The 942,518-nt window shown below is 38.3% G+C and overlaps 8 protein-coding genes, 2 long non-coding RNA genes and 1 pseudogene across 19 annotated transcripts; 7 read left to right on the forward strand and 4 right to left on the reverse strand.

The window, feature by feature from the left end:
* The first annotated feature begins 44,142 nt into the window (after nt 1-44,142).
* LOC122408482 (uncharacterized) lies at nt 44,143-45,861 on the forward strand. The gene is made up of 2 exons (XM_043415275.1): nt 44,143-44,357; nt 44,565-45,861. The coding sequence occupies exons 1-2, from the start codon at nt 44,143-44,145 to the stop codon at nt 45,859-45,861; spliced, it is 1,512 nt and encodes a 503-aa protein (XP_043271210.1).
* A 171-nt stretch (nt 45,862-46,032) lies between these two features.
* On the forward strand, nt 46,033-48,096 carry LOC122408483 (uncharacterized). The gene is made up of 2 exons (XM_043415276.1): nt 46,033-46,357; nt 46,502-48,096. The coding sequence occupies exons 1-2, from the start codon at nt 46,033-46,035 to the stop codon at nt 48,094-48,096; spliced, it is 1,920 nt and encodes a 639-aa protein (XP_043271211.1).
* A 15,335-nt stretch (nt 48,097-63,431) lies between these two features.
* On the forward strand, nt 63,432-69,959 carry LOC122407545 (uncharacterized). Its single transcript, XM_043413844.1, has 10 exons — nt 63,432-63,589; nt 63,858-63,927; nt 64,406-64,477; nt 66,747-66,809; nt 66,904-67,107; nt 67,431-67,755; nt 67,843-67,987; nt 68,078-68,160; nt 68,235-68,279; nt 68,362-69,959. The coding sequence occupies exons 3-8, from the start codon at nt 64,418-64,420 to the stop codon at nt 68,148-68,150; spliced, it is 870 nt and encodes a 289-aa protein (XP_043269779.1). The 5' UTR covers nt 63,432-63,589; nt 63,858-63,927; nt 64,406-64,417; the 3' UTR covers nt 68,151-68,160; nt 68,235-68,279; nt 68,362-69,959.
* A 32,098-nt stretch (nt 69,960-102,057) lies between these two features.
* On the forward strand, nt 102,058-104,522 carry LOC122407589 (uncharacterized). Its single transcript, XM_043413910.1, has 5 exons — nt 102,058-102,240; nt 102,422-102,598; nt 103,481-103,618; nt 103,701-104,040; nt 104,139-104,522. The coding sequence occupies exons 4-5, from the start codon at nt 103,710-103,712 to the stop codon at nt 104,354-104,356; spliced, it is 549 nt and encodes a 182-aa protein (XP_043269845.1). The 5' UTR covers nt 102,058-102,240; nt 102,422-102,598; nt 103,481-103,618; nt 103,701-103,709; the 3' UTR covers nt 104,357-104,522.
* Nucleotides 104,523-139,989: 35,467 nt separating this feature from the next.
* On the forward strand, nt 139,990-141,204 carry LOC122408484 (uncharacterized). The gene has a single exon (XM_043415277.1). The coding sequence runs from the start codon at nt 139,990-139,992 to the stop codon at nt 141,202-141,204; it is 1,215 nt and encodes a 404-aa protein (XP_043271212.1).
* Nucleotides 141,205-213,452: 72,248 nt separating this feature from the next.
* On the reverse strand, nt 213,453-214,895 carry LOC122408486 (golgin subfamily A member 6-like protein 1). Its single transcript, XM_043415278.1, has one exon. The coding sequence runs from the start codon at nt 214,893-214,895 to the stop codon at nt 213,453-213,455; it is 1,443 nt and encodes a 480-aa protein (XP_043271213.1).
* A 20,094-nt stretch (nt 214,896-234,989) lies between these two features.
* LOC122408487 (trichohyalin-like) lies at nt 234,990-235,994 on the reverse strand. Its single transcript, XM_043415279.1, has one exon. The coding sequence runs from the start codon at nt 235,992-235,994 to the stop codon at nt 234,990-234,992; it is 1,005 nt and encodes a 334-aa protein (XP_043271214.1).
* A 691-nt stretch (nt 235,995-236,685) lies between these two features.
* LOC122408488 (putative nuclease HARBI1) lies at nt 236,686-239,287 on the reverse strand (annotated as a pseudogene).
* A 127,847-nt stretch (nt 239,288-367,134) lies between these two features.
* On the forward strand, nt 367,135-941,160 carry LOC122407486 (estradiol 17-beta-dehydrogenase 11-like). Of its 10 annotated transcripts, none has more exons than XM_043413732.1 (8): nt 367,135-367,210; nt 380,795-381,205; nt 458,893-459,017; nt 649,112-649,222; nt 771,949-772,110; nt 873,419-873,501; nt 873,644-873,760; nt 940,805-941,160. In XM_043413732.1, the coding sequence occupies exons 2-8, from the start codon at nt 380,977-380,979 to the stop codon at nt 940,995-940,997; spliced, it is 1,020 nt and encodes a 339-aa protein (XP_043269667.1). In that variant the 5' UTR covers nt 367,135-367,210; nt 380,795-380,976; the 3' UTR covers nt 940,998-941,160. The 10 variants fall into 10 exon arrangements, with proteins under 10 accessions (XP_043269667.1, XP_043269668.1, XP_043269670.1 ...); XM_043413733.1 differs by having other exon boundaries at nt 367,172-367,210; nt 380,756-381,205; XM_043413735.1 differs by having other exon boundaries at nt 367,196-367,210; nt 380,751-381,205.
* Nucleotides 523,493-524,271, forward strand: LOC122407488 (uncharacterized). Its single transcript, XR_006260213.1, has 3 exons — nt 523,493-523,664; nt 523,767-523,863; nt 523,982-524,271. It is a non-coding gene; the product is annotated as an uncharacterized lncRNA (long non-coding RNA).
* On the reverse strand, nt 905,350-905,755 carry LOC122407487 (uncharacterized). Its single transcript, XR_006260212.1, has 3 exons — nt 905,654-905,755; nt 905,472-905,530; nt 905,350-905,398 (listed from the first exon to the last, which is right to left on the reverse strand). It is a non-coding gene; the product is annotated as an uncharacterized lncRNA (long non-coding RNA).
* Nucleotides 941,161-942,518: the final 1,358 nt, after the last annotated feature.

A 942,518-nucleotide genomic window follows, 5' to 3' on the forward strand; every position in this document is an offset into this window, starting at 1 on the left:
TACACGAAATCTTCTTGCAAAACCTTATCAATTGCAACCATTCGAAGTTAATAGAATTTTAGAATATTTCAGTACACCACTGAAACGTAGTGTATTAAGTATTAAGTATTAAGTTAGGAACGTTTTTCAAACCACCTACGAAAACTTGGGTGAACGTGGCATCCGACTTTGTACAAATTGATTTTTTTTAAATCATAAGTTTCACCCTCATTTCGTTAGTAATAAGTCAAAACCATTGAAAGAATAAAGCATTTCATTCCCGAAAAAGCATTTGTTTTCTAACGAATTCTCATGATTAGGTTAGTAGTAGACAACGGAGAAAAGTTTTTCGTTAATAGTAGAATTCCATAAAAAAAAATTATGAAACCAACTGTAAATAATTTCAACAGAACAATTCGATAAAAATTTCACAAACCTTGAAAAAATATTACATTAAAAATAATATAAATCTGTAATTATTTTGTAGAGTAAAAAAAATGCAAATAAAACATGAAAAATAAAAAACCGAAATATCGAGCTTGAAAACATTTTGAAAAACGATGCCCCGTTCTTCTTATCTTATTCTAACAACTGAATCAATTTAAAAAAAAATTCCATCTCAGTTACTTAGAGCAATAAAATTTATGATATCAATCGGAGGACAATGTCAATTTGTGAGGAACTTCAAAATTTAACATTATGAATTTGTACTAAAAAACTTTTAAATCCAAAACAAATCACATGAAAGTTGAAATTATTTGTTACTCTATGGTGACAGAGACTTATAAGAAAATCGATTCTTCTCAAACTTTCAGGATCTTGTGGTATTATCAACAAAATTCAACATCGATTGGATCAATACAAATTATATTTAAATATGTGTTAAAAGTACTTGTCCGGTTCATTACTTTTCATCAATATAGTCGTAATACTAAAAAATTTTCTTTCAAATATCATGTAACTTGCTATTAATGAGCTCAAGAATAAAAATCAATAGAGTGTGGAATGTGAAATTGAAACATTGGTGATTTATCGAAGAATACTCTGCCATATGAGCTGGAATAAATAAAATTTTCGTAAATGATGTTTTTCTCATTTTTTTAAACCAATACATCCGGACGCCATATAATGACAAATAATTATAGTCAAAAATTTAAACCATGGACGTTTGTTTTGTGTCCAATGTTTGAAATTCGATTCAAAACTCTCATTAACGCTGAAAATACCGCATAATCGGTATAGTCCAGTCAGCTCAGCATAAATTCTATTCAAGAAAACCTACAGGTTAGCCAATTTTTTTATAGGTTGTTTGGACCTACAGGAATATAGCCCTGAGTTTTCGAACCAATCCGACTTGCACTTTTGCAATAAAAAATTATTGAAAACAAAAAAAACGATTTTTTTGAGTTGGTGCTCAGGGAACGCATCTGATCGTAAAATTTAACACATGAAAGTTGTTCGGCATAACGTCCTCTATAAAAAAGGTCTTATATAAAAATGCGCTATCATTGTTAATTAAGCAGTTAATTGAAAATAAAGACAAAAAATCACAACTTTGTTTTTGCTGCTACAATCGTTTGTTTGTATCGTTATCGGTTTGAAATTCACCAAGAGACTCGGTAGAGTCTCGGGATAAGTACATTGACAGCCCTGTCGTCTGCTGGCCTGAGGCTCTCGCCGAGACTATCTTTTCTCTGAATAAAACGATTCGCGGTGGTGGGGGTAAAACTGGCATGTAATTTTCTAGAATTGCGGAGCTCAAGAGATGTATTGTTAAGCAAAAATTAGTTTGGAGGCTAATTTTCAAAATCACTTTCGAATGAACCCGAAACCAACACAATCAGTAGCGTAATTGCTGAGAAAGAACTTTGCACAGGCTCAAGATTATGCAAAAGTTACTAACACATTTAGAAATTTGACGTGTCTGTATATAATACCATCAAAGGCCTCATGTCTCTGGGGCTAACTTCGCGGCGGTGTCGTGGACTGACGTCACATGCCAGCACCTCCACCTCGTCGCTATATAGATACCAAAGATATTATGAAAAAGGGCTATGTTGTTTTGACAATGCGAAGTTCGAGATGTGTGCATCGTGTGCTGGATAAATTCGCGGTAGTCGGTTAATTGTGTTATCCTTTCCTATCGTGAATTGTTTCTAAACATAGATTTATTTGAATGAATAATTGGTTGAATGTTAATGAATTCCAATAAATTTTTAAAAACTTTTATTAAATAAAAATGTCGTCTAATCCAATATATTTCTGTCATATTCTCTTACATTTAGTTTGGCCATGCCCTCCAGTCCCTTTTTTCCACCTATTTAGCTTACAGTGTATCCATACCAATTTCTGTTCATTCTCTGGACTATATGTATATTATGCTAGCTCGGGTTATAAACTTAAAACAGTTTACGCGTACAAGTGCATGCATTGTATCTATACGATGAACTGCACAAATTCATTTTCAACATTACACACAAGCTTGGCGTGCATGGTTTTCAATCGGAAGCTCGGGAAGAGACAATTGTTCAAATTTACTATGAAAATAATAATTGATTAGAATTGTATGAACGAGTGGGAAAAAAACCGATCCCCCAATAAAATAAGAGGGGCCCTGTTATATAATGATTTGGTAAACAATACAGATGGGTGAAATTTGTGGATAAAATTGAACAATTAAACGAACGGATAAAGAAATGAAATCAATCAATCCCTTTATATGCCTTTATCTTGTACGGATAGATACGGCCATTCTTTCATGCCCATACGCATTTTAATTTATCCACGCGTCACTTTCACTCGTTTGTCCGTATACTCTTTTTTTTACCAAATGGGCAGATGATTGGATGAATTACACAAGTATTGAAATGGATGAACAAAGAAGTAAGCTGTGTAAACATTGATTTGAGAAAAGAAAACGCGTTGAATACGAAACATTTGGAGTAATGAATTTATCAGTCAAACTAGTCAAGAATAGATATTTTTCTTTGTGTACACAGCGCGGGATCTCACGTCGAACTACTCAATAAAATAGTTGGATGGAAAAGGGATGGCAAATTAAAAAACAATTACATGAGAGGATCATCAAGTTTTCTTCAAATATATGGACGGATGAGGCATTCCTTCGCCGAGCTTCCGATTGACAACCATGCACACCAAGCCTGTGTGTAATGTTGAAAATGAATTTGTGCAGTTCATCGTATAGATACAATGCATGCACTTGTACGCGTAAACTGTTTTAAGTTTATAACCCGAGCTAGCATAAAAACAGATGATAATCTCTTACTAATTGCAGAATCATTCGAGAAACCTTTGTTGCTCTGTGACGTTTGCTGGAAAATTTTTCTGAATAAGTGAGGGATTAGGGCTAAAAGTGTACACGAATGAATTCCACAAGAACCTTAATTCATTCACTGTACTTGGCTACGTTAGAAAATGATCTCATTTTTTTTATTTCCAAAATTCAGAATTCCTACAGAAAACATAATTCATTCACTGAATATGTTACAATAGATCTCATATTTTTTCACAGTTAAACATTTTTTAAAATTTATTTATTGACAATGCGAATATAGAAAATCATTTAAAACGACGGTCACGACCTTTTAATACTTGGCGTGCCTTTTTTACTTTTTGAAGTTTTAATATTTACTGATTTCACTTCTTTTTGCGAGACGTGACAACTATATAGGAATCGTATTTCATTCACTATATTTGTCAACTTCAGAAAACGATCTCATTTTTTTTTATATTTTGAAGTTTTTTATTGATAATGCAAATATAGAAAATTATTGGAAACTACGGTCGCGACCTTTTAATAATTGGCGTTCTTTTTTTACTTTGCCAATTATTTTTTTTTCTAATTTAGCTTATTTTTAGAGGCGTGACAATATTTACTTAAGAAAAAAAATACATTCCTCGTCTTCGACGAAAATTTTTAAAACGATTTGTTTCGAGTTGAGTGCTTTTCTCTATGTGCCAAAAGCAATCGACACAGCCAATTTTTCTATGTAGACGGACAAAAACTGTGCGGTTATGTTCATGTGAGTTGAAACCTTTTACAAGCAATAATGGTGACGATTTTGATTATCCATTCAGCAAATCGAATTTTCCAATGAAAGATTGGGAAATTCCTATGCAATGGGATGATATTTTCATTTTCTATTCCTTTTTTTGAAAAGCTCCACTTGTTTACTTGGAAAAATGATTTTTGAAACTATCTTCTTTTCATTCATGGATTCCATGTTGACATGGATACTGTCAATGGTTTGCAATGTCCAAGGAGATGTTTCCATGGTATTCAATGTCTAAGACCACAGCTTTATGGTTATTGGTGTCCAGTGATATTTTTTCATGGTCTTCTGTAACGTCTGAACCTGCCTCGTCAATGCAAACTATTAAATCGCAGATCTAGATATCGATAACTATGAGGAAATATATCGTAAACCATTGCACCGTTTACCTAAATATCGGGAAATATAAAATTGTCGAATATATATTGAAAAATACGAAGGCATCCACCTAGAAATCGAAAACTATAGAGCCGACGACCTAGATATCGAAAACCTTAGAAAAACTCACCACACTATCGGAAACTATGGAGCCATTGGCTTTCATATCGGGAACCATGGACAAATTCACCTTAAGATCGGAAACTATGGAGCTATCGACCGGGATAGTGAAAACTATGAAGTCGTCAACCTAGTCCACGAAAACAATGGGAAAACATACCTGGACATTGAAAACTACGGAGCCGTTGATCTAGACCTCGAAAAGCATGAAAAAACATACCAGGACGACGAAAGCTATGGAGAAATATACCTAGCCATCGAAAACCATGGAGCTGTCGACGTAGACATCGAAAACAATGGAACCGTCGACCTAGACCATGAAAACTATGGAGAACCATAACCAAACATCGAAAACTATGGAATTGTTGACCTAGCATCAAAAGCCATGACGGAATATACCTGGACCACGAAAACCATGAAGGAACATACGTAGGCATTTAAAACTATGAAGCAATATACCTGGACATCCAAAACCATGGAGGAATATACCTAGACATTGAAAAATATGTAGACACATACCTAGACATCGAAAAGTATGGAGTCATCGACCTAGATCACGGAAATGATGAAGAAATATACCTAGAGAACAAAAACTATGGAAACTCAGACCTAGCCATCGAAAACTGTGGAACCATCAACTTAGACCACGAAAACCATGAAGAAACATACCCAAACATCTAAAACATGGAGGAATATACCTGAACCACGAAAACCATGATGAAACATGCCTAGACATTGAAAACCATGGAGGAATATACCTGGACGACGAAAAACATGGAGGAATATACCTGGACCACGAAAACCATGAAGGAACATGGTTTTCGTGGTCCTTCATACTTGGTCATTGAAAACTGTGGAGCCGTCGACCTCGACTGCGAAAACCATGAAGAAACATACCTAGACCACGAAAACCATGGAAGAATCTACGTAGACCACGAAAACCATAGAAAAACATATCCATACATCGAAAACCATGGAGGAATATACCTGGACCACGAAAACCATGTAGGAACATATCCAGACATCGAAAACCATGAAGGAATATACCTAGACATCAAAACCCATGGAGGAATTATCCTAGACCACGAAAACCATGAAGAAACATGCCTAGACATTGAAAACCATGGAGGAATATACCTAGACATCGAAACCCATGGAGGAATTATCCTCGACCACGAAAACCCGAGAGTAACATACCTGCACATCGGAAACTGTGGAACCGTCGACCTCGACTACGAACACCATGAAGAAACATACCTAGACCACGAAAACCATGGAGGAATCTACCTACACCGAGACAACCATGGAGGAATATACCTGGATGACGAAAATCATGAAGGAACATGCCTAGACATTGAAAACCATGAAGAACCGTACCTAGACCACGAAAACCATGGAGAAACATATCCATACATCGAAAACCATGGAGGAATATACCTGGACCACGAAAACCATGAAGGAACACGTCTAGACATTGAAAACCATGAAGGAATATACCTAGACATCAAAACCCATGGAGAAATTATCCTAGACCACGAAAATCATGGAGAAACATACCTAGACATCGAAAACTGTGGAACCGTCGACCTCGACCGCGAAAACCATGAAGAGACATACTTAGGCCACGAAAACCATGGAGAAATATACCTTAGACATCAAGAACTATGGAGAAATACACCTGGACATTAAAAACTATGGAGAAATACACCTGCACATCAGAAACCATAGAGGAATATACCTAGACATCGAAACCCATAGAGGAATTATCCGAGACCACGAAAACCATGGAGAAACATACCTGGACATCGAAACCTGTGGAGCCGTCAACCTCGATCGCGAAAACCATGGAGGAATATATCTGGACATAAAAAACTATGGGGTCGTCCACCTAGAAATCGAAATTCGCGATAGAATGTACCTAAACCTAGTCCTCCAAAACCCATGATCTATCGCTCTAGACATCCTCGAAAAATCCAGCGGCGTCAACCAGAATTTTATATTTTTTTATTTTTATTATTTATTATTTAATGTTATTCGTATTATTCAATTTTTTTGTTTTATTATATTATTATCATTTTATATTATATATATTATATATTGTATAATATAATATATATATTATATTATATATTAATTATAATAAAATATTTATTATAATAATATTTTATTATTAATTAATATTAATAAATAAAATATATATTATATAATAATTATATACATATTTTATGCGCAAACCAGGAGTTGGTATTGCCCCCGCTGTGCGCCCATTCTCTGTCTCTCTCGCTCGGCGACGCAGAAGGAGAGGGGGTAGCCGCGTTCAGCGTAGTGCGTGACGTAGAGTGTGACAAAAGTAAGAAATCGTGCAAAGGACGTAAGTCCAAATGTAAATAAGCGTAACTTACGCCCCTCTGTCTCTAAGAAAATGAAAATCCCGAAATGATGGATTTTAAATCACTAACGTTACATACCTCAGGATCTACTGGACGGATTTACTTGCAACAAAGACCAATGGAAAGAGAAAAATCGAAAAAAAATCGTCACAAATTTTCAAGTTCTTTTATGAAATGGTTTATTTGTGAGAGCCATTTGAAAATTCTGTGACGTCATAAAACCGGCATATTCGCGTATATAAGAGTAGCGGTAGGGCTCGCGCTGGCTTTTCTTTTGCGCTGCAGTTTTTCCTTTTAATACTTGACGTCGAGCCGCTACCGCGTCTCTTGATTGTGTATTTCTATTTCCTCTTCGAACAACAATAACTGTTGTTCGATCTGATCGCTTGGTTATACACCCGAGTTTGAAAAAAATCTTTGTGCCAAGTAAATGCATAGATATTTACTTGAGTTGTTACATGAAGAATTTTGAAGTTTATTTCAATAAGCCATTGGGTGATTTGTTCCTCGTAATATCAAAAATTGTATCTTGAAAATGCAATAGGCACCTCAAGTTTAACAACATGATAAAGCTACACATATATTGAGTATTTCCACACCATGTTTGCGATTAGCATTACGGGTTGGAAAATTCATGTTCGCAAGTCTTTACTTGACCATTTTTGGATGCGATTAAATCAAGAGACTCGGCAGAGTCTCGGGACAAGTACATTGACAGCCCTGTCGTCTGCTTGCCCGAGGCTCGCCGAGTTATACTTTCTCTGAATAAAACGATTGGCGGTGGAGGGGGTAAAACTGGCATGTCATTTTCTAAAATTGCAGAGCTCAGGAGATTTTTTATAAATCAAAAATTGGTTTGGAGACTAATTTTCAAAATCCCTTTCGAATGAGCACGAAACCAACACGATCAGTAGCGTGAATGCTGAGAAAAAACTTTGCACAGGCTCAAGATTATGCAAAAGTTACTAACTCATTTAAGGATTTGCCGTGTCTGTACAGAACACCATCAAAGGCCTCTTGATGCCAGCTATAACCCATTTCTATGGAAGCTCGAGTCCCGGGATCCCGGCTACAGAAATAATGAGTTGTGATTGGTCAGGATACTCGCTGTACCGTTCCAGTGGAATAAAGTTTATGAATATATACCTATATATACAATCCCATCAGTCAGCTGTCAGCGTTTGATGTTATAATAATCGGATTTCCGACATTACGAAGTTCGGCGTGAAAAAAAAATATTTTTCATCTAATCAAGAGTTCAATATGTATTTATTTTATTCAAAGTAGTGGTATGTGGTGTCATACATGCAGTGTATTACGAAAACCAGATATATAGTGACTTTGGCGTGATATGTTCATGCAACCATCTGTCAGTTTTTGATGGCATGATCAAATTAATAGCAACAGCGATCTAAATGATAAAATTTCGGAGAAACAGTGCGAGCTGTATTCAAAATTCTTATATGACTATAAAAAAAAATGTTATGTAAGTTTTGTGAAAACCATGTGGGTTAGTTTACGCTCATCGCAATCGGTTCGCGAGTGTTTGTTATATAGAACATATATTAGTATTGGGAAATTTCTCCTTGTACAAATTCTTTGATTTTACGTTTATTTATGACATAATTTTGTTGCAATCCTGATTTTGGTTCTTCAAAAATTTTCAACGGGAGTTATGTGAGAAAAATCAACTCAAAAAAATTTCATCTAATTTACGTGCAGCATTAAAATGTATTATATCAATTCGAGGCCAAGTATTTTCTAATGAATTGAAATAAGTTACCACTTGAATTACGTGCAGCACTAAAATTTGTGATATCAATCGGTGGACAAGTATTTTATTAGTAACTTCAAAGTTGAACATTATGGAATTGTTCTAAGAAGCTTTTAAATCCAAAAATATCATATGCAAGTTAATCATTTCTTGCTCTATGGTGGCAGAGACTTATAAGAAAATCGATTCTTTTCAGACTTTCAGGAGCTTCTGATATTATTCACAATATTCGACGTCGATTGGATCGTTACAAATTATGTTTAAATATGAGTTAAAAGTACTTGTCCGGCCCATCACTTTCCATTAGAATTGTTTATTCAAATAAAAATCAGGGCTTTTCTAGAACTGATGGAGCACAAATATTCATGCAGAGGGAATTTAGAGAGTTATCTTCAAGTAATTTTCCCTCAAGTGCACTAATTTAATAAGAATGGAAACGAATTGTCCTGTACTATACAAGGGATGTATTTGTGCATCGATAAATAAAAAACATTATGCACATTAAATATGTTCAAGTTTACAAAAATAACTCCCCAGTTTGTATTGGAATGACGGCAATTTTTACTTCTCACTTCTTCCAGCGAACGAATTTCATTCGGTATAACTAACCTATACTATTATTAAGAACATTAAACTAATAATAAATCGCATTTCAATACATTTTTAACCGGATTCTGCCGTACAATTTCGTTTTTTTATGATTGATTTTTATTTCAATAAATAGTGATAGGCCGGACAAGTACTTTTAACTCATATTTAAACATAATTTGTAACGATCCAATCGACGTCGAATATTGTGAATAATATCAGAAGCTCCTGAAAGTCTGAAAAGAATCGATTTTCTTATAAGTCTCTGCCACCATAGAGCAAGAAATGATTAACTTGCATATGATATTTTTGGATTTAAAAGCTTCTTAGAACAATTCCATAATGTTCAACTTTGAAGTTATTAATAAAATACTTGTCCACCGATTGATATCACAAATTTTAGGGCTGCACGTAATTCAAGTGGTAACTTATTTCAATTCATTAGAAAATACTTGGCCTCGAATTGATATAATACATTTTAATGCTGCACGTAAATAAGATGAATTTTTTTTCAATTGATTTAGCTGTTCGAATCAAATAAGAAGAAAGAGGCATCGGTTTCTAAGTTTTTTTTATGGATGGAGTTATCAGCAAACAGGACACCATCAATGTACTTGTCCCAACCTTTTTTTCCCTAGTATTTTACTTCAAAAAGTAAAAAAGGCACGCCAAGTATTAAAAGGTCGTGACCGTCGTTTTAAATGATTTTCTATATTCGCATTGGCAATAAATAAATTTTAAAAAATGTTTAACTGTGAAAAAATATGAGATCTATTGTAACATATACAGTGAATGAATTACGTTTCCTGTAGGAATTCTGAATTTTGGAAATAAAAAAAAAATGAGATCATTTTCTAACGTAGCCAAGTACAGTGAATGAATTAAGGTTCTTGTGGAATTCATTCGTGTACACTTTTAGCCCTAATCCCTCACTTATTCAGAAAAATTTTCCAGCAAACGTCACAGAGCAACAAAGGTTTCTCGAATGATTCTGCAATTAGTAAGAGATTATCATCTGTTTTTATGCTAGCTCGGGTTATAAACTTAAAACAGTTTACGCGTACAAGTGCATGCATTGTATCTATACGATGAACTGCACAAATTCATTTTCAACATTACACACAAGCTTGGCGTGCATGGTTTTCAATCGGAAGCTCGGGAAGAGACAATTGTTCAAATTTACTATGAAAACAATAATTAACCCTAGAACGCATGACTGTGGTGTGAGCACACCCCACGCGAACTTCAAACTACGCTCCCGTCCTAACAAGCGACATTATCGACTGATTATCGACGGATTTTTTTATATATAAATTCAATTGAAATTAGTTTTATCGTACATCATTCCTTTCGTTATAAAAAAACGAAGAAAATAGTGTAGGATAAAGTCAGTTTAGCATCGTAGGACCGGATTTATAAGCAGAAAAAGAGTGGGGTGCGTTCAAACCCCGGTCATGAGGTTGAGGGTATGAAAAAAGGTACATGAGGTGTAGGGTTAATTAGAATTGTATGAACGAGTGTGAAAAAAACCGATCCCCCAATAAAATAAGAGGGGCCCTGTTATATAATGATTTGGTAAACAATACAGATGGGTGAAATTTGTGGATAAAATTGAACAATTAAACGAACGGATAAAGAAATGAAATCAGTCAATCCCTTTATATGCCTTTATCTTGTACGGATAGATACGGCCATTCTTTCATGCCCATACGCATTTTAATTTATCCACGCGTCACTTTCACTCGTTTGTCCGTACACTCTTTTTTTACCAAATGGGCAGATGATTGGATGAATTACACAAGTATTGAAATGGATGAACAAAGAAGTAAGCTGTGTAAACATTGATTTGAGAAAAGAAAACGCGTTGAATACGAAACATTTGGAGTAATGAATTTATCAGTCAAACTAGTCAAGAATAGATATTTTTCTTTGTGTACACAGCGCAGGATCTCACGTCGAACTACTCAATAAAATAGTTGGATGGAAAAGGGATGGCAAATTAAAAAACAATTACATGAGAGGATCATCAAGTTTTCTTCAAATATATGGACGGATGAGGCATTCCTTCGCCGAGCTTCCGATTGAAAACCATGCACGCCAAGCTTGTGTGTAATGTTGAAAATGAATTTGTGCAGTTCATCGTATAGATACAATGCATGCACTTGTACGCGTAAACTGTTTTAAGTTTATAACCCGAGCTAGCATAAAAACAGATGATAATCTCTTAATAATTGCAGAATCATTCGAGAAACCTTTGTTGCTCTGTGACGTTTGCTGGAAAATTTTTCTGAATAAGTGAGGGATTAGGGCTAAAAGTGTACACGAATGAATTCCACAAGAACCTTAATTCATTCACTGTACTTGGCTACGTTAGAAAATGATCTCATTTTTTTTTATTTCCAAAATTCAGAATTCCTACAGGAAACGTAATTCATTCACTGTATATGTTACAATAGATCTCATATTTTTTCACAGTTAAACATTTTTTAAAATTTATTTATTGCCAATGCGAATATAGAAAATCATTTAAAACGACGGTCACGACCTTTTAATACTTGGCGTGCCTTTTTTACTTTTTGAAGTTTTAATATTTACTGATTTCACTTCTTTTTGCGAGACGTGACAACTATATAGGAATCGTATTTCATTCACTATATTTGTCAACTTCAGAAAACGATCTCATTTTATTTTTATATTTTGAAGTTTTTTATTGATAATGCAAATATAGAAAATTATTGGAAACTACGGTCGCGACCTTTTAATAATTGGCGTTCTTTTTTTACTTTGTCAATTATTTTTTTTTCTAACTTAGCTTATTTTTTAGAGGCGTGACAATATTTACTTAAGAAAAAAAAATACATTCCTCGTCTTCGACGAAAATTTTTAAAACGATTTGTTTCAAGTTGAGTGCTTTTCTCTATGTGCCAAAAGCAATCGACACAGCCAATTTTTCTATGTAGACGGACGAAAACTGTGCGGTTATGTTCATGTGAGTTGAAACTTTTTACAAGCAATAATGGTGACGATTTTGATTATCCATTCAGCAAATCGAATTTTCCAACGAAAGATTGGGAAATTCCTATGCAATGGGATGATATTTTCATTTTCTATTCCTTTTTTTGAAAAGCTCCACTTGTTTACTTGGAAAAATGATTTTTGAAACTATCTTCTTCTCATTCATGGATTCCATGTTGACATGGATACTGTCAATGGTTTGCAATGTCCAAGGAGATGTTTCCATGGTATTCAATGTCTAAGACCACAGCTTTATAGCTATTGGTGTCCAGTGATATTTTTTCATGGTCTTCTGTAACGTCTGAACCTGCCTCGTCAATGTAAACTATTAAATCGCAGATCTAGATATCGATAACTATGAGGAAATATATCGTAAACCATTGCACCGTTTACCTAAATATCGGGAAATATAAAATTGTCGAATATATATTGAAAAATACGAAGGCATCCACCTAGACATCGAAAACCCTATAGTCGCCAAACTAGACTTCGAAAACTATAGAGCCGACGACCTAGATATCGAAAACCTTAGAAAAACTCACCACACTATCGGAAACTATGGAGCCATTGACTTTCATATCGGGAACCATGGACAAATTCACCTTAACATCGGAAACTATGGAGCTATCGACCGGGATAGTGAAAACTATGAAGTCGTCAACCTAGTCCACGAAAACAATGGGAAAACATACCTGGACATTGAAAACTACGGAGCCGTTGATCTAGACCTCGAAAAACATGAAAAAACATACCAGCACGACGAAAGCCATGGAGAAATATACCTAGCCATCGAAAACCATGGAACTGTCGACGTAGACATCAAAAACAATGGAACCGTCGACCTAGACCATGAAAACCATGGAGAACCATAACCAAACATCGAAAACTATGGAATTGTTGACCTAGCATCAAAAGCCATGCCGGAATATACCTGGACCACGAAAACCATGAAGGAACATGGTTTTCGTGGTCCTTCATACTTGGTCATTGAAAACTGTGGAGCCGTCGACCTCGACTGCGAAAACCATGAAGAAACATACCTAGACCACGAAAACCATGGAAGAATCTACGTAGACCACGAAAACCATAGAAAAACATATCCAGACATCGAAAACCCTGGAGGAATATACCTGAACCACGAAAACCATGGAGGAATCTACCTAGACCACGAAAACTATGGAGGAATGTACCTAGACCACGAAAACCATGGAGAAACATATCCATACATCGAAAACCATGGAGGAATGTACCTGGACCACTAAAACCTTGAAGGAACATGTCCAGACATTCAAAACCATGAAGGAATATACCTAGACATCAAAACCCATGGAGGAATTATCCTAGACCACGAAAATCATGGAGAAACATACCTAGACATCGAAAACTGTGGAACCGTCGACCTCGACCGCGAAAACCATGAAGAGACATACTTAGACCACGAAAACCATGGAGAAATATACCTTAGACATCAAGAACTATGGAGAAATACACCTGGACATTAAAAACTATGGAGAAATACACCTGCACATCAGAAACCATAGAGGAATATACCTAGACATCGAAACCCATAGAGGAATTATCCGAGACCATGAAAACCATGGAGAAACATACCTGGACATCGAAACCTGTGGAGCCGTCAACCTCGATCGCGAAAACCATGGAGGAATATACCTAGACATCAAGAACTATAGAGAAATACACGTGGACATGAAAAACTATGGAGAAATACACTCGCACATCAGAAACCATGGAGGAATATACCTAGACATCGAAATCCATGGAGGAATTATCCGAAACCATGAAAACCATGAAGAAACATACCTGGACATCGAAAACTAAGGAGCCGTCGACCCAGACCTCGATAACCATGAAAAAACATACCTAGACGACGAAAGCCATGGAGGAATATATCTGGACATAAAAAACTATGGGGTCGTCCACCTAGAAATCGAAAATCGCGATAGAATGTACCTAAACCTAGTCCTCCAAAACCCATGAGCTATCGCCCTAGACATCCTCGAAAAATCCAGCGGCGTCGACCAGAATTTTATATTTTTTTATTTTTATTATTTATTATTTGATGTTATTCGTATTATTCAATTTTTTTATTTTATTATATTATTATCATTTTATATTATATATTGTATAATATAATATATATATTATATTACATATTAATTATAATAAAATATTTAATATAATAATATTTTATTATTAATTAATATTAATCAATAAAATATATATTATATAATTATATACATATTTTATGCGCAAACCAGGAACTGGTATTGCCCCCGCTGTGCGCCCATTCTCTGTCTCTCTCGCTCGGCGACGCAGAAGGAGAGGGGGTAGCCGCGTTCAGCGTAGTACGTGACGTAGATTGTGACAAAAGTAAGAAATCGTGCAAAGGACGTAAGTCCAAATGTAAACAAGCGTAACTTACGCCCCTCTGTCTCTAAGAAAATGAAAATCCCGAAATGATGGATTTCAAATCACTAACGTTACATATCTCAGGATCTACTGGACGGATTTACTTGCAATAAAGACCAATGGAAAGAGAAAAATCGAAAAAAAATCGTCACAAATTTTCAAGTTCTTTTATGAAATGGTTTATTTGTGAGAGCCATTTGAAAATTCTGTGACGTCATAAAACCGGCATATTCGCGTATATAAGAGTAGCGGCAGGGCTCGCGCTGGCTTTTCTTTTGCGCTGCAGTTTTTCCTTTTAATACTTGGCGTCGAGCCGCTACCGCGTCTCTTGATCTGCGTATAACCATGGAGACATACAAAATTACTCCATTTTGCTTACTGCTTCAATATACACCATGACTTTCACTTTTTTTCTTAAATGTGTAATAATAACTTTCAAAAATGTGGCGCAGGAAATTCTAAAATGTTTTTCCCCATACTATCAAATTTTGTATTACTGGTATGCAGCGAGTACCTGTAAACTTTAATATTTCTGTAAAGCGGTCGGTGTGTAAGGCGCTCTTGCCGACCCGGCTTGAACGCCGCCACGCGTCGGTTCGAGCTACCTTATTTTTTAAAAAGAGCAGGAATGAACGAGATGAGAGACGAGGATTGTTGATAAGATAACAAAATGAATTTATTAAGCAATAATTTTGGTGTTTTTACAAAAATGATACGCGTCTTTAATTTTTATTTTTATTTGTCCCCGTTGTTTGACCGAATCAGGCGAGAGAAGACTCGAAAGACCCGGAAAAACGGAGCGTTTTTCTGTATGAAAATTTCGATTGAATCTTCAAACTTGTTTTCGTTTTTATTTGTAGAATGAAGAACGCCCTATGATTTATCGTGCCCCCTGCTTATTCTATTTCGTTTCCTTTCCGCTTTGCATGAGATTTTTCAGACAAAAAATGAAATTCGCAACATTAATGATTGACAACCGATGTCCTGGATTCCTAACCGCTGAGCCTGAATTTTTACGCTTCCTGATAATTCAAGAGTGTTGTACGCTTTTCATTTTACAATTTTTCAATTTATGATCGCTTGGATGCTATATATACCGCAGCCTCTTGAATTAATGCTTTTATTCGCTTGTTACTTGTTATATTTTATTATAATTTGTTCAAATGATTTATTTCGACTTCGGTGTCGTACAATGGCCCAAACGGACAATGGATTGTTAAATTCGTCAATTAATAATGGATTCTAATGCTAATTAATTCGTTCGACCCAACCAAATCGGATAAATTACAAAACAATCTTGAATTTAATAATAATCAATCATAAAATCATTTATTTATCGCCTCTATTCTGAATAAATCCAGAAAATGCTAGGTGGAAAGCTTGTGCTTGACGACGGACCTCAAACGTCGCCGAATGGCGTCAATGCCCAAAGACAAAAGACAGGTTAGGATGTGAACCCCAGACCACGGGCTCGATACGTCGCCGAGTCTCGCCAATGCCCCGTGCAACGAAAATTCGGAAATTTTAGGTTAAGTAAAGTGGACCCTGGACTACGGGATCGATACGTCGCCGAGTCTCACCAATACCCCAGGCATCCAAAGGAATAGTAGGAAAAAGGATTTTTAGGTTGTATTAGAATAGAGTGTATTTTTCTATTTGAGTCTGGTCTAGTTCTTCTAGGAGATCCGAGTTGGTTCTAGAGGTAGGGTGAACTGCCTGCCGAATGAGCCGTGCACCGACTCTTATAGCCCGTTCCCCACTCTAAAATCTCTCAAACGCCGAATTTCCCTGTTTCGGACGTGTTCTGCGCATTCTTCTGTAACGGGCTTCTCTATTGGCTGGATGCCATATTTCGCGTCTTGTTATTGGCTGATCGCTATTTTGCCCGATGCGCCGAATTCCGCTTCTAATGATTTTTAGCTTTGCGTGACTTTTAAATAATAAAATTTTAACGAAGATTGCCATTATTTAATTATTTGCATGATTTGGCTTCATTGTTTTATTTAATATCATTAATTTCAATTTTATTCGGAAAATCAGGAAAAGTCACATTCGGGTTCCTATAGCCCATGAACGCTTAGCCCCGCGCATGCGCTGTAATCAAGCATCTCGCTCTATTTGAAATTGTACAAATTTTTTAGAAGATTTTACCTTTTCTTTGATTTTCTTCGATAGCGGCTATTTTTCCCGACATTTTGGGCCTAATTACGCTCATAATGATAAATAAAAAGTTTGAAAACAATTAGAATAAGAAAAATATAATTTAGTTTGATTTCTCGTCAAGTGGCGCTGTTCAGAGCGTTGCCCGCCGGCTCGCTCGGGCCTTTGTGTCAGTAGCCAAGATGGCCGCCGATTGGGACGCACGCCTGTCCATCGCTCTGCGATGTTTTTAGTTCGCGTAATATTCGAGTCGTTTGAGCGAGTTCGGGTCGCTCCGCGGGCGTTACGTTTCAATACATCAAAAAATTTGAAGTTCTGTTCGTTCCCTGGCTGATTGCGATACCGTATCGTTTAGTACATTTTTAACCGAAAAGTTGCGGTATCGATACCGATTCGACAGAAAACAGTAGTGATACCGTGACAAAACGGTATACATACCTATATTCGGTATCGATACGGAAACTTTTCGGTATGACTACCGATTTAGATCCCACGCCGCTTCGGTATCGATACCAGACATTTCCGGTATACATCCCGATTTGAAACCCACGAAGTTTTCGTATCGATTTCAAAAATTTTCAGTATACATCCCGAGTTGGAACCCCCGTAGCTATAGTATCGATAACGAACAGAAAAAAAGCTCAAAAAAACAACATCATCCGAGGGAGACTCGAGTCCGGGACCTTCGGAGTTTGAGTCTGGTGCGCTATCTACTACGCTACCAGAAATCTTGTATTCAAGAAACAACGAGACTTCTATATAAATTCTGAATCATGGTTTATATATGAGTTCCGTTAATCTTTGTACATAAAATGTTTGGTAGCGTAGTAGATAGCGCACCAGACTCAAACTCCGAAGGTCCCGGGTTCGAGTCATCCCTCGGATAATGTGGTTTTTTCATCTTGTACATGCAACAGCGCTAGTCTTTGCGTGGGTTCCAAATCGGGAACGTTTACCAAAAATTTCTGAAATCAATACATAGCTAAGTGGATTCCAAATCGGGATGTATACCGAAAAATTCTGTTATCGATACCAAAGCTTCGTGGGTTCCAAATCGGGTATGTATATCGAAAATTTTTGGTATCGATACGAAAGCTGCGTGGGTTCCAAATCGGTAGCAATACCGAAAAATTTGGTTTTAATACGGTAGTCATACCGAAAAGTTTCGGTCGAAAAAGAACCAAACGATACGATACCGGATACCGAAATGTTATGGTATCGCGATCAGCCAGGGTTTTTCAGTACGCTGTCTTTTTACTTTTAGTTTTGGAATGATTAATTTAATGAATTTGTGGTAAGAAAATTTAGCTGAATAAACCACAGTGGATACTTGCAAACTATGAAAATTCTGTGTATTGACATGTGCAGCAAGTATAATCACTTCCTATTATTTGATTTGGAATGTGAATCGAAAAAATAGATAATAAAAATAACTCAAAATGCTACAAAAAGTCACCAATGGCTCATTTATGAATGACATAAGAATTTATGGTTTCAGAATGCAATGCATATATAGAAAAATAAGCAACTCTATTGGTTTTGAAACGTTTTATACTTTTTCTTTCTCCGATTGAATCTTTGTGTCTACATAGAGACTGAAAATTTTATGCATCGAAATGTGTGCGACAACTTTCTATCTTTGGGTATCGTAATGTGAATAGAAAAGAATTCTTCAAAAAGTTATTGAAAGCACATTTTTTAATGAAATAAAAATTTATAGCCTCGGAATGCAATATATTTTTCTTAAAAAGGCCCATTCTGGTGGACTTAGTGGGCATTATATGTTTTTCTCTCTCTCTCTCTCTCTCCGGTAAATTTTGGGGAAAATCAACGAATACATTTGTTTCATTCAAAATGATTTCATCAAAAAAATTGAAAGCAACATTTCTAAATAAGGCGAAAGAACTTCACGAAGATGGAAAAAATTCGTAAACTTTACGAAAAATGATTTAAATCTCACAAAATGGAGGAAACATTCAAAATCGTTGAAAAATTATGGAGATCACCACGAACATTTGAATAATATAAAAATTGTTATGAAATGGACAGAACTTGACTAAAATCATTGGAGAAATTAATTTTAAAAATCACAATAAAAATATTTAAAACTTTAAACCACCTTATTGAAAATTTTTGATATCGTTTAGAACTTCACAGAAAAACGATTTGATATAAAACCGAAAAATTTCTCTTGGGAAAAAAAATTTGGACTAGTAGATCGATGATCGCCCGTTTTCGCATTATACCACAAAAAATGTAAACAAAAATTCTCAAACCTCACAATGAAAATGATTTTAAACCGTGAAAAAATATTCGAATCCACTACAATCCTACAGCATTAGTGAATAATATTATCCACTAATATACCGATTATGCGGTATTTTCAATGTTAATGAGAGTTTTGAATCGAATTTCAAACATTGGACATATGAAACAAACGTCCATGGTTTGAATTGTTGACTATAATTATTTATTTGTGGTTATACGGCGTTCGGATTTATTCGTTTAAAAAAATGAGAAAATCATTATTTACGAAAATTTTATTTATTTCAGCATATATGGCAGAGTATTCCTTGATAGATCAACTAATGTTTCAATTTCGTATTCCACACTCTATTGATTTTTGTTCTTGAGCTCATTGATTGCAAGTTACATGAGATTTAAAAAAGAATTTTTTACTATTACGACTATACTGGAAATATTGAAATCCTTCACTACTAATAGTCAATTAATTTTTTTTTGATTTTACAAAATAAATGAGCAAGGAGGTACACTATGTTCCATTAATGCCTGGACCTGTCATAATGCAACTTGAACGGTCGGTAACAATTGACAGGTCCAGGCATTAAGGAGGGTGGCTACGTTCGTCAAATTGATAAGAAATTGATCAAATTTGGTGATAATGTTCTTCAACATCAAGTGCGAAGACACAATTTTTTTCAAAATTTTCTTCTGCTTAGTTATCGAGTAATTACGGATTAAAGCAGATTTCTTATGCCCGGAATGTATACCTATATATATGGAAACGCTATGCTTATACACTTGAACTTTAGTGATCAATTACTCGATAACTGTACAGAAGAAAAATCTTAAAAAATTTGTATTGTCAAATTTGGCCCTAAAGAATATGTTCACCAAATTTTATTAAATTCTTATCATTTTGAAATTTTTAATGAATTTAACATGGTTTAGCATGGCAACATTGTATCGTCGGTAGCCACCCTCCTTAATGCATGGTAACGTACAAGAATATATCGATGTGTCGAGCACTTTTGTCTTGTATATGAATATTTTTTAAGAGATAGCTTTAATCGAATTTTCAATTTTCTGATCACAGGATATATAGTTCTTATTTTTATTTTTCGAACTTAGCGTGATTGTGGTTATTTTAGCTTAATTTGATTGACAAAACAAGTTTGCAGAACTTTTGAGAAAAAAAGACGTGATATAAAACCTCCAAAATTCCTAGGGTAAAAAAAAGTTGGGACAAGTACATTGATGGTCCCTTGTTTCCCGACCATATCACGAAAAATGTAAAAAAATCCATAAAAAAAATTATGAAACCAACTGTAAATAATTTCAACAGAACAATTCGAAAAAAATTTCACAAATCCTGAAAAAACATCACATTGAAAAAAAAATACGAATCTGTAATTATTTTGTAAAGTGAAAAAAATTCAAATAAAACATGAGAAATAAAAAACGGAAATATTCTAACAACGAAATCAATCGAATAAAAAATTCGATCTAAATTACTTGCAGCATCAAGAGACTCGGTAGAGTCTCGCGACAAGTACATTGACAGCCCTGTCGTCCGCTGGCCCGAGGCTCTCGCCGAGTATACTTTCTCTGAATAAAACGATTCGCCGTGGTGGGGGTAAAATTGGCAAGTGATTTTTTTGTATTACCAAAGTTATGAGTCATCTGAGGCTTTGAAAATTGAATTTTCAGCTAATTAAGAAATTCTCTTTCGATTGCGCCCAAAATCAACACGATCGGTGCCGTAATTGCTGAGAAAAAACTTTGCACAGGCTCAAGATTATGCAATAGTTACTGACCCATCATGAGATCGACGTATACGTATACGCGTTTTGACGTAGTTAGTGGTAGTAGAGTTGTTGCCTCTACGCATTTTGATTGGCTCAACGATGTCGGCTCCTCCAGCTGCTAGGCCGACCGCGGGTGGGGCTCAAGCGTTAGAAGGCCTAAAATAGCGAACAGGCATTCGGTATATCAAGAGACTCGGTAGAGTCTCGGGACAAGTACATTGACAGCCCTGTCGTCTGCTGGCCCGAGGCTCTCGCCGAGTCTATACTTTCTCTGAATAAAACGATTCGCGGTGGTGGGGGTAAAATTGGCATGTGATTTTATTGAATTACGCAGCTCAGGAGCCATTTAGCAACTTGAAAATTGAAGTTTAAGCCAATTGAGTAATTCTCTTTCGATTCCGCCCTAAATCAGCATGATCAGTGATGTAATTGCTGAGAAAAAACTTTGCACGGGCTCAAGATTATGCAAAAGTTACCAACACATTCAAGAATTTATGCGTCTGTATTTATAAACACCATCAAAGGCACTTTGATGCTCTCGAGTTTCTGATTCGTTGGATCTGACGACATCCATTTTTAGACGTTGTGATTGGTTGTTGAAATTAGTTGTTGATCATTGGAAATCTGACGTCAACTTCAGAACGTAGCACACGGCGCAGCACAGCTGGTAACAGCAGTCATAAATTCGACCGATATCAAGAGACTCGGTAGAGTCTCGGGACAAGTACATTGACAGCCCTGTCGTCTGCTGACCTGAGGTTCTCGCCGAGACTATACTTTCTCTGAATAAAACGATTCGCGGTAGTGGGGGTAAAATTCGCTTGTGATTTTCTTAAATTACGAAACTCATGAGTTATGTACGGCTTTGAAAATTGAACTTTTAGCTAATTAAGAAGTTCTCTGTCGAATGGACCCAAAATCAGCATGATCAGTGTCGTAATTTCTGAGAAAAAACTTTGCACGGGCTTAAGATTATGCAAAAGTTACTAACACATTTAGGATTTGACGCATCTGTATACGCGTACTCCACCCGCTACAAACATAGGCCCCTTGGCCCCCATGATCACCAATCCCTGGTGAGAGAAATTTTGCTGCAACCAATGAAGGGTGAGAGAATTTTTGGGCCAATGACATTCAATAAAAAGAGCAAGGAAGTTTGACGGAAAGCTGAGGAGCTCGAGATGAACTCGAAATCACTCGAAAGTCACCAGCCGAAGTTTCACGGCGTATTGACGTTTGGGGTTATGATGTTAGGAAGTGCGTGTGGGAAAATAAAAATAATTTTCGCGTTATTTAACAAAGTGTATACTAATATTTATTTTGTTAAAACTTGTGGTATACTAAACCGGTATAAAAGCGGCCGCGTAAATGTAGACTGTGATCTGTGTGTGAAAATGAAAAATATAAAAAAATGCGCGATGCTTATGCCAACGAAACTTTTCGATATTTCATTATTTCGTTCGATAATTGGAAATAAGTGTCAACTGAGATAATCTTTCAATTAAACCAGAGTGCGCGGAATATTGTCAAGTGTAAATATATCGTCGGTTGCGTGATTATATATCATGTGTAATAATGTAGGTTACCTAGGGAAAAAAAGGTTAGGACAAGTACATTGATGGTCTCTTGTTTCTGGATGACATAGAAAAAAGATTTAGAACCAGGAAAAAAATTCTATAAAAATAATAAACGAAAAATTGAAAAGTTCAAAAAAATTCAACAAAAATAAAAAACAATCGAAAAAATTCTGTAAAGAAAAATAAAAAAATTTCAAAAAAATTCATAAATATTGAAGACATTGAAAAATGTACTATCCAAGTTACATGTAGTATATAAATGTATGATATCAATTGGAGGCCAAGTTTTTATTGATAATTTGGAATATTTATCCAACAAATTGGAAACTTTAATGAAATTCATGATAATTATTTTCACGAAAAAAGTTAATGAAAAAAAAGTCATAACGGAAGTTACGTGCAGTACTAAAATGTATTATATCAATTCGAGATCAAGTATTTATCAGTTATTCGAAATATAATCTCCGGCGACAAATGAGCGTTGAGAATCCTTGTCGGGCTCACAACGTTTTATCAAAATTACTAAAAAATTAATGGAAATAAAATCATTAAAAATGCACATGAAAGTCATTCGTTACTTCAACAAGGTACACACTTTAAAGAATCGATTCCCCTCCGACTTTCAGGATCCCCTGGAAGTCGGGGGACCTGAACACAACATTCAACTTCGATTGGATCGGTACAAATTATGTTCAAATACGTCTTAAACGTACTTGTCCGGCCCATCACTTTTTATTCAAATTGCTCATTCGAAAACAAATCAGGGCTGTTCTATAATGACAAATATAATAAAATGCATAGAAATAAAAATAAGAACTCCAATTAATTTGAACTTGATTGTTCGCAAGTTCGTATAGCAATATCCACTTCTCATTTTCTTCAGTGAACCAATGAAAATGAGAAATAATCAGGTGCATTACTAGAAATTTTCGAACCTACTCAGCCATGCAATGTTTTTTTTCTATAGTCATGTACACATTTTGATAAATATCACTAGTCGAGTACGACACGTGGATTCCTGGAATTTGGAGAAAAATGATTTTGTTGTGAATTATGACTCCATATAATATAAATAGATTAATCAACTTCATCTTTCATTTTCGTTTCATTTTGACAAGAGCGATTCGAAGGAAAATTATTTTCTCGGGAATTACTGTTCCTTAATATTAACACATGCATTAACTTCGTTTTTGATTTGTTTTCGAATGAGCAATTTGAATAAAAAGTGATGGGCCGGACAAGTACGTTTAAGACGTATTTGAACATAATTTGTACCGATCCAATCGAAGTTGAATGTTGTGAATAATACCGGGGGATCCTGAAAATCGCAGGGGAATCGATTTTTAAAGTCTGTACCTTCTTGATGTAACGAATGACTTTCATGTGAATTTTTAACGATTTTTATATGTTCAGGTTAAAAAAATGGGTTGATATCGTTCTTATTTATCGAAAGAAAGGTTCTACGATTTTTTATTTCCATTAATTTTTTAGTAATTTCGATGAAACGTTCTGAGCCCGACGAGGATTCTCAACACTCATTTGTCGCCGGAGATTATATTTCAAATTATTGATAAATACTTGGCCTCGAATAGATATAATCAATTTTAGTACTACACGTAACTTCCGTTATGACTTTTTTTTCACGAACTTCTTTTTTCTCGAAAATAATTATTATGAATGATTAGTGGCTCCTATGCATAAAACGTCAATTTTGCAATGAAAGTTTCCAACAATTTGTTCGATAAATATTCCAAATTATCAATAAAAACTTGGCCTCCAATTGATATCATACATTTTTATACTGCATGAAACTTGGATAGTACATTTTTCAATTTGCTCAATATTTATGAATTTTTTTGAAAATTTTTTATTTTCCTTTATAGAATTTTTTTCGATTATTTCTTATTTCTGTTGAATTTTTTTGAACTTTTAAATTTTTCCTTTTTTACATCTATAGAATTTTTTTCCTGATTTTGAATATTTTTTCTATGTTATCCAGAAACAAGGGACCATCAATGTACTTGTCCCAACCTTTTTTCCCTCGGGGTCTATATATGCGTTATACAGAATGCCTGTTCGCCATTTTAGGCCTTCTAACTTTTGAGCACGGTCTTACATACAGGTCTGGAAACTCGGCCAGATTTCGAGGGTTTCTTATGAAGAAATTTTTTTACTATATTGACCTCTAGAGGCGCAGCTATCTTATAGACCACGATGGCGATGGACGGTGCGGGGTGCGGGGGCAATGGAGGTGTTGAACAAAGACAGCACTAGTAACCGCAATCCCACATCTGCCTATATCCGTCACACCTAACCCCAATGTTTGAAACGTGATGCTGGTTCATTTTTATTTAAAATCTGTTGACAGTACTATTCATTCTTTCCAATCTTGTGATAATTTAATTCAATTTTAAAATGCTTTTTCACAAGAGCTTACTAGTTGAATCAATATACAATAACGTAAAAAGTTTAAATAAGTTTTTGAATAGATATTTTTTTGCAATTTATTGGCCGATGCAGTACGTTAATATTTATGGTTAAATAAATAACAATACACAATCAATTACAGTGAGATCTACTTTATTTATAAAAGATTACGTGCTTTCTCGATCCCCGCGGCTTAAGTATTAGTTAGTTTTGACACTTTTTTTTACAACGAAGTTTTTTTTCAATTTTTGATTTTCCTGGTGAGCATTTTGTCTCATTCGTAGTCTAATATAATAAATAATAGCGTAGGAAAGGATTTCGGAAGCATGTTCTTTACATGGAAAAGTAAAAGTATATGTATCGAACACTTCATCGAGAGTTAGATCGAAAGCATCAATTCGGGAACAATACTTTGCAAATGTAGCTTCAACATGCCGAATAAGGTTGAAAAAGTGGTGATTAGCGTGTATCAAATTTCCACGTGATTTCATGGAAACCAATTGTGACACCGAAGATGAAAAGCTGGTCTTCATCTTCACAGCTTCTTCACAAGTTATACACGAGTTGTATTTCTTGAGTACCTGTTTGCATAAGTAGCCTAAAAAGTGTGAACATGCAAAAAGTATTGGTGTGCTATTCAACGTGAATCCCTGGCCCCAGAGCAGAATGCGATGAAACTTCATTACAATTATAGCAACAACAGATTTCTCTTTATAGATCTCTCTGAATATCACAATAGCTGTAAAGTTGCAAACATTTAACGAAGTTTCTCCGTAATATAATCAGTATGATATAACCTGTCGTGAAAAAAATGATCGAGTGATAAAAAGCCATGCTATGTGGGGATTAGAGCCATGCAAATGAACAATTTTGTTAATAAATTCTGCTTAGAGTGAAGATTGAAAATAAAACCTGTAACATAATAGATTATGCAATCTAAAACAGGTGACAGGGCATAATCATGCTGGGACATTGGTTAAAGGATGTCATCCGTTTCCCAATCGTCGTATTGCAATATGCTATCGAGCTTTCTTTGAATTTTTTCGACGTATTCAGCCATCTTTCCTTGTTTTCGACCACCGTTGATCGCTTTCAACTCTCTTATTGATATTAAAGTTGGGCATGAACTGGTTGTCACGGAACAGTTTCCGTATTTAGGTGGTTTAATAATGCTATATACTCATAAAAACTTATAGAGTTGGAGAAAGGTGGGACAATTGGGATGATCATTGGATCCAGCACACTGCCGTACAGTGCCGAAAATTTTCTAAACAAAAAAAAATGCAACAAATTAATACATTGAATATTTTCGTTACTCAATGGCCACGGTATTAGAAAAAGTCCACGATATGAGAAGAGAAATTGCCTCCAAATTATCCTGATTGATTTTTCCAGTTAACAGATACTCGAAATTGTATTTTTCAACGAGATATCGGCACATATCCATTGTCGATCGAAGCGTAATCCATAATGCTCGTGATGTTTGAGGAGTGAGAAATTCTCCCTCAGTGATGTCTTCTTTTTTTTTTTACCAAGGAGTTGCGGAAATCCTTTTTACGGATTCCATGTACTCTTACGGACTCCATGGGTATGTGGGACTCCCAAAAAAATAGGCCTACCCACTAAAACCGCCACCTCCTTGTTGTCCTTCCCCCCAGCCAGGGAGTATGTTGATATTACTTCTGACTGGGGGTTCTGTCTGTGTTCATTCGTCCGTTCTTTCCCACCGTTATCGTAACGTCGCGTCCCTCCGTCTGCTCAGTCATCCGTCAAGCAGCCGTCCGCGTTCTTACGTCGCAGTATCGTTTCCGTGTAGGTGGCGACTAAGCACCACCATTCAGGTTCGTGCAGCATCACCCCGACGATGTTCTCCGGGGTAATACTGCCAACTGTTATTTCCAGTGCTTGTCTCTGTCTCGTCCAGCGGTCACACACGAAAAACGTGTGCTCCGCGTCGTCTCGTTCGTGTCCACAGTAGTTACAGTCAGGTGTCCGTACTCTGTTCATTCTGTGGAGGTACCGTCGGAAGTAACCGTGCCCCGTCAAGAGCTGGGTAACGTAACAATTCACGTCCCCGAACTTCCTTCCGAGCCACGGCCTCAGGTCCCGTATAAGTCGTCTCGTCCAGTTACCATCGTTGCCGTTTGTCCACCGTCCTTGCCAAGTGTCTATCGTCCTTTCGCGCTCGGCAATTGCCGCGTTCTTCCGTCCTATGTATGCGCTACTCCCGTAGATCCTCTTACGCTCAAACGCAAGAAGATCCACGGGAATTACGCCCGCCACCACCAGAACAGCTTGTGCAGAGACTGTCCGGTAGGAGCAAGCGATTCGCAGCGCTCCTTGTCGCTGTACCATCGTCATCGTCTTGCAGTACTTCTTTGTCTTCAGGGAGTCTGCCCAGATCTCCGCGCCGTACAGGAGGATCGAGTGAGCTGTCGCCATTAACAGTCGCCGTTTCCCCGGTCTCGATCCCATCGTGTTTGCCATCAGGCGGCTCAAGGATGCTATCCTCTCTGCCGCCCTCTGGGCCGTCTTCTGTATGTGAGGCCAGAAGGTCATCTTCGTATCAAGGGTTACCCCAAGGTACTTGACTTCCCCCTTGGTCTCCGTCTCGTGTGCCCCCACTCTCATGGGCAGTATCGTCTGTATACGTCTTCTCGTAAGAAGCGTCAGTTCCGTCTTTTCCGTTGCGAGTTGCAGTCCGTGGTCTGTCATCCAACGTCCAACTCGTCTCATGGTCTGGTTCAACTTCAACTGTGCTAGTTCCGGAGATCGCTCTGTAATCACCGCCGCTACGTCATCAGCGTAGGTGACGAGGATCACTCCGAGCGGCATCTCCAGCCGAAGCAAGCTGTCGTATAAGCCATTCCAGAAGTCAGGTCCCAGTATCGACCCCTGGACAACCCCAGCGGTGACCTGTCTCGTTACCTGTCCTTCGATCTTTCGTACGTTATACGTCTGTTTTTCAGGTAATCCTCCACAACCCGAGCCAAGTAAGGTGGGATCCCAAAGTTGCTTTTCAGCGCCTCTACGATATCCACTCACCTGGCCGAGTTGAAAGCATTCCTGATGTCCAGTGTCGCCAGCAGCACGATCGGTCGGGCTGCGTGGCAGTGTCTGTCCAGTTCCAGGAAAGAGTCAACCACCTTTTGGATTGCTCCAATCGTCGATCGACCCCTCCTAAAACCGAACTGCAGGTCGGAGAGACCCCCTCCGGCTTGCATCGTGTCCGTCAGTCTCGGTCTCAGTAATTGTTCGTAGAGTTTACCTGTCGTGTCAAGTAAACTCAACGGTCGGTAGGCCGAGGGCGTGTTAGGGTCGCCCTTACCTTTCGGGATAAGGACGAGCCTCGCCTGTTTCGACCGTAGGCGAGCCACGAGCCGGAGGATCTCAGCCGGTACTCCGTCTGGTCCCGGCGCCTTACCAGTCTTCATCGCCTTCGTTGCTCTGGTGAGCTCCTCAGCGACAAAGACGGGGGGCGCCGACACGTCAGCGTCGTCCGTACCGGGTGCGTCGGAAACAATCCGTCAACAATCCGTCCTGCTGTTTCGGCGTCTTTGAGTTCTGGTGGAACTCGGGCCCCTAGTTTGCCAGTCACAATCTTGTAACCGGTTCCCCAGGGATCTTCGTTCAGCTCCTTGCAGAGCTTCCTCCAACATCGCGTCTTGCTGTCCCGTATTGCCTTCGTTAGCGTCTTCCGTGCTGTTTTGTATATGGCCTGAAGGTTTTCCCTTTCGGGTCCGCCCCCAGCCCTCGTCACTCGTCGCCGATTTGCCAGGCAATTCCTGCGCAATTCGGCGATCTCGTCCGTCCACCAGTATTGTGGTCGTCTTTTCTGTATCTGTCATCGTTTCGGCATTGTGCTGTTGCACAAGCCGTCTATTAGTTTGGCCGTCTCGTCCGTCAGTCTCTCCGCCCTTTGCTGGCTAGTCAGCTCGGGGGGAATTTTCGTCATCGGAGCTGGTGTTGTCATCAACTCCTCAGAAAATTTTCGTCCGTCCAGTTTGTCAAGGTTCTACCGCGGGGGTTGGTGGATTCTCGTTCGTCTCGTTTCTGTCCGTCCTGCCACTTCGAAGGTGATGTACTGGTGATCGCTGGCTGTATAGTCCTCGATCACCCGCCACCCCCTCAGCCGTGACAGGATTCCGTCCGACGTCAGCGTCACGTCCGGGATGGAGTCTCCGAACCCTGGTCGTCTGTACGTCGGCGTGTGTCCCGTATTTACCACTGCTAAGTCCAGTCTTGCGGCCATCTCCAGCAGTAGTCGTCCGCGTCGATTCGTTTCCGTCATTCCCCACTCGATTGCCCTCGCGTTGAAGTCCCCCGCGACGATGACGTCCCCGGGCAGGTCCCTGATACCGTCTTCTAGCAGTGCCACCTTCCTCTCGAACTCGGCCGCGGTGCAGTTGGGTGTCAAGTAGACGCTGACATAAGTGACAGCGCCGACTCTAGCCCAGACGTAATCGTCCCCGACACCGCGGTTAGAGACTCGGGATTGGGTGGCACCCCTTACCCAGATAGCTGTGGTCTCTGTCTCATTCGTAATGTACGTCTGAGTCGTCCTTCTCCTGTATGGTCACACAGGATCAGGATGTCCGTGTCGTGTTCGTCTGCTATCTGTGGTACCGCCGTGGAACCGCCGGAACCTGCCGGTTCCGGCGAGGTGCGCCACGTCCTTGTGCCCGGCCTCGGAGCACAGTGGACAGACCGGTTTATTTTTGCAGTCCGTCGCGAGATGTCCGGATGCGCCGCACTTGCGGCAGCATTTCGCCCTGTCTTTGCCTTTGCATTCGGCCTTAACGTGGCCGAAGCCCAGGCACCTGTAACATTTCGTCACCGTCGGTCGTTTTCGAACGCGGCAATGTACCCAGCCAATTCCGATCCGGCCGCGCCGAAGCAGCGCATCGGCTTCCCGCGAATCGAGTTCGCAGACCGCCATGTACTGCTCAGCGCGGTTCGGACCGAAAATGTGTACCCGAAAGTCCGCGTCTCGTCCTGTCTCTCGCCTAAGCGCGTCCATCACATCGTCCGGGGTCGCCACACAGTCCAGATCCATGATCTCCAATTGAACCTTGGAGGTCATAGCCCTGACATTGCCCGCTTCCCCAATCACGTCTTGGATCTGTCGTCCAAACTGTTCGCGTCCGTCTGGTTTGTCTGCTTCTACTTGTAATTTCAGCAGACACAGTCCGTTCTTCGTCTTCCTCATAGTCGTCACCTGCACGTGACTCTCCTTTGGGTCGATCGTCGTCCGTATTTTTCGTACTATGTCCGAGTACGTCGTGTCTGTGCCCGGTTTGACTAGGACAGCCAGTCCCCTTTTCCGGGGGGCCGGTCCGTTCCGGTCAGGTCGGGTTTTTGCGTCCGTCTTCTTTTTTGTTTTGTCCTTGTCTTTCTTTGTAACGGTCTGCCAGTCTGTCGGCGGTCCCATCGTCGGAGGCCTCTTTTGGGAGGACTCTGGCGTGGATCCGGTCGACGAGCGTTTACGTTTCGTTCGTGGTGTCTCATCGTTACTGTTCGTTCCTGTAGTAGTCTCGTTACTGTCTACAAGACGTCCGTTTGAAGCCGCTTCCACGTGCATGTGCAGCGCAATGTCTGCGGTCTCAAGGATCGTCTTGATTCCCGTCTTTACCGTCATGTTCATGTTCTTTTGTATGTTCGCTGCTTCGGCCACTTTCGTCGCCGTCTCGTGTATGAGCCGGAGCAGTTCGGTAAGGTCTCGTTTGTTGTTTGGTGTCATGGCTTTTTGTCTCGTCGTCAGTGTTGCGTTGTCCACGGCAGAGGCATAGCTTGCCGCGCTGCTGCCGCTAGACACGCTGTCTGTCCTCTGTCGTCTCGGTAGATTCAGTAAGGTCTTGTTCGTCCCGTTATTCCGTGTAGTCCTCCTCGTCACCGTGCACAAGGTGCGGCCCTCAGAATCCATGCCGCTGCCCGTGGCCACCGGGGCTTTCACCCGATCGGAACCCGGGGTGGATTCCCCCTGAGAAGAAGTTACCACCTGAGGTATTTCATTGTTTTTATTGTGCATGTCCATTTCTTGTCTGTCCCATCGTGCTACAGGTCCCTCGTGGTCGCGACTCTACGAACCGCGCTGGGACAACGCGCGGCCCCTGAGCCCCCCCCCCCCCCCACCCTGTGTGTTTAGTGTTCCCCCCTGTAGAGTGTGCATGGATGTGAATGCCCATAATGACAAACCGGGCTTCTTTCACGGAGAGAGCCCGTTTATAGGGATCCCCTTCATTTGCTTTCGGGCGACTCCGTTTATAGGAGTCCCCGGACATTGGCTTTTCGGTAGGACCCGTTTATAGGGTCCCCGAGCATTCACGTCCCCGGTTTGTCGGAAGGCGTGTGCGTGTGAGTGTTTGTGTAGAGTTTGTGTGTGGGCGTGTGTGTGTGTGTGTGTGTGTGTGTGTGTGACCAGAGCCCTGTTAGCCGTATGCAAAAGCACACGTTGCCCGCCCTGCACGTGAGAAATCTCGGACGTAGGGTTGGATTTTGCAGAGCAGTGATGTCTCCTTTAATAAAAGCCGATTCCCATTTATCCAACCATTCTAATGAACCTTCAAGTACCTGCAAAGTTGAAAATTAATATAAGCAATCAAACGGCATCCTTTCATATATCAGTTTATATGACATGTACAGATTAGACCCTTAAGTTTTTATGGTACCTTGAAATCAGCAGAGTCCGGCTTGAGCGCATTGTTTGGACTTTTACGATTGAGTGCGTCAAACATGTCGTTGCACTGTTTACAAAATGCTATTGTTTGCTCACATCCCATAAACTCTTGGTACTTATGTTTCAAATAAAACTCCAAACCTTGAGCAACGGAGTTGCTGAATATCTACGACAACATTAAAAATAAAAAATGAATGATATACGTAAACATTTTTCAACTTTTTTATTCATAAACGCACCTGAGTTGCCAGCTTGACGCGCATTTTTGAGGTATTATCCAATTCAATGTGTCTGCTCGTAATTTTTGGACAAACTCGAACATTTGCAGAATGGTTTTTCTCGATATTAAACAAAGTTTCGAAATACCTCCAACGAATGTTTTCGACTGACGAGTTTAACTACAAATTAACGTTAATAATTATTTCTCCACTCTTTAAATAGCTTCGAAGATTTTGCGTCGGATGTCGGTCAGTGTTTTGTTTTAAATATCAACTAAGAAACCATATCAATTTTGAATAATTTACGGATGCCATGAAATTTTGAGAAAATTCTAATAAAAAATATAATCCACATCTTACTCTTAGTTCCTTCCTGTTGTACAGTCGATTTCGGATATTTTTTATAACGTGGCAGGTGTCTGAAAAGGCGAACACTTTTCGTTTCGGATCTAAAGGATGAGGAAACCAAGTTTTGGTTTTTTGCTTAGAGCCATCGATGCCCAAAGAAGTCCACATCTTTGAATTTGTAGCAGCACCATCTGCTATTACTCCATGTATCTTAGCCCCAGTTTGTTCAATGTATGAAATAGCTCTCACGACAATTTTGGCAAGCTCTTCTCCTTTCACGGAATTTTTCGATGCGTACACTGCGATCGGTTGAGTGTACGAGTCAGCAAGGGGCTGAAACATTATCACAAGGCAGCCTATTCGGTCATATCTGTAGACTGATTTCCATCATCTCCCAAATCTGTTAATCTCGTGTAGGTTAAATTCTTTGCACAAACTCCTACAGATTTGCGGAGATTTATTTCGTCGAGCAGCAATAGTCTATGACATTGAAGTGGAGTTTTCGAGGCAAAATGGTGTTTTAAAAGTTTTGCAAAATTTTCATCAAGACCACACTTCGTGTTGATTAACGAAAAGTAATTTCGTACAGTCCTCGTGCACGGGAGTGGTAGAATGTTGTTTCGATGCAAAAATTCATAATATGATGGTGATCGAATGTTCATGAGCATACATAACATGATCCAGTTTTCTGTATAACGATAACCTTTTGCGTCTTTTTTATTTGCCATCGAGACGATTTCTTTCAAAGCTAATCTTTGTGGTTTTGTCATTTCCAATTCGGCACATTTTTTATCTGAAGAGGCTTGTTCTACACTCGCTATGCGTGCTTTTTGTTCTTTCAAACACCCCCGCATTATTTTGAGTCGATTATGAGCTTGAATTTTTCGACGATTTTCACGCTTCATTTTTAATTGCATAGCCAATATCTTTCCTTGATCGACGACGTTCAAAGCTCCTTTTATTCTTCTGATATTTGAAGGATTGTTCAATCGTTTTGTCCGTTGGAGTATGTTTTTTCTTGATATCATACAAGAATCGCATCTTTTTTTGATGGATATCACAGAGCAATCTTTACTTCGCCATTTCATGCCAGCATCCGAATATCCTCCATTGGCTAATATGAGTTGCTTGTTGAGGTCACCAATCCCGTTACAAACGTTCATGTTTTTGAATTTTCGTAGTACATCTGGAAGCTCTTCTTTTTTTTTAAGACTTTGTCTAATTTTTCTGAGTTGACAGGGATTCCATATTCGAATTAATAAAGGGTTCCATCTTCATCAAGTGTCACATGTTTTTGCGTCACTAGGTAGGGCCGAATGCTATCGCGAGGAATCAGTGTCGTGTATGAGAACACCATGCGGTATCCACCTCCAATAAGTACACGTCGAAAGCTCCATGGGTCTGATACTAACCCCGACATCCCGGTGCTTGAGTCCATACATACTTTTGAAATTTTTTTTTTTTAAATTCAGGTGGATATAGGAAAATTGTAAAATTTCTGGGTTGAAAAACACTTGTAGGTTTGTCAAAAAGAAGATTCTTGATACAGATGTTTTTGAAATTATGAACAACATCTTTAAATAAAAAATTTTTTCTCACCTTTACTGTTTACAAGTGATGGAATCGGACCAGCGGGTTTACGGATTTGTAATGTTTTACTACAGATTGTCAATGACTCGGTAACTGAAGGCGACAATTCCATATCTGTTTCTAAAAAGTCCAATTTAACAAATCAAAACAGATGCAATTAAATAATTCAGTTTTAGTACCAAACAATCTTTTAGAGCTTCTTCAGATAACCATTCAATGCTACTACATATTAGCAAATAGAACAAAATTAATTATACAGGGTGTCCCATTTTAATCTTACACCTGACTTTTCTCGGAAAATATTGCTCGGATCAAATATTGTGTGGAACAAAACTTTTAGGGGTTGAAGGGGGGCGTTTGATAAAAATTGGTTTGTGGATCCAAAATTCAAAATGGCGGCGTTAGAATGGCCGACATGTTTTTTTCGAATGGAAACATAACTTTTTTTCATCACCAAAAAATTTTTCAGCGCAAAACCAACAACTTTTGTTGGAAAAATTTTTTGATTAAGTTCATATTTTTTAAGTGAGAACATCATTTTCAACTATTTTAGAGGTATCCAGGATGTACTGCGAAGAGATCTTTAACGTACCAAGTGCAAGTGCGTTTGCGTGTAAGGAGCATATCAACGATTTCGTTGGGACTGAAATCAGCCATTGTTGCTAATTTTCAGAATTTTCCTCTAATTTAAGAACTTTTAAAAATTTCGAGAATCAAGAATTTTTCTCTGATTTCAGAACCTTTACAAATTTTCGATTTCGTCTCTTGCTAATGGCTGCGGAGTCAGAAGATAAACGTTTCAATCAATTTTTCATCGTTAGGTCTCTGCGGTAGAGACGAACCGCAGAGACCTAATTCTTGTGAGCTCGTACCTATGGGCATAAAGGCCCCTCTTTTTAAAAAAAGTTGAAAAATAAAATGAAAATAAAAAACACACAGACATGCACCTCCACGTATGCACGCATATGCAGACGCACACGCAAACGCACTTGCACTTGGTACGTTAAAGATCTCTTCGCGGTGCATCCTGGATACCTCTAAAATAGTTGAAAATGATGTTCTCACTTAAAAAATATGAACTTAATCAAAAAATTTTTCCAACAAAAGTTGTTGGTTTTGCGCTGAAAAATTTTTTGGTGATGAAAAAAAGTTATGTTTCCATTCGAAAAAAAACATGTCGGCCATTCTAACGCCGCTATTTTGAATTTTGGATCCACAAACCAATTTTTATCAAACGTCCCCCTTCAACCCCTAAAAGTTTTGTTCCACACAATATTTGATCCGAGCAATATTTTCCGAGAAAAGTCAGGTGTAAGATTAAAATGGGACACCCTAAATCGGTCCAAAATACATAAAAAATAATGCTGTAATTTTTTCATATTTTTAAAACAATGCTTAACCCTCGACCATGGGGGTTGAAGTTTTTCGTTTAAAATACATGGAATTTTTTTGCGATTGTGGTCACGATTTTACTGTGGGCCTGAATACGTTTGGAAAATCTTGAAATTTTCAGAAATTACTTCACAAGCATGTTGCTTCACGAAAAAAATTTCCAATATTCCTATCCTCAAAATGTTGTATAGCATCACCATACTAACCCATTAATGCGCAAAACGACAATTTTGGACACACAATTTCAAGTACGCAGTTTTAACTGAGGAAGAAAAGAAAAATTTTCCAAAATCTGATATAGGGGGTTTTTGAGGGTGCTCTTTTAGAATCTGGCATTTATTTTGTAAAATTAAATCAAAATCTTCAGTATTAGCATTTTGAATTAGATAGTCAACAGTTTTTGACGTTTTTTTTCCTTTAAATCGATTTCCGTTACTGTTGCTGTACTCAAATAATCATACTATCGCCAGCAAAAGTGTTCTCAGTGACTGACCTTTCTAGAACACTGGTGATGGACACTTTTTTCACACTTGATTTTTGCAAAATGGCGGTTTATGCAAAACAGCATGATGAAAATTTGCATGATTTTTTTTCTCGAAAGTCTCAACATAACAAAGAAATGTTCCAGAACGAAAAGTATGGAGAATCGTCTAAAGAATACGTGTGATTTTTTCAAAATTTATCTAGCTATTTTTATATTCGTCAATTTCGATGTTTTGTAAAATTTTAAAAGCTCTGAAAAGATTCACACGCATTCTTAGGATGATTCTCAAACAATTTTGTTATATAACATTTTTTTTAAAGTTAAAACTTTTTGAGAACAAAATTATAAACCTATATATTATGCGATGGAAAATAATTTTTTTTTCAAAAAGTTTCAACTTTACAAAAAAATTTGATATAACAAAAATTGTTGAGAATCATCCAAAAAATACGTGTGACTATTTTCAGAATTTTGAAATTTTTTCCAAAAATTGTCAAAATTAAAAAATACAAAAATAGCTAGAAAATTCTTGATAAAAATCAGACGTATTCTTTAGATGATGCTCAATACTTTTTGTTCTGTAACATTTCTTTGTTTCGTTGAGACTTTCGAGAAAAAAAATCACGCGAATTTACATCATGCTGTTTTGCATAAACCGCCATTTTGCAAAAATCAAGTGTGAAAAAAGTGTCCATCACCAGTGTTCTAGAAAGGTCAGTCACTGAGAACACTTGCTGGCGATGATATGGTTATTTGAGTGCAGCAACAGTAACGAAAATCGATTTGAAGGAAAAAAAACGTCAAAAATTATTGACTTTCCAATTCAAAATGCAAATACTGAAGATTTTGATTTAATTTTACAAAATAAATGCCAGAAAGAGCACCCTCAAAAACCCCTTGTATCAGATTTTGAAGAATTTTTCTTTTCTTCCTCAGTTAGAACTGCTTACTTGAAATTGTGTGTCCAAAATGATCGTTTTGCGCTTTAATGGGTTAATATGGTGATGCTATACAACATTTTGAGGGTAGGAGTATTGGAAATTTTTTCCGTGTAGCAACATGCTTGTGAAATAATTTCTGAAAATTTCTAGATTTTCCAAACGGATTGAGGCCCACGTAAAATCGTGACCACAAACGCAGAAAAATTCCATGTATTATAAACGAAAAACTTCAACGGTCGAGGGTTAAGCATTGATTCAAAAATCTGAAAAAATTACAGCATTACTTTTTATGTGTTCCGAAATAAATTTTGACCCCAAATATAACGACCACCCTAATATACACACATACAAACACACGGATATATTTTATTTCGAACTTAAATTTTACTTTGACGGAATTGAAGTGAAAATTCTCCGTTATGATCAATTTAATCTTTTTAATGGAAAAAAAATCCACCAATGCAAAAAGAAAAAAATATTGATTGCCTCAGTTTCGATTTGCCAATAGAAATTTTGTAATCAAGCACTTTCGAATAATCTGTCATGCGTTTACAGATTATGCGTTTATACTGCCTTTCTATACTTTTGTAGTCCCTTGCTCTCTTTCGTCATTCCTGTTTTGGGTTATTTTATTATATTCTCCAATAATAAACATCGACAAGTCTGATGATACAATCAGAGAGAGATAGAGAGAGAGAGAAAGAGAGAGCTGATGAGAAAGAGCGGAGGCATGGACTTTTTTTCTAATGTTTCAGAATCCCGACTGATCTCTATATAGTCCTGTCTCTAGATATATATAGAAAAAATCTCTAACCTTTCTAAATATTTTATCCCACCAATCCGAATGTTGTTGACAATTTTCGATTTGTCTCCATTACATATAACACTGTTGGATTCCTCGGCCTTTATTTCTCTTTTTTTTTCACTTTTTTCTCACTACTTTTACCAAAACATTGTTCTGCATTTATCTATTTTCTACAGAACCGGAAAAATTGGAACAGTGTCGGTGAACTATCAAATTGACGATCTTTATAACCTCATCATCTATCAGCATAAACAACACACCATACGTTATATACGTCATGAAAATATATAGGTATATACTTCTATTATGGTACCAGAAAAACAATATATAGGTATATAAAATGTATTATGGCACTAGATTTGTCACTAAATAAAACAAATAAACATCAAAAATGTGTGCGAAAATCTGAGACCCTTTTTTGATGCAATTAAAAAATAAATAATTAATATCTCTTAAACGCGTTAAGCTACAGAGTTCGAAGAGGTCGCAATCGGAAGAAAAAAAAATAAAAAATATGTCAACTTATAATCTTCTCCGGCATGCTATAATTAATTAATTATTGAAGAAATAAATTTTGAAATTTTTCGAAAACAATTGGAAACGCTGTCGCTCGGGTAAAGAGTCTCTGGCAGCAACTCGTCGTATATATAAATGTACTTGTCTCAGAGTCGCTGCCGCGACTCTAGATCGAATTTTTGATTCAATTGATGTCGGTGCGTTGTTAGAATAAGATAAGATGAATGGGGCATCGTTTTTCAAAATGTATTCAAGCGCGATATTTCAGTTTTTTATTTCTCATGTTTTATTTGAATTTTTTTCACTTTACAAAATAATTACAGATTCGTATTTTTTTTCAATGTGATGTTTTTTCAAGATTTGTGAAATTTTTTTCGAATTGTTCTGTTGAACTTTTTTTACAGTTGGTTTCATAATTTTTTTTATGGATTTTTTTTACATTTTTCGTGATATAAATATTTTAGTATAACTTTCAACCCATCATTTACGTGGAAAAAATCAGTCAGATACATTTTGTATCTAAGATTTATTATATTTTTAAGCATTTTCAATTTACTTTTTGTAACAAAATTATATAAAATGAAACCATTAGAGGTCATTTTAGCAAAACATTTCAGTCTTTGGAACTACGGTAAAACCATAACTGATGGAGCATCAGCCATTGAAGCTGCCAAAGCATGGCTTCTTATATCAAACCGAATTCCACACTGTCCATCATGCAAAAAATGTATGAACGCCGAATGCAACAATGACTACAAATTAGGATTTCGATGGTGTTGTAGACGCAAAAATTGCAACGTAATGAAATCGCTCTGAAAAAAAAAATTTTTCGAGCATAGTAACGTATCACATTATAAAACGTTGCTATTGCTTTTTCATTTCTTCCGAAAAGATAAAGTTTCACAGGCAGCCCAAGATGTTGGTGTCATAAAAAAAACAGCCATCCAGGTCTACATTACCTTCGTGAAGTCTGTGAAGTAGCCGAAGCTTATGATAGAGAACCGATCGGTGCAGAAAATGACATCATAGAAGTAGACGAAACTCACTTATTTACGAATAAATATCACAGAGATCGGTTATTGAAAAGACAGACCTCTGTTATCGAGCGAAATGTAAAACAAAAATCTTACATAATATCAGACCAACACAAATCTTATACAGGCATACACTTGCGATTGGGAATGGCAGGAAATTTTTCAGTGAATCAGCCGTGAATTTGTTGCGGATACCGTTGACATTCCAGTACACCCTAGTCTGGGACATCCTACATCGGACTCCAAACTAGTAAGGTGCAACATACACACCAATACAATCGAACGACAATGGCTCCAATTAACACGTCACTGTCGTTCATGCCGAAGCCATCAGCGACTGCGATGGTATATGGGTGAATACATGCACAGACAAAATATTCTGCGCTATTTGCCCAGTCCTGCCGCTCAATTTCGTCGATTCCTACGCGATATTCATCGTGTTTATCCTGGTCCAGGGAAACTTGGCATTCGGATTTTCAATTGCCGATGTAGACCAAATTGCACAGGTAATGACAAAGCAAACATGTGAAAAACTCGTAAACGAAAAAAAAGAATTCATCTTTAATTGCGTACGGACCTACGAAATACCGTTCTAAGAGAAAGCCCGAAAATACTTTTTATGACTTGAAATATTTGCCTGAGAAACAAAATAATAGCAAGTAACGAAAAAAGGTCTAGCTTCTAATTTGAACGGATAAAAAATCCCCAGGTAACAACATGGATATCTTCAATAGAAAAAAAAATTGAGAATGAAATAGAATTGAATATGAAAAACAATAAAAATAAAAAAAAATAAAATAAAATAAAAAAAAAAAAACAAAAAAAAACAATGAAAAGCGTTTTTCGTAATGTAATGACGAAAGATAACAATTGAAGTTCGAAAAAAAAGAAAAAGTTTTAAAAAATGGATTGAAAAATTTCTTTTCAAATAAAAAAAGAGATGTGCGCGCGCGTGTGTGTGTATGTGTGTGTTTGGTCATTTTCAATATACACCAATTTACATTGCCCCGAAGGGTACACCTCAACCGTCTAATCTTATTTATTTTTTTCATATTTCCTTACATTTAGTTTGGCCGTGCCCTCGAAACCCTTACAGTTTATCCATACTAGTTTTCTGTTCATTCTGTGGACTATATGTGTGTTGTGTATTTCTATTTTCTCTCATTGAGTTTATCAACATAGTTTGAAGATTTATCACAATAACTCTTGTTCAATCTGATTGGTTGTTTCTACACCTGAGTTTGAAAAAAATCTTTTTGCCAAGTACATGCATAGATATTAACTTGAGTTGTTACATGATGAATTTGGAAATTTATTTCAATGAGTCATTGGGTGCTTTGTTCCTCGTGGTATCAAAATTTGTATCTTGGTAATGCAACGGACACCTCAAGTTTAACAACATGATTCAGCGACAAATATATTGAGTATTTCCACACCATGTTTGCAATTGGCATTATGCGTTAAAAAATTCATGTTCGCAAGTCTACACTTCATCATTTTTGGATGCGAACAAATATTTTATCTACGTATAACCATGGAGACATACAAATGCGACATATTATCATTTCAATATTCTCAGCATTACTATAGGATGTTCCATATTATAGGAAATTCCATACTATAGGAAATTCCATACTATAGGAAATTATAGGAAATTCCATATTCAGTATAGGATGGTTCCTATACTGAATATGGAATTTCTTCGCTGAAAGAAATGAGAGGTAAGAATTGCTTTCATTTTGCAATGTAAGCTGGGAAGTTATCTTGAATGCTTGAAAATTTGTATCGTGCAAAGTATATTTTTTTATTTTATGGTTGCACAATGAAATCCCTCGTAAAATACGGGGAAATTCGATTGGATTTTTTTCACAATTTATTCAATTGCCTAAAAATATATGTGTCAACTCTCTCTGAATTCATACTTGTAGTTCATCAATTCTAGGAGAGCCCTGATTTTTTTATGAATGAGCAATTTCAATAGAAAGTGATGGGCCGGACAAGTACTTTTAACACGTATTTAAAAATAATTTGTACCAATCCAATCGACGTCGAATGTAGTGAATCATACCTTTGATGTGATATTTTGGATTAGCCATTTTCTCAAAAAGTCATGGGCAGGAAGATTTTAGTTTCCTTATAAGTTTCTACTGTCGAATAGTAACTCAGTCAGGACTTCACCGTTCCTTGGGCCGGAAGAGTATTCTCAACTCGAAATTAACCACAGTTTTATATGTGATGGTTATAAAAAAAATGGGCGGCATTGTTCTTCTATATAATTGTTTAAAAGCAAGATTTTGTAACTTTTATGGTTTTCGATCTTTTAGTAATTTAGCTAAAACGTTCTGAGGCAGACGAGTATTCTCAACGCCCATTAGAAAATGATTTCACAACGGCTAAAATTCAATAATTTAGTTGACTATTCAGTAAGTTAAAACTTTCGTAATTTTTTTCTTTGTAATTTTTTGTTATTATAACTTTTTGTGTTTGCATTTTTTTGTGTTTTTGTTTTTCTTTTGTTTATCATTTGATTATTTGTATTTTTTAATCTTCTTTAAATATACTACGTTCGTATTTTTTCGGTTCTTAATGCAATGTACTTTTCACTTTTGCACTTATTTGACAACGTTCAGTTCGTTTGAGCGGAACGTTTTGAGATTACGTATTTGCATATCACAGATTCGAGGTTATTCATCAATGCATTTGAGATGGTCATTTGAGACGTAATTTTTGTGAATTATTTTGTAATAATTATTTGGAAGGAAGCGTGTTTTTACGAGGGTCGATATTCTTTTGAATGATAACGGAGAAGGTTTCTCATAAAGTGTATGATGAGTTTGGTTTTTGGATAGTTTTTTTAGAAGCAGACTTTTACTTCGACAATACCTTTTTCAATTTCAAGAAACAATGTATGATTTTATTTATTGAGGGTTCAATCATTTTTTCTTGAGCTGCTATGACGAGCTTGTAGTTTTTTTATAGGTGTTCAATTTTTTTTGAGCATAGTTTTTCATACGTTGTAATGAATCTAGAGTCGCGGCAGCGACTCTGAGACAAGTACATTTATGTTATGACGAGTCGCTGCCAGAGAGTCTTTACAGGAGCGATAGCGTTTCCCATTGTTTTCGAAAACTTTCAAAATTTGTTTCTTTAATAATTAAATAATTAAAGTACTTCAGAGAATACTATAACTAGTAAGGCTATACCAGTTCTAACTCAGGGATCTCAGGGGGAGCGGGGACGGGGGAGCGCGGGGACCGTTGCGGGGCTGCATGGTATGTGGAGGGGGAAGGTTCTCGGACAGCGAAGGTGCGGCGGCACTTTGAAGAGACAAAAAATTTAGGACAAAAGATTTTTTGCTACTAATTTATGTTTCCCGTGTATCAGATTGCACTGGACGGAATTTTCTTTTGAAAGTGCTCTTTCCAAAAATGATCTCAATTATAGGACTCCGTGACTAAAGATGTTTGCATGTTACACTAATGGCAAATTTATGTGTCCTGTGTTACATATTTTTATATTCCTGTGGTGGCGCAAGTTCGGACGAGATTTCTTTTTTCAAAACCAGTTCTAATGCTCTCAGGGGGGTGTGAGGACGGAGGAGCACGTTGCGGGGGTTGCATGGTGTGTGGAGGTTCTCAGGGTAACGAAGAGGGGGAGAGGGGATGCAGCAGTCCTGTTTGCGGCATTGCATACACAAAGCATATTTCGAGGAATAAAAAAAACTCGTAGATGCCCCCCTCGAATGACTGATTTATGTTTCCTGCGGAATTCTAAGAAAAGTCAGTTGAGAAGAAAAGTGCTCTCAATTATTGGAATCCGTGACGAAGGAGACCCCTAATGAGAAATTGATGTGTCCTCTATTACATATTTTTACATTCGTGAGATGGCGATGAGATTTCTTTAAAAATGCACCTGCCCTTCCCTCCAACTTTTAACTTGAGAGATGTTTAGAAGAATGTTTTCCGAGAAAAAAAATGTTCACATTGGACTAGAAATCTTTACAGAGATGCACTCGCCCAATGACAGATTTATGTGTCCGGTGTTGAACATTTTTTAACCTGCAGAGGTATTTCTCAAAAAGGCGCAAGAAGGGATTTTTGAAGTCAACCGCACTTCCTCGATTAGATCCTGGGTACCACATTCGAGTTTCCAGAAAAGTCAAGATTTTTCCTCCCCCCTACTCATCCCCACCTTAGAAACGAAAAAAACGCGTATATAAAATGAAACAATTTTGAGGAAGGTCCAGACTCTGTTGAGACGACGTAACAGTTACATTTCGAGTCAAATTCCGTTCAGCGCATCATGTCTCTCACCGCCGACATCGCTACCGAGCATTTGCTGCGTATGCAAGCAACTCTCCTGCGGACGTTGGAGCAATTTTTGGTGTGGGAACACCAATGTGATACCCTCATCGAATCGTTGGAGAAGCAAGTCTGATCGAAACGACCACGACTGGGATATCACCACTCGGTCACTTCGCAAACCTTGCGTCTCGAATGTTTGAAGCAGGCAACACGCCAACGCTTCATATATTGGGGCGGAGGATTAAATGATCATGGATTAACATGGCGTGAAATTGACAGTGCATTTGAGAATCGCTTGTCAACCGGCGCTGTGATTAATCGTGATCATATCGACCCACGAAAGTTTCTATTGGATGCCTATGAGCTTGTTGAAGACCAAGTGCAGGCTCATATTCGCAAATATGATAGTATAAAAGTGAACAATTCGTTTAACGGAGAGTTTACCGTGGGCGATAAGCGGGCGAATAAAAGTGTTAACACGGAAAATGTTGAACTGTTCACAACATCGGACTTGAATGAGTGGTATCGAAAGCGAGTTGTGGAGCCGACCCTGAGATCGCTCGAGGAGTTCCAGAAGAGTGACAATGGCTAGACATTAACATCAATAACAAATTTAACTGTGAACATCAACAAGTACAATGCTTTGCGGACGGGATGTCACGTTTCATTGGCGAAACGTATACAGTTGAAAAGAGCGGTGGTAACTGTGAAAACGGCGGATAATGCGTGTTTTGGATGGGCCATGACTGCTGCACTTTATCCAGCAGAAAAAAACACCGATCGCACATCCTCTTACCCGCATTATTCAACGATATTCAACTTCCAAGGCATCAACTTCCCTATGACGTTGGACCAGATTGGGAAATTTGAGAAGATGAATAATCTCTCAATCAATGTCTATAGCGAGAAGGAGGAAGTCATTTTACAAGTCCGCGTGAGCAAGGAGAAGAAAGAGCAACACTTCAGCTTGCTTTACATCGAAGACGTATCGGGATGTGTAATTGGACACTTCGCATGGATCAAGAATTTATCCCGGCTTGTCAACTCACAACTCAATTCTGATGGGCACAAGAAATACATCTGTGATCGGTAAGTGTTCAGTAATACCGATCATCGGGATCGGCGGGACGCACTCGGGCCACACGCGCGGGGTGGTTAGCGTAAAGCTTCGGTCTATGCACTCATCGGAGATTGTCTCAATAAAAGCTCACATTTTGTCAAAGTTAATGCCTACTCTCCCTTCATTTACACCTCCTCACATCTCACTTTCTCATCTGCAAGGTCTTCCACTTGCAGACCCGGAATTTCTCTCACCAGGGTCCATCGATTTAATTCTCGGGGCAGACATCTATGGGCAACTCATTCGGGAGCAGATCAAACGGGGGCCTCAGGGCACACCGATTGCACAGAATACGGTTTTATGGACTCTTCTCAACATTCAGCCGGGCTGGTTCATCACGCTGCAGTGGATCACGGGTATCAGGAGCTTCAGGATCTCCTCACACAGTTTTGGGTACAGGAAGAAGTCCCGGGCTCGGGCGAATCGCACCTTACTCCTGACGAGCAGGAATGTGAGACTCAGTTCTTGACGACACACAAGCGGCACTCAGACGGGCGGTACGTCGTCAGATTGCCGGTTAAATCCACATCAGGGACGTTGGGCGGGTTTTTTCAAACAGCCTGTCTCCATCGACTACAATGCAAACTCAATCGGGATTCAAACTACAAGGGCCTTTACGACACGTTTCTCGGGGAATATGAATTATTGGGGCACATGACTCGAGTTGCGGGCAACCACGCCCCTCTCCGGCCCATTTACTACTTGCCACACCACGGGGTGCTCACCACAAAGTTACGTATTGTATTCAACGGGACGTGCAATACAGATTCGGGGATTTCGCTTAACGACATTCTGCACACGGGCGCGAAGCTGCAGCGGGATATTTCAGACGTTCTTTTGTGGGTCAGACGACATCGTTTCGTCTTCGCGACCGACATCGTTAAGATGTTCCGGCAAATTCGGGTTCACGAAAGTGATTGGGACTTACAACGCATTTTATGGGTGAACAAGGACGGGCGGGTCGTTCCATTCCACCTCACCACGGTTACTTACGGTACTCGATCAGCACCATTTCTCGCGGGACGGGCCCTGGATCAACTGGTTAAAGACGAGGGCGGGAAATATCCCGAAGCTGTTGTCCCTTTTACAAAGGGGCGATATGTGGACGATATTTACGGCGGTGCTGACCAGCTCGCAGATCTCATCACGCAAGCGGAGCAACTCATTGGGATTTGTACAGCGGGCTGCTTTCCTCTGGCCAAATGGCAGAGCAATCATCTGAAGCTTCTTACTGCGGTAGGGGCGACCTCATCAACGGAAAACGCTCGGGTATTTGAAGAATGTGAGACTAAAGTCCTTGGCCTCGCATGGATTCCTCACACTGACGTGTTCAAATTCACGGTTCACAAGTACACAGCTGGGGAAGGGATCACGAAACGCATCATTCTCTCGGAAATCGCACAATTATACGATCCTCTGGGTTTTCTCTCACCGGTAACGATTCGAGCCAAAGTTCTCTTACAAAGGCTTTAGTTAGAAAAATTAAATTGGGACGACCTCGTGTTAACGGAAGTTCGCAAATCCTGGGTCGCGTTTCGGCAGGAATTATCGCATCTCGGGCCGGTTTCGGTACCGCGGTGGCTCAACATCGCGCCGGGTACATAGGTCGAACTACACGGGTTTTCGGACGCATCTCAACTAGCAATGGGGGCAGCTGTGTACGTTCGGGTTTCGGGCACGGGTAATCAAACAACGGTCTCACTAGTCTGCGCTAAGACTAAGGTCGCACCGATCAAACGGCTCACAATTCCTCGGTTGGAGCTCGCAGCAGCGGTGCTGCTTGCTAAACTTACACACCACGTGCAAAACGTACTGGGCCTTGATGACTCACGGGTATACCTATGGACGGACTCAATGGTAACGCTCACTTGGGTCACTTCTCATTCTTCACGGTGGAAGGACTTTGTTCGGAATCGGATATCCCTGGCACAGGAGCTCGTGCCAAAGGCCCAATGGAGATTCACACCGGGTCGGGACAATCCAGCGGATTGCGCATCACGGGGGCTAACCATCTCACAACTCGCGCGACATTCATCATGGTGGGACGGGCCTCACTGGTTAGCAAAAGACTCATTCCATTGACCAACTCAACGCATTGGGACGGGGGACGCAGCGGCGCTCGAAGAGCGGCCAGGTCTTACACTCTCACTCGCAACATCACCCTCACCGGTTTACGATCTCATCTTGAAATACTCATTTTTCACACGGTTGTTGCGGATCACCTCATGGCCCTTCAAGGCGATTACAAACCTGAAAAGACCGGGCGACGGTACATCGGGTTCAGCCAACATCACACCTGGAGACCTGGAAAACTCACGGCTTTATTGGGTGATGAAAGACATTCAGGGAGCATACTTCACTTCAGAGCTCAAAACTCTCACATCGGGCTACACTCTCCCGAAATCGCATCCGATCACGCGATTAACGGGCTTCATAGATCATCAAGGCATTCTCAGGGAGGGAGGACGGCTGAAGCTCTCAGCCTCACAACCTGATAGCAAACACTCAGTCATTCTCCCTTGGGACTCACCAATTACGGCACTTCTCATCGCTGATGCCCACGAGCGTACTCTTCACGGCGGGACTCAACTCACTTTGGCTTATCTATGGCAGAGCTGCTGGATCATCGGCGGACGTGGGCCAGTACGCTCATACATTTTGCGCTGCGTGCGGTGCGCGCGCTTCCGGGCGCTCAAGGCACAGCAACTAATGGGTCAGTTACCAATCTCACGGGTTACGCCGGCAAGGCCGTTTCTCTTCTTGGGGGTCGACTACGTGGGGCCAGTTTCACTCAAAAGCTGGCGCGGGCGTGGGAGCAAATGTCACAAAGGCTGGTTGTGCATTTTCGTTTGTTTCGCTACCTCCGCTATGCACCTTGAGGTTGTTACAGATTTAACCACGGACGGGTTCCTCGCAGCACTTAGACGGTTCACGGGCAGACGCGGAATTCCGCACACGATCCACAGTGATTGCGGAACCAACTTTCAGGGTGCAGCAGCGGAGCTACGACAATTATTCAAGACGGGTACACGGGAATCCGAACACATTCAGCACACTGGGGCAACTGACGGGATTAAATGGGTGTTCAACCCACCGGGGGTACCTCATATGGGCGGGAAATGGGAGGCCGCAGTAAAATCGGTCAAGTATCATCTCCGGCGGACGATTGGGGATGCCAGTCTCACGTTTGAAGAATTTACGACTCTTCTCACACAAATTGAGGGCATACTCAACTCGCGGCTGTTGGAGCCTCTGTCGGATGACCCGGATTCGGTTCTCACCCCTGGGCATTTTCTCATCGGGGACACACTCACCTCTATTCCTGAGCCATCATTACGGGATGTGCCTCAAGGTCGCCTCACACGGTGGCAATGGCTCCAAGAACGGGTTCAATACTACTGGAAGCATTGGTCATCGGGTTACCTGCAACGACAGCAGGCTATATCAAAATGGCATCATCCGAGTCACGACATCCGGGTCGGGTCTATGATTCTACTCATGAACGAAAACACGTCACCCACAAAGTGGCCACGGGCACGGGTCACACAACTACATCCGGGAAAGGACGGGCTCATACGGGTGGTTGCTCTCAAAACGGCGACGACCACACTCACACGGCCTATCACCAAACTGGCACTCTTGCCAGTGCCTCAACCGGGATCAATCGACAGCACTGCTGCCGATGGCGGGCGGAATGTTCAGGATTGAGCGAGGCCTTGACGGTAGCGCGAGATTATTCGGGCCGGCAGGGTCCCAGCTGTGTCTTGGGCAACCGTGGATCGTGTCAACTGTACCGGGCATCCAGCTCTCGTAGCAATTCTCCACCCGTAGCAAGTCTATTTTGTCTCAAGTGTGGATCGTGTCAACTGTACCCAAAGCCAGCTCTAATCCGTGCGAACCCGACATTTCCCCGTAGCTCGCTTATCCCCACTCTTCGCTCTAACGAACCGAACAAGTCCCCACCGTGTCAACCGAGCCGGGCATCTCTCCACCGTAGCAAGTCTCTAAGTGTGTCAACTGTACCCCGTCTCAAGTGTACAGCGTACCAGCTCGGCGTTACCCCTACGCTCGCGTATCCCCACTCGACACCGCTTTTCGAACGCACAGACCAGGAAAGTCGCGACTGTGTCAACTGTACCCTGTGTCAAGTATATCTCGTAGCAGTTCTACGTTTCCCCAACGCACGCTCGCGTATCCCTACTTCTCACCCCCTAGACTGTTCAAACGGGGTCGCCTGTACAAATGAAGCACCGCAGCAGCGAGAACATTTCTCCATGTACCGATAACTGATTGCGCTAGTTCTCTACTTTACCAATCTATTTCTATTCAAAACTTTATGGAATAAACCTTATAATGGCTTAATTCACAATGCTAATTTCTTATATCGGATCATGCAATTAAATGCGTTTCGAATATATATTATAATTATTAAGCGAAACAATATTGCTATGAAATAGTTTTGCTATTAAAAGCTGTACGCGCATAGCATAACTTTGCTCTCTCTTCACGCATTCATCCGTACATTATTTCAAATCTTCCATTCGAAATATTCCACCACAATAATATATTAGGGTGATTCAGAGAAAAGATTTTTTTTTCTCAAAATCGTAAGCAATATGTTGATAATTTTCAACGACTTGAAATTGTTTTTCCTATTTCAGCGAAAAATGATGATAAAAGAAGTATTAGATTTTTCGGTGTTGCAACAAAAATAGTAAGTACTCGGTCAAGAGTTTATTCCCTCAAATTTTAAGTTGGGAGGAAAAATTTTTTATTCCATCTAATCTCAGCTTTTCTAATTTTTTTTATTAAATTTCTCATAAACATCTTGATATAAAAAAACGATCCTACTCGTGTCGCAGATTGATATATTAGCATTTCATGAAAATATTATTTTCTCAATGACTTTATCATCTGATTTGTTTCCCACCAGTAGAGCTCTCATATATTTTTGCCGTAAACTGTGACATTCGAAGTTTGTATATCAACTATAAAATATTAGTGTCAAGTGAAAAAATAACATGTACAAATTTTTTTAACACATCATTACTTGCGACTTTCAGAAAAACAATATCGACTTTTCTTTTATCATTCTAATATGTATTGTGACCGAAATTTCCTTCAACCTGGTACTTGATGTCACAAAATCTCTCTCTCTCTCTATTTCGCCGATTTAATTTTTCGAAAAATAATTTCGTGGGCGCCAGTCGCAAAGCGACTCGACCAAAAAGAGAGAAAGATGATTTACCAGCGTAGTTCAGCGGGAAGGGGTGGGTAAATTGAAAGTCATTCCAATATTTACAGTTGAGATTTATTCCTTACGGGATTACATTTACCGCGGCGGAGAATTATTCTAATTTTCAATGTACGGGAGGATCGCGAAACACGAGGGGAAAAAGTCACGAACTCACACTCACCCTTACTCTCTGATCGGGAAAACTATACACATCACAAAATTCTATCGAGCCCGTCCTTTCTGTCGCGGTCAGAAAATTTACTATTGTTGGAAATTACGATATTAAAGGAACTCGGGATATCAGAAAAATCACCAAGCCCCCGTTATTCGGTTACTTGGCCGGGCTGTTCTTCCGTCGCACGCGTACGCGCTCCCGATCCACTCGTACTTTCTCACTCACTCTCGCACCAAGGTTCCCGACCTTTTCCCCACGGTTACTTCCGAAATGTTGACGACACGACTCGTGAGAATTTTCGTACGCGGCCACGCGAATTAACTGTTTTCTTTTAAGCAACGAATCAATATGAAAGGAAACCCACTTCGCGATAATGGAACGCAGGCACCGGAAAAATTAAGCAAACTAAAGCTTCTATATCAGCGCGGCGAAATCGTCGCCGTGGCCACAATTTGTCGAGCCAAAATCAAATAGACGGGATCTGTTACAAAATAATTCTTCCCGTTAACAATAACTATGGTTTTTGTCAAACAGACAACAATATTCGGGATTAATATTTACGAGAGCTCACTGAACCAAACGAACAATGAAAAGGGGTACGACTCACGGTATTACACTCTCGGGATCACACGTCCTGCTCGCTCGATATCCTACGAAATTCTGCCGAAAGCGATCGATACTCGTTACGCGGTGTCACTCCTCTCTCTCCCCTCTTGCTTCGATCTTTTCTCGCCCTACATCAGGTGCGACACATCAATCTTTCTAGTCGGGCGTTAGACGGGGCCCCAAATTTCACGGGATAAATTGTTTGATGATATTATTTCGATGATAATAACCCCTAGCCCGAATATGCGATGACTATGAATTTACGTAACGGGAAGAGAGAGAATAACTTCTTTAGATTTGTGACTCGGGTATCGCGAATGAGATTCAATTTCAACAAAAAAGGTCAAACGCCCCTCTTAACGGGACTCCCCTGAAATCTTCACTTCGATTCTTTTCTCGAAATCTCGAGAATATTCGACGCAGGTATTATGCTGGTGTGAGTGTCCACGCTGTCCGGGACTTCGCGTACGAGCCCCGCTCGAAGTACGCCGATGTTTAGAGCCTCGTTTCTCTGCCCTCCCCTCTGGCTTCACTCGGACTATCCGACGGGAGTGATCTCGGGCGGGAAAATCGATGTTAATGCTCCATCAATTGAAATATTCCGAAGTAACAACGTTGAGTTCTTCCCCTCTGGCTTCTCTCTCGCTCTCAGCCCCTTTCTCTCCAATGTTGCTTTCCAAGAAAAATTAAAATAAACCGCATGGTAATAAATTATTATTTTCCCTGTCATTTTCTGTCTTTCAAAAGTTCTACGTGGTCGATGCGTGGCCGCGACAACGAGCGAGGAGGACGGGATGCCGGCTCGACAATTCTCCGTCTCACGAACATGTCATTTGTGACGATAATGTAAAATAAAATCGTCACAGTATATTAGACAACTAAACACCCTTAAAAATTCCTTGATAGATAATTTAAAAATATTTCGATGAAAACAACTGTAAGCCAATTGAACAAACAGGCTTTTAAAGTGTACAATTCGAACTTAATTTTACTTTTTTATTTGTGTCTGGGCAATATATTTCTATTGAAAAAGACATCAAGAGCTTTCCTTCGCAGGTTTCATAACTCTCTCAATTACGTTACTGTGTTAAAAAAAAAATCAAACGAGAGTTCTTCAAAAGCGAAATTGAGGCTCCTGGGTCCAATAAGCGCTTTAATGAAGTGGCGGAATCATGATGAACCGGAATAGAAATTGACAAAGCAAAATTAAACGCAAATAGCGTAATTCAAAAGTCTGTATGTTACATTGACTAACGATTGTCTCTCGTCTGCCGAAACAACTTTGAGTGTGCCTGATTCTTTTCGCCAAGGTTGTATACATGCAAGGGAATGATGTGGCGGCTAGTTGTCGAGTGACGACTCAACAAAAATTAATGACCAAAATTCCCGTATTACAGGGCATCATTATTTCGGAATGATAATTTATAAGATTATGTCTTACTATGAATCGTACCGATTATTTATTTATCCTCAGTCTTCAAAATCGAATTGACGATTCGATTCGCAGATTATCATATTTCTTTATTATGCTAATTCCCAAAAAAAACTAGGTATTCCGAATGGCGGTGTCATTTTCTTATTGGGTTACCTAGCTTGCCAATAGCTAAGTATCACCGTATCACTTGCTGATTCGTTTGATAGGCACACTTGGGGCGTTCAGCAGGTACGTGCGAAAATGATTATCATATCCAACTCAAGTATCTTATCTTTCAAACGGCTTCTTCCAATTTATTTATAAATGTCTAGCAGTTACAATTTTTTTTATTGTCTAGTCGAGACAATCCAATCGATATAGAGGAACTTTCATCCTTATAATATATTCGATTTCTCTTGTTTACCGATTTTCATAAATCTTTGGTTCGAACGTTTATTTTATATCAAATACAACTTTTCCCGTTGACATATCCTCGGGGTGCGCTCAGCGATTTTTTCCCCGTTCCCATATTTTTTCACAGTGGAGATCTTTCATTTTTTATCAGAATGACATTACTTGAAACTTTGTTTTGAGATATTTACGCGCATTCGATTTACTAATGCCTCAATGCTCTCAAAACAGTGATGATCAAGGACGCTTAGCGCGCTTATGACTTAAGCCGTGTGAATTTTATTTCTAAGCGTCTTCTCCAAAAACAGGTGCAATATTTGAAAAGTGTTGTGCTCTAAACGGTAAGTGATCATATGACATTACTCTATCCTCCAATCCAATAAAAATTTTATAGCACATCATACAAACATAGAAAAAAGATTTAGAACCAGGAAAAAAATTCTATAAAAATAATAAACGAAAAATTGAAAAGTTCAAAAAAATTCAACAAAAATAAAAAAACAATCGAAAAAATTCTGTAAAGAAAAATAAAAAAATTTCAAAAAAATTCATAAATATTGAAGACATTGAAAAATGTACTATCCAAGTTACATGTAGTATAAAAATGTATGATATCAATTGGAGGCCAAGTTTTTATTGATAATTTGGAATATTTATCCAACAAATTGGAAACTTTAATGAAATTCATGATAATTATTTGCATGAAAAAAGTTAATGAAAAAAAAGTCATAACGGAAGTTACGTGCAGTACTAAAATGTATTATATCAATTCGAGGTCAAGTATTTATCAGTTATTCGAAATACAATCTCCGGCGACAAATGAGCGTTGAGAATTCTTGTCGGGCTCACAACGTTTTATCAAAATTACTAAAAAATTAATGGAAATAAAATCATTAAAAATTCACATGAAAGTCATTCGTTACTTCAACAAGGTACACACTTTAAAGAATCGATTCCCCTCCGACTTTCAGGATCCCCTGGTATTATTCACAACATTCAACTTCGATTGGATCGGTACAAATTATGTTCAAATACGTCTTAAACGTACTTGTTCGGCCCATCACTTTTTATTCAAATTGCTCATTCGAAAACAAATTAAAAACGAAGTTAATGCATGTGTTAATATTAAGGAACAGTAATTCCCGAGAAAATAATTTTCCTTCGAATCGCTCTTGTCAAAATGAAACGAAAATGAAAGATGAAGTTGATTAATCTATTTATATTATATGGAGTCATAATTCACAACAAAATCATTTTTCTACAAATTCCAGGAATCCACGTGTCGTACTCGACTAGTGATATTTATCAAAATGTGTACGTGACTATAGAAAAAAAAACATTGCATGGCTGAGTAGGTTCGAAAATTTCTAGTAATGCGCCTGATTATTTCTCATTTTCATTGGTTCTTACCGAATGGTATGTGTTCACTGAAGAAAATGAGAAGTGGATATTGCTATACGAACTTGCGAACAATCAAGTTCAAATTACTTGGAGATATTATTTTTATTTTTATCCATTTTATTATATTTGTCATTATAGAACAGCCCTGATTTGTTTTCGAATGAGCAATTTGAATAAAAAGTGATGGGCCGGACAAGTACGTTTAAGACGTATTTGAACATAATTTGTACCGATCCAATCGAAGTTGAATGTTGTGAATAATACCAGGGGATCCTGAAAGTCGGAGGGGAATCGATTCTTTAAAGTGTGTACCTTGTTGAAGTAACGAATGACTTTCATGTGAATTTTTAATGATTTTATTTCCATTAATTTTTTAGTAATTTTGATAAAACGTTGTGAGCCCGACAAGGATTCTCAACGCTCATTTGTCGCCGGAGATTGTATTTCGAATAACTGATAAATACTTGATCTCGAATTGATATAATACATTTTAGTACTGCACGTAACTTCCGTTATGACTTTTTTTTCATTAACTTTTTTCGTGAAAATAATTATCATGAATTTCATTAAAGTTTCCAATTTGTTGGATAAATATTCCAAATTAGCAATAAAAACTTGGCCTCCAATTGATATCATACATTTTTATACTACATGTAACTTGGATAGTACATTTTTCAATGTCTTCAATATTTATGAATTTTTTTGAAATTTTTTTATTTTTCTTTACAGAGTTTTTTCGATTGTTTTTTTATTTTTGTTGAATTTTTTTGAACTTTTCAATTTTTCGTTTATTATTTTTATAGAATTTTTTTCCTGGTTCTAAATCTTTTTTCTATGTCATCCAGAAACAAGAGACCATCAATGTACTTGTCCCAACCTTTTTTCCCCTAGGGGAAGTTTATGGTTTGATATCACGCCTTTTTTCTCAAAAGTTCCTCATTTATGTTATGACGGTTATAGGATTTTAGTATAAATTTCTATGAATTATTTGCTTAGTACATTTTTATAGATTCCATTCTCATACGAACATTTTTTATGGGATAATCTTTTTCATGAAATTATCAGCAAATAAGGGACCATCAATGTACTTTTCCCAATCTTATTTTCCCTAGGTATGATGTTCGGATTATAAAGTTGGTTTCCACCATAAAAGACCAATTTTTCGTAAAAATTGTAGTGAAAATATTTCGTCACAAGTCTGCTCTTGAACTTTGGCGATTTTTTTCCTTATACTCTAATATGTTATGCCTATTAGGAACTCAACAGCATGGAGGAATCCGGGATGAGGCCCGCGAAATGAATTTCGGTTTATAATGTTTGTTTCCACGTAAAAGACCAATTTTTCTTCAAAATTGTACTGAAAATATTTCGGCACTGGTTTGGTCTTGGACATTGGTGATTTTTCTCCTTGTCTTCTAATATGTTTTGTCTATTGGGAATCCAAGAGCATGAAGAAATGCGTGTTGTGGGCCATAATACGATTTTCGGCTTATAACGTTGGTTTCCACGAAATAAGATCTATTTTTCGTTAAAATTGTACTGGAAATATTTTGTCACAGGTCTGTCTTTGGACTTTGGCGATTTTTTTCCTTGTACTCTAATATGTTTCGTCTATTTGGAACCCAAGAGCATGGGGAAAAGTGTGTTGCGGGCCGAGATATGATTTTCGGCCTATAATGTTGGTTTCCACGAAAAACAAAAAATTTCTCGTCAACATTATACAGAAAATATTCCGTCACAGGTCTGTCCATGGAGTTGGGCTATTTTTTTTCTTCTACTCTAATTTGCTATGCTTATTGGGAACCCAAGAGAATGGTAGAAAGCGGGTTGGGGGCCGAGATATGATTTTCGGCTTATAACGTTGGTTTCCACGAAAAAGGACCTATTTTTCGTCAAAATTGTACTGGAATATTTCGGCACTGGTTTCTTCTTCCACGTTGGTGATTTTCCCCTTTATCTTCTAATATATTTTGTGTAATAGGAACCCAAGAGAGTGAAGAAATGCGTCTCGTGGGCTGTAATATGATTTTCGGCTTATAACGTTGGTTTCCGCGACAAAAGATCTATTTTTCGTCAAAATTGTACTGAAAATATTTCGTCACCTGTCTGTCCTTGGCCTTTGGCGATTTTTTCCAAGTCTTCATACCAAGAAAGAACTGATGTAAAGATTTCCTTAATAGAACAGATTTTATTTATCCCTTTTCTTCAAAATTCAAATGAAAGATAGATCAAATTCAAGACACGAAAAATCCAACAGATTTGCCCACTTTAAATGTCGCTTTTGCATTCTGAATCTAGAGATTTGATTTCATCCAAAACGTGCCCTCAATGAAATATATTTCCAAAGTTTGTAAGTGGCCGCTGAGGTCTAATTATCCACAGTTTGATAGTTGCTGAAATAAAGTACCCGAAAACTTCTAACATTTATTATGCCAGAACTCAAAGCAGCAAAAAAAACTAAGCGAACTTAATTCAACAAAGCAACAGAATTCAAAAACGTTTAAGGTACCTGCATTGGTTTTGGAGAAAAACCATTTCAGGACAATTCAGAAATTAATTTAGAAATTCGAAAACTCACAATGGAGTAGAAAAAGAAAAATTGAGGTATCTAGAAATGCGGAAGACTTTTGTGATGAATTTTCTAGATTACATGATACGGTTGGAGGAAATGATTTGAATGATTGGCACACATGCTGCAACACAGAAATATCAAAGTTTTGAAAAGGAACACTTAAAAACTTGCCGAACCAAGTTCCATTACATATTACCATAATCAAAGATAAGGGGTGATCCGTCGCATATATATTTATCCACAGAAATTTCAGAGTTCGCAGGTATCTGCTGCGGTTCAATGTATCTGCGCAATGAGCTTCGAAGACAGCAATTTCAAATCTATCCATAAATGAGCAACTGAAGACTTTTATAATCAATTTTTTACTTCATATAGATGTTACAGTTAGAGTCAAAATGTAAAATGAATGGCACAGTATTTGAATTGTATAGTTTGCAGATTTTTGCAGTATTTTAATGATCCGAATCTACAGCATTATAATGAAAAGTTGTCAAAAGTCATGATGTTACATTAAAATGACATAGCGCACATTGCATTCAGCAATTCTGTAAGTTTCTGGGGATGTTGGTAGGCATCATATTTGATCGCATCCAAAACTGAGCAACAGTAGACTTATCGGAATGAATTTTTTTTATAATAATTCCATATTTGTAGTTTGCAAAGTGGAAATACTCAACATACATGTCATTCTATAAGTTTTGTTATCAAAATTTGTGTTTGCATACCGCATTCCTAAGATACGACTTTTCATATCATTAGCAAAAAAAGCATCCAAAGGCTTTCTGGAAAAGTTTCCAAATTTATCACTCGACAGACCTAATGGGAAAAGAATAACTACACACTATACCAAGACCAGATTTTTTTTTGAAAATCTGATTTACAAAATGTGCAATTCAAGATCATGGTTAGAAACCTCTCGAATCATATTACCACAATCATCATGAAGGAGTAGAAAATCATAGAACACATATTAGGGAACGAATTAAGAATATGAATCGATCCGCTGCAAACTGAGTGGGTGAAAACAAGGATCGGAGAGGGCAGAGCCAAACTGAATATCAAGCAAAATATGGGGATGTTTAAAAATAATCACGACACAAGAAATAAATTAGAAAATATTTATTCAATTAAAGTTTCTAATATCGTTCTAACAGTTGCGTGTATTTTTGTTCCATTTATTCGTATATATAACCTATGTACACATGATATATAACCACGCCACACTGACAATATATTCGCACTCGACAATATTTCTCGTACTCTGGTTTAATTGAAGGATTATTTCAGTTAACACTTATTTCCAATCGAACGAAATAATGAAATCTTGAAAAGTTTTGTTGACATATATGCATCGCGCATTTTTTATATTCTTTTTCACACACACATCACAGACTACATTTACGCGGCCGCTTTGATACCGGTTTAATATATCACAAATAACAAAATAAATAGTAATATGCACTTCTTTAGATGACGAAAATTATTTTTTTATTGATCCCGCACGCACTTCGTAATGTCGAAACTCTGTTCATACGATCAAAAACTCACACATGGTTTGTACATATATATATATGTATATCGGTCGAATTTATGACTGCTGATACCAGCTGTGCTGCGCCGTGTGCTACGTTCTGAAGTTGACGTTAGATTTCCAATCATCAACAACTAATTTCAACAACCAATCACAACGTCTAAAAATGGATGTCGTCAGATCCAACGAATCAGAAACTCGAGAGCATCAAAGTGCCTTTGATGGTGTTTATAAATACAGACGCATAAATTCTTGAATGTGTTGGTAACTTTTGCATAATCTTGAACCCGTGCAAAGTTTTTTCTCAGCAATTACAACACCGATCATGCTGTTTTAGGGCGGAATCGAAAGAGAATTACTCAATTGGCTTAAACTTCAATTTTCAAGTTGCTAAATGGCTCCTGAGCTTCGTAATTCAATAAAATCACGTGCCAATTTTACCCCCACCACGGCGAATCGTTTTATTCAGAGAAAGTATAGTCTCGGCGAGAGTCTCGGGCCAGCAGACGACAGGGCTGTCAATGTACTTGTCCCGAGACTCTACCGAGTCTCTTGATATACAGAATGCCTGTTCGCTATTTTAGGCCTTCTTCTAACTCTTGAGCTCCACCCGCGGTCGGCCTAGCAGCTGGAGGAGCCGACATCGTTGAGCCAATCAGAATGCGTAGAGGCACAACTCTACTACCACTAACTATGTCAAAACGCGTATACGTATACGTCGAACTCGTAATGTGTCAGTAACTTTTGCATAATCTTGAGCCCGTGCAAAGTTTTTTCTCAGCAAATACGCCACCGAGAATGCTGATTTTGGGCTCATTCGACAGAGAACTTCTTAATTAGCTTAAAGTTCAATTTTCAAAGCCGTACATAACTCATGAGCTTCGCTATTAAAGAAAATCACATGCCAATTTTACCCCCACCACCGCGAATCGTTTTATTCAGAGAAAGTATAGTCTCGGCGAGAGCCTCGGGCCAGCAGACGACAGGGCTGTCAATGTACTTGTCCCGAGACTCTACCGAGTCTCTTGATATTCAATCAGACGACTTTCTTTCTCCACGTCTTCCTGAACGAAAGCTCTATCAGCACGTCTTATTCTGTTGCAACGAACTTCACAACGAATTGTTTGAAGATTTTTAATCGAATTGTCAACAATAGTTAGCATATAATAACACTGAATGATTCTCTATTCGTCACTCCGGTACTACAATTGTTCGCAATATCGTGTTACTGTAATATAATCGGAAATAGCAATTCCTTCAAAAATTGTTCGTATACATTGACAGAGGAGAAACAATTTTTATATCATGCATTCAATTGGATTTGGTCTTTTTTATCCAATTAAATCCGTTTGGTATTGTATATCTGACTAAGCGAGTGATAGCAGATTTATATTAAAAAATTCATATACATTAGTGTGATTAAAAAAAATTGATATTTTTTATTTTCATTCTTCAACTTCAAGGTTCTTTAGCCCGAAATTGAATAGTGGCCCATGCCATTTCCGTACTGTTCTCGCAATCACACGAGAAAAAATCAAGTTCCTATTCAAATTTAATAACATAGGCTGACTATTAAGAAATATCTGAGTTAATACCCTATCATGAATTTTTGTTATTGATCAATTGAACAGGAAGTATACTTCTTGAGTGGATTTTTTCTTTAAATCTACTTAGGAAAAAATAGTAAAAGCTCTTTGTACTTTATGTTTCATTCACAATATTTATTATTAAGATGGTAGTATAATTTTTCCCACGGCATAGAACTTTTGAATAGAAAATAAATTATCATTGAAATGTAAAAAAGTAGGTAATTATATAAATTATTAAAGTATATTTCATGATTGGGCATAGATATTTTACACTAGGGAAACAATAATAACGACAAAAAATACTTAGATATGAAATTGACATATTTTTCAACGGTTATGGTCGTTCTGAGAAATTACAATAGTTATTAAAACCTTGACGTTTTTTTATGATTGTGAATCGAACACAAAAATAATTTTTGCTACGTTTCCATTTTATGCTATACCGCCTATTTTGGCAACGCTTCTTTCATAAACGAGGTATCGATTTTTCCCTATCATTCACATATGAGAACATTTTTGCGGTTATGAAAAGTGAGCGTGTAGTGAACATACTTTCGCTTAACGTAAAAGTACTAATCCGTCTCTAACGTACCCATTTATTTCGATCCCCGTTTGTATTCTTCTCTTGCAAGTGTTTTGCGGTTGAGCACCGAATTTATTGAAAAAAATTTAAACAGGTAGCAGCAGTAGTAAGCAATAAAAATGCGCCCGTGTTTACAAGCCCCGTGAAGACCATAAACACATTCTGTTTCACTCGCTCCCGTATTACGGTGCTTAGTCTGTTTATATCCATCTTTTTTGACACCCCATTCAGCTAGGCGTACGCAAAAATAATAACAAGAAAAATGTATCACCAGTTCAAATGTTATTTTCCATCCCAAGTATTCTGTCTCTGACCACCGCATCGAGCGTAACGAGTCTTCCGAGTTTTCTTTTGTGCATACATACTTATATCTACATTTTTTTACATTTAATATTGAATTAGTTTTATCCATTTCGTTATATTGTTTCGTTAAGTTGTTTTTTGTATTGAGTTTAGTTTATGAATATTTTTAGTGTTTTAAGTTACATATTTTTAGTGTCTTTGTAGTGTATAAGTGGGTGTGTGCAGTGAAAATAACGAGGACGCTTTTGCGATATTTTATATACTATACTATATCGACGCTTTTGAATCATTGTGAGTATTATTGTCTACGAATTTCTCGACGAATCTGCCCCAAATAGGAAACAAATCGATTTTTCGTTACTTCGTTTGACTTGAGTTTCCACTTTTTATTAGTAATTATTAAAAAACACATTAACTTACGCGAAATGTCTCGTAGATTTTTCCAATCAATTCACCGGAATCGTCCGTGTGACTTCAAAAGTAATCTCATTTCATTAAGTCGCACCGATTACATATTTAGCATGAAAATCGGAAGAGAAATGTTGAACGTCTATTGTTTTTTTGCGGTACTTAAGGGATCATCACAGTGTAAAATTTAAAAAAATATCGATTTTTTGGTCTCATTTTAAAATACATACATATGTGCATGTTCTCACAAAACTTTTAATTAGAACCAAATTGTTATGATCGTTACGATCTTTCTTTGAAAGAAGTATCGTGGCGGCGTGAGGCAGCGCATGGGCGGACCTTCAATGCGCTTTTCTCGAAATGCCCCCCTTTTGAAAACGGTGCTCACTCACTGGGACAAATTTCCAGCTATCACTTTGAAATGCATGCTAAATATTTTTTATATCATTATTTATATTACTATGGAAGCCTTTTTTTTAAATCTGCATATTTTTTTACACGGAAAACTTGAAAAAATCACAGACTACATTCGGTATTTTTTTTTCAAACCGCCGCCGCCATTTGTCCAAATTAAAAAAAAAATCCTCCATAGGAACACGGCGAGTTCCTTACAGATTAATAACCAATTTGATATTTTTCCTTCCGATGCATACTGCGGTTACAAGTGTGGGCACCAATTGTCTCCATATATTCAACACGCTATTTTCAATAAATAATAATGCGTAGAGTAAATAATAATAATAATGAGTAAAAATTTATAAGAATGAATTACAAATTTTTTCTGTATTGTTGATTAGTGGTATTATTCCAAAAAAAAGAATAATCCTGGTCCGTTTGACTGATCATACTGTGATGATTCCTTCAAGGTTATCGGTTCTTCATAGGAAAATTGCTTTCCGATATATTTTTAGTACCATTATATTGCAGATGATTAGAGTACCTGGTCAGAGATCAAATACAGCTCGGTATTTGTATGGAGGCTACGCATACTACAGGAAAGGTAATACATCGCTTTATCGGTGTGCTTTTCGTAGTGGAGCAAACAATTGTTCAGGGAGCATTATTGTTCAGGAAGATGGGCGTGTAATAGAAAAACAGGGACACAGTCACACTGCTGATCTCCAAGAACAAGAAAGAACAGAGATGATCTCGGTGATGAGACGTATGGCGTGCGAAACGCATACTCAATTGAAAGAGATTTTTGACACTGTGTGTTTAGACCCAAGGTACTTAGTGTATACTAAAAAATTGTACGATGGAAACGATGTAATACTATGAATATCAAACCGAAAAAAATAGAAAAGATTACAAATATGAAAACATGTAATGCATTGTAGATTTGCAAGGGCTTCGCTAGAAGTGACTTACGAGTCATTGAGATCGACTCTGAACCATGCCAGATCAGGAAGTCTTCCAGCAGTTCCGGAGAGTGCAACTGCATTTGCAATTGCCCTCGCGAATTACGAACCGCTTCGAAACATATACCGAGGTTGGACGGCAACTTCCCGCAGCAAGGTTGCAATTTACTTTGCCTCAGATTTGATGCTCGCCGAACTCGATAAAGCTCATGAAGCTCATATCGATGGCACATTTAAGGTAACTCAATAACAATATATAGTTGGACCATTGATCCTATAGATACTTTCACAAGTATGTTCATAAAGGAGGCTGCAGTTTGAGCTACGTAAATTCTCGAATTACCTGTGATACAATGCAATGAAAAATATATATGAAGTATTTCACGCCATTTTATATAACCTTTGACCCCGACCATTTTCAATTTTTCTCGTGTTTTTTAAAATAAAATAGGACCCTATAAAAGAAGCATTCACGTCGATTTTTAGATTTTTATCTGTTCTCTGTCAAGAGTTACAATTTTAACAAAAATTAATTAATATATCTACAGACACCATCATATTTTTTTTGTGATTTGAAGAGCACTTTTATTTCGAGTTATAAAAAATGTTTATTACTAATGTCAACGTTCTTTTTGTTTCTGAAGTAAAAAAACACTTTTTTCAAAAGATGTATGCCATTATTATTTTTCTCAAAAGGTTGCCTAAAATATAATGTTTTAAAATTCTGTTATTTAAGACTAGTTTCATCGTAGGCATATTTTTCCTTGTATTTTTTTCAAATCAACGATACTTTCTATTAGAAGGTTTTCATTATTACAAACGCGATTAATGGTTTTAACAAAATAAATGTTTTAAATTCTATCCAAAATATGTTTCTGTATATGTATTTTCAATTAACACGAAAATTGAGTCGAAAAAACCACTTTTGAGTAAAACTTTATTATTTTTAACTAATAATTGTATTCTTTTTGTAAATTAAAGCTTACAAAGGAATGCCTCATGATACCTCATATGTATACTGAAACGTGTTTATTTTTCTTATTTCTTAATTTAATTGATTCGGGACACGATAGAGGGTGTAAATTAGTAGAGACCTTGTTTGAATGTTAGATTCCATGAAATCACAATCGTTTTATTCAGAGTTCATCTACAATGTTGATGGGACAATAAAGAAATTGCAAACAAATTGTGTGTGTGTTGATTCATTTAAAGTGAAGTCTGGGCTGTTCGTGTTTGTTCGTGGTATGTGTGCCATGTTTAGTTTATTGGTATACAATTGATCCGCAGTGCGTCGCGTTGATAGTCGGCTTTGTCGATATCGACGTCTGCTAGTTTGTGTTTCGCCCGCGTGTCTCCAGTGGCGCCCCACTCGCAAGATCTCGTGACAGCTGGTCGGAGTGCGTATTTAACAATATGGCGGCTCTTTATGGTTTCGAATGCATGAATATATGTTCGCGTGTCGAGCTACCAAATTTATAAATTTTGTGATCGCAACTTTTACAATGATGTTTTTGTTCGCGGGTGTCTTTTAAACAATTATATGTAGTGTTTTGTCTCGCTCTCGGTTTGTGTATCGGGATAGTGAGCAGTGATACCTGTGCCAAGTGTCTCCGTGTATATCTCCCGTGTTTACTCCCTTTTGAATTTAATTACTCCTTATTAGTTTGCGTATCCGTTAATCCAGAAACTCTTTCCCTTTAATTTTGTGCGAGCGCTCGGCAGAATTTTCCTTGTTTGTCTCCCGAATCCTCAATTTTCCTTTGAGGTTATGCGACGCTGCTCCATTCCCTACTTTTGAGCCAGGCACGGGACAGCGTCCTTAACTATAGTTGATAATTGTATTTTAATTTTTATTAATTCTTTTTTTGAACTCCCCTGGCAGGTGTCAAGGGACTGCGGATATGTGTGCAAGAGTTCTGGAGCGACAGAGTCACAGCGAGGCTCAAGGTTATGTAAGTATCCCTGCTCACTCCCTATAAAGTAGATTAATTTCTCCTACGAGTTAATCGGACTCAGACGGAGTGCAGGAGCTTCTTCGCTCTGTCTCAGAAGAATCTGACACAGTCGTGCTCATGCGAGAATGGCTCTAATTCACTCTTCGCTGGGTCTAGCCTAGTCAGGAACCCCCGGACTCAGCCTATTCACAGAAGCTTGTCGCTCAGTCTTGGAGAGATCCTTGACTGTCGTGCTTTAGCGTGACAAAGTCTGGGTTTTCCGGCCTGGCTCTTGCCCTGGCGATGAGGGGGATACTACTTGTCAGAGTGACAAGTTGAGAGCTATTGATCAGTTTATCGCTGTTCCTTATATTCCCTTTGATAGCTTGCTCTACTTGTGAGTAAGATTTGTTTAAATTCGCCCTCTTACAACTAGTTTGTTAACTAAATAAATTGTTAATATTATTATTATTAATATTGTTTATTTTGTTCACAGGTTTACTGGTAGATGGCGCCGGTTGAGCCAGTTGGGGCTTCGGCACAGAGTGTGCCGTTACAATACATTACAGTGAGTCAAAAATCAACTTTATTTTTTTGGATCCGACACAGAAAAATGATTTTCTAGGCATAGAAAGTACTCACCAAAAATGAACTCTTAATATTAAGGAGAGATCCTTATTTATTATTTCATCTATAATCGATTATTCAGCTAATCCCCCCCCCCCCCACATATTTTCGTAGAAAATTAAACGCTCTACGAAGAAGGTCTAAAACAAGTTTGTTTTAGAGGGTCGACAGAGCAAAATAGAAACATGTAAGAATTTAGAATTAAACATCTTGCAGGCACTATCTATAGAATCCTGGAGCCTTTCCGACTTTGCATGGATTTTCTCTTATATATATTGTAACGAAACGCTCTTGCCGACCTGGCCTGAACGCCGCCACGCGTCGGTTCGAGCAACCTTAATAATAAGGAGCAGGTATGAAGGAAACGCGGACACCGTTAATTTTGTGAAAATAATAAAATAATCGATTTTATTCAATTTTGATCGATATTTAACAAAAATAAAGAAGATTTAGCACTTTGGCTCGCGGAAAATAAAATTTGTATTTTGATTTTAATATTGTCTTGCTTTGTTTAATCGGATCTGGCGAGAAAAAGACCCGAAAGACCCGAAAACGTTGCAAATTCTCTGTCTGAGATAATTTTTAATTTCTCAATTTTCGGAATTTAATTGTACAAAATTAACAAAGAAACAAAAAAAAATTTGTTTTTATTCTAATTAACGCTTTTGTCTTGTATTTTCGACACGCCTTAACCCTAAAAATTCGCTATAAATGCAAAGTTTAATTTTCCCGATGTCCTGTTACGCTTGTTTTCTCTAAAAAAGAAATATAAATGAATCCAAGAGGATCTCTTCGCTTTTACAATTTTGAATTTCTTTTTACTCGATATAAAATCAATTTTCAACTATCGTTTCTTGGATTATTTTCTAAATGGGTCTAGATCTCCCTACCAGGACCACCTCGGACAATGTTTTTCAAACGTGAATTTAATTTTTGATAATAAGATGAATTTTTAATTCTCCTCAACAATACGAAAGAAATAAAACGTTAAAAGGTAGGATGCAAACCACGGGCTATGGGATAGAAACGTCACCGAATCTCTCCGAGAGTCCGTGCATTTACAGGGTAGAGGTAACCCTCCGTCCACGTGTTATGGGATCGAGACGTCACCGAGTCGATCCGAGAACTCCGTGCAACGGAAAGCCGGAAATTTTTTAGAGGTTAGGTGTGGACCCTGGATTATGGGATCGAGACGTCGCCGAGTCGCTCCGAGAATCCAGGCATCCAAGGAAATAGGCAATTCACCGTCCACGGGCTATGGGATCGAGACGTCACCGAGTCGATCCGAGAGTCCGCGCTACGGGAACCCCAAAAATTTTGAGGATAGGTGTAGTATTGCTGAGGCTGATGTACTGAGAGAGGTCCGAGTTGATTCTTTAGCCAGGGAGAACTGTCTTTCGAATGAGTCGCGCAGCGCTTCTTATACCCCGTTCCCCACCATAAAATTCTCGAGCGCCGAGAATCTCAGTTTTCGACCGGTTCTGCGCATCAACTTGTTACGTCCTCTCCGATTGGCCCGTTGCCATGATTCGCGATCTCCCGTTGGTCGAGCGGGCTAGCATACGATGCGCAGACTACCGCTTTTTATGATTTACAGCTTATTCCGATGTTAAACAATAAAAACTTCAATTTGATCAATTATTACTCAATTTCTTCTTTAATTTGGCATTGTTATTTGTTTTAATATGATTCGTAAAATTATAATCGCTAAAAGTCACGTACGCGTCCTATAGCCCATCAACGCTCTGCCCGCGCATGCGTCGTAGTCGCTTTTTACATTTTTCATTGTGATCAGTTTTTATGTTATTAATTTGACTTGTGATCATTTTTCTTCAATTCGTGTTATTTTTCTGAAAATTTTGATCGTAATTACGTGCTCGGGCGACTTAAAATAATAAAAATCAAAAAGAATTAATTTCCGAAAATATAGCGCGGCGAAGTTCAGAGCGACGCCGGTAGCCCCGCTCGGGCTCATGCCTACCGGCCTAAGATGGCCGCCACCTGTCAACAACGACGAGCGTGGTCGCCGCGATGTTTTGTCCGCCATCTAAAGATCGCGGAGTTTCGTTCGTTTCGACGGGCTCGGGCCGTCGCGCGTGTGTTTCGCTACAATATATTAAATATATTTTATCTACGGAAATTTTGAAATTTCAAAGTGACTCATATCACAGTCACCTTGATTTTTATGGACTGTTAACATTTTTTTGCAGGTGGTACCTAATCGCCCGACAATGATGCAGCTATTAACGATTCACGTTCGGTACGCAGATAGTGTAAGTTCGATAGAAAACAATAATACTTTCAGACCTCGAAAACTCTCTTTCGATGATTGAATTGTCAACTGTTTGATTTGATCTCATTATTTAGGGTTTTGCTGCCGTTCACGTCTTGTGTGAAGAACGCACCATAGAAATGTATACGAACGTGTGGGAAAAAATATTCGAATTGGCTCCGAATCTGCAAGTCAATTTAGAGACGATCATTTCTGATTTTGAGCAGGCTCTGTTAACATCGATTCAGAGATGTTTACCCACAACAAATATACGAGGCTGCTGGTTCCACTTCACCCAGGTAATATGTCAGAGAATGTCATAAGGGTATCTGTAACGTAAGAGTTATCTAATGCGTGAAGTATTGACGATGAAAAATCGGCGATAAAAGTAATGAAGATGCTTTAAAATTTATTTACTGTACATTCCGGTTAATTTACTATTTCAAAGAATTGGAGGAATTAATTAATTTCTTGGTGAATAACCGTGATTTATCTATCATCCACGCTCAACTGCAATGAGGAAAATAGAAAATCATGGCATAGTCGTAACTGGATTACCGTATCCTTAGCTGTATTTATAGTGATGTTTCTGACTTCAGTTCTTGTCCCTTTTTTTGCGTAGGCTGTTTATCGAAAATGGCGGCAGCTCCGACCGGTAATCACGGTCCCCGAGGGAATTTTATGGATGGCGATGAGTCTTCCATTGATTCTCACAGAAAGATTCAATGAAGGACTCAATATAATCGAGCAAGCAGCAAATCAAATTGCGTACGAATATCCGTTTGTAGACCGTTTTGTACGTTATTTGCAGCACCAGTGGGCCCCCCGAGCTCATATTTTGAATGTCGCGGACAGCCCAATCCGCACGAATAATATTGCCGAAAATTATAACCGCCACGTTACTGCACGCTTAGGGGGTCCACATGGCCAAGTGTGGAAATTTTGCGGTATGTTTTGTTGATATGTTATAGTGAAAATATCGTGCACGCTTTTGGGAGGAAAAGGTTAATGATCAATAAAATTTCTAACCACAGATAATCTCCGCAAGTTCATTGAGACGAATGACAAAGATTTAGATAGGAGAAGAAACGGTTTAAATCCCCGGCGACGAGAACGAAACGTTCAACATCTAGAAGATGCACGCATTCTAGCTGCGCAAGAGAAGCTCGCTTCTGGAAGGTTTGTTACGTGCAACGATGTAATGTGTTGTATTTTTTCTCATAGATGTAATGTCTTTTGTCTTTTTCTTATTCATTCCATTAATTCCAGATACAGCATGAATGATTTCATAATGACAGCAGTGGAACACCGACGGCGCGGTTTTATCCGCAATAATAACTAGCATCTAAGATGTAAGAAAATGAACACTAAATTGATATTTTATCGGGTTGATAGCTCCGGTCCTAAACTGATACGATATTTCCAGTGCACGGAGACCCTGATCCGGAACCGGTCAACGAAGATATCGCAGGTGCGTACTGAGAACAATGGCGATCCGGTTTTCAAAACGAATATATAACATGAGAAAAGAGTTATGCTAACTATTTTTATAGGTCAAGTCGAGGTTGAAGTCCCGTTGGAAATATATCAACAGCCCAGAGACGAAGCGGTTCATGATCAGCCACGAGGTGAAGTTATTCAGGAACAACCGAGAGAGGAAGTGATTGAAGAGGAAGAGAGGAGTGAGAGGAATTTAGAGCAACCACACTATGAGGAGCCACCGGTTTACGAAGAGATTGGAATACATGCACGGCAACACGTGGCAGGCCCATCTCACGACGAAACTATAACATTTGCACTTTCATCTTGCCGTGCATGTATGGTAGCTCCTCCAGTGATGGCGTTCATCCCATGCGGGCATCTCGCATTCTGCGAAAGATGCTATGACGCAATGGTACGAATAAATCAGCAAAATGAAATGAGCTTTATTAACATTTTAATTATTAACGTAGAGGAGTACGCTCGGCCCGCACAAACATGCCCGGTTTGCCGTAGCCCCTACACGACTGCATTAAAAATTTATTATTAATAGACAGGAGCATCTTGTCTGGTAGACCTTTGGCCTCGTTAAAGATCATGAGGTCAAAAATAAAAAACGGGGAAAGACAGGTAATAGAACAAAAAATAAGGGATTCCATATATGTTTAAGTATGCGAAGTTTGGTTAAAAAGGGATAATGGAATTATTAAATGACAAATAATCGTTGGCTGTGAGCAACGACTGAATATTTTGCAAATTTGCCCTCATAGGTAATCCGTAAGAAGATGAAAACTAGTCAGTCCCACAGAGTGTGATATGAAAGGGAATAGAATTTAAAAAAAAATAAGAGTCTAAACCAACAAATTTTAATCCCTCATGGCTGTGTTGTTGTCCTTAGTTTGAAATGATATTCATTTTATAAAATGAAATGTTTAATGTCATAATGAATTACAAAAATGTGAGTTGAACAATGTTGACTGAAAAACAAATTAATCTATTTTAACGAAAGCGCCGAAACAGAAGAAGAGCCTTTTATTGTCGAAGGATATGCATGTCATGAAATCACTACCGTGTGAAAAAACCCTTAAACGGATCGAAAAACATTGTTTACATTTACATAATAATTAATAGTTAATTAACATAAGTTTATAGGACAGAAGCAAGAAAGCAACGTTGGACGAGAAAACGAAAAATTGTTATGGACGAAAAGATTCATGACGCGATACGCTAACGGTATTGATGGAAAATGTTCTTGTTATTAAGGGGAAATGTTCGACCTCATAAAAAAATTGTTGACTTTTATACGGAGATATTTACGAACAATGTTATTTATTTGTAAAAAGTTTTCACAAACATCATTGATTAAAAAATGTAGGCAAAAAAACGTGTATGACAATGAACGAGAGAAATGGAGTATATTGGAATGAAAAAATCTCTATATCACTTAGAAAAAAAATATGGGAACGGGGAAAAAATCGCTGAGCGCACCCCGAGGATATGTCAACGGGAAAAGTTGTATTTGATATAAAATAAACGTTCGAACCAAAGATTTATGAAAATCGGTAAACAAGAGAAATCGAATCAAGAGACTCGGTAGAGTCTCGGGACAAGTACATTGACAGCCCTGTCGTCTGCTGGCCCGAGGCTCTCGCCGAGACTATATCAAGAGACTCGGTAGAGTCTCGGGACAAGTACATTGACAGCCTTGTCGTCTGCTGGCCCGAAGCTCTCGCCGAGACTATACTTTCTCTGAATAAAACGATTCGCGGTGGTGGGGGTAAAATTGGCATGTGATTTTCTTTAATTGCGAAGCCTATGAGTTATGTACGACTTTGTAAATTGAACTTTCAGCTAATTGAGAAATTCTCTATCGAATGAGCCCAAAATCAGCATTATTGGTGGCGTAATTGCTGAGAAAAAACTTTGCACGGGCTCAAGATTATGCAAAAGTTACCAACACATTCAAAAATTTATGTGTCTGTATATTATAGTATAACACCATCAAAGGCACTTTGATGCTATCGAGTTTCTGATTGGTTGGATCTGACGACATCCATTTTTAGACGTTGTGATTGGTTGTTGAAATTAGTTGTTGATGATTGGAAATCTGACGTCAACTTCATAACGTAGCACACGACGCAGCACAGCTGGTAACAGCAGTCATAAATTCGATCGATATACATATATATATACAAACCGTGTGTCAGTTTTTGATCGCATGAACAGAGTTTCGACATTACGAAGTGCGTGCGGGATCAATAAAAAAATAATTTTCGTCATCTAAAGAAGTGCATATAACTATTTATTTTGTTAAAATTTATGATATATTAAACCGGTATCAAAGCGGCCGCGTAAATGTAGTCTGTGATGTGTGTGTGAAAAAGAATATAAAAAATGCGCGATGCATATGTCAACGAAACTTTTCAAGATTTCATTATTTCGTTCGATTGGAAATAAGTGTTGACTGAAATAATCCTTCAATTAAACCAGATTACAAAATATTGTCCAGTGCGAATATATCGTCACTGGCGTGGTTATATATCATGTGTAAATAGGTTATACATACGAATAAATAGAACAAAAACACGGAACTGTTAGAATGATATTAGAAACTTTACTTGAATAAATGTTTTCTAATTTATTTCTTGTGTCAACATTATATATATACATTCCCATATTTTGCTTGATATTCAGTTTGGCTCTGCCCTCTCCGATCCTTGTTTCCACCCCATCAGTTTGCAGCGGATCGATTCATATTATTAATTCGTTCCCTAATATGTGTCCTATGATTTTCTACTCCTTCTTCATGATGATTGTGGTAACATGATTCGAGAGGTTTCTAACCATAATCTTGAATTGCACATTTTGTAAATCAGATTTTCAAAAAATTTTCTGGTCTTGGTATACTGGGTAGTTATTCTTTTCCCATTAGGTCTGTCGAGTGATAAATTTGGAAACTAACTACAAATATGGAATTATTATAAAAAAAATTCATTCCGATAAGTCTACAGTTGCTCAGTTTTGGATGTGATCAAATATAATGCCTACCAACATCCCCAGAAACTTACAGAATTTCTGAATGCAATGTGCGCTATGTCATTTTAATGGGACATCATGACTTTTGACAATGCTGTAGATTCGGATCATTGAAATACAGCGAAAATCTGCAAACTATACAATTTATATACTGTGCCATTCATTTTACATTTTGACTCTAACCGTAACATATATATGAAGTAAAAAATTGATTATAAAAGTCTTCAGTTGCTCATTTATGGATAGATTTGAAATTGCTGTCTTCGAAGCTCATTGCGCAGATACATTGAACCGCAGCAGATACCTGCGAACTCTGAAATTTCTGTGGATAGATATATATGCTACGGATCACCCCTTATCTTTGATTATGGTAATATGTAATGGAACTTGGTTCAGCAAGTTTTAAGGTGTTTCTTTTCAAATAGTATTGAAAATGTATTACTGTGGTATGGAGCGAAAACCTTCAAACTTTCATATTTTTGTGGTGCAGCATGTGTGCCAATACGGCGGTATGGAGCGAATACCTGCAAACTTTCATATGTTTGTGTCGCAGCATGTGTGCCCATCATTTAAATTTTTTACTCCAACCGTAACATATAATCTCAAAAATTCATCCCAAAAGTCTTCAGCTTTACTAATTAACTTAATTTTCCTTTTTCTAAATTCTATGCTGAATTTCTGAATTTCTAAATTTATTTCTAAATTATCCTGAAATTAAATTGTTTACCTCCACAACCAATGCAGGTACCTTAAACGTCTTTGAATTCCGTTGCTCTGTTGAATTAAGTACGCTCAGTTTTTTTTGCTTCTTTGAGTTCTAACATAATAAATGTTTCCAGGTGCCTTTTTTCGGCAACTATCAAACTGTAGATAATTGGATCGCAGCGGCCACTTGCAAACTTTGGAAATATATTTCGTCGGGGGTACGTTTTGGAAGACACGAAAATGTCTAGATGCAGAATGCAAAAGCGACATTTAAAAATGGCCAATTCTGTTGGATTTGTTGAGTCTTGAATTTGATCTATCTTTCCTCTTTTCCTTTCTTTTTTCTAACGTTATAAGCTGAAAATCACATCTCGGGCCGCAACACGCATTGCTCCATGCTCTTGAGTTCCCAATGGACGAAACATATTAGAAGACAAGGAGAAAAATCACCAAAGTCCAAGAACAAACCTCTATCGAAATAGTTCCAATACAATTTTTACGAAAAATAGGTCTATTTTCGTGGAAACCAAAGTTACAAGCCGAAAAACATATCTCGGCCTCCAACCTGCTTTCCACCGTGCTCTTGGGTTCCTAATTGACAAAACATATTAGAGTACATGGAAAAAAATCCTCAAAGTCCAAGGACAGACCTGTGACGAAATATTTTCAGTACTATTTTGACGAAAAATAGGTCTTTTTTCGTGAAAACCAACGTTATAAGCTGAAAATCATAAATAATTCGTAGAAATTTAAACTAAAATCCTATAGTCAACTGAACATAAATAAGGAACTTTAGAGAAAAAATACGTGATATCAAACCATAAACTTCCCCTAGGAAAAAAAAGGTTGGGACAAGTACATTGATGGTCCCTCGTTTGCTAATAAATCCATCCATAAAAAAACTTTAAAAAAAATTTTCTTTAAAAATTGTCAAAAAAATTATTTTATAAAAAAAAATACAGTACAATTCGAAAAAAATTTCACAAATCTAGAAAAAACATTATGTTTAAAAAAAAAATATTCTGTATCTATTTTTTAAAGTTCAAAAAAATCAAATAACAAGTAAAATATAAAAAACCGAAAAATCGCGTTTGAAATCATTATGCAAACCGATGCCTCATCCTTCTTATTTGATTCGAACAGCTAAATCAATTGAAAAAAATTCCATCTAATTTACGTGCAGCATTAAAATTTATTATATCAATTCGAGGCCAAGTATTTTCTAATGAATTGAAAAAAGTTACCACTTGAATTACGTACAGCACTAAAATTTATGATATCAATCAGTGGACAAGTATTTTATTAGTAACTCCAAATTTTGACATTATTAAAATGTTCTAAGAAGCTTTTAAATCCAAAAAAAATTACATGAAAGCTAGTCATTCGTTACTCTATGGTGGCAAAGACTTATAAGAAAATCGATTTTTCTCAGACTTTCAGGATCCTTTGGTATTATTCACAAAATTCAACGTCGATTGGATCGATACAAATTATGTTTAAATATGTGTTAAAAGTACTTGTCCGGCCCATCACTATTCATTCAATAAAAAATCAATCATAAAAAAATGAAATTGTACGGCAGAATCTGGTTAAAAATTTGTTGAAATGCGATTCATTATTAGTTTAATGCTTTTAATAATAGTAGAGGTTAGTTCTTAGTCCGTATGGAATTCGTTCGCTGGAAGAATAAGTAGGAAGTAAAAATTGACATCATTGAATATAAACTGGAGAGTTATTTTGGAAGCTTGAACATATATATTATGTACAATTTGTTTCATTTATCGATGCAGAATAAAATCCCTTGTATATTGCAGAATAATTTGTTTCCGTTTTTTATTAAATTAGTGCAACTAAGTAAAAATTACGTGAAGATAATTCTCTCAATTCCCTCTGCATGAATACTTGTGACTTGTGAACCATCAGTTCTAGACAAGCCCTGATTTTTATTTGGATAAACAATTTAAACGGAAAGTGATGGGCCGGACAAGTACTTTTAACACATATTTAAACATAATTTGTATCGATCCAATCGACGTTGAATTTTGTGAATAATACCAAAGGATCCTGAAAGTCTGAGAAAAATCGATTTTCTTATAAGTCTTTGCCACCATAGAGTAACGAATGACTAGCTTTCATGTAATTTTTTTTGGATTTAAAAGCTTCTTAGAACATTTTAATAATGTCAAAATTTGGAGTTACTAATAAAATACTTGTCCACTGATTGATATCATAAATTTTAGTGCTGGTATTATTCACACAATTCAACGTCGATTGGATCGATACAAATTATGTTTAAATAAGTGTTAAAAGTACTTGTCCGGCCCATCACTTTCCGTTTAAATTGTTTATCCAAATAAAAATCAGGGCTTGTCTCGAACTGATGGTTCACAAGTCACAAGTATTCATGCAGAGGGAATTGAGACAATTATCTTCAAGTAATTTTTACTTAGTTGCACTAATTTAATAAAAAACGGAAACAAATTATTCCGCAATATACAAGGGATTTTATTCTGCATCGATAAATGAAACAAATTGTACATAATATATATGTTCAAGCTTCCAAAATAACTGTCCAGTTTATATTTAATGATGTCAATTTTTACTTCCTACTTATTCTTCCAGCGAACGAATTCCATACGGAATAAGAACTAACCTATACTATTATTAAAAGCATTAAACTAATAATGAATCGCATTTCAACAAATTTTTAACCAGATTCTGCCGTACAATTTCATTTTTTTATGATTGATTTTTTATTAAATGAATAGTGATGGGCCGGACAAGTACTTTTAACACTTATTTAAACATAATTTGTATCGATCCAATCGACGTTGAATTGTGTGAATAATACCAAAGGATCCTGAAAGTCTGAGAAAAATCGATTTTCGTATAAGTCTTTGCCACCATAGAGTAACGAATGACTAGCTTTCATGTGATTTTTTTTGGATTTAAAAGCTTTTTAGAACAATTTAATAACGTCAAAATTTGGAGTTACTAATAAAATACTTGTCCACTGATTGATATCATAAATTTTAGTGCTGCACGTAACTCAAGTGGTAACTTTTTCAATTCATTAGAAAATACTTGGCCTCGAATTGATATAATAAATTTTAATGCTGCACATAAATTAGATGGAATTTTTTTCAATTGATTTAGCTGTTCGAATCAAATAAGAAGAATGAGGCATCGATTTCCAAGTTTTTTTTTATGGATGGAATTATCAGCAAACACGATACCATCAATGTACTTGTCCCAACCTTTTTTTCCCTAGGTATATTATAAGGATGAAAGTTCCTCTATATCGATTGGATTGTCTCGACTAGACAATAAAAAAAATTGTAACTGCTAGACATTTATAAATAAATTGGAAGAAGCCGTTTGAAAGATAAGATACTTGAGTTGGATATGATAATCATTTTCGCACGTACCTGCTGAACGCCCCAAGTGTGCCTATCAAACGAATCAGCAAGTGATACGGTGATACTTAGCTATTGGCAAGCTAGGTAACCCAATAAGAAAATGACACCGCCATTCGGAATACCTAGTTTTTTTTGGGAATTAGCATAATAAAGAAATATGATAATCTGCGAATCGAATCGTCAATTCGATTTTGAAAACTGAGGATAAATAAATAATCGGTACGATTCATAGTAAGACATAATCTTATAAATTATCATTCCGAAATAATGATGCCCTGTAATACGGGAATTTTGGTCATTAATTTTTGTTGAGTCGTCACTCGACAACTAGCCGCCACATCATTCCCTTGCATGTATACAACCTTGGCGAAAAGAATCAGGCACACTCAAAGTTTTTTCGGCAGACGAGAGACAATCGTTAGTCAATGTAACATACAGACTTTTGAATTACGCTATTTGCGTTTAATTTTGCTTTGTCAATTTCTATTCCGGTTCATCATGATTCCGCCACTTCATTAAAGCGCTTATTGGACCCAGGAGCCTCAATTTCGCTTTTGAAGAACTCTCGTTTGATTTTTTTTTTAACACAGTAACGTAATTGAGAGAGTTATGAAACCTGCGAAGGAAAGCTCTTGATGTCTTTTTCAATAGAAATATATTGCCCAGACACAAATAAAAAAGTAAAATTAAGTTCGAATTGTACACTTTAAAAGCCTGTTTGTTCAATTGACTTACAGTTGTTTTCATCGAAATATTTTTAAATTATCTATCAAGGAATTTTTAAGGGTGTTTAGTTGTCTAATATACATATTAGAATGATAAAAGAAAAGTCGATATTTTTTTTCTGAAAGTCGCAAGTAATGATGTGTTAAAAAAATTTGTACATGTTATTTTTTCACTTGACACTAATATTTTATCAAGAGACGCGGTAGCGGCTCGACGCCAAATATAGTTGATATACAAACTTCGAATGTCACAGTTTACGGCAAAAATATATGAGAGCTCTACTGGTGGGAAAAAAATCAGATGATAAAGTCATTGAGAAAATAATATTTTCATGAAATGCTAATATATCAATCTGTGACACGAGTAGGATCGTTTTTTTATATCAAAATGTTTATGAGAAATTTAATAAAAAAAATTAGAAAAGCTGAGATTAGATGGAATAAAAAATTTTTCCTCCCAACTTAAAATTTGAGGGAATAAACTCTTGACCGAGTACTTACTATTTTTGTTGCAACACCGAAAAATCTAATATTTCTTTTATCATAATTTTTCACTGAAATAGAAAAAACAATTTCAAGTCGTTGAAAATTATCAACATATTGCTTACGATTTTGAGAAAAAAAAATCTTTTCTCTGAATCACCCTAATATATTATTGTGGTGGAATATTTCGAATGAAAGATTTGAAATAATGTACGGATGAATGCGTGAAGAGAGAGCAAAGTTATGCTATGCGTGTACAGCTTTTAATAGCAAAACTATTTCATAGCAATATTGTTTCGCTTAATAATTATAATATATATTCGAAACACTTTCAATTGCATGATCCGATATAAGAAATTAGCATTGTGAATTAAGCCATTATAAGGTTTATTCCATAAATTTGTGAATAGAAATAGATTGGTAAAGTAGAGAACTAGCGCAATCAGTTATCGGTACATGGAGAAATGTTCTCGCTGCTGCGGTGCTTCATTTGTACAGGCGACCCCGTTTGAAAAGTCTGGGGGGTGAGAAGTGGGGATACGCGAGCGTGCGTTGGGGAAACGTAGAACTGCTACGAGATAGACTTGACACAGGGTGCAGTTGACACAGTCGTGACTTTCCTGGTCTGTGCGTTCGAAAAGCGGTGTCGAGTGGGGATACGCGAGCGTAGGGGTAACGCCGAGCTGGTACGCTGTACACTTGAGACGGGGTACAGTTGACACACTTGGAGACTTGCTACGGTGGAGAGATGCCCGGCTCGGTTGACACGGTGGGGACTTGTTCGGTTCATTAGAGCGAAGAGTGGGGATAAGCGAGCTACGGGGAAATGTCGGGTTCACACGGATTAGAGCTGGCTTTGGGTACAGTTGACACGATCCACACTTGAGACAAAATAGACTTGCTACGGGTGGAGAATTGCTACGAGAGCTGGATGCCCGGTACAGTTGACACGATCCACGGTTGCCCGAGACACAGCTGAGACCCTGCCATTCGGGCCGGGCTCTCGCGCTCCGCCGCTGGTGTCGCCATTTCGCGGGTTCGTACATTTTGGGCGCGTGCAATTAGAGCAGCCGGGCGCTCGTTTCACGCGCTCCCGGGGGCGTCGCCACCTTCTGGGCAGCAATTAGCACGGGACCGGGGAAGCACACCGCGCATGTGCGCGGGGCTTCTTCATCGATCTCTATAATTGATTCCTCAGTCTTGATTCAGTCGCTGAAGCGTGCAATCGCGTATAATCACTGCATCTCACCTTCTCGCCATTTCGGCATCAAATTCGGGTTTTCTCTCCATTTTTTGGTTCAACTCACTACACGGACTCTGCTCGTCCAACGGAACATCCTCTCGGACTCATTCTTAACGGTATATCTCTCAAAATCATCGGGTTCCATCTCACGCGCACGCTTCGGTCGTCCATCTTGTTCGTCTCGCACGTGGTCGACGAACACCGGGTCAACTCACATTCATATCATCGGGCTACTCGCCGGGCTCTTTCTCAACCATTATCGGGACTCATTGTACGGTATCATCGGGAGTTTTCTCACGAATAAATCTACTTATAATTTTCTCTATTCTCCGCCGCATTTATTATTTGCCACCTACACCAGACTCCTTGTACAAACTGTAAGTATTTTTAATATACAACTGTATACATTTCTTTACGATTATCAAGAGACTCGATAGAGTCTCGAGACAAGTACATTGACAGCCCTGTCGTCTGCTGGCCCGAGCTCGCCGAGACTATATTATCTCTGAATAAACCGATTCGCGGTGGTGGGGGTAAAACTGGCATGTGATTTTCTAGAATTGCGGAGCCCAGGAGATTTGTTGTAAAGCGAAAATCAGTTTGGAGACTAATTTTCAAAATCCCTTTCGAATGAGCCCAAAGACAATGTGATCGGTGCCGTAATTGCTGAGAAAAAACTTTGCACAGGCCTAAGATTATGCAAAAGTTACTAACACACTTATGTACTGGAGGTATCAAGAGACGCGGTAGCGGCTCGACGCCAAGTATTAAAAGGAAAAAGCTCCAGCGCAAAAGAAAAGCCAGCGCTAGCCCTGCCGCTACTCTTATATACGCGAATATGCCGGTTTTATGACGTCACAGAATTTTCAAATGGCTCTCACAAATAAACCATTTCATAAAAGGACTTGAAAATTTGTGACGATTTTTTTTCGATTTTTCTCTTGCCATTGGTCTTTGTTGCAAGTAAATCCGTCCAGTAGATCCTGAGATATGTAACGTTAGTGATTTAAAATCCATCATTTCGGGATTTTCATTTTCTTAGAGACAAAGGGGCGTAAGTTACGCTTGTTTACATTTGGACTTACGTCCTTTGCACGATTTCTTACTTTTGTCACACTCTACGTCACGTACTAGGCTGAACGCGGCTACCCCCTCTCCTTCTGCGTTGCCGAGCGAGAGAGACAGAGAATGGGCGCACAGCGGGGGCAATACCAGCTCCTGGTTTGCGCATAAAATATGTATATAATTATATAATATATATTTTATTTATTAATATTAATTAATAATAAAATATTATTATAATAAATATTTTAATATAATTAATATATAATATATATTGTAACGCAATTTTCCCCGCGAGGGTACGATTGGTCCCTTCTCGGCTCACCCGTCTCGTCGGCTCGCACGACTCTCCGGCCACGAGAGTGAATTGGGCGCCAGGTACGAAGTACCGTCGATTACTCGACTTTAATTTTATTCACTCTCTACGATGGTAACGCCAACAGATCACGATACTCAGAGTGCGCGAGAGACACGAGTGACCGAGGACGGTCCGGCTACTCAGCTCAAACTGAGATACAGAAGGTAGAGGGGGGAATCCTTGGGGAAAAGTAGCAATCAGGAACGCAAAATAACATAATCGACACAAGATAGTAATTTGACAAACTATTCACAATTTATTCAACTCCGTGACGACGCGTAAAGTTACAAGAGAAACATTAATGGGGATTGCCGTACACAATCGAGAACAAAATAATAAAATACGAGATTCGGTAAATTTTAAGGATCGGATCTAGTTCAAACGATATAATACAAGTGACGGGTAGAATCTGGATAATGAAATTGATAGAACTGATCTGTCGCTTCGCATATTCGCACGCCTCACAATCGTTATTCGACACCCACGAATTGAGTGTCCCAGGTAAATGCCGTTGACAAGTAAACAGCCGCTAAGGCCGTAGGTAAAGCGCAGGTATAGTTCATCAGCCGCGAGGGCTGGAGGTACGATTAATCAGCCACAAGGGCTGTAGGTAAAAGGTAACCGGTAACAAGTACCGTAGGTAATGCGCAGGTAAAGTTCATCAGCCGCGAGGGCTGGAGGTACGATTAATCAGTCGCAGGGACTGTAGGTAAAGTTAATCAGTCGCGAGGACTGTAGGTACAATTAACCAGTCGCGAGGACTGTAGGTAAAATTCATCAGTCGCGAAGACTGGAGGTAAAATTAATCAGTCGCGAAGACCGTAGGTAAAGCGTAGGTACGAGGTAAACGGCGGCAAAGGCCGAAGGTAAAGTACTAGTGTGAGAAAATGCGAGCGACAAGGTAATGACGGACTAATAAATAATTTAAGTAATAGTTAACGTAATAAAAGAATAGGGTATCGGAAAACGGTAATACGCTGCACGTCGGTTAAACTACGAGAGCACAATAATACGCGATACAGAAGAAAGGAATGGAATATAATAATAAACGAAGACGCTACTAACCGCCGTATAGTCCGTAGCGCGACAACAAGTACGAGAGAGAAAGCACGAAAACCTCGCGCGACCGGGCGCGCTCGCTAGAGCCCTCGGCGCGTGCAAGGAGAGAGAGACAGAGGTACTCGAAATATATTGCGCGTTATATTCAGCGCCTTCACAAAACGAAAACTCAAAGGATATAATTCTAATAACGACAATTTTACGGAATTGAATGCACGAAATTATTGAACCAACTTGAAGGAATCGATTTGCCTAGTTGAGCGTTCCTTTATCAAAATTCGAGACCCGGGAAGTATCGGCCGCAATCTCGCACGATACTTCGACTCGTAAGTCTCTCGAAACGCCATATAAATCTGAACTAAAACTCGGAACTAGATTCCGAAAAGAAAAACATGAAAGCTCAACAAGACAAACGATTCGGGGAGATAAAGAACGGACTTACCGAGGGATCCAACTCGCCGCACAAAGGAAAGGCACGATGATTTTCGCCAGAACGCAGACTCGCCAGTACGGTGCTCGGAACTAGACTAATTGTGCGTGCGAGCGGTCCTCGGTGTTCGGCGCTCTCCCCACCACTCGGACCCAGCACCGCAGCGCTCACACGCCGGGCGCGAACTAGCGTTCGGCCTCCCGGCTCGCGTATTCGCGGTAAATTCAAAAGTGAAGCGCGTACGGAAATTACTTTCCGCACCGCTTTTACGCTATTCTTAATTGCACGATGTTCCTCGCTGCTCTCGCCTCTTCCGCCCACGTGAAACGCTCCTCCCGACTAAATGGCTGTGATCCGAGCGCCTTTCCTCTTGGGGATCCGGCGGGCATCTCTGAAAAGGCAGAGGGGAGGCCTCCCTCATGACTCCAGACGTCATGAAGTCACGGTGGGCCCACGACGATAAGCCACCAGGCAATTGCAGCACCTCTCCTCCAGGAAACTCCCCCGAATCCCACCGACCGAGGCGCCGTATTGCACGGACCGTGGCGCCCGAATTCACAGCTGTGCGGACGGTGCAACTCTCGGTTGCTACGGCGGGAGAGGCACGGGCGGCGTTCAACGGATGGCCTATGCCAGCGTGTCCTCTCAGCCGTCCGCAGGTCGAGAGTGATGTTCGAAGCTCGACGACGACGTGAGAAGAGCGCTCCCCGCGGGCGAAATCGGTTTGAACAGCGAGGTAGTGCGGGAGGTATAAATTAGCGATGCGCTCGGTCCAACGTGGCGGAGGCAGGGCCAAACCTCGGAAACTACAGTAGATTTCTGAAATATCGTAATCAAGGTAACTCACGAAAACTGAACTCTTTCTCTCTCTTCCCAACACGGGCCGGGAATAGGTAAAACAAAAGGTAATTGTCGCGCAACAGATAATAGGCGCGAATTCTTAAAATAAATCTTAACATTACGTAGCGGTGAGTCTCGTTCCGAACAGCGCCCGACGAGTCGCAGTGGCGTCAAAATGGGCCGCAAACCCGGTCCACTGGTCGACACGGTTCGTACGAGTGGCGGGGCAAAATGTCACGTCACAAACCTCCACCCCAGAATTTGCTTGTCTCGGTGATGGGTGACACTCGACGATGTCGGCGATGGGTGGTGGGCGATGTTGTGCTTCCTTCGGGTGACTTCTCTCGGTGCCCACTCGCACGAACGTGTCTCCCGGCTTCCCGAATGGGCCAAGTGCGTTCGATCTGAAACAAAGTTGGCTCCCTCGGCTCGTTCTCCACGGAGCCCAGATTTCAACCGTCCTCCACGCCTTATGCGTGCTCCATCTCCACCTTAATTTGGTTCAATACGACAAAGAAAAAGAAGGAACTCAATACGTTCTCGGACTCCAGCAAAAGGCTGAGCCCCAAGAACAAAACGGAACATAAGTCCACAGAGGCTCTACTAAAATCTCAACTCCACTTAGCTTGACTCGAAGCAAACTCTACTCCGAATATCGCGGAACTGCTCCGCGAGAACAGACACTGACATGTATAAGGTGTACCACGCAATAACAACACTAACTCGATCGTTTTCGAAATTTTTAATAAGCCATTCTCAATGTAAGGCGTACACCATCCGGTAATGCAATCCGGTTTACTTAAACAAAGGTATGGCACTCTTGGCAGGTAACAGGCTCACGACGTGAAACGCCTAAGTAAAGAAGGTAAAACAAAACGCAGGTAACTTAATTAGAGCCCGAGGGCTCAGTCTATAAGACTGTAATAACGTCGCTAGGAAAACAAAACAAAAGGAAACAAAAAGAAAGCTGACTCCGCCTGCCAAAGAACTGGAAAAGAACTATCTGAACAACTTTGAGAAAAGGAAAGAAAAGGAAAAAAAAATATGTAGAATGGTTGGGTGCAGGTTCGAGTGACGCGGTTAGGTGCTGAACGCTGGTTGGGGGGTAATGTCGAGGTACGGGGAGTGAGGTAACAGGTCAACGACGCTAGGTAGTGGCGACAGGTACTGAGGTAAGACGCGTCGGAGGGACATGCGAAGCTGTGGAATGTAAAGCTCACTAGAAAGAACAGTTAAGCACAGAGCAAACAAGCGGGCAGGGTGGCGACAAAGGTAGGCTCGGGAGTGTGAAGGAGGAAGTGAAGTGAGGACACAAAAGGTTGGGGTGTGTCAATGCTATTGAGACACTGGCTCGGTCAATTCACGTAGGGCTTGAGGTCCTGCACGTGAATTTTCCCACTCCAGGTTCCTTCCAAATTCGACAGCTCCATGACCACCGGGGAAATTTTTCTCCGAATGACGAAGGGGCCATGGAATTTGGTGGCTAGTTTAGCTGCCACGTGTTGAGTCGCAGATGACAAGACATGTTGCTTTTTTTAACACTAAGTCGTCTACCCGATAATCGCGGTCGCGGTGTTTGCGATTGTAATAAAGAGCTTGTCGTTCCTGAGCCTCGGTAATCGCGATTCGGGCGAGTCGGCGCACCGTTTCCAATTCTTTCATGCGTTCGACCCAGGATTGGGGTGTGTGCGATTCGGTCCCCGGCCCTTCCGGGAGTAAACAAGGCGGAGGTTTCGGTTCGCGCCCGTAATTCAAGTAGGCCGGGCTCGCCTGAATGGACGTATGATAAGCGGTATTATACGCAAAACAGAGGGCAGGTAAGTGTACGTCCCACTCGCGATGGTCCGGACCGAGGTGTGAAACTATCATACTCTTGATGACTCTATTAACCCGTTCGACGGGATTTGCCTGGGGGTGATACGGGGCGATAGTCTGGTGTCGGACGCCTAGCCGTTCGGTTAGCGCTCGGATATCACGGTTGACGAATTCGGTTCCGTTATCTGTGAGGAAAATGCGAGGGTGACCCCAGCGGCACGCGATTTCGTTTTCGACAGCCTCCGCGATTTTCTTACCGGTAGCTTTCCGGGGAGGGACTATTTCGATCCATTTCGTGAACAAGTCCTGGAGGACGAGGACGTAGGTAAAACCGCTTTTACTGGTAGGTAAGGGGCCCATGACGTCTCCGGCAACTATATCCCACGGCTGCTCTAGAATTCGTTTTCCCATAAGACCGACGGGAGTGGCTTGCTCTACCTTACACCGCTGGCACACGGCGCACCTACGAACGTACTTGACAACATCGCGGAACATATTCGGCCAGTAATACCGAAGACTGAGACGGTGGAATGTTTTTTCAACGCCCAAGTGACCGGCTTGCGGAACATCGTGGGAGTTGAACAACGCTTGTTGCCGACGTTCGAACGGTAATACGAGTTTCCACGCCTCCAAGTCAACGACCTCGAGGGCTGGAAATCGTGGGGGACGATGGTGGTAAAGACGATCGTTTTCGCAACGCCAATCAGGATGTTGGTCCGGCGCTCGGCGGACGGCGCGGAATTTGCGGTTGTACCACCGGTCTTGACTTTCGGGGGGAGGTAGAAGCAGGGCACACGAATCCTCGGGGATGCGGGAAAGGGCGTCAGGCACATGATGCAACGCGCCTTTCCGATGAATAATCTGATAGTTATACTCCTGGAGCTCCAGGGCCCAGCGTCCTAAACGACCGGAGGGATTTTTGAGATTATGCAACCATCGTAGGCTGGAGTGGTCGGTTATCACGGTAAAATAATAACCTTCCAGGTAGCAGCGGAATTTCCGTACCGCCCAAATAACGGCGAGGCATTCCTGTTCGGTGGTCGTATAATTCCTTTCGGCGGCGATCAGCGCGCGACTCGCATAGGCGATTACGTGCTCCACGCCGTCGACGGTCTGTGTTAAGACGGCGCCCAAGCCTACGCTACTGGCGTCGGTTTGCAGAACGAAAGGTAACTCAAAATCGGGGCAACTTAAGGTAGGTGAGGTAGATAGACGCTCGCGAATCTCTCGGAAGGCTTCGCGCTGAGGGGCTTCCCAGGACCAGATGGCTGTCTTCTTCAATAGGGACGTGAGCGGGTTGGCTAGCGTCGCGAAAGCCGGGATGAATCGACGATACCACGATGCCATGCCGAGAAAACGACGAAGTTGTTTGATATTTCGCGGTGCCGGGTAATTGACTACGGGCGCGACTTTCTCCGGGTCGATTTGTAGACCGTCGCGATTCACTAAGAAGCCGAGGTATTTAACTTCCGACCGACAGAACTCACTTTTATCGGGGTTGATGGTTAAACCCGCGTTTCGAATTTTGGTCAACACGCGGCGTAGCCATTCAAGGTGTTCTTCGAAAGTGGCCGTCACGATAATTATGTCGTCGAGGTAGACATAAACGTGGGGTTGCATTTCAGGACCGATAAGGCGGTCGAGCAACCGTTGGAATGTGGCCGGCGCGTTGGTTAATCCAAACGGCATGCGACGAAATTGGAACAAACCCATTCCCGGGACGGTAAAAGCTGTGATTTCGCGACTTTTCTCTGCTAGCGGGATTTGAAAATACGCCTGGCTGAGGTCGAGGGTGGTAATATAATTTGCTTGCCGCAGCCGATCTAAAATGCTATTCATCAAGGGTATCGGGTACGCGTCCTTTTTAGTCACTTCGTTGACCTTTCGAAAGTCAAGACAGAATCGCAACTTCCCGTTGGGCTTTTTGACCATGACTATGGGGCTAGACCAATCACTGACGGACGGTTCTATAATTTCGTCCGCGAGCATCTCTCGAACCGCCTCGTGAATCGCCTTCTCGATGGCTGGTGAGACGGCGTAGTAACGCTGTTTGATCGCGGTATGCCCTCCCACGTCAATGTGGTGTTCTGTCAGAGAAGTGCAGCCTGGTTTTTCGGGAGGTTTCGGTATTTCCTGGCTCACGAGAGTTTTTAGGGTAGTGTCTTGGTCGGGTGTGAGAATCTGTAGCCCGCCGCAAAGGTAATGGACTGTAGATGGGCTCATTTGGGCTTCGAAGGCGTGTACGCGTTGAGGTTCGAGCCAACTGAACCATTTTCCGCTCGCGAAGTCGCCAACCCAGTGGGCCGCGCGCATGAAGTCGAGGCCCAAGATACAAGGTAACACCAAGGCAGGTAACAGGTACGCGGTCAAACGGAAAGGGCGACCGTTTAGGTAAATGACGGGGTTGACGACCTCACTCGCGATGGCTTTTTGACCGCCAGCCATCTCCACGCCGCGAGGGCGGCAGCGCTCCCTCGGGATGCCCAGGTTGTCGACCCATTGGATCGCGAGGGGGCCGAAAAACGTGCGACTTGAACCGGAATCGAACAGGGCTCTCACCGGGTGGCCTTGGAGCGTGAACGTCACGAAAAACGCGGTGGGGCTTTCTTCCGTTTGGACGGTACCGCCCCGGATAGCTTCGGCGTCCCGTGGCGAGGTATTAGGTAAAACGGGAGGCAACGCGTCCTTCGAATGCGAGGAGGTACGAGGTAATTCGCGAGGTAGCTCGTCACTCGAATGCGAGCAGGTACAAGGTAATTCGCGAGGTAGCTCGTCACTCGAATGCGAGCAGGTACAAGGTAATTCGCGAGGTAGCTCGTCACTTGAATGCGAGCAGGTACAAGGTACTTCGCGCGACGCAGCAGGTAATTCACGAGATGGCTCGTCCTCCGGATGCGGGAAGGTACAAGGTAATTCGCGAGACGCGGCAGGTAATTCGCGAGGCAAACTGACGATTTCGGCGGGTTCCACTAAAATATGTCCCGGACCCGCCTTCAGCGGTTTCCCGCACACGAGCATTCGGTTGATTTTTGGCCTCGGCGCCCGCAGCGGTAACAAAATACGACTCGAGCTTCTCCGCATGCATTAAACCGGTGTCCGGGTTTTCCGCAATTCCAGCAATTAGGTGATCGCGGTTGGGCTGCGGCGTTGCTCGGGGCAGGGTTGTTTCCGCCAGGAGAAGGCATCGCATCGAGGAACGGGTTTAACGAGCGTAGTGGTTCCGCGGTAGCGTTGAGTTTCGGCGCGGTTCCGGTAGTCGCGTTGGATACGGTCTTACGTCGTCTTCGGGGAGGATTCGGGGCTTGTTGCGCGGCGTTTACGCTCTCGAGTACCGGGGTCGTGTTAGAGTCGTTTGACTCGTTCGATTCGGAGGGCCCTTCGCCAGACGTTTCGTTCCCGCCGTCTAGCTCTGGCCACGTTTCTACCGCCGCGCATAATTTGCGGCCGGGGTTGTTGGCGAAGGTTTTAGAGCCGCGATAGGCCAGTTCCGGACACAGAGACTGGTTCGGAGCTGGTGGGGCGCGATAGGTGCGCGAGACGGCAAAACTTTTCTCTACCCGGACGGCGATATGCTCGAACGAATCGAAGTCAAACAGATCGTCTCGGTGGATGGCTATATGGAGTCGCGGAATCAAATTACGGTGCGCGTACTGGACCTGCTCTGACTCGCTCCAGGGAGGTTGGAGACGATTAAATAATCCCCGAAGGCATGTTAGGTAGTCCGCGACTGGCTCGTCTAATCCTTGGGTCCTACGCATAATTTCTTCCCGAAGCGCATATTGGTAGTCGGGGTCCCCGAAACGCAAACGACAAGCGGACGCGAATTCCGCCCAGGTTTTCCAGCGATCGTGGTCGTTTCGGAACCACTGAAGGGCGACCCCATTTAGGAAGAAGGGAATGCAGCGGATTAAGTCGGTGTCTGATACCGGTACGAGTGCGCGGCCCTCCGAGATACGCGTGAGAAAAGTGTCGACATCTTCCCCCCGTTTCCCCGAGAAAGAGATGTTCCATTTTCTCATCAGGTGTAATACCGCGGACGGAGAGATCGGTGCACGCGAGTGAGAATACTCCGAAGTTAAACGCGGAGGTGGCTCATATACTGACCTGGGTTCGTGAACCGTTGGGGTGGCATAATGGTGAGGGGGTCCTCGTCCGCCTTGGAACTGTTCACTGGTACCCGTTCGTGGATCGTGGCCAGGGTGGATTCCGGGCTGGTTCGGGCCTCTAGAGCGATCGGTGCGTGGGCGGGCGCCCGTTGGCATGGGCGGCGTATTCGTGGGGAGTCCCGTCCACGGTTGATGGTTTAGGGGGCCGGGACCGAGATTCGGGCCGTGGTGGAGTAACCTCGACCAGGTCTCCGGGTGGCCGGGTTGTTCCGGCCCGCGTGGAGGTTCGAACGGTCCGCCACTCGCTCCCATGGCCGTCAGGACCGGCCCTTGGAAACTGCCCGTGATTCGGGTGGTGTCCCCGGGCCAGGCATAGGACAAGCTCGATCCGTCCTCGGGTGGCCAGGTATGCCCCATACCGGAGTCATATCCAGCCGCGCCGCAGACGGGCGGGGCGTCACGTACTCGCGGGTCGACCTCGAATGTCCCCTTTTCGCCCCCCTCAGCGCCCGCGGGCGGAGGGGAAGAGGTACGTTGCGGGCCCTCACCGAATTTCGGTGAACCGTCCCGGTTCCCTTCCGGCATGACGGCACGCAACCGGGTGTACGCGGTACGAAACGGCTAAGCGCGAGTCGGAACGACGCAGCGATTTTCGACGCGGATCGGTTCCGGGTCGGATACGAAGGAAACTGAGACTGCGCGAGCTCGCGAAACCTCCAGGTAATTAAGTCGCCAACTAAAACGAAAGGTATTTCCGACACAGATAACGGGGCCAATAGATCTCCCGAGATACACCGCGTCGCGAGTTCGCGACTTCGAGTTTGCGCCGCAGGATCGACCGATTAAGTGAGGCAAATAACGGAAGAGCAAGGTAAGAGTTTGACTTCGAAAGGTAATAGGCGCGGGGTTGAATCCGAAGGTAACTCGAATTTGGACGAATCCAGATTCGGCAGGTAATAGGTAAGGATTCAACTCCGCGAGGTAACTGGTAAGAATTTGAATCCGATGAACAGGTAAGGATTCAAATTCCTAAGGTAATATATACGAAATCAAACTCGTCGCGTTGGAGAAAACCGGAGCAACCGTAAATTAAAGACGAATTGGTGGAGGCGGAAAGCGACGCGTAATTCGTCAGGTACAAGGTAAACAGATCTTATAGATGCGGGGCTTGCTCGAATTCCCGGTACTTCCGCCAAACGCCAAACCAACAGACTCGTGAAAGGGAGTCACGGCTCAACTCGGACGGCAATGCGCGGTACGTTAGAGCCAAGGTAAATTAAATGTCCCGAAATAAATACCGGAGCGCGAAGATAAGTCGATTATTCGAAAGGCGGTTAATAATACGAGTACACGGGTTAACGATCGGGATCGATTAGCGATTGAACCGTTCACTGACGCGGATACTCGAAGAATGGCGCTTGTCGGCTGAGTCGACCAGGTGGCTCCCCCCTCGCTCGGTGTCGGTGATAAGTGGGGATAATCCGTGAATCGTCCGATTTCCAAAAAAATTATTTTTCGCAGTTCGACACGGTCGACGTAAATACTGGATTAACGTTTTTGCGAGGGATGACGGATCACCGCGATAATATCCCGTTACTGACACAGCTCACGCGTGGATGATTTTGAGTCCTCTAAACGGAACAATAGAGGCACTGTTTACATGGTTGGGCGGGGCTAACTGCCGATCTCGTACGTTCAGGCGGCACGAGTTCTTGGTATCGGGCTTATGCCCTCGTTCGCGATGCGAGTGTTGACTTTCCGGGGGCTAACTGCCAACAACGTAGGCTTCTACACTACGCATTAGAAACGTTGGTCTTATGCCCTCTTACGCGAGGCGACAGTACGGGGCAACCGGTCGAGTCAAATCCAAAACAGTTCGACCAAGCCAATATGTTCACCGATGACACAAGGGATTAGGAGAGGTAAATGATATAGTACACAAGCACCAGAAATACGCAGAATTTCTTACGACTAGGAAACACGATATTTAAACAAAGCACAGGTTAAGCGGCACAATAGAGGTACTGAGGCAGAAGCGGTGAGAGAAAAAAAATGTAAATAAGGCGAGAAGTTAATACGGCTGGTAGCGTACCAGGTCAATACAAAGTGCGTACAAAAGAAATCGCAATAATACTTTGTCAGAAAACTATATCGTAGTCACACGAGAGGTAAAAGGGAAAAACAAATTTTATTTGGTCACACCACAATAACAACGCCTCTGTTCTCGGGAGTGTCCGCTAAACACAATAATACGAAATATTCCGAGAAGTCAGAATAAGAAACAAAAGATCAAAATCTCTCAAGATCTCCCAGCACGTCGAGGTCTCTATATCGCAAAAAAAATGTTTCCAAACTCAACGCCAAAATAGATCGAAATTTCTCGACGCGGGCTAAACGGATCCACGGCGTAATGGTTACCGAAAAATATATCGCAGCGAAAAACGCGAAACACGAAATACGGAATCAAAATTCAACATTACAACATTCTGGATTCTAATAAATTACTACTTTTCGGGCCCCACGTTGGGCGCCATTTGTAACGCAATTTTCCCCGCGAGGGTACGATTGGTCCCTTCTCGGCTCACCCGTCTCGTCGGCTCGCACGACTCTCCGGCCACGAGAGTGAATTGGGCGCCAGGTACGAAGTACCGTCGATTACTCGACTTTAATTTTATTCACTCTCTACGATGGTAACGCCAACAGATCACGATACTCAGAGTGCGCGAGAGACACGAGTGACCGAGGACGGTCCGGCTACTCAGCTCAAACTGAGATACAGAAGGTAGAGGGGGGAATCCTTGGGGAAAAGTAGCAATCAGGAACGCAAAATAACATAATCGACACAAGATAGTAATTTGACAAACTATTCACAATTTATTCAACTCCGTGACGACGCGTAAAGTTACAAGAGAAACATTAATGGGGATTGCCGTACACAATCGAGAACAAAATAATAAAATACGAGATTCGGTAAATTTTAAGGATCGGATCTAGTTCAAACGATATAATACAAGTGACGGGTAGAATCTGGATAATGAAATTGATAGAACTGATCTGTCGCTTCGCATATTCGCACGCCTCACAATCGTTATTCGACACCCACGAATTGAGTGTCCCAGGTAAATGCCGTTGACAAGTAAACAGCCGCTAAGGCCGTAGGTAAAGCGCAGGTATAGTTCATCAGCCGCGAGGGCTGGAGGTACGATTAATCAGCCACAAGGGCTGTAGGTAAAAGGTAACCGGTAACAAGTACCGTAGGTAATGCGCAGGTAAAGTTCATCAGCCGCGAGGGCTGGAGGTACGATTAATCAGTCGCAGGGACTGTAGGTAAAGTTAATCAGTCGCGAGGACTGTAGGTACAATTAACCAGTCGCGAGGACTGTAGGTAAAATTCATCAGTCGCGAAGACTGGAGGTAAAATTAATCAGTCGCGAAGACCGTAGGTAAAGCGTAGGTACGAGGTAAACGGCGGCAAAGGCCGAAGGTAAAGTACTAGTGTGAGAAAATGCGAGCGACAAGGTAATGACGGACTAATAAATAATTTAAGTAATAGTTAACGTAATAAAAGAATAGGGTATCGGAAAACGGTAATACGCTGCACGTCGGTTAAACTACGAGAGCACAATAATACGCGATACAGAAGAAAGGAATGGAATATAATAATAAACGAAGACGCTACTAACCGCCGTATAGTCCGTAGCGCGACAACAAGTACGAGAGAGAAAGCACGAAAACCTCGCGCGACCGGGCGCGCTCGCTAGAGCCCTCGGCGCGTGCAAGGAGAGAGAGACAGAGGTACTCGAAATATATTGCGCGTTATATTCAGCGCCTTCACAAAACGAAAACTCAAAGGATATAATTCTAATAACGACAATTTTACGGAATTGAATGCACGAAATTATTGAACCAACTTGAAGGAATCGATTTGCCTAGTTGAGCGTTCCTTTATCAAAATTCGAGACCCGGGAAGTATCGGCCGCAATCTCGCACGATACTTCGACTCGTAAGTCTCTCGAAACGCCATATAAATCTGAACTAAAACTCGGAACTAGATTCCGAAAAGAAAAACATGAAAGCTCAACAAGACAAACGATTCGGGGAGATAAAGAACGGACTTACCGAGGGATCCAACTCGCCGCACAAAGGAAAGGCACGATGATTTTCGCCAGAACGCAGACTCGCCAGTACGGTGCTCGGAACTAGACTAATTGTGCGTGCGAGCGGTCCTCGGTGTTCGGCGCTCTCCCCACCACTCGGACCCAGCACCGCAGCGCTCACACGCCGGGCGCGAACTAGCGTTCGGCCTCCCGGCTCGCGTATTCGCGGTAAATTCAAAAGTGAAGCGCGTACGGAAATTACTTTCCGCACCGCTTTTACGCTATTCTTAATTGCACGATGTTCCTCGCTGCTCTCGCCTCTTCCGCCCACGTGAAACGCTCCTCCCGACTAAATGGCTGTGATCCGAGCGCCTTTCCTCTTGGGGATCCGGCGGGCATCTCTGAAAAGGCAGAGGGGAGGCCTCCCTCATGACTCCAGACGTCATGAAGTCACGGTGGGCCCACGACGATAAGCCACCAGGCAATTGCAGCACCTCTCCTCCAGGAAACTCCCCCGAATCCCACCGACCGAGGCGCCGTATTGCACGGACCGTGGCGCCCGAATTCACAGCTGTGCGGACGGTGCAACTCCGGCGGGAACTACGGCGGGAGAGGCACGGGCGGCGTTCAACGGATGGCCTATGCCAGCGTGTCCTCTCAGCCGTCCGCAGGTCGAGAGTGATGTTCGAAGCTCGACGACGACGTGAGAAGAGCGCTCCCCGCGGGCGAAATCGGTTTGAACAGCGAGGTAGTGCGGGAGGTATAAATTAGCGATGCGCTCGGTCCAACGTGGCGGAGGCAGGGCCAAACCTCGGAAACTACAGTAGATTTCTGAAATATCGTAATCAAGGTAACTCACGAAAACTGAACTCTTTCTCTCTCTTCCCAACACGGGCCGGGAATAGGTAAAACAAAAGGTAATTGTCGCGCAACAGATAATAGGCGCGAATTCTTAAAATAAATCTTAACATTACGTAGCGGTGAGTCTCGTTCCGAACAGCGCCCGACGAGTCGCAGTGGCGTCAAAATGGGCCGCAAACCCGGTCCACTGGTCGACACGGTTCGTACGAGTGGCGGGGCAAAATGTCACGTAACAACGAATGTATGTACCGAGGTCTAAAACCCAGCGATTATATAACGTTGCTGTAGAAAACGGGCATTTTATAAAATTATTGTGCAAATTTCAACAGCGCGCGCGACCGGAAATACAAAACATGCGCGTGCGCGAGAGCGAGTTCGCGACGTGTGTATCACTGCGCGCGCTAGCCTATATCTATATATATAATAGCGGATAACAAAGGAACAACAATTATAATAAAGCGGTATACGATTCAGTAACCTGCTTGCATGACCGTTTGGCGCGACAAGCGACAAGTAAGAGCTAAGCGGGTGATCTTAAAAACTAAATAATTAACGAATCCATAAAAAAATACAGAATCGTTCACGGTCAAAAACACATATCACAACTAAACAACAAGAGCGATCGTGTCAAAATAAAACACATATATATTTATTACCTCTTATCAATATACATTAGTGAATACTGCTCCGAATACGAAAAGCAGCACGCAACCTGCCGGGACAGCCATCTTCCAGCATCGACCCACATGCTCTCCACGTGGCTGCGATCCGGAAATGGATGAACAACACGGTCGTAATAAATAAATAATCTACTTCATAACGTCTCCTAAATTATAAAATAATAGTGGATATTTAGCGTGAAAGCCATAATAAATTAATAAAGCACCCGGTAATAAATATTAAGAGAACTTTTGGAGTTTACTCCGCTTTTCTTTCTCTCTATGACGTTAGCATTCTGTCTTCCCGACTCTGTAGTCTCTTGTCAATAATCTCAGATAGCCACAAGCTATACATTTGTATCTATTGTAAATGAGTTAAAGTCAAGACATATCGAAGGCACGATTTATAATTTTAACTATAATCAGACGAGCCCAAATATGGCAGAAATTAATATAGATTTAAGCAAAACGAATAGTGACTCCATAAATGAAATCATCTTTGGATCTCAAAATTTTGAGCCGCTTCAATCTATGAGGCGGAAGAAAAGAAAAAACGTTCCCATGGAGGCCGGACTCCCAAGCCCGGAAAAAGTACCAGGAACGTTTCCAGTCGCTCATCCATCTAGCGAACCGGCCCCAAAGAGAAAAAGAGAGTATCTTCGGAGTTTCAAGGAAAGGAAGAACAGGTATACAGAAAAGGCTGAGGAACCCTATGTAGTTTTAATCTCCCAACTTACAAGCCCCTATGTCTCAAATACCCCAGAAAACATGGTCAATAGCAAACCGAATGACAAAGAAAATAACTTAAAGGATCCCCGTCATCAAAAAGGAATCGGAGCGATCCACCCCATGATCGTAGGCAAAAAGCTAAAAAACTGGAGTAAATCCATAAAAGAGATAAAAAGAAAAGGCAGAAATCTCGTCTCGATTAAATTACACTCCTACCAAGAAGCTAATAAACTGATTGACGCCCAAGAATCGCTATTACCCGATTCCTGGAAAGCTTACATACCCGATAGTAAAATCTCAAGGTTAGGAGTAGCTAGTGATATCGACCCTACACTAACAGAAACAGAAATCTTAGAGGGCATAGAATGGCTCAGCCAACCTACACGAATTCTAAAAATAGAAAGAATCATGAAAGTCTCAAAAGATAGTAACAATAGAATAAACTTGACTCCCACTAACTCAGTAAAAATTAGTTTTGAGGGGAATGCACTACCAGAAAAAATAATTAGCTACAAAACAAGAGTAACAATATCCCCTTTTGAGCAGCAAATAAGAAGATGCTCAAACTGTCAACGGTTTGGGCATTTATCAAAGCAATGCCGAGGCTCTCAAAGGTGCACTTTTTGCAGTGGCAATCACCATCAAACGGAGTGCAAGAGCACAAAACCAATCTGTGCCAACTGTGGCGAATCCCACCCAGCTAACGATACCAAATGTATAACTTACATAAAATTAAAAATCACCAACAAACTTAAAGCGCTACTTAATATTGACAGAGAAGAAGCTCTAGAAATTATTAAGAAAAATCGCCTAGATAACTTATACCGCTTGGAATCGTGGCTCCAAAAAAGAACAGAAAGTCAGCCCCTTTTGACGAGAAACGAATGGTTCATAACACCTCGAATCACGAAAGAATTTGCAAGCAAATTCCCTTCTTTGGAAGAAGGGGAAAGAAGCACTGAGTACAAAAAGAAAACTAAATTTCATCAAAACAGTTCGTACATAACACGAAGGAAAATTCCAAAGAAAAACAATCACTCAATCAAACACAATTCCTATCAGGACTCTTCTAACAATAGCATTGGCAATTTTTCAGGCGAAGAGAAAGAGGAAACCCTCGACCGCTCGACAAACGAAAAACAAAAAAAGGTCACCGTCCCAGAAAAGCGAGCTCCTGAAGAATTCTCACCATGGGATGTCCTGCCAACTCATCAACCCGATGAAACCTTCAATGTGGCTAACCCATCTTGTACGTCTAGCCCCAATGCCTCCCAAAGCAAAATTACTAACAATAAAAAACAATCCAATTCTAAAGCTCATACATCTTCAGAACAAAGTAACAATACCACAAAGATATCTCAAAAAGCATTCAATTGATTTACAGACTTTGTGTGAATACCTCTGGCCAAAATATTCTAAACCAGACCCGCTAAAATGTATTTTATTTTAAAAAGTAAATAATTGTTCCCACAAAATGGCTCAAAAAAACATAACAATCGCCCAATGGAATTGTAGAGGCCTGAGAGGTAAAGCACACGAAATCCCAGCACTTACTAATAATAAAGATATCCTAATTCTCTCCGAAACTTGGCTACACCCCAACATCCCATTTAAAATCCCTGGTTTTCATATCGTTAGAAAAGATCGTCCTATTGGTATGTTTGGTGGAGGAGTAGCCATAGGCATTAGACAAAACCTTAACTTCGAATTACTCCCACTCGATAAGTATAACTGGCAACAGAACGGACTAGAATCAATTGCTATTGAACTCAAACTCCAAAACAATGATAAAATTATAATTACAAGCAGCTATAAACCACCACAAATAAATCTCTCACAGAAAACCTGGAGCACCTTCCTTGAAAACATCCTTTCCCTTAACAAAAAGTGTAACAAATTTCTAATAGGAGGAGACTTCAATGCAAAGTCTTCCTCGTGGGGAAGCAGAGTCAATAACTCGAGTGGAAAAATACTGGATAGAATAATCAGCAACTTTGACCTAGTCCCTCTAAATAACAACTCTCCTACGTACCTTCACGGAAATACGAACTGGGACGTGCTAGATATTTCTCTTGCAAGCGCCAGTCTGACCCCCTTTTGCCAATGGAAAGTACTGGATGAAAACCTAGGAAGCGATCACCAGGTAATAGAAATTGAAATCTTTGGACACAATATATCTAATAAAAATCGTAGACCGTCTATAGTAACAAAAAAAGTCGATTGGGAAAAATTTACGAAATCCCTGAATGAATTAACCCCAGTAGGCCCCATAACGAATAAAAATCTCTTTGATAAGTACAAAGATATGTATAACGCGATCATCCAAAGTCTGAACGAAAATGGAGCTATCCATAGCGAAACTATATCTCATATCAACCCATGTAGATACCAGAAAAAAATTTGGTGGTCCCAAGAATGTGACAAAGCCATAGCTCAAAGAAGGGAAGCCTTTAAAAAATATAAGAAGAACATGAACCGAGAAAACTTGGAGTCATGGATTCGAAAAGACGAAGAGACAAAAAAATTCCTTAAAAAAACCAAGAGAGAATCTTTTAAAGATTTTGCATCTAGCATCAACATGAACACGCCGATAAAAAAAGTCTGGGACATTGTGAGGAGCTTTAGCGGTTTTCATAATTCATCCCCTCAGTTAACAAATAGCGAGTCAGGGCATAAAAAGACAGAAGAAATTGAAAAATGTATAAATAAAATTGCTCCCCCATCTGCCTTTATACCACCGAATATTAACCTAGTTGAAAGAAGCACTTCCAAAAATGTTTGGCACCCTTGTTCATACAAGGAACTAGAAATCATTATTAAAAATCTGAAGCCAAGATCAGCAGCTGGCAAAGACCGAATAAACAATAAGATGATCAAAGCGTTTCCACGCAAAATGATTGAACTCTTGAGAAAGATGTTTAATAAAATCATGTATAGCGGATTAGTACCGGCCGATTGGAACTTTTACGAGGTATGTCTAATAGCTAAACCCAAAGGAGGCTTCAGGCCGATCTCGTTAGCATCGTGTTTGTTAAAAATATTCGAAAGGTTCATTAAGAACAGGCTAGAATATCTTTTGGAAACTGACTTCGCTATACCTAACACCCAATACGGATTCAGGAAGACTCGCTCTTGCCTAGATAATATACTAATCCTTAACACTGACATTATCAATACCTTTGCAAAAAGAGAAAATGTAGTGGCCATATTTTTGGATTTGGAAGGGGCATACGATAAGGTGATCCCTAATGTACTCATAGCAAATTTGAGCGAACTAAAAATTCCGGCATATATAATAAGACTAATAGCGAACCTCATCGCTAAACGAAAAGTCGACTTCTATGAAAACGGATCCCTCCTAGAATGCAGAAATGTGGATCGAGGCCTTCCGCAGGGTTCGGTTCTAAGCCCAATACTATTCAACGTTTACTTGAGGGAAATAAACAAAAACATAGGGAGTGAATGCACGTCACTCCAATATGCGGATGATATTATAATCTACTCAAGAGAAAAGAACGTTGATGAAGGAATCAAAAAGTTAGAAACGGCGACCGAAACTTTGTTAATATGGCTGAAAAATCTTGGGCTAAACGTAAGTATAGCCAAAAGTAAATTCATTATTTTTAGTAAGAAAAAAATTAATCTAGAAGAAAAATCCATTAAAATCAGTGGAACTCGAATCAGGAACAATAAAAATGCCACATTCTTGGGAGTGCGCATGGACACCAAACTCAATTGGAAAGCTTTTATCCAGGAAACAAAAAACAAAGCGCAAAAAGGGATCAACATAATAAAATCACTAGCGACCAAATCATGGGGGGCCCACCCCTCCACCCTCCTAACCGTATATAGAGGACTGATCAGAGCCCGGCTAGAGTGGGCGATAACGTGCTCTAGCTCGGCGGCTCCCTCATACTTTCAGCCACTCATCACCTCGCAATACGCCGCTCTCCGTAATATACTAGGATGCTTCCGCTCAACCCCGACAAATATACTCCTAGACCTGGCAAAAGATCAGTCCCTAGTAAGCAGAGCCCAGATACTAACAATAAGATACCTCGCCAAGACATACTCTTATAGAAAGCACCCTTTGATCCCAAAATTAAAATTCTCAGAGAGAGTCCTCAACCAAAGAGGTAACGCTCCCCCTGAATGCCTTCGCTCCATGACATACAAAATGTGGACGAAATATAAAGACACATTAGCCCTTATAAAAAGAACGGATATCATCCCTTGCTTCGAAACGCCGCTTCTTCCTCAACTCACAGCCATCGAGCCGGTCTTAGATATTGGCAAAAAAATCTTACCTGAAAACAAAATAAAGTCAAATCTGATCTTTAACAAAGAAATAAAAAAAATCTTAGACGGAAACCACAAAAACTTTATCTCAGTTTACACAGACGGCTCAAAAATGGAAGATGCCGATTTTGTTGGATATGCATACCTCATTCCCGAACTCAACTCTAGCGGCAGTTTTAAAACATCTAAATCGGCAAACATTTTTGAAGCAGAAGCCAGTGCAATCATAGAAGCTCTAAAATTTTTAAAAAATAAAATAACACACAGAAACATACTTATAATAACAGACTCTCTTAGCGTTCTTATGGCCCTTGATGACGCAGGGATCAACGCAAAAATGCATCCTCTTTGCCTTGAAATAAAATCTCTCTTTTCCCGAATGACTTTAGGAAAGAGGAATATAAAATTCATCTGGTGCCCCTCACACCGAGGAATTCTCGGCAATGAAAAAGTAGATAATCTAGCAAAAAAAGCAACAACTGAAGGATTATACAGAGAGTATACCATAACAGCAAAATCCACAGCCCAAAACATACAGACAATTATAGAGGCAGAAGAACAAACAAATTTAACAATCTCGTTTGTTAATAAAGGTTTAATATATAATAAACTACGTAAAGCACATACAAAATCGAGAACTCCATGGTGGAAGGGTCTCAACCTACAGCGAAATGCCATATCCCTCATAAATAGGATCCGATCAGGACACTTAGGTACCAGAGAGCATTTATGCAGAATGGGCTTAGCGGACTCTGAGATGTGTCCATGCGGCCCCTTCATTCAAGACATTAACCACGTTTTCTGGGCATGTGATCTTCTCAGAGCAAGCACTTCAATTCTGTATTCTACCTTGAGATCACTAAAACAGTTTCCACCCTATGAAGTACGAAGCCTAGCCTTTTCGAGCTCCGAAGATATCCTCAATGCTCTAGTAAAATTTACACAAGAAATTAAAGAAATCATAGACTTAATGTATTAATACCACAAGCTTTTCTTTATCACTGGATTTAGAAAATTTAACCATCTTGGATGCAAAATTTGACAGACGAGTCAATACTATGGAGTCACTAGACGGAGAGAAAAAAATAAAAATAAAAATAAAAATAGACAACAAAAAAAAATAAATAAATAAATAAATAAAATAAAATAGAATAAAATATATAAAATAAAAACAAAAATAAATAAATAAATAAATATAGGCGGAAGGCAGAATGGGGGATAGAACTATGGAGTGACGAAGTTTATTCCGGTTAACCTTGACTTAATTTGCAAACAAATATACGGAACAGCGAAAAAAAAAAAAAAAAAAAAAACAATAAGTAAATAAATAAATAAATAACTAAATTAAAAAACTAAAAGAAACTAACCGAATGGATAAAAACCCACGTACTCAAACAGGAGTCAAAAAAAAAAAAAAAAACAAACAAACACCCAGGATCCCTAACCACAAACATACATAATCGAACATTGGCCGATGCGGTTGATACCAGTGGCCAGGCTAGCCTCACGGATTTGGTGCGTGAGTCTAGCCAAACGGAAAAAGAAGAAGAAGAAGAACCTGCTTGCATGCGCTCGCGAACGCATATACGACGAATCATCTAATATTGAAAATATCGAGCTGGCGGTCCGTGTTAATACAAGTGCGTGTGTTATTATATTATATACTTTGATCGATCATCGCGTGTCCATATATTCGTGAAAAGAGTGCGCGAATTTATTTTATTTCGTGTGAATGCAAAATAAAAATGTCGTCCGCCGCGGCCAGCAGTAACGACGACGGCAATAATACGACGACGACAACGACGGGGACGACGGATAACAATAAGGAAAACGTTTCACCTCATAATCCGAACATTAATAAGGGCGATAATAAGTTGCAAGACAGTAGTGATGATATATGGTATTGCCGCATAAAATATCTATCCGGCAATAATGCAGAAAAAATTGTCAAGTTGTCGGAAATATTGAGGAGGAAACATAACAAATGGATCAAGTGCACGAATGAGTATTTGAAAGCGTTCATCGGGAATCCGAACGCGATCGAAACCCTGCGCGTAAAAAGTAAAAAGATGAACGATTATGCTGGACTTAACTGTTATGAAAAAATAAGTATCGTCGCTTACGGTGGTAAGTATAAAAAGATGTAATACAATAATTTGCGTGGTACACGCACGCACGCACACACCCTGTAAATGTTATTTTTATTTATTGCGTTTGCTTTTTTGGGTTTGTTTGTTTTTTGGGTTTGTGAATGGAGAAACGGAGGATGCTTGTAGCGAAGAAAGAACTGCAGCAACGCTGGGACGTGGCCGTCGCATAATGAAGAAGATAAGTTATGACGATTCACCGAATGTATTGTAAACCCCGGCTCAAGGAAGCAGCAGCAGCAGCAGGACTGTACCGGTAAAAACAGTAAGAGCAAAGATAGAAACGGAGGAGAAGAACGAGGAACAGGAGCACATCAAAGACACGGTAAGAAATGTCATGCGCATGAAAGAACCAAAGTTCAATAAAATACATGCCGGCGGGAGAATAATATATATGAGAATAACAAGTTTACGCAGAAATGCTAACGATTGTTGGTGCTGCGAGAGAAAAAATGTTGAAAAAAGAATATTAAATAAGCCGGAGAAACAAAGATAATGTCGCAGCGTTGAATATATCACATGAAAGTATACTCTGTCGTTTTTGACATAATTATTTTACCGGTGTATTGCATCTTAACGATATGGTATAAACGATGAAAAGAGCAAATCGCACAGCGGAAGCATTGAATATGGGGGGTTACAAGAATTATTGTATGATGAGAAATTTATGAATAAAGGAATATATAAGACATAATTATATTATACCGGTGTATTTCATCTTATCGATATGGTAGAAAAAAGCAAATTGCGCAGCGGAAGCATTGAATATATGGGGGGTTACAAGAATTATTGTACGATGAGAAATTTATGAAAAAAGGAATATAAGACAATTATTTTATACCGGTGCATTTCATCTTATCGATATGGTAGAAAAAAGCAAATTGCACAGTGGAAGCATTGAATATATGGGGGGTTACAAGAATTATTGTACGATGAAGAAATTTATGAAAAAAGGAATATAAGATATAATTATTTTATACCGGTGCATTTCATCTTATTGATATGGTAGAAAAAAGCAAATTGCACAGCGGAAGCATTGAATATATGGGGGGTTACAAGAATTATTGTACGATGAAGAAATTTATGAAAAAAGGAATATAAGACAATTATTTTATACCGGTGTATTTCATCTTATCGATATGGTAGAAAAAAGCAAATTGCACAGTGGAAGCATTGAATATATGGGAGGTTACAAGAATTATTGTACGATGAGAAATTTATGAAAAAAGGAATATAAGATATAATTATTTTATACCGGTGCATTTCATCTTATCGATATGGTAGAAAAAAGCAAATTGCACAGCGGAAGCATTGAATATATGGGGGGTTACAAGAATTATTGTACGATGAAGAAATTTATGAAAAAAGGAATATAAGACATAATTATTTTATACCGTCGTATTTCATCTTATCGATATGGTAGAAAAAAGCAAATTGCACAGTGGACGCATTGAATATATGGGGGGTTACAAGAATTATTGCACGATGGAAAATTTATTAAAAAGGAATATAAGCAAAATATAAATGATGGATAACAAGCAGAGTGCGCATACAAGTTAATCAAGTTGGATAAACATATTGTAACGAGCTTCTAAATGATGAATATCTAACGTGAGATGCCTATATACGCACGTAGTACTATTTCCCCTTGTTATATCTCTGTACAACGCGCCTCATATCTCCCGCATTGTCTACCGCGACAGCTCTGTATAGCTCCGTGTAACACACGTATTATTGCACCGGTAAAATCAAATCGTGCTCCAACCCATCCGAATAACGGTTTGTGTTACATTTATGCGTAATATGTAGTAGTAAATTTGTACCGCCCGAGAGTATAGGGGAAAACATCACAAGTATATTATAGACGAAGAAATAAAAAGGTAAATAATAACCTCGGGTGATGAATATGATTACGACACGACAACTGCTCGACTAAACTCACCTCGCGCGGCCTTCCCTTTCACAGCAAATAAGACAAGATGAACGTTGAATCCCCAGCACAGCGGAAATGTTCACGGATAAAATTTATTGCGAAATAATGACCAATTGGTATTTATATAGATACAGCAACGGTCCCAACCGACGAGACAACGGGATAAACGACGAGTGTTTACGAAGAACATTGAACAGGACGATACCGGTATTACCGATGAAACATCCAAACCGTCGCGTTCTGCCAAGATTCCGTGAAAATTGGCTGCTGCTCCTCCTCCCAAGAGGAATGAAAAAGTATTGAACGTAAGTTATATACTGCAAACAACACTTGTAAATTATTATCATCATTGTAAAATATAACTGGATGGATAGCTCGACCAACAATTAGATCTGTTTGGAATTTCCGTACTTCGTTATGCAATGAAAATCGGAAAAAATTCAACAACATTTCCAAAGCTGTGAACAACAATTATCAATAGTAATATTGCCCAAGAATTGATGACAAATTGTTTAAACAATTCATTATTATTCAATAATTTTGCGGTGACCTATTGTTTTTTTTAACAATCAAATGTGCGCATTTGTCCGAATGCTCATGAATTTATTAAGAATTTTCGTGGATTTTTGAGATTTCTTGAAAAGAGATTGAAAAAATTTTTTTTAAATTTGAATTTTGGATATTTATTGCAAGACATATTTACCATCACTTTAGATGAGTCTCAAGATTACTCTGGATCAAAAATATACAAATATAGAGCCACTTGAAAAATTTAAGAAAGGTAATTTCAAAAATCAACGGAAATTCTGAAAAATATCGTGAGCGTTCGGAGAAATCCGCACATTCTATGAGTTGAAAATAAACTTAGGGTTCACCGTAAAATTGTTAAAAAATTATTTATTCTAACAATTTATTAACAACTGTTGGACAATATTAATATTGATAATGGTAATTCGCGCAACTTTCCAAATGTTGCAGAATTTTTTCAGATTTTTATTGCATCATCACCAAGTACGGAAATTCCGATGGGATACAATTTATCGGCTGCTGGGCTATCCCCATCCGGTGTGATACCTTGAATGACGATCGCGCGAATATTGAGAAATAATTACACGTATAACGAACAAGAGTTTAAACACGTTTAACAGCGCGCGCTGTACACACACCTGCTTATTATATATTCACAGGAGGAATTGGACCTCCGGTATCAAGAAATCGCGAAAGATGCGGTATCGTATACGAAAGAGCAAATCTTAGAAGTTACTCTCGAATACAAGGCGGAAGCTGAACGTTACAGAAAACGTTGTGAGAGATTTAACGATCTTGTAAGTTGTTTATTCTTATTAGTCTGTCAAATGTTTGTCGCTTATATTAACCTAATGACGACTGTGGAATATTTTTTATCAGATCAATCGCATGGAGAATAGCGGACCGAATTGGAAGGAGATCAATCGAGTTATAGAAAATATTTGGAACGATGTACCCGAAGATAATACCGCTACCAGGAGGATTAAGGAATTACCAAAAGAAGCGGATGACGATACCACGGAAATAGAAAATGTTAAGTGGGATTATCGGTACGCAACGGAGGCGACCGTGGCGAACACGCCGAATGGAAGAATCATAGCTCTGACAAAGGCGTTCTGGCCGAACGAAGAAATACGGGCCAAGTTGGTTATAAAGAAAAGGACAAATACCGATGCGGACGCGGTGGAAATAAGTGAACAAGATGTAATATCGATTAAAAGTAAGTGGTGTGCGGGACTGAAAGTATTATCACTTGTTTAATAAAAATGCGTGAATCAGAGAAATGTTCGATTAACCGGTAAAAAATTTCATTCGCAGATACGGCCGAGGCGATGGACGGCATCAGATGTTTCGATATGGAAAAAAAATTTGACCTCCGCTACTACAAATCCGTAATATCGAATTCAATTAAATGTTTGCGAAATCGTCAAAAGAAGACTAAAACACGAACCAGAGATGAATGCAGGCAATACAGGAACGAAAACCTGGCTAACGGAACCGACGATGACGATGACTCGGGAAGCGAAGGAGAATGAACGAAATAAAGTACGACAACATAATTTTGAACGAGAAAACCCAAGATCGTTCCAAAAACGGGATACATAATTAAAAACATTTTCTACCGGTTTTTCTCTCGATACAATACGAAAAAATTCCATTGCTACTCCATTTCGTTCAATCTCGCATCGCGGTTGTTCAACTAATATTCTGATAGCAGTATAAAAATGTATGATATCAATTGGAGGCCAAGTTTTTTTTGATAATTTGGAATATTTATCGAACAAACTGGAAACTTTAATGAAATTCATGATAATTATTTTCAAGAAAGAAGTTAATGAAAAAAAGTCATAACGGAAGTTACGTGCAGTTCTAAAATGTATTATATCAATTCGAGGTCAAGTATTTATCAGTTATTCGAAATATAATCTCCGGCGACCAATGAGCGTTGAGAATCCTTGTCGGGCTCACAACGTTTTATCAAAATTACTAAAAAAATAATGAAAATAAAATCATTAAAAATTCACATGAAAGTCATTCGTTACTTCAACAAGGTACACACTTTAAAGAATCGATTCCCCTCCGACTTTCACGATCTCCTGGTATTATTCACAACATTCAACTTCGATTGGATCGGTACAAATTATGTTCAAATACGTCTTAAACGTACTTGTCCGGCCCATCACTTTTTATTCAAATTGCTCATTCGAAAACAAATTAGGGCTGTTCTATAATGACAAATATAATAAAATGGATAGAAATAAAAATAATATCTCCAAGTAATTTGAACTTGATTGTTCGCAAGTTCGTATAGCAATATCCACTTCTGATTTTCTTCAGTGAACACATACCATTCGGTAAGAACCAATGAAAATGAGAAATAATCAGGCACATTACTAGAAATTTTCGAACCTACTCAGCCATGAAATGTTTTTTTTTCTATAGTCACGTACACATTTTGATAAATATCACTAGTCGAGTACGACACGTGGATTCCTGGAATTTGGAGAAAAATGATTTTGTTGTGAATTATGACTCCATATAATATAAATAGATTAATCAACTTCATCTTTCATTTTCGTTTCATTTTGACAAGAGTGATTCGAAGAAAAATTATTTTCTCGGGAATTACTGTTCGTTAATATTAACACATGCATTAACTTCGTTTTTGATTTGTTTTCGAATGAGCAATTTGAATAAAAAGTGATGGGCCGGACAAGTACGTTTAAGACGTATTTGAACATAATTTGTACCGATCCAATCGAAGTTGAATGTTGTGAATAATACCAGGAGATCGTGAAAGTCGGAGGGGAATCGATTCTTTAAAGTGTGTACCTTGTTGAAGTAACGAATGACTTTCATGTGAATTTTTAATGATTTTATTTTCATTATTTTTTTAGTAATTTTGATAAAACGTTGTGAGCCCGACAAGGATTCTCAACGCTCATTGGTCGCCGGAGATTATATTTCGAATAACTGATAAATACTTGACCTCGAATTGATATAATACATTTTAGAACTGCACGTAACTTCCGTTATGACTTTTTTTCATTAACTTCTTTCTTGAAAATAATTATCATGAATTTCATTAAAGTTTCCAGTTTGTTCGATAAATATTCCAAATTATCAAAAAAAACTTGGCCTCCAATTGATATCATACATTTTTATACTGCATGTAACTTGGATAGTACATTTTTCAAGGTCTTCAATATTCATGAGTTTTTTTGAAATTTTTTTATTTTTCTTTACAGAATTTTTTTCGATTGTTTTTTATTGTTGAATTTTTTTGAACTTTTCAATTTTTCGTTTATTATTTCTATAGAATTTTTTTCCTGGTTCTGAGTCTTTTTTCTATGTCATCCAGAAACAAGAGACCATCAATGTACTTGTCCCAACCTTTTTTTCCCTAGGGGAAGTTTATGGTTTGATATCACGCCTTTTTTCTCAAAAGTTCCTCATTTATGTTATGACGGTTATAGGATTTTAGTATAAATTTCTATGAATTATTTGCTTAGTATATTTTTATAGATTCCATTCTCATACGAACAATTTTTATGGGATAATCTTTTTCATGAAATTATCAGCAAGTAAGGGACCATAAATGTACTTTTCCCAATCTTATTTTCCCTCGGTATGATGTTCGGCTTATAAAGTCGGTTTCCACCATAAAAGACCAATTTTTCGTAAAAATTGTAGTGAAAATATTTCGTCACAAGACTGCCCTTGAACTTTGGCGATTTTTATCCTCATACTCTAATATGTTATGCCTATTAGGAACTCAACAGCATGGAGGAATCCGGGATGATAGGCCCGGGAAATGAATTTCGGTTTATAATGTTAGTTTCCACGTAAAAGACCAATTTTTCTTCAAAATTGTACTGAAAATATTTCGGCACTGGTTTGGTCTTGGACTTTGGTGATTTTTCTCCTTGTCTTCTAATATGTTTTATCTATTGGAAACCCAAGTGCATGAAGAAATGCGTGTTGTGGGCCGTAATATGATTTTCGGCTTATAACGTTGGTTTCCACGAAATAAGATCTATTTTTCGTCAAAATTGTACTGGAAATATTTCGTCACCGGTCTGTCCTTGGCCTTTGGCGATTTTTTCCAAGTCTTCATACCAAGTAACGACTGACGTAAAGATTTCCTTAATAGAACAGATTTCATTTATCCCTTTTCTTCAAAATTCAAATGAAAGATAGATCAAATTCAAGACACGAAAAATCCAACAGATTTGCCCACTTTGAATGTCGCTTTTGCATTCTGAATCTAGAGATTTCATTTCATCCAAAATGTGCCCCCAATGAAATATATTTCCAAAGTTTGCAAGTGGCAGCTGAGATCCAATTATCCACAGTTTGATAGTTGCTGAAAAAAAGTACCCGAAAACGTCTAACATTTATTATGCCAGAACTCAAAGCAGCAAAAAAAACTAAGCGAACTTAATTCAACAGAGCAACAAAATTCAAAGACGTTTAAGGTACCTGCATTGGTTTTGGAGGAAAACCATTTCAGGACAATTCAGAAATGAATTTAGAAATTCGAAAACTCCCAATGGAGTAGAAAAAGGAAAATTGAAGTGTTTAGAAAAGCGGAAGACTTTTGTGATAAATTTTCTAGATTACATGATACGGTTGGAGTAAATGATTTGAATGATTGGCACACATGCTGCAACACAGAAATATCAAAGTTTGGAAGTATTCGCTGTATATCAGTCATACAAACTTCAATACTATTTGAAAAGGAACACTTAAAACCTTGCCGAACCAAGTTCCATTACATATTACCATAATCAAAGATAAGGGGTGATCCGTCGCATATATATTTATCCACAGAAATTTCAGAGTCAATGTATTCGCAATGCGCAAAGCGCAATGAGCTTCGAAGACAGCAATTTTAGATCTATCCATAAATGACCAACTGAAGACTTTTATAATCAATTTTTCACTTCATATATATGTTAGAGTTAGAGTCAAAATGTAAAATGAATGGCACAGTATTTAAATTGTATAGTTTGCAGATTTTTGCAGTATTTCAGTGATCCGAATTTACAGCATTATAATGAAAAGTTGTCAAAAGTCATGATGTTACATTAAAATGGCATAGCGCACATTGCATTCAGCAATTCTGTAAGTTTCTGGGGATGTTGGTAGGCATTATATTTGATCGCATCCAAAACTGAGCAACAGTAGACTTATTCGAATGAATTTTTTTTATAATAATTCCATATTTGTAGTTTGCAAAGTGGAAATACTCAACATACATGTCATTCCATAAGTTTTGTTATCAAAATTTGTGTTTGCATACAGCATTCCCAAGATACGACTTTTCATATCATCAGCAAAATAAGCATCCAAAGACTTTTTGGAAGAAGTTTCAAAATTTATTACTCGACAGACCAGGTGGAAAAAGTATAACAACACTTATATCAACACCAGAAACTGTTTTAAGAATCTGATATACAAAATGTGCGATTGATGATCATAGTCGGAAACCACTTGAATCATGTTACCACAATCAGCATGAAGAAATAGTAGAAAATTATAGGACACATATTAGGCAACCAATTAATACTATGTATCGATCCGCTGCAAACCGATGGAGTCAAAACAAGGATCGGAAAGAGCAGAGCCAAACTCAATAGGAAGCAAAATGTGGGAATATTCAAAAATACCGATGACACAAGAAATAAATTAGAAAACATTTATTCGATTGGAGTTTCTTACATTATATATACTAACAGTTCCGTGTGTTCTTGTTTTATTAATTATCAACCATAATATTTCAGATCGCAAAAAGAAAATTTGACGTTATAGGCTGACGAACATTTTTTCTTACAACTTCCAGACCTATTTTTGATAAACTGATTTGCCTTATTTATATTATTCACTAACTATGCGAACGTTTGCTACATTTGTCCCACACTTCGTAACGTCAAACCCCGGCCGGTTCGTTACCACACAGCTATCAAAGGGAACTCGTATATATGACCTACATTATTACACATGATATGTAATCACGCAACTGATGATATATTTACACTGGACAATATTCCGCGAACTCTGGTTTAATTGAAAGATTATCTCAGTTGACACTTATTTTCCAATCGAACGAAATAATGAAATCTTGAAAAGCTTCGTTGACATATATGAATCGCGCATTTTTTTATATGTTTTATTTGCACACACAGATCACAGTCTACATTTACGCGGCCGCTTTTATACCGGTTTAGTATACCACGAGTTTTAACAAAATATACATTAACCAATTTTCACTAACCATTTTCATTTATTAATTAGAGTCCGCACACAACAGCACTTTGGGGATCATAACCTCACCTGTCAAAATGACGTTCAGTACGAAAACAAGTCTCGGGTGGTTTCGGATGTGCGTATCGATGTATTGATATCATATAACCTATTTACAAATGATATATGATAAACTTATTTTCAGTCAAAGGAATTAATGAAATCTTAAAAAGTTTCGTCGACATGCACCGCGTATTTTTTTATTTTATTCTTTTTCACACACAGATCACAGACTACATTTACGCGACTGCTTTTATACCGGTTTAGTTTAGCATTCCACAGGTTTTAGTACTATGCACTTCGTTAGATGACGAAAGTTTTGTTTATTTATCCCACACGCATTTCATGATGTCAAAACTCCGTTTGTTTATACGATGATCGAAAACTGACGCGTGGTTTATATATATATATATATATATATAATATAATATCCATGGAGTCTGAGCGCGGTCGGGGTACGACTCAAAAGTTAGAAGGCCTAAAATGGTGAACAGGCATTCTGTATAACGCATATATAGATATACAGAATGCCTGTTCGCTATTTTAGGCCTTCTAACTATTGAGTCTTACCCCGACCGCGCTCAGACTCCGTGAATATTATATTATATATATATATATATAAACCATGTGCTATTTTAGGCCTTCTAACACTTGAGCCTCACCCGCGGTCGGCCTAGCAGCTGGAGGAGCCGACATCGTTGAGCCAATCAGAATGCGTAGAGGCAACAACTCTACTACCACTAACTACGTCAAAACGCGTATACGTATACGTCGAACTCGTGATGTGTCAGTAACTTTTGCATAATCTTGAGCCCGTGCAAAGTTTTTTCTCAGCAATTACGCCACCGATCGTGTTGATTTTGGGCGCAATCGAAAGAGAATTTCTTAATTAGCTGAAAGTTCAATTTTCAAAGCCTCAGATGACTCATAACTTCGGTAATTCAAAAAAATCACTTGCCAATTTTACCCCCACCACGGCGAATCGTTTTATTCAGAGAAAGTATACTCGGCGAGAGCCTCGGGCCAGCAGACGACAGGGCTGTCAATGTACTTGTCCCGAGACTCTACCGAGTCTCTTGATTTATTCTCAGTTAGTTTGATTTCAACATTTCGGGAAAAAATTATTACTTTCAAAGAATGTCGTTTCAACAAAAAAGTACCAATGTTTAATATGCAGGCGCGCATTAGATTGTTGAAAATTACAAAGCGACAAACTAAAGTAATGATATGAGGTGAATAACTTGGATTATATACTGTCGTCGATTACTAATACACGCATAATACACCGCCGTTGTAACACACGAATTGAAGGACTCTCGAATACAGCGCGTCGTAACGTCTTATTTGTACTAAGATTTCAACGCGCTGCAAGCATTTTACCGAATTGATATTCGTTTGGTATCGCCACCGCATAATTATTATATATTCATTTTGATTTTCATCAATTACCGGTTTACGAGAGCGACGAATGCGTGATATTTTGTATTAACTTAGATATGTAAGAAAAAAACATTGTTGTAAATTGGATGTAAAAATATGTAACCTTGTGGAAAAATAATTCATCACGGGTCCGGGTTAAAGGTTGGAACTTGAGAAAATCTTAAGTATCAAGATTCCGAAATTCTGGCTAGTCATACGAGCTGGAATTTCAAAATTTTCAGCCTTTCGATTTTCTCAATTCCAAACCTTGACCAGGCCCCAGTTACGACACTCAATTTTTGAGTTTCCGACACGCAATAACGAAGCCCTGCAGGTACGGTTTCGACACTCAGATTTTGGGTCTCCGACACCGAACAGGGGATCCCTGCAGATTCGGTTTCGACACGCAAATTTTGGGTTTCCGACACCGAACAGGGGATCCCTGCAGGTTCGGTTTCGACACGCAAATTCTGGGTTTCCGACACCCAACAGCGGAGCGTCGGAGGTTCGGTTTCGACACGCTAATTCTGGGTCTCCGACACCGAACAGGGGATCCCTGCTGGTTCGGTTTCGACACTCAAATTTTGGGTCTCCGACACCGAACAGGGGATCCCTGCAGATTCGGTTTCGACACGCAAATTTTGGGTTTCCGACACCGAACAGGGGATCCCTGCAGGTTCGGTTTCGACACGCAAATTCTGGGTTTCCGACACCCAACGGCGGAGCGTCGGAGGTTCGGTTTCGACACGCAAATTCTGGGTTTCCGACACCCAACGGCGGAGCGTCGGAGGTTCGGTTTCGACACGCAAATTCTGGGTTTCCGACACCCAACGGCGGAGCGTCGGAGGTTCGGTCTCGACACGCAAATTCTGGGTGTCTGACACCCAAACGACGAGCCGCACCAACTCAAGTGTTGACACTACACATTTGGGTGTTCGACACTTAAGTCCTGTGGCCCGATGAAAAATGTACTTAAGTTTCGACACTGGAATTTTCGGTTCTTTGGGTTCGGTGTTAAACACTCGAAAATCCGGTCCTTAAAAGCTCGAAAACAACCCAACCGTCCGGTGTCACGTCTGCTCAGGGCTCGGCGAGAGCCTCGGGCCAGCAGACGACAGGGCTGTCAATGTACTTGTCCCGAGACTCTACCGAGTCTCTTGATTTCTATTATTTATTTGTTCAAGCATGACAATCACTGTTAATTTGATAACTTATTTTCACAGATCTATTACTTTATTATATTAAACTCTTATTTAATAGTAACAATTAGATACATGATAGATTTGATTAAATTTATCTTTATTGGATTAGTTACATTGATCGCTTCATAAACATTAGACCCCTAGGAAAAAAAGGTTGGGACAAGTACATTGATGATCCCTCGTTTGCTGATAATTCCATCCATGAAAAAAACTTTAAAACAAAATTTTTATAAAAAATGGGAAAAAAAATTCTTTTATAAAAAAAAAACAGAACAATTCGAAAAAAATTTCACAAATCTTGAAAAAGCATTATCTTTAAAAAAAACTGAACTGTATCTATTTTTTAAAGTGATAAAAGAATCAAATAACAAGTAAAAAATAAAAACCGAAAAATCGCGCTTGAAATCATTTTGGAAACCGATGCCTCATTCTTCTTATTTGATTCGAAGGGCTAAATCAATTAAAAAAAAATCCATCTAATTTACGTGCAGCATTAAAATTTATTATATCAATTCGAGGCCAAGTATTTTCTAATAAATTGAAAAAAGTTACCATTTGAGTTACGTGCAGCACTAAAATTTATGATATCAATCGAAGGACAACTAATTTATGAGTAACTCCAAATTTCAACATTATGGAACTGTTTTAAGAAGCTTTTAAATCCAAAAAAATCACATGCAAGCTAGTCATTTCTTACTCTATGGTGGCAGAGACAATCGATTTTTTTCAGACTTTCAGGAGCTACTGATATTATTCACAATATTCGACGTCGATTGGATCGATAGAAATTATGTTTAAATATGAGTTAAAAGTACTTGTCCGGCCCATCACTTTCCATTAAACTTATTATATTTAAATAAAAATCAGGGCTTTTTTAGAACTGTTGGAGCACAAATATTCATGCAGAGGGAATTTAGAGAATTATCTTCAAGTAATTTTCTCTTAATTGCACTAATTTAATAAGAATGGAAACAAATTGTCCTGTAATATACAAAAGATGTTATTGTGCATCGATAAATAAAAAACATTTTGCACATTAAATATGTTGAAGCTTCCAAAATAACTCCCCAGTTTGTATTGCCATGACGGCAGTTTTTACTTCTCACTTCTTCCAGCGAACGAATTTCATTCGGCATAACTAACCTAAATCGCATTTCAATAAATTTTTAACCGCATTCTCCCGTACAGTTTCGTTTTTTTATGATTGATTTTTATTTGATTTAAATGAAAAGTGATGGGCCGGACAAGTACTTTTAACTCATATTTAAACATAATTTCTATCGATCCAATCGACGTCGAATATTGTGAATAATATCAGTAGCTCGTGAAAGTCTGAAAAAAATCGATTGTCTCTGCCACCATAGAGTAAGAAATGACTAGCTTGCATGTGATTTTTTTGGATTTAAAAGCTTCTTAAAACAGTTCCATAATGTTGAAATTTGGAGTTACTCATAAATTACTTGTCCTTCGATTGATATCATAAATTTTAGTGCTGCACGTAACTCAAATGGTAACTTTTTTCAATTTATTAGAAAATACTTGGCCTCGAATTGATATAATAAATTTTAATGCTGCAGGTAAATTAGATGGATTTTTTTTTAATTGATTTAGCCCTTCGAATCAAATAAGAAGAATGAGGCATCGGTTTCCAAAATGATTTCAAGCGCGATTTTTCGGTTTTTATTTTTTACTTGTTATTTGATTCTTTTAACACTTTAAAATATAGATACAGTTCAGTTTTTTTTTTAAATATAATGCTTTTTCAAGATTTGTGAAATTTTTTTCGAATTGTTCTGTTTTTTTTTTTATAAAATAATTTTTTTGCCCATTTTTTATAAAAATTTTGTTTTAAAGTTTTTTTCATGGATGGAATTATCAGCAAACGAGGGATCATCAATGTACTTGTCCCAACCTTTTTTTTCCTAGGGGAAGTTTATGGTTTGATATCACGTCTTTTTTCTCAAAATTTCCTTATTTATGTTCAGTTGACTATAGGATTTTAGTTTAAATTTCTATGAATTATTTATGATTTTCGTCTTATAACGTTGGTTTTCACGAAAAAAGACCTATTTTTCGTCAAAATTGTACTGGACATATTTCGTCACAGGTCTGTCCTCGGACTTCGGCGATTTTTTCCCTTGTACTCTAATATGTTTTGTCAATTAGGAACCCAACAGCACGGCCGCAAGCGGGTTGGAGGCCGGGATATGATTTTCGACTTATAGCGTAGGATTCCACGAAAAAAGACCTATTTTTCGTAAAAATTGAACTGGAAATATTTCGTCACAGGTCTGTTCTTGGACTTTGGCGATTTTTTTCCTTGTACTCTAATATGTTTTGTCAATCAGGAACACAAGAGCACGGTCGAAAGCGGGTTGGAGGCCGGGATATGATTTTCGGCTTATAACGTTGGGTTCCACTAAAAAAGACTTATTTTTCGTAAAAATTGAACTGGAAATATTTCGTCACAGGTTTGTTCTTGGACTTTGGCGATTTTTTTCCTTGTACCTTAATATGTTTTGTCAATTAGGAACCAAAGAGCACGATGGAAAGCGGGTTGGAGGCCGAGATATGATTTTCGGCTTATAACGTTGGTTTCTACGAAAAAAGACATATTTTTCATCCAAATTGTACTGAAAATATTTCGTCACAGGTCTCTCCTTGGACTTTGGCGATTTTTTTCCTTGTACTCTAATATGTTTTGTCAATTAGGAACCAAAGAGCACGGTGAAAAGCAGGTTGTAGGTCGTGATATGATTTTCGGCTTATAACGTTGGTTTCCACGAAAAAAGACCTAAATTTCGTCAAAATTGTACTGGAAATATTTCGATAGAGGTTTGTTCTTGGACTTTGGTGATTTTTCTCCTTGTCTTCTAATATGTTTTGTCCATTGGAAACTCAAGAGCATGTAGCAATGCGTGTTGCGGGCTGAGATATGATTTCCGGCTTATAACGTTAGTGAAAAGAAAGGAAAAGAGAAAAGATAGATCAAATTCAAGACACAACGAATACAACAGAATTGGCCATTTTTAAATGTCGTTTTTGAATTCTGAATCTAGACATTTTCGTGTCATCCAAAACATGCCCCTGATGAAATATATTTCCAAAGTTTGCAAGTGGCCGCGGAGATCCAATTATCTACAGTTTGATAGTTGCAGAAAAAAGGCACCCGGAAACATTTATTATGTCAGAATTCAAAGAAGTAAAAAAAACTGAGCGTACTTGATTCAACAGAGCAACGGAATTCAAAGACGTTTAAGGTACCTGCATTGCTTGTGCAGGAAAACAATTTCATTTCAGGATAATTTAGAAATAAATTAGGAAATTCAGAAATTTAGCATAGAATTTAGAAAAAGGAAAATTAAGATATAGTAAAGCTGAAAACTTTTGTGATGAATTTGTGAAATTACATGTTACGGTTGGAGTAAAAAATTTAAATAATTGGCACACATGCTGCGACACAAAAATATCAAAGTTTGAAGGTATTTGCTCCATACCGCAGTAATACAAACTTTAATACTATTTGAAAAGAAATACTTTAAAACTTGCTGAACAAAGTTCCATTACATATTACCATAATGATAGGGGGTGATACTTATTAGCACATATACCTATCCACAGAAATTTCCAAATTCGCAGGTATCTGCTGCAATTCAATGTATCTGCGCAATGAGTTTGGAAGACAGCAATTTCAAATCCATCCATAAATGAGCAACTGAAGACTTTTGTAATGAATTTTTCACTTCATATTTATGTTACGGTGGGAGTCAAAAAATAAAATGAATGGCACAGTATATAAATTTTATAGTTTGCAGATTTTTGCTGTATTTCAATGATCCAAATCTATAGTATTAGAGTGGAAAGTTGTTAGAAGTCATGATGTTACATTAAAATGACATAGCGCACATAAGATTCAGAAATTCTGTAGGTTTCCATGATGTTGGCAGGTATTATACTTAATCGCATCGAAAACTGAGCAACTGTACACTTATCGTAATAAATGTTTATCACCAATAATTCCACATTTGCAGTTTGCAGAATAGGAATACTCAACATACACGTCATTTCATAAGTATTGTTGTCAATATTTGTGTTTGCCTACCGCATTCCGAAGATTCAACTTTTCATATTATCAGCAAAAAAAGCATCCAAAGACTTTTTGGAACAAGTTTCAAAATTTATTACTCGACAGACCAGGTGGAAAAAGAATAACTACACTTATATCAAGACCAGAAACTGTTGAGAGAATCTGTTGTACAAAATGTGCGATTGATGATCATAATTGGAAACCTCTTGAATCACGTTACCACAATCAGCATGAAGAAATAGTAGAAAATCATAGGACACATATTAGGCAACCAATTAATAATATGCATCGATCCGCTGCAAACCGATGGAGTCAAAACAAGGATCGGAAAGAGCAGAGCCATAGTTAAAAAGAAAAAAGACAGCGCAATTGAAAGAGAACAGAAATCAAAATTGTTTCATGTATCTGTGCATTAGTTTCTGAAGACAGTAATTTCAGATCTATTCAGAAATAAGTAGGTGAAGACTTTAGTAATGAATATCTTCGTTAATATATTCCAGTCGGAACCAAAAAGTTAAAAGATTGGCATACCTGCTATTTCACAGAAATATCAAAGTTCATAGGTACTTGCTACGTACTAGTTATACAGACTTTGGTGCTATAGGGAAAAACACTTCAAAATTAATGAACCACATTTTTGAAACTTATTATGACACATTCAAAAAAAAAGTGACAGATACGATGCATGTTGAAGTAAGCAAAATGCTGTAATTTTGTATGTCTCCATGGTTATCCGCAGACAAAATATTTGATCACATCCAAAAATGATCAGGTGTAGACTTACAGACATGAATTTTTCAACCCACAATGCCAATCGCAAACATGGTCTGGAAATATTCAATATACATGTCACTTCATCACTTTGTCGAACTTTAGAGGTGTTCATTGCATTTCGAAGATACAAATTTTGATATCTTGAAAATTAAGCACCCAATGACTTATTGAAATAAATTTCCAAATTTATCATGTAACAACTCAAGTGAATATATGTATGCATTTACATGGCCCAAAGATTTTTCAAAACTTGGGTGTATGAACAATAGGGTGATTCGTTTTGAGCGAACATTTTTTTTTCTTTACTCCCGCAGCCAAATATTATTCTTTATGCTGAAAAAAAGACCCTGTCCAAAGGGGAGCTCTGAATTTTAATTCTAAGTACTTTTTTTTCAATTTTGAAGATTTCCTATTTAACATACACGTAAATTTTTATTTTTATTTCTTTAATTTTCATAACTCTGCGGCATTTGATGGTATCATCACACCCACAAATAGGTTTTCTTCAGAATTGAACGCTCTAAAAAAGTCCCCATTGCAGCGAAAGCGTAACTCACACTGGTGAGTAATTGCGCTTTGCTAAACCTGATTTTTTCCTGATATTATCATGAGATTAGCCATTATCTCGTTAAGAACGAGAGCTACAGAAAAAATGTGAATAATGAACTTTTAGGAAATTTAATTTCCTACAAAAAAGGTCTTATAAATGTAAGCGATACAATTGATAGTTTGAGAGATATTACATATTTAGAAAAATAATTTGCTGAAAATCGATAAAATTGCTAGGTTTATGGCTTCACAAATTCGTCATCAGAAATTATACGATTTTCAATGATCACAATGATCAATTTTAACCTTTTTATATTAATTTGAAATTCAACTAGACAATGACTAATTGGTGATCTATTACTTGTTCAATCGGTAAAAATCCTGTTGCACGGTTTATTGCAAGTAGCTTGATATTTCAAAGAAAATATGTGTTACATGCTATTCTCTTTTTATCAGAGGTGTAACGTTTATTTTTCTCGAAAAATCAAGGGTGTCCGAGTGAACCGTGTAACCATTTTGCAGCCATTTCTCTCGCACTTACGCAAGTGATAAATCACCTTGAAACTTACTTAGTGAATTGATAACGACACAAATTGACAAAATTTTCGTTTTTTATAGTAATTAAAATTGGGTTTCAGAAAATAAAATTATTTTGGATAGCAATGCTAGGTTATTTACTCTGTAACTCAACTGAATTTAAAATTCAAAACGAAGGTGTATTGAAATGATTAAATGATTCTTCATATAAAAAGCTTGGTAATAAATAAACAATTATTGAATGAAAAAATTCTTATTAATGTCATATTACGTTTTCCAATAATTATAAAAATATTATTTATGAAAAAATAAATAATTTTTTTTCAGTGTTTTGATGATTTAAAAGACATAAAACTAGCAATTTTATCGATTCTTAGCAAATTATTTTTCTAAATGTTGAATATCTCTCAAACTATCAATTGTATCGCTTACATTTATAAGACCTTTTTTGTAGGAAATTAAATTTCCTAAAAGTTCATTATTCACATTTTTTCTGTAGCTCTCGTTCTTAACGAGATCATGGCTAATCTCATGATAATATCAGGAAAAAATCAGGTTTAGCAAAGCGCAATTACTCACCAGTGTGAGTTACGCTTTCGCTGCAATGGGGACTTTTTTAGAGCGTTCAATTCTGAAGAAAACCTATTTGTGGGTGTGATGATACCATCAAATGCCGCAGAGTTATGAAAATTAAAGAAATAAAAATAAAAATTTACGTGTATGTTAAATAGGAAATCTTCAAAATTGAAAAAAAAAGTACTTAGAATTAAAATTCAGAGCTCCCCTTTGGACAGGGTCTTTTTTTCAGCATAAAGAATAATATTTGGCTGCGGGAGTAAAGAAAAAAAAATGTTCGCTCAAAACGAATCACCCTAATGAACAAGCAATCATGAAGGCTTTTTGTTATAAATATTTCAAATTATCTTGTTGAAATTAATATAAAAAAATAGAAATACGAATATCTCTCGTATTGTCTGGAGAACAAATAGAAATTGGTATGACAATACACTGTAAGCTAAGGAGGTGGAAAAAAGGGACCGGTGAACACAGCCAAACTAAATGAAAGAAATTATGACAACAATACATTGAATTACTTGACCAAAGTTTTTTAAAATTTATTTGAATTCGTTTACACACAATAATCCACCTCTTTCTTTAATGTAATTATACAACATAGAATTTCTGTTTGGAAAGAACGTTTTAGAGGTTATAATGAACGAACGTTTTTTTTCTCATTGTTATTATTATTATCCAACACTAATTAGTCACGTCATTAATAATATCGATTCATCCTTCCACTTTTCAATAACCACTTTTATTTTTCTACACTCTGCACGCAACAGCACTCCGGCGGTCATAACCTCAAACGTCAACATGACGCGAAATCTCGCAAATTTGCTATCTATGTATATATTACGATATCGAAGTAGAACAGATAATTCTTAATTTTCACGACACATTATTCACGTTTTCACTTCTCAACATTTTACTCACTCTCAGTACACTGTATGAGATCCATAATCCACTTTTGAGGTTTTATTTATTATAGATATTATTGTCGTGAATTGGGCTCGAAACTTATTGAAACTTCTTTTATGAAAAAAATAAAATTGATTATATCCACTGCTATTTCCAATAATGTTTTATTTATTTACACGAAATTTGCAAATCTTGCACCGTTGATCCACGGGGCTACGATCGCAATCACTTTATAATAACATAACAGACGATAACAGACGGTATACAAGAAAACATTGAGGACTATCAGAAACTTTCTCATCGGCGATTGGTCGAGACGAATAGATTCTCACCGGTGATTGGTTATGATGGGCATCAAGAAGCCCTTGTATGTATCGGTCTGAACCCATATACGGATACGTCAGCTGCGTAAATGTGTTGGTACTTTTTGCATAATCTTGAGCCCGTGCAAAGTTTTTTCTCAGCAATGACGCCACCGATCATGCTGATTTTGGGCGCAATCGAAAGAGAATTTCTTAATTAGCTGAAAGTTCAATTTTCAAATTGCGACATAACTCCTGAGCTTCGCAATTCAAGAATATGACATGTCGATTTTACTCCCACCACCGCGAATCGTTTTATTCAGAGATAATATAGTCTCGGCGAGAGCCTCGGGCCAGCAGACGACAGGGCTGTCAATGTACTTGTCCCGAGACTCTGCCGAGTCTCTTGATTATTTGAATCATACAAACGACTTTATTACGAAATTACTTTTTTCAAACATATTATTTTCTTGCAATAAATTCATCATTATTTTACTCCTAAAAATATTTTTATTAAAATAGATTCGATTAAATTTGTATTCATTAGATTAATTACATTTATCACATCATAAATATTAGATTATTTGAATAGACAAAACATCAATATGAAATTATTTTTTTTGCACAAAATTATTTCTTTGCAAAATTCATCATTACTTTACTTCTAAAGATATCTTTATTTAGGGGAACATGGGGCAAAGTGGCCACCCACTTTTTTGGGGCATTTATGAATTCTGGGGCAAAGAGGCCATTCACGGAATTCCGATTTCTGGCGGGGCACAGGGTCAGTGAGAATTCTATGTTTTTTGAGAAATTGATAGCTATTTGAGACAGAGGGTGAGAATCATTTTGCGAATTACTGATAAATGTCTATTTTATTTTGATTGACAAAAATCGCACTTATAATGGACTTTATCTTCATCAACACCTGCACACAAGGTGTGCGCCCATTTTAGGCATGTTTCGCAGCGAATTCAGTCTTCGGAGGAATGCGAATAAAGTTGATCGCAGAAAATACAAGCAACGTCCGCCGCAGACAAGAATTTTTCTTTTTTGATGATCTCTTTTTTCTTACTCACTAGATTTGCGCGATACAACGGACTCGTGATAATGGCACGGTTTTCCCACGATTTGCCCGATAAGAACGGGCTTTTGCCACTGGTAATGGCAAAATTTATCGAAGTATTCTGACTAATTTTTTTTTCATCCCATCGAAGGAGGGTTCCTACTATGCCTCGTTTATTTTCGTTTTATCGCATCCTTCAATTTTCCATGCGAGAACAGTCAATTCCAACGTCTATTTAACCAAAAGTGACAATTATCGATTTTCATCGCATTTCAGAGGGTGGCCACTTTGCCCCAAAATTTTTTTTTTTTCAAAATTCGAGCAATAAGGAGGTGGAACCAGTTTGGGGACATAAAAATAAGTAAATGACCATGTGCTACCCGACAAAACCCGTTAAATTCCTTAAGTGGGCCACTTTGCCCTATGCTCCCCTATATGAAATTTATTTAATTTGCATTCATTGAATTAATAATTGTACTGAAAAAAATTATTTCGTATTGAAGTCGTTTTTATGATTCAAATAATCTAATGTTCATGATGCGATCAATGTAATTAATCTAATGAATACAAATTTAATCAAATCTGTCATGCATCTAATTGTTACTATTTAATAAGAGTTTAACATAATGAAATAATAGATCTGTGAAAATATGTTATAAAATTAACAGTGATTGCCAGGCTTCAAAAAATAAATAATCGAAATAATACTTTGATTTAATAAATGAACGCATGTTTTCAAATTCAATAATTTTTTCTCTCAGTGTGTATTTCGGCAGTCAATAACACATTTCTCTTGTTATCAAGAGAATTGGCAGAGTCTTCGAACGTGTACACTGACAGCTATGTCTTGTTTTTATAATATATTACAGAAAAAAACATACTACTTACCTCATGTTAATAATAATTCCAAATTTTATACAATGATATGCACACACTGTCCGGTACACTTGTATATATTTAAGTTAGAACGCAAACACACAGAAAGAAACGTGGACAATGATAATAAATACTATTAGACAGCACGGCAGAGAGACTCGAAGTGCGATAACTTGCGGTTCGGAATTTTCACGAGCTCGCTTGCTTATACCGCAAAAGTAATTCAAATCAATTCGATTAGGAGTAGGGAGATTTTCGTAAATTAATCTTTGTCGAGGGTGATGTACTCGCTGTTACATTAAGCTGTATACATTACTGATGTATACAATGTATATCGGGCATTCCATATAAGATGTCCCAGCGCAATGAACTTGCATTTTCGATTTCGTTGCAATTAGGATATGTTTTAGTACCTATTAAGAGACACTCCTGTTCTTTTTTTTTTTAATTCTTTGGTCAGTAGTTTCTGAGTTATCCATTTTTTCAAATTCAAATTTTTGTTTTTTCAATTGTCCACAATATTCTGAAAAATTGAGCGATTTGGACGTTTTAATTGTTTAATTATTCGTTTCAGGATGTAGTTTTAGTATAAAAATTGAAAGAAGTCTTTCCTGGTATCGTCTTCATTTTTTATGTTTGAATTGAAACTCCGTTCTAAAGCATGTGCGGATACTTCGAATTTTTTTATCTAAAAAAAACTTAACTCAATTTGAAAATGTTTAGACCTAGTCCCATCGTGGGCCAATTATTTTTACTATTTTATCCGTATTTTTCATATTCTTAAAAATTCTTTATTTCATTGAAACTATTGTGAAAAGTGTTATGAAGGTATCGCACGAGGTTATTGGAGAAAGAATAAATTGCTGTGATCAATTTTTTATTAAAAATACAAATATTTACAAACTCTTTCTCTGTCGTTGACATAGTATATGTAGTTTTTCTTCACCGGTGGCTAAAAATAGCTTCACTTTGATGGATTTATCTCCGTCTGTTTTCGAATAGAAGATATTAACAAATATTGATTATGAAAAATACAAATACTCTGCAATGCTGATATATACGAGTAAACTGAGTAACGAGAATTCGAAAATTGTATTGAGTATAATTCCAAACGGAGAGAAATTTATTACAGTGAAGAGATTTTCAGTGTCCAATAAAAGAAAAAAATACATATATGCTATTTGAACGTCAGAAAGAATTGATAAACGTTTGTATTTTGATTAAGAAAATAAAGAATTTTTGAAGATTTGCAAAATACGGAAAAAAACACTAAATATAGTTCGCCCACGATGAGACCAGGCCTAAAAATTTGGAATTGAGTCAATATTTTGTTGTGATTAAAGAAAAATGAAAAAGCAGCTACACATGCTTAATAACAGAATTTGAACTCAAAATTGGATAAAAAAACGATGACTCCTTGAGAAAAGATTTTTTTCCATTTTTTTAACATTTTGCAAAGAAAGATCAAATAAACGTCCAAATTGATCGATTTTGGAAATATTATGGACGATTGAGAAAAAAAATCGTTAAACTAGAGAAAAATCGATCCCAGCAGCTGTCGACCAGAAAAATAAAACAACAGAAACCACAGAAGTGTTTCTTAATAATTGCAGATGCAAATTCATGTTCATAGGTAAATCTGATATGGAATGCCTCATACTTTTAAACGGTCTCAAAAAGGAGGAGAAATATATTCGAAATTGAATCTCGTTATCGAGAACGTTGGAATCTTTGACAGTGCTAAACGTTGCTGGGATATTCCGTATACGCAACAAAGTAATTGCCAACTATCTTCATCACGAAGTTTTCGAAAATGGGTTTCATTGCCGACGGTCTGGTATTATTCCCTATAACATTGTATTGAAAATGTATACAAAACCGAAAGCAAATAGAAGTGTGGCCGTTGACCAGTTTAAAATCAGTGGACGTATTTAAATGAATGGCCGACCATAAGGTAATTTAGAATTAATACTACGTGGACAACTGACATTCCCATATGCATAATTCCATATCAAATTGACTAATGGTCGGAATCAATCCCTTCCAAATTGGCTGATTTTTTGTCCGAAGATTCCTTTTATTTATGAAAGAAGGACCTGCCAAAGAGAGAGAATTGAAATTTTTTTTTCAAAGGTTATGCAAAATTCATAACTTTACAATTTTACGAATTTTTCAAGTTTATTTTTTTGAGTACTACGACAATCATTGTAGTGACAAAAATGGGTTTGGGTCTATTTCAAAGGGCGTATTTGGGGCTATGAAAAAAAATATATTGTGCAAAAAATGTTCAGAAAATGATAAATTGGCAAAAATTTTCAACTTCGGAAAATCGTAAAAGTTAAAGTTCTATATTACATTTTTTTTCTTCCTTTTATTGATTCAAAAATATCGTTTATTTTTAAATGCATTAGCGGTTAAAAGTTTCCGGACAGCAATTCTAAAAAGTCCTCGCGATCTTTTTTGTACCATCTAGATATTTGGATGCAGGAAAACGCATTTTAAAAAAGAGACATTCACATTCATTTTGGTTTGTTTGAAAAGTCGACTTTTTTTTCAGGTACAACGTCATTTTGAGAACGTTCCTTTTTTAGAATTATTTTTGTTTTTGTTTTCAAGAGGACTGCTTTTGAGAGAAAAATGTTTGTCCTCAAATCTGTTTTCGAAGGTACAAGCTTGAGCTTTAAGGTTGATCCTCTGCGACAGCTCCAACCAAAAGTTATGTACTGTCTGCATATTAAAAGGCTTGATAATTCGTTCGGATCGTAATCAATAACTTTGTAAAGACCCTATATACGTACTCGGTGCCAGCAGATATAGTACAAATATCATTTGCTTTCGTAAAATTTATTCTAAAAGTATTTTTGATCCGACATCGTGAGTAAATTTTTTGACGGAACTATCCAGGTTACGCTTCAACACACAGAAAAGGTTGTCTATACAGACGACATTCGCTTGGTCGCTTGCAAAATATATCGTATGCAGCCTAAACCTTCGTACTTCTCGAGGCTATATCTGTCAAACTAGATGGTCAATCACCTTGATTTTTTTTCACAATATCTGTGATATCCTGCTCTAGCTCCTCCTCGTTTTTTATAAACTTCCTAATTTTAGTACTAGCGGTAGAATTAATAATGTGCCGTTTGTTTATGCATGGTCCATATGTTACGTGTTAATTGAGTCAACTTCAATTACATATATCTCGGGTTCGGGATGGTGAAACTTGTTAAAATTTTATAGAGGTGTTGTTCATATGTTAAACAATACGTATGCCAAATTTAAATAATTTCCTAATTTAACTGTCTCGTGGAGGAACCACCTTAATGTTGTTTTTGAAAAAGTTTGATATGATTTTTTTCACAAAATCATCTTGTTTTTAACAAAAAAGACAAATTTTGAAAATTGTCGTCTACCGCGACAACTATTGGATTTCACGGGATTTTTTTGCAAATTGTTTTTTACTCATTTACAATATTGTTACAAGTTCTTCGTTCCTCGACGTTCCATTTCAACGAAACTCCGTTGAAAATATTGAGACAATATTGTGGGTTGAGGCAATGTTTTTTTGTGACTACCTTGTCTCATTTTTAAATTTATTTTGAAAGTTGCTAAAAGTTCTTCGTTTCTTGACGTTCTATTTTTACAGAACACAATTATAATTTATGAAACGAAATTGATCAATGGAATAAGAACAAACACACTGTTTCCATCACACTCATTTTCATCTGAAATGAGAAAAAAATCTGATAACGAAAATAGCTGAGATTAAAATTTGAGTCAAAATCCACGACTAAATTCTTCGATGGAGATATTAATGGGATCAGCTCATTCTAAAGCTAGAACAGTATTTTCAGTGCCACCAAAAGACATTTTCCTATCTCAACCGTAAGCGATTTTGAGCCTCGGAAGCGACGTCGGCATTCCCCATAATATGCCGATATGGCGAACTCGTCATAAGGAAAATGTCATTTGGCAGCACGAAAAACTATGTTAGATCGCCTCGAACTGCTATAGTTTTATTGGATACACATTATATCTATTTTTCTTTTGCCAAAAGAGCAAAAGAGTTGTGATTTTTCTCACTTCCAGGTGTGTATCCTTAAACAATAAGAGTACCATGAAGTTATTGTATAAATGAGAAACCATAAACTTCCCCTAGGAAAAAAAAGGTTGGGACAAGTACATTGACGGCCCTCGTTTGCTGATAATTCCATCCATAAAAAAACTTCAAAAAAATACAGAACAATTCGAAAAAAATTTCACAAATCTTGAAAAAACATTATGTTTAAAAAAAAACTATTCTGTATCTATTTTTTTAAGTGTCAAAAGTATCAAATAACAAGTCAAAAATAAAAAACCGAAAAATCGCGCTTGAAATCATATTAGAAACCGATGCCTCATTCTTCTTATTTGATATTCGAACAGCTAAATCAATTTAAAAAAATTCCATCTAATTTACGTGCAGCATTAAAATTTATGATATCAATCGAAGGACAATTAATTTCTAATCAATTGAAAAAAGTTACCATTTGAGTTACGTGCAGCACTAAAATTTATGATATCAATCGAAGGACAAGTAATTTATGAGTAACTCCAAATTTTTACATTATTAAATTGATCTAAGAAGCTTTTAAATCCAAAAAAACCACATGCAAGCTAATCATTTTTTACTCTATGGAGGCAGAGGCTTATAAGAAAATCGATTCTTTTCAGACTTTCAGGAGCTGCTGATATTATTCACAATATACAACGTCGATTGGATTGATACAAATTATGTTTAAATATGAGTTAAAAGTACTTGTCCGGCCCATCACTATTCATTCAAATAAAAATCAATCATAAACAAACGAAATTGTACGGCAGCATCCGATTAAAAATTTATCGAAATGCGATTTATTATTAGTTTAATGTTTTTAATAATTGTATAGGTTAGTTATGTTGAATGAAATTCGTTCGCTGGAAGAAGTGAGAAATAAAAATTACCGTCATTGGAATACAAACTGAGGAGTAATTTTGGAAGCTGGAACATATTTAATGGGCAAAATGTTTTTTATTTATCGATGCACATAAACATCCCTTGTATATGGCAGGACAATTCGTTCACATTCTTATTAAATTAGTGCAATTAAGAGAAAATTACTCGAAGATAACTCTCTAAATTCCCTCTGCATGAATATTTGTGCTCCATCAGTTGTAAAAAAGCCCTGATTTTTATTTGAATAAACAATTTAAATGGAAAGTGATGGGCCGGACAAGTACTTTTAACTCATATTTAAACATAATTTGTATCAATCCAATCGACGTTGTATATTGTGAATAATATCAGCAACTCCTGAAAGTCTGAAAAGAATCGATTTTCTTATAAGCCTCTGCCTCCATAGAGTAAGAAATAACTAGCTTGCATGTGATTTTTTTGGATTTAAAAGCTTCTTAAAACAGTTCCATAGTGTTGAAATTTGGAGTTACTCATAAATTACTTGTCCTTCGATTGATATCATAAATTTTAGTGCTGCACGTAACTCAAATGGTAACTTTTTTCAATTGATTAGAAATTAATTGTCCTTCGATTGATATCATAAATTTTAATGCTGCACGTAAATTAGATGGAATTTTTTTAAATTGATTTAGCTGTTCGAATATCAAATAAGAAGAATGAGGCATCGGTTTCTAATATGATTTCAAGCGCGATTTTTCGGTTTTTTATTTTTTACTTGTTATTTGATACTTTTGACACTTAAAAAAATAGATACAGAATAGTTTTTTTTTAAACATAATGTTTTTTCAAGATTTGTGAAATTTTTTTCGAATTGTTCTGTATTTTTTTGAAGTTTTTTTTATGGATGGAATTATCAGCAAACGAGGGCCGTCAATGTACTTGTCCCAACCTTTTTTTTCCTAGGGGAAGTTTATGGTTTGATATCACGTCTTTTTTCTCAAAAGTTCCTTATTTATGTTCAGTTGACTATAGGATTTTAGTTTGAATTTCTATGGATTATTTATGATTTTCGGCTTATAACGCTGGTTTCCACGAAAAAGGACCTATTTTGCGTCAAAATTTTACTGGAAATATTTCGTCACAGGTCTGTTCTTGGACTTTGGCGCTTTTTTTCCTTGTACCCTAATATGTTTTGTCAATTAGGAACCAAAGAGCACGATGGAAAGCGGGTTGGAGGCCGAGATATGATTTTCGGCTTATAACGTTGGTTTCTACGAAAAAAGACCTATTTTTCGTTCAAATTGTACCGAAAATATTTCGTCACAGGTCTGTCCTTGGACTTTGGCAATTTTTTTCTTCGTACTCTAATGTTTTTTCAATTAAGAACTAAAGAGCACGGTCGAAAGCGGGTTGGAGGCCGGGATATGATTTTCGGCTTATCACGTTGGTTTCCACGAAAAAAGACCTAAATTCCGTCAAAATTGTACTGAAAATATTTCGTCACAGATCTGTTCTTCGACTTTGGCGATTTTTCCCCTTGTCTTCTAATATGTTTTCTCCATTGGGAACTCAAGAGCATGTAGCAATGCGTATTGCGAGCTGAGATATGATTTCGGGCTTATAACGTTAGAAAAAAGAAAGGAACAGAGGAAAGATAGATCAAATTCGAGACACAATAAATACAACAGAATTGGCCATTTTTAAATGTCGTTTGTGCATTCTGAATCTAGACATTTTCATGTCATCCAAAACGTGCCCCCCATGAAATATATTTCCAAAGTTTGCAAGTGACCGCTGAAATCCAATTATCTACAGGTTGATAGTTGCAGAAAAAAGGCACCCGGAAACATTTATTATGTCAGAACTCAAAGAAGCAAAAAAAATGAGCGTACTTAATTCAACAGAGCAACGGAAATCAAAGACGTTTAAGGTACCTGCATTGGTTGTGGAGGAAAACAATTTCATTTCAGGATAATTTAAAAATAAATTTAGAAATTCAGAAATTTAGCATGGAATTTAAAAAAAGGATAATTAAGTTAAATAGTAAAGCTGAAAACTTTTGTGATGAATTTTTGAAATTACATGTTACGGTTGAAGTAAAAAATTAAAATGATTGGCACACATGCTGCGACACAAAAATATCAAAGTTTGAAGGTATTCGCTCCATACCGAAGTAATACAAACTTCAATACTATTTGAAAAGAAACACTTTAAAACTTGCTGAATCAAGTTCCATTATATATTACCATAATCAAAGATATCTGCTGCGATTCTATGTATCTGCGCAATGAGTTTGGAAAACAGCAATTTCAAATCCATCCATAAATGAGCAACTGAAGACTTTTCTAATGAATTTTTCACTTCATAATTATATTACAGTGAGAGTCAAAAAGTAAAATGAATGGTACAGTATATAAATTTTATAGTTTGCAGATTTTTGCTGTATTTCAATGATCCAAATTTATAGTATTATTCGCTCTGTGCACGTGGGCGGAGCAAAAAATCTAATACTACTGCACTAATAGTATTAGTGTATTCATGCATACTGCCAGCGCCACCATAACGGAGACTCCGGCGTTTTTGGGGGAATACGTATACACAACACACGCTCACTTTCAAAGTAGTATGTGTACGCGCACAGAGCGAATAGAGAAAAGTTGTTAAAAGTCATGATGTTACATTAAAATGACATAGCGCACATAACATTCAGAAATTCTGTAGGTTTCCATGATGTTGGCAGGTATTATACTTAATCGGATCCAAAATTGAGCAACTGTAGACTTATCGTAATGAATCCTTTCACTAATAATTCCACATTTGCAGTTTGTAGAATAGGAATACTCAACATACACGTTATTTCATAAGTATTGTTGTCAAAATTTGTGTTTGCCTACCGCATTCCGAAGATTCAACTTTTCATACTATCAGCAAAAAAAGCATCCAAATACTTTTTGGAACAAGTTTCAAAATTTATTACTCGACAGACCAGGTGGAAAAAGTAAAACTACACTTATATCAACACCAGAAACTGTTTTGAGAATCTGATATACAAAATGTGCGATTGATGATCATAGTCGGAAACCACTTGAATCACGTTATCACAATCAGCATGAAGAAATAGTAGAAAATTAATGGACACATATTGTAACGTAACGCTCTTGCCGACCCGGCCTGAACGCCGCCACGCGTCGGTTCGAGCTACCTTAATTTTAAAAGGAGCAGGTATGAACGAGACGAGAGACGAGAATTGTGTTGATAAGATAACAAAAAGAATTTATTAAACAATACTTGTGTGTTTTTACAAAATGATACGCGTTTTTATTTTTAATCTTTGTTTGTCCGCGTTGTTTGACCAAGTCAGGCGAGAGAAGACTCGAAAGACCCGGAAAAACGGAGCGTTTTTCTGTATGAAATTCGATTGAATTTTCAAATTCGTTTTCGTTTTTGTTTATACAATAAAGAACGCTTTATGGTCTGTCATGCCCCCTGCTTATTCTATTTCCTTTCCTTCCCGCTTGCATGAGATTTTTCAGACAACAAAAAACAAACAAAATAATGAAATTCGCAACACTAATAATTGACAACCGATGTCCTGTAATCCTATACCGCTTGAACCTGGATTTTTACGCTTCCTAGTAATTCAAGAGTGTTGTACCCTTTAGTTTTTACAATTTCTCGCTTTTGACGCTATACAAACTCTAGTCTTACCGCTGCCTCTTGAATTAACGCTTTTATTCGCTTGTTATTTGTTTTTATTGATTATAATTTGATCGGATGATTTATTTTGACTTTGATGTCGTATGATAGTTTAAATGGGCTGTGGATTATTGAATTATTCAATTTTAATGCTAATTTCTTCGTTCGACCCAACCAAATCGGATCAATTATAAAACAATTTTGAATTTAAGAATAATTAATCATAAAATCATTTATTTATCGCCTCTATTCTAAATAAACCCAAAAAAACACGAGGTGGAAAGTTTGTACTTGACCACGGGCCTCAAACGTCGCCGAATGGCGCCAATGCTCAAAAACACAAGACAGGTTAGGATGTGAACCCCAGACCACGGGCTCGATACGTCGCCGAGTCTCGCCAATGTCCTGAGCATTCACTTAGGTTAGGAAATTTTGCCCACGGACCACGGGATCGATACGTCACCGAGTCTCACCAATGCCCCGTGCAGCGAAAATTCGGAAATTGTAGGTTAAGTGGAATGGACCCTGGACTACGGGATCGATACGTCGCCGAGTCTCACCAATACCCCAGGCATCCAAAGGAATAGTAGGAAAGAGGATTTTTAGGTTTTACCAGAATAGAGTGTATTTTGCTATTTGATGTTAGGCGAGCTCTTCTAGGAGATCCGAGTTGGTTCTAGAGGTAGGGTGAACTGCCTCTCGAATGAGCCGTGCGCCCACTCTTATACCCCGTTCCCCATTCTAAATTCTCTCAAACGCCGAATTTCTCTATTTCGGACGCGTTCTGCGCATTCCTTTGTAACGGGCTTCACAATTGGCCCGCTGCCTTAATTCGCGCCTTGTTATTGGCTGATCGCTATTTTGCCCGATGCGCCGAATTTCGCTTTGATTAATTTTCAGCTCAGCATGATTTTAAAATAATGAAATTACAATGTCAATTGTTGTTGTTTAATTATTTGAGTTATTTGGCTTCATTGTTTCATTTAATATCATTTAATTTAATTTTATTTGAAAAATCACAAAAAGTCACGTTCGGGTTCCTATAGCCCATGATGCTTAGCCCCGCGCATGCGCTGTGATCAGGCATCTCGCTCTATTTGAAATAACACAAATTTTCTACAAGCTTTAATCTTTTCTCTATTTTTCTTTGATAGCGGCTATTTTTCCCGACATTTTGAGCCTAATTACGCTCATATTGATAAATAAAAAGTTTGAAAACAATTAGAATAAAGAAATTATGATTTAGTTTGATTTCTTGTCAAGTGGCGCTGTTCGGAGCGTTGCCCGCCGGCTCGCTCGGGCCTTTGTGCCAGTCGCCAACATGGCCGCCGGTTGGGACGCACGCCCGTCATCGCGCCGCGATGTTTTTCGCACGCGTAGTATTAGATAGTTCGAGCGGGCTCGGGCCGCTACGCGAGTGTTACGTCTCAATATTAAGCAACGAATTAATAATATGTATCGATCCGCTGCAAACCAATGGAATCAAAACAAGGATCGGAAAGACCAGAGCCAAACTCAATAGGAAGCAAAATATGGGAATATTCAAAAATAATGATGACACAAGAAATAAATTAGAAAACATTTATTCGATTGGAGTTTCTCACATTATATATACTAACAGTTCCGTGTGTTCTTGTTTTATTAAATATCAACCATAATATTTCAGATCACAAAAAGAAAATTTGACGTTATAGGTTGACGAACATTTTTTCTTACAATGTTTCAGACCTATTTTTGGTAAACTGATTTACCTTATTTATATTATTCACTAACTATGCGAACGTTTGTTACATTTGTCCAGCACTTCGTAACGTCAAACCCCGGCCGGTTCGTTACCACACAGCTATCAAAGGGAACTCGTATATATGACCTACATTATTATACATGATATGTAATCACGCAACTGATGATATATTTACACTGGACAATATTCCGCGAACTCTGGTTTAATTGAAAGATTATCTTAGTTGACACTCATTTCCAATCGAACGAAATAATGAAATCTTGAAAAGTTTCGTTGACATATGCATCGCGCATTTTTTTATATTTTTTATTTGCACACACAGAGTCTACATTTACGCGGCCGCTTTTATACCGGTTTAGTATACCACAAGTTTTAACAAAATAAATATTAACCACTTTTCACTAACCATTTTCATTTATTAATTAGAGTCCGCACACAACAGCACTTTGGGGATCATAACCTCACCTGTCAAAATGACGTTCAGTATGAAAACAAGTCTCGGGTGATTTCGGATCTGCGTATCGATGTATTGATATCTTATAACCTATTCACAAATGATATAAATGATAAACTTATTTTCAGTCAAACGAATTAATGAAATCTTAAAAAGTTTCGTCGACTTGCACCGCGTATTTTTTTATTTTATCAAGAGACTCGGTAGAGTCTCGGGACAAGTACATTGACAGCCCTGTCGTCTGCTGGCCCGAGGCTCTCGCCGAGACTATACTTTCTCTGAATAAAACGATTCGCGGTGGTGGGGATAAAATTGGCATGTGATTTTCTTTAATTGCGAAGCTCATGAGTTATGTACGGCTTTGAAAATTGAACTTTAATCTAATTAAGAAGTTCTCTGTCGAATGAGCCCAAAATCAGCATTCTCGGTGGCGTATTTGCTGAGAAAAATCTTTGCACGGGCTCAAGATTATGCAAAAGTTACTGACACATGACGAGTTCGACGTATACGTATACGCGTTTTGACGTAGTTAGTGGTAGTAGAGTTGTGCCTCTACGCATTCTGATTGGCTCAACGATGTCGGCTCCTCCAGCTGCTAGGCCGACCGCGGGTGGGGCTCAAGAGTTAGAAGGCCTAAAATAGCGAACAGGCATTCTGTATATCTATTATGACGATAACTCCTTACCTGTCACTCGGGCGGAGGGGGGACTGCGAGGAGGGGGGGGGGGGGGGGGGGGGGCAAAAATAAATAAAAGCGATGGTACACAAGAAATGAAGAAGGGAGAACAAAATGTGGCTTTATTTCGCGGAACAAGAATCACTGGGCGCCAGTTAATTTTTATATAAAAAAAAGTAACAAAAAGTATAATTCGTAACAAGCTCTCGATTTTTATCGAAGAAGGAAACAAAGAAATAATATAATCCGTAACAATCTCTCCGAGAGAGACAAAAAAGAGAAAAACAAAGGGGGGGGGGGGGGGGTCGGCTACGAGACTCGAAATCGTCGGGTCGATGGGCGCCTGTCGCTCAGGCGTCTTACAATACCCGTGAACTGCCGGAAACAATGGACACTCACGATAGCCCGCGCGGGGCTGATAACCGGGGGGGGGGGGGAAACGGGCCGCTGCCCACGCACGGTTCAATACACTATTCTTCACCACCACAGCACTTTTCGGATCGCGACAGATAATCGGGCGAAACCGGGGCGAAGCGAACTGAATTGCGCTCAAACGAGCCCAGCGGCTCGGAGAATAATCCGGGGAAACAGGCGCACGGCTTTGGCGAGTGCGTAAAGAGCCGGGAGGAAAGATGGCCGTCGGCCACGTGCTCCTTTCGTCGCGGCTTCACAGAGAACGAAAACGACTTACTTGCGATGTTAATCTCCTCGTACGGAACAATACTCCGTGTCTCGCACTCTACTCAATAATCCCAAAATCGTGGAAAGTCCGGGGAAAGTCTTGGTCGTTGTAATGAGGATTCGCTGCTTATTAACTGGGTCGAATTGCCGGGTTAAGTCGCTCAGAGCCACGGTACGCACGCCGAGTCGTGAAGAAGTGAAGCCTCATGCCGGCTTCCGCGATCTTCTTCCTGCTTGCGCAACATCGGTCGATAATTGATCGATGCGCGCGTCGATGGGGGGTCCAATGGCGATGACTCATCTCGCGCACCTCGATGTGGTCGGAGGCGAGGGGGAGAGGCGGGGCGGTGAACGGGGCTGGGAAGTCGGGACTCGATTGGCTGCTGGCGTGTGACGTCACGATTCGTGATTGATTCTCGATCCTCGTGAGGCGCTCTATGACGGGTCGCTGAGGGCTAGCGCCGCCGTGGCCGGTGATGTAACTCGGTTGTCAACTTCGGCTCGAGCTCTGTTTACGCCGTGAAATGTCCGACGAGGAAATACGGGCGACGTCAGTGTCCACGTGAAAGTGCATTCTCGGTGTTCGTGAGTGCGGGTGGGTGCCCAAACTTTCGAGGGCGAGCGAGCCTAGACGCCGGAGGCCCATAGAACCGGCGGAGAAGTGGACGACGCCGTGAAGACCTCGGTTGGTGTTGACAGTTGGAGGTTATGGGACCTCCGACTTGGCGATGTTGCTCTTCGTAGTGCCTTGACGGGGCTCCAGGCTGGGTAAGGGGTTCGCCCCCTTACCCGAGGTGAGTTGTTTCAATTTCCCGTTGTTTTTCGATGGCCAGCGAGGGGGGTGCGTGATATCGCGAGGCGGGAAGGGACTACTGGGAGCGGGGGCTGGGTCTGTGCGAGGGTCGTTTCAGGGACGGTAGTGAGGGGAGTTCTGGGGCTGGTGTGGGAAGGCTTCTGGGCCTGGGTTCTTGGTGCGGGGTTACCGTTGACTAGTGGCTCGGAGACTTATTTCCCTTGGTGTATCCGCAGGTGCTGCGTCATCTTACTCCGGGGGAGTGCTGTGCTGCGTCGAAGGCTTGGTGCGCTGGGCTCTTCTGGTGCTGGTGACGGTGTGCGCCGACTAGGGTTAAACTTAGGGCTACTGCGAGGACTCTTAAGGAGTCAGAAGACAAAAAACGGGGCCCGTTGGCAGTATAGGGGCTAGGCCGGTTCTAAGCCAGGGATCTCAGGGGGGTGCGGGAACGGGGGAGCGCGGGGTCTGCAGCGGGGGGTAGGGTCTGCAGCGGGCGAGGGGTCTGTAGAGGGGACCGTCAGGAGAGAGATGGAAGATGAATGTGAGAGAGATGGGAAAAATGATCCGCAGTGGTGGTGGCAGGGTCTGTAGTGGGGGAGATTGTAGAGGGATCACCAAGCGGGGGTGAAGAAGAGAGATGAATGAATGGGTGTAAAAGAGAAGGAAAATGGGAGTTGGGGAAATATTGTTTTTTAATATTGCATACGCTTGACAAAATTTATCAAAAACTAGAATTTTATTACAATAAATTTCCATGGAATGAACGTATGCTTTAGTAAATTAATTAAATATATAGATTGAAAATACTATTTACTCTATTTTAACATTATAATACAATTTACAGATAAACATATATTTTTTTTTTAACTCTATGTCGCTCCATTTCCTGGAACACAAAGAAAAACCCAAATTCTTAATTTTCTGTTTTTTTTTCATTGCGAAAAAAAGGGTAATGATCAAAACTACTCACCATTATTTTTTACACACTCCGCATGTATTATACGCGATGAAGAGTGTGAGCGGCCGATCACAGTTGTAACACCAGAGGTCTCCCAAGACCTCGTAGGGCCCGACGTGGTGTTCAAAGTGGGCCACAGCACGCCCATAGGTTTCCGGGTCCCGTATGAAACAATCGACACAAATGCGATTCTGCATACGGTCTGCATAATAAGATTTTATTCTGCAGACCCGGTCTGACGGTACCATGGCCAACGCCGTCGGTCGTGACAGCAGCCGTTGAGTCGATTCCCCTTCATCGACGGAGGAATCTGACTCGAAACCATCGTCAGGTGGATTACCCTCCGCCGGCTCGATCTCGTCGAACTCCACGTCCTGACCGTAATATTGAAAGTCGCGCTCCATTTCATCGAGCATGTCGAGGACTTCATCGTCCTCAACATTGTCTTCGAGTTCAATATCATCACCACCACCACCACCATGATATGCGAAATCGTCATCCTCATCCGGCATATCGTTTATGTCGTTATTGGCAATTCCGACATCGTCGTCATCATCGTTGGAGATGTCAATAACCATCACATCGTGTCCTTCATCACGCACATGATAATTTACAGGATTGTTGTCCTCACAAACTTCGACACTGTCTTCCGAAATGTCAACAACCATCACATCATCTACTTCACGCACTGCACTATCGTTATCCATGAGATCAACGATCTCCACAGCACTTTCAAATGATTTTGCGCTCTGAGACATTTTTTTTTTCTCGTGGAAAAAAAAATGAAAATTTGTAGCAATGAGACGGGTGAAGTCTTCGAAGGTTTTTCGCGGAGTGATTATTTTGCCATAAGGGAAATGCCCTTTTTAAAACGTTTACAGGAGAAAAAGGTGGGGGGGGAATATTGGCACAATAGGGTGAAATTTTCAAGCCTTGCCACTTCCGTAGGCTACATCTTCTAGGAGACGTGGAGCGACTTTTCCCATTGTAAAATCGTATTCGATTACGATTGAGAAAGCATTTGAAAAAAAAAAAAAATGTCCAACTAGAAATTTTTACTCAATGAGAGGGTGCTCACCCACATCCTTTCCCTTGACCTATTATTCACGTAGACTGATGTGGCAAAAGTAAAGGCAAACTAATTTCCATTTTCACGAAATTTTCATTTTTATGCTACCATAATATGAGAACAGGTGACTACGTGAAAAGAGCGGCCACAACATTTCTTCGCAGTAACATGAAAGAAAAAAATTTGAATCAGTTAATCTCAATGTCTTCTAGGAGACGTGGAGCGACTTTTCACATTGTAAAATCGTATTCGAACACAATTTGAAACATAGTGTTTGGAAAAAAGTCCAGCTAGAAATTTTTACTCAACGGGAGGGTGCTCACCCACATCCTTCCCCTTTGACTTATTGTTCATGTAGACTGATGTAACGAAAGTATAAACCTGCTAATTTCCATTTCCATTAAATTTTCTATCTTACACTCCCACAATGCTGACTATATGAATAAAAAAAAAAAAAAAAAGCTGTCACATTTTTTTCAAAACATTTTTTTTCACAGTGACATAAAAGAAAAAAATTCAACAGACTTGCATTTCTAGCACCACATTTTTCTCCCCTCCGCCTTGTTAACAAAAAAAGAAAAAATTGTTGACTTCACGGGGAAAAAAAAGCAGCAACATTTCTTCGTGATAACAAAGGAAGAAAAAAAAATTTGAAACTAATAGATTTACATCGCTATGTCTGCATCTTCCCATTCATATTTTAAACTCTCACCTTATTAAGAAAAAATGGCTTCGTGGAAAAAAAATAAAGTAGCAACATTTTCAATGTTTTTTCATGCTAACATAGAAAGAAAATATTCAAATAAGTTTACATCAATACTCTCACATTTTTTTTTTTTCCCCCCACATTCATGCACCCCACCTACCATCAAAATGTGCATCGCATTAATCGTAAATATATAAGAGAGATGATCATGATTTTGTTAGCAACATTTTCAAAGTTTTCACACTTTGCGACGGATCGTCTTCGAGTCAACAACGTAGTTTATACTTTTTCGTTTTCAACAACCATGGCTCAAACCAACGGTATCGATATTGAAAGACTGTTACGTGAACAAGTAGCTTCCATAAAGTCGGTGGAAGAATATAATTATTGGGAAAAACAATGTCTCGAATTTATTGAATCGTTGGAAGAGCAAGTTTCACCGAATAAACGCCCTCGATTGAGCACGGGACATCAGCACTCTGTAACTGCGAGAATAATACGCTTGCAAGGGTTACTGGAAGTCACACGTTCACAGTTTCAACATACCGGCGCAGGACTAAACGATCGAGGATTAGTCTGGAAAGAAATTGATTCGGCGTTCGCAAATCACGTAGTGACTGGCGCCGTAATCAATCGAAATTACATTGTACCACGCCAGTTCTTGAAGGATGCATACGAATTGGTTGAAAAGCGAGTGAAAGACTGTATAGTAAAATTTAATAGCGTTAAAGTTAATACGGAGTTCAATGCCGAGTTTGCTACGGGTGATCAGCGTGCTCATAAAAGTATCAATACGGCTAATGTGGAACTTTTTCAAACGTCGAATGTAAAAGAGTGGTATGAAGAGCGAGTGATGGAGCCCACTTTGGCATCACTCGATGAGTTTCAAGAATGTGATAGTGGATGGACATTGGTTTCAATCACCAATCTCACTGTAAATATTAATAAATATAATCCAATGTGTGCGGGATATCACATTCGATTGCCGCGAAAAATAATGTTGAAGAGAGCCGTTGTCAACGTTAAATCAAATGACAACGCATGTTTTGCATGGGCTGTGGTTGCCGCTCTCCACCCAGCTGAACAGCATGCTGATCGTCAAAGTTCGTATCCCCACTACTCGACGATTCTGAATCTTCAGGACATTGACTTTCCGATGACACTGAATCAAATAAAAAAATTTGAACAATTGAACGATGTCTCGATAAATGTGTATGGTATAACGAAAAGTGGTATTGCACCTCTTTACATTACCAAGTGGAAAAGACGGAGACACGTCAATTTGTTGTACATTGAAAACGAGGAAGGGGACAGAATTGGCCACTTTACACTGATTAAAGATCTATCCCGCTTAGTGAGCAGCCAACTGAGCAGCAAGAATCATAAAAAATATATTTGTGATCGGTAAGTAAATTTCTATACTCATATGTGCAACATTTTTTTTTTTTCCCCCCTCAAAAATATATTCATGATCATTTTACAGGTGTTTGCAGTATTTTTCAATGGAGAGCAAGCTACGAGCTCATGAGGTGGATTGTGGCAAGATGAATGATTGTGCTATACGATTACCGGCGGAAAACGATAAATGGTTGGAATTCACAAACCATAATCGGAAGGAGCGCCTACCATTCATCGTTTATGCTGACCTGGAGTGCATATTAGAGAAGACTGGTGAGAGAGAAAGAGAGATGAATAGGCAGCACCATCATAAAGTTTTTAGTATAGGCTTTTACGTTAGCTGTTCATACGACTCATCATTATCGGGATATTATTCACGTCGTAGTGAAGATTGTATTGGGTGGTTCGTTGAACAGTTGAAAGAATTGGCACTCCGCGTGGAAAAAATTTTACTAACGAATGTCCCGATGAAGGAATTATCGCCAGCGGAATGGAAAAAATTTCGAGAGGACGTAAATTGTCATATTTGTGAAAAACCCTTTGTTGAGAAAGAACAACGTGTACGCGATCATTGCCATCTAACGGGGCAGTTTCGAGGTCCGGCTCATGGCAATTGCAATTTAAATTACAAAAATTCATTTTTCATTCCAATTGTTTTTCACAATCTATCGGGCTACGACGCGCATTTCATAATAAAGGAGGTGGCCACAGCGTTTGAGGGGAAAATCGATTTACTCCCTTTAACAAAAGAAAAATACATTTCTTTTTCAAAAACAGTTAAATCATCGTCACATGACTATAGGAAACAGATAAGACTCCGTTTCATTGATTCATTCAAATTTATGAGTTCGAGTCTTGATAAATTAGCATCGCTCCTATTGATTGACCAACTTAAAGTTTTAAAATCACAATTTTCAAATATTTCACACGATGATTTCACTCTTTTGACGAGAAAAGGAGTTTTCCCGTATGAATACATAGACTGTTTTGAAAAATTAAATGATACAGAGCTTCCACCTCGGGATGCTTTTTACAGTTCTTTAGCAGACACAACAATTTCTGAAAGTGAATATCAACATGCACAAACAGTTTGGGAGCGATTTTCAATTCAAACGCTGGGGGAATATAGCGATCTTTATTTGAAAACGGATGTCCTTTTACTGGCAGACATTTTTGAAAATTTCCGAGTTAGTTCTCAACAAAGTTATGGGCTTGACCCAGCATATTATTTCACTCTCCCGGGGTACACCTGGGATGCTATGCTTAAATTTACTGGAATAAAATTTGAACTACTCACCGACATTGATATGGTATTGTTTATTGAGAGAGGTATACGCGGGGGTTTAAGTCAATGTTCGAGGAGATATGCACGTGCAAATAACAAGTACATGGAATCTTTCGATCCATCACAAGCTTCCACATACCTTATGTACTATGATGTAAATAATCTGTATGGAAGTGCAATGAAAACGCCATTACCGTATCGAGATTTTGAGTTTCTCGAAGACATCTCGAACTTTGATATAAACTCTCCAGATCCGACAAAAGGTTATATACTTGAAGTTGATTTGGAGTATCCGGCGCACTTGCATGACAAACACAAAGACTTGCCTTTTTGTCCTGAACATGGAAAACCACCGGGTAAGAAACAAGAAAAGTTACTTGCAACCGTTTTCGATAAAGAGCGCTATGTTATCCATTATCGAACTCTACAACACTGTCTAAGTCATGGGCTCATACTCAAGAAAATACATAGGATATTGCAATTTGCTGAAGCTCCATGGCTGGCAGGCTACATTGATCTGAACACACAATTGCGAACGCGTGCAACGAATGATTTTGACAAAAATATGTATAAACTAATGAATAATGCAGTTTTCGGTAAAACGATGGAAGATGTGCGCGAACGTAAAAATGTTTCATTGTTAACAGAGTGGGATGGTAGATATGGAGCGGAAGCGATGATTGCAAAACCGAATTTCCACAGTCGCAGTATCTTTGCTGAAGACTTGATAGCCGTTGAATTGCGTAAGCTTGAGTTGAAATTTGACAAACCAATATACGTAGGCATGTCAATTCTCGATATATCGAAAACATGGCTGTATACGTTTCATCATGAGTTTATGACTCCAAAGTATGGGGATAAATGTTCAGTAATGTATACAGATACAGATAGTTTGATATATGAAATTGAGTGTGATGACGTTTATCGAGATATGCGAGAAAATCTCTCCAAATTTGATACGAGTGACTATCCCATTGACAATGCTTACCATATTCCGCTTGTCAATAAAAAGGTTCCGGGTCTCATGAAGGACGAGAATAATGGATCCATTATGACGGAGTTTGTGGGGCTCAGGTCAAAAATGTATGCCACGCGTGTCGAGGGTAAAAAAGATGTAAAGAAGGTTAAGGGTGTGAAGAGCAATGTTGTTGCGAAAACAATAAACTTTGACGATTTTGTAAAATGTTTAAACGAAGAGACTGAAGTGACACGTTGCCAATCAGCAATTCGTTCAACATTACATCAGGTATATACCATCTCAGAAACAAAAATTGCCCTGAGCCCACATGATGACAAGCGTTATATTATACCGGGGACGGTGGAGACATTGCCGTGGGGTCACTACAAGATCCCCATGTACTCAAACATTTCCGATGAAGAGATGCAGATTTAATATCTGTCAAAAATTTGATATAGTTGAAATGTAAATATGTATGTAAGCGTGAGAGAGAGAGAGAGAGAGAGAGAGAATATTTTTGTTCAATATTGTACATTTTTGTGTCGAATAAAAAGAACCAGGTCTACAAGCCCCTTTTTTTTCATTCTACCTGCTTTTCTAAACTCAGACCTCTACAATATAAGGCTTGACCATACGAGTCTCGAGAATTGGAGGGGTATGCTATAGAAAGAAAAAAAAACAGCAAGTCCTTTTTTTCACATTTTTTTTTATTTTTTCATTTTTACACATCATCCTTATTTATCCAACTATTGTGCGCGTCATCAAAACCTAACCATTTAACAAGCAACTGACTACCACGTTTTTTCAATACTTTTTCTACAAGATATATATCAGGATATTTAACAGGAAGTAGCTCTTGTTCGTAGAAACTGCCTGCAATAGGCTCCTCTTGATAATCTTTTATATTATATGTGACTGGATTGGTTTTTCTCACTTGATATATTGTGAAAATTTCCGTTGTCCAGTTTGGAGTATAACCTTTCTCAAATACATTCTTAAATTTACTTATACGCACTTTATCTCCAATTTTTAATTTAGCTCGCTTCTTTCCCACTGCAGTTTGATTGAAAACATTACGCAATAGTTGTTTCTCATTCGTTGCGTCAACATCTTTCGGTTTCATTCTAATCGTATGATGTATAGTATTATTATATTTTGTAATTAACATATCAAGAATATCGATCCATTTCCAGTTTCCGCGAAAACTAAATTGAATCCACATTTTATTCTTAAGTGTACGATTGAAGCGCTCACAAATTGATGCTTTCAAGTTGCTAAATGTAGAATACAAGTGTATATTATACTTTTTCATCAGAGCCTTAAAGTTCGTATTATAAAATTCTTTTCCTCGATCGACGTGAAGATTTTTCGGTATGCGTCCTTTGCTGAGAATCGTCTCCATTGCAGCACTCACATCTTTTCCACTTTTACTCTTCAACGGTGCAGCCCAGGCGAATTTGGAGAATATATCGATGACGGTGAGGAGAAATTTATACTTGGAGTTGTGTTGTTCATATGCAGACATATCTACAAGATCAGCTTGCCAAGTCTCATCCAGGCCACGTATATCCACATGTCGACGTGGATAATTCCGCCGAGCTGGCTTATGCAGTTCTTCAACCACCGCAAGCTTCTTTTCACTCATTTTTTTTTCTTCTCCCCCACGGTCCTCATCAATTGCTGAAGATAAGAGTCTGGAGGACTTTTCACTGACTTATCATTAGATGATCTCGTAAAAGCTTCATATCATCATGAAGTTCTGAGATTTCTCTCTTTATATTATCAATTTTTTCACGGAGATAGGCGAGCTCGGTTCTCACACGCTTTTCTGCAGCCGCCACATTCGATTCGCACTTTTGATTCGTTGTATGAGTCACACTATGAGTTATAGAATGAATGTGTTTACTGAATGCTTCGAGTGTTACAACATCTCGAGCATTTACTGGCTCGCCAACGTTGCTCAGTCGTTTTCGGTCCAAGTCGTAATGACCGTCTGATGTAATTTTGAATCCAGCACCTGGTTTACCCGGAGGACCTGCACCACGTCTACTCAACTTTCGACCAAACACATCGACGCTCATGTTGGGAATGTGGATGAAAGCAAGCCGTCACGCGTTAATAAATGATTTCAGCTTCACGCAACTCCTCGATAATCGATATAATTTCATTATAATGTGATGAATTTCCAGCAGCTTGCGATGCGAGCAATAAGCGAAGACGATCCACCAGTTCATTCGGATCATCCCAATGAACATAGTCGACAGAGGTATGCTTTCGTGCTACCTTATACTGAGGCAGAGCACCGCCCTTCTTATCATTGCTACCGAGCATTTGGGATATATAATTTTTAAATTTACTACTTTTATCCTGACGTACTGCACCCGTGCGTTTATAAAATTTTTTATGAGCATTCGTTGTGATGACAATTTTCTGATATTTCTCCAAGTCATTTGGTGTTACATATTTGAGTTCAGGCTCTTTTTTAAACAACAGTTCCACCAAGCCAATACTTTTGGGATACTTTTCATCTCCAACCACTATATGATCGAGTTCGAAATGAATTGGTGAATCACCAATCATTAATCTGTTTTGAGCGAGATTTCGTACTCCATACGCGCCATCCAATCTTGTTTTGTTATTACTACGCAGTAAGCCCAGATATTCACGTATCAAATTATCAACATCTCCAGATGATTCTAAATTATCATCATCATCATCATTATTATCTTCATGAATATCATTATCACTATTTTTAGTTAAGGGTATACCAACATTCTCATCAGTAATTGCATCATGCCAAATATCATCTTTGAAAGAAATATCTTGCTGCATGCTATTTTCTCCAAAATTTGGAGCCTCCTCTTCCTCCTCCTCCTCCCTTTTAACATTTACACGTTCATTCTTAATTTTAGGTTTTTTCGTATATGAAACTAGTTCTTCTAACGGTTCAACAATCGGTTTAAACACATCTTGCATTTTCTGCTGAGCACTATCACGTCCACTTTTCAACATTCGATGTTTTCGTCTGATTGCATCACTCGCCTTGGCAAGTTCACTCAATACAGCCGTCTCCTTTAAAAGTTCTTTGCGCTTCATGTTGACACGAGTAAGTCAGACTTTAGACTGTCTTGTAAAATCCAGGGGAACAATTATTTATCATCATCATCATCATCATCATCATCATCATCATCATCATCATCATCGACAGTGAGGAAAGAATCAAACCCCCTTCTATATCTTCCAGCATTCAATTCACTGTCCTTGTCAATCGTGATGAACCCATACTTGTCCGATTTCCAACACTTGACATACATTTTTTTGAAACTTGCATAAGTCATATCCGTATTGACATGATCATTATATACATGTTTGAGGTTCATATCATCTTGCTTGAATAGCACTATAAAATTTGCATTGTCTCGCACGAGATGTTTCGGAATACGAGTATACATCTGACAGAGATAAAAACTATCCACAATCTCGTGTCTTCCCATGGAAAAAAATGCTCTCACATTGTCCTGTTTCTCACACGCTATATCGTCAAAGATGAATATGGAGTTTGGGCGAGCTTCACTAGGTGCCACAACTTGTTCATGCTCGTTAAATTGAAAAAATTCCACTCCTTCCACAGGTTTAAGCATTTTCTCGAGCAATCGGTATTTTGGCTGCTTCAACGATTTCGAGTATAGATATATATTCTCAAATCTCAAACCATTTGGATGTATTAGGAGCGTGAGTAAGGCATTCGTTTTTCCACAATTCGAGGGGCCACAAAATACGGCTCGAATGCTGTTAGGTAGTAAGTTTCCATGACGCTTTTTCACACTACCCGCTCCAACAATAAATTCATCGAAATTTATTATGGGGAGTTGACCGCTCGAAACTTGTTTCTTCGACTTCATCTCGCATGCGACTGATTGAAAAAATCATATAAATGCAACTTTATAATGTTGGAATAGTCAGTCGAGTTATGACCACTGCAGAGTGATGATTGTACATGATAAACCTGGTAAAGGTTTGGTAAACAGTATAATCAACAATCCCCCGTGGAACTACATCTACCGGGCTATCAATATTGTGGACCTGGTACGAAATTGATTAAACGTCTTGCTCGTGGTGATCCTGGTATAAACCCGCTGGACGCTGCTTGTAAAGAACACGATATCGCATATTCGAAAAATCGTGAAAACTTGGAAGCACGATATCTGGCGGATAAAATTTTGGCTGAACAAGCCTGGCAACGTGTAACCTCGAAAGACGCAAGTCTTGGTGAAAGAGCAAGTGCTTGGGCCGTGACAAACATTATAAAGGCGAAAAAGAAATTTGGTCTAGGTATGAAACGAGTGACGAAAAAGACCAAAAAAAAATGTTTGTCTGAAAAAGATCATCAGTGCTGCAAAGAAAGCCATGATTCGTAATGGTGACCCCCGTGAAATCGTCATGTCAGCATTGAAAGGTGCGCGTGCCAGTGTTAAAGGTGTTAAAGTACGCACGCCTCGGGTTCTACCTGTACCTCGCAAAATCGGCGGTTTATTGCCCTTCCTCGTACCCATCTTTGCCGGCCTTAGCGCAGTTGGTGCACTGTCTGGTGGAAGTGCTGCAATAGTCAAAGCTGTAAATGCTGCTCAAGCGGCTAAAAAGGAATTGGAGGAAAGTAAACGTCACAATAGAACACTCGAGGCCATCGCTTTGGGTAAAGGTTTACATCTGAAACCATACAAACAGGGTTTGGGTCTTTACCTCGGGTCAAAAAACGTATAATCACGCTACCACATCAACCGCTCACCGACATCGATCTGTTAAAGTATGCGAGAGCCATGAAAATTCGTAACTTTCGCGGCATTTTCATGCGTGACACTTTACCTGAAAATGGACCACTCAAGCAAGAATCAGCAATCGTGAATTTGGATGAAAATGTGGGCCCTGGGACACACTGGGTTGCATATAAAAAGACTGGTCAACGAGTCATATACTTTGACAGCTTTGGCAATCTCCCACCTCCACCCGAACTCATGAGATACTTCAATATTGGTAGCGTGAAATACAATTATAAAAAGTATCAGGAATATGATACAATAATATGTGGACATTTATGTTTGAAATTTTTGTGTGGGCAACTAAATCGGCGAGACAATTATGCACTATATAAATGAGGACTATGGAGCTGCGTATTTAGTTCTAAATCTGCGAGCATCATGGATGATAGTTTGACGATCACCATTACTGGATCATCCTCCATACTCGAGGCACAATTTTTTCCACCCATCGAACTATCGCCCGACAAAAATTATACTCTTGGACTCGTCGAGCTGCTCACATTCAATTCGATTCCAAATATCGACATTGGTTGCAATGAATTTCATGTTGGAAATCATGTGGTGACCATTCCCAGGGGTAGCTATGAAATTGAAGATATTGAAAAATATTTGAAAATTGAGTTGGCATCTAAAAACATACAAATTCAGCTTAAACCGAATAATTATACGCTACGCAGTGAAATTGAGTGCAATCAATCGATTGATTTTACATCCAAAAATTCGATTGGACCTTTGCTGGGTTTTACGTCGCGTCGATTGGAGCTCAATAAAAGACATGTGTCTGATCTACCCGTGTCCATTCTCAAAGTGAACGCCATTCGAGTCGAGTGTAACATAACAACTGGTGCATACATCAACGAGCGAAAAGTTCATACAATTCACGAATTTTTCCCATCTGTACCGGCCGGCTATAAAATCATCGAAGTACCGTCGAGCGTCATTTATCTACTAATCACAACTCGTCGCATTGACAATATACAACTTCGTATTGTCGATCAAGACGGAGATTTGATCAATTTTCGCGGTGAAGTCATCACCATAAGACTTCATATAAAATCTCAATGGGCATAATTTACAATCATCGTATTGGCAATATTAATAAGCCAACATGGGATCGCGAAACCAGTCGTCGATCAACGCTCAAAGAGCTAACACCTCAAAACCTTCTACTATTGAAGAGTTTGGGTCTCAAAATTCGTGGAGTTCGCGTGTGAGAAATTATCTGCTTTGCTCGTTGTGCATCTGCTGCCTGCAATGGAGGAAGAAATCGTAAACATCCAGACACCCATCATGTTTGATGAATCCATCATACATCATGAGGTTCATGCACATCAACCATACGCGTCGTCAACATACAACAATAGTGATGAAATACGTATTTCAATCCAGCATCAAGATTTATCAATTCTACCGAGTAAAAGTTCAATTCACATTTGCGGCAAACTGACAATGCCGGATGGTACAGTGTTAGTTGCAACGAATTTCGTTAACAATGCCATTTGTCATTTATTCGAGGAAGTGCGATATGAACTGAACGCCGTTGAAATCGATCGTAATAAGAATGTGGGAATCACATCTCTTATGAAAGGATATACATCTCATTCGTCGGCGAGAAGTACAATGCTTGAGAACACCGGTTGGGTCGAAGTCGATGAGACGAAACCGATTGTGGACGCAGCAGGCAACTTTGACGTATGCATACCACTGAGCATGCTGCTGGGATTTGCTGAAGATTATCGAAAAATGGTGGTGAATGCAAAGCACGAATTGATTTTGACTAGATCACGTTCCGATGATAATGCAATAGTTCAACCAGCCGCTGAAGATTATAAAATTACACTACGAAAAATTGAATGGCTCGTTCCATACGTCACCGTGGCGGATAAACGGAAAATTCATCGCCAAAGATACTCCAATTCCAATGAGTTTTCGTACGTGGGAATTGTATGAATATCCAATGTTACCGGCGACATCGAAACACGTGTGGTCAGTCAAGACATCAACGCAGCTGGAAAAACCTCGATATGTGATCCTGGCATTCCAAACAGGACGAAAGAATAATAGGAGGCAAAATGCGAGTAATTTTGATCACTGCAACGTTACTGATGTAAAATTATACTTGAATTCACAATGTTATCCTTATGGTAATCTGAATTTGAATATAGAACAAAATCAGTATGCAGTACTGTACGATATGTATACAAACTTTCAACCGATGTACTACAATGAGGAGGCCGAACCATGGCTTACAAAAGCGGATTTTCTCAAATTTGCATCTCTCATTGTGATTGACTGCTCGAAACAGAACGATTCTCTCAAGTCTGGACCTGTTGATGTGCGCCTCGAATTTGAAACAAGCACAAATATTCCAGCACAAACATGCGCATACTGCCTCATTCTACACGATCGCATCGTTGAATACAATCCTGTGAGTGGTGGGGTGAGAAAATTGGTATAAAACCGCACCATCAACTTTTTCGGCCAACAGTCATCATGGATTTTGTCATCGATCTACAAGGCTTCAAAGGACCCATAAATGAGTTTATACTCAAAGAAATTTCAATCATTCGTGCGGACGTAAAGAATGCTGAACCTCTCACACTTTTCTTTGCACCACCGTATGCATGGGATTCTCTGCCGACAAAGTATAAAACGACAAACAAATGGCTGGAACGTAATTTTCATGGATTATCATGGGATTTTGGGGTAATACCATACGATGCGGCAAGAGGAATAATTCAAACTATCTTACGCGGCGCTCCTACCATCTTCGTAAAAGGCTGCGAAAAGTCTTTATGGCTAACGAACTTTTTGGATCTGCCAACGGAGATTGTCGATTTGGAGACTTTGGACTGCCCATCGTTGAAAAAACTGCCGAAAAGTTCATCGAAATGCGATCACCACCGCCACACCAACGAATTGAAATTCAATTGTGCAACGAAGAATGTAAAATCTTTGCAAAGCTGGTTATAAGTATATCATGCATTATGTAATAGAGGGATCTTTGAATAAACAAAAAAAAAAACATTTTTTTCCATATACGTGTTATTTTATTTATATAATATTCCTCCTCCTACTCCTTCAACATAATATACATTTCATTGACGATTCAAATTTTTTTTGTTGAGAAATATTAACAATCTCTTTGAGAAAACTCAATTGCGTTCCAATCACCACCGAGGTATTTCATGTAGAGTTGTCCACAATGAGCTGTTTCCAGAAGTTTCTCGAATACCGTTGGATTCTGGTCGAATGCCTTGACAACTCGAGGCGGCAGGAATATGGTGAATTGATTCCCGATTTCGGCAACGTACCGTTTTCCCCATTTGGTATTTGCTGTCCTCACGTCCGAGACGAGATATTCCTCGTTGACTTGCAGCTCTTTCAGCTTCTTGGAAGGAAGATACTCTGACTTGGTGATGATTTTGTTGATTGCGGCGAACTCCATTATGGATGTAGTTTTTTTGAGATTTTTCTTCAAAGAGCAAGTCTTGACTCAACTTTACGAAGATGTGGAATGATGATTTTTTCTTCTGGACTCTGCTATTTGTAGTTTTTCCATCTATCCCTACCCCAAAACTGAATCATCCGCTACTACACATTTTTTTTCCACGTTGAAAAACAGGTTCAAACTTGATCAACGCTCGCATCGATGCAGCCTCCCCCGACTCTCCCTCGGCTCATCCGTTTTTGACTTCACCAAGGTTGTAAACACCTGCATACTTGTTCAAACACGTTCAGAGCATTTCTTACAATTTCGACGGAGAGGTGCTGGACCGTCAATATGGTCATCCATTGATGATGCATTCCAATGTTTAATGCAATAACGTAATGATACAATTTCACTATCAGATTTATAATGTTCTGGCAAACGATCCCACAGAACATCCGTAAAGTCACTGAAATATTTCTTGAACGTTGATGGTGATATAATTAGAAGTTCTTCTGTCGTAATTTCACGAGGATTTCTTAAATGATAAATTGCATAAATTATTCACTAGTTGCTCCATGATCAAACATTTTTCGCACTCTCGACGTAGTGGTCCTAGATTATCAATATGAGTCCGTTCCCATGGTGGATTAAAATGATCGTGACAATATTGATAAGACTGAACCTCACTATCACTTTGCAAATGTTCAGGTAATCGCTCCCATAATGACGGAATGAATTTACTATAATATTTTATGAGCAGAACCTTAGGAATCGATTCGAGTTCGTTCTTAGTCAGCATCCAATGTTCTTTCAACGGATGGATTGCATACATACTCGCGCATCTATCCATCTTGAGATTAACTTGTGAAATGATTTTTATTTTTTCCTTCCAAGTCTTTTTAAAAATTTACACACACCCACTTCCATTTTAACAACTAGTTTATATATACTTGTCAAAAAAAAATGTTTATCTGTAAATTGTATTATAATGTTCAAATAGAGTAAATTGCATTTTCAATCTATATATTAAATCAATTTTCTAATGTATACGTTCACTCCATGGAAATTTATTGTAATAAAATTCTAGTTTTTGATAAATTTTGTCAAGCGTATGCAATATTAAAAACAATATTTCCCCAACTCCCATTTTCCTTCTCTTTTACACCCATTCATTCATCTCTCTTCTTCACCCCCGCTTGGTGATCCCTCTACAAACTCCCCCACTACAGACCCTGCCACCACCACTGCGGATCATTTTTCCCATCTCTCTCACATTCATCTTCCATCTCTCTCCTGACGGTCCCCTCTACAGACCCCTCGCCCGCTGCAGACCCTACCCCCCGCTGCAGACCCCGCGCTCCCCCGTTCCCGCACCCCCCTGAGATCCCTGGCTTAGAACCGGCCTAGCCCCTATACTGCTGGCCTAGGCTACGAGGGAGAGAAAAGTGCTGCGGTGGGACACCTCCACGACTGCGGTGACGGAGTGACCACAACGTCACACTATATATGCGTTATACAGAATGCCTGTTCGCCATTTTAGGCCTTCTAACTTTTGAGTCTTACCCCGACCGCGCTCAGACTCCGTGAATATTATATATTGTAACGAATTTTTCCCGGGGAGGTACGATTCGTCCCTTCCCGGCTCACTTACATCGCCTCGCGCTACTCTCCGGCTGCGAGAACGGACTCGGCGCCAGGTACAAAGTACTGCCGAATGAATCGACTTGAATTTCGTCGGATCTCGCGATGGTAACGTCATGCAAAATTAGAGCGCAGAGAGCACGAGGGAAACAAGTGACCGAGGACGGTCCTGCTACTCAGCTCAGCTGAGGTACAAAAGGTAGAGGGGGGGATCCTTGGGAAAGAGTAACAATTCATAACGCAACAAAAAAAAGGTAGCCGACACAAAACAAATAATTCAGAAAAAGTTTCACAATTTATTCGAAAGCTCGATGAATAAACCAGAATACAGCGAGAGATACATTAGAAAGAGAGTGGATGCGATATAAAACAAAACCGGGGGGGAAAGTAATTTGCTAACGAGTCCGAGCGTACAACGGTTATGTCTTGCGCCACGACGATGGAAATTCGCGGACGGCGGGCGCGAATCCGCCGGGTGAGAACGATTAGCGATTCGCCCCGCGATCTCACAGGTGCCGTAGATAGACGACAAACGATGCTCTGACATGGCAGGTAACAGGTAGCCAGCAACCCGACAAGCGGGGCTGGAGGCAATAGGCAAAAGATAACCCACGTCAGAACGAACGGTGTCGCAGGTAATGCAAGGCAAAAGGTAGCGGCACCCGCTCGACCGGGGGGGGGGGGGGTTAGAGAATAAAATAATAGAAAAATTAACATCGAGATAGTATGAGAACGGATTGAAATTTAGGGCGTAACGCCGCTCGCAAAAATGTATCGGAAAGTGACTAAAGTACGACACGCAGTAGACATCGTAGCGTGAAGGCTCAGGCAAAAGAAAGAATCGAGAAATATTCAATGCAAAAGATAAAAGGTACTGCCGTATAAACGACGCGCGACCACGCGAGCAAGAGAGACGGAACGAAAACAAAGGCGCGAGCGAACAGGCCGGCGAGAGCCTCAGCGCGTGCAGGGAGAGAGAGAGAGAGAACAACGTTACTGCGTGGAAGGTTCCAGCGCTTAATACTACATTACATCAGACTTGAACTCGAGATTTCCGAAATATTTGAGCGGAAAATAACTTAATCAATTAACGCGAAGACCAAATGAAAGGGGAGTTCGGTAGTCAAGTCGAGCCACGCAAAACTGCCGTACGAAAGAATAGGCGCAGGAAGTATCGGCCACAATCTCGCTCGATACTCTGGCCCCGAGCCAGACTACAACGGCCAAAAAGAAAACTCTACAAAAACCGGGACTGTATCCCGAAACTCAAAATGACTCGATCTGACTAGCGAACTCGATGGAGAAAGAGAAGTGGACTTACCGAGGAACACGCTCGCCGCACCAGAACCAAGAACTCGACTTCGGGAGGGCTCGATTGCAGACTCGCCGGAACGGTGTTCGGAAAAAGACTAATGGGGCGTGCGAGCGGTCCTCGCGATTCGGCGTTGTCCCCACCACGAGGCCCAGGTACTGCAGCGCTCCCGCGCTAGGCGCGAACCCGAGCGCGAACTCTGGGCTCGCGCTTTCGCGCGGGATTTTCAAACGAGGAGTGCGTCAGAGCCATAATTGCTGCTACGCTTGTTGCACGATCGGATCAAATACTTACTCCTCCACTGCTCTCACCTTTCCCGCTCACTCGAAACACTCCTCCCTACAAGATGACCGTGATCCGGGTGTCTTTCCTCTTGGGGATCCGGCGGGCAGCTCCGGAAGGCTGAGGGGAGGCCTCCCTCACGATTCCTGATGTCTAGGATGCGTGGTGGGCCCACAAAACAACCACCAGGTAAAACAGCACCTCACCTCCGGAAAACTCCCCCAGATCCCACCTGACGAGGCGCCGGTTCACGCGGACTTTGACACCCGAATCTACGGTAGTGCGGGCAGTGCAACTCGGGGTTGCTACGGCGGGAAATACACGGGCGGCGTTCATAAAATGGCCAATGCCAGCGTGTTCTTTCAACCGCCCGCAGATCGAGATTGGTTTTCGGTGCTCGTAGACGGTGTGGGAAGAAGGGTTCTTGCGAGCGAGATCGGCTCGAACAGCCGGGAAGCAAGCCGACTAGTATTCATTGCTAGGCCCCGGTGGCAGCGACAACACCAACTCGTTCCAATATCGAACTCCACTGTCAAAACGCAACGTCATTATTACTCAAAATAGGCAAACTAAAATTCTCTCTCCACCCTGCACTCGGAGGTAAAAGGTAGTCACAGAAGGTAAGTATCGCTCGGTCGGTAATATAGGCGCATTCTAAGCTAAACTTAAGAGCTACGTGGTGCTGAGTCTCACTCCGAACATCGCCCGACGAGTCGAGGGGCGTCAAAAGGGGCCGAAAACCCGGTCCACTGGTCGACAACGTCCGTACGAGTGGCGGGGCAGAAATGTCACGTCACAATATATATATATAAACCATGTGTCAGTTTTCGATCATCGTATAAACAAACGGAGTTTTGACATTATGGAATGCGTGTGGGATAAATAAAGAAAACTTTCGTCATCTAACGAAGTGCATAGTACTAAAACCTGTGGAACGCTGAACTAAACCGGTATAAAAGCAGTCGCGTAAATGTAGTCTGTGATCTGTCGTGTGTAAAAAAGAATAAAATAAAAAAATACGCGGTGCATGTCGACGAAACTTTTTAAGATTTCATTAATTCGTTTGACTGAAAATAAGTTTATCATTTATATCATTTGTAAATAGGTTATATGATATCAATACATCGATACGCACATCCGAAACCACCCGAGACTTGTTTTCATACTGAACGTCATTTTGACAGATGAGGTTATGATCCCCAAAGTGCTGTTGTGTGCGGACTCTAATTAATAAATGAAAATGGTTAGTGAAAAGTGGTTAATATTTATTTTGTTAAAACTTGTGGTATACTAAATTGCTATAAAAGCGGCCGCGTAAATGTAGACTGTGATCTGTGTGTGCACATAAAAAATATAAAAAATGCGCGATGCATATGTCAACGAAACTTTTCAAGATTTCATTATTTCATTCGATTGGAAATAAGTGTCAACTGAGATAATCTTTCAATTAAACCAGAGTACGCAGAATATTGTTCAGTGTAAATATATCGTCAGTTGCGTGATTATATATCATGTGTAATTATGTAGGTTATGTATACGAGTTCCCTTTGATAGCTGTGTGGTAACGAACCGGCCGGGGTTTGACGTTACGAAGTGCGGGACATATGTAACAAACGTTCGCATAGTTAATGAACCATCTATAAAAAAAACTTAAAAAAAAATGTTTCTAACAAATTGTCAAAAAAATTATTTTATAAAAAATATACAGAACAATTCGAAAAACATTTCACAAATCTTGGAAAAACATTATCTTTAAAAAAAATCTAATCGGTATCTATTTTTTAAAGTGTCAAAAGTATCAAATATCAAGTAAAAAATAAAAAACCGAAAAATCGTGCTTGAAATCATTTTGGAAACCGATGCCTCATTCTTCTTATTTGATTCGAACAGCTAAATCAATTGAAAAAAATTGCATCTAATTTACGTGCAGCATTAAAATTTATTATATCAATTCGTGGCCAAGTATTTTCTAATAAATTGAAACAAGTTACCATTTGAGTTGCGTGCAGCATTAAAATTTATGATATCAATCGATAGACAAGTATTTTATTAGTAACTCCAAATTTTGACATTATTAAATTCTACTAAGAAGCTTTTAAATCCAAAAAAAATCACATGAAAGCTAGTCATTTGTTACTCTATGGTGGCAGAGACTTATAAGAAAATCGATTTTTCTCAGACTTTCAGGATCCTTTGGTATTATTCACAAAATTCAACGTCGATTGGATCGATACAAATTATGTTTAAATATGTGTTAAAAGTACTTGTCCGGCCCATCACTATTCATTCAAATAAAAATCAATCATAAAAAAACGAAATTGCACGGCAGAATCCGGTTGAAAATTTATTGAAATGCGATTTATTATTAGTTTAATGTTCTTACCAAAAAATAATATAGGTTTAGTTATGCCGAATAAAATTCGTTCGCTGGAAGAAGTGAGAAGTAAAAATTGCCGTTATTACAATACAAACTGGGGAGTTTTTTTGGAAGCTTGAACATATTTAATGTGTAAAATGTTTTTTATTTATCGATACACAATATCATCTCTTGTATATTACAGGACAATTCGTTTCCATTCTTATTAAATTAGCGCAATTAAAGGAAAATTATTTGGATTAACAATTTAAACGGAAAGTGATGGGCCGGACAAGTACTTTTAACACATATTTAAACATAATTTGTATCGATCCAATCGACGTTGAATTTTGTGAATAATACCAAAGGATCCTGAAAGTCTGAGAAAAATCGATTTTCTTATAAGTCTTTGCCACCATAGAGTAACGAATGACTAGCTTTCATGTAATTTTTTTTGGATTTAAAAGCTTCTTAGAACATTTTAATAATGTCAAAATTTGGAGTTACTAATAAAATACTTGTCTATCGATTGATATCATAAATTTTAATGCTGCACGTAATTCAAGTGGTAACTTTTTTCAATTCATTAGAAAATACTTGGCCTCGAATTAATATAATAAATTTTAATGCCGCACGTAAATTAGATGGAATTTTTTTCAGTTGATTTAGCTGTTCGAATCTAATAAGAAGAATGAGGCATCGGTTTCCAAGTTTTTTTTTATGGATGGAATTATCAGCAAACACGATACCATCAATGTACTTGTCCCAACCTTTTTTTCCCTAGGGGAAGTTTTTTCGATATCTCTGTTATTGAAGAAGTTATGGGCGTTCATAAAAAAATTGTACGAAATTTTGTAAAATTTATTGTGATCAGATAAGTTAGGGAAAAAATCTTAAAAAATTAGGAACGACTTCTTTCAGTAGTTGCAAAATAATAGAAAATTTTCAGCAAAATCAAAAATGGTCGGGGTCACGGTTTGGTATGGAATGACCCATTTATTTGACAAAGTTTTGATCATTTGAACCAAACGTTTTTCATACATTACCAAGATTTACCAGATTCAATTATTTTCATTCATTACGTTTGAAATGGTTTTTTTATAACCTTTAGTAATAAATTACTCATTTGAAACAAATTTCGAGAGAATGGATCGAACAACTTCTTATAAATCATCATGCATTTGTGTTTTGAAGTACATGAGTGTCACATGGGGTTTCACTGAGACTACTGTCCAGGTGACATAAAAGATGAATGTGCACTGTGAACTTGAAAAATTTTTACAGGATATGGGAAAACCGAAATCTTCATGTTAGGTAACGATTATCTCCCACCAGAGTGTACTTGCGAAACGACATTTATTGAAAAAATTTTTAATTAAAATTATTCCCTGTCTCGTCGTAAGAGATATCGAAAAAAAGGGAACAAACATTTTTTAATCAAATTACGGTTAATTTATTTGAAAATTCAAAAAATTGCAACGAATTATAAATTTCAATGTTGAGGTTAAGTCGTTAAATAACGACAGGATTTCAACGACTAAGGCACTCGAATCTTGTTTTCAGATAACGCGATATTGATAGATTGGAATAATGAAATCCAACATAAGGGGATCACCCTGTGTGGCAGTCGGATTTTGTGGGATTTTTTCACGATTTTTTTGTGGCACAGAAAAAAAATATAAACTTTTGAAATTTGAAGGGTTTATTCAATGATATTTCAACTTTATGGTGGAATCTTTTAACTCTGATATCTCTGGTAGATTCGGTGTAAAGCTACTCCACAGGAACCCATATATTTCCTCATAGTCTCCATGATTTCGGGGGATCGGTTTATCTGAGATCAAAAAACCAAGGAGCGTTTTGATTTGTAAAGCAGTGGTTATCACCTGAATTAAAATCATACAGAAATATGAAAAATTGAAGGATTTGTCCGTTTTGAAATACCTGATTTAAATTTTCCAAAATGTTGCATAGCTCAATAATCCTTCAATTTTTATATTTCTGTATGATTTTAGTTCAGGCGATAGCCACTGCATTACAAATCAAAAAGTTCATTGGTTTTTTTGATCGCAGATAAACGGAACCTCCGGAATCGTGGAGACCATGCAGATGGTTTCCTTTGAAGTAGTTTTACACCGAATTAACCCGAAATATCAGAGTTAAAAAATTCTACCATAGAGTTGAATACCATTGGATGAACCTTTCAAATTTCAAAAGTCTATATTTTTTATCCTTGCCGCAAAAAAAAAACGCGGAAAAACCCCAAAAAATGCAGCTTCCACGGGGGGGTGACCCCCTTAAGCCGAATCAGTTTTTTAGAAAATAAAAATTCTTTTATTGAACATGCAAGTTGGTTTAGGTGTATTCATGCACACTAGGGTGGTCGGTATTTGGGATCAAAATTTATTTTACCGTTTCCGCCCCCTAAATCGGTTCGAAATACATAAAAAGTAATGCTGTAATTTTTTCATATTTTTAAAACAATGCCTAACCCTCGACCACGGGGGTTGAAGTTTTTCGTTATAATAAATGGATTTTTTTTGCGTTTGTGGTCATGATTTTACTGTGGGCCTCAATACGTTTGGAATATCTTGAAATTTTCAGAAATTACTTCACAAGCATGTTGCTACACGGAAAAAATTTCCAATACTCCTACCCTCAAAATGTTGTATAGCATCACCATACTAACCCATTAATGCGCAAAACGACAATTTTGGACACACAATTTCAAGTACGTAATTTTAACTGAGGGACCAAAAAATAATTTTCCAAAATCTGATATAGGGGGTTTTTGGGGGTGCTCTTTTAGAATCAGGCATTTATTTTGTAAATTTAAATCAAAATCTTCATTATTTTTGCGTTTTCAATTGAAAAGTCAAGAATTTTTGACGTATTTTTCCTTTAAATCGATTTCCGTTACTGTTGCTGTACTCAAATAATCATATTATCGCCAGCAAAAGTGTTCTCAATGACTGACCTTTCCTGAACACTGGTGATGAACACTTTTATGATGAATTTATATGATGATTATTGATAAAAAGAAACTTTAACTATAAGATGCTGTCGTAGTCTGTTCAAATCCAGTTCAGTCAATGGTTCTGAACAATGTCTGGAGCATTTCAGTATAACTTTTCGAAGAGTTCTTAGTCTTTAGGATTTTGTGAAATTTACTACATTTTCATTGTCGATAAAAGGATACTTTAATCAAGAGACGCGGTAGCGGCTCGACGCCAAGTATTAAAAGGAAAAACTGCAGGGCAAAAGAAAAGCCAGCGCGAGCCCTGCCGCTACTCTTATATACGCGAATATGCCGGTTTTATGACGTCACAGAATTTTCAAACGGCTCTCATAAACAAACCATTTTATGAAAGAACTTGAAAATTGGTGATGATTTTTTTTCGATTTTTCCCTTTCCATTGGTCTTTGTTGCAAGTAAATCCGTCCAGTCGATCCTGAGATATGTAACGTTAGTGATTTAAAATCCATTATTTCGGGAACTTTAAATTCTTAGAGACAGACGGGCGTAAGTTAAGCATGTTTACGTTTGGACTTACGTCCTTTGCACGATTTCTTACGTTTTGTCACACGCTACGTCACGCACTACGCTGAATGCGGCTACCTCCGCTCATTCTGCGTCGTCGAGCGAGAGAGGCAGAGAATGGGCGCACAACGGGGGCAATACCAGCTCCTGGTTTGCGCATAAAATATGTATATATTTATATAATAAATATTTTATTTATTAATATTATATTATACAATATATAATATAAAATGATGAAAATATAATAAAATAAAAAAATTAAATAATACGAATAAAATTAAATAATAAACGATACAAATAAAAAAATATAAAATTCTGGTCGACGCCGTTGGTACGCAGGTATATTCCTCCATGGTTTTCGATGTATGGATATGTTTCTCCATGGTTTTCTCGGTGTAGGTAGATTCCTCCATGGTTTTCGTGGTCTAGGTATGTTTCTTCACGGTGTTCGTAGTCGAGGTCGACGGAACCACAGTTTTCGATGTCCAGGTATGTTTCTCTCAGGTTTTCGTGGTCGAGGATAATTCCTCCATGGGTTTCGATGTCTAGATATTGAGACGTAACACTCGCGTAGCGGCCCGAGCCCGCTCGAACTATCTAATACTACGCGTGCGAAAAACATCGCGGCGCGATGACGGGCGTGCGTCCCAACCGGCGGCCATGTTGGCGACTGGCACAAAGGCCCGAGCGAGCCGGCGGGCAACGCTCCGAACAGCGCCACTTGGCAAGAAATCAAACTAAATCATAATTTCTTTATTCTAATTGTTTTCAAACTTTTTATTTATCAATATGAGCGTAATTAGGCTCAAAATGTCGGGAAAAATAGCCGCTATCAAAGAAAAATAGAGAAAAGATTAAAGCTTGTAGAAAATTTGTGTTATTTCAAATAGAGCGAGATGCCTGATCACAGCGCATGCGCGGGGCTAAGCATCATGGGCTATAGGAACCCGAACGTGACTTTTTGTGATTTTTCAAATAAAATTAAATTAAATGATATTAAATGAAACAATGAAGCCAAATAACTCAAATAATTAAACAACAACAATTGACATTGTAATTTCATTATTTTAAAATCATGCTGAGCTGAAAATTAATCAAAGCGAAATTCGGCGCATCGGGCAAAATAGCGATCAGCCAATAGCAAGGCTCGAAATATGGCAGCGAGCCAATAGAGAAGCCCGTTACAAAAGAATGCGCAGAACGCGTCCGAAATAGAGAAATTCGGCGTTTGATAAATTTATGGTGGGGAAACGGGTATAAGAGTCGGTGCACGGCTCATTCGAGAGGCAGTTCACCCTACCTCTAGAACCAACTCGGATCTCCTAGAAGAGCTCTCCTAACATCAAATAGCAAAATACACTCTATTCTAGTAAAACCTAAAAATCCTTTTTCCTACTATTCCTTTGGATGCCTGGGGTATTGGTGAGACTCGGCGACGTATCGATCCCGTAGTCCAGGGTCCATTCCACATAACCTATAATTTCCGAATTTTCGCTGCACGGGACATTGGTGAGACTCGGTGACGTATCGATCCCGTGGTCCGTGGGCAAAATTACCTAACCTAGTGAATGCTCAGGACATTGGCGAGACTCGGCGACGTATCGAGCCCGTGGTCTGGGGTTCACATCCTAACCTGTCTTGTGTTTTGAGCATTGGCGCCATTCGGCGACGTTTGAGGCCCGTGGTCAAGCACAAACTTTCCACCTCACATTTTTTTTGGGTTTATTGAGAATAGAGGCGATAAATAAATGATTTTATGATTAATTATTCTTAAATTCAAAATTGTTTTATAATTGATCCGATTTGGTTGGGTCGAACGAAGTAATTAGCGTTAGAATTCAATAATTCAATAATCTACAGTTCATTTGAGCCATTGTCAGACTTCAAAGTCAAAATAAATCATCTCAACAAATTATAATAACAAACGAATAAAAAGCGTTAATTCAAGAGGCAGCGGTAAGACTAGAGTTTGTATAGCGTCCAAGCGATCACAAATGGAGAAATTGTAATAAAGAAAAGCGTACAACACTCTTGAATTACTAGGAAGCGTAAAAATCCAGGTTCAAGCGGTATAGGACTACAGGACATCGGTTGTCAATTATTAGCGTTGCGAATTTCATAATTTTGTTTGTTTTTTGTTGTCTAAAAAAAAAAATCTCATGCAAGCGGAAAGGAAAGGAATCAGAATAAGCAGGGGCATGATAAACCATAAAGCGTTCTTTATTGTATAAACAAAAACGAAAACAAATTTGAAAATTCAATCGAATTTCATACAGAAAAACGCTCCGTTTTTCCGGGTCTTTCGAGTCTTCTCTCGCCTGACTTGGTCAAACAACGCGGACAAACAAAGATTAAAAATAAAAACGCGTATCATTTTGTAAAAACACACAAGTATTATTTAATAAATTCTTTTTGTTATCTTATCAACACAATTCTCGTCTCTCGTCTCGTTCATACCTGCTCCTTTTAAAAATTAAGGTAGCTCGAACCGACGCGTGGCGGCGTTCAGGCTGGGTCGGCAAGAGCGTTACGTTACAATATATTCCTCCATAGTTTTCAATGTCTAGGCATGTTTCTTCATGGTTTTCGTGGTCGAGGTCGACGGCTCCACAGTTTTCGATGTCCAAGTATGCTTCTCCATGGTTTTCGTGGTCTAGGTAGATTCCTCCATGGTTTTCGTGGTCTAGGTATGTTTCTTCATGGCTTTCGCAGTCGAGGTCGACGGCTCCACAGTTTTCAATGTCTAAGCATGTTTCTTCATAGTTTTCGTGGTCTAGGATAATTCCTCCATGGGTTTTGATGTCTAGGTATATTCGTCCATGGTTTTCGATGTATGGATATGTTTCTCCATGGTTTTCGTGGTCCAGGTAGATTCCTCCATGGTTTTCGCAGTCGAGGTTGAGGGCTCCACAGTTTTCGATGTCCAGGTATGTTTCTCTCGGGTTTTCGTGGTCTAGGATAATTCCTCCATGGGTTTCGATGTCTAGGTATATTCCTCCATGGTTTTCAATGTCTAGGCATGTTTCTTCATGGTTTTCGCGGTCGAGGTCGACGGCTCCATAGTTTTCAATGACCAAGTATGAAGGACCACAAAAACCATGTTCCTTCATGGTTTACGTGGTCCAGGTATATTCCATGGTTTTCAATGTCTAGGCATGTTCCATAATGGTTTTCGCGGTTCAGGTATATTCCTACATGGTTTTCGATGGCTGGATATGTTTTTCCATGGTTTTCGTGATCTAGGTAGATTCCTCCATGGTTTTCGATGTCTACGTGGACAGCTCCATACTTTTCATTTGCTGGGTATACTTCTCCTTGGCTTTCGTCGTCTAGTATGTTTCTACATAGTTTTCTATGTCCAGGTGTATTATTCCATGATTTTTAATGTCTAGATATGTCCCTCCATAGTTTTCGTTTTTTTTCATCGTTTTCGTGGGCGAGGTCGACGGCTCCATAGTTATCGATGTCTGGGTATGTTTCTCCATGGTTTTCGTTGTCTAAATTGATGGTTCCACAGTTTTCGATGGCTAGGTCTGAGTTTACATAGTTTTTGTTCTCTAGGTATATTTCTTCATCATTTCTGTGATCTAGGTCGATGACTCCATACTTTTCGATGTCTAGGTATGTGTCTACATATTTTTCTATGTCTAGGTATATTCCTCCATGGTTTCGGATGTCCAGATATATTTCTTCATAGTTTTCTTCTAGGTATGTTCCTTCATGGTTTTCGTGGTCCAGGTGTATTCCGTCATGGCTTTTGATGCTAGGTCAACAATTCCACAGTTTTCGATGTTTGGTTATGGTTCTCCATGGTTTTCATGGTCTAGGTCGACGGCTCCATTGTTTTCGATGTCTACGTCGACAGCTCCATGGTTTTCGATGGCTAGGTATATTTCTCCATGGCTTTCGTCGTCCTGGTATGTTTTTTCATGCTTTTCGAGGTCTAGATCAACGGCTCCGTAGTTTTCAATGTCCAGGTATGTTTTCCCATTGTTTTCGTGGACTAGGTTTACGACTTCATAGGTTTCACTATCCCGGTCGATAGCTCCATAGTTTCCGATGTTGAGGTGAATTTGTCCATGGTTCCCGATATGAAAATCAACTGCTCCATAGTTTCCGATAGTGCGGTGAGTTTTTCTAAAGTTTTCGATATCTAGGTCGATGGCTCTATTGTTTTGGACGTCTAATTGGATGCCTTCGTATTTTTCAATATATATTCGACAATTTTATATTTCCCCATATTTAGGTAAACGGTGCAATGGTTTACGATGTATTTCCTCATAGTTATCAATATCTAGATCTGCGATTTAATAGTTTACATTGACGAGGCAGGTTCACACGTTACAGAAGACCATGAAAAAATATCACTGGACACCGATAATCATAAAGCTGTGGTCTTAGACATTGAATACCATGGAAACATCTCGTTGGACATTGCAAACCATTGACAGTATCCATGTCAACATGGAATCCATGAATGAGAAAAAGATAGTTTCAAAAATCATTTTTCCACGTAAACAAATGGAGCTTTTCAAAAAAAGCAATAGAAAATTAAAATATCATCCCATTGCATAGGAATTTCCCAGTCTTTCATTGGAAAATTGAATTTACTGAATGGATAATCAAAATCGTCGCCATTATTGCTTGTAAAAGGTTTCAACTCACGTGAACATAACCGCACAGTTTTCGTCCGTCTACACAGAAAAATTGGCTGTACAATAGTGTTGATTGCTTTTGTCACATAGAAAAAAGCACTCAACTTGAAACATTTCGTTTTAAAAATTTTCGTTAAAAACGAGGAATGTATTTTTTTTCCTAATCAAATATTGTCCCACCTCTTAAAAATAAGTGAATTCAGAAAAAAAATAATTGAAAAAGTAAAAAAGGAACGCCAAGTATTAAAAGGTTGCGACCGTAGTTTCCAATGATTTTCTATATTTGCATTATCAATAAAAAACTTGAAAATATAAAAAAAATATATCCTATATAGCTGTCACGTCTCTCAAAAAGCAGTGAAATCAGTAAATATTAAAACTTCAAAAAGTAAAAAAGGCACGCCAAGTATTAAAAGGTCGCGACCGTAGTTTTAAAAATGATTTTCTATTTTTGCATTGTCAATAAAAAAATATGAAAAAATTATTAACTATGAAAAAATATGAGATCTATTGTAACATATACAGTAAATGAATTACGTTTCCTGTAGGAATTCAGAATTTTGGAAATAAAAAAAAAATGAGATCATTTTCTAACGTAGCCAAGTAAAGTGAATGAATTAAGGTTCCTGTGGAATTCATTCGTGTACATTTTTAGCCCTAATCACTCACTTCTACAGGAAAATTTTCCAGCAAGCGTCACAGAGCAACAAAGGTTTCTAGAATGATTCTGCAATTATTAAGAAATTATCATCTGCTTTTATGCTAGCTCAGGTTATAAACTTCAAACATTTTACACAATATGATACAAGAACCTTTTATAAAGAAAAGCGCAAATACGTGTACAAGTGCATGCGTTGTATTTATGCGATGTACTGCACAAATTCATTGTCAATATTACACACAAACTTGGCGTGCATGGTTTTCAGAGTACAACACCATCATGTAGTTGAAGTTTTTTTTATCTACAATAAAATAAATTCAAAAGTTACACGATGCGCTGAAGACTAGAACTCTTCAAAAAACTATACAGAAACACTTAAGGATATTTGGTACAGGCGATACAATGTTGCCATCTAAACCATGCTAAAAACATAAAAAAATTCAAAATTGTCAGAATTTTATAAAATTTGGTAAAGACATTTTTTAGTGCCAAATTTGACAATATAAATTTTTTAAGATTTTACTTCTGTACAGTTATCGAGTAATTGATTACTAAAGTTCACATGTATAAGAATAGCGTTTCCATATACTTATATATATATATATATATACATTCCGGGCATAAGAAATCTGCTTTAATGCAAAATTACTGGATAACTAAGCAGAAGAAAATTTTGAAAAAAATTGTGTTTTCGTACTTGATGTTGAAGAACATTAACACCAAATTTGATCAATTTCTAATTATTTAGACTTTTGTACCAAACATCCTTAAGTCGTTATTCAGAACCATTGAACAAATTGGAGCTTGTCAGAGTACGACAACAATTTACAATTTAAAATATTTTTCGTCAACAACTTTGAGAATGGAACATGATAAAGTAAACTTATTGGAAATTTAACATCTCCTCGTGGCTCAAATCAATGAGGAAAAGAACAAGCCTTTCTCATAAATAATGAAAAGTTACGGAAAAAGAAAACATCGAGAGAAGTGACCGCTTTAATGACAGTTTGTACGCTAACCTCCAAGAAAGAAGTCGTTCAAGAAATCATTGTTATTCGTTTGAAATTGAATTCGAAGAATTTTTTTTAGTCTCAACGACCGGCTGACCGGGCGATATTACCAGCCCCGAAATAGGTCATTACGAATAAGCTTTTTCAATCGATGCTATCAACTTTCTCCAATTGGTTTAAGAAAACTTCAACCCGTCCAAAGCTTACGGACAAATCTCATATTACATACCACTGCAGCAAGCTGGAAGGAAGAACAAAACCAATTGTTAGCGCAATTCATTCTTAACTATAAATAGTCCTTGGTCAGAGATTATGACGTTCTGATTTCAAAATAATTTCAAACCCATAAAAAAAACTTTAAACAAAATTTTTTTTTAATTGTAAAAAAATTATTTCATAAAAAAAAATACAGAACAATTCGAAAAAAAATTCACAAATCTTGAAAAAACATTGTATTAAAAAAAAAACTAATCTCTATATATTTTTTAAAGTGTCAAAAGCATTAAATAACAAGTAAAACTTAAAAAACCGAAACATTTCGCTTGAAATAATTTTGAAAATCGATGCCTCATTCTTCTTATTTGATTCGAACAGCTAAATCAATTGAAAAAAATTCCATCTAATTTACGTGCAGCATTAAAATTTATTATATCAATTCGAGGCCAAGTATTTTCTAATGAATTGAAAAAAGTTACCACTTGAGTTACGTGCAGCATTAAAATTTATGATATCAAACGAAGGACAAGTAATTTATGAGTAACTCCAAATTTCACCATTATGGAATTGTTCTAAGAAGCTTTTAAATCCAAAAAAATCACATGCAAGCTAGCCATTTCTTACTCTATGGTGGCAGAGACTTATAAGAAAATCGATTCTCTTCAGGCTTTCAGGAGCTTCTGATATTATTCACAACATTCGACGTCGATTGGATCGATACAAATTATGTTTAAATATGAGTTAAAAGTACTTGTCCGGCCCATCACTATTCATACAAATAAAAATCAATCATCAAAAAAATGAAATTGAACGGCAGAATCAGGTAAAAAATTTAATGAAATGCGATTTAGTATTAGTTTAATGTTCTTAATAATAGTATAGGTTAGTTATGCCGAATGAAATTCGTTCGCTGGAAAAAATGAGAAGTAAAAATTGCCGTCATAGGAATACAAACTGGGGAGTTATTTTGGAAACTTGAACATATTTGATGGGCAAAATGTTTTTTATTTATCAATGCACATAAACATCCCTTGTATATGGCAGGGCAATTCGTTTCCATTCTTATTAAATTAGTGCAATTAAGGGAAAATTACTTGAAGATAAGTCTCTAAATTCCCTCTTCATGAATATTTGTGCTCCATCAGTTCTTGAAAACCCCTGATTTTTATTTGAATAAACAATTTTAATGGAAAGTGATGGGCCGGACAAGTACTTTTAACTCATATTTAAACATAATTTGTATCGATCCAATCGACGTCGAATGTTGTGAATAATATCAGAAGCTCCTGAAAGCCTGAAGAGAATCGATTTTCTTATAAGTCTCTGCCACCATAGAGTAAGAAATGGCTAGCTTGCATGTGATTTTTTTGGATTTAAAAGCTTCTTAGAACAATTCCATAATGTTGAAATTTGGAGTTACTCATAAATTACTTGTCCTTCGTTTGATATCATAAATTTTAATGCTGCACGTAACTCAAGTGGTAACTTTTTTCAATTCATTAGAAAATACTTGGCCTCGAATTGATATAAGAAATTTTAATGCTGCACGTAAATTAGATGGAATTTTTTTCAATTGATTTAGCTGTTCGAATCAAATAAGAAGAATGAGGCATCGATTTTCAAAATTATTTCAAGCGAAATGTTTCGGTTTTTTAAGTTTTACTTGTTATTTAATGCTTTTGACACTTTAAAAAATATATAGAGATTAGTTTTTTTTTAATACAATGTTTTTTCAAGATTTGTGAATTTTTTTTCGAATTGTTCTGTATTTTTTTTTTATGAAATAATTTTTTTACAATTAAAAAAAAATTTTGTTTAAAGTTTTTTTTATGGGTGGAATTATCAGCAAACGAGGGACTATCAATGTACTTGTCCCAACCTTTTTTTCCCTAGGGGAAGTTTATGGTTTGATATCACGTCTTTTTTCTCAAAAGATCCTTATTTATGTTCAGATGACAATAAGATTTTAGTTTTAATATCTATGAATTGTTTATAATTTTCGGCCTATAACGTTGGTTTTCACGAAAAAAGACCTATTTTTCGTCGAAATTGTACTGAAAATATTTCGATAGAGGTTTATTCTTGGACTTTGGTGATTTTTCTCCTTGTCTTTTAATCTGTTTCGTCCATTGGGAACTCAAGAGCATGGAGCAATGCGTGTTGCGGGCCGAGATATGATTTTCGGCTGATAACGTTGGGAAAAAGAAAGGAAAAGAGGAAAGATAGATCAAATTCAAGACACAACAAATCCAACAGAATTGGCCCTTTTTAAATGTTACTTTTGCATTCTGAATCTAGACATTTTCGTGTCATTCAAAACGTGTCCCCGATGAAATATATTTCCAAAGTTTGCAAGTGGCCGCTGAGATCCAATTATCTAGAGTTTGATAGTTGCTGAAAAAAGGCACCCGGAAACATTTATTATGTCAGAACTCAAAGAAGCAAAAAAAACTGAGCTTACTTAATTCAACAGAGCAACGGAATTCAAAGACGTTTAAGGTATCTGCATTGGTTTTGGAGAAAAACAATTTCAGGAGAATTCAGGAATGAATTTAAAAGTTTAAAAACTCAGAATAAAATGGACAACGGAAAATTTAGGAATTTAGAAAAGCTGAAGACGTTTGTGATGAATTTTTGAGATTACATGTTACGGTTGGAGTAAAAAATTTAAATGATTGGCACACATGTTGCGACACAAAAATATGAAAGTTTGGAGGTATTTGCTTCATACCGCAGTAATACAAACTTCAATAGTATTTAAAAAGAAATACTTCAAAACTTGCTAAACCAAGTTCTATTACTCATTCTCATAATCAAAGATAGGGGGTGATACTTAACACACATATTTATGCACAGAAATTTCAGAGTTCGCAGGTATCTGCTGCGGTTCAATGTATCTGCGCAATGAGCTTCGAAGACAGCAATTTTAAATCTATCCATAAATGAGCAACTGAAGACTTCTGTGATGAGTTTTTTACTTCATAATATATGTTACAATTAGTTTTAAAAAGTAAAATGAGTGGCACAGTATATCAATTTTATAATTCACAGATTTTTGCTGTATTTCAATAATCCAAATCTATAGTATTATAGAGAAAAGTTGGCAAAAGTCATGATGTTACGTTGAAATGACATAGCGAACATTGTGTTCAGAAATTCTGTATGTTCCCATGGATGTTAGCAGGCATTATATTTGATCGCATCCAAAACGGAGCAACTGTAGACTTAGCGTAATGGATCTTTTCGCTAATAATTCCATATTTGTAGTTTGCAAAGTGGGAATACTCAACATACATGTCATTTCATAAGTATTGTTGTCAAAATTTGTATTTGCCTACTGCATTCCAAAGATTCGACTTTTCATATGATCCGCAAACAAAGCATCCAAAGACTTTTTGGAATAAGTTTCAAAATTTGTTACTCAACAGACCAGGTGGAAAAAGAATAACTACACTTATATCAAGACCAGAAACTGTTTTGAGAATCTGATGTACAAAATGTGAGATTGATGATCATAGCTGGAAACCTCTTGAATCACGTTACCACAATCAGCATGAAGAAATAGTAGAAAATCATAGGACACATATTAGGCAATTAATTAATGATATGTATCGATCCGCTGCAAACCGATGGAGTGAAAACAAGGATCGGAGAGGGCAGAGCCAAACTGAATATGAAGCAAAATATGGGAAACATGAGAAATAAATTAGAAAACATTTATTCAATTAAAGTTTACAACATCATTCTAACAGTTCTGTGTGTTTTTGTTGTATTTATTCATATATATAATCTGACGCCTTCATATATATAACCTAGCCTACTGACGATATATTTACACTGCACAATATTTCTCGCACTCTGATTTAATTGAAAGATTATTTTAGTTAACGCTTATTTCCAGTCGAACAAAATAATGAAATCTTGAAAAGTTTTCGTTGACATATGCATCGCGCATTTTTTATATCCTTTTTCGCACACATATCACAGACTACATTTACGCGGCCGCTTTGATACTGGTTTAGTATATCACAAAATTTAACGAAATAAATAGTAATATGCACTTCGTTAGATGACGAAAATTATTTTTAGTTATCCCGCACGCACTTCATAACATCATAACCCCAAACGTCAACATGACGTGAAACTTCGGCTGGTGACTTTCGAGCTCTCGGCATGTGACGTCAGTCCGCGACACCGCCGCGAAGTTAGACCGAGGGACATGAGGCCTTTGATGGTATTATATACAGACATGTCAAATTTCTAAATGTGTTAGTAACTTTTGCATAATCTTGAGCCTGTGCAAAGTTTTTTCTCAGCAGTTACGCTACTGATCGTGTTGGTTTCGGGCTCATTCGAAAGAGATTTTGAAATTTAGTCTCCAAACTAATTTTCGCTTAACAAAACATCTCTTGAGCTTCGCAATTCTAGAAAATGACATGCCAGTTTTACCCCCACCACCGCGAATCGTTTTATTCAGAGAAAAGATAGTCTCGGCGAGAGCCTCAGGCCAGCAGACGACAGGGCTGTCAATGTACTTGTCCCGAGACTCTACCGAGTCTCTTGATCAAAACAAAACTGGAAATTCAAATCTGAAATCGAAAATGGGTCGAAAAAATCGAGAAAACTTTTTTGTTCATCCCCTCTATCTTTACGAATATGAACCGGATCTCAAAAAAATATTTGCTTTTTTTAGTCGAAATCTACTGAACAAATTACAATAAATCTTTCACCTGATCAAACATTTCAATTCAATATGTGATTCGACCAAAAAAACTGATCAGTAACGGCTATCATTTAAACTGATCGCCTGATGGAAAGAAAAACTAATAAATCACGTAAGTATAAGTATACTGAATTTGTCAGTTTTGAAATCGTGTTTTATTCAATGTTGTTTCGATTTTTCACCAATCAATCGCTAGGAGTCTAATTTTTTTTTATCGAGACTGTAATGGTCAATAGAATTCATAAATATTTAGCGCTAATTGATTCAGGAATAAAACGTCATACAAAAAAGCATTCGTTTTGAAGGTAGCTGATTGTTAGAGCAAGAGAGAATTTTCCCACGATAAACAGATAGTTATTAGGCGACAGAGCTGTCTGGCACTACTTCTGTTGTCGGTTACGGCTTTATATTCCTCATTCATTCGAAGAAATTAGTGAATTATCTATCAGTTCTCAAAAAGTTTGATCAACCGACCGCAAAAAATAATTTTTAAATAGCATCGACACCCAAAAACGATTAATAAAAATACATTCAAACCTCTGCACTAAAATTAGTGTTGCAGTATACAGCTGCAGTGAACGAATTTTTATTTTTTTTTTGCAATGAATAAATGAACAATCAATACTATTTAATAAAAATTATAATTGAATAGATTTATATAAAACTTTTATCCTTTGACTCGTATGGAGAATGGAGACTTTAAAACAGATTTCTACCGTTCAACCACCCTGAAGACAGCGAAGCGCTTTGCTGCACTGCATTAGATGATGGGCGGTAACAACACCGACTAGGCTCAGCGCTGCAGCTTTTGACGCCACCGAATGCACACACCGTGCTAGTACTGTGCATAGTATCAGCAACATCTATACTCGCACTATGTGACACCGTGGGGTTACTCGTTTTTGGACTGCACAAATTTCTTTCTGGGTGTGTGTAAAACGTAGACGTTATCGGAAACTGATTTTTTCGTAATTGCAGTCAAACGTGACGAAATTTTATTAAAACCATGATTCCGTGGAACACTTATACTTTCTATTGTGAAAGCAAAAAAAAAATGTTCACTTCGTGATTTTTCAGAAAAAAAACAGGAAAATATCAGAAAATGCCTTGAGCATGATCTAAAAAATTTGTTGTAAATTAAAAATTTTGGGATTTTTTTTTTTTATTATGCACCAACGAATCCTGTTGGAGCTCCGAGAAAAAAAAAATATCGGTATTTTTTGCATCACCCTAGTGTAAACCCTGTGCGTACAACCCAGACGTTATCGGACTTCTGATTTTTTCGTAATTGCAGTCATTATTTTTTCATACCATACTGTTGTACGGTGTAGAAAGTAGAAGAAGAGTTCAGACATGAGCGAAAATGACCGAGCGCGCGGAAGTGGTCGGTGCTGGTGGAACAGCAGACGTGGGGAAGGCGCTCAGCACGCTTGTATTACTAGTCCAGTCACCTTAGCATAAGTTCTATTCAAGAGACCTAGAGGTTAGCCAATTTTTTTATAGGTTGTTTGGACCTACAGGAATATAGCCCTGAGTTTTCGAACAAATCCGACTTGCACTTTTGCAATAAAAAATTATTGAAAAAAAAAAATCGATTTTTTTGAGTTGGTGCTCAGGGAACGCATCTGATCGAAAAACTTAACACATGAAAGTTGTTCGGCATAACGTCCTCTATAAAAAAGGTCTTATACAAAAATGCGCTATCATTGTTAATTAAGCAGTTAATTGCCAATAAAGACAAAAAATCACAACTTTGTTTTTGCTGCTACAATCGTTTGTTTGTAGAGTAATCGGTTTGAAATTCATACAAGATGTAGGGAATTCAATGCCCAAGAGAATGGTGCCAGATTTATTAACCTGTGAGATATAGTTTAGCAACAATTTGCGATCTTCGAAAAAACTTTGACATCTCATAGAATTTGACGATGAAGGCCGACAGTGTAGAAAAAAATCGAGGAGCTTCGTGTCACCGTGCACAAACTTTTTGGAAAAAATAAATCGTTTTTGTTGATAATAAATAGTGTTTTTTGACGTTTTAAAAATTTTGCTTATAAACAAATAGCAATTCTGGACAAAGTTAAAAAGATATTCGGAAAAATCTTGGACCATTCGATGCGTTTTTGGAAAACGAACAATTTTTAAAAAAAAAAGTCGCAATATCTCTATTACAGACCGAGATATGAATATTTTTATATTTTTGCAAATATCTGTTGTTGATATTGAGATTTTTGTAAAAATCAAATTCGATAGCCTTCCGTAGGGTTCCGGCTATGAGATTCGATAAAATACTAACCTCCAACAGGGATTTTGTCATCACGGTTATCCGTGTAATCGACTCGACGGCGCGCGGCCGAGAGCGCGGCGACGGCCGCTCGCCCGGGCGCGGCGGTGGGGGTACCCCCTCGCGCTCCGCAGCCCCGCTCGAGCGACTTAGTTAACAAATTTGATAATTCCCCTTAGAATGGTCGTAGAACGATGTATTTTTTTTTTATTTTGCGTGATTTTTTCTCGCGAACACGATGGTACCATTAAAAATCATGTCCGTCCCATAGGAGAGCCGCCACGATCGATTTTAAAAATTCCACATATAACCATGCTTTAAATTCAATTTACCGTTAATGGGAGCACTATTCAAGCAGCTGGTCAGAGTATAATGATGGCTATGGTGATCTTACGAATTATCAGGAATTCCAATATATGTGTTTTACAAAATCGAGTCTTAAAAATACATTCAATTTAAGTTCTCTTCCCCCAACTGCTCAGGCTTGTAATGAACATTCGCTTCGCACATTTCTACAAGTTTGCCAATGGCAAGGCGAATGTTCAAAGGACCCGATGCAGTGGGGGTGGAAAAAACTAGACATATTTTAGAACCAATCACATGTAGGAAAGATCCCATTCCGTCGAATTTGTTGGAAATCATTTCTTGCTCGTGCGATAAGAGTGGCTGTACATCTTATTGTACGTGCAGGAAATTAGGATTAAAATATACGGTATTATGTAAAAAATGTAACGGCATGAGTTGTGCGAATACTGCCGAACACGAAATAATATTAAGCGATGATGAGGATGGAGAAGAAAATTTCTATTATGAAGAAGCGATCGACGATGAAATAGAAATTGACTTGCCCGTTGTAACGGTGCCAATAAATGTAAAAGTATCCAATAGCGACGATGAGTATGAACCTGACGAGAAAAAAATCAAAACGATGTGAACAACTATTCTTTCTTAATTTTTTTTCATTCAAATAAATAAACGAATTGTAATGAATGAAACAATGTTGAAGAAAATATTTATTCATGATACCCTATCCCATTAACGGTAAATTGAATTTAAAGCATGGTTATATGTGGAATTTTTAAAATCGATCGTGGCGGCTCTCCTATGGGACGGACATGATTTTTAATGGTACCATCGTGTTCGCGAGAAAAAATCACGCAAAATAAAAAAAAAATACATCGTTCTACGACCATTCTAAAGGGAATTATCAAATTTGTTAACTAAGTCGCTCGAGCGGGGCTGCGGAGCGCGAGGGGGTACCCCCACTGCCGCGCCCGGGCGAGCGGCCGTCACAGCGCTCTCGGCCGCGCGCCGTCGAGTAGATTACACGGATAACCGTGATGACAAAATCCCTGTTGGAGGTCAGTATTTTATCGAATCTCATAGCCGGAACCCTACGGAAGGCTATCGAATTTGATTTTTGCAAAAATCTCAATATCAACAACAGATATTTGCAAAAATATAAAAATATTCATATCTCGGTCTGTAATAGAGATATTGCGACTTTTTTTTTTTTAAATTGTTCGTTTTCCAAAAACGCATCGAATGGTCCAAGATTTTTCCGAATATCTTTTTAACTTTGTCCAGAATTGCTATTTGTTTATAAGCAAAATTTTTAAAACGTCAAAAAACACTATTTATTATCAACAAAAACGATTTATTTTTTCCAAAAAGTTTGTGCACGGTGACACGAAGCTCCTCGATTTTTTTCTACACTGTCGGCCTTCATCGCCAAATTCTATGAGATGTCAAAGTTTTTTCGAAGATCGCAAATTGTTGCTAAACTATATCTCACAGGTTAATAAATCTGGCACCATTCTCTTGGGCATTGAATTCCCTACATCTTGTATGAATTTCAAACCGATTACTCTACAAACAAACGATTGTAGCAGCAAAAACAAAGTTGTGATTTTTTGTCTTTATTGGCAATTAACTGCTTAATTAACAATGATAGCGCATTTTTGTATAAGACCTTTTTTATAGAGGACGTTATGCCGAACAACTTTCATGTGTTAAGTTTTTCGATCAGATGCGTTCCCTGAGCACCAACTCAAAAAAATCGATTTTTTTTTTTTCAATAATTTTTTATTGCAAAAGTGCAAGTCGGATTTGTTCGAAAACTCAGGGCTATATTCCTGTAGGTCCAAACAACCTATAAAAAAATTGGCTAACCTCTAGGTCTCTTGAATAGAACTTCGTAAAATATGGCCTAAGGTGACTGGACTATACTGAATATTCGCCTTCCCACGGCAGCCGTACGACCCCCGCCATTCTCGCTTCTACCGCGCGCTCGGCCGCAGGCGTTGAAGCTTCTCCCTTCGACCGCAGCGTTGCGCAGGGAAGAAGCGTTTCCCGTACGCGCATTGTCCTCCGGGAGTGCATATATTGCCGGAGCTGCTACGTGACGCGGCCGTCTACAAAGTCGGCCATGTACCCTTATACCGGTATAGGATGAACGTGTTCTATCACACCATTCCCCATGCTGGTATATAATGCGCAAGTCTCTTCGATTTGCCAACTTTTGAAAATTAATAATTTTCGTGTATCTTGGAGAAAATTTTTTTTCAAGTAACTTATGGAAAAATCCAAAAAGTTTGATTTAAAAAAAAATTTCCATAATTTCATAATGTAAAATATTTTATATTTTCGAGTAATAACATTTATCGCATAATCAAACAAGCAGTTATCATAATTTTCGATCACAATGAATATTAACATCAAATAATAAGTTGTTGGTTAATCAATAAATAAACAATAAACAAATACTTCTCTGTAACGGCACAGTCCAGACCACCCTTCTATTATTAGGTATTACACCCACGTAATGCTGGTAGAAAAAACTCTACATATTATTGAAATCTCATATTAAAATAAAACGCTAAATGTTGTTTGAATCTCACGCTAGAATGATGTTACAACGTACCGTTATAATGCTGTTGAGATCTAACGTCAAAACTCCGTCAAAACGTAACGTTAGAATACTGTTCAACTGTAATACTAGATTGACGCCACGACCTAACGCTAGAATGCTGTTGGAATCCCAACGCCACGTTTGCTTTAGAAACGCGCCACGCTGTAGCGTTACTCGTTAATGCCAAACGAATATGAAAATGGCGAAGTAGATGGCGCACTAGTCGCGTTACAGCGTAACGCCATACGCCACAGGCTAACGCGTTTCTGGCGTTCATCTGACGTTAGAACTTTGTGAACGCCACGTTTGGTTATCGGGGTTGATGCAGCAAGCAAAATGGAGTAATTTGACATGTCTCTATGTTTATACGCAGATTAAATATTTGAACGCATCCAAAAATGATCAAGTATAGACTTGCAAACATGAATTTTTCAACCCATAATGCCAATCGCAAACATGACGTGGAAATACTCAATATATACATGTCGCTTAATCATGTAGTCAAACTTGAGGTGTCCATTCCATTTCCAAGATACAAATTTTAATATTACGAGGAACAAATCACCCAATGGCTTATTAAAATAAACTTCAAAATTTATCATGTAACAACTCAAGTAAATATCTATGCATTTACTAGGCACAAAGATTTTTTTCAAACTGGGGTGTATAAATAAGCGATCAGATCGAACAAGAGTTATTGTCATATATATATAGCCTTTATTTTCCCTTACGGGTTACAGCTTGACTCCCACTTCCATTACAAAATTTCACATTTCCTTATTCTACTTATTCTACTCGGTCTTAATCTAATCGCACGCACGCTTCGCTCCGTTTCTTGAGAAAGAGAGAGAGACACACCACATACACTCCCTCACACATTCCTCCAACCTCTTGCACTTCGCCCGCCTCTCCCAACCTCCGTTTCCGCTGCACCTTTCTACTCCCTCCCTTTTACCCCCTCCACTCCTCAATCTTTTTCATCCACTCTTCCCCCTGTACATCCCCTCCCAACACCTCTCCCCTCATACTCTGCCATCCCTCTTCCGCCCCCCATCCCGTACATTCCTCCATCACTTGCTCCCAAGTTTCTCTCCTACTCGCACATACCCTGCAATATCTCCTATCACTTTCCTCCCAGTACTTCCCCCCTCTCATTTCGTCCCCTAGCCTGAACCTTGCTACCCTCCCCCATCTCTCCTCGCTTCATCCCTTTCTTAAGTACCCCGGCACCCCTCTTTCCTTAACAAATTTGTAGTCCCTATTGCTTCTTGACTTTATTATTTCCTCCCATCTCCCCTCTTCCTGCCTTTCTCTCTCTGCCCTCACTATATCCTCCCCCCTCATCTCCCCCCACCTCCAACTTCTCTCCACCTCCTCCTCATTCCATCCCATCCTTAAGTAAAACTCCCCCCTTTCCTTTTCCCACCCTCCTGCTTCCCTCCTTCTGCCTACCCTTCCCTTCATTTCCTCTCTACATCTTCTCGCTAATTCCCCCCCCTACCCCGTCTCCAACCTCCTCTCGTAACCCTAGGCTCTCATCCCTGCTCTTAACTCCAGCTTATCTCTTTGTAATTCCTCCCTTACCATATACCCCGCCACCTTTCTCGACACCCCCAGCACCCATCTTAAAAATCTTTCCTGCAGCCTATCAACTATCTCCCTACCCTTCCACCCCCATATCTCTACTCCATAACAAACTACTAACCACACTAATTTGTCAAACAGCCAAATTCTCCTTCCCCAATCGTCACCAAACCTTCTTTTCCCTATCCCCCAAACCTTCCCCATTATCTTCGCCGCCTTCATCACCCTCTCCTCTACGTACTCATCCTGACTTCCATTCGCCCTCACCACGTAACCCAGGTACGTGTACCTACTTACCTCTTCAATCCTTTCTCCCCCCCATTGTCATACCGCCTTCCTTTTTCTTCCCCCTCCCACTCTGCACCTTCGTTTTATCCGTATTCACCTCCAGCCCTTTCTCTTCTATGTATCTCTCCAGCGTCCTCATCATCCCCTTCATTTCATCTTCGTCCTTCGCCAACAATACCACGTCATCCGCATACGCCAGAGAGTACACTTTCCCCCCACCCCTTAGCTTCAACCCTCCCCACCTCCCTTTCTCTAGCTCCTCGTTTAAATCAGCCATCAGCAGTGTGAACAGCTGCGGACTCAGAGGACACCCCTGCCTCACCCCTTTCTCCGTCCAAAACTTTTTCCCTTTCTCCTCTCCCACCTTCACCCTCGCATACGTCTCCTTCATTACCTCCTCACACCTCTCCGTTAGCCCCTCCCTCACCCCTCTCTTCCTCATACTCTCCACCAACTTCGTCCTATCTACCGAGTCGAAAGCCGCCTTCAAATCCACGAACAACAACACCAACTTCCCCCTCCTTTCCGTTATTTCCCTATTTATCACATAATTCAGCACGTACACGTTGTCCATCGTTCCCATACCTTCCCTGAAACCTGCCTGACTGCTTGGCATCATACCTTTCTCCTCCACCTCCTTCCTCAATCTTTCTGCCAGCACCCCTACGTATACCTTGTACGCCGTCTACGTTAACGTTACCCTCCTGTATTCCTCCACCCTCTTCCCTTCCCCCTTCTTTACCACTGGCACCACTATCCCTTCCTTCCAACCTTCCGGCCACCCCTCCCCTTTCCACACCTTTTCACACATCCTCTTCAAACTATTCACCACCCTCTCCCCCCCGTACTTCCACTCCTCGTTCAACTTCTTTTGTCCTTCAACTTCCTTATTGCCTTCTTCACCTCTTCCGTTGTTATCTCCCTTTCCTCCCCTTCCTCTCCTTCCCTTCTTCTTTCCACCCATCTCACTTTTCTTTCTGTTACCCCTCCCAGCCCTTCTCTGAAGTATCTATCCCATTCCTCCCTCCTTATCTTTTTATTCACCCCCTTTCTCTTCTTCCTTCCCCTATTTACCACCTCCCATACCTGACCTTCCGTCCTTATCCCTACTATCTCTCTTTCCCATCTTTCTCTCTCCTTCTTTTTCTTTTCTTCGCATATTCTCCTGAACTACCTCTTCTCTTGTCTGTACCTTTCCTCTTCCCTGCCCTCCCTCTTCCACCTCTCCAATTCCCTCCTCGCCTCCTCCTTCGCCCTTCCGCATTCCTCATCCCACCAACCCCCCCCTCCTCTCCTCTACTCTCTCTTCCTCTGACTTCCTCATCGCTCTCTTTATTCTCTCCCTCATTTCCTTCCATCCCTCTTCCATGCTCTCCGTCTCCCACTCCCACCTCCCAAACTCCTCTTGAAACTTTTCCACTCTCCTCTCCGTCTACACTCCTCTCCCCTCCTTCCTCTTCCCCTCCTTTTTCCTTCCCCCGCCTTTTCTCCCCTCCCTCCCCTTCAGCCATACTACGACCGACATGTGGTCCGAGTCCACTCTGCTCACCACCTCCATTCTCTTAACTCTTTCCCATACTTCCTCCCCCACTATCACGTAATCAATTACCGACTTACCCCTTCCCCCCACAAACGTCCACTCACCCTCCCTATCGTCCTCCACACTTCCATTCATTATCCTCCATCCTCTCTACTTCACAAACTTACCCCATTCTTTCCCTTCCTTCGTCTCTATCCCATCTTTTGACCTCCTCACCGTTTCCCTCTCCCCTACTTCCCATCCTTTCCCCCCTCCGCCTCCTTTGCCGGTTCTCACATTCATATCACCCCCTATCACCACCCTCTCACCCCCAGCTCTTTCCATCCACTGGCCCATCCTCTCCTTTTTCCTCTCCAAGTCCCCGTTTACGTAAACCCCCACTATCATCCACCACTCCACCCCGAACTTCACCCTTCTCACCAACCACCCTTCCTCCCCCACTTCTAACTCCCCCTCTTCGTCTTCTAACTCCTCCTTCACACCCAGCGCCATCCCTCCTTGCGCTCTACCCCTTCGCCCCCCTCTTTTCGCTCCCTGTATCACCCACCTAAAGCCCCTCTTCCACCTCTCCCTTATCCAGAGATCGGAAAAAAAAAAATTACCATTTTTTATTTTCGAATTGATTTTAAATTGTTATGGAAACAAAATTGAAATCCTAATTTCCAAGAAAATCAATCATTCGTTGAAAACTATTTCTAGTTACCTGAAAAATGAAAAATTTAAATAAACTTATTTCTAATTACTTAAAAAATTCGAAATTGTACATTAATTTTTTCTAATTACCGGAAAAATTAAAAATTAGAAAATAATAATTTTCTTATTTTTTAAAAAATAAAAATTAAAGAATAATATTTGTCCAATTATGCAAAAAAAAAATCGAAGTGCAATATTTCTCTAATTATCTGGAAAAGAAAAAATTAGCGAATAATATTTTACTAATTACGCAAGAATAAAAAAATTGGAGAAAAATATTCCTCTAATTAATCGAAAAAAATGAAAAATTCCAAGAAAATATCTTTCAATTACCTGAAATGAGAAAGATTAAAGAAACATATTTTTCTTATTATCAAAAGAATAAAAAATAATGTCAGTCCAAAAGGCCCCAAGTTTTTATTAGCAATAATGTTTGTGATATTTTTTTTACATATCGAGGAAACTAACGAGAAATCCTTTCATATTACCATTTTTTTTTTACAAAGCACGAAAAATCTTTCTATCTTATCATTTTTTTAAATACAAAATCACCAGAATTTCTTCAACGAATTTGAATTCGAGTTTGAGAGAAGGAATTCTGATTCCAAAACTACGATATGATTTAGGAATTGCTGAAAATAGAAGTGATTCATTACGTTTCAGCATTGCACATTTTGGCATGGTTTTATTTTAGAGATTGACCAGTGTTTTCTGACCCAATCATTTTTCATGAACTTTGATAAGGTGCATTCCGATGTATGCAAAAAGGTCTCGAGACAATTTTTAATAAACGATTAAGTACTCATTAACATAAATAAAGGGACCTGGTTGCACAATTCGGTTATTGTTGGCTTTATGATTCATCTATTGCTATTTGTGTTGGCCCTCATCAAAACACGTAATTCGAAATTGTCATCATTGAGCCTGTTGTATTTTGGCAGATCGAACATTGTTGCGTAGCTGAAAAGTCGTTCGACGGGGGCGGACGATGGTAAAGGCGTATTAAATTTGATGAAAATTTCTTTAATAACCGGATAGATATTTAGCAGTTCCATATCAGATCTAGTCTCGCTCAAAAATTTTTGAAAAACTGCTTCTCGATCGTCAACTCCGAACGTGCGATTTTCGGCTATCGACGTGGTTGATATATCGGAGGAAAAATCGGAAAACCCATCAAGATCTACTTCCATTTGTTCTGTATCGCGTGTTTCGGTAGCTGTGCTGGTCATTAGCGACTCTTTTATTGCCGAAAACACGTTTTCTTGTGCCGTTAGGCTTAAACAGTGCAACCACTTCAGTTTGAAGGCTGGGTGTGAAGCCGCAGCGACAGCACTGACGCGACCTTCATTGATGACATCGAAAATATTTTTGAAGCGTCTGGTAAAATTGTCTATTAGTGCAGTCACCAGCTTGTCGCACCATTGCAACTGACCGATGCAGTTTTTAAGTTTGTTTTTAACGGAAATTAATGTTGGGAGTAAATAACCGTAATAACAATGTTTTTCTCCTTGTAGTCGGTCAAGGGCTTCCGCTATTGGACGATTACATCGTATATACTCCTCCATGAACCTATAAATGAATCATTCACTCATTGTAGAAAAATCATTCACTCCCTTGCACCTAATTTCTAACTATTCTTGAAAGTTGTGTTTCCGCACAGGTATCTCCGAAATATTTCATCTCCAGGTTACATTAATATAAAAGCGAAAATCGATACTAATTATTGCTATCATATAAAAACAATATGCAAACAGGTACAAATGAAAAAATTTGCAATACGTAATTGTCAATTCAAAGGATACGCCAAAAATTGGAGAATGATGGAAAATGAATAATTTCAAGCGTGTTTTGAAGAAGTGGAACAGTCTTGATTATAAAGAGAATCAACAATGTTGCATAACAACTTCCGGTAAACAAAAAAATGTTACCGCTCTTTTTATAACCAAAATTGGTGTTCAAAAATTCTTTCGACAGATTATTTTAATATAAACTAATTCAAGAATTCTAAAAATACTACAGATTTTCAACTTCTTAAGCATGTGATAAAATTATCACTTTGTCATTATTTTTTTTCAAGTACGTTCATGCGTAACAAAAGAAGTATAAAGCACAAAAAAGTAAGCCTTAAGTGGAGATTAAAAAAAAATGGGCGATTATAACATGGTATTTACCGAACCGTTTCGAATATTCTGAATTTGTTTTCGAAGAGAAATTTTCGAGAATGGGGGACAAACTAGTAACTAAAAATTGAACAATAAATAAACTTTTGGAAAAATATAACAGCGACTCCAAAAAGAAAGCTCTCATAGTATTTTATACGTTCAAAGTAATGGAAGCATGAAATGTCTTCTTACCTAAAATCCGTATCTCGAAATGAAATGTGGAGATCGATTTCATTTGGAACGCGAATGAGCTTGTCTTTCAAACTAAGAATTTGCGTTAAGGCGTCAAATAGGGAGTTCCACCTAGTCGCTATCGGTCGTTTTACTGACTGCCCAAGGTACTAGGTCAATTTCTCGCATTGTTTCGGTGACGACAACTTCCAAAAACCATTGCATCGTTCAATCATTTCGTCATAACTGACTCGCAGATTAGGCGATGATTTTATTGCGGCGAGTGCATCGGTTGTTGCGACGAGATTGAGGGTATGACTAGCGCAACGAAAATGTTGCGGTAAAACACTGGTAGTTTCGTTGCCACCTGATAAAACATCTTCGATTTGAGTGTGATCCGTGTCGAAATCGGACTCATCGTTTATAGTCGTTGCTATACCATCTAAAAGTATACAACAATAGTGATGTAGATATTTTGGCTTCCTCTAAAACTTCTCTTTTTTGATACCTGACGCGAAGACTGCCGCGTCGCTTAATCGCATTCATTAGTTAACCAGCGATTGTTTTTGGTAGCAATTTTTGCCCGCAGTGTTTGAAAAATAATAAAAAAAGGAACGTTTTTTTTATATTTGATTATACTATACAACTTTTTATCATATAACTTTTCATTGCAATCGATATAACGTTTGATCATTGAATCATCAATAAGCGAAATGTAAACAAAAAATTGAACTCAATTTGTATACATATAAATAGTGTACTATATCAAGAGACTCGGTAGAGTCTCGGGACAAGTACATTGACAGCCCTGTCGTCTGCTGGCCCGAGCTCGCCGAGACTATCTTTTCTCTGAATAAAACGATTCGCGGTGGTGGGGGTAAAATTGGCATGTCATTTTGTTCAATTACGAAATTCCTGAGTCATCTGAGGCTTTGAAAATTGAACTGGAGATTAATTAATAAATTCTCTTTCGATTCCACCCACAATCAGCATGATCGGTGGCGTAATTGCTGAGAAAAAACTTTGCACAGGCTCAAGATTATGCAAAAGTTACCAACACATTCTAGAATTTATGCGTCTATATTTACAACACAATCAAAGGCACTTTGATGCTCTCGAGTTTCTGATTGGTTGGATCTGACGACATCCATTTTTAAACGTTGCCATTGGTTGTTGAAATTAGTTGTTGATGATTGGAAATCTGACGTCAACTTCAGAACGTAGCACACGGCGCAGCACAGCTGGTAACAGCAGTCATAAATTCGACCGATATACATATATATATGTACAAACCATGTGTCAGTTTTTGATCGTATGAACAGAGGTTCGACATTACGAAGTGCGTGCGGGATCAATAAAAAAATAATTTTCGTCATCTAAAGAAGTGCATATTAATATTTATTTTGTTATTTGTGATATATTAAACCGGTATCAAAGCGGCCGCGTAAATGTAGTCTGTGATGTGTGTGTGAAAAAGAATATAAAAAATGCGTGATGCATATATGTCAACGAAACTTTTCAAGATTTCATTATTTCGTTCGATTGGAAATAAGTGTTCACTGAAATAATCCTTCAATTAAACCAGAGTACGAGAAATATTGTCCAGTGCGAATATATTGTCAGTGGCGTGGTTATATATCATGTGTACATAGGTTATATATACGAATAAATAGAACAAAAATACACGCAACTGTTAGAATGATATTAGAAACTTTAATTGAATAAATGTTTTCTAATTTATTTCTTGTGTCGTCATTATTTTTAAACATCCCCATATTTTGCTTGATATTCAGTTTGGCTCTGCCCTCTCCGATCCTTGTTTCCACCCCATCAGTTTGCAGCGGATCGATTCATATTATTAATTAACTCCCGACTGCCCGCAGGGCCAAAAGACGGGAGTTATGCGTTTCACTGCGATCAGTGGGTGGGGGGATATTCCTTTGTCGCCAGTTTTCTCGAAAACGGTGATAGTTGTCTTAACCAATTTTGTGCTTGTCCTTCTGTGAGTGGCAGAGAGTGTTCTAAAGCAAATTTAATCAAAATCTATTGAATCCTTTCATTTTTGAAAATCTATTGATCGCCTTTCATTCAGCTCTCAGCTATTAGCGATCCGCACTACCGATGGCGGCGCTCGTGTCCCACGGAAATATGGCGCTATTGAAGTGCAATTTTGACAACAATTATGCATGATTTTTATTAGTTTTTTTCCTAAATTATTTCTGGAATTAACGACACAAATGCAAAAAAAATGCACCACTGATTTGTTACTCTTCCAATTTTTTTTTTCTATTACTCAACCCATGAATCGAGACGTCTGCTGTTTGTTGTGGACACTGCATGTGAAACGGAGAATGCACGCTGATGCGAAGCTAATAAACAAATTGGGAAACTTGACAAAAGAAAGACTTATTGTGTGCAGGACACTGAATTGTCGGATATTCAGCTCACAGTGATGTTAAAACATTGTGTCACATTTTTGGACATTTTTTCTTGAAGTACATGTTCAACATATACAGTACTTATTAGGACAGTTAATCATTCATTTTTTTCTTAGTACAACGTGTACAATTAATACGACGATCGAAAAAAAAAATCGACAATTTCATTAACTTTTTTTCATTCAATAAGACTGATTTGATAGTATTCTACAAAAAAAACCAAAAAATAACGATTGATAGGCAAAAATAAAGGAAGAAAACTCCCGACTGCAAAAATTATATAGTGTATTGAAAAATATAGTGAAAACGAGAAAATATCATGTAAAATAATAATAAAAATTATTGGGACTGAGAAATCGTAGTGAACTTTAAAAAGTATGAAATAACAAATGTTTTAGTAAATAAAAATTATTGGGACTGAGAAATCGTAGTGAACTTTGAAAATTATGAAATAATAGATGTTTTAGTAATAAAAAAAATGAGTGTTCGAAAAAACAACTTTGTTAAAAAAAATGTTTGAAAAAAAGGTTTAAAAAAAATTTATGTTATAAAAAAACATTTAAAAAACTCCCGACTGAAAAATTGTATAGCGTATTTAAAATAAAACGAAGTCGAGAAAAAAATGAATGTTAGAAAAAAACAATATTGTAAAAAAAGGATATGCGTTTCCAGAAAATGATTTTTTCTTAAGAAAGTTGCAGTAAACTTTGAAAAGACTTAAATAAAAATAGATTAATAATAAGATAGATAAGAAACCATTTAATACAACTCCCTCGAGATTCGATTTTTATGGTTAATATCGATTGATGGTAGTTGAGTCATTTATATATGAAAATAAAAATTTTAGTAATTGTCGAAGTTGAATGATTGTACAAAGAATGAAGGTGATAATAAAACAAAAAAATTTTACACACAAACAACTAAAATATGTTATAATCATAATGGAGTTTAATATTTGTCGGGAGATGTCTCTAACTCTTACTCAATGATTTGATTAGAGACTTCTTCCGACAAATATTAAACTCCATTATGATTATAACATATTTTAGTTGTTTGTGTGTAAAATTTTTTGTTTTATTATCACCTTCATTCTTTGTACAATCATTCAACTTCGACAATTACTATATTAAAATTTTTATTTTCATATGTAAATGACTTAACTACCATCAATCGATATTAACCATAAAAATCGAATCTCGAGGGAGTTGTATTAAATGGTTTCTTATCTATCTTATTATTAATCTATTTTTATTTAAGTCTTTTCAAAGTTTACTGCAACTTTCTTAAGAAAAAATCATTTTCTGGAAACGCATATCCTTTTTTTACAATATTGTTTTTTTCTAACATTCATTTTTTTCTCGACTTCATTTTTCGTTCCCTAATATGTGTCCTATGATTTTCTACTCCTTCATGATGATTGTGGTAACATGATTCGAGAGGTTTCTAACCATGATCTTGAATTACACATTTTGTAAATCAGATTTTCAAAAAAACATCTGGTCTTGGTATAGTGTGTAGTTATTCTTTTCCCATTAGGTCTGACGAGTGATAAATTTGGAAACTTTTCCAGAAAGCCTATGGATGCTTTTTTTGCTGATGATATGAAAAGTCGTATCTTAGGAATGCGGTATGCAAACACAAATTTTGATAACAAAACTTATAGAATGACATGTATGTTGAGTATTTCCACTTTGCAAACTACAAATATGGAATTATTATAAAAAAAATTCATTCCGATAAGTCTACTGTTGCTCAGTTTTGGATGCGATCAAATATGATGCCTACCAACATCCCCAGAAACTTACAGAATTGCTGAATGCAATGTGCGCTATGTCATTTTAATGTAACATCATGACTTTTGACAACTTTTCATTATAATGCTGTAGATTCGGATCATTAAAATACTGCAAAAATCTGCAAACTATACAATTTAAATACTGTGCCATTCATTTTACATTTTGACTCTAACTGTAACATCTATATGAAGTAAAAAATTGATTATAAAAGTCTTCAGTTGCTCATTTATGGATAGATTTGAAATTGCTGTCTTCGAAGCTCATTGCGCAGATACATTGAACCGCAGCAGATACCTGCGAACTCTGAAATTTCTGTGGATAAATATATATGCGACGGATCACCCCTTATCTTTGATTATGGTAATATGTAAGGTAAATGCAAGTTTTTAAGTGTTCCTTTTCAAATAGTATTGAAGTTTGTATGACTGATATACAGCGAATACTACCAAACTTTGATATTTCTGTGTTGCAGCATGTGTGCCAATCATTCAAATCATTTACTCCAACCGTATCATGTAATCTAGAAAATTCATCACAAAAGTCTTCCGCTTTTCTAAATACTTCAATTTTCCTTTTTCTACTCCATTGTGAGTTTTCGAATTTCTAAATTCATTTCTGAATTGTCCTGAAATGGTTTTCCTCCAAAACCAATGCAGGTACCTTAAACGTCTTTGAATTCTGTTGCTCTGTTGAATTAAGTTCGCTTAGTTTTTTTTGCTGCTTTGAGTTCTGGCATAATAAATGTTAGAAGTTTTCGGGTACTTTTTTTCAGCAACTATCAAACTGTGGATAATTGGACCTCAGCGGCCACTTGCAAACTTTGGAAATATATTTCATTGAGGGCACGTTTTGGATGAAATGAAATCTCTAGATTCAGAATGCAAAAGCGACATTTAAAGTGGGCAAATCTGTTGGATTTTTCGTGTTATGAATTTGATCTATCTTTCATTTGAATTTTGAAGAACAGGGATAAATAAAATCTGTTCTATTAAGGAAATCTTTACATCAGTTCTTTCTTGGTATGAAGACTTGGAAAAAATCGCGAAAGGCCAAGGACAGACAGGAGACGAAATATTTCCAGTACAATTTTGACGAAAAATAGATCTTTTGTCGCGGAAACCAACGTTATAAGCCGAAAATCATACTACAGCCCACGAGACGCATTTCTTCACTCTCTTGGGTTCCTATTATACAAAACATATTAGAAGATAAGGGGGAAAATCACCAACGTGGAAAAACAAACCAGTGCCGAAATATTTCCAGTACAATTTTGACGAAAAATAGGTCCTTTTTCGTGGAAACCAACGTTATAAGCTGAAAATCATATCTCGGCCCCCAACCCGCTTTCTACCATTCTCTTGGGTTCCCAATAAGCATAGCATATTAGAGCCAAAGTGCAAAGACAGACCTGTGACGAAATATTTCCAGTACAATTTTGACGAAAAATAGATCTTATTTCGTGGAAACCAACGTTATAAGCCGAAAATCATATTATGGCCCACAACACGTATTTCTTCATGCTCTTGGATTCCCAATAGACAAAACATATTAGAAGACAAGGAGAAAAATCACCAAAGTCCAAGACCAAACCAGTGCCGAAATATTTTCAGTACAATTTTGAAGAAAAATTGGTCTTTTACGTGGAAACCAACATTATAAACCGAAATTCATTTCTCGGGCCTCATCCCGGATTCCTCCATGCTGTTGAGTTCCTAATAGGCATAACATATTAGAGTATGAGGAAAAAAATCGCCAAAGTTCAAGGGCAGACTTGTGACGAAATATTTTCACTAAAATTTTTACGAAAAATTGGTTTTTTATGGTGGAAACCAACTTTATAAGCCGAACATCATACACAGGGAAAATAAGATTGGGAAAAGTACATTGATGGTCCCTTACTTGCTGATAATTTCATGAAAAAGATTATCCCATAAAAAATGTTCGTATGAGAATGGAATCTATAAAAATGTACTAAGCAATTAATTCATAGAAATTTATACTAAAATCCTATAACCGTCATAACATAAATGAGGAACTTTTGAGAAAAAAGGCGTGATATCAAACCATAAACTTCCTCTAGGGGAAAAAAGGTTGGGACAAGTACATTGATGGTCTCTTGTTTCTGGATGACATAGAAAAAAGATTCAGAACCAGGAAAAAAATTCTATAGAAATAATAAACGAAAAATTGAAAACTTCAAAAAAATTCAACAAAAATAAAAAACAATCGAAAAAATTCTGTAAAGAAAAATAAAAAATTTTCAAAAAAATTCATAAATATTGGACAAATTGAAAAATAAACTATCCAAGTTACATGCAGTATAAAAATGTATGATATCAATTGGAGGCCAAGTTTTTATTGATAATTTGAAATATTTATCGAACAAATCGCAAACTTTAATTGAAATTCATGATAATTATTTTCAAGAAAAAAGTTAATGAAAAAAAAGTCATAACGGAAGTTACGTGCAGTACTAAAATGAATTATATCAATTCGAGGTCAAGTATTTATCAGTTATTCGAAATATAATCTCCGGCGACAAATGAGCGTTGAGAATCCTTGTCGGGCTCACAACGTTTTATCAAAATTACTAAAAAATTAATGGAAATAAAATCATTAAAAATTCACATGAAAGTCATTCGTTACTTCAACAAGATACACACTGTAAAGAATCGATTCCCCTCCGACTTTCAGGATCCCCTGGTATTATTCACAACATTCAACTTCGATTGGATCGGTACAAATTATGTTCAAATACGTCTTAAACGTACTTGTCCGGCCCATCACTTTTTATTCAAATTGCTCATTCGAAAACAAATTAGGGCTGTTCTATAATGACAAATATAATAAAATGGATAGAAATAAAAATAATATCTCCAAGTAATTTGAACTTGATTGTTCGCAAGTTCGTATAGCAATATCCACTTCTGATTTTCTTCAGTGAACACATACCATTCGGTAAGAACCAATGAAAATGAGAAATAATCAGGCGCATTACTAGAAATTTTCGAACCTACTCAGCCATGCTATGTTTTTTTTTCTATAGTCACGTACACATTTTGATAAATATCACTAGTCGAGTACGACACGTGGATTCCTGGAATTTGAAGAAAAATGATTTTGTTGTGAATTATGACTCCATATAATATAAATAGATTAATCAACTTCATCTTTCATTTTCGTTTCATTTTGACAAGAGCGATTCGAAGGAAAATTATTTTCTCGGGTAATAGTATAGGTTAGTTATACCGAATGGAATTAGTTCGCTGGAAGAAGTGAGAAGTAAAAATTGCCGTCATTGTAATACAAACTGGAGAGTTATTTTGGAAGCTTGAACATATTTAATATGCAAAATATTTTTTATTTGTCGATGCACAATAACATCCCTTGTATATTACAGGATAATTCGTTTCCATTCTTATTAAATTAGGGCAATTAAGGGAAAATTACTTGAAGATAACTCTAAATTTCCTCTGCATGAATATTTGCGCTCCATCAGTTCTAGAAAAGCCCTGATTTTTATTTGAATAAACAATTTTAATGGAAAGTGATGGGCCGGACAAGTACGTTTAAGACGTATTTGAACATAATTTGTACCGATCCAATCGAAGTTGAATGTTGTGAATAATACCAGGGGATCCTGAAAGTCGGAGGGGAATCGATTCTTTACAGTGTGTATCTTGTTGAAGTAACGAATGACTTTCATGTGAATTTTTAATGATTTTATTTCCATTAATTTTTTAGTAATTTTGATAAAACGTTGTGAGCCCGACAAGGATTCTCAACGCTCATTTGTCGCCGGAGATTATACCTAGGGAAAAAAAAGGTTGGGACAAGTACATTGATGGTCCCTCGTTTACTGATAATTCCACCCATAAAAAAAACTTTAAACAAATTTTTTTTTTAATTGTAAAAAAAATTATTTCATAAAAAAAAAAAAATACAGAACAATTCGAAAAAAGTTTTACAGATCTTGAAAAAACGTTATATTAAAGAAAAACTAATCTGCATCTATTTTTTAAAGTGTCAAAAGAATCGAATAACAAGTAAAAAATAATAAACCGAAAAATCGCCCTTGAAATCATTTTGGAAACCGATGCCTCATTCTTCTTATTTGATTCGAACAGCTAAATCAATTGAAAAAAATCCCATCTAATTTACGTGCAACATTAAAATTTATTATATCAATTCGAGGCCAAGTATTTTCTAATGAATTGAAAAAAATTACCCCTTGAATTACGTGCAGCACTAAAATTTATTAGTAACTCCAAATTTTTACATTATTGAATTGTTCTAAGAAGCTTTCAAATCCAAAAGAATCACATGCAAGCTAGTCATTTCTTACTCTATGGTGGCAGAGACTTAAAAGAAAATCGATTCTTCTCAGACTTTCAGGATCCTCTGGTATTATTCACAAAATTCGACGTCGATTGGATCCATACAAATTATGTTTAAATATGTGTTAAAAGTACTTGTCCGGCCCATCACTTTCCATTCAAATTGTTTATCCAAATAAAAATCAGGGCTTGCCTAGAACTGATGAGTCACAAGTATTCATGCAGAGGGAATTGAGAGAATTATCTTCAAGTAATTTTTACTTAATTGCACTAATTTAATAAAAAACGGAAACAAATTATTCCGCAATATAGAAGGGATATTATTGTGCATTGATAAATGAAAAAAATTGTACATAATGTATATGTTCAAGCTTCCAAAATAACTCTGCAGTTTACATTCGATGACGGCAATTTTTACTTCCTTCTTATTCTTCCAGCGAACGAGTTCCATTCGGAATAAGAACTAACCTATACTATTATTAAGAACATTAAATTAATAATGAATCGTATTTCAACAAACTTTTAACGAGATTCTGCCGTGCCATTTCGTTTTTTTATGATTGATTCTTTATTGAATGAATAGTGATGGGCCGGACAAGTACTTTTAACACATATTTAAACATAATTTGTATGGATCCAATCGACGTCGAATTTTGTGAATAATACCAGAGGATCCTGAAAGTCTGAGAAGAATCGATTTTCTTATAAGTCTCTGCCACCATAGAGTAAGAAATGACTAGCTTGCATGTGATTCTTTTGGATTTGAAAGCTTCTTAGAACAATTCAATAATGTAAAAATTTGGAGTTACTAATAAAATACTTGTCCACCGATTGATATCATAAATTTTAGTGCTGCACGTAATTCAAGGGGTAATTTTTTTCAATTCATTAGAAAACACTTGGCCTCGAATTGATATAATAAATTTTAATGTTGCACGTAAATTAGATGGGATTTTTTTCAATTGATTTAGCTGTTCGAATCAAATAAGAAGAATGAGGCATCGGTTTCCAAAATGATTTCAAGGGCGATTTTTCGGTTTATTATTTTTTACTTGTTATTCGATTCTTTTGACACTTTAAAAAATAGATGCAGATTAGTTTTTCTTTAATATAACGTTTTTTCAAGATCTGTAAAATTTTTTTCGAATTGTTCTGTATTTTTTTTTATGAAATAATTTTTTTTACAATTAAAAAAAAAATTTGTTTAAAGTTTTTTTTATGGGTGGAATTATCAGTAAACGAGGGACCATCAATGTACTTGTCCCAACCTTTTTTTTCCCTAGGGGAAGTTTATGGTTTGATATCACGTCTTTTTTCTCAAAAGATCCTTATTTATGTTCAGATGACTATAAGATTGCAGTTTAAATTTCTATTAATTGTTTAAAATTTCCGGCGTATAACGTTGGTTTTCACGAAAAAAGACCTATTTTTCGTCGAAATTGTACTGAAAATATTTCGATAGAGGTTTATTCTTGGACTTCGGTGATTTTTCCCCTTGTCTTCTAATATGTTTCGTCCATTGGGAACTCAAGAGCATGGAGCAATGCGTGTTGCGAGCCGAGATATGATTTTCGGCTGATAACGTTAGGAAAAAGAAAGGAAAAGAGGAAAGATAGATCAAATTCAAGACACAACAAATCCAACAGAATTGGCCCTTTTTAAATGTTGCTTTTGCATTCTGAATCTAGACATTTTCGTGTCATTCAAAACGTGTCCCCGATGAAATATATTTCCAAAGTTTGCAAGTGGCCGCTGAAATCCAATTATCTACAGTTTGATAGTTGCTGAAAAAAGGCACCCGGAAACATTTATTATGTCAGAACTCAAAGAAGCAAAAAAAACTGAGCTTACTTAATTCAACAGAGCAACGGAATTCAAAGACGTTTAAGGTATCTGCATTGGTTTTGGAGAAAAACAATTTCAGGAGAATTCAGGAATGAATTTAAAAGTTTAAAAACTCAGAATAAAATAGAAAACGGAAAATTTAGGAATTTAGAAAAGCTGAAGACGTTTGTGATGAATTTTTGAGATTACATGTTACGGTTGGAGTAAAAAATTTAAATGATTGGCACACATGCTGCGACACAAAAATTTGAAAGTTTGGAGGTATTCGCTTCATACCGCAGTAATACAAACTTCAATAGTATTTAAAAAGAAATACTTTAAGACTTGCTAAACCAAGTTCTATTACTCATTCTCATAATCAAAGATAGGGGGTGATGCTTAACACACATATTTATGCACAGAAATTTCAGAGGTCGCAGGTATCTGCTGCGATTCAATGTATCTGCGCAATAAATTTTGAAGACAGCAATTTAAAATCTATCCATAAATGAGCAACTGAAGACTTCTGTGATGAGTGTTTACTTCATATATATGTTACAGTTAGTTTTAAAAAATAAAATGAGTGGCACAGTATATCAATTTTATAATTCGCAGATTTTTGCTGTATTTCAATAATCCAAATCTATAGTATTATAGAAAAAAGTTGGCAAAAGTCATGATGTTACGTTGAAATGACATAGCGAACATTGTATTCAGAAATTCTGTATGTTCCCATGGATGTTAGCAGGCATCTAGAGTCGCGGCAGCGACTCTGAGACAAGTACATTTATAACAACAACATGACATGACGAGTTGCTGTCAGAGACTCTTTACCGGAGCGATAGCGTTTCCAATTGTTTTCGAAAATTTTCAAAATTTGTTTCTTTAATAATTAATTAACTATAGTATTCCAGAGAATATTATAAGTTAACGTATTTTTTATTTTTTTTTTTCTTTCGATCGCGACCTTTTCGAACTCTGTAGTTTAACACGTTGAAGAGATATTAATTATTTATTTTTTAATAGCATCAAAAAATGGGTCGGATTTTCGCACACATTTTTGATGTTTATTTGTTTTTTTTTAGTGACAAATCTGGTGCCATAATACATTTTATATACCTATATATTTTTTTCTGGTGCCATAATACAAGTATATACTTATATATATTTCGTGATATGACGTATGGTGTGTTGTTAAATGAATGAGGTTATAAAGATCGCGTTTGACAGTTCTCTGTAGTACAAGTATATATCTATATATTTCCGTGATGTAAAAGAAAGATCGCGAATGTAACAGTTTTCACCGACTATTCACCGACTATTTAAAAGCAGGACAATGTTTAGTGAAAATGGTGAAAAAAGTAAAGATGAAAAAAAGCGAAATAGAGGTCGAAATCCAAGATTGTGTTTTCAACAGTTAAAGTTTCATACGCAGAAGACTGCCAGTCAGAAGACCGAAATAAAATTTTGGTTCCTTCCGGATAGAGATTTCTTGAGTTGGTCCGTATTCTGAATTTTTGGATCAACAAAAATTTTTGGATCCGCAAAGAAAATGAAGAAAGATAGAGTGCGGGTGAGTATACTTGCAGGCTCCGGTGACAATGCTTTTAAGTAAGTAGAATAATTTTTCAATATAATAGTAATTTTCTGATTACAGAATCTTTTATCTCCAGTGCTAATGAAATGTGGAAGCGGTCTGTTGCTGTTCCTTTTCATTTTTGGTTGTGAAGACTGTCGCAATGGTCCAAGTCCACGGGTTCCTAAAGTGTCAGAATTTGTTATGGACCAGCAAAAATTTTGTTGTCTGAGATAAAGGTATCAAAATTTGATCCTCAATCAGAATTTAAACCACAAGTTAATAGTAGAGATGACGATGAAATTGCAATCAACAGCGTTAAAGTTTCATACTAGAAGACTGCCAGTCAGAAGACCGAGATAAAATTTTGGTTCCTTTCGGATAGAGATTTCTTGAGGTTTGGATCAACGTTGATCTGCAAAGAAAATGAAGAAAGATCAAGTGCGGGTGAGTATACTTGCAGGCTCCGGTGACAATGCTTTTGAGTAAGTAGAATAATTTTTCAATATAATAGTAATTTTCTGATTACAGAATCTTTTATCTCCAGTGCTAATGAAATGTGGAAGCGGTCTGTTCCTGTTCCTTTTCATTTTTGGTTTTGAAGATTGTCGCAATGGTCCAAGCGTAGAGGTTCCTAAAGTGTCAGAACTTGTTACGGACCAGCAAATCTGAGATAAAGGTATCAAAATTTGATCCTCAATCAGAATATAAACCACAAGCCCTATAAACTCGTTCAGTTTAATAGTATAGATGAAGATGAAATTGCAATAAAAATTTTTTTTTATTACAGTGGAAGCGGTGTTTCCTGATAAAACTCTTTTGATTCAAATGGACACGGTGTGATTTTTCCATGACCTCAGTTTGGTTGGTCAACACGGTTTTACAGTCTCAAGCGTTCCATGAAAATATATGGCTCAAAGTCTTGATTGTCCAGATTTCGTGATCTCAAGTGATTGATATGGAGGTATTCCTTGAGCCAAGGGCTTCAAATGAGTGGATACTGGGAATGAGATTCTTGGGTCAGACTCGTTGGGAATATGTTAGAACTTTTCAGTTCTGGAAGGTGCGATACTACAGAGAATGAAATTTCGATTCAGGTATATTTATATGCATTTTTTTGTAGTTTTCTATCAAATTGAATGAGAAATGAAGTCATCATTATGTGATTAATTGTATTCTATTTCAGTTAAAAAAAAAAATATTTCTGGATTTTCGCTGTGAGAATTCCGTCCAAACTGCTTGGTCATTTTTCGTGTTGCTCTTGCCAAGACACAACCATTGATTCAAGTGTTTATCAAGGTAAGTCAGTATCCAAGTTTAACGCTACGAATTAGTCGATGATGGAAATTATTGCAATCATGGTTTGAAACACTTATATATATTGTAACGTAACGCTCTAGCCGACCCGGCCTGAACGCCGCCACGCGTCGGTTCGAGCTACCTTAATTTTAAAAGGAGCAGGTATGAACGAGACGAGAAACAAGAATTGTTGATAAGATAACAAAGATGAATTTATTAAACAATACTATTATGTTTTTACAAAATGATACGCGTTTTTAATTTTAATCTTTGTTTGTCCGCGTTGTTTGACCAAGTCAGGCGAGAGAAGACTCGAAAGACCCGGAAAAACGGAGCGTTTTACTGTGTGAAATTTCGATTGAATTTTCAAATTTGTTTTTGTTTTTGTTTATACAATAAAGAACGCTTTATGGTTTATCGTGTCCCTGCTTATTCTATTGCCTCTCCTTTTGCTTGCATGAAATTTTTCAAAAAAACAAACAAAAAAAATAATGAAATTTGCAAACACTACCGATTGACAAACGATGTCCTGTAATCCTAACCACTTGAGCCTGAGTCCTTACGCTTGCTGATAATTCAAGAGTGTTGAGCGCTTTTGTTTTTACAATTTCTTATGTTTCTTGATCGCTTTTGACGCTATACAAACTCTAGTCTCACCGCTGCCTCTTGAATTAACGCTTTTATCCGCTTGTTATTTGTTTTTATTCGTTATAACCGATTATAATTTGATCAGATGATTTATCTTGACTTTGGAGTCGTACAATGGTTCAAATGGGATGCGGATTATTGATTTATTCAATTCTAATGCTAATTAATTCGTTCGACCCAACCAAATCGGATAAATTATGAAACAATTTTGAATTTAATAATAATTAATCATAAAATCATTTATTTATCGCCTCTATTCTCAATAAACCCAAAAATGCTAGGTGGAAAGTTTGTGCTTGACCACGGGCCTCAAACGTCGCCGAATGGCGCCAATGCTCAAAAACACAAGACAGGTTAGGATGTGAACCCCAGACCACGGGCTCGATACGTCGCCGAGTCTCGCCAATGTCCTGAGTATTCACTAGGTTAGGTAATTTTGCCCACGGACCACGGGATCGATACGTCACCGAGTCTCACCAATGCCCCGTGCAGCGAAATTCGGAAATTATAGGTTATGTGGAATGGACCCTGGACTACGGGATCGATACGTCGCCGAGTCTCACCAATACCCCAGGCATCCAAAGGAATAATAGGAAAAAGGATTTTAGGTTATATCAGAATAGAGTGTATTTTTCTCTTTGAGTCTACTAGTTCTTCTAGGAGATCCGAGTTGGTTCTAGAGGTAGGGTGAACTGCCTGCCGAATGAGCCGTGCACCGACTCTTATACCCGTTTCCCCACCATAAATTTATCAAACGCCGAATTTCTCAGTTTCGGACGCGTTCTGCGCATTCTTTTGTAACGGGCTTCCCTATTGGCTCGCTGCCTTAATTCGCGCCTTGCTATTGGCTGATCGCTATTTTGCCCGATGCGCCGAATTCCGCTTTGATTAATTTTCCACTCTACACGACTTAAAAATAATGAAATTTCAATGCCAATTCTTATTGTTTAATTATTTAAGCGATTTGGCTTCATTGTTTTATTTAATATTATTAATTTTAATTGTATCCGAAAAATCGCAAAAAGTCACGTTTGGGTCCTATAGCCCATCGACGCTTATGCCTGCGCATGCGCTGTGAGCTCGTGTTTCTCATTATTTGAAATTACACAAATTTTCTACAAGCTTTAATCTTTTCTCTATTTTTCTTTGATAGCAGCTATTTTTCCCGACATTTTGAGTCTAATTACGCTCATATTGATAAATAAAAAGTTTGAAAACAATTAGAATAAGGAAATTATGATTTAGTTTGATTTCTTGTCAAGTGGCGCTGTTCGGAGCGTTGCCCGCCGGCTCGCTCGGGACTTTGTGCCAGTCGCCAACATGGCCGCCGGTTGGGACGCACGCCCGTCATCGCGCCGCGATGTTTTTCGCACGCGTAGTATAAGATAGTTCGAGCGGGCTCGGGCCGCTACGCGAGTGTTACGTCTCAATATATATATATATATTTACGTTTTTTGCAGTTTTCCTCGTTGTTGCTGATAAGAAGTTAAGGACTTGTGGCTTGGTTCATCGTGTTTTTCAGAAACGAGTTTGCTTAATGTATTTTGGTAAAAAATATGGTCCATTTTGAAATTTGCTCTGACTCGTTAATTCAGAAGTCAATGGGGTTGGAGAAGAAATTTATGAGGGCGTTGATGGAATTCTTGATAATTTAGAAAATGGCGCTGAATTTGTAACCGCATAACAGACTATTCGAAAGTATTGATGATTTTTAATCGAACAAAGTAAAATTTAAATTGGAAATAAAATATGCGCGCGCATGTTTGTTTGGCTGTATAGTACTTAAAACAACTTTAATGTATAATAAAATGATTTTTCAAAAAAACTAATTCTGTGTAAGTTAGATTTTCAATATCGCGTTATCTGGAATTTTTATTAGCCGTAATTTGATATATTTTTCTCTTTCAATGAGGCAGGGAATTTTTTAAAAAATTTCCAAGGTAGGGAAACTAAAAATCTATTTTATTAATTAAAAATTTTTCCGAATACACTGATAGGTAATAATTATAATGCAGGAAATTCTATATTCACTTGTGCACAGACTTATGTCGGTCTTTCTCGTGTTACTACCTTAGACGGACTACATTTAATCAATTTCGATCCCCATTCTGTAAAAGCAGATGAGTTAGCTATAAGGGATATACAATCGTCTCAGACAGAAGTTTCGTACAGATCTTGTCCTCATAAAGTTTGCCAAACAATGGGCTCCCAAAATTCCAGATTTTGTTTGGGCTATATCCAAAAATGTTATGGAGTGTCAATCAGCGGCAAGTGAATGGAAAAATATGAGCTCCTGGTCTATTAACGGATTAACCAATACGGATGGTGTTTCGTGTTATGCTAATTCTATTATACAATGTATTTTCAATTGCAAACCTCTTAGGGAAGAATTTTTCAGAACTTCGGAGGAGAAAGAAAATCCTATACCTCTTTTACTTCGGTCTTATGTGGAAAGAAATAAATCAGTGAGTTCATGCGTTGTAAGAGAATATGTAGGAGAATCGTTTATTCAAAAAAAAACAGCACGACGTTTCTGAATTTTTCATGGGAATCTGCAAAAAATCTGATTTACTTCAAAATGCTGTAGAACATAAATTGATTATTAACGCTCTCAGACCGAGACCTATTTCGCGTTGACGGAAAATGATTCCCTTCATGATTTTATCTCAAAATACTTTCTAGTTTACGAATCCATTGTGACATTTCGGTTTTTTTGTTGGGAAATATGAATGTTTGAATGTTCGCTGCGCGCAGCACCAGGTCCTTGGGGAGCAAAATCAGGATAATTTACGAATGAATCTAGCACCGAATACCTTAAATACATCATATTAGCTTCCCTTTGAAAGGAAATAACGTTTGGAGTACGAAAAAAAAATGTATACCCACTTTTCTTTTGCGATAACTAAAGCACCTTTTCACACAACGCCAACTCAACATGAAACGCCGACTTCATATTGATATTTCGATGAGTTAAAGCAGTTTATCTCTTGGTTTAGGAGTATCTAAGGTGCAATCTAACCTTGCTTGATGGAAATAGGCAGTTAGAACCCCGACCTTACTGACCGATGCAGTTTTATTGGGCCTGGAAGCGCTTGTTGCGTAGAAGCAACATACGGTCCGAGAGGGTTAAAGTTCGATGTAAAGCTTGTCAATATACGACCACAGATGAACAAGCAAATAATATACTAGTTTTGAGCTTTCCGCGTGTTAAAAAAGCTTTTACTTTACAGGAATTAATCGAACATAGTTTGTCTCAGTGGAATCGGATTGAAGGTCATCAGTGCAATGCTTGTGGCGGAATGGGAACACTCTTAACAAAAACTTCGCTATCAACTGTTCAAGGCGTTTTGATTCTTCAACTTTTAATATTATCTATAAATGAAAAAACTATGAAACTTTCAAAGATTGATTTTAGTATTAAAGGTATTCCATCCGCTGTAGTTACTGTTTGCGGCGAAAAATATAAAGTCAATAGTGCTATTTTCCATCATGATCGAACAGTATTTGAAGGGCATTATACGAACATGTTAAGATCTGGTACGTCATGGGTTTTTGCTGATGATGCTAAGGTCGAAAAAAGAAGTTGGCCGAGAAACGCCAAGAATAGTTATGTGTATTTCTTGGAACGAACAAAAAAATAAATTAACGATAATAGTTGTGTCGTAACATGTCCTGTGAATTTTTTTCAAGTTCACAGTGCACAAAAAGTAGTCAAATCAAACCGTGAAAACAGCATGAGTGCTGTAAAAAAATTGGAGAATAAAAATCAGGGCTCTTTTAGATCTGATGGATCATATGTATGCCTACAGAGGGAATTGAGAAAATTATCTCCAAGAGATTTTAACTTAATTGCATTCAATTTTTCTGTAATATACAAGAGATATTATTGTGTATTGATGAAAAAATACCCTTCGGACGATAAAAATTGTCAAGCTTCCAAATTAACTCTCCAGTTTATATTGAAATGACGGCAATTTTTACTTCACATTTCCTTCTTCAACCGAATTTTATTTGTTATAGCAACTAACCTATTCAATTACTGAAGATATTCAACTGATAATAAATCACATTTTAATAAATTTTCGAGAGGATTCGTCTGTATAATCTCGTTTTTTTTTATTATCACATACACAATTGCACTTTGTTAAAATCAACATAAAAACATGAGTGAATTGTTGCGAAGAAATAGTTGCCGCCGAGCATATATGAGATGATGTTCGAATTCAGGTGGGCGTGTAACGGCAGCGTTAATACTAGTTCCATAAAAATAATACATTAATTAAGGTCTAGTTTGATTCTTATTTGAATGAGCAATTTGAATGAAAAGTGATGGGCCGGACAAGTACTTTTAGCACATATTTAAACATAATTTGTACCGATACGAAATCGACATCGAATATTGTGAATACCAAGGGATCCTGAAAGTCTGAGAAGAATCGATTTTCTTCTAAGTATCTGTCACCATAGAGTAACAAATGACTTTTACCTTTGATGCGATTTTTTGGTAATTTTTTGATTCACTAGAACTTTTTCAAGTTCCGGATGCTTCCCGTAGGAATGAATTTCTCACGTTCTATTTGAATTTTTTTTTTTCCTTTACAATATAATTACGGATTTGTATTTCTTCTAAATATAATATTTTTTTCACTATTTGTGAAAGCTTTTCTTAATTGTGTTGTTGAAATTATTTACAGTTGGTTTCATAATTTTTTTTACATACCATTATGTTTTTAATTTTTTTCATTCGCCATCCGATGTACTCGTCACTTGCATTTATTTGACAACATTTTGTTCATTTGACCACCAAACGTTTTTCATACATTACCAGGATTTAGCAGATTCATTTTTTTTATTCATTACGCTTGAAATGGTTTTTTTATAACCTTTAGTAATGAATTGCTCATTTGAAGCAAGTTTTAGAACTTTCTCAAGTTCCGGATACTTCCCGTAAGAATGAATTTTTCACGTTCTATTTGATTTTTTTTTTCCTTTACAAAATAATTCCAGATTTTTATTTTTTTTAATATAATGTTTTTTCATGATTTGTGAAAGCTTTTCTTAATTGTTTTATTCAAACACAGTTGGTTTCGTAATTTTTTTTACATACCATTATGTTAAAAATTTTGTTTATTCGTCATCCGATGTACTCGTCCCTTTTGCATTTATTTGACAACCTTTTGTTCCTTTGAACCAAATGTTTTTCATACATTACCAAGATTTAACAGATTCATTTTTTTTATTCATTACGTTTGAAATAGTTTTTTTTTATAACCTTTAGTAATGAATTGCTCATTATTGAAGCAAGTTTCCAGAGAATAGATCGAACAACTTCTTATAAATCATCGAGCATTTATTTTTTGGACTACACGAGTAACACGTCGGGTTTCACTCATCAGTCGAGGTTACATAAAACATAAATGTTTATATTTGATCGCATCCAAAACTGAGCAACTGTAGACCTAGCGTAATGAATTTTTTCACTAATAATTCCACATTTGTAGTTTGCAAAGTGGGAATACTCAACATACATGTCATTTCATAAGTATTGTTGTCAAAATTTGTGTTTGCCTATTGCATTCCAAAGATTCGACTTTTCATATGATCAGCAAACAAAGCATCCAAAGACTTTTTGGAATAAGTTTCAAAAGTTGTTACTCGACAGACCAGGTGGAAAAAGAATAACTACACTTATATCAAAACCAGAAACTGTTTTGAGAATCTGATGTTCAAAATGTGAGATTGATGATCATAGCCGGAAACCTCTTGAATCACGTTACCATACAATCAGCATGAAGAAATAGTAGAAAATCATAGGACACATATTAGGCAATTAATTAATGATATGTATCGATCCGCTGCAAACCGATGGAGTGAAAACAAGGATCGGAGAGGGCAGAGCCAAATTGAATATGAAGCAAAATATGGGAAACATGAGAAATAAATTAGAAAAAATTTATTCAATGAAAGTTTACAACATCATTCTAACAGTTTTGTGTGTTTTTGTTATATTTATTCATATATATAATCTGACGCCTTCATATATATAACCTAGCCTACTGACGATATATTTACACCGGACAATATTTCTCGCACTCTGATTTAATTGAAAGATTATTTTAGTTAACGCTTATTTCCAGTCGAACAAAATCATGAAATCTTGAAAAGTTTTCGTTGACATATCCATTGCGCATTTTTTATATCCTTTTTCGCACACATATCACAGACTACATTTACGCGGCCGCTTTGATACTGGTTTAGTATATCATAAAATTTAACGAAATAAATAGTAATATGCACTTCGTTAGATGACGAAAATTATTTTTAGTTATTCCGCACGCACTTCATAACATCATAACCCGAAACGTCAACATGACGTGAAACTTCGGCTGGTGACTTTCGAGCTCTCGGCATGTGACGTCAGTCCGCGACACCGCCGCGAAGTTAGACCGAGGGACATGAGGCCTTTGATGGTATTATATACAGACATGTCAAATTTCTAAATGTGTTAGTAACTTTTGCATAATCTTGAGCCTGTGCAAAGTTTTTTCTCAGCAATTACGCTACTGATCGTGTTGGTTTCGGGCTCATTCGAAAGAGATTTTGAAATTTAGTCTCCAAACTAATTTTCGCTTAACAAAACATCTCTTGAGCTCCGCATTTCTAGAAAATGACATGCCAGTTTTACCCCCACCACCGCGAATCGTTTTATTCAGAGAAAAGATAGTCTCGGCGAGAGCCTCAGGCCAGCAGACGACAGGGCTGTCAATGTACTTGTCCCGAGACTCTACCGAGTCTCTTGATTTCGAATAACTGATAAATACTTGACCTCGAATTGATATAATTCATTTTAGTACTGCACGTAACTTCCGTTATGACTTTTTTTTCATTAACTTTTTTCTTGAAAATAATTATCATGAATTTCAATTAAAGTTTGCGATTTGTTCGATAAATATTTCAAATTATCAATAAAAACTTGGCCTCCAATTGATATCATACATTTTTATACTGCATGTAACTTGGATAGTTTATTTTTCAATTTGTCCAATATTTATGAATTTTTTTGAAAATTTTTTATTTTTTTTTACAGAATTTTTTCGATTGTTTTTTATTTTTGTTGAATTTTTTTGAAGATTTCAATTTTTCGTTTATTATTTTTAGTATTACCATGAAAGAAGGAGTCACCAAATTTTAGACCAAACTCACGAAACGCTTTTACAAAGTTGGACCCATTATCGGTTATGGTAGCAATAACTTGCATGTCATCAATACCGTATGATGAGTGGACATCTTTTATCATTCGGGCCACTTTATCGTACGAATGATCTCCTATGAACCTTCGACATGCTATGGCATGTGATTTTCTTTCAAATGTTAAATCATCAATCTGAAATTCAAATAAATGTCCATAACTTCTTGAATTTCTGATTAATTTCGCAACAAAATATTATGTATTTGATTATTATTATCCAAAACCGAAAACAGAATTGAGGTTAATGAATAAAGCTTGAAGATTGCGTCATACTTCGTTTCAAACTTTAATCTTATTCACGAGTAAAAAAATGTGCAATGGCTCGTCTTTCCAAAACATAGAATGTACACGATTCTGTATTTCGCGACACCAATGTATCGGTAGATAAAAGCCTAATTTCTATCAACGGGACTATTGTTTATAGTATTTTGATAAATATACTAGGGAGATTCACGATTGATCTTAAGTTTTTATGCTAATGCTGAGGGGGTATTCCCATGAAATACGTAAAAAAGCACGTATTTATAATTTTGTTTTTCACGTATGCCATTTAATTATGTCATGTAACTTTTTACATGTGAAAATTACATACTTTGACTTAGTGAAAACAAAAATCATTTTTTCATCATTTCCTAGGGCATCAAAGATACCACGTACAAATTTTTCTTTATTGTCGGTGATAACTTCATTTTGTCGTGTTTGAAAAAAGCGTTATTGTAGAGGCATGAGTGAATAATATAACATTATGTAGAAAACAATACACAAAATTATTTTTTTTTCTTTCTCTTCTCTTGAAATGAACACGAGCACATTTTGTAACTAGCCGTGAAATTTTTATTATTTGAAGTTCATCAACATATATTAAAATTAATTCGATGAATTAACATAATTGCGCAACATTATCTAGGTGAAGGGGAAATTCAGATATTTTGATAATTTTCGTAGTCAAGGAGTTCTCTTATATCTACTCTAAAAGTGGCGCAGAAAAAACGCAGTAAAAAAACTAAAAATGTAGATCAAATAAATGTTGAAAGTTGCAATTTACCCAATGCACGGTCATGCCCAAAAAGCGACGAGTTCGAGATGACCAAACGTCGGCGGTCGTACATACGTTCATTGTCGTCGATAATTCTTCGGTTATCTTCATGACATTTTCGTCGAACGTATTTTTGATTCTTCGACCGATGGTCCGAGCGGACAAATGCTTGAGTGCTATACCATTTTTTTTAACATTCATGTCTATGGTAAAAAAAACATGTAAATATATCCAATAGTATTTATCAAAAAATGTGATTTTAAAACAACATATATTTTGTTTTGTAGTTGTTTTCTGTGCGATTTCGCGACATCAGAATATTAGCTAATGCAACATTAAATTAGGCGGTCGCATAGTATAGACAACGTAATCATCTTAATACTCTACCAATATAAAAAAATTACCATCGAATATTTTCCTGAAACCCGGCGCCTCAACAGTGTTGAGTGGTATCAAACTTTCCAGCAGGAAATAAATTACATTTTCCTCGAATTTCGATTGGGAAAACGTGCAATAGCTTCTGCAGTCTTTATCGTTACCATCATTTTTTTTTCTGTGCCTTTGCTAGTACATAGTTTTTATAGTCTTTCAGCTTTGGTTTATGAAGTCTCTGAAATAGTCAAAATCGACAATAGCAAAGAGTTTTTTCTCCTACCCACACGTTTGATCACGTAGAATTTAACAAATTTCATTTCAAAATATTATAATTGAACAAGCTGACATAACATCAGTCTTCAATAGTACAATTAAAACAAGCACAACGAAAATCTATTGTTCATTTACTAATCCCTGACAATTAAACAAGTAATTTTTGAATGGATTACTTATTTACCTTAATGTGTGAACTATAATTGGACGGAATCTTCAAGGAACCACTGATGACTTTATGTGTTTTAAAATCTGTTTTGCAGAGCTGACAAACGGCTAATATATTGCCATCTAGGCTTGACTCGTCTAAAACAGGGGAAAAATATGTTCCATCCAAATATGCCCGACGATTACATTCGATTAAGATCTCGTGCTTCATTTGCTGAGTATTCTTAATCCCGCCTATTATCAGTCCATTTGATTCACGATTACATGAAGGTCCCGCTTCAGCAGGATTGTTCTGGCTCGAGGACACTTCGTGACTAGATTCATCAGAGCTCGTTGACATTTTCTCGGTAATTCTTTAAATTGACCTAATAAAATGATCAATCAATCATACCGATAATTATTTTAGTCGTGGATAATTATTCGATTTACTCATCATAAACAAAATTTATTTTTACGGATTTCAACTTGATTTAGATGTAATCAATATATTCCTCATCGCTTAAGTTTCGTTGGAAAGAATAATACACATATATTGAAGATCATTTAATAGATCACATTTTGTAGAATATATATAAGGAATTCAAACTATTTTTACATTCCACCCCTTTGGACTCGTACAAATTTTTAATATTATTTTCTGTACCAAAAAAAAGCGAACGCGCATTTTTAGTTTTTACGATTCAAAAATGTTTTGGTTTTTCTGCAACCAGTCGGCTTTGATTTTAGGCTCTACTATTTTGGATCCAGGCCACAAAAAAACATTCCTGATTTTAAATAAAGAAATTTATTTATGCAATCTTTAAATGATTGTTTACATACTTCAACATCTGTTAAGAACATTTTAACCCCCTGATCTATTTGATTTGTTTGATTTTTCAGGGAATTGTAGAAAATTGATTTTTAAAAATCGACACTTCATATATCAAAAGAAGAAATAGAACAAACGATTTCCTTACCATCAAACAAGACTTGAGAGTTATCGAAAACATGATACCAAGGAAAAAACATTTCTTGCTTAAAATTGAAATAATGAATTTAAGTAATATTTTAGTAAGTTTCTGCAACAAAAGTACATTTTAATACAAAAATGTTGACTCGCTCATTCATTTAATTTCTGGAGAAGTGGTTAATGCTTGAAAAAAGATTGGGAGTTTTTTCAAAAATTCGTTTCCAATGAACGTGTTGAGATAATGATTTCAAAAAAATCAGGTAGGCTGCTTTCAATAAGCGCTCAAAAAGAAAAAAAAATCACACAATAAAAAATTCCAATTTCAAACGTGGCTCATTGGGCATAGCATTTTATGTGTAAATACCAAAAAAAACCCTTTATTTTCCCTTACGGGTTACAGCTTAACTCCCACTTCCATTACAAAATCTCACATTTCCTTATTCTACTTAATCTACTTATTCTACTCGGTCTTAATTTAATCGCACGCACGCTTCGCTCCGTTCCTTGAGAAAGAGAGAGAGAGACACACCACATACACTCCCTCACACATTCCTCCAACCTCTTGCACTTCTCCCGCCTCTCCCGACCTCCGTTTCCGCTGCACCTTTCTACTCCCTCCCTTTTACCCCCTCCACTCCTCAATCTTTTTCATCCACTCTTCCCCTTGCCCATCCCCTCCCAACACCTCCCCCCTCATACTCTGCCATCCCTCTTCCGCCCCCCATCCCGTACATTCCTCCATCACATGCTCCCAAGTTTCTCTCCTACTCGCACATACCCTGCAATTTCTCCTATCACTTTCCTCCCAGTACTTCCCCCCTCTCATCTCGTCCCCTAGCCTGAACCTTGCTACCCTCCCCCATCTCTCCTCGCTCCATCCCTTTCTTAAGTACCCCGGCACCCCTCTTTCCTTAACAAATTTGTAATCCCTGTTGCTTCTTGACTTTACTATTTCCTCCCATCTCCCCACTTCCTGCCTTTCTCTCTCTGCCCTCACTATATCCTCCCCCTCATCTCACCCCACCTCCATCTTCTCTCCACCTCCTCCTCATTCCATCCCATCCTTAAGTAAAACTCCCCCCTTTCCTTTTCCCACCCTCCTACTTCCCTCCTACTACCTACCCTTCCCTTCATTTCCTCTCTACATCTTCTCGCTAATTCCCCCCCCTTCCCCGTCTCCAACCTCCTCTCGTATCCCCAGGCTCTCATCCTTGCTCTTAACTCCAGCTTATCTCTTTGTAATTCCTCCCTTACCATATACCCCGCCACCTTTCTCGACACCCCCAGCACCCATCTTAAAAATCTTTCCTGCAGCCTCTCAACTATCTCCCTACCCTTCCACCCCCATATCTCTACTCCATAACAAACTACTGACCACACTAATTTGTCAAACAGCCAAATTCTCCTTCCCCAATCGTCACCAAACCTTCTTTTCCCTATCCCCCAAACCTTCCCCATTATCTTCGCCGCCTTCATCACCCTCTCCTCTACGTGCTCCTCCTGACTTCCATTCGCCCTCACCACGTAACCCAGGTACGTGTACCTACTTACCTCTTCAATCCTTTCTCCCCCCCCATTGCCATACCACCTTCCTTTTTCTTCCCCCTCCCACTCTGCACCTCATCACCTTCGTTTTTCCCGTGTTCACCTCCAGCCCTTTCTCTTCTATATATCTCTCCAGCGTCCTCATCATCCCCTTCATTTCATCTTCGTCCTTCGCCAACAATACCACGTCATCCGCATACGCCAGAGAGTACACTTTCCCCCCACCCCTTAGCTTCACCCCTCCCCACCTCCCTTTCTCTAGCTCCTCGTCCAAATCTGCCATCAGCAGAGTGAACAGCTGTGGACTCAGAGGACACCCCTGCCTCACCCCTTTCTCCGTCCAAAACTTTTCCCCTTTCTCCTCTCCCACCTTCACCCTCGCATACGTCTCCTTCATCACCTCCTCACACCTCTCCGTTAGCCCCTCCCTCACCCCTCTCTTCCTCATACTCTCCACCAACTTCGTCCTATCTACCGACAAGGAAAGGTACTTTAGTGTCCGCCTCTGATTTTGATAATTTTTTACTATGTTATAGTCCATCCAAAAATAAGAGACACGTATTTTTTTTTATCGGCCGAAAGTTATTTTTAAGGGGTGAAATCAACCCTCAAAGTTCGGCATGTTTTGCGTCTGGTAGAGTGTGTAGCGTAGAGGGTAACTAAGGCGAAAGAAAAGACCACGAGGCAGGAAAAACAATTATATTAATTCTGTCGTTATTACTAGTTCTTAATTGCCAGAAGGCAAGAGACAAAGGAAAAAGGTGGCTGGTGCGCGCCAAAACCCCACGCTAACTAACTGCCACAGCTGTGGCGGCCCAGAAAGGCGAGAAACTCTCCGTGGCGAAATGTCTTGGTTCTCCGCACAGCCCTGGCGGCGTGAGCGAGGCTACCGACTCGCGCGAGCCTGTGTTCCCACAGTACTCCCCCCCGAGCGGAGGCGTTACAAATTTGACGTGTTTTCTTCCGGGATACGTTTTAAACGTCTTTTCCGGTACCGTTGACGTTGCTGCTGGTGTGTCTCCATGAATGTCCGTTTCGTTGTTGATAATGTAAGCTGGTTTCAACCGTTCAGTAGAAACGTTAATGTTTTTGTTCTTTACTTTGATCGTGAAAACGTAGTCACTGATCCGTTCCACAACCTCGTAGGGCCCTGAATATGGAGGCTCGAGCGGTTTTCTCACGGCGTCTTCGCGTAAAAAGACGTGAGAACACGTGTACAAGTCTTGATGAACGAAGAGGCTTTTCTTCGAATGATGAGCAGTTGGCGTTGCACGTAGTTGTTGCATGTGTTCTCTGAATTTCTCTACAAAGATTTGCGGATTAACGGGCATATCTTGATTCGTGAAAAACTCTCCTGGGACCCTCATGTGGTACCGTAGACGAGTTCTGCCGCTGAAGCTTTTAAATCTTCTTTGAAACATGTACGGAGTCCATACAGGACCGTAGGAAGTCGCTCGACCCAGTTTGACGAATCTTGGCACATTAATGACGCTTTTAATGATCGGTGCCAGCGCTCGATCAATCCGTTAGCGGCTGGATGATAGGCCGTAGTTCTTCTTTTCTTTGCTCCGATAAGAGATGCGAGAGCATGGAACAATTTCGACTCGAATTGCGAACCCTGATCGCTCGTGATTGTTAGAGGGGGGCCAAAACGCGCAATCCAATTCGTGTAAAACGCTGTTGCCACAGAATCGGCTGAAATTTCGCGCAATGGCACTGCTTCCGGCCAGCGAGAAAATCTGTCGATCATTGTGAGGATGTATCGATACCCTTGTGATGGTGGTAGCGGTCCTACGATGTCCAACTGAACATGGTCAAAACGATGGTCCGGCATTTCGAATTTTCCGGGGGCATTTCTGGTATGGCGTTGGATTTTTGCTTTTTGGCACGGAATGCACGTACGAGCCCATTGTAGCACATCTTTTCGCATACCAGGCCAAACGAATTTCTCTTTTATAAGTTTGCTGGTAGTTCTCCCACTGGGATGCGATAATCCGTGTACAGCATCGAAAATTCGTTTCCGTAAAGATTTGTGAACGAAAGGTCGCAGATTTCCTGTCGACGTATCACAATACAGTGATTGTTTGTCATTCAAATCGAGTTTTTGCAGTTTCAATGACGTTGCCGAGCTTAGAAGTTGCTCCAATTCTTCGTCTCTCTCTTGTTCTGATTGGAGCTCATGTGTGGTGACGATAACAGGCATTGCGATTTCGTTGAGGCGAGAGAAAGCGTCGGCTACTACGTTTTCCGATCCAGGAACGTATACGATTTGTGTTGAATATTGTGCGATTAGATCAAGATGTCGCAATTGCCTCGGTGAAGCCTTTTCTGGGCGCTGCGAAAAAGCGAATGTAAGGGGCTTATGGTCGGTCTTGATAACCACCCTTCGTCCTTCGAGCATGTGTTTGAAATAAACCACTGCGCTGTAAATTGCGGTCAATTCCCGATCGTACGTACTGTACCGTGTTTCTGGTTTACTCAATTTCCTCGAGAAAAAACCCAGCGGTCGCCAGTTTTCGTTTTCTTGCTGCTCGAGAACTGCGCCAATTGCCAAATCAGAAGCGTCGCAGGTGAGCGTAAGTGGCGCATTTTCTGCTGGATGCAATAATAAGGTTGAATGAGCGAGACTGTCCTTGCACTCTTGAAAAGCTCGATCTGTTCTTTCTGTCCAAACTATCGGTCTTTCATCGTTCTTTTTTGATTCAGTCAGGTACTCGTTTAACGGTGCCTGGGTCTGTGCTGCTTTAGGAATGAATCGGCGATAAAAGTTGACGACGCCCAGAAATCTTCTTAACTCGACGATCGTTTCGGGTTTTTTATAGTCCAGCACCGCCTGCACTCGATCCGCAGGAGGTTTTGATCCGTCTTTATTGATGGTGTAACCAAGAAAAATTACTTCCGGTGCTCCTAATACGCATTTTGCTGGATTGAGAGTTAGACCGTGATCAGAAAGACGTTTGAGAACAGCTCGTAGGTGCTCCTCGTGTTCGCGCTCGTCTCGTGAGGCGATTAATATGTCGTCTATATAACAATAAACGAATTCCAGTCCGCGTAACACTGTGTCAATGAAACGCTGGAATGTTTGAGCTGCATTACATAAGCCAAAGGGCATAACGAGAAACTCGAAGGATCCGAACGGCGTCGTAACGGCAGTCTTCTGTATGTCCTCCTCCGCCATGGGAATCTGGTGATACGCACGGACGATATCTAGTGTTGAAAAAATTGTTTTATTGTGTAACATGTTTGTGAAATCTTCGATTCGAGCTATCGGATACCGATCTGGAACTGTCTTTGCATTTAATTGACGGTAGTCGCCACAAGGTCTCCATGCCCCAGATTTTTTCGGTACTAGATGCAGTGGGCTTTGCCACGGGCTATTTGACGGACGAATCCAACCTTGCTCAAGCATGTAATTGAATTCGTTTTTTGCCGCCGTGAGCTTTTCGCCTGAAAGACGGCGAGGACGAGCGGCTACGGGCGTTCCTTCAGTTACAATGTGATGTACAACCGAGTGTTTAATGGAAGATCGTAATTTAGACGGAGTGACAACGTCGAGGAAATCAGAAAAAATGTTTTTGAATTTTGAGTCTTTGTCGACGGCGGACACGCCGTATCCGTTTGTTTGGCAGATATCCCCTTCTGTAGTTAAACCAGTGGTATTGTCGATTAGTCGTTTCCTTTTTAAATCAATGAGGAGATCGTAATGTACGAGAAAATCAGCTCCGATTAGTGCGCTGGAAGTGTCGGCAATAATGAAATTCCATTTGAAAACTCGACGAATTCCGAAATCAGGCTCAATTAATTTAGTTCCGAAAGTCTTAATTGCTGAGTTGTTCGCTGCATATAGCGTGGTAACAGAATTTTTGCAGTGCCCTTTAATAAGCTTACGAGGGATAACTGATACGTCGGATCCCGAATCTATTAGGAATTTGGTACCTGTTTTTCTATCGATGAGATGCAGCCGGAACTTGAGGGGAATGCCGTCGCTGACCGCGCTGATTGACGGCGGCACTTTTAGTTTTTTGGTGCTGTTTCGACTCTTGGTTGGAAAGTACAGGGCGCTTGACACTTTTGCGCTTCTGATCCAAACGTCGGTGGTAATAGCACATCTTCGCGTTTCGTGAACGACTCGTTGATCTTGAACGGGATCTTCCCTGATCTTGGTTCGGCTTAGCATTATTGTTGAGCTCGAAATGTTGCTTAAACAACGTCGTTAACTCTGCGAGTCCTCGCTCGACTTGCGAGATTCTCGTGTCGTCGTTGGGCGCTCGGTAGCTCGACGGATTCTTGACTGCGTTGACCTCAAACATTTCGGTATTCGATCGTGACGAGACTTCCATCATCTTGTCTGCATAAGCAGCTACCTTAGTCAAATCGACGTCGTCATTGACAGAGAGAATGCTTGCTATATTGGGAGGCAAACGCTGTAGCCACAACGTACGCAGAGCTTCTGTTGAAATAGCATCGTTCGAGAGCGTTCTCATCTCACGGAGCAACTGCGATGGTTTTTTAGTGCCCAACTCGATTTCTGTCAACAATCTGTTTAATTGTCTTTGTTTAGAATCTGAGAATCTTTCGATTATAGCATTTTTTAAAGCGAGGTACTTATCCGTTTCCGGCGGTGTGTCGATGACATCGGATACTTGTTGTAATATTTCTGTGTCCACCTTTCCGATTACTGTGTAGTACTTTGTCGTGTCCGCTGTTATGCGATTCATGTGGAATTGAGCGTCCACTTGAGCGAACCATAGGCGTGGATCGCGGATCCAAAAAGGTGGAAGCTTGACGCTTCGAACATCCATTATTTCGGGTCTTGGAGGAACTACATCGACGCCGAAATCGATGAGTGAATCGTTTCCCAGATTCGGATTTTGCGGAGGTTGATTTCCCGTTTGGGACGAGGTGGAAACTGTCCCTTGCTCGTCCGTGGACGTGCGACTCGGCGAACGCGTCAACGGCATTTTTGGTTTTTCGTTTTTTGTAATAATACGGGGTCACCAATTGTAGCGTAGAGGGTAACTAAGGCGAAAGAAAAGACCACGAGGCAGGAAAAACAATTATATTAATTCTGTCGTTATTACTAGTTCTTAATTGCCAGAAGGCAAGAGACAAAGGAAAAAGGTGGCTGGTGCGCGCCAAAACCCCACGCTAACTAACTGCCACAGCTGTGGCGGCCCAGAAAGGCGAGAAACTCTCCGTGGCGAAATGTCTTGGTTCTCCGCACAGCCGTGGCGGCGTGAGCGAGGCTACCGACTCGCGCGAGCCTGTGTTCCCACAAGTGTTTCATATAGAAGCACTCAACCGATCGAAACGAAACCAATTGCAAAATGTTCGGCTTGTCAAATAACCCATATGACATGTCCAACTTCTTATGCACCCTTACGGCAAAGGGGTGAACCACCCCCGAATATTCAGAATTTTTTCGTTTAACAAAAATTTACTATCCGATTTTAATAAAGCAAACGCCATTTTGCAGAGCAAAAAAAAATAAAATCGACGTGTTTTCGGGTTTTCCTCAGATCAAAAAAATTAAGGGGGTAAAACACCCTTAAAATGTCAAATTTTGTTTTGAGCACTGGCCCCTTCTAATTTTAGTATTCTTTTCATAGAATATAGCTTATCAAAAAATAAGAAACACGTATTCTTTTTTATCGGCCGAAAGTTATTTTTAAGGGGTGAAATCAACCCCCAAAGTTGCTTATGTTTGGCATCTGGTAGAGTGTTTCATATGGAAGCACTCAACCGATCGAAACAAAACCCATTGCAAAATGTTCTGCATGTCAAATAACCTATATGACATGTCCAACTTCTTATGCACCCTTACTGCAAAGGGGTGAACCACCCCCGAATATTCAGAATTTTTTCGTATAATAAAAACTTACAATCCGATTTTAATAAAAAAAATGCCATTTTGCAGAGCAAAAAAAATAAAATGGACGTGTTTTTTGGTTTTCCTCGGATCAAAAAAATGAAGGGGGTAAACCAGTCCTAAAATCTTGAATTTCACTTTGCGCATCGAAATGTTGACATTCAATTCATATGGTTCCTTTATCATTGCGTATCGACTTATATGTTGAATAATATTTATTTCACATATTCATTGGCTGACATCATAATCGTATAGAGAATCGAATACTTTGACATGTGTTACGTGAGAAGTGTTAGTTTTCGTTCTACAGGTTCTACTATGACATCTTTAAACGGTTCTTGAAAATCTAATGTCGTATCTTCCACGATTTCTAACCGATTGAACTCTGCCATAGAAGCCTTCAGAATTCTCGATCGGTTGAGTGCTTCCATATGAAACACTCTACCAGATGCAAAACATGCCCAACTTTGGGGGTTGATTTCACCCCTTAAAAATAACTTTCGGCCGATAAAAAAAAATACGTGTTTCTTATTTTTTGATAAGCTACATTCTATGAAAAGAATACTAAAATTGGAAGGGGCCAGTGCTCAAAACAAAATTTGACATTTTAAGGGTGTTTTACCCCCTTAATTTTTTTGATCTGAGGAAAACCCGAAAACACGTCGATTTTATTTTTTTTTGCTCTGCAAAATGGCGTTTGTTTTATTAAAATCGGATAGTAAATTTTTGTTAAACGAAAAAATTCTGAATATTCGGGGGTGGTTCACCCCTTTGCCGTAAGGGTGCATAAGAAGTTGGACATGTCATATGGGTTATTTGACAAGCCGAACATTTTGCAATTGGTTTCGTTTCGATCGGTTGAGTGCTTCTATATGAAACACTCTACCAGACGCAAAACATGCCGAACTTTGAGGGTTGATTTCACCCCTTAAAAATAACTTTCGGCCGATAAAAAAAAATACGTGTCTGTTATTTTTGGATGGACTATAAGATAGAAAAAAATTATCAAAATCGGAGGCGGACACTAAAGTACCTTTCCTTGCGAGTCGAAAGCCGCCTTCAAATCCACGAACAACAACACCAACTTCCCCCTCCTTTCCGTTATTTCCCTATTTATCATATAATTCAGCACGTACACGTTGTCCATCGTTCCCATACCTTCCCTGAAACCTGCCTGACTGCATGGCATCATACCTTTCTCCTCCACCTCCTTCCTCAATCTTTCTGCCAGCATCCCTACGCATACCTTGTATGCCGTCTGCGTTAACGTTACCCCCCTGTATTCCTCCACCCTCTTCCCTTCCCCTTTCTTTACCACTGGCACCACTATCCCTTCCTTCCAACCTTCTGGCCACCCCTCACTTTTCCACACCTTTTCACACATCCTCTTCAGACTATTCACCACCCTCTCCCCCCCGTACTTCCACACCTCGTTCGGGATCCCATCCTCCCCCACCGCCTTTTTGTCCTTCAACTTCCTTATTGCCTTCTTCACCTCTTCCGTTGTTATCTCCCCTTCCTCCCCTTCCTCTCCTTCCCTTCTTCTTTCCACCCATCTCACTATTCTTTCTGTTACCCCTCCCAGCCCTTCTCTGAAGTATCTATCCCATTCCTCCCTCCTTATCTTTTTATTCACCCCCTTTCTCTTCTTCCTTCCCCTATTTACCACCTCCCATACCTGACCTTCCGTCCTTATCCCTTCTATCTCTCTTTCCCATCTTTCCCTCTCCTTCTTTTTCTTTTCTTCGCACATTCTCCTGAACTTCCTCTTCTCTTGCCTGTACCTTTCCTCTTCCCTGCCCTCCCTCTTCCACCTCTCCAATTCCCTCCTCACCTCCTCCTTCGCCCTTCTGCATTCGTCATCCCACCAACCCCCCCTCCTCTCCTCTACTCTCTCTTCCTCTGACTTCCTCATCGCTCTCTTTATTCTCTCCCTCATTTCCTCCCATCCCTCTTCCACGCTCTCCGTCTCCCACTCCCACCTCCCAAACTCCTCTTGAAACTTTTCCACTCCCCTCTCCGTCCACACTCCTCTCCCCTCCTTCCCCTTCCCCTCCTTTTTCCTTCCCCCGCCTTTTCTCCCCTCCCTCCCCTTCAGCCATACTACGACCGGCATGTGGTCCGAGTCCACCCTGCTTACCACCTCCATTCTCTTAACTCTTTCCCATACTTCCTCCCCCACTATCACGTAATCAATCACCGACTTACCCCTTCCCCCCACAAACGTCCACTCACCCTCCCTATCGCCCTCCACACTTCCATTCACTACCCTCCATCCTCTCTCCTTCACAAACTTACACCATTCTTTCCCTTCCTTCGTCTCTATCTCATCTTTTGACCTCCTCACCGTTTCCCTCTCCCCTACTTCCCATCTTTCCCCCCCTCCGCCTCCTTTGCCGGTTCTCACATTCATATCACCCCCTATCACCACCCTCTCCCCCCCAGCTCTTTCCATCCACTGGCCCATCCTCTCCTTTTTCCTCTCCAAGTCCCCGTTTACATATACCCCCACTATCATCCACAAATACCAAAAAAAAAAAAAACCCAATATATGTAAATACCGAATCAAATATGACTTATCGAATGATCTTTAATATATATGTGCTGTAAAAATTTAGGAAGGTATTGTGACGAAACACTTTTCGAATGACCCGAAAGCGAACCTAACCCCAAAAAACATCGCGATCCGGCGCGATGTTTTGACCGAGCGCGTACAACGACCGGTGAAACGCGTCACTGCTGGCCGGTGGCGGCCGTACTGGTGGGCAATACAAAGGCCCGAAACAAGCGGCGGAGAGCGACACTAGCGGCGCCGCGTATTAAAAACTCGAACTATCATATTTTTTTGTTTTGTTAATTAAAATTCAAGGCGATCTTGGAAAATATTGTAATTAGGCTCAAATGAAGCGGAAAATTATAATGAATCGAAGAAAAATAATTGCGACATAAAATTTTGTAGTAATATCCTGAAAATAATAAAATAAAAATGTGCTTTACTGCGCATGCGTAGATCGAATGTTCTCGTCGAACCAGCTGCGACCCAAACGACAATTTTTCGACCACATTAAATTTTTTGAAATTAAATTTTGTTATGAGATAAAACATTTGTAAAAATTTTTAAATAATTAATTGAGTAAATTTTTGATTTTTTCAATGTAAAATAATTCTGAAAAACATAAAAGTGGTATTTCGCGCATCATATGATAATTCTCTCGGCCAATGGCGAGGCATGAATCATGGCAACGAGCCAATAGCAAGGCCCGTTTCATTAGAATTCGCAGAACACGTCCGAAAACCGAAAATTCGGCGTTTGATAATTTTATGATGAGGAAACGGGTATAAGAAGCGCTGCGCGACTGATTCAGGGAGCAGCCCTTCCTCAAAATTCTGACTCGGAACAAAAAGGCTGATCTCAAACATTCTTCCTGATTTTGGCAAGCAACCTAACATATCCTAATTTTTCCTGGATGCCTGGAATCTCGGAGCGATTCGGCGACGTTTCAATCCCAGAGTCCAGGGTCCGCACCTAACCTCTAAACTTTCCAAATTTCCGTTGCACGGGATCTCGGAGCGATTCGGTGACGTTTCAATCCCAGAACCCATGGACGGTAAATTACTTAACCTTGCAGATGCTCAGGATCTCGGAGCGATTTGGTGACGTTTCAATCCCAGAACCTGGGGTTTGTTCCTTAACTTAACCTATTTTTATTTTCTCTTGCTTGCTAGAATCAGGAATGGTTTTTTTTTGTAAATTAACTTGTGAATTTGTAAATTCTGTAAATTTTCTTGATTACAATTTTTTAAATTCAAACTTGATACAACTGAGCCCGAGTCAGATTTCATTTTTATTTTTGTAAACTTTGTAAATTCTGTAACATCATCGATAATTCAAGAGGTCGCGGTACGAATTTGAGATTATATCGCTTCAAATTAATAATAATAATAATAATAATAATAATTTTTTTTATTGTATAAAATCAAAAAACTTTGAATTATCGAAACCTTTTTACTTTTTATTTTGAAAATAAGCGAAAAACGCGTAAATTGAAAATTGTTCAAATTCGAAACGGCGAGTGAAAAAAAATTTCTCACAATTGGCGAACGCAAGCACAATAATAAATCAAAAAAACCAATGATCCTGTAAAATTGATCAAAATTGAATAAATCGGAATTGTTAAATTCTTCAAAATCGAAATTCCGCGTTCTCACGTTTCTTTCATACCTGCTCCTTTTCTATTAAGGTAGCTCGAACCGACGCGTGGCGGCGTTCAAGCCCGGGGCCGACAAGAGCGTTACGTAACAGTATATTTATTTGAGTCGAAAAATCGGTTAAAACAATTATAATCTAAAGAAAATTATCTACTCCGAAATTTGCATATGAAAAATTCTGTTTCCATAATTGTTTTTAAACATCATTCGCTATAGAATACAACATAAAAGCTAAAGCGAAAGTAAAGTAAATGAAGTTGTGCTGTACACGATCCTCTAAAAGCAAATTCGAAAATTGAAAATTTTTTCGTAAGCCAGAATAATGTAGCGGAGACCGGGGCAAAACGGGAAATATTGAACTTTTCAGAAGTTTGGGAAGCTCTGTCTATTTTTTACTTCCAAAAACTAAGAAATGTACTGAAATTCTTTTTAATTTTCAACAAAAAAAAATTCTAAGGCAAAACGGGGACCCCTCAAAAACTCATGAATTTTTTTTTTAATATGATTTTAATTCAATGTACCTTGGGTGCATTTTGCACCCGTAACCGAGTGCTTCCGATTTACCGCTGTAAGCTTTGAAAGCTATCTCAGCGCTTACAGCGCTCAAACGTAAGTCGAGAGCACGATGTGAGCGCTCTCAGCGCTCACAACGCTAACTCGAACGCACTTCGAGCGCGCTCAGCGCTCACAACGCTTACTTGAACGCACTTCGAGCGCTTTCAGCGCTTACCGCGGTAACTCGAACGCACTTCCAGCGCTGTAAGCGCTATTCGTTGCGCCTTGGTGGCGCAATGGGAAAACTTTAAACGTGGCCAAGAGGATTTTAAAAATGGTGCGTCACCATAAAAGAAAATCGAATCACTATAAAAGGAATAAAATTGCAATGGCAAACAAAAAAATTTCTCTCATTTTCCGGGTATCCCGTTTTGTCCCGGTATCCCCTATATAAAAAAAAAATTTCAACATTTGAGTTTTCAAGTAAACGATCCTAGAAAGAATGAATATTCAATTCCCAATTTCACTCGAAAATTTCGGGGTAAAAATCATTTTCCTCCATAGAATGTTTTTATCAATTATCCTTTGGAACATTTGATTACGTTCCATCAATCTCATTGTTTCCTACAGTTTTCTTCATAACTATTCATTTGTGAAAGTCTTGGATTTTATTACTAGTGCTTGAAGACGCTATGAAATTCCCGGAACAAAAATGTAGCCAGGTAGTTGTTATAACTACAAAAATTATACCATAATAATAATTAAAACTATTTCGGGTTTGAAGTCAGTGACGGAGGTGAATGGATTTAACGCAAAAGAAAAAATCTCTATTCCCAATCTCAATCCGAGAAATGCTCTGCAAAAAAATTGAAAGAATAGATAGAAGCATAAATTTTAATGAAATAAAGAAGTAACATTTTTGTAGAGAATGGGAAAAAAAATTCTACCAATTTTGGAGTAACGAGATTTTTTTCTCGGGCACGCATGGAATGGTTTCGCTAATATTCCACTGTAATGGTTTATTGAAATATTTTACCTCAATTTCCCTTAAAAATAGTTGCGTCCAATGACCTTGCTTTGCTTTTGAAACAAAACGACAACTGAATATCACGATCAGCAGTCAAGCTGGACGGCAATCCTCACGCCAGCCGTACGTGGCGCTGCAATCACCGTCACGGTTATGGAATTACGAATATCAAGAGACTCGGTAGAGTCTCGGGACAAGTACATTGACAGTCCTGTCGTCTGCTGGCCCGAGACTCTCGCCGAGACTATACTTTCTCTGAATAAAACGATTCGCCGTGGTGGGGGTAAAATTGGCATGTGATTTTATTGAATTACGAAGCTCAGGAGCCATTTAGCAACTTGAAAATTGAAGTTTAAGCCAATTGAGTAATTCTCTTTCGATTCCGCCCTAAATCAGCATGATCGGTGTTGTAATTGCTGAGAAAAAACTTCGCACGGGCTCAAGATTATGCAAAAGTTACCAACACATTCAAGAATTTATGCGTCTGTATTTATAAACACCATCAAAGGCACTTTGATGCTCTCGAGTTTCTGATTCGTTGGATCTGACGACATCCATTTTTAGACGTTGTGATTGGTTGTTGAAATTAGTTGTTGATGATTGGAAATCTGACGTCAACTTTAGAACGTAGCACACGGCGCGCAGCACAGCTGGTAACAGCAGTCATAAATTTGACCGATATACATATATATATGTGGGTTATTCCATGTCAATTCAACGACGTTGTGACGGTGACCCTCTTCGATTTTTTTTATTTTTTAATATGTTTTTATACATGTTCAAAGAAGTCTTCAGCTAAATTTTTAGCTCGTTATCTCCACCCATTCCGAAGTTATCAACTTTTGCTTAAAAAAATGTATATCTCTGACTATAATTATTATAATGGCACTTAATGCGGGTCATTTTTTTAAATTTTCAACCCTCTTTCTAAATAAAAATTAGAAAATGGAAAAATAATTTTTTTTCATGCTTTTTCGGCTATTTTGAGCTATTTTTAGTCAAAAAATTGATTTTTCGTTCAATGCGACACTTTCGATTTTTTTCAAAAAAATTTACGAAATTCTATGTTAAAATACAAAATTTTTGAGCCTTATTGCAACATGGGCTTCAAATAACTTGTAGTAGAAAAAAATTAAAAACATTTTTTTTTTCTGTAATTTCGATTTATTTTCTTTCTAGGATCATATAATTTCTCCAACTAGTCTCAAAATACACAACATTAGTCTTCTTCAAGCATTCTCAGTGTAAATATAATATTTTGGACGAAAATGTATAAGTTAAGTAATTTTTTGCAAATTATCGTATTTTTTAAAAATAAAATTCAAATATATCAAACGTATAATTCGTACTTTAAGATCCCCTACGATATTATCGATAGACTCGGTACAGTTTCGGGACAAGTACATTGACGGCCCTGTCGTCGGCTGGTCCGAGGCTGGCCGAAATTACTTTCTCTGATTTGATATTTGCAGAGTTTATGGCCGTTTCCTCCGACGCGTCTCTAGAGGTCGCTACGCTGAAGCAATCTTCACTATGTTTGACTGGTCACCACCGCTTCAGCGGTGGCGCTTTAGCTGTCGTTACGGCTCGGTGGCAACTTCTAGCATGTTTGTTTCGGACTTTGATAGGTGTCGTCTTATTTGCATAACCTCTTATTGCCGAACTCGTACAATAGGAGATTCTCTTTTTTGTCAAATTTGATTTATTTCCAACACTATGTCTTCATTGACATTTTTCGATCGGTGTTGTAACCCTCTGAAGCTTAAAAATCACGTAAAAAGAAATAATTTACTTCATGTAACTGCCCACTTACGACATAAGTGGAATTTACATCACCAAAGTCGATTATGTTCATCCTGTTTGAAAAAAGTACGAAACATGAATGCCCCAAGTGTTAATAAGTGCAGTGAAATCAGTGTTGAGGCTATTGATTGTACTGATAGAAACAACCGACAAAAAAATTTGATCGCTAGTCAAACTACTGAAGATACTGAGTCTATTGGTGAACGTCATTCTACCGAAATTGAAGTTGACGATCATGAATTAAGGATGGATACATCAAACGATGAAATCGTTAATCCGTTAAATACTCAACCTGATGTTTCCAAAGTTTCTCTCAACAATAATCGAGAACTTCTTGTTTATGATTCTTTTATTCCTGATATCGTTTCTGATAACATTGCTGATTTAGGTAGTCAAAGTAATGTTTCAGATGACACTAATATTTGTACTCCAACAGGTATAATATTTTTTCATATCTTACACGTATAAACTGTAGTTTTTTTTATTGATTCAATTTATTTTCAATTCTTATTGACGAAGGAACTTGATTACAACATTTTTAATTTTTTTTTTTTTTTTTTTTTTTAGAATTTTCATCAGATCGTGAACAATGTTTATCACAGCAAACAAGTTCTTTAAGTCTTCAGACTAAACTACCAGTAGTGAACAAAGCCTTAATGTTACTTGATGAATCTCCGATTCCAACTAAGAAAGCCGAAGACATTTCTTATTTGAGTAAAAAAGCTAATGATACAGGGTTTAAATTGAAAAGAAAATTTGGCGTTCCTATGAATTCTGATTTTGCCACTGTCTCAAGTATGGATGACGCTTGCGATATAATTGAAAGATTATATGTGAAATTCCATGACAAAAATACAACTTGGGCTGAAAAAATTCAAATTTTAACCCTTATGCCTTCCACGTGGGACAATAATAAAATTGTGAGAGTTATGGATGCGACAGACTATATGGTTCGAACGGCAAAAAAACTTCTTGCAAGGGATGGAATTTTATCGAAACCTGGTCCAAGTTATGGTAGTTATTTTTATGTTTCTACGATTAAAATTAATTAATTGTTATTAAAAGATAATTATTATTCATCTATATTTCTGTTCAGGTCACCCACTTTCCAATGACATTAAATCAGTCGTTCTTGCATTTTATAATGAAGACGAAGTGAGTTCACCTATGCCGGGTATGAAGGATTGTATTTCTGTTCGTAATGAGGAGGGGCAGAAAATAAAAGTGCAAAAACGTCTTATACTGTCGAATTTAAAAGAATTATTTCAATTATTTCGACATCGGTATCCAAACTTGAAAATCGGATTTTCAGTGTTTGCCAATTTACGGCCGTTGCACTGTACTTTACCGGGTGGAAATGGTACACACACTGTATGTGTTTGTACTATACATCAAAACGTGAAGCTAATGATGTTAGGTTGGTAAAATTTATTATTTATTTCTATTGAATTATTTTTTCAATTTCAAATTTTTAACATTTTCAGGAGGAAAACTATCGTTATTAACTAGAAACCAGGAATCGACTTTACAAACCTATGACGACTGTTTGAAAATGATATTGTGTCCAAACCCCACTCCATCATGTCACTTGGGTAATTGCAACCATTGCCCGCGAATTGATGTATTAAGAGATTTATTAACAGAGATAATGGAAAGAAACGACATTGACGATATTAATTATAGTCAATGGATAACAACTCCACGAGCAAGCTTGGAAAAATTTACACGTAATTCTTCAGAATTCATAGACGATTTTTGTACAAAAATTCGATCTCTTGCAACTCATAATTTTATTGCAAAAGAGCAATCTGGTTATTTACGAACTCTGAAAGACTCTTTACCAAATAATGAATTCATTGTAATATGTGATTTCGCGGAGAATTACGCATTCGTTGTTCAGAATGCGGCTCCTGGCTTCCATTGGAACAACGATCAAGTTACTATCTATCCAGTGGTAATCTATTACAAGTCAAACAGCGAGCTTGTTCACAGAAGTTTGGTCATTATTTCAGATGCAATGAGTCACGATTCTGTTGCTGTTCGAGTATTTACAGAAATTACCGTTGATTACATTAAAACTCTTTCAGAATCTGTGTCGAAAATTCATTATTTCTCAGATGGAGCGCCACAACAGTTCAAAAATTATAAGAACTTTATTAATTTATATGATCATGAACAAGATTATGGAATAAGAGCAGAGTGGAACTTATTTGCTACTGCCCATGGTAAAGGGCTTTGTGATGGTGTAGGTGGCATCGTAAAAAGGATGGCTGCTAGAGCAAGTCTTCAGTTACCGTTTGATCAGCAAATCACAACGACACAAGAGTTTTATGAATGGGCTTCTCAACCAAATAATTTACCAAATATTGAAGTTAAGTTTTCGTCTAAAACTGAATATGAATCAATGGAGAAAAAATTGTTGGATCGTTTTAGTAGTACAAAAGCCATACCCGATACACAGCAAATTCATTCAGCCATACCAAGTACGGATAAAACGATTAATGTAAAAAGATTTTCTAGATCAACAGTCATAAAAACGCATAAAGTAATCAAATTGATAAGAAATAAAAGAACAAGTCTGTAAGGGAATTAATTAAGATGTAAGAGTAATGTTGTGTATTTTGTGACTAGTTGGAGAAATTATATGATCCTAGAAAGAAAATAAATCGAAATTACAGGAAAAAAAAATGTTTTTAATTTTTTTCTACTAGAAGTTATTTGAAGCCTATGTTGCAATAAGGCTCAAAAATTTTGTATTTTAACATAGAATTTCGTGAATTTTTTTGAAAAAAATCGAAAGTGTCGCATTGAACGAAAAATCAATTTTTTGACTAAAAATAGCTCAAAATAGCCGAAAAAGCATGAAAAAAAATTATTTTTCCATTTTCTAATTTTTATTTAGAAAGAGGGTTGAAAATTTAAAAAAATGACCCGCATTAAGTGCCATTATAATAATTATAGTCAGAGATATACATTTTTTTAAGCAAAAGTTGATAACTTCGGAATGGGTGGAGATAACGAGCTAAAAATTTAGCTGAAGACTTCTTTGAACATGTATAAAAACATATTAAAAAATAAAAAAAATCGAAGAGGGTCACCGTCACAACGTCGTTGAATTGACATGGAATGACCCATGTACAAACCATGTGTCAGTTTTTGATCGTATAAACAGAGTTTCGACATTACGAAGTGCGTGCGGGATCAATAAAAAAATAATTTTCGTCATCTAAAGAAGTGCATATTACTATTTATTTTGTTATTTGTGATATATTAAACCGGTATCAAAGCGGCCGGGTAAATGTAGTCTGTGATGTGTGTGTGAAAAAGGATATGAAAAATGCGCGATGCATATATGTCAACGAAACTTTTCAAGATTTCATTATTACGTTCGATTGGAAATAAGTGTTAACTGAAATAATCCTTCAATTAAACCAGAGTACGAGAAATATTGTCCAATGCGAATAAATTGTCAGTGGCGTGGTTATATATCATGTGTACATAGGTTATATATACGAATAAATAGAACAAAAATACACGCAACTGTTAGAATGATATTAGAAACTTTAATTGAATAAATATTTTCTAATTTATTTCTTGTGTCGTCATTATTTTTAAACATCCCCATATTTTGCTTGATATTCAGTTTGGCTCTGCCCTCTCCGATCCTTGTTTTCACCCGCTCAGTTTGCAGCGGATCGATTCATATTATTAATTCGTTCCCTAATATGTGTTCTATGATTTTCTACTCCTTCATAATGATTGTGGTAACATGATTCGAGAGGTTTCTAAACATGATCTGGAATTGCACATTTTGTAAATCAGATTTTCAAAAAAAAATCTGGTCTTGGTATAGTGTGTAGTTATTCTTTTCCCATTAGGTCTGTCGAGTGATAAATTTGGAAACTTTTCCAGAAAGCCTTTGGATGCTTTTTTTGCTAATGATATGAAAAGTCGTATCTTAGGAATGCGGTATGCAAACACAAATTTTGATAACAAAACTTATAGAATGACATGTATGTTGAGTATTTCCACTTTGCAAACTACAAATATGGAATTATTATAAAAAAAATTCATTCCGATAAGTCTACTGTTGCTCAGTTTTGGATGCGATCAAATATGATGCCTACCAACATCCCCAGAAACTTACAGAATTGCTGAATGCAATGTGTGCTATGTCATTTTAATGTAACATCATGACTTTTGACAACTTTTCATTATAATGCTGTAGATTCTGATCATTAAAATACTGCAAAAATCTGCAAACTATACAATTTAAATACTGTGCCATTCATTTTACATTTTGAGTCTAACTGTAACATCTATATTATGAAGTAAAAAATTGATTATAAAAGTCTTCAGTTGCTCATTTATGGGTAGATTTAAAATTGCTGTCTTCGAAGCTCATTGCGCAGATACATTGAACCGCAGCAGATACCTGCGAACTCTGAAATTTCTGTGGATAAATATATTGTGACGGATCACCCCTTATCTTTGATTATGGTAATATGTAATGGAACTTGGTTCGGCAAGTTTTTAAGTGTTCCTTTTCAAATAGTATTGAAGTTTGTATGACTGATATACAGCGAATACTTCCAAACTTTGATATTTCTGTGTTGCAGCATGTGTGCCAATCATTCAAATCATTTCCTCCAACCGTATCATGTAATCTAGAAAATTCATCACAAAAGTCTTCCACATTTCTAGATACTTCAATTTTCCTTTTTCTACTCCATTGTGAGTTTTCGAATTTCTAAATTAATTTCTGAATTGTCCTGAAATGGTTTTTCTCCAAAACCAATGCAGGTACCTTAAACGTCTTTGAATTCTGTGGCTTTGTTGAATTAAGTTCGCTTAGTTTTTTTTGCTGCTTTGAGTTCTGGCATAATAAACTAGGAAAAAAAAGGTTGGGACAAGTACATTGATGGTCCCTCGTTTGTTGATAATTCCATCCATGAAAAAAACTTTAAAACAAAATTTTTATAAAAAATGGGCAAAAAAATTATTTTATAAAAAAAATACAGAACAATTCGAAAAAAATTTCACAAATCTTGAAAAAGCATTATCTTTAAAAAAAACTAAACTGTATCTCTTTTTTAAAGTAATAAAAGAATCAAATAACAAGTCAAAAATAAAAACCGAAAAATCGCGCTTGAAATCATTTTGGAAACCGATGCCTCATTCTTCTTATTTGATTCGAAGGGCTAAATCAACTAAAAAAAATTCCATCTAATTTACGTGCAGCATTAAAATTTATTATATCAATTCGAGGCCAAGTATTTTCTAATAAATTGAAAAAAGTTACCATTTGAGTTACGTGCAGCACTAAAATTTATGATATCAATCGAAGGACAAGTAATTTATGAGTAACTCCAAATTTCAACATTATGGAACTGTTTTAAGAAGCTTTTAAATCCAAAAAAATCACATGCAAGCTAGTCATTTCTTACTCTATGATGGCAGAGACAATCGATTTTTTTCAGACTTTCAGGAGCTACTGATATTATTCACAATATTCGACGTCGATTGGATCGATGGAAATTATGTTTAAATATAAGTTAAAAGTACTTGTCCGGCCCATCACTTTCCATTAAACTTATTATATTTAAATAAAAATCAGGGCTTTTTTAGAACTGTTGGAGCACAAATATTTATGCAGAGGGAATTTAGAGAGTTATCTTCAAGTAATTTTCTCTTAATTGCACTAATTTAATAAGAATGGAAACAAATTGTCCTGTAATATACAAAAGATGTTATTGTGCATCGATAAATAAAAAACATTTTGCACATTAAATATGTTGAAGCTTCCAAAATAACTCCCCAGTTTGTATTGCTATGACGGCAGTGTTTACTTCTCACTTCTTCCAGCGAACGAATTTCATTCGGCATAACTAACCTAAATCGCATTTCAATAAATTTTTAACCGGATTCTCCCGTACAGTTTCGTTTTTTTATGATTGATTTTTATTTGATTTAAATGAAAAGTGATGGGCCGGACAAGTACTTTTAACTTATATTTAAACATAATTTCTATCGATCCAATCGACGTCGAATATTGTGAATAATATCAGTAGCTCCTGAAAGTCTGAAAAAAATCGATTGTCTCTGCCATCATAGAGTAAGAAATGACTAGCTTGCATGTGATTTTTTTGGATTTAAAAGCTTCTTAAAACAGTTCCATAATGTTGAAATTTGGAGTTACTCATAAATTACTTGTCCTTCGATTGATATCATAAATTTTAGTGCTGCACGTAACTCAAATGGTAACTTTTTTCAATTTATTAGAAAATACTTGGCCTCGAATTGATATAATAAATTTTAATGCTGCACGTAAATTAGATGGAATTTTTTTTAGTTGATTTAGCCCTTCGAATCAAATAAGAAGAATGAGGCATCGGTTTCCAAAATGATTTCAAGCGCGATTTTTCGGTTTTTATTTTTGACTTGTTATTTGATTCTTTTATTACTTTAAAAAAGAGATACAGTTTAGTTTTTTTTAAAGATAATGCTTTTTCAAGATTTGTGAAATTTTTTTCGAATTGTTCTGTATTTTTTTTATAAAATAATTTTTTTGCCCATTTTTTATAAAAATTTTGTTTTAAAGTTTTTTTCATGGATGGAATTATCAACAAACGAGGGACCATCAATGTACTTGTCCCAACCTTTTTTTTCCTAGGGGAAGTTTATGGTTTGATATCACGTCTTTTTTCTCAAAAGTTCCTTATTTATGTTCAGTTGACTATAGGATTTTAGTTTAAATTTCTATGAATTATTAATGATTTTCGGCTTATAGCGTAGGTTTCCACGAAAAAAGACCTATTTTTCGTAAAAATTGAACTGAAAATATTTCGTCACAGGTCTCTCCTTGGACTTTGGCGATTTTTTTCCTTGTACTCTAATATGTTTTGTCAATTAGGAACCAAAGAGTACGGTGAAAAGCAGGTTGTAGGTCGTGATATGATTTTCGGCTTATAACGTTGGTTTCCACGAAAAAAGACCTAAATTTCGTCAAATTTGAACTGGAAATATTTCGATAGAGGTTTGTTCTTGGACTTTGGTGATTTTTCTCCTTGTCTTCTAATATGTTTTGTCCATTGGAAACTCAAGAGCATGTAGCAATGCGTGTTGCGGGCTGAGATATGATTTCCGGCTTATAACGTTAGTGAAAAGAAAGGAAAAGAGAAAAGATAGATCAAATTCAAGACACAACGAATACAACAGAATTGGCCATTTTTAAATGTCGTTTTGGCATTCTGAATCTAGACATTTTCGTGTCATCCAAAACATGCCCCCGATGAAATATATTTCCAAAGTTTGCAAGTGGTCGCGGAGATCCAATTATCTACAGTTTGATAGTTGCAGAAAAAAGGCACCCGGAAACATTTATTATGTCAGAATTCAAAGAAGTAAAAAAAACTGAGCGTACTTGATTCAACAGAGCAACGGAATTCAAAGACGTTTAAGGTACCTGCATTGCTTGTGGAGGAAAACAATTTCATTTCAGGATAATTTAGAAATAAATTAGGAAATTCAGAAATTTAGCATAGAATTTAGAAAAAGGAAAATTAAGATAATTAGTAAAGCTGAAAACTTTTGTGATGAATTTTTGAAATTACATGTTACGGGTGGAGTAAAAAATTTAAATGATTGGCACACATGCTGCGACACAAAAATATCAAAGTTTGAAGGTATTCGCTCCATACTGCAGTAATACAAACTTCAATACTATTTGAAAGGAAACACTTTAAAACTTGCTGAACAAAGTTCCATTACATATTACCATAATCAAAGATAGGGGGTGATACTTAGCACATATACTTATCCACAGAAATTTCCAAATTCGCAGGTATCGGCTGCAATTCAATGTATCTGCGCAATGAGTTTGGAAGACAGCAGTTTCAAATCCATCCATAAATGAGCAACTGAAGACTTTTGTAATGAATTTTTCACTTCATATTTATGTTACGGTGGGAGTCAAAAAATAAAATGAATGGCACAGTATATAAATTTTATCGTTTGCAGATTTTTGCTGTATTTCAATGATCCAAATCTATAGTATTAGAGTGGAAAGTTGTTAGCAGTCATGATGTTACATTAAAATCACATAGCGCACATAACATTCAGAAATTCTGTAGGTTTCCATGATGTTGGCAGGTATTATACTTAGTCGCATCGAAAACTGAGCAACTGTACACTTATCGTAATGAATGTTTTCACCAATAATTCCACATTTGCAGTTTGCAGAATAGGAATACTCAACATACACGTCATTTCATAAGTATTGTTGTCAATATTTGTGTTTGCCTGCCGCATTCCGACGATTCAAATTTTCATATTATCAGCAAAAAAAGCATCCCAAGACTTTTTGGAACAAGTTTCAAAATTTATTACTCGACAGACCAGGTGGAAAAAGAATAACTACACTTATATCAAGACCAGAAACTGTTGAGAGAATCTGTTGTACAAAATGTGCGATTGATGATCATAATTGGAAACCTTTTGAATCACGTTACCACAATCAGCATGAAGAAATAGTAGAAAATCATAGGACACATATTAGGCAACCAATTAATAATATGCATCGATCCGCTGCAAACCGATGGAGTCAAAACAAGGATCGGAAAGAGCAGAGCCATAGTTAAAAAGAAAAAAGACAGCGCAATTGAAAGAGAACAGAAATCAAAATTGTTTCATGTATCTGTGCATTAGTTTCTGAAGACAGTAATTTCAGATCTATTCAGAAATAAGTAGGTGAAGACTTTAGTAATGAATATCTTCGTTAATATATTCCAGTCGGAACCAAAAAGCTAAAAGATTGGCATACCTGCTATTTCACAGAAATATCAAAGTTCATAGGTACTTGCTACGTACCAGTTATACAGACTTTGGTGCTATAGGGAAAAACACTTCAAAATTACATGAACCACATTTTTGAAACTTATTATGACACATTCAAAGAAAAAGTGACAGATACGATGCATGTTGAAGCAAGCAAAATGCTGTAATTTTGTATGTCTCCATGGTTATCCGCAGACAAAATATTTGATCACATCCAAAAATGATCAGGTGTAGACTTACAGACATGAATTTTTCAACCTACAAAGCCAATCGCAAACATGGTCTGGAAATATTCAATATACATGTCGCTTCATCACGTTGTCGAACTTTAGAGGTGTTCATTGCATTTCGAAGATACAAATTTTGATAACATGAAAATTAAGCACCCAATGACTTATTGAAATAAATTTCCAAATTTATCATGTAACAACTCAAGTGAATATATCTATACATTATTACATGGCTCAAAGATTTTTCAAAACTTGGGTGTATGAACAAGCAATTATGAAGGCTTTTTGTTATAAATATTTCAAATTATCTTGTTGAAATTAATATAAAAAAAATAGAAATATGAATATCTCTCGTATTGTCTGGAGAACAAATAGAAATTGGTATGACAATACACTGTAAGCTAAGGAGGTGGAAAAAAGGGACCGGTGAACACAGCCAAACTAAATGAAAGAAATTATGACAACAACACATTGAATTACTTGACCAAAGTTTTTTAAAATTTATTTGAATTCGTTTACACACAACCATCCACCTCTTTCTTTAATGTAATTACATAACATAGAATTTCTGTTTGGAAAGAACGTTTTAGAGGTTATAATGAACGAACGTTTTTTTTCTCATTGTTATTATTATTATTATTCAACACTAATTAGTCACGTCATTAATAATATCGATTCCTTCCACTTTTCAATAACCACTTTTATTTTTCTACACTCTGCACGCAACAGCACTCCGGCGGTCATAACCTCAAACGTCAACATGACGCGAAATCTCGCAAATTTGCTATCTATGTATATATTACGATATCGAAGTAGAACAGATAATTCTTAATTTTCACGACACACATTATTCACGTTTTCACTTCTCAATATTTTACTCACTCTCAGTACACTGTATGAGATCAATTAATCCACTTTTGAGGTTTTATTTATTATAGATATTATTGTCGTGAATTGGGCTCGAAACTTATTGAAACTTCTTTTATGAAAAAAATAAAATTGATTATATCCACTGCTATTTCCAATAATGTTTTATTTATTTAAACGAAATTTGCAAATCTTGCACCGTTGATCCACGGGGCTACGATCGCAATCACTTTATAATAACATAACAGACGATAACAGACGGTATACAAGAAAACATTGAGGACTATCAGAAACTTTCTCATCGGCGATTGGTCGAGACGGATAGATTCTCACCGGTGATTGGTTATGATGGGCATCAAGAAGCCCTTGTATGTATCGGTCTGAACCCATATACGGATACATCAGCTGCGTAAATGTGTTGGTACTTTTTGCATAATCTTGAGCCCGTGCAAAGTTTTTTCTCAGCAAATACGCCACCGAGAATGCTGATTTTGGGCTCGTGCGACAGAGAACTTCTTAATTAGCTTAAAGTTCAATTTTCAAAGCCGTACATAACTCATGAGCTTCGCTATTAAAGAAAATCACATGCCAATTTTACCCCCACCACCGCGAATCGTTTTATTCAGAGAAAGTATAGTCTCGGCGAGAGCCTCGGGCCAGCAGACGACAGGGCTGTCAATGTACTTGTCCCGAGACTCTACCGAGTCTCTTGATGTTAGAAGTTTTCGGGTACTTTTTTTCAGCAACTATCAAACTGTGGATAATTAGACCTCAGCGGCCTCTTACAAACTTTGGAAATATATTTGATTGAGGGCACGTTTTGGATGAAATGAAATCTCTAGATTCAGAATGCAAAAGCGACATTTAAAGTGGGCAAATCTGTTGGATTTTTCGTGTCTTGAATTTGATCTATCTTTCATTTGAATTTTGAAGAAAAGGGATAAATTAAATCTGTTTTATTAAGGAAATCTTTACATCAGTTCTTTCTTGGTATGAAGACTTGGAATAAATCGCCAAAGGCCAAGGACAGACAGGTGACGAAATATTTTCAGTACAATTTTGACGAAAAATAGATCTTTTGTCGCAGAAACCAACGTTATAAGCCGAAAATCATATTACAACCCACGAGACGCATTTCTTCACTCTCTTGGGTTCCTATTACACAAAACATATTAGAAGATAAGGGGGAAAATCACCAACGTGGAAGAAGAAACCAGTGCCGAAATATTTCCAGTACAATTTTGACGAAAAATAGGTCCTTTTTCGTGGAAACCAAAGTTATAAGCCGAAATTCATTTCGCGGGCCTCATCCCAGATTCCTCCATGCTGTTGAGTTCCTAATAGGCATAACATATTAGAGTATAAGGAAAAAAATCGCCAAAGTTCAAGAGCAGACTTGTGACGAAATATTTTCACTACAATTTTTACGAAAAAATGGTCTTTTATGGTGGAAACCAACTTTATAATCCGAACATCATACCTAGGGAAAATAAGATTGGGAAAAGTACATTGATGGTCCCTTATTTGCTGATAATTTCATGAAAAAGATTATACCATAAAAAATGTTCGTATGAGAATGGAATCTATAAAAATGTACTAAGCAAATAATTCATAGAAATTTATACTAAAATCCTATAACCGTCATAACATAAATGAGGAACTTTTGAGAAAAAAGGCGTGATATCAAACCATAAACTCCCCCTAGGGGAAAAAAGGTTGGGACAAGTACATTGATGGTCTCTTGTTTCTGGATGACATAGAAAAAAGATTTAGAACCAGGAAAAAAATTCTATAAAAATAATAAACGAAAAATTGAAAAGTTCAAAAAAATTCAACAAAAATAAAAAACAATCGAAAAAATTCTGTAAAGAAAAATTAAAAAATTTCAAAAAAATTCATAAATATTGAAGACATTGAAAAATGTACTATCCAAGTTACATGTAGTATAAAAATGTATGATATCAATTGGAGGCCAAGTTTTTATTGATAATTTGGAATATTTATCCAACAAATTGGAAACTTTAATGAAATTCATGATAATTAGTTTCACGAAAAAAGTTAATGAAAAAAAAGTCATAACAGAAGTTACGTGCAGTACTAAAATGTATTATATCAATTCGAGGTCAAGTATTTATCAGTTATTCGAAATATAATCTCCGGCGACAAATGAGCGTTGAGAATCCTTGTCGGGCTCACAACGTTTTATCAAAATTACTAAAAAATTAATGGAAATAAAATCATTAAAAATTCACATGAAAGTCATTCGTTACTTCAACAAGGTACACACTTTAAAGAATCGATTCCCCTCCGACTTTCAGGATCCCCTGGTATTATTCACAACATTCAACTTCGATTGGATCGGTACAAATTATGTTCAAATACGTCTTAAACGTACTTGTCCGGCCCATCACTTTTTATTCAAATTGCTCATTCGAAAACAAATCAGGGCTGTTCTATAATGACAAATATAATAAAATGGATAAAAATAAAAATAACATCTCCAAGTAATTTGAACTTGATTGTTCGCAAGTTCGTATAGCAATATCCACTTCTCATTTTCTTCAGTGAACACATACCATTCGGTAAGAACCAATGAAAATGAGAAATAATCAGGCACATTACAAGAAATTTTCGAACCTACTCAGCCATGCAATGTTTTTTTTTCTATAGTCACGTACACATTTTGATAAATATCACTAGTCGAGTACGACACGTGGATTCCTGGAATTTGTAGAAAAATGATTTTGTTGTGAATTATGACTCCATATAATATAAATAGATTAATCAACTTCATCTTTCATTTTCGTTTCATTTTGACAAGAGCGATTCGAAGGAAAATTATTTTCTCGGGAATTACTGTTCCTTAATATTAACACATGCATTAACTTCGTTTTTGATTTGTTTTCGAATGAGCAATTTGAATAAAAAGTGATGGGCCGGACAAGTACGTTTAAGACGTATTTGAACATAATTTGTACCGATCCAATCGAAGTTGATTGTTGTGAATAATACCAAGGGATCCTGAAAGTCGGAGGGGAATCGATTCTTTAAAGTGTGTACCTTGTTGAAGTAACGAATGACTTTCATGTGAATTTTTAATGATTTTATTTCCATTAATTTTTTAGTAATTTTGATAAAACGCTGTGAGCCCGACAAGGATTCTCAACGCTCATTTGTCGCCGGAGATTATATTTCGAATAACCGATAAATACTTGATCTCGAATTGATATAATACATTTTAGTACTGCACGTAACTTCTGTTATGACTTTTTTTTCATTAACTTTTTTCGTGAAAATAATTATCATGAATTTCATTAAAGTTTCCAATTTGTTGGATAAATAATCCAAATTATCAATAAAAACTTGGCCTCCAATTGATATCATACATTTTTATACTACATGTAACTTGGATAGTACATTTTTCAATGTCTTCAATATTTATGAATTTTTTTGAACTTTTCAATTTTTCGTTTATTATTTTTATAGAATTTTTTTCCTGGTTCTAAATCTTTTTTCTATGTTTATATTATATTGATATATATTATGGTAAACCCTTTCGGGTTATTATATTTATTTATTCATTATTCAATAATATTTTGAATTATTATCCTATCATGGATTAACGATTAAATGTTATTGTTATGCGTAAAATTTTCACAAGAAACGTGAAAGAAATTTCAAGTAAACTTAGATTTGAGACAGCTTTACGAGTGTTTGGTTATGAGAAAAAAAAATTCTGAGCACGTATAAAATACTTTGATTAATAATTGTTTATTAGATAATCTTACCTTGAGTTAGCTCAAAAATAATTATGTTGCATTGACCTTGCTTCTACTTTGACGTGTTGCTTGGGTCACCCTATACGAGAGTATTTTACAAATATAAATCATTCAACTATTAAAAATTGAATGAAAAATTATTGCTCACAGCTCCAATGATTGAAATCTCCAACCAAAGATATGGATTGAATAAGATGTTCGCTTCCAATAGTTATTATAAGTGAATTTATTCTGAGACAAAACAACCATTGAATATCGTGATGAGCACTCAAGCTAAACGGTGATTGTCGCGCCAGCTGCATGAGGCGCTGCACTCACCGCCGCGGATCTTCCAAAACCCATATTCACTGAGGCGCACGCTTACAAATACCACATGATTTGTAAAGTTAGAAAATGTTTGCAACTCTTTTATAAAGTTTTGATATTTTTCGTAATAATTTTATTTTCAAAATATTACATTTCGTGAAAAAATTATGAATTTCATTTTGTTTATATTTTCATCAACTTTGGAAAAAAATCGAAATGTGGAAAAAATATTCCTGAAATTTATTATGTTTATGATATGAAACGAAATATCTTTCATAAAATTTTGATTTTTTTATGCAATTAAAAAAATATTGTCCATTCCCATTCCATTTCCTATTTTTTCATTATTCATTGTCCAATTTTCCGTTTTTTCGGTTAATTAAAGGAATATTTTCCTCTAATTTTGATTTTTTTGAATATTTAGAAAAGTATTTTACTCCAATTTTTTCTTTTCCGGGTAATTAGGAAAATATTTCCCTTCAATTTTTTATTTTTTGAATAATTAGAAAAATATTTGCCTTCAATTTTTTATTCTTGATTAATTAAAAATAATATTTCTACAATTTTTAATTTTCCAAGTAATTGGTATTACTTTTTTTTATATTTTCCATTTTTTTGATAATTAGTAATATTTTTTTTAATAATATATTTGTTTTCCCAATTTTTAATTTCTTCGTTGGCATTATTCAATTTCGAGGTAATAGATAATATTCCCTAACGAATTGTTAATTTTTCAATTGATTGAGATTTTCGAAAATATAATAATTATTTTCCAAAAAATTAGTTATATTACCCAGAACTACTCGCAAAAATATTATTTTTGCCGATCTCTGCCCTTATCGCACCCCACCCCTCCACCGTTACCCATGTTTCCGACATAACTATCACATCCCATTGTGTTATACCCTCCCAAAACTCCTCATCCTTATTCATTACTCCCGCTACATTCCAAAACCCCACTTTATATACCGCTTCTGTTTTTCCTTTGCGCTCCGTATTCCCCCTTCCTCTCATTTCTTCTCTTCCCTCCTCTCCGCCCCTTCCCCTTGCCCTTTTCCCGCCCTGTCCGTGCATCTCCCCTCGTCCTCGTTCCACACCAGGTCCTTTCCCTCCACCCACATCCTCATATATCCTACCCTTACCCTTTTTCCCTTTCTCCTCTCCTCGTTCGCCTGCCCTTCCACCAGCCATTTTATTCTCCTCTCCTCTTTCGTCAAATCATCTTCTATCCTTTCTCTATTCCTTTTCAACTTCACCTTTGCCCTCATTATTTCTATCTTCTTCTCCCTTCCCTCCAATCTGACTAGCACCATTCCCCTCCCTCCCTCGTCCACCCTCCCTATTCTTCTATTCTCTTTCCTGCCTCCTTCCACCCCTAAATTCTCCCATATCTTCTCAATTTCTCTCTCCCACTCTTCCCCTTCCGCCATCTTCACCCCTCTAATCACTATGTTGTTTCTCCTTTCCTCCCTCTCCCTCCTCTCCAACTCTCTTTCTACCTCCCTCACTCTCCTTCCAATCCCCTCCCCTCCCTCTCCCCCCGTTCCTCTTTCCTTCTTCAGCTCTACCACTCTACGCCCCAACTTCTCAATTTTCATTTTAAACATTTCCCTCTCTTCTCCCCACTGCCTTCTCATCTCATCGTGTTCCTTTCTCACCTCATCCGCCCACCTGTCGACCTTGCTCTCTATCCTCCCGCACTCCTCCCTTAACTCCTGCTTTAACAACTCCTTCATCATTTCCCCCACCCTTCTTACTATCTCGTCCGCGTCCCCTCCCTCTCTCTTCGGCGACCTGACCACTTTTCTACTTCTTTTGAACACTTCCTCCTCTCCTCCGTCTTCCCTTCTCGCCGTACCCTCCTCCCTTTCCCTCTTCTTCCTGTCCCCTGCCAGAATCGCCTCCATAATATTCCCTACACTGCCAGATCTAGCTCTCTCCTCCAGGCTCCTTACCCTCCCCACCCCTTCCCCCACTCCTTTCTTCCCCTGCTCACTTATCTCCCTGTACTCCATTATTGTTCCCCTTTACTCTCTCGCCCTCACTTTCTCTTAATTCTCACTTTCCTATCTTGCCTATCCCGCTCCTATCGCCACTTTCCTTCTTTCGCACGCTCCTACCTTGGCTGCATTCCAAAACCTGCTGGCAGCGCTGTGAGCACTCAGTACTGCGTTCCAAAACTACTTACAGCGCGCTGCGGCAGCATTTCGAAAAACTCTGACGTCACGAATTTTGTCGTCACTTCCTGCTGCGGCTGCTGCCGAAAAATAGGTGAGGCAGGAACAGTACAAGATGGCGGCCACTCTCGAGGAGGAAGAATTTTTGCTGATCGACTGCGATACTAATAATGAGTATAAAATTTATCTCTCCCCCGAAAACGCAAAAAAGGCTGAAATGGGTAAGTGAAATAACTTCTACGGCGTATTATAACGTGCACGGCAAACGGTTAATTTTCAGAAGAAAACAATTTATACCATAACGTAACCTCAAAATGCATAAATGCTATTTCACTGGTCAAAATTCAGGAAATGATTATTTCTTACAGTACATTATGATTTAATACTCCTATTTTTTTTTACAGATCCTCAGTTCGCATACAAACTTTTGGAAAGTGCAAGGAAAAATAACTTCGAAACGAACACGTTGAAGGAAAAGCAGGGTAATAATCATATTTGATACCTATTTCATAGATTTCATCATAGAGTTTCAGCTGCATATCTTTGTTTTAGCTGCAATAATCCCAGGCTGTAATGCGGTGGTGCAGTCTTTGATTTCTCCTGCAATTAAGCAAACTCCAGTCTCTTCTGCGAAGCTGCAGTCTTTGATTTCTCCTGCGATGAAGCAAACTTCAGTTTCTTCTACGATGCTACATTCTTCGGCTTCTTCAGCGATGAAGCGTGCTCCAGTCTCTTCTTCGATGCAGTATTGTTCGGTTTCTCCTGCAATGAATCAAACTCCAGTCTTTTCTGAGATGCTGCATAATTCAGTTTCGCCTGCGATGAAGAGAACTTCAAGAGAATCTGCTGCTATACCGTCTGCACTGCACGCTCCAGTATCGGCTGTAGAGAAAATTAATCCTAACGAAAACGGTAAGAATTGGAATAAATAGTTTACGTACACCCAAAATGTTGAAAATGGATTGAACAATACCTATACGCTATAAAATAATGTACGACTATTTCCAGATCAACATGTGTGGTCAAAGGCGGAAACATTGTTACTGATATCGCTGTATAAGGAACATTTATCAACATTTGAGAGTTCTAAAATTCCCGTAAAGCAATGTTGGAAGATCCTATCCCAACATCTTCATGATGCCGGATACACTATTTCACCTGTCAAATGTGGAACAAAAATACAATCATTAAAGAGATCTTATAAACAGGTGACAGACCACAACAAAAAATCGGGCAACAATCGCAAGAACTGGCAATAAGTCTGATAAAAAAAACGAAAATTTGATCAACGCAGTCTTGCAAAATGTAATATTAATTACTAGCTACTATTCAGACTTTTTTGAGGTTGAAAACACTTTAAATGTAACTGTAGAATAAGTGTTACAAAAAACGAAACTGTGATAAACGCGGAGTCATGCAAAGTGTAATATTAATTACCGGCTACTATTCAGTTCTTTTTGAAGCTGTAAACTTAGTGAAGGGAGTTAAAAACAACGAAAAAGAAACATGATTAGTGCCAATTCTTGAAACGCGTCATTCAAATGACTCGTAATTAAATGAATTACTTGTTCTTTCTAAAAGTCGTGTGATTTACGTGTGAAAAATTATAAAATAAACATGTTTGAAAAAAAAAATTCGCATTATGGAAATACTTACCTTCCCGGACTTCATTAAACTTTACGGGTGATTGAAAAGCCTGAATTTAGCCCACTATAAATATGCAATGTAAACGCAATCAAGTACAACGTCCTTTATTGTATAAAAATTCAAGTACACTTATTTCGATATTAAGTTTTTCAATAAACAACAATAAAACAAAATATATACATACAAACATAAAGGTAATTATTTATTACTACCAAGTCTTTTATTCTCGAGGACGCAAGTAAAACTTTAAAAACTAACAAACGTTATGTTGATTTTGAATATAATACACGATAGCATTACGCTTATCAATGCCTTGCTGCCGTACCGCTTCCGGCATAATACCAATATCTCCAAGTACTTCCTCTTGCTGTGCCAAAATTGGAATATCGATAATGTCATTTTGGATCAAGCAAATATTGTGCAAAATACAGCATGAACTGATATATTTCGGAATTAAATCGGTTCTCCTCATAGGCAATGTGTCTAATAGGCTGCGAAATCGACCTTTTAGCAGTCCAATTGTTCGCTCCACCATCATTCTCGATTGTGTTAACCGAGTATTGTACTCTATTTGAGCGTCTGTTAAATGACCATTATTTTTGAACGGAACCATAATATGTTTTTGAACACTATATGCGGTATCACCTAAAATGTGGCTGTCTTCAGGGAAATTTCTCGGAGTACACATTTTTTCAAACTCAGACAGCCTGAACACCCGCATATCGTGCACAGATCCAACCTGTCCTGTATGAATGTGAGTAAGCCGTAGCTCGTGGTCACATATAATCTGGAAAAAAAATCAATGTAAGTATCTTGTTTGATATATCTCAAAATGCTTAAAAGATAAAAATATTAAGAATTGAACTTCAATACCTGCAATTGCATAGAATGGTAACCTTTTCTATTTATATAGGCCTCTGGATTCTGTTTTGGCGCAGCAATTTTGATGTGAGTACCATCTATGGCTCCAATGACTTTGGGAAAATGAAATCTGTTTTCTACATGAGTCCAGATCTCTTCAGCTCGTGCTCTATCTGGCCATGAAATGAAAGTGTTGAGGTGTGAATACAGAGCGTCAACAACTGCATGTACTGATCTTCATGCTGTAGCTGTCCCTACATCAAAGCGATCAGCAACGCACCTGTAATAATAATCATTAATAGAACGACAGTTTCATATATTCGGATGATGTAAATAAAAAGGTTATTTCACACATTTTAGTTGAATCAACATGTGTTGGCATACATATTCCTCTTTACTCTAAACTGATACGGCTAACTAAGATAACTAAATTTATAAAGTACGCACTACTATTTTAATGATCAACATGCTGACAAGTAAACATCTCATTGAGGGTATGCGAAAAATAATTATCATTTACTAATAAAAATATCACTATGTTTCAAGGAAGTAATACTACTGAGCTTAGTATACCTGTATGAATTTGGGGTTGCCATCATCCACACAGCCAACAGCAACGTCTTTTCCGGTCTATTAGCTGGTCTACCAGTTCAGTGTACATTCTTCGCTAACTCATTCCCCAATAACTCCAACAAAAATTGAAATGTGGTCCGGGAAAGACTGAAATTATAATGTCAAATTTGATTATTATCATACAATCCGAATCGATAAAAGAAAATACTTCAGTGTTAAATATATGTTGCAAATATATTACCTTAGGGATAGAGAATACTGAAAAATACAAGAAAAAATATATGTACATAAAACATATATTTTTTTAGAAAATGAAAGCTTTTTAGGATAAAATCAAATTAGATAGGATCTTAAGAAAGTAGAAACAGATTTACAATGATTGTCAATCTGCGGAATGTTCATAGTAAGAACCAATAAACAAGATTAGGTATACAGTGGATTAGGAATTGACAATATCTCTTAAAAAAAAACCCTTCCACTACAGGAATTAATAGTTGTATTAATTTCTCAAACCAAGAAATTTGCTTAAACAAATATAAATTTTACTATAAACTTACCGAAAATGGTTTTTAAAATCTCTGTCACCGTATTGCCAAACAACATTTTCCACATAATTCTTGCATCGAATTTTAGCTGTACGCTGATGATCATTCTCAAGTGCAATTTCTACAATATTTTCGATTTCAGAGTCACTTGATTCATCACTTGATTCATTCAGCTCGGATAATAATACTCCAATAATGGCTAAAACTTTGCGTTCCGTCACCTTCATTTTTATGTTATACAATTCGTTTGTCTGGCGGTGTCGACCGGGAGTACTGTGAGTGACTGCGAGTAACGTTTTGAGCGTTCCAAAACTTTTGCAGTAAACCGCAATGGCAGCACGTTTTTTGTTTTGGAACGCTCCTCGCAGTATGCTTCAGCGACAGCACGCCACAGCGCTGCCAGCAGGTTTTGGAATGCAGCCCTTATCTTCCTTACCTCACTCTTTCCCTTGTCTTCCTACCTTACCTACCTGTTCCTCTCACCTACTTCCACCGTTCTCCGCTTGTCACTGTCTTACCTTTCCTCGTATTCTTTCTGCTAACTGCACTCTTCACTCTCTACCTAATTCACTCCTTAGCACTGTAACCTCTAACTTTTCACGCCCCCCTTTTTATCCCTGTTTTTTACTTCTCCCCAACTTACCCCCGTCACCCCTTTGCCGTCTCTTCTCTCGCCGCGGCTCTTACCCCCCTTTCCACTCTCACCTTTTCTCCCGCACAGCCCCTTTTTGCGGCCTTTCCCTTTATTTCCCGCACCTTACTATTCCCCACTGCTTCCCACTGTCACCGGAAACGGAAGTCCAACAAGAGTTATTGTCATAAATCTTCAAACTATGTTGATGAACTCAAGGAGAGGAAATAGAAATACACAACACACATATAGTCCACAGAATGAACAGAAATTGGTGTGGATAAACTGTAAGCTGAAGAGGTGAAAAAAAGGGACTCCGGAGGGCACGGCCAAACTAAATTTAAGGAAATATGACAAAAATACATTGAATAAGACATTTTTTTTTGATAAAAGTTTTAAAAAATTTATTGGATTTTATTTACATTCAACCAATTATTCATTTAAAAAAATCTATGTTTAGAAAGAATTCACGGTAAAAAAGAATGACACAATTAACTGATTACCACGAATTTATCAAGCACACGATACACACATCCCGAACTTCGCATTGTCAAAACAACATCACCCTTTTTCATAATATCTCGGTTATCTATGTAGCGACGAGGTGGAGGTGCTGGCATGTGACGTCAGTCCGCGACACCGCCGTGAAGTTAGACCCAAGGACATGAGGCCTTTGATGGTATTATATACAGATACGTCGAATTTATAAATGTGTTAGTAGCTTTTGCATAATCTTGAGCCTGTGCAAAGTTTTTTCTCAGCAATTACGCTACTGATCGTAATGGTTTCGGGCTCATTCGAAAGGGATTTTGAAAATTAGTCTCCAAACTAATTTTCGCTTAACAAAATATCTCTTGAGCTCCGCAATTCTGGAAAATGACATGCCAGTTTTACGCCCACCACCGCTAATCGTTTTATTCAGAGAAAAGATAGTCTCGGCGAGAGCCTCAGGCCAGCAGACGACAGGGCTGTCAATGTACTTGTCCCGAGACTCTACCGTGTCTCTTGATGTGTAATTATTTTGTGAAGTGAAAAAAAAATCAAATAAAACGTGAGAAATGAAAAATCGCGCTTGAAAACAATTTGGGAACCGAAGCCTCATCTTGTTTTAACATCGAAATCAATTGGAATAAATTTTCATTTAAGTGACGTGCAGTATTAAAATTTATGATATCAATTCGAGGACAAGTATTTAAAGGTAATTCGGAATATTCATTCCTATGGGAACTATCAGGAAATTGAGAAAGATCTAATAAATCAAAAACATTACTATCTGCGTTACGTTGTTACGTCCCGAGAGGGAGGGTTAGGTGGGGACGCACAGTCACCGATTTAGAGAGGCAGGTTATACTTTTGAGTACCGCTGCCGGTGAGACTTCCTTGGGACTAGTGCGGCGCCCGAGGACACACGTTATATTTTCAGGTATGCGTGACCTGTGTGTTGAGGTTGTGCTCGCGAATTGGAAGGGTTTTCCAATTCTGAAGCGGTGTCGAAGGCTTTTCAAATAAGTGCTGGTCACAATATTTTGTTTACTACAAAATATGCCAATGAGTTTATTGATAAACTTATACACTTATTTACACTGTTAGAGTTGGTAAAATTATTACTTGTATGAGTTAGTGATTTGACTGACGAGTTTAAGTTTATGAGATTGGGCTTCAGTCTTAATGTTGTGAAGGTTTGCTGCTAACTGAATAACAACTAAGATTCTTAGCCTAGTTAGAGTTCGAGAGGAGGATGTGTTTTTTGGGGGTAGGATGCTGTAGAGGGGGTTTGTTCTCTGTGGTTTTTTAGTTTGGATTGGGTAAAAAGTATTGTCTGATTTGATGATTGGATTTGAATATGGGGGAGACTTTTCCGGAGATACGATTGGAGGAAAAGTCGCTCGAGATTTCTTAGAATTAGGGAAAGTGTGTTGAGCGGAGTTCTGAGATGTGCACGTGTTATCCTTGAGATACGAGCATCTGTTTTCGGGACTCGTGGGAAACACGAGTTTCGAAACGTGGTTCTGGAATTTCCTGTGGATTTAGGAAATGTTGCATTGATAATAAATTCAAGGATAGGAAATCGGTCTTGGAGTGTTTACTTATGGTTTTCCGCGCTCGTCTTGTAGGATTTTTATGGCGCCGGAACATCGGGGAGAGTCTAGGGCGCGCGTTGTGAGTGTTTAAAGAATGGATAGTTGAGGAAAAAAATATGTGCGAGCGCCGAGTGTCTCGCAGGATGTATTTGTTATGGATGGTCTGGATACGCTCTGTGTTCAAGAGACTCGGTAGAGTCTCGGGACAAGTACATTGACAGTCCTGTCGTCTGCTGGCCTGAGGCTCTCGCCGAGACTATACTTTCTCTGAATAAAACGATTCGCGGTGGTGGGGGTAAAATTGGCATGTCATTTTCTTTAATTGCGAAGCTCATGAGTTATGTACGGCTTTGAAAATTGAACTTTTAGCTAATTAAATATATTCTTAGATAAGAACTATGTATCGACAAATGATGATAAAGGTTAGAAATATACTTGTGATAGCGATTGAGTTGAAGAGAAAAAGTGAGGGGCGTTTAGCGTAATGCTAGGACGTAACACCTCTCTCCTTTAGATTGAGCGTCTCGTTCAATTAGATTAATTAAAATTTAATCGTGAGAGTTTATGAGGGATTGGTAATCATCGTTTGTCGATTTACACTGGAGTTAGCTTTATTGAGCTAAATTCTTAAATCTTAAGATTACAATGTTGTTGTGACATTTATTTTATTGTCGTTATACGTTTTTACTAATAGGCGTTTTAAGAAGATTTGTTCGTTATTATTTATTTCCTATATGTAGTGATTAAGATATTCGTTGAGTTTCGACCAGTTGTTCTGGCTAATTTTCATAATTTTCATTTGATATGTTGTAAAATAACGAATTAAGGTATGTATTGTGTTACAATATATGTTACAATATCTTAATCAATAATTTTGAGGTGTTGTTTATTATTACATAGATTTTGTGTCTTCAAGATTATTGTTAATTCTTTTTATTGTCCTTATGTGTAATGTATATATATATATATTCTAGTTTAACATTGGTATAATTTTCCTGAGTTTCAGAGTTCGATGGGGGTATTCGAGGTGGGCCCCATTTTCTTTGGGTCCGGGGAGGGGTTGCTTTTCATTTCATTTTAGCGTAGGAGTGGGGTATGGGACTAAGGGTTTGTTTCAGTGTCGGTGGGGAATAGGGGTACGACTACGTTTTGGTGTCTTGACCAATAAGCGATGGCGATAATTTTGTGTCTAAGGGTGGGTGTAACCTTTTCGTAAATAATTAAAGCGTGGTTCGAGTAATTTTTCACACAATTTTTCGAACTCTCACCGAGTAACGGGTCCTTTAGTTTCCTTAACACGATTTTGTATCCAGAAGGGAAAAAAAAGAAAAAATGGCATGCAAAAGGAAATTTATGCAAATGATCGAGGTTAGTATGTTTGTTTTCATTTTGCTTTCACTTGCATTTATCTTTTGGTTCATACTAATTTGTTGTGTTCTTTTTTTTGTTTTTATAGTCTTCCGGAATCCTCTTTATTGGGGATTTCAAGCATCGGAGAGTTGAGAAACTCCAAATCCGGAAGGAGAATGAATACTTGGAGGATGCGAACATCTTTGACGTTTATTGTATTCGATGGTTGATGGAGGGCTGCATGGGGACGATCCACCCGGAGGAGGATTGGAACCATCCAGCGTGGATGGATCCTCGCGGGATCTATGCTGCGTACGATCCCGATTAAGGGAGAATATTATATTGTTGATTTTATGTTTTTTTTTCTGCCTTCGAGTTTATGTAGTGGAGGATTTTCTGGGCCTTCCTCCTCTTAATGGGGAGGAAGGAATAAATTTACAAAAACAGTATTTCTGTTTTTTCCCTTTTTTATAAAAAAAAAATCCTGTCCTCGTTATTTTTAAGTTATCGTTGTTCGTCCTCATTGGTTTTTATCTGGTTGTTGGTCGTCATTGGCTTTGCCTAGTCGTTTTTTCGTCGTTGGTTCTGCCTAGTCCCTTTTGCATCGGTGGTTTTGTCGTTGATATTTTCGTTCGTTTTTGATTATTTGTCGTGTATCGTCGTTGGATTTCGTCGATATAGTCTTCGTTTTTCGCTCGTCGTTGGGTTTGTCTGCTGTCGAAGGAGGACGAGCGAGAGAGAAAGAAAAGAAAAAGAGAGAAAAAGAAAAGGGAGTATGTTTTTATTAACTGGTTCATCCTACTTTGGAATAGAATTAAAAAAGGTAATTTCTCCTTGTTAAATATGATAATAGAGAACAAAAGAAATTTGGGGATAGAGAGTCAAAAGTTAGAATTTATTTGAAATGTTTAGTTTAGTTAAAGTATTTGATTATTTTTTTTTTTAATGTTTTAACTGGGTTATTTTCATAATAATAAAAAAAAATGTTAAATTAGTATATTCGCTTTTCTGTTTGCTCGCGTTATACTTGTTCGTTACCCTGCTTTATGCTGGGGTGGGTGCGCGGCTGCCAGATTGGCGTTGCCGTGTTTTCCGCATGGGGTGGGGGACAGTTAGGGTATACCTGCGGCTTCGGGGCCTTGGTCGGTTCGTTCGGAGCTGCGGTGCTGACACCTTCTAAGGGTTTCTCTCCATATCCATCCTTTTCTAGTTCGTCGTTTCCCTTTTTTATGCTTTCAGGTTTTCTGGCTAGGTGGAGGAGGAGGTTAGTGACCGAGTCCCAAATCGAGCCTATGAACCATACGCTCCAACCGTATATAGAATGGAGTGCGTAACCATGCACTAGTGTGTCGATTACAAATTTTATGATTTTCAGAGTGACCCACATGCCAAGCAGTGTTGCACTGAATGTGCCCACTGTATTGAAAAATGAGTAGACTTTTCCGCAAGCTCATTCAACTGACTCCTTGATGAATTTGTCATTAATCGAGTGGGTTATTGTAATGCCCTGGTCAGCTGCGGTCCGACCTGTCGCACCACGAGCTAATGTGTTCAGTACGGCATTGCGTTTGACTGGAAACATTATGCTGGTTCGCAGGTTGTCGGGGTCGCGGGGTGAGTAGATTCCGCTCTCTGCGAGGTGTGCGGGGGTAATGAAGGTCCATGACGGTTGCGTCATAGCCGTGATTTCTTCCGGCGCTGCGGCCGGTGCCAATTGGGGTAAAGATTGGTACCAATTATTATTAATGCGGTACATAGGTGAAAGAAAAGAATTACATTCGATTTGATGTCCCCTTTTTGTGATAATTCGAGTTCTGGGCATCATAAACAGAGATTCATTTCCTCTTTTGATAGGGAGTTCTTGATAACACTCTTCTGTTTTTCTGGTAGCTACATTGACCGGTACGCATTTCGCTATTCGGATTACCTCTCCCGCGACGTGCGCTACTCGGTTCATTCATGTAGTGATATGCAAATTCGGCTGGTGCGAGAGATGCGAAGCCTAACGTATTACGCAAGACTCGTTTTTCTATTTCGCACTCTTGTCTGATAACGTTATTATAAAGGCTTGTCACGTTCCGCGTGCCACGCTAATACGCGGGTCGTGACGACGGCCTCCTCCGACAACTCGCGACTTGCCAACGGAGCGTCCTTGGGTGACCTCTGTGCGGTGCCTCGTGTCGCCGAGGGCCGGATGTCGTCGGAATTCACGCGGTCAGCATCGCCTGATCGCGAGCTCCGAGGGCCGTGTCCGCGTGGACGAGCGAAATGCTGAGACGGTGAGAATCCCCGTCGCAACGATCGCTCTCGAGCTATCGTCGCAGTGGCGAGGATTCTCACGAGTTAGTTCCGTTCGCTCTTGAATGACTCTCGGTCGTCCACGTGGATAACTCCGTAATTCAGCCAGCTCGCGGCGGGGTAGTAAAACCTGTAATATTGGTGAACCACACAGAGAACCATAAGTCTGTTTTTCGTCAATCAACGCGTAGTGAGCAACGCACGGCCTCTTGCCTCACGGACGTTCCCTTAGTGGTTATTGTTATCAAATCGTTTGTCAAGTGTGAGTGAGCGCGAGCAGGAGCGACGGCGGAAGGATTGTTTCCGCCGGTAATGTAAGTCAAATTCCTTCAACCATTGTAATCTCCGCAACTGATATCATTGTGATTATTGTATCTTTATATTGTACCTTCAAATTATCCGTTCTTTTAAAATTCATTAAAACCCCTCTTTTGTTCCAAATTGCGTAGTTTAATTTCATTTCGAACCTTCGAGCGATCCTGTCGATCTCCCCGGGGCCCGTACGGGACCGAATAGGCGTACCTGACCATCCTAAATTGCTTAACCTGAAAATAAATACGTCAGAGAAAATCCTGCAGCCTCTCTGCAGGTTGGTGGCAGCGTGATTACTTGAATTGCTCTTACCCCCTTATTCGTCCCCCCTTCTAGACGTAACAAATTGGTGGCAGCGGTGGGATAATCGTTGCCTATACCACGCTCTCCGTGGTTGACTGGTTCGCTCAAAGGTTTAATATTGTAACTGTTTTGTATCGTTTATCTATTTCGTTTGTTGTTCCGTTGTTTATCAAACTTTCCTTCGTTCGAGGTTCTCGTCTTTGTGTTCGCGAATAGACTCACCATGGACGGTCGCGAAAATCGGGAAGATCATACGCTCAATAATAGTGTACTCAATTTCTCTCCCGCGGAAGTTTCGATCGTGCTCGGTGGGTGCACCTAACGAATAAATTAGCCTCCATCCCAGATTTTGATGGAGTCACTCCGCCTCTCGGGGATTTCCTGCAGAATGTCCAGAATGCCGGCACGTTCGTCGCCGATGGTCAGATTCCCGAATTTACCACGGGGGTTCTGAGTCGTTTGCACGGCCAGGCGCGGGCGTGTGTACAGGGTATGACGTTCAGGACCGTACCCGAACTGATTACGGCCTTGCGCGAAGGGTTAGCCCCATATCGGAGTTTAAATTCATACTTAGATAGGATTTATGAGATTCGGCTCCGGCCAGAGGAAAATCCACGCAGTTTATATCTTCGAATTCAGGTGCTAATGAGTATAGCTCGCGCCGCCTGGAAGGAGGAGGGTCGTCCGGAATTAGGCGCCGACGGCAACGATACTATCGCGGTTTGGGGCTTCGCGGCGTTCAGGCGTGCGTTGCCTGACAGGCTAAGCGAGATGATCTTTGTCAAGGGCGCTGCAACGTTAAAGGAGGCTCTCTCGGTGGTCGAAAGATATATGGCGGAGGTACCTAGTGCTAGTCCACATCCCAATCCGGTAGACGAAATAAAACCAACGTCCTCTATCGGCGAGGTCCTGGCTCTCATGGCCAAGGGCGCCGCTAAAACTGATTCGCGCCCTGCGTCTCCCGACCCGTCGAATGATAGGTATCGCGACAGCGAACGCTCGTCGCGTCGCTCAGAAAGATCTGAAAGATTGGAAAGACGGTCGGAGAGGGAGGAGCGCCCCGAGCGTTCCTCAAGAGCGGAAAGGCGTCCAGAATGGGAGGAGCGCCCTGAACGTTCCTCGAGGCCCGAAAGATCCGAGCGCCCGGAGCGTCCGGAGAGCCCGCGACCAACGAGTATTCTCAAGCGTCAGGACGAGGGGCCTCGACCCCGTTCCCCGTCGCCTCGTAGAGGGTGTCCGAAACGGTATTGCTGTATGAGTGGATCGGGTTGCGGATGCTGCCCATGGTCTAGGACTCCTGATTATTATCGTAAGGGTGGGGGGTGTAATTTGCGTTACTGCTGCGCGTACGCGTACGGCTGCAAGTGTTGCCCCTGGTCCACCCCTGCGACTCGTTACAACCGCGAACACCAGCGCTCGTTTTCTCCCGAGTCGCGTTCCACCAATCGCGGTCCATCTCTACTGGCTCCCGAGTCTTTAAACTCGCAGGGGGCTCGTCGGCGGGAGCTGGCGAGCCCGCCCCCGTCGCCGGTACCGAACGACCGCCGGTCGGTGAGATTTCAGGACGAAAGGCGCTAAGAACGAAGACCCCTCCCACGTCGATTTCTGAGCTTAAAATCGCTTTATCGGAAGTCGAGGAGGAAGTGGAAACTCCGGTAGTAAAATTGAAAGCTCCGGAGCTTATCAACGGAACAGACGATTTTTTTTTCTATTCCGGGTCGGGTTTAAACTTTATCAAGGTTAAGGCGCTTCACGCCCATGTACCCTTTGACGTGTCTCAGTCGTGCGAATTTACTGGCCCGTCGGGTGAGAAATCGAAGTCTCTGGGAACAGTCACTCTGACAATCAATGATCGTCCGCATACTTTCCATGTGGTGAAGGAATTCGTCACAAAAAGCAACGGTCTGCTTGGTAGACCGTTTCTGTGGAAAGAAAGAGCGGAATTGTCTTTCCATCATCGTTCCCTGGCGCTGGACAGTGATCCGGTGCGACCCCGACCATTTTTAACGGCCGATAAAGAAGCGCGAAAGCCATCAAACAGGAACGTCTGTTTGATAAAAGCACGTACGCGTCATCCCATTGCATTCGAGGTAACGAATCCCGAAATGAAAGAGGGATATTTGCCGCGAATCGAGACCGAACCCGGACTGTACATTGGCGATGCGCTGGTATCGCAGAAACACGGAATAAGTCATGTGCTCGCGATAAACACCTTAGATCGCGATGTTGAAATCGAAGTTTCGCCTCAGGAACTGTTACCGTTCGAGCTGTACAGGGGCGATGTACTCTCGGGGAGTGAGTCGTCTGATGATGATTCATCTCCCCCGATCGATCGCACCTCGGCAATCATGAAGGCTTTGCGTCTGGATGCTTTGAACGAAGTGGAGCGAAAGTGCGTTCAGCGTATCGTCGAGGAGAATCCGACGAGATTTAAACTCCCCGGCGATAAATTGCCCTGCACTAGCCTCGTAGCTCACAGGATCCCGACGGAAAATGATTTGCCGGTTAACACCCGCCAATATCGATTTCCTTCCATTCATCGAGATGAAGTTCAATCGCAGATTGATAAGAAACTCGATAACGGAATAATCGTGCCTTCGCAGTCCCCCTACAATTCTCCGGTTTGGATTGTGCCGAAGAAGCCCGACTCTCAGGGTCGGCCGAGGATGCGAATGGTGATCGATTTCAGAAAATTGAATGAGAAGACAATTTCGGATGCATACCCACTGCCCAATATACTGGATATATTGGACCTGTTAGGGGAGGCCCAATACTTCTCAACCTTCGACCTGGCGAGTGGATTTCAGTAAATTCCGATGGATGAACGGGACAGCGCAAAGACCGCCTTCTCCACGCGAATGGTCACTACGAATACGTTCGTATGCCGGAGGGCTTGAAAAACGCCCCGGCAACCTTCCAGCGATTAATGGATACGGTGCTGCGAGGTCTACAGGGTGTCGAACTATTCGTCTACCTGGATGACATCGCGGTGTTCGCCAAGTCACTGGAGGAGCATGAAACGAAAGTTCGTCGGCTGATGAACCGTTTGGAGATGGCCAATCTCGTGTTAGAACCGGATAAGTGCGAATTCCTGAGGAAAGAAGTATGTTATCTCGGTCATATCATCGGTCGAGACGGGTTGCGCCCGGATCCCCGCAAAATCGAAGCGGTTAAATATTTTCCTGTGCCAACTACCGCCAAAAACATCAGGCAATTTTTGGGACTCGCGGGATACTACCGGCGATTTATTCGTAACTTCTCCGGCGTCGCAAAACCGCTTTCTGACCTTTTAAAAAAGGGAGTTAAATTCGACTGGGGACCGGAGCAACGGAAGAGCTTCAAAATATTGAGAAAAGCTCTCTGTAGCGAACCTATTCTCCAATATCCTGATTTCGACCGTACCTTTGCACTCACCACGGACGCGTCGGACTACGCGGTCGGGGCCGTGTTAAGCCAAGAGCATAACGGCTTTGACTTGCCAGTGGCCTATTTCTCTCGCGTGCTCCTTCCGGCCGAGGTAAATTATGGTACGACGGAGAAAGAGTGTCTTGCGGTCATCAAAACTCTGGACCATTTTCAGCCGTATTTGTACGGACGGAAGTTCAGGCTTGTATCTGACCATGAGCCCCTTACATGGATCGGTTCTATGAACGACCCAGGTAAGAGGTTGGTCAGGTGGAGGCTGGCTCTCCAGAACTATAATTACACGTTCGAATACAAGCCCAGGAAGCTGAACGTGAACGCGGATGCCCTTTCTCGGAACCCTGTTAAGCAGGTTTTTTCATCAACAGACTCGGATTCAAGCGAATCGGCGGAAAACGGTAAGCCGACAATAGTACTCCCTATAGAGTGCGGGAGACGGGAGCCGAACCCCGATCGCCCCGCGCTCTGGAACTCGGAGCGTCACAACACTGTGGTCCAGAGTCCCGTAGCTAGTCGCACCCGACGGCAAACCGCCGGGGCCGGCTCAGCGAATATCCCAAACTACGCCGAGTCATCGGACTCTAGCGTGAGGGAGGGTAGGCGGCGCGTGCCACGCTCGAGTCGCAACCCCCCAACTCTCTCCCTTCCTCCGAAAACGATTCTAAAGAGGCCAGCAAGGTCGCTAGTACCGGAGTCTGCGGGTATATCACCCAATACGACTGGGCCGGCGGTAGTTAATACCCCGGGTACCAGTCGCCCCGCGCTCGGGAATTTGGTGTTGCTCGATGCGCCTGCGAGTGAATCGGAAGACAGTACTCCGGACGAAGTGCTACTCCCAAATCCGCACCAGCCCGGGTCTCTCCAGGCTACGTTCGAACGGTTCGACGAATCCTTACGGGTTCTCGAGGAAAAATTCAATAGTTCGTCCGCCTGCGCTGGTTGCGTAGAAGTTACTCTCCCTGATCACGTGTCTGACGGAGCTGAGGTCGATGAGGTGACCCAAGGAGTTCTCTCTGAGATGGATCCTATCCAGGGGAGAGACGATCGGGTTTTGTCTCAGCGGCTGGAGAAGCTATCCCAGCGTTTCCGTGAAGTGCCGGAGAGCGAACTGTTGCATAGGCTCAGCCTGCCGGAATCGCGTGCGTGCGAGCGAGATAGCGAGGCTGACGACGAGAGTGACAACATGGAAAACCCTGTGGCGGCCTCCACGCTACTGCACGAGTCCGTCATAGAAAGAGACAGACGTCGCTCCGACTCGTCCCCTCGTCCCCCGCGTGCATCAGCTGAAGGAGCTCACCAGCCTATGTCTCCCCCCCCCCCCTTTAGCGCCCCCGCGCCGGCGCTCCGCCGGTCAACCAAGCTGTCGCCTGTCGCAGAGAAGGAGGAAGGCGAGAAGCAAGGCACGTCCCAGTCGCCCGGCTCACCACGTGGTCGTGCGTTGCCAAGCAATGCTGACGTCACGAGTGATGCTAAGAGCACGGGGGTCGCATGCGAGCCGCTGCTAGACCCGTGCTTGGATATATGGGACGCTCCGACGCCTAAAGTCCCCTTTTCGCCAGAAACCGAGACTCGCTCTAACATAGTTGGAAACCGCGAGAATCTCACGTATAAAACTGATAACTATGTACACTTTACCTCCTCCGATGGCGAGTTGGTTACTCCGGTCGGTAGGCTTCTGCTTGACCTTGGACTGATCGACCCATTCGTCTTGAAGGAGAAAAATCTGTCGGTCGGTCAGGTCGCTTTAACGCGATCCGGACGGCGCCGGGTTTTCAGTGTCGTAGTCAAAACCAAATATTACGATCGCACCGATCCGGAAAAGATATGGTGCGGGCTTAAGAGTCTGGAGCAAGAACTCTCACGACTAAAACTGTCATCTTTCCGAATCTCCAGGCATGGCGATTTTACCGACGATCTGGCACCCGAGAAGTTTGTCTCGATGATTCATTCTTTATTCGCAAACAAGGGTATGGACATCGCGATTTGCTACGGTAAAACTCAGGTACCCGGCCCGGAATTAAGGGAGGGAATAATCCGGAAAGCTCATGCGAACCTTATATGATATGATATGATAAAGTTTATTATGCCGCGGAACACAATCCAATGGGCAAAAAGCACAAAAAAACAGGAAATTGAACATAAATTGCCAGAAAAGGCTACAAGCGATGAGAAAACAGAATAATAACGCGTAAAGTATACAAGTGAAGTGTGGTAGAAGCGATACAATCCAGATTATGATATAACTAAAAGTAGAACTAGAACTAATACTAAAAACTATAAACTACAAACTAAGATAGAGAAATAGGTAATGAAGGAAAAGTGAAGCGATACACAAAGAAAATCAGATAGAGAAAAAGTGTACGCTAAAAAGCACAGCGGCAGAGAACGAGATCAGGTCAAAAAGAAAGGGGAAAAGTGAAAAGTAAATAGTGTCTGAAGAAGAGCAGAGGGGTATTGAACAAAAATAAGTGAACAAAATTAGTGCAAGCCATCTAATTCAAAAAGGTAGGAGTAGAGCAAAGATTTAAAAGAGGAGAAGGAGCTCTCAGAAGAAATGTGGGAGGGAAGAGAATGCCAGAAGTAAATTGAGGAAAGAGTGAAGGAGTTGCGATAGGTAGAGGTTCGATGATGAGGGACAAGAAAGGTATCTGGGAGACGATTACGGGGGGGACGAGACGAAGGAAGCGCACGAGGGAATAGCTCACGAATATAATTCGGAGTATTATTACGGAGAATATTGAATGTAAAGATACCCAAGAAAAGGAGCCTCCTCGACCTGACAGAAAGCCAACCCAAGCGTCGGCGGAAAGGTGTGATATGTTCGTCTCGACGGAGGTTGAAGATGAAGCGAATCGCAGCATTCATGAGTTTCTGGAGTCTGTCATTCTGCTCATTGGTCAAGTCATTGTAGACGAGACAACAATAATCGAGGATAGGGAAGATCAAAGATTGAACAGCAATGATTTTAACAGGCGGTAATAGAGCCCTCCTGTGATAGCTCAATTTATAGAGAGAGAAGTTAACCTTACGAGATATCTCCGAGATATGATCATGCCAGGAAAGGCCAGCAGACATGATGACACCCAGATTTTTGGCTGCTTTAACATAAGGGAGAATTTCGCCATTTACAGCAATAGGAGGAAGCGAGTTATAATCAAGCTGATTAATGTAGGTGCTACTGCCAAGGATGAGAATTTGAGTCTTTGAGAGATTTAGCTTCAGACCATTGGAGTCGGCGTACTTGGCAATAACACCCACATCATAGGTGATTTTGGTGAGAGCAGAAGTGAGATCAGAAGGAGAGCATGAGAGGTAAATCTGTGTGTCATCGGCATAGACCATATGCTGACAGTAACGGAGATCTCTGGAGATATCATTTAAATATAAACCAAATAAGAGCGGACCAAGGACGGATCCTTGGGGTACTCCAGAAGTAGTTTTGATAAAAGAAGAGCAGTTATTATTGTCTTTTATGACCGCTTGAGAACGATCAGACAAGTAAGAGAAGATCCAACATAGAGCGTCAAGAGAAAAGCCTAGACGACGTAGCTTGAGTAAAAGATTTAGGTGAGGAACCGTGTCAAAGGCTTTACTAAAGTCGAAAAGAACAAGAATAGTCAGTTTTCTTTCATCAACCGCCCTCCGAACATCTGAGCAAATGCGCAGGAAAGCGGTCTGGGTGGAAAAACCTTTACGAAAGCCAGACTGACGTTCATCAAGAATAGAATGACGGTGGAGATATGAAGTGATCTAACCGAGGGCGATTTTTTCGATTATCTTAGAGAGTTCGCATAAGTTAGCAATGGGCCGGCAGTCAGATTCAGAACGAGGAGGATTAACCTTTAGTAGAGGGCGAATAAAAGCACGCTTCCAAGGTGAAGGGAAGTGTCGGGTGGAAAAGGAGCAGTTGAAAAGAGATGCAAGAAGGTCAGAGTGTTGAGGAATAGATTTATGTAAGGAGAATAGAGAAATACCATCAGGGCCCTCTGTAAGAGAGGTGCGAGAAGAATTAATGATTGAAGAGATATCGGAAGAGGACACAGTGGAAAAGAAAAATTCAGGGTGAGTGGGGGTGACAGGAGTGACAGCATTAATGAAAGATGTGAATTCACAGGGAGGAGAATGACTCGAGATAGAGGCAAAAAAAGAATTGAACTGATTAGGAGAGAAATAGGAAAATGGAGAAGAGGGGGAGGCTCTAACAAGGCCAAGAGAGGAGAGTTCTCTCCATAGAACCGAGGGATTGGAGGCAGTCGACAATCTGTGTTGATAGTAATTATTTTCGGCCACTCTCAAATCGGCAGTGAGTTCGTCTCTGAACTGGCGATAAATTGCGAGAGCAAGAATAGAGCCGGATCTCTTACACGCTTATAAAGAATGCTACGTTGTTTGATTCGAGCCTTGAGAAGGTCAGTGACCCATGGGACAGGACATTTACGGACAACGAAAGAGCGATAAGGAGCAAGTAGATTAAGCGTAGCTGCGAGAGAACGCTGAAAAGCAAGTAGAGAGAAGTCAAGTTCTGAGGGAGAGGACGGTTCAGCAGATAAGGCCTGTTCTGATTCAATAAAAGAGGTCAGAGTAAGCCGAAAAAGAGAATCATCGAGGTGTTTAACAAGTCTGCGTGTAATTATGTGAGAAGAAATCGGGGAAACAGGAAACGAGTACGACAGAGTGAGAAGGTCATGCCCGGCAATAAACGGGGAGTCGGATTTTGAAAAGGAGACTACTTTATTTAGATCATCAATAATAAAAACGTCAAGCAGAGAGTCAGAGTGAGAGGTGTGATAGGTCGGGCCAGAGTCAAGAATAGTCAAAGAAAGAGAACTGACAAAATCACGTAGGTAAGACGCCTCAAAGCTCGAGCCAATCAAATTACAATTGAGATCGCCGCATATAATAAAGTTTTCATAGGCAAAAGAGAAGCGAGAGAAAACATTGCCAAAATTGTTAAATAAATGTCCCTTGGGGCGGCGATAAATACAAGAGAAAAGCAAGGTATCTCCCGATGGTGCACGTATATCGAATATGATAAATTCAGGTGAGTTTAGGTCGAGACCATCAGATTTAGCTAGAATTTTGACTCTAAGAGAATTATGGAAGTAGCAAGCAACGCCGCCTCCCTTCTTTAAGGATCTGTCATTACGGAAAAGCGAATAATTATCGATTTTCACGAGGTCATCAGAGATTAAGGGATGGAGCCAAGATTCAGAGATCGCTATGATGTGAAAAGATGAATCAGAAAAACGAGATCGAACGTCGTCAATGTGACCAAGTAGAGAATTTGCGTTAAAAGATGCAACAGTAATGTGGGAGGAGACGTTTTTGCTAGTAGCCGCTTTAGAAGGAAGCTGACAACAAGAGGTAAGCGAGGGTAGTCAGTAAAACTGAGAGAGATCAGAGTCAGAGTACAATTTGAACACCTGAGAATCATTCAATTTACGAGCATTAATACAGTTTGACGAGGCCCAAATGGCTTCAAGGCCGAGCTCCTTACGTTTAGATTTAACAAGGCGCAAGAGTTTATAAATATTAGATGGAAGACACGCGTTAATGAAGAGATTTGAAGAAAGATTCAGACCAAAAATATCTTTCACGCTCAGGTCCTTTAAATCACGCTTTTTAGATAGAACATGATTTCTAATTAACTGCGACTTAAACGTAATTACAAAAGAAGCGCGAGAGGGTGAAGACGGCGATTTAGTGGATGTAGGGGCACCAATAGTATTAACAGATTTCCTCAGAAGCTTGCGGACTTCGAAAACTTCACTCATAAGTTCAGACATAGAAAGAGCTTCGAAGACTTTACGAATAATATCTCGCGGGTGATCGGTGAGAGATGCAGGAATGCCGGAGATAATAACCTCCAATAGAGATTTGTTTTCAACGGGATCAGAGTCATTTGGCGGAGTCGAACGTTGTTGTTGTTGTAGAGAGATATTTTGGGCTCTAAGAGAAGCACATTCAGCTTTAACAGTAGCTAAGTCCGACTCTAGAATAGAGACTTTGTTGACAAGGCCATCATGAGAAGCAGAGAGGGTGTTGAAATCATGTCTGAGCTCAGAGACATTATCGCTTACAGAGGAAAGAGTGGTTTTGATTGATTCCAAGTAGTAAGGCTACGTCGGTTCTGGCTCAAATGGGGGCGAGGGGGGAGCGGTGTGCGGGGAAGCGCCAGGGCCAGAGGGGGGCAGCGAAGGGGGAAGCCGGGCGCCGTAGGGCCGTGTGTGTGTGTCGCACACATTCTCGCGGCCCTTGAAAAAGAAGGAGAGATAGAGCCGATGGTGAGTGTGAGAGAGATGGAATGAGAAAAATCGTGTGTGACATTTAATTAATTTATGACCAGTGCGTTACGGATTTGTCTTCGCCTCGGATGCAGATAAGGAAGGGGTGGGGGGGGGGGGCATAACGAAGGGTCTGCCGTTGGAGAGAGAGGTGTGAGAGAGATAGAATGACCGTAGAGAGCAAAAGCATGAGAGAGACGGAGTGAACGAGAAAAAATATTCTCTAAGAGTTTTGAACTCTGGGTGTATGTCGAGATGAAAACATTCAGAAGGGTCTGCAGCTCAAGAGCAAAATTATTCTACAATAATTCTATAAGAGGTCTGAAGATTTTTTCGACATTTTTCTATAAGAGGTCTGTCCGCTCAAGATTTTCAAAATTTAGTTATTTTTTGATATCCGATAGTTGCCGAGTGTAGGAGAGAGATGGGTGGTTTCAATAGGCTGAAATAGACTTTACTCATTTAGATTGAATTTATTGTATATTTTACAGAAAAACAAATTCTATAAAAAAGTTTATGCGTTTTATTCATAATGTCTGCTTTCCGATCGATGCTGATACTGAAACAGATCAAGGTAAAAGTTTGAATAAGAATTTTCAAATCTATGCAAAAATTTTGCTCATCAATGAGGTACTTACCCCTTATTCAATCTAGATCACAGTCTGGACAGATATTCTGCGTCACCACCTGGTAGAGACGAGTCCTACAGTCCTGACAACTCGATGCAGAGGCAATATTCCAATACTCTGTTCTATGCTTTCGCACCGCTGTGAGCTTCTCGAACATTTCACCTCCAGCCCCGAGAACACAGATACCACACAATTTTTCGCCACGTTCGGTGCGGTAATATACCGAGACAATGCACACTCTCGATTTTTCACTCAAATTCAGTTTTTCTTCTTCAGTGAATGTACACCACACTTTTTCATATACATCATGTGTTGAATCACATTCACTGACTGTAGTAACCACCGATTCGTTTTGCGACATTGTTTTCTTCAAATAACCGAAGGGAGCGGAGTCTCGAACAGAAATGAAAATGATTTGAAAAACCTCTTGTTCCAAATTCGGTGTTGCATCCCCTCTTTTCAAGTTTTTCCCCAAAAACGCACTTTTCTCAGAGATGACCCCCGAGCAGAAATAGTAAAAAAATTATCTCTACAAGCAACGTTAAAATCTACTCTCACGCTTTCTTGCAGACGAAAAAAAAGATGGCCGCGAGTACAATTTATGATCTGAGATGCTGTAGTGAACTCGAAAATTCTGAGAAGTCCTTTTTCCTTCCATCATATCTCTCCCTCCCTTCCATATTTAAATCTAAATGACCAAAAACGACTTCCGTCGATGCTTCCGAAAAGGGCTGAATCTTTGGCTTGACTAGTAAGTAAGTATCGAACCCCGAAAGAGTCAACACGACGAGATAACTTGAGAATGACTCTATCGTAAAACTCGACATCAACGCATCATGTCTCTGGTCACCGACGTTGCTACAGAGCAATTGCTGCGTATGCAAGCAACGCTTCTTCGGACGTTGGAGCAATATTTGGTGTGGGAACACCAGTGTGATACACTTATCGAATCGTTAGAGGCGCAAGTTCGATTGAAGCAATCACGACTGGGATGGCACCACGCAATCACTTCGCAAATCTTACGTCTCGAATGTTTGAAGCAGGTAACACGTCAACGCTTCATACATTGGGGCGGCGGAGTATCTAATGATTGTGGATTAATATGGCGAGAAATCGAGAGCGCATTCGGAAATCGCTTGTCAACCGGGGCTGTAATTAATCGTGATCACATCGACCCACGGAAGTTCTTACTGGATGCATTTGAACTTGTTGAAAAACAAGTGAGTGCTCATATACGCAAGTATAGCAGCATTAAAGTGAACACTTCGTTCAACGGAGAGTTCAGCGTGAGTGATAAGCGGGCGAATAAAAGTATCAACACGGGAAATGTTGAACTTTTTACAACATCGGATCTGAGAGAGTGGTATCAGAAGCGAGTCGTGGAGCCAACTCTGAAATCGCTCGAGGAGTTCCAGGAGAGTGACAGTGGCTGGACCCTAACATCAATAACCAATCTAACAGTGAACATCAACAAGTACAATGCTTTGCGTGCGGGATGTCACATTCCATTGGCGAAACGCATACTCTTGAAGAAAGCAGTCGTGAATGTGAAATCACGAGATAATGCGTGTTTCGGATGGGCAATGACTGCTGCACTTCATCCAGCAGAACAAAACAGTGATCGCATATCTTCATATCCACATTATTCGACGATATTTAATCTCCAAGGCATCAACTTTCCGATGACGTTGGATCAAATTGGGAGATTTGAAAAATTAAATAATCTCTCAATCAATGTGTTGTAACAAGATTTTCCCGGGAAGGTACGATCTGTCCCTTCTCGGCTCACTCACCTCGCCTCGCGCTGCTCTCCGGCTACGAGAATGAACTGGGCGCCAGGTACCAAGTACCGTCGAATTAATCGACTTGATTTTCGTCAATTCTCGTGATGGTAACGCAACGCAAAATTAAAGTCTAGAGTGCACGAGGGGAGCGAGTGACCGAGGACGGTCCGACTACTCAGCTCATCTGAGATACAAAAGGTAGAGGGGGGGATCCTTGGGGCCAAAGTAGCGGTCACGAAACACAAAAGAAATAGCCCACAACAAAATATAACATTCGAAACAGTATGCGTCATTTATTCACAATTTTTAGCGGAAAACAAATTATACAGGAGAGAAATACAAGATCGCCAATTAATGTTCAACAAAATAATATTTTAGGAAACGATAGTTTAGGTTCGCCAGTTAAATGGAACAAGATAATAATTTGGAGAAATAGTAATTTTAATTCGCCGTCGCGTTGGCCCTGTTCACAAGTAGGTAACTAAACGTCGCCAACGACCTACCCGAGTTCGCAAGGTAACTACAGGCAATAGGTAATAGGTAATAGGTAACTGCTATGGCGGAAATTGTAACGCATTGGTCACTAAGGCAGGGTAGGCAACAAAGTGACCACGGCGAGACAATTCCAGGTAGATTACGCGGGTGTCGTAAGTAGCGCGAAGGCAAAAGGTAATCGACACCTGGTAATTTACTACCCAATAGTTTATCCGCGAGCTAACCTACCATACGGCGACAGAAATCACAAAAGATAGAAGTCCGCGATTTTGGGACAATGCACGGACGCAACGCGAACGACAAAAGATAGGCGAAATTATGATCGACGACGGAGAATAACGCAATTTTACAATCGAGTACTTCAAAAGAGGTAACAGAAAATACGTCGATCGTGAGACAAGCAATAACGCAATAGCAGGTACGAAAGAATGCGCAATATAAAAGAAACGGGAGAAAAATACTGAAAAATAATGCCTTGAATAACCGCCGTACATCCCGAACGCGACAATGAGAAAGAGAGAGACACAACGAAAACATCGCGCGGCTAGCGCGCTCGCTAGGGCTCTCGACAGGTGCAGGGAGAGAGAGACAAAAGAGAACTCAAACTGTACTGCGCGTAATATTCAGCGCTTTATCAAAACTCGAACGAATAATCGTTCAGACTACCTTCGAAATCAGATAATAATGCATTGAACCAGATTAAGAGTGAATCCTCTGATAGAGTTGAGCGTCTCAATAAACTACACGAAAAATAATGGAGATTGGGAAGTAGCGGCCGCAATCTCGCTCGCTACTTCGCCACACGGGTCTCCCTTAAAGAAAAGGCCACCAGGCAACAAAACTCAAAGAAAACCGGAACTAAATTCCGAAACAATACGCTCAATTCTACCAAAGAACCCGGGGAGGAAGAGTAGTGGGCTTACCGAGGAAATCACTCGTCGCACCCGCAGAAAAGACAAAAGAGACCTAGATGACTGCAGACTCGGGCTTCTGACTCGCCGGTGAGGTGATCGGAACAAGACTAATTGTGCGAACGAGTGGTCCTCAATATTCAGCGCCATCCCCACCACTAGGCCCGCGAACCGCAGCGCTCACACGCTAGGCGCGAGCCAGAGCATAGGCTCGTAGTTCACGCTTTCGCGGGACTTCAAATTAAGAAGCGCCACGTCGGTAATTTGCCTCCCTGTTGCTCTTACCTCTCCCGTCCGTTTGAAACATTCCTCCCGACTTAATTGCCGTGATTCGAGTGCCTTTCCTCTTGGGGATCCGGCGGGCAGCTCTGAAGGACCGAGGGGAGGCCTCCCTCATGACTTCGGACGTCTAGAAGTCATGGTGGGCCCACGACAAAAACCACCAGGCAAAACAGCACCTTGGCTCCAGAAAACTCCCCCGAATCCCACCTGACGAGGCGCCGTATCGCACGGACCGTGGCACCCGAATTTACGATGTAGCGGACGGTGTAACTCTCGGTTACTGCAGCGGGAGAGGCACGGGCGGCGTTCAACGAATGGCCTATGCCAGCGTGTCCTCTCAGCCGTCCACTGGTCGAGAATGATGCTCGTAACTCGAAGACGGTGTGGGAGGGTGTTTCTCGCGAACGAGATCGGGTCGAACAACAGCAAAGCATCGTCACAATAAAAGACGGTTCGCACCCAGTCGCGAAGGCGACACCAAATATCCCAAAACGACAATGAAATTTTACTTTAAATAAACATCAGATTAAATCCAAAAATAGACAACGAAATTCTCTGTAAATAAACGTCAGATTAAACTCAAAAATAGACAACGAAATTCTCTCTCGTCCTGCCACGTAGGTAACAGGTAGCTAAAACTAACTAAAATCTCTCAAATCGGTAATGTAGGCGGTTTTTCGAACTTAATACAATAATTACGCAATAATGAGTCCGGCTCCGACCAATACCCGACGAGTCGAAAAGTCGTGGAAAATGGGCCGTAAACCCGGTCCACTGGTCGACACAATTCGTACGAGTGGCGGGGCAAAATGTCACGTCACAGTGTATAGCGAGAAGAAGGATGTGATTCTGCCAGTGCGGGTGAGCAAGGAGAAGAAAGAGCGACATGTCAACTTGCTTTACGTCGAAGACGTGTCAGAATGTGGAATTGGACACTTTGCTTACATCAAGAATTTATCTCGGCTCGTCAGCTCACAACTCAATACTAATGAGCACCGGAAATACGTTTGCGATCGGTAAGTAAATTGTTATACGAGTGTACTTCTTTTCCCCTTTATAATTGTGACAAAATATTAAAAAGAATTAGAATATTAAAACAATTGACTCCGCAAGAGTGGAAAAAATTTCGGGAAGACAAAGAGTGTCATATTTGCGAGAAACCTTTTGTCGAGGGTGATGAGCGTGTTCGCGATCATTGCCATCTAACAGGCCAATTCAGAGGTCCGGCTCATTCAAATTGTAATTTAAACTATCAAAATTCGTTTTTCATGCCAATAATTTTTCATAATTTATCCGGTTATGACGCGCATTTCATCATAAAAGAAGTTGCAACTGCGTTCGCGGGGAAAATCGATTTGCTTCCGATAACAAAAGAAAAGTACATCTCCTTCTCGAAAACGGTTCAAACAGGCAAAGACACGCGGAAAAATATAAAATTACGTTTCATCGACTCTTTCAGATTTCTCAATACGAGTCTCGATAAATTAGCATCATTTTTAACTGCCGACAAACTCGTAACGTTAAAATCACAATTTCAAGATGTAGACCATTTTCATTTATTAACGCGGAAAGGTGTCTTCCCGTACGAGTATATTGATAGCTTTGAAAAGTTGAATGAAACGGAGCTTCCACCGCGGGAAGCATTTCACAGCTCTTTAACTGATTCAACAGTCTCCGAAAAGGAGTATGCACATGCGAAAAATGTATGGGAACGATTTTCAACGCGAACGCTCGGTGAATACAGCGATTTATACTTGAAGACTGACGTATTACTATTAGCCGATATCTTTGAGAATTTCCGCGATACTTGTCTAAAAAGTTATGGTCTTGACCCTGCGTTTTACTACACTCTCCCCGGATATACCTGGGATGCCATGATGAAATATACCAAAGTAAAGTTTGAATTGCTCACAGACATTGATATGGTATTGTTCGTGGAGAGAGGTATTCGAGGTGGTCTTAGTCAATGCTCCAAAAGACATGCCCGTGCCAATAACAAGTACATGAACTCGTATGATCCATCTATTCCATCGTCATACTTGATGTATTTCGATGTGAACAATTTGTATGGATGGGCAATGAGTCAACCACTGCCTTATGCAGATTTCGAATGGATTGAAGACATTGCAAACTTCAACATCGAGTCTCATCCACTTGACTCTGAAATTGGTTATATACTGGAGGTTGATTTGGAATATCCAAAACACTTGCACGATGCACATAGTGATTTGCCATTTTGTCCAACGCATGATAAACCTCCGGGCTCGAAGCAAGAGAAGCTTCTTGCAACGGTGAATGCAAAAAAACGATATGTCATACATTATCGTGCATTGCAGCAGTGTTTAAAACATGGTTTGAAAATCTCGAAAATCCACAGAGTCTTGAAGTTTAAGCAACCTTCCTGGCTCAAAACATACATTGATTTGAATACACAATTTCGTACACCTGCGTAAAATGAGTTTGAAAAAAATCTATTCATATTAATGAATAATGCTGTGTTTGGAAATACCATGGAGGATGTTCGTAGTCACGTCCAAGTTAAACTGTTAACGCAATGGGCAGGTCGATATGGAGCAGAGGCTATGATCGCTAAACCTAACTTTCACAGTCGAAGTATTTTTGCGGAAAATTTAATCGCTGTAGAGTTGCGAAATCTCCAAGTCATGTTTAACAAACCGATATATGTTGGCATGTCCATTTTAGATATTTCAAAAACTTGTTTATATGAATTCCATCACGAGTTCATGATGCCGACGTATCAGAATAAATGTAAAGTCATGTATACAGATACTGATAGTTTAATTTACCATATTGAGTGTGAAGATGCATATGAGGACATGAAATGTAATCTCGACAAATATGATACTAGTGACTATCCCCCAGACAACGTCTATGGCATACCGCTTGTGAACAAAAAGGTCCCGGGTCTCATGAAGGATGAGAACAATGGGGCCATAATGACTGAATTCGTTGGATTGAGATCGAAAATGTATGCGACGCGAGTTGAGGGCAAGAACGATGTTAAAAAAGCTAAAGGAGTCAAGAGTGATGTTGTTGCGAGAACCATAACATTCGACGATTATGTGAAATGCCTCGGTGAGCAGATTGAAATGAAGCGTTGTCAATCTTCAATTCGCTCAACATTACATAATGTCTATACGATCACGGAGACGAAAATCGCTCTAAGTCCACACGATGACAAGCGATACATTATACCTGAAACGGTAGACACGTTGCCATGGGGCCATTACAGTATTCCCGAATTTTCAGAAGCTATGGAGGCATTGTGAATGTGTGCTTACGAGTGTTGGAGATTAAGAGTATATTGAAGGCGAAAAAAAAAATTGTGAGAGTGAGGACATTTATACGAAATAAGAAAATTCTGTAAGAGAGGAATTTTCCTCAAAAACTTGTACATTTGTAATTGATGTAAAATAAAATTTTTTGTGAATCTCTGTCATTCTTTTTCCTTCGAATCTGCTGTTCGTGGGGGAAAGGTCGTTAAAATAAACCAGACTTTGAATTTTTCATCTTTATTGTTCACAAATCATCCTTACTTATCCAACTATTGTGTGTATTGTCGAAACCTAGCCATTTCACAAACAACTGACTGCCACGCTTCTTCAACACTTTTTCAATTAGATACATGTCAGGATTTTTTGTTCGAAGCAGCTCATGCTCGTAGAAACCACCTGCGATGGGCTCCTCTTGATAATCTTTTATATTATAAGTAACTGGATTAGTTTTTCTCACTCGATATAATGTAAAAATTTCCGTTGTCCAATTTGACGTATAACCTTTCTCAAATACATTCTTAAATTTACTTATGCGTACTTTATCGCCAATTTTGAATTTTGCTGGTTTCTCCCCATCCACAGTTCTATTATATACGTTATGCAATAGTTGCGCCTCATTCGCAGCGTTCACATCTTTCGGTTTCATCTTTATCGTATGATACTGTGTAGCATTATATTTCTCAATTAAGGTTTCGAGAATATCAATCCATTTCCAGCTTCCGCGAAAACTAAATTGAATCCATATTTTATTCTTGAGTGTACGATTGAAGCGCTCACAAATTGATGCTTTCAAGTTGCTAAATGTTGAATACAAATGTATATTATACTTTTTCATCAGGGCCTTAAAGTCCGTATTGTAAAATTCTTTTCCTCGATCGACGTGAAGATTTTTGGGTATGCGTCCTTTGCTGAGAATTGATTCCATTGCAGCGGTGACATCTTTTCCACTCTTACTCTTCAATGGTGCGGCCCAGGCGAATTTGGAGAATATATCGATGACGGTGAGGAGAAATTTATACTTGGAGTTGTGTTGTGCATATGCAGACATATCGACAAGATCAGCTTGCCAAGTCTCATCCAGACCGCGTATATCCACTCGTCGACGTGGGTAATTTCGTCGAGCTTGCTTGTGTAGCTCCTCTACCACCGCGGCACGCTCATTCTCTCGCAACTTTTCACTTTTTAAGCTCCGCGATTGCATTTTCCAAATCTTTCATCTCCTTCAACAGGATGGTAAGATCATCTTTTATTTGCTCCGCGATTGTACTTTCCAAATTTTTCATCTCCTTGCGTAGAGTGGCAAGATCATCTTTTACACGCTTCTCTAGAGCAGCCACATTCGATTCGCACCTTTGATTCGTTATATGAGTCACACTATGAGTTATAGAATGAATGTGTTTACTTAATGCACTGAGTGTTACAACATCTCTGGCATTTATTGGGTCGCCAACGTTTTCCAATCGTTTTCGTTCCAAATCGCAATGACCGTCTGATGTAATTTTGAATCCAGCACCTGGTTTACCCGGAGGACCTGCACCACGTCTACTCAACTTTCGTCCAAACACATCGACGCTCATGTTGGGAATGTGGATGAAAGCAAGCCCTCACATGTTAATAAATGATTTCAGCTTCACGCAATTCCTCGATAATCGATATGATTTCATTCGAATGTGATGAGTTTCCAGCAGCTTGCGATGCGAGCAATAAACGAAGACGATCCACTAGTTCATTCGGATCATCCCAATAAACATAGTCGATAGAAGTATGCTTTTGTGCTACCTTGTACTGGGGCAGAGCACCACCCTTCTTATCGTTGCTACGCAGCATGTGGGATATATAATTTTTGAATTTACTATTTTTATCCTGACGTACTGCACCCGTGCGTTTATAAAATTTTTTATGAGCATTCGTTGTAATGACAATTTTCTGATATTTCCCCAAGTCATTTGGAGTTATATATTTGATTTCGGGCTCTTTTTTAAACAACAGCTCCACCAAGCCAATACTTTTGGGATACTTTTCATCTCCAACCACTATATGATCGAGTTCGAAATGAATCGGTGAATCACCAATCATTAATCTGTTTTGAGCGAGATTTCGTACTCCATACAAGCCATCTAATCTTGTTTTGTTATTACTACGCAGTAGACCCAAATATTCACGTATCAAATTATCAACATCTTCAGATGATTCCAAATTATCGTCATCATCATCATGATTATCATTATTTTTAGTTACGGGTACATCGACATTCTCATCAGTAATTGCATCATGCCAAATATCGTCTTTGAAAGAAATATCTTGCTGCATGCTATTTTCTCCGAAATTTGGAGACTCCTCCTTCTCCTCCTCCTCCTCCTCCTTCTTAACATTCATACGTTCACTCTTAATTTTCGGTTTTTTCGTATACGAAACTAGCTCCTCTAATGGTTCGACAATCGGTTTAAACACATCTTGCATTCTCTGCTGAGCACTATCACGTCCACTTTTCAACATTTGATGTTTCCGTCTGATTGCATCACTTGCCTTGGCAAGTTCACTCAATACAGCCTTCTCCCTTAAATACGTGCTCTTCATGTTGACTTATGCAAGTCAGACTCTAGACTGTCTTTAAAACTGAAAGAACAATCATTTATCATCGACGGTGAGGAAGGAATCAAATCCTCTTCTATATCTTCCAGCATTCAATTCACTCTCCTTGTCAATCGTGATGAATCCATACTTGTCCGACTTCCAACACTTTATACACATGTTTTTGAAGCACGCATAAGTCATATCAGTATTCACATGGTCATTATACACATGTTTTAGATTCATATCGTCTTGCTTGAATAGTACAACAAAATTTGCATTATCTCTCACAAGATGTTTCGGAATACGGAATAACATGCGCATACTGTCTCATTCTACACGATCGCATCGTTGAATACAATCCTGTGAGTGGTGGGGTGAAAAAATTGGTATAAAGTCATGGTGATGATTTTACTAATCGTCAGTCGAGATGGACTTTATCGTTGATCTCCAGGGTTTTAAGGGCTCACGCAATGAATTTATCCCGAAAGAAATATCAATTATTCGAGCCAACGACAAAATTTATAAACCTCTAACGCTGTTCTTCAAATCACCATGTACTTGGGACGCGCTACCCGGTCGATATAAAATAACAAACAAATGGTTGGAACGAAATGTTCACGGGATTTCATGGGACTATGAGGGTCTACCATACAAAACAGCGAAAATAATCATTCAAACAATCTTACAACGAGCTCGTGCTATATACGTGAAAGGGAGCGAAAAGTCTTTGTGGCTGAAGAATTTCTTGGATCTGTCATCGGAAATTATCGATATGGAGACTCTGGACTGCCCATCGTTGCAGAAGTTGCCGAAAAGTCGCCTCGATTGTCCTCACCATCACCATAACAATCCGAAATACAATTGTGTGAATGCGAATGTGAAATCGCTCAGAAGTTGGTTATATGTATATCTAGCATTGTGTGAACGAGGGATTTTCAAATAAACAAAACATTTCTACGATGAGACTTTTTCCATATTTTTATTGCAAGCCCTCCTCCTCCTCCTCCTTCTCCTCCTCTTCCTCCTTCTCCTCCTCCTCCTCCTTCTCCTCCTCCTCCTCCAATTAGTCTACAATATTTCATATTATTATTACTATTATTAGTATGATTTTTCAATAATGATCACAATTATACATTTTTTTCTCTTCACGAAGATTTTGGAATATGTTTGAACAAAATTTTACTCCACTTGTCGGCAAACGTTTCCATGTAGAGTTCTCTCGCTTGAGCCGCCTCCAACAGCTTTTTGAATTCATCCTCGTCTTGGTCGAAAGCCTCGGAAAGTCTCCCCGGTAGAAAAACCATGAATTGACCTCCGATATTGGCGATGTATCGTTTTCCAAATTTCGTTTTCACCGATCGAATATGATGAATTGGATGATCAGTCCCGACCTCAAGTTCAATCAGCTTCTTCGTTGGTATGTTGTTTTCCAGCGTGGCAACTTTGTTCAAAGATGTAAACTCCATTTTTGAAGAGTGATTTTTTTTCTCGTCTGCTCTCGAACTAATGCAGCAGCTGACTGACGACGACGTTGCTCTCGATTTCTCTTGAATTTTTAGGGTTATTCCCCCTTTACCTCATGCATGTCCTCCCTCTCCCGACATTTTCTACAATTTTTCCGTAGAGGGGCCGGAGCATCAATGTGATCTTCCATCGAAGACGTATTCCAATGATCATGGCATCGACGCAACGATTGAATTTCAACGTCGGATTTGTAGTAATATGGAAAACGCTCCCACAAAACATACGTAAAGTCACTGAAATATTTCTTGAACGTTGATGGTGATATAATGAGGAGTTCTTCCGCCGTCATTTCACGAGGGCTCCGTATACAATAAATTGCATAAATATTCACTAGTTGTTCCATGATCCAACATTTTTCACACTCTCGACGTATTGGTCCTAGAGCATCAATATGAGTCGACAACCACGGTGGATTAAAATGATCGTGACAATATTGATAAGACTGAACTTCACTATCACTCTTCAAATGTTCAGGTAATCGATCCCATAGCGATGGAATGAATTTACCATAATATTTTATGAGCAGAATCTTAGGAATTGATTCGAGTTCATTTTTAGTCAGCATCCAATGTTCTTTCAACGGATGGATCGCATACATACTCGCACATCTATCCATCTTGAGAATACTTTTCATACTGAAGTCTTGAAAAAAAAAAAAAACAACAAAATGTCGAAAAAATCTTGAGACCTCTTATAGAATTATTGTAGAATAATTTTGCTGCAGACCCTTCCCTATCCGGCCCGCACATGAGCGATGACGAATCAATGGCATTTCAAACTGAATGTTTTCATCTCGACATACACCCAGAGTTCAAAACTCTTAGAGAATATTTTTTCTCGTTCACTCCGTCTCTCTCATGCTTTTGCTCTCTACGGTCATTCTATCTCTCTCACACCTCTCTCTCCAACTGCAGACCCTTCGTTATGCCCCCCCCCCCCTCCCCTCCCTTATCTGCATCCGAGGCGAAGACAAATCCGTAACGCACTGGTCATAAATTAACACGATTTTTCTCATTCCATCTCTCTCACACTCACCATCGGCTCTATCTCTCCTTCTTTTTCAAGGGCCGCGAGAATGTGTGCGACACACACACACGGCCCTACGGCGCCCGGCTTCCCCCTTCGCTGCCCCCCTCTGGCCCTGGCGCTTCCCCGCACACCGCTCCCCCCTCGCCCCCATTTGAGCCAGAACCGGCGTAGCCTTACTACTATTCCAGATGAGAATTTGTAGTGGAACAATACGTTCTGATTTGAGTCAAGGTAGAAGCATTAAGCTGGTGGATCTGTTGCATATGATCATTTAGAGAGACAAGGGGCACTTGCTGTGTCGGGGGAGCAGTGGTATCGTGCGTAGCGACATCAACAGAATTATAGGGCCCAGTATCCGTGATTCTTGAGTTTTTTGGGGAACAAAGGAAGCAGAAAAATGAGACTCCAGCAAGGATGTCAGAAGCAGAGATATTAAATTTCTCAGTAACACAGCGGCCATGAAAAATTTGTTTACAATTTCCGGAGCAGCTAAATGAGTCCGCAGCTGAGAGAAATTTATTGCAGGAGCCACAGCGATTCGTCATGATGAAAAAGGTGAACAAAAATTGTCAAAAAAGTTCCCAGAATGAGACAAAGTCAGAAAGGTAAAAACCAATTTGAAGATAGGAGAGTTGAACAGGATGGTTTGAAGATCGAAGAGAGGCGAAAGGACGAGAAAAACTCTCTCTCGTCTCAAGAATAAGTGAAATAGTAGGGGAACTAAGTCACTGGATGGCAACTATACAGGGCCAAGATCAGTGATTGTAAGTAGGTATGTATGTATATAGACGTTGTGTTGTGTGATGTTATGTTATGATATAGCAGGTACGAAGGTAGAAATTGAGAAATTGGATGGTACGTCACCCGGTCCGAGATTAAGAGTGAGAGGCTCAGCAGTGTCGATGATGTAGATCGAGATTGGTGATAGAGAGCGATGAGTACGATGGCAGTATAGGTGAGGTGTTTACAGAAAGAGCCACCAGTAAATAATAGCTCGAGATGTCTCAGTGTCAGGCGAATCAACAGAACACAAGCGTGGAAGAGACGGAGATAGCAGCAATATGATGAGCACGCAGGCAGAGACCGTAACGGCAGTGATTTAAACTCAGAATTCGATGAAAAGTCGATGAAGCCAGAGTGGTAGTAGAGTGTGTTGTGACGGTGATGCGTGTTGGTGTGAGTGAGAGACGCATGCGCAGAGAAGGTCGGCGGATTGCTGAGCGTCCAAAGTGACAGTTAGAAAGTCAGATGACAAATAAAAATGCGAAAAACTGCAGAATGCACCGGGGTAACGATTGAATCGAAAAGCCCAATCGATGCAAAGCAGTAAAGAGCGTGCTTCGTACCTGCAACAAAACGCCCGGAGGCAGAATACAGCAGAATCGAGCCAAAAAGGTAGGAGCCGAAGTGAAACACGTCCAGTTCTACTTACAGAGAGAGAGAGGGGGGGGGGGGACAAGGGTGTGACCAAGACCTATAGACGGATTCGCCAGCGCTTCTATTGGCCCACCCTTAAAAACGAGGTGCAGAATTTCGTTCGTTGCTGCAAGGGCTGCCAGGAACAAAAACTTGTGCGCGTGAAAACTCGCGAGCCGATGCTAATCACGGATACGCCCGTAGATACATTCGACAAAGTGTCCCTCGACACTGTAGGCCCATTGCCTGTTACCCCCCGTGGAAACAGACATATATTAACTATGCAGTGTGGATTGTCGAAGTATATAATGGCTGAGGCGATTCCCGATTTAAAAGCGTCGACCATTGCCGAGGCGCTGGTCCGTCGGATATTCAATGTCCATGGGGCTCCGCTAGCAATCCTCACGGACCGTGGTGCGTCGTTTATGAGTAGTTTATTGCACGACATTTCACGCATCTACAAAATAGCCCATATAACGACGTCGGGCTATCGTCCTCAGACTAATGGCTCTTTGGAACGTAGTCATATCGTTCTAACGGAGTATATTAAACACTATGTGAATAACTGCGAGGAATGGGATCGGTACCTGGGATATGCCGAATTCTCGTACAATACCAGCGTGCATGAGGCGACCAATTTTACGCCGTACGAGGTGGTACACGGGAAAATTGCTAGGCAGCCTAGCGAATTCCCGTCGGGCGAAAACTTGGCAACGTATAACGCGTTTGTGTCCGACCTCATAAAACGATTGAGTGAGATCCGCGAAATCGCGGGTAATAATCTAAACTGGGCCAAAGAACGCGCTAAGGGCTACTATGATCGTAAGAGTCATCCTTTCATGGGTAGAGTCGGTGACTCAGTCTATGTCCTAAAAGAACCGAAAAAGGGAAAGTTCGATAAACAATATCATGGCCCTTATACTATCAAATCCATTACCGACAAACATAATGTTATCCTCGAGACAACCACTGGCGAGCGATTCGCGAAGCATGTCGATAAAGTAAAAGTCGCATACGTTTAATCGAACCTATGTCGCTGGTCGTTGTGCCGAGGGATGTATGTGATAAGGTTAATGCATGAAAACTCCCTTTAAATAACAGTGTAAAGATGGTAGGACTAGTGTGCCTGTTGCTTCTCTCCGTCGGAGTATTATCTCTCGAGTCGTCACCTGAGAGGCTATACCAGATCAACAAATTCGACAGTAATGCGGGCCTGTATTACGAACATGTGGGGCCTATGCAGTTGCAACGTGCAGACTGGCGAATCACCCTCCACATAGATTACTTCAAATTCATATCGGCAGTCCCGAATGAACGTGCGAACATCGATAAGGTCGACGAGGAATGTCAACGCTATAACAGTCGCTTCGGATGTGAGCAGCTGCTTCGAAAAGCTTACATACTGGCGCGCCAAAACCGTGCTCATGACGTAGTCGCTGAGCTCTGGGCGATCACCGGGCGACAAGATTTACGCGTCGCTACCCCGTCACTGAAATCGATTAAAAGACGTGCCGTTCCGTTTGGATTTGTTGGGAGCATTAGTAAGTCTCTCTTCGGTACCGCGACGGAGGACGATGCAGCGTATCTCTCCAGCCAGATTGATCGGCTGTTCGAGGATCAAAAGCGGATCATGCACCTCCTCAATAAACAAATGCACATAGTCGAGTCCAAGCTACAGGAATTGCATAAAGAGCACGTCGCGAAAGTTCAGCGCGTGAGAGACGTATATCGGTTCGTAGCAGAGATGCATACGGAGCTGCGCGAACTCGCGAATGTAACCACCATCGCGCATTACAATCTTACGATAATTAATTACGGGAATCGTGTTATTAATCAAATCGAAAATTACATCCGCGCGGGTGAAAAATATATCTCGATCATCGGTTCCGCGATCAATGGTCGGTTCGACCCTAGCGCGATTTCGAGAGCTCAGCTCCTCGATATCGCACACGAAGCTCAAATGCACAGCGGCGGATTGGAGTTTCCGTATCCGATCTCGTACTTGCGACCGGAAAATCTCGTGCATTTGGCGCGCGTGGATGTGTTGTCTCAAGAATCCCGAGCAATAATCATTGTCCACATACCACTTTTGGACCACTCGGTATACGATCTCTACCGCATTATGCCGTGGCCGGTGCCCCAACGTTTTCAGAACGGTAGTGGCTCCGCAAGCGTAGCCCCCGCTTCCCCCTACATCGCTCTTGCCAGAGACCGTCGAACTTTCTTCCTCGCAGAAAGGGAATACGTGGGGCAATGCAAGACGAGCGGGGAGCGTCGACTTTGTTCGGGAGGAATTCCGGTGTATGACGTCACGGCGGACGTATGCGAGCTCCGAATGCTCCTAAGTCCATCTCGGGAGACTCTGCGTATGTGTGATATCCGCCTGCATAGCAGCCCCCTCGAATATTGGAGTTATTTACCAACGCACGGTGGCTGGCTATTCTCCATTACCAATACTATCAAACTCCGTATCGCCTATCTACACGGTCCCATACAGGAAATCCCGATGAGCGGAATGGGGATACTACAGCTGGAAACGAACTGTGTGGGGACTACACCGACGACGACGCTCTCTAGCCTACGTACATACACCAGTAAAGATATATATTACTATGAGCCGGGCATCACGTTGAATATCTCGTCGGTCGCCCCCACGTTAAACCAGCACAGCTTCGTTCCCAGCCTCGGACCGTCGCTTACGTTGAGCGATAAGGAGAGCGCCGCGAGCGGTAACCTGATCCAGGGAGATAAGGCGGGAGAGTCCCTGCTCGCCGTGGAGAAAAAATTGAAGACTATCGGTCTGCATAAGAGAGAGAAAGAAAAACAGCAGTTTCTCACTCTCACGAGCTTCTTTAGCCAGGCTGGCCTGCTGGCCTTATTCATCATGTATATTACAAGGAGCTGGCTGTCCTTCTTGCTCTTAGGGGCATGGAAGTGGGTGAGCTGCCGTAGGAAGAAACCGTCGTCAAGGGCAACACGTGTCTTCCAGCCAGCGCCAAATCTTAGCCTCTCTGCACGTGTTGACGACCAGGACGGGGGGGGGGGGGGGCAGCTCGACGCCAAACACTCGAGCCGAGCTTCACAATAGCCTGCCCTGTATACTATATACCCCTCCCCGCCACGTCCCTCGGCAAGAACTGTGCGCCTAGCCCAGCGAAGAAAGACTCAGTTCCAATGTCGCTTGTGCATCCATGCTGACCAGTTTCGTACTTCGTATCCTCGTTTACTCCGAAATACCGGAAATAACCAAATAATAAAAACGCGGAACACATTCGTGCAAGTAAAACTCTCGTGTGAAAATATAGTGTGTGCCGTGCTAAATAGAACTCTCGCGTTAAAAAAAAAAAAAAAAAAACATGCAATCCATCGTTGAGCGCTATGTACGTCGTCATGAGTGCCCAGTGTGCTCCCTTTCGATAGAGCAGTGCTCCGACCTGTATGCGTGCCTCCACGCGTTTCGCCGTCAACGTTCCCGCGATGGGTTACCCGGGTGGTGTCCCCTGTGCGACGCAGCCGGCGACGACCATCATCTCTTCGGCTGCTTCCGTAGATTTCGATTGTCTGTGTTCCTGGAAGCTAAACATCGCCCTGAGGTGCGAAAGCACGCAGGGATCTACCAGGAAAAGGATTACGAGGACGCCACGGCGGTGGTGGACGCAATACCCGCGGCGCGGCAATATGTCATCACAAATCCACCTACGGCGACTCCTGAATCAGCGCCAGCGGGGCCCCCGCACGCAGGAACGTCAGCCCGGCGGTTAACGCCCGGCGTGGAGATGCGGCTGGAGGGGACGAGGGTAACGCCGATCGGCCCTACCGGTCCTCCGGCTCCGATACAATGCCCGGTGTGCGGGAAACTTCGCGGGTGCCCAGGGGTGGCCGCATGCCTGGAATCCAGCATTGCCCGGGTATCCCGGAGGAGGGGCAAGGTGTCCTGCCCCCTGTCCGGCGTCTACGTCCAAGGGGACGCCTACGCGAAGCACGCCGGCGGTTGTCTCCCCCGGTGGGAAAAAAGGGGTCAAGCCACGCAGTCGGCACCCCAAGGCTCGCGCGTGCCACCACTACCACGTGCGAGCGAGACCGCTCGCTCATCGTCCCGAGTCGCCGCCGCTCCATCTAAGCACGCCGCATCGCCGTCGGTAACACCGCGACCAGCAGTAGCGGTGGCCGAGGCTCCTCCACGCGCCGTGTCTTCGATGCGCGAACAGTCGGCGATACTCCGAGCCACGGTGGCCGCTCAACAGACATCGGAGGCAGTACCCCCACCCTCGGTTGGCGCGCCCACCGCGGCACCGACACGCATGGAGCAGCTGGGCGAGCTGCTCCTCAACGCTATGGCCAACGAAGACGGGCCGAGCGCGGCCGACCTCGGGCAGCTGACGGCCGTACTTCTCCGGAAGATGAGAATGGGGAAGTAACCGGCGCGCTCTCTCTCTCTCACTCCTCCTTTCTCTTGGGCTATATACTACCTACTGTCGCGTCACTAATAAGTTAGTAAAATGGGTTTTTTTTTGGGGGTCATCGGGTTTAGTTTAATCCCCTTCTTCTTCTAATTCTCTTTCTCCTCGAAGTACATTATTAATTATTAATTTTCGTATTATTCTTTCGCATTATTATCCAGTAGTATTAACGGACATAATTTCTCCTTTTTTTTTGGAACAAAATACAAATAAATATTTTTATTGGTAAATGTTACTCCACTAAGGCCAGGTTTCGACGTGGACGCCGAAAAACCCCTAGGGGGGGTGGGTGTCACGTCCCGCGTGCCACGCTAATACGTGGGTCGTGACGACGGCCTCCTCCGACAACTCGCGACTTGCCAACGGAGCGTCCTTGGGTGACCTCTGTGCGGTGCCTCGTGTCGCCGCGGGCCGGATGTCGTCGGAATTCACGCGGTCAGCATCGCCTGATCGCGAGCTCCGAGGGCCGTGTCCGCGTGGACGAGCGAAATGCTGAGACGGTGAGAATCCCCGTCGCAACGATCGCTCTCGAGCTATCGTCGCAGTGGCGAGGATTCTCACGAGTTAGTTTCGTTTGCTCTTGAATGACTCTCGGTCGTCCACGTGGATAACTCCGTAATTCAGCCAGCTCGCGGCGGGGTAGTAAAACCTGTAATATTGGTGAACCGCACAGAGAACCATAAGTCTGTTTTTCGTCAATCAACGCGTAGTGAGCAACGCACGGCCTCTTGCCTCACGGACGTTCCCTTAGTGGTTATTGTTATCAAATCGTTTGTCAAGTGTGAGTGAGCGTGAGCAGGAGCGACGGCGGAAGGATTATTTCCGCCGGTAATGTAAGTCAAATTCCTTCAACCATTGTAATCTCCGCAACTGATATCATTGTGATTATTGTATCTTTATATTGTACCTTCAAATTATCCGTTCTTTTAAAATTCATTAAAACCCCTCTTTTGTTCCAAATTGCGTAGTTTAATTTCATTTCGAATCTTCGAGCGATCCTGTCGATCTCCCCGGGGCCCGTACGGGACCGAATAGGCGTACCTGACCATCCTAAATTGCTTAACCTGAAAATAAATACGTTAGAGAAAATCCTGCAGCCTCTCTGCAGGTTGGTGGCAGCGTGATTACTTGAATTGCTCTTACCCCCTTGTTCGTCCGCCCTTCTGGACGTAACAGCTAGTTATTTGGTTACCGAAATGCTTTACGACGTATACGAATTTTGAGTTCATGTAAGCGAATATGTCCATGTTCATTACCGATATATGTTTTGTTGTGAAAACGTCACCATTTACTTGTTCGAGTATGAAAAGTTTGGGGTGTTCAGTTCTAATGAGTTTATAGCCACATACGAATGTTTGTCCTCTTATTGCCAAAGCGAATGTTATGTCGGTAGAAGTGATCGAAAAGATTTCTTCTCCGTTCGGGGAGCCTTTGGTGTCCTTTATTCTTTCGGCTTTACCTTCGTATATTATTTCGTAGTTGTTAAATCCGCAATGTTCGTTTGGTAAGGGGTCCCAATGGGTATAACCGCCTTCCCAGTCGAGGCATCTTCCCGACGTGTGTTTACAGCGATTACCCGATCGTAAAATAATTTCGTTCAGATCGAGGCTCACTTCGGCTGTGTATTCGTAAATACCTAACGTAGCCAAGTACAGTGAATGAATTAAGGTTCTTGTGGAATTCATTCGTGTACACTTTTAGCCCTAATCCCTCACTTATTCATAAAAATTTTCCAGCAAACGTCACAGAGCAACAAAGGTTTCTCGAATGATTCTGCAATTATTAAGAGATTATCATCTGTTTTTATGCTAGCACGGGTTATAAACTTAAAACAGTTTACGCGTACAAGTGCATGCATTGTATCTATACGATGAACTGCACAAATTCATTTTCAACATTACACACAAGCTTGGCGTGCATGGTTTTCAATCGGAAGCTCGGGAAGAGACAATTGTTTAAATTTACTATGAAAACAATAATTAATTAGAATTGTATGAACGAGTGTGAAAAAAACCGATCCCCCAATAAAATAAGAGGGGCCCTGTTATATAATGATTTGGTAAACAATACAGATGGGTGAAATTTATGGATAAAATTGAACAATTAAACGAACGGATAAAGAAATGAAATCAATCAATCCCTTTATATGCCTTTATCTTGTACGGATAGATACGGCCATTCTTTCATGCCCATACGCATTTTAATTTATCGACGCGTCACTTTCACTCGTTTGTCCGTACACTCTTTTTTTTACCAAATGGGCAGATGATTGGATGAATTACACAAGTATTGAAATGGATGAACAAAGAAGTAAGCTGTGTAAACATTGATTTGAGAAAAGAAAACGCGTTGAATACGAAACTTTTGGAGTAATGAATTTATCAGTCAAACTGGTCAAGAATAGATATTTTTCTTTGTGTACACAGCGCGAGATCTTACGTCGAACTACTCAATAAAATAGTTGGATGGAAAAGGGATGGCAAATTAAAAAACAATTACATGAGAGGATCATCAAGTTTTCTTCAAATATATGGACGGATGAGGCATTCCTTCGCCGAGCTTCCGATTGAAAACCATGCACGCCAAGCTTGTGTGTAATGTTGAAAATGAATTTGTGCAGTTCATCGTATAGATACAATGCATGCACTTGTACGCGTAAACTGTTTTAAGTTTATAACCCGTGCTAGCATAAAAACAGATGATAATCTCTTAATAATTGCAGAATCATTCGAGAAACCTTTGTTGCTCTGTGACGTTTGCTGGAAAATTTTTATGAATAAGTGAGGGATTAGGGCTAAAAGTGTACACGAATGAATTCCACAAGAACCTTAATTCATTCACTGTACTTGGCTACGTTAGAAAATGATCTCATTTTTTTTTTATTTCCAAAATTCAGAATTCCTACAGGAAACGTAATTCATTCACTGTATATGTTACAATAGATCTCATATTTTTTCACAGTTAAACATTTTTTAAAATTTATTTATTGACAATGCGAATATAGAAAATCATTTAAAACGACGGTCACGACCTTTTAATACTTGGCGTGCCTTTTTTACTTTTTGAAGTTTTAATATTTACTGATTTCACTTCTTTTTGCGAGACGTGACAACTATATAGGAATCGTCTTTCATTCACTATATTTGTCAACTTCAGAAAACGATCTCATTTTTTTTTCTATTTTGAAGTTTTTTATTGATAATACAAATATAGAAAATTATTGGAAACTACGGTCGCGACCTTTTAATAATTGGCGTTCTTTTTTTACTTTGTCAATTATTTTTTTTTCTAATTTAGCTTATTTTTTAGAGGCGTGACAATATTTACTTAAGAAAAAAAATACATTCATCGTCTTCGACGAAAATTTTTAAAACGATTTGTTTCAAGTTGAGTGCTTTTCTCTATGTGCCAAAAGCAATCGACACAGCCAATTTTTCTATATAGACGGACGAAAACTGTGCGGTTATGTTCATGTGAGTTGAAACCTTTTACAAGCAATAATGGTGACGATTTTGATTATCCATTCAGCAAATCGAATTTTCCAATGAAAGATTGGGAAATTCCTATGCAATGGGATGATATTTTCATTTCCTATTCCTTTTTTTGAAAAGTTCCCCTTGTTTACTTGGAAAAATGATTTTTGAAACTATCTTCTTTTCATTCATGGATTCCATGTTGACATGGATACTGTCAATGGTTTGCAATGTCCAAGGAGATGTTTCCATGGTATTCAATGTCTAAGACCACAGCTTTATGGTTATTGGTGTCCAGTGATATTTTTTTAATGGTCTTCTGTAACGTCTGAACCTGCCTCGTCAATGCAAACTATTAAATCGCAGATCTAGATATCGATAACTATGAGGAAATATATCGTAAACCATTGCACCGTTTACCTAAATATCGGGAAATATAAAATTGGCGAATATATATTGAAAAATACGAAGGCATCCACCTAGACATCGAAAACCCTATAGTCGCCAAACTAGACATCGTAAACTATAGAGCCGACGACCTAGATATCGAAAAGCTTAGAAAAACTCACCACTCTATCGGAAACTATGGAGCCATTGACTTTCATATCGGGAACCATTGACAAATTCACCTTAACATCGGAAACTATGGAGCTATCGACCAGGATAGTGAAAACTATGAAGTCGTCAACCTAGTCCACGAAAACAATGGGAAAACATACCTGGACATTGAAAACTACGGAGCCGTTGATCTAGACCTCGAAAAGCATGAAGAAACATACCAAGGCGACGAAAGCCATGGAGAAATATACCTAGCCATCGAAAACCATGGAGCTGTCGATGTAGACATCGAAAACAATGGAACCGTCGACCTAGACCATGAAAACCATGGAGAACCATAACCAAACATCGAAAACTATGGAATTGTTGACCTAGCATCAAAAGCCATGACGGAATATACCTGGACCACGAAAACCATGAAGGAACATACGTAGACATTTAAAACTATGAAGAAATATACCTGGACATCCAAACCCATGGAGGAATATACCTAGACATTGAAAAATATATAGACACATACCTAGACATCGAAAAGTATGGAGTCATCGACCTAGATCACGGAAATGATGAAGAAATATACCTAGAAAACAAAAACTATGGAAACTCAGACCTAGCCATCGAAAACTGTGGAACCATCAATTTAGACCACGAAAACCATGGAGAAACATACCCAGACATCGAAAAACATGGAGGAATATACCTGAACCACGAAAACCATGATGAAACATGCCTAGACATTGAAAACCATGGAGGAATATACCTGGACGACGAAAAACATGGAGGAATATACCTGGACCACGAAAACCATGGAAGAATCTACGTAGACCACGAAAACCATAGAAAAACATATCCATACATCGAAAACCATGGAGGAATATACCTGGACCACGAAAACCACGTAGGAACATATCCAGACATCGAAAACCATGAAGGCATATACTTAGACATCAAAACCCATGGAAGAATTATCCTAGACCACGAAAACCATGAAGAAACATGCCTAGACATTGAAAACCATGGAGGAATATACCTAGACATCGAAACCCATGGAGGAATTATCCTCGACCACGAAAACCCGAGAGAAACATACCTGAACATCGAAAACTGTGGAGCCGTCGACCTCAACTGCGAAAACCATGAAGAAACATACCCAGACCACGAAAACCATGAAGAAACATATCCATACATTGAAAACCATGGAGAAATATACCTGGACCACGAAAACCATGTAGGAACATATCCAGACATCGAAAACCATGAAGGAATATACCTAGACATCAAAACCCATGGAGGAATTATCCTAGATCACGAAAACCATGGAGAAGCATACTTGGGCATCGAAAACTGTGGAGCCGTCGACCTCGACCCCGAAAACCATGATAAAACATGCCTAGACATTGAAAACCATGGAGGAATATACCTAGACATCAAAACCCATGGAGGAATTATCCTCGACCACGAAAACCCGAGAGAAACATACCTGAACATCGAAAACTGTGGAGCCGTCGACCTCGACTGCGAAAATCATGAAGAAACATACCCAGACCACGAAAACCATGGAGAAACAAATCCAGCCATCGAAAACCATGGAGGAATATACCTGAACCACGAAAACCATGATGAAACATGCCTAAACATTGAAAACCATGGAGGAATATACCTGGACGACGAAAAACATGGAGGAATATGCCTGGACCACGAAAACCATGTAGGAACATATCCAGACATCGAAAACCATGAAGGAATATACCTAGACATCAAAACCCATGGAGGAATTATCCTAGACCACGAAAACCATGAAGAAACATGCCTAGACATTGAAAACCATGGAGGAATTATCCGAGACCACGAAAACCATGGAGAAACATACCTGGACATCGAAACCTGTGGAGCCGTCAACCTCGATCGCGAAAACCATGGAGGAATATATCTGGACATAAAAAACTATGGGGTCGTCCACCTAGAAATCGAAATTCGCGATAGAATGTACCTAAACCTAGTCCTCCAAAACCCATGATCTATCGCCCTAGACATCCTCGAAAAATCCAGCGGCGTCGACCAGAATTTTATATTTTTTTATTTTTATTATTTATTATTTAATGTTATTCGTATTATTCAATTTTTTTGTTTTCTTATATTATTATCATTTTATATTATATATTGTATAATATAATATATATATTATATTATATATTAATTATAATAAAATATTTATTATAATAATATTTTATTATTAATTAATATTAATAAATAAAATATATATTATATAATTATATACATATTTTATGCGCAAACCAGGAGCTGGTATTGCCCCCGCTGTGCGCCCATTCTCTGTCTCTCTCGCTCGGCGACGCAGAAGGAGAGGGGGTAGCCGCGTTCAGCGCAGTGCGTGACGTAGAGTGTGACAAAAGTAAGAAATCGTGCAAAGGACGTAAGTCCAAATGTAAACAAGCGTAACTTACGCCCCTCTGTCTCTAAGAAAATGAAAATCCCGAAATGATGGATTTTAAATCACTAACGTTACATATCTCAGGATCTACTGGACGGATTTACTTGCAACAAAAACCAATGGAAAGAGAAAAATCGAAAAAAAATCGTCACAAATTTTCAAGTTCTTTTATGAAATGGTTTATTTGTGAGAACCATTTGAAAATTCTGTGACGTCATAAAACCGGCATATTCGCGTATATAAGAGTAGCGGCAGGGCTCGCGCTGGCTTTTCTTTTGCGCTGCAATTTTTCCTTTTAATACTTGGCGTCGAGCCGCTACCGCGTCTCTTGATATATCGACGCTGCTTACGAAAAGTAGCATGTTTCAGATTTCTAACGAAAACAAGCATGTTCCATATTACTACGAAAACTAGCATGTTTCGATTTTCACCACGAAAACTACCATATTTCGGTGTTCACTGCGAAAACTAACACATTTCGTTATTCACTGAGAAAACTAACACGTATCGGTTTTCACTACAAAAACTAACAGATTTTCGATATTTACGGTGAAAACTATAGCATATTTCGGCTTTCACCTCGAAAACTTGCACGTTTCGATAACACTGGTATTGTTTCCAATTTTTTCTGCATACTTTTTTTGATCATATTGCAATTTTTTTGAAGAATTTTTTTTTACTGAAAATTAATGGAATATTTTTTGCTTGCAATTTTATAGTTTCATACATTTATTGAATGTAGTAGTAGTATTGTATATCAAGAGACTCGGTAGAGTCTCGGGACAAGTACATTGACAGCCCTGTCGTCTGCTGGCCCGAGGCTCTCGCCGAGACTATACTTTCTTTGAATAAAACGATTCGCGGTGGTGGGGGTAAAATTTGCATGTGATTTTCTTTAATTGCGAAGCCTATGAGTTATGTACAACTTTGAAAATTGAACTTTCAGCTAATTGAGAAATTCTCTATCGAATGAGCCCAAAATCAGCATTATTGGTGGCGTAATTGCTGAGAAAAAACTTTGCACGGGCTCAAGATTATGCAAAAGTTACCAACGCATTCAGAAATTTATGTGTCTGTATATTATATTATAACACCATCAAAGACACTTTGATGCTATGGAGTTTCTGATTGGTTGGATCTGACGACATCCATTTTTAGACGTTGTGATTGGTTGCTGAAATTAGTTGTGATGATTGAAAATTTGACGTCAACTTCATAACGTAGCATATGGCGCAGCACAGCTGGTAACAGCAGTCATAAATTCAATCGATATACATATATATATGTACTAGGGTGGCCCTTAATATGGGTGAAAAAAAAAATTGATCGCGCCGCCCCCCAAAACGGTTCCAAATGATAAAAAAAAAATCTACGCAAAGCCGTAGCTATGTCCGGTAAGAGGAAGACGTGCCTGTAAGCATGAACTTGGATTTAAATATCAATTTTTCTGCATGATTTAGTAATTTTTTAAAATGTTGTATTTCAGTGAAAAATGGTCGTATAGAGGTCTAAAAAAATGCATTTTGAAGCTTCAGGTTTCTATTTTCAAGATCTTATGACGAAAAAAATGCAGAGCAACATGTTGTGCGCAATTTTGAGAAAAAGTGCGAGAAAAAAACAGCAAATTTTTATGCTTTTTTATCAATCCCACAAGCGTAGATTTATTTTTTTCAACTAAGCCATGGTATGGACCGGATAGATAGTTTATTAAGCTTCAATTTGCTTTTTTAAAAACTTCGGTAGGACCATTTTTTGCTGAGATGTTGAACTTTGAATTAAGAAGAACTCTTTTGTCTTTGATCGACGATATCTCAGCAACCAATGGTCGCACAGGAAATTCAAGGGCAGTTCTGAAATAAATGTCCTACAAGATTCCGTTGCGATCTTGGAGGTGAAATTTTCTTTTCATCCTTGTCGTGAATTTAAAAAAATAGGAAAAAATGTATTTTATGGTTTTTTAGAAAGTCAATAGCCAAATTTCAAATAATCATGAAATGACTGATGTTGAGTATGCCATTTACAGCTGAATATACCCCCCAAAACCCTGCCGAAGTTACATTTCGATCTAACCAATCGTTTCTTCGTGGCAACCGATCAAACATTAATCAAATTTGAGGGTCACGTTTTTTACGTTAAACGAGTCATGATCATGACAAAAATGAAAAATGAAAAATTTCCAAGTTTTTTCTACATTTTTCCCATAAATAAGGTTGAAATATACAAAAAAAAAATTCCGAAAGTTTTTGATGAAAATTGATTGTTTTTCTTAAGGCTTCCAACATTGAGAGCTTCTGAAAAACCATAAATTACCTTTTTTTTCCTATTTTTTTAAATTCACGACAAGGATGGAATAAAAAATGGATCTTCAAGATTGCAACGGAACCTTGTAGGACATTATTCCAATTTTCAGAACTGCCCTTGAATTTCCTGTGCGACCATTGGTTGCTGAGATATCGTCGATCAAAGACAAAAGAGTTTTTCATTCAAAGTTCAACATCTCAGCAAAAAATGGTCCTACTCAAGTTTTAAAAAAAGCAAATTGAAGCCTAATAAACCAGCTATCCGGTCCATACCATGGCTTAGTTGAAAAAAATAAATCTACGCTTGTGGGATTGATAAAAAAGTATAAAAATTTGCTGTTTTTTTCTCGCACTTTTTCTCAAAATTGCGCACAACATGTAGCTCTGCATTTTTTTCGTCATAAGATCTTGAAAATAGAAACCTGAAGCTTCAAAATGCATTTTTTTAGACCTCTATACGACCATTTTTCACTGAAATACAACATTTTAAAAAATTACTAAATCATGCAGAAAAATTGATATTTAAATCCAAGTTCATGCTTACAGGCACGTCTTCCTCTTACCGGACATAGCTACGGCTTTGCGTAGATTTTTTTTTTATCATTTGGAACCGTTTTGGGGGGCGGCGCGATCAATTTTTTTTTTCACCCATATTAAGGGCCACCCTAATATGTACAAACCATGTGTCAGTTTTTGATCGCATGAACACAGTTTCGACATTACGAAGTGCGTGCGGGATAAATAAAAAAATAATTTTCGTCATCTAAAGAAGTGCATATTACTATTTATTTTGTTAAAATTTGTGATATATTAAACCGGTATCAAAGCGGCCGCGTACATGTAGTCTGTGATGTGTGTGTGAAAAAGAATATAAAAAATGCGTGATGCATATGTCAACGAAACTTTTCAAGATTTCATTATTTCGTTCGATTGGAAATAAGTGTTGACTGAAATAATCCTTCAATTAAACCAGATTATGAGAAATATTGTCCAGTGCGAATATATCGTCACTGGCGTGATTATATATCATGTGTAAATAGGTTATACATACGAATAAATAGAACAAAAACACACGGAATTGTTAGAATGATATTAGAAACTTTACTTGAATAAATGTTTTCTAATTTATTTCTTGTGTCATCATTATTTTTAAACATCCCCATATTTTGCTTGATATTCAGTTTGGCTCTGCCCTCTCCGATCCTTGTTTTCACCCCATCAATTTGCAGCCGATCGATACATATTATTAATTCGTTCCCTAATATGTGTCCTATGATTTTCTACTCCTTCTTCATGATGATTGTGGTAACATGATTCGAGAGGTTTGTAACCATAATCTTGAATTACACATTTTGTAAATCAGATTTTCAAAAAAATTTCTGGTCTTGGTATACTGGGTTGAAACGAAACAAATGTCTACCAGCCGCTTCGCGGGTTCGGGGATGCCGACTTTTAATTCTTATTTGTTGTGCTGGCCGTCTGATCTGGGGTTATTGACCGGCTCAGCTGTGTGGATCTTCGGACCGGCAGATAAGAAGGAGAGAGAGAGATAGGAATACAACCTCAGGAGCGCGTCGGCTGCCGTGTTTACATACGGCGCGTACTGTCGCACTTTTTCATCATCGGTTAGGATGAGGACTCGATGTTTTGGTAGTCTGGAGGTGGGGACTTGGGAATTCCCTTGATTGTGTGATAGTCAGGCGCTGTGCTGAGAGACACGACAATAAAGGAATTCTTCGAACGATTTATGTGTCAAAGGATAGTCGAACGCAATGTCGAGAGACTTTTAACACATAACTCGGTTTTTTCGGATCTATCGGGTGGCTCACGAGTGGCGTTAGGATAATGCTTGATTTAATGTGTTTCGAAATGATGAAGTGGGTGCTGCGTTTAGAATGGTATGGGCTATACCGAGGACTTAGTATACTAATGAGGTATGGGCTGTACCGAGACTTATAAACTACGTGGCATGGGCTTTGCCGAGAACTTATATCTAAGAGTGGCCTGGGCTGTGCCAAGGAGTTTAGATATCTATGGCAAGTGATAGTCGGACGCTATGCCGAGAGACACTTGTCACGGAGATCTTAGGGTGATTTCGTTCCCGAGTGATAGTCGAACGCTATGCCGAGAGACACTCGTTTCCGAGATCGAGGAGAATATCGTGATAGCTGGACGCTGTGCCAGGAGACACGACATTCGAGGTAGGATGGGCTTTCCTAAGGAAGCGTGATAGCTGGACGCTATGCCAGGAGACACGCCGAGAGTGTATTATAGGATTGGAGTTTTTGGATCAAATGATAGGTAATTGGCCACGGAGGTGTCGCCTTATATAGTGTCCACTCCGTGGTGCGGCGGGGCACGCGGCGCGGGGTTTCCCTCGCCGTGGTGGGGCGTCGGACTCGACTGTTCTTACGCACACGGGCGCTTGCCGTGTGCGTGTAACGTGTATCGTTACAGGGTAGTTATTCTTTTCCCATTAGGTCTGTCGAGTGATAAATTTGGAAACTTGTTCCAGAAAGCCTTTGGATGCTTTTTTTGCTGATGATATGAAAAGTTGTATCTTCGGAATGCGGTGTGCAAACACAAATTTTGATAACAAAACTTATGGAATGACATGTATGTTGAGTATTTCCACTTTGCAAACTACAGATATGGAATTATTATAAAAAAAATTCATTCCGATAAGTCTACAGTTGCTCAGTTTTGGATGTGATCAAATATAATGCCTACCAACATCCCCAGAAACTTACAGAATTTCTGAATGCAATGTGCGCTATGTCATTTTAATGCAACATCATGACTTTTGACAACTTTTCATTATAATGCTGTAGATTCGGATCATTGAAATACTGCAAAAATCTGCAAACTATACAATTTAAATACTGTGCCATTCATTTTACATTTTGACTGTAACTGTAACATCTATATGAAGTAAAAAATTGATTATAAAAGTCTTCAGTTGCTCATTTATGAATAGAATTGAAATTGCTGTCTTCGAAGCTCATTGCGCAGATACATTGAACCGCAGCAGATACCTGCGAACTCTGAAATTTCTGTGGATAAATATATATGCTACGGATCACCCCTTATCTTTGATTATGGTAATATGTAATGGAACTTGGTTCAGCAAGTTTTTAAGTGTTTCTTTTCAAATAGTATTGAAGTTTGTATGACTGATATACAACGAATACCTCTAACCTTTGATATTTCTGTGTTGCAGCATGTGTGCCAATCATTCAAATCATTTACTCCAACCGTATCATGTAATCTAGAAAATTCATTACAAAAGTCTTCAGCTTTTCTAAATACTTCAATGTTCCTTTTTCTATACCTTTCTGAGTTTTCGAAATTCTAAATTCATTTCTAAATTGTCCTGAAATGGTTTTCCTTCAAAACCAATGCAGGTACGTTAAACGTCTTTGAATTCTGTTGCTCTGTTGAATAAAGTTCGTTTAGTTTTTTTTGCTGCTTTGAGTTCTGGCATAATAAATGTTAGAAGTTTACGGGTACTTTTTTTCAGCAACTATCAAACTGTGGATAATTGAACCTCAGCAGCCGCTTACAAACTTTGGAAATATATTTCATTGGGGGCACGTTTTGCATGAGACGAAATCTCTAGATTCAGAATGCAAAAGCGACATTTAAAGTGGGCAAATCTGTTGGATATTTCGTGTCTTGAATTTGATCTATCTTTCATTTGAATTTTGAAGAAAAGGGATAAATAAAATCTGTTCTATTAAGGAAATCTTTACGTCAGTTCTTTCTTGGTATGAAGACTTGGAAAAAATCGCCAAAGGCCAAAGACAGACAGGTGACGAAATATTTCCAGTACAATTTTGACGAAAAATAGATCTTTTTTCACGGAAACCAACGTTATAAGCCGAAAATCACATTACAGCCCACGAAACGCATTTCTTCACACTCTTGGGTTCCTAATACACAAAACAGATTAGAAAACAAGGGGGAATATCAGCGACGTGCAAGAACAAACCAGTGCCGAAATATTTCCAGTATAATTTTGACGAAAAATCGGTCTTTTTTCGGGGAAAACAATGTTATAAGCCGAAAATCATATCTCGGCCTCCAACCCACTTTCCACCGTGCTCTTAGATTCCTAATAGACAAAACATATTAGGAGACAAGGGGAAAAATCACCGAAGTCCAAGAACAAACCTGTGCCGAAATATTTTCAGTAAAATTTTGACGAAAAATAGGTCCTTTTTCGTGGAAACCAACGTTATAAGCCGAAAATCATATCTCGGCCCTCAACCCGCTTTCTACCAATCTCTTGGGTTCCCAATAAGCATAGCATATTAGAGTAGAAGAAAAAAAATCGCCCAAATCCATGGACAGACCTGTGACGGAATATTTTCTGTACAATGTTGACGAGAAATTTGTTGTTTTTCGTGGAAACCAACGTTATAGGCCGAAAATCATATTACGGCCCACAACACGCATTTCTTCATGCTCTTGGGTTCCCAATAGACAAAACATATTAGAAGACAAGGAGAAAAATCACCAAAGTCCAAGACCGAACCAGTGCCTAAATATTTTCAGTACAATTTTGAAGAAAAATTGGTCTTTTACGTGGAAACCAACATTATAAACCGAAATTAATTTCTCGGGCCTCATCCCGGATTCCTCCATGCTGTTGAGTTCCTAATAGGCATAACATATTAGAGTATAAGAGAAAAAATCGCCAAAGTTCAAGGGCAGACTTGTGACGAAATATTTTCACTACAATTTTTACGAAAAATTGGTTTTCTATGGTGGAAACCAACTTTATAAGCCGAACATCATACCTAGGGAAAATAAGGTTGTGAAAAGTACATTGATGGTCCCTTATTTGCTGATAATTTCATGAAAAAGGTTATCCCATAAAAAAATGTTCGTATTAGAATGGAATCTATAAAAATGTACTAAGCAAATAATTCATAGAAATTTAAACTAAAATCCTATAACCGTCTTAACATAAATGAGGAACTTTTGAGAAAAAAGGCGTAATATCAAACCATAAACTTCCCCTTGGGAAAAAAAGGTTGGGACAAGTACATTGATGGTCCCTTGTTTCTGGATGACATAGAAAAAAGATTCAGAACTAGGAAAAAAATTCTGTAAAGAAAAATAAAAATTTTCAAAAAAATTCATAAATATTGAACAAATTGAAAAATGTACTATCCAATTTACATGCAGCATAAAAATGTATGATATCAATTAGAGGCCAAGTTTTTATTGATAATTTGGAATATTTATTGAACAAATCGGAAACTTCCCCTCTGATTTTCAGGATCCCCTGGTATTATTCACAACATTCAACTTCGATTGGATCGGTACAAATTATGTTCAAATACGTCTTAAACGTACTTGTCCGGCCCATCACTTTTTATTCAAATTGCTCATTCGAAAACAAATCAAAAACAAAGTTAATACATGTGTTCATATTAAGGAACAGTAATACCCGAGAAAATAATTTTCCTTCGAATCGCTCTTGTCAAAATGAAACGAAAATGATAGATAAAGTTGATTAATCTATTTATATCATATGAAGTCAGAATTCACAACAAAATAATTTTTTTCCAAATTCCAGGAATCCACGTGTCGTACTCGACTAGTGATATTTATCAAAATGTGTACGTGACTATAGAAAAAAAAAACATTGCATGGCTGAGTAGGATCGAAAATTTCTAGTAATGCGCCTGATTATTTCTCATTTTCATTGGTTCTTACCGAATGGTATGTGTTCACTGAAGAAAATGAGAAGTGGATATTGCTATACGAACTTGCGAACAATCAAGTTCAAATTACTTGGAGATATTATTTTTATTTCTATCGATTTTATTATATTTGTCATTTTAGAGCAGCCCTGATTTGTTTTCGAATGAGCAATTTGAATAAAAAGTGATGGGCCGGACAAGTACGTTTAAGACGTATTTGAACATAATTTGTACCGATCCAATCGAAGTTGAATGTTGTGAATAATACCAGGGGATCCTGAAAATCGGAGGGGAAGTTTCCGATTTGTTCAATAAATATTCCAAATTATCAATAAAAACTTGGCCTGTAATTGATATCATACATTTTTATGCTGCATGTAACTTGGATAGTACATTTTTCAATTTATTCAATATTTATGAATTTTTTTGAAAATTTTTATTTTTCTTTACAGAATTTTTTTCCTGTTAAATATTAGTATTATGTATTGAATGTAGTAGTAATAGTAGTATTATGTAGTTTTATATGTTTTGGTGGTTGAATTCTCGCTGGCCGGGTTTATGAGAAAGCAGAAACAGTTTCAGTATACAAACAACAATGACAACTTTTTTCTTTTTTGCTACTTTCCCAAAATCTCATATATTTCGAGGTATGCCAACCAATTATTTTAACGATTATTTCCACTGTACATATACTTTTAGTAAGGAATGCACGACTTTGCCAAAATTTTACGATAGTACTATTTTTCGACGAAACTCAAAAGGCTTGTTTGCAGTCCAAGAAGATATCCATCTAGCACAAACATTAGGATCATATGCCTACGCCTCTATTTTTCCACCAAAGTTAAAAAAAGTAGAAACATTTTTATCTGTACATGAGTATGGTACCTATGAATTTAGGTGCATTTTACAAGCTTTCTATGATCACCGAAAAAGTGGTTGTGGCAATTTGCCCCCCCCCCCCCCCCCGCCCCTGCCAAACCCCCACGATCCAGGTCAATACGAATTGTATACGTTCCTAAAATTATTAAATTCGTAATGTCGATGCAGGGCAATCAAATTGAACGAAATGCAGAGAGAAATTTTGAAATAGCGAATAAAGAGGAAAATCGAGTGGAGCAGATTTACCCTTTCGCAGTCTTGTGATGACTTTAACATGCCAGAAAATCTTGACTCGAAACTATTATAATATTTTGAATCAGATAAACATGTAAAACAGAAAGAAACTACCCACCGTACGAGAATTTAAACAAAAGGTATTTCGCCCCGTTAAGATTACCATTTTGCAAAAATGTGAAAACACGGAAACTTTATTTTCATGTTTTTATCGAAATAGAACCCGTTTCATTGCATAATTTCATTCCTTTTCATTGTGACTTGAGAAATATAAGAATGTAAAGGTAGTTTACCCTCTGTTTTTTTTTCGTACACATGGTGAACTTTTTATCACTTTAGATAAGAAACATTTTGGTTTTGGTTCTATCGAAATCGGTTGAGTGCTTGTTAATGAAACTGCAAAATCACCCCTTGACATGCGTTACTTTTAGGGTGGTTTTACCCCTTATAACCGTTTTTCCGCCGATAAAAAAAAATACGGGTTTCATACTTCCCAGTTCTCTTTCACATATAGCAGTTTCAAGAAAATCGGAGAGGAACACTAAAGTGATATTTAAATATTTTTACGTATTATAAAAGGAAGCGATCATTTTTTTATTTATCACCAATGATTAACATCGTTGAAAATTTCAATTCAGAATCGAATTCTCCAACGGTAGAAAAACCGCTGGGTTCTCGCTTCAACGAGTGGTTGAATAAAGTAGTAATTTTTATTTGTTATAAAAAAACCATCATTTTTCCACCACTGAGCTGTTGAAATAGACCAACAATGATTATTACTTATAAAATGAGCGAAAGTTTTTACATTCATCTCTAACGATTTCCGTCGTTGAAAATTTCGATTTATAATCGAATTCTCCAGCGGTATAAAAATTGCTGGGCTCTCGCTTCGGTAAGCGGTCGAAATGAACAAACAATTTTCTCTATTTGTAAGAAATACAATCGTTTTTTATTTATTTACAATAATTTTCATTATGGACCATTTTGATTTGAACTCAAACTCTCCAGCGGTAAAAAAACCATCGCTGGGTTCACACTCCAAAAAGCGATTCCAATATGATACCAATTTTCATTGTTTTTCATATACAAGAATCATTCCCATTATCAGTCACTTCAATGCGAGCTGAACTGTAACATTGAAATCGATCGAATCGAATTGGTCGATTTTTTTCAGATTTTTACCTCACTACGAAAGATTTCAAATGGGTACCAAAACTTTTCTTGGCTGACAATGAGATTGTACGGGCGATACATCCTTAAAACTTTCCATTTGTTCTTTATAAAACTCCCAAAAAGATTATTATAACATCTCTAAATATCAGATCGATAATTTGAGGAATACTCCAGTTTTCGCGATGATATCCGAAACATGCTTGCTTTTGCAGTGAAAGCCGAAACATGTTAGTTTTCGTAGTGAAAGCCGTAACATGCTACTTTTCGTGGTGAAATTGAAAACGTACTAATTTTCGCTGTGAAATTGAAAACGTGTTAGTTTTCGTGGCGAAAACCTGAACATTATAGTTTTCGTAAGAAATTTGAATCGTTCTAGTTTTCGTAAGCAGCATCGATATATATCTGGCCTGTGACGACTACGTTTTCCCAGGTACCGTAAGGGTCTAAGTATGACGTTCCTTGGCAAGACCCGTGTCTGTGGACGCTACCTGCCATTGTAACTGATCTAGGGTTGGTGGAGTTCATTGCCAAGTTGCCAAACACGACATTGTACGCTTGATACGTATTCGATCTATGAATGCTAAGGTATTCTTCCGATGAAGTTTCTTTTATGAACTCTACTATTCCGTATTCTACGTCTGAGCTATGTGAAAATGCACCATAATGCCTTACTGTTCTATGAATTTCTATTTTGCACTGTCGTACTTTAATTTGTGAGAACTGAACCCTTTGCAGAAGCTGAATTTTCGATGTAGTGATTATCGGTTTATGAATCGGAATATCGCATTCCTTGATGTCCAAGAGTGATAATGTTGTTATGTTCATGGCCGGTGCTCCGCAATCGTATGCAATTAAGGCGTGACCCGCCTGCCATGAGGTAGTTAGAAGAGCGATGGTCAAAAACATCTTGAATGCAGCATCCATGATCCTGAAACGGTTCCGATTTTATGAATCCCGAGAAGTTTTGAATGATACTTAATGTGCTATTTTTGCTCTATCACAATGAATGATTTTCCTCTTTTTGTTTTCGAGCTCGATTTCGATATCATTTTGTTCTGGGAAGGTGCGTGTTATTAGATAAGGACCTTTATAGTTATCATCGAATTTTCCGATCTTTGGGTTTTTTGCTAAATAAATTTTCTCGCCAACATTGAATTTTACTTGATGAATATTCCTATCGTAATAGGTTTTCGATTTTTGTTTTGCGGTTTCTAAATTATTTCGCGCTAATTTTCGTACTTTTTGTAATTGGGTCGCGAGGTTTTTCACATGATCGTCGAATGTAATGAAATCGTCCATTTGTGTAAATTGAGACGGAAGACGAGGTTCTTTGCCAAAGACTAAACGGTATGGTGAAAATTTTGTGCCTTCGTATATGGTCGCGTTGTATGAAAGTGTGGCTCGCTTAAGCCATTTATGCCAGTCTTTTTTATTGGTATAGTGCTTCAGGTAATCCGTGAGTACCTGATGGCTTCGTTCAAGAGACCCGTTTGACTCTGGGTGGAAGGCTGTAGTTTTGATTTGTTTAATTTTAAAAATTTTCGTCAACTGTTTCATAACGCGGCCAATAAACGCTGCTCCTTGGTCTGTCAGAATTATTTTTGGGCACGTGAAAACACATATGAATTCTATTACCAGTCCGTCTACGATTTCGTTTGCTGTGGCGCTCATGAGCGGAATTGCGAAGGAGAATTTCGACAGGTTATCTTGAATGGTGAGGATAAAACGATGACCTAGGGTTGATACCGGTGTTATCGGTCCGACTATGTCCATTGCGATCTTATCGAATACGTCGATCGGGGTGTCGGTAATGACCTGTGACGTGGCAATTCTGCTCGTCACTTAAAAATGTATAATTCCTCAAACATGGCTCAGGGGAAGGCGTTTTTCGACGTTGTCAGAATTCCTCTCGAACGAATATTCCTCAAAAGTCTCAAGCGATAAAGAAACCAAAATTATGAATTTTATTTTATATTCTTTTTTTTTGTTTCACATTTAAACATTTTATGGGCGAGCGACGAGTTTCGTAAAATCAAGGAAGAAGCGAGAGCAGAGAAATTGGGCAGTTCAAATATAGAAGATCGTCCGTCATTTCATCGTAGATCTCGTTGGTCATCGAGTACGAGATTCAAAACATCGAGCGGTGGGACGCTAACTCAAAGCCCTCACCCCGAACCGTCGAACTCGCGGTGCGTCTATCAGCACCGAGATCCAACATCGATATTGTCAACAACGAATTCTCGAACGTCGACAATTTGAAATAATGAGGGCGAAATTATTCACGAAGATTCTCGAAGAACCCGTTAACAGCTCGATCAAACGAGGAGGCTAAGGGTGGGGGGTTAGGTCCCATACTACCGCGTTATAGAAATTTCGAATCGATCTCGTGACTCGAAATCCGGACCACAACGAGGAAGGACGCATTCTCTTGAGCCTCATCTTTTGCCTTCGAGAAGCCAACGCCCCGAAATCGAATCGTAATTCCGAAGATAATTGCCGGAGTTACAATTTCTGAAACCATTGCGGTGAGCTGTTGCCTCGTTCATAATTTTGTCTCGTTTTTGTATTATTTTGCGCGCAAGTTAAAATCGGTGAAATATCGGAAAATTGAACGATATCGAATGGTTACTTTGTCGCACGAGTGAATTGAATTCTAACGTCCTTTTTGATTTATTTGGTCATCAATAGTAAATTTCTTATCGTTGCGGAATTAATAGAATTGCCGAGAGGAATTCGTTAAATTAAAGATTTACATCCGGATCAGAGTCCTAGGTTAAGAATTATCGTAATTTCGTGTTCTATCACCGAGAACCAGTGTATCGTCATTTCGTAGGCTACGCCTTAATTTCGTATTGTCAATTGTGAGATATTATCGTTTGAATTATATTCGAGAACAGATATTCACCAGAAGTGACAGTTGTTAATCAAATATTATATGACGGAATTATCAACCGAAAAATTTGGGAAATTTATAATATTATCTTTGTTTCTTATTTTGTTTTCTAATAAATTGCATTTGTAATCCCAGCTCTGCATTCCCGTAATTATTTTCCTCTAGAAGGCTCACGCCCCTCTACCGAGAATATCTGAAGCTAGTCCGGTCAATTCTCGAGCCTATTTCTTTTGTTTAAGATCTATAAAAATTTGTCGAGGAGAATACCTCGGCTGGCGCCCAATAGCAAAGGAATTGGGATAATTTGTCGCTTACCTGGGAAAAAGCGTTACAGACCATAGATTGTTTCGTTTTTATTCGAACCAATTTTCTCCTTTGACAACTTTCGCATTGCCTTACGTAGTCGTCTACTTGTTTTTTTTAGATTGTCCCAAAAATATCTTCGACGGATTCTATTATATGTTTTGGTGACGCCTTTATGACCTGCTACCGGGGAGTCATGGCACTCTCTTATTATTTCTAATCTGTGTTCTTGAGGTGGAGTTGTAATCTCGTCTTTACATATTTTTATTTGAATTTTTGAATGTGCGAAAATTTCGCGTATAAGATTTTTTATTTTGATCCAAGTTGAAGGATCGAAATTATTTCTTCTTTGGGAAACTGCTGCTGAATTCATTTTTAATTCTTCCATCTTGATTTTAAGATTTTTTAATGATTTTGTAAAATTTTCTAGAGTGATGGATGATGAATCATTTTCTTGAATGACTAAGCCAAATGTCTTTTTATTTTTAGTACCTGAAACTAGTACTTGACCTACTTCCAGTTTGTTCGGGGGCGATAAAGTGAGGAAGCCCAGTTCGATTAATCTCTTGCTAATTTCGCTCGACACCGTACCATCTGCTGAGATGAAACATACAGGGTGTCCCATTTTAATCTTACACCTGACTTTTCTCGGAAAATATTGCTCGGATCAAATATTGTGTGCAACAAAACTTTTAGGGGTTGAAGGGGGACGTTTGATAAAAATTGGTTTGTGGATCCAAAATTCAAAATGGCGGCGTTAGAATGGCCGACATGTTTTTTTCGAATGGAAACATAACTTTTTTTCATCACCAAAAAATTTTTCAGCGCAAAACCAACAACTTTTGTTGAAAAAATTTTTCGATTCAGTTCATATTTTTTAAGTGAGAACATCATTTTCAATTATTTTAGAGGTATCCAGGATGCACCGCGAAGAGATCTTTAACGTACCAAGTGCAAGTGCGTTTGCGTGTGCGTTTGCATATGCGTGCATACGTGGAGGTGCATGTGTGTGTGTTTTTTATTTTCATTTTATTTTTCAACTTTTTTTAAAAAGAGGGGCATGCAATGCCTTTATGCCCATAGGTACGAGCTCACAAGGATTAGGTCTCTGCGGTTCGTCACTACCGCAGTATTTTCGGACTCCAAACCCTCCTTGTGAGTGTACTCTGATCCCTCCCTAGAGATGTTCAAAGATCCCTCCATTCGTGTTTAAACATGCCTGAACTCTTCTCTCAAAACCATCAACTGTGCGTAGGAGAACATCTCTCGGGATCGCACGGCAGGCAGCTCTTATCCGCTCCTCCATGTTCTCTCGTGTTGTTGGAGCTTGACGGTAGACAGCGCCTTTTAACCCTCTCGGACCGTATGTTGCTCCTACGCAACACGCGCTTCCAGGCCCAATAAAACTGCATCGGTCAGTAAGGTCGGGGTTCTAACTGCGTATTTCCATCAAGCAAGGTTAGATTGCACCTTAGATACTCCTAAACCAAGAGATAAACTGCTTTAACTCATCGAAATATCAATATGAAGTCGGCGTTTCATGTTGAGTTGGCGTTGTGTGAAAAGGTGCTTTAGTTATCGCAAAAGAAAAGTGGGTATAAATTTTTTTTTCGTACTCCAAACGTTATTTCCTTTCAAAGGGAAGCTAATATGATGTATTTAAGGTATTCGGTGCTAGATTCATTCGTAAATTTTCCTGATTTTGCTCCCCAAGGACCTGGTGCTGCGCGCAGCGAACATTCAAAAATTCATATTTCCCAACAAAAAAACCGAAATGTCACAATGGATTCGGAAACTAGAAAGTATTTTGAGATAAAATTATGAAGGGAATCATTTTCCGTCAACACGAAATAGGTCTCGGTCTGAGAGGGTTAAGTACCCCCACAAAAAGAAATCAGGAGACGTAAGATCTGGTGACCTTGGAGGCCAATTTACAGGACCGTCTCGACCAATCCACCGTTGACCAAATGTTGTATCCAGATGATTTCGAACAACATGAGCACAGTGAGCGGGTGCACCGTCTTGCTGAAACCACATCTGTTGACGTGTTTCCAAATCCAGATCTTCTAGCAAAAGAGGCAGTTCATTTTGTAGAAAATCAAGGTAACGGACAGAGTTCACATTTCCCTCGAAAAAATGGGGACCTATTAATTGCCCGTTCACAATACCACACCAAACGTTCAAACTCCATCGATGCTGGTGATCGATCTGTCTCAACCAATGTGGATTCTGATCAGACCAATACCGAAAGTTCCATCGGTTCACTTGACCACGGTTGTTGAAAGTGGATTCATCACTGAACATAACGTATCGAAAAAAGTCCCTGGATCGCTCGATTTGTCTCAACGCCCACCGACAAAACGCCACCCTTCGCAACGGATCTGGATTAGGAGTGTCTTGGTGGAATTGTAGTCGGTACGGGTGAAGTTTCGCACCTCTCAATACACGGTGCACTGTCGATTTGGGAAACCCCAGTCGTTCCGAGATCACTTTGGCACTCAAATGAGGATCAATTGTTATAATGGCTAAAATAGCCATGTTTCGGGCTTCATGCAATCCACCAAAATTATTGACGTTTGGGAAATGTCGACGGTGGCGGATCATCCGACCTGCCCTCGCTCGCTGCTCAAGGGTTCGGATTGTCTGCCGTGATGGGTGACGACGATCAGGATATTCACGTCGATACAAATTTTCAGCTCGGAAGTAATTGCCCCGACACCTCCCTAAAATAAAGAGCATATCAACGATTTCGTTTGGACTGAAATCAGCCATTGTTGCTAATTTTCAGAATTTTCCTCTAATTTAAGAACTTTTAAAAATTTCGAGAATCAAGAATTTTTCTCTGATTTCAGAACCTTTACAAATTTTCGATTTCGTCTCTTGCTAATGGCTGCGGAGTCAGAAGATAAACGTTTCAATTAATTTTTCATCCGTGGGCGATCACAATGACTTCTAAAATAAAAAATTCTTCTCTGATTTACAACTCAAAAGTAGGCGTATGTCTCGCTTACGTGAACTTATCTTTAAGCGTAAGCCTCGCTTGCGTGTACTTATCTTTAAGCGTAAGCCTCGCTTACGATTAAAGGTAAGTTCACTTTGTAAGAGATTAAAGAAAACATCATTGGTAGTACTGACGTAGTCTGACTTTGCGTAGTTCTCTTACTTTAGAGTTTTAAATCAGAGAAGAATTTTTTATTTTAGAAGTCATTGTGATCGCCCACGGATGAAAAATTGATTGAAACGTTTATCTTCTGACTCCGCAGCCATTAGCAAGAGACGAAATCGAAAATTTGTAAAGGTTCTGAAATCAGAGAAAAATTCTTGATTCTCGAAATTTTTAAAAGTTCTTAAATTAGAGGAAAACTCTGAAAATTAGCAACAATGGCTGATTTCAGTCCCAACGAAATCGTTTATATGCTCCTTACACGCAAACGCACTTGCACTTGGTACGTTAAAGATCTCTTGGCGGTACATTCTAGATACCTCTAAAATAGTTGAAAATGATGTTCTTACTTGAAAAATATGAACTTAATCAAAAAAATTTTTCAACAAAAGTTTTTGGTTTTGCGCTGAAAAATTTTTTGGTGATGAAAAAAAGTTATGTTTCCATTCGAAAAAAACATGTCGGCCATTCTAACGCCGCCATTTTGAATTTTGGATCCACAAACCAATTTTTATCATACGTCCCCCTTCAACCCCTAAAAGTTTTGTTCCACACAATATTTGATCCGAGCAATATTTTCCGAGAAAAGTCAGGTGTAAGATTAAAATGGGACACCCTGTATATAGTTGTCTTTGACCATTTCTAAATTGTGATTTGTTTCGATAATATTGACGGTGTCGATTTCTGTGCCGTTATCGTTCACGATATTTGGGGTGCCTCCCGCTGGAGGGGGAGTTTCACTCGGAGGTTGTGTGACGATATTTACGGTCGGTGTAAGGGGTTCGTGCCCTTGGGGGTTTGTCGGTACTTCGTCCTCGTGCAATAATTCAAAATTGTTTTCGTTGTGGAGGCTCAGCGGCCTTTCGTTTTCGGACGACGATTCTTTGTCGTTTTCGTTTTCCGGGGATATGCAAATTTCGTCTTCGATGACTGTGTCACTACGTTTAAGAATTTTATGAATTTTGTCCGTACGTTTTTGTTTTTTGTTTTTGGGGGGGTTCGCTGGAATGCTCGTCGTTGATACGATTGTAGGCATTATTTTTTGGGGTGGGTTAAGCCCGGTTTGGTTTGAATCTTGGATTTGTTTGGTGTGGTTTTTATATTCGTGCGTGTGCTGTCCCACTTGTGAACAGTATGAGCATTGCTTCGGCTTTCTCTCTCTTGATGATCTACGAGTCGGTAACAACGGTGGTTTTTTCATTCTTTGTTTCCTAAGGGGTTTGGGAATTTTCCACTGGTCGTTGTGAACCGTATTTGCCATTATTTCGGGATCCTTGCTGTTCTTTGGGGTTTCAGAGTGCGTTAAAGTGGCATTTTCTTTATTTTTTGTGGCATTAAGTTTTTCATTGGAGCAAGTAAGCTGCAAGGGCTGTTCCTTGAGCGTACTATGTATCATATTTGAGTCAGGTACCGTTTTTTCGTTAGGGGCTGCTCTTTTCCCGTTTAGATCACTCGATGTTTCCTGGCTGTTTTCGAGATTCTGTGTGTCATGTGTTTGGGATTGAGTTTCGATCTTTTGGGTTTCCCTATCTGGGTTACTCCCTGATTCGAGAAAGCTTGTAGTGCTGTGCGATTTTATTTTCGTACGTTTTCTAGGAGGCGGTGTAAATTCTGCCGTTTTTTGTGTACGTTTTTCCGAAGGCTGTTGTGCGAGTTTAGTTTTCTTGGGTGACGAATGGTTACTAGTGACCGGAGGGGTGTGAGGGATTAGGTGCAAGGGGCTTTCGTCGAGTTCTAAACTGCTTTCAGTCGAAGGTGTGTCTGGACAATGTGGTGATGTGACCTCCATTGACTCAGCAGGGCTAGAGTTTTCGGAGTGAGTGTTTTCGAGGGTTATGAAGGATTTGTCTTGTTTCTCAGAAATTTTCTCATCCGAGGATGGGCAAATCTCTTGATCTGTTGCAATTGAAGAGATCGCGTCGACTGTGTTGTCTTCGCATTCTTCTGAAGAAGAGGGAGATCGATTTTTATGAGTGCCATAGGATTTGTGCCGTTTATCGCGATCTTTCTTCTTCATTAGGATTTTTCTTTTACATCTATCGTATTCCGAATAGAGTTTTTGGTTTTCTGAATTGCTACTTTGAGATTTTTGTTTTTTGATTGAATTAAGAGACAAATTCGCGTCGCGTTTTGAATTGATTGATTTAGGCGAATTTGTTTTTAGATTTTTTGATAAATTCGTATGATGCTCGGAATTGGAAGATTTAGACGAATTTACTTCTTCGAGCTCTGGATTTAGGATGCTCTCGTTACTGAGGCATATATCAGACGACTGATCAGATCGCTGATGATTTAGGATTTCGGTCGTTTCTTCACTAACTTGATTAACGTACGTTTCTCTAGGAACTTCCGTATCCGTGTAATCAGTTAGTTCTGAAACAGGGTTTGGTGTGGAGGGATCTTTTTGATCACCTTCCGAATTAGAGAAAGAAACCTTCGGTCTCTTTAAGTTTTTGTCTGAATTTGAAACACGTTATATTTTCAGGTATGCGTGACCTGTGTGTTGAAGTTGTGCTCGCGAATTGGAAGGGTTTTCCAATTCTCAAGCGGTGTCGAAGGCTTTTCAAATAAGTGCTGGTCACAATATTTTGTTTACTACAAAATATGCCAATGAGTTTATTGATAAACTTATACACTTATTCACACTGTTAGAGTTGGTAAAATTATTACTTGTATGAGTTAGCGATTTGACTGAGGAGTTTAAGTTTATGAGATTGGGCTTCAGTCTTAATGTTGTGAAGGTTTGCTGCAAACTGACTATCAACTAAGATTCTTGGCCTAGTTAGAGTTCGAGAGGAGGATGTGTTTTTTGGGGGTAGGATGCTGTAGAGGGGGTTTGTTCTCTGTGGTTTTTTAGTTTGGATTGGGTAAAAAGTATCGTCTGATTTGATGATTGGATTTGAATATGGGGGAGACTTTTCCGGAGATACGATTGGAGGAAAAGTCGCTCGAGATTTCTTAGAATTAGGGAAAGTGTGTTGAGCGGAGTTCTGAGATGTGCACGTGTTATCCTTGAGATACAAGCATCTGTTTTCGGGACTTGTGGGAAACACGAGTTTCGAAACGCGGTTCTGGAATTTCCTGTGGATTTAGGAAATGTTGATTTGATAATAAATTCAAGGATAGGAAATCGGTCTTGGAGTGTTTACTTACGGTTTTCCGCGCTCGTCTTGTAGGATTATTTATGGCACCGGAACATCGGGGAGAGTCTAGGGCGCGCGTTGTGAATGTTTAAAGAATGGATAGTTAAGGAAAAAAATATGTGCGAGCGCCGAGTGTCTCGCAGGTAGGGTATACAAATACCTGAAGTGAATTTTCCTGACTTGGAAGCAGTCAAAAAGATATTACTTGGTTTGAATCAAGAGACGCGGTAGCGGCTCGACGCCAAGTATTAAAAAAAAACGAAAGTGTAAAAGAAAAGTCAGCGCGAGCCCTGCCGCACTCTTATATACGCGAATATGTCGATTTATGACGTCATAACGTTTTTCAAACCGTTCTCACGGATAAACCATTGTAGTTAAAAATCTGAAAATTAGTGATAATTTTTTTTTCGATTTTTCTCTTTCAATTGATCCTTATTGCAAGTAAATCCGTTTACTCAATCCCGAGATATGATGATTTAAGCAATTAAAATCGAATGTTTCGGTACGCTCTAGTCGCTTGGAGTCAGAAAGACTTAAGTAGCGTTTGTTTACCTTTGGACATACGTCCTTTGCACGAAACGTTACTTTTGTCCCGTTTCGTTTCGCCCAGTCCACTGAACGCGATATCCCCTCTACTCGCGCCCGATTGAGCGCGAGAGACAGCGCGCGAAGACTCGTTCCCTCTCTCTCCTACTCGTCGTAGCGTGGCGAGAGATCTATACGCATATCCAAAAATGTTCTCACGTTCTTTTTAATGCTACTGCACCGCTGGTTTAGATATTGAGATGCAACAAGGCGCATTTTGAAGAGAAGACATTTAGCTTTACTTTGGTGTATTCGAAAAGTCTCTACGACTTTCATTACGGGTACTACATCGTTTCAACAAACATTGATATTTTCGTTCGTTTGATTTCTTTTTCAACTGGGCCGCAAGTTCAGATAAAACAATTTGTCTCCTCAATTTTCGATATATTTTTTTTTTTTTTAATTTTTCAGCGGTACCTCGAGTACATTGATTGTGGTAACTGTAGTAAAACAATGGGTTTTTTTGGAAAATTCGGAGAGAAAAAATTTTTCTTCTTCAATTCCAACACATTCAAATTTTATCAGATTTTTTTGCTAATTTTTGTCAACCAAAAATTTCTACATGGTACGTTAATAAATTGATCTGGAATTTTCGAGAACTATGGAGCCGTATTAGAATATACAGAGTGGAAAAAATTTCATTTTTACTTTTGATTTTTTATTATTAACCCTCTCGGACCGTATGTTGCTTCTACGCAACACGCGCTTCCAGGCCCAATGAAACTGCATCGGTCAGTAAGGTCGGGGTTCTAACTGCCTATTTCAATCAAGCAAGGTTAGATTGCACCTTAGATACTCCTAAACCAAGAGATAAACTGCTTTAACTCATCGAAATATCAATATGAAGTCGGCGTTTCATGTTGAGTTGGCGTTGTGTGAAAAGGTGCTTTAGTTATCGCAAAAGAAAAGTGGGTATAAATTTTTTTTTCGTACTCCAAACGTTATTTCCTTTCAAAGGGAAGCTAATATGATGTATTTAAGGTATTCGGTGCTAGATTCATTCGTAAATTTTCCTGATTTTGCTCCCTAAGGACCTGGTGCTGCACGCAGCGAACATTCAAAAATTCATATTTCCCAACAAAAAAACTGAAATGTCACAATGGATTCGGAAACTAGAAAGTATTTTGAGATAAAATTATGAAGGGAATCATTTTCCGTCAATGCGAAATAGGTCTCGGTCTGAGAGGGTTAACCGGTTGACTAGTAAGCTTTTTTTTTCTGGTTTTCGTGCCAAAACTGGCACGAGTCAATAAATTATCGAAATACATGAAAATTTGTTTCTTGGGATTTTCGAGGTTGCTGATTTCATTCCCAATCTTAATTTTCATGTAGCTACCTTCGAAAAGGATGAAAATAAGGGTTGAAAGTGATATTTCTGATTTGCTAGCGGCATGTTTTTATGTTATATTACATGGAAAATCCAAATTTTTTAGGATGAAAATGAATAAAATTCACTATCCCCGAGGGGGTGAAAAATGAGGGTTAGAGGTAAAATTTTCAGATTTTTCAATGAGAAATTTTTGCGTTATATTACATAAAAAATGTTCGTTTTTGAGGGTACCAGATTCTTTCATCGAAGTAAAATAAAATTCGCTACCTGCGAAAGGGTGAAAATCAAGGTTTGGGGATGAAATTTTTAGATTTCTTAATAGGGAGTTTTTGTGCTATATTACATGAAAATTCTGAGTTTTTTAGAACACTAGACTCTTCTATTGAAATGCACCCCCAACCCTCATTTTTCACTCCTTGGCAGATCGGGAGTTTTGGTTTATTTCGATAAAGGACGTTCGTGCTCTACAAAAAACATACAGTTTCTATGTGGAAAAGCATAAAATTTCTCGTTGAAAAATCTGGAAATTTCACCCTCAAACCTTATTTTTCACCCCTTAGGGAATAGTGATTTTTTTTTCATTTCAATAAAAGAGTTTCGTGTCCTAAAAAACTTGCAATTTTCATGTAATGTAAAAAACTTTCACATTGAAAAATCTGAAAATTTCACCCCCAACTTTTTTTTTTCATCCTTTCGCGGGTGGTGAATTTTATTTTATTTCGATAAAAGAATCTGGTATCCTCAAAAACGAATACTTTTTCTGTAATATAGCATAAAAACTTCTCATTGAAAAATCTGAAAATTTCACCCCAACCCTTATTTTTAATTTCTTCGGGGATAGTGAATTTAGTTCTATTTCGACAAAAGAGTCTAGTGTGGAACTTGGAATTTTCGGGTAATATCGCATAATAACTTTCCATTGAAAAATCTAACAATGTTAGCCTTAACGCTCGATTTTCACCTTTTTCAAGGTGAAAATTAAGCCCGGAAGTCGATTCGGCAACACAAAAAATCCTTGTAAACCCTTTTTCATCCCAATCGGTTGAAAATTTAAAACAAGATTTCAATATGTACGCATATCATACATTATTACCAGAACTGACCCGACTTTTTTTGTATATACCAGTCAACAGGTTATTCGCTCCGTGCGCGTAAAGTAGTGCCCTCGCACTACTTTGAAAGTGAGCGTGCGTCGTGTATACGTGTTCCCCCAAAAACGCCGGAGTTCCATTTACGGTGGGGCTGGCAGTATGCATGAATACACTAATACTATTAATGCAGTAGTATTAGATTTTTGGCTCCGCCCACGTACACAGAGCGAATACGTGGTATGAGATGCCAATGCTCGTTTTTTAAAAACTTGTGTATTTCGTGAATTGTGAAAAAAAGTGCTGTACACCAAAGGTAGTTTCTTTGATATGAGACAAACATTTTATGAATACTTTTTACACAATTCACAGTATTTTTTCTATGAGTTTCTCAAGAATGCACTTCAGTGTTTCGTGCCATGTCTTATTATAAAGAAATCGATCAATAAAAAATTCAAAAGCAAAAATGACACTTTTTCTACGTTGAATATTCTAATACGACTTCATGATTCTCGAAAAACCTAGATCAATCCATAACTGTTTGAAGTAAAAAATTAAAAAAATCTGATATCATTCCCATGAGCTGAAATTGAATAAAAGGTAAAACTTTTCCTTCAAATTTCATTAAAAAACCTCATTGTTTCAGAGTTACGACAATCGAGGTACTTGAAGTTTCACTGAAAATTGCATGGCGGAAAATGTTAAAAAAAATTTAGTGAATAAACAATCGCTGACGCGACTCTTTTTACGCTTGAAATATCGTGTGAAATTTAATATTTCTCGCGATACGCGGGAATTTTCAAAATTTTTTTTTTTGCTAAAAACGCGATGATTGAGCGAAAAAATCGTTTCCAATAAAAAAAATGAATCTAAAACCTCAACTTTTGAGGATTCGCTCGTAGAATTGAGGAGAAAAAATTTCATGTGAAAACGCGGTCCAATTGAAAGGGGAATCCAACAAACCAAAAATCAACATCTTTCGAAATGACGTAGCACCCGTAAAAAGGGTCGTAATGACTTTTCGAATAAACCAAAGTAAACCAAAATAAACCAAAGTAAGCTCTTCCCTTTAAAATGCTCCTTCTTGCATCCGAGATCTAAACCAGTGGCCTAGTAGAAGAAAAAAGAGCGCGGAACATTTTTGGTCTTTTATTCGGAAATTTTTCTTCGGTAGTGAAAACACTTGAAAAAAAGTAAAAAAAAAAGCGCGACAAATATTGAAAGACCGCAACCTTAGTTTTGAATGATCTTCACATATTATCATTGTTAATTTGAAATTTTCTTTCTCATTATTTGTTTCATGATAGGGAAAAAAAATATAAGACCATTCTAATATAGACACGATTTACATCATTTGAAATTGACTAAACAGTTTTTGTCCGTCAACATAGAAAAAATAAATATTTAGTAGCGTTGATTGCTTTCGCCATCTGAAGGTAGTTACTCAACTTTAAACAAATCATTTGTAAAAAATTTTTTGGAGATAAGAAAAAATGTATAATTTTCCAAAATATTTACTAATTGTCACTCTTCTAAAAAAAAAAAGCGAAATCACTATAAAAATACTTCAAAAAAGTAAAAAAAGAACGCCAAGTATTAAAAAATCGCCCCTCTAGTTTCGAATGATCTTTACTATATTTTCAGTAAATGAAAAATTTCCTTACCCATTATTTATTGCTAAAATGACATAGTAGGATGATCAAGATAAGAAAAAAAATATGAGATCATTTTAGCATAGCCAAGGATTTTGAATAAATTTTGATTTCTGCAAAGAATCATGTTACACCTCCAACTGTACTGGCTAAAGAGTTTTGTGACTTCAAGCGTTTCCAGAATGATTTTGCGATTAAGATATTGTTATTCTAATTTAATGCACAAATTCACTGTCAAAATTACACACAAACTTGGCGTGGATGGTTTTCAAATGGAAGCTCGGCGAAGGAATGCTAATGCTCCATCCGTCTGCATCTAGAGCGAATTTCAATGCCCACTAATTCATTTGTTTCTTATTTCGTTATCCTTCATCCAGCCACGTATGAATTTTTTACTTGTCTACCTATCCATATACTGGTTCATCACAAGTATTCTGTATCCCATTCTCTGATTCATTCACCAGATTGTCTATTTCTTTTATTCCTAAAACCATACTTTCTCCACATTCTATTCGTTTGTTGATTCAATAATTTAAACCATTCGCCTGGTTATTTATTGTGTAATAATTCATTAAATCATTCATATTTGCTAATTTTTTTATTTTCTTCATTAATCTCTTTCATCTATACACTATCTCAGGAATCTATTTTATTCATCAAACCATTAATTTTGAATAGTATATTTGATCAATCGTGTCTTCCCGAGCTTCCATTTGAAAACCATCCACGCCAAGTTTGTGTGTAATTTTGACAGTGAATTTGTGCATTCAATTAGAATAACAATATCTTAATCGCAAAATCATTCTGGGAACGCTTGAAGTCACAAAACTCTTTAGCCAGTACAGTTGGAGGTGTAACATGATTCTTTGCAGAAATCAAAATTTATTCAAAATCCTTGGCTATGCTAAAATGATCTCATATTTTTTTTCTTATATTGATCATCCTACTATGTCATTTTAGCAATAAATAATGGGTAAGGGAATTTTTCATTTACTGAAAATATAGTAAAGATCATTCGAAACTAGAGGGGCGGTTTTTTAATACTTGGCGTTCTTTTTTTACTTTTTTGAAGTTAAGGTCGTCTCTATAATTATTGGTCCAAATGTTCCGGAAGGTTCTTTCAAAACAATGAAAAGTGGCGATAGTAATTTTCCCTCTGCAGATATTGTGGGCTGTATAGTGTAGCTGTGAGTTGTCGAAGACACTGACTGCACAAGGCATTCGATTTGTTTTGTGCCTTCTACTGCCAATATTCGTCCTGAATGCATTTCTAATTGAAACCCACTTTGGTCTGAATTGTATATGTTTTGTAAACCATATTGTTCAAGAAGAGATTTAATTTCATTAACGAAGTTATCTGCATCTCTTTGCAAATCTGCTCTTTCCTCTACAGTTTTTCGGGTTACAAATTTGTTAATTTTTCGAGATGTTATACGGTGAACTTTCTTAAATTTCAACAACCACCAATCGGAAGCCTTGAACCGAATGTCTTCTGCTTGTAGGGCCCACCTCCGAAGATCCACATCATGAACAATTAAGCCGGCATCAACAGCACTCTTCATATTTTCCAATGTATATTGAGAAATGCGAGCTAGTTTTTCCATGTATGTTCCACCTTTGTTGAATTGATGAGCCCAACGTTTTAATTAACTTTTAGATGTCACTTTTTTGAATCGGTGTTTAACAGTGTCTACGCTCAAGTTCTTTTTCTTTCCGCTCCTCCCAAATTCAACTGCTCTTCTTTTATAGCTCAAATCTTCTTCGTCGGTCGAACATGTATCGTATGGTGTTCCACGACTCCATTCCATCGCATTATTTTCTATAGGATTCGCCTCACACTCTTTATTAGGCTCTTGAAAATCTAAAGTATTTTCTTCAATATATTCCATTCCGGTAAAATCTTGCATACTTTGCAGTAAAAATTTTTCGATATTTTCTTTCAATTCCCGCTCTTCATTATTGATTGGGCTTTCAGCAATGTTCATCGCTTCAAACGTGATCAATAAAAGTCGTATAACATTTAATGGATTTACAATCATTTTGTATTACGCGTGCAATAGCGGTGTATATTTCACTTGAATATCCCGTGACGAACTGATATTTGTCTCCAAAAATTGCTTTGAGGAATATGAAAATATACGCAACACCCAAGCCAGATAAGCACGCTTGGCAGAAAGATAAACAAGGAGACAGATGGCACAAGGCTACAACCTACGCACAACTATAACTACGCACATATCTATCTTCCGAATAATAGTCATATCACGATAAAATCACGATCAAGACACTTTGGAGTTTGGTAATCGGCGCTGGATATCAAGGCCGTGATATTTTTATTCCGTTGTACTCTGATGTATCATTTAAGAGTATGGATCAGTCGACTAACCTCACTTGGAATTTTTGAAATTGAAATTCTCTGACACGGTTTGATTGATTAAAAAAAGGCTCTGTCAGCCTACGCAGAACGATGGCAAAAATCGACTGACAGAGCCTTTTTTTAATCGGTCAAACTGTGTCAAAGAATTTCGATTTCGAAATTTGCAGCTATCTCTCTCGCACTCACGGTTGCGATATACCGACTGATCCATCCTCTTTATATGAATTTACAGAGCGTAGCATGGAGTGTTCACATCATTTAATATGGATATACATACTATACTTTATAATTAAATATAATTTTCTATATTTTTCTGAACGGGGCTCTGCGGCAGGAATTCCTTTCGAATGTACAACATTCTATGGTCTATAGCTTATCACATTTAAATCTATGCTTTATTTCCTTCATAATAAATAAATCGTAACTCACAAAGGGGCGATGTGGAAATTATCGATACGGGGATGATCTCGCGTAGAAATATGGTCAAAGGTAAACTTATTTTCGAGTTTGAAGACATTCCAATAATATATATAAGTGGTTGTGCTACCGTACAACAATATAATTGAGAATAAAAATGTTTTTATAATGATATTAGGTATTACGACGAAAGGGGTGATTTACCCCCTTAAAAGCGAATTTTTCCGAAAAACCCCGAAACACGTATCGACTAATTTTTCGACCTCTACAAAATGCAGTTGGTACCGTTCGAATCGGAAGAATAGTTTTTATGGTACAGGATAAAATTTTCGAAATAGGGGTTGTTCACCCCTCAAAAACCCTTTCCCCTAAAAAGTCTTGGGCGCGTTTTCGATGATTTATCAATATAAATATTTTAGCGTTGGTTTCATTCGAATACATAAAGCGCTTATATTAGGGTGCTTTTTTTTTTAGCAACATTTTTTTTTTTTCACTCCCATCTCGCCTTTTTGTAGGGAATACCTTAAAAAAAAATCCCTGAAAATTTGAGCCCTTAATATTAATTTTAAGTACTCGACCAAGGCGTACAAAGATTTCCCCTTTAAAATACACGTAAAGTTCGATTTTTCTTCTTAAAAGTTCTACAGCTCAGAGGCATTTAATGGTACAACCTTGGTCGATGAGCGGATTTATTCAGAATTAAATGCTCCACAAAAGTGTCCATTGTGGCGTAAGTGTAACTCGAACTGGCGAGGTCGTAGAGGTCACTCAACCCAATTTTTTCATGAAATTCTCGTTTTTTTGCCTCTATCTCGTAAATGACGAGAGCTACAGAAAAAATAGGAATGACAAACTTGGTGGAAATTCAATTTCCTACAAAAAAGTATTCAAGCACCAAATCGCTACCATCGATATTTCTTAAGATATTGGGCTTTTAAGTTGAGGTAGTATGGAATTTTCATGAATTATTGAGCTAAATTGTATAAGTTGTTAATTTATTATTCTTTATTGTCACTTAAATCATCAACTATTTATTTGTTAAGTTGCAAATGATTGAAAAGTTGAATAACTGAACGTTTTGAAACTGAAATTCGGAAAAAAAAAACATTTTCAAAGTGCTTAAAAATTTTTTTTTCACTTTTCACGAATTTTTCGATTGATTTTCCCCTGATTCTTCGAATTTATTTACCAGTAATTGAATACCTATAAAGTTCTAGTTGAAAATATGTTGTATATACGCAAAATATTTCAATATTATTTTATATCTATATATCTTGTCTTGCTTATATATAACATATTTTCAACTAGAACTTTATCGGTATTCAATGACTGGTAAATAAATTCGAAGAATCAGGGGAAAATCAATTGAAAAATTCGTGAAAAGTAAAAAAAAAAATCTAAGCACTTTGAAAATGTTTTTTTTTTCGAATTTCAGTTTCAAAACGTTGAGTTATTCAACTTTTTAATCATTTGCAACTTAACAAATAAATAGTTGATGATTTAAGTGACAATAAAGAATAATAAATTAACAACTTATACAATTTAGCTCAATAATTCATGAAAATTCCATACTACCTCAACTTAAAAGCCCAATATCTCAAGAAATATCGATGTTAGCGATTTGGTGCTTGAATACTTTTTTGTAGGAAATTGAATTTCCTCCAAGTTTGTCATTCCCATTTTTTCTGTAGCTCTTGTCATTTACGAGATAGAGGCAAAAAAACGAGAATTTCATGAAAAAATTGGGTTGAGTGACCTCTACGACCTCGCCAGTTCGAGTTACACTTACGCCACAATGGACACTTTTGTGGAGCATTTAATTCTGAATAAATCCGCTCATCGACCAAGGTTGTACCATTAAATGCCTCTGAGCTGTAGAACTTTTAAGAAGAAAAATCGAACTTTATGTGTATTTTAAAGGGGAAATCTTTGTACGCCTTGGTCGAGTACTTAAAATTAATATTAAGGGCTCAAATTTTCAGGGATTTTTTTTTAAGGTATTCCCTACAAAAAGGCGAGATGGGAGTGAAAAAAAAAAAATGTTGCTGAAAAAAAAGCACCCTAGCTTATATGCAAAACTGAGAAACCACCCAGTGAGGTGCCCATCTTCGGGGGTTGTTTTCACCCCGTTAAACCGTTTATGGGCCGATAAGAAAAAATACGTGTCTCTTAGTTTTCGATGTGCTACAACATATATAAATTAGATCAAAATCGGAGGGGTCGACCTCCCTATGTTTCCTTGTCAGACGTTCAGGATCCCCTGGTATTATTCACAACATTCGACGTCGATTGGATCGGTACAAATTATGTTTAAATATGTGTTAAAAGTACTTGTTCGGCCCATCACTTTTCATTCAAAATGCTCATTCAAATAAAAATCAGGGCTCTTCAAAACGGATGAATCACAAGTATGCATACAGAGGGAATTGAGAAAATTAGCTTTAACGTTTAAAGGACGTTATCGGTCCCTTTAGCGACTACTTGCTTGGTCGGAGACTCGTCCTGAGGTATACATTCGATTTATATATGAATTACACGATTTGAAATATTTCTATTTGAACTGAAAATTTCCCGTCCTCTAAAAGTTGAGTAATTTTGACTCAATTGCATTAATTCAAAAATATTGCAAACGAATTTTTTTGTAATATACTCTATTAGGGTGTGTCGAAAAAAATCGATATTTTTTTTTCGGGCTCCACAAGCATTTTTGTTCTTATTATGCCAAACGATGAAGCTAGCCGAAAGGACAGCCCGAAATAAAATTATTTCGGCCGGCCCACCGCATGCTTCAATTTTCCATAAGAATAACACGTCAAAAAAAACTTCGGTGAACATTGTTCCATGTCATCTTTAAAAAAAAATGCACAGATATCCTACTTACGTATTTTTGTAGAGAATTGAATTCCCTACAAAAAAGTCCTTAGAGTCATTGGCCTAGAACCAACCGTTCAATGGCTACAGCAGTTCGAAGTTTCTAACGTCACCTAGCCAGATTTCGCATGTATCATTACCTATTTTCGAGGTCGCTCCCTTTAACGGTGCTGTTTAAATTGGGCTAAAGCATATGTTTTTTTATATTAAAAAAAAATTAAGACTGAAGCAGTTCGGCATTACGCCAACGTGTGCGCTTACAGCGCTCAAACGGTTCGGTATTACGTCAAAATGTAATTATAATAAGTTAATCAATTTAATTGTAAGCACGGGAAATAAATTGAACTGTTTTCTCTCTCTCTCTCTCTCTCTCTCAGTAAGCAAGTTCGTTCGAACGTGCGTGGTCAAACTCTATAGCGCTCTGTCTCTAATGGACTTAGTTGTGTCCTTCTATTCGTGGATTTGTGCATATTATAATCAAAGTGTTGCAAAAATCATTGCTCTTCATTTGGCCCTATTCTCACGCCAAAATACTGTGAATTCCATGCCTTTATTGGACACAAACCATCAAAATTTTTCCTAACCTATTGGTTGCAAAGGCATCATAAAGCTCATATTACACCGGCTAAGCATTCTGCGCATGTGTATTCTTCACTATAAGTGGCGCCCCTACTTACCTTGCTAGTGATTGGTGCTTTGATCGTTTAGCTATTATCATGGAGTCTACTATCACAGCGTACTGCTTCATGTCTGCTCTCGGGACTCACGAATCTCTACGGAAAGGTCCGAAGTCTCATTCGTATTCAAACCTTTGGTACGATAACATCAATCCTCCTGCTCTGTCTGGCTACTTTCTGCCTCTCTGTTCTACCACACTCGTATTCGACGTCCATGCTCGAACTCTACTGATGAATCTAGATCGTTCGATGCTGTAGCTGTGACTGGGTCTAATTGCTTCATGTGCTATAACTCGCCTACTGTTTACCAACATTCAGCGGTATCATCTGTCTCGGCTTCGCTTCGATGGTGTCAAGTCTGTATTTTATATGTTATCATCTCCGATGACTAGCAAGATATTATTCTGATACGCCACGAACTCTTTTATTTTATATTGCTGTGGAATTAACGGGTCTATTTCACTATATTCATTGTGCTTGTACGTTAATTCTTCGTCTCTTTATTATCATTTACCACAATGTCTAATAAGTGCATGATCTGCAAAAAACCAGTGAGTCGATCGGAAACTCTGAAGTGCATAGGGGAGTGTAACGCTCTCTTTCATATTCTCTGTGCGTCTAAAAAATATCAACGTGAGCTCGATGAACTTAAATCATGCGATCATTTCCTCTGTGATTCCTGTGAGGATTTTGATGTTCATGATTCTTCCGTGGTGGCGGTAAACGATAGCGAATCACCACCAGATACAATTACTCTGGTTGATATTATGAGGCAACTAAGCTCTTGTACAGCGTCAACAAATACCCAGCTTTCTTCAATGCAAGGGGCTATAACGAAAGTAGGTGAAAATATCAATGCTCTTCAAATGGATGTTCGTCAACTTACAACCTCACATGAAGCTTTGGTAGCCAAAGTCACGACGCTAGAGGAAAATGTGATAGTGAATAGCAGGGAAACGCAGCGACTGCGTGATGAAAATGTACAACTGTCAAAACATATTCAGTTCTTAGAGAGAGGAATGGCAACTCTCACCTCCTCCAAATATCCATTTGAATTAACGATCACTGGCTGCCCTCCCTCTCTCAAGGATCCACCGGATTTCATCGTCAATAAAGTTTTCAATGCTCTTGGGGTTACGGAATTTTTACCTGATATCATCAGTATACGCAAGTTGCCTGAAGATTAGCTGACTGTTGGGAGCGGAACGAGCTCTTCTCAGCGTACCAGTCACTCATCGCACGTTTCGTACATAGTTTATTTAAAATCAACTGCTGCGAGAGACACTATTATTCAACGTAGGCGCGAATTGAGCGAGTTCACGGTTAAAGAAGTACTTAAAATAGAGCAGGCCGGTAACATATTTATAAATGAGCATATCCCTCCATATCTTTATAAACTATTGAAACAGGCGAAGGCTAGAGCAAAAAGTAACGATTATAAATTTGTTTGGGCACGTTCGGTAAAGTCTGGGTACGTAAAGCTAATGGCACCGAGCCGATTCCCATTATGGCTGACTCCGATCTCGATAAGATTGCCTGACTAGATGATCTGGAACATGTATCACTGGGGGCTTGTCCGGTAAAATTGTATCCAAATTATGGCACCGACTCTTTATTAATATTCTATTTTAATGCCAACTCACTATTAGCTCATCTTGATTTGTTGAGAGCGAGATTAAATACCAAGCCACTTCACACTATTGCGATTGCCGAGACTTGGCTTCATGAATCAGTTTTGGATGATATTGTTAGTCTAAATGATTATGTATTAGTTAGGAATGATAGGCAAATTTGTCGTGGGGGAGGAGTAGCATGTTATGTTCACAATTCTTTGAAATTCACTGTACTTGAACTGTCTAGAGGTATTTCATTAAATGCCCCTAAGTATATTATGCTAGAAATTCGCTCCTCAAAAAATGAACTGCTTTTATTTGTTATTATGTATAGGCGCCCGAAGGGCCACTTAATCAATGAGTTTGGCGTTATTTTTAATCGGTATGTGGCTGGATATAAAAACATTATTATCTGCGGTGACCTAAATTGCAACTTGCTCACCTCGAACTTCGAATCTGATTTTCTTCGTGATTTTGTATCACCACTATCCTTGAATATTGTGCATACTGAAGCCACTCATCACACTGCATCAACTGACTCGCTTTTAGACGTATTTATAGTTGATAACTTAGAAAAAATTGTCTCAATTGAGAAGTCTTGCGAGCCGTTTATTGCTGGTCATGATTGTTTTGATCTAAGTTACAATTTTGAGGCACCACCCTTAACAGAGCGCACTATTTCACGTAGGTCTTTTAAAAAATTTGATGAACTGTCTTTTCAACTCTCTCTGCGTAATAACTTGGCCTCAGTGGATTGGGACTCTCTCCGCCTTAACTTGGTACCAAGCAATATCGATAATTGTATTCTCAGCGTACAAGAGAAAGTTATTCTGGCTCTAGATCAACATGCGCCTGTGCATATTTTTACTGTGCGCCATCCTGCTATGCCGTGGCTAACTGATGCGATAAAAAATAAAATTAAATTCAGGAATGCACTATATAAATGTGCTAAAAGGTCTGGTTCGATTCTCAGCATGGAGATTTATAGGAATTTCAGAAATACTCTTAGCGTGGAAGTGAAACAGGCCAAAAATGAATTCTTTTTAGCTAAATTCTCTAGTCTCACGAACTCTGCATCATTATGGAGAGAGTTATCTCTCTATGGACTTGTTAAACCCCGAAGCCTGTCCCCTTTCTCTTATTTCACGCCTAATCAACTGAATGTATTTTTTGCTCGAATCTCAAATGCTTCTCCTCCCTGTAATCGCTCCGAATTAGAAAGAGAAATAGAGGACATTCTTGTGATTCATCCTGAATTTCAGTTTGAGACAGTTACTCCTGAACAGGTCAAATCTCTAATCTTAGCCTCCAAACCGACTATGGGGGAAGGTCCAGATGGCTTATCATCATTTGCTTTGCATAACTCTATTCCTGTTTTACTGGATTATGTGACGGAATTATTTAATCTGAGTTTCAAGCTGTCGTTTTTTCCTGCTAGCTGGAAACGAGCCTTCATCAAACCGCTCTTGAAAGTTAACCCCCCTAAAACTGAGTCTGACTGTAGACCAGTAGCTAATCTGTATGAACTCTCCAAAATCTTGGAGAGAATTGCCATGAAGCAGATCTGGACCTACCTTTTGTCTCACCAACTAGTCAGTGACTTTCAGTCAGCGTATCGGCGGGGGTATAGCACTCAAACGGCGTTGTTAAAAATTTGTCATGACATTAAACGTGCTGTCGACCATCGTGAGCTGACTATTCTCGTTTTATTTGATTTTAGCAAAGCCTTTGATGTTGTTCCTCACAATAAATTACTTGCTAAATTACGGAGAATTGGATTTTCAATAAAGGCTCTCGATTGGGTTTATTCGTACCTGACCAACAGACAGTAGGCTGTACTCGACTCGGCTACAGGTTGCTCAAACTGGACATACACGAGTTCTGGAGTTCCGCAGGGATCGGTCCTTGGACCGTTACTTTTTTCCCTATACGTTAACGATATTGGTGACAATTTGACGTTCTCTAAGCATATGATTTTCGCGGATGACACTCAGATATATCTCCACTGTTCTCCATCAGAGATTCGTGTAGGGTTGGACAAAATCTCGCATGATGTACATGTTATTGCAGACTATGCTTCTTATAATGGCCTTAAACTAAATCTTGATAAATCTAAAATATTGATCCTCGGTAGTGGTGCGTATATTAATCGGCTGGATCTAAACCTTTTGCCGCAAATCATTGTAAATGGTCAAATTCTACCTTACGTCCTCGAAGCCAAAAATCTTGGCGTGATAATGGCATCTAACTTATCTTGGCATAGTCATGTGGTTAAACTGTTACAGAAGGGAAATTTCACGCTGTACAAACTGAAATATCATAGCAATTTACTTAATTTTGAAGTGAAAAAGCTACTTATTACATCCCTTATATTTCCGGTTCTAGACTACTGGTGCCTCGTATATAATGACCTTACGGAAGAACTAAATTTAAGGCTTCAAAGGTTCCAGAATTCGTGTATCAGATTTATTTACAAACTCAAACGCGATGTTCACATAACACCTTTTCGAAGGCAACTTGGTTGGCTCACGGTGGCGGCGCGGCGTTGCTATTTCCTAGGAGTGCTTACTCACAAAATTTTACATGACAATGCTCCGGCATATTTAAAACCATAAACTTCCCCTAGGAAAAAAAAGGTTGGGACAAGTACATTGATGGTCCCTCGTTTGCTGATAATTCCATCCATAAAAAAAACTTTAAAAATATTTTCTTTTTAAATTGTCAAAAAAATGATTTTATAAAAAAAAATACAGAACAATTCGAAAAAATTTGCACAAATCTTGAAAAAACATTATCTGTAAAAAAAACTAATCTGTATCTATTTTTTAAAGTGTCAAAAGAATCAAATAACAAGTAAAAAATAAAAAACCGAAAAATCGCGCTTGAAATCATTTTGGAAACCGATGCCTCATTCTTCTTATTTGATTCGAACAGCTAAATCAATTGAAAAAAATTCCATGTATTTTACGTGCAGCATTAAAATTTATTATATCAATTCGAGGCCAAGTATTTTCTAATGAATTGAAAAAAGTTACCACTTGAGTTACATGCAGCACTAAAATTTATGATATCAATCGAAGGACAAGTAATTTATGAGTAACTCCAAATTTCAACATTATGGAATTGTTCTAAGAAGCTTTTAAATCCAAAAAAATCACATGCAAGCTAGTCATTTCTTACTGTATGGTGGCAAAGACTTATAAGAAAATCGATTCTTTTCAGACTTTCAGGAGCTTCTGATATTATTCACAATATTCGACGTCGATTGGATCGATACAAATTATGTTTAAATATGAGTTAAAAGTACTTGTCCGGCCCATCACTATTCAATCAAATAAAAATCAATCATAAAAAAACGAAATTGTACGGCAGAATCCGGTTAAAAATTTATTGACATGCGATTTATTATTAGTTTAATGTTCTTAATAATAGTATAGGTTAGTTATACCGAATGAAATTCGTTCGCTGGATAAAGTGAGAAGTAAAAATTGCCGTCATTCCAATACCAACTGCGGAGTTATTTTTGGAAGCTTGAACATATTTAATGTGCAAAATGTTTTTTATTTATCGATGCACAATAAAATCCCTTGTATAGTACAGGACAATTCGTTTCCACTCTTATTCAATTAGTGCAATTAAGGGAATATTACTTGAAGATAACTCTCTAAATTTGCTCTGCATGAATATTTGTGCTCGATCAGTTCTAGAGAAGCCCTGATTTTTATTTGAATAAACAATTTTAATGGAAAGTGATGGGCCGGACAAGTACTTTTAACTCATATTTAAACATAATTTGTATCGATCCAATCGACGTCGAATATTGTGAATAATATCAGAAGCTCCTGAAAGTCTGAAAAGAATCGATTTTCTTATAAGTCTTTGCCACCATACAGTAAGAAATGACTAGCTTGCATGTGATTTTTTTGGATTTAAAAGCTTCTTAGAGCAATTCCATAATGTTGAAATTTGGAGTTACTCATAAATTACTTGTCCTTCGATTGATATCATAAATTTTACTGCTGCATGTAACTCAAGTGGTAACTTTTTTCAATTCATTAGAAAATACTTGGCCTCGAATTGATATAATAAATTTTAATGCTGCACGTAAAATACATGGAATTTTTTTCAATTGATTTAGCTGTTCGAATCAAATAAGAAGAATGAGGCATCGGTTTCCAAAATGATTTCAAGCGCGATTTTTCGGTTTTTTATTTTTTACTTATTATTTGATTCTTTTGACACTTTAAAAAATAGATACAGATTAGTTTTTTTTACAGATAATGTTTTTTCAAGATTTGTGCAAATTTTTTCGAATTCTTCTGTTTTTTTTTTATAAAATCATTTTTTAGACAATTTAAAAAGAAAATATTTTTAAAGTTTTTTTTATGGATGGAATTATCAGCAAACGAGGGACCATCAATGTACTTGTCCCAACCTTTTTTTTCCTAGGGGAAGTTTATGGTTTGATATCACGTCTTTTTTCTCAAAAGTTCCTTATTTATGTTCAGTTGACTATAGGATTATAGTTTAAATTTCTATGAATTATTAATGATTTTCGTCTTATAACGTTGGTTTCTACGAAAAAAGACCTAATTTTCGTCCAAATTGTACTGAAAATATTTCGTCACAGGTCTGTCCTTGGACTTTGGCAATTTTTTTCTTCGTACTCTAATATGTTTTGACAATTAGGAACCAAAGAGCACGGTCGAAAGCGGGTTGGAGGCCGGGATATGATTTTCGGCTTATAACGTTGGTTTCCACGAAAAAAGACCTAAATTTCGTCGAAATTGTACTGGAAATATTTCGTCACAGATCTATTCTTGGACTTTGGCGATTTTTCCCCTTGTCTTCTAATATGTTTTGTCCATTGGGAACTCAAGAGCATGTAGCAATGCGTGTTGCGGGCTGAGATATGATTTCCGGCTTATAACGTTAGAAAAAAGAAAGGAAAAGAGGAAAACAGATCAAATTCAAGACACAACTAATCCAACAGAATTGGCCATTTTTAAATGTCGCTTTTGCATTCGGAATCTAGACGTTTTCGTGTCATCCAAAACATGCCCCTGATGAAATATATTTCCAAAGTTTGCAAGTGGCCGCTGAGATCCAATTATCTACAGTTTGATAGTTGCAGATAAAAGGCACTCGGAAACATTTATTATGTCAGAACTTAAAGAAGCAAAAAAAACTGAGCGTACTTAATTCAACAGAGCAACGGAAATCAAAGACGTTTAAGGTACCTGCATTGGTTGTGGAGGAAAACAATTTCATTTCAGGATAATTTAGAAATGAATTTAGAAAATCAGAAATTTAGCATGGAATTTAGAAAAAGGAAAATTAAGTTAAATAATAAAGATGAAAACTTTTGTGATGAATTTTTGAAATTACATGTTACGTTGGAGTAAAAAATTAAAATAATTGGCACACATGCTGCGACACAAAAATATCAAAATTTGAAGGTATTCGCTCCATACCGCAGTAATACAAACTTCAATACTATTTGAAAAGAAACACTTTAAAACTTGCTGAATCAAGTTCCATTACATATTACCATAATTAAAGATAGGAAGTGATAATTAGCACATATATTTATCCACAGAAATTTTAAAGTTCGCAGCTATCTGCTGCAATTCAATGTATCTGCGCAATGAGTTTCGAAAACAGCAATTTCAAATCATTTTCATTCAATTTCAAATCAAATTTTAAAGCATTAATGAGCAACTGAAGACTTTTCTAATGAATTTTTCACTGCATATTTATGTTGCAGTGAGAGTCAAAAAGTAAAATGAATGGCAAAGTATATAAATTTTATAGTTTGCAGATTTTTGCTGTATTTCAATGGTCCAAATCTATATAGTATTATAGTGAAAAGTTGTTCAAAGTCATGATGTTACATTAAAATGACATAGCGCACATAACATTCAGAAATTCTGTAGGTTTCCATGATGTTGGCAGGTATTATACTCAATCGTATCCAAAACTGAGCAACTGTAGACATATCGTAATGAATGTTTTCACCAATAATTCCACATTTGCAGTTTGCGGAATAGGAATACTCAACATACACGTTATTTCATAAGTATTGTTGTCAAAATTTGTGTTTGCCTACCGTATTCCGAAGATTCAACTTTTCATACTATCAGTAAAAAAAAAATCCAAAGACTTTTTGGAACAAGTTTCAAAATTTATTACTCGACAGACCAGGTGGAAAAAGTATAACTACACTTATATCAAGACCAGAAACTGTTTTGAGAATCTGATATACAAAATGTGCGATTGATGATCATAGTCGGAAACCACTTGAATTACGTTACCACAATCAGCATGAAGAAATATTAGAAAATCATAGCACACATATTAGGAAACCAATTAATAATATGTATCCATCCGCTGCAAACCGATGGAGTCAAAACAAGGATCGGATAGAGCAGAGCCAAACTCAATAGGAAGCAAAATATGGGAATATTCAAAAATAATGATGACACAAGAAATAAATTAGAAAACATTTATTCGATTGGAGTTTCTCACATTATATATACTAACAGTTCTGTGTGTTCTTGTTTTATTAAATATCAACCATAATATTTCAGATCGCAAATAGAAAATTTGACGTTATAGGTTGACGAACATTTTTTCTTACAACTTCCAGACCTATTTTTGATAAACTGATTTACCTTATTTATATTATTCACTAACTATGCGAACGTTTGTTACATTTGTCCCGCACTTCGTAACGTCAAACCCCGGCCGGTTCGTTACCACACAGCTATCAATACAAAGGGAACTCGTATATATGACCTACATTATTACATATGATATGTTATCACGCAACTGATGATACATTTACACTGGACAATATTCCGCGAACTCTGGTTTAATTGAAAGATTATCTCAGTTGACACTTATTTCCAATCGAACGAAATAATGAAATCTTGAAAAGTTTCGTTGACATATTCATCGCGCATTTTTTTATATTTTTTAGCACACACAGATCATAGTCTACATTTACGCGGCCGCTTTTATACTGGTTTAGTATACCACAAGTTTTAACAAAATAAATATTAACCACTTTTCACTAACCATTTTCATTTATTAGAGTCTGCACAACAGCACTTTGGGGATTATAACCTCACCTGTCAAAATGACGTTCAGTATGAAAACAAGTTTCAGGTGGTTTCGGATGTGCGTATCGATGTATTGATATCATATAACCTATTTACAAATGATATAAATGATAAACTTATTTTCAGTCAAACGAATTAATGAAATCTTAAAAAGTTTCGTCGACATGCATTTCATTTTTATTTTATTCTTTTTTACACACGACAGATCACAAACTACATTTACGCGACTGCTTTTATACCGGTTTAGTTTAGCATTCCACAGGTTTTAGTACTATGCACTTCGTTAGATGACGAAAGTTTTTTTTATTTATCCCACACGCATTCCATAATGTCAAAACTCCGTTTGTTTATACGATGATCGAAAACTGGCACATGGTTTATATATATATATATAATATAATATTCACGGAGTCTGAGCGCGGTCGGGGTAAGACTCAAAAGTTAGAAGGCCTAAAATGGCGAACAGGCATTCTGTATAACGCATATATAGATATACAGAATGCCTGTTCGCTATTTTAGGCCTTCTAACACTTGAGCCTCACCCGCGGTCGGCCTAGCAACTGGAGGAGCCGACATCGTTGAGCCAATCAGAATGCGTAGAGGCAACAACTCTACTACCACTAACTACGTCAAAACGCGTATACGTATACGTCGAACTCGTGATGTGTCAGTAACTTTTGCATAATCTTGAGCCCGTGCAAAGTTTTTTCTCAGCAATTACGCCACCGATCGTGTTGATTTTGGGCGCAATCTAAAGAGAATTTCTTAATTAGCTGAAAGTTCGATTTTCAAAGCCTCAGATGACTCATAACTTCGGTAATTCAAAAAAATCACTTGCCAATTTTACCCCCACCACGGCGAATCGTTTTATTCAGAGAAAGTATACTCGGCGAGAGCCTCGGGCCAGCAGACGACAGGGCTGTCAATGTACTTGTCCCGAGACTCTACCGAGTCTCTTGATTGAGTTGTTTCCTCGTGCCCTGCCCACGAACCATCCTTCACGTTATGCACATAGTGACCAAATTTTTCATATTCCACTTCATCGTACGGCTACTTTTCGGAATTCCTTCTATCTATCGGCAATCTATTTTTGGCATTCGCTTCCACGCTCAATTTCTTCGATTCATTCTTTGTCTAATTTTAAGATTAAACTATTTGAATACTTTATTTGCATCTGAAGCGGAAATGAACTCAGATGATTAATTGTCATTAGATCACTCCTGGCGTTATTTTACTTATGTTGCCTCTAAGGAAATTATTCATGAGTTATACTACGTCTTATTAATAGATATCAAGAGACGCGGTAGCGGCTCGACGCCAAGTATTAAAAGGAAAAACTGCAGCGCAAAAGAAAAGCCAGCGCGAGCCCTGCCGCTACTCTTATATACGCGAATATGCCGGTTTTATGACGTCACAGAATTTTCAAATGGCTCTCACAAATAAACCATTTCATAAAAGAACTTGAAAATTTGTGACGATTTTTTTTCGATTTTTCTCTTTCCATTGGTCTTTGTTGCAAGTAAATCCGTCCAGTAGATCCTGAGATATGTAACGTTAGTGATTTAAAATCCATCATTTCGGGATTTTCATTTTGTTAGAGACAGAGGGGCGTAAGTTGCGCTTGTTTACATTTGGACTTACGTCCTTTGCACGATTTCTTACTTTTGTCACACTCTACGTCACGCACTACGCTGAACGCGGCTACCCCCTCTCTTTCTGCGTCGCCGAGCGAGAGAGACAGAGAATGGGCGCACAGCGGGGGCAATACCAGCTCCTGGTTTGCGCATAAAATATGTATATAATTATGTATGAACGAGTGTGAAAAAAACCGATCCCCCAATAAAATAAGAGGGGCCCTGTTATATAATGATTTGGTAAACAATACAGATGGGTGAAATTTGTGGATAAAATTGAACAATTAAACGAACGGATAAAGAAATGAAATCAATCAATCCCTTTATATGCCTTTATCTTGTACGGATAGATACGGCCATTCTTTCATGCCCATACGCATTTTAATTTATCCACGCGTCACTTTCACTCGTTTGTCCGTACACTCTTTTTTTACCAAATGGGCAGATGATTGGATGAATTACACAAGTATTGAAATGGATGAACAAAGAAGTAAGCTGTGTAAACATTGATTTGAGAAAAGAAAACGCGTTGAATACGAAACATTTGGAGTAATGAATTTATCAGTCAAACTAGTCAAGAATAGATATTTTTCTTTGTGTACACAGCGCGGGATTTCACGTCGAACTACTCAATAAAATAGTTGGATGGAAAAGGGATGGCAAATTAAAAAACAATTACATGAGAGGATCATCAAGTTTTCTTCAAATATATGGACGGATGAGGCATTCCTTCGCCGAGCTTCCGATTGAAAACCATGCACGCCAAGCTTGTGTGTAATGTTGAAAATGAATTTGTGCAGTTCATCGTATAGATACAATGCATGCACTTGTACGCGTAAACTGTTTTAAGTTTATAATCCGAGCTAGCATAAAAACAGATGATAATCTCTTAATAATTGCAGAATCATTCGAGAAACCTTTGTTGCTCTGTGACGTTTGCTGGAAAATTTTTCTGAATAAGTGAGGGATTAGGGCTAAAAGTGTACACGAATGAATTCCACAATAACCTTAATTCATTCACTGTACTTGGCTACGTTAGAAAATGATCTCATTTTTTTTTATTTCCAAAATTCAGAATTCCTACAGGAAACGTAATTCATTCACTGTATATGTTACAATAGATCTCATATTTTTTCACAGTTGAACATTTTTTTAAATTTATTTATTGACAATGCGAATATAGAAAATCATTTAAAACGACGGTCACGACCTTTTAATACTTGGCGTGCCTTTTTTACTTTTTGAAGTTTTAATATTTACTGATTTCACTTCTTTTTGCGAGACGTGACAACTATATAGGAATCGTATTTCATTCACTATATTTGTCAACTTCAGAAAACGATCTCATTTTTTTTTTATATTTTGAAGTTTTTTATTGATAATGCAAATATAGAAAATTATTGGAAACTACGGTCGCGACCTTTTAATAATTGGCGTTCTTTTTTTACTTTGTCAATTATTTTTTTTCTAACTTAGCTGATTTTTTAGAGGCGTGACAATATTTACTTAAGAGAAAAAATACATTCCTCGTCTTCGACGAAAATTTTTAAAACGATTTGTTTCAAGTTGAGTGCTTTTCTCTATGTGCCAAAAGCAATCGACACAGCCAATTTTTCTATGTAGACGGACGAAAACTGTGCGGTTATGTTCATGTGAGTTGAAACCTTTTACAAGCAATAATGGTGACGATTTTGATTATCCATTCAGCAAATCGAATTTTCCAATGAAAGATTGGGAAATTCCTATGCAATGGGATGATATTTTCATTTTCTATTCCTTTTTTTGAAAAGCTCCACTTGTTTACTTGGAAAAATGATTTTTGAAACTATCTTCATCTCATTCATGGATTCCATGTTGACATGGATACTGTCAATGGTTTGCAATGTCCAAGGAGATGTTTCCATGGTATTCAATGTCTAAGACCACAGCTTTATGGTTATTGGTGTCCAGTGATATTTTTTCATGGTCTTCTGTAACGTCTGAACCTGCCTCGTCAATGTAAACTATTAAATCGCAGATCTAGATATCGATAACTATGAGGAAATATATCGTAAACCATTGCACCGTTAACCTAAATATCGGGAAATATAAAATTGTCGAATATATATTGAAAAATACGAAGGCATCCACCTAGACATCGAAAACTCTATAGTCGCCAAACTAGACTTCGAAAACTATAGAGCCGACGACCTAGATATCGAAAACCTTAGAAAAACTCACCACACTATCGGAAACTATGGAGCCATTGACTTTCATATCGGGAACCATGGACAAATTCACCTTAACATCGGAAACTATGGAGCTATGGACCGGAATAGTGAAAACTATGAAGTCGTCAACCTAGTCCACGAAAACAATGGGAAAACATACCTGGACATTGAAAACTACGGAGCCGTTGATCTAGACCTCGAAAAGCATGAAAAAACATACCAGCACGACGAAAGCCATGGAGAAATATACCTAGCCATCGAAAACCATGGAGCTGTCGACGTAGACATCGAAAACAATGGAACCGTCGACCTAGACCATGAAAACCATGGAGAACCATAACCAAACGTCGAAAACTATGGAAATGTTGACCTAGCATCAAAAGCCATGACGGAATATACCTGGACCACGAAAACCATGAAGGAACATACGTAGACATTTAAAACTATGAAGAAATATACCTGGACATCCAAAACCATGGAGGAATATACCTAGACATTGAAAAATATGTAGACACATACCTAGACATCGAAAAGTATGGAGTCATCGACCTAGATCGCGGAAATGATGAAGAAATATACCTAGAGAACAAAAACTATGGAAACTCAGACCTAGCCATCGAAAACTGTGGAACCATCAACTTAGACCACGAAAACCATGGAGAAACATACCCAGACATCGAAAACCATGGAGGAATATACCTGGACCACGAAAACCATGAAGGAACATGGTTTTCGTGGTCCTTCATACTTGGTCATTGAAAACTGTAGAGCCGTCGACCTCGACTGCGAAAACCATGAAGAAACATACCTAGACCACGAAAACCATGGAAGAATCTACGTAGACCACGAAAACCATAGAAAAACATATCCAGACATCGAAAACCCTGGAGGAATATACCTGAACCACGAAAACCATGGAGGAATCTACCTAGACCACGAAAACTATGGAGGGATCTACCTAGACCACGAAAACCATGGAGCAATGTACCTAGACCACGAAAACCATGGACAAACATATCCATACATCGAAAACCATGGAGGAATATACCTGGACCACGAAAACCATGAAGGAACATGTCCAGACATTCAAAACCATGAAAGAATATACCTAGACATCAAAACCCATGGAGGAATTATCCTAGACCACGAAAACCATGGAGAAGCATACTTGGACATCGAAAACTGAGGAGCCGTCGACCTCGACCGCGAAAACCATGATTAAACATGCCTAGACATTGAAAATCATGGAGGAATATACCTAGACATCGAAACCCATGGAGGAATTATCCTCGACCACGAAAACCCGGGAGAAACATACCTGGACATCGAAAACTGTGGAGCCGTCGACCTCGACTACGAACACCATGAAGAAACATACCTAGACCACGAAAACCATGGAGGAATCTACCTATACCGAGATAACCATGGAGGAATATACCTGGATGACGAAAACCATGAAGGAACATGCCTAGACATTGAAACCATGAACAAACGTACCTAGACCACGAAAACCATGGAGGATTGTACCTAGACCACGAAAACCATGGAGGAATATACCTGGACCACGAAAACCATGAAGGAAAACGTCTAGACATTGAAAACCATGAAGGAAAATACCTAGACATCAAAACCCATGGAGAAATTATCCTAGACCACGAAAATCATGGAGAAACATACCTAGACATCGAAAACTGTGGAACCGTCGACCTCGACCGCGAAAACCATCAAGAGACATACTTAGACCACGAAAACCATGGAGGAATTTACCTTAGACATCAAGAACTATGGAGAAATACACCTGCACATCAGAAACCATAGAGGAATATACCTAGACATCGAAACCCATAGAGGAATTACCCGAGACCACGAAAACCATGGAGAAACATACCTGGACATCGAAACCTGTGGAGCCGTCAACCTCGATCGCGAAAACCATGGAGGAATATACCTAGACATCAAGAACTATAGAGAAATACACGTGGACATGAAAAACTATGGAGAAATACACTCGCACATCAGAAACCATGGAGGAATATACCTAGACATCGAAATCCATGGAGGAATTATCCGAAACCATGAAAACCATGAAGAAACATACCTGGACATCGAAAACTAAGGAGCCGTCGACCCAGACCTCGGTAACCATGAAAAAACATACCTAGACGACGAAAGCCATGGAGGAATATATCTGGACATAAAAAACTATGGAGTCGTCCACCTAGAAATCGAAAATCGCGATAGAATGTACCTAAACCTAGTCCTCCAAAACCCATGAGCTATCGCCCTAGACATCCTCGAAAAATCCAGCGGCGTCGACCAGAATTTTATATTTTTTTATTTTTATTATTTATTATTTAATGTTATTCGTATTATTCAATTTTTTTATTTTATTATAATATTATCATTTTATATTATATATTGTATAATATAATATATATATTATATTATATATTAATTATAATAAAATATTTATTATAATAATATTTTATTATTAATTAATATTAATAAATAAAATATATATTATATAATTATATACATATTTTATGCGCAAACCAGGAGCTGGTATTGCCCCCGCTGTGCGCCCATTCTCTGTCTCTCTCGCTCGGCGACGCAGAAGGAGAGGGGGTAGCCGCGTTCAGCGTAGTGCGTGACGTAGAGTGTGACAAAAGTAAGAAATCGTGCAAAGGACGTAAGTCCAAATGTAAACAAGCGTAACTTACGCCTCTCTGTCTCTAAGAAAATGAAAATCCCGAAATGATGGATTTTAAATCCCTAACGTTACATATCTCAGGATTTACTGGACGGATTTACTTGCAACAAAGACCAATGGAAAGAGAAAAATCGAAAAAAAATCGTCACAAATTTTCAAGTTCTTTTATGAAATGGTTTATTTGTGAGAGCCATTTGAAAATTCTGTGACGTCATAAAACCGGCATATTCGCGTATATAAGAGTAGCGGCAGGGCTCGCGCTGGCTTTTCTTTTGCGCTGCAGTTTTTCCTTTTAATACTTGGCGTCGAGCCGCTACCGCGTCTCTTGATATAATATATATTTTATTTATTAATATTAATTAATAATAAAATATTATTATAATAAATATTTTATTATAATTAATATATAATATAATATAATATAAAATGATAATAATATAATGAAACAAAAAAATTGAATAATACGAATAACATTAAATAATAAATAATAAAAATAAAAAAATATAAAATTCTGGTCGACGCCGCTGGATTTTTCGAGGATGTCTAAGGCGATAGATCATGGGTTTTGGAGGACTAGGTTTAGGTACATTCTATCGTGAATTTCGATTTCTAGGTGGACGACCCCATAGTTTTTTATGTCCAGATATATTCCTCCATGGTTTTCGTGGTCTCGGATAATTCCTCTATGGTTTTCGATGTCTAGGTATATTCCTCTATGGTTTCTGATGTGCAGGTGTATTTCTCCATAGTTTTTAATGTCCAGGTGTATTTCTCCATAGTGCTTGATGTCTAAGGTATATTTCTCCATGGTTTTCGTGGTCTAAGTATGTCTCTTCATGGTTTTCGCGGTCGAGGTCGACGGTTCCACAGTTTTCGATGTCTAGGTATGTTTCTCCATGATTTTCGTGGTCTAGGATAATTTCTCCATGGGTTTTGATGTCTAGGTATATTCCTTCATGGTTTTCAATGTCTAGACGTGTTTCTTTATGGTTTTCGCAGTCGAGGTCGACGACTCCACAGTTTTCAATGACCAAGTATGAAGGACCACGAAAACCATGTTCCTTCATGGTTTTCGTGGTCCAGGTATATTCCTCCATGTTTTTCGTCGTCCAGGTATATTCCTCCATGGTTTTCGATGGCTGGATATGTTTCTCCATGGTTTTCGTGGTCTGCGTATGTTTCTTCATGGTTTTCGCAGTCGAGGTCGACGGCTCCACAGTTTTCGATGTTCAGGTATGTTTCTCTCGGGTTTTCGTGGTCGGGGATAATTCCTCCATGGGTTTCGATGTCTAGGTACATTCCTCCATGGTTTTCAATGTCTAGGCATGTTTTATCATGGTTTTCGCGGTCGAGGTCGACGGCTCCACAGTTTTCGATGCCCAAGTATGCTTCTCCATGGTTTTCGTGGTCTAGGATAATTCCTCCATGGGTTTTGATGTCTAGGTATATTCCTTCATGGTTTTGAATGTCTGGACATGTTGCTTCTTGGTTTTCGTGGTCCAGGTATATTCCTCCATGGTTTTCGATGTATGGATATGTTTCTCCATGGTTTTCGTGGTCTAGGTACATTGTTCCATGGTTTTCGTGGTCTAGGTACATTGTTCCATGGTTTTCGTGGTTCAGGTATATTCCTCCAGAGTTTTCGATGTCTGGATATGTTTCTCCATGGTTTTCGTGGACTAGGTAGATTCCTCCATGGTTTTCGTGGTCTAGGTAGATTCCTCCATGGTTTTCGTGGTCTAGGTATGTTTCTTCATGGCTTTCGCAGTCGAAGTCGACGGCTCCACAGTTTTCGATGTCCAGTTATGTTTCTCTCGGGTTTTCGTGGTCTAGGATAATTCCTCCATGGGTTTCGATGTCTAGGTATATTCCTCCATGGTTTCAATGTCTAGGCATGTTTCTTCATGGTTTTCGTGGTCTAGGATAATTCTTCCATGGGTTTTGATGTCTAGGTATATGCCTTCATGGTTTTCGATATCTGGATATGGTTTTCGTGGTCTACGTAGATTCTTCCATGGTTTTCGTGGTCTAGGTATGTTTCTTCATGGTTTTCGCAGTCGAGGTCGACGGCTCCACAGTTTTCAATGACCAAGTATGAAGGACCATGAAAACCATGTTCCTTCATGGTTTTCGTGGTCCAGGTATATTCCTCCATGTTTTTCGTCGTCCAGTTATATTCCTCCATGGTTTTCAATGTCTAGGCATGTTTCATCATGGTTTTCGTGGTTCCGGTATATTCCTGCATGTTTGTCGATGTCTGGGTATGTTTCTCCATGGTTTTCGTGGTCCAAGTTGATGGTTCCACAGTTTTCGATGGCTAGGTCTGAGTTTCCATAGTTTTTGTTCTCTAGGTATATTTCTTCATCATTTCCGTGATCTAGGTCGATGACTCCATACTTTTCGATGTCTAGGTATGTGTCTACATATTTTTCAATGTCTAGGTATATTGTAGCGAAACACACGCGCGACGGCCCGAGCCCGTCGAAACGAACGAAACTCCGCGATCTTTAGATCGCGGACGAAACATCGCGGCGACCACGCTCGTCGCTGTTGACAGGTGGCGGCCATCTTAGGCCGGTAGGCATGAGCCTGAGCGGGGCTACCGGCGCCGCTCTGAACTTCGCCGCGCTATATTTTATCCAGATTAATTCTTTTTGTTTTTTTTTTAAGTCGCCCGAGCACGTGAATATGATCAAAATCATCAGAAAAATAGTACGAGTTTAAGAAAAATGATCCGAAGTCAAATCAATGTAACAGAATTAACGTAATAATGAAAAATGTAAAAAGCGACTACGACGCATGCGCGGGCAGAGCGTTGATGGGCTATAGGACGCGTACGTGACTTTTAGCGATTATAATTTTACGAATCATATTAAAACAAATAAAAATGCCAAATTGAAGAAGAAATTAAGTAATATTTGATCAGATTGAAGTTTTTACTGTTTAACATCGTAATAAGCTGTAAATCATAAAAAGCGGTAGTCTGCGCATCGTGTGCTAGCCTGCTCGACCAACAGGCGATCGCGGATCATGGCAACGGGCCAATCGGAGAGGGCGTAACAAGTTGATGCGCAGAACCGAGCGAAAACGGAGATTCTCGGCGCTCGAGAATTTTATGGTGGGGACACGGGTATAAGAAGCGCTGCGCGACTCATTCGGCATTCAGTTCTCCCTGCCTCAAGGATCAACTCGGACCTCTCTGACAACACTGACCAAGCACTCTGCTTTTAAATTCACAAATTCCTTTCCTAAATTTTCCTGGATGCCTGGAATCTCGGAGCGATTCGGTGACGTTTCAATCCCAGAGTCCAGGGTCCGCACCTAACCTCTAAAATTTCCAAATTTTCCTGGATGCCTGGAATCTCGGAGCGATTCGGTGACGTTTCAATCCCAGAGTCCAGGGTCCACTCTTAGTTTCTCCAAATTTCCGTTGCACGGGATCTCGGAGCGATTCGGCGACGTTTCAATCCCAGAGCCCGTGGACGGTGAATTACCTAACCTAGTGGATGCACAGGATCTCGGAGCGATTCGGTGACGTTTCAATCCCAGAGCCTGTGGTCTACGCTATCCTGTCATATTCCATAGTAGATTCTATTTTGTCATTTTATGATCGTTAAAAGCAGAGCTGTAAAATTATTTTTTTTTTGGGTTAATTAAAATTTTAAATTCAAAATTGATAAAAATCTTGTCCGAGTTGGCCGGGTATGGAGACCTAACGCAAATTAGAGAATTAACAAAAATCCAAGAGGCATTAGATCGAGTTAAAAATTATATCGAGTCAAAACAAAATTGAAAAATTGTAAAAGCGAAGAGATCCTCTTGGATTCATTTATATTTTTTTTTTTAGAAAACAAGCGTGACAGGACATCGGAAAAACCGCGTCAAACGAATTATAGCTCGAAGCATTGAATTGAGAGGTTTTTAAGCTCGAGGCGTGTCGAGAGATTAGAACGAACGCAACCATTAAATTTAAAATTGTTTTATTTCTAATTATTATTTTTGTACTATTAAAATTCGAAAATTGAGAAATTAAAAATTATCTCAGACAGAGAATTTGCAACGTTTTCGGGTCTTTCGGGTCTTTTTCTCGCCAGATCCGATCAAACAAAGCAAGATAATATTAAAATCAAAATACAAATTTTATTTTCCGCGAGCCAAAGTGCTAAATCTTCTTTATTTTTGTTAAATATCGATCAAAATTGAATAAATCGATTATTTTATTATTTTCACAAAATTAACGGTGTCCGCGTTTCCTTCATACCTGCTCCTTATTATTTAGGTTGCTCGAACCGACGCGTGGCGGCGTTCAGGCCAGGTCGGCAAGAGCGTTTCGTTAAAATATTCCTCCATGGTTTTGGATGTCCAGGTATATTTCTTCATAGTTTTAAATGTCTACGTATGTTCCTTCATGGTTTTCGTGGTCCAGGTATATTCCGTCATGGCTTTTGATGCTAGGTCAACAATTCCATAGTTTTCGATGTTTGGTTATGGTTCTCCATGGTTTTCATGGTCTAGGTCGACGGTTCCATTGTTTTCGATGTCTACGTCGACAGCTCCATGGTTTTCGATGGCTAGGTATATTTCTCCATGGCTTTCGTCGTCCTGGTATGTTTTTTTATGCTTTTCGAGGTCTAGATCAACGGCTCCGTAGTTTTCAATGTCCAGGTATGTTTTCCCATTGTTTTCGTGGACTAGGTTGACGACTGCATAGTTTTCACTATCCCGGTCGATAGCTCCATAGTTTCCGATGTTAAGGTGAATTTGTCCATGGTTCCCGATATGAAAGTCAATGGCTTCATAGTTTCCGATAGTGTGGTGAGTTTTTCTAAGGTTTTCGATATCTAGGTCGTCGGCTCTATAGTTTTCGATGTCTAGGTGGATGCCTTCGTATTTTTCAATATATATTCGACAATTTTATATTTCCCGATATTTAGGTAAACGGTGCAATGGTTTACGATATATTTCCTCATAGTTATCGATATCTAGATCTGCGATTTAATAGTTTGCATTGACGAGGCAGGTTCAGACGTTACAGAAGACCATGAAAAAATATCACTGGACACCAATAACCATAAAGCTGTGGTCTTAGACATTGAATACCATGGAAACATCTCCTTGGACATTGCAAACCATTGACAGTGTCCATGTCAACATGGAATCCATGAATGAAAAGAAGATAGTTTCAAAAATCATTTTTCCAAGTAAACAAGTGGAGCTTTTCAAAAAAAGGAATAGAAAATGAAAATATCATCCCATTGCATAGGAATTTCCCAATCTTTCATTGGAAAATTCGATTTGCTGAATGGATAATCAAAATCGTCACCATTATTGCTTGTAAAAGGTTTCAACTCACATGAACATAAAAGCACAGTTTTCGTCCGTCTACATAGAAAAATTGGCTGTGTCGATTGCTTTTGGCACATAGAGAAAAACACTCAACTTGAAACAAATCGTTTTAAAAATTTTCGTCGAAGACGAGGAATGTATTTTTTTTCTTAAGTAAATATTGTCACGCCTCTAAAAAATAAGCTAAATTAGAAAAAAAATAATTGACAAAGTAAAAAAAGAACGCCAATTATTAAAAGGTCGCGACCGTAGTTTCCAATAATTTTCTATATCTGCATTATCAATAAAAAACTTCAAAATATAAAAAAAAATGACATCGTTTTCTGAAGTTGACAAATACAGTGAATGAAATACGATTCCTGTATAGTTGTCACGCCTCGCAAAAAGAAGTGAAATCAGTAAATATTAAAACTTCAAAAAGTAAAAAAGGCACGCCAAGTATTTAAAGGTCGTGACCGTCGTTTTAAATGATTTTCTATATTCGCATTGTCAATAAATAAATTTTAAAAAATGTTTAACTGTGAAAAATATGACATCTATTGTAACATATACAGTGAATGAATTACGTTTCCTGTAATAATTCTGAATTTTGGAAATAAAAAAAAATGAGATCATTTTCTAACGTAGCCAAGTACAGTGAATGAATTAAGGTTCTTGTGGAATTCATTCGTGTACACTTTTAGCCCTAATCCCTCACTTTTTCAGAAAAATTTTCCAGCAAACGTCACAGAGCAACAAAGGTTTCTCGACTGATTCTGCAATTATTAAGAGATTATCATCTGTTTTTATGCTAGCTCGGGTTATAAACTTAAAACAGTTTACGCGTACAAGTGCATGCATTGTATCTATACGATGAACTGCACAAATTCATTTTCAACATTACACACAAGCTTGGCGTGCATGGTTTTCAATCGGAAGCTCAGGAAGAGACAATTGTTCAAATTTACTATAAAAACAATAATTAATTAGAATTGTATGAACGAGTGTGAAAAAAAACGATCCCCCAATAAAATAAGAGGGGCCCTGTTATATAATGATTTGGTAAACAATACAGATGGGTGAAATTTGTGGATAAAATTGAATAATTAAACGAACGGATAAAGAAATGAAATCAATCAATCCCTTTATATGCCTTTATCTTGTACGGATAGATACGGCCATTCTTTCATGCCCATACGCATTTTAATTTATCCACGCGTCACTTTCACTCGTTTGTCCGTACACTCTTTTTTTTACCAAATGGGCAGATGATTGGATGAATTACACAAGTATTGAAATGGATGAACAAAGAAGTAAGCTGTGTAAACATTGATTTGAGAAAAGAAAACGCGTTGAATACGAAACATTTGGAGTAATGAATTTATCAGTCAAACTAGTCAAGAATAGATATTTTTCTTTGTGTACACAGCGCGGGATCTCACGTCGAACTACTCAATAAAATAGTTGGATGGAAAAGGGATGGCAAATTAAAAAACAATTACATGAGAGGATCATCAAGTTTTCTTCAAATATATGGACGGATGAGGCATTCCTTCGCCGAGCTTCCGATTGAAAACCATGCACGCCAAGCTTGTGTGTAATGTTGAAAATGAATTTGTGCAGTTCATCGTATAGATACAATGCATGCACTTGTACGCGTAAACTGTTTTAAGTTTATAACCCGAGCTAGCATAAAAACAGATGATAATCTCTTAATAATTGCAGAATCAGTCGAGAAACCTTTGTTGCTCTGTGACGTTTGCTGGAAAATTTTTCTGAAAAAGTGAGGGATTAGGGCTAAAAGTGTACACGAATGAATTCCACAAGAACCTTAATTCATTCACTGTACTTGGCTACGTTAGAAAATGATCTCATTTTTTTTTATTTCCAAAATTCAGAATTATTACAGGAAACGTAATTTCCATGATACTGTATTGCGCCTTTTTCGACATTGCGATATTTACATCTTTCACTCTGTATATTGCTCAGAAATCAACTCTGAGTCATATCAGAGGTCTTGCGATTGATCCGTGGGTATTATTATATTAGTAGTATTTTACACAACCAGTGTTTTTTCGTTCTTCTAGTGTTTATTTAGCATATTGGCGTTATTTAAAGTTTGGAAACCTTATATCGATATTGTGCATGGCCAAGCCGATCTCTTTAAATCCTACTAGATAAATAAATTCTATGCGCCAGTAGCATAATTTACTCATAATGTACTCATTACTATATAAATTGCATTGTTGCACTACCAGCTTGCTTGCTCATACTTTAATTTATATTTATAATTGTACTTACTCTTATTCTATGCATCATTATTACTCTTTATTATTCTCTGTGACTCTTTTGTCTTACTAAATTGCCCCATGGGATTCCCAGGGCATAATAAATAAACAATCAATCAATCAATCTCTCTCTCTCTCTCTCTCTCTCTCTCTCTCTCTCTCTCTCTCTCTCTGTAAGTACGCTTGGACGTGTTTCATATCGCCTGTCATTTTTGGACCTATTTCTGCTGGTTTCTGCCTTCGGGCGTCTTGTTACAAATACAAAGCACGCTCAATTTTCTGCTTTGCACCTTCTACCGTAATTGAAACTTGGTTTGCTGGTGCATCTTGGCAGAAACTGCAGATTTTCAAGTGAAAATTTATCACATCACCATCGAATTTTCTGGTCTCAACACTCTGTCGGCTCTCTTCTGCGCATGCGTTTCCCGCGCTTAATCACTCACACTGTCTCACTGTCGTTATTCGGATTCACACCGTCACCAGGATACGATAGACTGTTCATCGATCGTTCTTCTTGTTGATCTTGCTGATCTTGGCTGGCAGAGCCCTGGGTCTGCGTGCGCACCTTTTCTTGACGTCACCAACTTCTACTAGCGCGCGTTCGTAACAACATCTACGTACATCCACATCAGTGATCATTCATCATACATACAACGTCTACAGCGAGTTATCAGACGCCCTCTCCATCCATCGCGAGTTTCATTACCCCACTCGGCGTGCCGTCTCCTACCACTTGCGACGAACAGCATTACTTCTGCCTTGCTTTTCGGTGACGTATTGACTCTGTGTTTAGTCTTACAACTTACACAAACATTTGAAGCCTTTGTGTTTTTCGTGACAGTTCAAGTGCTTGTGTGAAATAGTGAGAGTCCGTACTATAACATCGCGCTGTTGATCGTGGCTACACATACTTATGCTAATTTTCGCATGCTACATCGCGCACTACGTGTCATCAGTTTTTCTTTTTCCTATACTGACTCATCGAATATTTGACATTTCCGAGCCATTTTCAATATTTTGTGTCATATTGTGAACTGGTGAAACCTCACATCACTATGACAAATCGTTGTGCTTCTTGTAACAAATTTTTTGGCAAATCTGATACTCTTATATGCTCGGGTGACTGTAACCGCGCATTTCATGCACCATGCGCTATTAAGGATTTCAAGTTACAGCTGAACAGTCTTATAAACGGAGAATCGTTCTTTTGTGATTTGTGTTCGACCCATGCTTCGCATACGAAGCGTCGTGTAATTCTTGACTCTTCTGAAGTGAGCATGAGTGAAAATCGTGCTGTTCCGTCACAACAGCATTCACTCATTACCTTGAATGATATCATGCAGAGGATTCAATCACTCAATGCCTCTACTTCCGCTCAAATTCAGGGCTACTGTACATCAACCAACACACACCTTGAGTCGATTCAGAATGCGCTTACAACAGTTGGAAACAATTTGTCTGAGCTCAGAACTGACGTAAACAACCTTGCTTCCTCTCACAATTGTCTTGATGAAAAAGTCAATGTACTTGAATCGGAACTTGCAGCTGTCAAGTTTGATTCCGCATCTCTAAGAGAGGAAAATCGATTACTCAGTCAACGCCTATCTGATGGCTCTAATATCTCTAATAATCCTAGCAATAAATTTATGTCCGAAATAATTGTTTCGGGTATCCCGTCATCATTTTCTGAGTCTCCACGTGACGCAGTTCGCAAGGTCTTCGATGCTCTCAACGTTCCTGAACTCATGAGTGACGTCTTTGACATTCGAAAACTGGTAAAAAAACTACCCAGTAATGTGGGTGACCGTACCTCTTCTCGGGAAAAAGCTCCTGTTACGCGTATTTCGTTTATAGTAACTTTCAAATCTCAGCTCATACGAAATCATATTTTGTCAAAAAAGCGTGAACATCGTGATTCAACATGAACAAGCTTCGTTAATGAGTGCCTTCCGTCCAACATTTATACATTATTACGTCTTGTACAGAATAAGCGTAAGGAACTTGGTTTTGAGGCTGTGGTTCGCCTGTCATTAAGCTTTTCAATGACTCTGACCTCTCTAAATTGAATTGACAAGCGTTAGAAACATTTTCTACTAATGATAAAGTTAAATCTGCTTCTATCTCGAATAACTGCTTATCATCTAGAACCATTAACGTTGCTTGCTTTAACGCTAATTCTCTTCTTGGTCACATTGACGATATCAGGACTTATTTTTTATTTTTTTTTTTTACCAAGGAGTTGCGGAAATCCTATTTACGGATTCCATGTAGTCTTACGGACTACATGGGTATGTGGGACTCCCAAAAAAAATAGGCCTACCCACTAAAACCGCCACCTCCTTGTTGTCCTTCCCCCCAGCCAGGGACTATGTTGATATTACTTCTGACTGGGGGTTCTGTCTGTGTTCGTTCGTCCGTTCTGTCCCACCGTTATCGTTACGTCGCGTCACTCCGTCTGCTCAGTCATCCGTCAAGCAGCCGTCCGCGTTCTTACGTCGCAGTATCGTTTCCGTGTAGGTGGCGACTAAGCACCACCACTCAGGTTCGTGCAGCATTACCCCGACGATATTCTCCGGAGTAATACTGCCAACCGTTATTTCCAGTTCTTGTCTCTGTCTCGTCCAGCGGTCACACACGAAAAATGTGTGTTCCGCGTCGTCTCGTTCATGTCCACAGTACTTACAGTCAGGTGTTCGTACTCTGTTCATTCTGTGGAGGTACCGTCGGAAGTAACCATGCCCCGTCAAGAGCTGGGTAACGTAAAAATTCACGTCCCCGAACTTCCTTCCCAGCCACGGCCTCAGGTCCCGTATAAGTCGTCTCGTCCAGTTGCCATCGTTTCCGTTTGTCCACCGTCCTTGCCAAGTGTCTATCGTCCTTTCGCGCTCGGCAATTGCCGCGTTCTTCCGTCCTATGTCCGCGCTGCTCCCGTAGACCCTCTTACGCTCAAACGCAAGAAGATCCACGGGAATTACGCCCGCCACCACCAGAACAGCTTGTGCAGAGACTGTCCGGTAGGAGCAAGCGATTCGCAGCGCTCCTTGTCGCTGTACCATCGTCATCGTCTTGCAGTACTTCTTTGTCTGCAGGGAGTCTGCCCAGATCTCCGCACCGTACAGGAGGATCGAGTGAGCTGTCGCCATTAACAGTCGCCGTTTCCCCGGTCTCGGTCCCGTCGTGTTGGCCATCAGGCGGCTCAAGGATGCTATCCTCTCTGCCGCCCTCTGGGCCGTCTTCTCTATGTGAGGCCAGAAGGTCATCTTCGTATCAAGGGTTACCCCAAGGTACTTGACTTCCCCCTTGGTCTCCGTCTCGTGTGCCCCCACTCTCATGGGCAGTATCGTTTGTATGCGTCTTCTCGTAAGGAGCGTCAGTTCCGTCTTTTCCGTTGCGAGTTGCAGTCCGTGGTCTGTCATCCAACGTCCAACTCGTCTCATGGTCTGGTTCAACTTCAGCTGTGCTAGTTCCGGAGAGCGCTCTGTAATCACCGCCGCTACGTCATCAGCGTAGGCGACGAGGATCACTCCGAGCGGCATCTCCAGCCGAAGCAAGCTGTCGTATAAGCCATTCCAGAAGTCAGGTCCCAGTATCCCAGCGGTGACCTGTCTCGTTACCTGTCCTTCTATCGTCTCGTACGTTATACGTCTGTTTTTCAGGTAATCCTCCACAACCCGAGCCAAGTAAGGTGGGATCCCGAAGTTGCTTTTCAGCGCCTCCAAGATATCCACCCACCTGGCCGAGTTGAAAGCATTCCTGATGTCCAGTGTCGCCAGCAGCACGATAGGTCGGGCTGCGTGGCAGTGTCTGTCCAGTTCCAGGAAAGAGTCGACCACCTTTTGGATTGCTCCAATCGTCGATCGACCCCTCCTGAAACCGAACTGCAGGTCGGAGAGACCCCCTCCGTCCTGCATCGCGTCCGTCAGTCTCGGTCTCAGTAATTGTTCGTAGAGTTTACCTGTCGTGTCAAGTAAACTCAACGGTCGGTAGGCCGAGGGCGTGTTAGGGTCGCCCTTACCTTTCGGGATAAGGACGAGCCTCGCCTCTTTCCACCGACTGCTGAACGTTCCTGTCGTCAAGCACGTGTTGTACAGGTCGAGAAGTATCTTCGGCCGTAGGCAAGCCACGAGCCGGAGGATCTCAGCCGGTACTCCGTCTGGTCCCGGCGCCTTACCAGTCTTCATCGCCTTCGTTGCTCTGGTGAACTCCTCAGCGACAAAGACGGGGGGCGCCGGCACGTCAGCGTCGTCCGTCACGTTCACGTTCGTCCGTATCGGGTGCGTCGGAAACAATCCGTCAACAATCCGTCCTGCTGTTTCGGCGTCTTTGAGTTCTGGTGGAACTCGGGCCCCTAGTTTGCCGGTCACAATCTTGTAACCGGTTCCCCAGGGATCCTCGTTCACCTCCTCGCAGAGCTTCCTCCAGCATCGCGTCTTGCTGTCCCGTATTGCCTTCGTCAGCGTCTTCCGTGCTGTTTTGTATATGGCCTGGAGGTTTTCCCTTTCGGGTCCGCCCCCAGCCCTCGTCACTCGTCGCCGATTTGCCAGGCAAATCCTGCGTAATTCGGCGATCTCGTCCGTCCACCAGTATTGTGGTCGTCTTTTCTGTGTCTGTCGTCGTTTCGGCATTGTGCTGTTGCACAAGCCGCCTATTAGTTTGGCCGTCTCGTCTGTCAGTCTCTCCGCCCTTTGCCGGCCAGTTAGCTCGGGGGGAATTTTCGTCATCGGAGCTGGTGCTGCCATCAACTCCTCAGAAAATTTTCGTCCGTCCAGTCTGTCAAGGTTCCACCGCGGGGGTTGGTGGGCTCTCGTTCGTCTCGTTTCTGTCCGTCCTGCCACTTCGAAGGTGATGTACTGGTGATCGCTGGCTGTATAGTCCTCGATCACCCGCCACCCCCTCAGCCGTGACAGGATACCGTCCGACGTCAGCGTCACGTCCGGGATGGAGTCTCCAAATCCTGGTCGTCTGTACGTCGGCGTATGTCCCGTATTGACCACTGCTAGGTCCAGCCTTGCGGCCATCTCCAGCAGCAGTCGTCCGCGTCTGTTCGTTTCCGTCATTCCCCACTCGATCGCCCTCGCGTTGAGGTCCCCCGCAACGACGACGTCCCCGGGCAGGTCCCTGATACCGTCTTCTAGTAGTGCCACCTTCCTCTCGAACTCGGCCGCGGTGCAGTTGGGTGTCAAGTAGACGCTGACGTAAGTGACAGCGCCGACTTTAGCCCAGACGTAATCGTCCCTGACACCGCGGTTAGAGACTCGGGATTGGGTGGCACCCCTTACCCAGATAGCTGTGGTCTCTGTCTCGTTCGTAATGTACGTCTGAGTCGTCCTTCTCCTGTATGGTTCACACAGGATCAGGATATCCGCGTCGTGTTCGTCTGCTATCTGTGGTAGGAGCATGTCTGCGGTCCTACTTCGGTTCAGGTTTCCCTGAATCACTCTGTCCGTCATCCGGCCTGCTTCCTGCACTCCTCCAGCGCGGCCCGAAACACGGCACACCTGCCGGTTCCGGCAAGGTGCGCCACGTCCTTGTGCCCGGCCTCGGAGCACAGTGGACAGACCGGTTTGTTCTTGCAGTCCGTCGCGAGGTGTCCGGATGCACCGCACTTGCGGCAGCATTTCGTCCTGTCTTTGCCTTTGCATTCGGCCTTAACGTGGCTGAAGCCCAGGCACCTGTAACATTTCGTCACCGTCAGTCGTTTCTGAACGCGGCAATGTACCCAGCCAATTCCGATCCGGCCGCGCCGAAGCAGCGCATCGGCTTCCCGCGAATCGAGTTCGCAGACCGCCATGTACTGCTCAGCGCGGTTCGGACCGAAAATGTGGACCCGAAAGTCCGCGTCTCGTCCGGTCTCTCGCCTCAGCGCGTCCGTCACGTCGTCCGGGGTCGCCACACAGTCCAGGTCCATGATCTCCAGTTGAACCTTGGAGGTCATAGCCCTGACATTGCCCGCTTCCCCGATCACGTCTTGGATCTGTCGTCCAAACTGTTCGCGTCCGTCTGGTTTGTCTGCTTCTACTTGTAATTTCAGCAGACACAGTCCGTTCTTCGTCTTCCTCATGGTCGTCACCTGCACGTGACTCTCCTTTGGATCGATCGTCGTCCGTATTTTTCGTACTATGTCCGAGTACGTCGTGTCTGTGCCCGGTTTGACCAGGACAGCCAGTCCCCGTTTCCGGGGGGCCGGGCCGCTCTGGTCAGCTCGAGTCTTTGCGTCCGTTTTCTTTTTTGTTTTGTCCTTGTTTGTCTTGGTAACGGTCTGCCAGTCTGTGGGCGGTCCCATCGTCGGAGGCCTCTTTTGGGAGGACTCCGGCGTGGATCCGTTCGACGAACGTTTCCGTTTCGTGCGTGGCGTCTCTTCGCTGTTGTTTGTACCCGTCACTGTCTTGTTAGTGTCTACAAGACGTCCCTTGGAGGCCGTTTCGGACTGCATGTGCAGTGCAATGTCCGCGGTCTCGAGGATCGTCTTGATTCCCGTCTTGACAGTCATGTTCATGTTTTTCTGAACGTTTGCTGCTTCGGCCATTTTCGTCGCCGTCTCGTGGATGAGCCGAAGCAGTTCTGTCAAGTCTCGTTTGTTGCTTGTCGTTGTGGCTGTTTGTTTCGTCGTCAGTAGCGCGTTCTCTACGGCGGAAGCATAGCTTGCCGCGCTGCTCCCGCTAGATACGCTGTCCGTCCTGTTTCGTCTCGGTAAGTTAAGTAACGTCTTGTTCGTGTCGTTGTTTCGTCTCGTCCTCCTCGTCTCCGTGCACAAGTTGCGGCCCTCAGAATCCATGCCGCTGCCCGTGGCCACCGGGGCTTTCACTCGATCGGAACCCGGGGTGGATTCCCCCTGAGAAGGGGTTACCACCTGAGGTAAGTCATTGTTTTTATTGTGCATGTCCATTTCTTGTCTGTCCCATCGTGCTACAGGTCCCTCGTGGTCGCGACTCCACGAACCGCGCTGGGACAACGCGCGGCCCCTGAGGTCCCCCCCCCTCTCCCTGTGGGTTCTGTGTTCCCCCCTGTAGAGTGTGCGTGAGTGTGGGTTCCCGTAGTGACAAACCGGACTTCATTCATGGGGAGAGCCCGTTTATAGGGATCCCCTTCACTCGCTTACGGGCGACTCCGTTTATAGAAGTCCCCGGACATTCGCTTTTCGGTAAGACCCGTTTATAGGGTCACCGAGCATTCACCTCCCCGGTTTGTCAAAGGACATGTGCGTATAAGTGTTTGCGTAGTATGTGGGTGTGTGTGTGTGTGTGACCAGAGCCCTGTTAGCCGTGTGCAAAAGCACACGTTGCCCGCCCTGCACGTGAGAAATCTCGGACGTAGGGTTGGATTTTGCAGAGCCAGGACTTATTTTACTGACTCCACCTTTCATGTTATAAGTGTATGTGAATCATGGCTACATCCTTTGATATCAGATGACCTAGTAAAACTTGAAAACTACTCTTTAGTCAGGCATGATAGACATGTAAGGCGAGGGGGTGGAGTCGCTTGTTATGTACTGTGACGTGACATTTCTGCCCCGCTACTCGTACGATTTGTGTCGACCAGTGGACCGGATTTACGGTCCATTTTTGGACGCCCCTCGACTCGCTGGGAGATGTTCGGAACGAGACTCAGCGTCACATATCTTTAAGTATTAGTTTATTAACCCGTGTATTACCTTGCGAGCGAAATTTACCTGTTTTACCTTCTGTTACCTCCGCGTGCAAAGAAGAGAGAGAGAGAATTTTAGTTTGCCTGTTTTGAGTCCTAATGACGTTTGTTTTGACAGCTTCGTTTGATAGTGGAGTGATTTGGGGTTGCCACCCGCCGGGCCCCCCCCCCCCCCCCCCCAGTACTATTTTGGTTGAGGCTCTCCGATTGTCTGAGCCGATCTCGCTCATAAGGATCACCGTCACCGAGCGTCGAATAACACTCTCGACTTGCGGGCGGCTGAAAGAACACGCTGGCATAGGCCATATTTTGAACGCCGCCCGTGTCTTTCCCGCCGTAGCAACCCAGAGTTACACCGCCCGCACTACCGTGGATTCGGGGGTCACAGTCCGTGTGAACCGGCGCCTCGTCAGGTGGGATCTGGGGGAGTTTGTCTGGAGGCGAGGTGCTGTTGTACCTGGTGGTTTATTTTGTGGGCCCACCACGTCTCCGAGACGTCCGGAGTCGTGAGGGAGGCCTCCCCGTCGTCCTTCCAGAGCTGCCCGCCGGATCCCCAAGAGGAAAGACACCCGGATCACGGCTATCAAGTCGGGAGGAGTGTTCCGAGTGAGCGAGGGAGGTGAGGACAAGAGGTGAGTTGCTATTAATCCGTTCGGGCAAGAGGCGTAACCACAATTACGTTCATTGCGCGCTCCTCGTTTGAAAACCCCGCGCGAAAGCGCGAGCCAAGAGTCCGCGCTCGGACTCGCGCCTACCGTGAGAGCGCTGCAGTACCGGGGCCCGGTGGTGGGGACAACGCCGAATCGCGAGGACCGCTCGCACGCACAATTAGTCTAGTTTCGAACATCATACCGGTGAGTCAGCGCCCAGCTGAGTCCGACGACCATTCCTTTGTGCAGCGAGCGTGTTCCTCGGTAAGTCCAACTCTTTATCTCCACCGAATTCACTGGTCTAGTCGAGCCCCTTTTTCTTTTCTCGTATCATTTCGGAATACAGTTCCGGTTTCTTATAGCTTATGTGGCGTTTTAGTGGGACACGAGGGCGAAGTATCGAGCGAGATTGCGGCCGATACTTCCCGTGTTTCCAGTCTTTTGATAATGTCGTTCTGAGGGGTTCAGCTTGATCAGTGGTTCGTCATTAATTTGGTCTCAGTTAATTCTTTCAAGTTTCGCGTTAAAATAGAGTAATTATAGAGTTCGAGTCTTTGTGAAATTGCGTAGTACGCGCTGGAATATTCCACGCGACGACGCCTCTCTCTCTCTCTCCCCGCACGCGCCGAGGCTCTAGCGAGCACGTACCTCGCGTTTGTTTGCGCTCTGTCTCTCTCGCCCGCGCTGGCGAGCATCGTTTATACGGCGTTATATTGTGTCTTTCGTATCGAATCTTTTTCAACCGTTATTTTTACATTCGTCTATATTGCTCTTTCTTTATTTCGTGTGGCGTTTACCTTCTTTTCTGTTACCTTATTGCGAGCATTAATATATCGTATTGTTGCATTACCTTTGTTATATTCGCAAATGTTCATCCGACGCTCAATTTCCCTATTTTACCGTATTCTCTAATCGCGTCAGCTCGCATTACCTCTGTTAAACGCGCCGGGACTTCGGCGTTACCTCTTGGCCGAAGTTTGTCCGCTGTTATCTTCGGTTACCTTTCGTCGCGTATTGCCGGACTTCTCGCGGTCGAACGGGTGCCCTTTACCTTTTACCTTGAGTTACCTAAGGCACCGGCTACCCTGGCGTTGCTTACCTTTTACCTTTTACCTAAAGCATCCGCCTGGCGGACGGCTGATTACCTTTTACCTGCACGCCAGAGCATCGGTTGTCGATTGCCTACGGCACCTGGGAGACCACGAGGCGAATCGTTATCCGCGCTACTACCTAACGAATGCGGGCGCGCCCCGCGCGAATTCCCTCCTTACGGCGCGGGAGGTAAAAGTTATGCGATCTGGGGTATCATCGAATTACCTTCGTTCGAATTTTATTTTGTATCGAACCGGCCTCCGTCATAATTTATCTTTTTCCTGTACTCTAGTGTCTCCGACAATGTCGAATAAAATCTGAATTGTTTCATGAATTTCGCTTCGTCTGGGCTCAATTTTTTGCGTTGCGAATTGCTACCTTTCCCCAAGAATCCCCCCCTCTGCCTTTCAGTATCTCAGATGAGCTGAGTAGCCGGATCGTCCTCAGTCACGCGTGTCTCTCGTTCCCTCTGTGTCGTACGTTATATTATTTGACGTTACCATCGTTGAGAGTGGATGAATCAAAAGTCGAGTAATCGGCGGTACTTCGTACCTGGCGCCCAATTCACTCTCATGGCCGGAGAGTGGTGCGAGAGGACGAGACGGGTGAGCTGAGAAGGGACGTGATCGTACCCCCCCGGGGAAAATCATTGTTACAAATGCCTCGGCGCGATGCTCGAGCGCGATGGGGTAAAAGGTATTTCGCGAGGTATTCCGTCAGGTGAATCTGACGCGAGGTAATCCTCGGGTCAGATTCCTTTTACCTCTTTTACCTCGTCAGATTCACCTGACGGATTACCTCGCGAAATACCTTTTACCCCATCGCGCTCGAGTATCGGACCACCCCCCATATTCCCCAAAACGACGCCCCGCGACTCCGAGGCAACCTGGTGTGGTACCGTGCAAACGGAAGAAAGCCCTACCGCGCTATTCGTGACTTTCACCATCCAGGGCCACCCGGTGCGAGCCCTATTCGATTCCGGTTCGAGTCGTACCTTTTTCGGCCCCGTCGCGACTCAGTGGGTGGACGACCTAGGAATCCCGCGAGAGCGTTGTCGACCGCGCGGTGTCGAAATGGCGGGCGGTCAGAGGGCCATTGCGAGAGAAGTCGTGAACCCGATCGTTTACCTGAATGGCAGTCCCTTCCGTCTGACTGCGTACCTTTTACCTGTGCTAGTGTTACCTTGCATCTTGGGACTCGATTTCATGCGCGCCGCTCATTGGGTCGTTGATTTCGCGAGCGGAAAATGGTTCAGCTGGTTCGAACCGCGGCGCGTGCACTCGTTCGAAGTTCAGATGAGCAAACCGTCGGTTAATTACCTTTGCTGCGGGCTGCGCAGCTTAACGCCCGACCAAGATGATACCTTAAAAGCCTTGGTTAGCCGTAAAATACCTAAGCCTCCGGAGAAACCGGGTTGCACTACCTTGACCGAGCATCACATCAACGTAGGCGGACACCCCGCGATTAAGCAACGCTACTACGCCGTCTCACCGGCAATCGAGAAGGCGATTCACGAAGCGGTTAGAGAAATGCTCGCAGACGAAATCATAGAGCCCTCCGCGAGCGACTGGTCCAGCCCTATCGTTATGGTTAAGAAGCCCAACGGCAAACTACGGTTTTGTCTCGATTTCCGTAAAGTCAACGAGGTAACTAAAAAAGACGCGTACCCGATCCCGTTAATGAATAGCATCCTAGACCGATTACGGCGGGCGAATTACATTACCACCCTCGACCTCAGCTAAGCGTACTTCCAAATTCCCTTGGCGGAGAAAAGTCGCGAGATAACTGCTTTTACGGTCCCCGACATGGGTTTATTCCAGTTCCGGCGCATGCCGTTCGGCCTCACTAACGCACCGGCGACCTTCCAGCGTCTACTCGACCGGCTTATCGGCCCCGAAATGCAGCCACACGTGTACGTCTACCTGGACGACATAATAATCGTTACCGCGACGTTTGACGAGCACCTCGAATGGTTACGCCGAGTGTTGACCAAGATCAGGGACGCGGGTTTAACCATTAATCCCGATAAAAGCGAATTTTGCCGTTCGGAAGTGCGATATCTGGGATTTCTGGTGAACCGCGATGGATTACAAATAGACCCCGAAAAAGCAGCGCCGGTAGTCACGTACCCGGGCCGCGGAATATCAAAGAACTGCGCCGCTTCCTCGGTATGGCGTCTTGGTACCGTCGTTTCATCCCGGCTTTCGCAACAGTAGCCAGTCCGCTTACCTCTCTGTTGAAGAAAACTTCAGTCTGGTCGTGGGAGTCGTCCCAACAAAAAGCTTTCAGGGAAATTCGCGAACGATTATCTACCTCCCCGACTTTGAGTTGCCCCGATTTTGAACTACCGTTTGTTCTACAAACTGACGCAAGTAGCGTGGGTTTGGGAGCCGTTCTGACTCAGACCGTCGATGGCATAGAGCACGTAATCGCGTACGCGAGTCGCGCTCTAATCGCCGCCGAGAGAAATTACACTACCACCGAGCAGGAGTGTCTCGCCGTTATTTGGGCAATACGGAAGTTCCGTTGTTACCTAGAAGGATATCACTTCACTGTGATAACCGACCACTCCAGCTTACGGTGGCTGCATAATTTGAAAAATCCCTCCGGTCGTTTAGGACGCTGGGCCCTGGAACTCCAGGAGTATAACTATGAAATCCTCCATCGGAAAGGCGCCCTACACCATGTACCTGACGCCCTTTCGCGTATCCCGGAAGATACCTGTGCCTTGCTCGTACCCCCTCTCGAAAGTAAAGATCGTTGGTATAACCGGAAATTTCGCACCGTTCGCCGAACCCCGGACCGATATCCTGACTGGCGCTGCCAGGACGACAATCTTTACCACCATCGTCCTCCCAGGTTCCCCGCTCTCGAAGTCGGAGACTTAGACTCATGGAAGCTCGTATTACCTTTTGAACGTCGGCAACAAGCACTTTTCAATTCACACGACGTTCTTCAAGCCGGCCATTTAGGCGTTGAAAAGACATTCCATCGTCTCAGCGTCCGCTATTATTGGCCAAATATGTTTCGCGATGTAGTCAAGTACGTTCGGAGATGCGCGACGTGTCAGCGTTGTAAAGTGGAGCAGGCCACCCCGGTCGGCCTCATGGGTAAACGAATCCTTGAACACCCTTGGGATATAGTCGCGGGAGACATAATGGGACCCTTACCTACCAGTAAAAACGGTTTTACCTACGTGCTCGTCCTCCAGGATTTGTTTACAAAGTGGATCGAAGTTGCGCCGCTCCGCAAAGCCACGGGCAAGAAAATCGCCGAGGCTTTCGAGAACGAAATCGCGTGTCGCTGGGGACACCCGCGAGTCCTGCTCACCGATAACGGAACCGAGTTCGTTAACCGTGATCTCAAAGCGGTAGTCGATCGGTTAGGTGTAAAACACCAAACCATCGCCCCGTACCACCCTCAGTCGAACCCCGTGGAACGAGTCAACCGAGTCCTAAAAACGATGATCGTTTCGTACCTCGGGCCCGATCACCGCGAGTGGGATACCTACCTACCCGCTCTGCGTTTCGCCTATAACACGGCCTATCACACGTCCATCCAGGCGAGTCCGGCTTACCTTAATTACGGGCGCGAACCAAAACCCCCACGATACCTATTACCTCCGGAGGGGCCGGCGAACGAACCTTCCACACCCCAAGAATGGTCCGAACGCATGAAACGCCTCCAGACTTTACGCAGACTCGCTCGAATCGCAATCGACGAGGCCCAAGAGCGCCAAGCACTCTACTACAACCGTAAGCACCGCGATCGCGATTATCGAGTAGGCGATCTAGTCTTAAAAAGACAACATGTGTTATCCTCGGCAGCTCAACACGTGGCAGCCAAGCTGGCGACCAAATTCCACGGTCCATTCATTGTCCGAAGGAAAATATCTTCCGTGGTAATGGAATTGACGAATCCCGACGAGACCTGGGTTGGGAAAGTTCATGTACAAGACCTTAAACCCTACGTCAATTGACCCGATCGAACTAAACCCCGGCCAACGTTGACACACCACCCTCACGCGCTTACCATTCGTATCCCTCCCTCACCTGCGACATTCTTACGAACCTTGGGTGAGTGCATGGCTTTTAACTGTCGATTTTGTTGTGCTTTACGTTCCGCAGCCTACCTACGCATGTCCACACGGCATTCTTGTCCCGCTTACCTAACGCTTTTACCTTTTACCTAACTTGCCTCTTACCTCCCAATTACCTGGACGTGTTCCTACCCGATAGTTACCTTCGTTTACCTACACCGTCACCCCAATCCCTTCTCTCAACGGTCACCGAGACCCCCGACTCGCGGAACGCCAACCGACCTCAACTCCTTCGGCGCAGAACTGTCGGTACGTATCACGAGCTGGAAATGAACGCTCCTCACCCAACAAACCTCTACAAAATGGAAATTTCCTCCTCGTCAGAGGACGACAGTGACGATACCTTTCCCTCCGCACCGGTAGTGGATCTTGGGAGCGATACGGAGGAAGAGTTGCTCCGGGACTCGGACGAGTGGCAAACACCCCCACCGAGAAGGCGGCCATCCGCGTCTCGAAGGCAAGCCCCAGAGTCAGCGTCAACCAATCCTCGGGACCGATCTCGCTCTCCACGAGGAGGTCCACCAGAGAAGCGAGACTCGTCCCCCCGGAAAGTACCTCGGGAGGATCCGAAACGGTCCCCGCGACCCACCAAAATGGCGCCACCACCACGCCCACCATCGCCAATGGAGATATTGGAAGAACTGTTGGAGGCCTTGGACCAGCAGGAGCCGGTGGACATCGACGCAAACCCGGTTTTTGATAACCTCCGTCCGTACGCTCCGTTGCTGGCCGCTGGAGAGTTCGTGCGACCGGGCTTTCTGGACGCCCTCGTCGGCCTCGTACGGGGATTAACACACGGCAACACGGGCTATTGCCCGATAGCAGAGGGGTTACGACACCCGCGGTCCATGGGGTCATCCGCGACTATCAGAGCGTTCCCACCTACTCGGGACGCGGCCTCGCAAACTCCCGCATCAAGTAGGTGTAGCGCGGAAAGCCAGACAAGCACTCCACCCACGAGCGACGCTGGATGCCAAACCATACCAGTGGACGAGTTATGAGACGCGTTGGAGCGGGTACTGTCCACTACGCCCAAACCTAGAGCGGGGTCAACTTCGTCGACTACGGCGCCGAGCCAACCAGGGGGGCCGATCGCCCGACGTCCCGAGCAGGCCTCCACTAACCACGCAACCCCCGCAACAGCCCCACCGGAGTCGGTCGCCGGCCCTCGTTACGGCCAATGTTTTAACTGCGGGAGTACGGCTCATCAGCGGCAGGAATGCACGCGACCCCCACGCCAGTTTTGCTTCCGCTGCGGAACGTTGGACGTCACCGTACGTACTTGCCCGAAGCACGGAGGCGCGTATCGAAAAGAAGAGCCCTGGAAGTGGAATCGCCGATAATCTGCCCACCCGAATCTATTAAGTCCCGAGCCCGTGATACCTCCGTTTTGTATTAGTCCGCCTTCCCCTTCTCCAAAACTCTCGGACTACGCTTGCGGCTCACCCACTGCCGTCGCAAACCACATGCCCTAGTTGTTTTGTCTACCTCTGTCTGCCCGTTGAGCTTAACATAATTCTGAGTCCCTGCGCGGGTTAGGACCCTCGTAGTCCAGTACCAAGGATTCTATTAGTTATTTCCTTTTTTGGTTTCCTTTGCTTTCTCTTTCATTGTCCCCCCCCCCCCCCCGGGGCTCCAGAAAACCAACCCGGTGCCTGGATTGAGTACGCCGGGGACACGTTACCTATTGCGTGGGTCCTTACCTTCCATTACCTTAGTTTTACCTTCACACGCTAATTAATGATTCGAGAAATAATTTGTTTTAGTGTTACGGTGTTATTCTCTTATACATTTTGTTCCTGGAGCTCCACCGAGCTGTTAGTCCAAAGAACCTCTGTCTGAGACAGAGTATTGTATTCATTTTTCTAAGTTTAAGTTAACCCAGTAAAGAGGAAGTGAGTGTTCTCGAAATGTCGCATTTTTATTGTGTGGTACACCCTATTTTGCCTGGTATGCGTCCTCGCGGAGTGGTTCCGCCGCCTTTCGCGTTAAAATCAGTCAGAGCCTCCGTTGGCTCAAAAATGTCGTGTCTTTTGAGTGGGAGCTTAGCTTTGGCTAGAGCCCCAATTATACCTTGAGTTCTTATTCGTTCTGGGTCCAAATTGAGTTGGGGATATGGAGCACGCACATGCGTGGTGGACTGGGAAAATCTGGGCTCCGAGAGTGGCGAGCCGAGGAACCAGCTCTGTTTCAGGTTGACTGCCCCTGGCCTATTCGGGAAGCCGGAAGACACAGTCGTGCGAGTGGGCGTCGAGAAGAGTCACCCGAAGGATGTACACCATCGCCAGCAACCCGCAGCCGACCTCGTCGAGCGTCGTTCATCACCACGCCAAACAAATTCTGGGGTGGGGGTTTGTGGCGTGACATTTCTGCCCCGCCACTCGTACGATTTGTGTCGACCAGTGGACCGGATTTACGGTCCATTTTTGGACGCCCCTCGACTCGCTGGGAGATGTTCGGAACGAGACTCAGCGTCACATATCTGTAAGTATTAGTTTATTAACCCGTGTATTACCTTGCGAGCGAAATTTACCTGTTTTACCTTCTGTTACCTCCGCGTGCAAAGAAGAGAGAGAGAGAGAATTTTAGTTTGCCTGTTTTGAGTCCTAATGACGTTTGTTTTGACAGCTTCGTTTGATAGTGGAGTGATTTGGGGTTGCCACCCGCCGGCCCCCCCCCCCCCCCCCCCCCCCCCGCCAGTATTATTTTGGTTGAGGCTCTCCGATTGTCTGAGCCGATCTCGCTCATAAGGATCACCCCTCTCACACCGTCACCGAGCATCGAATAACACTCTCGACTTGCGGGCGGCTGAAAGAGCACGCTGGCATAGGCCATATTTTGAACGCCGCCCGACTCGGCTGGGCGCTGACTCACCGGTATGATGTTCGAAACTAGACTAATTGTGCGTGCGAGCGGTCCTCGCGATTCGGCGTTGTCCCCACCACCGGGCCCCGGTACTGCAGCGCTCTCACGGTAGGCGCGAGTCCGAGCGCGGACTCTTGGCTCGCGCTTTCGCGCGGGGTTTTCAAATGAGGAGCGCGCAATGAACGTAATTGTGGTTACGCCTCTTGCCCGAACGGATTAATAACAACTCACCTCTTGTCCTCACCTCCCTCGCTCACTCGGAACACTCCTCCCGACTTGATAGCCGTGATCCGGGTGTCTTTCCTCTTGGGGATCCGGCGGGCAGCTCTGGAAGGACGAGGGGAGGCCTCCCTCACGACTCCGGACGTCTCGGAGACGTGGTGGGTCCACAAAATAAACCACCAGGTACAACAGCACCTCGCCTCCAGACAAACTCCCCCAGATCCCACCTGACGAGGCGCCGGTTCACACGGACTGTGACCCCCGAATCCACGGTAGTGCGGGCGGTGTAACTCTGGGTTGCTACGGCGGGAAAGACACGGGCGGCGTTCAAAATATGGCCTATGCCAGCGTGCTCTTTCAGCCGCCCGCAAGTCGAGAGTGTTATTCGAAGCTCGGTGACGGTGATCCTTATGAGCGAGATCGGCTCAGACAATCGGAGAGCCTCAGCCAAAATAGTACTGGGGGGGGGCCGGCGGGTGGCAACCCCAAATCACTCCACTATCAAACGAAGCTGTCAAAACAAACGTCATTAGGACTCAAAACAGGCAAACTAAAATTCTCTCTCTCTCTCTTCTTTGCACGCGGAGGTAACAGAAGGTAAAACAGGTAAATTTCGCTCGCAAGGTAATACACGGGTTAATAAACTAATACTTACAGATATGTGACGCTGAGTCTCGTTCCGAACATCTCCCAGCGAGTCGAGGGGCGTCCAAAAATGGACCGTAAATCCGGTCCACTGGTCGACACAAATCGTACGAGTGGCGGGGCAGAAATGTCACGTCACAGTACATAACTCTCTTAAATATAAAGTTTTGACAAAGTCTGAGGGTATTGACGTGAATTCGCCGGAATTTCTTATACTTGATGTGCGTACTACCACTGGTGAATCGTTATTTTTTACATGTATGTACAGACATCCCAAAGGACACTTATTTAATGTTTTCGCGGATTTTTTCTCTCGTTTTTCTTTTTCGTATGAAAATATTATACTGTGTGGTGACCTAAATTGTAATCTGCTTGGTTCGAGCTTTGAGGCAGCCTATCTAAAAGAATTCGTGAACTCTTCGTCACTTAGTATAGTTGAATCGGCACCGACTTTTCACACTACTACATCTGACTCGTTACTAGATGTTTTTATTATTGATAATCTGAATAAGCTTGTAAGTTTCTCTAAATCTGACACTCCGTTTATAGCGGGACACGATCTACTAACTCTTAGTTATGCTTTTCCAGCCCCTTTGGTTCGACATCGCACTATTACACGTAGACAAACAAAATTTTTTGATCAAGCCTCTTTCCTGGATACTCTTAGTACGCGTTTGAATGAAGAGACTATCAATATTCCTGACAATATCAAGAGACTCGGCAGAGTCTCGGGACAAGTACATTGACAGCCCTGTCGTCTGCTGGCCCGAGGCTCTCGCCGAGACTATATTATCTCTGAATAAAACGATTCGCGGTGGTGGGGGTAAAATCGACATGTCATTTTCTTGAATTGCGAAGCTCAGGAGTTATGTCGCAATTTGAAAATTGAACTTTCAGCTAATTAAGAAATTCTCTTTCGATTGCGCCCAAAATCAGCATGATCGGTGGCGTAATTGCTGAGAAAAAACTTTGCACGGGCTCAAGATTATGCAAAAAGTACCAACACATTCACGCAGCTGACGTATCCGTATATGGGTTCAGACCGATACATACAAGGGCTTCTTGATGCCTATCATAACCAATCACCGGTGAGAATCTATCCGTCTCGACCAATCGCCGATGAGAAAGTTTCTGATAGTCCTCAATGTTTTCTTGTATACCGTCTGTTATCGTCTGTTATGTTATTATAAAGTGATTGCGATCGTAGCCCCGTGGATCAACGGTGCAAGATTTGCAAATTTCGTTTGAATAAATAAAACATTATTGGAAACAGCAGTGGATATAATCAATTTTATTTTTTTCATAAAAGAAGTTTCAATAAGTTTCGAGCCCAATTCACGACAATAATATCTATAATAAATAAAACCTCAAAAGTGGATTAATTGATCTCATACAGTGTACTGAGAGTGAGTAAAATATTGAGAAGTGAAAACGTGAATAATGTGTGTCGTGAAAATTAAGAATTATCTGTTCTACTTCGATATCGTAATATATACATAGATAGCAAATTTGCGAGATTTCGCGTCATGTTGACGTTTGAGGTTATGACCGCCGGAGTGCTGTTGCGTGCAGCGTGTAGAAAAATAAAAGTGGTTATTGAAAAGTGGAAGGAATCGATATTATTAATGACGTGACTAATTAGTGTTGAATAATAATAATAATAACAATGAGAAAAAAAACGTTCGTTCATTATAACCTCTAAAATGTTCTTTCCAAACAGAAATTCTATGTTGTGTAATTACATTAAAGAAAGAGGTGGATGGTTGTGTGTAAACGAATTCAAATAAATTTTAAAAAACTTTGGTCAAGTAATTCAATGTATTGTTGTCATAATTTCTTTCATTTAGTTTGGCTGTGTTCACCGGTCCCTTTTTTCCACCTCCTTAGCTTACAGTGTATTGTCATACCAATTTCTATTTGTTCTCCAGACAATACGAGAGATATTCGTATTTCTATTTTTTTATATTAATTTCAACAAGATAATTTGAAATATTTATAACAAAAAGCCTTCATGATTGCTTGTTCATACACCCAAGTTTTGAAAAATCTTTGGGCCATGTAAATGCATAGATATATTCACTTGAGTTGTTACATGATAAATTTGGAAATTTATTTCAATAAGTCATTGGGTGCTTAATTTTCATGATATCAAAATTTGTATCTTCGAAATGCAATGAACACCTCTAAAGTTCGACAAAGTGATGAAGTGACATGTATATTGAATATTTCCAGACCATGTTTGCGATTGGCATTGTGGGTTGAAAAATTCATGTCTGCAAGTCTACACCTGATCATTTTTGGATGTGATCAAATATTTTGTCTGCGGATAACCAAGGAGACATACAAAATTACAGCATTTTGCTTGCTTCAACATGCATCGTATCTGTCACTTTTTTTTTGAATGTGTCATAATAAGTTTCAAAAATGTGGTTCATGTAATTTTGAAGTGTTTTTCCCTATAGCACCAAAGTCTGTATAACTGGTACGTAGCAAGTACCTATGAACTTTGATATTTCTGTGAAATAGCAGGTATGCCAATCTTTTAACTTTTTGGTTCCGACTGGAATATATTAACGAAGATATTCATTACTAAAGTCTTCACCTACTTATTTCTGAATAGATCTGAAATTACTGTCTTCAGAAACTAATGCACAGATACATGAAACAATTTTGATTTCTGTTCTCTTTCAATTGCGCTGTCTTTTTTCTTTTTAACTATGGCTCTGCTCTTTCCGATCCTTGTTTTGACTCCATCGGTTTGCAGTGGATCGATGCATATTATTAATTGGTTGCCTAATATGTGTCCTATGATTTTCTACTATTTCTTCATGCTGATTGTGGTAACGTGATTCAAGAGGTTTCCAATTATGATCATCAATCGCACATTTTGTACAACAGATTCTCAAAACAGTTTCTGGTCTTGATATAAGTGTAGTTATTCTTTTTCCACCTGGTCTGTCGAGTAATAAATTTTGAAACTTGTTCCAAAAAGTCTTTGCATGCTTTTTTTGCTGATAATATGAAAAGTTGAATCTTCGGAACGCGGTAGGCAAACACAAATATTGACAACAATACTTATGAAATGACGTGTATGTTGAGTATTCCTATTCTGCAAACTGCAAATGTGGAATTATTGGTGAAAACATTCATTACGATAAGTGTACAGTTGCTCAGTTTTCGATGCGATTAAGTATAATACCTGCCAACATCATGGAAACCTACAGAATTTCTGAATGTTATGTGCGCTATGTCATTTTAATGTAACATCATGACTTTGAACAACTTTTCACTATAATACTATATAGATTTGGACCATTGAAATACAGCAAAAATCTGCAAACTATAAAATTTATATACTTTGCCATTCATTTTACTTTTTGACTCTCACTGCAACATAAATATGAAGTGAAAAATTCATTAGAAAAGTCTTCAGTTGCTCATTAATGCTTTGAAATTTGATTTGAAATTGAATGAAAATGATTTGAAATTGCTGTTTTCGAAACTCATTGCGCAGATACATTGAATTGCAGCAGATAGCTGCGAACTTTAAAATTTCTGTGGATAAATATATGTGCTAAGTATCACTTCCTATCTTTAATTATGGTAATATGTAATGGAACTTGATTCAGCAAGTTTTAAAGTGTTTCTTTTCAAATAGTATTGAAGTTTGTATTACTGCGGTATGGAGCGAAAACCTTCAAATTTTGATATTTTTGTGTCGCAGCATGTGTGCCAATCATTTTAATTTTTTACTCCAACGTAACATGTTATTTCAAAAATTCATCACAAAAATTTTCATCTTTATTATTTAACTTAATTTTCCTTTTTCTAAATTCCATGCTAAATTTCTGATTTTCTAAATTTATTTCTAAATTATCCTGAAATGAAATTGTTTTCCTCCACAACCAATGCAGGTACCTTAAACGTCTTTGATTTCCGTTGCTCTGTTGAATTAAGTACGCTCAGTTTTTTTTGCTTCTTTGAGTTCTGACATAATAAATGTTTCCGAGTGCCTTTTATCTGCAACTATCAAACTGTAGATAATTGGATCTCAGCGGCCACTTGCAAACTTTGGAAATATATTTCATCAGGGGCATGTTTTGGATGACACGAAAACGTCTAGATTCCGAATGCAAAAGCGACATTTAAAAATGGCCAATTCTGTTGGATTAGTTGTGTCTTGAATTTGATCTGTTTTCCTCATTTCCGTTCTTTTTTCTAACGTTATAAGCCGGAAATCATATCTCAGCCCGCAACACGCATTGCTACATGCTCTTGAGTTCCCAATGGACAAAACATATTAGAAGACAAGGGGAAAAATCGCCAAAGTCCAAGAACAGATCTGTGACGAAATATTTCCTGTACAATTTCGACGAAATTTAGGTCTTTTTTCGTGGAAACCAACGTTATAAGCCGAAAATCATATCCCGGCCTCCAACCCGCTTTCGACCGTGCTCTTTGGTTCCTAATTGTCAAAACATATTAGACTACGAAGAAAAAAATTGCCAAAGTCCAAGGACAGACCTGTGACGAAATATTTTCAGTACAATTTGGACGAAAATTAGGTCTTTTTTCGTAGAAACCAACGTTATAAGACGAAAATCATTAATAATTCATAGAAATTTAAACTAAAATCCTATAGTCAACTGAACATAAATAAGGAACTTTTGAGAAAAAAGACGTGATATCAAACCATAAACTTCCCCTAGGAAAAAAAAGGTTGGGACAAGTACATTGATGGTCCCTCGTTTGCTGATAATTCCATCCATAAAAAAAACTTTAAAAATATTTTCTTTTTAAATGGTCAAAAAAATGATTTTATAAAAAAAAATACAGAACAATTCGAAAAAATTTGCACAAATCTTGAAAAAACATTATCTGTAAAAAAAACTAATCTGTATCTATTTTTTAAAGTGTCAAAAGAATCAAATAACAAGTAAAAAATAAAAAACCGAAAAATCGCGCTTGAAATCATTTTGGAAACCGATGCCTCATTCTTCTTATTTGATTCGAACAGCTAAATCAATTGAAAAAAATTCCATCTATTTTACGTGCAGCATTAAAATTTATTATATCAATTCGAGGCCAAGTATTTTCTAATGAATTGAAAAAAGTTACCACTTGAGTTACATGCAGCACTAAAATTTATGATATCAATCGAAGGACAAGTAATTTATGAGTAACTCCAAATTTCAACATTATGGAATTGTTCTAAGAAGCTTTTAAATCCAAAAAAATCACATGCAAGCTAGTCATTTCTTACTCTATGGTGGCAAAGACTTATAAGAAAATCGGTTCTTTTCAGACTTTCAGGAGCTTCTGATATTATTCACAATATTCGACGTCGATTGGATCGATACAAATTATGTTTAAATATAAGTTAAAAGTACTTGTCCGGCCCATCACTATTCATTCAAATAAAAATCAATCATAAAAAAACGAAATTGTACGGCAGAGTCCGGTTGAAAATCGATTGACATGCGATTTATTATTAGTTTAATGTTCTTAATAATAGTATAGGTTAGTGATACCGAATGAAATTCGTTCGCTGGAAAAAGTGAGAAGTAAAAATTGCCGTCATTCCAATACCAACTGGGGAATTATTTTTGGAAGCTTGAACATATTTAATGTGCAAAATTTTTTTTATTTATCGATGCACAATAACATCCCTTGTATAGTACAGGACAATTCGTTTCCATTCTTATTCAATTAGTGCAATTAAGGGAATATTACTTGAAGATAACTCTCTAAATTCGCTCTGCATGAATATTTGTGCTCGATCAGTTCTAGAGAAGCCCTGATTTTTATTTGAATAAACAATTTTAATGGGAAGTGATGGGCCGGACAAGTACTTTCAACTCATATTTAAACATAATTTGTATCGATCCAATCGACGTCGAATATTGTGAATAATATCAGAAGCTCCTGAAAGTCTGAAAAGAATCGATTTTCTTATAAGTCTTTGCCACCATAGAGTAAGAAATGACTAGCTTGCATGTGATTTTTTTGGATTTAAAAGCTTCTTAGAACAATTCCATAATGTTGAAATTTGGAGTTACTCATAAATTACTTGTCCTTCGATTGATATCATAAATTTTAGTGCTGCATGTAACTCAAGTGGTAACTTTTTCAATTCATTAGAAAATACTTGGCCTCGAATTGATATAATAAATTTTAATGCTGCACGTAAATTAGGTGGAATTTTTTTCAATTGATTTAGCTGTTCGAATCAAATAAGAAGAATGAGGCATCGGTTTCCAAGTTTTTTTTTATGGATGGAATTATCAGCAAACACGACACCATCAATGTACTTGTCCGAACCTTTTTTTCCCCAGGGGAAGTTTATGGTTTGATATCACGTCTTTTTTTCTCGAAAGTTCCTTAATTACATTTTGATGACTATATAATTTTAGTTTAAATTTCTATGAATTATTTACGATTTACTGCTTATAACGTTGGTTTCCACGAAAAAAGACCTATTTTTCGTCAAAATTGTACTGTAAATATTTCGTCACGGGTCTATCCTTGGACTTTGGCGATTTTTTTCTTTGTACTCTAATAAGTTTTGTCAATTAGGAACTCAAGAGCATGGTGGAAAGCGGGTTGGAGGCCGAGATATGATTTTGGCTTGTAACATCTGATTCGTCGAAAAAAGACTGATGATACCGCACAATCAATACCCCTAGGAAAAAAAAAATTGGGACAAGTACATTGAAGGTCCCTTGTTTGCTGATAATTCCATCCATAAAAAAAACTTAAAAAAAATTTTTTTTTTTAATTGTAAAAAAAATTATTTTACAAAAAAAAATACAGAACAATTCGAAAAAAAATTTTCAAATCTTGAAAAAACATTATCTTTGAAAATAACTAATCTATATCTATTATTTATAGTGTCAAAAGAATCAAATAACAAGTAAAAAATAAAAAACCGAAAAATCATGCTTGAAATCATTTTGGAAACCGATGCCTCATTCTTCTTATTTGATTCGAACAACTAAATCAATTGAAAAAATTCCATCTAATTTACGTGCAGCATTAAAATTAATGATATCAATCGGTGGACAAGTATTTTATTAGTAACTCCAAATTTTGACATTATTAAATTGTTCTAAGAAGCTTTTAAATCGAAAAAAATGACATGAAAGCTAGTCATTTGTTACTCTATGGTGGCAGAGACTTATAAGAAAATCGATTCTTCTCAGACTTTCAGGATCCTCTGGTATTATTCACAAAATTCGACGTCGATTGGATCGATACAAATTATGTTTAAATATGTGTTAAAAGTACTTGTCCGGCCCATCACTATTCATTCAATAAAGAATCAATCATAAAAAAACGAAATTGTACGGCATAATCTGGTTAAAAATTTGTTGAAGTGCGATTCATTATTAATTTAATGTTCTTAATATTAATATAAGTTCGTTCTTATTCCGAATGGAATTCGTTCGCTGGAAGAATAAGTGGGAAGTAAAAATTGCCGTTATTGAATATAAACTGGAGAGTTATTTTGGAAGCTAAAACATATGTATTATGTACAATTTTTTTAATTTATCGATGCACAATAATATCCCTTGTATATTGCGAAACAATTTGTTTCCGTTTTTTATTAAATTAGTGCAATTAAGCAACAATTACTTGAAGATAATTCTCTCAATTCCCTCTACATGTGACTCATCAGTTCTAGACAAGCACTGATTTTTATTTGGATAAACAATTTGAACGAAAAGTGATGGGCCGGACAAGTACTTTTAACACATATTTAAACATAATTTGTATCGATCCAATCGACGTCGAATTTTGTGAATAATACCACAGGATCCTGAAAGTCTGAGAAGAATTGATTTTCTTATAAGTCTCTGCCACCATAGGGTAACATATGACTAGCTTTCATGTGATTTTTTTGGATTTAAAAGCATCTTAAAAGAATTTAATAATGTCAAAATTTGGAGTTACTAATAAATACTTGTCCACCGATTGATATCATTAATTTTAATGCTGCACGTAAATTAGATGGAATTTTTTCAATTGATTTAGTTGTTCGAATCAAATAAGAAGAATGAGGCATCGGTTTCCAAAATGATTTCAAGCATGATTTTTCGGTTTTTTATGTTTTACTTGTTATTTGATTCTTTTGACACTATAAATAATAGATATAGATTAGTTATTTTCAAAGATAATGTTTTTTCAAGATTTGAAAATTTTTTTTCGAATTGTTCTGTATTTTTTTTTGTAAAATAATTTTTTTTACAATTAAAAAAAAAAATTTTTTTTAAGTTTTTTTTATGGATGGAATTATCAGCAAACAAGGGACCTTCAATGTACTTGTCCCAACCTTTTTTTTCCTAGGGGAAGTTTATGGTTTAACGTTTTTTCATGATTTGGGAAATTTTTTCCGAGTTGTCCTGTTGATGTTATTTACAATTGGTTCAATAATTTTTTTTTATGGAATTTTTTTTACACTTTTCGTGATATGGTCAGGGAACAAGGAACTATCAATGTACTTGTTCAGATATTTTTTTCCCTTAGTAGATTCATTTTCTCTTATCTTTGTCTAAAAATTGTGTTTTTTCTTGTAATAGCCTAAACCATAAGTAACAGCACGAGTGCTGTTAAAAAATTGGAGACAAGTACATTTATGTTTGATGTCACCTGGACAGTAGTCTCAGTGAAACCCTATGAGACACTCATGTAGTTCAAAACACAAATGCACGATGATTTATAAGAAGAAGTTGTTCGATCTGTTCTCTCGAAACTTGCTTTAAATAAGCAATTCATTACTAAAGGATATAAAAAAAACCATTTCAAACGCAATGAATAAAAAAATGAATCTGTTAAATCATGGTAATGCGTGAAAAACGTTTGGTTCAAAGGAACAAAACGTGGTCAAATAAATGCAAAAGTGACGAGTACATCGGATGACGAGTGAAAAAAATTCAAAACATAATAGTATGTAAAAAAAATTACGAAACCAATTGTAAATAATTTCAACAAAACAATTAAGAAAAGCTTTTACAAATCATGAAAAAATATTATATTAAAAAAAAATACAAATCTGTAATTATATTGTAAAGGGGAAAAAAATTTAAATAGGACGTGAGAAATTTAATCTTACGGGAAGCACCCGGAACTTTAGAAAGTTCAAGTGAATCAAAAAAGTTACCATCTGAGTTATGTGCAGCACTACAATTTATGGCATCAATCGGAGGATACGTATTTTATTAGTATATAATACATAATTTTTCACAATATGAAATTATTCTGAGAAACGTTCAAATCCAAAAAAAAATCGCATCGAAGGTAAAAGTCATTTGTTACTCTATGGTGGCAGAGACTTACTTAGAAGAAAATCGATTCTTCTCAGACTTTCAGGATCCCCTGGTATTCACAATATTCGACGTCGATTTCGTATCGGTACAAATTATGTTTAAATATGTGCTAAAAGTACTTGTCCGGCCCATCACTTTTCATTCAAATTGCTCATTCAAATAAAAATCAGGGCTCTTCTAGATCTGATGGATCACATCTATGCGTACAGAGGGAAACAGAAGGAATTTAAAAAATGACCTCCAAGAGATTTTAACTTAATTGCATTCATTATAAAAACATGCGAACAAATTTTTCTGTAATATCCAAGAGATATTATTGTGTATTTATGAAAAAGTATCCTTCGCACGATAAGCATTGTCCAGCCTCCAAATTAACTCCCCAGTTTATATTGAAATGACGGCAATTTTTACTACACATTTTATTCTTCAAACGAATTTTATTCGTTATAGCAACTAATCTATTCTATTACTGAAGATATTCAGCTGATAATAAATCGCAATTCAATAAATTTTCGAGCAGATTCGTCTGCACAATTTCATTTTTTTATGGTCACGTACACAATTGCACTTTGTTGAAATCAACATTAAAAAATGAGTGCGACACGGGCATTTCTTGAAATTCGATGAAAAGTGATTCCCTAGTGTATTACTATATACACTTTCTTAAAAAAAAATTTTCGATATATCAGAATGTAAAGCCTCTATCCGTTGCAATGGTTTTGTTTACTCGATGCCATGAATTGTTGCGAAGAGATAGTTGCCGCCGAGCATATGTGGAATGATGTCCAAATTCAAGTGGGCGTGTAACGCCAGCGTTAATGCTAGTTCCATAAAAATAACGCAGAAATTAACGTCTAGTTTGATTTTTATTTGAATGAGCAATTTGAATGAAAAGTGATGGGCCGGACAAGTACTTTTAGCACATATTTAAACATAATTTGTACCGATACGAAATCGACGTCGAATATTGTGAATACCAGGGGATCCTGAAAGTCTGAGAAGAATCGATTTTCTTCTAAGTAAGTCTCTGCCACCATAGAGTAACAAATGACTTTTACCTTCGATGCGATTTTTTTTTGGATTTGAACGTTTCTCAGAATAATTTCATATTGTGAAAAATTATGTATTATATACTAATAAAATACTTATCCTCCGATTGATGCCATAAATTGTAGTGCTGCACATAACTCAGATGGTAACTTTTTTGATTCACTTGAACTTTCTAAAGTTCCGGGTGCTTCCCGTAAGATTAAATTTCTCACGTCCTATTTAAATTTTTTTTCCCCTTTACAATATAATTACAGATTTGTATTTTTTTTTAATATAATATTTTTTCATGATTTGTAAAAGCTTTTCTTAATTGTTTTGTTGAAATTATTTACAATTGGTTTCGTAATTTTTTTTACATACTATTATGTTTTGAATTTTTTTCACTCGTCATCCGATGTACTCGTCACTTTTGCATCTATTTGACCACGTTTTGTTCCTTTGAACCAAACGTTTTTCACGCATTACCATGATTTAACAGATTCATTTTTTTATTCATTGCGTTTGAAATGGTTTTTTTTATATCCTTTAGTAATGAATTGCTCATTTAAAGCAAGTTTCGAGAGAACAGATCGAACAACTTCTTCTTATAAATCATCGTGCATTTGTGTTTTGAACTACATGAGTGTCTCATAGGGTTTCACTGAGACTACTGTCCAGGTGACATCAAACATAAATGTACTTGTCTCCAATTTTTTAACAGCACTCGTGCTGTTACTTATGGTTTGATTTGACTACTTTTTGTGCACTGTGAACTTGAAAAAATTTTACAGGATATTGGAAAATCAAATTTTTCATATTAGGGCACAATATAGATGACATTCTGTTATTATTAATTCATTTTTTGTTCGTACCAAGAAATGCACACTACATGTATGAGTAACATATGTAGGGTTTATTCACTGAGACTACCGTTCAGATGTAATGATCATATTATCACCCATCAGAGTGTACTTGCGAAAAGACATTTATTGAAAAATTTTTTAATTAAAATTATTCCCTGTCTCATTGAAAGAGATATCAAAAAAAAGGAAACAAAAATTTTTTAATCAAATTACGGCTAATTTATTCAAAAAATTACAAGGAATAATAAATTTCGATGTCGTTAAATAACGACAGGATTTCAATGACTAAGGCACTCGAATCTTTTTTCAAGATAACGCGATATTGATCGATTGGAATAATTAAATCCAACATAGGGGGTCACCCCGCATGGCGGCCGAATTTTGTAGGGTTTCTTCGCAATTTTCTTGCGGCAAAGAAAAAAAACATAGACTTTTGAAATTTAAAGGGTTTATTCAATGGTATTTCAACTCGATGGTAGATTTTTTTAACTCTGATATCTCTGGTAGATTCGGTGTAAAGCTACTCCACAGGAACCCATATGTTTCTTCATAGTCTCCACGATTCTAGGGGATCGGTTTATCTGAGATCAAAAAACCAAGGAGCGTTTGGATTAGTAAAGCAGTGGTTATCACCTGAATTAAAATTATACAGAAATATTAAACATTGAAGGATTTTTCCGTTTAGAAAAACCTTATTTCAATTTTTCAAAATGTTGCATAGCTCAATAATCCTTCAATTTCGATATTTCTGTATGATTTTAGTTCAGGCAATAGCCCACTGCTTTACAAATCAAAACGCTCCTCGGTTTTTTGACCGCAGATAAACGGAACCCCCGGGAATCGTGGACACCATGGAGAAGCATATGGGATCCTGTGGATTAATTTTACACGGAATTAACTCGAGACATCAGAGTTAAAAAATTCTATCATAAAGTTGAAATACCAATGAATAAACTCTTTAAATTTTAATTCTGTGTTTTTTTCTCGTCGCAAAAAATCGAGGAAACCCCAAAAAATGCGGCTGCCATGGGGGGTGACCTTCTCAAGCCGAATCAGTTTTTTTGAAAATAAAAATCGTTTTATTATGCATGCAAGTTGTTTTTGGTATTTTAATACCCACTAGGGTGGTAGTTATTTGGGATCAAATTTATTTTACCCTTTTCGCCCCCTAAATTGGTTCGAAATACATAAAAAGTAATGCTGTAATTTTGTCAGATTTGTAGAACAATGCTCAACCCTCGACCATGGGGGTTGAAGTTTTCTGTTCATAATACATGGAATTTTTCTGCGTTTGTGATCACGATTATACTGTGGGCCTCAATACATTTGGAAAATCTTGAAATTTCCATAAATTGTTTTACAAGCATGTTGCTACACGAAAAAAATTTTCAAAACTCCTACCCTTAAAATGTTGTATAGCATCACTATAAGAACCCATTAATGCGCAAAACGACAATTTTGGACACACAATTTCAAGTACGCAGTTTTAATTAAAGAACAAAATCTGATATAGGGGGTTTTTGAGAGTGCTCTTTCAGAATCTTGCATTTATTTTGTAAAATTAAATCAAAATCTTCATTATTTATTCGTTTTTAATTGAAAAGTCAAGATTTTCTAACATTTTTTTTTTCAAAGCGATTTCCCTTACTGTTGCTGCTCTCAAATAACCATATTATCGCCAGCAAAGATGTTCTTAAGGTCTGACGAGTCCAGAACACTGGTTATAAACACTTTTTTCTTACTCAGTTTTTGCATAATGGCGGCTTTTGCAAAACAGCATGATGAAAATCTGTATGATTTTTTTTCTCGAAAGTCTTGACATAACAAAGAAATGTTCCAGAACAAAAAGTATTGAGAATCTTCTAAAGAATATGTGTGATTTTTTTCAAAAATTTTCTAGCTATTTTACCACCCTAATACACACATATACACACACGCGGACATATTTTATTTCGAACTTAAATTTTACTTTGTTGGAATTGAAGTGAAAACTTTCCGTGATTATCAATTTAGTCCTTTTGATGAAAAAATTTCCACCAATGCAAAAAAATACTGATTGCCTCAGTTTCGATTTGCCAATAGAAATTTTGTAATCAAGCACTTTCGAATAGTCTGTTATACGTTTACAGACAATGCGATTATACTGCCTTTCTATATTTTTGTAGTCCCTGGCTCTTTTTCGTCATTCCTGTTTTGGGTTATTTTATTACAAGACGATGCCGCGTCTTTAGATATTCTGCAATAACAAACATCGACAAGTCTGATGATACAATCAGAGAGAGAGCTGATGAGAAAGAGCGAAGGCATGGATTTTTATTTCTAATGTTTCAGAATCCGGACTACATCTCAAGATATATATAGAAAAAATCTAACCTTTCTAAATATTTTTACCATCAATCCGAACGTTGTTGACAATTTTCGGTTTTTTTTCCGTTACACAACACTCTTGGATTCCTCGGTCTTTATCTCTTTCTTCTTCACTTTTTTCTCACCACTTTCACTAAAACATTGTACTGCTTTTATTTATTTTCTACAGAACCGGAAAAAATTGGAACAGTTTCGATGAATTGTAACATTCGCGATCTTTATAACCTCATTTAGTTAGCATTGAAATAACACACCATACGTCATATCATAACGGAAATATATAGGTATATACTTGTACTACCGACCGGGATATCGGTGAACTGTCAAATCGCGATCTTTATAACCTCATCATCTATCAGCATAAACAACACACCATACGTCATACGACACGAAAATATACAGGTATATATTGGTATTATGGCACCAGAAAAAAAATATATCGGTATATAAAATGTATTATGGCACCAGATTTGTCACTAGATATAAAACAAATAAACATCAAAAATGTGTGCGAAAATCCGACCCATTTTTTGATGCAATTAAAAAATAAATAATTAATATCTCTTCAACGCGTCAACCTACAGAGTTCGATGAGGTCGCAATCGAAAGAAAAAAAATAATAAAAAATATGTCAACGTATAATATTCTCCGAAATGATATAGTTAATTAATTATTGAAGAAACAAATTTTGAAAATTTTCGAAAACAATTGGAAACGCTATCGCTCCGGTAAAGAGTCTCTGGCAGCAACTCGTCATATCTTATAAATGTACTTGTCTCAGAGTCGCTGCCGCGACTCTAGATTTGCATTTGTAGAAATGTAGTTTTCTATCTATAAGTAGTTGTGTGTGCACCTTGTCGTGAAAAATAATCCGTTTATCATGACTGTTTTCTTAATATTTTTCCTGTCCACATAAGTTGTTTGTAATTACTTAGTATGTTTCTGCTATAAATTCATGTAAAATCCTGTCGTTTTATTCTTAAAGCAGACCGCACTATATACGACAAGAAGACCGAGTTCCAGTGGCCGGATTCTTAGCGAGGTAAGCGCGTTCTCTGCTTAAATTCTTGTCGGACGATGTTGCTCCTTTCTCTTACTTCGCTCAATGTTTCTGGTTACGTTACTTTTTTTTTGACGTTCACTCATCCGTCGACTGCCGAGTCTCGATCTCTTTGGCCCTCGTGGGGGACCGCGTTAAACGTGTATGCGTGTATATCTATATGTATGTCGGGGTATGTGCATCGTCGAAAACGTGTATCACCACCACAGATAAAACTTTGAGGAAACTTGTTCCTCAGTACAAGTGTGTTGAACGGTCTGGCCGCCTCGTACGCGCTCTTACGTTTTTCGTATCGTCTTAGGTACTCCCCGGGTGAAATTTGTTTCATACCCTTTTTGGAAAGTCTTAATAGGCGAATTCCATACAATATTGACCATTTTCTTATATATTTTCTGTAAAAAATCGCGCTAACGCTTTTTCAACGAGGTTGAAATCAAATCAATCTAGTTCATTTTTAATTTCGAAAGGAAACATAAAAAGTTAAGGCAGTGGTAAATTGTGAATTTGTGTGCTAAAACACGCAGATTTGGTAGTCATTATATTCTTTATGTTTTTGGATAAGTCCAATTTCAGTCCTTTCTGTTCAGTTCGACAAATACTTTCTATTCAAATAAAATACACATCAATTTCATTGCATAACAGTAAAAATATGTTATGAGGCTAATTATTCTTATGGACATCAATATTTGTAGTTTTTTATTTTATCAACGCAAATTTAGATGATCATAGTCGATTGATTATCAATAGGTTGATGGATGCATAATGAAAGGGACGAAAAACTTCGCATTTCAGTAACAAATGTTGTTATGTGATTTCGGTGCTTTCATTTTTGTTGAACGTTGGGTCCATTTCTTTATTTTTTTTAAATGCCGGTCTAGATATATATTAGTCTCAATTCGATCATGGGAGAAAATGCAATAAACAGGATCATCTAATCTCGTTAGAAAAACTATTTTGACCATTCGTTAATTTACGGAACAGGTTATCCAACTCACTACTTAATGAATGCATAATAAACTTATATTCGATACTTTTCACATGTCCATTATATCAATAGAGAAATCGAATTATATGAGACATAACTTGATTAAATGACATTGAAATTAGATTTCAATGGAAAGTAGATATATCATACTTTAATTTAGTTCCAAACGAATGAAAAACCTCCAAAATCCTCTCTCGAGGAAAAAGTTAGGATAAGTACATTGACGATCCCCCGTTCTTGCACAATAAGTGCAACACTTTTTTCGTGCACATGTTTGATGTTTATTAGTTTTGGGAACACTCAAGATATTCTAATTTTACAATGTATTCAACATATTCAAACATAATTTGTATCGATCCAATGGACGTCGAATTTTGTGAATAATACCAGAGGATTCTGAAAGTCTGAGAAGAATCGATATCATAAATTTTAGTGCTGCACGTAACTCAAGTGGTAACTTTTTTCATTTCATTAGAAAATACTTGGCCTCGAATTGATATAATAAATTTTAATGCTGCACGTAAATTAGATGGAATTTTTTTCAATTGATTTAGCTGTTCGAATCAAATAAGAAGAATGAGGCATCGGTTTCCAAAATGATTTCAAGCGCAATTTTTCAGTTTTTCATTTTTTACTTGTTATTTGATTCTTTTAACACTTTAATAAATAGATACAGATTAGTTTTTTTTACAGATAATGTTTATTCAAAATTTGTGAATTTTTTTTCGAATTGATTTCTTTAATATACTGTTTTTTCAAGATTTGGGAAATTTATTTCGAATTGTTCTGTATTTTTTTTTAAATGATTTTTTTTACAATTTAAAAATAAAATTTTTTAAATATTTTTTTTTTATGGATGGAATTATCAGCAAACGAGGAACCAACAATGTACTTGTCCCAACCTTTTTTTTCCTAGGGGAAGTTTATGGTTTGATATCACGTCTTTTTTCTCAAAAGTTCTTTATTTATGTTCAGATGACTATAGGATTTTAGTTTAACTTTCTATGAATTATTTATGATTTTCGGCTTATAACGTTGGTTTTCACGAAAAAGACCTAAATTTCGTCAAAATTGTACTGGAAATATTTTGTCACAGGTCTATCCTTGGACTTTGACGATTTTTTTCCTTGTATTCCAATATGTTATCCTTATAGGAAACCCAAGAGCACGTTGCAAAGCGGGTTGGACGCCGAGATGTGATATTAGGTTTATAACGTTGATTTCCACGAAAAATGACCTAAATTTCGTTAAAATTGAACTGGAAATATTTCGTCACGGGTCTGTATTTGGACTTTGGTGATTTTTCCCCTTGTTTTCAATTATGTTTTATCCATTAGAAACTCAAGAGCATGGAGCAATGCGTGTTGCGGACCAGGATATGATTTTTGGCTCATAACGTTAGAAAAGAAATAACGAAATAATGAAATCTCGAAAAGTTTCGTTGACATATGCATCGCGCATTTTTTTATATTTTTTATTTTCACACACAGATCACAGTCTACATTTACGCGGCCGCTTTTATACCGGTTTAATGTACCACAAGTTTTATCAAAATAAATATTAATATGCACTTCGTTAGATGACGCGAAAATTATTTTTATTTTCCCGCATGCACTTCATAACATCATAACCCCAAATGTCAACATGACGTGAAACTTCGACTGGTGACTTTCGAGTGCTTTCGAGCTCTCGAGCTCCTTAGCTTTCCGCCAAACTTCCTTGCTCTTTTTATTGATTGTCATTGGCCCAAAATTTCTCTCACCCTTCATTGGTTGCAACAAAATTTCTCTCACCAGGGATTGGTGATCATGGGGGCCAAGGGGCCTGTGTTTGTAGCCGTTGGAGTACGCGTATACAGATACGTAAAATCCTGAATGCGTTAGTAACTTTTGCATAATCTTAAGCCCTTGCAAATTTTTTTCTCAGCAATCACGACACCGATCATGCTGATTTTGGGCTCATTCGACAGAGAACTTCTTAATTAGCTGAAAGTTCAATTTTTAAATTGTACATAACTCATACATAAGCGTACATAAGCTTCGCAATTAAAGAAAATCACATGCCAGTTTTACCCCCACCACCGCGAATCGTTTTATTCAGAGAAAGTATAGTCTCGGTGAGAGCCTCAGGCCAGCAGACGACAGGGCTGTCAATGTACTTGTCCCGAGACTCTACCGAGTCTCTTGATATACAAAAAAATTAGTGTCATCTGAAATGGAGCATAGTGCTTATACATCCTTAATCTCATAATTAATAGCTAAATATACAGGAAAGAAAGAAATCAATTATGCGAGGTAGCCTTTAAATTCGTTTGTAAGTGACTAAATTTTATTAGTTTTATGATTCCATGGAGTAGTAATACATATTGCTATGAGAGCAAAAAAAATGTTTGCTTCGCGATTTTTCAGAAAAAATAGGAAAATATCAAAAAGTTGCTTAAGGAGTTTCGGTACAGGCGATACAATGTTGCCATGCTAAACCATGTTAGAAACATAAAAAATTTCCAAAAGTTCAAAATTTTATAAAATTTGGTGAACATATTCTTTAGTGCCAAATTTGACAATACAAATTTTTTAAGATTTTTCTTCTACACAGTTATCGAGTAATTGATCACTAAAGTTCACGTGTATAAGCATAGCGTTTCCATATATACGGGTATACATTCCGGGCATAAGAAATCTGCTTTAATGCGTAATTACTCGATAACTAAGGAGAAGAAAATGCTGAAAAAATTTGCGTTTTCGCACTTGATGTTGAAGAACATTATCACCAAATTTGATCAGTATTTTCTTAATATTTAGACTTCTGTACCGAAACTCCTTAAGCACTGTCTAAATGTTTTTTTTAAATCGGAAATTTTTCGAGATTAGTTTTTTTCGATGTACTAACCATTTTTGTTGGAGCTCCGAGACAAAAAAAATATCGATTTTTTTGCATCACTTTAATGTTTCCCTATATATTCCTCTTCTGTTTGACATTTCTATATGCTACATAATGATGGATGGTAAGGTTATTCCTAGAGATATCGTAATATGTCCTGTATACCTATATATTTTTTTCCGACTGCTATATCATGATCGTGATGTGAGAGTTCCCAATGCTTTTTTTTTTGATTTCCATAGTGCATCCACTACTGTGTTAGTGATGTTTTAAACTCAGATTTCCGAATTTTACTTTTTATTTAGTGAAAATAACGTTCTTTTGTCGTTTAATGTAGAGAATGATCCAAAATCGCGGTAGCGATTAGGTTAGTACTACAGATTCTCGTTTATTACTGTGTGAGTGGTGTTTTTAATTCCAATTTCGAACTTTATTCTTTAATTAGAGAAAAATAGTATATTACGCACCTAGGGAGAGGAAGTAGACTACTTCAAACCGCGGGCACAAGCACGCGGTTTCAGGCAATCTAATTTCACTCCCGTGGAGTGCATACTATTTTTCACTATTTTTCAATACACATTACACATGCACCGAAAATTCAACCTTCCGGTTTCGGAAAGTACTTTCGGCGCATGTACGGTGAAAAACATATTTTTTCCACTCCGCTCCACAGGAAGAATCGACCTGAAAATGTCCCGATCGAATTATTATTAATGGAGAATTCACAGAAAAAAAAATCGTATTTTTTCATGAATTCATATCCTTTGAAATTAGAACGGTGGTCAATTACCCTAATCGCAATAACAATTTTCAAGTGTTGCTATTTTGCAGTGGAGTTGGATGCTTCAGAGGTCTAATATCAAACATCATGTGCACGTGTGGCGTTTGAAGTTTTTTCTCCATTTGCGTTCTGAAGGTTTTTCATTCAAATTCTTAAGAATCGGGATTACAGAATTATTAATATTTATTGGTACGACTTCGTCGAACGATTGTTTTCATTGATTTCTGGTGCGCTCTAAAAAACGTCGAATTTATTTTGTCGAACTAAGATGAGTAAACAATTCAGAGAATGTAGTGGACCACCTTTCTGTAGGATTTGAAATTCTTTTTCATTCTGCACATTTTTTACTCTATTGGATCGTCACACAAAAAAGTGGTCTGTACAATTTGACTACAGCCGATACTATGTATGTATTCAACGCGCTCGATTTAAATCCGGGTCACATTGTCCAATACACCCTCAAAATATTGAATAAATCCCATCAAGTGGTGAAAGTGTGTGAAAAGTTCGGAAAATCGCATTTATGAATATAAGAGAAATGAATCACATGAATCGAGTGCATTTTTCAATGGATTTCGACGCAGATGAACCGGATTCCGTCAATCCTATAGTCATGCATACGGGAGTGAGATGCAATAGTGATACAAATGAGGTGAGAAAAGAGCATTGCAGAAAATTTCCCGAAAAGCCATTGCCCAATAAACAATTTTCCAAAAATAATTTTCTGAAAAATCAATTCCCCGAAAATATTGTCCCGAAAATTCACTTTCCTGAAAACTCAATTTCTCGAAAAACAACTTTTCGAAAATACAAGGATGCGTTACGTTTTGGCGCTACTGTTCTGGTGCGATTGTTTTAGTGTTCCTATATGTGGCGCGAAATGTTTGGGCACGAGAACATTCGGATACGACGACGTTTTTTGGTACGGAAATTTGGGCACGAAAACATTTTAACTTGTCCGTTTCGGGCTTGGATTTTTTTAAATAAAAAAAAAAACTGCTATGCATTGATTAAAATGAAATCGTAAAGGCTGAATAAAATAACGTTCGTCGTAGCAACAAAAGGGTGGGATTTTTTATGGAACTGTATTTTTCTGCCGTTTTCCATTTTCATGGGCGCTGGGGTTATGGTTATTTTAAATAAGTATAAAAGAACAGTTTTAGCTTTCCACGTCCGATCTCCATCAGTATCCACGCAAGAGTGATTCAAAATCCATGGAGGAAGGGGGGCGGAGGAACATTCCCACTCATACACAGGGTCATTCCATGTCAATTCAACGACGTTGTGACGGTGACACTCTTCGATTTAAAAAAATTTTTAATATGTTTTTATACATGTTAAAAGAAGTCTTCAGTTAAATTTTTAGCTCGTTATCTCCACCCATTCCGGAGTCGACGCTTTTTGCTTGAAATGTATACCTCTGACTATAATTATCAGAATGCCACTTAATTCAGGTCATTTATTTTTATTTAGAACACATATTTAAACATGATTTGTACCGATCTAAAATCGACGTCGAATATTGTGAATAATACCAGGGGACCCTGAAAGTCTGAAAAGAATCAATTTTCTTCCAAGTCTCTGCCACCATCGAGTAACAAATTACTATACCTTTTTTTAGATTCAAATGCTTCTCGAACAATTTCATAATGTTGAAACTCGGAATTATTAATCAAATAGTTGTCCTCTGATTGAGATAATAAATTTTAGTGCTGCACGTAACTCAAATGGTAACTATTTTGATTCATAAGAACTTTCACAAATTCCTAATGGTACCCGTAGGAATGAATATTCTGAATTACCATAAAATACTAGGTCTCCAACTGATATCATAAACTTTAATGTTGCACGTAACTTAGATGGAATTTTTCTCAATTGATTTAGCTGTTAAAATAAGATAAATAAAATGGAGTATCAGTTTCTAAAATTTTTACAAGCGCGATTTTTCGGTTTTTTATTTCTCACGTTTTATTTGAATTTTTTTCACTTAAAAAAATAAAAACAGATTTGTATTTTTTTTTTTTGATATCGTGTTTTGGTGAAATTTTTGTCGAATTGCGGTGTTGAAATTATTTACAGTTGGTTTCATAATTATTTTTATGGATTTTTTTTTTTATTTTCGTGATTAGATCACGAAACCAGGGATCATTAATGTATTTGTCCCAACCGTCTTTTCGTAGAGGAATTTTTGGGATTTTATATCACGTCTTTTTTCTCTGAAATTAAACTGAGCTAATAACAATCGTGTTAAGTTCAAAAAATAAAAATAAAAACTCTATACTCTGCGATCAGAACATTCTACTAGTGCTAGGAAATGATAAAAAAAATTGGATCCTTTTTGAGGTGGAGCCGTGATTTGCAAACTTAAATATTGCTACTAATTGTAATTTAGTTTTTTTAAGGGAATAAAAGTCATGAGCCTCCTTAATATTGCATGGGTTACCATTCAGTAGTGTTAGGAAATGATAAAAAAAAATTTGTACCCTTTTTGAAGTGGAGCCGTGATTCAACACAATTACCTAATTTGCTAACCTATTTGTTTTGAAACATTGAAAACAAAATTAACTTTTAGAAGATAAGAATTTCAACATTTTCAATAAAGTCGTAATAGTGAAAAATTCTATTCTATCTCATGTAACTCGCCATTAATGAACCCAAGAACAAAAATCATCAGAGTGTGGAATGCGAAATTGAAACATTAGTCGATCTATCGAGGAATACTCTGTCATATATGCTGGAATAAATGAAATTTTTTGAAATGATGTTTTTCTCATTTCGTTAAAATAATAACGTTCACGTTGAAAATACCGCACAATCTGTGTATTAGTGGATAATATTACCTAGGCAACAAAAAGTTGGGACAAGTACATTGATGGTCCCTCGTTTGCTGATAATTCCATTCATAAAAAAAACTTAAAAAAAAAATTTTTTTTTTTATTGTAAAAAAAATACAGAACAATTCGAAAAAAAATTCACAAATCGTAAAAAACATTATATTAAAACAAAAACTAATCTGTATCTATTTTTTAAGGAGGGTGGCTAGGGACGATACAATGTTGCCATGCTAAACCATGTAAAATACATTAAAAATTTCAAAATGATAAGAATTTAATAAAATTTGGTGAACATATTCTTTAGAGTTAAATTTGACAATACAAATTTTTTAAGATTTTTCTTCTGTACAGTTATCGAGTAATTGATCACCAAAGTTCACGTGTATAAGCATAGCGTTTCCATATATATAGGTATACATTCCGGGCATAAGAAATCTGCTTTAATGCGTAATTACTCGATAACTAAGCAGAAGAAAATTTTGAAAAAAATTGTGTCTTCGCACTTGATGTTGAAGAACATTATCACCAAATTTGATCAATTTCTTATCAATTTGACGAACGTAGCCACCCTCCTTAAAGTGTCAAAAAAATCAAATAACAAGTAAAAAATAAAAAACCGAAAAATCGCACTTGAAATTATATTGGAATCCGATGCCTGATTCTTCTTATTTGATTCGAACGGCTAAATCAATTGAAAAAAATTCCATCTAATTTACGGGCAGCATTAAAATTTATTATATCAATTCGAGGCCAAGTACATTTTAATTAATTGAAAAAAGTTACCACTTGAATTACGTGCAGCACTAAAATTTATGATATCAATCGGTGGACAAGTATTTTATTAGTAACTCCAAATTTTGACATTATTAAATTCTTCTAAGAAGCTTTTAAATCCAAAAAAATCACATGAAAGCTAGTCATTTCTTGCTCTATGGTGGCAGAGACTTATAAGAAAATCTATTCTTCTCAGACTTTCAGGATCCTCTGGTATTATTCACAAAATTCGACGTCGATTGGATCGATACAAATTATGTTTAAATATGTGTTAAAAGTACTTGTTCGGCCCATCACTATTCATTCAATAAAAAATCAATCATAAAAAAAACAATATTGTACGGCAGAATTCGCCATAATGCCACTCGCAAACATGGTGCGGAAATACTCAATATATTTGTCGCTTAATCATGTTGTTTAATGAGGTGTCCATTGCATTACCAAGTTACAAATTTTGATACCACGAGGAACAAAGTACCCAATGACTCATTGAAATAAATTTCCAAATTCATCATGTAACAATACAAGTGAATATCTATGCATGTGAATACCTGGTAAAAAGATTTTTTTCAAACTCAGGTGTATAAACAACCAATCAGACTGAACACGAGTTTTTGTCATAAATCTTTAAACTATTTTGATGAACTCAATGAGAGGAAATAGAAATACACAACACACGTATAGTCCACAGAATGAACAGAAATTGGTATGGATAAACTGTAAGCTAAAAACGTGGAAAAATGGACTGGAGGGCACGGGCAAACTAAATGTAAGGAAATATGACAAAAATACATTAGATTAGACATTCTTATTTCATAAAAGTTTTAAAAAATTTATTGGATTTTATTTACATTCAACGAATTATTCATTGAAATAAATCTATGTTTAGAAACAATTCACGAAAGAAAAGGATAACACAATAAAAATTAATATTAAGAGCTCTAACTTTGACCAATTTTTTTTTCGTCATTCTGAATAATATTCTCGATATGTTTTTTGGAAAAAAAATTATTGATTTTTTTGGCCCAGTCTAATAAATGTATATATTTATGAATTGGCAGTTTCAGGGACCTTTTGTAACGCCCACTTTTTATTGTATAGAAAGATGTAAAACCCAATTCCTAAACAATATATACTCATATTTATTTCGAAAATCTATAATTTCGGTACTGTACATTTATGTAAATGTAGTGATAGTTTCAAGGACCTGTTTCTTTATATAAAATGGTGCCTTCGAGGACTTCTGGACTGAACATATAAAACATGTGTAAATCGCATTGTAACTTGACCATGTGAAATTTAAAGGAGGAAAAGTCCTTGAAACCACCATTTCATAGAGGTTCATTCAACAAAACTGTTTTTTTTTTTATAAAGTAAAATATGACATTGAAATATACGGTCGAAACAGATCCTGAGAATCACGATCGATTCATAGGCTAGAGTACGTCATAAGAGCATATACACGTCTTGTAGTGCTCGCAGCATTTTGGAGCATTTAATGAGAATGTTACATGCTCATCGATGAGGAAATTGGTACTGCGAATGACAGCTCCGTTCACTTATTCCAATAAGTAGATTTTGGTACCCCGCTCCGATTACGATGGACATGAAAACATGATTTATATTTCATGAATTTCAGTTGCAGAAATCCAAACGAAGAATGAATCATGTAGTGGTTTTAGAATCGGGTTGTAATGACAGATTTCCATGCAGATATCAGAATAAAGTCAAGACGTGTATGGGAAAAGTTAACTTTTATTGCATGAATTCCGTATTTATAATAAAGGTATCGGGATTCGATCGAACATGTATGAGACATTAAGAAAAAATTAGGTCCGCAAAGAAACACATACAAAATAAAGAGATCCTCGAAGAAATCATACAATCGTTGTTTTCTTCGGTCAATCGGTAGTTTCAGGGATATTGTTTTTTTTTTTCTATGAACCGAGACACTTCGATCTCACGGCATCGATACATCTCGATGATAGAAATCACACTCCACCATATAGTGAAACAGAAAAAAACCCATTATACGGTATTTGTGGTCGTAGCACTTCTAATTGATTTTTCGGGCACACGCGATCAATTTAAGACTAATTTATTATAACCGCACGCAAAAATAACACTGACACATTTCAGACCGATACCCGAAGCAAATAAAAATGCACATTAACTAAAAGGCTTTTTCTGTCACGCGTCGCGAAAAAACTCATTCTTGATAATCATTTTGTTGACGAATACTGAAATGGTTCCATCCGGACATTGTGCCAAACCGGAGCGATCTAATCATGACGAGAAGTCAGTCGGAATAACTGAGAGGTCCTAGAAATGGCCAGATTACACGAGTTTCTCTCGTAGTGGTTGTTTTGAGAACTTGAACTATCTTATTCACGTCCTCGAAGGATTCATTGAATAAGGGAGTTGATATACTCACGATAGGTCACTGCGAGGACGGTCCTCAAAATTACCTATACTGGTGTGAATACTATGAGGACTGTCCTTAAAAGCACCATTTGTCTCCGAAACCACCATGCGATGTGTAAAATAGTCCCTGAACCCACCTCACGCCAAATATATCTGTACGTTGCGAAAAAAGTTTTACTTCAGTTGTGTGGTCACTCACTTTTTTTTAATGAAAGGGTAGCATGGATACGTTATACCACCAGGATCCCGTGAGCACAATTCCAAACGTTATTTTTCTTGGGATTTGGATATTATATTTGAGAACTAATTGAGATTAAATTTGAGAATATTTGAGAAAAATTTCACACTCCCTCAGTCATTCTTTATTTATTGCTATTTTAAAATACTGTATTCGAAAGGGTAATATGCGTACACCAAAAATTCGTTGCTCGAAAAAAAAGTCACAAGCCCTTTAAAATACCGTGCTGACTCCCTAATATCGAGAGCCGATACAGAAATTCGTGGTTTGAAAATTTGGGTTTCAACACACTCAAACCATGTGTCACAATATGCAAATTTTAGGTGCAGTAAATGTAAGTTTCGACACTTCCAATTTGTTAGTTGAAACCAGATGACTCCCAAAAGACAACAACAGTGATATGGTAATTTTCGGTGTCAAAACAAAAATATTATTCCCATCAAGGTAAGTGTTGTCACCGAAAAATTCGATCTTAAATCGGATAGTTAACACCCAATTTCCGGGTGTCACAATTCATCAGGGAACCGTTGAATCTCTTCAAAATCTTTAAATTACCCTACGATTTTCTTGATATGACAATTGAATCGTAGCCTACAAACAATGGGTATGAAGAAACGTAGATTTTTTCAAAAAACTTGAAGATTAAAATGATGTTGCAGAGCGTGGAGTAGCTTTAGTAACGGGTTACAATCAATGTCTGACAAAAAATGAAGAGTAGTTTCAATATTTACTGCATTCGTAAAACATCACCCATCAATGTTTCAAAATTTAATCCAAACCCCTTGAACTATTAAGGGCTAATATTTGGAGAGAGTTTTTTAAAGATGCCAAATACTCTATTTTTTTATATGAAGTGAAAAAAAGTCATTTTATTCGATCCACCCTTACACACACTTTCGGTCAAAACCTACGCTCGCTCCATTTTTATGCGAGCCTATTTTCTTTATTTCGTTACGGTACTACTCGTGAACGAAATGCTTTATAGTGACGATGACGTTATTCAATTTTGCAAAATACCGGAAACCAACTAGTCAGTGTCCAGGTCGGACTATTGTTTCAATTCACGCCCTCACGTACTCATTCTATTTTACACCATTCCACGATCTCTCACACCCGAGATTTACCGAAAATTCTCACCAATCAAATACGCGACACAAAGGAGATTTTCACTAACGACCACGACGTGATATTTTACGCGAAAATGTTTCTACGACCTGCGTAACAAGAGTTGGGAGCGCATGCGATAAGTTTGAAATCATACAAAAAATTATACACTTTGAGGCAAGCCCTGGTCGCGGCCAAATATATTATTTCGCGATCGAATATTCAGCTTTTTCATGCCATAAACCGAAAATCGAACTCACTGACTGAATCCAACAAGCGGAAAATGCTCTTGCTCTCGATACTTCTGAAAACCATTGACAGGTTCGTCGTAATGAGGAGTCATACAAGTGTGTGACAGGGTCCCGAGTTATAATGGAGTTAGTATAGTTCGGCGAGAAATTCTTCTTTTGAATCCATAGCTTGAATATCTTAATTTCGACGACGACGAGAATCTCAATTTGTAAGATCTTGTAATACAGAATCTCATATAAAATATCGGGAATCAAAAAAAGGGACGATGACATTTCTTGACAGCAGGGGAGTGGAAGTCTCGATTCTTTCATCCGGTACGAGCCTTGCGTGGCGACGGAGAGACGAAATCAACGATGGAAAATGAAGATATCGTAACTCTCCTAATTCCTTGCTTTGTTCTTGTAATATTTCGACGTTGAAACCCTCGTTGAAAAGAATCGATGAACGTACGATTTTTCTGCCTTTCGACATGGTCGCTTTCTTGTTCGCCCCTTTTTCCCCGGTATAACTAGAACTATAGTAGAAAATAATATTTTCGGGCGCATGTATTAAATAACTTCGAAAAATATCTTCCTTCACCAACTCTACAAGATCGCTGTGTGGCCAGTCGACCAGTGGCTGTGTGGGTTGTCGACCAGGAGGGGCTTTCAAGCGCTTTTTTCGCGCTATTTTCACCCCTTTGTGACGGTATAAAAAAAAAAAAAATCATCACAATACGAAATTTCTCAGAATTTCCAAACTAAAATTCGTACTCGGGAATTTTAGAGGTCGCTCATTACAAATCTGCACTCAAAAATTGAAAATATAAGATTATCCAAAAAGTTGGTCGACGACAGTAACAATTGGTACTAGAGAGTTCTAGGGGTCGCTGATTACGAATTTAATTTCAAGTAATAACGTAATTCAAAATGGTAGATTCAGTGTGGTCGACATCAATACCTGAATTCAGAAAATTGAATGAGATTCTGAAAATTGCTTGTTTCCTTAGCACAACATTAATTTTCAGAACGATTCCGAGAATAATCCTATCTCTACTTACCTATCTATTTCGTGTTGCGATACCAATACGACTGAGATAACCTTACGTAAAAATGCCAGTATACCCAAAGATTTAATATGCGATATTATGTTTGAGTAAAATGAAAAAATACATTAGAATATTGAATATTTTTAAATGAAGTGGTTTTCAGTATTCAAATAACTACTCAACAATGTCTTACCAAACAAAAGTATTGACCGAAGTTATATTAAGGTTATATGATAAAAAAATTTTAGGTAAAGATCGAGCAGGGGCCAAAAGCGCGATAGTTTACAATTGTGCTGAACACTAGTCAAAATTTTATACAATAAATCATTAGTTTGACGATTTTTTATAATAGAGAACCGGCAGCTTAATCACAAGCTGGGCTTCTCCATTCTTTTTATTTGAATTCGAAAACTTGCGAACGTTTTTTCCACCGTTAATCTAACGTTGAGCTCAGTTAAACCTATACTGAAATTATGTAAAAAGAATCGAACTGAACCCAAACTAGGTCTGCCATTAGTAATTCAACTTCTTGATTGGCCTAGTGAAGTCTGAAAATATCATCAGTCTGATTCGCGGTTTTGTTTAGTGGCGACGATTTAGAATCATGACAACGAGATCTTAATGATTACAAAGAAGAGCTACCGACGCTTTAAAATAGTGAACAGAAAATACTACAAGAACACATAACCGCGAGTAATTTCCATTTGTGACTCAATTTATTTTCAAAGTGATACTTCTATTATTCTGCGTTTTCTTTAAATTGCTGATATGTCGATCGTACGTTCAACCGGTGATGTGATCGGGTTTCTGTTACTATCGCTTATTGCGATTTTGGAAGGAATTATAAAAGTGTTCATCCCGAGGAAATATAAAATGAAAAGTGTCACCGGTGAAATTGCCCTAGTCACAGGTGGTGGAGGCGGGCTTGGCAGATTAATATCCTTGCGATTAGCTAATTTGGGAGCCATAGTTGTCGTCTGGGATATCAATAAAAACGGTAAGTTTTTAATCAATCACTTGATACCATTTTTTTTTCGTTTTACCGCATATTTGTTCAAAATCGTATATCATTTTGGCCCTTTAATGTCCAAAAACACTTTTGCATGTACGCTTTTTACAGGGGATTATTCAATTATGAACGTCGATAAAAGAATTCGCTAACTGCTTTAGCGACTGTTTTTAGGCTTCTATATTTAATGGTGAAATCTAAATGGGTAAAGAGATAAACTTCCGAATACCGGTTACCTCCGATTGGCTTCAAATTTGGCACAGACCTTCTTTTTGACATCACAAGAGACCCTTAAAAGGATTTTTGGCGCATCGAAACATTTACCGAGATATTCAATTTTGAATGTCGATAATCTGCTCAGTCATGTATATCTATAAGTACGGTAAACGCTACTACTGCACTAACTACGACACATACACACACACACATGCCGTATCAGAGTCGTGATGAATACTTTAAAATTCTCATCGTCATTCTCGGGTGACTCCGCCCCCCAAACCCCCACGGGGGGTTTCGCCCTCTGCGACCCCCGTTGCCCGCATTTCACATCTCTATGCCTATAGGGTGCATTTCTTTTATTACCGTTTTTCACAGTATTACACAACAGTATATTGACATACTCTGTAACACTAAAATCCGACTTTGAAAATTAAACATCTCGGCAAATATTACGATGCGCCAATAATCCTTTTACAGGATCTCTTGTGATGTCAATATTATGTTATGATGACAAAAAATAAACGAAAAAGTGGTACACCATAATAATAGTGCTGATGATTCATATATGTTTATTTAATAAAAGACATAAAAGTAGGTGAAACAAGGGGATTTATATCAATTTTTTAAACTCATACAATTGAAACTCATTTAATTATAATTTAACAAATTCAAACGATTTTTTTCAACCCCTTTCATCTTAAAAATTTCGAAATTTTTTCTTGTGAAAAAACTTGCGATTTTTTTGTCCTATATCCCATTTTTTTTTTAATGCCATCAATTTGTTGTAGCCACCGATATTAATATGGTCGTAAGTGCTGATTGGGTATTTTAACATAGAATATGTTGCCCATAAACTCGGTGAAGCGTATTTTATCGATAAATGCGCAAAGTATGCCAAGATTACGTCTTCGCAAAAAGAATTGGATCGATTCTCCTTGCGCCATTTCTTAAATTCTTTTTGATTGAGTGGGCAACAAATTTAAAGTCACCGATTTCGCTATTTCTTTTATGGCGTCCGGAAAAATTTCATTGATACCATCTTCACTAAATTCACTTTTCGAACGAACGTTATAACTTCCGGACAACTAACTATAGGTAATCGTTTCATTGTTATTTTTTCTACAACATGAATCTGTTTTCAGGAGAATCGCTAATCTGTCCCTCCTTGTCATTTGTTCGCTGTTATGTAAATTTTCAAGCTTCAAATGACAATTGAAATTTATTTCTTATATCTTTTATGCATCTGCGAAGTTAGTCGATTGATTTTCACACGGTGTAAAAAAGGGCTATTTAAGTCACAGAAAAGCGTGCGTAAAGTGCGGGTTTAGGTCACACTGTGCTATAATAATACATTACGATACGTGTGACTTAAGCTGCCTATTATTGCACGGCGTGAAGTTAACGCCCGAGCGTATAGCGAGGGTGCAAAAGCGTGGCTAAAATGCGGGTTTAGGTCATGCAGTGCTATAAAAAAAATTTTGCGAATAGTGGACGATCGTATAGATTTATTCCATCAAGAAGTATTCAGAGAAAGTGTCACTTTTCCGGCTGTGTGGTTCTCTCGTTAATGTGAAAAAAACTGAAGACAAGTACATTTATGTCCACTGGACACCCCATGTCAAATATTAATTCATTACACCGTATGAAAAACTATGCTCAAAAAAAATTGAACACCTATAAAAAACTACAAGCTCGACATAGGAGCTCAAGAAAAAATGATTGAACCCTCAAAAAATAAAATCATACATTGTTTCTTGAAATTGAAAAAGGTATTGTCGGAGTAAAAGTCTGCTTCTAAAAAAACTATCCAAAAACCGAACTCATCATACACTTTATGAAAAACCTTCTTCATTATCATTCAAAAGAATATCGAACCTCGTAAAAACACGCTTCCTTCCAAATAATTATTATTACAAAATAATTCACAAAAATTACGTCTTAAATGACCATCTCAAATGCATTAATGAATAACCTCGATCCTGTGATATGGAAATACGTAATCTCAAGACGTTCCGCTCAAAGGAACTGAACGTTGTCAAATAAGTGCAAAAGTGAAAAGTACATTGCATTGAGAACCGAAAAAATACAAATGTAGTATATTTAAAGAAGATTAAAAAATACAAATAATCAAATGATAAACAAAAGAAAAACAAAAACACAAAAAATCGCAAACACAAAAAGTTATAATAACAAAAAATTACAAAGAAAAAAATTACGAAGATTTTAACTTACTGAATAGTCAACTAAATTATTGAATTTTATCCGTTGTGAAATCATGTTCTAATGGGCTTTGAGAATACTCGTCTGCCTCAGAACGTTTTAGCTAAATTACTAAACGATCGACAACCATAAAAGTTACAAAATCTTGCTTTTAAGCAATTATATAGAAGAACAATGCCAGCCATTTTTTTTATAACCAGCACATATAAAACTGTGGTTAATTTCGTGTTGAAAATACTCTTCCGGCCCAAGAAACGGTGAAGTCCTGGCTGGGTTACTATTCGACAATAGAAACTTCTAAGGAAATAGACCAATTCAATAATGTCAAAATTTAGAGTTACTCATAAATTACTTGTCCGTCGATTGATATCATAAATTTTAGTGCTGCACGTAACTCAAATGGTAACTTTTTTCAATTTATTAGAAAATACTTGGCCACGAATTGATATGATAAATTATAATGCTGCACATAATTAGATGGAATGGTTTTTCATTGATTTAGCTGTTCGAATCAAATAAGAAGAATGAGACATCCGTTTCCAAAATTATTTCAAGCGCGATTTTTCGGTTTTTTATTTTTTACTTGTTATTTGATTCTTTTGTCACTTTTAAAAGTAGATACAGATTAGTTTTTTTTAACATAATGTTTTTTCAAGATTTGTGAAATGTTTTTCGAATCGTTCTGTATATTTTTTATAAAATAATTTTTTTGACAATTTGTTAAAAAATTTTTTTTTAAAGTTTTTTTTATGGATGGAATTATCAGCAAACGAGGGACCAACAATGTACTTGTCCCAACCTTTTTTTTCCTAGGGGAAGTTTATGGTTTGATGTCACGTCTTTGTTCTCAAAAGTTCCTTATTTATGTTCAGTAGACTATAGGATTTTAGTTTCAATTTCTATGAATTTCTAAGACCTATTTTTTGTAAAAATTGTACTGTAAATATTTCGATAGAGGTTTGTTCTTGGACTTTGGTGATTTTTCCCCTTGTCTTCTACTATGTTTTGTCGATCGGGAACTCAAGAGCATGTAGCAATGCATGTTGCGGGCCGAGATATGATTTTCGGCTGATAACGTTAGAAAAAAGAAAGGAGAAGAGGAAAAATAGATCAAATTCAAAACCCAACAAATCCAATAGAATAGGCCATTTTTAAATGTCGTTTTTGCATTCTGAAGCTATACATTTTCGTCTCATCTGAAACGTGCCTCCGATGAAATATATTTCCAAAGTTTGCAAGTGGCCGCTGATATCCAATTATCTACAGTTTGATAGTTGCAGAAAAAAGGCACCCGGAATCATTTATCATGTAAGAACTCAAAACAGCAAAATAACAGAGCGTACTTATTTCATAAGTAGATGTGATAGGCCGAACAAGTACTTTTAACTCATATTCAAACATAATTTGCATCGATCCAATCGACGTCGAATATTGTGAATAATACCAGAAGTTCCTGAAAGTCTGAAAAGGATCGATTTTCTTATGTCTCTACCATCATAGAGTAAGAAATAATTAGCTTTCATGTGATTTTTTTGGATTTAAAAGCTTCTTAGAACATTTCCATAATGTTGAAATTTGGAGTTGCTCATAAATCACTTGTTCTCCGATTGATATCATAAATTTTAATGCTCTACGTAACTCAAGTGGTAACTTTTTTCAATTTATTACAAATACTTGAATTGATATCATTAATTTTATTGCTGTGAGTAACTTAGATGGAATTTTTTTTAATTGATTTAGTTGTTAGAATAAGAGAAGAAAAATGGCATCGTTTTTCAAAATTATTCAAGCGCGATATTTCGGTTTTTTATTTCTCATGTTTTATTTGAATTTTTTTCACTTTACAAAATAATTACAGATTTGTATTTTTATAATGATGTTACGTCCTAACACATACCCCTATGTAGGCCCTTATTTTTTTCGACATATTAGTAGATAGTATGCAAACTAAAGCCACATCATCATTTGCCGACATCGGTAAGAGTCATTTAGACATACAGTAACAATAACTTATAGCTCATAGTACACCAAAACAACTCTATCTCAGCTAAACAGTATCGATAAGACCAACCCGAACTATCCGCCTCTATATCAGCTGGGAAAAACAATCACTCCTTACAGTTCTAACTCACGATGATCAACCGGTCCAAGTCCACTGATATCGTTAGAACTGCATCACATCGTTACGTAAAATATCCTCATCCTAAAAATCGAGCCAATCAAACCCTTTAATATACTTTCCCACACTTTTTTCCACCAGCATCCAAGCCTGGAAAACCTCTTATTATCTCAACAGCCTATCCTAAACACAAAAACAATCCCCTTCCATAACTCTCATAAGGAAAATCCCGAAGTTATAAAATGACCATTTTTACAACGCAACAGGCAGTTAACACCAGCTACTCAAAAAGTTACAATCGAATATCAAACGCAATAACTTTTCTTCAATCAAGTAAAATTGTTAAACTCAGCGAAACTCAAACTAAACTCTATCTCATCTTGTAATAAAAAGTGTAACTCCGCATTAATAAACAAAGTCATATTTTGTAGTAACAAAATATCTCCGAACACTTTTTTTTGTTCAACGACCTTCAACATCGACTCCGTGGTTGGAAGATCTCTCCCCAAAGTAGTACAGCTATGCTGGTTCCGCCGCATGTAGGAATCTACCTTACCGACCGTCGGTAAAGTAGATTCCCTGCTCAAACCCAAACGCTCGGTAATAAAGATGGCCGCCCAAACCCAAACGGTCGGTAATAAAGATAGCCGCCAAAACCCAAAGGCCGGTAATAAAGATGACCTCCCAAACCCAAACAAACCCAAACAAACCCAAACTTGTGATCGAACTGAGCTCAAACCCAAACAGACCCAAACAAACCCAAACAGTCGTTAAGGCAGTTTCCCAAACCCAAACAGTCATTAAGGTTCCCAAACAGTCATTAAGACAGTTTTCCCAAACAGTCATTAAGACAGTTTTCCCAAACAGCCGTTAAGGTAGTTTCCCAAACCCAAACAGTCATTAAGGCAGTTTTCCCAAACAGTCGTTAAGGCTCCCAAACAGTCATTAAGGTTCCCAAACAGTTGGTAATAAAGACGGCCGCCCAAACCCGAAAAACCCAAACAAACCCAAACAGCGCCAAACAAACCCAAACATGTAATCTAACTGAGCTCGAACCCAAACAAACCCAAACAAACCCAAACAACCCCAAACATGTAATCGAACTGAGCTCAAACCCAAACAAACCCAAGCGGTCGGTAATAAAGATGGCCTCCCAAACGGTCGGAAATAAAGATGGCCGCCCAAACAGTCGGTAATAAAGATAGCCACTCTAACCCAAACAAACCCAAACGGTTGGTAATAAAGATGGCCGCCCAAACCCAAACGGTCGGTAATAAAGATGGCCTCCCAAACCCAAACAAACCCAAACAGCCCTAAACAAACCCAAACATCGAACTGAGCTCAAACCCAAACAAACCCAAACATGTGATCGAACTGAGCTCAAACCCAAACAACCCCAAACATCGAACTGAGCTCAAACCCAAACAGTCGGTAATAAAGATGGCCGCCCAAACGGTCGGTAATAAAAATGGCCGCCCAAACCCAAACAAACCCAAACATGTAATCGAATTGAGCTCAACCCCAAACAACCCCAAACAAACCCAGACAGTCGTTAAGGCAGTTTCCCAAACCCAAACAGTCATTAAGGCAATTTTCCCAAACCCAAACATCGAACTGAGCTCAAACCCAAACTGAGCTCAAACATTCAAAGTCCCGCGCGCCGATAGATGGCGATCTGGCTAGTGGAGATCTCGTGTGCGGTGTTACGGCTGACCGAGCATGGCAGCGAGTAGCGCTTGGATTTCGTGGAGCGACTATGGTAAGTATATCCCATAATAATGCTCTCATGTACCTTTTTGTTCTTTTACAGGTGTGGTGGCCACGAGTGGGCCCCTCGCTTGGCCGAGGTCGGTTATAAAGATGGCCGCTCTACGAATGGGTGGTCAGGTCGACTGGATAGTCTGCTCCACCCGTCGCTAAAACAGATTCCTCGGTGGGAGATTTTGACCCTCTAGTTTTGGCGGGAGATTCGAACGCTGTATTTTTGGCGGGACATTTAAACTCTGTAATTTTGGCTGGGAAATTCAAACTCTGTATTTTTGGCGGGACGTTGAACTCTGTTATTTTGGTGGGGAGATTCGAACGCTACGTTTTTGGCGGGGCATTTGACCTCTATAGTTTTGCCGAGAGATTTGAACTGTGTAGTATTGGCGGGGGAGATCCGAACGCTGTATTTTTGGCGGGACTTTTGAACTCTGTTATTTTGGTGGGGGAGATTCGTTCGATATGTTTTTGGCAGGGCATTTGACCTCTATAGTTTTGGCGGGAGATTCGAACGCTATAGTTTTGGCGGGAAATTTGAACTGTATAGTTTTGGCGGAAGATTCAAATGTTTTGGCGGGAACTCGAACTGTCAGTCACTAAAATTTTTTACTCTGTTGTTTCGGCGGGAGATTCAAATGTTTTGACGGGGGTCCGAACTATCAGTAACTAAAACCCCAGACTGTTGGAGAATGAGCGGATACAAACGAGTCGAGACTAAAAGTGCTCGAACGATCTTAGCGGTGATGACTTAACTATCGGAATATGCAGACCCGTGCGCGTCTCCAGCCAGCGTCCTGCATTACCGACTGCCTCTAGGGGAAACCCCGAATCCCTACGGGATATCCCGGAGACGCTAGGGGCGGACGCTGGGGCACTGTTCTGAACTAGTCTCTCTCTCTATCCGAGATCCTAATTACGCGCCTCAGGATAGACAACTATCAGGATAGTTGAGGTTAGTCAGCTGTCACTGAGGTTAGTCAGCGAGGTTAGGATAGTCACGATAGTTGAGGTTAGGATAGTTGAGGTTAGTCATCGGTCATAATAGTTGAGGTTAGGATAGTTGAGCTTAGGATAGTCACAATAGTTGAGGTTAGCCAACTGTCAGGGTAGAATAGGCACGAGCGGGAAATTCAAAGTGCAGGCTATTTGTCGTCAATGGCCCACCAAAGGGCGGAATCCCATTGGCGGAGACACGAACAGAATCTGGTTGGCGGAGACACGAACAGAATCCCATTGGCGGAGACACGAACCCACCGTCGGAATGGTCTAACGTGTGATGGGGATTCGGCTATCGGGAATGCAGATTCCACACCCCCCTCCCGATAGAGCTGTGGCGAACACTGCAGCGGGAGATTCGAAGTATTGGCAATCAGGTCAAAATAACCAGTTGGGTGAGGATAGTCAACCATTTGGATAGTTAGCGATCAGAATAGACAGCTATCAAGATGGCCGACTAGCGATCAGGGATAGCCAACCAACTGTCGCCTACCGAACGAATCCTATTGGCGGACAGCGAACCCAGATCCTATTGGTGGACAGCGAACCCAGATCCCCATTGGTGGATTGGCGAATCCCATTGGTGGACGGCGAATTCCATTAGTGAACCGTCGGAATAGCTGCAGTCACGTGGTGGGGACAGTCGGAATACTCAGGTGGACTTCCCCCACCCGATAGCCAACTGTGGAGACGCTCCCGCGGCGCGATCAGGATAGCCAATTATGAGAGTAGCTGGAATACTCAATCGGCAACCATCTGGATAGTCAGCGACAAAGATGTCCAAACACAGATATTCGAACGGTGGGAATATCAGGGATGAGGATAGCCAACTGTCGCCTACCGAACGAATCCCATTGGTGGACAGCGTCTCCAGAGCAGAATGGACAGCCAACTATCGCGATAATCGAGGTTAGGATCGGGGTCGCGGGCAGTTCCACTTATCTGCTGCGCAAGCATACGAGAGATAGCTGGGGGAAGAAATTCGAGCATAGCGCCACTGCTGTCCGGATAGTTGATTCGAGATCACCCGCTGCGTGGTGACTCTTTTCCGGTGCTGCCAGGATAGCCGAGTGTCAGGATAGCCGACTGTCAGGACACCCAACTATCGAGATAGTCAACTATCAGCATAGTCAGCGATCAGGGCAGCCGAGTGTTAGCTGACATGACCCTAACGAACCGGAAGTTAAATCCCGTTGAAGGAAATCCCAGTGGCGAAAAATCCAGCGACCTAACGTTAAAGTGAACTATCAGAATAGTTGGAGTTAACTATTGGAATAGTTGAAGTTGACTATCAGAATAATTGGAGTTAACTATCGGAAATGTTGAACGCATTAGGTTCAGCGGATTGTACAACCGACAAAATTTATTGAAAAATCGAGATACATGTTAGGCTCGTAGAACCCAATGGGCCGCTTTGTGTTTGGTAATTCATATTGTTGCTATGTGACCGGACTCGCGCAACTCCTCGATGATCGAGGCGATCTCGTCGACGTCGGCCGATCCCTCGGCTAGCAGCAGACGCAGTCTATCGACCAACTCGTTCGGATCGTCCCAGTACACGTAATCCATTCGCGTGTCCCTTTGCGCGACCTTGTATCGTGGCAAGGCACCACCAGTCTTCTGCTCTACGAAGGGTGCCACGTAGTCCTTGTACTTGCTGCTGTTTTGCTTGCGTATATCCTCGTCCGGACTGTAGTGTTTCTTGTAAGCGCTCGTGCTTTGCAGGATCGTTCCGTAGGTGTTCCGATCCTCCGCGCTAACGAGACGAGAGTCCGGCTCCTTTCGGAAGAGCAGTTCGAACAAGCCGATGCTCGATTGATACTTCTTGTCACCCACGATGACGCTCCCTTTCTGGAAACGAATCGATAAGTCTCCGATCATTGATCCACCGTCCGGCAGTTTTCGAACTCCGTAAGTCGTGTCGAGATACTTCTTCCTGTTCGTGTTGAGCATGTGAAGATATTTGCTGACAGTCGGCACTTCCTCCTCCGGCACGTCATAATATTCCTCACGCGGATCAGCGAGGCTCTGTTTGATTTCGCCAACTGCGGGGCTGCGAGCCTCGTGTCGTTGAAGCCATTCACCGACTGCGGGACTCTGTTTGGTTGCGGGCCTCTCGCCGACTGCGGGGCTGCGAACCTCGCGTCTTTGAAGCCATTCACCGACTGCGGGACTCTGTTTGGTTGCGGGCCATTCAGCCGGCTCCGACCACTCTTCCGCATCGTAGTAGGCAGTTTTGAAAGAATTTTCCATCTCATTAGGCTCCTTACTTGCATTAACAAGACGTTCGAGCGGCTCGACGATTGGTTTGAATGTTTCGGTGAGAGTTCTCTCCCTCGATTGTTTATCCGCCATCTGGATCATGTACTTGCGTTTAACAGCATCTCTTATTTTTTCCAGCTGGCTGAGCGTTCGCTTTATACGACGGAACTCGTCGCTTCGACCAACCATGATGAACTGCGCAAAGTCACGCAGTGCCCGGTATATTTATGCCAAAACCGGTCAGGCGCGCTTTCACGGTCCGTTTCATAACGATTCCGATAGTTCACTTCAACTATTCCAATAGTTAACTCCAACTATTCCGATAGTCAACTATTCCGATAGTTAACTTCAACGTTAGTTCGCAAACTATGCTGACACTCGACACAAAACAAATCAAAAACGAAGTTAATGCATGTGTTAATATTAAGGAACAGTAATTCCCGAGAAAATAATTTTCCTTCGAATCGCTCTTGTCAAAATGAAACGAAAATGAAAGATGAAGATTGATTAATCTATTTATATTATATGGAGTCATAATTCACAACAAAATCATTTTTCCCCAAATTCCAGGAATCCACGTGTCGTACTCGACTAGTGATATTCATCAAAATGTGTACGTGACTATAGAAAAAAAAACATTGCATGGCTGAGTAGGTTCGAAAATTTCTAGTAATGCGCCTGATTATTTCTCATTTTCATTGGTTCTTACCGAATGGTATGTGTTCACTGAAGAAAATCAGAAGTGGATATTGCTATACGAACTTGCGAACAATCAAGTTCAAATTACTTGGAGATATTATTTTTATTTCTATCCATTTTATTATATTTGTCATTATAGAACAGCCCTAATTTGTTTTCGAATGAGCAATTTGAATAAAAAGTGATGGGCCGGACAAGTACGTTTAAGACGTATTTGAACATAATTTGTACCGATCCAATCGAAGTTGAATGTTGTGAATAATACCAGGGGATCCTGAAAGTCGGAGGGGAATCGATTCTTTACAGTGTGTACCTTGTTGAAGTAACGAATGACTTTCATGTGAATTTTTAATGATTTTATTTCCATTAATTTTTTAGTAATTTTGATAAAACGTTGTGAGCCCGACAAGGATTCTCAACGCTCATTTGTCGCCGGAGATTATATTTCGAATAACTGATAAATACTTGACCTCGAATTGATATAATTCATTTTAGTACTGCACGTAACTTCCGTTATGACTTTTTTTTCATTAACTTTTTTCTTGAAAATAATTATCATGAATTTCAATTAAAGTTTGCGATTTGTTCGATAAATATTTCAAATTATCAATAAAAACTTGGCCTCCAATTGATATCATACATTTTTATACTGCATGTAACTTGGATAGTTTATTTTTCAATTTGTCCAATATTTATGAATTTTTTTGAAAATTTTTTATTTTTCTTTACAGAATTTTTTCGATTGTTTTTTATTTTTGTTGAATTTTTTTGAAGTTTTCAATTTTTCGTTTATTATTTCTATAGAATTTTTTTCCTGGTTCTGAATCTTTTTTCTATGTCATCCAGAAACAAGAGACCATCAATGTACTTGTCCCAACCTTTTTTTCCCTAGGGGAAGTTTATGGTTTGATATCACGCCTTTTTTCTCAAAAGTTCCTCATTTATGTTATGACGGTTATAGGATTTTAGTATAAATTTCTATGAATTAATTGCTTAGTACATTTTTATAGATTCCATTCTCATACGAACATTTTTTATGGGATAATCTTTTTCATGAAATTATCAGCAAATAAGGGACCATCAATGTACTTTTCCCAATCTTATTTTCCCTGTGTATGATGTTCGGCTTATAAAGTTGGTTTCCACCATAAAAAACCAATTTTTCGTAAAAATTGTAGTGAAAATATTTCGTCACAAGTCTGCCCTTGAACTTTGGCGATTTTTTTCCTCATACTCTAATATGTTATGCCTATTAGGAACTCAACAGCATGGAGGAATCCGGGGTGAGGCCCGAGAAATGAATTTCGGTTTATAATGTTGGTTTCCACGTAAAAGACCAATTTTTCTTCAAAATTGTACTGAAAATATTTCGGCACTGGTTTGGTCTTGGACTTTGGTGATTTTTCTCCTTGTCTTCTAATATGTTTTGTCTATTGGGAATCTAAGAGCATGAAGAAATACGTGTTGTGGGCCATAATATGATTTTCGGCTTATAACGTTGGTTTCCACGAAATAAGATCTATTTTTCGTCAAAATTGTACTGGAAATATTTCGTCACAGGTCTGTCTTTGGACTTTGGCTATTTTTTTTCTTCTACTCTAATATGCTATGCTTATTGGGAACCCAAGAGAATGGTAGAAAGCGGGTTGAGGGCCGAGATATGATTTTCAGCTTATAACGTTGGTTTCCACGAAAAAGGACCTATTTTTTGTCAAAATTGTACTGGAAATATTTCGGCACTGGTTTGTTTTTCCACGTTGGTGATTTTCCCCCTTATCTTCTAATATGTTTTGTATAATAGGAACCCAAGAGAGTGAAGAAATGCGTCTCGTGGGCTGTAATATGATTTTCGGCTTATAACGTTGGTTTCCGCGACAAAAGATCTATTTTTCGTCAAAATTGTACTGGAAATATTTCGTCTCCTGTCTGTCCTTGGCCTTTCGCGATTTTTTCCAAGTCTTCATACCAAGAAAGAACTGATGTAAAGATTTCCTTAATAGAACAGATTTTATTTATCCCTGTTCTTTAAAATTCAAATGAAAGATAGATCAAATTCATAACACGAAAAATCCAACAGATTTGCCCACTTTAAATGTCGCTTTTGCATTCTGAATCTAGAGATTTCATTTCATCCAAAACGTGCCCTCAATGAAATATATTTCCAAAGTTTGCAAGTGGCCGCTGAGGTCCAATTATCCACAATTTGATAGTTGCTGAAAAAAAGTACCCGAAAACTTCTAACATTTATTATGCCAGAACTCAAAGCAGCAAAAAAAACTAAGCGAACTTAATTCAACAGAGCAACAGAATTCAAAGACGTTTAAGGTACCTGCATTGGTTTTGGAGGAAAACCATTTCAGGACAATTCAGAAATGAATTTAGAAATTCGAAAACTCACAATGGAGTAGAAAAAGGAAAATTGACGTATTTAGAAAAGCGGAAGACTTTTGTGATGAATTTTCTAGATTACATGATACGGTTGGAGTAAATGATTTGAATGATTGGCACACATGCTGCAACACAGAAATATCAAAGTTTGGAAGTATTCGCTGTATATCAGTCATACAAACTTCAATACTATTTGAAAAGGAACACTTAAAAACTTGCATTTACCTTACATATTACCATAATCAAAGATAAGGGGTGATCCGTCGCATATATATTTATCCACAGAAATTTCAGAGTTCGCAGGTATCTGCTGCGGTTCAATGTATCTGCGCAATGAGCTTCGAAGACAGCAATTTTAAATCTATCCATAAATGAGCAACTGAAGACTTTTATAATCAATTTTTTACTTCATATAGATGTTACAGTTAGAGTCAAAATGTAAAATGAATGGCACAGTATTTAAATTGTATAGTTTGCAGATTTTTGCAGTATTTTAATGATCCGAATCTACAGCATTATAATGAAAAGTTGTCAAAAGTCATGGTGTTACATTAAAATGACATAGCGCACATTGCATTCAGCAATTCTGTAAGTTTCTGGGGATGTTGGTAGGCATCATATTTGATCGCATCCAAAACTGAGCAACAGTAGACTTATCGGAATGAATTTTTTTTATAATAATTCCATATTTGTAGTTTGCAAAGTGGAAATACTCAACATACATGTCATTCTATAAGTTTTGTTATCAAAATTTGTGTTTGCATACCGCATTCCTAAGATACGACTTTTCATATCATCAGCAAAAAAAGCATCCATAGGCTTTCTGGAAAAGTTTCCAAATTTATCACTCGTCAGACCTAATGGGAAAAGAATAACTACACACTATACCAAGACCAGATGTTTTTTTGAAAATCTGATTTACAAAATGTGTAATTCAAGATCATGGTTAGAAACCTCTCGAATCATGTTACCACAATCATCATGAAGGAGTAGAAAATCATAGGACACATATTAGGGAACGAATTAATAATATGAATCGATCCGCTGCAAACTGATGGGGTGGAAACAAGGAAAATGCAAAAGGGACGAGTACATCGGATGACGAATAAACAAAATTTTTAACATAATGGTATGTAAAAAAAATTACGAAACCAACTGTGTTTGAATAAAACAATTAAGAAAAGCTTTCACAAATCATGAAAAAACATTATATTAAAAAAAATAAAAATCTGGAATTATTTTGTAAAGGAAAAAAAAAAATCAAATAGAACGTGAAAAATTCATTCTTACGGGAAGTATCCGGAACTTGAGAAAGTTCTAAAACTTGCTTCAAATGAGCAATTCATTACTAAAGGTTATAAAAAAACCATTTCAAACGTAATGAATAAAAAAAATGAATCTGCTAAATCCTGGTAATGTATGAAAAACGTTTGGTGTTCAAATGAACAAAACGTTGTCAAATAAATGCAAGTGACGAGTACATCGGATGGCGAATGAAAAAAATTAAAAACATAATGGTATGTAAAAAAAATTATGAAACCAACTGTAAATAATTTCAACAACACAATTAAGAAAAGCTTTCACAAATCGTGAAAAAAATATCAAGAGACTCGGCAGAGTCTCGGGACAAGTACATTGACAGCCCTGTCGTCTGCTGGCCCGAGGCTCTCGCCGAGACTATATTATCTCTGAATAAAACGATTCGCGGTGGTGGGGGTAAAATCGACATGTCATTTTCTTGAATTGCGAAGCTCAGGAGTTATGTCGCAATTTGAAAATTGAACTTTCAGCTAATTAAGAAATTCTCTTTCGATTGCGCCCAAAATCAGCATGATCGGTGGCGTAATTGCTGAGAAAAAACTTTGCACGGGCTCAAGATTATGCAAAAAGTACCAACACATTTACGCAGCTGATGTATCCGTATATGGGTTCAGACCGATACATACAAGGGCTTCTTGATGCCCATCATAACCAATCACCGGTGAGAATCTATCCGTCTCGACCAATCGCCGATGAGAAAGTTTCTGATAGTCCTCAATGTTTTCTTGTATACCGTCTGTTATCGTCTGTTATGTTATTATAAAGTGATTGCGATCGTAGCCCCGTGGATCAACGGTGCAAGATTTGCAAATTTCGTTTGAATAAATAAAACATTATTGGAAATAGCAGTGGATATAATCAATTTTATTTTTTTCATAAAAGAAGTTCCAATAAGTTTCGAGCCCAATTCACGACAATAATATCTATAATAAATAAAACCTCAAAAGTCGATTAATTGATCTCATACTGAGAGTGAGTAAAATGTTGAGAAGTGAAAACGTGAATAATGTGTCGTGAAAATTAAGAATTATCTGTTCTACTTCGTTATCGTAATATATGCATAGATAGCAAATTTGCGAGATTTCGCGTCATGTTGACGTTTGAGGTTATGACCGCCGGAGTGCTGTTGCGTGCAGAGTGTAGAAAAATAAAAGTGGTTATTGAAAAGTGGAAGGAATCGATATTATTAATGACGTGACTAATTAGTGTTGAATAATAATAATAATAACAATGAGAAAAAAAACGTTCGTTCATTATAACCTCTAAAACGTTCTTTCCAAACAGAAATTCTATGTTGTGTAATTACATTAAAGAAAGAGGTGGATGGTTGTGTGTAAACGAATTCAAATAAATTTTAAAAAACTTTGGTCAAGTAATTCAATGTATTGTTGTCATAATTTCTTTCATTTAGTTTGGCTGTGTTCACCGGTCCCTTTTTTCCACCTCCTTAGCTTATTACAGTGTATTGTCATACCAATTTCTATTCGTTCTCCAGACAATACGAGAGATATTCGTATTTCTATTTCTTTATATTGATTTCAACAAGATAATTTGAAATTCATAACAAAAAGCCTTCATGATTGCTTGTTCATACACCCAAGTTTTGAAAAATCTTTGGGCCATGTAAATGCATAGATATATTCACTTGAGTTGTTACATGATAAATTTGGAAATTTATTTCAATAAGTCATTGGGTGCTTAATTTTCATGATATCAAAATTTGTATCTTCGAAATGCAATGAACACCTCTAAAGTTCGACAAAGTGATGAAGCGACATGTATATTGAATATTTCCAGACCATGTTTGCGATGGGGATTGTGGGTTGAAAAATTCACGTCTGTAAGTCTACATCTGATCATTTTTGGATGTGATCAAATATTTTGTCTGCGGATAACCATGGAGACATACAAAATTACAGCATTTTGCTTGCTTCAACATGCATCGTATCTGTCACTTTTTTATGTCATAATAAGTTTCAAAATTGTGGTTCAGGTAATTTTGAAGTGTTTTTCCCTATAGCACCGAAGTCTGTATAACTGGTACGTAGCAAGTACCTATGAACTTTGATATTTCTGTGAAATAGCAGGTATGCCAATCTTTTAACTTTTTGGTTCCGACTGGAATATATTAACGAAGATATTCATTACTAAAGTCTTCACCTAGTTATTTCTGAATAGATCTGAAATTACTGTCTTCAGAAACTAATGCACAGATACATGAAACAATTTTGATTTCTGTTCTCTTTCAATTGCGCTATCTTTTTTCTTTTTAACTATGGCTCTGCTCTTTCCGATCCTTGTTTTGACTCCATCGGTTTGCAGCGGATCGAAGCATATTATTAATTGGTTGCCTAATATGTGTCCTATGATTTTCTACTATTTCTTCATGCTGATTGTGGTAACGTGATTCAAGAGGTTTCCAATTATGATCATCAATCGCACATTTTGTACAACAGATTCACAAAACAGTTTCTGGTCTTGATATAAGTGTAGTTATTCTTTTTCTACCTGGTCTGTCGAGTAATAAATTTTGAAACTTGTTCCAAAAAGTCTTTGGATGCTTTTTTTGCTGATAATATGAAAGTTGAATCTTCGGAATGCGGTAGGCAAACACAAATATTGACAACAATACTTATGAAATGACGTGTATGTTGAGTATTCCTATTCTGCAAACTGCAAATGTGGAATTATTGGTGAAAACATTCATTACGATAAGTGTACAGTTGCTCAGTTTTCGATGCGATTAAGTATAATACCTGCCAACATCATGGAAACCTACAGAATTTCTGAATGCTATGTGCGCTATGTCATTTTAATGTAACATTATGACTTCTAACAACTTTCCACTCTAATACTATAGATTTGGATCATTGAAATACAGCAAAAATCTGCAAACTATAAAATTTATATACTGTGCCATTCATTTTATTTTTTGACTCGCACCGTAACATAAATATCAAGTGAAAAATTCATTACAAAAGTCCTCAGTTGCTCATTTATGGATGGATTTGAAATTGCTGTCTTCCAAACTCATTGCGCAGATACATTGAATCGCAGCAGATACCTGCGAACTTGGAAATTTCTGTGGATAAGTATATGTGCTAAGTATCACCCCCTATCTTTGATTATGGTAATATGTAATGGAACTTTGTTCAGCAAGTTTTAAAGTATTTCTTTTCAAATAGTATTAAAGTTTGTATTACTGCGGTATGGAGCGAATACCTTCAAACTTTGATATTTTTGTGTCGCAGCATGTGTGTCAATTATTTAAATTTTTTACTCCAACCGTAACATGTAATTTCAAAAATTCATCACAAAAGTTTTCAGCTTTACTAATTATCTTAATTTTCCTTTTTCTAAATTCTATGCTAAATTTCTGAATTTCCTAATTTATTTCTAAATTATCCTGAAATGAAATTGTTTTCCTCCACAAGCAATGCAGGTACCTTAAACGTCTTTGAATTCCGTTGCTCTGTTGAATCAAGTACGCTCAGTTTTTTTTACTTCGTTGAATTCTGACATAATAAATGTTTCCGGGTGCCTTTTTTCTGCAACTATCAAACTATAGATAATTGGATATCCACGGTCACTTGCAAACTTTGGAAATATATTTCATCGGGGGCATGTTTTGGATGACATGAAAATGTCTAGATTCAGAATGCAAAAACGACATTTAAAAATGGCCAATTCTATTGGATTCGTTGTGTCTTGAATTTGATCTATCTTTCCTCTTTTCCTTTCTTTTTTCTAACGTTATAAGCCGGAAATCACATCTCAGCCCGCAACACGCATTGCTACATGCTCTTGAGTTCCTAATGGACAAAACATATTAGAAGACAGGGGGAAAAATCGCCAAAGTCCAAGACCAGACCTGTGACGAAATATTTCCAGTACAATTTTGACGAAATTTAGGTCTTTTTTCGTAGAAACCAACGTTATAAGCCGAAAATCATATCTCGGCCCCCAACCCGCTTTTCACCGTGCTCTTTGGTTCCTAATTGACAAAACATATTAGGGTACAAGGAAAAAAAGCGCCAAAGTCCAAGAACAGACCTGTGTCGAAATATTTCCAGTAAAATTTTGACGCAAAATAGGTTCTTTTTCGTGGAACCCAGCGTTATAAGCCGAAAATCATATCCCGGCCTCCAATCCGCTTGCGACCGTGCGTTTGGGTTTCTAATTGACAAAACATATCAGAGTACAAAGAAAAAAATTGCCAACGTCCAAGGACAGACCTGTGACGAAAAATTTTCAGTACTATTTTGACGAAAATTAGGTCTTTTTTCGTAGAAACCAACGTTATAAGACGAAAATCATAAATAATTCATAGAAATTTAAACTAAAATCCTATAGTCAACTGAACATAAATAAGGAACTTTTGAGAAAAAAGACGTGATATCAAACCATAAACTTCCCCTAGGAAAAAAAAGGTTGGGACAAGTACATTGATGGTCCCTCGTTTGCTGATAATTCCATCCATAAAAAAAACTTTAAAAATATTTTCTTTTTAAATTGTCAAAAAAAAATGATTTTATAAAAAAAAATACAGAACAATTCGAAAAAATTTTCACAAATCTTGAAAAAACATTATCTGTAAAAAAAACTAATCTGTATCTATTTTTTAAAGTGTCAAAAGAATCAAATAACAAGTAAAAAATAAAAAACCGAAAAATCGGTCTTGAAATCATTTTGGAAACCGATGCCTCATTCTTCTTATTAGATTTGAACAGCTAAATCAACTGAACAAAATTCCATCTAATTTACGTGCGGCATTAAAATTTATTATATTAATTCGAGGCCAAGTATTTTCTAATGATCTGAAAAAAGTTACTACTTGAATTACGTGCAGCATTAAAATTTATCATATCAATCGGTGGACAAGTATTTATTAGTAACTCCAAATTTTGACATTATTAAATTCTTTTAAGATGCTTTTAAATCCAAAAAAATCACATGAAAGCTAGTCATATGTTACCCTATGGTGGCAGAGACTTATAAGAAAATCAATTCTTCTCAGACTTTCAGGATCCTGTGGTATTATTCACAAAATTCGACGTCGATTGGATCGATACAAATTATGTTTACATATGTGTTAAAAGTACTTGTCCGGTCCATCACTTTCCGTTTAAATTGTTCATCCCAATAATAATCAGTGCTTGTCTAGAACTGATGTATCACAAGTATCCATGCAGAGGTAATTGAGAGAATTATCTTCAAGTAATTTTTACGTAATTGCACTAATTTAATAAAAAAAGCAAATAAATTGTTCCGCAATATACAAGGGATATTATTGTCCATTGATAAATGAAAATAATTGTCCATAATATATATGTTCAAGTTTAAAAAATAACTCTCCAGTTTGTATTCAATGACGGCAATTTTTGCTTCTCACTTATTCTTCTAGCGAACGAATTCCATTCGGAATAGGAACTAACCTATACTATTATTAAGAACATTAAACTAATAATGAATCGCATTTCAATAAATGTTTAACCGGATTCTGCCATACAATTCCATTTTTTCATGATTGATTTTTATTTAAATGAATAGTGATGGGCCGGACAAGTACTTTTAACACATATGTAAACATAATTTGTATCGATCCAATCGACGTCGAATTTTGTGAATAATACCACAGGATCCTGAAAGTCTGAGAAGAATTGATTTTCTTATAAGTCTCTGCCACCATAGGGTAACATATGACTAGCTTTCATGTGATTTTTTTGGATTTAAAAGCATCTTAAAAGAATTTAATAATGTCAAAATTTGGAGTTACTAATAAATACTTGTCCACCGATTGATATGATAAATTTTAATGCTGCACGTAATTCAAGTAGTAACTTTTTTCAGATCATTAGAAAATACTTGGCCTCGAATTAATATAATAAATTTTAATGCCGCACGTAAATTAGATGGAATTTTGTTCAGTTGATTTAGCTGTTCAAATCTAATAAGAAGAATGAGGCATCGGTTTCCAAAATGATTTCAAGACCGATTTTTCGGTTTTTTATTTTTTACTTGTTATTTGATTCTTTTGACACTTTAAAAAATAGATACAGATTAGTTTTTTTTACAGATAATGTTTTTTCAAGATTTGTGAAAATTTTTTCGAATTGTTCTGTATTTTTTTTTATAAAATCATTTTTTTTGACAATTTTTATATTTAGAAGAAATACAAATCCGTAATTATATTGTAAAGGAAAAAAAAATTCAAATAGAACGTGAGAAATTCATTCCTACGGGAAGCATCCGGAACTTGAAAAAGTTCTAGTGAATCAAAAAGTTACCAAAAAATCGCATCAAAGGTAAAAGTCATTTGTTACTCTATGGTGACAGATACTTAGAAGAAAATCGATTCTTCTCAGACTTTCAGGATCCCTTGGTATTCACAATATTCGATGTCGATTTCGTGTCGGTACAAATTATGTTTAAATATGTGCTAAAAGTACTTGTCCGGCCCATCACTTTTCATTCAAATTGCTCATTCAAATAAGAATCAAACTAGACCTTAATTAATGTATTATTTTTATGGAACTAGTATTAACGCTGCCGTTACACACCCACCTGAATTCGAACATCATCTCATATATGCTCGGCGGCAACTATTTCTTCGCAACAATTCACTCATGTTTTTATGTTGATTTTAACAAAGTGCAATTGTGTATGTGATAATAAAAAAAAACGAGATTATACAGACGAATCCTCTCGAAAATTTATTAAAATGTGATTTATTATCAGTTGAATATCTTCAGTAATTGAATAGGTTAGTTGCTATAACAAATAAAATTCGGTTGAAGAAGGAAATGTGAAGTAAAAATTGCCGTCATTTCAATATAAACTGGAGAGTTAATTTGGAAGCTTGACAATTTTTATCGTCCGAAGGGTATTTTTTCATCAATACACAATAATATCTCTTGTATATTACAGAAAAATTGAATGCAATTAAGTTAAAATCTCTTGGAGATAATTTTCTCAATTCCCTCTGTAGGCATACATATGATCCATCAGCGGCAGCGTTAATACTAGTTCCATAAAAATAATACATTAATTAAGGTCTAGTTTGATTCTTATTTGAATGAGCAATTTGAATGAAAAGTGATGGGCCGGACAAGTACTTTTAGCACATATTTAAACATAATTTGTACCGATACGAAATCGACATCGAATATTGTGAATACCAAGGGATCCTGAAAGTCTGAGAAGAATCGATTTTCTTCTAAGTATCTGTCACCATAGAGTAACAAATGACTTTTACCTTTGATGCGATTTTTTGGTAACTTTTTGATTCACTAGAACTTTTTCAAGTTCCGGATGCTTCCCGTAGGAATGAATTTCTCACGTTCTATTTGAATTTTTTTTTCCTTTACAATATAATTACGGATTTGTATTTCTTCTAAATATAATATTTTTTTCACGATTTGTGAAAGCTTTTCTTAATTGTGTTGTTGAAATTATTTACAGTTGGTTTCATAATATTTTTTACATACCATTATGTTTTTAATTTTTTTCATTCGCCATCCGATGTACTCGTCACTTGCATTTATTTGACAACGTTTTGTTCATTTGAACACCAAACGTTTTTCATACATTACCAGGATTTAGCAGATTCATTTTTTTTATTCATTACGTTTGAAATGGTTTTTTTATAACCTTTAGTAATGAATTGTTCATTTGAAGCAAGTTTTAGAACTTTCTCAAGTTCCGGATACTTCCCGTAAGAATGAATTTTTCACGTTCTATTTGATTTTTTTTTTTTCCTTTACAAAATAATTCCAGATTTTTATTTTTTTTAATATAATGTTTTTTCATGATTTGTGAAAGCTTTTCTTAATTGTTTTATTCAAACACAGTTGGTTTCGTAATTTTTTTTACATACCATTATGTTAAAAATTTTGTTTATTCGTCATCCGATGTACTCGTCCCTTTTGCATTTATTTGACAACCTTTTGTTCCTTTGAACCAAATGTTTTTCATACATTACCAAGATTTAACAGATTCATTTTTTTTATTCATTACGTTTGAAATAGTTTTTTTTTATAACCTTTAGTAATGAATTGCTCATTATTGAAGCAAGTTTCCAGAGAATAGATCGAACAACTTCTTATAAATCATCGAGCATTTATTTTTTGGACTACACGAGTAACACGTCGGGTTTCACTCATCAGTCGAGGTTACATAAAACATAAATGTACTTGTCTCCAATTTTTTTACAGCACTCATGCTGTTTTCACGGTTTGATTTGACTACTTTTTGTGCACTGTGAACTTGAAAAAAAATCACAGGACATGTTACGACACATCTATTATCGTTAATTCATTTTTTTGTTCGTTCCAAGAAATACACATAACTATTCTTGGCGTTTCTCGGCCAACTTCTTTTTTCGACCTTAGCATAATCAGCAAAAACCCATGACGTACCAGATCTTAACATGTTCGTATAATGCCCTTCAAATACTGTTCGATCATGATAGCACTATTGACTTTATATTTTTCGCCGCAAACAGTAACTACAGCGGATGGAATACCTTTAATACTAAAATCAATCTTTGAAAGTTTCATAGTTTTTTCATCTATAGATAATATTAAAAGTTGAAGAATCAAAACGCCTTGAACAGTTGATAGCGAAGTTTTTGTTAAGAGTGTTCCCATTCCGCCACAAGCATTGCACTGATGACCTTCAATCGGATTCCACTGAGACAAACTATGTTCGATTAATTCCTGTAAAGTAAAAGCTTTTTTAACACGCGGAAAGCTCAAAACTAGTATATTATTTGCTTGTTCATCTGTGGTCGTATATTGACAAGCTTTACATCGAACTTTAATAATCAATTTATGTTCTACAGCATTTTGAAGTAAATCAGATTTTTTGCAGATTCCCATGAAAAATTCAGAAACGTCGTGCTGTTTTTTTTTGAATAAACGATTCTCCTACATATTCTCTTACAACGCATGAACTCACTGATTTATTTCTTTCCACATAAGACCGAAGTAAAAGAGGTATAGGATTTTCTTTTTCCTCCGAAGTTCTGAAAAATTCTTCCCTAAGAGGTTTGCAATTGAAAATACATTGTATAATAGAATTAGCATAACACGAAACACCATCCGTATTGGTTAATCCGTTAATAGACCAGGAGCTCATATTTTTCCATTCACTTGCCGCTGATTGACACTCCATAACATTTTTGGATATAGCCCAAACAAAATCTGGAATTTTGGGAGCCCATTGTTTAGCAAACTTTATGAGGACAAGATCTGTACGAAACTTCTGTCTGAGACGATTGTATTCCCTTATAGCTAACTCATCTGCTTTTACAGAATGGGGATCGAAATTGATTAAATGTAGTCCGTCTAAGGTAGTAACACGAGAAAGACCGACATAAGTCTGTCCACAAGTGAATATAGAATTTCCTGCATTATAATTATTACCTATCAGTGTATTCGGAAAAATTTTTAATTAATAAAATAGATTTTTAGTTTCCCTACCTTGGAAATTTTTTAAAAAATTCCCTGCCTCATTGAAAGAGAAAAATATATCAAATTACGGCTAATAAAAATTCCAGATAACGCGATATTGAAAATCCAACTTACACAGAATTAGTTTTTTTGAAAAATCATTTTATTATACATTAAAGTTGTTTTAAGTACTATACAGCCAAACAAACATGCGCGCGCATATTTTATTTCCAATTTAAATTTTACTTTGTTCGATTAAAAATCATCAATACTTTCGAATAGTCTGTTATGCGGTTACAAATTCAGCGCCATTTTCTAAATTATCAAGAATTCCATCAACGCCCTCATAAATTTCTTCTCCAACCCCATTGACTTCTGAATTAACGAGTCAGAGCAAATTTCAAAATGGACCATATTTTTTACCAAAATACATTAAGCAAACTCGTTTCTGAAAAACACGATGAACCAAGCCACAAGTCCTTAACTTCTTATCAGCAACAACGAGGAAAACTGCAAAAAACGTAAATATATATATGTCGAAGTAAAACAAAATTGGTTGATGGTGTTACAAAGACGTCAGGCATAGGTGCTTGGGTGAAATTGAAGTGAGGCACATGTCAAGAGATGGATCGTTGCTAAGGGTTGTTTGAAAAGAAAAGAGGAGTCAGTAAGAAAAAGGGATCCGACGTGTGCACTCGTGACAAGATCACCGAGTTTTTGTAATCGATCATAATTGAGAAAGCGAAAGTTGTTTAACGCGACAAATATGACGGAAAATCAAAACGAGACAAGTGATAATTTAAATAATTCGACATCAGAAGTGGGATCATTTCGTGGATTCGAAGCCACGGAATCTATGAGCCTACATAATACAAATAAAAATAGTGATGAATCGTGGCGATCGTTATTCGAACAACAAAATCGAAATTTTCTTGCATTATTGGAAGTTATTAAACCTCCGTCAATTAATAATAGTGTGCGGTTACTTGAGTTTGATCCGGATAAAAACGCTATTAATGCTAAAGCATGGATAACAACTGCCGATATTTGTATGACAGAACAACCATTACAAAATGCTGCTTTGATGATTGTGTTAAGTCGTGCATTGAAAGGACAAGCATCATCATGGTTATCGGAAATATCGTATCCTGGCATGACGTGGCAAGAATTCAAACAACTTTTCATAACACGATTTGAGTCACTAGAAACTCCTGCTGCATTTTTGATCAATTTGATGGGTGGTAAACCAAAAGAAGGTGAGTGTATTGCATCATATGCTGCTTCGATGATAACGTCATTGACGTCTCGATGGAAAAACTTGAGTATAGAAGAAATTGCGGTGTCTACTACATTGGCACATGTTGCACGATTGGATTCACGCATTCAACGTCTTGCATTTACTACTGATATCAAGACAAGAAATCAGCTTCATAATGAATTGAAAGCTATGTCATTTTTAAAACGAAAGTTTGTGGATAATTGTAATGACCGAAATGAAGGAAATGATTTAAAACAATCTAAGCAAATAACAGTATCTTCCGCTGTCAAGTGTTTTTATTGCAATAAAATCGGTCATAAAGCATCATCGTGTCGAATGAAGAAAGGAAATGAAAAACAGGATAGAGCAAATGATGTTGTCAAAGAATCATTCAAGAAGAATACTTCAAGTAAATCTTCAAACTCAGTCACTTGTTTCAAGTGCCAAAGGGTTGGTCACTATGCTTCACGTTGTCCGGAGAAAAATGGAAAGGAAAAAACTGGCAATATCATTGAACACCGTGTCGATATGTGTGTGGTTAATACACCTACGAGTGTGTTTCGGCAATCCGGTGAGCAGTTTTCATTTTGTTTTGATTCTGGATCTCAATGTTCTCTTATGAAGGAGACTATTGCTAATAAAATTCGAGGCAAGCGAATAAATAATGTTGTAGCTATGACTGGTATTGGGCAAACCAGTGTTAATAGCACTTTACAAATATTGTCTACAGTGCACATTGATGATATCATTTTTGAAATTCTTTTTCATGTATTGCTTGATAAATATTTACGTCATGACGTCATGATCGGAGCTGAAATATTGAGTCAGGGTCTGACTGTATTGATGACAGTGGATACATTAAAAATAACAAAAACATGTGTGGTTAACACTTGTAATGTAAAACCATACGAGTCTGGTTTTGAAAATATCAATACTGATATTCCAATGGAATTTAAACCAAAATTATTAGCTATTTTGAATGAATTTAAAGCTCAATTTGTGTGTGGAACTCCAAATGGTTGTGCAAAAGTGGAACCGGTACACATCCGTCTTAAAGATCCAAACAAAACCGTTTATCGACGCCCATATAGATTGAGTGAAGAAGAACGTAAAGTAGTTCGTGACAAAATAAAAGAGCTTTTGGATGCTCATATTATTCGTCCGAGTTCTTCTCCTTTTGCAAGTCCTATCCTTTTAGTCAAGAAAAAGGATGGTTCGGATCGAATGTGTATAGATTATAGAGAGCTAAATGATAATACGGTTCCTGAACGATTCCCATTGCCGTTGATATCAGATCAGATAAACAGGCTTTACGGATGTTATTATTTCACCGTTTTGGATATGGCTAGTGGCTATCATCAATTGCCCATGCATCCTGATTCTATTGAGAAAACTGCATTTATAACTTCGGAAGGTCACTTCGAATACCTTACATTACCGTTTGGACTTCGAAACGCTCCAGCGATATTTCAACGTTCAGTTATAAATGCTCTTGGGGATCTTGCTAATACATATGTCATCGTGTATATGGATGATATCCTGATAATTGGAACTCAAGATATAGAGGAATCCTTGAACAGAATTCACAATGTATTATGCACACTCACAAAAGCGGGATTTTCTTTTAATATTAAAAAATGTTCTTTCATGAAACAAAAAGTTGAATATCTGGGTTATGAAGTGAGTCGTGGTGAAGTGAGACCAAACTCAAAGAAAATTGAGGCTCTAATCGCCTTACCCCCACCACAAACGGTAGCTCAGTTGCGTCAATTTATAGGATTGGCATCATATTTCCGTCAGTTTGTGCCAAAGTTTTCCCAGATTATGGCACCGCTTTTTGCTCTGACAAGTTCTTGTACAAGAAATTTTGAGTGGAAACCAGATCATGAAGCAGTAAGACAACAAATCATCACTATATTGACCAATGAACCAGTATTGACAATATACAATCCAAAATATCCAACTGAATTGCATACAGATGCAAGCTCTATTGGATATGGAGCTATTCTTATGCAAAAAATAGAAGGAAAGTTACGAGTGGTGGCGTATTTCAGTAAACGCACTACAAATGCAGAATCAAAATATCATTCGTATGAGTTAGAAACTCTTGCAGTTGTAAATGCAGTTAAGCATTTTAGACATTATCTGCATGGTTGTGAATTTACAGTGGTAACGGATTGTAATTCACTTGCAGCATCACGAAAGAAGTTAGATCTTACTCCACGAGTTCATAGATGGTGGGCCTTTCTACAGGCATTTAATTTTGAAATTACTCACAGAAATGGCAAGAGTATGAGCCATGTTGATTTCTTCTCAAGAAATCCCTTACCTGAAATAGCTACAAAAAGGGTTGAAAAAGTTGAGCAAAAAGAAGTTTATGTGGCAGAACTCTCTGAACATTGGTTGGTTGCAGAGCAACAACGAGATACTGAAATCTTAAAATTAATTAATGATTTAAACAAAGAAGAAATGGATAGTGACTTGGCTAAAACTTTTGAGATTCGATCTGGAGTACTGTATCGGAAGATTCAACGAAATGGAAGATCAAGATGGTTACCAATTTTACCTCGAGCTCTCAGATGGTCTGTCATTAATACCACTCACGAATCCTTAATGCATTTGGGATGGGAGAAAACGTTGGAAAAGTTGTATGACCTTTATTGGTTTGAAAATATGGCTAAATTTGTGAAGAAATTTGTGGACAATTGTGCTACTTGTAAAATTGCAAAATCACATTCGGGAAAGATTCAAGCGGAGTTGCATCCAATTCCAAAGATTGCTATACCATGGCATACAATACATCTCGATGTAACTGGGAAGCTTAGTGGAAAAAATGACAGGAAGGAGTATGTATTCGTGATAATTGATGCGTTCACGAAATTTGTGATACTACAACACACTCTCCACATTGATGCAGTGAGCAGTATTAAAGCGTTATCGTTTGGGGTATCTTTATTTGGATCTCCGAAACGAGTAATTGCTGATCAAGGTCGCTGTTTTGCGAATTCAGATTTCAAAGAATTTTGTCATTCACATAAAATTGATCTTCATTTAATAGCAACTGGTAGTTCTCGTGCAAATGGACAAGTTGAACGTGTCATGAGTACACTCAAGAATATGTTAACTGCGGTGGAAACGAGTAAAGAACGTTCGTGGCAAGATGCATTGTCAGATGTTCAGTTGGCTCTAAATTGCACTGTTAATAGAGTTACTAAATGCAGTCCACTTGAATTATTTATTGGAAAAATCGCTAGGCCTTTGAAGTTAATGTTTGCAGAGGATGATGAATCTTCAGTTGACATTGAAGAAGCACGAAGATTAGCGGTGATAAACATGAATAAAAACGGTGCATATGATAAAATGAGATTCGATAAAACCAAAGCAAAAGTAAACAAATTCACAGTGGGAGACTTTGTCTTGCTCCAAAATGAAGAACGTAATCAAGCAAAACTTGACCCTAAATACAGAGGACCCTTTAAAATAACTGAAATTCTTGAAGGAGATAGATACGTTCTCACTTCTCTTGACTCTAAACGGACGTATAAATATGCTCATGACCGATTGCAGAAAATGCCGGATAGTAATATGCAGTCTGATAGTGGGGATCTAGACTCTTTGTGAGTTAAGCCTCATGATATCAAAATTTTATTTAAAAAAAAAAAAAAAAATGTAATAAATTTCAGTACAATTTATGAAGGAAACATTGAGAGGGCATTCAGGTTACAATGTATGTTCTATCAATAGAAATGTTACAAGAATTCTATCGCATAATAAAAATGCTGGAGATAAGTGTGAAATGAGAAAAGGGTATACCTATCACTGGATGTAAGTGATAGACGTATTGGTTATTCTGCCATTGGTAAACGAAAAGTATTCCACTGGATGTAAGTGATGGATCGTTTATTCTGTAATGAGTAAATGAAAGAGAATTCCACTGGATGTAAGTGATGAAACATAATGTGATATTAAATGAACTGCAGTTGTGACCTGATCAGCCCTAACTATGTAAAAGATTTAAAATAATAATAATAATAAAATATGAAGATTGTCAGGATTGACCGAGTCGATAATTATTGATTGTATATTATTACAGATGAGTCACATGGGGACCTGTGACAAATCAGAATGGCCGTGTCGAAGTAAAACAAAATTGGTTGATGGTGTTACAAAGACGTCAGGCATAGGTGCTTGGGTGAAATTGAAGTGAGGCACATGTCAAGAGATGGATCGTTGCTAAGGGTTGTTTGAAAAGAAAAGAGGAGTCAGTAAGAAAAAGGGATCCGACGTGTGCACTCGTGACAAGATCACCGAGTTTTTGTAATCGATCATAATTGAGAAAGCGAAAGTTGTTTAACGCGACAAATATGACGGAAAATCAAAACGAGACAAGTGATAATAAATAATTCGACATATATATATATATATATATATATATATATATATAAGTGTTTCAAACCATGATTGCAATAATTTCCATCATCGACTAATTCGTAGCGTTAAACTTGGATACTGACTTACCTTGAGAAACACTTGAATCAATGGTTGTGTCTTGGCAAGAGCAACACGAAAAATGACCAAGCAGTTTGGACGGAATTCTCACAGCGAAAATCCAGAAATATTTTTTTTTTTAACTGAAATAGAATACAATTAATCACATAATGATGACTTCGTTTCTCATTCAATTTGATAGAAAACTACAAAAAAATGCATATAAATATACCTGAATCGAAATTTCATTCTCTGTAGTATCGCACCTTCCAGAACTGAAAAGTTCTAACATATTCCCAACGAGTCTGACCCAAGAATCTCATTCCCAGTATCCACTCATTTGAAGCCCTTGGCTCAAGGAATACCTCCATATCAATCACTTGAGATCACGAAATCTGGACAATCAAGACTTTGAGCCATATATTTTCATGGAACGCTTGAGACTGTAAAACCGTGTTGACCAACCAAACTGAGGTCATGGAAAAATCACACCGTGTCCATTTGAATCAAAAGAGTTTTATCAGGAAACACCGCTTCCACTGTAATAAAAAAAAATTTTTATTGCAATTTCATCTTCATCTATACTATTAAACTGAACGAGTTTATAGGGCTTGTGGTTTATATTCTGATTGAGGATCAAATTTTGATACCTTTATCTCAGATTTGCTGGTCCGTAACAAGTTCTGACACTTTAGGAACCTCTACGCTTGGACCATTGCGACAATCTTCAAAACCAAAAATGAAAAGGAACAGGAACAGACCGCTTCCACATTTCATTAGCACTGGAGATAAAAGATTCTGTAATCAGAAAATTACTATTATATTGAAAAATTATTCTACTTACTCAAAAGCATTGTCACCGGAGCCTGCAAGTATACTCACCCGCACTTGATCTTTCTTCATTTTCTTTGCAGATCAACGTTGATCCAAACCTCAAGAAATCTCTATCCGAAAGGAACCAAAATTTTATCTCGGTCTTCTGACTGGCAGTCTTCTAGTATGAAACTTTAACGCTGTTGATTGCAATTTCATCGTCATCTCTACTATTAACTTGTGGTTTAAATTCTGATTGAGGATCAAATTTTGATACCTTTATCTCAGACAACAAAATTTTTGCTGGTCCGTAACAAATTCTGACACTTTAGGAACCCGTGGACTTGGACCATTGCGACAGTCTTCACAACCAAAAATGAAAAGGAACAGCAACAGACCGCTTCCACATTTCATTAGCACTGGAGATAAAAGATTCTGTAATCAGAAAATTACTATTATATTGAAAAATTATTCTACTTACTTAAAAGCATTGTCACCGGAGCCTGCAAGTATACTCACCCGCACTCTATCTTTCTTCATTTTCTTTGCGGATCCAAAAATTTTTGTTGATCCAAAAATTCAGAATACGGACCAACTCAAGAAATCTCTATCCGGAAGGAACCAAAATTTTATTTCGGTCTTCTGACTGGCAGTCTTCTGCGTATGAAACTTTAACTGTTGAAAACACAATCTTGGATTTCGACCTCTATTTCGCTTTTTTTCATCTTTACTTTTTTCACCATTTTCACTAAACATTGTCCTGCTTTTAAATAGTCGGTGAATAGTCGGTGAAAACTGTTACATTCGCGATCTTTCTTTTACATCACGGAAATATATAGATATATACTTGTACTACAGAGAACTGTCAAACGCGATCTTTATAACCTCATTCATTTAACAACACACCATACGTCATATCACGAAATATATATAAGTATATACTTGTATTATGGCACCAGAAAAAAAATATATAGGTATATAAAATGTATTATGGCACCAGATTTGTCACTAAAAAAAACAAATAAACATCAAAAATGTGTGCGAAAATCCGACCCATTTTTTGATGCTATTAAAAAATAAATAATTAATATCTCTTCAACGCGTTAAACTACAGAGTTCGAAGAGGTCGCAATCGAAAGAAAAAAAAAAATAAAAAATACGTTAACTTATAATATTCTCTGGAATACTATAGTTAATTAATTATTAAAGAAACAAATTTTGAAAATTTTCGAAAACAATTGGAAACGCTATCGCTCCGGTAAAGAGTCTCTGGCAGCAACTCGTCATGTCATGTTGTTGTTATAAATGTACTTGTCTCAGAGTCGCTGCCGCGACTCTAGATCGGAGAGGGCAGAGCCAAACTGAATATCAAGCAAAATATGGGGATGTTTAAAAATAATGACGACACAAGAAATAAATTAGAAAACATTTATTCAATTAAAGTTTCTAATATCATTCTAACAGTTGCGTGTATTTTTGTTCTATTTATTCGTATATATAACCTATGTACACATGATATATAATCACGCCACTGACAATATATTCGCACTGGACAATATTTCTCGTATTCTGGTTTAATTGAAGGATTATTTCAGTTAACACTTATTTCCAATCGAACGAAATGATGAAATCTTGAAAAGTTTCGTTGACATATGCATCGCGCATTTTTTATATTCTTTTTCACACACACATCACAGACTACATTTACGCGGCCGCTTTGATACCGGTTTAATATGTCACAAATAACAAAATAAATAGTAATATGCACTTCTTTAGATGACGAAAATTATTTTTTTATTGATCCCGCACGTACTTCGTAATGTCGAAACTCTGTTCATACGATCAAAAACTGACACATGGTTTGTACATTATTATATGTATATCGATCGAATTTATGACTGCTGTTACCAGCTGTGCTGCGCCGTGTGCTACGTTCTGAAGTTGACGTCAGATTTCCAATCATCAACAACTAATTTCAACAACCAATGACAACGTTTAAAAATGGATGTCGTCAGATCCAACCAATCAGAAACTCGAGAGCATCAAAGTGCCTTTGATTGTGTTGTAAATATAGACGCATAAATTCTAGAATGTGTTGGTAACTTTTGCATAATCTTGAGCCTGTGCAAAGTTTTTTCTCAGCAATTACGCCACCGATCATGCTGATTGTGGGTGGAATCGAAAGAGAATTTATTAATTAATCTCCAGTTCAATTTTCAAAGCCTCAGATGACTCAGGAGTTTCGTAATTGAACAAAATGACATGCCAATTTTACCCCCACCACCGCGAATCGTTTTATTCAGAGAAAAGATAGTCTCGGCGAGCTCGGGCCAGCAGACGACAGGGCTGTCAATGTACTTGTCCCGAGACTCTACCGAGTCTCTTGATACTGCATGTAACTTGGATAGTACATTTTTCAATTTGTTCAATATTTATGATTTTTTTTGAAAATTTTTTATTTTTCTTTACAGAATTTTTTTCGATTGTTTTTTATTTTTGTTGAATTTTTTTGAACTTTTCAATTTGCGTTTATTATTTCTATAGAAATTTTTTCCTGGTTTAAGGAATATTTGGGAAAAAGACTTGGATAGATTTTGTATTTCTTGCGCCGGTCGTGTGTATTTAGGTGGCGACTGAAAAAACGAGTAACGTCTAGGGCACACGTGCGCTTGCGAGTGTTTCGAGAACCGAAAATTAAGGAAAAAAAAGGTCTGTGCGGATGGCGAGTGTTTCACAGGATGTGTCGGTATGTGTTTGTTTATGTAGCTTGTTAGAGATAACCGGAATGTTCTAAGAGTATATTTTATGTTGAGTTATCTTACTGGATTTATTTATTTATCAACGAATAGAATTTATTTATCTTAGAATTTATAAATATAGAATTTATTTATCAACGAACGATGATGTAAGTTTAGACTTGTAGATTTAAGACGAAAAAGTGAGGGGCGTTCTGCGTAATGCTAGGACGTAACAACGGTTCTACCGTTACTGTATATTGACCAATCTGACCCCGGATTCGGATTGAGCGGGCCAAAATACGTAGAGATTGATGAGTCCGGTTCTAGGTACTTATCACTTTTTTTTTGTGTGACGGTGTTATTATTTTCTTTGTACAATTTGAATCCAAAAATTGAGAAAATTAAAATTATCTCAGACAGAGAATTCGCAACGTTTTCGTGTCTTTCGGGTCTTTCTCTCGCCAGATCCGATAAAACAAAGCAAGACAAATTGAAACAAAAAACACAAAATTGTTTTATGATCAGCGAGCCAAAGCGCAAAATTTCTTTTATTTGTCAAAATTCGGTCAATTATTTGAATAAATTTGATCATTTTAATTTTCCATAAAAAATTCAGTTCCCACGCTTTCTTTCATACCTGCTTCTTTTCCATTAAAGTAGCTCGAATCGACGCGTGGCGGCATTCAGGCTGGGTCGGCAAGAGCGTTTCCTTACAGTATATTGGCCAATCTGACCCCGAATTCGTATTTAGCGGGCCAAAATAAGTAGAGACTGGTGGTTCCGGTTCAAGGTACTGACCTTTTTTTGTGTACTGGTGTTATTTTTAGTCGAATTGTTTCAGTTGAATTGTTTTGGACCAATTGTTCTAGTCGAATTTTCCGCAGACACAATCATGCTGTATTTGGGCTCCATTGAAAGATAATTTCTCAATTAGTCTTCAGTTCAATTTTCAAAGCCATAGATGACTCAGGAGCTCCGTAAATAAACAAAACGGTATATCGATTTTACCCATCCTTCACGGACATATATTGTTTAGTTGTCCATTAAATTATCTTCTCATAACTATTTTAGTTTGAGGTGATTACTTCTTCCGTGAATCGACGTGAACTCTATACGTGTTGACGAGCTCGAGCCAGCAGACGACAGTACTGTCAATGTACTTGTCTCGAGACTCAATCGAGTCTAGCTATGAGTCTACATATGATTGTATTGAACCATTGCTAAAAACCATGCCCACCGTTAATATCAAGAGACGCGGTAGCGGCTCGACGCCAAGTATTAAAAGGAAAAACTGCAGCGCAAAAGAAAAGCCAGCGCGAGCCCTGCCGCTACTCTTATCCCTTTGTGTCGCGCATTTTTCTTTTGATCCAATCGGGTTCAAATTTAGTACCCGGGGGTTTTTGGGGTGGCTGATTACAATTCCGCCCTCAAAAATTCGAAATTCAAAATGGCGGATCCAATATAACGGCCAAAAATGCAAAAATTCATTTAAATCGCATGATGTTTGGCACTCAGGGGTTTTCGGGGTCGCTGATTACGATCTCAAAATTTCAAAATTCAAAATGGCGGACCCAATATGGCGGACCAAAAATGCAAAAATCCATTCGAATCGCATGATGTTTGGTACTCGGGGGTTTTTGGGGTGGCTAATTACAATTCCGCCCTCAAAAATTCGAAATTCAAAATGGTGGCTCCAATATGGCGGCCAAAAATGCAAAAATTCATATAAATCGCATGATGTTCGGCACTCAGGGGTTTTCGGGGTCGCTGATTACGATTCCACCCTCAAAATTTCAAAATTCAAAATAACGGATCCAATATGATGGACCAAAAATGCAAAAATCCATTCGAATCGCATGATATTTGGTACTCGGGGGTTTTCGGGGTCGCTGATTATGATTCCACCATAAAAAATTGAAAATTCCAAATGGCGGATCTAATATGGTGGACCAAAAATGCAAAATTTCATTCGAATCGCATGATATTTGGTACTCGGGGGTTTTTGGGGTGGCTAATTACAATTCCGCCCTCAAACATTCGAAATTCAAAATGGCGGATTCAATATGGCGGCCAAAAATGCAAAAATTCATTTAAATCGCATGATGTTTGGCACTCAGGGGTTTTCGGGGTCGCTGATTACGATTCCACCCTCAAAATTTCAAAATTCAAAATGGCGGATCGAATATGGCGGACCAAAAATGCAAAAATTCATTTGAACCGCATGATATTTAGCACTCGCAGGTTATCGGGGTCGCTGATTATGATTTCACCTTCAAAATTTCAAAATTCATAATGGCAGATTCAATATGGCGGACCGAAAATGCAAAAATTCATTCGAATCGCATGATATTCGGTACTCGGGGGTTTTCGGGATTGCTGATTGCGATTCCAGCTTCAAAGTTCCAAAATTCAAAATGATGGACGAAATATGACGGATAAAATTTCGTAAAACGGTGCAAATATGATGAATATGTATATTCAGAATGAGGATGTCGAAGGTTTGAGCAAGAAACATGAAACAAAGGAATGAATGTAAAAAATACACAAAAACTGAGAAAAAAGCTACAAAAAAACATAAAAAGAACAAAAAAAACGAAAAAAAATATTTAAAAAACAGAAAAACAAAAAAAAAAACAAAAAATATATTTTAAAAAAACAAAAAAAACAAAAAAACGGAGACAACAACCGCTACGTCCTCGTTTGTGTCTCTGGTTTTGACTGAGTGCCGAACTTTGTGCACAAGATTGTCAATTTTATTGGACCCCCGAGTGGCGACTAATTCTCATTCTTGAATACATGAATGATGCTAAAACACCGAAAAAAGTTCAAAAATTCGGTCGAAACTGCTTAGAAAATGGTTATAAAACACAAAGTTCACAAAAAAGATGTCACAAAGGCATAAAACGCTTTTTGCATGTTGGATTCCCATCTTCTGAGTGCAGATTGGTGATGAGCAACCCCAAAAACCCCTGAGTACCAACTTTTGCTTTCATCGAACAGTTTTTGCCTCTTCGGACCGCCATATTGGATCCGCCATCTTGAATTTCCGAATTTTGATTGAAGATTTGTAATCAGCGACCCTGAAAACCCCCGGGTACCAAATTTCGCTTTCATCAAACGATTTTTGCATTTTTGGTCTGCCATATTGGTTCCGCCATCTTGAATTTCCGAATTTCGATTAAAGATTTATAATCAGCGACCCTGAAAACCTCGGGTACCAAATTTCGCTGTCATCAAACGATTTTTGCATTTTGAGTCCGCCATATTGGATCCGCCATCTTGAATTTTGAAATTTTGAGGGCGGAATCGTAATCAGCGGACCCAAAAATCCCCAAGTATAAAATTTTGAGCTAATCCCACGTAAGGCAAAATGTGTACTTCGAAAACTTTCGGAGATAATGAATTTTATCTCGAACCATTGCGATTTGTTAAGGTTTGTTTATGTGCATAAACAAAATCATACGCGAATATACCGGTTTTATGACGTCACAGAATTTTCAAACGACTCTCATAAACAAACTATTTTATGAGAGAACCTGAAAATTGGTGATGATTTTTTTTCGATTTTTCCCTTCCCATTGGTCTTTGTTGCAAGTAAATCCGTCCAGTCGATCCTGAGATATGTAACGTTAGTGATTTAAAATCCATCATTTCGGGAACTTTAAATTCTTAGAGACAGATGGGCGTAAGTTACGCATGTATACGCTTGGACTTACGTCCTTTGCACGATTTCTTACGCTTTGTCACACGGTACGTCACCCACTACGCTGAACGCGGCTACCCCTCTCCTTCTGCGTCGCCGAGCGAGAGAGACAGAGAATGTGCGCACAGCGGGGGCAAAACCAGCGCCTGGTTGGCGCATAAAATATGTATAATCTAATATAATATATATTTTATTTATTAATATTAATTAATAATAAAATATTATTATAATAAATATTGTATTATAAATAACATATAATATAATATATATTAGGGTGTGCGGAAAAAAAACGATATTTTTTTTTTACTTTGCATCCAGCCGAAAAAGGTGATTCAAGGTGAAAAAAAAGAATCCCAGAAGGAGAGCTCACCAAAAAATTTTTTCGAATGGCGCTTTGCGTTTGAAGATTTTCCATAAGAATAACCCAGGAAATGATTGAGACCTCCGATCATTGTATCATAACTCTTCAGGAAAAAATCGCACAAAACCGACAATGATATGTTTTTATAGAAAATCGATTCCCCTACAAAAAAAGTCTTTATGAACATTCAGCTTGGAGCAACCATTCTCGTGCTATCACCCTTCGAAGTTGGATCGATAGAAAAAAATTTTCATAAAACTGTCGAAATCAAATTTTTCGTTTCACAAACAAACTTCTGCGAACTTTTTCGTAGAAAATTACTTGCTCTTTTAGAAAATCGTTATTATTATTCGAATTTTATAATTTGAATAAAATTACTTATTTTTTATGATTTTCATCAAATTATTGTAAACATGTTTCGTGCTTGGTTTCCATAGGATAACAATGATTACCACTAAAAAACTCTTAAATATAAACTTTCCATCTCATTTTCATTACAATTGGGTATGAAACGAAATAATAAAAGAAACAAAAAGAAACATGGCAAAAAAAAAACTTTCAAAAGTTTTTACTTTTGGGGGTAAGATTAATAATACCCATTGCTATTTTTAAGTGTGCGTTTATTGCAATTGGAGTATTTTTGACGATGAGCTTGCATTATTTTCAATAAATATTGTAACTGCTCTTCGTTTTTAGTCAATGAGCCGTTGTAGGCTTCTATCAAAGCGATGTCATTAGCCATGTCATTGACAATTTTCAAATTAAAAAAAAAAATCTAAGCAGCTTAAATAACTGGCATTTTCAGGCCTTAAGTCCATATTTACCCTCAGAAAGTCATGGGGTAAATTAATTTGGTTGAAAAGGAATAACGATTCTTGTGTGACGCAATAGCTTATATCCTTTGAAAGCAACGTTTTGTAATCACTTTTTTCAATGATTACTCGCTCCGAAGGAATTTTAGATTTTGCTCGAGATTGCAACATTTTAGCCTTCACACTCACTGGTACAGCATTGTCGAAAAGAGCATTGTTCGAATAATAATAACGATTTTCTAAAAGAGCAAGTAATTTTATACGAAAAAGTTCCTAGAAGTTTGTTTGTGAAACGAAAAATTTGATTTCGAGAGTTTTATGATAATTTTTTTTCTATCGATCCAACTTCGAAGGGTGATAGCACGAGAATGGTTGCTCCAAGCTGAATGTTCATAAGGACTTTTTTTGTAGGGGAATCGATTTTCTATAAAAACATATCATTGTCGGTTTTGTGCGATTTTTTCCTGAAGAGTTATGATACAATGATCGGAGGTCTCAATCATTTCCTGGGTTATTCTTATGGAAAATCTTCAAACGCAAAGCGCCATTCGAAAAAATTTTTTGGTGAGCTCTCCTTCTGGGATTCTTTTTTTTTCACCTTGAATCACCTTTTTCGGCTGGATGCAAAGTAAAAAAAAAATATCGTTTTTTTTCCGCACACCCTAATATATATATAATATTATACAATATATAATAGAAAATGATAATAATATAATAACATACTTATATATAATAATAATATAATAACATTAATAAATAATAAAATACGAATAACATTAAATAATAAATAATAGAAATAAAAAAATATAAAATTCTGGTCGACGCCGCTGGATTTTTCGAGGATGTGTAGGGCGATAGCTCATGGGTTTTGGAGGACTAGGTTTAGGTACATTCTATCGCGATTTTCGATTTCTAGGTGGACGACCCCATAGTTTTTTGTGTCCAGATATATACCTCCATGGCATTCGTCGTCTAGGTATGTTTTTTCATGGTTTTCGAGGTTGGGGTCGACGGCTTCGTAGATTTCGATGTCCAGGTATGTTTCTCCATGGTTTTCATAGTTTCGGATAATTCCTCCATCGATTTCGATGTCTAGGTATGTTCCTCCATGGTTTCTGATGTGCGAGTGTTTTTCTCCATAGTTTTTAATGTCCACGTGTATTTCTCTATAGTTCTTGATGTCTAAGATATATTTCTCCATGGTTTTCGTGATCTAAGTATGTCTCTACATGGTTTTCGCGGTCGAGGTCGACAGCTCCACAGGTTTCGATGTCCAGGTATGTGTCTCCATGGTTTTTGTGGTCTCGAATAATTCCTCTATGGGTTTCGATGTCTAGGTATATTCCTCTATGGTTTCTGATATGCAGGTGTATTTCTCCATAGTTTTTAATATCCAGGTGTATTTCTCCATAGTTCTTGATGTCTAAGGTGCATTTCTCCATGGTTTTCGAGGTCTAAGTATGTCTCTTCATGGTTTTCGCGGTCGAGGTCGACGGCTCCACAGTTTTCGATGTCTAGGTAGGTTTCTTCATGATTATCGTGGTCTAGGATAATTTCTCCATGGTTTTCAATGTCTAGACATGTTCCTCCATGGTTTTCAATGTCTAGGCTCGTTTCTTCATGGTTTTCGCGGTCGAGATCGACGGCTCCATAGTTCTAAATGACCAAGTATAAAGGACCACGATAGCCATGTTCCTTCATGGTTTTCGTGGTCCAGGTATATTCCTCCATGGTTTTCGATGGCTGGATATGGTTCTCCATGGTTTTCATGATCTAGGTCGACGGCTCCATTGTTTTCGATGTCTGCGTCGACAGCTCCATGGTTTTCGATGGCTAGGTATATTTCTCCATGGCTTTCGTCGTCCTGGTATGTTTTTTCATGCTTCTCGAGGTCTAGATCAACGGCTCCGTAGTTTTCAACGTACAGGTATGTTTTCCCATTGTTTTCGTGGACTAGGTTGACGACTTCATAGTTTTCACTATCCCGGTCAATAGCTCCAGAGTTTCCGATGTTGAGGTGAATTCGTCCATGGTTCCCGATATGAAAGTCCACGTCTCCATAGTTTCTGATAGTTTGGTGAGTATTTCTACGGTTTTCGATATCTAGGTCGACGGCTCTATAGTTTTCGATGTCTAGTTTGGCGACTATACGGTTTTCGACGTCTAGGTGGATGCCTTCGTATTTTTCAATATATATTCGACAATTTTATATTTCCCGATATTTAGGTAAACGGTGCAATGGTTTACTATATATTTCCTCATAGTTATCGATATCTAAATCGGCGATTTAATAGTCTACATTGACAAGGCAGGTCTGTTGTTACAGAAGACCATGAAAAAATATCACTGGAAACCAATAACCATAAAGCTATCGTCTTAGACATTGAATACCATGGAAAAATCTCCTTGGTCATTGCAAACCATTGACAGTATCGATGTCAACATAGAATCCATGAATGAGAAGATAGTTTCAAAAATCATTTTTCTATGTAAACAAACGGGGCTTTTCAAAAAAAGGAATAGAAAATTAAAATATCATCCCATTGCATAGTAATTTCCCACTGTTTCATTGGAAAATTTGATTTGCTGAGTGGATAATCAAAATCATCGCCATTATTGCTTATAAAAGGTTTCAACTCACATGAATATAACCGCACAGTTTTCGTCCGTCTACATAGAAAAATTGGCTGTACAATAGTATTGATTGCATTTGTCACATAGAAAAAAGTACTCAACTTGAAACAAATCATTTTAAAAATTTCCGTTGAAAACGAGGAATGTATTTTTTTTCGTAAATAGTTATTGTCCCGCCTCTTAAAAGTAAATGAATTCAGAAAAAAAATAATTGAAAAAGTAAAAAAGGAACGCCAAGTATTAAAAGGTCGCGATTGTAGTTTCCAATGATTTTCTATATTTGCATTATCAATAAAAAACTTAAAAATATAAAAAAAAATGAGATCGTTTTCTGAAGTTGATAAATACAGTGAGTGAACTATGGTTCCTATATAGTTGTCACGTCTCTCAAAAAGCAGTGAAATCAGTAAATATTAAAACTTCAAAAAGTAAAAAAGGCATGCCAAGTATTAAAAGATCGCAACCGTAGTTTTAAAAATGATTTTCTAGTTTTGAATTGTCAATAAAAAAATATGAAAAAATTATTAACTATGAAAAAATGTGAGATCTATTGTAACATATACAGTGAATGAATTACGTTTCCTGTAGGAATTCAAAATTTTGGAAATAAAAAAAAAATGAGATCATTTTCTAACGTAGCCAAGTAAAGTGAATGAATTAAGGTTCCTGTGGAATTCATTCGTGTACACTTTTAGCCCTAATCACTCACTTCTACAAGAAAATTTTCCAGCAAGGGTCACAGAGCGACAAAGGTTTCTCGAATGATTCTGCAATTATTAAGAAATTATCATCTGCTTTTATGCTAGCTCAGGTTATAAACTTAAAACATTTTACACAATATGATACAAGAACCTTTTATCAAGAAAAGCGCAAATACGTGTACAAGTACATGCGTTGTATCTATGCGATGTACTGCACAAATTCATTGTCAATATTACACACAAACTTGGCGTGCATGGTTTTCAATCGGAAGCTCGGCGAAGGAATGCCTCTTCCGACCATATATTTGGAGAAAACTTGAATATCCACTAATGTAATTGTTTTTTAATTTGCCAACCCTTTTCCATCCAACTATTTTATTGAGTAGTTCGACGTGAGATCCCGAGCTGTGTACATAAAGAAAAAAAACTTAAAAAAAAAAACAGAATAATTCCAGAAAAATTTCACAAATCTTGAAAAAACATTATCTTTAAAAAAAACTAATCTATATCTATTTTTTAAAGTGTTAAAAGAATCAAATGACAAGTAAAAGTTAAAAACCGAAAAATCGCGCTTGAAATCATTTCGGAAACCGATGCGTCATTCTTCTTATTTGATTCGAACAGCTAAATCAATTGAAAAAAATTCCGTCTAATTTACGTGCAGCATTAAAGATTATTATATCAATTAGAGGTCAAGTATTTTCTAACGAATTGAAAAAAGTTACTACTTGTATTACGTGCAGCACTAAAATTTATGATATCAATCGGTGGACAAGTATTTTATTCGTAACTCCAAATTTTGACATTATTCAATGGTTCTAAGAAGCTTTTCAATCCAAAAAAATCACATGAAAGCTAGTCATTTTTTACTCTATGGTGGCAGAGACTTATAAGAAAATCGATTCTTCTCAGACTTTCAGGATCCTCTGGTAGTATTCACAAAATTCGACGTCGATTGAATCGATACAAATTATGTTTAAATATGTGTTAAAAGTACTTGTCCGGCCCATCACTATTCATTCAATAAAAAATCAATCATAAAAAAACGTAATTGTACGGCAGAATCTGGTTAAACATTTGTTGAAGTGCGATTCATTATTAATTTAATGGTCTTTATAATAGTATAAGTTAGTTCTTATTCCGAATGGAATTCGTTCGCTGGAAGAATAAGTGGGAAGTAGAAATTGCCGTTATTGAATATAAACTGGAGAGCTATTTAAGAAGCTAGAACATATATATTATGTACAATTTTTTTCATTTAGCGATGCACAATAGTATCCCTTGTATATTGCGAAACAATTTGTTTCCGTTTTTTATTAAATTAGTGCAATTAAGTAACAATTACTTGAAGATAATTCTCTCAATTCCCTATGCATGAATACTTGTGACTCATCAGTTCTAGACAAGCCCCGATTTTTATTTGGATAAACAATTTGAACGGAAAGTGATGGGGCGGACAAGTACTTTTAACACATATTTAAACATAATTTGTATCGATACAATCGACGTCGAATTTTGTGAATACTACCAGAGGATCCTGAAAGTCTGAGAAGAATCCATTTTCTTATAAGTCTCTGCCACCATAGAGTAACAAATGACTAGCTTTCATGTGATTTTTTTGGATTGAAAAGCTTCTTAGAACAATTGACTAATGTCAAAATTTGGAGTTACGAATAAAATACTTGTCCACCGATTGATATCATAAATTTTAGTGCTGCACGTAATTCAAGTAGTAACTTTTTTCAATTCATTAGAAAATACTTGACCTCTAATTGATATAATAAACTTTAATGCTGCACGTAAATTAGATGGAATTTTTTTCAATTAATTTAGCTGTTCGAATCAAATAAGAAGAATGCGGCATCGGTTTCCAAAATGATTTCAAGCGCGATTTTTCGGTTTTTTACTTTTTCTTGTTATTTCATTCTTTTAACACTTTAATAAATAGATATTGTAACGTAACGCTCTGCCGACCCGGCCTGAACGCCGCCACGCGTCGGTTCGAGCTACCTTAATTTCAAAAGGAGCAGGTATGAACGAGACGAGAGACAAGAATTGTGTTGATAAGATAACAAAATGAATTTATTAAGCAATACTATTATGTTTTTACAAAATGATACGCGTTTTTTATTTTAATTATGTTTTTACAAAATGATACGCGTTTTTAATTTTAATCTTTGTCTGTCCGCGTTGTTTAACCAAGTCAGGCGAGAGAAGACTCGAAAGACCCGGAAAAACGGAGCGTTTTACTGTATGAAATTTCGATTGAATTTTCAAATTTGTTTTTGTTTTTGTTTATACAATAAAGAACGCTTTATGGTTTATCGTGCCCCTGCTTATTCCACTGCCTCTCCTTTCCGCTTGCGTGAGATTTTTCAGACAAAAAAAAACAAACGAAAAATAATGAAATTCGCAACACTACTAATTGACGACCGATGTCCTGTAATCCTAACCACTTGACCCTGAATTCTTACGCTTTCTAGCAATTCAAGAGTGTTGTACGCTTTTGTTTTTACAATTTTTTTCAATTTGTAATCGCTTGGATGCTATACAAACTCTAGCCTTACCGCTGCCTCTTGAATCAACGCTTTTATCTGCTCGTTATTTGTTATAATCGATTATAATTTGATTAGATGATTTATCTTGACTTTGGAGTCGTACAATGGTTCAAATGGAGTGCGGATTATTGATTTATTTAATTCTAATGCTTAATTAATTCGTTCGACCCAACCAAATCGGATAAATTATGAAACAATTTTGAATTTAATAATAATCGATCTTAAAATCATTTATTTACCGCCTCTATTCTCAATAAACCCAAAAAATGCTAGGTGGAAAGTTTGTGCTTGACCACGGGCCTCAAACGTCACCGAATGGCGCCAATGCTCAAAAACACAAGACAGGTTAGGATGTGAACCCCAGACCACGGGCTCGATACGTCGCCGAGTCTCGCCAATGTCCTGAGTATTCACTAGGTTAGGTAATTTTGCCCACGGACCACGGGATCGATACGTCACCGAGTCTCACCAATGCCCCGTGCAGCGAAATTCGGAAATTATAGGTTATGTGGAATGGACCCTGGACTACGGGATCGATACGTCGCCGAGTCTCACCAATACCCCAGGCATCCAAAGGAATAATAGGAAAAAGGATTTTAGGTTATATCAGAATAGAGTGTATTTTTCTCTTTGAGTCTACTAGTTCTTCTAGGAGATCCGAGTTGGTTCTAGAGGTAGGGTGAACTGCCTCTCGAATGAGCCGTGCACCGACTCTTATACCCCGTTCCCCACTCTAAATTCTCTCAAACGCCGAATTTCTCTGTTTCGGACGCGTTCTGCGCATTCTTCTGTAACGGGCCTCTTTATTGGCTCGCTGCCATATTTCGCGCCTTGCTATTGGCTGATCGCTATTTTGCCCGATGCGCCGAATTCCGCTTTGATCAATTTTCAGCTCACCGTGACTTTAAAATAATGAAATTACAATGTCAATTGTTGTTGCTTAATTATTTGAATGATTTGGCTCCATTGTTTCATTTAATATCTTTTAATTTAATTTAATTTGAAAAATCACAAAAAGTCACGTTCGGGTTCCTATAGCCCATGAACGCTTAGCCCCGCGCATGCGCTGTGATCAAGCATCTCGATCTATTTAAAATAACACAAATTTTCTACAAGCTTTAATCTTTCCTTTATTTTTCTTTGATAGCGGCTATTTTTCCCGACATTTTGAGCCTAATTACGCTCATATTGATAAATAAAAAGCTTGAAAACAATTAGAATAAAGAAATTATGATTTAGTTTGATTTCTTTTCAAGTGGCGCTGTTCGGAGCGTTGCCCGCCGGCTCGCTCGGACCTTTGTGCCAGTCGCCAATATGGCCGCCGGTTGGGACGCACGCCCGTCATCGTGCCGCGATGTTTTTCGCACGCGTAGTATCAAATCGTTCGAGCAGGCTCGGGCCTCCACGCGAGTGTTACGTCTCAAATGCCCCCCAGAACAAAAAGATCTTTGAAATGATGCTTTTTGTTCTAAAAAACTCATTTAAAGAGTCAAAACAAAAAGAAAAAATATAAAAATTCAAACTTTCAAATGCCGGAAGTGGGATTGGGACCGTAGACAATTTAAAAATGCAATTTGATTTGGGGATAAAGGGAGGACAGGGCGATGATGTCTTGAAGATGATGATTTACAGGTTTCTCGATGATCTTGATGTTTTTCAGCTTGTCTTCCATCAGCGGAGTTGATTGACCTCATTCATTTGTTCTTCTTCCAAATCTAGGAGTCGCAGATGTTCTAGTTGTCTCAGCTCTGCCTCAATGGGATTAAAAGGCTCCTGTAGTTGCTCTCCACTCGCCAATCTTTGTATTTCTTCAGGTGTTGCACAAGTGATGTCATCTCGAAGGCTGAATTCATATTCACCTGGTAAAGCATATTGGTGCCTAACCAAGCTTTCTCCCAGATTGACCCGTTGAGGAGTTATGAAAAGGTGAACTTCGTGACCCTCCTTCGTGGGATGATCGCCGACGATGGTGATTCTAGATTTCCGGTCGACCAGCTTCCGTTGATAATGGAGGCTGCAGGTCATTTCCCATTTGTTCCCATAGAACGGTTTGATTCCCGAGATGAATGCTTTTGTGCAAAAAGATGGCACGTTCACGTACTGATGCGGTAGATTTTGTAGTTCATGAACCGGATGCATGAGAGTAACCCCTCTATCGATTAATAATAAAGTAGCTTCTCCATCTTCCACATTGACCAATTTTCCCCGATACGCTGAGTCTCCATTCACGATCGCATAAATCCGATCGATGGAAGCGCGGGCCCTCGAATAATGGCTTCTTTCTACGATGTCGATGAACAGCTGCCTCTCGAATGCGCACAATTCTTCGAATTTGAGTGGAGTAGTGTAAGAGAAATTCGTTGGGTTGAGGAACTCCAACACGATGATTTCGAAGCTTCCTTCCCAGGTCGCTGGCCATGGAGAAGGCGTTGGAACTCCTGGAATGACTGGGTCGATTCGCATCTTGGTAGTTGTAGAGATTCAGATTGTCGAAGTTGCTTTGAATAGCGAGGTAGAGCTCCCGATGTCGTCCAATCGCTTGGGTAGCTCCCGGTGTTGTTTGAAGCTTGACTGAGGCTCAAATGACGCTCCGGAGCCTGCTGCTCCGACTTTTATACCCGTTCTCTATCCCCACTCCTTTCACTTCCCCCACTTCTCTACTTCTGTCCATTTTACCCCACTTTACCTTTCTCTGTCCCTTCTCGCACTTCATTCGCCCATTTTACCCCACTTTTATTATTTTTGTCTTTGCATTAGTTCATATTTCCCCTTCTTTCACTCGCAGCCTTTTTATTCGTCCCTTTTATCTCTTTTTACTCCCACTCCCTCTTTATCCGTCTATTTCATTCCCCTTATTGTTTTTATCCCCCCTTTTCTTTTTATTTTCAGGTTTTCATCATTTTTTTTCAGGTTTATTTACTTATTTACAGGTTATGTTCTTCTATTTTCAGATTTATTTTATTTTACAGGTTATGTTCTTTTACTTTCAGGTTTCTTTTTTTTTTTTTATTGTTTTTCAGGTTTATTCTCTTATTTACAGGTTACGTTTTGTTATTTCCAGGTTATTTTATTCTACAATTCTTTCTTTGATTTTCAGGTTCTTTGTCTTATTTTCAGGATTCTTCCTACCCCGTTCTCAAATTTCTATCCCCTATTCCACTCCATTTCCATACTCCTCGTACTCCCTTAATTCTTCTTATCCCTTATTTCCTTTTACCTTGATTCATTTTACCCCAAATTCTTCTCCTTTCTCCCCCATTCTCCTCTTTTTTCTCCTTTTACTTCTCATTAATCTCTTTCACCCCATTTCCCTTTCCCCTTTCATTTTTGTCCCCTTCATTTCATTCCTATTGTCCTTTTTCCTCTTATTTCTAGGTTTCTCAGCGTTCGGAGTAATCTTTCAGGTAAGTATTCTTTTTATTCTATAGCTATTTTTGATTACTTTCTAATTATTTTTGTTTTTCTTTTTCAGGCTCGCGGACCCCAGGACATCGGCTCATCAGGTAAGTGTTTTTCGTGTTTTATAATCTATTTTTACTACTTATTAATTAATTTATTCATTTTTTTAGCGGAGGAGTCGTCCAGGACCTTGGTTCGAATAAGTACGTTTCTCTTATTATTCTCTTTTCATTTTTCCACATTATTCCTCTCATTTTTATTCCTTATCCATTGATTATTTCGATTTTTCAAACGCAGAGTTCCAGGACGTCGATAGGATGAATTTTCATAATTCTGAGGTTTAGGTAACGTCGACAAATAAACACTAAACTGATCCCTTCACACGTCATTTTATTATTTTCCATTACTCCATGTTGTTCTAACTATGGTTGAACCTTGGTATTAGTTGTAAAATAAGAAGATAGGATAATAATTTATAAAAATGGGATCCTTTCCTAGAGTTCCCATCGATGATAAAATAATAATGAGTTACTAATAACAATATCAATTTAAAACAAAAAGTATTCATAGTGATAATAATAATTAGATTTAATTCCTGAGATCACATATTTGTACGCAGTTGTTTCGTGACCATCGTCTAAGAAAAATTTTTTTTTTTTTTAGTTCATTTCCCACGTATCTATTTACAATTTCTATTTTCAGTCTTTTGATTTAAAAAAATAAAAAAAAATAAAACTTCTGATCACACCAATTCCCCTCTTGTTAATTCTTGAGCAATTATCTTTCTCTTTTCAGGTATGTCCTCTTGTTTGAAATCGAAGTTCCTCTCTGCTGCTGCATATTTGGCGAATAAACAAACAAATACACCACAGTCGTGGTAGTTTTTCTGTAGTGGAATCTCCTTCTTCATATTGATCACCCATTCTTCTGGATCAAAACTCTTGTTTCTCCGGTTTTTAGCCTCTTCTACCAAATATTCAAACAGTTTCACAGGACCCTCTTGTTTATTTCCTTGAAAACTATCATAGTAATCGATTGATTTTCTTTTTATGTTGATTGATGAGAAACACCAATGGTTGCCGAAGTGCATCGGAACTAGGATGAGGCGGTGATTAAAAATGTTGATTTTCCTGGACCATCTTTCAACAGCCTTGTAACCTCCTTTGATGAGTCGAGTAAAAAAAAAAGAATTCATTACATGTACGTCAGTGTAAGCTTGTTTGATTAAGTCGAAATAGCTGTTGATGATCTGGTCATTCAACCAGTTTTCTCCGTCAAGTGTGGCTAAATCCCTTGGTTCTACTCTCATACTTCTGTTTTCTTTTTCGACATCGTTCTGGTCACGTTTCCTTTTGTCCGTTGTTCCATTGGATTCTCCCATTTCTTTTTCGCTATTTGTAGCCTGTTCGTTGTCCTGCTCATCCCAATGAAATTCACCGGCTTTCCATGTTTTCCAGGCTTCCAAAGATTCACCCGCTTTGCAAAGGCTGTTTCCGCACGCCTGGATCGGAGAAATTGCTCGTGGCATACTGAATTCAACTTGAATTTGCTTGAAAACCCGCTCTCTCGCCAGCAAGGACAACACATTAATACGTGCCGATTCATTTGATTTCTCAAAATCGATTTTGTGAATTTTCCACTCCGTTTGGATAGATTTGTCTCTTTTTGACACCGTAGTCTGAGTCTCCATATTCTGCATCCTTTTTTTTGATACCTCATGACGAGTTATGGCTGTTATTTTTCCTTGTTGAACCATTCTCTTTTTCTGTTTCTCCAACTTCCCAACTTCCTCTGTTGAGTCAATCCATTCACCCATTTCGTCAGTTTGTTGCCAAAAGTGTCTCATCTCCACTCTATCTGTTTGCGTCTGTGCATCCATTTTTTTTCCTGTTTCAATTCTAATAATTACTATTTATACCCTTCTTTTTCATTTCTTTAATTCATAGTTCATTGTGCTGTTCAGTCTCATCATGCCTAGCATATTATATATTTTTTTTTTTTTTACCTGTCTCCTTGTTTTTTTTTTTTCGAAATTAGATTTTCTCCCTTAATCTCAGTATCAATTGTTATAACAGCCGAATTGTCGTTTGAACGAAATTTCGCTGGCGTCTCCCGTCACAAACGTAACGACCGCTCTCGTTCGAATTTTGACCGTTGCTAACCGAGTTCGGCTGCTCTAAGCGTCACTCGTGGACAACGGATTTTTCGGGCACTAAAATTTAGAGTCATTGCTACGGGTACCGTCTGAAGTTTGCCGCTTCAGAAGCGTCTCGTTACCGGAGTTCAGAAATTTGCGTCTTTGACTGTTTTAACAGTTTTCCGAGTCATAACTCATTTAATTAAGCCATAATGATGCATAATTAACCTTTCTTGATGATTATCTTCAAAAATATTGATATTTTTACTATCGGAAACATGTTTTTCGTGATCTAGGGAACCTGTAGAGCGAGACGGAGCATGACACTGCTTGTTTTGTACACAGCTTCCAATTTTTCAATAATTTGACTTGCGTAAATACGTTATTTTGAAATTGAGATATTTAAATTAGTAATTCAGTGTGGTTGCACGTAACTTTTGAACAATCAACATTTTTATTATCGGAAATTGAATTTTTGAATATAAAATTATTATTATTTATAAAAATAGTAATAAACATGTAATTTTCTCTTTTCTTTTCGATTTTATTTATTTTTTTGTGTTTTTCTATTGTTTTTATGTGTTTTAGGTCGCCCCGTAGAAAGAATATGGATCTCTCAGGTAAGTATCGATTTGACGTCACCCTGAGCATAAAATTGTAAGTTTTTTATTAATTTGAAAACTTTTTCCAGCGGATACGTTTGGAAGTAATAAATAAAGGTAAGTTACATGGTTTATAAGAATACATCCTGGTAATTTAATTTGTAATTCGTGTTTTTGATCAATTTTTGTATTTTTTCAGATTTGCAGCGTGGTACATGCCTCTTTCCATCTCGGTCTCCGGATTTTCAAGAATAAATGTTGCGGTGGCTATTTGTTTTTTTATTTTATATGGCCCTTCGTAAATCGAGAAGAATTTGGCCATTTTTTTATTTACAGGGTCGCTAACGTTGCACGCTTTGGCCAAAACTAAATCTCCTACATTAAATTGAATTAATTTGTGTTTTAAATCAAACTTTCTTGCTCTTTCTCTACCTTTCCTGACTATTCTCTCCCTAGCAAGCATCAGTTTGGCTTCGATCCCTTCTTCCTCATCTAATTCCTCATCTCTCTCTATTTTAATCCAATTCCTCCAGATTCTTTTAGGCTTAATGTTTTTCTGAATCTCGACTGGTGTCATTTCAGTCGTTTCGTGGTGCGTTTCATTCATACAATCCTCGATAACTTTGACCCATTTCAGCCAGTCGGTGTGTTTATCGGTTAGAAACGTTCGAAAAAATCTACCGATCTCTCGATTGACTCTCTCTACTATGTTTCCTTGCGGATGCCTAATAGAAGAGAAAACTGGCTGAATTCCTTCACTAGCTAATTTTCCTAGCCATAATCGCGAAGTAAATTGCGTGCCATGGTCAAACTGTAGTTTTTTTGGTTTTCCGAATTCGGGAATGTAATGATTGAAAATTTTAGCAATTGTTGCTGGCGCTGTTGCCGCTTTTAAAGGATATAAAACAACGAATTTGGAAAAAGCATCTATTGTGACGAGGATGTGTTTCATTCCTCCTTTTGTCACGGGTAAAGGACCAAAAAAATCAATTGAAACAATATCTCCCGGTCCCTCCGGAACGATATTCTGCTGTGCCGCATATGAATGCTGGTTTGGGACTTTATTTCTTTGGCAAGAATCGCAAGAAGCAAGAATCTGTCTGATCGAGTGGTACAGTCTCGGGTAAGTAAAATCTTCTGTAATTATTTTCCATATCTTTTTAGCTCCTACGTGACCATACATTTGATGTGTTTCAGATACCAGAGGATGGAGGATCTCTCTTGGCAGAACAATTTTCCAGGACTCTTGATTAACTTTTTTCAATAAAATATTATTTTCAATTTTGTATTTGTCGTTGTTTTCATTTTCCAAACCTTCCCTGATTTCCCTAATTCTGTCTTCCCTTTCCTGCCAAACTCCTATTCGTTTAATCATTTGTTCCAATTCCTTCGATGGTTTGATCGCTAACATTGTGCTGATCACTATCTCCTTGCCCTTTCGCCCCCCAGTATCTGGTGGATTTAATCTGCTTAACACATCGGCCACAACGTTTCTCTCCCCGGGACAAAATTCGAATTCGATATTATAATCTTGAATCGCTAGAATCCATCGAGTTAGTCTCTCGTTTAATAACTGACAATTTTTCAAAAATGTGATGGCTCGATGGTCTGTAATAACATCAATTTTTGCCCCAAGTAAATAAGTTCTAAATTTCTTCAAAGACCACACAATTGCTAGTAATTCTTTCTCGGTGGTTGTGTAAGCTAGCTCGGCCCCTTTCAGTGTTCTACTGGCAAACATTATCACTCCCAAATCACCATTTTCATCTTTTTGAGCTAGGGTGCCCCCCAAAGCATAGCTACTTGCATCGGTCTGTAAAATGAATCCCTTTTCTGGGTCTGGATGTTGTAAAAGAACGTCATTTATGAATAAATCTTTAATTCTTTGAAAGGCAATTTTCTCAGGTTCTCCCCACCGCCATTTTGTTTCCTTCTTCAGTAATTTCAAAAGCGGGATTGTTTCCTCTGCATGTTTTTTCGTGAATTTAGTATAATAATTGATTAATCCCAAAAACCCTCTCAACTGTTTCAAATTTCTAGGTGCAGGGAAATCATGAATGGCTTGAATCTTTTCTGGTTGTGGCTTTATACCCTTAGTTGTCAAGATGTGACCTAGAAACTCTACTTCTTCCCGAAAGAATTTTGCCTTTTTCAATTTAATTGTCATTCCGTGTTGTTGCAGTCGTTCTAGTAGTTCGTCTAAATGTCTCATGTGTTCGTCAAAATTAGAGGAAATGCACAGTAGATCATCAACAAAATTTATTACATTATCTCCCAACCCATGGAGAATAATGTCTAATGCTCTCAGTAATGCGGCGGTACTTGTTTTCAGCCCAAATGGTGTTACTGTAAATTCATAAACTTTTCCCCTATATCGAAATGCAGTATACTTCATTGAATCTGGATGAAGAGGGATCTGCCAAAAACTGTTTGTTAAGTCTAGCGTTGTCATAACCTTTGCCGAATGACATTTTTGGAATATTTCCTCCATATTTGGTACTGACTCATGGTCGTTTGCCATAACCTGATTTAACTTTCTAGCGTCTAAACAAAGTCTAACTGTACCATCTTTTTTTATTACCGGGATTATCGGATTAATCCACGGACTATTCGATCTCTGTATTATTCCAAAATCTAGTAGCTTTTCTATTTCTTTATCTACTTTTTCCCTATGCATTAGAGGAACCTCGTAAGCGTGTGCAACTATTGGCTTATCCGTTGTGATATCTAATCGATGTTCATAAACTGAAATTCTACCGGTTGTTTTACGAAAAACTTCCCTTCTATTCCAAATTACTTCTTTATGTACTTGCTTTTGTTCTAATGAGAGCTCAGTTTGTTCCACGATCTCGTTAATCTCCTCAAGAGTTATTTCCTCTTCACTTCTATTATCAAGAATCAAATTTTGGATTGGCTCACAAATTTTCTCAATATTTCTCTTTTCAAACTTCAAATTTTGCTCCGGCTTAAAATTCTCTTTTTCTTCTTCTTCTACTTCTTTAACTTTCTTTTCAAAAACAATTTCGCGTAAAAAATTTTCTTTTTCTGTAGTCCCAATCGTGGGCACTACATCAATAATTTCATTATATTTCACATGGAGAGACATTGCTCCCAGGTCAATTAAACTCTTAAGTGGTTGCAAAGAATCTACTCCAAGCAACACATCCCTAATCAAGCCGGGCACTATCAAAAATTTTATGTAGGTTTTAATCTTTCCAATTTCAGTCATCGCCATTATTTGATTTCTAACCTTCGTTAATTTCCCTTTTATTGCTCCTTTCACCGTCACTCCTGTGACAGGCAAAAGTGGACAATCTTTCAAAATCTCTCTATTTTCCAAATAAAATTCCTCAGAGATCGTGGTAACTCTAGAACCTGAATCTACTAATGCTGTGACCTGGATCCCTTCTATTTTAGCATAAATCTCTGGACACTCTATAATTGGCAAAGCTTCTTCATTTATTCCTTCTTCCATTAAAAATTCCCTAGTATCCGTAAAAATCGTATTTATTGCCACCTTTATATCCTGAATTCCGTTTTTCGGTTTGTTTACATCTCTTATTTTGTGGAGGTCCTCCGATAAACCATCCTGAGATTCTTTCTTTTTAATCTTCTTCTTTTTCTCCGTTGTACCTCGCTCGTTCCCTTTATCCATTTTTCCTTGTTTATCATCATTAAGCACGGGTACAACGTCTATTCGTTTCCCGCCCGAGATGTCGACGGTTGAGGCTCTTGGTGGACCTCGATCGCTTGAATTTCTGGCCGTTGTCGTTCGTTAGTTTGGCGATGGTCGTTCGGATTATTCGGCGGCCGGTATCCTCCATTGTTCTGTTGCGGTCTCCAATTAGGGTTTTGATTTTGTCGGTTATATCCGTTCTGCTGATTATTATTTCCATTATTGCGATTTTGTTGAGGATATCCATTGTTTGGCCGCTGGTTATAATTTTGTTGATAATTGCCATTATTGGGCCTCTGATTGTAATTTTGCTGGTAATTGCGGTTCTGTTGATTGTTCCAGCCATTGTTGTTGTTATAACCTCCATTGGGTCGGTTATTTTGGTTCCAGTTTGGATTTCCCCGGTTGAAATTGTTCTAGAATCCACCCTGGTTATTCCAGTTGTTATTTTGAGGCATTCGGAATGGCCTTTGCTCGTTTTTGTTTTGATTTGGATTCGTCGAGGTTTCTTTTTCTTTTTTCGAGTTTATCGGTCCATGCCGATCGATCTTTCCCAAGAATTCGATCAATTGTTCCAATGTTTTGAATCCACGGCTTATTATAGTTGCCTGAATCTCATCCGTATAATGCTGCGAGAGTGATGCAATTATGTCCTCATCGCTTGGAGGAGGGATGAGATCCTTCGCGGCTCCGAAAATGTTGATTGTATACTCCACTTTAGATGTTTTATTGTCCTTATCGGAATAGTGTCCGAATTCAAGGTCTTTCCTCACTTTTCTCTGTACATCCGTGCTCCAGAAGCGCTCCACGAATTTTTTCTCCACTTCCTCAAAATCCTCTACACGGTCCTCAATAAGAACCCACCATTCTTTTGCGGCTTTCTCGAGACACTGTCCCAGCAAATATTTCATTTCAGTGATTGTGGGATTTGTCACCTCACAATACCGCCGGAACTCCTTAATGAACTTCATCGGTCTTTTCCTTTCCGATCCATCGTACGTGGGAGGTTTAATTTTTATTTTGTTTGGATGCATGTCCGTTGGCAGCATCGTCCGAATCCTATCTGTTTTCTCCTCGGGCTCATATTTTTCCTCTTCGTTCTCGGATTCGTCATCAGAAACTACTTTACTGGGCTTCGGGACGATCCGGGTGCTTTCAGTGTTCGGACTATGGATTTTGTCCTTAGATTCGAGATTCTCCACCCTTTTCTTGATTGCGCTGACGTCAAGTTGTATTTGAGCCACACTAACCTCAATAACGGCACTTTTCGACTCATTTTCCTGAACTATTTTTGTTAAACCCGTTACGTGACGTTTAATTGGGTCATATATTCTGTGAACGTCACTAGCGATTGTAGCTTGCAGAGTCTTGAATTTTTCCGTAAATTCAGACCTCAAATCACTAGTGGCCTGATTATTCCGTGCAATCTCATTAGCCATGCTCTGGACTTGTGTTTTCATCTCTTTCATTGCGTCAATTAGGCTCATCAATAGCTCATGATTTAATTCCGCGAATTCAATTTTTCCTTTATTCGATTTAGGGGTTTCAAATTCCTCCATTTTAATTTCTTCATTTTGATCTTTATTATCATCGTCAAATTTCTCTTGTTGTTCAAATCCAAAGTTACCGCGAGATTCATTAAAAATGTTCCCCGCCCCTGGAGGAGGAATTGAGGTAGTCAAATCGACATTTTGTGCCGTTCGCTCATCGGGATTTTGGAACCCGGAGTCTCTTGCTGTTTCGTTTCTATCGGTCTTCTCTGCCATTTTGACGTGATTAATTAATTTCATTCAACAAATCTCACGCTCGTTTGCAATACCTGTCCCTGTTCGGGCGCCAGTTGTAACGTAACGCTCTGCCGACCCGGCCTGAACGCCGCCACGCGTCGGTTCGAGCTACCTTAATTTCAAAAGGAGCAGGTATGAACGAGACGAGAGACAAGAATTGTGTTGATAAGATAACAAAATGAATTTATTAAGCAATACTATTATGTTTTTACAAAATGATACGCGTTTTTTATTTTAATTATGTTTTTACAAAATGATACGCGTTTTTAATTTTAATCTTTGTCTGTCCGCGTTGTTTAACCAAGTCAGGCGAGAGAAGACTCGAAAGACCCGGAAAAACGGAGCGTTTTACTGTATGAAATTTCGATTGAATTTTCAAATTTGTTTTTGTTTTTGTTTATACAATAAAGAACGCTTTATGGTTTATCGTGCCCCTGCTTATTCCACTGCCTCTCCTTTCCGCTTGCGTGAGATTTTTCAGACAAAAAAAAACAAACGAAAAATAATGAAATTCGCAACACTACTAATTGACGACCGATGTCCTGTAATCCTAACCACTTGACCCTGAATTCTTACGCTTTCTAGCAATTCAAGAGTGTTGTACGCTTTTGTTTTTACAATTTTTTTCAATTTGTAATCGCTTGGATGCTATACAAACTCTAGCCTTACCGCTGCCTCTTGAATCAACGCTTTTATCTGCTCGTTATTTGTTATAATCGATTATAATTTGATTAGATGATTTATCTTGACTTTGGAGTCGTACAATGGTTCAAATGGAGTGCGGATTATTGATTTATTTAATTCTAATGCTTAATTAATTCGTTCGACCCAACCAAATCGGATAAATTATGAAACAATTTTGAATTTAATAATAATCGATCTTAAAATCATTTATTTACCGCCTCTATTCTCAATAAACCCAAAAAATGCTAGGTGGAAAGTTTGTGCTTGACCACGGGCCTCAAACGTCACCGAATGGCGCCAATGCTCAAAAACACAAGACAGGTTAGGATGTGAACCCCAGACCACGGGCTCGATACGTCGCCGAGTCTCGCCAATGTCCTGAGTATTCACTAGGTTAGGTAATTTTGCCCACGGACCACGGGATCGATACGTCACCGAGTCTCACCAATGCCCCGTGCAGCGAAATTCGGAAATTATAGGTTATGTGGAATGGACCCTGGACTACGGGATCGATACGTCGCCGAGTCTCACCAATACCCCAGGCATCCAAAGGAATAATAGGAAAAAGGATTTTAGGTTATATCAGAATAGAGTGTATTTTTCTCTTTGAGTCTACTAGTTCTTCTAGGAGATCCGAGTTGGTTCTAGAGGTAGGGTGAACTGCCTCTCGAATGAGCCGTGCACCGACTCTTATACCCCGTTCCCCACTCTAAATTCTCTCAAACGCCGAATTTCTCTGTTTCGGACGCGTTCTGCGCATTCTTCTGTAACGGGCCTCTCTATTGGCTCGCTGCCATATTTCGCGCCTTGCTATTGGCTGATCGCTATTTTGCCCGATGCGCCGAATTCCGCTTTGATCAATTTTCAGCTCACCGTGACTTTAAAATAATGAAATTACAATGTCAATTGTTGTTGCTTAATTATTTGAATGATTTGGCTCCATTGTTTCATTTAATATCTTTTAATTTAATTTAATTTGAAAAATCACAAAAAGTCACGTTCGGGTTCCTATAGCCCATGAACGCTTAGCCCCGCGCATGCGCTGTGATCAAGCATCTCGATCTATTTAAAATAACACAAATTTTCTACAAGCTTTAATCTTTCCTTTATTTTTCTTTGATAGCGGCTATTTTTCCCGACATTTTGAGCCTAATTACGCTCATATTGATAAATAAAAAGCTTGAAAACAATTAGAATAAAGAAATTATGATTTAGTTTGATTTCTTTTCAAGTGGCGCTGTTCGGAGCGTTGCCCGCCGGCTCGCTCGGACCTTTGTGCCAGTCGCCAATATGGCCGCCGGTTGGGACGCACGCCCGTCATCGTGCCGCGATGTTTTTCGCACGCGTAGTATCAAATCGTTCGAGCAGGCTCGGGCCTCCACGCGAGTGTTACGTCTCAATATAGATTAGTTTTTTTAAAGATAATGTTTTTTCAAGATTTGTGAAACTTTTTTCGAATTGTTCTGTATTTTTTTTACAAAATAATTTTTTTTACAATTAAAAAAAAAGTTTTTTTCTAAGTTTTTTTTATGGATGGAATTATCAGCAAACGAGGGACCTTCAATGTACTTGTCCCAACCTTTTTTTTCCTTGGGCAAGTTTATGGTTTGATAACACGTCTTTTTTCTCAAAAGTTCCTTATTTATGTTCAGAAGACTATAGGATTTAATTTAAATTTCTATGAATTATTTATGATTTTTGGCTTATAACGTTGGTTTTCACGAAAAAAGACCTATTTTTCGTCAAAATTGTACTGGAAATGTTTCGTCACAGGTCTATCCTTGGACTTTGGCGATTTTTTTCATTGTGCTTTAATATGTTATGCTTATTGGGATCCCAAGAGTACGGTGGAAAGCGGGTAGCGATCCGAGATATGGTTTTCGGGTTATAACGTCGGTTTCCACGAAAAAAAACCTATTTTTCGTCAAAATTGTACTGGAAATATTTCGTCACGGGTCTATCCTTGGAATTTGGCGATTTTTTTCTTTGTACTCTAATAAGTTTTGTCAATTAGGAACTCAAGAGCATGGTGGAAAGCGGGTTGGAGGCCGAGATATAATTTTGGCTTGTATCATCTGATTCGTCAAGAAAAGACTGATACGGCACAATCAGTATACTATTGAAGAATATTATACACAAATGCTGTAGAATTGCAATATATTTGATATTTTCTTACGGTTCGAAATCATTTTCGTTGTGTGACTTAAGAAGTTTTGTTTACATTTTTTGTGGTATAATGCGAAAACGGGCGACCATCAATGCAGTTGTCCAATTTTTTTTTCTCCTACAGAGGATTTTTACGGCTTGATATCAAATCTTTTTTCTATGGTATAGTTCTAAACGACAAAAAATATTCTTATATAAGATTTTCTAAAATTCTCCAATGTTTCTATTGCGATATTTAAAAATAATTTCTCCAATTGTTTTCTTCAATTGTTGTACAATTTATAACAGTTTAATATTCTTCGAATGTTTGAAGTGATACCCTCAATTTTTCAACCATTTCGAACGGTGTCCATAATTTTGTGGGATTTCAATGAAACGAATTTTTCTATTGATTTTCCTTAAAATTTGACAGAAAGAGAAAGAAAAAAATGTATATAATGTTCACCGAGTCCACCAGAATTCGCAATTTTCACATATGTCTATTGAATTATAATGCTAGCAATTTTTATTTCATTCAAAAACGTGTTTCCAAGGACTTTTTAAAGCAGTCTTTTCCATTCGTATTATCATACGTAGAAATAGAAAGTTGATGGACCCACGTCGATGCACAAAATTTTTAAACTCTGCATGTAGCCACCAAGGTTCAACCGGACAAAAGATAAACTATGATGTGCGTCAAGACCAATAGAATGGCTTATTCATTAATATGTCCATTGCACATTTTGAAAACATAACTCCTTATGCCATTCATAAACAGGCCATTGTTGAATTTTTGTAACATTCATCATCATTTTTTATTATTGATTATTATTTATAATCCATATTCAAATCCTATAATTCATGCATAATTTTAATTATTTGTAGATATCCATATTCCATAATCAAAAATAGGAAGTACTAATATCTGGCATGCATGTCAATACACAGAATTTTCCAAGTTTGCAAGTATCCGCTGCGATTTATTCATCTAAATTTTGATACAGACAGAAAAAATTACCACCGATTCATAAAATTTATTATGCCAAAACTAAAAGGAAAAAAGTCAGTACACTTAAGGGTGAATGATACAAAAGTCGAAATAATTAGAAATTGATCAAATTTGGTGATAATGTTCTTCAACATCAAGTGCGAAAACACAAATTTTTTCAAAATTTTCTTCTACTTAGTTATCGAGTAATTACGGATTAAAGCAGATTTCTTATGCCCGGAATGTATACCTATATATATGGAAACGCTATGCTTATACACGTGAACTTTAGTGATCAATTACTCGATAACTGTACAGAAGAAAAATCTTAAAAAATTTGTATTGTCAAATTTGGCACTAAAGAATATGTTCACCAAATTTTATAAAATTCTGATCATTTTGAATTTTTTTATGTTTTTAGCATGGTTTAGCATGGCAACATTGTATCGCCTGTGCAATATATCCTTAACAGTGAACAGAACTCATAATTGTTTCATGTATCTTCGTTCATATATTACAGTTGAAACCAAAAAGTGAAAAGATTGGCACACCGACCGCTTCGCAGGAATAGAAGTTCATACTTATTCGCTGCGTACCAGTAATAGAAACTTTGGTGCTATGGGGCTAAAAACTTCAAAATTACCTGAACCACATTTTTGAAACTTATTATGGCATATTCAAGAAATAAAGTGACAGACACGCTGCATGCTGAAGTAAATCAAAGAGTGTAATTTAGCATGTCCCCATGGTTATACACAGACAAAATATTTGATCACATCCAAAAATGATCAGGCGTAGGACTCACACACATGAATTTTTCAATCCATAATGCCAATCGTAAACATGGTCTGGAAATAGTCAATATACATGTCGCTTTATCATGTTGTCAAACTTAAGAGGTGTTCATTGCATTTCAAAGATACAAATTTTGATATCATGAAAAATAAGCAACCAATGACTCATTGAAATATATTTCCAAATTCTTCATGCAACAATTCAAGTGAATATCTATGTATTTACATGGCCCAAAGATTTTTAAAAAGTTGGGTTTATAAACAAGCAATCATGAAAACTTTTTGTTATGAATTTTCCAATTTATTGAACTCAATATATGAGGAAATAGAAATACGAATGTCACGCAAATTGTCTAGAGAATGAATAGAAATTGTTATGGATATACTGTAAGCTAAGGAGGTGGGAAAAAGGGCCCGGTGAACACAGCTAAACGAAATGAAAGAAAATATGACAACAATACATTGGATTAGACACTTTTACTTGAACAAAGTTTTTCAAAATTTATTTGCATTCATTTACATACAACCACGCATATTTTTTCTATAATGTAATAACACAACATAAAATTTCTGTTTTGAAAGAACGTTTGAGAGGTTATAATGAGCGAAAGTTTTTTTTTTCTCACATAACTCCCGTTGAAAATTTTTGAAGAGCCAGAATCAGGATTGCAACAACATTATGTCATAAATACACGTAAAATCAAAGAATTAGTAGAAGGAGAAATTTCCCAATACTAATATATGTCCTATATAATAAATACTCGCGAACCGATTGCGATGAGGGTAAACTAACCCACATGGTTTTCACAAACCTTACATAACATTTTTTTTTATATAGTTATATAATAATTTTGAATCGAATTCATACAGCTCGCACTGTTTCTTTGTTTATCATGTAGATCGCTGTTGCTATTAATTTGCTCATGCCATCAAAAACTGACAGATGGTTGAACAATATATCACGCCAAAGTCACTATATGGCTGGTTTTCGTAATACACTGCATGTATGACACCACATATCACTATTTTTAATAAAATAAATAGATAGTGAACACTTTATTAGATGAAAAATATTTTTTTTTCACCCCGCACTTCGTAATGTTGAAAATCCGTTTGTTATAACATCAAAAACTGACGGCTGACTGATGGCATTGTATACATAGGTATATATTCAAGTAGTAGAGCTAGGCTGACTCCGCCCCATGCAGGAATCTACCTTACCGACCGTCGGTAAGGTAGATTCCCTGCTCAAACCCGAACAAACCCAAACGGTCGGTAATAAAGAGGGCCGCCCAAACCCAAACGGTCGGTAATAAAGATGGCCGCCCAAACCCAAACGGCCGGTAATAAAGTTGACCTCCCAAACCCAAACAAACCCAAACATGTGATCGAACTGAGCTCAAACCCAAACAGACCCAAACAATCCCACACAAACCCAAACAAACCCATACAAACCCAAACAGTCGTTAAGGCCGTTTTCCAAACCCAAACAGTCATTAAGGCAGTTTTCCCAAACAGTCATTAAGGCAGTTTTCCCAAACAGTCATTAAGGTTCCCAAACAGTCATTAAGGCTCCCAAACAGTCATTAAGGTTCCCAAACACACTCGCGAGACCGCTTCGAAGTGTGCCTGGGGATAGCCGCTGGCCCAAACAAACCCAAACAGACCCAAACATGTGATCGAACTGAGCTCAAACCGAAACAAACCCAAACAGACCCAAACAGACACAAACAGACCCAAACATGTGATCGAACTGAGCTCAAACCCAAACAAACCCTAACATTGAGCTCAAACATTCAAAGTCCGCGCGCCGTATAGTTCGCGTGAATGCCGATAGATGGCGATTTGGCTAGTGGAGATCTCTCGTGTGCGAAGCCTCGGCTGGACGAGCATATAAGGCAATAAAGATGGCCGCCCAAACCCAAACGGTCGGTAATAAAGATGGCCGCCCAAACCCAAATGGTCGGTAATAAAGATGGCCGCCCAAACCCAAACGGTCAGTAATAAAGATGGCCACCCAAACCCAAATGATCGGTAAAAATGATGACCTCTCTAACCCAAACAAACCCAAACAGTCGGTCATAAAGATAGCCACTCAAACCCAAAGAAACCCAAACGGTCGGTAATAAAGATGGCCGCCCAAACCCAAAACGGTCGGTAATAAAGATGGCCTCCCAAACACAAACAAACCCAAACAGCCCCAAACAAACCCAAACATCGAACTGAGCTCAAACCCAAACAAACCCAAACATCGAACTGAGCTCAAACCCAAACAGTCGGTAATAAAGATGGCCGCCCAAACGGTCGGTAATAAAAATGGCCGCCCAAACCCAAACAAACCCAAACATGTAATCGAATTGAGCTCAAACCCAAACAAACCCAGACAGTCGTTAAGGCAGTTTCCCAAACAGTCATTAAGGCAGTTTTCCCAAACCCAAACATCGAACTGAGCTCAAACCCAAACATTCAAAGTCCCGCGCGCCGATAGATGGCGATCTGGCTAGTGGAGATCTCGTGTGCGGAGTCACGGCTGACCGAGCATATAAGGCAGCGAGTAGCGCTTGGATTTCGTGGAGCGACTATGGTAAGTATATCCCATAATAATGCTTTCATGTACCTTTTTGTTCTTTTACAGATGTGGTGGCCACGAGTGGGCCCCTCGCTTGGCCGCGGTCAGTAATAAAGATGGCCGCTCTACGAATCGGTGGTCCGGTCGACTGGATGGTCTGCTCCACCCGTCGGTAAAACAGATTCCTCGGTGGGAGATTCGAACGCTGTATTTTTGGCTGGACATTTGAACTTTGTAGTTTTGGTGGGAGATTCGAACGCTGTATTTTTGGCTGGACATTTGAACTCTGCTATTTTGGTGGGGAGATTCGAACGCTATGTTTTTGGCGGGGGGCATTGGACCTCTATAGTTTTGGCGGGAGATTCGAACTCTGTAGTTTTGGCTGGGAAATTCAAACTCTGTATTTTTGGCGGAACGTTGAACTCTGTTATTTTGGTGGGGAGATTCGAACACTACGTTTTTGGCGGGGCATTTGACCTCTATAGTTTTGGCGAGAGATTTGAACTGTGTAGTTTAGGCGGGAAATTTGAACTGTGTAGTTTTGGCAGGGGAGATCCGAACGCTGTATTTTTGGCGGGACTTTTGAACTCTACAGTTTTTGCGGGAAATTTGAACTGTGTAGTTTTGGCGGGAGATTCGAACGCTGTATTTTGGCGGGACATTTAAACTTCGTAGTTTTGGCGGGAGATTCAAATGTTCTGACGGGGGTCCGAACTATCAGTAACTAAAACCCCAGACTGTCGGAGGATGAGCGGATACAAACGAGTCGAGACTAAAAGTGCTCGAACGATCTTAGCGGTGATGACTCAACTATCGGAATATGCAGACCTGTGCGCGTCTCCAGCCAGCGTCCTGCATTACCGACTGCCTCTAGGGGAAACCCCGAATCCGTACGGGGTATCCCGGAGACGCTAGGGGCGGACGCTGGGGCACTGTTCTGAACTAGTCTCTCTCTCTCTATCCGAGATCCTAATTACGCGCCTCAGGATAGACTACTATCAGGATAGTTGAGGTTAGTCAGCTGTCACTGAGGATAGTCAGCTGTCACTGAGGTTAGTCAGCGAGGTTAGGATAGTCAGCTGTCACGATAGTTGAGGTTAGGATAGTTGAGGTTAGTCATCGGTCATAATAGTTGAGGTTAGGATAGTTGAGCTTAGGATAGTCACAATGGTTGAGGTTAGCCAACTGTCAGGTTAGAATAGGCACGAGCGGGAAATTCAAAGTGCAGGCTATTTGTCGTCAATGGCCCACCAAAGGGCAGAATCCCATTGGCGGAGACACGAACAGAATCCCATTGGCGGAGACACGAACAGAATCCCATTGGCGGAGACACGAACCCACCGTCGGAATGGTCTAACGCGTAGTGGGGGTTCGGCTATCGGGAATGCAGATTCCACACCCCCCCCTCCCGATAGAGCTGTGGCGAACACTGCAGCGGGAGATTCGAAGTATTGGCGATCAGGTCAAAATAACCAGTTGGGCGAGGATAGTCAACCATCTGGATAGTCAGCGATCAGAATAGACAGCTATCAAGATGGCCGACTAACGATCAAGGATAGCCAACCAACTGTCGCCTTCCGAACGAATCCTATTGGTGGACAGCGAACCCAGATTCTATTGGTGGACAGCGAACCCAAATCCCCATTGGTGGACGGCGAACCCACATCCCATTGGTGGATTGGCGAATCCCATTGGTGGACGGCGAATCCCATTGATTGACCATCAGAATAGTTGCAGTCACGTGGTGGGGACAGTCGGAATACTCAGGTGGACTTCCCCTATCCCGATAGAGCCAACTGTGGAGATGCTCCTGCGGCGCGATCAGGTTAGCCAATTATGAGAGTAGCTGGTCTACTCAATCGGCAACCATCTGGATAGTCAGCGATAAAGATGTCCAAACACAGATGTTCGAACGGTGGGAATATCAGGGATAAGGATAGTCAACTGTCGCCCACCGAACGAATCCCATTGGTGGACAGCGTTTCCAGAGCAGAATGGACAGCCAACTATCGCGAAACTTTAAAAATATTTTCTTTTTAAATTGTCAAAAAAATGATTTTATAAAAAAAAATACAGAACAATTCGAAAAAATTTTCACAAATCTTGAAAAAACATTATCTGTAAAAAAAACTAATCTGTATCTATTTTTTAAAGTGTCAAAAGAATCAAATAACAAGTAAAAAATAAAAAACCGAAAAATCGCGCTTGAAATCATTTTGGAAACCGATGCCTCATTCTTCTAATTTGATTCGAACAGCTAAATCAATTGAAAAAAATTCCATCTAATTTACGTGCAGCATTAAAATTTATTATATGAATTCGAGGCCAAGTATTTTCTAATGAATTGAAAAAAGTTACCACTTGAGTTACGTGCAGCACTAAAATTTATGATATCAATCGAAGGACAAGTAATTTATGAGTAACTCCAAATTTCAACATTATGAAATTGTTCTAAGAAGCTTTTAAATCCAAAAAAATCATATGCAAGCTAGTCATTTCTTACTCTATGGTGGCAAAGACTTATAAAAAAATCGATTCTTTTCAGACTTTCAGGAGCTTCTGATATTATTCACAATATTCGACGTCGATTGGATCGATACAAATTATGTTTAAATATGAGTTAAAAGTACTTGTCCGGCCCATCACTATTCATTCAAATAAAAATCAATCATAAAAAAACGAAATTGTACGGCAGAATCCAGTTAAAAATTTATTGACATGCGATTTATTATTAGTTTAATATTCTTAATAATAGTATAGGTTAGTTATACCGAATGAAATTCGTTCGCTGGAAAAAGTGAGAACTAAAAATTGCCGTCATTCCAATACCAACTGGGGAGTTATTTTTGGAAGCTTGAACATATTTAATGTGCAAAATGGTTTTTATTTATCGATGCACAATAACATCCCTTGTATAGTACAGGACAATTCGTTTCCATTCTTATTCAATTAGTGCAATTAAGGGAATATTACTTGAAGATAACTCTCTAAATTCGCTCTGCATGAATATTTGTGCTCGATCAGTTCTAGAGAAGCCCTGATTTTTATTTGAATAAACAATTTTAATGGAAAGTGATGGGCCGGACAAGTACTTTTAACTCATATTTAAACATAATTTGTATTGATCCAGTCGACGTCGAATATTGTGAATAATATCAGAAGCTCCTGAAAGTCTGAAAAGAATCGATTTTCTTATAAGTCTTTGCCACCATAGAGTAAGAAATGACTAGCTTGCATATGATTTTTTTGGATTTAAAAGCTTCTTAGAACAATTCCATAATGTTGAAATTTGGAGTTACTCATAAATTACTTGTCCTTCGATTGATATCATAAATTTTAGTGCTGCACGTAACTCAAGTGGTAACTTTTTTCAATTCATTAGAAAATACTTGGCCTCGAATTCATATAATAAATTTTAATGCTGCACGTAAATTAGATGGAATTTTTTTCAATTGATTTAGCTGTTCGAATCAAATAAGAAGAATGAGGCATCGGTTTCCAAAATGATTTCAAGCGCGATTTTTCGGTTTTTTATTTTTTACTTGTTATTTGATTCTTTTGACACTTTAAAAAATAGATACAGATTAGTTTTTTTTACAGATAATGTTTTTTCAAGATTTGTGAAAATTTTTTCGAATTGTTCTGTATTTTTTTTTATAAAATCATTTTTTTGACAATTTAAAAAGAAAATATTTTTAAAGTTTTTTTCATGGATGGAATTATCAGCAAACGAGGGACCATCAATGTACTTGTCCCAACCTTTTTTTTCCTAGGGGAAGTTTATGGTTTGATATCACGTCTTTTTTCTCAAAAGTTCCTTATTTATGTTCAGTTGACTATAGGATTTTAGTTTGAATTTCTATGGATTATTTATGATTTTCGTCTTATAACGTTGGTTTTCACGAAAAAAAGACCTATTTTTCGTCAAAATAGTACTGAAAATATTTCGTCAAGGGTCTGTCCTTGGACTTTGTCAATTTTTTTCTTTGTACTCTGATATGTTTTGTCAATTAGAAACCCAAGCGCACGGTCGCAAGCGGGTTGGAGACCGGGATATGATTTTCGGCTTATAACGCTGGTTTCCACGAAAAAGGACCTATTTTGCGTCAAAATTTTACTGGAAATATTTCGTCACCGGTCTGTTCTTGGACTTTGGCGTTTTTTTTCCTTGTACCCTAATATGTTTTGTCAATTAGGAACCAAAGAGCACGGTGAAAAGCAGGTTGTAGGTCGTGATATGATTTTCGGCTTATAACGTTGGTTTCCACGAAAAAAGACCTAAATTTCGTCAAAATTGTACTGGAAATATTTCGATAGAGGTTTGTTCTTGGACTTTGGTGATTTTTCTCCTTGTCTTCTAATATGTTTTATCCATTGGTAACTCAAGAGCATGTAGCAATGCGTGTTGCGAGCTGAGATATGATTTCCGGCTTATAACGTTAGTGAAAAGACAGGAAAAGAAAAAAGATAGATCAAATTCAAGACACAACGAATCCAACTGAATTGGCCATTTTTAAATGTCGTTTTTTCATTCTGAATCTAGATATTTTCGTGTCATCCAAAACATGCCCCCGATGAAATATATTTCCAAAGTTTGCAAGTGGCCGCGGAGATCCAATTATCTACAGTTTGATAGTTGCTGAAAAAAGGCACCCGGAAACATTTATTATGTCAGAACTCAAAGAAGCAAAAAAAAACTGAGCGTACTTAATTCAACAGAGCAACGGAATTCAAAGACGTTTGAGGTATCTGCATTGGTTTTGGAGAAAAACAATTTCATTTCAGGATAATTTAGAAATAAATTAGGAAATTCAGAAATTTAGCATAGAATTTAGAAAAAGGAAAATTAAGATAATTAGTAAAGCTGAAAACTTTTGTGATGAATTTTTGAAATTACATGTTACGGTTGGAGTAAAAAATTTAAATAATTGGCACACATGCTGCGACACAAAAATATCAAAGTTTGAAGGTATTCGCTCCATACCGCAGTAATACAAACTTTAATACTATTTGAAAAGAAATACTTTACAACTTGCTGAACAAAGTTCCATTACATATTACCATAATCAAAGATAGGGGGTGATACTTAGCACATATATTTATCCACAGAAATTTCCAAGTTCGCAGGTATCTGCTGCGATTCAATGTATCTGCGCAATGAGTTTGGAAGACAGCAATTTCAAATCCATCCATAAATGAGCAACTGAAGACTTTTATAATGAATTTTTCACTTCATATATATGTTACGGTGCGAGTCAAAAAATAAAATGAATGGCACAGTATATAAATTTTATGGTTTGCAGATTTTTGCTGTATTTCAATGATCCAAATCTATAGTATTATAGTGAAAAGTTGTTAGAAGTCATGATGTTACATTAAAATGACATAGCGCACATAACATTCAGAAATTCTGTAGGTTTCCATGATGTTGGCAGGTATTATACTTAATCGCATCAAAAACTGAGCAACTGTAGACTTATCGTAATGAATGTTTTCACCAATAATTCCACATTTGCAGTTTGCAGAATAGGAATACTCAACATACACGTCATTTCATAAGTATTGTTGTCAATGTTTGTGTTTGCCTACCGCATAACGAAGATTCAACTTTTCATATTATCAGCAAAAAAAGCATCCAAAGACTTTTTGGAACAAGTTTCAAAATTTATTACTCGACAGACCAGGTGGAAAAAGAATAACTACACTTATATCAAGACCAGAAACTGTTTTGAGAATCTGTTGTACAAAATGTGCGATTGATGATCATAATTGGAAACCTCTTGAATCACGTTACCACAATCAGCATGAAGAAATAGTAGAAAATCATAGGACACATATTAGGCAACCCATTAATAATATGTATCGATCCGCTGCAAACCGATGGAGTCAAAACAAGGATCGGAAAGAGCAGAGCCAAACTCAATAGGAAACAAAATATGGGAATATTCAAAAATAATGTTGACACAAGAAATAAATTAGAAAACATTTATTCGATTGGAGTTTCTCACATTATACACTAACAGTTCCGTGTGTTCTTGATTTATTAATTATCAACCATAATATTTCATATCGCAAAAAGAAAATTTGACGTTTTAGGTTAACGAACATTTTTCCTTACAACTTCCAGACCTATTTTTGATAATCTGATTTGCCTTATTTATATTATTCACTAACTATGCGAACGTTTGTTACATTTGTCCCGCACTTCGTAACATCAAACCCCGGCCGGTTCGTTATTACCACACAGCTATCAAAGGGCACTCGTATATATAACCTACATTATTACACATGATATATAATCACGCAACTGATGATATATTTACGCTGCACAATATTCCGCGCGCTCTGGTTTAATTGAAAGATTATCTCAGTTGACACTTATTTCCAATCGAACGAAATAATGAAATCTTGAAAAGTTTCGTTGACATATGCATCGCGCATTTTTTTATATTTTTTATTTTCACACACAGATCACAGTCTACATTTACGCGGCCGCATTTATACGGGTTTAGTATTCCACAAGTTTTAACAAAATAAATATCAATATGCACTTCGTTAGATGACGTGAAAATTATTTTTATTTTCCCGCACGCACTTCATAACATCATAACCCCAAATGTCAACATGACGTGAAACTTCAGCTGGTGACTTTCGAGTACTTTCGAGCTCTCGAGCTCCTTAGCTTTCCGCCAAACTTCCTTGCTCTTTTTCTTGAATATCATTGGCCCAAAAATTCTCTCACTCTTCATTGGTTGCAACAAAATTTCTCTCACCAGGGATTGGTGATCATGGGGGCCAAGAGGCCTATGTTTGTAGCGGTTGGAGTACGCGTATACAGATACGTAAAATCCTGAATGTGTTAGTAACTTTTGCATAATCTTAAGCCCGTGCAAAGTTTTTTCTCAGAAATTACGACACCGAGCATGCTGATTTTGGACTCATTCGACAGAGAACTTCTTAATTAGCTAAAAGTTCAATTTTCAAAGCCGTACATAACTCATGAGCTTTGCAATTAACGAAAATCACATGCCAATTTTACCCCCACCACCGCGAATCGTTTTATTCAGAGAAAATATAGTCTCGGCGAGAGCCTCAGGCCAGCAGACGACAGGGCTGTCAATGTACTTGTCCCGAGACTCTACTGAGTCTCTTGAAATCGAGGTTAGGATCGGGGTCGCGGGCAGTTCCACTTATCTGCTGCGCAAGCATACGAGAGATAGCCGGGAGAAGAAATTCGAGCATAGCGCCACTGCTGTCCGGATAGTTGATTCGAGATCACCCGCTGAGTGGTGACTCTTTTCCGGTGCTGCCAGGATAGCCGAGTGTTAGGACAGCCAACTATCGAGATAGTCAACTATCAGCCTAGTCAGCGATCAGGGCAGCCGAGTTTTGGCTGACCCTAACCGGAAGTTAAATCCCGTTGAAGAAAATCCCTGTGGTGAAAAACCCAGCGACCTAACGTTAAAGTGAACTCTCGGAATAGTTGAAGTTGACTATCAGAATAGTTGGAGTTAACTATTGGAATAGTTGGAGTTAACTATTGGAATAATTGGAGTTAACTATCGGAAATGTTGAACGCATTAGGTTTCAGCGGATTGTACAACCGACAAAATTTATTGAAAAATCGAGATACATGTTAGGCTCGTAGAACCCAATGGGCCGCTTTGTGTTTGGTAATTCATATTGTTGCTATGTGACCGGACTCGCGCAACTCCTCGATGATCGAGGCGATCTCGTCGACGTCGGCCGATCCCTCGGCTAGCAGCAGACGCAGTCTATCGACCAACTCGTTCGGATCGTCCCAGTACACGTAATCCATTCGCGTGTCCCTTTGCGCGACCTTGTATCGTGGCAAGGCACCACCAGTCTTCTGCTCTACGAAGGGTGCCACGTAGTCCTTGTACTTGCTGCTGTTTTGCTTGCGTATATCCTCGTCCGGACTGTAGTGTTTCTTGTAAGCGCTCGTGCTTTGCAGGATCGTCCCGTAGGTGTTCCGATCCTCCGCGCTAACGAGACGAGAGTCCGGCTCCTTTCGGAAGAGCAGTTCGAACAAGCCGATGCTCGATTGATACTTCTTGTCACCCACGATGACGCTCCCTTTCTGGAAACGAATCGATAAGTCTCCGATCATTGATCCACCGTCCGGCAGTTTTCGAACTCCGTAAGTCGTGTCGAGATACTTCTTCCTGTTCGTGTTGAGCATGTGAAGATATTTGCTGACAGTCGGCACTTCCTCCTCCGGCACGTCATAATATTCCTCACGCGGATCAGCGAGGCTCTGTTTGATTTCGCCAACTGCGGGGCTGCGAGCCTCGTGTCGTTGAAGCCATTCACCGACTGCGGGACTCTGTTTGGTTGCGGGCCTCTCGCCGACTGCGGGGCTGCGAACCTCGCGTCTTTGAAGCCATTCACCGAGTGCGGGACTCTGTTTGGTTGCGGGCCATTCAGCCGGCTCCGACCACTCTTCCGCATCGTAGTAGGCAGTTTTGAAAGAATTTTCCATCTCATTAGGCTCCTTACTTGCATTAACAAGACGTTCGAGCGGCTCGACGATTGGTTTGAAAGTTTCGGTGAGAGTTCTCTCCCTCGATTGTTTATCCGCCATCTGGATCATGTACTTGCGTTTAACAGCATCTCTAATCTTTTCCAGCTGGCTGAGCGTTCGCTTTATACGACGGAACTCGTCGCTTCGACCAACCATGATGAACTGCGCAAAGTCACGCAGTAACCGGTATATTTATACCAAAACCGGTCAGGTGCGCTTTCACGGTCCGTTTCTTAACTATTCCGATAGTTCACTTCAACTATTCCAATAGTTAACTCCAACTATTCTGATAGTCAACTATTCCGACAGTTAACTATTCCGATAGTCAACTATTCCGATAGTCAACTATTCCAATAGTCAACTATTCCGATAGTCAACTTCAACTATTCCGATAGTTGACTTCAACGTTAGTTCGCAAACTATCCTGACACTCGGCTATCCTGGCAGCACCGGAAAAGAGTCACCACTCAGCGGGAGATCTCGAATCAACTATCCGGACAGCAGTGCTGGCTGTATGCTCGAATTTCTCCTCCCGGCTATCTCTCATATGCTTGCGCAGCAGATAAGTGGAACTGCCCGCGACTCCGATCCTAACCTAGATTATCGCGATAGTTGGCTGTTCATTCTGCTCTGGAGACGCTGTCCACCAATGGGATTCGTTCGGTAGGCTCCAGTTGGCTATCCTCATCCCTGATATTCCCACCGTTCGAACATCTGTGTTTGGACATCTTTATCGCTGACTATCCAGATGGTTGCCGATTGAGTAGACCAGCTACTCTCATAATTGGCTAACCTTATCGCGCCGCAGGAGCATCTCCACAGTTGGCTCTATCGGGATAGGGGAAGTCCACCTGAGTATTCCGACTGTCCCCACCATGTGACTGCAACTATTCTGATGGTCAATCAATGGGATTCGCCGTCCACCAATGGGATTCGCCAATCCACCAATGGGATGTGGGTTCGCCGTCCACCAATGGGGATTTGAGTTCGCTGTCCACCAATAGAATCTGGGTTCGCTGTCCACCAATAGGTATCGTTCGGTAGGCGACAGTTGGTTGGCTATCCCTGATCGTTAGTCGGCCATCTTGATAGCTGTCTATTCTGATCGCTGACTATCCAGATGGTTGACTATCCTCGCCCAACTGGTTATTTTGACCTGATCGCCAATACTTCGAATCTCCCGCTGCAGTGTTCGCCACAGCTCTATCGGTAGGGGGGGTGTGGAATCTGCATTCCCGATAGCCGAACCCCCACCACGCGTTAGACCATTCCGACGGTGGGTTCGTGTCTCCGCCAATGGGATTCTGTTCGTGTCTCCGCCAATGGGATTCTGCCCTTTGGTGGGCCATTGACGACAAATAGCCTGCACTTTGAATTTCGCGCTCGTGCCTATTCTAACCTGACAGTTGGCTAACCTCAACTATTGTGACTATCCTAAGCTCAACTATCCTAACCTCAACTATTATGACTGATGACTAACCTCAACTATCGTGACAGCTGACTATCCTAACCTCGCTGACTAACCTCAGTGACAGCTGACTATCCTCAGTGACAGCTGACTAACCTCAACTATCCTGATAGTAGTCTATCCTGAGGCGCGTAATTAGGATCTCGGATAGAGAGAGAGAGAGACTAGTTCAGAACAGTGCCCCAGCGTCTGCCCCTAGCGTCTCCGGGATACCCCGTACGGATTCGGGGTTTCCCCTAGAGGCAGTCGGTAATGCAGGACGCTGGCTGGAGACGCGCACAGGTCTGCATATTCCGATAGTTGAGTCATCACCGCTAAGATCGTTCGAGCACTTTTAGTCTCGACTCGTTTGTATCCGCTCATCCTCCGACAGTCTGGGGTTTTAGTTACTGATAGTTCGGACCCCCGTCAGAACATTTGAATCTCCCGCCAAAACTACGAAGTTTAAATGTCCCGCCAAAATACAGCGTTCGAATCTCCCGCCAAAACTACACAGTTCAAATTTCCCGCAAAAACTGTAGAGTTCAAAAGTCCCGCTAAAAATACAGCGTTCGGATCTCCCCTGCCAAAACTACACAGTTCAAATTTCCCGGCTAAACTACACAGTTCAAATCTCTCGCCAAAACTATAGAGGTCAAATGCCCCGCCAAAAACGTAGTGTTCGAATCTCCCCACCAAAATAACAGAGTTCAACGTTCCGCCAAAAATACAGAGTTTGAATTTCCCAGCCAAAACTACAGAGTTCGAATCTCCCGCCAAAACTATAGAGGTCCAATGCCCCCCGCCAAAAACATAGCGTTCGAATCTCCCCACCAAAATAGCAGAGTTCAAATGTCCAGCCAAAAATACAGCGTTCGAATCTCCCGCCAAAACTACAAAATTCAAATGTCCAGCCAAAAATACAGCGTTCAAATCTCTCACCGAGGAATCTGTTTTACCGACGGGTGGAGCAGACCATCCAGTCGACCGGACCACCGATTCGTAGAGCGGCCATCTTTATTACTGACCGCGGCCAAGCGAGGGGCCCACTCGTGGCCACCACACCTGTAAAAGAACAAAAAGGTACATGAGAGCATTATTATGGGATATACTTACCATAGTCGCTCCACGAAATCCAAGCGCTACTCGCTGCCTTATATGCTCGGTCAGCCGTGACTCCGCACACGAGATCTCCACTAGCCAGATCGCCATCTATCGGCGCGCGGGACTTTGAATGTTTGGGTTTGAGCTCAGTTCGATGTTTGGGTTTGGGAAAACTGCCTTAATGACTGTTTGGAAAACTGCCTTAACGACTGTCTGGGTTTGTTTGGGTTTGAGCTCAATTCGATTACATGTTTGGGTTTGTTTGGGTTTGGGCGGCCATTTTTATTACCGACCGTTTGGGCGGCTATCTTTATTACCGACTGTTTGGGTTTGAGCCCAGTTCGATGTTTGGGGTTGTTTGGGTTTGAGCTCAGTTCGATGTTTGGGTTTGAGCTCAGTTCGATGTTTGGGTTTGTTTGGGGCTGTTTGGGTTTGTTTGTGTTTGGGCGGCCATCTTTATTACCGACCGTTTGGGTTTCTTTGGGTTTGAGTGGCTATCTTTATTACCGACTGTTTGGGTTTGTTTGGGTTAGAGAGGTCACCATTTTTACCGATCGTTTGGGTTTGGGTGGCCATCTTTATTACTGACCGTTTGGGTTTGGGCGGCCATCTTTATTACCGACCGTTTGGGTTTGGGCGGCCATCTTTATTACCGACCGTTTGGGTTTGGGCGGCCATCTTTATTGCCTTATATGTTCGTCCAGCCGAGGCTTCGCACACGAGAGATCTCCACTAGCCAAATCGCCATCTATCGGCATTTACGCGAACTATACGGCGCGCGGACTTTGGATGTTTGAGCTCAATGTTAGGGTTTGTTTGGGTTTGAGCTCAGTTCGATCACATGTTTGGGACTGTTTGGGTCTGTTTGGGTTTGTTTGGGTTTGAGCTCAGTTCGATCACATGTTTGGGTCTGTTTGGGTTTGTTTGGGTTTGTTTGGGCCAGCGGCTATCCCCAGGCACACTTCGAAGCGGTCTCGCGAGTGTGTTTGGGAACCTTAATGACTGTTTGGGAGCCTTAATGACTGTTTGGGAACCTTAATGACTGTTTGGGAAAACTGCCTTAATGACTGTTTGGGAGCCTTAATGACTCTTTGGGAACCTTAATGACTGTTTGGGTTTGGGAAACTGCCTTAACGACTGTTTGGGTTTGTTTGGGTTTGTGTGGGTTTGTTTGGGTCTGTTTGGGTTTGAGCTCAGTTCGATCACATGTTTGGGTTTGTTTGGGTTTGTTTGGGTTTGGGAGGTCATCTTTATTACCGGCCGTTTGGGTTTGGGCGGTCATCTTTAATACCGACCGTTTGGGTTTCGGCGGCCATCTTCATTACCGACCGTTTGGGTTTGTTCGGGTTTGAGCAGGGAATCTACTTTACCGACGGTCGGTAAGGTCCATTCCTACATTGGGTGGAGTCAACCTAGCTCTACTACTTATTCATAAACTTTATTCCGCTGGAACGGTACAGCGAGTTTCCTGACCAATCATAACTCATTATTTCTGTAGCCGGGATCCCGGGACCCGAGCTTCCATAGAAATGGGTTATAGCTGGCATCAAGCGGCCTTTGATGGTGTTCTGTGCAGACACGGTAAATCCATAAATGTGTTAGTAACTTTTGCATAATCTTGAGCCTGTGCAAAGTTTTTTCTCAGCATTTACGCTACCGATCGTGTTGGTTTCGTGCTCATTCGAAAGGGATTTTGAAAATTAGTCTCCAAACCAATTTTTGATTTATAAAACATCTCCTGAGCTCTGCAATTTTAGAAAATAATATGCCAGTTTTACCCCCACCACCGCGAATCATTTTATTCAGAGAAAGTATACTCGGCGAGCCTCGGGCCAGCAGACGAGAGGGCTCTCAATTTACTTGTCCCGAGACTCTACCGAGTCTCTTGATATCCATTCTAGACTAATTCGACTGATAAATTCATTACTCCAAATGCTTCCTATTCAACGCGTTTACTTTTCTCATATCAATTTTCACACAGCTTACGCCTTTGTTCATCCATTTCAGTACTTGTGTAATTCACCCGATCATCTGCCCATATGGTAAAAAAATGAGTGTACGGACAAACGAGTGAAAGTGACGCGTGGATAAGTTAGAATGCGTATGCGCATTAAAGAATGGCCGTATCTATCGGTACAAGATTAAGGCATATAAAGGGATTTATTCATTTCATTTCTTTATCGTTTCGTTTGATTATTCAATTTTATTCATAAATTTCACCCTTCTATATTGTTTACCAAATCATTATATAACAGGGCCTCTCTTATTGTATTGAGGGATCGGTTTTTTTCACAATCGTTCATACAATACTAATTAATTATTGTTTCCATAGTAAATGTCTCTTCCCGAGCTTCCGATTGAAAACCATGCACGCCAAGTTTGTGTGTAATATTGACAATGAATTTGTGCAGTACATCGCATAGATACAACGCATGCACACGTATTTGCGCTTTTCTTTATAAAAGGCTCTTATATCATATTGTGTAAAATGTTTTAAGTTTATAGCCTGAGCTAGCATAAAAGCAGATGATAATTTCTTAATAATTGCAGAATTATTCTAGAAACCTTTGTTGCTCTGTGACGCTTGCTGGAAAATTTTCCTGTAGAAGTGAGTGATAAGGGCTAAAAGTGTACACGAATGAATTCCACAGGAGCCTTAATTCATTCACTTTACTTGGCTACGTTAGAAAATGATCTCATTTTTTTTTTATTTCCAAAATTCTGAATTCCTATACGAAACGTAATTCATTCACTGTATATGTTACAATAGATCTCATATTGTTTATAGTTAATAATTTTTTCATATTTTTTTATTGACAATGCAAAAATAGAAAATCATTTAAAACTATGGTCGCGATCTTTTAATACTTGTAACATATATTCCAAATAGGATCACGTGATTTCCTACTTTTTAGGCAACAAATCTGCATGAAAAATGTGTAAAAATTAGCTGATCGGTGTCAAACGCATAACTCCCGCTTCTTGGCCGTACGGGCACTCAGGAGTTAATAACTTCAAAACATTTTCCACCCCTGCAAAGTTTTCCTTCAGCAGTTATGCCATCTATCGAATTGGTTATGGACTCATTTGACAGGGATTTTGAAATTTAGTATTCAAACCAATTTTCGATTTAACGATCTCTTAAGGTGGTGGATCACACGATAACATACGTTGCCGCATCCTCTCCACCCCCTGTTGGTACTGCAGAACTCGAAACGAGCTACTGCGCAGACTACCGACAGGTGTCGCTCTGCCTTCAGGTTTCAACGAAGAACCCGATGGATGAGCAGTAAAAATTGCTGCTCGCCTAAAAAAGCGGTGAAACAGAATAAACAATTTGTATTGTTTATACGAAGGAACGATTTTCGTTTAGTAAATCTGCAACAATTTTCATCGTTGGTTAGTTCAGTGGGAATTGAACTCTCCAGCAGTGAAGTCTGCCGGATTCTCGCTTGAAAAAGCGGTAGACATAGATAAACAGTCAAATTAAAAAAAAAAAAAAAAATTACCAGAATTATTGAAAATTTCGAATCTTCGTTCGCTGTTTTTTTCTCCAGTTATTTTTGCTCCCTTTCGCTGTATCTTCAAAATTTCAATATCCACACGCTCGCAGCGAGTCCAGGGCTTAAAAGTGTCCACCCGTGTACGTTTCGACATCGAGCACGTTCATCTGTATATTTTGTCCTTTATTCTTCAGCACTACACTTTTTCCATAGCACTACACTGCACAAGAAGACTTTCTGTCAAATCCATGACGTATACTAAACGGGTGCAAGATAAATTTTTATGAAAAATTTTTAAAAGCTTCTTTTATTTTCATTTCTTGATCGATTTGGATGCAATAAAGCTCAAAATGTGTGTTTTTTTATTGCCGTTGGGCTGACATTCGCCAAATTACGATTCGATGGATATTTACTGAGTTATTCTACAATTACTCAGATGCTAATACGAAATGCAAAAAAAAAACAAAATTTCGAAAAACTCTCATATCAGCCCAGTTGTGGCTCAATACTGTATTCACAGTTCAAATTTCAACACAATCGGTTGAACGGTGCGACAGAAATCAACTTTCGAAATTTCGATCTGTATATACCGACTGATCCATCACCTTAAGACTCTTGATCAGCGACTTGGTTGATACCGTTTGGAAAACAGCAGACGCTCTCCATTACTATAATCAATGCTCAAAATTATTTTTGATACACATACTATTGTCAATTTCTGTATTCATAGGATTTTTTCCTCGATCTTTCTGTTATGTGTTCAAACGAAATCTCTTATTTGATTCCTCAGGTATTGACGAGACGGTGAGCCTTGTACAATCTATGGGTGGCACGTGTTACGGTTACATCTGTAACCTATGCGATCGTGAGGATGTCTACAAAAAAGCAGCTCAACTCCAACAAGAAGTTGGCAAGGTAATGAAAAAGGATTTTTTGCGGATCAAATAAAAGTAATAAATCCTCTTATCAAGAGACTCGGTAGAGTCTCGGGACAAGTGCATTGACAGCCTTGTCGTCTGCTGGCCCGAGGCTCTCGCCGAGACTATTCTTTCTCTGAATAAAACGATTCGCGGTGGTGGGGGTAAAATTGGCATGTGATTTTCTTTAATAGCGAAGCTCATGAGTTATGTACGGCTTTGAAAATTGAACTTTAAGCTAATTAAGAAGTTCTCTGTCGAACGAGCCCAAAATCAGCATTCTCGGTGGCGTATTTGCTGAGAAAAAACTTTGCACGGGCTCAAGATTATGCAAAAAGTACCAACACATTTACGCAGCTGATGTATCCGTATATGGGTTCAGACCGATACATACAAGGGCTTCTTGATGCCCATCATAACCAATCACCGGTGAGAATCTATCCGTCTCGACCAATCGCCGATGAGAAAGTTTCTGATAGTCCTCAATGTTTTCTTGTATACCGTCTGTTATCGTCTGTTATGTTATTATAAAGTGATTACGATCGTAGCCCCGTGGATCAACGGTACAAGATTTGCAAATTTCGTTTAAATAAATAAAACATTATTGGAAATAGCAGTGGATATAATCAATTTTATTTTTTTCATAAAAGAAGTTTCAATAAGTTTCGAGCCCAATTCACGACAATAATATCTATAATAAATAAAACCTCAAAAGTGGATTAATTGATCTCATACAGTGTACTGAGAGTGAGTAAAATATTGAGAAGTGAAAACGTGAATAATGTGTGTCGTGAAAATTAAGAATTATCTGTTCTACTTCGATATCGTAATATATACATAGATAGCAAATTTGCGAGATTTCGCGTCATGTTGACGTTTGAGGTTATGACCGCCGGAGTGCTGTAGCGTGCAGAGTGTAGAAAAATAAAAGTGTTTATTGAAAAGTGGAAGGAATCGATATTATTAATGACGTGACTAATTAGTGTTGAATAATAATAATAATAACAATGAGAAAAAAAACGTTCGTTCATTATAACCTCTAAAGCGTTCTTTCCAAACAGAAATTCTATGTTGTGTAATTACATTAAAGAAAGAGGTGGATGGTTGTGTGTAAACGAATTCAAATAAATTTTAAAAAACTTTGGTCAAGTAATTCAATGTATTGTTGTCATAATTTCTTTCATTTAGTTTGGCTGTGTTCACCGGTCCCTTTTTTCCACCTCCTTAGCTTACAGTGTATTGTCATACCAATTTCTATTTGTTCTCCAGACAATACGAGAGATATTCGTATTTCTATTTTTTTATATTAATTTCAACAAGATAATTTGAAATATTTATAACAAAAAGCCTTCATAATTGCTTGTTCATACACCCAAGTTTTGAAAAATCTTTGAGCCATGTAATAATGTATAGATATATTCACTTGAGTTGTTACATGATAAATTTGGAAATTTATTTCAATAAGTCATTGGGTGCTTAATTTTCATGTTATCAAAATTTGTATCTTCGAAATGCAATGAACACCTCTAAAGTTCGACAAAGTGATGAAGCGACATGTATATTGAATATTTCCAGACCATGTTTGCGATTGGCATTGTGGGTTGAAAAATTCATGTCTGTAAGTCTACACCTGATCATTTTTGGATGTGATCAAATATTTTGTCTGCGGATAACCATGGAGACATACAAAATTACAGCATTTTGCTTGCTTCAACATGCATCGTATCTGTCACTTTTTTTTTGAATGTGTCATAATAAGTTTCAAAAATGTGGTTCATGTAATTTTGAAGTGTTTTTCCCTATAGCACCAAAGTCTGTATAACTGGTACGTAGCAAGTACCTATGAACTTTGATATTTCTGTGAAATAGCAGGTATGCCAATCTTTTAGCTTTTTGGTTCCGACTGGAATATATTAACGAAGATATTCATTACTAAAGTCTTCACCTACTTATTTGTGAATAGATCTGAAATTACTGTCTTCAGAAACTAATGCACAGATACATGAAACAATTTTGATTTCTGTTCTCTTTCAATTGCGCTGTCTTTTTTCTTTTTAACTATGGCTCTGCTCTTTCCGATCCTTGTTTTGACTCCATCGGTTTGCAGCGGATCGATGCATATTATTAATTGGTTGCCTAATATGTGTCCTATGATTTTCTACTATTTCTTCATGCTGATTGTGGTAACGTGATTCAAAAGGTTTCCAATTATGATCATCAATCGCACATTATGTACAACAGATTCTCAAAACAGTTTCTGGTCTTGATATAAGTGTAGTTATTCTTTTTCCACCTGGTCTGTCGAGTAATAAATTTTGAAACTTGTTCCAAAAAGTCTTGGGATGCTTTTTTTGCTGATAATATGAAAATTTGAATCGTCGGAATGCGGTAGGCAAACACAAATATTGACAACAATACTTATGAAATGACGTGTATGTTGAGTATTCCTATTCTGCAAACTGCAAATGTGGAATATTGGTGAAAACATTCATTACGATAAGTGTACAGTTGCTCAGTTTTCGATGCGACTAAGTATAATACCTGCCAACATCATGGAAACCTACAGAATTTCTGAATGTTATGTGCGCTATGTGATTTTAATGTAAAATCATGACTTCTAACAACTTTCCACTCTAATACTATAGATTTGGATCATTGAAATACAGCAAAAATCTGCAAACTATAAAATTTATATACTGTGCCATTCATTTTATTTTTTGACTCCCACCGTAACATAAATATGAAGTGAAAAATTCATTACAAAAGTCTTCAGTTGCTCATTTATGGATGGATTTGAAACTGCTGTCTTCCAAACTCATTGCGCAGATACATTGAATTGCAGCCGATACCTGCGAATTTGGAAATTTCTGTGGATAAGTATATGTGCTAAGTATCACCCCCTATCTTTGATTATGGTAATATGTAATGGAACTTTGTTCAGCAAGTTTTAAAGTGTTTCCTTTCAAATAGTGTTGAAGTTTGTATTACTGCAGTATGGAGCGAATACCTTCAAACTTTGATATTTTTGTGTCGCAGCATGTGTGCCAATCATTTAAATTTTTTACTCCAACCGTAACATGTAATTTCAAAAATTCATCACAAAAGTTTTCAGCTTTACTAATTATCTTAATTTTCCTTTTTCTAAATTCTATGCTAAATTTCTGAATTTCCTAATTTATTTCTAAATTATCCTGAAATGAAATTGTTTTCCTCCACAAGCAATGCAGGTACCTTAAACGTCTTTGAATTCCGTTGCTCTGTTGAATCAAGTACGCTCAGTTTTTTTTACTTCTTTGAATTCTGACATAATAAATGTTTCCAGGTGCCTTTTTTCTGCAACTATCAAACTGTAGATAATTGGATCTCCGCGACCACTTGCAAACTTTGGAAATATATTTCATCGGGGGCATGTTTTGGATGACACGAAAATGTCTAGATTCAGAATGCCAAAACGACATTTAAAAATGGCCAATTCTGTTGTATTCGTTGTGTCTTGAATTTGATCTATCTTTTCTCTTTTCCTTTCTTTTCACTAACGTTATAAGCCGGAAATCATATCTCAGCCCGTAACACGCATTGCTACATGCTCTTGAGTTTCTAATGGACAAAACATATTAGAAGACGAGGAGAAAAATCACCAAAGTCCAAGAACAAACCTCTATCGAAATATTTCCAGTTCAAATTTGACGAAATTTAGGTCCTTTTTCGTGGAAACCAACGTTATAAGCCGAAAATCATATCACGACCTACAACCTGCTTTTCACCGTACTCTTTGGTTCCTAATTGACAAAACATATTAGAGTACAAGGAAATAAATCGCCAAAGTCCAAGGAGAGACCTGTGACGAAATATTTTCAGTTCAATTTTTACGAAAAATAGGTCTTTTTTCGTGGAAACCTACGCTATAAGCCGAAAATCATATCCCGGCCTCCAACCCGCTTGCGGCCGTGCTCTTGGGTTCCTAATTGACAAAACATATTAGAGTACAAGGGAAAAAATCGCCGAAGTCCGAGGACAGACCTGTGACGAAATATGTCCAGTACAATTTTGACGAAAACTAGGTCTTTTTTCGTGAAAACCAACGTTATAAGACGAAAATCATAAATAATTCATAGAAATTTAAACTAATATCCTATAGTCAACTGAACATAAATAAGGAACTTTTGAGAAAACAGACGTGATATCAAACCATAAACTTCCCCTAGGAAAAAAAAGGTTGGGACAAGTACATTGATGGTCCCTCGTTTGTTGATAATTCCATCCATGAAAAAAACTTTAAAACAAAATTTTTATAAAAAATGGGCAAAAAAATTATTTTATAAAAAAAATACAGAACAATTCGAAAAAAATTTCACAAATCTTGAAAAAGCATCATCTTTAAAAAAAACTAAACTTTATCTCTTTTTTAAAGTGTTAAAAGAATCAAATAACAAGTAAAAAATAAAAACCGAAAAATCGCACTTGAAATCATTTTGGAAACCGATGCCTCATTCTTCTTATTTGATTCGAAGGGCTAAATCAACTAAAAAAAATTCCATCTAATTTACGTGCAGCATTAAAATTTATTATATCAATTCGAGGCCAAGTATTTTCTAATAAATTGAAAAAAGTTACCATTTGAGTTACGTGCAGCACTAAAATTTATGATATCAATCGAAGGACAAGTAATTTATGAGTAACTCCAAATTTCAACATCATGGAACTGTTTTAAGAAGCTTTTAAATCCAAAAAAATCACATGCAAGCTAGTCATTTCTTACTCTATGATGGCAGAGACAATCGATTTTTTTCAGACTTTCAGGAGCTACTGATATTATTCACAATATTCGACGTCGATTGGATCGATAGAAATTATGTTTAAATATGAGTTAAAAGTACTTGTCCGGCCCATCACTTTTCATTTAAATCAAATAAAAATCAATCATAAAAAAACGAAACTGTACGGGAGAATCCGGTTAAAAATTTATTGAAATGCGATTTAGGTTAGTTATGCCGAATGAAATTCGTTCGCTGGAAGAAGTGAGAAGTAAACACTGCCGTCATAGCAATACAAACTGGGGAGTTATTTTGGAAGCTTCAACATATTTAATGTGCAAAATGTTTTTTATTTATCGATGCACAATAACATCTTTTGTATATTACAGGACAATTTGTTTCCATTCTTATTAAATTAGTGCAATTAAGAGAAAATTACTTGAAAATAACTCTCTAAATTCCCTCTGCATGAATATTTGTGCTCCAACAGTTCTAAAAAAGCCCTGATTTTTATTTAAATATAATAAGTTTAATGGAAAGTGATGGGCCGGACAAGTACTTTTAACTCATATTTAAACATAATTTCTATCGATCCAATCGACGTCGAATATTGTGAATAATATCAGTAGCTCCTGAAAGTCTGAAAAAAATCGATTGTCTCTGCCATCATAGAGTAAGAAATGACTAGCTTGCATGTGATTTTTTTGGATTTAAAAGCTTCTTAAAACAGTTCCATGATGTTGAAATTTGGAGTTACTCATAAATTACTTGTCCTTCGATTGATATCATAAATTTTAGTGCTGCACGTAACTCAAATGGTAACTTTTTTCAATTTATTAGAAAATACTTGGCCTCGAATTGATATAATAAATTTTAATGCTGCACGTAAATTAGATGGAATTTTTTTTAGTTGATTTAGCCCTTCGAATCAAATAAGAAGAATGAGGCATCGGTTTCCAAAATGATTTCAAGTGCGATTTTTCGGTTTTTATTTTTTACTTGTTATTTGATTCTTTTAACACTTTAAAAAAGAGATAAAGTTTAGTTTTTTTTAAAGATGATGCTTTTTCAACATTTGTGAAATTTTTTTCGAATTGTTCTGTATTTTTTTTATAAAATAATTTTTTTGCCCATTTAAAATTCTTCGGAAACAATTCGTCGAATACAATTCATCGAAAAAACAATTCACCGAATAACAATTCTCCGAAAAGCAATTTTTCGAACAACCATTTATCGAAAACAATTCATCGAACAACGATTTATCGAAAACAATTCATCGAAAAATATTCATCGAATCGCAATTCATCGAAAAATCAATTCTTCGAATGACAGTTTGTCAAAAACTCAGTAGGTTGTGTACCTTCGAATTTTTTTCTGCACTTAGCGCTACCCGGAACTAACGGCGAGAACGTGGCAGATATTTAGTTCCATTTTTTTAATTTTTTAAATTTTTAAAAATTTTTTTTCAATTTTTTATTTTTTTGTTTGTATTTTCATGTTTTTTTTTTATTTTTTCAAATTTTATTGGAATTTTTTATTTTTTTTCTATGAGTAGAAGGAATGTACTGCTGAAAGTAATTATTCGAAAGGTCATGCAGTAAAAAAACGTGAAGCAAAAAAAAAGATTAAAATCTCTTGAAAATAAAGATGGTTTTTTTAGTACTATGATTCCATTTCCATCGCGATTGAATTGTATTTTTTTATTTGTTGTCTACGATTAGAAGGAATGTCCTATTGAAAGTAATTATTCGAAAGGTCATGCAGTAAAAAAACGTAAAGCAAAAAAAATTATTAAAATCTCTTGAAAATAAAGATGGTTTTTTTTAAGTAATATGATTCCATTACTATCGTGATTGAGTTGTATTTTTTTATTTGTTTTCTACGATTAGAAGGAATGTACTGTTGAAATAAGTAATTATTCAAAACGTCATGCAGTAAAAAAACGTAAAGCAAAAAAAAGATTGAAATCTCTTGAAAATAAAGATGGTTTCTTTTAAGTATTATGATTCTATTTCCATCGTCATTGAATCACTTTTGTTTATAATGAAAGGTTGTTTGCGATTGCCTTCAGATACTCCATTTTATCTGCATATATTGAATCGTCGTACTTCGAAACAATATTTCGGATCCTCTCGTTCAAGTCCCGATATTTTTTTGACTTCGGTGGTTGAGGGACGGCGTTTCGAATTTCGGCCAGCACAAGCTCGTTCTTCGATTGTTCGATCTTTAAACTCCTTATCAAATTCCACAAGGTCGGATTTTTTTGTCGAACGATTTCATTAAAGGCACGATGCCATCTTTCGACATTATTATTAGTACGAGGCAGGTCAGATTGGCATGGATCATACTGGTTCCAGAGTTTAATGGGGAATTGTCCCTCTTTTCGATTTCGCTTCCGATCATATCGGGCGATGAATTCTGTTTCAAAGGAAAAGAGAAAGTCTTCGATGTTTGTATCCTCTGTAGCAAAAACTTCTTCGGTGATACGCTCAAAGGTGCCTTCTACGTCGTCAGGTTTTCGATACGCAAGGGTTCCCAGAAGTTTCACTTTTTGAGAAAATTCTACTTTAGTGTCGTACTCAGTTTTCAAGTGATAAGCAACAACCTTGCGATACAGCGCCTGATTAAAATGAAAATTGCAGAAACGAATCCGGGTGTTTTCAAATATAGTCGAAATAGCTTTTACAGCTGCTTGCTCTAGATCGAGCATCACGGTATCTGGTTTTAAATCTGGATTGACCTCTTTCAATTTCGAAAATAATTCTTCATAAACAGCTGAGCTTTTCCCAGGTAGTAAAGCGAAAGCAAGCGGCAGGACTTTTGTGTTCACAATAGCGTGAATGGAATAGAGCTGAGAAAAAATTGAAGTGCAAGCACCAATGATTCCATCGACCAGCCAATGCTTAGCTTCAGCCAATAATTTGAGATTTTCGACGGTTCCAAAAATAAGAATTCGATCATCTACGGGACCCTTGTCATAAATTAAAAAATTATGATTCTTTTCTGTTACACGGAATTCAGCTGGCAGTTCAATTTCTTTCAAGGTTAGAGGATGAGGTACATTTTCCTCTGCTGTGTTTCTCACATTACGGATGGTCCTTTTCATTGAAGTAGTCGATGGTAAGTGAGCAGCTACGCTATCGTGGATATCTTTGGACGCAGTAGCGATTAGGAGATGAGCACTGTCAGAGGAATTCAGGGCACGGTCTTTTAATTCATTTTTTACTATATTCGCTTGAACTTTTGCAGGATTACCACCGTGATTGTGTTCGGTTTCTTTCAAAATTTCATTATTTCGAAAAATAATAACCCGACCTGTACAACCCTTTTGGTTTTAGCACTAAAAATACATTTCCAGTAGGAATTGCCATTATTTTCATACACCTTATCTTTGTAAAAAAGAAATTCATTTCTCAATAATTGTGGTTTTCCCTTCTCACTGTTTATAAATTCAAGAACCATTATTTCGAAGTGTGTATCGTGAAGATATACAGGGTGTCCCATTTTAATCTTACACCTGACTTTTCTCGGAAAATATTGCTCGGATCAAATATTGTGTGAAACAAAACTTTTAGGGGTTGAAGCGGGACGTTTGATAAAAATTAGTTTGTGGATCCAAAATTCAAAATAGCGGCGTTAGAATGGCCGACATGTTTTTTTCGAATGGAAACATAACTTTTTTTCATCACCAAAAAATTTTTCAGCACAAAACCAACAACTTTTGTTGGAAAAATTTTTTGATTAAGTTGATAATTTTTAAGTGAGAACATCATTTTTAACTATTTTAGAGGTATCCAGGATGCACCGCGAAGAAATCTTTAATGTACCAAGTGCAAGTGGGTTTGCGTGTGTGTCTGCATATGCGTGCATACGTGGAGGTGCATGTGTGTGTGTTTTTTATTTTCATTTTATTTTTCAACTTTTTTTAAAAAGAGGGGCATGCAATGCCTTTATGCCCATAGGTACGAGCTCACAAGGATTAGGTCTCTGCGGTTCGTCACTACCGCAGTATTTTCGGACTCCAAACCCTCCTTGTGAGTGTACTCTGATCCCTCCCTAGAGATGTTTAAAGATCCCTCCATTCATGTTTAAACATGCCTGAACTCTTCTCTCAAAACCATTAACTGTGCGTAGGAGAACATCTCTCGGGATCGCACGGCAGCCAGCTCTTATCCGCTCCTTCATGTTCTCTCGTGTTGTTGGAGCTTGACGGTAGACAGCGTCTTTTAAGTACCCCCACAAAAAGAAATCAGGAGACGTAAGATCTGGTGACCTTGGAGGCCAATTTACAGGACCGTCTCGACCAATCCACCGTTGACCAAATGTTGTATCCAGATGATTTCGAACAACATGAGCACAGTGAGCGGGTGCATCGTCTTGCTGAAACCACATCTGTTGATGTGTTTCCAAATCCAGATCTTCTAGCAAAAGAGGCAGTTCATTTTGTAGAAAATCAAGGTAACGGACAGAGTTCACATTTCCCTCGAAAAAATGGGGACCTATTAATTGCCCGTTCACAATACCACACCATACGTTCAAACTCCATCGATGCTGGTTATCGATCTGTCTGAACCAATGTGGATTCTGATCAGACCAATACCGAAAGTTCCATCGGTTCACTTGACCACGGTTGTTGAAAGTGGATTCATCACTGAACATAACGTATCAAAAAAAGTCCCTGGATCGCTCGATTTGTCTCAACGCCCACCAACAAAACGCCACCCTTCGCAACGGATCTGGATTAGGAGTGTCTTGGTGGAATTGTAGTCGGTACGGGTGAAGTTTCGCACCTCTCAATACACGGTGCACCGTCGATTTGGGAAACCCCAGTCGTTCCGAGATCACTTTGGCACTCAAATGAGGATCAATTGCTATCATGGCTAAAATAACCATGTTTCGGGCTTCATGCAATCCACCAAAATTATTGACGTTTGGGAAATGTCGACGGTAGCGGATCATCCGACCTGCCCTCGCTCGCTGCTCAAGGGTTCGGATTGTCTGCCGTGATGGGTGACGACGATCAGGATATTCACGTCGATACAAATTTTCAGCTCGGAAGTAATTGCCCCGACACCTCCCTAAAATAAGGAGCATATCAACGATTTCGTTGGGACTGAAATCAGCCATTGTTGCTAATTTTCAGAATTCTCCTCTAATTTAAGAACTGTTAAAAATTTCGAGAATCAAGAATTTTTCTCTGATTTCAGAACCTTTACAAATTTTCGATTTCGTCTCTTGCTAATGGCTGCGGAGTCAGAAGATAAACGTTTCAATTAATTTTTCATCCGTGGACGATCACAATGACTTCTGAAATAAAAAATTCTTCTCTGATTTACAACTCAAAAGTAGGCGTAAGTCTCGATTACGTGAACTTATCTTTAAGCGTAAGCCTCGCTTGCGTGTACTTATCTTTAAGCGTAAGCCTCGCGTACGATTAAAGGTAAGTTCACTTTGTAAGAAATTAAAGAAAACATCATTGGTAGTACTGACGTAGTCTGACTTTGCGTAGTTCTCTTACTTTAGAGTTTTAAATCAGAGAAGAATTTTTTATTTTAGAAGTCATTGTGATCGCCCACGGATGAAAAATTGATTGAAACGTTTATCTTCTGACTCCGCAGCCATTAACAAGAGACGAAATCGAAAATTTGTAAATGTTCTCAAATCAGAGAAAAATTCTTGATTCTCGAAATTTTTAAAAGTTCTTAAATTAGAGGAAAATTCTGAAAATTAGCAACAATGGCTGATTTCAGTCCCAATGAAATCGTTGATATGCTCCTTACATGCAAACGCACTTGCACTTGGTACGTTAAAGATCAGTAGTAAGGCTATACCAGTTCTAACCCATGGGGATCTCAGGGGGGAGCGGGGACAGGGGAGCGCGGGGACCGTTGCGGGGCTGCACGGCATGTGGAGGGGAAGGTTCTCGCACAGCGGGGGTGCGGCGGCACTTTGAAGAGACAAAAGATTTTTTTACACCCTCCAATGACTGATTTATGTTTATGGTATATCAGATTGAACGGAATTTTCTTTTTAAAGTGCTCTTGCCGAAGATGATCTTAATTATCGGACTCCGTGACGAAAGATGTTTACATGTCACACTAATGACAAATTTATGTGTCCGGTGTTACGTATTTTGTATTGTGGCGCAAGTTCCGACAAGATTTCTTTTTCAAAATGCCCCTCCCCCAATTTTTGCTTAGAGGAATATATTGTTTTTTTCTGAGAAAAAATGAAAGTTTGCATCAGACTGGAAGTATTTGCTCGCAATGACAGATTTATGTGTCCTGTGTTACATTCCTGAGATGGCGATTTCTTTTTTCAAAATGCCTCTCCCTCGACCAATTTATGTGTCCTGTGTTGCATCTTTGTATGCCTGAGGTGGTACAAGTTTCGACGAGATTTCTTTTTTCAAAAACTAGTTTTAACTCAGAGATTTCAGGGGGAGTGCGTTGCGGGGGCTGTGTGAAGGTCCTCAGGGTAGTGAGGAAGTGGAGGGGGGATGCAGTGGTCCTGCTTGCGGCATTGCATAGACAAAAGTATATTCGAGGAAAAAAGAATCCGCTGATGCCCAATAACAGATTTATGTTTCCTGCATAGAAAAGTCAGTTGAGACGAAAAGTGTTCTCAGTTATTGGTATCCGTGACGAAGGAGATCCCTAATGCGAGATTTATGTGTCCTGTGCTACATTCCTGAGAAGGCAATGAGATTTCTTTGGGAAATGCGCCTGCCTTCCCACCCATTTTTAGCTTGAAAGTTGTCAAGAAGAATGTTTTCCGAGAAAAAAAAATTTTCACATTGGACTAGAAATCTTTACAGAGATGCACAATGACAGATTTATGTGTTCGCTGTTGCACATTTTTTAACCTGCAGAGGCATTTCTCAAAAAGTGTAAGAAGGGATTTTTTGAAGTCAACCGCACTTCCTCCACTTTCTCGATTAGATCTTGGGAATCACATTCGAGTTTCCAGAAAAGCCAAGATTTTTCCTCCCTCCTACTCATCCCCACCTCAGAACCGAAAAAACGCGTATATAAAATGAAACAATTTTGAGGAAGGTCCAGACTCTGTTGAGACGACGTAACAGTTACGAGTCGAATTCCGTTCAGCGCATCATGTCTCTCACCGTCGACATTGCTACCGAGCAATTGCTGCGTATGCAAGCAACTCTCCTGCGGACGTTGGAGCAATTTTTGGTGTGGGAACACCAATGTGATACCCTCATCGAATCGTTGGAGGAGCAAGTTCGATCGAAACGACCACGACTGGGATATCACCACTCGGTCACTTCGCAAATCTTGCGTCTCGAATGTTTGAAGCAGGCAACACGCCAACGCTTCATACATTGGGGCGGAGGATTAAATGATCACGGATTAACATGGCGCGAAATTGACAGCGCATTTGAGAATCGCTTGTCAACTGGCGCTGTGATTAATCGTGATCATATCGACCCACGAAAGTTTCTATTGGATGCGTATGATCTTGTTGAAGAACAAGTGCAGGCTCATATTCGTAAACACAATAGCATCAAAGTGAACACTTCGTTTAACGGAGAGTTTACCGTGGGTGATAAGCGGGCGAATAAAAGTGTCAACACGGCAAATGTTGAACTTTTCACAACATCGGACCTGAGTGAGTGGTATCAGAAGCGAGTCGTGGAGACGACTCTAAAATCGCTCGAGGAGTTCCAAGAGAGTGACAGCGGCTGGACCTTGACATCCATAACCAATCTAACAGTGAACATCAACAAGTATAATGCCTTACGTGCAGGATGTCACGTTTCATTGGTAAAATGGATACAGTTGAAAAGAGCGGTGGTGAATGTAAAATCGACGGATAATGCGTGTTTTGGATGGGCAATGACTGCTGCTCTTCATCCGGTAGACCGATACAGCGATCGCACATCTTCTTACCCGCATTATTCGACGATATTCGACTTCCGAGGCATCAACTTCCCTATGACGTTGGACCAGATTGGGAGATTTGAAAAGATGAATAATCTCTCAATTAACGTCTATAGCGAGAACAAGGAAGTCATTTTACCAGTCCGCGTGAGCAAGGAGAAAAAAGAGCGCCACATCAACTTGCTGTACATTGAAGACGTGTCGGGATGTGGAATTGGACACTTTGCGTGGATCAAGAATTTATCCCGACTAGTCAACTCTCAACTTAATACTGATGGGCACAAGAAATATATCTGTGATCGGTAAGTAAATTAATATACAACTGTAAAAAATTTCATTCGTTGCGATAATGATGAAACGTTTTTAAAAATTTGAAATTTATTTTATTGTTACAGATGCCTGCATTACTTTTCAACCATCGAAAAGCTACAGTCTCATGAGGTTGATTGCGGCGTACTCAACGATTGTGCTGTTCGACTACCGGGCGAAAACGATAAATGGCTGGAATTCACGAACGCCAATCGTAAGGAGCGTCTCCCGTTCGTGGTATATGCCGACCTCGAATGTATCCTGGAGAAGACCAACGCTGATGAGAGGGAGAAAAATAAGAGCCAACATCATTGTGTCTTCAGCGTTGGATATTATGTCAAGTGCTCCTACGATGATTCGCTGTCGGGATACCACGAACGAAGAGGTGAGGATTGTGTGGAATGGTTCGTAGAAGAACTTAAGCAATTAGCTTTGCGGGTAGAAAAAATTCTTCTTACGAACGTTCCAATGAAAGAATTGTCTCCGCAAGAGTGGAGGAAATTTCGGGAAGAAAAAGAATGTCATATTTGTGAGAAGCCTTTTGTCGAGGGTGATGAGCGTGTTCGCGATCATTGCCACCTGACAGGGCAATTCAGAGGTCCGGCTCATTCAAATTGTAATTTAAACTATCAGAATTCGTTTTTCATGCCAATAGTTTTCCACAATTTATCCGGTTACGATGCACATTTTATAATTAAAGAAGTAGCAACTGCGTTCGCGGGGAAAATCGATTTGCTCCCAATAACAAAAGAAAAGTACATCTCTTTCTCGAAAACGGTTCAAACATCCAAAGACACGCGGAAAAATATAAAATTACGTTTCATCGACTCTTTCAGATTTCTCAATACAAGTCTCGATAAACTAGCTTCATTTTTAACTGCGGACAAACTCTTAACTTTAAAATCACAATATCAAGATTTAGACCATTTTCATTTATTAACACGAAAAGGTGTCTTTCCATACGAGTACATTGATAGTTTGGAAAAGTTGGATGAAACGGAGCTTCCACCGCGAGAAGCATTTTACAGCTCTTTAACTGATTCAACAGTTTCCGAAAAGGAGTATGCACATGCGAAAAATGTGTGGGAACGATTTTCAACGCGAACGCTCGGTGAATACAGCGATTTATACTTAAAGACTGACGTATTACTTTTAGCCGATATCTTTGAGAATTTCCGCGATACTTGCCTGAAAAGTTACGGTCTTGACCCTGCGTTTTACTATACTCTCCCCGGATATACCTGGGATGCCATGATGAAATATACAAAGGTAAAGTTTGAATTCCTCACTGACATCGACATGGTATTGTTCGTGGAGAGAGGTATTCGAGGTGGTCTTAGTTAATGCTCCAAAAGACATGCTCGTGCCAATAACAAGTACATGAACTCATATGACCCATCTATTCCATCATCATACTTGATGTATTTTGATGTTAACAATTTGTATGGATGGGCAATGAGTCAACCATTGCCTTATGCAGATTTCGAATGGATTGAAGATCTTGCAAACTTCAACGTTGAATCTCTGCCATCAGACTCTGAAATTGGTTATATACTTGAAGTTGATCTGGAATATCCAAAACACTTGCACAATGCACATAGTGATTTGCCATTTTGTCCAACGCATGATAAACCTCCGGGCTCGAAGCAAGAGAAGCTTCTTGCAACGGTGAATGCAAAAAAACGATATGTCATACATTATCGTGCATTGCAGCAGTGTTTAAAACATGGTTTGAAAATCACGAAAATCCACAGAGTCTTGAAGTTTAAGCAATCTTCCTGGCTCAAAACATACATTGATTTGAATACACAATTTCGTACACGTGCGAAAAATGATTTTGAAAAAAATCTATTCAAATTAATGAATAATGCTGTGTTTGGAAAAACCATGGAGGATGTTCGTAGTCACGTCCAAGTTAAACTGTTAACGCAATGGGCAGGTCGATATGGAGCAGAGGCTATGATCGCTAAACCTAACTTTCACAGTCGAAGTATTTTTGCGGAAAATTTAATCGCTGTAGAGTTGCGAAATCTCCAAGTTATGTTTAACAAACCGATATATGTTGGCATGTCTATTTTAGACATTGCAAAAACTTGTTTATATGAATTCCACCACGAGTTCATAATGCCGATGTATCAAAATAAATGTAAAGTCATGTATACGGATACTGATAGTTTAATTTACCATATTGAATGTGAAGATGTGTACGAGGACATGAAATGTAATCTCGACAAATATGACACTAGTGACTATCCCCATGAAAACATCTATGGTATACCGCTAGTCAACAAAAAGGTCCCGGGTCTCATGAAAGATGAAAACAATGGGGCCATAATGACTGAATTCGTTGGACTTAGATCGAAGATGTATGCGACGCGAGTTGAAGGTAAGAACGATGTTAAAAAAGCAAAAGGAGTAAAAAGTAATGTTGTTGCGAGAACCATAAAGTTTGAGGATTACGTGACATGCCTTAATCAGCAGATCGAGATGAAACGTTCTCAATCTTCAATTCGCTCGACATTACACAATGTCTATACCATCACAGAGACAAAAATTGCTCTAAGTCCACACGATGACAAGCGGTATGTCATACCTGGAACGGTAGACACGTTGCCTTGGGGCCATTACAGTATTCCTGAATTTCCAGAAGCTATGGAGTCATAGATCATACGAATGTGTGCTCATGAGTGTTAAAGATTGAGAGAATATATTTGTACATTGAATGCGAAAAATTGTGAGAGTGGGAACTTGTTCTCAACATTTATACATTGTAATAAAAATTCTGTAATGGAGGACTTTTCTCCTCAAAAATTCGTACATTTGGAATATATATATTTTGTAATTGATGTTAAATAAATTTTTTTGTGAAACTGTCATTCTTTTTCCTTCAATCTGCTCTTCGTGCGGAGAACTTGATTGGGTAAGGGTCGTAAAAATAAATCAGACTTTGAATTTTCCATCTTTATCGTTTACAAATCATTTTTATTTATCCAACTATTGTGTGCTTTGTCGAAACCTAGCCACTTTACAAACAACTGACTACCACGTTTCTTTAACACTTTTTCAATGAGATATATGTCGGGATATTTTGCTCGAAGCAGCTCTTGCTCGTAAAAACCACCTGCGATGGGCTCATCTTGATGATCTTTTATATTATATGTAACTGGATTAGTTTTTCTCACTCGATATATTGTGAAAATTTCAGTTGTCCAGTTTGGTGTATAACCTTTTTCGAATACATTCTTAAATTTACTTATGCGCACTTTATCGCCGATTTTTAATTTTGCTTGGTTTCCTACTTCAGATCTATTGTATACATTGTGCAATAATTGCACCGGCACAGAAAAAAAAAAGTGGTCAGTACTTTTGACTAGACCCATATAATTCTATGTATTTTGATGCGCTGAATCAGACTTCGGGGCCAGTTCAGCGCCTACACCCACCAATTTTGAGAAAATTGCGAAAAACTGCTAAAAATCTCAAATAATCGCATTTTCGGGTATTCAAACATCTTTCTTGACCTATAAAATGCATGATTTTCATGTAATTTGATGTGCTGAATCAGAATTCGGGGCCAGTTCAACGCCTACACCCACCAATTTTAGGGAAATTGCGAAAAACTGCTAAAAATCTCAAATAATCGCATTTTTGGGTATTCAAACAACTTTCTTGACCTATATAATGCATGGTTTTCATGTAATTTGATGCGCTGGATCAGAATTCGGGGCCAGTTAAGCGCCTACACCCATTAATTTTGAGTAAATTGCGAAAAACTGCTAAAAATCTCAAATAATCGCATTTTTGCGAATTCAAACATCTTCCTTGGCCTATGTAATGTATGATTTTTATGTAATTTGATGCAGTGAATCTAAATGCAGGGTTATTTTAGCTCGTACAACTTCAAAATGTTGAATAAGTCATAAAATCGCATTTTTGAGTATTAAAAATTTTATTTGACCGTAATCATGCATGATTTTCATGTAATTTGATGTGCTGAGTCAAAATTCGGGGCCAGTTCAACGCCTACACCCACCAATTTTAGGGAAATTGCGAAAAACTGCTAAAAATCTCAAATAATCGCATTTTTGGGTATTCAAACAACTTTCTTGACAGGGAAACGTAGGGACAGGGAACGACACTATGTTCAGAAAGAGTGGCCAACGAGAACGAACTTCGATCCCGGTAGTAAAAACATCATACGGGTACCATTAATTGATCCTCCAAAATATCTGCTGCCACCATTACATATTAAGCTGGGTCTTATGAAGCAGTATGTTAAAGCTCTGAATAAAGATGGCAAATGTTTTCAGTATTTGAGAGAAAAGTTTCCCGCGATAAGTGAAGCTAAATTGAAAGAGGGGATTTTCGATGGTCCTCAAATTCGGAATTTATTTTCAGACGAAAATCTTCTTGATGAAATGAGTGATATTGAAAAAGCTGCTTGGCTAAGTTTTAAAAATGTATCGCAGGCCTTCTTAGGAAATACGAAAAGTGAGAATTACCAGAACTTAGTTGACGAGTTGTTGGGAAGTTATAAAAATTTAGGTTGCTTAATGAATCTTAAACTGCACTTCCTACACTCTCACCTCGACTATTTCCCTCAAAACCTCGGAGATTATAGTGAAGAACAAGGAGAACGATTCCATCAAGATATAAGCGGAATGGAGAGTCGGTATCAGGGGAGGTATGGAACGTCAACATGATGGCAGATTTTTGCTGGACGCTGAAGAGAGATATAAAGAAAGAAAATATGAAGAGAAAGAGAAATCCACTGCACTGAACATTTGAGGAAAAAAGAGTTCGTTACACAAGAAGAACGGTGTGATGTCTAAAAAAAATCTTTTCTCATATTTTCCGCATCACTCTTGCATCTCTTTTAGCATCCACAAAATATGATAAAAATATATACGAATTGAGCACATCAAATTACATAAAAATCATGCATGATTCAAGTCAAAAAAAATTTTGAATACTCAAAAATGCGATTTTTTTACTTACTCAACATTTTGAAGTTGTACGAGCTAAAATAACCCTGCATTCAGATTCACCACATTAAATTACATGAAAATCATACATCATATAGGCCAAGGAAGATGTTTGAATTCGCAAAAATGCGATTATTTGAGATTTTTAGCAGTTTTTCGCAATTTACTCAAAATTAATGGGTGTAGGCGCTTAACTGGCCCCGAATTCTGATCCAGCGCATCAAATTACATGAAAATCATGCATTATATAGGTCAAGAAAGTTGTTTGAATACCCAAAAATGCGATTATTTGAGATTTTTAGCAGTTTTTCGTATTTTCCCTGAAATTGGTGGGTGTAGGCGTTGAACTGGCCCCGAATTCTGATTCAGCACATCAAATTACATGAAAATCATGCATTTTATAGGTCAAGGAAGATGTTTGAATACCCGAAAATGCGATTATTTGAGATTTTTAGCAGTTTTTCGCAATTTTCTCAAAATTGGTGGGTGTAGGCGCTGAACTGGCCCCGAAATCTGATTCAGCGCATCAAAATACATAGAATTATGTGGGTCTAGTCAAAAGTACTGACCACTTTTTTTTTTGTGTGCCGGTGTTGTTTTTCATTCTCAGCGTTCACATCTTTCGGTTTCATTTTTATCGTACGATGTAATGTATCATTATATTTTATAATTAATGTATCGAGAATATCGATCCATTTCTAGTTTCCGCGAAAACTAAATTGAATCCACATTTTATTCTTAAGTGCACGATTGAAGCGCTCACAAATTGATGCATTCAAATTACTAAATATAGAATACAAGTGTATATTATACTTTTTCATCAAAGCCTTAAAGTTCATATTATAAAATTCTTTTCCTCGATCGACGTGAAGATTTTTCGGTATGCGTCCTTTGCTGAGAATCGTCTCCATTGCAGCACTCACATCTTTTCCACTTTTACTCTTCAACGGTGCGGCCCAGGCGAATTTGGAGAATATATCGATGACGGTGAGGAGAAATTTATGGTTGGAGTTGTGTTGTGCATATGCAGACATATCTACAAGATCAGCTTGCCAAGTCTCATCCAGGCCGCGTATATCCACATGTCGACGTGGATAATTCCGCCGAGCTGGCTTATGCAGTTCTTCAACCACCGCAAGCTTCTTTTCACTCATTTTTTCTTCTCCCCCCCCACGGTCCTCATCAATTGCAGAAGATAAGAGTCTGGAGGATTTTTCACTGACTTATCATTAGATGATCTCGTAAAAACTTCATATCATCATGAAGTTCTGAGATTTCTCTCTTTATATTATCAATTTTTTCACGGAGATGAGCGAGCTCGGTTCTCACACGCTTTTCTGCAGCCGCCACATTCGATTCACACTTTTGATTCGTTGTATAAGTCACACTATGAGTTATAGAATGAATGTGTTTGCTGAATGCACCGAGTGTTACAACATCTCGAGCATTTACTGGCTCGCCAACGTTGCTCAGTCGTTTTTGTTCCAAGTCGTAATGACCGTCCGATGTAATTTTGAATCCAGCACCTGGTTTACCCGGAGGACCTGCACCACGTCTACTCAACTTTCGTCCAAACACATCGACGCTCATGTTGGGAATGTGGATGAAAGCAAGCCATCACATGTTAATAAATGATTTCAGCTTCACGCAACTCCTCGATAATCGATATAATTTCATTCGAATGTGATGAATTTCCAGCAGCTTGCGATGCGCGCAATAAGCGAAGACGATCTACCAGCTCATTTGGATCATCCCAATGAACATAGTCGACAGAGGTATGCTTTCGTGCTACCTTATACTGAGGCAGAGCACCACCTTTCTTATCGTTGCTACCGAGCATTTGGGATATATAATTTTTAAATTTACTATTTTTATCCTGACGTACCGCACCCGTGCGTTTATAAAATTTTTTATGAGCATTCGTTGTGATGACAATTTTCTGATATTTCTCCAAGTCATTTGGTGTTATATATTTGAGTTCGGGCTCTTTTTTAAACAACAGTTCCACCAAGCCAATACTTTTGGGATACTTTTCATCTCCAACCACTATATGATCGAGTTCGAAATGAATTGGTGAATCACCAATCATTAATCTGTTTTGAGCGAGATTTCGTACTCCATACACGCCATCTAATCTTGTTTTGTTATTACTACGCAGTAAGCCCAGATATTCACGTATCAAATTATCAACATCTCCAGATGATTCCAAGTTATCATCGTCCTCATCATCATCATTATTATCTTCATGAATATCATTATCACTATTTTTAGTTAAGGGTACACCGACATTCTCATCAGTAATTGCATCATGCCAAATATCATCTTTGAAAGAAATATCTTGCTTCATGCTATTTTCTCCAAAATTTGGAGACTCTTCCTCCTTCTCCTCCTCCTCCTCTTCCTCCTTTTTAACATTTACACGTTCATTCTTAATTTTAGGTTTTTTCGTATATGAAACTAGTTCTTCTAATGGTTCAACAATCGGTTTAAACACATCTTGCATTTTCTGCTGAGCACTATCACGTCCACTTTTCAACATTCGATGTTTTCGTCTGATTGCATCACTCGCCTTGGCAAGTTCACTCAATACAGCCGTCTCCTTTAAAAGTTCTTTGCGCTTCATGTTGACACGAGTAAGTCAGACTTTAGACTGCCTTGTAAAATCCAGGGGAACAATTATTTATCATCATCATCATCATCATCATTGACAGTGAGGAAAGAATCAAATTCCCTTCTATATCTTCCAGCATTCAACTCACTGTCCTTGTCAATCGTGATGAATCCATACTTGTCCGATTTCCAACACTTGACACACATTTTTTTGAAACTCGCATAAGTCATATCCGTATTGACATGATCATTATATACATGCTTGAGGTTCATATCATCTTGTTTGAATAGCACTATAAAATTTGCATTGTCTCTCACGAGATGTTTCGGAATACGAGTATACGTCTGACAGAGATAAAAACTATCCACAATCTCGTGTCTTCCCATGGAAAAAAATGCTCTCACGTTGTCCTGTTTCTCACACGCTATATCGTCAAAGATGAATATGGAGTTTGGGCGAGCTTCACTAGGTGCCACAACTTGTTCATGCTCGTTAAATTGAAAAAATTCCACTCCTTCCACAGGTTTAAGCATTTGCTCGAGCAATCGGTATTTAGGCTGCTTCAACGATTTCGAGTATAGATATATATTCTCAAATCTCAAACCATTTGGATGTATTAGGAGCGTGAGTAAGGCATTCGTTTTTCCACAATTCGAGGGGCCACAAAATACGGCTCGAATGCTGTTAGGTAGTAAGTTTCCATGACGCTTTTTCACACTACCCGCTCCAACAATAAATTCATCGAAATTTATTATGGGGAGTTGACCGCTCGAAACTTGTTTCTTCGACTTCATCTCGCGTGCGACTGATGGAAAAAATCATATAAATGCAACTTTATAATGTTGGAATAGTCAGTCGAGTTGTAACCACTGCAGAGTGATGATTGTACATGATAAACCTGGTAAAGGTTTGGTAAACAGTATAATCAACAATCTCCCCGTGGAACTACATCTACCGGGCTATCAATATTGTGGACCTGGTACGAAATTGATCAAACGTCTTGCTCGTGGTGATCCTGGTATAAACGCGCTGGACGCTGCGTGTAAAGAACACGATATCGCATATTCGAAAAATCGTGAAAACTTGGAAGCACGACATCTGGCGGATAAAATTTTGGCTGAACAAGCCTGGCAACGTGTAACCTCGAAAGACGCAAGTCTTGGTGAAAGAGCAAGTGCTTGGGCCGTGACAAACATTATGAAGGCGAAAAAGAAATTTGGTCTAGGTATGAAACGAGTGCCGAAAAAGACCAAAAAAAGTGTTTGCCTGAAAAAGATCATTAGTGCCGCAAAGAAAGCCATGATTCGTAGTGGTGACCCCCGTGAAATCGTCATGTCAGCATTGAAAGGTGCGCGTGCCAGTGTTAAAGGTGTTAAAGTACGTACGCCTCGGGTTCTACCTTTACCTCGCAAAATCGGCGGTTTATTGCCCTTCCTCGTACCCATCTTTGCCGGCCTTAGCGCCGTTGGTGCACTGTCTGGTGGAAGTGCTGCAATAGTCAAAGCTGTAAATGCTGCTCAAGCGGCTAAAAAGGAATTGGAGGAAAGTAAACGTCACAACCGAACACTCGAGGCCATCGCTTTGGGTAAAGGTTTACATCTGAAACCATACAAACAGGGTTTGGGTCTTTACCTCGGGACAAATAACGTATAATCACGCTACCACATCAACCACTCACCGACATCGATCTGCTAAAGTATGCGAGAGCCATGAAAATTCGTAACTTTCGTGGGGTTTTCATGCGTGACACTTTGCCTAAAAATGGACCACTCAAACAAGAATCAGCAATAGTGAATTTGGATGAAAATGTGGGCCCTGGGACACACTGGGTTGCATATAAAAAGAATGGTCAACGAGTCACGTACTTTGACAGCTTCGGTAATCTCCCACCTCCACCCGAACTCATGAAATACTTCAATGTTGGTAGCGTGAAATACAATTATAAAAAGTATCAGGAATATGGTACAATAATATGCGGGCATTTATGCTTGAAATTTTTGTGTGGACAACGAAATCGACGAGACAATTATGCACTATATAAATGAGGACTATGGAGCTGCGTGTTTAGTTCTAAATCTGCGAGCATCATGGATGATAGTTTGACGATCACCATTACTGGATCATCCTCCATACTCGAGGCATAATTTTTTCCACCCATCGAACTATCGCCCGACAAAAATTATACTCTTGGACTCGTCGAGCTGCTCACATTCAATTCGATTCCAAATATCGACATTAGTTGCAATGAATTTCACGTTGGAAATCATGTGGTGACCATTCTAACGGGCAGCTATGAAATTGAAGATATTGAAAAATATTTGAAAACTGAGTTGGCATCTAAAAACATACAAATTCAGCTTAAGCCGAATAATTATACGCTACGCAGTGAAATTGAGTGCAATCAATCGATTGATTTTACATCCAAAAATTCGATTGGACCTTTGCTGGGTTTTACGTCGCGTCGATTGGAGCCCAATAAAAGACATGTGTCCGATCTACCCGTGTCCATTCTCAAAGTGAACGCTATTCGAGTCGAGTGTAACATAACCGCTGGTGCATACATCAACGGGCGAAAAGTTCATACAATTCACGAATTTTTCCCATCTGTACCGGCCGGCTATAAAATCATCGAAGTACCGTCGAGCGTCATTTATCTACCAATCACAACTCGTCGCATTGACAATATACAGCTTCGTATTGTCGATCAAGACGGAGATTTGATCAATTTCCGCGGTGAAGTCATCACCATAAGACTTCATATAAAATCTCAATGGGCATAATTTACAATCATCGTATTGGCAATATTAATAAGCCAACATGGGATCGCGAAAGCAGTCGTCGATCAACGCTCAAAGAGCTAACACCTCAAAACCTTCTGCTATTGAAGAGTTTGGGTCTCAAAATTCGTGGAGTTCGCGTGTGAGAAATTATCTGCTTTGCTCGTTGTGCATCTGCTGCCTGCAATGGAGGAAGATATCGTAAACATCCAGACACCCGTCATGTTTGACGAATCCATCATACATTATGAGGTTCATGCTCATCAACCATACGCGTCGTCAACATACAACAACAGTGATGAAATACGTATTTCAATCCAGCATCAAGATTTATCAATTCTACCGAGTAAAAGTTCAATTCACATTTGCGGCAAACTGACAAAGGCGGATGGTGCAGCGTTAGCTGCAACGAGCCTCGTCAACAATGCCATTTGTCATTTATTTGAGGAAGTGCGTTATGAACTTAACGCAGTTGAAATCGATCGTAATAAAAATGTGGGAATCACATCTCTCATCAAAGGATATACATCTCATTCGTCGGCGAGAAGTGCAATGCTTGAGAACACCGGTTGGCTCGATGTTGAGGAGACTAAACAAATTGTAGACGTAGCAGGCAACTTTGACGTATGCATACCACTGAGCATGCCGCTGGGATTTGCTGAAGATTATCGAAAAATGGTGGTGAATGCAAAGCACGAATTGATTTTGACTAGATCACGTTCCGATGATAATGCCATAGTTCAACCAGCCGCTGAAGATTATAAAATTACACTACGGAAAATTGAATGGCTCGTTCCATACGTCACCGTGGCGGATAAACGGAAAATTCAACTGTTGAAATTTATCGCCAAAGATACCCCAATTCCAATGAGTTTTCGTACGTGGGAATTGTATGAATATCCAATGTTACCGGCGACATCGAAACACGTGTGGTCAGTCAAGACATCAACGCAGCTGGAAAAACCTCGATATGTGATCCTGGCATTCCAAACAGGACGAAAGAATAATAAGAGACAAAATGCGAGTAATTTTGATCATTGCAACGTTACTGATGTAAAATTATACTTGAATTCACAATGCTATCCTTATGGTAATATGAATTTGAATATAGAACAAAATCAGTATGCAGTACTGTACGATATGTATACAAACTTTCAACCGATGTACTACAATAAGGAGGCCGAACCATGGCTTACAAAAGTGGATTTTCTCAAATTTGCACCTCTCATTGTGATTGACTGCTCGAAGCAGAACGATTCTCTCAAGTCTGGACCTGTTGATGTGCGCCTCGAATTTGAAACAAGCACAAATATTCCAGCACAAACATGCGCATACTGCCTCATTCTACACGATCGCATCGTTGAATACAATCCTGTGAGTGGTGGGGTGAGAAAATTGGTATAAAACCGTACCATCAACTTCTTCGGCCAACAGTCATCATGGATTTTGTCATCGATCTACAAGGCTTCAAAGGACCCATCAATGAGTTTATACTCAAAGAAATTTCAATCATTCGTGCGGACGTGAAGAATGCTGAACCTCTCACACTTTTCTTCGCACCACCGTATGCATGGGATTCTCTGCCGACAAAGTATAAAACGACAAACAAATGGCTGGAACGTAATTTTCATGGATTATCATGGGATTTTGGGGTAATACCATACGATGCGGCAAGAGGAATAATTGAAGCCATTTTACGCGGCGCTCATACCATCTTCATAAAAGGCTGCGAAAAATCTTCATGGCTGACGAACTTTTTGGATCTGTCAACGGAGATTGTCGATTTGGAGACTTTGGACTGCCCATCGTTGAAAAAACTGCCGAAAAGTCCATCGAAATGCAACCATCACCACCACACCAATGAATCGAAATTTAATTGTGCAACGAAGAATGTAAAATCTTTGCAAAGCTGGTTATACGTATATCATGCATTATGTAATAGAGGGATCTTGGAATAAACAAAACAATTTTTTCATAAATGTGTAATTTTATTTATACAATATTCCTCCTCCTCCTCCTCCTTCAACATACATTTCATCGGTGATTCAGATATATACATTTTTGCGTTGAGAATATTAGAAATCTCTTTGAGAAAATTCAATAGCGTTTCAATCACCACCGAGATATTTCATGTATAGTTGTCCACAATGAGCCGTTTCCAGAAGTTTCTCGAATACCGCTGGATTCTGATCGAATGTCTTGACAACTCGCGGTGGCAGGAATACGGTGAATTCATTCCTGATTTCGGCGACGTATCTTTTTCCCCATTTAGTATTTGCTGTCCTCACGTCCGAGACGCGATATTCTTCGTTGACTTGAAGTTCTTTCAGCTTCTTGGCAGGGAGATACTCTGACTTTGCGATGATATTGTTGATGGCGGAGAACTCCATTATGGATATAGTTTTTTGAGATTTTCTTTAAAGAGCAAGTTTTGACTCAACTTTACGAAGACGTGAAGTGATGCTTTTTTCTTCTGGACTCGGCTATTTGTAGTTTTTCCATCTATCCCTACCCCAAAACTGGATCATCCCCTTCCACACGCTTTCAAACAGGTTCAAACGTGATCTATATTGTGATCGATGCAGTCTCCTCCGGTGGTTCTTTTTCTGTACAGGCTCAGACGGGTCATCTCTTTGATTCCGCCGACGTTATGAACACGTGCATTCTAAACTTGTTCAAACACGTTCAGAGCATTTCCTACAATTTCGACGTTGCGGAGCCGGACCGTCAATATGATCGTCCATCGATGATACATTCCAATGTTCAACGCAACGACGTAATAATGCAATCTCACTATCGGATTTGTAATATTCGGGTAAACGATCCCACTGAATATCTGTATATTCACTAAAACATTGTTTAAAGACGGTAGGAGATATAATTTGGAGCTCCTCCGATGTCATTTCACAGGGATTTTTTATGCGTAGAGTCGTATAGATATTCACAAGTCGTTCCATTATGTGACACTTTTCACAATCTCGTCGTTTAGGTCTACAAGAATCAATATGCGTATGTAGCCAGGGTTGATTAAAATGATCGTAGCACAATTGATATGATTGCACTTCACTATCACACTGCAAATACTTGGGTAAACGATTCCATAAAACAGGAATGAAAGCACTATAATACTTCAAAAGCAAAGCCTTCGGTAATGATTCAAGTTCATTTGCTGTTAATGCCAATGGATGTTTCGCCGGGTGGATAGCATACATACTTGCACACCTCTCCATCTCGACCTCGACTTCAGAAATGATCCCATTTTTTATTCCAATCTCTTTTAAATATTTCCCTCCCCACTTTCATCATTAGAATTTCCCTTCTACTACCCCCAAATCATTTCATGATATATTTTTTTAATACTCTGCCCCCCCTAAAAACCCATTAAGTGGTCAAGATAAATCTGGTTTGAGAAAAGTTGCGTGAGTGGGCATTTCCGTAGAAAGTTTTTGAAACACATTTTTTTCAGTGTCAGTAAATCTTAGTTAGTTACACCATGGTGGATATTCGACATACTTCGAATGTCATAAATTTGATTATGAATTTCATGGGTAGTTTGAAGTGGTTGAAAAAAACTTCCGCTCCTTTTCGTTCCTCACTCGCAGGTCATTGCGGGTCCTTACATTTTTTGTCCCCGCAGTAGAAGTTTTTTTGCTGGAAAAGTTCAGTTGTACATTTTCTAATTTTTTGGTGGAAAGTCGTTGGAGGGGATTCAATGCTCGCCATTAGTTGAAGTGTTAGAGTATGCGGAATCCTCCCTCTTGTTCTGTTTTTCTACGAAGAGTTAAAAGGGTATTTTTCTCATGAGGAAGATCATTCTGCGCTTAACAAGTCTTCACCGACTCATCACAGTTTTTTTCGAAGTTCGGGAAAAAATATTAAAGTCAAAAAATGTGTTTTATCGAAATTGTCGACCTCACGATTGAGGAGTGTGGTGGTGGTGATGTTGATAGCGAGGTCGTGTTGATTGACCTCGCTATGAGTGATATGGCGGAAAGTGCATATGACACTGAGGATGATTTGGCTCTCTATGAAGAGTTTGAACCAAGTGAGACTCCTGCGGTCAGTGATTATATTTTTGACGCGGATGAAGTGCGGGGGCCAAATATTGTCGACCTAGTGAACGATAGCGAAATAGAGTTGTGGAGGAATGAGGATAATTTATCCTTCAATTCGTGGGAATTTGAATCCAGTCAAAGTGTGTATGCGACGTCACCCGAAGATTCCCGCTTAGAAATGATGCGGCGTCTGGAATCGGTTGTAACACCGATGACCGAGATATGCCGCATTCAGTCATTCTATGCGGATGATCGGGAATATTGGGTTTGCACAGGCTGCTATGCACGGGACCCGGAAGTATATGGGGCCGTCACCGCCCATTTTACACACATGAGGGGGGCGTATGACGTCCTGGATGATCGGTGGTGCTGCAACTGCGAGAGGCCCCTATCTCTATTCATCGCCCACGAGATGTGCCGCATATGCATGCACTGGTAAGTAATTTATTTTATATTCAATATTATTGATATTAGAAAAAATTATAAATTTTTGGGGGTATTGTTTTTTTCTGTTGCAGATATTACGAAATAGTTTTTAATATTAATTATAAGATAATATATGTGAAAAAAAAAAATTGGTTTATATAGCATTTAATTAGTATGAAAAAAATATGTATCTAGATATAAGAATAAATAAGAATGTTTTTTTAAATCTCGCTTAATAGTAGTACCCCTCCCGCATCGCCTCCAGTCTCGCCCTCTGACCATCCCCTCCATACGCCTTCCTCCTCCACATTCCCTGGACCCCTGCCCCGCAACAGACCCCGCGCCGGACCCTTCCCCGCGCTCCCCCGTCCCCGCACCCCCCTGAGATCCCTGGTACAGCTCTCTTCTAGCTTCTCTTTGGTCACGGAGTCCGATAATTAAGATCATCTTCGGCAAGAGCACTTTAAAAAGAAAATTCCGTTCAATCTGATATACCGGAAACATAAATCAGTCATTGGAGGGTGTAAAAAAATCTTTTGTCTCTTCAAAGTGCCGCCGCACCCCCGCTGTGCGAGAACCTTCCCCTCCACATGCCGTGCAGCCCCGCAACGGTCCCCGCGCTCCCCCGTCCCCGCTCCCCCCTGAGAGCCCCATGGGTTAGAACTGGTATAGCCTTACTACTAAGATCTCTTCGCGGTACATCCTGGATACCTCTAAAATAGTGGAAAATGATGTTCTCACTTAAAAAATATCAACTTAATCCAAAAATTTTTCCAACAAAAGTTGTTGGTTTTGCGCTGAAAAATTTTTTGGTGATGAAAAAAAGTTATGTTTCCATTCGAAAAACACATGTCGGCCATTCCAACGCCGCCATTTTGAATTTTGGATCCACAAACCAATTTTTATCAAACGTCCCGCTTCAACCCCTAAAAGTTTTGTTCCACACAATATTTGATCCGAGCAATATTTCCCGAGAAAAGTCAGGTGTAAGATTAAAATGGGACACCCTGTATGTTGTATGAAAATTGATTATTGGAAACAAAATAATATCGATTAGAGAACTCGAAGCATTGGATTAATATAGTTCAACAGAAAGATGACCCAATAACAGTGAAAATGACGCGTGATGATGTACTGTAATAAAAGTATAATTCTTATGGACAGAAAAGTAGTACACAACATTGGCAAGTAAGCCAATTTTTTTCATCGACTCGAAATGATGGCTAACTGTGAAGCAATAGTAACATTTAGTTATGTCACAGTTTGAACCTTAAACTGTGGTAGACCAATGTAATCGTGAACTTATGAATTTATTACGATGAGAATGACACGTGAATATGTACAACGATATGAGTATAATTATCATTAGATGGAATGGCGTTGGGCATAACAGTAGATTGGTAAGAAAGTTTAGCTCTGCTTCTAAACGGGTGTTATGTCCAACCCTTTTTGGCATAGATCTTTCTTTACTGCAAATTATATTTGAAAATTCGCATAAAAGGGTTTTCGTAGTCTTTCTTTATTACAAACTATCTTCAAAATTTTGTATAAAAGGGTTTATGGGGTCGCTAAATACGAATCAAATAACAAATTTCTAAATTTCAAAATGCTCGATCACAAACGAAAGTATCGCTTCGGGCGCAAAGCAACGGGATGACGAGACGTTCTAGAATGTAAACGCATTGAATTTTTCCAACGATTCCGCTCACACATCAAAAGTGCTTCAAACCCACTCAATGATCCCGCTCCCACATCAAAAGGGCTCCCAACCCACGCAACAATTCTGCTCACACATGAAAAGTGCTCCAAACCCACCCAACGATTCCGTTCACACATCAAAAATGCTTCAAATCCACCAACGATTCCGCTTCCACATCAAAAGTGCTCCAAACCCACGCAACGATTCCGCTCCCAGATAAAAAGTGCTTCAAACCCACCCAACGATTCCGCTTTCATATCAAAAGTGCTCCAAACTCACACAACGATTCCCTTCACACATCAAAAATGCTTTAAACCCACCCAATGATTCCGCTTCCACATCAAAAGTGCTCCAAACCCACGCAACGATTCCGCCCCCACATCAAAAGTGCTCCAAACCCACCCAATGATTCCGCTCCCACATCAAAAGTGCTCCAAACCCACCCAATGATTCCGCTCCCACATCGAAAGATGTTCCGAACCCACAAACAATCGCCAACACGGCCGGACGAAAATCTAACGCATCCTGAATTTTTAGTGCAAATTTCTAACCAGCCATATCCGAAAGATCCTCCCAAATTCAAAAAATTCCCTTCCAAAAAAATATCCCTCCAACGAATTATTATTTAACAAATTATACATAGAAAAAATATTTAGAACCAGGAAAAAAATTCTATAAAAATAATAAACGAAAAATTGAAAAGTTCAAAAAAATTCAACAAAAATAAAAAACAATCGAAAAAATTCTGTAAAGAAAAATAAAAAAATTTCAAAAAAATTCATAAATATTGAAGACATTGAAAAATGTACTATCCAAGTTACATGTAGTATAAAAATGTATGATATCAATTGGAGGCCAAGTTTTTATTGATAATTTGGAATATTTATCCAACAAATTGGAAACTTTAATGAAATTCATGATAATTATTTTCACGAAAAAAGTTAATGAAAAAAAAGTCATAACGGAAGTTACGTGCAGTACTAAAATGTATTATATCAATTCGAGATCAAGTATTTATCAGTTATTCGAAATATAATCTCCGGCGACAAATGAGCGTTGAGAATCCTTGTCGGGCTCACAACGTTTTATCAAAATTACTAAAAAATTAATGGAAATAAAATCATTAAAAATTCACATGAAAGTCATTCGTTACTTCAACAAGGTACACACTTTAAAGAATCGATTCCCCTCCGACTTTCAGGATCCCCTGGTATTATTCACAACATTCAACTTCGATTGGATCGGTACAAATTATGTTCAAATACGTCTTAAACGTACTTGTCCGGCCCATCACTTTTTATTCAAATTGCTCATTCGAAAACAAATCAGGGCTGTTCTATAATGACAAATATAATAAAATGGATAAAAATAAAAATAATATCTCCAAGTAATTTGAACTTGATTGTTCGCAAGTTCGTATAGCAATATCCACTTCTCATTTTCTTCAGTGAACACATACCATTCGGTAAGAACCAATGAAAATGAGAAATAATCAGGCACATTACAAGAAATTTTCGAACCTACTCAGCCATGCAATGTTTTTTTTTCTATAGTCACGTACACATTTTGATAAATACCACTAGTCGAGTACGACACGTGGATTCCTGGAATTTGGAGAAAAATTATTTTGTTGTGAATTCTGACTTCATATGATATAAATAGATTAATCAACTTTATCTTTCATTTTCGTTTCATTTTGACAAGAGCGATTCGAAGGAAAATTATTTTCTCGGGAATTACTGTTCCTTAATATTAACCTATGCATCAACTTTGTTTTTGATTTGTTTTCGAATGAGCAATTTGAATAAAAAGTGATGGGCCGGACAAGTACGTTTAAGACGTATTTAGTATTAAGTAAACTCATGATAATTATTTTCAAGAAAAAAGTTAATGAAAAAAAAGTCATAACGGAAGTTACGTGCAGTACTAAAATGTATTATATCAATTCGAGGTCAAGTATTTATCAGTTATTCGAAATATAATCTCCGGCGACAAATGAGCGTTGAGAATCCTTGTCGGGCTCACAACGTTTATCAAAATTACTAAAAAATTAATGGAAATGAAATCATTAAAAATTCACATGAAAGTCATTCGTTACTTCAATAAGGTACACACTTTAAAGAATCGATTCCCCTCCGATTTTCAGGATCCCCTGGTATTATTCACAACATTGAACTTCGATTGGATCGGTACAAATTATGTTCAAATACGTCTTAAACGTACTTGTCCGGCCCATCACTTTTTATTCAATTTATTCAAAATTCAAATTCAAACGAATAAAATTCGTTTGAAGAAGAAAATGTGTAGTAAAAATTGCCGTCATTTCAATATAAACTGGGGAGTTAATTTGGAGGCTGGACAATGCTTATCGTCCGAAGGATACTTTTTCATAAATACACAATAATATCTCTTGGATATTACAGAAAATATTGTTTGCATTTTTTTATAATGAATGCAATTAAGTTAAAATCTTTTGGAGGTAATTTTTTAAATTCCCTCTGTTTCCCTCTGTACGCATAGATGTGATCAATCAGATCTAGAAGAGCCCTGATTTTTATTTGAATGAACAATTTGAATGAAAAGTGATGGGCCGGACAAGTACTTTTAGCACATATTTAAACATAATTTGTACCGATACGAAATCGACGTCGAATATTGTGAATACCAGGGGATCCTGAAAGTCTGAGAAGAATCGATTTTCTTCTAAGTAAGTCTCTGCCACCATAGAGTAACAAATGACTTTTACCTTCGATGCGATTTTTTTTTTTGGATTTGAACGTTTCTCAGAACTATTTCATATTGTGAAAAATTATGTATTATATACTAATAAAATACTTATCCTCCGATTGATGCCATAAATTGTAGTGCTGCACATAACTCAGATGGTAACTTTCTTGATTCACTTGAACTTTCTCGAGTTCCGGGTCTTTCCCGTAAGAATGAATTTCTCACGTCCTATTTAAATTTTTTTTTTCCTTTACAATATAATTACAGATTTGTATTTTTTTTAATATAATATTTTTTCATGATTTGTGAAAGCTTTTCTTAATTGTTTTGTTGAAATTATTTACAGTTGGTTTCGTAATTTTTTTTACATACCATTATGGTTCGAATTTTTTTCACTCGTCATCCGATGTACTCGTCACTTTTGTATTTATTTGACCACGTTTTGTTCCTTTGAACCAAACGTTTTTCACGCATTACCATGATTTAACAGATTCATTTTTTTATTCATTGCGTTTGAAATGGTTTTTTTTTTATAACCTTTAGTAATGAATTGCTCATTTGAAGCAAGTTTCGAGAGAACAGATCGAACAACTTCTTATAAATCATCGTGCATTTGTGTTTTGAACTACATGAGTGTCACATAGGGTTTCACTGAGACTACTGTCCAGGTGACATCAAACATAAATGTACTTGTCTCCAATTTTTTAACAGCATTCGTGCTGTTATAGGATTTTGGTTTAAATTTTTATAAATTATTTGCTTAGTACATTTTTATAGATTCCATTCTCATACGAACATTTTTTTATGGGATAATCTTTTTCATGAAATTATCAGCAAACAAGGGACCATCAATGTACTTTTCACAACCTTATTTTCCCTGCGTATGATGTTCGGCTTATAAAGTTGGTTTCCACCATAGAAAACCAATTTTTCGTAAAAATTGTAGTAAAAATATTTCGTCACAAGTCTGCCCTTGAACTTTGGCGATTTTTTCTCTTATACTCTAATATGTTATGCCTATTAGGAACTCAACAGCATGGAGGAATCCGGGATGAGGCCCGAGAAATTAATTTCGGTTTATAATGTTGGTTTCCACGTAAAAGACCAATTTTTCTTCAAAATTGTACTGAAAATATTTAGGCACTGGTTTGGTCTAGGACTTTGGTGATTTTTCTCCTTGTCTTCTAATATGTTTCGTCTATTTGGAACCCAAGAGCATGGAGAAAAGCGTGTTGCGGGTCGAGATATGATTTTCGGTTAATAACGTTGGTTTCCACGAAAAACAACAAATTTCTCGTCAACATTGTACAGAAAATATTCCGTCACAGGTCTATCCATGGACTTGGGCTATTTTTTTTCTGCTACTCTAATATGCTATACTTATTGGGAACTCAAGAGAATGGTAGAAAGCGGGTTGGGGGCCGAGATATGATTTTCGGCTTATAACGTTGGTTTCCACAAAAAAGGACCTATTTTTCGTTAAAATTGTACTGGAAATATTTCGGCACTGGTTTTTTCTTCCACGTTGGTGATTTTCCCCCTTATCTTCTCATATGTTTTGTGTAATAGGAACCCAAAAGAGTGAAGAAATGCGTCTCGTGGGCTGTAATATGATTTTCGGCTCATAACGTTGGTTTCCGCGACAAAAGATCTATTTTTCGTCAAAATTGTACTGGAAATATTTCGTCACCGGTCTGTCCTTGGCCTTTGGCAATTTTTTCCAAGTCTTTGAACGAAGAAAGAACTGACGTAAAGATTTCCTTAATAGAACACATTCTATTTATCCCTTTTCTTCAAAATTCTAATGAAAGAACACGAAAAATCCAATAGATTTGCCCACTTTAAATGTCGCTTTTGCATTCTGAATCTAGAGATTTCATCTCATCCAAAATGTGCCCCCAATGAAATATATTTCCAAAGTTTGCAAGTGGCCGCTGAAGTCCAATAATCCACAGTTTGATATTTGCTGAAAAAAAATATCCGAAAACTTCTAACATTTATTATGCCAGAACTCAAAGCAGCAAAAAAATCAAGCGAACTCAATTCAACGGAGCAACAGAATTCAAAGACGTTTAAGGTACCTGCATTGATTATGGAGGAAAACCATTTCAGGACAATTCAGAAATGAATTTAGAAATTCAAAAACTCAGAATAGAGTAGAAAAAGGAAAATTGAAGTATTTAGGAAAGCGGCAGACTTTTGTGATGAATTTTCTAGATTACATGATACGGTTGGAGTAAATGATTTGAATGATTGGCACACATGCTGCAACACAGAAATATCAAAGTTTGGAAGTATTCGCTGCATATCAATCATATAAACTTCAATACTATTTGAAAAGGAACACTTAAAAGCTTGCCGAACCAAGTTCCATTATATATTACCATAATCAAAGATAAGGGGTGATCCGTCGCATATATATTTATCCACAAAAATTTCAGAGTTCGCAGGTATCTGCTGCGGTTCAATGTATCTGCGCAATGAGCTTCGAAGACAGCAATTTCAAATCTATCCATAAATGAGCAACTGAAGACATTTATAATCAATTTTTTAATTAGAATAACTACACACTATACCAAGACCAGATTTTTTTTGAAAATCTGATTTATAAAATGTGCAATTCAAGATCATGGTTAGAAACCTCTCGAATCATGTTACCACAATCATCATGAAGGAGTAGAAAATCATAGAACACATATTAGGGAACGAATTAATAATATGAATCGATTCGCTGCAAACCGATGGGGTGAAAACAAGGATCGGAGAGGGCAGAGCCAAACTGAATATCAAGCAAAATATGGGGATGTTTAAAAATAATGACAACACAATATATAAATTAGAAAACATTTATTCAATTAAAGTTACTAATATCATTCTAACAGTTGCGTGTATTTTAGTTCTATTCATTCGTATATATAACCTTGACATATAACCACGCCACTGACGATATATTCGCACTGGACAATATTTCTCGTACTCTGGTTTAATTGAAGGATTATATCAGTTAACACTTATTTCTAATTGAACGAAATAATGAAATCTTGAAAAGTTTCGTTAACATATGCATCGCGTATTTTTTATATTCTTTTTCACACACACATCACAGACTACATTTACGCGGCCGCTTTGATACCGGTTTCATATATCACAAATAACAACTGTAACAACGATTTTCCCGTGAAGGTACGATCGAGTCCCTTCTCGGCTCATCCGCTTCTTCCCGTGCGACTCTCCGGCTTCGAGAATGAACTGGGCGCCAGGTACAAAGTACCGTCGAATTAATCGACTTGATTTTTGTTCATTCTCGGGATGTTATCACAGCGCAAAATTATCGATTAGAGTGCACGAGGGAAACGAATGACCGAGGACGGTCTGACTACTCAGCTCATCTGAGATACAAAAGGTAGAGGGGGGGATCCTTGGGGAAAAATAGCAATTCGCAATGCAAACCAAAAAAATGTAGCCGACACAAAACAGAAGATTCAGAGAAAGTTTCACAATTTATTCAAAAGTTCGTCAATTAAACAGAATTACAGAAAAAGATAAACGAGCGCGATAGGTGATTCTATACAAGAAGAAAGTATAAAAGGAAATTAAATTTATTAGTCGCTAATTCGCAGGGCCGATACGGATCGAACGGTGCCACGGTATTCCGTGCGCGACTTGCCCGAATTCGTCAGGTAATCACGGTAATAAGTAGCCGTGTCGCGAGATCGCGGGTGTCGTAGGTAATCGACGACCGATGAACTGGCATTGCAGGTAAAAGGTAATCAGCGATCTGACGAGCAGATGCCTTAGGTAAAAGGTACTAGGTAACCAACGCCAGAACAAACGGTGTCTTAGGTAAAAGGTAACAGGTAATCGACACCAGGTAATTCCCTAACCGAAGTCTCACTCGTGAGAGACTCGGAGTTACGCGGCGAAAGGTAAACAAAGGTAATATAAACGAATTTCGCTTAGGCGCCAGGTAACATCGAGATTCCGAACGATAGGTAAAACCATACGAGCGTAGTGATAGTAGAAATTAAATTATTGAACGGAGGGAGATAACATCGAAGTAATATTTGACCGAATAATTAAAGAATGAGACCTGATTATAGTGCGCAATCAGGTAACAGAAAATGAGGTAAGCGTCACACGAAATAGCGAAAGAAAAATAAAGACTAAAGTAAAAGGAACGGCTGAAAAATACGCAATACAAAAGATAGAAGAGAATGCCGTATAAACGATACGCGACAATGTGAGCGAGAAGGACGGAACGAAAACATCGCGAGAGCGAACGTGCTCGCTAGAGCCTCAGCGCGTGCGGTGAGAGAGAGAGAGCGACATACTTTACGGCGTGGACCATTCCAGCGCCTACTACGCAAAATTAACGAAACTCTAACTCGATATTCGTAATAATTTGACTAAATAATACATTATGAAAGAGACCAAATTAATAGCGAGCTCAATAATCAAGCCGAGCCACGCAAAACTGAACTGTAAAAGACTAGGAACACGGGAAGTATCGGCCGCAATCTCGCTCGATATTCTTACCACGTGTTTCACTAAATCGTCACATTAACTCTACTAAAGCAAAAACCGGAACTGTATTCCGAAACAAAAGACGGAAAAGGCTCGACTCGATTAAAGAATTCATTGGAGAAATAGAACTGGACTTACCGAGGAACGCACTCGTCGCACAAAGGAGAAGATCGGGGCAGTTCGGCCGCAGACTCGCCAGTACGATGCTCAGACCTCGACTAATTGTCCGTAGTGCGTACGAGTGGTCCTCGAGATTCGGCGCTCTCCCCACCACTAGGTCCCTGTACGGCAGCGCTCACACGCTAGGTGCGAACTAGAGCCCGGGCTCTTGGCTCGCGCTTTCGCGGGATGTTTGAACATGGAGCATGTAAGGAGAGCAATCTCCATTACGCCTTTTTACACGATCTTACAAATTATTACCCTTCTGCCGCTCTCACCTCCCTCGCTCACTCGTAACACCCCTCCCGACTAGATGGCCGTGATCCGGGTGTCTTTCCTCTTGGGGATCCGGCGGGCAGCTCCGAAGGACAAGGGGAGGCCTCCCTCACGACTCCGGTCGACTCGAAGCCATGGTGGGCCCACAAGATAAACCACCAGGCAAAACAGCACCTCGCCCCCGGAAAACTCCCCCAGACCCCACCTGACGAGGCGCCGGTTCACACGGACTGTGACACCCGAATCCACGGTATAGCGGGCGGTGCAACTCTAGGCTGCTACGGCGGGAAAGACACGGGCGGCGTTCAAAGTATGGCCTATGCCAGCGTGCTCTTTCAACCGCCCGCTGGTCGAGAGTGTTTTTCGATGCTCGTAGACGGTGTGAGAGGAATGATTCTCATGAGCGAGTTCGGCTCGAACAGCAAATTGGAATCGCTAAAATAATGGTTGCGGGGCCAGATAGCGGTGGCGGCAACACCAGATCTCCACAAAACTGTACCAGACTAACAAAATTGAACGTCATTAAAGCTCAAAATAATTAAACTAATATTCTCTCTACTCACTGCACTCGCAGGCAAATAGGTAACGAAAGTAAATATCGACGGAAGGTAATATACGCGAGTTCTAAACTAAAATCCTAAAAATTACGTGACGCTGAGTCTCGTTCCGAACATCGACCGACGAGTCGAGGGGCGTCAAAAATGGGCCGTAAACCCGGTCCACTGGTCGACACGATTCGTACGAGTGGCGGGGCAAAAATGTCACGTCACACAACATAAATAGTAATCTGCACTTCTTTAGATGATGAAAATTATTTTTTTATTTATCCCGCACGCACTACGTAATGTCGAAACTCTATTATTACGATCAAAAACTGACACATGGTTTGTACTCATATATTGTAACGACTTTTCCCGTGAGTCGCACAAACGCCTCAATCTCGAGAATCCCTGGGCGCCAGTTCGATAATTATTCGAACAAATTTTTAGATGAAATTCCTCGAGAAAGAGATTTTAGGGTTTTCCCGGTCGTAGCTGTAGGAACAACGAGGTGGTAGAGGGGCGAGGTCAAAACGCAGACAAAAGTAATTCACGCGTAAGATACAGTATTCCGGAATCACAAGATGATTTATTAAATATAAAACAACTGATTAGAAAACAAAGGAAGAAACATTATTTAATAGTGGTAGTTTAGTAATCTTCAAGATAAACAATTTCCGGAAAATGTTCGATTTATAATCAATTGCATTGATGGTCGCAATTGCGTGGATGGCCGATAATTGGTAACAAAGGTGTTAATTAGTGAAACGATTTCTGTCAGATTTCTTAAGCTACGGACTTCGCGGAACAAGAAAGACGAATTCCTGTCGGCAATTCTTGAAATAAACTACGCGAAAACGGTAGCTCTTATACCGCGCAAGACGATTACCCAACTTTTCTCAAAAGCCAACGTTACCCCGAAACAATATCGCTCTCGAAATCGAAACATTCACAATATTTTTGAGCTCTTTTCGATACGAAATTTCCCAAAATAAATCACAAAAAGAAAGCGAAACGACAGCTCACCGCTACGGTTTTAGTCAAGAAATACTCCGGAAAAGACCACGGAGTTCTCCCCAATATTTCGGTGATGTCGAATTCTTGACGGGTTGGCGACGGCTCGAAAGAATACGTCAGGTCACGTAGTGTTCCAGAAAACGAAGTCCTCCCTTAACGACAGGGCAGCGTTCTTATACTTTCGGGTCCTAGCCCCCCACCCTTCGCCTACTCGCGGGATCTAGATTATTCTCGAAGGTTTTGATTTTATTTCGATTCGCTTAATTCCGAATTTCGGTTAAACGATCGACGACGGATGATGACCATTGACAGCCGAGATGTTCCGATGATTCCCGACGCTTGTTGACGCGTCGCGAGGTGAGACAGCTCCAGGTGAGGGCTTCGAGCTAGCGACCCTTGCTCGAAAGTTCGACGTACGACGATAACAATTTTGACCTTGACGACTAGCCTATGCCTTCCCTTGCGGTAATTTCAACGATGTTTCGACTCATCTGCTATCCTTTCCGTCTCGTTCGCTGTCGCTCGCTCAACGTGAAATAAAATATTCAAAATAAATTACTAAAACGAAGTAACGCTCGCATTTGACTCGGAAACATTTATCTCGAGAGGAATTATCCGTCGTTACCCGACGTTTCCTCTCTCACCGTGCCAATCCATGTTTTGATCAATTTTAACACGTTACAATATATATATATGTATATGGATTCATTTATGACTGCTGTTACCAGCTGTGCTGCGCCGTGTGCTACGTTCGGAAGTTGACGTCATATATTTTGTACATTCATAGTCAGTACTGAAATGCACATGCTATATGCTTGCGCATGCCATTTCAAACTTTGATGTAATTGGCCTAGGATTTTTTTCATTGCTCATTGGTTGGAACAAGAATATTCTGACCGGGGATTGGTGATCATGGGGGCCAAGGAGCCTATGCTTGTAGCGGTCAGAGTACGCGTATACAGATACGTCGAATCCCCAATGTGTTAGTAACTTTTGCATAATCTTAAGCCCGTGCAAAGTTTTTTCTCAGCAATTACGACACCGATCATGCTGATTTTGGGCTCATTCGCATGCCAATTTTACCCCCACCACGGCGAATCGTTTTATTCAGAGAAAATATAGTCTCGGCGAGAGCCTCAGGCTAGCAGACGACAGAGCTGTCAATGTACTTGTCCCGAGACTCTACCGAGTCTCTTGATTCGCGGTGGTGAGGGTAAAATTGGCATGTGATTTTCTTTAATTGCGGAGTTCATGAGTTATGTACGGCTTTGAAAATTTAACTTTTAGCTAATTAAGAAGTTCTCTGTCGAATGAGCCCAAAATCAGCATGATCGGTGTCGTAATTTCTGAGAAAAAACTTTGCACGGGCTGAAGATTATGCAAAAGTTACTAACACATTTAGGATTTGACGTATCTGTATACGCGTACTCCAACCGCTACAAACATAGGCCCCTTGGCCCCCATGTGACAGGAAATCAGTCGAGAGATGCTCTTCCTCGACGTCAACACAGGCACAAATTTGTCGGGCGCGAAAATAAGAGACAGCGCGTACGCAAATTTAAGAGCTAAACGGGAAGGGATAATCCCTCTCCGTTGCGGCCTGATTATCCGGAGGATCGATACGAAAGGATACTTTTGCCTCGGATCTCGAATCGAATTGTTGTTTGTAAAGACCGAGGGTAGGGTCCGCGAGCGAGGAATTGTGCTCCTGGTGTATGTTAGAAATTATTGTCGGTAACTGTTGCGTCTTGTGCGGTTAATATTGTGAAAAACAAAAAAAAAGGCTGTGCACTCCGGAATAAAGTAGGTTTGATACATGTAAGTCTGTTAGCAAGTATTTTCTCTCCTTTCCGCATGGCTCATATTTTGTTTCTCTTGGAATCCTTATTCCCGCTAAGTTATATTAATTAATGGGGTCATTTCAATCGAACCTCCCCTCTTTCTAGCGGGGCTAGCTTCTTTAACGTATCACACATAGAGTACTCATTTTCTCAAACGAGTTGGCGCCAAATATTTAATTGAAAATATCAATGTATCTTGATGAGCCCTGGCAGCCTATGACCCTGGCCGCGCCGGATGACGACTTAAAAAAGGAAATAACAAAAAAGTAAGAAAAGCCTTTCTCACCCATGATCACCAATCCCTGGTGAGAGAAATTTTGTTGCAACCAGTGAAGGGTGAGAGAATTTTTGGGCCAATGACTTCAATAAAAAGAGCAAGGAAGTTTGGCGGAAAGCTAAGGAGCTCGAGAGCTCGAAAGCACTCGAAAGTCGCCAGCCGAAGTTTCACGTCTTGTTGACGTTTGGGGTAATGATGTTATGAAGTGCGTGCGGCAAAATAAAAATAATTTTCACGTCATGTAACGAAGTGCATATTAATATTTATTTTGTTGAAACTTGTGGTATACTAAACCGGTATAAAAGCGGCCGCGTAAATGTAGACTGTGATCTGTGTGTGAAAATGAAAAACATAAAAAAATGCGCGATGCATATGTCAACGAAACATTTCAAGATTTCATTATTTCGTTCGATTGGAAATAAGTGTCAACTGAGATAATCTTTCAATTAAACCAGAGTGCGCGGTATATTGTCAAGTGTAAATATATCGTCAGTTGCGTGATTATATATCATGTGTAATAATTGAACAGTTAAACGAACCTACCTGTAGGTGAAGTTCAACTGCAATTATACGAAGAGACTCGTTCGAGATGATAATTACGTAGTACAGCCTTGTACTGCTAGAAGTCACCACATGTTTCAGAGTAAAAAGTATTGGAAACCAACTTCCCTCATATGTCGCTGCGCTTGTTCTTGTCATTATTCTTTAGAGTTATTTATTCATCTTTGGGGAAGGGAAAAAAAAACAAAATAATGTTAATACCGGGTAGGAATGAAATCATCTCGAACGAGTCTCTTCGTATAATTGCAGTTGAACTTCACCTACAGGTAGGTTCGTTTAACGGTTCAATTATCCTTTGAGACTCGTTCTCGATGATAATTACGTAGTTGTTTAGAGTAAGAGACTCATTCTATATTTTCAATTGGAACAATATTTTTCATTTATTTATTTTCATAATTTTATGCCTGAACTATTGCAATATTCTTGTTGAATATTGTCTTAACGAAAACTGATCGATCCTTTTCTATGGGTCGATTATAAAATCTAGCAAACACTTGCGAATTTTTACTCCATCCAGCTGTATTCTTGATCGTATTAATATCAATTCCTCTTGCATATGCAGCTGATGTTGTAGCATGACATGTACTATATGCGGTAAATAATTCCGTATCAAGTCCGCATTTTTTTTAGGACATTCTTGATCCACCTACTCAAAGTTTGACTACCCACTGATTTGTGTGGTTTTTGTAATGCAATAAAAAGTCTTTTCTCTTTATCTCTAATATTCCTTGTTGCCTCAATATATTGCATCAAAGCTCTAGCAGGACAAATTTTCAGTTGATCTTCCAAAAAAGGTAACCATAAAAAAAACTTAGAAACCGATGCCTCTTTCTTCTTATTTGATTCGAATAGCTAAATCAATTGAAAAAAATTCATCTTATTTACGTGCAGCATCAAAATTTATTATATGAATTCGAGGCCAAGTATTTTCTAATGAATTGAAAAAAGTTACCACTTGAATTACGTGCAGCACTAAAATTTGTGATATCAATCGGTGGACAAGTATTTTATTAGTAACTCCAAAGTTCAACATTATGGAATTGTTCTAAGAAGCTTTTAAATCGAAAAATATCACATGCAAGCTAATCATTTCTTGCTCTATGGTGGCAGAGACTTATAAGAAAATCGATTCTTTTCAGACATTCAGGAGCTTCTGATATTATTCACAATATTCGACGTCGATTGGTTCGTTACAAATTATGTTTAAATATGAGTTAAAAGTACTTGTCCGGCCCATCACTTTCCATTAAAATTGTTTATTCAAATAAAAATCAGGGCTTTCCTAGAACTGATGGAGCACAAATATTCATGCAGAGGGAATTTAGAGAGTTATCTTCAAGTAATTTTCCCTCAAGTGCACTAATTTAATAAGAATGGAAACGAATTGTCCTGTACTATACAAGGGATGTTTTTGTGCATCGATAAAGAAAAAGATCTTGCACATTAAATATGTTCAAGTTTCCAAAAATAACTCCCCAGTTTGTATTAGAATGACGGCAATTTTTACTTCTCACTTCTTCCAGCGAACGAATTTCATTCGGTATAACTAACCTATACTATTATTAAGAACATTAAACTAATAATAAATCGCATTTCAATACATTTTTAACCGGATTCTGCCATACAATTTCGTTTTTTTATGATTGATTTTTATTTTAATAAATAGTGATGGGCCGGACAAGTACTTTTAACTCATATTTAAACATAATTTGTAACGAACCAATCGACGTCGAATATTGTGAATAATATCAGAAGCTCCTGAAAGTCTGAAAAGAATCGATTTTCTTATAAGTCTCTGCCACCATAGAGCAAGAAATGATTAGCTTGCATGTGATATTTTTCGATTTAAAAGCTTCTTAGAACAATTCCATAATGTTGAACTTTGGAGTTACTAATAAAATACTTGTCCACCGATTGATATCACAAATTTTAGTGCTGCACGTAATTCAAGTGGTAACTTTTTTCAATTCATTAGAAAATACTTGGCCTCGAATTGATATAATAAATTTTAATGCTGCACGTAAATAAGATGAATTTTTTTTCAATTGACTTAGCTGTTCGAATCAAGTAAGAAGAAAGAGGCATCGGTTTGTAAGTTTTTTTTATGGATGGAATTATCAGCAAACACGACACCATCAATGTACTTGTCCCAACCTTTTTTCCCCTAGGGGAAGTTTATGGTGTAATGTTTCAATTTGTTTTCATGACAGAGGAAATAAAAATGGACTCGTTTTGGCTTAAAATATTTCGCTTCTCTCATTTGCTTGTAATAATGTGATTGAAACGTTCCATCCCGAGCTTTAAATTTGCGCGAGTACCATTTACTTTTGAATTGAACGCGTACCAGCACCGAATAAAATTCTTCCTCAAATGCATTTTTAAATTCTTCAAAATTCGTTATACACGTCCTTCGAGCATACTTTCAATCACTAGCATTTGGTGTTGGCGGGTCACATTTTTGCATTTAATGTATTTTTCTATCTGTTCTATAAATTCTAATGGGTTGATACTGTCTTCGAATTTAGGATACTTCACGTCAATCAAGAGACTCGGTAGAGTCTCGGGACAAGTACATTGACAGCCCTGTCGTCTGCTGGCCCGAGGCTCTCGCCGAGACTATATTATCTCTGAATAAAACGATTCGCGGTGGTGGGGGTAAAACCGACATGTCATTTTCTTGAATTGCGAAGCTCAGGAGTTATGTCGCAATTTGAAAATTGAACTTTCAGCTAATTAAGAAATTCTCTTTCGATTGCGCCCAAAATCAGCATGATCGGTGGCGTAATTGCTGAGAAAAAACTTTGCACGGGCTCAAGATTATGCAAAAAGTACCAACACATTTACGCAGCTGACGTATCCGTATATGGGTTCAGACCGATACATACAAGGGCTTCTTGATGCCCATCATAACCAATCACCGGTGAGAATCTATCCGTCTCGACCAATCGCCGATGAGAAAGTTTCTGATAGTCCTCAATGTTTTCTTGTATACCGTCTGTTATCGTCTGTTATGTTATTATAAAGTGATTGCGATCGTAGCCCCGTGGATCAACGGTGCAAGATTTGCAAATTTCGTTTAAATAAATAAAACATTATTGGAAATAGCAGTGGATATAATCAATTTTATTTTTTTCATAAAAGAAGTGTCAATAAGTTTCGAGCCCAATTCACGACAATAATATCTATAATAAATAAAACCTCAAAAGTGGATTAATTGATCTCATACAGTGTACTGAGAGTGAGTAAAATTTAATGTTGAGAAGTGAAAAGGTGAATAATGTGTGTCGTGAAAATTAAGAATTATCTGTTCTACTTCGATATCGTAATATATACATAGATAGCAAATTTGCGAGATTTCGCGTCATGTTGACGTTTGAGGTTATGACCGCCGGAGTGCTGTTGCGTGCAGAGTGTAGAAAAATAAAAGTGGTTATTGAAAAGTGGAAGGAATCGATATTATTAATGACGTGACTAATTAGTGTTGAATAATAATAATAATAACAATGAGAAAAAAAACGTTCGTTCATTATAACCTCTAAAACATTCTTTCCAAACAGAAATTCTATGTTGTGTAATTACATTAAAGAAAGATGTGGATGGTTGTGTGTAAACGAATTCAAATAAATTTTAAAAAACTTTGGTCAAGTAATTCAATGTATTGTTGTCATAATTTCTTTCATTTAGTTTGGCTGTGTTCACCGGTCCCTTTTTTCCACCTCCTTAGCTTACAGTGTATTGTCATACCAATTTCTATTTGTTCTCCAGACAATACGAGAGATATTCGTATTTCTATTTTTTTATATTAATTTCAACAAGATAATTTGAAATATTTATAACAAAAAGCCTTCATAATTGCTTGTTCATACACCCAAGTTTTGAAAAATCTTTGAGCCATGTAATAATGTATAGATATATTCACTTGAGTTGTTACATGATAAATTTGGAAATTTATTTCAATAAGTCATTGGGTGCTTAATTTTCATGTTATCAAAATTTGTATCTTCGAAATGCAATGAACACCTCTAAAGTTCGACAAAGTGATGAAGCGACATGTATATTGAATATTTCCAGACCATGTTTGCGATTGGCATTGTGGGTTGAAAAATTCATGTCTGTAAGTCTACACCTGATCATTTTTGGATGTGATCAAATATTTTGTCTGCGGATAACCATGGAGACATACAAAATTACAGGATTTTGCTTGCTTCAACATGCATCGTATCTGTCACTTTTTTTTTGAATGTGTCATAATAAGTTTCAAAAATGTGTTTCATGTAATTTTGAAGTGTTTTTCCCTATAGCACCAAAGTCTGTATAACTGGTACGTAGCAAGTACCTATGAACTTTGATATTTCTGTGAAATAGCAGGTATGCCAATCTTTTAACTTTTTGGTTCCGACTGGAATATATTAACGAAAATATTCATTACTAAAGTCTTCACCTACTTATTTCTGAATAGATCTGAAATTACTGTCTTCAGAAACTAATGCACAGATACATGAAACAATTTTGATTTGTGTTCTCTTTCAATTGCGCTGTCTTTTTTCTTTTTAACTATGGCTCTGCTCTTGCCGATCCTTGTTTTGACTCCATCGGTTTGCAGCGGATCGATGCATATTATTAATTGGTTGCCTAATATGTGTGTCCTAGGATTTTCTACTATTTCTTCATGCTGATTGTGGTAACGTGATTCAAGAGGTTTCCAATTATGATCATCAATCGCACATTTTGTACAACAGATTCTCAAAACAGTTTCTGGTCTTGATATAAGTGTAGTTATTCTTTTTCCACCTGGTCTGTCGAGTAATAAATTTTTCTTGCTCCCCTAGCCGAAAGTACGCACTTTCCGGCCGCATTTCAGGCCGGGAAGAGCATTTTTCGTGGCCGGCTAACTCGGCTAACTTCAGTGCGCTCTGACGATATTTTTGCGGCCGGTGATCCTTTCATTTCGATATATGAATGTGAAGCCTGTATTCGTTGCCATGATTTTGTTTATTCGTTGCCAAGCATCATTATTATTTGCTTCAAGCGGGCGCGTATAGCGTAGCTTTTATCATTCATGTTATGCGCTATACTGCCATGAACCCGGACGAATAACATACATTTGTTCGTTCAGATGAGAAAACAGAAAATAATGTAACGGGACTAATAAAATGAATATGGTCGTCCCGAATAATGTTGTATTTCCAGATTCCAGGTTCATAGGAAAGCACATATTCATATAAATTGTCAAGTATAGTGGGAAATATTCATATATAGAAATTGTTAACTATCATGGGACTTTAAATCAGACATGTATCAAAGAATTATTTATTTGTACTAATAATATTGTTGTATCATTGTGTGATATTTTGTGTGTGTGTTTTTTGACTTTTTGTTTATGTTTTTAATGCCCGCCCCGACCAGCAAAACCTCGGCTTCGCCTCGGTCCTGCAAAAGTCGGGCGGGCGCCCCCCCACTCCCCCCCTCGCGATTGCTAGTAATTATTGAACGTACTTTCGGCTACGGGATCAAGAAAAATAGTATACAACCCACGGCCCAAATGTTGGATTCCCTGGCATGTGCTATATGAAGGCCGAGGCGAAGCCGACTTTCGGGCCTAGGGTCGTAATATACTATTGAAACTTGTTCCAAAAAGTCTTGTTGTACGTCGCGATGCGACGACAATTTTCTTCTTTCCGTCGATGCTTTTTTGCGTCTAAAAAAACCCTGAAATGTAAAACTATGTAAATATTAAGTTTAATACTAGACAGTTATCTCGTTAATAAGTTCAATACCGTACACCCCTTGTAACATAAATTAATTCCACGCGTTATAATACATCGCGCAACCGTAGTTCGCCCGCCGCCAACAGATGGCGTCGTTTCGCGTACGCGACTCGCCGGCCAGCGGCTATAAGCCTAAGGCTTACTCACGGGTTCGACAGTTCGGCAAACCGCCGCTAGAGGGCGACGAGAGAAAAAGATTCTCGTTTGCGCTCCATAGGCCTGAGGTCTATAACCTCGGACCACCCGGGCAGTGATTGGAATTATTTTTTCGAGTTGTTTCTCTATCTCCCGAAGAGGGAACCCATCGTACTCTATCTCCCGAAGAGGGAACTCATCGTACTCTATCTCCCGAAGAGGGAATCCACCGCACTCTATCTCCCGAAGAGGGAATTCATCGTTCGCAAATCCCGAAGAGGGAACTCCACCCTTACTTCGTATCCTTTTTTTCAAAACTTGGCCATATTCGAAATTTTCCCAGTTTTTTTTTTGTTTTCTTTTTTTTTCAGATTTAAATTTTATTTTTTTTTGGTCTACTAAATTGTAGTTATATTTATGCCGAAGTGCAAAACCCCGAGCGACATCCGGCGTATTTTGCGTCGTCGTGCTACGCTCCCGCTAACACCCGCGATCGTCACCCGATACGGCCCGGACCCCCGGTTGGAACGCAATGGTACCCAGGCATACGGGGACGCCTTCCGAAAGGCCAATCGAGATATCCTCGAAACACAGGAATTAGAGGAGTTACGGATCGCGGTTTTGGAAACGCGAAAGGCTAAAAAAGCAAAAAAAATCGCCGCTTTGTTCGGGGAAGATGAGGTGACTCACACGTCGGGGAATACGCCGGTTCTCAAAAAACGTCAACCCGAACTTGTAACCAAAAACTCATCACCGAATAAAAAAGCACATACAACTGAGTTCAAGTTTCCGGCCCCCCTTATTTCACTCCCAGACATTCCTCTTCCTCCCGTGGCACTCAAGGCCCTCGAAAAACCCGAGGATTTCGACGCACTCTTTGAGAGTGTTGCCGCGCTGATCAGCTCCCCCTCCGGGCCTTCTGCTCATTGTCAAACGCCCCAACAAGGGTAAATACTTAGAGAAGGAAGCAGCTCCCTCAGCGCGGGAACGCTTCCGACCCAGAGACGTCGTCGCGCTATTCCGCGTCGCCATGAAGAAAGGCCAGAAGATCGCCCACCAAGCTTCACCAATCCTGGCCGCCCGGACCGCCTAAAACAAACCAAACAAAAAAAAAAAGAGAGAAAAAAAAAACAAACAAAAAAACAAACAAACAAAAAAAACAAACAATCCAATAAAAAAAAAAAACAAACAAACAATCAATAAATAAAAGGGTTACCTACCTACCTACCTTACCGGGTTCCTCCTCCCGGATGCGACCGCCGCGATTCCCGGACATCGAGGGTATCGTTCCCACTCTATCGAGGTAGCAATCACACTCATTCGTCGACACACATTGTTGGGACTCTTGGCCTCGCCATCTTTCGGCAAACACTTAGAGTTCTTTTAACAGTCTTTGGATGCTTTTTTTTGCTGATAACATGAAAAGTTGAATCTTCGGAATGCGGTAGGCAAACACAAATATTGACAACAATACTTATGAAATAACGTGTATGTTGAGTATTCCTATTCTGCAAACTGCAAATGTGGAATTATTGGTGAAAACATTCATTACGATAAGTGTACAGTTGCTCAGTTTTCGATGCGATTAAGTATAATACCTGCCAACATCATGGAAACCTACAGAATTTCTGAATGTTATGTGCGCTATGTCATTTCAATGTAACATCATGACTTCTAACAACTTTCCACTCTAATACTATAGATTTGGATCATTGAAATACAGCAAAAATCTGCAAACTATAAAATTTATATACTGTGCCATTCATTTTATTTTTTGACTCGCACCGTAACATAAATATGAAGTGAAAAATTCATTACAAAAGTCTTCAGTTGCTCATTTATGGATGGATTTGAAATTGCTGTCTTCCAAACTCATTACGCAGATACATTGAATTGCAGCAGATACCTGCGAATTTGGAAATTTCTGTGGATAAGTATATGTGCTCAGTATCACCCCCTATCTTTATGGTAATATGTAATGGAACTTTGTTCAGCAAGTTTTAAAGTATTTCTTTTCAAATAGTATTAAAGTTTGTATTACTGCGGTATGGAGCGAATACCTTCAAACTTTGATATTTTTGTGTCGCAGCATGTGTGCCAATTATTTATATTTTTTACTCGAACCGTAACATGTAATTTCAAAAATTCATCACAAAAGTTTTCAGCTTTAATAATTATCTTAATTATCCTTTTTCTAAATTCTATGCTAAATTTCTGAATTTCCTAATTTATTTCTAAATTATCCTGAAATGAAATTGTTTTCCTGCACAAGCAATGCAGGTACCTTAAACGTCTTTGAATTCCGTTGCTCTATTGAATCAAGTACGCTCAGTTTTTTTTACTTCTTTGAATTCTGACATAATAAATGTTTCCGGGTGCCTTTTTTCTGCAACTATCAAACTGTAGATAATTGGATCTCCGCGGCCACTTGCAAACTTTGAAAATATATTTCATCGGGGGCATATTTTGGATGACACGAAAATGTCTAGATTCAGAATGCAAAAACGACATTTAAAAATGGCCAATTCTGTTGTATTCGTTGTGTCTTGAATTTGATCTATCTTTTCTCTTTTCCTTTCTTTTCACTAACGTTATAAGCCGGAAATCATATCTCAGCCCGCAACACGCATTGCTACATGCTCTTGAGTTTCCAATGGACAAAACATATTAGAAGACAAGGAGAAAAATCACCAAAGTCCAAGAACAAACCTCTATCGAAATATTTCCAGTACAATTTTGACGAAATTTAGGTCTTTTTTCGTGGAAACCAACGTTATAAGCCGAAAATCATATCCCGGCCTCCAACCCGCTTTCGACCGTGCTCTTGTGTTCCTGATTGACAAAGCATATTAGAGTACAAGGAAAAAAATCGCCAAAGTCCAAGAACAGACCTGTGACGAAATATTTCCAGTTCAATTTTTACGAAAAATAGGTCTTTTTTCGTGGAAACCTACGCTATAAGCCGAAATTCATATCCCGGCCTCCAACCCCCTTGCGGCCGTGCTCTTGGGTTCCTAATTGACAAAACATATTAGAGTACAAGGGAAAAAATCGCCGAAGTCCGAGGACAGTCCTGTGACGAAATATGTCCAGTACAATTTTGACGAAAAATAGGTTTTTTTTCGTGAAAACCAACGTTATAAGACGAAAATCATAAATAATTCATAGAAATTTAAACTAAAATCCCATAGTCAACTGAACATAAATAAGGAACTTTTGAGAAAAAAGACGTGATATCAAACCGTAAACTTCCCCTAGGAAAAAAAAGGTTGGGACAAGTACATTGATGGTCCCTCGTTTGCTGATAATTCCATCCATGAAAAAAACTTTAAAACAAAATTTTTATAAAAAATGGGCAAAAAAATTATTTTATAAAAAAAATACAGAACAATTCGAAAAAAATTTCACAAATCTTGAAAAAGCATTATCTTTAAAAAAAACTAAACTGTATCTATTTTTTAAAGTGTTAAAAGAATCAAATAACAAGTAAAAAATAAAAACCGAATAATCGCGCTTGAAATCATTTTGGAAACCGATGCCTCATTCTTCTTATTTGATTCGAAGGGCTAAATCAATTTAAAAAAATTCCATCTAATTTACGTACAGCATTAAAATTTATTACATCAATTCGAGGCCAAGTATTTTCTAATAAATTGAAAAAAGTTACCATTTGAGTTACGTGCAGCACTAAAATTTATGATATCAATCGAAGGACAAGTAATTTATGAGTAACTCCAAATTTCAACATTATGGAACTTTTTTAAGAAGCTTTTAAATCCAAAAAAATCACATGCAAGCTAGTCATTTCTTACTCTATGGTGGCAGAGACAATCGATTTTTTTCAGACTTTCAGGAGCTACTGATATTATTCACAATATTCGACGTCGATTGGATCGATAGAAATTATGTTTAAATATGAGTTAAAAGTACTTGTCCGGCCCATCACTTTCCATTAAACTTATTATATTTAAATAAAAATCAGGGCTTTTTTAGAATTGTTGGAGCACAAATATTCATGCAGAGGGAATTTAGAGAGTTATCTTCAAGTAATTTTCTCTTAATTGCACTAATTTAATAAGAATGGAAACAAATTGTCCTGTAATATACAAAAGATGTTATTGTGCATCGATAAATAAAAAACATTTTGCACATTAAATATGTTGAAACTTCCAAATGAACTCCCCAGTTTGTATTGCTATGACGGCAGTTTTTACTTCTCACTTCTTCCAGCGAACGAATTTCATTCGGCATAACTAACCTAAATCGCATTTCAATAAATTTTTAACCGGATTCTCCCGTACAGTTTCGTTTTTTTATGATTGATTTTTATTTGATTTAAATGAAAAGTGATGGGCCGGACAAGTACTTTTAACTCATATTTAAACATAATTTCTATCGATCCAATCGACGTCGAATATTATGAATAATATCAGTAGCTCCTGAAAGTCTGAAACAAATCGATTGTCTCTGCCACCATAGAGTAAGAAATGACTAGCTTGCATGTGATTTTTTTGGATTTAAAAGCTTCTTAAAAAAGTTCCATAATGTTGAAATTTGGAGTTACTCATAAATTACTTGTCCTTCGATTGATATCATAAATTTTAGTGCTGCACGTAACTCAAATGGTAACTTTTTTCAATTTATTAGAAAATACTTGGCCTCGAATTGATATAATAAATTTTAATGCTGTACGTAAATTAGATGGAATTTTTTTAAATTGATTTAGCCCTTCGAATCAAATAAGAAGAATGAGGCATCGGTTTCCAAAATGATTTCAAGCGCGATTTTTCGGTTTTTATTTTTTACTTGTTATTTGATTCTTTTAACACTTTAAAAAATAGATACAGTTTAGTTTTTTTTAAAGATAATGCTTTTTCAAGATTTGTGAAATTTTTTTCGAATTGTTCTGTATTTTTTTTATAAAATAATTTTTTTGCCCATTTTTTATAAAAATTTTGTTTTAAAGTTTTTTTCATGGATGGAAGTATCAGCAAACGAGGGACCATCAATGTACTTGTCCCAACCTTTTTTTTCCTAGGGGAAGTTTATGGTTTTGTGTAAATATTGCATGTATTTTACCACACCACTCACCAACCGCTCGTTATCCGCTCCGTCTCCTGTACTTTCACTATTGTTAGCGACTCGGTTTTCCTGGGAATTTTCAACACTTGCGGATTCACTCGACCGTGAAATTTGTTCACGACGCTGTTCAAAAATCGCTCGTTCTTCCTCAAACTGCCGTCTCGCTTCTCTCAAACGCTCCCACTCAGCTCTTATTTCCTCACTAATTGTCGTTTGAGTCATGGATCTCGGTGTTTGATCGCTGGATCTATCAATATGCGCAATTGAATTAGTATTTATATTGGAAGGTGCGGATTTATCTTTCGACATACTTGGTAGATTCTTCAATATTGCCGAATTTAATTTTCTTTTGTTAGTTACTTTAAATTGAACAGTTTTTTTAATCTTCGGTTCGTTTGACGTAGTCACCGATTCGTATAATTTACGGGCGTTCGAGCGTGTCACGCGCTCACGACCGTGCGACATGTAAATATATATGTATTATGATAAAAGTGTAAATTAAATCTGGTAGGGCTCATGCCTGATCGTTGGGCGCCATTGTAATGTTTCAATTTGTTTTCATGACAGAGGAAATAAAAATGGACTCGTAAATGTACATATATAGATATATATTGAAAGGAAAAGACAAAATAGCTTGTCGATAGAATTCTGGTATTCATCTACGCGTTCACTCACACACACAATGCAGTAGCTCTCTCGCAACGTAGACTCATCTGAGATTATCAGTACAGAAATTATTGGTGAACAAGATTATAACGATAAATATTGCTTATCTTTAATTGAGGGGATATCCCACGTTGGCTCTTTCTCATGTTCCGGGGAAACCTCACAGCTCGAAATAATTGATCGGATTCGGGAGGCCACTCCGAGATCCAAGAGACGTTGTTGTGTCGAAGTTCACGAAAGATGACTCGATGATGAGGAGCGATTTCGGAGGTGTTGCTTTGAAGAGATCCCCGGAACGAAAGAGAAAGAGTCAGGCGAAAATTTCGGGAGATCGACGTTTGATCGATGGTTACTATACGCATGTCCGTGGATTATCGGGGAGAACCACATGACACGCGACGTTTTGGGCGCCAATATAGAATTTCGAATAGAGCACGATCAGTTCACTCGTTACAATGGTTCGATATCACGTCTTTTTTCTCGAAAGTTCCTTATTTATGTTTTGACGACTATATAACTTTAATTTTAATTTCTATGAATTATTTATGATTTAATGCTTATAACATTGGTTTCCACGAAAAAAGACCTATTTTTCGTCAAAATTGTACTGGAAATATTTCGTCACAGGTCTGTCCTTGGACTTTGGCGATTTTTTTCCTTGTACTCTAATATGTTTTCTCAATTAGGAACCCAAGAGCATAGTGGAAAGCAGGTTGGAGGCCGAGATATGATTTTGGCTTGTAACATCTGATTCGTCGAAAAAAGACTGATACCGCACAATCAGTATACTAGTGAAGAGTATTATACACGAATGCTGTAGGATTGTAATATATTTGATATTCTCGTACGGTTCGAAATCATTTTTGTTGTGTGACTTAAGAAGTTTTGTTTACATTTTTTGTGGTGTAATAAGTAAACGGGCGATCATCAATGTAATTGTTCAAATTTTTTTTCTCCGAGTGAGGATTTTCACGGCTTGATATCGAATCTTTTTTCTATGGCAGTTCTAAACGACAAAAAATATTCTTAAATAAGATTTTCTAAAGTTAACTAATGTTTCTATTGTGATATTTAAAAATAAGTTCTCCAATGATTTTCTTTAAGTTTTGTACAATTTATAACAGTTTGATATTCTTCGAATGTTTGAAGTGATACCCTCAATTTTGCAACCATTTCAAACGTGTCCATAATTTTGTGGGATTAAAATCATATTCCGTAAGGTTTTTCAATATTTTGTATCATTGTGGAATTTTCCCCCGTTATTTATAATTTTTATTTTCAATAGTTTTGATGAAATCATTGTGAATAAAGAAAATATGAAGATTTTTCAATGAAACGAATTTTTTGATTGATTTCCCTTAAAATTTGACAAAAGGAGAAAGAAAAAAATATATACAATGTTCACCAAGTCCACCAGAATTCGCAATTTTCACATATGTTTATTGAATTCTAATGCTAGCAATTTTTATTTCATTAAAAAACGTGCTTCCAAGAACTTTTTGAAGCAATCTTTTTCATTCGTATTATCATACCCTGAGATAAAAATTGACACACCCACGTCGATGCACTAAATTTTTAAACTCTGCATGTAGCCACCAAGGTTCAACCGGACAAAAGACAAACTATGAAGTGCGTCAAGACCAACAGAATTGTTTATTTATTAATATGTCCATTGCATTTTGAAAACATAACTTCTTATGTCATTCATAAATAGGCCATCGCTGACTTCTTGTATCATTTATCATTATTTCGAGTTATCTATTACTAGTAATCCATATCGTAATTCTATAATTCTTCTACAATTTTTATTAATTGTAAGTATTGTAACGTAACCTCCTCCTGAGCGACCGAATCGACTCGAACCCGAACATAACCTCAAAAAAGGGGCATCGCGACGTGGCGCGATGTTTTGACCGAGCGCGTACACCGACCGGTGAGACGCGTCACTGTTGGCCGGTGGCGGCCGTACTGGAGGGCAATACAAAGGCCCAATACAAGCGGCGGAGCGCGACACTAGCGGCGCCGCGTATTAAAAACTCGAACTATTACATTTTTTTGTTTTGTTAATTAAAATTCAACGCAATTTCGTAAAATATTGTAACTAGGCTCAAATGAAGTGGAAAATAATAACGAATCGAAGAAAAATAAGGAAAAGATTATTTCTTTTAGAAAATTGGTGTAAATTCAAATAAAACAAGACGCGTGTTTATGACGCATGCGCGGATAGAGCGTTAATGGGCTATAGGACGCGTACGTGACTTTTAGCAATTGTAATTATTCGAATCATATTAAAACAACTAACAATGTTAAAAAATGAAGAAAATAAAATAATAACGGATCAAATCGAAGTTTTTGTTATTGAAAATCGGAATAAGCTGAAAATCATAAAAAGCGATAGTCCGCGCATCGTATGTTAGCCCGCGCAACCAACGGGCGAGCGTGTATCATGGCAACGGGTCAATCAGAGAAGGCGTTACGAAAAGATGCGCAGAACCGATCCGAAAATCGAAAATTCGGCGTTTAATAATTTTATGGTGGGGACACGGGTATAAGAAGCGCTGCGCGACTCATTCGGGAGGCAGTCCTTCCTCAAAATTCTGACTCGGAACAAAAAGGCTGACCTCAAACATTCTTCTTGATTTTGGCAAGCAACCTAACCTATTATCCTAATTTTTCCTGGATGCCTGGAATCTCGGAGCGATTCGGCGACGTTTCAATCCCAGAGTCCAGGGTCCGCACCTAACCTCTAAACTTTCCAAATTTCCGTTGCACGGGATCTCGGAGCGATTCGGTGACGTTTCAATCCCAGAGCCTGGGGTTTGTTCCTTAACTTAACCAATTTTTATTCCTTTTTGCTTGCTAGAATCAGGGATGATTTTTCTTGTAAATTGATTTGTAAATTTGTAAATTCTCTTTTTAAATTCAAAATTAAAACTAATCGAGTCCGAGTCAAACAAAACCAAGATTTCTGTAAAGTTTGTAAATCTTGTAAATTTCAAATAATTAAAAAGGCCGCGGTACGAATTTGAGGTTATATCGCGTCAAACCTACAATAATTTCTTTTAATGTATAAAATCGAAACATTTTTGAATTATTGAAACTACTATTTTGAAAAGCGAGCGAAAAAACGTGTAAATTAAAAATTTGATCAATTCAAAAACGGCGAGAGCAATCGAAATTTCCCCACTTGTCGAACGCAATCAAAATAATAAATAAAAAAATCAATGATCCTGTAAAATCGATAAAAGTTGAATAAATCCGAATTGGTAAAATTATCAAAATTGAAATTCCGCGTTCTCACGTTTCTTTCATACCTGCTCCTTTTAAAATTAAGGTAGCTCGAACCGACGCGTGGCGGCGTTCAGGCCGGATCGACAAGAGCGTTACGTTATAGTATCCATATTTCATAATCAAAAATAGGAAATGCTACTAGCGTGCATGTCAATACACAGAATTTTCAAAGTTTGCAAGTATCCGCTGCGATTTATTCATCTACATTTTGATACAGAAAGAAAAAATTACCACCGATTCATAAAATTTATTATGCCAAAACTAAAAGGAAAAAAGACAGCGCACTTCAAAGTGAACAGAACTCAAAATTGTTTCATGTATCTTCGTTTATATATTGCAGTCGGAACCAAAAAGTGAAAAGATTGGCACACCTACGCTTCACAGAAATATTAAAGTTCATAGGTATTCGCTGCATGCCAGTAATACAAACTTTGGTGCTATGGGGTAAACCACTTCAAAATTCCATGAACCACATTCTTGAAACTTATTATGTCACATTCAAGAAAAAAAGTGAAAGATACGCTACATGTTGAAGCAAGCAAAATGCTGTATTTTTGTATGTCTCCATGGTTATACGCAGACAAAATATTTGATCACATCCAAAAATTATCAGTAGTAGACTTAAACACATGAATTTTTCAACCCATGATGCCAATTGCAAACATGGTCTGGAAATACTCAACATACATGTCACTTCATGACTTTGTCGCACTTTAGAGGTTTTCATTGCATTTCGAAGATACGAATTTTGATATCATGAAAATTAAGGAGTTTCGGTACACAGGCGATACAATGTTGCCATGCTAATCCATACTAAAAAAATTAAAAAATTCAAAAAGTTCAGAATTTTATAAAATTTGGTGAACATATTCTTTAGTGCCAAATTTGACGACACAAATTTTTTAAGATTTTTCTTCTACACAGTTATCGAGTAATTGATCACTAAAGTTTACGTGTATAAGCTTAGCGTTTCCATATATATAGGTATACATTCCGGGCATGAGAAATCTGCTTTAATGTGTAATTACTCGATAACTAAGTAGAAGAAAATTTTGAAAAAATTTGAGTTTTCGCACTTGATGTTGAAGAACATTATCACCAAATTTGATCAATTTCTTAATATTTTGACTTCTGTACCGAAACTCCTTAACCACCCAATGACTTATTGAAATAAATTTCCAAATTCATCATGCAATAACTCAAGTGAATATATCTATGCACTTACATGGCCCAAAGATTTTTCTAAAACTCGGGTGTATAAACAAGCAATCATGAAAACTTTTTGTTATGAATTTTCCAATTTATTGAAATCAATATGAGGAAATAGAAATACGAAAGTCACTCGAATTGTCTAGAGAATGAATAGAAATTGGTATGGATATACTGTAAGCTAAGGAGGTGGGAAAATTAAAGGGACCGGTGAACACAGCCAAACGAAATGAAAGAAAATATGACAACAATACATTAAATTAGACACTTACTTGACCAAAGTTTTTCAAACTTTATTTGCATTCATTTACATACAACCACGCATATTTTTTCTATAATGTAATTACACAACATAAATTTTCTGTTTGGAAAGAACGTTTGAGAGGGTATAATGAGCGAGAGTTTTTTTTCTCACATAACTCCCGTTGAAAATGTTTAAAGAACCAGAACCAGGATTGCAACAAAATTATGTCATAAATAAACGTAAAATCAGAGAATTTGTACAAGGAGAAATTTCCCAATACTAATATATGTCCTATATAACAAATACTCGCGAACCGATTGCGATGAGGGTAAACTAACCCACATGGTTTTCACAAAACTTACATAACATTTTTTTTATAGTCATATAAGAATTTTGAATCGAATTCATACAGCTCGCACTGTTTCTCCGAAATTTTATCATTTAAATCGCTGTTGCTATTAATTTGATCATGCCATCAAAAACTGACAGATGGTTGAACAATATATCACGCCAAAGTCACTATATATCTGGTTTTCGTAATGCACTGCATGTACCACTATTTTGAATAAAATTTTGTACCACATACCACTATTTTGAATAAAATAAATACATATTGAACACTTGGTTAGATGAAAAATATTTTTTTTTCACCCCGCACTTCGTAATGTCGGAAATCCGATTATTATAACATCAAAAGCTGACAGCTGACTGATGGGCCTGATGGGATTGTATATATAGGTATATATTCATAAACTTTATTCCGCTGGAACGGTACAGCGAGTATCCTGACCAATCACAACTCATTGTCTGTACAGAACACCATCAAAGGCCTCTTGATGCCAGCTATAACTCATTTCTATGGAAGCTCGAGTCCCGGGATCCCGGCTACAGAAATAATGAGTTGTGATTGGTCAGGATACTCGCTGTACCGTTCCAGCGGAATAAAGTTTATGAATATATACCTATATATACAATCCCATCAGGCCCATCAGTCAGCTGTCAGCTTTTGATGTTATAATAATCGGATTTCCGACATTACGAAGTGCGGGGTGAAAAAAAAATATTTTTCATCTAACCAAGTGTTCAATATGTATTTATTTTATTCAAAATAGTGGTATGTGGTACAAAATTTTATTCAAAATAGTGGTACATGCAGTGCATTACGAAAACCAGATATATAGTGACTTTGGCGTGATATATTGTTCAACCATCTGTCAGTTTTTGATGGCATGATCAAATTAATAGCAACAGCGATTTAAATGATAAAATTTCGGAGAAACAGTGCGAGCTGTATGAATTCGATTCAAAATTCTTATATGACTATAAAAAAAATGTTATGTAAGTTTTGTGAAAACCATGTGGGTTAGTTTACCCTCATCGCAATCGGTTCGCGAGTATTTGTTATATAGGACATATATTAGTATTGGGAAATTTCTCCTTGTACAAATTCTTTGATTTTACGTTTATTTATGACATAATTTTGTTGCAATCCTGGTTCTGGTTCTTTAAACATTTTCAACGGGAGTTATGTGAGAAAAAAAACTCTCGCTCATTATACCCTCTCAAACGTTCTTTCCAAACAGAAAATTTATGTTGTGTAATTACATTATAGAAAAAATATGCGTGGTTGTATGTAAATGAATGCAAATAAAGTTTGAAAAACTTTGGTCAAGTAAGTGTCTAATTTAATGTATTGTTGTCATATTTTCTTTCATTTCGTTTGGCTGTGTTCACCGGTCCCTTTAATTTTCCCACCTCCTTAGCTTACAGTATATCCATACCAATTTCTATTCATTCTCTAGACAATTCGAGTGACTTTCGTATTTCTATTTCCTCATATTGATTTCAATAAATTGGAAAATTCATAACAAAAAGTTTTCATGATTGCTTGTTTATACACCCGAGTTTTAGAAAAATCTTTGGGCCATGTAAGTGCATAGATATATTCACTTGAGTTATTGCATGATGAATTTGGAAATTTATTTCAATAAGTCATTGGGTGGTTAAGGAGTTTCGGTACAGAAGTCAAAATATTAAGAAATTGATCAAATTTGGTGATAATGTTCTTCAACATCAAGTGCGAAAACTCAAATTTTTTCAAAATTTTCTTCTACTTAGTTATCGAGTAATTACACATTAAAGCAGATTTCTCATGCCCGGAATGTATACCTATATATATGGAAACGCTAAGCTTATACACGTAAACTTTAGTGATCAATTACTCGATAACTGTGTAGAAGAAAAATCTTAAAAAATTTGTGTCGTCAAATTTGGCACTAAAGAATATGTTCACCAAATTTTATAAAATTCTAAACTTTTTGAATTTTTTAATTTTTTTAGCATGGATTAGCATGGCAACATTGTATCGCCTGTGTACCGAAACTCCTTAATTTTCATGATATCAAAATTCGTATCTTCGAAATGCAATGAAAACTTCTAAAGTGCGACAAAGTCATGAAGTGACATGTATGTTGAGTATTTCCAGACCATGTTTGCAATTGGCATCATGGGTTGAAAAATTCATGTGTTTAAGTCTACTACTGATAATTTTTGGATGTGATCAAATATTTTGTCTGCGTATAACCATGGAGACATACAAAAATACAGCATTTTGCTTGCTTCAACATGTAGCGTATCTTTCACTTTTTTTCTTGAATGTGACATAATAAGTTTCAAGAATGTGGTTCATGGAATTTTGAAGTGGTTTGCCCCATAGCACCAAAGTTTGTATTACTGGCATGCAGCGAATACCTATGAACTTTAATATTTCTGTGAAGCGTAGGTGTGCCAATCTTTTCACTTTTTGGTTCCGACTGCAATATATAAACGAAGATACATGAAACAATTTTGAGTTCTGTTCACTTTGAAATGCGCTGTCTTTTTTCCTTTTAGTTTTGGCATAATAAATTTTATGAATCGGTGGTAATTTTTTCTTTCTGTATCAAAATGTAGATGAATAAATCGCAGCGGATACTTGCAGACTTTGAAAATTCTGTGTATTGACATGCACGCTAGGTATTAGCACTTCCTATTTTTGATTATGAAATATGGATACTTACAATTAATAAAAATTGGAGAAGAATTATAGAATTACGATATGGATTACTAGTAATAAATAACTCAAAATAATGATAAATGATACAATATGGATTACTATTATGGATGATGATGTTACGTCCCAGGAGGGAGGATTAGTTGGGGGCGCACAGTCGCCGATTTAGAGAAGCAGAGTGTACGTTGAGTACCTCTGCCAGTGAGTCTTTGTTGGGACTTGTGCGAGGCCCGAGAACATATACTATATTTTCAGGTATACGTGACCTTTTTATTGAGGTTGTGCCCGCGAATTGGAAGGATTTTCCAATTGTTGAGCGGTGTCGAAGGCTTCGCGAAATAAGTGTATGCGATGATATTTTGTTCACTACAAAATATATTGATGGATTTATTGATTGACTATTACACTTATTTACACTTTGAAATTGAAATGTTTTTCTATGTACTTTTGAGTTAGCGATTATGACAGAGTTCTCCCAAGTGATTTGGATTAGAGAGGGAGAGTTCTCCGATCTTAATTGTTTCGAGGTTCGCTGCTAACTGACTAACAACTAAGATTCTTAGCCTAGTTAGAGTTCGAGAGGAGGATGTGTTTTTTGGGGGTAGGATGCTGTAGAGGGGGTTTGTTCTCTGTGGTTTTTTAGTTTGGATTGGGTAAAAAGTATCGTCTGATTTGATGATTGGATTTGAATATGGGGGAGACTTTTCCGGAGATATGATTGGAGGAAAAGTCGCTCGAGATTTCTTAGAATTAGGGAAAGTGTGTTGAGCGGAGTTCTGAGATGTGCACGTGTTGCACTTGAGATAAGAGCATCTGTTTTCGGGACTCGTGGGAAACGCGAGTTTCGGAACGCGTCTCTGGAATCTCGTGTGGATTTAGGAAATGTTGCATTGATAGTAAATTTATGGATAGGAAATCGGTCTTAGAGTGTTTATTTCTGGTTTTCCGTGCTCGTCTTGTAGGATTATTTATGGCGCCGGAACGTCGGGGAGAGTCTAGGGCACGCGTTGTGAGTGTTTAAAGAATGGACAGTTGAGGAAAAAAATATGTGCGAGCGCCGAGTGTCTCGCAGGATGTATTTGTTATGGGTGGTCTGGATACGCTCTGTGTTTAAACATATTCTTAGATAAGAACTATGTATCGACAAATGATGATAAAGGTTAGAAATATACTCGTGATAGCGTTTGAGTTGAAGAGAAAAAGTGAGGGGCGTTTAGCGTAATGCTAGGACGTAACACCTCCCTCCTTTAGATTGAGCGTCTCGCTCAATTAGATTAATCAAAATTTAATCGTGAGAGTTTATGAAGGATTGGTAGTCATCGTTTGTCGATTTACACTGGAGTTAGATTTATTGAGCTAAATTCTTAAATCTTAAGATTACAATGTTGTTGTGACATTTATTTTATTGTCGTTTTACGTTCTTACTAATAGGCGTTTGAAGAATATTTGTTCGTTATTATTTATTTCCTATATGTAGTGATTAAGATATTCGTTGAGTTTCGACCAGTTGTTCTGGCTAGTTTTCATTTGATGTGTTGTAAAATAACGAATTAAGGTATGTATTGTGTTACAATATATGTTACAATATCTTAATCAATAATTTTGAGGTATTGTTTATTATTACATAGATTTTGTGTCTTCAAGATTATTGTTAATTATTTTTATTGTTCTTATATGTAATGTATATTGTAACGAAACGCTCTTGCCGACCTGGCCTGAACGCCGCCACGCGTCGGTTCGAGCAACCTTAATAATAAGGAGCAGGTATGAAGAAAACGCGGACACTGTGAATTTTGGTAAAATATAAAAATAATCGATTTTATTCAATTATTAGACCGAATTTTGACAAAAATAAAAGAAATTTTGCGCCTTGGCTTGCTAATTCGAAAACAATTTTGTGTTTTTTGTTTTTAAACTGTCTTGCTTTGTTTAATCGGATCTGGCGAGAAAAAGACCCGAAAGACCCGAAAACGTTGCAAATTCTCTGTCTGAGATAATTTTTAATTTCTCAATTTTCGGAATTTAATTGTACAAAAATAATAATTAGAAATAAAACAATTTTAAAATTAATGGTCGCGTTCGTTCTAATCTCTCGACACGCCTCGAGTTTAAAAACCTCTCGATTCAATGCTTCGAGCTATAATTCGTTTGGCGCGGTTTTTCCAATGTCCTGTTACGCTTTCTTTTAAAATCAACTAAGAGTATTTCTCACTTTTACAATTTTGAATTTCTTTTTACTCAATATAAAATTAATTTTAAACTATCGTCTCTTGGATTGTTATTTTCTAAAATGGGTCTAGATCTCCCTACCTGGACCACCTCGGACAATGTTTTTCAAACGAGAATTTAATTTTTGATAACAGAATAAATTTTTAATCCTCCTCAACAATAAGAAAGGTATAAAAAAAATGAAAAGGTAGGATGTAAACCACGGGCTATGGGATAGAAACGTCACCGAATCCCTCCGAGAGTCCGTGCATTTACAGGGTAGAGGTAACCTCCCGTCCACGTGTTATGGGATCGAGACGTCACCGAATCGATCCGAGAACTCCGTGCAACGGAAAGCCGGAAATTTTTTAGAGGTTAGGTGTGGACCCTGGATTATGGGATCGAGACGTCGCCGAGTCGCTCCGAGAATCCAGGCATCCAAGGAAATAGGCAATTCACCGTCCACGGGCTATGGGATCGAGACGTCACCGAGTCGATCCGAGAGTCCGCGCTACGGGAACCCCAAAAATTTTGAGGATAGGTTTAGTATTGCTGAGGCTGATGTTGAAGTGTACTAAGAGAAGTCCGAGTTGATTCTTTAGCCAGGGAGAACTGTCTGTCGAGTGAGTCGCGCAGCGCTTCTTATACCCGTGTCCCCACCATAAAATTCTCGAGCGCCGAGAATCTCAGCTTTCGATCGGTTCTGCGCATCTTTCTTCAACGCCTACTCTGATTGGCCCGTTGCCATGATTCACGCTCGCCCGTTGGTCGAGTGGGCTAACATACGATGCGCGGACCACCGCTTTTTATGAATTTCAGCTTATTGCGATGTTCAACAGTAAAAACTTCAATCTGATCGAATATTATTTAATTTCTTCTTCAATTTGGCATTGTTATTTCATTTAATATGATTTGAATAATTACAATCGCGAAAAGTCACGTACGCGTCCTATAGCCCATCGACGCTCTCCCCGCGCATGCGTCGTAGTCGCTTTTTACATTTTTCATTGTGATTGTTTTTTATACTATTAATTTGACTTGTGATCATTTTTCTTAAACTCGTGTTATTTTTCTGAGAATTTTGATCGTAATTACGTGCTCGGGCGACTTAAAATAATAAAAATCAAAAAGAATTAATTTCCGAAAATATAGCGCTGCGAAGTTCAGAGCGGTGCCGGTTGCCCCGTTCGGGCTCATGCCTACTGGCCTAAGATGGCCGCCACCTGTCAATAACGACGAGCGTGGTCGCCGCGATGTTTTGTCCGCGATCTAAAGATCGCGGAGTTTCGTTAGTTACGACGGGCTCGGGCCGTCGCGCGAGTGTTTCGTCACAATATATATATATATATATATTCTAGTTTAACATTGGTATAATTTTCTGAGTTTCAGAGTTCGATGGGGGTATTCGAGGTGGAGTTGCTTTTCGCTTCATTTCAGCGTAGGAGTGGGATGTGGGACTAAGGGTTTGTCTTGAGTGATGGTGGGGACTAGGGATACGACTACGTTTTTGGTGTCTTGACCAATAAGCGATGGCGATAGTTTGAGTCTAAGGGTGGGTGTTACTTATTGTGCTTATTTAAAGCGTGGTTCGAGTAATTTTCCACACAATTCTTCGAACTCTGACCGAGAACTCTATTCTCAAAACTTCGACAAGGTTCCGAGTTTAAGGACTTCTCGAAACGAAACAAAAAAAACGAGAGAAAAAGAAAAAAAACATGGCTTGCAAGAGGAAATTTTTTGAGATGGTTAAGGTACGTAAATTTAGTTTGAACCTTTTTTATTTTTATTTTTTTAAAAATTTTTTTATTTTTTGTTTCTTTATTATTTGTACTAATTCTCGTTGTTTGTTCTTTGTTATTTTTTTTTTAGGAGTCTGGCATCCTCTTCGTCGAGGACATTAAGAGGCGACGAATGGAGAAAATGGAGGTTCAGAGGATGAACCGTCTATTCGAGGAATCCGGAGGCTTCGACATTTTCAGCATAAGGTGGTTGATGGAGGGTCGTCTGGGGTCAGTCCATCCAGAGGAGGATTGAGACCACCCTGCGTGGTCATCACCTCGTGGCATTTACGCCGCTTATGACGATGATTGAGGAGGGGAATTTATATTGTTTTTATGTTTATTTTGATATTTATATTTGAGTTAATGTAATGAGGAGCTTGGTGTCTTTCCTTCTCTTAATGGGAAGGGAGGAATAAATTTTGAAAGATAACCTTGTTTTTTTTTTTAAAAAAAAAAAAAGAATTCCCTGTTCCCATTATTTTAAGTTCTTGTCGTTTACTCGTCGTCTGGTTTTTGTCGTTTGTCATCGTTGGGTTTTCGTTGATATTTTCGTTCGTTTTTGATTATTTGTCGTGTATCGTCGTTGGATTTCGTCGATATAGTCTTCGTTTTTCGCTCGTCGTTGGGTTTGTCTGCTGACGAAGGAGGACGAGCGAGAGAGAAAGAGAAGAAAAAGAGAGAAAAAGAAGAGAGAGTATGTTTCTGTTAACTGATTCATCCTACTTTGGAATAGAATTAAAAAAGGTAATTTTTCCTTGTTAAATATAGTAATAGAGGACAAAAGAAATTTGGGGATAGAGAGTCAAAAGTTAGAATTTATTTGAAATGTTTAGTTTAGCTAAAGTGTTTGATTATTATTATTATTATTTTTTTTTTAAATGTTTTAACTGGGTTATTTTCATAATAATTTTAAAAAATGTTAAATTAGTATATTCACGTTTCTGTTTGCTCGCGTTATACTTGTTCGTTACCCTGCTTTATGCTGGGGTGGGTGCGCGGCTGCCAGATTGGCGTTGCCGTGTTTTCCGCATGGGGTGGGGGACAGGTAGGGTATACCTGCGGCTTTTGGGCTTTCGCTGGTTCGTTTGGTGCTGCGGCGCTGATACTCTCTAAGGGTACCTCTCCATTCCCATCCTCTTCTAGCTCGTTGTTTTCTTTTTTTATGTTTTCAGGTTTCCTGGCTAGGTGGAGGAGGAGGTTAGTAACCGAATCCCAAATCGAGCCTATGAGCCATACGCTCCAACCGTATATGGAATGGAGTGCGTAACCGTGCACTAGTGTGTCGATTACAAATTTTATGATTTTCAGAGTGACCCACATGCCAAGCAGTGTTGCACTGAATGTGCCCACCGTATTAAAAAACGAATAGACTTTTCCCCAGGCTCGTTCAACTGACTCCTGGATGAATTTGTCGTTTATCCAGTGGGTTATTGTAATGCCCTGGTCAGCTGCGGCTCGACCTGTCGCACCACGAGCTAATGTGTTCAATACGGCATTGCGTTCGACTGGAAACATTATGCTGGTTCGCAGGTTGTCGAGATCGCGGGGTGAGTAGATTCCGCTCTCTGCGAGGTGTGCGGGGGTAATGAAGGTCCATGACGGTTGCGTCATAGCCGTGATTTCTTCCGGCGCTGCGGCCGGTGCCAATTGGGGTAGGGATTGGTACCAATTATTATTAATGCGGTACATAGGTGAAAGAAAAGAATTACGTTCGATTTGATGTCCCGTTTTTGTGATAATTCGAGTTCTGGGCATCATAAACAGAGATTCATTTCCTCTTTTGATAGGGAGTTCTTGATAACACTCTTCTGTTTTTCTGGTAGCTACATTGACCGGTACGCATTTCGCTATTCGGATTACCTCTCCCGCGATGTGCGCTATATAACCCGGTTCATTCATGTAGTGATATGCAAATTCGGCTGGTGCGAGAGATACGAAGCCTAACGTATTACGCAAGACTCGTTTTTCTATTTCGCACTCCTGCCTGATGACGTTATTATAAAGGCTAGTTATTGGGCCACCGAAGTGCTTTACGACGTATATGAATTTTGAGTTCATGTATGCGAAAATGTCCATGTTCATTACCGATATATGTTTGGTTGTGAAAACGTCGCCGTTTACTTGTTCGAGTATGAAAAGTTTGGGGTGTTCGGTTCTGATGAGTTTATAGCCACAGACGGAAGTTTGCCCTTTTATTGCCAATGCGAATGTTATGTCGGTAGAAGTGATCAAAAAGATTTCTTCTCCACTCGGGGAGCCTTTGGTATCTTTTATTCTTTCGGCTTTACCTTCATATATTATTTCGTAGTTTTTAAATCCGCAATGTTCGTTTGGTAAGGGGTCCCAATGGGTATAACCGCCTTCCCAGTCGAGGCATCTTCCCGACGTGTGTTTACAGCGATTACCCGATCGTAAAATAATTTCGTTCAGATCGAGGCTCACTTCGGCTGTGTATTCGTGAATACCTATATATATCTGGCCTGTGACGACTACGTTTTCCCAGGTACCGTAAGGGTCTGAGTATGACGTTCCTTGGCAAGACCCGTGTTTATCGACGCTACCTGCCATTGTAACTGCTCTAGGGTTGGTGGAGTTCATTGCTAAGTTACCAAACACGACATTGTACGCTTGATACGTATTTGATCTATGAATGCTAAGACATTCTTCCGAAGAAGTTTCTTTTATGAATTCTACTGTTCCGTATTCTACGTCTGAGCTATGTGAAAATGCACCACAATGCCTTACTGTTCTATGAATTTTTATTTTGCATTGTCGAACTTTAATTTGCGAGAACTGAACTCTCTGTAGAAGCTGAATTTTTGATGTTGTGATTATCGGTTTATGGATCGGAATATCGCATTCCTTGATGTCCAAGAGAGACAGTGTTGTTATGTTCATGGCCGGTGCTCCGCAATCGTATGCGATTAGGGCGTGACCCGCTTGCCATGAGGTAGTTAGAAGAGCGATGGTCAAAAACATCCTGAACGCGGTGTCCATGATCCTGAAAAGGTTCCGATTTTATGAGTCCTGAGCAGTTTCGAATGATTCTTAATGTGCTATTTTTGCTCTATCGCAATGAATGATTTTCCTCTTTTTATTTTCGAGTTCGATTTCGATATCATTCTGTTCTGGGAAGGTGCGTGTTATTAGATAAGGACCTTTATAGTTGTCATCGAATTTTCCGATCTCTGGATTCTTTACTAAATAAATTTTTTCGCCGACATTAAATTTTACTTGATGGATATTTCTATCGTAATAGGTTTTCGATTTTTGTTTTGCGGCTTCTAAATTGTTTCGCGCTAATTTTCGTACTTCTTGTAATTGAGTCGCGAGGTTTTTCACGTGATCATCGAACGTGATGAAATCGTCCATTTGTGTGAATTGAGATGGAAGACGAGGTTCTTTGCCAAAGACTAGACGGTATGGCGAGAATTTTGTGCCTTCGTGTATGGTCGCGTTGTATGAAAGTGTTGCTGGCTTAAGCCATTTATGCCAGTCTTTTTTGTTGGTATAGTGCTTCAGGTAATCTGTGAGTACCTGATGGCTTCGTTCAAGGGACCCGTTTGACTGTGGGTGAAAGGCTGTAGTTTTGATTTGTTTAATTTTGAAGATTTTTGTTAACTGTTTCATGACGCGGCCAATAAACGCTGCTCCTTGATCTGTCAAAATTATTTTTGGACAAGTGAAAACACATATGAATTCTGTTACCAGTGCGTCTGCGATTTCGTTTGCTGTCGCGCTCATGAGCGGAATTGCGAAGGAGAATTTCGAGAGATTATCTTGAATGGTGAGGATAAAACGATGACCTAGGGTTGATACCGGTGTTATCGGTCCGACTATGTCCATTGCGATCTTATCGAATACGTCAATCGGGGTGTCGGTAATGACCATAGGTTGTTTCGTTTTTGTTCGAACCAATTTTCTCCTTTGACAACTTTCGCATTGCCTGACGTAGTCTTCTACTTGTTTTTTTAGATTGTCCCAAAAATATCTTTGACGGATTCTATTATATGTCTTGGTGACGCCTTTGTGGCCTGCTACCGGGGAGTCGTGGCACTCTCTTATTATTTCTAATCTGTGCTCTTGAGGTGGAGATGTAATCTCGTCTTTACATATTTTTATCTGGATTTTTGAATGTGCGAAAATTTCGCGTATGAGATTTTTTATTTTGATCCAAATTGAAGGGTCGAAATTATTTCTTTTTTGAGAAATTGCTGCTGAATTCAACTTTAATTCTTCCATCTTGATTCTGAGATTTTTTAATGATTTTGTGAATTCGGCTGACCTGCGTTATTTTGATTTGGCGGTCCGCCCTGTCCGTAGACGTTCATGGGGTTCTGGTCTTCGTTGGACATTGTGAGTTTTATGACTTACGTTACGAAGATCTTGTAGTCGGGTGACACGTGCGGATGAACCTGTTGTTGAGTTGTGGTGATGATCCTGCTAGTGGTCTACCGCTGCTGGTGTTTTTGACCTGTTCTTCGATGATGCCGATGATTTATGGCTGTGTCCCTCCGATGGCTTGAAGTACTCGTACGTGTTGGAGGAGATTTCTGGAGTTCGTTGATACTTGCTGATGTTTATTTTCGATGTTGTCCTTCGGTGTGAATTCCGTTGACACCAATTTTTAATATAAAATTAAAAGTGGTGGGTTTTTGTTGTTGTTTTCCGATGCCACCAATTTGGAGGTAAAATTGAAGAATTGGTGTTTGCTGATTTTTGTTGTTTTCCGTTGCCACCAGTTTTTAATATAAAATTAAAAAATGGTGTTTTTTGTGTTTTTTCCGCTGCCACCAGTTTTTAATATAAAATTAAAAAATGGTGTTTTTGTTCTTTTTGGTTTCCGCTGCCACCAGTTTTTGATATAAAATTAAAAAATGGTGTTTTTTATGTTTTTTTCCGCTGCCACCAGTTTTTAATATAGTAATATGTTACGTCCCAGGAGGGAGGATTAGTTGGGGGCGCACAGTCGCCGATTTAGAGAAGCAGAGTGTACGTTGAGTACCTCTGCCAGTGAGTCTTCTTTGGGACTTGTGCGAGGCCCGAGAACATATACTATATTTTCAGGTATACGTGACCTTTTTATTGAGGTTGTGCCCGCGAATTGGAAGGATTTTCCAATTGTTGAGCGGTGTCGAAGGCTTCGCGAAATAAGTGTATGCGATGATATTTTGTTCACTACAAAATATATTGATGAATTTATTGATTGACTATTGCACTTATTTACACTTTGAAATTGAAATGTTTTTCTATGTACTTTTGAGTTAGCGATTATGACAGAGTTCTCCCAAGTGATTTGGATTAGAGAGGGAGAGTTCTCCGATCTTAATTGTTTCGAGGTTCGCTGCTAACTGACTAACAACTAAGATTCTTAGCCTAGTTAGAGTTCGAGAGGAGGATGTGTTTTTTGGGGGTAGGATGCTGTAGAGGGGGTTTGTTCTCTGTGGTTTTTTAGTTTGGATTGGGTAAAAAGTATCGTCTGATTTGATGATTGGATTTGAATATGGGGGAGACTTTTCCGGAGATATGATTGGAGGAAAAGTCGCCCGAGATTTCTTAGAATTAGGGAAAGTGTGTTGAGCGGAGTTCTGAGATGTGCACGTGTTGCACTTGAGATAAGAGCATCTGTTTTCGGGACTCGTGGGAAACGCGAGTTTCGGAACGCGTCTCTGGAATCTCGTGTGGATTTAGGAAATGTTGCATTGATAGTAAATTTATGGATAGGAAATCGGTCTTAGAGTGTTTATTTCTGGTTTTCCGTGCTCGTCTTGTAGGATTATTTATGGCGCCGGAACGTCGGGGAGAGTCTAGGGCACGCGTTGTGAGTGTTTAAAGAATGGACAGTTGAGGAAAAAAAATATGTGCGAGCGCCGAGTGTCTCGCAGGATGTATTTCTTATGGATCGTCTGGATACGCTCTGTGTTTAAACATATTCTTAGATAAGAACTATGTATCGACAAATGATGATAAAGGTTAGAAATATACTCGTGATAGCGTTTGAGTTGAAGAGAAAAAGTGAGGGGCGTTTAGCGTAATGCTAGGACGTAATAATGATATGGATTACTAGTAATAAATAACTCAAAATAATGATAAATGATACAAGAAGTCAGCGATGGCCTATTTATGAATTACATAAGAAGTTATGTTTTCAAAATGTAATGGACATATTAATAAATAAGCAATTCTGTTGGTCTTGACGCACTTCATAGTTTATCTTTTGTCCGGTTGAACCTTGGTGGCTACATGCAGAGTTTCAAAATTTTGTGCATCGACGTGGGTGTGTCAACTTTTATCTCTGGGTATGATAATACAAATGAAAAAGATTGCTTCAAAAAGTCCTTGGAAGCACGTTTTTTAATGAAATGAAAATTGCTAGCATTAGAATTCAATAAACATATGTGAAAATTGCGAATTCTGGTGGACTTGGTGAACATTGTATATATTTTTTTCTTTCTCCTTCTGTCAAATTTTAAGGAAAATCAATCAAAAAATTCGGTTCATTGAAATATCTTCATATTTTCTTTATTCACAATGATTTCATCAAAACTATTGAAAACAAAATTTATAAATGACGGGGGAAAATTCCACAATGATACAAAATATTGAAAAACCTTACGGAATATGATTTTAATCCCACAAAATTATGGACACGTTCGAAATGGTTGCAAAATTGAGGGTATCACTTCAAACATTCGAAGAATATCAAACTGTTATAAATTGTACAAAACTTAAAGGAAAACATTGGAGAACTTATTTTTAAATATCACAATAGAAACATTGGTTAACTTTAGAAAATCTTATTTAAGAATATTTTTTGTCGTTTAGAACTGCCATCGAAAAAAGATTTGATATCAAGTCGTAAAAATCCTCTCTCGGAGAAAAAAAATTTGGACAATTACATTGATGATCGCCCGTTTTCTTATTACACCACAAAAAATGTAGACAAAACTTCTTAAGTCACACAACGAAAATGATTTCGAACCGTAAGAAAAAATCAAATATATTACAATCCTACAGCATTCGTGTATAATACTCTTCACTAGTATACTGATTGTGCGGTATCAGTCTTTTTTCGACAAATCAGATGTTACAAGCCAAAATCATATCTCGGCCTCCAACCTGCTTTCCACTATGCTCTTGGGTTCCTAATTGACAAAACATATTAGAGTACAAGGAAAAAAATCGCCAAAGTCCAAGGATAAACCTGTGACGAAATATTTCCAGTACAATTTTGATGAAAAATAGGTCTTTTTTCGTGGAAACCAATGTTATAAGCATTAAATCGTAAATAATTCATAGAAATTAAAATTAAAATTATATAGTCGTCAAAACATAAATAAGGAACTTTCGAGAAAAAAGACGTGATATCAAACCATAAACTTCCCCTAGGGAAAAAAAGGTTGGGACAAGTACATTGATGGTGTCGTGTTTGCTGATAATTCCATCCATAAAAAAAACTTAGAAACCGATGCCTCTTTCTTCTTATTTGATTCGAACAGCTAAATCAATTGAAAAAAAATTCATCTTATTTACGTGCAGCATCAAAATTTATATCAATTCGAGGGCAAGTATTTTCTAATGAATTGAAAACAGTTACCACTTGAATTACGTGCAGCACTAAAATTTGTGATATCAATCGGTGGACAAGTATTTTATTAGTAACTCCAAAGTTCAACATTATGGAATTGTTCTAAGAAGCTTTTAAATCCAAAAATATCACATGCAAGCTAATCATTTCTTGCTCTATGGTGGCAGAGACTTATAAGAAAATCGATTCTTTTCAGACTTTCAGGAGCTTCTGATATTATTCACAATATTCGACGTCGACTGGATCGTTACAAATTATGTTTAAATATGAGTTAAAAGTACTTGTTCGGCCCATCACTTTCCATTAAAATTGTTTATTCAAATAAAAATCAGGGCTTTTCTAGAACTGATGGAGCACAAATATTCATGCAGAGGGAATTTAGAGAGTTATCTTCAAGTAATTTTCCCTCAAGTGCACTAATTTAATAAGAATGGAAACGAATTGTCCTGTACTATACAAGGGATGTTTTTGTGCATCGATAAATAAAAAACATTTTGCACATTAAATATGTTCAAGTTTCCAAAAATAAGTCCTCAGTTTGTATTGGAATGACGGCAATTTTTACTTCTCACTTCTTCCAGCGAACGAATTTCATTCGGTATAACTAACCTATACTATTATTAAGAACATTAAACTAATAATAAATCGCATTTCAATACATTTTTAACCGGATTCTGCTGTACAATTTCGTTTTTTTATGATTGATTTTTATTTCAATAAATAGTGTTGGGCCGGACAAGTACTTTTAACTCATATTTAAACATAATTTGTAACGATCCAGTCGACGTCGAATATTGTGAATAATATCAGAAGCTCCTGAAAGTCTGAAAAGAATCGATTTTCTTATAAGTCTCTGCCACCATAGAGCAAGAAATGATTAGCTTGCATGTGATATTTTTGGATTTAAAAGCTTCTTAGAACAATTCCATAATGTTGAACTTTGGAGTTACTAATAAAATACTTGTCCACCGGTTGATATCACAAATTTTAGTGCTGCACGTAATTTAAGTGGTAACTCTTTTCAATTCATTAGAAAATACTTGCCCTCGAATTGATATAATAAATTTTAATGCTGCACGTAAATAAGATGAATTTTTTTTCAATAGATTTAGCTGTTCGAATCAAATAAGAAGAAAGAGGCATCGGTTTCTAAGTTTTTTTTAAGGATGGAATTATCAGCAAACGAGGGACCATCAATGTACTTGTCCCAACCTTTTTTTCCCTAGGGTATATATTCAAGCTTCCAAAATAACTCTCCAGTTTCAATTCAATGATGTCAAATTTTACTTCCCACTTATTCTTCCAGCGAACGAATTCCATTAGGAATAAGAACTAACCTATACTATTATTAAGAACATTCAGCTAATATTGAATCGGTTCCATGACTGTAAATCACACGACAAAAAAACACCGACAAAATATCACCGACGAAAAATCACACTACAAAATATCACACGGACAGTATATCACCATTAAATTATTAAAGGTTTCAATTAAATTATTTTGGGTTTCAAACAAACCCAAACGGACAAACACATACAACCCTGCACAAACAAACACATACATCCCTACACAAACAATCCCAAACAAACAAACACATATATGCCTACATACACTAATAGAAACAAATAAACCCATACATCCTACACAAACAAACCCAAACAGACAAACGCATACATCCCTACACAAACAAACCAAAGCAGACAAACACATAAACCCCTTCCCAATTAAACCCAAACAGAGAATCACATACATCACCACACAAACAAACATTAATCTTCGATTAATTCGTGATATATTTGTCATTTGCCTCTATATACTATACCTAGGAAAAAAAAAGGTTGGGACAAGTACATTGATGGTCCCTCGTTTGCTGATAATTCCACCGATAAAAAAAACTTTAAACAAATTTCTTTTTAATTGTAAAAAAATTATTTCATAAAAAAAATACAGAACAATTCGAAAAAAATTTTACAAATCTTGAAAAAACATTATGTTAAAAAAAAAAACTAATCTGCATCTATTTTTTAAAGTGTCAAAAGAATCAAATAACAAGTAAAAAATAATAAACCGAAAAATCGCCCTTGAAATCATTTTGGAAACCGATGCCTCATTCTTCTTATTTGATTCGAACAGCTAAATCAATTGAAAAAAATTCCATCTAATTTACGTGCAACATTAAAATTTATTATTTCAATTCGAGACCAAGTATTTTCTAATGAATTGAAAAAAATTACCATTTGAATTACGTGCAGCACTAAAATTTATGATATCAATCGGTGGACAAGTATTTTATTAGTAACTCCAAATTTTGACATTATTGAATTGTTCTAAGAAGCTTTCAAATCCAAAAGAATCACATGCAAGCTAGTCATTTCTTACCCTATGGTGGCAGAGACTTATAAGAAAATCGATTCTTCTCAGACTTTCAGGATCCTCTGGTATTATTCACAAAATTCGACGTCGATTGGATCGATACAAATTATGTTTAAATATGTGTTAAAAGTACTTGTCCGGCCCATCACTTTCCGTTTAAATTGTTTATCCAAATAAAAGTCAGGGCTTGTCTAGAACTGATGGATCACAAGTATTCATGCAGAGGGAATTGAGAGAATTATCTTCAAGTAATTTTTACTTAATTGCACTAATTTAATAAAAAACGGAAACAAATTATTCTGCATCGATAAATGAAAAAAATTGTACATAATGTATATGTTCAAGCTTCCAAAATAACTCTGCAGTTTACATTCGATGACGGCAATTTTTACTTCCCACTTATTCTTCCAGCGAACGAGTTCCATTCGGAATAAGAACTAACCTATACTATTATTAAGAACATTAAATTAATAATGAATCGCATTTCAACAAACTTTTAACGAGATTCTGCCGTGCCATTTCGTTTTTTTATGATTGATTCTTTATTGAATGAATAGTGATGGGCCGGACAAGTACTTTTAACACATATTTAAACATAATTTATATCGATCCAATCGACGTCGAATTTTGTGAATAATACCAGAGGATCCTGAAAGTCTGAGAAGAATCGATTTTCTTATAAGTCTCTGCCACCATAGAGTAAGAAATGACTAGCTTGCATGTGATTCTTTTGGATTTGAAAGCTTCTTAGAACAATTCAATAATGTCAAAATTTGGAGTTACTAATAAAATACTTGTCCACCGATTGATATCATAAATTTTAGTGCTGCACGTAATTCAAATGGTAATTTTTTTCAATTCATTAGAAAATACTTGGTCTCGAATTGATATAATAAATTTTAATGTTGCACGTAAATTAGATGGAATTTTTTTCAATTGATTTAGCTGTTCGAATCAAATAAGAAGAATGAGGCATCGGTTTCCAAAATGATTTCAAGGGCGATTTTTCGGTTTATTATTTTTTACTTGTTATTTGATTCTTTTGACACTTTAAAAAATAGATGCAGATTAGTTTTTTTTTAATATAACGTTTTTTCAAGATTTGTAAAATTTTTTTCGAATTGTTCTGTATTTTTTTTTATGAAATAATTTTTTTACAATTAAAAAAAAAAATTTGTTTAAAGTTTTTTTTATGGGTGAAATTATCAGCAAACGAGGGACCATCAATGTACTTGTCCCAACCTTTTTTTTCCCTAGGGTTAATTAGAGTCCGCACACAACAGCACTTTGGGGATCATAACCTCACTTGTCAAAATGACGTTCAGTACCAAGGAGACTATAGGGAAGAAGTCCAATCTCGGCAATCGGGCACGTCCGTAAAAGTATCGGGAAAGAGGGTTCCTCTCGAGCGGCGCTGTTGCAGGTAGTGTACGGGTTAACGCATGCGCATTATGTGCGCGTTATATACGCGCATGCGTTGCTGCCAGCTGACACTGTTGATAGTTTTTGTGGGTCTAACCTATCTTTGTAAAATGGAATACACTGACACAGTAGCTATTGCTGTTAAAATAAATTAACATATTGCAGTTAATTTTTATATGAATGAATAAAAAAAAACATAATTAAACAAAATCAATTGATTTTTTTTAAATTTCTGCTATAGTCAGAACAATAACTATCTATGATGAAAAAAAAATAAAACAAAGGAGGATTTGAACCGTGGACTCCACGAGTATCAGCCCGTCATTGAACCATTACACCACGTAAGCTAATGATATCCTAAACGGCAGAAAATGCTACTGGCTCATCCGGGCCGCTTGATATTTTAAGGTTTTATGAAACAGTAACTATGGTCACAAAAGCTATAGTTATCAATATAATTTTAAAATATTCATAAATATCATGCAAAAAAAAATTTGTGACAAAAAATTTCTTTCGACATGAGTATGTGAACCGGCAATTTCCCGGATGCTATGGTTTTCTTAGCAGCGCGACATACGAGGGGAGATAAGCTGATACTTGGAATGTGTAAAGCACAGGGTTTTACGTTGCTGGAGAATATTATTACAATATATATTAGTATTTTCGATTACGAGCACTCATAATCGTTGATTCAACAATTTTTGACAGGCGCGAAAGCTCTTTAAATCCACGATTCCGCCGCCATGGCGGTCAGTTTCACCAACGACATTGATTTTATTACTATATATATCCGTACACAAACGACAATGCGACGCGAGTGGTCGTTCCTCGAACCCGGGTTCCCGACATTTTCACGGACGTTTTTCTAACAGGCGCCCAATACGGAGATTGGACTCCTTCCCTATAGTCTCCTTGTTCAGTACGAAAACAAGTCTCGGGTGGTTTCGGATGTGCGTATCGATGTATTGATATCATATAACCTATTTACAAATGATATATGATAAACTTATTTTCAGTCAAACGAATTAATGAAATATTAAAAAGTTTCGTCGACATGCACCGCGTATTTTTTTATTTTATTCTTTTTCACACACAGATCACAGACTACATTTACGCGACTGCTTTTATACTGGTTTAGTTTAGCATTCCACAGGTTTTAGTACTATGCACTTCGTTAGATGACGAAAGTTTTTTTTATTTAGCCCACACGCATTTTATAATGTCAAAACTCCGTTTGTTTATACGATGATCGAAAACTGACGCGTGATTTATATATATATATTAGAGTGGCCCTTAATATGGGTAAAAAAAAAAATTGATCGCGCCGCCCCCCAAAACGGTTCCAAATGATAAAAAAAAAATGTCCGGTAAGAGGAAGACGTGCCTGTAAGCATGAACTTGGTTTTAAATATCAATTTTTCTGCATGATTTAGTAATTTTTAAAAATGTTGTATTTCAGTGAAAAATGGTCACATCGAGGTCTAAAAAACGCATTTTGAAGCTTCAAGTTTCCAATTTCAAGATCTTATGACGAAAAAAATGCAGAGCTACATGTTGTGCGCAATTTTGAGAAAAAGTGCGAGAAAAAAACAGCAAATTTTTATGCTTTTTTATCAATTCCATAAGCGTAGATTTATTTTTTTCAACTAAGCCATGGTATGGACCGGATAGCTGGTTTATTAGGCTTCAATTTTCTTTTTTTAAAACTTGGGTAGGACCATTTTTTGCTGAGATGTTGAACTTTGAATGAAAAACTCTTTTGTCTTTGATCGACGATATCTCAGCAACCAATGGTCGCACAGGAAATTCAAGGGCAGTTCTGAAAATTGGAATGATGTCCTACAAGGTTCCGTTGCAATCTTGAAGATCCATTTTTTATTCTATCCTTGTCGTGAATTTAAAAAAGTAGGAAAAAAAAGGTAATTTATGGTTTTTCAGAAGCTCTCAATGTTGGAAGCCTTAACAATCAATTTTCATCAAAAACTTTCGGAATTTTTTTTTTGTATATTTCAACGTTATTTAGGGGAAAAATGTAGAAAAAACTTGGAAATTTTTCATTTTTCATTTTTGTCATGATCATGACTCGTTTAACGTAAAAAACGTGACCCTCAAATTTGATTAATGTTTGATCGGTTGCAACGAAGAAACGATTGGTTAGATCGAAATGTAACTTCGGCAGGGTTTTTGGGGGTATATTCAGCTGTAAATGGCATACTCAACATCAGTCATTTCATGATTATTTGAAATTTGGCTATTGACTTTCTGAAAAACCATAAAATACATTTTTTCCTATTTTTTTAAATTCACGACAAGGATGGAATAAAAAATGGATCTTCAAGATTGCAACGGAACCTTGTAGGACATCATTCCAATTTTCAGAACTGCCCTTGAATTTCCTGTGCGACCATTGGTTGCTGAGATATCGTCGATCAAAGACAAAAGAGTTTTTCATTCAAAGTTCAACATCTCAGCAAAAAATGGTCCTACCCAAGTTTTAAAAAAAGAAAATTGAAGCCTAATAAACCAGCTATCCGGTCCATACCATGGCTTAGTTGAAAAAAATAAATCTACGCTTATGGAATTGATAAAAAAGCATAAAAATTTGCTGTTTTTTTCTCGCACTTTTTCTCAAAATTGCGCACAACATGTAGCTCTGCATTTTTTTCGTCATAAGATCTTGAAATTGGAAACTTGAAGCTTCAAAATGCGTTTTTTTAGACCTCGATGTGACCATTTTTCACTGAAATACAACATTTTTAAAAATTACTAAATCATGCAGAAAAATTGATATTTAAAACCAAGTTCATGCTTACAGGCACGTCTTCCTCTTACCGGACATAGCTACGGCTTTGCGTAGATTTTTTTTTTATCATTTGGAACCGTTTTGGGGGGCGGCGCGATCAATTTTTTTTTTCACCCATATTAAGGGCCACCCTAATATATATATAATATAATATCCATGGAGTCTGAGCGCGGTCGGGGTACGACTCAAAAGTTAGAAGGCCTAAAATGGCGAACAGGCATTCTATATAACGCATATATAGATATACAGAATGCCTGTTCGCTATTTTAGGCCTTCTAACACTTGAGCCTCACCCGCGGTCGGCCTAGCAGCTGGAGGAGCCGACATCGTTGAGCCAATCAGAATGCGTAGAGGCAACAACTCTACTACCACTAACTACGTCAAAACGCGTATACGTATACGTCGAACTCGTGATGTGTCAGTAACTTTTGCATAATCTTGAGCCCGTGCAAAGTTTTTTCTCAGCAATTACGCCACCGATCGTGTTGATTTTGGGCGCAATCGAAAGAGAATTTCTTAATTAGCTGAAAGTTCAATTTTCAAAGCCTCAGATGACTCATAACTTCGGTAATTTAAAAAAATCACTTGCCAATTTTACCCCCACCACGGCGAATCGTTTTATTCAAAGAAAGTATACTCGGCGAGAGCCTCGGGCCAGCAGACGACAGGGCTGTCAATGTACTTGTCCCGAGACTCTACCGAGTTTCTTGATTGATGGGATATTTTGTCAGTTATTTTTGGTCTTGCGAGATTTTGTGTGCATGATCTTTTGACATACATCCCCGCACAAATAATCCCAAACAGACAAATACATACATCCCTACACAAACAATCCCAAACAGACAAACACATATATCCCTACATAAACTAACTGAAACAGATAAATACATACATGTCTACACAAACAAATCCAAACAGACAAATACTCTACATCCCTACTCAAACAATCCCAAATAGACAAACACATACATACCTATACACAAACAAACTTAAACAGAAAATCACATGCATCACCACACAAACAAATATTAAGCTTCGATTAATCCGTGATATAGTCGTGATTTGCCTCCATATACTATATCGATGCGATATTTTGTCACAATTATTTGTGGTCTTGTGAGATTTTGTATGCGTCATCTTTTGACGTGTGATATTTTGTGTGCGTGATCTTTTGACGTGTGATATTTTGTTGTGGTGATATATTGTCTGTGATATTTTTTCGTGTGATATTTTGACTATGATATTTAGACGTGCTACCAATGAATAGCATTTCAACAAATTTTTGACCAGATTCTGCCGTACAATTTCGTTTTTTATGATTGATTTTTTATTGAATGAATAGTGATGGGCCGGACAAGTACTTTTAACTCATATTTAAACATAATTTGTATCGATCCAATCGACGTCGAATATTGTGAATAATATCAGAAGCTCCTGAAAGTCTGAAAAGAATCGATCTTCTTATAAGTCTCTGCCACCATAGAGTAAGAAATGGCTAGCTTGCATATGATTTTTTTGGATTTAAAAGCTTCTAAGAACAATTCCATAATGTTGAAATTAGGAGTTACTCATAATTTACTTGTCCTTCGATTGATATCATAAATTTTAGTGCTGCACGTAACTCAAGTGGTAACTTTTTTCAATTCATTAGAAAATACTTGGCCTCGAATTGATATAATAAATTTTAATGCTGCACGTAAATGAGATGGAATTTTTTTCAATTGATTTAGCTGTTCGAATCAAATAAGAAGAATGAAGTGTTTTTTTATGGATGGAATTATCAGCAAACACGATACCATCAATGTACTTGTCCCAATCTTTTTTTCCCTGGGGGAAGTTTATGGTTTGATATCACGTCTTTTTTCTCGAAAGTTCCTTATTTGTGATTTGATGACTATATAATTTTAATCTAAATTTCTATGAATTATTTACGATTTACTGCTTATAACGTTGGTTTCTACGAAAAAAAGACCTATTTTTCGTCGAAATTGTACTGGAAATATTTCGTCACAGATCTGTTCTTGGACTTTGGCGATTTTTCCCCTTGTCTTCTAATATGTTTTTTCCATTGGGAACTCAAGAGCATGTAGCAATGCGTGTTGCGGGCTGAGATATGATTTCCGGTTTATAACGTTAGAAAAAAAAAAGGAAAAGAGGAAAGACAGATCAATTTCAAGACACAACAAATCCAACAGAATTGGCCATTTTTAAATGTCGCTTATGCATTCTGAATCTAGACGTTTTCGTGTCATCCAAAACATGCCCCCGATGAAATATATTTCCATAGTTTGCAAGTGGCCGCTGAGATCCAATTATTTACAGTTTGATAGTTGCAGAAAAAAGGCACCTGGAAACATTTATTATGTCAGAACTCAATGAAGCAAAAAAAACTGAGCGTACTTAATTCAACGGAGCAACGGAAATCAAAGACGTTTAAGGTACCTGCATTGGTTGTGGAGGAAAACAATTTCATTTCAGGATAATTTAGAAATAAATTTAGAAATTCAGAAATTTAGCATCGAATTTAGAGAAAGGAAAATTAAGTTAAATAGTAAAGATGAAAACTTTTGTGATGAATTTTTGAAATTACATGTTACGGTTTGAGTAAAAAATTAAAATGATTGGCACACATGCTGCGACACAAAAATATCAAAGTTTGAAGGTATTCGCTCCATACCGCAGTAATACAAACTTCAATACTATTTGAAAAGAAACACTTTAAAACTTGCTGAATCAATTTCCATTACACATTACCATAATCAAAGATAGAAGGTGATACTTAGCATATCAAGAGACTCGGTAGAGTCTCGGGACAAGTACATTGACAGCCCTGTCGTCTGCTGGCCTGAGCTCGCCGAGACTATCATTATCTCTGAATAAAACGATTCGTGGTAATGGGGGTAAAATCGAAATGTTATTTTGTACAATAATGAAACTCAGGAGTCATTTCGCAACTTGAAAATTGAAGTTTAAGCCAATTAATAAATTCTCTTTCGATTGCGCCCAAAATCAGTATGATCGGTGGCGTAGTTACTAAGAAAAAACTTTCCACGGGCTCAAGATTATACAAAAAGTACCAACACATTTACAGAGTTGACGCGTCTGTATATGGGTTTAGACCGATACATACAAGGGCCTCTTGATGCCCATCGCAACAAATCACCGGTGAGAATATATCCGTCTCGACCAATCGCCGATGAAAGAATTTCTGCTAGTCCTCAATATTTTCTTGTATACCGTCTGTTATCGTCTGTTAGGCCCGCTACACACGGTCAATAATATGCACAGTAATAAAAATACACAATAAGTTTGTATGGCGTGTAGTGCGCCATAAATTTAAGATAGCTCAAACTTCTGTTCAATGATTGCGCAATGTTTCAATACTACATCTTCACGTTCAATAATATTGTGCAATCTCTTATATTGCGCAATATTATTGACCGTGTGTAGCAGGCCTTATGTTATTATAAAGTGATTGCGATCGTGGTGCAAGATTTGCAAATTTCGTTTAAATAAATAAGACATTATTGGAAATAGCGGTGGATATAATTTATTTTTTTCATAAAAGAAGTTTCAATAAGTTTCGAGCCCAGTTCACGACAATAATACATATAATAAATAAAACCTCAAAAGTGGATTAATTGATCTCATACAGTGTACTGAGAGTGAGTAAAATGTTGAGAAGTAAAAAAGTGAAGAATGTGTTGTGAATTAAGAATTATCTGTTCTACTTCGATATCATTAAAACACGGTACAGTGATATCAAATCGAAACAATGACGTCAACACGAATGAGGTTAACCAAGCAACATTGTGATACATGCTTCTAGGAAAATTACAACAAATTCAAAAATGTAGTTTTTGTGACATGAGAAGGACAGGCCTAATAATGTAGGTTATATATACGAGTTCCCTTTGACAGCTGTGTGGTAACGAACCGGCCGGGGTTTGACGTTACGAAGTGCGGGACAAATGTAACAAACGTTCGCATATAGTTAGTGAATAATATATCTAAGGCAAATTATTTATTATAATTATGAGGCAAATTAGTTATTAAATTAGTAATTAATCAAAAACAGGTCTGGAAGTTGTAAGGAAAAATGTTCGTCAACCTATTGTTACGTCCTGAAGGGACGAACGTAATTGGGAAATTTACTTAGTTTTCGCTGCCACCAACCTACACAGAGTGTAGGATTTTTGAAATGTGAAATATTTAGTAGATATTTTGTTTGGTCTAAACGAAATTAAAATAATTGGATAATTATGGGAATAACCGAAATATTGCAATATTGAAGTGATTAAGTAATCGAAATTATTTAAGAGATAACGAAAGGGTGCCTATATGGTCCCGTACGGGCCCCGAAGCAGGAGATTGGGTCGCTCAAATAATTATTAACCGGCAAATCAGATTTATTGACATGAAAATAGAAGGTTGGACGAGAACAGAAATAGTTGTGAAAAGTATGCGAAAAGGAAAGATACAAAAGGTTTACATCACACGAACGGGAACAATTCTCCCATTCCGCCCCGCACACAATAACCGCGCCTTCGTTTGACGCGCGGTTCACACACACGCACAGAATTAACTTGGTTTTATGAAGAATAACAAATTGAGAAATAAACTTAACAAAAGGGTGCACGCAAAAGTCTGCAAGACTCGGCAAAAGAACGTCCGTGAGGCAAGGGGCAGTGTGTTGCTCACTTCGCGTTTGTTATCGAAGGTTAGGCTTACGTCTCTATGCAGTTTCACCGATCTTTCAGGATTTACTAAACCGCCGCGAGTTGCTAACCTACGGAGTTATCCCGAGGGACGACCGAGTGTCGGTTAAGAATCAAACGGAACTAATGTACAAAAATCCTCGCCACGGCGACGAGAGCTCGAAAGCGATCGTCGTGACGGGGTTTTCAGTATCTCAGCACTTTAGTCGTTCCCATGGATAGGTCCCTCGAACTCGCGATCAGGCGATGCTGATCGGGCGGATTCCGAGGGCTTCCGGCCAGCGGCGACGCGAGGCAACGCACATAGGTCGCACTCAAGGACGCTCCGTTGTCAAGTCGCGCAGTTGTCGGAGAAGGCCGTCGTCACGAACCGCGTATATTGAAATCACACGCGGGACGTGACACTATAACGTCAAATTTACTTTTTCCGATCTGAAATATTATGGTTGATAATTAATAAAACAAGAACACACTCAACTGTTAGTGTATAATGTGAGAAACTCCAATCGAATAAATGTTTTCTAATTTATTTCTGGTGTCATCATTAATTTTGAATATTCCCATATTTTGCTTCGTATTGAGTTCGGCTCTGCTCTTTCCGATCCTTGTTTTGACTCCATCGGTTTGCAGCGGATCGATACATATTATCAATTGGTTGCCTAATATGTGTCCTATGATTTTCTACTATTCCTTCATGCTGATTGTGGTAACGTGATTCAGGAGGTTTCCAACTATGATCATCAATCGCACATTTTGTACATCAGATTCTCGAAACAGTTTCTGATTTTGATATAAGTAGTTATTCTTTTTCCACCTGGTCTGTCGAGTAATAAACTTTGAAACTTGTTTCAAAAAGTCTTTGGATGTTTTTTTTGCTGATAATATGAAAAGTTCAGTCTTTGGAATGGGGTACGCTAACACAAATTTTGACAACAATACTTATGAAATGATGTGTATGATGAGTATTCCTATTCTGCAAACTACAAATGTGGAACTATTGGTGAAAACATTCATTACGATAAGTCTACAGTTGCTCAGTTTTGGATGCGATTAAGTATAATTCCTGCCAACATCATGGAAACCTACAGAATTTCTTAATGTTATGTGCGCTATGTGATTTTAATGTAGCATCATGACTTCTAACAACTTTTCACTTTAATACTATAGATTTGGATCATTGAAATACGGCAAAAATCTGCAAACTATAAAATTTATATTCTGTGCCATTCATTTTACTTTTTGACTCTCACCATAACGTAAAAATGAAGTGAAAAACTCATTACAAAAGTCCTCAGTTGCTCATTTATGGATGGATTTGAGATTGCTGTCTTCCAAACTCACTGCGCAGATACATTGAATCGCAGCAGATACCTGCGAACTTTGAAATTTCTGTGGATAAATATGTGCTATGTATCACCCCCTATCTTTGATTATGGTAATATGTAATGGAACTTGGTTGAGCAAGTTTTAAAGTGTTTTTTTTCAATAGTATTGAAGTTTGTATTACTGCGGTATAGAGCGAATACCTTCAAACTTTCATATTTTTGTGTCGGAGCATGTGTGCCAATCATTTCAATTTTTTACTCCAACCGTAACATGTAATCTCAAAAATTCAACACAAACGTTTTCAGCTTTTATAAATATCTAATTTTTCCTTTTTCTATGCTATTGTAAGTTTTGAAATTTCTAAATTCTCCTGGAATTGTTTTTCTCCAAAACCAAAGCGGGTACCTTCAACGTTTTTGAATTTCATTGCTCTGTTGAAATAAGTCAGTTTTTTTTGCTTCTTTGAGTTCTGACATAATAAATATTTCCAGGTGCCTTTTTTTCTGCAACTATCAAACTGTAGATAATTGGATCTCAGCGGCCACTTGCAAACTTTGGAAATATATTTCATCGGAGGCACGTTTTGGAAGACATGAAAATGTCTAGATTCAGAATGCAAAAACGACATTTAAAAATGGCCAATTCTCTTGGATTTGTTGTGACTTGAATTTGTTCTATCTTTGCTCTTTTCCTTTCTTTTTTCTAACGTTATAAGCCAAAAATATATCTCGGCCTCCAACCTGCTTTCTACCGTGCTCTTGGGTTTCTAATTGACAAAACATATGAGAGTACAAGGGAAAAAATTGCCAAAGTCCCAGAACAGACCTGTGACGAAATATTTCCAGTACAATTTGGACGAAAAATAGGTCTTTTTTCGTGAAAACCAACGTTATAAGCCGAAAATCATATCCCGGCCTTCAACCCGCTTGCGAACGTGCTCTTGGGTTCCTAATTGACAAACCATATTAGAGTACGAGGGCAAAAATCGCTAAAGTCCAAGAACAGACCTGTGACGAAATATTTCCAGTACAATTTTGACGAAAAATAGGTCTTTTTTTCGTGGAAACCAACGTTATAAGCCGAAAATTATATCCCGGCCTCCAACCCGCTTGCGACCGTGCTCTTGGATTCCTAATTGAAACAACATATTAGAATACGAAGAAAAAAATTGCCAATATCCAAGGACAGCCCTGTGACAAAATATTTTTAGTACTATTTTGACGAAAATAGGTCTTTTTTTTGAAAACCAACGTTATGAGCCGAAAATCATCAATAATTCATAGAAATTTAAACTAAAATCCTATAGTCAACTGAACATAAATAAGGAACTTTTTGAGAAAAAAGACGTGATATCAAACCATAAACTTCCCCTAGGAAAAAAAAGGTTGGGACAAGTACATTGATGGTCCCTCGTTTTCTGATAATTCCATCCATAAAAAAAACTTTGAAAAAAATAAAAAATAATTGTGAAAGAAATTATTTTATAAAAAAAATATAGGACAATTCGGAAAAAATTTTGCAAATCTTGAAAAAAAATTATATTTAAAAAAAAACTAATCTGTATCTATTTTTCAACGTGTCAGAAAAATCAAATAACAAGTAAAAATGAAAAACCGAAAAATCGCGCTTGAGATCATTTTGGATCCGATGCCTCATTCTTCTTATTTCATTAGAACACTTAAATCATTGTCAAAAATTTCCATCTAATTTACGTGCAGCATTAAAATTTATTATATCAATTCGAGGCCAAGTATTTTCTAATAAATTGAAAAACTTACCATTTGAGTTACGTGCAGCACAAAAATTTATGATATCAATCGAAGGACAAGTATTTTATGAGTAACTCCAAATTTCAACATTATGGAATTGTTCTAAGAAGCTTTTAAATCCAAAAAAAAATCACATGAAAGCTAGTCATTTCTTACTCTAGGGTGGCAGAGACTCATAAGAAAATCGATTCTTCTCAGACTTTCAGGATCCTCTGGTATTATTCACAAAATTCGACGTCGATTGGATCGATACAAATTATGTTTAAATTTGTGTTAAAAGTACTTGTCTGGCCCATCACTATTCATTCAATAAAAAGTCAATCATAAAAAAACGAAATTGTACAGCAGAATCTGGTAAAATATTCATTAAAATGCGATTAATTATTAATTTAATGTTCTTAATAATAGGATAGGTTAGTTCTTATTCCGAATGGAATTCGTCCGCTGGAGGATAAGTGGGAAGTAAAAATTGCCTTCATTGAATATAAACTGGTGAGTTATTTTAGAAGCTTGAACATATATAATATATACCAATTTTTTCATTTATCGATGCACAATAATATCTCTTGTATATTGCGGAACAATTTGTTTCCGTTTTTTATTAAGATAGTATAATTAAGTAAAAATTAATTGAAGATAATTCTCTCAATTCCCTCTGCATGAATATTTGTGATCCATCAGTTCTAGACAAGCCCTGATTTTTATTTGGATAAACAATTGAAACGGAAAGTGCTGGGCCGGACAAGTACTTTTAACACATATTTAAACATAATTTGTATCGATCCAATCGACGTCGAATTTTGTGAATAATACCAGAGGATCCTGAAAGTCTGAGAAGAATCGATTTTCTTATGAGTCTCTGCCACCCTAGAGTAAGAAATGACTAGCTTGCATGTGATTTTTTTTGGATTTAAAAGCTTCTTAGAACAATTCCATAATGTTGAAATTTGGAGTTACTCATAAAATACTTGTCCTTCGATTGATATCATAAATTTTAGTGCTGCACGTAACTAAAATGGTAAGTTTTTCAATTTATTAGAAAATACTTGGCCTCGTATTGATATAATAAATTTTAATGCTGCACGTAAATTAGATGGAATTTTTTGACAATGATTTAAGTGTTCTAATGAAATAAGAAGAATGAGGCATCGGTTCCAAAATGATCTCAAGCGCGATTTTTCGGTTTTTCATTTTTACTTGTTATTTGATTTTTCTGACACGTTGAAAAATAGATACAGATTAGTTTTTTTTTAAATATATTTTTTTTTCAAGATTTGCAAAATTTTTTCCGAATTGTTCTGTATTTTTTTTATAAAATAATTTCTTTCACAATTATTTTTTATTTTTTTCAAAGTTTTTTTTATGGATGGTATATTTATCCACAGAAATTTCAAAGTTCGCAGGTATCTGCTGCGATTCAATGTATCTGCGCAATGAGTTTGGAAAACAGCAATTTCAAATCCATCCATAAATGAGCAACTGAAGACTTTTCTAATGAATTTTTCACTTCATGTTTATGTTACAGTGAGAGTCAAAAAGTAAAATGAATGGCAAAGTATATAAATTTTATAGTTTGCAGATTTTTGCTGTATTTCAATGATCCAAATCTATAAAGTATTATAGTGAAAAGTTGTTAAAAGTCATGATGTTACATTTAAATGACATAGCGCACATAACATTCAGAAATTCTGTAGGTTTCCATGATGTTGGCAGGCATTATACTCAATCGCATCCAAAACTGAGCAACTGTAGACTTATCGTAATGAATGTTTTCACTAATAATTCCACATTTGCGGTTTGCAGAATCGGAATACTCAACATACACGTCATTTCATAAGTATTGTTGTCAAAATTTGTGTTTGCCTACCGCATTCCGAAGATTCAACTTTTCATATTATCAGCAAAAAAAGCATCCAAAGACTTTTTGGAAGAAGTTCCAAAATTTATTACTCGACAGACCAGGTGGAAAAAGTATAACTACACTTATATCAACACCAGAAACTGTTTTGAGAATCTGATATACAAAATGTGCGATTGGCATATCATAGTCGGAAACCACTTGAATCACGTTACCACAATCAGCATGAAGAAGTAGTAGAAAATCATAGGACACATATTAGGCAACGAATTAATAATATGTATCGATCCGCTGCAAACCGATGGAGTCAAAACAACGATCGGAAAGAGCAGAGCCAAACTCAATAGGAAGCAAAATATGGGAATATTCAAAAATAATGATGACACAAGAAATAAATTGGAAAACATATATTCGATTGGAGTTTCTCACATTATATATACTAACAGTTCCGTGTGTTCTTGTTTTATTAATTATCAACCATAATATTTCAGATCGCAAAAAGAAAATTTGTCGTTATAGGTTGACGAACATTTTTTCTTACAACTTCCAGACCTATTTTTGATAAACTGATTTGCCTTATTTATATTATTCACTAACTATGCGAACGTTTGTTACATTCGTCCCGCACTTCGTAACGTCAAACCCCGGCCGGTTCGTTACTACACAGCTAACAAAGGGAACTCGTATATATGACCTACATTATTACACATGATATGTAATCACGCAACTGATGATATATTTACACTGCACAATATTCCGCGAACTCTGGTTTATTTGAAAGATTTTCTTAGTTTACACTTATTTCCAATCGAACGAAATAATGAAATCTTGAAAAGTTTCGTTGACATATGCATCGCGCCTTTTCTTATATGTTTTATTTGCACACACAGATCGCAGTCTACATTTACGCGGCCGCTTTTATACCGGTTTAATATACCACAAGTTTTAACAAAATGAATATTGACCATTTTTCACTAACCATTTTTATTTATTAAGGTGATGGAGCAATCGCTATCTCGCCACCGCGAGTGCGAGAGAGTTGCAGTTTTCGAAATTGAATATGTTCGACACGGTTTGGTCAATAAAAAAAAGCCCCTGTCAGCGTATTTTTGCCATCTTTTCGCGTCCGCTGACAGAACCTATTTTTGATTAGTCAAACGGCAGCGGAGAATTTTCATTTCGAAAATTCGAGGTGAGGTTAGTCGACTGATCCATGCTCTTAATTAGAGCCCGCACACCACAGCACTTTGGGGATCATAACCTCACCTGTCAAAATGACGTTCAGTATGAAAACAAGTCTCGGGTGGTTTCGGATGTGCGTATCGATGTATTGATATCATATAACCTATTTACAAATGATATAAATGATAAACTTATTTTCAGTAAAACGAATTAATGAAATCTTAAAAAGTTTCGTCGACATGCACCGCGTATTTTTTTATTTTATTTTTCACACACAGATCACAGACTACATTTACGCGACTGCTTTTATACCGGTTTAGTTTAGCATTCCACAGGTTTTAGTACTATGCTCTTCGTTTGATGACGAAAGTTTTCTTTATTTATCCCAGTAGTAAGGCTATACCAGTTCTAACCCAGGGATCTCAGCGTGGAGCGGGGACGGGGGAGCGCGGGAACCGTTGCGGGGCTGCATGGTATGTGGAGGGGGATGGTTCTCGGACAGCGGGGGTGCGGCGGCACGTTGAAGAGACAAAAAATTTGGGACAAAGGATTTTTTTTCACCGCACCCTTGAATGACTGATTTATGTTTCCGGTATCAGATTGTATTGGACGAAATTTTGTTCTCTTTCCAACGATGATCTCAATTACAGGACTCCGTGACCTACGATGTTTGCATGTCACACTAATGACAAATTTATGTGTTTTGTGTTACATTTTTTGTATTCCTGAGGTGGTGCAAGTTCCGACAAGATTTCTGTTTTCAAAACTAGTTTTAACCGACGGACTCTCGGGTGGGGCGAGGGGGGGGGGGGGGGGGGGGGGCGAAAACGGGGAAGCGCATTGCGGGGGCTACATGGTGTGTGGAGGTTCTCAGGGTAACAAAGAGGGGAAGAGGGGATGCAGCGGTCCTGTTTGCGGCATTGCATAATCAAAGTATATTTTCTGGAATAAAAAGAACTCGCGGATGCCCCCCTCGAATGACTGATTTATGTTTCCTGCGGAGTTTTAAGAAAAGTCAGTTGAGAAGAAAAGTGCTCTCAATTATTGGAATCCGTGACGAAGGAGACCCCTAATGAGAAATTTATGTGTCTCGTATTACATATTTTTACATTCGTGAGATGGTGATGAGATTTCTTTAAAAATGCACCTGCCCTTCCCTCCAACTTTTGACTTGAGAGATGTTTAGAAGAATGTTTTCCGAGAAAAAAAATGTTCACATTGGACTAGAAATCTTTACAGAGATGCACTCGCTCAATGACAGATTTATGTGTCCGGTGTTGCACATTTTTTAACCTGCAGAGGCATTTCTCAAAAGGCGCAAGAAGGGATTTTTGAAGTCAACCGCATTTCCTCCACTTTCTCGATTAGATCCTGGGTACCACATTCGAGTTTCTAGAAAAAGTCAAGATTTTTCCTCCCTCCTACTCATCCCCACCTCAGAAACGAAAAAACGCGTATATAAAAGAAAACAATTTTGAGGAAGGTCCAGACTCTGTTGAGACGACGTAACAGTTACATTTCGAGTCAAATTCCGTTCAGCGCATCATGTCTCTCACCGTCGACATCGCTACCGTCGACATCGCTACCGAGCTGCGTATGCAAGCAACTCTCCTGCGGACGTTGAAGCAATTTTTGGTGTGGGAACACCAGTGTGATACCCTCATTGAATCGTTGGAGGAACAAGTCCGATCGAAACGACCACGCTTGTGATATCACCACTCGGTCACTTCGCAAATCTTGCGTCTCGAATGTTTGAAGCAGGCAACACGTCAACGCTTCATTCATTGGGGCGGAGGATTAAATAATCATGGATTAACATGGCGCAAAATTGACAGCGCATTTGAGAATCGCTTGTCAACCGGTGCTGTGATTAATCGTGATCATATCGACCGACAAAAGTTTCTATTGGATGCGTATGAGCTTGTTGAAGAACAAGTGCTGGCTCATATTCGCAAACATAATAGTATAAAAGTGAACACTTCGTTTAACGGAGAGTTTACCATGGGGGATAAGCAGGCGAATAAAAGTATCAACACGGGAAATGTTGAACTTTTTACAACATCAGACCTGAGTGCGTGGTATCAGAAGCGAGTCGTGGAGCCGACTCTGAAATCGCTCGAGGAGTTCCAGGAGAGTGACAGTGGCTGGACATTAACATCAATAACAAATTTAACTGTGAACATTAACAAGTACAACGCTTTGCGGGCGGGATGTCACGTTTCGTTGGCGAAACGTATACAGTTAAAAAGAGCGGTGGTAAATGTTAAATCGGCGGATAATGCGTGTTTTGGATGGGCAGTGACTGCTGCTCTTCATCCGGTAGACCGACACAGCGATCGCACATTCTCTTACCCGCATTATTCAACGATATTCAACTTCCAAGGCATCAACTTCCCTGTGACGTTGGACCAGATTGGGAAATTTGAGAAGATAAATAATCTCTCAATCAATGTCTATAGCGAGAAGGAGGAAGTCATTCTACCAGTCCGCGTGAGCAAGGAGAAGAAAGAGCGACTCTTCAACTTGCTTTACATCGAAGACGTGTCAGGATGTGGAATTGGACACTTCGCGTGCATCAAGAATTTATCCCGGCTTGTCAACTCACAGCTCAATTCTGATGGGCACACGAAATACATCTGTGATCGGTAAGTATTTTTAATATACAACTGTATACATTTCTTTACGATTATCAAGAGACTCGGTAGAGTCTCGGGACAAGTACATTGACAGCCCTGTCGTCTGCTGGCCTGAGCTCGCCGAGACTATCATTATCTCTGAATAAAACGATTCGTGTTAGTGGGGGTAAAATCGAAATGTTATTTTGTACAATAATGAAACTCAGGAGTCATTTCGCAACTTGAAAATTGAAGTTTAAGCCAATTAATAAATTCTCTTTCGATTGCGCCCAAAATCAGTATGATCAGTGGCGTAGTTACTGAGAAAAAACTTTCCACGGGCTCAAGATTATGCAAAAAGTACCAACACATTTACAGAGTTGACGCGTCTGTATATGGGTTTAGACCGATACATACAAGGGCCTCTTGATGCCCATCGCAACAAATCACCGGTGAGAATATATCCGTCTCGACCAATCGCCGATGAAAGAATTTCTGCTAGTCCTCAATATTTTCTTGTATACCGTCTGTTATCGTCTGTTAGGCCCGCTACACACGGTCAATAATATGCACTGTAATAAAAATACACAATAAGTTTGTATGGCGTGTAGTGCGCCATAAATTTAAGATAGCTCAAACTTCTGTTCAATGATTGCGCAATGTTTCAATACTACATCTTCACGTTCAATAATATTGTGCAATCTCTTATATTGCGCAATATTATTGACCGTGTGTAGCAGGCCTTATGTTATTATAAAGTGATTGCGATCGTGGTGCAAGATTTGCAAATTTCGTTTAAATAAATAAGACATTATTGGAAATAGCAGTGGATATAATTTATTTTTTTCATAAAAGAAGTTTCAATAAGTTTCGAGCCCAGTTCACGACAATAATACATATAATAAATAAAACCTCAAAAGTGGATTAATTGATCTCATACAGTGTACTGAGAGTGAGAAAAATGTTGAGGAGTAAAAAAGTGAATAATGTGTTGTGAATTAAGAATTATCGGTTCTACTTCGATATCATTAAAACACGGTACAGTGATATCAAATCGAAACAATGACGTCAACACGAATGAGGTTAACCAAGCAACATTGCGATACATGCTTCTAGGAAAATTATAACAAATTCAAAAATGTAGTTTTTGTGACATGAGAAGGACAGGCCTAATAATGTAGGTTATATATACGAGTTCCCTTTGACAGCTGTATGGTAACGAACCGGCCGGGGTTTGACGTTACGAAGTGCGGGACAAATGTAACAAACGTTCGCATAGTTAGTGAATAATATATCTAAGGCAAATTATTTATTATAATTATAAGGCAAATTAGTTATTAAATTAGTAATTAATCAAAAACAGGTCTGGAAGTTGTAAGGAAAAATGTTCGTCAACCTATAACGTCAAATTTACTTTTTCCGATCTGAAATATTATGGTTGATAATTAATAAAACAAGAACACACTCAACTGTTAGTGTATAATGTGAGAAACTCCAATTGAATAAATGTTTTCTAATTTATTTCTTGTGTCATCATTAATTTTGAATATTCCCATATTTTGCTTCGTATTGAGTTCGGCTCTGCTCTTTCCGATCCTTGTTTTGACTCCATCGGTATGCAGCGGATCGATACATATTATCAATTGGTTGCCTAATATGTGTCCTATGATTTTCTACTATTCCTTCATGCTGATTGTGGTAACGTGATTCAGGAGGTTTCCAACTATGATTATCAATCGCACATTTTGTATATCAGATTCTCAAAACAGTTTCTGATTTTGATATAAGTAGTTATTCTTTTTCCACCTGGTCTGTCGAGTAATAAACGTTGAAACTTGTTTCAAAAAGTCTTTGGATGTTTTTTTTGCTGATAATATGGAAAGTTCAGTCTTTGGAATGGGGTACGCTAACACAAATTTTGACAACAATACTTATGAAATGATGTGTATGATGAGTATTCCTATTCTGCAAACTACAAATGTGGAACTATTGGTGAAAACATTCATTACGATAAGTCTACAGTTGCTCAGTTTTGGATGCGATTAAGTATAATTCCTGCCAACATCATGGAAACCTACAGAATTTCTTAATGTTATGTGCGCTATGTGATTTTAATGTAGCATCATGACTTCTAACAACTTTTCACTTTAATACTATAGATTTGGATCATTGAAATACGGCAAAAATCTGCAAACTATAAAATTTATATTCTGTGCCATTCATTTTACTTTTTGACTCTCACCATAACATAAAAATGAAGTGAAAAACTCATTACAAAAGTCCTCAGTTGCTCATTTATGGATGGATTTGAGATTGCTGTCTTCCAAACTCACTGCGCAGATACATTGAATCGCAGCAGATACCTGCGAACTTTGAAATTTCTGTGGACAAATATGTGCTATGTATCACCCCCTATCTTTGATTATGGTAATATGTAATGGAACTTGGTTGAGCAAGTTTTAAAGTGTTTTTTTTTCAATAGTATTGAAGTTTGTATTACTGCGGTATAGAGCGAATACCTTCAAACTTTCATATTTTTGTGTCGGAGCATGTGTGCCAATTATTTCAATTTTATACTCCAACCGTAACATGTAATCTCAAAAATTCAACACAAACGTTTTCAGCTTTTCTAAATATCTAATTTTTCCTTTTTCTATGCTATTGTAAGTTTTGAAATTTCTAAATACTCCTGGAATTGTTTTTCTCCAAAACCAAAGCGGTTACCTTCAACGTTTTTGAATTCCATTGCTCTGTTGAAATAAGTCAGTTTTTTTTTGCTTCTTTGAGTTCTGACATAATAAATATTTCCAGGTGCCTTTTTTTCTGCAACTATCAAACTGTAGATAATTGGATCTCAGCGGCCACTTGCAAACTTTGGAAATATATTTCATCGGAGGCACGTTTTGGATGACACGAAAATGTCTAGATTCAGAATGCAAAAACGACATTTAAAAATGGCCAATTCTCTTGGATTTGTTGTGACTTGAATATGTTCTATCTTTGCTCTTTTCCTTTCGTTTTCTTGGCCTCCAACGCGCTTTCCACCGTGCTCTTTGGTTCCTAATTGACAAAGCATATTAGAGTACAAGGAAAAAAATCGTCAAAGTCCAAGAACAGACCTGTGACGAAATATTTTCAGTACAATTTGGACAAAAAATTGGTATTTTTTCGTGGAAACTAAAGTTACAAGCCGAAAAATATATCTCGGCCTCCAACCTGCTTTCTACCGTGCTCTTGGGTTCCTAATTGACAAAACATATGAGAGTACGAGGGCAAAAATCGCTAAAGTCCAAGAACAGACCTGTGACGAAATATTTCCAGTACAATTTTGACGAAAAATAGGTCTTTTTTTTCGTGGAAACCAACGTTATAAGCCGAAAATGATATCCCGGCCTCCAACCCGCTTGCGACCGTGCTCTCGGATTCCTAATTGAAACAACATATTAGAATACGAAGAAAAAAATTGCCAATATCCAAGGACAGCCCTGTGACAAAATATTTTAGTACTATTTTGACGAAAATAGGTCTTTTTTTTTTAAAACCAACGTTATGAGCCGAAAATCATAAATAATTCATAGAAATTTAAACTAAAATCCTATAGTCAACTGAACATAAATAAAGAACTTTTTGAGAAAAAAGACGTGATATCAAACCATAAACTTCCCCTAGGAAAAAAAAGGTTGGGACAAGTACATTGATGGTCCCTCGTTTTCTGATAATTCCATCCATAAAAAAAACTTTGAAAAAAATAAAAAATAATTGTGAAAGAAATTATTTTATAAAAAAAATACAGAACAATTCGGAAAAAATTTTGCAAATCTTGAAAAAAAATTATATTTAAAAAAAAACTAATCTGTATCTATTTTTCAACGTGTCAGAAAAATCAAATAACAAGTAAAAATGAAAAACCGAAAAATCGCGCTTGAGATCATTTTGGAACCGATGCCTCATTCTTCTTATTTCATTAGAACACTTAAATCATTGTCAAAAAATTCCATCTAATTTACGTGCAGCATTAAAATTTATTATATCAATTCGAGGCCAAGTATTTTCTAATAAATTGAAAAACTTACCATTTGAGTTACGTGCAGCACAAAAATTTATGATATCAATCGAAGGACAAGTATTTTATGAGTAACTCCAAATTTCAACATTATGGAATTGTTCTAAGAAGCTTTTAAATCCAAAAAAAAATCACATGAAAGCTAGTCATTTCTTACTCTAGGGTGGCAGAGACTCATAAGAAAATCGATTCTTCTCAGACTTTCAGGATCCTCTGGTATTATTCACAAAATTCGACGTCGATTGGATCGATACAAATTATGTTTAAATATGTGTTAAAAGTACTTGTCCGGCCCATCACTATTCATTCAATAAAAAGTCAATCATAAAAAAACGAAATTGTACAGCAGAATCTGGTAAAATATTCATTAAAATGCGATTAATTATTAATTTAATGTTCTTAATAATAGGATAGGTTAGTTCTTATTCCGAATGGAATTCGTCCGCTGGAGGATAAGTGGGAAGTAAAAATTGCCTTCATTGAATATAAACTGGTGAGTTATTTTAGAAGCTTGAACATATATAATATATACCAATTTTTTCATTTATCGATGCACAATAATATCCCTTGTATATTATTGTGCATCGATAAATTACTAAATTATATAATATTAAATATATTATTATAATTTTTAATATTAATATATTAATATTAATATATTAATATTAAAAACGGAACAATTTGTTTCCGTTTTTTATTAAGATAGTATAATTAAGTAAAAATTAATTGAAGATAATTCTCTCAATTCCCTCTGCATGAATATTTGTGATCCATCAGTTCTAGACAAGCCCTGATTTTTATTTGGATAAACAATTTAAACGGAAAGTGCTGGGCCGGACAAGTACTTTTAACACATATTTAAACATAATTTGTATCGATCCAATCGACGTCGAATTTTGTGAATAATACCAGAGGATCCTGAAAGTCTGAGAAGAATCGATTTTCTTATGAGTCTCTGCCACCCTAGAGTAAGAAATGACTAGCTTGCATGTGATTTTTTTTGGATTTAAAAGCTTCTTAGAACAATTCCATAATGTTGAAATTTGAAGTTACTCAAAAAATACTTGTCCTTCGATTGATATCATAAATTTTTGTGCTGCACGTAACTCAAATGGTAAGTTTTTCAATTTATTAGAAAATACTTGGCCTCGAATTGATATAATAATTTTTAATGCTGCACGTAAATTAGATGGAATTTTTTGACAATGATTTAAGTGTTCTAATGAAATAAGAAGAATGAGGCATCGGTTCCAAAATGATCTCAAGCGCGATTTTTCGGTTTTTCATTTTTACTTGTTATTTGATTTTTCTGACACGTTGAAAAATAGATACAGATTAGTTTTTTTTTAAATATAATTTTTTTTCCAGATTTGCAAAATTTTTTCCGAATTGTTCTGTATTTTTTTTATAAAATAATTTCTTTCACAATTATTTTTTATTTTTTTCAAAGTTTTTTTTATGGATGGAATTATCAGAAAACGAGGGACCATCAATGTACTTGTCCCAACCTTTTTTTTCCTAGGGTGATACTATACTGTAAATATTTGAAATTTTTTATTGTTATCGATGCCTTGATTACTTCTCAACCATTGATAAGCTGCAGTTCCATGAGGTTGATTGTGGCGTTATCAACGATTGTGCCGTTCGACTACCAGCTGAGAACGACAAATGGTTGGAGTTTACCAATGCCAATCGGAAGGAGCGTCTCCCGTTCGTGGTATACGCCGACCTCGAATGCATCCTGGAGAAGACCAGCGCTGAAGAAAGGGAGAAAAATAAGAGCCAACATCATCGCGTCTTCAGCGTTGGATATTATGTATAGTGCTCCTACGATGATTCGCTTTCGAGATACCACGAACGCCGAGGTGACGACTGCGTGGAATGGTTCGTAGAAGAACTTAAACAATTAGCTTTGCGCGTAGAAAAAATTCTTCTTACGAACGTTTCGATAAAAGAATTGTCTCCGCAAGAGTGGAGGAAATTTCGGGAAGAAAAAGAGTGTCATATTTGTGAGAAACCTTTTGTCGAGGGTGATGAGCGTGTTCGCGATCATTGTCATCTGACAGGCCAATTCAGAGGTCCGGCTCATTCAAATTGTAATTTAAACTATCAGAATTCGTTTTTCATGCCAATAATTTTCCATAATTTATCCGGTTATGACAAGCATTTCATTATAAACGAAGTTGCGACTGCGTTCGCGGGGAAAATCGATTTGCTTCCGATAACAAAAGACAAGTAGATCTCCTTCTCGAAAACTGTTTAAACATCTAAAGACACGCGGAAAAATATAAAATTACGTTTCATCGACTCTTGCAGATTTCTCAATACAAGTCTCGATAAATTAGCATCATTCCTAACTGCAGACAAACTCGCGACGTTAAAATCACAATTCCAAGATGTAAACGATTTTCATTTATTAACACGGAAAGGTGTCTTCCCGTACGAGTATATTGACAGTTTCGAAAAGTTGGATGAAACGGAGCTTCCACCGCGGGAAGCATTTTACAGCTCTGTAACTGATTCAACAGTTTCCGAGAAGGAGTATGCACATGTAAAAAATGTGTGGGAACGATTTTCAACGCGAACGCTCGGTGAATACAGCGATTTATACTTGTAGACTGACGTATTACTATTAGCCGATATCTTTGAGAATTTCCGCGATACTTGCCTGAAAAGTTATGGTCTTGACCCTGCGTTTTACTACTCTCTCCCCGGATATACCTGGGATGCCATGATGAAATATACAAAAGTAAAGTTTGAATTGCTCACAGACATCGACATGGTATTGTTCGTGGAGAGAGGTATTCGAGGTGGTCTCAGTCAATGCTTCAAAAGACATGCCCGTGCCAATAACAAGTACATGAACTCTTATGACCCATCTATTCCATCGTCTTACGTATTTTGATGTTAACAATTTGTATGGATGGGCAATGAGTCAACCACTGCCTTATGCAGATTTCGAATGGATTGACGACCTTGCCAACTTCAACATCGAGTCTCATCCATTTGAATCTGAAATTGGCTTCTTTCTTGAGGTTGATCTGGAATATCCGAAACACTTGCACGATGCACGTAGTGATTTGCCATTTTGTCCAACGCATGACAAACCTCCGGGCGCGGAGCAAGAGAAGCTTCTTGCCACGGTGAATGCGAAAAAACGATATGTCATCCACTATCGTGCATTGCAGCAGTGTTTGAAACATGGTTTGACAATCACTAAACTTCATAGAGTCTTGAAGTTTAAGCAATCTTCCTGGCTCAAAACATACATTGATTTGAATACACAGTTTCGTACACGTGCGAAAAATGATTTTGAAAAAAATGTATTCAAATTAATGAATAATGCTGTGTTTGGAAAAACCATGGAGGATGTTCGTAGTCACGTTCAAGTTAAACTGTTAACGGAATGGGCAGGTCGATACGGAGCAGAGGCTATGATTGCTAAACCTAACTTTCACAGTCGAAGTATTTTTGCGGAAAATTTAATCGCTGTAGAGTTGCGAAATCTCCAAGTGAAATTTAACAAACCGATATATGTTGGCATGTCTATTTTAGATATTTCAAAAACTTGTTTATATGAATTTTACCACGAGTTCATGATGGCGATGTACTGGGATAAATGTAAAGTCATGTCTACGGATACTGATAGTTTAATTTACCATATTGAATGTGAAGACGTGTACGAGGACATGAAATGTAATATCGACAAATATGACACCAGCGACTATCCCCATGACAAAGTTTATGGTATACCGCTAGTCAACAAAAAGGTCCCGGGTCTCATGAAAGATGAGAACAATGGGGCCATAATGACCGAATTCGTTGGACTTAGATCGAAGATGTATGCGACGCGAGTTGAGGGTAAGAAAGATGTTAAAAAGCAAAGGGAGTAAAAAGTAATGTTGTGGCGAGAACCATAACATTCGAAGATTATGTGAAATGTCTCAATGAACAGATTGAAATGAAGCGTTCTCAATCTTCAATTCGCTCTACATTACACAATGTCTATACCATCACGGAGACAAAAATTGCTCTAAGTCCACACGATGACAAGCGGTATGTTATACCTGGAACGGTAGACACGTTGCCATGGGGCCATTACAGTATTCCCGAATTTTCAGAAGCTATGGAGGCATAGATCATTGTAAATGCGAATGTGTGCTTATGAGTGTCACAGATTTAGAGTATATTTTTACATTGAAAGTGAAAAAAATTGTGAGAGTGAGAACTTGTTCTCAACATTAATAAACAACATGTAATAAAAATTCTGTAAGAGAGGACTTTTCCTCAAAAACTTGTACATTTATAATTATATGTTGTAACTTATGTAAAATAAATTTTGTTTGTGAAACTCTGTCATTCTTTTTCTTTCAATCTGCTTTTCGTGCGGAGAACTTAGTTGGGGAAAGGTCGTAAAAATAAATCAGAATTTGAAATTTTTTTTATCTTTATTGCTTACAAACCATTTTTACTTATCCAACTATTGTGTGTATTGTCGAAACCTAGCCATTTTACAAACAACTGACTGCCACGCTTCTTCAATACTTTTTCAATGAGATATATATCGGGATATTTGGCTCGAAGCAGCTTTTGCTCGTAGAAACCACCGGCGATGGGCTCATCTTGATGATTTTTTATATTATAAGTAACTGGATTAGTTTTTCTAACTCGATATATTGCAAATATTTCTGTTGTCCAGTTTGGTGTATAACCTTTTTCGAATACATTCTTAAATTTACTTAAGCGCACTTTATCGCCGATTTTAAATTTTGCTTGGTTTCCAACTTCTGATCTATTGTATACATTACGCAACAGGCGTTTTTCATTCGCAGTGTTCACATCTTTCGGTTTCATTTTTATCGTACGATGTAATGTATCATTATATTTTATAATTAATGTATCGAGAATATCGATCCATTTCCAGTTTCCGCGAAAACTAAATTGAATCCACATTTTATTCTTAAGTGTACGATTGAAGCGCTCACAAATTGATGCTTTCAAATTACTAAATGTAGAATACAAGTGTATGTTATACTTTTTCATCAAAGCTTTAAAGTCAGTATTGAAAAATTCTTTTCCTCGATCGACGTGAAGATTTTTCGGTATGCGTCCTTTGCTGAGAATCGACTCCATTGCAGCACTCACATCTTTTCCACTTTTACTCTTCAACGGTGCGGCCCAGGCGAATTTGGAGAATATATCGATGACGGTGAGGAGAAATTTATGGTTGGAATTGTGTTGTGCATATGCAGACATATCTACAAGATCAGCTTGCCAAGTCTCATCCAGGCCACGTATATCCACATGTCGACGTGGATAATTCCGCCGAGCTGGCTTATGCAGTTCTTCAACAACCGCAAGCTTCTTTTCACTCATTTTTTCTTCTCCTCCACGGTCCTCATCAATTGAAGATAAGAGTCTGGAGGACTTTTTACTGACTTATCATTAGGCATATGATCTCGTAAAAGCGTCATATCATCACGGAGTTCTGAGATTTCGCTCTTTATATTATTAATTTTTCCACGGAGATAGGCGAGCTCGGTTCTTAGACGCTTTTCTGCAGCAACCACATTCGATTCGCACTTTTGATTCGTTGTATGAGTCACACTATGAGTTATAGAATGAATGTGTTTACTGAATGCACCGGGAGTTACAACATCTCGAGCATTTACTGGCTCGCCAACGTTGCTCAGTCGTTTTCGGTCCAAGTCGTAATGACCGTCTGATGTAATTTTGAATCCAACACCTGGTTTACCGGGAGGACCTGCACCACGTCTACTCAACTTTCGTCCAAACACATCGACGCTCATGTTGGGAATGTGGATGAAAGCAAGCTCTCACACGTTAATAAATGATTTCGGCTTCGCGCAACTCCTCGATAATCGATATAATTTCATTCGAATGTGATGAATTTCCAGCAGCTTGCGATGCGAGCAACAAATGAAGACGATCCACTAGTTCATTCAGATCATCCCAATGAACATAGTCGACAGAGGTATGCTTTCGTGCTACCTTATACTTGGGCAGAGCACCACCCTTCTTATCGTTGCTACCGAGCATTTGGGATATATAATTTTTAAATTTACTATTCTTATCCTGACGTACTGCACCCGTGCGTTTATGAAATTTTTTATGAGCATTTGTTGTGATGACAATTTTCTGATATTTCTCCAAGTCATTTGGTGTTACATATTTGAGTTCGGGCTCTTTTTTAAACAACAGTTCCACCAAGCCAATACTTTTGGGATACTTTTCATCTCCAACCACTATATGATTGAGTTTGAAATGAATTGGTGAATCACCAATCATTTATCTGTTTTGAGCGAGATTTCGTAGTCCATACACGCCATCTAATCTTGTTTTGTTATTACTACGTAGTTAACCCAAATATTCACGTATCAAATTATCAACATCTCCAGATGATTCCAAATTATCATCGTCCTCATCATCATTATTATCTTCATGAATATCATTATCACTATTTTTAGTTAAGGGTACACCGACATTCTCATCAGTAATTGCATCATGCCAAATATCATCTTTGAAAGAAATATCTTGCTTCATGTTATTTCCTCCAAAATTTGGAGACTCTTCCTCCTCCTCCTCCTCCTCCTCCTCCTCCTCCTCCTCTTCCTCCTTTTTGACATTTACAAGTTCATTCTTAATTTTAGGTTTTTTCGTATATGAAACTAACTCCTCTAACGGTTCCACAATCGGTTTAAACACATCTTGTATTTTCTGCTGAGCACTATCACGTCCACTTTTCAACATTCGATGTTTTCGTCTGATTGCATCACTCGCCTTGGCAAGTTCACTCAATAAGTACTTTTAACACATATTTAAACATAATTTGTATCGATCCAATCGACGTCGAATTTTGTGAATAATACCAGAGGATCCTGAAAGTCTGAGAAGAATCGATTTTCTTATAAGTTTCTGCCACCATAGAGTAAGAAATGACTAGCTTGCATGTGATTCTTTTGGATTTGAAAGCTTCTTAGAACAATTGTATAATGTCAAAATTTGGAGTTACTAATAAAATACTTGTCCACCGATTGATATCATAAATTTTAGTGCTGCACGTAATTCAAATGGTAACTTTTTTCAATTCATTAGGAAATACTTAGCCTCGAATTGATATAATAAATTTTAATGTTGCACGTAAATTTGATGGAATTTTTTTCAATTGATTTAGCTGTTCGAATCAAATAAGAAGAATGAGGCATCCGTTTCCAAAATGATTTCAAGGGCGATTTTTCGGTTTATTATTTTTTACTTGTTATTTGATTCTTTTCACACTTTAAAAAATAGATGCAGAATAGTTTTTTTTTAATATAACGTTTTTTCAAGATTTGTAAAATTTTTTTCGAATTGTTCTGTATTTTTTTTAAGAAATTATTTTTTTTACAATTAAAAAAAAATTTTGTTTAAAGTTTTTTTTATGGGTGAAATTATCAGCAAACGAGGGACCATCAATATACTTGTCCCAACCTTTTTTTTCCCTAGGGGAAGTTTATGGTTTGATATCACGTCTTTTTTCTCAAAAGATCCTTATTTATGTTCAGATGACTATAAGATTTTAGTTTAAATTTCTATGAATTGTTTAAAATTTTCGGCGTATAACGTTGGTTTTCACGACCTATTTTTCGTCGAAATTGTACTGGAAATATTTCGATAGAGGTTTATTCTTGGACTTTGGTGATTTTTCTCCTTGTCTTCTAATATGTTTCGTCCATTGGGAACTCAAGAGCATGGAGCAATGCGTGTTGCGGGCCGAGATATGATTTTCGGCTGATAACGTTAGGAAAAAGAAAGGAAAAGAGGAAAGATAGATCAAATTCAAGACACAACAAATCCAACAGAATTGGCCCTTTTTAAATGTTGCTTTTGCATTCTGAATCTAGACATTTTCGTGTCATTCAAAACGTGTCCCCGATGAAATATATTTCCAAAGTTTGCAAGTGGCCGCTGAGATCCAATTATCTACAGTTTGATAGTTGCTGAAAAAAGGCACCCGGAAACATCTAGAGTCGCGGCAGCGACTCTGAGACAAGTACATTTATAAGATATGACGAGTTGCTGCCAGAGACTCTTTACCGGAGCGATAGCGTTTCCAATTGTTTTCGAAAATTTTCAAAATTTGTTTCTTCAATAATTAATTAACTATATCATTTCGGAGAATATTATACGTTGACATATTTTTTATTATTTTTTTTCTTTCGATTGCGACCTCTTCGAACTCTGTAGCTTGACGCGTTGAAGAGATATTAATTATTTATTTTTTAATTGCATCAAAAAATGGGTCGGATTTTCGCACACATTTTTGATGTTTATTTGTTTTATATCTAGTGACAAATCTGGTGCCATAATACATTTTATATACCGATATATTTTTTTTCTGGTGCCATAATACCAATATATACCTATATATTTTCGTGTCGTATGACGTATGGTGTGTTGTTTATGCTGATAGATGACGAGGTTATAAAGATCGCGAATGTTACAATTCACCGAAACTGTTCCAATTTTTTCCGGTTCTGTAGAAAATAAATAAATGCAGTACAATGTTTTAGTGAAAGTGGTGAGAAAAAAGTGAAGAAGAAAGAGATAAAGACCGAGGAATCCAAGAGTGTTGTGTAATGGAAAAAAAAAACGAAAATTGTCAACAACGTTCGGATTGATGGTAAAAATATTTAGAAAGGTTAGAGATTTTTTCTATATATATCTTGAGATGTAGTCCGGATTCTGAAACATTAGAAATAAAAATCCATGCCTCCGCTCTTTCTCATCAGCTCTCTCTGATTGTATCATCAAACTTGTCGATGTTTGTTATTGCAGAATATCTAAAGACGCGGCATCGTCTTGTAATAAAATAACCCAAAACAGGAATGACGAAAAAGAGCCAGGGACTACAAAAATACAGAAAGGCAGTATAATCGCATTGTCTGTAAACGCATAACAGACTATTCGAAAGTGCTTGATTACAAAATTTCTATTGGCAAATCGAAACTGAGGCAATCAGTTTTTTCATTTTGCATTGGTGGAAATTTTTTCATCAAAAAGACTAAATTGATAATCACGGAGAGTTTTCACTTCAATTCCAACAAAGTAAAATTTAAGTTCGAAATAAAATATGTCCGCGTGTGTGTATATGTGTGTATTAGGGTGGTCGTTATTTGGGGTCTTTTAAAACAATGCTTAACCCTCGACCATGCGGGTTGAAGTTTTCCGTTTAAAATACATGGAATTTTTCTGCGTCTGTGGTCACGATTTTACTGTGGGCCTCAATACGTTTGGAAAATCTTGAAATTTTCAGAAATTATTTTACAAGCATGTTGCTACACGGAAAAAATTTTCAAAGCTCCTATCCTTAAAATGTTGTATAGCATCATCATACTAACCCATTAATGCGCAAAACGATATTTTTGGACACACAATTTCAAGTACGCAGTTTTGACTGAAAAACAAAAGAAAAATTCTCCAAAATCTGATATAGGGGGTTTTTGAGGGTGCTCTTTCAGAACCTGGCGTTTTTTTTTTAAATTAAATCAAAATCTTCATTATTTTTGCGTTTTGAATTGGAAAGTCAAAAATTTTGAACGTTTTTTTCCCACAAATCGATTTCCGTTACTGTTGCTGCACTCAAATAACCATATTAAGGCCAGCAAAAGTGTTTTCAATGTCTGACCTTTCCGGAACATTGGTTATAACCAGTATTTTTCTCGAAAGACTCAACAAAGAAATGTAACAGAACAAAAAGTGTTGAGAATCATCTAAAGAATACGCCTGATTTTTTTCAAAAATTTTCTAGCTACTTTTGTATTTTTCACTTTCGATTAATTTTGTAAAATTTTTGAAGTTCTGAAAAGATTCACACGCATTCTTCGGATGATTCTAAACAATTTTTGTTATATAATTTTTTTGTAAAGTTGAAACTTTTTGAAAAAAAAATTATTTTCCATCGAATAATAAATAGGTTCATAATTTTCTTCTTAAAAAGTTTCAACTTGAAAAAAAAAATTATATAACAAAAATTGTTTAGAATCATGAAAAGAATGTGAATCTTTTCAAAGATTTTAAATATTTTAAAAATTTATCGAAATGGAAAAATACAAAAATAGCTAGAAAATTTTTGAAAAAAATCACACGTATTCTTTAGAAGATTCTCAATACTTTTTGTTCTGGAACATTTCTTTGTTATGTCAAGACTTTCGAGAAAAAAAATCATACAGATTTTCATCATGCTGTTTTGCAAAAGCCGCCATTATGCAAAAACTGAGTAAGAAAAAAGTGTTTCTAACCAGTGTTCAAAGACCTTAAGAACATCTTTGCTGGCGATAATATGGTTATTTGAGAGCAGCAACAGTAAGGGAAATCGCTTTGAAAAAAAAAATGTTAGAAAATCTTGACTTTTCAATTAAAAACGAATAAATAATGAAGATTTTGATTTAATTTTACAAAATAAATGCAAGATTCTGAAAGAGCACTCTCAAAAACCCCCTATATCAGATTTTGTTCTTTAGTTAAAACTGCGTACTTGAAATTGTGTGTCCAAAATTGTCGTTTTGCGCATTAATGGGTTCTTATAGTGATGGGCCGGACAAGTACTTTTAGCACATATTTAAACATAATTTGTACCGATACGAAATCGACGTCGAATATTGTGAATACCAGGGGATCCTGAAAGTCTGAGAAGAATCGATTTTCTTCTAAGTAAGTCTCTGCCACCATAGAGTAACAAATGACTTTTACCTTCGATGCGATTTTTTTTTGGATTTGAACGTTTCTCAGAACAATTTCATATTGTGAAAAATTATGTATTATATACTAATAAAATACTTATTCTCCGATTGATGCCATAAATTGTAGTGCTGCACATAACTCAGATGGTAACTTTTTTGATTCACTTGAACTTTCTCAAGTTCCGGGTGCTTCCCGTAAGAATGAATTTTTCACGTCCTATTTGAATTTTTTTTTCCTTTACAATATAATTACAGATTTGTATTTTTTTTAATATAATATTTTTTCATGATTTGTGAAAGCTTTTCTTAATGGTTTTGTTGAAATTATTTACAGTTGGTTTCGTAATTTTTTTTACATACCAGTATGTTTTGAATTTTTTTCACTCGTCATCCGATGTACTCGTCACTTTTGCATTGATTTGACCACGTTTTGTTCCTTTGAACCAAACGTTTTTCACGCATTACCATGGTTTAACAGATTCATTTTTTTATTCATTGCGTTTGAAATGGTTTTTTTTTATAACCTTTAGTAATGAATTGCTCATTTGAAGCAAGTTTCGAGAGAACAGATCGAACAACTTCTTATAAATCATCGTGCATTCGTGTTTTGAACTACATGAGTGTCACATAGGGTTTATTATGTCAGAACTCAAAGAAGCAAAAAAAACTGAGCGTACTTAATTCAACAGAGCAACGGAATTCAAAGACGTTTAAGGTATCTGCATTGGTTTTGGAGAAAAACAATTTCAGGAGAATCCAGGAATGAATTTAAAACTTTAAAAACTCAGAATAAAATAGAAAACGGAAAATTTAGGAATTTAGAAAAGCTGAAGACGTTTTTGATGAATTTTTGAGATTACATGTTACGGTTGGAGTAAAAAATTTAAATGATTGGCACACATGCTGCGACACAAAAATATGAAAGTTTGGAGGTATTCGCTTCATACCGCAGAAATACAAACTTCAATAGTATTTAAAAAGAAATACTTTAAAACTTGCTAAACCAAGTTCTATTACTCATTCTCATAATCAAAGATAGGGGGTGATACTTAACACACATATTTATGCACAGAAATTTCAGAGTTCGCAGGTATCTGCTGCGATTCAATGTATCTGCGCAATAAATTTTTAGACAGCAATTTAAAATCTATCCATAAATGAGCAACTAAAGACTTCTGTGATGAGTTTTTTACTTCATATATATGTTGCAGTTAGTGTTAAAAAGTAAAATGAGTGGCACAGTATATCAATTTTATAATTCGCAGATTTTTGCTGTATTTCAATAATCCAAATCTATAGTATTATAGAGAAAAGTTGGCACAAGTCATGATGTTACGTTGAAATGACATAGCGAACATTGTATTCAGAAATTCTGTATGTTCCCATGGATGTTAGCAGGCATTATATTTGATCGCATCCAAAACTGAACAACTGTAGACTTAGCGTAATGAATCTTTTCACTACTAATTCCACATTTGTAGTTTGCAAAGTGGGAATACTCAACATACATGTCATTTCATAAGTATTTTTGTCAAAAAAACAAAAAAATTTAACGAAATAAATAGTAATATGCACTTCGTTAGATGACGAAAATTATTTTTAGTTATCCCGCACGCACTTCATAACAACATAACCCCAAACGTCAACATGACGTGAAACTTCGGCTGGTGACTTTCGAGCTCTCGGCATGTGACGTCAGTCCGCGACACCGCCGCGAAGTTAGACCGAGGGACATGAGGCCTTTGATGGTATTATATACAGACATGTCAAATTTCTAAATGTGTTAGTAACTTTTGCATAATCTTGAGCCTGTGCAAAGTTTTTTCTCAGCAATTACGCTACTGATCGTGTTGGTTTCGGGCTCATTCGAAAGAGATTTTGAAATTTAGTCTCCCAACTAGTTTTCGCTTAACAAAACATCTCTTGAGCTCCGCAATTCTAGAAAATGACATGCCAGTTTTACCGCCACCACCGCGAATCGTTTTATTCAGAGAAAAGATAGTCTCGGCGAGAGCCTCAGGCCAGCAGACGACAGGGCTGTCAATGTACTTGTCCCGAGACTCTACCGAGTCTCTTGATTCTCAAATCTCAAACCATTTGGATGTATTAGGAGCGTGAGTAAGGCATTCGTTTTTCCACAATTCGGGGGGCCACAAAATACGGCTCGAATGCTGTTAGGTAGTAAGTTTCCATGACGCTTCTTCACACTACCCGCTCCAACAATAAATTTATCGAAATTTATTATGAGGAGTTGACCGCTCGAAAGTTGTTTCTTCGACTTCATCTCGCATGCGACTAATTGAAAAAATCATATAAATGCAACTTTATAATGTTGAAATAGTCAGTCGAGTTGTGACCACTGCAGAGTGATGATTGTACATGATAAACCTGGTAAAGGTTTGGTAAACAGTATAATCAACAATCTCCCCGTGGAACTACATCTACGGGGCTATCAATATTGTGGACCCGGTATGAAATTGATCAAACGTCTTGCTCGTGGTGATCCTGGTATAAACCCGCTGTAAAGAGCACGATATTGCATATTCGAAAAGTCGTGAAAACTTGGAAGCACGACATCTGGCGGATAAAATTTTGGCTGAACAAGCCTGGCAACGTGTAATCTCGATAGACGCAAATCTTGGTGAAAGAGCAAGTGCTTGGGCCGTGACAAACATTATGAAGGCGAAAAAGAAATTTGGTCTAGGTATGAAAGGAGTGACGAAAAAGACCAAAAAAAGTGTTTGTCTGAAAAAGATCAATAGTGCTGCCAAGAAAGCCATGGTTCGTAGTGGTGACCCCCGTGAAATCGTCATGTCACCATTGAAAGGTGCGCGTGCCAGTGTTAAAGGTGTTAAAGTACGCACGCCTCGGGTTCTACCTGTACCTCGCAAAATCGGCGGTTTATTGCCCTTCCTCGTACCCATCTTTGCTGGCCTTAGCGCCGTTGGTGCATTGTCGGGTGGAAGTGCTGCAATAGTCAAAGCTGTAAATACTGCTCAACCGGCTAAAAAGGAATTGGAGAAAAGTAAACATCACAGCCGAACACTCGAGGCTATCGCTTTGGGTAAAGGTTTACATCTGAAACCATACAAACAGGGTTTGGGTCTTTACCTCGGGACAAAAAATGTATAATCACGCTACCACATCAACCACTCACCGACATCGATCTGCTAAAGTATACGAGAGCCATGAAAATTCGTAACTTTCGTGGCGTTTTCATGCGTGATACTTTGCCTGAAAATGGACCACTCAAGCAAGAATCAGCAATCGTGAATTTGGATAAAAATGTGGGCCCTGGAACACACTGGGTTGCATATAAAAAGACTGCGCAACGAATCACATACTTTGATAGTTTCGGCAATCTCCCACCTCCACCCGAACTCATGAGATACTTCAATGTTGGTAGCGTGAAATACAATTATAGAAAGTATCAGGAATATGATACAATAATATGTGGACATTTATATTTGAAATTTTTGTGTGGACAACGAAATCGACGAGACAATTATGCACTATATAAATGAGGACTATGGAGCTGCGTGTTTAGTTCAAAATCTGCGAGCATCACGGATGATAGTTTGACGATCACCATTACTGGATCATCCTCCATACTCGAGGCACAATTTTTTCCACCCATCGAACTATCGCTCGACAAAAATTATACTCTTGGACTCGTCGAGCTGCTCACATTCAATTCGATTCCAAATATCGACATTGGTTGCAATGAATTTCACGTTGGAAATCATGTGGTGACCATTCCAACGAGCAGCTATGAAAGTGAAGATATTGAAAAATATTTCAAAACTGAGTTGGCCTCTAAAAACATACAAATTCAGCTTAAACCGAATAATTATACGCTACGCAGTGAAATTGAGTGCAATCAATCGATTGATTTTACATTCAGAAATTCAATTGGACCTTTGCTGGGTTTTACGTCGCGTCGATTGGAACTCAATAAAAGACATGTGTCTGATCTACCCGTGTCCATTCTCAAAGTGAACGCCATTCGAGTCGAGTGTAACATAACCACTGGTGCATACATCAAGGGGCGAAAAGTTCATACGATTCACGAATTTTTCCCATCTGTACCGGCCGGCTATAAAATCATCGAAGTACCGTCGAGCGTCATTTATCTACCAATCACAACTCGTCGCATTGACAATATACAGCTTCGTATTGTCGATCAAGACGGAGATTTGATCAATTTCCGCGGTGAAGTCATCACCATAAGACTTCATATAAAATCTCAATGGGCATAATTTACAATCATCGTATTGGCAATATTAATAAGCCAACATGGGATCGCGAAAGCAGTCGTCGATCAACGCTCAAAGAGCTAACACCTCAAAACCTTCTACTATTGAAGAGTTTGGGTCTCAAAATTCGTGGAGTTCGCGTGTGAGAAATTATCTGCTTTGCTCGTTGTGCATCTGCTGCCTGCAATGGAGGAAGAAATCGTAAACATCCAGACACCCGTCATGTTTGACAACGGCGGATGGTACAGCGTTAGCTGCAACGAATTTCGTTAACAATGCCATTTGTCATTTATTCGAGGAAGTGCGTTATGAACTTAACGCCGTTGAAATCGATCGTAATAAGAATGTGGGAGTCACATCTCTTATGAAAGGATATACATCTCATTCGTCGGCGAGAAGTACAATGCTTGAGAACACTGGTTGGATCGATGTCGATGAGACGAAACCGATTGTGGACGCAGCAGGCAACTTTGACGTATGCATACCACTGAGCATGCTGCTGGGATTTGCTGAAGATTATCAAAAAATGGTGGTGAATGCAAAGCACGAATTGATTTTGACTAGATCACGTTCCGATGATAATGCAATAGTTCAACCAGCCGCTGAAGATTATAAAATTACACTACGAAAAATTGAATGGCTCGTTCCATACGTCACCGTGGCGGATAAACGGAAAATTCAACTGTTGAAATTCATAGCCAAAGATACCCCAATTCCAATGAGTTTTCGTACGTGGGAATTGTATGAATATCCAATGTTACCGGCGACATCGAAACACGTGTGGTCAGTCAAGACATCAACACAGCTGGAAAAACCTCGATATGTGATCCTGGCATTCCAAACAGGACGAAAGAATAATAAGAAGCAAAATGCGAGTAATTTTGATCATTGCAACGTTACTGATGTAAAATTATACTTGAATTCACAATGCTATCCTTATGGTAATATCAAGAGACTCGGTAGAGTCTCGGGACAAGTACATTGACAGCTCTGTCGTCTGCTGGCCTGAGGCTCTCGCCGAGACTATATTTTCTCTGAATAAAACGATTGGCCGTGGTGGGGGTAAAATTGGCATGCGATTTTCTTTAATTACGAAACTCATGAGTTCTGTACGGCTTTGAAAATTGAACTTTCAGCTAATTAAGAAGTTCTCTGTCGAATGAGCCCAAAATCAGCATGATCGGTGTCGTAATTGCTGAGAAAAAACTTTGCACGGGCTTAAGATTATGCAAAAGTTACTAACACATTCGAGATTCGACGTATCTGTATACGCGTACTCTGACCGCTACAAGCATAGGCTCCTTGGCCCCCATGGTCACCAATCCCCGGTGAGAATATTCTTGTTCCAACCAATGAGCAATGAAGAAAATCCTTGGCCAATTACATCAAAGTTTGAAATGGCATGCGCAAGCATATAGCATGTGCATTTCAGTTCTGACTATGAATGTACAATATATATGACGTCAACTTCAGAACGTAGCACACGGCGCAGCACAGCTGGTAACAGCAGTTATAAATCAATCGATATACATATATATATATGGGTACAAACCATGTGTCAGTTTTTGATCGTAAGAATAGAGTTTCGACATTACGAAGTGCGTGCGGGATAAATAAAAAAATAATTTTCATAATCTAAAGAAGTGCAGATTACTATTTATGTTGTTATTTGTGATACATTAAACCGGTATCAAAGCGGCCGCGTAAATGTAATCTGTGATGTGTGTGTGAAAAAGAATATAAAAAATTCGCGATGCATATATGTCAACGAAACTTTTCAAGATTTCATTATTTCGTTCGATTGGAAATAAGTGTTAACTGAAATAATCCTTCAATTAAACCAGAGTACGAGAAATATGGTCCAGTGCGAATATATTGTCAGTGGTGTGGTTATATATCATGTGTACATAGGTTATATATACGAATAAATAGAACTAAAATACACGCAACTGTTAGAATGATATTAGTAACTTTAATTGAATAAATGTTTTCTAATTTATATCTTACGTTGTCATTATTTTTAAATATCCCCATATTTTGCTTGATATTTAGTTTGGCTCTGCCCTCTCCGATCCTTGTTTTCACCCCATCAGTTTGCGGATCGATTCATATTATTAATTCGTTCCCTAATATGTGTCCTATGATTTTCTACTCCTTCATGATGATTGTGGTAACATGATTCGAGAGGTTTCTAACCATGATCTTCAATTGCACATTTTATAAATCAGATTTTCAAAAAAAAATCTGGTCTTGGTATAGTATGCAGTTATTCTAATTAAAAAATTGATTATAAAAGTCTTCAGTTGCTCATTTATGAATAGATTTGAAATTGCTGTCTTCGAAGCTTATTGCGCAGATACATTAAACCGCAGCAGATACCTGCGAACTCTGAAATTTTTGTGGATAAATATTGTAACGAATTTTTCCCGGGGGGGGGGGGGGGGTACGATTCGCCTCTTCCCGGCTCACTCACCTCGCCTCGCGCTACTCTCCGGCTGCGAGAACGGACTGGGCGCCAGGTACAAAGTACCGCCGAACGAATCGACTTGAATTTCGTCGGATCTCGCGATGGTGACGTCATGCAAAATTAGAGTGTAGAGAGCACGAGGGAAACAAGTGACCGAGGACGGTCCGGCTACTCAGCTCAGCTGAGGTACAAAAAGTAAAGGGGGGGATCCTCAGGAAAGAGTAACAATTCATAACGCAACAAAAAAAATGTAGCCGACACAATAGAAATAATTCAAAAGTTTTACAATTTATTCGAAAGCTCGATGAATGGACCAGAATACAGCGAGAGATATATGAGAAAGAGAGTGGATGCGATATAAAACAAAACCGGGGGGGAAAGTAATTCGCTAACTAGTCCGAGCGTACAACGGTTATGTCTTGCGCCGCGACGATGGAAATTCGCGGACGGCGGGCGCGAATCCGCCGGGTGAGAACGATTAGCGATTCGCCCCGCGATCTCACAGGTGCCGTAGATAGACGACAACCGATGCTCTGACATGGCAGGTAACAGGTAGCCAGCGACCCGACAAGCGGGGCTGGAGGTAATAGGCAAAAGATAGCCCACGTCAGAACGAACGGTGTCGCAGGTAATGCAAGGCAAAAGGTAGCGGCACCCGCTCGACCGGGGGGGGGGGGGTTAGAGAATAAAATAATAGAAAAATTAACATCGAGATAGTATGAGAACGGATTGAAATTTAGGGCGCAACGCCGCTCGCAAAAATGTATCGGAAAGTGACTAAAGTACGACACGCAGTAGACATCGTAGCGTGAAGGCTCAGGCAAAAGAAAGAATCGAGAAATATTCAACGCAAAAGACAGAAGGTACTACCGTATAAACGACGCACGACCACGCGAGCAAGAGAGACGGAACGAAAACAAAGGCGCGAACGAACAGGCCGGCGAGAGCCTCAGGGCGTGCAGGGAGAGATTGATTGATTGATTGATTGATAGGTTTATTTATGCCCTAGCAAAGCTATGGGGCACAAGGCACAAGAATACAAAAGCATAAAATAAAAATAACATGAAAAAGGAATTAAGTGAAAAGTAAATAATAACATAATATGAAGATTAAAAGTAACATATTCTAGCATAATGCATAACAGCCTAACTTAAAAATAACATAGCTCATTAGACTAATACGTATCTAAACTTAACTACGTAAAAAAACTACGTAAAACTAAGTAAAACAAGCGTAATATAGTAATATAAGCGAATGAGTAAAAATAAGGCAGGAGAACAATTGATAATATAATTTCGCGAAAGTCAGCGAACAGAAAGCTGGAGATACCCATGAAACCGACGAACAACAAGTGGGAGGAAAAGAAAAGAATAATAAAAGAAATAATAAAAGATTTGCATCATTGATCTGAATCAAAAAGAAACTTAAAAAGACTAGTTTTAAAAGATGAGAGAGTAGCCGAGGAGGTGACAGAGAAAGGTAGGGAATGCCAAAAGTAAGCACCCGAAAAAGCAAAAGAATTTTGAAGTGTGGAAGTTCTGAAATGAGGAATCTTGAACGTGGGAGGTAAAATTTGTCGAGTCGGACGAAGAGGAGGAGGAACACGAGTAAAGAGCTCACTCAAATAGGTAGGCACAGTGCCTTTGACCACGTGGAACATGCTGATGCCTAGGAAGTAGCGGCGTCGAGAACGCAGGCTCAGCCAACCAAGATGACGTCTATAAGGGATAATATGAGTATCGCGACGCAAGTCAAAAATAAAGCGGATAGCACAATTCAAAGCACGCTGTAATACAGTATTTTGCTCATCAGTTAGATCATTAAAGACTAGACAACAATAATCAATAATGGGAAAAATTAGAGTAGTGACCAATGTAGTGCGAAGCTTAACCGACAACGCCGATTTATGGTATTTTAATTTGTAAAGAACAAAATGAACACGTTTCGAAAGAGACAAGATTTGTTTGTTCCACGATAGATTCGAGTTCATGATTACACCCAGATTCCGTACCTCATTGACAAACGGGACTAATTTGCCATCAATAATAATTGGAGCAAGCGAGTTCAAGTCAATACGATTTATATACGCAGGACTACCCAATAGAATGACTTTAGATTTAGATAGATTTAGTTTCAACCCGTTCCTCAAAGCAAATTCCGCAATCACATTTACATCAATTTTAATTTTCAAAAGAGCATCGTTCAAATTAGAAGGTAGGCTACTCAAGTAAATCTGTAGGTCATCAGCGAAGAGCATGTGATGCGTGTAGAGAAGTTGAGCTCCAATATCATTGATAAACAATGAGAACAGTAAGGGACCAAGGACGGATCCTTGAGGAACACCTGAGGAAGTAGGAAGCCAAGATGAATGGTTAGAAGAGGGATCAATTACAGCTTGAGACCTACCAGTTAAATAGGAGTAAAACCAGCGGAGGGCACGGTCACCAAATCCAAAAGAACGAAGTTTAAGCAGAAGTAAGTTGTGAGGAACCATATCAAAAGCCTTACTAAAATCGAAGAGAACGAGTAGGGTAATTTTCCTATCGTCCACAGACTGGCAGACGTCTTGTCGTATACGCAGAAGGGCAGTTTGTGTACTAAAACCACACCGAAAACCCGATTGCCTAGGGTCAAGCAGATTATTACTATTTAGAAAAGAGGAAACTTGCTTTAGCACTATACGTTCTAGCAATTTGGCAAGTTCACATAAATTTGCAATAGGACGGCAGTCAGACGGCGAAGCAGGAGGCGAAACCTTCAACAAAGGCCGAATAAATGCACGTTTCCACGTGGTGGGGAAGTAAGAGTGAGCTAAGGAAGCATTGAAGAGCTGTAACAAAGAAGGAAGCAGAATCGGTAAAGCAGACAGAATGGTAAAAGAAGAAATACCATCTGGTCCCGCCGAGTGGGAAGATATGAGTGAGGTACGAATGAAGAGGGCTAAAGATTCAGGTGAGAGTAGAGCAAACTCAAAAATTGGTCGGTCATTCTGCAGAGGAGGTAATTTTGAGAGAAAATCATCAAGCTCACAAGACGGAGCTGCGTTAGCAATATTGGCAAAATAAAGGTTGAGTTCCTCTGAAGAGAAATAGTCGAAACAAGAAGAAGATTCAGATTTAGCCAGACCAAGTAATTTGAGCTCCCTCCAAACACTAGAGCTATCATTTATTGACGCAAACCTTTCACAATAATAGTTATTTCGAGCCGAACGAAGATCTCGAGTAAGATTATTTCTAAATTGACGGAAAATCAATAGGCTCAACAAATTACCAGTTCGCATGGCTTTCTTATACATCGCATTCTTAGTCTTAATACGTAACTTAAGAGCATTCGTACACCAAGGCGTAGGCGGTTTAGATACAGTAAACGTACATACCAGAGCGAGAGAGTTAAGCGCAGAAATTAAAGTGCCACCCAACTTAAACAACAGAGAATCAATATCAGAAGGCGATGCACAATCAGTATGAAGAGCAAATGCCGAGGAAAGCAAATTGCAAAAAATTGAAACATCAAAGTTCTTAAAATTACGACGAGTGTAAGTACGGGCAGCAGGTAATTGAGCGTCAAAAGCATACTGCAGCTCTATAAGATCATGGCCTGCAATGAATGGCGCATCAGTTTTACCAAATTTTATCATTTTGGTTGAACTATCAATGATGAAAATATCAAGCCAAGAGTGAGAAAAACCAACGTGATGAGTCGGCTGTGAATCAACGATATGCAGAGAGAACAAGGAGGCAAAGTTACGAAGTGAGGAAGCCTCAAAGCTGTCCGTAGCCAAATTACAGTTTAGATCACCCGTTAAAATAAGATTTTTGTACAAATGGAGATAATTTGATAAAGTATTTATAAACTCATTAAAAAGTAACCCTTTAGGGCGTCGATAAAGAACAGCAAGCAAGAGAGGGTCACTCGATGGACGAGAAACCTCAAGCAAAATATATTCAGGAGAATTTAACAAAATATTAAGCGAGAATTCCAAACCTTGACTTTTAAAGACGAGTGAATATAAGCCGCAACTTCTCCTCCTCGCCTACCCCGCCGATCATTACGCACAAGTAAATAATTATCAAATTTCAATAATTCAGAGGAGATACCCGGGTGCAGCCAGGTTTCAGTAATCGCTATAACATGTTGGAAGTTGGTAGAACACGAAAAGTGAGAAAGAAACAGATCAAAATGACCGAGTAAAGAATTAGCATTGAACTGGGCTACTTTCAGCGGACTAAGAATATTCTGTTGGGCGAGATTACAGGCCGGTTGCACCCGAATTGCATCAGAGGGTAGTCAAGAAATCAAGGCGAGATCTTTGTCGGTCGAGATTCTAATCGGAGGAACGCCATTAGCCTTGCGAACGAAGATGGAGCCAGACTCGATAAAACACGACTTCCAAGATTTCTCACTCACTTTAGCTTTAGCACGCTTAAGTAAATTGTACATAGATGGAGATAAGTTATCGTTAACATAAATTTGGCCACGATGAGACGTTACAAATACCTCATTTACAGGGAGCTGTTTTTTAGTACGCTTGTTTCGCAGAATCTGGTCACGAACCATGGGCGATTTGATGCCGACAAGAAAAGATTTAAAGGCCAGACTCGACTGAATTTGATCGGGAGCCGCAGAAGAGTCAGGTCTTTGCAAGGTAGATTTAGGAGGTAGTGGTCTAACGTTCAAAATATCACCGATCAAATCAGAAGAATCGAGAGCCGTGAAAATCTTACTCACAATAGCTTTCGGCGAATCTTTAACGTCAGGTGGAATGCCCGAGATAGTTAGCTCCACATGAACAAGTTGAGATTCTACATTTAATATCCGAGCCGGAGAGAGAGAGAGAGAGAGAGAACAACGTTACTGCGTGGAAGATTCCAGCACTTAATACTACATTACATCAGACTTGAACTCGAGATTTTCGAAATATTTGAGCGGAAAATAACTTAATCGATTAACGCGAAGACCAAATGAAAGGGGAGTTCGGTAGTCAAGTCGAGTCACGCAAAACTGCCGTACGAAAGAATAGGCGCAGGAAGTATCGGCCACAATCTCGCTCGATACCCTGGCCCTGTGCCAGACTACAACGGCCAAAAAGAAAACTCTACAAAGACCGGAACTATATTCCGAAACTCAAAAAGGACTCGACTTAACTAAAAAACTCGATGGAGAAAGAGAAGTGGACTTACCGAGGAATACGCTCGCCGCACCAGGACCAAGAACTCGACTTCAGGAAGGCTCGATTGTAGACTCGCCGGAACGGTGTTCGGAAAAAGACTAATGGTGCGTGCGAGCGGTCCTCGCGATTCGGCGTTGTCCCCACCACGAGGCCCAGGTACTGCAGCGCTCCCGACCTAGGCGCGAACCCGAGCGCGAACTCTGGGCTCGCGCTTTCGCGCGGAATTTTCAAACGAGGAGTGCGTCAGAGCCATAATTGCTGCTACGCTTGTTGCACGATCGGATCAAATACTTACTCCTCCACTGCTCTCACCTTTCCCGCTCACTCGAAACACCCCTCCCTACAAGATGACCGTGATCCGGGTGTCTTTCCTCTTGGGGATCCAGCGGGCAGCTCCGGAAGGCTGAGGGGAGGCCTCCCTTACGATTCCTGACGTCTAGGATGCGTGGTGGGCCCACAAAACAACCACCAGGTAAAACAGCACCTCACCTCCGGAAAACTCCCCCAGATCCCACCTGACGAGGCACCGGGTCACGCGGACTTTGACACCCGAATCTACGGTAGTGCGGGCGGTGCAACTCGGGGTTGCTACGGCGGGAAATACACGGACGGCGTTCATAAAATGGCCAATGCCAGCGTGTTCTTTCAACCGCCCGCAGGTCGAGATTGTTTTTCGGTGCTCGTAGACGGTGTGGGAGGAAGGGTTCTTGCTAGCGAGATCGGCTCGAACAGTCGGAGAGCAAGCCGACTAGTCTTCATTGCTAGGCCCCTGTGGCAGCGACAACACCAACTCGTCCCAATATCGAACTCCACTGTCAAAACGCAACGTCATTGTTACTCAAAAATAGGCAAACTAAAATTCTCTCTCCACCCTGCACTCGGAGGTAAAAGGTAGTCACAGAAGGTAAGTAACGCTCGGTCGGTAATATCGGCGCATTCTAAGCTAAACTTAAGAGCTACGTGGTGCTGAGTCTCACTCCGAACATCACCCGACGAGTCGAGGGGCGTCAAAAGGGGCCGTAAACCCGGTCCACTGGTCGACAACGTCCGTACGAGTGGCGGGGCAGAAATGTCACGTCACAATATATATGCGACTAGGGTGCTTTTTTTTAGCAACATTTTTTTTTTTTCACTCCCATCTCGCCTTTTTGTAGGGAATACCTTAAAAAAAAATCCCTGAAAATTTGAGCCCTTAATATTAATTTTAAGTACTCGACCAAGGCGTACAAAGATTTCCCCTTTAAAATACACGTAAAGTTCGATTTTTTTTCTTAAAAGTTCTACAGCTCAGAGGCATTTAATGGTACAACCTTGGTCGATGAGCGGATTTATTCAGAATTAAATGCTCCACAAAAGTGTCCATTGTGGCGTAAGTGTAACTCGAACTGGCGAGGTCGTAGAGGTCACTCAACCCAATTTTTTCATGAAATTCTCGTTTTTTTGCCTCTATCTCGTAAATGACGAGAGCTACAGAAAAAATAGGAATGACAAACTTGGTGGAAATTCAATTTCCTACAAAAAAGTATTCAAGCACCAAATCGCTACCATCGATATTTCTTAAGATATTGGGCTTTTAAGTTGAGGTAGTATGGAATTTTCATGAATTATTGAGCTAAATTGTATAAGTTGTTAATTTATTATTCTTTATTGTCACTTAAATCATCAACTATTTATTTGTTAAGTTGCAAATGATTGAAAAGTTGAATAACTGAACGTTTTGAAACTGAAATTCGGAAAAAAAAAACATTTTCAAAGTGCTTAAAAATTTTTTTTTCACTTTTCACGAATTTTTCGATTGATTTTCCCCTGATTCTTCGAATTTATTTACCAGTAATTGAATACCTATAAAGTTCTAGTTGAAAATATGTTGTATATACGCAAAATATTTCAATATTATTTTATATCTATATATCTTGTCTTGCTTATATATAACATATTTTCAACTAGAACTTTATCGGTATTCAATGACTGGTAAATAAATTCGAAGAATCAGGGGAAAATCAATTGAAAAATTCGTGAAAAGTAAAAAAAAAAATCTAAGCACTTTGAAAATGTTTTTTTTTTCGAATTTCAGTTTCAAAACGTTGAGTTATTCAACTTTTTAATCATTTGCAACTTAACAAATAAATAGTTGATGATTTAAGTGACAATAAAGAATAATAAATTAACAACTTATACAATTTAGCTCAATAATTCATGAAAATTCCATACTACCTCAACTTAAAAGCCCAATATCTCAAGAAATATCGATGTTAGCGATTTGGTGCTTGAATACTTTTTTGTAGGAAATTGAATTTCCTCCAAGTTTGTCATTCCCATTTTTTCTGTAGTTCTTGTCATTTACGAGATAGAGGCAAAAAAACGAGAATTTCATGAAAAAATTGGGTTGAGTGACCTCTACGACCTCGCCAGTTCGAGTTACACTTACGCCACAATGGACACTTTTGTGGAGCATTTAATTCTGAATAAATCCGCTCATCGACCAAGGTTGTACCATTAAATGCCTCTGAGCTGTAGAACTTTTAAGAAGAAAAATCGAACTTTACGTGTATTTTAAAGGGGAAATCTTTGTACGCCTTGGTCGAGTACTTAAAATTAATATTAAGGGCTCAAATTTTCAGGGATTTTTTTTTAAGGTATTCCCTACAAAAAGGCGAGATGGGAGTGAAAAAAAAAAATGTTGCTGAAAAAAAAGCACCCTAATATGCGACGGATCAAGCCTTATCTTTGATTATGGTAATATATAATGGAACTTGGTTCGGCAAGCTTTTAAGTGTTCCTTTTCAAATAGTATTGAAGTTTAGATGACTGATATACAGCGAATACTTCCAAACTTTGATATTTCTGTGTTGTAGAATGTGTGCCAATCAATCAAATCATTTACTCCAACCGTATCATGTAATCTAGAAAATTCATCACAAAAGTCTGCCGCTTTCCTAAATACTTCAATTTTCCTTTTTCTACTCTATTCTGAGTATTTGAATTTCTAAATTAATTTCTGAATTGTCCTGAAATGGTTTTCCTCCAAAACCAATGCAGGTACCTTAAACGTCTTTGAATTCTGTTGCTCCGTTGAATTAAGTTCGCTTAGTTTTTTTGCTGCTTTGAGTTCTGGCATAATAAATGTTAGAAGTTTTCGGGTACTTTTTTTCAGCAACTATCCAACTGTGGATAATTGGACTTCAGCGGCCATTTGCAAACTTTGGAAATATATTTCATTGGGGGCACATTTTGGATGAGATGAAATCTTTAGATTCAGAATGCAAATGCGACATTTAAAGAGGGCAAATCTGTTGGATTTTTCGTGTTCTTTCATTAGAATTTTGAAGAAAAGGGATAAATAGAATGTGTTCTATTAAGGAAATCTTTACGTCAGTTCTTTCTTCGTTCAAAGACTTGGAAAAAATTGCCAAAGGCCAAGGACAGACCGGTGACGAAATATTTCCAGTACAATTTTGACGAAAAATAGATCTTTTGTCGCGGAAACCAACGTTATGAGCCGAAAATCATATTACAGCCCACGAGACGCATTTCTTCACTCTTTTGGGTTCCTACTACACAAAACATATGAGAAGATAAGGGGGAAAATCACCAACGTGGAAGAAAAAACCAGTGCCGATATTTCCAGTACAATTTTGACGAAAAATAGGTCCTTTTTTGTGGAAACCAACGTTATAAGCCGAAAATCATATCTCGGCCCCCAACCCGCTGTCTACCATTCTCTTTGATTCCCAATAAGCATAGCATATTAGAGTAGAAGAAAAAAAATAGCCCAACTCCATGGACAGACATGTGACGGAATATTTTCTATACAATGTTGACGAGAAATTTGTTGTTTTTCGTGGAAACCAACGTTATAGGCTGAAAATCATACTACGGCCCACAACACGCATTTCGTCATGCTCTTGGATTCCCAATAGACAAAACATATTAGAAGACAAGGAGAAAAATCACCAAAGTCCAAGCCCAAACCAGTGCCTAAATATTTTCAGTACAATTTTGAAGAAAAATTGGTCTTTTACGTGGAAACCAACATTATAAATCGAAATTAATTTCTCGGGCCTCATCCCGGATTCCTCCATGCTGTTGAGTTCCTAATAGGCATAACATATTAGAGTATCAGAGAAAAAATCGCCAAAGTTAGAGGGCAGACTTGTGACGAAATATTTTCATTACAATTTTTACGAAAAATTGGTTTTCTATGGTGGAAACCAACTTTATAAGCCGAACATCATACCCAGGGAAAATAAGGTTGTGAAAAGTACATTCATGGTCCCTTATTTGCTGATAATTGCATGAAAAAGATTATCCCATAAAAAAATGTTCGTATGAGAATGGAATCTATAAAAATGTACTAAGCAAATAATTCATAGAAATTTAAACTAAAATCCTATAACCGTCATAACATAAATGAGGAACTTTTGAGAAAAAAGGCGTGATATCAAACCATAAACTTCCCCTTGGGAAAAAAAGGTTGGGACAAGTACATTGATGGTCCCTTGTTTCTGGAAGACATAGAAAAAAGATTCAGAACCAGGAAAAAAATTCTATAGAAATAATAAACGAAAAATTGAAAAGTTCAAAAAAATTCAACAATAAAAAACAATCGAAAAAATTCTGTAATGAAAAATAAAAATTTTCAAAAAAATTCATAAATATTGAACAAATTGAAAAATGTACTATCCAAGTTACATGCAGTATAAAAATGTATATCAATTAGAGGCCAAGTTTTTATTGATAATTTGGACAAGTACCTTTAAGACGTATTTGAACATAATTTCTACCGATCCAATCGACGTTGAATGTTGTGAATAATACCAGGGGATCCTGAAAATCGGAGGGGAATCGATTCTTTAAAGTGTGTACCTTGTTGAAGTAACGAATGACTTTCATGTGAATTTTTAATGATTTCATTTCCATTAATTTTTTAGTAATTTTGATAAAACGTTGTGAGCCCGACAAGGATTCTCAACGCTTTTTTTTCATTAACTTTTTTCTTGAAAATAATTATCATGAGTTTCAATTAAAGTTTCCGATTTGTTCAATAAATATTCCAAATTATCAATAAAAACTTGGCCTCTAATTGATATCATACATTTTTATACTGCATGTAACTTGGATAGTACATTTTTCAATTTGTTCAATATTTATGAATTTTTTTGAAAATTTTTATTTTTTTTTACAGAATTTATTTCGATTGTTTTTTATTGTTGAATTTTTTTGAACTTTTCAATTTTTCGTTTATTATTTCTATAGAATTTTTTTCCTGGTTCTGAATCTTTTTTCTATGTCATCCAGAAACAAGGGACCATCAATGTACTTGTCCCAACTTTTTTTTCCCAAGGTGAATTTGAATATATAACAAAATCAGTATGCAGTACTGTACGATATGTATACAAACTTTCAACCGATGTACTACAATAAGGAGGCCGAACCATGGCTTACAAAAGCGGATTTTCTCAAATTTGCACCTCTCATTGTGATTGACTGCTCGAAGCAGAACGATTCTCTCAAGTCTGGACCTGTTGATGTGCGCCTCGAATTTGAAACAAGCACAAATATTCCAGCACAAACTTGCGCATACTGCCTCATTCTACACGATCGCATCGTTGAATACAATCCAGTGAGTGGTGGGGTGAGAAAATTGGTATAAAACCGTACCATCAATTTCTTCAGCCAACAGTCATCATGGATTTTGTCATCGATCTACAAGGCTTCAAAGGACTCATCAATGAGTTTATACTCAAAGAAATTTCAATCATTCGTGCGGACGTGAAGAATGCTGAACCTCTCACACTTTTCTTCGCACCACCGTATGCATGGGATTCTCTGCCGACAAAGTATAAAACGACAAACAAATGGCTGGAACGTAATTTCCATGGATTATCATGGGATTTTGGTGTTATACCATACGATGCAGCAAGAGGAATAATTCAAACTATCTTACGCGGCGCTTATACCATCTTCGTAAAAGGCTGCGAAAAGTCTTTATGGCTGACGAACTTTGTGCATCTGTCAACGGAGATTGTCGATTTGGAGACTTTGGACTGCCCATCGTTGAAAAAACTACCGCGAAATCCATCTAAATGCGACCATCATACCGACCAATCGAAATTCAATTGTGCAACGATGAATGTAAAATCTTTGAAAAGCGGGTTATATGTATATCATGCATTGTGCAAACGAGGGATTTTTGAATAAACAAAACATTTTTTTTCCATATATGAGTGTTTTTTTTTATTTTATTTTATATAATACTCTTCCTCATCCTCCTCCTCCTCCTCCTCTTTCAACATTACTCACACTTCATCGAAGATTTACATATACTATGTACATTTTTTTTCTATTTGTTGAGAAACATTAAACTTCTCTTTGACAAAATTTGATGGCCTTCAAATTGCCACCGAGATACTTCATATAAAGTTCCCCGTTATGAGCTGTTTCCAGGAGTTTCTTGAATGTAGCAGGATGTTGATCGAATGCCGTTACGACTCGTGGCGGCAGGAATATGTTGAATCCATTCCTGATTTCGGCAACGTATCTTTTGTCCCACTTGGTGTTTGCGATCCTAACATCCGAGAGGAAATATTCCCCATCGAATTCGAGCTCGTTCAACTTCTTAGTAGGAAGATATTCGGACTTTGCGATGATGTCGTTTATTGCGGCGAACTCCATTTTACGATGAATATAGTTTTTTTTTGAGATTTTTCCACAAAGAGCAAGTCTTGACTCAATTTTATGAAGATGCGAAGTGATGCTTTTTTCTTCTGGACTCTGCTATTTGTAATTTTTCCATCTATCCTTATCCCAAAACTGAATCAGCCCCTTCCACACTCTTTCAAACAGGTTCAAACGTGATCTATATTGTGATCGATGCAGTCTCTTCCGGTGCGTCTTTTTCTGTACAGGCTCAGACGGATCATCTCTTTGATTCCGCCGACGTTATGAACACGTGCATTCCAAACTTGATCGAACACGTTTTGAACACCTGCATTCTAAACTTGTTCAAACACGTTCGGGCCTTCGCAACATTTCCAACAATGTCGCCGTTGAGGAGCAGGACCGTCAATATGATCATCCATCGACGATACGTTCCAATGTTCAACGCAACGACGTAACAATGCAATCTCTCTATCACATTTGTAATATTCTGGTAAACGATCCCACAGGATATCTGTATATTCACTAAAACATTGTTTAAAGACGGTAGGAGATATAATTTGGAGCTCCTTCGATGTCATTTCACAGGGATTTTTTATGCGTAGAGTCGTATAGATATTCACAAGTCGTTCCATTATGTGACACTTTTCACAATCTCGACGTTTAGGTCTACAAGAATCAATATGCGTATGTAGCCAGGGTTGATTAAAATGATCGTAGCACAATTGATATGATTGCACTTCACTATCACACTGCAAATACTTGGGTAAACGATTCCATAAAACAGGAATGAATGCACTATAATACTTCAAAAGCAAAGCCTTCGGTAATGATTCAAGTTCATTTGCCGTTAATGCCAATGGATGTTTCGCCGGGTGGATAGCATACATACTTGCACACCTCTCCATCTCGACCTCGACTTCAGAAATGATCCAATTTTTTTTATTCCCATGTCTTTTAAATATTTCCCTCTCCACTTTCACCATTAGAATTTCCGTTCTACTACCCCAAATCATTTCATGATATATTTTTTAATACTCCATCCTCCTAAAAACCCATTAAGTGATCAAGATAAATCTGGTTTGAGAAAAGTTGCGTGGGTGGGCATTCCCGTAGAACGTTTTCGAAACACATTTTTTTTTTCAGTATCAGTAAATCTTAGTTACACCATGGTGGATATTCGACATACTTCGAATGTCATAAATTTAATTATGAATTTCATGGGTAGTTTGAAATGGTTGAAAAAACCTCCGCTCCTTTTCGTTCCTCACTCGCAGGTCATTGCGAGTCCTTAGATTCTTTTCCCCGCAGTAGAAGTTTTTTTTTTTGCTGGAAAAGTTTAATTGTACATTTTCTAATTTTGGTGGAAAGTCGTTGAATGGGATTCAATGCTTGCCATTAGTTAAAGTGTTGAGAGTATGCGAAATCCTCCCTCTTTTTTCTTTCTTTCTACGAAGAATTAAAAGGACATTTTTCTCACGACGAAGATCATTCTGCGATTAACAAGTCTTCACCGACTCATCACAGTTTTTTTCGAAGTTCGGGAAAAAATATTAAAATCAAAAATGTGTTTTATCGAAATTGTCGACCTCACGATTGAGGAGTGTGGTGATGATGTTGATAGTGAGGTCGTGTCGATTGACCTCGCTATGAGTGATATGGCGGAAAGTGCATATGATACTGAGGATGATTTGGCTCTCTATGAAGAATTTGAACCAAGTGAGGCTCCTGCGGTCAGTGATGATATTATTGACGCGGATGAAGTGCGGAGGCCAACTATCGTCGACCTCGTGAACGATAGCGAAATAGAGTTGTGGAGGAATGAGGATAATTTATCCTTCAATTCGTGGGAATTTGAATCCAATCCAAGTGTGTATGCGACGTCACCAGAAGATTCCTGCTTAGAAATGATGCGGCGTCTGGAATCGGTTATAACACCGATGACCGAGATATGCCGCATCCAGTCATTCTATGCGGATGATCGGGAATATTGGGTTTGCATAGGCTGCTATGCACGGGACCCGGAAGTATATGGGGACGTCACCGCCCATTTTACACACATGAGGGGGGCGTATGACGTCCTGGATGATCGGTGGTGCTGCAACTGCGAGAGGCCCCTATCTCTATTCATCGCCCACGAGATGTGCCACATATGCATGCACTGGTAAGTCATTTCTTTTATATTCAATATTATTGATATTAGAAAAAAATTATAAATTTTTGGGGGTATTGTTTTTTTTTCTGTTGCAGATATTACGAAATAGTTTTTAATATTAATTATAAGATAATATATGTGAAAAAAAAAATTTTGGTTTATATAGCATTTAATTAGTATGAAAATAAATATGTATCTAGATATAAGAATAAATAAGAATGTTTTTTAAATCTCGCTTAATAGTAGTACCCCTCCCGCATCGCCTCCAGTCTCGCCCTCTGACCATCCCCTCCATACGCCTTCCCCCTCCACATTCTCTGGACCCCTGCCCCGCAACAGACCCCGCGCTCCCCCGTCCCCGCACTCTCCTGAGATTCTATCTCCTTCACGCACCTCTGAATTCCCCCTCCACACAGCTCACCCTGCCCCGCAACAGACCCCGCGCTCCACCGTCCCCGAACCCCCCTGAGATCCCTGGTCCAGCTCTCTCCTAGCTTCTTTACTCGCGGGGCGTTGCGGCTCTGCCACAACGTCACAACACAGAGTGGGAACTGTCTAACGAGTATTTTCGAAGAGTGATTAGGATTTTCTCAGAACCGAAAATCGACCTTTTTGCTTCAAGAATAAATAAGAAATGTGAAATATATTGTTCTTGCCATAGAGATCCTGGCTCGTTTGCAGTAGATGCCTTTACTATTTCACAGAGTGATTATTTTTTTTACGCGTTTCCTCCTTTCGTAATGATTCTACCCATGTTACGAAAAATAATAGTTGATCGTGCAGAAGGAATTGTAATAATACCATTATGGCCAGCGCAGCCTTGGTATCCACTCTATTTGTCATTACTCGTAGGAGAACCATTTGTTATGAAGCCATCTCATAAATTATTGATATCTCCATGCAGAATGCTACACCATCCTCTAGCGAGCAACCTTACCCTGATTGCAGGAAGATTATCAGGGAGGCTTATAGACGAAGAAAGATTTCGGAATCAAGTATAGAAATATTGTTGGCTTCGGTAACCGAATCTACTTTGAAACAATACAACTCGGCGTTAAGAGAATGGTGGGAATATTGCCATTCAAAAAAATATGATCCTTTCGATGGTTCAGCGGCAAAGATATTACATTTTTTAACACAGAAATTTGAAGCAGGAGCATTTTACGGTACATTGGACACTGCTAGATCAGCAATTTCTCTGTTATTAACAGAAGTAGTAACAAACGATCCGATCATCAGTCGTTTTTTCAAGGGAGTCTATAAGATTAGACCGTCGAAGCCCAAATACAAAACAACTTGGGATATCAATGTAGTTTTGGATGAATTGGCGCAATGGGAACCTTTGGAATCACTGAATTTCGAAGAAATTACGAAGAAAACAGTGACATTATTAGCATTGGCAACAGCGCACAGAGTGCAGACTCTGTCATCAATTAATATCAAGAGACTCGATAAAGTCTCGGGACAAGTACATTGACAGCCCTGTCGTCTGCTGGCCCGAGGCTCTCGCCTGATACTTTCTCTGAATAAAACGATTCGCCTTGGTGGGGCTAAAATTGGCAAGTGATTTTTTTGAATTACCGAAGTTATGAGTCATCTGAGGCTTTGAAAATTGAACTTTCAGCTAATTAAGAAATTCTCTTTCGATTGCGCCCAAAATCAACACGATCGGTGGCGTAATTGCTGAGAAAAAACTTTGCACGGGCTCAAGATTATGCAAAAGTTACTGACACATCACGAGTTCGACGTATACGTATACGCGTTTTGACGTAGTTAGTGGTAGTAGAGTTGTTGCCTCTACGCATTCTGATTGGCTTAACGATGTCGGCTCCTCCAACAGCTGCTAGGCCAACCGCGGGTGGGGCTCAAGAGTTAGAAGGCCTAAAATAGCGAACAGGCATTCAGTATATCTATATATGCGTTATACAGAATGCCTGTTCGCCATTTTAGGCCTTCTAACTTTTGAGTCTTACCCCGATCGCGCTCAGACTTCGTAAATATTATATTATATATATATATAAACCATGTGTCAGTTTTCGATCATCGTATAAACAAACGGAGTTTTGACATTACGGAATGCGTGTGGGATAAGTAGTAAGGCTATACCAGTTCTAACCCACGGATCTCAGGGGGGAGCGGGGACGGGAGAGCGCGGGGACCGTTGCGGGGCTGCATGGGATGTGGAGGGGGAAAGTTCTCGGACAGCGGGGGTGCGGCGGCACTTTGATGACAAAAGATTGCCGCACTCCTCGAATGACTGATTTATGTTTCCGGTGTGATCATCAGATTGCATTGGACGGAATTTTCTTTTGAAAAAGTGACCTGCTCTTTTCAAAAATGATCTCAATTATCGGACCAACGCACTACTCTATTGACAAATTTATGTGTCCTACATATTTTTGCATTCCTGAGATGGTGCCAGTTTCCATGAGATTTCTTTTTCAAAATGCCCCTCCCCCGACTTTTCACTTGAGACTTGTATCTTTGAAAAAAATATATTGTTATTCCGAGAATTGCACGTCACACGACGTGTTTTTCGTATGAAAATACGACGAATGATAAATGTCCGGTGTTATATATCTCTACAATCCTGAGACGGCGCAAGATCCGACGAGATTTCTTTTTCAAAATGCAACTGCCCTTCCCCGAATTTTTGACTTGAGAGTTGTTCGAATCTTTTCTGAGAAAAAAAAAAAAATTTCACATCGAACGCTTATTCTGAAAGTAAACGTCGCGATGGAAAGGTGTGCTTGTATGAATGCTATCCATCCAGCGAAAGATCCATCGACATTAACGGAAAATGAACTTGAGTCATTACCGAAGGCTTTGCTTTTTAAGTACTATAGTAATTCTATTCCTACGTTATGGGATCGTTTACCCAAGTATTTGCAGTGTGATGCTGATGTGCAATCATATCAATTGTGTTTCGATCATTTCAATCAACCCTGGGTGCGAACTCATATTGATTCAGCTAGACCCAGACGTAGAAATTGTGAAAAGTGCTTGATTATGGAACGACTTGTAAACATCTATGGGACTTTACGGATAAAAAATCCCTGTGAAATGACATCGGAGGAGCTCCAAATTATATCTCCAACCATCTTCAAGGAATACTTTGGTGAATATACAGATATTCTGTGGGATCGTTTAACGGAATATTACAAATCCGATAGTGAGATCTAGAGTCGCGGCAGCGACTCTGAGACAAGTACATTTATAAGATATGACGAGTTGCTGCCAGAGACTCTTTACCGGAGCGATAGCGTTTCCAATTGTTTTCGAAAATTTTAAAAATTTGTTTCTTCAATAATTAATTAACTATATCATTTCGGAGAATATTATACGTTGACATATTTTTTATTATTTTTTTTCTTTCGATTGGGAACTCATCGAACTCTGTAGCTTGACGCGTTGAAGAGATATTAATTATTTATTTTTTAATTGCATCAAAAAATGGGTCGGATTTTCGCACACATTTTTGATGTTTATTTGTTTTATATCTAGTGACAAATCTGGTGCCATAATACATTTTATATACCGATATATTTTTTTTCTGGTGCCATAATACCAATATATACCTATATATTTTCGTGTCGTATGACGTATGGTGTGTTGTTTATGCTGATAGATGACGAGGTTATAAAGATCGCGAATTTGACAGTTCACCGATATCCCGGTCGGTAGTACAAGTATATACCTATATATTTCCATTATGATATGACGTATGGTGTGTTATTTCAATGCTAACTAAATGAGGTTATAAAGATCGCGAATGTTACAATTCACCGAAACTGTTCCAATTTTTTCCGGTTCTGTAGAAAATAAATAAAAGCAGTACAATGTTTTAGTGAAAGTGGTGAGAAAAAAGTGAAGAAGAAAGAGATAAAGACCGAGGAATCCAAGAGTGTTGTGTAATGGAAAAAAAAAACGAAAATTGTCAACAACGTTCGGATTGATGGTAAAAATATTTAGAAAGGTTAGAGATTTTTTCTATATATATCTTGAGATGTAGTCCGGATTCTGAAACATTAGAAATAAAAATCCATGCCTCCGCTCTTTCTCATCAGCTCTCTCTGATTGTATCATCAAACTTGTCGATGTTTGTTATTGCAGAATATCTAAAGACGCGGCATCGTCTTGTAATAAAATAACCCAAAACAGGAATGACGGAAAAGAGCCAGGGACTACAAAAATATAGAAAGGCAGTATAATCGCATTGTCTGTAAACGTATAACAGACTATTCGAAAGTGCTTGATTACAAAATTTCTATTGGCAAATCGAAACTGAGGCAATCAGTATTTTTTTCATTTTGCATTGGTGGAAATTTTTTCATCAAAAAGACTAAATTGATAATCACGGAGAGTTTTCACTTCAATTCCAACAAAGTAAAATTTAAGTTCGAAATAAAATATGTCCGCGTGTGTGTATATGTGTGTATTAGGGTGGTCGTTATTTGGGGTCTTTTAAAACAATGCTTAACCCTCGACCATGCGGGTTGAAGTTTTCCGTTTAAAATACATGGAATTTTTCTGCGTCTGTGGTCACGATTTTACTGTGGGCCTCAATACGTTTGGAAAATCTTGAAATTTTCAGAAATTATTTTACAAGCATGTTGCTACACGGAAAAAACTTTCAAAGCTCCTATCCTTAAAATGTTGTATAGCATCATCATACTAACCCATTAATGCGCAAAACGATATTTTTGGACACACAATTTCAAGTACGCAGTTTTGACTGAAAAACAAAAGAAAAATTCTCCAAAATCTGATATAGGGGGTTTTTGAGGGTGCTCTTTCAGAACCTGGCGTTTATTTTTTAAAATTAAATCAAAATCTTCATTATTTTTGCGTTTTGAATTGGAAAGTCAAAAAGTTTGAACGTTTTTTTCCCTCAAATCGATTTCCGTTACTGTTGCTGCACTCAAATAACCATATTAAGGCCAGCAAAAGTGTTTTCAATGTCTGACCTTTCCGGAACATTGGTTATAACCAGTATTGTAAAAGTATGTATAAATACTTTTTTCTCATTCAGTTTTTCCAAGATGGCGGTTTTTGCAAAACAGCATGCGTGATTTTTTTTCTCGAAAGACTCAACTTAACAAAGAAATGTAACAGAACAAAAAGTGTTGAGAATCATCTAAAGAATATGCCTGATTTTTTTCAAAAATTTTCTAGCTAGTTTTGTATTTTTCAATTTCGATTAATTTTGTAAAATTTTTAAAGTTCTGAAAAGATTCACACGCATTCTTCGGATGATTCTAAACAATTTTTGTTATATAATTTTTTTGTAAAGTTGAAACTTTTTGAAAAAAAAATTATTTTCCATCGAATAATAAATAGGTTCATAATTTTCTTCTTAAAAAGTTTCAACTTAAAAAAAAAATTATATAACAAAAATTGTTTAGAATCATCCAAAGAATGTGAATCTTTTCAAAGCTTTTGAATATTTTAAAAATTTATCGTAATTGAAAAATACAAAAATAGCTAGAAAATTTTTGAAAAAAATCACACGTATTCTTTAGAAGATTCTCAATACTTTTTGTTCTGGAACATTTCTTTGTTATGTTAAGACTTTCGAGAAAAAAAATCATACAGATTTTCATCATGCTGTTTTGCAAAAGCCGCCATTATGCAAAAACTGAGTAAGAAAAAAGTGTTTATAACCGGTGTTCTGGACTCGTCAGACCTTAAGAACATCTTTGCTGGCGATAATATGGTTATTTGAGAGCAGCAACAGTAAGGGAAATCGCTTTGAAAAAAAAATGTTAGAAAATCTTGACTTTTCAATTAAAAACGAATAAATAATAAAGATTTTGATTTAATTTTACATAATAAATGCAAGATTCTGAAAGAGCACTCTCAAAAACCCCGTATATCAGATTTTGTTCTTTAGTTAAAACTGCGTACTTGAAATTGTGTGTCCAAAATTGTCGTTTTGCGCATTAATGGGTTCTTATAGTGATGCTATACAACATTATAAGGGTAGGAGTTTTGAAAATTTTTTTCGTGTAGCAACATGCTTGTAAAACAATTTATGGAAATTTCAAGATTTTCCAAATGTATTGAGGCCCACAGTATAATTGTGACCACAAACGCAGAAAAATTCCATGTATATTATGAACAGAAAACTTCAACCCCCATGGTCGAGGGTTGAGCATTGTTGAGCACTTGAATTTGGACATCATTCCACATATGCTCGGCGGCAACTATCTCTTCGCAACAATTCATGGCATCGAGTAAACAAAACCATTGCAACGGATAGAGGCTTTACATTCCGATATATCGAAAATTTTTTTTTTAAGAACGGGTATATAGTAATACACTAGGGAATCACTTTTCATCGAATTTCAAGAAATGCCCGTGTCGCACTCATTTTTTAATGTTGATTTCAACAAAGTGCAATTGTGTACGTGACCATAAAAAAACGAAATTGTACAGACGAATCTGCTCGAAAATTTATTGAATTGCCATTTATTATCAGCTGAATATCTTCAGTAATAGAATAGATTAGTTGCTATAACGAATAAAATTCGTTTGAAGAAGAAAACGTGTAGTAAAAATTGCCGTCATTTCAATATAAACTGGGGAGTTGGAAGCTGGACAATGCTTATCGTGCGAAGGATACTTTTTCATAAATACGCAATAATATCTCTTGGATATTACAGAAAAATTTGTTTGCATTTTTTTATAATGAATGCAATTAAGTTAAAATCTCTTGGAGGTAATTTTTTAAATTCCCTCTGTTTCCCTCTGTACGCATAGATGTGATCCATCAGATCTAGAAGAGCCCTGATTTTTATTTGAATGAGCAATTTGAATGAAAAGTGATGGGCCGGACAAGTACTTTTAGCACATATTTAAACATAATTTGTACCGATACGAAATCGACGTCGAATATTGTGAATACCAGGGGATCCTGAAAGTCTGAGAAGAATCGATTTTCTTCTAAGTAAGTCTCTGCCACCATAGAGTAACAAATGACTTTTACCTTCGATGCGATTTTTTTTTGGATTTGAACGTTTCTCAGAACAATTTCATATTGTGAAAAATTATGTATTATATACTAATAAAATACTTATCCTCCGATTGATGCCATAAATTGTAGTGCTGCACATAACTCAGATGGTAACTTTTTTGATTCACTTGAACTTTCTCAAGTTCCGGGTGCTTCCCGTAAGAATGAATTTCTCACGTCCTATTTGAATTTTTTTTTTCCTTTACAATATAATTACAGATTTGTATTTTTTTTAATATAATATTTTTTCATGATTTGTGAAAGCTTTTCTTAATTGTTTTGTTGAAATTATTTACAGTTGGTTTCGTAATTTTTTTTACATACCATTATGTTTTGAATTTTTTTCACTCGTCATCCGATGTACTCGTCACTTTTGCATTTATTTGACCACGTTTTGTTCCTTTGAACCAAACGTTTTTCACGCATTACCATGATTTAACAGATTCATTTTTTTATTCATTGCGTTTGAAATGGTTTTTTTTATAACCTTTAGTAATGAATTGCTCATTTGAAGCAAGTTTCGAGAGAACAGATCGAACAACTTCTTATAAATCATCGTGCATTCGTGTTTTGAACTACATGAGTGTCACATAGGGTTTCACTGAGACTACTGTCCAGGTGACATCAAACATAAATGTACTTGTCTCCAATTTTTTAACAGCATTCGTGCTGTTACTTATGGTTTTGCATTATTACGTCGTTGCGTTGAACATTGGAATGTATTATCGATGGACGATCATATTGACGGTCCGGCTCGGCAACGTCGAAATTGTAAGAAATGCTGTGAACGTGTTTGAACAAGTTTAGAATGCACGTGTTCATAACGTCGGCGGAATCAAAGAGCCTGTACAGAAAAAGGACCACCGGAGTGAAAAAAGGACCTGCATCGATTCCAATATAGATCACGTTTGAACCTGTTTGAAAGCGTGTGGAAGGGGATGATCCAGTTTTGGGGTAGGGATAGATGGAAAAACTACAAATAGCAGAGTCCAGAAGAAAAAAGCATCACTTCACGTCTTCGTAAAGTTGAGTCAAGATTTGCTCTTTAAAGAAAATCTGAAAAAACTATATCCATAATGGAGTTCTCCGCCATCAACAATATCATCGCAAAGTCAGAGTATCTCCCCGCCAAGAAACTGAAAGAACTCCAAGTCAACGAAGAATATCGCGTCTCGGACGTGAGGACAGCAAATACCAAATGGGGAAAAAGATACGTCGCCGAAATCAGGAATGAATTCACCGTATTCCTGCCACGGCGAGTTATCAAGGCATTCGATCGGAATCCAGCGGTATTCGAGCAGCATGCTCAGTGGTATGCATACGTCAAAGTTGCCTGCTGCGTCCACAGTAGATAAGCAAGGAGAGTTCTGGATCCAGGGGGTAATGCGGGTCACTCGCTCCCCGGGGGTAATGCGGGTCAGAATGTTCTCGAAGGATGACGTCATAGAATGTTCTCGAAAGATGACGTCATCATGACGTCATAGAACGTTCTCGAAGGATGACAGGGGGTAATGAGGGTCACTCGCTCCCCGGGGGTCAGAATGTTCTCGAAGGATGACGTCATCATGACGTCAGAGAATGTTCTCTGACGTCATCATGACGTCATAGAACGTTCTCGAAGGATGACAGGGGGATCCAGGGTCACTCGCTCTCCGGGGGTCAGAATGTTCTCGAAGGATGACGTCATAGAACGTTCTCGAAGTATGACGTCATAAAATAAGTAAGGGGGTAATGCGGGTCACTCGTTCCCGCAGGTCAGAATGTTCTCTGAAGCCACATTCTCGAAGGTTCGACCATTTGCAATGAGGGGGGTCTACAAGGAGAGATTGCGGGGTCACTCGTTCCCCCGGGGGGGGCGGGTCAAAATGTTCTCGACATTTTCGGAAGATCATAGGCCTTTTGGCTATAAAAGGGGGGTGATGATGAAGGATTCTGGGTTGCGTGTGGTGGTGACAGAATCGGTTCGACAAAAATATTTCCAAGAATCGTGCGGTGAAATCAGACGTTGAAAAATGTGGTGTCATGAAGGCGCACAGGTTCGACGAGGGGGTAGTAGGGATTCCGAGAATAATTAGCTTGAAAAATGCGGTGATTATTGAGATGACAGAATTAAAAAAAAAAGAATCGTGTGACGACAGGAATTTTCAATGCAGACTTCTCCGGTAACAGCGTGAACTTCGATGACCTTCAAACATTCGAAGGGTGCGCTCGAAAAAAATATTTCCAAGAATCGTGCGACGAGCAGATTTCTTCTGTTACAACAGATGCGTATTTGAGTTAACATTCGATGACAAAGCTTCTAGATCATTCCTAAAGAGATGTAGCAGGATATATAAGACTGGAATTAAGCAGGCCAAATTTTATTTTGCACTTAGTTGTCAAATGAGTCGCACCGATTTAAAACAACGTGATCTTCGATTACGAATTTTGCTACTATTGAAAAACATTGAAGAAGTTAAAGGTTTAATTGAAACAAAATCGAATTTGAATTATCTTACAAAAAAGTTGAAGAATATTTCGTTCTGAGACTCGAACGACTGGTGAAACTAATTTTTTTCATAATTTCATACGAAAAACTTGAAAACTATGGATTTCTCAAAAATCAATAAAGTTGGTTGTCTTGCTGCATTTTTACCAGTGAAAAAACTCAAGGATTTGGAAATTCAGAAGAGTTATAAAATCACCAACCTGCGTAAAGTTACAACCAAATACGGCCTCAGGATAATTCTGGAAGTTGAAGATGATTTCACAGTATTTTTGCCGCCAAGGTTCGCAAAATTTCTGACCGAAGAAGAAAACATTCTGAAGGATATGAAAACGGCAGCTGATCAGAACCGACTTCTGATGCGTTATCTCGGAGGGGAATACAATCACGTTGAATTCAAATATGAATAATCGATTGAAATTTTCTCGATGTATTTTGAAATAATAACCACAATTATATGTGAAGCAATGTCAATAGAACGTTAATTTTTAGAATAAATGTATTTATTCTTCATATAAAACTACATTTTTGTGTGAAGTGAAAGCTTTCAACAATTGAAAAAGAATTTGATGTGGAGACATGTCACACATCTAATTTTTCAAAATAATATCCTTCTTCGTTTTTCATGAGTTTTCCAACCACATTGTTGAAGATTATGACGTTGTTCGTTATACGGGAGCCAGTCATCTCAGCCACGTAGATGGTGATAGTCACAGCATCCATCAAGGCGTCTAGGTCGGGACAACCCTCCACCCATTCGGGTAAGAGGGCAACGGATATTGTCCTCGTTGATTCCATTTTTCCTGAAAAATTCGAATGTAATTAGAATAATTCCAAAATACTAACCCTATTAGGGTATCGTGGATCGTTGGAGACTTGAACCATTTTTTCGTAAATGTTAAAATTTTTTTTTGCAATCTCCATGACGTGCCTTCAAAATATCAAAAAGTGTTCAGGTATTTTATCACATTTTTCATTGTAAATTACGTGTTCTAACTCAGGTCTTTAGAGATTCACGACACCCTGTTACAGTAAATTAAGTTGAATACTCAAAAGAAAAAAGTAAACTCAACTGTCATAATAATATCTCAAATTTAGATCTTAGTTTTAATCTAGATGAGAATTTTCCAAAAAAAAATTTACTATAGAAAAAAAGTTTAGAGAAATCGTTTCAGAAAGATAGACTAATTAGCAATATTTCTTGTTACTTACTTCAACGTTTGAGAAAAATGAGTATTGCCCAATGAAGTACTGCGATGTGAAGTTTGCGATGTGGAGTTTGCGATGTGGAGTTTGCGATGTAGAGTTTGCGATGTGGAGTTTGCGATGTGGAGTATTGCGATGTAGAGTATTGCGTTGAACAATAGCAGCGTAGATAACTTTTGTCCTCGCAATTCGGAAGCACACAATTCACTCAACACAAAACTTCACAAATTTTTTTCAATTGTTGTGGATTAAACATATAATTTGGGTACTTGTAATACGTATACAAGAGGTTTGATACACTTATGTGAATCTCCAGAAACGAAATGATGACTGCACAGCGTGGTCTGACTCTTTATATGGTTCTTTTATTTATATTTGATCAACACCTTGGACCGAACGCAGATTCTCTTCTTTGAAGTGTTTATAATTCGCCCCATCGTCTAGCCTATGCGTAGAAGAGTAATATGAGTAGATGTCATTGCTGCTTCACGAATATTCGATTAAACGTTCATAAATTTTTCCATCTCGGTTTAGTTCTCAGAAGTAATTTTCAAAACTAGCTACTTTTCAAAAAGTTCTGGAAATGTTTCCTCAGCTCTGCTTATAAATCGATGCACAATCAACATTAGGGCACCAGTTTAATTCAGACTTCCAGTATCATCACTGCTAGTATGGATTCGAAAAAGTGTTTCATGCTCATCAGCATTATGGAGGGTGCTTATAAACTGATTATCAAAAAAGGAATTTCGAGTACAGATGTCGAAAAGTGGAAAAGACTTGGAACTAGAAATATCAGACTTTTGAATAAATTATTAAAAACAGCGTCGTCCGTTGGAGAAAAAATGAGAATTTCAACGACTGTGGGGATCTTGAAATCATTGAGAGCTCGGTTCGAACAGTTTAGAAAGAGGGGAGAAGGTGTGCGACGACAACGACGCAGCGATAGAGTAGTGTGGGAAGAAATGGAATCAGCTTTCAAGGGGCGAATAAGAACCGGAGTCATCGTGAATTTAAAGCATAAAGATTTGGAACATTTTCTTAACGATTCGAAAGAACTTATCATCAAGCGATTGAAAAATATTTTGCAGAAAGAGGGAAATGTGAAAGTGAACGTGGTAATGTCTTGTAAATTCAATTGCTTGAAAAACGGAGAAACAATTGAGGAGGTAAAGTTTTTTAACACGCGAAATGAAGCAATTCTACCAGCAACGAATCTGAGTGAGTGGTTTGCAAAGCACGTGAAAGATCGATTGGCTGTGAAGATCGAAGACTTCCAAGAAAGAGATTCGGGTTGGGCGTTGATTGAAATCATAAATCTGTTTGTCAATGTGAATCAGTATACACCACTCGAAGGTGGCTCTTCAACTTTCATCCAGTTACCAAAATATATCGTAGATAAAAAGGCTGTCGTAAATATTCGAAACAATGATTCATACTGTTTTCTTTGGTCTGCAACAGCAGCGTTATTTCCAGTAAGTAATAACGCTTTCAAGACGAGTTCTTATCCACATTTCAGTACCGTTTTGAAGTTTGAAGGATTAAGTTTTCCCATGACTCTCGATGAAATTTGGAAATTTGAGAAAATGAATAACTTGTCAATCAACGTTTATGGAATTGATTGTAAAAATGATAAGCGTGGTCACAATATTGTTCCCCTTTATTTGAGCAATCATAAATCTGATAAGCCTACCATTCATCTACTCATGTTAGAAACTTACTCTGATGAAAATTCAATCTATCATTTTGCATGGATTCGTAGTTTGTCAAGATTGTTAAGTTCACAAATTTCACTGCATAATGGTTGTATCTGGATATGTGAAAGATGCTTGAACCATTTCCAAACGAAGCATAGCTTGACAAAACATGGAATTGATTGTGCAAAATTAAATACGTGCAAAGTGATCATGCCCAACGAAGAAGAAAAGTTTTTATCCTTTCAAAATTTCAAGCGTAAAGAACGTGTTCCATTTTGCCTCTACGCTGATCTTGAATGTCTTTTGCAGCCTGTGAGTGACACTTCCAAATCGAGCACGTTGTATCAGAAACACATTCCTCATAGTATTGCATATTATTTGAAATGTACCTTTGATGAGTCTATTTGTAAATTGAGAAGTTATCGGGGAAAAGACTGTATCGAATGGTTTGCTAACGAATTGCACCAATTGGCTAAAGATTTAACTCCTTATTTAGAGTCTGTTGTACCGATGGAATTGTTGAGCAACGATCAGAAAGAATCATTTGATTCCGCAGAGATTTGTCATATTTGTGAGCGTCCATTTACTCCTGAAGATCAAAAGCACCGTGACCATTGTCACTTCACAGGGAAATTTCGTGGTGCAGCACATCGAGGCTGCAATTTAAACTACAAAGACGCTCAATTCATTCCCGTTATATTTCACAACTTATCAGGATATGATTCTCATTTTTTGATTAGAACTTTGGCAACATCTTTCGAGGGTTCGATTAAACTTTTACCGATAAATAAGGAGAAATACATATCATTCACAAAAAATGTGTCGGAGACGAAAATTAATTTTCGGTTTGTCGATTCGTTTAGATTTATGTCAAGCAGTATAGAAATGTTGACCTCATATCTGAACAATGATCAAAAATTAATTACACGCAAACATAGTAATTGTGATGAGGAATTTTCATTATTGACCAGAAAGGGTGTATTTCCGTATGAATATGTTGATAGTTGGGAAAAACTGGAAGAAAAGAAGCTACCTTCGAGAGAAGAGTTTTATTCAAAATTAAATGATGAGAACATTTCGGAGGAAGATTATGCACATGCGTGTAATATATGGCAACGGTTCAACATTGAAACCTTAGGTCAATACTCAGATCTGTATTTACAGACCGATGTGCTTCTTCTAGCAGATATTTTCGAGAATTTTCGACATAGTTGCTTGGATACGTACGGTTTGGACCCGTTACACTACTATACAGCACCAGGCCTTGCGTTTGATGCCATGCTCAAGTATACTGGTGTGACGCTGGAACTACTTGTTGACATCGATATGTTATTGTTCTTGGAAAGAGGTATTCGAGGCGGTGTAGCTCAGTGTTCTAACAGATACGCTAAAGCCAATAATAAGTATATGGGAGAATCGTACGATCCCAGTCAGGAAACATCTTATCTTATGTATTTCGATGTGAATAACTTGTACGGTGCAGCTATGAGTCTGTTTCTACCCTATGCTGGTTTCGAATGGATATCATATATAGATATACTCAACGTTCCCGATGATTCACCTATTGGCTATATACTTGAAGTAGACTTGGAATATCCACAGGAACTGCAGACCACTCACAAAGACTTGCCATTGTGACCTGAGCATTACACACCACCAGGATGTAAAATGTCCAAATTAATGACTACTTTATTGCCGAAACAAAAATACGTAATTCATTATAAAGTTTTGAAGCAGTATCTCAGCTTGGGAATGAAGTTGACAAAAATTCATAGAATATTAAAATTCAAACAAGCACCATGGCTTCAAAAGTACATAAATTTGAACACTGATCTGAGAAAAAAATCGAACAATGATTTTGATAAAAACTTTTATAAACTCATGAACAACGCAGTTTTTGGAAAAGCTTTGGAAAATGTGAGGAAACACAGAGACGTTCGATTAATTACGAAGTGGGAAGGACGATATGGAGCAAAAGCTCTCATTGCGAAACCAAACTTTCATAGCTGCACCATATTCGATGAAGACATGTTGATAGTTGAATTACGTCGTACTAAGATTAAATTTAACAAGCCCATATACGTAGGATTTTCTATTTTGGACCTTGCCAAAACTTATATTTATGATTTTCATTATAATTACATAAAAGATCGATTTGGAGAACATGCAAAGTTAATGTATACCGATACAGACAGCCTTCTTTACCACTTTACTGTCGATGACATTTATGATGCTATGAAGATAGATCTAGATAGATTTGATACATCAGACTATTCACCTGAGAATGTTTACGGAATGCCACGAGTGAATAAAAAAGTTATAGGCTTGATGAAAGATGAAAATAATGGAAAAATTATGACTGAATTCATAGGTTTGCGAGCAAAGTTGTATTCATTCAAAGTTCAAGGTGATGATCGAGACAAAAAACGCGCTAAAGGAGTCAAAAGATCTACTCTAAAAACCATCACTTTCAATGACTATGTTAAACTGTGCTTTGCAACATAAAGATCTTGTGAAAAGTCAAAACTTAATTCTGAGTAAGAAACACCAGGTTTACACGGTGGAGCAGAAAAAAATAGCGTTGAGCTGGCGAGATACCAAGAGGATCATATTTCCTGATACAACGGACACACTCCCATGGGGATATCAAACATGTACCGAGGTGTGAATAAATACACAATTTTCAAGTATGACTCATTCATTCCAAAGACCTTCTGTCATCACTGACCTAGGTTCAACTTGTGTTGACAACCGATATGTGACCTACTCGAAGCTTGTTTACGAATAGAAAAGAAAGACAGAGAAAGGGAGATGGTCGATGATCAACAGCATCAGTAATCGAAAATAAAGAACACGTTGTAGTTTTAGATTTATTATTAGCAAAAAAATTATAAATCAGATTTATTAATCCAGCTGTTGTGAGAATTATCGAAACCCAACCATTTTACAAGTAACTTATTTCCACGATCCTGCACAATTTTTTCTACGAGATATTGTAACGGTACGATGGTGACAGAACACCCCGTTACGCGTGAATTCGAGCTTCTTATGAATAAAAGGAGCAGGTATGAAAGAAAAACAAGAGTGAAATCAAAGTAATGTGGAAATAAACAAAATAAAGCTTTTATTCAATTTTTGTTGTGTTTGGTGATTGTTTAAGTACAAAATCTCAGCAACTTTCCAAATGGACGGTTCGTGATTAGTTTCTGACTCGCATAATAATTTGACAAAAAAGAAAGAACTGACTTCTAGTTCGTCTCGTATGATAATTTCAACAAAAAGAAAGAGCTGATCTCTAGATCGCAACTACTTTTGGTTCAAATGTCGCAAAACAATTTAATTCGCACAAGGTTCGTCATAGACTCAATTCGGTGCTCTAGACAATTAACGTCTCGCCAACAGATTCTAAATGATCTCTAAAATAATTCTTAGATTCGCAAAATAATTTTCTATTAATTTCTTTGACCGCAAATGATTCTAAGTCTGCCCATTATCAGATGTGTCGCAATAGGGCTTCGCAAATGAATATCAGAATTTTTCAGTCTTCCGCATAGTGACTTGAACAATAATTTATATTTCGCACAATAATTGATATTTCGCAAGATAATTCAGTGTTTCGCACAATGACTTATTGTTCGCAAATAAAATGTGATGTTTCGCAAAATGAATTTTAGTGTTTTCGCAAATGATTAAGTGTTTCGCGAATGATTAAGTGTTTCACAAATGCAATTTAGTATTTTCGCAAATGATTAAGTGTTTCGCAAATGAAATTTAGTGTTTTCGCAAATGATTAGGTGTTTCGCAAATGAAATTTAGTTTTTCGCAATTTAATTTAAATTCGTAAAAAAAAAATTGTTTGTTCAATGATTTTTAAATGGACTCTATTTGCACTCAGGAAGCCAAAAAGATATTTTTAGGATTAGAACCCACCCAGGAATCTTCAGACAGAACGAAATCGAACTGTCCCCGCCCTCCTGGCATGAGTGAGAGGAATCCACCAAGAATCTTTTGATCGAACGAAGCCGAACGATCACCTCCCTCTTGGTAGACAAGGAATAGGTAATCTAGCCAGAAATCTTCAGACGGAACGAAATCGAACCATCCCCGCCCTCCTGACTAGATCGGTGCCCCACACTGACAATCCTGAACCCAAACGAAATCGAATGGGGCCCACCCTGTCAGCATGAGTCGGTGGTATATGATTAAGGGTGCTTCCTGAGCGATATTTCTCTTTTTTGCGTAAAGCGGGCTCTGGTTTCCTAGGCCAGAGTCAGCGAGTTTGCGTAATGCGGATCCGAGTTGCGAGTCTCGAAATCGGCTAGTGAAAGCGGGTCTAGCGTGATGAGGACTAGACTGGCTGCTGAGACCCGTTTCCATGGGCTCTTTATACTCACGCGAAACAACGACCAACTATCATAATAATTTTGTCGCATTGCGACAATTACGCCCATTCACCAATCAAGTTCATCTCAAACCTTCTTAAATTTCCCGATTGGTTAAATTTTGTGTCGTATTTTCTTTGCTATTGGTTGATTGGCTCGGACCCATGCCTTTTTTCGGAGTTTCAGCGACGCGCAAACGCGACACTTCGTTGCGCCAATTATCAGTGAATGATTTCTTAATTCGTTGTTCTTGACAGTTTCGCATTGGTCGGATCTCTTGATTGGCGAATGTGCGCTTGTTGCCTGAAGCGCGCGAAGTACATTTAAATTTGAATTTACCCGAGTTGTTTGATATTGTAAAATTTCTTCAATTTGTAAGTGCTTTTACTGTGAGATTTCCACCTTCCTAATTTTTCCTTCATTCTTTCTTAAGTTTCAGTTATTTTCATGTCAGACGATTGAATTTATTTAAGTAGATTTTAACGAGATAGTTAACGTGTGTGATCGATGCGAGGTGGGTCGATACGCGAGCCCAGGCGCTGGCGCCTCGATTGATTGATTGTCGCACCGCGCTCTACTTTATCGGTACGTCCGATAACTATTTTATCGACCCGCCTGGATCGTCTCAACGCCCCCCAGAACAAAAAAAGAAATTTGAGACTCATAATTGATTTTTTTTGTTCTCAAAAGAAAAATTAAAACGCAAAACTATTTTGGGTCAATGGAGGCCAGGGCGATGATCCATGGATGATGATGGTGATGATGTTCTCGAGGATCACACGTTGAGCTGCTCGGTTAGAAGTTCAATCTCTTTCTCTTGTTCGAGCTCCAGATCCAGATATTCCAGACGTTCGAGTTGACTGATTTCAGCTACGGCTGGATCGAATGAGGATGGTAGTTCTCCATCCAGAAGATAGTATATTTCTTCCGGAGATGCACATTTGATATCATCTTCGAGACACCAGTCGTACTCGCCTTGTTGAGCTAGTTGGTTTTTTATGAGGCTTTTCCCCAGATTAATTTCGAATTGTGTGATGTAGAGCTTCACCTCGTGTCCCTCTCGAGTCGGGTGATCTCGGACGATCGTGATTTTGGCCTTTTTGTTGGTGAGTTTTCGTTGGTAATGCAGGCTACACGTCATCTCCCATTGATCCCCATAGAAGGGTTTGACATTTGAAATACAGGCCTTAGTGCAGAAAGGTGGTGCCCTGGCATATGGTAACGGTAGTTGGTAGACATCATGGCACGGATGCATCAGTGTCATGCCCCGATCGATGAGTCTCAGAGTGGCCTCACCGTCTTCGATTTTGATAAGTTCTCCCCGGCACGCGGTATCCCCTTCGAGCACAGCATACATTTTGTTTGAGAAGGCGCTTGCGTGCGGACTTCCGTCGGTGATATCGAAATACATTTCGTCTTCAAATTTCTCCAGTTCTTCGTATTTTGCAGGTTTGGTGTATGCAAAATTAGTAGGATTATGAAACTCCAAAATTCTGGCTTCGAAGGTACCTTCCCAGTTGATTGGCCACGGAGATGGCATAGGCACACCAGGGATGACTTCGTGGATCATTTTTGGTGATTTCGTTGACGGTTGATTGCGTTTTGGATATAGATGTTTCCTCAACTTCGGCTCGTTGATGACTGGTTTGTCTGGCTTGGGGCGGCCCGTTTTATACTGTCGCGGTGCCTCCCACTCGTCGTCTGGCTGGACCCCTTCTTCTTGGAACGCGATGCGTTGATTCGTCGATGAGGGTGGTGGGGATTTACAATATTTGTCCCTACCATTCCATATTAACAATTTGTAAATTTAACATAGTCTTAGTTTTCGCAATTCTGTCTCTTCTGTTCTGGTTGGTGTGATCCTGTTCCGATTTTTTTTTTTTTTTTTTTTACCAAGGAGTTGCGGAAATCCTTTTTACGGATTCCATGTAGTCTTACGGACTACATGGGTATGTGGGACTCCCAAAAAAATAGGCCTACCCACTAAAACCGCCACCTCCTTGTTGTCCTTCCCCCCAGCCAGGGACTATGTTGATATTACTTCTGACTGGGGGTTCTGTCTGTGTTCGTTCGTTCGTTCTGTCCCACCGTTATCGTTACGTCGCGTCACTCCGTCTGCTCAGTTGTCCGTCAAGCAGCCGTCCGCGTTCTTGCGTCTCAGTACGTTTTCTGTGTAGGTGGCGACTAAGCGCCACCATTCCGGTCTCTGCAGCATCACCCCGACGATGTTCTCCGGGGTAATACTGCCAACTGTCATTTCCAGTTCCCGTCTCTGTCTCGTCCAGCGGTCGCACACGAAAAACGTGTGTTCCGCGTCGTCTCGTTCGTGTCCACAGTACTTACAGTCGGGTGTCCGTACTCTGTTCATCCTGTGCAGGTACCGTCGGAAGTAACCGTGTCCCGTCAAGAGCTGGGTTACGTAAAAATTTACGTCCCCGAACTTCCTCCCGAGCCACGGCCTCAGGTCCCGTATAAGTCGTTTCGTCCAGTTACCGGCGTCTTCATTTGTCCACCGTCCTTGCCAGTCGTCGATCGTCCTTTCGCGCTCGGCGATTGCCGCGTTCTTCCGTCCTATGTCCGCGCTGCTCCCGTAGATCCTCTTGCGCTCAAAGGCAAGTAGATCCACGGGTATCACGCCCGCCACCACCAGAACTGCTTGTGCAGAGACTGTCCGGTAGGAGCAGGCGATTCTCAGCGCGCCCTGTCTCTGTACCATCGTCATCGTCTTGCAGTACTTCTTTGTCTGCAGGGAGTCTGCACAGATCTCCGCACCGTACAGGAGGATCGAGTGAGCTGTCGCCATTAACAGTCGCCGTTTCCCCGGTCTCGGTCCCGTCGTGTTGGCCATCAGGCGGCTCAAGGATGCTATCCTCTCTGCCGCCCTTTGGGCCGTCTTCTGTATGTGAGGCCAGAAGGTCATCTTCGTATCAAGGGTTACCCCAAGGTACTTGACTTCCCCCTTGGTCTCCGTCTCGTGTGCTCCCACTCTCATAGGCAGTATCGTCTGTATGCGTCTTCTCGTAAGGAGCGTCAGTTCCGTCTTTTCCGTTGCCAGTTGGAGTCCGTGTTCCGTCATCCACCGTCCTACTCGTCTCATGGTCTGGTTCAACTTCAACTGTGCCAGTTCCGGAGATCGCTCTGTAATCACCGCCGCTACGTCATCAGCGTAAGCGACGAGGATCACTCCGAGCGGCATCTCCAGCCTAAGCAAGCTGTCGTATAAACCGTTCCAGAAGTCAGGTCCCAGTATCGACCCCTGGGCAACCCCAGCGGTGATCTGTCTCGTTACCTGTCCTTCGATCGTCTCGTACGTTATCCGTCTGTTGTTCAGGTAATCCTCCACAATCCGGACCAGATATGGTGGAATCCCGAAATTGCCGTTAAGCGCCTCCAAGATATCCACCCACCTAGCCGAGTTGAAAGCATTCCTGATGTCCAGTGTCGCCAGCAGCACGATAGGTCGAGCTGCATGGCAGTGTCTGCCCAGCTCCAGGAAAGAGTCAACCACCTTTTGGATTGCTCCAATAGTCGATCGACCCCTCCTGAAACCGAACTGCAGGTCGGAGAGACCCCCTCCGGCCTGCATCACGTCCGTCAGTCTCGGTCTCAGTAGTTGTTCATAGAGTTTACCTGTCGTGTCCAGTAAACTCAGCGGCCGGTAGGCCGAAGGCGTATTAGGGTCGCCGCTACCTTTTGGGATAAGGACTAACCTCGCCTCCTTCCACCGGTCGCTGAACGTCCCCGTCGTCAAGCACGTGTTGTACAGGTCGAGAAGTATCTCCGGCCGCAGGCGAGCCACGAGCCGGAGGATCTCGGCCGGTACACCGTCTGGTCCCGGCGCCTTGCCAGCCTTCATCGCGTTGGTCGCTCTGGTGAGCTCCTCCGCGGTAAAGACCGGGGGCGCCGGCACGTCCGTTGCGTTCGTCGCGTTTGTCCTAGTCGGGTGCGTCGGAAACAATCCGTCAACAATCCGTCCTGCTGTTTCAGCATCTTTGAGTTCCGGTGGAATTCGGGCCCCTAGTTTGCCGGTCACAATCTTGTAACCGGTTCCCCAGGGATCCTCGTCCACCTCCTCGCAGAGCTTCCTCCAGCATCGCGTCTTGCTGTCTCGGATCGCTTTCGTCAGCGTCTTCCGTGACGTCTTGTAAATGGCCTGGAGGTTTTCCCTTTCGGGTCTGCCCCCAGCCCTTGTGACTCGACGCCGATTTGCTAGGCATGTCCTGCGCAGCTCGGCTATCTCGTCCGTCCACCAGTATTGTGGTCGTCTGTGTCCGTTTTGTCGTCGTCTCGGCATTGTGCTATTGCACAAGCCGTCTACCAGTTTGGCCGTCTCGTCTGTCAGTCTCTCCGCCCTTTGCCGGCCAGTTAGCTCGGGGGGAATTTTCGTCATCGGAGCTGGTGCTGCCATCAACTCCTCAGAAAATTTTCGTCCGTCCAGTCTGTTAAGGTTCCACCGCGGGGGTTGGTGGGCTCTCGTTCGTCTCGTTTCTGTCCGTCCTGCCACTTCGAAGGTGATGTACTGGTGATCGCTGGCTGTATAGTCCTCGATCACCCGCCACCCCCTCAGCCGTGACAGGATACCGTCCGACGTCAGCGTCACGTCCGGAATGGAGTCTCCAAATCCCGGTCGTCTGTACGTCGGCGTATGTCCCGTATTGACCACTGCTAGGTCCAGCCTTGCGGCCATCTCCAGCAGCAGTCGTCCGCGTCTGTTCGTTTCCGTCATTCCCCACTCGATCGCCCTCGCGTTGAGGTCCCCCGCAACGACGACGTCCCCGGGCAGGTCCCTGATACCGTCTTCTAGTAGTGCCACCTTCCTCTCGAATTCGGCCGCGGTGCAGTTGGGTGTCAAGTAGACGCTGACGTAAGTGACAGCGCCGACTTTAGCCCAGACGTAATCGTCCCCGACACCGCGGTTAGAGACTCGGGATTGGGTGGCACCCCTTACCCAGATAGCTGTGGTCTCTGTCTCGTTCGTAATGTACGTCTGAGTCGTCCTTCTCCTGTATGGTTCACACAGGATCAGGACGTCCGCGTCGTGTTCGTCTGCTATCTGTGGTAGGAGCATGTCTGCGGTCCTACTTCGGTTCAGGTTTCCCTGAATCACTCTGTCCGTCTTCCGGCCTGCTTCCTGCACTCCTCCAGCGCGGCTCGGAACATGGCGCACCTGCCGGTTCCGGCAAGGTGCGCTACGTCCTTGTGCCCGGCCTCGGAGCACAGTGGACAGACCGGTTTGTTCTTGCAGTCCGTCGCGAGGTGTCCGGATGCACCGCACTTGCGGCAGCATTTCGTCCTGTCTGTGCCTTTGCATTCGGCCTTCACATGGCCGAAGCCCAGGCACCTGTAACATTTCGTCACCGTCAGTCGTTTCCGAACGCGGCAATGCACCCAGCCAATTCCGATCCGGCCGCGCCGAAGCAGCGCATCGGCTTCCCGTGAATCGAGTTCGCAGACTGCCATGTACTGCTCGGCACGGTTCGGACCGAAAATGTGAACTCGGAAGTCCACGTCTCGTCCCGTCTCTCGTCTCAGAGCGTCCGTCACGTCATCCGGAGTCGCAACGCAGTCCAGGTCCATGATCTCCAGTTGAACCTTGGAGGTCAGAGCCCTGACGCTGCCCGCTTCCCCTATTGCGTCCTGTATTTGTCGCTCAAATTCGTCGCGTTTGTCCGGCCTGCTTGCGTCCGCTTGTAGCTTCAGCAAGCACAAACCGTTTTTGGTCTTCCTCAGAGTCGTCACCTGCACGTGACTCTTCTTCGGATCCACCGTCGACCGTATCTTCCGTACTATGTCCGAGTACGTCATGTCCGTTCCCGGTTTGACGAGAACAGCCTTTCCCCGTTTCCGGGGGGCCGGGCCGCTCTGGTCAGCTCGAGTCTTTGCGTCCGTTTTCTTTTTTGTTTTGTCCTTGTTCGTCTTGGTGACGGTCTGCCAGTCTGTGGGCGGTCCCATCGTCGGAGGCCTCTTTTGGGAGGACTCCGGCGTGGATCCGTTCGACGAACGTTTCCGTTTCGTGCGTGGCGTCTCTTCGCTGTTGTTTGTACCCGTCACTGTCTTGTTAGTGTCTACAAGACGTCCCCTGGAGGCCGTTTCGGACTGCATGTGCAGTGCAATGTCCGCGGTCTCGAGGATCGTCTTGATTCCCGTCTTGACAGTCATGTTCATGTTTTTCTGAACGTTTGCTGCTTCGGCCATTTTCGTTGCCGTCTCGTGGATGAGCCAAAGCAGTTCTGTCAAGTCTCGTTTGTTGCTTGTCGTTGTGGTTGTTTGTTTCGTCGTCAGTAGCGCGTTCTCTACGGCGGAAGCATAGCTTGCCGCGCTGCTCCCACTAGATACGCTGTCCGTCCTGTTTCGTCTCGGTAAGTTAAGTAACGTCTTGTTCGTGTCGTTGTTTCGTCTCGTCCTCCTCGTCTCCGTGCACAAGTTGCGGCCCTCAGAATCCATGCCGCTGCCCGTGGCCACCGGGGCTTTCACCCGATCGGAACCCGGGGTGGATTCCCCCTGAGAAGGGGTTACCACCTGAGGTAAGTCATTGTTTTTATTGTGCATGTCCATATTTGTTTGTCCCATCGTGCCACGGGTCCCTCGTGGTCGCGACTCCACGAACCGCGCTGGGACAAAGCACGGCCCCTGAGGTCCCCCTCCCTCTCCCTGTGGGTTCTGTGTTCCCCCCTGTCGAGTGTGCGTGGGTGTGAGTGCCCGTGATGACAAACCGGGCTCCATTCGCGGGGAGAGCCCGTTTATAGGGATCCCCTTCATTCGCTTTCGGGCGACTCCGTTTATAGGAGTCCCCGAACATTCGCTTTTCGGTAGGACCCGTTTATAGGGTCCCCGAGCATTCACGTCCCCGGTTTGTCGAAAGGCGTGTACGTGTGAGTGTTTGTGTAGTGTGTGAGTGTGGGTGTGTGTGTGTGTGTGTGTGACCAGAGCCCTGTTAGCCGTGTGCAAAAGCACCCGTTGCCCGCCCTGCACGTGAGAAATCTCGGACGTAGGGTTGGATTTTGCAAAGCGATCCTGTTCCGATTGTTATTATTATTATTATTATCATTATTTAGGGGAAATCTCATTTTATTCTGTCTTTTATTTTGAATCGTAAAAAAAAAATTTTAGTGATAGTTCTTTCTGTTTTTTTTTTTTTTTTTGTGAGAGTGAGCATGTACTCCGTGGTGTCCACAAAAAAATAAATCTGCTTTATTTGTCATACAAATTGTACTTTTGGTTCGCTTTATCACAGCAAAATGAAAATGTTATTTTGTCACGTAAAAAAAAAATGAAAATCTTATACTATGCTTTCGTCCTTTGGACTTAATAACAACAAAAAAAAAATATAGTTCTTTCACTTGTTCGAAAATTATTCGAAGTTCTCTTCTAAATTCTTACACTTATTTTCTCATTCTTACTTTCTAATTCTTATTTCTTTCTTCTTACTTTCTAATTTGGCTTATCACTAATTTCACTTTTTATTTTCCGCTTCCTCCTCTTCCCAATAAAATTCTTCCGGCCCCCACTCAGTCCATTCTTTCATTTTACTTACTCCCTCCCTGTACTCTTCCCTTTGTCTTTTTTCCTCCTCTCTTCTCCTCTTTCTTTTCTCTATTTCACTTTCTTCCTGTCTTTTATTTTTCTTTATCCCTCTCCATTCCTCCGTTGTCATGGGGACCTTAAAGTTAGCTTCCCCGGGATCGTCGCGGATCGGAGAGAGCAGTGACGGGACGCGGAACTCCTTGAACATCTGCCGAAATCTCGCATCTTTGACAAATTGTATAATTTTATCCGGATCGGACTTACGGTCGATGTCGATTCTGGTCAATCGCCACATGAAAACCTGCGTGGCCTTGTTTTTGGGAGGGATCGTCTGGCTGTCGGTAGACTGCCGTGTCTTCGGGTTCTTCGATTCCCCTTCCCTTTTTGTCGCGAATCTCTCTACTTCGACGATGCCGGCATCCCCGTCAACCGCCTCCCAAGCGCCCGCACTCGCGGTTTGCATCGCAAAGTTTTTCTGCTCAACTACGGGGACCGTTTGTGTTGATGCGTCCATTTTTTTCTAATAATTCAAGGCATCTCTATTCAGATTTGTTCTTAGCGATTTTTTGTAATAAATTTTACCTTTTTCTTTGAGACTTTTGCCGATTTCTTCGATGCTTGCTACTCCTTTTACACACGGGTTGTTTTGCCGAATTTTTGGAAACAATTGTGAAGTTAGCTATATCTATCTAGCTCGGCCCGGCGTACCGAGGTAATATGACCGTATCTTTCCGCGCATTTTTCCGGCCCTCCCTATTATTGGTCATTCGCCTCATTGTTCTCGATTTTATATTTTTTTAGATTGGCCGTGTGGTACATGCCTCTTTCAATGTTGTTTTCCGGATTTTCTATTATGAAGGTGGCCGCCGCGACCTGTTTTTTTATGCGATAGGGTCCCTCGTATATCGAGAAAAACTTCGCCATTTTTTTGTTTATAGGGTCACTCACATTGCAAGCTTTTGCTAGGACTAAATCACCGACGTGGAATTGGATTAATTTATGTTTGATATCGAATTTTTCGGCTCTTTTTCGTCCCTTTCTCTCTATTCTATGTCTCGCAAGCATGAGTTTTTCTTGGATTGTCTCGTTTTGTTCTAAGTTCGGATCTCTTTCGATCTTGAGCCAGTTTTGCCATATTCTTCGGGGTTTTTCATTTTTTTGTAATTCTACGGGCGTCATTTCTGTTGTCTCATGGTACGTCTCGTTCATGCAATCTTCTATAACTTTCACCCATTTGATCCAATCTGTGTGTTTATCGACTAAAAATGTTCTGAAGAACCTGCCAATCTCCCGATTTACTCTTTCTACGATATTCCCCTGGGGATGTCTTATTGACGAAAAAATAGGCTGTATGCCCTCGGCAGCCAATTTGCTTAGCCATAAACGAGAGGTGAATTGAGTCCCATGATCAAATTGTAACTTCCTTGGTTTCCCAAACTCCGGAATATAATGATTGAATATTTTATTTATTGTCGCTGGGGCGGTTGCGGTTTTCAGAGGATATAGAACGACAAATTTCGAGAAGGCATCTATTGTGACGAGAATGTGTTTCATTCCCCCTTGAGAGGCTGGCAAAGGACCAAAATAATCGATCGACACGATATCTCCTGGTCCTTCAGGAATGATATTTTGCTGTGCGGCAAACGAGTGCTGATTCGCGACTTTATTCCGTTGACACGAATCACAATAAGCAAGGATTTTTCTAATCGAGTGATACATTTTTGGATAAGTGAAATTTTCATAGATTATTTTCCACACTTTCTTGGCTCCAATATGGCCATACATTTGATGTGTCTCTAAAACTAACTGATGGAAGATTTGTTTTGGTAGCATGATTTTACTTGATTTTAATAGAACATTACCTTTTATTTCAAATTTATTGTTTTCAGCATTTTCTTGATTTTCTAATTGTATTTTAATTTGACGGAGGTATTCATCCCTCGCTTGCCAGTCTCCGATATTTTTAATCATCTGTTCTAATTCTCTTGACGGTTTTGTGGCAAGCATTGTATTAATGATTAATTCTTTTCCCCTTTTGCCCCCCGTGTCGGGTGGATTCAAACGACTTAGAACATCCGCGACCACATTTCTTGCCCCAGGACAATATTCAAACGTTATATCGTAATCTTGGATAGCCAAGGTCCATCTAGTTAATCGTTCGCTTAATAATTGACTATTTTTTAAGAACGTTATAGCTTGATGGTCCGTGACGACTCGAATTTTTGCTCCCAAAAGGTACGTTCTTAATTTTTTCAAGGACCATACGATCGCGAGCAACTCCTGTTCAGTGGTTGTATATGCTAGCTCTGGTCCCTTTAGAGTTCTACTCACAAACATTACTACTGATAATTCGTTATTTTTATCGTATTGGGCCAGAGTGCCCCCCAAAGCGTAATTACTCGCGTCAGTTTGCAGAATGTATTCTTTACTCGGATCCGGATGTTTGAGCAAAACATTATTCATGAATAGTTCTTTGATTTTTTGAAAGGCAACTTTTTCTTCATTACCCCAATTCCATTTTGTTTCTTTTCGTAATAATTTCAACAACGGTATTGTTTCTTCCGCGTAATTTTTAGTGAATTTAGTGTAATAATTGATCAGACCAAGAAACCCTCTTAATTGCTTTAGATTTCTGGGAGCCGGGAAGTCATGAATGGCTTGAATTTTCTCCGGCTGTGGCTTTATTCCTTTTGTTGTGAGGATGTGCCCCAAGAATTCTACCTCCTTACGGAAAAATTTTGCCTTTTTTAATTTTATCGTCATCCCATGTCTCTCTAATCTTTCTAAAAGTTCATCGAGATGTTTCATGTGTTCTTCAAAACTTGCCGAGAAACACAATAGATCGTCAACAAAATTTATCACATGATCGCCGAGCCCATGCAAAACGATGTCTAATCCTCTTAACAATGCGGCTGTACTTGTTTTTAACCCAAATGGTGTGACTTTAAATTCATATACTCTACCACGGTACCGAAAAGCGGTATACTTCATTGAATCAGGGTGCAATGGTATTTGCCAGAAACTGTTCGTTAAATCTAGTGTTGTCATGATTTTGGCCGAATGGCATTTCTGGAATACTTCATCGATGTTAGGGACCGACTCATGACTCCCTTCCATCACTTGATTTAGTTTTCTGGCGTCTAAACAAATTCTTACGGAATCATCTTTCTTTATCACGGGTATGATTGGGTTGACCCACGGACTACTCGACCTTTGTATAATTCCATATTTAATTAATTTATCAATTTCTTTGTCTACCTTTTCACGATGCACTAGTGGTACGTCATAGGCATGCGCAACTATTGGTGTTTCGAACGTAATTTTTAACTCGTGTTTATACACTGCTATTCGGCCCGTATTTTTGCGGAAAACGTGTCTTCGATTCCACAGAATTTGTTTGTGGACCTGTTTTTCTTCTTCGGAGAGTTCGGTTTGGTCTATGATTTCATTAATTTCTTCCGGTGTGATTTCATCGTTATTATTTTCTTGATTGACATTTAGATTTTGAATTGGCTGCACATTTTTTTTACTAATACTTTCTTTTGTTCTTAATTTTGGCCCTGGCTTAATAGTTTCCCCTCGACTTTTGATTTTATCATTTGATTCTCCCCTTGATTCATCATTTTTCTTTTCAGTTTTGATTGCCCCCCAGCTAACAACATTCCTTTTTACTTCTTTTGCTTTTTCAATAACTTCATCTTCAACAACTTTTTCTTCCATTACTTTAGCTTCATTTTCAACATTTTTCTCAGGGTCTACTTCTTCCATTTTAACTTCATCAACTTCAGTTACTTCTACTTTTCCTTCTTCATTTTTGGTAACTTCTTCAATAACTTTTTCAATTTTTTTTATCCCTCCCAAAACATTGGCTCCATTATTTTCTCCCAACTCATTGACTTCTTTTTCAACTTCTTTCTCAATTTTACTTGCTCTCTCTTCAATCAAAACTGTTTCACTTTTTTCCCCAATTTTTTCTTTTATTAGTTTTTCTTTTTCAAATGATCTCACTGTTGGTATAGTTTCAATTATATCATTATACTTCACCTGGAGACTCATCTCTCCCAAATCGATCAAACTTTTCAAGGGTTGTAACGAATCTACCCCCAACAACACATCCCTTATTAAGCCAGGTATAATCAAAAACTTGATAAATGTTTTTATTTTGCCAATCTCAGTTACAGCCATTATTTGATATTTGATTTTAGTCATTTTTCCTTTAATCGCCCCTCTCACTGTAACTCCCGTCACAGGTAGAAGAGGACAATTTTTTAAGATCTCTTTATTCTCGAGATAGAATTCTTCCGAAATCGTAGTGACCTTTGAACCTGAGTCCACGAGAGCAGTTACCTGAATTCCCTCGATTTTGGCATAGATCTCGGGGCACTCAACGATTGGTACTTCCTCTTCGTGGATCTCCTCCCTCATTAAGAATTCTCGCGTGTCAGAGAAAATAGTATTTATTGGTATTAACGCATCGAGTTTTTGGTTCTCTTGATTCTTATTGTTAAGATTTTCCGTTGTACCTCGCATTTTTCTATAATTTTCATTTTTTTGATTTTTCATATTTATTGCGGGTACAACGCCTACGCGTTTCCCGCTTTCGACGTAGATGGTTGAGGTTCTATTTGGGCCTCAATTGTTTGAATGGGTGGTGGCTGTGGGTTGTTATTCGGAGGTAGCCGATATCCCCCATTGTTTTGCGGTGGTCCCCGATTTTGGTTCGGCAGACCCCAATTCTGATTTGTCTGATAGTTTGGGAGATTCTGCCCCCCAGGTCCCCCATTTGGCCGATTAAAATTCCCGTTTGGTGGCCTTTGGTTGTTGTTTGGCGAGTAATTACGATTTTGTTGGTTATTCCAATAGTTATAACCCTCGTAATTGCCTTGTTGCCAACTATCATTTGGGCGTCTATTCTGCCAGTTTGGGTTTCCTCTACCCTGATTATTTTGATAGCTCCCTGTATTATTGAAATTTGGCTGAGGCATTCGGAATGGTTTTTGATCGCTAGGTTGCCCTTTTTGATGCTGTGGAGTTGGAAGAGTTTCCTCTTTCGTTCCAGGGTTCACGGGCCCGCTTTGATCGAGTTTTTCTAGAAATTCTATTAAATCTTCGAGGGTCTCGAATCCACGACTTATAATCGTGGTTCGGATCTCCTCGGTGAAATGTTGCGAGAGTGAAGCAACAATGTCTCGGTCATTTGGGGGTGGAATGAAATCCCTAGCAGCCCCGAAAGTTCGAATCGTATATTCGACTCGGCTTAATTTTTTGTCTTTCTCCGGGTATTTTCCGAACTCAAGATCTTTCCGAACCTTTCGCTGGACCTCGTGGCTCCAAAATCGGTTTATGAATTTTTTTTCGAGGTCATTCAAACTATCGACCTCATCCTCAACCAACGCCCACCACTCTTTGGCCGTTTTCTCTAACGTCTGCCCGAACAAATATTTCATTTCCGTCATTGAGGGGTTCGTGACCTCATAATACTGCCGAAATTCTTTAATAAATTTTATCGGGCGCTTAGTACTCGATCCGTCGAAAGTCGGGGGTTTTATTTTAATCTTGTTAGAGTGAGAGGGGTTTTCATGTTGAAACTTACGCCTCTCCCTGTCGACCTCCTCATCATCCGATATTTTGTCAAGATTTTCTTTACTGGGTCTGGGGATAATTCTAGTGCTCTCCGTATTTGGACTTTGACTGTTTTGGTTTGTCTCAAGATTTTCTAATCGTTTTTTTATTGAGCAGACTTCCAACTGAATTTGAGCCACGTTTACTTCGGTTACCGCGCTTTTTTCCTCATTTTCTTCCACTATTTTTGTGAGTCCGGTCACATGTCGTTTAATTGGTTCATAGATCTTATGTACATCTGAGGCTATTTTTGCTTGAATCACCGTTATTCTTTCCGTAAACTCTGCTTTTAAATCTTTCGTCGCTTGGTTGTTTTTCGCGACTTCATTGGCCATGCTTTGGATTTGTCCCTTCATTTCATGCATCGACTCAACCAAACTCCTTAATAATTGATTATTTACTTCCTCGAATTCTATTTTGCCTCGATCTGATTTTGGAGTCCCGAAATCTTCTAATTGATTCCCTTCTTTCTCTATCTCGAGTTTATTCTCAAATTCCTCCCCAAAATTCGCCCTAGATTGATTAAATATGTTTCCCGTACCCGGAGGAGGGAGCGTGGTAGTGAAATCGTTTGTGTTAATATCTTCTTCGGGGTTCTGATACCCTGAATCCGCCGTGGCGTTATCTACTTGATTTTTGTTCTCGGCCATTTTTAGGTTTCGAATAATTTTCATAAATGTTTAGATTCGTCACCCTTGCTTTTCTTTTGCAATACCTGCCCCACGTCGGGCGCCAAAGTTGTAACGGTACGATGGTGACAGAACACCCCGTTACGCGTGAATTCAAGCTTCTTATGAATAAAAGGAGCAGGTATGAAAGAAAAACAAGAGTTAAATCAAAGTAATGTGGAAATAAACAAAATAAAGCTTTTATTCAATTTTTGTTGTGTTTGGTGATTGTTTAAGTACAAAATCTCAGCAACTTTCCAAATGGACGGTTCGTGATTAGTTTCTGACTCGCATAATAATTTGACAAAAAAGAAAGAACTGACTTCTAGTTCGTCTCGTATGATAATTTCAACAAAAAGAAAGAGCTGATCTCTAGATCGCAACTACTTTTGGTTCAAATGTCGCAAAACAATTTAATTCGCACAAGGTTCGTCATAGACTCAATTCGGTGCTCTAGACAATTAACGTCTCGCCAACAGATTCTAAATGATCTCTAAAATAATTCTTAGATTCGCAAAATAATTTTCTATTAATTTCTTTGACCGCAAATGATTCTAAGTCTGCCCATTATCAGATGTGTCGCAATAGGGCTTCGCAAATGAATATCAGAATTTTTCAGTCTTCCGCATAGTGACTTGAACAATAATTTATATTTCGCACAATAATTGATATTTCGCAAGATAATTCAGTGTTTCGCACAATGACTTATTGTTCGCAAATAAAATGTGATGTTTCGCAAAATGAATTTTAGTGTTTTCGCAAATGATTAAGTGTTTCGCGAATGATTAAGTGTTTCACAAATGCAATTTAGTATTTTCGCAAATGATTAAGTGTTTCGCAAATGAAATTTAGTGTTTTCGCAAATGATTAGGTGTTTCGCAAATGAAATTTAGTTTTTCGCAATTTAATTTAAATTCGTAAAAAAAAAATTGTTTGTTCAATGATTTTTAAATGGACTCTATTTGCACTCAGGAAGCCAAAAAGATATTTTTAGGATTAGAACCCACCCAGGAATCTTCAGACAGAACGAAATCGAACTGTCCCCGCCCTCCTGGCATGAGTGAGAGGAATCCACCAAGAATCTTTTGATCGAACGAAGCCGAACGATCACCTCCCTCTTGGTAGACAAGGAATAGGTAATCTAGCCAGAAATCTTCAGACGGAACGAAATCGAACCATCCCCGCCCTCCTGACTAGATCGGTGCCCCACACTGACAATCCTGAACCCAAACGAAATCGAATGGGGCCCACCCTGTCAGCATGAGTCGGTGGTATATGATTAAGGGTGCTTCCTGAGCGATATTTCTCTTTTTTGCGTAAAGCGGGCTCTGGTTTCCTAGGCCAGAGTCAGCGAGTTTGCGTAATGCGGATCCGAGTTGCGAGTCTCGAAATCGGCTAGTGAAAGCGGGTCTAGCGTGATGAGGACTAGACTGGCTGCTGAGACCCGTTTCCATGGGCTCTTTATACTCACGCGAAACAACGACCAACTATCATAATAATTTTGTCGCATTGCGACAATTACGCCCATTCACCAATCAAGTTCATCTCAAACCTTCTTAAATTTCCCGATTGGTTAAATTTTGTGTCGTATTTTCTTTGCTATTGGTTGATTGGCTCGGACCCATGCCTTTTTTCGGAGTTTCAGCGACGCGCAAACGCGACACTTCGTTGCGCCAATTATCAGTGAATGATTTCTTAATTCGTTGTTCTTGACAGTTTCGCATTGGTCGGATCTCTTGATTGGCGAATGTGCGCTTGTTGCCTGAAGCGCGCGAAGTACATTTAAATTTGAATTTACCCGAGTTGTTTGATATTGTAAAATTTCTTCAATTTGTAAGTGCTTTTACTGTGAGATTTCCACCTTCCTAATTTTTCCTTCATTCTTTCTTAAGTTTCAGTTATTTTCATGTCAGACGATTGAATTTATTTAAGTAGATTTTAACGAGATAGTTAACGTGTGTGATCGATGCGAGGTGGGTCGATACGCGAGCCCAGGCGCTGGCGCCTCGATTGATTGATTGTCGCACCGCGCTCTACTTTATCGGTACGTCCGATAACTATTTTATCGACCCGCCTGGATCGTCTCAATATATATCTGGATATTTGACGCTTGTGAGTTCCTCTTGATAGAAACCACCCTCAATCGGTTGGTTTTGATAATCCTTCAGCTTATACGTCACGGGATCAGTATTCACGATTTGATTTATAGTAAATATTTCTGTTGTCCAGTTTGGGGTATAGCCTTTCTCAAAAACATGCTTGTACTTGCTGATTCGCACTTTATCACTAATTTTAAATTTTATTTTTCGCGTACGATTAGCACGCAATTGCCTGTAGACGCGCAGGAGAGATTTTTCATTCTGAAGAGTGACATCAGTCGGCTTCATTCCAATCGTACGATGTTTAGTATTATTATAGGTCAACACCAATCCATCCACAATATCGATCCACTTGTACGATCCTCGCAGAGTAAACTGCTTCCACATCTTGCCCTTGAGTGTACGGTTAAAGCGTTCACATATCGATGCCTTCATGTTACTGAATGTTGAGTACATAGTGATTCCATAGCGTTGAAGAAGAGCTCGAAATTCATTATTATAAAACTCTTTACCACGATCAACGTGCAATTTCTTCGGTACGCGACCGTTCGCAAGTACGGAGCTCATAGCATTAGTCACATCTTTGGCACTTTTTGTTTTCGTTGGAACAACCCAAGCGTACTTTGAAAAGATATCTATGATTGTTAGAAGATACTTGTAACCTTTATTGAACTGAGTGTATGCGGACATATCAACGAGATCTGCTTGCCAGGTCTCGTCTAATCCGCGCATGACTACATGGCGGCGCGGATAATTTTTTCGAGCAGGTCTATGAAGCTCTTCGGCTATTGCTGCTTTCTCCATGCTCTAACGCTACGAGTCGATCATCCAGTTGAGATATTATTTCAGAATTACGGATTGGCAATTGTTCTTGAGTTTTGATAGCCGTCTCGAGATTTTTTATGCGTTCTTCAACACGAGAATAAAGGCTCCGAATCATTTGTTCATCATCGATGACTTTTTCGAATGTTTTCAGCTTCTCCTCCAAATGAATAATGAGCTGAGAGTTGCGTGTAACGAGTTCTTGTACTGTTTCACTTTCAATACGTTGACGTTTGATATTTTCTTGAAATTGTGTTTCCAGACCGTGAAACATTATCTCATGATCATCAATGTTTTCACGCAGGGATGATGTAATGGTGTATAAAAGTCTAACTTGTTCCTGTATAGCACTTCTCATCACTTCAACAGATACAGCATCCTGTTGCTCGATAGCAGCAGCTACATTGCACAGTCTTCTATTATCCATGTCATATTGACCATTGGCGGTAATTTTGAATCCTTCACCGGGAGGACCTCGACCACCGCTGGTAATACTCTTGATCCTAGACAATTGACGACCAAACACGTCAACACTCATGATTCAAATGAATCCACGGAGTGCAGACTTGCCTAATAAATGATTTCAGCTTCGCGCAACTCTTCAATGATTGATATAATTTCGTTGGAATGACTAGAATTTCCGGCTGATTGGGAGGCAAGAAGTAACCGCAATCGATCCACTAATTCATTAGGATCATCCCAATATACATAATCCTTTGTTGTGTGTCTTTGCACAATCATGTGCCGTGGTAGAGCTTTACCGATTTTTCCTCTTGGCGATAAAAGCATGTTCGCTATAACATTTTTGTATTTAATACCTTTCATGCGAATGGGTTGGTTCGGTTTATAGTACTTCCGATGTGCATACGTGCTAGTAACAATTGCACAATAATTGTCCAAATCTGCAGCAGTTGTGATCTCTCTATTTGGCGATTTTTTGAATATCAATTCAAGCAAACCGGGGGATAGTTCGTAAGTCTTGTTCTTAACTGACAAATGACCATTGTCAAAAGTTACTGGTGAATCGCCAATCATCAAGACGCCTCCCCGCATTTTTCGAACTCCATATGATTCATCAAGCTCTTTTTGTTCGCTGGTGTCGAACATTTGTAGGTACTGCTGCAAAAGCATAGGAGATGTTTCTTGCAATATTGGTAACTCCTTCTCAGGTCGTGCTGAATGTTTTTCAGATAATGAATCTGATGAATCCTTATCGGAAAATGATTCTATTGGCTCTTGATCTTCATCATCTTCATGTGCAGTTCTGAACGTATCATTGAAATCCTCGGCCTCTTCCTTCGGAATCGGATTCTCTACTTCTCCCTCCTCTTCTCGTTTCAGCTTTTTTATATCTATTTTATTCTGCTTCTGATCAATTAGCTTTTGCAATGGGGTCACCACCGGTTTGAAAACTTCGCTCAGCTCCTTTTCGGCTGTGATTTTCCCCAATTTCATCATTCGGTACTTCCGTCGAATTGCATTGCTAGCGTTTGCTATTTGACGCAACACCTTTTTCTCGTTAATGAAATTTGCGCTTTGCATATTGACACCGGTGAGATTAGATTACAACTGCGCTCATGTCTTACGAGATTGCAAATTTATAAAACAGTCAAACCCCTTTCTATAACGACCCTCATTCAACTCTCTGTCCTTGTCTATCACAACAAATCCATATCTACTTTCGTTCCAGCACTTTGAGCACAGTTCCTTAACCTTTTAAGCGGCAGAACCAATTCGCCTCATAGTGCCCAAAATGCGGGAAAAAAAAAGTATTCAGATTGTTACGAAATTTAGTACTCGGAGGTTTTTGGGGTCGCTGATTACGAATCCGCTCTCAAAATTTCGAAATTCAAAATGGCGGATTCAATATGGCGGCCGAAAATAAAAAATTCGTTTGAATCGGATAAAAATTGGTACTCGGGGGTTTTCGGGGTCACTGATTACGAATCCGCCCTCAAAATTTATAATTCGAAAACAATATCTCATATGCCGACCATGCACGGGGCAATTTTGAATAGTATTTGTGTTACATTTATTCACATATAAAACTTGAAAAACTCAGGGTTAATATAAAATCAATATGAAGAGAAAGGTGCCATTGCAAAAATTTTACATGATCAATTCATATGTGTCATAGAGAATCTTCTATTTTCAATTTATATACTCCGTAATCAGCGACCCCGAAGAATACTAAATTTCGACCGATTCAAATGAATTTTCGGATTTTTGACCACCATATTGGATCCGCCATTTTGAATTTCGAAATTTCGAGGGCGGATTCGTAATCAGCGATCCCGAAAACCCCTGAATGCCAATGCCTATCCGATTCGAATGAATTTTTGCATTTTCGGCTGCCATATTGGATCCGCCATTTTGAATTTCGAAATTTTGAGGGCGGATTCGTAATCAGCGACCCTAAAAACCCCCGAGTACCAATTTTTATCCGATTAAAATGAATTTTTAATTTTCGGCCGCCATATTGGATCCGCCATTTTTAATTTCAAAATTTTGAGAGCGGATTCGTAATCAGCGACCCCGAAAACCCCCGAGTACCAATTTTTATCCGATTCGAATGAATTTTTGCATTTTCGGCCGCCATATTGGATCCGTCATTTCGAATTTCGAAATTTTGAGAACGGATTCGTAATCAGCGACCCCAGAAACCCCCGAGTATCAAATTTGGTGATAATTGATTGACTTAATCACGAGATAATCGATGTGCGCCATATGGCGTCATTGCCGCTTTGGGCCCAAAAAAAATGTGCGCCATATGGCGTCATTGCCGCTTAAAAGGTTAAACTGTGTGAATGTCATATCAATATTGACATGGTCATCATAAACGTGCTTCAAATTCATTTCATCCTGACGAAACAGCACCAGCAGATTAGTATTGTCACGTACGAGATGTTTCGGAATGCGTGCATACGTTTGACAGAGATAAAAGCAGTCAACATTTCTGTGTCGTCCCATGCAAAAAAAAGCTTTCATGTTGTCTTGCTTCTCACAAGCTACATCGTCGAAAATCATGATGGAGTTCGGCTTAGCATCCTCAGGTTTAATCACTTGCTCATGTTCCGTAAAAGGAAAGTATCCCACTCCTTTCACAGTTTTAAGCAGACGCTTAAGAAATATGTATTTCGGTTGATTCAACGATTTTGCGTAAACGTATACATTCTCAAATCTCAAACAGTTGGGGTCTGTTATGAGAGTGAGAAGAGCATTAGTCTTTCCACAATTGGAAGGACCACAAAATACTGCTCGTACACTGTTTGGCAATAAGTCTCCATGACGTCTCTCTCGCACATTCTGTTGTACAAGCTCATCAAAATTCTTCATTGGTAATTTTGTTGACTGATCGTTGAACCTCATCTTGAGAATGACTGACATCGAACGCATTGACAGCGCCTTTATAAAGACATGCATGTTAAATTGAGCTCAGTATCATTCTATACTTTCTACCAACAGGATCGAGTATGAGTAATTCGGGAAATTCGTCAAATCCCATCGCTGAGAGTTTGAAAAAGTTTGCTGAAAAGGTGGATAGACAGCCAGCTTTCTCCGATTCGAAAGTAGAAAAGATCACGGGAAGTCAAGCATTTTCAGGAAAAGTTGATCCTGGACGATACGGGAACATAGGCGATAAAAAGAAATCTTAAGCAACTTTAGTCACAAATGTCTGTTATGAAAGTGCATGGTAAAGGATTTGTGAACGATCTCATCAATAAACTTCCTGTAGAATTACACGTCCCTGGATACCAATACTGTGGTCCAGGTACGAAATTAGCAAAGAGACTTGCACGAGGTGATCCAGGAAGAAATCCACTCGACGCTGCGTGCAAAGAGCACGATATCGCATACTCAAAGAATCGAGATAATCTCTCTGCTCGACATGCAGCAGACAGAGTCCTCGCGGAGAAGGCTTGGGAACGTGTTTGGGCAAAAGACGCAAGCGTTGGTGAAAAAGCAGCGGCTTGGGCCATTACAAATACAATGAAAGCTAAAACAAAACTTGGAATGGGCGTGAAGAAGAAAAAAGTGTCATTGAAGCGTATTATTCGAGCCGCAAAAGCTTCAATGTTACCGGGCGATAATGCCGTAAAATCTGCTCTAGCTGCTGCTCGTATAGCTGTAAGAAAAGCTGGCGGTAAAAGAAATATTCAATCACCACGGATTCTCCCAGTACCAGCTAAAATTGGTGGATTCTTGCCATTTCTCATACCTATTTTTGCTGGATTGAGTGCCACTGGAGCTCTCGCTGGTGGTGCAGCAGGTATTGCTAAAGCCGTGAATGATGCAAAGGCTGCAAAACGTGCTCTTGAAGAAAGTAAACGACATAATAATGCAATGGAGACGATTGCTTTAGGCAAAGGACTATATCTCAAACCCTATAAGAGTGGTATGGGTCTGAGGCTAAAAAACGTGTAAGGCTACCACATCGAGCACTCACCGATTACGATTTGTCAAAGTTCGCTAAAAAGATGCAAATTCCACATTTTCGTGGTGTTTTCATGAGAAATGCATTGCCCAAGAGTGGACCTCTAAAGTATGAATCATCTATAGTGAACCTTGATGATAAAAAAGGTCCTGGTACACATTGGGTTGCATATAAGAAGAAAAACGATAAAGTCTTTTATTTTGACAGCTTTGGTAATCTTCAACCGCTCCAGACTTGATGAAATATCTCGGTGTTGGTAGCACCATAAATTACAACTATGAAAAATATCAGGACTATGACACTGTGATATGCGGTCATTTGTGTCTCAAATTTCTGAACGGAGAACTATAAAATGAGCTGTCATATCATTGCTAATATCAGTTGAACAACGGAAGCGATGGGCGATTCTTTCACGCTGACACTATCAGGCACATCATCAATTCTCGAGGCTAACTTTTTTCCTCCGATTGAATTGTTACCGTTCAAAAATTATACTTTAGGCCTCGTAGAATTGTTGACCTTCAACTCCATTCCTAATATTGATGTGGGAAATAACAAATTTTATGTAGACAAGGAAATTATAACTATACCAACTGGTAGCTACGAAATTGAAGATCTGGAAAATTATTTGCAGATCGCGCTCTCTGATCATAACATTGTCATCAATCTTAAGCCTAATAATAATACTCTGTGTAGTGAACTCAAGTGTAATCGCGATATCAATTTTGAGCCAAGCGATTCTATTGGTCGATTGTTGGGTTTCACACCGCGCATCCTTCGAGCCAATATTGTTCATAAATCTGACCTACCAGTTGCCATTCTAAAAATCAATTCACTACGAGTAGAGTGTAACATAACAGCAGGAGCTTACATAAACGGTCAACAAGTGCATACAATTCACGAATTTTCCCCTGTTGTTCCGCCAGGATATAAGATCGTTGAAGTGCCATCGCACATCACTTACCTCCCTGTCACCGTACAGGCAATAGATAATCTACAATTGAAAATTGTTGATCAAGACGGAAAATTAGTGAATTTTCAGGGTGAAACGATAACGATCAGACTACACGTGAAATCTTGAAAATGGGTATTGTTTTTGAGTCGAAAGGAAGTTATAAAATTAATACGACATGCCCAAAGTGGAACAGTCGTCGAACATCTCGCAAGGAGCTAACACGCGAAAATTATCGGTTTCTAAAGAGTCTGGGTCTAAAACCTCGAGGAAAATACAAATAAGGCTTTGTTGTGTCACGATATTTTGCTTCATACCATGGAGGAGGTCCTAAGAATACAAAAACCAATCATCTTTGACGAGTCCATCGCACACTATGAATTGCATGGACATCAACCATTCGCATCAGCAACTTTCAACAACAACGATGAGATTCGTATTGCAGTTCAGCATCAGGATTTGTGCTTGCTACCAAGCAAGAGCTCATTGCATGTATACGGTAGATTGACGAAAGCTGATGGGCAATCTGTTGCCACTACCACGACATTGGTCAACAACGCCATCTGTCACCTATTTGAAGAAATTCGTTATGAGCTGAATGCTGTGGAGATCGATCGATGTAAAAATGTTGGTCTTACAACACTCATGAAAAATTATATCTCCCAGAATCCTAGCCAAAAATCAGTCATGGAAAATGCTGGTTGGCTGGGAGACGAAGAAGCATCGATAACCGATGCAGCTGGTTACTTTGACATCTCTATACCTTTAAGTATGCTACTGGGCTTTGCTGAGGACTATCGCAGAATTGTTGTCAATGCCAAACATGAGTTGATTTTAACACGTGCAAACACTGATACGAATGCTATCATACAAACTGCTGATGCTGCGGAACAATTCAAAATTACTCTTTCAAAGATCGAATGGATGATACCATATGTCAGAGTAGCTGATCAATGGAAAATTCAACTATTAAATTTTATCGCCAAAGACTCGTACATTCCGTTGAGTTTTCGTGCTTGGGAATTGTACGAGTACCCGCTACTACCTACAACTACAAAGCACGTTTGGGTTGTGAAAACCTCTACGCAGCTCGAGAAACCTCGATACGTTGTTTTGGGATTTCAAACAGCTCGGAAAAATAGTGCGACTAAGAACGCGAGTCGCTTCGATCATTGTAATATCAGAGACGTCAAACTCTTTCTCAACTCAGAGAGTTATCCTTATGGAAATTTGAATCTTGATGTTGATCATAATCAGTACGCTCTACTCTACGATATGTACACAAATTTTCAGGCTTCCTACTACGGGAAGGAGTCTGAACCACTGTTGAGTAAAGTAGACTTTTTGAAGTACGCACCACTCATTGTCATTGATTGTTCAAAACAGAATGAGTCATTGAAATCTGGACCCGTTGACATTCGATTAGAATTCGAGTCAACAAATCCAATTCCACCACAAACTTCAGCATATTGCTTGATATTACACGATCGAATTATAGAATACAACTCAATCAGTGGAAATGTTAAAAAATTGATTTGAGGTGGTGGGGATTAAAATATAAAAATATCTGTAGAGGATTCTTTGGGGCAGTAACGTTCAAGAGATGGAGTACGTAGTAGATTTGCAGGGTTTTAAGCAACCCATCAACGAATTTGTGCTGAAAGAATTCTCGGTTATTTCATTAAACGATTCGACACCTCTGACACTGCTATTCCAAGCCCCCTACGCATGGAACGATTTGCCTGTGAAATTCAAATGTACGAACGCGTGGTTAACACGTAATTATCATGGAATATCTTGGAACCATGGTTCTGTGCCCTACAACGCTGCAACAGGAATCATCCAAAGCATTTTACATAATGCTAGATCTATCTATGTGAAGGGCTCCGAGAAGCGAGAATGGTTGGCGAATTTTTTGTCAGAAGGATTCGAACGCATCATTAATATTGAAATGCTTGATTGTCCTTCGCTTCAAAAGTTGCGGAAACAAGCGAACACTGGATGTCCTCATCATGAAAATTCATTCAAGTACAATTGTGCTCACCAAAATGTTCAGTTGCTAAAAAATTGGATTCTCGAACCTAATGATTAAGATACGTGTAAGGTTTTTTTCATGAAAATAAATACAAAGTTTTCGAAAAAAGATTTTATTGATTATTGCGAGGTTTTCGTATTATGTCTACAAACTCCTTCAAATTCTCCACATGATTACGCAAGTTTTCAGCACGATCTATAATATCGTTAACAGATTCGTCATCTGAAGTGAAATATGTCTGTATTTTACATTTCAAAAGCAACAATTTCTGCAGCATTTCATTAGCACCAACAGATACACATTCAACGTGTTTATTAATAATATCACTTGCTCCATGCATACGTTTGCACAGTGCACAATCGCCTTGCTCTGCTTTTATCTTTCGTATATTCTCTTGAAAATCGGCGATATCGGAGAAGAAATCGTAGACTCCTTCAGGTGGATCATTTCCAAAATACTTTCGTACAGCATCATCATAATCGACGAAGTATGGTTGACAACAGCACAATTGCTTCAACTGGTCTGGATTGAATTCCTCCATGACTGACTTTCTGTTAACTGAGAAATTTGCTAAGTTCCGCTCTTATATATCCTATTACGTCTTTTTAGGAATGTTCTAGAAGCTTTGTCATCGAATGTTAACTCAAATACGCATCTGTTGTAACAGGAGAAATCTGCTCGTCGCACGATTCTTGGAAATATTTTTTTCGAGCGCACCCTTCGAATGTTTGAAGGTCATCGAAGTTCACGCTGTTACCGGAGAAGTCTGCATTGAAAATTCCTGTCGTCACACGATTCTTTTTTTTTTAATTCTGTCATCTCAATAATCACCGCATTTTTCAAGCTAATTATTCTCGGAATCCCTACTACCCCCCTCGTCGAACCTGTGCGCCTTCATGACACCACATTTTTCAACGTCTGATTTCACCGCACGATTCTTGGAAATATTTTTGTCGAACCGATTCTGTCACCACCACACGCAACCCAGAATCCTTCATCATCACCCCCCTTTTATAGCCAAAAGGCCTATGATCTTCCGAAAATGTCGAGAACATTTTGACCCGCCCCCCCGGGGGAACGAGTGACCCCGCAATATTTCCTTGTAGACCCCCCTCATTGCAAATGGTCGAACCTTCGAGAATGTGACTTCAGAGAACATTCTGACCTGCGGGAACGAGTGACCCGCATTACCCCCTTACTTATTTTATGACGTCATACTTCGAGAACGTTCTATGACGTCATCCTTCGAGAACATTCTGACCCCCGGAGAGCGAGTGACCCTGGATCCCCCTGTCATCCTTCGAGAACGTTCTATGACGTCATGATTACGTCAGAGAACATTCTATGACGTCATGATGACGTCATCCTTCGAGAACATTCTGACCCCCGGGGAGCGAGTGACCCGCATTACCCCCTGTCATCCTTCGAGAACGTTCTATGACGTCATGATGACGTCATCTTTCGAGAACATTCTATGACGTCATCCTTCGAGAACATTCTGACCCGCATTACCCCCTGGATCCAGAACTCTCCTTGCTTATCTACTGTCCACAATCGGTTTCGTCTCATCGACATCGATCCAACCAGTGTTCTCAAGCATTGTACTTCTCGCCGACGAATGAGATGTATATCCTTTCATAAGAGATGTGACTCCCACATTCTTATTACGATCGATTTCAACGGCGTTAAGTTCATAACGCACTTCCTCGAATAAATGACAAATGGCATTGTTAACGAAATTCGTTGCAGCTAACGCTGTACCATCCGCCGTTGTCAAACATGACGGGTGTCTGGATGTTTACGATTTCTTCCTCCATTGCAGGCAGCAGATGCACAACGAGCAAAGCAGATAATTTCTCACACGCGAACTCCACGAATTTTGAGACCCAAACTCTTCAATAGTAGAAGGTTTTGAGGTGTTAGCTCTTTGAGCGTTGATCGACGACTGCTTTCGCGATCCCATGTTGGCTTATTAATATTGCCAATACGATGATTGTAAATTATGCCCATTGAGATTTTATATGAAGTCTTATGGTGATGACTTCACCGCGGAAATTGATCAAATCTCCGTCTTGATCGACAATACGAAGCTGTATATTGTCAATGCGACGAGTTGTGATTGGTAGATAAATGACGCTCGACGGTACTTCGATGATTTTATAGCCGGCCGGTACAGATGGGAAAAATTCGTGAATCGTATGAACTTTTCGCCCCTTGATGTATGCACCAGTGGTTATGTTACACTCGACTCGAATGGCGTTCACTTTGAGAATGGACACGGGTAGATCAGACACATGTCTTTTATTGAGCTCCAATCGACGCGACGTAAAACCCAGCAAAGGTCCAATTGAATTTTTGAATGTAAAATCAATCGATTGATTGCACTCAATTTCACTGCGTAGCGTATAATTATTCGGTTTAAGCTGAATTTGTATGTTTTTGAGGCCAACTCAGTTTTGAAATATTTTCCAATATCTTCACTTTCATAGCTGCTCGTTGGAATGGTCACCACATGATTTCCAACGTGAAATTCATTGCAACCAATGTCGATATTTGGAATCGAATTGAATGTGAGCAGCTCGACGAGTCCAAGAGTATAATTTTTGTCGAGCGATAGTTCGATGGGTGGAAAAAATTGTGCCTCGAGTATGGAGGATGATCCAGTAATGGTGATCGTCAAACTATCATCCATGATGCTCGCAGATTTTGAACTAAACACGCAGCTCCATAGTCCTCATTTATATAGTGCATAATTGTCTCGTCGATTTCGTTGTCCACACAAAAATTTCAAATATAAATGTCCACATATTATTGTATCATATTTCTGATACTTTCTATAATTGTATTTCACGCTACCAACATTGAAGTATCTCATGAGTTCGGGTGGAGGTGGGAGATTGCCGAAACTATCAAAGTATGTGATTCGTTGCGCAGTCTTTTTATATGCAACCCAGTGTGTTCCAGGGCCCACATTTTTATCCAAATTCACGATTGCTGATTCTTGCTTGAGTGGTCCATTTTCAGGCAAAGTATCACGCATGAAAACGCCACGAAAGTTACGAATTTTCATGGCTCTCGCATACTTTAGCAGATCGATGTCGGTGAGTGGTTGATGTGGTAGCGTGATTATACATTTTTTGTCCCGAGGTAAAGACCCAAACCCTGTTTGCATGGTTTCAGATGTAAACCTTTACCCAAAGCGATAGCCTCGAGTGTTCGGTTGTGATGTTTACTTTTCTCCAATTCCTTTTTAGCCGGTTGAGCAGTATTTACAGCTTTGACTATTGCAGCACTTCCACCCGACAATGCACCAACGGCGCTAAGGCCGGCAAAGATGGGTACGAGGAAGGGCAATAAACCGCCTATTTTGCGAGGTACAGGTAGAACCCGAGGCGTGCGTACTTTAACACCTTTAACACTGGCACGCGCACCTTTCAATGCTGACATGACGATTTCACGGGGGTCACCACTACGTATCATGGCTTTCTTTGCAGCACTATTGATCTTTTTCAGACAAACACTTTTTTTGGTCTTTTTCGTCACTCCTTTCATACCTAGACCAAATTTCTTTTTCGCCTTCATAATGTTTGTCACGGCCCAAGCACTTGCTCTTTCACCAAGATTTGCGTCTATCGAGATTACACGTTGCCAGGCTTGTTCAGCTAAAATTTTATCCGCCAGATGTCGTGCTTCCAAGTTTTCACGATTTTTCGAATATGCAATATCGTGCTCTTTACAAGCAGCGTCCAGCGCGTTTATACCAGGATCACCACGAGCAAGACGTTTGATCAATTTCGTACCAGGTCCACAATATTGATAGCCCCGTAGATGTAGTTCCACGGGGAGATTGTTGATTATACTGTTTACCAAACCTTTACCAGGTTTATCATGTACAATCATCACTCTGCAGTGGTCACAACTCGACTGATTATTTCAACATTATAAAGTTGCATTTATATGATTTTTTCAATCAGTCGCATGCGAGATGAAGTCGAAGAAACAAGTTTCGAGCGGTCAACTCCCCATAATAAATTTCGATAAATTTATTGTTGGAGCCGGTAGTGTGAAGAAGCGTCATGGAATTTTACTACCTAACAGCATTCGAGCCGTATTTTGTGGCTCCCCGAATTGTGGAAAAACGAATGCCTTACTCACGCTCCTAATACATCCAAATGGTTTGAGATTTGAGAATATATATCTATACTCGAAATCGTTGAAGCAGCCAAAATACCGATTGCTCGAGCGAATGCTTAAACCTGTGGAAGGAGTGGATTTTTTTCAATTTAACGAGCATGAACAAGTTGTAGCACCTAGTGAAGCTCGCCCAAACTCCATATTCATCTTTTCCATGGGAAGACACGAGATTGTGGATAGTTTTTATCTCTGTCAGACGTATACTTGAATTCCGAAACATCTCGTGAGAGACAATGCAAATTTTATAGTGCTGTTCAAGCAAGATGATATGAACCTCAAACATGTATATAATGATCATGTTAATTATACGAAAACCGATGATGCTGTAATACCATCTAATATAGCAAATACTGTCATAGCTGCATACACCACAGCCCAAGCCCGTTTAAAACTTTACACCTATCTCGAACCGCTGGGTAAGCGTGCTCTGTACTGCGACACCGATTCCGTTATTTATGTCACGAGAAAAGAGCCCGGAGAGTATGAACCGCCAACGGGTCAATTGCTAGGGGATTTTACCGACGAGCTAAGCTCTTACGGCGAGGGCAGTTACATTGAGTCTTTTATCTCAGGCGGCCCTAAATTTTATTCTTTCATAGTTAATACACCGAGCGGCGCGGAAAGCGAGGTTTGCAAGGTTAAAGGCATAACGCTGAATTACGAAAACAGCTCGCTGATAAATTATGAATCAATACGGTCATTTATAATAGGTGAGAGAGAAAATCCTGTTGTACTACAGTTTGATTCAATACGTCGTACGCCGTTCCACCAGGTTGTCACACGACCCGAAAAGAAATCGTGCATGCCTCTGAGCGTCAAGCGAAGACGTGATGGCGAATACGGCTCGCTCCCTTACGGCTACAAATAACAGTTTATAAAAACTCTCGCTTTAAACATTGTTAAGTAGCGTTGTAAAATATCTATGTTATTACTGTAAAATATTTATACTGTTACCGGAAAATAAAAGCTCTATACATGTTTCAACTGCTCGAATTCGTTATATTATACCGCCCCGCAGGAAACGTGGTCATTCGCGCAGATGGATGTACGGTGGAAGCATCCCTGGACCTCAATGATCTGTGGTCCCACAGGCTGCGGTAAACCGTACTTTGGAAAAAAGTTTTCAAAGTTTATTTCACGGATGAACAGTGAGCCGTTTGAGAGAGTCATTTTCTATTACTCCGAGTGGCAGTCAGCGTACACGGAGTATGGTGAATCAATAGAGTTCCACGAGGGTCTACCTCAGAGTGCTGATTATGCTAACGACCCTCGCGCAAAACTTCTCATAATCGATGATTTGATGCGCGAGGCATCTAACAACAATGTTGTGGACCTTTTCACCAAAGGCAGTCATCATAAAAATCTCAGCGTTATTTTTATTACCCAGAACTTATTCCATCAAGGACACGGCCAGCGAGATATCTCGCACGGTTATTTGCTACTCGACCTGAAACAATCGACGCCTGACAACTGTAGATTCCATACCTGTATTTTTCCCGACGACCCCCATCATTTTGTCTACGTACCGCCGAAAAAGTTTAAAAGCGGATGCAATGCTGGTGAATTACCAGTTCAGCGCATGTAATGGCGCCCAAAGGGTTATCGTACTGTGATAAATGCATGATCGTTTTGAGCGCACTTCAGCGAGCTAACAAGATAACGCAAGGACCCAGCACGTGTGGAAACACCTCCCACCCTTATTATTGTATTGGTCTATGCGTGTGGTATATTCTTAAAGGCACCGCTACCCCCCATCATTATAGGTCGAAAAAATCGCCTAAAAGGGGCGATACGTCGAGAGGTTAGACAGTTTGACACGCGTAATGGAGCGAAACGGTGCACCGCTCTGTAAAAAGCACGTGACGATACTACGGGCTCTTCAGTATCTCAATAAAGAGCAACGCGAGGCTGCCCTGCGTAAAGCGGACCCAAGCATCGTCCGTTGTATCTGCGAGTGTGCTTTGAACGTTCTTTGTGGTAACGTTCCTTTGAAGGCTGATCAGCGAAAAAAGCTACGACGACACGCTCCCGCTTTCCGTCGTTTAGCCGCGAAAAAAGGCTGCTGGAAAAGTAAAAAACGTTTTGTTATCCAGAGCGGCGGGTTTCTACCGCTCCTACTAGCACCGATACTAGGCACTGTTCTATCGAGCCTGATTGGCGGACGGGGATGATGGAGCACACGAGAAAAATGGTTCTTATCCCTGAAGAGCATGTGGCACAGCTGGGCATGCAACACCAGAGACAGCCAACGGCCGGCTGGAACGCCTCGGCACAACCGCCACAATCTACTGATACCGTACTATCCAGACTGGACGCGGAGATGAATGAAATTTTGAACTCTAATACCTACAAGAATGAGAGGGAAAAATGGACAGCGTACCTGGTTGTGCTACAGCGTTATCTCCATTTTTCTGATGACGAGAGAGCTCGACAACACAGCGATCTTATGAAGAACGACCATGCAACGACGTCTAATTATGATAAAAGTGAAAAAGGAGAAACTCGTAACGGCATGAACGATTCCGTCATAATTGAAAGCATACCAGCCAAATATCGCACTAAAGCGAAGTTGCTGCTCCGCCGTTTACATGACGCACCACGCAGAAATTTTTCTTGGGATTCCGGAGGAGTCGTATCGATTGAGGGTAGCCCGATTCAGGGCTCGAATATTGTTGATCTTGTGAACGACGCCATGAGAGCTAGAAAAATATCTAAACCGACGGGGCGTGGTGCTTTCGCTAAATTTCTGAGAGCAATACAGACACCGCGGGAGTTCATCGGCAATGACGCGTTGTGGCAGGAGACAAGGGCCAATTCAACGCTACGACCATCGCAGCTCGAGGAGAGCAGCAACAGCAGTACAAACAGCGACAGTACAGGTGCGACGAGTCAGTCGCCGTTCTTCAGCGGCCGCGATAGCAAATCAGATAACGCAGGGCAGAGCGGCAACGGTTATCCTAATAATTATCATAAGAAAAGACATGTAACCTGGGCTAACCTCAAATTATAAATATGAAAACGTTGGAAAAAGTGTATTTTAATCCATCCCATGAAGCATCGTTTTCAGGTGCTACTAAGCTGCTACGTCTGGCACGTCAGAAAAAAGTATCCAGAACGAAGACTCTGCAGTGGCTTGAGGGACAGGATGCTTACACGAAACACAAACCTGTGCGACAGCACTTTCAGCGACGTTTTTATAACGTACGGAACATTGATGACTTTTGGGAAGCTGATCTGGAAGATCTTCGCTCAATTAAAGATTATAACGACGGTTATGTTTATCAACTCGTTGTGATAGACACTCTCAGTAAATTCGCATGGGTTCAACCTCTACGCGATAAATCTGCCGCATCTGTGGCTAAAGCGTTTAATCTAATCTTGTCTAAAAAAAATAGCAACGGTCGATCACCCGTTTATCTGCAGACGGATAGAGGTAAAGAATTCGTAGGTGCTGCGTTTCAGGATTTCTTAAAGAAAAAAGACAAACAGTTTCGCATTGCGAGAAACCCCGATATCAAAGCGGCTATTGTCGAGAGATTCAATAGAACGCTGAAAGAGAGAATGTGGCGCTATTTCACGTATTCCCGGCAAAAACGCTACCTCGACGTTCTACAGAGCATTGTTTCAGCATACAACAACTCTACGCATAGCGCTATAAAAATGAAGCCCGTCTCAGTGACGTTTGCTACAGCCGCTAGGGCTCGGAATAACCTGATACAGCGATACAAAAGACCAGAGCATTGTCTCCCTAAATATAAGGTGGGTGACATTGTGCGTATCAGTAGCGCGAAGGCGGCCTTTGCAAAAGGTTACGAAGGTGGCTGGAGTAGCGAGCTATTCAAGATTCACCGTGTGTCGTTCGGTATTTGCCCTGCGGTATACTTCCTGCACAATCTCCACGACGAGGATATTGATGGTATATTTTATGAGCCCGAGCTATCGAGAGTGCAAACAAAGCAGGTTAAACAGCGGGCGTTAAAATGAAAGACGAGTTTTACATGGTTTTGCCTAGCAATAGTAGTACCCTAGGAAAAAAGAGGTTGGGACAAGTACATTGATGGTCCCTCGTTTGCTGATAATTCGATCCATAAAAAAACTTTAAAAAAAATTTTCTTTAAAAATTCTCAAAAAAATTATTTTATAAAAAAAATACAGTACAATTCGAAAAAAAATTCACAAATCTTGAAAAAACATTATGTTTAAAAAAAAACTATTCTGTATCTATTTTTTAAAATATAAAAAAAATCAAATAACAAGTAAAAAATAAAAAACCGAAAAATCGCGCTTGAAATCATTTTGGAAACCGATGCCTCATTCTTCTTATTTGATTCGAACAGCTAAATCAATTTTAAAAAATTCCATCTAATTTACGTGCAGCATTAAAATTTATTATATCAATTCGAGGCCAAGTATTTTCTAATAAATTGAAAAAAGTTACCATTTGAGTTACGTGCAGCACTAAAATTTATGATATCAATCGAAGGACAAGTAATTTATGAGTAACTCCAAATTTTGACATTATTAAATTGATCTAAGAAGCTTTTAAATCCAAAAAAATCACATGCAAGCTAGTCATTTCTTACTCTATGGAGGCAGAGGCTTATAAGAAAATCGATTCTTTTCAGACTTTCAGGAGCTGCTGATATTATTCACAATATTCGACGTCGATTGGATCGATACAAATTATGTTTAAATATGAGTTAAAAGTACTTGTCCGGCCCATCACTATTCATTCAAATAAAAATCAATCATAAACAAACGAAATTGTACGGCAGCATCCGATTAAAAATTTATTGAAATGCAATTTAGTATTAGTTTAATATTATTAATAATAGTATAGGTTAGTTATGCCGAATGAAATTCGTTCGCTGGTAGAAGTGAGAAATAAAAATTGCCGTCCATGGAATACAAACTGGGGAGTTATTTTGGAAGCTTGAACATATTTAATGGGCAAAATGTTTTTTATTTATCGATACACATAAACATCCCTTATATATGGCAGGATAATTCGTTTCCATTCTTATTAAATAAGTGCAATTAAGGGAAAATGACTTGAAGATAACTCTCTAAATTCCCTTTGGATGAATATTTGCGCTCCATCAGTTCTAAAAAAGCCCTGATTTTTATTTGAATAAACAATTTTAATGGAAAGTGATAAGCCGGACAAGTACTTTGAACTCATATTTAAACATAATTTGTATCGATCCAATCGACGTCGAATATTGTGAATAATATCACCAGCTCCTGAAAGTCTGAAAAGAATCGATTTTCTTATAAGCCTCTGCCTCCATAGAGTAAGAAATGACTAGCTTGCATGTGATTTTTTTGGATTTAAAAGCTTCTTAGATCAATTTAATAATGTCAAAATTTGGAGTTACTCATAAATTACTTGTCCTTCGATTGATATCATAAATTTTAGTGCTGCACGTAACTCAAATGGTAACTTTTTTCAATTTATTAGAAAATACTTGGCCTCGAATTGATATAATAAATTTTAATGCTGCACGTAAATTAGATGGAATTTTTTAAAATTGATTTAGCTGTTCGAATCAAATAAGAAGAATGAGGCATCGGTTTCCAAAATGATTTCAAGCGCGATTTTTCGGTTTTTTATTTTTTACTTGTTATTTGATTTTTTTTATATTTTAAAAAATAGATACAGAATAGTTTTTTTTAAACATAATGTTTTTTCAAGATTTGTGAAATTTTTTTCGAATTGTACTGTATTTTTTTTATAAAATAATTTTTTTGAGAATTTTCAAAGAAAATTTTTTTTAAAGTTTTTTTATGGATCGAATTATCAGCAAACGAGGGACCATCAATGTACTTGTCCCAACCTTTTTTTTCCTAGGGGAAGTTTATGGTTTGATATTACGTCTTTTTTCTCAAAAGTTCCTTATTTATGTTCAGTTGACTATAGGATTTTAGTTAAAATTTCTATGAATTATTTATGATTATAACGTTGGTTTTCACGAAAAAAGACCTATTTTTCGTCAAAATAGTACTGAAAATATTTCGTCACAGGTCTGTCCTTGCACTTTGGGGATTTTTTTCCATGTACTCTAATATGTTTTATCAATTAGGAATCAAAGAGCACGGTCGAAAGCGGGTTGGAGGCTGCGATATGATTTTCGGCTTATATCGTTAGTTTCCACGAAAAAAGACCTATTTTTCGTCAAAAGTGTACTGCAAATATTTCGTCACAGGTCTGTTCTTGGACTTTGGCAATTTTTTCCTTCAACTCTAATATGTTTTGTCAATTAGGAAATCAAGAGCACGGTGGAAAGCAGGTTGGAGGCCGAGATATGTTTTTTCGGCTTGTAACTTTGGTTTCCACGAAAAAAGACCTATTTTTCATCAAAATTGTACTGGAAATATTTCGTCACAGGTTTGTTCTTGGACTTTGGCGATTTTTTCCCTTGTACTTTAATATATTTTGTCAATTAGGAACCCAAGAGCACGGGCGAAAGCGGGTTGGAGGCCGGGATATGATTTTCGGCTTATAACGTTGGTTTCCACGAAAAAAGACTTATTTTTCGTAAAAATTGTACTGTAAATATTTCGATAGAGGTTCGTTCTTGGATTTTGGTGATTTTTTCCCTTGTCTTCTATTATGTTTTGTCCATTGGGAACTCGAGAGCATGGAGCAATGCGTGTTGCGGGCTGAGATATGATTTTCGGCTTATAACGTTAGAAAAAAGAAAAGAAAAAAAGAAAGGCAGATCAAATTCAGGACACAACAAATCCAACAGAATTGGCCATTTTTAAACGTCGCTTTTGCATTCTGAATCTAGACATTTTCGTGTCATCCAAAACGTGCTCCCGACGAAATATATTTCCAAAGTTTGCAAGTGGCCGCTGAGATCCAACTATCTACAGTATGATAGTTGCCGAAAAAAAGCACCTGGAAACATTTATTATGTTAGAACTCAAAGAAGCAAAAAAAACTGAGCGTACTTAATTCAACAGAGCAACGGAACTCAAAGTCGTTCAAGGTACCTGCATTGGTTTTGAAGGAAAACCATTTCAGGACAATTTAGAAATGAATTTAGACATTCGAAAACTCGGAAAGGAATAGAAAAAGGAACATTGAAGTATTCAGAAAAGCTGAAGACTTTTGTAATGAATTTTCTAGATTACATGATACGGTTGGAGTAAATGATTTGAATGATTGGCACACATGCTGCAACACAGAAATATCGAAGTTTAGAAGTATTCGCTGTATATCAGTCATACAAACTTCAATACTATTTGAAAAGAAACACTTAAAAACTTGCTGAACCAAGTTCCATTACATATTACCATAATCAAAGATAAGGGGTGGTCCGTAGCATATATATTTATCCACAGAAATTTCAGAGTTCGCAGGTATCTGCTGCGGTTCAATGTATCTGCGCAATGAGCTTCGATGACAGCAATTTCAAATCTATCCATAAATGAGCAACTAAAGACTTTTGTAATGAATTTTTCACTTAATATTTATGTTACGGTGCGAGTCAAAAAATAAAATGAATGGCACAGTATATAAATTTTATAGTTTGCAGATTTTTGCTGTATTTCAATGATCCAAATCTATAGTATTAGAGTGAAAAGTTGGCAAAAATCATGATGTTACGTTGAAATGACATAGCGAACATTGTATTCAGAAATTCTGTAGGTTTCCATGATGTTGGCAGGTATTATACTTAATCGCATCGAAAACTGAGCAACTGTACACTTATCGTAATGAATGTTTTCACCAATAATTCCACATTTGCAGTTTGCAGAATAGGAATACTCAACATACACGTCATTTCATAAGTATTGTTGTCAATATTTGTGTTTGCCTACCGCATTCCGAAGATTCAACTTTTCATATTATCAGCAAAAAAAGCATCCAAAGACTTTTTGAAACAAGTTTTCAAATTTATCACTCGACAGACCTAATGGGAAAAGAATAACTACCCAGTATACCAAGACCAGAAATTTTTTTGAAAATCTGATTTACAAAATGTGCAATTCAAGATTATGGTTAAAAACCTCTCGAATCATGTTACCACAATCATCATGAAGAAGGAGTAGAAAATCATAGGACACATATTAGGGAACGAATTAATAATATGTATCGGTCCGCTGCAAACTGATGGGGTGAAAACAAGGATCGGAGAGGGCAGAGCCAAACTGAATATCAAGCAAAATATGGGGATGTTTAAAAATAATGATGACACAAGAAATAAATTAGAAAACATTTATTCAAGTAAAGTTTCTAATATCATTCTAACAGTTCCGTATGTTTTTGTTCTATTTATTCGTATGTATAACCTATTTACACATGATATATAACCACGCCAGTGACGATATATTCGCACTAGACAATATTTCTCGTAATCTGGTTTAATTGAAGGATTATTTCAGTCAACACTTATTTCCAATCGAACGAAATAATAAAATCTTGAAAAGTTTCGTTGACATTGCATCGCGCATATTTTATATTCATTTTCACACACACATCACAGACTACATTTACGCGGCCGCTTTGATACCGGTTTAATATATCACAAATTTTAACAAAATAAATAGTAATATGCACTTCTGTAGATGACGAAAATAATTTTTTTATTTATCCCGCACGCACTTCGTAATGGAGAAACTCTGTTCATGCGATCAAAAACTGACACGAGGTTTGTATATATATATATGTATATCGATCGAATTTATGACTGCTGTTACCAGCTGTGCTGCGCCGTGTGCTACGTTATGAAGTTGACGTCAGATTTCCAATCATTAAGAACTAATTTCAACAACCAATCACAACGTCTAAAAATGGATGTCGTCAGATCCAACCAATCAGAAACTCGATAGCATCAAAGTGCCTTTGATGGTGTTATAATTTAATATACAGACACATAAATTTTTGAATGTGTTGGTAACTTTTGCATAATTTTGAGCCCGTGCAAAGTTTTTTCTCAGAAATTACGACACCGATCATGCTGATTTTGGGCTCATTCGACAGAGAACTTCATAATGAGCTAAAAGTTCAATCTTCGAAGCCATAACTCATGAGCTTATCAATTAAAGAAAATGACATGCCAATTTTACCCCCACCACCGCGAATCGTTTTATTTTTCAGAGAAAGTATAGTCTCGGCGAGAGCCTCGGGCCAGCAGACGACAGGGCTGTCAATGTACTTGTCCCGAGACTCTACCGAGTCTCTTGACGGATTATTATCCCGATAATGTAACAACACGGTATACCACACATCTACTGCAGCGTATGTCTCTTCACGGTAGTTGGGCTGTTTCATTAGCTGAGATCCATATACCCGCAACCATTTTACACGTGCCTACCGATGGCAAGCGAAACTTTCTGGATATGACAACGGAGCAGGCGGTTGGTATCTCAACGAAGTACGTACCTGTCGAGGGCGCGCGAAACCTCCTGAGTGTGACAACGAGGCAGCCTGCTGGTACCCCGGTGAAGTACGTGTCTATCGAGCGCGAGTTGGCGGCCGGTGTTTCAACGGCGTTTGCTTTTAAGGAAGATAACGCCTGTGTGCCGCCCGGCGTATACCATAGCATAGGGACATTGCTCGAGGCTATTAACGAAATACCTTATGTCACGGGCCATTTGAAATTCAAGTACGCCCGCAACGGGTATGTGACGGTGAAGCGCGTTTGCGAATCCTGTAAGAACCTGGAGCATACCTTTTTTTTCTCCGACGTACTGAGCAAGGTTTTAGGGTTCACCGAAACAGGAGGCGTAGTAGTACCCCGTGGAGGATACACTGCTCAGAGGCCTGCCAATTTAGCCAACGGGACCCCCAACATGATGTACGTTTATACCGATATCTGTGAGCCCTATATTACCGGTGATGTTCGCACACCATTGCTACGTGTTGTGCCTGTTGCTATCGCCGATGCCCATAATTACGGATCTGTGCGGATAAGAAGCTTCTCGCCACCGCGTTATATTCCCTTACTACATACTAGTTTTCAAACAATAACCATTGATATAAGGGATGAGTTTGGCGAGCCAATACCATTCGAGCACGTGACGCTGACGGTGACGCTACAGTTCAAACGTATAGATTGACCTGGGTGTATCTACAATGGATTACTATGACGAATACTTCGACGTGCAAACGGGGAGTGCGGCTCGAACAGGCTATGGCGGTATCAGCCATGTGTATATCGGCTCACCAAACCAGCGAGGTCATGGTATTGGAAGTTTTTTAGGGGGTCTCTTTCGACGTATCATACCTCTCTTGAAACAGGGGGCTCGGACTGTTGGTAGAGAGGCGCTTCGCTCGGCGATTAACATGGCCTCTGATGTCGTTAACTCCGGCATACAACCGAGAGAAGCGTTTCAAACGCGCCTGCGCGAATCAGGACAAAACCCGAGGCGTAAAGCTGAGGAAAAAATTACATCGCTCATGAAGGGCTCCGGCTATAAAGGCAGCAAAATTAATAAACTGATGCATTCTGCTGCGGGGAGCGTATCACGGCGCAACTCTGTGAAAAGAAAGGCGGTGAAATCACGAAAACGTTCAAGCGGCGGTGGTGCGAGAACGAAGTGTGTTAAGAAGAGGAAGAAGGGTGTGAGAGGTAGAAGATCATCGGCTAAACCACGCGTCACGAGACGTAACAAGAAACCAAGAACAGTGACGGATATTTTTGCTTAAACTGCGCTCTGAAAAATGGCGTTCCTACACGCGCACTCGTGCGAGTGTCTTAAGTCGGAGCTTGAATTATTTTCATTACCGCCAACCCAGACAACGATCGAGGGGACACACTCTGTATACTACAAACCAATCTCATCGCTGACGGATGATTCACCGATAGAATTTGTCGTCCCAGGCCAGGGGGATGAGTACATTGATCTCGCGCATACAATGCTAAGTATACGCGTTAAGATAGATGCCCCAGATTATAAAAAAATAGGGGGGTTAGAGGGCGTATCACCCGATGTAGGACCTGTCAATAATCTCCTACACTCAATGTTCAGCCAGATCGACGTATTTTTGAATCAAAAACTTGTGTCTCCTCCTAACAATGCTTATGCTTATAGAGCTTATATTGAAACTCTGTTGAACTACGCGTACGCCGCGAAGACCTCGCATCTTACGAGCGCTTTATGGTATAGCGATACAGAGGGAGCAATGGATGATAAGGGCGATGGTAACAAAGGCCTTGTAGAGAGACGGGATGCATTAGGCAAGGATAGAACGATCGATCTTCTTGGACATCTGCATTGCGATATCTTCAATCAGGAAAGGTTTTTGCTGAACGGTGTTGAGATGCGTTTGCGACTCGTGCAGAACAATAGCGCTTTCTGTCTCATGACTGATTTGAAAAACTGTAAAATCCGCATTACAGAAGCATCGCTAATCGTGCGACGCGTTAAGATAGCGCCCGGTATACTCCTGTCTCATGCGAGAGCTCTGTCTAAATCCACAGCAAAATATCCGCTGACGCGTGTCGAGGTTAAAGCTATATCAATGCACGCCGGAATACACGGCGATACTCTTGATAACGTCATACTGGGCCAACTACCAAAACGTATAATAATTGGTTTTGTCGATAATAAGGCTTTCAACGGTGATTATGGCAAAAATCCGTTCAATTTTCACCACTACTCGATCAATTATCTTTCTTTATATGTAGACGACCAACAGATACCGTCAAAACCTCTGCAGACAGACTTCACAGATAGTAATATGTATGTGGATGCATATCACACGTTATTTTCTGGCTCGGGTATTCACTTTCTCAACGACGGTAATTGTATCTCGCGTTTGAGCTACCCATACGGCCATTGCCTTTTCGCGTTTGATCTGACACCCGATCTCTCTGCTAATAGTAGCACCCACTGGAATCTGGTGAGGCATGGCAGCGTGAGGATAGAAGTACGCTTCGCGGGGTCTTTACCTACAACGATTAACTGTATTGTGTACGCTGAATATGATAATGTGCTTGAGATTGACTCATCCAGACAGGTCATCGTAGATTTTAGCGGTTGATGAGCGAGAGAGAGAAGCACCCTCAGTTTTCACTGAGCATTCAAAGAGTGACGGTCAAATAAAAAAGACGGCATCATGTATAATGTTATTGACGTGCAGGGCGTGAGAGGTAGAGATAACCAGTTTATACCTAAAGAAGTAGCCGTCGTATCGGTAAAAACTGAAGACTATGGTCACTGGATTGTAAAGCCACCCTATACGGACGATAACTTGCCAATCTTTGTAAAGCGTCAAAATATGTGGCTACGCGATAATGTCCATGGTATAGAATGGTCTAAAGGCGATACATCGCTACAAGCGTTGGAGACAAACCTGAAAAGGATTGCGGGTCAGGCGACACGGATTTTCACGCGCGGCTCTGACAAATCATCGTATCTGGCGCAACTCACGGGCTATTTTATTATAAATTTAGAAGATGATGAAGAGGCTCCTTCATTACGTCAGCTACCTCGAAGCGATGCATGCTGTATGCACCACCGCGTCGCAAATCACAGACAGGCCTACAGATGCGCCCTGAACAACGCTATGAGAATCAAAGCCTGGCTCTGTCAAAGCGAACGGATTACCTCCTTATCGGAGTATAGGACTACCACGTCGTGGAGCATTGGTATGTCTGAGGCCAGGACCGAGGAGGAAAAAGAACCCCCGAATCATGAACAGTCTTCAGATCTTACAATCTCTCAAAAACATAAAGGAGCATGCTATAGGCGTCTACCCGGCCGATCGTATCCCGAAGGTGTGGACGAAACCGACGGCATTCGTGGTTAACACCGATGGATACAAACGCCCAGGGGCCCACTGGGTCGCCATGTACGTCGATCGAAATGGACACGGATGGTTCTTCGACAGTTACGGCCTACCTCCAATCATCCCACAGCATCTCGCGCGTCTCCGAAGAAACTGTCGACTCTTCCGTTGCAACACGGTTCAACTCCAGGGCCCTAATTCGCAGTGTTGTGGACAGTATTGTGTTATGTTTCTTCATTATATGGCTACTGGTCTCGGTATTCAACGATTTAGAGATGTTTTTTCGCATGATTTGCAGCGAAACGATAAAATAGTTCATGAGTATTATAATGCGTATAGCAGCAAGGGTGGTAAATCTAAGGGTGTGGTTTCCGATACAGATGACTGTATCGGCAGGGGTTATAGGATTAAGCATTTACATTGTATACAGCACTGTTGCTCTCGTTCTCGGTAATCACATGCTAATAAAATTTTAAATGCTACTTCTAACGACTGTCTCGTTGCTTTCAACAAGAATCACACGTGCCGTTTTAAAACCCTGTGTCTGTCTCCTATCCCGTTTCTTTCGGCGAAAATTGTACGAGTGGTGACGGGGGCCGGATATCAGATTTCGCTGACGATCAGCGGTGTTGTCTCTAATGCAGCTGCAGAGCGTTCAACGGTCATCGTCAGTCGGCGCTCAAGGCTTGAGACTTTACGTCGGTCGGGAGGCATCATGAACATCGTCGTTGATATACAAGGCCTGAAGGATAAATATAATAACTTCGTGCCTAAAGAAATTGCCGTGGTCTCTGTGAAAACATCTTACTTAGCACACTGGGTCATATCACCGCCTCACGCTTATAGCGTACTACCTCCTAGTGTGAAACGACAAAACACGTGGCTAAAGTGCAATCATCACGGTATAGACTGGTCCGAGGGTGAAACACCTTTACGTGCAGTCGAAGCTGCTTTAAAGCAAATCGCGGTACAATCCGATCGCCTGTTTACAAGAGGGTCTGATGCAGCCGCATATTTGACACAGCTAACAGACTGCTTCGTTATAAATCTAGAGGAGGACAAAGAACCACCGTCTCGTAACCTCCCCGAGAGCAGTACTTTTTGCATATTTCACGGCTTACTACACAAAAATACCTCGTTCAAGTGTGCTCTCAACGGCGCTGTGAGGTTAAAAAAATGGCTTTCTCATAACGATCGCTCCATCGCCTTGTGGGAGTACAGAACCACCACGTCCTGGACTGCTGGCTTATTGACGGTGGCACAGCGGGAGGAGGGAAAAGCAACCGGTATCAAAAAATCATCCTCGTAAAGACGCGCATTGCCGCTGATCTCATCCTCACATTTCATTATCTTATAAATGCTGACTTATGCTAGCGACGGTCGGGACCATGGTAAACCAATACCTCCACCAAGGTATTGTCGGAATTCTCCCACCACTGCCACCCTGTGCCGGGAGATGCTGCATCAAAAGATTGTTGTCAGCTCTTTTCTGCATTCGAGGTAGGGATATGAATCTATCAAACAGGAGGTTTAAATCATTTGAGCTCTCTGATGGTCAGACAGTGCTCCCAAGACGCCGCATGAGTAAACGACGTGAATTGAAAGTACGCTTAGATCTCTTTTTGCACGATATTGCAACGTTTAAAGCCAGAATACGCGACATATCAGAACTCCGCGCTTTAACAGTGGCCATAAAAAAACTCGATCTGAACAATGGATTTCACGCTCGTCAATCAAACAGGCCTTTTGGAGTCCTTCCTCCCCGTCAAAAAACTGACCGAGCTTGAACTCGCCAAAGAATACCGCATCACCTGTATCCGTGTCGTCGAATCGAAATGGGGCAAGCGTATTGCCATGGACGTGGACAGCACATTTACATGCTTCCTACCGACAAGATTCGTCAAAGTTTTCGAAGATAAGAGCAGTTTATTCCAGCAGATGTGCGAAGCGGCCTCAAACAAAAACTTAATCATGCTGTACCACGGCACGAAACTCAACAGACTGGAGTTCAAACCTGCTGAAGAATGATCATAAACAGGTATGGGGCAAAAACTTATTTATCAACCATCTGAACACTCCCAAACGTACACGAACCTCTCTCGCATTATGGTGTCTCTATCGGCCCTGTTACAGCATCGTCTGACCATCTAAGCAGCACACCCCGTAAACCGCCGCTCCATGGTCATCGACGCCGTCGTGAAAACGAACGAAAATCCAAAAATATCCACAAAAAAAATACCCCCCCTACTACTATATGTATTGTGAATTATATGCCATATTATAACCAAATTTGTAAAATTAATAAGAGCAGAAATATATATATATATATACGGAGAAAAATAAAAAAAAAGTGGTGCGCTATGGTGACACGCTCATCCCCCCTCCGCACACCCGCAAACCTCTCGCCCACAACGCCGGCCGCTCGGCCTAGTGGGGGAAAGGAGTGGGGATAGGAGTGGGGATAGGAGTGGGGGTCGCCATATTTTGATTATGTATCGTTTTGATAAATTTTGATAAATATCACTAGTCGAGTACGACACGTGGATTCCTGGAATTTGTAGAAAAATGATTTTGTTGTGAATTATGACTCCATATAATATAAATAGATTAATCATCTTCATCTTTCATTTTTGTTTCATTTTGACAAGAGCGATTCGAAGGAAAATTATTTTCTCGGGAATTACTGTTCCTTAATATTAACACATGCATTAACTTCGTTTTTGATTTGTTTTCGAATAAGCAATTTGAATAAAAAGTGATGGGCCGGACAAGTACGTTTAAGACGTATTTGAACATAATTTGTACCGATCCAATCGAAGTTGAATGTTGTGAATAATACGAGGGGATCCTGAAAGTCGGAGGGGAATCGATTCTTTAAAGTGTGTACCTTGTTGAAGTAACGAATGACTTTCATGTGAATTTTTAATGATTTCATTTCCATTAATTTTTTAGTAATTTTGATAAAACGTTGTGAGCCCGACAAGGATTCTCAACGCTCATTTGTCGCCGGAGATTATATTTCGAATAACTGATAAATACTTGACCTCGAATTGATATAATACATTTTAGTACTGCATGTAACTTCCGTTATGACTTTTTTTCATTAAGTTTTTTCGTGAAAATATAATTAAAAATTCATGAAAAATATGGCGATTTTCGGCGCTTCAAAAGTAAGTGAGCGGTGTGGTGGATTCCACCACGACGCAGGGCGTTGCGGCTCTGCCACAACGTCACAATACATGACTGAGCAAAATTACCGATTTTCAAAATTTAGTATCTCAAAAAAATATTGCGTTGCCCCAAAATTGCTTTTACAGGGTCTCTTATATCGTCAAAAAGAAGGTCTGTGCCAAATTTGAACCCAATCGGAAATAACAGCTTTTCGGATGTTTATGCAATTTTAACACCTTCCTTTTCCATCGTTAAATTCGCAATTCCGATTTTCATTACCCTCCGAAAAAGTCGCATTTTTAATTGAATATGGTCGCTACATAGTCAAAATTGGGAACCAGAAACATGATAATGCTTCGACTTTCAACCCCCTGTTTCGCCCTCTTAAACGCCGAATATCGATTTTTGTCACTCTTGAAAAGTCTTATTTTGGGTGAAATATCAATGAACTAGGGTCAAATAAAGGCGCCAAAGATATCGTAATCGTGCCCGGTTATCAAAACTGCCCTTGAATTTTCTAGGTGACCATTGGCAGCTATATTATCATTGATCAAAAACGAAATGGTCCTTTTTGATTTGAAGTTCAACATTTCAGTAATTAAAGGCCGTACCGAGGTTTCAAAAAAAGCAAATTAAAGCTGACTAAATAAGCTATATGCAGTCCATGGCTTAGCTGAAAAAAAAAATTTCAAGCCCGTCATCTGAATAAAGCATAAAAATTTGCAAATTTTTTTTCTTATATTACTTCTCGAAATTGCGCAGAATAAGTAGCTCCACGTCAGTTTTTGACGTAAGATCTTGGAACCAGAAACATTAAGGTTCGAAATGCTTTCTTTTCAATCTCGAGATGATCATTTTTTACTGTGATACAACATGCTGAAAAATCGCTAAAAATTCGAAAACTTTTTTTGACTCTTCAATTTTTTTCGTTAGTGCAATATCAATCGTTGAGAACGATCAAATACTGTGTATGAACTCAACTATTTTATGTATATGCAGGTGTCCATTCTCATAAACAATGCTGGCGTCGTCACGGGCAAACGATTTCTAGAAACCTCCGACGAATTACTTATCAAGACTATGGATGTAAATGTAATGAGTCATTTTTGGGTGAGTACGAATCGAACAGCTTATGATAACTCTATCGCCAGGCCTCAGGTCATAAGATATAAAAAAAAAATTGTATTTTGTACTGTCCCCAACAAAAGCTTTTTAAAAGTTAAAAAATAACGCGAAGTATTGAAAAGTCGCAACCTTGTCTATTATATATAATTCTGTCACCTCCAAATATTTATTCCGTTTCTTTTCAAAAATATAATCATATCAATTCAATCAAGCCAAGTACGGTTGATTTTTGTTTTTATTTTTCTATAAAAATTTTGAAAAAAAATTCATTTAGTGTTCATTTTAATGAAAAAGAAAGTTCAATAAAGTCGCTGCTGGGACAGGTCTGTGAAGAGATTAAAAACCTAAAATATTCCGAACATTCATTAATTTAAAAAACCATGCACACCCAGTTTTCGTTCAAAAACATGAATCTTAAAAAAACATCACTGGTGGGGGCTCGATTGAATTGATATATCAAGAGACTCGGTAGAGTCTCGGGACAAGTACATTGACAGCCTTGTCGTCTGCTGGCCTGAGGCTCTCGCCGAGACTATACTTTCTCTGAATAAAACAATTCGCGGTGGTGGGGGTAAAATTCGCTTGTGATTTTCTTAAATTACGAAACTCATGAGTTATGTACGGCTTTGAAAATTGAACTTTTAGCTAATTAAGAAGTTCTCAGTCAAATGAGCCCAAAATCAAGGCTTTTTGTTATAAATATTTCAAATTATCTTGTTGAAATTAATATAAAAAAATAGAAATATGAATATCTCTCGTATTGTCTGGAGAACAAATAGAAATTGGTATGACAATACACTGTAAGCTAAGGAGGTGGAAAAAAGGGACCGGTGAACACAGCCAAACTAAATGAAAGAAATTATGACAACAATACATTGAATTACTTGACCAAAGTTTTTTAAAATTTATTTGAATTCGTTTACACACAACCATCCACCTCTTTCTTTAATGTAATTACACAACACAGAATTTCTGTTTGGAAAGAACGTTTTAGAGGTTATAATGAACGAATTTTTTTTTCTCATTGTTATTATTATTATTATTCAACACTAATTAGTCACGTCATTAATAATATCGATTCCTTCCACTTTTCAATAACCACTTTTATTTTTCTACACTCTGCACGCAACAGCACTCCGGCGGTCATAATCTCAAACGTCAACATGACGCGAAATCTCGCAAATTTGCTATCTATGCATATATTACGATATCGAAGTAGAACAGATAATTCTTAATTTTCACGGCACACATTATTCACGTTTTCACTTCTCAACATTTTACTCACTCTCAGTACACTGTATGAGATCAATTAATCCACTTTTGAGGTTTTATTTATTATAGATATTATTGTCGTGAATTGGGCTCGAAACTTGTTGAAACTTTTTTTATGAAAAAAATAAAATTGATTATATCCACTGCTATTTCCAATAATGTTTTATTTATTTAAACGAAATTTGCAAATCTTGCACCGTTGATCTACGGGGCTACGATCGCAATCACTTTATAATAACATAACAGACAATAACAGACGGTATACAAGAAAACATTGAGGACTATCAGAAACTTTCTCATCGGCGATTGGTCGAGACGTATAGATTCTCACCGGTGATTGGCTATGATGGATATCAAGAAGCCCTTGTATGTATCGGTCTGAACCCATATACGGATACGTCAGCTGCGTAAATGTGTTGGTACTTTTTGCATAATCTTGAGCCCGTGCAAAGTTTTTTCTCAGCAATTACACCACCGATCATGCTGATTTTGGGCGCAATCGAAAGAGAATTTCTTAATTAGCTGAAAGTTCAATTTTCAAATTGCGACATAACTCCTGAGCTTCGCAATTCAAGAAAATGACATGTCGATTTTACCCCCACCACCGCGAATCGTTTTATTCAGAGATAATATAGTCTCGGCGAGAGCCTCGGGCCAGCAGACGACAGGGCTGTCAATGTACTTGTCCCGAGACTCTGCCGAGTCGCTTGATTTCGAATAACTGATAAATACTTGACCTCGAATTGATATAATTCATTTTAGTACTGCACGTAACTTCCGTTATGATTTTTTTTTCATTAACTGTTTTCGTGAAAATAATTATCATGAATTTCATTAAAGTTTCCAATTTGTTCGATAAATATTCCAAATTATCAATAAAAACTTGGCCTCCAATTGATATCATACATTTTTATACTGCATGTAACTTGGATAGTACATTTTTCAATTTGTTCAATATTTATGATTTTTTTTGAAAATTTTTTATTTTTCTTTACAGAATTTTTTTCGATTGTTTTTTATTTTTGTTGAATTTTTTTGAACTTTTCAATTTTCGTTTATTATTTCTATAGAATTTTTTTCCTGGTTCTGAATCTTTTTTCTATATCATCCAGAAACAAGGGACCATCAATGTACTTGTCCCAACCATTTTTTCCCGATGGGAAGTTTATGGTTTGATATCACGCCTTTATCTCAAAAGTTCCTCATTCATGTTATGACGGTTATAGGATTTTAGTATAAATTTCTATGAATTATTTGCTTAGTACATTTTTATAGATTCCATTCTCATACGAACATTTTTTATGGGATAATCTTTTTCATGAAATTATCAGCAAATAAGGGACCATCAATGGACTTTTCCCAATCTTACTTTTCCTAGGTATGATGTTCGGCTTATAAAGTTGGTTTCCACCATAAAAGACAAATTTTTCGTAAAATTGAAGTGAAAACATTCCGTCACAAGTCTGCCTTTGAACTTTGGGGTTTTTTTTCCTTATACTCTAATATGTTATGCCTATTAAGAACTCAACAGCATGGAGGAATCCGGGATGAGGCCCGAGAAATGAATTTCGGTTTATAATGTTGGTTTCCACGTAAAAGACCAATTTTGTGGAAACATGTTTTGTGTAATAGGAACCCAAGAGAGTGAAGAAATGCGTCTCGTGGGCTGTAATATGATTTTCGGCTTATAACGTTGGTTTCCGCGATAAAAGATCTATTTTTCGTCAAAATTGTACTGGAAATATTTCGTCACCTGTCTGTCCTTGGCCTTTGGCGATTTTTTCCAAGTCTTCATACCAAGAAAGGACTGACGTAAAGATTTCCTTAATAGAGCAGATTTTATTTATCCCTTTTCTTCAAAATTCAAATGAAAGATAGATCAAATTCAAGACACGAAAAATTCAACAGATTTGCCCACTTTGAATGTCGCTTTTGCATTCTGAATCTAGAGATTTCATTTCATCCAAAACGTGCCCCCAATGAAATATATTTCCAAAGTTTGCAAGTGGCCGCTGAGATCCAATTATCCACAGTTTGATAGTTGCTGAAAAAAAGTACCCGAAACCTTCTAAAATTTATTATGCGAAAACTCAAAGCAGCAAAAAAAACTAAGCGAACTTAATTCAACAAAGCAACAGAATTCAAAGACGTTTAAGGTACCTGCATTGGTTTTGGAGGAAAACCTATTCAGGACAATTCAGAAATTAATTTAGAAATTCGAAAACTCACAATGGAGTAGAAAAAGGAAAATTGAAGTATCTAGAAAAACGGAAGACTTTTGTGATGAATTTTCTAGATTACGTGATACGGTTGGAGTAAAATGATTTGAATTATTGGCACACCCGCTGCAACACAGAAATATCAAAGTTTGGAAGTATTTGTTGTATATCAGTCATACAAACTTCAATACTATTTGGAAAGGAACACTTAAAAACTTGCCGAACCAAGTTTCATTACATATTACCATAATCAAAGATAAGGAGTGATCCGTTGCATATCAAGAGACGCGGTAGCGGCTCGACGCCAAGTATTAAAAGGAAAAACTGCAGCGCAAAAGAAAAGCCAGCGCGAGCCCTGCCGCTACTCTTATATACGCGAATATGCCGGTTTTATGACGTCACAGAATTTTCAAATGGCTCTCACAAATAAACCATTTCATAAAAGAACTTGAAAATTTGTGACGATTTTTTTTCGATTTTTCTCATTCCATTGGTCTTTGTTGCAAGTAAATCCGTCCAGTAGATCCTGAGATATGTAACGTTAGTGATTTAAAATCCATCATTTTGGGATTTTCATTTTCTTAGAGACAGAGGGGCGTAAGTTATGCTTGTTTACATTTGGACTTACGTCCTTTGCACGATTTCTTACTTTTGTCACACTCTACGTCACGTACTACGCTGAACACGGCTACCCCCTCTCCTTCTGCGTCGCCGAGCGAGAGAGACAGAGAATGGGCGCACAGCGGGGGCAATATCAGCTCCTGGTTTGCGCATAAAATATGTATATAATTATATAATATATATTTTATTTATTAATATTAATTAATAATAAAATATTATTATAATAAATATTTTAATATAATTAATATATAATATAATATATATATTATATTATACAATATATAATATAAAATGATAATAATATAATAAAATAAAAAAATTGAATAATACGAATAACATTAAATAATAAATAATAAAAATGAAAAAAAATATAAAATTCTGGTCGACGCCGCTGGATTTTTCGAGGATGTCTAGGGCGATAGCTCATGGGTTTTGGAGGACTAGGTTTAGGTACATTCTATCGCGATTTTCGATTTCTAGGTGGACGACCCCATAGTTTTTTATGTCCAGATATATTCCTCCATGGCTTTCGTCGTCTAGGTATGTTTTTTCATGGTTTTCGAGGTCTGGGTCGACGACTCCTTAGTTTTCGATGTCCAGGTATGTTTCTCCATGGTTTTCATGGTTTCGGATAATTCCTCCATGGATTTCGATGTCTAGGTATATTCCTCCATGGTTTCTGATGTGCGAGTGTATTTCTCCATAGTTTTTCATGTCCACGTGTATTTCTCTATAATTCTTGATGTCTAGGTATATTCCTCCATGGTTATCGCGATCGAGGTTGACGGCTCCGCAGGTTTCGATGTCCAGGTATGTTTCTCCATGGTTTTCGTGGTCTCGGATAATTCCTCTATGGGTTTCGATGTCTAGGTATATTTCTCTATGGTTTCTGATGTGCAGGTGTATTTCTCCATAGTTTTTAATGTCCAGGTGTATTTCTCCATAGTTCTTGATGTCTAAGGTATATTTCTCCATGGTTTTCGTGGTCTAAGTATGTCTCTTCATGGTTTTCGCGGTCGAGGTCGACGGTTCCACAGTTTTCGATGTCTAGGTATGTTTCTCCATGATTTTCGTGGTCTAGGATAATTTCTCCATGGGTTTTGATGTCTAGGTATATTCCTCCATGGCTTTCAATGTCTAGGCATGTTTAATCATGGTTTTCGCGGTCGAGGTCGACGGCGCCACAGTTTTCGATGTCCAAGTATGCTTCTCCATGGTTTTCGTGGTCTAGGATAATTCCTCCATGGGTTTTGATGTCTAGGTATATTCCTTCATGGTTTTGAATGTCTGGACATGTTCCTTCATGGTTTTCGTGGTTCAGGTATATTCCTCCATGGTTTTCGATGGCTGGATATGTTTCTCCATGGTTTTCGTGGTCTGGGTATGTTTCTTCATGGTTGTCGCAGTCGAGGTCGACGGCTCCACAGTTTTCGATGTCCAGGTATGTTTCTCTCGGGTTTTCGTGGTCGAGGATAATTCCTCCATGGGTTTCGATGTCTAGGTATATTCCTCCATGGTTTTCAATGTCTAGGCATGTTTCTTCATGGTTTTCGTGGTCTAGGATAATTCCTCCATGGGTTTTGATGTCTAGGTATATTCCTCCATGGTTTCGAATTTGTTTTCGAATGAGCAATTTGAATAAAAAGTGATGGGCCGGACAGGTACGTTTAAGACGTATTTGAACATAATTTGTACCGATCCAATCGAAGTTGAATGTTGTGAATAATACGAGGGGATCCTGAAAGTCGGAGGGGAATCGATTCTTTAAAGTGTGTACCTTGTTGAAGTAACGAATGACTTTCATGTGAATTTTTAATGATTTTATTTCCATTAATTTTTTAATAATTTTTATAAAACGTTGTGAGCCCGACAAGGATTCTGAACGCTCATTTGTCGCCGGAGATTATATTTCGAATAACTGATAAATACTTGACCTCGAATTGATATAATACATTTTAGTACTGCACGTAACTTCCGTTATGACTTTTTTTTCATTAACTTTTTTCGTGAAAATAATTATCATGAATTTCATTAAAGTTTCCAATTTGTTGGATAAATATTCCAAATTATCAATAAAAACTTGGCCTCCAATTGATATCATACATTTTTATACTACATGTAACTTGGATAGTACATTTTTCAATGTCTTCAATATTTATGAATTTTTTTGAAATTTTTTTATTTTTCTTTACAGAATTTTTTCGATTGTTTTTTATTTTTGTTGAATTTTTTTGAACTTTTTAATTTTTCGTTTATTATTTTTATATAATTTTTTTCCTGGTTCTAAATCTTTTTTCTATGTCATCCAGAAACAAGAGACCATCAATGTACCTGTCCCAACCTTTTTTCCCCTAGTTTTTTTTTTTTATTGTAAAAAAATTACGTTATAAAAAAAAATACAAAACAATTCGAAAAAAATTTCACAAATCTTGAAAAAACAATATATTAAAAAAAAAACTAATCTGTATCTATTTTTTAAACTGTCAAAAGCATCAAATAACAAGTAAAACATAAAAAACCGAAACATCACGCTTGAAATAATTTTGGAAACCGATGCCTCATTCTTCTTATTTTATTCGAACAGCTAAATCAATTGAAAAAAATTCCATCTAATTTACGTGCAAGTATTTTCTAATCAATTGAAAACAGTCACCATTTGAGTTACGTGCAGCATTAAAATTTATGATATCAATCGAAGGACAAGTAATTTATGAGTAACTCCACATTTCAACATTATGGAATTGTTCTTAGAAGCTTTTAAATTCAAAAAAATCACATGCAAGCTAGCCATTTCTTACTCTATGGTGGCAGAGACTTATAAGAAAATCGATTCTCTTCAGGCTTTCAGGAGCTTCTGATATTATTCACAATATTCGACGTCGGTTGGATCGATACAAATTATGTTTAAATATGAGTTAAAAGTACTTGTCCGGCCCATCACTTTCCATTAAAATTGTTTATTCAAATAAAAATCAGGGCTTTTCTAGAACTGATAGAGCACAAATATTCATGCAGAGGGAATTTAGAGACTTATCTTCAAGTAATTTTCCCTTAATTGCACTAATTTAATAAGAATGGAATCGAAGTGTCCTGCCATATACAAGGGATGTTTATGTGCATCGATAAATAAAAAACATTTTGCCCATTAAATATGTTCAAGCTTCCAAAATAACTCCCCAGTTTGTATTCCAATGACGGCAATTTTTATTTCTCACTTCTTCCCGCGAACGAATTTCATTCGGCATAACCAATCTATACTATTATTAAGAACATTAAACTAATACTAAATCGCATTTCAATAAATTTTTTAACGGATTCTGCCGTTGTGATTGATTTTTATTTGTATGAATAGTTACCAATATTTGCAGCACCTTCGATGTGTGTGCGGAATCGAAGGTGCTCAAAATTCACCCAATGATTTCACACACACATCGAAGGTGTTCTGAGCGCGTCTTCGCGAGTTGGCTACCGTCACACAAAAATGGCGATAGAAATTTTAAAAAACATTTGCCGCGGTTGAAATTTTAGGTGTGATCTTGTTTTAACCTCCTTTTCATGTGTCCAAAAGCTGGGTGTTCAAATCGAAGTGTCCCTTTCGGAACTACAGCCCTATTTCTTATTCATATTGATTCCAACAACATAATTTGAAATATTTATAACAAAAAGGCTTAATGATTGCTTGTTTATACACCCGAGTTTTGAAAAATCTTTGGGCTATATAAATACATAGGTGATATTCACTTGAGGTTTTGCATGATGAATTTGGAAATTTATTTTAATAAGTCATTCGGTACTTCATTTTCATGATATCAAAATTTGTATCTTCGAAATGCAATGAACACCTCTAAAGTTCGACAAAGTGATGAAGCGACATTAGGGTGGCCCACAATATGGGTAAAAAAAAATTGATCTCGCCGGCCCCCAAAACGATTCCAAATGAAAAAAAAAATCTACGCAAAGCCGTAGCTATGTCCGGTAAGAGGAAGACGTGCCTGTAAGCATGAACTTGGTTTTAAATATCAATTTTTCGGCATGATTTAGTAATATTTAAAAATGTTGTATTTCAGTGAAAAATGGTCGTATCGAGGTCTAAAACAACGCATTTTGAAGGTTCAAGTTTCTAATTTCAAGATCTTATGACGAAAAAAATGCAGAAGTACATGTTCTCCGCAGTTTTGAGAAAAAGTGCGAGAAAAAAACAGCAAATTTTTATGCTTTTTTATCAATTCTATCAGCGTAGATTTTTTTTTTTCAACTAAGCCATGGTATGGACCGGATAGCTGGTTTATTAAGCTTCAGTTTGCTGTTTTTAAAACTTGGGTAGGACCATTTTTTGCTGAGATGTTGAACTTTGAATGAAGAACTCTTTTGTCTTTGATCGACGATATCTCAGCAACCAATGGTCGCACAGGAAATTCAAGGGCAGTTTTGAAAACTGGAATGAATTTTCTCCAAGGTTCTGTTGCAATCCTGAAGATGAATTTTTTATTCTATCCTTGTCGTGAATTTAAAAAAATAGGAAAAAAAAAGGTAATTTATGGTTTTTCAGAATCCCTCAATGTTGGAACCTTAAGAAAAAAAATCAATTTTCATCAAAAACATTCGGATTTTTTTTTTTTATATATTTCAACCTTATTTATGGGAAAAATGTAGAGAAAAACTTAGAAATTTTTTTTTCATTTTTGTCATGATCATGACTCGTTTAACGTAAAAAACGTGACCCTTAAATTTGATTAATGTTTGATTGGTTGCAACGAAGAAACGATTGGTTAGATCAAAATGTTACTTCGCAGGGTTTTTGGGAGTATATTCAGCTGTAAATGGCATACTCAACATCAGTCATTTCATGATTATTTGAAATTTGGCTATTGAATTTCTGAAAAACCATAAATTTCTTTTTTATTCCTTTATTTTTTATTTACGACAAGGATGGAAGAAAAATTTTATCTTCAAGATCGCAACGGAACCTTGTAGGGCATACATTCCAGTTTTCAGAACTGCCCTTGAATTTTCTGTGCGACCATTGGTTGCCGAGATATCGTCGATCGAAGACAAAAGAGTTCTTTTTAATTCAAAGTTCAACATCTCAGCAAAAAATGGTCCTACTCAAGTTTTTAAAAAAGCAAATTGAAGCTTAATAAACCAGCTATCCGGTCCATACCATGGCTTAGTTGGAAAAAATAAATCTACGCTTGTGGGATTGATAAAAAAGCATAAAAATTTGCTGTTTTTTTCTCGCACTTTTTCTCAAAATTGCGCAGAACATGTAGCTCTGCATTTTTTTCGTCATAAGATCTTGAAAATAGATACTTGAAGCTTCAAAATGCGTTTTTTTTACCTCGATACGGCCATTTTTCACTGAAATACAACATTTAAAAAAATTACTAAATCATGCAGAAAAATTGATATTTAAATCCAAGTTCATGCTTACAGGCACGTTTTCCTCTTACCGGATATAGCTACGGCTTTGCGTAGATTTTTTGTTTTTATCATTTGGAATCGTTTTGGAGGGCGGCGCGATCAATTTTTTTTTACCCATATTAAGGGCCACCCTAAGCGACATGTACATTAAGTATTTCTAGACCATGTTTGCGATTGGCATTATGGGTTGAAAAATTCATGTCTGTAAGTCTACACCTGATCATTTTTGGATGTGATAAAATATTTTGTCTGCGTGGACATACATGAAGACATACAAAATTGCAGCATTTTGCTTGCTTCAACATGTATCGTATCCGTTACTTTTTTTCTTGAATGTGACAGAATAAGTTTCAAAAATGTGGTTCAGGTAATTTTGAAGTGTTTTTCCCCATAGCACCAAAGTTTGTATGACTGGTCCGTAGCGAGTACCAATGAACTTTGATATTTCTGTGAAGTGGCAGGTATGCCAATGTTTTCACTTTTTGGTTCCGACTGTAATATATGAACAAAGGTATTCATTACTAAAGTCTTCAGCTACTTGTTTCTGAATAGGTCTGAAATTGCTGTCTTCGAAAACCAATGCACAGATACACCAAACAATTTTGATTTCTGTTCACTTTCCAGTGCACTGTCTTTTTTCTTTTTAGTTTTAGCATAATTAATTTCATGAATCTGTGATACTTTTTTCTGGCTGTCATAACGTAGATGAAGAATTCGCAGCAGATACTGGAAAATTTGAAAAATTCTGTGTTTAGACATCTGCACCAAGTATTAGCACTTCCTATTTTTGATTATGGAATATGGGTATATATAAATCTCTGGAAACTTGCTTCAATAATGAGCAATTCATTACTAAAGGTTATAAAAAAAAACTATTTCAAACGTAATGAATAAAAAAAATGAATCTGTTAAATCTTGGTAATGTATGAAAAACATTTGGTTCAAAGGAACAAAAGGTTGTCAAATAAATGCAAAAGGGACGAGTACATCGGATGACGAATAAACAAAATTTTTAACATAATGGTATGTAAAAAAAATTACGAAACCAACTGTGTTTGAATAAAACAATTAAGAAAAGCTTTCACAAATCATGAAAAAACATTATATTAAAAAAAATAAAAATCTGGAATTATTTTGTAAAGGAAAAAAAAAATCAAATAGAACGTGAAAAATTCATTCTTACGGGAAGTATCCGGAACTTGAGAAAGTTCTAAAACTTGCTTCAAATGAGCAATTCATTACTAAAGGTTATAAAAAAACCATTTCAAGCGTAATGAATAAAAAAAATGAATCTGCTAAATCCTGGTAATGTATGAAAAACGTTTGGTGTTCAAATGAACAAAATGTTGTCAAATAAATGCAAGTGACGAGTACATCGGATGGCGAATGAAAAAAATTAAAAACATAATGGTATGTAAAAAAAATTATGAAACCAACTGTAAATAATTTCAACAACACAATTAAGAAAAGCTTTCACAAATAGTGAAAAAAATATTATATTTAGAAGAAATACAAATCCGTAATTATATTGTAAAGGAAAAAAAAATTCAAATAGAACGTGAGAAATTCATTCCTACGGGAAGCATCCGGAACTTGAAAAAGTTCTAGTGAATCAAAAAGTTACCAAAAAATCGCATCAAAGGTAAAAGTCATTTGTTACTCTATGGTGACAGATACTTAGAAGAAAATCGATTCTTCTCAGACTTTCAGGATCCCTTGGTATTCACAATATTCGATGTCGATTTCGTATCGGTACAAATTATGTTTAAATATGTGCTAAAAGTACTTGTCCGGCCCATCACTTTTCATTCAAATTGCTCATTCAAATAAAAATCAAACTAGACCTTAATTAATGTATTATTTTTATGGAACTAGTATTAACGCTGCCGTTACACGCCCACCTGAATTCGAACATCATCTCATATATGCTCGGCGGCAACTATTTCTTCGCAACAATTCACTCATGTTTTTATGTTGATTTTAACAAAGTGCAATTGTGTATGTGATAATAAAAAAAAACGAGATTATACAGACGAATCCTCTCGAAAATTTATTAAAATGTGATTTATTATCAGTTGAATATCTTCAGTAATTGAATAGGTTAGTTGCTATAACAAATAAAATTCGGTTGAAGAAGGAAATGTGAAGTAAAAATTGCCGTCATTTCAATATAAACTGGAGAGTTAATTTGGAAGCTTGACAATTTTTATCGTCCGAAGGGTATTTTTTCATCAATACACAATAATATCTCTTGTATATTACAGAAAAATTGAATGCAATTAAGTTAAAATCTCTTGGAGATAATTTTCTCAATTCCCTCTGTAGGCATACATATGATCCATCAGATCTAAAAGAGCCCTGATTTTTAATTGAATGAGCAATTTGAATGAAAAGTGATGGGCCGGACAAGTACTTTTAGCACATATTTAAACATAATTTGTACCGATACGAAATCGACATCGAATATTGTGAATACCAAGGGATCCTGAAAGTCTGAGAAGAATCGATTTTCTTCTAAGTATCTGTCACCATAGAGTAACAAATGACTTTTACCTTTGATGCGATTTTTTGGTAACTTTTTGATTCACTAGAACTTTTTCAAGTTCCGGATGCTTCCCGTAGGAATGAATTTCTCACGTTCTATTTGAATTTTTTTTTCCTTTACAATATAATTACGGATTTGTATTTCTTCTAAATATAATATTTTTTTCACTATTTGTGAAAGCTTTTCTTAATTGTGTTGTTGAAATTATTTACAGTTGGTTTCATAATTTTTTTTACATACCATTATGTTTTTAATTTTTTTCATTCGCCATCCGATGTACTCGTCACTTGCATTTATTTGACAACATTTTGTTCATTTGAACACCAAACGTTTTTCATACATTACCAGGATTTAGCAGATTCATTTTTTTTATTCATTACGCTTGAAATAGTTTTTTTATAACCTTTAGTAATGAATTGCTCATTTGAAGCAAGTTTTAGAACTTTCTCAAGTTCCGGATACTTCCCGTAAGAATGAATTTTTCACGTTCTATTTGATTTTTTTTTTCCTTTACAAAATAATTCCAGATTTTTATTTTTTTTAATATAATGTTTTTTCATGATTTGTGAAAGCTTTTCTTAATTGTTTTATTCAAACACAGTTGGTTTCGTAATTTTTTTTACATACCATTATGTTAAAAATTTTGTTTATTCGTCATCCGATGTACTCGTCCCTTTTGCATTTATTTGACAACCTTTTGTTCCTTTGAACCAAATGTTTTTCATACATTACCAAGATTTAACAGATTCATTTTTTTTATTCATTACGTTTGAAATAGTTTTTTTTTATAACCTTTAGTAATGAATTGCTCATTATTGAAGCAAGTTTCCAGAGAATAGATCGAACAACTTCTTATAAATCATCGAGCATTTATTTTTTGGACTACACGAGTAACACGTCGGGTTTCACTCATCAGTCGAGGTTACATAAAACATAAATGTACTTGTCTCCAATTTTTTTACAGCACTCATGCTGTTTTCACGGTTTGATTTGACTACTTTTTGTGCACTGTGAACTTGAAAAAAATTCACAGGACATGTTACGACACAACTATTATCGTTAATTCATTTTTTTGTTCGTTCCAAGAAATACACATAACTATTCTTGGCGTTTCTCGGCCAACTTCTTTTTTCGACCTTAGCATCATCAGCAAAAACCCATGACGTACCAGATCTTAACATGTTCGTATAATGCCCTTCAAATACTGTTCGATCATGATGGAAAATAGCACTATTGACTTTATATTTTTCGCCGCAAACAGTAACTACAGCGGATGGAATACCTTTAATACTAAAATCAATCTTTGAAAGTTTCATAGTTTTTTCATCTATAGATAATATTAAAAGTTGAAGAATCAAAACGCCTTGAACAGTTGATAGCGAAGTTTTTGTTAAGAGTGTTCCCATTCCGCCACAAGCATTGCACTGATGACCTTCAATCCGATTCCACTGAGACAAACTATGTTCGATTAATTCCTGTAAAGTAAAAGCTTTTTTAACACGCGGAAAGCTCAAAACTAGTATATTATTTGCTTGTTCATCTGTGGTCGTATATTGACAAGCTTTACATCGAACTTTAACCCTCTCGGACCGTATGTTGCTTCTACGCAACAAGCGCTTCCAGGCCCAATAAAACTGCATCGGTCAGTAAGGTCGGGGTTCTAACTGCCTATTTCCATCAAGCAAGGTTAGATTGCACCTTAGATACTCCTAAACCAAGAGATAAACTGCTTTAACTCATCGAAATATCAATATGAAGTCGGCGTTTCATGTTGAGTTGGCGTTGTGTGAAAAGGTGCTTTAGTTATCGCAAAAGAAAAGTGGGTATACATTTTTTTTTCGTACTCCAAACGTTATTTCCTTTCAAAGGGAAGCTAATATGATGTATTTAAGGTATTCGGTGCTAGATTCATTCGTAAATTTTCCTGATTTTGCTCCCCAAGGACCTGGTGCTGCGCGCAGCGAACATCCAAACATTCATATTTCCCAACAAAAAAACCGAAATGTCACAATGGATTCGGAAACTAGAAAGTATTTTGAGATAAAATCATGAAGGGAATCATTTTCCGTCAACGCGAAATAGGTCTCGGTCTGAGAGCGTTAATAATCAATTTATGTTCTACAGCATTTTGAAGTAAATCAGATTTTTTGCAGATTCCCATGAAAAATTCAGAAACGTCGTGCTGTTTTTTTTTGAATAAACGATTCTCCTACATATTCTCTTACAACGCATGAACTCACTGATTTATTTCTTTCCACATAAGACCAAAGTAAAAGAGGTATAGGATTTTCTTTCTCCTCCGAAGTTCTGAAAAATTCTTCCCTAAGAGGTTTGCAATTGAAAATACATTGTATAATAGAATTAGCATAACACGAAACACCATCCGTATTGGTTAATCCGTTAATAGACCAGGAGCTCATATTTTTCCATTCACTTGCCGCTGATTGACACTCCATAACATTTTTGGATATAGCCCAAACAAAATCTGGAATTTTGGGAGCCCATTGTTTGGCAAACTTTATGAGGACAAGATCTGTACGAAACTTCTGTCTGAGACGATTGTATTCCCTTATAGCTAACTCATCTGCTTTTACAGAATGGGGATCGAAATTGATTAAATGTAGTCCGTCTAAGGTAGTAACACGAGAAAGACCGACATAAGTCTGTGCACAAGTGAATATAGAATTTCCTGCATTATAATTATTACCTATCAGTGTATTCGGAAAAATTTTTAATTAATAAAATAGATTTTTAGTTTCCCTACCTTGGAAATTTTTTAAAAAATTCCCTGCCTCATTGAAAGAGAAAAATATATCAAATTACGGCTAATAAAAATTCCAGATAACGCGATATTGAAAATCCAACTTACACAGAATTAGTTTTTTTGAAAAATCATTTTATTATACATTAAAGTTGTTTTAAGTACTATACAGCCAAACAAACATGCGCGCGCATATTTTATTTCCAACTTAAATTTTACTTTGTTCGATTAAAAATCATCAATACTTTCGAATAGTCTGTTATGCGGTTACAAATTCAGCGCCATTTTCTAAATTATCAAGAATTCCATCAACGCCCTCATAAATTTCTTCTCCAACCCCATTGACTTCTGAATTAACGAGTCAGAGCAAATTTCAAAATGGACCATATTTTTTACCAAAATACATTAAGCAAACTCGTTTCTGAAAAACACGATGAACCAAGCCACAAGTCCTTAACTTCTTATCAGCAACAACGAGGAAAACTGCAAAAAACGTAAATATATATATATATATATATATATATATATAAGTGTTTCAAACCATGATTGCAATAATTTCCATCATCGACTAATTCGTAGCGTTAAACTTGGATACTGACTTACCTTGAGAAACACTTGAATCAATGGTTGTGTCTTGGCAAGAGCAACACGAAAAATGACCAAGCAGTTTGGACGGAATTCTCACAGCGAAAATCCAGAAATATTTTTTTTTTTTAACTGAAATAGAATACAATTAATCACATAATGATGACTTCGTTTCTCATTCAATTTGATAGAAAACTACAAAAAAATGCATATAAATATACCTGAATCGAAATTTCATTCTCTGTAGTATCGCACCTTCCAGAACTGAAAAGTTCTAACATATTCCCAACGAGTCTGACCCAAGAATCTCATTCCCAGTATCCACTCATTTGAAGCCCTTGGCTCAAGGAATACCTCCATATCAATCACTTGAGATCACGAAATCTGGACAATCAAGACTTTGAGCCATATATTTTCATGGAACGCTTGAGACTGTAAAACCGTGTTGACCAACCAAACTGAGGTCATGGAAAAATCACACCGTGTCCATTTGAATCAAAAGAGTTTTATCAGGAAACACCGCTTCCACTGTAATAAAAAAAAATTTTTATTGCAATTTCATCTTCATCTATACTATTAAACTGAACGAGTTTATAGGGCTTGTGGTTTATATTCTGATTGAGGATCAAATTTTGATACCTTTATCTCAGATTTGCTGGTCCGTAACAAGTTCTGACACTTTAGGAACCTCTACGCTTGGACCATTGCGACAATCTTCAAAACCAAAAATGAAAAGGAACAGCAACAGACCGCTTCCACATTTCATTAGCACTGGAGATAAAAGATTCTGTAATCAGAAAATTACTATTATATTGAAAAATTATTCTACTTACTCAAAAGCATTGTCACCGGAGCCTGCAAGTATACTCACCCGCACTTGATCTTTCTTCATTTTCTTTGCAGATCAACGTTGATCCAAACCTCAAGAAATCTCTATCCGAAAGGAACCAAAATTTTATCTCGGTCTTCTGACTGGCAGTCTTCTAGTATGAAACTTTAACGCTGTTGATTGCAATTTCATCTTCATCTCTACTATTAACTTGTGGTTTAAATTCTGATTGAGGATCAAATTTTGATACCTTTATCTCAGACAACAAAATTTTTGCTGGTCCATAACAAATTCTGACACTTTAGGAACCCGTGGACTTGGACCATTGCGACAGTCTTCACAACCAAAAATGAAAAGGAACAGCAACAGACCGCTTCCACATTTCATTAGCACTGGAGATAAAAGATTCTGTAATCAGAAAATTACTATTATATTGAAAAATTATTCTACTTACTTAAAAGCATTGTCACCGGAGCCTGCAAGTATACTCACCCGCACTCTATCTTTCTTCATTTTCTTTGCGGATCCAAAAATTTTTGTTGATCCAAAAATTCAGAATACGGACCAACTCAAGAAATCTCTATCCGGAAGGAACCAAAATTTTATTTCGGTCTTCTGACTGGCAGTCTTCTGCGTATGAAACTTTAACTGTTGAAAACACAATCTTGGATTTCGACCTCTATTTCGCTTTTTTTCATCTTTACTTTTTTCACCATTTTCACTAAACATTGTCCTGCTTTTAAATAGTCGGTGAATAGTCGGTGAAAACTGTTACATTCGCGATCTTTCTTTTACATCACGGAAATATATAGATATATACTTGTACTACAGAGAACTGTCAAACGCGATCTTTATAACCTCATTCATTTAACAACACACCATACGTCATATCACGAAATATATATAAGTATATACTTGTATTATGGCACCAGAAAAAAATATATAGGTATATAAAATGTATTATGGCACCAGATTTGTCACTAAAAAAAAACAAATAAACATCAAAAATGTGTGCGAAAATCCGACCCATTTTTTGATGCTATTAAAAAATAAATAATTAATATCTCTTCAACGCGTTAAACTACAGAGTTCGAAGAGGTCGCGATCGAAAGAAAAAAAAAATAAAAAATACGTTAACTTATAATATTCTCTGGAATACTATAGTTAATTAATTATTAAAGAAACAAATTTTGAAAATTTTCGAAAACAATTGGAAACGCTATCGCTCCGGTAAAGAGTCTCTGGCAGCAACTCGTCATGTCATGTTGTTGTTATAAATGAGTAGTAAGGCTATGCCAGTTCTAACCCATGGGGCTCTCAGGGGGGAGCGGGGACGGGGGAGCGCGGGGACCGTTGCGGGGCTGCACGGCATGTGGAGGGGAAGGTTCTCGCACAGCGGGGGTGCGGCGGCACTTTGAAGAGACAAAAGATTTTTTTACACCCTCCAATGACTGATTTATGTTTCCGGTATATCAGATTGAACGGAATTTTCTTTTTAAAGTGCTCTTGCCGAAGATGATCTTAATTATCGGACTCCGTGACGAAAGATGTTTACATGTCACACTAATGACAAATTTATGTGTCCGGTGTTACGTATTTTGTATTGTGGCGCAAGTTCCGACAAGATTTCTTTTCCAAAATGCCCCTCCCCCAATTTTTGCTTAGAGGAATATATTGTTTTTTTCTGAGAAAAAATGAAAGTTTGCATCAGACTGGAAGTATTTGCTCTCAATGACAGATTTATGTGTCCTGTGTTACATTCCTGAGATGGCGATTTCTTTTTTCAAAATGCACCTGCCCCTCCCTCGACAAATTTATGTGTCCTGTGTTGCATCTTTTGTATTCCTGAGGTGGTACAAGTTTCGACGAGATTTCTTTTTTCAAAATTGGATCATTACTGAAGTCGAGGTCGAGATGGAAAGATGTGCAAGTATGTATGCTATCCACCCGGCGAAACATCCATTGGCATTAACAGCAAATGAACTTGAATCATTACCGAAGGCTTTGCTTTTGAAGTATTATAGTGCATTCATTCCTGTTTTATGGAATCGTTTACCCAAGTATTTGCAGTGTGATAGTGAAGTGCAATCATATCAATTGTGCTACGATCATTTTAATCAACCCTGGCTACATACGCATATTGATTCTTGTAGACCTAAACGTCGAGATTGTGAAAAGTGTCACATAATGGAACGACTTGTGAATATCTATACGACTCTACGCATAAAAAATCCCTGTGAAATGACATCGGAGGAGCTCCAAATTATATCTCCTACCGTCTTTAAACAATGTTTTAGTGAATATACAGATATTCTGTGGGATCGTTTACCCGAATATTACAAATCCGATAGTGAGATTGCATTATTACGTCGTTGCGTTGAACATTGGAATGTATCATCGATGGACGATCATATTGACGGTCCGGCTCCGCAACGTCGAAATTGTAGGAAATGCTGTGAACGTGTTTGAACAAGTTTAGAATGTACGTGTTCATAACGTCGGCGGAATCAAAGAGCCTGTACAGAAAAAAGAACCACCGGAGGAGATTGTATCGATTCCAATATAGATCACGTTTGAACCTGTTTGAAAGCGTGTGGAAGGGGATGATCCAGTTTTGGGGTAGGGATAGATGGAAAAACTACAAATAGCAGAGTCCAGAAGAAAAAAGCATCACTTCACGTCTTCGTAAAGTTGAGTCAAGACTTGCTCTTTAAAGAAAATCTCAAAAAACTATATCCATAATGGAGTTCTCCGCCATCAACAATATCATCGCAAAGTCAGAGTATCTCCCAGCCAAAAAGCTGAAAGAACTTCAAGTCAACGAAGAATATCGCGTCTCGGACGTGAGGACAGCAAATACCAAATGGGGAAAAAGATACGTCGCCGAAATCAGGAATGAATTCACCGTATTCCTGCCACCGCGAGTTGTCAAGGCATTCGATCAGAATCCAGCGGTATTCGAGAAACTTCTGGAAACGGCTCATTGTGGACAACTATACATGAAATATCTCGGTGGTGATTGGAACGCTATTGAATTTTCTCAAAGAGATTTCTAATATTCTCAACGCAAAAATGTATATATCTGAATCACCGATGAAATGTATGTTGAAGGAGGAGGAGGAGGAGGAGGAGTATTGTATAAATAAAATTACACATTTATGAAAAAATTGTTTTGTTTATTCCAAGATCCCTCTATTACATAATGCGTGATATACGTATAACCAGCTTTGCAAAGATTTTACATTCTTCGTTGCACAATTAAATTTCGATTCGTTGGTGTGGTGGTGATGGTCGCAATTCGATGGACTTTTCGGCAGTTTTTTCAACGATGGGCAGTCCAAAGTCTCCAAATCGACAATCTCCGTTGACAGATCCAAAAAGTTCGTCAGCCATAAAGACTTTTCGCAGCCTTTTACGAAGATGGTATGAGCGCCGCGTAAGATAGTTTGAATTATTCCTCTTGCTGCATCGTATGGTATAACACCAAAATCCCATGACAATCCATGAAAATTACGTTCCAGCCATTTGTTTGTCGTTTTATACTTTGTCGGCAGAGAATCCCATGCATACGGTGGTGCGAAGAAAAGTGTGAGAGGTTCAGCATTCTTCACGTCCGCACGAATGATTGAAATTTCTTTGAGTATAAACTCATTGATGGGTCCTTTGAAGCCTTGTAGATCGATGACAAAATCCATGATGACTGTTGGCCGAAGAAGTTGATGGTACGGTTTTATACCAATTTTCTCACCCCACCACTCACAGGATTGTATTCAACGATGCGATCGTGTAGAATGAGGCAGTATGCGCATGTTTGTGCTGGAATATTTGTGCTTGTTTCAAATTCGAGGCGCACATCAACAGGTCCAGACTTGAGAGAATCGTTCTGCTTCGAGCAGTCAATCACAATGAGAGGTGCAAATTTGAGAAAATCCGCTTTTGTAAGCCATGGTTCGGCCTCCTTATTGTAGTACATCGGTTGAAAGTTTGTATACATATCGTACAGTACTGCATACTGATTTTGTTCTATATTCAAATTCATATTACCATAAGGATAACATTGTGAATTCAAGTATAATTTTACATCAGTAACGTTGCAATGATCAAAATTACTCGCATTTTGTCTCTTATTATTCTTTCGTCCTGTTTGGAATGCCAGGATCACATATCGAGGTTTTTCCAGCTGCGTTGATGTCTTGACTGACCACACGTGTTTCGATGTCACCGGTAACATTGGATATTCATACAATTCCCACGTACGAAAACTCATTGGAATTGGGGTATCTTTGGCGATGAATTTCAACAGTTGAATTTTCCGTTTATCGGCCACGGTGACGTATGGAACGAGCCATTCAATTTTCCGTAGTGTAATTTTATAATCTTCAGCGGCTGGTTGAACTATGGCATTATCATCGGAACGTGATCTAGTCAAAATCAATTCGTGCTTTGCATTCACCACCATTTTTCGATAATCTTCAGCAAATCCCAGCAGCATGCTCAGTGGTATGCATACGTCAAAGTTGCCTGCTACGTCTACAATTTGTTTAGTCTCCTCAACATCGAGCCAACCGGTGTTCTCAAGCATTGCACTTCTCGCCGACGAATGAGATGTATATCCTTTGATGAGAGATGTGATTCCCACATTTTTATTACGATCGATTTCAACTGCGTTAAGTTCATAACGCACCTCCTCGAATAAATGACAAATGGCATTGTTGACGAGGCTCGTTGCAGCTAACGCTGCACCATCCGCCTTTGTCAGTTTGCCGCAAATGTGAATTGAACTTTTACTCGGTAGAATTGATAAATCTTGATGCTGGATTGAAATACGTATTTCATCACTGTTGTTGTATGTTGACGACGCGTATGGTTGATGAGCATGAACCTCATAATGTATGATGGATTCGTCAAACATGACGGGTGTCTGGATGTTTACGATTTCTTCCTCCATTGCAGGCAGCAGATGCACAACGAGCAAAGCAGATAATTTCTCACACGCGAACTCCACGAATTTTGAGACCCAAACTCTTCAATAGCAGAAGGTTTTGAGGTGTTAGCTCTTTGAGCGTTGATCGACGACTGCTTTCGCGATCCCATGTTGGCTTATTAATATTGCCAATACGATGATTGTAAATTATGCCCATTGAGATTTTATATGAAGTCTTATGGTGATGACTTCACCGCGGAAATTGATCAAATCTCCGTCTTGATCGACAATACGAAGCTGTAAGTAGATATACAAGGCGGGTTCTGGATACTTTTTTGCTGAGTCATTGTCACGATGACGTCATCATTTCGAACGTTCTAGAACGATGACGTCATCATTTCGAATGTTCTAGAACGATGACGTCATCATTTCGAACGTTCTAGAACGATGACGTCATCATTTCGAATGTTCTGGAACGATGACGTCATCATTTCGAACGTTCTAGAACGATGACGTCATCATTTCGAACGCTGTGGAACGATGACTTTCGAACCTTCTAGAACGATGACGTCATTTCGAAAGTTCTAGAACGTCATTTCAAAATATTCTATGAGACACCATTTGTTCTGGATACTTTTTTGCTGAGTCATTGTCACGATGACGTCATCATTTCGAATGTTCTAGAACGATGACGTCATCATTTCGAACGTTCTAGAACGATGACGTCATCATTTCGAATGTTCTGGAACGATGACGTCATCATTTCGAACGTTCTAGAACGATGACGTCATCATTTCGAACGCTGTGGAACGATGACTTTCGAACCTTCTAGAACGATGACGTCATTTCGAAAGTTCTAGAACGTCATTTCAAAATATTCTATGAGACACCATTTGTTCTGGATACTTTTTTGCTGAGTCATTGTCACGATGACGTCATCATTTCGAACGTTCTAGAACGATGACGTCATCATTTCGAATGTTCTGGAACGATGACGTCATCATTTCGAAAATTCTGGATACTTTTTTGCTGAGTCATTGTCACGATGACGTCATCATTTCGAAAGTTCTAGAACGTCATTTCAAAATATTCTATGAGACACCATTTCCTGTTTTACCGACAGAAAATTTCAGAAAAATGTTAGAACCGTAGATGGCGCAATTTGGATTCAACCGAAATGACCAATCAGATGACGTCATTTCGAATGTTCCAGAATGTTTTTGAGAGAAGGGGTAATGGTATAAAGAGGTTGCAAGTTCTAAGCGCAGTTAATAGAGTCATCATGATGAACGCTTCAACACCAGACGAGATAAAGCTTCTGTGTCGTCTTCCACCATACTTCTGTAGCTATGATGATGTTATATCAAAGCATTTCGGAAGTGATTCTCCTGACGGAATATATGATTTTATCCACGATATACTGGAGTTTCAACGAAATTTGGAAAAAGTGAAACAAGAAAAAGTACTTTGTGCACGATGTGATGACATACGTGGATCAATTGAGATTATATACAAACATGTTCGCAGCTTACGCCGTGAAATGGAGAATTTGAAAGAATTTGTAGAGATAATTGCTAATGAAGTAGTAATGTAACAAGAATAAAAAAAAAAACACATGAAAACTCATTGTTTTTTATTTATCCTTAAACATTTTCGAACGTTTCTAATTAAATTTTATAATTTGATCATGTGAATGCGGGTGTTTGGGACGGAAAATAATCAATTCCAAGAATTCCTTGATTTTTTTTCATAAAAAAATTTTACATTTTATTAGATTCGATAATACACAAATTATACCAGTTTCTTAACATTGCCACTTATTGGATTATATTCAATAATTCGATCATGTAGAATCAAGCAATATGCTGCGGTTTGAGCTGGAAAAGCACCTGCTGATTCAAATTCCAAACGTATATCCACTGGTCCTGATTTCAGAAACTCGTTTTGTTTCGAACAATCAATCACAATGAGTGGAGCGTATTTAATAAAATCAGCTTTGTTCAACATCGGTTCAGGCTCTTTACCATAATAGGAGGCCTGAAAGCTCGTATACATATCGTACAATAGAGCGAATTGATTATGAGCAATGTCAAGATTCAAATTTCCGTAAGGATAACATTGAGAATTTAGAAATAGTTTAACGTCTCGAAGGTTACAATGATCAAAATGACTCGCGTTTGCATTAGCAGTGCTTTTTCTCGCTGTTTGAAATCCTACTATGACATATCGAGGTTTTTCAAGCTGGGTCGATGTTTTAACGACCCACACGTTTTTTGACGTCATGGGTAGTAGTGGATACTCATACAATTCCCATGTTCGAAAACTCAGTGCTATTGGTGGATCCTTTGCAATGAAGTTGAGTAATGAAATTTTTCGTTGGTCTGAAATTTTTATGTACGGTACCACCCATTCGATTTTCAGCAATGAGATTTTGAATTGCTCAGCTGGAGGAGTCTGCACAACGGCATTGGTATCGTTATTTGATCTCGTGAGAATCAGTTCATGTTTAGCATTAATGATGATTTGATTATAATCCTCAGCAAATCCCAGTATCAATGACAATGGAATACATAGGTCAAAGTAACCATCATTATCGATTAATGTACTCTCATCGTTACTCAACCAGCCAGCATTTTCCATCACAGACATTTGTTCAGGACTCTGAGACACGTAATTCTTCATAAGTGTTGTGAGACCGACATTTTTGTTACGATCAATTTCAATAGCATTGAGTTCATAACGTATTTCTTCGAACATATGGCAGATGGCGTTGTTAACTAATTTTGTATTTTGAACAGCATTTCCATCAACTTTCGTTAGTCTACCATAAACATGTAGAAAGCTTCTACTTGGTAGGAGACACAAGTCCTGATGTTGAACGGCGATTCGAATTTCATCGTTGTTATTAAAAGTTGCCGATGCGAATGGTTGATGTGAGTGAAGTTCATAGTGCGCAATAGATTCATCAAAGATAATAGGTTTCTGTATTTCTAGAATTTTCTCCATGGTACAAAGCAAACTACAATAACACCGCAGATATGAATTTTTACTTTTCTCTTCTTCCAACTGCTCGAATTGTCAGACCCAATTTTTTCAGAAACTGAATGTTTGGACGTGTTAGATTTTTGAGAGATCTTGGGATTGGTTCTCTCGGATGTGTAACCGTCTTGAGAGATGTTCGATGACTGATTGGTTCTCGACATCTTGATTCACTCTTATAGTTTCGTACAACTCTTGTATCAAAAACTATTCCCATTATGCTGATTTTACATGTAATCGTATTGTTATAATTTCTCCTCGAAAATTTACCAATTGACCGTCTTGATCCACAAGTTTAAGTTGTAGATGATCTATTGACTGTACGGCTATTGGAAGATAAATGACGTGTGACGGTACTTCAACGATCTTATATCCCGGTGGAACGACTGGGAAAAATTCATGGATCGTATGTACTCGTTGTGCATTGATATATGCACCCGTGCTAATGTTGCACTCGACTCGTAGCGAATTAATTTTGAGAATCGTTACCGGTAACTCTGATTTGTGTATTTTATTGGCTTCTAGTCTGCGCGGGGTGAAGCCTAGCAGACGCCCAATCGAATCATTGGGTATAAAATTGATTTGTTGATTGCACTTGATCTCGCTGCACAGAGTATTGTTGTTCGGTCTTAGACTAATGGAGATATTCTTATCTGAAAGTGTACTTTGTAAGTAACGCTCGATGTCCTCAATTTCATAGCTCCCAGTGGGTATTGTGATGACTTCCTGCCCTACATAAAATTTGTTATTCCCCACATCGATATTGGGAATTGAGTTAAATGTGAGCAGTTCTACGAGCCCGAGAGTGTAGTTCTTGAATGGTGATAGTTCAATAGGTGGGAAATAGTGAGCCTCTAGAATAGAGCTCGTTCCCGAGAGAGTCAATGTGAAAGAATCACTCATGATAGTTGACGTTTAACTGGTACTTCACGTATTGTGAGATACTTTTTATAGTTCATTATTAAGAAATTTAAGACACAGGTGACCACACACCACTGTATCATAATCTTGATAATTTTTATAATTGTATTTGACAATGCTACCAACACCGAGATATTTCATGAGATCTTGCGGTGGTTGAAGATTTCCAAAGCTATCAAAGTAAACGACGTTATGATTGATTTTTTTGTATGCAACCCAGTGTGTGCCAGGACCATACTTATCATCCAAATTGACAACGGCAGATTCGTACTTTCGTGGTCCATTCCGTGGTAACGCGTTTCTCATATAAACTCCACGGAAATGTGGAATTTTCATAGCTTTGGCATATTTTGTGATATCTGTATCGGTGAGTGCTCGGTGTGGTAGCCTTATAGATTTTTTGTTGGGTAGGGTTTCAGATGCAATCCCAGACCTTTTTTGTAGGGTTTCAGGTAGAGTCCTTTACCCAAAGCAATAGATTCCATAGTCTCATTGTGTCGTCTACTTTCTTCCAATTGACGTTTCGCAGCTCGCGCATCATTTATGGCTTTTGTTATACCCGCTGCACCCCCCGCAAGAGCCCCTGTTGCACTTAGCCCAGCAAACAGTGGTATGAGAAATGGTAGCAAACCCCCAATTTTCTCGGGTACTCGTAGGATCCGAGGTGATTGAAATTTGTTCTTTCCACCCGCTTTTTTCACAACATCACGAGCACTTTTTAATGCCGTTCTGATAGGATCAACCGTTCCAGGACGTATTGACATTTTAGCTGCATCAACGATCCGTTTGAACGCTATCTTTTTCTTATTAGGTTTCACTTGCATCCTCTTTGCACCTGAACTGAATGTCCGCCCCTTCACACCCAGACCGAGTTTGGTTTTAGCCTTCATGATATTCGCAACGCCCAAAGCTGCAGCTTTTTCACCGAAATTTGCGTCTTTTGCAAAAATACGCTGCCAAGCTTTGTCGTGGAGTACTCTGTCCGCTGCGTGTCGAGCGTCGATGTTTTCTCGATTTTTCGAATACGCAATGTCGTGCTCTTTGCAAGCCGCGTCGAGCGCATTAATTCCCGGATCACCTCGTTCAAGTCTCTGTTTCAGTTTAGTACCAGGACCACAATATTGATAGCCAGGTAAATGTAGTTCAACCGGAAGTTTATTGATGAGATCGTTGATAAGTCCTTTTCCACGTTTCTTCCGACGCTCGATCATTACTGAGGAGATACCGTTTTTAGACATCCTATTTATACTTTTTTTTCTCATCACCTACTGCACCATATTTTCCAGGCTGAACGCTTCCTGAAAATGGCTCACTGCCTGTTATTGTTTTAGCTTCCCAGTCAGATTTCTTAGTTCCACGATAAAATTGATCTTTCAAGTATTCCTTCATGCTCTGAGTTATGGGATTTTTATCTCGATTATCCATTTTCGTGTGTATGTATCGAAAGTTCGATGATAACTGAGAAATGTCTTTATAAGCGACGTACTTATACCTATTTCTCTCAGTCATGATCATGATGAGGTTTAATAATCAACCAATCAAATTATCTATAAAGAATTTTGATGAGTTCGTGCAACACGATGCTAAGAATAAACGTCATGGGGAGCTGTTACCAAGTAGTATACGTGCAGTATTTTGTGGTCCATCGAATTGTGGCAAGACCAACGCGCTTCTCACCCTCATTACACATCCCAACGGTTTGAGATTTGAGAATGTGTATGTGTATTCAAAGTCTTTGAATCAGCCAAAGTACATATTTCTCAAACGCTTACTCGAATCTGTGCAAGGAGTGAAATATTTTCCCTTCACCGATCACGAGCTAGTAATCAAACCGGAAGAAGCTCAACCAAATTCCCTCATGATTTTCGATGATATCGCTTGTGAAAAACAGGACAATGTGAGAGCATTTTTCTGCATGGGACGACACAAAGACGTAGACTGCTTTTACCTCTGCCAAACGTATGCACGTATCCCAAAACATCTCGTTCGTGATAATATCAATTTACTGGTTATTTTTAAGCAAGATGAAATGAATTTGAAACATATATACGATGATCACGTAAATACCGACATGTCTTACAAACAATTTAAAAGTTTATGTTCAAAGTGCTGGAATGATAATAAATATGGGTTCGTGGTAATAGACAAGGATAGTGAATTGAACAAGGGTCGTTACAGGAGAGGATTTGATTGCTTTATATATTTATAATTTCAAACTTTATCGCACAGTTGAAATGCAACCTTAAAAGTGTGAATATGCACAGAGCCGAGCTGAATAAGGAAAAAAACATTTTACGCCGAATTGCCAGCGCGAGCGATGCGATTCGACGAAAACACAAAATGTTGAAATTGGGGAAAATGACGGCTGAGAAAGCCATGAGTGAAATTTTCAAACCCGTAATGAATCCTTTGGAGAAGTTGGTTGATCAGTCAGTAAAACAGGAATCAGCTATCAAGAAAGAACCGAATGAGGAGTCTTCCGTGAAAAAAGAAGATGAATTTATCGATAACGAAGATGATGAATTCGAACGTTCGTTTCAAACGGCTCACGGGGATATCTCGGAAGAGGATATTAGTTTTGAGGATGATGATGATAGTATTAAACGTGATGATTTGTCTCAAAATTACTTAAATATGTTTGACACGGTGGAAAAGAAAGAGCTGGATACATCGTATGGAGTACGAAAATTACAGGGAAATCGTTTAATGATCGGAAATTCACCAATTACGTTTGAGCGAAATATTATTCGTATCGGTGATAAGACTTTTGATCAAAGTGAGGGTTTATTGGAATTACTGTTTAAAAAATCCCCCGATGAATCTCGAATAACGACAAACGATAGAGAAAATTATCGCAAAATTCTCAATTCGACAAACGCTTATAGAAAACATTATATTCATGATCACGCAATTCGCAATGATAATAGTAGAAAATTCAAAAATATAATTGCTCAAATGATTGATTCACCGATGAGAAAATCCTCACCAACGCGACACTCGGAACGATTGGGTAAAAGCTTACCGCGGTATAAAATTTTCAAAAGAAATAGTACCCTGGATTACGTTTATTGGGATGACCCTAATGAGCTGGTTGATAGACTGCGTCTTCTTTATGCTTCACAAGTTGCAGGCAATGCAAGTCACGTCAATGAAATAATTTCCATCATCGAGGAATTGCGTGAAGCTCAAATTATTTATTAGGTAGTACACACACTACTCGAGTTCAGTTAAATCATGAGTGTCGACGTGTTTGGACGACAATTGTCGAATAAGAGTGTTTCTCCGGGGAGCCGTGGTCCTCCTGGTAATGGATTTAAAATTACGCTCGATGGTCAATATGATATAGATAATAAGAGATTGTGTAATCTTGCTGAGCCTAAACTCGAGAATGATGCTGTTACTGTACGATTAATGCAAAATTTTGTTAAACAAGAAGTACGTCTCGTGTATACAATTACATCTTCCATGCGAAACCAGCTGGATGATCATGAAACCATGATTCGAGCTCTCGAAAACAATTTTAATGACAACTTAAACACCCAACGTATTAATCAGGATACACTAGCAGAATTGACGATGCGTAATTCTGAAATCATTGCACAATTGGAAGACAGACTGATAGCATTGGAAAAAATCCATAATATAAGCCAAAAACATCGAGTTGATGATAGCGAACTTTCAGACAAAAATAAACGAGAAACGAATCGTGAATCCGAGCATTTCGCAATTTTCAAGTAATTTTGGACCAACGCACTAGAATGAGTGAGAAGAAAAGAGTGGTGGTGGAAGAGCTTCACAGACCTGCCAGAAGAAACTATCCTCGTCGTCGTGTGGATATTCGAGGATTAGATGAAACTTGGCAGGCAGATCTCGTGGATATGACTGCGTATGCGCGATACAACAACGGTTACAAATATTTACTTACAATCATTGATATATTTTCAAAGTATGCTTGGGCGATGCCGATCAAGAGTAAGAATGGCAGAGATGTATCGAATGCTCTAGCAACTATACTTGCCGAGGGTCGCGTACCAAAAAAATTACATGTCGATCGTGGTAAAGAATTTTATAATAATGAATTCAAAGCCCTCCTACAACGTTATAATATTAAATTATACTCTACACTTAGCAATATGAAAGCATCAATATGCGAACGTTTCAATCGCACCGTGAAAAGTAAAATGTGGAAACAATTTAGTTTGCGAGGTACGTACAAATGGATAGACATTTTGGATGATCTGATTTCAAGTTACAATGACAGCAAACATCGAACAATAAAGATGAAACCTAAAGATGTAAACGTTCAAAATGAGAAAAAAATTCTACGCAATATTTATGGAGTTTATCGCGTGAGTGGTACGCAAAAAGTAAAGTTTAAAGTTGGTGATAGAGTCCGAATCAGCAAGTACAAGCATGTTTTCGAAAAAGGTTATACACCCAACTGGACAACCGAAATATTTACCATAAGTATGATACAAAATACCGATCCTGTTACATATAAACTTGTGGACTACCAGAATCAACCAATTGAAGGTGGTTTCTATCAAGAAGAGCTCACAAAAGTCAAATATCCGGATATTTACCTTGTGGAAAAAATAGTGCGAAAACGTGGAAATAAACTGCTCGTCAAATGGCTAGGTTTCGACAATTCACACAATACATGGATAAATGAATCAGATTTGTAAAGGTTTTTTGAATAAATACACACACATACAAAAATGAGTTTTTTTATTTTTTCTTATAACCATATGGTACAGTATCCGTTGTGTGAGGTAACAGAATTCTTTTATCATCTTGCCAGCTCAAAGCTAATTTTTTCTGTTTTATCGTATAAACCTCATGTTTCTGACTCTGAATTAAATATTGATGTTTTATCGAATCGTGGTGATCAAATAAACATTTTTTATAATCTTCAAATGTTATTGTTTTCAATGTTGATCCTTTAATTCCTTTAGCCTTCTTTCTATCCCCATTCTCACTGAAAACCTTAAATGCGTATAATTTCGCTCGTAATCCAATAAATTCCTCGATTATTTTGCCATTCATTTCATCTTTCATCAAACCAAGAACTTTTTTATTCACCAGTGGAATTCCATAAACGTTATTGCTGGGGTAATCGGAAGTGTCAAATTTTTGCAAATCTCGTTTGATATAATCATAAATGTTAGGAACAGTGAAATGATATAGAAGACTATCTGTATCGGTATACATGAGCTTTGCTTGATTTCCGAATGTTTTCTTGATATAATTGTAGTGGAAATCGTAAATGTATGTTTTCGATAGATCGAGAACCGAAAATCCAACGTAAATGGGTTTATTGAAAAGTACTTTGGTGCGATCCATCTCGATTATAACCATATCATTGTCAAATACTGTACAACTATGGAAATTTGGTTTTGCAATGAGAGCTTTTGCTCCATACCTTCCCTCCCACTTTGTCACGATTCTTACATCTTTATGTTTTCTCACATTTTCCATTGTTTTTCCAAAAACTGCGTTGTTCATTAATTTATAAAAGTTTTTTTCAAATTCATTATTGGATTTTTTTCGCAATTCTGTATTTAAATCTATGTATTTTTTCAGCCATGGGGCTTGGTTAAATTTTAGAATTCTGTGAATTTTGGTTAGTTTCATTCCCAGGTTTAAATATTGTTTTAAATTTCGATAATGTAGTATATATCTATGTTTGGAATGAAGTGTCGTTATCAATTTTGATTGTTTACTATTGGGTGGTGTGTAATGTTCCGGACAAAGTGGGAGATCTTTATGTAGCTCGAAAAGTTCTTCAGGGTATTCCAAGTCTACTTCGAGTATGTAACCAATAGGCGAATCATCTGGAACGTTGAATATATCTATATGTGATATCCATTCGAAACCATCATAGGGTAAAAACAGACTCATAGCTCCACCGTACAGATTATTCACGTCAAAGTACATGAGATATGTTTCCTCTTTGCTTGGATCGAATTTTTCATTCATGTATCTATTGTTTGCTTGAGCATATCGGTTCGAGCACTGTGCTACTCCACCGCGAAGACCACTCTCGATAAACAAAATTTTCTCAACATCAGTGAGAAGCTCAAGCTCCACCCCGGTACACTTGAGCATCGCATCAAAAGCAAGCCCCGGAGCCGTGAAATAATGCAGAGGGTCCAATTTGTAAGTAGAAAAGCAGTTGCGTCGAAAATTTTCAAATATGTCAGCCAAAAGCAGTACATCAGTTTTCAAATATAAATCCGAATATTCAGCTAATGAGGTGATTTTGAACGCATTCCAAACTTTCATTGCATGATCGTAGTCTTGGTCGGAGATTTCCTCGTTGTTGAGTTTTGAATAAAAATGCTCTTTTGATGGCAACTGCTTTTCATCGAGTTTTTCCCAAGAATCAATGTATTCATAAGGAAATACTCCCTTTCTTGAGAGCATTTTGAACTCCTCCACACTATTACAGTGTTTTCGGGTAATCGATTTATCATGGTCATTCAGGTAAGATGACAATTTGTCAAGACTGCTTGGCATGAACCTGAATGAATCGATGAAGCGTAAATTTACATTTGTGCCTGAGACGTATTTTGTGAAAGAAATATATCTATCTTTATTAATTGGAAGAAGTTTAACCGTACCATCGAATCGTGTAGCCAGAGATTTAATGAGAAAATGTGAGTCGTAGCCGGAGAGATTGTGAAAAACTATTGGAATGGTGTGGGACTTGGTATAGTTCAAATTACACCCTTGATGCGCAGCACCGCGATACTTACCAGTAAAATGACAATGATCACGGTGCTTCACATCAGTGTGAGTGAATGGCTGCTCACAGATATGACACATTTCAGCATTTTTATACGCTATTTTTTCGTCGGTTGTGAGCGGTTTCATAGGCAAGATATTATTCACGCGAGAATCAACCATTTGCGCTATTAACAATAATTGATCGATGAACCACTCGATACAATCAGATCCACGTTTTATTGCAAAATTTGAGAGCGTCTCGTCAAAGGCACATTGTAAATAATACGCTACACTGTGTGGGACATGCTTTTGACACTGTATATCATTTCCAGTTGGTTCGAGAATACTCTCGAGATCGGCATACACAACGAATGGTACTGATTCTTTGTACCGATAATTTTTGAATTTCAATATTTTGTTTTCTTCGTCCGGTAACACCATTTTCGCCTTATTTAGACTCAAGCAATCGCGTTTATGATTTTCAAAAGAACTTTGCAGTTTGAAGTGATTCAAGCAGTTATCACAGAACCATGTGTGTTGATTATAATTTGTTACCTGTGAACTCAGTAGACGCGACAAATTACGAATCCAAGCAAAGTGATAAATTGGTTGGAAATTGTTCTCATCATCCACTTCCATACCAATATTACTCGCCACCATGAGAAGGTGAATCGTTGGTTTTTCCGATTTATTTTTGCTCAAGTATAACGGTACAATTTCACTTTTTTGTTTGCATTTTTCAATACCATATACGTTGATTGTCAAATTATTCATTTTTTCAAATTTAGGAATACTGTTTAAAGTAATTGGAAAGTTTATACCGTCATGCTTAAGCTCTGATAAATATTGGGAGTATGAACTAAGTTTATCTACATTCTTATGCATTGGATGAAGGGCTGCTGTCACAGCCCACAGAAAACAAAATTCATCATCGTTTTTTATATTTACGACAGCCTTCTTCTTCTGTATGTCGTGAGGCAACGTAACAAATGTTGACAAAGCTCCACGCAACGGTGAGTACTGATTGATATTGACTACGAGGTTTATGATTTCACGCAACGACCAACCGGAATCACGTTCTTGAAATTCCTCAATTTTCGTCAACAGCTGATCCGTTACATTTTCATCGAACCATCTTTTAATGTCTGTAGCGGCGAGGATTGCTTCATTTCTCGTATTGAAAAATTTCTTCTCTTCGATTATTTCACCATTTTTCATTGTAGAAAATTCACACGCCAATACAACGTTCACTTTCAGATTTCCCACTTTTTGTATTAAATTTGCTAATCTTTTAACTGTGGATACTTTTGCATCATACAGGAATGATCTCAGATCCTTGTGAAGGAGATTCACCACTGCACCGGTTCGGATACGACTGTTAAAAGCTGTTTCGAGATCTACCCAGCGAATACGATCAGTCGTTTTTTCACGCGCGCCAATATTTCCACCACGTCTCTGATCATTCTTGAATTTTTCACGCAATGATATGAGCAATGATATAGTTGTTTGAATTTTCGTTTTTTCACCACTCGATAGATCACAATATTTCAATATTTTATTTAATAATTTGATATTACGAGTTCCATATTTCATCCATTTATCTACTTGATCACCGGATGCATTTTTTAATAATTTATAGGCTTTTTTCATCAAGCTTATTAGTTGCAAACACTTTTTTGATTCCATTGTGTATAGATCGTAATTGTGCACAGGTTAGGAAATCAATGAAAAATCACACGAGTACCGCTCTATTTATACTCGAGCATGAGCAGAGATTTCAATGGAAAAATGATTCACCGAAAAAAAATTCAAGCAATAATCCTTATCTGATTAGTATATTCCAGAATGTGCGAGTAGATGGCAGCATTCACGATGGAAAATATAACTCATGATAAATAATATCAATAGAGTATTCTGGATCATTCGGGATAGATGATGTCATTCAGAAAAAATTCAGGGAGAAGGGGTAGATGAGTATAAAAGGCTGAATTTTTCATGATGTCCATCAGTCAAATGCGAGATCGAAATAAGGATCGTCGAGAATTAAAAACGAGAATCGAATTATTTTTGAAAAATATTCAAGAACTTCGAAAGCTCATTCAATTGAAAAGTGATACAAATAATCTCACAAGAAAGTTGTCACAATTATATTTATATCAAGAACAGTGATCTCAGCATAATGGATTTGTCGGTAATCAACAAAGTCAGTCGCATGGATAATTTCCTACCAACGAAGAAGTTCGTAGATTTGGAGCCTGGAAAAATTTACAAAATCACCGGGTTAAAGCAAATCAATACAACATTCGGAGGACAAGTCACAATGGAACTTGAGAGCGAATTTCAAGTATTTCTACCAACCAGAATCACCAAAGCATTCCAAGAACATCCTGAGGAATTTCAAAAAATGACTCAAGCATCTGTGGAAAATCATCTTCACGTGCGCCCTTTGGGTGGAAAATATAACCAGTGTGAATTTATTTATATGTAAAAACATTTATTTTCATGTGAACATTTTTATTTCCATGCAAAAATTGTTAAAAAAATGTATAACAGCGATCAACGAATAAAAATGTAAAAAACATATTTTCGTATTAACTTTTTTTTAAACTTTATGTGTAAAAATATTTACGATTTGAGTTAATTGGTTGGCATACTGTGAGAAAAATATATTTATTGAATTGTTTAATAGAAAACTGGGCTCTGAAAATATGAGATCGAGTAAAAAGAATAAGAGAATGTTGAACTCTCGATCGACGTGCCGAATATCCCATGCTGGTGTGCGTGGCGAGCACACGAGTACAACTTGATTTCTTCTTCTCACACGGACACGAAATTAGATATATTTTAGTTATGATTATTTCCTGAGTCAGAATGTGAAACGTATCGTCAATCGAACATGCAGAAAGAGAGTGAGGCAGGTCAGTGCGAAATAAAGTACACATAAGAAATTATAGATCGTCCGTTTATTCGAGAAATAAAGCGTTGTTACAGAGAATGCAGAAGAGAAGCTTCTGTCCGCTGAAACGCGCAATTCCCTACAATAAACGAGAGAAAATACTTTGTAAAATTCATAGACGAATTTATCCAAAGATCGGGTTACAGGGCTCCACTACGGAAACATATGTGTTATAAACGTTCGCAGGTAATAATTTCAAATTTTTTCTTGGATCATAGAGCAAACTTATTTCGCGTCACTCGGTGACCCAGAAAAAAAATAAATAATTATTACGTGGCTGGCTCCGCAGAGCATCATGTTACAAGCATGCTCGAACTATCACGGATTTGTTGTTCTGTAGTGCGGCTCATAACTGATGTCATATTTGAAAGATGAGTTATTTTCTTTCTTAATCAGTAATTGATATTTCTCTCTTTTTATCAGCACTATTGTTAGATTTCAAAAACTTGAAAACATTTATGTATATTCATCATACAGATTTTCAGAAAAAATTGGCATTTGAGACAATTTATGATTAACGGTATAGGTCCATCGAATTCGTCGGTATCCGTTTTTTGATAGTGTTTTCGACATCGGCGATAACTCATGAAATGCTCATCGATGCGCCATTCTTTAGGAAGTCTGTCCCATACGTCGTCAATGTCCTTCCATGCATAAGTTAGAATAAATTCTTGAGGAAGACAAGCGATATCCTCCGTCTTCATTGCTCTCAGACTTCCCAATGTAGCGAAGATTCTTAAGGATCGTGGAAATGATGAATTTTCAACACCATGCTTCAAATACCATTCCTTCAAACGTTGAACATTTTCAAAGGCACAATTGTATTCGCGTACCCCATTGTGATACTTGTAATGCTGATATATTGGCGTGGGTAATTTTCGCAATGCGGGGCAACCCAAATCCTCCATATTAATGATCAACTTTGAATCTCCTATAATATCTGTGATCCATTGCTGTTTTTCCAACCCTTTCACATAAACTAAATTCACATTTTTTAAAATAATGTCAAATACGTTCTTTAATTCATCATAAGGAATATCACCAGCATTCCATGGGATACCGTGATGGTTACGTTCACACCACTTATTCTGACTCTTATATTTGGCTGGCAAACTATCCCATTCACATGGAGGCTTAACTAGAAAGCATCCAAACTCCTCGTAAGCTTCCGCACTGGGATAAATTTTAATGACGGCTAGCTCTTTCAATACGAAATTATTGATAGGCATCTTGAAACCTTGCAAATCTAAAATGGCTTCCATTGCTCAGCTTACTTTTTACAGTATCGTAATGCTCAAGGGTTCAGCATAAAGTGACGATGAGGGGTAAAATCTCCTTTTATAGGACACACCCCCACTATGACACACATTTTTTCAGAATTTTAAAATCGGGATGACGTCATCAATCAGATTTAAAAATTCTTGGAATGTATCAGGAGCGACTATTAGCTGTGACATCTATGATTCCAACATTTTTCCGAAATTTTCAGTCGGTAAAACAGGAAATGGTGTCTCATAGAATATTTTGAAATGACGTTCTAGAACTTTCGAAATGACGTCATCGTTCTAGAAGGTTCGAAAGTCATCGTTCCACAGCGTTCGAAATGATGACGTCATCGTTCTAGAACATTCGAAATGATGACGTCATCGTTCTAGAACGTTCGAAATGATGACGTCATCGTTCTAGAACGTTCGAAATGATGACGTCATCGTTCTAGAACATTCGAAATGATGACGTCATCGTTCTAGAACGTTCGAAATGATGACGTCATCGTGACAATGACTCAGCAAAAAAGTATCCAGAACCCGCCTTGTATATCTACTGCTGTATATTGTCAATGCGACGAGTTGTGATTGGTAGATAAATGACGCTCGACGGTACTTCGATGATTTTATAGCCGGCCGGTACAGATGGGAAAAATTCGTGAATTGTATGAACTTTTCGCCCGTTGATGTATGCACCAGTGGTTATGTTACACTCGACTCGAATGGCGTTCACTTTGAGAATGGACACGGGTAGATCGGACACATGTCTTTTATTGGGCTCCAATCGACGCGACGTAAAACCCAGCAAAGGTGCAATCGAATTTTTGGATGTAAAATCAATCGATTGATTGCACTCAATTTCACTGCGTAGCGTATAATTATTCGGCTTAAGCTGAATTTGTATGTTTTTAGATGCCAACTCAATTTTCAAATATTTTTCAATATCTTCAATTTCATAGCTGCCCGTTGGAATGGTCACCACATGATTTTCAACGTGAAATTCATTGCAACCAATGTCGATATTTGGAATCGAATTGAATGTGAGCAGCTCGACGAGTCCAAGAGTATAATTTTTGTCGGGCGATAGTTCGATGGGTGGAAAAAATTGTGCCTCGAGTATGGAGGATGATCCAGTAGTGGTGATCGTCAAACTATCATCCATGATGCTCGCAGATTTAGAACTAAACACGCAGCTGAATAGTCCTCATTTATATAGTGCATAATTGTCTGGTCGATTTAGTTGTCCACACAAAAATTTCAAGCATAAATGCCCGCATATTATTGTATCGTATTCCTGATACTTTTTATAATTGTATTTCACGCTACCAACATTGAAGTATCTCATGAGTTCGGGTGGAGGTGGGAGATTACCGAAGCTGTCAAAGTATGTGACTCGTTGACCATTCTTTTTATATGCAACCCAGTGTGTCCCAGGGTCCACATTTTCATCCAAATTCACGATTGCTGATTCTTGCTTGAGTGGTCCATTTTCAGGTAAAGTCTCACGCATGAAAACACCACGAAAGTTACGAATTTTCATGGCTCTCGCATACTTTAGCAGATCGATGTCGGTGAGTGGTTGATGTGGTAGCGTGATTATACGTTTTTTGTCCCGAGGTAAAGACCCAAACCCTGTTTGTATGGTTTCAGATGTAAACCTTTACCCAAAGCGATGGCCTCGAGTGTTCGGTTGTGACGTTTACTTTCCTCCAATTCCTTTTTAGCCGCTTGAGCAGCATTTACAGCTTTGACTATTGCAGCACTTCCACCAGACAGTGCACCAACGGCGCTAAGGCCGGCAAAGATGGGTACGAGGAAGGGCAATAAACCGCCGATTTTGCGAGGTACAGGTAGAACCCGAGGCGTGCGTACTTTAACACCTTCAACACTGGCACGCGCACCTTTCAATGCTGACATGACGATTTCACGGGGGTCACCACTACGAACCATGGCTTTCTTTGCGGCACTAATGATCTTTTTCAGGCAAACACTTTTTTTGGTCTTTTTCGTCACTCCTTTCATACCTAGACCAAATTTCTTTTTCGCCTTCATAATGTTTGTCACGGCCCAAGCACTTGCTCTTTCACCAAGACTTGCGTCTTTCGAGGTTACACGTTGCCAGGCTTGTTCAGCCAAAATTTTATCCGCCAGATGTCGTGCTTCCAAGTTTTCACGATTTTTCGAATATGCGATATCGTGTTCTTTACACGCAGCGTCCAGCGCGTTTATACCAGGATCACCACGAGCAAGACGTTTGATCAATTTCGTACCGGGTCCACAATATTGATATCCCGGTAGATGTAGTTCCACGGGGAGATTGTTGATTATACTGTTTACCAAACCTTTACCAGGTTTATCATGTACAATCATCACTCTGCAGTGGTTACAACTCGACTGACTATTCCAACATTATAAAGTTGCATTTATATGATTTTTTCAATCAGTCGCATGCGAGATGAAGTCGAAGAAACAAGTTTCGAGCGGTCAACTCCCCATAATAAATTTCGATGAATTTATTGTTGGAGCGGGTAGTGTGAAGAAGCGTCATGGAAACTTACTACCTAACAGCATTCGAGCCGTATTTTGTGGCCCCTCGAATTGTGGAAAAACGAATGCCTTACTCACGCTCCTAATACATCCAAATGGTTTGAGATTTGAGAATATATATCTATACTCGAAATCGTTGAAGCAGCCTAAATACCGATTGCTCGAGCAAATGCATAAACCTGTGGAAGGAGTGGAATTTTTTCAATTTAACGAGCATGAACAAGTTGTGGCACCTAGTGAAGCTCGCCCAAACTCCATATTCATCTTTGACGATATAGCGTGTGAGAAACAGGACAACGTGAGAGCATTTTTTTCCATGGGAAGACACGAGATTGTGGATAGTTTTTATCTCTGTCAGACGTATACTCGTATTCCGAAACATCTCGTGAGAGACAATGCAAATTTTATAGTGCTATTCAAACAAGATGATATGAACCTCAAGCATGTATATAATGATCATGTTAATACGGATATGACTTATGCAAGTTTCAAAAAAATGTGTGTCAAGTGTTGGAAATCGGACAAGTATGGATTCATCACGATTGACAAGGACAGTGAATTGAATGCTGGAAGATATAGAAGGGGATTTGATTCTTTCCTCACTGTCGATGATGATGATGATGATAAATAATTGTTCCCCTGGATTTTACAAGACAGTCTAAAGTCTGACTTACTCGTGTCAACATGAAGCGCAAAGAACTTTTAAAGGAGACGGCTGTATTGAGTGAACTTGCCAAGGCGAGTGATGCAATCAGACGAAAACATCGAATGTTGAAAAGTGAACGTGATAGTGCTCAGCAGAAAATGCAAGATGTGTTTAAACCGATTGTTGAACCATTAGAAGAACTAGTTTCATATACGAAAAAACCTAAAATTAAGAATGAACGTGTAAATGTTAAAAAGGAGGAAGAGGAGGAGGAGGAAGAGTCTCCAAATTTTGGAGAAAATAGCATGAAGCAAGATATTTCTTTCAAAGATGATATTTGGCATGATGCAATTACTGATGAGAATGTCGGTGTACCCTTAACTAAAAATAGTGATAATGATATTCATGAAGATAATAATGATGATGATGAGGACGATGATAACTTGGAATCATCTGGAGATGTTGATAATTTGATACGTGAATATCTGGGCTTACTGCGTAGTAATAACAAAACAAGATTAGACGGCGTGTATGGAGTACGAAATCTCGCTCAAAACAGATTAATGATTGGTGATTCACCAATTCATTTCGAACTGGATCATATAGTGGTTGGAGATGAAAAGTATCCCAAAAGTATTGGCTTGGTGGAACTGTTGTTTAAAAAAGAGCCCGAACTCAAATATATAACACTAAATGACTTGGAGAAATATCAGAAAATTGTCATCACAACGAATGCTCATAAAAAATTTTATAAACGCACGGGTGCGGTACGTCAGGATAAAAATAGTAAATTTAAAAATTATATATCCCAAATGCTCGGTAGCAACGATAAGAAAGGTGGTGCTCTGCCTCAGTATAAGGTAGCACGAAAGCATACCTCTGTCGACTATGTTCATTGGGATGATCCAAATGAGCTGGTAGATCGTCTTCGCTTATTGCTTGCATCGCAGGCTGCTGGAAATTCATCACATTCGAATGAAATTATATCGATTATCGAGGAGTTGCGTGAAGCTGAAATCATTTATTAACATGTGATGGCTTGCTTTCATCCTCATTCCCAACATGAGCGTCGATGTGTTTGGACGAAAGTTGAGTAGACGTGGTGCAGGTCCTCCGGGTAAACCAGGTGCTGGATTCAAAATTACATCGGACGGTCATTACGACTTGGAACAAAAACGACTGAGCAACGTTGGCGAGCCAGTAAATGCTCGAGATGTTGTAACACTCGGTGCATTCAGCAAACACATTCATTCTATAACTCATAGTGTGACTCATACAACGAATCAAAAGTGTGAATCGAATGTGGCGGCTGCAGAAAAGCGTGTGAGAACCGAGCTCGCCCATCTCCGTGAAAAAATTGATAATATAAAGAGAGAAATCTCAGAACTTCATGATGATATGAATTTTTTACGAGATCATCTAATGATAAGTCAGTGAAAAATCCTCCAGACTCTTATCTTCTGGAATTGATGAGGACCGTGGGGGGGGGGGGGGGGGGGGAGAAGAAAAAATGAGTGAAAAGAAGCTTGCGGTGGTTGAAGAACTGCATAAGCCAGCTCGGCGGAATTATCCACGTCGACATGTGGATATACGTGGCCTGGATGAGACTTGGCAAGCTGATCTTGTAGATATGTCTGCATATGCACAACACAACTCCAACCATAAATTTCTCCTCACCGTCATCGATATATTCTCCAAATTCGCCTGGGCCGCACCGTTGAAGAGTAAAAGTGGAAAAGATGTGAGTGCTGCAATGGAGACGATTCTCAGCAAAGGACGTATACCGAAAAATCTTCACGTCGATCGAGGAAAAGAATTTTGTAATATGAACTTTAAGGCTTTGATGAAAAAGTATAATATACACTTGTATTCTACATTTAGTAATTTGAAAGCATCAATTTGTGAGCGCTTCAATCGTACACTTAAGAATAAAATGTGGATTCAATTTAGTTTTCGCGGAAACTGGAAATGGATCGATATTCTCGATACATTAATTATAAAATATAATGATACATTACATCGTACGATAAAAATGAAACCGAAAGATGTGAACGCTGAGAATGAAAAACAATTATTGCACAATGTATACAATAGATCTGAAGTAGGAAACCAAGCAAAATTAAAAATCGGCGATAAAGTGCGCATAAGTAAATTTAAGAATGTATTCGAAAAAGGTTATACACCAAACTGGACAACTGAAATTTTCACAATATATCGAGTGAGAAAAACTAATCCAGTTACATATAATATAAAAGATCATCAAGATGAGCCCATCGCAGGTGGTTTTTACGAGCAAGAGCTGTTTCGAGCAAAATATCCCGACATATATCTCATTGAAAAAGTGTTGAAGAAACGTGGTAGTCAGTTGTTTGTAAAGTGGCTAGGTTTCGACAAAGCACACAATAGTTGGATAAATAAAAATGATGTGTAAACGATAAAGATGGAAAATTCAAAGTCTGATTTATTTTTACGACCCTTTCCCAATCAAGTTCTCCGCACGAAGAGCAGATTGAAGGAAAAAGAATGACAGTTTCACAAAAAAATTTATTTAACATCAATTACAAAATATGTATATTCCAAATGTACAAATTTTTGAGGAGAAAAGTCCTCCATTACAGAATTTTTATTACAATGTATAAATGTATAATTAATTAAAATGTATAAATGTTGAGAACAAGTTCCCACTCTTACAATTTTTCGCATTCAATGTACAAATATATTCTCTCAATCTTTAACACTCATGAGCACACATTCGTATGATCTATGACTCCATAGCTTCTGGAAATTCAGGAATACTGTAATGGCCCCATGGCAACGTGTCTACCGTTCCAGGTATGACATACCGCTTGTCATCGTGTGGACTTAGAGCAATTTTTGTCTCTGTGATGGTATAGACATTGTGTAATGTCGAGCGAATTGAAGATTGAGAACGTTTCATCTCGATCTGCTGATTAAGGCATGTCACGTAATCCTCAAATCTTATGGTTCTCGCAACAACATTACTTTTTACTCCTTTTGCTTTTTTAACATCGTTCTTACCTTCAACTCGCGTCGCATACATCTTCGATCTAAGTCCAACGAATTCAGTCATTATGGCCCCATTGTTTTCATCTTTCATGAGACCCGGGACCTTTTTGTTGACTAGCGGTATACCATAGATGTTGTCATGGGGATAGTCACTAGTGTCATATTTGTCGAGATTACATTTCATGTCCTCGTACACATCTTCACATTCAATATGGTAAATTAAACTATCAGTATCCGTATACATGACTTTACATTTATTTTGATACATCGGCATCATGAACTCGTGGTGGAATTCATATAAACAAGTTTTTGAAATGTCTAAAATAGACATGCCAACATATATCGGTTTGTTAAACATAACTTGAAGATTTCGCAACTCTACAGCGATTAAATTTTCCGCAAAAATACTTCGACTGTGAAAGTTAGGTTTAGCGATCATAGCCTCTGCTCCATATCGACCTGCCCATTGCGTTAACAGTTTAACTTGGACGTGACTACGAACATCCTCCATGGTTTTTCCAAACACAGCATTATTCATTAATTTGAATAGATTTTTTTCAAAATCATTTTTCGCACGTGTACGAAATTGTGTATTCAAATCAATGTATGTTTTGAGCCAGGAAGATTGCTTAAACTTCAAGACTCTGTGGATTTTCGTGATTTTCAAACCATGTTTTAAACACTGCTGCAATGCACGATAATGTATGACATATCGTTTTTTCGCATTCACCGTTGCAAGAAGCTTCTCTTGCTTCGAGCCCGGAGGTTTATCATGCGTTGGACAAAATGGCAAATCACTATGTGCATTGTGCAAGTGTTTTGGATATTCCAGATCAACTTCAAGTATATAACCAATTTCAGAGTCTGATGGCAGAGATTCAACGTTGAAGTTTGCAAGATCTTCAATCCATTCGAAATCTGCATAAGGCAATGGTTGACTCATTGCCCATCCATACAAATTGTTAACATCAAAATACATCAAGTATGATGATGGAATAGATGGGTCATATGAGTTCATGTACTTGTTATTGGCACGAGCATGTCTTTTGGAGCATTGACTAAGACCACCTCGAATACCTCTCTCCACGAACAATACCATGTCGATGTCAGTGAGCAATTCAAACTTTACCTTTGTATATTTCATCATGGCATCCCAGGTATATCCGGGGAGAGTATAGTAAAACGCAGGGTCAAGACCGTAACTTTTCAGGCAAGTATCGCGGAAATTCTCAAAGATATCGGCTAAAAGTAATACGTCAGTCTTTAAGTATAAATCACTGTATTCACCGAGCGTTCGCGTTGAAAATCGTTCCCACACATTTTTCGCATGTGCATACTCCTTTTCGGAAACTGTTGAATCAGTTAAAGAGCTGTAAAATGCTTCTCGCGGTGGAAGCTCCGTTTCATCCAACTTTTCCAAACTATCAATGTATTCGTATGGAAAGACACCTTTTCGTGTTAATAAATGAAAATGGTCTAAATCTTGAAATTGTGATTTTAAGGTTAAGAGTTTGTCCGCAGTTAAAAATGAAGCTAGTTTATCGAGACTTGTATTGAGAAATCTGAAAGAGTCGATGAAACGTAATTTTATATTTTTCCGCGTGTCTTCAGATGTTTGAACAGTTTTCGAGAAGGAGATGTACTTCTCTTTTGTTATCGGGAGCAAATCAACTTTCCCCGCGAACGCAGTTGCTACTTCTTTTATTATAAAATGCGCGTCATAACCGGATAAATTATGAAACACTATTGGCATGAAAAAAGAGTTTTGATAGTTTAAATTGCAATCTGAATGAGCTGGACCTCTGAATTGTCCTGTCAGGTGACAATGATCGCGGACACGCTCATCACCCTCGACAAAAGGTTTCTCGCAAATATGACACTTTTTGTCTTCCCGAAATTTTCTCCACTCTTGCGGACTCAATGTTTTCATCGGAACGTTCGTTAGAAGAATTTTTTCAACGCGCAAAGCTAATTGTTTCAGTTCTTCCACGAACCATTCCACGCAGTCCTCACCTCGGCGTTCGTGATATCCTGACAACGAATCATCATAGGAGCACTTTACATAATATCCAACGCTGAAGACACGATGATGTTGGTTTTTGTTTTTCTCCCTCTCTTCAGCGCTGGTCTTCTCCAGAATGCATTCGAGGTCGGCGTATACCACGAACGGGAGACGCTCCTTCCGATTCGCGTTGGTAAACTCCAACCATTTGTCGTTCTCAGCTGGTAGTCGAACGGCACAATCGTTGATAACACCGCAATCCACCTCATGGGACTGCAGCTTTTCGATGGTTGAGAAGTAATGGAGGCATCTGTAACAATAATAATTTCAAATTCTTTTTTAAATATTTCATTATAATGGTGAAAAAAAGAAATGACTACAGTTGTTTATATTAATTTACTCACCGATCACAGATGTATTTCTTGTGCCCATTCATGTTCAGTTGTGAGTTGACGAGCCGGGATAAATTCTTGATCCACGCGAAGTGTCCGATTCCACATCCCGACACGTCTTCGATGTAAAGCAAGTTGAAGTGCCGCTCCTTCTTCTCCTTGCTTACACGGACTGGTAAAATGACTTCCTTGTTCTCGCTATAGACGTTGATTGAGAGATTATTCATCTTTTCAAATCTCCCAATCTGGTCCAACGTCATAGGGAAGTTGATGGCTCGGAAGTCGAATATCGTTGAATAATGCGGGTAAGAAGATGTGCGATCGCTGTATCGGTCTACCGGATGAAGAGCAGCAGTCATTGCCCATCCAAAACACGCATTATCCGTCGATTTCACATTCACCACCGCTCTTTTCAACTGTATCCATTTTGCCAATGAAACGTGACATCCTGCACGTAAGGCATTATACTTGTTGATGTTCATTGTTAGATTGGTTATGGATGTCAAGGTCCAGCCGCTGTCACTCTCTTGGAACTCCTCGAGCGATTTTAGAGTCGGCTCCACGACTCGCTTCTGATACCACTCACTCAGGTCCGATGTTGTGAAAAGTTCAACATTTGCCGTGTTGACACTTTTATTCGCTCGCTTATCACCCACGGTAAACTCTCCGTTAAACGAAGTGTTCACTTTGATGCTATTGTGTTTGCGAATATGAGCCTGCACTTGTTCTTCAACAAGCTCATACGCATCCAATAGAAACTTTCGTGGGTCGATATGATTACGATTAATCACAGCGCCAGTTGACAAGCGATTCTCAAATGCGCTGTCAATTTCGCGCCATGTTAATCCGTGATCATTTAATCCTCCGCCCCAATGTATGAAGCGTTGGCGTGTTGTCTGCTTCAAACATTCGAGACGCAAGATTTGCGAAGTGACCGAGTGGTGATATCCCAGTCGCGGTCGTTTCGATCGAACTTGCTCCTCCAGCGATTCGATGAGGGTATCACATTGGTGTTCCCACACCAAAAATTGCTCCAACGTCCGCAGGAGAGTTGCTTGCATACGCAGCAATTGCTCGGTAGCAATGTCGACAGTGAGAGACATGATGCGCTGAACGGAATTCGACTCGTAACTGTTACGTCGTCTCAACAGAGTCTGGACCTTCCTCAAAATTGTTTCATTTTATATAGGCGTTTTTTCGGTTCTGAGGTGGGGATGAGTAGGAGGGAGGAAAAATCTTGACTTTTCTGGAAACTCGAATGTGATTCCCAAGATCTAATCGAGAAAGTGGAGGAAGTGCGGTTGACTTCAAAAAATCCCTTCTTACACTTTTTGAGAAATGCCTCTGCAGGTTAAAAAATGTGCAACAGCGAACACATAAATCTGTCATTGTGCATCTCTGTAAAGATTTCTAGTCCAATGTAAACTTTTTTTTCTCGGAAAACATTCTTCTTGACAACTTTCAAGCTAAAAATGGGTGGGAAGGCAGGCGCATTTCCCAAAGAAATCTCATTGCCATCTCAGGAATGTAGCACAGGACACATAAATCTCGCATTAGGGGTCTCCTTCGTCACGGATACCAATAATTGAGAACACTTCTCGTCTCAACTGACTTTTCTATGCAGGAAACATAAATCTGTTATTGGGCATCAGCGAATTCTTTTTTCCTCGAATATACTTTTGTCTATGCAATGCCGCAAGCAGGACCACTGCATCCCCCCTCCACTTCCTCACTACCCTGAGGACCTCCACACAGCCCCCGCAACGCACTCCCCCTGAAATCTCTAAGTTAAAACTAGTTTTTGAAAAAAGAAATCTCGTCGAAACTTGTACCACCTCAGGAATACAAAAGATGCAACACAGGACACATAAATTTGTCGAGGGAGGGGCAGGTGCATTTTGAAAAAAGAAATCGCCATCTCAGGAATGTAACACAGGACACATAAATCTGTCATTGAGAGCAAATACTTCCAGTCTGATGCAAACTTTCATTTTTTCTCAGAAAAAAACAATATATTCCTCTAAGCAAAAATTGGGGGAGGGGCATTTTGGAAAAGAAATCTTGTCGGAACTTGCGCCACAATACAAAATACGTAACACCGGACACATAAATTTGTCATTAGTGTGACATGTAAACATCTTTCGTCACGGAGTCCGATAATTAAGATCATCTTCGGCAAGAGCACTTTAAAAAGAAAATTCCGTTCAATCTGATATACCGGAAACATAAATCAGTCATTGGAGGGTGTAAAAAAATCTTTTGTCTCTTCAAAGTGCCGCCGCACCCCCGCTGTGCGAGAACCTTCCCCTCCACATGCCGTGCAGCCCCGCAACGGTCCCCGCGCTCCCCCGTCCCCGCTCCCCCCTGAGAGCCCCATGGGTTAGAACTGGCATAGCCTTACTACTTAAATGTACTTGTCTCAGAGTCGCTGCCGCGACTCTAGATTATAAAAATTATAAAAAAATTATAGAATATGGATATACATAAATGATAAATAATTTAAAATGGTACAAAAACTCAGCGGTGGCCCATTTATGATGGGCATAAGAATTTATGTTTTCAAAAAGCAATGCATACGTATTAAAAAAAAACAAGCAAATCTGTTGGTCCAGACAAACTTCATACTTTTTCTTACTCTGATTGGAACTCAGTGGCTACATGCAGAGTTTAAAAATTTTGTACATCGACATGTATACATCAACTTGATATCTCTGGGTATGGTAATATGAATTGAAAAGAATGCTTCAAAAAGTCATTGGAAGCACATTAATTAATGAAATAAAAATTTCTGGCATTAGAATTCAATACACATATCTGAAAATTGCGAATTCTGGTAGACTTGGTGAGCATTATTATATTTTTTTCTATCTCCTGTCATATTTTAAGGAATATCAATCAAAAAATTCATTTCATTGAAAAATCTTCATATCTTTTTTATTCACAACGATTTCATCCAAAAAATTGAAAATAAAATTTATGAATGACGGGGGAAAATTCCACAATAATACAAAATATTCATAAACGTTACGGAAAATGATTTTAATCCCACAAAATTGTGGGCACATTCGGAATCGTTGAAAAATTGGGAGGATCACGTCAAACATTTGAAAAATATCAAACTGTTATGAATTGCACAAAACTTAACGAAAATCATTGGATAAATTGTTTTTAAACATCATAAAAGAAACATTGGAAAACTTTCGAAAACCTTATTCAAAAATTTAGAACTGCCACAGAAAAAAGATTTGAAATTAAGCCGCAAAAGTCTTCTCGGAGAAAAAAAGTTTGGACAAGTACATTGATGATCGCCCGTTTTCGAATTATACCACAAAAAATGTAAACAAGAATTCTCAAATCTCGCAATAAAAATTATTTTAAACCGTGAAAAATATTCAAATACATTACAATCCTGCAGCATCAGTGAATGATATTATCCACTAATATACCGATTATGGCGGTATTTTCAACGTTAATGAGAGTTTTGAATTGAATTTCAAGCATTGGACACACAAAACAAACATCCAGGGTTTAAATTTTTGACTATAATTATTTGTCATAATACGGCTTTCAATTTATAATTTGAAAAAAAAATGAGAAAAAGAATATTTACGAAAATTTAATTTCTTTCAGCATATAGGACAGAGTATTACTCGATAGATCGACCAATATTTGAATTTTGCATTCAACACTCTGTTGATTTTTGTTCTTGAGTTCATAAACAGTAAGTAACATGAGATAAAAGACAATTTTTAAATATTACTCGTTTCTCTTGCCTACTAATAGCCAATTTTTTTTCTCAATTTTGCGAAACAAATAGGTGAGAAGGTACAAGAATATATCGATGTGACGAGTACTTTTGTCTCGTATGTGAACATTTAAAAGCTCAGTGAAAAGTTAAAAGATTGCTTCAATCAAATTTTTATAGTTTTATATAGTATATAGTATTATTTTTTATAGAGTATATAGTTTTTATTTCTTTTTGAACTCATCAGAGTGATTGTGCATGGTTAGCTCAGCTTGATGTAACCAGAAAAACAAGATTGCAGAACTTTTGAGAAAAAAGACGTGATATAAAATCTCAAAAATTCCCCTTGGAAAAAAAAGATTGGGTCAAGTACATTAATAATCCCTTGTTTCCTGATCATATCATGAAAAATGTGAAAAAAAATCCATAAAAAAAATTATCAAACCAACTGTAAAGAATTTCAAAAGAACAATTAAAAAAAATTTACAAATCCTGAAAGAACGTTACATTAAAAAAAAATACTAACCTGTAATTATTGTTTTAAGTGTCAAAAAAATCAAATAAAACGTAAGAAATAAAAAAACAAAAAATCAAAATTCAAATTAAAAAAAAAATCAATTGAAAAAAATTTCTTTCTAAGTTACGTCCAGCATTAAAACTTAAGATATCAATTTGAGGCCGAGTACTTAATGATAATTCAGAATATTCATTCCTATAGTTAGGGAGCTAGCGAGCATTTCGATATATGATTTGCACACATGTCACCTCGATATAGATTGAAGTTTAGATAAATACGAATTGATTTGTTTCAGTAAAAAAATGTCCTACGTCGCTGCGTTTTTGCGTTACAGCGCTTCGAATTTGTTTAAAAAAAAGGTAGTACTAAGTCATTTGCACATATCTGCCTCTGGGGCTGATGGTCACAATTATCCTAAAAACGAAGAAAATCGAAGAGGCAGACATCCAGGGCTCTGCATTATCACGGGACGGAGTTTCAAAAATGTATTAAAAAAAAGCTCTACCAAGTCATTTGCACATGGTTCTAATTGCGCTCGTTCGATCCATTATGACTCCCTGAATACAAAAAAACATTTGGCAGACACTATGCTAACTGATTTTTAGCTGTACAATTTTTTGAAGTTCATGGCATCAAGGGAAAGCGGGTATTAACGTTGATTATTATTAATCTTAATAGTTGAACTATTATTATTTTATTTTGTATTATTCACTGACCACAATGCAACGATTTCAACTTCTGGAGCTGAAATCCATTGAATAATATTTAGAAAAAAGGCAACCAGAAATAAAAATGCGCGTGAAACTTAATGTGATATGTATATAGTTTCGAATTTCCTATCTTTTATTCATTTAATTGTTATTCATGAAGTAATTATAATGAAAAAGTAAAAAAGAAAAACGATATTTAAAAACCGTCGTCATCGCTGATATCCAGGAAACCTTGCCGATAATCGATATCAGCTCTTTCATCCATGTGATCTTCCTCATCTAAAAAATACACGTGTTCAAATTCCTATAGCACGAAATTCACACTATACATTTGAACAAAAAAATGTTTACCTGATTGATGTTCGGGATCTTCAAATTCTGAAATGACGTCGCTATAGAATCGGGGCAGTTGTTCTCCTTTAAACAATCTGAAATTAAGCGCGTTATCTTTTTGTACCCAGCCATAATCATTCGGATCCAATTCACCAATCGGATCTTTTTCGTGGGCATTCTTCCAAATTTTAGTGATGTACAAAGTTCTCAGAATGTGTTCCATTAGTTCGCTGCGACATGGTGGCAAATTTGAAGCGTCGAAATTGCGGGAAGAAAGTTTGAAGGATGTGGCGGCGTTCGAAACGTCATATGTTTTTAAGAAAATTTCGTATCGTCCCTCGTTAACTTTCTTCGTTTTTTTAACACTGTACAAACTGCATACGAATTCTTCCAATGTATTGAAAACGGGCTCACAAGCATCAATATCTACATTCCCAATGGTGATAAGAGCTCTTTGCAATTCCTCGCACTGTAGTAATCGTTGAAAAGGTCTTTTTTTACCTTTTCGAAAAAATGCGGGATTATAATCACAACCTGTGATAGCGTGAAAACCAGGTAAGGAACTGCAAATCAATGATCCCATTTTCGAATAAATTTGCGAAACATCAATATACCGACGTGAATTGCCAGTACTGAAATCAATCCAAATCTTGAGAGAGTTCTGCAGAAATTCCATATTTCCGAGCATAATGATCAAGACCTCAGTATCAGCGCAGCATATAACGACATTGGCACGTATTTGAATTTGGCAAACGTGATAAATAATTTTGGTGTCGGCTTCTTCGTGTATGACACAAGATAAATTTTCATTTATTGTCCGAACCACATGCCCATTTTTAACTCGAAATTCGTAACAAAGATCATGGTTAACATTGATTATTTTATTCCCCAAAAATGGTGCCATTTCACGATTCGCCCAATGTTGAATAAAAAAGTTCACTAATGCCTCTTTAAATTTTATGTTTTTCATCTCTTTTGCGAAATCGACAGGTCGTACTTGCTGTGGTCCAGAAATTTTATATTCGTGCTCCGTCTTTCCGCGAAGAATGCGTTCTGCATCTTTAATCGAAGGTGTGAAGTATCTATCAAAAATTAGATCTATTCTTTCAGCATTTCTTTGGCATATGTAATGTAAAACTTTTCTTGACAAATCACCAAACGTCCGAGGTAGTTCTTTTAGTGCATTAATAAAAAAAAAAACCATCGATAATCATGATGTCAACTCTTTCTGGGTCTTCAGAAACCACTTTCGACTCTAATATTTTCAATAATTGTGATTTATCAGTCTTACAGATTGTTCCATCCATATGAGAAAGTGATAGAGGTATAGGTGTTATCGGATAGCACAGCACTTTTTCTATAGCAATATTGTTATTTATTGATAATGCTAGCAGACGTCCGAATAAGTCTCTTTGCAGACGTACTTCCTTCACTTTATCCGCAACTACAATTCTTTGTTTTTTTACGGCCTTGGCAAAAGTATGAATTTTATTTTTTTTAATAGGTAATTCATATCTTTTTGGGTCTCTTCTACATTCAGAGATGAAGGTTTCACGGGCAAGGTTTCCGTTTTTTTTCAACATTTAACAGAAATTCATCAATATCAGGTGAGGCAACTTCTCCGTTCGACATGTTAAATAACTTGTTTTTATCCAATGTTGGATCAAACGGATTCATATATTCGTCGATGGATGCCATGAAATTGGACAGACTCTTCTGATTTTTCTTCATGACGCTATTTTTTAATTCCGATGCTACATCGTCGTTCTTTTTCAATGCAGCTTCATTAAAAATGTGGGAAATAATGGTCGTCCGAAGCCCATGGCTTTTTGCCCATCTTTGTCGAGCAGAAATAGAGTTGGTCATACTTGTTATACTCCTAGCTGCATCCGCGTTGATTGTCTGCTCGAGTGTCAAGTCAATGGGGATTCGGTTGAATCGCTTGTCTGTTCTCTTCACACCTAAACAATCTTTCTGAAATTCTTCTTTTAATCCAGGATGCGTATTTTCTACATTCAATAGCTTATCGCGATATAGTACCATTGCTCGAGAATAGTTGGGTTGATTGAAAATGAAAAATAAATTCGTCAATTTCGGCAAAATGTAGATGAACATTTCAAAATTTGACGTACGGATACTTCGTTCCAAAATCAGATAGTAATCTATCAAATTTATATAAATCATAAAGAACTGAGCCGTTTTACCATGATCCCCTTGAAGGGTTTTTGCCCTGTAACTTTCGTAATTTTCTAATAACTGGCGCAGTTGCTCGTCTTCAACCTTAGGATTTGAAGATTTCAATTTCTTCAAGTTATTAATTGTTTCTTTAAGGTTATCGTCAATCGTAATTTTTTTTAAGCTCAAAAATGCTTTAAAGTGGATAATCTGCAAGCCTAATGATGCAATGGGATGTTGTCTCTTGCACCTGTTGAAATTAGTACCCGTTAAAAATCCATGTATTGAACCACCGGCAATCATTCCACTGTTTTCCATGACGTTTGTTAATCCGCTGTTCTCTATGAATTTGCTGACGGCCTTGAAAAACGCCATCATCACATGAAACATCCCAAGATGTACAAATATCCTGTCAAATGTCGGTTTTTCAGTAGATTGAATTGCAAAAGCAACTTTAGCTAGTTGTAAATCGTAGGTGACTTGTATGTACCCTACTCCACATTCTGCAGCGATGGTTTTACTCGCGCATAAGGTTTCTTTTACCACCGCAGTATCTGTCGGCGATATATTGATAGGAGTTAAGTATGCAATGTTCTGCATTGGAGATTTGTCGTCGAAAACGAGAGTATTGAACCCGATCCACATTGGCGTTGCGGTAGCTCCAAAGGCATGTAATAACATCCACGCGTGGTTTAAATACTTATACTCTTTAACATCCTCGGGTATTTTCATTCGTGTTTCTTCCTCTAATGTTTGAAATTCCTCGATAATTTTTGGCTTTTTACCATAAGGCGTGATTTCTGGTAGTACAGCGTCGAACGTTCTCCTCTTCCTTTTCCTCGAAGATTGACCGAAAACGGGATCGGCACTCGTCAAATCGGTATTGGTGTGAGCATCTGTTAGTATTGATATTTCATCCTGAGAGTCATCAATATTCTGATATATAATACCCACGGTGTCATGGAGGGTATCTTTCCCGGTTAAAGTTTCAACGAATCGGTCGTAATTGTCGAAAGCGACTCCTGTACAGAGGTTAGGTTTTTTTTTATTTCCGTAGGACAAACTTGATCTCGATTAGTTAAAGATAGTGTTGCTTCAGTTTCCAATTCAAGCAGTCGAGTGTAGCTAATACAATGTCCGAATCGATTTAGTAAGTCAATTATTTTTTTGCTATTCGTTAGACTCTTTATTGCCATTCCCAGACACACGTGTTTTGACGTCTTTAAATTACCATTCATAGTGGCGTACACGATGTCTTGTGCTATCGACGAAATAACATTTTTTTTCGAGTGTTGCACTTTTCGGAGAGTACTATCACCACAAATGATTGTCTGCAGCAAATCATAAAGAGAATCTGGAAGAGCTTCGCATTCGCCTTGAATAAAATTTTGTGCATATAATGTATTCGGATATTCTTTTTTCTTCATTTTCAAAATAGCAGATCGCACAGTATTTGCAGCTTTGTATATAATTTCTTTGCTTTCGATTTTATCCAAAATATCGACATCCGGTGGAACGCTACATTCAAATGGCGCTATAATTTTTTTATTTTTGACCATCAAAAATCTAATCTTGCCGTCGAATGTATTTAAAATTTTTTCTTGCAAATGCTGCGTTGAAAAAAAATTCGGACGGTCATCCGGTACGTTCAAATATTTTTCGTTCAGATATTCTATATACAAAGATCGAATGAAGCTATATAAAAAGAATTCCTTTTTTTGAATAATGTGCAACGAAATGTAGGTGCACAACTGTTCGAATGCACCGGTATGATAATCGCGCTTCTCATGCCAAGCTTTTGGTGATTTCTGTTGATTCGTTATCCGTCTGCATTTTGTCAAATATTCGATTTTACAGTACTGATGATACCCTACAGTTTCAGACGCAGCCGCTATTTTATCTAAAGTTGAGATATCATGGATGTCAGTCGCTTTGTCTTTTACGGTTTCCAGCCACTGCTGTGTTTTTGATACTGTGGGCATCTGTACTCGCCCTCGCACCGTTTTCCTTCGTTTGTTACAAAAAAAACAACCCTCCTCTTCGTTGCCAGCATCATCTTGTTCTTCCGTCGTTTCTTCTGCGTGTGAAGTACTATCTTGTTCAGTTGTTTCTGAAGATTGTAGGCTAAAAAAAAGTTAAAACTATTTCGATTCATACGATACGTTAAGGGGAAATCGACCAATCTCGAATAAAGACACACGGCCCGTCTCGACTGACTTTGCCTACAAAATTTTTCTTTTAAGGAGGGTGGCTAGGGACGATACAATGTTGCCATGCTAAACCATGTAAAATACATTAAAAATTTCAAAATGATAAGAATTTAATAAAATTTGGTGAACATATTCTTTAGAGTTAAATTTGACAATACAATTTTTTTAAGATTTTTCTTCTGTACAGTTATCGAGTAATTGATCACTAAAGTTCACGTGTATAAGCATAGTGTTTCCATATATATAGGTATACATTCCGGGCATAAGAAATCTGCTTCAATGCGTAATTACTCGATAACTAAGCAGAAGAAAATTTTGAAAAAAATTGTGTCTTCGCACTTGATGTTGAAGAACATTATCACCAAATATCAATTTCTTATCAACTTGACGAACGTAGCCACCCTCCTTAAATACTCGATGTCAAGGTGCTGCTGTGTCTTTAGATAATAGACTCAAATGAAATTATGAGGAATAATTAAAAAATGATTGCCATGTTACTCTTATTACTATTATTTATTATGATATTATCATTATAATATAACCTTTTCGTACCTTACTGACTCGTCCTCCGGTGCAAAAGTTTCTACAAACGAAAGTTCAGTATTAATTGATGATCCAGCCTTATCAGCTGCTGCAGATGTTGAAGGCACAGATATTGTCTCAGAGGAAAATCCTTTTTTGTAAATACTTTTTAGTGCGGTGAAATTACTATAACATTGGCGGTGATATCCTGCCGTGTCACTGATCTCAGCTGGTAGCGCGGTATCACAAAATTTCAATTCATAATTTTTGCGAATTAACAACGTCTGTGCACATTTTTCGAACGTTTTATTAGTAAATAAAATTATATTACTGAGGTCTTGTTTTTGACAAAAAACGCAACATTTCTCTGGCTCTTCCATTGTGGCGTGGTGAGCCAGAGGCAAACTAGGAACTGGGATTACTTCAAAAACTTGGAAGGCTTCAACTACTCAAAATACGCCAAAACTGTTGATGTTTTGGAAAACGCATTCCGAGTCGTCTACTGTGTACGTAGGCTTACGCTTTTAAGACATCTTTGCGAACGTGCCTGAGAGAGATGCCGTGAGAGAGAGAGAGAGAGAGAGAGAGAGAGAGAGAGAGAGAGAGAGATTTGATTTGATTTGATATTTATTTGCCTCAGTATAACTTTTAGGCAGATTGCAGATTAACAACATGAATTAATATATATTCAAAGTAATCAATATTCAAAATATAATAAAATAGTAAGGTACTAACTAACAATATTATAAAATACATAAGTCGTTCAAAGAAAATATAAAGATAAAGACCGCAGCTACTACAACTGATATGATCCTCGCAACAGCCCGATATCCTTGTGAATAAGCTCCAAATGGTAGCACAAACATTCCCAGAACAATAAATTTACGTAATATATATATCGATTAATATCTCGCACGCTCAGCATCCAGGAGAAACGTGTACAACTTGAGCTTGAACACTTCTAGACTCGAGGCAGATGTTATTTCTGGTGGAAGTGAGTGCCAATAATAACAACCAGAAACTTGAAAAGACCCGCGAAATATTTCGGTGCGATAAGCAGGGATCAAGAAAGCTTCTCCCCGAGGTCTCAAAGAGCGACCATCACTATGATCGACTCGACTAAACAATTCAGCTATATAGCGTGGAACCCGATCATGGAAAACACAATACATTGCAATGCCCAGCTTATACAAGCGTCTATCACCAACACTCAACCAACCAAGCCGAAGGCGATAAGGCGTAATGTGCTCGTCCCTCCTTAAGTCAAAGATGAATCTCACACATGCATTTACAATACGCTGTAATTTGATGTTAAGATCACTACCAAGATTATGATAGACGAGGCAGCAATAATCAAGTAACGGAAATATAAGTGTGTTTACAAGTTTCACACGAAGCTCCCTGGACAAGGAACCTCGAGAGAACTTAAGCCTATGGAGGGCCGCCCACACACGCCTGCAGATTTCATTAACATGACTTTGCCAAGAGAGGTTGATAGAGAGGATCACTCCCAGGTTCCGGGTTTCACGGACGTAAGGTACAGGAGTGCCAGCAATATTCAAATGGGGTAAATTGTCGAAATCAAGATCAGAGACTCGAGCATTACTACCTAGCACTAACACCTTGGATTTACTGCCATTAAGTGATAACCCATTTCGATGTGAAAAATCAACAATTTTATTAACATCATGCTGAATAAAACCTAACGTATGCACTAAGTCCTGCGGTTTACAGGACATATAGATTTGGGTGTCGTCGGCAAAAATCATATGGCGACAATAACGGAGACCATCAGCGATGTCATTAATGAAAATGGTAAATAATAAAGGCTCTAAGACGGAGCCTTGAGGCACACCCTTCGAGACTCTGAGCCACGTCGAGCACTGTCCCGCATTATCCAACACAGCTTGCGATCTAGCAGATAAATAACTGTGCATCCACTCTAATGCAATGTCATCTAACCCAATATTTTTCAATTTGAATAACAAAATGTCGTGAGAGACAGTGTCGAAAGCTTTCGAAAAATCAAATAGCACGAGAATGGTTACCATTCCCTTATCGATAGCGTACTTAATGTCATCACAAATACGTATGAGCGCAGATTGAGTACTCATACCTTGACGATAAGCTGACTGGAATGAATCTAAAACTTTTCGAGATTCGAGGAACCCAACTATTTGTTCCTTTATAATGCGCTCAAAAATCTTAGAAAGAACTGACAAATTGGCAATAGGCCGAGTATCAGAGGGAGAAGAGGGCACACTTTTCTTTAACAAGGGTTTAATGAAAGCAAACTTCCACGCTGCAGGGAAGTAACCCCACTCAAGAGAGAAATTGAATACAGCGAGCAAATAGTGGAAGATTTCGGGCACTGCATTGATAACAGCAAAGCTAGAGACATGATCCGGTCCTTCAGATAATGAGGCACGCGGTAGACCATTAAATTGTTTGATTATTTCTTCTAGTGTGATATTTTTGAAGGAAAATGTGTGACGACCACGAGGAGCATCGGAAAGTGAACGCCAAGCATCATCACGATTTATTACAGAGTCCGAATTAGAGATAGACGCATAAAATGCGTTTAGAGAGTCTTTATCAAAGAAATTCAAAGGAGAATTCATTTTGGGTTTGGTAAGGCCTAGCCGCGCTAGTTCACGCTACAAGGCAGCTGGATCGCTGAACAAAGAGAGTCGAGCAAAGTTATATTTAAGTTTAGCATTCCTGATATCACGAATCAGCGCATCTCTCACAATCCTATATTCAGCGAAGCTACGTACACTGTTCGTACGTTTAGCCCTTTTGTACAGCAGATTCTTGAACCGAATTCTGCGCCTAAAATCATCAGAAAACCATGGTGCAGGGGGTCGCGATACTGAGAACGTACGATAAGGCGCGTGTAAGTCCATTCCTTTACGCAGAGCATTTAATACTAAACTGACCCCATTTTCCACTCCCATAGAAGAATTTGCACATAACGAAGTCAATTCGGCAATTTGCGGAAGTGATGATATGACCGACTGTGAGAAGCATTGTGGGTTGAAATTTAATAGAGAACGCCTACGAACAGTACGCATTTCTGAACAAGGAGATTTAATATCAAGAGGGGGCGGGATTGAAATTCCGAACTGCGAGAAATCAGAAGGCTCAAAATTCCGAAAATCTAGCTGGGGCTCGAAATATATAGATATATCGCACTAGCGAGATTTTCGAACTTTTGAGCCTTCTGACTTCTCACAGTTCGGAATTTCAATCCCCCCCCCATCAAGAGAAAGTTCGAGTAAGTCGTGTCCATTTATGAAGGGCTTACTAGTTTTAGAAAAGTTAACAATATACTCATCACTGTCAATAATAAAAACATCAAGTAAAGAGTCACAACCGATAGTATGAAACGTAGGTCCTGATACCACCAGAAGAAGATTAAGTGAGTTTACAAAGTTGCGAAGATAATTAGATTCAAAATTATTTAAGAGTAAGTTGCAATTTAAATCTCCCATTATAACTATACGTGCATATGCATGAGAAAAGCGATTAAGGTCATGCAAGAAATCGTCAAACATTCGACCTTTAGGTCGACGATATACTGACGCCAATAAAACCGAGTCGGAGCCAGGGCAGTGGAGGCCGAACAAGAGATATTCAGGTGAATTGGAAAATTCATGAGGAGAATGCGCGAGGACACTTACACGAAGTGAATTTCGAATATAGCACGCAACTCCCCCACCTTCACGCCCCTCACGATCATTCCTAATCAAGAAGTAACCCTCCATATCAACCAATTCGTCATTTATGTGAGCATGAAGCCACGTCTCAGAAATAGAAATAATGTGACAATTTTTATCAGCAAAGTGATTCCGAACATAATCAATATGAGCTGGCAAAGAGCACGCGTTAAACTGAGCAATTTTCAGTATTCCACGCTTTACAGCACACTCAGGCTGAAGCACACCATTAATCAACATATCATTGAGGCCTCGGGAACCAGAATCGATTCACGCTATTAAATCCAAGTCATTAAGAGCAGTTATAATATGACGTTCAGAGCCATCTGCCTTTCGAGCATAGACACAATCGTTTCTTGCCCAAATGTACTTTACTTTAAGATCACTGGCTTTTGACTTAGCCGCTACTAATAATTTATGAGTTTCTGGAGAGAGCATCTCATTTACATAGATTTTAGAATTAGATAAACCCGGAGCGGCATCCTCAAGGATATCAGATACAACAAAATTATTTTTACCGCGCTTACTGTCAAGTACAATCTTTCGAACAGTTCCTGATGTTAACGATACTGCATAAGAGTTGACAGAGCGGGCTGCAAGGTTATTCTTAGATCCATTCTGATTACGAACAGGTAACACGCGAACTGAGAGAATGTGACTACTTAAATGCCCAATATTTAGTGCATCAAAAATGCGAGTTACAAAATCATGAGGATTATTCGTGACGTTAATCGGTATACCAGTAACTTTAAGTTCACTCTCATGACTTGAATGCTCACGCAACAGTGGTTTAGATGATTTCAACTCATTAAGTTCATTTTTCAAACCAAGGATTTCCCCTTGGAGTTGATTGATATAGCTCGCGTGATCGACAACCACTTTTTCAATTTTAGGAATCTTAGCCAACAATTCCCGAAATTCAACATTAGTATCTTCTTGTCGTTCACAAAACCGATCTATTTTCGCTACTGACGATTCAAGGTTATCTAGTTTCTTTAATACTTCCGACCAGATCGCATTCGAGCCATTTTGTTGCTCAGTACACGGCGCAGTTAACTCTGGCATCGCTTGAGTTGATGTGGTCATTGAATTTAGCAAATCATCTATTGAAATGTTAGCAGGAGTCCCTTGACAAGATGGACGATATTGCGAAGACATTTCAATAGCAAAGTTTTTAATACAACAAGCGTATGCACTCTTCGTTTCAAGATAATGACCAACACAGCCAGGGTGGAAGGCTCGATCACAGTCAGTGCATATGATTGCCTTAGTTGCAATAAATTTAGTACATTTAACGCATCGTACTGGCATCGCACAACAATAAACGCTAGTATTCGCACACAGGAGACAATTTAAAGGATACGCTGAAGCGTAAGTATAATTACAGAACTCCAAGCAGGCTAGTAGCACAGCCTCGCAACACAGTGACGAACCATATCAGTGAGCCGTCAACAGGTATGAAGAACACAAGTCAATAACACCTCGGAGCAAGTTAGCTATGACGACCACGCACACCACTTTGGAGTATAGCAGGTAGGCAGCCCGGTGACGTCACAACACAAGGATCGATTGTCGATGAACTCATCAATACTGTCCCGCTGATATCGATGAGCACGAGAATGCGCATGCGCACCTAGTTGTACGTGACGATGAGCTCAACAGCAAGCGAACGAGTAACGTTGAAGAATAAATTGAGTGTATATTTCCAATTTATTCACTTTGCACCAAAGCAAAAGTCGTGGAATTTCGATAGATGGTGCAAAGCAATAAAAAGCGTGCTTCAGACCTGAAACAAGGCGCCCGCAGGCATTTCCACACACAGTAAAGTTCTAAAATATTGAGAGCGTAGAAAAGCGTGACTAGTCAACTCACCGTGCGAATGATTACTGAGAGAGAGAGAGAGAGAGAGAGAGAGAGAGAGAGAGAGAGAGAGAGAGAGAGAGAGAGAGAGAGAGAGAGCGAGAGAGAGAGAGAGAGAGAGCAAAACAAAAGAGAAGGCTGTTTACTACATATATATATATATACAAGTGGCGTGCAAAAGTTGTGGGCCACTTTTCAATGATAAGTTGATTGATAAGTGGCTCGAAACATTTGCACGCCACTGTATATTCAAATGGTCTGCCTTTGGAATATCAGAGGCCTGGATGTCTGTCTCATCGATTTCTTTGATTTTTATAAGAAATCTGAACATTAGCCCAAGAGGCAGACATGTGCGCATAATATAGCACACCTTTTTTTTTTTAACATTTCTGAAGCGCTGTCAATTTACAACGCAGAGGCAATATGCAGGCAGACCATTTTTCTGTGGTCCTTCTCATCATTTTCAATCGAACGATTCAGGTCTGCCAAGTGTGCACTTCATATACACTTTTTTAAATCATAAAAATATTTAAAAAAATTAATTACTACCAAAGTCAGAGCCCTGGATGTCTGCCTCTTCGATTTTTGTTGTTTACAGGATGATTGTGACCATCAGCTCCAGAGGCAGACATGTGCAAATGTTTTAGTACCGCCCCCCCCCCTTTTTTTAACAAATTCGAAGCGCTGTCAATTGACAACGCAGCGCTCCCATAGTGGCAGACGCGGTCCTTAATGTTTCTTAGGGTATAATTATCGATATTAATAACGTCTGCCACGTGTGCTGATCATATAGAAATTCTGCTCGCTAGCTCCCTAACTACTACGGGTACAATCAGGAACTTGAGAAAGTTCTTATGAATCAAAAAAGTTACCATTTGAGTTACGTGCAGCACTTAAATTTATGATATCAATCGGAGGATAAGTGTTTTATTAGTAATTCCGAGTTTTAACATTATGAAATTGCTCTAACAAGGAAACATAGGGAGGTCGAACCCTCCGATTTTGATCTAATTTATATATGTTGTAGTACATAGAAAACTAAGAGACACGTATTTTTTCTTATCGGCCCATAAACGGTTTAACGGGGTGAAAACAACCCCCGAAGATGGGCACCTCATGGGGTGGTTTCTCAGTTTTGCATATAAGCGCTTTATGGATTCGAATGAAACCAACGCTAAAATATTTATATTGATAAATCATCGAAAACACGCCCAAGACTTTTTAGGGGAAAGGGTTTTTAAGGGGTGAACAACCTCTAATTCGAAAATTTTATTCTGTACCATAAAAACTATTCTTCTGATTCGAACGGTACCAACTGCATTTTGTAGAGGTCGAAAAATTAGTCGATACGTGTTTCGGGGTTTTTCGGAAAAATTCGTTTTTAAGGGGGTAAATCACCCCTTTCGTCGTAATACCTTATATCATTATAAAAACATTTTTATTCTCAATTATATTGTTGTACGGTAGCACAACCACTTATATATATTATTGGAATGTGTTCAAACTCAAAAATACATATTCAACTACCATCATAATACGTTAATATAGTTTTCAGATTATTATTAGTTTTTATAGTCCGTGCAGTAATGGTATTCATCAAAAAAGTATTGTAAGCAAAGTAATTTATTACACCACGAACATCTTATTATTGCCAATTTCTCACAACCTTGAACATCACATTGAGGTCTCGATGATTGTCCGAAAGAAAATTTGACAGGGTTGACAAATTCTTCAGTTTTATCGCTTGTAAACCCCTTTTGTACTGTTATTTTTTGAAGGAATATTTCCTGGTTTGTGAGGATGGAATCGTGGATAATTGCATGGCCGGGTGAAAGAAAAAAGAATGAAGGCGAAGCTGTAGATTTCCGTGTAAAAATCAGTCAAAAATATCACAGTTTTTATTTCGGTCGAAGAGTTCACAATCGAAGTATCTCGAAGAGTCCACAGGTGACCAATATGGCGGAGAGGTGTTCGAAGAGAGCCGTTACGAATTCGGTTCCGATAGTGAAGGAGAACTTTAGATAATCCCGGAAAACAATCGAAGTGAACGGTTTAATTCCACAGGCGTAAATCGCGAGACTAAAACGCGCACTCAATTGAATTAGAAAACGAATGATTGAAGATTGGGAAGTAGAGCTAATTAAGAAGCACGTGGTGTCTTGCACAACGTACCAAACCAAAGAGGATAGATTTCATAATGAAATTAGCCGAAGGAATTCAATACTAATTTCCCGAATATTGTCCCAAAGTGCCACGGTTGTAAGGCGCAACACTCCCGATGAAAGTGAATGTAGAAGAATAAAAAATTATGAAGAGAGCCGATGATTAGTCCGAAGTGCGAGGATCACTATCGATCCGTCGCGTACCGAGATCCGTGGAAGAAGGGCTTAGAAAAACGCCGGTGAGCTACCGGCAAGTATAGCACGAAGGAGGGGAGCGCGCGCAGAGAGCACGGCACCGCCGAGCTCAAGCGAGAGACCAACCGTGCACTGAGGGCCCCACGCGAGAGAACGGCGAACCATGCCCTTTTCTGAACATGTACCAAGCATATCGAAACAAATTTTAATACCTTGGAGAAGATAACTGATTATGAGATAAAGATTGCAATTTGATTATATTATTTCTTAAAGGTAGTTTGAGATCATAATCGAGTCACAAGACAGCGTCTGAAAAATGTCGAACAAAATTCTTCCATATTCTGAATCCATATACATCGAGTGGTTGACTCCTTCCGGTTGTACCTTTTGGTATGATCATTGTTTTGATGCTTTTTCCAATCGGTGTAACCTGCCTGACTACTTGTGTGCAATGTCCACTCCATGAATCTATCAAAAGTACGCTTTTTGAACCGATGTTAGGGAAAACGACCTTTTCCAGCCACATCTTAAAGTGATCTGCAAAATTCAAGATAACGTTTGTTTTAATTTTCCTTTGCATATGTAGGATTGACAGATTTTGAAAAAATTTTTTTTTCTTATAGCTGAAAATACAAAAGAAGGTAGGGTATACAAATACCTGAAGTGAATTTTCCTGACTTGGAAGCAGTCAAAAAGATATTACTTGCTTTGAATAAGGTCGTCTCTATAATTGGTCCAAATGTTCCGGAAGGTTATTTCAAAACAATGAAAAGTGGCGATAGTAATTTTCCCTCTGCAGATATTGTTGGCTGTATAGTGTAGCTGTGAGTTGTCGAAGACACTGACTGCACAAGGCATTCGATTTGTTTTGTGCCTTCTATTGCCAATGTTCGTCCTGAATGCATTTCTAATTGAAACACACTTTGGTCTGAATTGTATATGTTTTGTAAACCATATTGTTCAAGAAGAGATTTAATTTCATTAACGAAGTTATCTGCATCTCTTTGCAAATCTGCTCCTTCCTCTACAGTTTTTCGGGTTACAAATTTGTTAATTTTTCGAGATGTTATACGGTGAGCTTTCTTAAATTTCAACAACCACCAATCGGAAGCCTTGAACCGAACGTCTTCAAATCCCATCTCTTTTTGTGCTTGTAGGGCCCACCTTCGAAGATCCACATTATGAACAATTAAGCCGGCATCAACAGCACTCTTCATATTTTCCAATGTATATTGAGATATGCGAGCTAGTTTTTCCATGTATGAACCTTTGTTGAATTGATGAGCCCAACGTTTTAATTAACTTTTAGATGTCACTTTTTTGAATCGGTGTTTAACAGTGTCTACGCTTCAGTTCTTTTTCTTTCCGCTCCTCCAAAATTCAACTGCTCTTCTTTTATAATCATAGCTTAAATCTTCTTCATCGGCCGAACATGTATCGTATGGTGTTCCACGACTCCATTCGATCGCATTATCTTCTATAGGATTATCTTCTATGGGCATGTTTTTATTTTTATTTTTTATTTTATTTTTATTTCTATCCATTTTATTATATTTGTCATTACAGAACAGCCCTGATTTGTTTTCGAATGAGCAATTTGAATAAAAAGTGATGGGCCGGACAAGTACGTTTAAGACGTATTTGAACATAATTTGTACCGATCCAATCGAAGTTGAATGTTGTGAATAATACCAGGGGATCCTGAAAATCGGAGGGGAATCGATTCTTTAAAGTGTGTACCTTGTTGAAGTAACGAATGACTTTCATGTGAATTTTTAATGATTTTATTTCCATTAATTTTTTAGTAATTTTGATAAAACGTTGTGAGCCCGACAAGGATTCTCAACGCTCATTTGTCGCCGGAGATTATATTTCGAATAACTGATGTTATTGAGCAATTTGAATGGAAAGTGATGGGCCGGACAAGTACTTTTAGCACATATTTAAACATAATTTGTACCGACACGAAATCGACATCGAATATTGTGAATACCAAGGGATCCTGAAAGTCTGAGAAGAATCGATTTTCTTCTAAGTATCTGTCACCATAGAGTAACAAATGACTTTTACCTTTGATGCGATTTTTTGGTAACTTTTTGATTCACTAGAACTTTTTCAAGTTCCGGATGCTTCCCGTAGGAATGAATTTCTCACGTTCTATTTGAATTTTTTTTTCCTCTACAATATAATTACGGATTTGTATTTCTTCTAAATATAATGTTTTTTTCACGATTTGTGAAAGCTTTTCTTAATTGTGTTGTTGAAATTATTTACAGTTGGTTTCATAATTTTTTTTACATACCATTATGTTTTTAATTTTTTTCATTCGTCATCCGATGTACTCGTCACTTGCATTTATTTGACAACGTTTTGTTCATTTGAACACCAAACGTTTTTCATACATTACCAGGATTTAGCAGATTCATTTTTTTTATTCATTACGTTTGAAATGGTTTTTTTATAACCTTTAGTAATTTTAATGATCCGAATCTACAGCATTATAATGAAAAGTTGTCAAAAGTCATGATGTTACATTAAAATGACATAGCGCACATTGCATTCAGCAATTCTGTAAGTTTCTGGGGATGTTGGTAGGCATCATATTTGATCGCATCCAAAACTGAGCAACAGTAGACTTATCGGAATGAATTTTTTTTATAATAATTCCATATTTGTAGTTTGCAAAGTGGAAATACTCAACATACATATCATTCTATAAGTTTTGTTATCAAAATTTGTGTTTGCATACCGCATTCCTAAGATACAACTTTTCATATCATTAGCAAAAAAAGCATCCAAAGGCTTTCTGGAAAAGTTTCCAAATTTATCACTCGACAGACCTAATGGGAAAAGAATAACTACACACTATACCAAGACCAATTTTTTTTTGAAAATCTGATTTACAAAATGTGCAATTCAAGATCATGGTTAGAAACCTCTCGAATCATGTTACCACAATCATCATGAAGGAGTAGAAAATCATAGAACACATATTAGGGAACGAATTAATAATATGAATCGATCCGCTGCAAACTGAGCAGGTGAAAACAAGGATCGGAGAGGGCAGAGCCAAACTGAATATCAAGCAAAATATGGGGATGTTTAAAAATAATGACGACACAAGAAATAAATTAGAAAACATTTATTCAATTAAAGTTTCTAATATCATTCTAACAGTTGCGTGTATTTTTGTTCTATTTATTCGTATATATAACCTATGTACACATGATATATAACCACGCCACTGACAATATATTCGCACTGGACAATATCTAGAGTCGCGGCAGCGACTCTGAGACAAGTACATTTATAAGATATGACGAGTTGCTGCCAGAGACTCTTTACCGGAGCGATAGCGTTTCCAATTGTTTTCGAAAATTTTCAAAATTTGTTTCTTCAATAATTAATTAACTATATCATTTCGGAGAATATTATACGTTGACATATTTTTTATTATTTTTTTTCTTTCGATTGGGACCTCATCGAACTCTGTAGCTTGACGCGTTGAAAAGATATTAATTATTTATTTTTTAATTGCATCAAAAAATGGGTCGGATTTTCGCACACATTTTTGATATTTATTTGTTTTATATCTAGTGACAAATCTGGTGCCATAATACATTTTAGATACCGATATATTTTTTTCCTGGTGCCATAATACCAATATATACCTATATATTTTCGTGTCGTATGACGTATGGTGTATTGTTTATGCTGATAGATGATGAGGTTATAACGATCGCGAATTTGACAGTTCACCGATATCCCGGTCGGTAGTACAAGTATATACCTATATAGTTCCGTTATGATATGACGTATGGTGTGTTATTTCAATGCTAACTAAATGAGGTTATAAAGATCGCGAATGTTACAATTCACCGAAACTGTTCCAATTCTTTCCGGTTCTGTAGAAAATAAATAAAAGCAGTACAATGTTTTAGTGAAAGTGGAGAGAAAAAAGTGAAGAAGAAAGAGATAAAGACCGAGGAATCCAAGAGTGTTGTGTAACGGAAAAAAAAACCGAAAATTGTCAACAACGTTCGGATTGATGGTAAAAATATTTAGAAAGGTTAGAGATTTTTTCTATATATATCTTGAGATGTAGTCCGCATTCTGAAACATTAGAAATAAAAATCCATGCCTCCGCTCTTTCTTATCAGCTCTCTCTCTCTGATTGTATCATCAGACTTGTCGATGTTTGTTATTGCAGAATATCTAAAGACGCGGCATCGTCTTGTAATAAAATAACCCAAAACATGAATGACGAAAAAGAGCCAGGGACTACAAAAATATAGAAAGGCAGTATAATCGCATTGTCTGTAAACGCATAACAGATTATTCGAAAGTGCTTGATTACAAAATTTCTATTGGCAAATCGAAACTGAGGTAATCAGTATTTTTTTCATTTTGCATTGGTGGAAATTTTTTCATCAAAAAGACTAAATTGATAATCACGGAGAGTTTTCACTTCAATTCCAACAAAGTAAAATTTAAGTTCGAAATAAAATATGTTCGCGTGTGTGTATATGTGTGTATTAGGGTGGTCGTTATTTGGGGTCTTTTAAAACAATGCTTAACCCTCGACCATGCGGGTTGAAGTTTTCCGTTTAAAATACATGGAATTTTTCTGCGTCTGTGGTCACGATTTTACTGTGGGCCTCAATACGTTTGGAAAATCTTGAAATTTTCAGAAATTATTTTACAAGCATGTTGCTACACGGAAAAAATTTTCAAAGCTCCTATCCTTAAAATGTTGTATAGCATCATCATACTAACCCATTAATGCGCAAAACGATATTTTTGGACACACAATTTCAAGTACGCAGTTTTGACTGAAAAACAAAAGAAAATTTCTCCAAAATCTGATATAGGGGGTTTTTGAGGGTGTTCTTTCAGAACCTGGCGTTTATTTTTTAAAATTAAATCAAAATCTTCATTATTTTTGCGTTTTGAATTGGAAAGTCAAAAATTTTGAACTTTTTTTTCTCTCAAATCGATTTCCGTTACTGTTGCTGCACTCAAATAACCATATTAAGGCCAGCAAAAGTGTTTTCAATGTCTGACCTTTCCGGAACACTGGTTATAACCAGTATTATAAAAGTATGTATAAATACTTTTTTCTCATTCAGTTTTTCCAAGATGGCGGTTTTTGCAAAACTGCATGCGTGATTTTTTTTCTCGAAAGACTCAACTTAACAAAGAAATGTAACAGAACAAAAAGTGTTGAGAATCATCTAAAGAATACGCCTGATTTTTTTCAAAAATTTTCTAGCTACTTTTGTATTTTTCACTTTCGATTAATTTTGTAAAATTTTTGAAGTTCTGAAAAGATTCACACGCATTCTTCGGATGATTCTAAACAATTTTTGTTATATAATTTTTTTGTAAAGTTGAAACTTTTTGAAAAAAAAATTATTTTCCATCGAATAATAAATAGGTTCATAATTTTCTTCTTAAAAAGTTTCAACTTAAAAAAAAAAATTATATAACAAAAATTGTTTAGAATCATCCAAAGAATGTGAATCTTTTCAAAGCTTTTAAATATTTTAAAAATTTATCGAAATTGAAAAATACAAAAATAGCTAGAAAATTTTTGAAAAAAATCACACGTATTCTTTAGAAGATTCTCAATACTTTTTGTTCTGGAACATTTCTTTGTTATATCAAGACTTTCGAGAAAAAAAATCATACAGATTTTCATCATGCTGTTTTGCAAAAGCCGGGATTATGCAAAAACTGAGTAAGAAAAAAGTGTTTATAACCAGTGTTCAAAGACCTTAAGAACATCTTTGCTGGCGATAATATGGTTATTTGAGAGCAGCAACAGTAAGGGAAATCGCTTTGAAAAAAAAAATGTTAGAAAATCTTGACTTTTCAATTAAAAACGAATAAATAATAAATATTTTGATTAAATTTTACAAAATAAATGCAAGATTCTGAAAGAGCACTCTCAAAAACCCCCTATATCAGATTTTGTTCTTTAGTTAAAACTGCGTACTTGAAATTGTGTGTCCAAAATTGTCGTTTTGCGCATTAATGGGTTCTTATAGTGATGCTATACAACATTATAAGGGTAGGAGTTTTGAAAATTTTTTTCGTGTAGCAACATGCTTGTAAAACAATTTATGGAAATTTCAAGATTTTCCAAGTGTATTGAGGCCCACAGTATAATCGTGACCACAAACGCAGAAAAATTCCATGTATTATGAACAGAAAACTTCAACCCCCATGGTCGAGGGTTGAGCATTGTTCTACAAATCTGACAAAATTACAGCATTACTTTTTATGTATTTCGAACCAATTTAGGGGGCGAAAGGGGTAAAATAAATTTGATCCCAAATAACTACCACCCTAGTGGGTATTAAAATACCTAAAACAACTTGCATGCATAATAAAACGATTTTTATTTTCAAAAAAACTGATTCGGCTTGAGGGGGTCACCCCCCATGGCAACCGCATTTTTTGGGGTTTCCTCTATTTTTTGCGACGAGAAAAAAACACAGACTTAAAATTTAAAGAGTTTGTTCATTGGTATTTCAAGTTTATGATAGAATTTTTTAACTCTGATGTCTCGAGTTAATTCCGTGTAAAATTAATCCACAGGATCCCATATGCTTCTCCATGGTGTCCACGATTCCCGGGGGTCCCGTTTATCTGCGATCGAAACACCGAGGAGCGTTTTGATTTGTAAAGCAGTGGGCTATTGCCTGAACTAAAATCATACAGAAATATCGAAATTGAAGGATTATTGAGCTATGCAACATTTTGAAAAATTGAAATAAGGTTTTTCTAAACGGAAAAATCCTTCAATGTTTAATATTTCTGTATAATTTTAATTGAGGTGATAACCACTGCTTTACTAATCCAAACGCTCCTTGGTTTTTTGATTTCAGATAAACCGATCCCCTGGAATTGTGGAGACTATGAAGAAACATATAGGTTCCTGTGGAGTAGCTTTACACCGAATCTACCAGAGATATCAGAGTTAAAAAATTCTACCATCGAGTTGAAATACCATTGAATAAACCCTTTAAATTTCAAAAGTCTATGTTTTTTTTCTTTGCCGCAAGAAAATTGCGAAAAAACCCTACAAAATTCGGCCGCCATGCGGGGTGACCCCCTATATTGAGATTCGAGTGCCTTAGTCATTAAAATCCTGTCGTTATTTAACGACATTGAAATTTATTATTCGTTTTAATTTTTTGAGTTTTTAAATAAATTAGCCGTAATTTGATTAAAAAATGTTTGTTTCCTTTTTTTTGATATCTCTTTCAATGAGACAGGGAATAATTTTAATTAAAAAATTTTTCAATAAATGTGTTTTCGCAAGTACACTCTGATGGGTGATAATATGATCATTACATCTGAACGGTAGTCTCAGTGAATAAACCCTACATATATGTTACTCATACATGTAGTGTGCATTTCTTGGTACGAACAAAAAATGAATTAACAATAACAGAATGTCATCTATATTGTGCCCTAACATGAAGAATTTGATTTTCCAATATCCTGTAAAATTTTTTCAAGTTCACAGTGCACAAAAAGTAGTCAAATCAAACCATAAGTAACAGCACGAATGTTGTTAAAAAATTGGAGACAAGTACATTTATGTTTGATGTCACCTGGACAGTAGTCTCAGTGAAACCCTATGTGACACTCATGTAGTTCAAAACACGAATGCACGATGATTTATAAGAAGTTGTTCGATCTGTTCTCTCGAAACTTGCTTCAAATGAGCAATTCATTACTAAAGGTTATAAAAAAAAACCATTTCAAACGCAATGAATAAAAAAATGAATCTGTTAAATCATGGTAATGCGTGAAAAACGTTTGGTTCAAAGGAACAAAACGTGGTCAAATAAATGCAAAAGTGACGAGTACATCGGATGACGAGTGAAAAAAATTCAAAACATAATGGTATGTAAAAAAAATTACGAAACCAACTGTAAATAATTTCAACAAAACAATTAAGAAAAGCTTTCACAAATCATGAAAAAATATTATATTAAAAAAAATACAAATCTGTAATTATATTGTAAAGGAAAAAAAAAATTCAAATAGGACGTGAGAAATTCATTCTTACGGGAAGCACCCGGAACTTGAGAAAGTTCAAGTGAATCAAAAAAGTTACCATCTGAGTTATGTGCAGCAGTACAATTTATGGCATCAATCGGAGGATAAGTATTTTATTAGTATATAATACATAATTTTTCACAATATGAAATTGTTCTGAGAAACGTTCAAATCCAAAAAAAAATCGCATCGAAGGTAAAAGTCATTTGTTACTCTATGGTGGCAGAGACTTACTTAGAAGAAAATCGATTCTTCTCAGACTTTCAGGATCCCCTGGTATTCACAATATTCGACGTCGATTTCGTATCGGTACAAATTATGTTTAAATATGTGCTAAAACTACTTGTCCGGCCCATCACTTTTCATTCAAATAAAAGTCAAACTAGATGTTAATTTCTGCGTTATTTTTATGGAACTAGCATTAACGCTGCTACACGCCCACTTGAATTTGGACATCATTCCACATATGCTCGGCGGCAACTATCTCTTCGCAACAATTCATGGCATCGAGTAAACAAAACCATTGCAACGGATAGAGGCTTTACATTCCGATATATCGAAATTTTTTTTTTAAGAACGGGTATATAGTAATACACTAGGGAATCACTTTTCATCGAATTTCAAGAAATGCCCGTGTCGCACTCATTTTTTAATGTTGATTTCAACAAAGTGCAATTGTGTACGTGACCATAAAAAAACGAAATTGTACAGACGAATCTGCTCGAAAATTTATTGAATTGCGATTTATTTTCAGCTGAATATCTTCAGTAATAGAATAGATTAGTTGCTATAACGAATAAAATTCGTTTGAAGAAGAAAACGTGTAGTAAAAATTGCCGTCATTTCAATATAAACTGGGGAGTTAATTTAGAGGCTGGGCAATGCTTATCGTGCGAAGGATACTTTTTCATAAATACGCAATAATATCTCTTGGATATTACAGAAAAATTTGTTTGCATTTTTTTATAATGAATGCAATTAAGTTAAAATCTCTTGGAGGTAATTTTTTAAATTCCCTCTGTTTCCCTCTGTACGCATAGATGTGATCCATCAGATCTAGAAGAGCCCTGATTTTTATTTGAATGAGCAATTTGAATGAAACGTGATGGGCCGGACAAGTAGTTTTAGCACATATTTAAACATAATTTGTACCGATACGAAATCGACGTCGAATATTGTGAATACCAGGGGATCCTGAAAGTCTGAGAAGAATCGATTTTCTTCTAAGTAAGTCTCTGCCACCATAGAGTAACAAATGACTTTTACCTTCGATGCGATTTTTTTTTGGATTGGAACGTTTCTCAGAACAATTTCATATTGTGAAAAATTATGTATTATATACTAATAAAATACTTATCCTCCGATTGATGCCATAAATTGTAGTGCTGCACATAACTCAGATGGTAACTTTTTTGATTCACTTGAACTTTCTCAAGTTCCGGGTGCTTCCTGTAAGAATGAATTTCTCACGTCCTATTTAAATTTTTTTTTTTTCCTTTACAATATAATTACAGATTTGTATTTTTTTTAATATAATATTTTTTCATGATTTGTGAAAGCTTTTCTTAATTGTTTTGTTGAAATTATTTACAGTTGGTTTCGTAATTTTTTTTACATACCATTATGTTTTGAATTTTTTTCACTCGTCATCCGATGTACTCGTCACTTTTGCATTTATTTGACCACGTTTTGTTCCTTTGAACCAAACGTTTTTCACGCATTACCATGATTTAACAGATTCATTTTTTTATTCATTGCGTTTGAAATGGTTTTTTTTTTATAACCTTTAGTAATGAATTGCTCATTTGAAGCAAGTTTCGAGAGAACAGATCGAACAACTTCTTATAAATCATCGTGCATTCGTGTTTTGAACTACATGAGTGTCACATAGGGTTTAACTGAGACTACTGTCCAGGTGACATCAAACATAAATGTACTTGTCTCCAATTTTTTAACAGCATTCGTGCTGTTTCTTGTACTCTGGTTTAATTGAAGGATTATTTCAGTTAACACTTATTTCCAATCGAACGAAATAATGAAAATGAATGAAATAATGAACAAAACTTTTAGGGGTTGAAGGAGGACGTTTGATAAAAATTGGTTTGTGGATCCAAAATTCAAAATAGCGGCGTTAGAATGACCGACATGTTTTTTTCGAATGGAAACGTAACTTTTTTTTATCACCAAAAAATTTTTCAAGGCAAATCCAACAACTTTTGTTGGAAAATTTTTTGATTAAGTTGATATTTTTTAAGTGAGAACATCATTTTCAACTATTTAACAGGTATCCAGGATGCACCGCGAAGAGATCTTTAACGTACCAAGTGCAAGTGGGTTTGCGTGTGCGTCTGCATATGCGTGCATGCGTGGAGGTGCATGTGTGTGTGTTTTTTATTTTCATTTTATTTTTCAACTTTTTTTAAAAAGAGGGGCATGCAATGCCTTTATGCCCATAGGTACGAGCTCACAAGGATTAGGTCTCTGCGGTTCGTCACTACCGCAGTATTTTCGGACTCCAAACCCTCCTTGTGAGTGTACTCTGATCCCTCCCTAGAGATGTTCAAAGATCCCTCCATTCATGTTTAAACATGCCTGAACTCTTCTCTCAAAACCATCAACTGTGCGTAGGAGAACATCTCTCGGGATCGCACGGCAGGCAGCTCTTATTCACTCCTTCATGTTCTCTCGTGTTGTTGGAGCTTGACGGTAGACAGCGTCAAGTAATTCCAACTTTACCTTTGTATATTGTAACGATACACGTTACACACACACGGCAAGCGCCCGTGTGCGTAAGAACAGTCGAGTCCGACGCCCCACCACGGCGAGGGAAACCCCGCGCCGCGTGCCTCGCCGCACCACGGAGTAGACACTATATAAGGCGACACCTCCGTGGCCAATTACCAATCATTTTATCCAAAAACTCCAACCCTATAATATACTCTCAGCGTGTCTCCTGGCATAGCGTCCAGCTATCACGCTTCCTTAGGAAAGCCCATCCTACGTCGAAATATCGTGTCTCCTGGCACAGCGTCCAGCTATCACGATATCCTCCTCGATCTCGGAAACGAGTGTCTCTCGGCATAGCGTCCGACTATCACTCGGGAACGAAATCACCCTAAGATCTCCGTGACAAGTGTCTCTCGGCATAGCGTCCGACTATCACTTGCTATAGAAATCTAAACTCCTTGGCACAGCCCAGGCCACTCTTAAGATATAAGTTCTCGGCAAAGCACATGTCACGTAATTTATAAGTCTCGGTACAGCCCATACCTCGTTAGTATACTAAGTCCTCGGCATAGCCCATACCATTCTTATCTATCTCATCATTTCGAACACACTAAATTAAGTATCATCCCAACGCCACTCGTAAGCCACCCGATAGATCAGAAAATCTCAAACCGAATTATGTGTTAAAAGTCTCTCGACATTGCGTTCGATCATCCTTTGACACATAAATCGTTCGAAGAATTCCTTTATTGTTGTGTCTCTCAGCACAGCGCCTTCACAATAAAGGGAATTCCCAAGCCCCCACCTCCAGATTACCAAACATCCATCCTCGTCCCAACCGATGATGAAAAAGTGCGCCAGTTCGGTCCGTATGTAAACACGGCAGCCAACGCGTTCCTGAGGTTGTGTTCCTATCTCGGTCTCTCTCCTTCTTATCTGCCTGTCCAAAGATCCACACAGCTGAGCCGGTCATTAACCCCAGATCAGACGGCCAGCACAACAAATAGAAATAAAAGTCGGCCTCCCCAAACCCGTGAAGCCGCTGGCGGACAATTATTTCGTTTCAATATTTCATCATGGCATCCCAGGTATACCCGGGAAGAGTGTAGTATAATGCAGGGTCAAGACTATAACTTTTCAGGCAAGTATCGCGAAAATTCTCAAAGATGTCGGCTAATAGTAATACGTCCGTCTTCAAGTATAAATCGCCGTATTCGCCGAGCGTTCGCGTTGAAAATCGTTCCCACACATTTTTCGCATGTGCATACTCCTGCTCGGAAACTGTTGAATCAGTTGAAGAGCTGTAAAACGCTTCCCGCGATGAAAGCTCCGTTTCATTCAACTTTTCAAAACTATTAATATACTCGTCGTACGGGAAGACACCTTTTCGCGTCAATAAATGAAAATCGTTCACATCTTGGAATTGTGATTTCAACGTAGCGAGTTTGTCTGCAGTTAAGAATGATGCTAATTTATCGAGACTTGTATTGATAAATCTGAAAGAGTCGATGAAACGTAATTTTATATTTTTTCGTGTGTCTTTGGTTGTTTGAACCGTTTTCGAAAAGGAGATGTACTTTTCATTTCTTATCGGAAGCAAATCGATTTTTCCCGCGAACGCAGTCGCAACTTCTTTTATAATGAAATGGGCGTCATAACCGGATAAATTATGAAAAATTATTGTCATGAAAAACGAATTTTGATAGTTTAAATTACAATTTGAATGAGCCGGACCTCTGAATTGGCCTGTCAGATAGCAATGATCGCGAACACGCTCATCACCTTCGACAAAAGGTTTCTCGCATATTCTCGCTCTTTGTCTTCCCGAAATTTTTTCCATTCTTGCGGAGTCAATTGTTTCATTGGAACGTTCGTTAGGAGAATTTTTTCAACGCGCAAAGCTAATTGTTTTAGTTCTTCGACGAACCATTCCACACAGTCCTCACCTCGGCGCTTGTGATATCCCGATAGTGAATCATCGTAAGAGCACTTTACATAATATCCAACGCTGAAGACGCGATGATGTTGGATCTTGTTTTTCTCCCTCTCTTCAGCGCTGGTCTTCTCCAAGATACTTTCGAGATCGGCGTATACCACGAACGGGAGACGCTCCTTCCGATTGGCTTTCGTAAATTCCAGCCATTTGTCGTTTTCACCCAGTAGTCGAACAGCACAATCGTTGAGTATGCCACAATCCACCTCATGTGACTGCAGCTTTTCGATGGTTGCGAAGTAATGGAGGCATCTGTAAAATTTCTAATTCTTTTTAATATTTCATCATATTGGTGAAGATAAAATGACTACAGTTGTATTAATTTATTTACCGATCACAGATGAATTTCTTGTGCTCATTAGTATTGAGTTGTGAGCTGACGAGCCGGGATAAATTCTTGATGCAAGAAAAGTGTCCAATTCCACATTCTGACACGTCTTCGACGTAAAGCAAGTTGACATATCGTTCTTTTTTCTCCTTGCTCACCCGCACTGGCAGAATTACATCCTTCTTCTCACTATACACATTGTTTGAGAGATTATTCAATTTTTCAAATCTCCCAATTTGGTTCAACGTCACAGGGAAGCTGATACCTTGAAGATTAAATATCGTTGAATAATGTGGATACGAAGATGTGCGATTGCTGTATCGAGCTACTAGATGAAGTGCAGCAGTCATTGCCCATCCGACACACGCATTATCCGCCGATTTCACATTTACCATTGCTCTTTTCAATTGAATACGCTTTGCCAATGAAACATAACATCCCGCACGCAAAGCATTGTACTTGTTAATGTTCACTGTTAGATTGGTTATCGATGTTAGGGTCCAGCCACTGTCACTCTCCTGGAACTCCTCGAGCGATTTTAGAGTCGGCTCCACGACTCACTTCTGATACCACTCATTCAGATCCAATGTTGTAAAAAGGTCAACATTTCCCGTGTTGATACTTTTATTCGCTCGCTTCTCACCCACGCTGAACTCTCCATTGAACGAAGTGTTCACTTTGATGCTGTTATACTTGCGTATATGAGCACTCACTTGTTTTTCAACAAGTTCATACGCATCCAGTAGAAACTTTTGTGGGTCGATATGATCACGATTAATCACTCCACCGGTTGACAAGCGATTCTCAAATGCGCTCTCGATTTCTCGCCATATTAATCCGCAATCATTCGATACTCCACCGCCCCAATGTATGAAGCGTTGACGTGTTACTTGCTTCAAACATTCGAGACGTAAGATTTGCGAAGTGATTGCGTGGTGCCATCCCGTTTTTATCGGTCGTGATTGCTTAAATCGAACTTGCGCCTCCAACGATTCGATAAGTGTATCACACTGGTGTTCCCACACCAAATATTGCTGCAACGTCCGAAGAAGCGTTGCTTGCATACGCAGCAGCTACTCCGTAGCAACGTCGGTGACGAGAGACATGATGCGCTGATATCAAGTTTTATGACAGAGTCTTTCTCAAGATATCCAGTGTTGACCCTTTCGAGGTTCGATGCTAACTAACTATCAGCTAGTCAAGCCGAAGATTCAGCCCTTTTCGGGAGCATCGACGGAAGTCGTTTTTTGTTATCTAGATTTAAATATGGTAGGAAGAAACTTTTTTCTAGATGGAAAGAAAAAGGATTTCTCAGAGTTTTCGAGTTCAATCCAGCATCCCAGATTATAAATTGTTTCAACTCAGGGCCTTCGTCCGCAAGAAAGCGTGAGAGTAGATTTTAACGTTGCACATGACTTGTAGAGATAATTTTTGCTGCTCGGGCCATCTTTGAATATGCTGAGAAAAGTGCGTTTTTGGGAAAAACTTGGAGAGAGGGGACGAGTGTGAAAATGCAACACTAAGAGATATGATGGAAGAAAAAAGATTTCTCGAAGTTTTCGAGTTCAATCCAGCATCCCAGATCATAAATTGTTTCAACTCGGGGCCTTCGTCCGCAAGAAAGCGTGAGAGTAGATTTTAACGTTGCACATGGCTTGTAGAGATAATTTTTTACTGCTCGGGCCATCTTTGAATATGCTGAGAAAAGTGCGTTTTTGAGAAAAACTTGGAGAGAGGGGATGAGTGTGAAAATGCAATATTAAATTTGGAACGAGAGTTTTTTCCCGAGCCAAGTCATTTCTGCTCGAGAGTCCGCTCCCTTCGATTACTATTTCTCGTTTGAAGAAAAAGAAAAAAATGTCGCAAAACGAATCCGTAGTTACAGTGAATGAATGTGATTCAACACATGACGTATACGAAAAAGTGTGGTGTACATTCACTGAAGAAGAAAAACAGAATTTGAGTGAAAACTCGAGAGTGTGCATTGTCTCGGTATATTACCGCACCGAACGTGGCGAAAAATTGTATGGTGTCTGTGTTCTCGGGGCAGGAGGTGAAATGTTCGAGAAGCTAACAGCGGTGCGAAAGCATAGAACAGAGTGTTGGAATACTGCATCTGCATCGAGTTGTCAGGACTGTGGGACTCGTCTCTACCAGGTGGTGACGGAGAATGTCTGTCCAGACTGTGATCTAGATTGGTAAGTACCTCATCAATGAGAAAGACTTTACATAAATTTGAAATTCTTATTTAAGTTTTTACTTTGATGTGTTACAGAACCAACATCAATCGGAAAGCAGGCAGCAGGCATTACGGATAAAACGCAAATGCACTTTTTATAGAATTCGTTTTTTATAAAATATACGATAAATTCAATCTAAATGAGTAAAGTCTATTTCATCCTAAATCACCCATCTCTCACACTCAGCAACTATCTGATATCTCTCTCTCGCTCTCTCCTTCGGCCATGAGAAACCAAATAAACTGAATGTCGTACAATTTTTCTTACGTTCATTCCCATCTCTCTCATACTCACCATCGGCTCTATCTCTCCTTGTTTTTCAAAGGGCTGCATGAAGGCGTTAGACACACACACACACACACAATGATTTTTTACAGAAGTAATTTCATCTTTCTCATACTCATCAGTTGCTGTTCATTCCATCTCTCTCACCTCTCTTTCGACCCTTTGTTGTGCGTCTCTTCCTTATCCACATACGACATTCATCAGTGCGTGGGACACTCATAAATTTTGAAAGAAGTAATTCCATCTCTCTCATACTCATCAACTCATTCCATCTCTCTCACACTCACCATCGGTTCTATCTCTCCTTCTTTGTTCAAAGGACACAATAATTCCATAACTCTCATCAATTGCTCTCTCTCTGCCTCTCTCCCTCATAGTATTCCAAACTAAATATTTTCATCTCAACACACACACAATTTTTCTTCCTTTCATTCCATCTCTCTCGCACTCACCATCGGCGCAATCTCGACTTCTTTTTTCAAAGGACACAATAATTCCATTTCTCTCATACTCACCTCTCTCTCCCTCTCATGACCCTTCGCTGCCCCCCCCCCTCCTCCCGTACACCCGACCCTTCGCCGTACACCGCTCACCCCTGAGAGCCCCATGGGTTAGAACCGGCGTAGCCTTACTACTTGCGCGGAAGCTTGAATATACGCGCTTGCAAATACGCATGCGCGAATTTCTCCTCAGCGCCTCGCAACAATATGTCTACCTCGTCTACCTACAATACACATATTCTATATAATTTTCCGGACGAATAATAATAAGAAATTCATCCGACTGCCGAACTAGTAGACACTTCGTATTCTTTTTCCACCTGGTCTGTCGAGTAATAAATTTTGAAACTTGTTTCAAAAAGTCTTTGGATGCTATTTTTTGCTCATAATATAAAAAGTTGAATCTTCGGAATGCGGTAGGCAAACACAAATTTTGAGAACAATACTTATGAAACAACGTGTATGATGAGTATTCCTATTTTGCAAACTGCAAATGTGGAATTATTAATGGAAAGATTCATTACGATAAGTCTACAGTTGCTCAATTTTGGATGCGCATTTGCTCAATTTGTTTTCGAATGAGCAATTTGAATAAAAAGTGATGGGCCGGACAAGTACATTTAAGACGTATTTGAACATAATTTGTACCGATTAAATCGAAGTTGAATGTTGTGAATAATACCAGGGGATCCTGAAAGTCGGAGGGGAATCGATTCTTTAAGGTGTGTACCTTGTTGAAGTAACGAATGACTTTCATGTGAATTTTGAATGATTTTATTTCCATTAATTTTTTGGTATTTTTGGTAAAACGTTGTGAGCCCGACAAGGATTCTCAACGCTCATTTGTCGCCGGAGATTATATTTCGAATAACTGATAAATACTTGACCTCGAATTGATATAATACATTTTAGTACTGCACGTAACTTCCGTTATGACTTTTTTTCAATAACTTTTTTCGTGAAAATAATTATCATGAATTTCATTAAAGTTTCCAATTTGTTCGATAAATATTCCAAATTATCAATAAAAACTTGGCCTCCAATTAATATCATAAATTTTTATACTGCATGTTACTTGGATGGTACATTTTTCAAGGTCTTCAATATTCATGAATTTTTTTGAAATTTTTTTATTTTTCTTTACAGAATTTGTTCGATTGTTTTTTATTTTTGTTGAATTTTTTTGAACTTCTCAATTTTCGTTTATTATTTCTATAGAATTTTTTTCCTGGTTCTGAATCTTTTTTCTATGTCATCCAGAAACAAGAGACCATCAATGTACTTGTCCCAACCTTTTTTTCCCTAGGGGAAGTTTATGGTTTGATATCACGCCTTTTTTCTCAAAAGTTCCTCATTTATGTTATGACGGTTATAGGATTTTAGTATAAATTTCTATGAATTATTTGCTTAGTACATTTTTATTGATTCCATTCTCATACGAGCATTTTTTATGGGTTAATCTTTTTCATGAAATTATCAGCAAATAAGGGACCATCAATGTACTTTTCCCAATCTCATTTTCCCTGGGTATGATGTTCCAAAAGACCAATTTTTCGTAAAAATTGTAGTGAAAATATTTCGTCACAAGTCTGCCCTTGAACTTTGGCGATTTTTTTCCTCATACTCTAATATGTTATGCCTATTAGGAACTTGTACTGAAAATATTTCGGCACTGGTTTGGTCTTGGACTTTGGTGATTTTTCTCCTTGTCTTCTAATATGTTTTGTCTATTGGGAATCCAAGAGCATGAAGAAATGCATGTTGTGGGCCATACTATGATTTTCGGCTTATAACGTTGGTTTCCACGAAATAAGATCTATTTGTCGTCAAAATTGTACTGGAAATATTTCGTCACAGGTGTGTCTTTAGACTTTGGCGATTTTTTCCCTTGTACTCTAATATGTTTCGTCTATTTGGAACCCAAGAGCATGAAGAAAAGTGTGTTGCGTGCCGAGATATGATTTTCGGCTTATAACGTTGGTTTCCACGAAAAACAACAAATTTCTCATCAACATTGTACAGAAAATATTCCGTCGCAGGTCTGTCCATGGAGTTGGGCTATTTTTTTTCTTCTACTCGAATATGCTATGCTTATTGGGAACCCAAGAGAATGGTAGAAAGCGGGTTGGGGGCCGAGGTATGATTTTCGGCTTATAACGTTGGTTTCCGCGACAAAAGATCTATTTTTCGTCAAAATTGTACTGGAAATATTTCGTCACGTGTCTGTCCTTGGCCTTTGGCGATTTTTTCCAAGTCTTCATACCAAGAAAGAACTGATGTAAAGATTTCCTTAATAGAACAGATTTTATTTATCTCTTTTCTTCAAAATTCAAATGAAAGATAGATCAAATTAAAGACACGAAAAATCCAACAGATTTGCCCACTTTAAATGTCGCTTTTGCATTCTGAATCTAGAGATTTCATTTCATCCTAAACGTGCCCTCAATGAAATATATTTCTAAAGTTTGCAAGTGGCGGCTGAGGTCTAATTATCCACAGTTTGATAGTTGCTGAAAAAAAGTACCCGAAAACTTCTAACATTTATTATGCCAGAACTCAAAGCAGCAAAAAAAACTAAGCGAACTTAATTCAACAGAGCAACAGAATTCAAAGACGTTTAAGGTATCTGCATTGGTTTTGGAGGAAAACCATTTCAGGACAATTCAGAAATGAATTTAGAAATTCGAAAACTCACAATGAAGTAGAAAAAGGAAAATTGAAGTATTTAGAAAAGCGGAAGACTTTTGTGATGAATTTTCTAGATTACATGATACGGTTGGAGTAAATGATTTGAATGATTGGCACACATGCAGCAACACAAAAATATCAAAGTTTAGAAGTATTCGCTGTATATCAGTCATACAAACTTCAATACTGTTTGAAAAGAAACACTTAAAAACTTGCTGAACCAAGTTCCATTACATATTACCATAATCAAAGATAAGGGGTGATCCGTAGCATATATATTATACCACAGAAATTTCAGAGTTCGCAGGTATCTGCTGCGATTCAACGTATCTGCGCAATGAGCTTCGAAGACAGCAATTTCAAATCTATCCATAAATGAGCAACTGAAGACTTTTATAATCAATTTTTTACTTCATATAGATGTTACAATTAGAGTCAAAATGTAAAATGAATAGCACAGTATTTAAATTGTATAGTTTGCAGATTTTTGCAGTATTTTAATGATCCGAATCTACAGCATTATAATGAAAAGTTGTCAAAAGTCATGGTGTTACATTAAAATGACATAGCGCACATTGCATTCAGCAATTCTGTAAGTTTCTGGGGATGTTGGTAGGCATCATATTTGATCGCATCCAAAACTGAGCAACAGTAGACTTATCGGAATGAATTTTTTTTATAATAAATCCATATTTGTAGTTTGCAAAGTGGAAATACTCAACATACATGTCGATCTATAAGTTTTGTTATCAAAAATTGTGTTTGTATACCGCATTCCTAAGATACGACTTTTCATATCATCAGCAAAAAAAGCATCCAAAGGCTTTCTGGAAAAGTTTTCAAATTTATCACTCAACAGACCTAATGGGAAACGAATAACTACACACTATACCAAGACCAGATTTTTTTTGAAAATCTGATTTATAATATGTGCAATTCAAGATCATGGTTAGAAACCTCTCGAATCATGTTATCACAATCATCATGAAGGAGTAGAAAATCATAGGACACATATTAGGGAACGAATTAATAATATGAATCGATCCGCTGCAAACTGATGGGGTGAAAACAAGGATCGGAGAGGGCAGAGCCAAACTGAATATTAAGCAAAATATGGGGATATTTAACAATAATGACAACACAAGATATAAATTAGAAAACATTTATTCGATTAAAGTTACTAATATCATTCTAACAGTTGCGTGTATTTTAGTTCTATTTATTCGTATATATAACCTTGAAATATAACCACGCCACTGAAGATATATTCGCACTGGACATTATTTCTCGTACTCTGGTTTAATTGAAGGATTATATCAGTTAACACTTATTTCCAATCGAACGAAATAATGAAATCTTGAAAAGTTTCGTTGACATATGCATCGCGCATTTTTTATATTCTTTTTCACACACACATCACAGTCTACATTTACGCGGCCGCTTTGATACCGATTTAATATATCACAAATAACAACATAAATAGTAATCTGCACTTCTTTAGATGATGAAAATTATTTTTTTATTTATCCCGCACGCACTTCGTAATGTCGAAACTCTATTCTTACGATCAAAAACTGACACATGGTTTGTACCCATATATATATGTATATCGATTGATTTATGACTGCTGTTACCAGCTGTGCTGCGCCGTGTGCTACGTTCTGAAGTTGACGTCATATATATTGTACATTCATAGTCAGAACTGAAATGCACATGCTATATGCTTGCGCATGCCATTTCAAACTTTGATGCAATTGGCCCAGGATTTTTTTCATTGCTCATTGGTTGGAACAAGAATATTCTCACCGGAGATTGGTGATCATGGGGGCCAAGGAGCGTATGCTTGTAGCGGTCAGAGTACGCGTATACAGATACGTCGAATCCCGAATGTGTTAGTAACTTTTGCATAATCTTAAGCCCGTGCAAAGTTTTTTCTCAGCAACTACGACACCGATCAAGCTGATTTTGTGCTCATTCGACAGAGAACTTCTTAATTAGCTGAAAGTTCAATTTTCAAAGCCGTACATAACTCATAAGTTTCGTAATTAAAGAAAATCGCATGCCAATTTTACCCCAACCACGGCGAATCGTTTTATTCAGAGAAAATATAGTCTCGGCGAGAGCCTCAGGCCAGCAGACGACAGAGCTGTCAATGTACTTGTCCCGAGACTCTACCGAGTCTCTTGATATCAATTCGAGGCCAAGTATTTTCTATTAAATTGAAAAAAGTTACTATTTGAGTTACGTGCAGCACTAAAATTTTCGATATCAATCGAAGGACATGAGTAACTCCAAATTTCACCATTATGGAATTGTTCTAAGAAGCTTTTAAATCCGAAAAAATCACATGCAGGCTAATAATTTCTTACTCTGTGGTGGCAGAGACTTATAAGAAAAACGATTCTTTTCAGACTTTCAGGAGCTTCTGATATTATTCCCAATATTCTACGTCGATTGGATCGATACAAATAATGTTTAAATATGAGTTAAAAGTACTTGTCCGGCCCATCACTATTAATTCAAATAAAAATCAATCATAAAAAAACGAATTTGCACGGCAGAATCCGGTTAAAAATTTATTGAAATGCGATTTATTATTAGTTTAATGTTCTTACTAAAAATAATACCATAAAAAAAACTTAAAAAAAAATTTTTTTAAATGTAAAAAAAATTATTTTATAAAAAAAAATACAGAACAATTCGAAGAAAATTTCACAAATCTTGAAAAAACATTATATTGAAACAAAAACTAATCTGTATCTATTTTTTAAAGTGCCAAAAGAATCAAATAACACGTAAAAAATAAAAAACCGAAAAATCGGTCTTGAAATCATTTTGGAAACCGATGCCTCATTCTTCTTATTAGATTCGAAGAGCTAAATCAACTGAAAAAAATTCCATCTAATTTACATGCGGCATTAAAATTTATTAGATTAATTCGAGGCCAAGTATTTTCTTATGAATTGAAAAAAGTTATCACTTGAATTACGTGCAGCATTTAAATTTATGATATCAATCGGTGGACAAGTATTTTATTAGTAACTCCAAATTTTGACATTATTAAATTCTTCTAAGAAGCTTTTAAATCCAAAAAAATCACATGAAAGCTAGTCATATGTTACTCTATGGTGGCAGAGACTTATAAGAAAATCAATTCTTCTCAGACTTTCAGGATCCTCTGGTATTATTCATAAAAATTCGACGTCGATTGGATCGATACAAATTATGTTTAAATATCTGTTAAAAGTACTTGTCCGGCCCATCCCTATTCATTTAAATAAAAATCAATCATGAAAAAATGGAATTGTATGGCAGAATCCGGTTAAACATTTATTGAAATGCGATTCATTATTAGTTTAATGTTCTTAATAATAGTATAGGTTAGTTCTTATTCCAAATGGAATTCGTTCGCTGGAAGAATAGTATAGGGGCTAGGCCGGTTCTAAGCCCGGGATCTCAGGGGGGTGCGGGAACGGAGGAGCGCGGGGTCTGCAGCGGGCGAGGGGTCTGTAGAGGGGTACCGTCAGGAGAGAGATGGAAGATGAATGTGAGAGAGATGGGAAAAATGATCCGCAGTGGTGGTGGCAGGGTCTGTAGTGGGGGAGTTTGTAGAGGGATCGTGGGGGTGAAGAAGAGAGATGAATGAATGGGTGTAAAAGAGAAGGAAAATGGGAGTTGAGGAAATATTGTTTTTTAATATTGCATACGCTTGACAAAATTTATTAAAAATTAGAATTATATTACAATACATTTCCATGGAATGAACGTATGCTTTAGTAAATTAATTAAATATATAGATTGAAAATACTATTTACTCTATTTTAACATTATAATACAATTTACAGATAAACATATATTGTTTTTTTAACTCTATGTCGCTCCATTTCCTGGAACACAAAGAAAAACCCAAATTCTTAATTTTCTGTTTTTTTTTTCATTGCGACAAAAAGGGTAATGATCAAAACTACTCACCATTATTTTTTACACACTCCGCATGTATTATACGCGATGAAGAGTGTGAGCGGCCGATCACAGTTGTAACACCAGAGGTCTCCCAAGACCTCGTAGGGCCCGACGTGGTGTTCAAAGTGGGCCACAGCACGCCCATAGGTTTCCGGGTCCCGTATGAAACAATCGACACAAATGCGATTCTGCATACGGTCTGCATAATAAGATTTTATTCTGCAGACCCGGTCTGACGGTACCATGGCCAACGCCGTCGGTCGTGACAGCAGCCGTTGAGTCGATTCCCCTTCATCGACGGAGGAATCTGACTCGAAACCGTCGTCAGGTGGATTACCCTCCGCCGGCTCGATCTCGTGGAACTCCACGTCCTGACCGTAATATTGAAAGTCGCGCTCCATTTCATCGAGCATGTCGAGGACTTCATCGTCCTCAACATTGTTCTCGAGTTCAATATCATCACCACCACCACCACCATGATATGCGAAATCGTCATCCTCATCCGGCATATCGTTTATGTTATTATTGGCAATTCCGACATCGTCGTCATCATCGTTGGAGATGTCAATAACCATCACATCGTGTCCTTCATCACGCACATGATAATTTACAGGATCCTCACAAACTTCGACACTGTCTTCCGAAATGTCAATAACCATCACATCATCTACTTCACGCACTGCACTATCGTTATCCATGAGATCAACGATCTCCACAGCACTTTCAAATGATTTTGCGCTCTGAGACATTTTTTTTTTCTCGTGGAAAAAAAAATGAAAATTTGTAGCAATGAGACGGGTGAAGTCTTCGAAGGTTTTTCGCGGAGTGATTATTTTGCCATAAGGGAAATGCCCTTTTAAAACGTTTACAGGAGAAAAAGGTGGGGGGGAATATTGACACAATAGGGTGAAATTTTCAAGCCTTGCCACTTCCGTAGGCTACATCTTCTAGGAGACGTGGAGCGACTTTTCCCATTGTAAAATCGTATTCGATTACGATTGAAAAAGCATTTGAAAAAAAAATGTCCAACTAGAAATTTTTACTCAATGAGAGGGTGCTCACCCACATCCTTTCCCTTGACCTATTATTCACGTAGACTGATGTGGCAAAAGTAAAGGCAAACTAATTTCCATTTTCACGAAATTTTCATTCTTATGCTACCATAATATGAGAACAGGTGACTACGTGAAAAGAGCGGCCACAACATTTCTTCGCAGTAACATGAAAGAAAAAAATTTGAATCAGATAATCTCAATGTCTTCTAGGAGACGTGGAGCGACTTTTCACATTGTAAAATCGTATTCGAACACAATTTGAAACATAGTGTTTGGAAAAAAAGTCCAGCTAGAAATTTTTACTCAACGGGAGGGTGCTCACCCACATCCTTCCCCTTTGACTTATTGTTCATGTAGACTGATGTAACGAAAGTATAAACCTGCTAATTTCCATTTCCATTAAATTTTCTATCTTACACTCCCACAATGCTGACTATATGAATAAAAAAAGCTGTCACATTTTTTTTTTTCAAAACATTTTTTTTCACAGTGACATAAAAGAAAAAAATTCAACAGACTTGCATTTCTAGCACCACATTTTTCTCCCCTCCGCCTTGTTAACAAAAAAAAAGAAAAAATTGTTGACTTCACGGGGAAAAAAAAGCAGCAACATTTCTTCGTGATAACAAAGGAAGAAAAAAAAATTTGAAACTAATAGATTTACATTGCTATGTCTGCATCTTCCCATTCATATTTTAAACTCTCACCTTATTAAGAAAAATGGCTTTGTGGAAAAAAAATAAAGTAGCAACATTTTCAATGTTTTTCATGCTAACATAGAAAGAAAATATTCAAATAAGTTTACATCAATACTCTCACATTTTTTTTTTTTTAATCGTAAATATATAAGAGAGATGATCATGATTTTGTTAGCAACATTTTCAAAGTTTTCACACTTTGCGACGGATCGTCTTCGAGTCAACAACGTAGTTTATACTTTTTCGTTTTCAACAACCATGGCTCAAACCAACGGTATCGATATTGAAAGACTGTTACGTGAACAAGTAGCTTCCATAAAGTCGGTGGAAGAATATAATTATTGGGAAAAACAATGTCTCGAATTTATTGAATCGTTGGAAGAGCAAGTTTCACCGAATAAACGCCCTCGATTGAGCACGGGACATCAGCACTCTGTAACTGCGAGAATAATACGCTTGCAAGGGTTACTGGAAGTCACACGTTCACAGTTTCAACATACCGGCGCAGGACTAAACGATCGAGGATTAGTCTGGAAAGAAATTGATTCGGCGTTCGCAAATCGCGTAGTGACTGGCGCCGTAATCAATCGAAATTACATTGTACCACGCCAGTTCTTGAAGGATGCATACGAATTGGTTGAAAAGCGAGTGAAAGACTGTATAGTAAAATTTAATAGCATTAAAGTTAATACGGAGTTCAATGCCGAGTTTGCTACGGGTGATCAGCGTGCTCATAAAAGTATCAATACGGCTAATGAGGAACTTTTTCAAACGTCGAATGTAAAAGAGTGGTATGAAGAGCGAGTGATGGAGCCCACTTTGGCATCACTCGATGAGTTTCAAGAATGTGATAGTGGATGGACATTGGTTTCAATCACCAATCTCACTGTAAATATTAATAAATATAATCCAATGCGTGCGGGATGTCACATTCGATTGCCGCGAAAAATAATGTTGAAGAGAGCCGTTGTCAACGTTAAATCAAATGACAACGCATGTTTTGCATGGGCTGTGGTTGCCGCTCTCCACCCAGCTGAACAGCATGCTGATCGTCAAAGTTCGTATCCCCACTACTCGACGATTCTGAATCTTCAGGACATTGACTTTCCGATGACACTGAATCAAATAAAAAAATTTGAACAATTGAACGATGTCTCGATAAATGTGTATGGTATAACGAAAAGTGGTATTGCACCTCTTTACATTACCAAGTGGAAAAGAGGGAGACACGTCAATTTGTTGTACATTGAAAACGAGGAAGGGGACAGAATTGGCCACTTTACACTGATTAAAGATCTATCCCGCTTAGTGAGCAGCCAACTGAGCAGCAAGAATCATAAAAAATATATTTGTGATCGGTAAGTAAATTTCTATACTCATATGTGCAACATCTTTTTTTTCCCCCTCAAAAATATATTCATGATCATTTTACAGGTGTTTGCAGTATTTTTCAATGGAGAGCAAGCTACGAGCTCATAACGTGGATTGTGGCAAGATGAATGATTGTGCTATACGATTACCGGCGGAAAACGATAAATGGTTGGAATTCACAAACCATAATCGGAAGGAGCGCCTACCATTCATCGTTTATGCTGACCTGGAGTGCGTACTAGAGAAGACTGGTGAGAGAGAAAGAGAGATGATGAATAGGCAGCACCATCATAAAGTTTTTAGTATAGGCTTTTACGTTAGCTGTTCATACGACTCATCATTATCGGGATATTATTCACGTCGTAGTGAGGATTGTATTGGGTGGTTCGTTGAACAGTTGAAAGAATTGGCACTCCGCGTGGAAAAAATTTTACTAACGAATGTCCCGATGAAAGAATTATCGCCAGCGGAATGGAAAAAATTTCGAGAGGACGTAAATTGTCATATTTGTGAAAAACCCTTTGTTGAGAAAGAACAACGTGTACGCGATCATTGCCATCTAACGGGGCAGTTTCGAGGTCCGGCTCATGGCAATTGCAATTTAAATTACAAAAATTCATTTTTCATTCCAATTGTTTTTCACAATCTATCGGGCTATGACGCGCATTTCATAATAAAGGAGGTGGCCACAGCGTTTGAGGGGAAAATCGATTTACTCCCTTTAACAAAAGAAAAATACATTTCTTTTTCAAAAACAGTTAAATCATCGTCACATGACTATAGGAAACAGATAAGACTCCGTTTCATTGATTCATTCAAATTTATGAGTTCGAGTCTTGTGTTACGTCGGGTGGTTGAATTCCCGGATTTATCGGAGAAGAACACGGGGAACCGACGTGTAAGTCTATGTTGGATCCTTACCTTTAAGAGGGGGAGATCTTCCCTCTTGGGAGAAGAACCCGTGTACGCGAAATAATCGTAGGTGATTCGGGGAACGAACGAGTAAAATGAAAGAGAAAAAAGTAAAAAAAAAGGGGGAATACCGTTATTTTACTCACCTCTAGTCGAGGGTTACCGTCTCGACGTCTGCAGGTACGATCGGTGCCGGTGGTGTAGGCGGTTCAGCTGTAGCGGCGACGGCGGGGCGAGGGGTCGGGCTTACCACCGCGACCGGTGCGTTCTTTGGAAAATTCGTGAAAGAGATGTGGCGTACCACGTAGGTGGATCCGCCAGGTGTTGACGGTGCGGAGTCTGTCGACACGTCCGAAAGCTCGCCCGATTCGGTGACGGTTGCCGGGGTTGGAAGACCGGTGGTGACGGACACAACGCTAATTGACGCGGAGGGTGAACCGCGACTGGTTATCACAATACGGCTGTTCGGTGTATTTTCGTTGCCGGTTCTCTGACTCTGGGCCTGGTACAGGAGGGCTTTCGCCTTGCGAACTTGGAACGCCCTGCCGGCCCGGCGCTTAGGCATGGTACTCGAACATCTTAACAATTTTCGCGGGGATCAGGATCTGCTCACTGTAGGTGGTGGAAGGAATTTTACGCTCCGTGCCGATTTTACAAGGCGCGGAGGGCGAAGAATAAGGGGTCGCAATACGCGCCGATTTGGTAGGCGCAGTGGTTGCGAGGGATGAGAGGGTTTCCTGTGCCGACGTGCCGAATAGTAAGGCTCGGAAGGCAGAAATCAGGATTACCCGCGCTTATCGTAACAGCGCAGGTGGTTGAGAGCAGATGATGAACCCCAAAAAATTGTCAAGAACCAAAAGAGAACTGCTGATGAATTCACGAACCAAAGGATTTAGTAGCCGGTTTTTGGAAATTTGCGGTAAAGCCCGGAAGAAAAATGTTGGAAATCGGCGGCGGAAATAAATAAAGAGTATTTACCGATAAACGCGAAGGAGCCGAAAATGATTATGAGTGATGCGGAGTATGATGTGCACACTTGTAGTTTATTGTGAATAAAAATGAGCACGGAAGTATCTCCGTAAAGGGTTAACAAAATGGTTTACAGAAAAAGTGACGATTTTAGCCTTGCGACGTTTTACAAAGGTCCTCCTCGGATTGAGAGACGCAGTGGACTGATGAGAGATCGAGAACTGAGCGCGTTACAATCTTGCGCTCTTAAATAAACACCCCGAGAAGGCACCCCGAGAGAGAGAAAAAATGACGTGTTGCAACTAAGCAGTTTTGGCCATGGTTGACACATACGCGCGCATATACGTGCGTCGCGCGACTCGAGGGTGTAATACGATTCCTTCAGATAAGCGGCCGTCTTCGGGAGTGACTTCTCGAGCGTAGGTACAATGTTGCGCTCCATATACTTTACTTTTTCTATAGATTGTAGTCTTTCGCTCGCTTAATTTTTTTTATCTTGCGTTATGGAGAAATACGCCTGTATTCCCGTTGAAATCGTTGGATATCTAATAGGAATTAGTTATCCATCGATTACCCTTATTTTTACTCTTTTTATAATTACGGCGCGTACCATGTTCGTTTATTGGAATATCAACGATCAACTAACCTTGGTTAATTGGTCGTTGATTTGACAGCTGATTGTTGCGGGATGATGACCTTCCGAGTTCTAAAGAGATAAATCAGGTGAAAATGTTTGACAGTGGAGTGTAGGTCTACCTGGTTATAATTTTTCATGAACAAATTTTGAGGTTACGGGTTTGCGGAGCGGTGGTATCCACGACGGTATCCACGACCGCGGTACGGAGGACCGAATATTGCAGGTAGGAATTTGTTGATCGGATATTTCATAAATGGGCTATTGCCAAAACTGATTATCGTGAGTGTACGAAAGTTAATTTTCTCAGGGGGTCGTACCGCACTCGTGAGATCGCGCCAGCACCGGATGAAGCCATCGGATATCGTCTGGAGACTTTTGCTGATAAGGGTGGTCAGCAAAACACTTCTCCGCTCGCGTGAGAAAGAAATTGTGATGACTTCATCTCGCGAGCTTTTGTGTATCGGATATTTTCAACGGATGCGAGCGCGGCGGTAAGCCACGTGGAGCTCCTGTTACCCCGGGAGTATATACCGAGTAGGCATATCTCTTTCCTTCTCTCTCGTTTACGAATTCAATAGCGGGCGCGCTCAAGTGTCTTCGCCGGTTCGAACTCGAAGAACGTGCATATCTTTATGCGTACAAGTATATGTATGTATGTATATGTATGTATGCGTATGTATATGTATATGTAAGTGTGCACAATAAAATTTATATATCTATAGTATGGGCTTCGGGATTGATTTCGAAAGTCGTCGTTAGTCGTCGACGAGGGGGTAGACCCTAGGACGTAACACCTCCCCGGAGAAGTTCGAGGCCTAAGTGTCGACGGGCTGAGAACCGGCTGTTAGGCGATCCAACAGGACCGCGGAAAGCCTCCTTCTCGATGGCGTCGGCCTCGGTTGTTGAGTGACGATCTCCGTAAGTTCGTGCCCTCGGGCCACGCGGTATTCGTTTTCACGTCGACTGTTCTTTTTGAAGTGATGCGTGGTTAGTAAATGGGTGAACGAACTCCATATTGCCCCTACGAGCGTGACGCTCCACCCATAGAGCGAATGTAAAGTATATCCTTGAATAATTATGTCGATGATCGCTTTAATCATCGTGAAAATAAAGGCAATTGCGAAGAATCCCGCACTAACGATTCCGAATTTCTCCAAACCGTGCCACATCTTATTCAGCGTATTTGCAGTAAGTTGTTCGATGGTTTCGGGGTTGAGGAGATTGTGTAAGGCGATGGAGCCACTTGCTATCGAATATCCCGCGGAACCCCGAGCGATGGTGTTGAGCAAGGCGACCTTTTCGGCGGGGAACATGATTCTGTCCCGAAGTTGATTAACTTCTTCCATTGTATAGATGCCGGAGGTTGCCAAGTTTCCAATCGGGTTATAATTCCAGGTAGGTTGCGACGTCGGGAGCAACTCTTGCGGGGCGGCGACCGGTATGCCTTGCGGGCTGAATCGATACCAATTATTATCGATATTGTATAGCGCCGGCAATAGAGGGTCGCACTCGATTTGTGAGCCAGTCTTGAGTAGGATTTTTGAAACTGGCGATAGGAACCGTGACTCGTTACGATATGTAACGGGTAGCTCGTTATAACATGCGGATGTGTGACGGACTCTGCAGTCGACTGGCGTACACTTGATGATGTGTGCGACTTCTCCTAAGACGATAGCCATGTAACCGGGAGATTTCATGATAGTTCTTGCGAATTTTTCGGGGAGTACCGAAGCAATGTTGAGTGCGTTTTGAATGACTTGCCGTTCCAGGTTGCAGCGTTGGATGACGACGTCTCTGTATAAATTCTGCAGTTGATTTCGGAGATGCTTTTCGACGTATATAAATTTCGAATTCATGTAGGAGAAGATGTCCAAGTTGTTAACCGAGATTTGTTTCCTTTCTGCGAATGTTTTTCCTTTCTGAGTTTCCAGGATAAATAATTTTGGATGTTCTGTTCTGATGAGGGTATACCCGCAAAGGTACTTTTCCGATTTGGCCGCTAAAGCGAAAGTGGTTTCTTGAGTCGTGAGTGAGAAGACATCTGGTTCATTTGTTGTGGGATCTGAATTTTGGTATTTCGTTGCGAATCCCTCGAAGAGAACGTCGTAACGGTCGAACTGGCACGAGTCTAAGGGTTCCGTGGACCAGAAGGCCGAGTTACCCTCGACGTCCAAGCATGTGCCGTCGGATAAAGGGCAATGCGTTCCTGACTGAAGGAGAACCTTGTTGTTAATTAGGTTCACGTCCGCTTGATAGTTGGTGACTATGATTTTGACGGTGGCTTGGATGATAACTCCGTCCCAGCTTCCAAAAGCGTCGCTGTATTGGGTTCCTCTGCACCCACCGTTGTTTGTGATTTTCCCGCCGAGTGTGATTGCCCGGTTTGTCGTACTGTTTTTCCGGATTCCGACTATGACGCTGGAGGGGCTGAGTTGGAGGATTCCTGTTTCTTGAAGATGGCGGCACCCGCGCTCGTCTAGTTCGTGCAGGTAATTTTGCCGACCGTTTTGGACAACGGATACGTGTGAACTCATGCCGCAATAGTACACAGTCCGATTGATTTCGACGCGACACTGTATGACCTCGGTGTGAGAGAATTCGGACAGCTGGAGTAGTTGAACGTAAGTTTCCATAGACGTTGGGGTGTTGAGCGGAGCGTTGCATTCCCCGACATGATTCAACGAGATTGTCGTGACATTGAGGTTCGACCCGGCGCAATCATAACCCAGCATGCAGGAGCCTTCGTGCGCCAAGAGTAGTATGAATATTAGTCCGAACATGGTCTGGAACGAGAGGATATCTCGATTATTAATTACTCGAGAGGGAGTCGAGTTCCTCTTAATTTGTTAGCATGTACGATCTTCGGTTTTCCTTTATAGAGGATTTTCAGATTTCCGCCGGAAAGTACTTCGATGATTTCGCACGGTTCCGTATACTGATCGCCGAATTTCCCTTTGCAAGGCTCCTTCAGCATCAGTACTACGTCGCCGACGTCAAATTGTTGCGGATTTATTTTTCGGTCGTAATAGCGTTTCGATTTTTCCTTGGCAGCAATGAGGTTCTCGCGGGCACGACCTTGGAGGTGGTCGATGGTGATGAAGAGGTGCTCGAGGTATTCGGCGTAAGTAGGGTCTGATTCTTCTTCGACGTGTTTGTGCGCCGATGGGAGCCTAGGCAGATGCCCATAAACTAGTTCGAAAGGGGTGAATTTGGTCCCTTCGTGTTGACTGGTATTATATGAAAACATGCATTTTCTTAACAATGTATCCCACTCGTTACTTTCGTCTATGTATTGTTTGATATATTCCGCGAGAACGTGGTGAGAGCGTTCGATGGACCCGTTACTTTGTGGGTGAAAGGCAGTGGTCTGATATAATTTTATACGCCAAATCTTTGCTACGTACTTCATTAGACCTGAGAGAAAATTACGGCCCTGATCGGTAAGAATTGCTTTCGGAGCGCTGTGTTGACAAATAAAATGATCTATGAAAGCGTCGGCGATATCGACGGCCGTTGTCCTCTCTAACGGGGCGGCAATTGACCATTTGGTCAGGAGGTCCTGCATTGTCAGAATATAAGTGTTTCCCTTACTAGTGAGTGGGAGCGGCCCTACGATATCCATCGAAATTTTGTCGAAAGAACGCCCCGGCGTGTCGGTGATAACCATTGGTTGTTTAGTTTTAACCCTGACAAGTTTCTTCAGTTGGCAATTTCGGCATCTGGCGATATACTCTTGAATTTGTGATTTCATGTTTTCCCAGTAAAAATTTTCTCTAATACGTTTGTAAGTTTTGTTAACCCCTTTGTGTCCACCGACGGGGGAAGCGTGTTTCTCGACAATAATTTCGATCCGCTCTTGCGCAGACGGGAACCGGATCATTTGCTGACATATAGTTATTTCTATCGGCACGTCGTTTAAAGTTCGAACAAGTGTTTTCCTGATGTCGGCCCAGTTTAATCCGCCGATTACGCTAGTTTTAGCGATATTAATGGAGTTTATCCCTTCTTCTCGTATCACGTCACGCAAGGATTCGAAAGTGTCCACCAAGTCGTCGAAGGAGGTGTTCTCTCTTAAATGGAATACTATTGGCAATGCGATTACGACGCAGCCCTTTTCTTTGAATAATTTTGCTCTAAAAATGGACACGTCCTCAAACCTGGGGAACCTTTCGAGAGAGGCCAATTCCTTTGCGCCACAGTCGAGAGGGAGCCCTTGTCTTGTAATGAAGATTATTTTATGTCCTTTTTGCATGGAAAGGTTATCGCGAATTTCTCGAATGGACAAGGCCCCTCCGGCGAGGCGCTCAGGGTAGCGAGGAGGATCTTGATCGTGATTTCCCGAGTCGGACAATGGATCCGGTTCGTCTTCGGAATCGCACCCGTCAGATAAAGATACTTCTTCTAATACTAATTTGTCCCGAGCTTCATCTCTTTCGTATCCCTCGAAATAGTCATCGAACTCGAGCGGCAAATCGTCGTCTAGAACAACGATCGGCGGTCCTGGCCGCGCACCGACATCTTCGGGTCTTTCACCGGTAATGTTGACGTCGTTGCTACCACCAGGAGCGCCAATCGCTCCACGCGGTTCCGCTCGTTTGACGGGCTTCCTGAATGATTGCCACTTTCTATTTTGAGCATTGGGATCGACTGGGGCCCGATTGTCAGAGGGCGAGTTACCTAACATCGACTCGTCGATAAGGTTACCTCGTGATCCTCCTATATTCGGGGAAGGCTCAGTCGCGATTTTTCTTTTTTTTTCTTGAGGGCTTCCGGCCTCGGCATCTGAGTTAGTATGCTCTTTAATTTTTCGTTTATAATGAGCAGAAGGTTTTGGGACAAGAACGTTATCGGATGTTGACTGGGAAACTGATGGTACGTTTGGGACGGGAACTGTGTTTCTTTTTCTGAGCCGAGTCATTGGTCTCGGAGTTTGTTCGTTTGGAGTAACTGGTGCGAGGTCGTCTCCGGATTCGTCAGAAGAGTCTACCCTTCGTTTCTTTTTTGGATTGTGAGTCAGAACAAAGATGGTCTTTGTTACGGGGGGGTTCCGGGAAAGTGCGTCAGCGTTGCTGTTTGCGCTTCCCGGTTTATACCGAATTTTGTACTCGTAATTAGCCAGACTCAACCGCCAATGAACCAGGCGGTTGGCCGGATCTTTAACGGAGTCCAGCCACACCAATGGTTGATGATCGGTGAGAAGATTGAATTTTCTGCCATAGATGTACGGGCGGAAGTGGTTCACGCAGTAAATGATCGCTAAGCACTCCTTTTCGATAACCGAGTAATTCAACTCGTGTTTATTCAGGGTGCGAGAGGCGTAAGCGATAGGTTTATCCTTGCCAATTTCGCCTTGAGAGAGTACCCCGCCGATTGCATAGTTCGAAGCGTCGGTAGTGACGTTAAACGGCTTTGTGAAGTCGGGGTATTGCAGGATAGGTTCCTTGCAAAGGGCTTCCCTGAGAGTATCGAAGGCCTTTTGTTGAGGTTCTGTCCATTTAAATGGAATCCCCTTTTTTAGAAGATTCGTGAGGGGCTTTGAAATGCCCGAGAAGTTTTCGATAAATCGGCGATAGTATCCCGCCAACCCAAGGAATTGTTTGATTTTCTTTTGAGTGGTGGGGGCCGGATAATTTTGTAGTGCTTCGATTTTTTTTGGATCGGGTTTGACCCCTTGGTCACTGATCACGTGCCCGAGATACCCCACTTCGCGACGTAGAAATTCGCACTTATCGGGTTGGAGGTGGAGATTGGCTTTGCGCAAACGAACGGCCAATTTATCGAACTTAGTTTTATGTTCGTTCAACGACCGAGCGTAGATAACTATGTCGTCCAGATAAACGAAGAGCTCGACCCCCTGAAGACCAACGAGAACGCGGTCCATTAGCCGCTGAAAAGTAGCGGGTGCGTTTTTTAACCCGAATGGCATACGATTGAATTCGTAGTGCCCGAATGGTGTAGAGAACGCTGTTTTATGCTTGTCCTTTGGGTCGAGCTTTATTTGGTGAAAACCGCTCGCTAAATCAAAAACCGAAAAATATTTGGCGCTTCCGAGCTGGTCGAGGATTTCGTTTATCTGGGGAAGGGGGTAAGCGTCCCCGATAGTTTTTTCATTGAGATTCCTATAATCGATTACCATCCTCCACCTCCTATTCCCGTGGGAGTCTGCCTTTTTTGGTACTATCCACAATGGAGAACTGTAAGGCGACAAGGATGGAGAGATAACTTCATTTTTCGCCAATTCCCCGACTTGTTTGGTGATTTCGTCCTTATGCATCGGGGGAAATCGATATTGACGCGTGAATACCGGTTGATCGTCCACCGTTTCGATCTTATGGTGGAAGTCCGGGACAAAATTTAGAGCCTCGTTGGGTAGTTGGAATAAGTCTGAATTGTTGTGTATAATTGATTCGACGCTTTCCCGCTCTTCGGAATTTAAATGCTCAAGTCGCAATAATGCTTTTACTTTGTCCGCTCTACTGGTTTTTTGAATTTGGAAGACGTCCCGGAGGAATTCACCCGGTTGGGACCTTCCGTCGCATAAATACTCGCACGTGAAATCCACCGTGCCCTTTGGATCGTACCCGTCGGGGAACGCGTCGTGGAATTTTGTTGCTTCTACTAAATATGCTCCGTCGACCTCATCGTACTCCTCTACCTCTACCGTCGGAACTTTCACGAGAAGGTCTTTGAGTGTGGAGTTGTGGATAATGAGCTTGGTGATGCCATGGGTAGTGAGGGCGACCACTTGGCCGCAATAGATTCCTGCCCCTAAATCGATGCGCGGAACATAACCGGATTTGACTTCGGGGTTTTTCACCCAAGCAAACCCGACGGTCTTGCTTCTTTTAGCGAGGAAAATTGTGTCACAGTCGGTGAACGGGTATGTCTGGTTGTCCCAGGAGAGGAGTCGTTTCGACCAGTCTAGGGACGCCTTATTATCCGCGAGAAATTCTGCCCCGAGGAGGGCGTGTTGCGGGGTCGGGAAATCGTCTCCTACGACGTGGAAGGTGGTCGGTGTTCCACATAGGCTGACATTAATCCACCCAAATGTGGCGACCGTTTTACCCGCGATCCCGTTGAGTTGGATCGTCTCTCTCTTGTTGATCAACGAGGGGTTAGAGACAACATTGATTTTGGCGATATTTACTTCCGCGCCGGAGTCTATTAAAAATTCGGTGAGGCCACTCAACTGGGGACAGTAGAGGGTAACGGAAGGCGATTTTTGCTCGTTACTTAAGCAGATGTTGACGGCACGGATGGTGTCGTCTCCACCAGGTTTACAGGGCGAGATGGTATTTTCCCCAACGTGCCCTGTCCCGCTGGGTGAGCAACCTCGTTTTTTGCGAGGTCGTTTTGTTTTCTGTAACATCTTTCTTCGATGTGGCCTAGTCTGTCGCAGTAAGTGCAATGTGGTCTTGGTCTGTTAGCGTTACCGGCGTGACTGTTATCCTGAGCAAAGTTTCCGTTGTTTCGATTGTAATTGTTACCGTTGTGATTGTTGTCTTGGGTAAAGTTTCCGTTGTTTCGATTGTGACTGTTACCGTTGCGATTGTCTCTTTTCGGGCGTTTTTCTGGGAATTTTCGCCAACAATTATCTGGTTCGTGGCCTGCCCTGTTGCAATGAGAGCAAGGTACGTTTGACGCGAACGCGGCTCGTATATTGCGCGTAGGTTGATCATCGATTAGGAGTTTTGAAAATTTCTGGTCAGTAACGATCTCTTTCTCGACCATGATAGCTCTTGAAAAAAGCTCTTCTAAATCGCGGTAGTGTTCTAACCGGACGCGTATGCGAAAATCGGGAGGGAGCCCTTTTATAAAACTGTCCATAGTGTCGTTTTCACATTGAGCCCGATGTTCTGGGTTTAACGGCCCCCACGTTTCCGTGTCCATTTCGAGGATCTCGGCATGTAAGTCTTTTACCCGACTAATGTACTGGATAACGTTTTCCGTTGGCAATTTTGTTATCGAACCTAATTCACCGCGATACTCGTTGACTGTTTTTGATGAACCGAACAATAACTTCAGTCTATCGGTGAATTCTTTAACAGAGCACGAGTTGTCGTCCTCGAAAGCCATCTGCGCGAATCCTTTTAGTTTATTTTTGAGGAGCAGGACCAGTGTCGTTTCATGATGCGGACCGAACAGGCTCCGAACTTTTTGACAGGCGCGAACAAAACGGAGAACTGGGTAATTGTATCCGGTGAAAATTGGTACCGATTCGAGAGCGTCCTTGTGTTTAATGTTGGGCAAATTAATTGTGTTTTGGGGGTTGACCGAATAGGCTTGATTTTGAGGATTTGAGTTTTCTGGAGTTTGGGTTTGATAGTTTTCGCGCACGAAATTTGTCTTCGCGTTTTGTCCGGATGAGAGGTTCGCTGGTACGCCCCCACCATCTGCCACGAACATTGCGGCTCGTGAACACGGCCTATCGGTTTTCAGATTTTTTATCTCGCTCATTATTCTATCGAGGTTTGACTGCATCGCTTTACTAGCGCTTTGTTGCTCGTTAATTATGTCTAATAGGTGTTTAAATTGGTCGTTTTGACTGGTTTCCGTTTTTTCGGCCTCGTCTTCGTCGACGGCGGCCTGGAGGGACTCGAATTGTTTTATTACGTCTTTTCTTTCCTCGTCCAATATTTCCTCTTTGTGCTGCAAGCGACGTTCCTTTTCTACTAGCTCGCGTTCCTTCAGTAGTAACTGTTCACGGAGGACCTTCAGTTCCTCGGAAGTTAGGTCTTTCATTGTGCAATTTTAATTATTATTGGATTTCGCGAAAATTCTACCCGAAAAATACACTATTTACTGCGCTCGTGATTAACGGAGACGTGATTTTATTCTGCTACTATCTTGCCGAAATGAGCGACTAAGTTTTTCGTTTGCGATCTGGAGTTCACGTGCTGAATGGATTCTTAACGCAATTTTGAGAAGTATTATTTTTCAAATTACCATGTGACCGAGGGATAAATTTAAGCTATGAGTTTTTGGAGAGACCAAGTATGAATTTTTACGAAATATAAACCTCTTCCCCTTTTGGTAGATCAATTTTGGTTACGCGAGGCGAGGGGAAAGTTTGTAGTTCGCCCAATGGAAACTTTGTCTAACTGAATGTCCAGTTTTACGGAATAAGTTTTGAGGTATACCGAATCGTTTGAAATGTCGATACATTAAGAGGTTTATCGAAGCAATATTACTGAATCTAGCGTACTTGAAGGGATCTCGGAATAAAGCAAATCACCATTGATTAAACTCGCGACGGTATCCCACCGCTGCCACCACAAAAATATAATAAACCTGTTACGTCGGGTGGTTGAATTCCCGGATTTATCGGAGAAGAACACGGGGAACCGACGTGTAAGTCTATGTTGGATCCTTACCTTTAAGAGGGGGAGATCTTCCCTCTTGGGAGAAGAACCCGTGTACGCGAAATAATCGTAGGTGATTCGGGGAACGAACGAGTAAAATGAAAGAGAAAAAAGTAAAAAAAAGGGGGAATACCGTTATTTTACTCACCTCTAGTCGAGGGTTACCGTCTCGACGCCTGCAGGTACGATCGGTGCCGGTGGTGTAGGCGGTTCAGCTGTAGCGGCGACGGCGGGGCGAGGGGTCGGGCTTACCACCGCGACCGGTGCGTTCTTTGGAAAATTCGTGAAAGAGATGTGGCGTACCACGTAGGTGGATCCGCCAGGTGTTGACGGTGCGGAGTCTGTCGACACGTCCGAAAGCTCGCCCGATTCGGTGACGGTTGCCGGGGTTGGAAGACCGGTGGTGACGGACACAACGCTAATTGACGCGGAGGGTGAACCGCGACTGGTTATCACAATACGGCTGTTCGGTGTATTTTCGTTGCCGGTTCTCTGACTCTGGGCCTGGTACAGGAGGGCTTTCGCCTTGCGAACTTGGAACGCCCTGCCGGCCCGGCGCTTAGGCATGGTACTCGAACATCTTAACAATTTTCGCGGGGATCAGGATCTGCTCACTGTAGGTGGTGGAAGGAATTCTACGCTCCGTGCCGATTTTACAAGGCGTGGAGGGCGAAGAATAAGGGGTCGCAATACGCGCCGATTTGGTAGGCGCAGTGGTTGCGAGGGATGAGAGGGTTTCCTGTGCCGACGTGCCGAATAGTAAGGCTCGGAAGGCAGAAATCAGGATTACCCGCGCTTATCGTAACAGCGCAGGTGGTTGAGAGCAGATGATGAACCCCAAAAAATTGTCAAGAACCAAAAGAGAACTGCTGATGAATTCACGAACCAAAGGATTTAGTAGCCGGTTTTTGGAAATTTGCGGTAAAGCCCGGAAGAAAAATGTTGGAAATCGGCGGCGGAAATAAATAAAGAGTATTTACCGATAAACGCGAAGGAGCCGAAAATGATTATGAGTGATGCGGAGTATGATGTGCACACTTGTAGTTTATTGTGAATAAAAATGAGCACGGAAGTATCTCCGTAAAGGGTTAACAAAATGGTTTACAGAAAAAGTGACGATTTTAGCCTTGCGACGTTTTACAAAGGTCCTCCTCGGATTGAGAGACGCAGTGGACTGATGAGAGATCGAGAACTGAGCGCGTTACAATCTTGCGCTCTTAAATAAACACCCCGAGAAGGCACCCCGAGAGAGAGAAAAAATGACGTGTTGCAACTAAGCAGTTTTGGCCATGGTTGACACATACGCGCGCATATACGTGCGTCGCGCGACTCGAGGGTGTAATACGATTCCTTCAGATAAGCGGCCGTCTTCGGGAGTGACTTCTCGAGCGTAGGTACAATGTTGCGCTCCATATACTTTACTTTTTCTATAGATTGTAGTCTTTCGCTCGCTTAATTTTTTTTATCTTGCGTTATGGAGAAATACGCCTGTATTCCCGTTGAAATCGTTGGATATCTAATAGGAATTAGTTATCCATCGATTACCCTTATTTTTACTCTTTTTATAATTACGGCGCGTACCATGTTCGTTTATTGGAATATCAACGATCAACTAACCTTGGTTAATTGGTCGTTGATTTGACAGCTGATTGTTGCGGGATGATGACCTTCCGAGTTCTAAAGAGATAAATCAGGTGAAAATGTTTGACAGTGGAGTGTAGGTCTACCTGGTTATAATTTTTCATGAACAAATTTTGAGGTTACGGGTTTGCGGAGCGGTGGTATCCACGACGGTATCCACGACCGCGGTACGGAGGACCGAATATTGCAGGTAGGAATTTGTTGATCGGATATTTCATAAATGGGCTATTGCCAAAACTGATTATCGTGAGTGTACGAAAGTTAATTTTCTCAGGGGGTCGTACCGCACTCGTGAGATCGCGCCAGCACCGGATGAAGCCATCGGATATCGTCTGGAGACTTTTGCTGATAAGGGTGGTCAGCAAAACACTTCTCCGCTCGCGTGAGAAAGAAATTGTGATGACTTCATCTCGCGAGCTTTTGTGTATCGGATATTTTCAACGGATGCGAGCGCGGCGGTAAGCCACGTGGAGCTCCTGTTACCCCGGGAGTATATACCGAGTAGGCATATCTCTTTCCTTCTCTCTCGTTTACGAATTCAATAGCGGGCGCGCTCAAGTGTCTTCGCCGGTTCGAACTCGAAGAACGTGCATATCTTTATGCGTACAAGTATATGTATGTATGTATATGTATGTATGCGTATGTATATGTATATGTAAGTGTGCACAATAAAATTTATATATCTATAGTATGGGCTTCGGGATTGATTTCGAAAGTCGTCGTTAGTCGTCGACGAGGGGGTAGACCCTAGGACGTAACACTTGATAAATTAGCATCGCTCCTATTGATTGACCAACTTAAAGTTTTAAAATCACAATTTTCAAATATTTCACACGATGATTTCACTCTTTTGACGAGAAAAGGAGTCTTCCCGTATGAATACATAGACTGTTTTGAAAAATTAAATGATACAGAGCTTCCACCTCGGGATGCTTTTTACAGTTCTTTAGCAGACACAACAATTTCTGAAAGTGAATATCAACATGCACAAACAGTTTGGGAGCGATTTTCAATTCAAACGCTGGGGGAATATAGCGATCTTTATTTGAAAACGGATGTCCTTTTACTGGCAGACATTTTTGAAAATTTCCGAGTTAGTTCTCAACAAAGTTATGGGCTTGACCCAGCATATTATTTCACTCTCCCGGGGTACACCTGGGATGCTATGCTTAAATTTACTGGAATAAAATTTGAACTACTCACCGACATTGATATGGTATTGTTTATTGAGAGAGGTATACGCGGGGGTTTAAGTCAATGTTCGAGGAGATATGCACGTGCAAATAACAAGTACATGGAATCTTTCGATCCATCACAAGCTTCCACATACCTTATGTACTATGATGTAAATAATCTGTATGGAAGTGCAATGAAAACGTCATTACCATATCGAGATTTTGAGTTTCTCGAAGACATCTCGAACTTTGATATAAACTCTCCAGATCCGACAAAAGGTTATATACTGGAAGTTGATTTGGAGTATCCGGCGCACTTGCATGACAAACACAAAGACTTGCCTTTTTGTCCTGAACATGGAAAACCACCGGGTAAGAAACAAGAAAAGTTACTTGCAACCGTTTTCGATAAAGAGCGCTATGTTATCCATTACCGAACTCTACAACACTGTCTAAGTCATGGGCTCATACTCAAAAAAATACATAGGATATTGCAATTTGCTGAAGCTCCATGGCTGGCAGGCTACATTGATCTGAACACACAATTGCGAACGCGTGCAACGAATGATTTTGACAAAAATATGTATAAACTAATGAATAATGCAGTTTTCGGTAAAACGATGGAAGATGTGCGCGAACGTAAAAATGTTTCATTGTTAACAGAGTGGGATGGTAGATATGGAGCGGAAGCGATGATTGCAAAACCGAATTTCCACAGTCGCAGTATCTTTGCTGAAGACTTGATAGCCGTTGAATTGCGTAAGCTTGAGGTGAAATTTGACAAACCAATATACGTAGGCATGTCAATTCTCGATATATCGAAAACATGGCTGTATACGTTTCATCATGAGTTTATGACTCCAAAGTATGGGGATAAATGTTCAGTAATGTATACAGATACAGATAGTTTGATATATGAAATTGAGTGTGATGACGTTTATCGAGATATGCGCGAAAATATCTCCAAATTTGATACGAGTGACTATCCCATTGACAATGCTTACCATATTCCGCTTGTCAATAAAAAGGTTCCGGGTCTCATGAAGGACGAGAATAATGGATCCATTATGACGGAGTTTGTGGGGCTCAGGTCAAAAATGTATGCCACGCGTGTCGAGGGTAAAAAAGATGTAAAGAAGGTCAAGGGTGTGAAGAGCAATGTTGTTGCGAAAACAATAAACTTTGACGATTTTGTAAAATGTTTAAACGAAGAGACTGAAGTGACACGTTGCCAATCAGCAATTCGTTCAACATTACATCAGGTATATACCATCTCAGAAACAAAAATTGCCCTGAGCCCACATGATGACAAGCGTTATATTATACCGGGGACGGTGGAGACATTGCCGTGGGGTCACTACAAGATCCCCATGTACTCAAATATTTCCGAAGAAGAGATGCAGATTTAATATCTGTCAAAAATTTGATATAGTTGAAATGTAAATATGTATGTAAGCGTGAGAGAGAGAATATTTTTGTTCAATATTGTACATTTGTGTGTCGAATAAAAAGAACCAGGTCTACAAGCCCCTTTTTTTTCATTCTACCTGCTTTTCTAAACTCAGACCTCTACAATATAAGGCTTGACCATACGAGTCTCGAGAATTGGAGGGGTATGCTATAGAAAGAAAAAAAAATCAGCAAGTCCTTTTTTTTCACATTTTTTTTTTTATTTTTACATTTTTACACATCATCCTTATTTATCCAACTATTGTGCGCGTCATCAAAACCTAACCATTTAACAAGCAACTGACTACCACGTTTTTTCAATACTTTTTCTACAAGATATATATCAGGATATTTAACAGGAAGTAGCTCTTGTTCGTAGAAACTGCCTGCAATAGGCTCCTCTTGATAATCTTTTATATTATATGTGACTGGATTGGTTTTTCTCACTTGATATATTGTGAAAATTTCCGTTGTCCAGTTTGGAGTATAACCTTTCTCAAATACATTCTTAAATTTACTTATACGCACTTTATCTCCAATTTTTAATTTAGCTCGCTTCTTTCCCACTGCAGTTTGATTGAAAACATTACGCAATAGTTGTTTCTCATTCGTTGCGTCAACATCTTTCGGTTTCATTCTAATCGTATGATGTATAGTATTATTATATTTTGTAATTAACATATCAAGAATATCGATCCATTTCCAGTTTCCGCGAAAACTAAATTGAATCCACATTTTATTCTTAAGTGTACGATTGAAGCGCTCACAAATTGATGCTTTCAAGTTGCTAAATGTAGAATACAAGTGTATATTATACTTTTTCATCAGAGCCTTAAAGTTCGTATTATAAAATTCTTTTCCTCGATCGACGTGAAGATTTTTCGGTATGCGTCCTTTGCTGAGAATCGTCTCCATTGCAGCACTCACATCTTTTCCACTTTTACTCTTCAACGGTGCAGCCCAGGCGAATTTGGAGAATATATCGATGACGGTGAGGAGAAATTTATACTTGGAGTTGTGTTGTGCATATGCAGACATATCTACAAGATCAGCTTGCCAAGTCTCATCCAGGCCGCGTATATCCACATGTCGACGTGGATAATTCCGCCGAGCTGGCTTATGCAGTTCTTCAACCACCGCAAGCTTCTTTTCACTCATTTTTTCTTCTCCCCCCCACGGTCCTCATCAATTGCAGAAGATAAGAGTCTGGAGGATTTTTCACTGACTTATCATTAGATGATCTCGTAAAAACTTCATATCATCATGAAGTTCTGAGATTTCTCTCTTTATATTATCAATTTTTTCACGGAGATAGGCGAGCTCGGTTCTCACACGCTTTTCTGCAGCCGCCACATTCGATTCACACTTTTGATTCGTTGTATGAGTCACACTATGAGTTATAGAATGAATGTGTTTACTGAATGCTTCGAGTGTTACAACATCTCGAGCATTTACTGGCTCGCCAACGTTGCCCAGTCGTTTTCGGTCCAAGTCGTAATGACCGTCTGATGTAATTTTGAATCCAGCACCTGGTTTACCCGGAGGCCCTGCACCACGTCTACTCAACTTTCGTCCAAACACATCGACGCTCATGTTGGGAATGTCGATGAAAGCAAGCTGTCACGCGTTAATAAATGATTTCAGCTTCACGCAACTCCTCGATAATCGATATAATTTCATTAGAATGTGATGAATTTCCAGCAGCTTGCGATGCGAGCAATAAGCGAAGACGATCCACTAGTTCATTCGGATCATCCCAATGAACATAGTCGACAGCGGTATGCTTTCGTGCTACCTTATACTGAGGCAGAGCACCACCCTTCTTATCGTTGCTACCGAGCATTTGGGATATATAATTTTTAAATTTACTACTTTTATCCTGACGTACTGCACCCGTGCGTTTATAAAATTTTTTATGAGCATTCGTTGTGATGACAATTTTCTGATATTTCTCCAAGTCATTTGGTATTACATATTTGAGTTCAGGCTCTTTTTTAAACAACAGTTCCACCAAGCCAATACTTTTGGGATACTTTTCATCTCCAACCACTATATGCTCGAGTTCGAAATGAATTGGTGAATCACCAATCATTAATCTGTTTTGAGCGAGATTTCGTACTCCATACACGCCATCCAATCTTGTTTTGTTATTACTACGCAGTAAGCCCAGATATTCACGTATCAAATTATCAACATCTCCAGATGATTCTAAATTATCATCATCATCATCATCATCATTATTATCTTCATGAATATCATTATCACTATTTTTAGTTAAGGGTATACCAACATTCTCATCAGTAATTGCATCATGCCAAATATCATCTTTGAAAGAAATATCTTGCTGCATGCTATTTTCTCCAAAATTTGGAGCCTCCTCTTCCTCCTCCTCCTCCTCCCTTTTAACATTTACACGTTCATTCTTAATTTTAGGTTTTTTTCGTATATGAAACTAGTTCTTCTAACGGTTCAACAATCGGTTTAAACACATCTTGCATTTTCTGCTGAGCACTATCACGTCCACTTTTCAACATTCGATGTTTTCGTCTGATTGCATCACTCGCCTTGGCAAGTTCACTCAATACAGCCGTCTCCTTTAAAAGTTCTTTGCTCTTCATGTTGACACGAGTAAGTCAGACTTTAGACTGTCTTGTAAAATCCAGGGGAACAATTATTTATCATCATCATCATCGACAGTGAGGAAAGAATCAAACCCCCTTCTATATCTTCCAGCATTCAATTCACTGTCCTTGTCAATCGTGATGAATCCATACTTGTCCGATTTCCAACACTTGACACACATTTTTTTGAAACTTGCATAAGTCATATCCGTATTGACATGATCATTATATACATGTTTGAGGTTCATATCATCTTGCTTGAATAGCACTATAAAATTTGCATTGTCTCTCACGAGATGTTTCGGAATACGAGTATACGTCTGACAGAGATAAAAACTATCCACAATCTCGTGTCTTCCCATGGAAAAAAATGCTCTCACATTGTCCTGTTTCTCACACGCTATATCGTCAAAGATGAATATGGAGTTTGGGCGAGCTTCACTAGGTGCCACAACTTGTTCATGCTCGTTAAATTGAAAAAACTCCACTCCTTCCACAGGTTTAAGCATTTTCTCGAGCAATCGGTATTTTGGCTGCTTCAACGATTTCGAGTATAGATATATATTCTCAAATCTCAAACCATTTGGATGTATTAGGAGCGTGAGTAAGGCATTCGTTTTTCCACAATTCGAGGGGCCACAAAATACGGCTCGAATGCTGTTAGGTAGTAAGTTTCCATGACGCTTTTTCACACTACCCGCTCCAACAATAAATTCATCGAAATTTATTATGGGGAGTTGACCGCTCGAAACTTGTTTCTTCGACTTCATCTCGCATGCGACTGATTGAAAAAATCATATAAATGCAACTTTATAATGTTGGAATAGTCAGTCGAGTTGTGACCACTGCAGAGTGATGATTGTACATGATAAACCTGGTAAAGGTTTGGTAAACAGTATAATTAACAATCTCCCCGTGGAACTACATCTACCGGGCTATCAATATTGTGGACCTGGTACGAAATTGATCAAACGTCTTGCTCGTGGTGATCCTGGTATAAACCCGCTGGACGCTGCTTGTAAAGAACACGATATCGCATATTCGAAAAATCGTGAAAACTTGGAAGCACGACATCTGGCGGATAAAATTTTGGCTGAACAAGCCTGGCAACGTGTAACCTCGAAAGACGCAAGTCTTGGTGAAAGAGCAAGTGCTTGGGCCGTGACAAACATTATGAAGGCGAAAAAGAAATTTGGTCTAGGTATGAAACGAGTGACGAAAAAGACCAAAAAAAGTGTTTGTCTGAAAAAGATCATCAGTGCTGCAAAGAAAGCCATGATTCGTAGTGGCGACCCCCGTGAAATCGTCATGTCAGCATTGAAAGGTGCGCGTGCCAGTGTTAAAGGTGTTAAAGTACGCACGCCTCGGGTTCTACCTGTACCTCGCAAAATCGGCGGTTTATTGCCCTTCCTCGTACCCATCTTTGCCGGCCTTAGCGCAGTTGGTGCACTGTCTGGTGGAAGTGCTGCAATAGTCAAAGCTGTAAATGCTGCTCAAGCGGCTAAAAAGGAATTGGAGGAAAGTAAACGTCACAATAGAACACTCGAGGCCATCGCTTTGGGTAAAGGTTTACATCTGAAACCATACAAACAGGGTTTGGGTCTTTACCTCGGGTCAAAAAACGTATAATCACGCTACCACATCAACCGCTCACCGACATCGATCTGTTAAAGTATGCGAGAGCCATGAAAATTCGTAACTTTCGCGGCATTTTCATGCGTGACACTTTACCTGAAAATGGACCACTCAAGCAAGAATCAGCAATCGTGAATTTGGATGAAAATGTGGGCCCTGGGACACACTGGGTTGCATATAAAAAGACTGGTCAACGAGTCATATACTTTGACAGCTTTGGCAATCTCCCACCTCCACCCGAACTCATGAGATACTTCAATATTGGTAGCGTGAAATACAATTATAAAAAGTATCAGGAATATGATACAATAATATGTGGGCATTTATGTTTGAAATTTTTGTGTGGGCAACTAAATCGGCGAGGCAATTATGCACTATATAAATGAGGACTATGGAGCTGCGTGTTTAGTTCTAAATCTGCGAGCATCATGGATGATAGTTTGACGATCACCATTACTGGATCATCCTCCATACTCGAGGCACAATTTTTTCCACCCATCGAACTATCGCCCGACAAAAATTATACTCTTGGACTCGTCGAGCTGCTCACATTCAATTCGATTCCAAATATCGACATTGGTTGCAATGAATTTCATGTTGGAAATCATGTAGTGACCATTCCCACGGGTAGCTATGAAATTGAAGATATTGAAAAATATTTGAAAACTGAGTTGGCATCTAAAAACATACAAATTCAGCTTAAGCCGAATAATTATACGCTACGCAGTGAAATTGAGTGCAATCAATCGATTGATTTTACATCCAAAAATTCGATTGGACCTTTGCTGGGTTTTACGTCGCGTCGATTGGAGCTCAATAAAAGACATGTGTCTGATCTACCCGTGTCCATTCTCAAAGTGAACGCCATTCGAGTCGAGTGTAACATAACAACTGGTGCATACATCAACGGGCGAAAAGTTCATACAATTCACGAATTTTTCCCATCTGTACCGGCCGGCTATAAAATCATTGAAGTACCGTCGAGCGTCATTTATCTACCAATCACAACTCGTCGCATTGACAATATACAACTTCGTATTGTCGATCAAGACGGAGATTTGATCAATTTTCGCGGTGAAGTCATCACCATAAGACTTCATATAAAATCTCAATGGGCATAATTTACAATCATCGTATTGGCAATATTAATAAGCCAACATGGGATCGCGAAACCAGTCGTCGATCAACGCTCAAAGAGCTAACACCTCAAAACCTTCTACTATTGAAGAGTTTGGGTCTCAAAATTCGTGGAGTTCGCGTGTGAGAAATTATCTGCTTTGCTCGTTGTGCATCTGCTGCCTGCAATGGAGGAAGAAATCGTAAACATCCAGACACCCATCATGTTTGATGAATCCATCATACATTATGAGGTTCATGCACATCAACCATACGCGTCGTCAACATACAACAATAGTGATGAAATACGTATTTCAATCCAGCATCAAGATTTATCAATTCTACCGAGTAAAAGTTCAATTCACATTTGCGGCAAACTGACAATGCCGGATGGTGCAGCGTTAGTTGCAACGAATTTCGTTAACAATGCCATTTGTCATTTATTCGAGGAAGTGCGATATGAACTGAACGCCGTTGAAATCGATCGTAATAAAAATGTGGGAATCACATCTCTTATGAAAGGATATACATCTCATTCGTCGGCGAGAAGTACAATGCTTGAGAACACCGGTTGGGTCGATGTCGATGAGACGAAACCGATTGTGGACGCAGCAGGCAACTTTGACGTATGCATACCACTGAGCATGCCGCTGGGATTTGCTGAAGATTATCGAAAAATGGTGGTGAATGCAAAGCACGAATTGATTTTGACTAGATCACGTTCCGATGATAATGCAATAGTTCAACCAGCCGCTGAAGATTATAAAATTACACTACGAAAAATTGAATGGCTCGTTCCATACGTCACCGTGGCGGATAAACGGAAAATTCAACTGTTGAAATTCATCGCCAAAGATACTCCAATCCCAATGAGTTTTCGTACGTAGGAATTGTATGAATATCCAATGTTACCAGCGACATCGAAACACGTGTGGTCAGTCAAGACATCAACGCAGCTGGAAAAACCTCGATATGTGATCCTGGCATTCCAAACAGGACGAAAGAATAATAGGAGGCAAAATGCGAGTAATTTTGATCATTGCAACGTTACTGATGTAAAATTATACTTGAATTCACAATGTTATCCTTATGGTAATATGAATTTGAATATAGAACAAAATCAGTATGCAGTACTATACGATATGTATACAAACTTTCAACCGATGTACTACAATAAGGAGGCCGAACCATGGCTTACAAAAGCGGATTTTCTCAAATTTGCACCTCTCATTGTGATTGACTGCTCGAAACAGAACGATTCTCTCAAGTCTGGACCTGTTGATGTGCGCCTCGAATTTGAAACAAGCACAAATATTCCAGCACAAACATGCGCATACTGCCTCATTCTACACGATCGCATCGTTGAATACAATCCTGTGAGTGGTGGGGTGAGAAAATTGGTATAAAACCGCACCATCAACCTTTTCGGCCAACAGTCATCATGGATTTTGTCATCGATCTACAAGGCTTCAAAGGACCCATAAATGAGTTTATACTCAAAGAAATTTCAATCATTCGTGCGGACGTAAAGAATGCTGAACCTCTCACACTTTTCTTCGCACCACCGTATGCATGGGATTCTCTGCCGACAAAGTATAAAACGACAAACAAATGGCTGGAACGTAATTTTCATGGATTATCGTGGGATTTTGGGGTAATACCATACGATGCGGCAAGAGGAATAATTCAAACTATCTTACGCGGCGCTCATACCATCTTCGTAAAAGGCTGCGAAAAGTCTTTATGGCTAACGAACTTTTTGGATCTGCCAACGGAGATTGTCGATTTGGAGACTTTGGACTGCCCATCGTTGAAAAAACTGCCGAAAAGTCCATCGAAATGCGATCACCACCGCCACACCAACGAATTGAAATTCAATTGTGCAACGAAGAATGTAAAATCTTTGCAAAGCTGGTTATACGTATATCATGCATTATGTAATAGAGGGATCTTTGAATAAACAAAAAAAAAACATTTTTTTTCCATATACGTGTTATTTTATTTCTACAATATTCCTCCTCCTACTCCTTCAACATAATATACATTTCATTGACGATTCAAATTTTTTGTTGAGAAATATTAACAATCTCTTTGAGAAAACTCAATTGCGTTCCAATCACCACCGAGGTATTTCATGTAGAGTTGTCCACAATGAGCTGTTTCCAGAAGTTTCTCGAATACCGTTGGATTCTGGTCGAATGCCTTGACAACTCGAGGCGGCAGGAATATGGTGAATTGATTCGCGATTTCGGCAACGTATCGTTTTCCCCATTTGGTATTTGCTGTCCTCACGTCCGAGACGAGATATTCCTCGTTGACTTGCAGCTCTTTCAGCTTCTTGGAAGGAAGATACTCTGACTTGGTGATGATTTTGTTGATTGCGGCGAACTCCATTATGGATGTAGTTTTTTGAGATTTTTCTTCAAAGAGCAAGTCTTGACTCAACTTTACGAAGATGTGGAATGATGATTTTTTCTTCTGGACTCTGCTATTTGTAGTTTTTCCATCTATCCCTACCCCAAAACTGAATCATCCGCTACTACACATTTTTTTTCCACGTTGAAAAAAACAGGTTCAAACTTGATCAACGCTCGCATCGATGCAGCCTCCCCCGACTATCCCTCGGCTCATCCGTTTTTGACTTCACCAAGGTTGTAAACACCTGCATACTTGTTCAAACACGTTCAGAGCATTTCTTACAATTTCGACGGAGAGGTGCTGGACCGTCAATATGGTCATCCATTGATGATGCATTCCAATGTTTAATGCAATAACGTAACGATACAATTTCACTATCAGATTTATAATGTTCTGGCAAACGATCCCACAGAACATCCGTAAAGTCACTGAAATATTTCTTGAACGTTGATGGTGATATAATTAGAAGTTCTTCTGTCGTAATTTCACGAGGATTTCTTAAATGATAAATTGCATAAATATTCACTAGTTGCTCCATGATCAAACATTTTTCGCACTCTCGACGTAGTGGTCCTAGATTATCAATATGAGTCCGTTCCCATGGTGGATTAAAATGATCGTGACAATATTGATAAGACTGAACCTCACTATCACTTTGCAAATGTTCAGGTAATCGCTCCCATAATGACGGAATGAATTTACTATAATATTTTATGAGCAGAACCTTAGGAATCGATTCGAGTTCGTTCTTAGTCAGCATCCAATGTTCTTTCAACGGATGGATTGCATACATACTCGCGCATCTATCCATCTTGAGATTAACTTGTGAAATGATTTTTATTTTTTCCTTCCAAGTCTTTTTAAAAATTTACACACACCCACTTCCATTTTAACAACTGGTTTATATATATACTTGTCAAAAAAAATGTTTATCTGTAAATTGTATTATAATGTTCAAATAGAGTAAATTGCATTTTCAATCTATATATTAAATCAATTTTCTAATGTATACGTTCACTCCATGGAAATTTATTGTAATAAAATTCTAGTTTTTGATAAATTTTGTCAAGCGTATGCGATATTTAAAAACAATATTTCCCCAACTCCCATTTTCCTTCTCTTTTACACCCATTCATTCATCTCTCTTCTTCACCCCCGCTTGGTGATCCCTCTACAAACTCCCCCACTACAGACCCTGCCACCACCACTGCGGATCATTTTTCCCATCTCTCTCACATTCATCTTCCATCTCTCTCCTGACGGTCCCCCCTCTACAGACCCCTCGCCCGCTGCAGACCCTACCCCCCGCTGCAGACCCCGCGCTCCCCCGTTCCCGCACCCCCCTGAGATCCCGGGCTTAGAACCGGCCTAGCCCCTATACTAAGAATAAGTGGGAAGTAAAAATTGCCGTCATTGAATACGAACTGGACAGTTATTTTTTAAACTTGAACATATATATTGTGTACAATTATCTTCATTTATCAATGGACAATAATATCCCTTGTATATTGCGGAACAATTTCTTTGCTTTTTTTTATTAAATTAGGGCAATTACGTAAAAATTACTTGAAGATAATTCTCTCAATTCCCTCTGCATGGATACTTGTGATCCATCAGTTCTAGACAAGCACTGATTATTATTGGGATGAACAATTTAAACGGAAAGTGATGGGCCGGAAAAGTACTTTTAACACATATTTAAACATAATTTGTATCGATCCAATCGACGTCGAATTTTGTGAATAATACCAGAGGATCCTGAAAGTCTGAGAAGAATTGATTTTCTTATAAGTCTCTGCCACCATAGAGTAACATATGACTAGCTTTCATGTGATTTTTTTGAATTTAAAAGCTTCTTAGAAGAATTTAATAATGTCAAAATTTGGAGTTACTAATAAAATACTTGTCCACCGATTGATATCATAAATTTTAATGCTGCACGTAATTCAAGTGGTAACTTTTTTCAATTCATTAGAAAATACTTGGCCTCGAATTAATCTAATAAATTTTAATGCCGCATGTAAATTAGATGGAATTTTTTTCAGTTGATTTAGCTATTCGAATCTAATAAGAAGAATGAGGCATCGGTTTCCAAAATGATTTCAAGACCGATTTTTCGGTTTTTTATTTTTTACTTGTTATTTGATTCTTTTGACACTTTAAAAAATAGATACAGATTAGCTTTTGTTTTAATATAATGTTTTTTCAAGATTTGTGAAATTTTTTTCGAATTGTTCTGTATTTTTTTTTATCAAATAATTTTTTTTACAATTTAAAAAAAAAATTTTTTTAAGTTTTTTTTATGGATGGAATTATCAGCAAACGAGGGACCATCAATGTACTTGTCCCAACCTTTTTTTTCCTAGGGGAAGTTTATGGTTTGATATCACGTCTTTTTTCTCAAAGGTTCCTTATTTATTTTCAGTTGACTATAGGATTTTAGTTTGAATTTCTATGGATTATTTATGATTTTCGTCTTATAACGTTGGTTTTCATGAAAAAAGACCTATTTTTCGTCAAAATAGTACTGAAAATATTTCGTCACAGGTCTGTCCTTGTACTTTAGCAATTTTTTTCCTTGTACCCTAATATGTTTTGTCCATTGGGAACTCAAGAGCATGTAGCAATGCGTGTTGCGGGCTGAGGTGTGATTTCCGGCTTATAACGTTAGAAAAAAGAAAGGAAAAGAGGAAAGACAGATCAAATTCAAGACACAACAAATCCAACAGAATTGGCCATTTTTAAATGTCGCTTTTGCATTCTGAATCTAGACGTTTTCGTGTCATCCAAAACATGCCCCCGATGAAATATATTTCCAAAGTTTGCAAGTGGCCGCTGAAATCCAATTATCTACAGTTTGATAGTTGCAGAAAAAAGGTACCCGATAACATTTATTGTGTCAGAACTCAAAGAAGCAAAAAAAACTGAGTGTACTTAATTCTACAGAGAAACGGAAATCAAAGACGTTTAAGGTACCTGCATTGGTTGTGGAGGAAAACAATTTCATTTCAGGATAATTTAGAAATAAATTTAGAAATTAAGAAATTTAGCATGGAATTTAGAAAAAGGAAAATGAAGTTAAATAGTAAAGCTGAAAACTTTTGTGATGAATTTTTGAAATTACATGTTACGGTTGGAGTAAAAAATAAAAATGATTGGCACACATGCTGCGACACAAAAATATCAAAGTTTGAAGGTATTCGCTCCATACCGCAGTAATACAAACTTCAATACTATTTGAAAAGAAACACTTTAAAACTTGCTGAACAAAGTTCCATTCCATATTACTATAATCAAAGATAGGGGGTGATACTAGCACATATACTTATCCACAGAAATTCCAAAGTTCGCAGGTATCTGCTGCAATTCAATGTATCTGCGCAATGAGTTTGGAAGACAGCAATTGCAAATCCATCCATAAATGAGCAACTGAAGACTTTTCTAATGAATTTTTCACTTCATATTTATGTTACGGTGAGAGTCAAAAAGTAAAATGAATAGCACAGTATATAAATTTTATAGTTTGCTGATTTTTGCTTTATTTCAGTGATCCAAATATATAGTATTATAGTGAAAGGGTGTTAGAAGTCATGATGTTACATTAAAATGACATAGCGCACATAACATTCAGAAATTCTGTAGGTTTCCATGATGTGGGCAGGCATTATACTCAATCGCATCCAAAACTGAGCAACTGTAGACTTATCGTAATGAATGTTTTCACGAATAATTCCACATTTGCAGTTTGCAGAATAGGAATACTCAACATACACGTTATTTCATTCAATACAAGTATTGTCAAAATTTCCGTTTGCCTACCGCATTCTGAAGATTTAACTTTTCATATTATCAGCAAAAAAAGCATCCAAAGACTTTTTGGAACAAGTTTCAAAATTTATTACTCGACAGACCAGGTGGAAAAAGTATAACTACACTTATATCAACACCAGAAACTGTTTTGAGAATCTGATATACAAAATGTGCGAACAATGATCATAGTCGGAAACCACTTGAATCAGGTTACCACTATCAGCATGAAGAAATAGTAGAAAATTAATGGACACATATTAGGCAACGAATTAATAATATGTATCGATCCGCTGCAAACCGATGGAATCAAAACAAGGATCGGAAAGACCAGAGCCAAACTCAATAGGAAGCAAAATATGGGAATATTCAAAAATAACGATGACACAAGAAATAAATTAGAAAACATTTATTCGATTGGAGTTTCTCACATTATATATACTAACAGTTCCGTGTGTTCTTGTTTTATTTTATCAACCACAATATTTCAGATCACAAAAAGAAAATTTGACGTTATAGGTTGACGAACATTTTTTCTTACAATGTTTTAGACCTATTTTTGATAAACTGATTTGCCTTATTTATATTATTCACTAACTATGCGAACGTTTGTTACATATGTCCCGCACTTCGTAACGTCAAACCCCGGCCGGTTCGTTACCACACAGCTATCAAAGGGAACTCGTATATTGTAACCGTGTCACGAACTTTGCTCCTCGGACAAAATATCCACGACAAAAGAACCGCGACAAAATAACCGCAGACAAAATAACCGTAGCTAAAATAACCGCGGATAAAATAACCTTAGATAAAATAACCATGTATAAAAATCCCGCACACATATCGAAAGTGCTCTGCATCCACCCAACGATCCCGCACACACATCCAAAGTGCTCTGCACCCACCCAACGATCCCGCACACGTATCGAAAGCGCTCTGCATCCACCCAACGATCCCGCACACACATCGAAAGTGCTCTGCACCCACCCAACGATCCCGCACACACATCGAAAGTGCTCTGCACCCACCCAACGATCCCGCACACACATCGAATGTGCTCTGCACCCACCCAACGATCCCGCACACACATCGAAAGTGCTCTGCACCCACCCAACGATCCCGCACACATCGAAAGTGCTCTGCACCCACCCAACGATCCCGCACACACATCGAATAAAATGTAACGTGTAATAACCTTAGAAAAAAAATAGTGTGTATAATATCAAATATATTTCATTAATATAAGAGAGTAAACTGTAGACAACGTCCATAAATAAATTACACAAGATATATGCAAGAATGTAGCGGATATTTTATACATGGTTATTTTATCTAAGGTTATTTTATCCGCGGTTATTTTAGCTACGGTTATTTTGTCTGCGGTTATTTTGTCGCGGTTCTTTTGTCGCGGATATTTTGTCCGAGGAGCAAACATTACGGAACCATTGTAACGGTACGTTCGTGCTTGTGCACACCGTCACGCCAGGATTCGAGCAATTCAATAATAAAGAAGAGCGGGCATGAAGGAAAAACAAAAGTAAAATGAAATTAGATTGAAATGACAAATGTTTTATTAAATTTTCAATTGTTTTAAACCAAATTACAAAAATAAAGGCTTTTTATTTGAAATCGAGTTTTTCCGCTTTATTTTAATCGCATGTAAAATTTTATTTCCGGTATTTTTCTCCACACAAAAAGAAAATAATTTTCGCAGAATTAATTATGATGAATTTCGCAATGAATTTAAGCTCGCTTTTATTTGAATAATGATAGTTTCGCTTGCAATAATAATTTTTCAATAATTCTCGCCAACGCTGGTCTTGATAAATTTTTAATTAATTTTGTTTGATAATTCGATCATTTGATAATTTGATAATTGAGCTATAATTCTTAGAAACTCACTTTTTGACTCTATACAATCCAAATTAATTGTTCGAGTGGATTTTTCTGATCGATCTCACTCTTTTGACTCGATATAATTCAAATAAATTGTTTTCAGTGAGTTAAATTTGTTTTGAATAATTTATTTAGCTCAAAATGATAAATGACTCGAAATTGTCTCGTTTTGAGAATAAAGAAAATTTGTTTGATTTTAATGATTTCTACTGAATTTGATCACCACTCAGAAAACAATAACTCATTGATGGAAAAGAATCCACCCAGTGATCTTGAGACAGAACGAACCCGAACTGTCCCGGCCCCTCTGGCGTGGCAAGGTAGGAGTCCCACCCAAGAATCTTGTGACCGAACGAAATCGAACGGCCACAGCCCTCTTGAATAGAAAAAGGATTGGAAATCTACCAGGAATCTTGAGACAGAACGGAATCGAACTGTCCCGGCCCTCCTGGATAGATCGGAAACTCTCACCTAAGAATCTTGAGTTCAAACGAAATCGAATGAACCCGGCCCTCTTAGCGTAAGAGAGGAAAGGTGTTATTCTATTTGAATTCTGAGTGGGATAATAGCGATGTTATTTTGCTCTTTGTTTTTATGAGCGATTTTGAAAATAAGCGAAAAATGTTATGTTTCTTTATTCTTGAAATTTGGGCGAGTTCACGCGGCGAGATCCGGAGGCAAGACTGGCTTTTGGTTATGGCATGCGAGTCGAGCTCTCAGGGATTCGAGACGTGACTGGCTCCTAGCGTGGCGAGATTCGAGACGAGACTAGCTCCTAGCGTGGCGAGATTCGATATGAGACAAGCTCCTAGCGTGGCGAGATTCGATATGAGACTAGCTCCTAGCGTGGCGAGATTCGATATGAGACTAGCTCCTAGCGTGGCGAGATTCGATATGAGACTAGCTCCCGGAGCTTCTGCGCTCGGGTTTTTATACTCTCCCGAACAAAGGAAATAATAATAATAACGCGCTTGGACTTTGTCCCTTACTCCAATTCGCTGCGCTTTAATCTCGAACCAGGGACTCCCACTCTAAATTCTCTGATTGGTGCGCTAACTCCCCCGCGTGGGTCCCAATTGGCCGAGTCGAGCTGCAGTCACACTGCGCATGTGCGAGAATTTAATGAAATTTAATAAACTCAATTTTTATTGTTTTTATGCACAATTCGTATCTTTTTCAATTATTTTACTATGATTTCTAACAAATTTCTAAACAATAACATTTTTATTTCATTTAAATTAATTATTTGCTCGTGACTGCGCCTATTGCACATGCTTATGGAAAGTAGGTCATCGCGCATGCGCACTGTGCACTCGATCTCGCAAAGAGAAGTTTACTTAAAAATTTAAATAATTTGATCCTGAAATGTTCACCAAATTGCCCACAATACGTTTCTTTAACGATCCGCATCATTATTTTCAATAAGAAAGAGTTTGTTTAATTGAAATTGAATAAAATAAAGAATTTCACGAATCTTGGGAATTTTGTGGAATCGAAATTGAGTTGGCAACGCTGAGCGCCTCGCTTCCCGAGCGCCGCTTCGCGAAGTGACAGTTTTTCAACATGGCCGCCGGTGTAAACCCTCGTGCGTACCATGGCGTCAAATAAAAATAAAATAAAGTTCTCGAGTCAGTGTTTCGCTTCAATATATGACCTACATTATTACACATGATATGTAATCACGCAACTGATGATATATTTACACTAGACAATATTCCGCGAACTCTGGTTTAATTGAAAAATTATCTTAGTTGACACTTATTTCCAATCGAACGAAATAATGAAATCTTGAAAAGTTTCATTGACATATGCATCGCGCATTTTTTTATATTTTTTATTTGCACACAAAGAGTCTACATTTACGCGGCCGCTTTTATACCGGTTTAGTATACCTCAAGTTTTAACAAAATAAATATTAACCACTTTTCACTAACCATTTTCATTTATTAATTAGAGTCCGCACACAACAGCACTTTGGGGATCATAACCTCACCTGTCAAAATGAGGTTCAGTATGAAAACAAGTCTCGGGTGGTTTCGGATCTGCGTATCGATGTATTGATAACTTATAACCTATTCACAAATGATATAAATGATAAACTTATTTTCAGTCAAACGAATTAATGAAATCTTAAAAAGTTTCGTCGACATGCACCGCGTATTTTTTTATTTTATTCTTTTTCACACACCAGACTACATTTACGGGACTGCTTTTATACCGGTTTAGTTTAGCATTCTACAGGTTTTAGTACTATGCACTTCGTTAGATGATGAAAGTTTTTTTTATATATCCCACACGCATTCCATAATGACAAAACTCCGTTTGTTTATACGATGATCGAAAACTGACACATGGTTTATATATATATATAATATTTACGGATTCTGAGCGCGGTCGGTGTAAGACTCAAAAGTTAGAAGGCCTAAAATGGCGAACAGGCATTCTGTATAACGCATATATAGATATACAGAATTCCTTTTCGCTATTTTAGGCCTTCTAACTCTTGAGCCCCACCCGTGGTCGGCCTAGCAGCTGGAGGAGCCGACATCGTTGAGCCAATCAGAATGCGTAGAAGCAACAACTCTACTACCACTAACTACGTCAAAACGCGTATACGTGTACGTTGAACTCGTGATGTGTCAGTAACTTTTGCATAATCTTGAGCCCGTGCAAAGTTTTTTCTCAGCAATTACGCCACCAATCGTGTTGATTTTCGGCGCAATCGAAAAAGAATTTCTTAATTAGCTGAAAGTTCAATTTTCAAAGCCTCAGATGACTCATAACTTCGGTAATTCAAAAAAATCACTTGGCAATTTTACCCCCACCATGGCGAATCGTTTTATTCAGAGAAAGTATACTCGGTGAGAGCCTCGGGCCAGCAGACGACAGGGCTGTCAATGTACTTGTCCCGAGACTCTACCGAGTCTCTTGATAGGTTTAGTTATGCCGAATGAAATTCGTTCGCTGGAAGAAGTGAGAAGTAAAAATTGCCGTCATTGCAATACAAACTGGGGAGTTATTTTGGAAGCTTGAACATATTTAATGTGCAAAATGTTTTTTATTTATCGATGCACAATAACATCCCTTGTATATTACAGGACAATTCGTTTCCATTTTTATTAAATTAGCGCAATTAGAAGAAAATTACTTGAAGATAACTCTCTAATTTCCCTGTGCCTGAATATTTGTGCTCCATCAGTTATAGAAAAGCCCTGATTTTTATTTGAATAAACAATTTTAATGGAAAGTGATGGGTCGGACAAATACTTTTAACTGATATTTAAACATAATTTCTATCGATCCAATCGACGTCGAACATTGTAATAATATCAGAAGCTCCTGAAAGTCTGAAAAGAATCGATTTTCTTATAAGTCTCTGCCACCACAGAGTAAGAAATGACTAGCTTGCATGTGATTTTTTTGAATTTAAAAGCTTCTTAGAACAATTCCATAATGTTGAAATTTGGAGTTACTCATGAATTACTTGTCCTTCGATTGATATCATAAATTTTAATGCTGAACGTAAATTAGATGGAATTTATTTAAATTGATTAAGCTGTTTGAATCAAATAAGAAGAATGAGGCATCGGTTTCCAAAATGATTTCAAGTGCAATTTTTCGGTTTTTATTTTTTACTTGTTATATGATTCCTTTGACACTTTAAAAAATAGATACAGGTTAATTATTTTTTTAAGATAATGTTTTTCCAAAATTTATGAAAATTTTTTCGAATTGTTCTGTATTTTTTTTATAAAATAATTTTTTGGCAATTTTTTATAAAAATTTTTTTTAAAGTTTTTTTTATGGATGGAATTATCAGCAAACGAGGGACCTTCAATATACTTGTCCCAATCTTTTTTTTCCTAGGGGAAGTTTAGGGTTTCTTTTTTTCCCAAGGGAATTTTTGAGATTATGTACTGTTTTAAATGTTGTATCCTCGCCCATCTACCACAATCAGCTTACAATACTGCTACGACTGTGAAAACCTTGTTTCCGTTTTCGATAATTTCAAATAAAATTTGCCTAAGAAAATCTTAGACAAGCGCCTAAAAACTATCGGGAGCAAAATCTAATTTTGAGCGATTTTGCGGAAAAGAGTGTTACAAGTTATATGTATTGTTTCGAATACAGATGAATCCAATTTTCGAGATGTCAGACTAATAGCTCAGACAGGTTTGGGTGAGACTTAACACCATTATGTCATATACCATCTGTAATATAGTCTGCAATCTTTGAAATCACGTCAAACATCCCACAATTTAAGCACTTGCAGTATAGTTGAAAATTTTCTCCTTTGCAGACCGTGAAAGCATTTCTTCCTGCTATGATGGAAGACAACAAAGGCCACATCGTGAGCATAGCAAGTATGGCAGGTTACGTGGGAATCTCCAAATTAGTTGATTACTGTACATCGAAATTTGCAGCAGTTGGTTTCGAAGAAGCTCTCCGAATGGAGCTCGAGGTATCGTTCCATTAATATTTTTTTTTTCGTTAATATACAAAGGGTCCAACAGGAAGTTCCTGAAACTAATCGGCTGTCATTTCAAAATACGTGCCCAGAATCGGGAAAGGCAAATTGCTTTAAATAGAGGATACTCTGTAGTTTAAAACGTACATAGATAAAACCCAGTCAAATATTATTTATGTCAATTTATTTCATCTTATAATAACCTAGGGGAAAAAAGGTTGGGATAAGTACATTGATAGTCCCTTGTTTCCTGATTATATCATAAACCATAAACTTCCCCTAGGAAAAAAAAGGTTAGGACAAGTACATTAGTGGTCCCTCGTTTGCTGATAATTCAATCCACAAAACAAACTTTAAAAAAAATTTTTATAAAAAATTGCTAAAAAATTATTTTATAAAAAAAACAGAACAAATCGAAAAAAATTTCGCAAATTTTGGAAAAACATTATCTTTAAAAAAAAATAACCTGTATCGATTTTTTAAAGTGTCAAAAGAATCATATAACAAGTAAAAAAAAAAAACCGAAAAATCGCGCTTGAAATCATTTTGGAAACCGATACCTCATTCTTCTTATTTAATTCGAAAGGCCAAATCAATTAAAAAAAATTCCATCTATCAAACATAATTTGTATCGATCCAATCGACGTCGAATATTGTGAATAAAATCAGAAGCTCTTGAAAGTCTGAAAAAAATCGATTTTCTTATAAGTCTTTGCCACCATAGAGTAAAAAATGACTAGCTTGCATGTGATTTTTTTGAATTTGAAAGCTTCTTAGAACAATTCCATAATGTTAAAAATTGGAGTTACTCATAAATTACTTGTCCTTCGATTGATATCATAAATTTTAGTGCTGCACGTAACTCAAATGGTAACTTTTTTCAAGTAATTAGAAAATACTTGAAGTACTCGAATTGATATAATAAATTTTAATGCTGCACGTAAATTAGATGGATTTTTTTTTAATCGATTTATCCCTTCAAATTAAATAAGAAGAATGAGGCATCAGTTTCCAAAATGATTTCACGCGCGATTTTTCGGTTTTTATTTTTACTTGTAATCTGATTTTTTTTGACACTCTAAAAAATAGATACAGGTTATTTTTTTTTAAAGATAATGTTTTTTCAAGATTTGTGAAATTTTTTTCGAATTCTTCTGTTTTTTTTTGGCAATTTTTGATAAAAATTTTTTTTAAAGTTTGTTTGATGGATGGAATTATTAGCAAACGAGGGACCATCAATGTACTTGTCTCAACCTTTTTTTTCCTAAATTGCACTAATTTAATAAAAAACGGAAACAAATTGTTTCACAATATACAAGAGATGATGGTGTGCATCGACAAATGAAAAAAATTGTACATAATATATATGTTCTAGCTTCCGAAATCTCCGGTTTATATTCCATGAAGGCAATTTTTACTTCCCACTTATTTTTCCAGCTAACGAATTCCATTCGGAATAAGAACTAACCTATACCTATACTATTATGAAGGACATTATATTAGTAATGAATCGCATTTCATTAAATTTTTAATCAGATTCTGCCGTACAATTTCGTTTTTTATGATTGATTTTTTATTGAATAAATAGTGATGAGCCGGACACGTACTTTTAACGCATATTTATGCATAATTTGTATCGATCCAATCGATGTCGAATTTTGTGAATAATACCAGAGGATCCTGAAAGTCTGAGAAGTATCGATTTTCTTATAAGTCTCTGCTACCATGGACTAACAAATGACTAGCTTTCATGTGATTTTTTTGGATTTAAAAGCTTATTAGAGCAATTTAATAATGTCAAAATTTGGAGTGACTAATAAATCCCTTGTCCTCCGATTGATATCATAAATTTTAGTGCTGCACGTCATTCAAGCGGTAACGTTTTTCAATTCATAAGAAAATACTTGGCCTCGAATTGATATTGTTACGTCCGGAGGGGACGAAACAATGGTTAAAGCAAAAGTTGACAAACTACAAAGCTAAATTACAAGGGAATTTATTTAGTTTTTTCTGCCACCAACCCACAGTGAAGCTGCAGAATTTTTATTGAATATTTCAGATTGCTGATGCTACTTGGAAGATACTTTAAAATAATTGACGGTAGCCGTGGAACACGAATTAATACAAGAAAGAACGAAATTGCCTATGTGGTCCCGTACGGGCCCCGGGAAAGATTGACGGGATCGCTCAAGGGTTTGAATAAATGCGTAAAAGCATAAATTAGTTAGAACATAAAACGGTTCATTATACGGAGTTTGATATTGAGATTGATACTAAAACGGAAATTTGGTTTGGAACAAAAGAGGTTTACACATTGAGACTTACTTTACGGCCGACGGAAACAATCCTTCCGTCGTCATTCACAAGGAAAGGTACTTTAGTGTCCGCCTCCGATTTTGATAATTTTTTTCTATGTTATAGTCCATCCAAAAATAAGAGACACGTATTTATGTTATCGGCCGAAAGTTTTTTTTAAGGGGTGAAATCAACCCTCAAAGTTCGGCATGTTTTGCGGCTGGTAGAGTGTTTCATATAGAAGCACTCAACCGATCGAAATGAAACCAATTGCAAAATGTTCGGCTTGTCAAATAACCCATATGACATGTCCAACTTCTTATGCACCCTTACGGCAAAGGGGTGAACCACCCCCGAATATTCAGAATTTTTTCGTTTAACAAAAATTTACTATCCGATTTTAATAAAACAAACGCCATTTTGCAGAGCAAAAAAAAAATAAAATCGACGTGTTTTTTGGTTTTCCTCGAATCAAAAAAATTAAGGTGGTAAACCAGTCCTAAAATCTTGAATTTCACTTTGCGCATCGAAATGTTTACATTCAATTCATATGGTTCCTTTATCATTGCGTATCGACTTATATGTTGAATAATATTTATTTCACATATTCATTGGCTGACATCATAATCGTAAAGAGAATCGAATACTTTGACATGCTTTACGTGAGTAGTGTTAGTTTTCGTTCTATTTATATAAGTTTCTATTTTGAATGATTTACGAAACCAAAATAACACTCAAATATCGAGAGTCGCATTGACCATTCCCCGCCCAGAAGGCAAACAAAGCTGACTCAAGCCTTGACATATTCTTATTCATATCAAGAATCGCTATAGCGGCTCGTAGCCATGTATTCTTAAAAAAGCCAGCTCGCTCAGCCTAATGCTTGAGAGATATCCGAAAAAATAAAAAAATCTGTTTTTGTGATGATGTCAGATTAAGCCACCCACTCAAGATGAAGAATCTAAAACTGACTTTATATTACTCCAGAAGTTTAGTTGCTGTTTGATTGTTTATCTGTCACTATCGTGTCCGCTATTGTGAATAACGTATTGTCATGAACATGTCTATCAACCCAATGAACGTAATAAGACTGTTGCTTCTTACATTTGAAGTAATGAACATTCCTGACAGTCCTGTTAACAATAATGAAGTGGAATTGAAAGAAAGTTTCGAGAGAATTCTGAAGGCTTCTATGGCAGAGTTCAATCGGTTAGAAATCGTAGAAGATACGACATTAGATTTTCAAGAACCGTTTAAAGATGTCATAGTAGAACCTGTAGAACGAAAACTAACACTTCTCACGTAAAGCATGTCAAAGTATTCGATTCTCTATACGATTATGATATCAACCAATGAATATGTGAAATAAATATTATTCAACATATAAGTCGATACGCAATGATAAAGGAACCATATGAATTGAATGTAAACATTTCGATGCGCAAAGTGAAATTCAAGATTTTAGGACTGGTTTACCACCTTAATTTTTTTGATTCGAGGAAAACCAAAAAACACGTCGATTTTATTTTTTTTTGCTCTGCAAAATGGCGTTTGTTTTATTAAAATCGGATAGTAAATTTTTGTTAAACGAAAAAATTCTGAATATTCGGGGGTGGTTCACCCCTTTGCCGTAAGGGTGCATAAGAAGATGGACATGTCATATGGGTTATTTGACAAGCCGAACATTTTGCAATTGGTTTCGTTTCGATCGGTTGAGTGCTTCTATATGAAACACTCTACCAGACGCAAAACATGCCGAACTTTGAGGGTTGATTTCACCCCCTAAAAATAACTTTCGGCCGATAAAAAAAATACGTGTCTCTTATTTTTGGATGGACTATGACATAGAAAAAAATTATCAAAATCAGAGGCGGACACTAAAGTACCTTTCCTTGTCAGGCAGTACCGCGCTACAATTGACGCGCGGTCGCGCTCACACTCACACTACAAAAGAAGAAGATTTTGAAATGTTGGGGAATGGTTGTGAGTCGACAAGACAACGTCCGTGAGGCAAGGGGCAGTGTGTTTCTCACTTCGCGTTTGTTGTCGGTGGTTAGGCATACGGGTCCTCTATGCGGTTTCACCGATCTTTCAGGATTTACTAAACCGCCGCGAGTTGCTAACCTACGGAGTTATCCACGTGGACGACCGAGTGTCGGTTAAGAATCAAACGGAACTAACATACAAAAATCCTCGCCACGGCAACGAGAGCTCGAAAGCGATCGTCGTGGCGGCACTTTAGTCGTTCACGTGGTCCTCGGACTTCGCGATTAGGCGATGCTGATCGGGCGGATTCCGAGGGCTTCCGGCCCGCGGCGACACGAGGCAGTGCCACGGGGGTCACACTCAAGGACGCCCTGTTGTCAAGTCGCGCGGCTCGTCGGAGGAGGCCGTCGTCACGAACCGCGTACATTGAAATTACACGCGGGACGTGACAATATAATAAATTTTAATGCTTCACGTAAATTGGAATAGAGTTTTTTTCAAGTGATTTAGCTGTTCGAATCAAATAAGATAAATGAGGCATCGAATTCCAAAATGATATCAAGAACGATTTTTCAGTTTTTTTATTTTTTACTTGTTATTTGAATCTTTTGACACTTTAAAAAATAGATACAGATTAGTTTTTTTTTAATATATGGTTTTTTCAAGATTTGTGAATTTTTTTTTAATTGTTGTGTATTTTTTTTTAAATTAAATTTTTTTTCATTTTGTTTTTAGTTTTTCTTTATGGATGGAATTATCAGCAAACGAGGGACCATCAATGTACTTGTCCCAATCTTTTTCTTACTAGGGGAAGTTTATGGTCTCATATCAAGAGACTCGGTAGAGTATTGGGACAAGTACATTGACAGCCTTGTCGTCTGCTGGCCTGAGGCTCTCGCCGAGACTATACTTTCTCTGAATAAAACGATTCGCGGTGGTGGGGGTAAAATTGGCATGCGATTTTCTTTAACTGCAAAGCTCATGAGTTATGTATGGCTTCGAAAATTGAGCTTTTAGCAAATTAAGAAGTTCTCTGTCGAATGAGCACAAAATCAGAATGATCGGTGTCGTAATTTCTGAGAAAAAACTTTGCACGGGCTTAAGATTATGCAAAAGTTACCGCTACAAACATAGGCCCCTTGGCCCCCATGATCACCAATCCCTGGTGAGAGAAATTTTGTTGCAACCAATGAAGGGTGAGAGAATTTTTAGGCCAATGACATTGAATAAAAAAAGCAAGGAAGTTTGGCGGAAAGCTAAGGAGCTCAAGAGCTCGAAATCACTCGAAAGTCACCAGCCGAAGTTTCACGTCGTGTTGACGTTTGGGGTTATGATGTAAGGAAGTGCGTGCGGGAAAATAAAAATAATTTTCGCGTCATCTAACAAAGTGTATACTAATATTTATTTTGTTAAAACTTGTGGTATACTAAACCGGTATAAAAGCGGCCGCGTAAATGTAGACTGTGATCTGTGTATGAAAATAAAAAATATAAAAGAATGCGCGATGCATATGTCAACGAAACTTTTCGAGATTTCATTATTTCGTTCGATTGGAAATAATTGTCAACTGAGATAATCTTTCAATTAAACCAGAGTGCGCGGAATATTGTTCAGTATAAATATATCGTCAGTTGCGTGATTATATATCATGTGTAATTATGTAGGTTATATATACGAGTTCCCTTTGATAGCTGTGTGGTAACGAACCGGCGGGGGTTTGACGTTATGGAGTGCGGAAAAATGTAACAAACGTTCGCATAGTTAGTGAATAATATAAATAAGGCAAATCAGTCTATCAAAAATAGGTCTGGTAGTGTTACGTCCCGAGAGGGGGGGTTAGGTGGGGACGCACAGTCACCGATTTAGAGAGGCAGGTTGTACTTTTGAGTACCGCTGCCGGTGAGTCTTCCTTGGGACTAGTGCGGCGCCCGAGGACACACGTTATATCTTCAGGTATGCGTGACCTGTGTGTTGAGGTTGTGCTCGCGAATTGGAAGGGTTTTCCAATTCTGAAGCGGTGTCGAAGGCTTTTCAAATAAGTGCTGGTCACAATATTTTGTTTACTACAACATATACCGATGAGTTTATTGATAAACTTATACACTTATTTACACTGTTAGAGTTGGTAAAATTATTACTTGTATAAGTTAGCGATTTGACTGACGAGTTTAAGTTTATGAGATTGGGCTTCAGTCTTAATGTTGTGAAGGTTTGCTGCTAACTGACTAACAACTAAGATTCTTAGCCTAGTTAGAGTTCGAGAGGAGGATGTGTTTTTTGGAGGTAGGATGCTGTAGAGGGGGTTTGTTCTCTGCGGTTTTTTAGTTTGGATTGGGTAAAAAGTATCGTCTGATTTGATGATTGGATTTGAATATGGGGGAGACTTTTCCGGAGATACGATTGGAGGAAAAGTCGCTCGAGATTTCTTAGAATTAGGGAAAGTGTGTTGAGCGGAGTTCTGAGATGTGCACGTGCTATCCTTGAGATACGAGCATCTGTTTTCGGGACTCGTGGGAAACACGAGTTTCGAAACGCGGTTCAGGAATTTCCTGTGGATTTAGGAAATGTTGATTTGATAATAAATTCAAGGATAGGAAATCGGTCTTGGAGTGTTTACTTACGGTTTTCCGCGCTCGTCTTGTAGGATTATTTATGGCGCCGGAACATCGGGGAGAGTCTAGGGCGCGCGTTGTGAGTTTTTAAAGAATGGACAGTTGAGGAAAAAAAATATGTGCGAGCGCCGAGTGTCTCGCAGGATGTATTTGTTATGGATGGTCTGGATACGCTCTGTGTTTAAATATATTCTTAGATAAGAACTATGTATCGACAAATGATGATAAAGGTTACAAATATACTTGTGGTAGCGGTTGAGTTGAAGAGAAAAAGTGAGGGGCGTTTAGTGTAATGCTAGGACGTAACAGTAGTTGTGAGGAAAAACGTTCGTAGACCTATGTAACGTCACATTTTCTTTTTGCGATCTGAAATATTATGCTTCACAATTAATAAAACAAGAACACACTCAACTGTTAGTGTATAATGTGAGAAACTCCAATCGAATAAATGTTTTCTAATTTATTTGTTGTGTCATCATCATTTTTGATTATTCCCATATATTGCTTCCTATTCAGTTTGACTCTGCTCTTTCCGATCCTTGTTTTGACTCCATTGGTTTGCAGCGGATCGATACATATTATTAATTCGTTGCCTAATATGTGTCTTATGAATCTCTACTATTTCGTCGAGCTGATGGTGGTAACGTGATTCAAGAGGTTTCCAACTATGATCATCAATCGCACATTTTGTACATCAGATTCTCAAAACAGTTCCTGGTCTTGATATAAGTGTAGTTATTCTTTTTCCTTTTTGCTGATAATATGAAAAGTTGAATCTTTGGAATGCGGTAGGCAAACACAAATTTTGACAACAATACTTATGAAATGACGTGTATGTTGAGTATTCCTATTCTGCAAACTGCAAATGTGGAATTATTGGTGAAAACATTCATTACGATAAGTCTACAGTTGCTCAGTTTTGGGTGCGATTAAGTATAATACCTGCCAACATCATGGAAACCTACAGAATTTCTGAATGTTATGTGCGCTATGTCATTTTAATGTAACATCATGACTTCTAACAACTTTTCACTATAATACTATTGATTCCGATCACTGAAATACAGCAAAAATCTGCAAACTATAAAATTTATATACTGTGCCATTCATTTTACTATTTGACTCTCACTGTAACATAAATATGAAGTGAAAAATTCATTACAAAAATCTTCAGTTGCTCATTTATGGATGGATTTGAAATTGCTGTCTTCCAAACTCATTGCAGAGATACATTGAATCGCAGCAGATACCTGCGAACTTTGAAATTTCTGTGGATAAGTATAAAACTTAAAAAATTTTTTTTTTTAAATTGTAAAAAAAATTATTTTATAAAAAAAAAATACAGAACAATTCGAAAAAAATTTCACAAATCTTGAAAAAACATTATATTAAAACAAAAACTAATCTGTATCTATTTTTCAAAGTGTCAAAAGAATCAAATAACTAGTAAAAAATAATAAACCGAAAAATCGCCCTTGAAATCATTTTGGAAACCGATGCCTCATTCTTCTTATTAGATTCGAACAGCTAAATCAACTGAAAAAAAATTTATCTAATTTACGTGCGGCATTAAAATTTATTATATTAATTCGAGGCCAAGTATTTTCTAATGAATTGAAAAAAGTTACCACTTGAATTACGGGCAGCATTAAAATTTATGATATCAATCGGTGGACAAGTATTTTATTAGTAACTCCAAATTTTGACATTATTAAATTCTTTTAAGAAGCTTTTAAATCCAAAAAAATCACATGAAAGCTAGTCATATGTTACTCTATGGTGGCAGAGACTTATAAGAAAATCAATTCTTCTCAGACTTTCAGGATCCTCTGATATTATTCACAAAATTCGACGTCGATTGGATCGATACAAATTATGTTTACATATGTGTTAAAAGTACTTGTCCGGCCCATCAATATTCATTTAAATAAAAATCTATCATGAAAAAATGGAATTGATGGCAGAATCCGGTAAAACTTTTATTGAAATGCGATTCATTATTAGTTTAATGTTCTTAATAATAGTATAGGTTAGTTCTTATTCCGAATGGAATTCGTTCGCTGGAAGAATAAGTGAGAAACAAAAATTGCCGTCATTGAATACAAACTGGAGAGTTATTTTTTAAACTTGAACATATATGTTATGTACAATTATTTTCATTTATCAATGGACAATAATATCCCTTGTATATTGCGAAACAATTTCTTTGCTTTTTTTATTAAATTAGTGCAATTACGTAAAAATTACTTGAAGATAATTCTCTCAATTCCCTCTAGATGGATACTTGTGATCCATCAGTTCTAGACAACCACTGATTATTATTGGGATGAACAATTTAAACGGAAAGTGATGGGCCGGACAAGTACTTTTAACACATATGTAAACATAATTTGTATCGATCCAATCGACGTCGAATTTTGTGAATAATACCAGAGGATCCTGAAAGTCTGAGAAGTATCGATTTTCTTATAAGTCTCTGCTACCATGGACTAACAAATGACTAGCTTTCATGTGATTTTTTTGGATTTAAAAGCTTATTAGAGCAATTTAATAATGTCAAAATTTGGAGTGACTAATAAATCCCTTGTCCTCCGATTGATATCATAAATTTTAGTGCTGCACGTCATTCAAGCGGTAACGTTTTTCAATTCATAAGAAAATACTTGGCCTAGAATTAATATAATAAATTTTAATGCCGCACGTAAATTAGATAGATTTTTTTTCAGTTGATTTAGCTGTTCGAATCTAATAAGAAGAATGAGGCATCGGTTTCCAAAATGATTTCAAGGGCGATTTTTCGGTTTATTATTTTTTACTAGTTATTTGATTCTTTTGACACTTTGAAAAATAGATACAGATTAGTTTTTGTTTTAATATAATGTTTTTTCAAGATTTGTGAAATTTTTTTCGAATTGTTCTGTATTTTTTTTTTATAAAATAATTTTTTTTACAATTTAAAAAAAAAATTTTTTTAAGTTTTTTTTATGGATGGAATTATCAGCAATCGAGGGACCATCAATGTACTTGTCCCACCCTTTTTTTTCCTAGGGGAAGTTTATGGTTTGATATCACGTCTTTTTTCTCAAAAGTTCCTTATTTATTTTCAGTTGACTATAGGATTTTAGTTTGAATTTCTATGGATTATTCATGATTTTCGTCTTATAACGTTGGTTTCCACGAAAAAAGACCTATTTTTCGTCAAAATAGTACTGAAAATATTTCGTCACAGGTCTGTCCTTGGACTTTGGCAATTTTTTTCTTTGTACTCTGATATGTTTTGTCAATTAGAAACCCAAACGCACGGTCGCAAGCGGGTTGGAGGCCGGGATATGATTTTCGGCTTATAACGCTGGTTTCCACGAAAAAGGACCTATTTTGCGTCAAAATTTTACTGGAAATATTTCGACACAGGTCTGTTCTTGGACTTTGGCGGTTTTTTTCCTTGTACCCTAATATGTTTTGTCAATTAGGAACCAAAGAGCACGGTGAAAAGCGGGTTGGGGGCCGAGATATGATTTTCGGCTTGTAACGTTGGTTTCTACGAAAAAAGACCTAAATTTCGTTAAAATTGTACTGGAAATATTTCGTCACAGGTCTGTTCTTGGACTTTGGCGATTTTTCCCCTTGTCTTCTAATATATTTTGTCCATTGGGAACTCAAGAGCATGTAGCAATGCGTGTTGCGGGCTGTGATGTGATTTCCGGCTTATAACGTTAGAAAAAAGAAAGGAAAAGAGGAAAGACAGATCAAATTCAAGACACAACAAATCCAACAGAATTGGCCATTTTTAAATGTCGCTTTTACATTCTGAATCTAGACGTTTTCGTGTCATCCAAAACATGGCCCCGATGAAATATATTTCCAAAGTTTGCAAGTGGCCGCTGAGATCCAATTATCTACAGTTTGATAGTTGCAGAAAAAAGGCACCCGAAAACATCTATTGTGTCAGAACTCAAAGAAGCAAAAAAAACTGAGCGTACTTAATTCTACAGAGCAACGGAAATCAAAGACGTTTAAGGTACCTGCATTGGTTGTGGAGGAATACAATTTCATTTCAGGATAATTTAGAAAGAAATTTAGAAATTAAGAAATTTAGCATGGAATTTAGAAAAAGGAAAATTAAGTTAAATAGTAAAGCTGAAAACTTTTGTGATGAATTTTTGAAATTACATGTTACGGTTGGAGTAAAAAATTAAAATGATTGGCACACATGCTGCGACACAAAAATATCAAAGTTTGAAGGTATTCGCTCCATACCGCAGTAATACAAACTTCAATACTATTTGAAAAGAAACACTTTAAAACTTGCTGAACAAAGTTCCATTCCATATTACTATAATCAAAGATAGGGGGTGATAGTAGCACATATACTTATCCACAGAAATTTCAAAGTTCGCAGGTATCTGCTGCGATTCAATGTATCTACGCAATTAGTTTGGAAGACAGCAATTTCAAATCCATCCATAAATGAGCAACTGAAGACTTTTGTAATGAATTTTTCACTTCATATTTATGTTACTGTGCGAGTCAAAAAATAAAATGAATGGCACAGTACATAAATTTTATAGTTTGCAGATTTTATTTTTGCTGTATTTCAATGATCCAAATCTATAGTATTAGAGTGGAAAGTTGTTAGAAGTCATGATGTTACATTAAAATGACATAGCGCACATAACATTCAGAAATTCTGTAGGTTTCCATGATGTTGGCAGGTATTATACTTAATCGCATCGAAAACTGAGCAACTGTACACTTATCGTAATGAATGTTTTCACCAATAATTCCACATTTGCAGTTTGCAGAATAGGAATACTCAACATACACGTCATTTCATAAGTATTGTTGTCAATATTTGTGTTTGCCTACCGCATTCCGAAGATTCAACTTTTCATATTATCAGCAAAAAAAGCATCCAAAGACTTTTTAGAACAAGTTTCAAAATTTATTACTCGACAGACCAGGTGGAAAAAGAATAACTACACTTATATCAAGACCAGAAACTGTTTTGAGAATCTGTTGTACAAAATGTGCGATTGATGATCATAATTGGAAACCTCTTGAATCACGTTACCACAATCAGTATGAAGAAATAGTAGAAAATCATAGGACACATATTAGGCAACCAATTAATAATATGCATCGATCCGCTGCAAACCGATGGAGTCAAAACAAGGATCGGAAAGAGCAGAGCCATAGTTAAAAAGAAAAAAGACAGCGCAATTGAAAGAGAACAGAAATCAAAATTGTTTCATGTATCTGTGCATTAGTTTCTGAAAACAGTAATTTCAGATCTATTCAGAAATAAGTAGGTGAAGACTTTAGTAATGAATATCTTCGTTAATATTTTCCAGTCGGAACCAAAAAGTTAAAAGATTGGCATACCTGCTATTTCACAGAAATATCAAAGTTCATAGGTACTTGCTACGTACCAGTTATACAGACTTTGGTGCTATAGGGAAAAACACTTCAAAATGACATGAACCACATTTTTGAAACTTATTATGACACATTCAAAAAAAAAGTGACAGATACGATGCATGTTGAAGCAAGCAAAATGCTGTAATTTTGTATGTCTCCGTGGTTATCCGCAGACAAAATATTTGATCACATCCAAAAATGATCAGGTGTAGACTTACAGACATGAATTTTTCAACCCACAATGCCAATCGCAAACATGGTCTGGAAATATTCAATATACATGTCGCTTCATCACTTTGTAAAACTTTAGAGGTGTTTATTGCATTTCGAAGATACAAATTTTGATATCATGAAAATTAAGCACCCAATGACTTATTGAAATAAATTTCCAAATTTATCATGTAACAACTCAAGTGAATATATCTATGCATTTACATGGCCCAAAGATTTTTCAAAACTTGGGTGTATGAACAAGCAATCATGAAGGCTTTTTGTTATAAATATTTCAAATTATCTTGTTGAAATTAATATAAAAAATAGAAATACGAATATCTCTCGTATTGTCTGGAGAACAAATAGAAATTGGTATGACAATACACTGTAAGCTAAGGAGGTGGAAAAAAGGGACCGGTGAACACAGCCAAACTAAATGAAAGAAATTATGACAACAATACATTGAATTACTTGATCAAAGTTTTTTAAAATTTATTTGAATTCGTTTACACACAACCATCCACCTCTTTCTTTAATGTAATTACACAACATAGAATTTTTGTTTGGAAAGAACGTTTTAGAGGTTATAATGAACGAACGTTTTTTTTCTCATTGTTATTATTATTATTATTCAACACTAATTAGTCACGTCATTAATAATATCGATTCCTTCCACTTTTCAATAACCACTTTTATTTTTCTACACTCTGCACGCAACAGCACTCCGGCGGTCATAACCTCAAACGTCAACATGACGCGAAATCTTGCAAATTTGCTATCTATATGTATATATTACGATATCGAAGTAGAATAGATAATTCTTAATTTTCACGACACACATTATTCACGTTTTCACTTCTCAACATTTTACTCACTCTCAGTACACTGTATGAGATCAATTAATCCACTTTTGAGGTTTTATTTATTATAGATATTATTGTCGTGAATTGGGCTCGAAACTTATTGAAACTTCTTTTATGAAAAAAATAAAATTGATTATATCCACTGCTATTTCCAATAATGTTTTATTTATTTAAACGAAATTTGCAAATATTGCACCGTTGATCCACGGGGCTACGATCGCAATCACTTTATAATAACAGAACAGACGATAACAGACGGTATACAAGAAAACATTGAGGACTATCAGAAACTTTCTCATCGGCGATTGGTCGAGACGGATAGATTCTCACCGGTGATTGGTTATGATGGGCATCAAGAAGCCCTTGTATGTATCGGTCTGAACCCATATACGGATACGTCAGCTGCGTAAATGTGTTGGTACTTTTTGCATAATCTTGAGCCCGTGCGAAGTTTTTTCTCAGCAATTACGCCACCGATCATGCTGATTTTGGGCGCAATCGAAAGAGAATTTCTTAATTAGCTGAAAGTTCAATTTTCAAATTGCGACATAACTCCTGAGCTTCGCAATTCAAGAAAATGACATGTCGATTTTACCCCCACCACCGCGAATCGTTTTATTCAGAGATAATATAGTCTCGGCGAGAGCCTCGGGCCAGCAGACGACAGGGCTGTCAATGTACTTGTCCCGAGACTCTGCCGAGTCTCTTGATGTGCTAATAAGTATCACCGCCTATCTTTGATTATGGTAATATGTAATGGAACTTTGTTCAGCAAGTTTTAAAATGTTTCGTTTCAAATAGTATTGAAGTTTGTATTACTGCGGTATGGAGGGAATACCTTCAAACTTTGATATTTTTGTGTCGCAGCATGTGTGCCAATCATCAAGAGACGCGGTAGCGGCTCGACGCCAAGTATTAAAAGGAAAAACTGCAGCGCAAAAGAAAAGCCAGCGCGAGCCCTGCCGCTACTCTTATATACGCGAATATGCCGGTTTTATGACGTCACAGAATTTTCAAATCTCTTTCACAAATAAACGATTTCATAAAAGAACTTGAAAATTTGTGACGATTTTTTTTCGATTTTTCTCTTTCCATTGGTCTTTGTTGCAAGTAAATTCGTCCAGTACATCCTGAAATATGTAACGTTAGTGATTTAAAATCCATCATTTTGGGATTTTCATTTTCTTAGAGACAGAGGGGCGTAAGTTACGCTTGTTTACATTTGGACTTACGTCCTTTGCACGATTTCTTACTTTTGTCACACTCTACGTCACGTACTACGCTGAACGCGGCTACCCCCTCTCCTTCTGCGTCGCCGAGCGAGAGAGACAGAGAATGGGCGCACAGCGGGGGCAATACCAGTTCCTGGTTTGCGCATAAAATATGTATATAATTATATAATATATATTTTATTTATTAATATTAATTAATAATAAAATATTATTATAATAAATATTTTAATATAATTAATATATAATATAATATATATATTATATTATACAATATATAATATAAAATGATAATAATATAATAAAATAAAAAAATTGAATAATACGAATAACATTAAATAATAAATAATAAAAATGAAAAAAAATATAAAATTCTGGTCGACGCCGCTGGATTTTTCGAGGATGTCTAGGGCGATAGCTCATGGGTTTTGGAGGACTAGGTTTAGGTACATTCTATCGCGATTTTCGATTTCTAGGTGGACGACCCCATAGTTTTTTATGTCCAGATATATTCCTCCATGGTTTTCGTCGTCTAGGTATGTTTTTTTCATGGTTTTCGAGGTCTGAGTCGACGGCTCCTTAGTTTTCGATGTCCAGGTATGTTTCTCCATGGTTTTCGTGGTCTAAGTACATTCCTCCATAGTTTTCGTGGTCTAGGTAGATTCCTCCATGGTTTTCGTGGTTCAGGTATATTCCCCCAGGATTTTCAATGTCTGGATATGGTTCTCCATGGTTTTCGTGGTCTAGGTAGATTCCTCCATGGTTTTCGTTGTCTAGGTATGTTTCTTCATGGCTTTCGCAGTCGAGGTCGACGGCTCCACAGTTTTCGATGTCCAGGTATGTTTCTCCATGGTTTTCGTGGTCTAAGTTGATGGTTCCACAGTTTTCGATGGCTAGGTCTGAGTTTCCATAGTTTTTGTTCTCTAGGTATATTTCTTCATCATTTCCGTGATCTAGGTCGATGACTCCATACTTTTCGATGTCTAGGTATGTGTCTACATATTTTTCAATGTCTAGGTATATTCCTCCATGGTTTTGGATGTCCAGGTATATTTCTTCATAGTTTTAAATGTCTACGTATGTTCCTTCATGGTTTTCGTGGTCCAGGTATATTCCGTCATGGCTTTTGATGCTAGGTCAACAATTCCATAGTTTTCGATGTTTGGTTATGGTTCTCCATGGTTTTCATGGTCTAGGTCGACGGTTCCATTGTTTTCGATGTCTACGTCGACAGCTCCATGGTTTTCGATGGCTAGGTATATTTCTCCATGGCTTTCGTCGTCCTGGTATGTTTTTTCATGCTTTTCAAGGTCTAGATCAACGGCTCCGTAGTTTTCAATGTCCAGGTATGTTTTCCCATTGTTTTCGTGGACTAGGTTGACGACTTCATAGTTTTCACTATCCCGGTCGATAGCTCCATAGTTTCTGATGTTAAGGTGAATTTGTCCATGGTTCCCGATATGAAAGTCAATGGCTCCATAGTTTCCGATAGTGTGGTGAGTTTTTCTAAGGTTTTCGATATCTAGGTCGTCGGCTCTATAGTTTTCGATGTCTAGTTTAGCGACTATATGGTTTTCGATGTCTAGGTGGATGCCTTCGTATTTTTCAATATATATTCGACACATCAAGAGACGCGGTAGCGGCTCGACGCCAAGTATTAAAAAAAAAAACGAAAGTGTAAAAGAGAAGTCAGCGCGAGCCCTGCCGCACTCTTATATACGCGAATATGTCGATTTATGACGTCATAACGTTTTTCAAACCGTTCTCACGGATAAACCATTGTAGTTAAAAATCTGAAAATTAGTGATAATTTTTTTTCGATTTTTCTCTTTGAATTGATCCTTATTGCAAGTAAATCCGTTTACTCAATCCCGAGATATGATGATTTAAGCAATTAAAATCGAATGTTTCGGTACGCTCTAGTCGCTTGGAGTCAGAAAGACTTAAGTAGCGTTTGTTTACCTTTGGACATACGTCCTTTGCACGAAACGTTACTTTTGTCCCGTTTCGTTTCGCCCAGTCCACTGAACGCGATATCCCCTCTACTCGCGCCCGATTGAGCGCGAGAGACAGCGCGCGAAGACTCGTTCCCTCTCTCTCCCACTCGTCGTAGCGTGGCGAGAGATCTATACGCATATCCAAAAATGTTCTCACGTTCTTTTTAATGCTACTGCACCGCTGGTTTAGATATTTGGATGCAACAAGGCGCATTTTGAAGAGAAGACATTTAGCTTTACTTTGGTGTATTCGAAAAGTCTCTACGACTTTCATTACGGGTACTACATCGTTTCAACAAACATTGATATTTTCGTTCGTTTGATTTCTTTTTCAACTGGGCCGCAAGTTCAGATAAAACAATTTGTCTCCTCAATTTTCGATATATATATTTTTTTTTTTTTCAGCGGAACCTCGAGTACATTGATTGTGGTAACTGTAGTAAAACAATGAGGTTTTTTGGAAAATTCGGAGAGAAAAAATTTTTCTTCTTCAATTCCAACACATTCAAATTTTATCAGATTTTTTTGCTAATTTTTGTCAACTAAAAATTTCTACATGGTACGTTAATAAATTGATCTGGAATTTTCGAGAACTGTGGAGCCGTATTAGAATATACAGAGTGGAAAAAATTTCATTTTTACTTTTGATTTTTTATTATTAACCGGTTGACTAGTAAGCTTTTTTTTCTGGTTTTCGTGCCAAAACTGGCACGAGTCAATAAATTACCGAAATACATGAAAATTTGTTTCTTGGGATTTTCGAGGTTGCTGATTTCATTCCCAATCTTAATTTTCATGTAGCTACCTTCGAAAAGGATGAAAATAAGGGTTGGAAGTGAATATTTCTGATTTGCTAGCGGCATGTTTTTATGTTATATTACATGGAAAATCCAAATTTTTTAGGATGAAAATGAATAAAATTCACTATCCCCGAGGGGGTGAAAAATGAGGGTTAGAGGTAAAATTTTCAGATTTTTCAATGGGAAATTTTTGCGTTATATTACATAAAAAATGTTCGTTTTTGAGGGTACCAGATTCTTTCATCGAAGTAAAATAAAATTCGCTACCTGCGAAAGGGTGAAAAATAAGGTTTGGGGATGAAATTTTTAGATTTCTTAATAGGGAGTTTTTGTGCTATATTAGATGAAAATTCTGAGTTTTTTAGAACACTAGACTCTTCTATTGAAATGCACCCCCAACCCTCATTTTTCACCCCTTGGCAGATCGGGAGTTTTGGTTTATTTCGATAAAGGACGTTCATGCTCTACAAAAAACATACAGTTTCTATGTAGAAAAGCATAAAATTTCTCGTTGAAAAATCTGGAAATTTCACCCTCAAACCTTATTTTTCACCCCTTAAGGAATAGTGATTTTTTTTTCATTTCAATAAAAGAGTTTCGTGTCCTAAAAAACTTGCAATTTTCATGTAATGTAAAAAACTTTCACATTGAAAAATCTGAAAATTTCACCCCCAACTCTTTTTTTTCATCCTTTCGCGGGTGGTGAATTTTATTTTATTTCGATAAAAGAATCTGGTATCCTCAAAAACGAATACTTTTTATGTAATATAGCATAAGAACTTCCCATTGAAAAATCTGAAAATTTCACCCCAACCCTTATTTTTAATTTCTTCGAAGATAGTGAATTTAGTTCTATTTCGACAAAAGAGTCTAGTGTGGAACTTGGAATTTTCGGGTAATATCGCATAATAACTTTCCATTGAAAAATCTAACAATGTTAGCCTTAACGCTCGATTTTCACCTCTTTCAAGGTGAAAATTAAGCCCGGAAGTCGATTTGGCAACACAAAAAATCCTTGTAAACCCTTTTTCATCGGAATCGGTTAAAAATTTAAAACAAGATTTCAATATGTACGCATATCATACATTATTACCAGAACTGACCCGACTTTGTTTGTATATACCAGTCAACGGGTTATTCGCTCCGTGCGCGTAAAGTAGTGCGCTCGCACTACTTTGAAAGTGCGAGCGTGTGTCGTGTATACGTATTCCCCCAAAAACGCCCGAGTTCCATTTACGGTGGTGCTGGCAGTATGCATGAATACACTAATACTATTAGTGCAGTAGTATTAGATTTTTGGCTCCGCCCACGTACACAGAGCGAATACGTGGTATGAGATGCCAATGCTCGTTTTTTAAAAACTTGTGAATTTCGTGAATTGTGAAAAAAAGTGCTGTACACCAAAGGTAGTTTCTTTGATATGAGACAAACATTTTATGAGTACTTTTTACACAATTCACAGTATTTTTTCTATGAGTTTCTCAAGAATGCATTTCAGTGTTTCGTGCCATGTCTTATTATAAAGAAATCGATCAATAAAAAATTCAAAAACAAAAATGACACTTTTTCTACGTTGAATATTCTAATACGACTTCATGATTCTCGAAAAACCTAGATCAATCCATAACTGTTTGAAGTAAAAAATTTAAAAAATCTGATATCATTCCCATGAGCTGAAATTGAATAAAAGGTAAAACTTTTCCTTCAAATTTCATTAAAAAACCTCATTGTTTCAGAGTTACGACAATCGAGGTACTTGAAGTTTCACTGAAAATTGCATGGCGGAAAATGTTAAAAAAAATTTAGTGAATAAACAATCGCTGACGCGACTCTTTTTACGCTTGAAATATCGTGTGAAATTTAATATTTCTCGCGATACGCGGGAATTTTCAAAATTTTTCTTTTGCTAAAAACGCGATGATTGAGCGAAAAAATCGTTTCCAATAAAACATTGAATCTAAAACCTCAACTTTTAGGATTCGCTCGTAGAATTGAGGAGAAAAAATTTCATGTGAAAACGCGGTCCAATTGAAACGGGAATCCAACAAACCAAAAATCAACATCTTTCGAAATGACGTAGCACCCGTAAAAAGGGTCGTAATGACTTTTCGAATAAACCAAAGTAAACCAAAATAAACCAAAGTAAGCTCTTCCCTTTAAAATGCTCCTTCTTGCATCCGAGATCTAAACCAGTGGCCTAGTAGAAGAAAAAAGAGCGCGGAACATTTTTGGTCTTTTATTCGGAAATTTTTCCTCGGTAGTGAAAACACTTGAAAAAAAGTAAAAAAAAAGCGCGACAAATATTGAAAGACCGCAACCTTAGTTTTGAATGATCTTCACATATTATCATTGTTAATTTGAAATTTTCGTCCTCATTATTTGTTTCATGATAGGGAAAAAAATATAAGATCATTCTAATATAGACACGATTTACATCATTTGAAATTGACTAAACAGTTTTTGTCCGTCAACATAGAAAAAATAAATATTTAGTAGCGTTGATTGCTTTCGCTATCTGAAGGTAGTTACTCAACTTTAAACAAATCATTTGTAAAAAATTTTTTGGAGATAAGAAAAAATGTATAATTTTCCAAAATATTTACTAATTGTCACTCTTCTAAAAAAAAAAAGCGAAATCACTATAAAAATACTTCAAAAAAGTAAAAAAAGAACGCCAAGTATTAAAAAACCGCCCCTCTAGTTTCGAATGATCTTTACTATATTTTCAGTAAATGAAAAATTTCCTTACCCATTATTTATTGCTAAAATGACATAGTAGGATGATCAAGATAAGAAAAAAAATATGAGATCATTTTAGCATAGCCAAGGATTTTGAATAAATTTCTATTTCTGGAAAGAATCATGTTACACCTCCAACTGTACTGGCTAAAGAGTTTTGTGACTTCAAGCGTTCCCAGAATGATTTTGCGATTAAGATATTGTTATTCTAATTTAATCCACAAATTCACTGTCAAAATTACACACAAACTTGGCGTGGATGGTTTTCAAATGGAAGCTCGGCGAAGGAATGCTAATGCTCCATCCGTCTGCATCTAGAGCGAATTTCAATGCCCACTAATTCATTTGTTTCTTATTTCGTTATCCTTCATCCAGCCACGTATGAATTTTTTACTTGTCTACCTATCCATATACTGGTTCATCACAAGTATTCTGTATCCCATTCTCTGATTCATTCACCAGATTGTCTATTTCTTTTATTCCTAAAACTATACTTTCTCCACATTCTATTCGTTTGTTGATTCAATAATTTAAACCATTCGCCTGGATATTTATTGTGTAATAATTCATTAAATCATTCATATTTGCTAATTATTTTATTTTCTTCATTAATCTCTTTCATCTATACACTATCTCAGGAATCTATTTTATTCATCAAACCATTAATTTTGAATAGTATATTTGATGAATCGTGTCTTCCCGAGCTTCCATTTGAAAACCATCCACGCCAAGTTTGTGTGTAATTTTGACAGTGAATTTGTGGATTAAATTAGAATAACAATATCTTAATCGCAAAATCATTCTGGGAACGCTTGAAGTCACAAAACTCTTTAGCCAGTACAGTTGGAGGTGTAACATGATTCTTTCCAGAAATAGAAATTTATTCAAAATCCTTGGCTATGCTAAAATGATCTCATATTTTTTTTCTTATCTTGATCATCCTACTATGTCATTTTAGCAATAAATAATGGGTAAGGAAATTTTTCATTTACTGAAAATATAGTAAAGATCATTCGAAACTAGAGGGGCGGTTTTTTAATACTTGGCGTTCTTTTTTTACTTTTTTGAAGTTTTTATATTTCCCGATATTTAGGTAAACGGTGCAATGGTTTACGATATATTTCCTCATAGTTATCGATATCTAGATCTGCGATTTAATAGTTTGCATTGACGAGGCAGGTTCAGACGTTACAGAAGACCATGAAAAAATATCACTGGACACCAATAACCATAAAGCTGTGGTCTTAGACATTGAATACTATGGAAACATCTCCTTGGACATTGCAAACCATTGACAGTATCCATGTCAACATGGAATCCATGAATGAGAAGAAGATAGTTTCAAAAATCATTTTTCCAAGTAAACAAGTGGAGCTTTTCAAAAAAAGGAATAGAAAATGAAAATATCATCCCATTGCATAGGAATTTCCCAATCTTTCATTGGAAAATTCGATTTGCTGAATGGATAATCAAAATCGTCACCATTATTGCTTGTAAAAGGTTTCAACTCACATGAACATAACCGCACAGTTTTCGTCCGTCTACATAGAAAAATTGGCTGTGTCGATTGCTTTTGGCACATAGAGAAAAGCACTCAACTTGAAACAAAACGTTTTAAAAATTTTCGTCGAAGACGAGGAATGTATTTTTTTTCTTAAGTAAATATTGTCACGCCTCTAAAAAATAAGCTAAATTAGAAAAAAAATAATTGACAAAGTAAAAAAAGAACGCCAATTATTAAAAGGTCGCGACCGTAGTTTCCAATAATTTTCTATATTTGCATTATCAATAAAAAACTTCAAAATATAAAAAAAAAATGAGATCGTTTTCTGAAGTTTACAAATATAGTGAATGAAATACGATTCCTATATAGTTGTCACGTCTCGCAAAAGGAAGTGAAATCAGTAAATATTAAAACTTCAAAAAGTAAGAAAGGCACGCCAAGTATTAAAAAGTCGTGACCGTCGTTTTAAATGATTTTCTATATTCGCATTGTCAATAAATAAATTTAAAAAAATGTTTAACTGTGAAAAAATATGAGATCTATTGTAACATATACAGTGAATGAATTACGTTTCCTGTAGGAATTCTGAATTTTGGAAATAAAAAAAAATGAGATCATTTTCTAACGTAGCCAAGTACAGTGAATGAATTAAGGTTCTTGTGGAATTCATTCGTGTACACTTTTAGCCCTAATCCCTCACTTATTCAGAAAAATTTTCCAGCAAACGTCACAGAGCAACAAAGGTTTCTCGAATGATTCTGCAATTATTAAGAGATTACGATCTGTTTTTATGCTAGCTCGGGTTATAAACTTAAAACAGTTTACGCGTACAAGTGCATGCATTGTATCTATAAGATGAACTGCACAAATTCATTTTCAATATTACACACAAGCTTGGCGTGCATGGTCTTCAATCGGAAGCTCGGCGAAGGAATGTCTCATCCGTCCGTATATTTGAAGAAAACTTGATGATCCTCTCATGTAATTGTTTTTTAATTTGCCATCCCTTTTCCATCCAACTATTTTATTGAGTAGTTCGACGTGAGATCCCGCGCTATGTACACAAAGAAGAATATCTATTCTTGACTAGTTTGACTGAAAAATTCATTACTCCAAATGTTTCGTATTCAACGCGTTTTCTTTTCTCAAATCAATGTTTACACAGCTTACTTCTTTGTTCATCCATTTCAATACTTGTGTAATTCATCCAATCATCTGCCCATTTGGTAAAAAAAAGAGTGTACGGACAAACGAGTGAAAGTGACGCGTGGATAAATTAAAATGCGTATGGGCATGAAAGAATGGCCGTATCTATCCGTACAAGATAAAGGCATATAAAGGGATTGATTGATTTCATTTCTTTATCCGTTCGTTTAATTGTCCAATTTTATCCACAAATTTCACCCATCTGTATTGTTTACCAAATCATTATATAACAGGGCCCCTCTTATTTTATTGGGGGATCGGTTTTTTTCACACTCGTTCATACAATTCTAATTAATTATTGTTTTCATAGTAAATTTGAACAATTGTCTCTTCCCGAGCTTCCGATTGAAAACCATGCACGCCAAGCTTGTGTGTAATGTTGAAAATGAATTTGTGCAGTTCATCTTATAAATACAATGCATGCACTTGTACGCGTAAACTGTTTTAAGTTTATAACCCGAGCTAGCATAAAAACAGATGATAATCTCTTAATAATTGCAGAATAATTCGAGAAACCTTTGTTGCTCTGTGACGTTTGCTGGAAAATTTTTCTGAATAAGTGAGGGATTAGGGCTAAAAGTGTACACGAATGAATTTCACAAGAACCTTTATTCATTCACTGTACTTGGCTACGTTAGAAAATGATCTCATTTTTTTTTATTTCCAAAATTCAGAATTCCTACAGGAAACGTAATTCATTCACTGTATATGTTACAATAGATCTCATATTTTTTCACAGTTTTAAATTTTTTACTCCAACCGTAACATGTAATCTCAAAAATTAATCACAAACGTCTTCAGCTTTTCTAAATTCCTAAATTTTCCTTTTTCTATTCTATTCTGAGTTTTTAAATTTCTAAATTCGCCTAAAATTGTTTTTCTCCAAAACCAATGCAGGTACCTTAAACGTCTTTGAATTCCGTTGCTCTGTTGAAATAAGTACGCTCAGTTTTTTTTGTTTCTTTGAGTTCTGACATAATAAATCATTCCGGGTGCCTTTTTTCTGCAACTATCAAACTTTAGATAATTGGATTTCAGCGGCCATTTGCAAACTTTGGAAATATATTACATCGGGGGCACGTTTCGGAAGACACGACAATGTCTAGATTCAAAATGCAAAATCGACATTTAAAAATGGTCAATTCTGTTGGATTTGTTGTGTCTTGAATTGGATCTATCTTTCCTCTTTTCCTTTCTTTTTTCTAACGTTATAAGCCGAAAATCATATCTCGGCCTGCAACACGCAGTGCTCCATGCTCTTGAGTTCCCAATGGATAAAACATATCAGAAGACAAGGGCAAAAATCAACAAAGTCCAAGAACAAACTTCTATCGTAATATTTCCAGTACAGTTTTTACGAAAAATAGGTCTATTTTCGTGGAAACCAACTTTATTAGCCGAAAATCATATCACGGCCTCCAACGCGCTTGCGACCGTGCTCTTAGGTTCCTATTAACAAAACATATTAGAGTATGAAGAAAAAAATCGCCAAACTCCAAGAACAGACCTGTGACGAAATATTTTCGGTGCAACTTTGATGAAAAAAAGGTCTTTTTTCGTGAAAACCAACGTTATAAGCCGAAAAAGATATGTCGGCTTCCAACCTGCTTTCCACCATGCTCTTCGGTTCCTAATAGACAAAATATATTAGAGTACAAGGGAAAAAATCGTCAAAGTCCAAGGACAGACCTGTGACGAAATATTCCCAGTACAATTTTGACGAAAAATAGGTCTATTTCGTGGAAACCAACGTTATAAGCCGAAAATTATATCCCGACCTCCAACCCGCTTGCGACCGTGCTCTTGGGTTTCTAATTGACAAAACATATTAGAGTACAAGGCAAAAAAACGCCAAAGTCTAAGGACAGACCGATAACGAAATATTTTCCGTACTATTTCGACGAAAAATAGGTCTTTTTCGTGAAAACCAACGTTATAAGCCGAAAATCAAAACTAATTCATAGAGATTTAAACTAAAATCCTATAGTCAACTGAACATAAATAAGGAACTTTTGAGAAAAAGATGTGACCCCAGGAAAAAAAAGGTTGGGACAAGTACATTGATGGTCCCTCGTTTTCTGATAATTTCATCTATAAAAAAACTTAAAAAAAATTTTTTTTAACAAATTATCAAAAAAATTACTTTATAAAAAAAATACAGAACAATACGAAAAAAATTTCACAAATCTTTAAAAAACATTATTTTAAAAAAAAAAATAATCTGTATCTATTTTTTAAAGTGTCAAAAGAATCAAATAACAAGTAAAAAACAAAAAACCGAAAAATCGTGCTTGAAATCATTTTGGAAACCGATGCCTCATATTTCTTATTTGATTTGGAAGGCTAAATCAATTAAAAAAAATTCCATCTAATTTACGTGCAGCATTAAAATTTATTATATCAATTCGAGGCCAAGTATTTTCTAATAAATTGAAAAAAGTTACCATTTGAGTTACGTGCAGTACTAAAATATATGATATCAATCGAAGGACAAGTACTTTATGAGTAACTCCAAATTTCAACATGATGGAATTGTTCTAAGAAGCTTTTAAATCCAAAAAAATTACATGCAAACTATTCATTTCTTACTCTATGGTGGCAGAGACTTATAAGAAAATCAATTCTTTTCAGACTTTCAGGAGCTTCTGATATTATTCACAATATTCGACGTCGATTGGATCGATACAAATTATGTTTAAATATGAGTTAAAAGTACTTGTCCGGCCCATCACTTTCCATTAAAATTGTTTTTTCAAATAAAAGTCAGGACTTTTCTAGAACTGATGCAGCACAAATATTCATGCAGAGGGAATTTAGAGAGTTATCTTCAAGTAACTTTCCCTTAATTGCACCAATTTAATAAGCATGGAAACGAATTGTCCTGTAATATACAAGGGATGTTATCGTGCATCGATAAATAAAAATCATTTTGCACATTAAATATGTTCAAGCTTCCAAAATTACTTCCCAGTTAGTATTGCAATGACGGCAATTTTTACTTCTCACTTCTTCCAGCGAACGAATTTCATTCGGCATAACTAACCTATACTATTATTAAGAACATCAAGAGACTCGGTAGAGTCTCGGGACAAGTACAATGACAGCCCTGTTGTCTGCTGGCCAGAGGCTCTCGCCGAGACTATACTTTCTCTGAATAAAACGATTCGCGGTGGTGGGGGTAAAATTGGCATGTGATTTTCTTTAATAGCGAAGCTCATGAGTTATGTACGGCTTTGAAAATTGAACTTTAAGCTAATTAAGATGTTCTCTGTCGAATGAGCCCAAAATCAGCATTCTCGGTGGCGTATTTGCTGAGAAAAAACTTTGCACGGGCTCAAGATTATGCAAAAGTTACTGACACATCACGAGTTCGATGTATACGTATACGCGTTTTGACGTAGTCAGTGGTAGTAGAGTTGTGCCTCTACGCATTCTGATTGGCTCAACGATGTCGGCTCCTCCAGCTGCTAGGCCGACCGCGGGTGGAGCTCATATGTAGGTTATATATACGAGTTCCTTTTGATAGCTGTGTGGTAACGAACCGGCCGGGGCTTGACGTTACGAAGTGCGGGACATATGTAACAAACGTTCGCATAGTTAATGAATAATATAAATAAGGCAAATCAGTTTATCAAAACTAGGGCTGGAAGTTGTAAGAAAAAATGTTCGTCAACTTATAACGTCAAATTTTCTTTTTGCGATCTGAAATATTATGGTTGATAATTAATAAAACAAGAACACACGGAACTGTTAGAATATATAATGTGAGAAACTCCAATCGAATAAATGTTTTCTAATTTATTTTTTGTGTCATCATTATTTTTGAATATTTCCATATTTTGCGTCCTATTGAGTCTGGCTCTGCTATTTCCGATCCTTGTTTTGACTCCATCGGTTTGCAGCAGATCGATACATATTATTAATTCGTTGCCTAATATGTGTCCTTTAATTTTCTACCATTTCTTCATGCTGATTGTGGTAACCTGATTCAAGTGGTTTCCGACTATGATCATTATTCGCACATTTTGTATACCTAGGAAAAAAAAGGTTGGGACAAGTACATTGATGGTCCCTCGTTTGCTAATAAATCCATCCATAAAAAAACTTTAAAAAAAATTTTCTTTAAAAATTGTCAAAAAAATTATTTTATAAAAAAAAAATACAGTACAATTCGAAAAAAAATTCACAAATCTAGAAAAAACATTATGTTTAAAAAAAAAATATTCTGTATCTATTTTTTAAAGTTCAAAAAAATCAAATAACAAGTAAAAAATAAAAAACCGAAAAACCGCGTTTGAAATCATTATGCAAACCGATGCCTCATCCTTCTTATTTGATTCGAACAGCTAAATCAATTGAAAAAAATTCCATCTAATTTACGTGCAGCATTAAAATTTATTATATCAATTCGAGGCCAAGTATTTTCTAATGAATTGAAAAAAGTTACCACTTGAGTTACGTACAGCACTAAAATTTATGATATCAATCAGTGGACAAGTATTTTATTAGTAACTCCAAATTTTGACATTATTAAAATGTTCTAAGAAGCTTTTAAATCCAAAAAAAATCACATGAAAGCTAGTCATTCGTTACTCTATGGTGGCAAAGACTTATAAGAAAATCGATTTTTCTCAGACTTTCAGGATCCTTTGGTATTATTCACAAAATTCAACGTCGATTGGATCGATACAAATTATGTTTAAATATGTGTTAAAAGTACTTGTCCGGCCCATCACTATTCATTCAATAAAAAATCAATCATAAAAAAATGAAATTGTACGGCAGAATCTGGTTAAAAATTTGTAATTTCGGATCATTGAAATACAGCGAAAATCTGCAAACTATACAATTTATATACTGTGCCATTCACTTTACATTTTGACTCTAACCGTAACATATATATGAAGTAAAAAATTGATTATAAAAGTCTTCAGTTGCTCATTTATGGATAGATTTGAAATTGCTGTCTTCGAAGCTCATTGCGCAGATACATTGAATCGCAGCAGATACCTGCGAACTCTGAAATTTCTGTGGATAGATATATATGCTACGGATCATCCCTTATCTTTGATTATGGTAATATGTAATGGAACTTGGTTCAGCAAGTTTTAAGGTGTTTCTTTTCAAATAGTATTGAAAATGTATTACTGTGGTATGGAGCGAAAACCTTCAAACTTTCATATTTTTGTGGCGCAGCATGTGTGCCAATACTGCGGTACGGAGCGAATACCTGCAAACTTTCATATATTTGTGTCGCAGCATGTGTGCCCATCATTTAAATTTTTTACTCCAACCGTAACATATAATCTCAAAAATTCATCCCAAAAGTCTTCAGCTTTACTATTTAACTTCATTTTCCTTTTTCTAAATTCTATGCTAAATTTCTGAATTTCCTAATGTATTTCTAAATTATCCTGAAATGAAATTGTTTTCCTCCACAACCAATGCAGGTACCTTAAACGTCTTTGATTTCCGTTTCTCTGTAGAATTAAGTACGCTCAGTTTTTTTTGCTTCTTTGAGTTCTGACACAATAAATGTTTTCGGGTGCCTTTTTTCTGCAACTATCAAACTGTAGATAATTGGATCTCAGCGGCCACTTGCAAACTTTGGAAATATATTTCATCGGGGGCATGTTTTGGATGACACGAAAACGTCTAGATTCAGAATGCAAAAGCGACATTCAAAAATGGCCAATTCTGTTGGATTTGTTGTGTCTTGAATTTGATCTGTCTTTCCTCTTCTCCTTTCTTTGTTCTAACGTTATAAGCCGGAAATCACATCTCAGCCCGCAACACGCATTGCGACATGCTCTTGAGTTCCCAATGGACAAAACATATTAGGGTACAAGGAAAAAAATTGCCAAAGTACAAGGACAGACCTGTGACGAAATATTTTCAGTACTATTTTGACGATAAATAGGTCTTTTTTCGTGAAAACCAACGTTATAAGACGAAAATCATAAATAATCCATAGAAATTCAAACTAAAATCCTATAGTCAACTGAAAATAAATAAGGAACTTTTGAGAAAAAAGACGTGATATCAAACCATAAACTTCCCCTAGGGAAAAAAAGGTTGGGACAAGTACATTGATGGTCCCTCGTTTGCTGATAATTCCACCCATAAAAAAAACTTTAAACAAAATTTTTTTTTAATTGTAAAAAAAATTATTTCATAAAAAAAAATACAGAACAATTCGAAAAAAATTTTACAAATCTTGAAAAAACGTTATATTAAAAAAAAACTAATCTGCATCTATTTTTTAAAGTGTCAAAAGAATCAAATAACAAGTAAAAAATAATAAACCGAAAAATCGCCCTTGAAATCATTTTGGAAACCGATGCCTCATTCTTCTTATTTGATTCGAACAGCTAAATCAATTGAAAAAAATTCCATCTAATTTACGTGCAACATTAAAATTTATTATATCAATTCGAGGCCAAGTATTTTCTAATGAATTGAAAAAAGTTACCATTTGAATTACGTGCAGCACTAAAATTTATGATATCAATCGGTGGACAAGTATTTTATTAGTAACTCCAAATTTTGACATTATTGAATTGTTCTAAGAAGCTTTCAAATCCAAAAGAATCACATGCAATCTAGTCATTTCTTACTCTATGGTGGCAGAGACTTATAAGAAAATCGATTCTTCTCAGACTTTCAGGATCCTCTGGTATTTTTCACAAAATTCAACGTCGATTGGATCGATACAAATTATGTTTAAATAAAAGTACTTGTCCGGCCCATCACTATCCATTCAATAAAAAATCAATCATAAAAAACGAAATTGTACAGCAGAATCTGGTCAAAAATTTATTGAAATGCGATTCATTATTAGTTTAATATTCTTAATAATAGTATAGGTTAGTTCTTATTCCGAAATGAATTCGTTCGCTGGAAGAATAAGTGGGAAGTAAAATTTGCCATCATTGAATATAAACTGGAGAGTTATTTTGGAAGCTTGAACATATATATTATGTATAATTTTTTTCATTTATCGATGCACAATAATATCCCTTGTATATTGCGGAACAATTTGATTACGTATTTTATTAAATTAGTGCAATTAAGTAAAAATTACTTGAATATAATTCTCTCAATTCCCTCTGCATGAATACTTGTGATCCATCAGTTCTAGACAAGCCCTGATTTTTATTTGGATAAACAATTTAAACGGAAAGTCATGGGCCGGACAAGTACTTTTATTTAAACATAATTTGTATCGATCCAATCGACGTTGAATTTTGTGAAAAATACCAGAGGATCCTGAAAGTCTGAGAAGAATCGATTTTCTTATAAGTCTCTGCCACCATAGAGTAAGAAATGACTAGATTGCATGTGATTCTTTTGGATTTGAAAGCTTCTTAGAACAATTCAATAATGTCAAAATTTGGAGTTACTAATAAAATACTTGTCCACCGATTGATATCATAAATTTTAGTGCTGCACGTAATTCAAATGGTAACTTTTTTCAATTCATTAGAAAATACTTGGCCTCGAATTGATATAATAAATTTTAATGTTGCACGTAAATTAGATGGAATTTTTTTCAATTGATTTAGCTGTTCGAATCAAATAAGAAGAATGAGGCATCGGTTTCCAAAATGATTTCAAGGGCGATTTTTCGGTTTATTATTTTTTACTTGTTATTTGATTCTTTTGACACTTTAAAAAATAGATGCAGATTAGTTTTTTTTTAATATAACGTTTTTTCAAGTTTGTAAAATTTTTTTCGAATTGTTCTGTATTTTTTTTTATGAAATAATTTTTTTTACAATTAAAAAAAAATTTTGTTTAAAGTTTTTTTTATGGGTGGAATTATCAGCAAACGAGGGACCATCAATGTACTTGTCCCAACCTTTTTTTCCCTAGTATTTTTATCTTGATACGAATAAATCACGTATCAAAAATTGCTCTAGAGATTCAATAAATACATTTGTTTGAACAACATTTTCTATGCTTTATATAAATGTATCAACTATATAATTGTTTTTTGATACTTTATACAAATGTATCAAATATCAAGATTTTTTTTTGATACTTGATACAAATGTATCAAGTATCAAGATTTTTTTTGATATCATGATACAAAAGTATCAAGGCGTGAACATCTCTGGTTGTAAATAACACCAGGCGATCCTGAAAGTTGGAGGGGAATCGATTTTTCAAAGTCTGTACCTTCTTGAAGTAACGAATGACTTTCACGTGAGTTTTTACCGATTTTCATATGTTCTGGTTAAAAAAAAAGGTTGCCATCGTTCTTATTATTCGAAAGAAAGATTCTACGATTTTTTATTTCCATTAATTTTTTAGTAATTTCGATGAAACATTCTGAGCCCGATGAGGATTCTCAACACTTATTTGTTGCTGGAGATTATATTTCAAATTACTCATAAATACGTGGCCTCGAATGGATATAATCAATTTTAGTACTGCACGTAACTTTCTTTATAACTTTTGCTTCATGAGCTTTTTTTCCTCGAAAATAATTATTATGAATGATTAGTGACTCCTATGCATAAAACGTCATTTTTTCACTCAAAGTTTCCGATTTGTTGGGTAAATATTCCAAATGATCAATAAAAACTTAATATTTATGATTTTGATTGAAAATTTTTTAGTTTTTCTTTATAGAATTTTTCTCTATGTTTTTAATTTTTGTTGAATTTTTTGAACTTTTCAATTTTTTCGTTTTTTGTTTCCATAGAATTGTTTTCCTGGTATGGGAATATTCAAAAATAATGATGACTAAAAAATAAATTAGAAAACATTTATTCAATTGGAGTTTCTCACATTATATATACTAACAGTTCCGTCTGTTCTTGTTTTATTAATTATCAACCATAATATTTCAGATCGCAAAAAGAAAATTTGACGTTATAAGTTGACGAACATTTTTTCTTACAACTTCCAGACCTATTTTTGATAAACTGATTTGCCTTATTTATATCATTCACTAACTATGCGAACGTTTGTTACATATGTCCCGCACTTCGTAACGTCAAACCCCGGCCGGTTCGTTACCACACAGCTATCAAAGGGAACTCGTATATATAACCTACATAATTACACATGATATATAATCACGCAACTGACGATATATTTATACTGAACAATATTCCGCGCACTCTGGTTTAATTGAAAGATTATCTCAGTTGACACTTATTTCCAATCGAACGAAATAATGAAATCTTGAAAAGTTCCGTTGACATATGCATCGCGCATATTTTATATTTTTTATTTGCACACACAGATCACAGTCTACATTTTCGCGGCCGCTTTTATACCGGTTTAGTATACCACAAGTTTTAACAAAATAATTATTAACCACTTTTCACTAACCATTTTCATTTATTAATTAGAGTCCGCACACAACAGCACTTTGGGGATCATAACCTCATCTGTCATAATGACGTTCAGTATGAAAACAAGTCTCGGGTGATTTCGGATGTGCGTATCGATGTATTGATACCATATAACCTATTTACAAATGATATAAAACATAAACTTATTTTCAGTCAAACGAATTAACGAAATCTTAAAAACTTTTGTCGACATGCACCGCGTATTTTTTAATTTTATTCTTTTTTACACACGACAGATCACAGACTACACTTACGCGACTGCTTTTATACCGGTTTAGTTTAGCATTCCACAGGTTTTAGTACTATGCACTTCTCATTAGATGGCGAAAGTTTTCTTTATTTATCCCACACGCATTCCATAATGTCAAAACTCCGTTTGTTTATACAATGATCGAAAACTGACACATGGTTTATACAGGGTGTCCCATTTTAATCTTACACCTGACTTTTCTCGGAAAATATTGCTCGGATCAAATATTGTGTGGTACAAAACTTTTAGGGGTTGAAGGAGGACGTTTGATAAAAATTGGTTTGTGGATCCAAAATTGATAATGGCGGCGTTAGAATGGCCGACATGTTTTTTTCGAATGGAAACATAACTTTTTTTCATCACCAAAAAATTTTTCAGCGCAAAACCAACAACTTTTGTTGGAAAACTTTTTTGATTAAGTTCATATTTTTTAAGTGAGAACATCATTTTCAACTATTTTAGAGGTATCCAGGATGCACCGCGAAGAGATCTTTAACGTACCAAGTGCAAGTGCGTTTGCGTGTGCGTCTGCATATGCGTGCATACGTGGAGGTGCATGTGTGTGTGTGTTTTTTATTTTCATTTTATTTTTCAACTTTTTTTAAAAAGAGGGGCATGCAATGCCTTTATGCCCATAGGTACGAGCTCACAAGGATTAGGTCTCTGCGGTTCGTCACTACCGCAGTATTTTCGGACTCCAAACCCTCCTTGTGAGTGTACTCTGATCCCTCCCTAGAGATGTTCAAAGATCCCTCCATTCATGTTTAAACATGTCTGAACTCTTCTCTCAAAACCATCAACTGTGCGTAGGAGAACATCTCTCGGGATCGCACGGCAGGCAGCTCTTATCCGCTCCTTCATGTTCTCTCGTGTTGTTGGAGCTTGACGGTAGACAGCGTCTTTTAAATACCCCCACAAAAAGAAATCAGGAGACGCAAGATCTGGTGACCTTGGAGGCCAATTTACAGGACCGTCTCGACCAATCCACCGTTGACCAAATGTTGTATCCAGATGATTTCGAACAACATGAGCCCAGTGAGCGGGTGCACCGTCTTGCTGAAACCACATCTGTTGACGTGTTACCAAATCCAGATCTTCTAGCAAAAGAGGCAGTTCATTTTGTAGAACATCAAGGTAACGGACAGAGTTCACATTTCCCTCGAAAAAATGGGGACCTATTAATTGCCCGTTCACAATACCACACCATACGTTCAAACTCCATCGATGCTGGTGATCGATCTGTCTCAACCAATGTGGATTCTGATCAGACCAATACCGAAAGTTCCATCGGTTCACTTGACCACGGTTGTTGAAAGTGGATTCATCACTGAACATAACGTATCGAAAAAAGTCCCTGGATCGCTCGATTTGTCTCAACGCCCACCGACAAAACACCAACCTTCGCAACGGATCTGGATTAGGAGTCTCTTGGTGGAATTGTAGTCGGTACGGGTGAAGTTTCGCACCTCTCAATACACGGTGCACTGTCGATTTGGGAAACCCCGGTCGTTCCGAGATCACTTTGGCACTCAAATGAGGATCAATTGCTATCATGGCTAAAATAGCCATGTTTCGGGCTTCATGCAATCCACCAAAATTATTGACGTTTGGGAAATGTCGACGGTGGCGGATCATCCGACCTGCCCTCGCTCGCTGCTCAAGGGTTCGGATTGTCTGCCGTGATGGGTGACGACGATCAGGATATTCAGGTCGATACAAATTTTCAGCTCGGAAGTAATTGCCCCGACACCTCCCTAAAATAAGGAGCATATCAACGATTTCGTTGGGACTGAAATCAGCCATTGTTGCTAATTTTCAGAATTTTCCTCTAATTTAAGAACTTTTAAAAATTTTGAGAATCAAGAATTTTTCTCTGATTTCAGAACCTTTGCAAATTTTCGATTTTGTCTCTTGCTAATGGCTGCGGAGTCAGAAGATAAACGTTTCAATTAATTTTTCATCCGTGGGCGATCACAATGACTTCTAAAATAAAAAATTCTTCTCTGATTTACAACTCAAAAGTAGGCGTAAGTCTCGCTTACGTGAACTTATCTTTAAGCGTAAGCCTCGCTTGCGTGTACTTATCTTAAAGCGTAAGCCTCGCGTACGATTAAAGGTAAGTTCACTTTGTAAGAGATTAAAGAAAACATCATTGGTAGTACTGACGTAGTCTGACTTTGCGTAGTTCTCTCACTTTAGAGTTTTAAATCAGAGAAGAATTTTTTATTTTAGAAGTCATTGTGATCGTCCACTGATGAAAAATTGATTGAAACGTTTATCTTCTGACTCCGCAGCCATTATCAAGAGACGAAATCGAAAATTTGTAAAAGTTCTGAAATCAGAGAAAAATTCTTGATTTTCGAAATTTTTAAAAGTTCTTAAATTAGAGGAAAATTCTGAAAATTAACAACAATGGCTGATTTCAGTCCCAACGAAATCGTTGATATGCTCCTTACACGCAAACGCACTTGCACTTGGTACGTTAAAGATCTCTTCGCGGTACATCCTGGATACCTCTAAAATAGTTGAAAATGATGTTCTTACTTGAAAAATATGAACTTAATCAAAAAATTTTTCCAACAAAAGTTGTTGGTTTTGGGCTGAAAAATTTTTTGGTGATGAAAAAAAGTTATGTTTTCATTCGAAAAAAACATGTCGGCCATTCTAACGCCGCCATTTTGAATTTTGGATCCACAAACCAATGTTTATCATACGTCCCCCTTCAACCCCTAAAAGTTTTGTTGCACACAATATTCGATCCGAGAAGTATTTTCCGAGAAAAGTCAGGTGTAAGATTAAAATGGGACACCCTGTATATATATAACATATTCACGGAGTCTGAGCGCGGTCGGGGTAAGACTCAAAAGTTAGAAGGCCTAAAATGGCGAACAAGCATTCTGTATAACGCATATATAGATATACAGAATGCCTGTACGCTATTTTAGGCCTTCGAACTCTTGAGCCCCACCTGCGGTCGGCCTAGCAGCTGGAGGAGCCGACATCGTTGAGCCAATAAGAATGCGTAGAGGCACAACTCTACTACCACTAACTACGTCAAAACGCGTATAGGTATATGTCGAACTCGTGATGTGTCAGTAACTTTTGCATAATCTTGAGCCCGTGCAAAGTTTTTTCTCAGCAAATACGCCACCGAGAATGCTGATTTTGGGCTCATTCGACAGAGAACTTCTTAATTAGCCTAAAGTTTAATTTTCAAAGCCGTACATAACTCATGAGCTTCGCAATTAAAGAAAATCACATGCTAATTTTACCCCCACCACCGCGAATCGTTTTAGTCAGAGAAAGTATAGTCTCGACGAGAGCCTCGGGCCAGCAGACGACAGGGCTGTCAATATACTAGTCCCGAGACTCTACCGTGTCTCTTGATACTGATTAACTCAAGAACAAAAGTCAACAGAGTGTGGAATGCGAAATTGAAACATTATTGGTCCATCTATCGAGGAATACTCTGTCATATATGCTGGAATAAATGAAAGTTTCGTAAATAATACTTTTCTCATTCTTTTTAAATAATAAATCTAAAGCCGAATTATGACAAATAATTATAGTCATCAATTTAAACCATGGCGATGTTTGTTTTATGTGTCCAATGCTTGAAATTCCATTGAAACCTCACATTAACGTTGAAAATACCGCATAATCGGTATATAAGTGGACCATCCATAAAAAAACTTTAAAAAAAATTTATTCAAAACATTGTAAAAAAATTTATTTAAAAAAAAAATACAAAATAATCCGAATAAAATTTCACAAATCTTGAAAAAACATTATCTTTAAAAAAAAGTAATCTGTATCTATTTTTTAAAGTGTCCAAAGAATCAAATAACAAGTAAAAAATATAAAACCGAAAAATCGCGCTTGAAATCATTTTGGAAACCGATGCCTCATTCTTCTTATTTGATTCGAACAGCTAAATTAATTTTAAAAAATTCCATCTAGTTTACGTGCAGCATTAAAATTTATTAGTAGACTACATACAGGTATGGCGCCCCCCACTCCTATCCCCACTCCTTCCCCCACCACAACACCTACCCACTCCAAGCTATTTTTTCCCACTCCACAGGTAAATAGCTTGGTGGACAGGTGTGAGGGGGGGAAGGAGGGGGATAGTGTGAGAAGTACCATACCTGTATGTTTTTCTACTTTTTTCTTTTTTTTTCTTTGGGAGTAGTGGGTCGAATAACACTGTTGAATACATTTAAATTATTTTTTTTTATTTTTCACTCATATTCTAAATACATTAATGGTTTACAAAATATTTGAAAAAACCCACATATTTATTATGATTACAATATTGTTTATGGAGTTGACGCGCTGCATTCTTTTATCTACGCGTACAACACCTTTGTGTACAAGCAAATCTACGATCCGTGAAACTACCACCACCACCACTCATCATATCATTTTTACGAATGCTGTTATTTATCCGACGGGATGCGAAGGCTTTATAATATTGACGCACTATTTCATCATTTTTTCGGGGATTATCAGAGAAGAGATTGTTGAATTTATCCATACCAAAACCACAAGACATAAGGTGCAAAAAAATAACACAAAATTGGCCACAAACGTCTGAAGAATCACTTTGGAGTTGCTTAACGTTGAAACGGAAGAACTTGCAATTTCTCCGGAGTCGTTCGAGGTGTTGTGGAATGATTGGTGGTAATCCGTAACTATCGAAGTACCATCCGCTTCCATTTCGATCGACGTACATTGCGACCCAGTGCTCGCCAGGTTTTGAGTGTTCATCTGTGTTCACAATTATTCCAGCAGGCCTTGTCCAAGTACGAGGAATTTCATCAGCCGGAAATACTCCAGTAGTCGCAATCGGTAAATAACGTAGAGCGTCTCGAATTTGTTGTGTGTTCATGCTCCGTTAGCAAATTGAAGAATGGTGAAAAGATATACTTTTTCACTTTATATCTGAATTCATAACAGAGGCATATCGTAGAGTTATAATGCTCATTAATAGTTTCTATTCCTTCAAATGAGAACTTTGTTTTGAGGAAAATTTATACAGGGGAAGCAACTCATAAATGAATCTTCACTCTTGTCGTCCGTTTCTGGATTTTTTTTCTCCTCCCCTGGGAGTACGGTGACAGGTACTTGATTATTTATCCATAGGATAAATTTTTTCAACATGAGAGCCTGGGTTTATGCACAACGGTTCGTAGGCTTCACAGCACCCAAACTATGTCGTAGACATCTACTGCGTGACGTGGATAATTTTTTGAATCCTGGGCATCCCCATTCCGGTTTTTCGAGATCGTTGATTTCTCGCGTAATTACATGGCTCAATAAATCGGCTTTTTCGTGACCGCGCGTCCAAATAGTTTTTGCATGCCGTGCTATTTCACGCAAATTGGCATAAAGTTGTTTACAGGAGACATCACCCTCGTACCATTCCAATCCATGGTGATGAAGAGTCAAAATTTAATTCTCGTGACGTATTATGCTGGGCAGTTCGTGGAATGCGTATGGAGGAGAAACAATCCAATGCATGGTGAAAGGTTGATTTAGAGCAACGACGGCCACTTCTTTCGGTAAAAAACGATGCTCTCTATCACGCATTCCCTGAATGTCGATGATTATTTCCATTTTTTACGTCCGTACTGAACAGCGGCGCGCAATGAACTGACTTGTTTTCTCTCCAAAATCCAATTCTCCGTCGAAAAGACGAACGACGAATGCAGAGTAATCTGACACCTGCTTTTTCTTGAAGTTCAACCGCTGAAGTCAGCAATTACTTGACGCGAGGCATCGATCTCCAGAACATTATCATATTCTGCATATACTATACAATTTACAGTAGAAGGGAGTGCCTCGGCAAATCGTACCTCGATTCTCACACTTCCATGTTTCACTAAATTCCAATGCGAACTGGTATTCGCGGAAAGATCAGGTGTCAAGTCAAATGCGAAGAGACAATAACCCCTTGGATAATTTTCTCGATTGATTGAGTTACCCTCGTTCAAAAAATGTATTCCTGTACCAGAAAATAATGTATGATAGGCATCAATGTAAAGATTATTTTGGGTGAAATCAGGTTGCAGAGGTCGAGGAGGTACTTGCGCCCCATCCACATATAATGAGAGGTAATTGATTTTATAGTTTTGAAAATTGAACGGATTCATTTGAACGTTTCCCACTCCTCCATGTAGCGAAATGGCTTTAACTTCAACGCGTGTAAGAGGGTATTTTGCTGTTGTTTTTGCCAATGCACGAGCATGAGAGAGTAAAACTTCTGGTGCAATTTTTGTTCGTCTTACTAATAATGTAGCTTCGCTTATAGTCAAGCCACATGAAATATCCGGTTGAGAGCTCATTAGACAAAACGAGTCTCTTGCTCTCACAAGTCGCAGACGCATTTCTACACCATTTAAAAGGAAACGTTCTTGATTGAAAATATCACAATGTAAATGTCCAATTAAATCGACTGTTTTTCCAGCTGATAGTAGTTTTGCTCTTTCTCGCAAGCCGATATTATTTTTAAAACTCGTATCATCCATTTTCCCTGGAGTATCATCACTCCATAAAACGGAAGTCAAGTGAGATTTTTTGGCCGCAGGCCCATAATTTAACAATGTTTCTATGTAAGCACGGTATGCATAAGCGTTATTCGGTGGTGAAACGAGTTTTTAATTTAAATACACATCCACTTGATTAAACATGGAGTGTAGTAAATTGTTTACAGGGGCAATTTCTGGTAATTCCTCGGGCGCATCTTCCGATCCTTCAGCTTGCAAAGAGGTAGATGGAGTTTTTATTTGCACACGAAGACTTAACATGGTATGAGCGAGATCGATGTACTCATCACCTTGTCCGGGAACAACGAATTCTATCGGAGAATCATCTGTTAGAGAGGAAATAGGCTTATAGTGCACCCAATTTGATCCCTCGATCGTAGTTTACGTAGGTGGTAGCGAAAAAAGTTCGAGCTCAGATTTTAAACATTCGCGTGAGTGTGTATGTAAGAAAGCCATGTTCGCTGTATTCCGAACGATCTCTTATGCAAATATATCAGCTACGCTACGATAATTTCTCCTTTTTTTCGTCATTTTCCTCCGTTTGTTAGTCGGTTTCTTCTTAGTTTTCTTTTTCGTTTTAGCACTTTTCTTCTTTTTCTGAGCGGTTCGTCTCGTTCCACGGCCACTGAGAGAATGACCAGATGACGCTTTTTTCCTCATTTTATAGCCCGCGCCCGTCATTAATTTATCTATTTTTTCCTCAGCTTTCCGTTTTAAATTATTACCAGATTCGCGTAGTCTGGTATGAAATGATTCCTTCAAATTCATATTATTTCTGACGACATCAGATGCGATATTGGCACCTGTGCGAATAGCTTCTTTACCGATCGCAGCAGCTCCTTTTCGTAGAAGCGGTAATACACGACGAAAGAGTCCTCCCAAAAAACTTCCGATTCCGTTTCCTCGTTGGTTTGGGGCACCGACATAGACGTGACTGATTCCACCATAGCCGCGACGCCCATATTCCAGCAGAGCATCCTCGTCGTCGAAGTAATGCAGTTATTTATTGTAAGCGCTTAAAATGTAGCGTCACGGTCAACGTCCCCCCCTCGAATGGAATTGGTTGTCCAAATTCGTCTCTTATATCGATTTCGATCGTGTGGATTTCATGGCGTATAAGAGGGATGTATCGTGGAGAAGGGAAGTGTACAGTTCTGTTCGCTCCATAAACATATTCATCTTCGACTTCTATGGAAACTTTTGATAATAATGGTGCTTGGACGTCTCCAATTATATAGGATTCGCATATATCTGAGTATACGAACAGACTATGCGGGATTGCACGAGCTAGAGACGCAGGGCGATAACCTTTATATGGATGTTTAAAACTGATACCTTTTCCCTCCTCAGTAACTTTACCGAATCCTAACATTTTTGCAATTGAAGGAGACATACGAAACCCGTGGTACCTCGGCTCATCACATTTTCGCGAAACTTTAACGTATCCATTATGTTCTTGGGTAAATTCTAAATGTTCCATTATACAAGGTAAATTATTTATCGTATCAAGCAAAGTGTTGATAGTACGATACACGCCGCTCGGAATAATATCCGTTTCTTCTAAACGTTTACTATGATCACTGCGACCAGACTTATCATAATCTCCGTGTTCAAAAGTTACAGTATGCGGTGTTCGCGGAATGTGATAGAAACTCATTGGATAACTTATTTCTTTGACAGCTACTCCCCACACTCCATCTAGGTGAAGATGGCGTGGTAACTTGGTGTTGAATTTTGTAGGGGCATTGTTAGGAAAATATCGTGTACTGCTGTTACTAGGCAGTACGACGAAGAAAAATTCTTTGTCTCTAAAATTCATTTTGCAGAGTCAGCAATTTTAGAATTTCGTTATTCCGAACGAACGCGAGATAATTCTTGCGAGTAAAAGATTCCGTCAATGGGCTCGTTGTTTAAATCGTGTAAAATATATACGACTGGATGACGGTTCCTTGATATTCGCTGTATTTTGAATATCTCTCGAGTCCATCCACTTTCGTAACCTTTCGCGAACGCAGCTTTTGCACTACTGATACGCACCAAGTCTCCTACACTGTATTTAGGCAATTCAATATTTAATTTTTTTCTCGAAGAATTATATCGGCGCGCGAGATTTTCACGAGCTAGGCTAGCATTTTCTAAAGTCACTTCAGAAGGTCGCATTCGTGTGCCAGAGTGACGCGTCTGATTATACGCATGTGCGAATTTTTGCAAAACATCGATATAACCCTGTTTTCGCGTGTATGTAAAGTATCGCCACATTCGGTTTTTAAGTGTGCGATTGAATCGTTCAGCAATCGATGCTTTGATATCGGGATTACGCGCTGTACGGAAATTAATTTTTTTTTGTGCTAAAAAATGTTGAAAAGGAGATCCCGTGAATTCTCGACCGCGATCTGTTTGTAAAAGAAGGGGAAATCTAGGATTTGAGCGTGAAAGTACCCGTGCAAACCCCTGAGACACACTTCCGCATGTTTTATCACGCAGCGGCTCGATCCAGGCAAATTTACTCAACACATCGATTACAACTAAAATATATTTGTAGCCATCGTTGTATGTCGCGATAGAACGGAGGTCCGCCAGATCAGCTTCCCATACATCATCAATATTATTCACATTATATGTACGTCGAGGAAATCGACGTCGGATGAGCCGATGTCTGGTATAAGCGTCTTGAGTCTCTAACCACGGCTCGACTTTATTTTTGTCAATACCTTTTACGTTTTTCAAATTTTCAGCGTTAGAAAAGAATGCAGGGTGGGAGGGATTATAATAGATCGATTTGAATCGTTTCATAGTTTTAACGATCTCCAAATAATTCGTTTTTTACTCGAGCGGCCACGTCCTTGTTGAAACCCAGTTGCGTCCGTCTCCTCGTACTCACTACTACTTGTATCTGAAGTTATATCAGCAATCTCTGGGGAGATGACGCGTTTGCGGGGCGTTGACGCTTCGATGATTGTAGGCTCTTGAAGTACCTCAGGGTTACCAATAAATTCTCGAGGCATCTGTATCTTTCGGAGATGTTCAGCGAAATGAGCACGACCCGTCGGTTTAACTCGTTTTCTAGCACGCATCGCATCATTGATGAGATCAACAATATTGGAATTAGGAATTCTGGGACCACCTATAGATACCACGCCGTTCGCATCCCAACTCATTCTTTTTGAGGGTGAGGTATTTCTATGAAGATTGCGCAATAACATTTTAGCCTTTGGGTGAAATTTTTTTGGAACACTGTCGATAATAAGAGTGTCGTTTAATCGCGATCTCATCTCAGCTGATTGTTCCGATGTATCATGATCTTCATTCGCTTCCATTTCATGTTTTTCCGAAGTTTCATCCGTTTTTGCGGAAGTATTCAATTTATTTTTCTCATCGTACTTTGAATGTGAAGTGAGATTCAGATATCTATGTAAAATCTGTAGATATGCTGTCGATTTATCTCTATCACTAGCATACGATGTAGAATTCAAAATTTCAGCCATTTCGGAGTCCAAACGAGAAAGAGGAGTTCCCCTCGTTTGAACACTGCTCAGAGATGTTGTTAGAGGAGGAGAAAGCGTTTCGTCAGTGGATTTCTGTTGTTTTTCTCCACGACGATGTAGATTAGCATGTGAAATGAGAACCATTTTCCTCGCGTGTTCCATGCTCAAAATATTTCAATACCGGCACAAGGAGAAGCTTGAGAAAGGCAGTACAGCAATTGATGATGAAACGTCTTTTAGTTTTCCAATTTCCTTGTTTTTCAGCTAAGCGGCGAATCAATACTGCATATTTTCGCAGCCGACGTCTTTCACTAGTTTTGAGGTTCACATTACCGAGCAATACATTGAGCGCACATTCACAGATTATTCGGATTAATGCTGGTTCGATTATTCGTAAAATCTGTCGTAGTTGATTTTGTGTAAAGTAGCAAAGTACTCGTAAAATTATAACATGTTTTTTACCGAGACTTCCTCGCACTGCCATTACAAACGCATTACTGGAACATCGCGAGATGTGTCGCGCGTTTTTATTTCTTTTTTTGGTAAATAAACGTAATTATATTGGTCATCAGGAAATACGCATGCGCGAAATCGGCAATTATCGGGTGTCCATTGTTTGAGATCGAGTAATAAATAGCCATGAGGGGCAGACGTAGCATCAAAATATACTTCTTGCAAAAAACGAGGATTTTCTGGATAAACCTGCCTGGCAAGATGTTGTATTTGGGCGCGGTCTCGAGGATTTTTAAAAATAACGATATAATTCGTGTTTAAAGAAATATCTCTCTGTCCGCGTCCTTGATGAAATATGTTTTGAGTTATAAAAATGACGCTCAGATTTTTATGATGACTCCCCTTTGTGAATAAATCTACAATGCTATTATTTGAGGCCTCACGCATTAAATCATCGATCACAATAAGTTTAGGACGCTGATCTGCTGAATAGTCACCAGATTGCGGTAATCCCTCGCGAAATTCGATTTTATTACCATACTCTGAATAACCAGGTTGCCATTCAGAGTAATAAAAAAGTATTCGATCGAAACGAACGTCAGCCTATTTCGTGAATGTATTTGAAAAATTTTTTTACGAAAAAAGTTTTGCCACAACCAGTAGGTGCGCAAATTATGGAGGTCCATGGATGTTTCCACCGCGGATCCATAATGAGAAATGATTGTCAAAATCGAATGCTCTATATTTATATTCGTTCACGTTCATAAAAACAAGAATAAAAAATGTTAATCTGAATGACTTTCTTAAAAAGTAACCTGATTTTTTTCAATTAACTTTTGGAATAACAATCAGAATTATGTTAATAAACAATAATTATTACTCTTCGTTCATTATTATTTATACTAGCTATTTTTTTTTTTAAATCTCATAGTCTTCATTACCTTTTTTGGAGTGTGAGAGATCGCCTCTTACCTTTTTCTTCTCAGCATAAAAATAATAAGGAAATAACAGACAACCTTCTGAAGAATTCATTATTCAGACATGCTAAGAAATAATATCCGTCCTTCGGAAGAATTCACGATAACAACTGTAGCAAAGTCAGGTCTTTAAACCTCAGGTGTAAAATAGCTAGCCGCGAGATAATGTCCAGCCTTCGAAAGAATGCGAAGTGTCAGGTGTAATGAAGTAAGGCCTTTTTACCCACGATGCAAAATGAAGCCTTGTGGATGGTAGAGTAGAACAAGGCCTCTTTACCCTACACGCCAGAGCTAGACGCAAAATAATATTCATTTTCGAGAGAATGTGGAATTCCGTTGTATCACCGCAAAAACTTTATCTTCTAAGAAGGAAAAAGAAGGAAGGCACAATTTATTTCCGTAAACATACATAAAAATAAAGTTCACCATTTTTATTAAACGTTATCACAGTATTTTTTTCATTACAAAACTGTACATAATTTTTCTTATTATAAAAGTAAACAATAAAAATATAATAATACTAATCCCATTTTTTTCTTTTTTTTACACCCTATATTAATATTTTATTACTCAATTCACATTCATACCGTTGTTCGAACAAAACCGTAGGGTAGGGTACAATATTCTCTATCGTGTTGACGTTTTACACTCACTGGGCGCAAGACTTAGTTTCTTCGCGTAAAATGACATGATGGAACTCGGTACGTCTTATTGCATCGAATTTCAAAACGATTGGTGCACTCCTTTCTCCAGTCACAAATGAGCGAATCGTTTGATAATTTATTTGTTGACTATTTTGAAAGTTCAACGTGATACCTTTAACTTTACATACTTCTACAGTGGTACTATCACGTTTACGCACAATAAAAGAATAGAATTTTTGTCCACCCGACACAAACGAAGTGATGTATGAACATTCTCCGTACGCACTTAACTCGTCAGTCAGATCTCCGAGAAATTGTCCGACAGGAAGCTGGTATTCATCACTTCGTTCGTGACTTCCATAAATGCACGAGTCGGTGTCACAATACAACACGTGACGACCAAGAGTAGAGTAACTAGGGGAGATCTAACCCACGGGATCTCAGGGGGGGTGCGGGGACGGGGAAGCGCGGGGACCGGCGCGGGGTCTGTTGCGGGGCAGGGTATGGAGGGGGAACCGTTGTGGAGGGGATGGTCAGAGAGAGAGAGAGGAAGAGGCTGGATGCGACGTGGAGAGGGAGGAGGGGGTGATGGCCAAGTGGAGAGTGTGAGAGAGGGAGTGAGACAATAAAATTTATAACTTTTAGCAAAAGTCTTTTGAACAGTGGGGTTTTTTTACATGAACTTTCACACAGGTTTTTCTCAAAGCAGAATTCCATGAAATGGCTATCGGAGGAAGCCACTCATGTCTTCAACCCTAAGAAACAGCAGCAACCTGTGCGGTAGTAATAAAGTATAGGATTTATGACCTCTGAAACGAAAGATTTGTTTCGGTCATTGCAAGAACCTTTCCTAATTAAATTTACGTCTTTGATGAAAAAAAGGGGGGGAACCGACTTCTACGTTTACAGGGTTCCAAAAATACTAGCACCTGCATCCCAGAATTGATCCATTGTTCTCAAAAAGATGTCTTCTGGTTTTTTTGTGAAACTTTGGAAAGAAATGCAATCGTCATCCATGACCTTTTTAATTAAGTCTTTCGGCAACCGACTTTTTTTTTCATGGTATGGTTTATAAAGTCAGGAGCACCTGCACTTACACTACATTGTTTCCGAAAAATATGTCTCCTAGATTTTTTCCCCGAATAGCTGCCCACCCACAATTTTTCCCGAGTTTGGTTACTGATATTATCATGTCGAATCTACTAATAGATGTTTATCTTCGTATATTCCGTTCTTACACCATACTAGGTAAAAGGATAGTTTAAAAGAAAGATGCCGATTCGTGGAGGTATAACGAGACGTTAAAGGAATGAAGATGTCTTTGAGTTAGGGACCGACTTTCACGCTATAATCGTCCGAAGTGCATACACCTGCTTGTTCATGATTGACCCATTGTTTCCGCAAAAGATGTCTCCACGTTTTTTTTTTCCTCGTAAAAAAATGTTCGCCCACCCACATTTTTTTCCTAACATTGATCTAGAGTAATCATGGGAATATGTAAAAGAAATGCCGACAGGTCAACCCTCACATATACAGTTCTCATATACACCCCCTCTCTTAAAAAGTCAATTTTTGAGGAAAAAGTTTGGAGGGATGATGTCAATTTTATCAAGATGATTTCAAAACTCGAGACATTCGGGATCGAGTTTTCTTTGAGACCACATCGAAGTTTAGTTTCGTATTCTCCGCATCACCATGGCAAATTTCAATGATGATGATATGGAAAAGTTTTTAAGTAATCGTGCGGCTTCGTTACAATCGGTGGAAGAATATATTGCGTGGGAAGAACAGTGCGACGTGTTTATCGCATCGTTGAGTGGCGAAAATTCTTCCAAACGTGCTCGATTAAACATAGCGTCACAACGTTCATTAATTGCGCGAATTATACGTTTAGAAACTTTGAAATCAACAACGCGTTCACAATTCATTCACACGGGTGATGGATTGAATGATCGTAACTTGATATGGTGTGAAATCGACACAGCGTTCGAAAATCGCGTGCTAACCGGTGCTGTGATTAATAAAAATTACATCGATCCGCGAAAATTTCTACAAGATTCATACGACTTGGTAGCATTGCAAGTGATGGACAATATTTCTAAACATAATAGTATAAAGTAAATACTGAGTTCAATGGCGAGTTTACTGTGAATGACAGGCGTGCAAATAAAAGTATTATTACGAAGACTGTTGAACTATTTGAAACGTGTGATATAAGTGATTGGTACCAAAAGAAAGTGGTTGAATCGACGTTAAAATCACTCGACGAATTCCAAGAGAGTGAGAGCGGTTGGACATTAAGTTCAATTTTAAATTTAACTCTTAATATAAATAAGTATAATTCTATGCGTGCGGGTTGTCATATAACATTATCAAAAAATGTTATATCGAAGAGAGCTGTGATCAATGTGAAATCCAATGATAACGCGTGTTTCGGCTGGGCGGTGGTTGCGGCACTCTACCCAGCCGCAAAATATAGCGAGCGCCCATCATCGTATCCACATTACTCAACGGTCTTAAATCTTGCGCGTATCAATTTCCCCATGACTTTAGATCAAATGAAAAAATTTGAGAATCTGAACAACCTCTCAATAAATATATATAGTGCACCAAATGATGTGGTTCAACCCATTCGCTTGAGCAAACAAAAAAAGGAGAGACACATCAATTTACTATACATAGAAGATGCGAGGGATGTAAACATGGGACATTTCGCATGGATTAAAAATCTATCGCAGTTAGTGAGCAAGCAGCTGAATGCTCACAACGGTCGAAAATACATCTGTGATCGGTAAGTGATATCGGTATACCACTATATATATACGATTTTTAAAATATAATAAAAATTTGTGAGTAATCAAAAAATGTTTTTTTCTGCTCCTTCATAGATGCCTTCATTATTTTTCATCTCATGAGAAGCTCCAATCACATGAGGTGGATTGTGGCGAGATGAACGATTGCGCGATTCTGCTGCCTAATGCACATGACAAATGGTTGGAATTCAAGAACGTGAATCGAAAGGAGCTTCTACCGTTCATCGTGTATGCCGACCTCGAGTGCATTTTGAAAAAAACCACGGCTGAAGATATGGACCGCAATAAATATCAACATCACCAAGTCTTCAGCGTGGGATACTACGTCAACTGCTCGTATGAAGAATCATTGTCAGGGTATCACACACATCGGGGCGAGGACTGCGTTCAATGGTTCGTACGTAGATTAGAACAATTGGCGAAACAAGTAGCAACCATTTTATATACCATCATTCCGATGAAAGAATTGACTCCACAAGAGTGGCGAAAATTCCGAGAAAATACGGAATGTCATATCTGTGAGAAACCATTCGTACAGGGTGATATTCGAGTACGCGATCATTGTCATTTAACAGGCAAATTCAGAGGTCCAGCGCATCAAGACTGTAATTTAAAATATCAAGAGTCTTTCTTCATCCCCATAGTTTTCCATAATTTGTCGGGCTACGATGCTCATTTTATCATCAAAGAAGTAGCTACGGCGTTCAAGGGGAAAACTGATTTACTACCTATAACAAAAGAAAAGTATATTTCTTTTTCGAAAACCGTTATAACTTCGAAAGATCATAGAAAAAATATTAAGTTGCGCTTCATTGATTCATATAGATTTCTGAACACAAGTCTTGATAAATTAGCATCTTTCTTGACTCCTGATCAACTCACGGTTTTAAAATCTGAATTCCGAGATACCGATAATTTCAATCTGTTAACGCGAAAAGGTGTATTCCCATACGAGTACATCGATAGCTTTGACAGACTGGAGGAAACGGCACTTCCACCGCGAGCATCATTCTATAGTTCTTTAACCGATTCAACGGTATCGGAAAATGAGTACGCTCATGCTTTGACCGTTTGGGAGCGATTTTCCACTCAAACACTTGGAGAATACAGTGATTTATATTTAAAAACCGATGTCTTATTACTAGCTGACATTTTTGAAAATTTTCGTAACACCTGTTTGAAAAGTTACGGTCTCGATCCCGCATATTATTATACACTTCCTGGATACACCTGGGATGCAATGATGCGATACACAAAGATCAGATTCGAATTGCTCACAGATATTGACATGGTCTTATTTATGGAAAGAGGCATTCGTGGAGGTCTAAGCCAATGCAGTGGTAGATATGCCCGCGCCAATAATAAATACATGCCATCTTATGATCCGTCGGAACCGTCTACGTATTTAATGTATTATGACGTTAATAATTTATATGGATGGGCAATGAGCCAAGCATTGCCCTACGATCAGTTCGAATTTATTGAAAATGTTGAAAATTTCGATGTCGTATCAATTCCATTGAATGGTACACATGGTTATCTGCTTGAGGTCGATTTGGAATATCCAGAAGAACTACATGATATCCATAGTGATTTACCATTCTGTCCGACGCATGAAAAACCTCCGGGTAAACAGCAGGAGAAGCTCATTGCCTCAGTTAGTGCGACAAAGCGTTACGTCATACATTATCGCGCGTTACAGCAATGTCTAAAACATGGTGTAAAACTCGCAAAAATACATAGGATTTTGAAATTTAGGCAATCATCGTGGCTTCAGAAATATATCGACCTGAATACCCAATTTCGAACAAATGCAAAGAATGAGTTTGAAAAAAATCTCTTCAAATTAATGAACAATGCGGTTTTTGGGAAAACTATGGAGGATGTTCGAAGTCATGTACAAGTGAAACTTTTAACGGAATGGGCAGGAAGATATGGTGCTGAAGCCATGATTGCGAAACCCAACTTTCATAGTCGTAGTATTTTCGCTGAAAATTTAATTGCTGTAGAACTTCGGAACTTGCAGGTCAAGTTTAATAAGCCAATATATGTTGGAATGTCTATTCTAGATATATCAAAAACATGTTTGTATGAATTCCATCATGAATTCATGTCCCCGTTATATCAGAACAAATGTAAAATCTTATACACTGACACCGATAGTTTAATCTATCATATTGAGTGTGACGATGTATATAATGATATGAAGAATAATCTTAGTAAATACGATACAAGTGACTACCCTATAGATAATAAATACGGTATACCGCTAGTTAATAAAAAAGTACCCGGTCTCATGAAAGATGAGAATAACGGGGCTATTATGACCGAATTCGTCGGACTTAGGTCAAAAATGTATGCAACACGAGTTGTAGGTAAGAATGATGTAAAAAAAGCAAAGGGTGTTAATAGTAATGTTGTAGCGCGAACTATAACTTTTGACGACTACACTAAATGTTTAAATGAGGAAATTGAGATGAAGCGCACTCAATCTTCGATAAGGTCCACATTACACAATGTATATACTATTAAGGAAACAAAAATAGCTCTAAGTCCGTATGACGATAAGCGGTACATTATTCCTGGCGCAGTGAATACTTTGCCATGGGGTCACCGTGACATACCGTAATGTCTTTGAAAGCGATGTAAATAAGTATGAGTGGGTGAGAGCGAGAGAGAGTTTGTACATTGGAAGTGAAATAAAAAAAAAATCTCCGACCAAGCTCAATGTGTCCTTTTTTCTTATACCTGCTATGTTTCAAGCTCCGCTGCATGTATAGGGAGTGGTCATAAAAAAAAAAAAAAAAACAGAGTCGAAACGTTTCCGTGTCCATTTTCTTTATTCATAGATCATCCTTGCTTATCCAACTATTGTGTGTATTGTCGAAACCTAGCCATTTTACAAACAACTGACTGCCACGCTTCTTCAACACTTTTTCAATGAGATATATGTCGGGATTTTTCGCTCGAAGCAGCTCTTGCTCGTAGAAACCACCGACGATCGGCTCATCTTGATGATCTTTTATATTATAAGTAACTGGATTAGTTTTTCTAACTCGATATATTGTAAATATTTCCGTTGTCCAGTTTGGTGTATAACCTTTTTCGAATACATTCTTAAATTTACTTATGCGTACTTTATCACCGATTTTAAATTTTGCTTGGTTTCCAACTTCGGATCTGTTGTATACGTTACGCAACAGTCGTTTTTCATTCGTAGTATTCACATCTTTCGGTTTCATTTTTATCGTACGATGTAATGTATCATTATATTTTATAATTAATGTATCGAGAATATCGATCCATTTCCAGTTTCCGCGAAAACTAAATTGAATCCACATTTTATTCTTAAGTGTACGATTGAAGCGCTCACAAATTGATGCTTTCAAATTACTAAATGTAGAATACAAGTGTATATTATACTTTTTCATCAAAGCCTTAAAGTTCGTATTATAAAATTCTTTTCCTTGATCGACGTGAAGATTTTTCGGTATGCGCCCTTTGCTGAGAATCGTCTCCATTGCAGCACTCACATCTTTTCCACTTTTACTCTTCAACGGTGCGGCCCAGGCGAATTTGGAGAATATATCGATGACGGTGAGGAGAAATTTATGGTTGGAGTTGTGTTGTGCATATGCAGACATATCTACAAGATCAGCTTGCCAAGTCTCATCCAGGCCGCGTATATCCACATGTCGACGTGGATAATTCCGCCGAGCTGGCTTATGCAGTTCTTCAACCACCGCAAGCTTCTTTTCACTCATTTTTTCTTCTCCCCCCCACGGTCCTCATCAATTGCAGAAGATAAGAGTCTGGAGGATTTTTCACTGACTTATCATTAGATGATCTCGTAAAAACTTCATATCATCATGAAGTTCTGAGATTTCTCTCTTTATATTATCAATTTCTTCACGGAGATGGGCGAGCTCGGTTCTCACACGCTTTTCTGCAGCCGCCACATTCGATTCACACTTTTGATTCGTTGTATGAGTCACACTATGAGTTATAGAATGAATGTGTTTGCTGAATGCACCGAGTGTTACAACATCTCGAGCATTTACTGGCTCGCCAACGTTGCTCAGTCGTTTTCGTTCCAAGTCGTAATGACCGTCCGATGTAATTTTGAATCCAGCACCTGGTTTACCCGGAGGACCTGCACCACGTCTACTCAACTTTCGTCCAAACACATCGACGCTCATGTTGGGAATGTGGATGAAAGCAAGCCATCACATGTTAATAAATGATTTCAGCTTCACGCAACTCCTCGATAATCGATATAATTTCATTCGAATGTGATGAATTTCCAGCAGCTTGCGATGCGAGCAATAAGCGAAGACGATCTACCAGCTCATTTGGATCATCCCAATGAACATAGTCGACAGAGGTATGCTTTCGTGCTACCTTATACTGAGGCAGAGTACCACCTTTCTTATCGTTGCTACCGAGCATTTGGGATATATAATTTTTAAATTTACTATTTTTATCCTGACGTACCGCACCCGTGCGTTTATAAAATTTTTTATGAGCATTCGTTGTGATGACAATTTTCTGATATTTCTCCAAGTCATTTGGTGTTAGATATTTGAGTTCGGGCTCTTTTTTAAACAACAGTTCCACCAAGCCAATACTTTTGGGATACTTTTCATCTCCAACCACTATATGATCGAGTTCGAAATGAATTGGTGAATCACCAATCATTAATCTGTTTTGAGCGAGATTTCGTACTCCATACACGCCATCTAATCTTGTTTTGTTATTACTACGCAGTAAGCCCAGATATTCACGTATCAAATTATCAACATCTCCAGATGATTCCAAGTTATCATCGTCCTCATCATCATCATTATTATCTTCATGAATATCATTATCACTATTTTTAGTTAAGGGTACACCGACATTCTCATCAGTAATTGCATCATGCCAAATATCATCTTTGAAAGAAATATCTTGCTTCATGCTATTTTCTCCAAAATTTGGAGACTCTTCCTCCTTCTCCTCCTCCTCCTCCTCTTCCTCCTTTTTAACATTTACACGTTCATTCTTAATTTTAGGTTTTTTCGTATATGAAACTAGTTCTTCTAATGGTTCAACAATCGGTTTAAACACATCTTGCATTTTCTGCTGAGCACTATCACGTCCACTTTTCAACATTCGATGTTTTCATCTGATTGCATCACTCGCCTTGGCAAGTTCACTCAATACAGCCGTCTCCTTTAAAAGTTCTTTGCGCTTCATGTTGACACGAGTAAGTCAGACTTTAGACTGTCTTGTAAAATCCAGGGGAACAATTATTTATCATCATCATCATCATCATCATCGACAGTGAGGAAAGAATCAAATCCCCTTCTATATCTTCCAGCATTCAACTCACTGTCCTTGTCAATCGTGATGAATCCATACTTGTCCGATTTCCAACACTTGACACACATTTTTTTGAATCTTGCATAAGTCATATCCGTATTGACATGATCATTATATACATGCTTGAGGTTCATATCATCTTGTTTGAATAGCACTATAAAAATTGCATTGTCTCTCACGAGATGTTTCGGAATACGAGTATACGTCTGACAGAGATAAAAACTATCCACAATCTCGTGTCTTCCCATGGAAAAAAATGCTCTCACGTTGTCCTGTTTCTCACACGCTATATCGTCAAAGATGAATATGGAGTTTGGGCGAGCTTTACTAGGTGCCACAACTTGTTCATGTTCGTTAAATTGAAAAAATTCCACTCCTTCCACAGGTTTAAGCATTTGCTCGAGCAATCGATATTTAGGCTGCTTCAAAGATTTCGAGTATAGATATATATTCTCAAATCTCAAACCATTTGGATGTATTAGGAGCGTGAGTAAGGCATTCGTTTTTCCACAATTCGAGGGGCCACAAAATACGGCTCGGATGCAGTTAGGTAGTAAGTTTCCATGACGCTTCTTCACACTACCCGCTCCAACAATAAATTCATCGAAATTTATTATGGGGAGTTGACCGCTCGAAACTTGTTTCTTCGACTTCATCTCGCATGCGACTGATTGAAAAAATCATATAAATGCAACTTTATAATGTTGGAATAGTCAGTCGAGTTGTAACCACTGCAGAGTGATGATTGTACATGATAAACCTGGTAAAGGTTTGGTAAACAGTATAATCAACAATCTCCCCGTGGAACTACATCTACCGGGCTATCAATATTGTGGACCTGGTACGAAATTGATCAAACGTCTTGCTCGTGGTGATCCTGGTATAAACGCGCTGGACGCTGCTTGTAAAGAACACGATATCGCATATTCGAAAAATCGTGAAAACTTGGAAGCACGACATCTGGCGGATAAAATTTTGGCTGAACAAGCCTGGCAACGTGTAACCTCGAAAGACGCAAGTCTTGGTGAAAGAGCAAGTGCTTGGGCCGTGACAAACATTATGAAGGCGAAAAAGAAATTTGGTCTAGGTATGAAAGGAGTGACGAAAAAGACCAAAAAAAGTGTTTGCCTGAAAAAGATCATTAGTGCCGCAAAGAAAGCCATGGTTCGTAGTGGTGACCCCCGTGAAATCGTCATGTCAGCATTGAAAGGTGCGCGTGCCAGTGTTGAAGGTGTTAAAGTACGCACGCCTCGGGTTCTACCTGTACCTCGCAAAATCGGCGGTTTATTGCCCTTCCTCGTACCCATCTTTGCCGGCCTTAGCGCCGTTGGTGCACTGTCTGGTGGAAGTGCTGCAATAGTCAAAGCTGTAAATGCTGCTCAAGCGGCTAAAAAGGAATTGGAGGAAAGTAAACGTCACAACCGAACACTCGAGGCCATCGCTTTGGGTAAAGGTTTACATCTGAAACCATACAAACAGGGTTTGGGTCTTTACCTCGGGACAAAAAACGTATAATCACGCTACCACATCAACCACTCACCGACATCGATCTGCTAAAGTATGCGAGAGCCATGAAAATTCGTAACTTTCGTGGTGTTTTCATGCGTGAGACTTTGCCTGAAAATGGACCACTCAAGCAAGAATCAGCAATCGTGAATTTGGATGAAAATGTGGACCCTGGGACACACTGGGTTGCATATAAAAAGAATGGTCAACGAGTCACATACTTTGACAGCTTCGGTAATCTCCCACCTCCACCCGAACTCATGAGATACTTCAATGTTGGTAGCGTGAAATACAATTATAAAAAGTATCAGGAATACGATACAATAATATGCGGGCATTTATGCTTGAAATTTTTGTGTGGACAACTAAATCGACGAGACAATTATGCACTATATAAATGAGGACTATGGAGCTGCGTGTTTAGTTCTAAATCTGTGAGCATCATGGATGATAGTTTGACGATCACCATTACTGGATCATCCTCCATACTCGAGGCACAATTTTTTCCACCCATCGAACTATCGCCCGACAAAAATTATACTCTTGGACTCGTCGAGCTGCTCACATTCAATTCGATTCCAAATATCGACATTGGTTGCAATGAATTTCACGTTGGAAATCATGTGGTGACCATTCCAACGGGCAGCTATGAAATTGAAGATATTGAAAAATATTTGAAAACTGAGTTGGCATCTAAAAACATACAAATTCAGCTTAAGCCGAATAATTATACGCTACGCAGTGAAATTGAGTGTAATCAATCGATTGATTTTACATCCAAAAATTCGATTGGACCTTTGCTGGGTTTTACGTCGCGTCGATTGGAGCCCAATAAAAGACATGTGTCCGATCTACCCATATCCATTCTCAAAGTGAACGCCATTCGAGTCGAGTGTAACATAACCACTGGTGCATACATCAACGGGCGAAAAGTTCATACAATTCACGAATTTTTCCCATCTGTACCGGCCGGCTATAAAATCATCGAAGTACCGTCGAGCGTCATTTATCTACCAATCACAACTCGTCGCATTGACAATATACAGCTTCGTATTGTCGATCAAGACGGAGATTTGATCAATTTCCGCGGTGAAGTCATCACCATAAGACTTCATATAAAATCTCAATGGGCATAATTTACAATCATCGTATTGGCAATATTAATAAGCCAACATGGGATCGCGAAAGCAGTCGTCGATCAACGCTCAAAGAGCTAACACCTCAAAACCTTCTGCTATTGAAGAGTTTGGGTCTCAAAATTCGTGGAGTTCGCGTGTGAGAAATTATCTGCTTTGCTCGTTGTGCATCTGCTGCCTGCAATGGAGGAAGAAATCGTAAACATCCAGACACCCGTCATGTTTGACGAATCCATCATACATTATGAGGTTCATGCTCATCAACCATACGCGTCGTCAACATACAACAACAGTGATGAAATACGTATTTCAATCCAGCATCAAGATTTATCAATTCTACCGAGTAAAAGTTCAATTCACATTTGCGGCAAACTAACAAAGGCGGATGGTGCAGCATTAGCTGCAACGAGCCTCGTCAACAATGCCATTTGTCATTTATTCGAGGAGGTGCGTTATGAACTTAACGCAGTTGAAATCGATCGTAATAAAAATGTGGGAATCACATCTCTCATCAAAGGATATACATCTCATTCGTCGGCGAGAAGTGCAATGCTTGAGAACACCGGTTGGCTCGATGTTGAGGAGACTAAACAAATTGTAGACGTAGCAGGCAACTTTGACGTATGCATACCACTGAGCATGCTGCTGGGATTTGCTGAAGATTATCGAAAAATGGTGGTGAATGCAAAGCACGAATTGATTTTGACTAGATCACGTTCCGATGATAATGCCATAGTTCAACCAGCCGCTGAAGATTATAAAATTACACTACGGAAAATTGAATGGCTCGTTCCATACGTCACCGTGGCGGATAAACGGAAAATTCAACTGTTGAAATTCATCGCCAAAGATACCCCAATTCCAATGAGTTTTCGTACGTGGGAATTGTATGAATATCCAATGTTACCGGCGACATCGAAACACGTGTGGTCAGTCAAGACATCAACGCAGCTGGAAAAACCTCGATATGTGATCCTGGCATTCCAAACAGGACGAAAGAATAATAAGAGGCAAAATGCGAGTAATTTTGATCATTACAACGTTACTGATGTAAAATTATACTTGAATTCACAATGCTATCCTTATGGTAATATGAATTTGAATATAGAACAAAATCAGTATGCAGTACTCTACGATATGTATACAAACTTTCAACCGATGTACTACAATAAGGAGGCCGAACCATGGCTTACAAAAGCGGATTTTCTCAAATTTGCACCTCTCATTGTGATTGACTGCTCGAAGCAGAACGATTCTCTCAAGTCTGGACCTGTTGATGTGCGCCTCGAATTTGAAACAAGCACAAATATTCCAGCACAAACATGCGCATACTGTCTCATTCTACACGATCGCATCGTTGAATACAATCCAGTGAGTGGTGGGGTGAGAAAATTGGTATAAAACCGTACCATCAACTTCTTCAGCCAACAGTCATCATGGATTTTGTCATCGATCTACAAGGCTTCAAAGGACCCATCAATGAGTTTATACTCAAAGAAATTTCAATCATTCGTGTGGACGTGAAGAATGCTGAACCTCTCACACTTTTCTTCGCACCACCGTATGCATGGGATTCTCTGCCGACAAAGTATAAAACGACAAACAAATGGCTGGAACGTAATTTCCATGGATTATCATGGGATTTTGGTGTAATACCATACGATGCTGCAAGAGGAATAATTCAAACTATCTTACGCGGCGCTCATACCATCTTCGTAAAAGGCGGCGAAAAGTCTTTATGGCTGACGAACTTTTTGGATCTGTCAACGGAGATTGTCGATTTGGAGACTTTGGACTGCCCATCGTTGAAAAAACTGCCGAAAAGTCCATCGAAATGCGACCATCATACCGACCAATCGAAATTCAATTGTGCAACGATGAATGTAAAATCTTTGAAAAGCTGGTTATATGTATATCATGCATTGTGCAAACGAGGGATTTTTAAATAAACAAAACATTTTTTCCATATATGAGTGTGTTTTTTTTTTATTTTATATAATACTCCTCCTCCTCCTCCTCCTCTTTCAACATTACTCACACTTCATCGAAGATTTACATATACTATTTACATTTTTCTATTTGTTGAGAAACATTAAACTTCTCTTTGACAAAATTTGATGGCCTTCAAATCGCCACCGAGATACTTCATATAAAGTTCCCCGTTATGAGCTGTTTCCAGGAGTTTCTTGAATGTAGCAGGATGCTGATCGAATGCCGTTACGACTCGTGGCGGCAGGAATATGTTGAATTCATTCTTGATTTCGGCAACGTATCTTTTGCCCCACTTGGTGTTTGCGATCCTGACATCCGAGACGAGATATTCCCCATCGACTTCGAGCTCGTTCAACTTCTTAGTAGGAAGATATTCGGACTTTGCGATGATGTCGTTTATTGCGGCGAACTCCATTTTACGATGAATATAGTTTTTTGAGATTTTTCCACAAAGAGCAAGTCTTGACTCAACTTTATGAAAATGTGAAGTGATGCTTTTTTCTTCTGGACTCTGCTATTTGTAGTTTTTCCATCTATCCCTACCCCAAAACTCAATCATCCCCTTCCACAGGTTTTCAAACAGGTTCAAACGTGATCTATATTGTGACCGATGCAGTCTCCTCCGGTGGTTCTTTTTTTCTGTATCGGCTCAGACGGGTCATCTCTTTGATTCCGCCGACGTCATGAACACGTACATTCTAAACTTGATCGAACACGTTTTGAACACCTGCATTCTAAACTTGTTCAAACACGTTCGGGCCTTCGCAACATTTCCAACAATGTCGTCGTTGAGGAGCAGGACCGTCAATATGATCATCCATCGACGATACGTTCCAATGTTCAACGCAACGACGTAACAATGCAATCTCTCTATCACATTTGTAATATTCTGGTAAACGATCCCACAGGATATCTGTATATTCACTAAAACATTGTTTAAAGACGGTGGGAGATATAATTTTGAGCTCCTCCGATGTCATTTCACAGGGATTTTTTATGCGTAAAGTCGTATAGATATTCACAAGTCGTTCCATTATGTGACACTTTTCACAATCTCGACGTTTAGGTCTACAAGAATCAATATGCGTATGTAGCCAGGGTTGATTAAAATGATCGTAGCACAATTGATATGATTGCACTTCACTATCACACTGCAAATACTTGGGTAAACGATTCCATAAAACAGGAATGAATGCACTATAATACTTCAAAAGCAAAGCCTTCGGTAATGATTCAAGTTCATTTGCTGTTAATGCCAATGGATGTTTCGCCGGGTGGATAGCATACATACTTGCACACCTCTCCATCTCGACCTCGACTTCAGAAATGATCCAATTTTTTTTATTCCAATGTCTTTTAAATATTTCCCTCCCCACTTTCATCATTAGAATTTCCGTTCTACTACCCCAACTCATTTCATGATATATTTTTTAATACTCCGTCCCCCTAAAAACCCATTAAGTGATCAAGATAAATCTGGTTTGAGAAAAGTTGCGTGGGTGGGCATTTCCGTAGAAAGTTTTCGAAACACTTTTTTTTCAGTGTCAGTAAATCTTAGTTAGTTACACCATGGCGGATATTCGACATACTTCGAATGTCATAAATTTGATTATGAATTTCATGGGTAGTTTGAAATGGTTGAAAAAACTTCCGCTCCTTTTCGTTCCTCACTCGCAGGTCATTGCGGGTCCTTAGATTTTTTTCCCAGCAGTAGAAGTTTTTTTTTTGCTGGAAAAGTTCAGTTGTACATTTTCTAATTTTGGTGGAAAGTCGTTGGAGGGGATTCAATGCTTGCCATTAGTTAAAATGTTGAGAGAATGCAGAATCCTCCCTCTTTTTCTTTCTTTCTACGAAGAGTTAAAAGGACATTTTTCTCACGAGGAAAATCACTCTGCTCTCTACGTCTCTTCTGACTCATCGAAGTTTTGTTTCGAAGTTCGCGAAACCTTATCAAGAAAAAAATACATCATGTCTCATATTGAAATTATCGACCTCACAATTGAGGATGTTGTTGAAAACGAGTGTGGTGGTAGTGGTGAAGTTGATTCGAATATTGAAATCATTGAAATTACAAGTGTTCAAAGTGCAAGTGAAGAATCTTTGAGTATCGAAAACTACGATACCGAGGATGATTTAGGCCTCTATGAAGAGTTTCAATTATATCGGAATAGATCTGTATTACCCGATTATGGAACTGACATAGACTGCTCGGAATATGAAAATGATTCGCGTGCGTCACCCGATTATGAGCTGGATGCCGATCACTCTGGAGTGCGTGAAATCGTCGACCTCACTCATGGAGACGAAAATGATGATGATGATGATGTAGAACTTTTATGTGATCGTGCTGTGTCGCCGTATGAATACTCGAGTGATTCCTGGCTGGACATGATGCGGCGTCCGGAATCGGCGGTAAACTTGACCCCGATGACGGAAATTTGCCGCATCCAATCGTTCTACGTGGATGATCGTGAATTCTGGGTCTGCACAGGCTGCTTTGTACAGGACCCGGAAGTCTATGGGCGAGTCACCGCCCACTTCACCCACCTGAGGGGAAGGTATGACATCTTGGACGATCGGTGGTGTAGCAACTGCGGCAGATCGCTATCGTTGTTCATCGCCCACGCAATGTGCAGAATATGCATGAAGTGATGGTGAGTTATCTTTCGTTTAAATCAATTTTTAGCTATATTAAATGAAAAAATTAAGAATTTTTGGGGGGTTTTTTCTGTTCCAGGGGACGTTTGAAAATAGTTTTTAAATTAATAATAAAAAATTTGTATAAGTACATAGATTTAGAATAAGATTTGTTTTGTATAAATTCATGAAGAAAAAAATGTACTTAGATATAGGAATAAAATAAGAAATGTTCACTTAATCGTGAATAATAATGCCCCCCCCCCCCTTCCAGCAGCCTCTTTCTCTGACCATCCCCTCCACTCACCTCCACAACGGTTCCCCCTCCACACTCTGCCCCACAACAGACCCCGCGCTGGTCCCTTCACCGCGCTCCCCCGTCCCCGCACCCCCCTGAGATCCCATGGGTTAGATCGCCCCTAGTTACTCTACTACCAAGTCCCTCCAAATATTCATACAGTTTGAGCCGCGCCTGTGCTGTCGTGTATGCAGCAATTACAACATTAGCTGTAAGCGAAGGTCGAATAGCCTCATCAACGTTTTTGTAATTTACGTAATTCTATGATTTACAGGTAAGATTCCTGTAATTTCAATTTCTGGACTTATTAGTGAATCCATGAGCTCTGCATGCGTAGAAATAATCAAAGTATTAGTTTGATTTTCACGCTGTCCAAATTTTCCCCAAAAAGAATTGAGAGCGAGTTTGGCAAGCGAACGAAGACCCGGGTTGAAATCTATAGCATTTGCATCAAGCACGACTCCTTCTGCATTTTTATAATCGTCGATGTATTGTTGCATCGCTTCAGGATTTCCAACACAATTCGTTGGTGCTCCGCTGGCTTCTTGTTTGATTTTTAGGAAAGTATTTATATAATCTGCAAAAAGACCTCCGCTTCGAGTTAGAGGGTCGTAGCGCGTAATTTCGTACTGCCAAATTTCGTCTACGTGTAATACAGTATAACCTAGTGAGATCGCTTTCCTCAATTCATCGACAACCCATGTACCGTTGAAAGCACGGTCTTCTGGATTTTCATGCTCGCAATTCCCATTTGTATCTAAATTCAGACAGCATGATTTACATAAAGCAAATAACAATTTTCCATGAGCTCGAAACGGTAAAACTGGAAAATACAAATCACGACGGGGTAAAACGGTATACTTGACCAGGCCCTCAACACGCTCTAAAGAATTATTTTGTCCAATGAGAACGCGACACTCCTCACCGACGTACACTTTAGGATGACCTATTGGAAATTTTCCAGTTTTACATACCCATGGATATAATGAACATACATCTACATATTTTATTTTTTCACTTTCTTTTACTTCGTACATATTTACGAAATTTTCCGTTCTCCCTCCAAAAAATGCTTCACGCGGCTCAAGCGGTTCTGAAATCACCATAGGGTGATTTTTCACAAATTCAGCCATTTCATCATTATTTTTCAACATAACATCATATTCGCATTCCCATATTTCTGTTAGTAAAAATCCCTGCTCTTTAATTCGTGCTGATATCGTAACAGTACGCTCGTATCGCTGATCCATTGTATCATCACAACGCATTCGTTTGTCTCTATTTATACGAAAGCAACGTTTACATCCATGCCAATAACAACCATGGAATTGCAAGACGTGACGAATATTGTTCTCCTCGTAATATCCGTCTACCGGAGGTAAGCCCAGGGGTAAACGCTGCTCTCGTGTGCGACCAGCGTGTGTGATAATAATACCATTTTCTCGCTCGAGCCATACGAGCCACGAAACAGCTTTACGAGATTGTTTATCAGCCCATCGATAACCTCCAGGGGGTAATAGTGTAATTTTATCCCCTGGTAGGAAGTTTTTGCGATATACTAATGAACATGCTGATGCTATTGTACAACTTTCAGCAAACGGGCAAACTTTACCGCATTGGATAAATAATTTACGAAAAGCTAAGCATGCTCGACGTAGCACTGATACATCATCGCGACAATATCGCAAAAATTCCTCAGCAAAATTAAAAATATATCCAGAGTCACTCGTTTCTTGGTACCATGCCATGAACCGCTTACGTTCCGCAGTAAACATTTTGTCAGGAGAATAAAAGTGCAGAGCTGGTAACGATCCGATATAATTTTGATTTTCTGGAGTGTTGAACAGATGAGGAAATGTACCTTTTGTCACATTATCATCAAATCCGAATGCTTTGGGTAGCGCACTGAGAGACATTGGCAAATAATTCAAACTATCGAGAAAACAGATTTTTCCTACTCTCATGGAAATTATTTTTGTTCCTCTCATTATCAGTGTAGGTATTTGAGTTTTTTGATCTTCAATGAGATAACGGAGTATGCATTGACCGTCAAATCCTCGAGCGTTATGAGCTATGCAAATTATTTTCTCAAATTTTGAATTAATAGCCAATTTTACAAGATTTCCTACTGGATCGTCGGGAAATACAAATTCTCTCTGGCCACAAACTTCGCATTCATTTTCTATGATTTCATCGCTTAAACACGAGAGGCAAACACGTTGAGCTACACAGAGATTTGGTTCATGAACACGAGAAGAATTATCTCCTCGTAAACGTGTATGCTGCTGCGTTTCGAAATCATAGAAAATAAATTGCAACACTAAATTTTTTCGTTCCGTTGATTCTTTCCGATCAAATGATTTAATTTTCAACGGAGCAATATAACAATTATGCGATGTGGGGCGTACGCGTTTGCATGTTTTACAAAACGACACTCCACATTCGTGAGGTGTTTTGCACCAGCTTTTAATATGTCTAGAACAAGAGCGACAAATTTTCAACATTTCGCAAACGCTAGATTCTTGCTTATTTTTACATCCTCGGACTTTACGAGCTCTAGCTTTTTTATGCAACTCGAAACACTGTACTCCAAAAAATGAACGATTGCAGTCATTACACGGGGTGAGTGGCTCGCCATTACCCCTACATTCTACTGATTTACAGCGTGAGCATTCTTTGGAGCACCGATGTTCGATCGCGCGAGTATATCCAGTGTTGCACAATGAACAAAATCCTCGACTTCCGAGAGCTCCGACTAGATTTAAAATCGGTTGGAAATGACGGGAACGCTCGTAATAAATTATAAACAAAGTATGCTTTATTCGACCGAACTCTGAAATAACATTTTCTCTTCCATCAAACAACGCGGGGGTACGTTTTCCGAACGAAAGAAATTCGTAGACTACGGTGGCAACACCCTCACGAATAAAATATTTTTTAAATAATTTTATTTCGCGCAGCCCGCATCCACGAGATGGAATTTGGATGTTAGCCTTTTGCACTAGTTTTATTGCCTCTGAGCGTTGATATTCTCGTCGAGAATCGCGTATTTTTTGCCAATTTTTATGCAATTCTCCTGTACGCAATTCTCCTCGATCAGCGTAAGCATAGGCGGTGACAAGTGATCGAGGTAAACATAAATTATCGCGATTATCTATATGTAGAATTGAGCGTTTAGCTACCTCTTCGTGAGAGAGAGGAGTACCCCCACGACCACCGCCCTGAACGCCGCGAACGATACACATTTTTATTTCTAACGAATCATCAACTATTCTAAACTCACGGGCGCTTTGTGAAATTTCGTTGATCAATTTCCAAATATCATCGAGCGAGAAGTCACGTACAGGTCGAAAAGATAGCCACGCTGCTCCTTGAGAAAATCCTGGAGAATTGATTTCCAGTCCAGCGTAATCGTGAGGCTCGCATGATTCCGTGAGATGAGTCATAACGTCTCGCATCGCTCCCTGAATCCAAGAAAACTGGTCCGCGTTTTCTGGAGGTTTCCTCAGTTTTAATACAATTTCCCGTCCTCGTGTTTTGAAACGGCGAAAGTAGCGCGCCCTTTCGCTTAAAATCTGGAAGCGTTGGCCTGGTGGTAGAATATCACCCCATTCTTCTCCTCCGCCGGTTTGGTGAACTAAAAATGAAAAAAAAAGATAAGTACTCTAATCATGAGTAATCAGATAAATAGTAAAAACATAAGAAAAACATAGGTGATTACTAACAAAAAATTTTTTTCTTGATCAATCTCTACTCCCACTCATTATCATCGGATGTTTCCAATAGCTCTAGAACCCTCTCAGCGTTGTAAATTCGCCTATCAGCCTCACGTATAAAAGGATCGATGTCAAAAAAATCATTCTCCGCGGAAAAATACCCTGTATTTTTTCAATTTCCGTTATATACATAAGATTATGAAAAGGAGCCCGGAATTGATGATTTATTTGAATTTTACGAAAGAGCGTTTTTGTTTCTTACCTGAATCGGCTTCAGAGGTTTCAGAGGCATCAGAAAATTGTTCCTCGTCATCCGCCCACTCGATCCTTTCCAGCTCATCATCAGCCTCATTATCATGATCTACATTGTGATCAGATTCATCTCTCTCCTCTTCACTGATCTCTTCTTCACTACTGCTACTGCTGCTGCTTTCACTGCTGGAATCGCTGATTTCAAAATTCAAACGACGTACTCCTGATGTTCTAGCGATCCCTGAAGGTCCTGCAACCGCCTGGTCCCCTATTTCCTCGTCGATTCGATACGATGGACCCGTTATCTTGATTTCCCAGGGCTTTATCATTACCGGGGCTCGCGTATCGATCCAGCAATCGATTTTTGGATGACCTTCGGCTTTAGGAGTATCATCTATGTCGTGATCGTCGGAATCTGTGCGTCCTTCTTCATTGAAATCGTAACGCTCCTCTTCGTTACACAATTCTTGGTATCGTCGCACTGCACACACAATGATTTTATGAGAATTTGAGTGAGAATTTAAATCACATACACTCTCACTCACTTTCACATTCTCACTTACTCGCTTACTTTACACTTGTACTCGCTTACTCACACCTGCATTCATAAACTGTTTGACACTTACCCCGTTCGTCAAATATCCCTGCTAACTCAGGATCATCACTCCATCCTCGGCGACGTATCACCCTGACAAGTGAATCAATCAGAGGAGTAGCGTGAAAATATCCCGCTCTCCAGCCGTAGATAATATCACGTTTCGATAAATCTAATAAAGCACCACGAATTTTTCGAAGCACTACACCTGAAGGTAAATGATACATCATTTCCTTCTGTTTAGCATCCGTCCATCTTGAAGCTAAACGCGGAACACGATGCACCAAAAACTTGAATAATTCACCCAATAAATATCGCGGAATAACTCGAGACATTTTAACCGAACGAACTCTTTGAATGTCAGAAATCAAATGAAAGATTTTCAAAAGAGTTCTTCGATATTTGAATAGATTGAAAAATTCCACTCGTTGCATCTCGAAATGATACCAACGAGGTATAGGAAAAAGAGGGGGTAGAATAAAAAATAATTCACAGGGATTCATATTCACCGAAGAACGTTACATGGATATGAGGATAAAATGCTGATCGAGTTCCGTTCACACGGATCGAAGTTAAATCGAAATACAAAAAGTAGAATGATTTTCCATCACACTCCCACATTCTATCGAGTCTAGTGCTGAGTAGAACGGATGTGAAGGATCAAGTTCGGTTATCAAGGTTGTCCGGTATGATCGGAGATTCTGCATATTTCACCAAAAAACGTGGCGAACTGTTAACCAGATATTTTTACTTTCATTTTTTTCTCTCTCGAGGAAAATAACGTCGACGCTGCATTTTTGCACGTGTGCTCGAAAACTTCAGGAGACTTCTGTCTCCAGATGCGAGCATGTGAGTAGGTGTCAATATATGTATATGTGAATATATGTATATATTGCCGCAAAAACGGAGGCGGCGTTTGACTTCGAAAAATAATGAAAAATATCATTTTTTTATCCAATCACGTTGTGATTGAGACGGTGAGAGGTGGGGGAAAATATATAAATCGGAATTTTTTTCCGATCTGCTATCATTATTTCAAGTGTCTACAAACCTGAAGCATCAAAGAAATGGAGTATACCGGAACAATGACGGAGGTGCAACGAGTTTCATCATCGTCATCTCAGCTCGTGATGGGAGTTGTTTACGGGATGAATAATTCGTTCGGGAAAATAATTGCATCAGGTTTTGAGCTTTCTCCTAAAACCGGAATTCTTACACCAATCATCAAATTGTTGACAAATTCTTTCATCGGAGTAACTCTCAATATCGAGGGATGGCAAAGTTTTAAATCGGACTACGATCGAATTTCGCATTATTTTGGAGGGCCACGCTGGGACGCTGAAAGAATGCTTGGAACAAAAATCGTTCATGGATCGCATTGCACCGTTTTTACCTCCTGCTTTCAACAATGAGCAGTCTGCTTCAGCAACACTAGTATACCAGCAATTGGAGAGGTTCCCACCGGAGTTCGACAGTGCAATATTATCCTACAGGGATCGACCTTCAAGAAGTTGAAAGAAGTCAACAAGTGCATCGACGCTCATGTGCAAAAACTTGAGCGTGAGAGTGCAGCAGTAAATATGTGTGTGACCATCATAATCTCCACCACCCATGATCTCCACATTGCAAGCGGCGGGCAGCAGGATGTAATGCGAATCCTTGAGACAGAAGACTACTTGGGAAAAATAATGGAAGAAACTCAGCAAAAAATGGGTGAACAATACCCTGATTTCGTTCGAAATTCGATGGAAGCAGTGATTTCTGAAATCATTACACTGTTCCGATTTGAAATTTGTCAACTCGTAACAATCTACGAGGGAAAATCACATTAATTTTTGGAAAATAATTTGTAGTAGTAAGGTTTAATCAATAAGTGCTTAATAATAATTTCTATTATAACTATAAACATGAAAATCTTCAAAACCATTATACGAACGAATAAATTCCTTCAAATAAAAAACTCAAGTGAAAAAAGAAAAAAGACAGCGCTGCGGACTCGAGTTCAGATATCTTCGTGGGAATAAGCCTAAGACATCAAATTGCGAATTCAGCAGCTGTATGGAGTGGGGGGGGGGGGGGGGCAAGGTGTCCAACCCGTTCATTTAGATGATCTTCACCTCATTAGCAGTCCAGTATTTGAAGTGTTCGAATCGAGTTAAAAAAGTGAAACAATGCGTAAGTGAAAAGTTGAAAAAAAAAATTTCGGGAATTTGTGCAGTGTTTGTGCGTGAGTGTGCGAAATAAGTGGCATAATTTTAAACAGAGTTTTTTTCCAGAGCTCCGTTACGAAGATTACGTTTCTCCATCTGACCCATGGATAAAACCAGATGTTTGGGTGGAAGTAACAGATAGGGAAAGACGGGTGTACTTGGTGTACGACGATATCACACCGGAACTTCAGGCCGCTGCGAAGATAAACGTATGGAGTTATCGGAGAGCGGCCGATGATGAAGAAGCTCGACAAAACGCTGCTCGTTCACGGGCAATCAGGAAAAGGAGGAAAGCGAAAGAAACCGGCACCAGCGGGAAAAGGAAGTCCGAGCCTTCATCATGGGCCGATCTGGTTTTCAAAAAACGCAGAGTCATTCAAGAGAGAGAAAAGCAGTAAGTTTATATTTCTGGTTCTCCATATATAGAAAAAAATCATTGGATTTTTTAATTGAAAAAATTTTAGCCTAATAAAAAGAAAATGATTTGATATTAAGATGTTTCAAATTTTTTACGTATTCCAAATTCTCAGATTTTTTATTTCCAACGTTTACAAATTTTGATATTGTTTATAATTTCAACTAATGAATCAATACGTTTTACTTATTTCAGGAAGAAAGAAGAAGAAAAAAATAAATGGATGCTGATTCCGATAGATTTCAACTCGCCCCGACCCCCGAATGTACAGAAGCTGACCGCCAATTTGAAAAGAATTGTACTGTTCCGTCCCAGGAGGGAGGATTAGTTGGGGGCGCACAGTCGCCGATTTAGAGAAGCAGAGTGTACGTTGAGTACCTCTGCCAGTGAGTCTTCTTTGGGACTTGTGCGAGGCCCGAGAACATATACTATATTTTCAGGTATACGTGACCTTTTTATTGAGGTTGTGCCCGCGAATTGGAAGGATTTTCCAATTGTTGAGCGGTGTCGAAGGCTTCGCGAAATAAGTGTATGCGATGATATTTTGTTCACTACAAAATATATTGATGAATTTATTGAATGACTATTACACTTATTTACACTTTGAAATTGAAATGTTTTTTTATGTACTTTTGAGTTAGCGATTATGACAGAGTTCTCCCAAGTGATTTGGATTAGAGAGGGAGAGTTCTCCGATCTTAACTGTTTCGAGGTTCGCTGCTAACTGACTAACAACTAAGATTCTTAGCCTAGTTAGAGTTCGAGAGGAGGATGTGTTTTTTTGGGGGTAGGATGCTGTAGAGGGGGTTTGTTCTCTGTGGTTTTTTAGTTTGGATTGGGTAAAAAGTATCGTCTTATTTGATGATTGGATTTGAATATGGGGGAGACTTTTCCGGAGATATGATTGGAGGAAAAGTCGCTCGAGATTTCTTAGAATTAGGGAAAGTGTGTTGAGCGGAGTTCTGAGATGTGCACGTGTTGCACTTGAGATAAGAGCATCTGTTTTCGGGACTCGTGGGAAACGCGAGTTTCGGAACGCGTCTCTGTAATCTCGTGTGGATTTAGGAAATGTTGCATTGATAGTAAATTTAAGGATAGGAAATCGGTCTTGGAGTGTTTATTTCTGGTTTTCCGTGCTCGTCTTGTAGGATTATTTATGGCGCCGGAACGTCGGGGAGAGTCTAGGGCACGCGTTGTGAGTGTTTAAAGAATGGACAGTTGAGGAAAAAAATATGTGCGAGCGCCGAGTGTCTCGCAGGATGTATTTGTTATGGGTGGTCTGGATACGCTCTGTGTTTAAATATATTCCTAGATAAGAACTATGTATCGACAAATGATGATAAAGGTTAGAAATATACTCGTGATAGCGTTTGAGTTGAAGAGAAAAAGTGAGGGGCGTTTAGCGTAATGCTAGGACGTAACAGTACTTTCCGAAAATGAGGAGGAAGAAATAGAAGACCCGTAAGTAATCAATTTTTCCACATGAAGACGTTGTTAAACAAAAGAATAACAGAATTGAAACATTTCTTTTTAATTCTTCTGTTGCAGGAGAAAGAAGAAAAAGCGGAACTGAATGCCATTATTATGAAATTTTTCAAATTGAACTAAAAAATAAAAAAATTTTAATACCAATATGTGTTTCGAACATAATTATTTACTATCGCTACGACTACCATTATCTTCATCATCATAGTCATCATCGTCATCGTCATTGCCATTATTATCATTATCATCACCACCATCATCATCATCATCTCAATAAATAAGGTAAAAACATAAAAAGTAGACTACATACAGGTATGGTACTTCTCACACTATCCCCCTCCTTCCCCCTTCACACCTGTCCGCCAAGCTATTTACCTGTGGAGTGGGAAAAAATAGCTTGGAGTGGGTAGGTGTTGTGGTGGGGGAAGGAGTGGGGATAGGAGTGGGGGGCGCCATACCTGTATGTAGTCTACTTTTATTATATCAATTCGAGGACAAGTATTTTTTGATAAATTGAAAAAAGTTACCACTTGAGTTACGTGCAGCACTAAAGTGTATGATATCAATAGAAGGACAAGTAATTTATGAGTAACTCCAAATTTATACATTATGGAATTGTTCTAAGAAGCTTTTGAATTCAAAGAAATCACATGCAAGCTAGTCATTTCTTACTCTATGGTGGTAGAAACTTATTAGAAAATCGATCCTTTTCAGACTCTCAGGAGCTTCTGGTGTTATTTACAATATTCGACGTCGATTGGATCGATACAAATTATGTTTGAATATAAGTTAAAAGTACTTGTCTGGCCACGAAAAAGACCTGTTTTTCGTCAAAATTGTACTGGAAATATTTCGTCACGGGTCTGTCCTTGGACTTTGGTGATTTTTTCCCTAGTACTCTAATATGTTTTGTTCATTACGAACCCAAGAGCACGGTGGAAAGTAGGTTGGAGGCCGAGATATGATTTCCGGCTTATAACGTTAGAAAAAAGAAAGGAAAAGAGGAAAGATAGATCGAATTCAAAACACAACGAATCCAACAGAATTGGCCATTTTCAAATGTCGTTTTTGCATTCTGAATCTAGACATTTTCGTGTCATCCAAAACATGTCCCCGATGAAATATATTTCCAACGTTTTCAAGTGGCCGCTGAGATCCAATTATCTACAGTTTGATAGTTGCAGAAAAAAGGCACTCGGAAACATTCATTATGTCAGAACTCAAAGAAGCAAAAAAAAATTGAGCGTACTTAATTCAACAGAGCAACAGAATTCAAAGACGTTTAACGTACCTGCATTGGTTTTGGAGCAAAACAATTTCAGGCGAATTTAGAAATTTAAAAACTCATAATAGAATAGAAAAAGGAAAATTTAGGAATTTAGAACAGCTGAAGACGTTTGTGATTAATTTTTGAGATTCCATGTTACGGTTGGAGTAAAAAATTAAAATGATTGGCACACATGCTGCGACACAAAAATATCAAAGTTTAAAGGTATTCGCTCCATACCGCAGTAATACAAACTTCAATACTATTTGAAAAGAAATACTTTAAAACTTGCTGAACAAAGTTCCATTACATATTACCATAATCAAAGATGGGGGTGATACTTAGCACCTATAATTATCCACAGAATTTTCAGAGTTTGCAGGTATCTGCTGCGATTCAATGTATCTGCGCAATGAGTTTGGAAGATAGCAATTTCAAATCCATCCACAAATGAGCAACTGAGGACTTTTGTAATGAATTTTTCACTTCATATTTATGTTACGATGAGAGTCAAAAAGTAAAATGAATGGCACAGTATATAAATTTTATAGTTTGCAGATTTTTGCTGTATTTCAATGATCCAAATCTATAGTATTATAGTGAAAAGTTGTTAGAAGTCATGATGTTTTATTAAAATGACATAGCGCCCATAACAATTAAAAATTCTGTAGGTTTCCATGATGTTGGTAGGCATTATACTTAATCGCATCCAAAACTGAGCAACTGTAGACTTATCATAATGAATCTTTTCACTAATATAAGAATAATTATACTTATACCAAGACCAGAAACTGTTTTGAGAATCTGATGTACAAAATGTTCGATTGATGATCATAGTCGGAAACCTCTTGAATCATGTTACCACAATCAGCATGAAGCAATAGTAGAAAATCATAGGACACATATTAGGCAACCAATTAATAATATGTATCGATCCGCTACAAACCGATGGAGTCAAAACAAGGATCGGAAAGAGCAGAGCCAAACTCAATAGGAAGCAAAATATGGGAATATTAAAAAATAATGATGACACAAGAAATAAATTAGAAAACATTTATTCAATTGGAGTTTCTCACATTATACACTAACAGTTCCGTGTGTTCTTGTTTTATTAATTATCAACCATAATATTTCAGATCGCAAAAAGAAAATTTGACGTTATAGGAAGACGAACATTTTTCCTTACAACTTCCAGACCTAGTTTTGATAAACTGATTTGCCTTATTTATATTATTCACTAACTATGCGAACATTTGTTACATTTGTCCCGCACTTCGTAACGTCAAACCCCGGCCGGTTCGTTACCACACAGCTATCAAAGGGAACTTGTATATATAACCTACATTTTTACACATGATATAAACCAGGAAAAAAATTCTATAGAAATAATAAACGAAAAATTGAAAAATTCAAAAAAATTCAACAATAAAAAACAATCGAAAAAAATTCTGTAAAGAAAAATAAAATTTTTCAAAAAAATTCATAAATATTGAACAAATTGAAAAATGTACTATCCAAGTTACATGCAGTATAAAAATGTATGATATCAATTAGAGGCCAAGTTTTTATTGATAATTTGGAATATTTATTGAATAAATCGGAAACTTTAATTGAAACTCATGATAAATATTTTCAAGAAAAAAGTTAATGAAAAAAAAGTCATAACGGAAGTTACGTGCAGTACTAAAATGTATTATATCAATTCGAGGTCAAGTATTTATCGGTTATTCGAAATATAATCTCCGGCGACAAATGAGCGTTGAGAATCCTTGTCGGGCTCACAACGTTTTATCAAAATTACTAAAAAATTAATTCAAATGAAATCATTAAAAATTCACATGAAAGTCATTCGTTACTTCAACAAGGTACACACTTTAAACAATCGATTCCCCTCCGATTTTCAGGATCCCCTGGTATTATTCACAACATTCAACTTCGATTGGATCGGTACAAATTATGTTCAGATACGTCTTAAACGTACTTGTCCGGTCCATCACTTTTTATTTTTAACGCCACGGCGTAACGGCACGGCGTGCTTCTACCGTGCCATTACGTGCTGCATTCGCATACACTTCAGAAGCGGCATGGCAACAGCACACAAGCGTCACATGATGCAAGCATAGATGTTGCCGAGACTGCACCGTGCCGGCACGGTGTGTACGCTCTGTGGCGTCGAACGCTGCAGCGCTGAGCCTAATGGGTGCTGCCACCGCCTATCATCTAATGCAATGCAGCGCTTCGCTGTCTGCAGGGTCGTTGAACGGTTGAAATTATTTTTCAAGTCCCCATTCTCCATACGAGTCAAATGATAAAAGTTCTAAATTGATTTATTCGATTATAATTTCATTACATAGTATCAATTTTTCATTTATTGATTGCAAAAAAATTTTTTTTTTTAATTTCAATGCTATGTAAACAATTTTTTTTGCGGTCGGTTGATCAAACTTTTCGAGAACTGATAGATAATTCACTAATTTCTTCGAATGAATGAGGCATCGGAATGCCGTAACCAACGACAGAAATAGTGCCAGACAGCTCTGTCGCTTTGGATATTAGGTACAGGCTTACAATGTTGCCATGCTAAACCATGCTAAGAACAAAAAATTTCAAAATGATCAGAATTTTATAAAATTTGGTGAACATATTCTTTAGTGCCAAATTTGACAATAAAAATTTTTTACGATTTTTCTTCTGTACAGTTATCAACTAATTGAACACTAAAGTTCACGTGTATAAGCCTAGCGTTTCCATATATATTGTAACGTAACGCTCTTGCCGACCCGGCCTCAACGCCGCCACGCGTCGGTTCGAGCTACCTTATTTTTAAAAGGAGCAGGTATGAACGAGACGAGAAACGAGGATTGTGTTGATAAAATAACAAAATGAATTTATTAAACAATAATTTTTTGGTTTTACAAAAAATGATACGCGTTTTTAATTTTAATTTTTATTTGTCCGCGTTGTTTGACCGAATCAGGCGAGAGAAGACTCGAAAGACCCGGAAAAACACAGCGTTTTTTTGTATGAAAATTTCGATTGAATCTTCAAATTTGTCGTTCAATCGTTTTTGTTTGTACAATAAAGAACGCCTTATGATTTATCGTGCCCCCTGCCTATTCTATTTCCTTTCCTTTCCGCTTTGCATGAGATTTTTCAGACAAAAAATGAAAACTAATATTTATGATATCAATCGAAGGACAAGTATTTTATTAGTAACTCCAAATTTTGACATTATTGAATTGTTCTAAGAAGCTTTCAAATCCAAAAGAATCACATGCAAGCTAGCCATTTCTTACTCTATGGTGGCAGAGACTTATAAGAAAATCGGTTCTTCTCAGACTTTCAGGATCCTCTGGTATTATTCACAAAATCCGACGTCGATTGGATCGATACAAATTATCTTTAAATATGTGTTAAAAGTACTTGTCCGGCCCATCACTATTCATTCAATAAAGAATCAATCATAAAAAAACGAAATGGTACGGCAGAATCTCGTTAAAAGTATTTTGAAATGCGATTCATTATTAATTTAATGTTCTTAATAATAGTATAGGTTAGTTCTTATTCCGAATGGAACTCGTTCGCTGGAAGAATAAATGGGAAGTAAAAACTGCCGTCATCGAATATAAACTGCAGAGTTATTTTGGAAGCTTGAACATATACATTATGTACAATTTTTTTCATTTATCGATGCACAATAATATCCCTTGTATATTGCGGAACAATTTGTTTCCGTTTTTTATTAAATTAGTGCAATTAAGTAAAAATTACTTGAAGATAATTCTCTTAATTCCCTCTGCATGAATACTTGTGATCCATCAGTTCTAGACAAGCCCTGATTTTTATTTGGATAAACAATTTAAACGGAAAGTGATGGGCCGGACAAGTACTTTTAACACATATTTAAACCTAATTTGTATCGATCCAATCGACGTTGAATTTTGTGAAAAATACTAAAGGATCCTGAAAGTCTGAGAAAAATCGATTTTCTTATAAGTCTCTGCCACCATAGAGTAACAAATGACTAGCTTTCATGTGATGTTTTTTTGGATTTAAAAGCTTCTTAGAACAATTTAATAATGTCAAAATTTGGAGTTAGTAATAAAATACTTGTCCACCGATTGATATCATAAATTTCAGTGCTGCACGTTATTCAAGTGGTAACTTTTTTCAATTTATTAGAAAATACTTGGCCTCGAATTGATATAATAAATTTTAATGCTGCACGTAAATGAGATCGAATTTTTTTCAATTGATATAGCTGGTCGAATTAAATATGAAGAATGAGGCATCGATTTCCAAGTTTTTTTTTATGGCTGTACTTTTTTACTGTAACTGTAACATATATTGTAACGTAACCTCCTCCTGAACGACCGAATCGACTCGAACCCGAACATAACCTCAAAAAACATCGCGACGCAGCGCGATGTTTTGACCGAGCGCGTACAACGACCGGTGAGACGTGTCACTGCTGGCCGGCAGCGGCCGTACTGGAGGGCAATACAAAAGCCCGATACAAGCGGCGGAGCCCGACACTAGCGGCGCCGCGTATTAAAAACTCGAACTATTATATTTTTTCGTTTTGTTAATTAAAATTCAACGCGATTTCGTAAAATTATTTAAATATGCTCAAAAGATTCGGAAAATTATAACGGATCGAAGAAAAGTAATGAAAAGATTATTTCTTTTAGAAAATTGGTGTCAATTCAAATAAAACAAGACGCGTGTTTATGACGCATGCGCGGGTAGAGCGTTGATGGGCTATAGGACGCGTACGTGACTTTTAGTAATTGTAAACATTCGAATCATATTAAACGAAGTAACAATGCCAAATTAGCGAAGAAATTCAATAATAACTGATCAAATTGAAGTTTTCATTGTTGAAAATCGCAATAAGCTGAAAATCATAAAAAGCGGTAGTCCGCGCATTGTATGTTAGCTCGCGCAACCAACGGGCTAGCGGGAATCATAGCAACGGGCCAATAAGATAAGGCGTTAGAAATAAATGCGCAGAACCGATCCGAAAACCGAAAATTCGGCGTTTGATAATTTTATGTCGGGGACACGGGTATAAGAAGCGCTGCACGACTCATTCGGCAGGTAGTCCTTCCTCAAAATTTTGACTTGGGACAAAAAGGCTGACCTCAGACATTCTTCCTGATTTTAGCAAGCAATCTAACCTATCCTAATTTTCCTGGATGTCTGGATTCTCGGAGCGATTCGGCGACGTCTCGATCCCATAATCCCGGGTCCACACCTAACCTCTAAATTTTCCAAGCTTTCCGTTGCGCGGAGTTCTCGGAGTGATTCGGCGACGTCTCGATCCCATAACACGTGGACGGCAAGTTACCTTAAACTTCCAAATGCTCAGACTCTCGGAGGGATTCGGTGACGTTTCTATCCCATAGCCTGGGGTTTGTTCCTTAACTGAACTTATTTTTTTAATTATTCTTTTACTTGTTATAATCAGGGATGATTTTTCTTGTAAATTAATTTGTAAATTTTTAATTTCTGTAAATTTTCTCTTTTTAAATTCAAACTTGAAATTAATTGAGTCCGAGTCAAACAAAACCGAGATTTCTGTAAATTTTGTAAATCTTGTAAATTTTAAATAATTCAAAAGGCCGCGGTACGAATTCGACGTTATATTGCGTCAAATTAATAAATTTCTTTTATTGTAAAAAATCGAAACACTTTTGAATTATCGAAACTACTATTTTTAAAAGCGAGCGAAAAACGCGTAAATTAAAAATTGATCCATTCGAAAACGGCGAGCGCAATCAAAATTTCCTCAATTGTCGAACGGAATCAAAATAATAAATCAAAAAATCAATGATCCTGTAAAATCGATAAAAGTTGAATAAATCCGAATTGTTAAATTTGTCAAAATCGAAGTTCCGCGTTCTCACGTTTCTTTCATACCTGCTCCTTTTAAAATTAAGGTAGCTCGAACCGACGCGTGGCGCCGTTCAGGCCAGGTCGGCAAGAGCGTTTCGTTACAATATAGGAACTGAAAAATTCATTATAAAACTCTTCAGCTGCTTATATATGGATTTGAAATTGCTGTCTTCGAAACTCAATATACAGATACAGTAAATCGCCTCGGATACCTGTGGACTTTGAAATTTCTGTGCATCACCATGTGCGCTAAGTATCATTCCCTATCTTCGAATATGGTAATATGTAATGAAACTTGGTTCAGCAAGTTTTAAAGTGATTTTTTTTAAATAGTAATGAAGTTTGTATTATTGGTATGCAGCGAATACCTCCAAACTTTGATATTTCTGTGTCGCAGCATGTTTGCCAATCATTTAAATTTATTGTTCCAACCGTAACATGTAATCTGGATAATTCATCACAAAAGTCTTTAGCTTTTCCAAATTTCTACATTTTCTTTCTTCTAAATTCTACTCAAAATTTCGAAATTCCTAAACTCATTTCTAAATTGTCTCAAAATTGTTTTCCTCTAAAAGCAATGCACAGATACCTTGAACCCTTTTGAATTCTGTTGTGCTTTGAGTACGCTCAGTTTTTTTTGTTTCTTTTTAGTTCTGCCATAATAAATGTTAGGATGGACCTCAGCGGCCACATGCAAACTTTGAAAATTTTGTTCATCGGAGGCACGTTTTGGATGACATGAGAATCTCTAACTTCAGAATGTAAAAGCTGCATCTGAAAATGGCCAATTCTGTTGGATTGTATGCATTGTATGTTTTCTATCTCTGACTTGACTCACTCTGACTGACTCACTATCTCTGAACTTTTCTATCTCTCCTTTTTTTCCTGGCAGTATCGGAACATTTATCGTAGGAATCCAACGAATTTCGCATGTTTTGAAAATTTTGACGATTATTATATATGATAGAAAAAAATTGCAAACCTTAGTGAATAATTTCGATAGAATTTTGAAAAAAGTATAAATCATGAAACAAAATTAATGAACCTTATTGCAACCGATATGTATCGCAAAGAAGGGGTGAAAATATTCAAAAACATCCATAAATTGGCAGAATGATTTCAAAATGTTTTCAGATATTTAAAATCGTTATGAAATATACGAAACTGGACGGAAATCATTGAAATTTTTTCAACTTCATATAAAAATATTTTTAAAACTTTGAAGAACCATATTAAAAATCATTTTCTACCATTCAAAACTAACATATATGAAAGATTCCAAATGAAACCATAAAAATCTATTTTCGGGAAAAAAAAATTCGAAAAAGTATATTGACGATCGCCTGGTTTTGTATCATATCACAAAAATTGTGAAAAATAATTCAAATGCACCACTTAAAAGCATTACGTTCCTATAACATCTAGGAATCTTGCTTGAAAACATTTTAACCCTCTCGGACCGTATGTTGCTTCTACGCAACACACGCTTCCAAGCCCAATAAAACTTCATCGGTCAGTAAGGTCGGGATTCTAACGGCCTATTTCTATAAAGCAAGATTAGATTGCACCATAGATACTCCCAAACCAAAAGATAAACTGCTTTAAGGAAGTTGAAGCGATATATATAGGACATCATACGAAAAATACATTAGATTTTATTATTCCAAATTAATGAATTGAAAATTTACGTGAATCTTCTTGAACAGCGCTTAATTATGCGTGAAAAATTTGGAGAGGTTTCATCACCTGGTAATCGAGATATTCATTGTTGAAAATGACAAGGTTAAACATGGGCTCTTATGGGAGCTTTAAAAAAATTGCTAACTTTAACAATAAGTATCTCAATTTCACGACGGTGAATCATCGGCATATCCCGCCAGAAGTTTAATACTGTCTTAAGCTTTTTGTTTAAAAAATTTTAATGTGCAAAGTTGGAAAATAGTTTTAACATATGATACGCTTCAATCTCCTTAACCCTTCGAAATATCAATATGAAGTTGGCGTTTCATGTTGAGTTGGCGTTGTGTGAAAAGGTGCTTTAGTTATCGCAAAAGAAAAGTGAGTACACATTTTTTTTTCGTTCTCCAAACGTTATTTCCTTTCAAAGGGAAGCTAATGTGATGTATTTAAGGTATTCGGCGCTAGATTCATTCGTAAATTTTCCTGATTTTGCTCCCCAAGGACCTGGTGTTGCGCCCAGCGAACATTCAAAAATTCATATATTCCCAACAAAAAAACTGAAATGTCACAATGGATTCGGAAACTAGAAAGTATTTTGAGATAAAATTATGAAGGGAATCATTTTCCGTCAACGCGAAATAGGTCTCGGTTTGAGAGGGTTAAAAACTGATGCCCTATCCTTCTCATTTTTTTTCACGGTTTACAGTTGCATAATAAATCAAGCCAAGATTCAGGAACTCCTGAGAAAAAAGATGTGATATCAAACCGAAAAATTCCCCTAGGGGAAAAAGGTTGAGTCAAGTACAATGATGGTCCCTTGTTTCCATGAGAAAAAATTCCATAAAAAAAATATGAAGAAAAATTTCATAAAAAAAATGTAATCATAACCAGAAGAAATGATATAAAAAAACCATGAGGAAGAACATACTTTGAAACATTATGAAACAAATATATACGAAAATAAAAAGAACGACCATCTAGCTTATTGCATACAGCACCAAAATTTATGATATCAATTTGAGGCCAAGTATAATCGGAATAACACGTCTTTACTCTGAAGATATATCAAAATTCACCCGTGCTCAATCGTTAACTTAACCTCACAAAAAGTTGTTAAATAAATGAAACCTATGGAAGCATAAATAGTTAAATGCATCCCCGAAAGTAGCCTCACAATAAGTTGTTAAATAAATTCCCGAAAGTAGCCCCACAAAAAGTTGTTAAATTAATTAAACCGATGAATAAATATAAATATTTAATAATAATCAAATACATTAAACTTATTAATCTTGAATGAATATTTTTTAAATTAATTGAAAGTATAGTTGTTCTACACAAAAAAATCCGATAAAAATAAAAGTAGAAAAAATTACAAAAAAAATTCCGATACGAAAATAAACTCCAAACGAAAAAAAATTTCATTGAAAAATAACAATTTGATTGAAGGAAAAAAAATGAAACAGAAAATTTAATTTTTGACTTAAAAAAAATTGAAAAGAAAAAAAATTGACCGAAGTACTTGGCGAGTTTGTGGTAATGATCAATACATTATAATAAAAATTATGTGATAAAATAAAGTATATAAAGTATGTAATAAAAATTTAACTATTTATGCTTTGAATAGGTTTCATTTATTTAACAACTTTTTGTCAGGTTAAGTTAACGATTGAGCACGTGTTAATGTTGATATATCTTCAGAGTAAAGACGTGTTATTCCGATTATACTTGGCCTCAAATTGATATTGTAAATTTTGGTACTGTATGCAATAAGCTAGATGGTCACTTCTTTTTATTTTCGTATATATTTGTTTCATAATGTTTCAAAGTGTGTTCTTCCCCCATGGTTTTTTTATATCATTTTTTCTGGTTATGATCAAGAGACTCGGTAGAGTCTCGGGACAAGTACATTGACAGCCCTGTCGTCTGCTGGCCCGAGACTCTCGCCGAGACTATACTTTCTCTGAATAAAATGATTCGCCGTGGTGGGGGTAAAATTGGCATGTCATTTTATTGAATTACGAAGCTCAGGAGCCATTTAGCAACTTGAAAATTGAAGTTTAAGCCAATTGAGTAATTCTCTTTCGATTCCGCCCTAAATCAGCATGATCGGTGGCGTATTTGCTGAGAAAAAACTTTGCACGGGCTCAAGATTATGCAAAAGTTACCAACACATTCAAGAATTTATGCGTCTGTATTTATAAACACCATCAAAGGCACTTTGATGCTCTCGAGTTTCTGATTCGTTGGATCTGACGACATCCATTTTTTAGACGTTGTGATTGGTTGTAGAAATTAGTTGTTGATGATTGGAAATCTGACGTCAACTTCAGAACGTAGCAAACGGCGCAGCACAGCTGGTAACAGCAGTCATAAATTCGACCGATATACATATATATATGTACAAACCATGTGTCAGTTTTTGATCGTATGAACAGAGTTTCGAGATTACGAAGTGCGTGCGGGATCAATAAGAAAATAATTTTCGTCATCTGAAGAAGTGCATATTACTATTTATTTTGTTAATTTGTGATATATTAAACCGGTATCAAAGCGGCCGCGTAAATGTAGTCTGTGATGTGTGTGTGAAAAAGAATATAAAAAATGCGCGATGCATATATGTCAACGAAACTTTTCAAGATTTCATTATTTCGTTCGATTGGAAATAAGTGTTAACTGAAATAATCCTTCAATTAAACCAGAGTACGAGAAATATTGTCCAGTGCGAATATATTGTCAGTGGCGTGGTTATATATCATGTGTACATAGGTTATATATACGAATAAATAGAACAAAAATACACGCAACCGTTAGAATGATATTAGAAACTTTAATTGAATAAATGTTTTCCAATTTATTTCTTGTGTCATCATTATTTTTAAACATCCCCATATTTTGTTTGATATTCAGTTTGGCTCTGCCCTCTCCGATCCTTGTTTTCACCCCATCAGTTTTGCAGCGGATCGATACATATTATTAATTCGTTCCCTAATATGTGTCCTATGATTTTCTACTCCTTCTTCATGATGATTGTGGTAACATGATTCGAGAGGTTTGTAACCATAATCTTGAATTGCACAATTTGTAAATCAGATTTTCAAAAAAATTTCTGGTCTTGGTATACTGGGTAGTTATTCTTTTCCCATTAGGTCTGTCGAGTGATAAATTTGGAAACTTGTTCCAGAAAGCCTTTGGATGCTTTTTTTGCTGATGATATGAAAAGTCGTATCTTCGGAATGCGGTGTGCAAACACAAATTTTCATAACAAAACTTATGGAATGACATGTATGTTGAGTATTTCCACTTTTTTTTTTTTTTTTTTTTTTTTTTTTTTTTTTTTACCAAGGAGTTGCGGAAATCCTTTTTACGGATTCCATGTAGTCTTACGGACTACATGGGTATGTGGGACTCCCAAAAAAATAGGCCTACCCACTAAAACCGCCACCTCCTTGTTGTCCTTCCCCCCAGCCAGGGACTATGTTGATATTACTTCTGACTGGGGGTTCTGTCTGTGTTCGTTCGTTCGTTCTGTCCCACCGTTGTCGTTACGTCGCGTCACTCCGTCTGCTCAGTTGTCCGTCAAGCAGCCGTCCGCGTTCTTGCGTCTCAGTACGTTTTCTGTGTAGGTGGCGACTAAGCGCCACCATTCCGGTCTCTGCAGCATCACCCCGACGATGTTCTCCGGGGTAATACTGCCAACTGTCATTTCCAGTTCCCGTCTCTGTCTCGTCCAGCGGTCGCACACGAAAAACGTGTGTTCCGCGTCGTCTCGTTCGTGTCCACAGTACTTACAGTCGGGTGTCCGTACTCTGTTCATCCTGTGCAGGTACCGTCGGAAGTAACCGTGTCCCGTCAAGAGCTGGGTTACGTAAAAATTTACGTCCCCGAACTTCCTCCCGAGCCACGGCCTCAGGTCCCGTATAAGTCGTTTCGTCCAGTTACCGGCGTCTTCGTTTGTCCACCGTCCTTGCCAGTCGTCGATCGTCCTTTCGCGCTCGGCGATTGCCGCGTTCTTCCGTCCTATGTCCGCGCTGCTCCCGTAGATCCTCTTGCGCTCAAAGGCAAGAAGATCCACGGGTATCACGCCCGCCACCACCAGAACTGCTTGTGCAGAGACTGTCCGGTAGGAGCAGGCGATTCTCAGCGCGCCCTGTCTCTGTACCATCGTCATCGTCTTACAATACTTTTTTGTCTTCAGGGAGTCTGCCCAGATCTCTGCACCGTACAGGAGGATCGAGTGAGCTGTCGCCATTAACAGTCGTCGTTTCCCCGGTCTCGGTCCCGTCGTGTTTGCCATCAGGCGGCTCAGGGATGCTATCCTCTCTGCCGCCCTCCGGGCTGTCTTCTGTATGTGAGGCCAGAAGGTCATCTTCGTATCGAGGGTCACCCCTAGGTACTTGACTTCCCCCTTGGTCTCAGTCACGTGTGTCCCCACTGTCATGGGCTGTATCGTCTGTATGCGTTTTCTCGTAAGAAACGTCAGTTCCGTCTTTTCCGTTGCCAGTTGGAGTCCGTGTTCCGTCATCCACCGTCCTACTCGTCTCATGGTCTGGTTCAATTTCAACTGTGCCAGTTCCGGAGATCGCTCTGTAATCACCGCCGCTACGTCATCAGCGTAAGCGACGAGGATCACTCCGAGCGGCATCTCCAGCCTAAGCAAGCTGTCGTATAAACCGTTCCAGAAGTCAGGTCCCAGTATCGACCCCTGGGCGACCCCAGCGGTGATCTGTCTCGTTACCTGTCCTTCGATCGTCTCGTACGTTATCCGTCTGTTGTTCAGGTAATCCTCCACAACCCGGACCAGATATGGTGGAATCCCGAAATTGCCGTTAAGCGCCTCCAAGATATCCACCCACCTAGCCGAGTTGAAAGCATTCCTGATGTCCAGTGTCGCCAGCAGCACGATAGGTCGAGCTGCATGGCAGTGTCTGCCCAGCTCCAGGAAAGAGTCGACCACCTTTTGGATTGCTCCAATAGTCGATCGACCCCTCCTGAAACCGAACTGCAGGTCGGAGAGACCCCCTCCGGCCTGCATCGCGTCCATCAGTCTCGGTCTCAGTAGTTGTTCATAGAGTTTACCTGTCGTGTCCAGTAAACTCAGCGGTCGGTAGGCCGAAGGCGTATTAGGGTCGCCCCTACCTTTTGGGATAAGGACTAACCTCGCCTCCTTCCACCGGTCGCTGAACGTCCCCGTCGTCAAGCACGTGTTGTACAGGTCGAGAAGTATCTCCGGCCGCAGGCGAGCCACGAGCCGGAGGATCTCGGCCGGTACACCGTCTGGCCCCGGCGCCTTGCCAGCCTTCATCGCGTTGGTCGCTCTGGTGAGCTCCTCCGCGGTAAAGACCGGGGGCGCCGGCACGTCCGTTGCGTTCGTCGCGTTTGTCCTAGTCGGGTGCGTCGGAAACAATCCGTCAACAATCCGTCCTGCTGTTTCAGCATCTTTGAGTTCCGGTGGAATTCGGGCCCCTAGTTTGCCGGTCACAATCTTGTAACCGGTTCCCCAGGGATCCTCTTCCACCTCCTCGCAGAGCTTCCTCCAGCATCGCGTCTTGCTGTCTCGGATCGCTTTCGTCAGCGTCTTCCGTGACGTCTTGTAAATGGCCTGGAGGTTTTCCCTTTCGGGTCTGCCCCCAGCCCTTGTGACTCGACGCCGATTTGCTAGGCATGTCCTGCGCAGCTCGACTATCTCGTCCGTCCACCAGTATTGTGGTCGTCTGTGTCCGTTCTGTCGTCGCCTCGGCATTGTGCTATTGCACAAGCCGTCTACCAGTTTGGCCGTCTCGTCTGTCAGTCTCTCCGCCCTTTGCCGGCCAGTCAGCTCCGGGGGAATTTTCGTCATCGGAGCTGATGTTGCCATCAACTCCTCAGAAAATTTTCGTCCGTCGAGTTTGTCGAGATTCCACCGCGGGGGTCGGTGTGGTCTCGCTCGTCTTATCTCTGTCGATCCCGCCACTTCGAAGACGATGTACTGGTGGTCGCTGGCTGTATAGTCCTCAACCACCCGCCACCGCCTCAGTTGCGGCAGGATTCTGTCCGACGTCATCGTCACGTCAGGGATAGAGTCTCCGAACCCTGGTCGTCTGTACGTCGGCGTGTTTCCCGTGTTTACCACTACCAGGTCCAGCCTTGCGGCCATCTCCAGTAGCAGTCGTCCGCGTCTGTTCGTTTCCGTCATTCCCCACTCGGTCGCCCTCGCGTTGAGGTCCCCCGCAACGATGACGTCCCCGGGCAGGTCCCTGATTCCGTCTTCTAGGAGTGCCACCTTCCTCTCGAACTCCGCCGCGGTGCAGTTGGGCGTCAGGTAGACACTGACATAAGTGACAGCGCCCACCCTGGCCCAGACGAAATCGTCCCCTGCCCCGCGGTCGGAGACTCGCGATTGGGCGGCACCCCTTACCCAGATAGCTGTGGTCTCAGTTTCGTTCGTAATGTACGTCTGGGTCGTCCTTCTCCTGTATGGCTCACACAGGATCAGGATGTCCGCGTCGTGTTCGTCGGCTATCTGTGGTAGGAGCATGTCCGCGGTCCTACTTCGGTTCAGGTTACCCTGGACTATTCTGTCCGTCTTCCGGCCTGCTTCCTGCACTCCTCCAGCGCGGCCCGAAACATGGCGCACCTTCCGGTGCCGGCGAGGTGCGCCACGTCCTTGTGCCCAGCTGCGGAGCACAGTGGACAGACCGGTTTGTTTTTGCAGTCCGTCGCATGGTGTCCGGACGCGCCGCATTTGCGGCAGCATTTCGTCCTGTCCACGTCTTTACAGTTGGCCTTTACGTGGCCGAAGCCAAGGCACCTGTAGCATTTCGTCACCGTCAGTCTTTTTCGAACGTGGCAATGCACCCACCCAATCCCGATCCGTCCGCGCCGAAGCAGCGCATCGGCTTCCCGCGAATCAAGTTCGCAGACCGCCATGTACTGCTCGGCACGGTTCGGACCGAAAATGTGAACTCGAAAGTCCACGTCTCGTCCCGTCTCCCGTCGAAGAGCGTCCGTTACGTCTGCCGGGGTCGCAACGCAGTCCAGGTCCATGATCTCCAATTGCACGTTGGAGTTCAGAGCCCTGACGCTGCCCGCTTCCCCTATGGCGTCCTGAACGCATCGTTCGAATTCGTCGCGTCCGTCCGGTTTGCTTGAGTCCGCCTGAAGCTTCAGCAAACACAAACCGTTTTTGGTCTTCCTTAGAGTCGTCACCTGCACGTGACTCTTCTTCGGATCGACCGTCGTCCGTATCTTGCGTACTATGTCCGAGTACGTCATGTCCGTTCCCGGTTTGACGAGAACGACCGTTCCCCTTTGCCGGGGGGCCGGACCGCTCTGGCCAGCTCGGGTTGTCGCGTCCGTTTTCTTTTTCTTTTTCTTCGTCTCGTTCCGTGTGACCGTTTGCCAGTCCGCGGCCGGCACCATCGTCGGTGGTCTCTTTTGAGAGGACTCCGGCGTGGTTCCGGTCGCCGACCGTTTTCGTTTCGTCCGAGGCGTTTCTTTGTCGTTCGTGGTGGTACCAGTCGACGTCTTGTCACCGTCTGCAAGGTTTCTTCCCAAGGCCGCGTCCATCTGCTTGTGCAGCGCGATGTCCACAGTCTCTAGAATCGTCTTGATTCCTGTCTTCACCGTCATGTTCATGTTTTTCTGTACGCCCGCTGCTTCGGCCATTTTCGTCGCGGTCTCGTGGATGAGCCGGAGCAGCTGGGTCAAGTCTTGTTCGTCGTTTGTCTTTGTCGCCGTTTGTCTCGTCGTTGCTGTCTGGTTGTCCACGGCGGAAGCATAGCTTGCTGCGCTGCTTCCGCTGGAGACACTGTCCGTCCTGTTTCGTCTCGGTAGATTCAGTAACGTTCTGTCCGTGTTGTTGGTCCGGGTCGTCCTCCTCTTCACCGTGCACAAGGTGCGGCCCTCAGAATCCGTGCCGCTGCCCATGGCCACCGGGGCTTTCACCCGATCGGAACCAGGGGTGGATTCCCCCTGAGAAGGGGTTACCACCTGAGGTAAATCAATGTTTTTGTTGTGCATGTCCATATTTGTTTGTCCCATCGTGCTACGGGTCCCTCGTGGTCGCGACTCCACGAACCGCGCTGGGACAAGGCACGGCCCCTGAGGTCCCCCCCCCTCTCCCTGTGGGTTCTGTGTTCCCCCCTGTCGAGTGTGCGTGGGTGTGAGTGCCCGTGATGACAAACCGGGCTCCATTCACGGGGAGAGCCCGTTTATAGGGATCCCCTTCATTCGCTTTCGGGCGACTCCGTTTATAGGAGTCCCCGGACATTCGCTTTTCGGTAGGACCCGTTTATAGGGTCCCCGAGCATTCACGTCCCCGGTTTGTCGAAAGGCGTGTACGTGTGAATGTTTGTGTAGTGTGTGAGTGTGGGTGTGTGTGTGTGACCAGAGCCCTGTTAGCCGTGTGCAAAAGCACACGTTGCCCGCCCTGCACGTGAGAAATCTCGGACGTAGGGTTGGATTTTGCAGAGCGTATTTCCACTTTGCAAACTACAGATATGGAATTATTATAAAAAAAATTCATTCCGATAAGTCTACAGTTGCTCAGTTTTGGATGTGATCAAATATAATGCCTACCAACATCCCCAGAAACTTACAGAATTTCTGAATGCAATGTGCGCTATGTCATTTTAATGCAACATCATGACTTTTGACAACTTTTCATTATAATGCTGTAGATTCGGATCATTGAAATACAACGAAAATCTGCAAATTATACAATTTATATACTGTGCCATTCATTTTACATTTTGACTCTAACCGTAACATATATATGAAGTAAAAAATTGATTATAAAAGTCTTCAGTTGCTCATTTATGGATAGATTTGAAATTGCTGTCTTCGAAGCTCATTGCGCAGATACATTGAACCGCAGCAGATACCTGCGAACTCTGAACTTTCTGTGGATAAATATATATGCTACGGATCACCCCTTATCTTTGATTATGGTAATATGTAATGGAACTTGGTTCAGCAAGTTTTGAAGTGTTTCTTTTCAAATAGTATTGAAGTTTGTATGACTGATATACAGCGAATACTTCTAAACTTTGATATTTCTGTGTTGCAGCATGTGTGCCAATCATTCAAATCATTTACTCCAACCGTATCATGTAATCTGGAAAATTCATTACAAAAGTCTTCAGCTTTTCTAAATATTTCAATGTTCCTTTTTCTATTCCTTTCTGAGTTTTCGAATTTCTAAATTCATTTCTAAATTGTCCTGAAATGGTTTTCCTTCAAAACCAATGCAGGTACGTTAAACGTCTTTTAATTCTGTTGCTCTGTTGAATAAAGTTCGCTTAGTTTTTTTGCTGCTTTGAGTTCTGGCATAATAAATGTTAGAAGTTTACGGGTACTTTTTTTCAGCAACTATCAAACTGTGGATAATTGAACCTTAGCGGCCGCTTGAAAACTTTGGAAATATATTTCATTGGGGGCACGTTTTGCATGAGACGAAATCTCTAGATTCAGAATGCAAAAGCGACATTTAAAGTGGGCAAATCTGTTGGATTTTTCGTGTCTTGAATTTGATCTATCTTTCATTTGAATTTTGAAGAAAAGGGATAAATAAAATCTGTTCTATTAAGGAAATCTTTACGTTAGTTCTTTCTTGGTATGAAGACTTGGAAAAAATCGCCAAAGGCCACGGACAGACCGGTCACGAAATATTTCCAGTACAATTTTGACGAAAAATAGATCTTTTTTCACGGAAACCAACGTTATAAGCCGAAAATCATATTACAGCCCACGAAACGCATTTCTTCATGCTCTTGGGTTCCCAATAGACTAAACATATTAGAAGACAAGGAGAAAAATCACCAAAGTCCAAGACCAAACCAGTGCCTAAATATTTTCAGTACAATTTTGAAGAAAAATTGGTCTTTTACGTGGAAACCAACATTATAAACCGAAATTAATTTCTCGGGCCTCATCCCGGATTCCTCTATGCTGTTGAGTTCCTAATAGGCATAACATATTAGAGTATAAGAGAAAAAATCGCCAAAGTTCAAGGGCAGACTTGTGCCGAAATATTTTCACTACAATTTTTACGAAAAATTGGTTTTCTATGGTGGAAACCAACTTTATAAGCCGAACATCATACCCAGGGAAAATAAGGTTGTGAAAAGTACATTGATGGTCCCTTATTTGCTGATAATTTCATGAAAAAGATTATCCCATAAAAAAATGTTCGTATTAGAATGGAATCTATAAAAATGTACTAAGCAAATAATTCATAGAAATTTAAACTAAAATCCTATAACCGTCATAACATAAATGAGGAACTTTTGAGAAAAAAGGCGTGATATCAAACCATAAACTTCCCCTTGGGAAAAAAAGGTTGGGACAAGTACATTGATGGTCCCTTGTTTTTGGATGACATAGAAAAAAGATTCAGATTCAGAATCTTTAATTTGAATGAAAAGTGATGGGCCGGACAAGTACTTTTAGCACATATTTAAACATAATTTGTATCGACACGAAATCGACATCGAATATTGTGAATACCAAGGGATCCTGAAAGTCTGAGAAGAATCGATTTTCTTCTAAGTATCTGTCACCATAGAGTAACAAATGACTTTTACCTTTGATGCGATTTTTTGGTAACTTTTTGATTCACTAGAACTTTTTCAAGTTCCGGATGCTTCCCGTAGGAATGAATTTCTCACGTTCTATTTGAATTTTTTTTTCCTTTACAATATAATTACGGATTTGTATTTCTTCTAAATATAATATTTTTTTCACGATTTGTGAAAGCTTTTCTTAATTGTGTTGTTGAAATTATTTACAGTTGGTTTCATAATTTTTTTTACATACCATTATGTTTTTAATTTTTTTCATTCGCCATCCGATGTACTCGTCACTTGCATTTATTTGACAACGTTTTGTTCATTTGAACACCAAACGTTTTTCATACATTACCAGGATTTAGCAGATTCATTTTTTTTATTCATTACGTTTGAAATGGTTTTTTTATAACCTTTAGTAATGAATTGCTCATTTGAAGCAAGTTTTAGAACTTTCTCAAGTTCCGGATACTTCCCGTAAGAATGAATTTTTCACGTTCTATTTGATTTTTTTTTTCCTTTACAAAATAATTCCAGATTTTTATTTTTTTTAATATAATGATTTTTCATGATTTGTGAAAGCTTTTCTTAATTGTTTTATTCAAACACAGTTGGTTTCGTAATTTTTTTTACATACCATTATGTTAAAAATTTTGTCTATTCGTCATCCAATGTACTCGTCCCTTTTGCATTTATTTGACAACCTTTTGTTCTTTTGAACCAAATGTTTTTCATACATTACCAAGATTTAACAGATTCATTTTTTTTATTCATTACGTTTGAAATAGTTTTTTTTTATAACCTTTAGTAATGAATTGCTCATTATTGAAGCAAGTTTCCAGAGAATAGATCGAACAACTTCTTATAAATCATCGAGCATTTATTTTTTGGACTACACGAGTAACACGTCGGGTTTCATTCATCAGTCGAGGTTACATAAAATATAAATGTACTTGTCTCCAATTTTTTTACAGCACTCATGCTGTTTTCACGGTTTGATTTGACTACTTTTTGTGCACTGTGAACTTGAAAAAAATTCACAGGACATGTTACGACACAACTATTATCATTAATTCATTTTTTGTTCGTTCCAAGAAATACACATAACTTTTCTTGGCGTTTCTCGGCCAACTTCTTTTTTCGACCTTAGCATCATCAGCAAAAACCCATGACGTACCAGATCTTAACATGTTCGTATAATGCCCTTCAAATACTGTTCGATCATGATGGAAAATAGCACTATTGACTTTATATTTTTCGCCGCAAACAGTAACTACAGCGGATGGAATACCTTTAATACTAAAATCAATCTTTGAAAGTTTCATAGTTTTTTCATCTATAGATAATATTAAAAGTTGAAGAATCAAAACGCCTTGAACAGTTGATAGCGAAGTTTTTGTTAAGAGTGTTCCCATTCCGCCACAAGCATTGCACTGATGACCTTCAATCCGATTCCACTGAGACAAACTATGTTCGATTAATTCCTGTAAAGTAAAAGCTTTTTTAACACGCGGAAAGCTCAAAACTAGTATATTATTTGCTTGTTCATCTGTGGTCGTATATTGACAAGCTTTACATCGAACTTTAATAATCAATTTATGTTCTACAGCATTTTGAAGTAAATCAGATTTTTTGCAGATTCCCATGAAAAATTCAGAAACGTCGTGCTGTTTTTTTTTGAATAAACGATTCTCCTACATATTCTCTTACAACGCATGAACTCACTGATTTATTTCTTTCCACATAAGACCGAAGTAAAGGAGGTATAGGATTTTCTTTCTCCTCCGAAGTTCTGAAAAATTCTTCTCTAAGAGGTTTGCAATTGAAAATACATTGTATAATAGAATTAGCATAACACGAAACACCATCCGTATTGGTTAATCCGTTAATAGACCAGGAGCTCATATTTTTCCATTCACTAGCCGCTGATTGACACTCCATAACATTTTTGGATATAGCCCAAACAAAATCTGGAATTTTGGGAGCCCATTGTTTGGCAAACTTTATGAGGACAAGATCTGTACGAAACTTCTGTCTGAGACGATTGTATCCCCTTATAGCTAACTCATCTGCTTTTACAGAATGGGGATCGAAATTGATTAACTGTAGTCCGTTTAAGGTAGTAACACGAGAAAGACCGACATAAGTCTGTCCACAAGTGAATATAGAATTTCCTGCATTATAATTATTACCTATCAGTGTATTCGGAAAAATTTTTAATTAATAAAATAGATTTTTAGTTTCCCTACCTTGGAAATTTTTTAAAAAATTCCCTGCCTCATTGAAAGAGAAAAATATATCAAATTACGGCTAATAAAAATTCTAGATAACGCGATATTGAAAATCCAACTTACGCAGAATTAGTTTTTTTGAAAAATCATTTTATTATACATTAAAGTTGTTTTAAGTACTATACAGCCAAACAAACATGCGCGCGCATATTTTATTTCCAACTTAAATTTTACTTTGTTCGATTAAAAATCATCAATACTTTCGAATAGTCTGTTATGCGGTTACAAATTCAGCGCCATTTTCTAAATTATCAAGAATTCCATCAACGCCCTCATAAATTTCTTCTCCAACCCCATTGACTCCTGAATTAACGAGTCAGAGCAAATTTTAAAATGGACCATATTTTTTACCAAAATACATTAAGCAAACTCGTTTCTGAAAAACACGATGAACCAAGCCACAAGTCCGTAACTTCTTATCAGCAACAACGAGGAAAACTGCAAAAAACGTAAATATATTGTAACGAAACGCTCTTGCCGACCTGGCCTGAACGCCGCCACGCGTCGGTTCGAGCAACCTAAATAATAAGGAGCAGGTATGAAGGAAAACGCGGAAACCAAGAATTCTTGTTGAAAATTAAAATAATCAAATTTATTCTAATAACTGATTGAATTTTGACAAAATAAAAAGCTTCGCGATTGCTTTTGATGATTAAAACAGTTTGTTTTTTTTTTTTTTTTATATTGTCTTGCGTTGTTTTACCAGATCTGGCGAGAAAAAGACCCGAAAGACCCGAAAACGTTGCAAATTCTCTGTCTGAGATAATTTTTAATTTCTCAATTTTCGAATTTTAATTGTACAAAAATAATAATTAGAAATAAAACAATTTTAAATTTAATGGTTGCGTTCGTTCTAGTCTCTCGACACGCCTCGAGCTTAAAAACCTCTCAATTCAATGCTTCGAGCTATAATTCGTTTGACGCGGTTTTTCCAATGTCCTGTCACGCTTGTTTTCTAAAAGAAAATATAAATGAATCCAAGAGGATCTCTTCGCTTTTACAATTTTTCAATTTTGTTTTGACTCGATATAATTTTTAACTCGATCTAATGCCTCTTGGATTTTTGTTAATTCTCTAATTTGCGTTAGGTCTCCATACCCGGCCAACTCGGACAAGATTTTTATCAATTTTGAATTTAAAATTTTAATTAACCCAAAAAAAAAATAATTTTACAGCTCTGCTTTTAACGATCATAAAATGACAAAATAGAATCTACTATGGAATATGACAGGATAGCGTAGACCACAGGCTCTGGGATTGAAACGTCACCGAATCGCTCCGAGATCCTGTGCATCCACTAGGTTAGGTAATTCACCGTCCACGGGCTCTGGGATTGAAACGTCGCCGAATCGCTCCGAGATCCCGTGCAACGGAAATTTGGAGAAACTAAGAGTGGACCCTGGACTCTGGGATTGAAACGTCACCGAATCGCTCCGAGATTCCAGGCATCCAGGAAAATTTGGAAATTTTAGAGGTTAGGTGCGGACCCTGGACTCTGGGATTGAAACGTCACCGAATCGCTCCGAGATTCCAGGCATCCAGGAAAATTTAGGAAAGGAATTTGTGAATTTAAAAGCAGAGTGCTTGGTCAGTGTTGTCAGAGAGGTCCGAGTTGATCCTTGAGGCAGGGAGAACTGAATGCCGAATGAGTCGCGCAGCGCTTCTTATACCCGTGTCCCCACCATAAAATTCTCGAGCGCCGAGAATCTCCGTTTTCGCTCGGTTCTGCGCATCAACTTGTTACGCCCTCTCCGATTGGCCCGTTGCCATGATCCGCGATCGCCCGTTGGTCGAGCAGGCTAGCATACGATGCGCAGACTACCGCTTTTTATGATTTACAGCATATTACGATGTTAAACAGTAAAAACTTCAATCTGATCAAATATTACTTAATTTCTTCTTCAATTTGGCATTTTTATTTGTTTTAATATGATTCGTAAAATTATAATCGCTAAAAGTCACGTACGCGTCCTATAGCCCATCAACGCTCTGCCCGCGCATGCGTCGTAGTCGCTTTTTACATTTTTCATTATTACGTTAATTCTGTTACATTGATTTGACTTCGGATCATTTTTCTTAAACTCGTACTATTTTTCTGATGATTTTGATCATATTCACGTGCTCGGGCGACTTACAATAAAAAAAAAACAAAAAGAATTAATCTGGATAAAATATAGCGCGGCGAAGTTCAGAGCGGCGCCGGTAGCCCCGCTCGGGCTCATGCCTACCGGCCTAAGATGGCCGCCACCTGTCAACAACGACGAGCGTGGTCGCCGCGATGTTTTGTCCGCGATCTAAAGATCGCGGAGTTTCGTTCGTTTCGACGGGCTCGGGCCGTCGCGCGTGTGTTTCGCTACAATATATATATATATATATATAAGTGTTTCAAACCATGATTGCAATAATTTCCATCATCGACTAATTCGTAGCGTTAAACTTGGATACTGACTTACCTTGCGAAACACTTGAATCAATGGTTTTGTCTTGGCAAGAGCAACACGAAAAATGACCAAGCAATTTGGACGGAATTCTCACAGCGAAAATCCAGAAATATTTTTTTTTTTAACTGAAATAGAATACAATTAATCACATAATGATGACTTCGTTTCTCATTCAATTTGATAGAAAACTACAAAAAAATGCATATAAATATACCTGAATCGAAATTTCATTCTCTGTAGTATCGCACCTTCCAGAACTGAAAAGTTCTAACATATTCCCAACGAGTCTGACCCAAGAATCTCATTCCCAGTATCCACTCATTTGAAGCCCTTGGCTCAAGGAATACCTCCATATCAATCACTTGAGATCACGAAATCTGGACAATCAAGACTTTGAGCCATATATTTTCATGGAACGCTTGAGACTGTAAAACCGTGTTGACCAACCAAACTGAGGTCATGGAAAAATCACACTGTGTCCATTTGAATCAAAAGAGTTTTATCAGGAAACACCGCTTCCACTGTAATAAAAAAAAATTTTTATTGCAATTTCATCTTCATCTATACTATTAAACTGAACGAGTTTATAGGGCTTGTGGTTTATATTCTGATTGAGGATCAAATTTTGATACCTTTATCTCAGATTTGCTGGTCCGTAACAAGTTCTGACACTTTAGGAACCTGTACGCTTGGACCATTGCGACAATCTTCAAAACCAAAAATGAAAAGGAACAGCAACAGACCGCTTCCACATTTCATTAGCACTGGAGATAAAAGATTCTGTAATCAGAAAATTACTATTATATTGAAAAATTATTCTACTTACTCAAAAGCATTGTCACCGGAGCCTGCAAGTATACTCACCCGCACTTGATCTTTCTTCATTTTCTTTGCAGATCAACGTTGATCCAAACCTCAAGAAATCTCTATCCGAAAGGAACCAAAATTTTATCTCGGTCTTCTGACTGGCAGTCTTCTAGTATGAAACTTTAACGCTGTTGATTGCAATTTCATCTTCATCTCTACTATTAACTTGTGGTTTAAATTCTGATTGAGGATCAAATTTTGATACCTTTATCTCAGACAACAAAATTTTTGCTGGTCCGTAACAAATTCTGACACTTTAGGAACCCGTGGACTTGGACCATTGCGACAGTCTTCACAACCAAAAATGAAAAGGAACAGCAACAGACCGCTTCCACATTTCATTAGCACTGGAGATAAAAGATTCTGTAATCAGAAAATTACTATTATATTGAAAAATTATTCTACTTACTTAAAAGCATTGTCACCGGAGCCTGCAAGTATACTCACCTGCACTCTATCTTTCTTCATTTTCTTTGCGGATCCAAAAATTTTTGTTGATCCAAAAATTCAGAATACGGACCAACTCAAGAAATCTCTATCCGGAAGGAACCAAAATTTTATTTCGGTCTTCTGACTGGCAGTCTTCTGCGTATGAAACTTTAACTGTTGAAAACACAATCTTGGATTTCGACCTCTATTTCGCTTTTTTTCATCTTTACTTTTTTCACCATTTTCACTAAACATTGTCCTGCTTTTAAATAGTCGGTGAATAGTCGGTGAAAACTGTTACATTCGCGATCTTTCTTTTACATCACGGAAATATATAGATATATACTTGTACTACAGAGAACTGTCAAACGCGATCTTTATAACCTCATTCATTTAACAACACACCATACGTCATATTACGAAATATATATACGTATATACTTGTATTATGGCACCAAAAAAAAAATATATAGGTATATAAAATGTATTATGGCACCAGATTTGTCACTAAAAAAAAAACAAATAAACATCAAAAATGTGTGCGAAAATCCGACCCATTTTTTGATGCTATTAAAAAATAAATAATTAATATCTCTTCAACGCGTTAAGCTACAGAGTTCGAAGAGATCGCGATCGAAAGAAAAAAAAAAATAAAAAATACGTTAACTTATAATATTCTCTGGAATACTATAGTTAATTATTTATTAAAGAAACAAATTTTGAAAATTTTCGAAAACAATTGGAAACGCTATCGCTCCGGTAAAGAGTCTCTGGCAGCAACTCGTCATGTCATGTTGTTGTTATAAATGTACTTGTCTCAGAGTCGCTGCCGCGACTCTAGATTAGCATTAAATACTTGGCCTCGAATTGATATCATAAGTGTTAATGCTGGATGTAACTTGAATGGAAATTTTTTATCAATTGATTTTAAAAAATTTTTCATTTTGTTTTTCCGTTTTTTTGGATTTTTTACGTTTTATTAGATTTTTTTGACACTTTAAAATATAATTATAGATTTATTTTTTTTTGTAATGTACTTTTTGTTGATGAGTTGAGAATTTCTTTCGAATTTTTGTGTGAAAATTATTTACGGTTGGTTTAATACTCGAATATTACTATTCCATCCATGAAAAAAACTTAAAAAAATTTTTTTTTTAAATTGTAAAAAAAAATATTTTATAAAAAAAAATACAGAACAATACGAAAAAAAATTCACAAATCGTGAAAAAACATTATATTAAAACAAAAACTAATCTGTATCTATTTTTTGAAGTGTCAGAAGAATCAAATAACAAGTAAAAAATAAAAAACCGAAAAATCGGTCTTGAAATCATTTTGGAAACCGATGCCTCATTCTTCTTATTAGATTCGAACAGCTAAATCAACTGAAAAAAATTCCATCTAATTTACGTACGGCATTAAAATTTATCAAGAGACTCGGTAGAGTCTCGGGACAAGTACATTGACAGCCTTGTCGTCTGCTGGCCCGAGGCTCTCGCCGAGACTATACTTTCTCTGAATAAAACGATTCGCGGTGGTGGGGGTAAAATTGGCATGTGATTTTCTTTAATTGCGAAGCCTATGAGTTATGTACGACTTTGTAAATTGAACTTTCAGCTAATCGAGAAATTCTCTATCGAATGAGCCCAAAATCAGCATTATTGGTGGCGTAATTGCTGAGAAAAAACTTTGCACGGGCTCAAGATTATGCAAAAGTTACCAACACATTCAAAAATTTATGTGTCTGTATATTATAGTATAACACCATCAAAGGCACTTTGATGCTATCGAGTTTCTGATTGGTTGGATCTGACGACATCCATTTTTAGACGTTGTGATTGGTTGTTGAAATTAGTTGTTGATGATTGGAAATCTGACGTCAACTTCATAACGTAGCACACGACGCAGCACAGCTGGTAACAGCAGTCATAAATTCGATCGATATACATATATATATACAAACCGTGTGTCAGTTTTTGATCGCATGAACAGAGTTTCGACATTACGAAGTGCGTGCGGGATCAATAAAAAAATAATTTTCGTCATCTAAAGAAGTGCATATAACTATTTATTTTGTTAAAATTTATGATATATTAAACCGGTATCAAAGCGGCCGCGTAAATGTAGTCTGTGATGTGTGTGTGAAAAAGAATATAAAAAATGCGCGATGCATATGTCAACGAAACTTTTCAAGATTTCATTATTTCGTTCGATTGGAAATAAGTGTTGACTGAAATAATCCTTCAATTAAACCAGATTACAAAATATTGTCCAGTGCGAATATATCGTCACTGGCGTGGTTATATATCATGTGTAAATAGGTTATACATACGAATAAATAGAACAAAAACACGGAACTGTTAGAATGATATTAGAAACTTTACTTGAATAAATGTTTTCTAATTTATTTCTTGTGTCAACATTACATATATACATTCCCATATTTTGCTTGATATTCAGTTTGGCTCTGCCCTCTCCGATCCTTGTTTCCACCCCATCAGTTTGCAGCGGATCGATTCATATTATTAATTCGTTCCCTAATATGTGTCCTATGATTTTCTACTCCTTCTTCATGATGATTGTGGTAACATGATTCGAGAGGTTTCTAACCATAATCTTGAATTGCACATTTTGTAAATCAGATTTTCAAAAAATTTTCTGGTCTTGGTATACTGGGTAGTTATTCTTTTCCCATTAGGTCTGTCGAGTGATAAATTTGGAAACTAACTACAAATATGGAATTATTATAAAAAAAATTCATTCCGATAAGTCTACAGTTGCTCAGTTTTGGATGTGATCAAATATAATGCCTACCAACATCCCCAGAAACTTACAGAATTTCTGAATGCAATGTGCGCTATGTCATTTTAATGGGACATCATGACTTTTGACAATGCTGTAGATTCGGATCATTGAAATACAGCGAAAATCTGCAAACTATACAATTTATATACTGTGCCATTCATTTTACATTTTGACTCTAACCGTAACATATATATGAAGTAAAAAATTGATTATAAAAGTCTTCAGTTGCTCATTTATGGATAGATTTGAAATTGCTGTTTTCGAAGCTCATTGCGCAGATACATTGAACCGCAGCAGATACCTGCGAACTCTGAAATTTCTGTGGATAGATATATATGCTACGGATCACCCCTTATCTTTGATTATGGTAATATGTAATGGAACTTGGTTCAGCAAGTTTTAAGGTGTTTCTTTTCAAATAGTATTGAAAATGTATTACTGTGGTATGGAGCGAAAACCTTCAAACTTTCATATTTTTGTGGCGCAGCATGTGTGCCAATACTGCGGTATGGAGCGAATACCTGCAAACTTTCATATGTTTGTGTCGCAGCATGTGTGCCCATCATTTAAATTTTTTACTCCAACCGTAACATATAATCTCAAAAATTCATCCCAAAAGTCTTCAGCTTTACTAATTAACTTAATTTTCCTTTTTCTAAATTCTATGCTGAATTTCTGAATTTCTAAATTTATTTCTAAATTATCCTGAAATTAAATTGTTTACCTCCACAACCAATGCAGGTACCTTAAACGTCTTTGAATTCCGTTGCTCTGTTGAATTAAGTACGCTCAGTTTTTTTTGCTTCTTTGAGTTCTAACATAATAAATGTTTCCAGGTGCCTTTTTTCGGCAACTATCAAACTGTAGATAATAGGATCGCAGCGGCCACTTGCAAACTTTGGAAATATATTTCGTCGGGGGTACGTTTTGGAAGACACGAAAATGTCTAGATGCAGAATGCAAAAGCGACATTTAAAAATGGCCAATTCTGTTGGATTTGTTGAGTCTTGAATTTGATCTATCTTTCCTCTTTTCCTTTCTTTTTTCTAACGTTATAAGCTGAAAATCACATCTCGGGCCGCAACACGCATTGCTCCATGCTCTTGAGTTCCCAATGGACGAAACATATTAGAAGACAAGGAGAAAAATCACCAAAGTCCAAGAACAAACCTCTATCGAAATAGTTCCAATACAATTTTTACGAAAAATAGGTCTATTTTCGTGGAAACCAAAGTTACAAGCCGAAAAACATCTCGGCCTCCAACCTGCTTTCCACCGTGCTCTTGGGTTCCTAATTGACAAAACATATTAGAGTTAAAGAAAAAAAATTGCCAAAGTCCAAGAACAGACCTGTGACGAAATATTTGCAGTACATTTTTGACGAAAAATAGGTCTTTTTTTTTGTGGAAACTAACGATATAAGCCGAAAATCATATCGCAGCCTCCAACCCGCTTTCGACCGTGCTCTTTGATTCCTAATTGATAAAACACATTAGAGTACATGGAAAAAAATCCTCAAAGTCCAAGGACAGACCTGTGACGAAATATTTTCAGTACTATTTTGACGAAAAATAGGTCTTTTTTCGTGAAAACCAACGTTATAAGCTGAAAATCATAAATAATTCGTAGAAATTTAAACTAAAATCCTATAGTCAACTGAACATAAATCAAGAGACTCGGTAGAGTCTCGGGACAAGTACATTTAAGGAACTTTAGAGAAAAAATACGTGATATCAAACCATAAACTTCCCCTAGGAAAAAAAAGGTTGGGACAAGTACATTGATGGTCCCTCGTTTGCTAATAAATCCATCCATAAAAAAACTTTAAAAAAAATTTTCTTTAAAAATTGTCAAAAAAATTATTTTATAAAAAAAAATACAGTACAATTCGAAAAAAATTTCACAAATCTAGAAAAAACATTATGTTTAAAAAAAAAATATCCTGTATCTATTTTTTAAAGTTCAAAAAAATCAAATAACAAGTAAAATATAAAAAACCGAAAAATCGCGTTTGAAATCATTATGCAAACCGATGCCTCATCCTTCTTATTTGATTCGAACAGCTAAATCAATTGAAAAAAATTCCATCTAATTTACGTGCAGCATTAAAATTTATTATATCAATTCGAGGCCAAGTATTTTCTAATGAATTGAAAAAAGTTACCACTTGAATTACGTACAGCACTAAAATTTATGATATCAATCAGTGGACAAGTATTTTATTAGTAACTCCAAATTTTGACATTATTAAAATGTTCTAAGAAGCTTTTAAATCCAAAAAAAATTACATGAAAGCTAGTCATTCGTTACTCTATGGTGGCAAAGACTTATAAGAAAATCGATTTTTCTCAGACTTTCAGGATCCTTTGGTATTATTCACAAAATTCAACGTCGATTGGATCGATACAAATTATGTTTAAATATGTGTTAAAAGTACTTGTCCGGCCCATCACTATTCATTCAATAAAAAATCAATCATAAAAAAATGAAATTGTACGGCAGAATCTGGTTAAAAATTTGTTGAAATGCGATTCATTATTAGTTTAATGCTTTTAATAACAGTAGAGGTTAGTTCTTAGTCCGTATGGAATTCGTTCGCTGGAAGAATAAGTAGGAAGTAAAAATTGACATCATTGAATATAAACTGGAGAGTTATTTTGGAAGCTTGAACATATATATTATATACAATTTGTTTCATTTATCGATGCAGAATAAAATCCCTTGTATATTGCAGAATAATTTGTTTCCGTTTTTTATTAAATTAGTGCAACTAAGTAAAAATTACGTGAAGATAATTCTCTCAATTCCCTCTGCATGAATACTTGTGACTTGTGAACCATCAGTTCTAGACAAGCCCTGATTTTTATTTGGATAAACAATTTAAACGGAAAGTGATGGGCCGGACAAGTACTTTTAACACATATTTAAACATAATTTGTATCGATCCAATCGACGTTGAATTTTGTGAATAATACCAAAGGATCCTGAAAGTCTGAGAAAAATCGATTTTCTTATAAGTCTTTGCCACCATAGAGTAACGAATGACTAGCTTTCATGTAATTTTTTTTGGATTTAAAAGCTTCTTAGAACATTTTAATAATGTCAAAATTTGGAGTTACTAATAAAATACTTGTCCACTGATTGATATCATAAATTTTAGTGCTGTACGTAATTCAAGTGGTAACTTTTTTCAATTCATTAGAAAATACTTGGCCTCGAATTGATATAATAAATTTTAATGCTGCACGTAAATTAGATGGAATTTTTTTCAATTGATTTAGCTGTTCGAATCAAATAAGAAGGATGAGGCATCGGTTTGCATAATGATTTCAAACGCGATTTTTCGGTTTTTTATATTTTACTTGTTATTTGATTTTTTTGAACTTTAAAAAATAGATACAGGATATTTTTTTTTTAAACATAATGTTTTTTCTAGATTTGTGAAATTTTTTTCGAATTGTACTGTATTTTTTTTTATAAAATAATTTTTTTGACAATTTTTAAAGAAAATTTTTTTTAAAGTTTTTTTATGGATGGATTTATTAGCAAACGAGGGACCATCAATGTACTTGTCCCAACCTTTTTTTTCCTAGGGGTTATATTAATTCGAGGCCAAGTATTTTCTAATGAATTGAAAAAAGTTACCACTTGAATTACGTGCAGCATTAAAATTTGTGATATCAATCGATGGACAAATATTTTATTAGTAACTCCAAATTTTGACATTATTAAATTCTTCTAAGAAGCTTTTAAATCCAAAAAAATCACATGAAAGCTAGTCATATGTTACTCTATGGTGGCAGAGACTTATAAGAAAATCAATTCTTCTCAAACTTTCAGGATCCTCTGGTATTATTCACAAAATTCGACGTCGATTGGATCGATACAAAAAAATAAATAAATAAAAACTCCATAATGAAAATTATAATTTTCATTATGGAGTTTTTTTTCACATTTTAATGTTGCACTATACATCGTAATATTCGAGTACTTACCGGTTATTCAATGTTCTCATTGCTGAATTCAACTGAAAATCGTCGTATGCTATTTATTAATACCATTTTTATTCCACTATAGGCTGAAGGATACAACATAAATACTACAGTAGTATGTCCCTACTTTATTCGCAGTACAGGAATGTTCGAGGAAGTTCAATCAAGGTATAGTATATGATGGTAAATAACATATCCGTCACTCATTGCAAATATTAAATGAATTAGTGATCAATTATTTTGGTTACTTTACACCAATGAAATGTGTACTCAATCGGTTTAATAGACGGGGAATCATTTTTGAACTTAGGTTTGTGCCGACTTTAAGCCCAAACGAGGTCGCTGACAGGGTTATTACGGCTATGCGGTGTAATGAGAAAATTGCCATCCTCCCGAGCTATCTTCAAGGTCTGCTAGCCGCTAAATGGTAAAATATTCTTATTGATATGCATGAAAATATCACTACGGAATTTTATTTTAAATATTCTACTGATTGAAGCTCAAGATGAACTCAATTCTAATATCAATAAACAGCTTCATCAATCTGTTTTTGACTGTAGATATAAGGAGTGGTCGTTATTTGGGATAAAAAATTATTTCACCCTTTCTACCCCTTAAATTGGTATAAAATACATAAAAAGTAATGCTATAATTTTTTAAGATTTTCAAAATAGTACTTAACCCTTGACCACGGAGATTAAAGTTTCCGTTTAAAATATATGCGATTTTTCCGCGTTTGTGGTCACTATTTTATTGTGGATCTAAATATATTTGGAATATCTTAGAACTTTCAGAAATTACTCTGCAAGCATGTTGTTACACCGAAAAAATTTCAAAAACTTCTACACTCAAGATGTTTTATAACATCACCATACTATCCCATTAATGCGTAAAACGATAATTTTGGACCCGCAATTTCAAGTACCCAGTTTAAACTGAGGAACGTGAAAAAAATTTCTTAAAATCGATTTAAGGGGGTTTTTGAGGGTGCCACGTAAGAATTTAGCATTTATTTTGTAAAATTGACTCAAAATCTTCCTTATTTTTACGTTTTTAATTAAAAAGACAAGAATTTTTGTCGTTTCTTTTCTCTCATATCGAAATTCGTTATTGTTGCTCCACCCGAATAACTATATTATGGCCAGCAAAGGTGTCCTTAATGTCTGACTTTTCCTGAATACTAGTTATGAACTCTTTTTTCTCACTCAGTTTTTTCTAGATGACAATATTTGCAAAACACCATGATATAAATTTTCATGATTTTTTTTTCGAAACGTATCAACTTACCGAAAAAATTTTATATATCAAAAAGAATTAAGAATCATCTGAAGACTATGTGTGATGTTTTTCAAAAATTTTCGAGCAATTTTTGTATTATTCTATTTTGATATTTTCTTGAAAATTTAAAAAATTCTGAACCAATCCTCACGTATTCTTTGGATGATTCTAAACATTTTTTGTTGGATAAAATTTTTTTGTAAAGTCGAAAACTTTTGAGGAAAAAATTATGAACCTATTTATTATGCGATGAAAAATATTTTTTTTTTTTTAAGTTTCAACTTTACATATGTTCAGAAAAGGGCATCAAATAAATGCAAAAGTGACGAGTACATCGGATGACGAGTGAAAAAAATTCAAAACATAATGGTATGTAAAAAAAATTACGAAACCAACTGTAAATAATTTCAACAAAACAATTAAGAAAAGCTTTCACAAATCATGAAAAAATATTATATTAAAAAAAATACAAATCTGTAATTATATTGTAAAGGAAAAAAAAAAATTTAAATAGGACGTGAGAAATTCATTCTTACAGGAAGCACCCGGAACTTGAGAAAGTTCAAGTGAATCAAAAAAGTTACCATCTGAGTTATGTGCAGCACTACAATTTATGGCATCAATCGGAGGATAAGTATTTTATTAGTATATAATACATAATTTTTCAGAATATGAAATTGTTCTGAAAAACGTTCCAATCCAAAAAAAAATCGCATCGAAGGTAAAAGTCATTTGTTACTCTATGGTGGCAGAGACTTACTTAGAAGAAAATCGATTCTTCTCAGACTTTCAGGATCCCCTGGTATTCACAATATTCGACGTCGATTTCTTATCGGTACAAATTATGTTTAAATATGTGCTAAAAGTACTTGTCCGGCCCATCACTTTTCATTCAAATTGCTCATTCAAATAAAAATCAGGGCTCTTCTAGATCTGATGGATCACATCTATGCGTACAGAGGGAAACAGAGGGAATTTAAAAAATTACCTCCAAGAGATTTTAACTTAATTGCATTCATTATAAAAAAAATGCAAACAAATTTTTCTGTAATATCCAAGAGATATTATTGCGTATTTATGAAAAAGTATCCTTCGCACGATAAGCATTGTCCAGCCTCTATATTAACTCCCCAGTTTATATTGAAATGACGGCAATTTTTACTACACATTTTCTTCTTCAAACGAATTTTATTCGTTATAGCAACTAATCTATTCTATTACTGAAGATATTCAGCTGATAATAAATCACAATTCAATAAATTTTCGAGCAGATTCGTCTGTACAATTTCGTTTTTTTATGGTCATGTACACAATTGCACTTTGTTGAAATCAACATTAAAAAATGAGTGCGACACGGGCATTTCTTGAAATTCGATGAAAAGTGATTCCCTAGTGTATTACTATCAAGAGACTCGGTAGAGTCTCGGGACAAGTACATTGACAGCCCTGTCGTCTGCTGGCCTGAGGCTCTCGCCGAGACTATCTTTTCTCTGAATAAAACGATTCGCGGTGGTGGAGGTAAAACTGGCATGTCATTTTCTAGAATTGCAGAGCTCAAGAGATGTTTTGTTAGGCGAAAATTAGTTTGGAGACTAAATTTCAAAATCTCTTTCGAATGAGCCCGAAACCAACCCGATCAGTAGCGTAATTGCTGAGAAAAAACTTTGCACAGGCTCAAGATTATGCAAAAGTTACTAACACATTTAGAAATTTGACATGTCTGTATATAATACCATCAAAGGCCTCATGTCCCTCGGTCTAACTTCGCGGCGGTGTCGCGGACTGACGTCACATGCCGAGAGCTCGAAAGTCACCAGCCGAAGTTTCACGTCATGTTGACGTTTGGGGTTATGATGTTATCAAGTGCGTGCGGGATAACTAAAAATAATTTTCGTCATCTGCTAACGAAGTGCATATTACTATTTATTTCGTTAAATTTTGTGATATACTAAACCAGTATCAAAGCGGCCGCGTAAATGTAGTCTGTGATATGTGTGCGAAAAAGGATATAAAAAATGCGCGATGCATATGTCAACGAAAATTTTTCAAGATTTCATTATTTTGCTCGACTGGAAATAAGCGTTAACTAAAATAATCTTTCAATTTAATCACAGTGCGAGAAATATTGTCCAGTGTAAATATATCGTCAGTGGCTAGGTTATATATATGAAGGCGTCAGGTTATATATATGAATAAATACAACTGAAACCCACAGAACTGTTAGAATGATGTTGTAAACTTTAATTGAATAAATGTTTTCTAATTTATTTCTCATGTTTCCCATATTTTGCTTCATATTCAGTTTGGCTCTGCCCTCTCTGATCCTTGTTTTCACTCCATTGGTTTGCAGCGGATCGATACGGATCATTAATTGATTGCCTAATATGTGTCCTATGATTTTCTACTATTTCTTCATGCTGATTGTGGTAACGTGATTCAAGAGGTTTTCAGCTATGATCATCAATCTCACAATTTGTACATCAGATTCTCAAAACAGTTTCTGGTCTTGATATAAGTGTAGTTATTCTTTTTCCACCTGGTCTGTCGAGTAACAAATTTTGAAACTTATTCCAAAAAGTCTTTGTATGCTTTGTTTGCTGATCATATGAAAAGTCGAATCTTTGGAATGCAGTAGGCAAACACAAATTTTGACAACAATACTTATGAAATGACATGTATGTTGAGTATTCCCACTTTGCAAATTACAAATGTGGAATTATTAGTGAAAAGATTCATTACGCTAAATCTACAGTTGCTCAGTTTTGGATGCGATCAAATATAATGCCTGCTAACATCCATGGGAACATACAGAATTTCTGAATACAATGTTCGCTATGTCATTTCAACGTAACATCATGACTTTTGCCAACTTTTCTCTATAATACTATAGATTTGGATTATTGAAATACAGCAAAAATCTGCGAATTATAAAATAGATATACTGTGCCACTCATTTTTACTTTATAACACTAACTGTAACATATATGTGAAGTAAAAAACTCATCACAGAAGTCTTTAGTTGCTCATTTATGGATAGATTTTAAATTGCTGTCTTCAAAATTTATTGTGCAGATACATTGAATCACAGCAGATACCTGCGAACTCTGAAATTTCTGCGCATAAATATGTGTGTTAAGTATCACCCCTTATATTTGATTATGAGAATGAGTAATAGAACTTGGTTTAGCAAGTTTTAAAGTATTTCTTTTTAAATACTATTGAAGTTTGTATTACTGCGGTATGAAGCGAATACCTCCAAACTTTCATATTTTTGTGTCGCAGCATGTGTGCCAATCATTTAAATTTTTTACTCCAACCGTAACATGTAATCTCAAAAATTCATCACATACGTCTTCAGCTTTTCTAAATTCCTAAATTTTCCGTTTTCTATTTTATTCTGAGTTTTTAAACTTTTAAAGTCATTCCTGAATTCTCCTGAAATTGTTTTTCTCCAAAACCAATGCAGATACCTTAAACGTCTTTGAATTCCGTTGCTCTGTTGAATTAAGTACACTCAGTTTTTTTTGCTTCTTTGAGTTCTGACATAATAAATGTTTCCGGGTGCTTTTTTTCAGCAACTATCAAACTGTAGATAATTGGATCTCAGCGGGCACTTGCAAACTTTGGAAATATATTTCATCGGGGACACGTTTTGAATGACACGAAAATGTCTAGATTCAGAATGCAAAGCAACATTTAAAAAGGGCCAATTCTGTTGGATTTGTTGTGTCTTGAATTTGATCTATCTTTCCTCTTTTCCTTTCTTTTTCCTAACGTTATCAGCCGAAAATCATATCTCAGCCCGCAATACGCATTGCTCCATGCTCTTGAGTTCCCAATGGACGAAACATATTAGAAGACAAGGAGAAAAATCACCAAAGTCCAAGAATAAACCTCTATCGAAATATTTTCAGTACAATTTCGACGAAAAATAGGTCTTTTTCGTGAAAACCAACGTTATACGCCGAAAATTATAAACAATTCATAGAAATTTAAACTAAAATCTTATAGTCATCTGAACATAAATAAGGATCTTTTGAGAAAAAAGACGTGATATCAAACCATAAACTTCCCCTAGGGAAAAAAAAGGTTGGGACAAGTACATTGATGGTCCCCCGTTTGCTGATAATTTCACCCATAAATAAAACTTTAAACAAAATTTTTTTTTAATTGTAAAAAACATTATTTCATAAAAAAAACTACAGTACAATTCGAAAAAAATTTCACAAATCTAGAAAAAACATTATGTTTAAAAAAAAAATATCCTGTATCTATTTTTTAAAGTTCAAAAAAATCAAATAACAAGTAAAATATAAAAAACCGAAAAATCGCGTTTGAAATCATTATGCAAACCGATGCCTCATCCTTCTTATTTGATTCGAACAGAAAAATCAATTGAAAAAAATTCCATCCAATTTACGTGCAGCACTAAAATTTATGATATCAATCGGTGGACAAGTATTTTATTAGTGACTTCAAATATTGACATTATTGATATGTTCTAAGAAGCTTTCAAATCCAAAAGAATCACATGCAAGCTAGTCATTTCTTACTCTATGGTGGCAGAGACTTATAAGAAAATCGATTCTTCTCAGACTTTCAGGATCCTCTGGTATTATTCACAAAATTCGACGTCGATTGGATCGATACAAATTATGTTTAAATATGTGTTAAAAGTACTTGTCCGGCCCATCACTTTCCAATTAAATTGTTTATCCAAATAAAAGTCAGGGCTTGTCTAGAACTGATGGATCACAAGTATTCATGCATGCAGATAGAATTGAGAGAATTATCTTCAAGTAATTTTTACTTAATTGCACTAATTTAATAAAGAACGGAAACAAATTATTTCGCAATATAGAAGGGATATTCTTGTGCATCGATAAATGAAAAAAATTGTACATAATGTATATGTTCAAGCTTCCAAAATAACTCTGCAGTTTACATTCGATGACGGCAATTTTTACTTCCCACTTATTCTTCCAGCGAACGAGTTCCATTCGGAATAAGAACTAATCTATACTATTATTAAGAACATTAAATTAATAATGAATCGCATTTCAACAAACTTTTAACAAGATTCTGCCGTGCCATTTCGTTTTTTTATGATTGATTCTTTATTGAATGAATAGTGATGGGCCGGACAAGTACTTTTAACACATATTTAAACATAATTTGTATCGATCCAATCGACGTCGAATTTTGTGAATAATACCAGAGGATCCTGAAAGTCTGAGAAGAATCGATTTTCTTATAAGTCTCTGCCACCATAGAGTAAGAAATGACTAGCTTGCATGTGATTCTTTTGGATTTGAAAGCTTCTTAGAACAATTCAATAATGTCAAAATTTGAAGTCACTAATAAAATACTTGTCCACCGATTGATATCATAAATTTTAGTGCTGCACGTAAATTGGATGGAATTTTTTTCAATTGATTTTTCTGTTCGAATCAAATAAGAAGAATGAGACATCGGTTTCCAAAATGATTTCAAGGGCGATTTTTCGGTTTGTTATTTTTTACTTGTTATTTGATTCTTTTGACATTTTAAAAAATAGATGCAGATTAGTTTTTTTTTAATATAACGTTTTGTCAAGATTTGTAAAGATTTTTTCGAATTGTTCTGTAGTATACCCTTTCTTAAAAAAAAATTTTCGATATATCGGAATGTAAAGCCTCTATCCGGATCAGTCCGGGCCGGACAAGTACTTTTAGCACATATTTAAACATAATTAGTACCGATACGAAATCGACGTCGAATATTGTGAATACCAGGGGATCCTGAAAGTCTGAGAAGAATCGATTTTCTTCTAAGTAAGTCTCTGCCACCATAGAGTAACAAATGACTTTTACCTTCGATGCGATTTTTTTTTGGATTGGAACGTTTCTCAGAACAATTTCATATTGTGAAAAATTATGTATTATATACTAATAAAATACTTATCCTCCGATTGATGCCATAAATTGTAGTGCTGCACATAACTCAGATGGTAACTTTTTTGATTCACTTGAACTTTCTCAAGTTCCGGGTGCTTCCTGTAAGAATGAATTTCTCACGTCCTATTTAAATTTTTTTTTTTTCCTTTACAATATAATTACAGATTTGTATTTTTTTTAATATAATATTTTTTCATGATTTGTGAAAGCTTTTCTTAATTGTTTTGTTGAAATTATTTACAGTTGGTTTCGTAATTTTTTTTACATACCATTATGTTTTGAATTTTTTTCACTCGTCATCCGATGTACTCGTCACTTTTGCATTTATTTGACCACGTTTTGTTCCTTTGAACCAAACGTTTTTCACGCATTACCATGATTTAACAGATTCATTTTTTTATTCATTGCGTTTGAAATGGTTTTTTTTTATAACCTTTCGTAATGAATTGCTCATTTGAAGCAAGTTTCGAGAGAACAGATCGAACAACTTCTTATAAATCATCGTGCATTTGTGTTTTGAACTACATGAGTGTCACATAGGGTTTCATTGAGACTACTGTCCAGGTGACATCAAACATAAATGTACTTGTCTCCAATTTTTTAACAGCCTTCGTGCTGTTACTTATGGTTTGATTTGACTACTTTTTGTGCACTGTGAACTTGAAAAAATTTTACAGGATATTGGAAAATCAAATTCTTCATGTTAGGGCACAATATAGATGACATTCTGTTATTGTTAATTCATTTTTTGTTCGTACCAAGAAATGCACACTACATGTATGAGTAACATATATGTAGGGTTTATTCACTGAGACTACCGTTCAGATGTAATGATCATATTATCACCCATCAGAGTGTACTTGCGAAAACACATTTATTGAAAAATTTTTTAATTAAAATTATTCCCTGTCTCATCAAAAGAGATATCAAAAAAAGGGAAACAAAAATTTTTTAATCAAATTACGGCTAATTTATTTAAAAACTCAAAAAATTACAACGAATAATAAATTTCAATGTCGTTAAATAACGACAGGATTTCAATGACTAAGGCACTCGAATCTTTTTTCAAGATAACGCGATATTGGTCGATTGGAATAATTAAATCCAACATAGGGGGTCACCCCGCATAGCGGCCGAATTTTGTAGGGTTTTTTCGCAATTTTCTTGCGGCAAAGAAAAAAAAACATAGACTTTTGAAATTTAAAGGGTTTATTCAATGGTATTTCAACTCGATGGTAGAATTTTTTAACTCTGATATCTCTGGTAGATTCGGTGTAAAGCTACTCCACAGGAACCCATATGTTTCTTCATATTCTCCACGATTCCAGGGGATCGGTTTATCTGAGATCAAAAAACCAAGGAGCGTTTGGATTAGTAAAGCAGTGGTTATCACCTGAATTAAAATTATACAGAAATATTAAACATTGAAGGATTTTTCCGTTTAGAAGAACCTTATTTAAATTTTTCAAAATGTTGGATAGCTCAATAATCCTTCAATTTCGATATTTCTGTATGATTTTAGTTCAGGCAATAGCCCACTGCTTTACAAATCAAAACGCTCCTCGGTTTTTTGATCGCAGATAAACGGGACCCCCGGGAATCGTGGACACCATGGAGAAGCATATGGGATCCTGTGGATTAATTTTACATGGAATTAACTCGAGACATCAGAGTTAAAAAATTCTATCATAAAGTTTAAATACCAATGAATAAACTCTTTAAATTTTAAGTCTATGTTTTTTTCTCGTCGCAAAAAATCGAGGAAACCCCAAAAAATGCGGCTGCCATGGGGGGTGACCTCCTCAAGCCGAATCAGTTTTTTTGAAAATAAAAATCGTTTTATTATGCATGCAAGTTGTTTTAGGTATTTTAATACCCACTAGGGTGGTAGTTATTTGGGATCAAATTTATTTTACCCTTTTCGCCCCCTAAATTGGTTCGAAATACATAAAAAGTAATGCTGTAATTTTGTCAGATTTGTAGAACAATACTCAACTCTCGACCATGGGGTTGAAGTTTTCTGTTCATAATACATGGAATTTTTCTGCGTTTGTGGTCACGATTATACTGTGGGCCTCAATACATTTGGAAAATCTTGAAATTTCCATAAATTGTTTTACAAGCATGTTGCTACACGAAAAAAATTTTCAAAACTCCTACCCTTAAAATGTTGTATAGCATCACTATAAGTTTTTTTTTTTTTCTTATTCAGTTTTTGCTTAATTCATTAATTATTCAGTTTTGCATAATGGCGGCTTTTGCAAAACAGTATGATGAAAATCTGTATGATTTTTTTTCTCGAAAGTCTTGACATAACAAAGAAATGTTCCAGAACAAAAAGTATTGAGAATCTTCTAAAGAATACGTGTGATTTTTTTCAAAAATTTTCTAGCTATTTTTGTATTTTTCAATTTCGATAAATTTTTAAAATATTTAAAAGCTTTGAAAAGATTCACATTCTTTGGATGATTCTAAACAATTTTTGTTATATAATTTTTTTTTTTTAAGTTGAAACTTTTTAAGAAGAAAATTATGAACCTATCTATTATTCGATGGAAAATAATTTTTTTTTCAAAAAGTTTCAACTTTACAAAAAAATTATATAACAAAAATTGCTTAGAATCATCCGAAGAATGCTTGTGACTCTTTTCAGAACTTTAAAAATTTTACAAAATTAATCGAAATTGAAAAATACATAAATAGCTGGAAAATTTTAGAAAAAAATCAGGCGTATTCTTTAGATGATTCTCAACACTTTTTGTTCTGTTACATTTCTCTGTTAAGTTGAGTCTTTCGAGGAAAAAAATCACACATGCTGTTTTGCAAAAACCGCCATCTTGGAAAAACTGAATGAGAAAAAAGTATTTATACATACTTTTATAATACTGGTTATAACCAATGTTCCGGAAAGGTCAGACATTGAAAACACTTTGCTGGCCTTAATATGGTTATTTGAGTGCAGCAACAGTAACGGAAATCGATTTGAGGGAAAAAAACGTTCAAAATTTTTGACTTTCCAATTCAAAACGCAAAAATAATGAAGATTTTGATTTAATTTTAAAAAATAAACGCCAGGTTCTGAAAGAGCACCCTCAAAAACCCCCTATATCAGATTTTGGAGAATTTTTCTTTTGATTTTCAGTCAAAACTGCGTACTTGAAATTGTGTGTCCAAAAATATCGTTTTGCGCATTAATGGGTTAGTATGATGATGCTATACAACATTTTAAGGATAGGAGCTTTGAAAATTTTTTCCGTATAGCAACATGCTTGTAAAATAATTTCTGAAAATTTCAAGATTTTCCAAACGTATTGAGGCCCACAGTAAAATCGTGACCACAGACGCAGAAAAATTCCATGTATTTTAAACGGAAAACTTCAACCCGCATGGTCGAGGGTTAAGCATTGTTTTAAAAGACCCCAAATAACGACCACCCTAATACACACATATACACACACGCGGACATATTTTATATCGAACTTAAATTTTACTTTGTTGGAATTGAAGTGAAAACTCTCCGTGATTATCAATTTAGTCTTTTTGATGAAAAAATTTCCACCAATGCAAAATGAAAAAACTGATTGCCTCAGTTTCGATTTGCCAATAGAAATTTTGTAATCAAGCACTTTCGAATAGTCTGTTATGCGTTTACAGACAATGCGATTATACTGCCTTTCTGTATTTTTGTAGTCCCTGGCTCTTTTTCGTCATTCCTGTTTTGGGTTATTTTATTACAAGACGATGCCGCGTCTTTAGATATTCTGCAATAACAAACATCGACAAGTCTGATGATACAATCAGAGAGAGAGCTGATGAGAAAAGGCGGAGGCATGGATTTTTATTTCTAATGTTTCAGAATCCGGACTACATCTCAAGATATATATAGAAAAAATCTCTAACCTTTCTAAATATGTTTACCATCAATCCGAACGTTGTTGACAATTTTCGGTTTTTTTTTCCGTTACACAACACTCTTGGATTCCTCGGTCTTTATCTCTTTCTTCTTCACTTTTTTCTCACCACTTTCATTAAAACATTGTACTGCTTTTATTTATTTTCTACAGAACCGGAAAAAATTGGAACAGTTTCGGTGAATTGTAACATTCGCGATCTTTATAACCTCATTTCGTTAGCATTGAAATAACACACCATACGTCATATCATAACGGAAATATATAGGTATATACTTGTACTACCGACCGGGATATCGGTGAACTGTCAAATTCGTGATCTTTATAACCTCATCATCTATCAGCATAAACAACACACCATACGTCATACGACACGAAAACATATAGGTATATATTGGTATTATGGCACTAGAAAAAAAATATATCGTTATATAAAATGTATTATGGCACCAGATTTGTCACTAGATAAATATACACTAGATAACAAATAAACATCAAAAATGTGTGCGAAAATCCGACCCATTTTTTGATGCAATTAAAAAATAAATAATTAATATCTCTTCAACGCGTCAAGCTACAGAGTTCGATGAGGTCGCAATCGAAAGAAAAAAAATAATAAAAAATATGTCAACGTATAATATTCTCTGAAATGATATAGTTAATTAATTATTGAAGAAACAAATTTTGAAAATTTTCGAAAACAATTGGAAACGCTATCGCTCCGGTAAAGAGTCTCTGGCAGCAACTCGTCATATCTTATAAATGTACTTGTCTCAGAGTCGCTGCCGCGACTCTAGATAGTTCTCTCGCGTGAGGCCATCCGTCGACGGTCGGCCTCTCGCTTGAGCACGGCGGTGCCTTGCACCTCTAGCGCGCTTCCCTCTCTCGTGCTACGCATGCCGGGATTGAACCGGCGTCTTCTCTCTCTTCTTCCTCGGATCTTTGAAAGCGACGGATCGATTCGATAATATCGAGTTCAGGTTTCCTCGGTTCTCGCTTCAAAATTCGAAACCGGACTTAATTCAGTGCGTTTCCTCAACTTCGTTTCGGAACTACTTCAACTAAATCATCTTTCTCGGCTTTGTGCTATTTTCGGTTCCCTTCACACGGCGTACCGCGTTGGCAATACGCCATCTTCCATTACGACGGTTACTCTCTTTCGAATCTGTATTTCGCACTCAAATAAAACTGTGATATTCGTGTGTATTTTACTGACGCCTTCGCATTTCGACTCCTAACTCTCCCGTTACAATTCTCACTATTCCCACTCCTCCTTTCTAAACTCTTCAATAAAAATACAACATAAAATATTGAAACGTAATGCCTGCGGAGCGGCCCGAACCCGCTCGAACTCTCGAATACTACGCGAACTCAAAATATCGCGGAGCGATGGACAGGCGTGCGCTCCAACCGGCGGCCATCTTGGCTACTAGCACAAAGGCCCGAGCGAGCCAGCGGGCAACACTCTGAACAGCGCCACTTGACGGAAAATCACACTAAAATTATATTTTATTATTTTAATTGTTTTCAAACTTTTTATTAATCAATATGAGCGTAATTAGGCTCAAAATGTCGGGGAAAATGGCCACTATTGAAGAAAATTAATAAGAAGATTAAAGCTTGTAGAAAATTTGTGTAATTTCAAATGAAGCGAGATGGGTGTTTACGGCACATGCGCGGGGGTAAGCGTTCATGGGCTATAGGAACCCAAACGTGACTTTTCTCGATTTTCGGAATGAAATTAAATTTAACGATATTAAATAAAACAATGTGGCCAAATGATACAAATAATTAAATAATGGCCATTTTCATTAATATTTTATTATTTTAAAGTCACGCTGAGCCGGAAATCATTAGCAGCGGAATTCGGCGCATCGAGCAAAATAGCGATCAGCCAATAACAAGGCGCGAATTATGACAGCGAGCCAATAGAGAAACCCGTTACAAAAGAATGCGCAAAATGCGTCCGAAACAGGGAAATTCGGCGTTTGTGAGATTTTAGAGTGGGTGGAACGGGGTATAAAAATCGGTGCACGGCTCATTGGGCAGGCAGTTCACCCTACCTTTAGAACCAACTCGGATCTCCTAGAAGAATAACTGGACCTGGCTAAAAAAGAAAAATACACTCTATTCTGGTATAACCTAAAATCCTTTTTCCTATTATTCCTTGGATGCCTGGGATATTGGTGAGAGAAAAAGTACTTTAGTGTTCCCCTCCGATTTTGATAATTTTTTTATATGTTATAGTCCATCGAAAAATAAGAGACACGTATTTTTTTTATCGACTTAAAGTTATTTTTAAGGGGTGAAATCGACCCCCGAAGTTGGGCATGTTTTGTATCTGATAGACTGCTTCATATAGAAGCACTCAACCGATCGAAACAAAACCAATTGCAAAATGTTCTGCATGTCAAATAACCTATATGACATGTTCAACTTTTTATGCACCCTTACTGCAAAGGGGTGAACCACCCCCGAATATCCAGATTTTTGTCGTATAAAAAGAAACTTACGATCCGATTCTAATAAAACAAACGCCGATTTGCAGAGCAAAAAAAAATAAAATCGACGTGTTTTTGGGTTTTCCTCAAATCAAAAAAATTAAGGTAGTAAAACACCCTTATAATGTCAAATTTTATCTCGAGCACTGTCCTCTTCCGATTTCAGTATTCTTTTTACAGAATGCAGCTTGTCAAAAAATAAGAGACACATATTTTTTTATTGGCTCAAAATTATTTTTAAGGGGTGAAATCAACCCCCAAAGTTGGGCATGTTTTGCATCTGTTATAGTGTTTCATATAGAAGCACTTAACCGATCGAAACGAAACCAACTGCATATAATATAATATTTTCAACTTCTTATGCAACATTACTGCAGGGGGTAAACCACCCCCTAACTTTCATAATTTTTTGGTATAAAAAAAAATTTTTCGATTTCAATGGAACAAACAACATTTTGAAGAGCAAAAAATTAAAAATGACGTATCTTTGGATTTTTCCGATAATGAAAATTCTGGGGGTGAAACACCCCTTAAATCTCAGATTTCATATTGCGCGCAGCATTGCATATTTGTCTCATCATCACTGTGTATCGACTTATATACTAAAGAATATCTATCTCGCATGTACATCGGCTGCCATCATAATCAGATAGAGAATTGAATATTCTAGCATGCTTCACCTTTATACAGAAGTGTTGGTATCTCTTCTATTTATATAAGTTTCTAATTTGAACGATTTACGAAGATAAAAAATCTCAATTATCAAGAGTCGCAATAGTGGCTCGACGCCTATTATATTCTTGGAAAAGTCAGCTCGCTCAGGCTAATGTTTGAGGGGTATCCGAAAAACAAAAAAAATGCTGTTTTCGTGGTGATATCAGATTAAGCCCCCCACTCAAGATAAAAAAGCAAAAACTGCCTTCATATCACTCTAGAAGTTAAGTTGCTGTTCGACTGTTGATCAGTCATTATCGTGTCTGCTATCGTGAATTTCATATCGTTATAATCGCGTCGATCAATCCAATGAACGTAATTAGACTGCTGTTTCTTACATTCGAAGTGATGAACATTCCTCACAGTCCTGTTAATAATTATGAAGTGGAATTGAAAGAAAGTTTCGCGGCAATTCTGAAAGCCTCTATGGCAGAGTTCAATCGGCTAGCAATCGTCGAAGATACGACATTAGATTTTCAAGAACCGTATAGAGATATCATAGTAGAACCTGTCGAAGACAATGACATCGTATGGGGTCTTGAAAAATCTTCATTAAGCCCTGAAACGTGTACTGACGATGAAGAAGAATTGAGTTACGATTACAAAAAAAGAGCTGTTGAGTACTGGAAAAGTGCAAAAACAAAACAAAATAGGAAAATAGAACAAGTCCAAAATCGATTTAAACTCGTTAAATCTGTGCAGCAATTATGGCGCTGGGCTAAACAAATTAATAAAGACGGAACTTACAAGGAAAAATTATTGCACATTTCTGAATATAAAATTGATAATCTGACAAGCGCCATAGAAGCGGGTCTCATCGTGCACGATATTGATCTTCGGAGATGGGCACTACAGGTCCAAAAATAAATTGGGCATAAGGATTTGCGTTATAGGGCTTCGCCAACGTGGATAAAAAAATTTTAAAAAATTCATCGAATAACAAGTAGAAAAATAAATAAATTCGTGACAAGAAAGACCCTCGAATCAAAGGATATATTACAAAACGATGCTAAAAAATTTGTCTCCGAAGTTCAATTGAAAATTAAAGAATATGGCTCGAAAAATATTTATAATTCTGATCAAAGTGGTTTCCAATTAAAAATCCATTTAGGGCGAACGCTAACAGAAGAAGGTACAAAACAAGTAGTATGCCTTGTACAATCCGTTTCAGCGACAACTCATAACTACACAATCCAACCAACAATATCAGCAGCAGGAAAATTGTTGTCACATCTTTTGATAATTTTAAAAAAGCCATCAGGGCGGTTGGGGCCAATTGTAGAACGAACCATTTTTCGACCTCCTAATGTCTTTATAAGCGTTTCAAAATCTGGCAAGGCTACATCAGGTATGTTGGTTAAGAGACTCGGTAGAGTCTCGGGACAAGTACATTGACAGCCCTGTCATCTGCTGGCCCGAGGCTCTCGCCGAGACTATATTATCTCTGAATAAAACGATTCGCGGTGGTGGGGGTAAAATCGACATGTCATTTTCTTGAATTGCAAAGCTCAGGAGTTATGTCGCAATTTGAAAATTGAACTTTCAGCTAATTAAGAAATTCTCTTTCGATTGCGCCCAAAATCAGCATGATCGGTGGCGTAATTGCTGAGAAAAAACTTTGCACGGGCTCAAGATTATGCAAAAAGTACCAACACATTTACGCAGCTGACGTATACGTATATGGGTTCAGACCGATACATACAAGGGCTTCTTGATGCCCATCATAACCAATCACCGGTGAGAATCTATCCGTCTCGACCAATCGCCGATGAGAAAGTTTCTGATAGTCCTCAATGTTTTCTTGTATACCGTCTGTTATCGTCTGTTATGTTATTATAAAGTGATTGCGATCGTAGCCCCGTGGATCAACGGTGCAAGATTTGCAAATTTCGTGTAAATAAATAAAACATTATTGGAAATAGCAGTGGATATAATCAATTTTATTTCTTTCATAAAAGAAGTTTCAATAAGTTTCGAGCCCAATTCACGACAATAATATCTATAATAAATAAAACCTTAAAAGTGGATTAATGGATCTCATACAGTGTACTGAGAGTGAGTAAAATGTTGAGAAGTGAAAACGTGAATAATGTGTCGTGAAAATTAAGAATTATCTGTTCTACTTCGATATCGTAATATATACAAAACAAAAATTGTTAAGTTCAAAAAAATTCAACAAAAATAAAAAAACAATCGAAAAAAATTCTGTAAAGAAAAATAAAAAATTTTCAAAAAAATTCATAAATATTGAACAAATTGAAAAATGTACTATCCAAGTTACATGCAGTATAAAAATGTATGATATCGATTGGAGGACAAGTTTTTATTGATAATTTGGAATATTTATCGAACAAATCGGAAACTTTAATTGAAAAATTGACGTTTTATGCATAGGAGCCACTAATCATTCATGATAATTATTTTCAAGAAAAAAGTTCTTAAAAAAAAAGTCATAACGGAAGTTATGTGCAGTACTAAAATGTATTATATCAATTCGAGGCCAAGTATTTATCAGCTATTCGAAATATTATCTCCGGCGACAAATGAGCGTTGAGAATCCTCGTCGGGCTCAGAACGTTTTATCAAAATTACTAAAATAATTAAGGGAAATAAAAAATCGCAGAATCTTTCTTTCGAATAATAAGAACGATGTCAAACCATTTCTTTTTAACCAGACCATATAAAAATCGTTAAAAATTCACATGAAAGTCATTCGTTACTTCAACAAGGTACAGACTTTAAAGAATCGATTCCCCTCCGACTTTCAGGATCCCCTGGTATTATTCACAACATTCAACTTCGATTGGATCGGTACAAATTATGTTCAAATACGTCTTAAACGTACTTGTCCGGCCCATCACTTTTTATTCAAATTGCTCATTCGAAAAAAAATCAAAAATGAAGTTAATGCATGTGTTAATATTGAGGAACAGTAATTCCCGAGAAAATAATTTTCTTTGAAATCGCTCTTGTCAAAATGAAACGAAAATGGAAGATGAAGTTGATTAATCTATTTATATTGTATGGAGTCATAATTCACAACAAAATCATTTTTCTCCAAATTCCAGGAATCCATGTGTCGTACTCGATTAGTGATATTTATCAAAATGTGTACGTGACTATAGAAAAAAAAAACATTGCATGGTTGAGTAGGTTCGAAAATTTCTAGTAATGCGCCTGATTATTTCTTATTTTCATTGGTTCTTACCGAATGGTATGTGTTCACTGAAGAAAATGAGAAGTGGATATTGCTATACGAACTTGCGAACAATCAAGTTCAAATTAATTGGAGATCTTATTTTTATTTCTAACCATTTTATTATATTTGTCATTATAGAACAGCCCTGATTTGTTTTCGAATGAGCAATTTGAATAAAAAGTGATGGGCCGGACAAATACGTTTAAGACGTATTTGAACATAATTTGTACCGATCCAATCGAAGTTGAATGTTGTGAATAATACCAGAGGATCCTGAAAGTCGGAGGGGAATCGATTCTTTAAAGTCTGTACCTTGTTGAAGTAACGAATGACTTTCATGTGAATTTTTAACGATTTTTATATGGTCTGGTTAAAAAGAAATGGTTTGACATCGTTCTTATTATTTGAAAGAAAGATTCTGCGATTTTTTATTTCCATTAATTTTTTAGTAATTTTGATAAAACGTTCTGAGCCCGACGAGGATTCTCAACGCTCATTTGTCGCCGGAGATAATATTTCGAATAGCTGATAAATACTTGGCCTCGAATTGATATAATACATTTTAGTACTGCACGTAACTTCCGTTATGACTTTTTTTTCAAGAACTTTTTTCTTGAAAATAATTATCATGAATGATTAGTGGCTCCTATGCGTAAAACGTCAATTTTTCAATGAAAGTTTCCGATTTGTTCGATAAATATTCCAAATTATCAATAAAAACTTGTCCTCCAATTGATATCATACATTTTTAGACTGCATGTAACTTGGATAGTACATTTTTCAATTTGTTCAAAATTTATGAATTTTTTTGGAAATTTTTTATTTTTCTTTACAGAATTTTTTTCAATTGTTTTTTTATTTTTGTAGGATTTTTTTGAACTTAACAATTTTTCGTTTATTATTTCTATAGAATTTTTTTCCTGGTTCTGAATCTTTTTTCTATATCATCAAACAAGGGACCATCAATGGACTTGTCCCAACCTTTTTTTCCCTAGTGTATATATTACGATATCGAAGTAGAACAGATAATTCTTAATTTTCACGACACACATTATTTACGTTTTCACTTCTCAATATTTTACTCACTCTCAGTACACTGTATGAGATCAATTAATCCACTTTTGAGGTTTTATTTATTATAGATATTATTGTCGTGAATTGGGCTCGAAACTTATTGAAACTTCTTTTATGAAAAAAATAAAATTGATTATATCCACTGCTATTTCCAATAATGTTTTATTTATTTAAACGAAATTAGCAAATCTTGCACCGTTGATCCACGGGGCTACGATCGCAATCACTTTATAATAACATAACAGACGATAACAGACGGTATACAAGAAAACATTGAGGACTATCAGAAACTTTCTCATCGGCGATTGGTCGAGACGGATAGATTCTCACCGGTGATTGGTTATGATGGGCATCAAGAAGCCCTTGTATGTATCGGTCTGAACCAATATACGGATACGTCAGCTGCGTAAATGTGTTGGTACTTTTTGCATAATCTTGAGCCCGTGCAAAGTTTTTTCTCAGCAATTACGCCACCGATCATGCTGATTTTGGGCGCAATCGAAAGAGAATTTCTTAATTAGCTGAAAGTTCAATTTTCAAAGTCGTACATAACTCATAGGCTTCGCAATTAAAGAAAATCACATGCCAATTTTACCCCCACCACCGCGAATCGTTTTATTCAGAGAAAGTATAGTCTCGGCGAGAGTCTCGGGCCAGCAGACGACAGGGCTGTCAATGTACTTGTCCCGAGACTCTACCGAGTCTCTTGATATTTCAGCTCTTATTAATTTTACAAATTTGGTTATAATATGGCATATAATTCACAATACATATAGTAGTAGGGGGGTATTTTTTTTTTGTGGATATTTTTGGATTTTCGTTCGTTTTCACGACGGCGTCGATGACCATGGAGCGGTGGTTTACGGGGTGTGCTGCTTAGATGGTCAGACGATGCTGTAACAGGGCCGATAGAGACACCATAATGCGAGAGAGGTTCGTGTACGTTTGGGAGTGTTCAGATGGTTAATAAATAAGTTTTGCCCCATACCTGTTTATGATCATTCTTCAGCAGGTTTGAACTCCAGTCTGCTGATTTTCGTGCCGTGGTACAGCATGATTAAGTTTTTGTTTGAGGCCGCTTCGCACATCTGCTGGAATAAACTGCTCTTATCTTCGAAAACTTTGACGAATCTTGTCGGTAGGAAGCATGTAAATGTGCTGTCCACGTCCATGGCAATTCGCTTGCCCCATTTCGATTCGACGACACGGATACAGGTGATGCGGTATGCTTTGGCGAGTTTAAGCTCGGTCAGTTTTTTGACGGGGAGGAAGGACTCCAAAAGGCCTGTTTGATTGACGAGCGTGAAATCCATTGTTCAGATCGAGTTTTTTTATGGCCACTGTTAAAGCGCGGAGTTCTAATATGTCGCGTATTCTGGCTTTAAACGTTGCAATATCGTGCAAAAAGAGATCTAAGCGTACTTTCAATTCACGTCGTTTACTCATGCGGCGTCTTGGGAGCACTGTCTGACCATCAGAGAGCTCAAATGATTTAAACCTCCTGTTTGATAGATTCATATCCCTACCTCGAATGCAGAAAAGAGCTGACAACAATCTTTTGATGCAGCATCTCCCGGCACAGGGTGGCAGTGGTGGGAGAATTCCGACAATACCTTGGCGGAGGTATTGGTTTACCATGGTCCCGACCGTCGCTAGCATAAGTCAGCATTTATAAGATAATGAAATGTGAGGATGAGATCAGCGGCAATGCGCGTCTTTACGAGGATGATTTTTTGATACCGGTTGCTTTTCCCTCCTCCCGCTGTGCCACCGTTAATAAGCCAGCAGTCCAGGACGTGGTGGTTCTGTACTCCCACAAGGCGATGGAGCGATCGTTATGAGAAAGCCATTTTTTTAACCTCACAGCGCCGTTGAGAGCACACTTGAACGAGGTATTTTTGTGTAGTAAGCCGTGAAATATGCAAAAAGTACTGCTCTCGGGGAGGTTACGAGACGGTGGTTCTTTGTCCTCCTCTAGATTTATAACGAAGCAGTCTGTTAGCTGTGTCAAATATGCGGCTGCATCAGACCCTCTTGTAAACAGGCGATCGGATTGTACCGCGATTTGCTTTAAAGTAGCTTCGACCGCACGTAAAGGTGTTTCACCATCGGACCAGTCTATACCGTGATGATTGCACTTTAGCCACGTGTTTTGTCGTTTCACACTAGGAGGCAGTACGCTATAAGCGTGAGGCGGTGATATGACCCAGTGTGCTAAGTAAGATGTTTTCACAGAGACCACGGCAATTTCTTTAGGCACGAAGTTATTATATTTATCCTTCAGGCCTTGTATATCAACGACGATGTTCATGATGCCTCCCGACTGACGTAAAGTCTCAAGCCTTGAGCGCCGACTGACGATGACCGTTGAACGCTCTGCAGCTGCATAGAGACAACAGCGCTGATCGTTAGCGAAATCTGATATCCGGCCCCCGTCACCACTCGTACAATTTTCGCCCAAAGAAACGGGATAGGAGACAGACACAGGATTTTAAAACGGCACGTGTGATTCTTGTTGAAAGCAACGAGACAGACGTTCGAAGTAGCATTTAAAATTTTATTAGCATGTGATTACCGAGAACGAGAGCAACAGTGCTGTATACAATGTAAATGCTTAATCCTATAACCCCTGCTGATACAGTCATCTGTATCGGAAACCACACCCTTAGATTTACCACCCTTGCTGCTATACGCATTATAATACTCATGAACTATTTTATCGTTTCGCTGCAAATCATGCGAAAAAACATCTCTAAATCGTTGAATACCGAGACCAGTAGCCATATAATGAAGAAACATAACACAATACTGTCCACAACACTGCGAATTAGGGCCCTGGAGTTGAACCGTGTTGCAACGGAAGAGTCGACAGTTTCTTCGGAGACGCGCGAGATGCTGTGGGATGATTGGAGGTAGGCCGTAACTGTCGAAGAACCATCCGTGTCCATTTCGATCGACGTACATGGCGACCCAGTGGGCCCCTGGGCGTTTGTATCCATTGGTGTTAACCACGAATGCCGTCGGTTTCGTCCACACCTTCGGGATACGATCGGCCGGGTAGACGCCTATAGCATGCTCCTTTATGTTTTTGAGAGATTGTAAGATCTGAAGACTGTTCATGATTCGGGGGTTCTTTTTCCTCCTCGGTCCTGGCCTCAGACATACCAATGCTCCACGACGTGGTAGTCCTATACTCCGATAAGGAGGTAATCCGTTCGCTTTGACAGAGCCAGGCTTTGATTCTCATAGCGTTGTTCAGGGCGCATCTGTAGGCCTGTCTGTGATTTGCGACGCGGTGGTGCATACAGCATGCGTCGCTTCGAGGTAGCTGACGTAATGAAGGAGCCTCTTCATCATCTTCTAAATTTATAATAAAATAGCCCGTGAGTTGCGCCAGATACGATGATTTGTCAGAGCCGCGCGTGAAAATCCGTGTCGCCTGACCCGCAATCCTTTTCAGATTTGTCTCCAACGCTTGTAGCGATGTATCGCCTTTAGACCATTCTATACCATGGACATTATCGCGTAGCCACATATTTTGACGCTTTACAAAGACTGGCAAGTTATCGTCCGTATAGGGTGGCTTTACAATCCAGTGACCATAGTCTTCAGTTTTTACCGATACGACGGCTACTTCTTTAGGTATAAACTGGTTATCTCTACCTCTCACGCCCTGCACATCAATAACAATATACATGATGCCGTCTTTTTTATTTGACCGTCACTCTTTGAATGCTCAGTGAAAACTGAGGGTGCTTCTCTCTCTCGCTCATCAACCGCTGAAATCTACGATGACCTGTCTGGATGAGTCAATCTCAAGCACATTATCATATTCAGCGTACACAATACAGTTAATCGTTGTAGGTAAAGACCCCGCGAAGCGTACTTCTATCCTCACGCTGCCATGCCTCACCAGATTCCAGTGGGTGCTGCTATTAGCAGAGAGATCGGGTGTCAGATCAAACGCGAAAAGGCAATGGCCGTATGGGTAGTTCAAACGCGAGATACAATTACCGTCGTTGAGAAAGTGAATACCCGAGCCAGAAAATAACGTGTGATATGCATCCACATACATATTACTATCTGTGAAGTCTGTCTGCGGAGGTTTTGACGGTATCTGTTGGCCGTCTACATATAAAGAAAGATAATTGATCGAGTAGTGGTGAAAATTGAACGGATTTTTGCCATAATCACCGTTGAAAGCCTTATTATCGACAAAACCAATTATTATACGTTTTGGTAGTTGGCCCAGTATGACGTTATCAAGAGTATCGCCGTGTATTCCGGCGTGCATTGATATAGCTTTAACCTCGACACGCGTCAGCGGATATTTTGCTGTGGATTTAGACAGAGCTCTCGCATGAGACAGGAGTATACCGGGCGCTATCTTAACGCGTCGCACGATTAGCGATGCTTCTGTAATGCGGATTTTACAGTTTTTCAAATCAGTCATGAGACAGAAAGCGCTATTGTTCTGCACGAGTCGCAAACGCATCTCAACACCGTTCAGCAAAAACCTTTCCTGATTGAAGATATCGCAATGCAGATGTCCAAGAAGATCGATCGTTCTATCCTTGCCTAATGCATCCCGTCTCTCTACAAGGCCTTTGTTACCATCGCCCTTATCATCTATTGCTCCCTCTGTATCGCTATACCATAAAGCGCTCGTAAGATGCGAGGTCTTCGCGGCGTACGCGTAGTTCAACAGAGTTTCAATATAAGCTCTATAAGCATAAGCATTGTTAGGAGGAGACACAAGTTTTTGATTCAAAAATACATCGATCTGGCTGAACATTGAGTGTAGGAGATTATTGACAGGTCCTACATCGGGTGATACGCCCTCTAACCCCCCTGTCTTTTTATAATCTGGGGCATCTATCTTAACGCGTATACTTAGCATTGTATGCGCGAGATCAATGTACTCATCCCCCTGGCCTGGGACGACAAATTCTATCGGTGAATCATCCGTCAGCGATGAGATTGGTTTGTAGTATACAGAGTGTGTCCCCTCGATCGTTGTCTGGGTTGGCGGTAATGAAAATAATTCAAGCTCCGACTTAAGACACTCGCACGAGTGCGCGTGTAGGAACGCCATTTTTCAGAGCGCAATTTAAGCAAAAATATCCGTCACTGTTCTTGGTTTCTTGTTACGTCTCGTGACACGTGGTTTAGCCGATGATCTTCTACCTCTCACACCCTTCTTCCTCTTTTTAACACACTTCGTTCTTGCACCACCGCCGCTTGAACGTTTTCGCGATTTCACCGCCTTTCTTTTCACAGAGTTGCGCCGTGATACGCTCCCCGCAGCAGAATGCACCAGTTTATTAATTTTGCTGCCTTTATAGCCGGAGCCCTTCATGAGCGATGTAATTTTATCCCTAGCTTTACGCCTCAGGTTTTGCCCTGATTCGCGCAGGCACGTTTGAAACGCTTCTCTCGGTTGTACACCGGAGTTAACGACATCAGAGGCCATGTTAATCCCCGAGCGAAGCGCCTCTCTACCAACAGTCCGAGCCCTCTGTTTCAAGAGAGGTATGATACGTCGAAAGAGACCCCCTAAAAAACTTCCAATACCATGACCTCGCTGGTTTGGTGAGCCGATATACACATGGCTGATACCGCCATAGCCTGTTCGAGCCCCACTCCCCGTTTGCATCTCGAAGTACTCGTCATAGTAATCCATTGTAGATACACCCAGGTCAGTCTATACGTTTGAACTGTAGCGTCACCGTCAGCGTCCCGTGCTCGAATGGTATTGGCTCGCCAAACTCATCCCTTATATCAATGGTTATTGTTTGAAAACTAGTATGTAGTAAGGGAATATAACGCGGTGGCGAGAAGCTTTTTATCCTCACAGATCCGTAATTATGGGCATCGGCGATAGCAACAGGCACAACACGTAGCAATGGTGTGCGAACATCACCGGTAATATGGGGCTCGCAGATATCGGTATAAACGTACATCATGTTGGGGGTCCCGTTGGCTAAATTGGCAGGCCTCTGAGCAGTGTATCCTCCACGGGGTACTACTACGCCTCCTGTTTCGGTGAACCCTAAAACCTTGCTCAGTACGTCGGAGAAAAAAAAGGTATGCTCGAGGTTCTTACAGGATTCGCAGACGCGCTTCACCGTCACATACCCGTTGCGGGCGTACTTGAATTTCAAATGGCCCGTGACATAAGGTATTTCGTTAATAGCCTCGAGCAATGTCCCTATGCTGTGGTATACACCGGGTGGCACACAGGCGTTATCTTCCTTAAAAGCAAAAGCCGTTGAAACACCGGTCGCCAACTCGCGCTCGATAGGCACGTACTTCACCGGGGTACCAGCCGGCTGCCTCGTTGTCACACTCAGGAGGTTTCGCGCGCCCTCGACAGGTACGTACTTCGTTGAGATACCAACGCCTGCTCCGTTGTCATATTCAGAAAGTTTCGCTTGCCATCGGTAGGCACGTGTAAAATGGTTGCGGGTATATGGATCTCAGCTAATGAAACAGCCCAACTACCGTGTAGAGACATACGCTGCGGTAGATGTGTGGTATACCGTGTTGTTACATTATCGGGATAATAATCCATACTACTATTACTAGGCAAAACCATGTAAAACTCGTCTTTCATTTTAACGCCCGCTGTTTAACCTGCTTTGTTTGCACTCTCGATAGCTCGGGCTCATAAAATATACCATCAATATCCTCGTCGTGGAGATCGCGCAGGAAGTATACCGCAGGGCAAATGCTGGACGACACACGGTGAATCTTGAACAGCTCGCTACTTCAGCCACCTTCGTAACCTTTTGCAAAGGCCGCCTTCGCGCTACTGATACGCACAATGTCACCCACCTTATATTTAGGGAGACAATGCTCTGGTCTTTTGTATCGCTGTATCAGGTTATTCCGAGCCTTAGCGGCTGTAGCAAACGTCACTGAGACGGGCTTTATTTTTATAGCGCTATGCGTAGAGTTGTTGTATGCTGAAACAATGCTCTGTAGAACGTCGAGGTAGCGTTTTTGCCGGGAATACGTGAAATAGCGCCACATTCTCTCCTTCAGCGTTCTGTTGAATCTCTCGACAATAGCCGCTTTGATATCGGGGTTCCTCGCAATGCGAAACTATATGTCTTTTTTCTTTAGGAGATCCTGAAACGCAGCACCTACGAATTCTTTACCTCTATCCGTCTGCAGATAAACGGGTGATCTGTCGATAAAGTGCTGTCGCACGGGTTTGTGTTTCGTGTAAGCATCCTGTCCCTCAAGCCACTGCAGCGTCTTCGTTCTGGATACTTTTTTCTGACGTGCCAGACGTAGCAGTTTAGTAGCACCTGAAAACGATGCTTCATGGGATGGATTAAAATACACTTTTTCCAACGTTTTCATATTTATAATTTGAGGTTAGCCCAGGTTACATGTCTTTTCTTATGATATTTATTAGGATAACCGTTGCCGCTCTGCCTTGCGTTATCTGATTTGCTATCGCGGCCGCTGAAGAACGGCGACTGACTCGTCGCACCTGTACTGTCACTGTTTGTACTGCTGTTGCTGCTCTCCTCGAGCTGCGACGGTCGTAGCGTTGAATTGGCCCTTGTCTCCTGCCACAACGCGTCATTGCCGATGAACTCCCGCGGTGTCTGTATTGCTCTCAGAAATTTAGCGAAAGCACCACGCCCCGCCGGTATAGATATTTTTCTAGCTCTCATGGCGTCGTTCACAAGATCAACAATATTCGAGCCCTGAATCGGGCTACCCTCAATCGATACGACTCCTCCGGAATCCCAAGAAAAATTTCTGCGTGGTGCGTCATGTAAACGGCGGAGCAGCAACTTCGCTTTAGTGCGATATTTGGCTGGTATGCTTTCAATTATGACGGAATCGTTCATGCCGTTACGAGTTTCTCCTTTTTCACTTTTATCATAATTAGGCGTCGTTGCATGGTCGTTCTTCATAAGATCGCTGTGTTGTCGAGCTCTCTCGTCATCAGAAAAATGGAGATAACGCTGTAGCACAACCAGGTACGCTGTCCATTTTTCCCTCTCATTCTTGTAGGTATTAGAGTTCAAAATTTCATTCATCTCCGCGTCCAGTCTGGATAGTACGGTATCAGTAGATTGTGGCGGTTGTGCCGAGGCGTTCCAGCCGGCCGTTGGCTGTCTCTGGTGTTGCATGCCCAGCTGTGCCACATGCTCTTCAGGGATAAGAACCATTTTTCTCGTGTGCTCCATCATCCCCGTCCGCCAATCAGGCTCGATAGAACAGTGCCTAGTATCGGTGCTAGTAGGAGCGGTAGAAACCCGCCGCTCTGGATAACAAAACGTTTTTTACTTTTCCAGCAGCCTTTTTTCGCGGCTAAACGACGGAAAGCGGGAGCGTGTCGTCGTAGCTTTTTTCGCTGATCAGCCTTCAAAGGAACGTTACCACAAAGAACGTTCAAAGCACACTCGCAGATACAACGGACGATGCTTGGGTCCGCTTTACGCAGGGCAGCCTCGCGTTGCTCTTTATTGAGATACTGAAGAGCCCGTAGTATCGTCACGTGCTTTTTACAGAGCGGTGCACCGTTTCGCTCCATTACGCGTGTCAAACTGTCTAACCTCTCGACGTATCGCCCCTTTTAGGCGATTTTTTCGACCTATAGGGATGGGGGGTAGCGGTGCCTTTAAGAATATACCACACGCATAGACCAATACAATAATAAGGGTGGGAGGTGTTTCCACACGTGCTGGGTCCTTGCGTTATCTTGTTAGCTCGCTGAAGTGCGCTCAAAACGATCATGCATTTATCACAGTACGATAACCCTTTGGGCGCCATTACATGCGCTGAACTGGTAATTCACCAGCATTGCATCCGCTTTTAAACTTTTTCCGCGGTACGTAGACAAAATGATGGGGGTCGTCGGGAAAAATACAGGTACGGAATCTACAGTTGTCAGGCGTCGATTGTTTCAGGTCGAGTAGCAAATAACCGTGCGAGATATCTCGCTGGCCGTGTCCTTGATGGAATAAGTTCTGGGTAATAAAAATAACGCTGAGATTTTTATGATGACTGCCTTTGGTGAAAAGGTCCACAACATTGTTGTTAGACGCCTCGCGCATCAAATCATCGATTATGAGAAGTTTTGCGCGAGGGTCGTTAGCATAATCAGCACTCTGAGGTAGACCCTCGTGGAACTCTATTGATTCACCATACTCCGTGTACGCTGACTGCCACTCGGAGTAATAGAAATTGACTCTCTCAAACGGCTCACTGTTCATCCGTGAAATAAACTTTAAAAACTTTTTTACAAAGTACGTTTTACCGCAGCCTGTGGGACCACAGATCATTGAGGTCCAGGGATGCTTCCACCGTACATCCATCTGCGCGAATGACCACGTTTCCTGCGGGGCAGTATAATATAAAGAATTCGAGCAGTTGAAACATGTATAGAGCTTTTATTTTCCGGTAACAGTATAAATATTTTACAGTAATAACATAGATATTTTACAACGCTGCTTAACAATATTTAAAGCGAGAGTTTTTATAAACTGTTATTTGTAGCCGTAAGGGAGCGAGCCGTATTCGCCATCACGTCTTCGCTTGACGCTCAGAGGCATGCACGATTTCTTTTCGGGTCGTGTGACAACCTGGTGGAACGGTGTACGACGTATTGAATCAAACTGTAGTACAACAGGATTTTCTCTCTCACCTATTATAAATGACCGTATTGATTCGTAATTTATCAGCGAGCTGTTTGCGTAATTCAGCGTTATGCCTTTAACCTTGCAAACCTCGCTTTCCGCGCCGCTCGGCGTATTAACTATGAAAGAATAAAATTTAGGGCCGCCTGAGATGAAAGACAATGTAACTGCCCTCGCCGTAGGAGCTTAGCTCGTCGGTTAAATCCCCTAGCAATTGACCCGTTGGCGGTTCATACTCTCCAGGCTCTTTTCTCGTGACATAAATAACGGAATCGGTGTCGCAGTACAGAGCACGTTTACCCAGCGGTTCGAGATAGGTGTAAAGTTTTAAACGGGCTTGGGCTGTGGTGTATGCAGCTATGACAGTATTTGCTATATTAGACGGTATTACAGCATCGTCGGTTTTCGTATAATTAACATACAGCACCTGGTTGTTAACAGGTAGCATACCAGTGATCTCGTGCTCGGGGCTATTTAGCAACTCCATAAGTTTTTCGCGTGTCGACACTATTTCTGTTTGTGGTAAATTTTCGCGTTGTCCAAATTTACCCCAAAAGGAGTTAAGACAAAGTTTGGCTACCGAGCGCACCCCCGGATTTTTCGCTACCGCACCCCGCTCCAGCTGAACCCCTTCGGCTGTCTTAAAAGCAGTTATTCTTGGGCAGCTTGGGCAGCCTCGTCATCTGTATAACCCTCGGGCCAACCGCTAGCCTCTTGTTTGATTTTAAGAAAAGTGTTTATGTACCCGGTGAAAAGGCCCCCCTCCTGTGTATCGCGGTTGTACTGCGTTATCTTATACTGCCAAATCTCGCTCACGGTTAATATTTTATACCCGCACGCAATAGCTTTTCACAATTCATCCACCACCCAAGTACCGCTAAATACACGCTCCGCGGGGTCTTCATGAGGACACGCGTCCTGGTTCATTGTTTCGCAGCAGCTACGACATAACCCGAATAACAGGCGCTGATGCATTCGCACCGGCAGCACCGGATGATAAAGATTTTGCGGTGGAAGCACTGTACATTTAACAAGGCCCTCGACGCGGGAAAGACTGATATTATTTTCGGGACCTGTCAGCGCCCTGCACTCGTCGCCGACGTATACCGTTGGATGGCCCACTGGATATTTGCCGTATACTTGCAGATGTATGGGTACAAAGAGCAAACGTCAACATATCGTATCTGCTCCCCGTCTTTCACGTCGTACAGAGTGACCATGTTTTCCGTGCGACCACCGAAAAAAGCATCGCGCGGATTGAGAGGCTCCGCTCGAACCAGAGGGTGATCACTCACAAAAGCGCTCATCTCTAAATCTGTTTTTATCATCCGGTCATACGCGCACTCCCAAATCTCGGTTAACGTGTAGCCGCTTAAGCGGATTCTCTGCGATATAGCGTTTGTTCTCTCGAGACGCTCGTTCAATGTATCACCGTCGCTTTGTACACGGTCTCTGTTTACAGTGAAACAGCTCAAACACCCGTGCCAATAGCAACCGTGAAACTGTAACACGTGGGTTGAATCAGGTGTTTCGTAGTAACCGTCTACTAATAAATTTTGAGGCAATTTAAACTCGCGCGAGCGTCCTGCGTGAATGATACGACGATTTAAAGAATGCTCCATCCACACGAGCCAAGAGATCGCTTTTTTTGACTGATTGTGAGCCCATCTGTAACCACCCGTAGGTATAATACCGATCGTGTTAGGTTTTAAAAAATTTTTTCGAAAGATTTGAAAGCAGGCGGACGCGATTGTTGTGTTTTCGCTAAACGGGCAAACGCGTCCGCTGTCCATGAACATTTTCCGGAAAACCACACAGGCCTGTCTCAATATCGTAACGTCGTTTTTACAATAGGTTATGAGCTCGTTTGAAAAGTTAAATACATAAGAGGCATTCTTTAACTCGTTATACCATGCAAAAAAACGCTCGCGTTCCTCCGGGCGCATAGTGTCGGGAGAGTAATCGGCTGCGGGCGGCATCGGCCCAATATAATTTTGATTCTCGGGTCTATTGAACAGATGCGGAAAAGATCCTTTGGCGAGAGCAGTTTTTAGACCGAAAGATGTAGGCAGTGCACTCAGAGGCATGTGAAAGTAGTTCAAGCTGTCGAGAAACACGAGTTTGCCAACGCGCATTGTGATGATTTTAGTGCCGTTCATTATTAAAGACGGGAGCTGCGTTTTTTTCTCCTCGATGAAGTAGCGCAGGATAAACTGGGCGTCGAAACCACCGGCGTTATGGGCTATTAAAAATATGTGAGAGAAGCCCGGCATACTCTGTATGGCTAACTCCACAAGTTGACACACAGGGTTCGTCCTAAATATAAACTCGTGATCCCCGCAATGCTCGCACGGCTCGTCTATAGAAGCATTATCGCAGCACTTGGTGCAGACACGTTGAGCTACGCAAAGATTCGGTTAGTGAACGCGCGTTGTAGGATCACCTTTTGCAGGGGTACACTGCTGCGTTTCAAAATCATAGAATATGAATATGTTCTCTTTTGGCCTCTCATCGACGCGAATAGGCCTCATATAGCACAGGTGATTATAGGGGTGCCGCGATTTACACGTTTTACAGAAACCCTCCCCGCACACATGCGTCTTTTTCTCTAAAGGTCTTATCGCGCGAAAGCAGTTACGGCACCGCTGAAGAGACTCGCAAACAGTGTTTACCCTGTGTTTACGACGGATGGTAATAGCCCTGTGATTTTCTAAACATTGTTCCCCAAAAAAATCGCGGTTACATGTCTCGCATCTGATCGCGGCAGCTGCGCCCAGAGCGCAGGGTGGTGCTTGAAGGCAGCGAGGGCATTTCTTTTTTAAACATCTGTGATCCCGACGAGAACGGGCGTTACAGATTGCGCAGAAGTTTAAGCTGCCTACAGCACCACGCAGATTCAAGATAGGCTGGAAATGATGCGACCGCTCATAATACAGAATGTATAACGTGTGCCGGACTGAGCCTACTGTATCCATAACCGTCTGTGTACCGTCAAACACCGGTCTTTCGCGTCGCCCCAAAGTCAAAAACTCGAAAACCACGATAGCTAACCCCTCGCGAGCCAAATAATTCTGGTATATAGCAATTTCGCGCATACCACAGCCAGCGGGCTGTATAACAACATTTGCGCTTCTCGTGAGCTCAAGCGCCGCCTCTTTTTGAAGCGACCCGTTAATCTGTCGTATACGCTGCCATCTAGAATGCAGAGCCCCCGAGCGTATCTCACCCCTTTCCGCGTACGCGCGTGCTGTTACTAACGAGCGCGGTAGACACAGATTGTCGGTATTTCGAATCGTTAAAATTGATTTTTTAGCAACGCCCTCGTGTGTCAAACCTTTTCGCCCCCTACCCTCCAAACCTTTAACGATACATACTTTTATATGGAAAGAATCATCAATATCCAGAGACGCTGCACTTTGAGCTATGTTTGTTATTAATTGCCAGATATCTACAAATGTATAGGCGCGGACAGGACGGAATGAAAGCCAGACGGGGCCGTGCGCTAAGCAGCTCGCGGAGAACGAGATCCCCGCGTAGTCACCACCCTCACAGTGACTCGTGAAATGCGTCAGAAGATCGCGGAATGCTCCTTCAAGCCATGTTGTCACGTTTGCGCCAGCGTGAGGTTGGCGGATACGCAATGTTATCTCCCGACCACGTAGTTGAAAACATTTGAAATAACGGGCTGTATCGTGCGTGATGATGATCCGCCCTCCCGGGGGTTGCACATAACCGAAAGCCTCGTTCCCCTGTGTATTGCGTGTTCTTCCCCCGCCCGTTTGTATATCTGTAATCAAACAAAGGCGTGAGTTATAGAGTAGAGATCGCCGATAAAAAGGCATATTGTAACTTTAGTGTACCTCGTACTAATCGCGGTACGCCTATAACGAGATAGCTGACGAGTCAGCTGACGAGTACCCTGTGGTAAATATAATAAAGCCTTTTTAAACATATCCTGTATATACCGCAAGGGCTAGAGATAAAGAGAGAGAAAGCGCGCGAGTGAGGGAGAAAGAGAGAGAAGACGTTATTATTTCTTTACCTGAATCACACTCCATCAGCTCTTGAAACCATAGGCCGAAGCGTCTAGCTTCTAATCGCTCCTCGTTTAGACGCTCCTCCTCCTCCTCCTCCTCCTCCTCCGCCTCCTGTCGAGCATCCATCGGATACACCCCCAGCTGATTCTCGGGCTGTACGAGGTCATCTTCCTGCTGACGATGGTGGTGATACGATGGACCCGCTATCGCTCCGTCGTCATCGTTTGCTCTGGCTTGCCGGTACACAGCTGTTTGGGTTATTTCATAATTTCTGTTTATTAACGCGGTTTATTTTTATTTTATTATCATTGTACGACTATGCTTACCCAGTATATCAGACCGATCGCTAAACATCAAGGAGGGGTTTAGAATAGTCGACGCCTCGTCGTCATCAGACTCGGGTTGCAGCGGTATCGGTTCGGCCGATGCTGCCGAGGTGCTCGCCCTAGGCTCTTCCTCAGCCCTCTCCTCATACTGCGGTTCTGAAAAAAAATACCGCCCCCAGTAGTTTTTATGTCTAAAAACGAAAATCGGGGATAATAACGCCAAAACAGAGCTGAATACGCACGGTAGAGGGCGGTTTGACGCTCTAGATCCGTTTCCTCCACAGCTCTCGTCGCCTCAGCGAGAGCCTCTTCTTCGTCACTCCCCGCATCGTAAAACTGCCGATAGCCTATGGTAAAAATAACTGCTGTATTGCTAACCGCCAACAACAGTGATTTATCGAGCTAATGGTACTTACATCTGATTTCATCGACAAGGCCTCTTACGCGGGGAGCTTCTAAAACACCGCGGCGCTGTAACTCCTCATACACAACACCCAGCACTCGTTGACCACTTAATATGCCTCTGTTATAGGCCACCACTAGAGCGCGTAAAGGGGCCCACCAGATCACGTATTTAAGTCTGTTCACGAGTCGATCACCCGATAAACGCAGCAGCTCGTAACACCATAGATCATTACACCGACGTCTCAGCTGAGCGCTATGCGATTTTGTTAGACGTAAAAGACCCAAAATACAAGAACGCACTGATTCATCCGACATTGTAAGGGATAATCGTTAAATACCGCTCTATATGACGGTTGAATCGCTACTGACATATCTCGAGCGAGAAGATAGGTGTGAATCATAATTAAAATGCTAGCGATATTTTTTTCAAGACAGCAAAGGAGCAGTCGCTGAAGTTTTACAGTACTCCGCATGGTCCCCGGTGTTTGCGTGAAAAAGCACGCGCACGAGTGAGACAGCTTTGCTTATGCCTGTGCAAGCATATTTCCGAGCATATTGCTCCATCTCCTGTATAGCATCTTCTCCCGAAGACCGAGCTGTGTCTTTAGCCCTCGGAGATACGCCCTTCATAAGTGAATCGGTTGAATCCGCAAAAATAGCATATAATAAAGAATATATATCGGTGGGGTTTGTTTAGAGGTATCAAGAGGCTGCAGCTGTATGCGTCGTTTTGACAGCTCTGTATAAAGCATCGCGTCTCACGGGAGAGCGAGAGAGAGGATTGATCGCTAAAGGATCAGTGTGATGAGAGCGAGCGAGACGGTATATGGTATCACTGCTACAACTCTGAAGCACTGTGCCTCTACATCTAGCGAAAGAGCGAGTGAGAGAATGCACGGTGTCGCGAGTGTGAGCGAGAGGGCATATGCTGTTGCTGCTGCTCTCGCGCTCGTGCGCTTCATAAGAGAGAGAGTGAGCGAGAAAATGTATCATGTCTCCAGGTGTGGGCGAGAGGCTGTGCTCTATCCTCGTTACAGCTCTGGAGCGCTCGGCCGATGCACGTGCAATTCTGATGACGCTGCACGACGGCGTCGCGAGAGCGCAGGGCCTCGCATCTCATGAGAGAGCGAGCGAGAGGGTTTATCACGGCACGGGCGCGAGCGAGATAGCATACGCTATCATTGCCGCGACTCTCAAATGCTCGAGTATTGGGCCTCACGAGAGAGAGAGAGAGAGAGAGAAGATATATCATGACGTTGGAGCGAGCGAGACGATATACGGTATCACTGCTACAACTGTGAAGCGCTGTGCCTCTATATCTAGCGAAAGAGCGAGTGAGAGAATGCACGGTGTCGCGAGTGTGAGCGAGAGGGCATATGCTGTTGCTGCTGCTCTCGCGCTCGTGCGCTTCACAAGAGAGAGAGAGTGAGCGAGAAAATGTATCATGTCTCCAGGTGTGGGCGAGAGGCTGTGCTCTATCCTCGTTAGAGCTCTGGAGCGCTCGGCCGATGCACGTGCAATTCTGATGACGCTGCACGACGGCGTCGCGAGAGCGCAGGGCCTCGCATCTCATGAGAGAGCGAGCGAGAGGCTTTATCACGACACGGGTGCGAGCGAGATAGCATGCGCTATCATTGCCACGACTCTCAAATGCTCGAGTATTGTGCCTCACGAGAGAGAAAGAGGATGTATCATGACGTTGGAGCGAGCGAGACGGTATATGCCATCGTTGCTGGCTGTTGCTTAAAGAACCAGCGCGATGCTATGGCTTAAGGTCAATGCTACGACGACGTACTCCCCCGCCTGCTTAGAGGCTGTGCCCGGTGAGCGCGAGGTACCGCATCTCAAGAGAGAGCGAGCGAGAGCGTATACGTTGACGCGTATGCTAGCACGAGAGCGAGTAAGAGGGTGTACGCCGTCGAGATTGCAGCCACGTGCAGTTTTGATGAAGCAGCGAATACCTCAAGCTCTCGCGAGGCATCGCGCCTCGCGAGCGGCCTTATCTAAGCGTGAGAGTGAGCGAGAGGGCATGTGTAAATCCTTTGCCCCGTATACGAGGATGACTGCATCGGGCCGAGGTGTCGGCTGTTTTTACGGCCCCTCCTGTCCTTCTTTTACCCCTGCAATGATGTGCTCATCATAAGCACGTATTTGCATAAACGTCTTAGCCTTCTTCGCCCATCAGTCTTCAATCGAATCGCGCGCGAGTATCTCGTCCCGGTCACTCTTATATTCTGTCCGTCTACAAGTTTTTTCTTTTTTTTGTTTTTCCCTCAAAATGTATCCTCGTTACCGGGATTACGGGTTTCTCGGCGCGGCGTTCACGTGTCGGGTGATACGGCTGCTGAGTGTTGCGTCGCTCTACGTGCGTACCGACGCACTAGAGCAGCTTTATTTGCACGTGGTGTCGTTGCTGCACAACGATTTTATAGACAGGAGATTGGGCCGGCCCGTCCAAAGAGAGGAGGCGACGCCGGGCGCGAGTTGTGTGGTGGTGCCGCGGGGCTCGTATATCGCGTACCGTGGGGAGGTTGTTTACCGTGATAGCTGTGATTATGTTGAGGTGTATCTGGTAGATCGCGGCGAGAGTGCCTTTTACGATCTAGGCTACCTCTACCACCCCTCACCAGCATTAGAGGTGATACCAGCGCTCATGATAGAGTGCTCCCTCCACGGTCTCGCCTACTTGGATGAGTATTATTACTCGATCCACGAGGTGGAGGCGTTGTGCGAGGGGCGTCTTACGACCATCGTCATGAGCCCTCCTACACGGCACCCCCTGAACGTCCTGCTGTTTGCTGAGGACGGCCGGGATCTCGGGGGTGTACTCGTGAACGAGCTGCTGGTACCCGACGGCTATCACGGGTACGACGAGGGGGGCGACGACGACGGCTTCGTCGACGTTGTCGACACCCCGGCCGGTGCCGAAGAATAGATTGTGGGCATGTGCGTGTGCGCGCGCGCGCGCGCGCGCGTGTGTGTGTGTGTGTGTGTGTGTGTGAAAAACAATGGTGCGCGAGACAGCGTCGTGGAGCCTGGATCGGGGAGAGAGAGAGAGACGCGTCACCCCGGTGAGTTTTTTCAATATATTGTGACAATTTTATTTTTGGCGATTGTCACAAACGGAAATATGACATGAAAAGATGTCTTTCGCAGTCTCCCGTCTCTCGCTCGTTGCTTCGACCACGCACGACCACGCAAACCTTTTGTAGAATAAGGATTTTAAGAATAATGAATTTATACTCCGTGATTTATTTTTATTATTTTTCATGCGAGCCGTCCCGAAAACTAAGATCTCGATAATTCAGAGAGGAAAACCAGTCATCGTTGTATCAGTGTATTTCGAGTGGAGCTCATACACTTGGTTACTTCCCGGAAAGATCACAACATCGGCGTACTTCGAGCGGGGCTCGTACGCAAAACACATTCTTGTCGCATCGAAACACACAATTACAGGCCGCCCGTTACAGAACATTCCCGAAGATTCTGGACGATTGAAATTTCAAATTCTGAAGTCATCGACATCTCAGGGGAGTCCCGTCTAGAGGGGCGTCAAACCTTTTTCGGAGTTCCAGAATCGTCAATTGAGATGGGAATTAAACATCGGCAAATTTCTCTTCCCGTCGTTAGTCTACGTCGTATGTCATATTCGGGCTAGGGGTTATTATAAACGCTGTTGAATTAATAATTACTCCCGTGAAAATTCGGGGCCCCGTCTATCGCCCATTATAGAAAATTGACGCGACGCACCTGCTAACAGTTGAGCGAAAATCGAACAAAAGGAGAAAGAGGGGTGGTGACACGCTGCGTAACGAGGATCGATCTCGTTAGATTTTCGTGAAGTATCGAGCGAGCCAGACGTGGAGATCTCGAGAGTTGAGTGTGACTGTAAGTTCCCGCTTTCTTTCATTGATCTGTAGTCGATGACCTCTCGAAGAAATTATCCGAACATTATTGTCTTCGCGGCGAATTGTATACTCGTCGTATCGGAAAGTTAAATTCAATTAATCCCGTAAAAAGAGCCAAAACCTCTCGAGAAATACGGTCACGGTGACGGTTTCGCCTCGCGACTTTTGTTCAAGCTTAGAGTTTGTTCTTTTTCTGTTCGTACCCGCGTTCCCAGCTAGTGAAGCGGGGTTTTTCCGACAAAATTAAAAGTAAAGTAAATGTAGCTTGCGTGGCCGTGCTCGAAAATCTCCGTGTCGTGATAATTGTGCGAGGATTCGTGGGGAAAAAGTCGGAAATATTTGAGTAAGTTTGAGTGAGATAGAGTGAGTGGATCGGATTCGCTTACGCGTGCGATGGGAAAACAGCTCGGCCGAGTAACCGATCAGCGGGGGCTCGGTGATTTCTTTTGATCCCGTAAATAATTAGTACATCGTAATTTTCCCTGATCACAAGTAGTTCTGTGACAGGACGAAACGAGCTCGATATTAAATTATAAAGTGTGTAGGATCCCGATCGTGTGTGAATGTGGTTCGCGACGTTTTCCCCCGAATTGCGTGGTAGTCCCGTTAAAATTCTCACCAGCGATATAAAAATTTGGTAATCAAATATACGAATAAACGAAGTGTTCAACTAATCTTTAAATTGTAACATCAAATTGTGAGTTGAGATTCCAAGTTATTCTTTCTTTCGCCCACCCCCATCCCGCTGCCAGCCAAGCCGGTCAACATTTTCTCTTTCTCTTTTTCGTCGAGTCGCTCAGCGACTGGCGCCCACGGGATTTTTCCCGAAACAAAAATCGACGAGAGAGGGGAACAGAGAGTTTTGTGACAAAGTTGGAAAATATGAAAATTTCGGTCACAATATATTTTTTATTTTATTTTATTTTTATTTTTTATTTTTTCTTTTTAATTTTTTTTGATTTTTTTTATCCATTTTAAAAATAAAATTAATATGTATAGAGAAAGAGAGATTTTTTATTTTATATTTTTTTACAAATATAAAATAAAAAAAATATACACCGGAAAAAACGATGGTGCACTATGATGACACGCTCACACCCCCTCCGCACACCCGCAAACCTCTCGCCCACAACGCCGGCCGCTCGGCCTAGTGGGGGAAAGGAGTGGGGATAGGAGTGGGGATAGGAGTGGGGGTCGCCATAGTGCACCACCTACTACTGTCGCCGAATCGCTCCGAGATCCCGTGCAACGGAAATTTGGAAAAGCTAAGAATGGACCCTGGACTCTGGGATTGAAACGTCACCGAATCGCTCCGAGATTCCAGGCATCCAGGAAAATTTGGAAATTTTTAGAGGTTAGGTGCGGACCCTGGAATTGAAAAGTCACCGAATCGCTCCGAGATTCCAGGCATCCAGGAAAATTTGGAAAGGAATTTATGAATATTTGAGCAGAGTGCTTGGTCAGTGTTGTCAGAGAGAGAGGTCCAAGTTGATCCTTGAGGCAGGGAGAACTGACCGCCGAATGAGTCGCGCAGCGCTTCTTATACCCCGTTCCCCACCATGAAATTCTCGAGCGCTGAGAATCTCAGTTTTCGACCGGTTCTGCGCAACGCCTTCTCCGATTGGCCCGTTGCCATGATTCGAGCTCGCCCGTTGGTCGAGCGGGCTAACATACGATGCGCGGACTACCGCTTTTTACGATTTTTAGCCATTTGTGAATTTCAACAACAAAAAACTTCAATTTGATCGATTCTTACTTAATTTCTTCTCTGATTTGGCATTGTTATTTCATTCAATATGATTCGAATAATTACAATCGCTAAAAGTCACGTACGCGTCCTATAGCCCATTAACGCTCTGCTCGCGCATGCGTCGCAGTCGATTTTTACATTTTTCATTTGTGATTGTTTTTTATATCATTAATTTGACTTGTGATTGTTTTTCTTATATTCGTGTTTTTTTTCTAGTGATTTTGATCGTAATTACTCTCTTCGGCGACTTGAAATAATAAAAATCAAAAAGAATTAATTTCTGAAAATATAGCGCGGCGAAGTTCAGAGCGGCGCCGGTAGCCCCACTCGGGCTCATGCCTACCGGCCTAAGATGGCCGCCACCTGTCAATAATGACGAGCGTGGTCGCCGCGATGTTTTTTCCGCGATCCAAAGATTGCGGAGTTTCGTTAGTTTCGACGGGCCCGGGCCGTCGCGCGAGTGTTTCGTCACAATATGGAACCCTACCCGTTCTGTGTTCGCGATTTTTCGTGGTTCTGCTGGGTCATGGCACGCGGTGATGCGGAGTTTATCATGAGACCGGTTTGTCGTGTTATAAACCTCCGGAACCCGTGGAGTCGTTCTATATGCGCGTTTTTACGTATTCGCAGTTTTTCGCATTTTTCTGTGGTATTCCGCGGGGTGACAATGTGGTGGATGGATTATTTGGGATAGTCAAATTAAAATTTTATTCGCTTTTATTTGGGGGGCTCCGACCTCTCCACCCCCGCCGGGGTTCTGCCCCCTGGACCCCCGTTGCCCGCGTTGGCATTCTATATGCCTATCGTATAAATGAGTTTGTTGATCTAAACTCCGAGATTACTGCTCAGGAGGATTCGAGTTCCAATTCCAAGAATTTTTTGCTACCCGATTCGAGCTCCAATTCCGAGAATTTTTTGCTACCCGATTCGAACTCGAACTCTGAGAATTTTTTGCTACCCGATTAAAGCTGCAGTAGATAAGCAAGGAGAGTTCTGGATCCAGGGGGTAATGCGGGTCACTCGCTCCCCGGGGGTAATGCGGGTCAGAATGTTCTCGAAGGATGACGTCATAGAATGTTCTCGAAAGATGACGTCATCATGACATCATAGAACGTTCTCGAAGGATGACAGGGGGTAATGAGGGTCACTCGCTCCCCGGGGGTCAGAATGTTCTCGAAGGATGACGTCATCATGACGTCATAGAATGTTCTCTGACGTCATCATGACGTCATAGAACGTTCTCGAAGGATGACAGGGGGTAATGAGGGTCACTCGCTCTCCGGGGGTCAGAATGTTCTCGAAGGATGACGTCATAGAACGTTCTCGAAGTATGACGTCATAAAATAAGTAAGGGGGTAATGCGGGTCACTCGTTCCCGCAGGTCAGAATGTTCTCTGAAGTCACATTCTCGAAGGTTCGACCATTTGCAATGAGGGGGGTCTACAAGGAGATATTGCGGGGTCACTCGTTCCCCCGGGGGGCGGGTCAAAATGTTCTCGACATTTTCGGAAGATCATCGGCCTTTTGGCTATAAAAGGGGGGTGATGATGAAGGATTCTGGGTTGCGTGTGGTGGTGACAGAATCGGTTCGACAAAAATATTTCCAAGAATCGTGCGGTGAAATCAGACGTTGAAAAATGTGGTGTCATGAAGGCGCACAGGTTCGACGAGGGGGTAGTAGGGATTCCGAGAATAATTAGCTTGAAAAATGCGGTGATTATTGAGATGACAGAATTAAAAAAAAAAGAATCGTGTGACGACAGGAATTTTCAATGCAGACTTCTCCGGTAACAGCGTGAACTTCGATGACCTTCAAACATTCGAAGGGTGCGCTCGAAAAAAATATTTCCAAGAATCGTGCGACGAGCAGATTTCTCCTGTTGCAACAGATGCGTATTTGAGTTAACATTCCTAAAAAGACGTAATAGGATATATAAGAGCGAAACTTAGCAAATTTCTCAGTTAACAGAAAGTCAGTCATGGAGGAATTCAATCCAGACCAGTTGAACCAATTGTGCTGTTGTCAACCATACTTCGTCGATTATGATGATGCTGTACGAAAGTATTTTGGAAATGATCCACCTGAAGGAGTCTACGATTTCTTCTCCGATATCGCCGATTTTCAAGAGAATATACGAAAGATAAAAGCAGAGCAAGGCGATTGTGCACTGTGCAAACGTATGCATGGAGCAAGTGATATTATTAATAAACACGTTGAATGTGTATCTGTTGGTGCTAATGAAATGCTGCAGAAATTGTTGCTTTTGAAATGTAAAATACAGACATATTTCACTTCAGATGACGAATCTGTTAACGATATTATAGATCGTGCTGAAAACTTGCGTAATCATGTGGAGAATTTGAAGGAGTTTGTAGACATAATACGAAAACCTCGCGATAATCAATAAAATCTTTTTTCGAAAACTTTGTATTTATTTTCATGAAAAAAACCTTACACGTATCTTAATCATTAGGTTCGAGAATCCAATTTTTTAGCAACTGAACATTTTGGTGAGCACAATTGTACTTGAATGAATTTTCATGATGAGGACATCCAGTGTTCGCTTGTTTCCGCAACTTTTGAAGCGAAGGACAATCAAGCATTTCAATATTAATGATGCGTTCGAATCCTTCTGACAAAAAATTCGCCAACCATTCTCGCTTCTCGGAGCCCTTCACATAGATAGATCTAGCATTATGTAAAATGCTTTGGATGATTCCTGTTGCAGCGTTGTAGGGCACAGAACCATGGTTCCAAGATATTCCATGATAATTACGTGTTAAACACGCGTTCGTACATTTGAATTTCACAGGCAAATCGTTCCATGCGTAGGGGGCTTGGAATAGCAGTGTCAGAGGTGTCGAATCGTTTAATGAAATAACCGAGAATTCTTTCAGCACAAATTCGTTGATGGGTTGCTTAAAACCCTGCAAATCTACTACGTACTCCATCTCTTGAACGTTACTGCCCCAAAGAATCCTCTACAGATATTTTTATATTTTAATCCCCACCACCTCAAATCAATTTTTTAACATTTCCACTGATTGAGTTGTATTCTATAATTCGATCGTGTAATATCAAGCAATATGCTGAAGTTTGTGGTGGAATTGGATTTGTTGACTCGAATTCTAATCGAATGTCAACGGGTCCAGATTTCAATGACTCATTCTGTTTTGAACAATCAATGACAATGAGTGGTGCGTACTTCAAAAAGTCTACTTTACTCAACAGTGGTTCAGACTCCTTCCCGTAGTAGGAAGCCTGAAAATTTGTGTACATATCGTAGAGTAGAGCGTACTGATTATGATCAATATCAAGATTCAAATTTCCATAAGGATAACTCTCTGAGTTGAGAAAGAGTTTGACGTCTCTGATATTACAATGATCGAAGCGACTCGCGTTCTTAGTCGCACTATTTTTCCGAGCTGTTTGAAATCCCAAAACAACGTATCGAGGTTTCTCGAGCTGCGTAGAGGTTTTCACAACCCAAACGTGCTTTGTAGTTGTAGGTAGTAGCGGGTACTCGTACAATTCCCAAGCACGAAAACTCAACGGAATGTACGAGTCTTTGGCGATAAAATTTAATAGTTGAATTTTCCATTGATCAGCTACTCTGACATATGGTATCATCCATTCGATCTTTGAAAGAGTAATTTTGAATTGTTCCGCAGCATCAGCAGTTTGTATGATAGCATTCGTATCAGTGTTTGCACGTGTTAAAATCAACTCATGTTTGGCATTGACAACAATTCTGCGATAGTCCTCAGCAAAGCCCAGTAGCATACTTAAAGGTATAGAGATGTCAAAGTAACCAGCTGCATCGGTTATCGATGCTTCTTCGTCTCCCAGCCAACCAGCATTTTCCATGACTGATTTTTGGCTAGGATTCTGGGAGATATAATTTTTCATGAGTGTTGTAAGACCAACATTTTTACATCGATCGATCTCCACAGCATTCAGCTCATAACGAATTTCTTCAAATAGGTGACAGATGGCGTTGTTGACCAATGTCGTGGTAGTGGCAACAGATTGCCCATCAGCTTTCGTCAATCTACCGTATACATGCAATGAGCTCTTGCTTGGTAGCAAGCACAAATCCTGATGCTGAACTGCAATACGAATCTCATCGTTGTTGTTGAAAGTTGCTGATGCGAATGGTTGATGTCCATGCAATTCATAGTGTGCGATGGACTCGTCAAAGATGATTGGTTTTTGTATTCTTAGGACCTCCTCCATGGTATGAAGCAAAATATCGTGACACAACAAAGCCTTATTTGTATTTTCCTCGAGGTTTTAGACCCAGACTCTTTAGAAACCGATAATTTTCGCGTGTTAGCTCCTTGCGAGATGTTCGACGACTGTTCCACTTTGGGCATGTCGTATTAATTTTATAACTTCCTTTCGACTCAAAAACAATACCCATTTTCAAGATTTCACGTGTAGTCTGATCGTTATCGTTTCACCCTGAAAATTCACTAATTTTCCGTCTTGATCAACAATTTTCAATTGTAGATTATCTATTGCCTGTACGGTGACAGGGAGGTAAGTGATGTGCGATGGCACTTCAACGATCTTATATCCTGGCGGAACAACAGGGGAAAATTCGTGAATTGTATGCACTTGTTGACCGTTTATGTAAGCTCCTGCTGTTATGTTACACTCCACTCGTAGTGAATTGATTTTTAGAATGGCAACTGGTAGGTCAGATTTATGAACAATATTGGCTCGAAGGATGCGCGGTGTGAAACCCAACAATCGACCAATAGAATCGCTTGGCTCAAAATTGATATCGCGATTACACTTGAGTTCACTACACAGAGTATTATTATTAGGCTTAAGATTGATGACAATGTTATGATCAGAGAGCGCGATCTGCAAATAATTTTCCAGATCTTCAATTTCGTAGCTACCAGTTGGTATAGTTATAATTTCCTTGTCTACATAAAATTTGTTATTTCCCACATCAATATTAGGAATGGAGTTGAAGGTCAACAATTCTACGAGGCCTAAAGTATAATTTTTGAACGGTAACAATTCAATCGGAGGAAAAAAGTTAGCCTCGAGAATTGATGATGTGCCTGATAGTGTCAGCGTGAAAGAATCGCCCATCGCTTCTGTTGTTCAACTGATATTAGCAATGATATGACAGCTCATTTTATAGTTCTCCGTTCAGAAATTTGAGACACAAATGACCGCATATCACAGTGTCATAGTCCTGATATTTTTCATAGTTGTAATTTATGGTGCTACCAACACCGAGATATTTCATCAAGTCTGGAGGCGGTTGAAGATTACCAAAGCTGTCAAAATAAAAGACTTTATCGTTTTTCTTCTTATATGCAACCCAATGTGTACCAGGACCTTCTTTATCATCAAGGTTCACTATAGATGATTCATACTTTAGAGGTCCACTTTTGGGCAATGCATTTCTCATGAAAACACCACGAAAATGTGGAATTTGCATCTTTTTAGCGAACTTTGACAAATCGTAATCGGTGAGTGCTCGATGTGGTAGCCTTACACGTTTTTTAGCCTCAGACCCATACCACTCTTATAGGGTTTGAGATATAGTCCTTTGCCTAAAGCAATCGTCTCCATTGCATTATTATGTCGTTTACTTTCTTCAAGAGCACGTTTTGCAGCCTTTGCATCATTCACGGCTTTAGCAATACCTGCTGCACCACCAGCGAGAGCTCCAGTGGCACTCAATCCAGCAAAAATAGGTATGAGAAATGGCAAGAATCCACCAATTTTAGCTGGTACTGGGAGAATCCGTGGTGATTGAATATTTCTTTTACCGCCAGCTTTTCTTACAGCTATACGAGCAGCAGCTAGAGCAGATTTTACGGCATTATCGCCCGGTAACATTGAAGCTTTTGCGGCTCGAATAATACGCTTCAATGACACTTTTTTCTTCTTCACGCCCATTCCAAGTTTTGTTTTAGCTTTCATTGTATTTGTAATGGCCCAAGCCGCTGCTTTTTCACCAACGCTTGCGTCTTTTGCCCAAACACGTTCCCAAGCCTTCTCCGCGAGGACTCTGTCTGCTGCGTGTCGAGCAGAGAGATTATCTCGATTCTTTGAGTATGCGATATCGTGCTCTTTGCACGCAGCGTCGAGTGGATTTCTTCCTGGATCACCTCGTGCAAGTCTCTTTGCTAATTTCGTACCTGGACCACAGTATTGGTATCCAGGGACGTGTAATTCTACAGGAAGTTTATTGATGAGATCGTTCACAAATCCTTTACCATGCACTTTCATAACAGACATTTGTGACTAAAGTTGCTTAAGATTTCTTTTTATCGCCTATGTTCCCGTATCGTCCAGGATCAACTTTTCCTGAAAATGCTTGACTTCCCGTGATCTTTTCTACTTTCGAATCGGAGAAAGCTGGCTGTCTATCCACCTTTTCAGCAAACTTTTTCAAACTCTCAGCGATGGGATTTGACGAATTTCCCGAATTACTCATACTCGATCCTGTTGGTAGAAAGTATAGAATGATACTGAGCTCAATTTAACATGCATGTCTTTATAAAGGCTCTGTCAATGCGTTCGATGTCAGTCATTCTCAAGATGAGGTTTAACGATCAGTCAACAAAATTACCAATGAAGAATTTTGATGAGCTTGTACAACAGAATGTGCGAGAGAGACGTCATGGAGACTTATTGCCAAACAGTGTACGAGCAGTATTTTGTGGTCCTTCCAATTGTGGAAAGACTAATGCTCTTCTCACTCTCATAACAGACCCCAACGGTTTGAGATTTGAGAATGTATACGTTTACGCAAAATCGTTGAATCAACCGAAATACATATTTCTTAAGCGTCTGCTTAAAACTGTGAAAGGAGTGGGATACTTTCCTTTTACGGAACATGAGCAAGTGATTAAACCTGAGGATGCTAAGCCGAACTCCATCATGATTTTCGACGATGTAGCTTGTGAGAAGCAAGACAACATGAAAGCTTTTTTTTGCATGGGACGACACAGAAATGTTGACTGCTTTTATCTCTGTCAAACGTATGCACGCATTCCGAAACATCTCGTACGTGACAATACTAATCTGCTGGTGCTGTTTCGTCAGGATGAAATGAATTTGAAGCACGTTTATGATGACCATGTCAATACTGATATGACATTCACACAGTTTAAGGAACTGTGCTCAAAGTGCTGGAACGAAAGTAGATATGGATTTGTTGTGATAGACAAGGACAGAGAGTTGAATGAGGGTCGTTATAGAAAGGGGTTTGACTGTTTTATAAATTTGCAATCTCGTAAGACATGAGCGCAGTTGTAATCTAATCTCACCGGTGTCAATATGCAAAGCGCAAATTTCATTAACGAGAAAAAGGTGTTGCGTCAAATAGCAAACGCTAGCAATGCAATTCGACGGAAGTACCGAATGATGAAATTGGGGAAAATCACAGCCGAAAAGGAGCTGAGCGAAGTTTTCAAACCGGTGGTGACCCCATTGCAAAAGCTAATTGATCAGAAGCAGAATAAAATAGATATAAAAAAGCTGAAACGAGAAGAGGAGGGAGAAGTAGAGAATCCGATTCCGAAGGAAGAGGCCGAGGATTTCAATGATACGTTCAGAACTGCACATGAAGATGATGAAGATCAAGAGCCAATAGAATCATTTTCCGATAAGGATTCATCAGATTCATTATCTGAAAAACATTCAGCACGACCTGAGAAGGAGTTACCAATATTGCAAGAAACATCTCCTATGCTTTTGCAGCAGTACCTACAAATGTTCGACACCAGCGAACAAAAAGAGCTTGATGAATCATATGGAGTTCGAAAAATGCGGGGAGGCGTCTTGATGATTGGCGATTCACCAGTAACTTTTGACAATGGTCATTTGTCAGTTAAGAACAAGACTTACGAACTATCCCCCGGTTTGCTTGAATTGATATTCAAAAAATCGCCAAATAGAGAGATCACAACTGCTGCAGATTTGGACAATTATTGTGCAATTGTTACTAGCACGTATGCACATCGGAAGTACTATAAACCGAACCAACCCATTCGCATGAAAGGTATTAAATACAAAAATGTTATAGCGAACATGCTTTTATCGCCAAGAGGAAAAATCGGTAAAGCTCTACCACGGCACATGATTGTGCAAAGACACACAACAAAGGATTATGTATATTGGGATGATCCTAATGAATTATTGGATCGATTGCGGTTACTTCTTGCCTCCCAATCAGCCGGAAATTCTAGTCATTCCAACGAAATTATATCAATCATTGAAGAGTTGCGCGAAGCTGAAATCATTTATTAGGCAAGTCTGCACTCCGTGGATTCATTTGAATCATGAGTGTTGACGTGTTTGGTCGTCAATTGTCTAGGATCAAGAGTATTACCAGCGGTGGTCGAGGTCCTCCCGGTGAAGGATTCAAAATTACCGCCAATGGTCAATATGACATGGATAATAGAAGACTGTGCAATGTAGCTGCTGCTATCGAGCAACAGGATGCTGTATCTGTTGAAGTGATGAGAAGTGCTATACAGGAACAAGTTAGACTTTTATACACCATTACATCATCCCTGCGTGAAAACATTGATGATCATGAGATAATGTTTCACGGTCTGGAAACACAATTTCAAGAAAATATCAAACGTCAACGTATTGAAAGTGAAACAGTACAAGAACTCGTTACACGCAACTCTCAGCTCATTATTCATTTGGAGGAGAAGCTGAGAACATTCGAAAAAGTCATCGATGATGAACAAATGATTCGGAGCCTTTATTCTCGTGTTGAAGAACGCATAAAAAATCTCGAGACGGCTATCAAAACTCAAGAACAATTGCCAATCCGTAATTCTGAAATAATATCTCAACTGGATGATCGACTCGTAGCGTTAGAGCATGGAGAAAGCAGCAATAGCCGAAGAGCTTCATAGACCTGCTCGAAAAAATTATCCGCGCCGCCATGTAGTCATGCGCGGATTAGACGAGACCTGGCAAGCAGATCTCGTTGATATGTCCGCATACACTCAGTTCAATAAAGGTTACAAGTATCTTCTAACAATCATAGATATCTTTTCAAAGTACGCTTGGGTTGTTCCAACGAAAACAAAAAGTGCCAAAGATGTGACTAATGCTATGAGCTCCGTACTTGCGAACGGTCGCGTACCGAAGAAATTGCACGTTGATCGTGGTAAAGAGTTTTATAATAATGAATTTCGAGCTCTTCTTCAACGCTATGGAATCACTATGTACTCAACATTCAGTAACATGAAGGCATCGATATGTGAACGCTTTAACCGTACACTCAAGGGCAAGATGTGGAAGCAGTTTACTATGCGAGGATCGTACAAGTGGATCGATATTGTGGATGGATTGGTGTTGACCTATAATAATACTAAACATCGTACGATTGGAATGAAGCCGACTGATGTCACTCTTCAGAATGAAAAATCTCTCCTGCGCGTCTACAGGCAATTGCGTGCTAATCGTACGCGAAAAATAAAATTTAAAATTGGTGATAAAGTGCGAATCAGCAAGTACAAGCATGTTTTTGAGAAAGGCTATACCCCAAACTGGACAACAGAAATATTTACTATAAATCAAATCGTGAATACTGATCCCGTGACGTATAAGCTGAAGGATTATCAAAACCAACCGATTGAGGGTGGTTTCTATCAAGAGGAACTCACAAGCGTCAAATATCCAGATATATATCTCGTAGAAAAAATTGTGCAGGACCGTGGAAATAAGTTACTTGTAAAATGGTTGGGTTTCGATAATTCTCACAACAGCTGGATTAATAAATCTGATTTATAATTTTTTTGCTAATAATAAATCTAAAACTACAACGTGTTCTTTATTTTCGATTACTGATGCTGTTGATCATCAACCATCTCCCTTTCTCTGTCTTTCTTTTCTATTCGTAAACAAGCTTCGAGTAGGTCACATATCGGTTGTCAACACAAGTTGAACCTAGGTCAGTGACTGATGAAAGGTCTTTGGAATGAATGAGTCATACTTGAAAATTGTGTATTTATTCACACCTCGGTACATGTTTGATATCCCCATGGGAGTGTGTCCGTTGTATCAGGAAATATGATCCTCTTGGTATCTCGCCAGCTCAACGCTATTTTTTTCTGCTCCACCGTGTAAACCTGGTGTTTCTTACTCAGAATTAAGTTTTGACTTTTCACAAGATCTTTATGTTGCAAAGCACAGTTTACATAGTCATTGAAAGTGATGGTTTTTAGAGTAGATCTTTTGACTCCTTTAGCGCGTTTTTTGTCTCGATCATCACCTTGAACTTTGAATGAATACAACTTTGCTCGCAAACCTATGAATTCAGTCATAATTTTTCCATTATTTTCATCTTTCATCAAGCCTATAACTTTTTTATTCACTCGTGGCATTCCGTAAACATTCTCAGGTGAATAGTCTGATGTATCAAATCTATCTAGATCTTTCTTCATAGCATCATAAATGTCATCGACGGTAAAGTGGTAAAGAAGGCTGTCTGTATCGGTATACATTAACTTTGCACGTTCTCCAAATCGATCTTTTATGTAATTATAATGAAAATCATAAATATAAGTTTTGGCAAGGTCCAAAATAGAAAATCCTACGTATATGGGCTTGTTAAATTTAATCTTAGTACGACGTAATTCAACTATCACCATGTCTTCATCGAAAATGGTGCAGCTATGAAAGTTTGGTTTCGCAATGAGGGCTTTTGCTCCATATCGTCCTTCCCATTTCGTAATTAATCGAACGTCTCTGTGTTTCCTCACATTTTCCAAAGCTTTTCCAAAAACTGCGTTGTTCATGAGTTTATAAAAGTTTTTATCAAAATCATTGGTCGATTTTTTTCTCAGATCGGTGTTCAAATTTATGTACTTTTGGAGCCATGGTGCTTGATTGAATTTTAATATTCTATGAATTTTTGTCAACTTCATTCCCAAGCTGAGATACTGCTTCAAAACTTTATAATGAATTACGTATTTTTGTTTCGGCAATAAAGTAGTCATCAGTTTAGACATTTTACAACCTGGTGGTGTGTAATGCTCTGGGCATAATGGCAAGTCTTTGTGAGTGGTCTGCAGTTCCTGTGGATATTCCAAATCTACTTCAAGTATATAGTCAATAGGTGAATCATCAGGAACGTTGAGTATATCTATATGTGTTATCCATTCGAAACCAGCATAGGGTAGAAACAGACTCATAGCTGCACCGTACAAGTTATTCACATCAAAATACATAAGATAAGATGTTTCCTGACTGGGATCGTATGATTCTCCCATATACTTATTATTGGCTTTAGCGTATCTGTTAGAACACTGAGCTACACCGCCTCGAATACCTCTTTCCAAGAACAATAACATATCGATGTCAACAAGTAGTTCCAGCGTCACACCAGTACACTTCAGCATGGCATCAAACGCAAGGCCCGGTGCTGTATAGTAGTGTAACGGGTCCAAACCGTACGTATCCAAGCAACTATGTCGAAAATTCTCGAAAATATCTGCTAGAAGAAGCACATCGGTCTGTAAATACAGATCTGAGTATTGACCTAAGGTTTCAATGTTGAACCGTTGCCATATATTACACGCATGTGCATAATCTTCCTCCGAAATGTTCTCATCATTTAATTTTGAATAAAACTCTTCTCTCGAAGGTAGCTTCTTTTCTTCCAGTTTTTCCCAACTATCAACATAGTCATACGGAAATACACCCTTTCTGGTTAATAATGAAAATTCCTCATCACAATTACTATGTTTGCGTGTAATTAATTTTTGATCATTCTTCAGATATGAGGCCAACATTTCTATACTGCTTGACATAAATCTAAACGAATCGATAAAGCGAAAATTGATTTTCGTCTCCGACACATTTTTTGTGAATGATATGTATTTCTCCTTATTTATCGGTAAAAGTTTAATCGAACCCTCGAAAGATGTTGCCAAAGTTCTAATCAAAAAATGAGAATCATATCCTGATAAGTTGTGAAATATAACGGGAATGAATTGAGCGTCTTTGTAGTTTAAATTGCAGCCTCGATGTGCTGCACCACGAAATTTCCCTGTGAAGTGACAATGGTCACGGTGCTTTTGATCTTCAGGAGTAAATGGACGCTCACAAATATGACAAATCTCTGCGGAATCAAATGATTCTTTCTGATCGTTGCTCAACAATTCCATCGGTACAACAGACTCTAAATAAGGAGTTAAATCTTTAGCCAATTGGTGCAATTCGTTAGCAAACCATTCGATACAGTCTTTTCCCCGATAACTTCTCAATTTACAAATAGACTCATCAAAGGTACATTTCAAATAATATGCAATACTATGAGGAATGTGTTTCTGATACAACGTGCTCGATTTGGAAGTGTCACTCACAGGCTGCAAAAGACATTCAAGATCAGCGTAGAGGCAAAATGGAACACGTTCTTTACGCTTGAAATTTTGAAAGGATAAAAACTTTTCTTCTTCGTTGGGCATGATCACTTTGCACGTATTTAATTTTGCACAATCAATTCCATGTTTTGTCAAGCTATGCTTCGTTTGGAAATGGTTCAAGCATCTTTCACATATCCAGATACAACCATTATGCAGTGAAATTTGTGAACTTAACAATCTTGACAAACTACGAATCCATGCAAAATGATAGATTGAATTTTCATCAGAGTAAGTTTCTAACATGAGTAGATGAATGGTAGGCTTATCAGATTTATGATTGCTCAAATAAAGGGGAACAATATTGTGACCACGCTTATCATTTTTACAATCAATTCCATAAACGTTGATTGACAAGTTATTCATTTTCTCAAATTTCCAAATTTCATCGAGAGTCATGGGAAAACTTAATCCTTCAAACTTCAAAACGGTACTGAAATGTGGATAAGAACTCGTCTTGAAAGCGTTATTACTTACTGGAAATAACGCTGCTGTTGCAGACCAAAGAAAACAGTATGAATCATTGTTTCGAATATTTACGACAGCCTTTTTATCTACGATATATTTTGGTAACTGGATGAAAGTTGAAGAGCCACCTTCGAGTGGTGTATACTGATTCACATTGACAAACAGATTTATGATTTCAATCAACGCCCAACCCGAATCTCTTTCTTGGAAGTCTTCGATCTTCACAGCCAATCGATCTTTCACGTGCTTTGCAAACCACTCACTCAGATTCGTTGCTGGTAGAATTGCTTCATTTCGCGTGTTAAAAAACTTTACCTCCTCAATTGTTTCTCCGTTTTTCAAGCAATTGAATTTACAAGACATTACCACGTTCACTTTCACATTTCCCTCTTTCTGCAAAATATTTTTCAATCGCTTGATGATAAGTTCTTTCGAATCGTTAAGAAAATGTTCCAAATCTTTATGCTTTAAATTCACGATGACTCCGGTTCTTATTCGCCCCTTGAAAGCTGATTCCATTTCTTCCCACACTACTCTATCGCTGCGTCGTTGTCGTCGCACACCTTCTCCCCTCTTTCTAAACTGTTCGAACCGAGCTCTCAATGATTTCAAGATCCCCACAGTCGTTGAAATTCTCATTTTTTCTCCAACGGACGACGCTGTTTTTAATAATTTATTCAAAAGTCTGATATTTCTAGTTCCAAGTCTTTTCCACTTTTCGACATCTGTACTCGAAATTCCTTTTTTGATAATCAGTTTATAAGCACCCTCCATAATGCTGATGAGCATGAAACACTTTTTCGAATCCATACTAGCAGTGATGATACTGGAAGTCTGAATTAAACTGGTGCCCTAATGTTGATTGTGCATCGATTTATAAGCAGAGCTGAGGAAACATTTCCAGAACTTTTTGAAAAGTAGCTAGTTTTGAAAATTACTTCTGAGAACTAAACCGAGATGGAAAAATTTATGAACGTTTAATCGAATATTCGTGAAGCAGCAATGACATCTACTCATATTACTCTTCTACGCATAGGCTAGACGATGGGGCGAATTATAAACACTTCAAAGAAGAGAATCTGCGTTCGGTCCAAGGTGTTGATCAAATATAAATAAAAGAACCATATAAAGAGTCAGACCACGCTGTGCAGTCATCATTTCGTTTCTGGAGATTCACATAAGTGTATCAAACCTCTTGTATACGTATTACAAGTACCCAAATTATATGTTTAATCCACAACAATTGAAAAAAATTTGTGAAGTTTTGTGTTGAGTGAATTGTGTGCTTCCGAATTGCGAGGACAAAAGTTATCTACGCTGCTATTGTTCAACGCAATACTCTACATCGCAATACTCCACATCGCAAACTCCACATCGCAAACTCTACATCGCAAACTCCACATCGCAAACTCCACATCGCAAACTTCACATCGCAGTACTTCATTGGGCAATACTCATTTTTCTCAAACGTTGAAGTAAGTAACAAGAAATATTGCTAATTAGTCTATCTTTCTGAAACGATTTCTCTAAACTTTTTTTCTATAGTAAATTTTTTTTTGGAAAATTCTCATCTAGATTAAAACTAAGATCTAAATTTGAGATATTATTATGACAGTTGAGTTTACTTTTTTCTTTTGAGTATTCAACTTAATTTACTGTAACAGGGTGTCGTGAATCTCTAAAGACCTGAGTTAGAACACGTAATTTACAATGAAAAATGTGATAAAATACCTGAACACTTTTTGATATTTTGAAGGCACGTCATGGAGATTGCAAAAAAAAATTTTAACATTTACGAAAAAATGGTTCAAGTCTCCAACGATCCACGATACCCTAATAGGGTTAGTATTTTGGAATTATTCTAATTACATTCGAATTTTTCAGGAAAAATGGAATCAACGAGGACAATATCCGTTGCCCTCTTACCCGAATGGGTGGAGGGTTGTCCCGACCTAGACGCCTTGATGGATGCTGTGACTATCACCATCTACGTGGCTGAGATGACTGGCTCCCGTATAACGAACAACGTCATAATCTTCAACAATGTGGTTGGAAAACTCATGAAAAACGAAGAAGGATATTATTTTGAAAAATTAGATGTGTGACATGTCTCCACATCAAATTCTTTTTCAATTGTTGAAAGCTTTCACTTCACACAAAAATGTAGTTTTATATGAAGAATAAATACATTTATTCTAAAAATTAACGTTCTATTGACATTGCTTCACATATAATTGTGGTTATTATTTCAAAATACATCGAGAAAATTTCAATCGATTATTCATATTTGAATTCAACGTGATTGTATTCCCCTCCGAGATAACGCATCAGAAGTCGGTTCTGATCAGCTGCCGTTTTCATATCCTTCAGAATGTTTTCTTCTTCGGTCAGAAATTTTGCGAACCTTGGCGGCAAAAATACTGTGAAATCATCTTCAACTTCCAGAATTATCCTGAGGCCGTATTTGGTTGTAACTTTACGCAGGTTGGTGATTTTATAACTCTTCTGAATTTCCAAATCCTTGAGTTTTTTCACTGGTAAAAATGCAGCAAGACAACCAACTTTATTGATTTTTGAGAAATCCATAGTTTTCAAGTTTTTCGTATGAAATTATGAAAAAAATTAGTTTCACCAGTCGTTCGAGTCTCAGAACGAAATATTCTTCAACTTTTTTGTAAGATAATTCAAATTCGATTTTGTTTCAATTAAACCTTTAACTTCTTCAATGTTTTTCAATAGTAGCAAAATTCGTAATCGAAGATCACGTTGTTTTAAATCGGTGCGACTCATTTGACAACTAAGTGCAAAATAAAATTTGGCCTGCTTAATTCCAGTCTTATATATCCTGCTACATCTCTTTAGGAATGTTCTAGAAGCTTTGTCATCGAATGTTAACTCAAATACGCATCTGTTGCAACAGGAGAAATCTGCTCGTCGCACGATTCTTGGAAATATTTTTTTCGAGCGCACCCTTCGAATGTTTGAAGGTCATCGAAGTTCACGCTGTTACCGGAGAAGTCTGCATTGAAAATTCCTGTCGTCACACGATTCTTTTTTTTTTTAATTCTGTCATCTCAATAATCACCGCATTTTTCAAGCTAATTATTCTCGGAATCCCTACTACCCCCTCGTCGAACCTGTGCGCCTTCATGACACCACATTTTTCAACGTCTGATTTCACCGCACGATTCTTGGAAATATTTTTGTCGAACCGATTCTGTCACCACCACACGCAACCCAGAATCCTTCATCATCACCCCCCTTTTATAGCCAAAAGGCCGATGATCTTCCGAAAATGTCGAGAACATTTTGACCCGCCCCCCCGGGGGAACGAGTGACCCCGCAATATCTCCTTGTAGACCCCCCTCATTGCAAATGGTCGAACCTTCGAGAATGTGACTTCAGAGAACATTCTGACCTGCGGGAACGAGTGACCCGCATTACCCCCTTACTTATTTTATGACGTCATACTTCGAGAACGTTCTATGACGTCATCCTTCGAGAACATTCTGACCCCCGGAGAGCGAGTGACCCTCATTACCCCCTGTCATCCTTCGAGAACGTTCTATGACGTCATGATGACGTCAGAGAACATTCTATGACGTCATGATGACGTCATCCTTCGAGAACATTCTGACCCCCGGGGAGCGAGTGACCCTCATTACCCCCTGTCATCCTTCGAGAACGTTCTATGATGTCATGATGACGTCATCTTTCGAGAACATTCTATGACGTCATCCTTCGAGAACATTCTGACCCGCATTACCCCCGGGGAGCGAGTGACCCGCATTACCCCCTGGATCCAGAACTCTCCTTGCTTATCTACTAGCTGCTATTCCAAAAATTTATCCCGATAAGCAAATTTTCACCCATGGAAAGGGAACGAAAAGTATAGTCATATATATATATTGTTGAAGAAAATGTTCGATCCTGAAATTGCACCCCCTAAATTTCACAACTGCATTTTAACCCTTTTCCAAATGTCACACCAAACTAATTTTTTCATCATACCAAGCGCATACATTACATTATCATGTCCCACCATTATTTTTTTCATCCGACTAATTTCTAACAAATGGCGGCCACTTCAGCTTCACGAGTCAGGAGAAATCGACCAATCTCGAGTAAGGATACACGGCCGTCTTGACTCGCTCTGCCTACTAAATTTCTTTTTAATACTTGACGTCAAGACGCTGCCGCGGCTCTAGATCGTCGAGTCGTTTTATGACTGGCGCCCGAACAAATAAATTGACGTATAAGAGGAAGAACGATTTTGTGGCATCGTGTTAGAAATATCTATCACAAATTTAACGCCCACCGTGGGGCCACGTAAAAAAAAATATATATATTGTGATGTAATACGTTATTTGGAGAATAATCGAGGTTCGCCATAGAATCAAGAGACTCGGTAGAGTCTCGGGACAAGTACATTGACAGCCCTGTCGTCTGCTGGCCCGAGGCTCTTGCCAAGACTTTCTCTGAATAAAACGATTCGCGGTGGTGGGGGTAAAATTGGCATGTGATTTTCTTTAATTGCGAAGCCTATGAGTTATGTACGACTTTGAAAATTGAAATTTCAGCTAATTGAGAAATTCTCTATCGAATGAGCCCAAAATCAGCATTATTGGTGGCGTAATTGCTGAGAAAAAACTTTGCACGGGCTCAAGATTATGCAAAAGTTACCAACACATTCAAAAATTTATGTGTCTGTATATTATATTATAACCCCATCAAAGGCACTTTGATGCTATCGAGTTTCTGATTGGTTGGATCTGACGACATCCATTTTTAGACGTTGTGATTGGTTGTTGAAATTAGTTGGTGATGATTGGAAATCTGACGTCAACTTCATAACGTAGCACACGGCGCAGAACAGCTGGTAACAGCAGTCATAAATTCGATCGATATACGTATATATATGTACAAACCATGTGTCAGTTTTTGATCGCATGAACAGAGTTTCGACATTACGAAGTGCGTGCGGGATAAATAAAAAAATAATTTTCGTCATCTAAAGAAGTGCATATTACTATTTATTTTGGTAAAATTTGTGATATATTAAACCGGTATCAAAGCGGCCGCGTAGATGTAGTCTGTGATGTGTGTGTGAAAAAGAATATAAAAAATGCGCGATGCATATGTCAACGAAACTTTTCAAGATTTCATTATTTCGTTCGATTGGAAATAAGTGTTGACTGAAATAATCCTTCAATTAAACCAGATTACAAAATATTGTCCAGTGCGAATATATCGTCACTGGCGTGGTTATATATCATGTGTAAATAGGTTATACATACGAATAAATAGAACAAAAACACACGGAACTGTTGGAATGATATTAGAAACTTTACTTGAATAAATGTTTTCTAATTTATTTCTTGTGTCATCATTTTGCTTGATATTCAGTTTGGCTCTGCCCTCTCCGATCCCCTTGTTTTCACCCCATCAGTTTGCAGCGGATCGATACATATTATTAATTCGTTCCCTAATATGTGTCCTATGATTTTCTACTCCTTCTTCATGATGATTGTGATAACATGATTCGAGAGGTTTGTAACCATAATCTTGAATTGCACATTTTGTAAATCAGATTTTCAAAAAAATTTCTGGTCTTGGTACACTGGGTAGTTATTCTTTTCCCATTAGGTCTGTCGAGTGATAAATTTGGAAACTTGTTCCAGAAAGCCTTTGGATGCTTTTTTTGCTGATGATATGAAAAGTCGTATCTTCGGAATGCGGTGTCCAAACACAAATTTTGATAACAAAACTTATGGAATGACATGTATGTTGAGTATTTCCACTTTGCAAACTACAGATATGGAGTTATTATAAAAAAAATTCATTCCGATAAGTCTACAGTTGCTCAGTTTTGGATGTGATCAAATATAATTCCTACCAACATCCCCAGAAACTTACAGAATTTCTGAATGCAATGTGCGGTATGTCATTTTCATGCAACATCATGACTTTTGACAACTTTTCATTATAATGAAATTGAAATACAGCGAAAATCTGCAAACTATACAATTTATATACTGTGCCATTCATTTTACATTTTGACTCTAACCGTAACATATATATGAAGTAAAAAATTGATTATAAAAGTCTTCAGTTGCTCATTTATGGATAGATTTGAAATTGCTGTCTTCGAAGCTCATTGCGCAGATACATTGAACCGCAGCAGATACCTGCGAACTCTGAAATTTCTGTGGATAAATATATATGCTACCAATCACCCCTTATCTTTGATTATCGTAATATGTAATGGAACTTGGTTCAGCAAGTTTTTAAATTTTTCTTTTCAAATAGTATTGAAGTTTGTTTGACTGATATACAGCGAATACTTCTAAACTTTGATAATTCTGTTGTTACGTCCCAGGAGGGAGGATTAGTTGGGGGCGCACAGTCGCCGATTTAGAGAAGCAGAGTGTACGTTGAGTACCTCTGCCAGTGAGTCTTCTTTGGGTCTTGTGCGAGGCCCGAGAACATATACTATATTTTCAGGTATACGTGACCTTTTTATTGAGGTTGTGCCCGCGAATTGGAAGGATTTTCCAATTGTTGAGCGGTGTCGAAGGCTTCACGAAATAAGTGTATGCGATGATATTTTGTTCACTACAAAATATATTGATGAATTTATTGATTGACTATTACACTTATTTACACTTTGAAATTGAAATGTTTTTCTATGTACTTTTGAGTTAGCGATTATGACAGAGTTCTCCCAAGTGATTTGGATTAGAGAGGGAGAGTTCTCCGATCTTAATTGTTTCGAGGTTCGCTGCTAACTGACTAACAACTAAGATTCTTAGCCTAGTTAGAGTTCGAGAGGAGGATGTGTTTTTTGGGGGTAGGATGCTGTAGAGGGGGTTTGTTCTCTGTGGTTTTTTAGTTTGGATTGGGTAAAAAGTATCGTCTGATTTGATGATTGGATTTGAATATGGGGGAGACTTTTCCGGAGATATGATTGGAGGAAAAGTCGCTCGAGATTTCTTAGAATTAGGGAAAGTGTGTTGAGCGGAGTTCTGAGATGTGCACGTGTTGCACTTGAGATAAGAGCATCTGTTTTCGGGACTCGTGGGAAACGCGAGTCTCGGAACGCATCTCTGGAATTTTGTGTGGATTTAGGAAATGCTGCATTGATAATAAATTCAAGGATAGGAAATCGGTCTTGGAGTGTTTATTTCTGGTTTTCCGTGCTCGTCTTATAGGATTATTTATGGCGCCGGAACGTCGGGGAGAGTCTAGGGCACGCGTTGTGAGTGTTTAAAGAATGGACAGTTGAGGAAAAAAATATGTGCGAGCGCCGAGTGTCTCGCAGGATGTATTTGTTATGGATGGTCTGGATACGCTCTGTGTTTATATATATTCTTAGATACGAACTATGTATCGACAAATGATGATAAAGGTTAGAAATATACTCGTGATAGCGTTTGAGTTGAAGAGAAAAAGTGAGGGGCGTTTAGCGTAATGCTAGGACGTAACACTGTGTTGCAGCATGTGTGCCAATCATTCAAATCATTTACTCCAACCGTATCATGTAATCTAGAAAATTCATTACAAAAGTCTTCAGCTTTTCTAAATACTTCAATGTTCCTTTTTCTATTCCTTTCTGAGTTTTCGAATTTCTAAATTCATTTCTAAATTGTCCGGAAATGGTTTTCCTTCAAAACCAATGCAGGTACGTTAAACGTCTTTGAATTCTGTTGCTCTGTTGAATAAAGTTCGCTTAGTTTTTTTTGCTGCTTTGAGTTCTGGCATAATAAATGTTAGAAGTTTACGGGTACTTTTTTTCAGCAACTATCAAACTGTGGATAATTGAACCTCAGCGGCCGCTTGCAAACTTTGGAAATATATTTCATTGGGGGAACGTTTTGCATGAGACGAAATCTCTAGATTCAGAATGCAAAAGCGACATTTAAAGTGGGCAAATCTGTTGGATATTTCGTGTCTTGAATTTGATCTATCTTTCATTTGAATTTTGAAGAAAAGGAATAAATAAAATCTGTTCTATTAAGGAAATCTTTACGTCAGTTCTTTCTTGGTATGAAGACTTGGAAAAAATCGCCAAAGGCCACGGACAGACCGGTGACGAAATATTTCCAATACAATTTTGACGAAAAATAGATCTTTTTTCACGAAAACCAACGTTATAAGCCAAAAATCATATTACAGCTCACGAAACGCATTTCTTCACACTCTTGGGTTCCTAATACACAAAACATATTAGAAAATAAGGGGGAATATTACTGACGTGCAAGAACAAACCAGTGCCGAAATATTTCCAGTATAATTTTGACGAAAAATCGGTCTTTTTTCGGGGAAACCAACGTTATAAGCCGAAAATCATATCTCGGCCTCCAACCCACTTTCCATCGTGCTCTTGGGTTCCTAATAGACAAAACATATTAGGAGACAAGGGGAAAAATCACCGAAGTCCAAGAACAAACCCATGCCGAAATATTTTCAGTAAAATTTTTAACGAAAAATAGATCCTTTTTCGTGGAAACCAACCTTATAAGCCGAAAATCATATCTCGGCCCTCAACCCGCTTTCTACCGTTCTCTTGGGTTCCCAATAAACATACCATATTAGAGTAGAAGAGAAAAAATCGCCCAAATCCATGGACAGACCTGTGACGGAATATTTTCTGTACAATGTTGACGAAAAATTTGTTGTTTTTTGTGGAAACCAACGTTATTAACCGAAAATCATATCTCGACCCGCAACACGCTTTTCTCCATGCTCTTGGGTTTCAAATAGACGAAACATATTAGAGTACATGGGAAAGAATCACCAAAGTCCAAGGACAGACCTGTGACGAAATATTTCCAGTACAATTTTGACGAAAAATAGATCTTATTTCGTGGAAACCAACGTTATAAGCCGAAAATCATATTACGGCCCACAACACGCATTTCTTCATGCTCTTAGGTTCCTAATAGACAAAACATATTAGAAGACAAGGAGAAAAATCACCAAAGTCCAAGAACAAACCAGTGCCGAAATATTTTCAGTACAATTTTGAAGAAAAATTGGTCTTTTACGTGGAAACCAACATTATAAACCGAAATTCATTTTTGGGCCTCATCCCGGATTCCTGCATGTTGTTGGGTTCCTAATAGGCATAACATATTAGAGTATAAGGAAAAAATCGTCGAAGTTCAAGGACGGACTTGTGACAAAATATTTTCACTACAATTTTTACGAAAAATTGGTCTTTTATGGTGGAAACCAACTTTATAAGCCGAACATCATACCCAGGGAAAAAAAGGTTGGGAAAAGTACATTGATGGTCCCTTATTTGCTCATAATTTCATAAAAAAGATTATCCCATAAAAAATGTTCGTATGTGAATGGAATCTATAAAAATGTACTAAGCAAATAATTCATACAAATTTAAACTAAAATCCTATAGCCATCATAACATAAATGAGGAACTTTTGAGAAAAAAGGCGTGATATCAAACCATAAACTTCCCCTAGGGAAAAAAAGGTTGGGACAAGTCCATTGATGGTCCCTCGTTTGATCATATAGAAAAAAGATTCAGAACCAGGAAAAAAATTCTATAGAAATAATAAACGAAAAATTGAAAAGTTCAAAAAAATTCAACAGAAGTAAAAAACAATCGAAAAAAATTCTGTAAAAAAAATAAAAAATTTTCAAAAAAATTCATAAATATTGAACAAATTGAAAAATGTACTATCCAAGTTACATGTAGTATAAAAATGTATGATATCAATTGGAGGCCAAGTTTTTATTGATAATTTGGAGTATTTATTGAACAAATCGGAAACTTTAATTGAAACTCATGATAATTATTTTCAAGAAAAAAGTTAATGAAAAAAAAGTCATAACGGAAGTTTCGTGCAGTACTAAAATGTATTATATCAATTCGAGGCCAAGTATTTATCAGTTATTCGAAATATTATCTCCGGCGACAAATGAGCGTTGAGAATCCTCAACGCTGAGAACGTTTTATCAAAATTACTAAAAAATTAATGGAAATGAAAAATCGCAGAATCTTTCTTTCGAATAATAAGAACGATGTCAAACCATTTCTTTTTAACCAGACCATATAAAAATCGTTAAAAATTCACATGAAAGTCATTCGTTACTTCAACAAGGTACACACTTTAAAGAATCGATTCCCCTCCGATTTTCAGGATCCCCTGGTATTATTCACAACATTCAACTTCGATTGGATCGGTACAAATTATGTTCAAATACGTCTTAAACGTACTTGTCTGGCCCATCACTTTTTATTCAAATTGCTCATTCGAAAAGACCTTTTCCAGCCACATCTTAAAGTGATCTGCAAAATTCAAGATAACGTTTGTTTTAATTTTTCTTTGCATATGTAGGATTGACAGATTTTGAAACAATTTTTTTTCTTATACCTGAAAATACAAAAGAAGGTAGGGTATACAAATACCTGAAGTGAATTTTCCTGACTTGGAAGCAGTCAAAAAGATATTACATGGTTTGAATAAGGTCGTCTCTATAATTATTGGTCCAAATGTTGCGGAAGGTTCTTTCAAAACAATGAAAAGTGGCGATAGTAATTTTTCCTCTGCAGATATTCTGGGCTGTATAGTGTAGCTGTGAGTTGTCGAAGACACTGACTGCACAAGGCATTCGATTTGTTTTGTGCCTTCTACTGCCAATGTTCGTCCTGAATGCATTTCTAATTGAAACCCACTTTGGTCTGAATTGTATATGTTTTGTAAACCATATATATTGTTCAAGAAGAGATTTAATTTCATTAACGAAGTTATCTGCATCTCTTTGCAAATTTGCTCTTTCCTCTACAGTTTTTCGGGTTACAAATTTGTTAATTTTTCGAGATGTTATACGGTGAGCTTTCTTAAATTTCAACAACCACCAATCGGAAGCCTTGAACCGAACGTCTTCAAATCCCATCTCTTTTTGTGCTTGTAGGGCCCACCTCCGAAGATCCACATCATGAACAATTAAGCCGGCATCAACAGCACTCTTCATATTTTCCAATGTATATTGAGAAATGCGAGCTAGTTTTTCCATGTATGTTCCACCTTTGTTGAATTGATGAGCCCAACGTTTTAATTAACTTTTGGATGTCACTTTTTTGAATCGGTGTTTAACAGTGTCTACGCTTAAGTTCTTTTTCTTTCCGCTCCTCCAAAATTCAACTGCTCTTCTTTTATAATCATAGCTCAAATCTTCTTCATCGGCCGAACATGTATCGTATGGTGTTCCACGACTCCATTCGATCGCATTATCTTCTATAGGATTCGCCTCACACTCTTTATTAGGCTCTTGAAAATCTAAAGTATTTTCTTCAATATATTCCATTCCGGTAAAATATTGAATACTTTGCAGTAAAAATTTTTCGATATTTTCTTTCAATTCCCGCTCTTAATTATTGATTGGGCTTTCAGCAATGTTCATCGCTTCAAACGTGATTATCTAATTGCTCGCGTATCAATTGCATTTAAATACAGAAATATATGGCGGACCCGTGTATTAATGCGCTACACACAGATTTACGTTGCGAATAATATTTTATCTCCTCCTTATAACGATCGTGTCATTTATCAATTATATTACGTATCTGTTGCATGATGATCCACTCTCCTCTCGGATTGTTGATGAGACAAGATTTCCAGGCCCTTTATGCGGAATGGTCAATCGATGATCGATGGAAATTCTTCGACTATCGCGAGAGGATGCGACGTGGATCCTCGTTCGTACATCTTTTCTTGGTAGCGCAGAACGTGTGTAATTTAACGCCGGGTCTCGCGAACTGAACTCGAACTCTCGCTTCTCACCTGTGACCGCTCATCGGGATGTCACGAGAGAGGGAGTTCGATTGACGCGAGTGGGGATTTCTTCCCAAAATGTACGTTCATCACAAACATTTAATGGATTTACAATCATTTTGTATTACGCGTGCAATAGCGGTGTATATTTCACTTGAATATCCCGTGACGAACTGATATTTGTCTCCAAAAATTGCTTTGAGGAATATGAAAATATACGCAACACCCAAGCCAGATAAGCACGCTTGGCAGAACGATAAACAAGGAGACAGATGGCACAAGGCTACAATCTACGCACAACTATAACTACGCACATATCTATCTTCCGAATAATAGTCATATCACGATAAAATCACGATCAAGACACTTTGGAGTTTGGTAATCGGCGCTGGATATCAAGGCCGTGATATTTTTATTCCGTTGTACTCTGATGTATCATTTAAGAGTATGGATCAGTCGACTAACCTCACTTGGAATTTTTGAAATTTACATTCTCTGACACGGTTTGATCGATTAAAAAAAGGCTCTGTCAGCCTACGCAGAACGATGGCAAAAATCGACTGACAGAGCCTTTTTTTAATCGGTCAAACTGTGTCAAAGAATTTCGATTTCGAAATTTGCAGCTATCTCTCTCGCACTCACGGTTGCGATATACCGACTGATCCATCCTCTTTATATTAATTTACAGAGCGTAGCATGGAGTGTTCACATCATTTAATATGGATATACATACTATACTTTATAATTAAATCTAATTTTCTATATTTTTCTGAACGGGGCTCTGCGGCAGGAATTCCTTTCGAATGTACAACATTCTATGGTCTATAGCTTATCACATTTAAATCTATGCTTTATTTCCTTCATAATAATTAAATCGTAACTCAAAAAGGGGCAATGTGGAAATTATCGATACAGGGATGATCTCGCGTAGAAATATGGTCAAAGGTAAACTTATTTTCGAGTTTGAACACATTCCAATAATATATATAAGTGGTTGTGCTACCGTACAACAATATAATTAAGAATAAAAATGTTTTTATAATGATATAAGGTATTACGACGAAAGGGGTGATTTACCCCCTTAAAAGCGAATTTTTCCGAAATACCCCGAAACACGTATCGACTAATTTTTCAACCTCTACAAAATGCAGTTGGTACCGTTCGAATCGGATGAATAGTTTTTATGGTACAGAATAAAATTTTCGAATTAGAGGTTGTTCACCCCTTAAAAACCCTTTCCCCTAAAAAGTCTTGGGCGCGTTTTCGATGATTTATCAATATAAATATTTTAGCGTTGGTTTCATTCGAATACATAAAGCTCTTATATGCAAAACTGAGAAACCACCCCGTGAGGTGCCCATCTTCGGGGGTTGTTTTCACCCCGTTAAACCGTTTATGGGCCGATAAGAAAAAATACGTGTCTCTTAGTTTTCGATATACTACAACATATATAAATTAGATCAAAATCGGAGGGGTCGACCTCCCTATGTTTCCTTGTCAGAGTCGGCTCCACGACTCGCTTCCGATACCACTCACTCAAGTCTGATGTTGTGAAAAGTTCAACATTTCCCGTGTTGACACTTTTATTCGCCCGCTTATCGCCCACGGTAAACTTTCCGTTAAACGAAGTGTTCACTTTTATACTATTATATTTGTGAATATGAGCCTGCACTTGTTCCTCAACAAGCTCATACGCATCCAATAGAAACTTTTGTGGGTCGATATGATCACGATTAATTACAGCACCGGTTGACAAGCGATTTTCAAATGCGCTGTCAATTTCACGCCATGTTAATCCATGATCATTTAATCCTCCGCCCCAATGTATGAAGCGTTGTCGTGTTGCCTGCTTCAAACATTCGAGACGCAAGATTTGCGAAGTAACCGAGTGGTGATATCCCAGTTGTGGTCGTTTCGGTCGGACTTGCTTCTCCAACGATTCGAATCACATTGGTGTTCCCACACCTAAAATTGCTCTAACGTCCGCAGGAGAGTTGTTTGCATACGCAGCAATTGCTCGGTAGCTATGTCGACGGTGAGAGACATGATGCGCTGAACGGAATTTGACTCGAAATGTAACCGTTACGTCGTCTCAACAGAGTCTGAACCTTCCTCAAAATTGTTTTCTTTTATATACGCGTTTTTTCGTTTCTGAGGTGGGGATGAGTAGGAGGGAGGGAAAATCTTGACTTTTTCTGGAAACTCGAATGTGGCACCCAGGATCTAATCGAAAAAGTTCGGTTGACTTCAAAAATCCCTTCTTGCGCCTTTTGAGACATGCCTCTGCAGGTTTAAGAAATGTGCAACACCGGACACAAATCTGTCATTGAGCGAGTGCATCTCTGTAAAGATTTCTGGTCCAATGTGAACATTTTTTTTTCTCTCGGAAAACATTTTTCTAAACATCTCTCAAGTCAAAAGTTGGAAGGAAGGGCAGGTGCATTTTTAAAGAAATCTCATCACCATCTCACGAATGTAAAAATATGCAATACGGTACACATAAATTTCTCATTAGGGGTCTCCTTCGTCACGGTTCCAATAATTGAGAGCACTTTTCTTCTCAACTGACTTCCGTCCGATAATTGAGATCATTTTTGAAAAGAGCAGGTCACTTTTTCAATTGAAAATTCCTTTCAATGCAATCTGATGATCACACCGGAAACATAAATCAGTCATTCGAGGAGTGCGACTTTTGTCATCAAAGTGCCGCCGCACCCCCGCTGTCCGAGAACCTTCCCCCTCCACATACCATGCAGCCCCGCAACGGTCCCCGCGCTCCCCCGTCCCCGCTCACCCCTGAGATCCCAGAGTTAGAACTGGCATAGCCTTACTACTCATAACCCCAAACGTCAACTAACCAAACGAAACTTCGGCTGGTGACTTTTGAGCTCCCGAGCTCCTTAGCTTTCCGCCAATCTTCTTTGCTCTTTTTATTGAATGTCATTGGCCTAAAAATTCTCTCACCCTTCATTAGTTGCAACAAAATTTTTCTCACCAGGGATTGGTGATTATGGGGGCCAAGGGGCCTATGTTTATAGCGGTTTGAGTACGCGTATGCAGATACGTCAAATCCTGAACGGGTTAGTAACTTTTGCATAATCTTAAGACCGTGCAAAGTTTATTCTCAGAAATTACGATACCGATCATGCTGTTTTTGTGCTCATTCGACAGAGAACTTCTTAATTAGCTGAAAACTCAATTTTCAAAGCCATACATAACTCATGGGCTTTGCAGTTAAAGAAAATCACAAGCGAATTTTACCCCCACCACCGCGAATCGTTTTATTCAGAGAAAGTATAGTCTCGGCGAGAGCCTCAGTCCTGCAGACGACAGGGCTGTCAATGTACTTTTCCCGAGACTCTACCGAGTCTCTTGATGATACATCTGTACTTTGATCAGTTTTATGATTTGTTCTTCAATTTAATCTTGCACCTGAGATTCCCAGTGTAAATTTGTCGATTGGAGTCTTGCTTTTATGGCCAAGTCGTAATTGGTCAGTTAAGCCAGCGTTCACATGGCGCATGTGCGAGAATTTTCTATATACAAAATGAATTAAAATTACTAAAAGTTATATTCGGAAACTTTCATCTAATTGTAAAAAAAAATTATCGACTTAAAATTTCATTTTGAATCTCGTCAAAATTGATTTATTTCATGGGAAATGAAATTCAAAAAGAAATTACGCAATTGAGGATTTCCGTCTTGAATAAAGTTGACAGGAGGCGACATAAGCGCTTCACCAGCGCCGCTTCACGCGTGCCACTGCACTAGTGCGCTCGCACTACTGTAGACAATTTCAACCTGGTTTCCACACAGCACTGAAATCGTAAAGACGTTTTTTTAAGACGTCTATACAAAGTCCTCGCGTCTAAAAGATGTCCTATATACGTCTTTACGATTTCGGTGCTGTATGCTGATGTCAGCAATTGAGCGTGCCATATTGCATGGTGAAAACTATCGCACCAAATAGAGTGTTTCGTCGCAATACGTTAATTGGAAGATTGTTTTGTAGTAGAATTTTATGGTTAATTTTTGTTATTTTGTGTTTACATTTTATATCCTATTTTTGTAGGATATTTCCTTGGACATGCGTTGGAATGTTTCTTCGAGGATTAGTGAGAGATGCTTCGCCGAAGGACAACGATTCGATGGGTTCCTTGGTACGCAGCGAAAAATCTAGCAGACTTTCCAAAGATGAGGATAGCGTTGCTCTACAACATCAAAAATTGGCTCGGCGCATGTTGAGTTCAGAAAAAAAGCTATGAGAGGTCTGCGGCTATTATGTGTCTTATGATGAAATGAGAGGGGACGAACTTTCTATGAGAAAAACTAAATATAATAATTGACCGTACGAAAGTTGCTTCTACTATTATGTCGAAAAAGTATAAGTCTTACTTCCAATAAACATGTGTGAGAGTGATCGATTGATTAATGGTTTCATAGTTTATTTGTGCCTTAGCAAACCTTTAGAGTGACAAACTAAACTAGTGAACAGTAGAATTAAACACTGTTGAAGTATTTAAAATAAACAAAAATGGAGCTTAGTAAAATCAGGGTAAAATTGCAGAACAATACAAGGCTGGTGAATGGAGCTAATCAGAGTAGCGGTTGCAAGCGTAAGCGCACAAATTAGACACTAAAGACGAAGGCTCATACACCATGTAAGTTATACACTATAAAAACGGTTATAAAGGTAAAAAAAGAGCACCAAGTATTAAACCCAAATAGCAAAATTGATCCCCGGGTCACAAATTATCCAATTCTTATCCCAGCAAGCTAGGGCGACTCACAGGTAGATACAGGTGCTCTTGGTAGGATTGTGCTTCTCCGGAGTTCATGTTACAATGATATGCCGTTGAACCAGGACATAGATAAGCGAATTAAACTCTTTGTAAATTGATTGTTTTCGGGAATTTCTTGAGAGTAGAAAGAAATAACTCATCATAGCGAACTTTTCGCTATACTTTTAAACATATTTCAAGAGTACATAACATTTTTTTCACGTGAAAAATATAATTTCTCTTAGAGAAAAAAGATTGCGAGAAGTACATTCTATCATTGTCATATCACAAAAAGTGTTGAAAAAATTCTATAAAAAAAATTATGAACCCAACCGAAAATAATTTCAACGCAATAATTCAGAAAAACGTTCACAAATCGAAAAAAAAACATTATATTAGAAAAAATGACAAATCTGTAGTTATTTTGTAATACACGAAAAGATTTAAATAAAATGTGAAAATTGGAAAACCGAAAACATTTTGCAAACCGATGCCCCATTCTTCTCATTTTATTTTAGTAACTAAATCAATTTAGAAATTCCTTTTCAGGTAGGTAGGTAGGTAAATAAACATTACGGCCCTTTTAGAATAGATGGATCATAAGTATTGCATACAGAGGGAATTGAGAAAGTTATTCTCAAGTAATTTTTCTTAATTTCGTTGATTTAATAACAATTTTAAACGAGTTCGGCTGCAATATACGATGGATCAAGAGACTCGGTAGAGTCTCGGGACAAGTACATTGACAGCACTGACGTCTGCTGGCCCGAGGTTCTCGCCGAGACTATACTTTCTCTGAATAAAACGATTCGCGGTGGTGGGGGTAAAATTGACATGTGATTTTCTTTAATAGCGAAGCTCATGAGTTATGTACGGCTTTGAAAATTGAACTTCAAGCTAATTAAGAAGTTCTCTGTCGAATGAGCCCAAAATCAGCATTCTCGATGGCATATTTGCTGAGAAAAAACTTTGCACGGGCTCAAGATTATGCAAAAGTTACTGACA

This window comes from Venturia canescens, chromosome 3, assembly GCF_019457755.1.
Source record: "Venturia canescens isolate UGA chromosome 3, ASM1945775v1, whole genome shotgun sequence".
In the NCBI taxonomy this organism is placed as follows: Eukaryota; Metazoa; Arthropoda; class Insecta; order Hymenoptera; family Ichneumonidae; genus Venturia; species Venturia canescens.

Bases quoted from the DNA above. Each gene is read 5' to 3' on its own strand.
- LOC122408483 (XM_043415276.1), top strand. From the start codon at position 46,033: ATGGGGGCAGCTGTGTACGTTCGGGTTTCGGGCACGGGTAATCAAACA. The intron at 46,358-46,501 runs GTCGGGACAATC...CGGGGGACGCAG, and splicing joins CCAATGGAGATTCACACCGG to CGGCGCTCGAAGAGCGGCCA.
- LOC122408482 (XM_043415275.1), top strand. From the start codon at position 44,143: ATGAATAATCTCTCAATCAATGTCTATAGCGAGAAGGAGGAAGTCATT. The intron at 44,358-44,564 runs GTAAGTGTTCAG...TTCCACTTGCAG, and splicing joins AAGAAATACATCTGTGATCG to ACCCGGAATTTCTCTCACCA.
- LOC122407545 (XM_043413844.1), top strand. From the start codon at position 64,418: ATGGCGCCGGTTGAGCCAGTTGGGGCTTCGGCACAGAGTGTGCCGTTA. The intron at 66,810-66,903 runs GTAAGTTCGATA...CTCATTATTTAG, and splicing joins ACGTTCGGTACGCAGATAGT to GGTTTTGCTGCCGTTCACGT. The intron at 67,756-67,842 runs GTATGTTTTGTT...TTCTAACCACAG, and splicing joins CCAAGTGTGGAAATTTTGCG to ATAATCTCCGCAAGTTCATT.
- LOC122408486 (XM_043415278.1), bottom strand. From the start codon at position 214,895: ATGGGCCAGTGGATGGAAAGAGCTGGGGGGGAGAGGGTGGTGATAGGG.
- LOC122408487 (XM_043415279.1), bottom strand. From the start codon at position 235,994: ATGGAGTACAGGGAGATAAGTGAGCAGGGGAAGAAAGGAGTGGGGGAA.
- LOC122407589 (XM_043413910.1), top strand. From the start codon at position 103,710: ATGGAGAATAGCGGACCGAATTGGAAGGAGATCAATCGAGTTATAGAA. The intron at 104,041-104,138 runs GTAAGTGGTGTG...TTTCATTCGCAG, and splicing joins AGATGTAATATCGATTAAAA to ATACGGCCGAGGCGATGGAC.
- LOC122407486 (XM_043413732.1), top strand. From the start codon at position 380,977: ATGTCGATCGTACGTTCAACCGGTGATGTGATCGGGTTTCTGTTACTA. The intron at 459,018-649,111 runs GTAATGAAAAAG...ATGTATATGCAG, and splicing joins TCCAACAAGAAGTTGGCAAG to GTGTCCATTCTCATAAACAA. The intron at 772,111-873,418 runs GTATCGTTCCAT...ATTCCACTATAG, and splicing joins CTCTCCGAATGGAGCTCGAG to GCTGAAGGATACAACATAAA.
- LOC122408484 (XM_043415277.1), top strand. From the start codon at position 139,990: ATGAAAACGCCATTACCGTATCGAGATTTTGAGTTTCTCGAAGACATC.